At 38.7% G+C, this 1,153,433-nt stretch overlaps 7 protein-coding genes, 1 non-coding gene and 1 pseudogene across 26 annotated transcripts; 4 read left to right on the top strand and 5 right to left on the bottom strand.

Annotated features, from left to right (window-relative positions):
• Positions 1 to 160,362: 160,362 nt before the first annotated feature.
• FASLG (Fas ligand) lies at positions 160,363 to 214,734 on the bottom strand. 3 transcript variants are annotated; one of them, XM_065936780.1, is made up of 5 exons: positions 214,685 to 214,734; positions 169,692 to 170,411; positions 169,040 to 169,085; positions 164,914 to 164,970; positions 160,363 to 163,691 (listed from the first exon to the last, which is right to left on the bottom strand). In XM_065936780.1, the coding sequence occupies exons 2-5, from the start codon at positions 170,007 to 170,009 to the stop codon at positions 163,297 to 163,299; spliced, it is 816 nt and encodes a 271-aa protein (XP_065792852.1). In that variant the 5' UTR covers positions 170,010 to 170,411; positions 214,685 to 214,734; the 3' UTR covers positions 160,363 to 163,296. The 3 variants fall into 3 exon arrangements, with proteins under 3 accessions (XP_065792852.1, XP_065792853.1, XP_065792854.1); XM_065936781.1 differs by lacking the exon at positions 214,685 to 214,734 and adding an exon at positions 188,527 to 188,647; XM_065936782.1 differs by lacking the exon at positions 214,685 to 214,734 and having other exon boundaries at positions 169,692 to 170,458.
• An 11,527-nt stretch (positions 214,735 to 226,261) lies between these two features.
• Positions 226,262 to 313,814, bottom strand: SUCO (SUN domain containing ossification factor). 8 transcript variants are annotated; one of them, XM_065935714.1, is made up of 24 exons: positions 313,614 to 313,814; positions 291,847 to 291,955; positions 290,036 to 290,146; positions 287,470 to 287,630; positions 282,159 to 282,296; positions 281,775 to 281,928; positions 277,737 to 277,860; positions 276,958 to 277,094; positions 275,839 to 275,906; positions 270,050 to 270,157; positions 268,000 to 268,105; positions 264,545 to 264,565; positions 264,286 to 264,341; positions 263,467 to 263,558; positions 262,625 to 262,690; positions 257,027 to 257,095; positions 255,995 to 256,085; positions 251,444 to 252,607; positions 245,043 to 245,130; positions 241,116 to 241,220; positions 239,071 to 239,225; positions 238,531 to 238,622; positions 229,499 to 229,554; positions 226,262 to 228,294 (listed from the first exon to the last, which is right to left on the bottom strand). In XM_065935714.1, the coding sequence occupies exons 1-24, from the start codon at positions 313,673 to 313,675 to the stop codon at positions 227,851 to 227,853; spliced, it is 3,777 nt and encodes a 1,258-aa protein (XP_065791786.1). In that variant the 5' UTR covers positions 313,676 to 313,814; the 3' UTR covers positions 226,262 to 227,850. The 8 variants fall into 8 exon arrangements, with proteins under 8 accessions (XP_065791786.1, XP_065791787.1, XP_065791788.1 ...); XM_065935715.1 differs by having other exon boundaries at positions 226,262 to 228,291; XM_065935716.1 differs by having other exon boundaries at positions 229,499 to 229,551.
• Positions 313,815 to 388,861: 75,047 nt separating this feature from the next.
• Positions 388,862 to 410,738, bottom strand: C5H1orf105 (chromosome 5 C1orf105 homolog). Its single transcript, XM_065937132.1, has 7 exons — positions 410,586 to 410,738; positions 409,823 to 409,908; positions 404,906 to 404,996; positions 396,847 to 396,927; positions 394,686 to 394,753; positions 392,103 to 392,170; positions 388,862 to 389,201 (listed from the first exon to the last, which is right to left on the bottom strand). The coding sequence occupies exons 1-7, from the start codon at positions 410,736 to 410,738 to the stop codon at positions 389,056 to 389,058; spliced, it is 693 nt and encodes a 230-aa protein (XP_065793204.1). The 3' UTR covers positions 388,862 to 389,055.
• A 129-nt stretch (positions 410,739 to 410,867) lies between these two features.
• Positions 410,868 to 413,459, top strand: PIGC (phosphatidylinositol glycan anchor biosynthesis class C). 3 transcript variants are annotated; one of them, XM_065935710.1, is made up of 2 exons: positions 410,868 to 411,004; positions 412,064 to 413,459. In XM_065935710.1, exon 2 carries the CDS (start codon positions 412,282 to 412,284, stop codon positions 413,173 to 413,175), a length of 894 nt encoding a protein of 297 aa, XP_065791782.1. In that variant the 5' UTR covers positions 410,868 to 411,004; positions 412,064 to 412,281; the 3' UTR covers positions 413,176 to 413,459. The 3 variants fall into 3 exon arrangements, with proteins under 3 accessions (XP_065791782.1, XP_065791783.1, XP_065791784.1); XM_065935711.1 differs by lacking the exon at positions 410,868 to 411,004 and adding an exon at positions 411,113 to 411,245; XM_065935712.1 differs by lacking the exon at positions 410,868 to 411,004 and adding an exon at positions 411,138 to 411,290.
• Positions 413,460 to 424,407: 10,948 nt separating this feature from the next.
• On the bottom strand, positions 424,408 to 1,039,046 carry DNM3 (dynamin 3). 5 transcript variants are annotated; one of them, XM_065935708.1, is made up of 22 exons: positions 1,038,749 to 1,039,046; positions 936,855 to 936,928; positions 865,352 to 865,501; positions 863,707 to 863,910; positions 809,324 to 809,422; positions 808,378 to 808,538; positions 802,853 to 802,995; positions 799,428 to 799,563; positions 797,075 to 797,142; positions 793,492 to 793,630; positions 775,295 to 775,381; positions 771,077 to 771,147; positions 759,306 to 759,357; positions 758,445 to 758,474; positions 710,372 to 710,485; positions 590,063 to 590,172; positions 536,517 to 536,628; positions 464,931 to 465,095; positions 455,833 to 456,059; positions 454,073 to 454,309; positions 425,674 to 425,718; positions 424,443 to 424,571 (listed from the first exon to the last, which is right to left on the bottom strand). In XM_065935708.1, exons 1-21 carry the CDS (start codon positions 1,038,907 to 1,038,909, stop codon positions 425,697 to 425,699), a joined length of 2,562 nt encoding a protein of 853 aa, XP_065791780.1. In that variant the 5' UTR covers positions 1,038,910 to 1,039,046; the 3' UTR covers positions 424,443 to 424,571; positions 425,674 to 425,696. The 5 variants fall into 5 exon arrangements, with proteins under 5 accessions (XP_065791779.1, XP_065791780.1, XP_065791777.1 ...); XM_065935707.1 differs by lacking the exon at positions 425,674 to 425,718 and having other exon boundaries at positions 424,408 to 424,571; XM_065935705.1 differs by lacking the exons at positions 424,443 to 424,571; positions 425,674 to 425,718 and adding an exon at positions 429,108 to 434,682.
• On the top strand, positions 709,126 to 709,197 carry TRNAC-ACA (transfer RNA cysteine (anticodon ACA)). The gene has a single exon. It is a non-coding gene; the product is annotated as a tRNA-Cys (tRNA).
• Positions 822,863 to 824,256, top strand: LOC136169028 (eukaryotic translation initiation factor 2 subunit 2 pseudogene; annotated as a pseudogene).
• Positions 1,039,047 to 1,093,684: 54,638 nt separating the features above from the next.
• METTL13 (methyltransferase 13, eEF1A N-terminus and K55) lies at positions 1,093,685 to 1,110,794 on the bottom strand. 2 transcript variants are annotated; one of them, XM_065936778.1, is made up of 8 exons: positions 1,110,362 to 1,110,794; positions 1,105,979 to 1,106,738; positions 1,104,487 to 1,104,686; positions 1,102,982 to 1,103,177; positions 1,100,639 to 1,100,806; positions 1,099,132 to 1,099,347; positions 1,096,774 to 1,096,905; positions 1,093,685 to 1,094,990 (listed from the first exon to the last, which is right to left on the bottom strand). In XM_065936778.1, the coding sequence occupies exons 1-8, from the start codon at positions 1,110,512 to 1,110,514 to the stop codon at positions 1,094,716 to 1,094,718; spliced, it is 2,100 nt and encodes a 699-aa protein (XP_065792850.1). In that variant the 5' UTR covers positions 1,110,515 to 1,110,794; the 3' UTR covers positions 1,093,685 to 1,094,715. The 2 variants fall into 2 exon arrangements, with proteins under 2 accessions (XP_065792850.1, XP_065792851.1); XM_065936779.1 differs by lacking the exon at positions 1,110,362 to 1,110,794 and adding an exon at positions 1,110,219 to 1,110,346.
• A 14,650-nt stretch (positions 1,110,795 to 1,125,444) lies between these two features.
• On the top strand, positions 1,125,445 to 1,153,176 carry VAMP4 (vesicle associated membrane protein 4). 3 transcript variants are annotated; one of them, XR_010663303.1, is made up of 9 exons: positions 1,125,445 to 1,125,629; positions 1,128,387 to 1,128,503; positions 1,134,346 to 1,134,392; positions 1,137,698 to 1,137,748; positions 1,142,474 to 1,142,574; positions 1,143,935 to 1,144,014; positions 1,146,993 to 1,147,044; positions 1,149,118 to 1,149,264; positions 1,151,386 to 1,153,176. XR_010663303.1 is itself a non-coding variant. In XM_065935703.1 (8 exons), exons 2-8 carry the CDS (start codon positions 1,128,438 to 1,128,440, stop codon positions 1,149,144 to 1,149,146), a joined length of 426 nt encoding a protein of 141 aa, XP_065791775.1. In that variant the 5' UTR covers positions 1,125,445 to 1,125,629; positions 1,128,387 to 1,128,437; the 3' UTR covers positions 1,149,147 to 1,153,176. The 3 variants fall into 3 exon arrangements, 2 of the variants coding, with proteins under 2 accessions (XP_065791775.1, XP_065791776.1); XM_065935703.1 differs by having other exon boundaries at positions 1,149,118 to 1,153,176; XM_065935704.1 differs by lacking the exon at positions 1,125,445 to 1,125,629 and adding an exon at positions 1,125,820 to 1,125,933 and having other exon boundaries at positions 1,149,118 to 1,153,176.
• The last annotated feature ends 257 nt before the right edge of the window (positions 1,153,177 to 1,153,433 follow it).

Genomic DNA, 1,153,433 nt, shown 5'->3' with positions numbered 1-1,153,433 from the left:
AGCATCTGCTATAAGAAAATATCATAGGCTGGGAGGTTTATAGTGCAGACATTTATTTCTCACAGTTTCAGAGGTTGAAAAGTCCAAGGTCAAGGTAACAGTGGTGAAAGCCCTTGGTTCTTGGTGAAGGCCCTCTTCCTGGCTTGCAGACAGCCTCCTTCTCACTCTGTGCTCACATAGCCTGTCCTGGATACACAGGGAGAGTGCTCTCTTCCTCTTCTTATAAAGATAGCAATCTTACAATGAGGATCCCACCCTCACAACTTCATCTAAACCTTTTCTGTTCCAAAGGCCCACCTCCTAATAGCATCACATCAGGGCTTGGAGCTTCAAAATATGAATTTTGGAGGGACATGAACATTTAACCCGTAGTAGTATTTTTGTTCAATGACACCAAATGTCAAAACATTCACAAGAGCTATGGAATCCCCATTATTCCAGGAAATGTGTACTACACCAAATTCTGTTTCCAGCTTTTCCTCCTCTCTCAGGAGTATAACATTGGAAGATCAAAATAATTATCACAGAAAAACAACATCAAACTTTCATTTTCCAAGCTAGTCACCACAACAAACACACGTTCTTGCCTTGGGCTTTGAAGAGTTCCCTTCATTTCCTCTGTTACTGGCTATCAGTGGGTTTGGGGATGACACACCTTCTTTCTCACTCACAGCCATAAAGGTAAAGGGTACAGAGAGAGAGTAAGACTCACGAAGCCATGACTCATTTTTGCATCTTTTGGTTTTTGATCAAATGCCAACAGATGGCAAGAGATAAATAAATGAGTCTTCAATAATGGGCTATATGGAAACCAGTAACATTATGGGTGATTGTTCAAGTTTCATTATTAATTTTCTTCCTCCTAAAATTGTAAATAAATGGCATACAATAGACAAAGGATACATGCCTAACACTTTCTGGGAGGAGAGAGAAGTTGCACTTTTCAGCTATATGTGTGACTTAACTCACAGACATGCAAGTAAGAGATGAGGTAATAACTTCTTACCATAAACCTGTGGTGTTTCAGATCACCATGGAAAATGTACGTTATTTATGCAACAAACTATAAAATATATTTTTACTTCAAAACACATTCATTTTCTTGCCTTAATAGCAGTGCAAGGGGGGAAATGCTTTCTAAGATGACCCAGATAAATATCCTACACAATGTAACTAGGATACAGAGGTGGAAGGAACCTAAGAAAATCAGCCTCCTCATAATTATAAAAGAAGAAAACTATAGCTCCCAAATAAATGACTTGCCCAGGACAACAGAGCCAATGAATGCTGTTTCGTCGCTCAGTCATGTCTGACTCTTTGCAACTCCATGGATTGTAGCCCCCCCACCAGGCTCCTCTGTCTACGGGATTTCCCAGGCAAGAATACTGGAGTAGGTTACCATTTCCTTCTCCAGCCAATGAATAGTTATGCCCAATTAGTAAAGGTCTCCAGAGTCCCATTACAAAGCCCTTTTCAGCATCCCTGATGCCTCTGGAAATGATGGTCTCAGCACTGTAAACTTTATACCCCTGGATCATGACATTTTGAAAAAAGATGAAACAGCAGTCCTCTTTTATAAGTATAGCATCTAGAATGTAGCAGGCATATGTGTGTGTGTGTGTGTGTGTGTGTGTGTGTGTGTGTGTGTGTGAAGTATATTAAAAAACTACATCACATTGGACAAAAAAATTCTGACCTACCAACAGGGCCAAAAAAAAATTGAGTTAGTTGATATTTAGTACTTAATCAGTAGGACAACCTTCACTCTCCCAATGTGTAACATTATTTGGCAAAATAAGATCCAGTTTATATGCTTTATGACATAATTTCCAGGAACTCATTGTGGTGAAAACTGGGGACTTTCTGCACCAGTGTGTTGGACAGTACCCTCCTTGACCTCATCAGCAGCAATGTTGAAGATGACTCTCCCCAGCAGTGTTATCAAGGTACCACTGACAAGAATGTGGTATGGTGACCCCAAGAATGGTGGCCAGACTCTCAGCAATCTACTTCACCAAAAAGTACCTGCTACTGATAAGACTGAGCTCTTCATCTCTCTCTCTCTTCAGAGAAAAATTGAAGATCTTTAACTGTTATTTACCAGGTTCATTTAAGCCTCCAACTATTGACCTTCCAAATTTGATAAAGCAACTGAAAAATTAGACAATTTTCTTTGTATTTAATGATCTGAATGGGAAGAAGACCCAGGTGGTTTCTAAACTCTTCATTCAATTATTTTATGAATTTTACACTAATTATAACCCCAGTACCTAGATAAGCAACAAGGACTTACTATGTAGCACAGGGAACTATATTCAATATCTTGTAATAACCTATAATGGAAAAGAATCTGAAAAAAGATAGAAATACACATATATATGTATAACTGAATCACACTGCTATACACCTGAAACTAACACAACATTGTAAATTAACTATGTGTGTGTGTGTGTGTGTTAATTGCTCAGTTGTGTCCAGCTCTTTGCAATCGCATGGACTGGGGCCCACCAGGCAAGGATACTGGAGTGGGTCGCCATTCCCTTCTTCTAGGGATCTTCCAATCCAGGGATTGAATCTTGGTCTCCTGCATTGCAAATGGATTCTTTACCATCTGAGGCACCAGGGAAGTTGTAAATTAACTATTTCAATTCTAAAAATGGTTAAAAAATTAAAATAAACTCCCCCCAAGTGCCTTCTCAATTATACATTTGTGAAATATGATCAGTCAGCCCATTTTATCTATCATGCTCAGGATTATTATATTCAGTTCAGAGGTCATGTAATACAGGGAAAGGTGAGGACTTTGGAATGTTTAGACTCAATCCCTGGCTTTTCTATTTGCAAGATGAGTAGTTTTAATAAACCACAATCTACCAGAATTTTAGTTTGCTCTTTTATAAAATGGAGATAATTGTAGTATGGCAGAGTCAACACTTGTGTTCACCAAATTCTTGTTTTTCTTTTTCTAATAAATGAAAAGATTGCATTTCTCAGGTTTCTAAGGAGTAAGCTAAGGTCATCAAAAATAGGTTATGGAAAGGGAAATTTGATCTTTAAAAATATCCCATGGAGACATTCAGGTCTCTCTTCTCATGCTATGGTAAACTCAGAGGCCATGCGTCAAGATGTGCTCTATGCTTTCTTAGATACTGTGTTTGTCTACATGAAGTGAAAGTGAAAGTTGCTCACTCATTTCCAACTCTTTGTTACCCCGTGGCCTATGCAGTCCATGGAATTCTCCAGGCCAGAATACTGGAGTGGGTATCCTTTCCCTTCTCCAGGGGACCTTCCCAACCCAGGGATCAAACCCAGGTCTCCCAGATTGCAGGCAGATTCTTTACCAGCTGAGTCACAAGGGAAGCCTATTAATCAGAACCAAATGGCCAAAGTTCTTTACATCTCCCCTGTGACCCAGTTTTCTTGAGTGCACAAAAATTATATCACAAACTCTCCAACCAATACCAAGTCCTTATATTCAGCTGCCTTCTTTATCTAACTCTCATATACCAAGCCAGTATTTCTCCTGCCCTAAATCACTCAGGGCTAGGTACCAGAGAACTAGAGACTAACCCTATTGCCCAGAGCCTACCAACATAATTCAAACCAGTCCTCAGCAGTTTCCCTGCCCTGCTTTGCCTTTCCCACAGAAAACACAATCAAGATTCTGGACCTATGTGTTTTCCCTTATTCCTGCTTCTGCCTCTTAACTAACTCTGGTGCTTCCCCACGTGTCCCTGCATGGTAAGTCAAGGTGCTATTTCTAGGGGAACTGGGAATGATGACAAACTTTTCTTTCAATGGCATTGATCTCCTATGTTGTCACTCAGTTATCTTTATAAATTAAGAGCCAGGCAGAAATCAATATGATGGTCTCATAAGATGAAGAATCCTTCCTGAACAGCATTGGACTTTACATGACTGGATGATAAATGTTTGTTTTGCTAGAGCACTGAAATTTTAGGGGCAATTTGTTACTACGGCTTAGTTGAACCTGTCCTGACCAATACAAAATCCTCACATTCCAAGTGTGTTTCAATGACTAGGAAAAAATAAATGTATGTACACTATATACAGTTAATGGTATAAAGTAGGAACTCCAAAAAACGGTAGTTGTTATGATGATAATTCAACAATGTCTAAAAATATCTAAAATGTATCAACAATATCTAAATATATCTACATGTATCAATAATGCCTAAAAGTATCAACAATGTCTAAAAGTGTCTAAAAGCAAATATGATGTTTATTACTCCATCAAGTGAAAATAGCAAAACAAATTTTCATCAAATATGAAGCATATGTTTGAAATATTGACTTAGAACAGAGATTGTGGTGTACCAAAAAGTAAACTTTGGCAATTTGTTCTCAGAGATGTTCACAAAAAGTATAAACAAAAGACTCATTCCTTGGAAGGGGCACTCCCTGTGCTAGACCACACAAAACCCATGTCAGAATGCAAGGACAGATGCTATGAATAATAGGTATTGCTTTGCTGTTTCTTGTTACATGGCCAGGATGATTTATTTATTATGAGATGGTTAATGATGCAAGCAGGCCGCTTAGTTTGTATAACTCTTCACGGTTTATAAAACACTCTTACAAACATTCTAATAAAAGCCATATGAAATGATCAGAGAAGTGATATGCTGTCAGAAACTAAAGAGAATTCTCCTGTGTACAACTACCCACTTCATATGCTATTTCCAGAACTTAAAAATTGTATTTTTTTCTAAAAGGAAAAAGTTAGAGGCAATGGGGGACATTAGGATCCATACAAGTAACCTGCAAACTTGCTACTTACAGTATATCTTTGGATCAATATCATTGATAGCACCTGGGGCGAAACTCAGAAACCCAGGTCCCATTCCAGACCTGTTGAGTCACTTTCTGCTTTTCAATGAGATGTCCAGGTACTTCCTATGCTCATTAACATTTGACAAGCGATACTCTAAAATGGTATCTCTAAAATTGTGTGCCTGAGATTTGCAAACCTCTCAATTGAATCAGGGAAAATAGCATGTAACCTCAAAAATATAAGATTACAATATGACTGCAATTAATGAATCTGAAAATTCAACCATGATAGTGTTTTCCATCTGAAATTGAAAGCTATTAATGGCACTGGAGACAGATTACTTGGAGTCTAGAAATAAGAAGCCTAAAAAGCACAGTTTTGCCTAATGTTTTCTATGACATTTGATAAAGATAGTTCTATCCTACCAACCTACATGTTTGTTCTAAGAGATGATAAGTGCATTTGATCAAAGTTGAACACCTTACATAATATCTTCATAATCTAAGTTTGTCTTTCTTTCAACTTTCTGATTATAATTTTACAACCCAATTTATACATAATTTTTAATATTTACATATAATACTACCTAATTTTTTATAATTTTACTCTCCCCAATTTTTTTTCACATAAAGAGAACTGACCAATCCGACCAAAACATTTTATGTTACCAACAACTATACTTTCCATTACAATTTAGTACATTGTCTGCCTATTTTTAAAATCAGTCAGTTTGACTAGTTAGGGCAAACAAGTGTACCTGTATCCACTATAAAGTCAATATTAAAATTTTCTGGACATTGATGACCACTTCCTAGAAACATGACTGTGGTTATGGCAGAATGATATACCTGAATAATGATAAACACATTAAGCACTTAGAGCATATAAATGTTTGCCTCTTTAATTCTTACAATTATTATTATCTTCATTTCACAAATGTGAAAATAGGAAAACAAAATCATTAAGTATTTGACTAAATTATGAGGTGACAGAAATAGTGTTTTAATCCAGGCAATCTAGCAACAAAGCCACCACTCTACCACTTTGATACATTTCTTCCATCCTGTCTCTCTATAATTATTACTTATTGGTCTCTTCCTCTTTACTTCCCCTAACCATCATTTTTGGATTAAATTCAAAAACATTAACAGAACTAAAGAACCAGGAAATAGAACACTTGACAAAACAAAGAAATTAAAACTCCAAGCCTCAGTAACTCTTTCACCTATGTGACTGAATATGATCCCCTGAGGCATATAGGTTAAACCACAGATATGCTAGATGCTAAAAAAGATACTATTTTGCACCTCCTTGGGTTTGCTTCCCCTGGTATTGAGAACTGAATGGTACAGAAGCCAAGACTGGACAGGGCCAGGGAAAGGCAAGGAGACAGAATTACTTCAGTAGGGGCCTAGGCAAAGAGGAGTCTCTAACTCCATAACAAGTAACCATATTGGTCTTTGAATAAAGGATTCCACAGAAATACTAAGTGTGCTTTGCCTAATTTGAACCTCATTGAATATATTTCTCTTGGAAGGAATGTTTGGGTCAGGGGATTCAGCCACAAAGAACTCTAGGATTTGCAACCCTAAATCTCTGGCCAAATACCAGTACTATCCACATGACAAACACAACAGAAATAGTAAATCATTTACAGATTTTTTAAAAACACTGGTAAACTGAAGCATAAAGATCTTCACCTCCATTCCTGTGAGATGGGCAGCATGAACCTGAACAAGTTTCCTAAGGTGTTTCCTAGAATGTTTATAGCCCTCCACTACAGATGACTAGAATTGTCCAGTGTCTTGTCCTTGGGACATCAGATCTTTTTCGATCTGATCAATATTTGTGATCCTTTCTCTGCCCAGCACACCTATGAGAAACAATACATTTCCATAGTTACAGTAACACTTCAAATGAGATTTGTATAAAACTATACATCTTCCTCAACTTCAATGGGGTAACATGCCCATAAACCCATCGTTAAGTTGAAAATATCCTGGGTCAAAAATGTATTTAATACCCCTAACCTCCCAAACATCATAGTTTAGTCAAGCCTGTCTTAAATGTCCTCAGAATGCTTTCATTAGCATTGGCAAAATCATCTAACGCAAACCTATTTTTTAAGTGCTGGATATCTCATGTTATTGGATACTGTACTGAAAATGAAAAACAGAATGGTTGGCTGAGGGCAGATGGTTGTTAAGTTTATCAGCTGTTTACTCTAGTGGTAGTGTAGCTGACAGGAGCTGTGGCTCATTCCCACTGGCCAACATCATGAGAGTGTATCGTACTGCATATCGCTAGCTAAAGAAAAAATCAAAATTCAAAGTAAAGTTTCCACTGAATTTGAACTGCTTTTGCACCATTGTAAAGTCAAAAAATTCTAAATCAAACCATCATAAATTAAAAACCACCTATGCATGTTTCAACTCCCTTCAGTACAAAATAATGGAATCATGCTGCTCAGCAATTTGTAAATATGTCAAATATATGTCATTGCCTCGGGGAGGGAAAAAAAACAGTTCAGTAAAAATGAGCAGCAGTGTAAGACTTCAGTATAAACTTAAACTGAACTTGAACATGTAACCCGTTCTGACATGCCTAATGACTAATAACTGGGCTTCTTTTCCCCTCCTGGTTCTTGGCAATGCCAAAGAAACAAAGACCGATTGAACAAACAGTAACGAATAACTGCAGCCACTTACCTCCTTCTGTGTTTGTTAGAAAAGTGAAATAGTTTAGGTTGTTATGTATTTATAATTTTTTAACCAATTTCCCAATGTTTCCAAATATTTGTCATCTATCTATCTATCATTATCTGGAAAGCATTAGGATAACTTCCCAAGAGTCAGGAGGAAGTTGTTTGCACGTGATCCCCCTGGCAAGTAAAAATAGTAACAATTAGGGGTAACTAAATTCTTTATAAGTATTGATCATGGCAACTGATGGGTTCATTCACTTTAATGGCAACCCGCTCCAGTATTTTTGCCTGGAAAATCCCAGGGACAGAGGAGCCTGGTGGGCTGCCGTCTATGGGGTCGCAGAAAGTCAGACACTACTGAAGCGACTTAGCAGCAGCAGTAATACTGAGAACTATATTTGATATCTTGTAGTAACCTGTAATGGAAACAAATCTGAAATAGATAACTGAATCATTTTGCTGTATATCTGAAACTAACACAAAATCATAAATAGACTGTATTTCAATTAAGAAGAGAAAAGAGGAGACTAGATAGTTCACCACATCAAAATGAGATTCAACAGGAATGAAGCTGATAGAGAATTTTGAAGGAGAGGAAGTGCCATTGTAAATGAGAAAAGCTAGATGTCATAAATAAATCAAATTAAATACCAGATGAAAATAATCAACTTGTCTGAGCATAAGAAGTAGTTACAATTATGAGAGTTGCAATGCCAGATATTCAGAATAATAGTTAAAAACAATTCAATGTACAGGTTAACTTTAATAACTGCTAAGATCAGTGAGAAGGAGTTTATATTATACCTTGCATAACTGTAAGCAAAGTTGAAATAAACACATACATTTATATCAGTGCGAAGCAATTATTATTTCAAATTTCAAGAACTCACGGAACTAAATCATTGCATTAAATATAATCATTATCACCAGACTGGCATCCAGAAGGTTTTCATTAGTTTACTTTTCCACAAAGTGTCTGATTCCCATACCATTGCTACCTCTGGGTGCATGTGTATGTGCCAAGTCTCTTCAGTCATGTTCAACTCTTTGCAACACTATGGACTGTAGCCCACCAGACTCCTCTGTCCGTGGAATTCTCTAGGCAAGAATACTAGAGTGGGTTTCCATGCTGTCATCTAGAGGATCTTCCTGACCCAGGTATCGAACTCACATCTCTTACATCTCCTGCCTTGGCAGGCATGTTCTTTACTACTAGAGCCACCTGTGAAGCGCTATGGGTATTGCTTTTCAACTAAAAATTTTTCTACTTGCTAAGAGCAAAATCATATTATTTTTATTTCAAGTGCACTTGAATACACTTTTGCATATTTCTTGTACTTTTATATTTGTCTTTGAAATTTCCTGCTTATGCCTCCTGCCCATTTTTCTGTTGGACTATTCATTTATCTTTTATTAATCTACAAAAACTTTCATATATTCTGACTACTTATATGCCATATATGTTGAAAAATAGCTTTCATGACTGCAGATTTGTTTTCTGATAGGTTCCAACAACTCTGTTCTATTTGAGAGCTGTGTAACTGTGTTATAGACTATTCAGGCTCAGAGCAACAGATCTGTATCTATCTAACCTAACACACTCATTGGCTTTCAATGGATCTTCTGTTTACTTCAAAGAAAGAAAGCACCCCAGGCTCATACCTGAGTCCTCTGCCTTTCTCTCCCCCGCTAAATCTCCCTTCAGAAGTTCACGTACTCAAGTAGTTCTCACAACTCTAAATTGATAATTTATAAATCTAAGTCACAGTTCCAGACATGGTCTACCCAACAAGAGAGTAGTATGAGATTTCAGAGTCAGAGATTTCATCTGCCTGATGAAACCTTTCATTAAGATTCCATTCATTCATTCAACCACTCAAATGCATTCAGCATCTCTTAAGCATACCTAGGACCTATGAAGTATTGCAATGTTTCATCATCTCAAATTCCAAGATTTGAAACTAAAGTCACCTGCTGCCCCATAAACCATCCTTCCTCTCCAAATTCCTTTTTTGATTCATTGTATCCCCAACTTTATGCTGCTGTATCTGAAAATGTCATGACTCTTTGCTCTCTGTTTTTATGACATGCAATCAGTCTTTGTTCATTTTTCCTCTAATGGCTCAAACTCTTTTTTTTTTTTCCTTCACACAACTGCTACTCTGGTCCACGCCCTCAGCATCTGGCACCTGTTGAACAGCCTTGATTTCCCCTTGGCCTCATTGATTCCCACCTGTTTCCCACTTAGCTGGTTTTGCAACTTGTGCTGGATTGTTCTACCTGCAAGATGGCTCTGAAAATATCACTCCCCTGCTCAAGAATCTCAAGTGCTTCCTCTGCCTGTGTAGAAAAGCCCAAATCTACCTGCCCCTCATTAGAAGTTTCTAATAAGCCAATTCTACCAACTCAAATTCACCTCCCCCTACTCTGTGTCAGAAACATAATGTTAGTGTTCTGTCTGATTATCGTTCAAACACCATCCACCCAATTCTTCACAGCACAGCTCAAGTCTTCTCTTTTCCAGGAAGTTGGCCCCAACTAAAACCATATTTAATTTTCTTAGAACTAGAGCAGACTTCAGAGAGCACCCTCAAGGACTCTGAGGCTCAAGAAATCTTAAATCTTGTTCAATAAAAAATTATCAAACACTCAATGTATACAAAACCCTGTGCTAGGAACTTGTGGTGAGAAAAATAAGTAGATGTGACCCCTCCTCTCAAGCAGCTCGTGCCCATTGAAGTGGACAAGTACATATCAAAATATACCATTTTATTAAAACTTGGGAAGTTCTAGGTTGGAGCTAAACACAGTGCTTTGAGAGTGAGAAAGGGGGGCATTTAGTCCAACTGGGTTTCCAGGAAAACATCCCAGAGAGATATCATGTGACAAGAACATTAAAAGATGAGTAAGAGCTATTAAGACAAAGTAAAATAGGAGGAGAGTTTGAGACAAAGGGAACAAAATAAATAAATCCAGAGACACAGACAATGGGGAAGGAGTGAGGAACTAGAGGCAGTATTATTAGGCGGTAATGTTGAGAACAAGAACTGGTGAGAGATAATTCAGGAATCAACCAGAGGGGATAAGCCAGGCATGTAGGGCTATGTAAACTATAGTAAGAGCTCTGTACTCTGATCTGTAAATGATGAGGAGCCACTAAAATTGTTTAAAGAAGGAGGTTAAATGATGTGGTTTTGTAGAGTATTCTCTCTACATTGTAGAGGCTAAATTGAAGGGAAGCAAGACAGAAGAGAGGAGATTGACTACATATTACATTGCACCAAGAAAGAGAGGCTAAAGGCCTGCACGACATCACTGATACAAGGGAAAGGGCTACAAAGACAGATTTGAAAAAATATTTAAGAGCTAAAGTTGCTGATTGTCTAGACATAGAAGATTTAGGGAAATGAGAAACCTCACATGACTCCTTAAGTCTCTGGTTTGGGCAACTAGATGGTGGTGCCAGTAAACTAGCGATAAAGAAGCCACGCAGCATTGTAAAGGATGGGGGTGGGGGCTGATGGTGAGGACGGAAGGTGGTGAGTAGAGAACAATAGTTAAAGCTAAAGATAAAAATTTGGCATTGATCATTATTCCACTGATGGATAAAATAATGACAGTGATGAGATTGCCCAAGCAAAGTGTGCACAGAAATACATTTAAAAATTTTTTTTAATTTGTTTTAATTGGAGGATAATTACTTTACAATATTGTGATGGTTTTTGCCATCCATCAACATGAATCAGCCACAGGTTTACATGTGTCCCCCCACATCCTGAACCGCCCTCCCAACTCCCTCCCCCCATCCCTGTGGGTTGTCCCAGAACACTGGCTTTGAGTGTCCTGCTCCAGGCATTGAACTTGCACTGGTCATCTATTTAACAAATGGCAATGTATATGTTTCAATGCTATTCTCTAACATTGTCCCACCCTCGCCTTCTCTCCCTGCCTGAGCCCAAAATTCTGTTCTCTACATTTGCGTCTCCCTTGCTGCCCTGCATGGAGGATCACTGTTACTATCTTTCTGAATTCCATATATATGCACTAATATACAGCATTTTTTTTTTCTGACTTACTTCACTCTGTATAATAGCCTCCAGCTTTGTAACCCTGGGATACACTAATGGTCAATGGATATGCACAAAAGGAAGAGTTCAAGAAGACCAGAAAGGACTCACCAAGGAATTAGGAGGACCACCAGGACAAATTAGAGTCAAGGAAGTAAAGGCCAGAGCTTTAGGATGCGGTGTATAGATAAGGACTGCAGAAGCATCCTCTGGCATGGCAACGTAAAGTTCACTGATGACCTGCAAAAGTGAGTGTGGAGTGTAAACTGAGGTGAGTGGGAGAGTAGATGAAGCACAGACACGGCAGTGTTAACTCAGCTGAGAAGGAAAGGAGAAGGAGGAGAACACAAATAGTGGGGAGGCAGGGCCGAGAGACGGCTGACTCAGGCTAAAGGAAAAATTATTATAGAGGCAGGTAGTAAACTAGTCATTATTTAATTCATTGCATTAAGGAGAGCAAGAGAAAGCAGTCTTTAGACAATTCAATACCCAAATATCTTTTTCAGTCACAAGACCAGAAGAGAATAAAGTCACATGCATTGGCACTGACTTTGGCAGAATTCTAGCCACATCTTTGTGTACAGGAAGATGATGAAGTTTCTGCTCCTGCCAGGAACCTGATGCTTGTCCAACTGGTCAGGCATCTCCTGGAATAACTCAACTTTGGGGTGTAATGATTTGCTTTCTGGAAGCTGGCACCACTATTTCTGTGAGGAGTCACTGCACCACCATGTGGCCAGTCGTGAGTTTTTCTCAACTTTCTCCCACAGGTAGTTCTGGTTTGAATCACAGAAAAAGAGAATTCTGCAGCTGGCAGAGACCTTCAGTTCAGTCGCTCAGTTGTGTCTGACTCTTTGCGACCTCATGAACTGCTGCATGCCAGGCTTCCCTGTCCGTCACCAACTCCCGGAGCTTGCTCAAACTCATGTCCATCAAGTTGGTGATGCCATCCTCTGTCATCTCCTTCTCCTCCTGTCTTCAATTTTTCTCAACATCAGGGTCTTTTCTAATGAGTCAGCTCTTCCCATTAGGTAGCCAAAGTATTAGAGCTTCAGCATTAGTCCTTCCAATGAATACCGATGCTATATAGTTCTGGTCTGAATCACAGAAAAAGAGAATTCTGTAGCTGGTGGAGACCTTAGAGGCACTCTTCTTCTTATACAGAGAAAGACTTGCTTCATTACTCAAAATCTCTTTTTATTTTGACTTGCATATTATATCTTGTGCATATGTGAGTGATTGCATGCATACACACATGTATACACAAATATATGTTTTATATACATATACACAATCTTCAAGTATTCCTTTAAACCCAAGAATAACATTCTTATCAGATTCCCTTGTTTTAAGTTTAACACATTGATGAAATGCAGCAACTTCCACTGATCTCTGTTTCTAAACTAATCTTTAGCAACAATCATATTGCTAGGAGGTTAGTGTGATATTTTGTGTAAACTGAGCTATTCCAAATTATAATTTTAAAATGTATGTGTGCTCACATGGAATGGTGAAATAGGAAATGAGCTTTAGGATCAATTATCTTAAGATATAAAACTCAGGGACTTCCCTGGTGGACCAGTTTTAAGACTGCTCATGGTGCAGGGAGCCTGGATTTGATCTCTGGTCAGGGAGCTAGATCTCACACACCGCAACTAAGAATTTGCCTGCCCCAACTAGAAGATTCTGTGTGCAGCAATGAAGATCCTCTATTCCATAACTAAGACCTGGCACAGCCAAATAAATAAATAAAAATATTTTTTTAAAAAAGATACAAAATTCAGTTCTATGTTATCATTTTGCTTTTCCATTTCTCATTTTCTCTGATGATCTGAGTAACAGGTGTCATAAAGAAAGCTTGGAGAGTTCATGGGGGAAAGAAAAGTATTAAAAATCACTCAAAATTCCATAGCCTAATAATAATCTTTAAGATTTTGGCACACTCAGTGTTTTCTAAATGTTTTAAGCTAAACATATCAAACTAGTCATTTTAACATAGCACAGGGGAAAATAGTCAATATTTTATAATAACCTATAAGGGAAAACCATCTGAAAAAGTAAATATATACACACATGCATGCACACACACACATATATATGTGAATCACTGTGTTGCACACTTGAAACTAACATAACACTGTAATCGATAATACTTCAAATTAATATATGTGTATGTATACATACACATACAAAAATCTAGTCATTCTATTTACTCCATGGAATTAGCTAAGAGTTAAAAATTTTTTTTTCATATTTATAGAAGTTCTTTCACCCTGTAAGTCCACCTGAACAAAATATTCACCAACTTGGAAACTTTAAACAAATGTCAAAGAACGAAAGTAGACCACAGTTGACAATGTTTGGGCAAGTTTTGTCCAAGGTGACATCTCCAGCCAAACCACTCATTTGTTCATCAGTGTGTTACCATTAATTATTTCTGAAATTCCTTACTGTGTTGGCTTCTCTCTGCAACTTTTTATCTCCCAGTTCAAAGATGTTTCCACTGTTTCTAGATCATTTGGAAAGGGAGCACCCTAAATTAGCAAGACTACAACATTTGAAATGTTTCAAATCAAAGCAATAGGCTTCTGCTGAATGCAGCATTAATAGAGGTGGTGCTAATAATGACTTCCAAGGTGGCTCAGTGGGTAAAGAATTTGCACGCAGTGCAGGAGATACAAGAGATGTAGGTTTGATTCATGGGTCAGGAAGATCCCCTGGAGGAGGCCAGGGCAACCCACTCCAGTGTTCTTGCCTAGAGAATCCCATGGACAGAGGAGCCTGGTGGGCTACAGTCCATACGGTTGCAAAGAGTCGGAGATGACTAAAGTTAACTAAGCATGCATGCATGTATCAGTAATGGTGAGAACGATCGATGAAGCTCTTATAAGTGCTTTGCAAAGTTCTCATTTTATCACTCCGATTTTACAATGAAAGATGTTTAGAAATGGTCTAACCTCATAAGCTAATATTCGTGTGGTCAGCCTCTGCCCCAAACTCTGTTCCAGGAACCAGAATCCCACAGCTCAAGACCTTCTCAGGAACTCAATGCTTAACCAGTCCCAGGTTTTCTGATTCTTTTCAACCTACAGTAATGTAATTATATCACAAGTGCAGTGTGTAATATTTTGAAAAAATACCTGCTTCTCTCTTTTCCCTTTTTTGACTAGGTCAGTCCAAGGAGTTCATTTCTCTGGGAAGATACTGGAATACTTTACAAAAAGAATGCAAAGGGGGGAAATGAGCAAATATTCATTTTCTGATATACAAAATAGATTTATTCAAAAGACAATTTTTATTTTCCTGAGGAGGGCATGGCAACCCAATCCAGTATTCTTGCCTAGAGAATCCCATGGACAGAGGAAACTGGTGGGCTACAGAGTCCATACGGAGGAAATAAAGCCCCTTAACCCAACATTTATATAGATCACCTGTGGTGTGGGAATGATAGAACCCTGGACCAATGATGGGCAAGTCCCTGGGGAGGCTTGATGCGCAAAGATAAAAGGAATAAATGACTCAGGAGGTAAAAGAAAAAGTCATCCTCACTTCATTTTTAAATAAAAGAAATTTAGAGGAGGCAGAAGAGGAAGACTGTTAACCACATGTGTCCCAACTGCCCCCTTCCAGGCTTTGGCCCCTAGAGGGGGAGGTACAGTCAGGTAGCATTGTGGTCAGGAGGAGTTTCTGCGCCCCACTTGACTTGAAAAATAATTACCTCCTGCACCAACCTGGCACATGACCACATCAATTAGGAGGCCCAGGGAGGAGGAGATCTCAAAAATTTAGCTTTCCAAAGTTTTGGTTCTCATGGCCTGTGGGGGGTGAGGCAAAATCCACAGATCAACCACTGATTCCCCAGTGACAGTGGCCTTATTACTGATTCTGAGGAGGACCTGTGGGCCAGTGGACCAGCAGTAGCACATGGCGGAGACTCAGGCCTGCAGAACCAGGTATAAGCCATCCCAATCCAAGGGGCACAGCCAGGTTCTGAGAAGCCAGAAGAGAAATGGGGCAGCAAGATGAGAGTCACCAACTGCACAAGAAAATGAGAGCAGAGCAAAGAGCAGCCAGGTAAACAGGAACCTCACTTGGATTCCAGAGATCATGGGACCCAAAGACGCAAAGTCCTCTTCTCAGACCTCCTTCCCCACATGTGTAGATACATGGGAGAAATACAGGAGGAAAAGGGAGCAACCAGAGAGAGAATGCATTTTTCCCATAGGGAGACTGAGTATTATCTAAAGGAACTAATTAAGTTATCAAATTATTTTTTTTTACCTTGATAGCCAGCAGATGAGTCCCCCTGATGATCAAATGAGTTCCCAGCAAAAGAAAGAAGTTGTATTTGGGGAGGGTCTAGGTTAAGGGCTAAGGTGGATGGCTTAACACACCTATCTACTTTCAACCCTTCCTAAAACCAGAACTGCAGTAAAGGGAGCTTTAACAAGACCCAAATCCATAACAACGGGAGAACCAAAGAGACTCCAACTCCACAGTCTGGAAGCTAGCAAGAGATGGGCAAGTGATAACTAACTCAACAGGTCCCATCCTGACAGTAGATAAAGATGGGGAAAATCAACCCAGTTAACATCACAGAACCTGCAAAGTTCTCAGGAACCAGAAGCCCCAAGGTCTCTGGAACTTGGAGCCAAAGGGATGTCTGAAATAAGGAAGCCTGAGTGGAATACTATCTTAAAGGCTGTTAAGAGTCCCTAGGTTTCCTCATCTTCTCTGTTTCATTTTTCCTAATTTTTCAGAAATCTGAAGATTTGTTCTCTGAAAAGAGAACAGAGAGACTCTGGATGACACAGGTACAGTTGGGGGTGTCGGCGCCTATTCCGAAATACTGAGTAATTGTCCATCCCAAACTCCCTAACTATCTCTTTCCCCACTCTTCCCCCCAGCAACTGTAAGTTACACACTGCTATATTTAAAATGAATAACCAACAAGGACCTACTGTATAACACAGGGAACTCTGCTCAAAGTTACGCGGCAGCCTGGATGGGAGGGAAGTTTGGGGGAGAATGGATATTTATATGTATGGCTGAGTCCCTTCAGTTCACCTGAAACCATCACAACATTGTTGATCAGCTATACCCCAATAAAAAATAAACATTTTAACCAAGAAGAACACTGAGTGAGGGGCGGTCCATAGTGGATGTTGAATGTAACAAACTCTTGCCATCTTACCCCACTTAAAGAACTCAAGCAAAAAGACCCTTACACTCCTGGTAGGAATCCAGCCAACTGGTCTACCTTAAGCAATGTGATACAAGACACAGATATGATGAGGACTATCTTCACTGTGTCTCTCACCTCAATCAGACCATCTTTTTTAACTTTAATACAGAATATGTTACGAAGCCAGGTCCACATTCCTATCTGTTTTGGCTTGTCATGACCTTGTGCTGATTGAAGCTCCTATGAACTCCTCTATCCCTTCAACTTCAGCCAGCTGAGGATGCTCTTTTCATATCAGAGAATGCCCCTGCTTTGCCCTGCTCCTGAGGGCTGCATGTAGGTGGTGAGATGACAAGCAGAAAATGCAGCGCCCACTCCATTTGACGATATTTCTATCAGATGCCCAAAGCATGGTCCCATACAACAGCCCTGCAAGATGAGGATGACTATGGGGTCGCCTATGTGGTGACTACTGTTTCTCAGTCACCATCTTGTCCACTGACTTTCCCAAGGGGATCTTATAAACTCTCAGAAAAACTAAAGCCAAACCACGTTTCAGAAACTCTATTCAGCATTTCATCTCCTGGGAACAGCCACAACACTGCTAATATAGCTCTTTCTGTATACAAATAGATCTATGCTTATTGCTCAGATTTTTAAAAAATTTATCTATTTTTTAATTGAAGGATAATTGCTTTACAGAATTTTGTTGCTTTCTGTCAAACAGCAACAAGCATCAGCCATAGGTACACCCATGTCCCCTCTCTCCCATCTACCTCCCTATCCCACCCCTCTAGGTTGTTACAGAGCCCCCTTTTGAGTTCCCTGAGACATACAGCAAATTCCCATTGGCTGTCTATTTTACATTTGGTAATGTAAGTTTCCATGTTATTCTCTCCATACATCTCACCCTCTCCTTCCTCCCCTCTCCCCATGTCCACAGGTCTGTACTCTTATGTTTGTTTCTCCATTGCTGCCCTGCAAATAAATTCACCAGTACCATCTTTCTAGATTCCATATATATGCATCAGTATACAATATTTATATTTCTCTTTCTTACTTACTTCACTCTGTGTAATAGATTTTAGGTTCATCCACCTCATCAGAACGGACACAAATGCATTCCTTTTTGTGGCTTAGTATTATTCAGTTGTATACATGAACCACAACTTCTTTATCCATTCATCTATCAATGGTCAATGGACATCTATGTTGTTTCCATGTTTTGGCTACTGTAAATAGTGCTGCAATGAACACTGGGACATGAGTCTTTTTCAATTACGGCTTCTTCAGGGTATATGCCAGTCGTGGGATTGCTGGGTCATATGGTAGTTTTATTCCTAGTTTTTAAGGAATCTCCATCCTGTCTTCCATAGTGGCTGTATCAATTTACACTCCCACCAGCAATGGAAAAGGATTCCCTTTTATCCACACCTGTTCCAGCATTTATTGCTTGTAGACATTTTGATGATGGCCATTGTGACTGGTATGAGTTGGTATCTCATTGTGGTTTTGATTTGCATTTCTCTAATGATGAGCAATGTTGAGCATCTTTTCAGGTGTTTATTGCTCAGATTTTTCAAAAATCACATGACACTGTTTATGGATTCACACCCCAGCATGAACTACAAACATCAGTTGCCAGAGGAAAGTGACACTATGAACGAGTGCAGCATGGCAGCTGTTACTTCAATCACACCTAGTCCAGCCCATGTACTCACAGCTAGAAGTCACACTGAAGACTTAGCCAACCCTCTGGGAAGTATGAGTCTACAGGAGACACTTCTCTGGGGGTGCTTCCAAAAGGGAGGAACACAAAGGAAACAGAGATCTTCTCCTCCCCATTGACACAGACCACCTAGCTCTGCCATCTAAGGGCTTCAAGCCCCTAGCTGTGCTACTACCTGGCAAGAATGGGATTTCTCTGTGTGTGAGCACATAGGAAACATTCCTTAACAATTCCCAAGTGTACTTTAAGTGACAAGAGTGGTAGAGAAAAATGACCAAGAGATTGGGCTTTCAGAGTCTGGGTCTAGCTCAAACCCAGACTCCAAAACCTACTAGCTCTCACCTTAGTTAATTTACATAACATCAGAATTCATTCTCTTTATCTGTAAGATAAGGATTGCTATGGTCACACTTTTTTTTTGCTCAGTCAATACCATTCACACATTAGATGAGGAAATACCTGTGCATTTATTATGTGCCAGGCATTCTATTGGTAATTAAGATGCATGTTAAAGACAGAGAGTGAGATTTCTTTAAAAAAAAAAAAATTCCCTGTCCTTACAGTAACTCACATTTTTAAAAAATTATTATTTATTTTGGCTGTGCTTGGTCTTTATTGTGGTGTGCAGGCTTTCTCTAGTTCTTGTGCACCTGTTCTTGACACTTATGGGCTTAGTTGCTCAGCAGCATGTGGGATTTTAGTTCCCTGACTAGAGGTGGAACAGGCATTCCATGCATTGGAAGGCAGATTTTGAACCACTGGGGCACCAGGGAAGTCCTCTGTACTTACATTCTAAAAGAGGATATAAACAAAAACTAAACACTAAGGCAATGTAGCAAACAGGCATATATTAGAAGGTAAGTCCAAGAGGGAGAAACAGCAGGAAACTGAAGTGTGGGGGTCAGGTTTGCAATCTTAAATAAAAGAGTGAAACTCAGCTTCAATGAGAAGAAAAAAATTGAGCCAAGACTGAAAGGAGTGATGTGGGGATTACAGGCACAGTGCAATTAAATGTTATTATTGCCCACCTCACCTGGCATAGCCAGTGCGTGGCAAATTATGATGGTGATGCTGGGGAGGAGGAAGGAGAGGAGAAAGATGAATGACAAGAGATCAAGGTTCCAAGTGGGCAGATGAGTGGGATGGGCTGTAACATTCTTGTGATGGTGACACTCTAACAATAGTTAAGGTGACACTCCTTAATAAAAGTAACTGTCATTTAGCAAATTTTCACTATGTGCTAAGCACAGTGCTAAATTTTTAAATATTTTATCTCATCTAATATTTGTCAATAGCCCTGTGAAGCCAAACTGAGGCTGAGAGAAGATAAGGCACTGACTCAAGGTCACACAGTCAGCTGGCAATAAATTAGAGATCACCAGAACCTTGGCCAGAGGCTTTAGCCATTGTCACTCTTGGTTCTCTCAATGCTCTGCCTCTCAGGTTTGTTCTCGGACACCAGTGATACTAGTGGAAGCCTGAATCACCAGGAGGAAACGGAGGCACGTACACAGTGGCTGGGTCAGGGTGATGTTGCTCTCTTCCCCGGCACTGGATGAACTGCCTGGCTGAGCATCAACACCATATAACTTGGACAGAAAGTCTACCAGACAACAATCCGCCCCGCACATAACAGGGAAAGTCACTGTGGAATCATCTTTTGGGGGGATTTTAAAATAATAGATGAGAGCTTCGTCAAGCTGGAAGTGTGCTTTTTAGCAGCCCAGGCCCCAAAGATGGTACACAATAAAAGAAGAATGAATGTTTCAGGAGGCATGAGGCCCCTTGTCTGTAGCGTCCACTCAGGGTCTGGTCACGGGAAGACTCAGTGACACATAACGTGTTGACTGACTCCAGAGGGCCCTGCAGCCTGGATTGATCCAGTGCTCCTCAGACTGATTACAGCAGCTACCTGACCTGTGGGAACACGGGTCTGGGGCTCTGAGGCATGCCCTGCACACAGAGGAAACCCAGGGTGTTCTTAAGATTCCTCTCAAGCTAAGGGGAAAATAAAGTTTAAACATAAATTCAAATCTATGCTCAGAAAGTGAGCCCTCTCGTGCATTAAAATGTTGGAGGGAAGAGAGAAAGACCTCGGAACACGAGAAAACAAAACTGAGAAATTTTACCCCGTGCCTTGGTTTCACAGAGTCAAGAGCAGAAACTGAAACCAACAGACATTTCTGTTAAAGAGTTCACCTTCTGGAGCCCAGCAACCCATCAACGCTCTCAGACTAGCTAAAATAAGTCAGAGGCTTCCCACCACAAAGCCCCGAAGGGCAAACCAAGCCTGCTAAAGGGGCAGCAGACTCGGCAGCCGAAGGGGCTCTCATCAACACAGAAACATTTGAACAGAGAAGGGGAGACCAGGCGAGCCACCTCCTCCCCCACTTTCTCCGAGGCTGTGAAGTCTGCCACTTGCCGCCTGAGTGACAACACGAACTTGGGCAGCTCCAATACACCCAAAAAAAAAAAAAAAAAAAATGGGGGAAGTGACACTGGTGACATTCTCCATGAAAGAAATGAGTAATAGTGTCAAAAAGTGCATGGTCTACTGCCCCTAGAAACTTTAGCATGACACCTCCCCCACCGAAACAGTGAGCCAGCAACAAATAGCAAATGTCACAGAAAACAAATCTCTTGCTGTTGGGTGACCCCCTCTGCTGAGGCTTGGAAGGGAGGAGGCCAGTAAGAACAGAGAGGTGGTGAAAAGTCACACAGTGAGGCCCCCATAGGGCTTTTATTCGCAGGCTACATAACTGAGCATCCCTAGGTGCCAAGGTCATGCTAAGTTTTCTTTTTTTAATATTTTATTGCATTTAAATGAACATCCAGGGCAGCCACAATCCACTTTGTTAATAATGTAAGCATCAGAAACCACACACTCGCATATACCTCCCTTCCCAATTGACTGTATCATAAAATAAAGAAGAAATTTAGAATGGGGAGTCAGTTCAAGCCAGCCTGTCGTGCCTGAATATCACTAGAAGCAGAAGGATGTGCTAAAAATAGATAAGCAAGTTAAGTCTCTTCTAACGTTCGCCCCATCCCCTCATGAATGGTACCACGTTCTCATTTCCCCTTCTGCTCCTGCTCCGAGTCACTGCACAGCTCTGATATCATGCACCCTGAATGTGGCAACACCAAACATGGGGCCCTACGGACAGCAAAGTTGTACCTGCCGCTGAGAAGTTTTTTAAAGTCAGGGCTTCATTACAAGATGGGATTAATAAGGCTATCCCTGTAATCATCCTTCCATCTTTACCACTAACCACATTGCCAGAATTCCCGCCTTGTCCCCAAACTGAGTGCACAAAGAAACACAAGTTAGAGGAAAAAGAGAAACTCTGTCCTCCCATTGTTGGCTGACTAGATCCCCATTGCCTAGAGGACATATCTGACATATAGCAAATTATTGATGAAGATCTGTTAAATGAATTTTCTACTGAATGAAAACAGTTATATTTCTCTAGTAGGTAAATAATTAACAAACCACTTGAAAACCTGGTCAACTTTTTTACATTTATGTAAATAGATGAGATGAAGAGATGGGTCCTATGAATGTGCTTCAGGATGGGTCTGAAGTTTCCGTGTTTTGTTACTTTTTGGTGTGTTTTTAACTAACCCTTACGTGCTATGAACTAGGAATCTATACGTTGTATATGTCATTCTTACCAGGTATTCATTTCCCCAAACACCTAGCTACACACATGTGTTAGAAGACTGCTATGTTATAGGACAAGATGGGAAGGGGGTAAGGTTCTCGGAGAGAACAGGATTCTTGGAAGAGCTGTAATAGGAACGGATACTAGGTGCCCTTAGTCTCTCTCCCTTGATAACCCTTTATGTCACTTCATAAGCCAACAAGTCTGTGCTTTTGGCTTTACCTCACACAGAAGAGGATCCAAAGGCATAGCCTCATTTTCACTTTCATGTCACCATAATCCGAAGACCATTTTCCTTCCAGTCTTCACCCTTGTCCATCACTGACTTTTGACCATTTCCTCCACCATTACTGAATGAATCTTATGACATTATTCTCTTTGCATTTTTTCCAAGGTCCCCACTTTTTGCTCCCACCCTGTGACTCCCCAGTCCCCTGTTTGTTCATCCCATCTTTATTTCACACACTCATTCTTACTCACTCAGTTTGACCTCTGTGTTTGTTTTCCTTGTGGGATTACTTGTATTTTTTTCTTCTTCTTACTTTCTTTTTTGCATCCTCTTGCAACCTACCTCCCTTTTTATAAAATTCTCTTTTTCTCCTAAAGTTCCATTTCCTTGCTCTTCTGTCTACATTACTTTTACCCTTCTGCCTCTCTCAGATCATATAAAGTTTGGCTTCTGCATTCTTATTTAGAAGAAAAACTTTATAATTCTTAAATGTCAGTTACTCGTATCCTCATATTTTATCTCAGACCCTTTTGGTTTCTTTTAGAGTTATACAAACCAGCACTGATGTATAGCAAAATGTCCTTGTTTCAAGCTTCTTCCCTTCACCTGTACCCTTTATTCACTCACTATAATAAAGGAAGACACATAAGCCTTAAAAGCCTTAACAGGTTAGAAGGGATAAGGTTGAAAAATTATAAAGAATCATCCTTTTATTCCTCTTCTATTTCTCCCTTCTTTACAGTTTCCTTCTGGCAAATTGTGCCCATGTTTTATCTACTTAAATTCTGATAACTGGTGAGGAAGCTAAAGAATAAAACAGCAAAAATTTTCTTGGGAATCCAGAGAAGACATGCAGCAAACTGACCAAGTTTCCAGAACAAGATAATTTCCATTTTTTTATTCCATTTTTGGGGAACCCAATATTTGTCTCTTAAATTGACCAAAGCTGAACAACTCACCTAATTTGTAAAATTTTATCTAGTCTCATAGATCTTGATACCTATGGTTAATTAGGTTTAGTATATTGTGTAGGCTGGCACATGAAAAACATTTTAATCAAAAGAAAGGGAAGTACAGCAAATGAAAGATCACTTATGTTTTCCTTCTCTATATCATTCTATCTCTTATTATCTGACCACATCACTTCATACTTTAGTACATGTGGTCTCCAATTATTGAATTCCCTCTCCTCTTGCCTTGATATTAACTATAAATTCATTGAGAAAAGAGTCTGTAGCATGTGAAAGGGAAAAAGGAATAATATTTGCTTATTAAGTGTTCACCGTATTTCAGGCACTATGCTACATGCTCTAAATTTGAGTTGGCTCATTTTACACTGACAGTCATCCTATGAAGTACATATTTCTATTCTTGCTTTACAAAAGAGGAACTTGTGTTACAGAAAATTTGAGTATCTTGTCCCAGATCACCTGGATAGAAAGTAGAGACACTGAAAATCAACCCCAGATTAATCTCTCTACCATCCTAGTCTTCCCATCTGCATAGGGCCTATCTCAGTTCTAGGAGCAAAGTAGGCATTCAGAGAGTGATCCTCAACTTTTAAGGTAAGAGAAGCAAAGTCATGCCAAAAGTGTCTCTCGTCATCTCACACTATGGGACTGCCCCAAAGCTCACTTGTTATTACCACACTACTGTCCCCTCTCACAACACATCTGTCTTGGTACACCCTTGCTTCGCTGTGTAACACTCCTCACTTGAAAATTCTCTCCCCAGCATCCCTTGACCTTAGGATATCTGGACCTCTTTAAGGAACATACAACTAATAATATACACATGTGCATATAAAAGGACAGTCTCTTCTGTGTCCCTTGTTTCTCCCACTATATCTAGCATAGTACTGTACTGCATTCTCATCATTATTGTTGTCATCACTATTGTCACCTTGATATGGATGATGGGTACACTGGTGTGTTCACTTTGGTCTGTGTACTTTTCTGTACCTTTCTATTTCTGAAAATTACATAAGATAGTAGGAATAGAAGAAGTCTTTGGACACCCCTGTTCAACCCAGCATTCACCCTTGTGTAAAACTGAAAACATGTACTATAGGTTTTAATAATAAAAATTATAAAAGGACACTTTTAGGAATTTATCTTAATGAACTAATCAGAAATGCAGGTTAGGAGTACACAAGGAAAATTGAGGTAATATTTTTAAAATACTGCAAAACTGGAAATTGTGCAGCTGTCCAATATGATAGAACTGTGTCTTACTAAAATATATCTACTTAATGGAAAAATGGGCTTCCAAATTAACTTAAAGACTTTCAGAAAATGTTGATTATATAAAGGAAAAGCATAAATCCACCATATGATTGCAATTTGTTTAAAATTACACTCAAACACAGAAACATATATGTTTGTGTGTGTCCATATAAGTATATATGTGAATATGTAGCTATAAAGTGTATATTTTATAGATGTACTCATAGACATAAGAAAAAATTAAACACCCCAATATACCACCAGTATTTATTGCAGGAATGTGGAATTATATTTTTTTCCCTTACATTATTCTGCATTTTTCAACTTGAACTTAATTCTTCCTCAACTCTACCTTCTTCTTCAGGCCCCAGGTACAATATCCTCCTCTCCTCAAATCTCTTTTCTACTCCTCACCTTCATGACTACTTCAGTCAGGGAAAATAATTAATTTATTTAATTAATTAATAAAATTACAGAAATATATAAAACAAAATCCAGAAGGAAAGATACTTAAAGTGATGATTAACTTAAATTCACAGGTGACTTTTTAAAATTTCTGCATCCTTTTATGCACTTTCTAAATTTTATTCTATAATCAGGAGAAAAAGAGTTTGAAATATTAGGAAAAGGGAATATTTCCAGGATGGCACTGTAAGGGCACCCAAAAATCTGCTCCTCCATAAAAGTATGAGAATTTGGGCGGGCAGGGGGGGGGGAATGTCAAAATCAACTGTTTTTGAACTTTGGAAATTAACCAAGGTCATATAAAAATCAGAGGGTTATTTATTAAAGAAAAACAGCTCAATCTCAGTAAGAACAGTAAGCTCTGTGACATTTTAACGTACTCTATTCCCATGGGCCTCTCCTTAGCTCCAAGTTATCCTTGAAATCCAACACCACTAGAAGAATGGTAGCTGTGAGAACCAGCAGCCCAGCAATGAATGGAGGGAACAGAATGGATTTGAAGTTCCCCAGAAAGCCCCAAACCCAGAGAATCATCATTATTTAACCTGTATGGCAATTCCTTGGAAAAGCCCTATCCACAAGGTTTCTTATTTTTTTGACCTAACTCAGAGCTCACTCCCTAAAAATTCCTATCCTCAGGTCATCTGCTAAAAACAATCTGGTAACTGTTTAACATTAAAGTGGCCTGTGGCAGTGGTACCAGCTGGGATAAACAACATACTGGTCAGGAAATCTGGGGAATAAAATCCCTATAGCAGACTCTGAAAAGCTCCAGTATGTTCCTAGGGATCTAGAAGGATGCTCACATTTAAGGGCTATGTGCCTATCTAAGAAAGACGTGACAAAGATTCTAGTACCTCAGCTGTCCAAACTAGAAGCTCTGCACAAGCAGGAAGCTAAAGATAAGGCAGAATCACAAACTTTCAGAATGCTGAAGGCCTGTCCCAACACACACACACAGAGAACCTTACAGTAAAGAGTAGGAGACTTACTGATTCAAAGAAGTTACTAAAATTTTCACCAAAACCTTAGTTGATCATAAAGCTAAACAGACAGACATGTGTCAATGACTTCACACAACAAAAGATATAGACATTACAGAATTCATCCAGGAAAGTTAATAAGCAACAAACAGGGGAGGAAAAAATGACCCAGAAACAACAAGAATAACAACAAAAAAAAGCTAGAGGAGAGGGGAGTCTGATTTTCAGAATGCCACATTATATTATTCTTAATGTCCAATATTCACCAAAACACACACACATACAATACATGCAAAGAAAGTATGGCCTGAACACCCCAAAACAGCAAACAACAGAAGCATTCTAAAAAAGCCCAGAGAGTTCTATGGCAGTTCAGTGGTTAGGAATCGATGCTTTCACTGCTGTGGGCCCAAGTTCAATTCCTGTTCAGGGAACTAAGATCCTGCAAGCTGTGTGGTACAGCAAAGAACAAAACAAATAAACTAAACAAACAAACAACCCCCACCAAAAAACAGATACTAGATTTAGTATCAAAAACTTTAACAAACTATTATAAATATGTTCAAAATTTAATGGGAACCATATCTGAAAAACTAAAGGAGAATACAAATGATTGCTAATGAGATAGGAAATATGAATAAAGATATAAATATTATGGGGGAGTCAAATAGAAATTCAAGAATTAAAAGTACAGTAATGAGAGACTTAAAAGAAGATCTGAACTGGAAACAGAAACAATCTACAAATTGAAGACAGATTGATTGAGATTGATATCAGGTATTCTGTTTGAAAACCAGAAAGAAAAAACATTAGGACCCAATCAAAGAGTTCTGTGGGATACCATAAATCATCCCAACATACATACATGTATCAACATATGTATATCAACATACATATATGGGTGCCCCAGAAGGAGAGACATAAAGAATATTTGAGAAATAATGACTGAAAATTTCTTGAATTTGATGAAAAACATTCATTAACACACCAAAATTGTCCAACAAATTCCTACTAGGATAAACTCAAAGAAATACACACCTATCCATATCATAGACATACTATAAATAGAGGAAAAGAAAGGGAGAAAATAAGATATTTTCAGAAAAGCAAAACTTGAGATAACTGCTATTAGATCTACACTATTAGAAATAGGCAGCCTTAAAAGACAATAGACAAGAGGCCATTCTCTAAGTTTATCTCTCCATTGCTGCCCTGCAAATAGATTCATCAGTACCATCTTTTTAGATTCCCTATATGGGCATTAATATATGATATCTGTTTTTCTCTTTCTGACTTACTTCACTCTGTATAATAGACTCTAGGTCCATCCACTTCAGGTGGGAGGTGGGCCGAAGCTCACAAAGGAGGGGACATATGTACACCTGTGGCTAATTCACATTGATGTATGAAAGAAATCAAACCAATATTGTAAGGCAATCACCCTTCAATTAAAAATAATTTTTTAAAAAGACATTAGACAGTAATTTGGATTCATACAAAGAATTAAAGAGCATAAGGGTCTAACTGTTTGCAACCTTATAAACTGCAACCCATCAGTTTCCTCTGTCAATGGAATTTTCCAGGCAAGAATACTGGAGTGGGTTGCCATTTCCTCCTCCAGAGGATCTTCCCAACCCAGGGATAGAACCTATGTCTCCCACATTTCCTGCATTACAGGTGGATTCTTTACCACTGAGCCACCAGGGAAGCAAGTAAAGTACATAGGTAAATATAAATAGCAATATAAATGTTTGCTTGTAATTTTTGCTTTTTCCTATCTGCTTCAAAAGACAATTGCATAAAGCAATAATTATAAAAGTGTGCTGATGGGCTGCTGCTGCTGCTGCTAATTCACTTCAGTCGTGTCTGACTCTGTGCGACCCCATAGACAGCAGCCCACCAGGCTGCCCCGTCCCTGGGATTCTCCAGGCAAGAACACTAGAGTGGGTTGCCATTGCCTTCTCCAATGCATAAAAGTGAAAAGTGAAAGTGAAGTTGCTGATGGACTAATGGTATATAAAGATGTAATTTATACAGCAATAACAGTACAAAGGAGAGAGAAGGGAATGAAACCATGTTGGAGCAAGTTTGAGAAAGAATGTTTTAAGATATTAATTGTAAGCTTTAGGGAAATGTCTATAAAAATATGAAAATCAATAAAAGAAACAAGGAAATTGAAATAGTACACTAAAAAATTGTATATAGCAAAAGGGCAGATGTAAATCTTAAAGTAGTTAGAGTGAATGTAAATGGATTAAATGTTCCAATTGAAAGGTGAATATTGGAAAAACTATTTAAAATACAAAAACATGATCCAGCTATATGTACTAGACAAGAGCACATTTTAGGTCAAAATACACATACAGGTTGAAAGTAAAGGAATGGGAAAAGATATATCAAAAGAAAGCTGGAGTGCTATAGTAATGTCAGAAAAAATACACTCCGTTTTTTAAAATGTTACTAGTGGAAAAAAAGACTTTTTATAATAATAAATTTCAATCCAACAGAAAGGTATAACAATTATAAACATGAATGCATCTAATAACAGAATACAATGTGCAAAATATAGCACATAAAAACTGAGAACTGAAGGAAGAAATAGAAAATTCAACAACAGTAGTTGAAGACTTCAATAACACATTTTCAGTAATGGATATGGCTAAGACAGAACAACAATAAATGAGAAGACTTGGGTAAAACTATAAGCCAAGTAGACCAATCAGCCATCTACAGGATACTCCTTCCTCCACACTACCATCAATAGCAGAATAATATTTTTTTCAAATGCACATGCAAAAGTCCACAAGGTAGAACATAAGTCAAAAAACAAATATCAATAAACTCAATAGCTGAAATTATACAAAGTATGTTTTCATACCATAATGAAGTAAAAAGCAAAAACAGAGATTTGAGGAAATGACAATATGTAGGAATTAAACAATGATTTTCTAGATAATAGGCAAAAAAAGAAATCACAAAGTTAAATTGGAGTGACAGCGAACGGAATGACGGTGAAACACAACATACCAACATTTATGGGATGGAGCTGAAGCAGTGCCTGCAGGAAATTTATAACTCTAAATCTCTATTATTAAAAAAGAAATCCATCCCTAATCTAATCTTTAACCTTAAGAAATTAGGATAAAAGACCAAATTAAAGGCAAAGCATACAAAGGCAAGAAAATAATAAGGATTAGAATGAAAATAAGTGAAAGACAGGATGGAAAAACAATGAGAAAATTCAATGAAACACAAAACTGGTTCTTCAAGAAGACCCAAAAAATTGACAAACATTTAGATAGACTAATGAAGAAGAAAAAAAAAATGATGAAGAAAAAGAAAAAGACAAGATTCAAATTACTAAAATCAGGCATTAAAGAGAAAGCATCACTACCATCATTAAAGAAATAAAAGAATTATAAGGAATTACTGGGAACAACTGCACACCCACACACAGATAAATGAAATTAAATGAAATGAACAAACTGTTAGAAAGATACAAACTATAGAAACTGAAAGAGAAACTGAAAATCTGAATGCACTATATTAAGTAAAGGTATTAAATTAGTAATTTTCAAACATCTCTCCAAAAAAGCTCAACTTCAAATGGCTTCACTGGTGAAATCTATAAAATGTTTAAGGAATATACAAATACTTCCAAAAGATAGAAAAGGGTGCACTTTCCAAATCTCGTATGATGATCATGTGTTACCACAAAACCAAAACTAGACAAATATCACTAGAAAAGAAGATCAATATCCCTCAGAAATACAGGATCAAAAATGCTCAGCATGTTACTAGCAAACCAAATTCAGCAACAAATAAAAAAGAATTGCACGCCACAGCAATGTTGGATCTATCCTAGGAATTCAAGGTTGGTTTAGCATAGAAAAAATCAATAAATATATCATATTAATGAATATAAGATGAAAACCAGATGATCATCTCAACTGCAAAAATAAAAAGCATTTGAAAAATCCAACATCCGTTCATTTTCAAAACATCCAGCACACTATGCCTAGAAGAGACATCTCTAGATCTGATAAAAGTCATGAAAAACCCACAGGAAACATCATACTAAATGGTAAAATGCTGAATGCTTTACCCCTATAATCTAGAACAAAAATGTCCTCTCTCACCACTTCAATCCTGTAGTATACTAGAGATTCTATCAAGGCAATTGATAGAAAAATAAATAACAGAAATCCAGATTAGAAATGAAGAAGTATATCTACTTTGATTTGCAGATGATATAATCTTATATATAGATAATGCTAAGGAATCTGTGAGAAAGCTATTAAACTACATAAGCATATTCATAAAACTTGTAAGAGACAAGATAAATATACAAAAATCACTTGCATTCTATACACTAACAGTAAACAATCTGAATAAGAAATAAAGAAATAATTCCATTTACAATATCATAAGAAACAAAATATTAGTCAATTCAATTTAGTTGTTCAGTCATGTCCGACTCTTTGCAACCACATGGACAACAGTACACCAGGCTTTCCTGTCCATCACCAACTCCCAGAGCTTGCCCAAACTCATGTCCATCAAGTCGGTGATGCCATCCAACCACATCATCCTCTGTCATCCCCTTCTCCTCCTGCCTTCAGTTTTTCCCAGCATCAGGGACTTTTCCAATGAGTCAGTTCTTTGCATCAGGTGGCCAAAGTATTGGAGCTTCAGCTTCAGCATCAGTCCTTCCAATGAATTTTCAGGACTGATTTCCTTTAGGATTGACTGGTTGGATCTCCTTGCTCTCAGCTCTCTTTATGGTCCAACTCTCACATCCATACATGACTACTGGGAAAACCATAGCTTTGACTAGACAGAACTTTGTTGGCAAAGTAATGTCTCTGCTTTTTAATATGCTGTCTAGGTTGGTCATAACTTCTCATCCAAGGAGTAAGTATCTTTAAATTTCATGTCTGTAGTCACCATCTGCAGTGATTTCAGAGCCCAAAAAAATAAAGTTTGTCACTGTTCTCCCATCTATTTGCCATGAAGTGATGAGACCAGGTTCCATGACCTTAGTTTTATAAATGTTGAGCTTTAAGCCAACTTTTTGACTCTCCTCTTTCACTTCCATCAAGAGGCTCTTTAGTTCTTCTTCACTTTCTGCCATAAGGGTGGTGTCTTCTGCATATCTGAGATTATTGATATTTCTTCTGGCAATCTTGATTCCAGCTTATGCTTCATCCAGCCCAGCATTTCTCATGATGTACTCTGCATAGAAGTTAAATAAGCAGGGTGACAATATACAGCCTTGCTGCTGCTAAGTCACATCAGTCGTGTCTAACTCTGTGACCCCACAGACGGCAGCCTACCTTGACATATTCCTTATATGATATTAGAGAATATTCTAATTTCATTGTTCTACATGTGGCTGTCCTGTTCTCCCAGCACCACTTATTGAAGAAGCTGCCTTTTCTCCATTGTGTATTTTTGCCTCCTCCGTTGTAGATTAGTTGACCATAAGTGCATGGGTTTATTTTTGAGCTGTGTATTCTGTTCCATTGATCTAAGTGTCTGTTTTTGTGCCAGTACCACACTCTTGATTACTGCAACTTTGAAGTATAGCCTGAAGTCAGGGAGTGTGTTCCCTAGTTGTTTTTTTCAATATTGTTTTGGCTATTCAGGCTTTTTTCTTTATACAAATTCAAAAAATATTCTAATTCTGTGAAAAATGCCCTTGCTATTTTGGTAGGGATTGCATTGAATCTGAAGATTGCCTTGGGGAGTTAGTCTTGGTTGGTATAGTCATTTTAACAATATTAATTCTCCTGATCCAAGAACATTGTAGAGCTATTTGTTTATATCATCTTCAATTTCTTTCATCATTACATTATAGTTTTCTGAGTACAGGTCTTTTGCTCCCTTGTTGTTCAATTATCCAGTTGTGTCTGGCTTTTTGTGACCCCATGGACTGCAGCACGCCAGGCCTACCTGCCCCTCACCATCTCCCAAAATTTGCCCAAGTTCATGCCCATTGCATCGGTAATGCCATTTAACCATCTCATTCTCTGAGGCCCTCTTCTCCTGCCCTCAATCTTTTCCAGCATCAGGGACTTTTCTGTTGAGTCAGCTGCTTGCATCAGATGACCAAAATACTGGAGTTTTAGCTTCAGCATCAGTCCTTTCAATGAGTATTCAGGGTTAATTTCCCTTAAGACTGAGTGGCTTGATCTCCTTGCTGTCCAAGGGACTCTCAGGAGTCTTCTCCAGCACCATCGTTCAAAGGCATCAGTTCTTCAGTGCTCCACCTTCTTTACGGTCCAGCTCTCAAGACCTTACATGACCACTGGGAAGACCATAGCCTTGACTATATGGACCTATGTCAGCAGAGTAATGTCTCTGCCTCTCTGCACTAAGTTTATCATAGCTTTCCTGCCAAGAAGCAAAGTCTTCTGATTTCATGGCTACAGTCACCATCCACAGTGACTTTAGAGCCCAAGAAGAGGAAATCTGTCCCTACTACTTCCACATTTCCCCCCTCTATTTGCATGAAGTAATGGAGCTGGATGCCACAATCTTAGTTTTTTTAATATGTAGTTTAAGCTGGCTCTTTCACTGTCTTCCTTCGCCCTCATCAAGAGGCTCTTTAGTGTACCTGCTTTAGGTAAGTTTATTCCTAGGTATTATTCTTTTTAATGTAATGATATGTAAGATTGTTTCTTTTTCTGACAGTTTGTTGCTAGTGTGTAGAAGTACAACAGATTTCTGTACATTAATTTTTCATCCTGCAACCATACCAAGCTCACTGATAAACTCTAGCAGTTTTCTGTGGGTTTTCCAGATGATGCCGGTGATATCCCTTTTGATATCCCTCTAGATTGTTACAGAGTCCCTGTTAGAGTTCCCTGAGACAAACAGCACCCCTCTAGATTGTCACAGAGTCCCTGTTTGAGTTCCCTGAGACATACAACAAATTCCCATATCCTATTTTACATTTAGTATTGTAAGTTTCCATGTAACTCTCTCTCTCTCTCTCCCTCCTCCCCTCTACCCCCTCCATGTCCATAAGTCTGTTCTCTATGTCTGTTTCTCCATTGCTGCCCTGCAAATAAATTCATTAATGCTAACTTTCTAGATTCTACATATATGCATTAGTATATATTTATTTTTCTCTTTCTTTCTTCACTCTGTATAATAGGCTCTAGGTTTGTCCACCTCATTAGAACACATTTAGTGTGTTCCTTTTAATGACTGAGTAATACCCCATTGTGTATATGTACCACAGCTTCTCTATCCATTCATCTGTCAATGGACATCTAGGTTGCGTCCAAGTTCTAGCTATTATAAATAGTGCTGCAGTGAATAGTTGGGTACATGTGTCTTTCTCAATTTTGGTTTCCTCAGGGTATAGGTCTAGTAATGGGATTCCTGGGTCATATAGTGGTTTTATTCCTAGATTTTAGGGAGAGAGTTTTCTTGTTTCTTGGGTTATGCCTCTATTGCTATGAACTTCCTTCTTAGAACCACATTTGCTGCATCCTATAGATTTTATAAAGTTATATTTTCATTTATTTATCTCTAGGTATTTTCTGATTTATTCTTTGATTTCATTATTGACTCCTTTGTTGTTTTGTTTTTAGTATGTTCTTTGTTCTTTTTGTGTTTGTTATTCCCTCGTTTTCTCTCTGTGGTTTATTTTTACTTTCATACCATTGTGGTCAGAAAAGATGCTTGAAACAATGTCTATCCCCTTAAATTTGCTGAGACTTATTTTGTGACATAATATATGGTCTATCTTAGACAATATTCCACGAGGGCTTGAAAAGAATGTATGGTCTGTTTTGTTGGATATAGTTGACTCTAGATATCAATGAAGTCCAACTGGTATATCGTGTTATTTAGGACTTCTGCATTACTGATTTTCTGTCTGAATGAGCTGTCCATTGATGTCAGTAGAGTGTCAGTCCTCTACTACTATTGTATTCCTGTCAATTTCTCCCTTTATGTCTATTAGTATTTTTTATATATATTTAGGTGTCCTGTATTGGGTGTATGTATGCTAATGAGTATTATATCATCTTTTTGTATTGATACCTTTACTGTTATATAATATCTTTGCTTTTATGGCCTTTGTTTTAAAGTCTATTTTGTCTGATATGAATATGGCTAACCCTGCTCTCTTGCTATTTGTTTACATAAACTCTATTTTTCCATCCCCTTACTTTCAGTCTGCATGTCTTTCACCCTAAAGTGAGTCTCTTGTAGGCAGCATACTGTAGGTCCTCTTTTTTTAATTTTTTTTAATGCAGCCTGCCACTTTATGTCTTTTGATTAGAGCATTTGGTTCATTGCCATTTAGAGTAATTATTGATAGGGATCACAAAGAGTCAGACACAACTGAGCAACTAACACAAATACTTACTGTCATTTTAAACTTTGTTTTCCAGTTGTTTTTGTAGTTCTTTATTTCTTTTTGTTTTTCCTTTTGTGGTTTGATGATTTTATTTTGTAGTGTGCTTGAGTTACTTTCTCTTTTTCTGTGAATCTATTTTATATTTTTGATTGTGGCTACCCTGGAGTTCAAGTATGGTTGACCCATCACTATAGCTTCTTGTTTTAAACTGATAGTTGTACAAGCTCAAACACAAAACAAATTTATATTTTTCTACTCCTCTCCCTCACATTTTGTGATTTTGATGCCCTATTTTACATTTTCATGCTTATCTTTTTGCTATTAATTTTAGTTCTAATCACTCTTACAAAATGTTTTTATTGTTTTTAAATCTACATACTGGCTTATTTAAGCTATCTTCAATCCTTTTGTATGTTTGCCATTCCTATTATGATTTAGAGAAGAGCTTTCAATATTTCTTTTAGAATAGATTTAGTATCACCAAATTCTTTTATAGTTTTGGTGGTGGTGGTGGTGATGGTGAGTTTTTATTTTTGCTTAAGAAATTCTTTATCTCTCCTGTTCTAAATGATAACCTGACTAGGTAGAGAATCCTAGGTTGCAGGTTTTTCACTTTTAGGACTTTGTAATCCTTTTCAGACCTTCATCTATTCAAAGTTTCTGAAGAGAAATCAGCTAATAGCCTTATGGGGTTTCACATGTAACTGACTTTTTGTTTCTCTCTTGCTGCTTTTAGAATTCTATCTTTAACATTTGCCATTTTAATTGTATGTCTTATTGTGGGTCTGTTTGGATTCATCTTGTGTGGGACCCTCTGTGCTTCCTGTACCTGGATATCTGTTTCCTTCATTAGATTTGAGAAATTTTGAGTCATAATTTTTTCAAATACATGTTTGATATTTTTCCTTCTCTCTTCTCTTCCGGGAACCCCTGTTATCCTAATGCCAGTACACTGTTTTTGTTACTGTAGCATTATAGTAAGCTTTGAAATTATGAAACATGAGTCCTCAAACTTTGTTCTTCTTTTTGTCTTTTTTTGATAATTTTTTATATTTGGTTATTCCTATTTATTTTTATTTCTACATTAATTTCTTAAATCAATTTGCTAGTTTATACCCTCAAAAGCTGTCCATAGGCATTATGTTGAATCTGTTAATTAATGTGGGGACTATTGTCATCTCAAAAATGCTGTCTTTCAATTCGTTAACATTGGTTGTTTTACCATTTATTTATGTCTTTTAAAAATATTTTTCAACAATGTTTTGTAGTGTCAATGAAAAAGTCTTTCATTTCTTTTGTTAAACATCAGAGGATCTTCGCAACCCAGGGATTGAATCCAGATCTCCTGAATTGCAGGCAAATTCTTTACTATTTGAGATGCCAGGGGAGCTCCTTTTTAAATATATTCCTAATATTTTAGATTTAGAAAAGGCAGAGGAACCAGAGCTCAAACTGTCAACATCCATTAGATCACAGAAATAGCAAGAGAGTTTCAGAAAAATATCTACTTCTGCTTTATTGACCACATCAAAGCCTTTGACTGTGTGGATCACAACAAACTGTGGAAAATTCTTAAAGAGATGGGAATACTAGACCACCTTAACTGCCTCCTAAGAAATCTGTATGCAGGTCAAGAAAGAACAATTAGAACTGGACATGGAGCAGCAGACTAGTTCCAAATTGGGAAAGGAATACGTCAAAGCTGTACATTGTCAACCCACTGATTTAACTTATAAGCAGAATACATCATGTGAAATGCTGGGCTGGATGAAGCACAAGGTGGAATTAGGATTGCTGGGAGAAATATCAATAATCTCAGATATGCAGATGACACCACCTTTATGGCATAAAGCAAAGAGGAACTAAAGGGCTTCTTGATGAAAATGAAAGAGGAGAGTGAAAAAGCTGACTTAATGATCAGCATTCAGAAAACTAAGATCTTGGCATCTGGTTCTATCACTTCATGGCAAATAGACAGGGAAACAAGAGAAACAGTGACAGACTTTATTTGGGGGGGCTCCAAAATCACTGTAGATTGTGACTGCAGCCATGAAATTAAAAGACGCTTTTTCCTTGGAATAAAAGCTATGACAAAACTAGGTAGCATATTAAAAAGCAAAGACATTACTTTGCCAACAAAGTTCTGTCTAGTCAAAGCTACGGTTTTTAAACTATATAGTCCCAGTCATCTTTTCTGACCACAATTCAGTAAGATTAGATCTCAATTGCAGGGAAAAACTATTAAAAATTCAAACATATGGAAGCTAAATAACACGCTGCTGAATAACCAACAAATCATAGAAAAAGTAAAAAAAGAAATCAAAATATGCATAGAAACAAATGAAAATGAAAACACAACAACCCAAAACCTATGGGACACTGTAAAAGCAGTGCTAAGGGGAAGGTGGACAGAGAAGCCTGGCATGCTACACTCCATGGGGTCACAAAAGAATAGTACTCAGTCATAAAATAGAATGAAATATTGCCATGTGCATCAACACAGATGAACCCAGAGAGTATTATATTTAGTCAAGTCAGATAAAGATAAAAGTCACTGATAAATGGAATCAAAAAAATATATAAATTAATCTATGTACAAAACAGAAACAGACTCACAGACATAGCAAAAAAAAACCTATGGTTACAAAAAGGGAAAGGGGGAATAAATTAGGTGTATGGGATTAACAAATGCAAACTACTATATATAAAATAGATAAGCAGCAAGCATTTACTGTATAGCACAGGGAACTATATTCAATATCTTATAATAATCTATAATGAAAAATAGTCTGTATATTTGTGTGTATATATATTTGAATGACTTTTCTGTATACCTATAACTAACATAATATTGTTAATCAACTATACTTTAATTAATAAAAATGAGATAACATTTCATTCCCACTAGGATGACTAAACACAGAAAGACAAAATAACAAGTGCTGGCAAGGATGTGGAAATGGCTGGTGATGTCTAAAACGGCTCAGTCATTTTGGAGAAGGAAAATGCAACCCACTCCAGTATCCGTGCCTGGAAAATCCCACGGACAGAGGAACCTGGTGGGCTATAGACCATGGGGTAGACTGGAAAAACTTAGCATAGCATTTTGGAAAACTGTTCAACAGTTCTTCAAAGTATTAAACACAGAATGACACATGGCCCAACAATTCTACTTCTGGTTACATACTCGAGATGCAAACATATGTTCACACAAAAACCGGTGTATATAAAACAGATAGATGGGGGAATCTACCATATGGCACAGAGAGCTCAGCTTGGTGCTCTGTGGTGAACCAGAGGGGTGGATAGGGCAGGGTGCAAGGTCCAAGAGAAACAAAAATATGCATGTATGTATGTATATGTATGAGTGTGTGTATACATCGCTGATTCATGCTGTGGTACAGCAGAAATTAACACAACATTGTAAAGAAACTATACCCCAATTTTTAAAAAAAAAATTGTTCTTAGCACCATTATTTACTATAGCCAAATAGTGAAAACAAAACTGATATATGCTATAACATGGATGAACCTAAAGAACTTAATGATAAGTGAAAGGAACCAGTTCCAAAAGACTGCATATTGTATGATTCCACTTACATGAACTGTCTAGAACAGGCTAATTTACAGGAACTGAAAACAGATGTGTAGTTTCCAGAGACTAGGGGCAAGGGGAGAATGCAGAGTGACTACAGGGGGTGATAAAAAGTTCTTGAATTCTAGTTGTGATTGTTGTACAACCTTATAATGTTACTAAAAAAAAACACTGAAGTATATACTTTTAAAAGGTGAGATATATGGTGTGCAATATCACTTTAAAATTGTTATTAAAAAAATTAGGAAAGAAATAACAGACAAAAGTGCCCATGCTTCACCCTACCCCACCCAGCCCCTGCATTCTCCCTCCTTTTTTACCCATCATTGATCTCCATGTGTGCTTTCCTTCTCTCTCTCTGACCTAGTCCCTCCATCTCAGTCACTCGCTCCCCTGAAATCTGTGGTCTGGCTCAGACTGGGATTAGAAATCCCATGTTGCCTACCCTGGCTTTGCATTTAAAGGACTCTCTCTCTCTCTCTGAATTGCTGGGGTGGGGGAGGGTGGGTCTTAGTCACTCTTTCTGACCCCATGGACTATAGCCCACTAGGCACCTCTATCCTGGAATTCTCCAGGTAAGAACTCTGAATTGCTGGAAGGAGTAGTGAACAACCCGAAGAGTTAAGGACTGGTAATGCAGTGATTTTGGAGCCCCCCCAAATAAAATCTGACACTGTTTCCCCATCTGTTTCCCATGAGGTGATGGGACCAGATGCCATGATCTTAGTTTTCTGAATGTTAAGCTTTAAGCCAACTTTTTCACTCTCCTCTTTCACTTTCATCAAGAGGCTTTTTAGTCCCTCTTCACTTTCTGCCATAAGGGTTGGTGTCATCTGCATATCTGAAGTTATTGATATTTCTCCCGGCAATCTTGATTCCAGCTTGTGCTTCATCCAGCCCAGCCTTTCTCATGATGTACTCTACATATAAGTTAAATAGGTAGGGTGACAATATACAGCCTTAACGTACTCCTTTTCCTATTTGGAACCAGTCTGTTGTTGCATGGTTCTAACTGTTGCTTCCTGACCTGCATACTGGTTTAGATCAGTCCTGGATGTTCATTGGAAGGACTGATGCTGAAGCTGAAACTCTAGTACTTTGGCCACCTGATGCGAGGAGCTGATTCATTGGAAAAGATCCTGATGCTGGGAGGGGTTGGGGGCAGGAGAAGAAGGGTACAACAGAGGATGAGATGGCTGGATGGCATCACCAACTAGATGGACTTGGGTTTTTTGTTTGTTTGTTTGTTTTTTAGATTTTAGGAATTTTTTATTATTATTATTAATTTTTTTTATTAGTTGGAGGCTAATTACTTTACAACATTTCAGTGGGTTTTGTCATACAATTGATATGAATCAGCCATAGAGTTACACGTATTCCCCATCCCAATCCCCCCTCCCACCTCCCTCTCCACCCGATTCCTCTGGTTCTTCCTAGTGCACCAGGCCCGATCACTTGTCTCATGCATCCCACCTGGGCTGGTGATCTGTTTCACCATAGATAATATACATGCTGTTCTTTCGAAACATCCCACCGTCACCTTCTCCCACAGAGTTCAAAAGTCTGTTCTGTACTTCTGTGTCTCTTTTTCTGTTTTGCATATAGGGTTATCGTTACCATCTTTCTAAATTCCATATATATGTGTTAGTATGCTGTAATGTTCTTTATCTTTCTGGCTTACTTCACTCTGTATAATGGGCTCCAGTTTCATCCTAGATGGACATGGGTTTGAGTAGACTCCAGGAGTTGGTGATGGACAGGGAGGCCTGGCGTGCTGCAATTCATGGGGTCGCAAAGAGTTGGACACAACTGAACGACTGAACTGAACTGAAGTGCCAGTGGATCTACAATGAATAGAGTTCTCTCCGTGGCCCCTCAGGGTTTTCTATTTGTCTAGGAAAGGAAAGGGCCTGCTATTCCCCTCCTCCTGGGACTTCCTAACCTACAAGTTAACTTCAGAACCTTTCAACCTAGACTTCCTTATTCCAGGGCTCTCTCTTCCTCTCTCCAGCCCCCCACTGCAGTACCTCCTCCTCCCCCAAACTCTCTCCTCCTCACCACTTTTCTCTTTCCTCTAACTCTAGCAGCTTTCCTTGAAACCCCCTTCTCTACCCTATTTATCCCCACAGCCATTCCCAGAGTCTCTGCTGCAGTGTCTCCAGGGCCCACCCCCCCAAATCTGGTCACAGAACAAGAACATATAGGCTTTTTGAGCCACATGGTAGTCTCTCAAAGAATTAAAGAGCCTAAGCGTCTGAATCTTTGCAACCTTCTGGACTGCAGCCCGCCAGACTTCTCTGTCCTATATGTTCTTGTTAGTCTCTCAAAGAATTAAAGTTCATCACCAAATTTCCCTGCAAGGTACAAAATAGATAAAAGGATATGGATAATATAGCTATAAAGGATGATATGCATTGCTAGCTCCTGAAAACTGAAATGGGCTTCCAGATGACGCTAGTGGTAAAGAAACCTCCCGTCAATGCAAGAGACATAAGAGACTCGGGTTCCATCCCTGGTTCAGGAAGATACTGTAGAGGAGGAAATGGCAAACCACTCCAGTATTGTCGCCTGGAGAATCCCCATGGACAGAAGAGCCTGGTGGGCTATAGTCCATAGTGTTGCATAGAGTTGGACATGACCGAAGCGACTTAGCATGCATGCAGGCATGAAGACTGAAACGTGTTTACTGCCTACATCCTTCTCATCTTCCTCCTAATGCCCTCAAGCTAATACGAGTAATATCTAACAAGGTTAGAAGGAAGGTCAAGCTTTCACTTCCCTAATAAGTGAATAAAAGAGGTAGATAAATCCTCTTAAGAGCTTCAAATTTTGTTAAGCAGAAGAAATTAACTGAACTGATTCTAAGACCATGAAAGTGACCATTTTACATCATTATAGACCACAGCCACACCCACAAATATTCTCTAATGACTGGTATTACTATACTTTTCACCCCTGTGTATGACAATCCCTCCTACAATTGTGAGGATTTCCTATGAACTGATCAAATCGATTGACTGATTGGGTTAGACTGTTCTAACCCAATTTCTCTTCACCTCCCCTCAGAGGTGGGGGTGTCTGATACTTCATATTCCCAGTCTCCAGGCTCCCAGACCCCTGGGAAGTAAGCCCACATGGCTCATTTAGACTCAGATGGAAAGAACAGAGAAATTAGCTTCAAACCAACAACAAAAGGGGCTTCGGTGCCTCCCCTCTCCAGCTGCCCTAGGACTGAGAGCAGGGCCAGCATTACAGGTCCGTGGCTATGAAGTTGTAGAGCGCCATGTGCTCGGTTTAATGCCCTGATGTCACTGTCCTGAAATTCTTAATGCTTTTGAACATGGGGCCATGAATTTTCATTTCACTCTTAGCCCTGCAAATTATGTAGCCAGTCCTGGCAAGCAGTTACTCATGAGAAAAACAGATACATGTTAAGTCAGCTTTGGTCCTCTTCTCTTTCCCCTCCTATTTTGTCATCAATTTCCCTGGTCTTCTGCTCCTGACATAGTGGATAGAAAGGGAAAATGTAAGGGAGAATTGAAAAGGATATATTTTTCCCAGTGCATGGGTGCTAAGTCACTTCAGTCATGTCTGACTCTGTGCAACACTATGTACTGGAGCCCATCAGTCTCCTCTCTCCATGGGATTCTCCAGGCAAGAATACTGGAGTGGGTTGCCATCCCCACCTCCAGGGGATCTTCCTGACCCAGGGATGGAACCCATGTCTCTTACATCTCGTGCACTGGCAGGCTGGTTCTTTACCTCTAGTGCCACCTAGGCATAAGTAATCAGTTCAGGGTCATTATCCTGCACTGCCTTAGGAAAGATGACGTTTCTTCAGGTTTTCTTTTTAAGGAAGGAAGAGACAATCTTGTAAGATGCAAAACCATTTTGTGTGTGCAAATGTGGTCCGTGTGTGTGATAGGTATGCATGTATTAGAGAAGTGGCATCTACTGTGTGCCAGATCTTGCAAGAGGAACTTGGTGTAAATCATCTCATTCATTCCTCAGAACAAACTACGAGGTAAATATCACTATTATCTCAACTTACAGATGGAGTAAACAATGCTTAGAAAGATTAAATAACCTGTCCCATATCCCACTGCAGGCCAGGGGCACAACTGAGCTGACTCCAGATCCAATCTAACTATAAATCTCATGCATTCCACCACTAGGCTGTGTGCAGCCTGGGCTTGGCGGGGATGGGGCAGGGGATGGTTAGCAGGTGATTTCCATGGGAAATAACTACTAAGTGCTGATGATGTGCCAAGCATTTTATGTCTACGTACTCACTTAACCCTTGTAATTCTCTGTGAGATGACGCTTTTTAATCTCCATTATACAAGTGAGAGGAAACTGAGGCATAGAGAGGTTACATAAATTGTCAAAGATCACACTGTTAGTGAGTGCTGGAAATTGATTTTTAAATCACACTTTCTTGCTCTAGATTCTGAACTTTTAACCAATACCTTATTCTGCCCCAAGGGAGGAGAAATTACCTAACAGACTATAACCCAAGATCTCTTCTGATGATAAAGAAGCATGGAAAAATTTACCCTGTTCTTGACTTAAAATCAGCCCTTTTCCTGCATTGACTTGAGAATGCCCTGATGTATTTCCCATGACCCACCACTCAGACACTGACAAGCAGAATACCTTCCCGCTGCCCCCTACCCCCACCCCGAATAAGCAGTCACCATGTCTTTATCTCCCCCTGTCTCCTCCAGGATTCCTCTACTATTTCATGAAGTATTCCTCTACTATTTTTCCCTTCTCCCTCAGTCTTCAAGGGTCTCTTAGCAGCAATACTTGACTGTTGATGTAAGAGACACAAGCAAGTGGGTATCCAGCCCACATATGTTGATGGCCATCTCCTCACTTTCCCCCACCAAGCAACACCACCCTTCCTCAGCATGGGACCTGCTCAACTACAGCAGAACCAGTTTACTCAAAACAAGAGCAATGGCCTGAGTGGAACAGTGGCCGGTGGGAGAATTTCCAGATGAATAAGATGACCTTCAGGTCCTCCTGTGTTTTTTTCAGCCCATGATCCCCCCCTTAGTCCCCCCCTTAGTCTTTGCTACATTGAGCACCTTTTTTAAATAAGAAAACTGTTGCTTTCTCTTCCCAGAGTAGCCACAGCGGAGGAAACCACACACTGACCTATATGTAGAGAAGACCTTGACATATGTGGTTTTGAAATGTGCTAGTTAAGCAGGGGTTGGGTCACTAATCTTAGTATTGCCGGATTATTTCGCTGGTTTTTCGTGCAAGTTCTAGAGATAGGAGGGGTTTTTCCCTGATAGGGTGTGGAGGAAAAAGAAGAATGAAGAAGGGGAATTACTTGTGACATTCACCTTCCCACTCTATCAGGTGGTTTGGTAAAATAATTTCAAAGGACAATGCTCAATAATAATAAGAGTTCTGACCTCCATAATGGACTGAACTGCTATAATGTAGTATTCAGAAACAAGGTTGAATTACTTTCCCTGCAAAACACCTAGTGTGAGCCTAAAGAAGCTTTTCAGTAAGTATCTGAATTAGTAGTAACTTGTATTTGTTTCTATTAATTTCATGGATGGACTTTTTCTTCCTACTTCCTCAGTCACACTATAAGCTACGTAAGGGAAGGAACACTTTCATAATTCTGTTGCACAATTAGTTACACATTTCACAATTCTGAGCATATTATAGAAATCTACAATCAAAGATATCCAAGAAAAATCTGGGAGAAATAGATTTCACCAAGAGATTGTGGCACAGTCTTCCTTGAAGCACCTGGGACCCCAGAACTTTTCCAGGTTTCCAGGGGTACAAACTATTAGTTTGCTTAGCCATCTTGAGATGGAACAATGCTGTGTTTGGGGGTTATGATAAGAAAAGGAAATCACACATGGGGTTCTTCAAATCAGACATTTAACTGCATAAGGATTATAAGTGAACAAAGAAACTAGGTATGAGGGAATATTTAAAAGGGAAATATCAACCAGAGAACTTTAGATTGGACAAAATTCTACTCTCTTGAGGTGTGCTCTTCATCTTTGGGGCCCAAATGAATTTAAGAGAAGTAAATGTTAACTCTCACATCCTACTTTTTAAAATAGTAAGTTTTCACATTTGCATGCAATTTTATATTTTTCAAAGTATTTTCATATCCATTATAAAATTAGAGTTCATGGGGACTTCCCTAATTTTATGATGGATTTGAAAAAACTTTGAAAAAGAAAGAACTGAATTCATTGTGAGTTCCCCTGGTGGGTCCAACAGTTAGGACTCCACCCTTATACTGAAGAGGGTACAGGTTCAACCCCTGTTGGGGAACTAAGGTCCTACATACCTCATGGTATGGCTAAATAAATACAATTAAAATTGAATAAAAATTTTTAGTAAAACTTGAGTTCATGTTGATCTAATGGTCTTGCTGTTCGGTTTTTCAGTAGTGTCAGACTCTTTGTGATCCCATGGGCTGAGAATGAAAACAGACTTTCCTGTCCTTTTTCATCTCCCAGAGTTTGCTCAAACTTATGTCCATTAGGTCAGTGATGTCATCCAACCATCTCATCCTCTGTTGTCCCCTTTGCCTCCTGCCTTTAATCTTTCCCAGCTTCAGGGTCTTTTCCAGTGAGTCGGCTCTTTGCATCAAGTGGCCAAATTATTGGAGCTTCAGCATCAGTCCTTCCAATGAATATACAGGGTTGATTTCCTTTTGGATTACCTGGCTTGATCCACTTACTGTCCAAGAGACTCTCAAGAGTCTTCTCCAGCACCACAGTTCAAAGGCATCAATTCTTTGGTGCTCAGTCTCTTTTATTGTCCAGATCTCACATCCATACATGACTACTGGAAAAACCATAGCTTTGACTAGACAGAACTTTGTATGCAAATTATTGTCTCTGCTTTTTAATATGCTGTCTAGATTTGTCATTGCATTTCTTCCAAGGGCAAGAAACATACATCCAGAGAAACTAACTTGCCAAATGTCAGAAAATTTAGGTAAACTAGGATAAAAAAAACCCAGAGGGCTTCTAGTGCAGTATTATTCCTCCAGGGTCATCTACTTCATTGACAACCATTCTTCTATGCATCCTGTTGATAATAATGCTTTGAGTATGAATTTCAGTATTTAACAGTTTACAAAGTATATACATCATGTCATTACACATTGCAAAGTATAATTATGTTATATATAAGTATATAAAATTGTGTTCATTCTCATTGTATCAATCTCCCCAGATCCTAATGCATCTTCTTTTCTTCAGTTCTATTCTTGACTGAAGAATTCACCAACTCAGTGGACAAGAGTTTGAGTAAGCTCTGGGAGTTGGTAATGGACAGAGAAGGCTGGCGTGCTGCAGTCCATGGGGTTGCAAAGAGTCGGACAAGACTGAGCAGCTGAACTGAACTGATTCTTGACTGTTTTCACAATAATTTCTTCCCAGGTGGCACTAATGGTAAAAAGCCTGCCTGCCAATGCAGGAAATGTAAACAAGGCAGGTTCTATCCCTACGTCAGGAGATTTCTCTGAAGAAGGGAATGGTTACCCACTCCAGTATTCTTGCCTGAAGAACCCCATGGAGAGGAGCCTGGTGAGCTACAGTCCATAGGGTCACAAAGAGTTGGGCACAACTGAAGTGACTTAGCCTACATGCGAGCACAATAATTTCTAATTTACCATCTCCCATCTTACTTTTTCTATTTTCTAGCTTTTTATTTTTGTATGTCCCTTTTTTTTTTAAACTCAAGTTGTTTTCCACTTTTTAGATCAATCTGAGTGTGGGATGTGTGTGTCTGTATGTGTGTAGATGTGGTGTGTGTGTGTATGTGATTTGACAACTACCTAGTTTTTTTTTTTAATTTGGGTTTAGGTTATTTACGGTTTCTCCTCTTACAAAGATATGGATTTTCTTTGTTTTCAAATAGTATGAACACATTTTTGCATTAGATTTTCATGTCAAAAGGAGCTTTTTTTTTTTTTTAATGGTTCTATCTTAGTTTGGGTTACTCAAAAGCAGAAGCACTTGGGTACAAGTGGTTTATTTGATAAATGATCTCAGAGAAACTGAGGAAAGTAAACACAAGAAAAGGAGAAAAGTCAATTTTAAAAGGTGCTAACAAATGGGTTATCACTGTGAGCAAAGGGGCTGATCTTCCCTGAGGACTTTCTTAGAATACATGGAATGCAACTCAGGATCATACCTCTTTCCCTCAACCCCCCTACCCTCCTACCCCCCACCCCACACACACCTCTAGGTAGCACTTGTTTGCTCTAAAAAATTAGCTCAGGGATAAGGGACAAGGGCAAAGTCAAGAATCCAGATGGTGTCCATATTTGTCAAAGAAGTCCTAGCATGAGTGAAAGGTTATCAAGAAAACTTGACTAGAATTGAAACAAGTCTTCTCTCAAAGCCAAAATGTCTTCAGTGGTGATAGAAATACTCAACACTGTTTTATGACTCATGAACAGAAATCTGCCCATTCTCAGACTCAGTTTTTTAATGGTAAGAAAAGCCAAAATCAAGACCAAAGAATTATTTTTTGTTGTTGTTGATTCACTAAGTCGGGTCCAACTCTTTGTGATCCCATGGACCACAGCACGCCAGGCTCCTGTGTCCTCCACTATCTCCCAGAGTTGACTCACAGTCATGGCCACTGAATTAGTGATACTATCTAACCATCTCATCCTCTGTTGCCCCCTTTGACTCCCACTCTCAATTTTCCCCAGCATCAGGATCTTTTCCAATGAGTTGGCTCTTCACATCAGGTGGCCCAAGTATTGGAGCTTCAGCTTCAGCATTAGTCCTTCCAATGAATATTCAGGATTGATTTCCTTTAGGGTTGACTGGTTTGATCTCCTTGCTGTCCAAGGGACTCTCAAGAGTCTTCTCCAACACCACAGTTGGAAACGTATCAAGTCTTCAGCGCTCAGCCTTCTTTGTGGTCCAATTCTCATACCCATGCAAACTGTTGGCAAATCCATGGCTTTGACTAGATGAAGCATTGTCAGCAAAGTAATGTCTCTGCTTTTTAATACACTGTCTAGGTTTGTCATAGCTTTTCTTCCAAGGAGTTAAGTATCTTTTAATTTCATGGCTACAGTCATTACAATCACTACAGTCACTACAATCTGCAGTGATTTTGGAGCTCAGGAAAATAAAATCAGGCAGTGCTTCCACTTTTTCCCCTTCTGTTTCCTAGGAAATGATGGAACTGGGTGCCATGATCTTAGTTTTTTGAATGTTGAGTTTTAAGCCAGCTTTTTCACTCTGCTCTTTCACCCTCATTAAGAAGCTCTTTAGTTCCTCTTTGGTTTCTGCCATTAGAGTGGCATCGTTTGCATATCTGAGGTTGTTGTTATTTCTCTCAGGAATCTTGATTCCAGCATGTGATTCATCCAGCCCAGCATATTAGGAGCTACTTAAAGCCAACTCAAGGGTATTACCATTTAAAAATAAACTTACAGTGAAAGCAACCTAATAATGAACTTATTAGCAAATCCATCTTTAAGATGTTTGACTTTAAGGAAAATAGCTTGACTCATCCCAACTTGGGCAAAGTTTCTTTGGTAACAATTAGCTGGTCCTAGAGCTCACACGTGACTAATAGAAGGACCATCTGAGTTAATGACCTTGATCTTTTTCCTGACATCTGAGGTCCTGAGGAATGAAATGGAGTGATAAATTTAGTTGTTTCTATTATCTTCTGCAGATAGTGTATAATCTTGGGAAATATTGCTTTGTTAGATTTTTCAGCAGTTTAAGTTTTATTCTGCATCACCTATAGATCCTTATGTGAAGCCTCTTCTATTAGAAAGCCTACTGTTTCTAAGACAGGGCCAGCTAAAAATCTCGGTTTTCTTTTCTAGCACATATGCTGGTTTCTATTTGAAAAGTGACATTTATTTACACCCTGTGGAGCTCTTATCTTGCTGTAATATCTCATCCCACATTAACATAAAGGTCAGCACTTAGGGGGAAAAGCATCTCACAGGTATCTGACAAAAAGCACCAAAATAAAAGAAAAATGCTGCCAGGACAGAAACTATTTCCCTCTCAGAATTAACCAGAAAATAGTAACAAAGTAACCAGATGCTAACAAGTGATTACACCCACAGGTAGCATTTACACAAAAAGGAACTTTGCAACGTGATGTAATCCAAGGCCTTTCAGGAAAATATGTGAGTTCTGCATTAGAAGACCCTCAGATGAATTACCACATGTCTGTTTCAGTTTCTAAATCTGATTAATTCCTTAATTACAAACTGAGTAGCAATCTACTGGGTAAAGTATTATTCATAAATATCTTACATAATCCTCATAAGAACTTCATAGAATAAGTTTTATTGCCTTGATTTTTCAAATGATAAAATGAAGTTCAAAAAGTTAGATGATTCACCTAAAGTCACACAACTTGTAAAAGGAAAATCCAGAACTTCCTCTGGGGTCTTGAGATCCAAACTGAATTCCCTTCCCGCTGAACTGGGACTGGTTTTCACACATGAGAATGCAATTCCTTTGTGTCCAGACAAATGTAAGCAGACTACTGGTCAAGTTGTGACTGAATAATTTCATGTACAGGCACAAGAAAAGGAAGAGAAAGAATAGAAGAAGGAGTGATGTAGCAGAAGGAATTTTTCAAACTTTAAAAACAGCAATGGTTTCTAAAAAGTTGAATTAAAGCAGTTATCTGCAAAACTTTCTTTTAATAGTTCTTCATACTTCATTGTCTTTATCTGTCTTATTTATTCAAATTTCAGATCTTTTAATTTCTAACCCAGAGTACCAATCAGGAAGTAACTGGTATCAATTCTTAAGTGAAAAAAGTGTTTATACAGCGTGAAATTTAGATCATATACGTCTAGAATTGCACTAAATTTGTCTGGAATTAAATAATTTTCCTGCTCTCAGGTGGGTCATGTGCAAGTTAAATTAAGCTCTCTGAAGGCTTTTTTTATAATGTCAAACTTGGCTGAGAATCATTTCTTGTCTAATTGTCCCTAATTTCTCCCATGTTTAATGATATCCAGATGAAAAAAAAAATTCTTCTGGTTGTTTTAATGAAGGAAAGCATCACTGAATATTAAATTTAGTAAATTTACTAAATGTGGTGCTGATTAGAGGGAAAATAGGAAAAATTATACAGAAGATAGCCAGATTATGAAAGATTCAACTCAAACTACACCCTAAAAAATGTTCTCTTAAAGATATATCAATGCATTTTTCAAGGCTGTTATGCCCACATCACATCTTTTTTCTAATTTCTTTACCTCTGTAGATTATAGTCACCCATCAGTATTTCACCCCCATTTCCAATTAAAATCACAAAAGAATCACAGAATCTAATAATTTGGAGTCAAAAGGAACTGCTCAGATGTTACTTGCTTCCAGGATGCATTTAAAGGTAGCACTGATAGCTATTTGTTGCAACGCTTATGAAGTTGGGGATCGAATTTTTTTAAAAATAAGTTATGATTTGGAGATGGCAAATTAAGGTGAACCAAGAATCCCTCTGATAACCTTCACATACAATTCAGCTTGTTAGAAGGAAGGGGATGAGAAGGGAGCAAATCCTTAATCTCCTTATAAGCAGTGAGTTACTATCAAGTACTGAAGTGGGGAAGGGATGTGTATGTCATATAGAGAAAAATCTATTGTGAAATCGGCATTAAGAGACGACATGGCCATAAGTAAAATTTCAAGTTTGCCTATGACTCTGCTCCCCTTCCTGTAGGATATTGTTCCTGTAATAAGTCAGTCAGAGAAAAACAGCAGCTTGTTGACACTTTTTAAATGTGTGGTAATATAGGAATGAGAAGAAAAGAGTTTGTGTAGTCCAAGCCAACTCTCATATTTCAAAAGAAAAAGAAAAAATATATGTAACACCTGATCCAAATCCTCTCAGCTCAGTTTCTCAAATAAAGGTACATGGTCCTTTCAAAGACTATTTTGGAATACTTCACTTTGATTGGCTTGTTTCCATCAAGAAATGTTCACAGAATACATCTTCTGACTATGCAATGTCCACATCAGATAAATTAGAATGCTTATGAAACTCACCACTTTGAAGGAGCTGAACACCATATGGTTTGTTATTCCTGGATCCAGATGCCCCTGTGTAGTGATCAGCTGAATTCTTCCCCTCTGCCACCGTTAATATGAAGAAAAGTCAATTCCTTCTCAGCTCTATGACCTTCTCTCTTCCCTGGATCTCATTTCATCCCACTGTCATCTTGTGTCTTCACTCTACCTTCTCCCCGGCTTCCTCCATTCTCCAAAGCAGCAACTACACTCTTTTCTCTGCCAGTGTGATTAAGGCATGAAATATAATTGTCACACGATATTTCAGTGAAGTCCATACTGATTGCCTGGTAACAAACAACAAAATATAAACAATGCAGTCATCTTACCCTCTAGAGAAGTTAGGTCATTCATTAAATTTCAGTAGGATATGAGCTATGCCTCTCCAGATGTCTGCAGTTACTTCAATTCTAAATGTTAGAAAGAAAACAAATCTTTAAGGCTGACCTTGCATGAAAGCCACTGACCCCTTCAGTGTGATATGGGACCCTAGAGGGTGTTGGGGGAAGATGGCAGGGGTCTGAAAGATGAAAGAATAAATGCTGTAGAATCACAGAGCTACTAGAAACTTCAAGAGATCACTTGACCCAATTGCTTAATTTTTACAGATGAAAACATACAGTACCATAGACTTTAAGTGGTTGTTCAAGATCACCATGCTAGCTAGAAGTTGCCAAGAGTTAATTCTCTGATGCAACAATATTTTGGCTTATTTTTTATTTATACTACTCCTATTTTTAAAAGGGGAGTCATACTATTAATACCACACCAATCATATGCTATATGGCACATAACCAAATTCCTTTTTCTTTTACCCTAATATTGATAACTAGACCTCATTTTCTACCCACTTCATATCTTACCATTCTCTCTTTTTTCTGGAATACATGTGACTTACTGATCTCATTTCATCTCCTTGGTTTGGCAAATTTGGAAGTGACTTCTGGCCCCATATTGGGCTCTGACCTTGTACCTGATATTCATTCAGTCTCTTTAAACTTTTACCTCAACATACAATGCTCCAAAAAGCTTCCATTCTCTATCTTCAACTTTGTTCCTCCATTTACTTCCTAGTTCAGTTCAGTTCAGTCTCTCAGTCGTGTCTGACTCTTTGTGACCCCATGAACCACAGCACGCTAGGCCTCCCTGTCCATCACCACTCCCGGAGTCCACCCAAACCCATGTCCATTGTGTCAGTGATGTCATCCAACCATCTCATCCTCTGTCGTCCCCTTCTCCTCCCGCCCTCAATCTTTCCCAGCATCAGGGTCTTTTCAAACGAGTCAGCTCTCCACATCAGGTGGTCAAAGTATTGGAGTTTCAGCTTCAACATCAGTTCCTCCAATGAACACCCAGGACTAATCTCCTTTAGGATATACTGTTGGATCTCCTTGCAGTCCAAGGGACTCTCAAGAGTCTTCTCCAACACCACAGTTCAAAAGCATCAATTCTTCAGCACTCAGCTTTCTTTATAGTCCCACTCTCACATCCATACATGACTACTGGAAAAATCATAGCCTTGACTAGATGGACCTTTGTTGGCAAAGTATTGTCTCTGCTTTTTAATATGCTGTCTAGGTTGGTCATAACTTTCCTTCCAAGGAGCAAGCATCTTTTAATTTCATGGCTGCAGTCACCATCCACAGTGATTTTAGAGTACTCAGAAATAAGTTAGATAGAGCCCTGCTTCTCTCCCAGTCCCTGTCTGAGCTTGCAGAAATCCCATAGGATGGATGCTACATTTGAAGGGATTCAGGCAAAAAATGATCAGCATGGATTCCTTGCACTGGGAACAACTCCTGGATTACAGATCCCTCATAACAAGGACCTCTATCTGGAAGCCCTAGTGTAAGTCATCAACAACTCTGACCCCAGAACCAATGCAATGGAGACTCACAAAAATCTGAGTTGCCACACCCTGAACAACCAATATTCCCTCAAAAATGTAACCTGGATTTTCCTGGTGGTACAGAGGATAAGAATTTGCCTGCCAATGCAGAGGACACAGGTTCGATGCCTGGTCCAGGAAGATTCCACATGCCTCTGAGCGACTAAATCTTGTGTGCTACAGCTACTGAAACCTGTGTGCCTACAGCCTATGCTCTGCAACAAGAGAAGCCACCACCACGCGTAGCCTGCACACTGCAGCTAGAGAGTAGCCCTCACTTGCCACAACTAGAGAAAGCCCAGGTGCAGCAACAAAGACCCAGCACAACCAAAAGTAAATATAGAAATAATCTTTTATATATATATATATATATATATATATATAATATATATATATCTCCATAAGCTATCTCAAGCTGTGACTGACTCTAAAAGAACTGAAGTGAGTTTACCTACAGGGGTCTCTCCTAAAGGCATCTGGGACCAGTTGTCTCCGCCATACTGGAGTCCACTATCCTTCACCTTTCTAGTGTCCTCCCTTTCATGTCTGAAGCCCCTTTGTGGTTTAACCTCTCCTCTACTTCCATCATTAGAGCTACTCTGTGCCGCCCCTCCCTCTTCCCTAACAATCCTTTTCTACAGGACCTCTCCTCGTTGCCAATCACTCCTCAGACACATCTATAATTGTGTCCATCAGAATTTCTCTAGATTCAAAAGATTAAAGTCAGTCACCCCAGTCTCTTTTACTCTTCCATTTCTCTCACTCAGGTACACTCCCTGTATCTGCTTTTCATCTTAACCAGATCCACCAATCTAATAACCCTATCAAGTTTCTCCCAGTTAGCCCTTTCAGACTCACTTCCTTCCCTATCTGGCATATTGCTCTAAATAATAAAAAGCACAGTACACCATTCCTGGCTGATCCTGTCCATTCCTATTGGAGAAGACAATACCAGATATTTTGTCTCCAACCCAGATCTCCTTCTTAAACTCTAGGGTGAGGCATTAAACTAACTGGCCTTTTCATAGACACCAAAAACTCAACATCTCCATAACTGACACAAGACTATTTTCCCAATAGTCTTGTTTTCCTGAAATAGAGCTTTTTGCATCCAGTAGGGAGAGAACTATTTCCATCAATACAATGACAACTGCCTTACTGTTGAATAACCTAAACAGAAAATCCAAATCATAAAGTATGCTTTATGACTGGTTTCCACTGCTACTGATAACTTAAGAATGCATAGACTCAGACCTTTAGGTTGTTATTTAACAAAAACTCTTAAGTAGGGCTGCTTTCAGACAACAGTGATAAAATTAACCCAAAAGATTGCAACTCTAAAACCTACCCACTGTCTTGAACATGTTGTCTGGTTAGCCGCATGTTGGGTCTTTCCACTGTGAATCCTGAAAGATTTGCTCTCTCATATGAGCTGATAAACTTCTTTTAACTCTTTAGTCTGGTTATTTCAGATACAACTTGCCTATCATCTTTGCTCTTTGAATAATTTTTGTTCAATTATCCAGTCCAAGCCACACCTTCCTTCTAAGTAATTTTCCTCTTGTCATGTGACCAACCTAAGAAACCAGTTTGTTGTTATTCAGTTGGTCAGTCATTTCTGACTCTTTGCGACCCCATGGACTGCAGCACACCAGGCATGCCTGTCTATCACCATCTCCCAGAGCTTGCTCAAACTCATGTCCATCAAGTCGGTGATGCCATCCAACCATCTCATCCTCTGTCATCCCCTTCTCCTCCTGCCCTCAATCTTTTCCAGCATCAGGGTCTTTTCTAATGAGTTAGCTCTTTGCATCATATGGCCAAAGTATTGGAGCTTCAGCTTCAGCATCAATCCTTCCAATGAATATTCAGGGTTCATTTCCTTAGGATTGACTGGTTTGATCTCCCTCCAGTCCAAGAGACTCTCAAGAGTCTTCAAAAGCCTTAATTCTTTGGTGCTAAGCCTTCCTTATGGTTCAACTCTCACATCCATACATGACTACTGGAAGGACCATAGCTTTAACTATATGGGCCTTTGTCAGCAAGGTAATGGTTGCAAGTTTGTAACTAATCTTTACTTCTTCTTTGCCTGAGTCCTTCACTAGAATGGAAGTTCTGTAAAATCAATAATATTTTTATTTACCATGTTTTTATCTTCAGTGCTTGTAACAGTAGTTGGTGCATAGTATGTGGCCAAAATAAATATTTGTTGAGTACATGGAAAGAAGTGAGATGGCTTTTAGGCTTGTAGATGGTGACTGATAGTTGGAGAAGAATAAAAGGATGGGATTTAAGGCCTTTAGCAGCTTAAAACTAAGAAAACTTAAAATTAAAAATGCTGGGAAGGAAAAAGTCAAAGTATAGATATCTATGGGGTTGCAAAGAGTTGGACATGACTGAAAGGCATAGGACAAGTTTCTGTCCAGAGGCAGAGACCTAAAGGAAACTAGATGATTAAAAGGCTCAGGAAAACCATGCCTACCTAGGACTTCAAAGTAGAAGTAACTCTCTGACCATAGTGATAATAAGATTTAGAAAGGACTTTCACATGAACAAGATTAGACATGAGCTTTTTCGAGAAGGGGGATTTGGAGGAGAGCACCTTTTGTTTCAGCACCAAAGATAAACTCTGAGACGTGTTCTTGCCTGAGGAACTGAGGCTATCATGGACTTTTTCAACCTCTTATCCTGCATGGACAATTGCATCTCCTTTTCTTTCCTCCAGTGTTTAGGACATGGGAGAACTTTTTTCTGATATCAGTTTCCCCCTATATCCTTATAGATCTGGTTCTGCTGATGATTCAGTTTCTCTTGCTACCCTTTCTCAATGTCTCTATTATCTATAAACTTGGCCATTTCCTTCTCTCCTAAACGTATTTACCTAACATTACACAGCATCCACAGTCCGTGGGGTCACAAAGAGTCGGCCACGACTGAGTGACTTCACTCACTCACACAGCAGCCACACAGGAGAAGGAAATGGCAACCCACTCCAGTATTTTTGCCTGGAGAATTCCATGGACAGATGGGCCTGGCAGGTTACAGTCCACAGGGTCACAAGAGTTGGATATGACTTAGCAACTTCACCACCACCACCACCACACAGCATCCACACAAGACACTGCCCTAATTCTTATCCTCCTCTTTGAGGTCAAGCTTATAGAAGGAGCAGATTATGCCTCCTGTATAATTTTTTCCTTCAGGTTCCATCACTCAATAGAAACCCACCTAGCAATACCAACAAAACCCCTTAATTGTCAAATGCAAAGGGCTATTTTCAATGCTTATCTAATTGATTATGCTATCATATTGTTTCCCAAAGAGAATTCCTTGGGTTCTAGTCCTTGTGCTATTATTCAGACTAGTTATGTAAGAAAAACAGGGAGATATTTAAGGTCAAATAAACATTGGAAACATTACATTAGAAATTAAAATGTATAGGTTTCTTAACATCAAAACTTCTTGAAGACATTAATATGCTAAATTGTTGTGTGATTCTGCAAGAGAAGTAAGTAGACTTCAGCATTTCTCTCACTTACTTGACCACAGAATCTTTTTCCAAATAGTATTTCATGGGAGGATTATTCTTTGGAATAGCCTTTGAGAAACACTTCTTATCCTTTGACACAGGTGACCATGACTTTCAACATTTTTTCCTCCTTGGATTCTATGATATGCTGTTTCTGATCTCTTCTTTCTGTTCTCAAACTTTGCTTCCTCTACTCAACCCTTAAACCTTAGTTTTTTCCTTGCTTTTTTCCTAGGTCTCTTTCTACCTATGTTCTTTTTGAAAGTGAAAGTGTTAGTCACTCAGTTGTGTTCAATTCTTTTCAACTCCATGGACTGTAGCCAGGCTTCTCTGGCTACAGGCTTCTCTGTCTGTGGGATTTTATAAGCAAGAATACTGGGGTGGATAGCCATTCCCTTTTTCAGGGGATCTTCACAATGAACCTGGGTCTCATGCATTGCAGGCAGCTTCTTTACCATGGATGATCTCATTTGCCATCTTGATTTTAGTCCTTAATATGAACCGATGATCCTCACATCTATATTTTTGACCAAGATCTCTCCACTGCATTCTCCACATGCCATACATCTAAAGGTCTCCTTAACATTTCCACTTGAATGTATTCCAAATTATCTCTAACTCAGCATGTGCAAGGTTTTTCCCCAAACCTCAGTCCTTTTCTTGTGCTTCTTATTGCATTGAGAAGCACCACTAGGCATTCAATCATCTAAGTTAGAAATCATCTAAGATTTTCCTGCCTTGCTCTTCACATATTATCAACCATTAAATCCTATAGATACCCAAGCTGTCTTGATTCTACAGGTATCTAACCTATTCAAATTTCTCCATTTATTGAGCAAATATTTACACACTGAGAACTAACTATATGGGCTTCCCAGGTGGTGAAATGGTAAAGAATCTACCTGCCAAGGCAGAAGACATGGGTCGGGAAGATTCCCTGGGGAAGGCAACCCATTTCAGCATTCTTTCCTGGGAAAATCCCGTGGGCAGAGGAGCTGATGGGCTACAGTCCATGGGATCTCAAGAGTTGGACATGACTAAGCAACTGAGTATGCATGCACCAACTACACACCAGTCACAAGTCTAAGTGTTTTGGACACAGCATCTAACAAAAGAGATACCTTGTACCAAAGGACCTATATTTTGGTAGTGAGAACATAAACCATATATAGGTGTTAAAGGCTGAATGTGACTCTCCCAAATTCACATATTGAAGGCTTAACCTCCCAGCATCTCAGAATGTGACTCCATTTGGAGACAGGATCTTAATAGAGGTAATTTAGTTAAAATAAAGTCATTGATGTGGGTCCTAATTGACTGGTGTCCTTATAAGAGGAGTAGTTGAGGGCACAGACATATACAGAGGGAAGACCATGTGAAGAAACATGGAAAAGATGGCCATCAACAAGTCAAGGAGAGAAATAGAAGAATTCAACCATACTGACACCTTGATCTTGGACTTCTAGTCTACAGAATTGTAAGAAAATAACTTTGTTGTTTAAGCTGCCAATCTCTACTACTTTGTTTTGGTAGCCCTGGCAAATTAACCCATCATGTAAACAAATTTTTAAAAAGAAAAATATCAATGATTAAAATTGCTATGAAGGAAATAAAACAGAGATTTGATAGCAAGGTCAGATGCTCAGAGACAGGGACCAACGAGACTAGCACATTCTGGGGTGGGCGGGATGAAGGACAAAAACCTAAGCTAGAAGGTCAAGGTGACAAGAGATGAGGCAGAGAGAGGCAGGACCAGATCCCAAAATGGATCTTTTACCTATTTTTCTACTTAAGGGTTTCATCTTTTTTGCATTGTTTTTAAGCTAATTTGAATATTAATTGTACTCATTGTCTAACTATAACAATAGCAGTCAACCCAGCCATTTAAGAAGTCCTCTTTGTTACCTTAAGATTGTAGAAATATCTATAATGCTGGAGACCAGGATGGACTAATCCTGGCCTCCAACTCTTCTCTGCGTTGTCATCATTGAGTAAATTCAGGGTGTGCCAAATCGGAACTAAATATTTATTCATGAAGCCCAATAACTCCCATAGTAATGAACTCCCTTCTAAAACACTCACCATGGACCTGAGGTCAAAATGGGACTTTCTTAAGTTGCAAGCTTGGGAGAGTCGATCAAGTCTGTTAAAAAGATGACATATATTGTTACCCAGCTAATGCACAGTCACATCAACAGTAGGACAGAGAAACCAAGAAAGCCCAGGAGAGTCAAGTTATGTCTGGGCCTGCTTCCAGAGGGCACACTCCAGCACTGACCCTGGTACAGCTCTCACAAAGAGGAAGAGGAGGGGGCACAGTGCTCTTACCTACCCATGTTGTAGTCAGTGGGGGAGAAGGAAGAAAGTCCGTTCCTCTACTCTCTAAGACACTCAGAGGACATCAGACTCTTCCCCATAAGACTAGCTATTCCTTCTCTCCTGGAGACAAGCATGCAAGAGGTGGAAACACAGAAACCCCCCCTTGCAGGTACTTCCCAGAAAGGATGGAAGGGTCCATTCCAGAAAGGATGAAAGGAACTTCCTTTCCATGGACGACACAGAAGAATATGAAGTAGGGAGTAAAAGAGTCTTCCACTAGAATCCACCTAAGTTTTCTGTTAATAATTTCAGAAAGCATCACACTTTCAGGTTTCGTATTAATAAATAAACATGCACGCACATTCACCCCACTCCTCCGCAAACTGAGGTTACATGGTAGGCTGAGGCTGATGGGTAGGAAAAGTTTGAGAGCCATCCTGAAGGACCATTTTCTGAGCTAGAAATTTAGCTATTTTAAAGGACTGTGTTTCACATAATACATCACAGGCCCTCTGAATTTATTTGAAACTTATGTAGATGTGGGTCTTATTTCATTGTTCAGCAGCCAAGGCAAGAATGGCAACAGCAGCAGAAACAGCAAATTTCTATAGACCCTTTACTGGGCACAAGTTGTAGGGTGCTGAGTAGAAAAGAGTGTCAAGTCCTGTTCCTAACTTCAAGGTCTAGTCAGGGAAGTCACTGTGCTTAGGACTTGCCTAGTTTATAGAGTTTTCTCTCCTAGATTTTTATACCAGCAAACCTACTGGACTTGAGGACAAGAAGAAAGGATGAAAGGGAAATTTTCCAATTCCCTGGTGCCCAGATAGAACTAAAACTCACCTGGTAGGCACAGCTCTAAGGAAGTGCCCCACCCTTCTCTGAGATTCACCTCCTGGCTATTAAGCTCTAATCTAGGTACTGCTATGAAGAGAGTTTGTAGATGGAATTAAGTTCACTCATCATCTGAGCTTCCCCTAGAGGAGGAAACGGCCACCCACTCCAGTATTCTTGCCTGGAGAATCCCATGGACAGAGGAGCCTGGAGGGCTTCAGTCCACAGGGTCACAAAGAGTTGGACGTGACTGAAGCAGCTTAGCATAGCACATCAGCTAAGCTTAAAATAGCAAGATGACCCTGGCTTATCTGGGTAGGCCCAACATAATCACATGAGTCCTTAAAAGCAGAAGTGGAGGCAGAGGATTCAGAGAGGTGTGGCTGAAGAGGTGAGCGGAGGCCAGATGAGGGAGAAGGGGAAGGTCAGAGGGGTTAGAAGCATGAGGATTCAACCCACACGGTTACTGGCTTTGAAGATGGAGGAAGGGGACCATGAGTCAGGGAATATTGGTGGCTTCTAGAAACTAGTAACATACTCTGACCAATTGCAAACAAAGAAACAGATCCCTCAGGCCAACATGCAACTGGACCTGGCCAAATCCTGAATGAGCCTGCAAGCAAGCTCCAGACCCTAATTGATGCCTCATCTCGGTCCTATGAGACTCAAAGTTTTGGATGCTGTGACTGGATCTCTGTGCTTCAGAACTACAAGATAATAAATGGGTGCTAAACTGCTAAATTTGTGATAACTTGTAACAGAAACAATAAAAAACTGATACAGCCCAAGAAAGTTATTCTGTTATGAGGCTAACAAAAAGAGAAGCTGACCAGAAAAGGGAGCAAAGGAGACTGTGTATCCCTTTGTAAAATGTTGCTTAAATAGCACTGAGTAATGCTGGGAAAGACTGAAGGCAGGAGGAGAAAGGGACAACAAAGAATAAGATGTTTGGATGGCGTCACCGATTCGATGGACATGAGTTTGAGCAAGTACTGGGATTTGGTGATGGACAGGAAAGCCTGGTGTGCTGCAGTCCATGGGGTCACAAAGAGTCGGACACGACTGAGTGACTGAACTGAACTTAACTGAATTAATTACGATTTCTCTTCGCATTCTAAAGAAATGCTCACTTTTGTACCTAATTGTATTTTCCATACTACTTTATATAAGTTTCTTGTTGCCCACACTTGGAATCTTCTCCACCAAGGATGAATGTTCATGTAACAGACTCCTTTTCTCCCATATTCTTGGATCCAAGAACAATTTTGGTAGAGGGGTTGGATGTGAAGGAGGTGGGAGGGAGGTCCAAGAGGGAGGAGATACATGTATACATACAGCTGATACACTTTGTTGTGCAGCAGAAACACAACACTGCAAAGCAATTATACTCCAATAAAAATAAAGAGCACTGAGTTTCTTAGTTGATACTCTTGTCTTTAAGAAGTAAGCCTCTTTCTGGACTCAACACTAGGGAAGAATGTATTTTCAAAAAATTTAAGTTAAGCAACTTCCCACTAGCATCTATCTACACCTTTCAAAAAATAACAGGATGCCTATCAAGACCAAAAACAAGAAGGGTGTACCTTGAGGATTTTGATAGATGACGTTATTATTCTTTCAAACATTCCAGTTCCCCTTTCTGTGGTATTATTCCCTGCAGGATTATATGTCATCCTCCATGACATCAAGCTTAACCGTATAAGCTTTGGTCCATCAACTGCAAGCGGAAGTTATGCTTGTCACTTACAAGCAGAAGTTTAACAGCCAACATGAAGTTCACTGGGTACCACTTCCCTCTTCCATGAGCCTGGCCATGCCCCAAATAGAGACTGCATCATCATTCTGGGTCTCGCAATGAAGATATGGAGCAAGAACCTCAACTGACCAGGGATGGAAATGTAAATTGAACAAGAAATAAACCTTTATTGATAGAAGCCACTTGGATTTGGAGGTCATTTTTTTTATCATGGTATAATTGAGCCAACCTGACTGATGTAGGTATAGTCCTAGAAATGTCAACCCCTTTAAAGTCTAGGAGTCAGTAAGCAAGTCCGTCTGAAGCAAACCTTTCTGTTCAGGGTGGGTAAATATAAAAGATTCCTCTTGCTTATGCAAAAATAAGCTGGATGACATTGTCTGGGTTAGGGGTGTGGCAAATTGCCTTGAGTAATAAGTGTACTGGTTAAAGAAAGATAGACTCTTCTATGATAACCATTAGACCCCCAAATCTCAAAACTTCACAAAATAAAGACATATTTCTCATGCTCCCAAGAGACCGTGCAGACTGGCTACTTTCCTAATAACAGCTGACGTTCCTCTAAGCAGTGACTCAGGGCTCAGGCTATTCCCTACTCATGGCTTTACCTTCTTGGAATCCTTTACTTTCAGCCATGCAGATAAAGGAAAGGGCACGTGGAAAGGTTTTATGCAAAACCTGGGGACAATAGGGCATGTGGGCCCACATTCTGTGTGTTTCCCATCACAGTTTCCACCTTGAAGCAAGGAAGGCTGGAAAATGAAGTTTTCCTATGTGAACGGGAGGAAAATGGTCTTACGAATGATTATATTTTGTCCACTGCAATGAAGCACTATTTTCATAGGAGAAAAGTATTAAAGAGAGGTTGAATTTTCTGTGGCTTTAAAAAAGTGCTACCATTTGGGTGATAATGGTCACCAGAAAGGGTGGAGAAAGTTGACTCTCTTTTCACTGTAGCTATTAGAACCCAACTAAACCTCTCAGTGTTGGTCAGTTTCTGCCCCTGGTTGTCTATGTGAACCAAAAGAGCTTTCTGCTAGAGCCATATCCAACAGAGGCCAAGTGCAGATGAAGAACCACTGCATAAAATGGAGGTGTCAGGGCCACCAAGGGTACCACTGCAGCTGGGGACAAGCCCTGCTGGAGAGCGGTGCAGGACTGGTCTTCCACAGTCCCCAGTGGTGGTAAGGAAGGAACTGACCAGACCCCAGTTCTCTCTATTTTCACATGGCGTTAACCCTGAAGTTACTAGGCAATTTAAGTAGGAGAACCTCAAGAGAAATTTTGGCTTCCTTGCTGAGAAAATGTGTAGCAGTTCAAACAAATAGTTAAAGAGCAAAAAGATGTCTCATGTTTGAATAACAAGTTTGTTGAGCAATTCATTCCCATTAACTGAAGAGAAAAATAATAGGAAAATACTAAAGAGAGAAAGGAGAGCTTCAGAATGGAAGAAAGTGAACATGAAAAAGTGATTCATTTATATTAATTTTGGTTTTTCTGGGTGTTCCCTGGAGGTCCAGTGGTTAAGACTTCACCTTTCAATGAAGGGGGTGCGAGTTCAATTCCTGGTCACAGAGCTAAGATCCCACATGCCCGGCAGCCAAAAAAAAAAAAAAAAAAAAAAAAAATCAGAACATAAACAACAGAAACAGTATTGTAACTAATTAAATAAAGATTTTAAAAATAGTCCATAAAAAAAAATCTTAAAAAAAATTTTTTTTTTCTTTAATCAATAACCCCCAGCCCTGCAGCAAGGCAAGTCAGGTAGGTTAGCTGGCCAGGACAGCAATTACTGAGACAGGGATGGTTTTCTGTGATTGTCAAGTGATTCCACTTTAGAAGTTCAGAGTCTAGAGAACAGAGCAGCGTTTCTGCTCTGTGTATTGAGTCACGGCAGGAGTAAGAGGATACCCTTCCAATGTGTACTTAAAGCACTGTGGGGGTGTTTGATCTAACTTCTTACATAAACAGGATCTACATGTGAGAACACTTTCAAAGTGCGCACGTGGAGCTGCACTAGAGACCCAGCAGCAGATGGGCAGCCAGCCAACCACTCACATGGGACTGGAGCTGACAACGTTCTGAAGCCTGTGGGGCTCTTCACAACCTCCCCCACTTGCTCAGCCCACTCAGACACACACTTAATAAGGTGCTTCTCACCTGTGGGCTGCCCCTACGCAAACCCCAACTGCACATCTGATCTAATCTGCAGAGGCCTTTCATATAGAGAACACACTTGCTCAAACACCCCTCCCTCATGGGAAAATGGCATCTCTGCTCAAAGCACAATTTTCTCTTGGGAACTCACAAATCATCTGCTCTCACTAAAACGATGGAATCATGGACTTGTTAAGAAAGTCAACTGACATCTCTGTCTGTTCATCAAATCAACTGTTTGACTCAATGGATCTATGAGTATTGTGACCACCCTGTTCTACCCCAGGCCCTGATCTGCCCATGATGGACAGCAATTTGAGTGTCTTTGACCTCCTTAATCCCTGAACTTTGTTGACATGGGCTCCAAACTCCCAACACTTACCTTTCCCTGGTATCCCAGGGTTTCCTGTTCCGCTGAATAGATGCCAACCTCTCTCACTGCAGCCTCTATCCTTATGATCGTTACTCTGCTCTTCACACATTGACCACTTGGCAGTGGGTCCTTGCTCCCACCTGAGCTAAGAGACCAGCCATTCGCAGCTTCAAATCTCGCCACTGTGACTTCTACTTTCAAACTCCTGTCATTAACAATTTACTATCCCAGCAGCTCAGAGTCAATCCCCAAAGAAGGCCTGGTATTTTAATCCACAGAGTTCTTTACCAAAGAACCAGGAACATGTTTCCCAACATGCGGCCAGGATGCAGAGTAGCACCATTTTGAGGTCAATCCCAAAGTGATCTTCCTTGACACCCTTGGTAAATAGTGTCCCTTTGGGCTTCCCTGTTGGCTCAATGGTAAAGAATCTGCCTGCAATGCAGGAGACCCAGGTTCAATCCCTGGATCGAGAAGATGCCCTAAAGAAGGGGATGGCTATCCACTTCTGTATGTTTGCCTAGAGAATTCAATGGATAGGGGAGCCTGGGGGGCTTTAGTCTATGAGGTCGCAGAGTTGGACATGACTGAGTGATTAACATTTAACACTTTACATTGTCCCAGGCATTGTTCTAAGCCCTAGGGATGAATAGATGAATAAGACACTATCCTTATCCTAAAAGAGTTCTCTGCTTCTGTGTTGCTCTTGCCTAAACATGGTAGGCATTCATGCCAAAAAGCAGGCAACTTCTTGAGCAAGCATGGTGTTATAGATGCCGTAGATCACAGCACAAAGTAAGGACAGTTCTTGGTAAACCATAATTGTTGGAAAGAACCAAGGAATTCCCCAGCTGGGATTAGGGGTAGCACCTTCTGAAGCCTTACTGTGGATTCTTTTGATTGAGTCTAAAGGAAAGGGAAAAACAGACTGTTCATTTGGTTATTTGGTTTTCCCTTCTAACGAGCTGTCAATCATTACTTTCATGAAGATTTGCTGTCCCAAGGCAACTATGCTTTCTGTGGAACACCCTAGAAAGTGATAAATCTAACTGCAAACAAAATAAGAATCTCATGAAAAAAAAAAGCAAAAAAAGCTGATATAATCACATTGTATTAGAAGCAAGTATATAACCTAGAACAACAAAGGTTGAAAGCAAAATCATTTCTTAAGTTAATAACATGCAAAAGATTTAAAGTAGTTTAGTCCTGACAATGCCCTGGGGTTCTTTGTTACAAAAAACACCTAGGTTCTTTAGAAATTTCCCAAGATCAACAACAGAACCAAGAAGAAAACCTTGCTTTTATCATTTATGTATATTATATATCTGGGAAATACTAAAGGGTGAACTGGATCTAAAACCTTTTACATCTCTTCCTTCCTCCCATCTTCTAAAGATAAAGGTCTTATGGAAATAAGCATGCTTGGAAGGATGTGGCTGTGGGTGGATTTGAGTAACCCTGAAGGTTTTGTTTGTTCTTCTGAAAGCATCTGAATATGCCAGTGTTTTCCTAAACTGAACGAGAATCAAGAAGATCTGATTCATGTGAATGCATGGCAAAAACCACCACAATATTGTAAAGTAATTAGCCTCCAATTAAAATAAACTAATTAAAAAAATAAAAATTAAAAAAAATGAGAGCTCTGAATATAGCTAGCAGGAAAGAGGGTGGTATTGATCAATACTGGAAAGACAGATTTCTCAAGCCTATGAAATGTCCTTGGACTACTGAATTCAGCTACAGGTCACTCTATTGTCCTACTTAGAACTTATCTACTGCTACTAAATGATTCTCCTCAGACAATATGGGCTCTCTGTTAGGTCATATCTAAGCTTCCCCTATTACGGTTTCTCTGCTCCCTCACCACAGGTTTCTTCCATTTAATACAGAACACCCTACCTTCTATTATAACATAAAGGTCAGAGTCAACCAAAAAGTTTCACAAAAACAATAATCGCCTTGTTCCCCACAACCTCTATCTACCCCATAACCTCCCCAAAGGGAAAAAATGCAAGAAGGGAGCTTGGTTTGAATGGAAATTGATTAAACTGTTTTTTTTCCAGTTTCAACACTATTTAAAAAAAAAAACTCTTGGTTTCTAGTGACCTTTCAAATACAGAATAATTAATGCTGAAGTTGAAAAACTTCAACTTATAGTTGAAAAACCCAAATTTAAAAGTCACCTAACAATGCTGCCAACTCTTACTTATGGGGCCATCCAAGACCCTGAAAATGCAAAGATTTCTTGCCTGTTACTGGTTTTGTCATACCTTGCCAGGGATGCTGATGCATTTTAAATAATGAAAGAACTATAGCCAGATACCTGGATCTATGCTGAACACAGTTCATATGTTACACACACACACACACACACACACACACACACAATATCAGATTCTGCTGCCCACTCTTACGGATAAAATATTTTTTAACTACTCAAATAAAATGGCACAAGTACCTAAGTTTCAAACTGAGGGAATTTTTCATCCATAGAACAGAGATAAATAATATCTATTTCCTGTCTGCTCTGCAGCCTGACTCTCCTTACTCTCAACTACCTGACTCTCACTACCTGTGGCAATCAGTCACAAGACTGCCAAGACTGCCTTGCTGATGCTAAGTACCAACTTCCTATTAAGCTAAATTCTTAAAGAGAGGGGAATACCAGACCATCTGACCTGCCTCTTGAGAAACCTGTATGCAGGTCAGGAAGCAACAGTTAGAACTGGACATGGAACAACAGACTGGTTCCAAATAGGAAAAGGAGTACATCAAGGCTGTATATTGTCACCCTGCTTATTTAATTTATATGCAGAGTACATCATGAGAAATGCTGGGCTGGAAGAAGCACAAGCTGGAATCAACATTGCCAGGAGAAATATCAATAACCTCAGATATGCAGATGACACCACCCTTATGGCAGAAAGTGAAGAGGACTAAAAAGCCTCTTGATGAAAGTGAAGGAGGAAAGTGAGAAAATGTTGTCTTAAAGCTCAACATTCAAAAAACTAAGATCATGGCATCTGGTCCCATCACTTCATGCCAAATAGATGGGGAAACAGTGGAAACAGTGGCAGACTTTATTTTTTTGGCTCCAAAATCACTGCAGATGATGATTGTAGCCGTGAAATTAAAAGATGCTTACTCCTTGGAAGGAAAGTTATGACCAACCTAGATAGCATATTAAAAAGCAGAGACATTACTTTGCCAACAAAGTTCCATCCAGTCAAGGCTATGGTTCTTCCAGTGGTCAGGTATGGTTGTGAGAGTTGGACGGTGAAGAAAGCCGAGTGCCGAAGAATTGATGCTTTTGAACTGTGGTGTTGGAGAAGACTACTGAGAGTCCCTTGGACTGCAAGGAGATCCAACCAGTCCATCCTAAAGGAGATCAGTCCTGGGTGTTCATTGGAAGGACTGATGTTGAAGCTGAAACTTCAATACTTTGGCCACCTGATGTGAAGAGTTGACTCATTGGAAAAGACACTGATGCTGGGAAGGATTGGGGGCAGGAGGAGAAGGGGACAGCAGAGGATGAGATGGCTGGATGGCATCACCAGCTCGATGGACATGGGTTTGGGTAGACTCCGGGAGTTGGTGATGGACAGGGAGGCCTGGTGTGCTGTGATTCATAGGGTCTCAAAGAGCCAGACACGACTGAACAACTGAACTTAAGCTAAATCACTACTAGAAACTGTCATATGTAACAGAAGTTTAATGAAAATTTAGGAGGGAGTCCAGCAAAGCTGGGAACCACGTAGAAATAAGAGAGTCACTCCTGTTCTAAAGTTCCTTGATCACATCCACCACATACCAAGGATTTCCTCAGCCCCCTACTGGATAGCCCCTCTATCTGTGTCCCCCCTCCCTCCATCTTTCACTTTCAGAACCTCTCTCCCAGGCCGCCCACAGATCAGGCTATCCCCTCACTTGGTTTTTCAGAGTAATTCACCTTTCCCTTTGTTTTCCCCTCTCTCCCCAGGACACTCACCAAAAAGGCCTCCAAGTTAATTTTTCTAAGTAAGATACTGTTTACCTAAGATAGACTTCTGCTATGCTAGGGAGTTTAGAGGTGGCTGTAGCTGGTTTTTGCTTTGAATGACATTCTTTTCCTTTTATACTACACACATATACCCACAAGCATTAAAAATATGTGTGTCTGTGTATATATATGTATGTTAAACATATATGCAACTATTAAAGATATTGTCCTTGACAAGTAGAATTTAACAAGTGAAAGTCGCTCAGTTGTGTCTGAGTCTTTGCAACTCCATGGATAGTCCATGAAATTCTCCAGGCTAGATGACTGGACTGGGTAGCCTTTCTCTTCTCCAAGCGATTTTCCCAAACCAGGGATTGAACCCAGGCCTCCCGCATTGTAGGCAGATTCTTTAGCAGCTGAGACACAAGTGAAGCCCAAGAATACTGGAGTAGATAGCCTATGCCTTCTCCACTGAATCTTCCCGACCCAGGAATCAAACCAGGGTCTCCTACATTGCAGGCGGATTCTTTACCAACTGAGCTATTTGGGAAGCAGAATTTAACAAAGTTGGGAGGTTTTATTTTCCTATAGTGTGTGTATGTGTATATTGTGTAAGACTATTTTTAATGATTAGGTCCTATTTTACAATTAAATAAGGAAAAACATTGTTAATAGAAACCGAAATCTTGGAGTAATCCTCCTTCTTCGGTTTCCCCACATCCTATCCATCTGTAAGGCCACCTCCAAAATGTTAACACCTCATCCACTTCTTTCTCCACTGCCACCCTCGTTTGCAACCCACCACTTCTAACCTGGATACCACAATAGTCTCCTAATATGTCTCCACATTTTCATTCTTACAATTCATTCTCTGCATAGCAGAGAGATTTTTAAAGCATGCCATGACACCTCCCTGCTTAAAATTCTTTGAAGGCTTCCTAAGAAAACCCAAAGCCCATTCCCAAGGCTTCAGGACCTAGTGGTCTCATCCTCTCCCCCCTCACCTCCAGCCATGCTCCCTCTTGTTCACTGTGCTCAAAGCATGTTAGTTGGAGCACAAATTCATTCCTTGCTTAACCTGCTTCTTGGGGCTGGTTTATTCTCTACATGTCTTAGCTTCAATGGCATCTCCTTAGCAGGCCATCCCAAAGCACACTATCTGAAATAAGTCATGACATTACTCTCTATCGAGATACTAATAGCAGCATCTAACCTACTCGATCACTCATTTATCTGTACCTCCAATGGGACACAAGTCCCCTGGGGCAAAGACCACATTTGTTTTGTTCTGTTGTATCCTCTACAGACAAATATAACACGTGGCTAATGTATGGGTATATGGATGGATAATATATGGATAATGTACATTCATCCAATGTATGGATGAATAAATGAATGAATCACCTTCTCTTTGAAAGTTGTTTTGCTAGGAACTTTACATATAAGCATAAAAATGTGACTTACACTTTTCAGGATCTTACCCTCAAACAGGAGGAATAAGACTTGTGAATAAATAATGACAAAATGTAAGAACTCAGAAGAGGAAAAAATGCTTTTAATAGTTAAGATAATCGAAGGCTTTGTAGGTGAGTGGGAAGTTGAGATAATGGCTACTGAGGGACGGGTAAGATCTCAAAGGATGGAAATTTCAATATTCCACATAGAATGAGGAAAGATACAAATGCATAAAATACAAAACACACATGGGAGATGGTATGGAACTGTTTTACTAGAGGAGGTTTGTGTAGTGTGGATTAAGTGGGGAAAGGCAGATTGGGGTCAGATTTTTGAAAATCATGAATATGAGAATAGGAAGTTTAAACTTTCAGTTTTTCAAAAGAATATTGACATGATCAAAGTAAATTTAAGCCAAGGGAATCTTGCAGTGGTAAATAAGACCAATTAGAAGGTATGGCATTTATTAGGGCTTCCCAGGTGGCGCTAGTGGTAAAGAACCTGCCTGCCAATGCAGGAGACACTAGAGAAACTGGTTTGATCCCTGGGCCAGAAAGATCCTCTGGAGAAGGGAAAGGCTACCCACCCCAGTATTCTAGCTTGGAGAATTCTATGGACAGAGGAGCCTGATGGGTTATGTTTCATGGAACTGCAAAAAGTCGGACACGACTGGCGTGACTACACATGCATGCCATAAAAGGGTATCACATACTGGATGGATTTCACAACAGAAATTTGTTTCTTCAGAGTTGTAGAGGCTCAGAGTCCAAGGTCAAGGTTTTGGCAGGTTTGGCTGCCTTCCTGCTGTGTCCTCACATAGTTGCCTCTCTGTGCATACCAGGGATGGGCCGCTCTCTGTGTGTGTTCTAATCTCCTCTTATTAGGACATCAGTCCCACTAGATTGGGGCCCACCCCAATGAAATCATTTTAACTTAGTCACTTCCTTAAAGGCCTTGTTTCCAAATGCAGTCACATTCTTAGGTGCTGGGTATTAGGACCTCAACATACAAATTTTAAGGGGAAAATAATTATCCATGAAGTTAAGTGAAAGTCACTCAATTGTGTCCCACTGTTTGTGACCCCATGGCCAGAAGACTGGAGTGGGCAGCGTTCCCTCCTCCAGGGGATCTTCCCAACCCAGGGATTGAATCCAGCTCTCCCACATTGCAGGCGGATTCCTTACTAGCTGAGCCACAAGGAATTGTCCATAGCAGAAGGTAAGGGAGAGGGGATAATACGGGGGATTGAATGTCAAGATGTTTCATCTTTCCTTTCTTAATATCATGAGGACCCTCCCTATTCCCTTGTTGATCATGAGGAAATTTTGGAGAGGTCTTGGGTATAGTCAAGTAGAAAAGAAACCCTATAAATTTTTTTGTCTAAAAGCAAAGTCTTTTTTTTTTAACTTACCCTTTAATTTTTTTTAATTGGAAGATAGTTGCTTTATAATGTTGTGTTGATTTCTGCCATACAACAATGTTAATCAGCCTTAAGTATGGTTGTCACAGAGCACCAAAAACCCTATAACTGTGATGTAAAGAAATCAAAGATGATGGTTTCTGATTAGTAAACATTTTCCTCCTTCCCTCATACAATGAAATTCTTACAAAAGTTGAAGTCAAATTTTTAAATTCTAAATCTGTATATGAAGACCCTGAGGGAAAAAACTTTCCATGGCCTAGTATCAGGAATGGTTACTTTCCTCTTACTTTCCTACCACTGACTGACTGTTACCTAGGGAATCCTAAAAATTTTGTAAATAATCATGTTCACTTTTCTGGTTTCCTCCTAGACAGGCCCAACTCCAACAAACACAGTGAACTTTATAGCATAAATGTTACATTCTAAGTTCACTCCTGGATTCATCTAGTATCCCCCACAATTTTTCCCCCCAATGTCTCATTTGTCTTAGGCATTTACTTTTTTTTCTTTCTGTAAGATTTCTAAAGTAGTCTTTGCACCCAGGTTGGGTATTTTTTAAAAAAAAATAAGCCTTGAATTTTTTTTTAAAGGCAAAATCTGACATTAAATTTAGTAATTTTATTTCATAATGGAAGTCTTCCAAATTTTGGTTCTCACTAAATCATTTGTCCATAGCCATAAAACTAACAGTAAATTGGTAGGAACAAAGTGGGAGAAAGGAAAAAGTGAAGATTCTCCTATTCTAGGAACCTACATCTAATAGATTCTTCCCACTCCTCAGAGCAGCTGGTTTCTATAGTCTCCAATGATCCCCAGCTACTGACTCCAATCACGCTGTAAATCTCCTCTCTTCATTGTCCCTCACTATCAAGCCTGTGTTCATTTCTCTGGATTCCTTTAGCCAACAGGTATCTCTCTTGGTCGAGTCTGGGGCCCAAACCTGGGTAGTCATCACTTGGGTGACATACCAGTGAATACTACAAAAGCACCTGCTCACATGTGACTGTACCTAACCTTTAGACGCAACCTGTCTAATACTGGGGTCTGTTTTACCATTATATCTTGTCTCTCCAAGTAGATCTTCAATCGGAATGGCAGACATTATCTTCCTTTTTGTGAGCCCCTCAACTACATCACAATGCTAAGTACATAGTAGTTCATCACTAAACACTTGTTAGTATAAATGAATTCAGTGCCTCTAAAAAGGGTAGAAATAGCAAAAGCTAAAGAAGAAAGGGAAGCTGCAGGTCCAAGACTCAGTTAGCTGAGTCTGTTTGGGGCCTTTACCAAGAGACCAGAGCAGACCACATGGGGCTGACCACAGGACACTTAAAAGAGAGGAATTGCTTGGGAGGAAGGACGGGAGTTATCACTTTCAATGTTATTTGGAGAAATATTCAGCCTCAAACAAGGAAAACTGGAAGTCAGAGTTATAGGCTATAATGGTAGGGAGAACATACAGCAAAAGTAAAAAGGATGGGGGGGAAGACACACATTAATGAGCACCAGAGCCAGGCACAATGCTAAATGTTTTACACATAGTTGTTAATCTTCTCAACTAACTGTGTGGCAGGCACATAAGGAAACAGACTATAAGAAGATAACAACTTCCCTAAAGTCACATAGCTTGTGACTTACAGAGCAGAGAGCTGAGTTCAACCTATCTGATAAGAAAGCCCAAGCTCTTGATTCAATACCACGCACTGGACAATAAACATGAGGGGTTCAGACTGAGATATAAATGGTGGGTGATCAATGAGTCAAGAGAGAAGGAAATTAAAAGAATAGAGTGAGTGCAAGGCAGAAGTTTCAGGATAAAAAGTCATGAGCACTAGGCTTGTGCAAGAACATACATGTCCCACTAGCATGGGTTTACTTCTTAAAGGACACCAATTACCCCTACAATGTCCGCAGTATTCTATGAAATTTGGCATTTACATGTTCCTCTGAGTCCCTGTGATAATTCATTTTAAGATATCATAGTTAAGAGAACTTTTCTTACTAAAATAAAATCTCCCTGTCTTCCTCTTTCATAACATTTTAACTGGACACTCCCAGAAAACCAAGAAAACTGCTTATTTGTATAACACACCTAGTTTTAAAAAGACAATCCCTTAAGAAATTGCATAGACAAGCCACAGATGGGAAGAAAATGTTTTCAAAACAAGTATCTGGCAAAGGAATTATATCCATAATTTATAAAGAACTCTTAAAACTCAACAATAAGAAAATAAACTTTTTGATTAATTAATTAATAAACACTTTGGGATTCCATTTAAAGATGGGCAGAAGCTCTGAACTAACATTTTTACTAAAGGAGATATATGGATGGCAAATAAGTATACGGAAATATGTTCAGCATCACATGTCATTAGAAAATTGCAATTCAAAGCAACAGTGAGGTACCACTACACAATAATTAGAATGGTGAAAATCCAAATCCAACATCAAATGTTAATTAGGATGTGGAGCAACACGAACTCTCATTCATTGCTGAAGGGAATATAGCTTGGCAATTTCCTACAAAACTAAACAGTCTTACCATACAATCCAGAAATTGTGCCCCTTGATATTTATTCAAATGAGTTGAAAACTTATGTCCACCCAAAAACCCGTACATGAATATTTATAGCAGTTTTACTTATAAGTGCCACATATTAGAAACAGCCAAGATGTTCATCAATAAGTGAATACATTAAAGTATGGTACATTCATAAAATAAACAGAAACGAACTACCAAGTCATGGAAAGATCTTAAGTGCATACTGCTAAGTGAAAGAAGCCAGTCTGAAAAGACTACATACTATATCACTCCAACTACATGACATTTGAGAAAAATGCAAATTTATAGAGACAGTAAAAGCAGTCTCTACTGTGTTGTCCGTTTTCCCTAAATTCCAAACTGCTAGAATTCAGGGAGAAGGAAGGAGGGATGACTAGGCAGAACACAGGGAAATTTTAAGATGATAGAACTATTCAATACAATATCATTAGGTGGATATAGGATATTATGCATTTGTCAAAAGCCATAGAACTGGACAATACAAATAGGGAAACCTAATGTGAACTATTGACTTTAATTAATAGTGATTTATCAATATGGGTTTACAAGTTGCAGTAAATCCACCACAGCAATGCAAGATGTGAAGAACAAGGGAAATTCTGCATGTGAGAGCATGTGAGAAAGAGCAGTATGGCAACTCTCCATTTTTTCTGTAAACCTCTTTAATTATACTAAAAAATAAAGTCTATTAACTTAAAAAGAAAAAGAAAAATGATACCTAAATATGTTTGTCTACAGGGCTCAAGAGCTAACGGCATGAAAATTGAACCTGTAAATTTGTATATATGGACATTCTGGTAAACTTTGGCAAATTTCTATTTTCCTTTGTCCTTTGAGGTTGTGTTTTACATTTGAAACAACCCTTAATGTTATTTGTTGCTTTAAAATGCAGCTTATGATGAAGGCATGCTTTTTTATACACAGTGAATCTACCAAAATTAACTCTTGTCTTATTCCAGATTAGTAGAAATTTTAGTGCTTCAGGTAGTTTTATGGGTCCTTTGGTAGCTCAGGTGGTAAAGAATCTGCCTGCAATGCAGGAAACCCAGGTTTGATCCCTGGGTCAGGAAGTTCCCCTGCAGAAGGTAAATAGCAACCCAACTCCAGTATTTTTGCCTGAAGAATTCCATGGACAAAGGAATCTGGCAGGGTACAGTCTGTGGGGTCATAAAGAGTCAGACACAACTGAGCAACTGTCACTTCACTTCAATTCACTTCAAGTAGTTTTAAGACAGAAATCACATTCTGTTTCACAATCATGTGAATTGTTCTTCTCTGAAGAGAATTCATTTTGTTCTTAAGAGAGAAATACCATTTCTGAAAATCATTTCATTTCATCCTCATCCATCAAACGTGTCATTAAGGTTCAGGAACTAATTACCTTTGTAGTATCAAGACAAAAAATGAAAAAAATGAACAGTGATCACATATCTCCATTGCAAATAAAGCATATTTGAGACAAATTCCATACACCCTTTCCCAAGACACATAGAAAGAGTAAAAGTCTAATATAGCTGCTGGAGAATTATCATTGGCTTGTTATGACTTTATGTGGTTTCATAAAAGGCAAGGAAGAGTCCTTGTGCTGCAGTGTTTGCAAAAATGGGGAAGAAAGAAGAGGAAGCAACAGAACTCCTGGAAAGCTACGACTCAAGTGGGGAGTGAAACTAAAGGGGTGCTGGGACGCTGGGGAAATTCCTCCAAGGTTGGAAAGCAAAAAACTGAGAGGACATCAAATTTCAAATCCATGGGTGACAGCACACTCAAGTCAGAAGCTTAAGTTAGAAGTAGAAAAGAGTGCTGGTATAGGACCAAAATATTTGTGTTCAAGAGTCCTGTCCTTCACAATTCACTTCTTTGGGCAGTTTTCCACTAATGGTGGATGCTTACTTCCTGGTTCACAGTGATGTTCTCAGCTATATGTAGTTACACGATAAAAATAGAGAGATTGCAATTCAACATTCCATTGAGAGTTAAAGATCTGTGGAACCATTTGAATGGAGATTGTCAATCCCTTTTCTAGTTTGAATCCATTCTAGCAGGTTCAAGTGAGATGATCAACTCCTCTCTGAAGCCAAGGATTCAACTAAGCAAAATATCAAGAGCTCCACCCTAAGAATCATAATCCATTGTATCATTCCTGTGAACAGAAAGAGCTAGATAACAACTGGCTCTCCGCAGCCTTCCAGCAGTGCCCTTGACTCAGCTCCCGGGCTTCCCAGGTGGCACAGTGGTAAAGAACCCACCTGCCAATGCCGGAGATGAATGAGACTCAGGTTCAATCTCTGGGTCAGGAAGATCCCCTGGAGGAGGAAATGGCAACCCACTCCAGTAATTTTGCCTGGAAAAATTCCACGGACAGAGGAGCCTAAGAAGCTACAGTCAATGGGGTCGCAAAGAGTTGGACACAACTGAGCAGGCACACACATGCTGACTCCACTCCTACATCCCCATCAGGTAGCTAGTCTATCCACCTCCCACTTTGATCTCTGGATACTCAAATTTCTCCACTTTCTCCTCCTTGGACCTCTCTCCTCTACAGGACTTTATTCTATAGTCTAACCAACTGACTAGGATCTACTGGATGTCTAGGTACTGTCAGGCATCGTCTCCAAATTCTTTGTGTTCATTTTGAAATAAGGAGATGTGAAATAATCAAGGGCAAAGAAAAGCTACTCAATACATACATATATTTTAAAGATATTTATTTACTCATTTATTTGGCTGTGCCAGGTCCCAGTTGTAGCACGTGGGGTTTTTTAGATGCAGCATGTGAACTCCTAGCTCGCAGAATCCAGTTCCCTGGCCAGGAATCAAAACCTGGCCCCAAGCACTGGGAGTGCAGAGTCTTAGCCACTGGATCACCAAGGAAGTCCCCTCAATAAATATTAAGCAGTAAACTGGGAAGAGGTAAAATGGGGAATGCAAGGGCTAAAAATTAATCTAAACTGGTAGTTCTCAAAATGGAAAAGTATCAGAATCACTTTGAAAACATCTTTCAATCTTTTCAGACATCATCCCAGACTCGGTGAATAAAAATTGCAGATAGTGGAGAGAGAAGTGTAACTTTTAAAAATTTCCACAACAGAAAGAGAGACACAGATGTACAGAACAGACTTTCAGACTCTGGGGGAGAAGGCAAGGGTGGGATGTTTTGAGAGAACAGCATCGAAACATGCATATTATCTAGGGTGAAACAGATCACCAGCCCAGGTTGGATACATGAGACAAGTGCTCGGGCCTGGTGCACTGGGAAGACCCAGAGGAATCGGGTAGAGAGGGAGGTGGGAGGGGGGATTGGGATGGGGAATACATGTAAATCCATGGCTGATTCATGTCAATGTATGACAAAAACCACTACAATATTGTAAAGTAATTAGCCTCCAACTAATAAAAAATAAATGGAAAAAAAAAAGGTCCACAAGTGATTGATTTGCAACTGTGTTTAAATGCAGGTAGAATTTGTAGCTGAGCCAAAGCATTTATTTTTGCACCTATTTTCTTTATGTTCATTTGGAAATAAGATGTGAAACAATCAGGAACAAAGAAATAAGAGCTATTAAATGTATATGATGTAATGAAGTATCATTTCTGTTCATTTTTTAATTGAACACGTTTTCTTTTTGTCTCAGAAAAACAGTGCTTCTAAAACTTGCTTTTTTAAAAAAATATATGCGAATACATACATTAAGAAATCAATTCACCCAAGCACACAGAGAACTTCCAAGTTAATTCTATAGTTGATCTACCATTAACTCTTTGCTTAAAATTTTATTGCTCTAATATTTCTGGCATTCAGAAGTACAAAACAGCCAGCAATCGATTTTTTTCAGGGTATTAGTCTGAGTATTAATAGTCTCATACAATGAACACACATGTTGGAATAGAAGGTTTGGAAATTGAACTGGTTTGGAAATTGATCGCCCGGAAGTTTAGTCAGTAGGCTTTTTCCACCTAAAAGTGAAACGTCTCCAGAAATGAGTTAATTGATCATTCTTTTAAGTTGCATACTTATTCATAAGAATTTACTGCCAATGAACTTCAGAAAAAAGCTGCCATATATATGTGATGCATGAGGGTGGGTAGAAGTCAGTTGGCACAGGGTCTCTAGGGGCCGTCCCCCATAGATGTTTTGACACCCTATTAAACATTCTGAAAATCCCATAGGGCTTTAAGCCTCCTATATGGTCTGATCCTAGTCAGAGATGGGTTTACTGGCATGACCCCGACAAAAACGGCAGGTTCTGTGTGGGCGTAGGGGTAATTGACAAGTATGACTGAAGACTTGGGGGGCTGAGTAGTTAAAGCTGTGGTTTAACTAACAATTTCAGTTTTGAGTTGTTGGGGGCCCCATAAGAGCTTTTCTAAGACTATATTTGGGGGAGAGAATCTGCCAGGCATTAGTTCTAAAGACCTCCCACCAGAACCCTCAGATCATCTACAAGCAGGAAATGCTCTAGTAGAAATGGGTAGTGCCTCAGAGTCACTGGCCAATTTCTTAAAGGCCAAATTTTAAGAGTTGGAGTCAGGCTTCTCGAACATTTTCTAATTCTCAATCTAAGTTTTATTTTCCCTCACGACTAACAAAGGTAACCAGAAAAATAGTCTGTGCAACTTCTAACACTTACTTCTTGGAGCACATTGAGTTTTTAATTTATAAGCACAAATAATCTGTCAAACTTTTATTCAATTGTCTAAGACTCTACTTAGGTTTCACCCACAGTCTAAAGCTTCCTCAGGCTAAACCCAGTAGCTAGGTGGTTCAATTATTTATGTATAGCTTCATTACTGAAAAACACACTGTGTTACATTGGAACGTATATCTATCTCCTTGAGGCAAAAGTCATGTTTTATTCATACAATATCTCTCTTCCTTTGTTGGTTCTAAACTCAGTATTTCTTGGGAAAAATGAGATAGAAAAAGGGAACAAAGAGGGAAGGAAGAAAAATAAGCAACAAGAAATTATTTCTTTATCTTATATTCAAATAATTATTTCTACATAACAAAAGTTCAGTTTATTTTGTGCTCACACAAATAGTTACTGAAATGGTCAAAATACAGTTTCACACAGAATAGGAGAAAGAGTAGATCAACTTTTCTTCCCTTGAGGCCATACCTCAGTAGTAGTTTATGTCTTAAAAACACCTCAGATCACCATATCTGATAACTCTGTAATTCTCTCCTTAGGTCTTTCCAGCTTAAAAGCCCCAAGGAATGGGCATCTGAGTGAATAGGAGTACAAAACTCTACACATAGCACCTGCTCAATGAATACTTACTAAAGTCACATAGGAATGCCTTGAAGAAAGAGACAGTTATGCTGAAAGGAATTCTATTTTATTCTGAGTTTAAAAAAAAAAAAAAAAAGTATAGTCAACTGGTCTAGAATGACTGAAGGTAAGCCTGGACTCAAGCTCCTCAAATCAGAGATTTTGGCTGGTGCTCTTCTAAGGAGAAATGAACTCAGTGAATAAACAGCTGGTTTTAGCAGAACTGAATAAAAATAGTTTGGGAAGAGAGTGATCTTCAAAAGTTACTTTACTTTATGGACTTGTGTCTGTGCTTCTGAAGGACAACTAGATACAAATTCAAAATCTCAGAACTCTAGCTCTGTTGTTGACAGAAAATAGGTGGCCAACTTTAATCAAGTCATTTCCATTTTCTGTGCTTCCGTTTCCTCATCTCTTAAAGAAGGATAATAATCTCTGCAGTATCCCAGCGTTGTTGTGATTCCAAACCAGTATATGATCTAATTCACAACAGTCTCTTCTAAAAGTTCTCTAACCACAGTTCTTGCTACACAGACAATCCCCCCAAAAGTGTTTATGGAATAAATGGAGTGGAGTGGGTCAGAATGAATTTTCTGCATTCATATTCTGAGTTCAAAGCAACTTTGTCATTCTTGGAAGTAAATGCTTTGATCAATGAGATGAAAAATATTCAGCAATACCTATTAGCTTTTCAAAGTTCAGGTCACAGGAATCCCACTACTGGGCATACACACTGAGGAAACCAGATCTGAAAGAGACACGTGCACCCCAATGTTCATTGCAGCACTGTTTATAATTGCCAGGACATGGGAGCAACCTAGATGCCCATCAGCAGACGAATGGATAAGGAAGCTGTGGTACATATACACCATGGAATATTACTCAGCCATTAAAAAGAATTCATTTGAATCTGTTCTAATGAGATGGATGAAACTGGAGCCCATTATACAGAGTGAGGTAAGCCAGAAAGATAAAGACCAATACAGTATACTAATACATATATATGGAATTTAGAAAGATGGTAACGATAACCCTATATGCAAAACAGAAAAAGAGACACAGATGTACAGAACAGAATTTTGGACTCTGTGGGAGAAGGTGAGGGTGGGATGTTTCGAGAGAGCAGCATCAAAACATGTATATTATCTAGAGTGAAACAGATCACCAGCCCAGGTTGGATGCATGAGACAAGTGCTCAGGGCTGGTGCACTGGGAAGACCCAGAGGAATCGGGTAGAGAGGGAGGTGGGAGGCGGGGATCAGGATGGGGAATATATGTAAATCCATGGCTGATTCATGTCAATGTATGACAAAAACCACTACAATATTGTAAAGTAGTTAGCCTCCAACTAATAAAAATAAATGGAAAAAAAAAAAGCTTGGGTCATTAGGAAAACTTATTATTGTTGTTATTACTATTTTTACCCACCAGATAAATCAAAGAGTTTTTCCCTATGCCATGATTTCACATTTGACATTGTTTTTATTTCCATATTTCATGATGAAATAAAGACAGCAGAAAGGAGACAAACATAACAGTGTCCAATCTGTAAGTCATTTTCAGTTCTATTTTTTTCCTTTCAGAGGGTCATTGAACTGTAGCATGGGGCATTGTAGCAAAATCACCACAGATGCAAATATAAAGATCCATGTAAGTAATAGATATTTGGGTTACTAACAGGACAAGCAACACAATTAATATTGTCATAATAGACTCGTACTGGACACATACAAAGTACAAGTTCATTTAACACAATTGTAAAACAAGAAATAATGGGCAACTGGAAGGCAGAGAAGCTGAAGATAGGCCAATGGGAGATAGAAAGAAATCCTCTGATAAATCAAAGGCAATGATAGTAGTATAATGATGACAGAAAATCATTGTGACTGTCAAGAAAGAAGTTAATTTCCTTTCCTCAGAAAGGGTTAGGTGGACAACCACTACTGTAAAACCCATGTCCTCTCAGAGGGCAATATTAAGGCATCACTACCCATTTAACCCAGAATAGCATCCAGCTCCCATAGTGGAACCACAGGAGACTGCACCATAGCATTCGGCTGATGTGACTGGGAAAACAAGTAGAATACAATGAGCAGAGGAGCTGAGTAGGAGTTCTTCCAGACATAAGTTAAGCCAAGAATCACCAGTATTGAATGATGATCTGTACTATGGTTGGGATCTGTTGCTTCATTTTTCAGTTATTTCCATGAGTGCTTGGGGGGAAAAATAATGTTCCACTCATCACAGACGAAAAAGCTACCCACCTAGAGGAATACACACAGATGTTTCATAAAAGTGAATCACATACACACAAAGTTGAATTAGGTACAAATCAAGGAGCTCACAGTCTAAAATAGGAATTCTTAACCTGGAATCTATAAACAGAATAAAGGGAAATCCATGAAATTGAATTGAAAATATATACACTATTTTTCCTCTAATTTCTAACTAAAATTTTTCATTTCTTTCAATTAAGAATGTAGGCACTAAACTAACCCCAGTAGTATTAGCAGTAATTGTGACCTTGTCTCCTACTGAAATTAAGTATTTTCATCTTCTTTATAATCCTTACAGATATTGTAAGCCACTAGCAGATACCTAAGATACACTTGTGCTCATCATTGCTGAAGCTACAATATTAATTAGAGTCACCAGTTAAGTTTATCTAATGCATTAATAAAGAAGCATATATGTTGCTATATATCCCACACACAGGATTTTTTAACATTTTGATAACTGTATTTCAGTATAATTGGTTTCCTTTGAAAGCCTGCATACTTTATTTTACAGATTTTAAAATATTCTGAGGAGCAGTTCATAGACTTCATTTGATGGCCAAATGGGTTCACGCTACCGAAGATTAAGGACTCCTGGTCTGAAGAGAAGTCAGACAAGCACAGAGCTCCTATGTCATAAGCACAGAAGCTCCTGCTACATAAGTGTAGCAACTGTCTTTTGATGGAAGTCTGTTTTCTAACCTTCTTGCTGCCTCTCTGAAGCAATTGCCTTCCAATAAGTCCCTTTCCTGCTTATGTAATCTGGAGCTTATATCTATTAAGTGCGACCAAGACTCAGGTGGTACTGTATTTAATATTTATATATTACGATTTTAAAAGTACATTTTATGGCAAATGCATAAATAGCTATCACATGCTAAATCTTCTAAAATGTTAACAGTTTAGTAAGTCTCCTTATTGAATCTAATCTGCCCTCATAGATTCTACCCTCTGCCTCATAGCAACTACCAAATGACAGGCCTAATACCTAAAAAGAATTGAATGTCATATTGCCTTGAAAATTCAACCCCATGAAGTAGCCACCGTATTTGTATACTTATAGATACAAACTCTTTAGAATGTCTCATCTTTCTCCCCTATTGGCCTTTTCCCATAACTATCACCCAAATAACTTAACAAGGCAATAGGTAACAGTTGATGGATCTGTGATGCAGAACAGAATTCAAGAATAATTCAATTTGCTCTTTTCTTCAACTAAAAAGGATTTACTTCTTGAGGAAAGAAATGCAAAATAATTCAATTTGCTCTTTTCTTCAACTAAAAAGGATTTACTTCTTGAGGAAAGAAATGCAGCCTCCTCGATGTGGCACTCCCATAACCTGGATACTCAAGAGCAAAGTTAAACTGAGAATCTAGAACAGACATTGGGGTGTTCTAGATGCCCACTGGGATCTGGTGGTAGTGGCTATCTGGAGCACAGTGATAAGAAGTGTCTTGAGGCTACATTCTGGTTCAGTGTGAAAGAACGCTACAACTAAAGAAAAATGTTTATCAAGGGCCCAGAAGCAGTGACACGACTGCTTCATATCTTCCTCCTGGCTTTACATACTTTCTTGAAAGTTTAACCAAATGGAACCACAAAGAAGAAAGTCCTTCTTTTGTCTGTTGCTCTTTATAAGTTCAACTTTGATTCTCAACAGATACGCCACGATTTCTCAGGACCTTTATGAGTGGTCCAGTATCATGGACTTGTTAGTAGACCCAAGAATTAAAGAGGTAATAGTAAATGTAATAGTAAATAACCCTCTTGGAAACCCTCCCCATCATATACCAGCTGATCAAATATAAATTTATTTGAGTCCATCTATAGATCCTGAGTTCTTTAGCCATTGGCATCATTCCAGTGGATGAGTGAGAATAAAGAAAGACTTCAAACATTGGCAAATACTTGAAGATTCAAAACCAAATTCCTCTTCCTAGTTCACCTTGCTTACAGAGATGACACATACCACTCCCAGAAACTAGTGACTACCTATAGTGGTAAACTCTCTGGCACTGGTTGCCTCTGGTGTTTCTTCTTTCTAGTCATATAGTCCTTCTCAGCAAGGGTCACTCTTACTCCCAAGAGGAAAGTCAACGTGACTCACTTTCAGAAACTGAAAGTACAGCATGTCCACATGAGCAGGGCTGCTTACTGTATAACCACAAAACCACATCAGTAGTAGTAGTCAGCTGCTTAGGAAGGAGAAGAGGCAGTGGGCTGAACCAACTCATTCCCCATTCCAGACAGCCAGGCTTCTGGAGGACCACAGGTTCCTCTGCTAAGATATGGAACAGAGGACAAATGTCAACAACAAATGCAGCCAGGGTCCTTGGCTTCTGGTCACTGAATGCAGAGAAATGAGGGCCTTCCTAAGGCCCCATTGTGAAGCAGAGAGCTTTAGGCCTCATCTTCTTTCCATTTCCTGGGGCATGTTCTTCTCCGACTCTATCTTCTTCCCAAACATCCAGCACTCTCTTACCGAACCTTGTGTTAGGGGATTTGGAGGGAGGATTTAAAGAAAGAAGGCCTTGGTCTGGGTGGGCTACTGTCAGGATTCTATGACTGCGTATCCTGATAATTCTTACCTAGAAGGTATGAGGAATGTGTGCTGTGTGTCAGTCGCTCAGGCATGTCTGACACTTTGCGACCCCATGGGTGTAGCCCGCCAAGTTCTTCCGTCCATGCAATTTTTTCCAGTAACAATACTGGAGTGGGTTGCCATTTCCTTCTCCAGGGGATCTTCCTGATCCAGGGATCAAACAGAGGTATCCTGCATTGCAGGCAGACTTTTACTGTCTGAGCCACCAGAGAAGAATGTTTGAGGAATGAAACATGGCCAAATTTTAATCAACAAAGAAACATGACTCACCCACTCATATTCATCAGATTACTGGCATGTTTGGTCATTTTTGTGCTCACTTTTGACCGTGCTCTCATTTGTATATGTATTCAGACCTGATTAATGAGTAAATTTTTTTTTTTTTTTTTGCCTTGCCCACTGTGGTTGCAGACTGGCTTTGTCAGATATTGGGATTGTATGAAATTGTTTCTGTTCAACCAGAGACACCACAGCCTAGTCAAGAGTACAGGGCCAGCTCCAGCAAAACCAAGGACTACCTGAGAGAACCAGGCCACCTCAATGTAAGAAGAGGATTTTATACTCATCAACATATAGGCACCCCAATACATAAATAGACATAAAGGGAGAAACTGACAGGAATACAATAATAGCAGGAAACTTAAACACCCCATCAACATCAATGGACAGATCTTCAAGCCACCACCACTTGCTTTTCTCTACTCTGTGGTCTGAGTAGGACACTGAATTCTGTGACTTCTCATGATGCTCTGATGCCACCTAGTGAAAATTCATAACCAAATAGGACACAAGTCACCACTGACTTTCAACCTCTATACATGCTCACATGGACACACAAAGGAAGTATTTACTCCCGCAGGAGAAGTGAACCTGGAATTCCTAAGGGCATCTTGTTGGTTCTTCAATTTTGTCTGTAATCGGTCTTTAAAAGTAAATGCTACAGCAACACTCATATTAAAAAACACACACAAATACCTATCTGCTTACCTTCTGCATGTACATTGGGCCATTTTAATCTTCAAGATAGTTCTATGAGATAATTTATTAATATGACCACTTCACAGGTAAGAAAACTAAGGCACAGAGAAGCTAAGTGATGTCCCCAAAGACAACTTGCTTATCAGGGGAAGAACTGAAATAGAACCTCAGAGAGAGTATGACTTCAGAATCTATTCTTTTCTGCTGTGACTTTCTGACTCTTACTATTCTACCTGGAGCTCTGATCACTGGAAAAGAAAAAAGAGGTAAAGAAGCTTCCTGTCTGCTTTCTGAACCTGCATCGTTTGCCTCTCCATCCTCCATTTCTCAGTCACCCTAGAGTCCTTGAACCAGATTCCCAGCTTCTATGGACTCAGGGAACAAAGAATATTGATCACCCTTTGGGATTCACAGAACTATAAGGCATCAGCAAGAGAAACACAAACCCCCAATTCTCCCCCAGTTCTAATTAATAAGAAATAGTAAGTGATTAAAATCTATGTATAGATATCTAAGTAGACTATCCTATTTTAAATGCAACCTAGAAGCTTAAAGAACCAATAAATTTAAAAAGAAAATTTTGAAGACCACGGTAACTTCTGAATGAGCACCAAAGAACCATCAGGGTCACTGTGAAAACCTGCACTGATGCGCCTGAAGACATAAGGAGAACCCAGGAATACAGAGCTTTGCATGCCAGCCACCGCCCCAAGTGGCCAGCCTGGGGGCTTTTACATAGAGGGGGAGGCAGAGGGCTGGGAGTAGGGGCTAGCTCATAGGAAGGGCTGGGGGGAGTCGCTCTGAGACATGCCATTAGGAAACCTTTCCACACACAGACAGGAAAATCAGCAAAGAGGAACTCCCTCTGTGGACACTCAGGTCTGGACCTCAGCCATGACAGAGGTCAGGAAAGGAACCTACAGATGATTCTCAGGAAGAAGTGGCTGCCCAGGGGCCCACTCCAGCCCACAGATATTTTGATTGGCTCACTCTGTGCTTCCTAAACTATGAATCAAAATCAGGAAATTTCATATGAATTTGGATTTCTGAAGTCTCTTGAAAAATTGGAAGATTTAGTAATACCAGGTCCGGGTCACCATGTGATAAAAAGCTTTCATCCAGGCCCTTCAGACTGACCGCATCTGGCAGGGTGCCCACCCAACCAAGGCACTCATGTACCTTCCCTCCCGGCCCCTAGAGGATGTGAGTCTTGAGCTTCTGATCCAGCAGGAGCTGTCCAAGGCTCTGGGACAGGCTGCTCCACCACAGAGGACTGGTGCTAAGCACCGTGAGCCCACCCAGCACCCAGGCCAGAGACGGGAGCATGTACACAGGAGGCAGAGACAACACCCTTCCCCCAAGTAAGAACTCCCCAAACGTGAAGCCTCCTCAGCTTCCCAACATCAATTCCCATGATTTCCTTCACATATGCTATGCTGCAGCCACACTTCAGTACTTAATGTTCTCTATTCTTCCCAGATCTGTACCCTCTGTTTGTAATACCTCCTCCTCTCTGCCACCTCCCTCTTTCCACCTGGTATATTCAACCTTTACCCAACTGTCAAAGCCAACCACAAAAGTTGTTCAGTGAAGACTTCTTCAGTTTTTGTAAATCAGAATTAATTACCCTTCTGGTCTTACTTTAATATTAGTTTACACTTCTACTGTAGGATTACCATAGTCTGATTTACATTATGGTTAGTCTGTCTTTCTGTTAACTTGTGAAATCCTGAAAGCCAGAAATTGCCTCTTATTAATTTTCATGCCCACCCCCTCTCCACAACCACTCTTCTCATTTCCTAATCTGTAAGTATAGTTAATATAATCATTGTTGAGTATGTTTTTAAATGACTGCGAAGTAGACCTTGGTTTCTACTGCCATCTAGTGACCATAATGTAGAATTATGCCTGAAACCACTGCAATCTTAGGAACCATTCTAAATTCATCCCTCTGTTTCTCTTTCCAATATTTCCTATTTCTTCCCTTTTCCTCCTTTCCTTCTTTTCTCCGTCACTTTTTAGTCATTTATCCTTTCAATCAAAACATACTCATTGATCATCTTCTAGGTATCAGACACTGTGAGCAATTAATAATCATCACAAATATGAATAAATATGAAGGACCCCTATTGCCAGCCAAGGTGGAGCAAGCCCACTACAGCCTGCATCTTGTATCGATTACAGAAAAACTGTGGGCAAACACATGAAAGCAACTACCTGGAAGAAGATTAGGGAGGAGAACCTAAACTTGAAAAATTCATATAGAGATGAATTTCTTTGGTATTTTTTCCTCTTTTGCCTTCCCACCTTGACCCAAGTGATTTCCACTGTTTGTTCTTATTTTCTCCTATTTCTTCCAGTCATGCACCAAGGGCAACCCAAATCATGAATCTGCAATATAATCACCATTACTCCAGCACCAAAATCCCTGGGAGAAAAATCCATGTTTCTGGCCAAAGTAACTCAAATAAAGGGAACCTTGTGATACAAAAAGAGTGGAAAAATGATTTTTATGTTTTTCCCCCTCTCTCCCACTTTATTCTCCCCACTTGGTACTGAGGGTTGCCCCAGTCATACGTAATTATGGGTAATAAGGTCACTAGAACTTCAAATAAATCTTTTCTAGTCAGATGACCAGGAAAAGGAGCTCCTGGAGAGAAAGAGTCAGAGAGGGAGATCTCTAAATTTTGTGGATAAAGCCACGTGTCCTGAAATCATCTCTGAGTGCCCATGCAGAGGACAGAGTGAGAGCAGAAGGGCAAAGACCTTGAAAGGCCATGCAGAGAAAATGAAAGAAAACTTGCAATCTAAATTTAAAGATTAACTACCAAAAAAAAAAGAAAAACCTTATCCAAAGAAGTTTAATAGGACTTACTCTCAATATAAAATCCAAAATGTCTGGATACAATTGAAAAAAAAAATCTACTGACAAGCAAAGAACCAGGGAAATGTGACAAGTTACAGGAAAATAAGAATCAATGAAAGTCAATTGTGGGATGACACAGATATTGGAATCAGACAAAATTTAGACCAGCTATAGTAACAAGACTCCAAGAAGCAAACACTCCTGAAATAAATGTAGATATCGAAGCTCTCAGTAAAGAAACAGAAACTGGAAAGAAAAAAAAAAAAAAAGAGGAAATTTTAGAACCGAAAAATATCTGAAATACAAAATTCACTAGGTGGTCTCAAGGGAGATTTAAAAAAAGGAAAGAGTCAGAAAATTAGTACAGATCAACAGAAACTATTCAAACCTGAAGAACAGAAAGGGAAAATACTGGTGGGGGGTGGGGGAGAACAAGCCTAAAGGAAAATATCCAGATGTATAGAACAGACTTTTGGACTCTGTGGGAGAAGGCAAGGGTGGGATGATCTGAGAGAATAGCATTGAAACACGTATATTATCAAGTGTGAAACAGATCACCGGTCCTGGTTTGATGCATGAGACAAGTGCTCAGGGTTGGTGCACTAGGATGACCCAGAGGGATGGGAGGGGGAGGGAGGTGGGAGGGGGGTTCAGGATGGGGAACACATGTAAATCCACGGCTGATTCATATCAATGTATGGCAAAAACCACTACAATATTGTAAAGTAATTAGCCTCTAACTAATAAAAATAAATGAAAGAAAAAAATTTTTCAAGAAAATATCGAAAGGTTTACATTTATGTCATTGGAATCACAGAAAAATGTGAAAAGGGGAAAAAGGTTTGGCACAGAAAAACTGTTTGAAGAAATGATGACCGAAAACTTTCCAGGATTTGTGAAAAAAATAAATTTATAAATTCAAAAGGCTCAGAAAATCCCAGATAGGTTAAAGTCAAAGAAAATCATACCTCCATACATTATAATAAAAAAAATTCTTGATTTGCTGCAAATTTAAGTTTTGAAAATAACCAGAGGAAAATGACACATTACAAAAAGAGGCAAAATTATTCAAATTACTGTGGATTTCTTATCAGAAAACATGGAGACCAGAAGATAGTGACACAGTTTTCTTTTAAAGTAACTATAATGTAATAACTAGTAAACCAGAATTCTGTGTTTAGCTAATGAAATGCCTAGCAGGAAAATGAAATTGAGACATTTTAAGATGAAGGAAAACTAGGACAATTCATATTCAGCAAAACTGCTCTAAGAAAAACACTAAAGGAATTTCTTCAGGCTAACTGAAAGTGATACAACATGGAGATTAAGAAAGAGCAATAATACAGTAGACAACAATGATAGATATCTAGATAAATAGCTTATTTCTTCCTCTTAGATTCATTAAAGTAGATGTGACTAATAAAAGCAAAAATTATAATATTGTCTGATGGGATTTTCGATGTAATACATTGGTGTGTATGCTCAGGTGCTCGGTTGTATCCGACTCTTTGCGACCCCACAGACTATAACCCACCAGGTTCCTCTGTCCATGAGAGTCTCTAGGCAAGAATACTGGAGTGGTTTGCCATTTCCTTCTCCAGGGGATCTTCCCAACCCATGTTTCAAATCTGCATCTCTTATGTCTCCTGCATTGACAGTTGGGTTTTTTACCACTAGCGCCACCTGGGAGCCCAAATGTAATACACATGAAAACTAATATAAAGGGAGATATAATAAAGAAATAAAGAAAACTACATGATTAAAACTTCAACCCTTACTTGAAATGGTAAAATACTAAGTAGACTGTGAAAGATTAGATATGTATATTATAAAGACGAAAAAGAGCAACTAAAAAAAAATACAAAGACATAAAGCCAAGAGATAAAATATAATAAAAAAAAAAAAACTGAAATAATCTAAAACATGGCAGAAAATGGTGAATAGAGAAAAACCAGAGAAATGGTGAATAGGTAAAAAAACAGAGAAAAGGAAAATCTAAAATAAATAGAGAGTACACCTAAATCCAACCGTATCAATAATTCCATTCAAAGTAAGTGGCCTCAACATGCCAATTAAAAGACAAAGATTGTCAGACAGAAAAAACAAAAAAGGCTCAGTTACATGTTGTCTACAAGAAACTCTATAAATGTGATATACAGGTTAGAGTAGAAGGATAGAGAATGATAAAACATGACATCACACAACTAAAGTGAGTGAGAATGACTATATTAGTATCGAGGTAGAGGTCAAAACAAGGACTATTACTGGGGAGAAAGAGGGGTCAATATACCTAGAACACAAAACAATCCAGACATGTATACTGCAAACAACAGAACTTCAAAATACATGAATCAAAAATGGAGAACTAAAAGGAAAAATACACAAATCCACAATTATTCTTGGGGACATCAAAATACCTCCATAATCAGCAGAACAGTAGAAAATCAAGAATTAAGAAGACCTGAATATTATTGCTCAGTTTTACCTAATTAATATTCATAAAGTATTCCATCCAAAAGAATATACATTTTTAAGTGTACATGGAACGTCCACCAAGGTTGATCAGGGGTCAGCAATTATGACCTGCAGGCCAAATTCAACCTACCATCTGATTTTATAAATAAAGTCTAGTTGGAACACAGCTATGCCTATTTGTTTGCATTTCTTCTGTGGCTGTCTTTGTGCCACAAAAGCAGAAATCAGTAGTTGAGGGATAAAATATATGGTCTTAAAAGTCAAAAATATTTGCTATCTGACAGTTTACCAAAAAAATTACTTACCTCTGTTCTGGATGATGCACAAATAATAGTCAACTGAGAAGACTACTAGAGAGCACACAGAGTGTGCTCTGATCATAACGGAATTAAATCTAAAAATAATAAAGATATTTGAAAATTTCCCAATTTTTGGAAGTTAAACCACATCCTTACAACTCACTCATTGGTCAAAGTGGAAGTCTCAAGAGAATGTATAAAGTATTTTAAACTATACAAATATGAAAATATCACATATCAAATATTTCTGGACAGGGAGATGCAACTAAAGAATGTTCACAGGAAAAGTTATAAGTGGTATAAGTGTTTATATTGAAAAATAAGAAAGGCCTCTAATTCTAAGCTTCCATCTTAAGAAACTAGAAAAATAAGAGCAAATTAAATACAAATTGAACAGAAAGGAATACAATTAAGAGCATAAAAAATACTGAAAATACAGAATAAAGAACATTTATAAAAACCAATTTTATCTAAAGATAAAAATAATTCATAAACCTCTAGCCAGACTGACTGAGCTAGAAACAAAGAGAAAACACAAATTATCGATATCAAGAATGAAAGAGTAGGCATCGCAATAGATACTATCAACACTAAAAGGTGATTCAGGAAACACTCCAGACAACTTTAAGTGTTTCCATTCAACAAGTTAAATGAAATGGAATGAATTCTTGAAAGGCAAACTACCAAAAATCACTCAGGAGGAGATAAGTAAACTGAATATTCTACTAAAGAAATGGAATACAAAGTTTAAAAAGTTTCAACAAAGAATAATACAGGCCAGGAGGAACACACTATTAAACTCAACCAAGCGTATGAGGGAGAAGTACCAAATCTATATCATTTCTTTCCAAAAACAGAATAAGAAGGAACAACTTTTCAAATTCATTTTATGAGCCCAGTGTTAGCCTGATACCAAAACTAGACAAAGATATTACAAGAGAGTAAAATTACAAAACAATATCCTTCCTGAATATGGACACAAAAGTTCAACAGATTTTATCAATTCCAGGAGCATAGAAGAAGAATTATATACTATGAGCAAGAGAGGTTTATCACTGGAATGCAAAGATGTTTCAACTTTTGAAAATCACTCCAGCAAGATGGCGGAGGAGTAGGACGGAGAAACCACTTTCTCTCCTAGAAATTCATCAAAAGAATAACTGAACGCAGAGCAAACTTCACAAAACAACTTCTGATCGCTAGCTGAGGTCACCAGGCGCCCAGAAAAGCAGCCCATTGTCTTTTAAAGGAGGTAGGACAAAATATAAAAGATAAAAAGTGAGACAAAAGAGCTAAGGACAGAGATCCGTCCAAGGAAGGGTCTTAATAGAGGGCGTTCCCAGACACCGGGAAACCCTCGCACTGGCGGGCCTGGGGGAAGTGTTGGAATCTCAGAGTTTGAATCTGACTGGGAGGGATACAATAAATAAAACCCACAGATTACGAGCCTAAAAGCAACTCCCAGCAGAAAAGTACCCCAGACGCCCGCATCCGCCACCAGCAAGTGGCGGTGGAACGGAGAGGAGCGGGCGGCATTGCTTGGTGCAGGGTCTGGGCCTGAGTGCCCTGAGGACAATCGGAGGGAGCTTTTGTGAGTTCCCAGCTTGAACTGTGGGTCAGCAAAAGAGAGAGAAAATTAACCGGCCCAAACACACTGCCGGCCGTTCGCAGAACAAAGGGACCGAGAAAAGTCCTGAGAAGAGCTCGCAGGCTGCGGACCGGCCCAGCCCCGCCGGAGGCAGGAGGCAGGGGGGAGGGGAAGGGGGCAGGCTCGGCCCCAAGGACCGCATCCCCTACCACACTGCAAACGGGCCTTCACCTTCTAATAAAAGACCTCCCGAGACTCTGGATGGTCGACATCCACCGGGAGGGTCTCGGCTAGACACGGTACACGCGCCCAGCCACGCGCCCGGCCAGTGCGGGCGGGGATTGGGGCTGGGGACGCGGAGGGCAGAAGGTGCACGCACCCGACTGGCGCGGGCAGAAACTGAGGCTGGGATCGCGCAGGACAGAAGACGCGCCACACCCGGGGAGAGAGCGCCCGACAAGCGCCTGGCTGCCTGGGCCACTCGGGCGGCTTAGGGACAAAACGCAGGCGCAGCTTTGTGTACCACGCTTTTGTGAATCACCCGAGGGCTGGAACCGCGCACAGCGTGGGGCGCACTCCATGCAGAGCAGCCAGGAGCCAGAGCAGCCCCGAAGGAGAAAATAGCGCCAGCCCCTCCCCGGAGCGCCAGCCCCTCCCTGCAATGCAACAGAACTAGCTACCTGAATAAGAATCCACCTCCGCCCGCCTGTGTCAGGGCGGAAATTAGGCGCGGAAGAGACCGGCAACAGAAGCCAAATAAACAAAGGGAACCGCTTCAGAAGGGACCGGTGCAACAGATTAAAATCCCTGAAGAAAACACCGACTTCACCGGAAGGGCCTGTAGATATCGAGAAGTGTAAGCTGGAACGAGGAGATATCTGAAACTGAGCCGAACCCACACTGAACGCAACAGCTCCAGAGAAATTCCTAGATATAATTTTTTTTTTTTTAAGTAAGAAAAAAATTTTTTTTTCTTTTTTCTCTTTTATTTTCCTTTAAAATTCCCTATTACTCCCCCATTACTCCTTAACTTTCATTTTCATAGATTTTTACGATTTTTTTAATTAGGTAAAACAATTTTTTCTCTCTTTTTTTCATTTTCTTCTTTTTCTTTTTTTTTTCTCTTCTTCTCTTCTATTTTCTATTTTTCTTTTTCTCTTATTTCTTTTAAAGTCCTCTAGTACTCCTCTTACTACTCCTTAATTTTCATTTTCAATACACTATAACCTTACAGGAAAAAAAAAAAAGAAGAGAAGCCCTATTTTTAAACCAAACTTCATATATATTTCTAAAAATTTTTTTGTATGTTTTGGTTTTTGTTTTTAATATAGTATTTTTAAGAGTCTAACCTCTACTCTAGATTTTTAATTTTTGTTTTTCAGTATATGATATTAATTGTGAACATTTAAGAATCCAATATTCAGCTCCCATTTTTATTCAGGAGTGTGTTGATTATTCTCTCCCAATCTTGACTCTGTTTTCTACCTCAGAACACCTCTATTTCCTCCTTTCCCCTTCTCTTCCCAATCCAATTCTGTGAGTCTTTGTGGGTGTCTGGGCTACGGAGAACACTCTGGGATCAGACAACTTTGTAGATCTGTCTCTCTCGAGTCCCCCTTTTTCTCCTCCTGCTCATCTCTATCTCCCTCCTCCCTCTCCTCTTCCTCATGTAACTCTGTGAACCTCTCTGGGTGTCCCTAACGGGGGAGAAACTTTTCACCATTAACCTAGAAGTTATATTATCAGTGCTGTATGGTTGGAGAAGTCCGGAGACTACAGGAAGAATAAAACTGAAATCCAGAGGCAGGAGACTTAAGCCCATAACCTGAGAACACCAGAAAACTCCTGACTACATGGATCTTTAAGTAATAAGTGACCGTCCAACAGCCTCCATACCTACACTGAAACCAACCACCACCCAAGAGCCAATAAGTTTTAGACCAAGACATACCACGCAAATTCTCCAGCAACGCAGGAACATAGCCCTGAACGTCAACATACAGACTGCCCAAGGTCACACCTAACACATAGACCCATCTCAAAACTCATTACTGGGCACTCCATTGCTCTCCTAAGAGAAGAAATCAAGATTCACGCACCAGAACACTGACGCAAGCTTCACTAATCAGGAAACCTTGACAAGCCAATTGTCTAACCCCACCCACTGGGTAAAACCTCCACAATAAAAAGGAACCACAGACCTCCAGAATACAGAAAGCCCACTCCAGACACAGCAATCTAAACAAGATGAAAAGGCAAAGAAATACCTAACAGGTAAAGGAACATGAAAAAAGTCCACCAAGTCAAACAAAAGAGGAGGAGATAGGGAATTTACCTGAAAAAGAATTTAGAATAATGATAATAAAAATGATCCAAAATCTTGAAAGCAAAATGGAGTTACAGATAAATAGCCTGGAGACAAAGATTGAAAAGATGCAAGAAATGTTTAATAAAGACCTAGAAGAAATAAAAAAGAGTCAATTAAAAATGAATAATGCAATGAATGAGATCAAAAACACTCTGGAGGGAACCAAGAGTAGAATAACAGAGACAGAAGGTAGGATAAGTGAGGGAGAAGATAGAATGGTGGAAATAAATGAAGCAGAGAGGAAAAAAGAAAGAAGGATCAAAAGAAATGAGGACAACCTCAGGGACCTCTGGGACAATGTGAAACGCCCCAACATTCGAATCATAGGAGTCCCAGAAGAAGAAGACAAGAAGAAAGGCCATGAGAAAATACTAGAGGAGATAATAGCTGAAAACTTCCCTAAAATGGGGAAGGAAATAGCCACCCAAGTCCAAGAAACCCAGAGAGTCCCAAACAGGATAAACCCAAGGCAAAACACACCAAGACACATATTAATCAAATTAATAAAGATCAAACACAAAGAACAAATACTAAAAGCAGCAAGGGAGAAACAACAAATAACACACAAAGGGATTCCTATAAGGATAACAGCTGATCTATCAATAGAAACCCTCCAGGCCAGAAGGGAATGGCAGGACATACTGAAAGTAATGAAAGAGAATAACCTACAACCTACATTACTGTACCCAGCAAGGATCTCATTCAGATATGAAGGAGAATTCAAAAGTTTTACAGACAAGCAAAAGCTGAGAGAATTCAGCACCACCAAACCAGCTCTTCAACAAATGCTAAAGGATCTTCTCTAGACAGGAAATGCAGAAAGGTTGTATAAACGTGAACCCAAAACAACAAAGTAAATGGCAACGGGTCCACACCTATCAATAATTACCTTAAATGTAAATGGGTTGAATGCCCCAACCAAAAGACAAAGATTGGCTGAATGGATACAAAAACAAGACCCCTATATATGCTGTCTACAAGAGACCCACCTCAAAACCAGAGACACATACAGACTAAAAGTGAAGGGCTGGAAAAAAATATTTCACGCAAACGGAGACCAAAAGAAAGCAGGAGTCGCAATACTCATATCAGATAAAATAGACTTTCAAATAAAGGATGTGAAAAGAGACAAAGAAGGACACTACATAATGATCAAAGGATCAATCCAAGAAGAAGATATAACAATTATAAATATATATGCAGTCAACATAGGAGCACCACAATATGTACGGCAAACGCTAACGAGTATGAAAGAGGAAATTAATAGTAACACAATAGTAGTGGGAGACTTTAATACCCCACTCACAACTATGGATAGATTAACTAAACAGAAAATCAATAAGGAAACACAAACCTTAAATGATACAATGGACCAGCTAGACCTAATTGATATCTATAGGACATTTCACCCCAAAACAATCAACTTCACCTTTTTCTCAAGTGCACACGGAACCTTCTCCAGAATAGATCACATCCTGGGCCATAAATCTGGTCTTGAAAACTTCAAAAAAATTGAAATCATTCCAGTCATCTTTTCTGACCACAGTGCTGTAGGATTAGATCTCAATTACAGGAAAAAAAATTGTTAAAAATTCCAACATATGGAGGCTAAATAACACGCTTCTGAATAACCAACAAATCATAGAAGAAATCAAAAAAGAAATCAAAATATATAGAAACGAATGAAAATGAAAACACAACAACCCAAAGCCTATGGGACACTGTAAAAGCAGTGCTAAGGGGAAGGTTCATAGCATTAAAGGCTTACATCAAGAAACAAGAAAAAAGCCAAATAAATAACCTAACTCTACACCTAAAGCAATTAGAGAAGGAAGAAATGAAGAACCCCAGGGTTAGCAGAAGGAAAGAAATCTTAAACATTAGGGCAGAAATAAATGCAAAAGAAACTAAAGAGACCATAGCAAAAATCAACAAAGCTAAAAGCTGGTTTTTTGAAAAAATAAACAAAATTGACAAACCATTAGCAAGACTCATTAAGAAACAAAGAGAGAAGAACCAAATTAACAAAATAAGAAATGAAAAGGGTGAGATCACAACAGACAACACTGAAATCCAAAGGATCATAAGAGACTACTACCAGTAGCTCTATGCCAATAAAATGGACAACTTGGATGAAATGGACAAATTCTTAGAAAAGTATAACTTTCCAAAACTGAACCAGGAAGAAATAGAAGATCTTAACAGAACCATCACAAGCAAGGAAATCGAAACTGTAAACAAAAATCTTCCAGCAAACAAAAGCCCAGGACCAGATGGCTTCACAGCTAAATTCTACCAAAAATTTAGAGAAGAGCTAACACTTATCTTACTCAAACTCTTCCAGAAAATTGCAGAATAAGGCAAACTTCCAAACTCATTCTATGAGGCCACCATCACCCTAATTCCAAAACCAGACAAAGATGCCACAAAAAAAGAAAACTACAGGCCAATATCACTGATGAACATAGATGCAAAAATCCTTAACAAAATTCTAGCAAACAGAATCCAACAACATATTTTAAAAATCATACACCATGACCAAGTGGGCTTTATCCCAGGAATGCAAGGATTCTTTAATATCCGCAAATCAATCAATGTAAAACACCACATTAACAAATTGGAAGATAAAAACCATATGATTATCTCAATAGATGCAGAGAAAGCCTTTGACAAAATGCAACACTCATTTATGATTAAAACTCTCCAGAAAGCAGGAATAGAGGGAACATACCTCAAGATAATAAAAGCTATATATGACAAACCCACAGCAAGCCTCACCCTCAATGGTGAAAAATTGAAAGCATTTCCTCTGAAATCAGGAACAAGACAAGGATGCCCATTCTCACCACTACTCTTCAACATAGTGTTGGAAGTTTTGGCCACAGCAATCAGAGCAGAAAAAGAAATAAAAGGAATCCAGATAGGAAAAGAAGAAGTGAAACTCTCGCTGTTTGCAGATGACATGATCCTCTACTTAGAAAACCCTAAAGACTCTACCAGAAAATTACTACAGCTTATCAATGAATATAGTAAATTTGCAGGATATAAAATTAACACAGAGAAATCCCTTGCATTCCTATATATTAACAATGAAAAAACAGAAAGAGAAATTAAGGAAACAATACCATTCACCATTGCAACAAAAAGAATAAAATACTTAGGAGTATATCTACCTAAAGAAACAAAAGACCTATACACAGAAAACTATAAAACATTGATGAAAGAAATCAAAGACGACACAAACAGATGGAGAAACATACCGTGTTCATGGATTGGAAGAATCAATATTGTCAAAATGGCTATTCTACCCAAAGCAATCTATAGATTCAATGCAATCCCTATCAAGTTACCAACGGTATTTTTCACAGAACTAGAACAAATAATTTCACAATTTGTATGGAAATACAAAAAACCTTGAATAGCCAAAGTAATCTTGAGAAAGAAGAATGGAACTGGAGGAATCAACCTGCCTGACTTCAGACCCTACTACAAAGCCACGGTCATCAAGACAGTATGGTACTGGCACAAAGACAGAAATATAGATCAATGGAACAGAATAGAAAGCCCAGAGATAAATCCACGAACCTATGGACACCTTATCTTTGACAAAGGAGGCAAGGATATACAATGGAAAAAGACAATCTCTTTAACAAGTGGTGCTGGGAAAATTGGTCAACCGCTTGTAAAAGAATGAAACTAGAACACTTTCTAACACCATACACAAAAATATACTCAAAATGGATTAAAGATCTAAATGTAAGACCAGAAACTATAAAACTCCTAGAAGAGAACATAGGCAAAACACTCTCCGACATAAATCACAGCAAGATCTTATATGACCCACCTCCCAGAATATTGGAAATAAAAGCAAAAATAAACAAATGGGACCTAATGAAAATTAAAAGCTTTTGCACAACAAAGGAAACTATAAGCAAGGTGAAAAGACAGCCCTCAGATTGGGAGAAAATAATAGCAAATGAGGAAACAGACAAAGGATTAATCTCAAAAATATACAAGCAACTCCTGAAGCTCAATTCCAGAAAAATAAATGACCCAATCAAAAAATGGGCCAAAGAACTAAACAGACATTTCTCCAAAGAAGACATACAGATGGCTAACAAACACATGAAAAGATGCTCAACATCACTCATTATCAGAGAAATGCAAATCAAAACCACAATGAGGTACCATTACACGCCAGCCAGGATGGCTGCTATCCAAAAGTCTACAAGCAATAAATGCTGGAGAGGGTGTGGAGAAAGGGGAACCCTCTTACACTGTTGGTGGGAATGCAAACTAGTACAGCCACTATGGAAAACAGTGTGGAGATTTCTTTAAAAACTGGAAATAGAACTACCATATGACCCAGCAGTACCACTTCTGGGCATACATACTGAGGAATCCAGATCTGAAAGAGACACGTGCACCCCAATGTTCATCGCAGCACTGTTTATAATAGCCAGGACATGGAAGCAACCTAGATGCCCATCAGCAGATGAATGGATAAGGAAGCTGTGGTACATATACACCATGGAATATTACTCAGCCGTTAAAAAGAATTCATTTGAATCAGTTCTAATGAGATGGATGAAACTGGAGCCCATTATACAGAGTGAAGTAAGCCAGAAAGATAAAAAACATTACAGTATACTAACACATATATATGGAATTTAGAAAGATGGTAACGATGGCCCTATATGCAGGGCAGAAGAAGAGACGCAGAAGTACAGAACAGACTTTTGAACTCTGTGGGAGAAGGTGAGGGTGGGATGTTTTGAAAGAACAGCATGTATATTATCTGTGGTGAAACAGACCACCAGCCCAGGTGGGATGCATGAGTCAAGTGCTCGGGCCTGGTGGGCTGGGAAGACCCAGAGGAATCGGGTGGAGAGGGAGGTGGGATGGGGGACCAGGATGGGGAATACGTGTAACTCTATGGCTGATTCATATCAATGTATGACAAAACCCACTGAAAAATAAAAATAAAAAATTTTTTTAAAAAAGGAGAAAATCACTCAAGTATAATTCATCATAACAGACTTAAAAGAAAAACTGTACAATCATCTCAATAGAGGCAGGAAAATATCTGACCGAACTCAACATCCAGCATGTTAAAAACTCTCAGCATCACTATCAAAAGAAAAAGAAAGCTTTGCTAATCTGAAAAAGGCAGTTACAAAAAAATATACCACTAATGTTACTTTCTGGAGAAATAATGACTGTTTCCCTAGTATTGACACCAAGACAACAATAACAGCTGTCGCCATACCTAAGTAGCACAATAAAGCAAGAGAAGGAATTGAAAATACACAGAGATTGGAAAGGAGGAAATAAAATTATTTGTCTATGGAGAAAATCCCAATGAACCTATGAGAAAAACTCTTAGAACTAACAAGTTTAGCAAGGTTACAGAATATAAGATTAATATATAAAGTCAACTGTATTTCTTAATAGTAGCAAAGAGTAACTAGAATTTTTAAAAAGTGCTATTTATAATAGCATAAAAATGAAATACTTAGGAAATGTATATTTGATACAAACACACATATCTACATACACCAATATACTCTGTGCTGAAAACAACTCAGCATTAATGAAAACAAGATCAAAGGAGACCTAAATAAATGTGGAGATATACTGTGTTTATGGATTGGAAGACTCAATATTGTTATGATGTCCCGTCTTCCTGGACTGATGCACAGATTCAATATAATCCCAATCAGAATTCTAGCAGGATTTCCTGTGGAAATCAACAAACTAACCCCAAAATTTATGTGAGAAAGCAAAGGAACTAGAATGGCCAACATAGTTTAGAAAAAAGAAGCAAACCGTATGATTTTCAAGATTTACCATATAAATCAGTGGTTCTCAACCAGAGATGATACTTTCCTTTAGTTCATTTCAGCCATGTCTGGGGATTTTTTTTATTGTCATGATTCAGGGGATGTCTGGAAAGTAGAGGTCAACCATACTGCTAAATAGCCTATGATAACCTCTACAACAAAATTACCCGGACCAAAATATCAATAGCAATGAGACTGAGAAATCCTGCTACAAAACTACAATAAGAAAGATAATGTGTTACTGACAAAAGAGCAGACACTTGGATGAATGGAAGAGAAGGAAAGGTTCAGATATAGAACCACACATATAAAGTCAATTGACTTTGACAAAGGTAAAAGTCAATTCACTGAAGAAACAATAGTCTTTTAATCAAATAGTGCTAGGAAAATTATACATTCATATCCAGAAAAATAAAACATCATAACCATATATAAAAAATTTAACTCAAGAAAGATCAAAGACTTAAATGCATAACATAAAACCATAAAGTTCCTGAAACGGAAAGTGTTAGTCACCCAGTCATGCCTGACTTTGTGATCCCATGGACTGTAGCCCACTAGGCTCCTCTGTCCATAGAATTCTCCAGGCAAGAATACTGGAGTGGGTTGCTATTTCCTTCTCTAGGGGATCTTCCTGAGCCAGGGATTGAATTCAGGTCTCCCACATTGAAGGCAGACTCTTTACTGACTGAACCACCAGGGAAGATCATAAATGAAAGTGAAAGTCACTGAGTTGTGTCTAACTCTTTGCGACCCTATGGACAATATAGTCCATGGAATTCTCTAGGCCAGGATACTAGGCTGGGTAGTCTTTCCCTTCTCCAGGGGATCTTCCCAACCCAGGGATCAAACCCAGGTCTCCTGGTTTACAAGCAGATTCTTTACCCCCTGAGCCACCAGGGAAGCCCCAAAAAGCTCCTAGAAGAAAATTAAGGAGAAAATCTTTGGGACATTAGGTTCGGTAAGGACTTCCTAGATATGGCCACAAAAGCATGATCAAAAAAGAAGAAAATTGGCAAATTGAATTTCATCAAAATTAAAATCTTGAGCTCTGCAAAAGACCCTTAAGCAAAGACAATCTTATTAAATCATTGTGATGCACCACATAACAAAGAATATAAACCATATGACCATCTCGATAGACACAGAAAAAGCTGAATTCAAATTCAATACCCATTTATGATTTAAAAAAAGAAGAGACAAACCCTCCAGAAAGTGGGCATAGAGGAACCTGTGCTGTGCTGCGCTGAGTCGCTCAGTCATGTCCGACTCTTTGCTACCTCACGGACTGTAGCCCTCTAGGCTCTTCTGTCCATGGGATTCTTCAGGCAAGAATACTGGAGTGGGTTGCCATGCCCTCGTCCAGGGGATCTCCCCAACCCAGGCCTCCCGCATTGCAGGTGGATTCTTTACTATCTGAGTCACCAGGGAAGCCCAAAGATGGAATCTACTTCAACATAACAAAGGTCATATATGACAAACCCACAGCTAACATCATACTCAACCATCAAAAGCTTATTCCTCTAAGATCAGAAATAAGACAGGATGTCCACTCTTAGCACTTTTATTCAACATAGTTTTAGAATTCTATGGCAAGACAGAGAAGAAAAGGAATACGAACGGGAAAAGGAGTTAAACTGTCACTGTTTGCAGATGTGGTTTAGTCACTAAGTCTTGTCCAACACTTGCAACCCCATGGATTGTAGCCCGCCAGGCTCCTCTGTCCATAGATTCTCCAAGCAAGAATAACTGGAGTGGGTTGCCATTTCCTTCTCCAGGACGTCTTCCCAACCCAGAAATAGAACTTGGGTCTCCTGCATTGCAGACAGATTCTTTACCAACTGAGCTACAAGGGAAGATTATTTGCAGATGACATCATACTATACATAGAAAATCCTAAAGATGCTACCAGTTAAGAGTTCATCAATGAATTTGGTAAAGTTGCAGGATATGAAATTAATACACAGAAATCTCTTGCCTTTCTCTATACTAGCAATGAAATACAAGAATGAGAAATTAAACAATCCCATTTTCCATCACATGAAAAATAAAATACCTAGGAATAAATCTACCTAAGGAGGCAAAGCACACCAAAACCTATGAGGCTGATGAAAGAAACTGAAGATGACACAAACAATTGAAAAGATATGTCATGTTCTAGGATTGGAAGAATCAGTATTGTCAGAATCACTGTACTACCCAACAATCTACAGATTCAGTGCAACCCTTATCAAATTGCCAGTGGCATTTTTCACGAATCTAGAAACAAATCTTAAAATTTGTGTGGAAACACGAAAGACCATGAGTAGCCAATGCAATCTTGAGAAAGAAAAATGGAGCTAGAGGAAATCAGACTCCCTAACTTCAGTCTGTACTACAGTCATCCAGACAGTATGTTACTGACACAAAAGCAGAAATATAGATCAATGAAATAGGATTGAAATTCCAGAAACAAACTCACTCACCTACGATCACCTAATCTATGACAAAGGAGAATACACAATGGAGAAAAGACAGTCTCTTCAATAAGTGGGAAAAACTAGATAGTTACATGTGAAAGAATGAAATTAGAACACTTCCTAACACCATACACAAAAATAAACCCAAAAATTGATTAAAGGCCTAAACGTAACACTTGATACTATAAACTCTTAGAGGAAAACATAGGCAGAATCCTGACATAAATTGCAGCAAGATTTTTTGAACCACCATAGAGTAATGAAAATTAAAACAAAAATAAACAACTGGGACCAATCTAAACTTAAAGGTTTTGTACAGCAAATAAAACCATAATCAAAAATAGTAACACCCAGAATGGGAGAAAATATTTGCAAAGTGACCAACAAGGAATTAACCTCCAAAATATACAAACAGCTCATTCAGCTCAATTAAAAAAGCAATTCAAAAATAGGCAGATCTAAATAGACATTTCTCCAAAGAAGCCATACCATTCAGATGGCCAAGAAGCACATGAAAAGATGCTCAACATCACTGATTATTAGAGAAATACAAATCAAAACTACAATGAGGTATCACCTCACATCAGTTAAAATGGCCATTATCACAAAATCTGCGAACAATGACTGCTGGAGAGGATGTGGGAAAAAAAGAATCCTCCTACACTGTTAGTGGGAATGTAAATTGGTACAGCCTCTATGGAGAACAGTATGGAGGTTCCTTAAAAAACTAAAAATAGAGCTATTATGTGACCTAGCAATCCCATCCCTGGGCTAATACCCAGAGAAAACCATAATTTGAGAAGATACATACACCTCAATGTTCATTGCAGTGCTATTTAGAATAGTCAGGACATGGAAGTAACTTAAATGCCCATCGACAGCAGAATGGATAAAGAATATGTAGTCCATATATACAATGGAATATTATTCAGCCATAAAAAAGAATGAAATGTCATTTGCAGCATCGAAGATGGACCTAGAGATTGGTGTACAGAGTGAAGTAAGTCAGACAGATAAATACAAATATCAAGATATCATTTTTATGTGAAATATTAAAAAAAAATGATACAAATGAACCTAATTCACAAAACAGAAATAGAGTCACAGATGTAGAAAACAAACATGGTTACCAGGAGGAAAGGGGGAGGATAAATAGGGAGATTGGGATTGACATCAACACAGCACTAAATATAAAATAGATAATAAGGACCTACCGCATAGCACAGGGAACTCTATTGAGTACTCTCTAATGACCTAAATGGGAAAAGAATCTAAAAAGAGTGGATATATGTATAACTGATTCACTTTGCTATGCACCTGAAACACAATATTATAAAACAACTATACTCCAATAAAATTTTTTTAAATAACCTACTGACTTTACTTGCTCACTGACTTTACCTGTCCCTCCCAAAATAAAAACATGTTCACACTAAAACCTATTTGCAAATGTTTATAGCAGCTTTGTTAACAATCACTAAAAACTAGGAAAAAGCAAATGTCTTTCAACAGGTGACTAGATAAACAGATCATGATACATCAATAAAATAGAATACCATTCTGCAACAAAAAGTGTATATTTTACTGATACACACAACAACATAAATAAATCTCCAAAAAATGATTGATGCTAAGTGGGGGGCCAGGGGTGGGGAGCTAGACTGAAAAGGCTACATATTGTCTGATTCCATTTCTTTGATTTTCTGGAAAAGTTGAAACTATAGTAATAGAGAGCACAGTGGTTGCTAGGGGTTGAAGATGGGAGGAAGAATTGATACATGAGCTATATAAGGAATTGGTGGGTGATGAAACCATTCTGTATCTTGGTTGTATTGGTAATGATATGACTGCATGCATTTGTGAAAACTCAGAAATATATACTAAATAGAATATTAATACATGTACATATAAATAAAATAGGAGAAAAGTAAGTGGATACAACTATCTTTGAGTGTCTTCAATATTAGAAAGAAACTTATCACTGAGATTTGAATGATCTTTGAAATAAAATGAGCTGGTTTGAATACATTGTCTTTAAAGTCCATTTTAGTTCTGAAATTCAATTATTCTATAATTTGATATTGTATAGATACCGCCTCACCACATAGGAGGACAAATAAAGGAGATCAATTTTATTTTTACTGATAATGATAATGAAGATGACATATTCTTTGGATAAAATAAGTATAGCAACTCTTCTTAGATCCAAATCGTTATTATTCAGAGCAGCATAGAACCTGCACAATCACATGCTGAATATGGGAAAGAGCAAGATACTCCTCCACAGTTTTAGGTCTTTCTGTAGAGTTTTTCCAATAGTTTTTATTTAAGAATTTGATTCTTTTATCTAAATAAATATAATTTTTAAAAGTCATCTTTTTTCTGGGTAAGCATTATGTTAGCCTTAGATTGCTATATTTTTGAAATACTTGTGTAGAGATAAATTAGACCAAACATAGCTTTAACTAATTCTTGACAAGTTAACTTCAATAAGAACTCTGTAATAAAGTACAGGAAAGCATTTAATCTACTTATAAGCCACTTTATTATTTTATTTAAGATATTTATGCAATTTTGACATTAATATTCAGAGGATATGCTGAAGAGTTCTCAGACGTAAATTTATCTAACTGTGTAAGTAAGCTGTGAACCAAAGAGAACTTTCAGAGAATCAGAATAACGCCAATCTTGATGATTATCTAGTTCAAACACTTCAATTTACAGACCAGAAAACTGGATACCAGGGAAGTAAAATGACTGGTTTGTCAGGCTTATATGCCTTACACACTGATGGAGCCAGAACTTTTAGAAATCAAATCAGGCAGATCAGCACTTGCAAATTTTAGCATCTCAACATAGAAATCTCAGGATAGTTTCAATTAAATTGACCAAGGCACTTTGGAATTATTAGTCTTAATTTTTGGTTTTAGAGTCAAATCACCAACAGTATTTAATAACTGCCCTTTTTCATAGTCATAAAAATAAATCAGACAAAAATCACTCAGAACTTTAATGATCACATTAAAACGATCAAAAATAAGATTTTGTGTGAACTTATTTCACTTTAACTCTTGTTTCATCCATTTACCACATATTTTCATCTGGCAATCTAGCACATAATTAAAGTCATATATGCAATTTTGTATTCTTTAATTTCAGTGCCCTCTTCAACTTCTCTGAACTGCCTCAGTCATATGATGGAGATAATAATTCCTACATACCAAGGTCAGAGATAATAGCCTCAGTTGTATTCATGCTGAAGGTCAGTTCTTGTCTGAATACATCTGTAGAATCTACCAAATAACCTCAAATACAAGGGAAGGAAGTTATTCAAACACAGAATGACTCCTTGTGCCTGAGTCTGGTCCAAGGGCAGGGTTGAAGAGACAGTACCGTACGTCTGCTAGTAGGCTGACAGGTCACGCCAGCGTCTGAGGGAGGGCTCTATTAAAAGAAGGTTAAAAAGTGAATCATTTCCCCCAAATCTCTGCTGTTACAATGAGAGTATAGATGATTCCAATTTGAAACCCAAGAGAACAAAACAAGGATAAAAGGGACTTTCATAATCCTTTTAAAAGCTGCTTATAATTTCATCATTTGAAAATTATACAATATAAATAAAAGATGTGTTGGAGTTCCTCTCATTTCCAACACCCTTTTAGCCTGCCTCTATCCCTACTTGTTCCAAGTTCATTCCTTGAGGAAACCATGATTAACAGTTTGTTGTATAACTTTAGACACATACACACAGTTTTGTATTAAGGTCATGCTATGCTATTGACCTGAAATTGCTAAAAATATATCATAGTCATGTTTTCAGGTCAGTATTTGTTCTTAATAGTTCCTAGTATTTCATAATTTTTTCAGCCATTTTGGGTCATTTCCAATTTCTTAATGAAAGGTTCTGGCTAAGGAGGAGGTTCCTAAAGGCTCCTAACAAGGTTCTAGCTCAGGAAGAAGAATTAGAGAAGCCCCTTCCTGAAAGAGGGTTTTTGAAATCACACACAAAATACTCATGAAATGAGCAAATGGTAAGGAGGGATTCAAGGAAGGCTGAAATTATAGTCAAACCAAGTCTAACTCTCTATCTCAAGCTTTGTTGTGAGTAATAAGATTACACATATAAAGCATCTAGTGCTACGTTTGGCCACATTAGAAGTTCAATAAGCATCAGTTTCCTTCCTACAATTCTTTAAGTGCCTGTGTATGACAGCCCACTGTGTGGATAAATCCCTGAGTTTGAGGCTGGAGGGGATTGAAATATCCTGGTACCATCCTGGAAACCAGTGATCACCAACAGGTAACAAGTGTCCCAAGATAAAACAAGTGCCTTCTTTCCACACAACCTCAGGGTGATGATCTTGCCATCCTGGGGAGTTCTCCAACATGTCCAACAGAGATGGACAAAGGTAGCCTTTGTCTCAAGTCTGTTTCTCAAGATTTCCATCTTTTTTAAAAGGATATTTCAAAAACAGTTTTTGTTTGTTTATACTTTAATCAGAGTATAGCTGATTCACGATGTTGTGTTGTTTTCAGGTGTACACAAAGGCAATCAGTTACATATATATATGTACATATGTCCACCCTTTGAAAAGAGTCTTTTCTCCTATAGGCCATTGTTGATCAGTCACTAAGTCATTTCCAACTTTTGCAACTCCATGGACGATATAGCCTGCCAGGCTCCTCTGCCCTGGGATTTCCCAGGCAAGAATACTGGAGTGGGTTTCTATTTCTCTCTCCAGGGGATCTTCCCAGCCCAGGGATTGAACCCATGTCTCCTGCATTGGCAGGGGGAATCTTTACCCCTGAGGCACCAGAAAAGCCCTATCTGCTGTTACAGAGTATTGAGTAGAGTTCTTTATGCTATACAGTGGATTCTTCTAGTTATCTACTTTAAATGTAGTATTAATAGTGTGTGTATGTCAAGGATTTCCATTTTGATTCCACAAGCACCACAGCCTCTTTATATTTGTTACCCAAGGGGCCTTGGGCCACCATGCCAAGAGGATTCCTAGGAACTTTGCCTGTTATTTTAAGTACTGAAAATGATCATTTGTTGTATATATACATATGAGAAGTTTTTCTATAGAGGATAAATTGTCTCTAAATGTTTCCCCAAAAATGTATTGATATATTGCTTATATGTTTATGATATTTCTCATCTCATTTAGTATAATTGGTTTCTTTCCTGTTTCCTGCATTAAGCTATAAAATCCTTACTGTCAGAGACCTTCTCTACTCTTCATGCATGAACTGCAAGGGACTTTAATTGAACCTACCGAACCGTGTATCTGAAAGAACACGGGATGGAGAATCACATCTGAGTGTTGCTCCTAACTCTGTTAATAACTTGCCTCTGATCTCAGAAAAGTCTCACTCCTTGTCTGGATCTCAGTTTTCCTCATCTTTAAAACATCTTTACAGTAAAGGGATGGAATGGATCAAATGTCCTTTACAGTCCCTTCAAGCTCTAACATTTGATACTCACAACTGATATCTCTCACCAGGAATCATGATAGCAAAACAGAAAAAATGCTTGCTACCTTAATATAGATTGTCACCACAATGTACATTTTAATTAGTAAAAATGAGTTTCATTTAACTTTTCTTATTTGCACTTGTATAGTTCCTGAATTCACATCAGCTACACAGAAATTATTCCTCAGACCGGGCTTTTACAAATGGCTTTGCAAAGGGTATCACTTATCAGTTGATTTTCATTATTTTCTTTTTCAAATGGTGCCTTTTCTTGACCTTCCCCTTAATTCCAGCTGTTTCTATACTCTTACCTTGGCTAGTTATTCTACAATCACTTCAGAGTATTACAACTATCACTAAGATTAAGTACACGAAGTACTACTAGCAGTACTTTTTAACAACAATTGAGATAATAAGTATTTATATAATGCTTTAAACTTCATCACAGTCTTTCACACATATCTCATTTGAATCTTAGAAGAAGTATGTTAGAGGGATATAGTAGATAATACTACTTTCTTGATTTTACTGCCTAAAACCCTCAGCTAGAGAGATTGGATAGATCACCCAAGTTGCAAAGTTAATAACAAGCGTCACTGCAGCAAGCAGTAGTAGTGTTAGTCGCTCAGTCACGTCTGACTCTCCGCGACCCCAGCCCACCAGGCTCCTCCATCCATGGGGTTTTCCAGGCAAGAATACTGGAGTGGGTTGCCATTTTCTTCTCCAGGGGATCTTCCCGACCCAGGGATTGAAGCTGGGTCTCCCTCATTGCAGGCATACTCTTTACTTTCTAAGCCACCAGGGAAGCCTAGGAGTTACTCCTTCCCTATCAGTGGCAGTTAAACAGAGCTGGATCGTTAAAGAAAATTCACGGGACCCAAATGACAAAGCTTAAGCGGACAAAAGACACAGTGCTAGTACAAGATCAACAGTACAACCTCAGGATCTCACAGAAGGGGGCCTGGGGAGGCCAGGTGCAGGCTCTCACTGTCCTCACTCTCTCAGGGCTGTGGCTGGATGAACTTTCTCTCTCTAATGATAAATGCACACAACAACTTTGAAAAACCTCAGTTGAGACTATTTTTCATTTTGCTAATCACTTGGACCTAATCCTGCTATGTACTAGCTCAACACCAGAGCCAGAATTCTGAGGAGCTCAGTAAAACTAGGTGCAAATACACACACACACACACACTTTTCTCCACATTCAGATTACATACATTAAATGTGTATAGTTTTTAATGTCAATCATACCTCAATAAAATGGTTTAAAAAAAATTTTTTTAAAGACTAATGCCATTATTAAGCATTATTAAGCAGTACCTACAGCTGCCACTAGGCAGTACCAGCAAGCCAAACATGTATGCAGGGGCAGAAACAAAATGAAAAGAAACAAGAAAAGGATGAATGGATACAAACAAAATTAGTTAAATATTTCCTAATTATTTATATGAGCCATATATGAGAGAATCAGTCTGGTAGGGGAGGAGGAAATATGTGTCCTCTGATTTCACATTATGATATATCCCCACAAATCCTCCTAATTTAAACTTTTAAAGCTCTCAATTCAATGTCTCAATATCCCTGAAGGAGAAATATCACATATGCAGTCATCAGGCAAAAGACAGACATTAAAAATGAGAGCAGATGAAATCACCAGTATACATTTCTAACTACAAGTCACTGTTCTATTGATTCTACTACTGTACAAACTTTAACTTGGGCCTCACTCCAACTCTATCACATTTATGTAAGTCAAGCTTAAAAAGCAGATATTATTTACCACTCCTTCCCTTGTTTAGTGAAGGAGGTTGAGACTCAAAGAATGAAATTGCCCACAATCATAGCACTAGCAGAGCTGGAATTCAAATCCCGATCTAACTTCAAAGCCTTTTCTCTTTAAACCATAAAACCGAGAGACAGGGTTCCTGAATCATTACTAAATTTATGTAAGATTTCCTTGGAGAAGGAGGAAAAGAAAATTATAAACAGTGATTATTATGTTTATCTATTCCTTTGATCGGTCAGGAACCCTGCTAACACATTTACAACCACCATCTAGGGAACTGTTGTTGGTTGCCTCCTGGCATCATTTTTCTCCCCCTTTTCCTGGAACAAGATTCATATTTTTCTTTGAGGAACTGTCTCTCCTAGAGTCTTCACATGGTGGTTAATGTGGGTTTGACACCACCCTCAGCTTTGGATGTGACCCTTATGTCTGTCATCCCACCCCTTTTGCCCAGGGATTGTTCAGAGTGTACTCATGAGCTAATTCTGGCCTTTGAGATATAGGAGACATTGGAGACATTTGCTGAGGGCTTCTTGGAAAGAAGGTTCTTCCTCCTTCCATGGGAATTACCAGAAGAGAACTCTCTTCTTTTAGATAGTGGGATATGAGGGTGTAAGGTCTAGAACTGCCATGACCATTGTTGCTTCCCTGAAGTAAGACAGTCTGAGGGCATAACTGATGCAAGAAGGAAGACACGGCAAGAGATGTGCAAAGAAATGCAGCTAGAGGCCCAATGAAATTGTGAGTAGCTGGATCAAACCACACCTGAAGCTAGGCCTACTTCAAAACTTTATTTCCCTTAAACTATCTTGAGTTTTCTATTATTCACAATCAAAGGCATCTTAACTGATTCATATAAGCACTAGCATTTATCCCTGTTTTAAGAAAAAGAAAATGAGGACTTTAAAAAATTGCCCAATATTATACCATTTGTAAGAAAATTTGAGCTTTCTGGCCCCCAAACCTCGGGGCAGTGGGGGCATGCAGAGAGTTCCCCAATGGCTCAGCAGGTAAAGAATCCTCCTGCAACACAAGAGACATGGATTCAATCCCTGGCCCAGGAAGATCCCCTGGAGAAGGAAAGAGCAACCCACTCCAGGATTCTTGCCTGGAAAACCCCATGGACAGAGGAGTTTGGCGGGCTACAGTCCAAAGGGTCAAACATGACTAAGCATGCAGGCATGGCCCCCAAGCCTTAGCTATTGATTACAAACTACAACTTTCACATGTCAACATCCCAAAGAAGGGAAATGCCTCTTTCCCTTTGGCTTTAGCTAGGATCTGCTGTTTAGTCCTTCTCTTTTATATTCACATTTTCTATGGAACTCTTTAAAGAGCCTCTTCTGATCACATATTCATTGGACTAAGATGTTACTAGATTGATGATGTGAACTCCCAGTGCAAATAAGATTTTTCTATTTGGTTTCAAAAGTGAACCATTAGAATGACTTCGAGCCCAGGAATCAATTATGTGTCTTTACTATGGATTTCTGATTATTTCCTATGTTTAGACACAGTCATTTCTGGATCTCTGGTGATATCACAGAGTATTTGTCTAGTCATTGACATTGCCAAGCAGAGTCAAAGGAAACATTGTGACAGTGGCTGTGAAAATATATGGCTGATAGCAAACTTCCCAAGAGGGTAAGAGGGTGATCACAAACAAACCCACAGCATTATTGAAACACAAGAGGGTAAGAGGGTGATCACAAACAAACCTACAGCATTATTGAAACACCTGCATGATACCAGTTTGGAACTCCTGTCTCCACTCACATTCTACTTAGAAAAGATTCCCAAATGTCCCTACCCCCAACTATGCTCAAATTGCTTTCTGTCCACTTAACCAAACCTATAAAATTACCCTTTGTGACAGTACAAAACAAGAAAAGCCTGTGGAAGGGAAGTTCATCAAAACACTTTCCAGTGGGATCCACCATAAAGACTTTTTGGAAGTATCTTCTCGCAAAGTAAAATAACAATAAGAGGTCACATACACCTCTTGGAAGCTAAACTCTTTATTCTCGGTGGTGGAAATATTCTGTCGCACTTTTTCAAACTTGTTATTCAAGTTTTTTTTTTCACTATCAATCTGACATTTTCTTTCTTTAAACATCTCCACCTCTATAGCTCCCTCCCTGTACATGGCCTCCGCAGTTAATAGAATTTGAAAGGTATACCCCAATGACTGGGCTTTTGATGTGGGTTTTGCTGCATGGTTTTCTTATTGACTGTTCAAAATAATTTCAGCAATTTTTTTCGATCATGATATTTGGTTTTCTGTTTGTACTTTAGAATCGGTCTCCCCAAGAGGGGCAAAACAAGATGAGTCTCTGCACTTTTCCACCCACATGACAGTCAGTCACAGGGAGAGAGAAGAGGGGGCGAGGATAGGAAACCCTGCAGAGGCAAGAGTGGAGGAAGATGCAAGATAAGGCTCTAAATGACACCAACACAGATTCTCCAGGAGGGATAGAAATAATACCTCTTAGGGGTTTTCATATGTCTCTACAGAGCAAATCCAAAAGTCTACAGATTAGTAACTGAACCCTCACTTGTCATTCAATCACTAACTGGTGTCTGACTTTGCAACCCCATGGACTGCAGCATGCCAGGCTTCCTTGTCCTTCAGTATCTCCCAGAGCTTGCTCAAACTCATGTCCTCCAAGTCAATGATGCTATTCCACCATCTCATCCTCTGTTTCCCCCCTTCTCCTCCTGCCCTCAATCTTTCCCATCACCAGGGTCTTTCCCAGTGAGTCGACTCTTCGCATCAGGTGTCCAAAGTATTGGAGCTTCAGCTTAAGCATCAGTCCTTCCAATGAATATTCAGAGTTGATTTCCTTTAGGATTGATTGGTTTGATCTCCTTACTGTCCAATGGACTCTCAAATCTTCTCTAGCACCACAGTTTAAAAGCATCAACTTTCACATCCATACATGACTAATGGAAAAACCATAGCTTTACTACTGAGTGATATAAGAACAGTTATTACAGTCTACTAAGCTTAACTGTTGAATGATAGACAAGTCAGTTGACTTTGTTACTTTCATGACAAACACTGAATTGAGAATATGTCTGCCACATGACCATCAGGACTGCTCTGATTCCACCTCTTTCCAGAGCCCTACTCTGCTGAAGGAGCAACTGGATTACATTTTAGACCCACTGGCCAGGTATCTCACTGGAGGCACATAGAAGAGTCCATCAGGAAAGGTCACTGCTGAGCCCCTAAGCCCCTAGATGAGCTATGAAGAGGTGGTTCATGGACACAGACCTCAAGTAGAATAGCAAGATAATTATAGACTCCGTCTTAGAATCAGTGTCAATGCTATGAGCAGCTTTGGAAGTCACTTAGTACAAAACCCCTATTTTCAAGTTAAAGAAATGAAGACCCAGAGGTTAAAGTAACACGCCTAAGGTCACAAATCTAACGTGTTCAAGAGCCAGACTAGAACCTAAATCCACCTTTTCCCCCCACCATGCCTTGCTTCTTTTTATCCATTTTGGCGAATATAAATTCAGATTATAAGACTGAATTTCCTAAAATATAATCTGGTTTGGAAGAGAACTTAAGGTCAATTGACCAAACCTTCCTTGCTGAAGTCTTTTCTATAATATAATTCTTAATTGCTGTCCTGTTTGTGCTTGTATACCCTCAGTGTTAGAGAACTTACTACATCTCAAAGCAAAATGTTCTGTATACTGAGAATTGGTTTAAAAAAAATTCTCCCTTGGACTTTCCTGGTGGTACAGTGGATAAGAATCTGCCTGCCAATGCAGGGGACACAGATTTGGTCCCTGATCTGGAAAGATTCCACATGCTGTGGGGCAACTAAGCCCATGTGCTACAGCTACTGAGCCTGTGCTCTTAGAGCCTGTGAACCACAGCTATTGAGCCTGTGTGCTGCAACTACTGAAGCTTGCATGCCCGAGAGCCTGTGCTCAGCGACAAAAGATGCCGCCACAATGAGAAACCCTCATACCTCAATGAAGAGTAGCCCCCTGGTCGCAATTAGAGAAAGCACATGCAAAGCAATGAAGACCCAGCACTGCCAAAAATGAATAAATTTTTTAAAAAATTTCTTCCTTACACTGAAGAGAAATCTGACTCCTTGCAACTCCTCCCCACCTCCCCAACCATAGCAAGGCCCCATGGGCCTTAGTTTTTTTGTCTGGAGTCACATAAGGAGCAAAATTAAAACTTCTTACATCACAGTCCTTTAGTTACTTGAAGATGCCTATAATGTCTATTACTCTTCTCCAGGATATACACCCTAGTTCTTCTAAACTCTTCTACTTAAGGGTTCCAAATCTCTTCATGTGTCCTGATCATTTTACACTGGACATGCCAGTTTGTCCAGGACACTCCCACAGAGGACTTACTGAAATAAACGTGAGCTCCAAGTACAACCTAGTACAGAGAGGAGAAGATCACTTCCCTTGTTCTGGTCAACAGAGCAGTCCCTGGGACCACATTTAGGTCAGCAATATACAAATGCTCTTTCTAACTTCCCTCTACAGCCTTCTCCCTAAAAAGGGCAAAATATCTAAATGTTATCATCCACCGAACTAAAATCCAGCTGTCCTTAGTAAGCTTTCAATTCTAGACCAACCAAATCCAGATCAGCAGAGCAGAAATGGCAGTCTAGAATTATAAGAAAAAAGGGGTAGCCAGTCAACAGCCAATTAAGACAGACTCCTGTCAGTTTTGCATGGTTAAAAGTTGCTCCTAAAAAAAAAAAAAAAAAAAAAAAAAAAGTTGCTCCTATTAGGCAATTGATAAATGAAGGAATTTATCAAAGAAACCTTGGGCATCATGAAATAAAAGCAGCAACTAGGAGTGATATTAGCAACTTCTAGGATTTATATATATTTATATACATATATATATATATATATATACCCATACCCATCTATGCTGCATTATTGAGGTAGAGGTCAGTTTAAGAGGATGGGTGTTGGTAGGCTTCTCAAAGTCTCTTTTAGCCAGTTTACAAATGTTAAATCACTAAGTCACACTTCAAGACACTAGATTTTGAAGTGACCCTGTAGCATTAAGTTCCCCCAAATGACAAAAATTTACAGGATAATGTGAAATTGACTAACCTAGAGTCTAACCTGTAAAAACATGAAAGCAGACCATTCAGATGATTGATAGAAAGACGGTATCATTCTGAAAGAGATGATTTCTCCAGTACTAAGGCTATTTAGGCCTCATCCCCTTAAATCCCAGTGGTCCCAAGAAAACAATCAGTGTCTGAGTTAAATACTCTATTGGGAGTTTTTCAATTGTTGAAGTGTCAAATGAAATGATCTTCATGTGACAAATTCATACCAAATGTCTAAAAGATAACCTGAATGGTGGTGAAAAAATTCAGCCCTGTGTATTTTTAAATGCTCACTTTGTAGGTAAAAGAAGACCAAAGAGGAACTCTAAAGTCATCATTATTTTCACTTCAAAAATAAAAGTTTCAAAGTCTACTGTTGTGTTTTTAAATTTTTTATTTCATTTATTTCTAGGGGGAGGTTTGTAGTTTACTTCTAGCCCATTAATTTCACTGTATGTTCAAATAGAGTCATATCTATCTATTACGTTTTACTTTCATATTTATATTTAAGGAAGTTTCATTTCTGATCATGGTGTGTAGAATACGACTAGCTGCTGCTAAGTCGCTTCAGTCGTGTCCGACTCTGCGGGACACCATAGACGGCAGCCCACCAGGCTCCGCTGTCCCTGGGATTATCCAGGCAAAAACACTGGAGTGGGTTGCCATTTCCTTCTCCAATGAATCAAAGTGAAGTCGCTCAGTCGTGACTGACTCTTCGCGACCCCATGAACTGCAGCCCCACCAGGCTCCTCCGTCCATGGGATTTTCCAGGCAAGAGTACTGGAGTAGGGTGCCATTGCCTTCTCTGAATATCACTAGAGAGACGACTGAATAGGGAAGGATCTTCATGTGTACTTTGGTGTGACCTAGGAATTAATGGAAGTATCATGAACTAAAAAATAGCATGGAAAAGTGCACTAGAATATATCTAGGTAAGTGAGATAGGTTTGGACTGCCTAACCCCAGCTTTACAGAATGTCCTCATAAGATGGAAAAATGGATTTTTACAATGGCCAAAGTAATTTTTGCTGACAAAAAAAAGGTAATATCTTAGAGAACTTGCTTTTGAAAGTCAATATAACTTATTTGGAAATTGCTTTTATAGTTCTTTTTCTCTGGATAATATAAATGTATTTGAATATATAGATTCTGGCTCTACTTCCTGTCATCTAAGAATGATCAGCATATACTTATGGGTAAAAATCGCCCCCCCCCCCACACACACACAATACACTTCCATACTTAGGACCAGCAGGAGAGCTTACTTCTACCCCTTCTCTATTTTATGTACTAAAGAGAAGGGCATGAGGTTCCTGCAAATTAACTTAAGAGTGTTGCCTATCATACTTCCTTGCTAATAATTGCCCGGAAGGAAGAAAACAGCTGTTGCTTGGCCAAATGTCAAAATTTCTGAATTCCAGAGCAGTAAGTATACCTGTGAGTGAAAGAGCATATTTTCTTTCCTGCCTAACAAGTCGGGGAGGGGGCCGAGGGGGGTAGAATTAGATTTACTTTGCCTTCGCAAGAGTCCAGCATATTTTGCTCTCTCATCATAATCGGTAGTCCTCCAACTTTAAGGGCTCTGGAACCACTCGGAAAGCTAGTGAAAACACACAGGGATATTTGACTGAGAAGACTGTGAGAGAGGCCTAGAAGACTGTACTTGAAACAAAATACTACAGGTGGTCCTTGGTCCACACTTTAAGATAACCATTCTAGAAACCCCACCACTCAATAGGTATACACCAAAGAGCTCCAACCGGTCCATGAATGATGGCTTGTTAGTGAAATGTGTGACACAAATAGAGATTACTTTCCTTTGTCTCCTCCCACTCCTCCTTCTCACCACCCTTCCTGCTTTCCCCTTCGTTTCCTTCTGCTCTGTCTTTGCATTCTCAGCTGTGAATCATGGAAAAGCAGAAGAAAAGTGAAGAAGAAGAAAGGGTAAGCAGAAGGGAAGGCCTCACTCCTCTTGACTTTCTGAGTACCAGACTGTCATTTGTTGGTGTCCTCCTTAAACAAGAATTTTGCTTAAGTCTGGTACTGCTACAATTTTCTTATCTTTCACTTCCATGATTTCTCCTTTCTTTCTCTTTGGCTAAAAGCTTTGGAATATTCATAAGCCAATAAATTGAGAGGTGAAAGGAAATTCCATCTAATACATTTATTACTTGTTAGCAGCTTGGAGAAAGATTTACTTAAAGAACTGAAGCTAGAAAACAAAAATATCAAGAAAAAAATTTATTCACTCATTCTTTTATTCTTAACATCCATATTTTTTTTTTTTGCTAGGGCATAAGAAAATTAAATAGTTTTCATTATTGTTAAAGGATTGTTCAAGAAATAATTTAAAATAAAGAAATCAAGTCAAGTAGAAGACTAAGAAATATTTTCATAGCATCAACTTTGTTTCTCATAATCTAAAACTGATGGATCTCCCTTCATTTATAAAGAACATCTTTACTTAATTCACTCAAGGAATCTTGGATCAACTCATTAAGCTCCTGACCAAAACAAATGAAGATGAGTTACTTAACCTATCTTCAGTTCCTCTAAAGCAGCAATTCCCAACCTTGCTTGACACCAGGCACGGGTTTTACGGATGATCATTTTTCCACGGATAGAGGGGGATGGTTTCAGGATGATTTGAGTGCATTACATTTATCATGCACTTTATTCCTAACCTAATGCCACTGCTGATTTGACAGGAAGTACCTGTCCCCAGCATGAAGGTTAGGGACCCCAGCTCTAAATCACTGTCATTAACACGGTATTCATAGATCCCAAGAAGCCCATTGATAGAATAGAGAGGATTCCTGAACCAGAATGGGGAAAACAAAAACGCATCTTGATTTTTCATTAACTTTGAACTGGTATTTAACACATCTTCTTTTATGATTATAGGAAATAAATCACAGTAATATCAGCCATAACTGTAGCTATCAGAGATCACTGATATCTTCCTTAACACATTAACAGTTGTACAAACATTGAAACAGTGTTTACATTTATCCCTATGTTAACCTACAATACTTTGCAGACATGCTGATATCTTATTTAATATGCTAACAATTAATATATCACAAATTTTCAAATATATCAATATCCATACTTCAATACAACTGATTTCATTGTAATTCTATGTTCTTTTTTTCATATCTATAAAATGGTGTTTTAAAAAGAGGTCCATAGCATAAGAAAGTTAAAGAACTCCAGCAATAAATTCTCACGATTCTGTGTCCAATAATGTTTAAACAAGACATATTAGCTTAGGACTCCATACAAACTCCTTAAGTGAGCACAATATTATGCCTTTGAATTTTGAAGGATCATGAATGTGAGCGAAAATTACTCATGGGATATTTCTGCAGACATGTCCATTTCTTTATTAGCCTTTATAAGACTAAGTTAATTTCTCTTGGGAATTCAATACCCCCCCCCCAAAAAAAAACAACCTCCAAATGGATTTTTATGATTCTCTTTATCAAATAACAAGGACTAAGTCTGTTTTTTTAGTTGTTTTCCTAAGGCTACTAAGATCAGAGCTAAGTCTAGTACCTGATTTTCCGACAATATGATATCGGTTTTGATGTAAAACTGTCCGTCTTCCCTTAAAATAGTTTGCTAACCATTTTAGCTGGCCTATGCTATAATTTGGAAAAGACCCTGATGCTGGGAAGACTGAAGGCAGGAGGAGAAGGGGACAACAGAGGATGAGATGATTTGATGTCATCACCGACTCATTGGACATGAGTTTGAGCATGCTCCAGGAGTTGGTGATGGACAGGGAAGCCTGGCATGCTGCAGTCCATGGGGTGGCAGAGAGTAGGACACGACTTGGCGACTGAACAACAACAAATGCTGTAACTTTTAACAACTTAGAGTTGTTAAAACTTTAATTATAAGTTGACATAAAACATTTTTTGAAGTAGGAAAGGTGAGAAAGATGAACAAGTTTTTGTTAATGGTTTTTTTTTTTTTTACCTTTTTTATTTTTATTTTTTTTCAGTGGGTTGTTAATGGTTTTGAAGAAATATTTTAAGTCCTTCCATCTAGATATTTTCCGAGAGCTTTCCTATCCTGGGGAAAAGAAAGATTTTTTTTTTTTAAATATGGTCTTTACTTCCCCCATTTACTTTCTAGACACTTTGAGTCAGTGCTCATGGGCTCTGCAACCCCTAATCATCTGCCAGAAACAGAGGAGCTTCTGCATGGGATGATATAAGTTATTATGTTACAGGGCCTTAATAGGCCATGCCCACCACAGAAAAATTCCACCAGTCTTGATAGAAATAAACTGCCCTCAAGACATTCCAGTGATTCAGTTCTCCCACTTTAATGAGCTGTTATGCAAATATTCATGAACTGCAGAAGGACTTTACCTTACAGAGTTACACAGGAAACCAGCATCATGATTTTTTAAATCAATGTAATTGCCACCCACCCACTACACTATTTCTCCTTCTCCCAGCCTCACTCCCATCCTCCCCACAGCCCAGGTTCACTCACCTATTCATAGAACACCCCCAGGACTTTGCAAGCTTCCAGAAAAAAAAAAAAAAAAAAATATATATATATATATATATACACACATACATACATATCAAAGGAATAAAGGTTCTGAGACAGAAGTGTAAACCCATGTGGGTCATTTCAAATCAGGAATGAGACTCCTTGAGACTTCACTCTAAATGAGGCACCCATTGTCTCCACCCACTAAATGTCGACTTTGGCCTGACTCACTGAATTGAGAGGAAATAGTGAGTTTTCTTAGGGAGTTCCTGGTAAAGAATAAAGACAGCTCCAGATGGGAGGTAGATGGGTCCCCCCAGGGAAAGCACTCCCTGTGGACAGAAACTCCAAAACATACACAGCAAGAAAGGAAATTGGGCCCTGCCCAGATAAAAGATAAGAGACTATATAATTCTCAGTCAAGGAAACCTTCTAGGTTAGAAAACTCTTTGGAGGTCAGAGAGGAAGTGATGTTTAATCTACCCAGAGGCCTCTTTGCCAGAATCCATCTTGGCTGAGAGTTGTGCACACATGCATACTCATGGGAGGACCCTGAGATAAACCACACACGGACTCAGAGCCAAGCAAAGCAAGATGACTGGCCAAAGAAAATCTGGAACAAATACCCCATAAAAGTGATTTAAACTGCCATGAGGCCATGACCCCAAGTTTGCTCGTGTATCTAGCCACACATACTGTACTATTTTTCCTCCTAATAAACAGCTTACTTATTTCATTACTTTCTGTCTTGTAGGAATTCTTTTCTGCAAAGCTGAAAGGCCAGGGTCTTGCCCCTGACCACTGGCCTAGTGGTCACGACTAGATGCTCTCACTGCCATGACCTGACCTTGAACCCTGGCCAGGAACCAAATCCCTGCTTCAAGCCACTGCAAGCCGAGGCCACCAAGACCAAGCTGACCACTGTAACCTCAGTTCTGCCCTGGACCCTCTGAAGACTCTAGACATTAACTTTAGCCATCAGTTTCCCCACATAACTGAGCTCTCCTTAGAGAGTACTCTTGACCTCTTCAGATTAAAACCCATAACCATAACCCACAGTAGAGCTTGACATATGGAAGCAAAGGGCAGGAATGGTTTTCTGTTTATGGAGTAGTGGTCAATTGAAAAAAAAAAAAAAAAGAGAGAGAGAGAGAGAGAGAGAAAGGCAAAACAAATCAAAATACTAAGGCTGAAGCTTAATTTCAGAATTGTCCTTGCATAGTATCCTTAAAGTCTATCATAATGATTTGAGTTGTACCTTAAGAGTTATAATTTTCTATAAAAATGCCATCTTTAAATGACTGACATGCCTCTCAGGCATTCAGAAAACTGAGAAGAACATTAAATCCTTCAACAAAGAGAGTAAATAGCTACTGGGTTGTCAGGCCCTGAAATAGAAATCAGGTATGTTTTAGTTCAATAAAACAAACATGGACAGCATATTGGTCATTTTTTAGAAGTTTAAATATACATCTACCCTATGATTCAGTAATTCCACTTCTAGGTGCTTGTCCAAGAGAAACAAATACACATGAGCATAAAAATACTTGGACAAGAATGTTCATAACAGCCTTATTCCAAAATCTGGGAACCACCCAAGTGCCATCAACAAGACAATGGACAATCAACTTTTAGGGTATTCATACAATGGAATATTAGTCAGCAGTAAAAGGAGTTAACTGATATCTACAGCAACTTGAATGAATCTCTTAGAGATTGTGTTGAAAGAAAGCCAAAAATGGGCAAAAGTAAAGTAATGTAAATCAGTAAACGGTGACCTTTGGTGAAGGTGAGGAAAACTTTCATGGATAATGAAAAAATACTATATCACTATGAGTGGTGGTTACATGGGTGTACATAATTGTCAAAATCATACTGAACATTTAAAATCTTTCCTCCTTGTTTTATGTAAATAAATCTATAAAGAATTATTTCTTCTAGATCATCTGCCTATCTCAACATAAAAGGAAATGAAAAAGAACGGGCATAGTCTTTGTGGTACAACAAGGAAAGACTGATAATACACAAGAAAATAAGCAAATCGATAATTACATGAACAGAATGCAGTAATAGAAAATAATAGAGGAACCTCATTAGTGTGGTTATGGAAGGCTTTTCTGAGAAGATAGCCTAAAGAGCCAAAAGATGAAAAGAAATAGCCTTGTAAAGAGCCACAGAGCAACATTTCAAGTGGAAGAAATGGTGTGTGCAAAGGCCCTGAGGTAAGAGAGGGTGGTGGTTGCAGCAACTGAAGGGGCCAGTGTGGCTGGCCCTTAGTGGACATCAGGGAAGCTAGCATGAGATGAGGCTGGGGAGTAGGCAGGCACCAGAAAACATTGATTAGAAAGGCCATGAACAAGAGTTTGAACTTTAAATTTCAGAGTTCTGGGAAGTTATTGAAGGATTTAATACAGGTGAACATTGCTGAGTCATGTCCGATTCTTGCTACCCAATGGACTGTAGCCTGCCAGTCTCCTCTTGAAAAGGAAAAGTTAAAATTTTACATAACCTCCTGCTCATTCTGCCTCTGTAAATCAGCTTGCTTCTTACAAAGTCTGGGTCATGTATGCCATGCAGTCTCAGAAAGTGGGGACTCACAATACTAGGAACTATAGCTTATCTCACTCACCCTTGTCCTGCTCTTTGCAATCACCCAACTCCTGCAAACCCGCTTAATCATGCCTGTCCATGTATAAAAACTCTATAACCCCTTTGTTCAGGGCTCAGAGACTGGAGTGTTAACTCCTCTGGGCCCGCCAGCGTAATAAACCTGAGTTCTCCAACTCTCCAAGTGTGGTGCTTGGTTTCTGGAGTACTGGTTTCTGCAACACTCTCTCCAAGGGATTTCCTAGGCAAGAGTACTGGAGTGGGTTGTCATTTAATTCTTCAGGGGATCGTCCCAACTCAGGGATCGAACCCGCGTCTCCTGCATTACCAGGTGAATTCTTTATCACTGGATCATCAGGGAAGCCCAATACAGGTGAAAAGTTTTTTTTAATATCACTCTGGTTGCTGGACTGAAAATGGAGGAACACATGAACTATGTAAACTAATTTCTCTCTTAAAAGCTATTAAGCTTTTTCAGAATGAATTTAGTTTTTCAATTACATAAAGCTATTTTACTCTATCATATTAGTCTTCAGGGCTTGGGTGTCAAGTGTAAAAGAGGCACAGTTCTCTACTCCATGAAACCGATTTGTCTTTTTCTCATTATTCCATTTTATCCTTCAGCCGGAAGAGAAAAGTATTCCAATGTTCTTGACTACAGAATGAAGCTTGTCTGTTAGGAAAATGCAGCCTCAACTGTTGCTAGACCAACTTTAAAAGAAGAAGTTATCCCAATCAGCCAGTCCCAGCTGCTGAATCAATGAGTGTGCATGTGGGGAGAGGCATGGACTTCAAAGCCAGATTACACTCTCAAGTATTCTGCAGCTATCTTTTTTTTTAAGCCTAGGTTAGCAGAAAAGAAAAAAACAATGCTCTCATCTCTTCTCCCCCGCACCTCATCCTCCAACCTCATCAAGAGGACACAGCCCAATCTACAAAACTAACATGGAAAACAGCCATCAGACCTGCAGCTAAGAAGCCCCAGAGACAGTTATTTTATTCACCAAAGACTCTGCAAACAAGCTCAGGTTTTCTGACGATGCACTACTTGGAACAATGAATAAGATTCCACCCCTGTGGGGTTGCCTGACTAAACAAAAAGTAAAAGTTGACAAATAGAGGGAAAGAGTGACGCGCTCAGGTAGCTTCTATCTGCAGTGGAAATCAATGCTCAGCAAACCGTGAGATGGGAAAATACTACCTAATGGGAGCGATCAAAAGAAAAAGCTTCAGCTGTTCAGCTTGTTTTCAGCCTGCCAGCTGAAGCAGGTGTCTTCTTTCAAAAATCCGCAGAGCAGGGAATACCCATGGTGACCCCCGCCTCTTCCTCCCACTCGGAGAGAGAATTCTGACTTGAGAAGAAACAGATTTCTCCAGTATCTTTAAAGCACCGAAATTTTAAAAAAAATGAAACACAGGTGAAAAGAACAATGAGGCAGTCTAATCGAGTTACAAGCAGAAAAACAAAAACAAAAACAGGCAAGTCAGGGAAAATGAGCTCTAATTATAAGCACATTTGGAACCTGATGCCAGAACCTGATTCTGGCCAGGAATAAATTTTTTTCAGTAAGCCACCAACCAAGGATCTTCATTTTCTCAATTATGATATTGTCCGAGCGTAAGTTATTCAATGTGAATTAAGTCCTAGACACAGTATATGCCAGTAGTTTTACCCCTAAAACCAACTGCTGAATTATTTACTATTGAGATCTGTGGTCTCCCCTCCCTGCTTTCTTGCTTCATATACAATTCTTTTTAAATTTAAGTATTGTATCTCTGTTAACTCTTGGTTCCAACAGACTCTTGGAAAAGCCTTAAGGCTCTTCTAACTTAAAATATGAAGTTTAAAGTCAGTATGTTGCTGTTGGGATGGCTCAGTGGTAGAGAATCTTGCTTGCCGATGCAGGATACTCGGGTTCAATCCCTGAGTCAAGAAGCTCCCTGGAGATGGAAATGGCAACTCACTCCAGGATTTTTGCCTGGAGAATCCCATGGACAGAGGAGCCTGGCACACTACAGTCCATAGCTTGCAAAGAGTGAGACATGGCTTAGCAACTAAACAACAATAAACAAAACATAATGTTTAAACTCAGTATACTTAAATTCAAAGTATTTTGAATTTACCTAAGGGAAAAACATGTTAAGTACTGCTTGTTTTGATTTAGAACACAAGCACCTCCATAAGATTCTAAAATGAACATGAGATAATATTTTAAAAGTTACTAGAGCAGCCAAGCATTCAGGAAGCCTCCATACCTCTTTCAGGAAAGGTGAAGCCAGCGGTGTTGGAGGAGGTCATGGAGAGGACAGGGCCATTAGCTGATCCAGGAGCTAGATCCGGACACTCTGATCCTTGGAGCTTATATCGGCCCACCATTCCCACAGCTGAAACTGTTTTCAAGGATGCAGCCTTGGGAGGGTTAGGTGTTATTGAGACCATCTGGATTAAATATGTGACTGAACGTCATTGAGGCCTCAAAAACTTTTTAAAAAATATATTCTTAAATATATATATTCTTGTATTTGTGATAGTTTTGTTAATTTGCTTTGTTCTTTTTTAATTGGAGGATAATTGCTTTACAATGTTGTGTTGGTTTCTGCCATACAACAACACAAATCAACCATAAAATATATATGGGGTTTCCTGAGTGGCCCAGTGGTAAACAATCCGCCTGCCAATGCAGGAGATGCAGGTTTGATCCCTGAGTCAGCCAGATTCCCTGGAGGAGGAAATGGCAACCCACTCCAGGATTCTATCCTGAAGAGTCCCATGAACAGAGGAATCTGGCGATGTCAGTGATACTCTCTCAATTCGTCCCACCCTCTCCTTCCCCCACTGTGTCCACAAGTCCGTTCTCTAAATCTGTGTCTTATAAACTTTTATAGCACATGGCAGGCAGGTACAGAGAGCTAATCAAATTGTAGCATCCAAGACAAGCCTTGCAATTTCCCTTGTTTGTTAAACCTACTACCTACTAGGCTGGAATGGCCTGCTGGGTTCCTCAGCCTCTCCTTTTCCAACATATAGGTGGCCTGTTCAAGAACTAACAGTTAATTTCTAGCTCTCCATGTAAAGAGGAGTTACTCAAAAGTGCTTGAATTTGAATCCTTGGGAAGTAAGAACTGGAACAGCCTGAATGGCGATTTTACTGTCATACTCATTTTCCTTCACTTTTCAAAATTTAGTTTTTTTTATTGAGGTATAACTAGCATAATATTATATTAGTTTTAGGTAGCCAACAAAATGATTTGATGTATATATTATGAAATGATCTCCATGAATTATTTTATAACTGGAAATTTGGACCTTTTGACCCCTGTCACCCATTTCATCCATTCCCCACCCCCTCACCACCCCCTCAAAACCATCAATCTGTTCCCTGTATCTATAAGCTTGGGTCTTTGGGGGAGGGTTGTGGTTCTCAGTGGGGGGAGGTGTTTTAAAGGAGGCCAGAGAAGTCCTCACTAAACTGAGAAGGTGGTGGAACAATTTTATTTAAAAGATAAAAAATAAGGACCACCACTGAGTGCTAGTTTTTGTGGAACCGTGCTGAGGGGTCTTTGAAATCATTGCTGAACTATCAGTACAGGAGGTGGGGAGCACCATGAACAATATTTGGGCTACTTCTGCACTGAAGTCCTAAGCCTGGGTTCCTTGTGAAGTGTGCCTGACTCTGGTCATTTCCTTCTCAGCATGGCTGAGCAGGAAGACAGGCTCTGGGAAGTAACTGACAACCACACAGGAAAAACAACCCAAGCAGAAGCCAGCATGGCAGGAAGCAGAAGGGAAAGGTCCCCTAGGACCCATCTAGGCTGTAAAATCATGAGGCAGGGTACTCAGGGCTGGTGCACTGGGATGACCCTGAGGGATGGGATGGGATGGGGAGGGAGGTGGGAGGGAGGGTCAGGATGGGGAACACATGTACACCCATGGCTGATTCATGTGAATGTATGGCATAAACCTCCACAATATTGTAAAGCAAATAGCCTTCAATTAAAAAAAAATCAATACAAAGCCTGAAGTCTACCCTCACTGTGAACTTTCCAATATGTGAAAGAATCACACTATTTTCTAAGGACATCTCAGTCTGGGAATGCTGCAAACTTGCTGACACACCATCCTGATACAGTCAGCATTAAGCAGAGGATTTTGGGGGGTTCCTCCTATGTGCAGACACTACCCCAGGCCCTGGGTCCACAGGGGTGAAAAGAAGAGGAACTCCCCCTTATGGAGTATATAGTCCAGTGCAGAAGACACTCTCTAGCTACACAAATACTGTTCAGAATACTCTAGTGTGCAAATACTGGGGATCAGAGAGTCGCTGATAACTAGGGGGTCTAACAGAGTCTGAGAAATCAGAGAAGGTTTTCCTGAAGAAAGTGATGTTTAAGCTGAGACCTGAAGAGCAAATGGAAGTTGTTCCAAGTCAAGACTGTATGTGTGGGAAGCTGACGGGCAGGGAGTAATGGTTGGTAATTTCCAGGTAAAGGGATGGCCTGGAGGCAGCAAGAAACTGCCATCTGTCATATTTAAGGAACTGATAACCACCAGGTACTGCTTGCAGTGGGCTTTCCTGGTGGCTCAGTAATAGAGGATCCACCTGCCAAAGCAAGAGATGCAAGTTCCATCTCTGGGTCAGGAAGATCCCCTGTGGAAAGAAATGGCAACCCACTCCAATATTCTTACCTGGGAAGTCCCATTGACAGAGGAGCCTGGTAGGCTACACTCCATGAGGTTGCAAAACAGTCAGTAGGAACTTAGCAACTAAACAACAACAATTGCTTGGAGCAGAGAGCCCGGGAGATTCACTTGGGGCTGGAGGATGATAGTTAGTGTAGTTACAAGGGTAGCTTGAGGCCAGAACAGTAGGTAAGCCGTGTTACAAATCTGAAGCTAGGGCTTCTGTGGTGACTCAGTGGTAAGGAGTCTGCCTGCCTATGCAGGAGACAGGGTTCTATCCCTGGTCCGGGAGGATCCCACATGTCGTGGAGCAATTAGGCCCATGTACCACAACTACTGAGCCTGCACTCCAGACCCAGGGAGGTGAAACTACCGAGCCTGTACGCCCTAGAACCTATGGTCTGCAATAAGAGAAGCCACTGTAATGAGAAGCTCGTGTACCACAACTAGAAAGTAGCCCCCACTTGCTGCAATTAGAGAAAAATCCATGTAGCAACAAAGACCCAGCACAGTCAAAAATAAAAAGTAAATAAAATTAAATATATTAAAAAAAATTGAAGCTAAATTCTTAGGTCAGTAAAAAAAAAAAAAAAAAAACCATGGTAAAGGAGTGAGGGGCACAGTCACGTATATGCTTTTAAAAGAATATTTTAATAAGAGGGTGATGAATGGATGGATGGAGTTCAAGAGTGCAGCAGAAAGCCAGGCCAAAAAGGACCAGGAGGGGAAAGTGTCTAAAGGGCTGGAAAGCAGATAAATGGTGGACTTGATAATGGGTGGGATGTAGGGGTGAAGAACTAGTCATCAGCAATGATCCCAACATCTCTGGCCTGGGCAAGAAGGGAGAAGGCAAGGCTATTTACTGAAATTCAGGACAGGGAAAGTGGAGGCGGTGACAAGCAGGGGGAGGAGGTACACGAGAGACCAAAAAATTGACTCTCTTTGTAGAAGACTATGCTGGTCAATGATTCAAGTGGGCTCTGGGGACCTAATTTACAGTGGTGAATCCAGGTAGTTAGAAGAGTCAGACACAGAACTGAGCCCCCAAGATCAACACACACACCCGACCCTTGTGGTTTTCCAGCTGACTCAGTGACTCAGCTGCATGTGGGGGTCCACTGGGTGCTGCACGTCCTCTTTCCTGAAGATCATCGAGATGACCACAGCACAGGGACTCTGCCCTGCTGAGATGACTGGAAGTGATCTCCAGTGAGGTCAAAAACTAACACTGAACCTAAAGAAGGCTTCTGTCCCGCTGCCTGGGTTTCTCACGCTCAGTACAGGTTATGTCTCTCCGATAAAAGTCATATCATCTGGACAATCATAGTTCATTCTGTTCCAAAGGGCATCACTGGCCTTTTCAGCACGTGATTGTTCATTGGCCCTGCTGTTCAGGTCCACACAGGAAAACAGAGCAGCCCTAGAAAATGCCTTGGGTGTGTCCACTGGCAATGATTAAATAACATGTGTATACTGTCAACTGGGAAAAATCTGTGTCACTTATATTTGCTGTTGTATATAGTTAATAATTACTGATTACTATATAGAAGATACAGGGACATGCAAGTGACCTGAATTATATTTTACTTGAGAAACTCAAGGAAACTCAGTATCAACTAAACTCAATATCTTGTAAAAACCTATAATGGAAAAGAATCTGAGAAAGAATACATATGTATATACACATATGTGTATATACATACATGCATATATGTATATATAACCAACTCACTTTGCCTCACACCTGAAACTAATACAATATTGTAAATCAATTATTCTTCAATTTAAAAAAAAAGATTCATTTAAAAAAATCTTTTATTGTCCAATAGCTATAACCAAAGCATTATGAGACAGAGAAGGATGTCTGACTGATTGATTTCTCAAACACTACTCACTATTTTCTTCTTTCTGCATAATCTGTATTATCTCTGGCAATTATGGTAAAAAACAGCACCAGAGCTGTCAAGATGAATCATCCATCCCAATTGTCTAGCAGTTGAGAGAAGTCACAAAAATCAACTCTGATCTAAGCCAGTCTACTTAGAGCCCTTGTTCGTTATAAGGGTTTTTGAAATCTCAATCAAAACCTATCTTCAGACAAGACCACAGTACAACGCCAGGAAATGAATTTTCACTAGGGGTGGGGGGAAGGTGGAAGGGTTCACACAGAAGAACTTTCCTTTGTTCTGGAAGGAAAGGATCATTTGTTCACTCAGAATGAGAACTCAGACAGGTAGGCCAGCCGAAGGAGCAGTTAGAAACAGGAAGTTTGGTTTTGACAACTGGCTCATCAGTTGAGAAGCAGAGGTTAGTTTCCTGAAGTGAAGTCCTGGAGGGTCACTGAAAGTGCACTTGGAAGGGGCCGGAAGAAATCATGAAGAGTGCCATCCAGGCAGGGAAAGTGGCGGTGGAAGGGGGCAGAGCCAAGGTCCTCTCTTTGCATGTTTTACTTTGGACAGTGTGCCCATGTTCCCTTCCTTCAATACCCACACACACTCATCCTTGTTCCTCAGACCCTCCCAGGGCACAAGCACTTTGCCTGTGAATTCCCTGCATGGCTCTGAGCTGGGTGAGCCAGCAAGCTCCTCCTATGTCCTTTCTCCTAACACAAGGGATCAAAGTTACAGAAGTGTAGAGAAGGTACAGATATATTGCTTATGCCATGGCTACCTTAATTAATAGGGGCATTTATACATTGGATTGACCTACAAAAACCCTTTCTCTCCGCACACAAGGAAGGCTGCAAGAAACAGCCCAGGTTCAAGGAGTGTTCTCTTAGAAGTCCAGACAGGCTCTGACCCTGACTACCAGCCCAGGGCACCACCCTCTCTTTCTCTCTGCCCATCTTGGCTCTGTTCTCTCTACAAGTTCTGCTTACAGCAAGGAGGGGGTGGAGGATGGTTGGCTTTGACAGGATGAATAATTTCTTTATGTTTCTTCTTAGTGACGCCATTTAAGTTTCATTAAGGGGAAATATCACAACTACTGACTAAGAGGCGATCTTAAAAGGATTTGTTGGCCCCATCTGTTAATTTGTGCCCTAACCTCCCCCTAACCATGAAGCATCTGCTCAGCCTTAGCCAGAGAGGGGTCAATTTATCACTTCTTGAACACCAAGAATGTTACTGCCCCTTGCCTTTGGCCATGTCTTTCCACCAGGTCCACTCCTGTCCATCCTTCAAGGAATGTGAGTCCAACTCTCGACTCATACCTTCTTTGGAAATGGCTGTTAACTTTTCATCCCATAATGATGTTCCCTTTCTGTAATTCAGAGTAAGGGTGATCTAAAACTTTTACTTTTCTTGGCCTTTAGCAAGCCTGGGACTGCCTTGGTTCCAATCCTTTTGTGGTCATCTAACCTTTTATATGTAAATTCTGTCTCACCAACTTGGCTGTAAGCTAAAGACTTAAAGTGAGGATCTAGCACAGCGCTGACTGTTTAAGGGCACTTAGTAATATTTAAAAGTAAATGTTACTATGAGGAGATGATCAAATCCAGTCATTTCATTTTGCAAAGAAAATATGAAATGAGGTAATTTTCCCAAAGTCACTGTGACAACCAGAAATCAATCTGAAGCCTACCCCTGCTTTCCCACTCCATGTCTCAAAATTGCTGATTTCTACCCATGTACTCCATTACAAAGAATAAAGAATCGAGAATGCAGATAATAAAGAACGCTGTCATTCAATCCAGTTAGAATCCTGTATCTATAAATGGTTACTAGTTGAACATCATTTCCAAATGAATGGGGAGAAGAACAAGAAGCCATCATCCTGAATAACCAAGACAGTTTAAGGAAAAGGGCTGAGGAGCTGACCTCTGCCAGTCAGAATCAACTCTCTTGGGTTGGCTGTGTCCTCTCATATAGTTACTCCATTTACAAGACTAAGGAATGACTTTCCTCCAATACCATTTCTGTCATTTTTTATCAAATGTAAAAATTTACAAGTGCTTTAACACTCCTTAGAGAAATGCAGAGGTGTGGGTAGGAAATTTTATTTTTGGTGTTTGTAATGACATACTGAAAGCTCAGGAGAATGATGTGAACATCATCTTGACTACCTATTATTTTTATGCCAATAAAAAACTTTCAGTTTCCGTACAACTCTTCATCTTGCCTTATGGCATTGATTTCCACTCCTTTCTCAAATTTTCTCACATGATTGTGTCTTTTGATAATATGATATACTTTATTACCAACGTCCTCAAGTGAGTCCCTGTATAAAGTCTCTAGTTGTTCTTCTCTTATTCTTTTCTTAAACTCATTCCAACCAGACATTAGTCCTCATAACCCCACCACACCTGTTCTCATCAAAGTCCTCAGTGACCCCCACTTTGCTGGCTCCCTTGACCAGTTCTCAGCAATTTACATCTCTCACCATGACATAGTAGGTCATTCCTACTCCTTGATATATTTTTTTGTCACCTGCTTTCTAGGACTCCAAACTCTGGTTTCCTCCTACATCATGGGTCATCCCTTCTCCATCTCCTTTACTGGTTCCTTCTCTTCTTCCCAACCTCTTAATGCTGGAGTATCCATCCCAAGATTGACCCCTTTGGTCCTCTGTTCTTCTCTGTCAACAATCACTTATCCAATGTCATAATTTTAAAGAGCTCCTAAATGCCAGGCCTCCCAGATTTCTACACCCAGTGCAAACCTCTCTCCTGAACTCTAGAATCACACTTCCACAACTGCCTACTTCATATTTACACTTGGAATTCAACAGAAACAGAGTCCTTCATTACCTCTCAAACCTGACCCCTTAATCTTTCCCCTGAGATGTCTCCACCTTAGTTCATTGTTACTCCATCCCTCCAGTTGTTCAGATCAAAAATTCTGAGGCCCTGTACTCCCAATGCCCTGATCCCTGGTCACGGGGATTATTGCCTTACCTCTTTTTAAAAATATTTATTTATTTTAATTGGAGGCTAATTACTTTACAATATTGTAGTTGATTTTGCCGTACATTAACATGAATCAGCCATGGGTGTACATGTGTCCCCCATCCCGAACCCCCCTCCCATCTCCCTTCACACCCCATCCCTCAGGGTTGTCCCAGTGCACTGGCTTTGTGTGCCCTGTCTCATGCATCGAACTTGAACTGGTGATCTATTTTACATATGGTAATATACATGTTTCAATGCTATTCTCGCATAGCATCCCACCCTCACCTTCTCCAACACAGTCCAAAAATCTGTTCTTTATATCTGTGTCTCTTTTGCCATCTCACATATAGGATCATTGTTACCATCTTTCTAAATTCCATATATAGGTGTTAAAATATTATATTGGTGTTTTTCTTTCTGACTTACTTCACTCTGTGTAATAGGCTCCAGTTTCATTCACCTCATTAAAACTGATTCAAATTTGCTCTTTTTAATAGCTGAGTAATATTCCACTGTGTATATGTCCCACAGCTTTCTCATCCATTCGTCTGCTGATGGGCATCTAGGTTGTTTCCATGTCCCAGCTATCGTAAACAGTGCTGCAATGAACATTGGGGTACACGTGTCTCTTTCAATTCTGGTTTCCTCAGTGTGTATGCCCAGCAGTGGGATTGCTAGATTGTATGGCAGTTCTATTTCCAGTTTTTTGAGGAATATCTACACTGTTCTCTATAGTGGTTGTACAAATTTGCATTCCCACCAACAGTGTAAGAGGGTTCCCTTTTCTCTACATCCTCTCCAGCATTTATTGTTTGTAGACTTTTTGATAGCAGCCATTCTGACCAGTAGGAGATAGTTCCTCACTGTGGTTTTGATTTGCATTTCTCTGATAATGAGTGATGTTGAGCATCTTTTCACATGTTTGTTAGCCATCTGTATGTCTTCTTGGAGAAATGTCTGTTTAGTTCTTTGGCCCAATTTTTGATTGGGTTGTTTATTTTTCTGGTATGAAACTGCATGAGCTGCTTGTATATTTTTGAGATTAATTTTTTATCAGTTGCTTCGCTTGCTATTATTTTTTCCCATTCTGAAGGCTGTCTTTTCACCTTTCTTATAATTTCCTTCATTGTGGATTATTGCCATACCTCTTTACAGGTCTCTCTGGTTTTGCCCTTGCCCACCCATAGACTTTTTTGAACTGTGGTGTTGGAGAAGACTCTTGAGAGTTGCTTGGGCTGCAAGGAGATCCAACCATTCCATCCTAAAGGAAATCAGTCCTGAATATTCATTGGAAGAACTGATGCTGAAGCTGAAACTCCAATAATTGGCCACCTAATGCGAAGAACTGACTCATTTGAAAAGACCCTGATGCTGGGAAAGATTGAGGGCGGGAGGAGAAAGGGACGACAGAGGATGAGATGGTTGGATGGCATCACTGACTCAATGGATATGAGTTTGAGCAAGCACTGGGAGATAGTAAAGGACAGGGAGGCCTGGCATGCTGCAGTCCATGGGGTCACAAAGAGTCGGACACAACTGAGCAACTGAACTGAACCCATAGCCTATTCATGAGACTGAAGCCATAGTGATACTTTCAAAATGTTAATCAGATCATATCACCCTAAGATGAACAGTCTCTAACACTCCCTATTTCACTCAGAATAAAAAACAAAGTGTTATGGAGTCCCACAAGGACCTACCTGAATAATTCTTCATCTACTCTCTTACCTGTCTGACCTCACTTCTTACAACTTTCCTCAATCCTTTACTTCACTCAGCACACAAAACAAGACTGGAGACTGACTGTGACTCAGATCATGAACTCCTTCTTGCAAAATTCAGACTTAAATTGAAGAAAGTAGGGAAAACCATTAGACGATTCAAGAATGACCTAAATCAAATCCGTTATGATTATACAGTGGGAGTGACAAATAGATTCAAGGGATTACATCTTATAGACAGAGTACCTGAAGAACTATGGATGGAGGTTCATGACATTGTACAGGAGGCAGTGATCAAGATCATCCCCAAGAAAAAGAAATGCAAAATAGCAAAATCGTTGTCTGAGGAGGCCTTACAAATAGCAGAGAAAAAAAGGGAAGCAAAAGGCAAAGGAGAAAATGAAAGATATACCCATTTGAATGTAGAGTTCCAAAGAACAGCAAGGAGAAATAAGAAAGCCTTCCTCAGTGATCAATGCAAAGAAATAGAGGAAAACAATAGAATGGGAAAGACTAGAGATCTTGTCAAGAAAATTAGAGATACCAAGAGAACATTTCATGCAAAGATGAGCACAATAAAGGACAGAAATGGTATGGACCTAACAGAAGCAGAAGATATTAAGAAGAGGTGGCAACAATACACAGAAGAGCTATACAAAAATGATCTTCATGACCCAGATAACCATGATGTGTGATCACTCACCTAGAGCCAGACATCCTGGAATGCAAAGTCAAGTGGGCCTTAGGAAGCATCACTACAAACAAAGCTAGTGGAGGTGATGGAATTCCAGCTGAGTTATTTCAAATCCTAAAAGATGATGTTGTGAAAATGCTACACTAAATATGCCAGCAAATTTGGAAAACCCAGCATGGCCACAGGACTAGAAAAGATCAGGTTTCACTGCAATCCAAAAGAAAGACAATGCCAAAGAATGTTCAAACTACTGCACAGTAGCACTCATCTCACACGCTAGCAAAGTAATGCTCAATATTCTCCACACCAGGCTTCAACAGTACGTGAACCATGAGCTTCCAGATGTTCAAGCTGGATTTAGGAAAGGAAGAGGAACCAGAGATCAAATGACTAACATTCGTTGGATCATAGAAAAAGCAAGAGAAGTCCAGAAAAACATCTACTTTTGCTTTATTGACTATGTCATAGCCTTTGACTGTGTGGATCACAACAAACCGTGGAAAATTCTTAAAGAGATGGGAATAACAGACCACCTGACCAGTCTCCTGAGAAATCTGTATGCAGGTCAAGAAACGGCAGTTAGAACTAGACATGGAACAACACACTGATTCTAAATAGGAAAAGGAGTACAACAAGGCTGTATATTGTCACCCTGCTTATTTAGCTTATAGGCAGAGTGCATCATGCAAAATGCCAGCCTGGATGAAGCAGAAGCTGGAATCAAGATTGCAGGGAGGAATAGCAATAACCTCAGATATGCAGATGATACAACCCTTATGGCAGAAAGCAAAGAAGAACTAAAGAGCTTCCTGACGAAAGTAAAAGAGGAGAGTGAAAAAGTTGACTTAAAACTCAACATTCAGAAAATTAAGATCATGGCATCCTGTCCCATCACTTCATGGCAAATAGATGGGAAAACAGAGGAACTAGTGACAGACTTTATTTTGGGAGGGCTCCAAAATCACTGCAAATGGTGACTGCAGTCACGAAATTAAAAGGTACTTGCTCCTTAGAAGAATAACTATGACCAACCTAGACAATGTATTAAAAAGCAGAGACATTACTTTACCAACAAATGTCCATCTAGTGAAAGTTATGGTTTTTTCAGTAGTTGTGTATGGATGTGAGAGCTGGACTATAAAGAAAGCTGAGCGCTGAAGAATTGATGCTTTTGAACTGTAGTGTGGGGGAAGACTCTCGAGAGTCCTTTGGACTGCAAGGAGATCCAACCAGTCCATCCTAAAGGAGATCAGTTCTAAATATTCATTGGAAGGACTGATGCTAAGTTGAAACGCCAATACTTTGGCCCCGTGATGCGAAGAACTGACTCACTGGAAAAGACCCTGATGCTGGGAAAGATTGAAGGTGGGAGAAGAAGGGGATGACAGGGGATGAGATGTTTGGATGGCATCACTGACACGATGGATATGAGTTTGAGTGAGTAGGCTCCAGGAGTTGGTGATAGACAGAGAAGCCTGGTGTGCTGCAGTGCATGGAGTCACCAAGAGTTGGATATGACTGAGCGACTGGACTGAACTGAACTGAGACCCCCTGACCGCATTGCTCTCCCTGGAATATTCCAGCCACTCTACTGCCCCGGGTCCTTTACACTAGCTGTCACCTCTGCCTGGCAACATGCTTGCCCAGGAAATCTGCCTGGTTTCCTCCCTTACTCCTGTCAAGTCTCTCCCCAAATATCACTTTTCCGATGAGATTTACTGTGACCATGTTATTTAATATTATAGCATGCTTCCACTCATACTCCATAGCTCCCCTACCTCACTATACATCTAATTTTTCCTGAGCCATTATAACCTTATAGCAGATGATATTTATTTAATTTACTATTTGTCTCCACCAACTGCAGTAAAAGCTCTGTGAAGATACAGGTTTTCTTTGTTCACCAATATATCTCAAGTCCCTGGAATGATGCTTCCACATATATGCTGAATGAGTGGATGAATGTGTTCAGCAGCCCCCTCCACTGCAGAGCAACAGGGAACTGTCTACTGCATACCGCCTCAAATGAGGCAAGTCAAACCCAAAAAGGTCCTGACTGTTAATCAAAGTAGAAGTTCAAGTCTTAGGATTTCATTTTCTTTTTCCTTCTCTCACATAGGTCACCTGTCACTTTTTATGTGGATAACCGTATAGGAAAGAACTTTCAATTTCCTGCAATATGGGTTCTACTCACTTGCCTCAGAACTGGAAAGAAATGGAAGACTGAGATGATGAATTCTTATCGATGCCCAAGCATGGACAAATTCTCTACCTTCAGTAATCATCAAGCTCTAATTCTGTGTCAGGAATGGGAAACATGCTAAAGAAGGAAGGAAAGGATGCTGATCTCCTGGAGATTAAATTCCAGTGTAATTACCTATCCCACCAAGGTCTGTGTCTGGGTGCCAGTTACTAGAACTCACTTGCCTTGTTGGCGACAGAAGAAAAGCCCAGGTATTCTATGTTACATTCACCCTTAGAACATGCGGCTCACGGTGTGATCCCCAGCTAGTGGCATGGGCTCACCTGGGAGCCTGTTAGAAATGCAGACTCACAGGCCCTACCTCAGGCCTATGAATCAGAGACTGTATTTGAATAAGATTCCCAGGCAATTCTTACGCACATAAATGTTCCTATACACTGCCTTGGAGCCCTCCACTCACCTAAACCCATTGGTATCACGTGACTTGTAGCCAACAGAAATTTGAGGAAGAGAAAGGAGAGAATCCAGCTCATATTCCCTTTTGCTAATAAACAACGACTATCATTTGATGCCATAGATGATAATAGGAATTGCAGTAGAAGGCTCTAGATTAATGTCCTTGATCATTTAAAAATTCATAGAACACAAAACTGATCTGAAATAGATACACGATAATCATTTGCTAAACACTTTGAGCTTTCAAACACATTCAAGAGGCAGTATTTAAAGGCCTTAATACATTTGAGTCTAGGTTCTGAAGTCAAACATCCTGATTTCTAAGCTGTCACTCTATCATTAGCTGTGGTTCCTGGGTCAATTTGTTCGACCTCTCTAAGTTTCCGTTTCCTCTTTTATAAATTAGAAATACTAACAGTACTTACCTTAATATGATTTTTATGAGGACTAGATAAGGTAATTGTGTATAAAGAAGTAAGCATCCAACAAACACACAAACCTTCTGTTAGAAAATAAATAATTTCTAGAGATCTAATTTGAAGCATGGTAACTGTACTTAATAATGTGTCTACCTCTGGAATGAGTAGATTTAGTGTTCTCAGCACAAAAAAAGGTAAAGAAAGGAAAAAAGAAAGAAGCATAATGTTAAACATATAATAAGAATTCAATAAATTTTAGCTTATATTATTATTGCTATTTTGTTTCAATCAACATTTCATTTATTTGAAAAATATTTTAAGAATGTAATGTAATGTGTCAGTCATGTCTGACTCTTGTGATCCCATGGACTATAGCCTGCCAGGCTCCTCTGTCAAGAATACTAGAGTGGGTTGCCACTTCCTTCTCCAGGGGATCTTCCCAACCCAGGGGCTGAACCCGTGTCTCTTGCATTGACAAGTGGATTCTTTACCACTGAGCCACCTGGGAAGCCCTATTTTATGAATAAGGTACAAAAATGGAGACCATCAGGATAAAGTATGAGGAATCTACTTAGATTAGCTGATAAATCAAGACCTCTCTGGGGAAAGAAGGTTGACATGGAAACCTGGAGGATAAGAAATAGCCAGTCATGATGAGTCATGGAGTCAGGCTGGGGAAGGGAAGAGCAGTTCAAGATAGATACAGATCAGAGTCTAGAAGAGGGGAATGGAATTTATCCATCATCATGGAAAGCTACTGAATCCTTTCAGACAAAGGAGTGAATTGGACAAACATGAATGTATATTGGGGTGCCCTGGGGACAAAGGTCTGGGAAAAGTCCCTGGGGCATATGAAGATGAATCAAACCTGGGGTCAGCTTCTAAGGAACTGTCATTCTAATAGTCTGGCTTGAGACTTAATGCCAAAGTGGCACAGTTCTCGTCCCATGTCCTCCCACCCTTCCTCTGCACCTCATCGCTGAACATGTCCAGGAACCAGCTCACCCATCAGCTCCTTTCTGGAACTGGTACTGACCTCTGTGCCCTGAATCCCTGGCTCCTTCATCTGATCTCTCAGAGAAGCTGGCACACACCTGTGGAATAGAGCCTCGATCTCCTGTGGCTGTAGTTAGCTGCATCCGTTCTATACCTGTTTATGGCTAAATCTATGTTTTCCATTTTTGTAGTCTCACTACCGATTACAAGGCTGGCAGATGGCACATGGTCAGTTCTCAATAGATATTATTGTGAATAAAAGAACTAACATGTGTTTGTCATTTCTTTATGGCCAAATTCAGTTTCTGTGTTTCAGTGACAAACCAGAGACCCCCTGACTAGGGGTTTTCTTGAAGAGAATTGTCTCTTTTAGTGACAGCCCCCCTGAAAGAGGAAAATCAATTTAAACGCATTTTACTAATAAGTGGATGTGTATTTTACACACCTTGTGGTTTCTTTTTTTAAAATTCAGCCCAGAATTATTACCATAGAAACCATAGAAGAACATATCCACCACCAGCGTCTTGGTCTATTTTTTTAGTTTTTCCTCCCCATGGCCCTTTGTTGTGCTTCTCATCTCACAGAAGGGGAAACAGCAGCACAGGAAGGGCAGGCCACACAATGAGTCAGTGATCAAACCAGCTCTTCCTGTGAGCAGAGTGCTCTGGAGGTGTCTCCGAGGTGGCCACACTCATCTCTGACCTAGCCTTCCCCTCTCCGCGCCGCTTTCTCTCCTGTCTCTCCAGGCATAACTTCCACTCTTCCCTCATCCTATTAGTCCAGCCCTGTATCCCCGGTCAGCCCCGGAAAACCCAGCCACGCCACCCCAGAATCCTCACCTGGACAATCCCTGCTATGCTGGCCCCCTACCCTGCTTCAGAGTGGCTCACATCCTCCCTCATGCCATGCCCTCTCTGCCATCCCTTCTCCTACCTGGTCACAAATGCTAGTTGAATCTTCAAGCTGTGCCCCTCTTTCCCTTGAAGTCCTGCTATTTGAAACAAATATAGAACCTCAAGTTGACAAAGAACTCAAAGAGTCATCCAATCCCACCTAATATGGTAGCTTACAAAGTAATAGCAGCTAATCTGGACTTCCCTTGTGATACAGTGGATGGGGGCCCACCTGCCAACGCAGGAGACAAGGGTTTGATCTGTGGTCTGGGATGATTCCACATGCCACCAAGCCTGAGAACCCCAACTACTGAAGCCCACGTGCCCTAGAGCCCGCACACCACAACTACTGAGGCCACATGCTGCAACTACTGAAGACTGTGCCTAGAGCCTGTGCTCCACAAAAGTCACCACAATGAGAAGCCCTTAATGAAGAGTAGCCCCTACTCACTGCAACTACAGAAAGACTGTCCAGAGCAATGAAGACCCAGTGCCGCCAAAAATAAATAAATAATATTTTAAAAAATAGCAGCTAATCTGAAAAGCAGTTTGTCTTCCTGGGTAGTTAATGGAAAAGGAAAAAAGGTCAGCACTGAGAGGAGCCAAAATTAAGTACCCTTTCAAGAATCAGAGTAAGCTGATTGCCACATCTGCTTAGTCATTCACTGGGAGAGTTAGGACTCATGTCTACCAAAACTGTTCTTGGATCCAAGAAGATGGGAGAAAAGTCTGTTACATGAATATTTATCCTTGCTTTAGAAGGTCCAAGTGTGGACAAAAAGAAACTTATATAAAGTAGTATACAAAGTGAGGAAAACACAATTAGTTATCAAAGTGAGCATTTCTTTAGAATGTGGAGAGAAATTGTAATAAATTCAGTTAAGTTCAGTTCAGTCACTCAGTCATGTCCAACTCTTTGCAACTCCATGGACTGTAGCACACCAGAATTCCCCATCCATCACCAACTCCCGAAGCATGCACAAACTCATGTCCATCGAGTCAGTGATGCCATCCAACCATGTCATCTGTTGTCCTCTTCTGCTCCTGCCTTCAATCTTTCCCAGCATCAGGGTCTTTTCAAATGAGTCAGTTCTTCACATCAGGTGGCCAAAGTATTGGAACTTCAAGTTCAGCATCAGTCCTTCCAATGAATCAGGACTGATTTCCTTTAGGATTGACTGGTTGGATCTCCTTGCAGTCCAAGAGACTCTCAAGACTCTTCTCCAACACCACAGTTTAAAGGCATCAATTCTTTGGTGCTCAGATTTCTTTATAGTCCAACTCTCACATCCATACATGACCACTGGAAAAACCATAGCTTTGACTAGATGGAACTTTGTTGGTAAAATGATGTTTCTGTTTTTTAATATGCTGTCTAGGTTGGTCATAGCTTTTCTTCCAAGGAGCAAGGATCTTTTAATTTCATGGCTGCAGTCACCATCTGCAATGATGTTGGAGCCCAAGAAAATAAAGCCTGTCACTGTTTCCATTGTTACCCCATCTATTTGCCATGAAGTGACGGGACTGGATGCCATGATTTTCATTTTTTGAATGTTGAGTTTTAAGCTAGCTTTTTCACTCTCCTCTTTCACCTTCATCAAAAGGGTCTTAAGTTTTTCTTCACTTTCTGCCATAAGGGTGGGTCATCAGCATATCTGAGGTTATTGCTATTTCTCCCTGCAATCTTGATTCCAGTTTCTGCTTCATCCAGCCCAGTGTTTCTCATGATGTACTATGCATATAAGTTAAACAAGCAAGATGACAATACACAGTCTTGATGTATTCCTTCCTTTCCCAGTATGGAACCAGTCCATTGTTTCATGTCCAATTCTAATTGTTGCTTCTTGACCTGCATGCAGATTTCTCAGGAGGCAGGTAAGATGGTCTGGTATTTCCATCTCTTTAAGAATTTTCCACAGTTTGTTGTGATCCACACAGTCAAACATTTTAACATAGTCAATGAAGCAGAAGTAGGTGTTCTGGAATTTTCTTGCCTTTTCGATGACCCAATGGGTGTTGGCAATTTGATCTCTGGTTCCTCTGCCTTTTCTAAATCCAACTTGAACATCTGGAAGTTCTTGGTTCATGTACTGTTGAAGCCTGACTTGGAGAATATTGAGCATTACTTTGCTAGCATGTGAGATGACTGCAATTGTGCAGTAGTTTGAATATTCTTTGGCATTGCCTTTCTTTGAGATTGGGATGAAAACTGATCTTTTCCAGTCCTGTGGCCACTGCTGAGTTTTCCAGATTTGCTGGCATACTGAGTGTAGCACTTTCACAGCATCATTTTTTAGGATTTGAAATAACTCAGCTGGAATTCCAACACCTCCGCTAGCTTTGTTCATAGTGATGGCCCACTTGACTTTGCACTCCAGGATGTCTGGCTGTAGGTGAGTGAACATACCATTGTGGTTATCTGGGTTATTAAGATCTTTTTTGTATCGTTCTTCTGTGTATTGTTGCCACCTCTTCTTGATATCTTCTGCTTCTGTTAAGTCCATACTATTTCTATCCTTTATTGTGCTCATCTTTGCATGAAATGTTCCCTTGGTATCTCTAATTTTCTTGAAGAGATCTCTAGTCTTTCCCATTCTATTGTTTCCATCCATTTCTTTGCATTGATCACTGAGGAAAACTTTCTCATCTCTCCTTGCTGTTCTTTGGAACTCTGCATTCAAATGGGTTTATCTTTCCTTTTTTCCTTTCCCTTTTGCTTCTCTTCTTTTCTCAGCTATTTGTTAGGCCTCCTCAGACCATCATTTTGCCTTTTGGCATTTCTTTTTCTTCGGAATGGTTTTGATCCCCACCTCCTGTACAATGTTATGAATGACCATCCATAGTTCTTCAGGCACTCTGTCTATCAGATCTAATCCCTTGAATCTATTTTCACTTCCACTGTATAATCATAAGGATTTGATTTAGGTCACACCTGAACGGTCTAGTGGCTTTCCCTACTTTCTTCAATTTGAGCCTGAATTTTGCAATAAGGAGTTCATGATCTGAGTCACAGTCAGCTCCTGGTCTTGTTTTTGCTGACTGTATAGAGCTTCTTCATCTTCGGCTGCAAAGAATATAATCAATCTGATTTTGATATTGACCATCTGGTGATGTCCATGTGTAGAGTCTTCTCTTATGTTGTTGGAAGAGGGTGTTTTCTGTGACCAGTGCGTTCTCTTGGCAAAACTTGATTAGCCTTCGCCTTACTTCATTTTGTACTCCAAGGCCAAATTTGCCTGTTACTCCGGGTATCTCTTGACTTCCTACTTTTGCATTCCAGTACCCTATTATGAAAAGGGCATCTTTTTTGGTGTTCTAGAAGTTCTTGTAGGTTTTCATAAAATAAATTACACATTTTTTAAAAGATGATAAATGTCACAAAATCCTAATTATTCCAATGTCGGAGCAGTGAGGATCCCTGGAGTTTTTTTCTACCAGGGCAGATAAATCTGACTTTAATCCTGGAGTTCTTTTTCTTCTTTATTTCCTGCCTATATTTTTTTGAAAAGTTGTCTGTCTTCCTCTCGCCCATTTCCTCATCAATGAATCTCCCCCTAATTGCTGACACTGTTTTTTAGTCTACACAACTCCACTGAAATCATCTCTCCAAGGTTTCCAGTGCCTCCTCATCACCTAATCAGATGGCTTTTACCCAGCCTTTGTGCTACTGGTCTCTTTTTCATGGCAGACACTCATAACTGAAACCAATCCTCCTAAAAACAAGTTATCTTACTGAGTTTGTGATTCATCTTTCTATCCAGTATTTTTTTCCCTTTCTTATCCCCTGACGTCAATTCTGTGCTGAGCACTAATCAACCAGAATTGGATGATGAAGATTGCAGTTGTCCCTAAATATTGTTAATGGACTAAAGTTGCTATTGTTATATTTCAATATTAATGTACAAACTAAAGTTGCTTCTCCAGGACAAGATAGGCTCACAAACCCCTAAGCCATGGACCATCTGGCTAGAGAATCATAAACTGGACACATCTTGACTCCTAAAACCATGATTAAGAAATGTCACAGGATGATGATTTATCCCAGTTTTTTGTTCTTCCCCTTAATAATATCCCCTACTCAAGGACCAAGGTGGAATGGATCTGAGTCCTCTCTCCCACTCCTTTGCTTAACTCCCTGCAAATAAATCCTTACTTTGCTGCAAACACTTGCTACCAGAGTTTGGCTTTCTGCCTTGTGGGCACACAAGCCCTTGCTCAGTTACATAACCATACCTGCCTTCTCAGAAGTCTATCGGTCTTGGCATGCACAAGGCTATATTGTCACAAACTCCCTACCATATCTGTTCATCTTTTTTTTTTTCTTGGTTTCACTTTCTCCTTCCATGCACCAAATTGGGTATAACCCAAGGCTCAATCTTCAATCCTCAATCCCTGCTTTTGGCAACCCATGAGTTTCCCCATCACCTCACAAAGCTTCAACCATACGAGTAATGACCAAATCTGTAACTCTGGCCCTGCCACCTCTTCTATATGTCAGCCCTGCCAGTTGGACATCTCCATAGGAAAATCTTGCTGAACCTCAAACTCCATGTGTTCAAAGTCTAATGATATGCACTTCAAAACTGGATTCTGTGTTCCAAAAACTCACTAGATTCTGAAATTCAATGTTTCTAAAATTAAATGCATCATCTTCCCTCATAACTAGCTATTTATCAGAACTTTCCCTTTCTGTTAAAGATCTGAACTAAGTAGATGAGTGTCGAGTCATAATCTCAGATGAGAAAATGACAGTATCTTTCTCCTATCCTGTCTACATAAAGCAATTTGTTCTGGTTTGTTCCTCATGAGAACAGGAAGTTGCTCTGAAGAGTTGGTTGGGAGAAAGCATTTGCAACCCACTTCATGAACTTTTGTTTACATGCAATTCTGTGGCTGTCTCCACCTAGATTTAGAGCAGAGGCTCCAGGCCCCATTAGAATGAAAGCATGTTTTGTGGTCAATGATGCTATTGTGATTCTAGTAGCTAACAGGAACATTTAACAGCATTTAAAAGATTAAAATTGTGTTATCGATACTATTTTTAAAAACAAACAAAACTAAGATGCAAAAAAGTTTCCTTTATACTTGTAGAATTGGGGTGTAAGAGCAAAAACAGCTCTTAACCCTCTTCTTAGTACCTCAAGGAACTAGAAAATGTCCTTACGAAAAGGAGCAGAATGGTAGTTCAGGGTGGGAGCATTCAATGAGAAGAGAGAGGAAGAAGAAAAGGAGAGGAGAGGGAGTGAGGAAGAGAAAGAATAGAAAAAGAGAGAGCACTAAAGTAAAATAGGAGCCCCCAACCTTTGCAGAATAAAATTGATTCTTCAGTGCCCTAAAACAAAAAACAAAATTTTCTCAACTGAATATTGAGGAAAGAGAAATTGACTAATGAATTTCAAAGACTGACATACTGAGTGACTTCTAATGGAAACTGACCTAGAAGTCTGGAGAGATGTCTTGTTAAGGAGGCAAAATTCAGTCAAGCAAAGAAGCTGGGATATAAAATGAAGAGAAGTAATAGCAATTTCCCTTTTAACATCATAGTATTATGACCAACCCTGGGACTTCCCTGATGGTACAGTGGTTAAGAATCTGCCTACCAATGCAGAAGACATAGGTTTGTTTCCTGGTTCAGGAAGATCCCACATGCTGTGTCACAAGTACTGAGCCCACGCTCTACAGCCTGTGCTCTGCAACAAGAAAAGCCACCGCACTAAGAAGCCCACACACCACAGCTAGAGAGTAGCCCCCGCTCACTGCAACCAGAGAAAAGGCTGTGCACAGCAACAAAGATGCCATGCAGCCAAAAATACAGATTGGTATTTTATCTTATCTGGGTAATCCAGAGTCCATGTATATATCACAGCTGTAAGTGACTGGGTAGAATACACAGGTAATTCTTATAGTAATACATACATATATATACATACACACACACACACACACACACACACACATTTATACCTAAAGTAGATAATACAATCACAGAGGAAAATACCTTCAGCATTCAGAACTGAGCATGTCCAAATGACAAATGGCCACTTTATCAATGTTCCCCAGGTTCTAACTTTGGTTCTTCTCTAACATTATTCTTTTTCCCTTTGTGATCCTCTCTTAATTTTGAGACCTGCATATCCAGATCCATATTGTGCATTTTCACATGTGTCCTTCGGGGTTTTTGTTTCCGTCTTATTGCCACATAATAAACTACCACACATTCAATGGTAAAGAAACATTGATTCTCACGCTCATGAATCTGCAGATTGATTGCAGTTCAGCTCATCTAGAATGAGCTTGGCTAGGCAGTTCTGCTCCAAAGTGTGGGTTAAGCTCAGATCTGCTCTGTATGTGTTCTGTTCTGGGACCCAGAATGAAAGAGCTTTTTATTTTCATGGTAGGTGGTAAAAGTTCCTTCCCTGAGCACAAATAAACAATGCCTCTATGGTTTAGGTTTTGAAAGGGCAGCTATCATTTTCATCCACATTCTATCAGTTAAAGCAAGCCATGCACCCAAGAACACCATCAAAGGCTCAAAGAAGAGCAGTTTTCTCATAGAGGCTGAGAAAAGGAAGTGAATGATATTTAATCTGCTAAACTTCTCAAACTCAATAACTCCAAATATTTCATCCTTTTTGTTCTCTTTTATTTAATGTCTGGCACCATTATATACCCAGTTAGAAAACCAATAGTCATTATAACTTCTGCCTACCTTCAGCAACTGTTTATCAAATCTTATTGATTCTCACTTTTACATTTTTAATTTATCTGTACTTAATTTAGGCCTGCAGTGAAAACTATAATGATTTTCTGACTATACCAACTGTATCATTCCAGAGTTGGTTGTTTTATTATCCTAAAATTAGAGAAAGCAAGAAACCTAGGTGATCATTAAAAGCTCTTTTTTACAGTACTCCATCTAATAAATGTGGAAGAAATTGTTGAATTTATAAACCCTAATCAATGATCGACTCAAGGAAAAATCATCTGCAGTTGAAACCATTAGATCAGGCATTCTCGACCTCAGCACTACTAACTTTTCTCATCATCAGAATTCTTACTGTCTTTTTCTAATTTCACATCCCTTGGACTGCAAGGAGATTCAACCAGTCCATCCTAAAGGAAATCAGTCCTGAATATTCATTGGAAGGACTGATTTTGAAGCTGAAACTCCAATACTTTGGCCACCTGATGCAGAGCTGACTCATTTGCAAAGACCCTGATGCTGGGAAAGACTGAAGGCGGGAGGAGAAGGGGACGACAGAGGATGAGATGGTTGGATGGCATCACCAACTCAAGCAACATAACTCCGGGAGTTGGTGATGGACAGGGAGGCCTGGCGAGCTGCAGTTCATGGAGTTGCAAAGAGTCAGACACGACTGAGCGACTGAACTGAACTGAACTTCTCAAATGCTTTCGATACTGCACCTGCCAGTATGTTCTCTTCACTTGTATCCCATTTCAGTTCCCAACAAAAGTTGTTTTTGTTTTTGGTTTTTTTTTATACTGGAGAAGGCAATGGCAACCCACTCCAGTATTCTTGCCTGGAAAATCCCATGGACGGAGGAGCCTGGTAGGCTGTAGTCCACAGGGTCGCTAAGAGTTGGACACGATCGAGCGACTTCACTTTCACTTTTTACTTCCATGCATTGGAGAAGGAAATGGCAACCCACTCTAGTGCTCTTGCCTGGAGAACCCCAGCGACGGGGGAGCCTGGCGGGCTGTCGTCTGTGGGATTGCACAGAGTCGGACGCGACGGAAGCAACTTAGCAGCCACAGCAGCAGCAGAGTTGCTTTATAACGTTGTGCTAGTTTCCGCTGTACAATGAAGTGAATCAGCTCTATGTGTGTGTGTGTGTGTGTGTGTGTGTATATATATCCTTCCTTTTGGACCTCCCTCCCAACCCACCCCATCCCACTCCTTTAGGTCACCACAGAGCACTGAGCTGAGCTCCCTGTACTGTATGGTAGGTTCCCACTAACTTTCTGTTTTACATATGGCAGTGCACATACATCAGTCCCACTCCCGATTCATCCCACCTGTCCCCGTGTTCACACGTCCACTCCCTACAACTGCATCTCTATTTCTGCCCTGCAAATAGTTTCATCTGTACCGTTTTTCCCTAGATTCCAAATACATGTGTTAATATGCAATATTTGCTTTTCTCTTACTTCACTCTGTATGAAAAGTTTAAGCAATGTTGTACTACTCACCACCTGTCTCATCACTTCCCTGGTGGCTCAGAGAGTAAAGAATCTGCCTGTGATGAGGGAGACCCAGGTTCGATCCCTCAGTCAGGAAAATCTCCTGGAGAAGGGAGTGGCAACCCATTCCATTATTCTTGCCTGGAGAATCCTATGGACAGAGGAACCTGGTGGGCTACAGTTCACGGGGTCATGAAGAGTCGGACATGACTGATCAGCTTTCACTTTCACCACATGCCAGCATCTATCAGAACAGTAGTGATGGGATTCTTATAGCCAGCTAGCTGATGGGCTACACAACTCTAAAATCCTACTTTGTCTGCCTTCTCAGATGGACTTTCTTAGGTTGGGTTCTCTGGGAATAGACACAAAGAGAGAGATTTGTGGAAGATCTCTTTATTTGTGTTTGTTCTCAGGAACACCGCATTTCTGGGAGAGAAATAAGCAGGACTAGACAAAGGGAGAAAGTGAACTGCAAAGAAGTTGTGACAAAGACCACAACCTATTCCATGCAGAGCGCTGGGAGTAGAATGGCCCTTCAAATTGTTGGTTTTTATTTTTTTAATACTTTTTCCAAGTTAAGTTTATCAAGGTAAATTTACATTCAGTTAAATTCTTTTTTTGTATACAGTTCTATGAATTTTCACACACACACACACACACACACACTCGTGTAACTGCCTCCACAGTAAAGATATAAAATGCTTCTATCATCCCTAAAAGTTTTCTCACATGGCTTTGTGATCAGTCCCCACTCCCTCTTCGCCATGACGACCACTGATTTGATTTTTGCCATTGTGGTTTTAGTCTCTTCTGAAATACTGTATGAATGGAATCATGCAGAATGTCGCCTTTCGAATCTGGTTGTTTTAAACTGTGGCGGTGGCGTTGTGCCATCATGTCGGCCCATCCCTGATGCAGACACCTACAGGGAGGGTGTGAAACCTTGCAGAAGGCAGCTGCCTTCAGCTGAGGGCAATTTCCATCAGCTGTGAACCCTCCGTGGCCAACATTCTCCTTGTTTGAAAATGTGTGCCTAGGTCTTGAAGCAACATGGGCAGTGCACCACACTACCCACTACAGATATAAGTGTGCTCTAAGGTTTGGACAGAGCCAGGTTCAACATGATTCGGGGGTGTGGGTGAAGGGCATATTACATCAGAATAGTTGAGGCACATAATATCCGCTTGCCCCACCCTAACGTCCTTTTATCTCAGGCAGTGGTTCCCTACACAGTCAGTTTTGCCCCAACTGGGGAACATTTGACGCTGTCTGAAGATGTGTTTGGTTGATCTGAAGATGTGGCCACAGCTGGGAGGGTGGGGGGTGGAGGTTGCTACTGGCCTCTGGTACGACGCTCCTAACCACCCAACAGCGCACAATACATTATCATCCCCAACGAAGATTTATTCTAATGCTCAAAATGTCGACAGCGCTAAGGAATGAGAAAGTCAAAGGGCCTCCCGGGCAACATCAAAGACTAACCCTTGAAGCTGGAGGTTAGAACTCTAAAAAAAATCTGAGAATTGAGTCCCAGTCTTAACCTTAGTGTGCTGCAGACAAGTTTAAAATCTCAACTCTGACAAGTCCAGTATGCCAGAAGAAGGACCGTGCTTCAAAAAGCATGGTACCTATAGACTGGAAAACAGGACATTTAGGTCAATGCTCTGAAAATCCTTGAAACATCAGATTCCTTTGACCTTTCTGGGCCTGCAAAAGAGGCCCACTCCTCCATATTAAAAATTAACATTCCCCCTTACTTGAAGATGACACAGAGGCCTCTGCCTTACAAGAAAAAAAAAAAAACTTTCAAAGATTAAAATTTGCTTCCACCTCCTCCCCTCACCCATTAGAGCAAACTAGAGTCTTCCACAACATGGCATATTATGGTGGGAAGACCAAACTCTACCACCATTACCTTTCAGCTGAGATAGTAAATCAAAACAATCTTGCACGCTAGGCAGGGGATGACAGGAGTGGTAGTCCTCACCATATTTCCATTTAGTTCATGTCTGATTCATAAGGAAACCATGTGGATCCTAGAGGATGACAATGGGCTGCAACAAACTCCATCCACACTACCTCAGCGTGCAGCTGTGGGGACAGACATGCTATTTTTAGTTAGAGCGCATTGGCACTGTCTCAGCAACAAAGTGTTTATCATTGATCTGGTCAAAGAATTCTTTTCCATATTATTGAGACAACAGAGCAGAAACAGTTCATGTTCCATGGAAGGGACAATACTTTGCAGTTATGATTTTGCTCTAAGGTGATATCTCTCCCTCTGTCATAATATAATCTAAAGGGACTTGGACCATCTGAACATATATTAGTATACTCTGCATATGGCACCATGTTAATCAGTTGCGATAAGCAAGAAATGGCAGGTATTTTGAAGGCCTTGATAAGACACAAACACTCCAGAGGATGGAAGATGCATCCCATGAAGATTCAGAGGCCTGTCTCACGAGTGAAGAACTGTAGGGGTCTAGTGGCCTGGGGATTATTTAAACTCCTTTACTAGGATCTTCATCTCTCCTTGCCCATATCCTTCCACTACCATTCATGCAGACCTCCAATCACCTCTGAATGACACCAAAAGCTAGATATCCAAAATGAAATTCACAACCTTCCCCAGAGACCCTGCTCCTCTCCCATGTTGTATCTCTTGGTGAATGTCTCTACCACCCAACCCATTAATCCTATGTGCCCCAGCTTTATCTCTCTCTTTACCCCAAATCCAATAAATCACTGAATCCTAAGCATCTCTCAAATCAGGCTTATTTTCTCCACTGCTATTACTCTAATTCAAGCCTTCCCCATCTCTTTCCTCATCTGACACTGGAAACAAATACATGAGTGGAAGGAAAATCAGTCTTGGAAACTTGCTGGTCTGCTGACCTGGGTTTTAATTTTCATTTTACCCACTCTCTGCCTACATGAACTTGAACAATTAAACTAACCTAAGACTTAGTTTCTTCATCTGTAAAAAGAGATAATAAATACCCAAATAATAATGTTAGTATGAGGATACAATGAAACTTATGTGTAAATTGCCTGACATAGAGGTCAGCATATTTTCCTAGAAGGGTAGATTTCATAGTGTAAAGCAGTCAAATTCCCTCCAAATTAAATATAACAAATTTTATATAATTCCCATCAAAAGTTCAACAGGATTTGGCAGGTAAGTGAATGGGCGGGAGGGATGTACTGGAGGAGTTGATTATAAATTCCACACAAAGAGTAAGTATATAAAAGTTGCCAACAAAAAAAAGTCATAAAGATGCAGTTATCAAAATAGAATGACTAGTCCAATAACAGACAAAAAGACCAAAGGAACAGAAGAGAGAGTTTGGAACAGTTAAAATATAAAATTCAACTGAACAATTTTGCTTTCTAATTAGCTTTATCCAACAACTCATGAATTGAGTTGCACACCATCTATTAAACAGGAGAGTCCTCCAAGGAGCTGTATAAAATGGATGGCTTTTACAGAAATGGAGCAGGACAAGGAGGTTATTAGCAAAAGAAAAGAAAGTTTCAGGCAAAGCTACCTCATCAGTGCTGACCAGAAATTTCCAGAAATTCCATTCCTGAGAGAAGTAGAAGCTGCAATTAAGTCTAGGTTTGCTGTTCTGGGGAGAAGTGGTTCCACCTTAGGCCTGTTGACTTTTTTTCTTTTTTTTAAAACAGAAACAAACCCAAGCATAAGGGGAGCTTAGTCTAAGATTGTGTTGTCCTTTCAAATGAATGGGAAATTAGAGCGTGGTGTGACTTATGTTATCCATTATCTGATTTGAGAAATCTGTGTACTGCTTCTCTCACACTATATAAAAGTAGATTTTTAAATATATTATGGAACTAAAGCACAATGAAAGCTTTCTATTAGAAGAAAATAGAGAAATATGTATCTGTAAGTATAACGTGAGGGAAGTCTAAGTGTGACAAGAAGCCATAAAGAAAACAGTAGATTTGCTTTTAAAAATTAAACATTTCTACATGGAAAAAGTTACCAGACAAATGACACAATGGGAAGACACCTTTGTAATACATGTAACTGACAAAGAAAGAGCTACATTCGTAACACACAAAGAGCTGCTGTAAACTACTAATAAAAATACAACAGCTTAATTTTAAAGAGTAAATTACATTAGGTAATTCACTGAAGAAGAACTACAAATGGCAAAAAAAGCCAAAAATTAAAGAGTTTCAACTTCAAAAATATTTTAAAGCAAATTATGGAGAGCATTTTTTTTGCCTGCTAGTGTAAAAAGTTTTAGAAATGATAATATAAATAAAGCTTACACTATAGAGAAAAGGCATTCTCACCTGGTGTGGGTAGGAGTGAAAATTAGTACAACTTTTCACAGAGCAATTTGATAATACCCATTGAAAGCCATAACTATATAGCTTATACCTTCCAGTTCAATTTTTCTATCCTAAAGAAATACTAGCAGAAATACACAAACACATATATAAACATAGTCATTATAGCATTTTTTTTCCTTTTTTTTTTTATTAGTTGGAGGCTAATTACTTCACAACATTTCAGTGGGTTTTGTCATACATTGATATGAATCAGCCATAGTGTTACACGTATTCCCCATCCCGATCCCCCCTCCCACCTCCCTCTCCACCCAGTTCCTCTGGGTCTTCCTAGTGCACCAGGCCCGAGCACTTGTCTCATACTATAGCATTTTTTTTTTTTTTGAAACAGCTAAACTTTGGGAACAAATTAAATGTCGCTTCATAGAGAAATGACTCAAGATGTGCTGATGGTCTATGCACACAACCATTAAGAAGAAGGAGGTAGATGTGGAAAATAAATAGCTAGTGGGAAGTTTCTGTATAACACAGGGAGCCCAGCCTGGTGTTCTGTGATGACCTGGAGGGATGGGATGGGGGAGAGATGAGAAGGAGGCACAGGGGTACGGACATATGTATACTTATGACTGACTCACTTGTTGTGTGGCAGAAACCAACCAAACATTGTAAAGCAATTATTCTCCAATTTAAAAAAAAATAAAAAAAACCTTCATAGATGAGGGACTTCCCTGGCCATTCAGTGGTTAAGACTTTGCCTTCTAATGCAGTAGGGCGCAGGTTCACTCCATCTTCAGAGAGATAAGATCCCATATGTCTCAGGTCAAAAAACCAGAATATAAAACAGAAGTAATATTATAACAAATAAAAGAAATGAAAACAGAAAAAGAAAAGAAAGAGGTAGATCTATATGCTTGGAGAAAGAGATGTCCGTATTGTTCTGTTCAATCATTTTTTCAACATAATATTATTGAGCACCAGAACAAAAGTAGACCTGGATCTAATTGGAAAAATACACAAAGGAAAAAAAAAAAAAAGTCTAGGAAATCATTACAATAGGTGCTGTAAAGGAAACAGAGTAGAAAATAGTAGGCGTAATCCTTGATTCATCTCTTTTCCATGCACCCAGCACCCAATCAACAGACCTGAAAATTTTACTACTAAAACTAACAGATCAAAACTTTCCACTTCTCTCCAGTTCTCCTTTTATTATGCTTTTCAGGGGCTTCCACTAGAACCTAAACCCCTCACCCCAGTTTAGAAAGCCCTGCATCATCTGGGCTCCTGTCTACTTCTTCAGCATCGTCTCTTGCCATCCCCAGACTCAGCCCTATGATCTTTCATGCTGTTCCTGCTATTAATACGTACTGAGCCCACTCCTGTTTTGCAGCCATCACTTTTGACGATGGTTTTCAACAAGGAGGAAGTTAGGAGCCATGTCAAGGAGAAGTTTGGAAATATTTGGGGGATATGTTCAGCTGTGTGAAAGGATTTCAATCTAAAATGGAACTGGAGGATATGCAGCGGTGGACCTCACACATGTGCTCTCAGAGGAATGGAATTTAAGAACCAAGAGACTTATTTCCTAGAAATGTCTGGTTTATGAAAGATTGAGACTTATTACCTGACCAGTGAACATCTGCCAAGAATCTCTCTCCATCCTCAAGCCAAAAAACATGTTTCTTGGACTCTCCCTGAACTTCCCCTTCTTCACACTCCTTGCTTATAAATATAGCTCACCCTAAATCCTCAACAGACTTGCCTATAACAGCACATGTGTAATTGCTAACTCCCAAATAGCAATTCCTCTACTGTTCTCAAATAAACCTAATTTCTAGTAACTTGAGCTTGCGTCAGTTTACCTCTTTGTTTAGGCTGACAGTTGTCAAGTAACTAGTGGACCTATTTGCATTTAAGCTCTTAAAAAATCTCAGCATATTCCTAGATGCATTGTGTTCTCAAAAATACCAAGAGTAAGCCCAGAAAAAGTTGTTGCCTCTGCTTGCAATGCACTTTAACTTCATCTTTGCATTCCTGGCCCTCGTTATTTTAAATGGTACCTTCTCAGAAAGGCCTTCCCACTAACGTAGTTTTCTAGTCTCTGTTTACCTTATCACCCTATGGTAATTCTCTGTATAGTGTTTATGGTATTTTATTTACTTGTCTGTTTATTTTCTCCACCACTCATGCTCCCAACTAGGATGTAAGTTTAAAAGAAGTGAGGAACTTACCTGGCTTGTTTGCTATTCTATCCTCTGAACAATGCTTGGCACCTAGTAGTTGCTTAATGAATGTTTGTTGAATGAATGAATGAAGAACATTGGTAATATAATGGGGCAATATGATCTTGCTTTGATTAAGATTTTTTATGGATAATAAAAGTCTGGTCTTGAACCCTAGTTCTCTAACCATGTGACCTTGGAAAAGTTACTTAACCTCTCTGAAACTAAATCTGTTTTTGGTCATTTGCAAAATGGATTTGTAGAGCTACAGTGGGGATTAGTAAACATAAATGTTGGGTGCTTTGCATAATCCTCACAAAAAGGAGTCAATAAGTTACAACTGATTACATACTTCATGGCTTACATACTTACATGCTTCATACTTCATGGCTTAGCTTAGGGCAAGAATTAAGATGTGTGATAAGTGCCCCACTATTTTTAAGTAAAGGGCTTGCCTGGTAGCTCAACTGGTAAAGAATCCACTTACAATGCAGGAGACCCTGGTTTGAGTCCTGGTTGGGAAGATCCCCTGGAGAAAGGATAGGCCACCCACTCCAGTATTCTTGAGCTTTCCTGGTGGCTCAGATGGTAAAGAATCTGCCTGCCATGTGTGAGACCTAGGTTTGATTTCTAGGTGGTGGAGAAGGGCATGGCAACCCACTCCAATATTCTTACCTGGAGAATCCCCATAGATGGAGGAGCCTGGTGCGCAATAGTCCACAGGGTTGGAAAGAGTCAGCCATGACTGAGTGGCTAAGCACAGGGACACATTTTTTAGTAAAAGTTGGTTATTCTTACCCATCTTGTGAGCCATAAGATATGACAACGTGGGCTTAGAAGTAGGGCAGAAAAAATGTATTCATCTTCCTCTCAAATGTACTTTCAGCTACCTGAACACTGATTATACTCCTGCTCCCACTCTCAGAACAGAACAATCTTTTCATGTTCTTCTGGAAAGTTAGAAAAGTCACTTTGCCACCCAAAAGACATATGAACCATCTTAGCCCTTTGCATGGTGTTCTTCTCTTTGCCACCCTCCAGATCCCTGCAGAAGCCTTCAGAATTTCTTAGAAGCCAGAACACAACCCAGCAAATGATGCAAAGAGGATGCTGAGGTTTAAACTATCTTCCCTTGTAGTTCACACTTTAAGAGTTCTGTTTGACACCTTTGGGTCTCTTTCTCATCATCTGAGTCAAAGCTGTTTTCTTTTCTCAATGAAGACACGGGTGAGAATAAGACACATTTCATGTTATTGGAATCCCCAGTTTCTTTAATCTACAGTCTTCAATCTGTTACAAAGATCTAGATTCTTAGTTCATTTACTTAAGACCAGAGAACTTTGTAGCTTCCTGAATCTTGCACCTGCCTTCTCTTTCAATCAGGAGCGACTTATAGAATCTTCCTTTCCAGAAAATGTGTACCAAGTTCCATTCCAGAGACTGGAAGTGATGCAGGGGTGGTGGTCTTATGGTTAGGTGTACAAAAAGACTGAGACATAAACCAAGTGAAACTAAAAGATCCTTGCCCAGAGAAACATTTGAGATATCAACAGATGCCTCTACAACTCTCTAGTCTCCTTTGCAAAGGTTCTTGTCTTGCATATGGTGTCTTACATGAGTGGACACTTTCAGAGTTCAATAACATCAAGAGTGCCTCTTGGTAACTCACTTTGTTGCTTTGTTCACTCACAGAAAGCCAAGGCTAGGACAAAAGCAGTAAGAAGTTCTATCCCTTCCATAATGAGTGACTGAAGAAGGTAGATTCCTTAGCAGTTCATGTCTCCTAAGACAGCCCTGAGTTAAGCAGAGGGTTTTAGCTACAGATAAGATAGCAAAGAACTTAAAGTGTTATATATCACCAGTCAAAAGTGAGTTAAATAGAATTAAATCACTCTATTTAATTATACGTCAGGCTTAAAAAATAGGCATCAAAATGGATCACTCTAGGCTGTGAATATAATGCACACAGGAAACATTCAATATATTCAACTAACTTTGTAGAGAATCTGATACATGCCAACTGCTTTTATGTGTATTACCTCATATATTTTTTAAAACAATAAAAGCGAGAGGCATGTGAGAAAATGTTTTTAAGCCATAAAGACATAAAATATTATTGCTTTAGCTCAGAATGAGATTTACCCAGATGTTGTTCCTAAATAGTGTTTTTATGTTTGATGGATTCATACATGATAGGATCATGGATAATTGATTTTATAAGCAAGTAAGAAAGTTTTAAAGTGACTTTATCAAGAAAGTTGGGGCTTCCCTGGTGGCTCAGATGGTAAAGAATCTGCCTACAATACTGGAGACCTGGGTTCGATCTCTCAGTTGGGAGGACCCCCTGGAGGAGAGCATGGGTAACCCACTCCAGTGTTCTTGCCTGGAGAATCCCCCTGGACAAAGGAGCCTGGCAGGCTATACTCCATAGGGTCGCAAAGAGTTGGACATGACTGAGCAACTAAGCATACATATACATCAAGAAAGTTGCTGAGGAATATAGCAGTTCCAATGACTTACCTCAGGAGTGATTTTCCAAGTCACAATGTAGCCTTGTTCCATTTGGCATTAACACTATTCCTATAAGGTCATAAGAATAGAAATTGGCATTCTTATTTAAGGTCCCACATATAGAAGAGGCTGATCCCAAACCCAGGCCTTCTGACCCCAAGCTCAATCTCTTTCCCTGTCACCTTATTAAAACCAGGATGCTATGTGCTAGCAGAGGGGCCGTAGGGGCAAATCATATAGAACACAGTAGAGATAAGAAAGAAAAGAAGAATCAAAGAGCAAGTCTCAGCACTGAAACTCTGTGAACCATATCAACAGTTACATCAGAATTATATCAAAATCAACAGGATTACATCAATATAATGTATGTCATATATAACAATATGACATAATGAAGAATATTGGTACTAGGCAAAGTGAGACTCATATTGAAATGCAAGGAGATAAAGAATCACTGAAAATTAATGAGATGAGGCTCATGTTGAGTGTCATTTTATGATACAGTTTTAAGAAATCTCTTTGCATGTGGAAAGAACTTAAGACATAGGGCTAGACAATTACAGTTAAGTCCCACCTCCACCATTTCGTAGCCACGTCACCTTTAGCAAGACTCACAACTTTCCAGGATTTCAGTTGTTGTTGTGTATAAAATGAGGATAAGTCTACCTTACAGGATTTAGTGAAAAATAAATAAGATAAGGTACATGAGAGAGCTTGACAAGCCATAAAATTCTACAGCAGTATTAAGCAGCAAAGACCTATGACCAGTGTATAGAGGACTTCAATCTAAGAAATAACTTTATAAAATGTAATGTAGTCCAGTACAGAAATGGGTTCCCTCACAGTTCAGTGAGTCCTCTCTTCTGAAATTTTTCAAATAGAGGATATGTTTGGAAACAGGTTCCACTTGTTGGAAATACGGCAAAAGGGACTTCTACATTAAAAGAAAGTTTGCCTTATTTCTAAGATTACTTATTAACCTAAGATCTGCAATGAGTAATTTTTGGCAACTGGGGCAATTTCAGGTTTATACATGGCAATCTTAATATACACTGTCTTTCTTCCTTCTTAAGGCCATTATAAAGAACTTATATTTATGAGAACTCAAGCAGAACCTAAAGGCTGGTTGTTCTTTATGCCTTCGGCTATCAGTGAAGAGCTAGTCCTTGTTGGTACAAACCCAAGGATGTGTAACAGGAAACAAGAGTTTTCTTTTTTAAAAAATTTGTCTATTTTTATTTTTGGCTGTGCTGGGTCTTCATTGCCACAAGGGCGTTTCTCTGGTTGCAGTATGTGGGCTTCTCATTACAGTGGCTTCTCTTGTTGCAGAGTACAGGTTCTAGGGTGTATGGGCCTCAGTAGTTGTGGCATGTGGGCTCAGTAGTGGCAGCTCCCAAGCTCTGGAGCACAGGTTCAGTAGTTGTGGCACATGACCTTATTTGCTCCACAGCCTGTGGGATCTTCCCAGACTAGGGATCAAACCCATGTCTCCTGCAATGGCAAGTGGATTCTTTATCATTGAGCCATGAGAGAATCCCCAAACAAGAGTTTCTTGCCTCCATCACAGACTGTACCTTCTACTCGAGAGTAGCAAAACCACACTACATAAACAGCACCGCCATCCACCCAATTGCTCAGACAAAAAATAAAAGAACTGTCATTTCCCTCATGTCCCACATCCAATCCGTTAGCAAATTTGTTTAACACTAACATCAAATTGACTCTAAATACTCTGGTTCAAGCCACAGCCCTCTCCAATCTGGAGTGCTAAAACATTCTACAACTCAGAGGTTGTTCTCCGGAAAAAACTAGAAGTCACATCACTTTGTTTCTAGCCCTTTGAAGACTTTCTATGACCCTTGGAATAAAATCCACACTCCTTTACAAATTTTCCAAGGCCCTACCTCATCTGGCCCCTGGTAACCTTTCCAATCAGTTTTCTTCAACTCACTCCACTCCAACCATATACCAAACTCACCAAACAACACCTTTTGGTCTTATGCCTTTGCATTTTAATTTCTCTGCTTGATGTGTTCTAAGTGGTATCCCCTCAGCACTTATCAAAGAATCCCCTCCTTCTTCGCCACTCTCCACCATCTTATCTCACTTAAAATTTCTTCATTAGCACTTACTGTGTGTGCTCAGTCACTCAGTCATGTCTGACTCTTTGTGACCCCATGGATTGTGGCCCATCAGGCTCCTCTGAGAGGAGGAGATTCGTGAGATTCTCCAGGCAGGAATCCTAGAGTGGGTAGCCATTTCTTTCTCCATGGGAATCTTCCTGACCCAGGAATTGAACCTACTTCTCTTGCCTCTCCTGCATTGGCAGGCAAATTCTTTACCACTGCGCCACCTGGGAAGCCCATGACTAACCAGATATTTGCTTCTTTTTTGTTGTCTATCTACCATCTCTCCATTAGAACATAACTCCATAAGAGTTGTGGGTTTTTTTGCTTTTTTTTTTTTTTTTTTTGTCGTACTCATGGTATCTTGGATAGTTTCTGGTAGATGGAAGACAATAAACAGTTGCTTTTTTTTAATAAAGTTTTTGAATGAATGAACTTATGCTTCCTTTCAAGTACTAGGATTTGGGGTGACACATTAAAGGAAATAACTGCAGCAAATTTGCAGGATGCTGGTGATGTCTAACACTCAGTTTTAGGTGTAGCTTACACTGTGTGTGTAATGTAATCTCTATCCATTAGCCCCAAACTGTCAATAAAATTTGTGTACACCCAGCAACTTGTGGTAGGAGCACTTTGAGGGCAACGCAGATGGTCCACAATAGGAGTACCTCAGAGAACATGCACTGCCAGAACCCAGGTGAGAGCCGGGAAACCTGCTGTTAATATCATGTGGACTGCTCAAAGAAGGGAGGTCTTTCCTGAAATTTTCAGAAAACTTAAGACAACTTTTAGAACAGAAGACAACTTTCGACAGAATGTGATTGAGGTTCATGTCCTTCTACTGAGAAAGAGAAGAAAGGAGAACCGCGTAGAGTTGAAGGGATCTCCGAGAGAGAGAAGAAACCTGCCCAGTGCACTTTTCTCTAAAGATGTACCAGGTAGAACAGTGAAGAAATGTCTCCCAGCAAAGGGAAAACTAGCAACAGCAAGAAAGTTGTCATTGAGGTGATGCTTTTCTACCCTCTGGGTGAACTGTAAGGAGCAAAATACCCACTTAGTGGTCTATATTTCCAAGGCTGGTGGTTTCTAGATGAATCCCAAAGATTCCTGGCTACTATCAGTAGTTATATTATTTCTGAATAAGGTCCATTTTTGAGTCTGAAGGCCCTAAGGAGTGGGCTTTAATTCAGCTTTCCTAGGATTACCTCATTCTGCCTCTGAGTGATTCAAAACCCTGGAAAAGAAACACACAAATACATACAGACAGACAGAAAGTAAAAAAATTGTCTTTACTAACATCAGAACTTAACCAAACACCTTTGAAAAAATGTAATTTAACATATAATTTAACAGCACTCTTTCTTAGATAAGAACCAGGAAATGTCTACAGTTTAACCTCCTTAAGGAAATCTTACAGTCTGGCTTTGAGGAAGCAGCTTCTCTAACCAATTCAACATCTTCCAATGATTTGTTGTTTCAAGTTAGTCATTCTCATAGTGATGGTCCCAGTAAAGCTTTTTTTTTTTTTCTGAAAAGCTGTGGTAAGTCAAAACCTACTTCAGAGAATACAAAGTCACCACTCTGGGGGGCTAAGTAAAAAAAATATGGTTTTCTATGTTTTTAGTTCTTTGAAAAGAAAGAAAACCTCAAACTACTGAACCAGAGGTGACCTTTTTTTTTTTTTAAATAAGTGTTCTAGTTTGGGTTTAGCATTTCATAAGGGAACAATGGCTGACTCTATTTTTGTTGAGCACATTCAAAAAGTTTTAGGGTTTTGACATCCCTTATATTCCTGCTTATAGAAAAATAGCTAAAGAAACTGTTAGTACCTCTTCCCTGAAATGAGTATTTAAAGCATTAGTGTTAGTGTTGTCGCTCAGTAGTGTCCGACTCTTTGTGACCCCATGGACTGTAGCCCACCAGGCTCCTCTGTCCATGGGATTCTCCAGGAAGAATACTGGAGTGGGTTGCCATTTCCTTCTCCATTTAAAGCATAGTAAGTTACAAACCTGTCTTCAGAAAATCCCAAAGGCGTCCTAGCAGAGCAGACTCAGATGCATAAAAGGACCAGTATACCACAACTAGCTAATGGCATCAGGTCCCCTCTGGATGCCCAGCACCATTCCTATTTCCTCTTTGCTCTAATATCATTATCTAGAGGTGCCCGTTGACCCCCAAAAATGGTCCAGCAAACTTCCCGTGACCATTAGAACCAGTTTACTTCAATGGATGGAGCCATATGAAGAAGAAACTGATGACGAAAATTTCACTGTGAGGGTTGGGAGTACAGACAATCAGTCAAAAGGAGGGTGAATACCTCTCTTTCTCCACGAGGTACCTGATCAGAAACCTTACCATATAAAGCAGATTAATCAACAGAAGAGTTTTAAGGAGATCAGGCGACATACTCCAATCTGGACCTTTGGTTTTGTTCATTAATTTATTCAACAAATATGTATTGAAAAAGTGAAAGTGTTAATTGCTCAGTCATGTCCGACTGTTTGCGACCCTATGGTCTATAGCCTGGCAGGCTCCCCTGTCCATGAAATTTCCTAGGTGAGAATACTAGAGTGGGTTGCCATTCCCTTTTCCAGGGGATCTTCCAGACCCAGGGATCAAACCCAGATCTGCTGCACTTCAGGCAGATTCCTTACTGTCTGAGCTACCAGGGAAGACAAATATTTATTGAGTATCTTCTAAATGACAGTTTCAGCTCTAATTACCTAGAATTTTTCCTCAACATTCTCCCAAAAGCTCCTGGTAATTCCAAGGACCAATTAGATCTTTCTTGTTTTCTAATTCCATGAATTAGGATGCACAATTTTTTTTCATCTGTAGCCTCAAACTCCCATTGGATAATCTAGTCAAAGATGGATAAACATGCACACACATCCATGAGGCAACACAGCTATAGGTTCACTACTCTGAAAAACATATCCACTGAAAGGCTTTTGCCTTATGATTAAAGTTATTTAGTCAACAAATATTTATTGAGCACCTAATATGTGCTGCCACTGAGTTAGGTAATCTGGAATACAAAGGCAAATACAACAGAAAAGCTCTTGCTTTTGGAACTTTTATTCTAATAGGGAAAAAAAAACAGATTTTTTTTTTAACAGATTTTTTTAAAGTGGTCAAATAAATAACCTAACCAGATTCCTGGCTTAAAAAAAAAAAATGGAGCTCATGTGTATGGAGAAAACCTTCTCAGATGTTTGTCTCTACCAGGAAAATGAGAAACGAAGCCATTACTGATGGAAGAGGAAATTTAAAGAAAGGATTGGGTTGTTTTGTGGTTTGATTTGTCTTTTAGTGAAAAGAAATACTTGAGTATATATGTATTACATGCTAGTGGGCATTATTTCATAGACAGCTAGTTTGAAGATCCAGAAGAAAGAAGAAAATTTTTAAACAGGTAAAGCAGGGAAGAGGAAATGAGTCTACTGCACAAATAGATGGTCCTCTTCCTCCTCTGTATCGGATGGAAGAAAGAGATCATTCAGATGGTGGTGGGTTTGTGTTTCAGTGGTAGAAGTGAGATTCCATGGTGGGAGGAGGGGATGTGGTTGATTTACAAGAGGAAAAGACATGATGTAATTGTCTCAAACAGCGAAAAAAAAAAAAATGCTCGTGAAGAAAATGAAGAAAAAGTGGTGGGCCTTTGAATGCTGATTTGAAATCTCTGATCACTAATAAAAAGCAGTGGTTCTCAACCAGGAGGGATTTGTCTCCCCACTCCCAGCCTGGGGACATTTGGCCTCATTTGGTGATATTTTTGGTTATGACACATGGTGGGGAGGGGAATGCTACTAGTATCTAGTGGGTGGAAGGCAGGGATACTGCTAAACATACTACAATGCACAGGCAGGACAACCCTCACAATAAAGAATTACCCAGCTCAGAATGTCAATAGAACCGAGGTTGGGAAACCCTGACAAAAAGTGATGTCGTATTTATGTATAGACCATCTCGTAAAAGCTACAGAAGGAGACAGTGATCTTCCTTGTGGGCAGAGGTGGAGCCACAGGACAGGATGAGAAGAGGACTTACTTTCAGCCTCTATCTTCGTATACCTTTTACAATTTGTACTATGTGCATGTATTATCTATTCAAATCAATCAAAAGACAGAAATAATTCACTGATAGATAAATAATTGATTGGCTGATTTAAGTAGATGATAGATAAAAATAAAATGAAACTAGTCAATCAGTTTGAGTCATTTTTCTCCAGCAACATCCAGCTGATAGGATGCCAGAATAAAGAAAATGAGATTTTTACAAGAAGAAAATAGTGACTGTAACAGAGTATTTTGGAGTCCAAGGTCTTTCCAAGGTACCAATTGTAATGACAGATCATGCAATCTAAGCTGAATAGAGAAAAGAGTGAAGATTAAGAAGAAGATGATAGATAAGCAAGAAAATGATACTATTTATTAATTGAATGCCAAATATGGAAAAATATATATTTTAGGAGAGAAAATGTTGAATCAGTTGAGTTGGAATTATAAGAGATTGTGTTGTGAAAATAAGGTGCTGAAATCAAATTCTAACATAAGTGTTATTTTTAACAGTGACAAAGTATAAGGAGAAGTCATGGTAATGAGCATTTGGACAAAATAAGAAAAGGTCATTGTGACTGAACAAGGTGAGAAGGCAAGAAACAGGTGTTTGGATGGATCTCTCAGATTTGTAGCTTCTTCTGCAGAATGAAGTACCTCCCCTTATTAACAATGGAAGATACTATTTTTGACATTACACTATGTATCAGATACTTTATGTATGTATCACCCCCGCCTTTTGTCTGAAAAAGGTCAAGTGACCTGCATAGTTATTAAGTAGAGAAACAAAGATTCAAATTCAGGTTTTTAGGCCCAAAGTCTATGCCCTTTGCATTGTTCCATGTCTCTGCCCCCAGGAAAAGACAAACTGTCATCAAATTTATGGGAAATGGGTGAGCTTAACACTGGCAATAATACTAGTAATGGAAACTCTGGGTAGTAGGAGAAAGAAAGGAAAGAGAATATAGTGAGGAGAGGAGAACCTGGCAAAGATACAAAGGTTTGCCTCATAACTCTTCTCACACTAGTAAATTCTTCTTTAAGTGGGCTTAAGTCATAATGAATGAGGAAGCCATGGAGAAAAGAAATAATAAAGAAAATACACAAACTTTAGTGATTTCCAAATAGAACACTCATAATATCTACCTATATTATAAAATATAGTTTTTGTTATGGGTATTCTTTCATTAAAAATGTACAAAATACATATAAATATGGTTATATTATGGGAAAACAACATTAATAACCGACAAAGAGCTTTGAAGACTATTAGAGTTAGTTACCAAAAAGCATTCAAAATCTACCACCAAATGCAGCCCATACTCTAACATGCCCTTCCCAATTTCCACATTCTTTCTACTTATGTTACCCTCTCGTCACATACTCACACTCACACTCACACACACACACACCTACAATTGCACTGGAAATATACATGGTGTATAGGGAGTGTACTGAGTTCCCAAAAGATTTCTTTTGCTTCTCTGTTAACATCACCTGATGGCTCGGATTGTACATCTAGAAATAAAGATGCTGCCAGTGGGCCACTGGCCTTTCAGTCTCTTTAGCTTATCATGCAAGCCTGGTCCTCCTTTCCCATCCCTTATACATTCACGTCACATCCATATACATGAAAGACAGCCTCCCCTGAGGTAGACAGTAGACCCACCCCAAGAGGTGAGTTAAAAGGTGCCATTTTCAATGTGTCCAAATGCACTAGGCCACTTAAGATGAGTGTAGTTGCTGGCACAAGCAACTGGTAGTCACTTTTTCCTGCCTTTGCATCTCCACATGGCAGCCCAGAGTTTCATGTTCATTACTCATAGTCCTCCTGTCTGGTTTGTGGACATTAGGTGAGATAAGGAACTGTAGACCTGCTGGACTCTGTAGTCTCAAGATCCTCTTGGTTCATGTCTTCTCTCATGACCTCAAGTGGACTTAAGAAAACATTCAGGACAATATTCTCAGGGCCTGTAACAAGGAATCATAAGGGAGAGAATCCCAGAGTGCTTTTCTTAGAGTTTATATAAGCCAAAAAATGTCTTAGATTCCTCAAAGCTGACCAGAGAGAGTTCAGATACATTGACATATAAATGGTCAGCACTGGTGAGATTGAATACAGCCCCCAGGTAGCTGCTGCGGGCCCACATCTTGTCAGTAGTGCAGTAGTTCATCATCTTCCCCTCCATCAGCACCATGTCCTGGGGGTACCTAAAGTTCCTGGAGTAGACCTTGTGGCTCAGGGGCTGGTTGGTGCAGGACTGACCCCGGAAGTACACTTTGGAATACACAAAATACAGCCCAGTTTCATTGATCACGAGGCTGCCTTTCTTGTACTTCACCCCAGAGACCAGGGCAATCCCATAGGTGTCTTCCCATTCCAAAGGGATGGATCTTGAGTTGGACTTGCCTGAAATCAAATCAGAGAGGCGCTTTCAGCCAGGAATGCTCATGTATCCCACAGACCAAGCTTTCAAGGCAAAACTGTGGACCATTCCTTGAGCAAGTGTTTTTTCCCTAAATGACATAGAACTGGGTGATGGGTCAGACCTGACCTGTTACTGAACTTCTTCAGCACGTTTATCAAACTGGCTCCCTCAATTTTATCATCCACACAACTGGGTCAATAACATATGTCTCTAACCAACTACAGTGAGAAAAGACTTGGATGATTTTAGCTCTCTGAAACAGAGATTCTATGAACAGAGGTTCAGAACTAGCATCCAAACTGCCAGAGTTTGAGTCTCTTCATGAGAGGAGAAGTCAAATCCAAGGAACTCTGAAGTTCTAAAGGTGAAAAGGACCTTAGGAATCATCTAGTCCAACTCTTTACCTACATGAAAGATTCTTCAGTGTGGGCAAAAATACACTTTCCTGTGTATCCACACAGCATGGTATACATACCTACTTCAAGCAGAGAATGCTGGAAATACTGCTTTCATACCTGTCTTTCCCTATTAGATTGTAAGCTTCTTGAAGGCAGGAGCCGTGTGTGATCCACCTCCATGTGCCCCAGGTTTGGCACACAGCACGTGCTCAAGAAATATCTGTTGATCTAAACTGGATCATTTTATAGCCTCTGCTGACATAGTTTCAGGGACAGCAGCATGCCCGTTTCTGTGATACTCATCCACCTTGCAGATACTGGTGGACTTCACTTACTATCTTGCTATCCAGTCATGTCACTCCATTGCACAATCATGTGTGCCAGGACCCGGCCTCCCTTCTCCTATTTCAGCTCATGGACAAAGCAGAGTAAAACTCTTCCAGAAAACCAGGGCAACACATATTGAAATAATTCACTGCTCACCATCTCCCCAGCTCTCACCTCTTGGACCTGTGTCCCAAATTCCCTAACGGTCCTTGGAGTGAGTGAAGAGAGTGAGCTCCTTATGAGCAGGGATCATGTCATAAGCAGCTCCATTTCTCCAGTTTCGAGCAGGGCCTTGCCTAGAGCAGAACCACCCTGTGTGTGTGTGTGGTGTTGACGTAACTAGAAAGATGTGACTACTTTTGGGTTTCAAATACTGTCACTGGAAAGTATCAGCTCCCTCAGAGCACAGTCATGGAAAGCAACCAGCTACTCTGCTTTCTGCCAAAGACTTTCCCAGGACGGCCCTCCAGATACAGACCTGTTAAATGAGCCGCTTTTTTCAGTTCCTTTTTCTCAGAGGGTGGACTGGGATGACCTGTATTATAGAGAGATGAAAAATACATGTAAAAGTGACATAATTACTATTCTTTTTTGTGGGACTCTAAACAGGGCATTTAAATAAAAGATATTTTTTATAATCATAAATGGCAACAGTCTAACATACACTAATCATTCAAGTCCAAACTGTAGGACTTACAGCAGCCTTTATTTCAGAAACAGAGAGGTAAAAAGGAGTCAAATTAAGATAGACATGCATAAATTATAATATACTACAAAACAATATAAAGATTGGTTTATAAAGACCTGCCATATAAGTTATTGCATGTATAACTCCCAACAATCCTTTGAGGTAGAGATTACTGTCCCATCTTACAGATGGCAAAATGAGTTTGAAAGTTGGGTGACTTGTCCAAGAAGACCCGCTAACTCAGTGTCAGAGTGGGACCAACACTCAGGTCTCCTGAGTCCAAATCCAGGGCTCTTTCATCCCTGGCTCTGCTGCCCTCAGGACTACAAGGACAAAGGTTGAAGAAGACTGCTAACGTACAGGCCACCTCGTCTTCCCCAGTGGCATTCTACAGTTGGCCCCCGATTACTCTAAGGTCTCAAACACCTCAAATGACTCCTCATTAAACATGTAATTGCATACAGGTGTTCCCCACCACATGCTCTCTGCCCATCTGTCCAGCCTTCTCTGGCTTACTCACCCACACTGAACATTGCCAAACAACAGTTCTGAGCACACCCAGCCTCCCTGCCTCTGTGCTTTTGTCCACGCTGTTCTTCCTGCCTGGAATGCCCTCCCAAACAACTCTGTGTCAAATTCCTATGGACACTACAAACACCATCTAAAATATCTCTTTTCCTGGAAAACCTTCCCAAGCCTTTCTAATCAAATATGACTTTTCCTTCCTTTGAAACCTTGAAGCACTCTGTCTTCACCCTCATGTCAGTTCTGACTTGCCTTTTTTTTTTTATGGCAACTATATGACTCGTCTTATTCCTCTAAATAAATGACAAATTCCTTACTATATGTTTAATCTACCAGAGTAATTAGCTCCGTTTCTAACCCAGGGCATGTGATCAGTACATGTTTGCTAAATTAAACTGAAAGATTTAAAATAGACAACAGTTCTCAATATAAATACTATTTCTCCGACTTGAGATATTTCAGTGGAACAGCACTACCATTTGGCTAATGAATTCAGCTAACTTGGCCTTTGAAGAAAGTTGCATAGACGAGTGCTCATCCCTAGCAAGCTCCTCATGGTTAGTCTGTAAAACTCCATATGGTGTGCGGATGCTCCAATCAACTGAGACTATGATGTGAGCAGTCATTCCCTCTGTAGCTGCCCAGACCACACACCATGAATGAGGTGTTAGTGAACAGGAAAGGCAAAACTGAGTCTCTTCTACATTCCTATACCACAAACCATCTGTGCAGCTATCTGGCATTCAGCCACGAACTGACAGGAAATGGAACAGAGAACCACATGTTGTCTATCTTTATATCCCTCACAGTGTTGGTCTCATGGAAGGTACTCAATAAAAATACCTGCTGGATAAATGCTGGAATAAATAAGTAGAAATATACCCTACACTTTTGGTGATGACTGTTTCCTGCCCCAGGGTCTTTGCACATGCCATTCTCAGTGCTGGACTGCTTATCCCAGCCTCCCACCCCACCTACACACATACACACACCCACGTTAACAACACCTCCTTAGAGGGGACTTTCCAGACCACTCTGTCTTAGGTTGCATTTAGCACAGCTTGAAAGTATGTTGTCTGTTTGCTTACTTTTGTTTATCTTCTCTAGCCTGCTAAGAGCTCCATGAGAGCAGACCCCTTGTCTCTCTTGTTCTATCATCACCCACTAACCCACACCCAGCCTGGCATCCAGGAAGCACTCCAAGAACATTTGTGAATGAATAAAAGAGTCAATGAGTTAACTGTAGAAAAATGACAGAGAACCAAATAAGAAAGTTTAAATAATCTACAGTAGTAAGTACCTCCCAGTTAACCTGTTGGAGTATAAGTCCTTCTAGATGCTTACTAAGAAGATGAAAATATGTATATGTATTTAAAGAGTGAATATTAAACTAAACACAATGTTTTACAACTTGTCTTTTTATCTCACAATATGGACTACACAATCTCTATGACATTCAATGTCCTTCTAGTATACAGTTTTAGTTGCTGCATATTATGCTCTTGTGTGAATACACTGTAATGTGTTTAACTAATTTCCTATTGAGTGGCATTTAACTTTCTCCTAAATGGTTTATTAGAAATAGTCTTACAAGCAAGTGGTGAACATCCTTATTATAAATTTTCAGGCACATTTTATTTTCTTTAGATAGCTTTAGTGATGAGATTACAAGGTAAATTAACATTATTAATCCTTTGATATATTTTTCCCAACTGCTCTTTAGAGAAGGTATAGCAATTGACATGCCCACTGACTGTCACTAAGCAGACCCTTTTCACTCACATTTTTTGCCAACTGGGCTTTATTTTTTTAAACTTCACTAATTAAATGGGTCAACCTAGGTATCCCCCTTTTTAAAACTTGCATCTCTTATCTCATTAGTACAGTTGCTAATTTGATTTCTGTGTGATAACACACCAATTTCTGGCCCATGTGGTTTGGTCTAAAGAAGACACTTAATACTTTTAGTGGGAAAGGTTGACCTGACTCATCTGTTAACTTGATTTTTAATCACTAAAAGGACTCTAGAGAGTGTTGAAAGATGAGTAATTTGGTGCCCATTTTACCGGCCACATTCCACTGATCTTCAAAGCTATTTCATTTTAGAAATCCTCCAGAAGCTTTATTCTTCTAACAAACATTTGTACTCTGCTTGGGTACACCTGGAATTTCTCTTTACAGGTTCATACCCAGAACTAGAAACCAGAGGACCCTACCAATAGCTCCTACAAGAGCCTACCTTCCAGGGAAATAGGGTGACTTGGGTTTCTCAGGCACAGCCTGAGAATTTGGAGCAGGCTTCCCTGACTAGATGACCAGTGCTGTCTTCTCTCTTCTTCCCAATTTCTAAGGATGAGATTTACTTATTGTCTTTGCAGAGGCATCCTGTCTGTCGTCTTTATTTCTCATTCCATGGCCATCAGAGACAGATAGGAGTAGGAGTTTCCCTGTGTCACAGGGCCAGAGCACCTACTGGTTAGAGCTGGAGGTGACAAGGCATCAGGAGCCTGAGTTCCTTCTCAGCCCCATTCCATAGCAGAGGTCTTGGGCACATTACTAACCCATCTGGTGTTTTGTTTCTCTTCTGAAAGATGAGATGACCGGACCGGATGTTCTCTAAGCTCCTTTCCATCTTAGTTTAATGAGTATTCTAAATCCACAGTTTCCGGAACTATGTCCTGAAACTTTAGGAGGCCGATGTTCAACATTGTCATCTTCCTGTCCTGGATCTCACACAGAGGATTTCCCTTTATTATCAAAAGTAGTACATGATTGTCTCTGAGTGAAGTGGGACCACCCTCTGAAAAATGCTTAACATTTTCCTCCAAGCTTTCCAGCGGCTGCAAAAGAATCACCCTAATCTGGATGACTGGTTGCCCACTCTTTAAAAGCTGAAATATAACCTATTAAAATTTTAAATCAGGTCTGACTCTTAAGTAATCTCTTATAGAGTTTAAATAGGAGAGCAAGGCTCTTTCCCAGCAACAGCTGTGTCTGCCTGCACCTCCCCTTCTCTCCTGAGGAGCTATAGCCATCGTCCTGTGCATGGGAATCAGGAGGCCTGAGGAAGGGGGCAGGCCTAGAGCCAGCTGCTTGGGGGGCAAAGGTCCAGGGTTGTATACGTGTGTTTCTCTTTCCAAATTCAAGTAGAAATTAGTTTTGAATTTTTTTGTGATACTTAACTAAACTAATTTTGAACAGTTAAACTCACTTCATATTTTAGGGCAGCTTCAAGAACCAAAATGACGAGAGATTTCAGAAATGGTTAGGATTTCTCTTCCATAGTCTATATATGCCCAAGAATAAGATGGAATTCAAGGTACTCCTTCACCATGGTTTGGGGCTGAGGACTGTTTTTAGAAACTCAATGTGCAGGCATAAAAAAACTCACCTATTTGCTTCTCCAAAGATGATGCTGTATGCCTTTGGCTGGTGGACTGGCAAAAGAGAAAAGATATATAATAATTATGAAGTTCTTTAAGCAAAGGAAGAAGAATTGTCAAATAAACTAAGCACTGGAAAGGGGATCTAAGCACCCAGAACCTCTCCTAACTCAGACTCTAGCTAAGCAGTTGCACCTATCCATGCCTCAGTTTTGTGATTTGAAATAGTTCTAATACTTTTAAGCACTTTCAAGGAAATTTAGTTTGTGCATTTGAACAAATTCACTTCTCAGATGCCAAGTTCCTTTTCTTTCTTGAATCAAGTATGAGGTAGGTAGTAGAGTTCTTCCTTTCTCAGATGATCAGCCAACTGAGAAAGAAGAACTCTTAACTGCCAGGCCTAATTTGATCATGATCCCTCCCAAGACAGAAAATATTCCTTCCACCCATTTGAGCCCCCATTTCTCTGGAGGTGGAATAGGATGGCTAGCGTGATTCACTTCTAAGACAGGAAGCAAGGATTGAGAAGTAAGTAGGCTGCAAGCCAAGTGTGGTCCATGTGGATTCCTGCCGCCCTCCTCCGGCACTGCAGCAGGGCAGTTTCACCCCATCCCCCACTCCCGCACCTTCAGGGCACTGGCAACCCCCCAGGCAGCTTACCTCTCTGAGTTCGGCCAACTCCTTCTGTAGATGGAAGAGCTGAAATATCCCCAGCCCCAATCCAACCAGGGCCACCAGAACCATGAAAAACATCACAAGGAGACACAGGCCTGTGTTGTGGTCCCTCCTCTTCTTCAGAGGTGGCGGCGGTAGCGGAGGCAGGGGTGGCGGTGGCGGTGGGGGTGGCCTCCGTTGCCCCGGCCTTCCTGGCGCTGAGGACGGACAGGGGAAGACAGACCCTGGAGAGGCCCAAGGGGAGCTGGCACTGCTGTCCACCCAGAAGATTGGGGGGTATGGATAATTCAAGGGCTGCTGCATGGCATCCAATGCCTCAGGCCAGCCTCCAGCCAAGCGTTTTCCTCTTCCTCAGTCGTGCAGAGGCCCAATTTCTGACTGCTCAAGAGAAGGAAGCCGGTTCTCTCTTTATAGAGTTTCCAGAACCAAGGGAAACACCTCTCTTTCGTTCTCTCTTTCGGCTTCTCAAAGAGACACCCACTCACTCTGCATCTAAACCTGAGAAGCCTCAAGAAGCTCAGAGCAAACCCCCGGGAAGTTTCCGCCCACAACTTTCTGATGAAAGCTTTCAAAACCCCAATCGCTGCTGCCCTGCTCCCCGAAAGGTTGGTAGGGTGGGCTCCTTGTCCTCAGGCCCTGAGAGAGCGTGTAATGTCAGCGCAGCGCTGTGGGCTCCGGCCATTGTTCAGCTACAAGGAGAGTGACCTGTGGGGCAAAAGCACCAAGTCATGGCCAGAGAAGTCACTTCTGTGTCTTACCTTTGGCAGGAGGGAATCACCCCCCACACCCAAGTACTATTTACCCTGACACAGCAAAGCACCATAGTTTACAGGTTACAAACCTGCCTGCCTACTCTATACTCTCTAATAGATCAGATTGCAAACCAGTGGCCCATATGCCTCACAGAGCCCTCAGACTTGCTTTCCTTGTGCCTTACAATGTTGTTTATTTCTATTTATTGTCCTCCTCAAAAAAAAAAGAGATGGTCCATAATGCAGGCACTCATCAGGTGTTTTGCTGCACCTAGAACTCAGGCCAGAAAAGCAGTGGGCATTATGATACTTTCAGTAACACAAGATAAACCAACCACTGAAGCCTGAGGTAAAAGATTACTGTTGAGACTCACAGTGGACTGCTGTTATGGACTGAATAGTGTTCTTCCAAAGTGTAAGCACCGAACCCCAACCCCCAATGTAATTGTATTTGGAGATAATGCCTTTAAAGTGTAATTAAGGTTAAATGAGGTCATCTGAGTGGGACCCTAATCCAACATGATGAATGTCCTTATAAGAAGAAGTAGAGGGTTGCCCTGGTGGTCCAGTGGTTGAGAATCTGCCTTGCAATGCAGGGGACACATATTCCATTCTTGCTCTAGGAAGATCCCACATGCCATGGGGCAACTAAGCCCGAGAGCTGCAACTACTGAAGCCACATGCCATAGAGCCCATGCTCTACAGTGAGAGAAGCCACTGCAATGAGAAGCCCGTGCTGTCTACAACTAGAGAAAGCCCATGCACTGACGAGGACCCAGCATAGCCAAAAATAAATAAACAAATATTTTTTGAAAAAGAAAGAAGAAGAAGTGGTAGAGACAGAAGGGATGCATGTGTATAGAGAAAAGGCCAAGTGAGTATGCAACAAGAAGGTGGTTATCTGTAAAATCAAGAAAAGAGGACTCAGGAGAAACCAGCCCTACCAACACTTTGATCATGGACTTCTATCATCTAGAACTGAGAAAATAAATTTTTGTTGTGTAGGCCATTCAGAAACATTGGGATAGTCCATATATGTTATAGTCATATTAGGTTTTGAAACACTAGAATATTGGACAGTCTGGAGGCCCTGTCTGCAAATCCAATCAGCTGGAGTAGGGCCACTGCTGCAGCTCTCAGGGACAGGACATGGGTATGCCAGGCTGCCTGGCTTGCAACAACCCTCCACTGTGTTTCCCAAGAACTTCAATGTGAGAAATGGCCTTCCTGGGCCCTTTAGGCATATCTGCTGCAGCTCTCAGGGACAGGACATGGGTATGCCAGGCTGCCTGGCTTGCAACAACCCTCCACTGTGTTTCCCATGAATCTCACTGTGAGAAATGGCCTTCCTGGGCCCTTTAGGCATATCTGCTGCAGCTCTCAGGGACAGGACATGGGTATGCCAGGCTGCCTGGCTTGCAACAAGCCTCCACTGTGTTTCCCATGAACCTCACTGTGAGAAATGGCCTTCCTGGGCCCCTTAGGCATATCTGTTTGCTACCTCTGTTATGGTTGTCAACATTTGTTGGATCATGGAAAAAGCAAGGGAGTTTCAGAAAAACATCTATTTCTGCTTCATTGACTACCCTAAAGCTTTTGACTGTGTGAATTACAACCAATTGGAAAATCCTTAAAGAGATTGGAATACCAGACCACTTTATCTGCTTCCTGAGAAACCTGCATACAGGTCAAGAAGTAATAGTTAAAACCAGACATGGAACAACTGACTCAAAATTGGGAAAGGAGTATGACAAGCCTGTATATTGTCACCTTATATGCAGAATACATCATGCAAAATCCCGGGCTGGATGAATCATAAGGTGGAATCAAGATTTCCAGGAGAAATATCAATAACCTCAGATATGCAAATGATACCATTCTAATGACAGAAAGTGAAAAGGAACTAAAGAGCCTCTTGGTGAGGGTGAAAGAGGAGAGTGAAAGAGCTGGCTTAGAACTCAACATTCAAAAACTAAGACCATGGCATCCAGTCCCATCACTTTGTGGCAAATAGAAAGGGAAAAAGTGGAAACAGTGACAGATTTTATTTTCTTGAGCTCCAAAATCACTGCAGACAGTGATTGCAGCCATGAAATTTAAAAAAACAAACAAACAAACAACAACAACAAAAAAACCCTTGCTCCTTTGAAGGAAATCGATCACAAACCTAGCAGCATATTAAAAAGCAGAGACATTACTTTGCCAACAAAGGTCCATATAGTCAAAGATATGGTTTTTCTAGCAGTCATGTACAGATGTGAGAATTGGGTCATAAAGAAGGCTGAGTTGAAGAATTAATACTTTCAAATTGTGATGCTGGAGAAGACTCTTGAGAGTCCCTGCAAGGAGATCAACCAATCAATCCTAAAGGAATCAATGCTGAATATTCATTGGAAGGAATGATGCTGAAGCGCCAATACTTCGACCACCTCATGTGAAGAGTTGGTTCATTGGAAAAGACCCGGATGCTGGGAAAGATGGAAGGCAAAAGGAGAAGAGGATGGTAGAGGATGAGATGGTTAGACAGCATCACTGACTCAATGGACATGAATCTGAGCAAACTCCAGGAGAGAGTGGAGGACAGAGGAGTCTGGTGTGTTGCAGTCCATGGGGTCGCAAAAAGGAAGACACGACTGAACAACAACAACAAAACCGAAGATGGCGGAGGAATAGGACAGGGAGACCACTTTCTCCCCAACAAATTCATCGAAAGATCATTTAAATGCTGAGCAAACTCCACAAAACAAGTTCTGATCACTAGCAGAGGACATCAGGCACCCAGAAAAGCAGCCCATCATCTTTGAAAGTAGGTAGGACAAAATATAAAAGATAAAAAGAGAGACAAAAGAGCTAGGGATGGAGATCTGTCCCGGGAAGGGAGTCCTAATAGAGGAAGTTTCCAAACACCAGGAAACCCTCTCACAGGCAAGTCTGGGGAATGTTTTCAAATCTCAGAGGGCAAACTAACCGGGAGGAAAAATAAACAAAACCCACAGATTACATGCCTAAAAGCAACTCCCAGTGGAAAAGTACCTGAGACACCTGCATCCACCACCAGCAAGTGGGGGCGGAAAGGAGAGGAGCGGGCGACATTGCTTAGGGCAAGGACCCGGGCCTGAATGCCCTGAGGGCAATTGGAGGGAGCTAATGTGAGATAGCAACTTAAACTGTGGGATAGCAAGAGAAAGAGAGAATTAACCTGCAAAAAGCCCTAACCGAAGGCACTGCCAGCCATTTGCAGAACAAAGGAGACTGCGGACTGGCCCATCCCCCACAGAAGGCAGGCGGCAGGGGGGAGGGGAAATGGGAAAACTCGGCCCCAGAGACGGCATCCCCTACCAAACTGCAAACAGGATTCCAGTTTCTAACCAAAGACTTCCTGAGATTCCGGATGGTTGACATCTGCCGGGAGGGTCACAGTCAGAGATCAGCTCCCCAGAAGAGACACAAGGCACACCCGACTGGCATACCCGACCGGCGCGCCTGGAAACTGAGGCAGGGACTGGGAGGGGAGAAGTCGCTGCACCTGAGGAGAGTGTGCTCATCAAGCTCGTGGCTGCCTGAGCTGCTTGGATGGGAAGGCACAAAATGCAGCCCCAACCGAGTCTGCGCCTTTGTGGAGTACCTGAGAACCTGAACCTGAGCAGCTTAGGCCTGGGAAGTGCACGCAACTCAGGGCCTGCTCCCTGTAGAGCAGCCTGGAGCCTGAGCAGTGTAGATGGGGGAAAGCACACACGCCATGAGTGGGGGCAAACCCAGAGTGGCCGGAACACTGCGAGTGCTCCCCACACAGGCCAGTGACATTTGTCTGCAGTTCCCCTCCCTCCCCACAGCATGACTGTACAAGCGAACCTAAACAAGAGACCACTTCCACCCACTTGTGTCAGGGCTGAAATTAGACACTGTAGAGACCTGCAAGCAGAAGCCAAATAAATGAAGGGAACTGCTTTAGAAGTGATAGGTGCAACAGATTAAAATCCCTGTCGTTAACACTGACTACACTGGAAGGGGCCTATAGATATCGAGAAGTGTAAACTGGAACAAGGAGCTCTCTGAAACTGAACTGAACACACACTGCCCACAACAGCTCCAGAGAAATTCCTATATATATTTTTACTATTAATTTTTTTATTAAAAAAGCTTTTTTCTTTTTTTTTAAAGTCCTCTATTACTCCTCTATTACTCCTTAATTTTCATTTTTATAACCCACTATAACCTTGCAAAAAAATAGGGGGGGACCCTATTTTTAAAGCATACTTCATATATATTTCTTAAATTTTTTGTGTTTTTGTTTTTTTTAATATTGTATTTTTAAGAGTCTAACCTCTAGATTTGTAATCTTCGTTTCTCAGTATTTGATATAAGTTTTGGACATTTAAGAATCCAACCTTCAGTACCCATTTTTACTCAGGAATGTGATTACTGGTTTGATTACTCTCTCCCCCTTTTGACTCTCCTTTTCTCCCCCAGATCACCTCTATTTCCTCCCTACCCCTTCTCTTCTCAATCCAATTCTGTGAATCTATGTGGGTGTTCTGGACTGCAGAGAACAATTAGGGAACAGAGTACTGCCTAGATCTGTCTCTCTTCTCTTGAATCCCCCCTTTTCTCCTCCTTCTCACCTCTATCTCCTTCCTCCCTCTCCTCTTCTTCATGTAACTCTGTGAACCTCTCTGGGTGTCCCTCACTGTGGAGAATCTTTTCACCATTAAGCTAGAAGTTTTATTATCAGTGCTGTATGGATGGAGAAGTCTTGAGGCTACTGGAAGAATAAGACTGAAATCCAGAGGCAAGAGGCTTAAGCCCAAAACCTGAGAACACCAGAGAATTCCCGACTACAGGGCACATTAAGTAATAAGAGATTATCCAAAAGCCTCCATACCTACACTGAAACCAACCACCACCCAAAAGCCAATAAGTTCCAGAGCAAGACATACCACACAAATTCTCCAGCAAAGCAGGAATATAGCCCTGAGTGTCAATATACAGGCCCAAAGTCACACCAAACCCATAGACACATCTCAAAACTCACTACTGGACACTCCATTACACTCCAGAGAGAAGAAATCCAGCTCCACCCACCAGAACACCAACACAAGCTTCCCTAACCAGGAAACCTTGACAAGCCAATCGTCCAACCCCACCCACTGGGAGAAACCTCCATAATAAAAAGGAACCACAGACTACCAAATACAGAAAGGCCACCCAAAACACAGCACTCTAAATAAGATGAAAAGGCAGAGAAACACCCAGCAGGTAAAGGAACATGAAAAAGGCCCACCAAGCCAAACAAAAGAGGAGGAGAAAGGGAATCTACCTGAAAAAGAATTTAGAATAATGATAACAAAAATGATCCAAAATCTTGAAAACAAAATGGAGTTACAGATAAATAGCCTGGAGACAAGAATTGAGAAGATGCAAGAAATGTTTAACAAGGACCTAGAAGAAATAAGAGAGAGTTAATTAAAAATAAATAATGCAATTAAATGAGATCAAAAAACTCTGGAGGGAACCAATAGTAGAATAACAGAGGCAGAAGATAGGGTAGGTGAGGTAGAAGATAGAATGGTGGAAATAAATGAAGCAGAGAGGAAAAAGGAAAAAGAATTAAAAGAAATGAGGACAACCTCAGGGACCTCTGGGACAATGTGAAATGCCCCAACATTCGAATCATAGGAGTCCTAGAAGAAGAAGACAAAAAGAAAGGCCATGAGAAAATATTTGAAGAGATAGTAGCTGAAAACTTCCCTAAAATGGGGGAGGAAATAGTCACACAAGTCCAAGAAACCCAGAGAGTCCCAAACAGGATAAACCCAAGATGAAACACCTCAAGACACATATTAATCAAATTAACAAAGATCAAACACAAAGAACAAATATTAAAAGCAGCAAGGGAGAAACAACATATAACACACAAGGGGATTCCCATAAGGATAACAGCTGATCTTTCAATAGAAACTCTTCAGGCCAGAAGGGAATGGCAGGACATACTTAAAGTAATGAAAGAGAATAACCTACAACCCAGATTACTGTACCCAGCAAGGATCTCATTCAGATATGAAGGATAATTAAAAAACTTTACAGACAAGCAAAAGCTGAGAGAATTCAGCACCACCAAACCAGCTCTTCAACTAATGCTAAAGGACAGCTAATGCTCTAGACAGGAAACACAGAAAGGTTGTATGAATGCAAACCCAAAACAACAAAGCAAATGGCAATGGGACCATACTTATCAATAACTACTTTAAATGTAAATGGGTTGAATGCCCCAATCAAAAGACAAAGACTGGCTGAATGGATACGAAAGCAAGACCCCTATATATGCTGTCTACAAGAGACCCACCTCAAAGCAAGGGACATATACAGACTGAAAATGAAGGGCTGGAAAAAAATATTTCATGCAAATGGAGACCAAAAGAAAGCAGGAGTTGCAATACTCATATCAGATAAAACAGACTTTAAAATAAAGGCTGTGAAAAGAGACAAAAAAGGACACTACATAATGATCAAAGGTTCAATCCAAGAAGAAGATATAACAATTATAAATATATATGCACCCAACATAGGAGCATTGCAATATATAAGGCAATTGCTAACAAGTATGAAAGGGGAAATTAACAATAACACAATAATAGTGGGTGACTTTAATACCCCACTCACACCAATGGACAGATCAACTAAACAGTAAATTAACAAGGAAACACAAACTTTAAATGACACAATGGACCAGCTAGACCTAATTGATATCTATCTATAGGACATTTCACCCCAAAACAATCAATTTCACCTTTTTCTCAAGTGCACACGGAACCTTCTCCAGAGTAGATCACATCCTGGGCCATAAATCTAGCCTTGGGAAGTTCAAAAAAATTGAAATCATTTCAGTCATCTTCTCTGACCACAATGCAGTAAGATTAGATGTCAATTACAGGGAAAAAAACTATTAAAATTCAAACATATGGAGGCTAAATAACACGCTTCTGAATAACCAACAAATCATAGAAGAAATCAAAAAAGAAATAAAAACATGCATAGAAATGAATGAAAATGAAAACACAACAACCCAAAACCTATGGGACACTGTAAAAGCAGTGCTAAGGGGAAGGTTCATAGCATTACAGGTTTACCTCAAGAAACAGGAAAAAAAGTCGAATAAGTAACTTAACTCTATACCTAAAGCAACTAGAGAAGGAAGAAATGAAGAACCCCAGGGTTAGTAGAAGGAAAGAAATCTTAAAAATTAGGGCAGAAATAAATGCAAAAATAAAAGAGAGAGAGAGAGACCATAGCAAAAATCAACAAAGCTAAAAGCTGTTTTTTTGGGAAGATAAATAAAATCAACAAACCATTAGCCAGACTCATCAAGAAACAAAGGGAGAAGAACCAAATCAACAAAATTAGAAATGAAAATGGAGAGATCACAACAGACAACACTGAAATACAAAAGATCATAAGAGACTACTACCAGTAGCTATATGCCAATAAAATGGACAACCTGGAAGAAATGGAAAAATTCTTAGAAAAGTATAACTTTCCAAAACTGAACCAGTAAGAAACAGAAGGCCTTAACAGACCCATCACAACCACGGAAATCGAAACTGTAATCAGAAACCTTCTAGCAAACAAAAGCCCAGGACCAGATAGCTTCACAGCTGAATTCTACTAAATATTTATAGAAGAGCTAACACCTATCTTACTCAAACTCTTCCAGAAAATTGCAGAGGAAGGAAAACTTCCAAACTCATATTATGAGGCCACCATCACCCTAATACCAAAACCAGACAAAAATGCCACACATAAAAAAGAAAACTACAGGCCAATATCACTGATGAAAATAGACGCAAAAATCCTTAACAAAATTCTAGCAAACAGAATCCAACAACATATTAAAAAGATCATACATCATGACCAAGTGGGTTTTATTCCAGGAATGCAAGGATTCTTTAATATCCACAAATTAATCAATGTAATACATCACATTAACAAATTGAAAGATAGAAACAATATGATTATCTCAATAGATGCAGAAAAAAGCCTTTGACAAAATTCAACATCCATTTATAATAAAAACTCTCCAGAAAGCAGCAATAGAAGGAACATACCTCAACATAATAAAAGCTACATATGACAAACCCACAGCAAACATTATTCTCAATGGTGAAAAATTGAAAGCATTTCCCCTAAAGGCAGGAACAACACAAGGATGCCCACTCTCACCACTACTATTCAACATACTTTTGGAAGTGCTGGCCACAGCAATCAGAGCAGAAAAAGAAATAAAAGGAATCTAGATAGGAAAAGAAGAAGTGAAACTCTCACTGTTTGCAGACGACATGATCCTCTACATAGAAAACCCTAAAGACTCTACCAGAAAATTACTACAGCTAATCAATGAATATAGTAAAGTTGCAGGATTTAAAATTAACACACATAAATCCCTTGCATTCCTATACACTAACAATGAGAAAACAGAAAGAGAAATTAAGGAAACAATACCACTCACCATTGCAACAAAAAGAATAAAATACTTAGAAATATATCTACCTAGAGAAACAAAGGACCTATATATAGAAAACTATAAAACACTGATGAAAAAAATCAAAGAGGACACAAATAGATGGAGAAATATACCGTGTTCATGGATTGGAAAAATCAATATTGTGAAAATGAGTATACTACCCAAAGCCATCTATAGATTCAATGCAATCCCTATCAAGCTACCAACGGTATTTTTCACAGAACTAGAACAAATAATTTCACAATTTGTATGAAAATATAAAAAACCTCGAATAACCAAAGCAATGTTGAGAAAGAAGAATGGAACTGGAGGAATCAACCTGCCTGACTTCAGGCTCTACTACAAAGCCACAGTCATCAAGACAGTATGGTACTGGCACAAAGACAGAAATATAGATCAATGGAACAGAATAGAAAGCCCAGAGATAAATCCACGAACCTATGGACACCTTATCTTCGACAAAGGAGGCAAGGATATACAATGGAAAAAAGACAACCTCTTTAACAAGTGGTGCTGGGAAAACTGATCAACCACTTGTAAAAGAATGAAACTAGAACACTTTCCAACACCATACACAAAAATAAACTCAAAATGGATTAAAGATCTAAATGTAAGACCAGAAACTATAAAACTCCTAGAGGAGAAAATAGGCAAAACACTCTCCGACATGAATCACAGCAAGATCCTCATGACTCACCTACCAGAATATTGGAAATAAAAGCAAAAATAAATACGCAAAAACAAACAAAAGGGACCTAACTAAACTTAAAAGCTTTTGCACAACAAAGGAAACTATAAGCAAAGTGAAAAGACAGCCTTCAGAATGTGAGAAAATAAGAGCAAATGAAGCAACAGACAAAGGATTAATCTCAAAAATATACAAGCAACTCCTGAAGCTCAATTCCAGAAAAATAAATGACACAATCAAAAAATGGGCCAAAGAACTAAACAAACATTTCTCCAAAGAAGAAATACAGATGGCTAACAAACACATGAAAAGATGCTCAACATTATTCATTATCAGAGAAATGCAAATCAAAACCACAATGAGGTACCATTACATGCCAGTCAGGATGGCTGCTATCCAAAAGCTACAAGCAATAAATGATGGAGAGGGTGTGGAGAAAAGGGAACCCTCTTACACTGTTGGTGGGAATGCAAACTAATACAGCCACTATGGAGATCAGTGTGGAGATTTCTTAAAAAACTGAAAATAGAACTGCCATGTGACCCAGCAATCCCACTTCTGGGCATACACACTGAGGAAACCAGATCTGAAAGAGACACATGTACCCCAATGTTCATCACAGCACTGTTTATAATAGCCAGGACATGGAAGCAACCTAGATGCCCATCAGCAGATGAATGGAAATGAAAGCTATGGTATATATACACAATGGAATATTACTCAGCCATTAAAAAGAATACATTTGAATCAGTTCTAATGAGATGGATGAAACTGGAGCCCATTATATAGAGTAAAGTAAGCCAGAAAGATAAAGACCAATACAGTATACTGACACATATATATGGAATTTTAAAAGATGGTAACGATAACCCTATATGCAGGACAGAAAAAGAGACACAGATGTATAGAATAGACTTTTGGACTCTGTGGGAGAAGGTAAGGGTGGGATGATCGGAGAGAATAGCATTGAAACATGTATATTATCAAGTGTGAAACAGATTGCCAGCACAGGTTGGATGCATGAGACAAGTGCTCAGGGCTGGTGCACTGGGAAGACTCAGAGGGATGGGATGGGGAGAGAGGTGGGAGGGGGGTCAGGATGGGAGACACATGTAAATCCATGGCTGATTCATGTCAATGTAGGGCAAAAACCACTATAATATTGTAAAGTAATTAGCCTCCAACTAATAAAAATAAGTGGAAAAAAAAGCAAAAGAAATCATTTGACTTAATTTCAATATATAATAGTTAAAAGAAGAGAGATAGAAACAATACAGAAAAACAACAGCATATACATCACCAAACTGGGCTGACCTATATCCAAACTTGAACAGTGCTGGGAAGTCCGTCATTAACAGCAATCTGGAGTCCCAATAGGGAAAGGGTCCTGGGCAGTGTGTCTACCCCATGGGTGAGACTCCAAATTGCAGTTTCAAGGGCTCCCACTTATAACCCCAGGTTGCAAACTGATACCATCATCAATTTGCACCTTCAAATGTAGCTATGGTTTTTGTAACATTTGAACTGTGGTATTGGAGAAGACTCCTGAGAGTCCTTTGGACACCAAGGAGATCAAACCAGTCCATCCTAAAGAAAATCAGTCCTACATATTCATTGGAAGGACTGATGCTGAAGCTGAAACTCCAATACTTTGGCCACCTGATGCAAAGAACTGACTCATTTGAAAAGACCTTGATGCTGGGAAAGATTGAAGGCAGGAGGAGAAGGGGACGACAGAGGATGAGACAGTTGGATGGCATCACTGATTCAATGAATATGAGTTTGAGTAAACTCTGAGAGTTGGTGCTGGGCAGGGAGGCCTGGTATGCTGCAGTCCATGGGGTCGCAGAGTCAGACACGACTGAGTAACTGAACTGAAGTGAACTTTTAAATGCTCGTTTTACCTTGTGCATTTTAGGATTGTTGGGCCCCGGGGTGGGTTTTGTTGACCCTCAGGGGCTCAAGAATTCCATGACCTGCTCCCTTTCTTATCTAAAGTGCTGCCTTACTTGCTGTGCATGCAGACAGGCATGGAATCTGGGCAGGCAGGTGATGAGCTGGTCAGAAACCTGTTCTCCTGTTTCTGAAGCCTGAACAAGACTTCCTCCATTTTAATTTCCCTAACACGGCACAATGTTCTCACTCTTACAGGTGGGCAGATTTAACATGATTTTAAATTCACATATGGATTTCTTCATAGCCAAAAAAAATAGTACGTTTATAATTAATAATCAGAAAACATAATTTTAAGAATTCCACCTTATGTACAACCAAAACACAACCCTTAAAGTATTCTGAAGTAATTCTTAGTAGCAGTTGTATAGAATCATATTTTTAAACTATAAAAGTTTTCCTGAGAATGGCAAAGATTCAAATAAATGGAAAAAATCCCCCATATCCTGGATGGGGAGGTTAGTAACATGGTTAAGATTGTGTGCTTCTGTTGTGAGACTTCCTGGGTTCAAATTGCAGATTTTCCACTTATTAGTTATGTGATTTGGACAGGTCACTTTCCCTCCTCTATGCCACAGTTTTCTTATGTATAAGAATGAGCAATATGAGAATTAAATGAGCCACAGCATTTGATACACTTAAAATAGTCCTCAACATAAAAGTAAACACTCAACAAATGTTACTGTTCTTGTTGTGTTTGTGGGAAAATAAAGTGTATCTTCCCACAAACAATTTGGCTGTAGACTTAATGTAATTTACCCTCTTTCACTAAGAATAAAAGACAGGAAGGAGAGGAGAGATTGCAGCAAAAAGTACAAGTCAATGTCTGACATCCAGTATCCTGAGAGATGCTACCAGTGAACAGGTGCACCGATGGATTCCTCTGTTTCAGGCTATGACCACGGTGCTTTTCTATCTCAAACTCCCACAGAAAATTCTAGACTTATTCAATAAGAATTATGCTTATTTTTCTGTCCTGCTTCTTTTCTTGATTCATTCTGTGCTAGCCACAGTCAGAATCCTAATATCTGCCCTCAACATGCTCAATGCCCTCCAACCCTAGAGAGAACTCTGAACTGAAATAGACAAAGGGAGCAGTCTTAAACCTGGGTGTCGCTCTTTGATAGTGCTACTCGAAGCATCACAGGTTGGTAAAGTTCCTAGCAAAATAAACACCCTGATAAACAATGACAGGGGCCCATTATAGTTTGGGGTTCTACCAGAACGTTATGAATTAGCAAAAATAATCTTTTACAAATAGATGTTACCTCTGTGATCACTAAAGGGAAAAAAATGTGTATTTGCTCTTGGGAGAGGCACTGAATAAATAAATCAAAAAGTCAGCAAGCTGGCAGCTCATCCAAATTGAAGAGTTTCTTTCCTTCTCACCTTTCCCCTCCTACCTGCATCTCTGATTCTGGAACCAGGGTTCCTTGAGGATGGATGGGGCAGAAAAATTCAGAGTTGGTGATTTCTCTCAGCAGGTAGGACTGCTAGTCACAGAGATTTAAAGAGATGTGCATGAGTTCATCTTTGTTTTTCTCTACATGTGAATTGGTTTTCTTAACATAATCTATCTTTTCTCCAAGTGAATTACAGTGGCATATTTATCATATATGAAGTTTGTACATATAGTTGGGTCTTTTTCTGGACTCTTATCTTTGTTTCATTTATTTATTTCTCTATTCCAGTATGAGAGTCATACAGTTTTCACAATTATAGCTTTATAAAACGTCTTGAGGCTAGTATGGCAAGATTTTCTCTTTTTCAAAATTAACTTGAGTATATTTATTCTCTCCCATATCTATTAGGAAAAGAAAAACTACCATGGTCTTAAAATGTTCTACTGGACTCTTTATTGTAATTGTACTAATTTAGGTGAAGTATTTTCTTTAAAATGTTTTTGCCCTATCAACAGCTTTTCATCTGTCCTTTATGACTTTTAAAATTTTTCTCCAGGATGGTCTTATCGTTCTTTCTTAGATTAATTGCTAGGTATTTTATAATTTTGTTGTGATAATAAACATTGTCATTTTCTGGGGTATTTTTAGATTCTGTGGTAAGCAACCTCTACATAACCCCAATGATCCTCCACCTCCTGGTATTCACACTTTTTCATAATTCCTTCCCCTTAAGTGCAGACTGGACTTCTTGACCCACTTGTAATAGAATAAAGCAGACATGTTGGGATAGCACTTCCAAGATTAAGTCATTAAAAGACTGGCTTCTGCACTACAGATGGCTGACTTCTCATTGTATCCTCATAGGGTGGAAAGAGAGAGGAAGCAAGATTTCCTCTTCCTCTCATTAGGGCACTAGTCTCCTTCAGGGGCTTCCCTGGTGGCTCAGACAATAAAGAATCTGTCTACAATGCGGGAGACCTGGGTTTGATCCCTGGGTTGGGAAGATCCCCTCAAGGAGGACATGGCAACCCACCCCATTATTCTTGCCTGGAGAATCCCCAAGGACAAACGAGCCTGATGGGCTACAATCCAGTCAGTCAGTCAGTTCAGTTGCTCAGTTGTGTCCAACTCTTTGTGACCCCATGGATTGTAGCACGCCAGAATTCCCTGTCCATAACCAACTCCTGGAGCTTACTCAAACTCATGTCCATTGAGTCGGTGATGCCATCCAATCATCTCATCCTCTGTCACCCCCTTCTCCTCCTGCCTTCAGTCTTTCCCAGCTTCAGGGTCTTTTCCAGTGAGTCAGCTCTTCACATCAGGTAGCCGAAGTATTGGAATTTCATCTTTAGCATCAGTCTTTCCAATGAATATCCAGAACTCATTTCCTTTAGGATGGACTGGTTGGATCTCCTTGCAGTCCAAGGGACTCTGAAGAATCTTCTCCAACACCACAGTTCAAAAGCATCAGTTCTTCAGTGCTCAGCTTTCTTTATAGTCCAACTCTCACATCCATACATGACTACTGAAAAAACCATAGCTTTGACTAGATGGACCATTGTTGGCAAAGTAATGTCTCTGCTTTTTAATATGCTGTCTAGTTTGGACATAGTTTTTCTTCCAAGGAACAAGCATCTTTTAATTTCATGGCTGTAGTCACCATCTGGAGTGATTTTGGAGTCCAAGAAAACGAAGTCAGCCACTGTTCCCATTGTTTCCCCATCTATTTGCCATGAAGTGATGGGACCAGATGCCATGATCTTTGTTTTCTGAATGCTGAGTTTTAAGTCAACTTTTCCCCTCTACTCTTTCACTTTCATCAGAGGCTCTTTAGTTCTTCTTTGCTTTCTGCCATAAGGATCATGTCATCTGTGTATCTGAGGTTATTGATATTTCTTCCGGCAATCTTGATTCCAGCTTGTGCTTCATCCAGCCCAGCATTTTGTTTGATGTACTCTGCATATAAGTTAAATAAGCAGGGTGACAATATACAGCCTTGATGTACTCTTTTCCCAACTTGGAACCAATCTATTGTTCCATGTTCAGTTCTAACTGTTGCTTCTTGACCTGCATACAGATTTCTCAGGAGGCAGGTCTGGTCATCTGGTATTCCCACATCTTTAAGAATTTTCCACAGTTTGTTATAATCCACACAGTTAAAGGCTTTGGCATAATCAATAAAGCAGAAGTAGATGTTTTCTGGAACTCTCTTGCTTTTTTGATGATCCCACGGATATTGGCAATTTGATCTCTGGTTCCTCTGCCTTTTCTAAATCCAACTTGAACAACTGGAAGTTCACAGTTCATGAACTGTTGAAGCCTGGCTTGGAGAATTTTGAGCATTACTTTGCTAGTGTGTGAGATGAATGCAATTGTGTGGTAGTTTGAACATTCTTTGGCATTGCCTTTCTTTGGGATTGGAATGAAAACTGAACTTTTCCAGTCCTGTTGCCACTGCTGAGTTTTCCAAATTTGCTGGCATATTGAGTGCAGCACTTTCACAGCATCATCTTTTAGGATTTGAAATAACTCAGCTGGAATTCCATCACTTCCACTAGCTTTGTTCGTAATCATTTGTAGTCATAAATGACTCTGATTTAAATAAATGCTCTTCATTCTGTAATAATTTAGACTCTTGTAAACTTAGGGACTCTCTTTATTTATGGTAGTGTGCCTATTGACTCCTGGGGTTTTCTTTCCTATATACATAACATTATTAGTGGATAAAATGAGAAATTCTAATCTCCCTTTCTAATCCTATGCCTCATTCTTTTACTTTTCTTTTTGAACTGTCCCAAACCTCAAGAACTATATAAAACAATAACTGTGATTATGGGTATCTATATCTTGTCCCTAATCACAGACAGAGAGACTGTTCTAAAGTTTCTCACAATAAGTATGATATTTTTCAAAGGTTTTTGCTTTTAATATATAACTCTATCAATAAAGTTTCCCATTATATCATCAGAATCTCATCAGTAAACAGATGGAACAGAAATTAGGATAGCTTGAGAAGGGCTTAGCAAAAGGGACAACCATATAAGTAAGGTGTAGGAACATGATAAACAAAATGGAATAGCTCTAGCACTAGAAGGAACAGGGTTGTTACGAAGAAAGATAAGTTATTGGTACCTAAGAAGGACAGATGTGTACAAAGACGACAGCCTAAACAGGAATTGTGACTTTGAGTCAAGAATTGCAGCCAGTCCAAGGTGGACCTAGACAATAAATATCCTATTCTACTACAGGATAGGTCCTTCTCTTCTGCTGGGGCTTCCCATTAGGCAAATTCAATCAGAAGCTAGAGGGCAAGTAAGTCCATTGAAGTAGTCCATATAAGGTAAATTCACAGGAGAGAGAGCAAACTATAGTCCCATTCCCTACCATCACCTTCATCATGTTCGTACTACCTAGAATTTTAATTCTGGGTTGTGATGGATCCTTACAGTTCCTTTGTACTAGTATTTAAATGGTAGTTTAGCTGGATATACATTTCAAAATCTGACATTTTTTCCCCAAAAAATTTGCAACTAAGATTTCTTTCAAAATTTTTATCTACTTTCTTGATGCTTTGAAGTTTTCAGATATCTTCCAGCTCAGTAATACATCCAATACATTCTTCAGCTATATCTTTTCTAAAATTTAACAAATTCATTAAGATTTTTATTACAACTATTGCATTTTTTCAAATCCAATATTTTCCACCAGTTCTTTGTTTTCCTTGATTAATGTTGTATTTTACCTTCATATTTTTGGAAGGTATTTCTCATGCTTATTTTCAACTTATTTTCTATGGTCTGTTAATTTTCTTTGCCTGGTATAACTTGTTTGGTGTTGTCTTTCTTTTAGAGCACTGTGTTCCTCATATGTCTGATCACTTTTTCTTGCGAGCTTACCCTTTCCTGCAAGTTTCAGTTCTCATAGAGCATAATGTGAAGCATGTGGGGGGGGGGGGGCTAGAGGGAGGGAGAGGTGAAGGTGGCTAAAGCCCAGGAATCCAGGAGAAATTCATGCCCCTCCTAGTGAGCTTAGGGAGTTGGCAGTGGGTCCCTCCTTAGGAGGAAGCACCTCTGGCATTATAATCTGAGGTAAGTCATCCCCTGTTTGTCACCTACCTTGCCAAGGAAAATCTACTGAGGGTCTGCCTGACATTGCTCTTTTTTTTTCAGAGATTTTCTTCCTCAGCTGGAGTCATTTATCTATACCTGCTGTAGACTCCTCCTCCCCATCTCAGCCAGATTCCATCACTATATTGGTATTTCCCCCAGTGCTTTTGGACATCCACTGCTGTTTATCTGCCTCAAAATGATGGTTGGTTAAGCAAGATAGTAAAGAAAACACACAGAATCATAAAGCTCTGGCCTGGCCCATCTCCGTGTGGCATCTGACCCTCTTCTCCCCTGAGCTGCTGCAAATGCACACACACATGTACACTGAGATCCAGCCACCCCTTCTTCTCCCCTCAAGAGCTTCTCAGGTTGATGTCAATTACTCAGGCCAATCAAGACACTGCCTGTTTCTTGGAGTGTTTCAAGGGTCAGAGCCAGAAACCCATGCTCATAAGTCATCTTGTCAGCCCTGCTATATTCTTTACATCCATTGCCTCTAGTGTTATTGTGAGGATTAATTAAATGAGTTGATTCACATGAGGCACTTAGGAGAGTGTCTGGAATTTAGTACATGTTTTACAACTGTTATCAGTAATTATTATTTATCATCACCATCATTAATATGCAGAATAAGTCTATGAAAATGAGTATATTATCTTTATAAATGAATAATTAGATTCAGAGAAGAAAAGGAAACCCTGACAAGAGGTTGAGCCAGGCTTCAGTCACATTTAAGTCTATTTGATCTGCAAATAGTGTGCTCTTTCTATTCTTTTTATAGGTGGCCCTTTTCTACTCCCACTTCACAATCTGATCGGCTCAGGAAAATCTGTAAAATATTGAAGGCTTTTTAACTCACTTCAGGAGATGGATGACCACAACTTTCTTTGTGCTTCAATTTGATCTCTTGTCTCTAAGATAAAGGTAACTTTGATGTTCTTTTCTAGTATAAAAGACTGAACTGGAGGATAAGCTATCAAGCTTGTTTCTCCAGGTCACAGCAACTTGAATGGCGAAAATCTGGAGACTGTGGATGACAGCAGCAATGGGGCCAAAATTATCCTTCATCCCTGCCACTCCATGCAACAGTATTATTGGATGTCAAGACTATTCTCATTTTTTCCCTGTCTTTTGTGTATCAACTGGAGTCTGGACAGAAAAACAGAAGCCACTCCAAGTATCCAAAGTGGGGAAAGGATTAATACAGGAATTAAAGATTGGGCAAGCCAAGGTCCATAAGGACAACTTCAGGAAACTTTGAAGTTCAAACTTATGCTACAACCAGTAGTTTCAGCTTCCAACAACATTGATATTGGTGATTCTTAGGAGAATAGCATAAATCTGTAGGAAAACCCCAAACCACTTCTGCTGTCCCACACACACTCCTCAGTAACTACCGTGACAACCAGTGGCTTCTCCTCCATTACTTTCCAAATCTCATGCAATTTCTTCTCATTGATGGAATCCAGTTGGAATCTCACTTGCAATGGAGTGGAGGAATTTTCATTTATCAGCTTTATGCTCCTGGGAACAGGGAAGAGGATAAAGAGGCAGGGGTAGTACTGAGTATTAACAAATTATACGTGGTACACTGCGTCTGTTTTGTTCAACATCACTGGGTAAAAACTCAACATATGTTGGCTGAATTAATAATTCCAAGAGGGTCCCAGGTCATGAACAGGACTATTTAGTGGGAATTAAGATTCTATTGCAGCCTCATTCAGTGATGTTATGTGCTCCACAGGCTGACAACACCCTACACATGCTATCAGCCTCTCATTGACTTAGAATCATGACAACATTGTATTTCTTCACCTTCCACTGAGGTGGGTCATGTCACTTCTTCAGTTGTCACTGATGCAAGTGTAAATCTGATCATGTAAATCTGCTTCTTAAAAGTAACACTTCAGTGGCTGCCCATTGCCTTTAGAGTAAAATCTGAACACTTTATCATGACTTCCAAGACCCTGCATTATCTGGGCTCTTCCCAGCTCTCCAGCTTAACCCTTTCTACTCCCTTCCTCTCTCACCACACACAGGCCACACTGGCCTTTCAGTTCATCAAATGGGGCAAATTCTTCATTACCTCAGGATCTATGCCTAAGAAGCTGCCTGGAAAGCTCTTTGCCCCACCTCTGCCCCACTTTTATTTGACCAGGTGCTAGAACCCTTCGATCCTAAACTACATATCACTTTCTCAAAGAAGTCTTCACTTGTCACTTCATCTAAAGGAGATAATTCCAGTTAGTAATCTCTCTCTGGGATTTTTTTCCCCCTCTTCTGGTACTTATCACTATTTGATAGGTATAGATATAAAATCACATCAACTGTATACCCAGTCCAGCACAGTGTCTGGCAACTAATATGCACTCAAAATAAATGTTGAAATTCTTTACAGGCTCCTCACAAAGTGATTTTATAGAATACTCAAATTATGTTTCACTTTCTAAATTTCCCATCAGCTTTTGGCTTTTAAACCTGAGACAAGCCAAAAGACATTTGAAATAAAACAGACTTACTACCAAAGGCACCTGTTACCATTAATAATCCAACTGGATCCCAAGCACTCATTGGTCTTTCCTGCCTCCAGATGGCCTCCTTTCTACCCAAAGTATGTCCCAAGAAGCCAGGGAGAGGCTCCATCATCTCTCTTGCTCAAAGGTTTTAATACCATTTCATTGTATTATTATCTCTCTCAGGAGGTTCATCATGTTCTCCTGCAGTTAGAACCCTGGTGGCTGACCTTGACATGGTAGGTGAGGTATGGCTCGGCTTACTGACAATATTTTCCTCTCAGTCTCTGCATGTCAACACAGCAATACATAGTGCACAACTGGGAACAGTGTGGGAGGTCATACACTGGTTCCCTAAATCTTATCAGTGACCAATTGCTTTAATTTTTCAAAGACAAATGAAAAAACATTCCAAGCCAAGAATAGTGCCTGGTATTAGAGGCACTCAATAAACGTATGCTGATTATATGAATATAGATGAAGAAATTGACACTTAAATAGATTAAGGGACTTGCCTGAAGTCACACAGCCTGTTGGCATTGAGTCAAAATTCTAATCCAAAAAGGACACAATGTAAGAGGGATTACGAAACAAGGCTGCTTTGTGAGGAGTGCTCCCAAGTACATAGGGCTGAGGACCCACTGCCTACAGGCCAGTAAGAGACAGGATAGGACAATATCTATTAAGACTGAAAATGTCTGAAAAAATAATAAAGATCAGAGCAGAAATAAATGAAATAGACACTGAAAAAACAATAGAAAAACTAATTAAACTAAGAGTTGGTTCTTTGAAAAGGTAAACAAAATTTACAAACCTTTATCCAGACATCCAGAAGAGGACCCAAATCAATAAAACCAGGGGGGCAGGGAGGAGAAGTTACAGGCAATACCACAGAAATGCAAAGGATCATAAGAGGTTACCAGAAACAATTGAACACCAAAAAAATGGACAATCTCCCAAGATAGAACCGGAAGAAATAGAAAATATGAGCAGATCAACTACCAGTAATAAAACTGAATTAGGAATTAAAAAAAAAGAAAACTGGATGAGATGGCTTCACAGGTTAAATTTACCAAATATTTAGAGAAGAGTTAATGCCTATTCTTCTCAAACTATTCCAAGAACTTGGAGAGGAAGGAATGCTTCTTAACTCATTCTGAGGGGCCAGAATCATCCTAATACCAAAACTAGCCAATGTACCACACATAAAAGAAAATTACAGGCCAGTATCACTGATGAACATGATTGCAAAATCCTCAACAAAATACTAACAAACCAAATTCAACAATACATTAAAAGGATCTTATACCATGATCAAGTGGGATTAATATCAGGGATGCAAGGATGGTTCAGTATCCACAAACCAATCAATGTGATATACCACATTAACATATTAAAGAATAAAAATCATATGATAACCTCAATAAATGCAGAAAAAGTTTTTGATGAGATTTAACATCTATTTATGATTAAAAAAAAAAAAACTCTCACAAAGTAGCTATAGAGAGAATATATCTAAACATAATAAAGGCCATATATGACCAGCCCACAGCCAAAATTATACTCAATAGTGAAAAACTGAGAACATTTCATTTAAGATCAGGAACAAGACAAGGATGCCCACTCTCACCACTTGTATTCAACATATTATTGTAAGTCCTAGCCACAGCACTCAGACAATAAAAAGAAAGGAATGGAATCCAAAAGGGAGAGGAAGAAGTAAAACTGTTTGCAGATGACATGATACTATACATAGAAAATCCTAAAGACACCACACAAAAAAATACTAGAACTCATCAATGAATTCAGTAAAGTTGCAGAGTATAAAATTAACATACAGATGTCTATCGTATTTCTATTTCCTAACAAGAAACTATCAAAAAGAAAAATTAAGAAAACAATCCCATTTACAACCACTGCAAAAGAATAAAAATAAGTCTAACTAAGGAGGCAAAAGAATGGTACTCAGAAAACTGTAAGACACTGTTGAAAGAGATTGAAGTCAACACAAACAGATGAAAAGATAGCTCATGTTCATAAACTGAAAGAATTAATATGGTTAAAAAGAGCAAACTACCCAATGTAATCTACAGACTCAATGCAATCCCCAGAAAAATATCAATGGCATTTTTCACAGAACTGGAACAAATAATTCTAAAATTTTTATGGAAACACAAAAGATCCCAAATAGTCAAAACAATCTTAAGAAAAAAAGGAGAACTAGAAGTATTATGCTCCCTGATTTCAAACTACACTCAAAGTTAGAGTAATCAAAATGGTATGGTCCTGGCACAAAAACAGACACATAATTCAGTGGGAGAAAAGAGATCTTAGAAATGAACCCACATTTTTATGGGTAATTAATCTATGAAAAAAGGAGGCAAGAATATATGATGGAGAAAAGACAGTTTCTTCAATAAATGGTGTTGGGAAACTATACAGTTACATGCAAAAGAATCAAACTGGTTTACTCTCTTAAAGTAAAAATCTCAAACTAGATTCCTCTCTCAGAGCACAAAAATAAATTTGAAATGAATTAAAGACTTAAGACCTGAAATCACAAAACTTCTAGAAAAAACCATAAGCTCTTTGGCATCAGTCATGGTAGAATTCTTTTTCTTTGTGTATGTCCCCTCAGACAATGGAAACAAAAACAAAAATAAACAAATGGGGCTATATCAAACTAAAAAGCTTTTGCATAATGGAGAAAACTATCAACAAAATGAAAAGTCAACCTACTAAATGGGAGTGCGTGAAAAGACATATTTGCAAAAAATATATCCAATAAGGGGTTAATATCATATATATATATATATATACACATATAACTTACACAATTCAACATCAAAAATACAAACAATCCAACAATTGAAAATGGGCAGAGGATCTGAACAGACATTTTTCCAAACAGGCACATGAAAAGATGCTTAATATCACTAATCATCAGGGAAATGCAAGTCAAAACCTCAATGAGAAATTATCTCATACTTGTCAGAAAGGCTATTATCAAAAAGACAAACAACAAGTGCTTGGAAGGATGTGAAGAAAAGAGAACTCCCACCCATGCACTGTGGAAAGAATTGTAAACTGGTGCAGCTCCTATGAAAATCAATATGGAGATTCCTTTAAAAATTAAAAATAACTACCATATGATCCAGCAACTCCACTCCTGGGTATTTATTTGAAGAAAAGGAAACAACTAATTCAAAAGACATAAGAACCTCTATGTTCACTGCAGCCTTTTTTACAACTGCCAGGATATAGAAGTAACTTAAGTGCCCAGAAACAGATGAGTGGATAAAGAAGATATATATAAGGGAAAATTACTCAGCCATAAAAAAGAATGAAAGCTTTCCATCTGTGACATGGATGAACCTAGAGGGTATTAAGTAAAATAAGACACACAGAGATAGAAAAATGCTATCTGATTTCACCTATTATGTGGAATCTAAAAAACAAAGCAGGAGACACAGACATAAAGAATAGATTTTTGGACATAGTTGGGGAAGGAGAAGGTGAGATAATTTGAGAGAATAGCATTGAAACATATTGCCTGGAAAATCCCATGGACAGAGGAGACTAGGGGGCTACAGTCTACAGGCTCACAAGAGTCGGACATGACTTAGTGACTACACCACCACCACCATATATATTATGATATGTAAAACAGATAGCCAGTGGGAGTTTCATGTATGATGAAGGGAACCCAAAGCTGGTGCTCTGTGACAAACTGGAGGGATGGGGTGGGGAGGGAGGCGGAAGAGGGGATCGAGAAGGAGGGGACACATATATCTATGGTCGATTCATGTTGATGTATGGCAAAAACCATCACAATATTGTAAATATCCCCCAGTTAAATAAATTTTTTTAAAAAGCAAATGAACAAACAGAAACAGAGTCATATATACAGAGCAAAAACAGGTGGTTGCCAGAGAAGAACAGGGTTGGGGCAGGTGAGGAGGAATTGGTAAGGGAGATTAAGTACAAAATTCTAGCTGCAAAATAAATGAGTCACACGTATGAAGTGTACAGTGAGGAGACTATAGTCAAGAATCATGCAGTATCATTGTATGCTGACATATTGTACCTAGACTTATCATGGTGACCATTTTAGTATATATAGACATATCGAATAATAGAAATTAACATAGTATTGTAGCTCAATTATACTTTAAAAGCAAACAAACTCACAGAAAAAGAGATGAGATTTGTGTTACCAGAGGCAGGGTTTTGGGGGGAGGAGAAACTGGATGAAGGCAGTCAGAAGGGACAAACTTCCAGTTGTAAGATAAATATAAGTATAAAGGATATAATATACAACATAATAAATATAATTACTGCTGTATGTTACATGTTGATTCCTGGGTCAGGAAGATCCCCTGGAGAAGAGAACAGCTTCCCACTTTATTATTCTTGCCTGGAGAATTCCATGGACAGAGAAGCCTGGCAGGCTGTAGTCCATGGGGTGGCAAAGAGTCAGACACAACTGAGCAGCTTTCACCTTCACTGTGTTATATATGAAAGTTGTTAAGAGAGTAAATCCCAAGAGTTCTCAACATAAGGAAACATTTTTTTTCTATTTCTTAAATTTTGCATCTATAAAAGATGATGGATGTTCATTAAACTTGTGATAATTATTTCATGATGTATACATAATGTATATAATTATTTCAAGATGTATTCATAATGATGTCAAATCATTATGTTGTACACCATAAACATATACAATGCTATATGCCAGTTATAGCTCAATAATTAACTGGAAGTGAAAAAAGACTGGAAAGACCTAGGACTTGTGGGCTCTTTTAAGAACCCTTATTGATGTTTGAAATGCTTCTTCACATTTGTCATGGTGTCTTGGTGGGTTTGTGGGAAGGTCACATGCACTAAGGACTGACTTAAATGTCAAAGTCGTTGTTTTTGTCACCCACTGTTTCCTTTGAGCGTCTAGCAGATGTTAGTCAGGGCTATGCAGCTGGAAGAGCCTTCTAACCTCAGGGTCTCATGAGAAGAAAATTTGAGCATACTGCCTCTGAGTCTGGATATGTTTCGCTATCTATTACCGATGGTGGAACAGCCACAGCCCAGTAAGTGAAGACCCTTAGGCTTTGTACCAGTTTGCAATTTGATAAATGAGGTGCTCTCCACTGAGCTTTCTTTGCAAACTAGTGATGTCTGACCAATCTGAAACCTTACAGTAAAGTCCTAGAATCTCAATGCTGGAATAGGGGAGAGCTGGCTGACTCAAGTCCTTAACTTCACATATCTGGACCTGAGCTCAAGAGAGGTAAGAGGATTCTCCCCAAACCACAACCAGTATGGAGGAAGAACTGGGAAGAAATCCCACCCTATCTCCTGGTGCTTCCCCACCACACCTTCTACATCTGGAAATGAAACACAGGAAGCATTTGTTTCTGTTCAGTTCCATCCATACATGTCTTGAGCACCTAACAGGAGGCAAGCTGCACGGAAGGGTGCAAAGACAAAGCCATGGTCATACACAACTCCTTCAGGAGCTCCTAATTTGGTAAGTCCTGTCCCTGTGGTCATTTTCAAGCTAAGTTGCTTCAGTTATGTCTGACTCCATGGGCTGTAGTCCACCATGTTCCTTTGTGCATGGAATTCTCCAGCCAAAAATACTGAAGTGGGTTGCCATTTCCTCCTCCAGGGGATCTTCCCAACCCGAGGATCAACCCACATGTCTTATGTCTCCTGCACTAGCAGTCAGCTCTTTACCACTGAAAAGAAAAAAGAAAGAAAGTGAAGTCGCTCAGTCGTGTCCAACTCTGCAACCCCATGGACTGTAGCCTACCGGGCTCCTCCCTCCACAGGAATCTCCAGGCAAGAGTTCTGGAGTGGGTTGCCATTTCCTTCTCCATGGGATCTTCCCAACTCAGGGACTGAACCGGGGTCTCCCACATTCCAGGCAGACGCTTTAACCTCTGAGCCACCTGGGAAGCCCAACCTCAAATCCATCCAGTTTTTCCTGTTCCTCCTGGTCAACCACTTACTCTATGTTCAGTTGGGATGGGTGGGGAGGAAAAGGGGAAGGAAAGAAACAAGGTACTTATCATGTACTACATGCTAGGCGCTGAGCTAGGAACTCTATGCTGTGCTCTGCTTAGTCGCTCAGTGTCCAACTCTGCGACACCCTGCACAGGCTCCTCCGTCCATGGGGGTTCTTCAGGCAAGAATACTGGAGTGGGCTGCCATTTCCTCCTCCAGGGGATCTTCCTGACCCAGGGATTGAACCCAGCTCTCCCTCATTGCAGGCAGATTCTTTACCGTCTGAGCGACCATGGAAGCAGGCACTCTATACATTACCTTATTTTTCCCTCAAGCAGCCCTCCATGATAAAAGTTACCTTATCTCCATTTTACAAGTGATTTGAGAGGCTAAAGAACCTATGAAGAGGCTGAGCTTAGACATGAATTCAGGTCTTCCACTGTGACTCTAGGTTTTTCCTCTCAATGCTGTCCCTGCACCCCTGCAAATTCTCACATGCCTTTAGAATGCCTTTGACAAATAAGTCCCCCTCCCCAAACACATACCATGAAAATCCCTATTTATCATTCTAGGGAACTTGAATTCCATGTGGAAGTTTCTTGTTCTCACTTTTAAACGCCTAGTACCCACTCCATGCCTCCTGTTTTACAAGGTCTACCTGTCTCTGAAGCCACACTCGCAACCGCTTAGCTCTCCTTACCTCCCTAAAGGCACTGTACTCCACGTCTGAGACCTGGACTGAATACTCAGACTCCACCCCCTACTCTCCCCACCACGAGACAGACAGCCCGGTACTGCAGTCGCCTCTATCAACGGAAGAGGCAACCGGAACCCAGCAAGGCTGTCCTCTCACAACAGGAAGTGCTGGACCCCCACACCTCTACTCAGGGTTCCTGCTCCCAGAACTCTTTGCACCACCTGTGTGTGGTTCCTACATCATGTCACACGTGATTTTTTTTTCATCTCCTAGTGAATCTATCAGTCCAGCCCATTTCTTCACTCCTTCCAGTTAAATACCTCACTCCGTTTTATCTTAATCAAGCTGCCTGATGGAGCCCCATGTCCCCAAGTCCTGCCTGGTAAACTCTTCTTCCCTACGTCAGCTCAGACATCAGCTCCTCTGTGAGGCCTTCCCAGGCACAGTGAATCCCTCCTCCTTCATGGTTCCTGCAGCTTGTTTATTATAGCACTTAACACACCATGTCATTGGAAATCTAGCCTATTTCCTAAACACAAGCATTTTAACTTTTGGGATACTTTCAAGTCAACTTTGCAATCTGTAGTCTCTAGCCCAGAGGCTGGCACACAGGAAATGTTCAATAAATATCCCCTGAGCATTGCTTGTATAGATAGACCTGTGGAGGAGAAGTAGAACCAAAGAGTAGAAGGTTCCACTTCCTCAGAGGCAGAGGGAACAACTTCTTTTCTCAGTGGAGCCCCGCTGTATTTACAGTCACAGCACTGCAAACACAGCATAAGTCACCCTGGGCTGGGGTCAGTTCCCAGTTCTGGGAGATTCCTAAGCTTGGGATAATGATGTGCTAGCAGAGAGTTGGGGCTCAGGCTGCACTAGATGTTCTGAGGTCCCCTCTACTCCAAAGACCATTGTTCTGTGATGAGGGAGAAGTTGGTTAGAAGATCAAAAGATAGGAAAAGATGTGGACAGAGGAAGGTGGAGGTGAAAGAGCCACGAGCCAGAAGATAAAGATTTAGTGAGGAAAGGGAGGCTGAAAACTGGGGAAAGAGAGGAGACTGGAGGGACTGGCAAGAAGGACAAAGAGAGTCAGAGAAGTGCGTGGACACTGGGCATGATCAGATTCCCAATATCCCGTGCCCATAAGCACAAAGTCATCCAGAAAACTAAAACTGAAATGCTGAGAGCTGCTGCTCTTGAAAATCAGTCCAAAATGGATTTAATGCCTCTACCACCCAAACAGGAAACTAAATCCTCAGAAAATCAACTGCAGCTGACAAAAACCAAGACCCAGAAGAATACAGTTACAGCACTTACTGCCTGGCGCCATCTGGTCCTTTCCATGTGCCATGGACTGAGTCAGCCCTGAGTCAGCACGCCGGAGCATCAGTCCTTAAGCAGCAAGGAGCCAGGGAGAGCAGCCCACTTCCCAGCTCTGGTGACCTAATGGCTCCATAATCCGTCTACCCACTTCACCCAAAACTTACTGCATGTTACAGGTGGTGACACTGCAGGCTGAGCTCTGGGACCAGACCGATTTCTGAACAGGAAATCACAGGAGACCTGCACTCCTGTCACCTTGGGGCTACAGGTTGTGCTGTAACTTCATACCCTTATTCTTATCAACCAGCAACCATCTGGTGCCCCCAGCAATGCTTACCGAGTGTCACACCAGGGCTTAAAACTGTACCTATAACTAAACTACATTATGATGAATAAGTTACTTAATGTTTGTACCTTAGTTGTCTAATCTGTGAAATGGGGTTAATGATGATAATAAACTTCATATGGTGATTTGATGACTAAATGAGAAAATACACAGTGAGCATCCAATAAAACATCTGTTCTCTTAACCTTTCCTAAAAATCAAATGGAATATGTCTGTAACTTTTTTAGAAAAGAGTATATCTGGTATGCCACTATAAAAATATTTAGCTCTTGTGTCTTTTGTGAGGCAATGGGTAACTAAGAAAGTCTTTTTCAAAAAAATAAAATAAATTGTAGCCAAAAGAATAGGATCCTGAGTGTCACAGAGTACCCAGATACTGAATCAGATCCTTCATGTGGATTATCATATCAGTTCCTCAAAATAACCCAGTTAGGTTAAATAGCCCCATTGGCAATAAGGAGACCAAAGCTCAGAAAGATTAAATCATTTTTCAAAAGAGTGGCAGGGCCTGGGTTCAAACCGAGGCTGTCCATCTCCAGTGTCCATAACACACTGCATCCAGGAATGGGGTTCTCTTCCCCCATCCCTTGTGCCCCTTCCTCTCACACTCGGGCCTGCTTTGCCCGCCATTGTCTTCCCTAGGTCTGTTGCCCTGCCAGATTCTCTTTCCAGGGCCATGCCCTGGCACCCTGCCCCAGTCCCCTGGTAAATGCCCCATCAGTCTATCAAGGCACCTGCCTGGCATCTCCTGTTCCATGCTTCACCACTGCAGAAGCCAGCCTGCCTGTCTTTTTAAAGCCAGCTCCAGAAGCCCGCCCCCATCACCACTACAGAGGTTAACCTCTGCATCTTGCTATCCACAGCAGGTCTGTCCTGCCCCTGACAGAACTGGTTTTCATGTACACTGAGATACCTAAATGCATCCCCAGGAGTGTGACTGACCCACTGACTGAATCAGCTTCCTCTCTGCAGATACCTAACTTGTGAGAACCCCCATCCTACAATGCACTTCATCTTCACATATCACATCACTCACATATCAAGGTGATTTGACTGTACAGAAAGGGAGACCTCAGCCCTGGGTCTGGCACTCCTCGGGCTCCAGCCCTCTGAAGGTAGGGATTCCAACTGGGAGAGCAAAGGTGCTGGGGTTTCCTTTATCTCGCAGCTCTGCACCATCCTTGTTCCCGCACGGCAAGGCCTGCTTTCACATCTGCACCCTAAGCAGCATGTGAACCTACATTCTGACAGCTGACACAGAATGCAGGTTCACACACAGGTCAGGATGTGTGTGTGTGTGCACATGTGAGTGTGTTTAACAGCCTGCAATGGCCCTGCTCACTCTCCCTGGGCTCAGGTTAACCCATATAACCACACAGGACAGAGGGAGGGCCTGGAGAGGGCTGGGCAGAGAATAAAGACACAGACAAGGACCCAGTGACGGTGGCCACTGAAGCAGTTCCATTTCCACAACACTCCTTCAGTCAATTGTTTCAACTCCAACTCCGCAGAGTTGAAGAGGGGGGACTGTGGTGGGAGGGACACTGAGGAAGTGGTCAGAGGGCGGCAGGAAGCGCTTCCTTTCATGGGTCTCAGGGGCAGAAGCTAAGCATTATGACCTCTCGGTTCAAACATCTCTTCTCCTGTCCCACAGCCCCTTTCTCCAGTTTATAGACACGTATTTTCTGTGTTCTCCATTTTTTTTCACATCTTCCTGGACTTATGTGCTGTCTTCCCTCCTGAAGAGAGATCCCCGTGCTCAAGGTCACGGAGCTGGAACTGAAATTCATCTTAGCATCCAGCCATCCGTTCATTCTTTCTTTCTTTCACTCTGTATCTACAATGTGTCTGTACCAGGCATGGACATGCCTTGGGTTTCAACACAGTGTGATCATCCAGTATAACTTCTTAGTTGTCCAGTTGGAAATCTGAGATAAAAGACCTTTCCAAACTGAAATGAGCATCATGGCTGGCAGTATTTCATTTCCATTAATGAAATATCTTGGAATGATTAAACATGAGATAGACACAATTTCCTGTTTCCTGTGCACAAATGTCTCTCTCCCTCCCTGTCTCATATCCTCCATGTTTAGGCACGCAGGGGGCATCTGCTCATTCTTGTGTGTAGTTTCACGTCACAAGGTCAGTGGACAATTGATAGTTGGTTGACTATGTCCCAGAAACTAAGTCTAGCCCACATTGGATCTGAAGATGCCCATGACTTAGTGACATCTCTTGTCCTGAAAGACGTGTTGAGCATTATTGTCACTAACACTCCTCTTCTTGAATCAAGCAGGAAGATGTTTTTAAAATTTAATCCTGCAGTGCCTAAGTTGTGCCATATACAAATATGGAGGAGGTTTAACCCAGAGTCTAATAGATTTGAATGTCAGCCCAAAATCAAATACTTTAGAAAGTGCAGTACACTATAGAGATAAAACATCCAAAACCTAACATTAGAGATAAGAGAACTGAAACCCAGAAAAGAAGTGAATTACTCCATAATTAAGAGCATTATGGATTTTGAGTGTCTACCAAAAATCAAATACTTCAGAAATAAAGTGGAGTACCCTAGAGAGAAAATGTCCAAAACTTAACATTTATAGATGAGAAAACTGAAGCCCAGGAAAAAAGCGAATTACTCAGTCTCACACAGGTTGTGAATGGCAGAGTCAGGGCCAAAACCTCCAGTCTCCCAGCATTCATCAAGGCCAGGTACATCTGACTACAGGCTCCAAACACCTTGGTCACCCTGGAGATGGGGCTCAAACCACATGACATATTGGTTCCATTCAGATAAATCTATGATGATCTTTTGTTCCCAGATGGTTTTAGAAACTTTGTTTGTCCTCACTGAGGAGCAGAGATTGTGCTTCTTGATTATTTCACTGGATTGGAAAAAAAAAAAAAAATGAAATGGTATTTTCCCTCTTGATGAACACTCTCTACAAGAAAATATCCAACTTTCTTTAAAAAAAAAAAAAATACCAGCTCTTAAATGGAACCAGGAGGGTATTGAGGAATGGGAGATGCAATTTTAGGAGCCCAGCCCTTAAAGCTTAGATGGAAAGACATGTTTCTATAGGAACACTCTTGCATGTAGGAAGGATGCAGAAATCATTACAGGGTGTCTGTGCTTGTTCACTGTAATGTAATTTACCCTGTAATCATCACCCCATTTTTGGTAACAACAATCCAATTTTCTTTGAGAAATTTTCCACCCTCTCTGTCTCTGTTGTTCAGTTGTAGCTGCTTCCACCCAGATGCCATTCTGCTCCAGGGGTGGACCCAGGACTCAGACTTGGTCAGTAAACCATGAGTTTTAGTGGCCTTAGTGACTGGGTCAGAGCTGGCCAAGTGCCCCAAGCTAGGCCATTACTAAGCAGCTCTGGAACCTTACTGGAGCTATTAGGAAAGAAGTACTCTTGCTCTTCAGGGGTTATTCGTAACACAGAGAGGAGGCCTAGACCTGCTTGTGTAGCCATCTATGTGGTAGTGTCTAAGAGAGCAAAGCTGAAAGAGGGGCAAAGGTAAGTACCTGAGGATATTACCAGAGTATCTGAATCTAGGGGGCCTTACTCTTGGAGATCTATCCCTAAATTTTATAAACTGCAAGGGCCATAAAATTTTCTTTGTTTCTAAGTCTAAGCCTATTTGAGTTGGGTTTCTGTCACTTAAAACCAAAAGAGACCTAATAAACCCGTAACAATGAGGGTGGAGGAATGGACAGGGTTTGGAGCAGAGGAAATATTTCCTTGAGGAGGTTAACTCTGGGATGGGACTTGAAGAATTATCTCCACTGATTTAATTTGATGTCTTAAAAAAAATTTGGGTCCATTCAACTGAATGTTCATATGAAGCAAGTAAACAATTCAAGAGAAAGTGCAAATCTCTGTGACTGCTTAGAGAGAGTAAGAGCTTTAATGAAAGGGCAGTGACAATGTTTGGGGCAACTGGCCTAAGTCTTGCCAGTCCATGAGAAGAAGAAAGGCCAACACTACCCAGAAAATTAGGGCTGCCGGGTGGCAGAGCAGAGCTCACCAGGAGACCAGGGCTCATCCTGAGCTGACAGAGAGACCTCCACCCACCTAACCTTCCAGTGAAATTCAGTGTGAGAACATGAAACTGCTTTTGATGAGGTTTCACCTCCTCTAACTCCCACAATGCTTTCCAGGTCCCCAGAACATAATTTGTATTTTAGAGGCACCTAAAGACGTCTGAATCAGGGTTCATCATCAGCCACATTTTCTCTACTGCTCAAACCTCAAGGTTTTTTTGTTTGTTTTTTTATAAAAGCTGTCCCCGATCTCAAGGTCCTTCCTTTTCCATGACTTCTGTCCCTCCCTGTGTTTATCCAGAACAAACAGGGTGGACATTAGTCCTTTGACAAAAGCACAACATTAGACCTTCAGGACTGATTGCAATCCTACTTTCTGGGCAGATGGCTTGAATTCTCATTGCCCCTCCTGACTGATTTCCTGATGATCATCAGCCCCACCCCACCCCACCTCACCACCCCCCATCTGAATGAAAGAAAAAACAAATTAAACTGAGGTGCCACCATAAAGCCCGAAGCCCATCAGTCATTCCATCAATACCTCTGAGCACCTGGCACCACAAACCACTGTGGGCATAAAGTGGAACACAAGCTACACCCTGTCCTCAGGGAATTTACACAGTAAATCACCAGTGAGGATCTTGTTTGTAGCTCTCAGATTATAAAATGGCTATAAAAGTTGGGGGCAGTCAAAAGACTTCACAGAGTATAAAACAGTATTTTACACTCATTAAGAAGCTGCCCCTAAACCAAAGGACACAATGTGTGTCATTTAACTCGGTTTTCTAGGTAACCACATGCACCATTCTGTTTTGACAGCAGAAAAAAATGTTTTTCTTACTGGGAAATGGCATGAAGAAAAGAGAGCAGGAGGATTCTGCTCCCACCCAGCAACTCCCTCCCTTACTAAAGACCTTCACAAAGATGTTCCTTTGATTGTCAAATAGATGATAGTTATCATCTATCACAGTAGATGTTAACTACTGTGTCATCTATTAGTAGTTATGATTTCATAAAATACTAATTTAAAAAAAATATATATATATATATAATGTGGATGTATGTACAAATGTGTTTGTATATACTTATATATCACATAGAGCATTCGTTCTATTGAATATTCCTAATAACTAAACAATGTTAAATTGTAAAAAAAAAAAAAGATACATTTCTGAAGCCATGTCATGACATGTGTTCTACCAACCTCATTTATTTGAAACATATTTAAAAGATCTCCTGGCCATCTTCTTCCCTGAATGTGGCTAGTGCTGGTGGTCGGTTGCCAACCGTGGGCCAGGGAAAGGAGCACGTCTCGGAGCCCCTTGGTTCCTCTCTTCATCACTGAGCTCCTATGTGTGGCACCCTCACCACCCACCTCAGGGAGGCAGATAGAGCAAGCCAGTCCTCCAGCTCAGGTTCCCCATGGTCAGAAAAGCTGCGTTGAAGCAGAGAAGTCCTCATGTAACAATAACTGTATTACAAGTGTGATAAACCTTCTAGACACCTTCAAATTAGTGTTGTATTAAAAAGGAGGTTAAATCCTACTCGGACTGAGGGTGGAGGAATAGACAGAGCTGGGAGCAGAGGAAATACTTCATTGAGGAGGTTTACTCTGACATGGGACTTGAAGAATTATCTTCACTCATTTACCTTGATTTTTTATTTTTTTTTTAAAGTTTGGGTGCATTCAACTTAAAGCTCATAGGAAGCAAATAAACAATTGAAGAGAAGAGAAACTGCAGATTTGATCTGTGACCTGAATCTCCCTTGCTAAGTGTGATCAGAACCCCTGGGCAGTCCTGCCAGCCTGGCTCTGCCTGTTCCCCAAGCAGTGAGGTCAGTGGCAGCTGCAACTCCGACTGTCCCATCCACGACCAGCCCTCCTCTTCCAAGGTAAGGCACACACAAGTAATGCCCATCGGTGAGACTTTCCCCGATACCACCCTTTCAGGGCACAAGCTTCCCAGCCAGCTGCCCAGTTGCCTAAGACTACTCCTTCCTCCTCCCATCACCTGGGGTTCAAGCCTGGTCACTTTCTTCTGGGGTGGCTCTGACACAGCTTGAAAGTCAGGGTTTCCAGAGATGAGACACATCAGAGGCTGCCCTGCCCACAGCCCTCTGTGGTCTGGCTCCAGATCTCAGGTGTTCCAGAGTGCAGTGGAACAAGTGTGTGCTCCGCTCAAGAAACAGAAAATCAACCCTCATCTTGTTCCAAGAGTGGCAGCACACGGGCAGAGGGAGCCCCAACCCTGGGTCTTCTAGAAAACCGAGCTAGCCTCTAGGCACCGGCACTGGGGTTCTCAGAATTTTAGACAAAGGAGGCTTTAACCACGGAAACTCAGGCGGCAGCAGCCAGATGCAACCACAAGCGCAGAGCAAATCAGACACGCTGGTCAGAGGTGGAGCTGTGCCAGGAGCCGCCTCAGTGTTTGAGGCTTGTCAGTCACAAATACACATCCTGTTTACCTAAGTCATACAGTGTAAGTACACATGGTGAAGTCCCAGCCTGTTGGCACAGGACATACATTCTTCATCTTATGTGTGTGGATAGGTGTATGAATATGCAAATATGAATGTACAAATATGATATGTGAATGTGCAAACATGATGGGTATACTAGTATCTGTTTCACAACCAGGTAAAGTCAGCTTTGCTGCCTTTGACTCACTGATAATAAAAACAGTATTTTACACTCATTAAGAAGCTGCCCCTAAACCAAAGGACACAAACAATGTGTGTCGTTTAACTTGGTTTTCTAGGTAACCACATGCACCATTCTGTTTTGACAGCAGAAAAAAATGTTTTTCTTACTGGGAAATGGCATGAAGAAAAGAGAGCAGGAGGATTCTCCTCCCACCCAGCAACTCCCTTACTAAAGAACTTCACAAAGATGTTCCTTTGATTGTCAAATATTTATAAAATTCTCAGGAAATACAGAAGCCCTCGAACGATTACACACCATCTGGCGAGAGATACTGAAAAGTAATTATATACTTAAACTTTGTGGTGAGAGCAGGGACCGGTGCCACAGAAACCAGGATGAGGGTCACCAATGTTCCATGGACAGGGTGGGGGTCAGAGAAAATATTTCAGAGGTTGTGATGCTCGTTAGGTCTCGAGCAGCTAAGCCCCAAGGAAGGGAGAGTCATTCCCAGCAGACACAGAGCAGAAGAGGAAAGCAAGGCGCGTTCTGCAAGCTGCCAGGCAGGAGCTCACCCTGCTGTGATTTCCCCTATGGTACTTGGCACCATCTGCCATATTTTACCTTCACTTGTGTATTGTCTGTCTCCCTCAACTAGAACATAAGCCCACCGATGGCAGGGACTTTGTTCTCTGCTATACACTCAGCATCTAGAACATGCTTAGAATGTAGTAGGAACCATAAATACTTGCTGAATATATGAATGCTGGCAGGAGTGTGAAATGAAACTAGACAGTCAGGCAGAGTAGCCCACGCCTCCGTGAGGGTCTTGTGTGTTCCGCTAGTGAGTGTGGACATGAACTTTGAGACCTAGCGCAGCATTTACAAACTGGCAGCCCATAGTTTACAGACTGCTCATACAGCTGAATATCAAAAACACAAACAACTCAATCAAAAAATTGGCAGAAGACCTAAATGGACATTTCTCCAAAGAAGACATACAGATGGACAAGAGGTACATGAAAAGACATTCAACATCTCTAATTATCAGAGATGCAAGTCAAATATACAATGAGGTATCACCTCACATCAGTCAGAATGGCAATCATCAAAGTCTACAAACAATAAATGCTGGAGAGGGTATGGAGAAAAGGGAACCCTTTTACACCATTAATGAGAGTGTAAATCCGTGCAGTCACTATGAAGAACAGTATGGAGGTAAAAATAGGGCTACCATGCATGTTTGCAATGCTAAGTCACTACAGTCACGTCCGACTCTTTGTGACCCTATGGACTATGTAGTCCGCCAGGTTCCTTTGTCCGTGAGATTCTCCAGGCAAGAGTACTAGAGTGGGCTACCATGCCCTCCTCTGTTGGAGTCGCACTGAAATAATTCTCACAAACACAGAGGATTATGAGAGACAGTGCAGGAAAAGCTCATGAAAGAGTAATTCCCTGAGGAAACTGTGAGAGTATATTTATTAGAAGCTGATCTGACAGCTCAGTGGAGTATCACCAAGACCAGAAATCAGGAACAAAGGCAAACATCTGAGGGAAATGAAATGCACGTGTACACTACTTCCTTGAGCTAGCAAAGGATTATGTGGGAATCATAAGGAGTTGTTCTGTGTGCAGACCAACATCTGAGGTGGGCTGATATGTCGGCCAAAATATTTGTCTTAGGGGCATGAGAATGGTTATACAAGAAAGAGCAGAGCTACAAGATAGCAGTATCGGGAAGTGTCCATAAGCCTCTTATCAGAGGGCAGAGAGAATGAAAGCTACAATCACAGAAAACCAACCAAACTGATCACATGGATCACAGCCTTGTCCAACTCAATGAAACTGAGCCATGTTGTATAGGGCCACCCAAGATAGATGGGTCACAGTGGAGAGTTCTGACAAAACATGATCCACTGGAGAGGGGAAGGGCAAACCACTTTAGTATTCTTGCTTTGAGAAATCCATGAACAGAATGAAAAGGCAAAAATATATGACATTGAAAGATGAACTCCCCAAGACGGTAGGTGCCCAATATGCTACTGGAGAAAAGTGGAGAAATAACTCCAGAAAGAATGAAGAGATCGGAGCTGAAGCGAAAACAGCACCCAGTTGTAGATGTGACTGGTGATGGAAGCAAAATCCAGTGCTGTAAAGAACAATACTGCATAGGAACCTGGAATGCTAGGTCCATGAATCAAGGTAATTGGAAGCGGTCAAACAGGAGATGGCAAGAGTGAACATCGACATTCTAGGAATCAGTGAATTAAAATGGACTGGAATGGGCAAATTTAATTCAGATGACTATTATATCTACTACTGTGGGCAAGAATCACTTAGAATAAATGGAACAGCCCTCATAGTCAACAAAAGAGTCCGAAAAGGAGTACATGAGTGCAATCTCAAAAATGACAGAATGATCTCAGTTTGTTTCTAAGGCAAACCATTCAATATCACAGTAATCCAAATCTATGCCCCAACCAGTAATGCTAAAGAAGCTGAAGTTGAATGATTCTATGAAGACCTACAAGACCTTCTAGAACTAACACCCAAACAGATGTCCTTTTCATTATAGGGGACTGGAATGCAAAAGTAGGAAGTGAAGAAACACCTGAAGTAACAGGCAAATTTGACCTTGGAGTACAGAATGAAGCAGGGCAAAGGCTAATAGAATTTTGCCAAGAGAACATACTGGTCATAGCAAACACCCTCGTCTAACAACATAAGAGAAGACCCTACACATGGACATCACCAGATGCTCAATACAGAAATCAGCTTGATTACATTCTTTGCAGCAAAAGATGGAGATGCTCTATACAGTCAGCAAAAGCAAGACCAGGAGCTGACTGTGGCTCAGATCATGATCCCCATATTGCAAAATTCAGACATAAATTGAGGAAAGTACGGAAAACCACTAGACCAATCAGGTATGACCTAAATCAAACCCCTTATAATTATATGGTGGAAGTGACAAATAGATTCAAGGGATTAGATTTGATAGACACAGTACCTGAAAAACTATGGACAAACATTCATGACATTGTGCAGGAGGCAGTGATCAAGACAATCTCCAAGAAGAATAAATGCAAAAAGGCAAATGGTTACCTAAGGAGGCCTCACAAATAGCTGAGAAAAGAAGAGAAGCAAAAGGCGAAGGAGAAAAGGAAAGATACACGCATCTAAATGCACAGTTCCAAAGAATAGCAAGGAGAGATAAGAAAGCCTTCCTCAGTGATCAATGCAACGAAATAGAGGAAAACAACAGAATGGGAAAGACTAGAGATCCCTTCAAAAAAATTAGAGATACCAAGGGAACATTTCATGCAAAGATGGGCACAATAAAGGACAGAAACAGTACGGACTTAACTGAAGTAGAAGATATTAAGAAGAGGTGACAAGACTACACAGAAGAACTGTACAAAAAAGATCATCATGACCCAGATAACCACAATGGTATGATCACTCACCTAGAGTCAGACATCCTGGAGTGCAGAGTCAAGTAGGCCTTAGGAGGCATCACTACAAACAAACCTGGTGGAGGTGATGGGATTCCAGCTGAGCTATTTCAAATCCTAAATTATGATGTTGTGAAAGTGCTGCACTCAATATGCCAGCAAATTTAGAAAACTCAGCAGTGGTCACAGGACTGGAAAAAGTCCGTTTTCATTCCCATTCCAAAGAAAGGTAATGCCAAAGAATGTTCAAACTACCGCACAATTACACTCATCTCACATGCTTGCAAAGTAATGCTCAAAATTCTCTAAGCAAGATTGCAACAGTACATGAACTGAGAATTTCCAGATGTTCAAGCTGGATTTAGAAAAGGTAGAGGAACCAGAGATCAAATTGCCAACATCTGCTGGATCATAGGAAAGCAAGACAATTCCAGAAAAACATCTACTTCTGCTTTATTGACTATGCCAAAGCCTTTACCTGTGTGGATCACAACAATCTGAGGAAAATTCTTCATGAGATGGGTATATCAGACCACCTTACCTGCCTACTGAGAAATCTGTATGCAGGTCAAGAAGCAATCGTTAGAACAGGACATGGAACAATGGGCTGGTTCAAAATTGGGAAAGGAGTACTACAAGGATGTATATTGTCACCCTGCTTATTTATATGCAGAGTACATCAAGGAAAATGCACGGCTGGATGAAGCACAAGCTGGAATCAAGATTGCCGGGAGAAATATCAATAACCTCAGATGTGAAGATGACACCATCCTTATGACAGAAAGTGAAGAGGAACTAAAGAGCCTCCAGATGAAGGTGAAAGAGGAGAGGGAAAAAGTTGACTTAAAACTCAACATTCAAAAAACAAAGATCATGGCATCTGGTTCCATCACTTTATGGCAAATAGATGGGGAAACAATGGAAATAGTGACAGACTTTATTTTCTTGGGCTCCAAAATCACTCTAGATGGTGACTGCAGCCATGAAATTAAAAGATCCTTGCTCCTTGGAAGAAAAGCTATGTCCAAACTAGACAGCATATTAAAAAGCAGAGACATGACTTTGTCAGCAAAGGTCCATCTAGTCAAAGCTATGGTTTTTTCAGTAGTCATGTATGGATGTAAGAGTTGGACCATAAAGCTGAGCACTGAAGAATTGATGCTTTTGAACTGTGGTGTTGGAGAAGACTCTTGAGAGTCCCTTGGACTGCAAGGAGATCTAACCTGTCAATCCTAAAGGAAATCAGTTCTGAATATTCATTGGAAGGGCTGATGCTGAAGCTCAAGCTCCAATGCTTTGGCCATCTGATGCAAAGAACAGATTCACTGGAAAAGACCCTGATGCTGGGAAAGATTGAAAGCAGGAGAAGAAGGGGATGATGGAGGATGAGATGATTGGATGGCATCACTGACTCAATGGACATTGAGTTTGAGCAAGTTCCTGGAGTTGGCGATGGACAAGGAAGCCTGGTGTGCTGCAGTCCATGGGGTCACAAAGAGTTGGACAGGACTGAGTGTCTGAACTGAACTGAACAAGATAACAGAGCTAATATGAAGACTAAAAAGTATATTCTCCCACACTCCTCCAGGGGATCTTCCAGTCCCAGGGATAGAACCCGCATCTCTTATGTCTCCTACATTGGCAGGTGTCTTCTTTACCACTAGTGCCATCTGGGAAGCTCACCAAAGCTACCATATGATTCAACAATCCCATCCTTGAGCACATATCCACAGAAAACCACAATTTAAAAGGATACATGCACCCCAATGTTCACTGAAGTGCTGTTTACAGTAACCAAGACATGGCAGCAACATAAATGCCCATTGGCAGATTAATGAATAAAGAAGATGTGGTGTACACACACACACAAATGAAATACTACTCAGCCATTAAATATAATGAAATAAAGTCATTTGCAGCAACATGGATGGACCTTGAGATTATCAAGTGAATTTCTTATTTCACTAAGTGAAATAAGATAAAGAAAGACAAATTCATATGATACCACTCATTTGCAGAATCTAAAAAACTGATACAAATGAACGTCTTAAGAAACAAACTTATGGTCATCAAAGGGGAAAGGTGGGGGAGATATAAATGCGGAGTTTGGGATTGTCACATACACACTACTGCTGCTGCTGCTGCTAAGTCATGTCAGTCATGTCTGACTCCTCTGTGCAACCCCATAGATGGCAGCCCACCAGGATCCCATCCCCGGGATTCTCCAGGCAAGAATACTGGAGTGGGTTGCCATTTCCTTCTCCACATGTACACACTACTCTTTTCCAGTGGTCATGTATGGATGTGAGAGTTGGACTGTGAAGAAAGCTGAACACCAAAAAATTGATGCTTTTGAACTATGGTGTTGGAGAAGACTCTTGAGAGTCCCTTGGACTGCAAGGAGATCCAACCAGTCCATCCTAAAGGAGATCAGTCCTGGGTGTTCGTTGGAAGGACTGATGCTGAAGCTGAAACTCCAGTACTTTGGCCACCTCATTCGAAGAGTTGACTCATTGGAAAAGACCCTGATGCTAGGAGGGATTGGGGGCAGGAGGAGAAGGGGACGACAGAGGATGAGATGGCTGGATGGCATCACCGACTCGATGGACATGGGTTTGAGTAAACCCCAGGAGTTGGTGATGGATAGGGAGGCCTGGCGTGCTGCGATTCATGGGGTCGCAAATAGTCAGACACGACTGAGCAACTGAACTGAACTGAATATTTAAAATAAATAGTAAGGACCTACTGCATAGCATAGGGAACCCTGTTCAACATTCTGTAACAACATAAATGGGAAAAGAATTTGAAAAAGAATAGATATGTGCATAACTGAATCATTTTGCTGTACATCTGAAGCTAACACATATTGTTAGTCAACTATACTCCAATATAAAATAAAAACTTTTTAAAAACTGGCAGCCCATGGGCCATACATGAGAGGGCTTTGCTTGACCTATGCTATGCTTTTTAAATTAGGGTATTTTTAAATTTTTTATTCGAGTGTAGTTGATTTACAATGTTGTCTTCGTTTCAGGTGTATAGCAAACTAACTCAATTATACATAAACATATACCCACTCTTGGACATATTTACACTACTATATATAAAATAGATAACTAATAAGGACCTACTGTATAGCACAAGGACCTACTCAATACTCTGTAATAGCCTAGGTGGGAAAAAAAATCTAAATTAGGGTATTTTATAAAAGCAAACAAACTAGGTTTCAAGATTCCCTTTAATAATCAGAGGATGCGTTAATACGGATCCTGTAGTCCTGCCAGGCAATTCAGCTGATGGTAACCATAAAGATAGCTAGTGGTTTTTAATAAGACTGCCCCTTGAGTTCACCAGGATCTTTTCCAATCTCAATTGTCCTAGCAAGACAAGCAAGAAGGCTTCCTTCTTCACATGTCAACTGCTATTCCATCTTGATAAATGGGTTTGCAACCTCTTAACCTGAGTTCAGAATGTCTGGTTTAAAGATCCCAACGTGACAGCAAGTCTCCAACATAATCTCCCAATGACCCATATCTCCCAGTATTTATGACCTCCCACAGTGAAACTGAGCTGTTACGATGCAACAAATAGAATGAGACAGAAGTGATACTGTGTGACTCCTAAGGACAATTCATAAGAAGCTAATCATCACACAAGAAGTTGGACTACCATGAGGTCTCCATGCTGGGAGGAAGCCCAAGCTAACAATGGGGAGACGCCATGTAGACAGAGTCCCCAAGTGTCCCAACTGAGATGCCAGACATAAGCCATCTTGATGCTCAGAACCCATCTAACTACATACAAAGAGGTCCATCATATGAGAGACTCCAAGCGAGGACCAGCCAGTCAAACCCTTTCAACTCACAGAACCATGATAAATATTAATAAATTGTTTTAAGCCACTGTGTTTTGGTGACTTGTTACAGAGCAAAGGTAACTGAAACACACACATCACCACTTATTGAGAAGGTGGCCTTAAGGATATTATTTGTCATCTTTAAGACTCAATTTCTTCACCCTTAAAATAAGGAAAATATCAATAATAGTACTAACTTTAGAGTGTTTGAAATTCAAATTAAACTATGAATGGGATTACTTAGCCTTGAAGCAAGCACATCATAAGTGCTCAATAAATGTTAACCATTATTTAATTTTACTTTTCATTATTATTGTTGTTAAAGTCTGTCTAGCAGGTAGCATCTTTCACAACCAGAACACAGGAAAGGGAGGAGACAGGGAAGGTATGGATCAACAGATCAAGGTCAAGGAGGGTCTACATGAAGAAGACATTTCTGTGTGGTGTGTATGTCTTGGTCACACAAACTCTAGAGTGCCAGGCAATTGGCTATTTTATTCATTCTGGTGTCTGCACTAAGGATTCTGGAAACTCCTATCAAGTCAATAACTTAATCAAAAAACTTTATTGAGCACTGACACAAATGTCAGGCACTGTTATAGGTGCTGGGGATACAGCAGCAAACAAAAATAGATAAAGGCCTCTGTCCTCATGGAGCTTCCATTCCAGTGTTGGAGAAGATATCAAATACATTTTAAAAAGATGTAATATGGCAGATATTGATAAGTACAATGGAAAAAACAAGTAAGCTAGGGTGATAATGTGGGTGGGGTGGAAGAAATTGGGTTGTAACTGTAAGAAAGTGGGTACCTGAGGACGGGAAGGGCTTTCTTCCAAGGAAGGGCTCCCTGAGCATAGCAGAAAGTGAAGAGGTCTCTGGGATGGGGAGGGACCATCATATAGAAGGACCCACTTTGTCCTGTGAATGTAACCTGTAAGTTCTAACATTCTCCATTTCTGACTGATTCATTTCATAATTCATTGTCCTTGTAATAATATTTGAATTGCTATCTGTTTTCTGAAAAGTATAATACTTGGGAAGTTCTTTTTAAAGTAAGAATAAGAGCTTTGGAATTTCCCTTTTCTTTCATCATTAAAGACTGTTGTAAATCTTGAAAAAAAAGAAAGATCCAAACATAAAAATGAAATGAAGTCTCATATTTTACATCTACTGTCAGTCACAACTGATAAATATTTATGTCTCCTCCCAATAATTCTGTGAGGTAAATGCTATTATATATTATCCTTAATTTACTCAGTTACTTTTTTATCCTATTGCGCTCTATTTCTCTTTTAAGCTACTTTAACTTCTTTTTGGAACAAGGCAAGATAATGCCTTGGTCATGTGAAGGTGGGTTAAGCAACAAATAACTCCCAAGTCTCACTGGACTAACACAACAGCATATTTCTCATGCACAGAAAGTCCACAATGGCTGGGCTCCACTATGTTTTCAATCAGGGACCCTAGTCAGCTGAGGCATCACATTTACACTGTCAGTAGGGAGAAGGAAAGATGGAACACTGCCACCAGCTCTTCAGTGTTGTGCTGAAAAGAACACAAATCATCACTTCTCAGTGAGGGAGGGAAGGAGGGGGAGAGGGAGGGAGGGTGTGTGTGTATATGTTCTAAATGCCTAGAAGTAAAAGAAAATAGGTACTGATGAGTGGTTTGTCTACCATAGATGGATAGATGGAAATGATAGATGATAGTAGGTAATAATTGATGGAAGGGAGGGAGGGACAGGGGGAAAGAAAGAAAAAGGAAAGGAGGAAAGAAGAGAGAAAGAAAGAAAAGAAAAACTAGGTAAAAGAAAGGAAAACTGAGGCTTAGAAATGGTAAAACATTTGCACATGGTGAAAATGTTTATAAATAGCTAAATCAAAATCAGAACCAAATTCTACTTGCTTTTTCATACTAGTCTTAGAGACAGAATACCTGGACTCCCTGCTGCTGAACAAAGTTCTCTGATACCAAGTCAGATGTTATTTCACATCAGGTCAGGCACTGAATGTGCCTCTCTGGGTGTTAAGTGGATCTCTGAATTTTGTTTTCATGAAGCACAATTTGAGAACCTCTACACTTTTTTTTCCAGCAAATTTTAAAAACTATCATTATTCAAGTATCAATCACCACAGGAAACCTCAGTCAGCTCCACAAACACCACTGTCCCATGGGAATGTGCTTTGAGAATCACTATGATGAAAGTCTCACTCAGGAGTATTATCCACCACCAACAACCAGTTCTCTGATTCTCCAGACACCAACTGTGTATTCAACAACTCAATGCAGTTCTGACACTAACTTCCCAGAGTGCCCCAGCATTTAAGGGCTCAGTCTCACAGACTGTGTCCCACTTCAGGTGCCAGTCGAAAGTTCTGGGCCTCCCATACTTCTGACTGGCTATAAAACAGGGTTCGAGCTTCCATGCTGTTTCAGGTCACACCACCCTCCTAGCACACCTGTGCTTATCAACCTCAGACTCTCCAAACGCCATTGATTAGGGGTTTTTAATGGAGGTTTCATTATGTAGGTGTGATCGGGTAAAGCATTAACCCCTGTGACTAATTCAATCTCCAGCCCCTCTACCCTCCCCAGAAATTGGGGGTTGTCTTTCTGGCAACCAGCCCCCATCCCCTACTTTGTGTAAGAATGTCTTTTCTTACCTCTCCAGGCTGAGACAAGATGCAGTTTTTCTGCCGGCTCTGTCGTCATATCCTGAAATGAAGATCCTGTGTGCCGCAACAAAGACCTGGCACAGCCAAATAAATTTTTAAAAATATGTTTTTTTAAAAAAGGAAATCACTTTCTTAATAAAAAAAAAAAAAGAAAGAAACTTCACCAGATTTGTTCCCACCACTGACCCTGACCCTAAAAGGGGGGAGGGGGAGGGGAGGAAGGACTTAAAATACATTTTATCAAACTTGGAATTTTAAACCTATTTGAGAGTGAAAGAGTCCTTTGAGAAACTGATAAAAGCAAAAGACAAATAAGAATTAACTTGAAATTCTGCAGGGACTTTCAGGTTCCTCAGACACCTTCTCCAAGCTCAGATGAACTTCCATCCCAGACCCTTGCTTCTCAAAGTTTGGGTGTCCAGGGAAACCCAATGGATCCCTATGCAGAGAGATGAACACTCTACACCACACTTCCCCCTACTGTAAGGCACACACCTGGAACCACCATCTAAGAAACATTTTGAATAATTAGAAGTGCATCCCACATGTGTTCTCAGTCTTTGAGTTACTCAAGGAAAATCCTTCCTCCAGGTGGGTCACCTCTTTGATGTGAAGTTAATTCTTCCATAAAGGAGAGTTAATATGGAAAAGGGAAATTTTCCTGGAATAAAATACGTGTCAAAATTTATCTTGGTTTTGATCCAGACTTCTGAACTCAATCTTCCTGGTCATTTGTGTCTTTAGTTTTTCCCAGGCCAATTACTGAGGCTTCCCTGGTAGCTCAGTGGTAAAGAATCTGCCTGCAACGCAGGAGAGGCAAGAGACACGAGTTCCATCCCTGGGTCGGAAAGATCCCCTGGAGAAGGAAATAGCAACCCATTCCAGTATTCTTGCCTGAGAAATCCCACGGACAGCAGAGCCTGGAGGGCTACAGTCCACAGATTGCAGAGTCGGACACAACTGAGCACAGCACATGCCAATTTAAAAATTTAGATTTTTCTCTCGTCTTTTTTTTTTTTTTTTTTTAGTTGGAGGCTAATTACTTTACAATATTGTAGTGGTTTTTGTCATACATTGACATGAATCAGCCATGGATTTACATGTGTTCCCCATCCTGAACCCCCCCTCCCACCTCCCTCCCCATCCCATCCCTCTGGGTCATCCCAGTGACCAGCCCCAAGCTTGTGTGTCTTTGGAATTTTTTTCTATGTCCTTCATGGAAAAAGGCAATGAAGAAAATGAGGAAGTGGCACTTTTCCCCACCCCTTGCCTGAAAGGGATTAAAAATTCCTAAAGTGTCACAGATTATAGATATATAAATTAATTCAACTGGTTAACCCATCATAGAAAGGACCTGTAAGGATCCATATTCACGGCAAAATCTACTTTCTTAATCCCAGTTGGCCATTATCTCAAACATAAGCCTCCAGTCTCAATGTAACTGAGCTGGACCCTATGGGGGATCCCATGTCCTCTGCTTTAGCTCCTCTCAGAAGTACCTAGATAACAGTATCTGATGCAAATTTTCGGAGTTGTTTTACAGATGCTAAAGTGAAAGTGAAAGTGTTAGCTGCTCAGTTGTGTCTGACTCTTTGTGACCCCACAGACCGTAGCCCATTGGGCTCCTCTGTCATGGAATTCTTCTGGCAAGAATATTGGGAGTGGGTTGCATTCCCTTCTTCAGGGGATTCTTCCAACCCAAGGAAAATCTACCACCAAATGGAAGAAATTACTTAATACAAGCACAGAGGCTCCAACCTACTGGAGCCTGAGGATTAACAATGTTAACCCTATGACTCCACCCTATTACCTCACCATCAACCAATCAGAGAATTGTCCATGAGCTGATCCCATGCGCTGAGATGCAAAATGTCTTGCTGAAATCCACTGGGGAGTTCAAGCTTTTTGAGCACTGAAGTGAAATGAAAGTTGCTCAGCTGTGTCTGACTCTTACTACCCCATGGACTGCACCCTGCCAGGCTCCTTGGCCCATGGGATTCTCCAGGCAAGAATACTGGAGTGGGTTGCCATTCTCGTCTCCAGGGGATCTTCCCAAACCAGGGATCAAACCCAGGTCTAATGCATTGCAGGCAGATTCTTTACTGTCTGAGCCACCAAAGAGGTTTTGAGCACTAGCTGTCCCGAACTCCCTACTTGGCACCCTGCAACCAATGCTGCCCTTTCTTTGACCACAACCTGGTGTCTGGAGACTGGCTTTACTCTCACGGGCAAGCGGACCCAAGTTTGGTTTGGTAACAAGAGAAGAGATAATATTTGGAGGCCCCACACCTACTAATTAATCTCCATAAGCAGAAAAACTCACGTGGTGTTTCAATAATGGCATCTTTATATAATAAGAAAGCCAAGAGGAGAGGTAAGATCTGATGATCTTTGCCCTGGGAGAGAAACTGAAGTCCATCTGGTTAGTGACCAGCTATGGTCATGAAGCTCATTGTGCTTTATGCCTCTGAGCTTTCTGGGCCTTTTTGTAGGTAAAATGCCCTCCTGATTGCCATTCAGCGTAGTCCCAATTCCAACCCTTGCCCAACAATGTCCACCACCACTGCTTCCATTGCCTGGGAAACTCCTATTCATTCAATTTCTCTCTGAAATCTGCTCTGCCCAGGCAGGGGTACACCCTCTGTGTTCCTATAATTTTTCATCATATCGCTACTAGAGCACTTAAACATGATATTCTATTAATGGCTGTTTCTTTGCATTTCTCTTGTCAATCCCTGCTCACTAGACTGAGGTTCCTAAGTTTAGAGACTGTCTTAAAACAGCCCTGCCTGAGGCCTCTGCAATTTTTCTTGGGGAAGCATCATAATGGCAAAGTAACCCAAATGATGTTTTAGGCAGAATTTAACTGGAGAAATATCAATAACCTCAGATATGCAGATGACACCACCCTTATGGCAGAAAGTGAAGAAGAACTAAAGAGCCTCTTGATGAAAGTAAAGAGGAGTGTGAAAAAGTTGGCTTAAAGCTCAACATTCAGAAAACTAAGATCATGGCATCCGGTCCCATCACTTCATGGGAAATAGATGGGGAAACAATGGAAACAGTGGCTGACTTAATTTTTCTGGGATCCAAAATCACTGCAGATGGTGATTGCAGCCATGACATTAAAAGATGCTTGCTCCTTGGAAGGAAAGTTATGACCAACCTAGACAGCATATTAAAAAGCAGAGACATTATTTTGCCAACAAAGGTCCGTCTAGTCAAGGCTATGGTTTTTCCAGTGGTCATATATGGATGTGAGAATTGGACTACAAAGAAAGCTGAGCACCGAAGAATTGATACTTTTGAACTGTGATATTGGAGAAGACTCTTGAGAGTCCCTTGGGAGGGAGATCCAACCAGTTCATCCTAAAGGAGATCAGTCCTGGGTGTTCATTGGACGAACTGATGTTGAAGCTGAAACTCCAATACTTTGGCCACCTGAAGCGGAGAGCTGACTCATTTGAAAAGACCCTGATCCTGGGAAAGATTGAGGGCAGGAGGAGAAGGGGACGACAGAGGATGAGATGGTTGGATGGCATCACCGACACAATGGACATGGGTTTGGGTGGACTCCGGGAGTTGGTGATGGACAGGGAGGCCTGGCGTGCTGCGGTTCATGGGGTCGCAAAGAGTCGGACACGACTGAGCGACTGAAATGAACTGAACATGAGTTAAGACATAACTGAACAAGGCATATCCTTTTAAGTATTTAATCTCAGAAACCTTACAGTTCTAGAGAGGGAGAGGAGACAGATACTAAGAAAATTTTTATTATTATACTATAATGATAAAATAGTACAGTGATATGTGAAAGGATGAACGTTGTTAGAATCTTTTTCCAAATGAGTATGTACACAGTCTTCATCTGAAAGTTATGAGGTGTGTTTCATGGAAGTCACATGTATGTGCACAGGCAAGTATGTGAATGTCCACATGGACTTGTCCAAGCTGTGCTCATGAGAGACAGGAGCAGGCCCAGACTAAGGCAGGAGACCAGGTAGACCTGACTTTCTCTTCTTCTGAGGCTATGCCATGAAAGAAAATGAGACAAGACTTGACATAGCCCAGCAGCACCTGGACTGGGTCTGCTTGGCCCTTCTAAAGGGCTCCTTACATTAGGAGAATGTATTCTTGGTCTATGAGGGTTTTCAAGTACTGGGTGGCATGCTGAAATGTTAATATTTTGGATATATATTTGATTAAAAGTTTATTCAAATTTTAAAAATAAAAACAAAGTACTGGGTGCTGTTACTCAGGAAAAGTTTTGAATAGGGAAAAGCTTTGAAATGGGTCAGGCAACAAAGGGTCATCTGTTGGATCCTTTTTGAACCAAGGGTAATAAATCAGTTAAGTTACTTGATTCCACAGAAAGAGTCCTACCCTATAAAACTTGTGAGGAGGGGGAAGTAAGTTCATCTAACTACCAGTGGAAGTTTGCATCTGTAATTCTTCTTACAGGAAGTTGAAATTTATTAGTAATTAATGTCCCCAGTGACAATCTTGAGGGCAAATCATTTCCTTAAATTTCATTTAATTGTCTTTCAGTTATGCGACTCCTCTTTCATGAATATTACAGAATAGAAATACAGATCCACAGCCACTTTTCAAAAATAGATGAATTGATCATTTCTCTATTGTAAACAATAGTCTGAATCAGTTTACAGTTCAGACTCTCACTCCTGATAACATGCAAAGAAGATTACTTCTTTTTACAATCAAACAGCTGTCAGTGTGTATGTGTGTGTGTGTAGCAGAGTCTGACTCTTTTGCAATCCCATGGACTGTAGTCTGCCAGGCTCCTCTGTCCATAGGATTTCCAGGCAAGAATACTGGAGTGGTTTGCCATTTCCTCCTTCATGGAATCTTCCTGACCCAGGGACCAAACCCACGTCTCCTGCATTGCAAAGTGTTCTTTATCACTGAGTCATGGGAGAAGCTGTCAGAGATATAGCTCTAAACTGATCCATACTATAGTTAAAAAAAAAAAAACAAAAAAAACTCTAAAATGCCTACGGTTCTTTATTTGCTCTAACTATAATTAGGCAAACAATGGTCAGGGATTTCCAGATGGCACTAGTGGTAAAGAACCCGCCTGTCAATGCAGGAGACGCAAGAGATGCTAGTTCAAACCCTGGGTCCCCTGGAGGAGGAAATGGCAACCCACTCCAGTATTCTTGCCTGTAAATTCCATGGACAGAACAGCGTGGTGGGCTACAGTCCATGGGGTCGCAAAGAGTCGGACATGACTCAGCAATGGCGCACAGTCTATAATTAGGCAAACTATAATTAGGCAAACAATGGCCAGAGTTAGCCTGGGATAGGCAATATGGCCCTGTGATAAATATTTAAGGTATTTCTGAGTGATTGGATAAACTTGGGTCACTCTGGAATTCATAGAAACATGCAGCTCAAAACCCTAGTAGGGCTTGTGCAATTCATGTGAAGGGTGCTCTGGGGCTGTAGGGGGAGATCAGAGACTCTTGGGGGAGAAAAGAAGAGCCACAATTTCCGTTCTCTGCTGTGTTATTAGTTGTTATATTTAAGCTGAGCCTCTTTGATGTGAGACACATTAACATTTCACACTCCCTCAAATCAATATTCTTTTTCATGTGGGGATTTTGAGTCATTTTTATACTTACTCTTTAAAGTTCCATAAACCATAATAGATAAGAATTCTGATTGCTTGCTCCTGGGGAGAGCAGAACTTTCGTGACCAGTGATAAAATACTGTTCATTTCTACTGAGTGTTGCCTGGTTCTTAGAATTGGATTGTGCAAACTTCCTTACCCCTTAAGGTTAAGGATTGTGGTGGTCCATCCCGAATACATAATGATCACAAAATATCTTACTTCATTGAATAAAATATCTCTTGAAAGAAAGACTCATCCTTTTTCTTTTTACTGAAGTATAGTTTGTTTGCCGTGTTGTATTAGTTTCAGGTGTATAGTCCAGTTATACATATATTTCTTTTTCATACTCCTCTCTTATCATGAAATAGTGAATATAACTCCCTGTGCTATACAGTAGGTCCTTGTTTATCTATTTTAGGTATAGTAGTGTGCATTTCTTAATCCCAGATTCATGGTTTATCCCTCTCTACTTCCCCTTTGGAAACCATAAGCTGGTTTTCTATGTCATGATTCTACTTATGTTTTCTATGGTTTACTTGTATAATTTTTCACATTTCACATGTAAGTGGTATCACACAGTTTGTCTTTCTTTCTTTGACCTTCTTCACTTAGTCAGATAATCTCCAGGTCCATCCATGTTGCTGCAAAAGGCATTACTTCATTCTCTTTTAAGGCTAAATAGTATTTCATTATATATATATGTATGTATATACACATATACATACATATATAGTTGTTCAGTCACTCAAGTCATGTCTGATTCTTTGCGACCTCATGGACTACAGCACTCCAGGCTTTCCTGTCCTGCACTATCTCTTGGAGTTTGCTCAAACTCGTCCATTGAGTCGGTGATGCTATCCAATCATCTCATCCTCTATTGTCCCCTTCTCCTACTGCCCTCCTGCCCTATCTTTTCCAACATCAGGATCTTTTCTAATAAGCTGGCTCTTCACATCAGGTGGTCAAAGTATCAGAGCTTCAACTTCAGCATCAGTCCTTCCAATGAATTTTCAGGGTTGATTTCCTTTAGGATTGACTGGTTTGATCTTCTTGCAGTCCAAGTGACTCTTAAGAGTCTTCCCCCACATCACAATTTGAAAGCATCATCTCTTTGGTGCTCAGCCTTCTTTTTGGTTCAATTCTCACATCCATACATAACTACTGGAAAAATCATAGCTTTGACTAGACAGGACTTTGTTGAGCAAAGTGATGTCTCAGCTTTTTTATATGCCGTCTAAGTTGGTCATAGCTTTCCTTCCAAAAGCAAGTGTCTTTTAACTTCATGGCTGCAGTCACCATCCACAGTAATTCTATCCACAGGATAGAAAATAATATATGTCACTATTTCCACTTTCCCCTCTTCTATTTGCCATGAAGAGATGGGACCAGATGCCATTATCTTAGTTTTCAGAATGTTGAGTTTTAAGTCAACTTTTTCACTCTCCTCTCTCATCCTCATCACAGTACTCTTTAGTTTCTCTTTGATTTCTGTCATAAGGGTGGTGTTATCTGCATATCTGAGGTTGTTGATATTTCTCCTGGCAATCCTGATTCCAACTTGGATTCCTCCAGCCCAGCATTTCACATGACGTACTCTGCATTTAAGTTAAATAAACAGGGTGAGAATACACAGCCTTTATGTACTCTTTTCCCAATTTTGAACTAGTCTGTTGTTCCATGTCTGATTCTAACTGTTGCTTCTTGATCTGCATACAGGTTTCTCAGTAGACAGGTAAGGTGGTCTGGTATTCCCATCTCTTGAAGAGTTTCCCACAGTTTGTTGTGATCCACACAGTCAAAGGCTTTAGAGTAGTCAATGAAGCAATATATGTTTTTCTGAAATTCCTTTGCTTTCTCTATGATCCAACAAATGTTGACACTTTGATCTCTGGTTCTTCTGCATTTTCTAAACCCAGTTTGTACATCTATCTGGAAGTTATTAGTTCATGTACTTTTGAAGCCTAGCTTGAAGGATTTAGAGCATTACTGTGCTAGTATGGGAAATGAGAGTAATTTTATGGTAGTTTGAACATTCTTTGGCATTGCCCTTCTTTGGGATTGGAATGAAAACTGACCTTTTTCAGTCCTGTGGTCACTGCTGTTTTCCAAATTTGCTGACAGATAAGAGTGCAGCACTTTACCAGCATCATCCTTTAGGATTTTAAATAACTCAGACGGAAATGAATCACCTCCATTAGCTTTGTTCATAGTAATGCTTCCTAAGGCCCACTTGACTTCACACTCCAGGAGGTCTGACTCTAGGTGAGTGACCAGACCATCATGGTTATCTGGGTCATTGTTTTTTTGTAGCTGTGTATTCTTGCTGCTGCTACTTAATCTCTTCTGCTTCTGTGAGACCTTTACTGTTTCTGTCCTTTATTGCATACATCCTTGCATGAAATGTTCCTTTGATATCTCCAATTTTCTTGAAGAGATCTCTGGTCTTTCCTGTTCTATTGTTTTCCTCTATTTCTTTACATTGTTCACTTAGAAAGGCTTTCTTATCTCTCCTTGCTATTCCCTGGGTCTTTGCATTCAAGTGGGTATATCTTTCCCCTTCACCCTTGCCTTTCACTTCTTTTCTCAGCTATTTGTAAAGCCTCCTCAGACAAACACTTTGCCTTCTTGCATTTCTTTTTCTTTGGGATGGTTTTGGTCACCACCTCCTATAAGTTACAAACCTCCATTCATAGTTCTTTAGGCACTCTATTCACCACCCCCACTGTATAATAAGGGATTTGATTTAGGTCATCCTTGGAAGGGTCCAGTGGTATCCCCTACTTTCTTCAGTTTAAGCCTGAATTTTCCAATAAGAAGTTCATGATCTGAGCCACAGTCTGCTCCACAGGTCTTGTTTTTGCTTTTTTGCTAAGTGTATGGAGCTTCTCCATATTCTGTTGTAAAATATATAATCAATCTGGTGTTGACCATATGTTGTTATCCATGTGTAAAGTGGTCTCTTGTGTTGTTGGAAGAGGGTGTTTGCTATGACCAGCGTGTTCTCCTGGCAAAACTGTTAGCCTTTGCTCTGCTTCATTTTGTACCAAGGCCAAACTTGTTCGTGTCCAACTCTCTGTGGCCCACCAAGCTTATCTGTCCATGGGAATTCCCAGGGAAGAATACTGAGGTGGATTTCCATTTCTTCCTCCAGGGGATCTTTCTGACCCAGTGATCAAATCCACATGTCCAGCACTGGTGGGCAGATTTTGTACCACTATGCTACCAGGAAAGCCCCTATATATATAGTTCTGGCTCCAATGGAGTCACTGCTTTGCCCTGGGTCCTAGTGCATGTGAAATCTTGTGTGTACCCTCCAGGAGTGGAGCTCCTGCACTCAAGCCCCACTGGCCTGCAAAGCCGATGCTCTGGGGGCTCCTCATCCTGATGCCAGGCCCTCAGGTTCGGGATGCTGATATGGGGCTCAGATCTCACTCCTGGAGAGAACCTCTGTGATAAAATTACACATTGAAAGGGCCCCTCCTACCATCATATTGAGACCTCGTCTTTGGATGTAAAGTATCTTTTTTGGTAGGTTCCAGTCTTTTTTGTCAACGGTCTTTAAGCAGTTATTTGCGATTTTGGTGTTTTTCTGAGAGGAGGTAAGTTCAAGTCCTTCTACTCCTGCCACCTTGGTTGGAATTGAAAGGCTGCTTTTAGTTTGGATGCTTGCTGCCTTTTTTGGCAGTGTGTGCTTGCTGTTATCGCCTTGGTATTTGGTGTGCAAGCACAATGCACAAAGGCCCTTGCACACTCCCAGTCAGCAGGAACCGTGATCAGGACCCCCTCCCAGGCTTCCTAGGGGCAGCAGTGTGCATGAGGTCCCGGGACAGCAGGGCGAGCAGCTGGCACTTGCTCCTGTCTCTCTCAGTAGCAGTGACAGCCTGCCTACTCCCAAGGAGAGCAACTGGTGCCTGCTCATGGGTCCCTAGTTATGGGAGTGGCCTGTGCTCATCTCTGGAGCCCGTAACGGTGACAGCAGCTTGCACCTACCCCCAGAGCTCATGTTAGGTGGTGTCTTGTTGCCTGAGAGCCCAGGTACAGGAAACAAAGCTCCTATGGTGGTCCTGCCCTTCTTCTAATGTGCCCTCCCACCAAACAATGGTGTCTTACCTCTCTGGCAGGCCCCCGCCTCTTCTGAGTGCACGCTTAGTTGCCACTCTCCAGCCTCTTCAGGCTGTCTCTACACTGCCAATCCCTCTCTCCCTGGGTCTGACTCTGAAGCCTGAGCTTTGGCACCTAGCCTCACCACACAAATAGATAAGGCATGTCAGCCAGGGTACACGGGGCAGAGGTATGAACCATCTGTGCAGGTCCTTCCACTATAACCAGTTGTTGCACTCTTCCTCCAAGGCTCTGAAGCTCCCCCTCCATCTAGGTTGATCTCCGTGCAGGTGACGGAACTTCCGAGGGCTGGGGAACCTTTCTTCTTTCACATCTCCCTCCCTGGGGTGCAGGTCCTGTCCCGATTCCTTTCTCCCTCTTTTTTCTTTTGTCCTACCTTGTTACATGAAAGTTTTTTTGCCTTTTGGAAGTCTGAGGTCTTCTATCAGCATTCAGTAGATGTTCAGTGTGAATCATGCCACTCATAGATGTGCTTTTGCTGTATTTGTGGGAGGAGGTAAAAGGTCCACGTTCTATTCCTCCGCCATCATGATTCCTCTCCTGTAGCTATTGACTTCTAAGGGTGTTGAATTGAAATGGTAAAAGGGAAGTCCATCTTTCGGCCACTCCTGGAAGTCAAGGACAAAGAAAGGAAGCATTGTCTTTGCCCTAGCAAAAAATAAGGTTTATTTGAAAATGTTATTTGGAGACTGTCAGTTTTTCCCCTCCCCTACAGCAAAGAGAACTTTCCTTTTAGTGAAAGAAAAGTGATTTGGGAATGGGATAAGAAAAATCAGGGTGTAAAGGGAGCTTAAGAAAGCCATCATTGTTGTATTGTTTGGAGGCATGTCTCATGCTTCTGTTGTATGATTTTGTTCTATAAAATGGAAAATTAAAACAATTCCAAATGGACATGTTTCTTATTATACTGTGATTTTAAATTTGTTTGACCAGGGTAACAAATATACATTTATATCTACTTTATATTCATGCTCACAAGTTTACATATTCAAATTAGGGGCACATCAAAAACTGGCAAGTAAGTAAGTGGCAAAATAAGCACAGTGACTGGCAATGCAGTGCTGAAAACAGTTGCTGCTAGGGAGAAAGAAATCCTTGATTGGCAAAGGTCAGGGTGCAACACGGGAGTCGGGGGGGGGGGGGAGGTGGCGTGGCAGAGAAGAGAGAATTGCTACCTCTCTGTGGAAGGCTTACCTAATAAAATGATTTCATTCCTCAAATTTTATAACTCTATCTGAAAAAAAAATCCACTTAAAAGGACTTCTTTACTTTGTATTCTTGCTGTTACAGATCCCTTGGTTTCTTCTTACTGTTTTAAAGCTTTTTTAATATCAGAAAAAAAAAAATGAAGCTGATTACCAAGGAACATTGAAAGCCTATTTTACACACACACACACATATAATTTGCTTCTCACCAGGCACAAATCTATTATTGGCAAGACTTTATGCTTTTATTCCTCATGTAAGTATAATCTCAGAGAGGAAAAACCCCAAATTATAAAATGTGCTATATTTATATATATATAAAATTTAAAAATTATTAGTCTTAGAGATGGCACCTAGTAAGAGAAAGGCATATATGTGTAGTCCACTGAATATTTAAAACTCTTTCAGTGTTTGAAATGGTGAAATTCTGACTGTATAGGGAACAAAATATTTATGTGAAAGTTCAATCAGTTTGTAGCTGGCTGAATGTAATCAAGTATTTAACAAGATGCTGCTATATTTAATTTTAAAAGTGACAAAAACGAATCTATGTTCAGAGTATTAAGTCTGTAAGTTCTCCTTCAAAGAACAGAAGAGCCAGTAGTTAATAAAGACAAGTGTTCAGATTTATTTGGAAATTCACAGTTTCTAATGGCACTACAGCTCCGTAGTTACATCATTGGAAGTCATCTTTCCACAACCCTGGGCACTGCACACAGGTGATGTAACTCCCCGCCCTATCTCTGCTCTCTCTGGACCGCTTTTCAGTGGGTTTCTATACAATCAGGCCCTCTTGCTCTGAATGGCTAATTGTACAGATTGGAAAAAAATGTAAATCGTCTAAAACATACTGTTAACCTAAAGCAGCAACTTAAACACACAAAAGAGGCTTTAAATAAGTCACATTACGAACAATACCCCCATAAGGTATTAGACAAGTTTAAAACAGTTATTACTAAAAGTGCTCAATAACTTATAACTTAAATCTTACAACACAAAACAGTGAATTCTCTCCCTTTCAAAAAGAAACTTTCCACTTTTACTCCATTACTGTATAAACACATACTTAGAAATCATTTGATTCAAAGTCACTGCCAATTATTTTTAAAGAAAAGAGACAAAATGAATACAAACACATTGACAACACACATGTATATCTGCACATTTGTAGCCAATACAAAGCAAACACCAAGGAGTAATAATCCCTTTAGACTTGACCAATTAGACAAGGCTTGACAAACTCACTAGCTGGTTCTGTGCATATGTACATAGGCAGTGATTATGAGGCCTGGACTCACTGGACAAACTTCCAAATTTTCCATTTGTGAGAGAAAACAATGACCTCAAAGTCAAGAGGATTAGTGCTTATTGTGAATGTTTAAAATGTAACACAGCTAAAGGAAACCCTTAAAGTGGCTAAATGTGTTTAACACGTGAATTTATTAAAAAAAAATTATTTGCAAATTACCAATCATTTGAAGAAACAAATCATGTAGTTTTTTTTCCTCTCACTGAATTAGTAACCAAAGAAAATTAGTGTGAATAAGTTAACTGAAAATAACATTAAAAGTATCACCACTTACCTAAAAAAATAGACCGAAAAATTCCATCAAGTGTCTGTTTTCAGGTGAGTTTGCTAAACAAAAGTCTACCTGGCCAAGTCTTTAGGATTTTTACACTGTCTTTACTGAACGCCAGGCGCAGATCACTTTAAAGCCTTGTAGTGTTTGCAGCTTCAAAAAACTAACAAAGTTATAAAAGAAATCAAATGACAGAAAAAGTTCTCCCTCCTCTTCCAGTGGCATTATAAATAGACAAAAGGCACATAAATATGGGAAGGTGCAAGAAATAGGAACAAAGCTAAAGGAAGAGGTTTAGGCTTTCATTCCTATCCCACCCAAGGAACTGGGCTTCCAAATTACTTTTGTCCCAGTAATTAATTAATTAATCTGTGAAAAAACATCTTTATAAAACGTCTACCATTGTCCTTGTAGGAAGTGATCAGTCTTGTAAAACTGCAGCTCATTAACCAAGATTGACATAATCCCACCTACTTTTTAAAAAGGCAGAAACCATAATTTCTGAATACTTTTCCCATTAATATTTTCTCCCTCCCCATACCCTTCAAATACCACAGACTGTTCTTCAAAGAACAACAAAGAAAAGTCTCCAATATGAAAAGTTCGATTAATTTTAGATATGTCCCGAGACTGCTGTAACACCAAATGTTCCCACGGTGATCTCTTTGTTTCCTTTGATTATGTCATGCAGGCTCGGCAGTGATCCTGACTTAGTCTGTATCAAAGTTTTTATCAATTTTCCTTGGTCTTGGACTTTAGATCGCCTTCGTTTCAAAGCCCTCTTCTCAGTTTTTGTCTTTTGGGACTGTCCATTGCACAGACTTGTGCAAGCTGAAATGCCACAAAAATAAGACTCTTCTGACTGTGATGAAGTTTCTGAGCTTCCTTCAGATGGAGGACCCTTATAAGAAGAGTGATAAACTTCTCCCATATTAGAAAAATCTCTCTGGTTTGTAAAAGGCTTTCTTCCTTTTATGTCTCCATTGGCTACAGGGTGCAATGGATCAGCTGGCTTTATGGTCTCAATTTTTTCAGTTTTGTACTTGCAGCGTTTCTTCTTTAACACAAGTAAAAGAAAGGGTAGGAATTAGACCTCTGATAGTTACCTAATCAAACATTCAGAGAGCTGAGCTACTGGAGTAAAGTGCCACCTCCTGGTGGAAAGTGAAAGTATTATAAAGAGCAAAACACAGTTATGTTCTCTACAGGTACTACCATGATTACCTTTCCACTCTGTAATACTACTCAACCAAATTCTTCATTTCTCTGTCACCTCTGAATATAGATTAGGTATCTGAATGCTTATTATGTGCCATATATTCTTCCAGTTGCTTTCATCTGTATCTTACTAACCCTGAAAGGTGAGCATTTTGTCCTTGGCTACCAAATGAGAAAACCAAAGTTCATAAGTTTGATTCCCTGTCCAAGTTACACGGTAGTAAGTGGCCAGGTTAGGATTGAATCCCAGGCTATTTGGTTTTAATGGTCAAGTTCTTTAGCCTAGAGACAAATGTTGTTCGCTTAGTCGTTAAGTCGTGTCCGACTCTTTTGTGACCTCATGGACTCCTCGCTCCATGAGAATTTCCAGGCAAGAACACTATAGTGGGTGGCCATTTCCTTCTCTGGGGGATCTTCCAGACCCAGGGATAGAAACTGTATCTCCTGCATTGGCAGGCAGATTCTTTACCACTGAGCTACCTGGACCTCTAATGAGTACAACTTACTTTCAGAGACAAAATGGGAAAAGCCCACACTTGGTAACCAAATAGCCTAAGTATATTTTGATTTTTGCCACCTCTTTAATGGGTCATTTAAAGAAGATACAAATACTGAGTTTCAGTTTTCTCACTTAAAAAATGGGGAAAGTATCTTTTTCAGGTTGATATAAGGATTACAGGAATAGGTACACACAGTGCCTGACATGCACTGATAATAAAGAATGACTATCAACAAGGGGTCAGCAAGTTTTTTCTGTAAAAGCCAGACAGTAAGTATTTTAGGCTTTTCAAGTCACATACTCTCTCTCCTGCATATTCACTTTTATTTTATAACCCTTTAAACATGGTTCCAGGATCATAATAAATAACAGGCCATATATGGCCTATGGGCCACAGTTTGCAACCCTGTAAACAAATAATTATCATAACTGAAAATAAACAGTAAGTTTAAGGGCCAGTAAAGGTTATAGTAAAACTTTCACCTATTTCTTCATCTACATCCACATAACACACCAATACACTTGAAAGGAAACAAAGCATTACCTTTTTTTCTGGAGAGAACTTGAGGGGTTCTACAATGTACAAATCACTTGGATCTACTGTAAGAAAAAACAAAAAGGCAGATATAAAATGTAAAGTAGATTATGCTATGATTAAATACTATAACTATTATCCATTTATGATTATTTTTATAACAGAACCAGTGAATTTATATTTGTAACAGGTTAAACAAGTATTTATGCATTTGAAATTAATAAGCCTAAAGCAACAAGGTAGAAGAGGGCACCATTCTTATCCTGGGCTTGACTGGTCATCATTGAATAACTTAAGTTTTTAACTAACAGCTGGCTATCAGCCAACACAGTAAGGATCCTTCTTTGGACCAGCTCTACCCTCTTCTTTAGTCACTAAATCGTGTTTAAATCTTTTGCAACCCTATGGACTATAGGTCACTAGGTTTCTCTGTCCATGGGATTTCCCAGGCAAGAATACTAGAGTGGATCTTCTATCTTGGGGATAGAACCAGTTTTTGCTGCATTTGTGGGTGGATTCTTTACCACTGAGCCACCTGGGAGGCCTCTACCCTCTGAACTTGATAACAAAAACAACATTACCAGGTAAGCTAATACCAAACTTACAGATCATATGAATATTTTTCTAAAAGACTATAAAGTCCACACTGTATTGCAATTATGGGTTAACTGTGTGCAATAAGCACACAGTATGAAAGTCACTTCAAGGAACATACACACAAAAGGAAGTTTAAGAAGTTTTTTCTAATTGTTTATTACTATCATTTACTGTGATCAAAACTATGATTTATTGTGACCAATACCAGAACACTCTGGTATGATAAGGAAATCAGAAATACTAGATTTCTAAGGTTTCATTACTTTAAGCACATTCAAGACAGCTTTACTGACAAGATAAATGTACATATAAAAGAGGGGCTATGAGATTTTAGTCCTATTCAACCCACTAAAAGTAAACGATTTATTGTCTGATGTAGGCGTAAGTCTGTAAGTAACAAATTCATAATAAACTTCATGTGCCAGAAATTTACTAATAACATGATTCAGTGAATTATAATTTTTCACATTATGTCTTAGAAACTTGTTGAGAAAGTCATCAAATATATAAAAATATCCAATGATTCCTTTAAACAGTCATTTCTACTAGATTACTAATCTCATTCAAATTGCTTTTTAAAAAAAACATGATGTCTACTTCTAGGAATGACTGCTAATGGTTTTCAGATTGAATTTTCCACTAAAAGCAATTAAATACAAATGTTTTCTGTATTTTTTGTTTTTTGTAAGACACTAACAGCACTTCCCACTCCAGTACTCTTGCCTGGAAAATCCCATGGACAGAGGAGCCTGGTAGGCTGCAGTTGCTAAGAGTCAGACAGAACTGAACAACTTCACTTTCACTTTTCACTTTCATGCACTGGAGAAGGAAACGGCAACCCACTCCAGTGTTCTTGCCTGGAGAATCCCAGGGACAGGGAAGCCTGGTGAGCAGCCATCTATGGGGTCGCACAGAGTCGGACACGATTGAAGCAACTTAGCAGCAGCAGCCAACAGCACTTACTCAGGCTGTCAAGACTAAGTAAATAAGTGATCCCAGGCCACAACTGAAGGAAAAGCAGGAATCTAGACCCGTCAAGTGAAACACAAGTCATTTTTGCCCAGAGACTTTGCCACCACTGTCTAGCAACATGGAATCATACTGCATATTACTAGCCAAGGACACATCAACAACCGAAGTACAGTTTCTACTGAATGCATGTTGTTTTCATGCCATCTTAAGTTGAAAAATTAAGTCAAATCATCATAAATTAGAGACGACCTGTACATTATACTCCTCTTTCAACAGAAAATTACAAGGCGTTTTAAAAAGGGTAAACACAGTTTGAAAAGACTAAACAAGCATCAGAACCAGAGTTAGATTTGACAGAAATGTTGACATTTAGATCAGGAATTTTTTAAAAAAATACATTAAGGACGTAAATTGAAAAAAAGCAGACAACATGCAAAAACAGATGGATAATATAAGCAGAAAAATTCTTAAAAGGAGTTTAAAAAATGCTAGATAGAGATCAAACACAGGAACAAAAAGGAAGAATGCCTGTGGGTTCATTAATAGACTGAGTAAAGAATCACTAAACTTGAAAATGTGACGATAGAAATTTCCAAATCTAAAATACAAAAAGAAAAATGATTTTAAAAAAAAATGAACAGACTATCCAAAAACCATGAGATGACTACAAAAGGTGTAAAAGTAATGAGAATACAGGAGGATAAGGACGGGAGAAAGGAATAGATGCAATATTTTAAGAAATAATGACAGAATCTCCTCAAATTGACATCAGACAGTAACCACAGCTCCAGGAAACTTAGAACAACAAGCAGGATAAATGCCCAAAATACTACAACCAGGCATATCATATACAAATTTCAAAAAATCAAAGATATAAGCTAAAATTGGGGACCTAACACTGCCAACAGACCTGCTTTAGAAGTAATGTTAAAAAGCAGTTCTTTAGAAAGGAGGAAAATAAGATAGGTCAGAAACCCAGCTCCACACAAAGAAAGGAAGAGCATCAGAGAAGGAATAAAGGAAGGAAAGATAAAAACTTTCACTTTTCTTATTCTTAATCCATAACAATTTGTTCAAAACAATAATAGCAACAAAGTACTTGAGTATGCTTATGTAAATAGACAAGATTAGGTAAAAGTAAAAAGAATGACAACACTGATAGAAGGGATAGAAGGGAGGAATTAGAAATATTTTGTTATTATAAAATATCTGTACTACCTCTAGAGTTAATACAGTGTTATTTGAAAATGGACTTGTATTAGCTGTAAATGTATACTGTAAACTCTGGGACCCTAAAAAAAAAGTCATAAAATTTTTTAACCTATGCTATGAAAGGAAAAAAATGAAACCATATAATATGCTCAGTTAAAACCACAAAAGGCAGAAAAAATGTGGAAGATAGTAACAGGAATAAAGAATGAGAGCAACAAATAGAAAATAGTAACAAATATAGTCGGATAAATATCAAATCACTTTAAACTGGTGTATTTAGATACACCAATTTATAAGGCTGTAAAAGTGGATCAAACAACAAGATTGAACCATATGTTGCTCATAAGAAGTCCACTTTAAATATAAAGACAGATATAGATTAAAGGAACAGGGATGAAAAAAGATATACCATGCTAACACAAATCAAAAGAAAGCAGGAATGGCATATTAATTTCAGAGAGAGTAACCTTCAGAGAGCAAGGAAATTTATTCAGGATAAAGAGGGACATTTCATGATGATAAAGGGGTCCATTATCCAAAAAGCATAACAATCTTTAATGTGTATGCATCTCACAGAATGACAAATACGTGAGGCAAAAACTGGTAGAACTACAAGAAACAGATGAAAACCTACTATTATAGCTGGAGACTTTAACACTCCTCTATCCGAAGATCCAGCAAGAAGAGAATCAAAGAATATGGCAAATGTCAATAGCACCAAAATCCACTGTGTTTCTACATACCAGCAATACACACACACACACACACACACACACACACACACACACACACACAAAATGCCATTTTCTACAGCATCAAAAATATTCTAGAAACAAAGCTTTCAAAAGTTTGACTTTTTGGAGTACAAAGAGATGCTATGTTTTTCCCAAATTGATATGTAGAATCAATGTAATCAACCAAAAGCCTAATAGTTTTTCAATGAAACACTTAATAAATGATTCTAAATTTACATGGAAACAAAGACCCAATAATGGCTGAGCAACAACTGAATTTCATACAAATTTTACAATGGATTCCCTACCTAAAACCACATACAAAAAATCAATTCCAGGTATCTTAGAAATCTAAAAATAAAAACCAATACTAGAACTATAAGAGACTATCATCCATAAACAGTAAAAAAAAGAAAAAAAAATTGTTTAAACAAGACAGAAAAAGCACTAACTACACCAGGAAAAAAAATTTCATAAGTTTGATTACATTAAAATTAAGAGCTTCTTTTTCTTATTTAAAAAGACTCCATGTAAAAGAAAATAAATAGCCTCAAGAGTGAAATAAGATTACCTGCAACATTACCGAACTAACAATTAGTATATAAATTTTAAAACTAACTATAAGCCAACAGGAAAGATATAAAAAAACAAAAGAATAGGCAAAAATTTCAATGTCTAAAAAAGTCAAATGATTAAAAGGCCTAAGTAAGCATGCTCAACTTCACTAGTAATCAGGTAAATGCAAATTACAACTGAAATGAGGTTAACAAACACTTTAAAACTTGACAATTCTGACTGTGCACTGGCAAAAGTGTAGAAAATGGAAATTCTCAAGGTACTGGTGGAAGGATAAACTGATATGACCACTTTGGAAAACTATGCTATTACCTTATAACTTATAGATAAGCATATTCTACAACCCAGCAATTTTACATCTAGGTAATATTCCTAGAGGGGGCTTCCCAGGTGGGTCAGCTACAAAGAATACACCTGCCAAGCAGGCAGCTTCAACTCCTGGAGCAGAAAGATTCCATCCCCTACTCCCTCCACCCCAGATGGAAATGGTAACCCACTCCAGTATTCTTGTCTGGGAAGTCCCATGGACAGAGGAGACTGGTAGGCTTGCAAAAATCCATGGGCTTCACAACATTTCAGTGGGTTTTGTCATACATTGACACGAATCAGCCATAGAGTTACACGTGTTGTGAAGTAATTGGCCTCCAACTAATAAAATAAAATTAAAAAAAAAAAAAATCCATGGGCTTGCAAAAGTGTAGGAAACGACTTAGCAACACAACAACAAAAACATTCCTAGAGAAACTTATGCAACTCTGCGCCTATATACAAACAAAGGGAATGTTTACACCAGCATTATCTGTAATAGCCCCAAACTGTAAATAACACAGAACAGATAACTACATTGTAATTTAGTCAGTTACTGAAATACTATACAATATTGAAAATGAAGTACAATTATGTATATGAACCTTACAAATAGAATGCTGACGGAAAGGAGGCAAAAAGAGTATATATAGTATAATTTCATTTATCAAAAGCTCAAAACCAGGCAAAAATCCAATTATATTGCTGAAAAACACAAACACTGATGGTAAAACTTATGAAAATGAAGATGACAACTAATTCAAAAGTCAAGATAGCTACCTCTACAAAAAGCAATATCAAAAGTGCTGGTCTTGCTCTATTTCTTGATCTGGGTGTTAGTTACACAGGTGTTCACGTTATAATTACTCTGCATGTTATACATTTCAGTTTTATGCACTTTTTGGTATTTCACATATTTCACAACAAAAATGTATTACAAAAATCAAAATAGTTTAGGTCTACTTGGATGCTCAACAAAAGTCAGAGATGCAAATCTAAGTATATCTATAAAATACTGATGAAAGAAATTAAAGAAGGTACGAACAAACTGAACACTATCTCATGTTCATGACTGGAAGACTTCATATTGTCCAAGATGTCCATATACTACCAAAAAGATCTATAAATTAAGCCACATTCTTTTTTTTTAATGAAATGCATCTTAAAATTCATATCAAATCCCAAATACCTTAAATAGGCAAAGCAATTGTGAAAAAGAAAAATAGTTATAGGACTCACATTGCCTGATTTCAAACGCAATAATCAAAACCGTACTGGTATAAAGACAGATAAATAGAACAACAGGGGGAAAAAAAACAGTCCAGAAATAAACCCTCACGCAAATGGTCAAATAACCTTCAACAAGGGTGCCAAGACCATTCAATGGGGAATGAACAGTCTCTTCAATGAACAGTGCTGGAAAGCTGGATATCCCCATGCAAAGAATGAAGCTGAACCCTTATCCTACATCATATACAAGAAATAACTCAAAATAGATGTGGTCCTCTTTGTTTTTGCTTTTGTTGCTTGTACTTTAACTGTCACATCCAAGGCCAGTGTTACAAAGTTTCTTTATCCAAAAAGTTATAAAAACTTTATAACACTGGCTTGGATGTGACAGTTAAAGTAGAAGCAACAAAAGCAAAAACAGACAAAGAGAACTACATCAAACTTAAAAAGTTTTTGTCCATCACAGGACAAAATCATCAGAGTGAAAATGCAACCTACAAAATGGGAGAATGTATCTATGAATCATATACTTGATGCAGGATTAATATCCAGAATATACAGAACTTCTATAATTAAGCAAAAAATAACTTGGTTTAAAAATGAGCAAAGGACTTGAATAGACATTTCTTCAAAGATGATTTACAAATGGCCAACAAGCATATGAAAAGATGATCAACATCACTAATCATCAGAGAAACACAAATCAAAAGGAAAATGAGGTATCACCACACATCCATCAGGATGGCTACTATCAAAACAGAAAACAAGTATTGGTGAGGATGTGGAGAAATCTGGAACCACTATGCACTGTCGGTGGAACTGTAAAATGGTGCAAGCACTATGGAAAACACTGTGAAGGTTCTTCAAACAATAGAACTACCATGATTCAGCAATCACGCTTGAGGACACAGTTGACCCTCTAACAACATGGGTTTGAAGTCTACTTATACATGGATATGCGAGTCTATTTATATGTGGATTTTTTTTCAACAGGAAATACTACAGTGCTACATAATATGTGGTTGGCTGACTCCATGGATGCAAAACCTCAAATATGAAGGAACCACGGATATGGAGGGCTAACTATAAATTATACATGTATTTTCAACTGTTCAGATTTGGTGGCCCTAACTCCAGCACTGTTCAAGGGTCAACTACATATCCAGAACTGAAAGCAAGGACTTAAAAACATATTTGCACACTCATGTTCAGAGCAGCGTTATTTCACAATAGCCAAGAGGCAGAAGCAACCCAAGTGCCCATCAACAGATGAATAAACAAAGTATAGTATCTATCTGTACAACATAATATTATTCAGTCTTTAAACACAAATCCTGTCACATGTTAGAACATGGATGAAACTTGAGGACATTATGCTAAGTGAAATAAGCCAGTCAGAGAAAGATGAATAGTATATGATTTCACTTATATAAGGTATCTGAAGTATTCAAATTCACAAGAACAGAAAACACATTGACGGTGACCAGGGGCTGGGAGGAAGGGGAAAAAAGGTAGTTGTTTAATAAATACAGTGTTCTAGATTTACAAAATGAAAAACTTCTGGAGACCTGTTTTATATCATTGTGAACATACTAAACATTACTAAAGTATATACATAATAATTACATTTCTAAGAGAAACTTAAATTTCAAGATGGTAAATTTTATGTTGTATGTCTTTTTACTACAATAAGAAAACAAAATAAGAAATGGACCCTTCTCATAGAGCTTGGAATTAAAAATAAGGCAAGTACAAGATGGCTAAAATCAAAGTAGACAATAGTAAATGTCATAAGAAGAGATTTAATTCAAATTAGGAGAAGAAATAAATTAATTAATAAATAGCAGAATCAGAATTAGTTTCTATTGTACTCAACTTCTTAAATTATAAAGATGAACCAAGATGATACAATTGTTAAAAATACAAGTAATACTACTATCAGGTACAAAAGACTATACTACCTGGCCTTGAAGAGTTACATGAAGAGAAGTCAGGCTTTCAACTAATTTAGAATGGGACGAGAAATGCTGAGGAGGAAAAACACTTCAAAATATTGACATTTCATAATCACCCGAATACAGCTAAAAGATCAACAATACTAAATGTTAAATCTTAATATGGATGTGGAACAAATGGAACTCTAAAAAACAGCTGAATGTTCACACAACATTCTTGGCAAACTGTGTGGTAGTTATTTACTAAAGTGAAGTACACACAATCTTACGATCCAGCAATTCCATTTCTGCTATATACCCAACAGATGTGTGTATGCAAGAAAATAATCCAATGGAAACGAATAATGTGTAGTATGTTTGCATAAGGCACACTAACTACAACTATACTCAATGACATGGTGGATCTCACACTATCAAAATATGCGGTGACTCTACTGAGAGGAAATGGGTAGTGACCAAGGAGCACAAGGAAGTTTCTGGGGTGCTGATAATGCTGGACTTCTTAATCTGGGTGTTGGTCACATAGTTAAGCGTGGTTTGTGAAAATCCACCAAATTTTATAAATGGTTAAGTATAAAATCCTGTACAAATTACACTTCATTAAAAAAATTCAGTTATAAGAAGATATATCAGCCAAAAGAAAAAAAAAAAAAGAGCAGGAAGTAGGAAGAAATTTATTAGTTTTAAGGAAACACACATGTAATGGATTAAGTCCGTAAAGTTTCGTGGTAACAGTAAACCAGAGCAGCACAGGAAAGATTGCCTTAATATTTAACCAATTGAAACACACTGCTCAGTTACTAAATCCTAAAGATAAACATCCAATGATTATTAAGAAAGCATTAGCTGAAATATACAATTAATTTGGTTATTTTAATATTGCTATGAAGATATGTCTCAGTAAGCACAAATTGCAGTACTAATTATTAAAAAGTATTGATACATGAAAGTCACTCAGTACACATTCATTCATTTATTAAGTATTCATCAGGTGTTAGACTATGGAATACTATTATAGACCTTGGACTGTAAAAGAGAAAAATATTTACTTTTCATAAAGTGCCCCACAGTCCTAGAGACGAAAGGGGTCCTACCTGTATAGGAAGAGGAGGCAGATAAAACAGGATACTATGGGAGCACACTCAGGTTTTCCATATCTGCTGAACTTTCTCAAACACCCCTTTCTAAAAAGAAATACTTCTAAACAGGAGCATGTGCAAACAGGCTACCAATGGCTAATTAATGGCTAATAAACTAAGACCCCCCGCCCCACCCTCTGGGCTTTTAGGAACAAAGATAAGAGTGTGGAAACGATAGTGGCTTTGACACAGCACAAAGGCCACTTCCACCCACTGTTAGGTTGCAGACGGTCTCCAACACAACATTGACATTATGCTTGTTCTAGAAGGAAGCTAGATTCACTTTTCTATATATATGTTACATATGCACAAAAATCTACCTTCTTTCCCAGTTAACTGTAGAGACTTGGATCTGATGAGTGGAAATGAAGTTCTCCTTTTCAAACTCATATCATCATAGGAAGAGAAACACCTAACATTAAGAAAAATCAACATTAGGAACAATGAGTAAAATACATATAATTTACTCTGTATTTGGGGTTAGGTGAATGCTAGAAAACTACATGCCATATAGGACTTATCTCTAAGGTAACACTCCAGTTATAGATAACACATGTAAAAAAAAATTCAACAATTATTCTCTAAAAGGCACTGTATTAAAATACCTATTCTCCTCCTTCCCCTTTGAATTCCACGTTGAAGTATCTTTCATAACCATTACATGGGTTTTTTATGTACTTAGTGTTTTCTCTATCAGAGTCTATAGAACCTTCCAGGCACAGGACCCTCTCACTTGTTCCAATGATATTTTCAACATTTTGGTTTCAAGATAATCACATGGCGAAAGAAATTATCTCAGTATCTTTTACTTGCTCAAGTTTCTCAAATAAGAGGAAAATTGTTAAATAATGCTGACTTACCTTTTAGGGCTTGGATACTGATTACTTTTAGGAAGTTTTGAAATATAATCTCCATCAAATTGAGAAGTGTTTCGACAACGCTGCATACAAAGCATCAGTCCCAAGACAACACAGAGAACCAAAGATATGACAAGATAGCTTTGTCGATCTGAAACCTGAGATGAGAAGAGAGCTTAATAACAATTTGAAAATCATATTAGGAAAAAACACTGAAATCTAAAGTTCAAAGGACAAACCATTTTAAACTTTTTTTTCAAAGTTCTTCAAAACCATAAATGCAGGGCAAGTCCTTTGAAAATATACTACAAAGGCAACGTTTTCCTTTTTCTTCTTTCCCCCTCTAATTCTTTAAAAATTTTCAAACCCATGGAAAAGTTTTAAAAATAGTACAATGAACATATGTATGCCTTTCACCTATATTCTCCAATCTTATATTCTGTCACATACATTTCATTTTTTATCATTTGTACTATCCTTTTGAGTGAGAAAAAAAAATGCTCCTACCTGTCTTTCTCATACAAAACTAAACCACCCATTACCTAGTGATTTAAGCCTAAAGATCACCCTTAATTCCTTATGACCTACATCCAAATTCCCAACAAGCTTGTCCTTCTACCTCTTAAATATATCCTCAATTTAGCAACTCCACACTATTCCCCACTTCTAAAATCCTAAACAAAGCCAGCATCACCTCATTCAGGCTATTTCAATCGCTTCCTCAATTGGTCTCCTCCCCAGTTGCTGTCTAGATGGTCTCTAAGAAGCAATTTTCCACAGAGCAGCATGTAGGGAGCTCTCAAAGTGTTGTCGATGAAATGATCCATGTTATTTCTTTACTTGATACATTTTTTTGCAATGATGAGAATAAAATTCAAACCCTAAACTGCCTACAAAGGGCTACATGACCAGGTCTCTGCCGATTTCCTGAACTCATTTCTTACCCTCACCTCTCACATTCACTCTGCTCCAGCTACACCAGTTTTCTTCTTCCTCTTTTTTTTGTGTGTGAATTAAGACCTTTGTTGCAAAATTAATTATCAAGCAAAACATTAGAAACTATGCACTTGGCTTCAGGGGCTAAGTGCATAAACCCACAGGAATGCCAGGCCACACTGCAAACTACAGAATCCGGGGATGAGGTAGCTCTCCATGAACGAACGTGGAATGATGTTTGTTATGTATTGCACACCAGCCTTCTTTCCCAAACATATTACACTGTTTTTAATCACAGGTCCTTTGTCCTACTTGTGCTAACAGGCTTGTTCTGACCCCAAGCTCTGTCTGCCTGCTAACTTCTCTTGAGCACTCAGTTCTAATGCCACTTCCTCAGGTAAGCCTTCCAACATCACCTGAGCTAAGGCAGCAACACTTAAAGCACCACCAGTTCACACATATACGTTTCATTCTCTGATAGGTGCTACTGACTGCTGTATGCCTAAACCAAGGATTGGACAGTTCATGCCTGACACACACTTGTGCTGCAATAAATGCTTCTTAAATCAATGAAAAGTTTGTTTCATTAAGCAGCTTAATGGGGCTTCCCAGGCGGCTCAGTGGTAAATAAAAGAATCCACCTGCCGATGCAGGAAATGCAAGAGACACGGGTTTGATCCCTGGGTTGGGAAGATCCCCTGGAGAAGGATATGGCAACTCACTCCAGTATTCTAGTCTAGAAAATCCCATGACAGAGGAGCCTGGTGGGCTCCAGTCCATGGGGTCGCAGAGTTGGACACAACTGAGCAGCAGCAAGCAACTTAATAATAAGCCTTTCTGAATTGGAAATGAAGTATACACTGCACCTACCAATGGTTTTCAAAAGACCTAATAGAATTGCTTTATAACTGTATTGTAGGTAAGATCTAAGCTATGAAAGCCATGTTTTCCAAAGCATTATGATAATTAATGTATTTCCATAACTTTAAACTACCACATTCTGGTGTTCTGAAAAAGTTCTCTATAAATGACAATCTTCTTGGATTAAAGTTCTTAGATATGAAGCCAACCTTTATGACACTGTTTCCTACAGTACCATCAATAACAATTACCTCATGTTTTAATTCTGCTACTGTTGTTGATAAATTTGAAACAAGCTGTGTCATATTGGTCAGCTGTGCTTGCAGCAATTGGATGGCTTCAGTTTGCCGCTGATCCTATAATAAAGGAAGAAATAAATATTTTCCTTTGTGTTTCATGTACACATTAGCTACATTATAAATTCAAATAAAATAATCTAGAAAAACTGTTAAATTCCTCAAGGTAGAGTGACATATTAATAGGTAGCTCTTAATGAATGAATATTATAAATCTGGACCAGAAATTTTTTAAAAAATCTAAAACCCTTAAGAATCTAATTAAGACTATTCAACCTTCCTCCCCTATCTGAGCAAACAAAAACACCTTTTGCCATTCACTGCTACCATGTAGAATATTGCCTAGCAAATTCTCATAAACTACTTCTCAAGTTAATGTGGACTCCGTATGTGTAAGCCAGTATATAACCAGCTACCTGCAAAATCGTCATTTTGTCAAGTGTGATTTTTCTAAACCAAAGCAGTCAATACAAAGACATATTGAAAAATTTTTGAAGAATGTTTCTGGATACAAAGCAGGCTCATACCAAGAAGGTTTTAAAAGTTCTATTTCACAGCATGATAGGGTGAAACTTAGGAAGTCACAGTCAAAAAACGACAATGGATCATCTAATCAAAGCTAGGTTATCACCAGTGAAAAGAAATTCATCAAGAACACCCATCTATCAGAATTTTAGAAACTTATAATCAACAAACATGTCTTTATTTAAAATATTACTTACATGCATATTTTAGAAGCTTATGCAATATGCTCATGGTCATGAACCTACATTAAGCAGACTGTACTGAAAATCTGTACTTACTAGTAAATTTTGGAAGAAGGAAAAGGCAACAGGAAGTCAAGGAAACCTAACACATTAATTTAGGATCTTTTATGAAATATCTACATAGCCATTTATGATTCTAAAGTTAAATGTTTCAACTTTACATTTAAATAAGTTCTAAGTCTCCACTATGTATGGGGGGGGGGGGTGGAGAGTAGGTGGATGTATAAAACTGTAACAAAAAGTTTCACTTACTTTCCTCACTGTGATCCACTGTAGTACTTTCTATCCTATTTCATTTTTTTAAAATGCTGAATGTGAGTCATTAAACTGTTTCTTTTGACTCACATCTGACAAACACTGATAAACTGTACACAGTTTTAAAGGACAAATTATTAAATTTATGATATTGGTTAACATTTCTAATCAAGATTTACTTCCAATAGTGCTAATGGTACACAAGATTATTTAAAAAGTACTTAAATAATCTTTCATAAAACACAGACTTACATATAAAGCAAACAGAAAATATTAAAATTAATAAAGAACTAAATAAATACTGCGTTCATGGGACAGAGGACTTAACAAGACTATTAAAATGCCAACTCTCCAAATTGATCCATAAATTCAACATAATCCCAATCAATATCCAAACAGGTTTTTGTTTGTTTCTGGTAGCAACTGACAAATTGATTTTAAAATCTGTGTTAGTCAAATCCAGATTAGCCAAAACAATTTTGGAAAGGAAGTGCAAAGTTGGAGGATTCACGCTATCTGGTTTCAAGAGTTCCTATATAGTTAGCCATCACAACAGTGTAGTATAAACAAATAGATAGACAAGTAAGATGAACAAAACAGAAGAGAAACCCAGAAACACAGCCACATGTATATGGCGAATGGACTTAAAATAAGTGCAAAGAAAATTCAGTGGAGAAAAGATAGTGTTTCCAACAAATGATGCTGGAAGAAAGGAATATTCATGTTTCTCAATCCCCTAGCCCTCACAAAAAAGCACTTTGATCCATACTTTATAACACTGTAACACATAGAATTTAAAACAGATCATAAACCAAATGTAAAATCAAAACTATAGGAATTTTAAAAGAAAACAAAGGCAAACAATCTTTGTGACTTTGGGTTAGGCAAAGTTTCTGTAGAGCAAAGAGAAAACAGGTAAACAGGGCTTTAACAAATTCTGCTCTTTAAAAGCTATCTTTTTTAAGAGAATAAGAAAAAAAGTAATGGATTGGGAGAAAATATTTGCAAAGCCTGTGTCTGATAAAGAACTTATACTTAGAATATGCAAATAACTTTCAAACTTCAACTGAAAAAAAAAAAAAGGCAGGTTGGAAGAACTTTACTTGGAACCACAATTATGTGTCACAAATTCAGAGTAAGATATAACTCTGCAACTTGAGACTTTTTTACCTCATGTCATCATCCTTTAGTCCCAAATAGCCTTTAGAAAAGTATAAAATTTCTTCATCATGGTAACAAACCATAAAAAAAAATTATTCCACCTCCCAGAATATTGGAAATAAAAGCAAAACTAAACAAATGGGACCTAATGAAACTTAAAAGCTTCTGCACTACAAAGGAAACTATAAGTAAGGTGAAAAGACAGCCCTCAGATTGGGAGAAAATAATAGCAAATGAAGAAACAGACAAAGGATTAATCTCAAAAATATACAAGCAACTCCTGAAGCTCAATTCCAGAAAAATAAATGACCCAATCAAAAAATGGGGCAAAGAACTAAACAGACATTTCTCCAAAGAAGACATACAGATGGCTAACAGACACATGAAAAGATGCTCAACATCACTCATTATTAGAGAAATGCAAATCAAAACCACAATGAGGTACCATTACACGCCAGTCAGGATGGCTGCTATCCAAAAGTCTACAAGCAATAAATGCTGGACAGCCACTATGGAAAACAGTGTGGAGATTTCTTAAAAAACTGGAAATAGAACTGCCATATGACCCAGCAATACCACTTCTGGGCATACACACTGAGGAAACCAGATCTGAAAGAGACACGTGCACCCCAATGTTCATCGCAGCACTGTTTATAATAGCCAGGACATGGAAGCAGCCTAGATGCCCATCAGCAGATGAATGGATAAGGAAGCTGTGGTACATATACACCATGGAATATTACTCAGCCGTTAAAAAGAATGCATTTGAATCAGTTCTAATGAGATGGACGAAACTGGAGCCCATTATACAGAGTGAAGTAAGCCAGAAAGACAAAGAACATTACAGCATACTAACACATATATATGGAATTTAGAAAGATGGTAATGATAACCCTATATGCAAAACAGAAAAAGAGACACAGAAGTACAGAACAGACTTTTGAACTCTGTGGGAGAAGGTGAGCGTGGGATGTTTCAAAAGAACAGCATGTATATTATCTATGGTGAAACAGATCACTAGCCCAGGTGAGATGCATGAGACGAGTGCTTAGGCCTGGTGCACTGGGAGGACCCAGAGGAGTCAGGTGGAGAGGGAGGTGGGAGGGGGAATCGGGATGGGGAATACGTGTAACTCTATGGCTGATTCGTGTCAATGTATGACAAAACCCATTGAAATGTTGTGAAGTAAATGGCCTCCAACTAATAAAATAAAATAAAATAAAAAAAATTATTCATGAACATCACATTTAATGGTGAAATACAAAAATCAATCCCTTGAAATCAATCCCTTAAATCAATAAGACAGGGAAATGGCTACTATCACCAGTCCTACTGCATCACTGTATAGCTCTAAGTAATAGGTAAGATTAAACAAGAAGAAAAAAGTACAAGGATTAAAAAGAAATAGAGCTATTCTTACTTACAAACAAAAAATTGTCTATTTAACAAAATTTCAAAAAAGTCCCCTACACTTCTACCCACATATATATACATACAAATCTAGAAATGTAACATGAATAATGCTCAAGAAAATTTTCTCTTGGGTATATACTGATTCTAAGAGCTAGAAATTGGTATTACAGAGTAATCATCAACTATCAGGGAAAAAGTGAACAACATTACTGATCCTTCTTACCAGAGAAAGCCTATAAAATTCAATGGAACTTTATGTAAAAAGTAAGACATAAAGATGACCAACCTGCTCCTCTGCTATTCTTGAAGTATTCTGAAGTTTCACTATTGTTTTATTGAAAGCCTTTTGCATTTCTTCCATTTGTTTTCGGTACCTGTGGAGTAAGAATTGATTTAATTTGGTTTTAATTTCTTATTTACTAATTTATTATTGGAAATACACTTCTGATTTCAATATATGAGATAAAGCCATATTTCTGAAAATGACTCTTATTGAGGTCTGTGCAATAAAGGAAAACTTATAAAGGTAAAATAAAGAGGTCCCTTGAGGTACTTGCTACCTCAACAGCACTTCTAAGCTCCTTGTTGCTACAGAAGATTTACTAGTCAAATACATAGTCAATTTATAACAAAAGATCTATGAATATACAATAGGGAAAGGACAGTCACTTCAATAAATGGTGCTAGGAAAACCAAACACCCACAAGCAACAGAAACTGGACCCCTATCTTACACCATACACAAAAAACCCAAAATGTATAAAAGACTTAATGTAAAAACTGAAACAACAGAACTCCTAGAAGAAAACATAGGCAGTTAAAGTACCTTCAATTCAGTCATGGAAATTTTTTTTTTATTAACACCAAAAACAAAGGCAATAAAAGCAAAAACAGGTTGAACTATATCAAACTGAAAAGCTACACAGAAAAAGAAACCATCAACAAAATGAAAAGGCTACCTACCAAACAGGAGAAAATATATGCAAGTCATTAATTAATCTTATAAGGGGTTAATATCCAATATATTGAGTACATACAGAATTCATACAACTCAACAGCAAAAAACAAACCATTTAAAAATTGCCAGAGAATCTGAATATTTTCCCAAAGAAAACAAATAGATGGAAGAAGATGAAAAGATACTCAACATCATAAGGGACATGCAAATCAAAATCACAATGAGTTATCACCCCCTCCCCATCTATTAAAATAGTTATTATCAAAAAGACAAAAAAAAATAACATGTTGGAGAGAATGTAGAGAAACAGGATACCTTGTACAGTCAGCAGGAATGTAAATTGGTGTAGCCACTATAGGAAACAGTATGATGGTATCTCAAAAAATTAAAAACAGAACTACCACATGACTTAGCCATTCCACTTTTGAGCATTTATCTGAAGGAAACAAAAAACACTATCTTGCAAAGATATCTGCATTCCCAAATTCACTGCAGCATTATGTACAATAGCCATGATGTGGAAGTTAACTAATCAACAAAAGAATGGATAAAGAAATGTGGTATGTGTATACCATGGACTATTATGCAACCATAAAAAAGAAGGAAGTTTTGCCATTTCTGACAACATGGGTGGACCTTGAGGGCATTATGCTACGTGAAACAAGTCAGAGAAGGACAAATATCATATGATCTCACTTACATGTGGAATTAAAAACAAAATCTTAAACTCATAGATATAGAGAACAGACTGGTGATTGTCAATTGCAGGGGGTAGAGGTTGGCAAAAGGTAAAACTTAAAATGATGAAGTAATAAGAATATATGAAAAGGCAAAAAGATAGGACAATGAAAGATGAACTCCCAAGACGACAGGTGCCCGATATGCTATTGGAGATTAATGGAGAAATAACTCCAGAAAGAATGAAGGGACGGAGCCAAAGCAAAACAACACCCAGTGGATGGGACTGGTGACAGAAGCAAGGTCCAATGCTGTAAAGAGCAATATTGCATAGCAACCTGGAATGTTAGGTCCATGAATCAAGGTAAATTGGAAATGGTCAAACAGGAGATGGCAAGTGTGAAGGTCGACATTCTAGGAATCAGCGAACTAAAATGGACTGGAATGGGTGAATTTAACTCAGATGACCATTATATCTACTACTGTGGGCAGGAATTCCTTAGAAGAAATGAAGTAGCCATCATAGTCAACAAAAGAGTCCAAAATGCAGTACTGAATGCAATCTCAAAAATGACAGAATGATCTCTGTTCATTTCCAAGCAAAGCATTCAATATCACAGTAACCCTCCAAGACTGTGCCCCAACCAGTAACGCTGAAGAAGCTGAAGTTGAATGGTTCTATGAAGACCTACAAGACCTTCTAGAACTAACATCTAAAAAAGATGTCCTTTTTATTACAGGGGACTGGAATACAACAGTAGAAAGTCAAGAAACACCTGGAGTGACAGGCAAATTTGGCCTTGGAGTACAGAATGAAGCAGGGCAAAGGCTAATAGAGTTTTGCAAGAGACCGCACTGGTCATAGCAAACACCCTCTTCCACAACACAAGAGAAGACTCTACACATGGACATCACCAGATGGTCAATACTGAAATCAGCTCGATTACATTCTTTGCAGCCAAAGATGGAGAAACTCTATACAGTCAGCAAAAACAAGACCAGGAGCTGACTATGGCTCAGATCATGAACTCCTTATTGCCAAATTCAGACTTAAGTTGAAGAAAGTGGGGAAAACCACTAAACCATTAAGGTATGACCTAAATCAAATCCCTTACGATTATACAGTGGAAGTCAGAAATAGATTTAAGGGACTAGATCTGACAGAGTGCCTGATGAACTATGGACGGAAGTTCGTGACACTGTACAAGAGACAGGGAACAAGACTACCCCCAAGAAAAAGAAATGCAAAAAAGCAAAATGGCTGTCTGAGGAGTCCTTACAAATAGCTGTGAAAAGAAGAGAAGTGGAAAGCAAAGGAGAAAAGGAAAGATATACCCATTTGAATGCAGAGTTCCAAAGAATAGCAAGGACAGACAAGAAAGCCTTCCTCAGTGATCAGTGCAAGAAATAGAGGAAAATAATAGAATGCGAAAGACTAGAGATCTCTTCAAGAAAATTAGAGATACCAAGGGAACATTTCATGCAAAGATGGGCTCAATAAAGTAAAGAAATGGTATGGACCTAGTAGAAGCCGAAGATATGAAGAAGAGGTGGCAATACACAGAAGAACTGTACAAAAAAGATCTTCATTACCCAGATAACCACGATGGTGTGATCACTCACCTAGAGCCAGACATCCTGGAATGTGAAGTCAAGTGGGCCTTAGGAAGCATCACTACAAACAAAGCTAGTGGAGGTGATGAATTCCAGTTGAGCTATTTCAAATCCTAAATGATGATGCTGTGAAAGTGCTATACTCAATATGTCAGCAAATTTGGAAAACTCAGCAGTGGCCACAGGACTAGAAAAGGGTCAGTTTTCATTCCAATACCAAAGAAATGCAATGCCAAAGAATGCTCAAACTACCACACAATTGCACTCATATCACATGCTAGCAAAGTAATGATCAAAATTCTCCAAGCCAGGCTTCAGCAATACATGAACCATGAACTTCCAGATGTTCAAGCTGGTTTTAGAAAAGGCAGAGGAACCAGAGATCAAATTGCCAACATTGGCTGGATCATCAAAAAAGCAAGAGAGTTCCAGAAGAACATCTATTTCTGCTTTACTGACTATGCCAAAGTCTTTGACTATGTGGATCACAACAAACTGGAAAATTCTTCAAGAGATGGGCATACCAGACCACCTGACATGCCTCTTGAGAAATATGTATGCAGGTCAGGAAGCAACAGTTAGAACTGGACATGGAACAACAGACTGGTTCCAAATAGGAAAAGGAGTACGTCAAGGCTGTACATTGTCACCCTGCTTATTTAACTTATATGCAGAATACATCATGAGAAAGGCTGGGGTGGATGAAGCACAAGCTGGAATCAAGATTGCTGGGAGAAATATCAGTAACCTCAGATATGCAGATGACACCACCCTTATGGTAGAAAGTGAAGAAGAACTAGAGAGCCTCTTGATGAAAGTGAAAGAGGAGAGTGAAAAAGTTGGCTTAAAGCTCAACATTCAGAAAACTAAGATCATGGCATCCGGTTCCATCAGTTCAGTCATGTCTGCTCAGTCGTGTCCGACTCTTTGCTACCCCATGAACCACAGCACGCCAGGCCTTCCTGTCCATCACCAAGTCCCGGAGTCCACCCAAACCCATGTCCATTGTGTCAGTGATGCCATCCAACCACCTCATCCTCTGTCGTCCCCTTCTCCTCCTGCCCTCAATCTTTCCCAGCATCAGGGTCTTTTCAAATGAGTCAGCTCTCCTCTCCAGGTGGCCAAAGTATTGGAGTTTCAGCTTCAACATCAGTCCTTCCAATGAACGTCTAGGACTGATCTCCTTTAGGATATACTGGTTGGATCTCCTTGCAAACCAAGGGACTCTCAAGAGTCTTCTCCAACACCACAGTTCAAAAGCATCAGTTCTTCGGCACTCAACCTTCTTTATAGTCCAACTCTCACATCCATACATGACCACTGGAAAAACCATAGCCTTGACTAGATGGACCTTTTTTGACAAAGTAATGTCTTTGCTTTTTAATATGCTGTCTAGGTTGGTCATAACTTTCCTTCCAAGGAGTAAGCGTCTTTTAATTTCATGACTGCCAGTACCATCACTTCGTGGCAAACAGATGGGGAAACAGTGGAAATGGTGGCTGACTTTATTTTTTTGGGCTCCAAAATCACTGCAGATGGTGACTGCAGCCATGAAATTAAAAGACACTTACTCCTTGGAAGGAAAGTTATGACCAACCTAGACAGCATATTAAAAAGCAAAGACATTACTTTGTCAAAAAAGGTCCATCTAGTCAAGGCTATGGTTTTTCCAGTGGTCATGTATGGATGTGAGAGTTGGACTATAAAGGTTGAGCGCCGAAGAACTGATGCTTTTGAACTGTTGTGTTGGAGGAGACTCTTGAGAGTCCCCTGGACTGCAAGGAGATCCAACCAGTTCATCCTAAAGGAGATCGGTCCTGGGCGTTCATTCAAAGGACTGACATTGAAGCTAAAACTCCAATACTTTGGCCACCTGATGCGAAGAGCTGACTCATTTGAAAAGACCCTGATGTTGGGAAAGATTGAGGGCAGGAGAAGGGGACGACAGAGGATGAGGTGGTTGGATGGCCTCACTGACTCAATGGACATGAGTTTGGGTAAGCTCCAGGAGTTGGTGATAGGCAGGGAGGCTTGGCATGCTGCAGCCCACAGGGTCACAAAGAGTCAGACACGACTGAGCGACTGAACTTAACTGAGTAAGAATATAATGTATATAGCATGTTGACTACAGTTGATAATACTGGATTGTATATTTGAAAGTTGCTAACAGAGTAGACCTTAAAACTTATCACAAGGAAAAAAACCTGTAACTACATGGTGATCATATTAACAGATTTAGTTTGGTAATCATTTAGTATATATACAAATATCAAATCATTGTTATACCTAAAATAATATAATGTTCCACATCAATTACATTTCAAAAAAAAGAAGATTTATCATTCATGATTTCAGTGGTTCCTTTAGTGGGCGTAAAAAGGGTGGGAGTGGGGAGAGGCTTGAACAAGTATGATGCAAGCATATACACACACCCACATAAAATTTGCCAATAAATTATATGCACGGATTAAGAAGTAATATCTTTTAGCAAATAATAATGACTTTAGGGACATTTCATTAGTAGCATTTTAATTTAAGAGGACTAGGAAAAGGTAGTATTTCAGAAATTCTGGGCACTGAGTGCCTTGTGGTTATAAAATGTTGGGAAAGTCCTAAGGCACAATGACACTTAAGAAACAATGACAATAAAAAAAAGTCCTAAGGCACAATGACACTTAAGAAACAATGACAATAAAAAAATTGGCTTAAGTGGGGAAATGTGCCGGGGGGTCTTCATCACTGCATAAGCAAACTGCCATTGCCTCTGGCATTTTATAAGCACAAGAAGGTATATTATTACAACTAGGACTAGGATTCTGGATACTTGCTGAAAGAGTTCAAATGTTGCCTAATCATCTAGTTTAGTCTATTCCAGTCTTATTTAAATTCTTAAATAATACCTAGTCAAGTTCTACAAAGAGCTTTAAGGTCTATAAAAATTCTACCATGAGTGCTGTGGGAATCAAACAGCAAAAGTAGCTAAAGTTAAGCAAGAGGAGATAGGAGAAACTGATACAGATAATTCAAATTTGTTATGTCACTTAGTATTTCTAAAAATGGAAATCACTTCTTAAAATTACTGACCAACATCCAAATAACTTTCTCTCTCCAGCTAAAATGTTGCTTATTACTACTACAGTCATTGTTTAGCCGCTAAGCTGTGTCTGATCTCTTGCGACCCCATGGACTATAGCCTGCCCAGCTCCTGTCCATGGGATTTCCCAGGCAAGAATACTGGAGTGGGTTGCCATTTCCTTCTCCAGGGGATCTTCCTGACCCAGGGATTAAAGGTATGTCTCCTGCATTGGCAGGCAAGTTCTTAACCATTAAGCCACCAAGGAATCATGAGATAATTAAATCCTCTCCTTTAGTCAGATTATACTCTGCTACTTAACTCACCTTGCAAAGTGGATTGTGCTAATTCATAAGAAAGCTTACCTTTGACTAAGTTCCTCCAGGTAGCGACCACTGAGAGACATGTTAACTTCTAAGGCTTTAATACGGTTATTAAGTCTCATAAATACTGATTCCTTTTGGTTTGATCCATGTACAAGATTTCCATTAGCATATCCTAGATCTGAGGAGTTTTGCAATTCAGCATAAAAATCTGTAGCTGTCCTCTGTAACCCTCTTAAAAGGACATCTTCTGGAGACTGTTCATCTTCTTTTACTTCAGGTAATGAAGAAGAATCCACAACAGGAGTTGAAATTTGCTTTGGTGTGTCAGCTATGTTCATTGTGGCTTCCCCATCTTCAATGTCTGGCACAGTAGCTGTGTTTACAGGTGGCACTATTGTTTCAGATAGCTTTGTGGTGATTTGCATGGAGTTTATGTCTTCTTTTACAACATTATCCATTACTTCATCAAGTATTTTTGTTTCGTAGATCACAGCTGGTTTCTCTATAGAACTAAAACTCTCAGACCTTTTTTCTGTTTTATCATCAACCTCAACAGAACTGTCTTGGGGAATCACTTGTGATGGTGAATGCCCTGCCTCATATTTAATAGGCTCAGATACTTCTATTTTAGATAATGAGTTGATTTCTGGAGTAACATCTAAGAGAACAGACTGAGAAAGAGTTTGAGGATGGCTTGGTTCAAGTTCAATTGCATCTAAAGTGTGATTAATTAAATCTTCCTGGAGCACACCACTTAAATCATCTAGAACAATGGTTTCAGCTTCCTTTTCCTTATTCTTACTGTCTGGTTCTCCAACTGGAGGCTGCAATAATGAAACATCTACTGGTTCTTCAGGAAGTACTAGTGGTGGTTCAGCTGATGTAAGATACTCTTTTTCTTTACTCAGAGCAGTTCTGCTGCGTTGCCGATAACGAGCAACTCTAACTGAACACCATTTATATATATATTCCGAAAAACTAGAAATACAACAAATTGTGGTGAGTTCACTGCAAAATATTTGTGTCTCTGACTCAAACCAAGGTGATGTTTCATCCTCTTGTTCGCCACTGCCCAGAAGGGTCACTGTAGAAGGACTTGCCTCCTCTTCTTCTTCTTGAACTAGCTGTACAATGGGACTTTCTTTTGTAGGATCTGGTGACAGTGACTCGGTGTCAGGTACATGTCCTCCAGTGGTTTCAAACCTAGAAATACATATTCATAATTATGTTTAAGGAAAATAAATGCACCACACATAAGATAAAAAGAAGGGAAAGGACAGAAAACACTCAAATTCACTTTGAATGAATTACTATCCTTCAAATCACTTTCATTATAAAAACAGCATTATTCAGGAATGGTAACAGAAAGATAATCTATCAAGTGACAAGCCAGATGATTCAAATCACCATATTTACCAAATCAAGTTTTTCTTTAATCTCTAAGAATAGTTATGTGAATATTTCCATTTACTGAACATAGTACCTTTACTGAATATTTCCATTTAGTGAATATAGTACCCTTCCTCCCATATTCACCAATATCACAAGCTTTATCACCCCTTATATCAGAAACTGAGCTACCCAAGGGCTATGGAAGTCCCAGTTAGAACAAGAAGCCAGGACCTTACTACGAATGCACTTTGTGCCTGAGTAGCCTACTTTCAAGAGTCATCCTACAGTTGACCCTTGAACCGTATGCAGCAAGTCAGAGTTGCTGGCCTTACACACTGTGTAACTCACAGCCTGTCCTCCATGTCCACAGTTCCTCTATACTTCAGCTCTGCATCCATAGATTCAACTAACTGAGATCATCTGTACTGCAGTATTTACTAACAAAATAAATCCACGTGTAAGTAGATCTGTACAGTTCAAACCCGTAATTCAAGAGTCAACTGCAGATTTCTCAAAGATCATTTCTCTATGGAGATTTGAGGAATTTCAATGTGGCATTACACACACACACACAGGATTATCTGCTCTAGAAAGCAGAAAATATCCCTACTCCCCCCAAATAATCTCAGTATTATCTAGGTTAATTTTCAATTACTGAAAGCTAAATACTTAACCATTGTAATGAAAATCCTGGCTAATAATAAACTACTAGTGTCACTAACTTAGTCCTATCTTTGGGCTCTGGAGTATGCGTGTCCAGTAGGGAAGAGTGGGGAATTCAAGCTGGTGGGAACAGTGTTGTAAATTATAATATCTGTGGTCCCTTCCAAGATAAAGGTAATGAATTTCCAGGTGCAGCCTTTGTAGCAACAAAGGTATAATTTGAAAAAACAAAGTAATTTGAATACCAAAAAGAAATCTTCATATGCAAATTTTCCTACTGTGAAACACTACTAAAATTGTCAGGAAATGTCTTTAAATGAAGTCTAATATCACAACAGCAAAGTAGGAATAAAAAAAAAAAAAAACCCAGTATCTAGGGACTTCCTTTGCAGTCCAGTGACTGGAACTTTGCCTTACAAGGCAGGGGTATGGGTTTGATCTCTGGTCAGGAGGCTAAGATCACAGATGCTCAGAGTCAAAAAACCAAAACATAAAACATAAGTAATATCATAACAAATTCAATAAAGGTTTTAAAAATGGTCCACATTTAAAAAAAAAAAAAGTTTTTCTACAGAAATTTTTTTTAAAAGACAATATCTAAAAGCTGGACTTTCATTTTGTTGACAATAAAATAGTAAACAGACTAAATTAAAACATAATTACATAATTAGGCTAAGCTTCCCTTAACAGATGATATAGATACAGACAGCAGTATGTAATCTCTACACAATATTTCTTACAACGAAACTGAATTAATTTGGTAAAAATTAAGTTATACTCTCTTGTGCTGTGCTGTGCTGGGTTGCTCAGTCATGTTCTTCTCTTTGCGACCCCATGGACTGCAGCCCGCAGGCTCCTCTGTCCATGGGGATTCTCCAGGCAAGAATACTGGAATGGGTTGCCATACCCTTCTCCAGGGAATCTTCCCAACCAGGGAAGATCAGGGATCGAATTCAATCTCCCACATTGCAGGCAGATTCTTTTATCACCTGAGTCACCAGGGAAGCGCTATCATCTGTGTATACACTCTAATCAGAGTTACACTTTAAAAAATTCAAACCTGGGAAAAGAAAGTGAGTCGTTTCATAAAAACTTTGAGTGATACCGTATCATGAATTCTTTTTTTTCAGAACTGCCATATAATCATCAAAAAGAATTTAAAACAAACATACATGAAGAAACATTAAGTAAAAACAAACATACATGAAGAAACATTAAGTAAAGAAAGTTATGCAAGAGTATCTACTAAAAACAAAACACTAAAGCAGAAGAATAAAAACTGTTACATTAGCTTGATGTGGTATCTTTCAATAAATATTTACACACACACACACACACACACACACACACACGAGGGAGTAAATGTAAATATATACGTGTGTGTGTGTGTGTGCATCTATGTGTAAAATAAAATTAATCTAGTTTTGAAAAATAAAGACATACTATTATGTGTTAGTCACTGAAGAACCTAGTTACAAAACTGAGACAGATCCACATAATTAGAAACGTCAAGAATTTCTATACCAAAGAGATTTCTTAGGACCATCTAGGAATCAGTAACACATAATGTTACATTTCAGGAAAACACAAATTTGACACTGTGCCATTCAAAGCACAAAAATCTCATTTTTAAATTAACACAGTACCTTGGAATTACAGCTCAAAAGCACACTCATTCATCACTTATTACCTTGAACTGTCTCATGTAAATATCTTATCTCATTATGTATAGTTCCTCTGAGAGAATGTCTGTCAAAGTTTACAGGGAGTATATCTAATGAAATATACATAGCTAAATTTATAATAACTATAACCAGACTATCCCAATAACCCAAATCATCAGTGAGCCTACCCATTTCAGATCAGAGGCTGAGGCACAAACAGACCCTAATCACCTCTACCTCTGGTCTAGGAAAACCAGAGTCTGAGCAGCTCCGGGAGCTGGTGAGGGACAGGGAAGCCTGGGGTGCTACAGTCCATGGAGTCACAAAGAGTCAGACATGCCTGAGCGACTGAACTGACTGACTGACTGACGCATATATATCCCTGCCCAAAGTAACCACTGCAACCTCGGGAAAGACCTATATCATTCAATTTCAGAAACTGAACACTCTAAGAGTAAGCTGTGTAACCAACATATCATTTAAAAATCACTGCTCTAAGTATTTCAGGTACCCTTTATTGCTTTCTAGGCATAGCACAGATATATAAATAATCAAGGCTTTTAAATCTGAACTTAATAAAAACAGGCCTTTAAAATTTGTCCTCAAACTTATACCTGAGAGTTAATTATTTGCAATAAGGAAAAGATTAAGTATTGTAAATAATAAAAGTAACACCACAGCAAAATAACACACATTTGGTCTATCTACGGTGAACTGCCAGTATACAAAAAGCAACTTGAAGATGTTATAAGTGGCTGTGGAATGTCTGTCCCATGATTTCAGTTTTTCATTTCCCACAAATCACAAGTACCTTTTTACATACAAGTATATCTCCCTTTTACTAGAACTCTAATATCCCAATATAACTTACTCATGTGATGGAACAGGAGCTGAAACAGGAGCTGATTCAGGCATTTTGGGTGCAGCTGTGGCAGAAGCATTCTCAGATATAGTTTTATTTCCTATTTTAAGAAAGATGTCCATATTGAGTTTAATTTTAAAAAGCTATACCATGAAAATATTTCACTATAACAAATAAGGAACTTAGATTCTCAAGGGAGAAGAAAAAAAGTCAAACAGGTTTATTACTGCAGACTCTGCTTTTTTTTTCCCATCAAGTTCTTTTAAAAAGAAATAATCATCAAAAGTCACAACTATAAGTAGTGCATATTCTTTCTCAACTTCTCAGAAAATTAAAGCAAGTAAGATAACTATGAGTTTTGTGTGATCTTACATGATTAATAAGATACTGCAGTTACTAAAGAGAATAAGAAGAAATAAATGGGACATTTTAAGTTTGCACTTAGTACTAAATTTTATTGAAGTATATTTGACATACAACATTATATTCATTTTCATGTGTATAACATAGTGATTTGACATTTGTATACACTGCAAAATGATCACCACAATAAGTCTAACTGCCATCTGCACCACATTGCATTCCCCATGTTATATATTACAACCCCATGACTTATTTTATAACTGGAATGAAGCATTTTTGAAAACAAAAAAAGGGCAAGATTGTTTCCCCTTGTTCATAATATTCATATTTCTATTACTTTCTAAATTGAATTGCTATTTGATAAATAAAAGCATACTTCAAGTAACCATTAGAGTATCAAAACCTCAGGAAAGAACTAGGGATAAAATCATTACTTTTACAGCAGGTTAAGAGTTAAAAATCAAATTAATGATTTTTATATAGACAAGATACTATTTATTAAAGAGAACTTGTGAAATTCAAATAAACAATGAATAATAGAAGATTGGCAAGTTCCTTTGAATGGTTTCTATATTTCTAAATAAAAAATCAAACTGCTTGGCTTATTAATTAATTTTACTAACTAGGAAGACCCCTGGAGTATCATATATTTAAAAGACCCATGAAATGATTAGGTACCTTCTGTCAGGTCTTCAGTTTTTGCTCCCAGAATATTAGCGGCAATATTCACCATATTTAGAATGGCATCTAAAACAAAATTCAATCAGAAAAAAATACTAATACACCTAAGTATTTTCATATAACTTGATATCATATAGTAAAAAACCATTTGTAATGGTCTTTTTGCATTTTTTGGACTAATTATCTTTTTGCTAACCTTACTATTTTATTTTAGTCCAATAAAAGATACAAATTTCAGGCAAAAAGTATTATATATAAATCTGAACTTTTATGTTCAGAAGGATTTTTAAATCTAATTATACTTGTTTTTTACAAAACTTCCCCAAACCTTTCAGCAAATCATAAGATTCAAATATAATTCAGCATATAGCCTGCACTGAGACAGGAATGAAATGTGACAACCAAAACCCATAATTTACAGCAAAGCCTTTTTTTTTTTTAAAGAAAAGTTTCTACAGTTTAAACCAAAAACAAACAAAAAATCCTTTTCCTAAACATGTGACTTTCATAGGTAAAAATAAATAAAATGGGAAGACTATTCTTCAAAGGACAGCAGAAAGACTGTTTTCAACTATGAATGTAAAATATCTAAGTAATATGGTTAAATCCCAAATTGACACTGCATAGAATCATGCCTTTGATGATGTGTAACAATGTTTTATGGACAATAAATGACAAATTCTTTTCTGAACTGGGTGAATATGGGCATGAGAAGATGAATTAAAAGTCCAAGTCATAAAACTTAAGTGCTGTAGTTAAAGCAATCTGCATACTTTCTAATTCTTCCTCTCTTTCCAAAGAGGTTATCTCAATGATGAGTAAAGTGCTACAAACCTTAGTATCTACATAAATGGCTGAAGATACATGAGGACCACGAAATATCATAACTCCATAAAAAGCTGGCTTGGAATAGAACACTTCCTTCTAGTAATTTAATGTAATTTCACAGGAAATTCAATTCCAACTCCAATCTAATCTCTGAAATTCTACTAGAAGGTAATTCACAAGGTTTTTCTATCATTAAAATACTAACATCTGGCAGGGGCTACATTTAAACCTCATCACTGTTTTCCAATTTGGTTTCCTTTCCTAAAAGAGATCGGAGTTTTCATCACACTTTCATGAAAACCAGAGATGTGAGAAGTAGGAAAGGATCTAAAGAAGGAAAAGCTAGCATATCCAGAAGATTGGAAACAAGCCAAGCACTGTCATCTGGTGCTGATACTGTAAACATATGCTTTATGACAGGTAGAAACAGTAGGAGATTTTAGACTTTTAAATGTGATAACTAGTACATAATTATTAACTTTAAACTTTACATAACTATGATTCTATAATCTGAAAGACAAGCAGCAGTGGTACTTTGTTTCTAATCATTAACACACAAAAGCTTTATATTTGCTTTTGAAATATCTAGGATTATAGGTCAACCTTGTCCTTTCACCTGGGAAATTGTTAAAACAGAGAAGCAGTCTTAGATCTTAAGCTGAAGAGATACCTCAGCATAAAAACAGGAAATGGAAACTCCATTCCCTTACAAACAAAAATTAAGTAGCAATGGAAACTCTATTTCCTCATAAATCAAATTTTAATGTCAACCAATACTGCAAGGAGATCAAACCAGTCAATCCTAAAGGAAATCAGTCCTGAAGATTCATTGGAAGCACTGATGCTGAAGCTCCAATACTTTGGCCACTTGCTGTGAAGAGCCAACTGATTAGAAAAGACCCTGATGCTGGGAAAGACTGAAGGCAGGAGAAGGGGACGACAGAGAATGAGATGGTTGGATGACCCCATGGACATGAGTCTGAGCAAGCTCCGGGAGTTGGTAATGGACAGGGAAGCCTGGCATGCTGCAGTCCATGGGGTCGCAAAGGGTCAGGACAAGACTGAGCTACTGAGCTGCACTGAATATTGCAACAGTAGTATCTGATCCTCTACTTAGCCTGACAGTTGAAGTTCAATCACAACTGACTGCTCACAGAACCAAAATTCTGAAATTAAGTCTATATTCTAAGTCCCTTGTGCTTGCTTCAAAGGGCAATCTTACCTCAGATTTCAAATTTTTGCATTTAAATTTTTTGGTATTATTATTAAAAGCTTTAAAAGTGTGTATCTGTTAATCTGTGTAAAGAAAGTTTTAGAGTATTATTTTTTAATGTAAATTTTTATACTAGTACCTAAAATAAGGAAGATTTATACATACTACTCATTATTTAAAAATATTAACAAAATATAACAAAAATATAACAAAAGTAAAATCTGGCAGATTCTTCTTTCTCAGCCCATCTAACCTATAAGAAATAATCTTGCTATGTTCACAGGATGCTGTCAAATACAGTTTTTTTCTTTTGAGAGAAAGTAGCTTTGTGAATTTTCTTACCAGTCTCACTTTGCATCCAAACACATGACTACTTGTCACGATCATAATCTAATCACTGAAAAGCCTTCAGAAAGGCTAAAGGGTAAAAGTGACAATTTGGAATATAGCGCCATGCTAGACACCTGCTCTCAACTTCTCATGGATTTGCTAATTCCTTTCTCTTGAATTGGGTAACTTTTCAACCCATCCCAGTACTTTAGGAATGAAACTCTCTCCTAGGGACCAAATATCAATATGTTATATACACTAAGTCCCCAACACACCAATGGCTCTTTTTGATATAGAAAACCAAATGCCTCTGCTACAACACAAGAAGACAAACCGGTGAAAAAACTACTTCCTCCTATGTGTACTGAGCTACTAACTGCAACACGCCTACCTTCCTTCTCTGTTCCTTCTAGGATCTTAAAATAAATACATTCATTAAAAAGTATTCTGACTTAAAAGAAAAACTACACTTTGTCTTAAACTTATACAGAAAGAGAAGCAGAAATCTGGCCCTGAGCAAATCTGATGACTCTAATAAAATATAGATCATATTTAGGAGTAAAGGCAGACTTGCAAGAATATCAAAGTAGAGAGTGGCCTGGAAGACCCACATGACCAAGCACAAGTAGAATAGATTGATACGAAGAATTTCGGTTGATGTAAAATATTTAAATGTTCTGGATCAAGAATGTAAACAAAAGATTCAGGCAGAAGAGTCCCAGAACTGGCATACATACAAAGCCAAGAATGCTGCTCAAAGATAGTAGTCTCTCCCTTTCTGGAAGTTCAGTAAATTATATAATATCAAAAATGTCTAAATAAGCAGCATGCATACTCTTTGACAACCAAGTCCCATTAGAAGCAACATATTCTGGTGATGTATATTTCCTGTGACTACCAACTACTCAATAGCAAAAGAAAAAAAGAGTTTCTCTTTTAAAGGCACAGAATCCTCTTTTGGAGACATTATGTAAATATTAAAAATAAATTAGGTGCAAAATTGGCCAATTTCAAGCTAATTTAGAAAGTGGTGATGATTATAGTCAAATTCAGACATTCCACTGCCAGAGACAGCTCTTTGGCCTGATTCCACCTTGTTATTTTTTCCTAACATTATATTACATTGAAGGAAGTTCCTAGCTCAAGCTCAAAACCAGTCTAGACTATTCAGAGAAAACCAGAAGGATATAGGTATCGAAGGGAGCAGTATTAGGTCATGCTTATTAACTTAATGACAGCAAAGTCTTATCACTCAGCTACTACTGCCTCTCTTGTTCTGAAATGCCAAGAAATGGATATCTTTTTAAACCTCTCATGCTTGGGCTCAGCTGATATCCTCCCATCCATCTTGTCTCACTATACAAAATTTTTCAATACCTAGGAACACTGGAAGGTAAATGGACTGCTCTTCCAGAAAGCCATGGAAACAAAAATGAGATGTGTTACCAAGAACATATCTTCAAGGAAAAAGATCCAGAAAATAGGCTCTATGTCTCATTCTATGTCTCATTAATTAATTAAAATTCTATGTCTCACTAATTAAAATAATACATCAGACAGAGAAGTGATTACAAATAGGGAAATGTCCTCTACTGAAAACATTTTAATGCTGTCTTGGGAGTTAATCCCATAGGAAGATAGAGAAAGAAAGCAAAATATCAACAAAAATTTCCTTTATCTAAAACTATAGTAAATCATTACTTCTGGAAGGTGCCCCTTTGTTCCCAGTAACCACCAAAAACTAGAGAACTTTTAGTCTGGGGCTATTTTCTGACCCCTTAAAATAACAATGCCGCCTCACAGCTAAATCAGCATTACTGAATTATTATATGATGACTATTACATAACATAGTTTTTAAACTACAAATTTAAGGACACGAACAAACATATTAACATCCAATTAAATAAAACAGCATCATTGTCTCACTCCTAAAAAACTACCCCATAGCAAATGAGGCACCTGTTTTTATTTTTTATTTTTATTTATTTATTTTTTGAGGCACCTGTTTTTAATGCTATCATCAGCAGATATTTATGCTAAGGATACACTTAAAAGCAGTCAATAATATCTAAAAAGTCAGGTGACTAGGAACAGAGTAAAAATATATTAAGCTAATCTACCACAAAGTTAAATATTACATAAAAACATTCCCTTTATGCAGTTATTTTTTAACATTCTTTTTCCTATTCCCTAAAAAAGTCTACTGAAATCTATAGTCTTCTATAGAGAGGGAGAGGACAAGAAGGGAAGAAAGGAAAAAAGATAAAAGATGAAAAGAAAGACAAGTGACTCTTAATTCCATATAGTGTAGCCACCCAAATAGCTACCTAGGTATAGATACTACTGGTTGAGTACCTTAAAAAGCTATGAGGACAACATACACAGTGAGACTGGGATTCAAACAACTCAAGAGTAAAAGAAAAATGCACAAATCATCTTCTATGTTATACTAAGATTTACTTTCATTAAATTCAATTATTAACCTCCAAATAAAAAGGCCTTATTTTGGAGGACTAACCAAAAATAACAAATGTAAAGTATACCTACCTGCATTCTAACAGCAAAAATAAACTGTCAGTAGGTAAAGGTCTTTCCAGGAGTCTACTTGGCTAGCCTAACTATAAGTTCAGATAAGAGGTTGGCAAGACAAGAAGCTAAACAACTAATATCTTAGTCGCTTCTTCTTTTTTCAGTTTACAAAGAGTGTATTATTATTGCTATTATTGTTACTGTTTGGGAATCATCATTATCATGAATAAGAACAGCCTTTATGCTTTATAATTAATCAGGAAACTAACCATACCCATACATTAACAAATCCTCATTTGGTAGGATTTCACTGATAAGTACCACTTCTAAAATAAACTCCTTTCCTACCAAGTATGATTACCTAGATGCTCTTATTTATACGGTCTAGGACCTCTTTAATAATTCTTTCCCCAAGTAAATTCATATCCCATTCTTCACTCTAAGGAACTTGCCTAAAAATATAACTACTTCATTTTTGTAAAAGAACTGACCTATGCTTGCATTTTGCATCTCTTCTTTCTATTTTACTCCTATGAAAATACTTCTGAAAAGTATTCTTTGATTTCAACTCAAAAGTTCAACACTAGGACAGAAGGAGTCCCCTAAACTTCAAAACAAAATGTTCACATATGCCAGGAAATAGAAGTTGAAATATACTTTAATAATAGTGACTAAAAAACCCCCAAATACTCACTCGTAGCAGAACCAAGAAGGTTTTTTGAGGACTTATCCTCCCCAGTATTATAATCCAGTGGGTAATCTGCTCAAAGAGAAAATAGAAGGTTAATTATGCTGACAACTATCTCAGATGATATGTTTAAAAGCACAAATTAAGTCTTGTCAAGTCAGTTGACAAAACAATTTTACAGTTTTCATTAGTTTCAAGCACATTCACAAAAAAAGGAAATTCAAAAGCCATTTATCAAACAGATAAAAACCAAAGAATATATTTCTACTGCTTACAAAAATTTTAATCACATTTATAAGACTTTTATTCAAGCTTTCAGTGTAGTTTACCAACCCCTAGTAAATGACTTCACTTCACTTATGGGAAAACTAGGAAATGCAAAAATTAGATTTTTCAGACTACAGTTTAAGACATCTTAAAACAAGAACTTAATAAAATAGAAATGAAAGGTGTCATAAAACATTCTCTGACCTCTACAGGCTCATGGGAATTGCTCAAAAACTCATGCCTCAATATGCTTGCTCTTAGGCTAAAGGCAAATCAAAGAAATTCATGCTCAATTCTACTATGTCAGTTGCCTTTGAGTAATAGGCTTTTGGGCCTGGCATAGCGATATAACCATAATTTATTAACACTGGGTTAATGGAAGGGAGTTTCAAGTCACAAATAACTGACTGACAACAGAAAATTATTTTAGAAAATAGGTTTAAGAGAAAATTAGTTACTAGGGTTAAAAACAAGGAAAAAACTAAAGACTAATATCATGTGATCTTTTTAAGTGACCTACATTTATCCATTTAAAAAACAAAAAAATATACATAATTAGTTACTGTTTTAAAATCACTCACCATAGTCCTCATCAAATAATTCTTGACGTTCTGACTGGTACTGGGAATCAGCAATCTCTTCATATTCTTCCACCATGCTAGTGCCAAATACCCTGTTAACAACAATTTCATTGAAGTTTTTCATTAAAGTCTTGTTAAGACTCATCTCTTCATAATAAATGACAAACTATAATAATTTTGGTTATGTTTTAAGGGTCACTAACTTCTGGACTCAAAAATAATGACTTTCTCAATCCACTGTTTTCATTAGAATGTTAATCTATTTAAGGCATTTAAAAATATAATGACTAGTAAGCCAATGACTTATTGGCCTAAAACTTTCCCATTTATTTATCATCATATCAAGCAAGCTAAATCGAACACATAAAATGAAGGTTCTTTTTTCCTAACAAAGGAAAATTTTTTTTTTTTAGGAGGATTCACAAGTTGCAGTTTATTCAGATTGTGAAACTTACATAGCAGTTTAAAGAAATCAGAAATATACTATTACAAGCATTATCAAATCATATTGATAGATATAAAATGAAACTGCAAGATATATATAGTTTAGTATAAAAATTTTAAATACTTTTCTCAAGGATATAATTATGAACATAAATTATCAAAAAAAGTTAGAAATGATACATGCCAGATTCCTATCTAAATTTTTACACTTTTCTAAAAAGTGTATGCAAAAGGAAGAAAGGTTTAGCAGTATATTTTTTATGGTGTTATCTGCACGTAATAACAAATTATTTCTTCACTTTAAATATACTGGAATTTTTATGTCGCCTTTTTTTCTTTTTAAACCACTTGGTAAATTTTTTTGCTCTGTATTACCTTATAAGGCTTAATGGACAAAAGTGCTCTGATCCAAAATGTGATACCAACTCCACCTAAAGAATAAAAGCACACAAAATGGGAAGCCAGCACAGTGTATGTGAGATTATCTAACAAAATATCCAGTTTTTTCATTATAACATTTCTAAAAATAAAGTCCTAATTTTCCCCAAAATTAGTATTTGTAAAGCTTTTTCTTTGTCATGCAATAATATGCAATGCCCTATTATTCAATATTGCAAAAGAGAAGGTTGCTAACCTTTATGTACTTGATGAACATCTGAAGCAAGAGAAAGGAAAAGAAAAAGAAATCAGTTCCAAAGTCTGAATAACATGCCATAAGCAACATTCAATATTTGTAAATTATATTGTATAATTATAGGAAGCAATATACTGTGATGGATAACATTGTAGTACTCATTTCTTTGCAGAAACCAAAGCAATGATTTGCATTTATTTTTACCATCACAACTAGAAAATATAGTGCAACTGTAATGAAATAAATTAACTTTAACCTAAAATCTACTGCTGCTGTTTTATTTATCCATTAGATATGAAAACATTCTAAAAGTATTAAAGCATATCTAGAAATAACCTGCCTTATATTACACTAAATATTATAAATGTTATCATGTATATACCTACATATTAATACATTGATACATGTATGTGGCTATACATATATATGAACATACATATTGATAAAAAGATTAACATAAAAATAATATTTATTCTTGCACAATACTGTACACAAACTATTTTGGGGAAACTTGGATTTCTGATATGCTGCTATTTTAAGTATAACTTATAGAACTAGAGGATATTTATCAATTCATTTTTAAAATATAAGCTATTAAAAAGCATTTTTTAAATATGGGTTTTAATTCTTTTGGGATGAGCAAAACTCAGGTAAACTTATATAACATTTATCAGTATAAAATAAGAATCAGAAGTAAATGTTTTCTGCTTTTAGGTTTAAATCTACCAAAAAGGGCTTTTAAGAAAACCAGTCATCAAAATGCTCTATAGTCTCCCATTATAAAGAGGACAAAGTAGGGAGCTTTATACAGGATTTTTTTGTATCACCAATAAAATGTTCTGTTATTAACAAAGTAAACACTATAAAGAATGATTCTTGGAACTATTTCATAACATGGGAGTTGTTTTAATTGCAAAATCAGGTACAACTGTATCATCTGCCAAAGTATTTTATATATTTTTTTCGGCATCACAGTGTAGAAACGGCTACATAAAAAGGTCATTAAACTGGTCCAGAATTCACTTTAAAAAGAAACTGAAAATGTATCATCATTTTTCTGAACACTGTTGAATCATTAACTGAAAATATCAACTGAACTTTAAAAACAGCATTTTTATAAAAGTATTTTTATATTGAGAGTAGGAATACTACAAGTTTACCCATTTACAGAAGTCAATTTAATACATGCTTACAAAAGAGACAGACAGTAAAATCCCAAGAGAGGAGTAGGCAGGTATAAGTTTTCACATTTAAAGAAGAAATAATTAAGAAGAAAATTAGAGCTGCTGTCATTCCAAAAGGTCTTACTAACAACACAGTTGTACTTTAAGGTATGACTATAGTATTATAAAGAAAAAAAAAGGAGGAAATAAAGAGGAGTAAGAAATTCCCATATTTTGTCTAAATTCAATTCAAGAGTGATAATAATTCTATTTAGGTAGATAATTCCACCTCAACACTGGTGAGGGAAGAAGTAGAAATGTATTTATGGCTTTTATTAGAGTACAGTTGATTTACAATGTTGTATTAGTTTCCACTGTACAACAAGGTCTATCAGGTACACACACACACACACACTCTTCGCTTCCTCACCCACACAGGTCACTGCAGAGCACTGAGCAGACATACACACACACACACTCTTCGCTTCCACACACACACACACACACACACACTCCTCGCTTCCTCACCGACACAGGTCACTGCAGAGCACTAAGCGGACACACACACACACACTCACACACACACACACACACTCTTCGCTTCCTCACCCACACAGGTCACTGCAGAGCACTGAGCAGACACACACACACACACACACACTCCTCGCTTCCTCACCGACACAGGTCACTGCAGAGCACTAAGCGGACACACACACACACACTGACACACACACACACACACTCTTCGCTTCCTCACCCACACAGGTCACTGCAGAGCACTGAGCAGACACACACACACACACACACACACACACACACACACACACACACACACACACACACACACACTCCTCGCTTCCTCACCGACACAGGTCACTGCAAAGCACTAAGCGGACACACACACACACACTGACACACACACACACACACACTCTTCGCTTCCTCACCCACACAGGTCACTGCAGAGCACTGAGCAGACATACACACACACACACACACACACACACTCCTCGCTTCCTCACCCACACAGGTCACTGCAGAGCACTAAGCGGACACACACACACACACTGACACACACACACACACACTCTTCGCTTCCTCACCCACACAGGTCACTGCAGAGCACTGAGCAGACATACACACACACACACACACACTCTTAGCTTCCTCACCCACACAGGTCACTGCAGCACTGAACGGACACACACACACACAAACACTCTTCGCTTCCTCACCCACACAGGTCACTGCCGCACTGAACGCGCGCGCACACACACACGCACACACACACACACACTCTTAGCTTCCTCACCCACACAGGTCACTGCAGAGCACTGAGCGGACACACACACACACACTCTTCGCTTCCTCACCCACACAGGTCACTGCAGAGCACTGAGCGGAGTCTCCCGCGCTGCGCTGCATGCAGGTCCTGACCGGTGACCGACGTTATGACACAGTGTGCATATGTCAGTCCCAGTCTGCCGGTTTCCCTCTCCTCCTACCCTCCACCTTACACCCTGCTAACCATGAGTTTGTTTTCTACATCTGTAGCTCTATTCCTGTTTGTAAGCAGTTCATTTGTACCATTTTTTAGATTCTACATATAAGCAATATCGCATTTTATTTAACTTTCGCTGTCTTATTTCACTCAGTACGACAATTTCTAGGTCTATCCGTGTTGCTGCAAATGGCGTTATTTTGTTCTCTTTTATGACTGAATAATATTCCATTGTATATATGTACCACAGCTTTTTTATCCATTCTTCTGTCAATGGACATTTAGGTTGCAGCAGGAATTTAAACAGTTAAAACTTTATTTGAAATTGTTACTTAGACATATAATGTTTCACCTGAATATACAAAAGACAAAAAGCTATAATGATAGATAACTGGGCATTAAAATAGAAATCTCAGAATCAGATTCTAATAAGAAACCAGACCTGCTTTAAAAAAAGCAGTGAGTAACTGATTCAGGTTTTAAAATATAAAGAAATATAATACTATAAAGGTGACATGTCATATCAAGACTTCAAAAATATTAAGAGTTATAATTTGGAATTTCATCAAAGCCACAGATATCAAAAAACTAGCCTAGGTTTCCAGTTACATAAAAGGGAATGTATTAGTATGTCCCATAAAATAATATATTCAAGAAAGAATTATTTTATTAAAAGGAATACAGCAGTACATTTCCTCTTAATTTTTCTTATTTCTAAACAGGTGAGATACCAAGTTTAAGTAACAGGTATGTTTCATTATAGAACATAGTTCTGTACAGATAAACATTACCTTCACATATTTTGCATACATCTGTTCATCTAAAGGGAAACTCTGGACATTCCTCTCATCTCTACCATGGAAAGTACCCAGCTTAATCCATTTGTTTGTGGGGTATCTAGAAAATAAAAAAAAAAAAAATTAACATTCCTTTTTAGAAAATCATAAATCACACATTGAGAGGTCTTATCATTTTCAAATCAGATCTTGTACTTTTTTTTTTCCCCTCTCCAGGTAACACATTCACTTAACATAGTTTAAATATGAGTTAAGCATCAAGTTGAATAAATACATCTTCTTTTCCAACTAAACTCTGACAGGTCTCTCCTTATGAAGAAAGACTATCTTGAAAAATTACACTATCAGAAGACAAGAGGAAGACACAAAGGACCAGGATTGCCTCTTGGAGTTTTAGAGGGCTTCCAAGTAAACTGGAGGCTCTAAAACAGAAAGGAGCCAAGAGAGTGTTTTGGAAGGATGAGGTACTACTCTTTATGTACCAGTAAGAGTGTGATCAGATTGGTGCTTTTGAACTGTGGTGCTGAAGAAGACTCTTGAGAGTCCCTTGGATTGCAAAGAGATCCAACCAGTCCATCCTAAAGGAGATCAGTCCTGGGTGTTCATTTGAAGGACTGATGTTGAAGCTGAAACTACAATACTCTGGCCACCTGATGCGAAGAGCTGACTCATTTGAAAAGACCCTGATGCTGGGAAAGATTGAGGGCAGGAAGAGAAGGGGACAACAGAGGATGAGATGGTTGGATGGCAATGGACATGAGTTTGGGTAGACTCCAGGAGTTGGTGATGGACAGGAAGGCCTGGCGTGCTGCGGTTCATGGGGTCGCGAAGAGTTGGACACGACTGAGCGACTGAACTGAGCTGAAGTGTGCGATGATATAAAGCATAAGTACTGGTTGAAAGGAAAACAGAAAATATCCTTTACTATCATATTTGAATTTCACAGCACTTACACAGCTTTTCTCATTTTAAAGGAAATCTAATGTAAAATCCCAAACTACTATTTTTCTTTACTACAGCATTTATAGAATCCCTCAAAGTCATGAGTATTCTCTTATCACATTAAAAAAAATACACTTTACTTGTCACAGTTGAACACATTCATTTGACAGGTAAGAAAATTGCAGCTTGGGGAAAAAGGAAATGATCTGAGCAAAGTTAGTTAAAGAAAAATAAGTAAGAGATCTTGAGAAATCATTTTGAAAACTGTATATAGGCAATATTACATGTAGAGTAGGGGAAGAAACACCACAGAAAACTCTTAATGGTCAGTAATAAAAGGATCAAGTAAATAACACCATCCTACATGGTACATTGTGGGCACTCAAAAAGCATTTATGGAATGAACAAATACCTCCATCTGGAGGAAAATATCAAGTATTTATTAAAAATGATGTGTTCAAAATTAAAAAAAGGATATTCTCAAGATGTAAGCATCGAAACTGATTTTTGATAGAACTATAAATATATAAATGTATATAAAAGACTGGAAGGGATGTATTAAAATGTTAATACAGGTATCTTTGGTTTTTAGAACTGGGATTCTCTACCAAATTCCTTGGAATGTATGTTTCTCTTATAATCACACATATATATCAAAGTTTTTAAAATATACTTTAACAAAAACATATGCTATAAAATGAGGTAAAATGAAATACTCATATGTTTCTAATGACTTTTTAAAGAAATGTTTGGAAGCAATACAGCATAATAATTAAAAGTAAGGACTTCAAAGTCATAGAGATCTATGTTTGAATCTTGGTTGTCAACTCACAAATCACATGACCTACATAGGCTATTTAATCTCTCTCTGTTTCCTCATCTCATAAGGGAATAACATCAGAGGGTTGATATAAGCACTATATAAGTTAATGAAAGTAAACTAACAAATGACTACCCTACAAACAATATTATTACTGTTCTTACAAATGGATACAAGTTGATTAACACAAAAAATAATTAAAGTTTTAAAACAAGACCCATTTTAAAATTTTTATTCTGAAAATCCAATATTAATTCCATAGAAACCAGCTTTAGAATTTACCTGTCACTGATAGAAACCAGAAAGTCTTTAGGAGTAGAAGAAAATAATTCATAATTTGCAATATCAAACTGTTTTACTTGAATGGGTTCACAGAGTTCAATAACAAACCTTTAAAAAGAGCACAAGACAATTATTTAGATAAACCAACTAGAATAACAATCCATATTAAACATGACATTCACAGCTTACATAAACTAGAACTCCATTAAGTTAGTCATTAAAAAATGTAAGGAAGGAAGAGGATTTGAGAAAGAACATCCCTAAGTATTTCCCAAGCATAGCATTAGTGGGAAAAAAATACTGATTCTGTCCTACAGTATTTTTTTTAATAAAGATTCTTTTCTAATGACAAAGCTCATTCTTGGAGAAGGAATGACTTGATGAAGAACAACTAGAAAGAGTGTAACATGACTAGTCTAGAGGGCAGTTTGGCCATATTATCTCAAAATGTACCACAGCTATTGATTCAGCAATATACTCTTAGAAATTTAATTATGGACACACAGTTCCAAATGATCACCCTGTATACGCATCTTAATAAATATATCGAAGCACAGTTTATAAAAGTGAGAGCTAGGCGGGAGGGAAGTCAACCTAAATGTTTAGGATAGAGGATTGGTTGACAAATTATGGCCCCATTCAGACAATGAAATACCAAACAGCTATTAAAAATGGTACTAGAAACTATATATTGCATTTATATAAAAATATAGAAAATACAGACCAATGTATTGTGACAGAAAACAGATCTGTAATTGCTATGGGGGTAAGGGCTGGAAGTTATAAAGGAGCATGAAGAAAATATTGGGGGAGACATATGTTTATTATCTTCACCGTGGTGATGGCTTCATAGATGAATAAATATCAAAACGTATCAAATTGTACACTTTAACATTTTACAATTTATTTTATGTATAGTTTTTTATATGTCAATTACACTTCAATAAAACTGTTTTTAAAAATAACAACACACTAGTGAATAAAACAAAAAAGAAGCAGATTCACAGGTATAGAGAACAAACTAGAGGTTACCGGCGGGAAGATGTAACAGGGGATGGCAAATAGTGGTAGGGAAAGAAAAATAAGGGTTATTATAGAACTATATGAAATCACGTGTGTGAAATTTTTGAAAAAAAGAAATGATATTTGAGATACGTTATCATGGACCTGGAAAAGATGCCATGAAATATTGCTATTTAGGAAAACATTAACAGTATGGTTCTACATGTGTAAAATAAAACTATACCTAAAAAAAAAAAAAAACAACATTTAGCATGGCATTTGGGAAAAGAAATACTCATGACATCTAGGACTCTAATCAATACTTTAATAAACTAATTATTATATCAAAGGAGATTATATATACACTGACAAGTAAATGTTAAATTAAAAAGCATTACAATTAACATATTGTGTTAATCTTGGGGAGCAACAGAACTGAATCCAGAAGATGGTAAGAACAGCCATGATCGGGGAACAGCTCCTGATGAAAAGTATACTAACAGTTGCTGAATGCTCAGTCTGTGTCAGATATCATTTTAAATGATTTATGTCCATGCTCTGATTTAATTCTTACAACCAAAATGCATAGGAGATTATCTCTATTTTACAGAATTATTCAATTGGTTACTTCACGTTTTTCCTTTCTGCCTTTTTAAAACAGAACTTGTTCCCCTCTCCAAAGATGTAGCCAAGCATACAGTCACTAATCAAAGACTGTTTTTCCCAGTCTTGGCAATGTTACTTAATTATGTGATGGGATGTGGGCAGAAGCGTCCAGTGCAACGTTCAGGTCCAGCCTTCAAAAGGAAGCTGCCACCTCTATTTCTGCTTTCTCCCACCTTACAGGTCAGACTGAGGATGTGATAGGAAGAAATCATCACAGCAGTGCAGTCAGGGACAATATCTTGGGGGTGGTAGAAAGCCATGACAGAAGGTATATGTGTCCTTTAATTGTTTTCTATTATACCCCTGCCCCACATACCAACTTGAGGTTTTTTGGTCAGAGAAAATTAACTACCTTTTTCAAACCACAGTTCATTAGTCTCTGTTAAAAAGGCAGAATCAAGAGCCCTAACTAAGAGTCATTTGTTTTAAGTAACAAAGTTAAAAGTTAAAAGACACATCTATCTGGCTCCAAAGCCTAAACACTGTCTGTTCTACACCCAAGAGAGAGGAAACTAAAGAAAATCAGACTCAGATTTTGCTTTTTATTTAAGAGCACTAAGAAGAAAATGCAAATTCTCCTCTACTTCTTTTGCATACAATGTTCTCAATTTCTAAGAAGATATAACCTATATTACTAATACTATTAAAATAAATTTCTGGACAAATGTATTACCAGGTGTACAGTCAATTCACCAAGAAGATTTAACATTTCTAAAACTTATATTAAAGTAGTAAACACTCATAATATATATATAAGTAGTAGTACATATGTAATTGTTCCTCATAAAGGTTGATTTTAAAATGCTTTTTTATCTAAGCCTCATCTTTTATATTTTCTTAGAGGTAGATAACACCGCATGTAAATTAGTAAAACTACATACAAAAGCTGACACATATAATTTCAACATGCTTTTCTTAATTAATAGTAGGTCAGAAATTTTAAAAGATCAGTAAAGTAGCAGACCTAAACTTTAGAGTACTTTGATAAAATACCACGTGTCAAAATTTAGATGATATGAACATATTACACAAGGCAAACTACAAATGCAATGCAATCCCTATCAAAATACCAATGACATTTTTATAAAACTAGAATGCATAACTCTAAAATTTATGTGGAAACACAAAATACCCCGTTATAGCCAAAATAATCTTGAGAAAGAACAGAGCTGACCTTAGACTAATCTGCAAAGGTATAAAGAAAAGATTTTTAAACTGTAAGAAAATACTATAAACAACTTCATTACAAAAACCTTCAAAATGGACAAAGACAAATTTCTAGAAAAACGTAATTAACCAAACTAATTTACCAAAACTAAGTTGAGAAGAAATAGAAAACCTACACAGTCTCATGTATGGGCTTCCCAGGTAGCGCTAGTGGTAAAGAACCCACCTACCAATGAAGGAGACTTAAGAGACAAGGGTTTGCTCCCTGGGTCAGGAAGATCCCCTGGAGGAGGGCATGACAACCCACTCCAGTATTCTCCCCTGGAGAATCCCATGGACAGAGGAGCCTGGTGGGCTATACAGTCCATGGGGTTGCAAAGAGTTGGAGACAACTAAAGCAACTTAGCAGGCATACAAGCCTCATAATTACTTCTTTTAAATATGGTTTTTAAACTTTCATCTACTCACACAAGTATAAACAACGCATGCACAAGCTTACTTATAATAACTGTCTGTTCTGGCAAAAGATTACTATAAACAACCCAAATACTATCAACGTAAGACTAAATTGGTACAATCATATAATGGAATTTCATGAAGTTATCAAAAAAAAAAGAAAAAGTTTTATGTATGAATGAAATAGAAACATGACCAGAAAATTTTAAGTTAAAACTTAATTCAAAGTGATAAATATTATGTATAATATGCTGCTGTGAAAACTGAGAGATAAATAAAATCTTTATGTTTTTGCGTAAAGAAAATAAAAAGGTACCTAAAAATTTAACACTGAATAGGAAGATAGATGACAGATTGGAAGTGTATTGTAGCTCGTCTACCTCTTTTGAACACCTTTTTGAGTTTAAGTCACATGAATGCCGTATTTTTGAAATCACATATTTAACTTAAAATTAACATCTTCCCTGAGGCATGGAAGGCTTTACAGTTGAGATTCAAATTTAGAATATCCTGAGAAAAAAGAAGCTTGAGATATCATGCTCCCTAACTGCAGATTATACAACAAACACAACAGCACGGTAGATACAGAAACAGACACACAGATCAGCGGCTCAGGACAGAGAGCCCAGAAAGGACCCCACGAACTCAGGGCCGAGCCATCCACGACGAAGACGACAAGAAGAAAAGAAAACAAAGTCACGGCTAACAGGAGGGAGAGGGAAGGGGAGGGACAACATAGGGGTAAAAAATTAAGAGACAGAAAATACTACACACAGACTAAATAAGCAACAAAGATACATTGCACAGCATGGGAAAATATACTCATTATTTTGTAATAACTTTAAATGGAATATAATCAAGAAAAATACTGAAGCACTATTTTGTACACCTGAAACTAATACAATTTTGTAAATCAACTACGTACTTTAAGTCACTTCTGCAGCGGCAGAACAGCCAAGTCAGTCCTGAAGAATATGGTACAAGAACTTGCCCTTCCAGGTATTAAGATTTATAAAGCTAAAGAGTGTGATGTTTCTGCAGGTAATGATAAACTGATCAAAGGAACAGGACAAAGAGTACAGAAACAAATTCCCATATATAAGAGAACTTTATGATAAATGTATTATTGTAAATCAGAGGGAAAAGTGTGAATAAACAATTATCTAAAGAGGAAAACAGGTTTCCCAGGAGGCTGTGGTAAAGAATCCACCAGCCAAGCAGGAGATGCAGGTTCAATCTCTGGGTTGGGAAGATCCCCTGGAGAAGGAACTGGCAACCCACTTCAGTATTCTTGCCTGGGAAATCCCACGGACAGAGGAGCCTGGCAGGCTACAGTCCAAGGGGTCGCAAAGAGTCAGACACAACTTAATGACTACACCACATCATTAATCAATCAGTAAAATGGTGGTGATTTACCTCAATTCTTTTTTAAAATAGCTGCTTTTGATCAACGAAATCAAGTAATCTAATAAAACTGTTGGCATATTAAACATTATTTCCCCCATATATCCCTCATAAGTTTCTTTGTCTATATTCTTAGTTAATGCAAGAATTAGATTGAAGCAATGAAGCCAAAATCCAGGGAGATTTATCAGATGCCTCTGTCTTCTTCACATCCAACTTCTAAGCAAAAGCTGTCAATTTTAGCTGCTATAAACATTTCTCAGATTTTCTCTTCTTTATCGAAATTGCCATGCCTTAATTAAAGCCCTTATTTTCCACGTGAGCTATGACAGCACGTTCCTAACTGGTTTCACTGCTTCCAACTGCACTATGCTGTAGGCCGTCTTTTGAGGATAAGCCTTCCCAAAATGCCAGTGAGGTCATGTCATTTCCTTACTTAAAACAAACACTACCCTCCATGGTCTTTAAGATAAACCTCAGAAACTTTTAAGCTGTGTATACATAGCATGAATGGCCTAATTACTGCTCAACTGAGTCTCTTGGCTCATCTTTCATGATTACTCTAGTTGTACCTCTATTCTTGTAATCACTAAAACAGCTTCTTTAGTTTGCTCCTACTTACAGCTGCCCAGAAGACATTCGCTCCTATTAGTGCTGGTCCCTTCTTGTAATTCCTGAATACCTCTGTTTCCCTTATCTGTGACTTACTTATGAATTCAAGGAATTAATTCTTCAAGATTCAGCTCATAAATCACCTCTTCTAGCCAGCTCATTCTCTTCTGCAGTTATATATCATCTGTTTCTATAGTACCTTTTCAGTCATACTTTTCATACTATTTGATAATTGTTGAGCTAGATCTGTCAATTTTGTGTGACATCCCTAAAGAGAAAGACATTTTGTCCTCAGTTTTATACCCCGGGACCTAAGGAAAGTATAGTACCAGCACCAATCATAAACGCTTATTAAGTGACATATGAACAAATCATAAGTGCTTATTAAGTGACTATATGAACAAATCAATCTAACCCTAACATAAAAGGTTAATATTATATATATATATAAAGTATACTTTATTAAATTTTATATTACTTACCAAATTTTAGTGCTGCAAGGATTCAACATATAAAGATCCATATTTTCTATAAGAATAGCAGATGTGCTCTATTTTTAAAAAGGGGGAAGGGAATAAATTACTTAAAGAAAAATTATTTATTTCAACTCTCAAGTTTTCTAGGTTTTCTATATTTTTACATCTTAAAATATACCTAAGAAACTGAAACACCTGGGAAGAAAGCATAAAAGCGGCTAAAATTTACAAGTTTTGTTTATACTGTGCTAAGTAAGGCTTGTAATAAAACACCTAAAATTAAATGTCTGTTGCTATAGAAGAAAAATGATTTTTTCTATTAGCTATTTCCTTTTAAAACAGGTTTTAAAAGTTTAAAAACCAAGTGTATGCCCTTCAGTAGGTGAATGGATAAACTATGGCACATCCAGACAACAGAGTATTATTCAATACTATAAAGAAAGGAGCTATCAAGTCATGGAAAGACACGGATGAAACTTAAATACATATTACTAAGTGAAAGAAGTCAGTCTGAAAAAGCTACATATGGTATTTCAACTATATGATTTTCTGGAAAAGATAAAACTAGGGAGATAGTGAAAAGATCAGTGGCTGCCAAAAGTTGGGGGAAGGAATAAGTGAATAAGTAGAGCACAGAGGATTTTTAGGACAGTAAAAATACTCTATATGATACTATAATGACAAATATATGTCATTATACATTTACCCAAACCCACAGAATGTATAAAAGTGAACTCTAATGTAAACTATGGATTTCAGGGGATAACAATCTGCCAATATAAATTCATCAACTATAAAAAATGTACCACTCTGGTGGGAGATGTTGGTAATGGAAGAGACCAACACATGTGGGGACAGCGGGTATATGGCAGATCTCTAGACCTTCCTCTCAATATTGCTGGGAACCTATAACTACTCTTAAAAAAAAAAAAAATATGGTGCAATGCATCAACCAATACACTAAGAATTCATGCAAGAAATTATGTCTTTAAAAGCATAATCTTGCACTTATTAGTGGATTAGGAAAATAGCTCATGTCAAAATATAGTTTCCAGGAAACCACTGCTTATATTTAATAAAATCTCTAGCTTCCTATATATATAGAAGAATTTTACACTTAAGTACCTTGGCTTCTGGGTTAGCTGCCAAAATTTTGGCACCACATTCTACTGAAGCATAATTATTTCGATTTTTCTGGACCTTTTTTGTGGCATGTAGACCTCCATTAGAAGATGGATGCATTGACTGACCTGCAGACAAACCTTATTATGAACATATATATATGATGATTATGATTGAAAATACCCACAGCAAACAATCTGAAGAACAACAGGCTACCATCTAGAGTCCAGGTTTTAATACTAAAGAGAATATTTTTAAAACCCATAAGAAATAGCTTTTATCCTTAGTATATTAACTACGAAAATTCACATTACTTGACTTATGCTTAGTATAATTCACAAAATGGAAGTTTACTATGAGAATCGAAACGTTTGCATATACATTTTATTGTATTAAGGATAGAAGTTTATCCATCACTAACCCCAACAGTAATTTTTAACTCTGATTTTTAACGACAAAGAGAAAGTGTAATATTTTAGTCCAATTCTGGTTACAGTTTAAAGCTTTATGACTGAGAACTTTCCAGGCTTCAACTTTCCTCTTACAAACTGAGAATGACTTTATCTTATTTTAGCCTTGTTTAATAATTTACAATAGTAGATTTTAATCAAGATTAGTAAGACACAGACACAGATAAATTCCATGTGGGTAGCCAAAAGCATATTGGTAAGTTTTACCTTTAAAAAGTTTTCAGAAGTTTTAATTTTACCAATTAAAAAGAGAAACTGCATATTTAAACCAATCCCTTAAAAAAAAAAAATTACATTATAGTACTTTCTTACTTTTTTCTTTTTCTACTTCCATAACTTTCTTCTTCCATTCATCAAATGTTGGTATATCTTCTGGATCTTTGGAATTTGTAACAGTTGTAGGGTCAATTTCTCCTGGCTTTGTATAATCAGAACTCTGAAAGAAATGTCAAAAATAAATAAGATTTCAGATTTCAAAGAATACAGAGAAAATAGAATAAATTATACTAGTAAATAGAAATGCTTCTGTCAAATTAAACTAGAAGCCCAATTTTATAATGAATGATGGTATTTTGGAAAAAACAAAAACATACAAAGGAAAGTTTTGGTTTAACTTAAAAGCTGAGTTTCTCTTTGAAGAATTAAAACCTTCTACCTAAAAAAAAAAAAAAATACAAACAAAAAAAAAACCTTCTACCTGAGTACCATAGGATGAATCCCTCCATATGTTAGCAATATTAGCATGGGTTGTAAAAAACTCTATATAATTTCATAAGCCAACAATTACCCATACAAAAACTGTACAGATACTATAATTGCCATGCATCCATCTTAAAATCTACATTAAAATAATATATATATTAAAGCAAGCTAATTTTAGATATAGTACTGAGCAACTAAGCATGCATGTATGCATGCATACTGTTTCTACTAAACTCTTAATAAAGACCTACAGTATAGCACATAGAACACTGTAATAACCTATATGAGGAAAAAATATAAAGAAAAAGTTGATATACGTATATATACAACTGATTCACTTTTCTATACAAAAGAAAGTAACACAACGTGCTCAGTCACTTCAGTAGTGTCTGACTCTCATACAACACTATCAATCAGCTATTGTTGCTGTTGTTATTTAGTCACTAAATGGTATCCAACTCTTTGCAACCCCATGGACTGTATCTGCCAGGCTCCTCTGTCTATGGGATTTCCCAGGCAAGAATACTGGAATGGGTTGCCAGTTCCTTCTCCAAGGTATCTTCCAGACCTAGGGATTGAACACGCAGCTCCTGCTTAGGCAGGTGGGTTCTTTACCGCTGAGCCACCAGAGAAGATTTCAATAAAAAAATTAAAAATAAAAGTATCATTTATATAAAATTTTAAGGTGGCTGTAAAAACTTAGATGTGAAAAGCAAAGCTTTAAAGAAAGTATAGAAAAGATACCTTCAAGATTCAGGCTATACCAGGATTCAGCAAGATGAAGGAAATCATTTTTTAAAAGGCTGATACATCTGGCTAGCTTAAAATTTGAAAATTAAATATATCAAAAGACCATAAACCACACAGTTCAATAAGCCACAGATAGAAATATATGAAACACATTCAGACAACAACGGATTATTACTAACCATAAATAATGCCTACAAATCAATAATAGGGAAAAGTGGAAGAGGAACAGCAAATTGAGTAAACAGAAAATACAAAATGCTCACTCTCAGTAAAATTAAGGAATACAAATGAAAACTAAAGATAATAAATTATGCCAATCTGATGGAGGTTAAATGTGATAGCCTGTTGAGCCATGGGACATCTATGAGACTGCTAAAGTGAGTATGACATTTAGCAATATTAAAGATACGCATACTCTATGACCCAATAATTTAATTCCTACATATAAATATCAATGAAAACATACATATGTGCCTAAGAAAATATGCATAAGGACACTTAATATAGCACTATTCATAATGTCAAAAAATTAGAAATAACCTAAATATCTATGAATTGAAGAACAGGTAAATTGTGGTAGAATCAAATGTAACAGTGAAAACAAAGAATAAACAAAACTCAAAAATAATGTTGAGTAAAATGATATTTAAGAATGATATCAAAAAAAAAAAAAGATACCATTTTATGTTTCAAAATATGCCAAGTAATAGTATGTATTGTCTATAGCAATGAATATTTGAAAAAAAGTTTAAAAACATGTTCTAAAATGTAAAAAAAAACAAAAGCAAATTCAAGATAGTGGTTACATTTGAAGCAGAGAGAAAAAATGTAACTGGAGAGGGCATACATTCAATCTGTCATTTTAACCTTAATTGGAAGAATGTATGCAAGGATATTGATTCCATTTTAACATTATTTCTGTCTTCCTAATACAATACATAATGCATTTATTAATAATGCCTTGAGAAGTATACAAAATCTATTTAGACTGTAAATCTTGGAGATGGAAATGGCAACCCACTCCAGTTTTCTTGCCTGGAGAATTCCATGGACAGGAGAGCTCTGTCCTGGTGGGCTCCAGTCCATGGGGTCGCAAAGAGTCAGACACAAATGAGAGATTAACACTCACTCACTCACTTCAGTTAATGGCACAAATCTCATATTAGGGTGCATTTTTGAGTACTAATGCTAATTTGTATATTAGTAGACTACATCAACACAAATTTCTATAAACTCTCTTTAGGAAGACAAGCTAGCAAATTGGTCCCTCTACAACCTCCATGTGGGGAGTGTTTTGCAGAACACATAAACTTATAAAAGTATGTAGCTATTTAATAAATAATACACAGAAAATAAAACTAAAAAACCAGCATTATACTAATTTAAAAATTAAATAGTAAAAATTTAGTTTAAGTGAGAAAATAAACAAATATTTATAAAAATTAATCTAGCTGAGATGCTTGAAAGTAAAGCCCAAATACTAAAAGAAATACAATAAAAAGTAAGAATACACACACACTCTTTGAGGGCCAGACAGAGCAATCACTCTCACCTCTTAGCAACAAATAAAAAAACTAAACAACACAATAAAATTACTTTGCAAAGCATTATAACAAGCAAAGGAATGGAATTCTTTTACTTAATTATCTCCTAAAGTATTTAATACTTCAGAAAAACTGTCAGAGAATAAACATATCATAAAGTGTCCAATACTTCTATACACTATCCAGTTCAGAATAGTTCTGCCCAGTTAAGTCTGTGTGAGTGGGAGAGCTTATCCCTATTATCTCAAGGATCTGCAAGACACTGCTGTGAATGGTCAAGGCAAACAAGCAAACCTTGGACAAAACTAGCTGCCATGCTTGAATTCTACATTTGGTACTTAAATAGCTTAAAGAAGACATTTTTATAATGTTTGTCTAAATATTATTTATGCCTGCTGTATTTAACAACTGAACTGTAACACACACTTGACTTTGTTTCACTGGGAAACTGTTCCTACAAGATCTCGGACTATGAAATGTTGACCTCCTACATTTATAAGAAGCATTATAGACAGCTAGCCCAATGATGGTCAGGTCTCCAGAATGAAGTTTAGTTAGTGATGAATGCAGAATCACATAAAATATGTAAAAGAAAAGGTAGAGAACAGAAAAGTTAAATGAGAAACAAACAAATACGTGGCACTCAGTACTTTGAACTCCAATTCCATGTTTTGTTTTTGTTAAGTTCATAGAGTGGCCTTTCTCTCTTTTATTTAGTTATTTCTTAGATGAAGGGAATACACTTCTCTGCCAACATTCTTTCAGGAAATTCTGTACTGGCCTGTGTACTGGCCTCTACATGAAGTCAAAGTAAAAGTCAAAAGGAGAAAAGAAAATAAAACTATTATACAGGGATGAGCCTTGCCTTTAAGGATCATATTCATTAAAATAAGCTGGTCTAGGTGTATTTTGCACACAAATAACACAGGCTAAAATGTCCCTTTAAAATAATTCTAGTTGGAGAACCTAAATTTAACCCTGTATTACTGAGTTATAATCTGAAGATAACTTAAAACAATCATAACTTCTACAAAGTTCTCTTTAAAAATTGCTTTAAAAAGGGCTTTATGCTTCTGGTACCAAACAGTCTATGGTGGCAGAAAACCATTTATAATTAAATATAACCAAAGAGAGTTCATATTTGGGACAACTTTATGTACGAACATTACACTGGCAATAGTTTCATGAAGTAACCACTTGCTCTCTGGGAGCACACTTCACCTCAGTTCCACATTCATCACTAACTATTGATCCCCTAACTTTATGGCAAATATGATTAACAAATTACAAGAATAGTTAAAAACGAAAATGCACTGTGTAACAAAGTAGGAGATAGTGCATGTTATTTACCTACCTCATTTTTTAAATTATCTGAAGAAGCATTCAATGCAGATTTTGGATCACTATCACCCTGATCACTTGATGAAACTTTTGATTCAAATTCTGATTTTGTTATCTTTCCTTTGCCATGCGAAGATGACACATTTTCTATATGTTGGCCGACGAGGCTATTTGAAATCAAAAGGCATATTAAATCAATAAATTTCAGCTGAATAACAAGTATACACAAATCCGACTATAAAAAGTATACATGAATACAAAGTAAACCAAGAAAGGAGCACAAAGAAGTTTTCTCTCAATCATAAAGCTGAATTAAGTATGCACCAAAGTCTACTCAAATGTGACACTGCCATTTATTATAGAATCATATAAAGCGCAAACAACAGCTCACACTCACCTTTCAGGTGGACTGACAAAGGAAGGCTGGTCAACTGGAGCATTTGCATCAAGGGCCTCACCAACATCACAATCTGTTTCAGACTGCTCAGTTTCCCCTGGCTTGGCTATAGGGATAGTACCAGAGTCTTCTATTTTACTAAAATAGAAACAAAAAAGACAATCTGACAATTTAATGAACATAATGCAGTGTAAGTTAAAAGTGATATTAATGATTTCCAAAACAAATCCAAACCAGGAAAAAATGCTTTATAGTTCTACAGAGGGTTTTCAAGAACTCACATATTGTAAGTTGTATAAAGATTTAAAACATGTGAACTGTGGACCATTGATCTGCTGGTGCCCTTGCCTGGCCTCTGAATAGTTAATTACCAAAATTTAAAACAAAATATTATAGGTTAATATTTGATTTTGTCACTTTGCTTCACTAAAGTTCTTGAAGTAATTTTATAATTTCATTTAAAATATATATACCTTAGTATTTTTCCCTACCTTTCTTTTCACTAGATAATCATGTTCAATATAATGAGAAAATAAGATGTACTGTTCAGATATACAGTATCTAGGCTTAAATACTAAGTGTTTAAATGCTAAGTTTTAAATACTAGGTATTTAAAAATTTTTTAAACTATCATTATTTCTAAGCATGTCTTCTGTTCCCTCATCCCTTACTAGGGCAAACTCCTAAATGATAACTGTACCATCTTTGTGTACAACTCTTTCAACCCAGTCCTTCATATTCTAGAAAAGAATGTGTATCTAAAAAGTGCCTGTGGCAGAAAAATAGCAGTGATGATAAAAATTATATTCACTCATGCATATATTCTTACTCTATGCCAGATACTGTCCTGTACGTTTTATATAAGCTAACTCATTTGACAAAGGATATGTTTAACATACTATTTTAAAAAGGGGGTTTTGTTTTTTGTAATGCTGCTGAAGCTAGAAGTACAAGAGACTTTCTAAATTAAGGAAACTTTCAACATCACTAATCATTAGGGAAAAGGAAAATCAAGACCACAAAGAAATATCTATCAGATGGCTATTATAAAAAAGTTTACAGGCTGAGTAATATTCCATAGTGTATATGTACCACAGCTTCCTTATCCATTCATCTGCTGATGGGCATCTAGGTTGCTTCCATGTCCTGGCTATTATAAACAGTCCTGCGATGAACACTGGGGTGCACGTGTCTCTTTCAGATCTGGTTTCCTCATTGTGTATGCCCAGGAGTGGGACTGCTGGGTCATACGGCAGTTCTATTTCCAGTTTTTTAAGGAATCTCCACACTGTTCTCCATAGTGGCTGTACTAGTTTGCATTCCCACCAACTGTGTAAGAGGGTTCCCTTTTCTCCACACCCTCTCCAGCATTTATTGCTTGTAGACTTTTGGATAGCAGTCATCCTGACTGGCGTGTAATGGTACCTCATTGAGGTTTTGATTTGCATTTCTCTGATAATGAGTAATGTTGAGCATATTTTCATGTGTTTGTTAGCTATCTGTATGTCTTCTTTGGAGAAATGTCTGTTTAGTCCTTTGGCCCATTTTTTGATTGGGTCATTTATTTTTCTGGAATTGAGCTGCAGGAGTTGCTTGTGTATTTTTGAGATTAATCCTCAGTCATTAAAAAGAATTCATTTGAATCAATTCTAATGAGATGAATGAAACTGGAGCCCATCATACAGAGTTAAGTAAGCCAGAAAGATAAAGACCAATACAGTATACTAACACATATATATGGAATTTAAAAAGATGGTAACGATAACCCTATGTGCAAAACAGAAAAAGAGACACAGATGTACACAACAGACTTTTGAACTCTGTGGGAGAAGGCGAGGGTGGAATGATCTGAGAGAATAGCATTGAAACAAGTATACTATCAAGGGTGAAACAGATCACCAGCCCAGGTTGCATGCATGAGACAAGTGCTCAGGGCTGGTGCACTGGGAAGACCCAGAGGGATGGGGTGGGGAGGGAAGTGGGAGGGGATCACCGACCCAGGGGATCGGGATGGGGAACACATGTAAATCCATGGCTGATTCATGTCAATGTATGGCAAAAATCACTACAATACTGTAAAGTAATTAGCCTCCAACTAATAAATATAAATGGAAAAAAAAAAAGTTTACAGGGGTTTCCCTGGTGGTACAGTGGTTAAGGTACACCTCCTAATGGAGGGACCTGGGTTCAATCCCTGACCCGGGAACTAATATTCCCTATGCTGTGGGGCACCTAAGCCTGTGCACTGCAGCTAGAGAATAATCCCCACTCATCCCAACTGAGAGAAAGCCCATGCACAGAAATGAAGATCCAGCACAGCCAAAACTAAATAAACTAAAAAAAAAAAAGTAGTAAGTAACAAATGTCAGCAAGGATGTGGAGAAAAGAGAACCCAAGCACACTACTGGAGAGAATGTAAGTAGGTGCATCCACTGTGGAAAACAGTATGGAGGTTTCTCAAAAAACTAAAACTATGACCCAGCAATTTCACTTGGAGTATGTACTCGAAAAAAAAAAGAACACTAATTTGAAAAGATACATGTACTCAATGTTCACAGAAGCATTATTTACAATTCCCAAATCACAGAAACAATCTAAGTGTTCACCAACAGATGAAAGGATAAAGAAGCTGTCATATACATATCCACACAGGCAATGGAATACTACCTAGCAAAAAGAAAAAAGAATGAAATCTTGCCATTTGCAGCAACATGGATGAACTTGGAGGGCATTATGCTAAAAGTGAAATAAGTCAGAGAAAGATACATACTGTATGAGATAGCTTATATGTGGAATTAAAAAATTCAACAAATTAGTGAATGTTAACCAAAAAAAGCAGACGCACAGATACAGAGACCAAACTAGTGGCTACCAATGGGGAGGGTTCAGTTCAGTTCAATCGTGTCCAACTCTTTGCAACCTCACATACTGCAGCACTCCAGGCTTCCCTATCCCTCATCAGTAACTCCCAGAGGCTACTCAAACTGATGTCCATGCCATCCAACCATCTCATCCTCTGTCATCCCTTGCTCCTCCTGCCTTCAATCTTTCCCAGCATAGGGGTCTTTCCAAGAGTTGGTTCTTTGCATCAGGTGGCCAAAGAATTGGAGTTGCAGCTTTAGCATCAGTCCTTCCAATGAATATTCAGGACTGATCTCCTTTAGGATAGACTGGTTGGATCTCCTTGCAGTTCAAGAGACTCTCAAGAGTCTTCTCCAACACCACAGTTCAAAAGCATCAATTCTTCAATGCTCAGTTTTCTTTATAGTCCAACTCTCACATCCATACATGACTACTGGAAAAACCATAGCTTTGACTAGACAGGCCTTTGTTGACAAAGCAATGTCTCTGCTTTTTAATATGCTGTCTAGATTTGTCATAGTTTTTCTCCCAAGGAGCAAGCATCTTTTAATTTCATGGCTGTAGTCACCGTCTGCACTGATTTTGGAGCCCAAAAAAATAAAGTCAGCCACTGTTTCCCCATCTATTTGCCATGAAGTGATGTGACCAGATGCCATGATCTTAGTTTTCTGAATGTTGAGCTTTAAGCCAACTTTTTCACTCTCCTCATTCACTTTCATTAAGAGGCTCTTTAGTTCTTCTTCACTTTCTGCCATAGGGTGGTGTCATCTGCATATCTGAGGTTATTGATATTTCTCCCTGCAATCTTGATTCCAGCTTGTGCTTCATCCAGTCCAGCATTTTGCATGATGCACTCTGCATATAAGTTAAATAAGCAGGGTGACAATATACAGCCTTGACATACTTCTTTCCCAATTTGGAACCAGTCTGTTATTCCTTGTCCAGTTCTAACTGTTGCTTCTTGACTTGCATACAGATTTCTCAGGAGGCAGGTCAGGTGTTCCCTGACCTGGTATTCCAGGTCTGGTATTCCCATCTCTTTCAGAACTTTCCACAGTTTGTTGTGATCCACACAGTCAAAGGCTTTGGCATAGTCAATAAAGCAGAAATAGATGTTTTTCTGGAACTCTCTTTTTTCGATGATCCAGCAGATGTTGGCAATTTTGATCTCTGGCTCCTCTGCCTTTTTTAAATCCAGCTTGAACATCTGGAAGTTCATGGTTCACATACTGTTGAAGTCTGGCTTGGAGAATTTTGAGCATTACTTTGCTAGCATGTGAGATGAGTGCAATTGTGCAGCAGTTTGTACATTCTTTGGCATTGCCTTTCTTTGGGATTGGAATGAAAACTGACCTTTTCCAGTCCTGTGGCCACTGCTGAGTTTTCCAGATTTGCTGGCATATTAAGTGCAGCACTTACACAGCATCATCTTTTAGGATTTGAAATAGCTCAACTGGAATTCATCACCTCCACTAGCTTTGTTTGTAGTGATGCTTCCTAAGGCCCACTTGACTTCACATTCCAGGACGTCTAGTTCTAGGTGAGTGATCACACCATTGTGATCATTTGGGTCATGAAGATCTTTTTTTGTATAGTTCTTCTGTGTATTCTTGCCACCTCTTCTTAATATCTTCTGCTTCTGTTAGGTCCATACCATTTCTGCCCTTTAATTGTGCTCATCTTTGCATGAAAAGTTCCCTTGGTATCTCTAATTTTCTTGAAGAGATGTCCAGTTTTTCCCATTGTATTGCCTTCCTCTAATTCTTGCATTGATCGCTAAGGAAGGCTTTCTTATCTCTCCTTGCTTTTCTTTGGAACTCTGCATTCAAATGGGTAGGTCTTTCCTTTTCTGCAGGAAGGAGCAATGCAGGGGTGGGGAGTGGGAGGCACGAGTACTGGCTATAAGACAGGTTCCAGTGCATAGTATAAACACTGCAAATATAGCCAATACTCTGTAATAACTGAAAATGGAAAGTAGCCTTTAAAAATGGTATAAAACATTTTTAAAAAGAGAGAAAAAGAAACCAAAATATTACAAATATATCTAAATATTCCAAATATTTATTATCAAGCTTGAAAAAGTTAGCTATGATACAAAGACATACAATGAATGGAATGACACAGTAATACTTAATGGAAATGAATACTCTGACATTGGAATTTTTGATAATTATAGGAAAGATTAGTCAGTTAAGTACCATGTTTCTTAAACAAGAATCTCACTTTACCTATATTATGCAGATAATTCATGCTGGGATATAATCAATTTCCCTGAGTTAGAAGAATAAATACTCATTATGCTATAAGATCATTACATTAAAAAATAAAAACACAAAACACATGCATTATTATATAGGTCTGCTATACAGCATAAAGGTCAAATTTAAGTATCAAAGAAATTTTTCTGTCATTATCTAATGATATTCTTTTTTTCTTTGTAATGACTTACTCAAGCTTTGAGACTGGAGTGATCTCTGAGGTAGATGAACTGGAAATATTTTCAGTATTTTCACTGTCCACAAGTATACTGGAAGAATCTTCATGAAGATCAACTGTAGGGAGTGTCTCAGTCACAGATGGACTTAACTTTTTTGACTCTGTATCCTGTTTCTAAAAAAGTCAGTTATATTTAATGTTGGGATTAACAAATTCTCTCTTTATTTGAAGTAGGATATTATAAAAAGTATGTCTCAAAAGTAACCATATAATGTTCACTAAAAAAGTACTTTTGTAAAAATCTCTTCTTCTAACATGACCACCCTAAGGAATATATTTCATATTACAATACAGGCTCTACAGATTTGTCATGGCATTTCATAAACCAGGACAAAACAGCTTGTCTTTCTTCTTTCCTATTTTGTATCAGGACCTACAAAATTTCTCTCTTACTATAATTACCTTAATGTATCCTACAGCAACACAGAAATCCTATGTAAATATATAAAACAGTATATATTAAATAGTATTACTATTTACTAGTATAAAATACTATATACTAGTATTTAATATATAATAGTATATATTAAAATAGTATAAAATAGTGTACCACATAGTTTTTTGTCCCTGAGCAGTTTAGAAGATAACGTATATCAACAAATAACAGTACAAGGCATCTGTAAGTAACATTACAAAGCAATACATGATTCTGGCTGCTCTTTTAAGGCCTGTATGCTCTGTTTCACTCTTCCAAAACATAATCTGAAACATACTTAATACCTACTTATGTTTGAAAACCTCTTATAAGTACTTCCCCACACCAACCAACTCCATATAGAATTAGCCATTCCCCTTCTTCTATGCCTCCACTGTTATCTGTATAGACTTTAATCACAGCATCTATAACACCTTAATTGCCCTTATTTATTTCTCTTCTTCAATTCCATTATAAATGTCTTGAGTAAGGACTATGTTTTCTTGATTTTCATGTTCTTAGAGCCTAGCACGTACTAGCACCTAGCACACAGTAGACAATACTTACTGAGTATCAAATGAGAGGTACACATGCTCAGTTCAACGAAAAGAGAATCTAAGGACTACTATGAACTAGAAAAACTAGGACTCTGAAGAAAAGCAGAAGCCAGTACAGCAGCAGAAAGAAAAGAGGCAGAGTCAGAAGAATATAAAATAAAGGTGATATAAAATAAAAATATAGAAGAATATAAATACAAAAGAATATAAAAAATATAAATATAAAAGAATAAAAATGTAAAAGAATATAAATATAAAAGAATATAAAATAAACAATGTGATATAAAATAAAAATTCTTATAAAATAAGAATATCAAATAAAATGTGATCATTTGAAGAATTTACACTGGAATGAAAAACTAGCAAAGGAATACAAATAGTTTTCATTTTATGATGGAGGTTTTAAGAAAAGAACCATTATCATCAAATATTGCATTATCAGTCAACATAAAAAATTAGTAAGATATTTTACACTCTCTTTTCTCTTTTATTAATACTAAGTCTCCAAAATCGATGTGAATCTTATACTTACAGCAAATCTCAACCAGGACTATCCACATTTCCAATGTACAAGAGCCACAGGGAGCTCTGTACAGTGGCTACTGTACTGAACAGCATAGGTCTCTAGAGATGCAGTAAACACTTCAATGTATTTGAACAAGAGGATACCATGATAAAAATTCAGGAAAATGAACAATGGCAAGACTGTTTTGGATACTCATAAAACTGAAGGGCTACAGAGATCACTTTTCCCTTACTCTTATGCACAAATTTTTTCCAAACATCCTCCAAAATTCATTAAAATGAAATGTGCTATATCTCCTTAGATAACGCAATTAAATCACAAAATAACTCTGGCTGTGTTTTATTTAAGAGCATTCCCCCTCCTTTTAAGCTGAAATTTATTTTTGTTAATATTTAAGATATTTAGTTTTTCCTTAGTCCTTCTTCCTTCCAGACCAAATATCCCCAGTTTCTTCAGTTATTCCTGATATTAAATGGTTTCCAGATGCAGCAGCATTTTGATTAAGTTACACTCTGGTCTAGTTTTAAATATTTCATAAAATCTGGTATATAGAATGAAAAATAATATTTAGGATACAATATGAGAGAAAATGGGAAAAAACATACTCAATCTATTAGTTAATGATTATTTATTAATATTCCACACTAAGTGATAAAATTTTGCTATCAAAATAATCTGTATTCTACATACAAATGCTTTAAGTCAGAAAAAATGTCCCCTGACATCTGAAAACCTGAGAGAAGATAAATTATACTGAGTCAAAATGGAACCTAAAAAGAAAGATTTACAACCAAACCTATACTACAAGGAAAACGGTCCCATTCACTATTATTACATCAGTAATTTTGAATTTTCTCAAAAACAGTACCTACCAGGTGACTAGTATTAAAGCTAGTTGCATGAGATCACAAAAAGAAAGGGAAAAAAAAATATACAATATGTTGACCAAATAAAGGTATTCTATGTTGTGAAGTGGTTTGAAAGGCCATATCATTAAAAAAAGCAAAGCAATAAACCTTACCTGTACATTCACAATGTAGTCATCTTTTAATTTGTTTTCTTCTGGAGGAACAGGTAAGCTTGAACCTACTTTTCCCGATAATTCAGCATTGACAGGTCCCCCTCTTTCATCCTGTGTTGCAACAAAGAAAAGGCCAACTGACAAAACTGTTTCACAAAATAGTCCTGAAGCAATATTAAGACTGTTTTTCTATACAACCAAAACACTTTATTGTGATTTTAATAATTTTGTTTCCATGCTTATTGTCTGCCTTCATGCATTACTCTCCTTACTGCTTCACTTCAAATGTATACTACATGTATACACTAGCGGTATAGTAATGAGCATAGCTGCCTTCCAAATATACACTACATTTGATTTCTTAATAAGCACTTTGGTCCTACCACCCAGCACTGTATGTTAGACACACAGTTAAGATCAGTACAAAAAAAAAAATCAGTACATATCTGGTAAACATATATGCTTACAGCTTTTTGTGTCATCTCTTTTGATACTGTTAAGTTAGAATTTCAGATATATTGTCTTTAAATGTATATTCTAGCATATAAGTTTCATAAAAGCAAAGTTCATATCCATCATATTCTAAGCCTGTAAAGAACATAATAGGTAACCAAATGTTTACTGAAAAAACGTCTATTTCCCCTTCCTTAACGCTTTGCTTAAATTCATTCTTAACAACATTTAAGTCTTATTTCTCATCAAAGAAGAGATTAGCTTTAAGTCTTACAGATTGTGCACTGAAGCATACAATTATACTTTTTTTGGAGAGGTATCCAGCAAGACTCTTCAAAATTTTAACTGCTCCATCCTTGAAACAGATCCTGTATAACTCAGATATTTAAATCCATTCTAAACATCATGCCAAAAAAAAGAAAACACCCAAGCATGTAATTAAAGTTTATGCATCCACACACACAAATGCAGACACAAACATACACGTATAAACACAGCTGAGAGCCTGTCAGTTAAAAAAATGCTTAAATAAATTTAACATACCCATATAATGAAATAAAAATGTAGCTATTCAGAATAATACAGTAACATACAAAGGTATCCACGAGATATTGCTGGGGAAGAGGGGAAGTTACCTGTGCAAAATTTATGGCATTTTACTAAAAATTAAAACATTACTTTGTGAGCTATGATGTATCTACACACAAAGAAAATGGTCTGAGTGTTTTAATAAGAAACAGCAAATTTTGGTTCCTTTAGGGATGGGAAGGGGATACAAAGATGAATATCTTACAGTATATATAAATTATTCCTCTAATTTAAAATAAGTACATTGATTTTCGGGAGGGATGAGGGGGAGCCAAATCTAGTTGAAGTCAATAATCACCTTTTACCATTTAAAATGATAAAATAATAAACTATTTAGAGACCATCAGATTTTCTGGACTCTGTCTATTCACTCTACCCAATTATATGAAACAAAGTACATAGCCATTAATTTCAGATTCTCCCTATAGTTCTCATTTCTAATAGTTTTTAATTTATAAGACTCAGGTTTCTTTAGAAACACTGTAAGTAGTTAAAGTATTAAAAAGAGAGTCCTAGTTTTCAGTTCTCTGAACAGGCACTATTTTTCTCCTTACTGTAGGACTACAATATTCCAAATACAAGCAATAAGAATAAATAAATATTTAGGTTAATTTCAGAATTACCTAAGTAACTCCTCAAAGTATAGCAAAGAAAGTTACAAATTTCCATCAATAATAATGTCATAGTATTTTGAAATATCTTTATTCCAAATGTTTTGAGAAGACAGAAAGCTAATACACAAACTACAACTTCATCTTTATTTAAGGTACCTTTTTCTGGGATTGTACATCTTCATTTTCTAGTGCACAACTGTCATCTTGAGAGTAATAAGATGAAGCTGAAGAACTCTCTTTACAACACACATGCCAACTGGGAAGCCTGTAAAACATCCACCGTCACGATGAAAAAAAACAATAATAATAAGGTTGTTAAATCAACATATTCCATACCGTGAACTAGAATTTGAGGCAATAGACAAACAGATGGTTCTTATCCTAATGCTCTTAACAATTTGACAATTTAATGATGAAGACAAATGCACATAAGACAAAGGTTTTTTGTTTAATACCCTAAGAAAAATATAAACAGTGTTACCAGCACTCCAAGTAAGGCATCATTAATCTCACAAAGGTAAAACAGGAAATACTTCACAATAATAAGAGTATCTGACAATTATCACAGAAGGAACAGAGAAAGTTGACAAACAGCTAACCTCCTCAAAAGCACCAGATGCCACTGATATTCTAAATTCTACCAAATATTTAAGAACAGATAATGCTAAAGCTACCTAAACCATTTCAAAGTACAGAAGTAAAGCTTCCAAATTATTTTATAGGGAACATAACAATGATATCAAAAATCAACAGAAACAGTACATATATATAAATACTATAGGTTAATAATATGTATGAAATCAGACACGAAATTTCTAAAGAAAATAAAAAAGAAAAACTCTCCATTAACATACCAAAGATTTAACACACCACTGTTATGGTCAAGTAGAGTTTAGCTCTGATATTCCAAAATGGTTTAAAATATATTTTATTTTACTATGCAAAAATATCAAGGAACAAAAACTCAAGACTATCATCACCAAAAAACATTTGATAAATTTATACAGCCATCAAGATTTTGAAAGTCACTAAAATAGTAATAAGTAGATATTTAACATAGGGAATACATAATACATGCATAACACATAAGCCTAAGAGTCACTATCATAATCAGTGAAGAAACCGAAATACCCCTATTTAGATCTGAAATAAGACAAGAATGTCCATTATCACTAGTATTACATAATACGAGGACAAAGGCAGTATAAAAACAGGAAAGGATACAGTAAAATTATCATTAATTGCAGATGAGTTTATATGGTTGGAAAACTAAAAAGTAACTGTTAAAAGAAGGCTTGGGTATAAAATAATATTCCTAGGTATAAAATTAAGAAAGAAATCAACAGATACTCTACTCAAATCATCACCACCAGTTTTAAGAGTTAACAGAAGAAAAGTCCCCATTTATAATAGAAACAATAAAATACCAAATATAAACTTAATGAGAAATGTTCTACACAAATACACATACGTGTTCTATGTTCTTAATAGTAAAAATATTTGAAATTGATATTAAGTTGAAAAAAAATCAATTTTACACAATTCAAGGTTATATGGAAGACTTGAAAACCACACACTGAAGTTGCAAAAAAGAAAGCTTTAAAAAAATTAGACAAACTGACTCTAAAGTTTATATAAACAGAATAGTCAAGAAGATTTTAATGTGGGGAAATTAGACATCTAAGAAACCACAATAATTACAATATAGTACTGAGATGAAAGAGCAAAAGGGAATTCCCAGGGTGACTGCAAAGAGAATTCCGTGGATGACAGCTGAACGTACACAGAGGGCAACCGAAACTAAACTGGAGGTCATCAGAAGCTCTGGAAGAGTCTTCTTTTGGAGGATGGAATTAACAGCACAACTTAGAGGAGTCTCTGAAAATCTCAAGAACAAATCTACATAACTAGCAGACAATTTGTAATTAAGGAGAAAAATAAGAAAACACAAATCAGGGGTCGGGGGGAGGGGAAGGGGTGAAAAAAAAAAAAGAAAACACAAATCAAATATTAGACCCATGAAAATGGAAAAGTAGAACAGAAAAAGGAAAAGTAACATGTTTTACTACATGGCTCAGCTGTATCATTTATAGTCATGAATACTGATCTAATCCAAATTATGACTGAACTACATTACCAAGAGAATCTGATCATTTGCAGTAACATACCTAAAACTGACTTAAAACAATTATTTTAGAGACAAAGAAGTAAACAAAATTCATCAGCTAAAACATCAAAGTGGTTTCCTTGAAAAGGAAAAATGAGGAAAGAGGGATGAAGGACTGACTTCTTTGCAAAAGCAATTGAACAAAAATCCTTGTAGAGCTGACTTTTTGTTATGAAAACATCATTTTGATAAAAATTAAAATCCAATAAAAGAGCAAAGTACATAATAACATATGCATATAGTATGTTACTATGTATGCACCTGTGTACTAAAGGCACCTGTACATGCATAAATTTCTCTGAAAGAATTAAAAACGAAAGGGAAAAAAAGCACCACCTTGGTTGCCTCCAGGGTGGAAAACTGAGTGACTGGATAGATGGGTATTTTTCACTTTTTAATACCCTAAGTCTTTTGAATTTTGAGCCATAAGAATATATTACTTATTCAAATTTTCATACAGATATATCATTATTTATTAAAATTTCCTATTGACAGACTTTTGCATTGATTCTCACATGGGTGTTTGTAGTTGTATTTGTCAGTGTATATATACACATATTTGGGACAGCAAAAAGTTTCAGATATCCAAAACTATGGGTGTTAGAATTTTGGTGATTATGCCCCTTTATTTTTTTTATTCTTTTCTATACTTTCTAAATTTCTACTACGAGCATATACTAGTTTTATCATCAGTAATTCTGCATGTGTGTGTGTGTATGTATATATATATATATATATATATAAATCCCAATATTCACAGTTAGTGTGAAGACAGCCAAAAGACATTAAATCTCATGAGACTTATTTTTACTATCACATAATTAAATTCCATTATCCAAAGTTAGGAGCTTTCTGGGTGAGATTAGCATTGAAATCTGCAGTTCATGAGGTCACAAAGAGTCAGACACAACTTGGCAACTGAACAACAACAACAAACATATCAATCAGTGGACTCAGTAGACTGTCCTCCCCAATACGAGTGGGCATCACCTAATCCTTTAAGGGACTGATCAGAAGAATTTGCCCTTTATCCCCTGCCTCACTATCTGAGTTGGGGCGTCTCATGTTCTCTAGCCCTTTTACTGGGATTATATCTTCTGCTTCAATGGTTAATAGGCGTTCAGACTTATCTGAATTATACCACTGGGTTTCCTCAGTCTCCAGCTTTAAGACAGTAGAACTTCTCAGATTCCATAATCGTGTGACCCAACATCTCACTTTACATATCAAGTGGGTTCTGTTTCTTTGAAGAACCCTAGTACACCTGACATCAGTGTGTAATACATTGTTAGCTTATCTACCTTATTGATAAAGCTACCCTATAGCTTTATCAATAGCATCACTGTTTACCTCTAATATATCAGTCCCTATATAAAGACAGATGCTAATTAAAGACAGGCCTGCAAAGATATCCTTAATTTTGTGTATAAGAAAAAAGACTAAAATAGATAAAAATGATCACCAACTAAGAACTGTCAAGAAATTTTAAATCACCAAAGTAAAATAACACAAACCTACACCAACTACACTGAAGAAGAATGAATCTCTATAATGCAGTCTTTACTGTCAACAAGTTCTCCCAGGTGAATTAGACATGCATGCCCCATCATTAAGAATCAGTGGGTCACATTAAAATAGCTGAGGGCATTTTACTGCATGACTAAATGGATCTGATTCCATACTACTGAAGCAACTTTCAAAAACTGTACTGTGAAAACCCCAAGCCTGATGAAATTACTTTCAAAACTTTTAAGACATTCAGCACCAGAAATCACATCAAGCAAAATAAATGGCAGTCTGTGAGCCCCTGACTCTCCCCTCAGACTCTATTACTATTGATTAAATTGACTGTGAGCCAAGTATATCCTCTTACACTTAAACTCTTTGAGAATCAATTTCATATTCCTAACTACTTTAGCCCCTCCCTACATAGCCAAAACCTGCAAACATTAGGTGTTTAATAAATACTTACTAATGAGGGTTCTTAGGGGAACTGTTTTGTAGCACACAGCAGGAACAAAATTCAATCACTTTTCATTCCTCTTCCCATCAGCCCCATTTCCTTCCTCGACCACTACCACTACCTCCCCAACTCAACCACCCATCCACCACACCCTCACACAAACACACAAACTCAAAAAATATAATCTGGAAAATAAGAGGACATTTGTCTCTTGTTGTCACCCCCCCCCCCCGCCCGCTAATGTGGCATGGATTCACCATTCATATGGAAAAGTATTAAGTTTTAGAGTAGATGTAATTAAAAGTCTTGTAAAATTTGCATTTGAGTGTCATTTAGGCTACAAACAGCTAACCACCTTCTAAAGTCTGTAAACTAAATTATAAAGCAGAATAATTTTTTTGTTAAAGAGGAAAATATAGGGCACATTACAAAATACTAGAGCAGACGACTACAGTCAAAACTGGTAGGATGCAGGTAAAACAGCAGCAGGAAAACTATCCTGAGCGTATCTGGAGACAAACTGAATACAAAAGATTTACTCTTTCAACTCAAGAAGATAAAGGACAGTTTAAATCGAAGGAAAAAAGGAATACCCTTAAGGACAGAAATCACTGAAATAAAAACCAAACCATAAGATTAAAACCAAAAGTTGGTTCTCCAAGGAAAATATTAAAAAGGCAAACCTCTGGAAAAACTGGTAAAGGAAAATTGGTGATGTGAATTAACAAAATATGTTCTAAAAGCATGAAATAACCACAAGCAAAACATATTTTTAAAAATTATAAAATATTAACAGCTATATATACTAATATGTTTGAAAACTCAAAAGACAAGGATGTTTCTAGAAAAATAAAATTGGGACAAAGTATACAAAAATTGGAATTCACTGACAATAATTTAAAATTTTTGAGTGGATTAATCAACACCTTATCTAAAGAAAAGGAAATCCCAATCTTTTTTCCCCCTACTTTTTATTTGGAAATAATTTCAAGCTTTCAGAAGAAATGCCAACATAGTACAAAGAACAACTGCAAACCCTCTCTACCTATTGTGACCCATTTGTCCCATCATTTGCCATTCTCACAGCAAGTTCATGGCCCTCTCTTTCCCCACTCCATGTAATGTATCTCGAAGTATCTCTGTACATGTTTCCTCAGAATAAGGATATTTTCTTACATAACCACACTACAATTAACAATCTGAGTGTTACATTGACACAATAATGTGTCCCCAGTAGTGTCCTTTCAGCATTCCACCTCCCCCTCCCAACCTCGAGCACAGAATCAAGTCTAAGACCATGTCCTGTGTCTTCAGCCTCCTTTGACCTGGAACACTTCTTGGCCTTTATCTTGTGTGGTACTGACACTTTTTTTTTCTCATTTATTTTTATTAGTTGGAGGCTAGTTACTTTACAATATTGTAGTGGTTTCTGCCATACATTGACATGAATCAGCCATGGATTTACATGTGTTCCCATCCTGATCTCCCCTCCCGTCTCCCTCCCCAGCCCATCCCTCTGGGTCTTCCAAGTGCACCAGCCCTGAGCACTTGTCTCATGCATCCAACCTGTGCTGGTGATCTGTTTCACACTTGATAATATACGTTTTAATGCTATTCTCTCAGGTCGTCCCACTCTTGCCTTCTCCCAGAGTCCAAAAGCCTGTTCTGTACATCTGTGTCTCTTTTTCTGTCTTGCATATAGGGTTATCCTTACCATCTTTCTAAATTCCATATACATGCATTAGTATACTGTATTGGTGTTTATCTTTCTGGCTTACGTCACTCTGTATAATGGGCTCCAGTTTCATTGATCTCATTAAAACTGATTCAAATGTATTCTTTTTAATGACTGAGTAATATTCCATTGTGTATATGTACCATAGCTTTCTTAACCATTCATCTGCTGATGGGCATTCTAGGTTGCTTCCATGTCCTGGCTATTATAAACAGTGCTGTGATGAACATTGTTCATCAATACTGTTCATCAATATTGTGAAAATGACTATACTACCCAAAGCAATCTATAGATTCAATGCAATCCCTATCAAGCTACCAACGGTATTTTTCACAGATCTAGAACAAATAATTTCACAATTTGTATGGAAATACAAAAAACCTCGAATAGCCAAAGCAATCTTGAGAAAGAAGAATGGAACTGGAGGAACCAACCTGCCTGACTTCAGGCTCTACTACAAAGTCAGTCATCAAGACAGTATGGAACTGGCACAAAGACAGAAATATAGATCAATGGAACAAAACAGAAAGCCCAGCGATAAATCCATGTACCTATGGACACCTTATCTTCGACAAAGGAGGCAAGAATATACAATGGAAAAAAGACAACCTCTTTAACAAGTGGTGCTGGGAAAACTGGTCAGCCACTTGTAAAAGAATGAAACTGGTACTGACACTTTTGAAGGACAAAATCCTTTTATTTTTAAAATGGTATTTAAAAGGACCATGGTAGGTCCTTTTCTGAGGTTTGTCTTATGTTTCATCATGACCAGATTCAGGTTATATATTCCTGGCAGGAATCCTTCATAAGCAATGTGTCTTTCTCAGGGTACTATCTCCAGAAGCATAAAATATCCATCTGTTTCAGTACTTGCAATTCCACTTTTATGTACTTCTTAAGAGAAATGAAAACTATGTGTACAAAAATGTCCACAGTAGCTTTTACTCCTAATAGCCAAAACCTGGAAGCTATCCAGATGCTCAACAACAGAGAATATAAATAAACTGTAGTACATTCATACAATTTATTATACTAGTTCTCACAATAAAAAAGTGTGAATTACTAATGAATGAAATAAGATGGATAAATCTTGGAAACATTACACTAAGTGAAAGAATTCAGACACAAGAATAAATACTATATTAATTCTATTTAAATAGGTTTCCAGAAGTAGCAAAACTAATCCATGGTGATAGAAATCATATTGCTAGTTGCTTCAGGGAATTCTATAGAACTCGACATAAGAAAACATTCTGGAGTGATAGAAACGCTCTGCATCTTGATGGGTGTGAGTTACATAGATGTATGCATTTGTCAAAACTGATCTAACTGTACAGCTGACAACATGTGCACTTAACTGTATATAAATTATTTCAATTTTAAAAATAAGCAAAAAAGCCAATATTTTCCTCCCCAGAAATAAGAAGATAGAAAATAAGCCATTATCAATAGCAATTTTTTTAAATAATTTAGAAATTAACCTTAAAAACTACACAACCACTTATAGAGGAAACAATGTTAACTCTAATAATAACCATAAAATGAAGAGACAACTGAAGATCTAGTATGTTCATGGATGGAGTGCTGTTGACAGCAAAGTAAAGACAGCAATTCTCCCCAAACTAATTCAGCACTCCAATATAATTCTTATCAAAACACCTGAAGGATTCTTACCATATAGCACAGGGAACTCTACTCAATACTCTGCAATAATCTATGTGGGAAAAGAAAATGAGAAAGGATATATGCATATGCATAACTAAATCACTCTGCTGCACGCCTGCAACTGACACAACACTATAAATTTACTATAAACTAAAAAAAATTTTTTAAAGAAAATCCTAGAGAAAAAAACCTGAAGGATGTTCTAAATATGGAAAAACTGATCTGAGAATAGCTATATTAACAAAAAAAGCAAAGGCAAGTGGTTCACCTTGCCAGATAATTAAGATTTAATCACAAAACCACTCTAATTAGTCTATAGTATTAGGACAGCAAAAGATAAGCAAATGGAACAGAATACTCTCAAATGCATTTGCTGGTATAAAGTCTCTCTTTAGAAGCAGCATACATGCAAAGGGCTCAATAAATACTCAGTGAATAAATGACATCAGTCCTTCCTGAGGCAGCTGCCACACTACTCAGAATTCACATAATGGTGATTCCAGTAACTAAAACAAGTTAGGGTTTTTTTTTTTTTAAAAAGTGTTAGGCAGAAGGAAACAGGAAAAAGAATGAGATTAATAGCATTATACCATTTATGCAAATTTTAATACATATAAACAAAACATCATTTTTTGGAAGAAATCAGAAACCTAAGTAAATACATGAAGATTAACTGGAGAAACACATCAAATATACTCCAGGGTAAATGCCCAACATGGGGGGGATAGAAGCAAAAATGAAGATAGAATATAAAAGAGTAATGATATAAAGTGGAGGGGAAAAGGGGGACCTATAAAGAATGTAGCATAAACTGAGTATGACCAATCCGATCCTAAGTATCTGATGTCTCTAGAAGAGAACACAGTCTTCTTTAATGTGTCAAGCTGTTAACATTAAAATATTAATTTAACTTTTACAAATAAACAAACTTAACCTCAGAACTTAATTGGTCCAAAGTCACTCAACCAATTAGATCTATCTCTCCAAAGCCTATCATCTTTCTGTACTGCTACATTTCCCATGCCATATTCTCCAGTCAACAGACAAATGAAAAGAAAGGTGAGAAAATAACATTAATCCATTATCTTAAGAACTGATCATGTTATTAAGGCTAGTTACTGCAGATACAAATATAAGAACTATCACAAAGGAGGGGCAATGTTTACCCCCTGATTTAGATAACAGCCCCAAGAGACAAAGTTTTGTAGTTTAGTGGCTAGGGCATGGACTTCAGAGTCAAAACTTGTTTGTGGTTCGGTCACTTAGGTCTGTCCAACTCTTTGTGACCCCACGGAATGCAGCACTCCAGGCTTCCTTGTTCTTTACTATTTCCCAGAGTTTGTTCAAATTCATGTCCATTGAAATGGTGATGCTTTCTAACCATCTCATCCTCTGCCACCCCCTTCTTTTCCTTCAGTCTTTCCCAGCATCATGGTCTTTTCCGAAGAGTCAGTTCTTCGCATCCAGTAGCCAAAGTATTGGAGTTTTAGCAATAGTCCTTCCTCAGGACTGAATGCATATTCAGGGTTGACTTCCTTTAGGATTTACTAACTTGATCTCCTTGCAGTCCTGGGGACTCAAGAGTCTTCTCTAGCACCACAATTCAAAAGCACCGATTCTTTGGTGCTCAGCCTTCTTTATAAACCAACTCTTACATCCTGGGTTCCCCCTTTTATTATGCACATTTTCTTGGGCAAACTAATTACAAAAGCCATAAGTCTCAATATAAACACTGTAAAACAGGAAAATGAAATAATGCATGTGCAATGCTTCAGTTCAGTTGCTCAGTTGTGTCCGACTCTTTGCAACCTCATGGACTGTAGCACACCAGGCTTCCCAGTCCATCACCAACTCCCGGAGCTTGCTCAAACTCAAATCCACCAAATCAGTCACGCCATTCAACCATCTCATCCTCTGTCGTGCCCTTCTCCTCCTCCCTTCAATCTTTTCCAGCATCAGGGTCTTTTTTAATGAGTCAGTTCTTCACATCAGGAGGCCAAAGTCAGAATGGAGCTTCAGCATCAGTCCTTCCAATGAATATTCTTTAGGATTGACTGGTTTGATCTTGCAGTCCAAGGGACTCTCAAGAGTCTTCTCCAACACCATAATTCAAAAGCATCAATTCTTCAGGGCTCAGCTTTCTTTGTAGTCCAACTCTCACATGTATACATGACTAATGGAAAATCCACAGCCTTGACTAGATGGACTTTTGCCGACAAAGTAATGCCTCTGCTTTTTAATATGCTGTCTGGGTTGGTTATAGCTTTTCTTCCAAGAGGCAAGCGTCTTTTAATTTCATGGCTACAGTCATCATTTGCAGTGATTTTTGGAGCCTGAGAAAATAAAGTCTGTCACTGTTTCCATTGTTTCCCCATCTCTTTGCCATGAAGTGATGGGACCGGATGCCATGATCTTCATTTTTTGGATGTTGAGGTATGCCAGCTTTTTCACTTTCCTCTTTGATATTCATCAAGAGATGAATATCATCTCTTTGCTTTCTGCCATTAAGTGGTGTCATCTGCATATCTGAGGTTATTGATATTTCTCCCGGCAATCTTGATTCCAGCTTGCGCTTCATTCAGCCCAGAATTTCACATGATGTATTCTATGTATGAGTTAAATAAGCAGAGTGACAATATACAGCCTTGATGTATACTCCTTTCCCAATTTGGAACCAGTCCATTGTTCCATGTTCGGTTTTAACTGTTGCTTCTTGACCTCCATACAGATTTCTCAGGAGACAGTTAAGTTGGTCTGGTATTTCCACCTCTTGAAGAATTTTCCACAGTTTCTCGTGATCCACAGTAAAAGGCTTTAGCGTAGTCAAAGCAGAAGTAGATGTTTTTCTGGAATTCTCTTGCTTTGTCTATGATCCAGTGGATGTTGACAATTTGATCTCTGGTTCCTCTACCTTTTCTAAATCCAGCTTGAATATCTGAAAGTTCTCAGTTCACGTACTGTTGAAGTCTGGCTTTGAGAATTTTGAGCATTACTTTGCTAGCATGAGATGAGTGCAACTGTGTAGTAGTTTGAACATTCTTTGTCTTTCTTTGTGATTGGAATGAAAACTGACCTTTTCCAATCCTATGGCCACTTCTGAGTTTTCCAGATTTGCTGGCATATTGAGTGCAGCTCTTTCACAACATCATCTTTTAGGATTTGAAACAGCTCAGCTGGAATTCCATCACCTCCACCAGGTTTGTTCGTAGTGATGCTTCCCAAGGCTCACTTGACTTCACACTCCAGGATGTCTGCCTCTAGGTGAGTGATCACACCATCGTGGTTATCTGGGTCATGAAGATCTTTCTTGTACAGTTCTTCTGTGCATTCTTGCCACCTCCTCTTAATATCTTCTGCTTCTGTTAGGTCCATACCGTTTCTGTCCTTATTTGAGCCCATCTTTGCATGAAATATTCCCTTGGTATCTCTAATTTTCTTGAAGAGATCTCTAGTCTTTCCCATTCTATTGTTTTTCTCTATTTCTTTGTATTGATCGCTGAGGAAGGCTTTCTTATCTATCCTTGCTATTCTTTGGAACTCTGCATTCAGATGGGTATATCTTTCCTTTTCTCCTTTGTCTTTCACTTCTCTTTTCTCAACTATTTGTAAGACCTCCTCAGACAACCATTTTGCCTTTCTGGGTTTCTTTTTCTTAAGGATGGTTTTGATCACCGCCTCTTGTACAAGGTCACGAACCTCCGTCCATAGTTCTTCAGACACTCTATCAAACCTTATCCCTTGAATCTATTTGTTCAATGCTTAGTCTGGCATAGAATATGCATTCAAATGGCAGCAGTTGCTATCAGCTGCTGTCCTGTCATCGTCTTTCATTTATCAAATTCCAAAGTAGTGAAAACAGTTGTTCCTAGGTATCCTGGTTCTAGGACCCTCTTTAGATGCCAAAATCCATGGATGCTCAAGTCCCTTGCAGGAGGCCCTCAGCATCTTAGAATTCAATCAACCTCAGATGGAAATGGGCTGGATAATTTGAAGCAAATCAACCTCAGATGGAAATGGGTTGGATAATTTGAAGCATACAGGAGGCTACTCCAACGTCTTGCATTCCTTCTGGCTGCCAAACAAATGTATATGAACTCACACCTACCACTCTCCAAATACTTTCTATTTCCGCTCACCAAAGTTAATCAATCACCTCTCTCTTTTGAAAACAAGGTCCTTTTCTCAATTTTCAAGCTTCTCAGGGTATCTGAGACTTTTATATTTCTGACCTCATTAAACTTCTTTCCCTAGTTTCTTCCTTCTCTTCAGAGCCTTAGTTTGCTTATCACCCTTCTTTGTTTCTAAGTATCTGCAGCAACTCCATGTTCATTCAAAAAGGTTCTGTTTCCTAAGCGATCCCCTCTAGGAGAGCAGCTCCAGCCAAAGTGTCATCTTTACTGAAGTCTGCATTTAAGTGCCTATATATATCGTCTCCCTTGTAGCTTCCTTTGTGGCTCAACTGGTAAAGAATCTGCCTGCACTGCAGGAGACCTGAGTTTGATCCCTGGGTTGGGAAGATCCCCTGGAGAAGGTAAAGGCTACCCACTCTAGTATTCTGGCCTAGAGAATTCCATGGACTGTATTGTCCATGGGCCCACAAAGAGTCAGACACAACTGAGCAACTTTCACTCATACGTCGTCTCCACTAGGATATTCTACTCATCTCAACTAAAAGCTCCTTCTCTTTCAAAACTCTTTGCAAATCTTCGAATTCTTTTTTAACACCTCCAATTCCTCTAGTTGCCCAAGTTAAAAGAAAAAAGTTCACTCCTCTCTTTGAACTTTCAGATTCATAATTTTAGACCCTACAATTTATTTTCTCAACCACAGTCAGCTCCAAGAAAGCAGCTACTCTGTTTTGTCCACCAGAACCCTGCATAGAACACAGCAAACAGAAGCCTCTGTAAACATCTTTTGACACTGAGACAGATGACCGAAAGGCAGTGTTGAAGACCAAGAGCTGGTCAGAGGCAAACCAAAACCCAGTTCCTTTGAATCATAGCCCAATGCTGTTTCTACTGCATTGCCAACCTGCCAACCTATCATCAAACCTGATCACTGACTTGCTCAAAACCTCTGTTCAACACACCCTCTTCATTTCTACTGCCAAGTTAAGTCCTTGTTATGACAAACTTCAACTATTCCAATTGCTTTTCATTTAGTGATCATCTCTCCAGCCGTTCTTCTCTGAGAAATATCTAATACAATGATGTCAAAATAATAGTCTCCAAACACCACTTCTCTTGCTGGATCTTCGCTGCCTAACTCCTTGGTTTAACTTACACAACCCATCACAATCTCCAGAAAACATTTGGCCCTCCGCATCCACAGGTTCCAAATCCGTTTATACAGAGGGCAAAGTGACCATGCCATTTTATAAAGCAGACTTAAACATCGAGGTGGAGTCCTGGAAGAAATCCCCCCCAAATACCAAGGAATGACTTTATTTCCTACTCAGGTTTGTCTGCTTACTATCATTTCCACTCATATTAAGTACACTGTCTCCTTTACCCATAACTCTTTCTCATTTCTCCTGACAATTAAGTACTATCTGCCCACTGCAGGCAGGCAGGCAAGCAGCACATACACACGCAAACTAGGGAAACGCCACTGTTCATATTAGTAGCACCAGTATATCTTCTTTCAGTTTGTGAAGCGCCTGCACTCCACTGAAGCAAAGTTTTATGAACCACAGACGTCATTTCTCTTAAAACCAAGTCTTACCTGACAACTCCTATCCAGTTTTTCTCTTCAAGCTCCTACTAACCAACTCAACTTTTTGTACTGTTCACTAATGCTCAAATCAGGTATCTTAGAATGTTAAAAGTGCAAAAGAAAAGTCTCAGAATTCATTTAATTTAGTAGTAACTATTGGAACACACAAAAGAATATTCCAAACTTATCAAACTTCCAAGGTAAGTGGCTTAGGCATTTTTTTTTAAAGCTTCATGAATGAATAATTCCAATATTCCTTCCTCATTGAGTCAATCCAGTCAACCTCATTTTTTAGATAAGAAAACTGACAAAGAAAAGGTAGAGAAACTTGCCTAAGGCCACCTATCAGCCTACAGGTAGCACAGGGTAGTGGTTAAGAGCACAGGCTCAGATTCAAAGGCTACTTAAATTCCAGCTCATTGCTTACTGATAATTTTGGCAAGTTAGTTAATTTTTCTGTGCCTTTCTTAGTCTCTTTAAAATGTGGTGACTATCTCAAAAAGAGTTTAATAAAGTCACATGAGTTAAGTGTATATAAAGCACTTAGAAAAAAAATAAGTACCCAAAAAGGTTCACTGTTAACACAGGAAAGGAAGGATTACCGTCAAGCTCTAACTTGGTTTCATGCCATTTTCACACCAATATCTTTGTATATTCTGATATCAACTTGTATACTCCTCAGGGCAGAGCTCACGTCTCCTGCTTCTTTAGCAACCCCCACCACACCCAATATATTGTTGGCAACCAAATAATATTTTGAACAAACATATGGATTCCTATACCTGAACTCTGATACCTCAGCCTAGGATTCAACTTCTGCCAAAGTATCCAGACTGAGTGAATAATAAGACCTTACTAAGAGCAAAGCACTGTTTTAAGCACTTTACACATTTTCTCCTGTTACTGATTTCAAATACTCCGTAATAAGAATTACAAAATAAACTTAGTACTTATAAGCTATGTCAATGCTACAAAACATTTTCTAACAAACTGTTACTTTTACGAAAAATATAAAATAATTTTTAACTGAGTCATTACAAAAACGAAGCCCTAAAAATAAAATCAAATTTTTTCAAAAAACTCAGCATTTATGAAACAAATGTATACCAAAGGACTGACATACTGCAAATACACAAAAGCAATTTTCATTCCCTTGAGACATGTACAATTTTATTTTCTGAAACTACTTAAAATACAGCCTTGAAACACAACAGGTGAACATACACTTGGCACTGAAGTATAATCTGCAACATGTACATGTTTCCAACAAAGAGTATTTAGTTTCTCACTAACATATTTCAAATATACAAATGTTTCCACATAAAGATGATTTGAGAGAATAATAAAGCACTTACATTTTTGGTAAACTTATCTCTTCCCTTTGATTAAAAAGCACTAGACTATTAGGTATACATATAGATTCATTTCTCTATTCAGATTGTTGAGAAAAGTGAAAGAAAACTTGAAAGAGTTCATGAATAGCTGAGAAATGAAATAACCAACATCCAAAGGTAAGTTTGGTGCTGACATCTTTTGTTTTTTTTTTTTCAATGTCTGCCAAGACGTTTTTTACTGTCTACTACTTGCATCTATTCCAATACATCTTTAAATGTTTAATAATCTAAAGAGGCTATTATGAAATACATCTAGTTCTTTAAAAAATAATTCCAAAGGATATTATAAGTAAATTATTTACTTTTTTTTTTTTTTTTTTACCATTTTTTACTGAGACAAGTGTTCAGCTTTTACACAAAGACATCAAACACCTTCTTTCACAGACTTTTTCCTATTTAGGCAATCTGGTTTCATCTCATCTGTCTGAAGGGAGCTGACACTGTTTTTAACAACCCAAGACCTCTTTTAAATACCAGACATTTTCTATGGAATGTATATCCCAGACTAAAAATAAACTTTCTTCCCAAGCTTTTTCACATAAAGTTCCAGAAGAAAGTATTTAATTTTTTCTACTGAGATATAATTGACATGTAACATTATATTATATTGGTTTCAGGTGTACAATATGATTCAATATTATTATTTATTGCCATATGATCACCACAAAAGTTTAGCTGACATCCACCATTACTAGTACAAAAGCTTTTTCTTGTGATGAGAATTCTTAAGATCTACTCTCTTATTAGCAACTTTCAAACATACAATACACTATCATTACGTACACTTGCCATGCTGAACATTACATTCCCAGAACAAGACAGACTTTTTTTTAAAGTCATCAAATAATTTGGAGAAGGGTTATTTTATTATTTTACTTATTTTTAATATTATTTGATTCAGAAAAGAAGCAGATTTAGAGTCTTTAAAAAGTTATAGGAACAAAACATAGGGAAAAAAATCTCCAGATCAAAGACAGAGTTGGAAATTTTCAAGGAAAAATTTTTCCCCCAAGGAAATTTCTAATCATTATCTTTAAAAGGAAAAAAAAAAAAATACTGCTTATAAAAATATAAACAAAATAAAATCAAGATTCTTACTTTTCTGCTCACTTAAAGCTTCCCAAGTGGCTCAGATGGTAAAGCGTCTGCCTGCAATGTGGGAGACCTGGGTTCGATCCCTGGGTTGGGAAGAAGGAAATGATTCTGGAGAAGGAAATGGCAACCCACTCCAGTACTCTTGCTTGGAAAATTCCTCGGATGGAGGAGCCTGGTAGGCTACAGTCCAGGAGTCGCAAAGAGTCGGACACGACTGAGCGACTTCACTTTCCTTTCACTTTATGCATATTAACAAATGAGCAAGAAACCAGCAAAACTGTCAGAGAAAAAGCAAAATAAAGGGTATGGAGACAAAATTACAAACCAAGAAATAAACCTCTTAAATCAATGAAAACTAGGTGGCATACCCTCAGAAAAATTACTATTAATACTAAGGCCAAAAACACCAACAAAACAGACTACCCTGAATTAGGTTATATATCAACTCTCCCCTAGTGTCTGCCACTTCACCATTCTCAAACTATTTTATGGATGAGAACTGAAGCTCACAGAGGTAACTTGTCCAAGGACACACAGCTAGAGATAGATCATATCTATTATAGAATACAAAGTCTTCCCTTTGAGTTCCTAAAGACATTTTACACTATTTTTGGTAACTATTTGTCAAATGTATGAGAATCGTTTAAACGTCAGGCTCTTCTTTCATTAGCTCTAAATATGAGCTCCTCCAAGATGATCCTTTTCGGTGCAAAAAAGAAAAAAAGAGATTTTTTTCAGTCTTAAATAAATTAAACCACTCTGGTGGGAGATGCTGATAAAGCAAGAAGTTAAGGATGTGGTGGGGGCAGCGATCAAGTATTAAAGGTAATCTCTGTACTTTCTGCTCAATCTTGCTATGAACCTAAAAATGCTCTAAAAAAAAAAGTTAACTTTTATTTAGCTTTACCAAGATTAATATAAGGATTCACACTCCGTCTAAAGGTCAGCCAGTCCTAACGGCAGACTATACAGCCTGAAAGTCAAGGAAAGAACGGAAGTTCCACAAACAGTAAACCATAAAATATATTTTACTTCCAGCATCTTGTGATGCAATATCATCTACGTGTCTCCAATGAAGCAGATTTAGGGATTAACTTATTTAGTTTTAACTAAACTGACTCTCACAACATGGAGAAGTGGCTCTGAAAAAAATTCCCACAAAGATAATAATAAGGCAAGCATAAGCCAACAACAAAATCGCAGGGCTAAGTACAAGCTATTATTCATCTCCATTATGATGTAAAATAATCTAGTCAGTCAATTACACATCTCTCACCAAATTATTACTTTTTAAATAAGGACAAAAAGGTCTGTTAACAAAGTATTAGATTATTTTCTTTCTCACCTTTCTTAATCACCTAATTTGTGTCACTTATTACGTACACTGTTATTAGTATATAAATATACTAATACCATATTTGCACATGTATAAATCTTATAAACAATTAAGAACATAATAAAGCTACATACACAATGTTTTTCTGATGAGTTCAGTTCAGTGGCTCAGTCGTGTCGGACTCTTTGTGACCCCATGAACCGCAGCACACCAGGCCTCCCTGTTCATCACCAACTCCCGGAGTCCACCCAAACCCAAGTCCATTGAGTCAGTGATGCCATCCAACCATCTCATCCTCTGTCGTCCCCTTCTCCTCTTGCCCTCAATCTTTCCCAGCATCAGGGTCTTTTCCAATGACTCGGTTCTCTACAGCAGGTGGCCAAAGTACTGGAGTTTCAGCTTCAACATCAGTCCTTCCAATGAACACCCAGGACTGATCTCCTTGTAGTCCAAGGGACTCTCAAGAGTCTTCTCCAACACCACAGTTCAAAAGCGTCAATTCTTCGGTGCTCAGCTTGCTTTATAGTTCAACTCTCACATCCATACATGACCACTGGTCAAACCATAGCCTTGATTAGACGGACCTTTGTTAACAAAGTAATGTCTCTGCTTTTTAATATGCTGTCTAGGTTGGTCATCACTTTCCTTCCAAGGAATAAGCGTCTTTTAATTTCTGATGAGGGGAGGACACAAAAAAATCTGAATATCTACCACTTAAGGTGAGTGTTTTTTTTCCTTTTTAGAATGGTGATCAACAGAATACAAGCAGCCCCAAGAAGCTGAAAAAGTCAAGAAGTAGATTCTTCCCCTTAGAGTCTCAAGGAACCAGGCCTGCTGACACCTTGACTTTAGCCCAGTTAAGACTTATTTTGGACTTTTGACCCCCAAAACTGATAATAAATGTATGTTGTTTTAAGTCACTAAATTTTTGGTAACATGTTACAGCAGCAATAGGAAACTAACAGAGAGGATTCCTGGTACTTGGGGCTTTTACTGCTAAAACCAGGATAAGTTGGTCACCCTATTTTCAGGTTTTCAATGCCAGTAACAACATCTGTTACATAATGAGCATGCAAAAAACCTTTGCTGAATGGGTTTATGGTGAAATATATAGATAATGTACCCTTATTATGTTACAAAGATCTACCATATATATTCTCTCTCGTATTATCATCCTAACAACCCTATGGGCTGTGAATGAATTAGTTTTCCCACTTTTAGGATATAAGAAATAAGATTCGAAGTCACCACAAAACACGTCCAAGGATGCAGATCTACTAAGTGATGGAGCCATAACTACAATATAGGCTTTCTGGCCCATAGTCAAAGGATTACAGCAGTCAGGATCCTATGAATCAGGCAGCCTAGGTTCAAATCCAAGCTCCAGAACTTAATAGCTGCTTTGCCTTAGCCAAGTTACTTCTCTACTTCCTCAACTATAAAATGTAAAATTAATTTATCAATAATACACATAGGTTGTTGTGAAGATTAAACGTGCTGAAGATTAGGGTGCTAAAATGTGCAAAGTACACACCAAAGGCTTGACAAAGAGGTATCTGACAATAAATAATAGCTATCATAATTATTCTTGCTGTTAGCTATAATACATATATGCCTAAAATACTCTGTGCTACTTGATAATCACATAGAAGTATGAAAAAAGGAAAAAAATAGCAACCAGAATGAATAATAAAGATTGGATGGGTCTTCTGTGAAAGTAATCTAAGGTTAGGACTCCAGGCTGGAAAGACAAAAGGAGAAGGGAGACATAATCAAGATCTGTAAATATGTGACAATATAAATAAGGTGGTTACAAAATGCAGTAATACTGGTAGGATGAGGTGGCTGGAAATTCAGAAACTAGAGTGTTATAGCATAAACATATAGCACTCAAAAATCTACAAAATGATACAACTTAAAAAAGAAATGAATCACAAAATCTTGGAACACTTTATGAATGACAAAGACAAAAATAACTCTTTTGCGAAACCTGCTGAACCCTACAATGGCATTAGGCTAAGGGAGAATGGAGATATTGAGAAATGACCTAACAGACCAGATTTCAGCAACGACCAGATCGCCAGGTGAGTCAGGGACTTAATTTCATTATTCCAATTTCCCCAAGGAAGAAAAGTCTCTGCCAATCACACCATACACCACTCCTCTTCCTGATCTCATCATGACACTTCCAAAAAATTCTCAAGCCTTAATATTCTACTTTAATGCCTTCCCACCACTTCAGTAAAGAGCAATTAAAATCTCTCTGAATTTGGCAGTGCAAACAAATCTCAAAATAGACTAACCCAATTTCTTCTTAAACAAAAGTTTCTTAAATTTTGCATTATGTAAACCATCAACATCCATTTTTATTGTGAAAATCAACAAACTTTACAGAACTTTATGACTATTATTTTCAATAGGCCAACTGGTTTTTTCCCCCTAACAGGTCATGGCATCATCAACTCAATAGACATGAGTCTGAGCAAATTCCAGGAGACAGTGAAGGACAGAAACCTAATGTGTTGGCAGTCCATGGGGTCGCAAAGAATCGAACACGACTGAGCAACTGAACAAGTCGTGAGCTCATCACTATTTCTCATGAATCAAGTTGAGAAACCGTATTGAGATTAGCTTAAGCAAAAGGCAGACAGAAATTAAAGTAATAGAAGCACAGTTAATTTAATTCCACAAATGATTTTTAAAACTACACTGAAATGTTTGATTTCACTGCCACCAACCAATTAATTTTTTTTCAATTCCATTTAAGGGTAGAAACTTGCAACTGGCAGATTAGTTAGTCCTGAAGACCACTGTACAGTTAGTATAAACAATACTATTGTGTGATAATTATCAGCTTGCTGAGACACAGTTCAATTCAGTCGCTCAGTTGTGTCTGACTCTTTGTAACCCCATGAATCGCAGCACTCCAGGCCTCCCTGTCCATTACCAACTCCCGGAGTTTACTCAAACTCATGCCCATCGAGTCGGTGATGCCATCCAGCCATCTCATCCTCTGTCGTCCCCTTCTCCTCCTGCCCCCAATCCCTCCCAGCATCAGGGTCTTTTCCAATGAGTCAACTCTTCGCACGAGGTGGCCAAAGTATTGGAGTTTCAGCTTCAGCATCAATCCTTCCAATGAACACCCAAGACTGATCTCCTTTAGGATGGACTGGTTGGATCTCCTTGCAGTCCAAGGGAATCTCAAGAGTCTTCTCCAACACCACAGTTCAAAAGCATCAATTCTTCGGCGCTCAGCTTTCTTCACAGTCCAACTCTCACAGACTAGATCTTAATTATTCCCACAAGAAGGAATGGCTATGTAATACAATAGAGGTGCTTAACTACTGCTACAATGGTAATCATATTACAATATGTAAATATTTCAAATCAATATGTTCTACAACTGAAATATAACACAATGTTATATTTCAACTTAGAAAAAAAAATCAGAGATCCTGGTGTGTTTTAAATGTGAATGAAAAGTATAACCTCTTTGCCCTAAGCCATTTCAGAAAGTAATGAAGAATAACAACATGATCTAAAGATGGGCAAGATCAGGAAGAAAGAGAAAAGATGCATAACCTACAACTAAACAGCCAATAGAAAGAAGTGGTTATGAATACAGGTTTCCCTCTCTCATGTACAAACTTAAATTTAAAATGAGGTAAGTGTACTCACTTCCTACAACCACTTTTTGTACCCAACGTGATGCTGCTAAGTATTAAGGTGAGGTAACACTGGTCTTAACTAAAGGGTTGAGAGTAAATGTCAGAAAGGTCAAATTTCTTGTTCTCTAAAATGTCTATCAACCTACCACTCAAAATTCTTCAGCCAGGCAAGTGTTTTCTTCTTATTTATCTATTATTTTCTGGTACAACTTCAGTGTCTTTGGAATCCGTTAGACACCCCACACTAATGAAAAAAACTGTCGGTGTTTTGTAGAAATAAGCTAAACAAGAAACTTAGTTTACCTAGATTTTAATGTAACAGTAAATCACTTTGACAGAAGCATCTGTTCAATCAGCAAACATCACACAACTCTGAAGAAATCCCCTCGGAGTACAGAAGGGATTTTTCAAGGGCAATGGTAACGATCCTTTGGTAAACTTTCTCTGCTCCTCCCCAAAAACCCAAATGTGCCAGGGATTAACAGAAACTCCATATATAAACTTATAGACAAAGCCTCTTCTCGCCTTCAAAATGCAGGGCTTATCCTTCCATTACTAAGGGACATTATCCAAGGCACACTATCAGAAACACCCGTGCACACTACGCCTAAGACATACTCTACTTAACAGCTTATCATCTACCCCTGGAAAAAGTGCTTCATAACGCCCCCCAAAGTTTCCAAGAACAGCAACCCCAAGAGTATCCGAGGCAAAGACCAGGAGAGAGAAGGGCCAGGAGAACTACTGTTTGTACATTACTCACCTTCACAAGTCACGTTTTTAAAATCGCCTGTGGGGAACACGCCACATCCGACACGCTTTCTGCCCTTCGCACACCATGAAAACAAGTGGCTGGTACTAAGCCCGAACAACTTAGCCAGTCTCTATTTGAACACTACCCAAACACCTCTCCATCGCCAAGGGCCAGGGTAACTGGGTACAAAGGCACCCGGACGCTTCCTCTGCCACTTAAGACTCTGTAAATTCCAAAATGCACCATGAAAACCTCCATACAGAGTGCTGCCAGGCCAGTCCGCCGGGAAGTCACGGAATAATGTGTTTGTTGCTTCATGGGCGCCTCGGAGACCCGCAACCCAAAAGCCAGGATGATTTGGGGGTGTGACCTGGGCCGCTCCCTGCCCCGTCTCCCCTCACGGGAAACTCCCTGTGGTCGCGGCTACTCACCAGACTAGGGAACACAGAGAGAGGCAGGAGACCAGGGCCAAGGCCCGCCGGTACTTCTTCATCTTCTCCTCCTTCCTCCCCCTGCCAGAAGGCGGCACATCCTCCCCGCAGCTGCCACTGCCGAGGCCAAGATGGAGGAGCCGGAGCAGGAGAGTAAGGATGGGACCGAGAGTCCGAAGGGCTGCGGCGCTGGAGGACCGGTTCCTGAGCGCTGGCTGCCCTCTCCCAGGGGCCCACGGCGGCGCCGACAGGGGCGCTTCACAGGACGACTCCGGGGACCGCCGCTGCTGCCGCGGCCGCCGGCTCGTCCGCGCCCGCCTTCTCCAGCCGCCACCGCCGCTGCCCCCCCATATCCCCCCCGCCCGCCCCGGCTCTCGCTCCGTGCTGCCGGCGACCAACGGCCGCTGCGCACTCGCCTCTCAACAGCCAATCGCCAGCGGAGCCGCGACACCTCACACACCGCTGAGCTGGAAGGAGACGCGTCATCCACGTCCCGCGGCGCTCGCTCCCCCACCAGCCTCCGCGCGGGCCACGCCCCCTCCGACGTCTCTGGCGGCTGAGGCCGAGGGAGGAGGACACAAAGCGGGAGAGCCGAGGTGGTCACTGCCCCGCCCACCTCATGTCCCGCCCACTTCAGGAAGTCCTAGAGCAGCCTCGTGACCCTCAGTCTCCTTCCTACGCTGGTCCGGCCTCTTGCTCGGGGCGCGCGTAATCCGCGCAAAGGCCCTTGGGAGTTGTAGTTTTCTCTCCAGAACCCTCGTTTCCATGTCCCTGACACTCTTAGTATCACTGTTTTAAGAGGTCTGTGATTTCGCTTCTCACCGCAAGACTGACCAGCTTTGGAATTGTTACATGCAGTTTTTCTTTTTTGACCGCAGTTTGTGGAAAGGCCTAGAATGACGGTGGCGGGGGAAAGCTATACTAATAAAATTTAAAAGGCTTTTTCCCTGTGTCAGTGGGCCGGGCCCATCGAACTATATGTTGATTGGCTGGCGGGAAGGGGGGGGGGGGGTGTGTGCCAAGATTTCTTTTAATCTGACTGGTTGGAGTGGGGACGATTTTCTCTTCTTTTCCGCCTCAGGGCGAATTTCGCACCCGGCCGGATTCCTCTGTTGGAATCGGCTCGATTCATCTGTTTTTTTTTTGGATTCGTGCTTTGGGTTCGCTGTGGTGGGGCCAGAAAGGAAAACTGCGGCTCCTGCTGGGGGAGTTTCAAGTTCTGGGGTTCACCGAAAGCGGGGGAAGTGGTCGCCTTCACACTTCTTTCGCTACCGTCTGAGACCAAAAAGTGACCGCTTCTCAATCTGTAAAACGAGCAATGTACCCACCCGAGATTTTTATGCCCCTGAGGCTTCTAAAGATCTCTCAGAAGCTAGTTTAGGGACCCTCTGCCTGAAAGTCCGCAATTCTTAATCATTCTTCTTCCCAAGCGCCCCTTAACGTAGCATCGTATAGGGAAAGAGGCATTAGCGTCTCATCTGGGAAGAAGACATCTGGCCTCTGGCCTAACGTGTTCCTTCTATCTCTGGCGATACATCTGTTTCAGACTCTTGACACTACCAGGGAAGTTAGTCGCTACCGTGTCGCTTATTTTCTTTTATAAAATAAGAAATATAACTCAGTGATGTTTCCCTTTTTGTCTTGGCTATCAGAAACTCGGAACTACCTTCTCCAGAAAGCATCCAGACAAATGGGAGAATGGAGACTCCAACTGTCCGACTGTCCAATGGTCAAAGCAAGTGTTATTAAAAAGTATGAGTCACTTATTGCTTATGTGATTGAAGGAAAAAAGACTCTGTAAAATGTCCATCTAATTTTGAGCCATGTAATTTCTTTGTAAACCCTCTAGGTTGAATTGTTTGTTAATTGTATTCCCAGGAAACTGAATGTTTTGACTCATTCTAAAATTCTTGCTATAAGTCAACTGGATATTTTTAAAAAATTCTACAAAGCATGATTTGGTTTTAGAGGAATTTATCCTAAACTAATTTTTCTTGCAAACACTAGAATGATCTGTTCATGGCCCTTTGGCATATGACAATAAAGGCTCTTTATCTCTCTCACTGCAGTAGGCAAGCAGTTAACTAGCCCAAGAGCAGTATCAAATGATTAATATGTAAATTTAAAGGAAGGTAGGGACAAAAGAAGTATGGGGATTATTTTACGTTCTTTACCGTGTTGGGCACCCTTTTCCTTTCACTCCAGGAACTAGGTTATTCAGGACAAAGAGCAGGTGCTCCTGAGCTGATTCTCCATAGATCACAGCCAACAAAGTTCTGTTAGAATACAAACTCATCTCAAGCCTGACAAGTTATCAAGTGCCTCTCTTGTATCCTGTCCTTCTCACTCCAAACCCACAAGTCCACATACAACTAGTAGAATTTTTCTTCCTTCTTTTCTCCCTCCCTTCTTTCCCTTCTTTCTTCGTTTTTCCTACAGTTGAGGCTTTAGAGTGACCGCTGTGGTAGGGTTGTCATTCCCTTATTATTAATGAATCATTGACTACTGTTGTTTCAAGCAATAAATATCCTTTTCTCTTTTTGCTAGTTTCATGTCCATAGCTTCATGTTAAGGTTTAATCTTCAGTCCCTTTAGCTTTTCACTTTTCTCTAGGATTTTTCATAATTTCAGTTCTCAGCTATACGGTTGACTCCCAGGTCTAGATCCCAGCCTCTCTTCAAGTAGTGGCTGGACATAACACTTATTCTACCATCACTACATAAAATAGAACTTGCTTCTGCATAAATTTAATTTCCCCATAAATTAAGTTCTTCATTTGAGTTTCTATTTGCATTAATTCTTCTTTGTTTTAAGGCCTCAGATAGTGAGGATAAGAGGAGTTCCGTGGAGCTGACCTTTGAAAAACCAGTAGATGTTTTTCTGCATGGTTGTTGAATATAATGAGAAAAAATAATGGAAGAAATTTTATTATAACACAATAAATGTGATAAAATAAGTAAGTATCATATAAATTGAGTATAGATAACTGCCCTCATACTCAAATATATACTATATGCCAGAAAATGGCAAGAAAAATGTGTATTTAATCTTAGTGCAAGCTAACTAACCACCATCTACCACCTCTTAACTGTATTACAGTGATTGTCAACCAGCAGTAATTGTTTCCCTTGAGGGTAAATTGACAATGTCTAAAAATGTTTTTGGTTATCACAGCTGAGGAAGTGCTACTTCTAATGAGTAGAAACCAGGGATGCTACATCCTACAATGCAGAAGACAGCCTTACACAACAAAAAATGATTTGCCCTGAAAAGTCAAAAGTGCCCAGCTTGGGAAACCCGCCTATAACAGAACCACCCAATTCTATAAAATCTATAAAGCACTGACTACACACATATAACTTATGTGCCTTGCAGATCCTTGGATTATTTAGGAAGTCACCAAGGAAAAGACACATGGTGAACAGGAGCTCTCCTGTTCTTAAAAGGTTAAAAACATAGGAACTCTGGACAGGTTGAGTCCCTGCCAAGATAAAAATCAGATACTCTGTTTGCTCATGGTGAAAAAGAACAAGCAGATCTCAGATAAGAAGTCAACCCCTCTGGCCAGCTCCTTTGTACTTTGTCTCATATATAAATCACAATTAAAAGCCCCAGAGAAGACATATTTGTTCAAGTTGGTGGTATTTGGTGAGCAAGCTTTGACATATTTTGAATTTGTTGAAAACTTATTTGCCCTTTTCAATATTATAAAATACTGAGACACTGTGTATTACAGAGGAACAGCTGAGGCTCAATGAAATTAGATGCTTCCAGAGTAAAACTAGTTAGGCCAAAAGTTCCCTGGAAATCAGTAAAAGCCCAGAGAACTGAGAAAAGACAAATATAGAGACAAAGAAAGGGACTAAACCAGATGGGAAGAAGGGTGAATGTGGTGATCAGCACTTAAAAATATTATCTACATATAAATACAGTAGAGATGGAGATTTATTACTATTTGTCTTCACTCCATTTGCTGCTGTTTCTTTGAGTGTGTATGGATATGTGCATAGAATAGCACATGCCTGTTTTATGTAGCCACTGCTTGTTTGAGGAGAGCTTCCCTAATGGTTCAGCAAATAAAGGATATGCCTGCAATACAGGAAACATAGGGGGCACGGGTTTGATCCCTGGATTTGGAAGATTCCCCTGGAGAAGGAAATGGCAACCCATTCCAGTATTCTTGCCTGGAGAATCCCATGGACAGAAGAGCCTAAGGGGCTACATTCCAAAGGATCACAAAGATTCAGATATGACTGACCAACTAAACTTGCTTGCTTGCCTGAGGAGAGCCTAAACTACTTTACCAAATCTATGTTAGAGCGCTGATGATGTAGCTACTTGAGGAACTACAGGTAGAATTCAGAGGGAGATAAGAAAAACTTGTTTCTCTAGGACAGCCTGAGAAGTCAATTTCTTAACAGAAGAATCACAAACTGCAATGTCAGTCTGTTTAGTTCTGTTTATATTGCAAATAACAAAAGATTTCCCTTTAAAATCTTTGCACTTTATGACCACCAGTTTAGTCTTCTATCACTGGTTAACCATGCTATAACATGGTTTCTCAACTGGGTACATTGGCTTTTCAATGTCTACTTTGAAAATACATGAGTTTAGCAGTAATGAAATCAGCCAGAGAAAGGATTACTCAGGAAGTGGGTGATGGAGAGGGAGAAATCTAAGAGGATTTCTGAGAAGGCATGTGGTCGTGACATGAATAGAAAAGTCTGGAGTTGCAGGTTTGTAGGGACGATTAGGGAGAAGACAGTGGCAACCCACTCCAGTACTCTTGCCTGAAGAATCCCATGGACGGAGGAGCCTGGTAGGCTACAGTTTATGGGGTCACTAAGAGTTGGACATGACTGACCGACTTCACTTTCACTTTTCACTTTCATGCATTGGAGAAGGAAATGGCAACCCACTCCAGTATTCTTGCGTGGAGAATCCCAGGGACAGAGGAGCCTGTTGGGATGCCGTCTATGGGGTCTCACAGAGTCAGACATGACTGACTGACGTGACTTAGCAGCAGCAGCAACAGCAGCAGCAGGGAAGATTAGTTTGAGTTTAGAAGTATAGTATTGAGCTTTAGGTTCTGGTGGAAGCATCTGGCAAGCATTTACAAATATATATTTCCCAAAAGGGAGAGAAACAAAGCAACTGGTGATGACACGTTAAGAGTTCTAACTGCTATGTCCTTCAGGGGTGCTAGTAGTTTAGTTGTGTCCTTTGCACAAGACTCTTTGCAACCCCATGAACTGTATGTAGCCCACCAGTCTCCTCAGTCCATGGGATTCTCCAGGCAAGAATACTGGAGTGGGTTACCATTCTCTTCACGAGGAGATCTTCCCCACACAGGGATTGAGCCCAGGTCTCCTGAATTGCAGGCCGATTCTTAACTGTCTGAGCCACCAGGTAAGCCCATGTCCTCCAGTACCTCCTGTATAATGCTCTCAGGTGAAGCTTCCTAAAACATTACCTGCTTCACATCCTTTTTTTTGGATGAAATAGAAAAGGATAGTTTTATTGCTTTACCAGGCAAAGGGGGCCACAACGGGCTCATGTCCTCAAAATCGTGGGTCCTAACTTATGGAAAAGAGTGAAAAGTTTTATATCAATTGTCCAAAGAGGGCAGGATCAGCTCATGACATTCTTATGATGTGTTAGTGGTGAGCTAAGTAGGAGTCAGCATCATCCACCTTCAGGTCCAACTGGTCTGGGGTCTACATGCTTGTGGGCAGCCTACCATCATTAGTTGTTAACTTCTCCCACCTAGAAGGGGTTTCAGTATCTACAAAATAACTCAAAGATAATGTTGTGTGTATCCTTTTATGGGGAAATAGGACCTTGCCCAACACTGCTCTTAACAGTTTGTTCCACCTGGTCTCCCTTCCGTAATTAACAACTACTTGTTTGACTCTGCCCATTGGAATTCTGGGACGTTCATGGAGGTTGAATGAAGGCTATTTCCTATAATCAAAGAAATGGGGGACACAGAAAGGCCTTGTGCCCAGGAGCCCCACAGGGCCCTGCATGGTATCATTACCACGTGCTGGGGCTGAGCTAAGTGTTTTCACATATTAATTAATTTAATCCTTGTGACACTATGTGATAGGCACCAGCCTTGTCCCCATTTTACAGATAAAGAAACTGAGATATGAGCACACTAAGTAACTTCCTCAAAGACGCCCAAGCATCAGAGTTCGGATGTGAACCTAGGATGTAATGGGTCCTAACGGTGCCCACGTCCTATGGGAGGAACACAGCACCTGCTTTCTCAAGACCTGTGGGTGGCAGTGCTGGCAGCCATGTGGGGGATGGTACTGTCCATGTGGCCACCTGCCACTGGCCAGGCACCATCTGAGACCTGGAGCGCCAGCCCTCGGGACAGCGAGGAACCTCACGTAGAGGACAAGATGTCGGGAAGAAGATGAATAGACTGAGGGGTGTGGAGGGTGCTGATGGGTGGATGTCTTGGGTGGGCAAGGGTCAGGTTTCCCCAGGAGGAAACATCTGGATGGAGATCTGAAGCTACCCAGGGATTCAGGGAAGGAGCATTCCAGGCCAAGAAAAGAGCTCATGCAAACATCTTTGCCCATCACATCCTTTCTTTGATGCCAAAACAAAAGAAAGAAAATCTCCAATAGCACTTAAATATTTGTTGAATAAAGTCCTGCTTTTAAAGCTTCCCAGGATCCAACTCAGCTGACACTATAAGACATATCCTCCACTGTTTCCTTTCAGGACTCAACCTTCTCACAGACCATGCTGCTTGCCAAGTTCTGAAACCCCTGTGTTCTCAGTTCTTGTAATGTCTATCTCCCCAAGCAGTGTATCAATTCCTTATGCAAAGAGGTCATGTGTTATATATGCGAAACACAATGTTTTTTTTTTATTACAGGAGCCCAAAAAATGATTTTTTACTTAGTTACTATTTCATTTGTCTAATCATACCAAATTACAATCTGCCGAATATTTTCAATTCCTAGGAATAGCAAACCCCTAAGTTTTAGCAACTGACTAGAGATACTAGCCAACTATCTCTTCCACTGCTGCTGCTGCTGCTAAGTCGCTTCAGTCGTGTCCAACTCTGTGCAACCCCATAGACAGCAGCCCACCAGGCTCCCCCGTCTCTGGGATTCTCCAGGCAGGAACACTGGAGTGGGTTGCCATCTCTTTCTCCAAAGCATGAAAGTGAAAAGTGAAAGGGAAGTCGCTCAGTCATGTCCAACTCTTAGCGACCCCATGGACTGCAGCCTACCAGGCTCCTCCGTCCATGGGATTTTCCGGCAAGAGTACTGGAGTGGGGTGCCAGTGCTTTCTCCCTCTCTTCCACTATAAGTAGCCAAATTAGCTTTTTAGCATAACACTGTTTGACATGTATGTGACTAAACTTTTCTGGGTTTCTAAATTATCCTTGAATAATCTGGAGAAATAACATGTTCAACAAATATTTATTGAGCTTTTTTTATATGAAAGGTGCTGCAGTAGATTATCTGTCTCCAGGAAATTCAGTGTTCTTGTAGTTTCTTAATCTTCCAGACTGCATCCTTTTGGCAGGCTCATGATACACATGAGTCCCTTCTCAGAGTATTTTCAGGCAGATTCTTCACCGTCTGAATCACCAGGGAAGCCCTCAGAGTATTTGTAAGGGAATAAAATAAAATAATAGATTACAAAGGAAACCAATTAAACTGAAATACAATTGTGAAACTATTTCAAAGCAAATTTGTGATTAGTAATTGAATCTACTTGCCAAGAAGGAGGCGCAGGAGGTATGGGTTCTACCCTTGGATTAGGAAGATCCCTTGGAAGAGTAAATGGCAACCCATTCCAGTATTCTTGCCTGAAAACTCCCATGGTCAGAGGAACCTGGCTGGCTACCTACCGTCCATGGAGTTGCAAGAGTTGGACACAACTTAGCAACTAAACCACCATTGCTAGTGGCAATTTTCAATCATCAAAAGAGTGATGAGTTTAAAATGTATTTTAAGATGCCTACAATATGCATCATGTGACATGGAGACTTCTATTAGTGACAAATCTCTGAGATTAGTTACCTACATTTGTAATAAGAGAGAATTCTAAATTTCAGTAAAAGGTGAGTGAAAGTAAAGACATAATTATTTTTTGTCCAAGTTCATGGGCCAGTGAATTTATATTTGGATTCTAAGTCAAGAATCCCTGCAGTAGGGCATTATTTTTTAAATTGTGAGTCACAACTCATTAGAGAGTCAAGTAATCAATCAGTAGAACTTTTTAAAAAGCAAAAAATAATTTATAAAATATCAGTGTCTCAGTAAGGGGTAATATTATCTCAGCTACTCCTGTTTCAGTGATATAAATGTCCTATATATATGCACATGTATGCATGGGTGTTATTTGTGTGTGTTCTGTTATATGTGTATATGCATATTGAGTTGCAATGTAAAACATATGTCTTAATGTGGGCTGCAGTAAAAATCAAGTGAAAGCTATTGCACTAGGGTAAATAAGATATATAAGACATGAAATAAATGCAACAAATAATACAAATCATGTGTGTCACAAGATTTTAGAGGAAAAAGAAATTTTTTTCTTTCAAGGAAGTTATCAGAGAAGACCTGAAAATGTAGTAGATTTAAGGTGAGCTTTGAAAGATGAGTAGTATTTGAATAGCTAGAGATGTGAGGAGAACCTATTTTAGGTATACAGAACAGTAAACTCTATAATTTAATTAAAAACTACCTCAACAATTTTTACCTTGTACCTTATAATTTTGGTTTGCCTGATGTTTATTTGGTACTCTGTGTTTGACATAATCAGTGATGGTTAGTTCTAAACAAAAAATAAAGAAACAGGTATTTGTTGAATATCTACATAAAATAATTCATGTTAGAGCATATGATAACTTTAAAGACTAAGCATAAGAGATGCTATCCCCTTTGATAGCTTTCAAGAACAAGAAACAAGACATTCAAGAACATTAAAATACCAAAAAGTGATGCCAAGTACAAAGTGATCACAGTGAGTTCAAGAACATTAAATTGAGTCAAAATAATACAGTTGAACACACACAATTACCTTTACTCACAAAACTCCATAAAACAACAGGAAAGTTTTATTTGTACTTTGTACATAAAGTCACAAGGATGGAGAAGTCAGGTGAGAGAATCAAAAAAGCAAAACTTTGAAGCTGAAAATTACATTGGTAAGGAAACAACTTCCTAATGTGACCTTCCAAGGACAATTCTGCTATACCCTTATTGATGATCCTGGCATAATTAATAATAGTGGGAACTTTTACTTTCAAATATGTTCTGGTTTGAACAATAAATAATAATCTTCAACATAGCAGACATGAAAAAACTGAACCCTAATTTAGCAACAGGAAATGGCAAAAACTGGCTCGATTTGTGACACAGAATCCTCAGAAAGTCCATTCAAGAAACAATACACAAAGTACCATGGGAAGTAAGGTTAATGGTATGTGTGTTTGGTAGTATGGTAGTAGAAAGGGGTTACAAATTGAAAAATAGAGACACTCCACTGCTCTACATGGCTAGCTGAGTGTCCTTCCCCTACCACCAGCAAAAAAAAGAAAAAAACTATAGATTTATTATCAGGGGAAGATAAAGGTAAAGCTTGGATTTGGGAACATCTAGCATAGTTTAAGCAAGCTGCAGGAGTTGGTGATGGACAGGGAAGCCTGGCATGCTGCAGTACAAGGGGTCACAGAGTCAGACACAACTGAGCAACTGAACTGAACTGAGCATAGTTTAAAGCAAAAGTATCATGCAAAAAAAAAAAGAAGAAGAAGAGAATTTTTTGTGACAATCAGGAAAACTTGAATAAGGACCAGCCATTAATTAATAAATTATTTTTTCTTAGATATGATAATGCCATTATGTAGGAAATGTCCTCACATTAAGGAGACATATGCTGAAATATTGAAGAGTGAAATGTCATAGTGGCGGCACCTTAGTTTCAAAGATTCAAAGAGAGAGAACAAATAGGAGCAGCTGTTAACTTGAAGTGAGAAGAAATGAGACTATGAAGTGAGAAGAAATCTCAAACAAAAGAAAGAAATTCTAACATTCTAACAGTGCTAGATATTGCCACCGTAAAATAGGAGCAGGATACTAAAAAGAACAACAACAAGAACAACAACATCTTCCAAGAACTCTTAGGAAGTAAAGCTATGAAATAAAAAAACTCGACAGAGAAAAATTGGAAGATAAAGTTGTGGAAATCATCTAGAAAGTAGACAAAAAGATAAAGGACTCATCCAGGAAGTCAGACATATATCTGTAGTAGAGGAAAAGAGAAGACATAGATGAGGAGACATAAACAATTTTCAAGACATTTTCCTAGAGTTCAGAGTTTCTGTATTGAAAGTTCCCTAGTCAAAGTGACCGACATACTGGATAAAAATAGCCAACATTAAGGTGCCCCACTGTGAAATTTGAGAACAATGGAGGCGAAGAGAAGATCACAGACATCTTAGAGACAGGAGAGAAAAATAGACCATGCACAAAGAGTCAGGAACTAATACTAGTGTCAGACTTGTCTACCTGTACATGGAGGGTGTAAAGGCGGTGGAGCAGCATGTTCAAAATACTGAAGGAAGGTTCTTTCCAACCAAGGGCTCTCTGCTCATTCAAGCCATCAATCAATCCCCAAGTGCCAGGGAGGATAAAGACATTTTTGAGACAGGCAAGATCTCAATAAACTTACCTGTTGGGAATCTCTCATGAAAAGAGATTTTGTTCTACCAAAACAAGGGAGGAAACCAAAAAAAGAAGAAGACATTTGATACAGGAAACAGGAAATCCAGCACAGAGGAAAGAGGTGAAAGGGATCCCCAGGGTGATAGTGAAGAAAGAACGTAGCAGGACAGCTGAGAACCAGACATAGGAAGGAGGCAGCCATGCAGACTGGCGCAGGTCAGTGGCCCTGAGAGAGACCTCGTCAGGAAGATGACATCTGTAGAACATCTACTGGATCTGAGTGATTTGGTGGGAACTTAGATGTTTATGAAATAAAAAGTTGAATTAGTGAGAAGCACTTAGAAAACTAAAACATAACAATTTAGAAAACAGCCATGCAGGAAAGTTTCATCTGTGATTAACATTTATATTATCTTAATAACAAACAGTAAAATTAAATGAAAAAAAAATCATAACTGCATGAGAAGGATGGGAGGATTGGAAAAATTATAGGTTTCTGGTAGAAGTTCTTGGTCAGGAAAAAGAAAAAAGAGCAAAATCCTCAGCGTCCATAACTGAAAGTCAATCAATAATACCTAAAACTTGGAAAAACAGAAACAAAAAATAGCAACATGTTTTTCAGGATATGGAGGTAAATATGAAAATAGCTGACAATAAGTAGTAGAAGCAGGAAGAAACAGAAGGTGGGCAGTAGGGGATTGCTTTTTTCATAACTTTGTTACAAATATTTGGTTCTTATGTGCATGTATAACTTTGGATTTTTAAAAATTTAATATTTCTTTTCTTTTTTTTTGGCCGTTGCATGGTTTGTGGGATCTCAGTTCCCTGACCAGGGATTGAACCTGGGCCACAGCAACGAGAGCCTGGAATGCTGACCACTAGGATCCATCCTAGTTCCCATGAGGGTTCTCCCCTAAATTAAGATATTTTATTATAGTGTTTGTGATTTGTGGCAAAATAAGCTCATATTTTTCATGTATTCACATTTTTCTCCTTTTCTATTTGTCTGCACTGGATCTGTGGAACAAAGTAAACTATCTGCTATGATGTGTGGATTTCACAATTGTTCATTCAGCGCCTAGACTTGAAAATCTGATTCAAATATAAGAAGATAAGAAAAAGTGGAAGGGAACTTCCCTAGTGGTCCAGTGGCTAAGACCTGGCACTTCCATTGCACAGGACCTGAGTTTAATCCCTGACAGGGAACTGGATCCCATATGCTGCAACTAAGATCAAGCACAGCCAAATAAATAAACAAATATTTAAAAAAAAAAGAAAAGAAAAAGTGGAGATGTGGAGCAAATGAACACTTTCCTATTGATTATTTTTCTCTTTTAGAATAGGAAAGCCAGTTATTAAAACTGTTCCGGCTACCCCTGCTTTCAGAACCACCTATTTAGTGTTTAAAATGTAACTTTTTCCAGGCCTAAAAATTTCTGCTTCCCTCTGTTATCTGTATCTATTTTTAAACCATCTTTCTACTGTTCCATGAAGTGAAGCAACTACTTGGATAATTGAGGCATACTTACTTTGCCTCCTTGTTCAGTCATTGTCCTGTTTTGAGGCCTAAACTGTGAAGATTGTCATATAGATCAAGTAATTTCACCTCTTCATTTTGCACAGGGAGATAATGGGATACTAAGGCATGTCAGTCAGTAAATCTTTAAAAGATCTGCATGGAACAATATTCAAGGTATCCCAGCACTGAAGAGCCTTTGCAGTTTCCTTCCACAAAACAACTTTTAATACGTGACCCTGAAATGACTCAGACCATTTAACTGAACTCATTGGGAAAGTCTGTTCCATAGGAAAGCATAAAACATTCATCATTCCACATCGCCAAATAATTAATGAAGAGTAACAAGGAAGCTTCTAGGGAAAGTTGTTGAGATTATTGCATTTATACAGAAACTTTTTGTAGGCCAGCTGATAAGCCACTTTATAAAGTGTGGCAGAATCCTGCTGTGCAATCCCTCACTTTGTAGTTGTAGTGTGGACTATTACATTCTGACATACACTACAGTTACTGTGTCCTTCACTGGAGGGATGGGAAGTATCTTATTTCACCTTTGTCACCCCCGCAGCACCTAGCATGATTCTTGGTACAAAGGAGTCATTGAATCGAGTCAAACTATGAGGAAGATACTGGTGATACTGACAATGACTCATAAAGTGGGACACTTAAATTTATTGGGCTTCTTTTATATTCAGAGGTAGAGCTTTTGTGTGCATTCTTTCATTTAAAATTACAACCACATTAAAAAAAAAAACCTCACTCAAAGCTACAGTGAAGCAATATGATCCTCATTTTACTTATATAAGATAGAAAATTAGTCTAACGTTTTTAGAATGTTTAGAAACATTCAGTCTTTATAGGACTTTATTAGGACTGTCAGTAGTTAAAGTCCCATCTTCCAAGATATGATTGAAAACAAAAACATACTCTAAGAAGTTTGGAAAGAGAAAAAAAAAGAAAGGTTATTCCTGAAGAATAAGGATGAAGATGAAAGGGATTTTTGATCATTATGAGGAGAATTTAAATTTTGAATCATTTAAAATGACTTTGATTTATTTTAAACATTGTATGTTTTTTATTTTACCTTTTTTCAGAAATTACTTATAGGCTAAAAAAATTAACGTGGTGCATTTATTTGCACAGTTGTGAGTAACTTTCTACTTTTTAGTCAGAGACTCACATTTGTTGGAAATATCCTGACAGATGTATTTTGATTTAATTTATTTTTACTGTATTTATCTGTAATCCTGCTGATGTAGATTCAGTCAACTTGTGAAAGGTGCACAAAGCATATAGCGAGCTGTGCTTCTGATTTTTTATTTGCACAAGCAGTTCTTTGGGTTTTCACTCCTCTTTGGTCAACTGCAATTTCTCCTAGATCTCAATTTTCTAAATTTTCCTTGTAATGGAATCCTCTATAAAAAGTATAGTTTCTTAAGCCCATCCTACAAATACAAAATCAGAATCTCCAGAAGACAGTCCCTAAAATCCATACATAAGAGGTGGTTTTTGCTGTCAAATAAGTTTGGAAACATCTATTCTAAGACATTCGTCCCTCGTCTCCTTGAGCCATTATCTGTACAGGAGTATATAAAGCATCTCCATTGTTTAGGACTAAAAGTGTGGCTGTGAGGAAATTTGATAAACTTAATTCTAATTTAGTCAGTTTTTAAGTTGTACCACCACTCTGACAAATGAACAACTCCCATTCTCATTGGAGAGTGAACGTGAAGTATATATGTATGAGATTTTCCTATGCCCTCCTCTTCCCCATGCTCACTGAGACAGGTAAACATCCTAAGGCTGGAGTCTCATTTTTTTATTTTACCTCTGCATCTCACAGACCTAAGCAGAATGGTTTGGAGTTCATTCTGCTAGTCTTCTGCTGACCAGGAGCCATCTGCTATCAACCTAGATCTCCCTCTTGGCAACGACGAGTGGAAGATATTTTTTAAAAAAAGCTCCTTCCACTCATCCTCTCTCCCATGTACTCACTTTCCTTCTTTCCCTGCTCCCTCTGTTGGGTCTGTTTACTCAAACCATTACTTGAGTAAAGCCACACTCAAGTAATGGCTTTATATGTGTATTTAAAAATATAACATAAGGGACTTCCCGTGGTCCCTCAGTGGTTAAGACTCCAAGCTTCCAATGAAGAGGGCACGGGGTTTGATCCCAGATTGGGGAATGAAGATCCTATGTATCATGCAGCATAGCCAAAAGAAAACAAAAAAATCTAACATAGATAAAACACAGAACATAACTTTCAATAAGACAGGGTATCTCTCAACAGAACTTTCTGGTCTTGGTCAACATATTAATAAGCAGTAGTTCCCAGACTATAAACCAAACCATTTCAGTGATGAAAGTGAGGCCTTTCTTTAGAGGGAAAGCAAATTGCAGCAGATACTTGATACCACTGCACTAAGAGATCTCTCAGCTATCAAAAAAAAGATCTGGGCCTGAAAATCTGGCTCATCTGGCTTTTTCAGCAGCAATTGGGTACAACTGACTTAACTGCAAGAAAAAACATGACAACAGCTATGGTAGATTGTATCTTCCCAAATTTGCCCTTGTCAGGAGAAGGACAAGAGGAAAAGGGGATGACAGAGGATGAGATGGTTGGATGGTGTCACCGACTCGATGGACATGAGTTTGTGCAAGCTCTGGGAGTTGGTGATGGACAGGAAAGCCTGGCGTGCTGCAGTCCGTAGGGTCACAAAGAGTCGGACACGACTGAGCGATTGAACTGAACTGAACTGAACTGAAAATTGTCACATAAACTTGTCTAGTTCCCCATGTTTTTCTGGAACCTTGTCACTCCCCCATGAAGAGGCAGAGACTATCTCTCCTCCCCTTGAAACTAGATGGGGAGGTAGGCTTTGTGACTGCCTGGACCAACACACTGTGGCGAAAGTGAGGCTGTGTGATTTCCAAGGTTGTGTCATCGAAGATCTGAAAAGTAGACAGAGGGACTTCCCTGGTGATCCAGTTTTAAGATTCCGTGCTTCCTATGTAGGGGGGCCTGGGTTTGATCCCCGGTCAAGGAACTAGATCCTACATGCCACAGCTAATACCTCTTACAAATAGATAAATAAATAAGGAGCTATGGATTCTGCCTGGTTCTCTTACTTGGAAACACCCTCAGAAAACGACTTCCTAAGGAAGCCCAGGAGACCCAGAGAGGTCACATGAAGATGTTCTGGCCGATAGCTTCAGCTTACATTCCAGTCAACAGTCAGCATCCCCTGCCAGATGTCTGAGTGAAGGAGCCTTCGGATAATCCCAGACTTTAGCTGTTGTCACCCCAAACCTTTCATCTTCCAGCAGAGGGCCCAGACATCATGGCGCAAAGATGAATCCTCCCTGCATACCCTTATGTCCGATCCATGGAAACCATGAGCACAGTAAAGCCTTGTTTACTCCTCTAGGTATGGAGATAATTTTATTACTCAGAAGATAACTGGAACAATGGCTAATATGCTGAAAGGAAGAGAACACAAAAGCTACCTAACATATCAAACAAAACATTAATCATGGAAATCCCCCCACACACACATTTCTGTGAGAAAAATAATTGAGTGGCCTGTTGTAAACATGAGCTAGGAGAAATAATCCTGTATTGTCACTAGAAGATTTGTGAGCAAAAAGTCAACAGAGGTTGATGCATGATTTTTCAACATTTCATCACATCTTATTTTTTTCAGGTTCATGATAGTTACTTTGGAAAATACAGATACTACCAAGAAAACAATTGTTCCACTGCTCAAAGACAACCAGCTAGTATTTTTCTGTATTCCTTGTCCTTCCTTTCTCTAAGCATCTGTTTTTAAAATCTCATTGAGACCACATTATCAATACAATATTTTAATCCCACATACAGTCTTTTAATCCACTACTTAGTTTACTTCCCACCATCAGAATGGTCCTGCACTTCTCTTTTCTGCCCAGCTAAAACTCTTCCTTGTCTAGGAAGCCTGCTGGGACCACCTAACCCACAAAGATGTCTACCTCAAAATCATAGCACTAACCCCCCATGCCACTTATTTGTTACACAATCACATATCACTTCATGACATTTTATGTATTAATCTTTTAATATCTGTATCATATAATCTTTTCCATCATTCCTTATCTTCCTAATAAGACTGAAAGTGACTTTAGGACAGAGATGGGTATTTTAATCTTTCTATTCCCTACAGTACTGAATACATATATAGCAGGTTCTTATCTGAAAATAGCACACACAGAGGAGCCTGAGGGGCTATAGTCCAAAGGGAAGCAAAGAGTTGAGCACAACTGAGCATCTGACAGTGAGCATGAGCATTCCCTACAGCAGCGAATACGTGTGTGTACGTACTGCTGTGTTCAGTCCTGCCCGACTCTGCAGCCCCATGGCCTGTAGCCCCCCAGGCTCCTCTGTCCATGGGTTTCCCAGGCAAGAATACTGGAGCGCATTGCCGTTTCCTTCTCCAGGGGATCTTCCTGACCCAGGGATCAAGCCCACACACCTTGCATCTCCTGTATTAGTAGGTGAATTCTTTACCACAGTACCACCTGGAAAGCTTAAATATTATACATAGTAGGTATTAAATATTTGTTGAAAGAAAGGGAAAGTGGGAAGGAAGGAAGTAAAGATTTATTCCTAATATTTTACATATTTATTTCATTCTTTCATCACAAAACTACACGAATAACAAACGTTTGGACTTAGTGGGAGAAGGCAAAGGCGGGATGATTTTAGAGGATAGCATTGAAACATACATATTACCATATGTAAAATAGATAACCAGTGTGAGTTTGATGTGTGACACAGGGTACTCAGAACTGGTGCTCTGGGACAACCTGGAGGGCTAGGGTGGGGAGGCAGGTGGGAGGGCAGGTCAGGATGGAGGGGACACATGTATACCTATGAAGTGTGCTAGTCACTCAGTCATGTCCGATTCTTTGCGACCCCATGGTCTGTCCATGGAATTCTCCAGGCAAAAATACTGGAGTGGGTTGCCATTCCCTTCTCCAGAGGATCTTCCCAACCCAGGGATCAAAACCAAGTCCCCTGCACTGCAGGCAGATTTGTAACCATCTGAGCTACCAGAGAAGCCCCTATAGATATATAGCAAAATCATAATGATATTATAAAATAATTATCCTCCAATTAAAATAAATAAATAAATAAACCACATGAGTTATTAATTATCACGTTTGACATGTATATGGCTATGAATATATATATGTGTGTATATATATATATATAAATGCTTTTTAGGATTTTATCTGAAGGTCTATTAGGTTTCCATTATCTTTCACAAATATGTCTTTACTCTAGAAGCAAAATAGGGTATTCAAAAATGCTTTTTGACAATTTATCTTTCACAACTTATTAAGAGTATGTTATCCCAAAACTGTAAGGATTGAGTACAAACACACTAGCGAACAAAAGGCCAGGTGGTTTTGTCTGATGTGTCAAAGCCTTCAGTGTGTGTGCAGACTAGACTGCAGGACAAGACGGACACTGCCTGAAGCTGTTATAATACCAAGTTAAAACTTTCAGGAAAAGACTAGAGAAGGGAAGGGAGAAGAATATAAACTATTCAGGTTTTAGTTTTGGCCAAGAGGATGCAGAAGGAGCCAAAAGCAACATCAGCAGCAGCATTTAGGAAGTTAAGCACAATTCAGTGGACATTTGGCCATCTGGGATATAGAGTGTGTGAGTGTGTGTGTGTGTGTGTGTGTGTGTGTGTGTGTGTGTGTGTGTGTGTGTTTATGGTATGTATAGTGGTCTCTCCAAATGGAAAAGATGTTTCTAAAATGTTGACCTGGAGTTTGAGAAGCCTTGTTGAGTTTCTACCATCAGTAAGACTGACAGTTGCAGGATGAAGGCCAAAGTGAAGAAAGAGAGAGACAATTAGCACATTTATACAAGAGGACTAGTGAAAAAGGGTTCTGTAAGGTACACAGTCAGGACCAGAAGGTGATATTTTACTTTCATCACTTCTCTCTAGTTAGTCTCTCTGTTTTCATCATCTACTTTCCTCACCCTCTCCTCACTAAGACATACACACATACCACTTTTTTAAAGCATACTAAATTTTATCAACAGCATCATCTTCAGGTTCACTGTCAGTATGCTTTCATCATGGAGATGAACTTTTGCCTGACACAAGTAAGTGCCATAGCTGTTCAGAGAAGAAAAGAAGAGATGGAGCGAGGTGAGATACTCCAGGAAGGCAGAGGAAGAGATGGACCTAGGATGGGGCCTTCATGGATAGATGCACTTTCCTCCAGTAGAAGGAGCACGTGAGGTCCCATGTGTGCGCCTGTCGTGTTTTAGGAATAGGATGGTGTTTTCCAGGCAGTGGGAAGAGCACATAAGCTAAGGTCTTGGGCCTACCTCATAGACTAAGGGAAGAGAAAGAAGTTCAGTCTACCTTGAGAGAAGGCTACAGGCATGTCAGGGGACTACAGGAGATAAGGCTGTAAAGGTAGTTTGGGGCATATAATAGAAGGCCTTGAATGCCTCTTCAGTCTTTCAATAGCCCTGTTCTCCTCTTTACCCATGGACAGCAGCCCTGGGTGGAACTGTTTCCATTTCTTTCCAGTGAGGAGCCAATACAGATCCCTAGCCTTAATCTTGAAAAAAAAAAAAATCACCTAATGAATCTCTTACTTCTCAAAGACCAGCAGATGGCTATCTGGCTGGAGAAGAGCTAATATGCTTGATGGATGAACAGTTCACTCCCAGAGAAGACATTAGTTAAAAGAGAACAAGGAAATCCAAAGAACCTTCCCCTAAGGTCATCAGAGCACTCAAATATTATTTCATTAATCTTAGTATTCTTACAGTATTAAAAAACTGTTCAGATAGAAACATACAGGGGAAAGAGGGGAAGGGAGAATACGGTCAAGGACAGGGAGAAAGAAAAACAAGAGAAGAGGGGGAAGCTGGGGGAGAGGAGAAAGGAGTGACTAAGGAGGCAAGAGCCTTCCCTGGAGATGCAGGGATTAAGACTCTGTGTGCCCAATGAGGGGGCTCAGGTCTGATCCCTGGTCAGGGAACTAGATCCCACATGCTGCAACTAGAGATCTTGCATGCTACAATGAAGATCGAAGATTCTGCATACTGCCCTAAGACCTGGTGCAGCCAAATGAATAGATAAATATTAAAAAATATAAGGGGGTGAGTCCTGCAACTTTGTGCGCATTAAGATCCCCCTTGAGAAACGTTCTCTGTCCTCCTGTGTGATGGTAGAGACACAAGCTTAGAAGTGTTGACCTACGGTCAAAGGAAACCTATTGAATAGTGGAAGAGCTCGTAAACCTTTTTCCTTTTTCATTTCTTTTACTGGCAGCAATGAGTGTGCAGTTTAGAGTATGACTTTTCTATTTTAAGAAAAAATAAGGGATTTATTTAAAAATGTAAAAATTAAGAGCTGAATACTGATAGGAGCAATGGGCTGACAAAAATAATGCCTCTTAGGAAATAAGGCCTTGTCTCACACCTTCCTGTTGCAGTTGCTTAAGAAACTAAAAATGCAAAAAAAAAAAAGAAAGAAAGAAAGAAACTAAAAATGCTTGATCAGGAAGCAGTCCGAGGGGGTCTGCCTTTTGTACCAGAAATAACTGGGCAGAGCTGGGCTACAGAGAAATGGTTGTTACTTAGCATACTCACTTTGTTCTTAGGATATGGGTTTGAACTTCTAGATACCACCAGGGAATTAAAAAAAAAAAAAAAAAAAAAAACATGCAATCATGCTGCTGAGGGCCACAGGCTTGCAAAATAAACCACAAGGTCAGGCATTCCAACTCTTGCAAACTGTCATTTATCAAAAGAGATCACGGGAGCCAAAGTGATGCATCCTAAAGACAGTGATGTCCCTAGGAAGGGAATATACAAAAGTGAAATTAGCTATAGTATTAGGGTGATGTGTTTAGGAATAACTGACCTTTGTTCCTTAATAGTCTACTTGATAACTCTATTTTAATTGGAGGTAAAAACCAGCATGTATCCATCCCATATTTCCCTAAGAGAACCTTTTTATTTGCCAAAGGACATTTCATGTGAAGTTGGCACATTGTGTATTCATTGGGACAGGCTGTGCAGGAGTGTTTTTATCTTAAGGTCCCACATGGCTCTGTGACCCTCTGATATCACCAGTGTGATATCGCTTCGTTCAAGAACCAGCTGTCTTTGAACACATGTTGCACAAGGGTTTCAAAGAGTAAATAAAATTCCTTGAGTGGGGGGATAAGCCAGAACCACACAACTCTGTAATTCAAACCTGCTGTTTCGTCTTTCATGACATTCTGCCACACACAGAACTTGTTGACACTACAAAAAGCAAACACATACACACAAAGACATGGGAAAGAACAGATGGTTTCAGATCATGCCTCATGACTGCTCAAATTATACTTGCTCTAGTCTTTGCTATTTCTCTGCAAATGACTAAATTTTTGTTCATAAAATTAAAATTAGCAAAGAAAGAATACTTCTCTGTTCACTCCTACTCCTATTCCTATTTGATATCTACATGTTGATACACCTCACAGACTCCGATAAAATGAAGACAAGGGTCAGAGCTGTAGTATCAGGAAACACCAGATTCTGATGCTAGAACCCCAACTCCTCACTCTACACTGAGGAGGCCTTAGGATCTGAATTTCCCTAAGTCTCTGTACAATGAGAATGCTTAGACTCCTCTGAAGTTGAAGCAAGAATCAAATGAGGTAACACAGGCAAACAGCAAAGTGCCAGAGCAGAGCAGTCAGTCACAAGCATCAGCTGAGTCTGAATCAGTGGTGGCAGAGAATACCAAATACTTGAAAAATGCCCTTGCGACTATTTTCAGTCTTAAAAGCTGTTCTCCTAGTCAAGGACCATATTTTCTGTGTTGTATTTACTAATCGCTCAGGAGTGTCCCTGTGGACTGTAACCTGCCAGGCTCCTCTGTCCATGGAATTCTCCAGGCAAGAATACTGGAGTGGGTTGCCCTTTCCTCCTCTTCCAGGGGATGTTCCTGACCCAGGGATCAAACTCAGGTCTCTTGCATCTCCTGCATTGGCAGATAGATTCTTTACCACTGTGCCACCCGGAAGCCTGTACTTACTAATTTGGAGGTTAATAGAAAAGTTCCTTCTATTTTCTCAACAATGAAGCAATGAATTGGGTTCTTCTCAATGAATCTTTTCAGCATTCCAGTCCAAGGTCTGCACACTATAAATGAAACATAAGCATTATTCAAGCCCACGTTGCCTTCTTTTCATGTATGTATATTTCCAAGAGCTCTGCCTATAATGATAATCCTTGTGTTCTGCTTTACTTCTGAGTATCCAATAATTACTTTTGCAAATTCCTTTCATTAATGAGGAGAAAAAATATCCTAAAGCTTTGCAAAATATGCCAATTCCTTAAGAATATTTAAAGTTAAGAGACACAAATTGGACATATGACGACCATGCTCTAGAGAGCCTAAATGTCTATATTCTCAGGACAGGGAAGGGAACATCCTCACTCTAGATGAACTGTGAAAGATGAAACGGGAGTTCAAAGGCTTGTGTCAGCAGACAGGGTGGAGCTGAAGTTGCCTATTTCTTAGCTCACTCATTATGACTCTGCAGGTGGGGCTCTCTCTGAGATCACTGTGAATAAGCCAGGTGAAGACAGGCCTGAAGCAAACAGAGTCTTGCTGACCCAGGAGAAATTTGTTATGAATCTTTTCCTACTATTTTCTATGGAGAAGAAGGAAGCTGACTCTTGAGGATATATCCAGAAATATGTACTCCTAGCCACATGTTTCTATTTGCTCACAAAGAATACAACTGGAGGGCAAAATAATTATGACCAAAACCAAACCCAACATGTAGCACAATAGCCAGAATAGTTTAGCAGGAAGATGAGTAGATCAACCTAGAGGGGTGGGACTGGGGAGGGAGATGGGAGGAAGGTTCAAAAGGGAGGGGATGTATGTTTACCTATGGCTGATTCATGTTGAGATTTGACAGAAAACAACAAAATTCTGTAAAGCAATTATCCTTAAATAAAAAATTAATTAAAAAAAGAACCAACATCTATTGTCAGTTCTGACTCAAGAGGACTCTTGAGTTGATTTTCTGATGCCTCTGTGCTTCCCTTTCCCCATCAGTAAAAGAGCTGACCACACTCAGGCAGTGGATTTGTTTTATTTGTTTCCGACCATCACCCATTCTTTCTTTTGGGAACAGCACCTCCTTATTTTATTTTATTTTTCTTCCTTATTCCCCTACTTTATTTTTTTCATTTATTTTTAGTTGGAGGCTAATTACTTCATAACACTGAAGTGGATTTTGTCATACATTGATATGAATCAGCCATGGAGTTACATGTATTCCCCATCCCGATCCTTATTTTAGAAGAAGTGAACTTCCTCACCTTGCACCTGGCCCCACGTGGTTTGGATGAGAGGTGACGTCTCTCTCCTGGTCAGTCACTGGCCCATCATTGGGCATGTGACCTGGGTTAGTGCACTCTGAGGCTTCCCCTGAGATTTTCATACTGGAGTTTGGGAGAAATGCCTTTCTTTCTAGCAGGGAAGGAATGGCAACTGCAGCCTGGAGTAGGAACACATGAAGTCAGCAGCACAGAGAAACAGAGAGAAGAGAGACTCCTACTGATACCCAAGTCCCAGTTCCAGTTCTCCCAAGGCTGGCTGCAACCCTGGCCTTCCTGGGTCTGGCTGTGTCAGACATGGCAATCCTCTTACCTACGCTAGTTCCAGCTGTGTTCCTGATCCTTAAAATCAAAAGAATTCTAATTGACATGCCCTATCTATCCAGAGATTACCTGAAGAATACAATTTCTCAGATGAATAGAGCAACATAATTATTTTAAGTGGCAGGGTAATGATAAACTGTTTTTCATCATTATAATCAGGGTCTAGAAGATAATTAGAAATGACAAGCAGTGCTGTTGTTGACTCTACTTGACAGGGTGTATAACTCATCTGAGAAATAACTGAATATTTCTTAACAACTGACTTCCTTTGTGAAATCTGAGTTTTAAAGCTATTTCAAACAAAATTATTTCCTAATCATCAAACCCAGTAAGCATTTTCTTCCTTGTCTTATGTCTTAATTCATCTAGCAGTTTGTAATCAGAACCCTTTCTACCCTTGGAAAATTTTATCCCATCAATTGCAAGTTTCCATCTCATAGACTCATCTCTCTGTATCTTTGACCTCCATCTCCACTGCTCCTTTCCTGTCTGCTCACATAGATCCTCGTATCCTCATTATCTTAAAAGTTCCCCCAAACCACATTCTCCTCATGAGATACAGATAAAATGACTTCTTTCCTCTGAATCAAGCAAACCTAGAGTGAGAGGCACAACAGCCTGGCAGTCAAGAGTTGAACAGTTCTGAGTTTGAATCGGAGCTTCATCAGCTCCAGATTATCAGTAGCACCATGTAGTAAATTCATGTGTGCTAAGTCCCTCAGTTGTATCTGACTCTTTGGACTGTAGCCCATCAGGCTCCTCTGTCCATGGGATTTTTCAGGCAAGAATACTGGAGTGGGTTGCCATTTCCTTCTCCAGAGGTTTTTACCAACCCAGGGATCAAACCTGCGTCTCCTATGTCTCCTGCACTGCAGGCAGATATTCTACCCACTGAGGCATCAAGGAAGCCCACTTTCATAAATTACTGTTTGCTCTGTATTGCAATATTCAACTAAAACAAGGATAATGATAGTACCTATTTAATAGGGTCTCTGTAAGCAGATAAAATGTGCCAAGTGTTTAGTGGAATACTAGACACACAGCTAAGCTCCCCAATAAACACTGGTTATCGCCGTTATTATAACCTTGTCTCCACTTCTTCATGGGCTGATTTCTTTCCTTATCAGGTTGCATTATCTCTTTTCTCCTCTCATTCTACTCAGTTCAGCAATTCTAACCATTAAATCATTAAATCCAGTTCTTCTCAGGTGTCCAAGATCACTCTTCACCATCTCCTTTTTTAACCTCATTTCTCCTCTGACTTCTCTGCTTCTCTTCCTAGCTCCCTAAATCATCTCTCTTAAGCAGTTCTATTTTCTCCTTTAATGGAGGCTCTACTGCTGTTGATTCACTGGTTCTGTTTCTCAGTAGAGAGCAGGGTCATGTTGAAATTAGCTTCAGAACCCAAATGCTGATGGAGTATACAGGTCAGGGAAAGGTGTGGACCACAGGATTCTCATCAACATAGGCAGGTTTTGTTTGGTGCCCAAAGTAAATGATTAAAAGAAGATCAAGGACAAACCTTCATCCATTCAATATTGAATGTTACCAGACTTAAGTCTTGGCCCACGTTTCAGTTAGACACTATAAAAGAAGATTTAAGCAAACTAAATAGCACATTAATAAAAAACTTGAATTTAGACGTTAACTTTTTAAAATCTTTCATTTAGGTTACCTTCACGCTAATTAGTAAGGTAACTGCTGCAAAGTGAATACATAGTTTATGTACTGATTTAATGCCATGGTCTGCCATCTCTCTTCCATTACAATTCCCCTGAAGTTGCCTACCCATTTCTGTTATTTTCCAGTGTTCTATCATTTTGTCACTTTTGTATGTCTTACTGGGGCTTCCCACATGACACCGTGTTAAAGAATCTGCCTGCCAATGAAGGAGACGTAGGAGACTCGGTTTCGATGCCTGGGTTGGGAGGGTCCCCTGGAGTAGGACCCATTCCAGTCCAACCCATTCCAGTATTCTGGCCTAGAAAATTCCAAGGACAGAGGAGCCTGACGAGCTACAGTCCACGGCACAAAGAGCTGGACCCGACTAAGCATGAGCACCGTGTCTTACTGCAATCTTTATTATTGAAACCCCACATCTGAGAAAGCTTGGGAATGAAATCCAGGTTATCTCCAAAGCAAGCAAGATACTCCATCATTCCGCAGGATCTGTTGTTTTACTTCATAAAAAATGAGATCTGATGCATCTTGTCCAGTGATGACAGCAATCATTCAACTTTAGTTTAAACGTATCTTCTAAAGTTTCTGCATTAATCTTTACCCTGATACAATTAGCTTGGAAAGATCTTCCTTCCCATTGCCTGTCTTGTGAACTATTCTTGTCTGAAACTTCTCGGGGTCACTTCCCAGTGCAATTTTACTCCTGGGCAGGGACTATGATTTTCACCTTTAAAGCCCATTGTCTTTCACGAGGTAGATACAATAAATGTTTGATGTTCTAGGCAGAACAGAGAAGGAAATGACAACCCACTCCAGTATTCTTGCCTGGAGAACCCCAAGGACAGAGGAGCCTGGTGGGCTGCTGTCCATAGGGTCACATAGAGTCGGACACAATTGAAGCAACTTAGTATGCATGCATGCATTGGAGAAGGAAATGGCAACCCACTCCATATTCTTGCCTGGGGAATCCCAGGGACGGAGGAGCCTGGTGTGGGCTGCCATCTATGGGGTTGCACAGAGTTGTACACGACTGAAGCGACTTAGCATTGGCAGCAGCAGCAGGCAGAAACAGGGAAATATGCTATAAAGTTTCTGAAAAACCTGCTTCTATTGTATCAAAGGCTAGTGATTCACTGAGACTCATCCTGGGGGCGGGGTGGGGGCATTTGGGGTGATAGTGAGCCAAGACACCACATTATCTACTTTTCTCTCTTCACAGGGATTCACAGGAAGATTAGCAGTACCCTTTACTTTACTTTCCTACCTTGGAAGTGGACTTGAGATGTTGATTGCTGGTTAAGGGGGAAAGATGGCATCTACATTTTCAATCCTCATGATCTCATTTGATCATACATTCCACCCAGTGAGGTAGGTGGATTGGACATAACTACATTTCATAAGCAAAGAAGTCTAAAACTTAAAAAGATATTTTTAAAAAATCCTATAATACTATTCGTAGTGGCTGATTGGTCAGGTTTCCAGACTCACATCCAATTACATGAAATTCCATTGTCGTGGATTTTTAGAGTACTGTGTAACTACTTCAGCTATGTTTTCCCTTTACAAATGTGAAAGTGCTTTCATATATATTATCAACTGTCAAAACTGGAATAAATTATCATGATTCCTTGCCATCAGCTCTATAGCTCAGGAATTGATTTTCTTAGTGAGTAGACATGCTTACCTGATGTACTCATTCTGTATCTCAGTAACTGTTTTATAATTTCCTAACGTCTTAGGAGATTTTAAAAATTAGAATAAATATATTCAAATCTAAACTCCATAGCAGCAATTTGATCCTCTAAGTAGGCAACCTCAGTGGTGGAATGTAGTCTAATTTGAAATGAAACCAAAGCACTTTTTTAAAAGTTGAAATATGATTGACATATTGACATTGTAAGAATTTAAAAGTGTGCAATGTGTTGATTTGATACAGCTATATATTACAGTGTGATCACCACCTTAGCAGCAGTTATCATCTCTATTGTGTCACATAATTATCACTTCTTTTGAGACGGGAACAAGTGGGATCTAGTCTTTTAGCAACTTTGAAGTTTAAAATACAGTATTGTCTATAATGACTGTGCATTAGATCCCCAGGAATTACCTACTGGTTACAAGTCTGGGAGAACTTGTTTAAGGACAAAGCCTTTCTAAGTCTCTTCTCTTCAGGTTGATTATTTCCACCAAAAATGATCTGTTCTTTCATTCTCCAACAGAGAAAACTGCTTCAGGCTTGTTCTAAGCCCAGATCTTCTTTTCAAGCAGCCTTCCTGGCTGAGAAATTTAGCTCATACTGGGGACCACTTGTTCATTGTGCAAATAAAGCCTAGCTATTTGCCCAAGGCCCTGCCTCAGCAGAATGTTAGACTCCCTTACACCCTTTGTAGTAGTTCCTGGGAGTAGACACAATTTATCTATATCCATTTCCTCATTGGATACTTAACCTATTTTATTTATTTCTTTTTAGTTACACTGGGTCGTCTTTGCTGTGAGTAGGCTTTCTCTAGTTGCAGTGAATGGGGGCTACTCTTTGTTGCAGAGCACAGAGTCTAGGCATGTGGGCCTCAGTAGTTGCAGCACGCAGGCTCAGTAGTTGCAGATCCTGGCCTCCAGAGTACTGGTTCAGTAGTTGTGGTGCACAGGCCTAGTTGCTCCTAGGCATGTGGAAGCTTCCGGGACCAGGAATCAAACATATGTCCCCTGCTTTGGCAGGTAGATTCCTATTCCCGAAGTCCCTTGACTTGTTTTGTATAGCAATCTATCCCAGTTAACTCAGTCCAGTTCAATCATGTCTAACGTACTCAAAGTCAAGTTACAAAATACTCTCTTGCTGCTGTCCTTGAAGTATCTTTTTATTTTAGACGTAACTGTTCCTCTAAAATGGTTATCCAGGACCAGGAAATATATATTGAGATTATCAAGGCTGACTGTGACAGCAATTCATCACCATTCATTTACTGATTTATCAGATAACGTTATTGAGCACATTTGCTCTTCATTCCAGGCACTGTGCTAGACGCTGAGGCTACAGACATGAAAGATGTATCTCTACCTTGAGGCTGTGCACAGCCCAATGGGTGAAAACTAGACCTCTGTTCTCATCCTGACCCTGCTTCTTATTAACTGTGTAAGTGCAGATAAAGCCTTTCTAGGTTTCATTTTCCCCATCTCTAATGTGGGAATAGGGCTTCCCTGGTGGCTTGGTTGTAAAGAATCCACCTGCCAATGCAGGAGACTAGGGTTGGATCCCTGAGTCGGGAAGATGCCCTGGAGAAGGAAATGGTAACCCACTCCAGTATTTTTGCCTGGAAAATCCCTTGGACAGAGGAGTCTGGTGGGTTATAGCCCATAGCATCGTGAAAGAGTTGGACTCAGCTTAGCAACTAAACAACAACAACAACAACAAAGTGGGAATAACAGTCCTACACATGAGGTTGATATGAGAATTAATGGCATAAAATATAGTACTCGGAACATAGGCAGTGCTCAACACGTAGCATCTACGATTTCATTGCCGTCATCATTCTGGAAACGGTGAATGGTGATTATAAATCAACAATTACAATATCACTTGTGATGTATGGAGACAGGGAGAAAGTCTTCTAAGAGTATAGTCTGGGATGGTGATGAGGCAGAAGGTGAACAAGAGGAGGGAAACTGATACCTAGTCACACCCAGAAGGATAAGCAGGAGGAAGTCCTACTTATGGGAAGGACTGGGAGGAGCAGCTAGGAAGACAGAATAATAACATTAAAAAAAGCCTAGAGGCCAAAAAAAAAAAAAAGCAGGCACTTTCAGGAAGTTGCAAGTAGTCCAGTATGTCTGGATCTTGGCACATATGTGGGGAAGTTGTGGGAGAATTAGTGAGGTCGGGGTGGTGGCGAGTGGGGCATGTCATCATCCTTACAGCATTCTTGCTGCTCTTCCATCCTTGCTCCCATATAAGTACCTGATGGTACCATGTCCCTTAGGGGCATTCTCACTTGGTCTTAGCTTTAGAGATCATAGTACTTCTTTCCGTTTTCCATTTCTTCCTACTCCAGTTGCTGTTGAGGTCATGGGAAGGAGTCGGCCTCTGGTATAAACTTTAGGAGTTTCCCTGAGAGTGTGACCCACCCTCCAATACCAGACCAGAGAGTGCTCCAACAGGTAGGAAGAAGTCCTGGGAGAAGGAAGAGGAAAGAAAGTATCAACTAGTGTTCAGCTGCTGCAGAAACCATTCCTATGCCCAGTCTCTTTCGCTCCTTGATGACTTTGACTGAGCTACAGCTTGGGAGAAGGAGAAGCTTTAAGCTTACTACAATGTCATATAGGCAGGTCAGTTACATCAAGTGGACCAGAACTCACTGTGGATGTACTTTGAGTCTAGGTCTCTGCTAGGCACTGAAGGGAAAGACTAAAGCAGTGTACTAAGATTCAAAGAGGGTCATCTAAAGGCCAAGTCCATGGTGAGAAGCCAGTAGATGCCGCAAAACCAGAAACCAAGCAGGACTCCAGAGTTCACATTATTCCTGATACATTGTGCTTCCCTTTTGGCATTAGGCATGGCCAATTTTGCTTGGGGGCAGCTAGGAAATAAAGTACAAGCCATGGCTGATCTTATCATTGCACATTTCGTTGATTTAACCTGAATGAACCTGACATAAGAGCGGTCTACATTTAAACCATGGGAGGAATATTGATTGGTTTAGTAAAGCAAAAGAGGTAAAATACTTCTAGAAAACTCTTGGCAAGTTCAGATGACCTTTAAGAGGTCAAGTAGGCTGCTATTCAACTGAGCTCTGGGAAAACTAGGAGAAGCCATTACTGACTCTGCACCTGCACTGAGGTAAGTATAAAGGTCTTTAAGGAACTTTTGGGTTGGAGATCCAATCTGTACAGTGGGCCATGAAGAATAAAAGGTCACAAGTGGAGGCTGAGGAGGTTTGTGAACCATTCAATTTTTTCACTAGATTTGGTAACCAGTATCTGGAGTTATGTATCATGTCTTATTGATGGTGAAAGAGGGAAGAAGGGCAAAGGAACAGTCTAAAGAGAGAGAAAGTGATGGATTTCAAAGGCAGAAGACTCCAGTAGGCTAACAGAATGAACTCTTAATAGACTGGAAATGCACTTAAAAACCCATGTGTCATTTGACTCTTTTACTTTTAGACACACAGATTTCATTTCAGGTGTCAATGAGAAATATCTGTATATCACTAAAAGAGAAGATGTAACCCTTCTTCCTTCCCAAGGCTTTAAGTCCAGTTAGTTGCCTGAACAAGATACACATCTATAGACTTACAAGGGATCTATATCTACAAGGGATCCTATCTACAAGGGGTCTGGGACATACCTTAACAATGAAGACTGGCTCTAGAAGACGTAGCTGAAATGGAGAGACAAAGAACTCCAGCCAGCTCACGATAGGGATGTGGAATTAAGACATTCTCACTGCCTCTATTCAGGTTTCCCTCCCTGAATAACAGAGATGATTGAAAACTTCCCAAACCTGTCTCACAGAATCCTCAAGAGGATGAGTCATGCAGCATGGTAATATGCTCAGAGACTTCTGAAAAATGCTTTGTGTAAGTTCTGGGTATGATTTTGCCATTATCATTATTACCTTATCACCTTATCATTGCAAAAGCACATGCTGGGAGAACTGTGTTGGCCATTTTGACATAAGTATCTGGCCAACGTCTTCTTCCTCTCTACTCTCTTTCCACACTGATAGTCATTAAACCAAAAAAAAAAACAAAAACAAAAACAAAAAAAACAAACAGGTCTACTCAATCTCCCTAATATATCAGGAGCATCTTGACCTTTAGTTCTCACCTCAGATCATGCCCCCTGCATCTTCATCCTTTTTCTCTCCATTTTTCTAAATCCAGTCCTTTTTTCAAGTTCTAACTAAGGTCTTCTCTCCTCTGTAAACTGACTCTTTTTTTCTTATTCACTACCATATTAGGCAGGCTTCTTCAGAGAAATGGAACCAATAGGAGATATACAGATAATTTCAAAGAGATTTAGTACAAGTGATTGGCTCATGTGATTATAGATGCTGAGAAGTCCCACAATCTATCACCTACCAACTGGAGGCCCAGAAAAGCCAATAATGGAGTCACAGCCAAGGGGAGCTAGTGGTGTAATTCCAAGTCCAAAGGCCCACAAACCAGCAGTGCTGAAGTCTGAAGTCGGGAGAAAATGGATATGCTCACTCAAGGAGAAATAATATTCACCCTTCCTCTACCTTTTTGTTCTATTCAGACTCTCAAAGAATGGGATGATGCCCACTTGCATTGGTGAGGGTGATCTCCTTTACACAGCCTTACCAAGTCAAACACTAATCTCTTCCAGAAACACCCTCACAGACCTATCCAGAGAGATAATGATCTTCTAGCTATCTGGGCATCACTAAGCCCAGTCAAGTGGCCTTCTACAGTTAACCATCAAAAGCACACATGGTCAACAAACATTTATGGAGTGCCTGCATGTAATTAGGCACTACTCTAGATCCTGGAACTATAGCCCTGAATAAGGACACTGTTCTTGTCCTCAGGAAGTTTATGGTTGAGTTTACTCACTTTCAGAATTTCTTAATGGTGTTCCAGTAAGGAATATCATATTTTATTTTACTTTAAAGTCCATTGTACACATATATTTCTGTGTACACATGTATATATACATGCAAGAGTTTCACATATAATATTTATAATGTATGCTACCTTCTGCTTTCTTCTATTTTGTTTTAAATTATGCTGGTTGTGACCCACTGTTAGGATTTTACAGCTCCCTAATGAGTCTTGATTTACAGTTTAAAAGACACTGGTCCCATTGAGATAGAGAAAGGAAAACCATCGTGTAACTAGATGACAACAATATTATATTAAAAGCATATACTTCTTTTTATTGTTCACCATTGTATCTGTAAATCAAATCCCTTACAATTATAGAGTGGAAGTGAAAAATAGATTCAAGGGATTAAATCTAATAGACAGAGCGCCTGAATAACTATGGATGGAGGTTCATGATATTGTACAGAAGGCAGGGATCAAGACCATCCCCAAGAAAAAAAAATGCAAAAAGGCAAAATGGTTGTCTGAGGAGGCCTTACAAACAGCTGAGAAAGGAAGAGAAGTGAAAGTCAACGGAGAAAGGAAAGATATACCCATTTGAATGCAGAGTTCCAAAGAATAGCAAGGAGAGATAAGAAAGCCCTCCTCAGTGATCGATGCAAAGAAATAGAGGAAAACAATATAATGGAAAAGTCTAGAGATCTCTTCAAGAAAATTAAAGATACCAAGGGAACATTTCTGCAAAGATGAGCACAATAAAGGACAGAAATGGTATGGACTTAATAGAAACAGAAGATATTAAGAAGAGGTGGCAAGAATACACAGAAGAACTGTACAGAAAAGATCTTCATGACCCAGATAATCACGATGGTGTGATCACTCACCCTAGAGCCAGACATCCTGGAATGTGAAGTCAAGAGGGCCCTAGGAAGCATCACTACGAACAAAGCTAGTGGAGGTGATGGAATTCCACTTGAGCTATTTCAAATCCTAAAAGATGATTCTGTAAAAGTGCTGCATTCTTTCATTCTTTGTGCTTTCATTCTTTGTGAAAGGCCAGCAAATTTGGGAAACTCAGCAGTGGCCACAGGACTGGAAAATGTCAGTTTTCATTCCAATCCCTAAGAAAGGCAATGACAGAGAATGTGCAAACTACTGCACAACTGTACACATCTCAGACACTAGCAAAGTCATGCTCAAAATTCTCCAAGCCAGGCTTCAACAGTACATGAACCATGAATTTCCAGATGTTCAAGGATTTAGAAAAGGCAGAGGAGCCAGAGATCAAATATCCAACATCCGCTGGATCATCGAAAAAGCAAGAGAGTTCCAGAAAAACATCTACTTTTGCTTTATTGACTACGCCAAAGCCTTTAACTGTTGGATCACAACAAACTGGAAAATTCTGAAAAAGATAGAAATGCCAGACCACCTGACCTACCTCCTGAGAAATCTGTTTGCAGGTCAAGAAGCAACAGTTAGAACTGGGAGTGGAACAATGGACTGATTCCAAATTGGGAGAGGAGTACATCAAGGCTGTATATTGTCACCCTGCTTATTTAACTTATATGCAGAGTATATCATGTGAAATGACAGGCTGGATGAAGCACAAGTTGGAATCAAGATTGCCAGGAGAAATATCAACCTCAGATATGCAGATGACACCATCCTTGTGGCAGAAAGTGAAGAAGAACTAAAGAGTCTCTTGATGAAAGTGAAAAAGGAGAGTGAAAAAGTTGACTTAAAGCTCAACATTCAGAAAACTAAGATCATGGCATCTGGTCCCATCACTTCACGGCAAATAGATGGGGAAACAATGAAAACAGTGACAGACTTTATTTTTTGGGCTCCAAAATCACTGCAGATGGTTACTGCAGTCATGAAATTAAAAGATGCTTGCTCCTTGGAAGAAAAGCTATAGAAAACCTAGATGGCCATATTAAGAAGCAGAGACATTACTTTACCAACAAAGGTCTGTGTAGTCAAAGCCATGGATTTTCCAGTAGTCATGTATGGATGTGAGAATTGGACTATAAAGAAAGCTGAGCACTGAAGAATTGATGTTTTTGAACTGTGGTGTTGGAGAAGACTCTTGAGAGTCCCTTGGACTGCAAGGAGATCCAACCAGTCAATCTTAAAGGAAATCAGTCCTGAATATTCATTGGAAGGACTGATGCTGAAGCTGAAACTCTAATATTTTGGCCATCTGATGCGAAGAACCGAGTCATTGGAAAAGACCCTGATGCTGGGAAAGATTGAAGGCGGGAGGAGAAGTGGATGACAGAGGATGAGATGGTTAGATGGCATCACTGATGCGATGGAGATGAGTTTGAGTAGGCTCCAGGAGTTGGTGATGGACAGGGAAGCCCGGTGTGCTGCCGTTCATGGGGTCACAGAGTGGGACATGACTGAGTGACTGAACTGAACTGAACTGAACTGATTGTATCTGTGGGAATCATTTTAGCTATTCAATGAAAGGCTTCCAAAGAGCAAGGGACTGTGCCCTGTATCTCTGTATGCTCCCACCATCCCTCAGTCTTGGTATAGCACCTTCCCCAGAGAATGCAATAGATATATTATTGTTAATGATTGTGTGAGTTCAGGTCCTCTTAGCAAATCCAAGAGAGGATTAGATGTGATAGAGATGCACAGGGTTGGTGCCTGTGAAGGATAAAGGAGGAAGGAACAGACCCTGGGGAGACCATCATGCAGGTCTGACAACAGTGAAGGGAAGGAAGAAGGAAGGAGAAATGGGTAGGAAGAGTCATGGACTCCAGCCGAGTTCCGAGAAAGGCTTGGCCAAGTTGACAGTATGTCCTTGAGCCAAAGTCACCTATTGGAAGAGTCCCAAGTCTTGTAGGAACAGGCCTTCCTCACGGTGTTCTGTGTGCTGTGTCAGCGGCTGGGAGCAGCTTGTAGGCAGTGCGGCCTCGGCAGGACCGTGGCGGAGGATCCACAGGAGCACCTGCCTTTGTCAGTGACAGTGGTTTTGATATCATAAGCTAGGTTTTCCTTTCCAACTGGAAGCAAGTGGTAAAGAATTCTAGGTAAGCATGTCACTTTTCAGCTGCACCTTATTGTAGGTTATTTCCCCACAGCCCCTTTGATGTTAGAGATGAGACCCTCTCTCCAGCTGGCCCTCCCACCATCTAGCTGTCCTGCTCTGGACTAAACTTTAGGGATTTCTTTTGATCCTGTTGTTCCAGGTTAGTGTTCCTAACCTAACACTGGGGTGGGGTGCTCAAGGAAACAGGTAACAGAAGACACTTGAGAAAAGCTGCTGGCCCCAGAGAGTCCTACACAAAGAGGCTGGATCCCCAAACCCAGAGACTTAAATGAATTCTTCCCTGCTTAGTGGCTCAGTTCTATTCCTCCACCTCTCTGACCTTTACATCCACTGCAACCCACAGGGCAGATTTGGGGGACCTGGAAGAGGTTTCTCCTTACTTTTAAACTCAGATAAAGTGATTTGTGAAATGAAGCTTTCTTACATCATCAACAGATCGTGAATTTGTTGGGAAGCTGAGACCAGCTCTATTCTTTCTAGTTTTTTGTCCCCTTTCTCGGGACAAAGTGGCCCAGGCTGGAGCACTCCCTGGACATCATCTGATGACCACTCAGGCAGAGAAGGTGGCATCTCCCCAGACCACCAGCAACAGGACCGCTTAGAGATCTGAACATAAATGTGACATAACTTATTTTCAGCTTTCAGAGCAAACTGACTGTATCTCCTTCTGTGACTCCATTCCTAGGTAAATGTGTACCCACTGACTTTTGTGACTGGACAGCTCATAGTTGTTCCAGTTTTAGGCCTAGTTCTCAAGATATCACTATTCATGAGTAACTATTAAAATAAATGGCAATTGGATTAAATAATGACTATGCTCTTCCCCTGGAGGAGGGCATGGCAACCCACTCCAGTATTCTTGCCTGAAGAATCTCATGGACAGAGGAGCCTGGTGGGCTACAGTCCATGGGGTTGCACAGAGTTGGACACGACTGAGGCAACAGAATACATGCACACATGCTCAATATTTGTTCAGCATTCTTCTTAGTAGGAATTCAAGCCCTGTACAAGCATAATCTCAGTAATCCTCACAACAGTCCTTTAAAAGCATTGGCAATATGTTCATTTTTCCAGTCTGGGGAAAGGAGCATTACAAATATATAATCAACATGGACCTACTTCAGCAAGAGTGGTATACTAAACACTCTGTAATATCTTACGTGTGAAAAAAAAGCACAGCTGAATAGCTATAATATGGGTATAAGTGGACAAGAGTCTTTACACCACCAAAAAACACAATGTTGTAAGTCAACCTATTCCAATAAAAATAAACAAGATTAATTTTTCTTAAATAACTTAAAAAAACACAAGAAGTAATGAGACAAGATTTTGGTGGCTTCCTCTGGTACATTCCAGAGGACTGTGTCTCAGTCACTTAGTCAAATAATGGTGGGACATCCTTAGTGACAGTGTAGCACCTGGAATATTGGGGAGGTGAGGATAAGGTCTCTGAATGCATCATCCAGGCCCAGCTAAGTTGGCAACTGCTATACTTTGCCTCTGGTCATTTAGAAGGTCATCAAACTGAAATCTTTCTCTCCCCTCTGTGTTTTATGCACCTAGTAATTCTCAACAGTATTCTTGCCTGGGAAATCCCATAACAGAGGAGCCTCATAAGCTACAGTCCATGGGGTTGCAAAGAATCAGATATGACTGAATGAGGATACACACACAGTACTTCTCTTATGACATTTACCAAATGTGTTGTTTCAGCAATAATTTAATATTTTATTAGTAATTATTAAAACGTTTATTTTCATCATGTTTTATGGTCCATGAAGCTTCCATTACACTTACTATTGTACTTGACCCTTCCAACACCTTGACAAGCTACCTAACTTTCATGAGCCTTGTTTTCTTTCTTTGTAAGCAGTTATACCAGCCTTTCTTAAAAGAATTGGCAAATATACTCATTTTGTCAGTCTGGGGAAAGAAGACTCATCTAAATTGAGACTTGCTAAATCACTCATCAATTAATGCTCTTAAGGTCGTCGTGAGGAACAACTGCACTAAGGGAGGTGAAAACTTACTTGTAAAATGCAAAGGCATGTACAGGTATAGAACAACAAAGACTAAGATTTCAAACTTTGGAGGCTAAATGCCAGAAACAGAGAGTTGTAGCAACACATGAGAGGGAGAAGATTTACATGTTGTAATTGAATATTTGGCAGGATATCTTATCTGTCTGGACAGTCAGGCTTTTGGGCTAGTGCTCCGGGGGAAAATGTCAGGCCTCGTAGGTGTGAGAGTCAATGGCATCTGGGCAATAACTGAAGACAGGAGCATGGATGGCATCACCAGGGAGAGGGAGGAGCTTAAGAAGGCAAGGAGAACCTTTGGGAAGGCTGTGTTAAGGGATGGCATACGTGGGGAGGTGATGGCTGACAAGGCACTGGATTGGATTCTCCAACGGGAGGAAGAGGTTCTAAGTCAGATACTAGAAGGCAAATGAAAGGAAAAGAGACTTTGTGGTGTCACAGGTCAAGAAGGCCATTGGCACCTTTGAAGAGGGTGGTTTCAGTATTATAGTGGCTTGAGGAATGAAATACATGAGGAACTGGAGGCAATTAGTGGAGAATCTGCAAGGTAAGCCATCCTTTTGAGAAATTTAGTGATGAAAGGCAATAGAGGGATTGGATGGTAGCTTTAAGAAGAAATAAGACCAAAGAAATGAAAGAAGCAATAATAGTTAATGCTTAGCCATTATTTATTTTAATTAACAAACACTTACATGGCATTTATAAGGTGTCACTGTTTCTAAGTAGTTTACAATTAATTTGCTTCATTCTCACCTCCACATGATGGTATAGTTGTTATTATGATTATCCCCATTCTTACAGATGAAGAGACTGAAGAATCAAGTGCTTAAGTAAACTGTCCAAACCCACAGTTAGCAACAGTAGAAGTGGTATTTAAATTATGGGCAATTTGATTCAAGAGTCCATGTTCTAACTCACTTTTCCCCCTGAAATGATTTGGTAGTAATTTGAGGAAGAAATATGAGGGTTTTTTTCTTATTTTTAATTGGGAAGACTTCAACTTGCTGGGATGCTTAGAAGAAGGAGTCAGTACTTTAAGAGAATGAACAAGAATTTTTGGATAATGAAAAGAACAAGACTGCCAGAGTCATGAGCAGCCATGGTGGGAAAGTGTAGATGAAGCAGTTAGTCTTGGCCACAATCAGCCCTAATTCTCCTTAGATAAGAAGGAGATGATAAAGGTACAGGTTACGTCTTGAGGAGAGATGAGGATGAAGTGGCCGAGTGGTTAAGGCAATGGACTGCTGATCCATTGTTCTCTGAATGCATGGTTCAAATCCTGCCCTTGCCCAGTGTGTGCTTCGGGCTTCCCTAGTGGCTTGGATGGTAAAGAATCTGCCTGCAATGCGGGAGACCTGTGTTCAATCCCTGGGTCAGGAAGAATCTCTGGAGAAGGGAATGGCTGCCCACTCCAGTATTCTTGCCTGGAGAATTCCATGGACAGAAGAGCCTGGCGGGCTACAGTTCATGACACTGCAAAGAGGTGGACATGACTGAGGAACTAACACTTTCGCTTTGAGGAAAAGCTGAGCAAATTCTCGTCAAATGGAGATTCAACTGAGAGAGCTTGAGGGGGCGGTTAGTGATTGAGTAGAAAAAGCTGCAGCTTCCCGGCAGTGAGGAGTCCTCTCCAAGCAAAGTGCCCTGGAGCCACTCAGTATGCTGACTAAAGGCTCTTCTACTCAAGGCCACACGCTGAGAGCTCAGCAGTCTTCTTTAACAGCTTAGCGCAAGTTGAGAATGCACTGACAAGACGCTGATCGGACAACAGGAGACAAGATAAGAGCAGGAGCACTTGCTTGGCTTAATGTTTTTACAGAACTCAGAGACAGGACACATCCATACACTTCTGAGGAGCTGCGCTAAGGCTGGACTTGAGCTGGACCTTGAAAATAAGGAGGATTAGTAACAGAGAGGAAGAGGCCCAGTGTTTGGTGGTGGAGGAAGGGATAGTACCAAAAGCTCAAAAGAAGAGAGGCGGGCGTTAGAAAGAGCTCTTGGTAAAAGTGAAGGTCCTGGGGTAAGGGGAGCAGTGACATTCAAGCCAAAAGACATCCCCATCCAATGACTTACTCCTGATTTGGGTCCCCTTGGATCCTCAGGTTTCTATCAGTTCCCACTCCTGTTACCCTTTTTTTCCCATAGCAATCACCACCTCCTAATATACCATGTTAAGAGAGCAATATTATTGAGAGTCCCTTGGACAGCAAGGAGACCCAACCAGTACATCCTGAAAGAAATCAACCCTGAATATTCACTGGAAGGACTGATGCTGAAACTGAAGCTCCAATACTTTGGCCACCTGATGTGAAGAGCTGACTCATTGGGAAAGACCCTGATGCTGAGAAAAACTGAGGGCAGGAGGAGAAGGGGGTGACAGAGGATGAGATGGTTGGATGGCATCACTGACTCAATGGACAAGAATTTGAGCAAACTCAGGGAGATAGTGATGGATAGAGAAGCCTGGCATGCTGCAGTCTGTGGGGTCACAAAGAGTCGAACATGAATTAACGACTGAAAAAACAAGTATTTACTAGAATGTAGGCTCTGTGAGGAGGCTTTCCTGGTAGCTCAGCTGGTAAAGAATCCGCCGGCAATGCAGGAGACCCCAGTTTGCTTCCTGGGTCAGGAAGATCCCCTGGCAAAGGGATAGGCTACACATTCCAGTATTCTTGGGCTTCCCTGGCAGCTCAGACAATAAGGAATTCTCCTGCAATGCGGGAGACCTAGGTTTGATCACTGGGTTGGGAAGATCCCCTGGAGGAGGGCATGGCAACCCATTCCAGTATTCTTGCCTAGAGAATTCCGTGGACAGAGGAGCCTGGCGGACTACAGTCCATGGGGTTGCAAAGAGTTGGATGCAACTGAATGACTAAGCCCAGCACAGCACAGGCTCTGTGAGAGCAGATCTGGTTCATGTGTCTGTCTCCAGGGCTTTGGTCAAGCCTGGCATGTAGACGGTGCCCCCTAAAGATTTGCTCCATGAATGAGTCCACCAGCAGTTCCAGGGCTAACCTGGGATGCTTCCCATGGAGGCTCAGGAATCCCTGGGCTCACAGGAGATTCCTGGACTGGACTGGAGGAGATTCCTGGACTGGACTGGACTGGACTGGAGATTCGCTGGCCTGTGGGGGAGAGCCTGCCCAGCCTGCTTCTCAAATGGATGATCTTTAACCCCAGGCAAAAAGCAAACTCTTAAAAATGAAAGGCAGAAACTTCCAGAAACTGGGCACCAAGGATGACATCTTCCCTGAGCAGGTGGGAGAAGGTGTTTAAGGACTGATGGGTCTTAAGCTAAGTGATCCAGAGTGGTTTAGGGAGGAGGATGGGGACCTGTTGAGACTTGCAGGTTTTGGGAGGCTCCAGTGGCTCTCCCAGCCCTCAGGCTTTATTCATCTGTTCCTTCAGCGATCACTGGGGCCTGAGCCAGGCTGGTGAAAGGAACAGTTTATTCCAGAGTCCTCTTCTGGGTAAGTAGCATTTCCTCAGATCCTGGTCCAGGTAACAAGGGCTCCTTGTGCCTTTGCCAGTTGCTTTAGACTGTCTAATAGAAAAACACATTCCCCCCGCCCCCATATACATTTAAGCTTAAAAGTGCCTTCAAACAAGGAAGCAAAACACACACTGTGCAGAGGCCAGGAGTTACCAGCCTGAGCCCTCATTGCCGAGCGGTGGAGTGGACCCATGGCAGGCACTCCTGTGCCCAGAAAGCGTCCCCAGTATGACGGGTCCTGCACTGCCTCCAGCTACCAATTCCCTCGAGCGTAAGCAGAGCATACACATGCATCAGCCCCTCTGGGAAGGGGTGACCCAGATATCCGGTTCTGTGGAATGAGTATGAGTGTCCCCCATATTCCTGCATCTGAAGAATGGAACTCTGATCCACCTGTGAGCCACCCCGTGTTCCTTAAGGAGAGGCAGTTTTGGCCTTCCCTGGGAGCTCAGCGGTGAAAAGTCTGCCTGCCAATGCAGGAGACATGGGTTTGACCTCTGACACCGAAGACTCCACATGCCCCAGAGCAACTAACTCCACAAACTCCTACACCACAACTATTAAGTCTGGGCTCTAAAGCCCGGGAAAGGCAACTACTGAGCCCACAGGCTGCAAATACTGAAGCCCCCATGCCCTAGAGCCCATGCGCCACAAGAGAAGCCGCTGCCATGAGAAGCCTGCGTATGACAGTTAAAGAGTAGCCCTCACTTGTAACAACTAGAGAAAAGCCTGGACAGCAATGAAGACCCAGCACAGCCAAAAATAAATAAATACAATTTTTTTTTTTTAAGAGGCAATTTTCTTTTATTCAGTGGCACTGTTGTTTTGAAACTCAACTGGCCACTTGTCAGGAGAGGTCACTTGTCAGACAGGGTGAGCTGGCCATTTCCTGGGAACCTTGGCCTGGGTCTGCAGCCTTCCGGGGAGAGGCCTGTTGACTTTGAATTCTCATTTGCAGGAGAAAACCCGAAGGCAGTCCTCCTTCCCAATCCACCCAGGAAGAAAGACTCACAGTGAGAAACCTCTGATTGTCTGCTAGGAAGGGTGGGCAGGTGGGAGCACACGTGCTTACACTCGTCAACCTGGCCTCCTCACCTGACATAGCTGCCCTGGAGTGACAGGCGCCCCACCTCGGGCCAGGACGTCCTGCATGGAGCCCGATCCCCTCCTATCGGGCAGAGAGGCAGGCAGGGCCTGGGCACAACTCCCTGAAGCCAGGGAAGCTCTGTCACATGCCCTCCTGAGCTCTGATCTCATTCTGGGGAGGTGCAGCACAGTGCTGGCAGCTGGACTTTGTTAACTATCTCAGGATGCTGGCTGGCCAAGGCCCGCATGTGTCATTGTCACCTGACTCTAATGAATGGCTGTGGGTGTCAAACTCCAGGCCAGAGGACTGATGTGGCAGAGTTTGGCTGAGGCACCACTGGGGAGGGAGTCTGGCTCCAGAATCAGCTGAGAGCCTTGTGTTTCTGTTCTGTTCTCCCCCCCACCCTCCCCTGGTATGGGCACTAACTTGCCTGGAGAAGAGCAATCACACCTTGGGACCTGCTACATTCCTGCTATAATACCTGGGTTCTAACCCGAGATCCACCACTGGGGAGCTGTTTGTCCCTAGGTAAATTGCTTAACTTCTCTGTGCTTCACTATTTTAAATCTATCTGTAAGAAGAGGATGAAGAAATGATCCCTACTTCCACACTTAGGAGAATTAAAAGACTTAACAGATGCAAAATGAATATTGCCTGCAACAGGGTATGTGCTCAAAAAGGACAAACCTGTGGCAAACTGAGCCAGGTCGAAGGTACTCAAGAATATTAAGTTGTTAAAGAACGTGATTTCGCCCATTCACTATGCCTACCCCCATGGGCCAGCCCTTCTCCTGCCCTGATCCTTGGGGGAAATTGTGCTACTTCTGTAACCACCTATATGAAATCCTACCCAAATTTCAAAGCTGCAGTAGCCTTGGTTATACCTCTGCCCACCTCCACACCTGATAGATATACTTCCCAAGGGGCAGAATTCATTTGGTCACTTTTTAGTTTCTCTGGCCCTTAAACTCTTTCAGTCAGTTTTGGGGGGGAAATCAATAACCACCACCAAAAGCTGGGGATCAAGTCTGTTTTCTCCAGTGTGACCTAGTGTTCCTGAAAACTGAAGTCTCTATGTGTTGTGACCATGAGGCCAACTTAATGCATGTTTTTAGAGGCCTGTTTCTTCAGAGGATTGTTTAACTACTGGAGGGAGTATCAGGGGAGGTGAGAAAGTGCCACTGCCATCTGCTCTCTGACAAAATGCCAAGGGCAGTGGAGGCTTCCATGAGCCCTGGGTGGCCAGCCCGCAGCTAAGCCTTTTCTAGACCTCCTCCTGGAAAAGGATGGTTCATCACAGCGTGGTTGAGAACCGAGTCCATCTGAGGAGCCTAGGCACATGGGAGGTATGAGATAACTAAGAGCTGGAGTCCCCACCAGGAGGGCTCCTGAAAGCAGAGCATGCTGTGGTCCCCCCAGAGCGTCGGATTTAGTAGCTGGGATGGGGCCTGAGAATGGGCAGCTCCAACAAGTCCCTAGGAAATTCTGAGGATGCTGTCTGGGGAGCAGTCTGAGAGCCACTGATCCACCCAACCAAAGGGGTCTTCCAGCTTCTCTCTAGCAACCTAAAGTCACCGGTCCCTCGTCATCCTTCATTCTGCTTTGGAGCCGAACCGCTGGGGGCATAGTGCTGCCACTAGGAGGTCGGCTCAGGGGTCAGACAGCCTGGGTTTCAATCTTGGCCTCATTTAATCAGTTGTGGCCAAATTACTTAGCCTCTGTGCCCTAGATTCCTCACAACAGTAAATACTCACATTTTCTTTTTTTCATATTTTCATATTTAATGTTCTTTATTATTTATTTTACTTGCCTGCACTGAGGCTTAGTTGCAGCATGCAGGATCATTAGTTGTGGCATATGGGATCTAGTTCTCTGACCAGGGATTGAACCCGGGCCCCTTGCATTGGGAGCGCAGAGTCTCAGCCACTAGACCACCAAAGAATTCCCAGTCCTCACATTTTCTGAGAGCTTACTATGCCAGGTGTAGTTCCAATGTATTTATTATTATCTGTGTTCAATCCTTTGAAGACTATGAGGTGGATGCCATTATATCCCTAAAGAGGACAGTGAGGCACAGAGAGAGATGATAATCGCAAACACCTTGTAAGAGTATCATTTGAATTGAGTAAGATAATCCATGTTAAAGTTGCATCTGAATATCTAAGAATGTTAACTTCTTTTACTGTGGACACAAAGACCTGAAGGTCCTTTCCCTTCTCTTGAGATTTTTAAGGCTCTTCCTTAGGGGATGAACCATCTTGCTTCCTTCTGGGTTCTGGGTTCCAAGGAAAATACCGACAAATCATATCCCACATCTTCTCCTGAGCTTCTGTCCTCCCACAGATATGTGACTCCCCTCTTGCAGACCTGCTGTCTCCAGAGAGCTGTCATAGTTCTCAGGGCCCGGGGCATGCGGGGTGGGGAGGCAGGCCTGGGGTGGTGGTGGGGGTTCCGGAGGATGTCTGCAGAAAGCTGTGTGGTGTGCATGCCTGGTTAAGCAGGGAGTCCTGTATGCGACCGGACAGGGGAAGCTCTGAGAATGCAGACAGTCTGCAAGCTCACCAGACCAAAAGAGGAGAGAAAGAGGGACGAGAAAGAGCGCCCCAAGCCCCTGAGCTGCGCCAGCACATTCCAGCGCCATAGACACTTGCTAGTGGGCCTTTGTTTTTCTACCAGAGCTGGAGGAGGGGGCACAGAAACTGGACCTTCCCTTTTCCTGACCTCCACACATTTTAAGCCATCTTTTCACAGATCAGGACAGAGAGCTTTCGCTCAATCTAGGGTGAGTATAAATATAAATTGGTATCAATAAACATCATAACCTGAGTGAAAAGCTGATGAGAAGAGCCAAATCGCTGGAAAAGAGCCTGATGCTGGGAAAGATTGAGGGCAGAAGGAGAAGGGGGCAACACATGATGACATGGCTGGATGGCAACACCAACTCAGTGGTCACGAGTTTGAGCAAACTCCGGGAGAGAGTGAAGGACAGTGATAATGACAGTGAAGCCTGGCACACTGCAGTCTTTGGGGATCACGGAGAGTCAGACATGACTTAGGGACTAAACAACAAACTCTGAGATACAAAGACTCATCACTTGATTCTAACCCAGTTACTTCTCACCTCCCAGTGGCTCCCCTGGCCACTGATTCTCCTCTGTCCTGACGCCTGGCCCTGTCTTTGGATCAGCAAATTCCTATTCAGCCAGTGGGATGTCACCTCCCCTCGACGGCTCCTTGACTCCCTTTCCCAGCCTCAGCCCTCACCGAGGCTGGGTTAGGTGCCCACCATCAGTGCCTTCGCAGCTCCAGTTCTTAGCTTGATTTTGCACCATGGCTCGCTGACTTTTCTGCCTTCCCCCTCAACGTGAAGGTGCAAGCATCTCATTCATCCTTGGTCTCCCAGAGCCAAGCAGATCACCAGGCTGGTGGGAGGTAATCACTGAATAGTTAGAGCGTGTTTCATGCATGCCCACCCTCTCCTCACCAGGTACAGCGTCCTGGGTCTTCCACCAGTGGAAGGGCTGTTTCCTAAACTCAAAAAGAACATAAAGGCAGGAAACACAAACTGAGTCATTTGGCTTGGTTAGTAGTAAACACTGGCATGAAAACATGTTTGACATGCTCCAGCTTAAATCGGGGCAAATTGACTGAGTTGGACAAATAAGAGGTGCCTGCCAGTGTGTGAACTGGTCCAGAGTAGACATATGAATGGGAGGTGTGCCTGAGCTGAGACAAAACAACACAGGCTTAAACAGAAGACTCGTGGTCCACTTGACAACTTTCTAGATATCTTGTTCCTCCTGTGGTTACAACTCTGATAAGGTAAGCAGGGGCCTAGAAGACCAGCTCTCGGGAGAGACTTTACCACGCTGGGGACCAAGAGTGCCACAGATGGGCTGAACAGGAATTGTCAACTTGCCATCTTGTACGGTGGCATGCTATTCTGGCCTGAATCTGAACCTTAAAGATATCCCTCCGGCAGACAAATCTCTCTGTGACTGCTTCTCAAACCTCATAAGTACAGTCTTTCTCTTCTCCTAAAGTCAGTTAGTCCCCAATACATACCTGTGGCCATAAGGGAAATCAAATTGGAAAGGTATTTGGATAGGTTGTGTGGGGGGTTACCTCTTTGGCAACTGGACAGACACCTCTAAGGATATTTCCTAATAGGTCAGTAGGGTTGTTTTTCTGTAGGAAAGGGGAAATGAGGACACTATTCAGTTCTGGGAAGGCACATGGTCTGTGTGTGTGGCATGGGGGCACCTGCTATAGAGGGGCACCACGGACTGAGCGCTGCCCCTGGTGACTGTTCCCTGGTCAGGTCTAATTGGTCTTCTGTTCTTACTTCACTGCATACAGCCTTCTTGGATGAATATATGCTCTTCAGGTCAGGGTACGTATCCTGGTGCTTCTTTCATATTTTAGCACAGATCTAGGGACTCAGGGTCGGAGAAGGCAATGGCAACCCACTCCAGTACTCTTGCCTGGAAAATCCCATGAATGGAGGAGCCTGGTAGGCTACAGTCCATGGGGTTGCTAGGAGTCAGACATGACTGAGCGACTTCACTTTCACTTTTCACTTTCAAGCATTGGAGAAGGAAATGGCAACCCACTCCAGTGTTCTTGCCTGGAGAATCCCAGGGACAGGGGAGCCTGGTGGGCTGCCATCTATGGGGTTGCACAGAGTCGGACACAACTGAAGCAACTCAGCAGCAGCAGCAGCAGCAGCAGGGACTCAGGGTGGAGAAGGATAAGAGGCAAAAGTTGTTGACATGATAATAAAAATTAAGAAAGGCATTGGGTACAAAGCTCTAAGCCTATCCACTGTCTTTCCAGTCCAAGAACATGTCCTTAAAATCAGCCCCCTGATTTTATTAACTTTATAAACTTCTGGATGAAAGTCTGTGCAAGTCTCCTGTGATAGCGAACAGCGTGTTCTCCTGCCTCTAAATGCTTTACAATCTATTACGGAAGCTCATGAAACTCCTCTGAGGCTGCTAGGAAGTGTCCATTGTCACGGGGAGCCTCTCCTTCCGTCCCCACAGGCTGTAAGATCAAGGCCAGAGCTGACTCTCTATTTTGGAGGAAAATGTGGCTCTACCCATCCTCACCCTTCAGTGAGCAGTGGAGGCCAGATTCAACAAGACGGCACAGGGGTAACATCCCTGGACCAGCTTCTTTTTAATTTTTTTCCCCCATAAATACTAAAATTAGCTTTTCTTTTCCTCCAGTCTTCCTAGATGAGAGACCTGATGTAGCAAGGCGGGTGACCTTTCTGTCCTTCAGGAAGGAATGACTAAAACAAGGTAGAATGATGGTTTTTTGTTTTTGATTTTGTTTTTGTTTGATGCTAAAGAGGTGTGGGCTGGTTCTCTACCACTTACTATGAGGGATGGGAAGACAAGTAGAAGCCACGCAAAAACTGATTTCAACTCGGCAAGAGAAACAGCTGTCCACCCATTCCAGCCACCTGACATGGAAGGATCCGCTTTGTGTTTGCTCATGCTGAAGGCATTTTCAAAATATCTAGTTAACTTTTTTTGAATAGGCAATCGATGCAACAGGATGAAATTTAAAAGGAACAAAAATATGAGATGTTTTTCCCCTCCCCACTCCTGTTTCTCAGATATTCCTTTTTGTTCTGAAGAGGCAAACTCCATCGTCTGGGGTTTAATCAAAGGCCAACCCTCTCGGTGAGGAGAGGTGAGGAACGCTGTATAAATGCGCTGTGGTTCCCGGCACTGGGCGAGATGACCTCCGATGACCTTCCATCTCTTGGATTTTGCAGCTCATAATTCTTAAGGTTCTGCAGAAAATTGAATTGGATTTTGTAAAATACAAATTCACTGCTCAAGGACAGTGCTGAGGACTTGTGACTTGACAGTGGGAGTACTGGATGGGCTCTGAGCAGCTCTACAGCCACAACATGTGACAAAAAACTATCTGAGGGAAATGGAACATAGTGCATGCTCAGTTGCTCGGTTGTGTCTGAATTTTGGCAGCTCTATGGCCTGTAGCCCGTAGAGACTGTAGCCCATGTACAGGCTCTTCTGTACACAGTACTCTCCAGGCAAGAATACTGGAGTGGGATGCTACTCCAACCTCCAGGGGATCTTCCTGACCCAGGGATCGAACCCAAGTCTCTTATGATTCCTGCATTAGCAGGTGGTTTCTTTACCACTAGCACCACCTGGGAAGTCCCAGTAGAATATAGTTCAGTACAATTGCTCAGTCATGTCCGACTCTGTGATCCCATGGACTGCAGCACGCCAGGCTTCCCTGTCCATCACCAAATCCTAGAGCCTACTCAAACTCATCTGCATCAAGTTGGTGATACCATCCAACTATCTCACCCTCTGTCGTCACCTTCTCCTCCCACCTTCAATCTTTCCCAGCATAAGGGTTTTTCCAAAGAGTCAGTTCTTTGCATTAAGTGGCCAAAGTATTGGAGTTTCAGCTTCAGCATCAGTCCTTGCAATGAATATTCAGGACTGACTTCCTTTAGGATACCGGTTTGATCTCCTTGCAATCCAAGGGACTCTCAAAAGTCTTCTCCAACACCACAGTTCAAAAGCATCAATTCTTCAGTGCTCAGCTTTCTTTATAGTCCAACTCTCACATCCATACATGACTACTGGAAAAACCATAGCTTTGACTAGACGGACCTTTGTTGGAAAAGTAATGCCTCTGCTTTTTAATATGCTGTCTAGGTTGGTCATAACTTTTCTTCCAAGGAGCAAGTGTCTTTTAATTTCAAGGCTGCAGTAACCATCTGCAGTGATTTTGGAGCTCAAGAAAATAAAGTCTCTCACTGTCTCCATTGTTTCCCCACCTATTTGCCATGAAGTGATGGGACCAGATGCCATGATCTTTGATTTCTGAATGTTGAGTTTTAAGCCAACTTTTTCACTCTCCTCTTTCTTCCTCTTCACTTTCTGCCATAAGGGTAGAATCATCTGCATATCTGATGTTATTGGTATTTCTGCCAGAAATCTCGATTACAGTTTGTGCTTCATCAGGCCTGGCATTGCACATGATGTACTCTGCATATAAGTTAAATAAGCAGGGTGACAATATACAGCCTTGATGTACTCCTCTCCCAATTTGGAATCAGTCCATTGTTCCACTCCCAGTTCTAACTGTTGCTTCTTGACCTGCAAACAGATTTCTCAGGAGTAGGTCAGGTGGTCTGGTAGTCCCATCTCTTGAAGAATTTTCCACAGTTTGTTGTGATTGAACCATCAAAGGCTTTGGTATAGGCCATAAAGCAAAAGTAGATGTTTTTCTGGAACTCTCTTGCTTTTTTGATCATCCAACAGATGTTGGAATTTGATCTCTGGTTCCTCTACCTTTTCTAAATCCAGCTTGAACATCTGAAAGTTCACAGTTCATGTACTGTTGAAGCCTGGCTTTGAAAATTTTGAGCATGACTTTGCTAGCATGTGAGATAAGTGCAATTGTGTGGTAGTTTGAACATTCTTTGGCATTGCCTTTCTTTGGGATTGGAATGAAAACTGATCTTTTCTAGTCCTGTGGCCACTGCTGAGTTTTCCAGAGTTGCTGGCATATTGAGTGCAGCATTTTTACAGCATCATTTTTAGGATCTGAAATAATTCAATTGGAATTCCATCACCTCCATTAGCTTTGTTCATAGTGATGCTTCCTAAGGCCCACTTGACTTCACCTTCCAGGAAGTCTGACTCTAGGTCAGTGATCACACCATTGTGGTTATCCGGGTCATGATGATCTTTTTTGTACAGTTCTTCTGTGTATTCTTGCCCCCTTTTCTTAATATCTTCTGCTTCTGTTAGGTACATACCATTTCTGTCCTTTATTGAGCCCATCTTTGCACGAAATGTTCCCTTGGTATCTTTAACTTTCTTGAAGAGATCTCTAGTCTTTCCCATTATATTGTTTTCCTCTGTTTCTTTGCATTGATCAGTGAGGAAGGTTTTCTTATCTCTCCTTGCTATTCTTTGGGACTCTGCATTCAAACGGGTATATCTTTCCTTTTATCCTTTGCCTTTCACTTCTCTTCTTTTCTCAGCTATTTGTAATGCCTCCTCAGACAACCATTTTGCCTTTTTGCATTTCTTTTTCTTGGGGATGGTCTTGATCCTGCCTCCTGTACAATGTCACAAACCTCCAACCATAGTTCTTCAGGCACTCTGTCCACGAGATCTAATCCCTTGAATCTATTTCTCACTTCCACTGTATAATTGTAAAGGATCTGATTTAGGTCATACCTGAATGGTCTAGTGGTTTTCCCTACTTTCTATAATTTAAGCCTGAATTTTGCAATTAGGAGCTCATGATCTGAGCTGCAGTTGGCTCCTGGTCTTGTTTTTGCTGACTGTATACAGCTTCTCCATCTTTGGCTACAAAGAATATAATCAAGCTGATTTTGGTATTGACCATCTAGTGATGTCCATGTGTAGAGTCTTCTCTTGTGTTGTTGGAAAAGGGTGTTTGCTATGACAAGTGCATTCTCTTAAAAACTCTCTTAGCCTTGCCCTGCTTCTTTTCATACTCCAAGGCCAAATTTGCCTGTTACTCCAGGTATCTCTTGATTTCCTACTTTTGCATTCCAGTGCCCTATAATGAAAAGGACATCTTTTTTGGGTGTTAGTTTTAGCAGGTCTTGTATGTCTTCATAAAACCATTCAACTTCAGCTTCTTCAGCAATACTGTCATAGACTTGGGGCATAGACTTGGATTACTGTGATGCTGAATGGTGTGCTTGGAAATAAACAGAGATCATTCTGTCGTTTTTGAGATTGCATCCAAGTACTGCATTTTGGACTCTTTTATTGACTATGATGGCTACTCCATTTCTTCTAAGGGATTCTTGCCCACAGTAGTAGATACAATGGTCATCTTAGTTAAATTCACCCATTCCAGTCCATTTTAGTTCACTGATTCCTAAACTGTTGATGCTCACTCTTGCCATCTCCTGTTTGACCACTTTCAATTTACCTCGATTCATGGACCTAACATTCCAGGTTCCTATTCAATATTTTTCTTTATAGCATTGGACTTTACTTCCACCCCCAGTCATATCCACAACTGGGTGTTGTTTTTGCTTTGGCTCCACCTCGTCTGGAGTTATTTCTCCACTGTTCTCCAGTAACATATTGGGCACCTACTGACCTGGGGAGTTCATCTTTCAGTGTCCTATCTTTTTACTTTTTCATACTGTTCATGGGGTTCTCAAGGCAAGAATACTGAAGTGGTTTGCTAATCCCTTCTCCAGTGGACCACGTTTTGTGGGATGCAGATTACTTTGCAAAACTCACAGGAACCTTTTTGTCAAATGTAGGCCCCCTCTGCCCACCATTTTGAAACTGAAGATTTGAACAGGACTGCAGGGTGGTGGAGAGGAGGCCAAGAGTTAAAGGAAGAGGTTTGGGGAGGAAGGCAGAGATTGGCTTCAGATAGAGTAGAATGCAATGGTCACGGTGCCATCAGGAAATGCTGGGAGCCCTAACACTGCCGACCCTGCAGTGACCTTTCCTGCCCATTGGAAAACCCCAAGTGGTCCTCTTGGTATTTATTCCTGGCCATCTCCTGTCTTCTCCAGATATCTCAGATGCCTGTAAAGTCTGCTGTCAGGGTGTCTAGAAAGCATGGTTTCAATGCTATAGAGGGTAGCACATGACTAAATACATGGAATCTCTTTTTATGCATCTTGAAAAATTCAGAGACACTTTGGACCTGGAAGGTAAGCTCCAAACCCTGATCCTGACAGATGAGTCCACCCACAGTTTCAAGGGCATCCAGACCTGTCAAGTCCAGGCAGCATCTGCCCTATTTCAGGAGCTTGGCTGTTTCCCCAGAATAAATGGAGGGAAGTGAAAAAAGGTAGGGCTTTCCAGCAGAACTCCAGACTGATCGTTAATTACAAGAGGTACAAGAGGCCCTCTGGAGCATCCCTGGTCCAGCTTCTTAGAGGGGAAACAAACAATAAAACCATTTCATTCCCAATATTGCTACAGTAGTCATTTGTCATTTTTAAATGCCAAGAAATCAGTATTTATCAAATGTAAACTTTTAAAAAGACGTATGTTTTCCAGACCTCTTTTTGCATCAGCAGTAACAAAGCATGTGGCAAACAAAATCAAAAAGTCATTAAGGATTTTCCTATCCAAGACAAATTTGCAGGACATGTCAAGGGACAGATTATTACAGGGTTCTATGCTTGGAGGTAGGTTTGGAATTGGTGTCACAAGCACCTCTTTACATTAATCATTTATCAAGACTTCACTCGGGGACCTTGGCCATGGAACCCTCTGGAGATAAGGGTGAGTGGGGGCTGGAGTGTGGGCCTTTTCCAAGGCACTTGGGTCAGTGCTGTGCCGTGGAAACCACTTCTACTGATGACAGCGACCACAACAAGGACAAAAGTAATGCTAACAAGAGCTAACATATTCAAGTACCTACGACTGAGACATCTGCTGGGAACTTGGCACGCATGTCCTGATTTTTGCCTCACAACACTCATAAAATAGGGATGTGTAGTGACCTGGTTTTGCAGAGGAGGAAGCTGAAGCTTAAAGAGGTCAAGCTACTTTCTCAAGGTCATACTGCCAGCAAGCGAAGGGGCCAAGGCACAAACCCAGACCACCTGACCTCAGATTCTGTGTTATCCCTTCCACCAAACTGAGTGGAACCAACCCAAACATGCAGGGTAATTTCAAAGAATGATCTTGGGGAAGTAAAAAGAAAGCAATAGCGCAGGGAATGCGAGGAAGACCAGGCATAGGACCAAGGGACTGGTAAAAAGTATTGGATTCACCAAAAAGTTCATTCAACTTTTTCCATAACGTCTCAGTAAAACCCAAACAAAAATTTTGGCCTATACAATAGACTGCAGTGAGTGATGTCGAACTAACTCTGTGAACAGAGGAACAGGCTAAAGCCAGTCTTTTACATGATGTCTATTTGTGTGGTAGTGTTGGTGTGTGCAATGAAAGAGCCCTGCTGACCTAGCTCTCACCTTCCCCCCTCCACTCAAGGCCCCCACCTCCCTGACAGGGCAGGACTTGGGGAGGGGGGACGTGTGTTTCAGGTGGGACCTGGTCCTAGGTACATTCCTATAACCATAACCAGAGCCTCTCCTGATCTGTCCAGAGCATCCAGTGGACAGGATGAACTGGCTGAAAGAAGTCATGCTGGCTACATACACATGTCCCTAAGAAACACCTGTCACCAAACACGGCCCCTAAGCACTCAGGAGCGAGAAACCCTATTAACACAGCAGCGTGACAAATGCAGACACTCTGAACAAAAACCCTGTGAATGATGGAAATGGTGGGAGAATGAAAATAATGGTCTATTTATCTTGATGAAGAATGCTTACTGCCAATCACACACAAAAAGTATTCTTGGTTTTGATAAAAGTATTCAGGTAATTAGAAACAGCCCTCTTTGGGAACTTCCCTGGTGTTCCAGTGACTAAGACTCTGTGTCCCAATGCGGGGGGTCCAGGTCTGATCCCTGGTTGGGGAACTAGATCCCACATGTTGCAACTAAGAACTCATGCAGCCAAATAAATATATACATATACATGCATGGGTACATGCATGGTAAGTTGTTTCAGTTGTGTCTCTCTGCGACCCCATGGACTGAAGCCCACCAGGCTCCTCAATTAACAGAATTCTCCAGGCAAAAATACGGGAGAGAGTTGCCACGTTCACCTGCAGGGGATCTTCCTGACCCAGGGATCGAATTCACGTCTCTTACATCTCCTGCATTGGCAGGTGGGTTCTCTACCAATTGTGCCACATGGGAAGCACCCCCTCCCCCCACCACCTCCACACACACACACACATATAAAGAAATAACCCTCTTTGGTTTAATCTCTACATTACAAAGACAGCTTACATTGGTAACTGTGATTGAACACACTTAGACATGGATTACTGTTTTTTAATTGTTCACATAAACTTCAGCCCTATTAAAGAGGGTTGTGAATTCTGAGTGACTTTTTCTTTTTTGTTTAGAGAAACAGGCATGCAGAATGTAGAGGAGAGTTTAACATGCACTTCTTCAATTTTGCATAGTAAGCTAGAGACGGAGAAGTATTCTGGTCCTTGGCTGTTCCCCCAGGATACTACTGAGGTGCTTTTCTATGTGGGAGACCTCAGCATACTGCAGAATTTCTGTTACCAAGTCACCTCCAGCTTTATCTAGAATCCTCTTTCCCTCGAGGGCTAAATGTATTGAAAACACTCGGTCTCACTCTGCTTCATGTACACAGAGATCCAAGAATGTACTGCTACAAGCACAGGTCTGCCGGACTTGACTCCTGCCAGTCACAAGAGCCAGCTGATAAATTTCTGGAAACTTTGTGAGCTGGTTGGGAGGAGAAGGGGACAACAGAGGATGAGATGGTTGGATGGCATCACTGACTCAATGGACATGAGATTGAGTAAACTCCAGGAGTTGGTGATGGACAGGGGGGCCTGGCATGCTGCAGTCCATAGGGTCACAAAGAGTCAGACACAACTGAGCGACTGAACTGATTGACTGACTGTTACACCACTGGCAACTTGCCAGTGGCCTGACTGCGAGTATTTACACCACAGAAAGTGGCAAATGCTACAAATCAGGGTTTTTTTCCATTGAGAACTAAAAATAAGAGACCACAATTCCTTAACCAAACATGTTATGCATTCACAACTTTGTTTTTTTTCTAGCAAGATTTGCTGAGCATCAGCTAATTGGTCTTCCCTGGTGGCTCAGATGGTAAAGAATCTGCCTACAACGTGGGAGACCTGGATTTGATCCCTGGATTGGGAAGATCCCCAGGAGAAGGGAATGGCTACCCACTCCAGTAATCTGGCCTGGAGAATTCCATGAACAGAGGAACCTGGCAGGCTACAGTCCATGGGGTTGCAAAGAGTTGGACATGACTTAGCGACTTCCACTTTCACTTTTCATAGTAGAATAAGAGTTATGATGATAGGTAATATACAATCTCTGGACAAGAAGAGACTTCATTAATTTTGACAAGCTCCCTGATCATTTGTCTGTCTATTGTAGAGACAGGTGTAAAGCTTTGGGTCTATTCACACTTGAGACTGAAATATTCTGAAGTCTATTCTACTTTCCAGGATCAAACATCCTAAGAAAGAGATTTCAGAAGCTTGTAACCAATTCATCTAAAAATCAAATGTCTACTAAATGGCAGAAAAGTCAAGCCCTTGATTCTTTAGAAACCTTTTTCTTCCTCTTTCTCTTCTCCTAATGTTTACTCTGGATCCTTGGGGCTTTTTTCATGCCAAAACCCCCAAAGATAGTAGGGTAATTCCCTTGGATAACTTGGGTATTTGGTTTTGCTAATGCTTTCCAGATTGCTGGGTATAGGTTCATAGGATTCCATAAATTCTATTTACCATTTATTTTTAAATCTTGTTCAAACATATACTTTTTTCATTAGCTTGCCCCTCTGCTCTGGTTTTTATCCCATAGCTCTGTGTACAGAATTTAAAATGCCAAAGGGAAAAGGAGACTGACTTGCATTATATGACCCTTTGTTGTGGTCCAGTCGCTAAGTCATGTTTGACTCTTCACGACCCCATGAACTGCAGCACACCAGGCTTCCCTGTCCTTCACTATTTCCCTGATAGCTCAGCTGGTAAAGAATCTGCCTGCAGTGCAGAAGACCCTGGTTCGATTCCTGGGTTGGGAAGATCCCCTAGAGAAGGTGTAGGCTACGCACACTAGTATTACTGCCTGGAGAATCCCCATGGGCAGAGGAGCCTGGTGGGCTACAGCCCATGGGGTCGCAAAGAATTGGACACGACTGACAGAGTTTGCTCAAACTCATGACCTCAAACTTCCTAGTACTTCCTAGTTCTGCCACTTATCTGCTGAATGACCTTGAGCTATCACATTTCTAATCAATACACAACAGAATGTGTTTCCACCCACAGGAATATTTAAAGGATTAACTGTGGCCCTCTAGGATTCTTAGAAAAGGGACAAGCAATCGTTTACTATTTATCCAGTGCTGGCTAGTCTACAAGACAGGCTCTGCATTGTCTAGATGATGGAAAGCCTGGATTCCTTACCTCTAAGAACTATAATCAGCTTAGAAGGATTTGACACGCTAACTGCTTGGATTTTCCATTGAGGATCAAGACTTGGTGTTGTGGTTGCTCACAGGAAATAAAGCAGGAGCAGGTAACCCTCAAAGACCTGAGTTTTCAGAGAATGTCACTCCTGGTATTCTCTTCAGAGGAACTTGAGAACAGAAGTTAATAAAGGAGCAAATCCCAGGCCTGCACAGATGAGGGTGTACAAGTGAGCTGAGAGGTGAAGGAATTACAGATTTTCACTAATTATTTCTCTTTTTTGAGGGCTTCTGTTCTTTACCTTTGCTGGTTTTTCTAGAATATTTCATTTGTAACCCTCCTCAGTTCTTAAGATAGTAAGCATTTTTTGGAACACCTGTTCTGTGATACATGCTGAGAATACACTGGAGAACAAGATGCCACTTCTTTTCACAAAGGAGCATGTGAGAGAGAAAGAGAAGATGTGAGCAGAGTATGTTAGGGGATGCGATCGGTAGAACAAAGGACTAAAAAGCTTGTGTATGAGGGGGGCGGTCCCCAAATCAAGCTAATTGTGTTAGGGGGAGCTTCCTGGATGAGGAGACATCTAGGCTAGTTTAAGGACACATAGATATTAGCCAGGAAAGTGGTAGGGAAGGGATGTTTCAAGCAGAAGAAAATGAATATGTATAAAGAACACAAGGCACTGCAAGGGTTTGAAGTAAAGCTGGAGCTTAGGATTTGATCAGTGAAGAGAGGCTGGGAATGAGTAAGTGGGGGCAGCCCTGGAATAAACCCCAGGCCATGCTAAAGAACCTTCAGTTTATCCAGGGGGAAAAGAACAAACTACCGGAATATTATTTTAAGTAGTATTTTAAGCAGGAAAATAGCCTTATTAAAATTGTGGCTTAGAAAGCAATTTTTTCTTTTTGGCTATGTCATGCAGCACTTTGGATCTTACTTCCCTGACCAGGGATGGAACCTATGCCCCCTGTATTGGAAAGAAGCACAGAGTCTTAACCATTAGACTGCCAGGGAAGTCCCAGAAAACTTTTAAAAACATTCTAATAGTAAGATTTACTGATATTTATTGAGCACTTGTTATGTGCCAGGCATATTTTGAGCACCTTTCTTGACACAATGCATTTCAGTCTCACAACACTCTTGCCCAAAGTCATATGGCAGCAGGAAGGTGCAGTGTCAGGACACAAACCCTAGACAGGCTGCCAGCCGCACCCTTGCTCTTGGCCACTAAGATATAAACATGTCTGAAGTTGTCCTTCATTTACAAATGTCAATTCTCATTGCTTATCTTTTCCCCGTTGTTCTTCAGTTTTAAGCTAATTTACTTCAGTAATTCTCATGTACAAATAAGAGATGGAAACTCCAGATGTCAATTATGTAAGGTCTAAGGGGTTTACAAATTGAAAGCAAAGAGAATTCCCCGCTGACTGGACTCTGTTTCTCCCTTTCTGTGGTGGTTTCGTGGTCCCTCCGTGAAGATAACTCTGCAAGTCCTGTCACTGTAATTTCGATCCTGAGTTTTGCTGGGAATCCACAGGAATTCCCATCCTCAGCTCCATTTCTGTGTATCAGAATGAGTTGCTCCTCCTTTCGAGGGCTATGAGAGACAAAACTAATTTCCTCTATTTCATTGGGAACCAGTTTCGGGGAATCAAATTCCTAGTTAACGTGGAGCATAATTAAGAAAAATCAATCAGAGTTAAATGAAGGATAATTTAAAATTTTTAAAAGGATGTTTTTCATTTGTAGAGAGCAAGTTTGGTGCTCTCAGAAAGCCACAGACTGTGCATAGCTCCTGAGATATGCTTGCAAACATCAAACATTACTTTTAAGTAGTCAATCAATCAAAACTTACTGAGCACCTGCTCTGTGCCAGGCACCATGCTGCCGAGATATCCGGAAATGTTTAAGTCTCGGTTTCTTGCTTCAAGCCGAAAGGAAGAACTCAGAGTCGGTCACTGAAATTCTTACAGTACGGATGTTTATCATCCTAATCTGCCTGAACACTTCCGTCTCCTTCATTACTATTTTTTTTAAACTTTTTATTTAGTATTGGGGCGTAGCCAATTAACAATGTTGTGATAGTTTCAGGTTCCCTGGGACTCTTGCCACATGCATCTCTTCACTTGCAGGAAATCTTAAGACACTTCTTCCCCTGAAAGGATCCAGTTCTGGACGGTCACTCTAGTTCAGAGAAAGGAGAGATGGTTTCTGACAGGGCTGACTGGCTGAACTAGCTGCCACTAGTGCATTACTTCCTCCTACTTTCCCATTTGACTAACAAATGACTGGGGTTCTCTACCCTGTGCTCTTCTTTTTTTTTTAATTGAAGGATAATTGTTTTACAATGTTGTGTTGGTTTCTGGCATACATCAAAACATGAATCAGTCATAGATATACATATGTCCCCTTGCTTTTGAACCTTCCTCCCAACCCCCACCCCATCCCACCCTTCTGGGTTCTTACCAGCCTATTTGGGAATTACTGGACTGCAGACATTGTCTAAAGGGAAAAGTGAAGAATTTTTATTTCAAGTCACTTGGGAAAGAATATTATTACTCTAAGCATTGAAGTTCCCTGGTGGCTTAGACAGTAAAGAATCTGCCTGCAACGTGGGAGACACAGGTTTGATCCCTGGGTAGGGAAGATCTCCTGGAGAAGGAAATGGCAACACACTCCAGTATGCTTGCCTGGAGAATCTCATGGACAGAGGAGCCTGGTGGGCTACAGTCTGTGGGGTTGCAGAGTTGGACACAACTGAGAGACTTACACATAAACACACAAGCTTTGAAAGCAAAAATATCTCTAAAAGAAAGTCAGCTCTTTGGAGAATCTCTGAAAAGCCCAACTATGTAACCAGAAGCCAACTCCATCCCTTCCCCAAACGTACAGAGTCCTCCTCAGAAAGGTGTGACTTCTAAGGGCCTAAATGCAATGCTTGAAGCTCAGTTGTCATGGAAACAAAACTAGGACATAAATAGCTCATTCAGTCTCATACCCTCTTTCTTACCAGACCTGCTGGGAGTGGGGGCGGGGCAGTGCGGAGCAGACACAACCAGAGAGTAGAAAGGACAGCAGTCTGTGATCAGAGAGTCACATATCAGAAGGCTTTGCCCTCTCAGTATTTTCCAGGAAACCCTAGCTTTCTCCTTCCTCAACGGAAGAAGACATGGAGAGCTACGAGGAAGTGAGGTTTGGAGTTAATTTTATATTAACTCCATTAACAACATTCTTCTTTTCCTGTTTCCTCCCTTTCTCTACATCTACTGTACTTGATCAGGCTCATCCCCAAGAGGGTCATAGTGACCTCTCTTCTCAGATTCTGAAGAGTTGACAAACCAGTTCCTTAACAATCACCTCTGCCTCCACAGTCATCACTAGCTCCAAGGGACAGTCAACCTTCTGAACTGGGGAAACGACTTATGAAAAAAAGTGGAGGCATTCTTCTCACAGATGCCAAACTCAGCTGCTCCCATACACAGCACCTCATTCAGACTTCCCAGGGATATTACTGCCAGCATTTTTGTGTAGTTCAGTAGCTGATGACACATTGGTTTTACAAATATAAGGGGTTAATCATCTTTGACCCGTTTCCAACACAGTGCCAGACCATAATGAGTGTATATAGTATTGCCTGCTCAGCCCCACCCCCTTCCTTTGAAAACTGTCTCTCCCCACCACTTCATCTTTTTGAACTTATTTCATCCCATTGCAATGGTCATAATTGATTGCTTGATTTGATAGGGTGCCTTTCCAGGTTGGGCTAGGTGCCTTCTTTTCAGTTTTTTAGCTTGGAACTACAGTGGCCAAAGGCTATACAGCATAAATCTTAGAAGATACTTCTTATCAGTCTCCAGGCTTTCCACCGTGTGGAAACAGGCAGTCTGCAGCAGGGGAAGGGAAAAGGTAGAGAGAGAATCCCCACCATGTGAGGTCCCTGGCTCCAGCAATTCCTGGGGTCTGCTCTGTCCCTGCCTTTTTTGTGGCTTAGTTGCTCTGGAAGAAAAGCCAGGATCCTTCAAGCACATTTTCATTCTTTTTTTTAATTGTATGAACTGAGTTTCTGTCACTTGCAGCCAAAGGATTCTGGCTCTTCTCTGGCACATAGAAAGTACTTTGTAAATGTCAGCTGAACGACAAATGAGTAGTTTCTCAGTGTCCAAATTAAGAATTATCATGAAGATGGAAGATGTTTGGAAAGGCCACTTGGTTTTCCCTCATTCTGGGGGCAAATTCACAGGCATCCAGTCAAGGATAAAGTGCTCTTTTTTTAAAGTCCTCCTGGAAGAAGATTTTATAACTTCCCTAGATTACTTAACAAAGGAGCTGAGAGGAACATGGACAACCATGACAACTTGAATTTCTCCTTCTTAAAAGTCTCCTGCCTTCATGATTTTCCACTTTTTATTCTAAAAATGTTATTTTAAAACTTCAAATCTTTCATCTTTTTCAATTTTCATATCATATAAAATCTATTTGCATTTTCCAATATTTTTTTGATTATTAAGATTGTATGTTGCTCCCTGATTACTTTTCTTGACAATTACAGCTGCTCATCATTAAGGAGTATATGATATATGTTCTTTTATCCAGCAAAGATTTACTGAGAGCCTTGTACATGGCAGGCACTAAGTTAAGATCAGTGATACAGAAACATTACAGCTAGTTCCTGAGAGAAAATGAACCACTTAAAACCTGCTCTAAACCTGACATGGAATTTGATCTGTCTGAAATGGAAATAATTACAGCTCCTGTCATTTTCTTCATTGATTGATTCACTGTTCAGTCATTCAACAAATATTTTTAAGTTTCTATTTTAGAGGTATTGTTCTGGCTCTGGGTTTATGGAGTTGGTTGAACCAGGTCTCTGCTTTCTGGTGGGAGAAGATATAAAAAGAGCAAGTTTTATCAAGTAATCATTTTAGACAGTATTGGATAGTGATAATTGCCATGATTTTAAAAACCAGAATAAAGGATTCAATGTCCTGGATTGTAGGCAGGCATTAAGAGATGAGATAATCAAGAGGCTTTTCTCTGTAAAGGTGACATTTAAATAGAGTTTATGCAAAAGGTTGAGCCATGAAAAATCTGATCTGTTAGCAGCCCTGCCAGATGGCCTGAGGAAACAGATAGTCTCTGGAATTCCTTCTGGTAAAAAAAAAAAAAAAAAAAAAAAATTTAAAAAGTCCAGAATTTTACCCTTCTGACCTAGTTCCTGTTTCACAATAGTTTTTATGGTTCCTTTCCTGATAGCTCAGTCAGTAAAGAATCCACCTGCAATGCAGGAGACCTGGATTCGATCCCTGGGTTGGGCAGATCCCCTGGAGAAGGGAATGGCTACCCACTCCAGTATTCTTGCCTGGAGAATTCCATGGACTCCATGGGGTCACAAAGAGTTGGACACAACTAAGCAACTTTTACTTTCACTTTCAAAACCTTTACCAGCATCTGTAATTTCCAGACAAGAAGCCCAGAATTAGTCTCTAGTGAGGGTCTGTCAACATTACATCTCATGGCTTCAGCAGCTTATATTAGTACCTTTAGATGCCAGCATGATAATAAAACTTAACGTGTAGCTTTCCCTCATTTCAGGAAGAGCTTAAGTTGCCAGACACAGACAAGTTCTGATCTTCCAGAGAAAAAGAAGTGGCTTTGGGGAGCACTAAATGAGCACCCAGTGCCATGGTTAAGAAACCTTGGTTTCTCCATCTATAATTCTGGAGTGGTTGCATTAGATAAAATATTACCTTCATAATTTCAACTCATAGGAAAGTAACTATAGTCCAAATCCTCACACAAAGAAGTCTCCCAGGTGTTCAGTGTTCTTTGGTTATATTAGAATGTACTGATTTTATTACTAGAGTTGGTGGGGCTATCACATGAGCATTGAGAACCTTGATTATGAGGATTTACTTTTGCTTCTGAAGTCATATAATTCACACACCTGATCTCAGGACTTAATGAAGCTCAGGTCTTGATGTCTCATTGCAGAAAGAATTCAGTGAGAGACAAAGAAAGAGGTAAGAAGTGGATTTATTTAGAGAGAAACACACTCCACAGACAGAATGTGGGCCAGTTCAAAAGGCAAGAGCAGCACCAGGGTAAGGGATTGTCAGTTTTTATTAGGGTGGGTAATTTCATAGGCTAGTGAATGGGAGGAGTATTCCAGCTACGGGCTTCATAAACATACATGCAATGAATGAATAGGTGATGGGTCACTCTTGGCACTGCCAGGGGTATTCTCAGGGCTCAGGCCTGAGTTTGCAGCACTGAGGAGGACCAGTTACCAGACCCAAGGCAGACAGTCTAAGGTTCAGAGGCACTAGAGGTGGGAGCCAAACTGTGAAGCCAAGTGGGTTAGGGAGGAAGGGAGCTGATGTGTGAGGGGGGTCTGAAGGCAGGCAGAGAGCAGCATGCTGGAGGAGGGCCCTGGTTGGGGGAGCAGGCTCCATTCATTTCTCTTTGTAGTCCTGGCCTTCTGGTGTGGGCATGCTGAGGACAGGGAGCAGAGTCCACCTGGACTGCGCGCAGAGGGTTCAGGTAACACTAGGAGAAACGTTTTAAAAAATGCTAGAACAACAAAGGAAACTATAAGCAAGGTTAAAAAGACAGCCTTCAGAATGGGAGAAAATAATAGCAAATGAAGAAACAGACAAAGGATTAATCTCAAAAATATACAAGCAACTCCTGCAGCTCAATTCCAGAAGAATAAATGACCCAATCAAAAAATGGGACAAAGATCTAAACGGACATTTCTCCAAAGAAGACATACAGATGGCTAACAAACACATGAAAAGATGCTCAACATCACTCATTATCAGAGAAACGCAAATCAAAACCTCAATGAGGTACCATTACACGCCAGTCAGGATGGCTGCTATCCAAAAGTCTGTTATGCCCGATGTCCGAATCCCCGAGCAGGAAGAGAGAAGGCTTCCAAGACAATGCAACTCACAAAAAAGGGAAGTTTATTACTGACTCGAGCCAGGGCCTTCTGCCCCACCCATCACAGTGGTGCAGGGTCAGAAAAAGCCCTGAGCCCAAGCTGTTAGCAAATTTATAAGATATGCATAAGCAATTAGTAGCTGGCTTAAGCGGATTGGTTACATGTTTGCAAAGCAATTCTATTGGTACAGACTTTCGCGGGCTTTTTCAAACCTGGGCGTTCGCGGGCTTTTCAGCTCTCCCTTTGTTTCTTACTGGGCGCATATTGATTGGCTGGCTCCAGGTTACCTGATGGGGGTAGGGAATCTTACCATTTTGGGGGAAGCTAAAACTTAGGCCCAGGCTGCCTGTCATGGTATTAACCCTGGCAGCCTCACAAAGTCTACAAGCAATAAATGCTGGAGAGGGTGTGGAGAAAAGGGAACCCTCCTACACTGTTGGTGGGAATGCAAACTAGTACAGCCACTATGGAGAACAGCGTGGAGATTCCTTAAAAAACTGGAAATAGAACTGCCATATGACCCAGCAATCCCACTCCTGGGCAAACACACTGAGGAAACCAGATCTGAAAGAGACACGTGCACCCCAATGTTCATCGCAGCACTGTTTATAATAGCCAGGACATGGAAGCAACCTAGATGCCCATCAGCAGATGAATGGATAAGGAAGCTATGCTATGGTACATATACACCATGGAATATTACTCAGCCATTAAAAAGAAATCATTTGAATCAGTTCTAATGAGATGGATGAAACTGGAGCCCATTATACAGAGTGAAGTAAGCCAGAAAGATAAACACTAATACAGTATACTAATGCATATATATGGAATTTAAAAAGATGGTACTGATAACCCTATACGCAAAACAGAAAAAGAGACACAGATGTACATAACAGACTTTTGGATTCCGTGGGAGAAAGAGAGGGTGGGATGTTCTGAGAGAATAGCATTGCAACAAGTATACTATCAAGGGTGAAACAGATCACCAGCCCAGGTTGGATGCATGAGACAAGTGCTCAGGGCTGGTGCACTGGGAAGACCCAGAGGGATGGGATGGAGAGGGAGGCGGGAGGGGGGATCAGGATGGGGAACACATGTAAATCCATGGCTGATTCATGTCAATGTATGGCAAAAACCACTATAATATTGTAAAGTAATTAGCCTCCAACTAATAAAAATAAATGGAAAAAAATTTAAAAATAAAAATAAATAAATAAATAAAATAAAATAAAATAAAAATGCTAGCAATGAGATTCTAACCATAACAATATTTTAAGACAAAATTTTTTGTCTTAAAAGCAAATCACTAGAGAGGGCTTCCCTAGTATCTCAGTGGCAAAGAATCTGCCTGCCTATGCAGGAGACATAGGTTTGATCCCTGATCCAGGAAGATCCCACCTGCTGTGGAGCGACTGAGACCATGCACCAGAACTACTGATCCTGTGCCTGAGAGCCCGTGAGCCACAACTACTGATCCTGTGAGCTGCGACTCCTGACGCCCGTGTGCCCTAGAGCCAGTGCTCCACAAAAGAGAAACCACTGCAGTGAGAAGCCTGTACACCACAACTAGAATAGCCTCCTCCTGCCACTAGAGAAAAAGCCCTCGCAGCAATGAAAATCCAGCACAGCCAAAAATAAATAATGTTTTTCTTTTTTTAAAAAAGCAACTCGCAGAAACAAAGCAGTGGAATATTTAGGTGCTCATGGACTTGGCTCCAAATATGCTTCAGACTCTCCCATGTTAACGAGACCTCTTCACACTCTCCTCTCATCCTCATCACCAAAATCCTTTCTTTAACTCACTGCAATGTAGTTTAACAACTAATACATGAACTAAAGTTATCCCCAACATCTTAATTATGGACTCTGGTGACTTCTTTTCATTTCTTTCCTGCTTGACTTCCCTATGACATTCAGAACTACCAATAATCTTCTATTCCCTAAAACTAGGAAACTCCCTCTGCCCTCCCCCTCCCTTCCTAGTACCCTGTGCAGACTTTTATCAAAGCACTCCTAACATTTCATTGTGATTATCTGTCAGCCTACCTCTATTGCCCAATTAGATCACAAACTTCTCAGGAGCAGCAAACAATGGTATTCACTCTTGGATCTATAGCACCCAACACAATACCTGTTGCTTAGTAAGTTTTCACAGAATGTTCATTGAATTAAAGTAAAGCAAATGACACAGGTCAATGGAACAGAGAGCCTAGGAAAAAAGGCCACGCATGCGCAGTCAACTGATTTACAACAAAGAATATACAATGGCAACGGGACAGTCTCTTTGAGAAATGGTATTGAGAAAACAGGTAGCCACATGCAAAAAGAATGAAACTGGACCACAATCTTACACCATAACAAACATTAACTCAACACGGACTAAAGACTTGAATGTAAGGCCTTTAGGCCTTTATGGTTTTAACCACAAAATTCCCAGAAGAAAACACAGGCAATAAGTTCCTTGACACCAGTCTTGGTGATTACTTTTTGAATCTGACATCCACCAAAAGCAAAGGCAACAAAAGTAAAAATAACCAAGTGGGACTAAATCAAACTAAAAAGTTTCTGCACACCAAAGAAAATCATCAACAAAATGAAAAGGCAACCTACTGAATGGAAGGAAATAATTGCAAATAATATATTAGGTAAAGATCTAATATCCAAAATGCTTTTTAAAAAACTCATACAACTCAATAGAAAAAAAATTGCAAACAATCCAATTAAAAATTTTTAAATTAAATTAAAAAATCTTCACCTGAAAAGACAGGTTTACATATAGATGGCTAACAGGTATATCAAACGATGCTCGACATCATTAATCATCAGGGAAATGCAAATTGAAACCACAATAAGATATCACCTGACACCTGTCAGAATGGCTATTGTCAGAAAAACAAGAGGGCTTCCCTGGTGGCTAAGTGGTAAAGAATCCACCTTCCAATAAAGGGAGATACGGGTTCAATCCCTTGTCTGGGAGGATCCCACATGCCGCAAAGTAACTACGCCCATGCACCACAACTACTGACCTGGGAGTCACAACTATTGAGCCCGGGAGTCACAACTACTGAGCCCGGGAGTCACTACTACTGAGCCCGGGAGTCACAACTGCTGAGTCCGGGAGTCACAACTGCTGAGCCCGGGAGTCACAAATGCTGAGTCCGGGAGTCACAACTGCTGAGCCCGGGAGTCACAACTGCTGAGCCCGGGAGTCACAACTACTGAACCCACACGCCCTAGAGCCTGTGCTCCAAAACAAGAGAAGCTGCTGCAATGAGCAGCCTGAGTATTGCAACTAGAGAGTAGTCCCCACTTGTTGCGACTAGAGAAAAGACTGCACAGCAGTGAAGATCCAGCACAATAAATAAACAAAAATTTAAAAATAAACAAGAAGTAACAAATGCCTGCAAAGATGTGGACAAAAGGGTACTCCTGTACACTGTTAGTAGAAATGGAGTTTCCTTAAAAAACTGAAAATAGACCTACTCTATGATCCAGCAATTTCACTTCTGGGTATTTATCTGAAGAAAATAAAAACACTAACTTGAAAAGATATCTGCACAGCCAAGTTCATTGCAGCATTATTTACAATAGCCAAGATACGGAAACAACCTAAATGTCCACCAATAGATGAATGGATAAAGAAATCACACACAAACACACACAATGGAACATTATTCAGCCATAAAAAGAACAAAACCTTGCCATTTGCAACAACATAAATGGACCACAAAGGAATGATGCTAAGTGTAATAAATCAGAAACACAAACACTATATGATTTCTTTCCTTTTAAATGTGAAATCTGAAAAAAAAATCCAAAACAAAACTGAAGTTCATAGATACAGAGAACAGATTGATGGTTACAAGAGACAAGAGGTGATGGGGAGTAGAAGAAATGGATGATTACTTTTTTAACTTAAATAAATTAGATTCAAAGACTTTTAAATAACCATATCTATGAACTGGTTACAAACTCATTCACTTGTGTTATCTTCATAAACAGTAACAGTTGCTAGAACCAACAAGATCAGTGAAATGTTTTAAATCAATGGAAAAATTTCTCCTGTCCTTTGTGCATCTCTATAAGCCCAGAACCCCTCACTTCTTTTCTTCTTCCATTTCCTCATCCCTTTCTCTCTTTTTCCTTTTTATTTAAATCTAAGGGAAAAAATTCCCACTTTATCTTATGTAAAATTCTTTAAGCAGTAAAGTCTTAGTAATATAAAATGCTGAAAATGGTACTCATTTACTTTTATGAGTTTTATTTCTATTTTATGATAATTTACATATTTTCTTTTTATTTTGTATTGGAGTATAGCTGATTAGCAATGCGGTGATAGTTCCAGGTTCAACCATACAAACACATGTATTCACTCTCCTCCAAACTCCTCTTCCCTCCAGCCTGCCGCATTGTACTGAGCAGAGTTCCCTGAGCTCTACAGTAGGTCCTTGTTGGTTATCCATTTTAAATACAGCAGTGTGTACATCTCAAACTCCCTAACTACCATTACCCTGCAACTGGTAACGGTGAGTGAGTTTGTTCTCTAGGTCTGTGAGTCTCTTTCTGCTTTATAAGTAAGTTCATTTGTATCATTTCTTTTTAGATTCTGCATATAAGGAATGTCATATGATACTTCTGCTCTGACTTACTTCACTCAGCATGACAATCTCTAGGTTCATCCCCATTGCTGTAAATGACATTTAATTTACATACTATTACATTTAAATAATCTAGGAATAGTTCAGGTGAATCTTCATTTCAGAATGGAACCCAAAGACTGAAGAGTGACCCCAGCTCTTCTCTGTCACCAAAGATCATCTGGCCCCCCCTAAGCTCATGGGACAGCCCATATCTAGCTACTAGATTCTCAAACCTCAGGAATAAGATTTAAAAACCCAGTATTCCACAGAGTGAAGAAAATTATCTTTCTTTCCTGAGTAAGAAAAAATATTTTTACATTTCTTATAACTGAAAGGTCCCTGCTGAAATAGAAGTTTATTTTCTTTTGTTTGGTTCTCAGCCAAGCCAGAGAATACAAGGTAGAACTTCACAAAGGGCTTCAAAAAACAACACTGTCGATTCCCACTGGATCCTAGAACTAAAGGTTTAATTATAATAACAAGACTTTAAAGATCAGGCTTGCCAGAGATAAATCCACGTACCTACAGACACCTTATCTTTGACAAAGGAGGCAAGAATATACAATGGAAAAAAAGACAACCTCTTTCACAAGTGGTGCTGGGAAAACTGGACAACCACTTGTAAAAGAATGAAACTAGAACACTTTCTAACATCATACACAAAAATAAACTCAAAATGGATTAAAGATCTAAATGTAAGACCAGAAACTATAAAACTCCTAGAGGAGAACATAGGCAAAACACTCTCTGACATAAATCACAGCAAGATCCTCTATGACCCACCTCCCAGATTATTGGAAATAAAAGCAAAAATAAATAAATGGGACCTAATGAAACTTAAAAGATTCTGCACAACAAAGGAAACTACAAGCAAGGTGAAAAGACAGCCTTCAGAATGGGAGAAAATAATAGCAAATGAAGAAACAGACATAGGATTCATCTTAAAAATATACAAGCTACTCCTGCAGCTCAATTCCAGAAGAATAAATGACCCAATCAAAAAATGGGCCAAAGATCTAAACAGACATTCCTCCAAAGAAGACACACAGATGGCTAACAAACACATGAAAAGATGCTCAACATCACTCATTATCAGAGAAATGCAAATCAAAACCTCAATGAGGTACCATTACACGCCAGTCAGGATGGCTGCTATCCAAAAGTCTACAAGCAATAAATGCTGGAGAGGGTGTGGAGAAAAGGGAACCCTCTTACACTGTTGGTGGGAACACAAACTAGTACAGCCACTATGAAGAACAGCGTGGAGATTCCTTAAAAAACTGGAAATAGAACTGCCATATGACCCAGCAATCCTACTCCTGGGCATACATACCGAGGATACCAGATTTGAAAGAGACACGTGCACCCCAATGTTCATCACAGTACTGTTTATAATAGCCAGGACATGGAAGCAACCTAGATGCCCATCAGCAGACGAATGGATAAGGAAGCTATGATACATATACACCATGGAATATTACTCAGCCATTAAAAAGAAATCATTTGAATCAGTTCTAATGAGATGGATGAAACTGGAGCTCATTATATAGAGTGAAGTAAGCCAGAAAGATAAACACCAATACAGTATACTAACACATATATATGGAATTTAAAAAGATGGTAACAATAACCCTATATGCAAAACAGAAAAAGAGACACAGATGTACACAACAGACTTCTGGACTCTGTGGGAGAAAGAGAGGGTGGGATGTTCTGAGAGAATAGCATTGAAACAAGTATACTATCAAGAGTGAAACAGATCACCAGCCCAGGTTGGATGCATGAGACAAGTGCTCAGGGCTGGTGCACTGGGAAGACCCAGAGGAATGGGATGGAGAGGGAGGCGGGAGGGGGGATCAGGATGGGGAACACATGTAAATCCATGGCTGATTCATGTCAATGTATGGCAAAAACCACTACAATATTGTAAAGTAATTAGCCTCCAACTAATAAAAATAAATGGAAAAAATAAATAAATAAAATAAGTTACAAAAAATGCAAAAAAAAAGATAAATAAAGATCAGGCTTGAATATTAATAAGATTATTTTGTCACACATATTTCTTTAGTTCTACCTTGTAATGGATATGAGAAGAAATTACTGCTACACCAAAAAGTAGATAAAATAAAAAATAATAATAAATAAATAATTAAAGCAAAGCAAAGAAATGGAAGAAAGTCCTGGGCTGACTTACTGTCCATGGGGGCAACAAGGCCCTCCCCAGAACTGGACTCTATGTTTCTCTTCTACATTCCAACAGTTTCTCAATATGAAACTGATGCCCTCTTTCTTATTTAACATAAAAACTTCACAACTCTCTTGAAAGTCACTAATATGCAAAAGAGAATAGTTTTGAGCTAGAGTCTAGTTTCTGTACATCCTCACCAGCTAAAATGACTTTGTTCAGATTGGCTTTCATTATATCTATTTTAACACAACAAGAATATTTTAAATATGTATGTATGCAAAATATTAAAATATTGCATGCACTTTCTTACTCCTCCCCCATAGATCATGATATGCTCTTATGGGAATCCTTTGGGATTCCTCTAGTTTTGCTCTGGCCAGACTCCTTTCCACAGGCAGCCCTTTGAACCTGGTTCTGTGACGGGGCTTTCCCACAGATAACCAGACTTCCAAGATGATGAACTCCTGCCCTTGATATTTACAAGTGAGCCCTTCCTCCTTCATACATCCTCCTCCACTTCCCTGGTCGCAGCTGCTCTCCTCCACTTTGGGCTCTGACTGCAGACCAGAACACCCAGGCTGACTGCTGTAAGATTGTCCACTGACCTTGCCACACTCTTGGGTCTAGTCTGCCTTCCTACCTTCTACCATTCCCCATCCAAGCCTTGTCTATCCTGGTAGGCAAGTTTCACGCCAGAGCTCGGCTCCTTATGGCCCCACCCTGGATTCCCATTCCAAAGACATGACCCATGCTAATAACCCTGAACATCTAGCAGGTTGAGAGAACATAGGCCTGTGTCTGGAGCAAGCATGTGGCATTCCTCAGCCAGAAAAACCCAAGATGAGGCTTGGCATGGCTTGGTTTGCAGCCAGTTTCATTCCTCAGAAGGCAGAGGATTCCACAGAGGAATTGCTACTTGGGACTTAACTCAAACAAGGCTGAGGTGATTGACTGCTAGAAAATCTTAGGTATATTGTGTTAAACGAGAAGAGGGCACCATATCCAGCAACATGGATGGATGATGAAGTAAGTCAGGCAAAGCCAAATATATCACTCATATGTGGAATCTAAAACAATGGTAGAAATTAACTTATTTTCAAAACAGAAACAGATTCATAGACATAGAAAACAAGCCTATGGTTACCAGAGGGAAGGTAAGGGAGGGGATAAATTAGGAATATGGGATTAAGATACACATTACTATGCACAAAAATAGGTGAACAACAAGGTCCTACGATAAAAGCATAGTAATAACCTATAATGGAAAATAATTGGAAAAGTGTATATATAACTGAATCACTTTGCTGGACACCTGAAACTAACCAAATAGTATAAATCAACTATACAGCAATATAAATAAACAAGTAAATAATAAGACTAAGGAGAACATGGTCATTTCATCAAATATTTCAAGGTTTTATGCAAGAGACTAGTCCCATGCAGGCAGTGCCATAAAAAAAAGCAGCGGATGCACTTGTTACGACAGAATGAGCAGTTTTGCAGAGGTGGCCAGGCAAGGACTGTGTTTCTTAAGCGGACAGCACTGTGTGGAACATTACCACTCCTGTTTAATGGAAGGAGAACACTGGTGAACTTGAACGCAAAATAAGGGACAAGCGCTTTGAAAACCTTAAAATGCTCCATGAGACTTTGGTTACTATTTGCCAGAACTAGCATTTCAGTAGCAAAACTTGCAAAGGTCAGAGATAAAATTTATCTTTGACCTGGATGCTTGCCTGAACTTTGTGGTATTCAAGGACTCTACTGTCTTGTTTGTCAGGAAGACAATTAATCATGTTGATAGGTTTATTAGGTTTCCGTTCTAAAGCTAGAAAGCCCCCTGGCAACTCTTGCAGAGTTTTTTGCTGTTGTTGTTCATTTCCTCTTATTTTGTTTTTGAGCAATGAAACCATTCCTGTGGTTTAAAATTCAAAGAGTAAAGAAAAATGAAAACTCTCCTTTTGCTAATGTCTTTTCTCTACCCATTCAGTTCCACTCCTGAGAGACAACTCATGGGAACCAGTATCTCTCTTGCTGCTTAGACACATCTTGTTCTTCACATAATTTTCTCTATGTGAGAATCTGGGTTGTAAGGGTTTCCTGACTCTAGCCATGTGACATCCCATAGGATGGTCACTGAGGACTGAGCAGAGGCAAATTCCAAGAAGTTTAGGAACAAGTCTTCCTCAAAACTGCAAACATTTGTCAATGCCTAATTTTACTATTCTGCACTCCACTGGCCAGGCAGTTAAATGCCTTGCCAAAGACTCGGCAAAGAATGAGAGATAACATCCTGTGTGGGTGGATATGGCTATCTCTCCTCTGACCAACTTTCCTGACACAGTCACACAATTGCATCTTTGTTCCTACCCAGAGAACTGGACCGTTGGTGCTAGGAGAACATTATTGCTGCAATCACCAGGGTTCAGTTAGAGTAGAGAGTAACTCACACTTGTTTCCATATTGGCCTGTACACATGCTTTTCGTTTGTGTATGCATTTGTTATTTATCCAATTGAAATGATAAGTTACTCAAAGGCAGGGTCTTAGTACTCAAACCTTTCGTATCCCCAGAGCCCCAAATACTAGAATCTCAACTCCTATTTTTTTTCATTTTGCTTAGCAATTGAGAAACGAACTTTTCTTCCTTCTTAGTATCTCTAAAATGTGAGTAGTTCCCATGGGGATATGGTGGGAACATGAGATATTGTTCTCATTCTCATGAAGTGACACATTTTCTAGAGAGACAAGAATTATACTTATGAAACAGGGGCAGTGCTTACTAAGGTGCTAAACTGAGGTGGGTTTGAGGGGGACATGGCTGAAACAGGATTGACCATCTTAGTTTTCTCTAGAGATTAAGTTTATCTATTTCTAGACATTCTAGTTTAACCTTGATTCTTAAGACTGTAGTTCATAGACTGACTAACAGAAACAAGCCTGTGCTTCCTCCTCTTCTGGGAAATTTTCTGTATTCTATTGGGTATGGTCATCCTCATCCTCAGACTTCCCCAACCTAGGAACTATACCCACGCAGGATACTCCAACAGGGCTTCCTTAGAGGAGACAAAGCCATTCTGACAAACCCTGTTTCATATCTAATCTTTGGAGTTACATGATTCTTGGACATTTTTAGGAAGATGGGCAGCTTCACTGTTAATACTGCAGGGTCCAGGAGCCAACAGGCCCCTGACTGGCCTCACATTAACGTTGACAGTCAGGGGCCAGGGAAAAGACGAGTGACCCTGAGGAGGGTAGAAGACAGTAAAGGCCTGTGGGATTTCCCAAGGTTAAACTAGGGACTGGAGACGACAATGGCTTTGGGTTACATACTTGATTTTTTTTCACAGATTCTCCTAAATATAGCATTTCTCTCCAATCCTGGCAGTAAGGCAACAACTATGATGATTGATTGGTTTTTAAGTTCCCTGTTGGAGTGAAAGAAGATAAAAGAGTAGGAGTAAGTCTGACTCATGTTTGTGGATTTTTATTATAACAAGAGTCATTTTTTTTTTCATTTATTTTTATTAGTTGGAGGCTAATTACTTCACAACATTGCAGTGGGTTTTGTCATACATTGACATGAATCAGCCATGGAGTTACATGTATTCCCCATCCCGATCCCCCCTCCCACCTCCCTGTCCACTCGATTCCTCTGGGTCTTCCCAGTGCACCAGGCCTGAGCACTTAACAAGAGTCATTTAGTTTTAAAACGGAAAAATCAGGCTTTAGCCTTAAAACAAACAAATCTAGCCAAGATTATCCACGTTAAAAAATTAATCCGAACAGTACATGACTTTGAATCAGGAATAACATTATGACCAGATTTTTACTGTGAAGAAATTATCCTGGTCGATTTATGAGAGGTTTGTGGATGAAGCTTAGGAACATGCAGGAGATAAAACAATAACTGACAAGTCCAAATTATTACCTCCAAGGATTCAATTAGGTAAGGAAGAGATTGCACCAAGGAAGATGGTAGACTCAACCATTTAACCCCCATGGTACAAAGAGAAGCATGTTTAAGATAATTTCTTATAAACATTATCACCAGTAGAAAAAACCAGGCAATACCCATACAGATCTATTTGTGAGTTTAAATTGAAATCACTGCATTGGGTAGGTTGTGTGGAGAAGTGGTCAAGGGTTAGACTTCCCGATCTAGGACAGCCTGTCCTCAGGGCCGTTACAGGATAGAGCTGCGGGAGTAAAGTGTGAGGGAAGCTCACCAGCTGGCTAATTGTTCAGCAAAGCTGCTGATGGGACACCACAAGTGGGCTCAGGCCACCTTGGGTCAAGGCTTGGACCTCAGATTCTGGGAAATGATTTCATAGTAACCAAAACAAATAAGCTAACAAGCATTCATATAGAAAAATGAGAGTTCAAAGGGAACTTGAGTTCTTGTGCCAACTGGTCAACCCATCCTCTTCTTACCAGGACACTATTTGAGAAACCAAGTTAAGGTTGTTAAACAGATGATGTGAGGAAAGAGCAGTCAAAGATGTTCAAATAGAGGTAAAAGATGTTCAAAAAGTTAATATCTCCAAACTTTGCAAACCTGCTGTTGCCGTCTCTCTAATCTCTCCCAAGGGACCAGATTTCTCAGGTAGATGAGTGAAAGCGTCTTAGCATTCCTTTTCCTGGAAGACTGAAGATGCAAGGGTACATACACCCTGCACCTTACTAGTTCTCAAAGCATGGTTTAGGGACCCTTGGAGTCTCTGAAATCCTTTTTTGGGATTTCTGTGAGGTCAAAATTATTTTCATAATGACACTGAGATGTTATTTGCCTTTCTTTTCTTGTCTCTCAGTGGTACAGTGGAGTTTTCCAGGGGCTGCATGACATGTGACAATATTATTACTCTGACAGAAACTGGAAGGTGTACTTGTGTGCTGTTGTGTTTTAAAATTTCTCCATCTTAACTTATAACACAATAACTGTCAATGAATATAACCCACCCAACATTTAGGAGTGCAAAATGTTCCTAAGATCAAGAATTTTAAGAACCACAATATAGACCATCATTGTCAGTCACCATGCTAGAATGCTAACAAATACCATCATGTTATTCTTTTCAATGAGATTTGGGGAACACCCAAGTATTATAGGTGAAGATTTCTTAAGACTTCTTAAGGAGATTTAGAAAGTATTCTATCTGTCTAAGTAGATAATATTCAGATTACCTCAAAAGCTCTAAATAACTGTGCTGTGGACATGCACCCTCCTCTAACATATGGGTATGTGTGCCCCAGATCCTTTTACTGGATATGTTAATTTGCAAAGAAAAAAGATAAGGAAACATTTTCATCTGTCCTTTGATAACTATCTGAAATGGGATCATAATTCATGTATACAGCCTTCATTTGAAAGGAAGTACATTCTATTTTTGGAATTCTTGAACTCTAAATGAACTGAAACCAAGAATCCATAGCCTACCAGGAATATAGGGTAATCAAGCAAGCTTTTCCAGCTTGGGGGTTTGTGTGAATGTCTCTGTGCATGCATGCATATGCAAGAAATGAGGTCAGTTTGATCACCAGGCCATCTGTTAAGAGACTTCTGAATTACATTCTTCAAACACAGCACAGAGGTTCATTCCCACAGGTTGGCCCAGTGCCCATTTAGACAGGATCTTGGGATTCCATAAGGCCACTGCCTCCTAAGCAATAGAAGGGATCATTTTTAACATGAGCCTTCCTGAAGCTGGGCATGGAGAATATGAGCCCACAAATATAATATTACAAGCCTAGAATTTTCCTTTGTCTCACACACAGGGACTGTGACAGAGCTGGATATACATCCTCAAGTCAAAGTAACCAAACTACAGAATAGAAGCATTTGATTTGAATTTGACTGAACACAGATGAGATGAACATCCGTTACATTCCAGACACTAATGGAGGTTACCTGATGAAGGCAAGACAAATACTTTTTCTGTCCTCAAGAGTAAAAGTGAAAAAAGTGAAAGTGTTAGTCGTTCACCTATGTCCAACTCTTTGTGAGCCCATGGACTGAGCCTACGAGGCTCCTCTGTCCATGGAATTTCTCCAGGCAAGAATACTGGAGTGGGTAGCCATTCCTTTCTCCAGGGGATCTTCCTGACCCAGGGATCGAACACTGGTGTCCCACATTGCAGGCACATTCTTTACCACCTGAGCCACCAGGGAAGCCCTGGGTAGCCATGAGCCTAATGTGACATGAACACACAACCTTCACCTACCATTTACCAGTTACTGCAATCCAGTAACCTCGGTCATCTATCAGAGTTAACTGACTGAGATAAGGACAGAAGGGTGACCACCATTTCTCTCTTTTATTCTTATCATGCTGACCTCCTGAAACCATCTCTGGCCCTCTGTCCTGAAAGAAGAAATGATTTTCACAGAAAATTCATGTCTTAGACATAGAAAACTGTTGTCTATTATAGAGACTCTTTAGCAAAATAAAATGAATGACACTCAAAATGTTCCATTTTAATCATCACAGGTTTATAATCATGTCTATTAAACAATTTTCTCTTTAGGAGAAATGAGAAGATAATGGTAAGAACTAGAATTTTAACAATGGTTAGGAAGGCAAAATTGAGTCACCTTTTTCATACTAAGAGGAAGTGACGTGAAGGCACTAGTGTCAGAAACTCACTTGGTGAGGTGGCTTTCTCTCTCAGCATCTGGAAGGTGATGAGTTCCCACCACTCACTGACTCACTGCTTTGCCCACTGGTTCTTTTCTGGGCAAGGAAGAGAGTTGTGTCTCTTTCAGGGTTTCGTAGGCATCTGACAGCAGTCCGTGGAAGACAGCTGTCCTGGGGCCCAGAATGGGCAGTCTGTAGTGAACGTTCTCTGGAGAACAGAGCAAGAAGGAAGGAGAAGGGCTCCTTAGATTCTATTTTTAAAATACACTCAAAATAACCAGTGTCACCAAGGAGTTCTCAACCTTATAAAATAGATTCAAGATTCACATGAAAATCCTAACAGAACCATCTTACCCCACCACACTTAAGCTTTTACATATCTTGGTGAAAGAGGTCAGAAAAGAGTGTTTAGAAATGAAACTCAAATATTCAGAGAGACTGCCAATTAAATTATAAATGAAGAGAAAGTGCAACTGGAGTTGTAACATGAGTTAAAGGGAAAAGAGGATACAATCCTCAGAAGACTTTTCAGGGACACATGTGTGGTTCTGCTCTTCAAATAAACAAACGTGATCTTACGAAAGCCTACAGTAGGGGAAATGCACTTGTATTTCAAAAGGAACCTTCATTTTATGAAATAATTTATTTTAGGGCTCCTTAAAATGCTTACCATCCTGACCTCTTCTTTGGTTATCAGTTTATTTACAGATAGTTAGTTTCTTCAAAATTTTTGTGAACGCTCATTGTGAAGGAGAGTACATCAGTGCCTAAAATAGCATATTCTCACCGGAAGTCACTGAATGACTAAGGGAACTGGTGTCCTGCATTCCCTGGAAAATCTCCTTGGTCGAGGTGAATGACAGCTAAGAGATGTCAGAAGATCACAAAACAGTTCAGTGTCATGACTGTAATGAAGAGGAAGCCGAGGTATAGGGTCATGATAAACTAAGAATCAGAAGCCAGATCTCTTTAATCCTAACTCTTCGTGTCACATCTTAGCCCTGGTGGAGTCGTAGACCAGCCCAGGTTGTAGACTTAAGTCAGGTGGTTAGCAGCTGTACCAGTGTTTATGGACAAGAGCTTGTGAGTCTTATGGAACTCTGGACTCAAGGCCAAAGTCAAGATGAAGAAATCCCATCACTTAATAGAGATAGGCTCTTTCCATTTACTTAGTTCTCACTAGTAATTATTGAGGACCTATGAAATTTAGCTGAATCCAGAAAAATACTAGGGATTACTGTCATGATTAACAAAATGAGTTGGGCAGTCACTGGCAGTGATGTTTTCTGGGATGACTCAGCCATTTGGTATTTGTAGCATGTCCACAGGCTATGCAACACTAAGCTGTATAAACCAGTGGGACTGGGGCAGTGTCAGCAGCTTTTCTGGGCCGATCAAAAGTGAAGCCTGCTGGTACTGAGTGTCTGGCTCTCAGGGGTGGGAGTGGGCAAAATGCTTCTTTGGTTTTAAAGGTAGAAACATAGAGACCCAGAGAGTTTCAACAAGATAGCTAAACCTGTCTAGCAAGCAGGATCTAAACCCAGGTCTCTCTGCTCCTAGGCACCTTTTTTTTTAACCTCAGAAAGCATACACAAGAGCAAAGCTAAGCTCAGAAGGGTTGCAACTGGAATCAACTATCAATCTACCAAGTCTCAGCTCTAAAAGCACTCTCTGAAGTCCTACCTCCAAGACTGAGGTTCTTGGATGAATACAATGGGCAAGAACCATGTCTATTGAGAACTTAATGTGATCTACATTCATCAAGTCTAGCTCTTATATTGGTAGTTGAAAATATATCCCCAGGGTTAATAAATTCATGAGAAGTATCTTATCACATTGTGCTGTAAAATCAGAAAATAAACATTTTTGCTTAGGGAAGGCCAAGTAAGTATACGTGAGTGTGTGCGCACATGTAGGTTTCATCCTTTGTGAGGCAGACCTGAAAAAAATCCAGGCTTAAGGGAAACTCAAAATGAAAGTGCGGCTGGTAAGACAGAACCCTGAAACCAGCCTCACATGCATTCATTCGCCCAGCACTCACGAGGTTTCAAGAGAATGAGGTGGCTGCAGGCAGATGGGGGAACTTTCATGAAGGATGCGCTTAACTCTTGGCTCTTCAGTCCACTTTGGCTAAATGACAGGCAGGAGAGAGGCCAATATTTCTGTATACATAAGAAGGGATTGGAGACCCACTAGAGTGGAAATCTCCTAACCTCAGCTGTCCCCTTAGTGTCCGGTCCTCCCTTTTGACACTCCTTCAAGATACCCTTTCTGTCCTCAAATTTCCTTTCTGATGTCTTCTCAGTTCAATTCTGGCTCTAACTCCCCTGCAACCTTCCAGGAGAGAGCTTAGACTTTCCCGTCAGTATGAAGTAAAGAAAGTGATCTTGATTTTCCCTACTGTGTGTATCAAAAGAAAAACTGAAAGTGGCTTCAGGTAATCTGGAGCAGATGAAAATACGGACATAAAGTGACAGCCTCTGCTGCATCAAACCCGTAAATTACATCACTCCAAAGAATGACCCACCCCTCCTTCACCAGCCCTGTATTGGTTTCTCTGAAAGATAAGACTTATGTCAATGCTGAAGCCAGAGATAGAGTTGCTATCCTTTTATTCTATTACCAGTGAGTGAATGTAAGAATAGCCCTGGGCAGCTGCCAGGAGAAGACAGGTGTTCCAAGGAGCCTGTGGGAGGGAGGGCTCGGGGCTTGGTATGGCCATCCCAGCGGTGTGGGGACATACAGCCTTTCTCCCCTTAATTGGGGCTGTTAGGACTGCTGAGAAGGGAACTATCTATAGATATTCTTCAGCAAGTGGATTAGGGGGCTCTTTAAATGGGGCAGAGCCACGTGGCATGGAGACAGGACCCAGGAAGGAACACACCAGGGACAAGGCCAAGTGAGGGTTGAAGAGGGGACGGGGAGGGCTGGAGGGAAGGGGGGGCTGTGACCCACCGAAGCAGGTCAACAAGCAGCACGTGAAAGAGAAGGGATGGAGAATGGGAATTTGTTCAAAAAATTCAGAAATTATCTTAGGCAGTAAACTTTTCATTCTGTTACCATGAGGGTGGTAGGTTTCCCCCTGCAAGTACCCCAAAAGAAGGCAAACCTGTTAGGATGTCACCACGAGAACGTTTGGGTACAGTCTGGGCTTTTGGCAGATGGAGGCTCATCATTCTGATAGGAAGAAGCAAGAATACACATTAGTGATTTGGCTAGGGCTTGGCAGAAAGGAATGTGTCTTTATAAATTTTAAAATACAGATGGGCTCTCGAACCCAGCGCCTGCTAACTTGCTGTTCAGACCACCGGGCTACAGTGTGAGACGACTGGTCAAAGACCACTACTTCAGAAGCTCTTTTTACTTAAGTGCTATTTTCATGGATTTTGATAAAAGCTGCATTTAAAAAAGTATTTTATTTCACTGTCAGAACATGTACAGTCTGAAAACAGAAGGAATTAAGGAAAGAATCCTCCAGTTCTTAAGAATAAACATAACAACACTTCCAATCTACCTTTCAAGCGCAAAATTGAGCATATTTTTATTACAATCTTCTAATTTTGGAGAAAATGTCTTGACCACTGCCTATTTTTTTCATGGAAGCTAAGATTGGAAATGACTTTCAACCAAAGGTGCTCAATTGCTCAGTCATGTCCAACTCTTTGCAACCCCATGGACGGTAGACACCAGGCTCCTCTGTCCATGGAATTTTCCAGGCAGAATACTGGAGTGGGTTCCCATTTCCTTCTGCAGGGGATCTTCCTGACCCGGGAATCGAACCCACGTCTCTGGCATCTCCTGCACTGGCAGGCAGATTCTTGACCCACTGACCCATCGGGGAAGCCCCAAACCGTTTCTACATTATTTTAAGTTGTTTTACTTCTAAAGATTGACCAATCTGTAAACTTGGATGGGCAAGCTACACCTCTACATTCATTTCTTGGTATCTATTTCAACAAAGATTTTCCAAGATTATTTTAACTTTGCTACCAAAAATACGGCCAATCCAGCTAGTTAATTTTATTAAATCTCCATTGGAGGATTCACTGGGACTAAGAAAAAGAAAAATACCTTTACTTGTCCATTTTTGGCAAACAAGAAGGTGGTGTTTGTAAGACAATAGTTTAAGAACTGTCTATACTATAATACAACAAATATATATCTATCTGCTTATACTTATTTCCCTGTCTTTTCCTTTCTCCCTTCTTTCTTTCCTTCATTCCTTCCAATCAACAAACATCATTTAATTCCCACAATGACTATAATTGAAGTCTCTTAAAAGTATTTCAATGAAGACAATTCCATCAGCCTATATGCATAGTGATACTTAGAGACTGTGAGGAGAGAAATTATAAGCTACAAACAGAACCAGGATCTTACTTTATAGTCACACAAGCTCAGTCTCAAACAGAGTAGGGTGCTTTCCTTCATTTTATTAAAAACTAAAAATGGCCAATCTAATACTACTGGGATTGACATGATTTTAGAATTGGTTTAGCCTTCACTCTAAGCTTTAAAGGAAGAAGACCTTGTTTTTTTAAAAAAAATATAATGTCTCAGGATTTGAGACTTTCTTTAAAGTACCAAATATACACGATAAATAAATTGAGTCAAAACTTTTCAAAAATCTCTTTCATAGAAGAATGAACTTTAGCTAAGAAATTCCTATGTTTAAATAGTTCAATTTTCCATTTAAAATCTGTAAAGAATATTTATGAGAGTTACATTTATTGTGATCTAAGAGCACTTATTAAGTATAGAGTTGATGCAGGGAATGTCAGTGCTGGAGCCTGTCACATTTAAATGTCCATTTCCACCATCACCATGTCTACTTGGGCCAGGACATGGTTTTGATGCATCTGAGTCCACGTCTTAGTTTGTATAAATGGCCCTGAACTCATACAGAGAAATATAACATCTACTACTATCCATCCTAGGTTACAAAAGGGCCTATTTATTTTCCCACACCATTGCTCTCTGTAAAGGAAACAAGTTAATGATTGTCATTAGATCACATATAACTTCTTGGATATGTAAGGGTCACTGCAGGCTTACATTTCAACCATCTACTGCAAGGCAAGTTCACTTATCTTGGTGCCTTATCCAGGGTGACTCCGTGTTTTGAGTTTTTTTTTAAAAAAATGAAAACTGAATTCTTCTTCCCTGTCTGGTAGTAACATGCAGGAAAAAATCCCAAAATCCAACCAATCAAACTTTGACTGTACATTACTTCTGATCTTGGTAAGAAAGCAGCAAATGACAACAAAAGGAACGGATAACAGTAATTTTAGTCACTGGAACGTATTAGAGGCTGTCCCAGTCCCAAGAGAAATGATGTATGATCTTTCATATCTTATGAATTAGATATGTCATCTACATGGAAAATTTGTGTTTAGTTCTAAGTTATTAAACAAATCTATTCTATGCCTTGTACAGGTCCTATGAAGGTAGAAAGGAAGATTACAGTTGGTACAGTAGTTTTAATAGTTGTTTAGGGAATAAGGTAAAAACAACTATTTTTTGGTCTAACTGTGTATTAATAGTTTAACCAGAAAATGAAACCACTCAAGAAACTCATTGCTTAAGCATTCCTAAACATTTTACTTATTATATTTCTCAACCCACTATCCTATGTCCCCAAATGAATATAATTAGACATAAATCTGTGTCCTGATTTAAATCTTTAACTTACCTATGATTCATAATATTTGCAAAGGATAGTTTCAGATCATCTGGGATTATCAGAGTTTTTGGTTGCACCTATGGAAGAAAGTCTCATGTAGAACAATGCCCCAAACTGCACTCTAAGTTATAGAAATAACATACCATCTTAGCAAACTCAAGTTGCATTTAATGAGTCATTCATATATAATTTTCTCCTTTCTCTTAATTTACTCCTATTTTCATTTTTTGCTGCTATTATAAGTGGAATAGTTCTCTTTATTTCATTTTTGGATTGTTCATTGTTCACCTAGAAATAAAATTAGTTTTTGTACACAGATCTTGTGTCCTATAACTTTGCTGTACTCATTTATTAGCTTTACTAAATGTTTTGTGGATCCCTTAGGGTTTTCTATATATAAAATCACATCATTTGAAATATGGTTTTATGTTTCATAATTTTAATTTCTTTTATTCTAATTTCAGTTTCTTTTCCTTGCCTTAATTTTCCTGACTAGAATGAACACTCAGTGGTGAACAGAAGAGGCAAGGGTACATATCCAGGTCTGTCCCTGATCTCAGGGGAAAATACCCAGTCTTTCCTCACTAAGTCTGATGTTAGTCGTGGGTTTTGGTAGACACCCCATATCAAGTTGAGGAAGTGCCTTCTATTTTTATGAGTTGCCTTTTTTGGCCCTTCCCCATGGCATGCAGGATCTCAGTTCCTGACCAGGGATTGGACCCACGTCTCCTACGAGTCTTTTTATACCTTTCCAGCATCTCCGCTCTACCCCATGAGTGGAGGGGTCTCAGTGACAAAGCAGTCCCTGCCCCAGTCCCCGCCGAGAAGGAAGTGGAGCTGCTACTGTACACAGTGAGCCAAGAGCATTTTGCACTTATTTTCTAACCTCTTTTCATTTCCCCTAGGCTCTGAGAACCCCAGTTCTGACAGCAATAGGTAAGGGCCCTTGGGCACTTTTGCATCTGAGGCCCTTCCTTTGCGCATTCCGATAAAACTATGCTGTGTGCTTCTACTCAGGGCTGGTCTGGGCAAAAGTGAAGGTCAGAAAAGAGGTCTTGTGAGAGAGAACAGCTGCTGAGGTCCCCAGGGAGCCAACTGGCCAGGGCCCGCTTAGGTCTGGGGTCAGGGCCTTCTAAACGTAGACACAAGTGATTCCAGAAATAAGACCAGGAGAAATTCTAATCCCAATTTCCCAGCCCCCAGCCAATGCTGATATTGAATACTGTGATCCTAATTATGCAGAATGTGAATGGAGGTCGTAACATCCAGGTACACCTTTGTTGGTAGCTTCAGTGACACTTCCAAATCATACATGACAAACTCACAAACCCAGAGAAACACTTGCTTGGTGGAAGCATTTTCACTGTGAACTCATCAAAGGAGCCTCTCTCATGCCTCCTGTTTCTCTTTACTCCTTGCCCCTTTCCTGTTTCTGCACAACTAGCCTCACCATCCTCCCTGAGTCAAAGGAGGATCAGAATTGAAGAGATGCTTCCCAAACCTAACCATTCAACGGAATTAACCTTCAATCCAAGCCTGATGCTTTCTCTGAAGGCCCCTAACCCTGCTTCCTACACTGACCCAAGTCTTAATTCCAACACGTACAGCCTCCCTCCTGAAACACACCTCTTTCTTTAGCAACTCAGATGTCAGAGCTTTGTTCTTGAGATGCCCACATCCCCCTGATAGCCTTTCCTTTCCTAAAACTCCCCCCACCCACCATTCCCCACCACCAGTAACAAACAATCACCTGTAGCCAGGAAGTACCAGAGATTCTCTCCCCAGCTCCACCACCACTGAGGCCATGACTGAATGTATGACAAAGCCCAGGATGAAGCTGCTTGTTTCATGGCTGTGATGCTGCAGTGTTGTGTTGGAGACATGTTAAGGCAGAAGAGAGGCTATATAACCTCTGGCACCTCTATAGGGTAGTCACCTGAGTCCAAGCAAAGCAGCTCAACTCCTCTCTTCCCCTCTGGTTCAAGCCTGTGGTCTGTTGTAAATGGGGAGGTTTACCATGTAAGGTGATGCTGCTCCCAGGATAGCAGCTGCCCATCTGTGGCCCTTCCTGCCAGGCTCCGTCCTGGTCTCTCTGCTGGGCTTTGGTGCGGAAGGCGTAGTGCTGTGCCCTGGGGACACCCATGCCCACACCTGCCATCCCCTCACCTACCATCTTCACATCTCGACACGTGGAGCACAGCTGCTTGTTTCTGATCAGTGTGGGGTCGTTCTGGTTCTGGTTCCACCCGGCCTGCAGGGAGAGACAGAGACAGACAGAGGTGAGGAACCTGGGTAGCAAAGAAGTGGGGAAGGGGTGGAGGGGTGGGAGGAGTAACAGTTACTTCTGCCACAAAAGAGAGATGAACACTCTGGTCCCAGCTGTGCCCAGGATGGATGTTAGGCTCGGACAGGGTTCAGACTGGAGAGTGAACCACAGACTAAACAGTGGCCTCGGGCGCAGGCATACAGTGGCACAGGCGTAAGACAGCTGGCAGGGGTTGGGGTGGGGCAGGGTGGGCCTGGGGGCTGAAATCCAGTGAGGTCCCTCTTTTCAGTGTGAGGGGCCTTCCTCTCTTATAGGTGACACTTTCTATATTTCATACACAAGTCCCACCATCTTGACTAGTTGAGGACCTCCAATGGCCTGAGAAAAACAAATAGAAGACTTCTCTGCTGCAAATCTGCTTTCTCTAGTCCCTCTGAAATCCTATCCTCTCGGGTCAGGCCTTCACTCTGGGGCGATGTCAGCTTTCAAGCGTACACTGCCTGCTACCACGTGGCCCTTCTGCACCACCCGAGAGCCGTGATCAAGACCTGGGCAGAACCGGAGCCGGTGTGTGGGTCCTGAGCCCCATCCCTCCCCAGAGGAGAGAGGCAAAGAAACCACCAGCAGAGGGAGAGTGGGGCCGCCCGTCTGCTCACTGTAAACACTGCTTTCTTTTGGACCCCACTTCTGCTGAAAGGGGAAAGGGTGGGCTTCGGCGCATTTCCACCCGAAACGCAGGCTTCTCATTTGCATAGCCGGTGAAAGCTTGGTTAGGGAACAGATGGCAACTTGAGGTAGCATCCCGTGTGGGGATTCTCTCTTACTCTTTCCTGTTCACACTGTCACCAGAGTCCTGAGATAAAGTCTTAGGAAGCATAGATACAGGGGAGAGGAGGGGCACAGAGACAAGCAGACAGTTACTGCCAACTGAAGGCTTTTCTTTCATTTGATTGACCTGGTGATCTGTCACCACAGGTGACACGTTCCTGCTGTCCAGACAGGTGTGCAGAACAGGAAGATGGGGATATACCTGTGTGGCAGGGGTGTGCCTGCGGCGTGCCCCTAAGGTGACCTTTACCGGACTGTTCCATGAGATACGCTTGGGTGAGGCATTACGAGGGGTCTGAGGACTATAAAGTATGCACCATGTTGGATTCTTCTGACAAATATTTAAAATACATTTCATGTTTATAGTCCATTTTCAAAGAGTCAGTATTCCCACACTGTGGGTTGGCATGTGAAAGCATGACTGGAAATGACTTAATCCATTCATTCAGCCACAAATCTTCATTGTGATGCCACCGCGTGGAGGGCGCTGAGATGGGGTCACAAAGATGAATAAGAGGTTTCTGGCCTAAAGGAAGACCAGGGAAGAATACAGACTCATGTATTTGTCCATTCATTAATGCTGGAGTGGGTTGCCATTCCCTCCTCCAGGGGATCTTCCCGATCCAGGGATCGAACCCGGGTCTTCTGTATTACAGGCAGATTCTTTACCACCTGAGCCACCAGGGAACCCCAGGTACTGAGGATGTGGAGGTAAAGAAGAAACCATTTCTGACCACTACCTGCTCAGCACCCAGTGTTTGGGTACCAAGACGTGTGCCAGTGTTGAAGGCAGAAAGACGCTGAGGCCACGGGAGCGAAAAGGAGGCCTGAGCTCCCCTGGTGGGGGTGGGGCGTCACAAGAAAGCTCTGAGGCGGGTTGAAAGAACAGGCAGTGCTTGGGTAGGTGCTGGAGGTGGTGAGCAAGGAGAGCGGGCGGTGCTCCAACCTAGGAACACTGCGCAGTGACTTGGAAGAAAGACCTGGCAAATCCACTTCAGGTAAGTGAGGACAGCCTGGAATGGCCAGTTGTGTGTGGGAGGAGGGAGGGGTGAGAAGAGGCTGGAGAGGACCCCCTGCAAACCTCACCCCGACCCTGGGCTGACTCCTCTGCTCTTCTGTGCCCATTCAAGCTTCTACCTTCTCTTCCCAGATATCCTGGGCATGGGACCTCCCGGGGCCCAGGCTTCTCCCCCTGTCCGTCATGTCTTTTGAGTTCTGAGACTAAGACACCTCTCTGAAACTGCGATTCAAGGCTGGATGTGCTAGGCATCACTGAAGAAGCAAGGGTACTTCTGGGCCTTCAGCAAAGAGAGGGACTGTGTCCCCTTGGAGGACTCAGCAGGGGCTTCTGAAAGTGGCATCTGTGCTTGGTCTGAAAGGACGAGGAAGACGTGGATGGGCGGAGGTGGGGTGGGAGGGTCCTCAGCAGGTTTGTTTTCAGTAGAGTTAGAAGCAGGTGCTTGTGTTTCCTGCAGTTGATTCTGCCCCTCTTGCAGACTTCCGGTGTCTGCAGAAGAAAACACTAGAGCCCTCAGGGATTGGAGTCACAGGACTCATCTGAATCAAGCGACAAGCATACCAGGTGCCCGGCAGGAGCTTGCTAATTTAACATCTGGACTTGTGACCCGAGTCCCACACTGTGAGGACTGTCATCCTTGGGAATTTGAGGGAAAAACATGTCATATATATTGTTTGATCTGGCTTTGGCAACTCCTTATCCTGTACAATCTAGCTTAGACGTTTCTTTCTCAGAAAGTCTTTCTCCTGACTCCCTTACCTGGGTGCCTGCCTCTCAGATTGCATCAGGGATTTAGTATAACTCTTGTTGCAATTTGTGCTGTTATTCTGTTTTCTTTTTAGCATGTTTGTTTCCTCCTAAGAGCAAGAATGTATCTCACACATCTTTGGATATATAAGAGGCTGATTTCCAATCTTCTCACCACAGAGAACTCTTTTTATTATTTCCTTCTCATTGCCTCCCAAGTTTTGACAGCCTGTGATCACTAGAGCAACTATCCTGCATCTCCTAAGTCCTTCTCCTGTTTCATGTTGATCAAACACATACGGTGACAAATACAAGTTTCAAAGGGAAGTACTGATAATCACCACTGACCCAAAGTAGTACCGGAATCTAGAACCTACTGTGTCGCACAGTGGGCATTCAACACATGTTGGTTGAACGAATGAGTCAGTGTAAGCATTTTAAACTATCAGGTATATAGACATGACTAGCATACAAGTATGTCCATAAATCTCTAGAACACAAGACAGATGTGTGCAAAGATCATTATTGTAATAGCACTTTCTTCAGGGGAACATTACAGGACGTTTGTGTGCAACCAATTCATGGACACAAGGTTCTTAGAAAAGCCAAGGCTAGCAGGCAAATTGCTCGGTTCCAGACCTGGCGCTGTGCTTGACTGGGCAATCCCTGAAACGCTCTGGGCCTCCCAGTCCCCTGCTGCGGCTGCTGCTGCCGGTCTCTATGGCCAAAAGGCCAGAGGCCAACTCTCATCCTGCCCACGCTTTCTAGGGACAGAAAGAACCAGTTTCTGATGTGTGGCTTCAGGCACTCTGCCAGAAAAGTGGCGGTATTACCACCTGAGACTCACTGTCAGCCAATCCTTGCCCCCAGAAGAGCCACTGCATCCCTCCTCACCTGGAGAGGCAGGCAAGGGCCTGGAGGTGGGGGGCTGGGGGGTAGAGGGGTGTCTGTGCAGTGTGGGAGGTGGCCGTGATGAGCAATCCTGCCTGGCCGGTCTATAAAGACACCAACGCAGACTCTTTGGGATTCTGTGTTCTTTTGTGCAAAGTCACAGCCATCAGGGAAAGAGGCTCTGAAACGTCCATGGGGCTCTCATTTCCTGAGCAGCTGTTCTCAGGACAGCACCGGCAGGGTGACAGGAGAGCCCGGCCAAGGTTATGCAGAGCTCAGCTGACCCCCAGGGCCAAAGCCTGCGCCCCACACCTCACACCTGGGAACAGCCTCTTATCTGAGCTTACTGTCTGCTGAGGCCCCTGGACTCTGGCTTGTGGCCAAAGTGCTGGGCCTCCTTGAATCTTAGAGGGGGAAAAAAAAAGAGAATTTTTTTTCTCCCTCTCCTTCCCTCTTCCTCTCTTGGTCTCTCGCTCTCTTTCAGACACACACCTGTCCACCTAACAAAAACTGAAAAATGTAAGCACCAGATGGCGATTTTAAAAATATCCATCACAAACATGATTCGAGGGGCACTGACAGGCCTGACTCCTATCTTCTCGCCCCACACCTGTCTTCCTTTCCTCCTGCTCACTCCTGCCTTAACTGAGACACCTCATCAACCATCACCTACTTCCACCCTTTCAGTGGACACAGTGAGGAAACTGTGGCTCAGAGAGGTTAAGAGATTTGTCCAGCAGTCCATACATGTAGTTTCTGTCATCCAGAAAGTTCTTTGAGTAAAGAGTCAAAGAAAGACTACCTTTCCCAGGGGCAGAGAGCACTCTTAGTGTCCATATCAGGACATGATGAGTCCTGCAGCCCTTAGAAGCCAAAAAGTAACAGTAGGAGAACTACGTTCAATATTCAAACAAAAAGCCCCCATCATAATTATACATTTCCCTGCTCTCGGACAATACCAACCATCTCAAAGAACAAAAGTGAGCATAGTTTAAGAGGTACTCTTACTGCTCACTAGGAAAAATTTCAAACATACACGAAATGATCAACAGTCATGTAACTATCTTCCGGACTTATTAAACGTGGTTTTCATTTCATTATTTAGATCATTATTTAGATCTAGATCATTATTTCAGGTTAGTTCTTTAAAGCTTGGATTTGTGGTTATACGTGTTTGATCAACACAAACAGGAGAAGGAATGAGGTGTATGTGAAGGGTCATGAATTTGCAAAAACTGAGAGTCGATGACAGAGAAATAAGAGTTCTCAGAAAATGGGAATTGCCTCCTATAGTGTTCCCAGCCACATCTCTGCTGCTGGACAGTGTTTGTTAATGAGGGCTTTTTGTCACAAGTCTGCCAAAAGCAACATGAATAATGTTCTCCCCTTCCCTCTGACTTGTTAGACTGGAACAACAAAGCCAGTCAAGGAGAGCAGACGGGGATGGGGCAGGAATGGAGGGAGTGGGTGGTACTTCACACTCCATGGTGCAGCGCTGGGGGGAGACTGGGTCACAGCCCACCCAGTAAGCAGGCAAAAGGGCTCCTGCCATGGTTCCCTGATCGCCTCCATGTTCGCTCTGCTGGGCTGTGAGCTCTGAGTAAGTCACCTCCTGGCCTCAATTATCCAATTACCGTGGTCACGTTCTTCTCTCACGGAATCCGGAGGAGTCGAGTGCATGCCTGGCACAGGCAGGTGAAAGCCCAGCCTGGTGAAGAGCTGCCCCACAGGTGTTTAAACGGGCACACGGTCAGGCCTCATCTCTCGGTCTTCATTTTCTGTTTTTCTTCTCTGTGAGCTCCATCTCTCCTCCCTTGATTCCTTTTTGGCGTCTGTTGCCCCGGACCCTTCTGTGTGTCTGGCTTCTGCTCTCTTGCTCTTTGTCTCCCTCTCCCTATCTTTCTGTCCGTGAGCCTCTGCTTCTTTGTCTCTCTGGTGATGCACTCAGGCGTCCTGCTCCAGACATACACACACTTGCCCCTGGCCCGGGACTGCTCCTGGGCAGCAAAGGCCACTTGGAATGTGGATGTTCAAAGCGATGCCTTCTGACCCGTGATGATGAGGATGAAGGGAGCCAGGTGGCAGGACCTTTGCACCTGTGCCCTGGGGACAGGATCTCAGGGCTACCACAGCCTCCTGACAGGTCCCTGGTGTGGGGGAAGGAAGGAAGAGAGAGACAGCACATTCCACTCCCATGAGATAGAACACAGCTTCTCTCTAGAAAGGAGCAGCACACACACATGCAGGCCTCAGGCTCGCCATTGACTCTGGGCGCTGAATTCAGATCTGATATGAGGTACCCACCGGCTGCCCTAAGAGAACAGGGATCCCAGGGCCCTAAGAAGGGTGGCAGACTATGCCTCCCCCAAACCTGCCACGTTGGCCTAAGCCTTGTTTTGAGCTAAGATGCTCTGTAAAAACAGCACATGCAAGAAAAGAGGTCTAACCGCTTCCTTTTCTTCCTAAAAGGAGATAAAACTGCATATACAAGATGACCTAATATCAGAAGAAAAGTAACGTTCTTATCTTCAAGGACAAGAAGTGAAGCCAAGAGAATTCTGTACCGACCTTTTCAAAATAATTGTTCTCCTTCAGCCTCCTCACAGTTTACTCTTGCACAACTGTCTATTTTGACACCTACTATAAAAACATTCAGGTTTTGCTACTTTGGGCCTTCATTTTCTCATGAAGGCTCCTGTTTCACATAAAACTTATAGTAAATAATTTTTTCTCCCATAAGTCTGTCCCTTTAAATCTCTAGTTCAGCCCCAAACCCTAAGACGGCAAAGGTAAAATTTTGCCTCCCCTACACCTGTTTGGCCTACACAGCCGCGCACGCACGTGCACACGCTCGCTGGTGGAGGGTCAGTCTCTGACAAGGTGGAGGTGAGGGTGTGGGTGAGGTAACTGAGTCTCCTGTCGCAGCAGGAGCGATGGACTTGTGACCTTCCGGGTCTGCTCAGAAACCAGCCTCCCGGCTCAGCCTGCAAGGCAGGCCGCGGGAGCTGTTGCTCTTGGCTTCCATCTAGTGGTCATATCGGAGTATTGCAGTCGTGAAATCCTAAACCTGGCCTCTCCCTCATGATGCTTTCCTCCCCCTCCTTAGAGCCTTAGCGCCTAGGATGGCACGGTGCGCGGAGACCCAGGGCAAACCCGCGAAGAGCAGGCGCTCGGTGGCAGTGGAGAGCCTGTCTCAGGAAGAACTGCAGAGACTGAGTGACTGGAAGACTTCTTGCTGGCACTGCAGCAACCAAGGGGTCAACGCTCCGCTCAGGCCCCTCCGTGCCTTTCTTACCTATTTACCCGTCCAGCCTAAGGTGTTCGGGGGATTCGTGCTTGACTCTCAAGCACAGCCCTGACCCCGCCACTCCCGCGCTTGTAGACCTGGAACGTCCCCTTCGTGCCTGGGCGGGGTCCACCCGCCTCCTTGAGTCCCTCCCACTCGGGCCCGCGCTCTCGCCGGCCGGATTCCTGGATGCTCTGGCGGCAAGCCCAGGCTCCAAGTCTTGGCCACCCCGCACCCCGGCCCCAACCCCGGCCCTTCCTCCTCAGGTGGAAATAATATCTTCCAGATCCAGTGCAGGTGCCACTGCTTCTCGCATCCTTCCCTCGCCCCTCCCCTAGGCCGCAGGTGACCTTTTCCGCCACCTCCTCTCCAGGACTTTGCTCTTTGAGTCCGCGGTTGGGTACCTGGCCTGTGCGCCCACTCATTTGTGTGGGTGGCGTCTGACTCACTCATCTCTTTCAACCACATAACGCGAGGGCCCTGGGAGCGTTCATCCCCTGACCGGAGGTCACCGTGCTAAGCGCTTCACATGCCGCCTTTAGCAGCCCTGGGAGTGTGACTTGGGACTTTTCAGGTGGAGACGCGGCTCACATCCCCCGGAGTGCTCTGTGTTTCTCCACCTGGGGCGGGTGCTCGTTGCACCAGCACCCCTCATATGGGAACCGCCCCCCCAAGCACAGTGTCCCGGAGTGTCCCCCAGCAGCCAGTCGTGGCAGGTTTCCGCGAGGTGAAGGAGAGGTGTGGAGCTCTTAATGTGAAATTCCCTGGGTTTAGGGGGTCTTAGGTGGGAGACAGAGGCCTTCATGGCGGTCGGGGGAAAGGGTTAGAGACTCCAGAAAGGCGGACTGGTTCTGGGCACAGGCTGAGAAGCAGTCCCTTGAAGGTCTCAGGGAAGACCCTTCAATATGAAATTTTTGTGGGGGGGGGGGGGGAGGGATTCCCTTTTTGATGATTGTAACCTGATGCCTTTATTCTTGGTTCTAGTGCCTGGGAGCCTTAAGATACTCAGGACAGGATGGGGCAGGGGTGGGCAGTGTTCACTCACTTCATTTAAGGAAACTCTGCTGAACCCTGAGGATGATCCAGACTCAGGGCTGTGTTAGGGAGATAAGATACACTTTGTATTCATACTCTGTCATCCTGGAACTATTTATAGCCTCGGGTTTCTTTTTGATTAAAAAATAATTGAGTACCTTAGATAAGACATCTGGAACTTGGAACAAAATTGGCAAATTCATACCCTTCTTGGATGCAACCAGAAAAGTGGCAGAGGAATGAGGATATCTGAGAAGACAAAACAAGAGCAAGTTAGAACCGAGATGCCTGTGTGAAGTGTCAGGCCCTTGGGCACTTCAGAGAGAACTGGGGGACACCCAAGCTGTTGCTCCTCACTCTGAACCTGGAGGGCCCCAGCCATTTTGGGGCTGCCATACAATTTCTCCTCTTTAGTCACTCTGGCTTCTCTGGCCCTTTTTCTTTTTTTTAACCTTAAAATTTTTTAATTTATTTTTGGCTGCACTGGATCTTCATTGCTTTTGTGTCAGCCTTCTCTAGTTGTGGTGAGTGGGGGCTACTCCTTGTGGTGCGCCGGCTTCTCATTGCGGTGGTTTCTCTTGTTTTGGAGCACAGGCTCTAGGCATATGCGTTTCAGTAGCTGCAGCACGTGAGCTCAGTAGCTGTGACACATAGACTTTAGGTGACCCTGTGGCATGTGGAATCTTCCCAGACCAGGGATGGAATACCTGCATTGGCAGGCAGATTCTTACCACTGCACCACCAGAGAAGTTCACCACTTTCTTTGAACTAACCAATGCCAGTTGTAGGTTGTCAGAGACAGTGAAGGGTGTGAAAACAAAGCAAGAAAAAAAATTGCTCAGAAAAGCAGAAAGATAATGGGTGAAATGTACCCCAGAGCTCCTTCTTGGCAAGGCCTGCACACAAGCCACTGATACTTAACAAGAGCAGTCCTTTCCTGCCTGGCCTGCGTTCTTGGAGCTTCTGTCCCTGTATTCTAAAACGATCAGACAAAGGATTAATCTCAAAAATATACAAGCAACTCCTGAAGCTCAATTCCAGAAAAATAAATGACCCAATCGAAAAATGGGCCAAAGAACTAAACAGACATTTCTCCAAGGAAGACATACAGATGGCTAACAAACACATGAAAAGATGCTCCACATCACTCATCATCAGACAAATGCAAATCAAAACCACAATGAGGTACCATTACACGCCAGTCAGGATGGCTGCTATCCAAAAGTCTACAAGCAATAAATGCTGGAGAGGGTGTGGAGAAAAGGGAACCCTCTTACACTGTTGGTGGGAATGCAAACTAGTACAGCCACTATGGAAAACAGTGTGGAGATTTCTTAAAAAACTGGAAATAGAACTGCCATATGACCCAGCAATACCACTTCTGGGCATACACACTGAGGAATCTAGATCTGAAAGAGACACGTGCACCCCAATGTTCATCGCAGCACTGTTTATAATAGCCAGGACATGGAAACAACCTAGATGCCCATCAGCAGATGAATGGATAAGGAAGCTATGGTACATATACACCATGGAATATTACTCAGCCGTTAAAAAGAATTCATTTGAATCAGTTCTAATGAGATGGATGAAACTGGAGCCCATTATACAGAGTGAGGTGAGCCAGAAAGATAAAGAACATTACAGTATACTAACACATATATACGGAATTTAGAAAGATGGTAACAATGGCCCTATATGCAGGGCAGAAGAAGAGACGCAGAAGTACAGAACAGACTTTTGAACTCTGTGGGAGAAGGGGAGGGTGGGAAGTTTCGAAAGAACAGCATGTATCAAGTGCTCGGGCCTGTTGGGCTGGGAAGATCCAGAGGAATCGGGTGGAGAGGGAGGTGGGATGGGAGACCGGGATGGGGAATTCGTGTAACTCTATGGCTGATTCACATCAATGTATAACAAAACCCACTGAAAAATAAAAAAATTTAAAAAAAATAAAAAATAAAAATAAAACGATCCACCCATTTCTTGTCATGGTAAATCTCCCTCCAACTATACTCTTCTCTGGAACATTCCTTCGTTCCAGGCAGAAGGTGAGGCAGAGATGCTATAGCAATAGCAAGAGTTCTCTTCCTAGGGTGACCCACCCTGCTGGCCCCTGTGGGTTGTTTAATTACACTGTAAGGAGCCAAGGTGTGTAGGGGGCCTGGGCCTCGTAAGCAGCCTGTGTGTGCAGCCCTGGGCCTTCCCTGGCCTCCGAGAAATGGAAACTCGTGTGGAATGCTGGTAGTTCTGCCAAGAACACCTCTCCTCTTTTATAAGGAAAGATTTCATTGTCCATTGTTCATTTATAACAAAGTCATGCACATGGTGTTCATGAGGCATATATTGTTTTATTTCTCCCACCATTTCTCTGGGAGAGTGGGGAAGTGGGTCTGATCCAGCTCCTTTACCACCTCTGTGTTTGCCGTGTGAACAGCTGGCCTTGAACTTGATACCCAAATGCTGACCAGGAGAGATCAGAGGCCCATTTAGAACTGCTTTGGCTCTCCAGAATGTTAAACAAACAGGACCACAGTGTGATGTGAGGGCTTTTGAGACGAATGATGGATGTGGCTTCAGCACAGTCAGGCCGACCTGAGAGAGACCCCTCCTGGAAGGAAGGGGTCTGTGGGCAGTGACCCTCAGAACTGGGTCTCACCTCCTCCAAGCCTGCAGGTGTGTGTCCAGAACTCGCAGTTAGGGGTGCTCTGAGTACATTTCACTGAAGTTTCCTTTCTCTTTTTCAGACTGTTCTGTGTTGGAACTGCTTGTCCAAAGCTCAGTAATACCTAAAGCACATTTAGAACTTCCCAACCAAGTTCCTAGAAAAGGGTTTTTTCAGAAATAAACAGCTTGGAACGCCGAGCTATGGCCAGAGAAGGGGTTTCCAATCCTTAGGAACTGTTGAGACTTGGAGAATCCTTTCAAAAGACTTTCCATTCCTTCCTTGTCCTTCTGAAAGTCAGGGCACCTCACAGGTGCTGCCCAGTCATCTTAGAGCTCTTGTGAAGTAGGTAAGCACCATTTCTCTTCAGAGGTGTTGAGAAGTCCTCCCAGAACAGACATGGGCAGAGCTCCATACCATGTCAAATGATTTCTCTTTGCAACTGGCTCAAGCATGCTGGCTGCATGGAAAAACTACTCTTTCTCTCCCCAGATGGCTGGCCCCTGGGACACTCCCAGGACCCGTCTGTGAAACTGAACAGCATGTGAGAGTGCCCAGTTGCGTTCTTGGTCTGCCTTTTTCACACCCCCGTTCCCTGCGGGTGTGCTCGGTCGCTCAGTCATGTCCAGCTCTTTGCGAGCTCGCGGACTGTAGCCCACCAGGCTCCTCTGTCCAAGGGATCTTCCAGGCAAGAACATTGGAGCGGGTTGCCACTGCCTTCTCCAGTGCTCCCTCCCGACCTCCCACCAAAGGCTTGTACAATCAAGGCAAAAGGGAGCTGGGGGTGAGAGAGCCGTGCACAGGGATGCTTTGCTCACGGGTGCAGGGGTAGGTCTAAGAGGTATGGGTGGGATGGGATAGCGGGATGTCACCCTAGTCAGATGTCAGACACTACCCATTTCACATGGAAATCCACATTTCTGCTACTGTTGGAAATACAGACGGGGTCACATACCCGCAGGCAGCATTGACCAGGGTAGAGGCTGACTGTTCCTCTCCTGAAGGGAGGTGATCTCCCCTTCATTATAGTTCCCTTCAGCCAGCTCCACTCATGTACACTGACCACCTGACTACCACTGTCACATGAGTTTGTACCCTGCCCCCAATTAAAAGATGCTAAATTGTCATTACTCATGCTGATCCTTGAACTGCTAACAGCTCTTAATAAGAACTAAGTCATTGGTGTTTTTATTTAGTCAACAAGCCTTTGGGTCTATTCAATCTCAGATTGCCTGCTTTATATTAGGACATTAGCTAGAGTTTAGATATATTCCAAGTTATGAGGAAAAAAAAACCCATACAACAAGCACTTTACAGGTGCTTCTGAGAATATACAAAACTGTCTAGCTGCTGACTGAGAATGTGGTTTCTAAGAAGGGCAGCAGATGAAGCAAAGGTGTATGTTATTGAAACGGGGATGTGGAGGGAATATTTCTCATGCAGACTCATTTATCCATGGGCAGGAGGGTACATGAAAGTTACCAAAAGGAGGAAAGGCTCTTTTCAGAGAGTATTATCTTTCCAGCAAATGACCTTACATTCCAGGGAGCCAATTTCTCACCTATGATGTACCTATAAACTTAGCTCCTGGCCTGTCCTCTCCCAGTCTTCCCTGGTTTTTCCCATTCACCCTGACATTAACCTCACACTTACCCTTCCTTTTATTTCCCCTTTCAGAGGAGAGTGTAACACCTGGGGATCACACCAGGGGATCAGAAATGGGAGAGGAATGAGTAAACTCAGTTATTTCAAGTGGCAACTCCCTACACATGAAATCCCCCAATTTTAAAAGATAGACACATGTTCCACATGCATTTGTTTGAAAGGAGATGAGAGGAGAGAGGTTTGGTGAGATTGGAGGAGATTGTCTCAAAGCTAAAATATAGGAAGTTGCTACTCTATGAAGATAAGAATTTATGATTCTAGACTTTTGATGGTTAAAATTTAAAAAGTTCAAATGAAAGCAGGGAGACAAGGTAAGATGATGAGGAGGATAGAAGTGTTTTGAAAGGCAGTGTCCATGGGCAAAATTTTCTTGTATTGCTAAGTGGTAGTGGAGCAGAAGGAAGTTAATTGAGGTCTTATCTCCTCCAGCCAGGCCAATTCTCAGGGCTCACTTTTGTGTTAGAAACCATGACCCTTTCCGTTTTATTGTTGTTAATTAAAAAAAAAAAAATTTGGTGGCACCCCGGGGCATGTGAGATCTCAGGTTCCTAACCAGGGATCCAACATGCACCCCCTTCATTGGAAGGCACTGGATTGCTGGGTAAGTTCTCCTTTCTGGTTTTTAAGCACTTGACTTAGCCTCTTAACTGACCAGCTATGTCCCTCAGATGATTGTCCCTAATCCTTAAGAAATCATCTTCCATGAGACCTTGCTTGAAATCTTTGCTCTCAGTGGTTGGGCTGTTACCTTTTGGGGAGACTGAGCACTAATGGCTTATTCATGAAGCTGGCCTCACTAAACCAGGGAATCTTGTCAAACCTTGGAACAGAAACCTAGAGGGAAAAATGGAAAGAGATCATTTTGCAGAATATATTTCACTTGGCCATTTCCATCATTAGGATGATGAAAGTAAGCTAATAGCAGCTATACATCAGTCAGCACTTCACATTTTTTATGTTTCATATTTGACCCCATTGACCCTCCCATTAAGTAGCCAAGAGGAAATAATGTTATTTCCATTTACAGATGAAGAAATCAAAGTTTAGTCAGCGTGATTTGCTGAGTCACACAGCTAATAAGTGGATTTAGGTTTTCTGACTTTTGTATCGACTACATTTGTGTCCTACTATCTCCCTTTGCTTTTTCATTACTCCCATCTGTTTATGCATCCTCCCACAACCTCAGCTGAATGTTAGCAGCCTCCCATTCAAAGTGTCTGGCTGTTTTCAGTCACAGGGCCCTCCACCCTCTCCCTTTCCAGGCGGCAGAGGAAAGAACAGCACTTCTAAGCAATAGACAATTGGATGTTAATCTAGGTTAATCCACTTCCCAAGTGTGTGGCCTTGGACAAATCACAACCTCTCTGAGCCTCAGTTTTGTCTTCCACGAAAGGAGAAGGACATCGTCACTTTACCCCTCAATGCACAAGACAGAAATCTCCGTGAGGGGAGGAATTCTTGTCTCTTCTGTTCACTGCTGTATCACTAGCACCTGAAACAGTGCATGATACCTGTAGATGTTTGTTGAATATGTGTCCAGTGGATACACGGATACATGGGACGTCCCTAGCTGAGGGCTTGACTTCACAATAGGAGCTCAGTGAAGTCGCCCTTATAACCTTCTTCCAGCCTGGCTTCTTTCCCTTGCCCTTACGATGCCACATCCCGGGTCTCGCTGTTGAAGATGAGCTTTCCTAGCTCAGGGCATTCCTCCCGGGAGAGGAACTGGAACTGGAAGTTCCTCGTAAGTGGCCAGGAGGAGGCAGCAGCTACATCGCGACCTCACCGGCTGAGGAAGGGCGCTCTAGCCGCGGAGGTTGTGGCGGCCCCGGAAGTGCTCAGCCACCGACGCGACCCCGGCGCCCCGGATGGGAAAGGAGGCGGGCGGCCGCCCTTCCCCGGCCGCGCACCCCTAGGAACTCGCGGGCAGGTGGGTTCCGATTGGGAGTCAGTGTTTCCGGGCATCCTCCGCCGTCTCCCGCAGGCCCGATGCGGGTGAAGGGCGGCGGCGGCGGCGGCGGCGGCGGCGGCGGGGGGGGGGCGGGGGAGGCCCAGGAGGGGGAGTGGGGCGCCCCCGGGGACACCCTACCCGGCCCTGTCCCCCACCCTTTGGGTGGGCGTTGCCCTTTTCGGAGCCTCGGACCCTCCGTGGTCTCCTTGGAAGAAATAAGGTCGGGCAATAAGAATTTTCTTCTCAGACTTGCTGGATGACCTTGGTATTTCTGACTCTTAGTTTTCTCTTTGTGGAAAGGGGATCATTATCTTCGATCCTCCCGAGTTTCGCAGTTAATGAGTAGGATGATAGCTCTTTAAAGGATGTTAAGCTCAGTTAAGGGATTAAGAATCTTCAGTCTTTGCTTTTGGTTAAACAAACCATAGAGCTCGTGTCTTTCTGTATTGTGAGGTTTACCTTTCTCTTTAGACCGGTAACTTTGTTCTTTTGTACTTTTTTAAAGTAACAGATGCCTTTGAGAACCCAATAAAAACTTGGATTCTAGTCCTAGAAATTTGCATAAATCACAGCAACAAATATGCATTAACAGGGAGGGTTTTTGAACGGTGTTGAAGACTGTCGATAGATCTCAGGGGTGTGTGAACCCCTGAGTTAAGAACTGGTTTAGAGGTACAGGCTTTGGGGCAGAACTTTGGTTTGAATCTGGCTCCAGTATGTACCACAGTTAGCTTGAACTGAAGTAAACTAAGCACTTTGAATCTCAGCTTTTTTACTAGATACAGTGGGGCTGATACTAACTCGCAAGGTGGTGGAGATTAAATGGAAGAAGCGTCAAAGGTCGGCACATAATAGGCACTGGATAAGTTACAGCTGAAAAGGAATTACAATGTAAAATCTGAAATGAAGTTTAAATATCTATAGTATAAGATGGCCACCATGTATATTTTGTTCAGGCTTCTAACAAACCAAGTTGATTTGATTTTAGCTCAGTCCTGCCCTTGACCTTTCATAGATTCATAGTCTCTCTTTTTGTAGGAACTTGGCTGCCTTGTCCTGCCTCAGAGAACAAACTCATCTACTGTAGGCCTAGCCTGGGTTGCTGCCTTTGAAAGCAAGGGAAGGTCAGTACAATATCAACCACAACTCAGCATGGAATTTCCAGAGAAGTCTTACGTCAAAACTTTATAAAGAACAAGAACCACATGGACTTCTGCAAGGGAGATTGAAGTCGCCTGAGTTTGAGCGAAAGGATAATGTGTGCCCAGCCTGTAGCTAACACCAAAGAGGTCAGGTGGCAGAAGGTTTTGTATGAGCGACAGCCCTTTCCTGATAACTACGTGGATCGGAGGTTCCTCGAAGAGCTCCGGAAAAACATCTATGCCCGGAAATACCAATATTGGGCTGTGGTGTTTGAGTCCAGTGTGGTGATACAGCAGCTGTGCAGTGTCTGTGTTTTTGTGGTTATCTGGTGGTATATGGATGAGGGTCTTCTGGCCCCTCAGTGGCTTTTTGGGACTGGCCTGGCTTCTTCACTGATTGGCTATGTTTTGTTTGATCTCATTGACGGAGGTGAAGGACGGAAGAAGAGTGGGCGGACCCGGTGGGCTGACTTGAAGAGTGCCCTAGTCTTCATTACTTTCACATATGGCTTTTCGCCGGTGCTGAAGACCCTGACAGAGTCTGTCAGCACTGACACCATCTATGCCATGTCAGTCTTCATGCTGTTAGGTCACCTCATCTTCTTTGACTATGGTGCCAATGCCGCCATTGTATCCAGCACACTGTCCTTGAACATGGCCATCTTTGCTTCTGTCTGCCTTGCCTCCCGCCTGCCCCGATCCCTCCATGCCTTCATCATGGTGACATTTGCCATCCAGATTTTTGCCCTGTGGCCCATGTTACAGAAGAAACTGAAGGCATGTACGCCCCGCAGCTATGTGGGGGTCACACTGCTCTTTGCATTCTCAGCCTTAGGAGGTCTGCTGTCCATCAGTGCTGTGGGAGCCATACTCTTTGCCCTTCTGCTGGTTTCCATCTCATGTCTCTGCCCTTTCTACCTCATTCGCCTGCAGCTTTTTAAAGAAAACATTCATGGGCCTTGGGATGAGGCTGAAATCAAAGAAGATTTGTCCAGGTTCCTCAGCTGAGTTGGGGACCTCCATTCCGTTGCTAAGACAAACTGACAGACCAGCCTTCCAACTAGTAGAAGATTTGAAGGCAGAGTTCCATTCTGGAAGTGGCACGCTGATGTGAGTGGGAGATTAGAGATCAAACGAAAATGTTAACAAAAGGCTTGGGCGGTGAAGGTGATTATCCTTTCTGTTATCTTATGGATGAAAAAGCTTCCTGGACCCTCGAATTATTGCCTCTCATTCTTCTCTGTAACAAATGAAGTGGTGTGGTTTCTATTTATTAAAAAAATAACAACACATCCAGCTGTCTCATGATTTTTCTGTAAGCAGAAGGCAGACAGTAAGGACATGGAGAGTAAGAATTTGTGTGTGTGTGTGCATGTAAAGTCACTTCTCTCTTCCTTTCTCAGTATACCAAATGTAGGCTCTGTTATTTATCTACAGCTCAAATGCTAGAACCCTGGATAATGTGTCCAGTTTTGTTGCCAAAGATCACAGAATTGGTCACGTAACCTTGAATAAGTATTTCCACTTAGTTCTTAATGAAGCCTGTATGCCACTAACTACAAGGGGAGTATGATGTATCATATACACAAGCAAAATGTTGGGGGAATTCAAAGAGAGCTGGAGTAATGAAATATTTTTTAGAGGAGACAGCACTTGAGCTTTAGTCTTGGAGGGTAGGTTGGGATTTCAGCAAGCAAAAGATGGGTTTGGGAGACAAAGTGGCAAAGGCCTTTAGCCCAGATGAGCAATACCTGGGCTGAGCAAGTGGAGCTGGCATGCTTTGTGTGACTAATGGCAGCTGGAAAACAGGAGAGCATGTCCTGTCCAAACAAGGTAACCACTACACTACTCTGCATAAGGCATGCATAAGGCATGACTGACCAGAATTGGCTCATGATTGTTATGTAGTCCACATCAGAAACAAGATAGGGGTTAGTGGTGGAATGTAATAAGATTTGTATAAATTGTTTTAAAATTTACTTTTGATAATTGCTTTACAATATTGTATTGGTTTCTGTCAAACATCTAGTAAAATTGTTTTTGTTTTTTGATGTCTTATTTTGCTTATCTGAATGGGTTTCTGATGATCAACTTTAGGGAATTCACATAGCAACTGCATCCGTGTTGGGGAGCAGAAAGTTCCACAGATTTGAACCACTCTGAAGAGCACTTCTCAGTGGGATGAATTAACGTGCCTGTGTCATCATGTTCAGCTCTGTCATACTATCTGATATTTGGAATTAGCCAAGGCCTGATCCTATTCAGTCTCATGGTTGTAGTTCAGAGGGGAGGTAGCAGGGGATGGGGTGTCATGGGTTGGCTATTAGGGTGCAGGGTGGGGCAGCAGAATCAATTCAGATAGAAAAGAGGTATCTGTGGGTAGAAGGATGGATGTATGTCCAGGCGCACAGGGCCTGATACTTCTTGGCAGTGGACGGGAGCGCAGAATGGATGGGCTGCAGCTGGAGAGGCTGAGGTCTGAGAGTGGTGAGTATGTTGAATTATTGGATCCTGGAGTCAATGGCAAGTGAAGGAGCTTTTGGAAAGGAATGTAGGATTCCCACCTGAAGTGAGAGGGAGTCTCAAAAGGGAGGGGACATGTGTATATCTATGGCTGATTAACGCCGATGTATGGTAGAAACCAACACAATATTGTAAAGCAGTTCTCCAATGAAAATAAGTTTTTGTTTAAAAAAAAAGGGGGATCTATGATTCACACCTAACACTTCCGTGGTGTGTGAAATTCTAATAGCAGTGTTCATGCTGAACTACAGAGGCTGAGCATGGGGAGCTTTTGTGGCAATAGTGAAAAATGTGAGTCTGGACTGCCCTTATTCCAGTGGCAAAGGAAGTGAGGGTTCTGATTGAAGAGATTTTTAGACCTTGGTATATTCATGTTGGAAAGTAGAAGGGGAAGAGGATGACTGGGAGGGCTTCTGCCTTGAGCGGATTTTTGTGTTTTTAATAAACTATACCATGAGAAAACAGAAGTGAGAACAGGTTTGGAAATAGATAAGAAAAGAACGGGGCATTTTAAGTTCGAGGTGCCTGAGGTGGTACACCCGAGCAAACTCCTTGTTACATATCTGGAGGACACTGGCTCAGAATTCTGGGCATTATCGAGGTTATTGAGACATAAACAGAATCCAGCACTTCTGTGTTTGGAATTCTTTGTACAGAATTGGTTGCCTCCCAACCAGTCTATAGTTGAATTAGAGAAGGATCACAGAAGGATAACTGGTATAACCAAGATGGTAGGAATCTGAGGGAAAGGAGGCTGGCCTATGAAACCACATTAGAGAATAGAACCACCACAGTGCCTGCAAGGAAGGCTCAAAAGAGATCCAGTCATTGCCTATAGAACTTTTAGTGACGAAAGTGAATGTTATTTGCTCACCAAATCATGCCCCTTATATAGGAGGGTTTTAGTTGTTGTTTAGTCTCTTAAGTCGTGTCCAACTCTGTGACCCTATGGACTGTAGCCCACCAGGCTCCTCTCTGTCCGTGGGATTTTCCAGGTGAGAATACTGGAGTGGGTTGCCACTTTCTTCTCCAGGGGATCTTCCTGACCCTGCGTCCCCTGCCATATGTCCTGTATTGTTAGGTGGCCACTGGGGGAGCCCTTATAGGAGAGACACCTTTGAACTTTGAACAGAAAACTTAAGACAAAAAGTTTTATAAACGTTCTACATGTAAGTCCAAAAAAGTTTCACACGTCAGGGATATAGACGGGATCCAAAATTTGGGGGTGGGGGTGGGGGATGCAAATAAAAAAGTCATAAATGTCTTGCAAGGACATGTTCAGAAATCCCAAGCCCTTCGGCACTGCCACCTGAAAGGTGATGAGCTCACACGTGGCAGCTTCTTCGGGCTGCTGCTGGCACAAGGGTGCAGGCCTGCTTAATGACAGATAGGCCCTAATGTGACAATTCCTGAGAAAGTTACTCATCACTTAAGTATGTAGTCTAATCAGCCTTCTAAATTTATACCACACTGAAAGGGCCCAAGTAGGATATTAATGATCTAAATTTCCAGGGAATATTAATTATCGTGTGTGTATGTGGGTGGGTGGTGGGGGGAGAAAGGGAAGAGTAACTTTGGAATAAAAATCCTTGTAATTATCCTCCAATTAAAAAAATCCCAACCTGTCAAATACTTATTTATATAAGAAGCTGTACTTTCTCTCAGCTCTGTTTCCTGTTACCCTAAGTTATAAGTAAGGTGGGAGGGTGGCAAGCTAGCGCAAGGGTAGAGGGATGGAAAGGCAGTTTTGCCCATCCTTCCAAAATGGTACCAGGGATTATAGTCGAGATGGAAGGACCAAGGAGAGGTAGAGCCACAGAGGGCAGCAGGTATGCTGGATTTTTTGGTGTGATGCTAGAATGCCGTGCATGGATCTGAGTGTCCCTACACCACAGTGGTTCTATGTGGCAATCAAACTGGTACCAGTTATGCCTGTATGCTGTGCCAGTACTATAAACTTTTGAGTATGCTTTTGGGCAGCTGGCTTAAATTATGGATTTAAGAATTTACACAGCATGTTCAAGGAAGTATATGGAGCCCATCACTTACATCTTTAAACCAAAGGCTCAAGGTCAAAAAACAAAAACAAAACAAAAACAAAAGCAAGCCAGCAGAGGGCACCAGTCACACAATTTTACAATATTTCACTCTGAATGCAGGAAAACAGGCCTGGGACATGGTGCCATCTTGTGGAAGTTATTGATACTCCTTTTTATAATGAAATTCAATGTAAGTCTTGAAATGCATCCAGGGCTAACTGGTAGGCTGTTGCTTTTAATGCTTTATCAAGTCCCTCTTAATCCCTTATTCTTTCCCCCCAATATCTATTTATTAAAACATTTATTGTCCACCTAGGCCCACCTCTACTCATTTTCTACCATTCACATTTTATGATGTTTAACCCTAGAAATGTATTCATTCAACAAATACTGAACACTAACTATATGACAGATACCGCTTGTTCTGTCTGCTTGAGATACACCTACAAAAGAGTAAAACAGACAAAGTTCCTTGAACTAATGAAGCATACATTCTAGCAAGAGGAGACATAAATGTTATTGAACAAAAAAGGAAAAAGCAGCAATGGAATTCAATAAGGGGGTCAGGGTAGGTCTCACAGAAAAGGTAACATTTAGCCAAAAGTTTGGAAGGAAGTGAGGGAACTATCCAGGATCTCAGGGGAAGAGCATTCCAGACAGAGGCAGGAGCCGCTGCAGAGGCAGAAGAAGGCATGACATGTTTGGGGAATAGCCGGAGTGGCTGAAATGAAGTGAACAAGGAGAGCAGAAGAGGAGGCCAGAAAGGGAATGTGGGAGGCTAGGCTCATTCTGGATGCTGTGGGACAAGAGTAGAAGCAGAAAGCATTAGAGAAGGCTCTGATATTAATCCAAACAGGGGATATGATGGTGCCGCAGACCACAGTGATAGCAGAGAAAGTGGTGGAAAAGTCACCTTCTGGATATAGTTTGCAAGTAGAGTCAAGAGCTTCCTAATATACTAGATGGAGGGCATGAACACAAGAGAAGAATCATAAATGACTCGAGGTTTTTGGCCTGAGCAAATTGAAAGATGGAGATGGCATCCATTGAGATGGGGACCCAGGAGATCTGGGTAAAGATTCTGTGGAAGAGCATCATGAGTTCAGTTTGGGGCATGTAGACATGTATGAAAAGTAGACATCCAAGATGAAATGCTGAGTAAGGAGCTGGGGATATGGGTTTGAATTTCAGGAGCAATGTATGGGATGGAGATATAAATTTAAGATTTGCTGGTATATACACGGCATTTAATGCTATGTGACTGGATGACATCACTAGGAAGGAATTTCATATAGAAGAGGACTAAGAAATCCAAAGTAAAATGTTGGAGAGAAGAATAAACAAAAAGATCTGGAAAGCACAACCACTGAGGCAGGAGGAAGATCAAGAGTTTAGAATCCTAGAAACCAACTGCAAATGATTCAGGAAGAGGATATGGCCAACTGTGATTAGATCAAAATCTGAAAAATCAAGAAAGCAAAGACTGATCATGATTTAGCAAGGAAGAGGTGATTGGTGTCCCTTAAAATAATATATATATATATATATATTTGTGGAGTGGTGAGAATAGAAACCTATTTGAAGTGAGTTTAAGAGAACAAGAGAAGAGAAATTGGATCAACAAGTACAGGCAACTCTGGAAGTTTTACATCAAAAGGGAACCAGGAAATAGGACAGAAACTGAAAGGGGAGGTGAGGGCAAGGAAATTTTTTTTTTAAGATGAGAGAATGTTTGAATATTGATGGAAATAAAACAGTAGAAAGTAATATTTGATGTGAGAAAGGGGAGAATTAACTGTTGAGGTCATGTTCTTGAGCAAGTGAGAGGTGATGCGATCTACTGCACAGGGGAGGGACCGGCTTTAGGAAGCAAAGAGTTGGTCTCTGGGAACAAGTGGGAAGGCACAATGTGTAGATACAGATGCAGGTAAGCGGGTAGATGGCTAGTGGATAGATGAGGTGATGGGAATCTGTGGACGTTCTTTTCTGATTGCTTCAATTGTCTCAGGGAAGTAGGAGGCAAAGAATCAGCTGAGATGTGAGAGTGAGGGGAACTGATGGAATGAGGGGATATGAAACAGTTTGGGACACTGGGGGAGTGGATGAACTAGGGATGCTTAGTATAAATGCCCAGCAGTAGTAAGGAAGGGCTCACTTGAGACTGGTAGTCATGAATTTAAAGTGAAGTTGCTTGTGTGTGTGTGTGTCTTTGTGTTTTGCTGACCTTGTACAGCTACATGAGTGCAAACTAGAGCAGATGGGGAGTTGAATTTACCCAGGATGGTGATTAATCAGATTGAGAGAAGGGCAAGCAAGAACAGTAATTATACATGGGCATGATTATAATGATTGGCCATGGAATTTAAATTGAGTAAGAAGGAGAATGAACCTCAAGAAGGGTGAAAAACAGAGAGATGGAGGACAGGGCAAAGTTCAAGGGGTTTGAAAGCCAGGAAGTAATGGCCAGAGAAAAGATAAAGACAAGGTTGTGACTTTGGAAGTGAATAGCTGAGGTGGGGGGAGGGCAACGACATTGCAGGAGTGAAGTCCAAGGAAATGAGGAGTGAGATGGGAGTAGGGTGTTGGAAGGAGTACCTACAGGTAGGTGGAAATCCCCAAGAACTGAGACAGGAGAATGACAGTGAAACGGGAGCTAAAATCATCAGGAGATAAGGGAGAAAGAACTGAAGGTCGGTAAATAAATGAACATATGGACAAGAGTCTTGTGGGGCGCTAATGACTAATTTCCTGAGAACCATGCAAACTTCCAATAGGCGGGCCATGCCATTTCTAGAGAAAATTTGATTTTGGGGAAAGTGATCAGGGCTGAAGTGAGAGCCAGGGTTTGACCGAGGTCCTGGGAACCATCAGGATTGAGGAGGGCGGCTCCTCGTGCCACTGACAGGGCTCTGGCCAGCTTAGCTGCAGCCAGAGGCGGAGGAGGAATGCCTGAGGTTCTGTAGCAATGAGCTAGTTTACCAGCCCACTGCTTTTGGCTTAGGCTTTTACAGCTCACAGGTGCAATTAACTTTGACTCATTTACTTGGGGAACAACAGCAATCACCAGTCAAATCAAAAAGCCCTTTTCTTCCCAGTTCTGTTACTGTGATTAACAGGAAGACTCCCCAGAGGTAAGGGAGGCTCTGCTTCCCCACAGGCCAACAATCTGCTGGGCACCAGGGGCCCAGCAACACCATGGTACAGGTGCCATCTCGCTGTAGTAGGACATAGGGGAGAGAGTGTCTGAGGAAGAGCCTAGAAAGGCATGAAGAGGCTAGAAAGCCTTTTCTGTCATCATCCAGCAGCGGTTGGCACCTGGCTTTCAGGATCAGCCTGAGCGAGGTCTTGTGCCCTAACAGACTAGCTCTCCAGTCCCTTGACTGTACTTTTGCAGGGGTGGTGGAGCACATTTACCAGAGCTGAGGTCGAGGGGTACTGTCCCCTCAGGCCCCTGAAAAGCTAGCTTTCCCCAGCTAAGGGAGCTGCTTCTGCTTTTCCCCAGCTCACTTACAGGACAGCCCCAGGGTCTTTTGCAGAACCCAAGAACACTTGGACTCTGGTCAGGGAGAACACTGCGGGTCTCCTGCTCTTTCTAAATTGCAAAATAAACAGATCTTTAGGCCCCAGGCAGCTTTTGTGTTTGAGGCTGAATGTGTTTCTGTCTTTACAAGAGAAAAAAGCAGCAGGAGGAAGGAACAGTCTCCTTGGCGCTAACTTCTCTTTGCTGCCTCTAAAATACAGTCACAGAAAGGAGGATGAAAAGTAAGCCCTTAAGAATCTGAAAGACTTGTTTTTCCATTGTGTTATATGGAGCTTCAAAAATATCCTTTGTTAGCAGCTGTTTTGAGAGGGAGGACCCACTTCAGTGTTACTATCTTGAGGATCCATAAGTCTCTTTGGACTCTGGGGCTTGTTAAGACTGTCTTTACTCAGTGCCCGCTCAAGAAGATCACTGAAGATGTGAATTGCAGTGAGAGTCAAGACCCGATAAGAAGTACTGTAAAATGTGATTTGATTAAAAACACCATGAGAGTAGCAGTTTATAGCCTTGACTCATCCAACAACCTACCACCTAATCTGATCTTAAATGTTGACAGTACTGCAATCTGATAGCAATTCATAGTAATTAAAAAACCAAAAAACAAAATACAGATATATATTCAAATGAACTCACTCACAAAACAGAAAAGAGGCTCAAAGACTTAGAGAATGAACTTACTGGGGGGAAGGATGGGAGGAAGGGATAATTAAGGCGTTTGGGTTGGGCATGTACACACTGCTATATTCAAGATGGAGAACCAACAAGGATCCACCATATAGCAGTTATGCGGTAGCCTGGATGGGACGGAAGTTTGGGGGAGAATGGATACATGTATATATATGACTGGGTGCCTGTGCTGGTCACCTGAAATTATCACAACATTGTTGATTGGTTTTACCCCAATACAAAATAAAAAGTTTTTTTTTTTTTTTTTTTAACAGGTGTATATTATGGTACTGAAGGCAGCTAGTGTGTCCATTTAAATGAGGAATATACAGGGGTGTGGTGGCATTTGAGCTCCATCTGATTTATTCAGATGTAGATTCTGTAGGATTATAAAGGGCTATAGAGGTTTTCTTCTTTTTTAGCAATCTTTTCGCTCTGTGGATGAGGTTCATGTCTTTGAAATGGATTCACAGTTGCAAAGATTTATTTCAGAATCTTATGGAACTGGACTAAAGATTCTAATATCAATTTTCTGAGTTTAAAAAAAAAATCATACTTAGTGCTGAGTTATAAAACAGATGTTGACAAGTACAGTATTTTTCAAACTCAGGGATGAAGGGGACTGAAGGGTCCAAGCTCCAAACCCACTGAAAGTGTCCATGTTTGTATGTGAACAGCTGAGGTTATCGCCTTATCTCCTCTTGGCTCTCAGCTTTGAGGACGTTTGCTGAAAAATGCTTCATTGTACATGTGGCTGCCAAGGCTTACAGACATATATTTACCAGTGGAAATCTCTAAGGAGAATATGGCAAGTTTTGTGTTTTTTTTTTTTTTTTTTTTTAACTTTTTCCTACCTTTAGTTCTCTTTTCTCCATCTCTTGCGTGGTCTGGGAGTTTCTAGCTAGAGGCTGGAGGACTCTCACTCCTCTCACTGCATCCAGTGGAAGACCAATGCAGGACACCTTCTGAATCTAAAGCCTTCTTGTTAGAAGCCAAAGCAAGGTTAACAACAGACTGCTTCACTTTCAATCCCGCTATGTCTTTCTCAACCCACATTTATGTGATTTAGAGTCTTCTATTATACTATTCCATGAGAAATGAAAAGTTTGGTTTCTGATTGGCTGAAATGAGTTCTGTTATTTCTTTGTCAGAGGTCAAAATCACCACATTCTAGAATGCTAGCAGGCTTTGGGTCAAGTGGATAATCTGGTTCTAGGATTCAAATAGTTGCTTTAGCATGGAAGTCAGTAACAGTTCTCCCTGGAAAAAGGTCCAAAAATTTCTCCTGTCATAGTTTATATTGGAATTTCTTATTTACCTATTTTGTCAGCTACTTTTATCCTATTAACTTCTCTGGTATTCCCAGTAACTAGAACATTCTTATGAATTCAAGAAATGTTTGATACATAAATAAAAGGATGGGAATACTTAGGAATATTTATTAAAGATATAATAGTATATTTCTCCCAAAGATCCTGAATCAACTCTGAAGAACTGTACTTCTTCAGGTCTCTATCCAATATTGAGGAGTGAGGAGGGTGGGAGAGCTGAGCAAGGGTATACTATAAAACACAGAAACAGTATGAACAATAAAGAAATATGAACAAACCTCTAAATAGTTTAATTTTACTCCAGGCTGCTTCCCACCCCCACTGCCCTATCCCGTCAGTCCCCTTTCTTCTCACCAGTCTAATGTGAGGATGGGGCCATACCTGTTGGTTGAAGAGATGGATTAGGATTGCCAGGGAATCATTTCATTCAACTATGACTTAAGTTTTACGTTCTCATGGTCATCAGGTCAATCTAAGTTTTTAAACATCTAACTGGTGTACCATCATACATAGAAACAAGTTCAAATTTAAGACAGTAGAAAAGTACCAAACACTGAAAAAAAGAAATGAATGGATGAAAACCTTCCTGTTGACAACCTCTGTTTGTTTGGGGAGATGGTGTGATATAACCCAGGAACTCTAGGTCTGTTGGGATGAGAATGCTATCAAATGAGAATGTTACACGATAAGAATACTGATTTAAAAAGTTAAATATCTGGATGGAAGGTGAAAGGAAGGGCAACAGACTGCAAGCTGTGTGGTAGTCTGCATCAATTCAGTCACTCTGAGGTAAAGCTAAGCTTTGGTTGACCCTCTGCTTTGGTGTCTTTGAATTTCCTTAGTCACCAGTGCTTCTAACTCTCAGTCACTGGACCTGTGATGCAAATACACACTGATGTGTTAATATGCAAGATGAAAATTTTCACCTGAGAGATAAGCTGGTTTCTTTCTTTATGTGCTAAAGCAAGGCACATGGAGAAGTGATTCAAGAGGAGATACTTTAAAATTCTAATGTAGACCAAATAAATATTAAAAAAGAAAACTCTGACTTAAATCTTAAGCCTGTAGTGGAAGGCTTCAGATCACATATTTGGCAGGATAAACTATATTACCTTAACAACTTATTGACCACAGATGTATTAATTCATCTTTTGTTATGCAAGCATTATTGTCCTGAGTGTTTCAACAGTCATTTATATAACAAATCACCAGTCATAGATATTTGTTTCTACAAAAATCTCCCAGTCAATAGTGTGTTAATAATAATCATTTTATTTGGATAAGTCTTTGGGATTTGTTTTTAAAGATAGTTTAAAATTTCAGTGTTGAAATTATCATTCGAGGATTAAGGTATAAAAAATGTTCTCTTCCTGAAAACTCATAAAGATTTTGTTCTTCTAGCACTTTACTGACATCATGAGGAATCTTCTCAGTGTGGCAACATTTCTTTGCCTTGTACTTTTACTCAAATGATGTTTTTTCCCCTGAACTTGCCAAATAGAATATACGAGGTTTACATGTTTCAGACCAAAAATTTCCCCCATAATCTGACATATTTTATCTGCATAATCTTATGTACTTTATCGCCTAAAAAACAATGAAAATATGAAAAAATGTCTTCAGTTCAGTTTAGTCGCTTAGTCATGTCTAACTCTTTGCGACCCCGTGGGCTGCAGCACACCAAGCTTCCTTGTCCATCACCAACTCCCGGAGATGCTCAAACTCACATTCATCGAGTCGATGATGCCATCCAACCATCTCATTCTCTGTCATCCCCTTTTCCTCCTCCAAAATGTCTTGGTGCAATAATAATAATTAATGAGATTCCTGGGAGCAGACTGAATTTATTCGGTTCTCTGTGTCTTTTCTAGACACCCAAGATTTTTGCTTCATCTTTCACTCTTCTATTGGACAGCCAATTCAACTGAAGATCGATTATTATCCTCCACCAAATATCATCCTAAATCTCAATGCTTTAAGAACTTAAAATCAGTCATTTCCAATTGAAGCTCCTTTACATGTCAGATTATGTATTTTTCACCTTACCTGGTTTTAGTTGAAACAAACTCCTATTTTAACTTGGATCTTCTTTAGAAAAAGAAACGGAACACACTTCATTTTTTATATAGAATAAACTTTGTTTTTATTATAGACATGGGTCAAAAATAAAAGTTTTTATGTACATATGACATACAGTGCAAATGAAAGGCTTTTAAATACCACAGATAGACATGTTGTCAGACACAAAACGAGATGAATGATGGGGATTAGGATGGTCGTCCAGGAACTGCAGGAGGGGGTCGCCTAGTGAAAACAAAACAAAATAATAAAAAGAAAAACACAGATGCGGAGGAAGAAAACAATGTTTAAACCAGAAAACAAATCCAAATAAGAGCATGCAAAAATAATCCCACAAAAATCAAATTTAAATCAGACAAAAAACATGCAGACATGCAAGGGAAATGAGAGATCACGTGGCATAGTAAGCAGCTCCTGTGATATTTCCTGGCTACCAGTCATGTGCTAGGTATGAGCCATTTGAGCCTACTCCAAACTCGTATTATTTTGTACCATGGAATGATATTCATGCAATCATATTCAGGAGAACTGGGAATAGTACCAGAGCCACATATCTTTATAATTTGAGTATTTGTTTCCCAACCCTGATTTTGTGACATTCAGTTATTTTCAAAGATTCCAATAAATGTGAAATCTCCATAGGGGGAGAGGGAGTTGATATAGCAATATGACAGGGGAAATTTTTTTTTAAGATGAGGGTCAGTAGAAGGCAGCAAGAGATCAGATAAGCAGTGTAATCACAAGATGGAAAATATCAGGGGTCAATCTTGGAGAAAAGGATTGGCAAATGAGAATTTCCTCCAGGTGAAAATCCTGATGTGATAGCCTTTCTAGGCCCATGTTAACTAGGAGGCTATATCTGGTTCAAGTGACGTGAGGATTTTGTAAAATTTCTCTTTGACTCCAAGTTAGGTGCAACTCAAACTCTGATTTATTCTGAACTGGGTCCAGGGTAAGTGAAATTTGGTTTGCTGGCTCTTTCTCTGTATCCCTAGCCTGGCTTGCATCTTGTCAGGCCCTTCTTCAGAAAGAAGGGTCCAGAGATGTGGTTAGTTTTGACATCAGCCTGTCTGGATGATGGGCTGGTAGAGAAGATACAGTAAAGGCTACACAGCAATGCACAGCTCTGTAAGTAGGAAAACAGCAGGCCAATGAAGCTTTCCCATGGGTTTCCTGCAAAAGTCTACATTTAATTTCCTCTTTCTAACCCAACTGGTAATGAGCTCAACATTACAGCAAGCCATAGAACTGCGAGGTTAGTTCAGTACCCCGCTCCCTGTGGGACTTCTTTTTGGCTACTCCTCCAGGTATTCAACAACATACTCACTTCCATCTTACTTCTGTAACACTTCAGTGAGTGGAGCAAGGAGGTCTACAAAAAAAAAACAAAAACAAAAACAAACTTCTTTTTCATCTTCTATAAGATGTTAATGGAGCCAAGCTGACCGGGGTATTTCTTAGCAGCAGTGAAAAATGATCTTACCTTTCCTAAAGTCCAAGACCAATTTTTCCTTGGTCCAATTTAAGCTGGCTGCACTTAAGAGAGGCCTCCCATCCATTTATATGATGAAGAACTTATTATGGGTCCCTAACCTTTCAACTGTGGGGGGTCTGCAAGCCTTTAGCTTTAGAGATTCAGGTAATGGGTATCCCTAGTGTTTTTGTGAAGAAAGTGTAATTAAATTCCTGTCAGACTTGGTGAGATTTATCACCTGTCCAGCAAACAGAAACTATTTTTGAGTTCTGAGGGGGCTTTAGAACACTTTAATGACCTCAGCAGGGTGGGGAGGTGAGCCATTAAACTGAACAGCAAGTCCACAGTGCTGAAGGGACATTTTGTCAGCATATGCCAAAACACTTTCCCGTTTGAGTTTGGTGTTCTAGTCCAGAAAGTGTCAGAAGCTTTATGTCTTGGAATATATTTCATGAACAGCTAGAATGTTTGCTTCAATCATCAGAGAAATGTGTATATGTTTATCCCCTTAGCTCTTTTCTTTCCTCTTCACTCATCCTGTATCTAACTTTCCACTCATTGCCAAAAAGGCATCCTTGGTGATGACACCATACATTGACTCAGAGCTATTTCTACTAAAGATCTTGGCAATTTTTTTTTTTTTTTTTTTTTACTATCTCTTTTCCAGAATCTTCTATATCAGGGATCCCCAACCTCTGGGGATATAATGACTGATGATCTGAGATTGAGCTGATGTAATAATTAGAAATAAAGTACACAATAAATGTAATGCATTTGAATCACCCTGAAATCATCCCCACGCCCTGAACCTCTGCCTTGGTCGGTGGAAAAATTGTCTTCCATGAAATCGATACCTGGAGCCAAAAATGCTGGGGACTGCTGCTCTATGTTACTTAACACAATGCTGAAATGCTTGAAGGCATTTTCTGAAAATATTGGGGCTTTTAATATGAAAGGCAACAAAGGAACTTTCTATTGTTGCCACTTCTAACAGTTGAAACTTGAAGTGTTGAGTTTGGACTACTGAATGGGGATACGGAGTTGCTAACACTTTTGAAAGCTCATCATGCCAGCATTCACTGTACAAGCAAATTCTCCTTAGTCAAGATGATCATTTCAGGTTATAACTCCTTAAGTTTTCTGAAAATAACTTCAGAGAATTGTTTGGCCAAAACAGGAAGTAAAGGGGCAGGAAAAACTGTGTGTGGAACAGGGGCATAATTCATATATACATGAAGACCCCATTATTCATAAGAATGATGAATTAACCACATTCTCTTAGATCCACCTCAATGCTGCAATCTGTTCTTATGGTGACATTCCTCGGGCAAGAGCCCTGGGAAGGCCTTCCTTATAACTTTATTCTCTTCTGTTACAATCTCATAAAACATATTCTGTTTGTTTCCTTTGCCCATCACTTAGATAACTTCACATCCCAGAGAAATGGGTGAGCCTGAAGGCTTGGGAAAGTGAGACAAGAAAGGTAGTAAGAATAGGTGTTCTTCTCAATGTTTCTCTGATGATCTCCACTTCTAAGTCAATTTAGATCTCTCCCTTCACAAGAATACATTAGGGGTAATATAATTAATTCAAAAGAGTGGAAAAATTGTCTTCCACAAAACCAATCCCTGGAACCAAAAAGGCAGTGGACTGCTGCTCTATGTTACTTAACCCAATGCTGAAGTGCTTGAAGGCATTTGCTGAAAATACTGGGACTCGCTCAGTATCCCTCTCTCAGGTAATTACGTGACCCCCAATGTATTTTTGTGAAGGGAGAGATCTAAGTTGACTTAAAAAGTGGAGATCACCAGAGAAACACTGAGAAGAACGCCTATTCTTATTGCCTTTCTTGTCTCACTTTCCCAAGCCTTCAGTATTTTCTCTCACTTTGGAGTGAGAGAGTCAAAGTCATAATGAAAATGATCTGAGTTCTCCACAAGGCTCCCTAGGACTCATGGCATGTCTGTCGCTATCTGCTTTCAGGCCTCCTGTTCCTATGTGACCTACCTGGTTGGTCAGACCCCACTGTGACAAAGCACCAGAATACCGGGAGGATGGTCCTAAATTGGGATCTCTGGTTACGATGACATTTTATTGTATCACCCAACTTTGTGTTAGTGATGGTCTGTACTGGGAAAATCTCACTCAATGCATTTGCCTGATGCAAAGAGCTGACTCATTTGAGAAGACCCTGATGCTGGGAAAGATTGAGGGCAGGAGGAGAAGGGGACGACAGAGGATGAGATGGTTGGATGGCATCACTGACTCAATGGACATGGGTTTGGGTAGACTCCAGCAGTTGGTGATGGACAGGGAGGCCTGGTGTGCTGCGGTTCATGGGGTTGCAAAGAGTCAGACATGACTGAGCGACTGAACTGAATTGAACTTGGCCTAAAGCCACTAAAGCAGTGTTTCCTAAGGCGTGTACCTCAGAACACTAGTCTGTAGTATAGTTCATAGATGCTCTATGAACAAAGCATTGACGTGGAGAAACATGGAGACACTAGCCCTGTAATCTGATATGAAAGATTCTGTAGAGTCTTCTAGTAAAGAAACCTTTAATTTTTAGTCATCTTTTCCCAAGTATATTTAATTGAGAGGCCCTTGGTATATGAATGTGTAAAACATTAAAATCCCATGGAGTGGACTTTGGGAAACTCCAAATTAAAGTTGTAGTTTTAGCCAACATCTCGTGCATGCACTCTCTAAGTATCAGGCTGCCTCAGTGTGAAAGAACTCCAAGAAATGGTCTTAAAAGGGGCAATGTCAGGTGTGTGATGAAATGAGTACTTCCCATATGAGATTTAAAGAGCCCAGCAGAAAAACAAGAATCTTGAAAACTAATTTGGCAGATATTTATATTGATGTCAGAACTATTTTAAAAATACAAATGGAAATCTGCCAAACAGTTACAATAAGGTCCTTTGGTTTTGGTATTTCTATCAGGAACAATTCTGAATAAAGAATCATGCAGTAAGACACATACAACACAAGGGCATATCAGGATTCGCATCCTGACACTTTCTTCCATTAAGAGGCTTCCTCTGAAGACACTGAAGGATCCTCTCACAGAACATGTATAGACTTGAGAAAGAAATTACAACAGGAAAGTGTGAATTAACTCAACAGTCTTTCCAATTCATCTTTCCACAAGGAGTCTATCCAGAACACAAAGGGAAAGTAAATCAAAATTTCTCCCCTCCCATTCCCTTCTTACAAAGAGTCTTTCTCTATTCTCTGGAAATTCAGCTAGGATAAGGACATGTGTAACTACTGAGCACTCTTCCATTCTCAATACTGGGAAAACAAAAAGGTTTAACTTCTCCCATCAACACACCATGAGTAAACAATGGAGGTCAACTGTTGAGTCAGAAGCTCAATTACTTTCTGTAAGAAATGCCTTCTGTAGACCTAGATTTTCAGAATCACTTCCTTTTCAATAGCTAAGTGTCGCAGTGTTTCTTGGCAAGTGTCACTCTGCACAGTCCAGCAGCCTAAGGTTTCTGTCCTTTAAGTTAGTAAAACAATAACTTCAAGTCAATAGTAAAATGTTTCCCACTCTCCTGCCTTTGATTTGTTCAACTTGCTCCCTTTAAAAATCTCATTCTTCCCCAAATTAATGACAGTAATGCCAAATGCTATCATTCTTCATACTGGTATGGATTAAAAAGAGTTCTAGGTATTTACAAGTCAGATCTTCCTGATAAGCATAGACATGACTCAAATATATACAAGAATGAAGAAGGGGGAGTCCTTCAAATGTTATCATTTATTTCAGGTTCAGAGGTACAGCTTCACATTTTCACAATAGGTACACATGACCTTCTAGAATGATACAGGACTTAAAGGAAGTTGCTTCAAAATGTCCATTCGCAGAGTCCATCCATATATATCAGCATTAAGAAATCCTGAAAGTGTCAAGAAGACAGTGGAAAGTATTCTGGCTCAAATTAATTAAAGAACTGACACAAAAGACAAGATTTTGCTTCTGTACACTCCTTCTTAATATAAAAAAGCAATAAAACGAGTTTGATTTTGAAAAGGGAGAGAAAAGAAACATAGGCAAGCAAAACAAAGGCTATACATATGAAATTAAACAGAAATCAAGTAATGGTGGAATTTCTTGATCATTTTTATCAAATTGACAACAGACAATGCAAGAGATTAGACAGAATAATTCTACAGTTAATTTAAAAAACATTACATTAAGAAATCAGAGGGTAAAAATAAAAAAGAAATGAAGCCTTGAGCTGAGCCATGTGTAAAACGTCAGACCAGAGAGGTGAGTGTGTGTGTGTGTGTGTGTGAAAGTCGCTCAGTCGTGTCTGACTCTTTGCGACCCCATGGACTGAAGCCTGCCAGATTTCTCTGTCCATGGAATTCTCCAGGCAAGGATACTGGAGTGGGTTGCCATTCCCTTCTCCAGGGGATCTTCCCAACCCAGGTCTCCCATATTGCTGTCGGGTTCTTTACCATCTGAGCCACTAAGGAAGCCCAGACAGGTGAGAAGTCTCACCAATATACCAGTATGAACAGGTCTTAAGACAAACAGGAGATTCTTCCTTGAGTTCCCTCTCTTTTGTTCTCATATATACTGACATTCTTACACATATATACAGATAGCAATGCATATACAACATATGCTTCAAAATCTTAAAATTTGACAATATAGAACACCACATAATGTTAAACATACCAACTAGACAGGATGACTGAAGATTATCTAAAAGACACACTTGAGCTTTTGAGAAAGGAATGAGCGATCTAGTGAACCAATAACTGTTTCTTGGAAACTATCAACAGCCTCATTCACATTAAACTCTGAGTTCATAGCTTTCAGTCCTCTTGGTGAAATAATATAAAACTCATGGCTTGAGTCTCAAATATTATCTTCTTTCATCGAGTTTCATAGTTCAAAGACCTACAATTTAAGCTTTATTTTCAACGTTAAGGAGATTCCTGTCAATTTCAAATAATTATACTGTCTGACAAATGAAAAATGTCTACCTGAAAAAGTGAATAGATGACTTGCCTTTGAGGTATTACATAACTTCTTCCCTGCATTTTAAGCAATTATTCAGAAAAATCCACTATTTGTATTCTGCTAGATCCCTCTAAAATTTTGACATTTACCATAGAGAAAAAGATGACTATATAGACCAACTTAGCTGTAAAAGATTTAGCTCAGCAATCTAAGAATAATTTTTATAATTCTATCAGCGATCTTAAAGGTAGGTTTACAGATCTTACACTTACTATGAACTAGCTATATTGGCAAAGATAATTTCTTCTTTAAGAGCAATATTGTGAATTTAGATGTAAATGTCTGTAGATTATTATTTTTTTTGCCTGCAGATGTTATTCTACCATGTTGTCATGGAAATTCTGAGCCTTGTGCCTCTCAGAATGAATAAAATACAAAAAAATTTTGTACACCTCATGTATGTTTGGGAAATGAACCACTGTTATCACGTATTATGGCAGATACTCTAAGGCTAACTCTTGTATTAGCATAGTTTAAAAAATAATTCATACTCACACATACAAAGCACATGTATACATATTTACACCCATACATATACATATATACACGATACACATACAATCACATTCATGCTCGTGGCATTTTAACAAGTAATTTTAAACCTACTTGCCCAAAAGGGCACAAAATACACGTACTTACACAAATTTACTATGTATATACTATACACGTAGTCTGTATAGAGACACATGCATAGAAAGTATGTGTGTACACAGAAAACATCAACATTTGTCACATACTGGTATTAGGTCCCATTTCATACTTGAGAATTATGGCTACAGTCTATACTAAAAAGTCATAAAATGAATATATATGACTACTCTTTAATTCTAAGGTCAGAAGGCTTATAGTTATATCACAGGAACTTGGTTTTATTATCATGTTTTGGAATAGTGTTCGTATCTGAACAAGTAGGCAATTTGCTAATTAAACAGACCCTACTGCTCTTCTATGTTACAGACTACAGCTAGAAGCAATATTCAGAGGAGTCATTTTAGTAGATGACATCTGAAAATGTAATGTATCTGTTCTAAATCAATACTATTTCAATCATCTGTCCACAACTGAGTTGATGGCAGGTCCAATTAGTCAATAAGCATGCAAGATTTAGCATGTGACAATAAAATAGATTTACCCATCAAATAAACACAGTTTATTTTTCAAAATCCTAAAATCACTGTATGTTTTATTATACTAGACATGATGCAACATTGGAGGAATCAGGGGGAAGTTACACAAAAGACCTGAAGTGTATAGGGAACACTTAGAAAGCTCAGTAAGTGACATTCCCATCTAAAGGCCTGATATGAACGCTGTCCTCCAAACTCTGCACATTTTACAGCTTGTGACTTCACTTACATTGACATCTCCTTTTAAAGGATGCAAACCCTTTGGGAAACGGGATTAATACTGATCACATGACACAGTACTGCAGTAAAGTGAAAATATTTTCCAATATGATGTTGAAATTCCAGGAGAGAGGCTGGGTTCTATTAGAAATAGCTTAGAAGTAAAATAAAACAAAAATGTACACACAAGATGAGACAGCTGAGACAGGGAAACTGTGGGGTTATAAACCTAGAGCAAAAGCCAAAGGTGACAAATGCCATTGTTTATGACTGCATAAAACCAGTGCAAAGAAACTTGGAAAACAAATCTCCAATTTTCTTTGACATGGTTTGTGCTGATCTAAGAACACGCCAGTGGTTATCCACAATATTTTCCTTTAACCAAAGGAAATTTTTGAAATATAGAAAAATGCAAAACCACATATAGCACAAAGCCAAACCCTGAAGTATACAATCCATTAGATGCCTATTTTAGAGAATTCAAAGGAAGAAGCAAAGGGAATCCTAAAAAGAGGAAATTTTCTGAAAAGATCTCACTGTAGACTATTCCTTTTACTTAACATATTTCCACTCAGCTGCAATGCTGTTTTATAAACATGGTATGTATTTTGCACCTCTGTTCCATTCACAAAGAGTTAACTTTTTTCCAGGAGAAAACATAAGATATGAGAAGATTTAAGGTGGCGATTTAGGGTGGAGTTCTTTATACAATCACTTGTAATTTAAAAGTTGAAGGGCTCTTTTCGTAAATCTTGTATTCTCTGGTTTCTGCCTGAGTGGCATAGTTTAACCCTTTAGAATAAGTTCAAAACAACACCATTCACCTTGGCAAGTTCTCTTTTTAATAACGGTTAAAAGTTTTTACTTCATACTTTACGGGTGTCTGCTTTGGGTATAAACTACACAGGAAATTAAAGTTAAGGTAATGTACAAATCATGTTTGCTGCTTTCAAAGGGAGACATTTCAGTTGGTTAACCTGATTTACTTCTGCAGAACATGAAATGGTGTCATGGGACACAAATAGGCAGTGAATATTTGGTCTGCTGTCTGGGGACAGTTAGCAGACAAAATTCCAGTTGCCTTCTGGCCGTTTCCTACATGCTAATCATCTACTCCTAGGTAGTCCAAAAGTCAGCCTCGAGACTGAACTATTAACCCCCAGGCTAAGCTGCACTTGTAAATTTTAGAAAAGTTAGAGTTTGCCAATTTGCTTTAAATCTTGATGTCTTAACTATTTTTTGGAAGGACCTGGAAAGAGACCCTGAAGTTGTTTGACTGCAGGAGCATGAGCTCTACTCTTAAACCGGGGCATCTTTTTTTCCATGCCAGGTCCCATTTTTAAAATATGGCTATCCTATAATAAGGCTCAGGATTTACTAAGGAAACCTAGAATGGATAAAAAGTTAAACTGTTTCAAAGGTAGGCTAAATTTTTGCATTAGGGAATTACATATTAGCATGGAAAGAGAGGCATATTTTTGCTCTAACTCAATAAATCGAATGGAATTAGTGTCAAAGTGTAGTAGTCAGTCATGCCTAAAACCAGATCAATATAAAAAATTAAATATTTTCTATGCTAACCTATACTGTAATCTGTGAGGAGGTAAGTACATAGGTGAATAGAGAAATTACATTTGTCCAGATACTTCTTGAGATGTGATATTTTGCTTCTTCCTTAAATTCTGAAACTAACTAGCCAAATTTGCTGAGTGACTACCAAAAGGCAAGCTTTGATTCACTGTTGAATATGCTTCTAGCACAAAGCAAAAACACGTTAGCATGAGAAGCCTTCTAGAGCAAGCAATGCATTAACTTTTCCCTTGCAAACAACTTTGTGCTTCAGGAAAAATTGTATTTTTAAGGAATCTTAATTTTAAAAATTACTTCCTAGCAGTTTTATGAAATAATGAGGAAGGAGAGAGGCTCTAAACAGGTAATCCTGGAGTAGGCAGACACACTTAGAATAGACAAAATAATTTGCATCAGTCAAAACAGAATGCAGGAAAATAAGTATATATCATTTAGGTCTAAGCCCACCATCTCTTATCTCTTAAGAATTATACTGAATGGGCTCTCTGGTAGGTAATGTGGGAAACCTGTCAAAGCAATTTCAAATGTATGCCAGGGTAGGCGAATGGTCCACAAAGCAGAGGGCTGCTATACAACCTACTTTGGTCGATACAACATACAAAACCATAGAGAGTCAGCAGTTTTCAACAGTCAAACCCCAAAAGTTTGACATACCATGAGCAATGAAGGTGAGTGATGAATGCATTAGTCAAACTGGTTACTTGCCTACTGATGTCCATACATGCGACTACTCATGATTTACTGCAACAGTTATCAAATATTTTGCTTTCGTAAAATTCATTAGTAATTAACTGCCATGCCAGACACTTCGTTTAGTCTAACAGGGAGGATTCTAGTGGACGGATTATAGTGGGACGAGTTGGTGATGGGGGTGGTCTCCGGCTAGAAAGAGAGAAAGAGAAAGGTAAAGAAACAAGTAGGGTAACGACTAGAAGGTTATCCCAAAGATACTGAGAAAGAGCCTTCAGGCACATGCTCATGCACAAACAGGCTAGCAGGAATGGCTGCCATCTGTAATAACTTAATACTGTCACTTCTCATTCACCCAGCATTTTTTAATGACAATGAGATATTTTTCATATGCAAATCTTTCTGAAAACTGAAGTCCTCCCTCCCAATACTAATAAAAATAAATTTAAAAGCCATTTAAAAAAAAAAAAATAAAAACCATCAGAAATACACTGCATTTTCTCAGCCAGTAGAGTATGCCCACTCCAGGAACTAGTAAGGTATTTAGGCCCCAGAGACTAAAGGGGGTTTGAATTTTTTTTTCCCTTTATGTAATATTCTTCCTTTTTTTTTTTTCCCCTGTCAGGATGTTAATTATCACTTCTCATTGACCTCAGCATTAGCTTTTTCCAATATATTCTATATTTTACTTCTAATTTACTGGGTACTAGAAAATCAGAAAATCAAGGTTTCTAGACTTCTCTATAATAAGCATAAACAGGCTCAGGGTGAGTGCTTGAGTAAATTGCATGAGCTCTGGCTCCTATTTTGGGTCCTATATGTTTTATTTTTAGTAACAATATTGCTCACTTTCTGATTGGTAATGGTGTTTCTAATAACTGAGGTTTCTAAATAAATAAACTTCATATAATGATATATTACTGTATCTGAGAATCTTCAGCTTTATACCAACTAATACTCTTTATTCCTTGAACCCATACATTTATTTCCAAAATGCATTAATAAGCTTTTTATGTGTGTACTTGACTTTACACATTATATCTCAGAGGGTAATGTTTATAGCCAATGAGATTCAATAAGTTCTGCAAATTGAAACTTTTCTTCTTGATAAGACTCTCCTGTTGATATTTTTCAGAAAGAGCCCTCCCGCCCCCTTTATGGAATTACTGTCATGTCATGAAATTTTCTTCTTTATTGGACACACAAAATTGATCCAATCAAATAATCTTCCTCAGGATGAAGGAGTGAAGTTAGAAAAGCTAAAGAAAATGGTTATGCAATGTTAAAAATTACAGAGCTATACGATAAAATTAGATGGTCAAGGAAAAATCAAAACTAAAGAGGTATCATTGGTTAATGGTAAAAGTACCGACTGCTTAAGCACAAACTCATAGATCTTAGTGGAGTTTCTTTTGCCTCCGGTGCCTGAAAAATATCAGAACTGTGGAGGAAAGGTTTTTTCTTGGGAAGGTGCATGCCAGTTAACCTCTTACACTAAGTCTTATCACTTAAGCAGCACTCAGTTTCTCAAAGTGTAACTACAGATACTTTATATGCACAGTATGGAACTAAACCAATTCCTACTAGCTGTTTAATTTGCATAAACAAGTAAGTCCTTTTCCCGCAGAAAGGCTACCAGCTACTGTGACCACCAGAAATGTTCTGGCAATTTCCTGCTGGGAAAAATCCTCCTGTTATTTCCTTTTTGCTTATGACAATGCAAAAACACCTGCCTTTTCACTAGCATACTACTCATTTTCACTTGAAATGGTTACATGTTTAACTTTCATCCTGGCTTTGAACCCAGCCATTTTCTCCTTTGATGTGGACTTTCCAGAGGCCAGAGGTCATGTGCACTTAGTTGTTTCATAGAGTGTTTAGCATGGTGCTGCAGTCAATGATGTCCTCAGTCAGAGTTCTCTTCTGATTCTTTTGTTTATCTGCTGCAACTGTATTCCTCCCTCAACACCCACCTTGGTGAAGTCTTCTCTGACCTACCTTTTCCTATCTTTATGCTTCTCTAGCATCCCAAGGTATTTCTAGAATTAGGTTTATATGTTTATTGCCACTGACCAGAAAAGGACTGTGTCTTAGTCATTTTCAGTTTCTTGTGGTGTCTAGCTCAGAGATTGTCATTCAGTCATTGAACGTTTGACAAATGAATAAATGAAAGTTACTCCTAGAAGTAAGAAGCAATTTATGAAAACTTATGATAGCCACTGATCTTTACATCATACTATGGTATTTTTAAAAAATAAATCACTGTTCTAGCAAAAAAAAGAAAAAAGAAAAACAACTATAATGGCATGTAGGATTTAGACTCTTAGAAACTCTACCTACAGGATATTTGGCTGCTTAATTGTTTAGTGGATATTTGGAATAAATACTAAATCATAGGCCCTTCCTCAGGGAGTTTGATAGTTAGTCACATAACCTATAGAAACATATTCTTAGCATTTTAGCAGTTACAGGAGGAGCGAGAGAGTTGGCCAGAGTTTGAACTTGAAAAAGCAAAACTCTACCAGAAGCCTCAATAATGGGATGGACTTAATTAGTGGATTTTATTTGAAAAAAAGTAGACTTGACAAATGCAGTGAGGGGCAGAATACAGTGTAGCATGGTGGGCTAGAAACTGTTCCAAGCATATATGATAGTTTTAACTAAGTGTTGTAGCCAAGAGAGAAAGGAATGCAACTGAGTTCTCTTCTGATTCTTTGGTTCTTGGCTTAAACGTCATACCCAGCACTTCCTGATGATCCGATAATTTCCAACCACCACTCCTCACCACTTCATGGTTTTATGCATTTCATAGCACTTAACTGTTTAACATTATGTATTTACTAGCTTATGGCCTGTGTCCTCCAATAGACTGCAAATTTCTTGAGTGCAGAGACCACATATTCTGTATTTATTACATATATTCAGTATTTAGTATAATGCAATTAGAAGACAGTGAATAAATATTTATTTAATAGCAGACAAATAAGTGAACGACTGAAAAGTACCTACACAAAGATGTTCAGACAGGCTATAGAGTAGCTCAAGGAGAGCAGGTCCAACAAGGCCAGAAATGCAACTTTTTTTTAAGCATTTGTCAGAAGTTTATATTTGAGACAGCAAGTTTACACAGAAATTGAAAGACGTGGATTTTAGCTCCAACTGCCAATTTGTATAATCATTAGTCACTAAACTTCTCTAAGTCTCAGTGTTCTCATCTATGACACAGGAGACTCAGACTAGATGGTCTGTAACATGCTTTCCAGTTATGCATTGCATGTATAATTTATTGAGCATGTACTATGTGGTCTGTATTATGCTCCATAATTTTTAAAAACTCAAATCTATTCATAGTGGAATACAAATGGGCTAAGACAAGTATAGAAGTGGTTTTACTATAGCACCCCATTTTAAGCAGAAAAAATGAAGCAAAATTTTGTAATTCAGGCTCAGAGCTTGAAAATACAATAATGTGGTTAAAGCAGGGGCAAATATGATTTTAATTGTGGCATATAAAATTTGAAAGTCACAGCAGAATATAGGTCTATAATGGGGTTAAAGAAACTAGAAATTAAGTGGGGAGGTAGAAGGGATGGACTCAATGATAGGGACAGAGAATAGAAAGATCGAAAATACTCTGATGGCAGAGCAACTTCTCCTTAACCTCCTCTCCTATCTTTGGACCATGTTGATGCAATGAGACAAAGTCAACAATAATACGCAACTGCAGAAAGAAAGCAAGGCAGGGAACCAAAAAAATACAACTTTCTGTAATGTGCCAGGTCTTTTGTTTGTCTTGTTCACCACTATATCCCAGAACTCAGCTTTGTCTTTGGCTCAAGCTATTTTTTTTTTCAAATAAATAAATCAGGAGAACCTATCCATTATCAGCACTTTAAGGGAGTCCCTAGGGGACTAAATAGGCACTGCACCCTGTGTGGTGAATTAATGATTGAAAAGGAAGAAAAATCAAATTTCCATCATGGTCTCTTAAAATAATTATGACATCTTTAAAATATGCCTAGTTTCAAGTTAAAGTAACTCATACACGTACTTAGAAATTAAAAATCCTAAAGAGCTGGTCAACCCTTCTGGAAGAAAAAAGCATCATTTTATTTCTAAACAATAACCCCTTGGTAATCTGTAAAGGAAACAATCCAAGAGGCGCATCAAGTTGTTCAGTGTGAATTTTCTTAATAAGTAATGCTAAGATGTTTGCCAACTTCAACACCAGAAAAACATTTAAGGTTTACTGTTAAGGTTCATTTCATTGGTCCAGTTCCTAACCATTCAAAGAGTTTCCAAAGACATTCACCTCATAAGACAGTTTACTTTGGGCCAAGCATAGTTATTTGTTTTATACCAGATTTTCCTCCATTACTTTGCAGAGAGATGGGCTTCATTAAATTACCCATTATATTGAAATGGAGCATCTTGCATCACTTAGTGTTTATTGAAACACTATGTGGTGTGTGGGCGGTTTATGGTTAGGATAGAAGAGCCATGTTTCTGCTTCCAAATCAAAGGGAAAGATGTAATACTTAAAGTTTCATTTGTAGCTGCAGGGATGGGCTGGGTGCAGTATTTTGGACAATGACACATTTTCTAAGAAAGTCTAATGTTCATATGGGGTGGGTGGCATGGTGGGGGAGAAACTGGCTACACTGATAAGAGAGAAGAGTGAATCAATTCTCTTATTGTCTCATTTGATTCTCTTCTAAGAATGGGAGAACTTAATCTTCATTTGCTCTTCTCTGGGTTAGCTGGTTCTGAGTATTCATAATGGGTGACCGATCTTAAAAGGGGTGCATCGTAACACCAATTACTGACATGGCTTGGTGTTTCTGCCCCTGCCTGTCTTTCTCTTCAGGATGGAAAGAGAGATTTATCTATCTGATAAGTTTGTGAGCCAGACTAGACCTATGTAACTCAGGCTCCATCCTTTCCTTACTTACAAAATATCAGGACTCTCAGGCCAGGATTCTTTCTATAGGGCAGTCACAGGGGCATGTTCTAAGGGCGTGTCTCTGAAACTAGACTGTACATCAGAACTCCCTGGAGGATTTGCTAAAACAGAGGTTTCTAGGTCCCACACAGACTTCCTATAGGGGTGAGACATTTCTAGTAACTTCCCAGATTATGCTAATGCTGCTAGTCCTGTGCTTTGAAAACTGTCTGAAGACATAATAAATGATTTTGTCCTTGCTTTCTTAGCAATTCATTTCACTTGCCAGATAAAGTCAGAGCGAAAAAAAGAAAGTGCTGGGAAAAAATATCTTAAGAAAGATGAACAAATGGTTGTAGAAATTCTTTGATACCTTTGGAAATCAGATTCAAGCATGGGTCAGATTGGTTTTAGGTTTATTTTGTAAAGACTGAGATGTTATACTACAGTCGTTTTTTTTGTTAGTCATCACCAGAAGAATAACTACTTGTTTAGAGAAGCTTGCTCATGAGCGTGGCAGTGGGTGCAGACACTGAGCACATCTAACCATGCATTCCAAATTGTCATCTTTGAAAAAGGTACGACTGAAGCCCAGCCTATTTAGTTAGGTGGACCCAAGTTTAAAAAAATAAAAAAACCCTCAAAAAATCAAAGACTGATACTTTAAGGGGAATTATATTTGCCTATGGGGACAATTATTTGCATAAATAGGATATGCAATTTATACCATAAATTCTACTTATTAGATATAGGTAAAGCTTTAAAATATAACTGTTTCAAAATTTAATTTACACATAATTGCATTTAGGGTCATTTGACCTTATTGATGAAAAGATTAAAAAGAAGGGTTTTGTCTACCTAAGCACAAGAAGTAAAGTATCTCTGCTTTTTGAGGGCTGCTACTGCTTCTGCTAAGTCGCTTCAGTTGTGTCCGACCCTGTGCAACCCCATAGACGGCAGCCCACCAGGCTCCGCAGTCCCTGGGATTCTCCAGGCAAGAACATTGGAGTGGGTTGCCATTTCCTTCTCCAATGCATTAAAGTGAAAAGTGAAAGTGAAGTCGCTCAGTCGTGTCCGACTCTTCGCGATCCCAAGGACTGCAGCCCACCAGGCTCCTCCGTCCACGGGATTTTCCAGGGAAGAGTACTGGAGTGGGGTGCCATTGCCTTCTCCGTTTTTGAGGGCTACACAGGATGAATTTCTTAGAGAACAAAAGCAAAAACTGCTTCTGAATTTTCTAAAATCGTGACGCGTGCCTCGCACAGCGGACTCTGCCGCGCTCGGTTCCCAAGCGACTTCAGGCAAAAATGGCTCTGGTGGCTCCGAGTCAGCTAAATAGGGGGTGCCCATAGTAGCTCCTTCCCAGGAACTGAAATGCCTTACTTCTCCATGACCCTCTTGAATAACTTAATCCTTGCATCATTTTTCAAAGTTTAAGGCACAGTTTATCATCTGAACAACATTATAAACTTCCCATGACCTGAGATTACGCCTTATCCTGCTTGCAGCCTTTCACAGCACCTGTAGGGGGCAGTGTCTCAAGCAGGAATTCAAGGACATAAGTGAACATGCCCAGGAATAAATCAGACAGGAGCACATCTCCAGGTGAAATGGAAAGGCAGCTAACTACATAACCCAGGACTTCCTCTTGCTAATGTCTGCTCTAAGAGAACAGACTGTGGACACAGTATTTTTAAATTTCAGCACAGCATTGTGCTTTACTTCTTAATTTGAACATTTATTAAGGTTTTGCATATCTAAAAAGTCCAAGGCAAAATTCAGAAAAATGCTATGAACAGTCATGATTTTGTCCACATGGAAGATAATATTTTGCAATTGTCAAAAACACTATAGGATGCTATCCAGCATATTTTGGCCCTTTTAGCTTTGGTACAGAATGAGCCAGTACTGTCCAAGAATAGTTTACAGTAGATGTTGGAAACAACAGAGAAGTTGGAGTACATTTAAAGGATTCAAGAGAAATTCTCTAATATGACTCTTGCCACATTTTGGAGCCAGCATTTCTTCCCCTTGTGAAAATGAACCCATGATTTTTAAATGTATGTCATTGGGAAAGTATGAATCAACTGATGAACTTTGAAAGAAGAACATAAGGGGAAAAACAGTCTGTAATTTTTATTTGAAGATGCAAACATATAATATACTGTATAAACTAGTCTCTGAGATAACTGGTCATATAATCCACCTTGCCACACTTCTTTCACTGTATTTTAAACGTCTGACTCGGGTTCTACCCATAAGGATGGTACAGATAAACCCACTTCTGTGGTTGCAGCAAAAAGGCAGCTTAAGGGATGATATGCCTACACGAACTCTGCTCAGTTTATGACTTGTAAAAAGAATTAGCCAGGCAAAGTTTTAGCACAGAAGGAATAGCACAAGAACAAGAGAGAAAGTGTGCGTTTAAATCATTTCTTAAAATACACTAAATATTGGGCTAATTCTAAAAATAAACTTTGATTAAACATTGTATATCAACTCATTTTGTTTTCTTTCATTCACTCAATAAGCCCTGTTTATGAGCTAGGTACTGTATAAAGTGTTAGGGGTACAGAAATAAAGACAGTCACTGCCCAGGAATTTCCAGTTGAGCTGGGAAGAGAGACAAGTAAACAGTGTCCACAGTTGGGTAAGTGCAACGACAGGATTATGACTCAAGCGTTGCAGGGACACCTGGAGTCTTAGACTGGTGATGGAAAGAGGCTGGGGCGTTAAAAGGGCTTGAAGAAAACAGAAAAAGTTGAGGGTATCAGCATTCCAGGGATAGGAGATAGTATGTATGAAGGGGGTAAAAAAGCTAGAAAAAGTACTGTCAGCTTGAGAAATCAAATGTCTCATTTTTTATCACAAGTGGCAAAACTACTTGTTTTAATCCAAGTCCTAATTCACAAAACAAAGTTTCTGAGGGTTTTTTGTTTTAAAATATGATTCCTAAAAAGCATTACTTCTGGAATTTTTATATTTTAGTTTCTGCACTATATCACTGACAACAGAGAAGCTGGGTAGAGAAAAAGACTAAAAGGTATGCAAAGAAACAGAAGGTCAGAGGAATATAGCGATGAGAAAACTATAGAGAGAAAGGAGGTGGTTTTTAAAGAGATTCACACGCACATGGTTATTGAATGAAGTTAGGCAGTGTCCCCTCTGAGGACTTTTTTCTCTCTTTGTCTCTTTCTCCTCTTCTTTCCCTTCCTTCTGTCTCCCTTGCTACCTCTCTCTCTCTTTCAAGAAATCCCCAAAGAGATCTAAGAACTTACATGCATGTATGGGGAAAGCTAGTCCCACTGATGGCAGCTGGGGCAAAGCTATTCCCAACCCTCCTCACCGCCTTCTGTCCTCTTCTCCCTGCCCTTCCCCTCACTCCCACACCAGGCACCCGGGGAGGGGGTTGGCCAATTCAGACATCTGGGGGAAGGAGGAGAGGTTGGGAAGGAGGTGCTAAGGACCAGCTTCTGGGAGAGGCGAACTTTCACTTCTGAGATGCACACTGCTTTGTCATCTCAAGTCAGGGAGAAGAAATGCAAAGATACAAGGATGGGGAGGAAAAGGGCAACACTGGATCTCTCTATGAAACTGTAAAATTCACTTCTGCATTGGAAAGGTGGGGAAGACCTTTTCTCCTTTCTGACAGACAGCAAGAACCTTCTGGGCATGAGTATCTGACTTGGGGCCTGACCTCAAAGCGGGTAAATGTGTACGTAGAAATACAGATGCAAAAGTTTAACTTTCCAGTTCCTCTTATTTTTGTAACAACAATAGAAACGGAGCATGAGGAATCTGAAGATTTAAAGAAGATTTATGTTATACCAAGGTTTCATTTCTGCCTGACTTGTGACATCTAGTGAATTAAAAAGCCAGTTTTAACATGGTATTTTTCTGGTCATGTATCAGTCCAAGAGGAAAAAATGGAGATGAGGTATCGTTTACTAATTAGAATCCCAGTGATTAAAAAAAATTCCAGCAGGAGGAGCTCTAACATGCCTTAGAGTTCAAGCTTGAAAAACAAAAATACTGAAAGCAAACATAAAAACAGAGAGGTGGTGTGCTTTGCAAGCTGCCATGTCAGTGAACAAATATGTGACCGAGTCCAATTAAATGCTCAGTGCGTAGACAGAATGGCCCACATTTTCTCCCTTCCACAATTCTCCGTGTTCTGATGCAGTTAAACTGGGCACGGATCTGTGGTGTCAGGGTGCAAAAAGTTGATTTCTGGGCAAGTGTAGAAATTATTCTTTTCTTCTTGAAGTGTCATATTGTTTCTAAATGAGTCTTCTGACGCTGGCTCAAAAACTGCCATTTTAAAATGAAATCTTCATAGGTGTTTGAAGGCACTACAAAAACTCCTGAATGTTCTCCTTTACTTTGCGGCTTGTTGGACGCTTTTTTTTAAAATGAGAGAAATGCTGTGTTTGTAAAAACTGGTGCTAAAAGGGCAAGGAATCATAGGTCCCCTGGGCCATGTAAAGAGTCTGCAGAAAGAATTACAGCTTTCTAACACACTCACACACATCAACTGGAATACAAAGAATTTACTCAGGAAAACAGTGAGAAGTATATGAATTTAACAGTTACCGGATTTTGGGGGTAAGCCTTTCCATTCTGGACAGTGTTGTGGGAGAGGGATGGACGAGTGGGTGCACAGTATGATCACAATTACTTAACCTGAAGGAAATTTTCAACCAATCCCTTCTAATCGTTTGCCAATAAGAAGTCAAACTTTTTGTTTTACACCTTAATGGTATGCCCACATTTAAAAATTTTATACAAGCTCCTACAGAAACTTTAACTAGACCAATTCAGGCCAAAAGTCACTAAATAAAGTTAGTCTAGACGGAAAAATCTATGAAAACCATATGTCTTTTAGGCATCTGTCTTACAAAAAACTGCCATCATCTTGGAGAAATAGTTCACAAAATATGCTTTTAGGAAAACACTGCTGTAATGACCATGGGAGCTGGGCTCAAGAAGACGGCTGGAGAGATAAAGTAGAATGTTTACAAATGAGAGGCTCTCATCTCTACATGTATCTGTCTGTAACCATCACTGAGAGGATGGGCAAAGGCAGATGTAATTTATATTTCCACTCTTCTAGAAGGGATCAAAAAAATTTACAGTTTTGTTCCTCCACACTCCCACGGAATGTTAGACTAAAGGATCTCAAAGCATCTCTGTTCTCACTCACAGAAAACTGTTTTGAATAATCTTGTACGTGGATGGGGCCAAAAAACCAGAACATTTTCTTCTGATTATTACCTCATCCGGCGGGCCTGCCAAACACAGTTAGAAGGCAGGTGTCTGACAGAAGTAACCAACGGAAGACTGTCCTATATAACTGGGTGTAGGGCCTAACTTAGAGACAAAGGGGATGAGAAGGATGGGGGTACAAAGCAGGAATGCAATGAGAATGCAGTAAAGACAAAAAAAAAAAAAGTCCTAAAACCTCGCCTTTTTGCTTTAACTTTGCTTTCTGGACTGGAGACAGTGATCAGCACTACCTTCGTTATTCTAGCTCCATATTTTTGTATCTCAAAATGCACTTTAATAAGGGGTATGAAATCCACAGACAAAAATGTAAAAGTTAACTTTAATGATAAAAATAACAACATATTGACAGAAACCTGAACAGTCTACAGAGACTGGGAAAGTATTTGTAAGTTGCAAAGATTCCCTGTGACCCTCAAGAATATTTTGCTGAGACTTCTTGCTCTACACGGAAGGGAACAAGCACAGTAACAATGGTTATTGGTATGAATGCCCCATGTGCTGTTCATTCACAGACTGAATAAACACTATATATCAAATGGAAAGGGTCCTGGGTTGAAGGAGGCGAGTATAGTAAAAAAAGAGGGAAATCTACAAGATGTCATCAATCACACACTGAAGTTTTAAGCAAAAGCGAGAAACGTGATTTCAACATGTTTATTCAAAGATACGGTGCTTCAAAATGAATTTCCAAATTCTTATTAGTTTTAGAGTATTAAGATGGTAATGGGGTAGTTTAGAGTGTTTGAAATATTAAAACAAATCAAGCAATCATATCAACAACCCTCATTATAGATCCCTAAACTGAACTGGAGAGCATTTAAGTAGGTTAATCAAAGTCCACTGATGAATTGCAGGGATTTTTATGGTCCATTAATTTCAGTCCTGAGAGTTCTGATACTACTCCTATTACAGCTGAAACTGTAACTTTTCTTTCTTTCAAAGGATATGTACAGCATGGATTTATTGTGACTTTAGACCCAGTTACGTGGAGGGAAATTACTGCAGTGGTTTCTCTAGTTAACACATTTACTAATGTTTCCTTAATTTTCCACCCCAAGAGGCAATAATTAAGGTAGCATTGGCCTCACATGAAGTTTTATTATTTTAGTTATCAAAATACTTTCCAATACTGTTAAGAAGTAAAAAGAAATTCTAGTTCTTTTAGAAATAAGTAGACGTTTTCCTCATTTTTATAGCTTCACTCCATGAATGGTGGTCTAAAAGGCAAAGCAGAGTGCAGACTTTCTGGCGAAAACACTTGAGCACGAGACTAGGAGGAGATTTATTTGAGGGAAAAACTGCATTCACTCTTAAAATTGGCTTCAAAAGCAATCCTAATATAAAGTTTAAAAATGCACATGGTACAGAATATACCTTCCATAATCATCCATTTCCAAGTGGAATAATTCCATTTTAGATTCTCTGGGCTGCAAAATATCTTTAAAACAGGCTTTCCCATCTCCTTTTATCATAAAAAGTCTCATGCTAGACGAATGTAAAATATACTGAAATGTAGATAAAGCTGCTCATGAAAATCTGAAACCTAATACAGGTATCTGTTTACATGATGGAGGCAACTGGCATATTTGATTGTAAAATAAGATTATTTTCCAAATCATATTCAGAGCCACCTGAGGTCTCCTTTCTCTTGGGTTTCAAAATTGCCATTGACACTTGGGGATTCACTTGTGGTGATATATCTAGCTGGTGGTTATCTAGTCTTTCCCTTATTCTTTTCTAAAAAACAAAACAAAAACAGAAAAAGGATAAAGTTTACTTCTAAATTTTATATTAACTTACACATTTACTGGGTTGGGTTCTCATAACAGCATCAAGAATAGTATTATCCCGTTTTTCAGTGTTTAATCCCAACGGGGGAAAATGCTGACTTTATGAAGTCTTCATGTGTCTGAGCAATTAAAATCAAGAAGGCCTGGCCTTGTCATTGACCTTGAGCAACTGAGAATTTTGCCATTTACCATTTTGATTAAGCATCTTTCCCTCTGGTCCTTGGATGGAATGAGTTCTTGCTACAATTCATGTGAGCTGATAATTTTGGCTGGAAAACAGGAGTGGACAGTTCCTGGTGTTTATGGGAATGGTTAAAAAATAATTTCAGAAATTAGAGCACTCGTTGTTTGTGGATTTGCCTACCGTGTGGCTCTGATGCCTGAAAAATAGCCAGAAAGAAAAGAAAGTATTATGCCATGATGAGCCTGCCTGTGGCTTTCGACACTGCCCTCTGTAGGAATTCTATTTCTGGTCAAAGTTGCCACATGAGCTTAAACTTCATCTAAATACTGGTAATGTGGCATCAGTAGACAGGCAGATTCTTAACAAACCCAGGGCCTTTCCAACACGCCCCCCACCCCCCACCTCCTCTCCTACATTTAAAAATACTAGCCAGACTAAAAGTGTAATATTCTTTTGGCAATAGCATTAAGTAAGCCAGATGGATTTCATTTGGCAACTAAAGGGTGTAAATATGTGTTTAGATTCAGAGGTTCCCCTAGACAATGGTTACAAGATGTTGGCTACAGTAAGCTCAGGGTTTCAACGTCCGGCATTTAAAAATTCTATTTAAGCAGTAATAAAAAATTATGACAAGTAGACAACAGACATCAAACCCTCAGTTAAATTTTCAGTTCCTCTCTCATACAACTGGAGGTAGGCATATAATGCATATTCTGAGTGAAAAATGCAGCATTTACATTTTCATGTTTAAATTCCTGGCTATTTATTGGCTGAAGGGGCTCTAGTAAGTTAAATTTCACTTCTGATTTTTTCCTTGTAACTGATAAATCAGAGGGAGGAAGAAGCGTCCAGCAGCTCATTCTTGGAGCTGGCTGCTTACAGAAAATTTAGAGGTGAAAGAGCCATGGATCATCTCTGAAGTCATTGAAAAACATGCCATCTGATCGTAACTGCCTGAAAATGAAAAATCATTCCCCGTAAAACCGTTCTTTTCTTACAGTGATGGAGACAAAAGAGGGCAGTGATGAAACAGAAGTACTAGCTTGCGTGAGTCTACAAGACTGTGGGTCTGCTTACACTGGGTAGAATTGTTTTCTTTTCTTTCAGCTGACATCAACTTGCATGTAGGAACATTCAGCAGATTCCAGCTGGTGACAGTTGGCTGCTGACTGGCTACAGGACGAATGATAACTATTGACTGTGCGGTTTTCACTGGACAGGGTCTCTTGTGCCAGACTCTGGTCCTGGCTGTTTTCCTCGATCAGGTGAAACTAGGGGCGGATGGGCTGCCCTGAAACTCAGAAAGGCTTTCCCTTTATTGTTGAAGCTTAGCAATGTAGAGCCCCAAACAAGAACAATAACAGAGCTATTTGCTATTATTTGTTGAGGGACCTAGAAGAAGTTGTTTGGTTAACTCAGTGCCAGTTACCATGGGGCTGAGATTGTTATATTTATTGCCCTGCTTTTTTGTACTGTCTCATGTAGATCCTTTCTTATTTTCCTTTTTCTTGTACCCTCCTGCAATATCAGTTGTTTGAAAAAGTAAGGTAAGGAGCACATTTAAAACTTAAAGCAAACTGAAATCTACCTTGACACAGCTGTAAAGCTCCCACATTCCTGAGCCTGGCCTAAACAGACCGCCAGTCAGTCTGGACTGTGATGCGATGGAGATGTTTGTGTAAAGTAACTCAAGTTTGCTAGACCCAAGAAGGAAACCACCAGACTAATTTACTTCCACTCGAACTAGAATGAAACCAAGACCCTGAAGAAAGAAAACCTTTGACATTAACCATTGATCCACTTTAGTGAATTATTATGTTACAACCAGAATCACTGTGGTATTTGAATGATTTTGATGAAATATTTAATAGAGAGGCTCAAATAAAATTAAAGACATTTTCCTTAGTGAACATTTTGTGGCCAAATTCCTATGTTCATGAAAATATATTAAGCGTCATGACAACTCATGGTAAACCTACAACAAGTTATTAATTACATTTGGGGTTTCAGTAACAAATTCTGTGACATAGTAGCCTCATGATATGCCTCAAATATTAAGAATCAGAAAGAACACCTTGAAGTTGTTTCTAGTCTCAGCAATTATACTTTGTAAAAATCCTTGCTTGACTTTTAAATCCAGTTGCTAAATATAAAAACTGTTCCTGAAAAATCAGAACACCTAATCATAAATTTATCTGTTTTGTTCTTTAAAGGAGAAAGATGGTGAGGAAAATAAAAAGTTCATGGCTGAAATCAGAAATCACAAGATGAATTCATCATTCGTCCAAAGACACTCAGCTGCTAAAAGAGCTCATGCTTTATAGAGGGCTGTTGAGGAGGGAGTAAGTCAGGATGTTTCCAGAACATGATTGCTGAGGAGTCAGACACAGGCTAGTCCCACAAGTTGCTTAACTGTCCGTGAACCCTGAGCCCACGACTTCAAGGCTCGGCAGCTTCATCCTTCATGGCACCAAACCTTGATATTAGGGATGCAAAGACACACTCATAAGAATCACAGGCTTTCTCTTATTCAAAATTTGGGGGATTGGCTAAAAACAAAATAAAACAGGGGAGCCTTATCCCTAGGCAAAAAGGATTCTGTGTTACCTGTCAGCTAAATCAATGCATAAAATATGTATGCATAAAAGAGATACGGTACAGAAGACATCAAGGTCAACCATTTAAAACAAGATTAAAGGGAATAAAGGGCTTTTACCTCTGTAAAGAAAAGAACAGGCATGCATGGACTGTCTCTTCACATAAAGAACTGATGTATCTTTTGCTATGGTTAGTTGAACTGTGAAGTGCTGAGAATGTGGGGCTGTGAGAAGACTCTCAAGGTGCTCCATATAAAGTCAGGGAAACTAAGTCATGGAAGGAGTGCAAGTAGGAAGCCCTGGGGTAAGCTTAATGCTATTCCAGGGCTGTCCCCGCAAGGCAGGGACCCCAATATCACCATGGACCTCCCCAGAGACTCATTCCGTGCAGCACTCTTGATATCCATGCTGTGTTTCTGTCATGTGAATGAACTGGAGTAAAAGCTAACCCTTTCCTCTGATTCACTTGTGTCATTTTTAAAAGACACCATCAGACTCGGAGACAGAGGGTGGTTAAAAGAAAGGACTTCTATTTTTAAAAAAAGTTTTTTGGCTTTTTTTTTTAAATAGAAGACTGGGTGATGATGTAAGTGAAGTCTGCTTGTCCTTGGATAGAGACCCTTCCTCCCACCCTTATCCCCTTTTGACCGTTGCAAAATAGCTTAGTCCAAGGAAAGGGGAGAAGACAAATGAATAAAATAATGCCAGAGTCACCGTTGCCAGGAAAAACACACTCTGATTCAGCTAATTTGTTCTGTTAATGTCAAAGGCTGTGATTCCCAATTAGCTAATTTTAAGAAGCTCTAACTGAAAATAGCTATATCAGCCCTAAAGTTAGTGTTTGGTCAAACATTAGGATCTTCAAGTAAGAGAATAGGGCCCCTAAAGAGGTACTGAAGTCTGTTTAAGAATATCTTGCTAAACAAGGACATGACTAAATGGAGTTTCCCAACTGGGTTTCGGCCCCTGCAGAGAAGCTGATGGAGGTGACAGAGGAGGGGGACACACCAAACCTTCTGGCAATAGAAAATGTTCCCCAAGTCAGATTTGTGTAGAGTCAACTTTCTAATGGCAGAATCATCCCTGTTGGTGAGCCTCTTTGGGACAGAAATGCTTCCCTAGTTCAGAAGGAATTAATTAAAGCAGGCATGTAGTTTGCAATATTTCTAGCTCCCTCAGTGAAAGGCTCCATGCACATAAACCAGAACAGCTTGAGCAGCTGAGAAAACCTGGGTCAAAAATGACTCCACCAGCCTCTCTCCTTCCTCATCCTTTACATTGGAATGGAAAGATACAATAATAATCACTTTAAAAAAACACACACACCCAGAACACTCATGGTTTCTGTACAACTGTAAGCACTTTCATTATGTCTGAACAGGGTCATAACAAATATATGCTCTTAAAAGTGAAGATCACAATCTGCTAATGAAATTGTGAATTATCTAGAAGAAAACTATGCACGGGCACACAATGAATAGCAGAATCTTTTGCTGCTAAAAGTTCAGTTTTTGCCTTTGTAATATTAAAGCCCAACAGGGAGCTGGTGAGATACCCCTTGTACTGTCTTGTCATATTATGAGTTTCTGGTTTCAGATAAAAGGGGAGAAAGGGCCCTTAAGAAAGCAAAGGACTGGGGAAAAAAATTAAATTTCCTTCTCGGAAAGCTAAGGGTTGGTTTTCTGAAGGTGATGGATAATGGCATTTCAAGTTTTTTTAGATTTTAATAGAGAAAATGGAGGCAAGTCATGGAGGGAAAAGAGAATACATAAATAAATAGAACAAGGTGAAGTTTCCACAAGAATTCCCTCAACTTTTTCTTTCTTTCTTTCTATCTCTGTCTCTCTTTCCTCTCCTCTCTCTTTTTTTGAAATCTTAAACCTCATTTCTGGCTTGCATTTGGTAGGATTCCTGCTCTGGCTTTTATTAAAAACAGACTTTATGTGGTCAGAACTCTCCATCTAAAGCTAAACTTTAATAGGCATAAGGATCCTGACAGAGTCTTTCTTGCTTTCTCTCAGGTGACCACCCCCCTGCCCCTCCAGGGATTTCCCTCCCAAAGCGCAGAACTGGCGCTGAAACTCGAAGGCTCAGCAGAAAACAACCAACTTTCCTCTTTTACTCAGAACTCTCATTTCTGTTTTACATTTGAGACTCTTTGCAAGGCCAGATCAAATTAAGTCTGGCTCTAACTTGAGAATACTCTAAAAATTTTGAGTAACACAACTGTTGTCCTATAAATTCCCGAGTGCAGACGACTGAAACTTGGAGGCTTCCCTCTCCAGCTCAGGCTCCGGAGGCTGATTCCTGCCGGCTACCCTCTGTGAGCAAGCTCAGAAATACCAAGGGCAACTCCACCTGGCTTCACAAATCAATTTAGCATTCAGCAGTATCTCTGAAGGGTATTGGCAAGCCAGCTTATCTGAAACCAAGAGGTGAAGCAGCCAAGCGAGCAGGCAAAGACATGCACTTTCATTCCTGAAAACAGGCATCCCCAAGTTACTCTGGTTCCTTCTTATAGCTAAACAGACAAAATAGCCGTCTTCAAGGCTCCTGTGTGGGACTCTAACAGCCCTCCCCCAATGGCTTCCATACGTTCTTGGCACAATGGCAGACCTTTTCCCAGTCAATTTTAAGTTTCCTAAAACAATAATTTAATTTTGCTTATAAGTGAGGCTCAGTGCTGACCTTTATACTTGATTACATGGAAGGGACAGTCTTTTGAATGCTGCAGTACAGAAGTTCTCAAGGGGCGGGAGATTAACTCCCCCAAACTAGTGACAATGTCTGGAAACATTTTCAGCGGTCACAACTTGGTGAGTGCAACTGACATCCAGTGGGTAGAGGCCAGGATGCTGTTAAATGTCCTAAAATGCACAGCACGGCCCGCACAATAAACGCGTCAGTAGCGCTGAGGTGGAGAAACCCTGACATTGTGGTTAGGAGACTCGGCTCTGGAGTCAGACTGCTCAGTGTTGAAGCCCAGCTCTGTTAGGGCCAGGTTGAGTGCCTTGGGCAAACAGCTTAACCTCTTCATCTAGTTTGTACAATGGACAATCACCTAACTCGTGGGGTTATTGTGAGCATTAAACAAACATGTACGTGCAGAGCTCTCAGGACAGCGCCTAGCACACGTTGTGGGGGTGGTGGTTTAGTCACTAGGTCGTGTCTGACTCTTTTGTGACCCTATGGACTGTAACTCACTGGGCCCCTCCATCCATGGGATTTCCCAGGCAAGAATACTTGAGTGGGTTGCCATTTCCTTCTCCAGTGGGTCTTCTCAACCCAGGGATCAAACCGGGGTCTCCTGCATTGTAGGCATATTCTTTACTGACTGAACCATCAAAGTCAGATATGACTAGAGTGAGCATACACGCACGCAAAGCAAACATTGAGAGCTCAATAAACATTATCACTTTTATTATTATTACTAGAATTTAGCTCAGTTCCAAGTAAATTATAAATCAAATCTACTGAGGTTAGAGGGAAAAAAAACTGACTTAAGAGTACATATATCCTCTCTGATGGGGACCACAATGGTGATGGCAATTACAATTACCGGAATTTACAGTCTCTTTCAAATACCCCATCTCATATGATTTGGGCAACAACCTTACTGGGTCTTTATTTCACAGACGAGGAACTCGTGGCTCAGTCTGAGCTGCCCAAGACCTGTGGCAAATCAAATCTGATTTCACATTCCCTTCTATTCCTCTACACCTCCCTTTGTTTAGTGGTTTAAGACGCCCCTTCTCCTCTGCATTACGCCCAACAGCCCTGAAGATTGAAATAAATGTAAGCACTGTAATCAGAGGGTGAAGTGACTCAGACTTCATGGGTGGGCAGAAATCACTTCTCTTTTGACAGTACATGCACAGTAAGGTTTTCCTTCATGGAATATACAAATATTTTAATCCTCTGACTTGAACTTCTAAAAAATTAGCTTTCTCTATAGGCTATTTTCTTTCCTTTTTAAATTTCTGATGTTGGAAAAAAACCCTAATTCCCTCTATTTTCAAAATCTCTAATTAATATATTGACTGTAAATGTATGAAGGTGAGACTATAGTTTCAAATATATGTGGTATACATGTTTCAAGTTTCACTTATTTATTAGCTATTTTGTTTCACAATTAAGCCTGAAAATCTGCTTATAAATGCCAAAATGTATTATTCAAATATACAATGTTCTGTCTTATTTATTGTCAGTGACTGTACACAGTAGTCATATGTCTGTGTTAAAATAAAAAACAATTGCAGATGGGTCAGCCAGATCTTTGCTCAGCCTACATTAAATTTAGTAACATTGGGTTTAAGGGTCAAAGTTTGGAGGGCAGATGGATAATATTCCTTGAAGTCAGTGGTTTTATAGAATTCCTCTGGTAATAGAAGAGGCTAGGCTTTAGCTTGTGATGCTCTGGTGACCTAGGGAGCACACAGCTTGCAGCAAACCAGCCACTGGCTCTTTCACTTCAAAGCTCTCTGTCAAATTCTACAAACAGCCGTCAAAATGTCATTCATCTGGACCTAAGTTTCTGGGGTTCATTTAGTTTGTGCCAGTAGAGAAAGGAGAGTGTAGTCCATATATTGGTTTCTAAATGGAGTCATGGGCTCAGCAATCTTCCTATGATTCCCCTCAGGGGGGAGGGGGTACCACAAACGTGTATGACAGTATCTTTGCCATTTTCTTTTCCAAATCAATTTTGTCTGTCATGCTATGAGAAGAGAACCCATGAGCATCCCGCTCCCGAACCCCCTACTTCAGCTGCGTGCAGAACACTCACCTCGGGACGCTGGGAGGGGCCCTGGTGGGCCGAGATGGAACCTGCGGAGGCGCCCCGAACGAGTCACTGCTGTTGGGGAAAGGAGGTAATGGGCCGGGCCGGAATGGTACTGGCGGCGCCCCTGAGTGGGGTCCCGGGGAGGGGATGGCGGGTGCGGGTCCCCGGCCGGACGTGGGTCGCGGGAGGGGTGCACTCAGCGTCGGCCTCCTCTGGGTGGTGGGGCTTGGAGGGGGGGACCTGGGGACAGAGAGAGACAGCAGTTTGCCCATCCTCCTTTCCATCAGAAAGTGAAGTGAAGTCACTCAGTTGTGTCTGACTCTTTGCGACCCCGTGGACTGTATGTAGCCCACCAGGCTCCTCCGTCCATGGGATTCTCCAGGCAAGAATACTGGAGTGGGTTGCCATTTCCTTCTCCATCAGAAGTCATCCTTAAAAAATGTTATAATTGACTACGTTTAAAAAAGTATTGTCTGATTAACTCAGATACACATTAGGGATATTATAAAAGGGTAAAAGGTGAAAGGAAGTTTCCTTCCCCACCCCTTCCTCTGTGGAGACAACCAGTATCTTTCCCTGGGTATCCTTTTTATCTATAGTCTATAATATCTTCTCTCTCTCATATATATATATATGTGTGTGCATAAATTGCTTTTTTGTACACAACGTTCTACAACTTAAATTTTTTTTAAGTTTCACATTAACTGGACTGTCTTTTCACTTCAGTACTTATTCTTTTTAATGGCTATATAACATGTCATTGTCCAGGTATTTTGTGCTTGTTTTTTTTTTTTTTTTTTTTAAATATTATTTTATTAGTTGGAGGCCAATCACTTTACAACATTTCAGTGGGTTTTGTCATACATTGACATGAATCAGCCATATAGTTACACGTATTCCCCATCCCGATCCCCCCTCCCACCTCCCTCCCCACCCTACTCCTCAGGGTCCTCCCAGTGCACCAGGCCCGAGCACCTGACTCATGTATCCCACCTGGGCTGGTGGTCCGTTTCACCATAGATAATATACATGCTGTTCTTTCAAAACATCCCACCCTCACGTTCTCCCCCAGAGTTCGAAAGTCTGTTCTGTACTTCTGTGTCTCTTTTTCTGTTTTGCATATAGGGTTATCACCACCATCTATCTAAATTCCGTATATATGTGTTAGTATACTGTAATGTTCTTTATCTTTCTGGCTTACTTCACTCTGTATAATGGGCTCCAGTTTCATCCATCTCATTAGAACTGATTCAAATGAATTCTTTTTAACGGCTGAGTAATATTCCATGGTGTATATGTACCACAGCTTCCTTATCCATTCATCTGCTGATGGGCATCTGGGTTGCTTCCATGTCCTGGCTATCATAAACAGTGCTGCAATGAACATTGGGGTGCACGTGTCTCTTTCAGATCTGGATTCCTCAGTGTGTATGCCTAGAAGTGGTATTGCTGGGTCATATGGCAGTTCTATTTCCAGTTTTTTAAGAAATCTCCACACAGTTTTCCATAGTGGCTGTACTAGTTTGCATTCCCACCAACAGTGTAAGAGGGTTCCCTTTTCTCCACACCCTCTCCAGCATTTATTGCTTGTGTGCTTGTTTTTGAAAGGAGCTGAGACTATCTGACTCTCTCTCTCCCTCCTGAACTTAAATATTCCTTTTCCTCTTTTTGCTTTAGGTACATATTGGTTTAGGGAACCACATTCGGAAAACAACTCTGGACCAGCTGGGAGGCCTCTGGCACTGGGGGCACTATCTTCCTACCTGCGGGAATGCTGGATCCAGGAGTCGTCCACGGGTGGTGGCGCGGGTGTGAATGTCGTGGCTGTGTTGATATCACCGATGACCACGAGGGCTTCTTTAAGGGCCTGGTACATTCGAAGCATCTCGTCCCGGCGCTGAGCCTGCTCCGCAGATTCCTCCATCAGGGTATTTTGGTCCTCTGAAGAATATAACTGTGCTAGGAGCTCGGAATTTATGAAATCTTTAACCTGTCGAGTCATCGCAGAAAAGTGAAAAATGGAAATGAATGAGTGACTGAATGATAAACTGGTTCAGAGCCTGTGGACAAAGTCCACAAAAGTACACTCTGGGAAAGGGGACATATCATGCATGTTTACTTTTCTTTCTTCATTAGTCTCCCAATGCCAGTAACAGTTTTCCCTCTCTGACTTATGGCTGTTGATACTAAAGAAAAACAGGTAGTTGAAAAGAGGGCCAAACCTCGCCATCGTCAGAACAAGGCCTATTGGTTGTACAAGCATTTCTGCAATGTTGTCTGTGGCTGCTTGGTTTATAGACAAGGGAAAGTACCAGGAGGTAAGTGGTGGTATTTTCAGTAGGAAACAATGATGTAGGGAAACTTAGGTAATAACACAAGCTATGTATTCCTTGGTATTTCAGCCCTTTACCGATCTTTTACCAAAAATCACTGGAATACTATTAAGACCCCAGGTTTCCATGTTGTCTCAAAAGTGGAATTAGTACTAGTAAGTGAATATTTATTAAATATAGAATCATATATAATTATTCAAGTTCCTTTACAAAATAATGATACATTCTCTGGTTTCCAGAGCTTAACAGTGATGAAGACTGACATAAGGTTCCATAGTTACGCTTATATGACATAAAGTTCCATATAAGAAAACAAATTAAAATATGAACAATTCATGTGAGTCTTTGGGGAGGGGCATTTTGTGTCAGGATGAGAATGGAAAGGATGCATTGTCACACAGCCTTGAGGGAGAGAGAATCAATAACTGCATTTCATCAAGTCTAAGACACCCCTGATTTTGAGACACACCACTCTTTTACGTGTCACTAAGAAAGGAAAACCACCATCAGCTAAACTACAACAGAATGCCAAGGTATCACTGAGTGTCACATGCATCTTCGTGTCAGAAATGTTAAATGTGGAAAAAAGTGAATGTGAGAATCAATGAAATCCAGTGTGTCTTCACAAGTTATCTGATTTAATTCTCACTGCATATGTATGAAGCAAGTATTATCCCAATTTTACAGATGCAGGAACTGAATGAAGCTCAGAAAGGTTAAGTAACTTGCCCAAAGTCACACAACATTAAATTGAACCCCACATCTTCGGACTTGTCTAGTGCTCTTTCCATGACCCCCTTGCCTCACTTTGAGTGACTAGAAAAGATAAGTTACATTTAAGCATCATGATTATAGTGTGGTACACAAGTATGCCACTCAAGCCTAGAAAAATAAACCAACTTGGATTTTTCAGTGCCTCTGTTAAGAGAAAGTTAACACTAATCTAGAGTCACTGGATCTAAGAAAGGCCAAAAGCAAGTATATTTAATTGTTATAAATTCAAGCAGACAACAGAACACCTGTTGGATGCTCAAGATTCCTCGATTGTAGTTAAATTTGTTACTCAGAAATGACAAGTTTCTAACGTAACTTCACTATATAACTTTCACTATTTTTTAAAGGTATCAAACCATGTAAATAATTCTACTAATCAGAGAATTCAGCTAAATCACAGCTCTGTTGTGAAATAAATAAAAATTGTTCTCTGTACATATTCTGTAAACCAGGAGTGATTTAAAGGTAGAAGCAATCTAATACATAAGATGTATCCAGGCAACTGTCTGGTGGAAGGGGAAGTTTATGTGTGATAGCTATAGAAGGTAAATTTGGCCAGGTAACCCTGGGGCCAGATGTGAAGGTCTTGAAAGCCAAGGAAAAGTATTTGAACTTTATCCACTTGGCAATGGGGAGCCATGGAAGGCTTTTAAAGCAAGTAAGTGAAATAATAAAAGAGAGTTTTAGGAAAGTCAGTCTGGCTGTGATTGGAAAAGAATTTGCAAGAGTGGTAGTAGAGATAAAGAATTCTGTCAGAAGACCACTGCAGATTTATGGAATGATAAGGGTTTAATTTAGCAAGGTTGCTGTGGAAAAGAAAATATGGGCACAGATAAATGATATTATAAAGGAAAACTCAGCTGGATCTGGTGCTGTTTGGATATGAGGGGCAAGGAAGAAAGGAACAAAGACCCTTCAAGCATTGAAGTTTGGGTGACTGGAAGTCAAGGAAAGTCAGGTTTAGAGAAAAGACAGTAAATTGGGCTTAAGAACTGTTCTCCTCCTTGAAGATTTATTTACTGCTAAACACACTTGTAGGTACCCAAGGAGTCATGCACATTTGCACAAATCTTCCACTGTGAGGTGTGTAAGTACTTGGAGAGATGGTGCGACTCCAAACTCAAAACCAGACAAGTTTCCTGGCATTGACCATCAGTTGGGTTAAGCTCTTTTGAAGCTTTACATCTTCCTGGAGTATCACTTAGAATCTATTAAACACAATTTAAAAGAAGGCCCTTCCAAGAATAGATTTAAAGCAGATCTGAATTAAGAAGCAACTGTCAAACAAACCACGAAATAAAATAATAAGAGCCTGCTCCGGCATTTTGATCAAAGATCTGCCTTGAATCAACTCTTCCATGTCAAAATGTTACACGTTAAAACCTGCCTACTATCCAATAGATTTGGCAATGTCCTGAAATAATATGAATGATTTTAGCATAAGAGAAAGTGGCAATATAGCACAGTGGTTAAGGGCATACTCTTTGGAATGAGACAGCTCAAAATTTGAGTCCTACAGGACTTCCCTGCTGGTCCAGTGGTTAAGACTCCATGTTTCCAGTATAGGGGTACAGGTTCAATCACTGGTTGGGGAACTAAAATCCCACAAGCCACGTGTCACAGTCCAAAAATGAATTTGAGTCCTAGCTCTAACATTTATAGTCCTTGGACAAAAAACTTAACCTTTTTGAGTTTCAGATTCCTGATCTGCAAAATGAGGTTAAGGGTAGGAGCTGCCTCAAGAGTTGGTATAAGAAAAAAAACAGTTGGTGCAAGGATTCAGTGAAACAGTGAATATATATTGCCTAGCATGATGCCAGAGCTTCCCTGGTGACCCAGATGGTAAAGAATCTGCTTGCAATGAGGGAAACCTGGGTTCGATCCCTTGGTCGGGAAGATCCCCTGGAGAAGGGAATGGCTACCCACTCAAGTATTCTTGCCTGGAGAATTCCATGGACAGAGGAGCCTGGTAGGCTTGATGCCTAGCACTTAGGCAGTGCTCCATCAACAAAAGCTATTCTTTTTATAGTATAAAGTCTAAATTGAGATTCGGTATGTAAAGGTAGGCAGCTAGGGCAATAGTGCCAGCATCAAGTGACATAGTTCATGTAGAGCAAAGTTAACATTTATTTTGCATGTAAGAAAATTTGAAACTCTTCTCCTCCTGCTAGCCTCACTTTGTAATGCTACAACTGGAACAAAGGTAGGGGGGACTTTGGGGAGTTTCCAGATACTTCAGGGACTTTCTGAGCAGTTTGCATGTCAATGGTACAAATATTTAAATCAAGGATTCTGCACAATTGGAGGCCAAGTGGATCCCTTTTAGATAATAGCATTGAGAAAATACCTCACAGAACATGACCTAAACTAATTATACTTGGATGTGAGATTTCAAAGAATCTTTATGCCTTTAATTATAACACCTTATAACCTATACATCTTTGTGAGGTTCACCAAAAAATTCTCACGCACAAAGCCTCATTCCAGTTCAAACTCCACAGGCTAGATAAACAGGCATTACTGCACCATGTCGTTCTGCTCAGTGTAAAGGAATGTGAGGTCATTAAAAATGTTCCACATGTTTTCCTCTCTTTCTGACTTTAACCCTTCTCTAGCAACCTGCAGTATTTCTGAATCTTTAACTTTCTTCTTTGTCTTTATTACTAAAACCATTTAAAGCCTTCACAAACAGAAGAGATACTTATAGAGTTTTCATACAGTTCAGTTACTAAGAAGACCATTTCCTTAAAACCTTTTTGTTTTGAGACAGGAGGGGCCACAGAATGGCGCAGTGATAAGTTTCATTCACATGAATACACCTATAAAAACTTAATTAAGAAGTTTAATTGTGTTAAGTTTTAGAGAGGGGCTTGGTTAGAATTTATAGATTCTCTGGGATCTCACAATTTTCTCATTTCTACTTGAGACTGCTTTCTGTTTCCCAGGGATTTCATTTTGGTAAAGACCAACCAAGTTTTCCTTCTTTGAAAAGGAATATCCTTTGACTCACAAAGGTTGAGCAAAGAAGATGGGCAGAAAAAAGTACATACTGTACAGTTCCAAAGTTCAAGTATAGGCAGAATTAATCTATGATGTAAGAAAGCAGGAGAGTTACCCTTGGTGGTGAGTGATGGTGGGGGGTGGAGGGGAGCAAAAGTGGGGCTTGTGAGGCTTCTGGGTCTTAGTTGGGATCTGTTTCTTGAGCAGGATACAGAATTCTTGACTGGTGGAAACAAATCAGTGCTCTGGTATTTAAGATGTTCTTTCCCTTCAAATAATGAATGTTTAAAATAACACTCTACTTTATACACATTAAAGTTACAGTAAGTTGTGAAACTAGGGCACGTGTTACTAATTTTCCACCAAAGGACCAATGGCCAAGGAGAGTGAATGTGGACCTCCAGGGGTCCAGGAGCACAGGCTCCAAGTGTGAAATGCCTCTAGGTTTCATATTTGGTTCTTAAAATGTTTCATAAAACTTTACATTCTATTTCGTATTAGCTGGGTTTGTTTGAAAATGAGGAACAATGTTTTAAATTACTTACTAGTTAAGATTCAAAACACTGTTTCTCATATTCAAACAAATCCTAATCAAATTTTCAAGTAAAATGAACCCTCTGGGAAGACAGCCTATGTATATGCTATGGGGATCAGAGCCCACCCCCCTAGTTTGAGAAGACTGACTTAGAATGTTCTGAACCTTGCCATATGCACTCTCTGGTGGTGGACTGGAGAGAATATCAGACCATGAATGAGAAGACGTGAAGGTAGATTTTAGTCATGATCCTGCCACCGCCAGCTGTGTGATCTTGGGCAAGTCACTCAGCCTCTTGGGGCCTCAACTTCTTCATTTGAAACTGGACAAAATCATGAGTACCCAAAAGGTGGCTGTTCTGTTGGTTCAAACACAGACTTAAGTGCCGCTTTGCCACTAACACTTTTCAAATAAAGCTGGATTCACTTTCTTGGTTCTCTGATCGAGAACTGCTGGTAGTGTGAGCTAGAAGAAGAGGCCATCAAGATGTGCTTGCTATGTGGTGTTATATGTGTGTTTTCTTTAAAGTCTCAAACAAAACTCTGTCGCTTTGCCTGTAGCCTATCCGGAAAAACCGCCTGTCATAAACTTGCTATTTCTTTGTGCCGCTGTTACCTGGTATGTTTAAGCAATGAAACAGCTGCTGCATTTCAATAGACAAAGGCTTACAGTATGTCTGAGGCGAGGCATTTATTGCTGGCTTTAAACTTCTTAAACAATTCCATATGGAGACTTGAGTGGCAGAACACTTAATGTAAACTTTCAAAGGAAACTGCCCACCAAATTCTGAACTTTATGAAACTTGGCTGAAACATATTCGTTTTCAGAAGGCAGAGTAGCCATTCCCATTTCATAGAGGAAAGGCCACAGCCTGGCTTTCAATAGTGATAGTCAACAAATAGAGGACCCGGTTTTAGGCATTTATGGGTTTTGCAGGAACAACTAGCTTTTTCACCCACAACCATTTATAGAAACAGCAGGGCTAAGTAGATGGAATCCAGAATGAGGAGTCAAAGTATTTGTTTTTCTTGTTATGATTCTATGATTAATTCTCTCACTTGAAGATCTCTTCACTTTAAGTTAAAAAAAAAAATCAACACATATGTATGACACACTGCTGGGTATTCAGTGTGTTTCTGTTCCTTGTACTCAAAGGGGTGCTTTTGGAATGAACAAAAAGGGATCAGACGTTCTGCACCATAAGATGTCACGAGAATGTATTTTTTAAAAAAGGGATTTGTATTTTACATATATATAATTATACATATAAATTTATATTATTCACACACATATATAAAACTATATACTTTCATTTTTGTTCAGTCGCTAAGTTATGTCCAACTCTTTGCGACCCCATGGACTGTAGCACACCAGACTCCATTGGGCTCTCCAGGCAAGAATATTGGAGTGGGTTGCCATTTCCTTCTCCAGGGGATCTTCCCAGACCAGGGATTGAACCTGCATTTCCTGCATTGGCATGTGGATTCTTTACCACTGAGCCACCAGGGAAGCTCTATATACTTTTACATATACAGTAAAAATGTGGATAAAATAATATCCAAAGAAAAGTAATCATCCTAGATGTGTAAAACTTTTTTCTGGTAGATACGAAAAATTATATTCAAACAAAGATAGCCATAATGTCATAAGAATCCAGCATTACATAATGTTTTTACTTTCTCCACACTCCTATCAGTCTCTACTTCAAGGTTTGACCTTGGAGATCAAGTCTTAATTGAAGTCTTCTTTCTCATGACTCTTATGTGAGGTCTCCCTGAGGACAATTAGCAGAACTTCACTTCCATGGATAATACCCTTAGGTAGGGGTTTTGCCATCTCAGAAAGCAAGTGAGTGGTGAGGGGTGAGGGCAATTATCCTCATGTTTCTTTGTGTGTGTGTGTTTCTTGAGAAGGTGAAAGTAGGATAGATCTGCAATCAGTTTTTTTTTTTCCCCTTTTGACTAATTTATGTCAAACCACTCCTCACAGCTATAGACAGGAAGTGCTATTTCCTGTGCTGATGATTTAATATAGTGCAGAGCAGAGCAGCGTTTGAACTGATGGCAGCACTAATGACTCTCGGTAAAACAGTGAAAAGATAAATGATTCTTAATCAGGAAAATGTTTAAATAAGCAAGTGCCTGGATTCCACAGCAAAACAACCTGAACTCATTTAAGTGAAGTTAAGAGGGTAATTTGAAAAATACACAGACTATTTGTTTAGTACTTTATATTTTTCAAAATGGCATAGAGTCACATTTATTATGTTCTCTGACAATTCTGGGGGGCAGCTCAGGGTTCCTAGTATAGTTTTAGAAGTGACTGACTTCAGCCTAGAGGGGCCAAATGATTTGCTTCAGGTCACATAGCAGGCCATTGACTAAGCTTAAGTATATAATTTATAGTTTCCAATATATTTCCAATACATTGCTTACCTGCTGCTGATACTTCAAAGCATTCTACTCACCTTGTTTGAATAAATGAAATGTGTATGAAAATAAAGTGAGTTAAAAACAAGACTGTTCATGTGACTGGGGTCTTCAAGTCAAGGAGCTCATTCATCATGAACAACAAACTGTCAAACTTAGAATTTTGAAAGAAATCTTAATATATGGATAATGATTATTTCAATTCTTTAGTAGGCAGCTATATTAGTTTCTTACAACTATACTTTTAATTGTATTGACACTTCCATATATACTATCTTGGGGAATAAATACCTAAGCCAGATACCTTTTTATGATTCATATTTTATATATGGAGGAAATAGATAGAAAGACACAAAGGACTGTCTTAAGTTAAACCTAGACAGTATATTAAAAAGCAGAGATATCACTTTCTGACAAAGGTCAAAGCTACAGTTTTTCCAGTAGTCATGGACTAATGTAAGAGATGGACCATAAAGAAGGGTGAGTGCCGAAGAATTGATGCTTTCGAACTGTGGTGCTGGAGAAGACTCTTGAGAGTTCCTTGGAATAGCAAGGAGATCAAACCAGTCAATCCTAAAGGATATCAACACTTAATATTCATTAGAAGGACTCATGCTGAAGCTGAAGCTCCAATACTTTGGCCACATGATACGAACAGCTGAGTCATTGAAAAAGACTCTGATGATGGGGAAGATTGAGGGCAGAAAGAGAAGGGGGCTACAGAGGTCAAGACAGTTGGATGGTATCATTGATTCAATAGACATGAGTAAGCAAACTGAGGGAGACAGTGAAGGACAGGGAAGCCTGGTGTGCTGTAATCTACGGGGTCACAAAGAGTCGAACATGACTGAGCAACTGGACAACAACAACACAGTTTGTAGCAGAACCAAGTATAGAATCCAGGTTCCTCCTGAATTCCAGGGTGGGGCTCTTTTCTACTTTACCATCTAGTTTTTGTTACAAGCAAATGCTAATAATATATTATTGATTTAAATAAAAATGTGTCCTTAGAAGGTAACAAGGAATAAATTGGTGTTTCACTTTTCAAGAGTCAGAAAAGCCTGCTATAAAACACCCCATTATAGCCTATCTTATCTAAAAGATAAGTTCTCAAATAAATTGTGGTATTATTTATAGTTTAGCAAAGTAGCTACCAAAAGAACCAAACCAGACCATGTAATTTAAGTATCATTTCCTGACTGCTGTAAAAATAACCATGAAAAGGGAAAGATTCTATGAAATATAGATCAATTACTTTGAGATCCTTGGTTCTATCATCTTACCTTAGAAAAGAAGAAGAAACTGATTTTGTATCCATGGGGATAGGGCAAAAAGCCCTTTGCTAGGTTAAAATAGTATTCTATAATTTTTAGAAGGTGAGAAGAACTGTATTACCATATTCTGTATGAATATGTAGAAAAGAATAGATATCTTTTGCCTTTAATTTCAAAGCCTAGGAGCCAGGGTATTTGGTTTTATTCCTGGCTTTGCAACTAATTTATTCCTTGACTATAGTATTTTTGCTCTGTTTTATCATGAGCAAATTCACACCCTTCTAGAGGAGACAGCCAATAGGAAATACCACTTTACTGTAGCTAGAAGTTTTATGTTTTCTTTCCTAAGTTCCCTTCCACTCAGTCAATTACCACTTGTAATGGAAAATGATAAGCCTGGGTAATAGGTGTTTTGACCATCCGAAAAATATCACAATGAAGCTGAAGAGAGTATGAGCAATTTCCACACTAGTATGGGATTAGAAGTTAAAAATGAGACAGCTGATAAACACTTACATTATTGATCATAAGGTGCATTATTGTTTTGGGGATTAGGTCTCGGATACATTTGTTGATAATAGACATATAGGAGTCTACAAGGTTGCGAATAGTCTCCACTTGTCTCTCCAACTGTGGGTCCATAGAAAAGTTTTCTGCTTGGCCATTCTCATCATTTTCAGTCTAACAGAAAGGAAAGAAAAACAAGGATTATTTCACATTGATTCAGAAGAAAAAAAATACCAGACATTATCATATGATTGACTTCTGTTTACTGAATTTGAAGTTGTACTACCAGATGGTAACATCTTTATCTTATCAAACAGCCATTTATTCTGAAAAGAGATCAGAACCATGCAGTTATTATTCTACCTTTAGCCTGCCACAATCAAGGAAAAGCAAAATACTGGGATTCTGAATGAATGTTTAGACAGACAATCAGATAAACAGTGCACCTAACAACATACCTCTAGAGAACAATGTAATCTTAAGTCATTTGCAAGTTGGCCAAAGAACTGAATCCAAACATCTGATGCAGATGTAAACCTCTGGGAGGGGTCTCCAGGGATTCTATAGATTAGAAATAACCTTGGTGTTGTTCTGGAACTCCTAGGTCTGCTCTGGAATGGATCAGCACTTGGATCAGTCCAGATTTAAAACTAAATCTCCTAGGCCTGGCCTGGAGCCAAAATAAGAGATAGAGGGGATAATGCATTTTTCCATGCACTTGCTGGAATTTGTTCTATAAATTCATGCTTCTGTCATCACTACTAAAGGCTGGCTCCACTGTGAAAAACTTACAGTTTTAACTTCCAACTTGTTATTCTTTGAATAAAACAGAATACATCCAAACACAAAGCATTTATTTGTGCAACATGAGAGAAGCATCTGTTTTCTATACTCTGCAACTTGAGTTAATTAATTTTGGCTTATCCACCAGAGGCTGGGCTGGGCATCTTCATCATTAAGGGCTGACCTGTTGGCTTGGCATTGAAATCAATTTAGAATAAATGATCTCCATTTCAAGTCAGGTTGAACCATCTAAGCCCCAGAACATGATACAACTATTGTTAGTGGTCTGGCTGCTTTCTAGCATTTGGAAAGATTTAATTACTAATGCAAAAAAAGAGGGGGATATAATTTATTGCTTCCAATGTGGACATGAAGTAATTTTCTTTGGAAATGTACCTACTTTGATCTGCCAGGTTTTTAATCATCCAATCAGTTCTCGGCAAAGCACTGTGCTGAATTGCTTAAATGGATCTATAAATAAGTGTTAACTTTGGATCAATATGTATGTGTGAAAGGCATATTTGTAGGCCACAAGATCAACAATAACAAAGATAGAAATTAGTTCTAAACATTTATATAGGCTTCTGTTGCTTTTCTAACACCTTAAAAATATTAAAATAATATGTGCTCACTCTAAAACACAACAGTTACTTTCCAAACCTAAGAGTCGAATCGCATACTTCATGATGACAACTGGAGGACATTTCTGAGGCATCTTACGGCTACTGCAGCAAGAGAGGGGATTAGAAGTCTCAATAATGACAGTTGTTTCCCTATCCCTATCCCATTTCTTTTTAAATGGTCTTTGGTCACTGAAAGAAGTAAATCAGGGAGTTCCTTACTTTTATTATTAATTTGTAATATAAGCTCAATAGGGTTTGGGATAAATAGGTAAAAAGCTAGGGTGATAAAGTGGTAAAGTGATAGAGGGAAGGTCAGCAAAGGCAGTGAAAAAAACTTCTTTCCAGGGCATTAAAAACTACTGCAGATTGTGTGCCACACTAAGCCTAAATTCCAAGAATCAGTGGTAACTGCAATGTTGTCTTAAGGGTATCATATTTGAAAGTAAAAATTTAGGTTTAAACTCAGGCTTTATCAGGTACCGGTTGTATGGCCATACCTCATTTATTTAATGTAACTGAGACTCAGCTTCCCCATCTTTAAAATGGGGATACACAAGTTTTCTCTGAAAAACTTGTGTAAGTTAAATGAGATAATGCATATGAAGTAATCTAGCCAAGGGCCTTGTGGGTTCTCAATAATGTTAGTTTATTTCTTTTCTTTCTGAATATTCATGGAATGAGTTAGAGAGCCGCTTGGTTCTCAACACACATTATAAAATTGGAGCACAAGACATTTTCAATTCAAATAATATAAAAATAGCAAACTACTATTTTTAAATTGCCGTGTTTTCTACAAGCTAGTCTCTTTCCCTGGAATCCCCTCCTCCCATCTGTGAAGACCTTTTATCTTTCAAAAGTCAGCTTCACCATCACCTCTTCTAGACAAACTCCCAATGGCCCCCAGACCGACCATCACTTCCTGCACAGTACTTCATCTGTGTCTTGTACTACCACCTACGATTTATATCCAGCCTCGTTATGCTGCTCCCACTATTAGACTCCAGGGTCTTGTTTATTTCGCCCTTCTCAGCAGCTAGCACAAAGCTTGATGCACCAGAGAAAGAGAAGAAGGAGGAGGAGTTGACACTAAAAAGGCTTTGCCTAAATCAAGGAAGCTGCCTCAGTACATTTCAAGATCTCTGAGTGCCTATTTGTTACAAAATTGGAGATGAGAGAAATCCCAAGTTGATGAATTAGGATCCACTACTACTTAATCATAGTGAAAGTGAAAGTATTAGTCGCTGAGTCGCCTCGGACTCTTTGCGACCCCATGGACTGTAGCCCCACCAGGCTCCTCCGCCCGTGGGATTCTCTAGGCAAGAATACTGGATCAGGTTGTCTTTCCGATCTCCAGGGGATCTTCCTGACCCAGGGATCAAACCCAGGTCTCCGGCATTGCAGGCAGATTCTTTACCATCTGAGTCACCAGGGAAATCCTGATTATAGTGAGGATGATAAAACGACGATGAAATCATGTATATATCAAATGAAAATACATGACCTACAGCTTTGTGAGGAAAACATCTTTTACATAAAGCAATATATATCTCCATAATAGATAAAATGCATTTTAGTTCGTCTCTCTGACCTGAAACATACTGGGATTTTGCTGTCATATTTAACAAAAGGGGATGATGGCATTTTAGCATCAACATACTTTCTCTGCCAGGAACATTTTTGAGCACTTACTGTGTTCTAGGTACTGTGCTAAACACTTTACAAAGAAGATCCACACCACAATCTTAGGAGGTGGGTACCACTGTTATCGTCAACCTAAGAGCATGCTGAGGCTCTGAGAGCTGAAACGTTCAATAAATATAAGGTGAATATAATATGAGGGCCTACGATGGTAGCTCAGCTGATAAAGAATCTGCTTGCAGTGCAGGAGACCCCGGTTCAATTCCTGGGTCAGGAAGACCCCCTGGAGAAGGGACAGACTATCCACTCCAGAATTCTTGGGCTTTCCTGGTGGCTCAGTCGATAAAGAATCCGCCTGCAATGTGGGAGACCTGGGTTTGATACCTGGATACAATGTGAAGCCAATTTTTATTTTTTGTTAGATATAAAAAAAACAGGAACTATTATGAAAAGGGGAAAAACCCATAATTTGTCAAATCAGTTTCATAGATAAAATAATAAATGCAAAAAGAGTTTCTAGGAAAAGATGATATTTAAATACTTATATTTGTAAAAATAAAAAATATGATTGAGCCAAAAGAGAAAACTGGAATAAACAGTATTTATTAAAAGAACCTCTAGGAAAATGAAACACCAGGAAAATTATACCACCATTTCTATTTTCATATATAAAAACACTAAATTTTGCCACTTAATCCTATACTTAAATTTTAGCTTTGCTTTAATTTTTGCATATCAAAATATGCAAAAGACATTGACTTTCACTTTTTGAAACCAGATGCAAGTAATAAGCAAAAAATTGGAGTGAATAGAGAACACTGAACAGTTCAAATCTCAACAGTAAAAAAAAGAACATTTCAGAAATCAGTAAAATAATTAGAAAATCTCTTTAGGTTTTGGAAATTCTAGTAGATGTGTAGTTACATGCAAATCTTAATGACTCTGATAAGACCATGGGCATGATGGGGAGTCACAGAATTCAAGTTATGATTTTAGAAAGAAAGGAGTAATTGTCCCTTCTAATATGTCTAAGATGAATGGGGGAAATGTACATATGTAGAATTTTTTCCTTTAACCGAGTAACTGCAGACAGCAAATGCTCCCTTAAGCAAATTCTCGATCATTCTCTTTTCTGTATGAATACTGTGTATGACGGTGTATTTTTTCTTTGTTTAAATTATAGGACTGTGATAGGATTCTTTGCAGTCGAAGCACTGAAGTGACAGCTGTTTATCATTATCCTCATCAAGGGAATGTAAAATAAAAATAGTAATTTGTCTCTGATCTTTGAGGCAAAAAAAGAATGGTCTGCAAACATTTAACCTTTTATGTGCAGGTTCATTGATGCTGTTTACAAAATGTGAATAATATTGTGAAAACCAGCTTTCCTTTGAAAAATAACAATGGACAGGCCTTCCTATTGTAATTTTTTAAAAATAGCTTTTGAGAAATCTAATGCAATGTAAATAATCAAAAATAACAACTTAGAATTGCTTGTAAAAATTAATATTATTTACACAGTATTCAAGAAACAGCGCTTTATACAATTTTAATTTAAAAGCTTTCTCCTAAAGACTTGAATGGAGACGGGAATGGCAATCCACTCCAGTATTTTTGCCTGGAGAATTCCATAGACAGAGAAACCTGGCGGGCTACAGTTCATGGGGTCGCAAGGAGTCGGATACAACTGAGCTACTAACACACAAAGACCTGAAACTTCAACAGGTCAAAGAATGAAGGAGCCAGATCAGAAATAATTCCTGCCATACCTCAAAGCATCCACTACAGAAAAACTCTGGGCTTGACCAGGATGTCTATTTTTCATGTTTTGTCTTTGTCTCCTTCCTTTCCTTAAAGCTCTTACTTATGTCACAGACTTCTTTGAGGATCTTGAAACCATCTAAATAAGGCTGGTAACTGCACTCTTTGGGGGCTTCCCAGGTGACACTAGTGGTAAAGAACTCACCTGCCAGTGCAGGAGACATAAGAGACGTGGGTTCAATCCCTGGGTTGGAAAGATCCCCTGGAGGAGGGCATAGCAACCTACTCCAGTATTCTTGCCTGGAGAATCTCCATGACAGAGGAGCCTGATGGGCCACAATCCATAGAGGCTCAAAGAGTCGGACATGAGTGAAGCAGCTTAGCACACAGGCACAGGACTGCACTCTTTAAAAGTGAAATAAGAGAAATACAAAGTGTCCTGGCAGCAATATGCACACAAACATACTACAGAGCTCAAGGGGGCTCTGCTGTGTCTAGTCTCACCAGTGAAGAACTTGGGGAGATAACCTCCAGATTTACACAACTGATTTTTTTCACATAACCAGCATCTTATTTTTATATAGTTCTCCACTACTGTAAACAAAGGGTGTGTGTGTTAGTTGCTCAGTTGTGTCTGATCCTTTGTGACACTATGGACTGTAGCCCACCAGGCTCCTCTGTCCATGGGATTCTCCAGGCAAGAACACTGGAATGGGTTGCTATTTCCTTCTGAAACAAAGGGTAAAAAATATCATTTAACTTTTCTTAGTGAAGCAGGTCATCATTATGAAAATATGTTGCCATGGTAATGCTGCTTTGAATTTTCCAGCTCCACATTATGAGACTCTTTCAGTAAAAACCTTTCCCCACTCCCATTCACTTCTAATTTGAAGAGGCCAGAAAGGAAGGCAACCAAACTTATAAAAAAAGACTGCGGGAGAAACATGCTCCAGGAAGCCTTTGAGGATAGTTGAGGCTGTGGTCTGCTATTTTGGGACAGGTATTTCACTATAAAGTCAATACAAATGTTTACGTAGTGTCTAATGTGGACTGTGAGAGACATAAATGAAGCCTAAAACCACAAACCTTGCTTGTAGCAGGGCAACACAGTGTCAGATGAATTAGTGAGTCAAAGGTAAGCTCAAGCATTGTGGGCTTCTGGGGAGTCTTCACTGATGGCAACATTCAAGATGGACCTTCCGAGTTGGGTGAGATTTCAAAGGCAGGCTGAGAGAACATGCTCATTACTTTTCTCTAGTACTTAGCACAGAGCCCTACATATAACAGGAGCTTCGTATATATTGTGGAATAAATGATGGAAAAACCTAACCAATACAGGCCATTTCCTGAGGGATTGGATTTCTGTTTCTGAAGGAACCTGAGCGACTGAGCTCCAGATAACTGGGGTATTCGTATACAGCGTGATCTCTTAGATTCCTACAAATGAGTTCAGCCTCTTCTTTACCCAGAAAGGGCAAACAGCTATCTGCATTGAGAATTGTATTTCAATTGATATAAAGATTTTAACAGTCTGAAGATGTCTACAGTTGTGAGCGGTATTTGTAGTCAGAACACTGGGAAGCAAAGCGGCATATGTTTGCACCTCCAATCTGTAAGAAATAGCCCTAAAACAGGAGAAAACACTGAGAAAACACTGTACATATCCAGGGTATACAGGGGGTAACCACTATGTTGGCAGGCAGGACCCAACTTTTTCTGATTCTGTTATTTTTCTCCCTTGACTCTTCTTCTTTACCTACTGTTACTTTTTTATTCTCTCTATAGCTTTGTATCTCTTCATCTTACATAACATCATGATAGACATTATAAAACTATGTAAGAGTAATGTGAAATTAAACAGACATTGAAAAAACCTTTAGGATTTTAAAGATAATTATTTGATCATCAACAACAACAAACCTATCTTAATTCTGATGTAGCTATATATCTTTTTTTTTTTTTTTTTTTTAACTCTCATTTAGCCAAACAGCTGCCTAACAGTATATTTCTGTCTGGTGCCCCACACGTCTCAAAGTGAAAGTCGCTCAGTCCTGTCCAACTCATGGGGTCACTCTTCTGACCCCATGGACTGTATAATCTATGGAGTTCTCTAAGCCAGAATACTGGAGTGGGTAGCCTTTTGCTTCTCCAGGGGATCTTCCCAACCCAGGGGTCGAACCCAGGTCTCCTGCATTGCAGGTGGATTCTTTACCAGCTGAGCCACCAGGGAAGCCCCCATATGTCTGAGTCTCTAATGAATAACTTGGACGGTGACAGCGAGGAATAGGGGCTTTGGAAGAAAAAGGGGTCAGAGGACTTGACTTATGTAACTGGAAGTCATTGCATTTGCATTTAAGAGGCACTGAAACAACTGCTTTCATCTGGAACTGAGAAAATATGGATGCAAGGATGCCTGTGCTGTGCTGTGCTTGGCCGCTCAGTTCTGTCTGACTCTTTGTGACCCCATGGACTGTAGCCTGCCTGGCTTCTCTGTCCATGGCGATTCTCCAGGCCAGAATAGTGGCATGGGTAGCCATTCCCTTCTCCAGGGGATCTGCCCAACCCCAGGATCAAACCCAGGTCCCCCACATTGCAGGCACCAGGATTCTTTACCAGGGGAGCCACCAGGGAAGCCCCAAAATACTGAAGTGGGTGCAAGTGAAAGTCGCTCAGTCCTGTCTGACTCTTTGCGACCCCATGGACTATACAGTCTATGGAACTCTTCAGGCCAGAGCGTCAGAGTGGGTAGCCATTACCTTGTCCACGGGATCTTCCCAACCCAGGGATCAAACCTAGGTCTCCCTCATTGCAGGCAGATTCTTTACCAGCTGAGTCACAGGGAAGCCCAAGAATATTGGGATGGGCAGTCTCTCCCTTTTCCAGTGGATCTTCCCGACCCAGGAATCTAACCTGGGTCTCCTGCATTGCAGGCAGATTCTTTACTAGCTGGGCTACCAGGGAAGCCCGTGAGGATTCTTAAAGAAATCTAAAAATGTACAAGCTCTGTGTTGAGGTCCTCCTAAAAGTTATAATAATTCCAATCTAGGTTTTAATCTAAAGGCCTATGTTACTTTATATAACAGAGAAGTTTATAAATATGGAAAATACAGATATATAAAATAAATTACATATATAAATACATCAAATATTTTAAATACATCAAATATTATTAAACAGTATTACTAAGAATTCTTTCTACAATTGGTAATATTTAGTTTTGGAAAATTCCAATCTTTATATACCGAGTGTGCTTGCCATGAATAGTAACCTTTCATCTAGACAATAAACAGTCTAAACAGAATAATTTAAAAGGTTTCTTCAAAAATAACCACTCCCCTCACCATCATTTTTGGTTTTAGATAATATTAGTAATTTCAAAAGGGACAAAGTTATTTTTCAACATTAACTATTAGGATTAACGAACTAACAATATTAACTGTTTAAAATTTAACTTTGTCATAAATAAAACCCTTTTACTAAAAGAACTGAAATTACAATCAACTGATACAAATTTCCTTTTTGATTAAAAAGTAATTACATCTCTTTGGAATAGCAGAACAAGAACTAGAATATTTCCTAAGAGAAAAACCACCAGAACACAGGAACAGATAAAATAAAGGTAAACATAAAAACAATCTGTGATGATTGATTTTGTTTGACAACTTGGCTGGACCATGGACTAGAATACCCAGATATTTGATACAAACATCTGGATATTTATGTGAGAGTGTATTTGGATGAGATTAACATCTAAATTGGTGGACTTTGAGTAAAGCAGATTGTCCTCTGTGATATGGGTGGGCCTTATCTAATCAGTTGAAGGCTTGAATAAGACAAAAAGACTGGCCTCCCTCAGCAGAGAATTCTCCAGCAGACTCCCTTTAGACTTTATCTGCAACACTGGCTCTTGCTGCTTCTATAAAAGACTGCCTTCAGACTCGAATTGGATCACTGACTCTTTTGGGTCTCCAGCCTGCCAATCCACCCTGTAGATTTTAGACTTGCCAGCCTTGTTAATCATGTGAGCCAATTCTTTATTAAAAATATCAGAGATAAACAGATACAGATATATAGAGAGAGACATATAGATATGTGTAAAACATGCACATCCTATTGGTTCTGTTTTTCTGGAGAATGCTAACACACAGTCTCACTATAGATTGTAAAACAGTATGTGATTCAGTGTTACATTGCTTAGTGGAGTTTATAGGTGCTATAGGAATTCAGAGAAGCAGAAGATCAAGAAGGCTCTAATGGGAAATTACAATGGTCCCACTCTAATGATTTAACTGTACTTCACAGCATTCTCTAAGTGAGAGGGAGATGAGTCAAAAAATAATCCATCTTCATCCTCTCTATTCTATCACAAGGGCATGCCATCCCTCCTCTGTTGATAGACCAAATATAAATATGGGAAGTCTCCTCTCTCCACTCAGTTCTAGTGGTTATATGGGACTGCATGGATCAGGCCAACCAAGTACCCCCTCACCAATCTACCTATCTGGCCTGGCCTCTATGATGACAGACGGCAATGTGACCAAGCAAAGCCAATCACTGTACATCTGTCAGAACTGTTAGAAGGAGAAGCTTCCTCTCAGTTAGGATGAGAGCTTCTTAAGATGTAAGCCTGAGGGCTAGCCTGCGTCAGAGTGAATAGGGCTCAAACTTGTCAGCAAATGAAGTCAACACAGAGAACGGTATAGCTGAAACATGGAGAGAGGCAGATATTTAAAGACATTATTGGAATGTCTGGATCTGGCTCTGACAGCTCTATCTACCTCTGGACTGTGCAGTTACACCAGTCAGTAAAGGATTTTGTTATTTTTAAAAAGTTAAGTACACTTGAATTTAATTTCTGTTACCTATGTCCTAAAGATTCCAAGTGAAGAAAACATCGAGAGATAGTCATGATGTCCTCTCAGCCTAAAACCTTTTTCTTCCATCTCCACATGCTCATCCTTCAAGGTTTAGTGCAAATGCAACCCATCTTTGAATGCTGCCTCTAAAACACAACACCCTCTGAACATTCAGTTTAGACATCTGATCCTTTGTCTTGTATCTTAGTTAGGTATGTAAATGTTGACTTCCCTAACCAAAATGAAAGTTTCTTGAAGGTAAGGATCATAATAATTGATGGCAAATATGCAGTTAATCTCAACAACAAGGTAAATGTTATAGGGCTAAAACAATGCTCAGATAATTCTTAGAGGACACCATTACTACACTGATGCATCCTTATTACATTAGTATACATACTAGTTAGTGGGCTATATTTTTTCTTTTTTTCTTCAACCAAATTGGTAGACCAACATCTACCATATGAAAACATTTCCACATTGAAAGTTATGATGAGAAAAAATATCTCACTAAAAGACAATAAAATGTCAGGGAATATTCAAACTGCTTTACATATACTAACCCATTTAATCCTACAGCAACCTTATGAAGTAGATATCATTATTTATTACTGCTACTATTTGAATTTTACAGTTGAAGAGTCTGAAAAGCAAACTCGTTTAAAGTCACTTAGTTAATAAGTGGTAGGGTGGGAATGTGATACAGGTATTCCGATTACAGGATGTACCCTCTTAACTGTTACATACTATTAGCTCTTCTCCATTCTTGACTAGGGTGGGGTTGATGCTCACCACACCAGCAAAAGTGATCTGAAAACACCTTGAAATGAAACATATGCTTCCAAATGCTGCTAGGATAGTCTGGTGAGAAATGCCTTGTAGATATAAAACAATTTATCATGATGTTGATCATGATGAAGGCTCTTTGATTCAGAGTGATGCTTTTGCTGCTGCTAATTCTCTAAGATCACTATCATCACAAATGTTTCATACTCAAGTAACCAAATGTTATGATCACAAGAAAAATCCTAGTGGTGTTGGTGGGAATGCAAACTAGTACAGCCGCTATGGAAAACAGTGTGGAGATTTCTTTAAAAACTGGAAATAGAACTATCATATGACCCAGCAATCCCACTTCTGGGCATACACACCTAGCAAACCTGATCTGAAAGAGACACGTGCACCCCAATGTTCATCGTAGCACTGTTTGTAATAGCCAGGGCATGGAAGCAACCTAGATGCCCATCAGCAGACGAATGGATAAGGAAGCTGTGGTACATATACACCATGGAATATTACTCAGCCATTAAAAAGAATTCATTTGAATCAGTTCTAATGAGATGGATGAAACTGGAGCCCATTATACAGAGTGAAGTAAGCCAGAAAGATAAAGACCATTACAGTATACTAACACATATATATGGAATTTAGAAAGATAGTAACGATAACCCTATGTGCAAAACAGAAAAAGAGACACAGATGTACAGAACAGACTTTTGGACTCTGTGGGAGAAGGCGAGGGTGGGATGTTTCAAGAGAACAGCATCGAAACATGTATATTATCTAGGGTGAAACAGATCACCAGCCCAGGTTGGATGCATGAGACAAGTGCTCGGGCCTGGTGCACTGGGAAGACCCAGAGGGAGCAGGTAGAGAGGGAGGTGGGAGGGGGGATGGGGATGGGGAATACATGTAAATCCATGGCTAATTCAAGTCAATGTATGACAAAAACCACTACAATATTGTAAAGTAATTAGCCTCCAACTAATAAAAATAAATGAAAAAAAAAGAAAGAAAAATCCTAGTGGTATCATTTATAAGAAAATAATACCTGAAGACTAGGAACAAAAATGACCATCTCATAAGAGTAATCTATGCTTTTGGAATTCTGTTATTCTCATCTAAAAATGCATAACTGCAGGGAATTTCAAATTATTACTTCTATCATACAATTTGTTTAACAGATATTCTCATTAGAATCAGGGTATTAAGGGATTATAAGGTCTATGCAATGAAACACTGGGTCTCATACAGATTAGATGATGGACAAAAATACGAAAGAAAAATCATAACTGTTATAAAACAGAATTTGTTTGTTGTTCAGTCCTTCAAAAATGTTTACATGAATGACTGCTATGCATTATAGTAAAGTTAATTAAGTCCTAGGGAGAGCAGGGTTGATAAAATTCAAGTATTATGAAAACAGCATGGGAGGTCATAAGAGAGAAAATACATAGTAAGATAACAGCATGGTACACAGTGGCTTTAATTTAGTTCTTTCTTGTCTTAAAAGTTCAGTGTAAATAGAGTACTTGCTTTACATGCAAAACTATGTAAAAATAAACAAAAGAAGGCAATGGGTTAGAAACACACAATGGTAAAATTCTTTGGGTAGAATCATTATGTCTTTCAAGAGTGTTGGGGAAAAAAAATGAAGCCTTTAAAAAGCAGCTATAGTCAAGAGTTTTACATTTCTTCAAGGTCCACTGAACACTGTAGCTGATAAAGTTGTCAACGGGATTCTACTGCAGAATTCTCAAAGGTCTCAAGATAACTTTTTCAGCCATCCCTACAGATGGTTTAGTGAATACACCTTGCCAACATTCTAGGGTCCTCAAATGCCTTACCAGATGATCCAGATAAAATATCTAAAAGATGTTTTAGGAAATTTAATTCTTTTCTGTTAATATGATTACCCACGCCAATATTCTGACCTGGAGAATTCCATGGACTATATAGTCCATGGGGTTGCAAAGAGCTGGACACGACTGAGTGACTTTCACTTTCATTTTTCATGTACCATCTCACTGCTTTTGCTCATTAACAATACCTCAGTTAAACTAAGTACTAAAAGTGAGATTAAATTGAAACTGAGAAATTTATTCAGAATTAAGACTTATTCTTACTCCTCCAACTGGTGATGGAGGCAGTGTCTTAACAGTCCAAAGAAATAAAATTTGTCATCCTATAGAGATAAAATGCAAGCCACATTTCTGTAGCCACATTAAAAAACACTAAAGCAAAACAAGGGACGTGCATTTGAATAATGCTTTAATGAAATATATCCAAAATATTATCATTTTGACATATGTTTATGGGCTAAGTTGTATCTGCCCCCAAATTCCTTTGTTGAAGTCCTAACTCTCAGTACTGTATCTCAGGATGCGACTGCATTTGAAGATAGCATCTTTAAAAAGGCACTTCCGTTAAAATGAGACTTTTTAGGGCATGCCTTAAACTGATGTGACTGGTGTTCCTCTAAGGAGGGAAAATGAGGACACAGGCATACACAGAAGGAAGACTAGGTGAAAACAGAGAGAAGATGGCTATCTATCTACAAGCCAGCACGAAAGGCCTCAGATGGAACCAATCCTGCCGACACACCGAACTCAGATTTCTATCTTTCAGAATCGTGAGAAAATAGATGTTTGTTGTTTAAGTCACCTGGTATGTGGCACTTTGCTATGGCAGCTCCAGCAAACTAACACAGCATAAAAACATCATTAGATAGTTTACTTTCTTTCCTTTTTTTTTGGTATGAAGTCTTCAACATCCAGTGTGTATTTTACTCTTAAAGCATATTGCAATTTGAACTAGACGCAGTTCAAGTGCTCAGTAACAATGGTGGTTACCTCACTGGACAGTGTAGACACTGTGTTGTTATTGCTGTTAGTTGCTAAGTCGTATCCGACTTTTAATTTCTAAAAGACTAGGACTCCTTTTCAAAAACCATAACCATAGTACCATTGTCACCCCAAAATATTTAATAAGAATTGCTTAACTTCAGTGACTACTTAAAAATATTTTTACTGGGGAAATTTTAAAAACATATAAAAGTAGAGAGAATAGAGAGAATAATATAAATTAACCTGGGGGTACTCATTATTCAGCTTCAATAATTTACCACATGGGTATCCTTGTTCTGTCTCTCTTCCTCAACTATTTTGAGGCAAACTCCAACATCATATAATTTTATCTGTATATATTTCAGTATGTATTCCAAAAAGAAAAGGACCCTTAACCAACATAACCAGTACTATTATCACTTCTAAAAATATTAATAATTTCTCAACATTATAAATATTCAGCATTCATATTACATTTCCCCAACCATCTTTGAAAAAATCTTTTTTCACTTTATGTGCTTGAATTGGAATCCTATAAGTCTGCACATTGTGACTGGTGGATATGTCTCTTCAGTTCAGTTCAGTTCAGCTGCTCAGTCGTGTTCGATTCTTTGCGACCCCATGAATCGCAGCACGCCAGGCCTCCCTGTCCATCACCAACTCCCAGACTTCACTCAAACTCATGCCCATCGATTCGGTGATGCCATCCAGCCATCTCATCCTCTGTCGTCCCCTTCTCCTCCTGCTCCCAATCCCTCCCAGCATCAGGGTCTTTTCCAATGAGTCAACTCTTTGCATGAGGTGGCCAAAGTATTGGGTATGTCTCTTAGGTTCATCTCAATCTATAGACTTCTCCTCTCTCTCTTGCTCTGGTTCTTTTGTTATCTGTTGTTGTTTTTTATTTTTAAAAATATAATTGGGACATCTGTCCTGTGACTTCCATCCCACTCCCCAATCTGAATTTGGTAGACTGAATTCACCTGGACGTCATTTTTTGGGGATATGGACCATTTTAAAAGTATTCATTGAATCTAGTACAATATTGCTTCTGTTTTATGTTTTGGTTTTTTGACCATAAGGCATGTGGGATCTTAGCTCCCCAACCAGGGATTGAACCCACATCCCCTGTGTTGGAAGGCAAAGTCTTATCCACTGGATCACCAGGGAAGTCCCACCTTGATATCATTTAATGAGTTATTACAACCCCTGTATTTCATATAATTTAATATTTAGATTTAGAAGCTCTATGACTACCTTTTAACTGACTCTTATTGAGTCGGAAAGAGACATCTACATCAAAACTGATATGCAGATTAGATACTAATGTTGTAGAGTGGAAAATGATCCCTTTTATATACAGTGTAAATACTGTTTCCTATTGTCCTTTTAGAGTCTTTCTTTGGTTTAAACCAGTTTATTGAAGGATAGATAATTATAACAATTAATTCATACTACATATTAAGCACAGAACATAGGATAAGAAATCTGCTAGGTGCCCTGGCAAGTTGAAGGGAATAACACAAGTTTTGCTCCTGAGAAGTCTACCATCTATTTGGGAAGGAGCTGATTAAAAGGCAGGAAACAATGTGTCATACTAATAGCATGTAAAAAGAGCTAAGCTGTAGGGTAAAAAGCCTCTAAGGATAACTGGCTTTTGAAGAGAAGAGAGATTCCTGGAGTTTTCAGGAGCCAGATAAAGCTCTAGAAAGAAAGTATGTGAGACTTCACCTGGTTGTACTAGGGTGTGCAGACATCAAGAAGGAAGGCAGGTAAGAGGAACAAAGGAAAGAGGTGGAAATTAGCTTGATATGTTTGGGGAAATATTGGAGAGGTCATAGGGACAAACACATTGAGTGGAAGGAGAGTGGCTGAACTGTGAAATGAGTGGTCTGACTGTGGAGAACTAGAGTTAGACTAAAGAGATGAGATGTGATGTGGTGGGCATGCAATGTCACCAGAAAGAATGTGACCAAATGGTGTTTTAGGAAGATTATTATGGCAGCTGTTCATAAGATGAATGTATTTAAGGAGGGTGAGACTGGAAATAAAGAGACCAATTATTGTCTATGGTAGTAGTATATATGAGGTGATGAAAGCCTGGATCAAGTGGGTGGCTATAAAATAGAGTAAGAGTGGCTCTTAAAGACATCCTTAAGAAAGAACAATAAGAATATAGTGACAGATTGGATACAAAACTGACTGAGAGATAAGTGTAAAATATCATAGTCAAACTTCCAGCATAGAAGACTAGAATGATGACTTCATTGACTGAGGTAAGTAATCTGAGGCAGGAAAACTGATTTTCATTGAGGAAATGAATTTATTTTTGAGCAAATTATGTTTGAATAGATGCAAAAGATATATATAACTTGAATCAGAGAATGAGTGTCCAGGTGAGAAGCAGAAAATGTAGATTTAGAAACTTCTCATCCAGAGGTAGAAACTGGAACCATAAGAATTAACCATAAGAATGTTAAAATCCGTGTGTGCACAGAGAAATCCAGATTTACCTTTGTGTTTAGCAACGTGCCTGGCCTCATGCACGTGCTCAATAAATGATCTTAGAGTAAAAGAATGAATAAAGGAATGAAACAAGTAAGGGACAGAGAAAAGTATTTTAGGATATCCACAGTTAAGAAGGGGAAGAAGTACTAGCAAAGACCACCAAAGTGTGGAAGAGGGGGTAGGAGTTCAAAGAACAAGCACCCTCCCAGCTACTTTAGATAAGAATACTTCAAGATGCTATTACCAATAATGCCAACTATTGCTAAGAGGCTAAAGAGAATGAAGACTGACCAATGATCTTTTGTCTGAATAATCTGAGAATCCATAACTGAGCCTTTCTGCAGGGGTGAGGAGGGAGGCAGGGGATGAGGAAAGTGAGAGGAGTCTGGAAGCTAGAATAGGAGGGTAAGGTGAGGACCATGCAAAGGGGAGTAAAATAAAGTATAAGTCATTCTCTGAGAGCTTGGCAGAGGAATAAAGGAAATGGTATGGTATATATCAAGGCAATCAGGGTCAAAATGATTTCTTGTAGGAAAGGGAAGACAAATGTATATATAAAGTTTAAAAAAGGAGCCAGCAGACAAAAGGCCAAAAATACCTGTGAAGGTAGTTGTGCATATTAAATTTTAGATGATGTTAAAATGAACAAGATTCAGGATATTGGTAAAGGTGAAATATTTAGAAAGATTAAATATTTTGAAAGAAATACTTAGAATATGGCACCTTCTGTGCCATATTCCAGCTATATCCAGTTGTTCACTATTTCCAGATCAAATCATACACATCACAACCTGGTGAGTCTGGCCACCCTGTCCTCTTGAATTTGAAGTGCTTTCTGCCTAATACTTGACTGCTAAAATCCTTGCACTATTTGAAACCTGGCCCAAATGTCACCATCTATGTGATAACTTTCTATGTGATAACTTTCCCTCGGTCATCAGAATTGATCTCTCTGTCCTAAGTATTTATCACCTATTTAAATTTCTTCATGTTAAGAATTTACATCTCTCCTATGAATTCTTGTTAATTGTTTTCTAGTAGATCTTTTAAACTGTAGCATAATTTATTGCATGGTTGGTACTCCACAGTGTTTAATAAATGCCAAGTGGAATTTTTCTTCCTGAAGATGGAAGGAAAGGGTAAGAAGACAACAGAGGAAGGATGAAATAATGGCATTGGGCAGCTTCCTCTGGTTGGCCTCAATGTTCTCCAAAAGAAAAAGGACACATGCCTGCCTAGAGGGAAAGTGAGCGACTGATGTGAAGAAAGATCATATTTGGAGCAGGTACCACGTCAGTCAACAAAAAGATGAGACAAAGGAGATGAAGGCCCTTCAAGTGTTGGGTACCATAAAGTTGTAAGGGACCACTTATATATATATATATTCCATATATATATATATTCCATATATATATATATATGATACAACCATATTTAAAGTCTTTCTTGAATTTACAATATTGTTTCTGTTGTATATTTTGGGTTTTTGGCCATGGGGCCTGTGGAATCTTAGCTCCCCAACCAGGGATCGAACCCATATCCCCTGATTGGAAGGTGAAGTCTTAACTACTAGACCACCAAGGAAGTCCTCAGCAAGGGACCATATTTTTGCAGCAAGTTCTCTTTTCCTGGGAGTTAGGTCAAAAACAGACAGGATAAAGATCCAGCATTGTTGACTGGTGCAGTGAGCTCTGTCAAAATCATTAATGACTATCTAACATGGGAGGGCAGCAGGGGAGTTGAGGGGGTGGAAAGGTGGGGGTAAGGCAGATTGATGCCTCAGGTGGTGCTGATAAGCAGGGTGTTCAGGGGGAGGAGAAATCCTATAGCAACCTGCCAGTCCAGGCTCTCAATCTGGCTGCTGAGAACAGCCTGGGATGATTTTGAAGAATATCCATGACTGGGCCCCACCCACCGAGACTGACTTACTTGGTCTGGGATGAGGCCTGGAGCATTTGTGATTTTTTTCAAGTGTCCTTGGTCGAGAATCCCTGCAGATACAGATCTGGGAAGAGTCAAAGGGGTGAGGAGATCAAAGATTCTACCAAGGATAGAGTACAGGATGAAGTAAGAAAGCTATTTATGGTCTGAGACCTGAAAAGTCCCAGGAAAAAGAAAGGTCTAACTTTACATAAAAGAAAGTATCAATGTTTTAAGATCCAAATGTGATCTCAGCTAGTTTCCACTGGACAGACGTCACCATTCCCTAACTGACAGTCATAATTGGCACTGTGGTAGGCAGATGGTTGAACGGTAAAGGAACGTTACCAAAAAAAAAAGTTATTTCAAAAAGAAAGTTGCCTATTCCAGAATCGGCCTGCAGGGTCTTTCTGAACCTCCGTGAGACACGTGCTGAGAGGACCCCCATCAGGGGCCAGACCCAAGGTCAGTTGACTCGACAGATCTCAAGAGACCTGCGGGAGGGCTTGGAGCAACTCTCTGTCTTCAGTTGTAAAAATCAGGCAGAGTTCTGGTTTTCTTAGTAGCCATTTGTGGCTCTCATTCATAAATTTGGCTAAGAGGTTTTTTAATTCATTTACATTTCCTGCCGGCACCACCTTTGGGAACTAATGAGTTCCATAAGTTTCTAACTCACGATGTGAAATAGATTTCCTTTCATTTATCCTAAACTTCACTCTGTTTTAAAGAGTGCCCTCCTTGTTCTCAAAAGAAAAAGTAAAGATTATAAGATGAGGACAGATTGGCTGAAGTAAGCAGGATAGAAAAAGAGCTAGGTGTTACAAGGAACCGCAGACTATCTTAAATCCGTAGTATAGTTTTAAAAGGCAAACATGGCTGGAATGCCTGACCGAGAGGGGAGCTGACTGTGACAAACAACAATGTCTCCATTGTTCCCAGGATGGTTAGACCCTGCCAGGGGTTCTGCAGCCTGCTCAAATGAAAGGGAGAACTTGAATGTCTAGCAGACCTCAATAAAACTGATTTAAATGCTGAACGTGAACTTGGAAGAAAAATTAAACAAATTTGGATGGTTTTAGGTTAGAGGAAAAAAAGTCATTCTATACAAAAACATCTGGGATACTATGTATAGAATAGAAAATAGTTATTTTAATGTCCAATTATAAGACAAAGAGAAGGAGTCAAGGTGCATTGAATGGTTATCTAACTTTGTCAAAAGCAGGAACTTTCAGGCCCTAGCATTTGTGTACATATAAGATGAAAAAAAAACTATGTGATTTGCTTTTTTTACAAGTTCCTATTTCGAAAATGGTTTGGGCTTCATACTGCCTTTGTCCCTGCCTCAGTGGATGATAAACACAGAGGTATTCACTCAGAGGGAGGTGGTGATATTGGATTGGGTAAAGGTATGAAATCCATGAGGATGTAAGTATCTTAGAAAAGAAAGGAATTTATGATTAAAATATTCATATATATAATTTTTAAAACAACAAGGAAACAAATAGTTTGAAAACATATTGAGTGGCTTGAATAGTAGACCAAAGTATCTATTGCATTCTTTCCTTTAAGATCTTACTTAGTACAGAGTTGATTATAGGAAAGTCTTGTGTTTTAATGGAAAATAGGGCAAAGGTTATATGTAACAGGAATCCAGTCATGTGGAGCTTGCAGAACGCAGGTTAAGCTCATAAAACTGCTCATTAAAATGCTCTGTTCTAAAGCAAAGCAAATAAATGAGCTCAAGGAAAAGAGCCACAGAGATCGTCTAGAAATATTTCCATGAAAGACTGTGAAAATAGTCCTCCCTGGTCATAAGAAATGTTCGGTTATTGCTTATACAAATAGCCACACTTAAAAGACTTTTAAATACCTTCCCTGCAATGCTGGTTTTGACCTTTTGCCAAGAGCCACTTAATTTTTAAAAAAATTTTTCTGAATAGACTGTATGATGAGCAAAAAATCAAAAGGCACATACACCAGAAGTTTCTAAAACAGCATGAACAGAATAGTTTAGTATTAACTACCATCCCCTCCCCAATTGTGATTAAACTTAGCAAATTTACAAGTTCTACACTGGTTTAAAACCCCTACCCCAAATTACAGAAATTGAAGACCTCTCAAAATCTTGAGGGTTTAAAGGACTACTAAACTTTACCATCTTATAGCACAGAAAAGGCAGAGTGAGGAATTTTAAATTAACAATAGTAATGGCTTGCTGGCAAAATCATGAACAGCAAGAGGACTTCTAAGAAGGCAGTTAGTCCCGAAGCAACTCAGACAAACTATGCTTACACAACGGCTGGCTGGTCTGTAAGACCTCAAAGCCAAAAACAACAAAAACAGCCAGCAGCGCCATCACTATAGAGGGAAGTGCACAACTTTATGCTTATTAAGTGTGTGTGTGTGGGAGGGCAGGGGGTTGTCCAGATGCCCCATAGGATTTTTAATGTAAATTCAGTGATGCCCCAGCCCTTGTCTGAGTCACCAGAGAGGCAACCTGGTGGAATCTCACCTGGCCAAGTGAGGGAGGCCCGCTCACTGAAGACAGATTACTCTAGAAAGAAGCACAAGTAACGAGGCATGTGGTCTGTATTCACACCGGACTATTCTCTCCATGGCTTTGTCTTGCACCATTTCCACATTCATGAGAGAGTCAGCCCACGAGAGAGTCAACGAGAGCATGGAAATTTTGCCTGCTTTTTTTTAAGTAGAAGGAATGACCAACAGCAAGATTCTATTTTCACTTCAATTTATTTTATCTTAAGTCAAGCTCTCCGGAGTTCACTTGGGAGAAGCCATGCATCAAACTGAGAGATTCCTCCTACAAAACAAGGCTGGATCACAGCAGGCTTCCTGCCAACATTTACTCTGCTGTTTCAGCGTGTTTGCTTGTTGTCCTTGTTGCTGTTTTACTCTACTGGGGAGGGAACTGACTATGAGTCTTGCCGAGTTTTGGCTAAAATAAAAATACAGAGCTATTTTACATAGCTAAACCAGATTTCGCATCCTGTGAGATGGCCTAGACTTTTGATAAACACATCTTGGCAACAACAGCTCATCTATTTAGAGTTAACTATGAAAAGGGTATTTCCTAATTCGCCCAGCTCTAAACACAATCATCTGCTGTTCTTTTTTCCCACTGGCCTCTAACATACCTTATTCTGGAAAAATGCTTCCTTTCGCTTTAGCAGACTTTAAAAAATCAGCATTATTCTTACCACAGTGGTAGTTTACATTTTTATCTACACACACACACACATTTGCACAAGTTTGCAAGATTAAAAGCCTCTCATTTTTTATTCTTGAAGCCCCAAAAGGGAAACTGTTATTCATGTGCCAAGGAATACAGCCATTCATTATTTTTTCTTTCTTTCTTGCTGCATATCCTCCCAATAGGATTAAAAGCAGTCTGGGACGTGGAATATGGAGCTAGAGGAAAAGAGAGAGGAGTGGGAGGGTGAAAAAGATGGCATTTTAATAACCTCTGCCATGCTGATTCAACACAGTAGGGACCTTGTGTTTCAGACCCAAACTGTTTCCTTCCAGCCTTACACTTGGCCCCCTTCTACTGAAGCCCTGCATTGATGTCTCTAGATAGAGCTGGGAGGGGAGGGCTCTAATAAATGGCCTTTCTGAGAATAAGGGAGGTTGGAAAGGTTTGGGGAAACTATCATAACCCTATCTCTGATTTTTAAATACATTTTCATCTTGAAATAATTAGGTATTATAAAAAGCTTGCAAAATTAATAGAATTCCTGTATACTCTTCACTTAGATTCCTCAAATGTTAACATCTTATGAAACCACACAACCATTGTCTATCAGGAAATTTTGAAGAGTATTGACCAGTTATTTGGTCTCTAAGTTTGAGTTTATTTGATGTTGCTTCATTATTAATCCAGGTTGTATGTTTTTGTCAAGAAAACCACATGAATGAGATGTCCTCCACAGTGCATTCTATCAGGAGACATGTGCCCTTGATTTATCCCATTAACTAGTGAAGTTCAACTTTGAGCACTTGGTTAAGATGATGTCTGCCAGGTTCCTCTGCTATAAAGTTTCTAACAGTTTTGCCGTTTTGGAATTAGTAAGCATCTCATGGGTGATATGTTGAGGGCATGTAAATATCCTGCTTCTCATCATATTTTTGCCTACTAACTTTAGCATCCATTAATGATTCCTGAGAGAAACAACTATTACTGTGGTGTTTTGTAAATGGTGATTTTCTCTTTCTTCTTTTGAAAATATATTTATTTATTTATTTTGGCTGTGCTGGGTCTTCTTTGTGGCACTCGGGATCTTCAGTCTTTGTTGCAGTGGAATCTATAGTTGAGCCATGTAGGATCTTTAGTTGTGGCATGATTGATCTAGTTCCCTGACCAGGGACTGAATCTGGCTCCCCTGCATTGCGGGGTGCAGTCTTAGCCACTGGACTACCAGGGAAGTCCCTATTTTCTCTTCTAAATGTACTAATTGGAATTATATTGTAAGGAAGAGCTTTCCATTCCCCTTCCTTTAATTATTTAGTCAATTATTTAAGTATGATTTCTACAGGATATAGTCCATTCTATCATTATTCTTTTGCTGAAATTGTCCAAATTTAGTAATTGGAAGCCTCCTTTAAGTTGCCTCCTATATCCATAAGCTGTTCCCTGTCATTTTTGGAGTACTTACTTTCTGGCACCATACATTTTCCAGGCTCATTTTGTACTTTCTCTACTCTAATCCTAGAATCTCTGCAAGAAGTCCTGGTTCTTTTATTGGAGACTAGACAAAATAACTTTTTTTTTTTTTTTTTGGTGAGTCAGAGTGAGTACATAACTCTCCTAGTGGTAAAAAGTCACCAGCATGTGGGCAAGAAGAAACAAATGCTCTGAACTCTCAGTGTTTGGGAGATAAACTTTTTTACAACCATAAACTTCAATAAAATATAATGTTTTTCCCAGTTCACCTTAAGTTGGAAATCTTTGCTAGATAATGACATAAGTCTCACAAAATTAGCTGGGCTTTACTGATAGCTCAGTTAGGAATCTGCCTGCAATGCAGGAGACCCTGGTTTGATTCTTGGGTCAGGAAGATCCCCTGGAGAAGGGATAGGCTTACCCACTCCAGTATTCTTGGGTTTCCCTTGTGGCTCAGCTGGTAAAGAATCTGCCTGCAATATGGGAGACCTGGGTTTGATACCTGGGTTGGGAAGATCCCCTGGAGAAGGGAATGGCTACCCACCCACTCCAGTATTCTGGCCTGGCGAATCCCATGGACTATTACAGTCCATGGGGTCGCAAAGAGTCAGACATGACTGAGTGAGTTTCACTTTCAAAGATCAGCAATGTATAAATAAATATATTTTAATCTGAGGTATTGCGATACTAGGATTTATAATAAGAAATACTCATTTGATCTTGGTCCTGTTTTTGGCACAGAGCTCCTAAAACCCCTGGAATTTCCTATGTGATAAGAGTCATACAGATCCCTTTTGTTATTCATAACAGAACCCTCTCAACCACACCTGAATTTATACTAATGAGGGGACTTTTGAAAAGCTCCTAAAGTTGAGGCTAGTTGCCAGTGGCGACAACAGTGTAGCTCACCTAGGAAGCTCTGGATCCTTTCCCCCAAACCTTGCCCTATGCATCTCTTCCATCTGATGGTTCCTGTTGTATCCTTTTATAATAAACCAGTAATCTAGTAAGTAAGATTTTCCTGAGTTCTGGAACTGCTCTAGCAAATTATCTAATTGGAGTATGGGTTTGTGGGAACATCTAATTTACACAGCAAGTGACTTTTGATTGGCATCTGAAGGTGGGAGGAGGAGGAAGGGTCTTGTGGAACTCAGCCCTTAACATGTATGATCTGATGCCATTTCCAGATAATGTCAGAATTGAGTTAAATTGTAGGATACCCAGCTGGGGTCACAGAATTGCTTAATGTGTGGAAAACACACACATCTGGTGTCAGAAGTAAAGTACAGATCTTCCTAGACTTACAGTGGGGTTACTTCCCCCAAACCCATTGTAAGTTGAAAATATCCTAAGTTAAAAATGCACTTAATACATCTAACTTACCAAACATCACAAATTAGCCTAGCCTACCTTAAGTGTGCTCAGAACACTTACATTAGCCTGCAGTTGGGCAAAACCACCTAACACAAAACTTATTTTATGCAATAAAGTGTTGAATATCTCATGGAATTTATTGACTACCATACTGAAAGTGAAAAGCAGAATAGCTGTGTGGGTGCAGTATGGCTGCAAGGGTGTTGGTAGTTTACCTGCATGATACTGCTGCTGCCCTGGCATCCTGAGAGAGGATCATAAAGCATACTGCTAGCCAAGGAAAAGATCAAGATTCATAGTATGGTTTCTACTGAATATGAAACTTTTCCCCACCATCCTGAAGTAGAGAAATCATATATGAACCATGGTAAGCTGAGGACCATCTACAGAGTAGTGTGAGAGTAGTTCAAGAAACACAAGAGAGTGTTTTCTTCCTACCAATATATATGGATCTTTCATTACAAATTAAAAACCTACCGAGCACTTCCTTGGTGGCCTAGTGGTTAAGAATCCACCTGCCAATGCAGAGGACACAGGTTCAATCTCTGGTCCGGGAAGATCCCACATGCCATGCAGCAACTAAGCCTGACCACCACAACTATGGAGCCAATGCATCTAGAGCCTGGGAACTGCAACTACCAAAGACACCTCAATGAGAAGCCTGCAAGCCGCAACTAGACAGTAAGTAGCTCCTGCTCCCTGCAACTAAAGAAAACCTATGTGCAGCAACAAAGACTCAGCACAGCCAAAAATAAAATAAATAAATCTTTTAAAAATGAACTAAAAAAACCTACCTAAATAGTATAGTCAGCAAAATGTAACTTGGACCAAAACTAGTAAATCTTTTACCACAATGTTTAACATTTTCTTCCTGATTTTTTCTTAATAAGTCAAAGTGAACAAAAGATGATTAAAACTTCTAAGTGGTAATATAATAAGTTAAGTGCATAAAAAGCTGTTTATTATTTGTGGGAAAATAAAACTGTTCATATAGCCTTTAATTATTACTGTTATTTTTATGTCAGCTTCAGTTCAGTTCAGTTCAGTTGCTTAGTCGTGTCTGACTCTGTGATCCCATAGACTGCAGCACTCCAGGCTTCCCTGTCCACCACCAACTCCCAGAGCCTACTCAAACTCATGTCCATCGAGTCGGTGATGCCATCCAACCATCTCATCCTCTGTCGTCTCCTCCCCCCCATCTTCAATGTACCTAAATGTTTACTTCTTCGTCCTTATTCCTTTCCAATATTCCCAAAGCACTTTTCCAAAAAGTTCCTTCTGGAAAAAAAAAAAGTTCCTTTTGTGTCATCCATTGATGATAAACTCTCTGCTTTTTGTTAATATGCAAAAGCATATTCGGTTCAGTTCAGTTCAGTCGCTCAGTCGTGTCTGACTCTTTGCGACCCCATGAATCGCAGCACGCCAGGCCTCCCTGTCCATAACAAACTCCCGGAGTTTACTCAAACTCATGCCCATCGAGTCGGTGATGCCATCCGGCCATCTCATCCTCTGTTGTCCCCTTCTCCTCCTGCTTCCAGCATATTAAAAGTATATTAAAGCATATTAAAAGCATATTAAGGTAATGCCTTTAATATACCTTCACTTTAATAATAATAATAATATTTAACATAATTAGGTTAACTATTTCTAGTTTAACAATGTTTCTGTCTGTACTTTGAAAATTATTCCATTACTTCTTATTTCTACTGTTGTTCTCAAAGAAGTATTAATTCTTGCTCCTTGGAAGTTGATCTCTTCTTGTTTTTTTCTGAATACTTTTGAGATTGCCTTTGGTGTTCTGCAATTTCATTACCACATGTTTCTGCATGTTACCTGTGGTGCTCCTAGATCTTAGAATTCATGACTGACATTAATGATTAAACTTACATCAGACTTTCTCATGCTATCCTTTATGTCTCATGCACATTTCCTATCACTATGCCTTTCTGTGTTGTATTCTGGGTAACTTGGTTATACATCCAGTTGTGTGTAGGAACCGGCTTGTATCAGCTTATAATAGCCAATTGGGCATATCCCCTCCCTAGTCCACATTCACTATCATCACACTGGTAGCTTAAAATGGGCTATGGTGGGGGTAGGTACACTATGGAAACTGGCAAATACTACATGAAAGGGTTTTCTCCCCAAACTCTAGAGAGGCACTTTTAAAACATTTATCAGTGCACCAAGGCATACAATCTGTTTTACTGTCTTTCTTCAGCTTACTTAGTCTTTAAGGTTTTAATTTCAAAACTGCACTTTTTATTCTAAAAGTTTTATTTGATTCTTTTTAAAAATATGCATCGTCTTTAAAGAAAAGGTACTCCTTTCTCAAGTTTGTGGTTTACTTTTTTATTTCTTCAAACATTTTAAACATAGTCCAACATTTTTTCTACTGTTTCCTGTTCTCTTTACTCAGTCATGATGGCTTCCTTTTCAGTGTTGGATTGTGTATTTGTATACTTTTATTTGTGTGAATCCTATTAGGTCTGATATGAGGGTGCATTCCTCCAGAGAATATTTATTTTTCTATAAGCTCCCAGAACTGTTTCCAACCAGGCACCATTTTTAATTTCTCAGCTTTCGATCTGCTTGACCATGCAAGTGGTACAAATCTGAACCCCAAATCACATGACAGTGATAACATGGATTCTCAAGGAAGATTTTCTTCTACCCAGAACCCAGGTTGAGACAAATAATTTTCCTTGTTTTCTCCCATTATTGGCCGGTAGATTTTTCTTGATCTATCATTTCATTGAAGGTGTATCTCTTTGAGGACCCTGCTTCCTGCCAGGGTCTTTGTTTCAATTTTCCAATTTGTTCTCGCTGAAGTTTTTTCTCCTATCCTCAAATGACTACGTAAACTCAAAGCTCTTGGGTATAGTGAAGGCAAATGCCCTATGAACAGCTGTAACTTCACCACAGGCTTAACCCTCTGCTCTCCAGCCTCCTTCGTATTTCTGTACCCCAAGGATTTCTCATTTTTCTTGAGAGCTCAGTCAGGGATAAAAAGAGCATTTCTCACACGGTCCTCAATATCTCTGGATGTTTTGAAGTCAAGATACCTAGTCTAAAAATCTGTGGAAAGTCCACATGTCTTTCAAAAAGATCCTTTAAAAGATATTTTAAAGTATAGTTTAAAATAATAACCATTTGAGAGCTCTGACTGGTTCCCAAATAACCAATTGAGAACTCTGAAAAAGTTTTCTCTTTTTCTTCAGAATATTCTATAGCAAAAAATGTTTTATATACTACAGACACACAGATGCATCCATCAACACATTTAAGTGCTACTACTTATGTGTTGACTATTATTAGCTATTTCAGAATCGCTATTAGTTCTTACAAAGCATTTTGTAAACCATGAATAAGTGAATCAAAGATTGATACTAAAATTGATACTAAATTTACATCCTAATCACCATTTGTTTGTCAAATTTTATTTGGGATTCATGTAGTTTAAACTTCTCTTTTCCTTTGATGTTAGTAAGAATTCTATGGACTACTTGAAGAAATATGAATATGTACTTTGTATAAATGTGAGGTATACAATTTTGAAATTGTTTTGTTCACATAATTTGTTTAGAGATTTTGATCAAAGTTGTAACATAGGTAGATTTACCTCCTTTTTCAAAAACTACAAGTTATGAGATGCATAATTTTTCCAAGGCTATACAATATAAGCTGAAGAGCTAGACTTGAAATTCAGCTTTAGAAGCTCTAAGTTCAGTGTTCAATAAGCACAAATTCATCAGAAAAACTGGGACATTTTCCCATTGCCATGGGGAAGAAACTCCGCTTGGAATAGAAGACTCTGTGATCAGGGCAGAAGGATTTATGTATATAAAACAGTGGCTCAATTTTAGTGTGCTTTTTAATTGTTTATGTTTTGAGTTTTTGTATTTTTTTTTTCCCTGAGGGTGATGCTGTAGTGATTTAAGGACGTTTCAGTTCAAAAAAGTTCCACAACATAGAACCTGGCACAGAGGACTGTTATGTTAAAGACCTACTCATTTCTTACCTTTCTATTTTCAATTAACATTTATATATAAAGGGGAAAAAATGTTCACATTACAAATAGTTAACTTAAAAAAATCAATATCCGGAGCTCATTCACTGAAATGGCTTTTCCATCTTGTATGCGATAACAATTTTAAGACATGATCTCTTTAACTTCATAAGCAAATCCTTGCGAACCAATAAACTGGAACTCTTCATGAATTCTTGTACTCTCGGTGAGATTTGTAGTGACAGTTTTTGGTTCAAAAGTGCATTCCTGTTGTAAGTGGACTGCATGGGATCATTCAGTGGAATGAAGGCCAGTATCACATGCACAGCTGTACTCTGAGAAGTAATTTTAGATGTCAAGATAATGTATGTCGAAGCTGTGCAAAACCACAATCCACCAGTGGATCACGATCCCTTTTGGCAAACTGCTGTGTATTGTATTAGTCTCTGGCCGTACAATGATCTGGGAAGCTGAAGAAATGGAATTTGTCACTTAGGCCATTCATCCTCAGCTGCCAAGAGGTGGGCACATTCTGACCTCCAGATTAATGCTGGGCAGGGTTCCATATACCATCCTACTAAGAATGTGGTCACCCAGCTCCAATGAAGACATCCTGTTTCAGCAAGACAGTGTGAAGAAAAAGTCACAACTATCAAATCGTTTAGATATTTCCCATTCATTTTAGTTGGGTAGAAGTCTGTTTTCCTTTTACCTATGTATAAGCTACAAGTATATCTTGAAATGGTATATTAGATTTTTTTTTCTATAGCTCTAACTTAAAAACAGCTGAACTTATTTTCCTGAATACACATAAAAACTCCTGAGCTGGGATCTGATATATCCAGTTTCAGACTGAAGAATTTCTTTTGAGCTGATGGTTTATGCTGAAAATCCTGACAGATGTCGAACAGCCTCAGCAAAGCAATCTTTAAGGGAGTCCTGGGGAACAGACCATGTGGCTGCTTTGAAAGTGCTAAATTCTTGTTGCCAAACAAACAATTTTACTTAAAAAATCCTAGAATTTCTTATAGTAAGATTTTAACAGATATTTGGAGAAAGTCATCCATTTTTCTGTAGCTGAATTTTTGGACTCTGCTAGTTCCCATTTTGCATTTTCTCTGGGCATAAGAAATTCTATTAGATTTATCATTCTCAAGGGTCAGATAAAAGCCAGACTTCTGGAATTATGACCTTTAAAGCATTAAGTAGATATCTCAAATTTTAAAATTGTTGCAGGAAGTCCCTAAAACCCAGAGAATCTAGATGGTCAACATTTGTTATTTTTCTGGCAGTGATTTTTCTTTCCTGGGATACTAAAATAAGAGTCAGGGAAACTACAAACAAAATAGGTCTGATCAGAAACAACTGAATGTTTATAAGGGTTCTACAGGGGGTTCAGACTTTCCCAGGAGGGTAATAATTTAAAGGATGTCAGTGGATGCAAATGAATTTCAGCCGTAGGAAGGAAGAAGAGGTGAATAGCACTTTTGTCTCCAAGAGACTTGGGATTTCAGACAGGCTCCATTTTGGATAATTCTATTTCGCCTGCGTACATTTTCTGATGTTGTTTCAGTTGGGAATGATAGAATGATACTCCTTATCCCTGTATCCTGAGCTGTTCAGCAGTGTTTTGTCATGCTGTTAACAGCCACCAGGTTCCATCTATGCAGACAGATGAGTTTCCTGCTGATATAAAAGGGTCTCATGAATTGCATCTTGTGTAAAAGAGAACGGACTTCTTTTTACAAAGTAAGTATAACATGAGCGAGAACCGAAGCTTTCTTCTTCTCCTATTTGTCCTCTAGCACATCCCGGTCTCTGAGAGTCTAACAGATAATCTAGGCTTCACTGTATTGCTGTGCTCCTTGGAGAACTGCTTTTACCTTAATTTTTATCCAAGCAAAGTACTTCCTCTCTAGTTATACCATGATAGCTAAGCAATCTTCTAAAAGTCTGAACACTACATAAAGTGGCACAGAATGTTTTTTTGCAAAGGAAAATGAAATCCATTTCTCGGGATTCATGAGCACATTAAGTCATTAGCAAGAGGAAGAGTACACCTACTGAAAGTGAAAGTGAAAGTGAAGTCACTCAGTCCTGTTCGACTCTTTGCGACCCCATGGATGGTAACCTATCAGGCTCCTCTGTCCATGGGATTTTCCAGGCAAGAATACTGGATTGGGTTGCCATTTCCTCCTCCAGGAGATCTTCCCGACCCAGGGATCGAACCCGGGTCTCCCTGCATTATAGGCGGACGCTTTACTGTGTGAGCCACCAGGGGAGTAAACCTACTAAAAATCTACTAATGAGATAAAACGGAAGGGTATGAAAAAGGTAAGCAACTTTATGATGTTATTACTCTATCAGGCAAAATATAAAACTCTCTGCCTTTTAGTTGTATCAAATTTGCACAATTTGAAAATACAATAAGCAGTTTTATTTCCAGAAACCAACACCAGTTTGTATGTGCATGAACACAAATCACACAATGTACATGTTTAATGATTCAGTCTGATGTTTTTTCCCGCCTCTTCTCCCTCTTCTGGCTTCAGAATGAGTTGTTTATATACATGGGGATTTGGTGTTTTTCTGTTTCTAACTCCCAACAGTATAGCAATCCCCTTCTTAAATCACTGCATCATTAACATGATTCTGCATAACCACTTAATTCAGAAAAATAAATCCTGGAGGCAAAAGTACTCTTTGGCCAGACTAACTGTATGCCTACAGTTTATCACAGTCAATAGTTATTTCACTTTCTGTAATGTATGATAGTGGCCCAGCTGGTAAAGAATCCGCCTGCGATGCGGAAGACCTGGGTTTGATCCTTGGGTTGGGAAGATCCCCTGGAGAAGGGAAAGGCTGCCCACTCCAGTATTCTGGCCTAGAGAATTCCATGGACTATGAGTCAGACACAACTGAGCAACTTTCACATACATTCTTTAGAAACTTAGTGAAAAGTGTCTTCATTTATTCCATTCTAGTGTATTCAACTCAGGGGATGAACCTTTGGGAATTTTTAAAAATCTTAACTTAGAAAATGGATATTTATAATATATCACTGTATCTATATTACCTCAATGTGAAATTCAGAACAGAATATTTCATATCTATTTTCTTATTAAAATAATCTATAATTAATGACAACTAAGATGATATCAGACCACAACCAGTAGGCTAAAGATGGATCACTTAATCTGAGGTAAACCAGGAAAGGAAAATGAGTACCACTGACTATGAAAGCCCTTTCTGTACCTGTATAGGACATAATAATAGCATAGCAATCACTTACTGAGAAATTCTTAGTGCTAGGACGTGGATTAAGGACTGTATTTAATCTCATTTAATCATTACAATATCCTTGGGGAGCATGTGTTATTTCCCAATTTGCATATGAGGAAATTGAGACTCACAATGATTCAATGATTTGTTTATGTATAAGAATCAGGATTCAAAACCTTTGCACCATTAGAAAATAGTGACTGTACTTTTAAACGGATGATCAAGCAGGTGGTGGAGGAATTGGCAGAGTATCCAAGTGGGAAAAAAGTCTAGAGAAGTGAGAAGGGAGAACTGAGCCTCCCAGTCAGAAACCCTTGATATTGGAAATGGTGGTATTGGAAGTTTACCCAGAAAGTGTTCTGTTTGGTGACATCTTGGCTAATACATATTATATTATTCATTTATTGAAAATGCTACTGGGAAGATGGGGAGGTTGGACAGGGCTGTTTGGCACCTCTCTAGAATTTGAATTTACCATTTGTCAGCTCTGTGAAATTGGGTAAGTTATTTAATCTCTCCAAGCTGTGGTCCCTTCTACCACAAAATGAAAATAAGAACTGCAACTCAATAAATATTTGTTGTGAGAACTGAATGAGATTTTCAAAACACCAGCACAATGCCTGATATATATATCTAAGGCGTTATTCAAATGTTACTTCCCTCTTCTTTCTTGTATTTATATAAATTTTACAGATATGTTCATACATTAAACTTTATTATTAAGTTTTTTCCAGCTTTTCAAATTTGGGGGTTTCTATATTCTGTTATTTTTCTGGTCTGAATTCATTATGGCGAACAAAATACTCTCTATATTATGTGTGATAAATTTTGGTAGAGTGTGGACTTGAGTCTTCAGTTCAGTTCAGTCGCTCAGTCATGTCCGACTCTTTGCAACCCCATGGACTGCAGCACGCCAGGCATCCCTGTCCATCACCAACTCCTGGAGTTTACCCAAACTCATGTCCATTGAGTTGGTGATACCAATCAACCATCTCACCCTCTTTCATTCCCTTCTCCTCCCACCCTCAATCTTTCCCAGCATCAGGGTCTTTTCCAATGAGTTAGCTCTTCGCATCAGGTGGCGAAAGTATTGGAGTTTCAGTTTCAACATCAGTTCCAGTGAACACCCAGGACTGATCTCCTTTAGGATGGACTGGTTGGATCTCCTTGCAGTCCAAGGGGCTCTCAAGAGTCTTCTCCAACACCACAGTTCAAAAGCATCAATTCTTCTGCACTCAGCTTTCTTTATAGTCCAACTCTCACATCCATACATGAACACTGGAAAAACCATAGCCTTGACTAGACGGACCTTTGTTGGCAAAGTAATATCACTGCTTAATATGCTGTCTAGGTTGGACATAACTTTCCTTCCAAGGAGTAAGCGTCTTTTAATTTCATGGCTGCAATCACCATCTGCAGTGATTTTGGAGCCCAGAAAAATAAAGCCTGACACTGTTTCCACTGGTTCCCCCATCTATTTGCCATGAAGTGATGGGACCGGATGCCATGATCTTAGTTTTCTGAATGTTGAGCTTTAAGCCAACTTTTTCACTCTCCTCTTTCACTTTCATCAAGAGGCTCTTTAGTTCTTCTTCACTTTTTGCCATAAGGGTGGTGTCATCTGCATATCTGAGGTTATTGATATTTCTCCCGGCTATCTTGATTCCAGCTTGTGCTTCATCTAGCCCAGTGTTTCTCATGATGTACTCTGCATATAAGTTAAATAAGCAGGGTGACAATATACAGCCTTGACATACTCCTTTTCCTATGTGGAACCAGTCTGTTGTTCCACGTCCAGTTCTGACTGTTGCTTTCTGACCTGCATACAGGTTTCCCAAGAGGCAGGTCAGGTGGTCTGGTATTCCCATCTCTTTCAGAATTTTCCACAGTTTATTGTGATCCACACAGTCAAAGGCTTTGGCATAGTCAATAAAGCAGAAATAGATGTTTTTCTGGAACTCTGTTGCTTTTCAATGATCCAGCAGATGCTGGCAATTTGATCTCTGGCTCCTGTGCCTTTTCCAAAACCAGCTTGAACATCTGGAAGTTCACAGTTCACATATTGCAGAAGCCTGGCTTGGAGAATTTTGAGCATTTTGTGCTAGTGTATGAGATGAGTGCAATTGTGCAGTAGTTTGAGCATTCTTTGGCATTGCCTTTCTTTGGTATTGGAATGAAAACTGATCTTTTCCAGCCCTGTGGCCACTGCTGAGTTTTCCAAATTTGCTGGCATATTGAGTGCAGTATGTTCACAGCATCATCTTTCAGGATTTGAAATAGCTTAACTGGAATTTCATCACCTCCACTAGCTTTGTTCATAGTGATGCTTTTTAAGGCTCTCTTGACTTTACATTCCAGGATGTCTGGCTCTAGGTGAGTGATCACACCATCGTGATTATCTGGGTTGTGAGAATCTTTTTTGTATAGTTCTTCTGTGTATTCTTGCCACCTTTTCTTAATATCTTCTGCTTCTGTTAGGTCCCTACCATTTCTGTCCTTTATTGAGCCCATCTTTGCATGAACTGTTCCCTTGGTATCTCTAATTTTCTGGAAGAGATCTCTAGCCTTTCCCACTCTATTGTTTTCCTTTATTTCTTTGCATTGATTGCTGAGGAAGGCTTTCTTATCCCTCCTTGTTATTCTTTTGAACTCTGCATTCAAATGGGTATATGTTTCCTTTTCTCCTTTGCTTTTTGCTTTTCTTCTTTTCACAGCTTTTTGTGTAAGGCCCCCTCAGATAGCTTTTTTGCATTTCTTTTTCCTGGGGGTGGTTTGATCCCTGTCTCCTATACAGTGTCAGGAACCTCTGTCCATAGTTCATCAGGCACTCTATCAGATCTATTCTCTTAAATCTATTTCTCACTTCCATGGTATAATTATAAGGGACTTGATTTAGGTCATACCTGAATGGTCTAGTGGTTTTCCCCACTTTCTTTTGTCTTATAATTTCATTATCATTTACCTAGGTGTGTATTTATTATCATTTAATTCTATTAGGACTTATGAGCTTTCTGAGAATTGGCAGACTTCAACAATTTTAGGAGGACTTCTCTGGTGGTCCAGTGGCTAAGACTCCAAGCTCCCAATGCAGGGGACCTGGGTTCAATCCCTGGTGAGGGAACTAGATCCTACATGCCATAACTAAGTGTTGGCATGCCACAACAAAGAGTTGGTATACTGCAACTAAGAGTTCACTTGCCACAATTAAAGATACTGTGTGCCACAAGGAAGATCCCAAGTACCACAGCTAACACCTGCACAATCAAATAAAAGTAAATATTAAAAAAACAATTCTATGAAATTCTGTCTTCCCTTTTCTTTTTTTCTCTCTCTCCTCCCATCTTCCTCAATATACTTCTAGTACATAAAGTTGAATTATTCATAATTCTTGGTTCATGGCACGTTTTCATCATTGGTCAATGTATGAATCAATTTTATTTACTTAGATTTTAAATGACTTATTTTTATAATGTAATAAGCCCCTGTAAATTTATTATCCAAAACAAAGGCTAGTACTTTAAATAATTGCACCTACTCAGAGGGTGCTTTCTACCAACTCATCTCTGTTTCTGTCACCTGAGTTAACCATCTGTGAAAACCACCATCATTCCCTTACTTTCCTTTCTTATTGTTCCATTGCATCTATATGTACCCTTAAAGAGTTTTTTTTATTAGTTATTTTAATTTCATAAAAATTATGTAGTATAATCTTTTTAATTTATATTGCTAATTCATGCATACTGTTAAATGTACTATAGTCCACTTGTTTGGGATACTGTACAATAACTCCACTGTGAAATTATACTACAATATTTATTTCCTCTTCTACTGATGGCCACTTAGATTGTTTCCAGATTTTCATTTTTATAAACAATGTTACTTTGAACATTGTGCTAGTCCTTGTTTGACTACTGCCTTTCTCCATTCTCTGCTTCCTTCGAGAACTCTGATTAGGCATATGTCAGATAGACCTGCTCAGTCTATGATCTCAGTTTTTTTCTTTGCAGGCTTTATTCTGGCCTGAACTTTATTTTGGTCAGTGTATTCATATCACTACAGATTTTCCAGTTCACTAATTCTTTATTCAGTTAAGTCTAATTTGTTTCTTGGAATCTTTTGATTGAATTTTTCATTTCAATGACGGAATTTCATTTCTAGAAGTTATTCTTTTCACCACACAAATCTCCTTGATCTTTCTTACTCACAGTTACAAGTTTCTCTTTTACTTCTTAAACATGTAAAACATTTAAATTTATTTCTGTGCCTAATAACTCCAATGTCTTTCCTTAGTGGTCTGATTTCCCTGTCTGTTGTTCCTCTTAGTTCTTAGTTATAGCTTATTTCCTTATGTCATTCCTTTCTTTGTTCCTTGTGAATTGTTCATTTTCCTTAGAACTTTATCTGAGGGAGTTAAGACCTGGGTTAAACTTGTGTTTTTTCAGAAATGATTTATATTTACTTATGCTAGTTTCCCAGGAAAATTAAATTCTGTACTTGAAGCTTTTCACAACGCATATCACATCAATTCAGACTTTATATTCAAATGAGGGGATCTGGGGTGAGATCATCAGCACCATTGTCCTTCCATTTAATGCCAAGGTCAATAAAGGATCATTCCTTTGCTTCATCCTTCTGAACACTGGGTCTATTTCTAATTATGCCTTTATATTAAGGTTGCTGTTTTTCTGTAATGCCAGCCTGTATGCCAGTCTCCTTGTTAGACTCCTTAGAAACAGTAATGTCCTAAGCTTTACTCCTATTCCCCGAGCCTTCTTTGGCCACCGTGATGAAGGTTCAAGATCTCTAGAGTCTGGGTGAAACCCTGAGAATGAAAATCAGTTCTAGCATTTGCTCACCTGCCAGGTTTTTTGCTTTCATTTTGTTTTATGGCCTCTGTGAATTCTTTCCTTCAATCCATTTGGCAATCCATTAAAAACAAACATTATGTATCACATGCAGCATTTTAACTATAATTGTGTTGTGGGTATCCATCAGGGTATCTGGTCTATTTGCCATTACGATTATTTTTTAAGATTTATTTATCCATTTGGCTGTGGTGGATCTTTGTTGCCGCACATAGGCTTTCTGTCGTTGTGGTGAGTGGGGGTTACTCTTTGTTGCAGCATGCGGGCTTCTTATTGTGTGGCTTCTCTTGTGGCGCACAGGCTCTAGGCACACAGGCTTCAGTAGTTGCAGGGCTCAGGCTTAGTTGCTTCAGGGTATGTGGGATCTTCACGGCAGAACAGGGGTCAAATCCATGTCCTCGGTGTTGCAAGGCAGAATCTTAACCACCAGATGACCAGAGAAGTCCCTATTGGTGATTTCTTTTAAAATAGAAATCTGGATTCTTAACCACTAGATGACCAGAGAAGTCCCAATTGTTTATTCCTTTTAAAATAGAAGTCTATCTGTTCCCATTTCAACATTCATTTTCTATTGCAACAGTTTTTTAGTCTCCAGTCCTATATCTTAGTAGATTAGATACACTAATACTCACTTAGCTTAGTATAACACTCTTATTAAATTTAAAGATTGTCACATGTTTACATTTCTTTAATGACTCCATAGTGCTCTTAGGATAAAGTCTAAACTCCTGCCCATGCATACAGAGCCCAGTGAGGTCTGTCTTCTCTCTACTTCCCCTGCCTCTCAGCTTCCTCTGCATATCATCATTCAAACCTCAAGCACTCATAGCCATCTACCTCTAGTTCTCCCACTACACTCTCATTTCTCTGAATTTTTAATTACACTGCTCCTCTGTCCAGGATCTATCCCCCTTTCCCCAGCCTTCTCCCAGATTCTTACTTGTGCCCTTCAAAATTTATCTCGAAAATCATTTTCTTTTCAAAGTATTTTCTGATCCACACCCTTGTTTGTCAGAAAAACATAATCAGGTACCTCACATCTATGCTCTCTAACAGAAATATTACAGCAATGATCATAAAAGGTGATAATAAATGATTTTATCAGCCTCCCCTACTATGAGGCAGGGAGTTCTTTGAGAACAGGAATTCCTTCATGTTTTATACCCAGCACCAAACATAGCTGGACATATGGAAGGTGCTCATTAAATGTCTGTGGGACGAATCAGTGAATCAAGTGGGCACAGCTACACTTAAAAATTTGGAAAATGAGATGAGGAAGATTTATTCTAATGGATAACAATCTGTGTGCGTGTGTGTGTATGTGTGAGAGAGAGAGAGACAGAGAGACCGAGAGAGACAGCGCGCATGTGCTTATTGTATGGTTTAGATTATTGGCTCTTTAAAATTATGCATAATTTCCCAACTTCTCATCAATAAAGAAAATTGAGACCTAACTTTCTGTTCACTCTATTTTCCCTATAGAGTTTGAAATACTTACTGCCATTGTGCTCCAAATGTGTTTGGAGTCAAATTAATAGGGAGAAAAGCCATCCATTTCATTTACAAAACCTTTAACTTGCAAGTGTCTGAGAACTGTTTTGCTTTCTAACATTATTTTCTTTAGAATAATCAATTTCTCTTTCCAAAGAAACCTCAAATAAGAAAGCAATATACAGCTGAAAAAGTACTTTTGGAGACACAAGCATTTTTAAGGTCATGAAACTAAAGCTTTTGTGTTTAATTTTTTCTATGAAACAGAGAGACAATTGTTATTGTCTCAGGCTCTCAGGTTAACTCCTCTGAAACTCCTGGAAAGGGAGTTCTTATTCTCTCAATGCATGTGTGTGTGTGTGTGATCAGTCACTCAGTCTTGTCTGACTCTTTGGGACCCCATGGACTGCAGCCTGGCATGTTCATGGGATTCTCCAGGCAAGAATATTGGAGTTGGTTGTTATTTCCTCCTTCAGGTGATCTTCTTGATCAAGGATCGAACCCAGGTTTCCTGCATTACAGGCAGATTCTTTATCATTGAGCCACCTGGGAAGACCCCTCTATGCATACAATAATATTTTCTTTTCTAAGGTATATTTTAAAAGAATGTCAGTTTAGCAAGAATTCTAGGCACGTCTGATTTGGACATGAATCCTTACACATTAGTCATCAAAAGAGAATGGATTAAAAACTTTATTGTACTATAAAATGTGAAGTCTCCTGAAAAGCCCTTGGTATTCCTGTAGTTAGTGGAAAATAATTAAAAGAATGTCTAATAAATTTTATCATATGTTTATATGTGTCCTTTTGTGGACACACATACAAACATAGTTTCTCAAAATTTAAACCATCATCCATTAATATTTTGAAATAATTCCTAGTCTATTTCTAGTTTGAGCTGAGTCCATCGTAAAAACACTGTGAGAAAGGAAACAAACTGCATGGATTCCATTTGGCAAACCAGGGGCCTGTAGATGTGACTGTGGTTCAGCCTCTGGCGCCATCAGTTGGGCTCCAAATCAAAAGCTGTGGAAGGAGGTAATTAGCCGGCTCTCTAGACCACTCAGCTGGCATCAGCAGACTTACAGCCACTGGGAAAGTGGCTGGGGAGGGGTTCAGAAATATCCTCTAAAATAACATTGTTCCCGTACAATAGATGACTGCAATTATAGAGCTATTTTTATGGAGAAAAAGTTAACTTTGATTAATGTCCATATTGACACATTTGTTAAGGTGTCAAAATTTAATTAGAAAGTTCAGCTACTACCAAAGACAATCATTACAGTGTCTTGCTCAATAAGTGGAGGAGAGCAGAAGGCAACATCATCTCACCCACTCACAAAGGTAAAAAGGGAATGGGATCTGAGCCGAGCAACCACCACCAATTCACAGTGAAAAAGGGTGAACATCCCCATCTCATTAATTCCAGCAGAAATTAAATCAAGGAGAGGCCTTTGGCCAAAGCAATGAAAATATAATTATACCGGTCACATTCAGAGGATGGAGTCCTCTGAATCTTGCCTGACCAGGCTGCTGATTTCTTAGACCTGAGTATTAAAACAGAAAGAAATTGGCTACATTCAAGCTGCTCGATTTGGCTATAGACGTGATTATTTACAGATGAAGGCGAAGCAGCCCCGAAGTGAACAGAAGATGAGAAGACTGTGTTCCAAATTGACCAGCTGAAGGAGAGTTTATATTTTAAAAAAACAATCACTTGGTCAGTGACTCATGGGGAAAGAATTCTTGAGCTTTCTTCAGGGAAACCCCAGTAAATAACATGTATAATAAAATGGAGATGGTGTAGTCTGTCTTGTTGGGCCTTTCAGTCCACATAATAAACCTTTTGGCAAAAAAAGGAACATTCTGAACACGATTCTCTCCAGGAAACCCCCAAACAGCAAGAACTACTGTGGCTTCCTTACAGTTTTACCAAGTATTTTCTATCTCAGACTCACATGTGAAATAAAAACTTGGAAGAAATGTGGAAAAAAATCTGCTTTTTGTTAGAGGGTTGAGGATTTTTCAGTTGGTTGCTTCCATGATTCACACTGCACTCCGCTGCTCCGAAACTCAAAACCACATATCATAAAAAGCAACACTGGCTCCAGTTAATTCTTCCTGCTTTGTCCCTGGGAGAACCAACAGCTCGAAGTGTGGCCCACATGACACACAAGAGAAGTGAATGAAAAATTCTCGGCCTGCTTCAATTTACTGGAATAGGGTGTAAATCATATGCTTTAAAAGAGATCTGGAGTTCTACTTTTTTTTTTCCCCTAATGTGAGGTTTAACTGACATAATCTGTAACAGTTTCAGTTCCTCTCTTCCTAATTAGCAAAAGCTTTTGGAATTTTGTTGTTTTTGGTCTCTAAGAACATCATGCAAGAAAAAAAAAAGGTTGAAAAAAATAAAATGTGCTTCTAAATGATTAAAGAAAACCCTGTCTGTAGGGGATAGGAATGGTCAAAGTTCTCTATTTCCCAACCCCCTGCCCAGAATGCTTTGTTCAAGCCACACGGTGTCTAATCAGCCTGTCTTTAGATTATTTTATGTTAATTAAAATTATGGTTAGTTTCGGAGGTTAATATATACATGTGCATGTGGCTTCAAAGGCTTCCCAAATTACTGGCTGAGCTCCCTTGCCTTGGGCAGGCCTGATCTGTGATAAAACTGACCACATTAAACCAAGTTTATTGCTATGGAGCTTTTTTTTAACTCAATTGAGAAAATACATTTTGCAGGTCTCTTAAAGAATTTCCCTTGAAACCACTCTCTCAGGATCCCAAAAGAGGTAAGGGGGCAGAAAAGAAGAAACGTAAAAGGAAAAGAACAAAGAAATTGGTTCATATCAGGAAAAAAACACACACACACAATAAACAGCTCTACAGATTACTGAAAGGCAACAAATAAAGCACAGAACAAGACTGTAATAGATCACAACTTTCACAACATGCTTGCTTTTTTTAACCAGAGAAATGTTGCAATGCATTGACTGAATGAGAGGAAACCCTACACTCCCAAAATCATTGAGAAGAGCTTAATACTATTTATTCTAATTTACTTTTCACTTTGTGCCATACAGATGGTAAAATTCATGCTGAGTGTTCAGTGTTTGTCGGACACTGTGGTTAGGAAAAGCTCATCTACAGTCCTACTGCCCTGAAAGTGCCCAATCTTGTCTGATCTTGGAAGCTAAGCAAGGTCGGGCCTGGTGAGTACTTGGAAGGGAGGACAAGCTCGTAAGAGGGGTCAGCATGAACCTAAATGATCACAGCTGCAGAGCAGCCCAGTGGGAGCTGGGCAGGGGACCTGTCTGGGAGATGGCAACAAACAAACAGAAGTTGGGACCAGTAATGGGGACACAGTGATTCTTCCCCTAAGAAGAGGAGGCTGTCCACCCACAACTTATAAGGAAATGTGTCAACCTACAACTGATTCTGACGACATACTAAATTCCCAGAATAAATCTAAGCCGAAAGATTGGGAAGGGGCATACTTTTTATTTACATCATCATCTATTCTTTAAAACTCTTTTTGGTTCAGGCCCTTACAACCTCTCTCCTTGGCTACTTGAGAATCTCCTGACAAGTCTCCTGGGCTCCCATCAAATTTATCTTTCACACTGCAGCTAGACTAAACAGTCTAAACCCCTACTCTGACCTTTCATAGCTTCTCGGTGGGACAGGATGAAGTACCCCATCCTTGGTGCCTTGATGCCCTACCCGCTGTGCAGGCATCAGTCCCACCACGCCTGACCTCAAGAGTTAGGTGTCACCCATTAGGTTGCCTTTCCCACCCATCCATGCTGGGTGCTCCTTAGGAACCAAACCCTGAATATGCCTTTTCTCACACTGTAAGTTTCTGTCAGGTAGTGAGCTCCTTAAGGACAGAAGTCATGGACCTAGAAATTTTTGTACACTTGGCACCTGGCAAATGCTCCATAAAGGTTCATTGAACCTTTATGTGAAATGAGAGAAACAATAAATGACATCAAACTCCAACAGACTGGACAAGCAGGAATGATGTATAAAGGAAGGCTGGCTCTCAGGCTGCCCTCACCTCTTGGAGATGAGGAAGTTACCTGAGGAAATTGAGACAAGTACCCTGGCTCCCTAAAGTTGGGAGGAAGATGCAGAAAGCTGCTACCCTGAAATATGACTGAACACTAAGTGTTTGCTGCACATCTGGGTGCTCTGACCCATAGGCATAGCACGCAAAAACTATTTAAAACTGCAGTATTTTGATGGAGCAGATAACCTACCAGGCCAGGGCCCCATTGATTTCTCAGTAGATGACTAAGCCTAATAATAGGGCATGGGCAAGAGTGACAGAGGTGGGATTTCTAAGGTAATGTAAGCCAGTGCAAATATGTAGAAACAGACTGGCAGAAACATAGATGGAAATATTAATAGACAATACAGTTTGAGTTAGTATCTTAAAGGAACAGCATCACCTTGTCCTTGTCTTTCAAGGGCAGCAAGTGCAAACTTACAATACTGTCAGAGGTCAGGAAGGAAATTTAGGTTAAAGGTAGACTTCAAAGTGATCCCAAGAATGGAATAGTCTTTCACACATTAAAGGAGCTACTTAACATACCAAAACATTTCATAGCCAGAGGTTACCCTCAACTTTCCTTTGAAATCAATCAAATTGTATTTTCTATTTAGAAAAACAAGTGTCAATGAACATCATGGGCAAATTTGGCAGAGTACGAAGTATGGAAATCACAAAAGAAGGAAAATGTGAACATACTTTTTAATGAGTTAATATCATTTAGCAGAAAAGTTCTAAAAAGCAAAAGGTAAAAGAAAGAAAAACTAAAATTATAAAGCTATACAAACAAATTTTCTACTACTTAGGTGTGTCAAGTCCAGATTCATTTTCACTCTGGATTTAAAATAAAAATGAAGTACTAGTTATATACTTTGGCTCATCTGGAAAACTCCCTGGAAATTTTCAGAGCTTCTCAGCACAAAAGTACAAAGAGATATGGTAATGACCTCCCTGAACAAGCAAATATACAGAAAAGAGTGAGCTGGTTTGAGCTTGCAGGGCATACCCGGTGGCTGTTCTGATCGTGTGCCATGGAGAAATGTACTGGGGCTTCTCAAGATCTCCGTTCCAGCCTGGGAACCGCCAACACTCATTTTCAATGAGGAAAAATAATGATTCCTCACCATCAGTGTCAGAGCTGGGAACAGAATGCATTCACAGCCTCCATTGCTACTGGCAAAATGATTTGCTATTGCTCACAGCTGACAGGGAATTGGGATGGGGTGTGACGAGAAAGTTGAATTTCTGGTAAAATTGAGTTTAGGGGATACTTCTTAATGTTTTGTCAATGTATCTCACAATAAAATCAAAGGCTATGGGTGAAAAATCTTCCTCGATATGATAGAAGGGAAATATTAATAGTGTTTGCATCTTACACTGTGGCTGCTCTGAGTACCTACAGCTGTGAGGTATGTACTAAAATTATTCTGGTAGCTTTATTTAAAATGTGTATTCCCAGGTGCCATCTTCAAATATTAAAATTGAGAAGACCTCAGAGTGACTCAGGAGTTTGCATTTTTAATAAGAAACTTGAGTATGTCTGAAAAGAAAATAAAGATGGCAGAATAGAAGGACGTGCACTTACCTTCCCCTGCGAGAACTCCAAAATTGCAACTAGTTGCTGAACAACCATCGACAGGAGAATGTTGGATCCCACCAAAAAAATATAGCCCATGTCCAAGGGCAAAGGAGAAGCCCCAACAAGATGGTAGCAGGAGCAGAGTTGCATTTAGAATCAAACCCCATACCTGCCAGAGATGCTTGAAGGCTCAAATAAAACCTTGTGTGCACCAGGACCAGAGACCCCACAGAGACTGAGTCAGAGCTGCCTTTGTGGGTTTGACTGTCTCCTGCGGAGGCACGTCTCAGCAGTGTCCTGCCATGGGGACAGGGGATCTGGGTGCAACAGACCTGGGTGGTGCAGCACGTGGCATAAGTCCTCTTAGAGGAGGTCGCCATGAGCACCACCATAGAGCCACCAAGCAGACTACTCACAAATTGGAGAACAATTATACCAAAGAAGTTCTTGCACTGTTATGAAAGTTCTAGGACCCATAACAGACTTCACAACCTGGGGTATGGCAAAGGGACTTTATTTTCTTGGGCTCCAAAATCACTACAGATGGTGACTGCAGCTATGAAATTAAAAGATACTTGCTCCTTGGAAGAAAAGCTATGACCAACCTAGACAGCATATTAAAAAGCAGAGACATTACTTTGCTGACAAAGGTCCACCTAGTCCAAGCTATGGTTTTTCCAGTAGAAATATATGGATGTGAGAGCTGGACCATAAAGAAAGCTAAGCGCTGAAGAATTGATGCTTTTGAACAATGGTCTTGGAGAAGATTCTTGAGTGTCCCTTGAACTGCAAGGAGATCAAACCAGTCAATCCTAAAGGAAATCAGTCCTGAATATTCATTAGAAGGACTGATGCTGAAGCTGAAACTCCAATACTTTGGCCACCTGATGCAAAGAACTGACTCATTAGAAAAGACCCTGATGCTGGGAAAGATTGAGGGCAGGAGGAGAAGGATGACCGAGGATGAGCAGTTGGATGGCATCACTGACTCAATGGATGAGTTTGAGCAAGCTCTGGGAGTTGATGATGGACAGGGAGGCCTGGTGTGCTGCAGTCCATAGGGTTGCAAAGAGTTGGACATGACTGAGAGACTGAACTGAACTGATTATGTCTGATGGACCAGCAGGTCAGATGGACCATGCTGAGAAACCCTAAGTTAGAGGCTGCTCCTAGTTCTGCTGCCTGTTTGGCAAGTGGGTTTCCCATTAAACACTGATGTTACAAGATGATGACAAGTGTTTTTAAAAATGGGTGGGGAGTATTTGATAAAAGTAAATTCAGAAATTACAGTCAAAGATATTTACATGTTTCTTTATTCCAAGACTCAACTTTTTTTTTTTTTTAAAAAAGCTATTATACTTTGTTTTTCATGAGAGAGATAAAGAATGTAAAGTAATCCAAACATTTTTTGATCATCAAAACACTTTCTTTTCCTTTAAATAGGCTGAACATACTTTGGGAAATACTGCTACATAGAAACCAGAATTGAAAGAGACACGTGTACCCCAATGTTCATTGCAGCACTGTTTACAGTAGCCAGGACATGGAAACAACCTAGATGTCCATCAGCAAACGAATGGATAAGAAAGATGTGGTACATATACACAATGGAATATTACTCAGCCATTAAAAAGAATGTATTTGAATCAGTTGTAATGAGGTGGATGAAACTGGAGCTTATTATACAGAGTGAAGTAAGTCAGAAAGAAAAACACCAATACAGTATACTAACACATATATATGAAATTTAGAAAGATGGTAACGATAACCCTGTATGCGAGACAGCAAGAGAGACACAGATGTATTGAACAGTCTTTTGGATTCTGTGGGAGAGGGCAAGGGTGGGATGATATGGGAGAATGGCATTGAAACATGTCAATTATCATATGTGAAATGAATCACCAGTCCAGGTTTGATGAATGACACAGGATGCTCAGGGCTGGTGCACTGGGATGACCCAGAGGGATGGGACGGGGAGGGAGTTGGGAGGGGGGTTCAGGATGGGGAACACATGCACACCCATGGCAGATTCAAGTCAATGTATGGCAAAACCAATAGAATGCTGTAAAGTAAAATAAATTAATTAAATAAATTTAATTTAAAAATTAAATAAATTTAATTTTAAAATAGATAAATAAATAAATAAATAAAAATTACCAAAATGAAAGAACTTTCATGTAAGAAAATATAAAAGGAGAGAACTACTGAAGGATAATCTATAATACCTAGATGGAGATGGTTTATAGTTCAACATATAAGAATATCTGGAGCAAAGATGTGGCTATGAACAAATTCTGAAGGTATTTCTTCAAGCACTAGCTCAGCAACAGGTAGCTCAATTGATGCTTTTCAGGGAGTTAGCAAACAGTAAGCCTTCGGTGAATAGTAATATCAGAAAATCAATACTGCAGGGAGAAATATCAATAATCTCAGATATGCAGATGACAACACCCTCAGCATAGAAAATGAAGAGGAACTAAAGAGCCTCTTGATGAAGGTGAAAGAGGAGAGTGAAAAAGCTGGCTTAGAATGGAACATTCAAAAAACTAAGATCATGGCATCCAGCCCCATCACTTCATGGCAAACATATAGGGGAAGAAAATGGAAACAGTGACAGAGTTTATTTTCTTGGGCTCCAAGATCACTGTGGATGGTGACTTCAGTCATTAAATGAAAAGATGCCTGCTCCTCGGAAGAAAAGCTATGACAAACCTAACAGCTTATTAAAAACCAGAGACATCCCTTTGCCGACAAAGATCGGTATAATGGAAGCTATGGTTTTTCCAGCAGTCAGGTATGGATGTGAGAGTTGGACCAAAAAGAAGGCTGAGCGCCGAAGAATTGATGCTTTCAACCTGTGGTGCTGAAGACACTTGAGAGTCCTTTGTACTATAAGGAGATCAAAACAGACAATTCTAAAGGAAATCAATGAATACTCATTGGGAGGACTGATGTTGAAGTCGAAGCTTCAGTTCTTTGGCCACCTGCCTTAAAGAGCAGAGTTATTAGAAAAGACTCTGATGCTGGAAAAGACTGAAGGCAAGAGCAGAAGGGAGCACCAGAGGACGAGATGGTTAGATGGCATCCCTGATTCAATGGACATGAGTTTGAGCAAGCTCCAGGAGATGGTGAAAGACAGGGAAACCTGGTGTGCTGCAGTCCATGGGGTCATAAAGAGTGGGACACAACTGAGTGACTGAACAACAGCAATCTCAGAAAAGGGGTAATATTTGGAGAAAGAGGATGATATTGAGAGTCAGTGCAACCACTGGGTTCAGGGTCACAGCACCTTAACAAAGCTGAAAAGACCATGTGAGCACAAAAATCAATACTGAAGACAGCCAAGACCTTTTGAGAACTGACTTTGTTCCTGGTACTGTTCTACATATATCACAAATATTATTATCTCATTTGGTCATTGTGAGGTAGAGAATGTCATTGAGCTCCATTTAACAAATGAGAGAGGCTCTGAGTAAACTTACACAAAGTCACCCTGCTATTAAGTAGCAGAGCTGGATTTCAGCTCACACTGGAGCTTAAAACTCTGCATGTCTTTGTTCTTCTAATCAGGAGGGTCAATAAGTTTGCAGTTAAAGGAAATTATTTGAGCAGATGGGATTTTTTTTTTAAGGAAAAGAAGGATGATCAAACTGGCATGGATTAAATATGAAAGTAAAAGAAAATGATAATATTCATTGCAGGTTAGTCAGGTGAGTTGTTAGGAATGTTAATTACTCTAGCTTTGAGGAAGTAATAAAAAATAACTATTCATTCTCTTCGACACCAATTCTATATCCACAAATCTACCCTAAGGAAATAATCAGATATGAATATGAGGAATCATGCATTAAGATGTTTACTCTAAATTTACATACAATAATTAAAATTACACTGAAATTGAGTATATGCATTAGAAAGTTTATGAACATTAAATTCAAAACTGAGTTTGAGTTAAATCCTGACTCTTTCACTTATTTGACATGTGATCTTTGGCTAGTTAGCAAACTTGACTAAGCCTCAGGATCTTCATCTCGAGAATGAAGAAGACAGTGTTTTCTTTACAGCAAGGATTCTCAGCAGCAGTACTACTGACATCAGTGCTGTCCTGTGCCTTACAGGATGGTTAGCAGAAACCCTGGCTCTACCCACCATATGCCAGTAGCGCCCCTCAGCCCTGCTGTGATGGTCACAACTGTCTCCAGACATCGCCAAAGGCCCCCAGCCTAGAGTCACTGTGCTACAGAATTGTGAGGACGAAATGAGCTAACTTAAAGATACGCATGGGTGCCACCTCATGCGAAGCACTGACTCACTGGAAAAGACCCTGATGCTGGGAGGAATCGGGGGCAGGAGGAGAAGGGTACGACAGAGGATGAGATGGCTGGATGGCATCACCGACTCGATGGGCATGAGTTTGAGTCAACCCTGGGAGTTGGTGATGGACAGGGAGGCCTGGCGTGCTGCTATTCATGGGGTGGCAAAGAGTTGGACACAACTGAGCGACTGAACTGAACTGAACTGATGGGTGAAGGGAAAGAGGGAAATAAACAGTTTTGAAATGGGAAACCAAGTAGAAGAAAGAAAAGTCTATACATCTGTAGACAAAGACATAGATATCTCTATCTATTAATATCCATACACCTATCTATGAAAAAGCCAGTAGGATAGAGAATCAAAATCCAAGATATGGAAATAACTGATAAAGCAAGGCCCTAAATATAAATAGGAGAGATGATCTTGTCAAAAAGGAGGACCATGCTCTGACCTGGGAGTGCAGAAAGAATGGATGAAAAAATGAAATGATTCTGAGGGTTTTTCTTTTTATAGTAATGCTATGATTCCTATTTTGAGAAAAATTAAGATATAAAAAGTTCTTTTTCCCAGGGAACAAAATATGTTAATAGAACTAGGAATAAAGCACAATCAGATTTAACTGATACATACTGGAAAAAAAACCTAAAATTTATTTCATTAGCATTTTATTATGCCTAGCCCTGAAGAATGAGGTGTGTAAATATCCTGGCAATGTAAAAATTTTAATGTACAAGGGAGAATTGGTTACAGTAATTTTAGGTGAATGAATCATGGTGATCAAGCTAATGGCTAGAAGTTTTGTAAGCTACTATGTCTCAGTGTCAATACCTTTCCTATCTAGTCTTACTTTCTCCTTCCACTGCATTTTCACCTACTTTTTAAAAAAATTCTTTTAATTGGCATATAACTGCTTTACAGTGTTGAACTAGTTTCTGCTATAAAACAAAGTGAATAAGCTATAGGTATAAATATGTCCCCTCCCACTTGAATCTCCCCCCCATCCCACCCATCTCGGTCTTCACAGTTCATCCACTTCTTCCCTCAAACCTGTGTCTAAGGTCACAGTTTTATCACTTGTTTCTTCCATCATTTACATTCATTCATTGAATCATTACACAAATATTTACTCACTACCTATTATGTCCCAAGTTCTAGGGGTATAGTAAGTTAACCAAACCTGAGAGAGGATCGTGTCTCCACAGAGTCTGAAGGACAGTTAAGAAGACAGATAATAAACAAATAATAAACCAATAACACATAACAGAATATCACACAAATTAACCAATGTACAAAATGCTATTCTGCTAAATTTGTGCCTAATGTTCTCTGTCTGATACTTTAAAATTTAAATATTGCTTTTTCACTATTTGGGAGGCCTTTCTATTTGTTAAGCAGTTGTAATAATACACTGTCATTGTTAAAGACCTATTCCTGGGCCACAACCACCATGCCATTTTATAGAATCCAAGTTGAAATTTAGATGTTTGCCACTTTCTGATGTGATATTTGCATTCTACAAATCCACAATTCCATAAATCTTATACTTCTATAATTCCTCATAACTATAACCCTTCTCCACACTTCACATGAATTGGAAATGTAAAATTGCTAATAGCCTTCATAAAACTTGGCTTCTATAACTGATTTCAGTAATTTTGTCACATTTTAAGAAAATCAAACCATCAAAGTTATGCTTCAATGCTCGACAAACTCAGCCTTTATATGGGCTGAGCAAACTGATGTGGGTGGCTATATCTTTGGGTCTTGAAGTCTTGGCCATCTTACAATGACTTAAAAATAACTTTATTGGCAGACAATACATTCCATACCTTACTCAAAAAAAATTTCTGCTTTGACAATCCATGAGTTGAATTGTTGGACCACATGGAAAGGAAAGAATAAGCTTAAGTTGGAACATTAGAAAAGTTTTTCTTGATAAAGGCTCAGGTTTTAACTGCATTTTACTGAGTCTCTTTTTAATGTCTCGTTCTAATGCTCAAATATAGAAAGATTTTAACTTTTTTTCTGTTTTCATGGAATTCCAGTTTTGAAATAGGCTTTTAGTGGAAGCACATAAAAGCTTCCCAAATTTATAAAAATTGGGCTTTTCTTGTTTAATGAAAGACATATGTTCACAAAAAAGTGTTGGTGAAGGCAATTCTTTGTAACACTCACAGTTCTTGACCTTGAACCACTTGTCCAAGTATACAAGCCCAAATTGGAAAATCTTTACAGTATTGTCATACTTTTAAAGGCAATTCATCAATTCAAAGGGCAGGGATTTTTTTCAAATTAAGCAGATACTGCTGAAGCTTGTGAACTGCTTGTATACCAGAGTTTGTAGTTAAACAGACTCCAATTCTTTAACCAATTTTAGGTGAATTTGGCTTGATTAATGAAGGTCATAGGTACAAATCTTCATAGGCTAAATTGGGTATGAGAGGATCTTACATACTTATTTCAAGCCAGGTCAGAGTTTATCAACTTCAATACTATCAACACATGTGACTAACTCTTTATTGTGGAGTTGTTGTTTAGTCACTAAGTCATGTCTGACTCTTTGAGACCCCATGGACTGCAGCTGGCTATGGGATTTTCCAGACAAGAATACTAGAGAGGGTTGCCATTTCCTTCTCCAGGGGATCTACCCAACCCAGGGACCAAACCTGTGTCTCCTTCACTGGCAGACAGATTCTTTACCACTGAACCACCAAAGAAGTCCTCATTGTAGAGACTACCTTGTAAATAATAGGATATTGGCTTCCACACACTAAATTTAAGTAGTATCTCACCAGTCCAAATGTCTCCAGACATTGTTAAATGTCCCTAGGGCGCAAAATCACCCCTAGTTGAGAATGATTGATCTAAGTGGAAACAATACTTATTTCCAATTTCTAACTTGAGGTAAAAATTACATTGATATAAAGATTTTGACAAGCTGATCCTTTTTTTAAAGTTCTATTTTATTCTTTGTACCAAATTGTTTTTTCCCCAATTCCTTGAAGTGTCACTAATTCTTCTTTTTGAAGCCATGACATAAAATGAGAAAATTTATGGAACTAATGGTGAATTATTTCAAAGAGGAAAATGAAAATGTCCAAATTAGATTCTTTCTTCAATTAAAAAGTGGTCAATACAACTTGGATGAAATGAACAAATTCTTAGAAAAGTATAACTTTCCAAAACTGAACCAGCAAGAAATAGAAGATCTTAACAGAACCATCACAAGCAAGGAAATTGAAAGTGTAATGAAAAATCTTCCAACAAACAAAAGCCCAGGACCAGATGGCTTCGCAGCTGAATTCTACCAAAAATTTAGAGAAGAGCTAACACCTATCTTATTCAAACTCTTCCAGAAAATTGCAGATGAAGGTAAACTTCCAAACTCATTCTATGAAGCCACCATCACCCTAATTCCAAAACCAGACAAAGATGCCACAAAAAAAGAAAACTACAGGCCAATATCACTGATGAACATAGACGCAAAAATCCTTAACAAAATTCTAGCAAACAGAATCCAACAACATATTAAAAAAATCATACACCATGACCAAGTGGGCTTTATCCCAGGAATGCAAGGATTCTTTAATATCCGCAAATCAATCAACGTAATACACCACATTAATAAATTGGAAGATAAAAACCATATGATTATCTCAATAGATGCAGAGAAAGCCTTTGACAAAATTCAACACTCATTTATGATAAAAACTCTCCAGAAAGCAGGAATAGAAGGAACATACCTCAACATAATAAAAGCTATATATGACAAATCCACAGCAAGCATCACCCTCAATGGTGAAAAATTGAAAGCATTTCCTCTGAAATCAGGAACAAGACAAGGATGCCCACTCTCACCACTACTATTCAACATAGTGTTGGAAGTTTTGGCCACAGCAATCAGAGCAGAAAAAGACGTAAAAGGAATCCAGATAGGAAAAGAAGAAGTGAAACTCTCGCTGTTTGCAGATGACATGATCCTCTACATAGAAAACCCTAAAGACTCTTCCAGAAAATTACTAGAGCTAATCAATGAATACAGTAAAGTTGCAGGATATAAAATTAACACACAGAAATCCCTTGCATTCCTATATACTAACAATGAAAAAACAGAAAGAGAAATTAAGGAAACAATACCATTCACCATTGCAACAAAAAGAATAAAATACTTAGGAGTATATCTACCTAAAGAAACAAAAGACCTATACATAGAAAACTATAAAACATTGATGAAAGAAATCAAAGAGGACACAAACAGATGGAGAAACATACCATGAATCCATGTTCATGGATTGGAAGAATCAATATTGTCAAAATGGCTATTCTACCCAAAGCAATCTATAGATTCAATGCAACCCCTATCAAGTTACCAACGGTATTTTTCACAGAACTAGAACAAATAATTTCACAATTTGTATGGAAATACAAAAAACCTCGAATAGCCAAAGTAATCCTGAGAAAGAAGAAAGGAACTGGTGGAATCAACCTGCCTGACTTCAGACTCTACTACAAAGCCACAGTCATCAAGACAGTATGGTACTGGCACAAAGACAGAAATATAGATCAATGGAACAGAATAGAAAGCCCAGAGATAAATCCACGAACCTATGGACACCTTATCTTTGACAAAGGAGGCAAGGATATACAATGAAAAAGAGACAATCTCTTTAACAAGTGGTGCTGGGAAAACTGGTCAACCACTTGTAAAAGAATGAAACTAGAACACTTTCTAACACCATACACAAAAATAAACTCAAAATGGATTAAAGATCTAAATGTAAGGCCAGAAACTATAAAACTCCTAGAGGAGAACATAGGCAAAACACTCTCCGACATAAATCACAGCAAGATCTTCTATGACCCACCTCCCAGAATATTGGAAATAAAAGCAAAAATAAACAAATGGGACCTAATGAAAATTAAAAGCTTTTGCACAACAAAGGAAACTATAAGTAAGGTGAAAAGACAGCCCTCAGATTGGGAGAAAATAACAGCAAATGAGGAAACAGACAAAGGATTAATCTCAAAAATATACAAGCAACTCCTGAAGCTCAATTCCAGAAAAATAAATGACCCAATCAAAAAATGGGCCAAAGAACTAAACAGACATTTCTCCAAAGAAGACATACAGATGGCTAACAAACACATGAAAAGATGCTCTACATCACTCATTATCAGAGAAATGCAAATCAAAACCACAATGAGGTACCATTACACGCCAGTCAGGATGGCTGCTATCCAAAAGTCTACAAGCAATAAATGCTGGAGAGGGTGTGGAGAAAGGGGAACACTGTTGGTGGGAATGCAAACTAGTACAGCCACTATGGAGAACAGTGTGGAGATTCATTAAAAAACTGGAAATAGAACTACCATATGAACCAGCAATACCACTTCTGGGCATACACACTGAGGAATCCATATCTGAAAGAGACATGTGCACCCCAATGTTCATCGCAGCACTGTTTATAATAGCTAGGACATGGAAGCAACCTAGATGCCCATCAGCAGATGAATGGAGAAGGAAGCTGTGGTACATATACACCATGGAATATTACTCAGCCGTTAAAAAGAATTCATTTGAATCAGTTCTAATGAGATGGATGAAACTGGAGCCCATTATACAGAGTGAAGTAAGCCAGAAAGATAAAGAACATTACAGTATACTAACACATATATACAGAATTTAGAAAGATGGTAACGATGGCCCTATATGCAGGGCAGAAGAAGAGACACAGAAGTACAGAACAGACTTTTGAACTCTGTGGGAGAAGGTGAGGGTGGGATGTTTCGAAAGAACAGCATGTATATTATCTGTGGTGAAACAGACCACCAGCCCAGGTGGGATGCATGAGTGAAGTGCTCGGGCCTGGAGGGCTGGGAAGACCCAGAGGAATCGGGTGGAGAGGGAGGTGGGATGGGGGACCGGGATGGGGCATACGTGTAACTCTATGGCTGATTCATATCAATGTATGACAAAACCCACTGGGAAAAAGAAAAAAAAGTGTTCAATAGTAATAATTTTTGCTGAAGAATGTGTGTTGTCATTTTGTCAAGTTGGTCTTTAGTGTTTCATTTTGTGCTATATCCCCAAATAACACTAGCCTTTTCTATTTTAGGATTGATTCTATTTGTTGGCATATAATGGAATATATCTTCTAAATTCTTATTTAAAAATATTCTTTTCATTTTAGAACTTTTACTTGATTCTGCATATCCCAATAACTAAGGGAAGTGCATTCCTAATTCGGGACAAAGTAACATGTATCAAGTAAGGCAAACAAAATGCAAATACTTAAGAAAAAGAACACAATTTTAAGTTAAAATATGATAGTCCTTTTTATCATTTCTTTAAAAAATCAAGAGTCCTGAGTGACTTATTTTAGGTTTCGTTCTGAGATACTTGCCAAACTGCTCCGTCCACTCAGAACACTTATATTTTTAATGTGCAAGCGTATGGCTTCAACGTAGTAATTATTACCAACTGGGTTCACACATATGCTCACTTGGCCTTCATCTAGCTTCCTACCAACTGCCTCATACTCATCTGCTCAGTCTTCTTAAAAGTTAATGCTCACTCCCTGACTTCCCCCCATACATTTTCTGTATAAAATTTTTTCTTAGTATATTTCTAAGTTTATAAAGGTAATAATGAGTGCAATAGCAAACTAACACATAGCTAAAGAAGTTAAAAATAATCTTTTCTTCAAACTCATTTCCTGCACCTTTCTCTATGCTCTAATAAACATATATAAAAACGTGTGTGTGTACATACACATACACATATACATACACATACACAAATGTTCTTTCTCAGTCACTTTTATTGGTTTCTTCTAATTGTATTTCTAAGGAACACATAATTCTGTCCTCAGTTCTCTTCCTTTCATTTCTATACTTACTCCTTAGGTGCCAAGATTTTAAATACAATATCTAACAATTTCCAAATTTCTGTCTAAAGGCCTCTCCTCTGAACTTAGATTTACATACTTAACTGCCTAAAAGACATCTTCCTTTGGATGTTTAAACAGACATTCAAATATTTGGTTCTCCCCTCCAAGGTACCCAGTAAGACGGTACTTCCTATCCATTTGCATTTAGGTGTAGCCACGTGGCTTGCTTTGGACATTGAAAATGGAAATTACATGTCACATTCAGATAGAAACATTAACAGTCCTTGTGTGACTCTTCACTCACTTCCTCTGCCATTGGTGATCAGCAACAATCCTATCAGCTTGAGTCTTGAAGTGGGAATAGCAAGGAGCAAAGTCCCAGACAGTTGAGATGTATACACAACATGAGCAAGAAATACATTTTGTAGTTTGAAGCCACCAGATTTTGGGGAGTATTTGTTGCAGCAGTAATAACTTAACCTATCCTGATAAACAGTGATATGTACTAGGATCCCAAATTTAACATGGTCAAAACAAAATGTCCCACTCCATTTTCTCTTTTCTTTATCTTACTCATCTTATTAAATGGCACTAACCCATACCCATCATCCAAGATCCAATAATCTTTTTAATTTTACTCTTTCTCTCACTTTTCAGATCCAATGCATAGTAAATCTTAAATGTATGGCTCTCCCACTAAAATATATCCTGAAACTAACTGCTTCTCACTATCACACTACTGTCCCTAGCCCAAGCTATCACCATCTCTCCTTTGCACTGCCTCAGCAGGCTCTACACTTCCCCTCTAAACACCACTTCTCTCTTTCATCTTTATTACTGTCTTATTGATTTCTAAGAAACTCTTTAATTTGGGTAAAAATAAGATATTAATTCTTTGCTTGCCATATGTGTTGCAAATGTCTTCTCAAATTTTAACTTTTTTTAAAACTCTGTTTACTCTTTAGAGTCAGATTAAGTCACTGGCTTTCATTGTCATCAGCTTTAATCTCTTTGTGCTTAAATATGGTACAGAGAAATTAGATACTTTATACTTCTAAGCCTTTCAGTTCTTTTTCAAACTGGAGGTGTCTGGTAGGGAGCCAAGCAAACACAGAGTAAGCATTCAAAGGCCAACGTGACTCTCTGAAAACTAAAGGATGATTTCCACCCCTCTTCAAGGGGAGATTTCTTAGTAGGGACTCTAATTCTGATCCTAGTTCTTCAATTGTTGTCTGCCTTTTGATTTTCAGAATATACATTTTGTTACATAAATGAATGGATTCAAGGCAAATGAATCAACTTTTAAATTTAAATCTGGCAGAATTCTTTTCATTAGCCCAATATTTTATGTTTTCATCTTTAAGCCTCAATTAGATTTTTTAAATAGCAGAAGATCAAAGATCAGAAATTAGGCCATGGAACAGTTCTCTGACAACCCTTAGACAATATACATTATTTGTACATTATGCACAACATAGTCATAGAGGGTGATAGTGCTGACAGGTACAAAACTGGAACTTAAGGAAGAATGATTGGTCTAGGAAGATAGGGAGGCTAGATATCTGGGAATCTGAGCATTTGAAACAAAGACATTATTGAGACTCAGGCAACAAGGTAAGGTTGCATTCAGAGCATTCAGAGACTCATAATATGGTTCTTCGACAATATGTAATTTGGGAGGAAAATAGCATATTTGCACAGGCAGGATAGAGGGAAAGGTGTTAACAAAAATCTGTGTATTCATTAAAAAAATTAGAAAGAAGATTATATTATTATGCTGTTTGTAGTCTCAGATGATTAATTTCCACTATTTATTTAATATTTCCTTTTATTTTTCTTTGAAGTTTAATCCATTTATGTATGATAATATATCTCTCTTTCTAAATATTATTTTCATCATTTTGTATTTTATTTTTTTCTCACCATCCTCCACTTAAGTATCTTCCTCTTTCATTTTACTATGTATTTTAAAATCTTTTTTTGAAAATCACACAAAAGACAGTTATCAAGATAATGAGAAAATGACACTGGAACAAAATTTAAAATTGCGCATACAAGTAACATTTTGGTGTATGTCTTCTCAAAATTTCTATGTACAAATATTTACATATAAACACCATCCCCTACAAAATTTTAAAGCAAAAATGGCATTACACTATCCATGGTGGTTTTTTTTCCAGTTAATTTATCATGAAAATTTCCATTGCAATTGATGTACTTATATCTTTATATATGTACATATACATATACATTTTTATATATGTATATATAAATATATCTTTATTTTAAAGCATCTCATTGATGTACCATATTCTATTTAATCAATTATCTATGATGGATACTGATGCATTTTTTAAACATTAGTAATTATAAAAAATGTTTCCAAATAATTTTTGAACAAATATCTTTGTACAACTATCAAATTATTTGATAAAAATAAATTTTTAGAAGTGGAATGGTTTGGCCAAAATATTGGCACATAACCAAGGCATCTGATGCATGCCAAACTGGCCACACTGCAGCAAGGCTATGTGAATACTCAGCCACCTGTAACATATAAGAAGGACAGCTTCCTCATTACCACCTATCATGACCATCCTTTCTCATTTCTTGCAATCTGAAAGCTCAAAAATGATGTAGGGACAGTTATTTTAATTTACAATTCCTGTTGTGAGTTGCTAGTGAATTGAATCCTTTTTTTCCATCTGGTTGTCAGTCTTTTTACTTTTTATTTTTTGGTTTTAAATGATTGATTGGCTGGGTTTTGTTACGTCTTAAATGAATTGAATAGAAACAATTCTATCCTGAGGACATTTAATACTTTGTATGTCATATATGCTTCAAATATTTTATGAATTTGTCATTTGCTTTTAACTGTTTACTGTCTTTTAGACCATACAAAAGTATTAAATTTGCACGTAGTTTAAGGTCACATTTTTTTCTCTATTTTCTAATTCATTAATTTTTACTTTAATCATTAATTTCTTTCCTTAGATTTTTTTGTTGCTATCATCCAACCTCTTAAATTCATTTACTTCTATTTAAATAATAATTCTTTTAAAAGTTATTAATTTTTCTCTATGTGTAACACTAGGTATATTTTATAGTATTTCCTGTATAGTATTTTTATTATTATATTTCAAATAGTCTGTAAATTAAGCATTGATTTTCATTTGGATCGATTTCTAGAGTGTATTTTTTGATTCTAAGTAAACAGGTTTTCAAATTTAAAGTTTGCTCTATATCTCTAGCTTTCTAAACTTTATTAGATATCTAATATTTATATATCTTTTAAATATTAGTATACACATATGTATCTTCTGAATTACTCTTATTTATAATACAGATCATTTCCTTTTTCATTTCTGTTTTTGTCCAGGTGATCTGCTTAAAATAGGGAGAAGGATTTTAAATTCTCATAACTACAAATCTGTATGATTTCACTGTATGGTATGATAACCACATTAAGTTAAACTACCAAAAGAAATAAATTTCTACTTTTTAATTTAAAATGCTTCTGTAAGGGGTTAAGTTTCAAAATAAAACTTATCACAATGAAACTTCTAAAATCATACTCGATGACAATGTGTTTTCAAAGCAAAAACATAAAGAATCCCTTTAATTTTGGAGCAATGTTAAACCAATTCCTTTGAAAAATATCATAGGGCATACTAAAAGAAGACGTCTAAAATACTATGAGAAAAATATATTAAAAAACTATGATGTAAAACATCATTATTCTCTTATTTCCCATTAATTAGAGATGAGTCATGTTTTATAAAAGAAAGAGAAAATAAAAATATAAAATTAGCACAAAAAAATCTTTCAGAGTTCCCTGTCTTATCACTCATTATGAGTTTTCTCAACAGCAGATTAATTCTTGCTCCCTTATAGTGTCTATGTGGCAAGGTTAATAAATTTGGGAATACAATATAGATTCCACCTCCCTTATCAAAGTTTTTTGCCTTCACATGAACTGTCCTTTTTTCCCAACTGTTTAAGATTAAAGTTGGGGGTTCAAAAAGTAGACATTTTTTGCAATGCTCTTTTAAGACCGATTTGCCAAAAAAGAACCAAAGGTTTATTGGTGCTGCAGTGATTGAGATAGACAATTTTTACCTGTACATAGTGCTAAAATAACACTTTGAGGTCAGTGAATTTTCCTCCGTTCTCTTAACTTTAATGATATTCTCATTGGGTTATGAATAAATTAAGTGAACCAGGGGGGCTCTTCATAAATCCCAGGGAAATATATTTGCTAAACTTCTTCAAGAAAATCAAGGAAAGAATATACATTATTCAAAGAAAATAAACAACCCAATAAAGCTGACTATACTACCTAAACTACTTAGGATGTTCTTTCAGGGGCTTCCCTGGTGGTCCCGTGATTAAGAATCTACCTGCCGATGAAGGGGACACAGGTTTGATTCCTGTCCTGGAATATCCCACATCTGTGAGGCAACTAAGCCCACGCACCACAACTCCTGAGCCCCCTCTCAAGAGCCCATGAGCCACAACGACACCCGGCACAACCAAAAGTAAGTAAATAGTATAAAAAGACTGTTCTTTCAGTCATTTTAAATATTAGAGAGGAAATATATCTTCTGACAATGTACTGTCTGCTACTTCATCTACCAAGATTATAACACACATCATTAATAAGACATTTCCAGGTTTCATGATGGATTTTCAGTTCCTACCTATACTCTCCCACACATGACCAAGAACCGGAATTTAGGAATTGAAGATTTGCACAAGAGGCAAAACAAATTAACATGGATTTACTATCTGTGTTTTTCAGTGTAATATATTTTGATGACATTTGACCTGGCACACTCTGTTTTTGCAAATGATGACTAGAATCCAATGGCTGACCAAAATCAGTATGCTAGGTGATAACTACTTTTCCCACTAATGAGACTGCCAATGTCCACTTGTCTAGCTAAATGTGTTGGAAAATTACTAGACAAAGTATTTTTAAAATGTTAAAACAGGTGTTCAAATGGGATTTTCTTTCCTTTTTTTCTTAAATATCAAAGCCCTCTAGATGATAAAATTATCGCATTTAATGTAACTGTGCTGTGTTGTGCTAAGTTGCTTCAGTCGTGTCCGACTATTTGTGACCCCATGGACTGCAGCCCGCCAGCCCCCCATCCATGGGATTCTCCAGGCAAGAATACTGGAGTGAGCTGCCATTTCCTCTAGAACTTAGTAAAAACTTATTTTTAACATGACATGTTTTTAACATGTTTTTGCATGTTTCAGTTCTATTTCTCTATTTCAAATCCTCCTTCTCTTCAATCAAGGCAGTCCATTTCATATTTCCACATGGAGGACATAAAAGAATCCTTTAGTTTAAGAAGACTGATGTTAACTAAGGTGCTAGTTAATTTCTCTTTTAAATATAATAAATGATTCATAAGAGGAGAGTAGCTGTAGTGTTTCTCTATAAGTTAAAATTTTTTGAAGTATTCATTTCTGAACGTAGGATTCCTTTTAGTTTTCATTTATATTTATGTATCAACATAATTAAGAAATTTTGAGAGTTTTTATTTCAGTATTTTATTCTTTATATTTTAAGGGCTTTTTCTACCTTAAATTTGCCTAATTTAATATCAAAGATACTTAATCAAAATTCAAAGTAACAAAAAAAGAAAATTAAATGCTCATTAAATTCCTAGAAATGTCCACCAAGCAAGGGTATCAAGTTAATGAAAGAAATTAAACCTCTTCTATTTAGGACAAAACACGGAGATTACTGTTTACCTGAAGACTCAGTTCTGAAAAGGATATTCTGATTTACATTTGTACTCAACAAACAAATGAACCAAACAAACAAAGAAAAAAATAGTCCAAACCTCCCTGTTACTATATTATATTTGTTCACATTCCCCAAATTGATTCAGAGTCCTAGATTATGGTCTTACTTTGGAAGACACTGACTTGGAATTCATGGTCTAGGGACACCCCTCGAAGGAGGAGACAGACTCTACTTGAAGAAATAAGAACATAACCATCGGTGTTTTGCCCCATAATGCACTTATAATATAAATCTCTGTGTCTCTTGTAGATGTTTTTTTCTGAGAGTTTAGAGAAGCAGCTTCCAAACTCTAAGTAAAGGAAATCAACCCTGAATGTTCATTGGAAGGGCTAATGCTGAAGCTCCAATACTTTGACCACCTGATGCAGAAAGTCAACTCATTGAAAAAGACCCTGATGTTGTGAAAGACTAAGGGCAAGAGAAGAAGGGCATGTCAGAGGATGAGATGGTTGGATGGCATCACCAACTTTATGGACATGAGTTTGAGCAAACTCCAGGAGATAGTGAAGGACAGGGAAGCCTGGCGTGTTACAGTCCATGGGGTTGCAAAGAGTCAGACACAACTGAGTGACTGAACGACAACAACAAAGGTGGATGAAGCAGATCATTTTAGCTGGCATTGAGAAAATGAATAGTAGAATTGCTCCATAGACCTTATAACATACGTGTATGTATGTATATGTGTGCATGTATGAAGGAAGATGAATCCATGCATCCTGCTCATCTAAAGAAACATTAACTGAGCAAGCTTCATTCTCTCTAGTATCTGGTTAGTATCATAAATAATGAAATGCTATTCACAAAATAAACAATTAGCCTTTGTGAGTCTGAAATCAGTCACCATTTACAGCTGGCTCACGTATATGGCAGGCAACAAACAGGTGTGTTGCCTTTGGGACAATGCAGAACAAGCATTCTAGCATGAGAGGGAAAAAAGAATCTCATATTCTCCTTTGGAAGATTCCAGATCTATACTCTGGAGACAGCACAGTTGTATTCCAGTGTTGTCCATTTATACTGAAATTCTAAGCAAAAGGAAAATAGCATGCAGATGTGCCGTCTATGATTTGAGAAGCCTCTTTTGTGCCAGAGTCCATGGTCAGTACAATGATCATATTTTAAAAGTATTAGCCTTATATTTTTTTCACAAACTATTACTTATTCATAACATAAGCAACCAAGAATTAAAGCATAAGGGCAATACACATCAGTCCCTCCGAAGTAGGTCATCAGTTAAAAATCAAAACGGTAAGTGTTTGCATCGTTGGCACGCTTCAGCCGACACTCTAACTGGCACCCAAAGATCCCCCACAGCACTGTACCAAATGTCCACAGTGCAGATGGGGGCTCCAGGCACTGGGAGACTCTGGAGGGCCTTCTGCATCATCCAAGAGGTAGCCTTAAGGAGCAGCAGCTTAGAACATCTGAGTTTCATCACTCATTGTATAATTATTTGAAAGAATCAGTAAATTCTGTTAAACTGAGCATTTCATTACTTAGAAGAACAAATGAATGACTCCTGCTATGGAAAAGTGTTTTCTTTGGGGAATTTTAAAAATGCCTTTAAGTCATCAGTGAATCACTCATGACAGACGCAAATCATAAATGCTTCTTGATTGCTATATAACACAGGAAGTCCAGCCCAACACTCTGGGATGACCTAGAGGAGGGTATGGGGCTGGGTGAGAGGGAGGTTCAAGAGGGAGGGGATCTATCTATCTATCTATCTATCCATCTATCTACATCTATCTATCTATCTATCTATCTATCTATCTATCTATCTATCTATCGGCTTCCCTGGTGGCTCAGATGGTTAAGAATCTGCCTGCAGAGTTGGAGACCTGGATTCAATCCCCTGGGTTGGGAAGATCCCCTGGAGGAGGGTGTGGCAACCCACTCCAGTATTCTTGCCTGGACAGAATCCTCATGGACAGAGGAGCCTGGCAGGCTACAGTCCATGGGGTTGCAAAGAGTCAGATACGACTGAGCGACTAAGGACACAACGTGTGTGTGTATATGTATATACACATACACACATATGTATGTATGTATATATACACATATACTTATGGCTGATTCATATTATTGTGTGGCTGAAATCAACACAACTTTGTAAGGCAATTATCCTCCAATTAAAAAAAAAAAGCTTCTTGAATGATCTAAGGGTTAGCACCTCCCTAAAATATCAGCAGCTGATTGCCTGATCCTCAGCATGCATAGGCTTGTTATTAGTGCACTCACATAGCTCAGGCAATTTAAACAATTAAGAGATGCAGCACATGAAATTCTAGACAGCAAGTTAGTATAATGTGTGACTAGGACCAAAGAGAAACAAAATACAGCATATGGTGGTAGAACTAAAATTTTGTCCAAATGGTTTTTTCCCCAATAGTGACAATATTAGTTAGAAATATTATCCTTTACTTGTAGAAGAAATCTTTAATCAATTTAATAAGATACCTTCTGTATTAAAAAGTAAACTTTTAGTGGGCTAAGTTCACCCCCTGGGTCCTTCACAAATGCCTATCTTGTGATTTTATAATATTATTTTTAACTTCATTAAATATTATTACTTGGGTCATAAGCAATTATAGCAAGATATAAATTTATAAAGTGACACATTTTCAATACCAACTCTATCAACTTATTCCATAATAGCACATTCCATCAAATTAAACTGCAAGATTTCCCACATTTGTTTTAAATTCTATATGTATGGCTTATGAATAGCAATTTTGATGAATTCCAGCTGGCTTAAATATGCAGGCAGACCCTTATAAAACAGATTCTTTTCAATTCTGATTGTATTCAATGAGGCCTATTTTAAGTGGGCCACCTGGTAGGATAAAGCGCTAATAATTCTCCATCGGAAAAAAAATATGAAAAACAAATCGCCCTGCTAAACTTAAGACCATCTTCACTAACTACATTACTCTTACATACCTAATATAAGTGAGAAATAGTTCTAATCTTCTGGAAAAGTTAAATTAAAATTTTAACAAGCAAGTCACCCTATGAACTACTAAATTACTCATTTATCTATTACAACAACAACATTAAAATAGTTTCCACCATGTGTGTATGTTGCCTGGTTTCACAAATCATACACATTTCAGTCTCCCCCTCCACTCCCCACACCCTCCGGTCTCCATCCAGCTGGAATACATCAAGCGCGCAGAAGCCAAGGCAAATGTTGACCCCACCCTCCTCCATCCATTTTAAGGCACCTTCAAAGCCAGAGCACTGATCTAGTTCAGTTTCACCAACAAAGCCAGCCATCCTGCTATTTAAGACTTCAGTTTGGGGTTTTTATAACTGCACATTAACATGAGAGCTTTGATTTTTGGTCAAAAACGTCAGCTGCACTGAGTTTCATCAGACGGTCGTACCCTTTCTGCAGAAGAGTCCTCATTATTAAACCATCATCTTTGCTCTCAGTGTTGCTCTCTTTTCTTATAAAAACAACCTCTCTGAACTGTTCAATAACCAGCCCTGAGGAACGTAATATTTCCTTTCCAAAAGGTCAAAAATGAACCATCACGATGGTAGTCCAAGCTCTGTTCTCTCTGACATTTGCACACCCTCTATCATTTGTGTACTGTCACAGACAGTCATTTCAAAGCACAGAAACACTCTCACCAAGGGCACATGCAGGAGGGGAGTGGGGACTGAAGAGACAGAGGAGCTGCAGGAGGACAAAGAACTTACTTTGTTGTTCCCCTGTGCATGTAGCCGCAAGGAAAAAAAAAAGAAAGAAATATGTTAAACAAATTTATTTTAGAATCATGAGGTTTTTCATGCTAGATCAAAATCAAAATAAGTAACTCTTCACTGACATCCCATTCATACATACAGCACCCAAAACTCACGGATGAGTCAAAGATTCTACTTACATTAAGGGAAGTCATACATTTATAACACTAGAAAATTATGACAGAGATTTCCCCCTTTCTTTCTACTTGAAATACTTGAAGTACCGGGAACCTGGCCAAAAAGCATTGGTTTGAATTGGTAATAAGTGAACTGTTAGCATGAAAGGCAAAGTATTTAGTATGTCGGCTTGCCCTTTCCTGACAGCCCCTCCTCCAACATGCCAAGCAGTGGAAAATTTCATCAGCCAATGCATTTTTAAACAAACACTGCATCCTTGGTTTCAAAGAAGGTGGGGGGAAAAAAAAAAAGAAAAAGAGCAGAGGAAAGGAGTGAGTGATTCTGGGGAGACAGGGCAAGCAGACCACGTTACAACCTCCATCTGTACCATTCCTTTATTTCATAAATTACAAGTTTGGTCTTGGGTTGGCATGGGAAGTGAAAACTGTATAGTGGGGAGGAAGCCAAAATAAACACTGGTCCACATTCAAGAAAATGGGTCTGGAAAGGTTAGTCACAAAAATGTAGTCGTTTCTAAAAGGGACGTTCTGGATAGAGACACAGAGAGCAGCCAGCAACAGGCAGCAGGCAAATGGCTGTCTTGTTTCAAACTGGAGCGGCGGGAGTATGATTTATATCAAACAATTTAACCCACATATGGCTTAAAAAAATAAAACGGTTATTCATTACTCCCAGGGCAGCCTGAGTCCTCGCAAGGTCAGATCCTGTGGGGGAGACGTGATGCGATATGGGCAGGGAACAGATCTGAGCTCTCCTCACAAGGGGCCCAGGAAGAATGTCTCTCTCCACTGAGATGCAGAGTGGAAGAGAGCTGTGAGTGGAGTGTGTGCCTGTGTGGAGAAGCCTGAGCACAGGGTGTGGAGTAACAGGCTGGGTTGGAGATCTGGCATTTAGTTTTAAGAGAGGATGTGTGGGGGGAAGTAATACATACAAAAGTTTTCTAGAGAGCAGTAAGGGAATGATTGCAGGAGAGTGTATTTTCTGGAAAACAATGCCAGCTGGTGACTCTGGGTCGGGGTTGGGGGGGGGTAGGATGTCTAATTCAAGGACCATCAGGGCCATCAAATTGAATAAAAACATAATTTAAAGACACTGATAAAACAGCATAGAGAAGGTTCCTGACATTGTGAGTGGCCGTGATATAACCATTAACATCCCTGGCTTATATGAGACATAAAAAATGATACCAGAATGAATGAAATCAGGGGAAAAGGAGTCTTTTGTAAAGACTATGCCAATGGTTCAATAAGACAATAAAGATTCCCAGAGAGAACTTTATCAGGAATAGAATACTATTTTAGAGAATAATGGGACTTTGGTTCTCCAAAGAAGTGCAATAGTGCTGAAAATACCTCAAACAGATGGGGTTTATTGCATTCCACAGCAGTGCAGCTTTTGATCTACCAAATAAGTTTCAGGAGTTCAACCAAGTATTTTTGCACATTAGGGAATGGCTGGCTTCCCTGCTCGGTGGCAGATGGTTCTGTTTGTAGTGGCAACAGTGATGTCACCGAGTAGGGGGCCTTAATCCTTAAATACGAGAAACATACAAGTGAAAGACGTGGTGTGGCTTTGCCATTTCTTATTTCCTTCAATCATTTCCCCAGTTGTCTATTCTGAGAGAGGCATAGCAGTCATGACTGGTGAACTGTAAATTCTCTATAATTCCTCCACTACTCTGTATGGCAGCATTTATATTTAGAAAGTCCCTTCATTGAAAAAAAAACTAAACTATTGGTCATGGAGCTGCTCTAATTTCTGTGGGAAGCACTGTTGAATAAGCTAAGAATAAAGTTATGTGGAGTGGGATGAATATGGGTGTTTTCTATCTTGTACACAAGACTGCTGAGTAAATACATGGGAGTGGTCATCACCATATTAATAATACTTACAGGGCTCTGTGTCCATTCCTCTCCTCCCCCTAGAGTGAAACAGACACCTTCTCCCTGATTTGTTATTTGACACAGAGAAAGATTCGGTTGTAAAGTCTATATGAGAAAGTCAAACGGACTTTCTCATATCCCTAAGAGACTGCATTATGGGATGGTTTCAACCTCCAAGGCAGTCCTTAAAAGCATGAATTATGACTGGGAGAGTCCTGACTTCAGAGGTATAGTGAAGTTCCAGGGTGCTTCCGTTTCTACTGTCTAGATGGTATATGATTTCTTAAGAGATGAAAAATGACAGTTGCTCTGTAACAACCTAGGAGGGTGGGATGGGGTGAGAGGTGGGAGGAAGGTTCAAGAGGGAGGGTCATATACCTCTGGCTGATTCATGCTTATGTATGGCAGAAACCAACACAATATTGTAAAACAATTGGCCTCCAATTAAAAATTAACAAGTTAAAAAAGAAATCATCTACTAGACAGGAGGACCATCTATTTATATAGCTAAAAAAAATAACTCTTGTAAAAACTTCTGAGGTGTATGTCTTAACAGAGACACAAAACTGAATTTGCACCACATCTGTTTCTAGGCTTCGCAGAGATTTGCAGCTGCACCTTTCAGACGGCCAGAATCTGAGGGGAGGAGGTTCGTGGACTCTCATTTCCCTGACAGCTTCTATGGCTCACTACTGACTAAATGACAGAGACTTTGAAACCAGTCTGTCCACAGGGCAGCATAATCTCAAGGCTCTCCTAAACAGTTTGGTATCCTCAGCCAACAATTGGGGAGATTCTCCCCAAATCGCACTGATAGTTTGCAAAGAAAAGGGAACTACTAATCTGAGAAGTACAGCTTCATGGACACATTAATGATAGTCAACATCAATATTAACGTCTACATGGCACCGAGTACTTTCTTCCAGGTGAAGGCACCAAGCTAGATGTGGTGTGCAATAGTATTCATTTAATCCTACAAAATCATTCAGAGGAAGAAATTGTTATTTTGAGTTTAAAAAGAAATAAAAACTAGAGAGTGAAATAAGTTGCCTAAGCCACATGGCACATAAATGGAAGGGTAGGGATTCCAACACAAGTAGATTTGACTTCAAGTCTACCTAACTTCAATGCACAGAAGAATCTGGAATTTCTTCATGTTTATATATAAAGTCATATTGTGAGCTGACAAAACTGTGCCAGGAAAATCAGTCATTTGTTATATGACATTTTTTAGGTATTTAATTAAATTCACACTTATTTCTATTTACACTTAGAGGAAAAATTTATGTACATGGATCATAATATTGTTAAAGTTTTAAAATTATGAAATTGTGACCTGTAGCTATTGATACACACACACACACACACACACATACACACACACACACACACACACACTTTCTGATGCGGCTTAATCTTGATGGGGAAATGGTGCAGAATAAGAAAGGGAATAAAGTTTTGGATAGAGAGGTTAGTCATAATCTTAGCAGAGGAACTCATTTTCAGGGGGACTCATTTTCAGTCCCTACTCCTGTTTTAACTTTCCCCAAATCTTTGAGGGAATATCTCATCAGTAAAAAGCAAAAACAAAAAGCTATTAATCCTTTTAGAAACAACTTCACTTTGAAACTATGTAAATTCCTATGTATTTATTTCATTTCATACTTATATATTTCATACTGAGTATAATTTCAATTTAGTGGCCAAAGGAAATATAGATAAAAAATAAAATTCTGTTAAATTCAAATTCAGGTTTAAATATATTTTAAAAATATTCTTGCTGCTCAGAAAGCTCAGGTGATGGTAGAATGCCAGAGTTCTGGGTCAGAGATATTATGTCTACATTCACAGAGTAAGTCAGTGGCATAGTGGGAAAGTAAACTCAGGACTCATTTCCATTTTAGGGTCACATACCACGATGCTCAGATAAGAAGTCTACATTTAGCTTTAGGTCCAGAAAGTTTAAGAGACTGGAAAGTAATTAGAAAATGAACATGGTAAAATAGAATATATCAATGATTAGAAAACAGAAGGCAATTAGAAAACGTACATGGGAATATAGTTGGGCTGTTGTGCTTTATATACATAACCACCCATTTTTTATTCACATTGTACAGTAGCTATTTATTTGCATCTCTCTCTTCCACTAGACTTGGAACTCCTATAAAGTAAGAACTGCCTCATTTTTTTTAATCCTTGAATCTTCAGAGTCCACATAACAGTGATGGATGAAGGGAAGGAAGGAAGTGGGAGAAGATGGAAGGAAAGGAAAGAAAGAAGAAAAATTTTAGAAAACCCCAAGAGAAATGACCTAAGAGCCAGAAAGAATAGAGTAGCAGAACATTATGAGTGACATAAAAAACATTTCACCATGTGGACATGATGGAAAAAGATATGATGAGGAAACGCTTGCTATAAAAAAGTATTCAACCTTAGTTTGGACAAAAGAAATTATTCAAAACATCAGTTCATCCAGATTTGGGTGATGGATATTTATCTAAATGAATCCAAACTTATACAATTTAGAAAAATGACCTATGTAGAATTTTTTCCAGTTAGAATAGAGATGTCTCATATAAAAAGCAGAATTTTTTTGATCTTGACTCATATGCATGTATGACACATGAACGTTTCATAATTAGGGTAGGGGTTGACTGGTTTGCTGTTGACTTAATGGTTTAGTGATACAAAAACAGAAACATCAGAAATTCTAAAAATTTACTTAGAAAGAGCCATGTGTTATTAGGTTACTCTAACTTGTCAGATTTTTCTAAATTAAGAATAACTGTACCTAGAAGTCTCACTTCCCCCAAACCTAAGACTGTTCTAAAAGGCAATGTTTAGATAAGCACCCTACTTAGATTGCTTTCAGTGGTTAGCTGCTACTGAAACATCTGAAAGTCAAGCAATTGTGTAGTATAACCTACAGAACTACATGGTGCGGAAGAAATGCAAATATTGTTTGTGATGAAAGCTGAGAAAAGCAATGTTCATGGCATACTGCCAAGTTTAATTTCCTGTCATGTCTTTGGCATGTGGTAAAAAGCCCCTTTGTCTCGATTTTCCAAGCAATAGTACCAAATGTATGTTAATCAGCAAATAAAAATGATGTAAAAGAATCAAAACAGTTTGTGTAGGACAATTCTAGATTTGCTTAAAATTTAGCATTCTCAGAAAAAATAGAAAATATTTTATTGAGTATCCCCTTTTGTGTAGAGCTATGAATACATGAAATTTCAGGTTTGTAAAAACAGTTCATAGAGGGAAGGGTAATTTTGCTTTCCCAAGACAGTATTTCCCTCACGAGAGAGGCATTGCATAATTGTTTTTAATAGCAAACTTGTCAAGTACATTTAAAATAAATTTAGTTGACAAAATCATGACCTAAGAAAACATTTTCACAAACATTACAGTTTCTTGGAAGGAAGACACAAACACACACATATACACATTCAGACATTTTAAATAACCAAGCACATTTAGAAGACAGAAAATATCATAAAGTCTTCACAATCACACTGGGACTGTATTATAAATATCCACAATATTTTAACTCTCTTGTACTTACTTACATAAGTAATCTACAATGAAAATAATAATCATCATCATAAATAAAAATGGAGTACTAACTTATGTTTACCCTGTCTGGTGCTTTCCCTACATTATCTCACTTAACCCTGTCAACGATGCCGCAGATGATTCTTGTTACCCCATTTTAGATACTGGAATCTTGAAAGATAAAAGGGCTATACAAGTTTGTAGGTGAGCATCAGAAATTTCAGTTTACACAGTTTGATGATAAAGCCTGTGCTTTATTCCCACAAGCTGTGCTGCTTCTCATAACACTCAGCCATAGCAACCTTATAAAAATATAAATCTTGTCATGTCACTAACTGGCTTGAAACCCTCCAATGGCTTCCCATCTCACCTAGAATAAAGCACAAATGCTTGCCACTTCCTTCAAGGCCTATGTAATCTTGCCACTGACCACTTCTGGAAATTATCAAGTGCCTTCACTTGTCCAGACACACTGTAACTCTTTGGTGTTCTAAGACATTGAGCTGGCTTTGTACTTGCTAGCCCTCTGCCCTGAGCACTCCCCATCAGACACTCACATCATTTACTTTCCCACTTCTTTCAGGAGCCTACTCCAATCAAGGGGGCTTTCCCTAATTACCTTTACTAAAATAAAACTCACTTGACCTTCATTCTCACAGTCTGTCCCTTTAACTTTTTAAAGAACTTATCATTCTAACAAATAACAGTTTACAGTTACACAGTTATTCATCCACTCTAATGTCTGTTCCTTGAGGGGCAGGACCTCACTGTTCACTTCAGCATCACTCATGTCCAGAAAGATAGTTGGCGAAAAGCACAGGCTCAGCAGGCTTTTGCAGAATGAATGAATAAAACATTAAGTATATGTGCATTTTTTAATACAGAACATTTGTAACATTAAACACACAGCCATCAATGAATAGGACAGAGTAATAAGTAACTATTAGAACTAACAACAAAAATCAAAGATACAGAAGATACTGCTGTACCTACATATCACCTGGAAAGAGTCTGGTTTCACCCCATTTGGAGGGCACAGGGTGTGTCATGGGGATTCAGTGTTTTAGGTACTAACCAGACAAGTGGAGGTAGAGATGGGGTTAAGAGGTCTACATGAAAACTAAAATAACAGCGAAGAAGAGAATGTTTTGGCACAAATCCTCTATCCTTTACCTCTGGAACTTTGTTAAATTCCATTATAACCTCAGGGATATGGTCAAGTCTGAAATCCCCTCCAGATGCTTCAGTTGTCGCACAATGTGCTCACATCTCAGACTCTCCCTTGAGAAGACTTTATACCTATTTGGGGCCGAGAAATAACCCAGCTTGTGCATGGGCAGTTGTATAAACTAATCTACGGCTAATCTAAGGACCACAAAGGTCAAGATGAAGTAAATCCCCCCAAGCTCAGTCTCGGTGCTTAGCTTCTAGGGGAAACCTGGCTAGTACAATATCTCAGGGGTAGCAAGGAAGCAGTGAGAACCACACAACTGCAGAGTCTGTTTAATGCTGAGTGTACATATGGTGGGTGGGAATTCTGAAGTTTAAATCCAGACTAGTCTGTGTAATATTACATTTTCCAAAGAACACAAATAGAGGATCCGTTTATTAACTTGAATGAGAGAAGTGTCTCCAAGACACTTGAAGTATATTAATAAAGATAAGTGGGACTAGCAATATAGTATTTTTTGTTCTTTTTTTACTTACAGTGACATTAACCAGAGTGTGATTTTGGATACCAGTACTATAGACATAATGAAAGGAGGTAGCTTTTCCTAAAAAATTATATTTTAAAGAATGTGAAAAAGTGTTATGACTAATAATATATATACTAGGACTACATAAAGAATGTTATAAACTGCTTAAATGAATACTATAGAATAGTATACTGTAGAATAAATAAAAAGGAAAATAAAATTTTAAATTAAAACAGAAACTCTCTCATGCTTTGAGATTACATACATACATTAGGTTTTATGGCAAAGTTGGGCATTTTCTTTAACAAATATACTGGTAAACTTCTTAAAATAGAGGTCTAATGGATAAAAAGAAATATAAGCAAAGTAAAAAGTTAAAACTATGCCAAATTAATTAAGTCAACTGAGAACTAGTTCCTTTAGCATAAAGTATGTTGAATTATGCTTTCTCAAACATGGTTACTAATTTAAAAATAAGAGATCAATCCACTTACTAAAGATTTATCAGGATAAACTCCAGCTCTCAGTAGAGATGCCTTCCAGCTGTCTACATCCTCCTGCGAATCACATGCCAGCTCAAGGAAGCGGTAGTCTTTGTATACATTCCTGGAGTTAAAAAAAAAAAAGAAAAAAATCAAGCTTTTTAGTTTTGGCTCACCAAAATCAATATGATTTCATATCCCTACAGACAATGATGATACAAATGACAGTCCAAATGGAGGGCTATCTAACAGTCATTAATGAAAAACAACAATCTATTGCATTTAAAGTAATTAACAAGCTCCTATATGTATGTATTATACAATTAAAACACCTCATGAAAAGAACTGAGAGTCATCTGTACTGCTAAGCAGTAGAAAGAGAAGGAACTAGAAATGCTCTCAGTATGACTCACTGAATGCCAGCTGATGGGGACTGTTATGAGGGGAACCGACTTGCCATAGCCTAGTAATTATGTAAGTTTGCAAAGTTAATTTAAAAGTCTAAATGGCTCATAAAATTTTTGAATTATGGCAATAATCTCAAAAGCTAAAAATTCTATGCTGTATTCAAATCAGAAATGCTCATCAATATTGTGAAAAGGAAAGAACATTAACCAGTATTTAACAGAGTAAATTGCCTATGAAGTTCATATTTATAACTGGGTCAATATTATAAGTTTATATGTCCTTTCCTAATAATAAAATAATACACAAGATGTAATACTTGAATAATTTGGAAACTAGATAAAAGTATAAAACTGGATACAATCATCCATTTTCTACTATTGGCAGATAAACTTATTTCTTTATATTCTTTTGTTCTATACATTTTTCATCCAGTTGATGTTCTCTCAATTTTGTGTCCTTTTCACTTATTAGCATATCATGGTCATATACTTATGCTATTACATCTTCATAAATATCAAATTATAATGGTATAATATTCATTAACATAAATGTATGATAATTTTCTTGACTTTCTAATGATAAGTAATTTCCTTTATTTGCAATCATAAATAATACTTAACTACATATTTTTATCCATAAGCCTTTGTCTTTCTACCTTACTATCATTATTTTCTGAGGATAGATTCCTATAAATGGAGTTACAGAATCATTTTTCAAGACAATGATACATAAAGATAATTCTAGCCATTTTTCCAGAGAATATAATTCAATTTAGACAGATACTAGCAAGGTACAAGATTAACAATCCTTTTCTCTTCTCTCTCCCAAGGTGTTCTCATTCATGCCCAAGAGTCTCAGTTTACAGCTAATCCAGATGACTTACATATTTACATCCCCTGTCTAGAGCTGCCCCAGACTCATACTGCTCATTGACTTCACTTTAATATCAAAGGCACCTTGACGTGAACGACTGAACTGGTGGTTTCCAACTTTATGCTCCCATTTCCTGCAACATCAGCATAATGCCTATAATTTGGAGGCACCGTGGACATCTTCCACACTCTCATTTACCTCCTTAGATTTTATTACCTAAAAGTGTACAACCTGTAGAGTGATTATCATCTTATTACTCTCTCTCTTTGGGGCTATTTCAATAGCCTCCTCACTGGTCTCTGAGCATCACTTGGACACTTTAAATTTGTTCTCTCCTGAGAACTTTTATTATCTTCTGAAAATGTGAATCAGATATTTTTACCCCAGTTATAAAACACCCCAATACTACTTGCTTTTAGGAAAAGACCACTTGCTATCATAGCCTACAAAGTCCTTCACAGTCCGGCCCACCATGGCCTTCCTCTCTAGCTTCTTTTCATGCTCTGTTCTTTGCTTCTTCTGCCATGCTTACCATTTACGTCCTCAAATATGGCATGCTTACCCCTAAAGTCGTTGAATAAACTGCTATCTCTGCAGCTCTCTGTCCTTCCCTCACTACACAGTTAACTCCTACTCTTTCTTGGTATCTCAGCTTAACCATGGCTTCTTTGGACATTACTTCCCTGAACGACAGGAGTCATTCCTCTTTCATACATTTTTCATATTTTTATTTACCTTTCCTTGATAGTACTAATCATAGCTGTGATTTCAGTATTACATGTGGGTTTCTTTTTCTCTCTCTTTTCTATTTAATTTTGATAACACCTATCTTCCCAACCAGCCTATAAGCAGTATTAAGTAGTGTATCGAATGTATCAATTTATGCTCATCATTATATTTGCAAAGGATTCAGAAAGATGGTGGCTTCAGTGTCCTTTGTTTCCTCTCTACTTCCAACTCAGGTCAAATACATCCTCTTAAGTCAAGAAGACATTAGGACTGGTAGCCTGGTAGAGGGTGTGAGCTAGATAATTGCTGTGGTACTTTCTTGCTCTGGGATGAAAAAAAACTTTGGGACCATAGCAGGAGAACTTTAAGACAAAGACTAGCATGTAGAAGCCCCTTAGTAGAGCAAACCATCAATAATCATAGGACTGATGAGTGTTCTCAATCCTCTGGCTGTAAGGAAGTATGGAAGGACTGAGTTTTTTCTGTAAGGAAGTATGGAAGGACTGAGTTTTTTCTAATCTAGTGAGGAAGAAAAGCTCTCTCCAGGTGTTTCAAAAGGAAACTGATAAATTGCCCACTTCTGGCCATGAAGACTTCGATGTTTGTTCCTCCCCACACTCACGGGACCAGTTCACTTAAAGTATCCACCAGTTGGATCTGTGCCACCATGAGCAAAGGAAAATAAAAGGACATGCACTGAGGTCTAACAGCCAGAGGAAACAAAGAATAAATAAGGCAATCAGAGCAGTCTATCAACAATGGAGAATGGTTGGGGGTTATAAACTAATAATAAGTATTTGAAGAGGTACAAGAGAGCATTAAAAAAGACTTATAGGACTAAGAAAGAAAGACTTTTAAGTTAAGATGTTGAGTAGGTAAGTTGAAGGAAAGGATGATGGATCTTGAGAATAGAATTAGTAGATTTTAAGATTCAGTAGGAGAGTTAAAAATATATAAAGAAAGAGAAGTGTGGAGGAAAGAACCAGAACGACTAACCTGTAAATAATAGGAGGTCCAGAAAAAGAAAAGGACAATAGGAGGAGAAAAATAATTATAAAACATAAACTATTTTTTAAAAAGAAAATTTAGCCTGATTTTTAGAAAGACTGAAATCTGTACATTGAAAACACTGTTTCAGGTAGAATTGGTGAGAAAAGATATGACACAGGCATGTGCTAAAGTAAATCTTGGGTTTTGAGATAAAGAAAAGTCTTCTATAAAGAAACAGCAAGTTGCTTAAAAAGGAAAAAGAATTAGACTGGCACTGGACTGAGCATTCAAAAGGTAGAAAGCAATGAAATAATATTCAAGGATTCTTAACAGGACTGCAAACTCAGAGTCCCACATCCAGCCAGGTTAGAACCACATACCCAAACTTGAGGGTGATCCTAAAGCAATATTAGGATTACAACAACACTCAATGAACCTGTAGAGAATGTTCAAGGTGAAGAAAAACTAAGAGAAGAGAAAACACTGGTGAGCAACAAAACTTGTCATATTCAGAGTCAAATCAAAATAAATAATGATAGATCATCTAAGACCTGCAATATAAGGACTCAATACAAACTCCTAAAGTAGAAAAGTTCTGCAACAGAAATTCAAATAGTCTAAAACTTGAGGGAGAGTAAAAGGAGATAAAGATATGCCCAAGTTCTCCTCTGATGGATGCAAGGGTGAATAGTGGAGAAGTAAAAGATCCCAGAGTTCTCATATTGTTGGAAGAAGTGGCTAAGAAGAGAAGTAGGTGAAGAAAGTGTCTTGAGAGAGAAATACTTCATAATTTGCCTCATGGAATAACAGGGCTATGTACTGATGAATTTAAATATTAATAAAATAAAAACTATAGTAGAACTCCCCAATTAAAAAAAATACAAGGAAAATTAATAGCCTCTTGATAAAATCAATAGAAAATTAAGAAAAGATACAGCAGAATAAGAAAATTTAATGACAGCAATAAAATCAAGTATATTGATTACCAAATTAATAAAAGTAAACTGAATTCTGTCAGCTAAACAGTTACTGTAGGTTAAAAAAATAAAGCCCAATTTTACGTTACTTGCAAAAATAAAGGAACAAGTAAAGAGATATCAGGCAAACAGAAAACAAAGAAAAAAATCTGCATTGAGCAGCAATATTAATATAGGCAAGATAGAATTTTAAAAGTACTGAACAGGATAAATAGAAATATTATATAATGATATAAAGGAAAATTTACGAAGACTGGAAAATACTCTTAAACCTGTTTGCACCAAGTAACATAGTAGACAACTAAATGAAGCAAATGTTACTTAAAAATGTAAGATAAACTTGATATACCTATTGCATATAATTAATTAAAGTATAAATATGGAAAGCTTTTAATACGGTTTTTTCAAATTAAACATAGTGGACAAAAGATAAGTAAATGCACAAAAGAAATAAATAATACAACTGATGAAGAAAATTTAATAGATTCCTTTATCATTTAAGAAGATAAAGACTGTTTCATCATCAACAAATCATTTACAAAAGTCTGTCATATACTTGGATTTGTACATATATGCAATAACAGCTTTAAGAAATTTAAAAAAATAGAAATTTTATGAATCACATTTTTTGGTCATAAAGCAAAAAAAAAAACAGAAAAAATGAATTTCTAAAAAGAAGACTCAAGAAAAAAAAGCACATTCTTAGATAATCTTTGTATTACAGAAGAAACAAAAACAAAATTATAAATTATTTAGAAAGCAATTAAAAAATATAGATACATTATACCCAACCAATGAAGTACAACAAAGGCTATGCTTTGGAAAATTTATGGCTTTAAATATGCTCATCATTTAGAGAAAAAAGATTAAAATGTTAATATTCATCTATAGAAAGAAAGGAAATTAACAGATTAAAGCCAAAACTAATAAAATAGGAAATATTAACATAATATAAAGGATAAAAACATCCATGAGTATTTTCCTTTTAGTAATAGATAATGAATTTATAGTCTTAACTAGGGGAGAAGACAAAAGTAATACAGGATCAAAAATGAGAAAGGATAGAATACATACCCACAAATATATGAGATTGAGAAAATTAGAATCAAATACTTTATGCGATCCTATGTCAAAACTAAGAACCTAGAGATAATTAATAATATACTAAAAAATATAAATCAACAAAATTAACTTAAGAAGAGTTGGAAAATTCAAGTGGTTTTTACAAAACACCACAAGAATTAATAAGATTTTTACTTAAAAGACTTAATATTGACTACAGGACAAATTACAAAAATCAATGACTTTTCTCAATACTCCCAATAACTTTGAAATGGAAAAAATACTCCATTCATATTAGGAGAAAGCCTATAAAACACACAAAAATAAATTTTCTTAAATTAAAACAAATATAGTGAGTGAAGTCACTCAGTCATGTCCGACTCTGCGACCCCATGGACTGTAGCTCACCAGGCTCCTCCATCCGTGGAATTTTCTAGGCAAGAGTACTGGAGTGGGTGGAAAGGCATTTTGGATGGGGTGATTTGATTACACTATCATCCTAGTTCTTACTAAGTGACTATTGCTCGTGAGTATTCAATAAATACTTATTGAATAATGACTACCCTCACACCCTTAAAAATATTGGCTATCATCTTCAGAATACCTCAGTAAATAATTTTATAATTGAAAAGTTATTCTCCATCAAAGTTCTAATACTTTTGCTAATGGCTCAGATGGTAGTCTGCCTGCAATGCAGGAGACCCAGGTTCAGTCCCTGGGTAGGGAAGATCCCCTGGAGATGGGAATAGCTACCCACTCCAGTATTCTTGCCAGTGGGAGAATTCCACTGACAGAGGAACCTGGCAGGCTACAGTTCATGGGGTCACAAAGAGCCAGACAAGATTGAGAGATGAAGCATGTCAAGGAGGTTGAGCATTTTTATATATTTATGGAAATGGTGGTTCTTTGTTCTGATTTCATTATATGCTTCTTGTACATTACTATAATAATTTCTCTTTTTTTAAAATTGCATTTGCCTGATATATCTTTGTCTCTTTTACATTTTTGCTTTTATCTATTTGTTTTAGTTTTTAAAAGAAATATCTGTTATAAATGCTAACCTTAGAGTAGGCTTTTATTTTTCATCCCAGTTTGAAAATCAGCTTCTACAATCAGGAAAATTTTAATCATGTTTGTTTCTCGCCTTTGTTATTTCCCTTTTTTTTTTTTTTTTTTTTTTTTAGTGGTTTTCAGTTCTACAGGTATATGACTATATTAAAAAGTTTTTCAAATCATTCTTGAATTCATTTTTATATATAACATTTAGGAATAAAATCATAATTCTTGGTTTCTTAAGGGATTTAGAAGCTTTTACTTTCCATAATACCTCATGACATTTGCAAATCTGTCTAGAAATACAAACCTAGAAATTATTCCTGAATTATTGTTTCCATATCTTTGAGGCTCCTTTTCTCTTTCTTTCCTTTTGTATTCAATTTTGTTACACTAAGCAATTATTTAGATGGAACTCTACACATTCAACTTTAATAAATATATCATCAGGCATTTTCCACCTGGACTTCTCTATTTGTAAATTCTCACTTGAGTTCATTTTATGAGTTGGCTCAAAGTAGAGTTGGACATCTGAATTTTTGGTTGGGGCAGTCTCCACATTTCTCACATTGATTCAGTGAGTAAGTGAAGAAATTTCTGGGTTTTTTTGTTTATTTTTTTACTATGTAGTTCAATTTTCCTTAATCAGGGTAAAGCATGCACTAGTCACTCAAAGGATTTCAATCTAGTTCACTCCATGAGTCTTGCAAATAGTTGACTGACATTTGCACTCGAGTGCTTTTGAGACTTGCCAACTCTGGTATGTATGACTTTTTTTGGATAGAGTGATGGATGGAGAAACTTCTAAGTTTTTACCATCTTATAAGGGAAACCATCTCCTTTAATATCCATAGCAACTCTGTAAAATTGATCATAAAGCTGTTTTACAGTTAAGCAAAATGAGACTGAGAGAGATTAGGTGACTTTCCCCAAATCACATAGCTAAGAGATGGCACCACCTGGGCCTACCACATTCCTTGGCATACAGCCTTTGTGAAACAAATAGCAGTCCAATTAATGAACAAATGTATCAATGAATAAATGAACTATGGAATGAATTGGACTGGGCATATTTTTAAGACCACTTTTTTCATTTTTGACTGGATTCTTAACTTTCTACAGAAAACCTAAAATTTAAAAAGTTTGAAAAGGCAAACTACAATAAGTAGAATGAAAAACTTAATTAAGTTGGGGTATATTTAAAGTAAATATATCTTCCAAGTATGACAGTTTATTGTTGGGAAATCTGAAAGGTCATATCTTTGCTACAGAGCAGAAAGGGTAATGGATTATCTTGGTGGAATCAAAATTCATCAGCTTTTAATTTTCTAATTATTTCTATAAAATAGCTTTTAGTTACTACTTAGGTTTATATCTGAGGCATTTCCACTGCACAGTATGAGTTACTTTAAGATGTAAAGGTGTGGGGAAGGCAAAGTTGGACAAATGCCATAGGAGTGCTTGGCCAGCTGAAGAGCAGTAGAGACTTTCCACACTCTCTAAGCAGATCTGAAGAATTCAGCTTTGGCCCATTCTTACTGACCTTTCTCCGGAGTATTTTCTTTCAGGGGCTCTTCACATGGAAAATTTTGATTTTTTTTTTTTTTTTCCTTCTAAGGATAGCCAAATTCTTGAGAGGGAAAATAATTATCTGGTTGAAACATTAGAAGAGGGTCAAAGGCTTCTGGTGGCTTTGGCTGCCTCATTTTTACCCGTTTTTGAAGCCTCATCTTAGGCTGTGTCTAGACATCCAAAGAGAGTTGGATACAGGTCTAAAACACTGAGTTGAGCTGATTTACTGGAAGTCTTATAAATTTTGTGGATGCAGCTTCCAGGGTCTTACCACATGCTGTAGCTATATAGATAACCCACAGCAATTTGTACTGACTGCATTTTTTTGTTTTGTTTTGTTTAGTCTATTTCAGCTGCAATCACACAGATATGAGCTTCTGAATGATTTCACCATGAAATCAACCTAACTATGTGTTTTGCAGTTTGAAAAAACAAAATTCATCTCAATGTTAAAAATGATCATAAGAAAATATATCACATAGGTAAAAGGCTTTTAAGTGTTACACTGTTGAGAACATGACCACAAGAGCTTATATTTGATATTTCATGAACCCACTTTCATTCACATCATAAGAATGTCTTTGAGTTTTAAAAATGTGAAGTTTAACCTCCTTGCTGATGACAGCTCTTCAAACGTCTGAGACCAGATATAATGTGTCCCACAAGTCTTCTAGTCCCTAAGCCAACCCTTTTACACTTTTCCAAGCATTTCTCATATGAACAGGATTCTAGATAACACTGCATCCTTCTTGTATTCTTGTGAATTTGCTCTATTTTAAATAGATTTTCTGAAAATGAGATGCCAGCAACTGATCACAAATCTCCAGATGTAATATTATTCAGACATAAGGAAGAAATCTGGCAGAATCTTTACCTGCATTATGGACAGTAAACTTTTATTAATGTAAGTTTAACTAAAGCGTAGTAGGATAAAGACCATAAACACCTATTAAAATCCAGGCTGTGCCATTTATTATCTTATAAGACATTGGGTTCCAAAATCACTGCTGATGGTGACTGCAGTCATGAAGCTAAAAGACGCTTGCTCCTTGGAAGGAAAGTTATGACAAACCTAGGCAGCCTATTAAAAAGCAAAGACATCACTTTGCTGACAAAGGTCCATATAATCAAAGTTATGGTTTTAAAAAAGAAGCAAAAATACATTGTCAGCATTTAACAAGTTGGGAAATAATAAAACTAGACAGAGCAAAATGCAGGATATAATAGAGTTAGGAACTAATTATGGAAAACTGAACTATCATTGGTAAAATTTAACAGTTTGCTTTTTGATGAATCAAATAAAGAAACAGCTCTGTAATATCTAGTAAATAAAAGATGAGAAAAACAATCAAAATCAGGAATGAGACTTAACACTTTAACAGGGAGCAGACTGAATTATTTTAAGGCATTTTAAGTATACTTTTGGTGTCCCAGGTAGCACCAGTGGTAAAGAAACCACCTGCCAATGCAAGAGATGCAAGAGACATGGGTTCAATCCCTGGATTGGGAAGATGCCCTGGAGGAGGGCATGGCAACCTACTTTACTATTCTTGCCTGGAGAATCCCAAGGACAAAGGAGCCTGGTGGACTACGGTCCATAGGGTCTCAAAAAGTGGACACTACTGAAGTGAGTTAGCATGCACACACTTGCATGTTGACTTTTATGATAGTAGATTTATAAGTATCAATGTTGGAGACAAACTCCTAAGCTATTAAATAAGAATCATAAAATTTCAACTGACCAATATCCACAGGATAAACTAGAAAACAAGTACAAATTTTTTTTTTCAAAATAGTTCTGATCTCAGAGAGTTTATAGGTCTTTCCAAAATTTAAGGGAAAGATTCTTCTACGCAGGACATCTCAGAAACATTAATAGGCCAATATACATTGGGAATCAGGAAAAGAACATGCTAAGTAGAATCCTCCAAGTTTATTTGACCTTATAAACTTTTCTCCTTGAATTTCTCACAAACCTAGTGTGTATTTTAAGGACCAAACTTTGGGCTATGTCTCTATAAACCAATGCCACCTATGAATAAAAATGTAATACTGCTAAAAAGTAAGTTAAAAAATTGAGTGCAATAAAATGTTTAAAAGTATGACCCTGAATAGTCAAAGGAATCTTGAGGAAGAAGAATAAAGGTAAAGGCATCATATTCCCTGATTTCAGACTATAGCATAAACCTAGAGTAATCAAAATAGTATAGTAATGACATAAAAAAGACACATAGATCAATATAACAGAATAGAAAGCCCAGAAATAAACCTGTACATGCATGGTCAATTAATTTCCAACAGAGGAACCAAGAATATACATTGGGGAAAGGACAGACCCTTCAATAAATTCTGATGAGGAAACTAGGCAGTCACATGTAAAAGAATAAAACCAGACCACTATCCTACACCATACACACAAATAAATACACAATGAATTAGCAATTTGAATTAAATACCTGAAACCATAAAACTCCTAGAAGAAAACATAAGCATTGAGCTCCTTAACACAGGTCTTGGTGATGATTTTTTAGAACTGATACCAAATGCAAAGGCAACAAAATTACATTAAAGTAAAAATTTGCTAGGCAACATATATAATGGGAGAAAATATTTGAAAATTATATGTATGGTAAAGGGGTTAATATCCAAATTAAAAAGAACAAATGTAACTCAAAACCAACAACAAAACAAGCTGATTTTTAAAACGGCCAGAGGAACTGAATAGACGTTTTCCATAAAGGAGATACAGATGACCAACAGGTACAGGAAAAGATGCTCAACATCACTAATCATCAGGGAAATGCAAGCCAAAATCATGATGAGGTATCATCATCGCACACTTGTGAGAATGGCGGTTATCAAAAACACAAGAAGTAGGCACACACACACACAAACATACACATATACTCACACTAACACATGCATACACACTTGCCCAGAGACAAACTTAAGGTAAGGGAAAAGAGTGCTGACTTCACTTGATCTTCAGGCTCCAATTTCAGCAGGACTTGAGAGCATCTGAACTTCTGGATTTTAGGACAAGAGATCGAGCCCTGAGCCTTTGGAGTGGGAACACTGACTCCAAGACCATACCCTAGGGAGTATCAAATAGTGAGAACTCACACAAAGGAAACCACTTGAATATAAGACACAGGATCACCCAACCACCAGTAGCAGCCTGTGTAGGATGCCTCGTCTAAACAACAAACAGAACAAAAATACTAACCCAATCATCAGCAGACAGGGTTACCACCTCACTCAGCCTTGCCCATCAGAGGAAAAACAAACAACAACAAAAAAACTCAGCACAAATCTCACCCTATACGAAGTTTACGCAAATCACTGGACCAATCTTTGGAGGGCAGAAGCCAAAAGAAAAAGAATTCAACCTTGAAGCCTGGGAAAAGGAGACCTCAAAGACAATAATTAAAAAAAAAAATAATGAAAAGGGAGAGAAATACTACACAAATGGAGGAACAAACTAGAAACACAGAAGTCCAAATAAATGAAGAGGAGATAGGCAAACTACCAAAAAAAGAATTCAGAATAATGATAGTAAAACTGATCAAAAATCTCAAAAACAGAATGTAGAAAATGCAAGAATCAATTAATAAAGACCTAGAAGAATTAAAGAATAAATATACAGAGACAAACAACACAATTAATGAAATTAAAAATACTTTAGAAGGAATCAATAGCAGAATATCTGAAGCAGAAGAACGAAACAGTGAACTGGAAAATAAAATGGTGAAAATAACTTCTGAAGAGCAGAATAAAGCAAAAAGAATGAAAGAACTGAGGATAATCTCAGTGAATTCTGGGACAATATCAAACACACCAACATTTGAATTATAGGGGTCCCAGAAGAAGAAGAGAAAAAAGAAAGGGTATGAGAAAATTTTTGAAGAGATTACAGTTGAAAATCTCCCCAACATGAAAAAGTCAATAAGTGTAATAGGCGCAAAGAGTCCCATAGAGGATAAACCCAAGGAGAAACATGCCAAGACACATACTAACCAAACTGCTGCTGCTGCTGCTGCTAAGTCACTTCAGTCGTGCCCGACTCTGTGTGTCCCCATAGACGGCAGCCTACCAGGCTCTTCTGTCTCTGGGATTCTCCAGGCAAGAATACTGGAGTGGGTTGCCATTGCCTTCTCCAATGCATGCACGCCTGCTAAGTTGCTTCAGTCATGTTCGACTCTGTGTGACCCCCGTGGACAGCAGCCCACCAGGCCCCTCTGTCCATAGGATTCTCCAGGCAAGAATACTGGAGTGGGTTGCCATTTCCCTCTCCTACTAACCAAACTAACAAAAACTAAACACAAAGAAACAATATTAAAAGCAGCAAGGGCAAAGCAACAAGTAACATACAAGGGAAACCCCATATGTTTAAGCAGATCCTCTGCAGGCCAGAATGGAATGGCAGGATAGGTTTAAAGTACTGAAAGTGAAAAGAGAAAAACCTACAATCAAGAATTATTATACCTGGCAAGGACCTCATTCAAAATTCATGGAGAAATCAAAAGCTATTCAGACAAGCAAAAGTTAAGAGAATTCAGTACCACCAAACCAGCTTTACAACAAATGTTAAAGGGATTATATAGTCAAGAAATTCAAGACAAGAAAAAGATCTACAAAATCAAACCCCAAACAATTAAGAAAATGGCATTAGGAACATATATATCAATAATTACTTTAAATGTAAATGGATTCAATGCTTAACCAAAAGACACAGACTGGCTGAATGGATACAAAAACAAGACCCATAAATATACTGTCTACAAGAAACCCACTTCAGACCTAAAGACACATATAGACTGAAAGTTAGAGGATAGAAGAATATATTCCATTCAAATGGGAAGCAAAAGAAAGTTGAAGTAGCAATTCTCATATCAGACAAAATAGACCTTAAAATAAAGAAAATTACAAGAGATAAGGAAGGACACTACATAATGATCAAGGATCAATCCAAGAGGAAGATATAACAATTGTAAATACCTATGCACACAACACAGGAGCACCTCAATACATAAGACAAACATTAACAGACATAAAAGGAGAAATTGACAGTAACACACTAATAGTAGGAGACTTTAACACCCCACTCATACTAATGGGCAGATCATCAAAACAGAAAATTAATAAGGAAACACAAGTCTTATATGATATATTAGATGAGATGGATCTCATTAATATTTCCAGGACATTCCATCCAAATGCAGAAGAATATACCTTCTTCTCAAGTGCACATGGAACATTCTCCAGGATAGACCACATCTTGGGTTACAAATCAAACCTCAGTAAATTTAAGAAAATTTAAATTGTATCGAGCATCTTTTCCAATCACAAACCTATGAGACTAGATACCAATTACAAGAAAGAACTGTAAAAAACACAAACACATGAAGATTAAACAATATGTTTCTAAATAGCCAACAGGCTACTGAAGAAATCAAAAGGGAAATAAAAAACTTTTAGAAACAAATAACAATGAAAACACAACAACTAAAAACATAGGATGCAGCAGCAGTTCTAAGAGGGAAGATGCAACCAAAGTAGTTCTAAGAGGGAATTTTATAGCAATACAATCCTAACTCAAGAAATGGAAAAACATTGAATAGACAACCTAACTTTACACCTAAAACAACTGGAAAAAGAAAAACAAAAACCCCCCAAAATTAGCTGAAGGAAATAAATCATAAAGATCAGAGCAGAAATAAATGAAAAAGAAAGGAAAGAAACAACAGTAAAGACTAATAAAACTAAAAGCTGGTTCTTTGAGAAGATAAACAATATTGAAAAATCTTTAGCCAGATTCATCAAGAAAAAGAGAGAGAATAATCAAATCAACAGAATTAGAAATGAAAAAGGAGAGGTTACAACAGAAAATGCAGAAATACAAAGGATTATAAGAGACTATTATGAACAACTATATGGCAAGAAAATGGATAACCTGGAAGAAACGGACAGATTCTTAGAAAAGTTCAATTCTTATAAAAGTTCAGACAGAACCAGGAAGAAATAGAAATTATGAACAACCCAATTACAAGCACTAAAATTGAAGCTGTGATCAAAAATCTCCCCCAAAACCAAAAGCCCAGGACTAGATGGCTTCACAGGAGAAGTTCTATCAAAAATTTAGAGAAGATCTAATACCTATCCCTCTAAAACTCTTTCAAAAAATTGCAGAGGAAGGAACACTTCCAAACTCATTCTATGAGGCCACATTCACCCTGATACCAAAACCAGACAAAGACAATACAAAAAAAGAAAACTACAGGCCAATATCACTGATGAATATAGATGCAAAGATCCTCAACAAAACTTTAGCAAACAGAATTCAGCAACACATCAAAAAGCTCATACACCATGATCAAGTTGGGTTTATTTCAGGGATGCAAGGATTCTTCAATATATGCAAATCAATCAATGTGATACACCATATTAACAAATTGAAACAGAAAAATCATATGATCATTTCAATAGATGCAGGGAAAGCCTTTGACAAAATTCAGCACCCATTTATGATTAAAATTCTTCAAAAAACAGGCATAGAAGGCACCTACCTCAACACAGTAAAGGCCATATATGATAAGCCTACAGCAAACATTATTCTCAATGGTGAAAAAGAGAAAGCATTCCCCCTAAGATCAAGAACAAGACAAGGGTGTCCACTTTCACCACTATTATTCAACATAGTTCTGGAAGTCCTAGCCACAGCAATCAGAGAAGAAAAAGAAATAAAAGGAATCCAGGTTGGAAAAGAAGAAGTAAAGCTCTCACTGTTTGCAGATGACATGACACTGTACATAGAAAACCCTAAAGATAGTATGAGAAAACTACTAGAGCTAATCAGTGAATTTAGCAAAGTTGCAGGATACAAAATCAATACACAGAAATCACTTTCATTTCTATATACTAACAATAAAAAATCCAAAGAAGAAATTAAAGAATCAATCCCATTCTCCATTGCAACAAAAAGAATTAAATATCTAGGAATAAACTTACCTAAGGAGACAAAAGAATTGTACACAGAAAAATATAAGACACTGATGAAAGAAATCAAAGATGACATAAACAGATGGAGAGATATTCCATGTTCCAGGGTAGGAAGAATCAATATTGTGAAAATGGCTATACTACCAAATGCAATCTACAGATTGAATGTGATCCCTATCAAATTATCAATGGAATTTTTTACAGAACTAGAACAAAAGATTTCACAATTCATATGGAAACACAAAAGACTCTGAATAGCCAAAGCAGTCTTGAGAAAGAAGAATGGAGCTAGAGGAATCAATCTTCCTGACTTCAGATTATACTACAAAGCTACAGTCATCAAGACAGCTTGGTACTGGCACAAAAACAGAAATATAGACCAATGGAACAAGATAGAAAGCCCAGAAACAAAGTCATGCACCTACGGGTAACTTATTTTTGACAAAGGAGGCAAGAATATACAATGGGGCAAAGACAGCCTCTTCAATAAATGGTGCTGGGAAAACAGGACAGATTCATGTAAAAGGATGAAATTAGAACACTTCCTAACACGTTACACAAAGATAAACTCAAAATGGATTAAAGATATAAATGTAAGACCAGAAACTATAAAACTCTTAGAGGAAAACATAGGCAGAACACTCCATGACATAAATCAAAGCAAGATCCTCTATGACCTACCTCCTAGAGTAATGGAAATAAAAGTAAAAGTAAACAAGTGGGACCTGATTAAACCTAAAAGCTTTTGCACAGCAAAGGAAATTATAAGCAAGGTGAAAAGGCAACCCTCAGAATGGGAGAAAATAATAGCAAATGAAACAACTGACAAAGGATTAATTCCCAAAATATACAAGCAGCTCATAAAACTCAATACTAGGAAAACAAACAACCCAATCAAAAAGTGGGAAAAAGACCTAAACAGACATTTCTCCAAAGAAGACATACAGATGGCTAACAAACACATGAAAAGATGCTCAACATTGCTCATTGTTAGAGAAATGCAAATCAAAAACTGCAATGAGATATCACCTCAAACCTGTCAGAATGGCCACCATCAAAAAGTCTACAAACAATAAGTGCTGGAGAGGGTGTGGAGAAAAGGGAATGCTCTTGCACTGTTGGTGGGAATGTAAATTGATACAGCCACTATGGAAGACGGTATGGAGATTCCTTAAAAAACTAGGAACAAAACTACCGTATGACCCAGCAATCCCACTCCTAGATATATACCCTGAGGAAACCAAAACTGAAAAAGACACATGTATCCCATTGTTCACTGCAGCACGATTTACAATAGCTAGAACATGGAAGCAACCTAGATGTCCATTGACAGATGAATGGATAAAGAAGTTGTGGTACATACACACAATGGAATATTACTCAGCCATAAAAACGAACACATTTGAGTCAGTTCCAAAGAGGTGGATGAACCTAGAGCCTATTATATAGAGTGAAGTAAGCCAGAAAGAGAAAGATAAATATCGTATACTAACACATATATATGGAATCTAGAAAAATGATACTGAAGAATTTCTTTGCAGGGCAGCAACAGAGAAACAGACATAGAGAACAGACTTATGGACATGGGGAGAAGGGAGGAGAGGGTGAGATGTATGGAGAGAGTAACGTGGAAACTTACATTACCATATGTAAAATAGATAGCCAATGGGAATTTGCTGTATGGCTCAGGAAACTCAAACAGGGGTTCTGTATCAACTTAGGGGGTGGGATGAGGAGGGAGATGTGAGGGAGGTTCAAAAGAGAGGAGATATATGTATACCTATGGCCGATTCATGTTGAGGTTTGACAGAAAACAACAAAATTCTGTAAAGCAATTATCCTTCAATTAAAAAATAAATAAAAATTTTTTTATAAAAGCAAACAACAAAAAAGAAAGATAAGAAGTAATTTTTGGTGAGGATATGGAGAAAAGGGAACTCATACACAGTTGGTGGGAAGGTATACTGGAACACCAACTGCAGAAAAGTATATGGAGGTTCCACAAAAAATTTAAAATATAACTATAATAAGATCCAGCAATTCACTCCTGGGTTTATTCAAAGTAAATTAAGACATTAACTCCAAAGACATGGAAAAAACCTAAGTGTCCATCAAAGGATGAATGAATAAAGAAAATGTTATTTTTGTTTATATATACGTATTATATAAGTAAAATATTATTTTTACTTTATTATATAAGTAATATTATTATATATACTTATATATATAATATATACTTATATATTATATTATATAAATATATATACTTATATTATATATTATATTTTTATATATTATTTTTATATATATATATATTTATATTATATATTATATTATATTTTTATAATATATTAATTATACATTATATATAATATACTTATATATTAATATTATATATATACTTATATATATAATATATACTTATATAAGTAATATTATTATATAAGTAAAATAATTCTCACAAAGAAAATATCATATGATCTGTCTTTTATGTTGAATCCTATAAAACACAAAACAAAAAACCAACCTCATAGATATAGAGAAAAGACTGCTGCTGGTGCTGCTAAGTCGCTTTAGTCGTGTCCGACTCTGTGCGACCCCATAGACAGCAGCCCACCAGGCTCCTCTGTCTCTGGGATTCTCCAGGCAAGACCCTGGAGTGGGTTGCCATTTCCTTCTCCAATGCGACTGTTGGTTGTCAACAGCAGTGGGTGGGGTGGTGGGCAAGAGATACAAACTTCCATTAGAAAAGAAATAAATCATGGACAAGTACAGCCTGGTGATCACAGTTAATAATATACTGTACTGCTTATGTGAAAATTAATTAAAGAGCAAGTCTTATGTGTTCTCACTACAAGAAAAACAATTTGTAACCATGTATGCTGACGGATCTTAACTACATTTGCAGAGATTATTTCATAATATATATAGATATTGAATCATTATCTCGTACACTTGAAACTAATATAAATGTTATATGTCAATTATACCTCAATAATGGAAGAAATATCCAGCCACCATTACCAAGCAGGGTTTTTCCTGAGAATTTTCTATGAGGAGTGCTGGAAAGAAACCATTTGCACTCAGTACCATGTATAAGCTGACCACTCATAAGTCCCAGACTTCTTCTTCAAGCTACCATTAAATTCTGGATGTTTCCACTTTAAAAATCTTCATTTACTCTCAAAATCTCTTCCTCCAAAGTTTCCTCATATTAGTAAATGGTGCTGCCTTCCACCTAGTTGCTTGTGGTAGATGTCACTCTAGATGTCTCTTTTCTCACACTTCAATCAGTCCTTTCGGCCAATACAGCCCTCTAGGCAATCTCCCATTTTTTCATCTCCACTGCCTCCATTTCAGTCCAGGCCACTGCTGTCTTTCACCTGAACTACTACATAAAACTAACTCCTCTACTTGCTCTACTCCTCTAGTCTCCATTCTGCAGCCAAACCCAACCCCATCAAGAGTTCCCCACTGCTTTAGGGTAAAGATCACTGATCTTTGATATTAGGCTTTGATATTTCCTTTTTCTGGACACAGTGAAGAAACAAAAATTTTAAACGAAAAAAGTCTTAATTTTTAGAAAAAATATTTTAAAATATAAGAGCATTGCAAAACACATTTACTGTAAGTGCAGCTGCAGAATCAGCTGAGTCACCACCACTCCTGACTTTCTCTGGCTGCCAATGGCCACGGTGCCAGGTTCATGTCAGCATTAATCACAATCACGATAAAAGAGCTGAAAGCATGAGTTTGGGTTATAATTGTGGGGTCTTATTTTTGATGAAAAAGATCATTAAGAAGGCAGATGATAATTTAAGAGGTAAAAATTCTTGCAATATAACACATTTAATATCTAAATATTCTTCTTCATACCCAAATGCTAAAATAATCTTATGTCACACAATTCAAGAAGGTAATCTAAATAAAAATAGAAAGTCTGGATTCCTTAATAGGAACTTGATCTGGCTTCCTGAAGGACTTTCTGCTCCCGGCTCCTTTTCTCCAGACTTCATTGTTTTTCCTCCAAAAGAGGAGACAGACTGACTGATGTGATTGGTGGATTATAAAAGCGAAATTGAGCAAGCCTGTGTCTGTAGGATACATGCATTTCTCTCCCATTCCAAGATGCTCTGGTGAGTTCTGCCCTGTGGGAGAGGCCTGTGGCTGCTCAGCTTTGTCTATGATTACTGAGGGCTGAAGTATTAACAAGGCACTTGGCCACAGATCTAGATCCGTCTGTTTCAAGCCTTATCTGTTTGTTTACTGTGCTTTTAAAACAAATCTGAACTGGACAAGAGGAGAAATGGGTGTGATTTATTGGCCCCCAAAAACTCCAAAAGTGAGGGGCAGCTTTGAAGAGAGGATAATGGTTTTGGTTCCAGGTGGGTTAAACAGGAAACGACATTTTCTAAGTGAAAATGCCCAGAAGGCAGCTGAAGATGTGGGACTGGCGTCTCAGGATAATTAATAATAACCATGCCACATGTGGCTGTGATGTGAGGTGCCATGTGAATTTGTTTATTTTATTTTAATACAGCTTATTAGCCTCGTTAAGCATTTTCCCATAGGAGGACAAGCCAAACAGCCACAGGTCATGTGTCTACTCGGGCATAACCAAGAGCAAATTAGCCAATATTACAATATTGTTTAAAAAAATGTTGTTGCAATCCAAACTTTATTTAGCCCAAAGCAATGAAAGACTTCAGAAGGGAATAAAAGGTAACTGGTGAAGAAAGCAGAGAGGGAACCACAATTATTCTCAGTCAGTCTCATTTATTAGGTCAGAAGAGGCTGGGATAATAATCTGCTTAAGCTCAAGCTCAGCATTTCTAAAATCTGAGGGATAAATATAGAGCAGTCACTGATCCTGCAGTGTGATGCCTCGTTATGAACTGCTGCCCAGTTTGCACTAGCCTGGCATGTATTGTTTGAGAATCACCATATGTGGGATCTCTTATTTTAGTTAATGACTAGCTAATAATAATTATTATATAAAATGTAAAAGACATTTAAAAAGTTATAAAAATAAGATTTATGAGTAACTATCAACACAGGAGAAGCAATGTCTATTCCTAGAAGGCACAGTACTGATTAAGAAGCCAAAAAACCATGTGATATAATAGTGGAGTTACAGATTCATAGCCCCCCAAACTCCTAGAGAGAGTTTGCTGAGAATTCTCAGAGCCTGGGATTGGGGTGAGGATATTTACAAGTTTATCACTAATGAGCTACTGTTAAAGAGAATAGGGTAGATGAAAATTTTAGAAGAATTGAGAGACTGGCACAGATATGGTATCAATGGTTTTACACAATGGCTCCCCACAAAATATGTCTTTCAAGTTATTTAAAATTATTATCTGTTGGTATTATCATGTCAAATTATATCAAAGTCAGTTCCTTGAATTCAGTTTTGAACATTTCGTATGTGTCTTTACCCCTGGAAAGATAGGTTTTCATGCCACTCTTCTGTCTGTAGCTGCAAAAAGATGTCCTGAGTGCACCTGGGGAGCCTGGGATGCTTTGTGACTAGGAACTCCATTCAGGTAACCAGCACCGCTCCCATCCTGGCTCTGTAGCACCTCACTGGTTCCCTTAAGAGATACCAGGATTGGGGTGAGCAGCATACAACCAGATTCACAAAATTGCCTAAGGCACAAAATCTGTATATACACACATTAATTCCCTTGCTGCAAAAAGTTTGTCAAAACCTCATCTGCAGGAAGCCTGGCTATTTAGTAACTTGTGTAGGGAAGCCACTATAGGTGCACTTACAGTTTCTAGCATAATGGATGTAAATGACTCTTCAAAGAAAATAAATCAGGCTGAAAAAAAAAATCAAGAACTCCATTAAAAAAAGAAAAAGAAAAAAAAATCAAGCAATTCAATGGCAACCTATGTCTTGTGTGAAGAAGTAATATTTATGTAGAAGGTGATAATGATAATAATGGTGGTTCTATGATCAGGGTCTCATGGTATGCCCTTTCAACCTTCAGGCCTTTCCATCCATTGTTGCTTATGTCCTTCTGCATTCTTAACCACCTGGCAAACTTCTAGTCAGTCTTAGAGCCTCAACCCAAATAATCCCTCTCCTGAATCTTCCCTAGGTAGCATTAATTACATAAATTTTCCTCTTCTTTGTGTTCCCCTAAAGCCTTACTTATGCCTTATTTGAACTGAACTATACCTTCTGTTTAAGGAGTTTATTACTTCTAGAGGTGGTAGAAATATAAATAATGTCAGAGCTGATTTACATAAAATCCCAGTTAAAAGATCCATAATGGACTAATTTAAAAAGAGTAGACTGTGAGATCTTCAACCTCCAAGTTTCTATCAAGGAAGATGTTCATGCCAGGTATCTCCATAAAATATAACAGAAAGATGGATACATTATGTATCTGGTTATATGACACATCATTCCATATAATGGTTCCTGTGGCATTCATTTACTGATTTGTTTAATAAACAATGGTTGAGAAAATATGTGTCAGGTACTATGCCAGGCCCCGAGGGACACATGGTGATTAAGACAGACAAGGTCCCTATTCTCATGAAGCTTAAGTACGTACAAAAATTGATAGTAAATGGAATTCTAAGACACTAAAAACCATTTATTTAGATTTCACTGTCAAGGTACCAAGTAAGTCCCAATATCCCAATGACATTTCCTTCTTCCTCCTAAACAACAAAAGAAAAAATAGACATCTGTTTTATTCCAGTAAGTTTCATCATTTTAACAATTACTCAAAAGACTGAAAATAATTCATAACCCAGATAAAGGAAATCTTTACAAAGCGCCTAGTGGTTTTTAAAAATTGCTGTTTAAAAATGTACACTACAAAAGAGTTTTGACCAGACAGCTGTTTGAAAGAACAATGATTTCATGTTTTAAGACCAACTTTAAAATTGAGATGTCTTTGCCTTCCAGGAAAACTCAGCAGCTGTGGAGATTATTTCACTTCTCTTTCTTTCATATTTTACTGGATTTAATTTTAAGGGGAAAAAAGATATAAAAGAAAATTGCATACAACACAGAACAAAACCTATTGCAAAACAAGCAATTGCACATTTTTAACCACAAGGAAAACACAAAGGCAACCCCAAATCTCTTTTTAGATGAGGAATAAGAAAACGTAGCTCTTTCCTGGTGAAATTCACCTCTTTCCTTCCTAAACTTAGAAAATGACCCCTCTACGTCTCAATAAAATAAAGGTTAAGTTGGTTTTCTATAAGAATAGAAAGGAATAATTAAAACAACTTCAGGAAGTAGCAAAGGAGAATCAGTCACAAAGAATATAAATAATTGCTGCTTTATACTTCATTGGTCAAGTCCTGCCAACCACAGTGCCCAGTTTTGGAATCCAAGTAAAGCAATGGAGTCCACCCATGGGGGAACTAAGAGAGCCTGCAAGGTGACTAAAAAGAAGACGGAGGAGGTTAAAAGGCCAGGGGAAGATGTTTTCAAGAAGAAACCAGTAGGAAAAGTGCTGTTTGCAGCACTTTGAAGCCCCTTGCATTAACTAGCCATTGCCACTCATAGAAAACCTAAGAGAAAAAGTGGCACAGAGATATGAAGAAGAATTTTCCAGTAATTCAAGTGAACCTCTGATAATGTCTCCCTCAGTAGCTAGTAAGGATATTAGGTACCTCGGAAGGAAGGAGATCTGGAGTAAACAGGTGCAAGTTGATGCCATTGGCTGCAGCTGTGTGGGTATAAAAACAGGTCTGACCCAACTTCAACCACCTGAGACACCCCATAAGTTGTCTAGGTACCTGGGCTGAAGGACTGTCCTTTCCTTCTCCCTCTGTATGAAGAGCACATGTGGGTTCCTACAGGCTGCAACAGTTGCCAGACAAGACTGCTGAACTGTATCTGCAAATAAGGAATCAGAGCCTACTTCCAAGTAGACTTAAGTCTAACATTCCAGTGGTTGAACAAAAGATGCTTCCTAACAGAAGCAAATAAAGTGAATGTTCACTATGTGGGATAGTTAAACAGTTTTATCCTACCTAGAATATCCCTATCCCATATCAAAACTTTCACCAGCCAGTTATGGTTCTGACAGTTGCCTTCTTTTGGGTCTTGAGAGCTTTAGGTTTCTGTAAGAATCAATGTATGATGTGGAGAGCCTGGTGTTCGGAGGCGAGGCTGAGCTGATGTGGGGCTTCAATGCAGGCCAGGAGCACAGCTACTCACATAGCGGCGGTGCCTGGTTATGACCCTCACCGCCCAGAGCGGCCTCTGCCCTCAGCCCACTCTGTGCCGTCAGGCCAGAGCCCTCACCGAGCCTCCAGGGCTGCTTGGAGTCACAGTTGGAATGGACTAAAAGGACCCTGTGTGGGAACAGAAAGAGCACAGACTTTGGAATTAGAGAAATTCGAACCCCGGAACTTGTTAACTGTTTGTTGGTTTTGTAACTTTGGGCAAATTATTCAAGTTCTCAAAGTCTTGATTTCCTTGTTGATAACAGAGGATAGTACTGTCTAAGAGGGTTTTTTAAGGATTTGAAATAATGTATGCAAGTATTTAGTATGGTACCTGGTTATCATTAAAATGCAAATGTTCCTGGAGAAAGCTATTAGCTCACAAGGCAATGTCCAAATGATGTAACGAACTCAGAAAGGAGGAGTGAAGAAGAAGGTAGACAGAATGATCAGTGAGGATGAGCAATGGACAAGATAAATCACAAACTCGTGTTCCTCCATAGTGCTCTGTCCTGAGCTTGGTAAAAACACTGGGCTAAACAGTCACGGAAGCAAGTATAATAGATTTTCATCTGGCTAATATATTTTAGACATGATCTTGACTGAGATGAAATATGACATCTCTTGGTCCCCTTCAATCTCAACGTTTTATAATTCTAAAAATTCAGAGTAAAGAAGTGAGATGAACAAAAGTATATTATATTTTTCAAAATATCACTGAGGAAGAAACCAGTACAATACTGTCAAACAAAGAAGCTAACATTCAGGAACAGAACCAGAGTAAATTACAGAATTAGGTCCACAAATCAGCTTGACTCACAAAGAAAATATTAAGACCAAGTTTGTTAATATTCTTTAAAAATTACCAATAATTACTTAGGGTTTCCCAGGTAGCACTAGTGGTAAAGAACCCACCTGTCAATGTAGAAGATGTAAGAGATACAGGTTCAATCCCTGGTTGGGAAGCGCTCCTGGAGGAGGGCATGGCAACCCACTCCAGTATTCCTGCCTGGAAAATCCATGGACAGAGGAGAAATCCATGACAGAAAATCTGCCATGGACAGAGGAGCCTGGTAGGCTACAGTCCATAGGGTTGCAAAGAGTCGAACATGACTGAGGCAACTTAGCACAATAATTATTTACATGGATTGTAATAGTTATTTACAAAATAATTTACAGTGCTAAACAACAGGCATCAACACTTTGGACTCAAAAACACTTTGTGAAAGCAAAGAGCTGGCCCAGGGAATGTACTGTCTTCTAAGTCAGCTTGTTTTAAGCATACCTACATTGAGGAAAATGGGGGTGTTGGCCTACATATTACCTAGTCTGTGTTTGTGGTACCATTTTCCTGGTAACTCTTCCCTTGAGAAATTGCCATTGTGATGATTAACTTATGGACCTTAGAGAAAAGAAACCAATTCCAAGGGGACAGTTCTTCTGGAACTCTGTCAATTCAACAGTCCAACAACATCCCAGGCTCCTTTCTATGCAATTCAACTCACCTCTTTCAGACTGCACTGTATATAGTTCATTAGAAGGTTATTCCTCTCCACACTGTCAACTCCCTTCTAAAAATCTGGAGGAATTCCTTGTTCACTAGCTTCAAAACTTTTTCAGACCAGCTTTAAAATTTCCTATAATTTAATTCTGCTAACACATATTTCCTCCCCATCAGCGCACACACATAGAAATTCTTATCATACTCAGTTTCACAACAGCCAGTTATACATAGTCTCTTCCTATCAAAGCAATACTTGCTGTTCCTTGAACACAATCTTCTATCTTTGATCAAGACTTCCCATATTCCAGTCTTGGTATATGGAATTCTATTTCCAACTAGTCCTTTTACCTCATTCACAACAGTATTTCATGAAAATTAATAATGCTTGGCTTGAACTATTCCTTTCACATCTCACTGTGTATTTGTGTGTGTAAAACTTGGATACTATTAATTTCAATAATTTTGTGTTTTGTTGCCTCTCCTTACAAACTTTTCATGAATGTTTTATTTCCTCTATGAGTCTGGAATCTCTTTTGGATGACAACAAAGGAGCATATGCTAAAATGAATTATAAAGTTCTATATAGTTACTCAGTACCATTTTTTAATATCCTCATAGAACATGTGGTTACTATTAAATAAATACTGACTAAAGTTTAAGACTGAGGAAAAAAATCCAGCAACCAGCAAGCTCAAGGATAATAACAAGCAATACCAAAGTCCATTCAGTCACTTATCCACTTGCTCAGTCATTCACTACAGAATAAATACTCTATGTCAGGCACTGCATTGGGCACTGAGGATATAGGAATGAACTGTGTTAATGGCTCAGTCATGTCTGACTCTTTGCGACCCCATGGACTGTGGCCCACCAGGCTCCTCTGTCCATGGAATTCTCCAGGCAAGAATACTGGAGTGGGTAGCCATTCCCTTCTCCAGGGGATCTTCCTGACCCAGGGATCAAACCTGGGTCTCCCACATAGCAGGCAGATTCCTTACTGTCTGAGCCACCAGGGAAGCCCTACCAATGAACAAATGAGATTAAATTCTTGCTTTCACAGAACTTACACCCAAATGGGAAAGACAGAAAACAAAAAAAGTGAGTAAAAATATTTTAAAATGTTAAAAAGTAAAAAAAAAATAGGGCAGGAGAAGGAGACAGAATGATAAAAGTGCCTTTTTAGAGCAGGTAGTCAGAAAATGAGATGATAACATTTGAAAAGAATCAAGAATTAAAGAGGGAGCATGACTCATGAGAATTTCTGGGGGAAGAACATTCCAGACAAATGCAAAAGCCCTCAGATAGGATCAAGCTCAACAAACTCAAGAAACAGGAAGGATGCCAATATCATGGAGCATGATGAACAACGGAGGGTACTCAGAAACGAGTTCAGAGAAGTAGACAGAAACCAGATCAGGGAGGTCCTTGTAGGCCCATGATAACAAGTTTAGTTTTTTTTCCAAAGCCTAAGAGAAAGGTGCTGAAGGAATTTAGGCAGAGGTGTGTAGTAGGATCTGATTTACTCCTGAAATCTCTCTCTGGTTGCTGTGCAATGAGCATACTAACTGTGGTATAGCAAGAACAGAAAGAGACCAAGGAGGAGGCTTCTTCAAAAGTCTAGAACACCAATGACTATGATGGGGAGGTGAAGGCACTAAGAAGTGGTCCAGTTATCTATATGGGTGACACTGATGACTGAAGCATTCAGGATCTCGCTGAAGATCAAGACTGATTTGTGAGCAGCCAAGCAAACAGACCAAGGTCATAAGTTTGGTAGTAGTTTTGCATTGATTTAGAAATTATTCAAGTGTAAATTTCTGTTGTTCAGTCACTAAGTCATGTCTGACCTCATGAAGTGTACAACACCAGGCTTCCTTGTCCTTCACTGTCTCCTGGAGTTTTCTCAAGCTCATGTCCATTGAGTCGGTGATGCCATCCAACCATCTCAGCCTCTGATGCCATCTTCTCCTGCCCTCAATCTTTCCCAGCATCAGGGTCTTTCCCAATGAGAAAATTTCAAGTGCAAATACTCACATGCTATCCTGTGCCTAGGCAGAGGTATAAAAAAGTTCCTGTACTGAGTATTATACTAGTCTACTGCTCACAGTTAATCCATTAAACATTTTTTAAAACTTGTGTATTTCAAAATAAGCTTTGACTATCAAAATCAGTGTATTAAAAGGAATTTAAAATGCCCCATGCTAGTTTTCAATCCAGTGGAAAATTATAATTCACAAGATTTCTCATATATGAATTGCACCCTCCAAAGGTGATGAAGCATCAATCCTTTTCTCAACATGTATGCTCATTCATTTCCTACACTGAAAGGAGAAAAATGATCCACAGTCTGGCAGGATTGTGTTTATAAAACCAGATTGCGAGTTAAAATAAGCAAAGCAAATTTCAGCAATGAGAAAATTGGCCTACCTCCCCAGGTGAAACCAGGGGAGACTGACCTCATAGCCCAGGAAAAGTCACAGTGATAATACAAACTACCAGAGAAAGAACATTTTAACCTCCAAAGGAGACCACGCACTCCAAGCTGCTGGGGTTCTTCTCTAGTCAGCATGTGCTAGGGTTCACTATGGAAACAGCAGAGTGAGAAAGGCAGAGAAGCCAACGATGCAATGTGACACAGGCGAGGTTTGTAAACTTACACAATATCTCACATGCTGATGCTCCTGATTTTGTAACTGAAGACAGAATAAAGTAGGGTGTTTATAAAGAAAAGTCCTAATGAATCACAGAAACTTGCCTTCTCCTTCACAGCATGTCAAAGAATGAGTAGTGAATGTTTCCCTGAAGTCAAATTGTATGTGTTACTTATTATGAAACAGTAATTGTAACATGTACTCTTGCAAAGTGGTCATAAATTATAAATTGTGATAAAAAAATTAGGAAATAGTGACCCTGGGCAAGGAAAAGAGCCATTTATGCATCTAAGGAAAATAGATCACAGAGTACTTTTTTATAAGCACTCGTCATTTTAAGTCTACTGTACTTGAACAGACTATAAGAAAAGCATAACTGGGTCAAACCTAGGATTCACTAAAAGAATATTCCATATGTGAGAGAGAAAATAGGACACGTATCAGAAGAGGCAAGGGGGTCTCCCTTGCAATCAGTCTCTGAGCTTAGAGATGCTTTCCCTTAGGAACCAGCTGATTTTTGATGGAGCCATAATTGTATATAAATTGTTTGAGATGTACCCGCACTACCTTTTGGGGCTAACATAATCTATTAAGATCTATAATTGACAGGACTGTAGTGCAGGCCATATTTTAATCTAAAGATCGCTCTTAATTCTAATAGTTTAAAAATTTCATGGGGGGAAATCATAGTAACATAATCTAATGACTTCAGCACTTTAAAAACATCTCTTGTTTTTACAGAATTAAAGAATCCTAATCCTTTTGCTATGATATGCAAAATAATTCTACCAATCTCAGATCAGTCATTTAAATTTTGACCCACAGGATATAATTTTTTATATGCCACCTTTTCTTGCAATTGACTGAGAAATTTTTAAAGTAATGTTATAAAAGCAGGACATTTTCCATTCTTGATGATGTCCACCTGACCACATCAACATGTTGCTAGGTACTTTCAGTTTAAGTCTACAGACACTCCTAGGTTCTTTCCACTCACTGCACTTAACCAAATTCTAAGAGTCTTAAACAGAATTTGGATCATTTTCCTCTAACACACGACACCTCATGTTTTCCCATACTGCAATTAGTTGCCATTTTCCTACTCACTACTAAAAGCCTCTGAGTCTCCTAAAGATTGTTAGTTCACTGGCCAAGGGAGATGGATCTACAGAATTTAAGCTTTTTGTAATGTTTTTCAGATTATTTACACAGATGTGAAGACTAGTTTGTGCATCAGAAATGTAGGAAATTAGGATGATGAGAAATCTCATTTACTATACTATTCAATTGACAGAAATACCCATCTCGTCCCAATACACTATGAAACTCACGAATGCAAAGGACAAGGACCATTTTTTGTTTCTTCCAGCCCCTATCACAGACCAATCATGTTATAAGTGTTCAATAAAGTGCTTATAACTTGGTTAACTTCCCCCCTCAACTGACATTCTTGAGAGTTTCCTAGCCACATTAAAAAAAAAACACCTCAATTTCATAAACGGTATAGCAAAACTTTGCTAATGGCTATTTGAAACCTTAAATGTATAGTTATTTACTGATTATTCTTTTTAAGTTTTTTTATTCTTTTATTTTTTATACAATTTTAAAGGTTACACTTCAATCAGTTATTATAAAATATTGGCTATACTCCCTATGTTGTACAGCTATTGTTTATTCTTTATTGTCATATATTTAACCTCCTAAAGAGCACATAAAATAGTTAGCTATGCTTTCCTCTCAAAGTATCTTGCCTTTTGTCTAGCTTTGAGTTCTCACACTGTTTATTATAATTTACTGCAGTTTACCTAATATAAAAGTGAGAATCTACATTTCTGATTCTGGAAATACTCTGATCTTCTAATTTATAAGAAGAATCCCAGTTGAAAGCATCAATAATAAATATCACTTTTGAGACTGGAAAAATACAACAAACACAAACTATCACTCATACTGTGAATTGTGGTGCTGGAGAAGACTCTTGAGAGTCTCTTGGACTGCAAGGAGATCAAACCAGTCATCCTAACGGAAATCAGTCCTGAATATTCATTGGAAGGACTGATGCTGAAGCTGAAACTCCCATACTTTGGCCACCTGATGTGAAGAACTGACTCACTGAAAAAGACCCTAGCACTGGGAAAGATTGAAGGCAGGAGGAGAAGGGGACAACGGCGGATGAGATGATTGGATGACATCACTGACTCAACGGACATGAATCTGAGCAAGCTCTAGGAGCTGGTGATGGACAGGGAAGCCTGGTGTGCTGCAGTCCATGGGGTTGCAAAGAGTTGGACATGACTGAACAACTGAACTGAACTGACTGATGATTTTCAAGGAACTACACTACACGTGTTCCCATGGAGCCAGGAGCTCTAGAGGACTAACAGCAGCAGATAGTTTTTCCTCTCAGGTCTCTGACTCAAATACACTATCTGGATTTCCAAAGCTGGAAACCAGCATTTATTCCCAAATTGAGTTTGATTGAGTTTTACACCACTCAAGTTATCTGGAAGGAAAAAAAAAACTGTTCCATAGAGAGAGACAAAAGAAGTCAGCAAGCAAAGTAGTTTAGAAAAGAACAGGAAAGCCGAAGTATCAATAAATACATTTTTCTCAGATGGTTTTCTCCTCATTAACAATTTAGGTATAAGAAGGAGCCATGTGAGAACAAAATAGTGGTTACCAGCAGGGAGAAGAGAGGAGAAAGGGGCAATGTAGAGGTAGAGAATTAAGAGGTATAAACTATTATGTATAAAATAAGCTACAACTATATATTGTACAACACAGGGGATATAACCAATATTCTAGAATAATTATAAGTGGAGCATATGCTTTAAAAATTGTGGATCACTATATTGCAACTTATATAACATTGTACATCAACTATACTTCATTAAAATATATTTAAAAACAATCCCACTCCTAGGCATACACCCTGAGGAAACCAAAATAGAAAAAGACACATATATCCCATTGTTCATTGCAGCACTATATACAATAGCTAGAACATGAAAGCAACCTCGATGTCCATTGACTGATGAATGGATAAAGAAGTTGTGGTACATATACACAATGGAATATTACTCAAACATAAAAAGGAACACATTTGAGTCAGTTCCAATGAGGTGAGTGAACCTAGAACCTATTATACAGAGTGAAGTCAGAAAGAGAAAGATAAATATTGCATTCTAACACATATATACGGAATCTAGAAAAATGGTGCTGAAGAATTTATTAACAGAACAGCAGTGGAGAAACAGGCATAGAGAATAGACTATGGACATGGAGAGGAGGGAGGAGAGGGTGAGATGTATGGAGAGAGTAACATGGAAACTTTCATCACCATATATAAAATAGATAGCCAACGGGAATTTGCTGTATGGCTCAGGAAACTCAAACAGGGGCTCTGTATCAACCTAGAGTGGTGGGATGGGGAGGGAGATGGGAGGGAGGTTCAAAAGGGAGAGGATATTCCTGTCCATCACCAACTCCAACTATGGCTGATTCATGTTGCAGTTTGACAGAAAACAGCAAAATTCTGTAAAGCAATTATCCTTCAATTAAAAAATAAATAAATTAAAAAAAAATATTTAAAAACAGAGATGAGTTTGTCGTCATGCCTTTCATCTATCCAGTACTTTAACATCATTTTGTGTTTTATAGGAAAAGCCAAAATCAGTATTTGGACCATGGGAGCTAATCTAAGATGTAAATAACATGTCCTTTGAATGATTCTTCCTGTTGAGCCCACATTACTGTAACTGGCTTCACTGTGCATCTAACAACAGCTACACAAATGACAGGCCATAACTGTCTAGAAATAATTAACCTCTGTGAGGGAGTGTGTTTGGCAAATTCAACCCTGTATTTGTGATGGCCAACAGCAGAGCAGTACTTGAGGTTTGAGAACTACTTGTTACTGGTCTATGATACATTTAAAGTATGGAACCCGAGAAGAAGCAGCTGGGAGCTTTTGCAGTCATCTGACACTGCATGGAATCCAAGCCATTATCAGTGGATGAGCCTTACTAAACAGGGTTTAGGCCAGTTTAGGTGTTGTTAGACTCAAGAGATAAGTCACATGCAGCTTAAGCTGAATATTCATTGTACAGTGGGACTATGTATTGGTCTGAAGATATTTAAAAACAATTTTTTTTAAAGGTTCTGTATCATAGAAAGGTTGAAAAGCTGTGCTTTAGAAGAAAATTTTCTCCTTTAAATTTCTGACTGTTTTGATTCCAGGTGAATCCAGGTTGAATTTGATTCAAGGTGAATCTGGGTTCCCCCTTGTATGTACTTCTCTGATAGCTCAGTTTGTAAAGAGTTCACCTGCAATGCAGGAGACCCCAGTTCGATTCCTGGGTCGGGAAGATCCACTGGAGGAGGGATAGGCTACCCACTCCAGTATTCTTGGGCTTCCCTTGCGGCTCAGTTGGTAAAGAATCTGCCTGCAATGAGGGAGACTTGGGTTCGATCCCTGGGTTGGGAAGATCCCCTGGAGAAGGGAAAGGCTACCCACTCCCATATTCTGGCCTGGAGAATTCCATGGACTGTATAGTCCATGGGGTCACAGAATCAGACACAACTGAATGACTTCCCCTTTTTAAAATTTCTGTTTTCAGTCAAGGTAAAGGATATTGACCAGATAACCCTTTACATATACAGCATTTAGTAAAAAAAGAAAAGAAAAAATAGTTGCTCAATATTTCCTGTCTTTTATCACTTCTCAGACCTAACATAGTGGAAGGGAAGGAAAAAGGGTATATTTTATATCTTTCCCCAGATTATCAGAGAAGTCCTCTCATTTGAGACTGAGGCCCTGGACACTTTCGCTTTTGGACAGAATTAGAGAGCAGGGGAAATGTCTATGTACTTGGCGATATGGCTACTCTCTTTAGTCACATCTGCATTTTCACACATGCTTCTTGAAGATCATCACATTTCCAACATCTTTACCTCCTTGTTAACCCAAAGCTATGTGATGATTTCTCTCACTGGCATCCACCTTCCTCAGCATCATTACTGGTAAAAGAGCAATGATAGATAAGGGGAGTAAACAAATGTTCTGGAAATCCCGTAACTGTTTTGAATTTTATTTCAGGGGGTGAGTGGGAGGAGACTGAATGGCATGATTTTAATTGCTAATATAAACCTCTTTATCCACTTGACCTGAAATCAGCTTGACTTTCCATACATGCTATGTTTCATCCTGATGGGGAATACGTGTAACTCAATGGCTGATTCGTGTCAATGTATGACAAAACCCACTGAAATGTTGTGAAGTAATTGGCCTCCAACTAATAAAAGAAAATTAAAAAAAAAAAAAAAAAAGACAATGTAGAGCGGACATGTAAAACCCCATGCTTCCACTGCAGGAGGATGGATTTGATCCCTCATCAGGGAACTAAGATCTCACAGGCTATATGACATGGTCAAAAAAAAATTAATTTAGTCTGGTAGTCAGTGGATTCTTGGTTCTTCAAAACTCTTAGTTTCGAAGCAACTAACACACATACTTATGCAGTAAGTGCCGCCATCATAACATGAAAATAAATCTTAAACTGATGTCATAGCACAAAATCATTATATCATGTATTGCCTAACTGTCATGGCTCCCAAATTATTGCCTGGGACTTTTGGGGTTCCCAAGACTCTTCCAGTGGGTTCTTAAGGTAAAAACAATTTTTATAATAATATTAGTTAATTTTTTCATTTTCACTTCTTGAATGAACAGAGGAGTTTGCCTGAAGCTGTGAGGACACATGATGATGTTATACTTGAGCAGTTAATGGAAGATGAGCTTGTGCACTCATGTTATATAGAACTTTCAAAGGAAGTATGTGCTTTTCCAGATATTAACACATTTGTTCTCAATATTTCTACTCTCTTAACAGCTATTCTCATTTATACCTGTTATCTTTGTGATCTCATTGAAAGTGAAAGTATTAGTCACTCAGTCGTGTCTGACTATTTGTGACTGCATGGACTGTAGCCTGCCAGGCTCCTCTGTCCATGGGATTCCCAGGCAAGAATACTGGAGTGGGTTGCCTTGCCCTTCTCCAGAGGATCTTCCCAACCCAGGGATCAAACCTGGGCTTCCCGCATTAGGGACAGAAAATCATCTGAGCCACCAGGGAAGCCCCATGACCTCATTATGATTCAGTACATTCTTATTTTGAAATTCTAAAGTTTCTCTCATGCCTATGTGGAGACATACAAACATATATGTATACATTTTTTGTCTTGTATAAATATGAAATAAAAATTGAATGAAAGCCATTTCTTTCCTGTGGCTTTATAAATGTTTATAATTTACCTTACTCTTTTACACAATTGAACACTTTTAAATAGCATTATAATGCCACTTAAGTTATAGCATCATTTTGAGACCAATCATTGGACATTAAAAAATAGAAACCACATATTTTAAACAGAGATATGACATGTGCTTTGAAATCCAAATAGTATTTGCTAGAGCTTTTCAAAGTAGAAATGATAAAGCCCTTGAAGTGTCTTAAGAGATAAGTCACTGTACTGCAACAGGTAGAGAAGTACACACTGTAGCTGAGAGGCTAATAATTAAAAATTTTGTACTTGATATTGGTGAATACCTCCTGGGTTAAAAGTCAGTAAAAAGAAATTACTGCCATCTTCCAGTGATCAAGTAACTTGTCCAATTGAAGATTTGCTTGCTAACATGCAGCATGAATTAAAAAATCTCACCTGCAGAATTATACTTTTGTCTTAAAATGGACAAATCTCAAGAATGACTACAATTGTTTTCATTACATTTGTCCAATATCTGTACCAACAAATCCTCAAAGACCTTCATTTTTATACAAATAATTAATAAATGTGGTTGAAATAGTTAAAGTACAGACTAATTTTTTTGAATGTCATTATTTATCTCACAACAAGATAAGTTTTCACTGATGGTACAAGAGCAAGGATGGATGACTTAGCACCAATCGAGACAATGTCATGAAGCTGCACTGACAGTCATTGTAGTCTTCATTGCCAAGATGTTACAGCTTTAGAAAAAGTCCATTTCATCTAAGGATAATCTGATGAAGTAGTAAAACTATTAATTAAAAAAAAATCTAGACCCAAAATATGTATGTGTACTCAGTCACTCAGTTGTGGCCGACTCTGCAACCCCATGGACTGTAGCCCACCAGGCTCCTCTGTCCGTGGGGTTTTCCAGGAAAGAGCACAGGAATGAATTGCCATTTCCTCCTCCAGGGGATCTTCCCAACCCAGGGATCTAACCCACGTCTCCTATGTCTCCTGCAATGGAAGGTGAATTCTTCACCACTGAGCTTTACAGCTTTTACATCTTTCCAATATTCTATGTCAAAAACAGAAAGTCTGCACAACACTTCTGCTGCATACTGAGGTGGTTTTCTCAAGCAAAGGCACTTCTGCAATTAAACTGTAAGTTGAAGTACCTACTTCTTTCATGGGATGTTGTTTTTACTTTGTAGTCCAGTAATTAATCTATGTTTAAGAAAACCTGAGTTTTAAGTAGAAATTTTCTTAAAAATGAACAAAATGAGCCTGACACTTAGAGGAAGACAACTGACAGTATTTGTAATCAATAATAAAATTGAGCCTTAGAATTTTTGAAATTTGTACCTTCTACCATGGGTTTGACAGCTCCTCCATCTCTGATGAGATTAGTAGTGATATTAATGAATATAATGAAAACACTGTATAATGATTTATGAAACACTGAGAAGATCTGTATAAATCAATGAGCCAATATTTTTCAAATGACAAAAATGTATTATGTTACAAAATCACTCGTTAGTAAAGGATCCATTTAAAGTGCATGATAAACCAATGGATTAATGTAACAGGATATGAAAAGCTCATTGACATGATTTTAGAATTCACACTGCAACTAACTTTTTAAAAATTATCACCTGTGTTTTGATAAGATATAAAAGAAAATACACAAGAATGTGAAAAGTTATTAAAATACTCCTCTCTTTGTAACTACAGATCTGTGTGAGGCCAGATTTTCTTCATATACTTCAACCAAAACAACATATTGCAACAGACTGAAAGCAGAATTAGATAGGAGAGTCCAGTTGTCTTCCATTAAGCTATACTATACGTTAAAGAAGTTTGCAAAACTGTAAAAAAAAAAAAGCAACTCTTCCCACTGCTTTTAAAAAAATATTTTCCATAAAAACTTATGATTAATGTCATGAAGTTGATTCATTACTATTATTTTTAATCGATTTAATCTTTTCTGATGTTTCATTTTTAATTTCTAACAATGGGTATAATTGGCAGTGTGTTAATAAATGTTTAACAACTAGCTTTCCAGAAAATGGTGGTTTGTAGCACTTGCCAATTTCTGTGGTATAAATACTATCTTAAAAATACCAAATTTAAGTGATAATGTGAAGTCAACTTGCTCCCAGGATTCCCAATATAGTAATCCACAAAATCCATCTAAATAAAAGCTCTTTGAAGTCTCTGATAATTCTTAGAGTGGAAAGGGGTCAATCGACCAAAAATTTTGAAAGCCATTGGTATAGATCTTATATGGCCAATTTATTTTAAAAACCACGATGTAGTCATCAAGATACAGAAATGTTTTAACTACCTTAGTGCACTGACAGAGTAACCAAGTTTCAAGCATTTATCTGTTTTCTAAAGCAAAACTCATTCTATAATAAAACAAATTTGGACTGATATCTAGTAGTAGTATCTCATGCTTTGGCCTGCTAGAATTTAAAAGTATGGAATGAGGTATGGATTTAACAAACACACTGATAGAAAAAGCAGATTCTGTGTTTGAACAGTCAAAACTACTTTCTGCATTTGTATTTTTTGAGACAGTTCCTTTAAGTGAGCAGTATTTTCCTCAGGTTCTAAGAAATAAACATAGGCAGTTTCAAATTAGAAAAAGAAAAGAAAAGGAAAAAACTCACTCCAGTTAGGCTTTGCAAATATTTTCTTTATGAAACCATGCATCTGCTCAGAGTTAGTTGCAGAGTGTGACTAACATTTTCTACCAAGGCTTGTGCCATGTCAGTTTCCTTTACTAAGGCTATGTGTGTTAATTAAAATTAATTACACATGCCAGTAAATAGTTTCCTTCTGAATGCAGCAAACTGAAGCAGAATAATATAATTTATATGCAAGGTATGTAATTAAAACCTTCACAGTATTTTCTCTCAGCAGGTATAGTCACTGAGGACATTTTTATGGGTACATTCTTTATGGGTAAGTCGGTTTCATAGTAAATCAACCGAGGAAAAATAAAAATATATTACACATGCAGTAGGTCACAAAAAGATTTCTGATTTATAAGTTGATATTATAAAAACAGGCTTATAATGAATATTCTTAAGTGCATGATTTGAGGGTGCTCAGTGATCTTTATAGAGCTTTATATATGTGTATGTGTGTTACTTTTATTTAAAGCCCCCCCACCCCCCGCCTTTAAACAAAATAACTTCTAGGCCTGGTGTTACAGCTTCAGTAATTGCTTTAATAATCAGGACAGTATACAGTAACACTGGTAATAACGGAAAACACTGTATCCTCCGGAGCACCGTGGATACATTGTTCAGTGTAACTGGATTTCAACAGCAGCAAATTTGAATAATAGCCCTTCTCTGGACTTTTTCTATTTATTCTTCTATTTGACGTAAGTTTCTTTTTCAACATGTAGGTTGTTACATAATATTCTTCAGGTCATCGCTAAAAACCTGACCATTCCAATAGTAAAACAAGCCATAGTTTTCTTTATTTTTGCTCTTGGGAGGCCTCTAAGACTGCCAAAGAAATATAAGTGTTTAGAAATTTCCTTCAGGGTAGACTCTGTTAGGGAAATTTTCACACCCTTGCTTATTCATTTCTTAAGAGCTCTCCCCACAGGCTGCTGACTGAAATACCTGCACGCTTGGCTAACCCCCTGCTGGCTTCAGCTTGGGGAGGGGGGAGCTGCTGCCACAAAGTCACAGCCACACTGTATGAGCTTTGGCACCCAACTCACTCTATTTCTATCCTTATCAGAAATAACCAGAAGGCAAACTCATTCCTTGGAGTAAAAGCCCGAGATAAGTCAGTTAATATCCTGAATCCAGTTCCTTAGCATGACCAGCTTTCAAATGGGAAAATTGGTTTTGTAAGGAAAACTAGCAATACAATCTTATTTATAAACAATCACATATTTAAAGATATTGGTCATTGGTACCCGTCTCATGTAATCGTGATCTGTCACTTTCACTTGCAACTTAACCATTATAGTTTCCCTTTTAGAGGCTGTATCTTAAATTCAAGCATATATTTTTCTATAGTATGTCTGCAACTAGCAGTTGCTCCCCTATCATTAATGAGCACAGTTGGGGCCATTTTATGGTCCCCAAATGGAGGCACACGTTCGTCCCAAGCCACAGAGTTTGTCTCAAGGGGGTGGTAGGGGGAGGGGACTGCCCATCAGCAAATAGTTGTTCCGGGAAGTAGGTGGGGAGCAGGCAATGTGTTTGCTCTGAAATCCTAGAAGAAAAGTAAACTTGCTGTGAAAGACATAATTTCTTTTTGTTCTTGAACTTTACACAGCCGTGCTGGGCTCATTCATCAAGACAGCCCTTGGACGGAAACCTCCTGAATATGAATGCCTCAGAAACTGACCAAAATCTCTGCTGGCACTACCAATGGCTTAAGATAAACTCCAGTTGAAATTCTAGTGAAAGGAACTGAATCTAAGTTGCTGAGTCTATCCTATCAATCCCTTTGTTTAAAATCAGTGAGGGCTCCCAGGGAGCACAATACCTAATTCCCCTAGAAAAATGGATACGGACTACACACAGGAGTTTTAAGCATGAAGAATTTCTCCAAAGCCTGTTAATGACATTTGAAAGAGCTGAAAAGCACTAACTTGCTATTTTTCTCCCTCAGTAAAGGCAGAAACAGTCATCCAAGTAGGGCATCAGACTCCTATTTCATTTCAGAGTTTAAGTTGAAAACCAGTAAGAGAAGAATTTAAATTGATTGCTTCAAGCCACAGACATTTCATACCCAAGCAATTATGTTGGCTTTCATGAGAATTTATCTTAGCTGTGAAATCAATTGTCACAGACTTAGTTCATAGAAATATTACCAAATCATATTTGATTTCTGTCCTGGTGTGGTTAGTGAACCAAATAAATCAAATGGGAAGACAATTCTGGTTCTCCAATCTGTCTCTCTCCAGGCTCCCCTTTGAAAATATTTTTGCCCCTCCTCTTTGATGTACCTAGGATTTCCTAACAATGCTATTTCACAACTAGAGAGACACCCTTAAAGGGAAAAGATGCAGTAGTAAGAACTGAGAAACCACTGAAAATATGCAAGATCAGAACCATATGACAACAAATATCTTTGCAGTGAGAGACTTGAAACAAAGGAAGAGAGTGGACACACAAAAAAGAGTTCTCTGATTCAAAGATCTGGCTTTAACAGCTTTCAAGATATAAAGTGCCCTTTTATTGACTTAATAAGCATGTACTCCTATCCATCTCCTCGACAAGGAAAGCACGGGGTTTATCTTTTCAGATTTATAGAGGGAAATAAACATTACTGTCATATTGTGAATTCACAATCAATAATTCTGCAAAAGTCCTCAAATCTGTCTGACCCACTTGATCTTAATAGTTCTAGCAGAAACAAGAAGGACCAAAAACTTATGAAAAGAAAACTAAAATCCTGCCTTCTGGTTCTCCACCTCCCTAACTTTCAAAAGTTCAGCATATAACAGAAAAACTGAAATGTGTTAATACTTTGCTAGAGTTAAAGAAATAAAGATTTAGAAAGCTGAGTATAGATATCTACAAAACATTTTTGAATAATATTATTAACATTATGGAACAAAGTTGAAACAATTTACAAGAAAACATCTATATTTTCCCCTTAAACTGTCATGAATTCTGTTACATTAAATTCAAACAAAGCCTGTTTATACAGTTTGTATATAACTTAAAATTCTCAGGTTCTTACTTTTAAATAGGAGATTTCTTTTGTTGTACTAAAACTATTTCCTCTAAGAGTTTTCATCTTTATCTCCATTTTCATCCCCCTCGGATCTGAGGCTGTAGGCTTCTCTAGAGCTTACCTACAGAATGCTTTTTATTGACAATTAGCATTATTTATATTTTCTCTGCATAACAGAGGGGGAAAGTTTAGGATCCATCCATCTTTTCATTTACTCATGTTCTTAACTCTCACAATCACCAGATGCTGTGTTAGGCCCTGGGGATAAAAGCAATGAGCCAGACAAACACAGCCTAACTTATGGTTACCAGGAAACAGTCATGGGGAGAGATAAATTGGGAGACTGAGGTTGACATGTACACACTACTATATATAAAACGGATAACTAATAAGGACCTGCTGTATAGCACAGGGAGCTCTATGCAATACTCAGTAATGACCTATCTGGGAAAAGAATCTTAAAAAAAAGTAGATATACATATATGTATAACTGATCCACTTTGCTGTACATCTGAAACTAACATAACATTGTAAACCAGATATATTTCAATTAAAAAAAACCTCTGCCTTAAGGAATGTAATCTAGCAGTGGAGATAAATACTCATGATAGGATTATATTTTTCATTAATTAATTTACCATTGTATTAAAACTAGAAAGAAGTACAAGGTGTTACAATGTTGACTTAACACATTCTGTTACTTAATCGTGTTGTTTAAGTGTTTCTCATAGCAATATCACTGACATCTGATTAATACCAGTTTACTCATGCGTTCCTCAGGACAATGCATCGGACTCCAATTGATCTCATATCTAGCAGAATATTTTTCATACTAAGAAAGAAAAGTGAAAGTTGCTCAGTTCTGTCCAACTCTTTGCCACTCCATGGACTGTATAGTCCACGGAATTCTCCAGACCAGAATACTGGAGTGGGTAGCCTTTCCCTTCTCCAGGGGATCCTCCCAACCTAGGGATCAAACCCAGGTTTCCTGCAATGAGGGTGGATTCTTTACCAGCTGAGCCACAAGGGAAGCCCAGGAGTACTGGAGTGGGTACTATCCCGTCTCCAATGGATCTTCCTGACCCAGGAATTGAACCGGGATCTCCTGCATTGCGCTTCCCTTGTGGCTCAACTGGTAAAGAATCTGCCTGCAATGTGGGAGACCTGAATTCGATCCCTGGGTTGGGAAGATCCCCTGGAGAAGAGAAAGGTTACCCACTCCCATATTCTGGCCTGCAGAATTCCATGGACTGTATAGTTCATGGGGTCACAAAGAGTTGGACACGACTGACTTTCAATCAATCAATCAATCTCCCGCATTGCAGGTGGATTCTTTACCAACTGAGCTATCAGGGAAGTGGGGAAAACCACACTTTGTTTTCATGCTTTACAGAAGTTGCAGAAAGGGTACAATGAACTGGATATGTTAATTGAGACAGATAAAGAGTTTTTACTTTCAAACTGCTTTCCTCCACCAGGTGCTCAGAGGGTGTTATAAACACCCATGGCACGGAAAGACAACCCACCTATACTCATGTTAGAAAGTGAAGGATGACACACACTTTGTTACTCAGCTTGGACTGAAAGACTGGTTACTAGCTGAGTCTTCATCTGATGAAGAAAAAGCTTGAACCAGAATATTCAGAGGATAATATGTATTATTAGTATTTTATGAAGCAAGAAGAAACATCTTAAACATTCTTTTGACAACAGCAGACAGTGAAATGAAATAAAACAACTTTTCCAGCTGTCACATTTACGTTCCAAACACAAGCTTAATTGCATTGCATCCTATACACAATATTTCATTTCCTAGTAACATGCACTATATGTTTTTACTCTATTGAATTTCCAATAAATAAGAGCCTCTACCATCCCTATGTATGGAAGAGTAATTAATTCCCTTTTAATACAGTTTTGACATTCCACCATATCCAAGTGAGACATAAGCTTTCAGACAAGGCACTGCATACCGCCTCTTGCCCAGCATATTTGTTTAATTAAGCACTTTTCCAAACAACTTAAACTCAAAGCACGTTTGAATATAGAAACAGCCATAACGGTATATAAATGGAAAACCTGACTCCAATTCCTTTCCAGCTAACAATTGGAAAAATATACCACTCAACAATGAGAAGAAAGAGCCATTCTTTTCTGAATGCCTAAAAAGCCCACACTTGCTATAGTGCAGCATTATTTGACATTTATTGAGTGTCGGCAATGTGCTAGGGACTGAGTGGAGTAGTGAAACATCCTAAAATCACTCTCTGTAGGAAAAAGCGGGGAGGGGTGAATTGGAACACTTGGTAACGTTGGTAAACCATATCCTGAATTGAAGCTACAAAACAGTATCAAAGAAAGAATGTCTTAATTTAAAAGAAAACAGAGCTGGACACTCCCAAGGGGTGCTCTGAAAATACCACGTGGCTGCTCGATGAACCCCCTGGACAGACACAGATCTCTGCTGGCTACCAGAGCTGACATACCTGGGACCAAATGGGCCTTAACATGACCTTAAAAACCAGTGCCTGCCTGGGAGTGTAAAGACCAGCACAGTGAAACCATTATCCAGACGTGCTTCTACCAAAGAAAATGGGGCATTTCTTAAAAAATTACATGAAACAAAAATCTGGGGGCACATTCCAATCTTAAGTTTCGATCTTGCCACAAAGAAGTTCAGAAATCTTCTAACTTAGATTTTGTAAATGATATGGTGACACAATGAATGTGAGATCTAAATATTTTTAACTTATCAGTCTCTCCAGGTATCTGAGATGCCCTCTTTGAAAGGTTCAGAGGATGGCTAGGGGTGCATATTCTTACCTGGAGTTTTTGTAGGCTAAATCAGTCCAGGTGTGAAACTCACTCTCTTCCACCACAGAAGTTACTGCAACCAGTAACAATTCCTTCCATTTACAAAAATATTAGCACTAAAACAATATTTAGAATGGCTCAAAAATCTGGTCACCAGAGTCATAAAGATCATGCTAATTCACCAGGACATTGAAGACTTTTAAAATAAGGATGTTAAATGTATCAATTCCGACACACCTGATGATTGGGAACTATAGAGTGAATGTTTTAAATTTTATGGTGGAAAGTTGAAATAGCAACTTAATGAGCTCTTAGGAATAATGCTGTGATACAAGTAGTAATGGCTAATATAGTTTTTCAGGAACTGTAGCAAGGGTACTGGTCAGTTCACGTAAGGCTTTGCAAATAAGACTCAAAAGTGATCCATGGAAATTTGTAAGACCTAACAGCAAACTGAAATACCTGCACAAGAAGGTAAAAATCTTTTCACTGTTGCTCTTTTAGGAACAATTCCAATTAAAATATCAGGTGGAATTTCTGGTGCATAGTTAATATTAAAACTACAGATCAGAAAGAGCCACGGATCAAGGAAACGTTAGACCTGGGTTCCAGTTCTGGCCCTATCATTAACTGCTTTTTTTGACATGAGAAAAGTGTTAAACAGTTAGAGGTGTCAACTCCTTAACCTGTAAAGTGAAAAGGGAAGACAAGATTATCTTTAAGGTCTCAGAGAACCCTAAAAAGCCATATTTTATACCCACGTTAGCACCAATCCTAATGTTCACACAGAAAGTTAAGTCCTAGGTCAATGTGTCTTACATGGGTCAGCTGAATGGGTAAATGAATTGAGCTAAAACACTGCAGCAGAAAACAGTAATGGGGAACACAAAATAACAGAAGCGCTTATAAAATCTCTTCTAAATTAATCAAGGATAAATTCATCTAAAGGCAAAGAAACAACACATCTTTTAATATCTTGTCTCAGAGGAAAGAAAAGAAAACAGGAACATAATCTTGAAATCAATGAAAAGAATATCATTCACGTACTGTTAAAAAAATAAAGCTAAGTATATGAGCTCTTGATAGATGCATGATTTTCCCTTTACATGATATAGTAAATAGATAAACTTAGATGGGAAAGTACAGTTCATTAAACCCTATGGAAGACAATGGAATGCTTTTACTTTTTTTTTTTTTTTAAACTAGGGCCATCTTGCCTTTGAAACTAAATTTTCATCTAGAAAAGGCTGGCAACAGATTAAGGAACATTTTCCACCCATTTGTTTTGACTAATACTATTCCCTTTTTGGGATATTCTTTTCTATTTCCTCTCCAACAATTTGTGCCAAAACTAATGAGAGACATCTTCTATGATGTTAACTATTGCTTCTGGCTAAATCCTATGCTCCCCCAGCACTTAAGTATTGGAATTAAATACACTATCATACAGTCTGTTTAAATGTTAGCTTATACACTATAACCCTTTTTTTTCAGGTATAATATTCCCTCTACTAGATTACCTTTTCTTCCTTTTTAATACCTTCATTGATTAATTAAATTTTATACCTTAAAATCAAGGAAAACAAATATTGTACACAGTCACTGATTACAAATATCATGCAAAAGGAGATCACATATTTCATCTCAGTTCAGTTCAGTCACTCAGTCATGTCCAACTCTTTGCGACCCCATGGATGGCAGCATGCCAGGAATCCTTGTCCATCACATACTCCCGGAACTTGCTCAATTCATGTCCATTGAGTTGGTGATGCCATTCAACCATCTCATCCTCTGTTGTCCCCTTCTCTTCCTGCCTTAAATCTTTCCTAGCAACAGGGTCTTTTCCAATGAGTCAGTTCTTTGCATCAGGTGGCCAAAGTATGCTGAAAGTATAATGAAACTTCAGCATCAGTCTTTCCAATGAATATTCACGGCTGATTTCCTTTACGATTGACTGGTTGGATCTCCTTGCACTCCAAGGGACTCTTAAGAGTCTTCTCCAACACCGCAGTTCAAAAGCATCAATTCTTTGGTGCTCAGCTTTCTTTATGGTTTAACTCTCACATTCATACATGACTACTGGAAAAACCGTAGCTTTGACTAGATGGACCTTTGTTGGCAAAGTAATGTCTCTGCTTTTTAGTATGCTGTCTAGGTTGGTCATAGCTTTTCTTCCAAGGAGCAAGCATCTTTTAATTTCATGGTTGCAGTCACCATTTGCAGTGATTTTGGAGCCCAAGAAAATAAAGTCTGACACTACTTCCATTGTTTCCCCATCTATTTGCCATGAAGTGATGGGACTGGATGCTATGATATCAGTTTTCTGAATGTTGAGTTTTAAGCCAACTGTTTCACTTTCCTCTTTCACTTTCATCAAGAGGCTCTTCAGTTCCTCTTCATTTTCTGCCATAAGGGTGGTATCATCTGTATATCTGAGGTTATTGACATTTCTCCCAGCAATCTTGATTCAAGCTTGTGCTTTATCAAGCCCGGCATTTCACATGATGTACTCTGCTTATAAGATAAACAAGCAGGGTGACAATATTCAGCCTTGATGTACTCCTTTCCCAGTTTGGAACCAGTCTGCTATTCCATGTCTGGTTCTAACTGTTGCTTATTGACCTGTATACAGATTTCTCAGGAGGCAAGTAAGATGATCTGGTACTCCCATCTCTTAAACAATTTTCCACATTTTGTTGTGATCCACACAGTCAAAGGCTTTGGCGTAGTCAATGAAGCAGATGTTTTCCTGGAACTCTCTTGCTTTTTCAATGATCTAACAGATGTTGGCAATTAGATCTCTGGTTCCTCTGGCTTTTCTAAATCCAGCTTAAAAATCTGGAAGTTCTTGGTTCATGTACTGTTGAAGCTTGGCTTGGAGAATTTTGAGCATTATTTTGCTAGCATGTGAGAGAAGTGAAATTATGCAGTAGTTTGAACATTCTTTGGCATTGCCTTTCTTTGGGATTGGAATGATTTTGGGACTGGATTTTCCAGTCCTGTGGCCACTGCTGAGTTTTCCAAATTTGCTGGCATATTGAATGCAGCACTTTAACAGCATTATCTTTCAGGATTTGAAATAGCTCAGCTGGAATTCTATCACTTCCACTAGCTTTGTTCATAGGGATGCTTCATAAGACCCATTTGACTTCACACTCCAAGATGTCTGGTTTAAGGTGCGTGATCACACTATCGTGGTTATCTGGGTCATTAAGATCTTTTTTGTTTACTCAGGGTCACTCCTACATAAAGAGAGCCCTTCAAGACCACAGTAGATAACTTAAATTCATAGGGTCATAGAAATATAAGTAAAATGGAGAAGCAGATGAGCTGCTCCCAAGTAAGAGAAATCACCTGAAATAACAAACAAGGAAACAGACCTCTCTGTCCTATCAGACCCTGAGTTCAAAAAGAAGGTAATAAGACTGCTGAAGGAATTAAGAAACAAGGCCAAAAGAAATGCAGATCACTGTAACAAGGAACCAGAAACTATAAAGAAGTGCCAATCAAGATTAGACAACTAAACTGCAGAGATGAAAACCAAGCTAAAGGTAACAAATAACAAAGTAAATAATGAAGAAAAACAAATACATGAACTGGAAGGCAAATTAATGGAAATTAGAACAGCAGACAGAAAGATAAATGAGAAGGGAAAGCAACACACAAGATCTATGGTATAATACAGAGCATGCCAATCTATGCATAGCAGGAATCCCAGAAAGGAAAGAAAGAAAAGAGAATAAAAATGTATTTGAATAAATTATGGCTATAAACTTCCCAAACTTAAAGAAGGAAACAGATGTCCAAGTACAGAAAGCACAGAGGGTCCCAAAGAGGATGAACCCAAACAAACCTACACCAACACATATTACAATAAAAATGACAAAAATTAAAGATAAAGAGATGATTCTTAAGGCAACAAAAGAAAAACAAAGGATTAATTACAAGGGAATGCCATAGGTCTATTAGTTTATTTCTCTATACAAATGCTGCAAGCAAGACAGGAATGGCAAACCATATTCAAAGTCTTGAAAAAGAAGAAAAATTTGCAACATAGGATACTCTGTCCAGCAAGGGTATCATTCAGAATGGAAGGAGAGATAATGAATTTCTCAGACAAGCAGAAACTAAAAGAATACCGAGATATTAAATCTATCCAAAAAAGAAATACTGAAAGTTCTTCTCTAAATAAAAAAAAAGCAAGAATTTATAGGAAAGAGAAACTTAAAACAGGAAAGTAAATAACTTTAATAAACCCATACATAAATTTTTAAAAATTTGTGAAAGCAATGGTAACTATAATGAACAGCAAAAGAATAAAGATATAAAAGAGAACATCAAAATCATAAGATGTGGGGGAATAGAGTTAGAAAATATAGGTTTTTTGGAGAATGTCTTTGAACTCAATATGACTACTAGTATGAAGCAAGTAGATCTAGTAATGGGTTAACATACTTGAAACCTAAGATAACCACAAATCAAAAACGTACAATAGAGTCACAAAAACTAAAAAGAAGAGAACTCAAACTTAATACAAAAGAAAATCATCAAATGGTAAACGGAAAAACAAAAAAAAAAAAAAAAAGAAAGGAACAAAGATGAAATACAAAATGAACTGAAAGCAAGGCATAAAACTGCAATAAACACATATCTATCAATAATAAACAAATGCCAGTGGAATGAATAAATGGATCAGCAGATCAAAAGATGTAAAGTAACAGATTGGACAATAAAAAAAGAGCCTACGATATGCTGAACCCAATTTAGGGTGAAGGATACACATAGATTGAAAGTGAGAGGTTATGGAAAAAGATATTTCATGCAAATGGAAATGACAAGAAAGCAGGGGTAACAATACTCACATCAGACAAAATTGACTTTGAAACAAAGTTCATAAAGAAAGATAAACAAGGCACTATATAGTGATAAAAGGATCAATACAAGAAAAGGCTTTACACTCCTTAACATATATGCATCCAATATAGGCACACCTAAATACAAAACACAAATACCATCAGAAATAAAGGGAGAAATTGATGGGAATACAATAATAGTAGGAAACTTAAACCCCACTGATATCAATGGGCAGATCTTCCATACATAAAATCAATAAGGCAACAGAGATCCTAAATAATACAAGGGTTAGAAATAATTGATATCCACAAGACATTATATCCAAAAAGCACCAAAATATACATTGTTTTCAAGTGCTCAGGGAATAGTCTCTAGAACAGACCACATTTTAGGACACAAAACAAGCCTAAATTAATTTAAGAGGATAGAAATTATTTCAAGCATTTTTTCTGACCTCAATGGCATAAAAACAGAAATCAGAAAGAGATGACTACATGGAGACAAATGACAATGAAAACACAACTTTAAAAAATCTAAAGGATGCAGCAAAAGCAGTAATAAGAGGAAACTTTAGATAGTGATACATGCCTTCCTCAAAAAGCAAGAAAATGTCAGATAAACAATCTAAGAGATTAACCTATCATCTAAGATAATGAGCAAAAGAACAAACAAAACATAAAGTCATCAGAAGGAAAAAAACAATAAAGATCAGAGAGGAAATAATGAAAAGAGATTAAAAATAGAAAAAAAAACACAATAAAACCAAGAGATGGTTTTTTGAAAGAATAAACAAAATGAACAAATCACTGGTCAGGCTCACCAAGAAGAAAAGAGAAAGAATCCAAATAAACAAAATAAGAAAGTAAAGAGAAAGAAAATGAAACCACTCCTCCAGACAAACAAAAATCACAGAAAACTATAAACAGTTACATGGAAACAAATTGGACAACCTAGAAGAAATGGAAAAGTTTCTAGAAACATAATGTCCACCAAAACAGAATCAAGAAGAAATAGATAATTTGAACAGACAAAACACTAGAAGGAAATAGTGAAAGGCACTCAGTCATGTCTGACTCTTTGTGACCCCACAGGCTGTAGCCAGCCAGGCTCCTCTGTCCATGGAATTCTCCAGGGAAGAATACTGGAGAGGGTAGCTGTTCCTTTCTCCAGGGGATCTTCCCAACCCAGGGATGGAACCCAGATCTCCCATATTACAAGCACATTCTTTCCTGTCTGAGCCACCAGGGAAGCCCAAGAATACTGGAGTGGGTAGCCTATCCCTTCTCCAGGGGATCTTCCTGACCCAGGGATTGAACTGGGATCTCCTGCATTGCGGGTGGATTCTTTACCATCTGAGCTACCAGGGAAGCCCAGAAGGAAACAGAATTTGTAATAATAATAATTTTAAAAAAATCCAAAACTGAAAACAATAGTCCAGAAAGGCTTCACTGGGGAATTCAACCAAACATAACAAGAAGAACTTATATCAATCCTTCTCAAACTCTTCCAAAAGATTGAAGAGGAGGAAACACTCCAAAAGTCCTTCTATGAAGCCACCACCACTCTGATACCAGAAGCAGACAAAGACACTACCAAAAAAGAAAATTATAGGTCAATATCTTTAATGAATATAGATGTAAAAATCCTCAACAAAATCTTAGCAAACCAAATCCAGTAACACATAAAAAGTATCATACATCATAATCAAAGTGGATTCATCCCAGTGTCACAAGGATAGGTCACCATATCCAAATCAATCAATACAATACACAACATCAAGAAAAGACAAACACCATACCATCATCTCAAGGATGAAGAAAAAGGATTTGATGAAATTCAACATCCATTCATGATAAAACTCCAGCAAAAGTTGGTACAGAAGGAACATACCTCAACATAACAAAAGCCATTTATGACAAACCCACAGCCAGCATAATGAAAATCTTCCCTTTCAACTAAAATTTGCAATAAGACAAGAATTTTCACTCTTATCACTTCTATTAAACATAGTACTTGCTAGCCATAGCAATTAAACAAGGAAAGAAATAGGAGGTATCCAAATCAGAAGGGAAAGCATAAAATTGTCACTATATGCAGATGATATGATACTATATACAGAAAACCCTAAGGACTCCACACAAAACTATTAGAACTGATAAATAAACTCAGCAAAGTATCAGAATACAAGATTAATATACAAAAATCTGTTGCATTTCTGTACACTAACAAATATCAGAAAGTCGAAGTTAAAAAAAACCTTGTTTAAAAATCACATCAAAAAAACCTACGAATAAATCTAAGCAACGAGGTGAGAGTTATATGCTAAGACTACAAAACAATGATAAAGGAAATCAAATATGATTCGAGAAAATGGAAAGATATCCTATACTCTTGGATTAGAAAACTAATATTGTTTAAATGGTCATACTACAAAAAGCAAGCTACAGATTTAATGCAATGCCTATCAACTTCCCCGTGATATTTTTCGTAGAACTAAAACAAACAATCTTAAAATTTATATGGAACTACAAAAGATCCAGAAGTGCCAAAGCAATCCTGAGGAAAATGAACAATGCTCGAGGAATAACTCTTCTAGGCTGCAGACAATACACAAAGCTATAGTAATCAAAAGTGTGACATCAGCACAGGACGAGACATACAGATCAATGGAAAAAAACAGAAAGCCCAGAAATAAACCTACATACATATGGTCAATTAATCCTTGGCAAAGGAGGCAAGAATATACAGAATGAGAATGGAGAAAAGAACGGAGAAAAGACATTCCCTTTAACAGGTGGTGTGGGAAAGAGGGACAGTGACTTGTGCATCATTGAAGTTACAATGGTCCTTTACCCTGTGCACAAAAATTAAGCTTAAAACAGCTTAAGGACTTAAATATCCATTAGGACACCATAAAATTCCTAGAAGACAATATAGGCAAAACATTCTCTTACACAAATTATAATGACAGCTTCCTAGTATATATTTGTGGAGTTTTTTAATCAGTCAAGATTTTAAAATATAGTAACTATATTTTTACAATTACTATAGACTGGATAGTATTATTAACAAACATGATTCATAGAACTCTCATGCAACCCTGTACTCCTAAATCAATACATTCTTCTGAAGCATACATGAAATATTTATGAAAATTTACCATGTGTGCTAGATCATATGCTCTGACCACAATGCAATTAAATTAGAAATCAACAACAACAAAACAATAAAATTCCATGCACTATAAAATATGAAACACAGTTGTAAACAACTCAAAGAAAAAATGATAGTAAAGATTATGGAAACAAAAGATCAGAGGAAACAGAACTTAATGGTAACCAAGGTATTATGTTGCAAAGTCTGTGGTGAGCAGCTAAAAATACATAGAAGGAAATCTATTCAATTATATGTATACATAAGAAAAAATAAGATAAAAATTAATGAGCTACACATCTAAAAAAGAAGTTAGAAAAAATGGGCTAAAAAGAAAACACAGTAAATACAAGTTAGGAAATGAAGAAGAGAGCAGAAATTCCTGAAATAGATAAAACATATACAACTGAGGATCAAAAGTTGGTTCTCTGGAAAAAGATACAACTCTGGAAAGAGTGAACAAGTGAAAAAAGGTAAGGGTTTAATATGAGAAATTAAAAAAGGATCAAATTTCAGACACAGCAGAGATTTGTAAAAATAGAACACTAAGAAATCATTGATGCTAATATCAAAATATGTTAAAAAAAAAACAGAATGGGTAATTTCCTGGAAAAAAATATATAATTTGTTTAAACTCATAGAAAAAATAGAAAACCTGAATAAATCTATACTTATTAAATATGTGAAATCACTAGCCAAAAGTCTACTTATCAAAACTGTCCATAAGTTCTAGATGATTTTACAGGTGAGTTCTACCAGTTAACAGTCAATCCCCACCTTATACAAAGTGTTCCAAAGAACAATAAGAACTTATTTCCACTTCAGTTATGAAGCTAACAGAACCTTGATATGAAAACTAGGCAGGGACAATACAAAAAAGAACATTTGAGTCAATGTTACTTATGAACATAGATGCAAAAAGCTAAATAAAATGATGGCAAACTTAAGTCAGGGACACATAATAGACAATAATACATCACAATTTAATTAGGTTTAATCCTGGGAGATCAAGGATGGTTTACAACAAGAAGGTCTATTAATATATTTCACCACATGAATAGATTAAAGAAGAAAGTCATAGAGAAAAAAAAAAAAAAACACACTCATCCATGACAAAGTTAAACACCCAATCATGATTAAAACAGAAACTTCAGCAACTAGGAACTCAGGGAATCTTCTTTACTTGACAATGGGTACGTATCAGAAAGCACTTAACCATAAAAGTGTGAAATAATTTTCCTTTAAATCAGGAAAAAAACAAAGACTCCCAATTGTACTTAATATTGTACTACTAGAGGGCCTAACCAGTACCAAAATAATTGAAAATAATCAAGATTTCAGAGGAAAAGATAAATGGCAAAAATGCCTATATGTTCTTGCACACATAGAGGTCAAGCGAAGCAGTTGAAGAGTTCAATACTTTCTGACAAGTCTAAAATTCCAGGATACCTAGATTTTTAGAAGCCCAGAGATTTCTTACATTCATGTCTTTTGCTCTCTTTGCTGGAGAGGATGTGGAGAAAAGGGAATCCTCTTGCACTGTTGGTGGGAATGTAAATTGATATAGCCACTGTGGCGAACAGTATGGATGTTCCTTAAACAACTAAATACATAACTACCATATGACCCAGCAATTCCACTCCTGGGTATATACCCTGAGAAACCTATAATTCAAAAGGTCACATGTACTGTGATGTTCCCTGTAGCACTATTTACAATAGCCAGGACATAGAAACAAGTTAAATGTCCAATGACAGATGAGTGGATAAAGAAGATGTGGAGTATTTCTCAGCCACTAAAAGAAACAAAAAAGGGTCATTTGTAGAGATATGGATGAACCTAGAGTCTGTCATACTAAGTGAAATAAGTCAGAAAAACAAATAGCATATTTTCATGAATGCATGTGGAATCTAGAAAAACGGAACAGATAAACTTTATTACCAAGGCAGGGATAGAGACGTGGATGTAGAGAATGGACATGTGGACACGGGGTGGGGGGTGGGGGAGGGGAGAGTGGGACAAATTGTGAGATTAGGATTGAGGTATATACACTACCACGTGTAATTAGATAGCTAGGGGGAAGCTGCTTTCATAAAGCACAGGGAGCTCAGCTTTGTGCTCTGTGGTGGGTGGGACTGGGGTGAGGGTGGGAGTGGAGAGAGTTCTAAGAGGGAGGGGATATACGTATACACATAGCTGATTCTCCTCACCGTACAGCAAAAACTAACATAACACTGTAAAGCAATTATATTCCAATAAAGTAGAAGAAAATAAATCCATAATTGTATTGTGTCTAAAAAGATGCTCTATCATTATCTGATCTTTTTATTTTGTACTCAGTCGTTTTATAACCTTAACTTTCTAGGTTGATCAAAGATTCAAATTTAGTTTGACCTCATGTGTGGCAATTATACTTCCCACTCTGCATCCAAGCAGGAAGGCTGAGCACACCCCTGAAGACTGCTTTAGGACTTTCTGACTCCCCACTGCTCTGAGGAAGGTATGTAAACAGTACTGAACTTTTTGCCCCTGTGGAGGACACACTACTTCTCTCCCCAGGAAACCTTTTTATCCTTTATCATTTTCAGTGTCTTTTCACCAGCTGCTCTCAAATAATACTAATAACAAATTAATATTTAAATTAAAATAGTTTAATAAAATTTCATTCTCAGTATTTGGTAGGGGAGTTATATTTAATTTTCTTTTCCCTTGATTCTTTAAACATTCTGCTCTTGTGGTTTTTCTAAGTATTTTTTTGTACAATGAGTCACTCTGAGCAACTGACTGGGAATGTACAAAAAAGGCTTCTCCCCTCCCCCCATTTTGATTTACTGTGTGATTGACCCTGGGCCAGTCACTGAACCTAATCAAGGAACTTCATTCATTGCTAAATAAAGATAAAAAGCCTGGAGAGATGGATTAAAATTAGATCCTGCCACCTAATGATTCAGTTTCTTAATAACTGACTCACAGAAATTAATTAGCTTTTTCCTGTAACAATTTCATTTGGAAAAGGTCTTTATTATTTTTGCCTAGTCGTAGTCTTTTTATGTTTCTCTATCCAATTCTCTGTTACTTCTTCATTTGTTTACTTAGTTTCAGTGAATAATCATGGCACTCCACAATAATTAGCCCCAAATTCAGGGATAATTTTGTCATCTTAAGAAAGTCTCTGAGATACATTTCTAATTTATGAAGTGGTAATCACAGTACTCTATTGTTTCCCTCACAATTGCTACAACAGACAATGAATGTGGACTGTTTTGAAAAACTATAAAGAACAATATATTTGTATTCATCTTAAATGAATAATTCTATTCACTGATGCAAGAATTTAGTCATAATACCTGATTGGGTCTTAAGTGATACTAATCCATTAGATACTACTAAAAATTATAACTGAGTAATTTATTTATAAGTGCAGAACAGTAAATGTGAAATAAGGAAGACTTTAAAGTAACAAAACGTAGTTTAAGAATGATATGGGTGCCTGCTTAAAAACAGTTAATTAATACTTGAAGATCTTCCTTTTTCTAAGTTTAAATCTTTTGAATCCACAACCTATGGTAAAAGCTGAAAATACAAAACAAATGAAAGGAAAACTCAAGAGTTAACAAATTTTAAGGTAGGACCAAAAGAAATCTTGCAAATATGGTCCCTGGATCACATAGAAATTCAAAGCAAAAAAACAAAAATGTGAAGACATAAGCTGCTTCATTTTCTTACCTTTGTTCTGTATTAAAGAGTGCAAAGATGTGCTTGCTAGACATAAAGCTTTTTTCCACATCGCGAACTTTCAGGTTGTCCAAGGGAAGCATATACTTCTTTTCTTTTTCCTATTGAGAGAGAGAGAGAGAGAACTGGCTTTAATAAAAGATCTTGAAGCATGCCCACAGCCACATATCACCTGAGCCGGTCAGCATTTGATTACAATATTTTGATACCATCATACACTACTTTGACACCAGCTACCAAGGAACAAGGGTTTCCCAGGGGGCTAAGTGGTAAAGAAACCTCCTGCCCAGCAAGAGATGCGGGTTCGATCCCTAGGTCAGGAAGATCCCCTGGAGGAGGACATGGTAGCTCACTCCAGTTTTCTTCCCTGGGAAATCCCATGGACAGAGGAGCCTGGTGGGCTACAGTCCACGGGGTTGCAAAGAGTTGGACACGACTTTGCAACTAAGCTATCAAACCATCACCAAACCACACCAAGGAAGAAAAATCATTGGAGACAGGAGACACCAATGGTTCTCAATACATGGGTCAGAAGAATGAGGCAAGGGAAAGTGCAGAGGAAGAAAGGGCTCAGGGATGGAGAAAACATATGGTCTTCTATTCTTTCTTCCTCATGTGGGTCCCCTTAGATGTTTTAAAATGTTAGTTTGATATTAAAAATTTAGCCATCTGTTAATATTTAACAAAAATGTTCTGGTCCTAATTCAATGAGAAATGCCAGATGGATTTCATTTCATATTTTATTTGCAGCCTAAGCAGTTTTGATAGCCAGAACTGGCAGGAGACTGGAAGCACAAGGACCCTAGTATGAAATATTCCCTATAAACTATGATAAAGCACAGAAAATACTTCTTTCATTCAAGTCTAGAATAAAATGTGGGTCCAGGAAAAAAAAATTATTCCATTAAATTGTCAAACTCTTTGGGGAGGAAAAACACCCTTTAGAAGTGAATTGATATTAACTAGAACAAATTCTCTTCTAAAATTAACAACTCTTTAGGAAGAAAATGGACATTTGAGAGGGGAGGTCTGCAAATGGAACCAAACCAATCTTGGTTAAATATATTGGATGCCAAAGAATTATTAGAACATTTACCTTTATGGACTGGCCCAGGGACAATATTATCACATGCATAAATATCTAACAATCAGTATAATAGGAGACAGCCAAATATTCAAGTTTAGGAAACCTGGTCAATATTTGGGGCATTTTAACACACCCTTGTTAAACAGTAGCCCTTTGTATATCTCAGGTGACAGTCCTGAGAAATACCAGGCCTAGATTTCAGAGGAGAAGAGCATAGAGATTTAGCCATGACTTAGTAAACAAGTATCAATGCTTATGAGAAATACATGCACCATACAGATATGTTTGACATAAACTTTATTGTTCTTTCAGCTCCTACAGTTCTTCCTTGAGAATTTGTCTATGCTCAGTAGTGTGGGGCAGAATTCTTCTATGCTCCCTAGCCAGCTTGCGGGGGCCATTCTGTCTGCAGACATCAGAAAATGTTATTGCAAGAACTATCACTGCCTTTGTCTCTTCTTACTCCTAAATTAGTCAGGGGAAAGTTGGGTAGAGCACATTAGAATAGTGAGGCAGAGAAGAACAGGTGACACGGGAAGCTAATGGAAGCTGGTTGGAGGACAAAATGGCTGTCCTAGAAGGCAAGCTCTTCAAAGAAGATAACAAAATAGACCAAAAACATAAATTGAATGGCAGTGAGAGAAGCCCAAGAATAAATATAAAAAATCAAAGCACTGTAAGAAGATTCCAATATTTCTTTTACAGATATTAACAATAGCAAATACAAGGATATTCTAAATAACAAAATACATAATTTATGCAAATTAAGCTCAGAGTTGGGCCTAATTTGCTTGAAAGACTTGTAGACTATTTTAGGACACAATTCTAAGAGGCAAGATTGTAGACTGAATGAAAAGCTACCCAAAACATAATCAAATGAAAATGCTTGAGACCCAGGGAACATTTTTGTATTGGATGCTTTTCAATGCCCTAAATTTAAGCAGCTGGATTTTTTTAATGCACATCCTATTCAACCTTTTGAAATGATGGATTTGCCTTCTAATGGGAAATCTGCATTTCATTGTAAAGATGGAACACAATGTCCTTGGCATGTTTTCCATAGAAGTAGGCTCTCTTATGTACTACATTCTTTAGCGTATAGTGGAGACCAAAACTCCAGCAAGTTTACGTCAGATATTAAACAATGGAGAAAAACACACATGTGCAGACAGAGAAATATAAAAAAATGTAGTTTCATTTCCAAAGAACTAAATGTCATTTATCCAAGATTTTTGAGGACATATTGCTAAATTATTTCCTAATCAAGAGCTTTAAGACTGACAAAAAAAGAAGAAAAAGAAGATTCAGACTAATTTGTTTAAAGTTGTTAGTCAGATGGAGAGTTAAATGAGAGAACCACGAAGCTATATATCATGGATATCTCTAAAATTTTTGGTGCTTCTGGGAAAGTATGATGTTGTACTAAAATAACATCTTGAATATGAAATAGTTGAAATAAAAGAAACAGAGGAGAAAGGGTAAACAATTATAATTTCTAAAATATAGTGAATCTTACCACCTTAATTAAGACCTTTGTTACATATTCTTTGTTAACTCTATAAACTTTCTAATAATTCACTGTTCAATATGGTAGCCTCCAGCTAAGGTGACTACCAGATTCTTGAAATGTAGCTAGTCAAATTGGGATGTGCTTTAAGTGTTAAATACATACCAGATTTCAAAGATTTATTATGAGAAAAAGAATGAAAACTATATCATTAATACTTCTATATCAATTATATGTTGAAATGACAATATTTTGAATATATTGAGGTAAAGTATTATTAAACATAATTTCATCTGTACTGTTTTGAATGCAGCCGTTAGACAATTTTAAATGACATATGTGGCTCACATTAACTTTCTATTGACAGTGATGAATGTACCTATGTACATGTACCTATCATGTAGGTGTAGGTACCATGTACCTATCACCACATTTCTTCCCCTCAGCCATCCAGTCTTCCTCTTCCGACCTCCCCATTTCTGCCATCAGGTATATTTATCCTTCTGCCAGTCACCCAGCCTGAAACCTCACTATCATTTTTGACGTATTGTCTTCCATCGCCTCCTTTATTACATCAAGACTATGCTGCACTGTGTTTGAAGCATTTGTCATAGCTCCCATTGTTTGACATTCCCACTACATTAATTCAGGTCCCTGGCATCTCACAAGCCTGAAGCTATAAATGGGCTCCTATCTAGTCTTTTAGTCTTGTACTTCCTCTAACATCACCAGAGAGAGCAATTTTCTTAAACTACTCTGTCAAATTCATTATAGACCTTCAAAACATTCATAGCTCTCCATTATTTATGGAAGAAGTTCCATGAAACTTAAATGTGAAATTGAAAAACACCTACAAATTGGTCTGACTCTGACTTGTCAATGTCTCCTTTACTCTTTAGTAGGAAGTCTCCATTTCAACCAAATACACATTTGCCAACAGTCCTTTCCCAGCCTGATATACTCTTTCAACCTCTCCCTATATCCTAGTGTACTATTTAGAGTCCAGTTCAAGGTCTATCTTCTGTGCAAAGAGTTTTCCCAGAGTTTTAATTCTATGTCTGTCTGTATTAGTACCCCCTCTCTCCTTTCAATTCATACAACAGGTGTGGTTTATTCTATTCACTTTAAATTATAGGTATACGTTGGAGATATTACAGGTTTAGTTCCAGACCTCCACAATAGAGTCAATATCATAATAAAGCAAGTCAAATGATATTTTTTTGGTTTCTCAGTACATACAAAAGTTATGTTTATACTAAACGGTAGTCTATTAAGTGTAGCATAGCATTGTGTTTTAAAAAAAACAATCTACTAACCTCAATTTAAAAGTACTTCATTGCTTAAAAATGCTAATCATTATCTGACAATGCAAGGTTATTACGAACCTTCAATTAAAAAAAAACACATTATCTGGGAAGTGCAATAAAGTGAAGAACAATAAAATGAGGTATGTGTATATACCTTATATGAGACATCTTCATCTTGCAAATGCATTAATTTAAAATTTTTTGTCAAGGTTTTTCATTTGGAACTCAGAATGTTCAGTTAATTTTATTGTTCAAGTAGGTTACACTTGCAAAGAAAAGCAAAAAAGTAGAGAATGTTTCTTCTTTTGGTAAGTAAACAAGGAATAGAATTTGATATTTTAAAGATTTTATCTTTAATAGACATGTTGGAGGAAGCATTTGCAAAATTCTAGAGGAAGAGTTTTTAAAAGGGGATCAAGAAAAAATTTTTCTGTGTAAGTTTCAAAAGCTTCAAAAGCTGATGTCACTCATTCAGCACCATTCTTTTTTTCACTTTAAAACATGATACCTTTCCTTTTCTCAATATAAGATGGTTATCAGTACTACTGGTTCAAGATTAAGAAAGGAGTAAGACAGGGCTGTCTCCTGTCACCCTGTTTGTTTAGCCTATATGCTGAGCACATCATGAGAAATGCCAGACTAGATGAGTCACAAGCTGGAATCAAGACAGGCAGGGAAACATCAACAACCTCAGATGTGCAGATGATACCACTCTAATGGCAGAAAGCAAAGACAAATTAAAGAGCCTCTTATAAGAGTGAAGGAAGAGAGTGGAAGAGCCGGCTTAGAACTAAATATTAAAAAAACTAAGAGCTGGCATCCAGGCCCATCATTTCATGGCAAATAGAAGGGGAAAAGGTGGAAGAAGTGACAGATTTCTTCTTCTTGGGCTCGAAGATCACTGCAGATGGTGACTACAGCCATGAAATCAGCAGATGATCACTTCTTGGTGGGAAAGCTATGACAAACCTAGATAGTGTGTTGAAAAACAGAGACATTACTCTGCTGACAAAGGTCCACATAGTCAAGGCTATGGTCTTCCCAGTGGTCACGTATGGCTGTGAGAGCTGGACTGTAAAGAAGGCAGAAGGCCGAAGAATTGATGCCTTCGAACTGTGGTGCTGGAGAAGACTCCTGAAAGCCCTTAAACAACCAGGAGATCAAATGAGTCAATCTTAAGGGAAATCAACCCTGAATACTCATTGAAAGGACATATGCTGAAGCTGAAGCTCCAGTATTTTGGTCATTGCATGTGAACAGTCAACTCTTTGGAAAAGTCCCTGATGTTGGGAAAGATTGAGGGCAGGAGAAGTGGGCATCAGAGAATGAGATGGTTGGATGGCATCACCAATGCAATGGACATGAATTTGGGCAAACTTTGGGAGATGGACAGAGACCGGGAGGTCTGGCACACTGCAGTTCATGGGACTGCAAAGAGTCAGACATGACTGGGCAACTGAACAACAACAGCCAGTATTATTTGTATGGAAGGCATCAAAGATGACAGATTCTTTCTTCAAAGAGACAGGGAAAATGAGAGAGAGAGTGTGTGTGTGTTTTCCTTGCAATAACTTGCCAAATGTTAGAAGAAAGAGGAGAAATATTGACAGAATAGGCCAAAGAAAGGAGGCTTTAATGTGTGAAAGAGTGCGGTCTGAGGTGGAAGTAATTAAACTATGAGTGACATAAGCAGAGGCTCAATATTGAGGGAGATGGGAATTAAGATATAGCCTCACAGTATAAGTTCACTGACCTTGAAAGCAAACAAAAGGATCAATACGGGACAGATGTGGGGCCAGAGAGTGTCTACTGATAACCTCTAGCTTGCAGAGCACCATCAACATAACTTGGTAGCTGGAAGAAGCTATAGTGAGTATGAGGAAAGTGTTCAGTGTGTCGAGGAATAGCTCCTGAACATGCAAAGGATTGGAATGTCTTTATATACTTGGTGACCCATATGTACAGAATTTTAAACTTGGGGAATATTCAAGTGGCCTTGGTTTGATAACTACATTGAATCATTTTACTTGTGCATCTTTCTCACTAATGGTGGTTTAGTTGCTAAGTCGTGTCCAACACTTGCGACCCCATGGACCGTAGCCCACCAGACCCCTCTGTCCATGCGATTCTCCAGGCAAGAATACTGGAATGGGTTGTCATTTCCTTCTCCAGGGGATCTTTCTGACCCAGGAATCTAACCCAGGTCTCTTGTATGATAAGGCACCAAATCTTCAAGGATAAGATTGCGAATCCTTCCTCCCTTTCTATATATTATAATGCCTAGCATAGTGATCACTGAAATTTATGCAGCGTAAATTATAAACACTTGCTGAATTAATTTGAGAATGTTTAATAATTAAAGTCAAATGTTGAGTAAAATATTTGATAGTTATATATACTTTGAGAATCAAATTAAAATTCTATGGGAAAAAAATCTGTATAAGATGCTTAACTGCCATTGCTTTTGATCATTAAAACTTTATAAAGTTTAGACTGACTGACATGTTTATTTTTACCTCTGTCTTTGATTGTATTGCTTTTACTTGCTAGGAATGTCTCTTTTCTACAAGAAGGCAAATACTAGTGACCTTGAAATTTATGTGAAGTGCTACCCCCTCCATGAAGCCTACTCTGATTATAGCAAGTCACAGACTTCTATATAGTTCTCAAATTTTCCATAATTGTTGTCATAGGCTATATAGAATAACCTTGGAGAAGGGAATGGCAACCCACCCTAGTATTCTTGCCTGGAGAATCCCATGGACAGAGGAGACTGGTGAGCTACAGTCCATGGTCGCAAAGAGTCAAACACAACTGAATGACTGAGCACACACACACATATAGAATACAACTGCCCATTTATGTTCAGCTTGCCTCTTCAAGTAGATCGGAAGCTTCTTGAGGGTAAGGACTGTGTTATAACTCATTTACATTTAACAGCTATTATAGTGTTGCCTATATGGATATTGGTTAGCAAAACTTTGATTGTTGATGATACATTACAAACAAAACACCAACATGATGGAATTTCACTATTATGTTGTACCCATGCTATTTTTACCATTATGTCTACCTGTGTGTGTGTGTGTGTGTGTGTGTGTGTGTGTGTGTGTGTGCGCGCGCGCACGCTCAGTCATGTCCAGCTCTTCGCAACCCCATAGACTAGAGCCCACCAAGCTCCTCTCACCAAGGAATTTTCTAGGCAAGAATAGTGGAGCAGGTTGCCATATCCTTCCCCAGGGGATCATCCCAACCCAGGGATCAAACCTGTGTCTTCTGTGTCTCCTGCATGGGCAGGCAGATTCTTTACCACTGAGCCACCTGGGAAGCCCCATGTCTACCTATACTCTTATGTTAAAAATGATCCAAAAAGATGTGATATGAAAACTTATTTTTAACTTCTCAAAAATTGAATTTGAATTAATTTAGAGCATTTTGCTTAATATCATACAGTTTATTAGGTAAAGTTTTACTAACCTAGAACAATACACTTGATTTGATTAATAAAAAATCTTGTGGCCTAAACACATAAATACACCGTGACAATCCAATACACTTCGAAACAATACAAAAACAAAATGCAGCAGCTATGCTACTCTTAGACGTACACACTGATACAAAGTTTTAAAAAAAGACAGAACATAAAAGAGACTAGACTATAAAAGACTAGAGGAAAATACATTTAAAACACAGTAATGGCATCAAGTATATCTTTGACATAGGTAATAATGGTTCTAAGTCTATTTTTTAAATATGTGAATTTTGTTATAATTCTTCACTGGATCACTCTAACATTTTAAGCATCATGGCAATTTCTCAGGCTAATAAATAATCTGATTAGAAAAAGATTCCACAATAGACTAGCAGAATATTTCATGCTGCGGAGGATAGCTGTGTCTCACTAGAGGAAATATTCTCAGTTCTGACCATTCCTCTTCTAATACTTAATAATATATCATGTGCATTCTCTATAACACATTTGTCACATTGTATACTCCTAATTTATTAAATGCCTCTTGTCCTACTTGAAAATTGACATTTATTTGTCCTTTCTCAGTGTTGTACCATTCTGCTAGAAACAAATGGAACATTCCTGTGACACAACTACACGGACAATGTGTGAAGGCCACAGAGGGGGCACTGTGGTGTCAGCTAAAGGAGGAGACAGAATGACGGGGCAACCAAGAACTTTGTCCGAAAGCAGGGTGGTAGCCCACAGATCAGTTCAAGTTGAAAAGATCCTTCATCCAGAGGTTCTAAATGTTTTTTCAGAATCCTGAAAACTCATGAGATACTGTGGAACATTCAATTATTATAATTTGCTTGCTGCTCAAGAGATAATAATGTTGATCAATATTCTTTCCCTGACAATGTTTTCTTTTTTCCCTGGTGCACTGTGGCCAGAATGTTTGCAAACAAGGAAACTGGAGACATTATCCTGGGTTTCTGGGTGGGGATCAGGGCCAAGAAAAATGTGATGCCCCCATAAATTAATGCAAGCCTTTAATGCTCTGAGTAACTGACACAAGAGTTATGAAAGCATACATATTCATCATACTTCCTTCTCTCACCTCATCTCATTTTCCAAGATGACACTACATTGCCCTTCAGAGTAAATTCAAATTCTCAACACACCCACTGCACTGACCACGGTACTCCTGCTTTTCAGGAAAGTCAATGCATTTTCACTTTCCACATGGAACACATCCAGTCATATCCTCTTGTCTTCATCTAAACTCTTTCCTGCACTAGACATACTGCTGCCTATTTGCCACTCTTGCTTCTCTTCCATCAAAATTCCTACAAAAGATTATCTAGTTCAATGTACATTTTTTCTTCAAGTATTATAGGTCTCATTTTTCTATCTTCTTTTCCATTCCCATCTTATTTGTAGACTTATTTTCAAGTCAGTGGTATTCTTTAAAAAACATTCTGACACCAAAGGCCACTATATTAAGTAGATTTAAAAGTGTAGCTCTTTTCTCATAGGAGTGGGACTATGAGAAAACCTGCCCATTAAGAATCATTGTCTCACCCTGACATTGCTGCTAAGAAATGTAGTTGGAGTGACCAAGGACAAAGGTCCGTATAGTCAAAGCTATGGTCTTTGCAGTAGTCCTGTACAGATGTGAGAGTTGGACCATAAAGAAGGCTGAGCGCTGAAGGATTGATGCTTTCAAATTGTGGAGAAGATACTTGAAAGTTCCTTGGACAGCAAGGAGATCAAACCAGTCACTCCTAAGGGAAATCAACCCTGAATACTCTTTGGAAGGACTGATGCTAAAGCCCCAATACTCTGCCCACCTGATGTGAACAGCCTACTCACTGGAAAAGACCCTGATGCTGGGAAAGATTGAAAGCAGAAGGAAAAGAGGGCAACAGAGGATGAGATGGTTGGGTAGCATCACCAATTCAATAGACATGAACTTGGGAAAACTCTGGGAGATGATGAGGGACAAGGAGGCCTCGTGTGCTGCAGTCCCTGGGGGTCACAATGAGTCAAAAATGACTTAGCAACTGAACAACAACAACAACACAGGCCTGGATCTTCAGATCCTACTTTCAGAATCTGGTCCACCTGCCAGCCTTATTCTCCAGATGTTCCCACAGTGCCAGGGCTCTGCTCTCACTTCCAGCCTAGAGTTTGAGTCGCCTCACTCTTAAGTCCCCTATACCAAGTAGCTCCATCCAGATCCCCATGACTTTTAACTGGGCATACTTATCTTTCAGAATCATGGATACAATCTAGCAAGTCCTTCCAGTTCAAACCACTCATGCCATGCCTGGCTTGCCTGATTGGGCACTTTGATGTGTCCACCAGAAACTCACGCAAGTATGCAGTGCTCCTGAAAGAGCCAAAGCCCCTGCTATAGCCAGCCACAGCACTCAGGCCTCCTCTACCATCGCTGGGATTTGTGACACCAAGTCTGATCCCTCAATAGAACTCCTGTGCTTGGTTTGTACAACATGACTTTGTACCTTTGTCTCATTGTCTAAGTGTCCAAATGTTTCACCTAAGTGTGTGCATGCTCTGCCTTTCCAATTGCAAGGTAAACTCCTAAGGGAAAGAGCAAATCCATTACTATTATTACCTTTATTAATACTTTTGTTAACCATTTTATGCAGCTTGCCCCTGTGCTACTCTGCAACTATGTCCTGACTTCCTATCAAAGCATCAAGCCCTTGAAGGAAGCAACTGTTTCCTTCTTATTTTTGGTTGCATGATTGACAGTCTACAAAGTGCTGAATGCACATATGCCTGAGTCCCCTCATAGGCTGGCGTGGTGTTCTGCTTAGATTAAAGACTCAAGAGACGATGACTGACTTATAAAATAATCAACATATCAAAGAAAAAGGCTATAAAATATTGAGAATACCATAATACTAGTTCCACATGCTGTTGAAAACTAAAATCTGGTGTTTATTGCTATTAAAAAGTTATAACTACTGAGATGTACAAAGTATGAAACTCATAAACTACCCATATTTTTAGTTGGGCTTTAATATCCTTCTTTAATCTAAATTAAATTTTGAGTAGTAAACAGCATTTGTGAGCCAGCATGCTGCTAGTAAATAGTACTTCTTTAGATTTGTCTCTTGGGCACTGAAAAAACTGTCCATGTATGCTTTTGATGGGCTTGCTTGGAGGCCCCCAACACTCCACAGTTTATATGTATCAGCTTCATGGCTGCCTCTCTGCATGCACTCAGATCCTTAAATGGGACTACACACTGGAATATCTCTATTGGGTAAGGGAAATAAAGTATACTCGCTATTACCCAACTGGACTCTCTGCTCTTTTCTTAGTTCCTTCTCTTTCTTTAGAGTCCAATTAAGTCTTCACCTCCTCCAGGAAGCCTGTCTGGCCATAAAAGCCCACTGGAGGGCTCCCTCCTCCATTCTCATGGCATTCTTGGGCAATACCACTTTTTTATTTGTTTTTTGCACTTGGTATATATACATTGCCCTATAATTTCAAGCACATCTAGTACCCTTAAAATGTGGACTACCTTTACCCCTGACTAAAAAAGTACTTTCACAATTTGAAAGTGAGAACATTAATGATTTTATTATTAAATGTTTATATTTAATTTCTATAGTAATCCTTATATTTAAAGCAATATTCATGAGTATTTGTACATACCAGATTGACAGTGTAAAAGACAGATTATAATAAGTGCACTAAAGAATAAATTTCATGGACTTATGGTTAAGCATAGCAGATTGATTGCATGCATACACAGCCTCTCCCTTCTCTGAACCTTCTATGATACCAGTAAAAGAATAAAAATATAATGATCCACAAGGACAAAAAAAACCAAAGGGGAAAAAACAGTGGACAAGAGATTTCCCAAAGACTTTGGAAGAGAGAAAGCAGACAGAGGAGTATTCATTAACTTTCAGGCTTCCCTGGTGGCTCAGTTAATGAAGAATCCGCCTGCAGAGCGGGAAACCCGGGTTTGATCCCTGGTTTGGGAAGATCCCCTGGAGAAGGAACCGGCTACCCACTCCAGTATTCTGGCCTGGAGAATTTCATGGACTGTATAGTCCATGGGGTCATAAAGAGCTGGACAGGAAGACTGAGCAACTTTCACTTTCACAGAAAGGAGTTATCTCGTCTTAACACCTAGACAGGGAGAGAATGGAGAAGCCAACCCACTTGGGTCCTGTCTTGCCCTTGGAGGCACTGGTACCCACATGAGGGATACAGTTACAGGGCTGACAGGATCGGATCAGATAGAGCCCTATCCAGAACAACTGATGACATGCCCCCCCGCCACCCCCCCAGTATGGCAGCCCATTCCTAAACCCCAGTAGTAGACCAGAGGCTTTTCCCTAGAGAAAAAAATAATACAAATGAAGTTCTGAACCCAGGGGCAGCAAATATGGAATAAAAACAAGAGAATTTAGTGAAAGTCTTTATACTGAAATATTATCCCTCAGTCCCCTTTCCTGCCCTCTCCCAGAATGCCAGCAACCAGATGGATGTCTATGCCTCCGTCAGGCAGGATATTGACTGTTCTTCTCTGGGAAGCCAAATAAGATTCAGAGGCTTGTATTCAGAGATTTGTATTCTAAAATTTTAAGGAAATAGCCAGCTTGCTACTTGATCACCTTATAGGGAGATCCTATATTCCGCAAGCCTCACTCACACAAAGAATTTCCAAGCAACTGGATTGTACAAAAGCATCAGAGATTATATATATCACAGCTATTAACTGAAGTGGATTCTGAGAATGGATTGTCTCAATACCCACTCCAATTCCCTTGTAACATTTGAGTTCAATTCAAAACTCTCCTTCCCTTCCCAACCTTGCTATTACAGCGGGGGCTCCAGATAAGACAGTGTCAACCCATCTGATGTGCTCATGCCAGACTTTGATTCAGAAGTGAGTCACACAGGAGAGAGGCAGAGTCTGTGGCACGGGTTTTGTTGGCCTGGATCATGGCAGAAGTGGCATGGCTCTGGATCCAGAGGCTGTATAATACAGGGTAGCTTCCTGACTGTGAGACCTCCACACTGGTGGGGGCAACAGCGCCCTGGCAACCTCAGCTCTGAAATTTAATTTGGAGAACCATTCCTGGAAACTCAGACTATTTCTGGAATTTTTCCCCTCCAAAGGTTCTTTGAGCAGTATATCCCATTTAATTAATGTTTTTCTGCTTAAAGTAGCTAGAGTAGATTCTGTTGTTGATAATTAAGAACTCTGAAAATACAGTAGCAATATCTAGTCATCATGTCTTACTATGTTTTAGCAAAAATGAATACCCAGTAAAACAGAACAATAGCATTTCTCATTTTAATAGTCATTAAAAAAAAGAAAAACTACACGAACTGATTATTAGCATGTGTATGAGTGTGAGTGTATGTGTGTGTGAGAAAGGGGAGGGCTATGAAGTTATGAACTTTTAGGACTTTTCACTCAAGAAAAGAGTCTTTAACCATATATATATATGTATATATATATAACATATATATTTCTTATATATATAAGAAATAACATGTATAAATTCAAAGGGTAGGTGAGAGCATTTGACCACCTCCATAAGAAATAAAATAAGGCAACCAATGTGAGTAAAACAGAAAGAAAATTCCTGGCAGTGTGAATGCTCATAAACTATTACAACTACCTCTAAAACTAACTGCAGTGAACTACTTTCTCTACTAGTAAGCTAAGTACAGGGACTTTGTATTTTATATCTTTTCAGTTACTAGGAAGGAAAAAATGTACTAGCAAGGCAAAACATATTGCAATCTCTTTAAAATTAGCATATTTCAAATGCTTAATAGTCTCATTTCCTCACTTCTTTCTCTGTGCCAAGGTAACACAATTTATTATTTTTTTAAAAGAGAAAGTTGCAAGTTTGGAGTAGTGACTAGCTTACATGAAAAGGTACGTGATATGATATGAATTCCTGGTAGTAATATCCCTCAATTTTTACTTCCGTGGCTGCACATTAAATTACAAAGTGAATTTAAGAAACCCCACAAACTATGAAATTATGCTTACTTTGTAATGCTTTCAAGTGCATATTAATCACATAGAACTCTACATGCATAACCCTTGGAGTATAATTGCATTAAATAAAAGTGTTGTTTTGGCTAAGTATACCACACATGTGTAAAAGTTCAACTCAATAAAAGTACCTTGTTTACAAATGCTGCATAATTTTTACTTATCTGAGAAAAATGGAGGTCAAGAAGGCATGTACAAATAAAATCCTCTGACAATTCCCAGAACTCAATGGTTTAAATTTTACTCCCAACATTTGTCACTAAGTAACAAACAAAAATCAAAGCTCAATTTTGCCCTCTCTCCCCTATCATCTAAGCAAAGAAACATTCAAATACAGGCAACACTAAGAAAAAAGCAAGAAGACTGAGCAGTCAACCGAATTAGTGAGCTTTCCTGAAGTTCTTTGCACTAAGTCCCCCCACTGCTTTCCACTGATATTAACATGATTCAGTGAGGTTCCTTCTGAGGGAAATGAAGGAGAGCAGACTGGAGTACCATGTCCTCTGTACGTTAGAGAGAGTCCTTCTCCCTGTGTCCTAGGGAGTGTGGATTCAAGACAGGAACAGGGAAAGAGGGGCCCCTTCCACACGTCTTCTGAGATGCAGCCTTGGACCTAAGATGACATTTGGCTGCATTGCTCTGAGCACAGCTGGTGGTCTGTGTACTGCTATTAGCTCAAATGCATGTCCATCCAGAAACAGGCTTTTGACAAGGGAAAGAGAACTGGAATAGTTCTTATCCATTAATCCTAATCATGACTCCTAGTCTGGTCTCTGGGGGAAGGGTGATGAAGAAAAAAGTAGTTAGCATGTAGGAGAAAGGAGCAGGAGGAGGAAAGACAGAGAGAGTGAAGTGACTTTTAGAAGAAATCAAAAGAGTACTCTCTGCTTTTGCTGCATGCACAGAAGGCTCTACCCCCAGATTCTGAGAAACAATGACCAATGTGTCAAGGGAAAAGACACACAGGAATTAAGACACAGGGGTTTACATCTGAGCTCTAGCACTACCCATGTGAACCTAGGCAAATAACCAGATTTCTCCAGGTTTATTTTATCTCTGTATGTTGGTGATAATTCATACTTCACAGTGGGTGTGATGATTAAATGAGATCTTATAGAAGTCTGTGCATTCAGAGATTCCTAATATTTGTTTACCTTTCCTTGGGGATCATCTTATTAGCCATCATCTTCCCACCAATAAACATAGTAAGGTGGGTATCAACATATTTACAACAGTAAGCATTGACACTTGTAAACTATAGAACTGTGAGGGAAATGAGTTAATTACAGGCTCAGGAGCTAAACACACATTGAACAATGTGTTTATCACGTGAATAATATTGAGCCAGGAGAATGTCAAACAGTGAAACAATATCAACAACTTTAAACTCTGCTTTCTTACTCAATGAAGGCTTGTAAGCAATCCAGAACTATCCAACTATGTTCATATCCCGAGAGAGGAAATGTGACTACAGACTAAGGATGACGCTAATTCATCTCCCTCACTCCCACAATGGATTACACCAAATAGATCAAGGAAATGACTTGGAGGGAGTACAAGTTCTGAAAGAAATACCAAAATGAAATGCCATAATTAAAGAATCATCTATTTGTAATACAGATAAACTCTCATACTTTAAAAAATATAAGCAAGAGTAGCAAAACAAGCTAGGAAACTAAAAAGTAGGAAAGGTTTGTTTGCTTTCCCCAAACATCTTCTATTTAGGTAGTTTCTCTATGGGTTCCACACCAAGATGGCCTGGGTTGACTGCTTTATTGCTGCCTAGTTTGTAAATTTCCCCCTCTGCTACATTCCAAGAAAACTCTCCCTCTCACTCCATTTGTCCTATATATTACCAACTAGATTTTAAAAATCAAGAGTGGGAACTCTGTTTACCACTGTAGATTGCTGATACAAGTAGATGTTAATACCTAACACATGCTGATTTATGATGATATCAAACTCACCTCTACTATGTCTTGTTATGCTAGACTTTGTTTCATGCAAGCTAATATTCATAATAAATTAATGCCTGATAGAAAATCAATTGTTATTAATTCTTCCCAGATAATATATTTGTATTCATTTATTTATTTTAACTACTTATTTATTTGGCCGTGTGGGGTCTTAGTTGTGGCATTTGGGGCATTAACTCTCTAGTTGTGGCATGGGGCGTAGTTGCTCCAAAGGATCAAACCCATGTTCCCTGCATTGCAAAGCAAATTCTTAAGCACCGGACCATCAGGGAAGTTCCATTTGCATTTTTTAAATAGAAAACATAAAGGAACTTTAATATCCAAACAGTCAGCGTGAAGAATACTAGATTAAACTGGGTATTTCAATTCTTCTACCTGAAAGGACTGAGTCATTCAAGTGCTTTAGTTACTTGGTAGGCCTGAGGTCCTTGAGCTGCCCTTAAATCATCCTAGTAGGGAGCTGCCTAGTCCAGGGCTGGACCAGAAAATTCTGGCTGCTTCTCCATAATTTAAAGCAGTATATTTAGGGTAATTTTCTCCAATTAGTCTCCTGACCCCCAGAGTCTATGGGGTCTTGTGAGAATTAAAAATAACATGTGGTGCTGGTATTTAATAAAAAATGAAGATCATGGCATCCAGTCCCATCACATCATGGCAAATTGATGGGAAACAATGGAAAGAGTGACAGACTTTATTTTCTTGGGCTCCAAAATTACTGTGGACGGTGACTACAGCCATGAAATTAAAAGACACTTGCTCCTTGGAAGAAAAACTATGACAAACCTAGACACTGTATTAAAAAGCAGACATTACTTTGCCTACAAAGGTATGTATAGTCAAGCTATGGTTTTTCTAGTAGTCATGTATGGATGTGAGAACCGGACAATAAGAAAGGCTGAGCACTGAAGAATTAATGCCTTCGAACTGTTGCATTGGAGAAGACTCTTGAGAGTCCTTTGGACTGCAAGGAGATCAAACCAGTCAATCCTAAAGGAAATCAACCCTGAATATTCATTGGAAGAACTGATGGTGAAGCTGAAGCTTCAGTACTTTGGCCACCTGATGGGAAGAGCTGACTCACTGGAAAAGACCCTGATGCTGGGGACGATCTAAGGCAGGAGGAGAAGGGGATGACAGAGGATGAGATGGTTGGATGGCATCACTGGCTCAACGTATCTGAGTTTGAGCAAATTCTGGGAGATGGTGAAAGACAGGGAAGTCTGGTGTGCTGAGGTCCATGGGGTTACAAAGACTTGGGCATGCCTAAGCTACTGAACAACAGCAACAAATTTAATAAAATTAGCAAAAATTTTCTGAATTGTCACTTTATAAGTGAACACTGGCACTCAATTTTAGTGCCTGTGTTTGCATATGTGCTGATAGTATTTTATGGAATACTAATAAAAAAAGAACAGAGACACATGTTAACATATCAATTACATACATTCCTTCAGTTGCATCACAGTGCCTTGGGTGGATGGAGCTTCATTTCAGTAGGATAAAACTTGCAGGAGGATGGTGGGATCATATAGCACAGGGTATACTAATCTCAAAATACCCTATGCCTGGCAGTCAGAGCACATTCCTATTGACTAGCTAATGAGGTTTCCCAAAAGGTCATCATATCTCATGTAAATGTTGTTTATCAATCAGAATTTCTTGGTAATAGAGTTCTGTTTGAATTTTATGGACTTTGCTTTTTTAAACTAGAATGATAAGCATAAGGTATTTATATATTTGTAGATATTTAAAATAAAACAATTTTGTACTCATACATAAGCAATATTATGAATAAAAAGTCTGTCTATGTTCATAACTGATGAAGTTTTTTTTCTTTAAAGGGTGTTTGCATGTTACCCATGTTTGAGACTGGTTTAGGGAAAGCATATTTGTAATTCTCTTAAAAGGGGTAACATGGTCAAAATAGGTACAAATGAATGACCTTGACTTATAAATATCTTGGAACATAGCTTAGGGATTGCTTTAATTTCTACTTGCCCTCAGCAGGACTGGGAGAAAAAACACAATTCTGGCCCTCAGAACCTGGGAGGCCCAGCCTTGGCTGGAACATATATTGAGGGTCCTTGTGGGGACTGTTTTTCTGCTCTGTGTTTCAGTTTCACTATAAGTAAAGCAGGAATAATAATACACAAACTCAATCCTTAAATTGAAAAATGAAAATAAATAAACTTAACTTTATGGGAACAAAGGGGCAATAGATGAAAAAAGCATTTTCATTTTTTTGAGAAAAAGAAGGTACTATTTAAAAGAGTAACTCTTGAAAATATCTTAACAATATGTGTCTAATTCATGCTGACATGTGTAATTGAACCTTTGTTTAATATTTGCTGCAAATTATCTGCTTCCTTTAAGAAGCTGGGTTGGTAAAATGCTGAGCTATATGGTTCAAAAATAGAGCAGTGGAAGAATTAGGGCTACCTGGGAAAAGACACAATAAGGTTGGGCCTTTAACAAAAGAAGAATGGGTGAATCAAAGAAAGAGGAAGGGAAAACACAGCAGAAAAAAGTGCTGCTAAGGATAAGAAAAGACCTCATCAAGAAGCTGGTAGAAAGTAATAGAAGGAACTGGAGTTTATAGAAATTTCCACATCTAGAACTCATTAATCACACAGAAAAAGGTTAACACAGACAGGACCAGACCAATAAAGACCCAAAGCAACCCAAAGAGAGATAAACAACATAAATACAATATTGAGTTTTATCCTGCTTTAGATGACAGAGTGTATACTCTCCTTTTCGCCGCCCCATCTCCCCTCTCACCCCCACCTCCTTTTCTTACTCATGCTAAACTTAAACACTGAATTATTTCTAATTAGATTTAATGGTTACTCACAATTAAATTTAATTACTCTTTCATTATTCAGAATAATTAAATTTCAATATATAAAAAGATAGATCTCAGATCCCTACTTATTTTAACTATTAACAAATAGTATCACACACTTAAAATAAGAGTGGTGAGAACTATACTGCTTTCCTATAATAGAAACAGCAAGATCCACCCTCCTCAAGAAAACAAACAAACAAACAAAAACACCTCAGTTTTTAAGTATAACAAAAACTCTGGATTTCCCTAGTGGCTCAGTGTAAAGAATCTGCCCACAGTGCAGGAGATATGGGTTTAATCCCTGGGTCAGGAAGATCCCCTGGAGGAGGGCATGGCAGCCCACTCCAGTATTCTTGCCTGGAGAATCCCATGGACAGAGGAGCCTGGTGGGCTGCAGTCCATGGGGTCACAGAGTTGGACACTATTGAAGAAACTGAGCATGCACAGCACACACAGCAGAGATGGTGCAAGTTACTAATAACTCTAATTTTTATAGGTTCATCAGGGAAGCCTTCCTTGACATGGGAAGTGACACACACAATTTAAAAGATCATTTGACCACTTTTTGTGGAGTGTGAATCAGGGAGGGCCAAGAGTAGGAACTGGAAACCAAACAGGAGATGGAATGCAGTAGTGCAGGAAAGAAGCGGGGGTCTTTCCAACTAGGATAGCAATTGAAAAGGAAGTGACTGGGTTTGGGGAAAGGTTTTGGAGGAGAGCAGTTGTTGGCAAACCACAGCCCAGGGGGCTAAATCTTGTCTTCGCTTATTTTCATATGGCCCTAATAGTTCAGAATGACTTTTACCATGTTGGATGGTTATGAAAAAAAAGAGAAAACCATTTTCATAAATGGTTATAAAAAGAAATGTGACAGAAACCACATGTGGCCTACAAAGCCTACAGTATTTACTATCTGTCTCTTACAGAAAAGGTCTGACAAACCTTGGAATACAGTCAGCAAATCATGAACTCAAATCAGGTGGAGGGAGGACTGAAGGATAGAGGGGAATGAAGGAAAGGGCCCCTGCTTTTACATTGAGCAGGTGGGTGATGAACACACCCTCCACTGCATCCAATCAGTCCTCTTGCTGCCTCCATTTTATCGTTTACATGTCTTTGTTGTTGGACTTCTTTCACTGTCATATTTAATTACTTATATGTCTGCCTCCCCTCCTTGACAGTGACTTATTTAAGTAACTCTATTTTTTCTCAATATTTATAGCACCCAGCTTTGTATAAGACCCATGCACCATAACTATAGAATATAATTGAACTGATACATTAAATTCATCTTCAGTAGTGCTAGTAATAACATCAATGTCTAAATGAATGAAAAGAACCTCAATTGACTTTCTTAGTGTATAAGAGTTTATATAGCATTTTTGCAACCTCTCTGTTCCTTATTACAACTTTATACATTGATATTACAATAGGCCTCAATGAAGACTTCTCCCTACTCCATAAAACATTATATATTATGTTTATTTACTTATATTTAAAATTCTAGGAAGTATAAGCATCCTTTAATGTGAATTAAAAGCTATCACTTTGAAAGGAATGACTAGAAAAAGAAAAACAGGATGAAAAAAATTTCATGATGGAATAGTATGAAAAATAAAAAGCAAGAAAGAAAATCCAGGTATTAGAATGACAATCAGGGCATCTGGATTAGGTGTAAGGAGAGTGGTGAGAAAAATAAAGTAATCAAAGGTGGACTTGTATGTTTGCCTGTTACTAAAACAAAGAAGACTATGAGACATGTAGGTTGAATTCTGTCTTGGAAAGTTAAATTTTAAATGCTGATTAGGCATCCAAATATATATATATATATATATTTTTTTTTTCAAAAGGTGGGTAGATATTTTAATCTGGAGTTCTTACATGTGTGAAGATAATAGGAAATTGACAACCATGAGAAGAGCTGTTTTGGGGGAGGATGGGAACAGAACCTGCCTAAACTGTGTTGAAGCGAGTTAAAGAGAGAATGAAGAAATAGAGGAAATATTACAGGCATTTTATAGAAATATTACAGACATTACAGTCTAGGAGAGATATTCCCATGGACATTTAACCTTCAAGTTGTTATAAAAACTAAGAAATGGCGCATAAGAAAATACCATTCACTTGAAGGAGCATTCTAACTTTATTAAAGGATTCTATTAGTACATATATTTTTTTCTACTTTTCAAATATCATGTGTCCTACATGATAGTGGATGCGAAGTCATTAAACAAAGTGTCCTTTCTTGGAAACAAGAGAGCACTAGAGTGCTGGAGATTCTCTACAAGGTGATCAATTCCCTGAAATACTATGCAAACTTTTGTAAATGCACATATATTATGGGGAGGAAGTGGGAGGAACATAGCTTTAGTCAAATTCTCAAAAATCAACTGGGATAGACAGTAATACCATGAATTCCTGCTGTGGTGAGGAAAAGAGGTCTATAATTCAATGGAATTCCATAGGTGTGTTATCACATGCACAATCCTGTCCAATGGATAAAAGGCAATTTTTTAGCTTGGATGCAAAGCAAGAGCATCCAAGCTAAAAGCAAAAACTCCAGCTCATTTTCATAGTGGGCAGAGCTTAGCAGACATGCTGTTCTCAGAATGGAGGCCAAGCATGAAACATCACAACATGGCAGAGCCATCACCAGGGTGACCGGTTAAACAGGCTGATAGTTTTGACTACACCAGAGAAGGAAGTAAAGAATGAAACAAAATTCTAGAAATACTTGAGATGGAGCTTTAAACATGTACAAAAGCAAAAGATGAGCATTTTCTGTACATAGGTAGTGAACTTATACAAGTATGTGATGCCCTAGCACAGATCAGCACAGGATGAGAACGCTGGCACATGATGGGAAGAATTGACACAACTTGGACAATGAAAGCGGCATTCTCCTAGCCAGTTTCTTAGTGAGGAGATGCTGGAAGCTTACATAAGAACTCAAGTCTGTGTGTGTGAGTGTGTTTATTTTATTATCCTCTACTTCATGGTAACACACACATATATATAGATATCTATCTATATGTATGTAATATAAAGAATATAGTTCTTATTTTGTACCATGAACTCAATCATTCTCCACATATTTTTAAATTAAACATCTGAGTTTTAAAATTCTAGAAGTATTGCTAGAATTAGATCTTAAAAATAGGGTGGACCTAATCTGATTGTTATTGACAACATTTTGTATGTAGAGTGAGAGAAAGACTTAATAGTTGCACCTTCCAGAAACCTGCCTTAGTCAGGCATATTTCAGCCTAGGTGTGCTATTCATTACAAATAAGAGCTATTAATGCACGCATGCATGTACACACACATATACAGTATTCATTGGCTTTTTAATTGTCATTTGATCTTACTGATTTTATCAGGTTTAATTGTTCAGAACATGTATTTCAATTACTTGTTTCATCTCTGTCATTCTTACTAGATAATGAGTCTTTGTGGAGTAGAGAACTGTTTCTACTTCTAACTTTGTCCATAATAGGTCTCAATAATTGTTAGTTAGATGAATGGGAATTAAGCATAATGATTGTTTGGCTGAATTTAGAGTATTTATTTTTTAACCCTAGTGAGTCTGCATATTCAAGGACTTGAGTTATGTTTCTTCATTAGTTAAGACTAGGAAAATAATGAAAACCTAACTCTTCAAATAATTTATAGTGAAATCTTGGCCAAACAAGTTTTATTGTTGTTTGTTTGTTTTTTAAATCGAAACTGTATGTAGGTGAGAGATGTTTGAGCTGCTTGGAAAAATTGTCCTCTGTAATGGAAATGGCAAAAGGAGTGGTCCTTGATGACAACTGTCAACAGAAATTTTTATGTTTATATTTTTATTCACAAAATAATATTGTTTCTACTAGCATTAACAAACTTCTTTATCCTATAACACAGGATTTTCAAACATAAAAGTTTGATGAAAATTTTTTAAAAATTTATATTCACAGTGCAGGCTCAATGTGTCAGATGGTACTACAAATCAATAATTAAATGAATTATACCTACCTAGGGTATCCACTAGGAAAATCTGAGAATAAACCTAACAGCTAATGTGCAGTGCATAAAATGAGAAACAGATCTTGAATAGAAAACTCTAATATTTAAAGTTGTAAATTCTCCTAAAATTAAATACCTATAATGTAATCTTAAGAGAAAATTTTCAACATAATTTTGTGAGAGTTAACTCGACAAAATGATTCTAAATTTCATTTGGCAGAATAAACAGTTGACTGTAGCCAGGAAATTTCTAAAACATAACAAATGTAACAGAAGTAACCACCCTTCAAACATTAAAATTTAATATAAAAATTAGAGATAAACATCCTATGACCATTATAAAAGTCTACCAGCAGATTAGCTGAATAGAAAAGAACATGGAAGGGTGAAATATATCTGAGAATTTACTTTGTGATAAAGGTGACATTACAAATCAGGCTTTCGAATAAACAACTTTAGAAGAATTGACTTCCACCCTCCCTCCCACAACTTAAAGTTCAAGAGTACAGATAATTCTGGTAAGATTGGAGTGAAAAACAAAAACACCCAACTTTTGATATGTGACATAAAACTTGAAACTATAAAATGTCTCATGGATATGAAATATTTCTTCATGACAAAATAATGGACAAAACTGAAAAACAGGTGACAATTTGAGAAAAGGTATTGGGAATATATATGACTAAAAATTAATATTCAGAGAGCTTCAAAAAACTGTTTAAAAGAACAAATCAACACTAACAGAAAAGTGGTCAAGGATAGCTTTAGCACTTCTCAGATGACAAAAGACAAGTGGTCAATAAAATATAAGACACCAAGCTTCACTATTGGTCAAAGAAATGCACATTAAAACTACATGTGTGTAAATATTTACATATCAGACTGATAATATCCCTTTCTGAAACAGATATTTTAAACACCCTTGGTTGGAATGATTAATGAAATGTGAAAATGCCAAAGTTTTAAATGTATCTCTGCTTTGACCCAGTAACTCTATTTTTGGAATCAAGCCAAAAAAGTACTTGCACAGTGTACATATATGAAATGATATTTGCTTTGTTATTGTTGAAAAACTGAAGTGTCCATTAACTGGGGACTAACTAAAAAATCATGGTACATACTAATAACAGCTACCAGTTATTGTGTGCTTATTGTTCTAAGCATTTTATCATATATTTAGTAATTTAATCCATCCAACAAGATCATAAAGTAGGTACTATTATCATTACAGTTTAAAAGTGAGCAGAGTATGGTTGATAAACCCACACAAAAGAACACTGCATGACCATGAAATAAATTGACATATCTGTATTCAGTAGAAAGAGCACCAAGATTTTTCTTGACTGAGAGAACTAAGCTATAGAGCAGCGTGTATAGTTTATTTATACAAAATTCTATAAATTCTTGCATTTACATTCAAAAGAGAGGTATCAAAAAGAAGGATTAATAGCAGTTATTTTCCCTAGAAGGTGGGATCATGAATTTTTAAAACTCTCTATTCTTAAATTTTATCAATGCAAAGTTCTTAAAGTACTTTGACCATCTAAGTGGACTCGTACCACACCTGTCCTTCTGCATCTGGCTTATTTCAATTAGCATAATGTCTTCAGGGTTCATCCATGTTGTTGCACATTGCAACATTTCCTTCTTTTTAAGGCTGAACAATATTCTATTGTATGCATATACCCCATTTTTTATCCATTCATCTATTGATGGATACTTAGGTTGTTTCCACAACTTGGCTATTGTGAATAGTGCTGCAATGATCTCTTTGAAATCTTGACTTCAGTTCTTTTGGATAATATCCACAATTGGGATTGCTGGATCCACTTCTATGAAGTATGGAAAACAGTCAAACTCAAAAAATGGGAGAATAGAATGGTAGCTACCAGGGGCTAGCGGGTGGGAGAAAAGGGAAATTGCTAATGAACAGGCACGAAGTTCTAATTATGCAAGATAATTTCTAGAGATCTGCTGTACAACACTGTATGTTTACAATACTGGTATACACTTAAAACTTATTAAAAGGGTAGATTTCATGTTAGATGTTCTTACTACAATAAAACCAAATTTTTTAATGAAGTATTTTTCATTTTGGGAAATGTGGAGTTAATAAAGCCTTTTCCAAGTTCCCTTTGTTATTTTAAAAGCCCTATATATTCCCCTCTTTTTAATCCTTCTATTCTGGCCTCAAAATTGAATTATTAGTTCTTTACCCTATTTACCTTTCTTATCCGAAGTTCCCCTGAAGGCTGGGATGTGACAGAATACTTAGGATTGCCTGTCAACATGCTACCAACTTATTAAATGCATTTTTATAGGAAAATATGGTAACATCGTCATTTGATAATAGTTGCTAGTTAACGTGTTGAGTAGAAGTTATCAAAACACTCAAAGCAAAACTTCAGAACTTTTTGTTCAAATATGCTGCCACTGGGAAAAATAAAGACTAAATTGAGAAGACTCAATGGAGGTATGTGCTACTAAAGAAAATAGCATGGTGAAATAGGAGAAAAACACTGGATTGGGTGGCAAGAAACCAAGTTCTAGTCCTGGTTCCACCACAGTCCAATACTGTAATTCTGGTCATGTCATATAATCTCTCAGAACCTGTTTCCTCTAGTAAGGAATGAAAGGTGAGACCTGTTCCTTCGTTTTTAAATTTAGATCACCAGAATTCCTGAACTTCTTTGGATGTGCTTTGGAAGCCACCATGGAAATTGGAGAGGCCGGAGGCAAGAGGGCTGGATCCTGGTCTTCAACCCTGATTTAACCAAAACAACTCTATTTTTATTTATTTCATATAATGGGATTTCACAGAAGATTTTGATTGAATAAAGGGTTCCAATGCTTGAAAACAAGAAAGGAGAGAGAAAAGTTTGAAAACCACAAACTAAGCTGATGTCTGAGGTTCCTCATAGCTTTAAGTTCTTGTTTTGAAATTAATCTATGCCTCAGAATGTATGTGAGTAAGCAATGAAAATGCATTTTGCCCTGAAGAGAATTTCCAAGTCACTGAACATCAATCATGAAGAGTTTCTGTTGCTAACATGTGGCAAGTTGATTTTTATTTTTGCTTCCCTCAGGTCAATTTACCATCTGCCTCATCTTCATCAAAACATTAATTTCAGCCTAATCCCCTTTTTTTCCTCTCTGGTGGTAAAAGACCCTGGTTCACTTTGAAATGAAACAAACAGAGTGAAGCCATGCTTTCATATGCAAGAAGGCTTCCATTTGATTACTGTGGAACTCCAGAATACTAAAATGAATAAAGTAATTTAGCTATTTTCTCAGATTCAAAGTCTAAAATCTACTCAAAATGTGCTAAAATTAACTAAATGTATTTAGTATTTACCATATGTAAGAGACAGTACAAGATTAGGGCTATAAATGTAGAACTCTGCTCTCAGGAAAGTCTATGGTCTATGGTAAGAGGGAATATCATGTCTATGAGAGTTCAAAGGACAGATCTGCCTCATCAGGCTAAAGGGAGGTGAGAAAAAGCTTCAAGAGTCTTGAGTGGGGACAGGATTTTGACAGACATCTGGAGAAGAGAATGCTAAAGTAATAGGGTTGGAAGATTCCCTGGAGGAGGGAATGGCAACCCATTCCAGTATTCTTGCCTGGAGAACGCCATAGACAGAAGAGCCTGGCGGGCTACACTCCATAAGGTTGCAAAGAGTTGGCCACGATGGAAGTGACTTAGCACTCACATACACTAATTCAACAAGCAATAGGGTAGTTGGGAAACGTGCATGCTCTATGAAGATTGCACTGGTTTTAGAATATAGTGTAAACAGAAGAAGACAGACACTAAAAGTTGAGACAGCAACTGGGAGGCTAGATGCTCCAATGGCGCAGATAAAAAGGTGATGGAATGATATAATGGCAGTGAAAACAGCAAAGAGGTGATTGATGAAGCGACACCTAGAGCAGACTTCCAAGAATTTAGAGAATGTCTACAAGAAATAGACCATAGAACAGGTTAGAAGCTATTACAAGAGTCAAGGAAGAAGACAACATTAGCTTGGACTAAAGCTGGAGAGTAGAAGGAAGTATATGTATATTTGAAAAACTATTTAGAAGATTAAGAGGGATTGAGCAAAAGATTGAACATGGAAGTGATGTCACTAGATAGGGAATAATAAATGGAGGTAAGTTACGGGTTCAGTGGGGTCATGAGTTTCTTTTTGGATATTTTGATGCTGAGGAGTCTGAGACATGCAAGAAGAGCTAGAACAACGGGAAAAAGGGAATTCTCTATTTGATACAGTTTTGAGGATGTGGTGTTCTCAGCAGAAATTTAGATTTTAATGAATGCAAAGAACTGTAAGGATTAATGGATAAAAAGTTAAAGGATATACAGGAATTTAGAATTTCTATTTATTTTTAATTGGAGAATAATTGCTTTACAATATTGTGTTGGTTTCTGTCATATGCCAACATAAATCAGTCATCAAGTCAAAGTCAAAGTGTTAGTCACTCAGTCCTGTGCAACTCTTTGCGACCCCATGGACTGTAGCTGCCAGGCTTCTCTGTCCATAGAATTTTCCAGGCAAGAATACTGGAGTGGGTTGCCATTCCCTTCTCCTGGAGTTCTTCCTGACCCAGGGATTGAACCTAGGTCTCTCATATTGCAGGTGGATTCTTTACCGCCTGAGCTACCAGGGAAGCCACAAATCAGCCATAGGTATACATATGTCCCCTGCCTCCCACCTCCCACCCCATCCCGCCCTTCTAGGTTAACACGGAGCACTGAAATTGAGTTCCCTGTGTCATATGGCAAATTTCCACTGCTTATCTAATTTTACATATGGCAATGTATATATTTAGATATTTACTCTCTCAATTCATCTCCTTCTCCCCATGTGTCCACAAGTCTTTTTCCTTCACAAAAGAATGAGTATACAGTGAAACTTGCAGGTGAGTCTGGAGAGGTTGCACAACTTAGATAATTTGATTATGATCTACTGATAGAAAAGGAAATTTATACTTCACATGAAAAAACAAGGAATATGAATACCTCTTTTTCTAGATTTTGTTTGTTTACTGGTTAATGAATGAGTGAATTATGTCTCTTCTGAGATTTTTGACCAATGGAATTTTTTTTTTCCATTACATGTTTGAACGTTTAGAACTCTCTGTTAGTATTCTATTTAGTTCAAGTGGTTGTATGTTGGTTCTTTGGCGTCATTGTCAGTAATAAAATTCAACAAAACAAACCCCTAAATATGGCTTTGTTTTTCTCTTTTTAAACATATCTGATTCTCAACCCAAACCAAGAGTCAATTTTTCTTTCTCATGTGGGAGACAAGTACAAGTGACTGACCGCCATTAAAACTACTTCACTCACTAGACCCCGCTGACCTTTTGCTAACCTATCTCTGCTCAGCCTCTTAAATCCTTGCACTTCTCTGTTACCAATTGTCACTTCCTTGATATAAACCTCTTCCCCTTTATCGACTTCCTGCTATACTCTCATTCCTTCCTATTCTAAAAAAGTAACCCAGTGATTTTTGAAATTAGGTAAATTTGAGAAAATCTGTGCAGAGACTCTTCAGGGACCACCTTGAGATTGCAGGAGAAAAGCAGGCTAAGCCATATTCCTTTCACCTGCTTCACTCAGACTGGGTCTGTGTTTACTTTTTAACTTTTTTTAAATAAGAGCCCTTACATAACTTTTCATCTGAAGCAAAGATCCTATTGCTCAAAACACATTAAAAATTACAGTCATGGATCCATTATCACTCTTGACTTTCCTAGTCTCCCTATCCATTCCTATTTCAACAATATACTCACAACCATTCTAGAATCCCTCAGCCACTTTGATAATCAAGAGTTTAATATCAGTGAGGGTCTGAAGTGAAAAGCTCTGTTTTACATGTTAAATACACAGCATTGAACAAAACAGATTCCTTGTCTTTCTCTTACTTTCCAGTGGGTATACAAATAAAATTAACAAGAGCATTTTTAGAATATTAGAAAATGAACAGTGTTAGGAAGAAAAACAAAGCATAAAATGGAAAATAGGGAATTCCAAAGAAAGTGTGTGTGTGTGTGTGTGTGGTGTATGCATGTTTGTGTATAGATGCACAATTTTAAATAGGGAAGAAGGAAAGCTTCATGAGATGACAAACTCCATTAAGTGAAGACCTAAAGGAGGTAAGGGAATGAGGAATGTGGATATCGTGAAGAAAATATATCCAGGCATAGAAAAACCACAGTAATGTTTAATTAGAAATAGTAGAATGAATGGATAAAAAAGGTAGGAACTCCTTCATCAAGGTAATTTTCTGTTTCTTGCAGCCACCCTTTCCCTTGCTGTTATTACAGTGAATGCCATTTGCTTTAACTAGAATCACCACTTAGACTCTGGTACTCAATCAAGAACATTCATTACTGACATTATCTCAGGTTTTTCTCTACAGATGAAGAAACTAACAGCCAAAGAGGTCATGTGACTTGCCTTAAGTCACAGTGCCAAATAGGAATAAGCTAGAACTAGAGGTCAGTATTTTAAATTCCAGTCTCAAGTTCCTTTAGTTGAAAAGCTCTTCAATATATGCGCCAGAAATCTAATTATGTCTTCTTAGTGAAAATATACTCATATAATAACAATGTAGGCAATTTCCTTAATAATAAATTTTCTCTCTCTGAATACTGATTGTGACTTCCCATATGGAAGTTCTCATTTCCACATGTCCCAGTAGGAGAAAGAGGAAGAAATAAAGGGAGAGAAAGGAAGTGCATTGAGAAGGGGGAAAAATGACTGAAAAGTAACATGTTGTGATCCAATCCACTCTCAACCCCAAATCTTCCTAAATTCTAGTTCTTTCCGACACATTGCAACAATACTTTCAATTTCCCACCAATTCTGAAATGGAGATATATCTCCATTTTGAAATTTTAATATATATATAAATTAAAAATTTCCTTAATGCCATTTGCAGCAACATGGATGGATCTAGAGATTACCATACTAAGCGAAGTAAGTCCAAAAGAGAAAGAAAAATATATGATGTCACTTATACGTGGAATTTAAAATAAGTATGATAGAAATGACCTTATTTACAAAATAGAAACAGACTTACAGACACAGAAAACAAACTTTTCTATGGTATGGGGGGTTACTAAAGGGAAAAGGGGGATGGGAAAGGATAAATTAGGAGTTTGAGATTAGCAGATATAAACTACTATATATGAAATAAATAAACAACAAAGTCCTACTGTATAGCATAGGAAACTATAATCAATATCCTATAATAAATCATAATGGAAGAGAATATGAGAAAAAATAAATATATCACTGAATTACTTTGCTATAAACCAAAACCTAACACACATTATAAATCAATTATATTTCAATGAAAAGAAATCATTTAGTTTTCTTATCCCCTATGGCTCTATTTTATTAACAAATGAAGGAACCACCCATAACCATCATTATTTAATGGAATGCCAACCTTGTGATTGTGGTATACCCTGTGATAGCCTGACGCTTACTATGATAGTAAGATATCTCCTTAAACTTCAGATTCACGTTCCACCTGGTCATTCTATCCAGTGCCCTTTAGAGACACTGCTTTCCCTTCTCGTCTTATTTGGCAATGTGATTTCCATTTCCTCTACCATTTAATCTTCCCTGAGAAGCACTGCTGTTTCTGACATCTGTTCCCTTCCCATCCGCTTCTGTGAATGCTGATAAAGACAAAGTTTTCAAGAAATGTAAAGCTCATCTGTCAACTTACATCCTCGGCCACCTGTCAGAGGCCCCACTGCCATTCCCATGTGCACTCTTAACTCTATATGGACTTAAAGCATTTTTTGTTGAGCTCTCTTTGGAGGGTTGTCCTCATTCTCCATTTTTTAAATTAAGTCTTTGTGTCTTGTATTTACTGACAAGGTATCCGATCACTCCCCATTGTAATCATTTTGCATACAACTCCTTTGCCATCCTTTCTGCTGTATCAAAAGCCTGATATTTCAAAAATTTTCTATTTAGTTCTAAAACTCAAAGGCTCAACTTGAGGATTTAACCTATAATCTGGGTGTTTGAGGAGATATCACAGTTGCTACAGCTACCAATATGGGTAGGGAAGCAACTCTTTCTCATCAGTGACCTCATCTTATTGTTCACACCCTTAAAATATTTAAGCTGGATTAGTGCAATGAATTCTGGGTTTAGGGCTGCCCTTAAAGACCACCTGTGAGATTTAGTTAGCTTGCCTACTTTAGGATCCTGGTCAGATGAGCCATGTTTCACTTACATCATCCATTTAATTTGCAATCTAGAAAAAGTTGACTTTATGTTGAGTTTCTTGAAAATTTTCCTTGCTTATATCTTAGGGTTTTTCTATTTTGAGAGTAAAATTAGGACATAGATTTCCTACATAAAATACACCTTTCTCTCCTCGACTTTCACCCCCCAACCCTGCCCAGGAAAACAAAAACAACAACAAACTATCTGAACCAGTTTCCTCTTTGCTAGGGAAGAGAGATCTAAACTAAGGGCAGGTTGGTCTATCCTGGCTACAGGGAAGCATGGAAAAATGCTCTCCATTGTAAACTTTTCCACATCTTCTCCCCCATCTCCATCTCCCTCTTACCTCTCTTTGATTGAGAACTTTGGGTTCTAACAAGTCTTCACTGTGATAACTCTGTTTGATTTCCCTCTTCCCTTACCCACAGTTCACCAGGCCCATCACCTGCATATACACATAGACGCACACAGTCGTTTATGTCTATTTACAATCGCTCATATTTCTAGAAACTGTAGTCACTCTATTCTCTGTATAGCTACATTATCATTTCCTTTTCTTTGTATTATGTTTCATTGTTTATATTCTAGTTTGAATATTAGAATTCTTGAAGGATTTAACTTTTACATTTTGAGATACAGTGTCTAACAAGTTGTACAAACTCAGAGCAAGCTTGTTGAAATGTATGCATGTGCTAACAGTTCAAAGAATACTAAAGAGCACGTGATGAGAGGCAAGTATCTCATTCCAACCCCCTCCACTTCAAAGGGAAATTTATTTGAATTTCCATCTAAATCATCTGGTTCATAACCCTACATAATATGCATGTTTTTTACCTGTTGACTTAACCATTTTACACATGAGCTACTGACTCCGCTTGTTAGAGAGGAGCTTCTAGCTCAGGCACATTTCTCCTTTCAGTTGATAATTCCCTGATGGTTGATAATTATACAAAAGTTTCTAATTCCTTACCTGAAGTTCTTGGAACCACATGTTTCAGAATTCTGATTTTTTTCAAAACTTACAAAGGTGATATTTTGTATATATCATATGTTTCAAAACCCACACTTAAGTGTTTCCACAGTAAAATATATGAACAGTCATAAGAAGTGGGATATATAAAGATTATAAATAACTTCACGTTAGGTGCAAATCAGGTTTTCTCAACAAAAATATACCAAAATTTATCTTCTTTAGCTTGTTACAATGAACCCACATGTTACATCAATTGCTCAGTTCTTACATTTACTCAGATTAATTTTAGTCTTCCTAGAGTAACAAGATGCATAGTTCTCTAACATTAAAAATAACTCATCATATACTTAATACAAACCCAAACCATCCAATTAACTAGTTTTGATCAGTCTCTCCATTTATCTGATTGAGCTACACAGCTATTTTCTTATTAATTGCTTTTCTTAAGAGTCTGATTTAATATGTTACTATCCTCCTTTTACTCTCCTACTTGATTGCTCACTAAAGTATCTCTCTGTAATGGTATGCCACGGTGACTATGTCTCTAGAAAAGAAAAAAATTTTACAAGTTAAATGATACCTCTGATGTCTCAAACATACAGGAATCATTTCAGATGGTCAGATGTTATCATTATAGTCCACAATCTGTCCATAATAAAAATACTCTAGAAATTTTCCCTACTTGATTATCAAAAATATTCTGAAATGAAATATTATCACTATTAGACTAGCTTATAATAATTCAGGAAATACACAGTTGTTGACCATTCTAGTTTAAAACATGATAAAAAAAAACATGAAGACATAAAGTCTGTGTATGTTTCCAAATGTGATTCCCCCACGACCACCTCATATATTTCTTCGAAAAGTTTCTCTTTCAGTCTTTTTCCCAAGGAGAAGTCAAGTACAGAATAAAGTTTGGTTGATAGGTTGTAGGGAAAAAACCATGGGGGAAATAGAACACTGCCTGGTATATAGTGTTTTCTAAAATAAGAGTTGAATTTTCAGAAACAAAGTTAGTCAGGAGGAGACGAATAATGAATGAATGTAAACAAAAGAAACAAGTGGTATAAAAAGAGGCAGTGAGAAGGAGGAAAGTGTGAAGCCAAAATTCAACCAGGCAACACACCTCTAATGGAAAAGAGGCCTCTAGCACATTTAAAGCTTTGTCCTGTTGAATCTTCACTCACTTCTACACCAAACAAAGCATAGTTGGTTGACAGGTCCTAACTACACCTAACACATGGCTTACTAACCACCATATTGACTTTGGACTTCTGAAAATAGCCCCCTAGCACTGCAGTTCCTATAAGAAAGGGTGGCAGCAGCCAACTAGACGTTACAAGGATAGATGCAAGAAGACAAAGTTAGAACGTCTATAAGCATCAAGGCATGGGTGACACTGCTTGTAGGCTGTAATTCTAAACAGAACTTTTTTTTCTAGGAAAGACTATTTCCATTGGAACAAATAATCATAACTGTGTCACTTAAATTAATAAAGTGATATTCTTGTGAAGCTTGGAAAGGATTTAGTGAAAAAATTAAATTATGAATTTCTAATAGTGAAATGAAATTTTAATGTTAAGAATCCATTTTTAGGGTGATATCTTGGAACATATCTAACTGCAGAGGGAAATATTTAAGTGAAAAACTTAGCTTATGCTGGACTTGAAATCTGAGCATAAACCAAGTTCACAGGAATATCCAACAATTGTTTTGTATGGTTGGCGCATGAAATTAAAAAAAGAAAAATACACACACACACAAATATGTGTTGTGTACATATATATATATAGTTTCCTGTATTTCTTCTCTAAAGAAACTGGTGATTGCAGAGGTGAAAAGTATGTTACATTTGCCCAAAGAGTTAAATCACATTTACAAGAAACATTTGAAAGGAATTAATAATTTTTCTCTAATTTGGCTTAGAGTATCTATGAATCATTTTAACCTTTCGAACTTGGAGACAAACAAGATAAATTTGTGGCTCCAGATGTATTCTGATGAGTTGATGTCTTTTGTCTGATCCTTACTCAAGCATCCATTACCAATGAGGAAGCCAGATTTTTGCCTTGCTTTTTAAAACTGGGGTGGGAAGAAGATTGAGATTTTTCAGGAATAAGCAGATCAATGCCTCAGATAAATACTGCTACATAATCACTGCTACAACAGAACATATCTGAGATAAATACTGATAAGGGCATCAACGTACATCAAATTCTATCATGTAGTTGACACTAAAAGCTCTAGAAAAACATTTTTAGGGCCAAATCACATAAAATACACATGAATCTTCCCAGGGAATTATGTCTTTGAATGAAGAAGCCATTCTGGAATATGATTTCCCAACATGTTGATACTCAAGAGATTATATTTGGATGAGGTCTAGAATTCTGAATCTTATTTTACAACTAAATGGCTAAATTTCTTAATTTCTCTTAGGGCCTCCTATGATTCTTTGACTTCTTTAACACAGAGTTGCAAAGTATATTTATGCTTGCAATTTTATGTGCTGATCTTGTTTCTTCTTTTTTTTTCTCTATAGTATTAAGTGTAAATTACCAATTGAATTATCAGGTATTTTAGGGGAAAAAAGGCTCAAGGTTTTATAATTCTTTGTGATTTATAACAGTCAGTGCTTTTCAAAACTAGAATTAAGTCATAGGCGTTCTCACAGTGGTTCTATGGCTAGGTTTCTGATGAGACAGTCACCCAGGCCCTGTGTCACAAAATGTCATAAGGATTAAGCTCTAGCTTCCATTAAGAAAACATGACCAACTATCAAGTCCCACTGGTGGATATATACAATTTGAAGGGGGAAATGTTCAATTTTATCCTTCTTAAAGCATTCTATTATTTTAGCAATTATTCTATCCCATTTGGTTTTATTTAGTTCATTTGTTGGTGGTGGTTTAGTTGCTAGTCATGTACGACTCTTGCAACCCCATGGACTGTAGCCCACCAGGCGGTCAGTTAATGGGATTCTCCAGGCAAGAATTCCCCATTGCACTGGCAGGTGGGTTCTTTACCACTAGCACCACCTGGGAAGCCCAGTTCATTTGTCAATCTTCCAAATTTTGCTCACTGCCTCATTTTAATATCCTTTGCTAAGTAGAGTGAATATTTCCCCCCCAGATATATTTATATATGAAACTCTTACAATCCTCACTAAATGAGCAAACCAATACAGTCATCTGTGCTTGTATTACATATTATATACTCTATGTACTTCTGTGGCAGACAGTATAAGGACTACCTCTGTAAATAAATACTTTGGCAGAACTCTAGAATCCAATATATATATATATATAGGCCATGCTGTGCAACATGAGGGAATTTAATTCCCGACTAAGGATTGAACCTGCGCCCTTGGCAGTAAGAAGTGCAAAGTCCTAACCAGTGGACCACCAGGGAATTCCTTGCTCTGGTAAACTTAAATGCTCCAGATTTTTAACTTTTGGGTTGCTTCTTAATCTAAAATATACACACTTAATAAAGAATGGAGCTCAGAAAATTCTCTATGTCTTCCCCTTTGGTTTCATGTACATTCAGAAATCATTCTACTTTCCAGTAAGTATGATTTATCTGATGCATGTAGAGATCTGTGCATATAGACACGGAGGCAAATGAACGAACCACTGTAACCAAGAATTTAAGTTTGCACTTAAAAGAAAAGTTACCAGATGCCAGCATTTCCAGACGGCATTGTTATTGTTATTTAACATGTTCTAAAAGCCAGAAGGAAATGGAACCCCACTCCAGTATTCTTGCCTGGAGGATTCCATGGACAGGGGAGCCTAGCGCACTGCAGTCCATGGGGTCGGGGTCAGGGAGAGTCGGACATGACTTAGTGGCTGAGCACAAAAGCCAACAGGATACAAGCTGTCACTCAAAACTGGGGTAGAAATGTCCCTGCCTAATCAGCTTGAAAAGAATTACAACTAAAAGAGCCTACTCATATCACCAGAACATAGGATCAATTTAAATGTACTAATTACTTGATATCTGCAAAGTAGCTACATTTGAAACATAAAAAAATTTGCATATTGTTTATGAAATTGGTATCGATTTCTTAATAGCATTTCATTCCTTTCAACATAGGTGAATCTTTATTAGGTAGGAACTGATTACTCTAGTACTTTATGCCATAGGTCTCCTTTGTGCATTTTTATATATTTGGTCCTTTTTCTGATTAATATGCCCTCCACTGGAAGCTGGAAACAGAAAAGAAGACTAAATATACTGATTTCAGGTATTCTTTCATTTTCTCTTTTATATTGATGAATTTCAATAATTAATAAGTTCTAATTTACTCAGCAATTTCTCTACATCTACACTGTCATGCATTCACTTTAAAATTCACCTTCCTGCATGTCCTTGGCCATTTTTCATATCTATAGGATATTAACTATAGTATACAGTAATTAAAATGCTATAAGATTCAATTATGTCCAGTGCAGCTTCAGTGGTATATTTACTACATTTCAATTATTTGTGTTGTGTGTGTGTGTGTACACATATACATCTGTATATCTATAGAAACATTTCTTTGTTAATGACAGTAGTAAAATTACTAGAATAATTTTAGCTATAACTTAGAATAATTCTCATAGTGAGAAGATATGGTAAGCATCGAATAGATTTTTATTTTTAAATGACTTTTTTAAAGCACTTACACATTATGAAGGAAAGATCCAGCATCCAAAGAAAGTTTGTACCTGAAAAAATAAATTTGCTTTACAATAAAAACACTGGCCATTCCAAAAAATGATGACTATATTTGTCGAAATTTTTATTTAAAATTTTTAAAATATGTATACAATTTATTGTATTTAATGATACTTTAATGATTAATGATTAATAATATTTAATTTCTTTGATGCTAACATGCTTTCCTTAACAATGAATTTTAGTTGTCCCACAAAATTTTTAAACTTTTAGTTGAAGTATCCAGAAATGCATAACTCGCAGAATTTTCACAAATTTAATGTTCCCATACAACCAGCACCAGATCAGGAAACCTTATCGGCACCTCAAAGGCCACTGTTCTTGTAACCTCCTCTAGTAATGAATGCTTTTGAATTCACCATGTCAAAGTGTTGTCTCCAAAAGTAATTTCTGAGGCAGATAAAGAGTGAAGCAAGGCTAGCCTGTCATTTCTAGCTCTGTTGGCCTGAAATATAGTCAGTTCATGTGCAAGGGGCTTCCTCTAAAAGTTGACACTGCCCTGCCTGGATGACGATGATGATGGGGATACTGCTGCTGCTCTCTTCTCATTTAGGGGGAAAAATTGGGTGCAGGGGACAGTGTGTGGGAAGAGAAGAATGAATCCTGGACTTGTCAGGCTGCAAACACATTTCTTGAAATTCAGATTTTCTTTCTTCAAGTGGGTATTTGACCTGAGGCAGCTAAGCTAATTAACCTTTCCAGGCCTTAATTTCCTTGATCTATCAAAAAAAATGCTTGACTATATGATCTTCAAGGTTTGTTTCAAGGATGAAAGATTATGATTTCATATGGAAGGATACAGGTAAGATGTAAAGAAGTAAATTCTTTCCTCTTCAGTACTGATCTAAAGGCCTTCTACTTGTTTTTCTCCTATTTCTGGAATTGTGTATTCAGCCCAGATTAGAATTATTTGCCCTTCTTATGTACTAAAATCAGTCTGTGATGTTAATAAATAAATTCTAAGACAACAAGTAAAATGTGTAATTTTTTGCTGCCTTTTCAGTCTCTTCTGACAATATAAAATAAAATTTGGGCTTCTTAAATAGCATCTCACACGTCCTCCTATGGTAAACTGTGTCCATAAGTATAAGAATTTCATCACACATACACATGAAACACTCAGAAAACGTGATGTCCATGAATGACCAGATGAATTCTGAGTAAAGCCTTGTTCACAGATAGGGAGTAGATTAATCTTTCTGCAAAGCTATTTTGTATCATACGAAATATCTTCAGTGACTGCATGACAGTAAAAGACATAAATCAACTTCTATTTAAGAACTTCAAAACTTCTGACAACTGGGTCACATGAATCATTGTCAAGAGGAAATCTTCCAGCAGTAGTAACTAGCCCTAGTTTGCTGTCTGGCTAAGCTATGACTGATACCAGAGAAAGAGCAACCTCACAGTTTCTCACAAGCATATGGAAACTGCCATGAAAACAAGAATTAGAAATCTCATAACTGATGTGCCTTTTGTCCATTCTTTATTATGATTCCAGTATCTTCCCTGCACTTTCCCTTCTCTTGATTCATCAGACATTGTCTACATGACTATAGAAGAAGTCTTACAACAGTTCTGCTGCCATTATTTGCATTAGGCGAAGAAAACCCAAATTACTGCTTGTCAACTACAGATTCATGCTTTTGCTTCACTGCATTGAATAGACAGCATTAAAGAACTTGAACCATTCAATCCTGATTACGTAAAAGACATTACAATAAGCCTTCCCACTCCCTCCTCCATCCTCATAAATACTATCCTTACAAGACAGACTCACAAAACTCCAGGTTCCATTTTCTTTTCAATTTCCACCTGTTCCTTGAAAAGCCATTTCTTCACATTTATTCTTTGACCTTATTTCTGTATCTGCAGCAGGAGAGCTGGACAGAAACTCAAGTTTTAGCAATCAATATACAACTTGGGTTGTGTAGTCTTCACAAATCCTAGAGTTTTTTTCTTTTTCCATTCACCTAAACTTATCAATTAAAAAAAAAAAGCATTTACACTGGATAGTGTATATTAAACTCAGAGCAGCAGCTTTCTCCAGTCATTTTCAGTCCACATGAGATACTTAAGGATGTAATAAAATATTAAAAGGCATACTCTCACTGCTTGCTATTTTAAAAAAGGAAAAAAAATCCTTTCAGACAGTAATCAATTTCATCGTGGCGGAGATTTCTGCAAAACGCATTAAGAAGTTCACGCCTGTGGCAATGGTCACTGTGCATATTTTGGAATGTCTCCCGGACTCTTAAGATTTTTTCCAGACATCCAGGAGGGACTTGAGTATGACAGAGATCCTGCTCTGGGTCTTAAAAAATGTAGAAGGAAAACTTTTGAAAGTTCAGTTTCAGCTGGATTTTGTTTCTTAGACAGCCGAGTTGCTTAGATTATGGAAAATACTAGTAATTATCAAGTGACGATAATCAGAAAAGTTTCTCCCTGTCTTTGTTGTTGTTTTTTTTTTTTTCTGTCTCAAGACTTAATTACTTAATCAAGTAGCAGTAAAGCTACTTTGCTTCCTAAGTATCTTTACGGGAAGGGTAGAGTCTATCCTACCCCAGATACTGAAATCATCAAAAGGTGTTATGATAATATTTTTTAATTTTTGAAAACAGTAAGATGTAGCTCTGATTACTCAACTGCCCTTTGACTGCAACAGCAATCTTGAATTTGCTCAGGAGTTATGACTTAAGGGAGGGCAGATGAAGTCAATTGGATTTAACGAGTGTTCTTTAACCATTTCGTGCTCTGTCTAGTCTAGCTTTAAACTCTTCCCTCACGAAGCTCTTTTGCTATAGCTATGAATGAAACTTGAGTATAGAAACTGACATACTTAATACTGTTAAGAACATACTGATGTATGTTAGAGACTCAGATTTTGCACAGACATATGTTATCCTCTTTCTTCTCTCTCTTAAAGGCATAACTTTTGAAGGGATGAATTTTGCCTCCTGTAAATCAAATTCTCCTTACCAATGAAACAAATAAGTGAAATAAAGTTTTTCAAGTCTTTTTATTTCATGTTAAATTGGTTCCCTTTATAATTTTTCTTATTTGTTCAGAAGTAACTTTATAATTTATTGTTCTTGTACTGGTTTACTATTCCCTTTTGCATTAGTTTCAGCTCAGTTTCATTCTTTTCTCCTATCCCTACAGCTTCTGGTGTGCAAGGCAGTGTGCTTCTTGGACTCTGTTCTTGACTTCCAATTCTTCCTACAAGGCCTCAAAGTTAGTAGTCCTTTGGGGATGCAAATGTCATTTTCCCTATCCTACTGATTCTCATATTTCTCTGTTCAGGACCTAAGAAGGCAAAGAAAGGCATGCTTGCAAGCTCTTGATTATGTTTATGAAATATTTGAGACTATTTACAGAGAAGTGGTTTAGAAAAAGCACTAATTTAGCAATCTGAAGAACTGCATTATGCTTCAAGTTTTGCCATTTACAAGCCGGGTGACCTTGAGGAAATCACTGAACTTCTCTGAGTCTCAATTCTCTCATCTACAAAATGGGAATAATAAACACCTTGTCTAATTTACAGCTTTATTACAAGGATCAAATGAGAGAGTATATATCAAAACACTGTTAAATTAACATCTGTAAGGAGCTCAGACTGGTCCTTGGCACATGGTAAACATATTGTAAGTGTTAGCTATGATAATAACAGTATTATATAATTATTATTAAAACTGCAAAGCATCAAATAAGTAATCACTGACTAGTGCATTTTTGATGATTATCTGATACCATATCATACTTAGTAATGCTTTTAAAAATGATTTTAGGATTTCCCTGGTGGGAATACCAGTACCCTGGTGGGTATAATAGATAAGAATCCACCTGGCGGGTAGATTCCACACGCTGGCGAGGAACTAAACCATGTGCTGTAACTACTGAGCACACGACCTACAACCACTGAAGCCCATGTGCCTAGAGCCTCTGCTCCACAGCAAGAGAAGTCGCCACTATGAGAAGCCTGCCCGTTGCAACAAGGAGGAGCCCCCACTCACTGCAACTAGAGACAACCCGTGTGCCGGAACAAAGCTCTAGCATAATCAGAAACAAGTAAAAATTTAAAAATAATAATTTTATAAATCTACCTCTTTAAACCCAGACTTCAGTAAATACATGTTCTGTTTGAGGTGATAAAAAACGACTTCAGAAATATTAAGCTGAAAAACTCCCTGGACTGTTGGAGATGCCTGTGGCCTGAACTGGCAAGAGTTTTCTGGAGCTCCAGTTACAGATGGACAAAGACCCAGGCCGGAGCACTGCAGACTCAGGACTGTTGCTGTAAGGCTTCTAGGAGCGGTGTTGGAGTGCCCGCCCTGTGCTGTGCTTAGTCACTCAGTGGTGTCCAACTCTGTGACCCCGTGGACTGTAGCCCACCAGGCTCCTCTGTCCATGGGGATTCTCCAGGCAAGAATACTGGAGTGGGTTGCCATGCCCTCTTCCAGGGGATCTACCCAACTCAGGGATTGAGCCCAGGTCTCCTACAGTGCAGGTAGATTCTCTATAGCTTTATAGTGTCTTCCCTGCTTCAATGCAAACAGCAACAATCAGCCCGACCCTCTTAACCAGTCAGAAACCAGCAAGTTCAGCCCAGCCAAGGCAGTTCTTGAGATCCACTGACTTGGCCTGTGCATGAACAGAAATGTCTAATACACCAGAATCATGCCCCATTCTAGGCAAAGTTGAAAGGCCTCTGGGGCCTGAATTCCTATGCTGGGGCTACAATAACAAAATACCACAAACTGAGTGGCTTAAACAACAGAAATTTATTTTCTCATGGTTCTGAAAGCTGTAAGGACAAGACCAAGGTGTTAGCAGGGCTGATTTCGTCTAGGCTCTCCTCGAACTGTACATCACAGCCTTCTTGCTATATCCTCTTACGGTCTTTCCTCTGAGTGCACCCCTGGTGTATATTTCTGTCCAAATTTCTTCTTCTTATAAGCACACCAATCATATTGGATTAGAGTCCACCCTAATGACCTCATTTTAACTTAATCATATCTTTAAAGGCCCTATCTCCAAATATAGTCATATTCTGAGGTACTGAGGGTTAGAGTTTCAACATGAGTTTAGGGGGAGGGGACACAATCCATCTTATAATAAGGCCTTCCCTCCTATTACTTTTCCCACCAGTCCATCCTTTCTACCATGGTCCATGTAGTTCGATACATTTTCTTTTTCCCACAGATCGCTAGCGCTCATCACTTCTGAATACTTCTATGCGTGTGTGTGTGTGTGTGTGTGTGTGTGTGTGTGTGTGTGAATCTCTCAGTTGTATCCAACTCTTTGCAATCCCATGGACTGTAGCCTGCCAGGCTCCTCTGTCCATGGAATTCTCCAGGCCAGAATACTGGAGTGGGTTGACAATCCCTTCTACAGAGGATCTTCCCAACCCAGGCAAGGAACCCAGGTCTCCCACACTGCAGGAAGATTCTTTACCATCTGAGCCACCAGGAAAGGCTGAAATCTTCTATAGAAATAGTTTATTACACACAAACATTCAAGTTCTTTGAAATCGATACCGTGATCTGAAATGTTACATTAAGATTTCTAAGCTTTGGCTTTGCAGCGTCAGACTTCTGTGGACTAACGTAAGACCAAAAATGTGGACAAGTCATCTGCTTTGGTTAGGGTTCTCTAGACAGACAGAACGAATAGACTCTGAGTATGTGTGTGTGCGCATGCGCGTGTGGACAGAGGGAGATGGAGACAGACAGAAACACAGAAAGAGAGACTTATTTTAAGGAACTGGTCCACACTGTTGTGGAGGCTGGCAAGTCCAAAACCTGCAGAGGAGGGTATTGGGCTGGAGGCCCACAGAAAGGTTTATATTGCAACTCAAGTCCAAAGGTAGTTTGGAGGCAGAATTCCCTCCTCCTCAGGGAAAGTCAGTCTTTTTTTTTTAAGTACTTCAACTATTCAGGTGGGGCCTACCCACTTTTTGGTAGATTATCTGCTTTTTTGACCTACTGATTTAATGGTTAACCTCTAAAAAATACGTTCAATACCACATTATACTGGTGTTTAAGCAAATATCTGAGTACTGTGGCCCAGCCAAGTGAATACAGCCAAGTAAAGTGAGGCATCACATCAGCAGAACATGATCTAGATAAAACATAGGGACTAACTTTGGAATCCTGTCCTTAAACTCAAAGAGGAAAGCCAGAAACTATGCTATCTACTTTGTAGCCTCTACTACTTTTGGTTTCCTCTCTTCCCAAACTTGAGGAAGAACTGCAGTTTGTAGTTGAACTACTCTCAATCCTAATTCTTACTTGATCTTGTACAAACTTTTTTTTTGGGGGGGGGGGCGGTCTATTCCCTCATAAAGCTCAACATTCAGAAAACTAAGATGGGAGCATCTGCTCCCATCACTTCATGGCAAATAGATGGGAACATTGGAAACAGGGTCAGATTTTATTTGGGGGGGCTCCAAAATCACTGCAGATGGTGATTGCAGTCATGAAATTAAAAGACGCTTACTCCTTGGAAGGAAAGTTATGACCAACCTAGACAGCATATTAAAAAGCAGAGACATTACTTTGCCAACAAAGGTCCATCTAGTCAAGGCTATGGTTTTTCCAGTGTTCATGTATGGATGTGGGAGTTGGACTGTGAAGAAAGCTGAGCGCCAAAGAATTGATGCTTTTGAACTGTGGTGTTGGAGAAGACTCTTTAGAGTCCCTTGGACTGCAAGGAGATCCAACTAGTCCATCCTAAAGGAGATCAGCCCTGGGTGTTCATTAGAAGGACTGATGCTTAAGCTGAAACTCCAATACTTTGGCCACCTGATGCAAAGAGCTGACTCATTGGAAAAGACCCTGATGCTGGGAGGGATTGGGGACAGGAGGAGAAGGGAACGACAGAGGATGAGATGGCTGGATGGCATCACCGACTTGATGGACATGAGTTTGAATAAACTCTGGGAGTTGGTGATGGACAGGGAGGCCTGGCATGCTGTGATTCATGGGGTCGCAAAAAGTTGGACATGACCGCGTGACTAAACTGAACTGACTGATTCCCTCATTAAATAAATAGTAAGCTCTTTGGACAAACTAGGATTGTTTTTTTCTACTTTTTGCACAAAGCTGTATTGGGCTCCAAATCACTGCATATGGTGACTGTAGCCATGAAATTAAAAGATGCTTGTTCCTTGGCAGAAAAGCTATGATAACCCTGGATGGCGTATTAAAAAGCAGAGTCTACTTTGCTGACAAAGATCCATATAATCAAAGCTATGGTTTTTCTAGTAGTCATATACGGATGTGAGAGTTGGATCATAAAGAAGGGTGAACGTTGAAGAACTGATGCTTTTGAACTGTGGTGCTGGAGAAGACTCTTGAAAAGTCCCTTGGACGGCAAGGAGATCCAACCAGTCAATCCTGAAGGAAATTAATCCTGTATATTCATTGGAAGGACTGATGCTGAAGCTGAAATTTCAATACTTTGGCCACCTGCTGTGAAGATCTGACTCATTGGAAAAGACCCCAGTGCTGGGAAAGATTGAAGGCACACGGAGAAGGGGATGACAGAGGATGAGATGGTTCAATGGCATCTCTGACTCAATGGACATGAGTTCGTACAAACTCTGGGAGATGGTGAAGGACAGGGAAGCCAGGTGTGCTACAATCCATGGGATCGCAAAGAGTCAGACACAAGTGAGTGACTGAACAATAACTGAGCAGTATGACTATATAATTCTTTTTAACTTTATTTATTTATTATTTCTGGCTGTGCTGGGTCTTCATTGCTGCATGGGCCTTTCTCTAGTTGTGGAGAGCAGGGGGTACACTGGGTTCTGGTGCACAGGCTGCTCATTGTGCTAACTCGTTGCGGAGCACAGGCTCTCGGGCATGAGGGCTTTAGTTGTGTGGCGCGTGGGCTCAGTAGTTGCACCTCCCAGGCGCTAGAGCACAGGCTCAACAGTTGTGGCATATGGCTTAAGTGCTCTGTGGCAGGTCAGTCTTCCTGCATCAGGGATCAAACCCATGTCTCCTGCATTGGCAGGCAGATTCTTTACCACTGAGCCACCAGGGAAGCTCCTTCTATATAATTCTTAATGAAAATAAATGTGGGGTTTTATTAAAGGGATATTACAGATAAAGAAGAATATACTGGGTCATATGGCAGTTCTATTTCCAGTTTTTTAAGAAATCTCCACACTGTTTTCCATAGCCATATGACCCAGCAATACCACTTCTGGGCATACACACTGAGGAATCCAGATCTGAAAGAGACACGTGCACCCCAATGTTCATCGCAGCACTGTTTATAATAGCCAGGACATGGAAGCAACCTAGATGCCCATCAGCAGATGAATGGATAAGGAAGCTGTGGTACATATACACCATGGAATATTACTCAGCCGTTAAAAAGAATTCATTTGAATCAGTTCTAATGAGATGGATGAAACTGGAGCCCATTATACAGAGTGAAGTAAGCCAGAAAGATAAAGAACACTACAGTATACTAACACATATATACGGAATTTAGATAGATGGTGGCGATAACCCTATATGCAAAACAGAAAAAGAGACACAGAAGTACAGAACAGACTTTTGAACTCTGGGGGAGAACGTGAGGGTGGGATGTTTTGAAAGAGCAGCATGTATATTATCTATGGTGAAACGGACCAACAGCCCAGGTGGGATGCATGAGTCAGGTGCTCGGGCCTGGTGCACTGGGAGGACCCTGAGGAGTCGGGTGGGGAGGGAGGTGGGAGGGGGGATCGGGATGGGGAATACGTGTAACTATATGGCTGATTCATGTCAATGTATGACAAAACCCACTGAAATGTTGTAAAGTGATTGGCCTCCAACTAATAAAATAATATTTAAAAAAATAAAAAAAATAAAAAATAAAAATAAAAAAAGAAGAATATACTTTCTCTGTGTTGCTAAAAAGCCTGAATCCAATACAAGATTTATATTTAATGCTGAGATACTGTGATACATCTTTGTAAGCGATATGTTAAAGAATGTGATTTTCTTTATTCTAGAAGCCTGACCTTGAACCTCAAATTTCTGAATAACAGATTAAAACTATTTTAAATACAAGGAGAAGGCTGAAACATCTAAGACAATTTTTACAATTTAGCTTTTATTCACAAAACATACTTTAAAAAATCCTTTAATGCTCAGATTTTAAATTATAAAAAATAAAAGCACTATAATCTGAGAACCAAATCCAGATGCATTTCTCTCATTCCCCTACTATATCACTTGAGGGCAAGGTCATGTTCTCCTCATCTTTATATCCTGAGCACTCAGCACAGTGCCTGGTACATAGTAGATGCTGAATAAATGTTTCCTGAATAAATGCAAGCAACAAAAGTTTAAGAAAATATTCAAATAAAGACCCATCAAAATGATCTAATAGGGGACTAATAGATTCAAAGATAGCTTAAGTTAGGGTTGAGTTACTCAAAATTACCCCTTGACCTGTATCAAGGTTTGGACCAAAGGATACAAGGAACTCATTCACACAGTTATTCAACAGAACTGATTTTGGTGTTAGTTAACTACATCAGTGCCACGATATCAATACTATAACATGGCCTTGGAACCCTAAGCATTTCATCAATATTTCCTAATGCCTATGGGAGTGGCACTAAGGGTATGTTGGCAAAATGTTCCTGCTTGCCTCAGAAAATGGAAGGCAGGTAATTATTCCCCTTCTGACTTGATGCCAGGCTTGAGGAAGAATAACAAAAACCAGTCTGTGTAACAGGGTGAGCAGACTTACCACTCATTAATAAATCCTGAGCATATACCAGTCATTGTGGAGTGGTAAAGGAATAAGACTCAGCCCCTACCAGAAGTACTTCATGGACAAAGGGAAATGGAGTAAGGGCTACCATAGGAACTCAGAAGAAGTGGCAGATTAGCCTGGGGTGTTTCAGGAGGCTTCACCAATGACATGACTTTTGAACCTTAAGATTTTAAGACCAATCTTGCAAACAAATAATGAACTTAGGGAAAATTTTGAGTCAACAGCTCTCAAAGTGTGGACCAGAGTTCCCTGGGAGAACAAATCAAGGCTGGGACACCAAACTTCACTAGTTTGGTGAAGTCATATTCTTCAATTCCAGGCACTTGCAGTTAAAATAAGAGCCAGATTTACTTAGGAATATCCTTGGTAAAGCAATACAAATTATTTCTAAAATTGTGACCGTTCAGTATGTGACTTTTTAATGTTCTATGTGATGAAATGGGGGAGGATACATAAAACACTTCTTCATTCTGCAGTTCAATGGGTGTTTCAAGGAAAAGCACATGTGTGATGCTGGAGTCATGCTCTTTTCATGGAACACCATTTTTACTTGAAAGAATCACTGATAGACAAACTACAGTAATTCAAGTGAATCACAGGGTCTAAGGTTACTGTTCTGTGAAACTTTGATTCAACTGTATGACATTTCAAGAAAAACAAGTAATAATATTAGTTGCCAATCATAAAATTAGTGCTTTTATGTGAAAATTAAAACTTTAGAAAATTTGTATCTGCCACTGTGAGTTTGCTAGCTCCCCAATACTTAAAGACTTATTTGATGCACTCCATGGTGATATTAACCACTGTGATTTTTTGACATTGTATAACAAAGTAGATGAACATTTGGGAGATGTGCACATCATTCAAGAACCAATATTTCCCAAATGGCCAGTGTATAATATTGCAAAATCATGCATGAGTAAAAGATTTATTCAAAGTGAAAATTAGACAGAGCAGCACATTTTAATGTCATAGATGATGAAAAGTTAATTGGTATGATTTCAAATCTACATTGCAACCAACCTTAAGAAATTACCACTAACTGAGTTTGAGTGTAGTATTAAAGAAGAGTATCTACACAATTATGTGAAAAGATTATTAAAATACTCAAAACTTTTCCAACTACTTATCTGTTAGAGTCTGAATTTTCTTCATATCCTCAAACTAAATAACACAGAGCAACACAGATTGAATGCAGAAGCAGATATGAGAATCCATCTGTTTTCTCTCAAGCCAAACATTAAAGAGATTTTCAATATTGCAAAACAATGTCATTCTTCTAATTGTATCTATTTTGGAAAATAAAGCTTTTTTTTTCCACAAAAATATATTACTTAGGACAACACATAATGGGCTTAGAGTATTTTAAAGAAATTAATTTTTTTTCATTCTCCATTTTAATTTCTAGTGTTACATATCAATAGACATAGTCTATAATCCACATAAACAAAGGTTCTTTGGGAATACTTCAGAATTTAAAAAGATGCTGAGACAGAAACCTTTTAGAACTGCTACTTAATTTAAAGAAACGAGTTTGTATATAAGTTAATGCAAAGAAAATATGGTGAGTTCCTAAGTAGAAACAGGCTTCTCTGAAGAGTTGGATGAAGTTGATAGGAGGAAGGTAAACTGCGCAGATTATAAAAGTAATTATAAACCTTGAAAAAAAGGTTTGAACTTTATTCTCTATACTGATGGCTTTCAAACTTTCAAGACTGTAACCAACAATCAGATGTACATTTTACATCTTAAGACAGTACCCAAACACATGGATGTTTATATAGATAAGTACAACTAGAGCAGAGTTTCAAAGAAGAGTATCATTACAAAATATGATGCACTCTGCTATTTTCTTTATGACATTTTAAAAAGTTCAATATAAGTCACTAACATTAATTCATTAGTCATTAATATCTTGCCACCTCTAATTTGTAAACCACTATTCTTTTTGATGGAGAACCAAGGGGCAACGGAGGTTTTACCCAGAGAAGTAACATGATCACATTTGTGTTTTAAGAATCACAATGTGGTGTGGAAGATGGAACATTCAGGAGGCTGTTCTGTTTGTCCAGCAGAGTTATGGCAAGAATATGACCTGAGTCACAGGACTAGAAGGAGGGGCAGTATTTGAGATAGAAAGGACTGTCAGGATTTGAAGACAAGTTAGTATAGATTCTATAGAAGAGAGATAGCTGTGATGATCCTGAGAAAGTTTGTAATTTCAGAGAACTGTGCTGCTGCTGAGGCTATTAAATAAGACAGAACATGCAGGAGAGTGACAGGTTCACAGGGCATGGAAGTAAAGGTGGAAATAAACAAATTGAGTTTTGGATGAACTGGATTTCAGATGTCTGCAAGTCATTCAAGTAACAATGCCCAAGAAGGGAATAGAAATTTGATTATATTGAAGTGGAAAGAATTCAAGTCTGAAATAATTGGACTTGGGTCTCCATACTGCCATTTTAGGAACACTATATAAGTCCCCTTGGTCTTGTATAAACACTATTAGGTATATTCTTTTTGAGCATAATTAACACACTGTTTGTACAGTTTATACAAAGTAACTATGGTCCTAGAAGACCCAGTGTCATTAAAAACAATAAAACAAAAAACATATACCAGTTTCAAGTTTCAAAATAAATCTGCAAAGGCCATTATATTGTGAAGTTTCCTCAACATGGCTCATTTATATAAAAGGCAGCACATATGGTCCTTGTCAAAATGTACCATAACACTGAGAGATACTACATACTGCTAAGAAAGTCTTTTTCATGACAATAAAACCTCAGTATGCAGAAAGATATAAACACTTTATGGGCCAACTGTAAGACAGGGCTACAACTCATTTTTTTTTTTTTTTTTTAGAGATCCAAAGAGGAAGGACACAAATATCATAAGAGTGAGAAATGTTAAATTCACAAGCATTTAAAATGTAGGGCATAAACCCTAATTCAATTAGTTTCTTTTTAAATGCCTCATGTCAAGCTTACTTACTATTGCTAAATATGTATTTAATGGCAACAAAACCCTTGGTACAAGGCACTTGACTTGAAAAGTATCCAAGATTTTTATGATCATTAAAAATGTGGCACACAGTTTGATCCACTTTATAATTATGGAAATTAAGGGTCAAAATGGTTAAGCAGCCTTGCAAACATCATACACTATATCAACAGGCAATTCAGCAATCAAATATATCAAAAATTATCCACTATATCACAAAGTTTTGCAACTAAGGGACTGTATATATTATATTCTGGCATCAAAATTATTATTTAATAAAATGCTGGAACTAAACATTTTTTAGCACACATGGATTATTTTTTTAAAAACCCGTTATACAGAAGCAAACTTTTGCTATACAAAAGCAAAAACCTGATATACAAAAGGCTATAAAGAACTACATATAAATAGTAGGATAAATTCTCCGAGAAATAACACAAGAGTCAACTTCACCAGGAAATCTGGTTGTTGTCTCAAAAATAGTCATATAGTGTTAAATAGATGCAAAATGTCTGGGATCAGATATCATACAAACAGCTTGCTGCTACTGCTAAAATGTTGTTCCCTAATAACCTGCTTGGGCAGTTTAGTGACCAAAAACCACTCCATGACCTGGACTTCTCAGCACTATGTTTATGCTTTGGTTTCTCTGACCAAAAGAGCCTGAACACATGAATGAAATGCAACACTGAGTCTCTGCAGATGTAGCACTTGAGGGTTTGCAACCAATCTAAACATGGGGTCCTGGAGAAAGCAGCCTGTGGCTCACCCTTTGGGGAACACAAGGTACCTAAGTTACACAATAGCAGTTAGCAGATCACAGCAGAGATTAAAGTGACTCTCCAGCTCATTTTTTGTCCCAAACATAATATTTAATCATAGCCAAAGACTAAGCAGAAGTTTAAATTATAAGTCTAACTTCCTGTTTTGTAATTTTTAATCATCAGTTCTCCTCAGTGGGGCTCAGGTTATATGGTTATTGTGTCTATTCAGATGTGTTGTGTTTTATGCAACAGATAATTTCTAGAACTAGGGAAAGGGGTGAATCACATTGTTATAATTCTATTAATACTTCCTCCAAAGACAAATGTCATCATTTTAGATTAAACTCCTTTAACTTTAGATTTCTCTGACTCACTATTAGTCAGCCTTTTCTCAAACAGTAAATTGGCTATAGTTTAACATTAAAATTTACCACAGAACTAAATCAGTAAAAAGGACCTGATAGTCTTTTGTAAAGTGAAAATGTTTACAACATTTCTATAACAGTCTCCTGTTCTTCTTCTTATTAGGTGTTCTTGCATATATTTCTTATATCCATTTAATATCTTGGAGAATTTCAGGTAATCTCATTCAACCATTAGTGAAATGGTCCAGTCACTGTACCAAGTTTTAGAGATGCAAAATTCAAAAACATGGTCTGTATTCTCAAGAAACTCGCGCTTTAGCAGAAGAAAACACATATAAAAACTAATATAGTATAAAATATACCATATTTAAAAATAGATACATGGTTTATAAATAGAATATTTGAATGATTAGCAAATTCCTTGAAAGATAAAGCCTACCAAAACTCACACAAAGAGAATTAGACAATCTATATAGTCTGTATCTGTGAAATACATTCAATCAATAATTAATATCTTCCTCCAAAAATTAAGGCATTAGGCAAGGATGGTTTTTCTGGTGAATTCTACCAAACATTTAAGGAAGAAATGATATCTGTTCCCTATAATCTTTTGCTAAACATATAGAGAGGGAACACTTCCTAACTTATTCTATGAGGACAGCATTACTCTGAAATCAAAACCAAATAAAGTCACTATAAGAAAGCTCGGGCCTGTTGGGCTGGGGGGATCCAGAGGAATCGGGTGGAGAGGGAGGTGGGATGGGAGACCGGGATGGGGAATTCGTGTAGCTCTATGGCTGATTCATATCAATGTATGACAAAACCCACTGAAAAATAAAAAAATAAATTAAAAAAAAAAAAAAGAAAGGAAAACTAAAGCCTAATATCACTCACTAACATGGATACAAATACCCTCAACATAATATTAGCAAATCAAATCCAAACATGTTTAAAAAGAATTATGCACCATGACAAACTGGGATTTATTCCAGGTAAGCAAGTTCGGTTCAACATTCAAAAATCAACTAATATAATCCCTTGCATCAATAGGTTAAAGGAAAAAATTATCCTATTATCATATCAATAAATGCAGGGGAAAGTATTTGACAAAATCTAATACTCATTCATGATCAAAACTCTCACAAATTAGGAATGGGGGGACATCTTCAACTTTACAAGAAATATCTACAAAATCACAGAGCTACCATCATACTTAAGTGATGAGAAACTAGGTGCCTCCTTCTAAGATCTGGACCAGACAAAAATATTCCCTTCCTATTCTATATCATGTTGAAATTCTTAGGTAATGCAATAAGACAAGAAAAGGAAATCAAAAAGTATATTTATTGTAAAGAAAGAAATAAAACTATCTTTGTTTGCAGGTAACATTGTCTATGTAGAAAATCCCAACGAACTGACGAAAAAAACTCCTGGAACTGATGAGTGATAAGAGCAAGATTGCAAGATATAAGATTAATATGCAAAAGTCAATTGCCTTCCCACACACCAGGAATGAATAACTGGAGTTTGAAATTAAAATCACATTATTTACATTAACACCAGGAAAGCCTGGTATGCTGCAGTCCATGGGGTCACAAAGAATCAGACAAGATTTAGCAACTGAACTATGACAACATTAATACCAAGAAAATAAAGAAATACTTAGGCATAAGTTTAACAAAATATATACAAGATCTATAAGAAGAAAACTATGGAGAACGAAATGGCAACCCACTCCAGTATTCTTGCCTGGAGAATTCCATGGACATAGGAGTCAGGTGGGCTACAGTCCATGGGGTTGCAAGAGTCAGGCATGACTAAGCAACTGAACACACACAGAGATGAAACTATGATGGAATAAATTTAATAACATATAAATAAAGGGAAAGATGTTCCATGTTCATAGACAGGAAAACAAAATTATTGAAGTATCAGTTCCTCCCAGTTTGATCTATATACTTAATGCAATTCCAGTAAAAATCTCACCAAGTTATTATGTGGATATTGACTAACTAATTCTAAAATCTGTGTAGAAAAGCAAAAAACCCAGAATAGCCAACATGATACTGAAGAACAAAGTCAGAGAGCTAACACTACTTGACTTTAAGACTTACCATAATGCTATGGTAATCAAGAGAGTGCAGTATTAGTGAAAGAATAGAAAAACAGATCAGTGGAACAGATAGAAAGCCCAGAAAAGAACTCACACAAATACATTTAACTGACCTTTGACAAAAGAGCAAAGGCAATTCAATGGGGGATGGATGATCTTTTTAACAAATGATGCTGAAATGATTAAACATACACATGAAAAAAAAAAAAACTACATCTATACACTAATCTTACATTTTTCACAAAAATTAACTCAAAATAGATCACAGAATTAAATGAAAGACACAAAAGTATAAAACTTTCAGAAAATAACTTAGGAAAAAATCTAGGTGACTTTGGATTGAGTTATAAATTTTTGGATACTATACCCAGAGACAATCTATGACAGAAAAAGATGCTAAATTGGACTTCATAAAATTAAAAAATTGTTTTTTATGTGAAAGATACTGTTAAGGGAAGGTCACAGCACAGACTGGGAGAAAATATTTGCAAAACAACAAATGATAAAGGACTGGTATCCAAAACATATAAATAATTCTTAAAACTTAATAAGAAAACAAATAGCTCAATTTAAAAATAGGTGAAACATTTTGAGAACAGGCTTCAAAAGCTAATTTTCCATATCAACAGATATGGAGGTAGAAACCAAAATATAATTATTGGCAACGATAGTTTTGGGAGAATTTGGGGTTGACCTGGCCTAATTAGCAATAATTAAGAAAATAAAATGAGTGTAATCAAGAAAATAAAATGATTCAGGCACAGCAATTGCAGAAGTTAAATAAATACATATAAATAAAAATAGGTGAAAGATCTAAACAGTCTCACCAAAGAAGATAATACAGATGGCAAATAGGCATATGAAAAGAGTTCAACATCATATGTGATTAGGAAACTGCGTGTTAAGACAATGAGATACTACAGCACAACTTTTAGAATGGTTAAAATCCATCCCCCTATCAAAAATAAAAAAAACCAACAACTGACCACATCAGACAGTGGTGAGGATGTGAAGCAACAGGAACTCACACTCATTGATGGTGAGAATGCAAAATGGTACAGACACTTTGGAGGACAGTTTGGCAATTTCTTATAAAAGTAAACACACTCCTACCACATGATCTAGCAATCTTGCTCTTTGACATGTACTCAAATGAGCTGACTTCCTGGGTGGCCCAGAAGTCAGGACTTCCCTGGTGGCTCAGATGGTAACTGCCTACAATGTGGGAGACCTGGGTTCAATCCCTGGGTTGGAAAGATTTCCTGGAGAGAGAAATGGCAAGCCACTCCAGTATTCTTGCCTGGAAAATCCCATGGACGGAGGAGACTGGTAGGCTACAGTCCAAAGAGTCAGACGTGACTGAGCAATTTCACTTTCATTTTCAAATGAGCTGAAAACTTACATTCACATTAAAACCTGCATATAAATGTTTATAGAAACTTTTTTCAAAATTGAAAAAATTAGGAAACATCCAAGATGTTCCTTTATAGGTGAATATGTAAACAAAATGTGTTGTCTCCACACTATGGAATGTTATTCAGAGATAAAAAGATATAAGGTATTAATGAAGCCACAGAGAAGGCTGGGGTGCTGCAGTCCATGGGGTCGCAAAGAGTCGGACACAAATGAGCAAGTGAACAACAACAAGCCACACAAAGACACGGTGGAAACTTAACTGCATATTGTTAAGTGAAAGAAGCGTGTCTTAAAAGGCTACAGACCATATGATTTACCTATATGAAATTCTGAAAAGGAAAACTATAAAGACAGAAGAAGGATCAGCAGTTGCCAGGGGCTTGGAGGAGGGAAGTGGAGGAAAGATAAATTGGTGAAACAAAGGGAATTTTTACAACACTGGAACTGTAAGGGTGGATACATGAGGTTATCCATTTGTCAAAACCCATAGAATGTACAACACAGGAGTGAACCATAATGTAAACTATAAGCTTTAGTTAATAATAATAGTTAACAATAAAGCTGATAATTAATCAATATTAGTTCACCAATTGTAACAAATGTTCCGCACTAATGAAAGATGTTAAAAATATGGAAAACTGTGAGTGAGGAAAGTGGATATATGGGAACACTGTGCTCTCTGCTCAGTTTTTCTGTAGGCTTCAAACTATTCTAAAAAGTCCATTAATTTTTTAATGTAATTTTATGGTTCAAAAGTAGAATATTTAATTTTAGGAAGAGGAAGGAAAGAACTTCAGAACACAGGGACAGTAACAGAGATTGTGAATAGGATCTTGATGGGTTAATCAGAATTTGCTGTTCATTTGGTAAAGGATGTTCCAGGCCAAAAGAATGAGAACTAGAACAAAACGCTAGAGATGTGTAAATATTTATATATTTACAACAAATTAGGAAAAGAATTATACTGCAGAAGTATCTGGAGGCATAATGACAAGCACACTCACTTTTGAGATTAGAATTCTGTTTCTGCTAGTAGGAGGTAACACAAGGCTTCTGGTACCAGGCTACTGGGATCTTAAGTTCCACCCAGCATTTACCAGTTGAATGATTGCAGGCAAGTCACTTAGCCTCTTTGTCTCATTTTCCTCATCTATGAAGTGAAGATACTAGTTTGTGCCTCAAAATGTGGTCGTTAATTTACATTAAGCCCATAGAACAGAGCTTGGCATGTGGTAAGTGCTATAAAGGTATGAGCTGTTAGCATTCAATATTACTAGTACTAATTACTAGCTATGTCCTTAAGCAATTCCTTTCACCTTTTTGAGCCTCAATTTACATAACTGTAACCTAGGATGATAAACCATCTTGCTTGAGGTATAAGTTGCCCCAAATAATATCAACTCATTCAATAAGCTAATACTCTACTAAGAGGGACAAACTGATGTATTTTAGAAGTGTATAAACACAGAAGGTAAAGCAAAAATATTTGGAGGAAAAAAATGAATTTGTATACCTAATCATATATATATTTTATGATATCTGAATAAAGTTCAAGGTAATTTAAAGCAAGAGTACTTCACCCACAACTACAAAGAAACAAACTGAGACACAAGGATATGAATCATACCTGTTACAAGGAAATGGGAAAAGTGAAGAGCAACAGAATACCAAAAGAAATATAAAATTTAGTATAAGTTTTCTTCTCTGGAAAGAAGAGAAAAAAATAGGAAAAAAAAAGAAAGTAGTCTTCTGAAATTTCTGATAAAAAGATGCAAACTATCTTCGAGGGCCAAGAATATGGAAGAGAACCTTAAAGTTAAGCCAAGTAATCTGACATGCATGCATTTATAGTCATTTATTAAGGACTGTAAATACTGAGCCAAACACTGTGGGACAAACCAAAATAAGAATAAGGCTATTATCTGTTCTCAGGAATTATAGTCTCACTGGAGAGATCAGATATATACTCAGGAAAAAAAATTTTGGAAGAGTAAAGGATGAACCATGCCTGGAAATGACAGTGGTTACTGCAGGGGAGGAGAAAGAAGGATTTCCAAGGGTGATGTAGGAGATTTTCATAACTGTAATTATCACTTGTAAGGATCTGACGCAATATGTCATAATGCTAAGATTTTATTAAAACAGGTAGCATTTCTACTCTCCATTCTAAATATATGTATGAGTGAGTTAGTGAAAGTCACTCATTCATGTTTGACTCTTTGCAACCCCATGGACTATACAGTCCATGAGATTCTCCAAGTCAGAATACTGGAGTGGGGAGCAGTTCCATACTCTAGGGGATCTTCCCAACCCAGGGATCTAACCTAGGTCTCCCAGCATGGCAGGCAGATTCTTTATAATCTGAGCCACCAGGGAAGTAATATGTGTGTGGGTATGTATGTGTGTGTGTGTGTGTGTGTGTGTGTTTAGTAAAATTATATGCAGTAAAATTACTTCAAAAATAAGTAAAGAGAGAATAAAGATTATATGGCTGGTACTGAATGAATGGTATTAGAAATTACTGGGAGAGTCGTCATTCTGGGCTCCTAATGAGGGAAAGCAAGTGGGACAAGAGAATAGAGCAGGTCAGAAGAAGGGTAGGGTTCTGATGCAAAGAAAGGAGGAAGAAAAGAAGACCTGCTCAAAACTAAGACTAGACCTCAGAATATATAATGACATAAAACTGCTAGGTCCCTCTGGGGAGGTCTTCTGATACTTCAGTGGAGAGGCAGAAATGGAAAGAATATGAGGAGAATAGATTACAATGCACAGATGTTTGCTCTCTCCATGAAGGTAACTTTAAAAAAAAAATCACTATCTATTTATTTACTTTTCGCTGCAGTGTGTCTTCATTGCTGAGCCAGCTTTTTCTAATTGTGGTGAGCGGGGGCTACTCTCTTAGTTGCAGATGGCTTCTCGTTGTGAAGCATGGGCTCTAGAGAACGGGCTCAGTAGTTGTGGTACATGGCTTAATTAATTCCCCCCAGCGTGTGGGATCTTCCTAGAGCAGGGATCAAACCTGTGTTCCCTGCACTGCCACGTAGATACTCTACCACTGGACCACCAGGGACGTCCTAGTACACAGACTTCATTGCTGTTGTTCAGTCCCTAAATTGTGACTGACTTTGCAATTCCATGATGCAGCATGCCAGGCTCTTCTGTCCTTCACTGTTTCCCAGAGATTGGTCAAATTCATGTCCACTGAGTCGGTGCTGCTATTTAACCATCTCATCCTCTGCCACCCCCTTCTCCATTTGCCCCCAATCTTTCCCAACATCAGGGTCTTTTCCAATGAGTCAGCTCTTTGTATCAGGTAGCCAAAGTATTGGGGCTTCCGCTTCAACAACAGTCCTTCCAATGAATATTCAGGGTATCATCTTGAAAAAAAAAAAAAAAAGGAGGTACTGCCCCTCCACATTATTCCCCAGAAAAACAGAAATAAGCATGCTCCATTTTATCGGCATTTGGTACTACATTAAGGGGGTCAAAAGAAAAGAAGCTATATTTCAACACTTCACAGTTTAAAAAAAAGAAAGAAAAAAAAAAAAAAACAGACACAACGGCAGCATCAGAGTCCACATTCCCAAACCCCTGTTCAGCTCTCTAGGTCATGCTGTCTTTCTGGTTTATATCTCCATATTTCTTGGAATTTGTAACCGACATTTAAATTAATTCTTATGGACTCTGCACTTTGAGGTAAATTCGGTTGTAAGCAAAAACAACTTCAAAAGTCCTTACTCCCTTTTGGACCCTGAGCACCCAAAAGATGTTCTGTCATCCCCCAAACTCTGGAACATCTTCCCAGAAACTTAGTTCAAGTGACATTTTTGTTTATTCCCATTTTCACTGTAGTTTCTGCTGCTGCTGCTAAGTCGCTTCAATCACTGTAGTTACTGATTAACAAATCTGGTTTCCTTGCTTCTCACATCTTTGTTCTTTTACCTTGCAAATGAGTTTATTAAGCACAGCCAACTATAAAACAATGTAAAATTCAATAACTGTTCATAATAAGACCACTTGGAATTAAAGCACAGTTTTTATTTGAGGATGGGCCAAATTCCTCAGACCAAAAAAAAAAAGTGACTTCTAAGATATTTCTACAAGTTTATTATGACAGTGGAACTAATCAATCAATGCTTCCACATTATCTTATTTTTAGTTTCAAAATCAGTTATAAAATAGACTGAGTTAAACTTGATTAAATTATTTAGTAGTCTTTTTTTAATCTACTCTGAAGCAGTGTTTGCAATATGAGAGAACTTCATAAAATGGCTAAACAATTACAATATTCCAGAAGAATGATTCCTAAGAGCACAAACACATTAAAAATCCTCTGTTCAGGCCAGATTGCTATATTCTGAATTCTGAATACAGTGTGACCTTGCTTCCCTTAGAGACCCTTTGGAATTTGGCTCTTATTTCTGCTTTTCTTCTGCCAAGCATATAGAATGAATTAGGTGAAGGTTTGTTACAAATGTGCTCCACCCACAATGGTTTCCAATAGAGAGCTGCATGTTTTAAATCCACAGTTTAACTTGAATGTAAAAATGGTTCTGCTTTCAAACTGGAGTTTGCCTTCCCTTTTGAGTCAACCTGCCTTTTCTCTCTTCAGTCCAATTTTACTTCCCAGAGAGGGAATAAAGTTGGAACAAATGTAAACAGGAAACCTAAAGTAAACAGCCTAAATGCCTTTCTGCAGTCTTTTAACTCCAGGTATTCATATACCAAGGGGGCCTTTCAATCTCATTGCTGATGCAAGTAAAGAAGGCACATCAGGAGCCTCCTTTAATATCATTTTAGCTTTGGTTTCCAGAGTCTGTCTGAGTCCTCTGAGGCACATAACAGGACCCATTGATAAACAGGGCCCAGAGGAGCTGCTCCTTATGGACTGGGTAACAAGACTCTCCAGCCTCCTCTTTCCGCTCTCTTCTTCCCTCTTTTACCACAACTGCTTCTATTCCAGATGTTTAGCGTGATCTTGCTGTTGTAATTTTCATTTGTTGAGAAAAGCATCTCATGAATTAATTTGCTAGGAGATGTGGAGCATCCAAAGGAGAGAACACAGGTTTATAGTTAGACCAACTAAGGGGTCAGCTCTCAGTTCTACAGTTCATTCAAGGAAAGTAGTACTCAGGAGGGTAACTCAATCTCCCTGAAACTTGGATTCTACCTTTGTAAAATGGGGGAAACACAAGATGGCAAGCAAAATGCACTTACCAAGAATATGGCCCAGATTCAGGACTCAATAAATTCTATGATGTTCTCCTCCTTTCCCACATCCAGACTTACTCCTCCCAGAAGCATGTGACATATAAAGTAGACAATGTGAAGAGAGCAAGGTTTAACTGGAAACAAAGAATTTCCAAATGAGGGGTTTGGTCCTCAGCAACTAGCCTGGGGAGATGTTCTGGAGTATAGCCATGCTCTCCCCATCATGTACTCGATACTGTGCTGAGGGCGATGTTCACAAGGAAGAAGCAACAATTCCCAAAGTTTTCAATTACTAAACAAATTAATTTTAAATTTCTATTTTTCAATGACCAGCTTCCCAATCATGAAAAAAAAAAACAGCTATACCTCTACAGATGGGTTTTATTTTATGCAGTAAGTAGGTTTTAGAAAAACTGTACAAACTGTTATAAATATAATAACTTTCATATTTATTTTGTGACCACTTTCTTCATTTAATAATTCAAGTTATTGATGCTAAATTTGGACTGCACATCTAAATCCTGCTCCAGTGTGCTTAGGATCATCTCAGGCATTTAAAGAATTTTTAATTTTATTTACTTTTGGCTGTGCTGGGTCTTTATTGCTGTGCAGACTTTTTCTCGAGTTGCAGCCAGTGGGGGCTACTCTCCAGTCGCAGTGCACGGGCTTCTCACTGCAGTGACTTCTCTTGTTGCAGAGCATAGACTATAGGGCGCTCAGGCTTCAGTAACTATGGCATGTGAGCTGAGCAGTTGTGACTCACAGGCTCTAGAATATAGGCTAAGCAGTTGTGGCACATGGGCTTTGTTGTCCCACGGCATCTTTCCAGACCAGGGATCAAACCTGTGTCTCCAACATTAGCAGGCAGAGTCTCTACCACTGAGCCACCAAGAAAGCCCATCTTAAGCATTTTTAACATCTTTTAGTAATGGAAGGATTTTAAATGATTTCACAGAATTTGTATATGTTCACCCAGCTCACTTTATACATAATCTATACTGGAAGACAATGATTCTTTCAACATATTCTTTATACCTATTTCTATATCCATATTAGATTACAACATCTCCCCCTGCATTCTCCTTTTTTCCTTTACAGGCATTCTGAAAGCCAGAGCAACAGTCACCAAGAAGTATGTTTTCCTTCTCATAGAACAGAACCTTATGGATAAAAAGTTCATACACATATGGATACACATACACATTCACACACAGTTGCACACAGAAAAGAATAAATAGCAAGAAATACTTAACACAAGGGAGCAAATTTTCTGGTTTGGTGGTAGATTCCACTCTAAATATATAATGACACCCCTGTCTAAGTCAGCAGTAACCGATTAATGGCCTGAACTGTTAACACCCCTTTCAGCTGAGAAGTTGTTTTCATTTAGTTGCTCAGTAGTGTCTGACCCTTTGTGACCCCTGCAGCCCACCAGGTTCCTCTGTCCATGGGATTTCCCAGGCAAGAATCCTGGAGTGGGTTGCCATTTCATTCTCCAGGGGATCTTTCTGACACAGGGATCGAACCTGTGTCTCCTGCATTGGCAGTCGGACGCTTTACCACTGAGTCACCAGGGAAGCCCCATATGAGAACAGACTTCTCTTAAGTCATGAGAATGTTTCTATATGAGTGCTTGAAATAAACATTTCTCTGACCTCAAAAGTCATTTTTAAAAATCTCTCTGAGCTACAAAAGGATTACAATAATTCATGCTCATCTTTCTTTCTCATGAAGTGATGGCGAGTTTCCTGATGCCAGGGACTGTGGCAGAATTAACTCTGCATTCCTAGCACATGGCAAAATGCCATTCAAGAGCCTTCAGCACACAGACAGTATGTCTGCCTTCCAGATTCAGCAGTGAACAATAAAGATAAGGCTCCTGATGCCCTGGGTTTAGCACCAGAGAATAAATACACAAATAAATATGTAATTCTATATTGGAATAGTGCTCCAAGGGGGAAAAAAGGTGCCATGAGAGAGTGTGACAAGGGAAATCTAATTTAGACTGGAAGGAGAAGTCAGAGAAAGCTTCTCTGAGAAAGGCCACACTTATGTGGAACCTTAAAGCTTGAAAGGATATAGGCCTGAGAATGAGAAAGAGCGCTATTCAAAGAAAAGATGGAAAGTGGGCAGGTGTAGCAAAAGTGCAGTCCCTTAATGTGGGGAGAGAGAGAGAGAGGTGAGGAAGTGCTTATGAAAGCAAAGAGGTAGGAAGGGACCAGGGTGTGAGGCTCAAACTAAAAATTTTCTATGGTCCTAAGGACGACTGGGGCCACTGGAATGTTTCAAGCCAAAAAGTGAAAAGATCTGGTTTTTGCTTTTAAAAGATTACTCTGGGGTGTGATGAGGTGCAGAGGAAAGAGTACAGGGAGACACTGCCAGTGCACTGTGGCCATCTGGATGAGCAACGACCATGGCCTGAGCCAGGCTAGCGGCAATACAGCTAAAAAGAAGGAAGTGGAATTGTGACGTATTTTGAGATAAAATCAGGACTTACGGATTAATTACAAAGGATGGAATGAGGGGGAGGATAGATGATTACTCCTAACTTTTTGGTTTAAACAAAAAACAGATACAGATGGTATTTTCCAGATGAAAACTAGAGCGGGAGCTAATTTAGGTGAAGGAGGCAGGGAAGGGTAGGGAATTTTGCAAGGATGTCACAATAAAAGTAATGACCTTCACAACCTGTGCAGTGAACAGGACAGAGATCCTAATCTCACTATACAGAGAAAATATAGGTGCATAGAAGTCAAGCAACTAATTCAAGGTTAAACCATTACTATACTAAGTGGTACCACTGAGTCAAGAACCCAGATTTCACTCTTTTTGTGGTTGTTCTTGTTTTGAGCACTAATCTCATCATTCCTACAACACTGCTCTTGGCTTCTCTAACAAGAAAAATGTTTGAATGCACTACCAAATAATTGTCAATGATTTTAAGCAGCTGATGTGTTTCACCATTTTAGTAATTGAAGATTTTACCATCTGCTGGACCAAGCACAACTCTTACTAAATAAATTCATAATGTTTACTATATATGAAACCCAGAATCATTGTTTTTTCCTTAAACTGCCACAGAAATAGTTCTAGAGTATTTATTCACCAAAACTCCTAGAGGAGAACATAGGCAAAACACTCTCCGACATAAATCACGGCAAGATCCTCTATGACCCACCTCCCAGAATACTGGAAATAAAAGCAAGAATAAACAAATGGGACCTAATGAAACTTAAAAGCTTTTGCACAACAAAGGAAACTATAAGCAAGGTGAATAGACAGCCTTCAGAATGGGAGAAAATAATAGCAAATGAAGAAACAGACAAAGGATTAATCTCAAAAATATACAAGCTACTCCTGCAGCTCAATTCCAGAAAAATAAATGACACAATCAAAAAATGGGCCAAAGATCTAAACAGAAATTTCTCCAAAGAAGACATACAGATGGCTAACAAACACATGAAAAGATGTTCAACGTCACTCATTATCAGAGAAATGAAAATCAAAACCTCAATGAGGTACCATTACACGACAGTCAGAATGACTGCTATCCTAAAGTCTACAAGCAATAAATGCTGGAGAGGGTGTGGAGAAAAGGGAACCCTCTTACACTGTTGGTGGGAATGCAAACTAGTACAGCCACTATGGAGAACAGTGTGGAGATTCCTTAAAAAACTGGAAATAGAACTGCCATATGACCTAGCAATACCACTCCTGGGCATACACACCAAGGAAACCAGATCTGAAAGAGACACATGTTTCCCAATGTTCATCGCAGCACTGTTTATAATAGCCAGGACATGTAAGGAACCTAGATGCCCATCAGCAGACAAATGGATAAGGAAGCTGTGGTACATATACACCATGGAATATTACTCAGCCAAAAAAGAATTCATTTTAATCAGTTCTAATGAGATGGATGAAACTGGAGCCCATTACATAGAGTGAAGTAAGCCAGAAAGAAAAACACCAATACAGTATACTAATGCATATATATGGAATTTAAAAAGATGGTAATGATAACCCTATATGCAAAACAGAAAAAGAGACACAGATGTACAGAACAGACTTTGGGACTCTGTGGGAGAAGGCGAGGGTGGAATGTTCAGAGAGAACAGAATTGAAACAGTATACTATCAAGAGTGAAACAGATCACCAGCCCAGGTTGGATGCATGAGACAAGTGCTCAGGGCTGGTGCACTGGGAAGACCCAGAGGGATGGGTTGGAGAGGGAGGCGGGAGGGGGGATTGGGATGGGGAACACATGTAAATCCATGGCTGATTCATGTCAATGTATGGCAAAAATCACTACAATACTGTAATTAGCCTCCAACTAATAAAAATAAATGGAAAAAAAAATTCATCAACCCCCCCCCAAACAAAAGTTCTCACTTAAGACATCAAACTTTATGATAATTTAACTGTTTTGAAAAACCTTTGGATAATATTGTATATTTTCAGCATCATGAAATTATATATTGATAAGCCATATATAAAACCAATATATCTAACTTTCCCAGAAATTATTTGCTTTTGAAATCCAAACTGGCTAACTGAAATATATCACTATCAAGTAGTATGTGGAAATGATCTGGAGGGGAATAATAGGCATGGTATAGACACAGTACTATATGTATATATATAATTACTAAACAAGTGATCTTCTCCTCCACTTTCCCTCTCTGGGTCCATTACTTCCCACTAAAATCCTGGCATCTGGCACAAGGCAATGCCTTTGCCATCCAGTTCTTCTGGTAAAACAGCTAGGAAGATGGACTAATGCCTTTTTATGGAAACTATACCTAGTAATGATGATATTAAAATTAGGCTTCAAATTGGATAATTGCACAATTGGAAGGATATTAATCAATGCTTATCCTCAAAATGAGGCTTCCCTGGTGGCCCAGAGGGTAAAGCGTCTGCCTGCAATGTGGGAGACCTGAGTTTAATTCCTGGGTCAGGAAGATCCCCTGGAGAAGGAAATGGGAATCCAGTCCAGTACCCTTGCCTGGAAAATCCCATGGACAGAGAAGTTGGTAGGCTACAGTCCATGGGGTCGCAAAGAGTCGGACATGACTGAGTGACTTCACTTTCTTTCTTTTCTTTTCTATCTTCAAAATGAAGTGTTGATACTATTCTAATATTGAAGCTTTAGGATAGAAATCTGCCACCCACAGCAGAAACACTGAGAATTTAATCCTTTCTAAAATAGGGTCAAAGATTGGGTATTTAAAATTTCTCTACTTTGTTTCTGCTTTCTGAATAAAACAGAAATCCCATCTCAAGATTCTGCCTCATGAGGCTGGGAATTCTAATCCCCAGGGATAGTCTCTGGGAAGGCAGAGAGAGGGACATACAACAGGAGGTCTTTATACGCTCTACCTTAATGAGTACTAAACAAGTTCATGACAATTTAATTTCATTTTCATTTTTGTTCTGATGCAGAACAAGAGAAAATCAAGTCTCTGGAGAAAACTCCTTTATTGAAGTTAGTTGGATTTATTGGTGGATTTGGTTATACTTTCAAGGAACTATTTCTTGACATTTAAGTTAAAAGTATATCTTACTGCTTCACCTCTGGTACATTTAAGATACATAGGATGGTCAGATACCAACATGTGAAGGTTCTTACTCAGAGCACCCCTGTTCTTTAGTTTCTCATATCCCAGCAATGCGAGGCCTAAATTAATTCCATGTCTGCTAGGTCACTATTACCTCCATTTTTGTGTTTTATCTAGTGACCAAAGCATCTTAGACATAAATTCTTTTATTTATTTATTTTTGCTTTGTAGCTTCTCTGGTTGGTTTTAGACTAATATAACAAACAAATGAAAACTACATATATGTTCTCACACTTCTTTTCCCTTGTAATCAGACTTCATGGCCCATCCTTGAAAACTCTTACATTTACCCTTAGATGGACTGCATGAAACTGTGGCCACAATCAGCCATAAGGCAAATTGATTCATCAGCATTCAATGAGTTAATTATAAAAAACAAAGACACTAAGGACATACATGATTATGTTCAGCCTAACTTTGTCTACTTATATTTGGTCAGAGATCACAACTTCTTTCAAATAATCTCAGTTTATTTTTGAAAAAAAAAAAAAAAATCCTATCTTCAGACAGGATATGGGGGAGGAGTTAAGGGGTGATGTTTTACACATGCACATCTGGATATAGTCCAATTATTTCCCTTAAACATTCCCCCAGTTGTTTTCATTTTGCTTCATGCTTTGGCATTCATAAATTTGCGAGATTAATTGTGTGTCAGCAGTCTGCAGGCCTGGAGTTGGGCATTACTTTAAGAGCAAGACAGCTACAAAACAACTCTATAGAGAAATACATTCACATTTTTAAGAAGGAAAGCACAGACACATATTTCATTTCTGTTTAATATCGTGGCACTGACATTGTACATAAAGAAAGTAGTGTAATCTTTCAGAGAACTGCCCTACTAGCAAGATGTATGTATAAACTCAACTGTTTTAAAGCATAAGAAAGGATTCCTCAAGAGTACAAAGGAGAGTTTGCGGCTTGGCATTGTGTCCCTTGTTTTCATCTGATCATTTTGAAAGGAGTATCAACAGAGTGTGTTCCTTATCTTGGGAATGTGCCAACAATTAAAATCACCTTTGTGAAAAAAGAAATTTATCTTAGAATGGTGGAATGGCATCTTTTCTACAAAATATATTTTGAGAAATTTCATGTTTTCAAAACTGTTTTTAGAGACTAAAATATTTATGTCCACCAGAATTCATATAATTGAAATTTAATCCCCAATGTGATGATACCAGGAGGTGGGGCTCTTGCAAGGTGATTAGGTCATGAGGGTAGAACCTGACTCATTTAGATTAGTGCCCTTATAAAAGAGATCCCAGAGAATTCCTTCACCACTTCTACCACATAAGGACATAGAGGGAAGACAGCTGTCTTTGAATCAGGAAATAGGCCTTACCAGACACTAAATTTTCTGTCTCTTGATCTTGGACTTCTAGCCTGAAGAACTTGAGAAATAAATTTCTGTTATTTACAAGCCACCAAGGCTTTAGTTTTGTTATAGCAGACCAAACACACTAAAACAACTACTGTACATAAAATGAAACATGAAACCACTTGCATGATGCTTGGACTTCACAGTCTAGATAATGAGTCAAAGGAAGGTCTGTGTTCCTCAGAGCCTGGCACTACATCTGTACTTGGTAAGTACTCAGTAAATGCTGCTTGACAATGAAAAAGTGTGATTTTTAAATGTTGGTAACTAGACAATGTATCCCTGTTTGTAATCTTACATTACGTACATGACGAAGGAAACAAACCTATCAGACATAGTGACCTTCTCACAAGTAAACAACACATGCCACAGGTAGACAAATTTCTATGCATGTGCATCACTCAGCAGAGTATTCTGGGTCACAGTTCTAGGATTGGTGACATCACTATGGGAAACATATGGGCAGCTTCTCTTTCAGTGCTCCACAAAAACATACAACCACTAGAGAAATATGCAGCCTTCCTCTGGATAATATCTAGGGCTCAAATAAGTGGTATGATTTCCCTGCAGGAAAAGGAAGGAAACTTTTTATACTCTCCTGTTTTCCTCAGTTATACTATATGAAGAGAAGTCTTGCCTAAACCAAACTATATCCATAATAAATTCAGATATATAAGCAACAAAATGTATTGCAATTACATTGGATCCAGTTGTCCTTAGACTATTTATCTAACAAAATTCTTTTTATGTAGATGTATTTGAAGTTCCTGAGAAAATCACACGCCTTCTTTACCCTCCATTTCTTCTATAGTAAAATGAGGTGAAAAAATCAGGCCTATCTTCTTCACATGGTGATGGTGAGGATCAAATGAATGAGATAAAGCAAAGGTCCCCAAACTTTTTGCCACTAGAGACCAGTTTCATGAAAGATACCTTTCCCATGGATTGGGAGGGGGGATGGTTTCAGGATAACTCAATCACATTATATTTATTCTGCACTTTATTTCTATAACTATTACATAAACTCCACCTCAGATCATTAGGCATTAGATCCCAGAGGTTTGGAAGCCCAAGATAAAGCATGGTAAGAAAATCAGTAAACCATGAAGTATAAACAGACGTTGGATTCCACAAAACATCACTATCTATCTTATCCTCTACTCACGGCTCTGTATTTAAAATCCCCAAATATATAATACCTTATCCTTTATGTATATTAGGTTACTAATCTCCAGACTAACTGGGATTAGTTCACACAGATTAATCAGTAACAAGTTTACATATATAAAATTCCTACATGGCAAACTGTCAAGTGTTATGCTGAATGTGAGAGAGAGCTGGTAAAAGAGACAATGCTGCTTCAAAAACAATACAAATTTGACTCAGAGACATGATATGATATTGATGCAATATTTGCAGATATGATTATGTGTTAACTAAGCAAAATGATCTTCACTGCCTAAGTTTATATCTAACTAACTGTAGTGCTCCAGTTGTAGATTCACATCTCTTCTCCGTATACATGGGTGAAAAGCTAATTAATCTCTCAGAGTCTTAGTTTCCTTACATAGAAAAAGATAATAAGTCTTCCTGAAAAGATCACTGTGAAGATTTAGAGATGAGATATGAAGAAGTATTTCTCACATAGTAACCCAGTATTTACCAGTTATTTCTAGAAAATGATCAAATCCCTTTTCCCAAAACTATGTTGGGAAAATAAGTCCAGAATTAAACAAGGCCACAAACAAATTAATTGCAAATGATTAAATATAGCATCATTAAAATATATATATAAATATCACCCATACACATATTTTTCTTAGAAAGTTCATATATGTTAGACAGAAGATGAAATAAACCACAGCAAAAAAACTTATTCTCCTTTCAATGACATTTTAACTTTAGCAATTGTAATATTATTTTAATAGAATACTACATCTGATCATTTTAATAATGATGGTAAACATATTTAATACTTGCATCTTTTAACTTTTCAAAGCATGGTCATAGCTACAGTTTTATTTTGGTTTCCTGAATGGCACTGTGTGAATACTAACATCACACTGAATTCTCCATCTGATTAAAACCTAATGGGAGTAGCAACCTGTCAAAACTGAGACCCAGCAGGACTAGTCAGAAAAGCTTTGCAAGACTACCGATTACCAAATTCCACCTCATAACACAAGAACCAAAGGTCACAGATGATAATCAGGCACCACTAGTAATAGACAAAAATTCCAAATTCTAGTCCAGATGGAGGATGCTTTATATTAATGCAAAATTAGAGGTGACAATCTGAAAATAGACATCACAAACCAACTATTTCAGCAATCAATCCTCAAACCTAGTTCTACTCAAAGTACACACTGATTACTCCGGTATTTACCGTATATCACCCCACAGCTCGAAGTACTCCTTATATCTTGGGCTAGAAGGAGATTCCTATTTTTGCTCTGTTTTATGGACTATGACGTAAAATGATGTAGCCATGCCTCGGTAGTTGGAAGAATGACAGAGTCCGCTGGCTCCATTTCATCTCCAGAAGGTAACCCCTTAACCCCCAGCAAACTGGTTTCTATCCCTATCATCATACTGACAATGAAATCCAAACTTCACCAATGAGCAATTATGCCCAAACCCAGTAACTTATTCTTATTTCTTATTTTTACATCCTTAACACTGATTTGGTGCTATAGTAAACCAGGATGTGCTTCTCTCTCTCTCTCTCCCTCTCTCTCTCTCTCTCTCTCCCTCTCTCTGTCTTTCTCTCTTGCCACCATCATGACTGGCACTATTCACTGTCTTACTTCTCCAACTGCTTCCCCTCTGTTCATCTTTTTCATGCCCAATCCTTGTGAATTCTCCACAACTTAGTGATTAACCTCTTGCTCTTCTCTCTCCTGCCAGCTTCACTTGTAGTATGTTTATATGTATATAAAGGTACTGTTGTATTCTCAGAATTTCACACAGATGCTAACACACATTATGTACTGAATAAAATGAGTTGGCAGGACTGTATTTCTTTTGAAGGCACTAGAGGAGAGCCCATTTTTTTTTCAAGCTTCTAGAGGCCACCCACATTCCTTGACTTGTGGTCTTTTTATCTTCCTCCCAAGCCAGTAAGTAAGGTAGCATCCTCTCTCCTCTCTGACCTCTGTTTCCATCTGTGTATCATCTTTGAAACACTGAGTCTGCTGCCTCACTCTTACAGGGTCCCGTGATTAAGCTGGGTCCACCAAGATATTCCACATTTCAAAATCCTTAACTCATTCACAAATCACATACACAAAGTCCCTTCTGTCATATAAGATAACATATATGCAGGTTCTGGAGATTAGGATATGCACATCTTTGGGCTGTGCTGGTAGAGGAGGGGGCTTATTGGACCTACCATAGTCCATACAGATCAAGCCTGTTACTATATGGGAGGGGATTATACAAGGGTGTGTAGGGAGATCACAGGAGATTGTACCACAAAACCTATCTTCTAACCTACTTTTTCTCAACCTTAAACATACTTTGATCTTTTCAGCTAGATCTAAGCTTTACCTAGCATTAAAATATATCATACATATGATAAAGCAGACATTAAGAAAAATCAGTGGGAGTAGTAAAGGGCATGCTGGTACTCACTGTAACATTCTTTTACCTTTTGAATGTTTAAAACTTTTCATAATAATAAAAACTTTCCAGAAAACAGGAATAGAAGGAACATACCTCAACATAATAAAAGCTATATATGACAAACCCACAGCAAGCATCACCCTCAATGGTGAAAAATTGAAAGCATTTCCCCTGAAATCAGAAACAAGACAAGGGTGCCCACTCTCACCACTACTATTCAACACACTTTTGGAAGTTTTGGCCACACCAATCAGAGCAGAAAAAGAAGTAAAAGGAATCCAGATAGGAAAAGAAGAAGTGAAACTCTCACTGTTTGCAGATGACATGATCTTCTACATAGAAAAGCCTAAAGACTCTACCAGAAAATTACTACAGCTAATCAATGAATATAGTAAAGTTGCAGGATATAAAATTAACACACAGAAATCCCTTGCATTCCTATACACTAACAATGAGAAAACAGAAAGAGAAATTAAGGAAACAATACCATTCACCACTGCAACAAAAAGAATAAAATACTTAGGAGTATATCTACCTAAAGAAACAAAAGACTTATATATAGAAAACTATAAAACACTGATGAAAGAAATCAAAGAGGACACAAACAGATGGAGAAATATACCGTGTTCATGGATTGGAAGATCAATATTGTGAAAATGAGTCTACTACCCCAAAGCAATCTATAGATTCAATGCAATCCCTATCAAGCTACCAATGGTATTCTTCATAGAACTAGAACAAATAATTTCACAATTTGTATGGAAATACAAAAAACCTAGAATAGCCAAAGCAATATTGAGAAAGAAGAATGGAACTGGAGGAATGAACCTGCCTGACTTCAGGCTCTACTACTAAGCCACAGTCATCAAGACAGTATGGTACAGGCACAAAGACAGAAATATAGATCAATGGAACAAAATAGAAACCCCAGAGGTAAATTCATGTACCTACGGACTCCTTATCTTCAACAAAGGAGGCAAGAAAATACAATGGAAAAAAGACAACCTCTTTAACAAGCGGTACTGGGAAAACTGGTCAACCACTTGTAAAAGACTGAAACTAGAACACTTTCTAACACCATACACAAAAATAAACTCAAAATGGATTAAAGATCTAAATGTAAGAGCAGAAACTATAAAACTCCTAGAGGAGAACATAGGCAAAACACTCTCCGACATAAATCACGGCAAGATCCTCTATGACCCACCTCCCAGAATATTGGAAATAAAAGCAAGAATAAACAAATGGGACCTAATGAAACTTAAAAGCTTTTGTACAACAAAGGAAACTATAAGCAAGGTGAATAGACAGCCTTCAGAATGGGAGAAAATAATAGCAAATGAAGAAACAGACAAAGGATTAATCTCAAAAATATACAAGCAACACTTGAAGCTCAATTCCAGAAAAATAAATGACACAATCAAAAAATGGGCCAAAGATCTAAACAGAAATTTCTCCAAAGAAGACATACAGATGGCTAACAAACACATGAAAAGATGTTCAACGTCACTCATTATCAGAGAAATGAAAATCAAAACCTCAATGAGGTACCATTACACGACAGTCAGAATGACTGCTATCCTAAAGTCTACAAGCAATAAATGCTGGAGAGGGTGTGGAGAAAAGGGAACCCTCTTACACTGTTGGTGGGAATGCAAACTAGTACAGCCACTATGGAGAACAGTGTGGAGATTCCTTAAAAAACTGGAAATAGAACTGCCATATGACCTAGCAATACCACTCCTGGGCATACACACCAAGGAAACCAGATCTGAAAGAAACACGTGTTCCCCAATGTTCATCGCAGCACTGTTTATAATAGCCAGGACATGGAAGCAACCTAGATGGCCATCAGCAGACAAATGGATAAGGAAGCTGTGGTACATATACACCATGGAATATTACTCAGCCAAAAAAGAATTCATTTGAATCAATTCTAATGAGATGGATGAAACTGGAGCCCATTATATAGAGTGAAGTAAGCCAGAAAGAAAAACACCAATACAGTATACTAACGCATATATATGGAATTTAAAAAGATGGTAATGATAACCCTATATGCAAAACAGAAAAAGAGACACAGATGTACAGAACAGACTTTGGGACTCTGTGGGAGAAGGTGAGGGTGGGATGTTCTGAGAGAACAGAATTGAAACAATATACTATCAAGGGTGAAACAGATCACCAGCCCAGGTTGGATACATGAGACAAGTGCTCAGGGCTGGTGCACTGGGAAGACCCAGAGGGATGGGTTGGAGAGGGAGGCGGGAGGGGGGATTGGGATGGGGAACACATGTAAATCCATGGCTGATTCATGTCAATGTATGGCAAAAACCACTACAATACTGTAAAATAATTAACCTCCAACTAATTAAAATAAATGAAAAAAAAATTTTTTTTCATAATAAAATAGGAGAAAAGTATACCTCAGTTCCCATCTCATTCATGCAGCCTTCTTTCTTACTATTAGTCCTCAGAGGATTTTCTTTTCTCCAGTCTCTTATTTGTACTTATTATATATACTACTCACTTGGTTTCAAATAACATGCCTTTTCTAACATCACTGATATTAAATGTATGAACAGATACTTCCATATGATACTGCTAGTTCTTTAGGAGATAAGGACAGATTCACAGTCAAAATACTGTTACTTTTCCAAAAGAGGGAATACATATGTACTGATTCAGTCATACTCTTTACTGTATCTCCTGTGTGAGAAATGACAGCAACTTATAAGATGTCTGAGCAGTCAGTAGAGTGTATGGTATTGGAACAGAGAGATTGTTATTATGAACATAATTCCCTGGCAGTAGTCTTATTAGAATGCAGCATGCTTTATGAATTGCATTTACCCCATATGGAAAAATATAATAATTTTTTTGCTTGATAGGACTATGTTCTAGTTCTATAGCTCTTTACATATTTATTTGTTTGAATGTATATTATATAGTATATTATTTATATGGGCTATAAATAATACATGAATATACTGAACTAAGTTTTAACTTATTTATAGAAAAGATAATAATTTTTTAAAAAGGCATACTTCTAACAAATTGATGATGATCTCACTATATTCAAGTATCTCTTCCTGAAAGAATGCAACTTAGATAAATAGCACCTTTTTGAGCCTTGCAGGGATATCTCAATGAGAAAATGCTTGTTAATATCCATAATGAATACTTATCATAAGTACCTTTAGCATTAGAGAATAAAACTGGAACACAGCAATAGCTTTCACCCATTTATGAAAACACAAAACAAAATAAAAACAAAATTATCTATTTGTAGTCTATGTGCCATCCATAGGAGAGTCTACCAACCCTTCAGCATTAGACTGCTTTTTCTGGATACTTTATCATTCTTTCTCTGATACAAGGTAAATTAACAAGTAATATTAAACAGTAACAAAAGAAAACATTAAGCACAACACCAACTCTAAGCATAACACACTAAGAAGTTTGTTCAAAAATGTCAGCCAAGGAAGATAAATCACCAAGGTGTAATCTGTCAGTCCCTTCTAATGCAAACAGTGAAAATCAAGAGTTGGTATCCAAATCTCAAATGCTGCCAAGGGAAAAAAAAAAGTGTTTTCAGTCTCAAATCTTCTCCACTCACTTATGGACACATTTATTTCAAAATAGAGCATATTTATTTAACTATGGACCTACAGTTAAGCAGGAAAGGTCTCAAAACCTTGTATTTAAAACTTAAATGTATGCTCCATTAATTTATATTTCCTTCCTGAGTTAATGGACTCAAGCCAAGGAAAAAAGAAAAAAAAAAAAAACACATTCTATACTCAATCATCAAATTCATTTAAGGTTCAACTATAGTATTTGTAAGAAAATATTCTCTAACATTTGAAAGCATAATAGTTTCCTTTCATTCTCCATAGAAAATAAGTTATAAAGAATTGCATCATTTAAAATATTTCTAGTCAGTAAAATCAACAGATCTAGTTCTTCTTAGAACGTAAGGTTATAGCACCATTGTTGCCTCAGCATGATTTCAAGTTCAGCATTTAAGACGCTGATTTCCCTGAGGTATGTGGACTCCAAATACTGCCATGCTAGCTTGGTCCTGGCCCTATGATCCAGAATACTTAACCTGCAGCTGTCTCCATTGAAGGATGAGTGGTGGTGGTGGTGGTTTAGTCACTAAGTCGTGTCCAACTCTTGCAATCCCATGAACTGTAGCCTGCCAGACTCCTCTGTCCACAGGATTTTCCAGGTAAGAATACTGGAGTGGGTTGCCACTTTCTTCTCCATAAAGATGAGTATATTTTCCATATTCATTTTGTAAATATAAAAGTGAAGGCCTAGCAAATGTAATCAATATTAAACCTTTGAATGACAAACGAATGCTATTAACTATAAACTCTCAACTTTAATACTTTTAATCACAAGTAAATCTAACCATAGTTTTATTCCTTTTTAATTTACCCTGAAATCATTCCTTGGTATAAAACTCTCTCTGGTTATCTTCAGGATTAAAAGCCCTCTTTTGAGACGAAATTCTGCATTTGGAATTGGCCATCTTTCCCTGGATGATTCACACACTTGTGAATAATCTCAACTTATCCTAAACTAATTATTACCCCTCACATTCCTACCATTTCCTGGATTTTCTGGTTGGTCACTGATACTGCCATTCTGCCCATCTGCTGAAGCAATAACCTTGGAATCAGCCCTGAGGCTTCTCTCTCTCAGCTCCTTCATCCAATGGCAACAAAAGTTTGTCATTTCTACAACTTTAATACCTCTCTTCCTTCCCTTTCTGTTGTCACTGTCAGTGCCAGAGTTCAGGCATCCATCATCATTCACACAAATAACATTCACTTCTTAAACATTATCCTTATGTTCAGTTTTCCCCTCACTGTAATCCATCTCCCACACATCTACTAGAAGAATGTCTCTGACACACAAGCCTGATCACTTTGTTTCCTTGCTCAACCCCTTCAAGAGTTCTCCTCCACCTATAACCATGGCTTATCATCATTTTACATGCAACACTGTATCCTTCTCTATATCGCATCACACAATCCACAATTCAGCTTAAAGCAGACAGAAGTCAGCAGAATAGCATGTATTCACAGATGTAGCAAAAAGGAAAAAGTGAGGTCTTAGAAGCCCACCTCTGAAGGTGGTCTTCCTCACTGAGCAGCAGGCGCACACAAGCTATGAACCACTTACCAGCAGGAATAAGTTTCAGCTCTTTAGCAGGCTCCCTACCCTGCTTCCCTTTACATTCCACACAAGTTTCCCATCATTCTTCTCAAGGCACCCTGTTTATTTCTTCAACAAATATTTATTCATTCATAAATAGCAGGCATCTCTTATTTGCCAGGCTCCAGGTGCTGTTCTCTAGTCATGTGTGAAGTTCCCTGAACACACTCTTTCATGCTCCCAAGCATCTACACTTGAGAGTATTTCTTGTGTCTGGCATATAATTCCCTATCTCGGCCACTCTCTACAACAGAGAGAAAAATGCCTTTTTACAGGATTATTTTTTGGCAATACTCTATTTATTTATATCAGTCATCTGGATACAGAAATCAGCACAACTCAAGATGACTACAATAAATATTGGTTAAGTCAGTTTAACAAACACTGTTCAATATTGTCATCATCCTAACTCTTCTGTGTAGAGTTGAAATGAGCACATCTTCTAAAGTATGCTTGCATCTCCTCACTCACCACCAAGGAAAAGCTGAGGTTTGGCAGGGCACTGGTACTACAGTTCACAGCTCCTCCAACACTCAACAATTTTAAATGGATCAGTTCAGTTCAGCCGCTCAGTCGTGTCCGACTCTTTGCGACCCCATGAATCGCAGCACGCCAGGCCTCCCTGTCCATCACAAACTCCCGGAGTCTACTCAAACTCATGCCCATCGAGTCGGTGATGCTGTCCAGCCATAATGGATAATGGCATATAAAAAAGAATTGCAGATGAACCTATGTGTAGGGCAGGAACAGAGACGCAGCTGTGGAGAACAGACTTGTGGACACAGCAGGGGAAGAAGGTGGGACGAACTGAGAGACTACCACTGAAATACATACACTACCATGTGTGAAATAGACAGCTAGTGGGAGGTTGCTATATGACACAAAGAGACCAGCCTCATGCTCTGTGATGACCTAGAGGGGTGGGGCCTGAGGCAGGAGGGAAGTTCAAGAAGGAGGGGATATATGTATGTTACGGCTAATTCACATTGCTGAATGGCAGAAACCAACACAACACTGTAAAGCAATTATTCTCCAAATAAAAATAAATTGAAAAAAATCTAAAAGAAAAAGAACTGCAGAAAAAATACATATCCAATTTATTTCTCTTCTTCCTACACAGTCACCCCCTGACCATAAGTGGTAAATTTTGACTCAGGTAACCTCATTCTTATATTCTACTCATATACTTTTACAACATTAAATTCTACGTTTAAATAAAAAATAAGAAATTATTCACTAACATGATCATAAAATGAAAGTGAAATCTCTCAGTCATGTCCGACTCTTTGTGACCCCATGGACTGTAGCCTACGAGGCTTCTCCGTCCATGGGATTTTCCAGGCAAGGATATTGGAGTGGGTTGCCATTTCCTTCTCCAGGGGATCTTCCCGACACAGGAATCGAACCTGGGTCTCCCACATTGCAGGCAGACATTTTACCCTCTGAACCACCAGGGAAGTCAACATGATCATACTGAATAGAGAAAAAATTTTTTTCTATTGTTTATCTATTTACAGAAAGTCAAAACAGCCTAACTTGAATAAAGATGATAATACAAAATAAGGACGAGAGAAAGAAGCAATATCACTAGTTAATTATTACCAGTCATAAACTCTCTTCTCTTTGAAATTCTGTGCTATTCCTCACAACTTCCTCTGGACTCATTAGAGCAATTGGAGACATGTTCTTTGAGGCACAAAACTATCAACTTCTATTCTCAGAAGATATGTTGACCAGGACATAGAATATAGAAAGGATATAGAAAGAGATATAGGATATAGAATGATAGATATATATATATATCCTATATAGATATAGGATATAGAAAGAGATTATGAATTCAAGGATGGGTAGAAGTTAAGATTCCAGATGCAAAATAACATGACTATACTCCCAACAGTGTAGAAATATCACCTGTTACAACTTTTTCTAATTTTAGTTTGGCATAAAATGAAGACAGAGCTGACATGATCCCTAGTAAGTCAAAAATTCAATTTTCCTTCTTTATGATTTGTTATGAAAAGGTACAATGCACCAGCTTTCTTCAAATGTGGACTCTCAGAATTCATTCACGTGAGGGTAGGTGGCCAGATTCAAATGTCCCCTAGCTCTTTCTGCAAGAAAACCAAGGCAAACAAGAACATTATGATGTTTTATTAATGAATTCTAAATAAATCACCCCAATGTGGTCATCTTTAGAAAATAGTTACAACACTGCTGGGCTTTCTGGTGTCTCAGAGAGACAGGTTCAATCCTTGGGTCGGGAAGATCCCCTGGAAAAGGAAATGGCAACCCACTCCAGTATTCTTGCCTGGAAAATCCCATGGACAGAGAAGCCTGGCGGGCTACAGTTCATGGGGTTGCAAAAACAGTCAGACAAGACTTAGCAACTAAACAATAACAATAACATAACAACAATGACACCATCAATTAACAATGAAGTCCTTATATTCCAGGTGCTGTGTTATGAGTTTACATATATTAACTCATTCACATTATAGAGATGAAACTGAGGACCTGCAGAGAGATTAAGGCCCCAGGTCTCATAGTTAGTAAGCGTCAGTCTAGCTCCACAGTCAGCCCCACTCACCTCTACCCTCCCCATTAGCTGTTAAAAGCTCAAGTCCAACACACCTGTGTTCAAACAGCAGCTTTGCTGTTTTATTAGCTGTGAGACATGAAGCAAGATACCTGACCTCCCAAGTCTGTTTCCTCATCTATCAAGTGAGAATATTAATGGTATCTCCTCTTGAGACAGTTATTGGGAAGACATAAAAAATAATGCATTTAACATATATCAAATGCTTAATTTACATGAACTTAAACATAAATAAAACAAAACCAAAAAGCTCTTTAGTTTCTCTTCACGAGATATTCTTCTACTGCCTAATTCTTCCCCTCTGAAAACATTTGTGTAGAAGCTAATTTGCTTTGTAGTACATGGACTTCTAGCTCCTTCCAAACCTGCTTCCTAAACATACTTAGAAAAAAATGCAACTAAGTTTATAAACAGAGTTGCAAGAGATTTTTCTTCTCATACCACAAAACAACATATTACTGGGTTTTGCTCTCAGTTCTTTGATGCTATAAAAGCTTTCAGTCAAATTTATTTAAAAGGAGAAAAAAAAAAAAAAGGGGAAAAAAAATTAAAGGTATTTTATTTAAATATCACAGCAAGTAATTTCACAGTTACGGAAATTGATGTTCATATTAAATAACAACTAGCCCAATGGCACCCAGTTAGCAAATGGAATAATGTTGATAGCTACAAACACACTTTTTCTACAAAGTCAGACTTATTTGTGAAGTTTTCTCTCAAGTCACGTCAGACCTTTCTAAAGTTTCTTCTTAACCTCAATTTTCTATCTTCAAGACTCAAGTTAACTAGACTATTTTAAAGGACAGCTTGGACAAGGCTTATTGGCATTAGTAGTCATTTAGAGAGTTTACAAGCCAAAAAAGTCACTATAGTGACAATAATTAAACCACTTGAAAACTAAATAGCCTTAGGCAAAAAGTTGTTTTCCCTGAGATTTAAACTCAGATGAGAGAATGAAAAGATTATATGATTCTCCATGATTTCCTGAAAATTACATAGGGAGTATTTTTCTCCTGAGAAACAGCAGTCACGGAAATGTAGCTAGGAAGACAGGATTTGAGTAACCAAGGGCCCAACGGCCAAATAAAGGGGTGTTTGACCCATTCAATGCTGGGAGTGCCTAACCTCAGTCCACTCAGGTTGATGGAGAAATAAAAGAGACTCTTTTTCTTAAAAGTATTTGGAGTGAGGGAAATCCCACTTGATACAGAATTTCACCCCAGATAAAGTGCAGAAACAGGGAACTTCTATCTTACAACAGAAACAGGGAACTTCTATCTTACAACTTCTATCTTAAACAGAACTTCTATCTTACTTCTCGGTTATCTGACGATAACCGAGTAAGATATATTATGGTAAAACTTTGCCAGTTAGGTGAAACCTGAACTATAAGAATAATCATTTAAAAGAAAAAGAGGCAAAGACCACTTCTAGTTTCACCATCCCTAACTTTTTATTAGTCTCTTATAAACATCTGAGCCACTAGACTTGAAATTCAAATGTAAATGAACCATATTCATCCAAAAATGTATGCCAAACTGTATCTCTTGGAGCAGTAGCATAAACCCCTACCTGTGGATTCATCCACCTGCATTTATTGCATTTTGGCTTGTAGAACTTGATAAACGAACCTGATTTTTAAATGTCTATAAGTGGTCATCAATGCAGGTCTCTACAAGCAGTAAGACTTGCAGGAGTGGCCCATCCAATACGAAGTTGGTTGGGGACATCTTACAAATGTAAGGTCTGCATTAGGGCTTCCTGTGCAGAGATCTGCTATGCATTTAATACTTCTAATGAAGCAAAGAAGGTTAGAACAGGAAGAGAACACTTTCAATCAAGTCATGTCTCTCAGGGATCCCACATACTTCAATTGCTTTGTGAAAACCAGCCAGGACACTGGTTGTTCATGAGCAATTCTAATCACTCCAGCACCCTGTGGTAATCCAGACACATACTTGGAGTTCTTCCAGAGAGCTCTTCTCAATCAGGCAGTTGTCTTGATAACAGAACAATTGTATACTCAGCCCTGTTTAGAGCATCCATCCTGCCATGATCACTGAACCTTTTGTTAAAAATCTGCAAGGTTCCTTCTATCCTCTGTGTTAACACATACAGGAAGCTGCGATGGACCATCATGAGGAAACAGAAAGAGTGCTTCCTTCTTTTTTCCTTCGCAGTATAGTTAACCTTCAGAGAAAAGACTGGGGAAAAATGATACGGAGACCAATGTGAACAACTAACAATCAGAAAAGACATTCATGTATTTAATAAGTACTCACTGAGCACTCACTGCCAGATACTGCAAAGTGAATTATAACATATAGGAGGTTAAAACCATAAGGAAATGTTTGTTTTATACCGAAATAGAGCAAAGCTGTGCTTATGTTCAGGAGAAGAGTATAACATCCATGAAATCTAACGACTATAATTATTCCTGGAGATGGTATGTTCCTACTTTCCTTTGTAGTCTTTTATCTAGAGAACTCAAAGCATCAGGAATTAATCTCCACTTTGTAGGAAATGGCACTTAAAAAAATCTTACTGTGGTAATATGAGTTATTGAGACAAGTTTTAAAACTTAGAGTCTCTCAACTCTAGGTTCTTTTGAGATCTTTTAGAGCAATGTAAGCTAAATTACAAGCTGGATTTAAATTTTCAGTACATCGATTTTGATAAATTTTTCTAAACTGCATGTCTATTTATTCCTAGAAATAAGAGAGGGCCTCAACTATGTAAAAGAATCACAAGGTTTTCTTTGTTAATAAGTAATGAGAAATTTTCAATTTAAAATGCAACTAAAAACTCAAGACTGACAATTCATACAGATTTGAAAATGAATTTCTGGATGAAAAGTCTTTTTCACCCTTTTAATTCTCAGAGCCCCCACTTCTAGTCACTTCAGGATTTTAGAGGACAAAGTAGGGAGAGTAGAAGGAGATTCAAGTCAGTAAGTTCCATTTTCAGCAGCTCTGTTAAAACCATAAGAAATTAAAATGGCTTGTGAAAAAATAATGTGGGTAGAGAGAAGAACTGTAATCATTCAAATTATTAATTCTGCAAATATTTAGTAAGCACACATTCTGTTCTAGGCACATAGACTGTGCTAGATATTTGGGATACAAAGATGGATTAAAACCCAAATTGGATTCCTGGCCTTCAAGGAATTCAGGTCTAATACTGACTTGATGCCTGTTACTAGAGATTGTTATAGAGTTGGTAGGGCACATTCTCGGAATTAAAAAAGTCTATATATCTGTAGATTTGTAAAATGACCTTTATGCTGGTTGATGTATCCATATCACTACATATGAAAATTCCAGGTCATAGGGCAGGCTAATAATGATACATATATGATATATATATATGTATATATATCATGACTAAAATTATACACTGATTGAAAAAAGGATAAAAAAAATTATAAGAATGTGATTCTCAGAGGCTTGCTTAAAAGCTAAAGGCCTATTGAAGTGAGGGCCTTGGTCATAATTACCCCAATGATTAACCACAAACCTTCAGGCTTGTAATTTCTTTCCAGCTGCCTCACTCAGTGCACACACACTGAGCACTGCTACAGGCTCTATTCTGAGTGTGACAGATACACTGAAAGAAGGCTGGATGCCTGTCCCTGAAGTACTTGCAGTCTAGAGAAGCAGACAGACACCTCATCTCACAAATAATATTGCATGGTACCTCTAAGTAAGATAGTAGTAAAGGCAAGAGGCAGTGCAGTCCAAAAGAGAAACCCCTGTGATTAAGCTGCCCATGGGGAAATAAGAAAGGCGTCCTTAAAAAATATTTTAATTTTGCTTCATATTCCCAGCATTCAACACAGTGTGTGGCACATAAAAGGTCACTGATACAAGTTCAAGAGGGAGGGGATACATGTATTTTTATGGCTGATTCACAATGTTGTATGGCAGAAACCAACACACTTTAAAGCAATTATCCTCCAATGAACAATAAAATAAGGAGTTTTAAATAATAGAAACACTAAAGGCATAAAAGCACTGTTCACTTTAAAAGTATAGAAGAACGAATTATTATATTGGGGCTGAGGAGGTTTAGGGAAGCTTTCCTGGAAGAAATGAGAATTTAGATGTCTTTCAGGGTTGCTGTAGATTTCATGAGATAGAAGGATAGAGGGCATCCTACAGGGAAATCCCCATGGTCAGTGAGAAGAGCAGTTTGGCTAGAAATTTAGAGCAGGGTAGGTGATGGCAACTTATTTTACGGTAAGTTTACTTCACCAGGGAAGGTAGATTGGGGCATAAGTTGAGAGATTTGAATTCCAAGCCTGAAGTATTTGAATTGCATTCTACAAACTGTAGGAAGTCACTAAAAGTTTCTGAGCAGTGTGGCAACATAAAAGCTTTTTCTTTTTTTTTTTTTTTTTTGGTATATTAAACATGTAGGATTATCTTTATTCCCTTAAGGACATATATTTTCACCTTTTTTTCCCTCTGAAGCCTTTCGTTTTCTACTTTTTAAGAACTTTTTTTTATTTTGAGATAATTTTAAGACTTACCTAAGAGCTGGAAAAACAGTACAGAAAGTTCCTGTCCACCCTTCACCCAATAAAGCTGTATTTTTGAAAGATTAATCTGGTTAAAGACCAGTTGGGTCTTTAACACATACCTACATGTAACCAGACTTACTAAGATTGCTTCTTTGGACAGACTGAAAACAGCCAATCGCTGAAACAGGATCATGAGCCTAGTTGTAAACTTGATTGAAATGACAAGGTTGCATTTGCACCCAGTCTTCAGCCTCAGGACAAAGAGTTACATGTGCATACAAGGGGGATGTGTGCCTCGGACTTTGAAACAAAAGCAGCAGTGTGGCTCATTTACGTTTCACCACCATCAGTGTCCCCAAGCCTGTTGCCCTTTGGAGAACATGCACTTTAAGACCACCCTCCCCACCACCTTCCACACACACCACTTGCCCCTCAACCACCCCAGGAGGAGGAGTTGCTGTAGTTAGATAGACTGAGCTACCTTTGCTGAAGGGCAAACAGAGATCTCAGCAGCACACAGGTTCCTGGCTCTCCCTCTAGGTTAAATCCTCCCGGGTAGCTGGGATCTTTAGGGCCAAGGTTTACTTCCCCCAGGCACAAACACATCACTCTCCCTTGATTCTTTCTTACATGGGATTGGAGTGTGATAAGAGGCAAAAATGCAGTATGGACTTTAGGAAGAAGAGGCTTCCTTTGGTTTGAAGGCTTTGGTTTGAAGCTACTAGACTTCACCACATCAGAAGTGGCTGCTCCAGATAGGTGGTCTGGCCCATCTGGCCAGAGTTCTTTGTGCTGGGGTTTGGGGCCAAATCCCCAGAAATAATGAGGTGCTATGTTGCTTTTCTCACCATTCTTGCCGTAGAAACCACGAGGAGAGTGGTTGCTGCGGCCTCCAGAGGATCTGGGTATTTCTGGTCCTCTAGTCATAATGCCAAGTGATAGCACCCTAAGCTGAACACAGCCTTGAACGCTGCCTGTTGCTTTAGCTTGTATTTTATTATCTCAGGTCTCAAAAGAAAAAGAAAGAAAGAAAGAAAAGAATAAAGAACGCTAGTTCTCTTCCTTGTCCCTTTATCATAAGAGAAAGTAGAACTTCTATTCAATTGTTTCTAACTATATTTTCTTTTCATATTTGAAAAAAATGGTTAATTCAATATAAAGTCTAAAGGACATCTGTTTACATGAAGAAGCAGAATCATGCCAGATGCTTGCTTATGTTAAGTGCCTTGAAAAAGATACATGCTTCTCTATCAAAGTAATACTTAAAAGATTTGACAGGTATTCATTCTCAAAATGTCCTCTGCATCTATTATTCAGGCCACCTTACTTGAAGCCCTGAAAACAATGAAAAGAGTAATACTCCAGTGCAAAGATTTATAGGTTAAAATAAAGTAAATTATATGGGAGAACCAGTATTTTTTTTAAATACTGAAGTATTTTTAAATTTTTTTAATATTATAAGGTAACATTTTAAATGAGCAAGATATTCATATAGTTCAAAATTCAAAAAATATACAAAAGTATTTTTTTATAAAAGGGATTCCTCAGTGGCTCAGCAGTAAAGAATCTGCCTGCAAATCAGGAAATGCAGGAGACGCGGGTTCAAAACTGGATCAGGAAGATCCCCTGGAGGAGGGCATGGCAACCCACTCCAGTGTTCTTGCCTGGAGAATCCCATGGACAGAGGAGCCTGCCGGACTACAGTCCATAAGGTTGCAAAGAGTCAGACACAACTGAAGCAACTAAGCAGGAGCACATTTTTTAAAAAGTATCTTTCTCACTCCTGACTGGAGTATTTTTAAACAAAAGAAATATATTAGAAAGCCATCTTTTTTATGTTTGGCACCTTTGCTTGTGTTTCTGAGTAATTGTTAGTATAACATCTTACATTAAGCTACCTAACAGTAATCAGAAGGTGAGAATTTATTGCCAAATAAATTGGAAAGCAGCCCTTATGTCTATTATGTGACCCCAAGTCATATTTTTTGAATTTACAAATCATGGATTCTCTTAGGGAAATCTGAAAGCTGACAATCAAGCAACAATAGATAGGTCATTATATTATACTAGGTTTGAAGTGTTTTCTTTACATAAAATTCCATATAAATAATTAGAAGCAGAGTTTAGGCAAGCTATTATGTACTGTTTTTCAGTGACAATAATTGTATATATTGCTGTTTCCTACCACTATAAAAATATTTACAAATGTAAGTCCATGCCTACATGAACAACTTAGCCGTAAAGAATCTGCCTGCAATGCAGGAGACCTGGGTTTGATCCCTGGGTTGGGAAGATCCACGGAGGATCCATGGGGCAACCTGCCCCAGTCCTCTTGCCTAGAGGATCCCAAGGACAGAGGAGCCTGGCAGGCTGTAGCCCACAGGGTTGCATAGAATTGACAGGACTGAAGTGACTAAGCAGCAGCACATGAACAGCAAGAAATTTAACAAAAACAATGGAGACAGAAACAATTTTTCAATTCCTTTGCTAATACACTTCAGCTAAAACACTGCCTTAGAGAATCATGTTTTCAGGAAATAGTGTTTGCAATCAGCAAAGCAAGATGGATAAATTTCATTGTAAAAGATAATCACAGAGAGAAAATCCATAACTTATCATGGTAGTACCTCCTAGAATTTAACAGCAGTCAATTCCATGGAGTTCTTTCTTTTGTTCAATCTAAGTCTCTGGTAGCAATTTACACTAATTTATTTTGTTTACTTTCCCTTGGAAGATGAAATGTGGGTGAACATCCTTCTTACACTGAAATCTAATTTATTAAAGGCAGTTAAGTCAATTTTAAGCTGCTTAAGTCAATTTTCAGCTTCTTCCCCAGTCAAAACAACACCTTCTTTCTTAAACTTACATCCCTGGACCCCCCTCCTCCATCTTGCCAGATTCCAACCCTGAATCACTTTAGTTGCTCATCTATGGTACTCTGCTTAAATTTTTCATATCTCTCGTAGAATATGGGCATTAAATGGGATGTATCACATAAATATGACCAATGCCAAGCAGCAGAGAAATATCATTCTTGATATATTTCATTCTAACAAATACTCTTATTGATTCAGTTCAAATCCCTATTATTGGGTTAGCCAAAAAGTTTGTTTGGATTTTCTCCCTTAAAATGTAATAGAAAAACCCAAACGAACTTTTTTGGCCAACTCAATTATTTCATTTAACGTTGCGGTAAACTTCTTAAAAATTCTTAACAAGAGTCTTGTAATGCTGAAGTTAAGCTAAGAAATGGGCCATGGCAACAAAGAGGTCTTGGTTTTTCTCTTTAGCCCTGTGTCATTGTTTTTCCTCATCTGCATCCCACCTTTTATTCATTGTTTGAATAGCAAGTGCCACTCTGTGTTTAGATCATACCGGAGGTTAACATCACTGCCTGAGTAAGTGTCATCCAAAGACTAATGAACTTATTCTGAGCTCTGTCATCAAAATCACTGATGAAAAGAGCAAATAATTCAGTCCCCCAACCAAAGTTAATGGATCCTGTTGACCTACTAATAGAGTGATTGTTAGGATTTTTTAAAACAATTCACATTTTACAGTGAGTACCAGATTGATACATGTGTAGAGTCCCTCAGTGAAAATCTATTAAGGGTATTAGCTGATATTCTGCATCTATTTCTCAGACAGGCAGGACACTCATTAACCCATTAATGAGCACATACACTGCCAAATTCCTTGCCAGAGGATCACAGTGAATTCAGGAACAGAATCAAAAGTCTCAATATTCTATGCTGTATCACACAACTGGTGAGCACATCATCTATTTTTTAAAATACATTTCAGAAAAATCAGCTTAGAACTGAATCTAATTCACTTTTGGAAGATCAAGTACCATGTTTATACACAATGCTAAGTTTGTAAGGAAGACCAGTGTATGTGAAATACAAGTTTAGTTCTATGTGAGTCAGGAAGTATTAACCATGGTGGTCTTGGACTGTAATTCATTCTGTAAGATGAACTTATTGTAGCTGAAATACAATAGCAGAGGTTATTTGATGATGGAATCTTATTCACAAGTAAAAACTGTTTTTCTAAAGAGATTACGTGGAAAAATACATGAGTACATGAGCCAATGAGGACATCTGAAAGTCTGATGAACTTAAGATGGTGTTTGTTCTTTCCCATCTAGAAATGCCCCTTTTATTTATCTTACCACTTTTTAGCATAACTTGGCACTGAATAGGAAGCTAAGAGATAGAAATTAATTAATAGTGCCAATGAGTCTCAAATTGCAAGTTACTTCTCCAAAGGAAGCATGTGACCATTTTAATGACTTTACTCATGTGCTTCTCTCATTTGTACCATTATTCACAAGTATGAAATCAGGTAGACACATTAGCCAGCAAAACAACACTCTTGTTTAAAGCTTGATCACGGGCATAAAGAAGATAACCAGTAGAACACCAAGATACACACATACAAAGGATTATGACTTTCAGATCTAAAGCAATATCCAGTTTATCAAGCCATGATGTTTTCAACTGTCATTGACATTGAAGAGTATTTGGGAACCTTTTATTTAATAGAGTAAATGTATTTTTAAAAAATAACAATTTTTTTATATTATATGTCGAAACTATTATTTTAATTGTATATTTTTTGTCTCTGAAAACAAAGTTCACCAAACTTTATGAGTGTAGTGTATACATGGATTTTAAATTTGGGCTTTAAGATTTTATCAGTGATTTGCTTCTCTGACTAGAAATTCTTTTTTTAATCATCAGAAACTAAAAGTCCTCTGTTTAGCTTTCAGGGTGCTCCATCATGCTCCATCATCCAATACCATTCTATTTATTCAATCCTGAGTCCCTCCTTACCCCAAGGCATACCTTCTATTCACAAGGGCTATCTTGGATACAACCCAAGTCTACCTCCTCCACTGTCTGCACTCTAGTTTATGTTCTTGTTCCTTTCTTAACAGGAATGTTCCCCTTTTTCCATGCACTTCCTTATAGTTTATTCATTGTCAAGGCCTACCTTCCCCTCTAAGATTCCTCTGGTATGTTCCTGATTCCTCTTCTTTATGCCAGTCATCATATCACTCAGATCTTAAACAGGTCTCTAGGATCAACTTCACCTCCTTCTACTCTTTCTCTCATTCTCTTCCAGGCTCACTAACCTCCAGACATGTTCTTCCCTCCACTTTAAAGGCTCTTTCCCCAACGGTCTGTGTGTTCATACCCTCACCACTTGCACATAGTTACTCCAATGTTGTGTTTCCTAACCACTCTATTTTATACTGCAATGTGTTTCCTAGATTTTCTGCTCCCTGTTTCTCCTTTAATTTTTTTTTTTCCCATTGCTCTGGATAATCAGGAGGGCAGGGATTTTTGTCTGTTGTATCTCCAGTGCCTAGAAAAGTATCTGGCACATAGAAGTACTCTAAACAGCTGCTGAATAAATTAAGCAAAATTATTGAATGCTAGCTCTATCCTAAATGCTTGATAAGCATAATAAATTAAATGACTATATTGAAATTTATGTTCTAAATGCCTGACAAATATTGCCTTCTTTAATCCTCACATCATCCAGTGAAAAAGGTTCTATTATCATCATCTCAATTTAATAGATGGAAAAAATGAAACAGAGAGAGCAAGTGAATTAGCTACAGTTAAGCAATGGTGGTGCTAGTGGCAAAGAACTCACCGACCAGCACAGGAGACATGAGAGACACAGCTACAATCCCTGAGTCTGGATGATCCCCTGGAGGAGGGCATGGCAACCTGCTCCGGTATTCTTGCCTGGAAAATCGTCATGGACAGAGGAGCCTGGTGGGCTACAGTCCATGGGGTAAAAAAAAGTTGGACACAACTGAAGCAACTTACCATACAAGCAACTAATAGTGCTTCCTAGTGGCTTAGTGGTAAAGAATCTGCTTGCCAATGCAGGAGTTCCAGGTTTGACCCCTGGGTTGGGAAGATGCCCTGGAGGAGGAAATGGCAACCCACTCCAGTATTCTTGCCTGGAGAATCCCATGGACAGAGAAGCCTAGAAGGCTTCATTCAACACGACTTAGTGACTAAATAACAACAACAACAACAAAGCAACTAGTAAGCCTCAGTTGAAACTACAAGTACAGTTTTTCCAACAGGTGCTATATAAATTGTTGAAGAATATCTTCAAACACATCCCAATTTATTTTGTCATTATCATCTAAGTGAGGCCTTCTCCCAACCACCTCTCCTTTGACAAATGAGAAAATGACAGATCTGAATTAGACTACAAAACAACAAAGTCATTTGCACCTCATGTGTCTTTTAATTTTCCCCAAATGCTTCTATACCATTCTACCCTTACCACAAACTATTGACCAATTACTGCAAAGAGTAGACTTACTTATGGTATACATCTCTTTCTAAAACAGAATGCAAGGCAACTAGCTTTAGACATTATTTTCTAATTATAATAAGAAGGAGGGGGAGGAGAGGAAGGACGCGAGGAAGAGGAAAGGAGGAATGGAAAGAAGTGGGAAAAGAAGAGAAAAACACCCAAAAGAATAAAACCTACTACAATTACCAGTCAACATTATGGGAAAGAAATAGAGACTTCAAGGCTTGGCTCTGGTGTCTTTCTAGAAATTATTAGCTAAGAAAAGCATCCTGAATATTCTGGAATACAAAAATAAGTGTATACTAAGTCTAGTTACTTAAAAAGATTTTAAAAATATGACTTGCAGGCACCTAGAAACTCCAGGACTGTGAGCTCCACAGAGCCTGGTCCCAGGTCATGATCCATAGAATGAGATAAGAGTGAGGCATCAAGCCTGGTTCAGAAGTAAGTAGAAACAATAATAACAATAGAGGCTAACTGGGCTGATCTGGACCATATACACTGGTCTGGTCATACCAGGTTTTACAGCTAAGAGCAGTTCTAAGTGTTTGGTGCCCCTACTATACTGCTAGTTAAATACTTTGAGAATCACCCCTGAAGCTAACATTTATTAAAGTGTTTAATAAACACCAGGCAATACGCAGAAAGTTTTTATCCCCAAATCACAAGTTGTTGTTCAGTAACTCAGCAGTGTCAAACTCTTTGTGCCCCCATGGACTGCAACACACCTGATTTCCCTGTCTTTCACTATCTTCTGGAGTTTGCTAAAATTCATGTCCATTGAGTCAGTGATACCATCCAACCATATGATCCTCTGGTTGTTCCCTTCTTCTCCTGCATTCATTCTTTCCAAGCATCAGCATCTTTTCTAATGAATCGGTTTATCCCCTCAGGTGGCCAAAGCATTGGAGCTTCAGCTTCAGCATCAGTCCTTCCAACGAATATTCAGGGCTGATTTCCTTTAGAATTACTGGTTTCATCTCCTTGCAGTCCAAGGCACTCTCAAGAGTCTTCTCCAATATCACAGTTTAAAAGCATCAATTCTTCGGTGCTCAGTCTTTTTTATTGTCCAGCTCTCACATCCGTACATGACTACTACAAAAAAAATACCTTTGACTATATATACCTTTGCTGGCAACATAATGACTTTGCTTTTTTATATGCTGTCCAGGTTTGTCATAGCTTTTCTTCCAAGGAGCAAGCGTCTTTTAATTTCATGGCTGCAGTCATTGTCCGGGGTGATTTTGGAGCCCAAGAAGATAAAGTTTGTCATTGTTTCCATTGATTCCCCATCTGTTTTCCATGAAGTGATGGAACCAGATGCCATGATCTTAGTTTTCTGAATGTTGAGTTTTAAGCCAGCTTTTCCACTTTCCTCTTTCACCTTCATCAAGAGGCTCTTTAATCTTTGCTTCTGCCATTAAGGTGGTGTCCTCTGCATATCTGAATTTATTGATATTTCTCCCAGCCATCTTGATTCCAGCTTCTGCTTCATCCAGCTTGGCATTTTGCATGATGTTCTCTGCATATAAGTTAAATAAGCAGAGTGACAATATACAGCCTTGACATACTCCTTTCCCAATTTGAAACCAGTCCTTTGTTCCATGTTTGGTTCTAATTGTTGTTTCTTGACCTGCATACAGGTTTCTCAGGAGGCAGGTGAGGAGACAGGAATGCAAAAGTAGAAAATCAAGAGATACCTGGTGTAATAGGCAAGTTTAGCCTTGGAGAACAAAACAAAACAGAGCAAAGGCTAACAGAGTTTTGCCAAGAGAATGCACTGGTCATAGCAAACACCCTCTTCCAACAGCACAATAGATGATTCTATGCATGGACATCACCAGAAGGTCAATACCAAAATCAGACTGATATTCTTTGTAGCCAAAGATGGAGAAGCTCTATATAGTCTGCAAAAACAAGACCAGGAGCTGACTGTGGCTCAGATCATGAACTCCTTATTGCAAAATTCAGACTTAAAATGAAGAAAGTAGGGAAAACCACTAGGCTATTCAGGTATGACCTAAATCAAATCCCTTACAATTATACAGTGGAAGTGACAAATAGATTCAAGGGATTAGATCTGATAGAGTACCTGAAGAACTATGGATGAAGGTTGGTAACAAAGTACAGGAGACAGTGATCAAAACTATCCCCAAGGGGAAAAAAATGCAAAATGGCCAAATGGTTGTCTGAGGAGGCTTTACAAATAGCTGACAAAAGAAGAGAAGTGAAAGACAAAAGAAAAAAGGAAAGATATACCCATCTGAATGCAGAGTTCCAAAGAATATCAAGAAGAGATAAGAAAGCCTTCCTTAGTGAACAATGGGAAAAAAAAAAAAAAAAAAGAGGAAAACAATAGAATGGGAAAGACTAGAGCTCTCTTAAAAAAAAAAAATCAGAGATACCAAGGGAACATTTCATGCAAAGACAGAAACCATATGGATCTAACAGAAGCAGAAGACATTAAGAAGTGGCAAGAATACACAGAAGAACTATACAAAAAAAATATCTTCATGACCTGTATAACCATGATGGTGTGATCATTCACTTACAGCCAGACATACTGGAGTGTGAAGTCAAGTGGGCCTTATGAATCATCACTTATGAACAAAGCTAGTGGAATTGATGAAATTCCAGCTGAGCTATTTCAAATCCTAAAAGATGGTGCTGTGAAAGTGCTGCACACTATATCCCAATAAATTTGGAAAACTCAGCAGTGGCCACAGGACTGGAAAAGTTCAGTTTTCACTCCAATCCCAAAGACGGGCAATGTCAAAGAATGTTCAAACTACTGCACAATTGCACTCATTTCACATGCTATCAAGGTAAAAGCTCAGTGCTCACTTCGGCAGCACATATACTAAAATTGGAAAGGTAATGCTCAAAATCCTTCAAGCTAGGCTTAAACAGTATGTGAACTGAGAACTTAAAGATGTACAAGCTGAATTTAGAAACGGCAGAGAAATCAGAGATCAAATTGTGAACATCTGTTAGATCATAGAAAAAGCAAGAGAATTCTAGAAAAGCATCTACTTCTGCTTCATTGACTATGCTAAAGCCTTTGACTGTGTGGATCACAACAAATAACAAGAATGACAAGTAAATATTCCCAACAACACATAGCGAAGTAAGTGGTTGAGCTGGATACACAACCAGCTCCAGAGTATGGCTGTCTAGCTCCATATTCTGTACACTCAGCCACTATTCTATTGTTTGCTCCAGAACAACAACAACAACAAAAAACAACCCTCATCCTGCAGTGTTTAAACAGATAACAGCATGTTATTAGATAAACCTGAACATTTTTGTAAATACATATTTAGCCAAAAGATTGAAATCATTCTTTCTTCTTAACAACTGTTTTTGCCCTTTAAGTCATCTCAAACTCCTGGAAGGCATGAGTTTTTTACCATTTATCTTTTCACCTCCAGCACAGTGTCTGTAATATGGTAGGAGTCTGATAAATGTTTATGGAATAAATGAATGAATGAGAAAATAAATGAACTGAGTGACTGTTTGTTTATTTTTACATCTTATCTAAAAAATGGCACTTTCAAAGGACTCAAGACACCTTGGCTATAAATGTAGGCTAAGACAAATTATGTATTAGATATTAAGTATAGCCAGCTAAAAGTTTTCAGATTGCAAATTAAAATAGTAAAAAGCAAAATGAAATAAAATGCAAAAAACACCATGTTAAATAACAGTATATAAAATCAACCTCAAACAACTGAGCCTCCCTTTCCAACATAACATGGGAAATTAAGTTGTGAAAGCAAAAGTTTTAATCTACTTAAGTATACAATAACTTAATTTTGTAATCTTGATCTGGTGTTTTATTTCAAGGCCCACTGAATTCAGAAATGTAGGTATGTTACTCCTAAACATAGATGTGTACAATCTGGTCATATTTATTAAACAGAAATAACAACTTGAATGATTGGTCTTTATATTTTAATTATTCACAGTCTACTTTATCTTAATCATGTTTATTATTCCTTAAATGCTAACTTTATAATACATTTAAATTGTATAACGGCTACTAAATAGAAAACTAAAAAAAAAAAAAAAACCTCCAGAATATTTTTTTTGAACATTGAAACAGTTCAACCCTTTTATTCCCATCTAGTCCAGCCAAACACCTACTCATATCGAGTTTTACATAGCTAAAGTAAAACACTACAGTAAAATTCTCCCATCCCTAAAAGGGGTGATCTAAAACTAAGTAAAAAAGAGGGTTTTTCTGTTTTCTTTCCTTTTGCACTCTCAAAAGCATGTTTGCTTACCAAAAACCAGAAAGAGGCTTTTGTTTTAATTTCAACTAGACAAATGTTAGAGTATTACTACTCATCAACAGGAAGCAAAATTACTCATCCATTCCACTGAGCTATCTAAGACTAGAGGACTCAACATATTTTCTCCTTTCTTAAAGGATTCTATGTGATGGGATTAAATTTCACAAATTCCAGAATACATTTACATATGGGATTTTAAAATTTAATCCCTTTGCCATTCACTTTAGTTTTAAACAACTTGCTTATCTTCTTCCTGCTAGTACAAAATTCAGTGCAGAAATGGAAACCAGATTTCTTTACGTAGTGAAGTTCATGTGGTTTCCACATTTCTCCAGGCAGTCGTTTCCCAGCAAACATTCATCTAAAATATTCTTGCATGAGTGATTTTTAAGTAAGATGGCATCTGTAGCATTTGTGGCACGATTTTAAGCACAGTCTCAAGTGCATTACAAATGGTCTGTGCATTACAGCATTCTACATTGCAGCTAACATTGAAAGTCTTTGTAAAGGTAAATAAAGACCGTTAAAAATGTAATCTAGTAAGGTGATTTGGCATGGCCTTGATTTCTACTTAAGAAGGAATCTCCTTTCTTTGACTCTTTACATTCAGGAAAATCTCAGACTGATCAATATGTCTTTGTTAACCTGATAACATTTGGAAAGCCATTGTGCAGCATACATAGTAACTATAGGTGTGGCGCCCTGCCTTCAAGAAGTTTATAATCAAGTGAAAAAGATGAGACATAAACACCAGAACAAGTCAAGCAACAGTTTGAGAAGTAACAGCAGAGCACAAACAACAATGGATGAGTGAATGAAATGGTCTATAAAGTTATCAGGAAATATCTGATGTGCAATAGTCTCTGGAACTGAGAAAGCCAATTTAAAGCAAAATGGTAAGGGGAATTCCCTGGTAGTCTAATGATTAGGACTCAGTACTTTCACTGCCATGTTACAGGTTCAATCCCTGGTCAGGGAACTGAGACCCCATAAGCCGTGCGGTGCTGTCACAAAATTAAAAAAAAAAAAAAAAAAGTAAAACAGTGTGATCAATCTAAAACTTCACTGTTGTCTCTTCTTATTTCTAAAGATATCTAATATTAAAAAAAGATTCCAAAGTCACTGCTTCTGTGGAGGACTATTTTAAAAGGCACAGGAGGTATAAAAAGAATTTAATTTAGATTTGGAGACTTTTTTTTAAAAGCAATGCATACACAGGATAAATTAAAATGATTGAAAATTCAAGGAGAAAAAACAAAATCTCATTAAACCATCTAATACATATTTTCACTGGTAGCTCAATTCCAACTTTGTTTCCTAAAGAAATAAACAGGAAGAATTGGGGCTGGAGAGAAGAGGAGAGAGCTAAAAGTCTCAGAAGAGAGGCAGAGTGGGAAGACAGTACAGTAGGAAAAAGGAGAAGAAAGGAATAAAAGTTAATAATAAGCCTATTCTCCTGAATGCCTTTTGATCGCTTTGGTGGAGATATAATATAGTACAATAGTACATTCCACTGCCTTTTGACATAGTAGACTAGTTTAACTAATATTTTCAGATCTTCCTCTCTTTAAATATTCAGCAGCACCACAAAAGTTACCAAGGGTGGAAATGGTACTTGCTACAGCGCCATAACCCCTGGCCCCAAGGCAATGCTGTCACAATTCTCCAAATCACTGCTGTATGAATTGTTGAAGAATGTCTTCAAAAACATCCCAGTTTAGTTTAACATTATCATCTAAATCAGACCTTCTCCCAACCACCTCCTCCCAACCATCTCTCATTTCACAAATGAGAAAATGGCAGAGCTGAACTAGAACCAATCAATTCTGATGCTCCTCTCTTATACTTCAGGTGTATCCAAGAAAGCAAAGGTTTCATTTAACTTCAAAGTGGAATCTGTACAGGAAAGATGAAAATTTGAAATCAAATACAATTAATTTTTTTACTCTGTACAAATACTAAATCACCAAACATCTTCTGCTGTAGGCATGGAGCAAATTGGCTTTAGTGGTTTCACTACAAAGGTTAATTTGAAACTTCTACTGATGTAGGTAAGCAAAGGGAATTTGGAATATTAGGTATTATGGAAATAATCTTAAAAAGAAAAGTCTTTAACAGGGTCTTACCAAAGAGTTTCCACCAGCATATACAAAAACTCACTAAAACTCTCCTATACTGAATATGAAGGAAATATACACTGTGGAAATTTTTAATTAAATTCATTTTTTATTTTTAATTCCCCACAGGTATAAGTGGGGAATTCTCTGGCAGTCCGGTGGTTAGGACTCCTTCCTTCTACTGTAGGGGACATGGATTTGATTCCTGGTCTTGAACTAAGATTCCACAAGCCGAGCTGAGTGACCCAAAAAAAAAAAAAAAAAAAGAAAGAAAGAAAAAAAAAAAGCCAAAAACTGGGGCAGTTGATACATTCAGGAAACCCTACATATACATACAACAGACAAATGCACTGAAAGTGATACAGTATAGGAATGCAACAGAAGTGGCAAGCCACTAAACAAGTCTGAATATACAAAGTATTGTCAAAGCAAAATAAAATTAAAACATAATAAAATGAAGTAAGAATGGACATTAACAAATTGGATTCAACCTAACCAGTATAAGCCTTAATGGGAGACTAACAGCAGAGGTATAACTGAAACTGACTTAGAAAATAGGCTGGACAAAATTTGCTAGAAAATAAACTCCCATTGACTTTCTTGTTCTTTTTAAGGTTTTTTTTTTTTAAAAAAAATGAGGGGCTCAACTTTACAAAAACTAATCACTTGAAATGTAGTACTGAAAATTTCAGGGACTGAAATCATTAAAAAAAGGGAAGTAAGTAAGTTATCTTTACACTGGTTTCACTACTGGCAGAAGGCAGTTATTTTCAGAAAAAATCAAAAGATTCCTCTTATACAGCTTATTCTGGTTCTTGTTTCCTCTGTTATAAAACTTGGGGGAAAAGAACTTTAAGTTCTTTTAGTTCTTTGATAAGCTTCTCAGTAATACTTTCATGAGGCCCTGAAAATGCAAAGTGAACTCTAAGCCTGGGTTCCAGAGAGCTGATGCACACGCTGGGCCAGACAGTATCCCAGGCCACGCCCAAACATTTTTAGTGGGACCTAGATCCCTTAAAGAAAACAAACTAGTTCCCCAACAAAGCAAGCCAATATTTCAAAAGGAATCATAATCCATCCTGGCCAATAAAATTCAAGACTAGTTCTTCCTTGAAAAGACTAAGGTGAAACAGGAACAACGTTCCACTGCACTAGAGGAAAACATTTTGCTACAAGGCAGAAGGTTGGGAGCAAACTTCCCAAACCAAACCAATCATACACAAAGTGTGTATGCAGCTTTAAATGTAATCAGCTATAGCTCCACCTGCAGAGACATCAATCCCCTTAAAACAGTATATTTGCAAAATGACAAAGACATTTCCTACCTGATTTTCACTTATTAACCTTCAACCGGTGCTATAAAGCTCTGGTAGGCAGAGCTTTCAAAAAAAAATAATGAAATGTGCACGCACTAAAACGAACGTCTAAGATTACACAAAACATTCACATGCTTTAGCTTTTAAAATGGGAAAAGAATTGATTTTGAAGTTGGTAATTCTCATACAGAAATCTGGTTTAGTTTAAAAGTATATAGAGACATAGATATACAAAAATATTTATAAATTACATAAATATTTACAAAGTATATAAATATATACACACACATACACTTACACATGCTTGCACATTCATACACATGTGTTTTAATATATACATGCAAAACTATAATAAAAGCAGATAAAAGAGAGGAAGGTCATTACTGACTTTTCAAAGAGATTCTCCAAAAAGTTATCTTAAGGACCCCCTCCCACTACAGTGTTTTTTTAAAATCCTGTTGTCTTCCTTTCAGAATCAACTATTTTCTTTTATTTTTACCTATTTTACACACAGATGATTTATTTACTCAATGAGATTATAAATATCTTGAGGAAAAGAACACTTTCTTCCTGAACAGTACTTGGTGTTGCTTGCATTTTGGAGTCACAGGACCAGGTTTTGAATAGAGGGTCAGTAACTGAATCAAAGGGCTTCCCTGGTGGCTGAGTGGTGAAGAATCCACCTGCCAATGCAGGAGACGCAGGTTCAATCCCTGGATCAGAAAGATCCCCTGCAGAAGGAAATGGCAACCCTCTCCAGGCTTCCTGCCTGGGAAATCCCATAGTCAGAGGAACCCAGCGGGCTACAGTCCATGGGGTCACAGAGTCGGACACGACTGAGAGACTAAACAGCAGCTGGATTCAAGATGGAGGCCTGGTTGTGTCCTCACAGCAGCATCTGATCTTCACGAGGCCTTTGTCTGGGCCAAGCCCTGATCCAAGTTTTTCTCACACATTACCCCTTTTAGTCCTCAGAGAAACCCTATTTTACAAATGAGGAAATGAGAGCTCATAATACTACAGTTAAACAATTGCCAAGGTCTCCAGATAGTAAACTGTGAAGTCAGGATTCAAGCCCACACCCTCCAGTTCCAAAACTCTTATTCTCCACTGTCTCTTGGGGCTTCCACTTCAACTGCAACCTTGGAGAAATCCTACCTTTGAGGGTTGTTGGGTTAAATTATATCACATGTAAAAAACTAGTATGGAGGGCCTGGTCTAAAATCAGTCTCAAAAAAAAGTATTAAAAAGAAACAAAACAAACCTTTAAAAATGGAAAACTTCCCTTTTTATACAACATTTACATTGTAGTTCTGAGTGTCAATGAAGTTACATAATCTGATTCTGCATGACAAATTGAAGCAATTTTTCCTCAATATGCAAATAAGTGATTTTATAAAGATATATGATTCATATTCATTTACAACATGGAAATAACCTTTCAACATGAACTAATTCATACACCAAGTGCTTTCATGTATCTATAAAAGTAAATTCTCTTCTCTTCTCATGAAAAGAAGTATTTTAATATGGTCTCACATATCCCTTAAATAAATTCTCTGGAGAATGAACAGGATTGGGAAGCCAGTTAAGGTAACCTTAATATTTTTAACTAAACAGATTTATGTTGGATTTAACCCTTTTAGCAATTCATATAATTTGTATTTCCCTTCTGAATATACCAAAAGATTATACATCCTATAATAAAGATACTGTGCCATGTATTATGCAGGTATGCCTATCATCACAAAGACTTGGAGCTTCTATAATGATATACTGCATCATTACAGGTATTCTGGAATAAGCAGAAAGCTCTCTTCACACACATATTTCCTTGGAGCCAGTATGCTTCACTTGCACTTCCAACCACAAAAAGGATACTTTTTCTACCCCTGAAAAATGTGCTTTCTGAGCCTCTATGTGATGCACACACAGATTTATTTTCCCCTTTTTGATACCATGCATGCTTGTTTCTGAGTCGTACTAAGGAAATAAACTATTGGTGATGTCAAAAGACATCAGGAGTCAATATTCTAAAATTATCAGTGACCTGAGGACACCATATTTCTCTTGTCCAAGTGAGCCAATACTCATTTTAAAGTCTGACTGTAACGTGGAATTCAATGAGAGTTCATAGTACATAGCATTCAGATGATGCTCATCAGCTTTCGAGGCTTGAAGCAGCAGCAGACTGCATTCCTAGTACGCTCTCACTTAAAATCTGCCTCAAAAGGCCAGCACTAATTTTCCAATCCTTTTTTTTTAACCTCCCCCTAAAGATTTCAAGACACTGCTTCAAATTTTACTGGAGTCATAAATCATATATTTACCTTCATACGACTTGTTTTCAAGGAGCCAGAGTTAGGAAGGTTGGTCTGCCGGATGTATTATGTTTCTTAAATACAGAAATGGCTGCCGTGCACGCCAGTGGTTAGTAAAACTCAAAGACGTAACTTTATCTTTCTCAATTGATTTGAGGAAAGAATGCTCATAAAATATTTACTGATTTTGGTTAGGGGCTGATTTCTAAATAAACAGACTCGGCAATGGAAATTCTAGAGACGGGCGAAACAAAACATGCATTAGTAAATGTACGTTTTAAAATCAACTCTCTCACAATCTTTGCCTTTTGCAAGCTTTGTGAAGATTGTAAAATCAGTTGCACTAAGCTTATGATTTACAGGTGTTCTAATTTAACTTCTTTTTCAGTTGTTGAAAGAAAATCTGTTCACTCTTCTGGGCTATTTCTCCTCTTTTTATAGCCTCTGATGTTACATCTCTGGCTAAGAAGGCACTTCACTGCAGTGACCTGAAGGCAGCCATTTGTTTGATAGTCAGAGAAGGAGAGAAAAAGGGAAAGCTTTGCTACAACAAATCTCCCAGGCCTTTTGGGCCCTGATAAAAATAGGAAATGCTGGTGACCAGAAGACAGCATTGCCTCCAATAAAAAAAGGAAAAAAAGTGCTAATCCATACAACATAAAGCCAAACTAAGTGGGGTTATCTTCCCTAATTTGCAATGAACTGGGGTCAACTAGATTTTTATCTCAAATACAAACTGGGAAGGAGACAACAACAAGAGAGGAAACGCCACATCTTGGTTAGGTCCTGCTTTTCACACAAGATTGTATGACTGATAGCTACACAGGATGCTTCCAGAAGATTAGAAGGCCAAAAATAAATAAGGAAATATGACTGGTCCAAGGTTCACAATTCTTTCTAAAAGAACAGTGCAACCTGATACATAACTGTAATACACATACATTTAAAAATTATACCATATTTTCCATTTAAGATTAAAAAATAGTATACCTTTAATTCTTGAATTATTGGCATGATAAAAGTTTGATTGGAAATCACGTACATACTATGTAACTTTTACTCATTTTTGATAATTTACTGACTGGCCTACTTTAGGCCAGTTAAAGAGAGTACAGACACCATTTCTACCTTCAATTAATATATTCTACTTGGGGGAAAAATCCAAACATGTGAAATAATAATATTTTAGTACAAAGTTAAAAGAAGACAGCAGATAACTGATAAATTATTAACAAGATGTTAAGTGCTATTCAAATTCAATAAGGGAAAAATTTATCTATGTGGGCTAACAATATGCTTCTCAGCACAGCCTCCGAGTCAGAAAAAAGTTGAGTTCTGCCACTTACTGTAATTATATGAGGTAATATGCTTAATCTCTCTGAGCCTCAATTTCACCACCAATAAAATGGGAATCATAATATTTACCCCTGTTTTATAAAGTTATTATAAGAAATGGATAGACTGTATATGAAAGAATTTTGTCATCTATAAGGAGGCTATAAAATGACCATTCAGAAGGTGGTAAAAGGGTTCACATTAAACTGTTACCATTAATTTGAAAAAGCAGACAGGGTAGAGGTTGGAGGGAAAGATTATTAACTTTTTCCTTACATACTTTCTATTATTTGAACTTTTATAATGCCCATGTACTAATCTTGTAACCAAATAAATTAAAGCTATATAAATGCTATCTGAAGTGTGCATACCTAGATGTCGCAGACTATTCTAACTGTAAATACTAATAACACTGTTCCTTTATAAATACATAGAAACAAGACTCAGTCCTGGTTTTAGTTTGAGAATTTCTAAAAATTATAAAAATTTGCTAGGCTTGGGAATGATAACCAATTGAAATAGTGCTTCCTTTCCATGACATTTTCAAAAAGAGCAAATTCTGTAGTCACCCAAAACCATCCATTGATTCAAACTATCACTTTGGTCAATACCTTTAAAAATAACCGAGTTAAGTAACAATAGTTCTCAAAGGCAAGCTTTTATCATGTTTAACTTTGGTTTTTAGAGCCCATCACATTTTAGATATTTAACTTATAACTTTAAGAAAAGTCCTCAGGTCATTTCTAAGTGAATGCCAACAGCTTTCCATAAAGACATGGCAGACTTTTTCCAACTGAACTTGGTCACAGATTAGCATTCCTAATGTTAGAAGTAAGTGTGAGCTCTTTGAGGGCAGGAATCATATCTTTTTCATCTTAATTCCAGTCCCTGGCATTCTGACTAGCACATGAGTAGGCAAGAATAAATATTTGTTGAACTATTTGGAAGAAAGTTTTCCTCACTCGGAGGCCCAATGAGATGGGCATATATGCTAAGTGGAACATAACCTTTCTGGTTGTTTTTGTAGAAAATCACTTAAAATGCTTCAAAAGCAGGAAAAATAAGTATAAAAGTGAGTTCCTTAAATAAAATGTCATTAAAAAAAAAACCCTATTTGAGAAACAGATATCTCTTATATTTGAAAAAGCATAGATGTGTGAACTAAGATGAAATCATGGAGCAGACTAATTGGAATCACCCTTCATCAGCCTTACAAAAATTCCCAAGGCATGTTTCATCAATAAAAGTGTTCAATAGAGGGCAGAGGAAAGGCTTTCACTGTTTGTGACAGCAATAAGCCCATACCTGTAGTGTTAGATTCCTGGCTGACTATTATCTCTCTGGCTCATGGCTCCTCTATGATGATTTGTGAGTAAACATATACATACTCAAAAAAGACAGAATTGGTATCCACATGTAATGAGACTATTACTTTGGGCTTCCATGGTGGCTCAGACCGTTAAGAATCCGCCTGCAATGTGGGAGACTTGGGTTCAATCCCTGGGTTGGGAAGATCCCCTGGAGGAGGGCATGGCAACCCACTCCAGTATTCTTGCCAGGAAAATCCCATAGACAGAGAAAATCCCATCCCTGGCGGGCTACAGTCCATGGGGTTGCAAAGAGTTGGACACAAACTAAGCAACTAAGCATAGCACAGTCACACTTGCATATTTCTAGTATTATGTAATACTGTGAAGTAATGACAGGGGAAAAAGAAGTTGAGGCACACTGGGCTTGCTCAATCACTATGGAATAAGCCCTGAAAACATAAGCGTGGAAGCATAAGTACAATGATAGGAAGTAATCCCTCCAAATTTCCACTGATGATTTAATCTCTCTATGAATGATGTACCTAATGCTAATATCTTAGCTCCATCCTAAACTGCTGGATAATTCTATTTTAATCTTATTTAATCTCCCTCCCAAGGTGAGCAGGGCTTGTAATAACTTTTGAACCCTTTAACGGTATGTTAATTCAAGAGAAGACATTTAACAACAAGAAAATGCTTTGAGAGAATTCTCACTTGAAGCTTTCTGAAATATTCAATCCAACATATTTTAAAGAGAGAGATTTTTCTGCTTCTAAAAAGTTGCGGACAGTCAGTAGAAATGAATTCCGTTGGCTGTACTTCTTGAAAGAAATCTAAGTTTCTTAGTTTGGCCACTCAAATTTGGAAGCTATCTAGAAATTTTCTCACATTTTGATCCCTGTAAGGGCTATTAATCAAGCTCTTGTTTGAGGCAACTCAAACTTCAATCAGAATACTATGGACGGGAAGTCAGAGAACTGGACAATCAGAATATTCAACAGAATATATAATTGAAAACATCACCAAGAGAAGAAAAGTAGATGCCAGCGGGCTGATACGTTATAACCTTTGGTCAAGCGGTACTTGGCAAATTTCAACAGATTTAATTAACCAGTGATAAAACTAAGCAGTAGAATACCATTAAAACAAAACAAAAATATTAACACAGACCCAGGAATTACCAGTGAAAAAAACAGTGCTGTACCTAATAGCATGGATCTACCAGAGGTAATTTGTTAGGAGATCGGAGTCTATTTCATAGTGGAGGCTTGAAATGAAAACTTTTAAGTTTCTTTAGGTCAAGCTATAGCACAGCGTTCGGAGAGCCAGCCAAAATCGCTGAGGAAGGCCACATGTGGAACTAATTACTCATGGAGAGGCCATGACAAAGAACATTTCTCCAGACTTTTCATGGGGGCTTCACTTTCAGGAAGTTGCTATAATTACTGTTCAAGTCTAGATCAGCCTGCAAGCTGCTGACAGATCCAACAGACAGGAGGAGGAGGAGGGAAAGAGAGAGAGAGAGGGGGAAAAAAAAATGAACTTATCTGCCCTTTCTGACGAGTGAAATACCAGAAAATAAAGTACCACAGGAAAGCTCAAAAAGGTTTCCAAATGAGCCCTGGCTTCCAGTGTTCTACTTACTGTTTACTTTTTTATCTACCCTCTATCTTCAAATTACTTTTCGAGCCTGGATCGGACAGCAAATTTGTACTTCTACACTAACTCACTTTCAGTTGGCCACAGCAGAACTGTACATCTCGACTTTTTTTTTTTTTTTTTTTACAGCTTTTCCATACTGGGGCCCACTTCCTGCCCAGTTGAGGAAAAAAATCTGGCCTGAAGATGAAATGACTGCTTAACATTACACTAAAACATCTGGTACCATTTTATGCACAGACCCATGTCTGAGAGCAGGCGATTCCAGCGGTCTCTCCAGCGGCACAGCGCATACCCAAACCTCCCCAGGGTGACATCATCCCATATATGGACTCTCCAGCCCAGCCCTCCCCCTTTTCCTGGTCCTAAATTCATTGCCAGTTCCCCAGTCTGCAGCAAATGTGCCACGTCAAGACTGGAAATCACAGCCCTTGAGTCTCAGTCGGGGCAGCAGAATTCGGGGGGGAAGCCGAAGGCAACCCCTGGTGCAGGAAGGGAGGCTTTTCCCCAACACCGGGAGAGGATTTTTAAGTGCATAGTTGGAAGCTTCTGGAGATCCTGCTCCGTCGCCCCAGTGTTCAGACTACCTGTTCAGGACAATGCCGTTGTACAGTAGTCTGCACATTGGTTAGACTGGGCAAGGGAGAGCAACGCCATGGACAGCTGGGGACAAAAGTGGCTGTTTCCAAGGAGGAAGACATTTGTTTGCTCCTTTTTCGAATCTCATATCCAGTGTTTTTCTTCACAGGTTTTGCACAGTAGGGGCCAGGAAGCCCTCGGGGACACTGCCGAGAAAGGACTGCTCGAGGGAAGACCTGTGGGTAAGGCCTTCTTGACTGCTCACCTGGGCTGTGACCAGCGGAGCCCAGGTGGGGAGCCAACGATTTGCTTTCACATGGGAAACCGAGGCGGGATTGTGACAGACAGGTCTGCGTTTAGTTTTAAAAGAGCAACGATGCGATTTTCTAGCTGTTGTTCAATTTCTGGAGTTTAAGTATTTCTTAAATTTAAAGGTTTTCCCACTTCAAAATGAAATATGAAAAGACGCCAAACACTTAAGAATAATTTAATGAGGCTGGTTTTGAATTGTTGAAATTGATAATCCAGAGACTTAAAAACATATTTGAATGAGAGCTGAAGTATAACATTTAGCATCCCAGGGTTGAATCCATTTTGCCCCAAAGTAAACAATACTTGCTATTTTTAAAATGCTATCTGAATAGTGCTTTTCTTAAATTTTATATAATATAAATATCAGGAATAATATTATCTAACAATAAAAGGAGAGGCTGCCAAGAATTTTTGCCTACCAGACAATGCAGATAGGACTGGTCCAGAAGAGCACCAACCCAGAACTTATTGAGTCAGCAACCAAATAAATTGGAGAATAAAAACCTCTATATTCAGATATTCCAATATGTATCTCTGTATTACATTTTTTAAAAATCTAAGAATGGTTGATAACTGCTGGTCAGCTGAGCCTTCCTGGTTATATTTTACAATGCTTCTATTTCTCTGAGCACTTAAAATGATAAGGTACTTTGTCTAGAAACCCACTGATAAAAAAGGAATTTGTAAACGAAAGCAAAGTTTTCTTTGGTCAGTTTCCAGCTGTCCTGGGGGTGAAGGAGGGTGGGAGAGGGGGAGGAAGGTGGGAGGGAGGAAAACCCTCAAGCTGAATGAAATCCCAATAGAGAGAATAATGGAGAAAGTCTGGATTGCAATACATGCAATACGATCCATGTTGAACTTTAGAGATGGGTCCCTTAAAGAACATTCTGGAAAAAAATGTTACTGCTTTAACCCCCATTTATATCTATCCCCAAACAATTTCATATAATGAAAACATCTGTTCTTTAGGCTTTTGTGTGAATGTACCCTCTTTTGTCCTCCTTTAAATTCTGTCATGTTATAGTGATTCCTTAACAAATCCTTTTCCAAATCATACATTTTGCAACAATTCAAACATTGTCACAAGTTCTCTGGCAAAACATTTGATTACCAAAGTTTCCCCCTAGTTATATTTTGTTGAAAGAACTTATTTTAAAAGTTACCACTTGATCATTCCAAAGCTGGTAGAAAAGTTTTTTCTTTTATTCATGATTTTTAGCTAAAATACAAAAAGCAAGGATTTATTACAGCGATTTCTTCCATTTAAATGATTCAGTAATGTCATTCTTTTTTTTTTGTTTGTTTTCTATTGTATCTTGGAGGCTTCCATTATTAATTATTTCTAACAGAACAAGTAAGATTTTTTAAATCTGCTTTTTTTTTTTAACATAGGAAAACAACAACAAAAAAATCTATTAGGTAGCTTTACAGGAGTTTATTTTGTCAAGAAACACATTTTTACTGTTCGATATAGTTACCAAAGAAGATAAAGTACTTTGGCAATATTTAAGAATTTTCAAATATGAGGGTTTTTTGTCTTGTGTTTTTACTCCATAGAATAACTGAATTTCCTAACTTGCTTTCATTTCACGTATGTTTAATTTAAATGTCTTTTTTCATATTAAGTGACCTTTTTGCTTTAAAGAAACAAATCACCACTGGTTCCTCACCTATTTTTTCCCTCAGGGTGACTTTTAGTCTGGAGACAGAGGGGACCCGGTGGTGTCTTTGGCCTAAGCAGAGAAGCAGAAACGTTATTAATTTGAAAAAAGCATAGCCGAGGAACCCCTGTATGTGCTCGGTGGAGTTCGGGTAACCTATTCTTGATGCAAACTTTTAACAAACGGGAAGGAATAGTATGTATTTTTAAATTGTATGGACTAAATTAAAAATCAAAAGTAAAAGCTCACTGTATAAACCACTGCCAACTAAAGGAAGGATGGTAGTTTATGCGCTGGTGTATATACCAACATGTATAAACATACGTATGATAAAATAACCCTATCTATTTCCAGGGCAATTAGGATAATGTTTAGCTTTATTTTGATATTACTTTGTAAGGAAATATACAAATATTTTAGGAATCAAGGGATCTATTCCAGAGGAAACTAACCAACAATGAACATCCTCTACTAAAACTACCCCTGGAAATAATGGTAAGTGTTAAGTATTAAAATTAAATATTGTACATCTTCAGAAAGACAAAATTGTTTGCAAGGCCCATCCAAAGTGTACTTCTTAGGAACCTAGTAGTTACTTTGCATTTTAGCACATGGTGATTGATAAGTTAGACTACTTACTGAGTTAAAAGGAGAACTTTTTCCGCTATCTAAGAAAAGAAAATTCAGAGCCTTAGCTTCAACACCATCATTTCTTAATTGGAAAGAATCAATATGAAACAGTTTATTTACATTTTCAACTCCCACTGTCTGTTTTTTTTTTTTTTTTTTAGCCATAGATCTTAAAACCAAAGAAAATTTATTTACAATGGGACAAAATTTCACACTGATTACTTTCTTGCAGTTGTCAATAGGTTTAATGTCCTTCCTGCTTGGCATTTGAGCTTTCTGCCAAGATACTGTGTTTATATTTTTTAAAAACCAAAATATACTATCTACCCCCACCTCTCACCCTACAGACCACCCAAGTTTTTCACTTTGTGGGAAAGAGTTCTGACACAAAACTCCTAATGAAGGAAACTTCTTCCCCAACCCCCCTTTTTTCTGGTTGAAGTCTTAAAACTGTTACAGGACATAAAAAGAAAATACAATTTGGTAATGTAAAAATGTTCACTTACCCACCCAGCATCCATCCTTACTAAAGAGAAGTCAAAGCTTTTGATTACTCTACAAAAGATTTGTTTTTTAAAAACAACCCACTTTCCTCTCTCTACGGAGACTATCCCACCCATCTCAATGTCTAAATAATAACTAAGAGACCATCACTCATAAATACCAGCTTAAAATAACTAGAAGTCAGGCTTTAACCTAAGAAAAGACAGGAAATTCCTGCATAAAGATTGAAACTTTCTTATTTGCTTTCTTCTACTTTTTTAACCTTGGTGTGCTACAAATTATGTAGATAGAAATATCTGTCAATTGTTTGAAGCGCTCTCATTAAGGATTTTTATCAGTTTTAATAAATAGAGGTAATAAAGTAAATTAAGGAAAATAATTAAATCTTAGTTTTGAATTTCCTGACTTTTTGTGACAACCAGTTTCCTGGAGTTGCTTTGGTTTAATTTTGCTGTAAAAGACTTAGAATAGGATTCATTTTTTGCATTTCTTTCTTAAGGTCATAAATAAAAGACCAAAAAACGGCATATGACCATATATAAAATAGAAGGTATAAAATATAAACAGTTCTTTTATATTTTACCTACTATTTTGAGTGATAATGAATTAATATTCACTGAACAGTTTAGAAGACAGAAAAAAGTCTGCAATATGTTTTTAGCCTTCCATCTTTTAAAAAAGCTTAGAGGCAGGTTCACTATAACCAAAAAGTGTGCGTATGCCACATACTTACTAAAATTGTGCTTTTAAAATTTTTTAGAAATATAAATTGTCCAAAAGTCTTATAAGTAGAATAAAATCATTTTTTAGCAAGATTTTTTGCCCCTGAAAAACAGTTATGGTTTTTCAGACACAAAGATATTGGGATATCTTGTTTTAATAGAATTGCTTCATATTAAAGGATAATATAAACTCACAAATATTTCTTTCTATTTTTTCAGGTTGCATGCATCATTCCTTTAATTGAGCAGAGTTAACTGGATCAAATTATTTATGGGAGAGAGAGGGAAAGCTATACAGAATTACAATAATTTTAAAATTCTACCAATATGCTCTTTGTTAGTGAATCACTCCATAAATATTTTCTGTTGCACTGAAGGCAGCAACAGTAACAAAATAGTTCCTTAAGGTATTTGTTTTTGCATACTCTGGCTTTGTAATTATCTAAGTAGCAGCCAAGTTTAGTGATGGTTTTGATTCTGTCAAGAAAAATAATAAGTCTTCCACTCAGAAGTGATGACCAGAAACAATCTGATATTTATTTTTTGAAATTAAATAAATAGAAACTTGCACTTACCAACTTTTTGTTAAAATTGTACCATATCTAATCACTGCATAAAAATTCAGATGTATAGAATACTGTCATTTTTTCAGTCTCTAAAACCTAATTTGTTCTCCATAAACTTTCTCTTCTCTATTTTCACAGAATTTTACAATTAAAGGGAAATAACAAACTATTTGCTTCCTTAAAATTCTTTGGAAAAAATTTCCTAAGTACACACTCCTTGGACAATAAGGTTTTGTTTTATTCTTTAAGAAATTCTGTTTATTGGAATTTTGACTATCTATATATTTTTTTTAAAGGGCAAAGGAAATTGTTAATTATCTCTAAGGATGTGAATTGATTATTTATATTAAAATAACCAGTAGAGTTATTCTCAAGTCACCAGAATTAAATTTCCTAACTGTATGTTTACCACTATTAACTCTTTCTTATATGAATTTTAAGGAGATTTTTAAAGGGTCTGATTTTTATTTTTGGATATGAAATCGAGTTTCCTTTTCTATGCTTAAGGTACTATTTTGTAACTGCACTGCACTAACATGTCCAAAACACACTGTGAGCATCGCTATGAGCAACAACCTTTTAGATTATACCCTCTTGATTCATGGCACAGCCCTGTAGTTAATTAAGAGGAGGAGAACTTAAGCTTACAATTGCTTTTTATTTGGTTTTCACATCCATACTCTAAAACTTTGCATTAAAAAGAATATGAGAAATTTAAATAGATTTCTGTTGCTTAATAAAATATTGATGAAACTACATTTCCTTGTGAAAATCCCACTGTCAAAGCATCAGATACCAAAGTCCGCTGGTTGAACTGTCAAATACATTAGGCTCATTAATTATTATGAATATGGCTTCCATTTCCATGTAAATGACAAGCTTCTTTTTCATGCGCAAGGTTATGGTACTTATCCATTACAAGAAACATGTATAAACACAGTCTTTATCTTTAACCTCAGTTTTAAAATATGCAGAGTTTTCGTGAAGAAGAAAAACATCTGGTTCAATTACTCTGAACTCTGACTGCATGTGGGCCAGTAGTAATATGAATTGGATTTAAGAATAAACCGTGTGTTTAGTCTTTTTTGTTGTTGTTTTTTCCTGAAAATGTCTGTGTGAGTTTTCTGTTATGTCAATTATCCATGTTAGCACATTTGGAACAAATGTATCAGTGTAACTTTCTGAATAAAGTCAAAAGTCTAACTTGTTTTTAGCTCCATAATGTTTTAATGTTTAATTCTATTGTGTGTTTTTCTCCCTTTCCCCTGACCTTCCAAAATCACCAAATCTGGAAAACAGGCTGATTGTATCTGCCCATGAGCAGAGGAAACCCGAAGGAACCAAGGGCCTGGCTGGACGGAGTTGTCATGTGTCTGCCTGTCTACACTTGCTGTGCAGAACATCCGCTCACCTGTACAGCAGGCACAGACAGGCAGTCACATGACAACCCAGCCTGAGTGACAACCAGCCATTGAGAGAGAGCAGCCCTCACTCCGTAGCACCTACACCAAGAGCTACAGCCAAAATGAGGGGACGCGGGGGCCTGGAGTCTTAATCTGTTGGTTTCTTAACTCGTATGTATTCTTCTTCTTCAAATATTGAAACCCACCAAAAGTAAAGTGAGTGGTGCTTATGAAATATAATAAAACCCATTTCTGAAAATATCACTGTGCTTTCTATAGTTCTCTTTTCCTAATTGTTGTCAGTAAATTACTACCCTTGACATTGATTGTACACAGCTTTGCAGCACCCCCCAAATGAATATAACTTCAGCCTGATGCTTGACAAAGAATAAGCAATTCTAATAATTCTACTCCCAAAACTAAGTTTAGTTTTGGAACTAAACCATACATCATGACTTTTCAAGAGAAAGAGGAAGGAAAGAAAAAGAGTGACGAGATAATACTTCAGGGATCATGTATTTTGAGTTAACAAACTCTGCCAGCTTGGGTCTGGGTAAAACACAATGAAAAGAGTATTTACTTCCAACATAATTTTCAAATGTACTAGAGCAATTGCTTCTTCTGATATATAGAAAGGCGAAATTGAAGCTCTGATATTTCCAAGTGTCACGATGTATGTAAGTTTATTATTGCCATTGTTTAATTAAGAAGGAACTATATTTCTTAAGGTGGTATTTAAGGGGTCAAAGCACATGTATTCACTTGGAATACACGCTCCCATTCACTGTAAACTTTCAAACCCTTGAAATGTTCAGGCAATTCAATTATTTTCAAAAAGAACAAAGAAAGGCATTAAAGGATATGCAGCGTATATTCTGCCATATCTTTTGAGGAAATGTCAAAACTTCAGTTTACACCCTGTGAACTGGATTGAAATGATCACGGTTAGCCTATTTATATGAATATTTCAAACATTCAAGGGTAAGAAGCAGGGAGATGGGTAAACTTAGAAATTTTGTCAACTTTGATTGGATTCACTAAAATGTTTTAACGTCAGTATTTAGAACTAATTTTCCTTTCTTAGAAAGATACTGGTCAAGCTTTAAAAAATGTTGCACAAGATTACCAAATTTTGGGAGTTTTCTTAAATCTAAACATTTCAAATGTATATTTTGGAGTACATCAAACTATTTTTATTCAGATATTTCATTTTTAAAATGAAAGATTTAATCATAAGGCTAAAAACCACCAGGTTCAAAACTTCTATTATTATGTGATATTTTACCAACCTGACACCATTGTTTCTTAAAAAACAACAATAAAAACAGTGACTGGGTAAAACTAATAGGTAAAAATATGATTAAAACTAAATTCTTGCATTTACAATCTGGCCTAAGGAAATATGTAATCTGCTAAAATGTGCAACTGCTAAACACATCGTGCAATTGAAGGTTTTTACCTTAAAGAAGAGTTCCCTGATCAGCAAATAAAGTCCTAAACAATAGTTCACAAAATGTAAAATATAAACAAATGTAAAATATAAACAAAATATAAAATGTAAAAATACAGAATCACCCAGCTATAAATGCTTTATATAATCTGTAGCAAACATATCTGACAGAAGTCCGCATGTGGACACTGCAAGGCAGTGGCAGTGCAGTGCTTGAAAGCTCTCTGACTGACACAATAGCTCGGTCAGAACATAAAGGAGATCTTTCCATTCCACCAAACTCCCAAGGGAAAGCTAAGGGGGCCAGGCCAGCACATTCATCCGGTAGTAAGCCACTCCAGGATGATGTTTCAAATAATTTTCCCTTAAAACAGGAGGTTAATGTATTGGTATTATATATATTTTTTTATCTTAGCGTGAAAGAATGTCATACATATACATATACATTCATATATATGTATATATTTATAGATATGTAAATCTGTTAAATGAGTTACATTTAAAATTTTTACTCTTCCAGGAAAGAGTAATAGAAAGGGTAATATTTTTCTTCTAATATAAACTTCTGAGTACAACGAATAATACATATGAGGGAATGGGTTTAAGTCTATAAGTATTTTTAATAAATTTGAGATAGCATTTACTATTATGGTTTGTTGAATATAACACCATCTATTTTTCAAAATTATAAAGCTTTGGATAATGCAAGAACTTGGAAATGTTTATATGAAATAATCCTGCATTAAAAAAGCATAACATAAGATAGCTTATGTATATGAAAAAGCACACACATAACTGTGATCATGAAGAATTTAAAGTAACATAAATGTTTTAAATCTTAATATTTATTGAGAAATTTTTAAAGTAAAAATACCTAAGCTTTGGCTAACTAAAACAACTGAGCAAGGAGTGTGACTAGCGTTCACAGGGTCAATCCTGACCTCATCAGAGGGAACATACAGATCTAGCAGGAAACAGCCAGAAACTTGAAAGTGTAAGTGCAAATGGAAAGAGCCGAAGATTTCTGTAACTTCTCTGTCTCACAACTTTTGCCATCCAGGGATATAATAGCTGTCATTTTGTTTCCTATTACCAAAGTTACATGTGTCAACTGTTACAGCTACATAATAAAACAATACTAAGTAAATATCCCTACAAGGGAATTATATAATCTCCTTATCACGCTATCCAAACACATCAACCCACAAAAATGAGGCCTGTAATTTTTGAAGAGTCCAAAGAATGTCCTTATTTCAATGCAAATTTTGGATTATCTTTAATACTGTAAGGTTGGTACATTTCCACTGGAAATACTTCTGCTGAATTACCCTACTTCCCTAGGAGTATTCCCATTATGATTTTAATCTTCATGTTGGCCTACTTAAATGGAAAAAAATATTGACTATGTCCTATTATTATTCATAAATTGGATTTTAATTACCATTTACACTTTTCTTATTGATATCAAGAAAAATAAGACTCTTTTTCCTTGAATCAGAATATTCTATTCTAATGTGGGTTTTTTTTGGAATATTTTAAATGAAAGCCATCACATTTTTTTTCCAAAACTGATTTTAAGTATTAATGTAAAACTATCTGAATCCAAAATCCTTTTGAAATTATAGTTTCTATTTTACTCCAATGCCTTGACCTTTTTAAAGGCAATCCCTCCAAAGAACCATGCAAAATATATTTATAATATATGAAAATGACATTGGGAAATTTATTTTCTGCATAAATTATCTTGAGTCCAGGAAGTTATATGATCAGAAGAAAAAAAAAGCCCATTAACCTTCAATGATGAAAATTAACAAAAATTTAAGACAGTCTGTCTCTAGTGGTAATTTTACCCTGTAATTCAGTAATTTGGTTTAGGCACTTGAGATACTAAGATATGATGAATAACTATACTGTGCTTTATTTATTTGCTCAACCACATCTTCACTCAACCAATAGTCACTTAGCATCACCTATCAGTACTGTCTACTGGTGGTAGAACATGGTACTAGATAGTGGCTCCTTGTGTCAGGAGGCTTACAGTTTAGCAGGAACTTAAGCAATCAACCAATACTTAGCACACGTAATTAGTTTTTGTCATTTTACCATCTGAAAAAAAAAATCCCTCAAATTCATCCATTTCTATCAGTTTCTCTCAAACTACCTAGCCCATGCTGCCATTACCTCTTACTATATCACAGCAATAGCTTTGTAACAACTCCCCAATCTAGCTTTGTCCCCCTCCAATCCACTCTCTACAAACAATCAAAAAGATCTATAAAAAGTTCAAATCCTATTATGTGACTCTCCAGCTTAAAAACTTCAAAGATGTCTCATCATTCTTAGGATCAAAATTTATATAATCCTTTTCTCTGTTCCAGTCACGGTGGCCTAAATTCAATTTCTTATACTCATCAGGCTCAATCTTGCCTTAGGCATTAATACAAACTTTCTCTGACCACTCAGGTTAATGTCACCCCCCTCCAAGCTGTGAGTCCCATCCCAGATACTTCTTAAGTCAAACACATCATTGTATTTATTTTATTCATAGTTTGTAATCTGAATCTCATAGGTGTTCTTGATTATGTTTTCTTTATCAAGAAGTATCCTTCATAAGGGGCTTCCCAGGTGGTGCTAGTGGTAAAGACCCTGTCTGCCAATGCAAGAGTCACAAGAGATGCAGGTTTGATCTCTGGGTTGGGAAGATTCCCTGGAGAAGGGTATGGCAATCCACTACAGTATTCTTGCCTGGCGAATCCCATGGACAGAGGACCTGGCAGGCCACGGTCCATAGGGTCGCAAAGAGTCAGAAACAGTTTAAGCGATTTAGTACATGCACACATATCCTTTAAAAGAGTGGGAAACTTGTTAACTACTTTATCCTTAGTGACCAGGATAGTGTCTGGTACACAACTGGTGCTCAGAATATATTTGTTGGGAAATAGGTGATTAGGAACATAGCACTGACACTTAGTAGCTGGCTAAATTACTCATTCTCTTTGAGTCTCAATCTTCATTTTTAAAATGGAGAATGTACATGAAATATTAACTAGGCTCAGTGCCTGGTAAACTACAAATGATAAATGTTAACCATTATCATGATGATCACCATCCAGACCACCATTCAGATAGAAACCTGGGCTTCATGAGTTTAAGCAAGTAGAATGAATAGCAGAGATGTTTTTTACAACTACAATTACTTTAGAACTAAGGAGCAACTTGTTAACTGGAAGTCCATTTGGCTTGGTTGAGTATTTTGACTCATCTGGATATACAAAACTGAGACTGAAGCAAGGGCTGGACTACATGCTAAGGAGAGCTGAATGGATGCACATAAAAGAATGAGGAAACACGGAAACACCTTGAGTTTGGGGCAATCTGAACTGACAGCATTGAGTAGAGTGATGGGAAGGGGAAGAGAAAGAGGCCAGTGTACCCTCCTTGGGCTGGGCCAGCACAAGGCTGGAGTTGCTAAGTAGGGTGTCGTCAACTGGTTAAAAACTGCTGCACAGAGGGTTGTCTAATGTTATACTTAAGGTTGTTTGAATTTCTGTATTGCTTCTTCTAACCCTTAGTAAATATAAGTACTACAAATATCTTTATGTTACTATTTTGATAGAAATCAAAAGAACTGAGTAGGATTCATCCAAGACCCCAAGGGATGTATGAGACATGCAAGCCCACAAATCCAAGCTCTGTCCTCACCCCCATGTACAACTCCTCCTTGACTTGGGGTATACCCAATGACAGAATACCCCGGAAAGAATGAACCCAAGAAGAGGCCTACATAGCCCCTCGAAATGTGTGCAGGGCCACTTTTCTAATAATGCTAAAGGATAATATGGGCTTCCCTGGTAGCTCAGTTGGTAAAGAATCCGCCTGCAATGCAAGAGATCCCAGCTTGATTTCTAGGGTGGGAAGACCCAATGGAGAAGGGATAGGCTACCCACTCCAGTAGTCTTGGGCTTCTCTGGTGGCTCAGACAGTAAAGAATCCACCTGCAATGCAAGAGACCTGGGTTCGATCCCTGGGTTGGGACGATTTCCTAGAAGAGGGCATGACAACCCACTCCAGTATTCTCGCTTACAGAATCCCCATGGACAGAGGAGCCTGAAGGGCTATAGTCCATAGGGTCACAAAGAGTCAGACGTGACTGAGCACCTAAGCACAGCACAGCACAAAAAATATATAGTCAAGCATCCAATAGGTAGATTAATTATGTTTTCCATAAGCACACTGTATTATATAGATTCTCTGAAGATTACAAGTGGAAATAACAATAGCCTGGGACACAGGTTGGAAACCTTTCTATCAAGATCATCTGTCAGTAACATTACAAATATCATTACTATAACACAGAATAATGGTTCAAAACATGTGGTCCACAGATGTTTGAAGGTGTTCATGAATCCATCTAAAATTTAAGAATAGGGTAGATAGTTACTTTAAGGATAGGGAGAAAGCAGGGAAAATGTTGGGGACCTACTATTACCATCATACAAACTCAAGCTTAAAATTATTATGTGGGGTTATCACGCTATTGCCTCTGCCATCTTGGATAGGAAATCACATAGTTTGATATCACCATCTCTAACTCACAGGCTGAAGGAGAGGCAGCATGGAAAAGTCCCACTGAAGAGATAGAATCTGAATTTCCTCTTACTCTCTGAACCATACCATTCTCTGCTGAAAAATTCCAGATCCCATACATCTTATCTCACAATAGGAAATGACAACAAATTGGAAATTAGAAGGCATGTGAGTCAAAGAATGACATTATTGTTCAGTTTAGTCACTCAGTCATGTCTGACTCTTTGTGACCCCATGAACCACAGCACACCAGGCCTCCCTGTCCATCACCAACTCCCAGAGTCTACCCAAACTCATGTCCATTGAGTCGGTGATGCCATTCAACCATCTCTTCCTCTGTCGTCCCTTTCTCCTCCTGTGCTCAATCTTTCCCAGGATCAGGATCTTTTCAAATGAGTCAGCTCTTCGCATCTACATTATTGTAGGAGGGTGTAATATTACTTGCAATGATAAGAATAAATATATAAATGTGATATCTAAAAGTTTATAAAGGCACTTGTTAACATATGATTTCTTAGAGCTGTACAAATTCCTTTTTAGGTGATTTGGTCAATAATAGTCCCCATTTGATAAGCTAAAACAGAGGCTCAGAGAAGTTTGACTTGTTCCAACACTGGCAGTTAATCATAGAAAATTCACATTCTCTAGCATCTTACCCTTTTCACTGCACCATTTTCTATAGGGTCTTTCGTTCAATTAATGTCACCCTGTAAAGAGTCTGAACCACCATTCTTTAATCACAAGTACACTTCATAAGCCATTTAGATTTACTACAAACCTGTCATAAGTTAAATAAAACCATATCCATTTATATGACATAATATGCTATTTATTCCACAGCCAACTATATCATAATGAAAACATTATCAGTCTAATTACATAAGAAAGCAGAAATAAGAAAGAACATAGAAACAAACCATAATTCTCTATGCTAATTTGAATATAAGTTATTAAATAAATGACAAACATGTAACTTAATAATATTTACAGGGTCACATTTGCTTTACTGAGACAGAAAAACTTCTATGGAATAGGATTTCCAAAATGTGTAGGTACTGATGTGAGAGATATCAGAGGAACAAAATACAAACATTCAACTTACCAACAAACTGACTCCAAAAGTTGAGTAAGAACTCGTGCTTATTATCACAAAGGAAAATTTTAAATTTGGGGTTTTCAAAGTTGCCCGCAGAAACATGTTTAATCCATATCCAGAAGCATAGTTAAGCTATGACAGCAAGGCTGGTATGAAATCTAAGCATGATTTAAAACTGCTACTAAAGGATGGGTGTTGAGGGAACAAATTCAAGAGGCCAGAGACTGATCACTACCTCAAGGCCCCACCCTCCTCACATTTCTCCTGACCTCCTTTCCCCATACCCTCTCTTCCATCCTCATCTCCCAGCAGATGCTAATAACTATTAACTGAATAATGCTGAAGAGCAAGGAACAATGCTGATGCCTCCCTTCTGTTCCACCAGCAGGCTCAAAGGTGGCCTGTGGTGGTCGGAAGTCCTGGTAAGAGAAACTGAGCAGAATAGAGAACCAGGGTGGTGGTAGCCAAGAGGCAGTAAGATGGGAATGAATGAGAATGGCTCCAGGGGAATAAGGCTCTGTCCCACTGACACAAAAACATTGAAGATAGGGGTCACGAGTCAGGCATTAATATCTGGAAATTTTCCTACCTCTTTTTTTGAGCAGTTTTTTAAATGAGGAACAGTATCTAATGACTATAGTGTAGCTGTATGTGGCCCATCAGGTTGCGACCCTGAACTTGGGTTCTCCCCTCCATCCAGCACAAGCCACCATCTTCTCTTGCTTCAACCACTGATACAGTCTTCTAGCTAGTCTCCCTTCTTTTCTTCTTGCCGACCCCACTCCATCCACATACACATTACATCCCACACATCATGCTAAACCCAGCAGCCACAGTGATCTTTCTAAAACAGAAATCCAATCAGGCCACATCCTGTTGACACAGGCAGTTGGTTTTCAATTATCCTCGGGATAAAATCCAAATCACTGGTGGGGCCTGATGAGATACCTCTGATTTTATTTCCTATTTCTCTGTCTTACCCCTCCTCCATTTTGCCCACTCCCACCCTGGAGGATTCTTCAATACAATCTTCGACACAGTTCATCATTCCAGTCTTTGCTGCAGTGTTTCTTCTTTCCAAACACTCAATCTAAAGGTTCCTCCTCCTATCAGTTTCTAGCTCATTGACCTGTTTTCTTCAGAGCACTTAATATTTGATTTTGTATTATTAGTCTAGTAGTTAGCTCCATAGGGCACCAAACTTGCCTGTCGTTTTCTCTTTTATCAATTACTCTAAACTAGGAAAACAACCCTTTTCTTAACTTTCTTCACCTCAATCAACTCAATTTGTTTCAAGGATCATTGTTACCCATCCCTGCCTCTCAAGACACACACACACAACCACTTTTCACATATATACCTTTAATAAAAATGTTCTCTGGCACCCAGTTACTATTATAACTGCACACGTGTATTTTCTGTTTATTGTAATCAAGTGCTCATGACAGAACTTCAGCAGCAGAGATTTTGTAAAAAGCTTTTCTCAGTTTATAGAAGAGAGGAGGGGCTGACGGGTGACCATGAGCTCACCAAGCCCTCAAATCCTCCTCCTTCCCTGCAAAGAGCATCATGTGCCTTTCAACTGGCTTCTTTCAGTACCCACACAGCCAAACAACGAAAACAACAAAACCCCTAAAGCCATACTCCAACGGTAGTAGCAAATCTGAGTCTTCAGAGCCCCTGACACTAGCACTCAGGGAAAGGTCAATGCCAGGATGTCTGGAACGCATCTTAATAAATCCTCAGTGGAACGAGGTTGACTAGGAAAACTCCAACACCTTGGAGGTTCTTGCCTCCATTTGTGGTTGAAGGCATAAACTCTGGAGCCAGATAGCTTACATTCAAATTTCTGCTTTGTCATCAAGCAGTTGTGAGACCTTGGCAAGTGAGTTATTCTCACCACCACCAAGTGTTTTCATAAGAAGAACTGAACCCAAAGAAATGACTTTTTCAAAAGGTTATGCTTTTTCCTTCATTTACTTACCTGAAAAATGAAGATAATTATAGTACTTATCCTTAGGATTATAATGTGGATTAAATGAATCATTAGTGAAAGTTGCTCAGTCATGTCCGACTCTTTGAGACCCCATAGACTATACAGTCTATGGAATTCTCCAGGTCAGAATATGGGAGTGGGTAGCCTTTCCCTTCTTCAGGGGATCTTCCCAATCCAGGGATAGAACCCAGGTCTCCTGCATTGCAGGCAGATTCTTTACCAGCTAAGCCACAAGGGAAGTCCAAGAATACTGGAGTGGGTAGCCTATCCCTTCTCCAGTGGATCTTCCTGACCCAGGAATTGGACTGGGGTCTTCTGCATTGCAGGCAGATTCTTTATCAACTGAGCTATGAGGAAAGCAAATGAGTCATTAATCAGTATAAAACTAGGAATTTCCTGGTGGTCCAGTGGTTAAGAATTCACTTTCCAATGTAGGGAATGTGGGTTTGATCCCTAGTTGGGGAATTAAGATTCCACATACTGTGGGCCAACTAAGCCCAATAAGCTGCAACTAAGACCCGACACAGCCAAAAGTAAATAAGTATATAAAGAAAAAAATAAAAATAAAACTAGATAATTATTATGCTTCTTCAGCAAGGTCTTTTGCTTTCCCTGGAATAACTGAGAGAGACTCAGAGGCCAATCTGTATTTAAATGTACATAAATAATCACCTAAATCCTTGTAAGCAAAATGTGTCTAAGAGAAGATTTAGTAGGGCAACTGAACACAAAAGAAGATTTTCTATTTCCTGATGTTTATATCTAGGAAGGCATCTCAGAGCTCTGGGAAGCTATAGTCTTTAAACATTGGAGCTTCCACAGAATTAAGAGGGTTATCTAAGCAGCCAGCCCAGGAAAGAAACCGGTGCTAATCCTCAGACTCGTGACCAATGTCACATTTGACTGAAGTTAGTAAAATATATGACATAAACATTTGAAACAAAGCTTTTGAGTAGAAATTTCCTTTGGATCTTTCTATAGGATTTGGTTTCCTTTTAATTTGGACTTCCCTGGTGGCTCAGACGGTAAAGCGTCTGCCTACAATGCAGGAGACCCAGGTTCAATCCCTGGGTTGGAAAGATCTCCTGGAGAGGGAGATGGCAACCCACTCCAGTATTCTTGCCTGGAAAATCCCATGGACAGAGAAGCCTGGTAGGCTACAGTCCATGGGGTTGCAAAGAGTCAGACACGACTGAGCGACTTCACTTTCACTGCAGAAAATGTAGTGGCCCTCAGTGAGTCATCTGATACTTATTCCACACACTACTGTACACAAAGCACTTGAACTAGGCAGGACACAAAGCTTTCCCCCAACAATTTGAGAAAGTACCTTGTAGTGCTTTCAAAAGCTATCAAGCCAAGAATGGAAGGACTTTTAACTCTGAAATGCTTGCCATTTACAGTCAAACACAACTGATGCAATCTCACCTGTTAAATAGTTTTGCCATAACAGAGTATTCTTAACCAATGTTTGGATGCTGCGTTATAAGCACCAAAAACTTCTCACCTCAGACCAGAGCTATTCAAATTTCCAAAACACTATGAATTTCCATCCATGCCCTCCCAAGTTTACCAGTATCATTTTATAGCACTTTAATGGCTCTGTAAGACTGATTTTTGCCTGTGTGTGCTTTTCTAACTATCAGATTTAAACAAGTAATAAGTCACAGGACCAAAATTATTAACATTTAACATGAACCAGAACACCATAATTATCATAATCCATGCTTTTACATAGATATCAAATTCTCAAAGAAAAAATTTGTATAAATAATTATCTGGGACTCACTTGAAGACTAGTGATTTGGACATTTTCAAAAGCCTGTCATTTGAGACAGATGTCACAGCAACAATTCCAAAATGCTTTATTAACTCTGCATCACTGCTATTAACTTTGTTTCTATGATGATCTATTACCTTGAGTATTTTCAAAACATTATTTAATGAAAATAGCTTTCACTATATCAGTAACTTGGCCATTCTTACAAAAAAGGAAGTTTTCAACTACAGGTCCCTAACTCCATTCCTTTAGGTAAACAAACATGTGAGTACATCAAAGAAATAAAAGATATTTGAGGGAACTACTGTAAAATTTAAAATCTATGAGGAAAAAACAGTGTTTCTTCAAACAAACATCCCAAGTCAACTACTAAATGAAAACCACCAGTCTCAATACTGTATACGACAATAAAATCAATTCACCTGAAACAGAAGCATTTTAATTTAAAAACTTCTGTCACTTTTGTGACTTACCTCATCATCTTTGTACCAGGACAAACTCTCAGCAGTAAGGACAAACCAGTATCCCTTAGAGCCTCCTTTCATGATGCCAATGTTGCTGATGGTTAGCCATCCCTTGCGAATCACCTTCAAAAGAGCACAGATCAGCAGAGATGTTTAGTTTAATATGAGCCTATGGGGAACACAAGTCTTGTCCTAAGTTAAAAATAAGATACAAGTTACAGTAAGAACAGCACTATTTCCTCAAAGCTCAACTTCTCTTAAACTATTCAAAATAATATATCTTCCAAAAGCCCAGATAACTAGAGGGAAGTCTCTCCCATCAAATGAACAAAATCAAATCAAAACTGTGGATTCATAGGGATGGTGGAAGCACAGAGACTGAAACAGGAATAAAACATAGCAAATTAAATGCTTGTGCCTGGCCTGTTTATGGCACTGCTGCTACAATTAAAATATGTTTAGTTGATTGGATGAACAACAATAGATTCTCCATGACCACTGTCTCTTATCCCCGTCCAGCCCACTGGCCCACTTGTTTGCCTGGTTTGCATCTCAGAATTTCCACCAGAGACTGGCCACCAAACGGTGAAAAGAAAACACTCAAGCCAACCAGTTAGTTCCTTGTTAACAGCTCTGAATAGGCTGAATGGGAGACAAAGCTGAAACAATATGTCAAAATTAAAAGTTTGAAGTTTTTAATGGTGCAGATTTATCCATCTACTTCTGGTTGTTTTTGCTAAGCTAAATACCCAGAATCATCATAAAAACCTTTAAACAGTGTTTAACTTTTCAAACATTAGCAACTTGGATAGAAATTATCTACAAATGGCATTTAACTGAAGATCTATTTTTTCCTCATGGTTGTTGCAAAGTTAAATTCTGTTTTCCACATGGCATAGTTTACCATTTCCTCTATGCTAGATAATTTTTGTTGTCACAGAAAGGAAATACCACATGGAACTGTAATATCATTCTAAATATAAAAAATCACCCTATACCGTGTTCATTATGCTAGACATCCTGAAATATTTTTTAAAATTACTTACTGAATGACTAATGAGTGTCATTACCTTCCTAAAGGTAAATGGAAATACCCTAATAATCAGATTTTATTTTTATATTTACATGTTATTTTTAAGTTTTCTAGTTGGAGAAGGAAAGCCAATTCTAGGGAAAATGGTGAAATAAGTCAAGGTCATTACTGGTCTTCCAAGACTCATTCCACACCCCAGTCTCAGTTTCCCTTGGTTCCCTGTTTCAATACCTACCAGCATCAGCTATTTTTCCCTTTTTGAACTCTACAGATCCCCAGACAGAACCTCACTCAGGCCCACACTGAGGCAGTGTGACTGTTTAAAATTACTCCTTCTTACCCTTTGCTTCAGGAAGAAGGAAACAATACTTCTCAAAGTATGGTTTATACCATACTTAATAAAATTAAATGGTTACAGTAAATAACCAGTGGGATACTTTCTAAAAACACAGATTCTTGGGACAACTAGAAATCCACATGAATCAGAATAGATACATATGAAATCCAGGAAGCTACAGATTAATACTTTGCAAAGTGAGTCTTTTTCATACTAAAGTTTGAAAATCACTGCCTGTATACATACAATCTAAATTTCATTTTCCTTACAGCAAATAATCTCATTTAATTTTTAGTAAGAAGGAACTGGTTATTTCCCAGTAAGACTGTTACCCACACCACCACAGCTTACAAACAGCATACTCAACATAGCCCACTCAATGAAAGTATATTCACTATTTCATCAGGCATATTGGATAAAGAAGTCTTCCAGATACTCTACGAACTGCAATAAGAAAATCACCATTTCACCTGTTGATAAAACAGGCTGGCTTCATTAAGAAGAACCATGAATTCAGTTCAGCAAACATTTGCTAAGAACCTATCATACGTCAATATGAGAAAGGTGATGATGCTACACCCTGCCCTCAAGAATTTTATAGTTTTATAGGGAATGAAGATCCATAAAGAGATAATTTCAACATAATAGTGTAATAAGAGATGTATGCTAAGTAAGAGAAGGAGTACTGGATACAACTTAAAAAATGTTAATAGTTTATAGGCTTTCCTTGGAAACATGGTAGCTCAAAAGAGTCTAACAGAATTCAAATTAGACCAGGAAGTAGTCCTGTCTGTTTATGTGTTCTCCATAAAGAAGGACAAAAAAAGAACACAATAGGAAAGAGACACTTAATGCCAAAAATATGAGTTGGGATGAAGAAATTGAGGCTGGAGAGGTAAAGTGGGGTAAAATCAGAGTCAAATTCAGTTCAACAGACCCCAAATTCTAGATAAAATTGGCAAAATAAAAATAAATTTCAAGTATACATGTAAATTTATTAAGTATATATGACCATTGTACTAGTAAACTGTGTACATCCACAGAAACATACAAAGAAATTTGAAAGTATGATATGAAGATGAAATCAATATTTTATTTTTTTATTTTGTGGGAGAAACCTATTTGTTATGTTTATAACTTTGTTACTGACTTCTCTGTGTCACAGAGTGACAGTACTGGCATCAACATATTATATATACACACACACACACATTTTAAATACTAATAAATCTTAACTGTATTTTGTTTTCTAGATAAAAATATGTATTTAGATGTTCTATTATATCCTCCTGCATTCCAGCGAATTTTCCATGCTCCCTGAGACAAACTAGGTTACGTAAGCTGCTGAAATAACCCAGGTGAGAAATGACCAAGGTGTGAAGTAACGTCATGATGAAGAAAGCATAAAAATAAATAAACCTACTGGACAAACACCTAGGAGACAAAATCAGTAGGACTTTTGGCTGGATGAAAGGGGGATTAGTGAAAGGAAAGACTCTAGAACTGCATTGTACAGTAGCCACTAACCACATATGGTTACTGAGCCATAATGACTAGTTTAATCTCAGATGTGTGATAAGTGTAAAATGCACAGTGGGTTTTGAAGACTTAATACAAAAGATATGTAAAACATTTCATTAAATGTTTTAAAATGTATCACATATGAAAATGATAATATTTAAGATATACTGTGTTAAATAAAATGAGGCAGGTAAAATGAATATTAAGAATAGATTTTATTTAACACAGTATATCTTAAATATCTCTTATTAATGTGGCTTCTATTATATTTTCACTGGACACTGTGCTATTCTAGAATGATTCTGAAATTCATGGGCCTACCAAATCAGAAGGAGTAGAGGAAGAGAACCAAGTTTTAGAAGTGAGGGAGTTGATAGTGAATTCAGTCAAGGCCATGCTGAATATGAGGTACCTGTAGGAGACACATGGGCTTCCTAGGTGGTGCTAGTGATAAAGAACCTGCCTGCCAATGCAGGAGACAAGGGTTTGATTCCTGGGCCGGGAAGATTCCCTGGAGGAAAGCATGGCAACCTACTCCAGTATTCTTGCCTGGAAGAGCCCATGGAAACCTGGCAGGCTACAGTACTTGAGAGTCACAAAGAGTTTGACAAGACTGAAGCAACTTAGCATGCATGCATATGGGAAATACAAATAGATGTGACCTGACCTCTGATGCAAAATGGAAATGTTAGGACTGGACATTTAGACTTGTGAGTCATCAGTATATATACATAAGTGACAAGCATTGATAAAACTGAGTGAAATAGTAGTGGCTCACAGTGGAATCCTGGGGAAAATATAAGGTTGGTGCAAAAGTAATTTCAATTTTGCATTGTTGAACTTTGCCATTTGATATTGGAATATATTCTTGAATAAATGTGGTTAAGTTATACATCATTTTAATGAATATTTATTGCTTTATGTTTTTTGCTAATGAATTACTACTTGCTGTTTATTTTATATGTATTTTACACCTAAGAAATGATGTTAGACAAAAAAAAATTCAAACGATTTTTTTATTCAAGTTCAAAATGGGTCTTAAAGCAGTGGAGACAACTCGCAATGTCAACAATGCATTTGATCCAGGAACTGCTAATGGAATATAGAGTGCAGTAATGGTTCAAGAAGTTTTGCACAAGAGATCAGAGTCTTGAAGATGAGGAACATAGTGGCTAGCCATCGGAAGTTGACAAAGGCCAGCCGAGAGGGTCATTGAAGCTGATCCTCTCACAACTACAGGAGAAGTTGCCCAAGAACTCAACGTTGACCTTTCTATGGTAATTTTGCATTTAAAGCAAATTGAAAAGGTGAAAAAAGACTGACTGCCTCATGAGCTGACTGCAAATCAAAAAAATCGATGTTTTGAAATGTTGTCTTTTCTTATTCTATGCAACAACAATAAACCACATCTTGATCAGATTGGGATATGTGATGCAAAATGGATTTCATATGACAACCAGTGATGACCAGCTCAGTGAATGGACCAAGAAGAAGCTCCAAAGCTCTTTCCAAAACCAAACTTGCACCAAAAAATGGTCATGGTCACTCTTTGGTGGTTTCCTGCCTGTCTGATCCTCTACAGCTTTCTGAATCCCTGCAAAATCAGTCCATCTGAGAAATATACTCAGCAAATTGATGAGATGCACCAAAAATTGCCATGTCCCCAGCCAGTATTGGTCCACAGAAAGGGCCCAATTCTCCACAGCAATGCCCAATAACATGTTGCACAACCAATGCTTCAAAAGTTGAACAAACTGGGCTACAAAGTTTTGCTTCATCCATCATATTCACCTGAATTGTCTCCAACTGACCACTACTTCTTCAAGCATCTCAACAACTTTTTCCAGGCAAAATGTTTTTACAACCAGGAGGACATGGAAAATGCTTTCCAAGAGTTCATCAAATCCCAAAGCATGGATTTTTATGCTACAGGAATAAACAAACTTATTTCTTATGGGCAAAAATGTGTTCATTGTAACGGTTACTATTTTGATTAATAAAGACGTGTGTGAGCCTAGTTATAAAGATCTAGAATTCAGAGTTCAAAACCACTAACGAAGCCATAGGCAAGGTGAATTTCAAGGAATTTGTGGCTAGGAGTGTCAGATTCAGCACAGAAAGGGACATGTAAAGTGCAATGCAGACATCATAGTGTCTTAGTTATGCCAGTTGCAGTGAGGTGGTGGGATGAGTCAGAGTTCACTGGGTTGAAAAGTGAGTGGGACAGACTTTTGAACTCTGTGGGAGAAGGTGAGGGTGGGATGTTTCGAAAGAACAGCATGTATATTATCTGTGGTGAAACAGATCACCAGCCCAGGTGGGATGCATGAGTCAAGTGCTTGGGCCTGGTGCACTGGGAAGACCCAGAGGAATCGGGAGGAGAGGGAGGTGGGAGGGGGGATCGGGATGGGGAATACGTGTAACTCTATGGCTGATTCATATCAATGTATGACAAAACCCATTGAAAAAATATATATATAAATCTAAAATAGAAAAAAAAAATAATAAAGATAATGAAAAAAAAAAGAAAAGTGAGTGGGAAGTGAAAAATGGAGACAATGGCTACAGAGAGCTCTTTCTAGAGAAGGAGGAAAGCAAGTTAAAACCAGAATAGACATAGGATCAAAGAAGGTGCTTTTGTTGTTTTTGTGGTTGCTACTGTTTTTTGATTTGCAGATGTTTTTTTCTTTTTTGATATGAGCAAAAATTGAATACATTTATTGCTTGAGGAGAAATAATAGGACAGGGTAAGAGATAAAGAAAAAATGATGTAATGACAAAGAAGATGGGAGCGGATGAGATGAAGAGCACAGGGAGAGGGCTGTCTTTGAACAGGAATGAAGCTGCCTGATCTTGAGAGCCTGGGAGGCTGAAAGATTTCATGAGGGTAGATGTAGGTTCTCTGAGTGGAAAAGCATAGAAGGTTGAGAAAGGTTATAGTTGAGCTTTCCATTTCTCTTGATAAGAGAACAGACTGAATTATCTGCAGGAAAGTAAGGATGAGAAGTTGGAAAGAAGGCTTGAGCATAGTGTTAAGCATTGGGACAATTAGTAATTGAATGAGAGATAGCATAATTGGAATCAGTTTAAAAAAAGAAAAGAAAAGAAAAAAGGTTGACAAAACACAACACTGAAAACCCCTAGAAGATAACATAGGAGAAAATCTAGATGACCCTGGATAAGATGATGCCTTTTAAGACACAACACCAAAAAACACAATCTGTGAAAGAAATAAGTTGGTAATCTGAACTTCATTAAAGTTAAAAATGTCTACTCTGTAAAAGACATCATCAAGAGCATTAGAAGACAAGCCACAAATGGGGGAAATGCTTGCAAAAAACATATCTGATAAAGGACTGTTATCCAAAATATACAAACAAATCTTAAAACTTGATAATAAGAGAACAAAAGACCCAATAAAAAATAGGCCAAAGACATTAACGTACCTCAACAAAGATATGCAGATTGCAAATAGGCATATGAAAACATGCTATCACATATCATTATTTCTGTCCTTTATTGTGCCCATCTTTGCATGTTATGTACCCTGGTAGTTCTAATTTTCTGGAAGAGATCTCTAGTCTTTTCCATTCTGTTGTTTTCCTCTACTTCTTTGCATTGTTTACTTAAGAAGCCTTTCTTATCTCTCCTTGCTATTCTTTGGAACTCTACTCAGACAGATATATCTTTCCTTTTCTCCTTTGACTTTAGTTTCTCTTTTTCCAGCTATTTGTAAGGCTTCCTCACACAACCATTTTGCCTTCTTGCATTTCTTTTTCTTGGAGATAGTTCTGATTACTACCTCTTGTACAATGTCATGACCCTCCATCCATAGTTCTTCAGGCACTATGTCTATCAGATCTAATCCTTTGAATCTATTATCACTTCCACCGTAAAATCAAAGGGATTTGATTTAGGTCATATCTAAATGGCTAAGTAGTTTTCTCTACTTTCTTCAAGTCTGAATTTTGCAATAAGAAGTTCATGATTTGAGCCACAGTCAGCTCAGATCAATAAAGGACAGAAATGGTATGGACCTCACAGAAGTAGATGCTAAGAGAGGTGGTAAGAATGTAGAGAAGAATTGTACAAAAAAGATTTTAATGACCCAGAAAACCACAATGGTGTGATCACTCACCCAGAACCAGACATTTTGGAGGCCAAGTGGGCCTTAGAAAGCATCACGAAGAACAAAGCAAGTGGAGGTGAAGAAATTCCATCTGAGCTATTTCATATCATAAAAGATGATGCTGTGAAAGTGCCACACTCAATATGCCAGCAAACTGGGAAAACTCAGTAGTGGCCACAGGACTGGAAAAGGTCAGTTTTCTTTCCAATCCCAAAGAAGAACAATGCCAAAGAATGTTCAAAATATGGCACAATTGCACTCATTTCACATGCTAGCAAAGTAATACTCAAAATGCTTCAAGCTAGCCTTCAATAGTATGTCAACCAAGAACACCCAGATGTTCAAGCTGGATTTAGAAAAGGCACAGGAACCAGAGATCAAATTGTCAACCGCTGGATCATAGAAAAAGCAAAAGAATTCCAGAAAAACATCTACTTCTGCTTCATTGACTATGCTAAAACATTTCACAGTGTCAGTTCAATTCAGTTCAGTCACTCAGTCATATCATACTCTTTGAGACCCACGGACTGCAGAATGCCAGGCTTCCCTATCTTTCACCAGAGCTCCCAGAGCTTGCTCAAACTCATGTCCATTGAGTCAGTGATGCCATCCAACCATCTCATCCTCTGTCGTCCCCTTCTCCTCCTACCTTCAATCTTTCCCAGCATCAAGGTATTTTCTAATGAATCAGCTCTTAGCATCAGATGGCCAAAGTATTGGAGCTTCAGCTTCAACATCAGTCCTTCCAATGATTATTCAAAACTGATTTCCTTTAGGATGGACTGGTTTGATCTTTCAGTTCAAGGGACTCTCAAGAGTCTTCTCCCACACCACAGTTCAAAAGCATCAGTCCTTTGGCCCTCAGTTTTCTTTATGATCCAACTCTCACATCCATACATGACTACTGGAAAAATCATAGCTTTGGCTAGACAGATCTTTGTCGGCAAAGTAATGTCTCTGCTTTTCAATATGCTGTCTAGGTTGGTCATAGCTTTTCTTCCAGGGAGCAAGCATCTTTTAATTTCATGGCTCCAGTCACCATCTGTAATGATTTTGGAGCCCAAGGAAGTAAAGTCTGTCACTGTTTCCCCATCTATTTCCCATGAAGTGATGGAACCAGATGCCATGATCTTTGTTTTCTCAATGTTGAATTTTAAGCCAGCTTTTTCACTTTCATCAAGAAGCTCTTTAGTTCTTCTTCCCTTTCTGCCATATGGGTGGTATCAACTGCATATCTGAGGTTATTGATATTTCTCCTGACAATCTTGATTCCAGCTTGTGTTTCATCCAGCCCTGCATTTCAAATGATGTACTCTATATGTAAGCTAAATAAGCAGGGTGACGATATACAGCCTTGATATACTCCTTATCCAATTTGGAACCAGTTCATTGTTCTATGCCCAGTACTAACTGTTGCTTCTTGGCCTGCATACAGATTTCTCAGGAGGAAGGTAAGGTAGTCTGATATTCTCATCTCTTGAAGAATTTTCCATAGTTTGTTGTGATCCACCCAGTCAAAGGCTTTGGCGTAGTCAATAAAGCAGAAATAGATGTTTTTTCCTGAAATTCTCTTGCTCTTTCTATAATCCATAGATGTTGGCAATTTGATCTCTGGTTCCTCTTTTAAATCCAGCTTAAACATCTGGAAGTTCTCGGTTCACATGCTGTTGAAGCTTGCCTTGGAGAATTTTGAGCTTTACATTGCTAGTGTGTTGGACAACTGCCAATTATGAGGTAGTTTCAACATTCTTTGGCACTACGTTTCTTTGGGATTGGAATGAAAACTGATCTTTTCCAGTCCTGTGCTCACTGCTGAGTTTTCCAAATTTGCTTGCATATTGAATGCAGCACTTTAACAGCATCATCTTTTAGGATTTGAAATAGTTCAACTGGAATTCCATCACCTCCACTAGCTTTGACTGTGTAGATCACAACAAACTGTGGAAGGTTCTTAAAGAGATGGGAATACCAGACAACGTAACCTGCCTCCTGCTATATGCGGGTCAAGAAGCAACAGTTAGAACTGGACTTGGAACAACAGACTGGTTTCAAACTGGGAAAGGAGAACATCAAGGCTATATATTGTCACCCTGATTCTTTAATGTATATGCTGAGTACATCATGCAAAATGCCAGGCTGGATGAAGCACAAGCTGGAATCTAGATTGCCCAGAGAAATATCAATAACCTCAGATATGCAGGTGACACCATCCTCATGACAGAAAGCAAAGAGAAACTAAAGAGCCTCTTGATGAAAGTGAAAGAGAGTGAAAAAGCTGGCTTAAAACTCAACTTTCAAAAAGCAAAGACTATGGCATCTGGTTCCATCATTTCATGGCAAATAGATGTGGAAGCAATGGAAACAGTGACAGACTATTTTCTTTGGCTCCAAAATCACTGCAGATGATGACTGCAGCAATGAAATTAAAAGATGCTTGCTCCTTGGAAGAAAAACTATGACAAATCTAGATAGTGTATTAAAAAGAAGAGACATCAATTGCCAAAAAAGGTCCATATAATCAAAGCTATGGTTTTTCCTGTAGTCATGTGTGGATGTGAGTGTTGGATCATAAAGAAGGCTGAGCACCAAAGAGTTGATGTTTTTGAACTGTGGTGTTGGAGAAGACTCCTGAGAGTCCCTTGGACTGCAAGGAGATCAAACCAGGAAATCCTAAAGGAAATCAACCCTGAGTATTCATTGGAAGGACAGATGCTGAAGCTGAAATGTGATGCAAAGAACTGACTCATTTGAAAAGACCCTGATACTGGGAAAGATTGAGGGCAGGAAGAGAAGGGGATGGCAGAGCATGAGATGGTTGGATGGCATCACCGACTCAATGGACATGAGTTTGAACAAGCTTTGGGAGATGGTGAAGGACAGGGAAGCCTGGCGTGATGCAATCCATGGGGTCGCAAAGAGTTGAACAAGACTGAGCGACTAAACAACAAAATAGCACCTTTATTCATAATTGCCAAAACTCGGAAATAACTGAAATGTCCTTCAGTAGATGAATGGGTAAATAAACCATGGCACATCCAGATATTGGAATATTATTCAACACTAAAAAGAAATTAGCTATCAAGTCATAAAAAGACATGGAGAAACCTTAAATGCATATTCCCAAGTGAAAGAAGTCAATTTGAAAAGTCTAAATTCTGTACAATTCCAACTATATGACATTCTGGTAAAGGGAAAACCATGGAGACAATGGGCTTTCCAGATGGCACTAGTGGTAAAGGACCAGCCTGCAAATGCAGGATACATAAGACACGGGTTCAACCCCTGGATAGGGCAGACCCCCTGGAGAAGGGCATAGCAACCCACTCCAGTATTCTTGCCTGGAGAATCCCACGGACAGAGGAGACTGACAGTCTACAGTCCATGAGATCAGTAGCTGTCAAGGGTCGGGTGGGAACAGGGAGAGACACATAGGCAGAGTATATAGGGTTTTTAGGACTTCTCTGGTGGCTTGGAGGTAAAGAATCTGCCTGCAATGTGGGAGACATAGGAGGATCCCCTGGAGAAAGAAATGGCAACCCACTCCAGTGTTCTTGCCTGGGAAATCCCACAGACAGAGGAGCCTGGCAGGCTACAGTCCATGGGGTCACTAAGATCAAACACGACTGGGCGACTAACACACAGACATAGAATTTTTAGGGTATTGAATATACTCTGATACTATATGGATATATATCATTATATGTTTCTCCAAACTCAAAGAATGTATAACACCAACAGTGAACCCAAAGTTAAACTATGGACTTCGGGTGATTATGATGTGTTCATGTAGGTTCATCTTTGGTTTAACAAAAAAAAGTACCACTCTGGTGAGTGATGTTGATAATGAGGGAGGTTATGTATGTGCAAGCACAAAGGAAATATGAAAAAAATCTCTGTTCCTGCTTCTCAATTTTGTTGTAAACCTAAAACTTCTCTAAAAACATAAGGTCTTAAAAATACTGGCTGAAAGCTGAGAATAAAGACCATAAACTGCAGGGCCACAATCAGCAATTACATTATCATCTCTAAAAGCACTCTGCACACTTGATGTAGAAAAAGTGAATGTAAGTGGGAACTGATCCAGTGTTCTAGACCCAAGTGACTAAAGTTCATGGATGTAAAGATGTTGAAGGTTTTTAGCAAGAGAGCAATTTAGGTGATCATCCATTTAATCTAAGCTAGGCAGAGAAATGAGGCCAGGAGGGAGCTAATAGGCAGAAAATAAACAACAACAAAAAAGGCAGGTACTACATTGATCAGGTGTCCCCAACCCTGAGGTCATGAGCCAATAATGGTTTATTGCACAGCAGGAAGTGAATGGTGAGTGAGCAAACGCAGCTTCATCTGCAAGTCCCCAGTACTCCCATTATCACTGGAACCATCCACTCCCTTCCCACATCCATGGAAAAAGTGTCTTCCATGAAACCGGTACCTCGTGCCAAAAAAGTTGGAGACTGCTGATGTAGGTAAAGGCAAAAATAGAGTTTGGAGAATTTAAGATGATGTGAAGCAATGAACTGCCTCATCTTATTGGCATCACTGGATTCACCTGTCAAAGATGCACTATTTCTAGAAGTATTGACTGTTATAAGCAAAATGGATATTTTATTAAAAATCATTTAGTCCAGTGGATATAGTCAATTGAGCCTTATGGAAATTATGTGGTACTGCTGCTGCTAAGTCACTTCAGCCGTGTCCGACTCTATGTGACTCCATAGATGGCAGCCCACCAGACTCCTCCATCACTGGGATTCTCTAGGCAAGAACACTGGAGTGGGTTGCCATTTCCTTCTCCAATGCATGAAAGTAAAAAGTGAAAGTGAAGTTGCTCAGTCGTGTCTGACTCTTAGCGACCCCATGGACTGCAGTCTACCAGGCTCCTTCGTCCATGGGATTTTCCAGACAAGAGTACTGGAGTGGGGTTCCATTGCCTTCTCCAATGAGGTACTAGTAACAGCTAAAATTAAATTTGCAAAGGCTCCATGGGATTTTCAGGCAAGAATACTGCAGTGGGTTGCCATTTCCTCCTCCAAGGGATCTTGCTGATCCAGTGATCATACACACATCTCTATGTGTGATATTATGTGTGTCTCTTACTTTCTATGACATTAGTCATTTTAATTACAGTAGGCTTTCTCACTTGGAAAGAAAAGAAAAGGAGGATTATAATTACAGTTGCCATGCTGTGAGTACACGTGGCCCACATCCCTTCACAAGGAGCCCCATGGAAGCGTGTTCAGTGCTGAATGCTGTCAGCAAGCAGTTGTCATAAAAATGTTTAAGAAGCTCTGGTCCAATCCCAACCCCTCCTAGGGTAGGGGGTGGGGGGAAGCATATTGGTCACAAAAGAATTTTCCCCCGCAATGACAAACAGCTCAAAGAAAGAATTAAGAAACAGCAATTCCTAATGTACTTTTCTACAGAAGAACTGAGGGGGAGAAAAATCACAAAATCAAGGAGAAACATTGGAACAAAACAAGAAAAGACAAGTATTAAGGAAAACTGATCAAAACACAAGAGATACGAATACTAAAGGGAAATTAATAGAACAAAAAAAGTGAAGGAGCAGGAAAAGGCAAAGACTAATAAAATTTTAGAAGAACGTTAAGACAAATGGGATTGACTGTGATCTCTTCATAGAGAAAGATATAATACATTAATTTGGTATTCAAATTTAAGATTAGCAAAATAAATCCATCAACATTTGGTACAATAACCATTTACAGCCTCTTTTCTTTGAATATCAAATTCTGTCTTGAGTGTCCAAGTAAACAAGAGCATAAATATATGACTGGAAGGGACCTTGAAAGTTGAAAGGGCATGTCCTATTTGTAAGGCTTGAGGCAAACCATCTTTAAATATTTATGACTATAAACATGACCCAAGCTTCTTTTGCCAAACACAGATACTTAAAAAGTGGAAGAGGGAGAGTGGAGTGGCCCACCCCATCCTTAGCGGTGAGTCTGTATGTTCTAGTTAATTCCTCCATGCCATGAAGTCAGGCCCTGTCAGGGTTGGCAAAATCTGTATGTTAGGGACAACTTCAGACTTCAACATCTGGCTGGCACACTGGATCATAAAATTAAAACACAAGACAATGAATAAAATTACGGGAAGAAAACAGTCCATGTGGAAAAGCTTTAGGCCTTGAATGTGAGCAGGGCATTCTGACCTTGGCTTAAGTTATGGTAGACCATACAAGTTTTTCTCAGCTTGGCAGCTGGTTTTTAACTGTTGCAGCCTGTATGTGGAGGTTGTAACCACAGACTTTCATATTTCGATCTTGGGAGATTACAAAAGGCTTTAACCATAGGTGAGTAGCTGCTTCTATAAAGGTAGTCACATACCACAGGGCTGACATTGGGGGATGTACAAAACTGCAGAGGCCCAGCAAGGGCACAGGCCAGGCAGATCACCTGGCTAGTTAGGAGGGACCTACCTTTGAGAGCACAGGCCTCCTCAGGACAAAGGCTGCTTGTCCTTGAATTTGGCCAACAGAGATTTTCCTAAACAGGTGTGCCTGGGGCAATAATTCAACTCTAAGGAGAAAAATCTTTCTAAATAAAGCCCTGATAGACTTCAGGAGGGAGAATTAGACTTGCTATGTTTAAACTGTACTGCAGTTGAGGTTCATCTATATTAACATATCACAGAGAACTCGAGGTTCTAGCTTTAGTTTATTGGGTTGGCCAAAAAGTTCAGCTAGTGAATGTGTTGTTCAATTAAGTTCTTGGTGAAAAAGCAAAATGCCTTTATTTTTTACATAAAATGGAATGAACTTTTGGCCAGTCCAATATTCGGGGGGCAGGGAGGGAGGTAGGAAGGGTTAGGGGCTTCCCACATGGTGCTAGGGTAAAGAACCAGCCTGCCAGTACAAGAGATATGAGTCATGGGTTTGATCCCTGGAGGAGGAAGATCCCCTGGAGGAGGACAAGGAAACCCACTCCAGTATTCAGGCCTGGAGAATCCCATTGACAGAGGAGCCTGGCAGCCTGCAGTCCATAGGGTTGCACAGAGTCAGACACGACTGATGCAACTTAGTACATATGCATGCAGGAAGGGTTAGGTTAGCTGCCCTCAGTGCCACCCTTTACCCCAGGCCAGGGAAAGAAGGGAACTGTGGACAGTTGCTGCTTATTTAGACTCAAGAGTCAATTCCACACTCCCACCCCAGCACAAGTTCTCAAACTTCTCTGGGTTCATTATCTAAGCAGAAGAACGTCTCTTTAAGGCTTCTAGATAAAATTGTATAACAACAGACAGAGAAACAAAACCCAAAGGGAAGTAAAAATTACATTTTAAATACGCTTCACAGGAGAGAAAGGTAACTCAAATGTGACCCGGTGACTAGGTCTGCCATGGCTGCAAAGCCCTAAACTTTGAAATAGCAATGTTTCAAGCTTTCTTCTCCAAGACTAAATATGTGGATGGCTTTCCCTCTTTATGCACAGGGCAGCAATATTTAACTTACAGAGAGATTTCCCCAATACATTTATAGGTTCACAAACTAGAAGAAAAACTGATTGACAGCAGGGTGGGGCTAAAACCAGCAAGATTTTCTCTGTCTACCCTCTTAATTCATACCTCTGAAAGTCTGCTATCATCAGTGCCTGTATCTAGGGGAAAGGTCTAGAAATATAACGTAACCTGAGATAATTTTAAAGGCTAAAGAATCTATTTGTCTTATTAAATCTGGTTGTGGCAGAGTTGGTACTGGGATTATCTTTTCTGTGCCCTCTTTGCTTTATTTATGAAGTAAGGAACACAAGAGACTAATTCAATTTCAAAAGCCCAGAAGGAACAACCCATTTTATGGAGGCCAGATCAGGGTACAGCTGCTGAAAGAACGCCAACTCCACCTGGGCAACAGAGACCCAGAAAGGAAGAATTGCAGGATGACTTTAATATGATGTTCCACAGCTATTTCAGACTCCGCAAATTCCTTCGGAAATGTAATCTTTGGACTTTAATTTCTGAGAATTTCATAGTACAAGGGGGCTCATAGTCACAAGGAGGACCCATCTATTTTGTTGAGATTTTATTACTGGGTGTAATGCTTTATATTATCAATATCATGTGATCACTGCAGAATCTTTGATAGGCTAGGGGAAAAATATGGCTGCACATAATTTTAAATAGGGAATAAAATAGGGAGGAAACATGTGACCTGGAGCACAAACCATGCCTTGGACTGAACTTTATTCATGTGCCATCTAGACCCATTTCAGTACCCTCTATCCACTAATGGTCCGAGGAAGATATCCAAACAAGCCATGATTGGAGGAGATGCTTCTAAAAAGTAGTAGCAGGGCTCATAGACTGTTGATCTCTTCCCCCAAAGGAAGCTAGCAACACCCTTAGTTAACCGCTAACTTAATGATTAAACTCAATGGAATAAAAGGTGGAGGAAGGCTGAGGAATCCCTCAAGGGGTGGGGGGATAAAGACAGCACACCTGTTGTTTCCTCACTCTTTCCAGCCATGGAGGAGGAAGGTGACATCTCAGACTGCAAAATCTAGACAAATAAATAGAGAAGTGTAGTTCCAGGACCATTCCCTCCCCCACTCTCCCACTTATTCAACTTCAGAGCTAGCTTGCCCACAGAAAGCACACCCTGAGGAAGAAAGGGGTTCATGAGTGCAATTTTTTTTTAAACTACATTGTTCAAAGTGTACAGATTAAGTTTTGACATAATGTTTATATTTTTTAAACCATCTCTAGAAATCAAGATGGTAACATTTTTATCATTCCCAATAGTCTGTTCATAACCCTTTGGCATTGCCACCTCCCGGCCCTCTCTCGTTTTTGTTTTTTTTTTAGACTGTTATTTTGTTTTTGTTTTTTTTTTAATTAATTTATTTATTTTAATTAGAGGCTATTAAATACTTTACAATATTGTGTTTTTTGCTGGTTTTATTGTGGTTTTACAATATAAGTAGTTTTTGCCATATATTGACATGAATCAGCCACAGGTGTACATGTGTTCCCCAACCTGATCCCCCCTCCCACCTCTCTCCCCATCCCATCCCTCAGGGTCATCCCAATGCACCACCTCGAGCACCCTGTCTCTGCATCGAACCTGGACTGGCGATCTGATTCACATATGATAATATACATGTTTCAATGCTATTCTCTCAAACCATCCCACCATCACCTCCTCCCACAGAATCCAAAAGACTGTTCTTTACATCTGTGTCTCTTTTGCTGTCTCGCATATAGGGTCATCATTACCATCTTTCTAAATTTCATATACATGCATTAATTAATATATGGTATTGGTGTTTTTCTTTCTGACTTACTTCACTCTGTATAAGAGGCTCCAGTTTCATCCACCTCATTAGAACTGATTCAAATGCATTATTTTTAATGGCTGAATAATATTCCATCATGTCTATGTACCACAGCTTTCTTATCCATTCATCTGCCAATGGATATCTAGGTTGCTTCCATGTCCTGGCTACTATAAACAGTGCTGCAATGAACACTGGGGTACATATTTTCTTTCAATTCTGGTTCCTCGGTGTGTATGCCCAGCAGTGGGATTGCTGGGTTGTATGGCAGTTCTATTTCCAGTTTTATAAGAAATCTCCACCATGTTCTCCATAGTGGTTGTACTAGTTTGCATTGCACCAACAGTGTAAGAGGGTTCCCTTCTCTCCACACCCTCTCCAGCACTTATTGTTTGTAGACTTCTTGATAGCAGCCATTCTGACTGGTCACGCGTGCAATTTTAAGAGATAAGTTTAATTCAGGGAAGTGTTCAAAGGTTTTTCTCACCTAAGACACTTGACAAGTCAGTCAACCAACAAGTATGGAATGCCTATGACGGACCAAGAACTGGGCGAGGAGCTCTGCCCCTGTGTCCACAGATGAAAGCAAATGTGACAATGCTCAGGTAAGTCTCACCAGTGGGCTGACATAACGTGAAAAATACAAACTTATGACTGGGACAAAGAAGCTGTGAAAACAAGTAAAGCAAAGCATATATAAAGGGGTTTAAAGAATAATCAAATTAAAATACAAAGTAATCAAATATTTGTTGAAATATTGTTTTTTTCTCAAGACTCTATAAAGTACTACTATGAATGAATTGACTAACTGACATTTTTATGTTTGGATGTTACTTCCATGAATTTAAATTTCTAGGAAATCAGAGCATGGAGTTTTGTAAGGGTCTGAAATAAGTAAAGCATACAGTTTGACACCATCTAGGAATTCAAAAAATAATATCTAACATTTAATAAACACTACTCTGTGCCAGGAATTGTGCTAAGAGCTCCATGTGTATTATTTCTTTTAATCCACATAGTAATCCTTTGAGGGAGGTATAATTTTCCCGGGAAAGAATGAAGGCAGGAGGAGAAGTGGACAAAGAGGATGAGATGGTTGGATGGCATCACTGACTTAATGGACTTGAGTTTGAGCAAGCTCTGGGAGATGATGAAGGACCAGGAAGCCTGGTGTACTGCAGACTGTGGGGTCACTAAAAGTCAGACATGACTAAGAAACTGAACTGAACTGATTATTTTCCTTATGTGACAAATAAGAAAACTACAGTCAGGCTCCTATCACACTGCCAACAGGCTTTCTTCCATTTTGCTCCACTTTGCAGAGCACACTCTGAGAATTCAGAACCTTAGTATGCGAATAAAATAGTCTCCAGGGTAGTCTGATTCCAGAGATATAGTCCTTATATAGTCCACATACAAAGATGTTGGCAACAGTACAGTGTCTAAGAGCAAGCAATGGGAAACAACCTATTTGCCTAACTGGAAACTGGTTATTGATTATGATATAATCATCTGATATTAAGCTGAGAAAAAACACCTACTCTATAATGTGAGAGCTGTGCAGCGCTGGAGTGACAGTGACGTGGAGTGACCATGTCCAAGGGCAGAGAAGCCCCAGCAAGATGGTAGGTGCTGGAGCAGTGGCAATGTGGCACTGAAGCAACTTTGAGGAGATAACCCACGTCCAAGGGCAAAGGAGAAGCCCCAGCAAGACGGTAGGAGGGGCAAAGTTACATATAGAAATCAAACCCCAAACCTGCCAGAGATGCTCAGAGTGCTCAAACAAACCTTGTACATACCAGGACCCAGTAACCCCACAGAGAATGAGACAGAACTGCATTTGAGTGTCTCCTATGAAGGTGTGGGTCAGCAGTGGACTGCCACAGGGGTGGGGGCTCTGGGTGCAACAGACTTGGGTATGGCATAAGCCCTCTTGGAGGAGGTCACCATTAGCCCCACCACAGAGCTGTCAGAACTTACACAGGACTGGGAAACAGACTCTTGGAGGGCACAAACAGAACCTTGTGCAAACCAGGACCCAGGAGAAAGGAGCAGTGACCCCACGAGAGATTGACCCAGACTTGCCTGTGAGTGTCTAGGAGTCTCCGGCAGAGGCCTGGGTCAGCAGTGGCCCGCTGCAGGGTTGGGGCCACTGAGTGTAGCAGTGCGTGCAGGGGACCTTTTGAAGGAGGTCACCATTATCTTCATTATCTTCACCATAGCTTGGCCCCAGATAAATAACAGGGAGGGAACACAGCTCCACCCATCAACAGAAAATTGAATTAAAGATTTACTGAGCATGGCCCTGCTCATCAGAACAAGACCCAGTTTCCCCCCTCAGTCAGTCTCTCCCATCAGGAAGTTTCCATGAGCCTCTTACCCTTCTCCATCAGGGCAGAGAGAATGAAAACCACAATCACAGAAAACTAACCAATCTGATCACATGGACCACAGCCTTGTCTAACTCAATGAAACTATGAGCCATGCCATGTAGGGCCACCCAAGACGGATGAGTCATGGTGGAGAGTTCTGACAAAATGTGGTCTACTGGAGAAGGGAATGGCAAACCACTTCAGTATTTTTGCCTTAAGAACCCCATGAACAGTATGAAAAAGCAAAAAGATAGGACACTGAAAGATTAACTCCCCAGGTCAGTAGGTGCCTAATATACTACTGGAGATCAGTGGAGAAATAACTCCAGAAAGAATGAAGAGATGGAGCTAAAGCAAAAACAACACCCAGTTGTAGATGTGACTGGTGATGGAAGTAAGTCCGATGCTGTAAAGAGCAATATTGCATAGGAACTCTGGAATGTTAGGCCCATGAATCAAGGCAAATTGGAAGTGGTCAAACAGGAGATGGCAAGAGCAAATGTTGACATTTTAGGAATCAGTGAACTAAAATGGACTGGAATGAGTGAATTTAACTCAGATGACCATTATACCTACTACTGTGGGCAAGAATCCCTTAGAAGAAATGGAGTCCCCATCATAATCAACTAAAGAATCTGAAATGCAGTACTTGGACGCAATCTCAAAAACGACAGAATGATCTCTGTTCATTTCCAAGGCAAAGCATTCAATATCACAGTAATCTAAGTCTATGCCCCAACTAGTAATGCTGAAGAAGCTAAAGTTGAATGGTTCTATGAATACCTACAAGACTTCTAGAACTAACACCCAAAAAACATGTCCTTTTCATTATAGGGGACTGGAATGCAAAAGTAGGAAGTCAAGAAATACCTGGAGTAACAGGCAATTTTGGCCTTGGAGTAAAGAATGGAGCAGGGCAAAGGTTAATCAAGTTTTGCCAAAAGAATGCACTGGTCGTAACAAACACCCTCTTCCAACAACACAAGAGAAGACTCTACACATGGACATCACCAAATGGTCAATACCGAAATCAGACTGATTATGTTCTTTGCAGCAAAGGAGAAGTTCTATACAGTCAGCAAAAATAAGACCTGGAGCTGACTGTGGCTCAGATCATGAACTCCTTATTGCCAAATTCAGACTTAAGATGAAGAAAGTAGGGAAAACCACTAGACCATTCACGTATGACCTAAATCAAATTCCTTACGATTATCCAGTAGAAGTGACAAATAGATTCAAGGATTAGATCTGATAGACAGAGTGCCTGAAGAACTATGGACAGAGGTTCATGACATTGTACAGGAGGTGGTAATCAAAACTCTCCCCAAGAAAAAGAAATGCAAAAGGCAAAATGGTTGTCTGAGGAGGCCTTACAAATAGCTGAGCAAAGAAGAGAAGTGAAAGGCAAAGGAGAAAAGGAAAGATATATCCATCTGATTGCAGAGTACCAAAGAATAGCAAGGAGAGATAAGAAGGTCTCCCTCAATGATCAATGCAAAGAAATAGAGGAAAACAATAGAATGGGAAAGACTAGAAATCTCTTCAAGAAAATTAGAGATACCAAGGGAATATTTCATGCAAAGATGGGCACAATAAAGGACAGAAAATGTATGGACCTAACAGAAGAAGAAGATATTAAGAAGAGGTGGCAAGAATACACAGAAGAACTATACAAAAAGATCTTCATGACCCAGATAATCCTGATGGTATGATCACTCACCTAGAGACAGACATCCTGGAATGAGAAGTCAAGTAGGCCTTAGGAAGCATCACTATGAACAAAGCTAGTGGAGGTGATGGAATTCCAGTTGAGCTATTTCAAATCCTAAAAGATGATGCTGTGAAAGCGTTGCACTCGATATATCATCAAATTTGGAAAACTTAGCAGTGGCCACAGGACTGGAAAAGGTCAGTTTTCATTCCAATCTCAAAGAAGAGCAATGCCAAAGAATGTTCAAACTACCGCACATTTGCACTCATCTCACACGCTAGTAAAGTAATGCTGAAAATTCTCCAAGCCAGGCTTCAACAGTACATGAACCATGAATTTCCAGATGTTCAAGCTGGATTTAGAAAAGGCAGAGGAACCAGAGGATCATATTGCCAACATCCATTGGATCATCAAAAAGCAAGAGAGTTCCAGAAAACCACCTACTTTGCTTTATTGACTATACCAAAGCCTTTGACTGTGTGGATCACAACAAACTGTGGAAATTTCTTAAAGAGATGGGACTGCCAGACCACCTGACCTGCCTCTTGAGAAATCTGTATGCAGATCAGGAAGCAACAGTTAGAACTGGACATGGAACAACAGACTGGTTCCAAATGAGAAAAGGAGTACATCAATGCTGTATATTGTCACCCTGCTTATTTAACTTATATGCAGAGTACATCATGGGAAACCCTAGGCTGGATGAAGCACAAGCTGGAATCAAGATTGTCAGGAGAAATATCAATAACCTCAGATATGCAGATGACATCACCCTCATGGCAGAAAGTGAAGAAGAATTAAAGAGCCTCTCAATGAAAGTGAAAGAGGAGGTGAAAAAGTTGGCTTAAAGCTCAACATTCAGAAAACTAAGCTCATGGCATCCGGTCCCATCACTTCATGGCAAGTAGATGGGGAAATAGTGAGAGACTTTATTTTTCTGGGCTCCAAAATCACTGTAGATGGTGACTGGAGCCATGAAATTAAAAGGTGCTCACTCCTTGGAAGAAAAGTTATGACCAACCTAGACAGCATATAAAAAGCAGAGACATTATTTCCTTTAGTCATGTATGGATGTGAGAGTTGGACTATAAAGAAAGCTGAATGCCGAAGAATTGATGCTTTTGAACTGTGGTGTTGGAGAAGACTCTTGAGAGTCCCTTGGACTTCAAGGAGATCCAATCAGTCCATTCTAAAGGAAATCAGTCCTGAATATTCATTAGAAAGACGAATGGTGAAGCTGGAACTCCAATACTTTCACCACCTAATTCGAAGAACCGGCTCATTTGAAAAGACCCTGATCCTGGGAAAGATTGAAGGCAGGAGGAGAAGGGGATGACAGAGGATGAGATAGCTGGATGGCATCACTGACTCAAAGGACATGAGTTTGAGCATACTCCCGGAGTTGGTGATGGACAAAGGATGAGATAGCTGGATGGCAGCACTGACTCAAAGGACATCAGTTTGAGCATACTCCCAGAGTTGGTGATGGTCAGGGAGGTACTGCAGTCCATGGGGCCACAATTGTTGGACACGACTGAGTGACTGAATTAAACTGATTAATATAAGGATAAATACTAACATACACCAAAATGTCAACTCTGGTTGAAAATTAGTGGCAAGATAGAAAGCTATATTTCCTCCTTCAATTTTTCTATAAATACACACTTTCCTACAATATTCATGTTATTCAAAATGTAAATTGCCATCACATTATTGCTTGCTTTAAAGAAGCAATTTATTACAATTCCCTTTAATGTTTAATGAACACAGCATGTTGGAAAACTGAGGCAGACTACAAATAACCAGGTAGTGAAATAACTCCACAGCACAACAGAAAAAGAAATAGTTCTGGAATGTAACAAGGGAACTGATCATGATGAAAGAAGCTTGACTATTTTAAATAAGGAGCTGATGTGATTGACTGAAAACATATTAATAGTATGCAATAAAAACTGACTGAAAATAAGAAACTGACATTTATATTTATATCAAATTATCTTTTTATTTGAAGACACAGCTGCCAAAAAGATAATAACTTTCTGGTTTGTCTGTAAAAATCAACCTTTACCTTAAAAACATTAGTATAAATTTAAACCATAACCACTTAAATAAAATTTTGTAGGTGAAGCAGAACTCCAAGTTATTGTTTCATAAAATAACCTCACCAGGTAGCTTAAGGACTTTCCCATGGCTTTTTTTTTTGGGGGGGGGGACTACCCAAATCTACAAGGACTACCTCTATGGCTCCTCCATCAGCCTAAGAAAGCACCTGAAACCCTTTCCATTGAGTCTCCCTTCCAAAGCATTAGCTCATGCTCGCATAATGAGTGCATTTTGCATGCCTCTGTGGCTCACCAGGCTGTTAAATTATCTTGATTCTCGAAAATTACTCCTGAAGAATTTCTTCCCTCCTTATTGTTTCCCAGAATTTTCCCAACTGTCTGTTTATGTGTTATTTCTGCCACATGCCCAGCTATTTCTGAAGAATTCACTAAGAGTGAGCTGTTTATTCTCAGAATTTACTCACCTAAACCTCTATAAGATCTAGGCCATTAACCATGATGAAAATCAGGGCTCTACTTTTTTCACTTTTTCCCCTGTGTATCTTTTCCATGTGTAGAGTGCCCTTTGAAGTTAATGGTAACCCTTCATGTGGAAGAGATTCCAAATGATACAAAACAGAATGAGAACTAAGCCTGTCATTTATTTCTCACATTCAAGGACAAAAATACACACACACGCGCACACACACAAAGGAAAAGACATCACATAATTAGCAAGGTCTCAATAGAATAATAATATTTTACTAAAAATAATCCAAACAGCTTCTTTAAGAGAGAAAGAAAAAGCACCTTAGTCAATATTTATTAGAAAATTAGTGAGTACCTAATTATATATGTCGGTCAGCACAGTAAAAATACAAGGATCAACAACAACAAAAGGCACAGTCCCTGAACTTCATGGAGCTTACAAACAAATGAAGGAGTAGATACTAAGCAAAGACGCAGATAAACGTAAAATTACAGCAGTGGCTGGTGATGCCACCAAAAAGTGGTTCAGTACGTTCACAGAACTCTGACCTGCATAGGATACATGAAGAGGCCTCCCTGAAGATTTCAGCACTTGCACTAACATGAAGGGTGTGGGCCTGGAGTGGGGGATGGGATGGTCATAGCACAGAGCACAAGAGTAGGCCTTATGCAAGACAGACTGGAAATGAGGCGAATCATGCTTGGCCACATAATTTACAAGAAGAAATTTGGTCTTTATCCTGAGAGGAATGGGAAGCCTTTGAAGTGTTTAAAGCAGGGCAGCAACATAAGATTTGCACTGTGAAACATTCCCTTTTTGAGCTCTGGTCTGATAAGGAGGTTAGAGAGAGAGAGAAGGAGAGTGAATGTAGGGAGATCAGACAGACTTCTAAGGATGGAAATCTATCATAAGTCTGACAAGTGAGATAGAAATGGATAGAGCAGTGGACAGATTTGACGATTGTTTACAAAGAAAAATTAAGAGGACAATGATAAATTGAAGATGAAAAGTGACAGAGAATGAGGTCTCAAGGATAGCTCCCATGATTTACGTTCTGAAAATGAACAAACTGTGGATGTAAATTCTCTAAGAGAGAGTAGGAAGAATATGTTTAGTTAAGGGATAAGTCATGAGTGTAGTCTGAACATGTAAAGATGTGAACATGTGAAATAAACCACTGGCTATAGAGAAGCTCTTCTCAAATACACAGATTTGTGAATTGTTGAGTATCAGTGTGATTAAAACCATAGGTATGAAAAAATTAGATGAAGTGAGAGTCCAAGTGAGAAGAAAAGAGGACCAAAGTCTGAAACTTGAGGAAAGCCAATATATAATGGCTGGGAGGAAAGAATGAACCTACAAAGGAGAAAGAGGGGTGGCTGGAAGGATGGGAGAAAAAACAGGTCAGTAGAAGAGAATGCTTTAACAAAGCAAAAGGATTGAAAAGGTCATGTGATACTATGAGGGAAAGTAAGATTCAATGTAAAAAATTATTCCCTGGTTTGGGTAACAGGGAGGTTACTGAAGAGAAAATATTAAAAATAATTAGCAACTAGGAAGATCCCCTGGAGAAGGAAATGACTACCCACTTCAGTATTCTTGCCTGGAGAATTCATGGACAGAGGAGCCTGGTGGGCTAAGTCCATGGGGTCACAAAGAGTCAGACATGACTTAACAACTAACACTTTCCAAGAAAAAAATGACATCATACAAGTATGACCAATCTGAAGGAGGGTAGGGGTCAAAGTACTAGAGTAAGGTACTGGAGGTTCCATTCTGTACCAGAACTTTGCCTTTAATTTCTGGATAAGGGGGAAGATGTAGGGATTCTGAGAAAGGAACTTTGGCATCTCTAATGAAAGGCAGGCACTTAGGGGAGCAGTCAGTTAGAACCAGTGTGAAAGCAATCAATATTTAAATAACCACTGTGGCTCCACTGATGCAAGCTGGCTGTACAACCTTATCAAGCATTGTTTCTGAGGCTTAATGGAGAATGGAAGCAGCCACATTAGAATGGATGGGTAACAGAGCTGAAAGTATCCCAAGCAACTCTGACTCCATATAATGAGTCAGTACCTTCAAAACATCTTCTAGATGTAGAAGAAATTTCTTCCAAAAAAATTTTAAGTTAATAATTGGCTAGAGACTTCCTTGGTGATCAGTGGTCAGACTTCATATTTCCACTGCAGGGCACACAGGCTTAGGGAACTAAGCCCTTGTTGGGGAATTAAGATCTGAAAAATTGCAAGGTATGGCCAAAAATTTTTTTTAATTTAAAAAGTGTCTTAAAAGTTAATAATTGGCCAATGATGAAAATATATATCAAATAGAGACCCTGTTTTTAAAAAGTTCCTGGATGTTTTGGCCCATAGTAAGAAGCAAGATGATGTGTTGTCCTTTAATTTCAGTTAAAGTGTTTGGAGAAGAAAGCATTTAATACACTGCCTTATACAAAACAGTCATTAAAAAGTGGTAGCTAATTTTATGATATGATTATTTAAAAATGAAATATACCAAAGAGTAAAAGACAGAAGTATAATGGCTCAGACAGTAAAGAATCTACCTGCAATGCAGGAGACCTGGGTTTGATCCCTGGGTTGGGAAGATACCCTGGAGAAGGGAATGGCTATCCATTCCAGTATTCCTGCCTGGAAAATTCCATGGACAGAGGAGCCTGGAGGGCTACAGTCGAAGGGTTGCAAAGAGTCAAACACAACTGAGCAACTAACACACACACACATACACACACACACACATGTAGTCATTTCTGGATAACAAAACACTAAAAAAAAAAAAAGAATTAATCCACGACACTATTATAAGAAATAATTTAAAAAGCTCCAGTAGCCCATATGGACCTCTTTCTTCTTAGAACATTTACTTTGTTCATTATCTGAATTTAGCACTTACCTCATCTTGTTTTGAATTACTAGCAATTGTGTTAGCTTTGCTCCCATTATCCCAGTAAGATTATAGCTTAGTTGACTTCTGGGGTTTGTTTGTCAGTTCTGCCATTTAATAGATGTATGAACTTGGACAAGTTACTTAATCTAACCAAGGCTCAATTTTGATCCGGGAATTGGTGCTAATAGCCCCAATTTCAAATAGACACTGTGAGTATTAAGTGAGGTGAATGTACATAAAGTGCTCAGTAGAATGTCTGGCATCTGGTAAATGTTCAATAAACGATAGATTTTATCAAAGTAGAAACCATACTTTATTCTCCTTTGAAGTACTTATACTTTCCCTACATCACAGGTTAGTTATAAATCATTGGTATAATGGTTCTAAACCAGAGGGAACACCAACGGGCGCTTTTTGTCAATGTGTAGCAGGCTGTACTGTACTGTCACAGTGTCTAGGAGACATCTACTAGTTAAAGACCAATAATGATAAATGAAGAACTCTCCCATGTAAAATGACAACAGCATCTGCTGGAGTCCAAATACAATGCCTAATTTTGTGGTTAGCTCTGTTACTCAAGTTGAAATCAGTTTCTTTATAAGACTGGAATTTATTACAATCAGAATCACATTTTAGAGCTATATGTAATCATTTTTTGAGTGGTGTACTTAGATGGGAAGCTTAAATAGTCACCAGAAGCAAGCCTGAAATGGCAACTCTGAGTAACAATCATAAATTAAGACCCACTTATTTTCCTCTGGATGATAAAAAGTAAAGTTCAAAGTTAATAAGCTGCTATAATATATTCTAATTTTCCCTTCTGAACATTAACCTCACAATATTTTTAGAGATCATTTACATACTTGGTCATTTACCTTCAGATTTTAAAATATGCAATTCTTTCTTTCATTCAGCAGTTCTGACACCTATCATGAAGTAGATTGTATGTTACAGACTAAAGTACTGAACATGACAATTAGAGACAATTGTCTCTCTAATCTCACAGAGTTTACAGGCAAACACGAGAATAACATTGAACAAGAAAATACACAAACCTTCAGTGAGAAAAGGACAGGCTCATTGGGAACATAACAGAAGAGGACTGAAAATACTGGAGAAGATAGAAGTGCTAGACTAAGGAAAATGAGAAGCTGTTACTCAGGCAAAAAAATGGAAAAGAAGCTGTTCTAAAGCACAGGAAAGAGTGAGTCAAAAGCTCCAGCAGAGAAAGAGTTCAGATCACTGAGGACACACTGTCTGAAGGTCATTAATGTCCGAGCACAGAATTCACCAGTGCCAGTGTCAAAAGAAGGAACTAGAAGCAGGCAGAGAATGGATAACGGATGTTAAAGTTTAGACTTGATCCTAATTGGAAAGAAGTACTTTCCAGTGGTTGTAAGCAAGGGAGTGGCGTGTTCAGACTTTTTGTTTGCACCAAAGCAAAACAAAAGAAAATCTCATCGGATGTTTTACTAGCTTGTCATTTCAGCAAAAAAAGTTTAGGAGAGAGTGTTGAATTCTGGTTAAAGTAAGTCTTATAATTATTTGTGGATTTTAATTACTCATATTCTTCCTGACTTCCTTAATCACGGCTAATTGAAAATTGGCTGTAACTTAAGATACTCGGTAAGGAAACTTAATAAAATGAGGTATATAACAGATGAAATCCTGATTTCTGTTGCAAACCTAAGAACATATAAGTAACAGGCATTCTAATTTCTGATGGGAAATAGAGAGGCCCTGGTAAATATCAGCCATCCAGAGCAGCTATTTTGCTTAATCCTGTAAACTAGTTGCAGATGTTGGCTCAAACACTAGGCTTTGCATCTGTAATTTTAAAATTGTCTCATATTTCTAAAACCTGACTCCGTATGCACCGGAAATCAGTGACATGAATTATGAACTTCAGGAAGAGGAGAAGCACAAAAAATGCCAGAAGTGATAGGAGATAATATTGGTAGCAGTGGTCAAGCCACGTGCACAGGATGGGTGAAGGATGACACGGTTCCTTCCTCCAGGACATGGATCCTGCAACCAGGCATTTGAAAATGAAACCCTGCAAATGGATGTACCAAACAAGAGGAAGTCATTTATAGATAGTTGAGTTCTCGAAAACAAAACCTCCTTTTCCTTTCCCCCTCCCCCACTTTACAGCAGGTCAATGAGAAGACACAGGGTTGCTAGAGAAGGAAAAGATTTTTGAAGAGAAAACACACACACACAAATGTGCACTAAAGATTTCTTATCTTAATTAAGAAGATTATATTTAGCAACTGGGGCAGGAAACAAATGACTTGCTCTTAAACTCATGTTTTAGTTACGACAGTGCCTTCTCATAAAATATATTTATAAAAAGTCAATCGAGACTTGAATTAAAACTCAGAAAAGGAGCTGGGGGATGGTAGAACGCCATAGATAAAGAATTCATATTATACTGCAAACAAAGAACAATTACAGGCATTAGAAACAAATGATGATGAGGACTGAATTTCCTATTCCTATTTGTATTTCTAAAGCTCATTTTTATTTATGTACGCTATTCCCAAGTAGTGCTCCAACAAATGGCAGCCCATAGTACAATTAACCCACAGGGACCATCCATCACAGGCTGAGAGTGAAAATAACCTTAACAAGAATCAGGGCAAAAACTTCAGCCAATCATTTAGTGAGGTAAGAGTATAGTACAAAGCTTCAAGGAACTTAGGCTCAATTATGAAACCAAGACACTCATTTCCTGGATTGGGAACATTCATCCCATTGAATTCAGCCTAACGGAATCCCCTGAGGTGGGAATAGATTGGTTACTGAGTCAAAGAGATCTCATAGTTCCTTCGCGGGCAAGACATTTTATTCCCTAATTTAGCTAAAACTCTACAAAGCTCTCTTTACATTTTGTTCAAGAGGTCATCTCTGATAAGTTTTATTTTCTGCACGTATATAATTAGGAAATATAGGCTAGGAAAATAAACCACATTTGTCTTTCCAGGACTTTTCAAATAAGTCTGAGACCAGCATTAACTCTTTTAATCTACTGGGACTACTCTGATTAAATCACAGTCTTCTCACATCATGCTAACTACTTCTGAGGAAAAGTTAATGATTTCATGAAGCTATTACAGACCTGCCCATTGAAATGCTTGGAAAGAGAAGAAAAGGAGGTACTTCACAAAGGATTGGAGGACTTAGGACAAATAAAATTGTGAACTGACATACAGAGCTACTGTCTGGGAAATATGAGATCCTAAGATTGAAAACCTGGAGGAAGAAATGGCAAACCACTCCAGTATTCTTGCCTGGAAAATCCTTTGGACAGAAGAGCCTGGTAGGCTACAGCCCATGGGGTTGCAAAGAGTCAAAACTGACTGAGTGACCAATCACAAGATCAGAAAACATAATTTTTTGAGGGGAAAAAATTATTCTTAAATGGAATTATCCCATTACAAAACTTCTTTTAAATTACGATAAAATGTCCCAGTAATTTACACTAATGCCTGGATAAATGCTATATGACATTTAGGTCCCTGACAATGAAACTCAAAATAAAGCAGTGAATTGGGAGTGATGCTGAGAATGGAGCCCACAAGGCTGATGAGCAGGTCCTTCTCTGTCTAAGGGATATGGTCAGCATGAGCATTCTTTTCTATGAACATACATCTCAGGACTCTCAATGAAATATCTTAAGAATGTAAAGATGTCTCTGCATTTTTGAGGATCCTGGGCTAAACACTGTGGCTCAGGAAAAGTTCTGTAATGTTACTGTGCTGAATGTGAAATGATTCATGCTCAAGAGGCAGAAACTGAAATTTGTCTTGGTCATGGTGAATTGGAGACATACTTAGGTTGGGTGGCCTTGATTTCAATATGGGAAGCAACAAACAAACAAAAGCAAAAGAGCTCTATTGGAAAGGCGTACAAGAATTTCTCAGCTTTGGTTTATTTCTGTTTTCACTGTGACAGTGCATCAGTGGCAACCTTCTGAAAAGACCTGAGTAGGACATGGACATCATCACTGACAAAAGATCCCAGGGCCCTTTTTTGACAATGAGGTTTTATGATTTACTCATTGCTAATCTCTTAATTTGCTAAATTGAAAGGACTAGGATGTTCTCAGTATAACAAAGAAATCAGCATCTATACACTAGAGTTCCAGCATGTGAATTGGTGGTGAGACCCCAGCATGGTCAACAGCTGAAAGCCTTTTTGCTCCTCTTTACATTCCACTTGGTACCTACACTGAGTTTTACCATCTGCTTAAAACTCCCATGTAACAGGTAACTGCCACTTCCCTAGCTCCCAGCAAACAGCCCAGTTTCCTATTTATCAAACAGTTGAGATAATCAGGAATAAGGCATGAAATATTCTTCTTTTCTCCTCACTGTGACATTTCTCTTTCACTAGGAATTTTAATAGTATTTCATAGTCATTCTTTTTTCATTTATTTATAATGAAAAATATTTACTATAAAATTTTTTATATTTTCATTTATTTCACTTATTTTTCATTTATTCATTCATTTATAAAAAATAACTATTTCTGAGGCAAAATATATCAATCTTAAAATAAATATAGGGAAAACTAATTCAATGGCAAAAGAATCACCCCCTAATGACCAAATAGGGCTTATACTAGGAAAGCAAAGATGGTTAATAAATCTATCAATATAACAAATAATATAATTTGTTCAGTATGTAAGACCATGATCATCTCAATGAAATTCAAGGCTCTTTTCTGAAATATCAACTGCAGAAAAATAAATAAATTTCATTATCACAGTATATTTTAAAACAAAAGCCATCACCATCGTTTTTTTAAAAAGTAATGAAAGAAAATGACCTAGAAAATATTAAAATGTATTAGACATATGCCATAATTTAAAAACGTATCATTGTACAAAAATCAACAGAGAGAGATAAATAATCCAGATCCTGGTTCTAGGATAAGAGCTCATCCACGGTCTGGACTGAATTGTGCCACCCATCCAGTCTATGACCTATGGTGAACTATTTAATTTTCCTAAGCTTCAGTTATATCATTTACAAAATAGGAAAAATAATGGAACTTACTTCATAGAGTTGTAGAACTGCATACATTGATGTAAGGAACACACTTAGCAAATTACCTAGCCATAGACTAAGCTTTCAAGAAATGTGAGCTGCAACAATTACTACTATTGTTGCTATTATTATATAATCACAGAAGTATTGCAAACCAATTATGATGGCATGGATCATTCAAAAATTGTAATTAGACATCCACCACTGTGAAATAAAATTTTAATAATAATTATTATTGTCATTATCAATAATCATTGAGTTCTTTCAATGTACAAAGCACTGCTCTCAGTGCTTCATATGAATCCATGTGTTTACTGCATTAACCCTACCAGGTAGATACAATAGTTACATCCCTTTTGCAAAGGAAGAAACATAGATGTTAAGTAATTTGCCCACAGCTGGTGAGTTACAGAACCAGATGCTGAAGCCTGGCAGTCAGGCTTCAGAATCCATGTTCTTAATACCTTCACTCTGCTCCCCAAGCGAGTACCTTGACTTCTACCACACGCGATGATAAATCCCAAATGGACTACAGAGACAAATGTCAGTAATAGCCTCATAAAAATGCTATAAATACATGGGTAAATATTTAATTGCTTTTGAGGTGAACACTACCTTTCTAAACATAAAAGCGGTGAAAAAAATGACAGGAAAAAGAGTAACAGATATTACTACAAAAACTTTTAGTCAAATACCTGGTCAGTAAAATTAAAACATACACAAGAAAATGAGAAAAATCCTTCTTAATAAATATGGTACAAGAGCAATATCATTATTACATAAAAATTCTGTTATAAGTCAAAAAAGTAAAAGAAAAATTTCAAAGAGGATATAAGCAAAGGAGTGAAGAGCTCATTCAGAAAAGAACTCTAGTGGTCAATAAGCATGAAAAAAAATCACTAGTAAATATAGACATAAGTGGCTTAGGTTTAAAGATGTATGTGATCAACAAGAAAATAATTTTCTTTCTCATAAGGCTGCATATAAAAATTTGTAAAACTATGAGAAGAAAATAAAAGATAAAATATAAATGTCACAAAATTTTAAAATTTGTCTAAATCAAAATTATAAATTTTATTTTATATTACACAGTAGAGTCAAGTGATAGATAAGCAGAAAACATTTGTACTATATATAATACACATAAAATATACAGACTATAAAAAAAATCAGTGAGAAAAATAATATGACAGTCACTCCAAAATGGTCAAAGGACATAATCAGACATTTCATAGGAAAAAGAATACAAATGTCTACTAAATATTTGAAAGGCTGCCCCATAACTTGCAATAAGTGAAGTGCAAATCAAAATAGTGTATTATTCTTCCCATCAGGACATTCAAAATTATATAAAACATAATTATCCAGTACTGAGGATTCAGGTACATACAAAAATAGCTGCTGGGTCTATAAACTGGTTCCACTGTTTTAGAAAAACTAGAAAAGCACAAATACCTGTCCTTAGGGGAATGGTTAAATTTACTCTGGCACATCTACACTATGGAATATATTATAAAACTATGTGCCAGCAAAAGAAGTTTTGTTGTCTTCTGTCTTGTGTACATACATGAAAAGATCTCCAAGATATTGTTAAGAGGATAAAGTAAGTTCATCTTCAAATATATTTAATGAGCACCTACTTGAAGCATCAGGTTCAAGGTATTACAGATATACCAATGAACAAGAGATAGAAGTCATTGCCTTTTTGGAGCAAACAAGTATAGTATAAAATACGTACAATGTGTGACCATTTGTATTTTTTAAAACCACAATCCATGTGTCTTTATGTGTGTGTGTGTGTGTGTGTGTGTACATGTGTTTGGATATGCACGTATATGTATATATATGCTCCAAAATGATAACAGTAGTTATAACTATGGAGGTGAGTGAGACTGGGTAAGAGTCAAGGGTATATTTACTTAATCTGCATAACTTATTTCACAGTGAAAATGTGTTCATGTATTTCTTCTATAACAAACAAAAATTAAGCTTCAAAATCATATATTACACTGAAACTCTGAGCTAAATAAGCTATACAGTCCACATAAGGAAAGGACTGAGGCAAGAGCTATAAAATTTTGAACAGTGATTTCTGCTCTTTTGGAGTAACAACTCTATCCTTAACTAACTACTTAAAGTGATTATGGCTGAGTGGTTAGATGACAAGCTAGCTGGTAAGGGAAGGGAATGGGGCCAATTCTACTACAATGAAGTCACAGAAGACTTGAGTGAGACATCCAGGAGCTAACCACTGGCATTCCCCAGGCCAGCAATCAGGAGCAGGAAAGAAGGAATGGGAAGTGTTGGGGAAGGGAGGGACTGGATGGGACTATCCTGGGTTTAGCCTGGGCTTCCCTGGTGGCTCAGATGGTAAAGAATCTGCCCGCAATGAATGTGGGAGATCCAGGTTCAATCCCTGGGTGGGGAAGATCCCCCGGAGAAGGGAATAACTACCCACTCCAGTATTCTTGGGGTTTCCCTGGTGGCTCAGGTAGTGAAGAATCTCCTCGAAATGCAGGAGACCCAGGTTCTATCCCTGGGTAGGAAGATGCCCTAGAGAAGAGAATGGCTACCCACTCCTGTATTCTTGCCTGAATAATTCCATGGACAGAGAAGTCTGCCAGGAGTCTGTGGGGTCACAAAGAATTGGACACGACTGAATAACTAACACTTTCACTTTTTTTTTTTTTCAGACCTGCCTGAGGGAGAAAACTAGCAATTTTTGGTATTGGGCCAAATAGTATTAATAGCAACCCATATGGAGGTCATCTACCACCTAGGTGGCTATGTAGGAATAAAGTGGAAACCTCTTCTCTGAGAAGTGAAATGGAGACTGGAAAAGAGGGAATTAAAAGGGTGAGAGTCGCCTATCCAGGACCAAGAAAATGATACAATCCCAATGCCCATAAACATTGAAAACAGTCATAAACAGGAAGACACTAAGATGCCATTTATCTGATAATTCAGGGGAACATTCAGGTCTGAAATTAAAGTGGTTAGTAAAGTAATAGTTGGAGACAATAAAATTTTACATGTTACAAAAAATCCAGGGAATTCAAATCACACAGGCATTTAATTTACTTGGAATGAAATACATCATGTTAAAAGAGACAGAGAGGCAAAGAGGACAAAACTAGAGGGAAGAAAAGAGGGAAGCGGAGAGAAAGGAAGGGTAGCTATGAGATATCAAGAGGCAGGAAGGGAAACCCTTAGTTTGCCCAAGTGCCCAATTCCCTGGTGAAACAAAACCAGGCCTCAACTGCCCAAAGGAAAGACTACACTGAAATGGAAGGCTAGATTCTGCCTACTGAAGGGATTTTTCAAGGTAGTTTTGAACAGATAGGATTTTTCTCCTCACTGATTTTCAGCCTGAACTCTCAACTGAGAGGTAACTTTGCTGTAAAAATACAGTAAGTACAGCTGTGTATTTTCTGGGAAAAAAAAAAAAAATCATGAGACCAACATTAAGAGCTATTTCAAGTAGAAGTCTAGATTTAAAAGATACAGAACAATAAATGCGGCTTTCATGGACTCCAACTTCTGTCAATTTTATTAAGTTAAAGATTGCTGCATTTTATAAGCTATTGATTGACCCCTTTAGAAAGATTTTACAGAATTAAGGGATGAAAAGGAAACACACTGTAATAGCTATTACAGTTTTCCATTGTTTATCACTCAGTGGAGTAAATGTTTTGTGAGTCCCAAAAATGTATATGTTGAAGCCCTGACCCTCAATGGGATGGTATTAAGAGGAAGTGCCTTTGAGAGGTAATGAGGGTTAGGTGAGATCATAAGGACAGAGACCCCACTATGGAATTAAGACCCTTATAAAAAGAGGAAACATGGAATCTCTTTCTCTCTTCACACACCATGCAAGGCAATATGAGGACATAAACAAGAACAGGCCCCTCACTAAGAACTCAACCATGCTGGCACCCTGATCTTGGATGTCCAACCTCCAGAACCACAAGAAATAAATGTCTCTTGCTTATGTCATCAGATACATGTTACTCTATTATAGCAGCCTGCAATGACTAAATAAGATTAATTCATACAAACCCAAGTTCATTCTATTCAGGATCAATTTATTTTAGAAGAAGAAAAATGTAAGTGAAAAACAAAAATAATAGTGAATGACTGAAATGATGTAACACTGTAATTGAGACTATTAAATAAGATTGTTGATGCAATTTATGCAATGTTACAAAAGGTAGTTAATACTTCTCATTGCTTTCTGAATAACAGAAACTCTGTGAAGAAGGAAAGCAGAAACATATACACAGGAGATGAGGAAATCTCAGTTCCATCAAAGAGTAAGTCATTCATCTATATAAATAACTTACTATTACAAGTGAAAAAGTAAACTCCTGCTGAGATCGCTTTCATTCCTAAGACTCCTTTTAAAAGTGGAAAACCAAGGGAGAAAGCAAAAAGAAAACCCTCCTATTTTGATGAGATATAGCAGAAGCAAAAACTGTAGTGATGAAAAGTTCTTTTCCTATGCATTTATCTTGTAAATGAAAGAACTCCTCAAATGTGGGCAACACATTTTATGAGTGGGTTGATAAATTAAAAATTTTTAAATGCAAAAAAAAAAAGAAGAAAAGGTAGTTAAACACTGTAATTAAGAGGACAAGATCTAGTATAAAACTGCCTGAATTTTAATCTTGGTGCTTCAGGTATAACTTGTATGACTGGACACATGACTTGGCCTCTTCATGCCTCAGTTTCCTCATCTGTAAAACTGAAATAATTATGATACCTACCTCTTAGGGCTGCTGGGAGGGATTACTGAATTAAGGTGTGTAAAGTACCTATAACCATACCAGAAACACTCGGATGTAATCAACATTAACTGCTGTGATTTTTACAGAATTGGTGGGAGTAGACAGTCATTCACTCTGTTACATCTTTTTTAGTAAGTAAAACTTTCCTACTTGGTACATTTTGAAAATGTAGATTCCCAGATCTTAATATGGATTTATAGTTCCACATGATGCTTGTGGAACTTCATGGGTCCATCTTTATGTCAGTCCTTTCTCTTTGCTGTCCTCTTCCACTCCACTCCTGCTCTCACTTGAGGGTGGGGTGAAATTGGAGAGAAGACTAGATGACATAGAAAATGACTAAGGAAAAAGACAGTTTGGGCATTACCATTAAAAAATGATAACTGTTTCATTTTTTCCTCATGATAAATTACCTGTAAGCAATAAAATTTTAAAGAAAATAGAGAAATTCTCAGGAAGCACCCCTTAAAAACACTAATAAAAATAATATTTTAATAATGGCACCTTGAAGAAGGAGAGAACAGTGCTGGTTTATCCCAGTAGCAGAAGGTATTAGTATTCCCTCAAGTGAAAATAATAAAGAAAAAGAAAATACCTTTTAAAGTTTCAATGATCCAAATTATAAATTTAGTTTAATAAATAATTCAAGTTCAGCAGTATATCATAAAGCTAAATCTTAGGTAATGTTTTATTATAACGAGCCATTTTAAAAAGAAGAATAAAGAAAATCTGCAATTAGCCAAAGGGTAGGGGGTTGAATGTAGGGAGTGTCTTCCAAAATGTTCATGGAAACTCACAATGTGACTTTACTTAGAAATAGGGTCTTTGTAGATGTCATCAGTTAAGACAAGGTTATACTGGATTAGAGTGAGCTCCAAAGCCAACGACTGGTGTTCTTAAAGAAGAGAAGAGGACACAGGGGCAGACACGCATTGGAAGAAAGCCATGTGATGATGGAAGCAGAGATAATAGTCAAGTGGCCATAAGTCAAGGAATGCCAGGAGCTATCAGAAGCCAGAAGAGGCAAGGGAAGCTTCTTCCCTAGAGATTTCATAAGGAATATAACCCCAAATACACCTTAATTTCAGACTTCTCGCCTCCAGAACTCTGAGAGAATAATCTTCTGATGTGTTAAGCCACCCCAGTTTGTGTTACTTTGTTAAAGCAGCCCTAGGACACTAATACACCAAGGAAAATGGCAGTAGCAGAATTAGGTCATAAACTTAAAGATTCAACTGCCAGACCATGTAGCAACAAACAACTCTATATTATCCTAATAGGAACAGCTAAGAACAATAGATCTCATTTTAGAAACATAGTGCATGCTAGAACAGCTGTGATATGTGCATGTATTATCATGACAAATTATATTCCCATGAACTTGAAATGCATAATTTTAGAAATGTTTTCCTTAAAATGCATTCCAACACATCTAATAAAAATTATATTTATATTTCTTTGCTGATAAGGGACATCTATTTAGTGTATAATGAATACAGATAATCATTCTATGTTCCTAAAAGTATATATAATACCTTGCCACAAATCTTCAAGAATTTAAAAATATTGTTATGTCTTTTGAAAAAAGCACAAACACCTGTTACAGCATTCAAAGAGTTTTCATTAAAATTGGCTGCCTTGAAGCAAGAGAGCTGGAGCAAAAATTTATTCAATTTTTCCTACCAAAAAAAAAATGGTTTTAAAGTATTTTTAATGAAAAGAACTTGATAAAGAACTGCTGATTGGTTCTAAAAATTTATAACATCTATTTTAAAATACATGTTATAAACTGCTTACAAGAATATTGGAGTGAAGGCATTTTTATTGTTCTGTACTCAGAAAGCTACACTCAAAAATCAATCCATGATGCAGAGGAAGGAACATTTTCAAACTCATTCTATGAGGCCAGCATCACTCTGTTAGCAAAACAAAGATATCATTAGACAAAGATACCACCAAGAAAAAAAAAGAAAGAAAATGAAAATCACAAGCCAGTATCACTGGTGAACATAGATGCAAAAATTCTCAACAAAGTATTAGCAAGCAAAATCTAACACTAAACTAAGAGGATCACACACCATGATCAAGTGGGATTTATCCCAAAGTTGCAAGCATTCAAATATCTGCAATCAATCAATGTGATAAACCATATTAACCGGACTGAAGAATAAAAAAATGCATTAATCATCTCAGTAGATGCAGGAAGAACTTTTGAAAAACTCTCCAGAAAGTGGACACAGAGGGAACATACTTCAATATAATAAATGCCATATATGACAAACCCACTGTTAACATCGTACTCAGTGGTGAAAAGCTGAAAGCATTTTCTCTAAGATCAAGAATAAGGCAAGAATGCCCATGCTTAGCACTTTAATTCAACATAGTATTGAAAGTCTTAGCCACAGAAATCAGAGAAGAAATAAGAGGAATCCAAATTGGAAGAAAGAAATAAAACTCACTATTTGTAGATGACATGATACTATATATAGAAAATCCTAAAGATACTATCAGAAAAATATTAGAGTTCATCAGTGAATTAAGTACAGTCAAAGGATACAAGATTAATATACAAAAATCCGTTACATTTATTTATACTAAATGATGGGCTTCCCAGGCTAGTGGTAAAGAACCTGTCTGCCAATTCAGGAGACATAAGAGATGCAGGTTTGATCCCTGGGTTAAGAAGATCCCCTGGAGGAGGGCATGGCAACCCACTCCAGTATTTTTGTCCAGAGAATCCCATGGACAGAGGATCCTGGTGGACTCCAGTCCATAGATTCTCAAAGAGTCAAATATGACTGAGGCAACTTAGCACACACAACACATGAACAACACATGAATAACGTTCACAGAATGACAATGAACTAGCAAAAAGAGAAATTAAGGAAATAATCCCACTTACCATCATATCAAAAAAGAATAGAATACCTAGGAATAAACCTAACTAAGGAAGTAAAAGACCTGTTCTTGGAAAATTATAAGACACTGAAGAAAGAAACTGAAGACAGCACAAATAGATATACCCTGTTCTTTGATTAGAAGAGTAATATTGTTAAAATGGCCATGCTAGTCAAGGAAATCTACAGGTTCAATGCAATCCCTCTCAAAATACCAATGGCATTTTTCACAGAACGAGTATAATTCTAAAATTTTTATGGAAAGACAAAAGACCTCAAATAGCCAAAGCAATCTTGAGAAGAACAGAGCTGGAAGAATCCTGCTCCTGGATTTCAGACTATACTACAAAGCTACAGTATTCAAAACAGTATGGTACTGGCACAAAAACAGATATACAGTTCAATAGAACAGAATAGGGAGCCCAGAAATAAACATACACTCACAGTCAATTAATCTACAACAAAGAAGGCAAGAACATACAATGGAGAAAAGACAGTCTCTTCAATAAGTGGTGTTAGGAAAATTTGACGTTAATGCTTAGTTGCTCAGTCACGTCTGACTCTTTGTGAACCTGAGGACTGCAGCCCACCAGGCTCCTCTATCCATGCGATTTCCCAGGCAAGAATACTGGAGTGGGTTGCCATTTCCTACTCCAGGGAAAATCGGACACTTGCACATAAAAGAATGAAATTGGAACATTCTCTAACACCATATACAAAAATAAACTCAAAATGACTTAAAGACCTAAATTTAAGACCAGAAATCATAAAATTCCTGGGAGAAAATATAGGTAGAAGACTCTTTGATATAAATCATAGAAATGTTTTTTGGATCTGTCTTCTAAAGCAAATGAAATAAAAGGAAAACTAAACACATGGGACCTAAATAAACTTAAAAACTTTGGTTCAGCAAAAGAGATCATTGACAAAATGAAAAGACAACCTACTGAATGGGAGAAAATATTTACAAATGATAATATCAATAAGGGGTTAATATCCGAACTATATAGACAGAACCTCAACATTAAAAAAACAAAAATCTGATTAAGAAATGGACAGAAGACCTGAAAAGACACTTCTCCAAAGAGGAAATACAGATGGCCACAGGCACATGAAAAGATGCTCAACATGGCTGATCATAACAGAAATTCAAAGGGAACACTAGTACATTATTGTGGCTGTAATATGGTGCAGCCACCAACACTGGAAATCAGTATGGAGATTTCTCAAAAACTAGAACTACTGAACGATCCAGCAATTCCACTCTTGGGCATATATCTGACAAAAACAAAAGCACTAATAGGAAAAGATACATGTACCCCAATGTCATACCAGCATTGTTAACAATCTTCAAGATCTGTAAGTCACCTGAATGCCCATCAATAGATGAATGAATAAAGGAGATGTAGTATATATACAAAATGGAATACTACTCAGCCATTAAAAGGAATTTTGCCATTTGCAACAACATGAATTGACTTCGAGGGTATTTTCATAATACCCTCAGACAAAGAAAAATAACTACTGTATGATATTACTTATATGCAGAATATGAAAAATACAACAAACCAGTGAATATAACAAAAAAGAAACAGACTTACAGATATGGAGAACACAATAGTGGATACCATGGGGGAAATAGGCAGTCTAGGGGTAGAGAACTACCATGTATAAAATAACCTACAAGGATATATTGTTCAATACACAGACTATAGCCAATACTTTATAACTATAAATGGACTACAACCTTTAAAAATTGTGAATTACCATGTGCACACTTTAACTTCTATTGCATATCAACTGTATGTGTACTCATTCGCTTCAGTCACGTCCAACTCTTTGCTACCCTGTGGACTGTAGCCTACCAGGCTCCTCTGTCCGTGGGATTTTCCAGGCAAGGATACTGGAGTGGGTTGCCATTCCCTCCTCCAGGCATATTAACTGTACTTCAATTAAAAAATTAATCCATGAACCATTACTGGATATGCACACTACAATAAACTGTGTAAAACTCTTCTGAAAGAGATGGGAATACCAGACCACCTGACCTGCCTCTTGAGAAACCTGTATGCAGGTCAGGAAGCAACAGCTAGAACTAGACATGGAACAACAGACTGGTTCCAAATAGAAAAAGGAGTATGTCAAGGCTGTATATGGTCACTCTGCTTATTTAACTTATATGCAGAGTACATTATGAGAAACGCTGGGCTGGAGGAAGCACAAGCTGGAATCAAGATTGCTGGGAGAAATATCAATAACCTCAGATATGCAGATGACACCACCCTTATGGTAGAAAGTGAAGAAGAACTAAAGAGCCTCTTGATGAAAGTGAAAGAGGAGAGTGAAAAAGTTGGCTTAAAGCTCAACATTCAGAAAACTAAGATCATGGCATCCGGTCCCATCACTTCATGGCAAATAGATGGGGAAACAGTGGAAACAGTGGCTGACTTTATTTTTCTGGGCTCCCAAATCACTGCAGATGGTAACTGCAGCCATGAAATTAAGACACTTACTCCTTGGAAGGAGAGTTATGATCAACCTAGACAGCATATTAAAAAGCAGAGACATTAGCTTGCCAACAAAGGTTCGTCTAGTCAAGGCTATGGTTTTTCCAGTGGTCTTGTATGGATGTGAGAGTTGGACTATAAAGAAAGCTGAGCCCCAAAGAATTGATACTTTTGAACTGTGGTGTTGGAGAAGACTCTTGAGAGTCCGTTGGACTGCAAGGAGATCCAACCAGTCCATCCTAAAGGAGATCAGTCCTGGGTGTTCATTGGAAGGACTGATGTTGAAGCTGAAACTCCAGTACTTTGGTCACCTGATGGAAAGAGCTGATTTATTGGAAAAGACCCTGATGTTGAGAAAGATTGAGGGCAGGAGGAGACGAGGACGACAGAGGATGAGATGTTAGATGGCACGACCAACTCGATGGACGTGGGTTTGGGTGGACTCCGGGAATTGGTGATGTACACAAGCAATTATTTTACTACTTGCTTTGATGATTAACAGAATAATACAAATATAGAACAACAGCAGCAAAAATAATAGGAAGTACTGTGCATAGCACATACTATCAGCCAGGCTCTGTTCTAGGCACCTAACTTGTATTATCTCATTTAATACTTACAAAAACTTTCTGAGGCAATTAAAACCCTTATCAATGTACTATAAACTATAAATCTGAGGAATAGGGACGTTAAATAATTTGCTTATGGTCACAGAGTGGCTTCACAATTCCAGCTCTAAATAATCAATGCACCATATTACTTCTCAACTTTGTACAGTCAGTAGAATTATTTTGGAAAAAGAGAGGGGGGAAGGAGATAGAAAGTCAGAGGATGAGTTGGAAAAATTATTAAATTTAATCAATCAATAAAAATAAGGTTATAATAATGTGGTATTAAAAATCTTATGGTCTTCCCTGGTGGCTCAGATGGCTTATATTCCATTAAGAAGACAAAATACACAAGAATCCCATTATCCAAATTAAATTGTTCTAAAGACAGACAATGTTTAACAAGTACCTGCAGCCATCATCTCTGAGGCACCTCCTCCAGGATATATTCTCTATTCTTCTCACAATAATTCTGACTTCAAGTGGAGAGGAAATCACTTCCACTTTCAGTTCATGTGATCTGCTCTAAGCTAATCAGTGCATCTCTTTCTCTGGGGCATGATTGGTTTAGGAATGAGCACATGATCCAAGCCTGTTCAATCAGAGTGAGCCTCAAGGAGTTTTTCTGAGAATTCTGGAAGACTCGTCTATTTCTGTGGAATTCAGACTAGGAAGGAAACATCCTGGCTGCCATACTGTAATCTTTGGGGGTGGAAGAATGGAGCCAACAGCAAAGAAGCAGAATCAAAAGCCAGAGTTTGTCTAGTTCTTCATGGTGTATCAAATCAGTTCATCTTGATTACTGTTTGCATCATGGATTAAATAGTACTTAACTCTATCTATGAACTATTCATAATCATGTAAACTAATTAATTCACCTTTGTTTCCAAGATCATTTAAATTGAGTTCTTCTGAAATTTGTATCTGAAAGAATCCTGATATAGATGTTGATAACAAGAAGTCACATGAGTATGAGAATTAAAAGTGACAGGCCCTGAAAGGTAGAATTGAGAAGACAAAGGAAGGAAGGCTTGAGGAGCTCTCTACTGTAGCCTAGGAAGTTGGCAATCTTTGTTACCCACCTGTAAAATAGCTGACTAAACTCTCTTTTAACAGTGACCTCAAACTATTACTTACAGAGACTGAAGAACTAGGGATGTTAATAGAAAATTTTTAGAATGTTAGAGTGTGTTGAGGTTTTTTAAACTTAGAGGGCTCCTAAGGAAAAGATAACTACTGTCTACTAAAACTAGCTTTCCGAAAGGAGTGAGGGAAGAGACCCAGTGTTAATAAAAAGTTCTTTTTAACTCCACCTACAATTCAAGAAGGTTGAGAATCCAGTTATTAGCAGACTTGTAAGTTTGGGAAAACCAAATTTCATACTTGATCCTAAAGTTACAGTAACAGAAGGCACATTGGTGGGAAACAAAATGGATAACAAGGCATTAGGAAGTGCCCTGTAAGAACCTGCTCTGCTCCCTGCCAAAGGAGAAGGTCTTCCTAGTTATACAGCTGCAAGTGGATGCAGTTTGGGCCAAGGAGCATGTCAGCTGTGCCTTCCTGCTCATGTAAAAGCCACATCAATCCTCCTAGCCTATATCCCAACCCTTAACACATTCAATTTCGGAAAATTTCATCGTTCTTTCTCTTTACTATGCAGACCTTCTGAAGACAGAAGATATTTCACAAATATCTGTAGCTATCATTTGCCATTCCTCTCCTCCAATGTCTGTTCCTTCTTATTCCAATAACATCTATGACTTTAAGGTGGCATTCTCTTCCCTCGTAAACCTTGAGATACGACATCCCGTTCACTGACTTCAACCTCCAACCCTACCATCTCCCCCCTTAATTCTGGTACATATTTTCTCTAATTTAAAAAAAAAAACCCACAAAAAACAGTGCCCTGATTTGCCTGTTGTCTTTCAATCTTCAATAAATATCATCTTTTGTCTTTCCTTTTTTCTGGGCCCAATCTCAGATTATATTTTCCTGTTTCCTTTGCAGTGAGGTGAGGCCATGACTGAGTTCTGGTCAATGGAATGGAAATGGAAAAGATGTATGCCGCTTCCAGCCTGGTCCTTATAAACCTCTCTCACTCAGGCTTCTCTCTTTCCTATCTATTAGAAGAATGAAAAGAAATTGAAAGTCCATGACTGATCACATGAAGCAAGGATGCTTCAATCCAGCCCCACCTAGAGGAGTTTTATTGACTTGTTATAGCAAGGTGAATTAAATTGTTATTAAGCTACTGAAATTCTGGTGTTGTTTGTTAGTTAACTTCTCCTAATGTCCTGACTAGTACATTAATCAAAACCATTCATATTATATAATCCTTTATTTCAGTCTGTCTTTCTTCAAAACTTTAACTGATTTACTCTCTTGACCTTATAAGCTGCCTACCTGGAAAAACTTCAGTTCAGGGTATTAATTCCATTGTCTGCTTTCTCAGCTTTGTTCTACCTCCCAGCTGTGGAGTAGAAAAGTAAATTCACAAGGCCAAGAGGACTGGTACTACCATGGGTTATCCGTACGATGCACGGGATCTTCTACCAGTCCATTCATTGGACAACTTCCCCGGTGTTTCCTGAGTCCTTAGAAATATCTAATACTACTTGACCATTCCCTTTTTGAAACTTTCTCTTCCTTGAACTTTCCTTCTACTATTCTCCAAGTTTTCCTATCTCTTTAATCACTTCTGAGACTCCTTTTCAGTTCCTCGATCTGTCCCAACTCTTCTTTCTCCATTCTGCTTTAAATCCCACATTTCCTTCTGTTCTTATTCTCTGAGGTGATCTCATCTACTTCTATGGCTTCACCTATGATGTACACATTGACAACTGTAAAACATATCTCCAGCCTAGATAAGTCGTGAACCTCAAACTCTAGCAACATCCCCAACAGGCACAAAAAATGTATCTGAAAATGAAAACCACCACTTCTCTCACCTCCACTGAAATCTGCTCCTCCCTCATCTGTACTCCTTGTCACCAGACCTCCTTAGCCATAGCCTGGGAGAATGACTTCACACCGTCCCCCACTCCACAGCTATTTATAACTCTCTTCATCCTCTAAATATATTTTGAATCTACCCTTCTCCTAGGTACCTCCTGCCGCTGACATTTGTATTTTCTTACCTGAATTATTTCAAAAATGTCTTCATCAATTTCCATATATTTAGTTTTATTCCTCCAAATCACTTCATATGGCTAACACACAGATCTTTCCAACATATAAATCAGATGATATCTGTTCTCTACTGGAAATCTTTAGTGGTCTCCTATTTGGGGAATAAACAGTTCTCTGTCCCTTCTGAAGTCTAGACACTTTAATCCAATTTCCCACGGGATATTTTCAGTCCAGTCTCCCACAGTGACTCATACTCAATGTAACTATCCTTCCTCAATATGTTTCTTTCTCCATGAAGAGCACCACCACCTTATCTGTACCTGTATCACATGTCTGGACAGCACCGTTGACAATTTCCAGACTTCTCTTCAACATCTGATTCATCACAAATCCTTTTGCTTTCTACCTAATATCTACCTCATATCCTAAATTCCTGCCTAATATCTCCTGAATTCATCAGTTTCTTCTCAAACCTAGTACAGAAAGCTTAGCTAGCCCAGATCATCATAATCTTTCATCTGCAACAGCCTCCTTCCACACTATAAGCAGAATGATCTTTCCAAAGTATCCTTATGATTGCACTTAAAACCTTACAATAATACTCCACTGCTTTCATGGTCACATACACACAGAAACAGCTTTAATGGAGCTTACTGTCCTAGTGAAAGAAAATAAAAAATAATAAACAAGATAATAATGGCAAGATTTGGGGGAGGGAAGGTGACATTAGATTTAGTCTTCAGGACCAGCCTCTTACTGATGTTTCCATAAAGTATCAGACGGAGCTAACCTTGAAAAGGGGGACAGACTTCAATTACTTACAATCATCCCCACTGGGATGTGAGCTCGCTGATAGTAGGGCCCATGATTTAGTCATCATTCTAATGTCCACCATAGTTTTTGACACTCATAGGTTTCAAATACACATGTGATGAGGCAAGAGGTGAATGAAGTTTACACTGAAATTTCTGGGCAGTGCAACTTTAGGCTAATTGCATGTTCACATTTTTTTTTTCATACATTTGCTGATACCATCTTGTACGCAAATTTCTAAGCAAGCAAATTTCTAGGCAGACAGAAACAAAAAGTCTAAACTTTAAGGAGGAACTTTTCTTTATATCCTTCTAAAATATTTCAGAACAGATTCTGCATAGCCATCTCTTACAATCAGGAGCCCAAAGTGGATATCAGAATGGATGAAACATTTGCTAGGATAGTACAGTGTATTTTAGTCCCACCAACCATAAAAGCTGACATCAATTAGCAGGCTGGACTCCAAGGCTCCATGGTTTTGGCCTTCTTGATAAGCAAAAAAAAAAAAAAAATTTTTTTTTTAACAGAGCTTCTGGAAGGAGGTTGGAAGTGCGGAAATGTAATTCCAATTTCAAATTTGACAAAAATTATTTTTATATAAATCCAAATCAACTTCAGTTACTCAGATTCATAAAGAAAAGGGTTTCAAATTATGATGGTTCATTTCCACGAACCAGAAAAAAATTAAGGATTCTTTAAAATATATTGTATTGTATTTAACTATTGGATTTGATTCTGAAAAGAAAGATATTCAGGTTTATAACCTCTTACTAGCAAAATGAAATGTTAAAACAACAATAGCAGGAAGAAATTTGGCAGCAAAACCTTGAATCGATGTAAAAATTTCTATGTCTTTCATTTAATCTGCTTAGTGTGATTATCATTTGTTTCACTGCAGAAATACAATGTGTTTAAAGTACAGAGTACTGCCTCTGACCCCACAGCAATATTGAATATTATATGATATATACAATATTTTTCTAAAATCCAGAAAGATCTGACCTTCAAGGCACATCTGGCCCCAGAGGTTTTGGATATGCTATCTGTATTCTATTATAACACTCACCCCAATTCTATTATCTTGAGTTATAAAACTTTCATAATGCATGGGCTTTGAAGTACTCAGTGAAAGTAAAGGCACAGAAACACAATTAGCATGATTTTAGCATTTGGAAGCAATATGTTCAGAGTTTTCTTTCAGATCTGATTCAGAATGTGCATTTATGCCACTATACTAATGCTTTTCCAATGAGCATAAACTTCTATGAGATACAGCTTCTGACCATGAACAAAATTTTATAGATAAAACCATTATATCACACCTAGACTTAATCTGGGCACTGTAATCTACAAAATAGATGCTATAGCTTCTAATTTTCCAAATATTTCATTCTTCTCATTTTATAAGTCATAATTTTCTTATACTTCATATTCTTTTTCTCCCCAAAGTTTCAAGAAACAACACCTACTTGCTTGGAGCAAAGTTTCTACTCTTTATAGGGCATATATCTAGTAAGCTGCAAACCTCATTATGGAGGTTGTTTTTGGTTCTCACAATTACCTGGCAGAGAAATTTTCTATTCTTCCCATCACACAATTGAGCAAACTCAGGTTCAATTTGTCCAAGGCCACAGGTCTACCAAGTGACAGAGGAGAATTTGAACCAAGGAATACCTAGCTACAAAGTTTGTTTCTTCCAAAACATCATGAAAAAAATAATTCACCCATCCTCCAATCTCATTTTCAAGTTATGCACAGCTCCTGGAAGAAAGACTTCAGGGCTGCTTCACCCATGCTATAAATGAGTATAATTGCTTCTTTCTTCTAATGCCTATGCTAGTAATTTGACAGTATTTTATAATTCCATTAAGTGAAGATATAGCATCTGGTTTTAAAACTTTAAGCCATATAAAATGTCAATCAATGTAATTTTGCTTTTTGTTTTACTATTTTTAAAAGAATAAATATAAATATAAGTAATTGATACTGGGTAGGGTTATCAACAGGTATATCAAAATCAAATGTTTAATATTCACCCACCTTTTAGAAGTGTCATCTACATTTATTGGAAATATCATACAAGGGGAAGAGAAAGGCTTACATCTCATAACAACATAGCATAAAAGGACAGAGATGAAGGTCATTAATGATTTTAATTATTTTAAGACCCATTAAAATTAGAGAAATATCAAAGCACCCACAGTGTTAAATGTTTATTATTATAGCATTTTAGAATTCACTAGTTCATACCTTTCAATCACAGCAAGTTATTAGCAGTGAAGGGATGAACCCTCTTAAGAGGATTTTTATTTCAATGATAGGGTGTTATGGACAAGACAATCTAAGTTTTAAAAAATTAGTAGCAAGCGCTAGTTGAGTTAATCAGTTAAAGACAAACTGTGCCCTTGGGAAGCTAAATGAAAAAGCAACAGTAAAGCTTACAGAACTTAGCTCGTACAATTTGCCTTGAAGGCGGAAGATTGGTTCCCTGAAATAGCAAAGAATTATATGCTTTAGTTCAGAAAAAAAAGTTTTTAAAATAAAGTCTATTATTACCTCTTCTCCTTTCAAAACAATGGAAAAAATTCTAGAGCAGAGGTTTCAATTTGTTCAATAATTGTACCTCTGAATTAAAAAAAAAGAAAACTATAAAATCATCATTGTTTTGACTTGAAAAGAAATAACAATGCAAATATTCATTATCACATAAAACATAAAAGAAACAAACTGTCAGAGTTAATGCAGTCTCTGCAGAGCGCTATTAGTTGGAGACAGCTGGTCAGCCCAAAACAGGAAAACTCAAAAGATCAGAACTTCTTAGGAATTAACATCTTCATTAACCAACATGATTTGGCGTGGCAGAGATTAAATCTTATATCCAACAGCTGCCTTCTTTATGAGCTGTCCCTTCACTGTTACCAAGCTGTGCAAATGTGTGAACTAGTCAGCAGCACCAGAAAGCTCATGCAACTACTCACCATATTTTAACCTTGAACTGACTCACAAGTTTGATGTTAAATCAAATTTAGGGGTAATATAAGCAAGCAAAGTAGGACACAAGGAGTCAAATTTGAAAAGCAGAGCAAATAGCAGAAAAGTTATTTAAAATAAATCAATACGGTTAACTGCATAAAATAGCCAAAACAAGCAAATAAACAAAAATGCAATTAACTCCAAAAACTTTAAAAGCAAAACAAAGAAAAGGCTGCATTTCCAGCAAAATTTGCACATGATTAATTTGCGTTAAAAAAGTCAATCAAGCAATTTAGTTCAAATTCTTCAGAGCATGCATGCACTGATTCTTTTAAACAATTCCTACCTGATTTCCAATTGTGTTTTTCTTGTGAACCTGACTGCTTCTCTGCTGAGCACTGAGAAAAGCAAAGGAGAGTAGCACTGAAGAAACTCATAAGATTTTTTTTCTGAGCAAGTAACAGATACTAAAATAAATACAGGCATTAAATATATATCAACTGAGGCAGAGCTAATATAAAAAATCCAGGTCAGTTTAATTCTGGAAGCAAAACCAACTCAGTGGAACTTCTAGAACCAACCAGAATCACAAATCAAACCAATCACAAATCAAAAATATAAAAAAATAATACACCACAGGAAGAAAAGTTGTATTGCTATGTTAATAATGGTATTTGTGATGTCCCACAGGTATACAAGATTGTAGCACTAAAAATTGATAGCACTTTTTGAGTGTATGTCATGTTCTAAGCACTTACAGGTATTGGTGATTTTATTTAAATTTTAACCCTGTGAGGTATTTACCAATAGTAACAGATGGAGAGACTGAGTCACAGGGACGCTCACTGTCTTTCCCAAAGTTACTCAGCTAACAAGTGCTGGTACAGCTTGGACCCATCTTGCCAATACTAGACTCATATGTTTCCAACAACTCAACATTTCCAACTGGATGTCTAATGGGCATCTCAAACTTAATCTACCAAAACTGAACTCGTGATATCCTCCCTAAATTCCTTTCTATCTACATTCTTCCCCTTCTTAATTAGTGGCAATTCCTCATTTCCAAGTGCTTAAGCCAAATCCTTGGTTCCTCTTTCTATTACTTCCACATTAAATCATCAAAAAATGTTATTGAATCTACTTCTCAAAATGTATTTAAAACAGCATCTTTTTACCACTTCCATTGCTACCACCTTGGTTTAAGCCACCATTATCTCTTACTTGCACCATTACAATCACTTACTCTTTGGTCTCTGCTTACACATGTGTCCCCATAATGTCTAGTCTCAACACAGAAGCCAGAGTGATACTTTTAAAAGGGGGTTCATGTCATTCTTCTCCTCAAAACCCTCTACTGTTGTGTAACACAACTATACTCAGGGTAAAAGTCAAAACTCTTACAATGGTCTGCAAAGTCCCTGAACCCCACTCTCACCTCTTTGACTCATCTCCCCCTGTTTTCTACTTTTTTCATTAAAGAGGTTCAGCCATACTGATCTTTTTTTTTTTTTAACCTCACCAGGCACACTCCCACCTCAAAGACTTTACACTAGCTCCTCCACCAGCCTTAAAGATACACTCCCACCATATACCTGCATGGCTCCCAACACCATCTCCTTCAAGTCTTCATTCAAATTTATCTTTTCTGTGAGACCTATCACAACCACCCTGTTTAAGATTGAATGCTTCCCTTCCTCTAGGAGTCTCATTCTCATTATGCTATTTTATTTTTCTCTATGGCATTTTTCACCTTAAAACACACTATAGTTTCCACTGATTTTTTTGTGTATGTTTATTATCTGCCTCCCTCCGTTAGAATGAAAGCTCCTTGTGAGCAGGGGGTTTTGCCTGTTTCATTCACTGCTATAACCCCAGTGCATAGAAACTACCTGGTGCATAGCTGGCTTCAACAAATATCTGTTGAATGAGAAATCCAATGAGGCTGGTATTATGACATAAGCACAGAGGAGATGAGATTCCAGATATGGCCCCAACATTTAACTCCAGAGTTCTCATGATTAGGCACTATGTTACTCTGTCTCTCAAAAGAATAAAGGCTTTCTTTCAATGAGTCCATGAGTAAACACATATCAATATAAGACAATACAACTCATTTTGGTTATTTTGAGAAGATTAGCAATACTGAGCCCTCTGACTAGTTGTTTAGCTGTTTATAAAAGCTGTTTCAGAGGTCAATGAAATAGTCGAAAACAGAGAAAAGGTAGGTTTAGGTCATCAGTCAACTGTTTAAAGTAGTGGGATATTATAGTTCAGTAATACATCAGAAATCAACACCACACTTAGAGCAGTTGTTCAAAATGGCAATCTTTTATAATCTCCCATGATGTATTTAAGCTGTTTCCCCTTACACTCATAAAAAACTATATACTACATATACCTGAGGGAGGGGAAGAGGTAGGAGCTGAAAGGCCACACTGTATTTGATTACTTAAGATATTTTGTGTGCAGCTTTCTTTTTCACTTTGCTAATTTCAGAGTTTAGCTTTGCTCCTTCAGTTCTTATTTTTCTAGTTTTTAGTTAAATGTGTAATTTCCTTAATCACTATGAGATTCACCTCTCTCTAACCTTCTCTTCATAATCCACATCTATATTACTCAGGTATTTGTGGTGAGGTTGTGAACGAGGTGAAGGTTGGGTCTGTGGCCCACACTGACTTCTGACTGTCCACCGTTCCCTGAGGCACAGAGTGTATCTAAACTACTACTCCTCCTGGGGCTTCAGACCCCATGCTTTCTTTCTCCAGGATCCTCCAAGCTTTCCTCTCTCTTCTGGAAAGAAATGGGAAAACTACTACTACAATGTGACCATGCCTTCTTCATGGATATGGCCATCTCTCCCAAGCATCTACTTGTGTTTTGGAGTTCTTTTAAGGGGAACTGTTTTAAAATAAACCACGGACTAGTAGTGGTAACTTCAAACTATGGCAGGCTTACAGGTGTTTACTTTGGAGTAGGTGAACTATTGGTGACCCTCAAATTATCTATGGGTCTCCTTAAAATCATATAAAAGAAGCTGAATATAAAGCAAAAAATAGATTGTGGATAACTCCTTATACTAACTTCGGCAAACACTATGACCTAAATGGACCTTAGTTTCTTGGCTTTCTTGGCTATAAAGTGTGTGTGTGTGTGTTAAGAGACAGACAGACAGAGACAAGGAGTGAGGGATTGTACTAGGCACTTCTTAAGTGCCTTTTAGATCCAAGATTCCTTGAGATGCAAAGTCACACTCAGATGCTTATGAAATCTATCAGAAAAGACGTTCCGCTGAGAAAGAATATTCAGCTACTAAATAATGCATGTATAGGATCTATCACTTGTAACAATATTCAGGGGGAAAAGATATTTATTTTATAAGCTAATCTCAGATATTAGGGTTAGAACAAATACTAAATCACCTTATTTTTCACCTAAAAACAATAATCTTTTTTGCAGGAACTGGTCCCCTGAATCCAACGATACTGCCATTGATGATGTATTTAGGTACTTAAGGTTACTCCATTAAATGACATAATAAAAAATAATAATAAGCTGCCTAGTTAGAAAATATCCTTTATCATAATCCTTAGGAATGTAATGATAACTGAACTGAAAGTATCTCAAAATACTTATTTTAAAATGTGTTCACAGAAAACCACGTAAGGACGTGGAAGTTCATTTAAGTCTTTGGATATATCCTTGGTGATAGGTCTTTAACTGGTTATCTCTGCAATACTGTACAACACAGCTACATATAATGTTTTAATTTGACACAAGTGAAAAACTTTAGGGTATCAATTATCCGAAAGGCACTCTGTGGAACATATAAACATAAATAAGGTATGGTCCTTGTAATGAGAGCCTACAGTTTATCTGGTGTGGGTAGTGATACACATACACAAAACACAAATAACAAAGGGATAAGCTCTGAAAGAATAAATATGTGAAGCTGCAATAGAAAGCCAATAAAAGTGCCTCTGTTTCAAACATGGGATATAATTACCACCATATCTTATTATCTGTGTGTATATTTGTTATTAAACATATAAATTCCTACTACACACAAGTCACTGTGGAAGCCTTCACAAGAACATTAAAACACATGAGAACAAACTAGGTTAATTAGTTTAATGTTGAGACATAATGATTTTCAAAGTATACAACAAGATGTTTAAATTGTATAAAAATAAGAGCACACTGAAAGGCATGCAAAGAAAAGTAATCCACTTTTACCTCAGCTCAAAAAGATTTTTTTGCATTATTTGTTTCTATCCATGTCCATGTGCATATGCAATAAAAGACTATAATAATAGAAGAATGTGCCAAGGGGTATGTTTGACCATTTATCAAATAAATCACACACGGTAATTTCTCTGAATGCTCAGAAACAAAAAAGATCATTTTGGTCTGATCTGATTTGAGATTTTCATAGAAAACTTGAAGTAAAGTTTTAATAGAGGAGGAAAATCAACTGCATTCTAAGAGAATGCAGTAGCATATGCAAAGCTAGTAGGTAGAAAGATGGGGCATGTAGGGAAGCTGTACAAAGAAAAATTATTATAGCAAAAATTATAGGACCAGAGAAGGGTTTGTAAATGACCTTAAAAGCCACCTAGTACAATAACTCTATGTTAGGGCCAATTATTGAGAATTTGGTCATTACACTGAAGGCAGCAGAAAATATTTAAAATTTCTGAGCCAGAAAGTCGCATGATCAAAGAAGTGTTTTATTAAATAATACCTCCCTGAAATAGGCAGTATCGACTCTGAACCAGGGAAGACAGGAAGCAGTCAGCCTTAACCCCTCCCTATGACCGTTGGAATCCTGCCCAGCCTTCCCATGAACTCCACAAGCTCTGGGTCTGTGCCTGTATTCTATAAACAGGACTATGTTATAGGCAGGTCTCTAACTCCCCTCCAACAAGGTCTGCTCCCTGATGGCCAATGATGTATTGCATTAATTAGTATCTCACCTCTCTCACCACTTGCATGGTTTATAGTAATTTCTTAAGAAATTTTTGTGGAAAATATTTTGATACCAAGGTTATTGGACAGCAAGGAGGTCAAACAAGTAAATCCTAAAGGAAATCAACTCTAAATATTCATTGGAAGGACTGATGTTGAAGCTGAAGCTCCAATACTTTGACCACCTGATGCAAAGAGCTGACTTACTGGAAAAGACCCTGATGCTGGGAAGACTGAAGGCAGGAGGAGAAGGAGATGGCAGAGGATGAGATGATTGGATGGCATCACCAACTCAATGGACTCAATGAGTTTAAGCAAACTCCAGGAGATTGTGAAGGACAGGGAAGCTTGGCATGCTGCAGTCCACAGAGTCGCAGAGTCGGACATGACTGAGTGACTGAACAACAACTGGAGTTATTTACAACCAGATTCTTAATGTTTCTCTGCAATAGGAAATTTAGACAATTTGAAGATGTGTGCCATAGACATATGCTGCAGCAAGAGTATAGTGCATTTAGGAATCCAAAAGCAGTCAGTCTGGCTACAGCACAGAGTTAGGGGGTGGAATAGAGAGGAATAGTAACAATAGAATAGGCTGACGAGATAAGCAAAAGACATATTCTGTAGGGCCTTGGAAACCACACTAACAAGTTTAGACTTTATTCTGAAAGTAACAGGAATCCCAGAAGGAATAAGAAAGAACATGACAAGGGGCAAAAAGACTGTTGAAATAATCCAATCAAAAGAAGACTAACTTTATTATTATTTTTTTTTAAGAAGACTAACTTTAGTAGTAGCAATAGTGATGGGAAGAAATGGACAAATTCAAAAAATATTATAGGGTAGAATCATATGGACCTGGTTAAGACGGAAGGAAATAAGGATGAGGGGAACAAAGAGTAAAGAAAGGCACTCAGGTTTCTGATTGAGCAACTGGGAGTTACCACCCACAGAGAGTGGGAACAATGGAGGAAGAGTAAATTATATCAAATGATGAGTTTAATTTAGGAATACTGAGTTGAGGCTTCCATTGGATATACAAGTAGAGATGTCCAGGATATAGTGAAATATGGTAACAGTCCAAGAAAAAGTTCTGGAATGGAGATCTAGATTTAGAGGAATCAGATAAAGCTGGTAACTGAAACCACTGCAGGGGGTAACACAGACAGGGACAGGGCAATGAGTGAGAAAGGGGTCTACAGGAGAATACTGATAAAAGTAGTTCTTAAGCCATGATCAGAGGATAAAGAGTTCCAAAACAAAAATGAGAAGGAATGGCTAGAGCATAAAGAGAAAAGTCAATGGAGAAGGAAATGGCAATCCACTCCAGTATTCTTGCCTGGAAAATCCCATGGCCAGAGGAGCCTGGCGGGCTACAGTCCAAAAGTCTGAGATGACTTAGCAACTAAACCACCACCACTGCATAGTTCAGGTACATTTTCCCTCAGAGAAGGTTAAGAATCAATAAAGTATCAATTTTTCTCTAATTAAGGTGGATCAGTGATTGAGAAGCAGTGCTTTGATCCCAGCTGTACACACATTATTGTGGGACATCCACTTCGCAGCGAGAAGTATTTAGCCTCAGTGGCTGCGGGAAAGTGGGTACTCCATCACTCCTACCTTGAAGCTTGTAGGACTGCTGGGTGCTTCATGTCGGAAGAAGACTACGAGTGGGGAAGTAGTTCCATACTGATGTTTCGACTGGAATCAATGTACAGCAACGAAAACTAGCCCTTGCAGCAATGAGATGGAGGAAAAAAATCCAGCAAAGACAAGAATCAGGCATTATGGAGGGGGCATTTAGCGGGTGGAAAGTTATTTTACATGTTGATCAGTCCCGAGAATCAGGATTCAAACGCCTACTTCAGTCAGGAGGAGCAAAGGTGCTGCCTGGTTATTCTGTATCTTTATTTAAAGAAGCTACACATCTCTTTTATGACTTTAATAAACAGAAACCAGATGACTCAGGAGTTAATATAGCAGAAGCTGCTGCCCAGAATGTATACTGCTTGAAAACAGAATACATTGCTGATTTTCTTATGCAGGAATTCCCTCCTCAAGTAGAAAATTACTGTCTACCAGAAGCTGCTTTATTTCTTCAGAATAAAAAGGAACCTGGGCCTGGATTCTCACAAAAGAGGAAAGCCCCTACAGAAAAAAATAAAATCAAACGACCCAGAGTACAGTAATTATATTTACTCAGTTACCAAACATTAAATGTTTTTTAAATTAAAAAAAAAGAGAGAGAAAAGTCAGGAGACAATGGAGGGCTATTGAAGCAAGAAGATTATAAACAGTTGCTGAGGGTCCCAGGAATGCAACCTATCACAAGTAGGCTTGGCTCCATCCAATTAGATGGAAGCCAAAGGAAGAAGAAAACCACATGATATTGATGTCCTTGAGGGATCTTTAGTGAAGTTTCAGGCTAATTATTATGCAAGAAAACCCTACAGAAATTGGGGACCTATAAAAGAAAGATAACTTACCTCCTAAGACTCATTTTAAAGATGAAAAAGTTTAAAATAACAGATTTGAAAATGAAATCTTCATTTCATTTTCAAGTCCACTTATTTTTAAATAGTGCTTGTCCACTTATTTTTAAATAGTGCTTGTCCACTTATTTTTAAATAGTGCAAGTCCAATTATTTTTAAATAGTGCTTGAAACACTGGAATTTGTATCTTTTTTAAATAGGTAATGATATTAATAACATCCTTGAAGTTACTCAGGCCTATATTTCTACCTGATAACAGTCCTAGTAAGCGACCAAGCATTAAATTCCTAAATTAGCAAAGGAATCAAAAGAAGGATCTTGCTATAATCTAATACCTAAATTTTAATTCCGTAAGAGAAAGAACACTCTCTTATAAGAATAGGAACTAGAGACATCATAATAATGGAGCAAGATTATCTATTAGGGACACAGAAAAAAATATAAAGGGAAATATCACAATTGTTCCGGAATTTGGTACCAAGGTTCACATATACTTTCTTTTGTAAAATGGTAACAGAGGCATTCCAGGGGATCAGGAAAGAGATATAATGATTGTTACCACCCATAGAATTTTCATGGTGCTCACATAACAAGAACTGAAATCTGCACACCATCATTTCAACTGTGAGAAAACAGGTGGAGAGACCTACTCAGCAGATTGAAAAACAGACCTCAGTCTGCTGCTTGTGGCATACAGATATTATTCTAACGGTCTGTATCTGGAGCCCATTTTTCTTAAACCACTGGACTGCATAAATCTTAGTAACTCTGAAGGCAAACTGTGCCCATGAAAATGGAGAAGAGCAGAAGAATTTGAAAGTTCACTCCCCAAGGCATTCAGCTATCAAGTTTGCTTTCTATTCAGACAACAGGATTACTGAGAAAGAGAGGAAGTGAATAAAGGAATAATTAGAATAGCTCATTCTCTTAAATAACAAAAACTAATTATGTTGTATTAGGAAAAATAGAATGTAGGGGTTTTTTTTTTCCCAACCGGGAAGAATGACAGATTAAAATCCTAAAGTCATGAGGAAAATTAACATTTCCTTCTGGAATACTAAACTTTTAGGTTCAGAAACTATATTACAACTGAAAAATCAAGCCTTCAGAAATCAGGAAATTCCAAAGTATGTCTACAGCAGTGCTTACTTGGACGCGTTACACATGGTACATATTTTACGGTCCATGTTTAACAAATAGCTGGGAGATGGAAAAAAAAAAAAGTTCCATATATTCAACATGGCAGAATAAACTCTATAGCAGAAAGAAGAAGTGAGATGTCCTGAACACTACTCTGTGACTTAATTTTCCGTTAATCTAATTTTAGCAATTTGTTTTCCTTTTTTTGGTAATTTTTAGAACAAAAAGTCATCCCAGTTAGAAAAAAAAAAACTGCATGTGTAAAATACTCTGGACATCACCATCCTATAAATCTTGAGGGGTGGTCCTCCTCTTTTGGCAAATCTCTAAAAATCTTATGAAATTAATCTTTATTTTCCTCAACTCCAGACCTTAATTTTCTATCTTCAGAACTTAAAAATACTTACATAATTGTCTTCAAATATGGCTGGACTTTTCTTCCTTGATGGAAACAGCATTCCTGCCAACTTTAAAATTTATAGCTACAACCATATTTTTTTAATTTTTAAAAGCACACACACAAAAAATACCACAACCCCTCAAAGTGATTTTGAAATGAACATTTCTTCATCATCATAATTATCCCATGTCACACTGAAATATACTCCAACTTGGCATCCAAAAGGAAAGAACATTTACCTCTGAGTCCCAGTGCAAAATATTACATTTGGAGATAACATCTGCAACTAAAAAATCTTTTAGTGGCAATCATAATCCAGTCATTAAAATGTCATAATGAAGTGAAACTGTGCATCTTGTAGAACAAAATTCCCCCGTGTGCATATATATGTGTATAAATGTGTATGTATGGCACTTTCCCAGTTTTACAGACTACACCACAGTTTTCAAAAGTACTTTCACATAATTTCTGACAATCCTGAAAGGTATATAGCACAGGGATTTTTTTTTTATTATTATTCCATTTGATAGAGCAATAAACTGAGATACAGAGAGGCTAAGTGACTTGCCAAAACCCAAACCTCATTAGCGCCAAATCCTGGAAAAAGAATTCAGACCACTGACTCCCAGACCAGCCCTTCAAATGGAAGTTTAGGTGTTCAGTTTAAATTAGATGAGAAATGTGCAAAGTTGCTGGGTTTCTAAAGCAGTTTGAACAATGCTTCATTTTAGTCCCCCAATATCATAAAAGTTCATAATCTATCTCATCGCTGGAAAAATGGGGCTGTTAACTGGATTAGAGAGAGACTGCACCAAAAGGCTGCACTGAAAGTATTTTCATTTGCAAAACTACATACCTTTGAAAGCCTAACCAACATAATAATTTAGTTCAACAGCTTCTGCGGTAGAAAATATTAAAATTTACTGGAGAATATAAACTCTGAACATTTATCTTTAAAAATAAGTACTAGAAGGGAAAACATTTCAAGGAGAACATAGGGGTGAAATTTAAATTGTTGTGCTGGTTACAAAAATGTGTTCAAAATTTGAATCTTTCCAAACTGGTTATCATTTTTTTCTATCTTTCATCCTTGAGTTGAGATAATCACAACAGAACAGCACTGTAATATCCTTTTCACTTTTAAGTTATGGTGTCGAGTTTATATCTACATCTGCTACATTTTTATAAGAATCCAACAGGCATTTGTAACCAATAAGAAATCAACATGAAAGGCAGCATTCCTGTTATTTCGAATGACTCAAGGATTTCTTTTTCTTTGAAATTCCTCAAAGAAGCAAGTGAGAATGTGTCAGTTTAAATTTTTACATGTGTTTCTCTGTATTTTTCAATTATTAAGCAACCTCTAAAAGATAATTTTTTTTCTTTTGTTCTTATTCCCCACCACCACTGAAGCAATTAGAGTAGAGCCCGGGCACAGGCCACAGGGTATTCACTGACTATGCAGAAAATCATGTAGAAATTCTTGGGTCCCTTTTCCAGGCCTAGGGACAAGAAGGCACATCAGAGTCTAGGTTTCTTCCCACTGGTCATCTTGCAGAAGGAAATGAGCAATTCAGATGGTGAGAGTTAGGAGGGCTAGAATACAGGGAAGCAGGTCTGTGTGATATGTCTGTAGAATAAATACCTATTTTGAAGCTGGAGTGGGCAGTGTGGCTAAAAAGATAGTTTTCCAAAGGAACACATTAATCACTGTGTTCTAACAACTTTATACTAAGTCACAGACAGAAAACAGTTTCAAAAAACTAATGTACCAAAAACAAAAATTAGTATACCACTACTGGTTAGGCCAAGTCTAGAATGAGACAATTTTCTGTTGAATAACTATGTTCTTCCTTTCCAAAACATGTCTATAAATTCCTTAGGCCACTGTTTAGTTTAGATCACATGACCTAAATATCTGTTTCCTCAAAGTCAAAATGCAAAACTAGGTCAGTCTAGCTTTACATTTTCTTGTGTCTTATTTTTTTCATTTGTCCCTGTTCTTGAATACACAGTACAAGTAACAGTATATAGGCCTCTTTGTTTTTTATATAAATTATATTTTATATACTTAAAGTTGGAATCACTCACATGCCATTAGCATATTTTAGAGTTGGAATCAAAATTCTTTGAAAGCAATTAGAAAACTGATTCCACTGAAGTGCAGAAAAAAATGGTAAATTTAGGGTCTTGAAAATGTCACACAATAAGTAACCAACCTTGAATAATTAATAAAAATGTTTCCCTGACAATATCTGTGAATACAGCAATAAAATATTGGCATATAATGGAGTACGTGTATAATAGAATGGCAATAAATAGACAAGCTTATATAAAGTATATACACTTCATAGACAAGAGAACGTTCATCTAAAACTACTACATCTAAGTTCACAAAAGACAGTTTTAAAAATAAGCCTCCATGTTCTGATTTGTGTGTGTGTGTGTGTGTGTGTGTGTGTGTGTGTGTGTGTGTGTGTGTGTGTGTGTGTGTGTGTGCGCACGCGCTCTGTTGCTCAGTCATGTCCAACTCTTTGCGACCCCATGGACTGTAGCCTGCCAGGCTCCTCTGTCCACAGGATTTTCCTGGCAAGAATACTGGAGTAGGTTGCCATTTCCTCCTCCAGGGGATCTTCCCAACCCAGGAATCAAACCTGTATCTCCTGAGTCTCCTGCATTGGCAGGCAGAGCCTGCCACTGAGCCACCTTGGAAGTCCCATATTCTGACTTAGGGATGTCCAAATAGCATGTATACTGTGAACCATGCTTGATATTTCAAATTTATGTGAGAAATTACTCCCAAACTGATTTTAAATGTGCATCTGTTACTGCTTATCTATGGGGGCTCAAGTACAAACTGCAGATCATCATCCAAAAACAAGGAGTATCTGAGCTACATATGATTTCACATGCTGCACAATAAGGAAGTCAGCTCCCTTAGCCAGAGAACATGACCCCGAGGCCTTGAGGCTCAAATCTCCTCAGTAGGTTGACTCAGAGTTAATCCTGACACAGAATGTACTCTCGAAAGATGATGAGGTTGTAGGAGAAATTCATAATGTATATTTGAGACAAACCAGCAGGAGAAACACATAAGACAGTCAAGGATTTTCACGTACTTTGCAAAGCCAATGAAATCTTCATGGTTGGTGTTGATGTAGGAGACTTGGATGTCGATCAACAGCAGCACCTATAAGTCAAAGAAAATCACTTCAGTAAAAACCCATCTTAAATATTCTCAAACACTAAATTCACTAATTGTCTACAAATTATTTATCTTTATTCAATTTTAAAAGGATGTTTCAGTTAGAATGAAAAGTTGCACTAATTTTTTTCATTACACTCTCATAATTTTTACTCTAAATTCAAAAACAAAAAAATCTATGTGAAACATCTGAGTCACACTTGAAGACAACAGCATTATAGTTTACAAGCATGTACTCTTTGCCAGCTTAACACAGAACCTAGAATTATTCTATGCCTCTAAAATGTAGGTGTAACATTCAAAAGGACATGTGTATAAAAAGACACATGGCAAAAAGGCCACAGGGAGCTGCTCAGAGCACTCTGTTCCTGCAGACACTATACATTAGCCACAAAATAGCAACATCATCTCTTGTTTCTCCTCTGTTCTCCTAACTCCTTAAGCTCCCTCTAGGCAAGAAGGAGAAGTATCCCATCAACCAACTCAAAAAGGCAATATCCAAATAAATAGAAAGCCTCCTTGAGATCAATAGGCTTCATTGAAGGTGACTTCTGAGTGCATCAAAGCCCCACGATAACAGGTCACTGGCAAAGTCTATGTAATGCTCCCCAGTAGGTGCTTCATCAAGATAGCCTTCTCTGATCCTTGCCCAAGACCTGCTTGGATCACGCTACTTACTCTCATATAATCTATATATCATGGCTATATTTTTATTTATTAAACCCTATACTTTTCCTTGAGGTGTTTACCACAAATGTGATTAATTATTTATACTATATTTTGTTTGATGTTTTGCTTCCCTACAAGACAGTCAGCTCCATGGAGGCAGAGATTATACTTATCTTGTTCATCACTTTATTCACAGAATCTAGCATGATACACAAAACACATGCCTGATAAATAGTTTTGGCTGTAAATTCCATAACTATCTAGCAGCCTTGAAGAACAGTTTACTTTAAAAGGAGCAATTTATTCCCATATAGTTAATACATGGCCAAGTATTTTTGTTTCTCACTCATTACCCAATGCTCTGGTCTCTGCTTTTATGGCTAATCTCAGTTGGTCATCTGACCAAATATTATGGTGAACCCCAAGGGGCCTACCAAAAAAGAGTAAATGAATCACCCCAAACCATCCCCACTACCAACATAAAGTTAATACCCAGGCACTATTGGGTCAACGATATCATACTTGTAAGAAAATTTTCATAGCATCATATAGTTTTGTTTCTTCACTTAATTAAGAAAGCTAAAGAGTTAGGAGAAGTGATAGTTATGAGATTATCTGTGACACTGCCACTATTCTCCCTACAATAAGGCCAGATTCTATTAAATTTTATACCCCCAAATCCATTTGGCCAGGAGTCTGGATCAATAAACCATAATGTTTAAGCACAAACAAATAGCTGTCACCATAAAGAGAAAAATATCTACATAATTCTCAGCATCGCCAAAGGCTGTCATGAGTATCTTGGCTGTTCACGCACATTCACTTGGATTGCAGCACAGGGGAAAAGTGAAAGAAAAATTGCAACTATGGCTGTTCTCATTCATATTCCTGGAAACTGGGAGTCTGTGTTCATCCTAGGAAAAGAGCCAGGTCGCATGTGGGGGATGGAAAGGAAAATAGGACATTTTTTCCTCCTTCTTTTCACTCTCTGAGTTTCTCACTACCTTTCCCACCCACAGCTATTGAATATTTAGTTGAAGAAAAGTAAAGCTACTCCTGGTAGCAGTAATCACCCACAAAGTCAATCATTTCAACATGCATTTAGATGTATGGGAGCACCTGGAATAACAGCAGGCACACATCGAAGTTCCAAAATACCCTCTGTTTCAGAAAAAAGTTCACAGATAGATTTATGGTTTTTCATAATTTTAATTCTCAAGAATTTTTCCCCCAAGAAGTTTCCAGAGCAGAAGCTTGTAATAATTCCATTTTTTGAGAAAACTGCAAGAATACCTCAGAGCAGTTCTCATACAGAGGCCTAAGGAAATGGGTCACTCTCTGACCAATTACTTCAGAAGTAACATATGCCCTCAAGCAGCATAAAGTTCAGAACTCAAATGTGAAATCTATGCAAACTGACATGTTCACATTACCAAAAACATGCACGTTTTTTCTACACCACAGATGTCTGTATTACTGGTAGCAAACACCAGTTTCTTCAGGTGGTTAACTGTCAGACCAGGCCACCTGAGACAGTCACTTAGAAGGGAGATGCTTGTTCCCTCTCTTAACTCCCTTTGGGGAATGAATTAATCACTTCAAAATTAGAAAGAAAAAAAGAGTTCTCATATCCACTGTGTGTCATAGACCTTTAGGAATAACAACAAGGATGACTTAATGAAGAATTAAGGACGTTATTTGGATTACTTTATTTCATGTTCACAAAATGCCTATGAGTTAACTACCATTATTATTCACTTCCAGATGAGGAGACTCAAGTGTAAATAACTTGTTCATTTACACAGAAAGTAAAATGATAGAGCTTGGATTTGAACTCAGGCAGTCTGAACCCAGAGCCCACAGTCTTCATGACAATAAGTTTGTCATTTAAGTAAAACAAATCTCTGAAACATGAAACATCAAGAAGTTAACAACTGATTTAGACATAAACACGAAAGATAATTAAGATAATAATTGTACTATTTTTTTCCTTGGTATTTTTTTTTACATAGGATCCCTAAGAGTTAAGTAGAATGTATTATCATTTGAATTGCATTGAATAAATACAAATTAAAATGTTTATCTTATTTACTTAAGGTCAGGAGTACAGCTGATACCAGAATTTGTTTCTTGGTCCAGCAGCAGGCATGACATCAGGTATGCAGGGGAATTCCTGGTCTTGAGTCGTATATCCTGAGGACCCAGGTTAGTTTTTACTGACTCATAAGTAAATATTAATTTGTTTATCTCCACTAATTCACAAAGCCTATTTTCTTCCACTTGTGATCTACGCATGTTGCACATGTCTCTCTCCCCACGGTTTGTGTCTACCTCTCTCTTCTATTCTGCCTTCCTCCTTTTACCCAGTTCTTTCTCTCCTCCTTTGCAACTCACTCAAGAACCACAAAATCCCAGAATTCTAACTTACAGAGGACTTCAGAGATCATATAGACCAACATTTCAACACTGTACATGAGAAAACAACAGTCCCGAGAAGTGATTTGCTCAAGAACACATTATTCTCTGATGAACATGTGGCTGGAGGCCAGTGTCCTCTCCACACGGTCACACTTGCAGCTGCGTCCTGGAATTGAAGAGCATCTGAAAACCTTTTTGCTTCCCTTTATAAAATGCTATAAGTAACTAAGAAAACATCTACCTAAATTTAAGAAGCTTCTATTATTTTCATGTAGTCCTTTTTTAACGAATTATCCTCACCTGAAAATAATCTTTCATTCGTAGAGTTAGCCAAGATTCAAAGACAATTTAAAGGTCACTGTTTATCAACCATATGTATAAATAGTTACAAAATAGAAATGCTTAAAACATTATATCCTTAATGTTTTAAATTATTTAAATATTTAAATAATTATTTAAAATTTTTATATATAATTTAAATATCCTTAAACATTTTTATTTTTTTAGTCATAGGTTCCATGGATAAGTTGATGAATAGCTTTATCCAGTCTCTTCAAGCAAAAAAATAAAATAAAAGCACTAAATATTCTACAAAACATTTTAGGAATTTATGAATATTTTGGTGCCCATCTGTGCCCATTAAAAGTTAAGACATCCTATCTCAAAGAAAAAATGTGGTATGTTTCTGGATTAGTGGTTTTCAAAATGGAGTGTGCATTAATACATGCCCAGGGTATGTATTCATAGAGCATGATGATTCATAGAGCATTGAGGAAAAAATAGTGGAAGTCCTATTACTGTCTTTTAAATGTTATCTTTCTAAAGCCTTTATATATGTTTATATTTTTAACATACATAAGATGTTAGTATAGCAAAACATGTATAATATTCATAAATAAATAAAAATAAACATATGTGGTAGTGTTCTCAGTTCTTTTTTTTTTCCATTCAGGGATACTCCAACTCTTGGAGACCACCAAGCAACCTTGGAGAGACCTTCCACTTCCCACAACGACCCTGCCCACCAGGGAAGGTCTCTCCTTACCTGGTCCTTTGTCTTCCCTTCTCGCTCACGAATATGGTTAGCAACAATCCTTTCTGTTTCCTCACAGAGTCTGGGGAAGTTTGCCAGCTATCAAGAGAAACAGATCTCAGTGTTAATACTCAAATATTTATACTGCCAAAAAAGAAAGAGATAAGTTATGTTATATTCCAGAAGACATGCATTACCGTTCTGTAAGCAGAAGGGAAATATCCGAAAGAAGAATGGCAGAGTGACAGAAGAGATTTCACAAACTACAAACAGAAGTAACTATATTATCTGAGATAAAACACTTCAAAACCAGCAGAGCAATTCCCTACAAAGAAAACAGAAACCCGGATACCATCCAGCACTCTGCTGTACAGAGCTAGCACTTAATAAAGTTCAAAGATGAAGAAGACAGAAATGAGGATGAAAAGGACGATAATGACTAACATTTATAGAGCGCTTACCACGTTCCAGCACTGCTTGAATTACCTCATTCAAAAATGTACAATAGTCATAAAAGATAGATCTGATTATTAACCTCATTTTATAGAGGAGGAAAGCAAGGCCCAGAGAGGTTAAATAACTTGCCCAAGACTATACAGTTCAAAATCAGAGGAGGTCCTGAATTCCAACCCAAGGACTTTAGAGTTCATGGTCATGTCTATAACTCTTTGAGGATGATTCATTCCATGAACCACAGAGATCATTTTTAAAAAATTCTCCCCTAACATATGGGCTTTTATGTACATATTTTTGGCAAAACTGTAGAAATAATACATGTCAACCACTTATCCCATATAAATTATTCAGGTAATTGTCCAAAATTTAGTTTGCAAAAGTGAATGAATGAATTATAGTTGTTTTCAGTGTAAAGAGGAAGAAGAAAAGGATAATACAAGGATGTTCAAGGAAGTCTAATCTAAAAAGAGGATGTAGTCAGGTAAAGTTGTGCAGGTATGGTTGTGGGAAAAATGGAGCTTGCCAAGCACAGGAACATGTATGAAGGTGCTGAAAAACAGGGACAATAAGTTGTCAAAGAAGTAAAGGAAATTCAGTGCAGAGAGCAAGCAAGTGTGTGGTCTTCAGGCAAAGCTAGAAAGGTAAACAGGGGCCAGATCAGGCAGATCCTTGCAGATCTGTTAGGAATTTTGGGTTCAGGTGGGAAATCATGGGACTTGGACCAGGACAGCAGCAATAGAAATGGAGAAAAGTGGGCAAGTTCATGGCTTATGACAAGCAAACTTTAATTCCATTTATATTAAAAAGCACTTGCAAATTAGTAAGATAACATTAATACCTTACATAAAAACACGCAAAAAAATGACTTAATTGAAAAAGAAATTTAATGGCCAATAAGCAGGGAGAAATATCACACTGTACAAAGAGAGTAATGCAAAGAAAGATAATAACCATTATGTTGTCAAACTGCTATTAATTATTTTTATAAGACAATGCATGTGAAGGTATATTAAAACTAGAACAGTTTAAACTTACTGAAGGGATGTCAATGAGAATAATATTTCTGTTAAGCAATTTGACAATATGTATCAACAATCTTAAAGACACATACAGGCATCAGCCTAATTATTTCATGGGATTCTAAAATAATAAGGAAATTCATCATAGCATTACTTGAAACAGCAACAATAAGACAAATAAACACAATTTTATAAACCACCTAGGTATCCAATGATGTTAAATAAATTAAGGTCTACTAATGGGACATAATAAGTCATTCCAAATAATATCTAATATTTGATTTTTAATACTAATTTATAATATCTAATAACATGATAAAGTGTCTAAAATAGATACTGGGTGAAGAGAAAAATCAGGCTACTAAATACATAATCTGATTACACACAAGTATACACACACACCCACATACACAAACACACAGTCAAAGGCCATCATATATCCTTCAAGGATATAGCCCAAGACCTTAAAAATTCCTAAATTCTTGGGTAATATTATAGCACATAATATTTCCCCTAACTTGTAAGCTTGGTCTCCCTGAAATGTGACTGCTCCATGGTTACTGGTGTCACTGAACACAAGGATTTTTCAGCATGCATGATGTACACCAGTGCCTTGGCAAGATAGCAAACTGCACTACTTCGTGGAACCATTGTAATCACTAATCACATATAAATGGTAAATCATCTTATCCTGTAAGTCTGTGCACAGAAAAGAATCTACACAAATATCAATATCACAAAATGTTAATAGGAACAACCTCTTTGAATGATGGGTTTAGGCATAATTTTAATTTTTTTAACATACATCTCTGCATTTTCCAATTTCTTCTACAATTACAAAAGGTACTTTTATAAAAACATCATTAGAGCATAGAAACCTGGCTACCTGTTCAACTCAAAATTCACAGCCCAGTGTCTTTTTATGAGATCACCAGAAACCACTACCCCTTACTGAGACTCCTAGCTGAATCCTGAGATATGTGTTCCTTTAAGGGCTTATTTCATGAATAACTTCAAGATACAAATGCAGCTTCCATTCTGAGTTCTGGAAACATTCTTTGAGGAAAGTTCTATGATCTCATAGCATCATCCTTTATACTATGAGAACATTGGAAGTTATTTTTTATGTGACCTATAAAAAGTTTCTAAGTATGGAAGAGATAGCTGATGAATGTTTGTCCTTTTCCTTGACTAATGAGAACCTAGGTGGTACATGCAGCACTAACCACTAGCATGCACTAGACCATCAGAGCAATTGCTCCTCCTCTTCACTCAGACATCTTCCCAAGCTATCAGTGCACACTTGCTTTTGATGATAGCCACACTAACAGAGAACCACACTCCTGCAGATAAATGACTGCAAAAGCAATAGTGGCCTGCTGAGTAGGGCTGGAATGCCTATAACAACATTTAGAAAAATGGATTACAGCAGATTATTTCTAAAACACCAAAGAGTGGCAATATAAATATTTATTCAGAAAATAAATACTTGATAGACAAAGGACCCCAGGCTCATATGCAGACATCAATATGTCAAGGAAAGGCCAAAATGACAAGAGTATCTCATGAAGTAGAAACAACTAAGAATCCTCCAACCTACTGCCCTTGGCAGGGGGCTGATTTTTTTGTGTGTCTCCTGATCTTTCCAAGTTCAATTTCACCAAGAAAGGAACCTGCCAGAGTCATATTTTTATATCTATAATTGAGATGTGTTTGGTGTGTTAGTCGCTTAGTTGTGTCCGACTCTTTGTGACCCCATGGACTGTAGCCCACCAGGCTTCTCTGTCCAGGCAAGAATACTGGAGTGGATTGCTATTCCCTTCACCAGAGGAACTTCCCAACTCAGGGATCGAACTCTGGTCTCCTGCATTGCAGGCAGAATCTTTACCGTTTGAGCTACAGGGAAGTCTAAATTGAGTAATTGAGATAACTGAAAGTAAATGGGCCTAAATTCTAGGTGGAACAAAAAGGAAAGAGAACACAGTAGAAGAACTGCCCTCATGGAGGCAAAGGAGGAGAAATATTGAGGAAGACAGTAATCAGTGAAAGATCTAGACATTACTGAAAGGCAGTAATGAAGTTAGTATGGTTTCTCACTGCTTGATCTTAAAAGGTTTGTAGGAGTGTAAAAAGGTTGTGGGAGCACAAAAATCAAAATGATGATTTTAATTCCTGTCCCTCAAATGTAATAGTCCAGTTCCGATTCTTCATGATACATATAGAAAGAAGGCAAAAAAAAAAAAAACACGTCCTACTGACCTTCGAAATGACTTCTGAGTGGGCTTTCTGCAACCCATTTCATTAGCTCATTTAACAGGGTCCCTTTCACTGCTGTTTGCCTGACTCTCTACCTAGCTTCAACAGATACTCAACTGATCACTCACTTCAATCCCTCACTGCTCTTCGATATCTCTTACTGAAGATGCAATCAGTTTTCTCAAATGTTTGTCATTATAATTTTCGATCTCTTTTGCTCTGGATGTTGAATTAAAAGTTTACCACTGTAAGAACACATTTATTTTGTCAGTCATCAAAATTTTAATCACATATGCCAAAATAATATTAACCTAGAAATCACCAACATTAGATTTTTATTCTTGTATTAATTACTTAAATATTCTGCAAATTGACTTATAAAGGATCAAGGAATTAAGGCTTTGCTATTGGATATAGTGATTTTATATTCTTAAATTTATTTCACAATAATTCACTTAAACATTCACTGGGCACATGCAAAAGGTAGCTTTATGTCAAAGCACCTGATCCTAAAAACCACACAGTTTTGAGTGGCAGATTGATTATACAGATAATTGTGATACAAAAGAAAGATCTCACAAAAAGCAAGGAGAAACACAAAGTAGTAAGTTGTTAAATCTGCTCTGAGAAGGCCTCAGAAGACTTGATGCTTAAACAATGATAATAAAGCTTCAGACAAAGCTGAACAACTGTTAAGTGATAAATTACTTCTAAATAGCTTATGTTGAAATTATGCTGCATATTCTTAAATAACGAAGAGTCAATGGAGCAATAATACAACATATATGTATTTAGGAATCAAAAATTTAAATATATAATTTGAAGAGAAAATTTTAATTGTTTTCATTTTAATTTTAATTATGTGCAGAACTGCACATGTTCTGAGACAAAGTATTATAGTACCATCATTTTTTATATACAAAAACATATTTTAATAAAATCCAATGTTTTAAGTATTATTTAGGATAGTGTTTAATTATTTTGATGACACATCAATATAAAAATTTAATTTTAAGCATGGACCACATTTTTCCCTAGAAGAAAAAACATCACTTGAAAGACATTCCTATACAATAAAAATAAATCATAAGCTTATAAAGTGTATTAACCATTGATTAATCAGATCATGAGAGCCATGCTATTAGGTTTCTCTTGGAACAGATACAAGGTCAGGCAAGATTTCTATACCTTCAAGAGGAACTAGTTCAGTGCCTTAAGCAAAGACTCAGGTGATTAGGTAACCATGTGTTCACAGTTGCATACCAAACATAAATGAGAAAATAAACTAAAAATAGAATAAAATTTCTTTTATGTGCATGACCTGAGTTGACTGATTTGGCTGACCTAAAGTTATAGGCTCTGTTTTGATCAAAATGCTATAAACCATTCAGTGTTGGCCATGTACTACAAACTGAGTAGCAATAATGATTTTACTGCTTATGAAAAGTGAAAGAGAAAAAGTGTTAGTCACTCAATTGTGTCCAGCTCTTTTCAACCCCGTGGACTGTAGCCTGCCAGGCTCATAAAAGCATACAATAGTTTCATTCTATTTATGTGAATTAAAGTCTGCCCCCAAAACCCTTAGTGATTTTTAACTCATATGTAGCATAATATTGGCTTTATTCAGGAGATGAGAGAATACTTATTTGGGCACAACATATTTGTTATGAAAAGAGGAAAAACAGAAGTATTCACATTTACAAAAGTGATCACAGATGAGGAGAAACTGTAGTACAAACAGGTCAAGAAACTGCACAAGGGTAAATTTATTGATGATTTTATATTTTAAGGGTGGACATATGAGAAGTCTAGGAAGATCTAAGTAAAGCTGGTAAAAAGGGAAAGGGCCAGAGTTCATCCAGGTGGCCTTGGGTAAAGCAGTCAGAAAGAAATGCTGTTAGCCCTCCTTCTCTCTCCAGGTGGGCTTGCTCTCCAATCTCAAACCTCAAGTATTTCTACAAATAATGTAAGAAATGGTGGGGTCTGTGAAAGAAGAACATATGTAGTAATTTGGTATGATCTCCTTCATGTTTCTGACCTTATCATTTCTTCTAAGCAAAGAAATGAAGAGAATGCTAGTGTTATTTAACAGATGCTAAGGAGTTAAAAGAGCGTCCCTTGTGACTCAATGGTAAAGAATTCACTGGCCAATGCAGGAGACAAGGGTTCGATCCCTGGATCAGAAAGATGCCCTGGAGAAGACACTGGCAACCCACTCCAGTATTCTTGCCTGGAAAATCCCATGGACAGAGGAGCCTGGTGGACTATAGTCCATGGGGTCACAAAAGAGTCAGGCACAACTTAGCAACTAAACAACAAAGGAACTGAAACAAATGTCCAGCCTTGAGTGAAACAAAGCTGAAAGACAGTCAGAAGAGTCATTGTCTCATTAAGTTATTCAGAAAACATCTGAACAGAACTTCAGAATGGGGTTGGTGCTGGGTCAAAAAAAAATCTGAAGACAATAATCAGGTTTTCATCATCACTTCACATTGAGTTCTGATAGACATTATTGAGTGGTTAAAATGGAACAAGAAAATCATACTGAAGGCAAGAGGAAAAGCAGGGGCCAGGGTCAATTATAAATTAAGAATTAATTGCAAAGATCACAAATCTTTTAATGAATTGTGAAATTAAAAGGTGAGATTCCTATCTCTCGACTTTTAGCCAAGTCCCAGGACTGAATTTCATATGTGCATGCATGCTCAGTCACTAGGTTGTGTCCAACTCTATGGACTATAGCCCGCCACGCTCCTCTGTCCATGGGGTTTTCCAGGCAAGAATATGGAGTGGGTTGCTATTTCCTCCTCCAGGGAATGTTCCTGACCCAAGGATCCAATCCATATCTCCTGCATTGGCAGATGGATTCTTTACCACTGATCCACTGAATTTTGAATAAAACTCAATAAATGACTCAAACTTTAATGCACAGCCTGATTTGAAATCTCAGTACCATGGTCCATTAAATGGGGCATCTGGCTGTACGCAAAGCAAGTGTTTGACTGGACAGCCAACCATTAGAAGAGCTGAAATGTAAGTCTTTATGTACAGATTGAAAACCAGAGCAGATCCATCCAGAGACCTAAAAAAAAAAATCCTACTTAAGCATGATGTTTTGCAGTTCTTCTCCTTCCTCCTATAAGCTTTCATGGAAGGTACTCAAGTGACTACTTTAGCCAACATGATAATTGCCTACCAAGTCAATGAGACATGATTCTGTATTCAATTATCGATTTCATAATTATTATTGAAAACCTGGTGTTTAGGGGTTATGACTAGAGTGATGAGTTTAATAAACCAAGTCCCTACTTTCAGGGAGCTTACACTCTACTTTCTAAGGCCCAAGTCCCTTTACTGTCCAACAACAAAAAAAAGACATATATAGTATAATTCATGTGATCATATGTGCTGCAAAGAAAAAGTTTGCCAAGTAGACGAGTGTGTGTGTTTGTGTGTGTGTGTGTGTGTGTGTGTGTGTGTGTGTGTTCAAAGAGAGGCATGTGCAGTTGTAGGTAGAAAAGTCAGAGAAAGACTCTGATCACATGGCATTTGAGCAGAGACCTGAAAGAAGTGAGGATGTGACCCATGCAGGAATCGTGAGGTAGAGTATTTCCCACACTGGGAATGAGAAATGCAAAGGCCCTGCCACCACATCTCCTTGATCTGTTGAAGAAACAAGGAAACCAGTGTAGCTGGAGTGGACTGTGGGGAGGGAGATGGGGAGGAGTTTAGAAATGAAAAGGAGCAAGATCATGCAGGTTCTTGAAAGCCATGATTAGGTCTTCAGATTCACTTGCTTAGTTATGTGTATTCAGAGTCAGATATTTACTTACCTAACATTCCACAAAACTCAGCATTTCTTCTCACAGAACTTCATAATGAAAAATCTTTCCCAGTATTTCTAATAACCAGCTAGCATATCTTTTTTATTTCTTTGAAAAGCTTTTTTCTAAGCAGAGGAAAAAAATCAATTAATCGGTATGATGGTGATCCAAGAATGTGGCTTCCCACGAGGCCAATAAATGGCACAGTTGCTAAACTGTGGTTAAAAAAAACAAGCTGTTCCTCTCAGTGCTTCTTGCAAAGAAGCTCAAGACCCTGCGACAATATACTGGAGAAGAGGAGGTAGAGAAAAGCAGTTGAAAGATGATGCCCACCAGAGAAATTCCAAAGTTGAGATGTCCCTGGAGTGAAGCCAAAGAGCTCATAAAACTCAAAGGTCCCTGTCTTGTCCTCCAGTGTCCCAGAGACAACACTGAGAACATATCCAAGAAATAGTTGCACTCCCCCAGTTTAGCTTTGTGCTTTATTATGTGAACATGCATAAATTCCATGTTTTTCAATTATGTTTATTTATGTGGCTTAAGAAAAATAAAGTTAAATATTTTACACATAAGAAATTCAACATGAGGAATTTTAAATGAAAATACTGTTTTAAGATTATAAATATATATGTATCTATGTGCATAAAAGTTTGGGTTTTTCCATACCATCTTACAGAATATATATATATTCACAATACAGTGAGAGTAACTATACATTTCAGATTGCCTGAAGCAGTCTTGGTTTACTCATATTATTCAAGTGAAAGTACTGACAGTTCCCCATTTCATCTCAAAAATGTCCTATGTTGGCCAATAAATTATATGGTCATCTTATTTATGAGTTGTGCTAAAAAAGAGTCAAGTAAATTAAGGTGTGGCATTCTCAACTTTAATTAGGATTATTATGCTTTACAAACGACTTTAATTAGACCAATTTCAAAGTAAAAAAAGTTTAAGGTAGACATAATAAGGCCAAAAATCAAGAATATTAAATCAAGGAGTAAGGAAAAGAATAGATACTTGAAAGAAAAAACTTGTCTAGATTTTTATCATTTTAAAAGGATTGGCTAGAGGAACTTGCAAGATGGCGAAGTAGAAGGACATGCACTTACTCCTTATTACAAAAATGCCAAAATCACAACTAATTGCTGAACAACCATTCACACACAAAGAAGAAAGAATTCTGGAACCTATCAAAAAGATACCCTACATCCAAAGACAAAGAAGAAGCCACAGGAGATGGTAGAAGGGCACAATCATGATAAAATCAAATCCCAGACACACCAGGTAGGCGACCCACAAACTGGAAAATAATTACGCTACAAAAGTTCTCCCACAGGAGTGAAAGTCCTAAGCCCCACAGCAGGATTCCCAGGCTGGAGATCTGGCAACAGGAGGAGGCCCCAGAGAATGTGGCTTTGAAGGCCAGCAGGGTTGGATCACAGGAATTCCATAGGACTGCTGCTGCTGCTACTGCTAAATCACTTTAGTCGTGTCCGACTCTGTGTGACCCCATCCCTGCGATTCTCCAGGCAAGAACACCGGAGTGGGTTGCCATTTCCTCTCCAGTGCATAAAAGTGAAAAGTGAAAGTGAAGTCGCTCAGTCATGTCCAACTCTTCGCGACCCCATGGACTGCAGCCTACCAGGCTCCTCCGTCCATGGGATTTTCCAGGCAAGAGTACTGGAGTGGGGTGCCATTGCCTTCTCCATCCATAGGACTGGGGGAAACATAAACTTTACCCTTAGAGGGTACACACAGGTGTGCACCAGGACCCAGAGAAAAAGCTGTGACCTTTTAAGAGAGTGGGCCAGACCTACCTGCTAGTACTGGAGGTGAGGGGGTTTGGCTCACTGGAGGGATAAAGACACTGGCAAAAGCAGTTCTGGTGAGTACTCACTGATGTGAGCCCTCCAGGAGGCCACCATTTCCTCCCTAAGACCTGGCCCTGCTCAATAGCCTGTAGTCTCCAGTGGTGGGATGCCTCAGGTCAAACAATCAACCAGGCAGGAACACAGACCCACTCATCTGCAGATAGGCTACTTAAAGTCTTCCTGAGCACAGCCCTGCCCATCAGAGGGAAAAGACACAGTTCCACCCACCAGTGGGCAGAAACCAGTCACAACTGGCAGGAAGCCTACACAAACCTCTTAGATAGCCTCATCCACCAGAGAGCAGATAGGAGAAGCAAGAACTACAAACTTGCAGCCTGTGGAACAGAAACCACAATCACAGAAAGTTATACAAAATGAGACAACAGAGGAATATGTCCCAGATGAAGGAATAAGATAAAACCCCAGAAGAACAACTAAGTGAAGTGGAGATAGCAAAAAGGATTCAGAATAATGATAGTGAAGATGATCCAAGATCTGGGAAAAAGAATGGGGGAGGGATAGATTGGGAGTTTAGGATCAACATTTACACACTGCTAAATTTAAAATAACCAACAAGGATCTATTGTATACCACAGGGAACTCTGCTCAAAGTTCTGTAATAACCGAAATGGGATAATAATTTGAAAACGAATAGATACATGTATATGTATAACTCAATCACTTTGCTGTACACCTGAAACTAACATATTTTTAATCAAATATACTCCATATAAAATAAAAAAATTTTTTAAAGGAGTGACTTTAAAAAAAATTTTTTAAGAATATTTTAGCTAACACAGAATAAAATATTCCTTTAAAACCAACTACAGATTTCTTTAGCATCAGGATAACTTTAGAATATCTAAATTATTAATAAGAATTTATAGAATATCTCTTATGTATGGTTAATCATTGTATTAGGTAGCAAGGATAAGAAGACAAAAAAACAGCCCTTTTTAAAAGGAGCTTATCAGGCTGATTCATGTCAATGTATGACAAAAACCACTATAATATTGTAAAGTAATTAGCCTCCAACTAATAAAAATAAATGAAAAAAAAAAAGAAGCTTATCATCAGCAACAGGAGGCATTCACCTAAACAAATAAATTCCAAATTGCAATGCAGTATCATAATTGCTATGACAGAAGTAAACACAGGGTGACAATTAGAGCACTAAGGGAGTGAAGACGGAGACCAAGACAGGGTTCACAGAAGCTTTTCAGGAAAAATGATGATTGAGCTGTATCTTAAGGAGACTTTCTAAACAAACAAAATCACATGTGCAAATATTAAAGGCAGGAAAAATTTTTGTGAATAAAAAAAATCACTTAGAATGGCTGAAGCAAGCAAAAAGTGACAGCAGATGTAGCTGGAGAAGTATTCAAGGATCAAATGGTGAAACTAAAAACAGCCATAAATGATTTGAACTTTCTTAAGAAATAAGGAGTCATTAAATAATTTTGAAGGAAGAGGCAAAAACTATGTGCACATATATTTTTTTAGCTGTTTTGAGATCTTTTTAGTTCTTTTGCTTGTGCACATTTTTTTTTTATTTAAATTATTTCTTTATTTTACTTTACAACATTGTATTGGTTTTGCCATACATTGACATGAATCCGTCATGGGTGTACATGTGTTCCCCATCCTGAACACCCCCCCAACCTCCCTCCCCGTCCCATCCCTCTGGGTCATCCCAGTGCACCAGCCCCGAGCATCCTGTATCATGCATCGAACCTGGACTGGCGATTTGTTTCACATATGATAATGTACACGTTTCAATGCCATTCTCCCATATCATCCCGCCCTCGCTCTCTCCCACAGAGTCCAAAAGACTTCAATATATCTGTGTTTCTCTTGCTGTCTCGCATACAGGGTTATCGTTACCATCTTTCTAAATTCCATATATATGCGTTAGTATACTGTATTGGTGTTTTTCTTTCTGGCTTACTTCACTCTGTATAATGGGCTCCAGTTTCATCCACCTCATTAGAACTGATTCAAATGTATTCTTTTTAATGGCTGAGTAACATTCCACTGTGTATATGTACCATAGCTTCCTTATCCATTCATCTGCTGATGGACATCTAGGTGGCTTCCATGTCCTGGCTATTATAAACAGTGCTGCGATGAACACTGGGGTACACGTATCTCTTTCAATTCTGGTTTCCTCAGTGTGTATGCCCAGCAGCGGGATTGCTGGGTCATGTGACAGTTCTATTTCCTATTTTTTAAGGAATCTTCACACTGTTCTCCATAGTGGCGGTACTAGTTTGCATTCTCACCAACAGTGTAAGAAAGTTCCCTTTTCTCCACACCCTCTCCAGCATTTATTGCTTGTAGACTTTTGGATAGCAGCCATTCTGACTGGCGTGTAATGGTACCTCATTGTGGTTTTGATTTGTGCACATATTTTAAAAAGGCCATTTTGATAACAGTGAGGAGGATAAATTTGAAGATGACCAGACTAGAAGTAGTAAGATCAGTTAGGAGGTCACTGGAGTAATTTAGTTTTTGGTTTTTTTTTTTTGGGGGGGGGAACCTGTTTAGGACCTTAAATAAGAAGAGGAGGCAGTTGCAGTAAACTGTAGAGTAGACCATTTTGGTTAAGAAGTTTGAACCAGCAGTATAACTTTGGGAATCAACAATGTTTTAAGTGGTAGCTGAACTATGGGAGATACCATCTGGAGAAAGGAAAAGAGAAGAAAACCATAAGCAAATTCTTGGGACTCTAGTGGTTAGAGGCAGGCAAAAGTGGATAAACTCTTGAAGGAGATGGAGGAAGAACTATGAGAAACATGAAAGAGAATCTAAGAGCGGTGTCATCTTCAAAAAAAGAGTAGAATACAACTGGGAATAAGACTGCCCATTCAATTTGGCAGTCAAGTCTCTGGTTAACTTCTGTCATAACTATTCCAATAGAATGGTGGGTTGAAGACAAACTTAGAGGGTTAAGGAGTTAAATGGAGATGAGAAAGATATAGAAGCATAAACTACTTTTTTTTTTTTAGCAAGAATGTTGGCCATGAAAAAAGGACAGTAATAGAGCAGAAGACAGGTTTTTGTTACTTATAAGTCAGAAGAGGCATAAATATATTTATACATTGACTTATTATTATTATTTTTTTTTGGCGCCATTAAGCCATGTTTAATCTACCATGGTTAGGTCTTATTGCAGTGAAACTCGGGTGCACCAAAGTTGTACCAGAGACAGTTTGGCTAGAATGAGAGTAAATGCACCACAAAATCTTCTTAGAAAGTTCTGGCTCATATTGTCCATGATTAACATCTCTTCCTAACTCTGATTTCAGTGATATCACCTTGGTAACTTGAAATTACAACACAGAAATGGGCAAACACTTCAAATAACCACTTCTTTTTTCAGGAACCAATTGTTACACATTTGTCACACACCATGTTTAAAACCCAAACAATATTACAACCTCACAGCCCCCACCTCCCACACTCCCACCTCCACACACACATAGATACAACCTGACTCTGTACCTCCAAGTTCCCAAGGATATGTGTCAGGTCTTAAATCTATAGGATCCTTTCCCCAATTTGGGATAGTGTACCATGGTAATAAGGAATTCAGCCCCAAGATTCTCCAGTGAGGAGGCAAGGACCCTCCATGGCATAAGATGTGAGCCACAGCCTAAAACACGGTACCTCTTCCTTAAATATTGATTCCACTCAGAGATTTAGAGGGAACTAATATATCTATATACTTAAACTAATGTGGATATATTATATAATAGAATACAAAATTTGCATTCTGTAGGAACCCACTGAAGTGTTTTTAGTTTCTTATAAAGTACATTGACTTATTTTAAAATGTGATGAAGAGGGTGATGATTCAGGAAACCGAGAAATCCAAAGAGTAAGCTCCTTAAGGAGGTGAGAGTACAAGTAGAAACCCAGCCTTGGTCAGGATTAACACCATGACAGAGAAAAGGAGAGGAAGAAGAGGCATGACGGGGAATACACATAGGTTTGGAGGCTAGAAATTAATATTCCCATGTATAGCCTCTATTTTCTCTGTGAAATCATTATTGAAAGTGGTGAGCAAAGCATCTTAAAAAGAGTCCTAAAAGTTTAACATCACTATTGTGGCAAACACGGCAAGTCACTAACAAATGAAATGCTGAAGACGATGGCTATATTATGTGGCACTAATCCACACAGATAGACAACTATCTTCAAGCTCATCACCAATCTAGGGAAAGGGGAAATAAAAGACAAACAGTAAATCTGCCCACCCTTAGTGTTTCAACAGATGGCAAAGTTAATGCAAAAGGAATTAAAGTAATGTGTGCTTAGTCACTCAGTCGTGTCCGAATCTTTACGATCCCATGGACTGTAGCCCACCAGGCTCCTCTGTCCATGGGAATTCTCCAGGCAAGAATACTGGAGTGGGTTGCCAGGACCTCCTCCAGGGGATCTTCCCAACCCAGGGATCAAACCTAGGTCTCCCATATGGCAGGTGGATTCTTTACCGTCTGAACCACCAAGGAAGCCCAAAAGGTAAATGTACTGCTTCTTAATGTATTGCTTCCCAGCTCCAAATTCAAGCTTCTTGCCCTCTCTGTGAAAATAATCCTGGGCCCGTAAAGTAGTTTTTCATTGCTCGCTGGCACCATGAGAGGTTTTATCAGGAGAGCCTGGAGAGACACTGTTGGAGGAAAAGACAGGCTATAGAAGCCTACTTCAATGCAAGGTAGTCACAGACCCCTGGTAGAGCTGCCCTCACCTTGAACAATTTGCATAAGAGTGTCTCCAGGGAGAATCCTCCCCATGGTTACCTTTTCCCTCCCAACATGTTCCAGAGGGCAGATTTCCAGCAAATTCTGCAGCATAAGAGTTTTCTGCCATCCAATGAGCCACATCTAGGTCTTCTTCAAGAGGTCCCAGTCTTAGCTCGGCAGGGTCCCTCTTTCCTGGGCGTTCCCCTAAAGGTAGCACCTTAGTAACTGCTCCTTATAGCTTCTACTCCTATCTTCAGCCATTCTCTTCTTTTTTGAAAATTAATTACCTAATTTATTTTTGGTTGTTGCACTAGGTCTTCCTTGCTGTGTGCAGGCTTTCTCTAGTGGCAGTGAGTGGGGACTATTCTTTGTTACGGCGCACAGGCTTCTCATTTCGGTAGGCTCTAGGCACATCGGCTTCAGTAGCTGTGGGCTTAGTTGCCCCACAGCACATGGAATCTTCCCAGACCAGGGATCGAACCCATGTCCCCTGCATTGTCAGGCAGATTCTTAACCACTGGACCACCAGGGAAGTCCTCTCTTACCTTCTTACTAGCCAATCCCTCACTACTTAAGCCCCTGTTACAGTTCATACTATTTTTCTAGTAACTGTTTCCTGTTCAAATTCCTGTGTGGTTTCTCTCTCCTGATTGAACGTAGACTGATACAGTGGTCAGGAAATATAATAAAATCAGGAGAAGACAGGTAGCTTAAACAAAAAAAGCAAAAAAAAACACCAAAAAACCAGAAGTCAGAGGTCTGAAGTCTCTTTGAACTTTGAACTTAAACTCCTTTACTCTTCTAGGGAGAGTAAAGGAGTGAGAAAACTGAAAGGGTGGGAGCCTGCAGCATAATTTTAGGTGTAGAAAAGAATCCCTCTTCCTACTCCTCAGCACCCTTCACACCTCACTCATAAAGTAGTAACCCACCAACATTTCATCCCTCTTGAGAAAATATTATGGGAGATGCCCTTGTCATTTTCTCCACCTGTGAGCACCTGAGTTATGTCAGCCCACAGCTCTCTGCAGCATGGGGCAGGCACAGTATGTCACTACTCAAACATGGCCTTCTCTGGAGAGGCCCATAGGTGTGAGGTTAGCTGAAACATGCTGTGCTGTCTCTGGGAGCACATCTCTCTCCACCGCTGTGGGCTCTGATGTTTACCGCCAGAAGAGAAGGCTCCCACTGCAGCAGCAAATCCCAGCCACGGTTTCCAAGCTAGATTTATCAGCAGCAAAGCAGATTCTAAACTTCAATTCTCCTTTAAGGTTTTCTACTAATTTTCCAACTAATTGAAAACCAAAAAGAAAGTAACGAGTGTTCTGAAAATCCTAGATTTAGAATTTGAGATTTCTGAAGAATCTCTTGGTAAAACATTTGTCCACCATGACAAGGACAGAAAGAGGTCATGGGAGTGGGATGCTAGGGTGGAATGAATGGAGGATCACTGGGATCATAGGTCTCTTAAGAATAGCAGCTACTGGGTGTTGGACATGATCTCTACTGAAGTCACCTGAGCCGAAAGTGAGTTTAGGATGGAGAGGAAAAAATGTAAGCCAAGTTCTAAATATTTTGATGAATGCAAAGGAGCGACCAGGACTTGATGGTGACAATGAAGAGAAGGGAAAAGGTTGTCAGAGCTGGTAACACCTTGGCCTTGAAGGAAGACTTGTTATAGGAAGGTGAAAGAATAATGCTTGCAAGCCACAAATGGAGAAGTCATACCTGATCCTGGCCTTTAGATTCTTTGAGTTTGGGCCAATAAATATCTTTCAATGAAGGGAGCTGAAGGGTAAATAAGAATCTCAGGAAGAAAGCTAGGTTTTATTTAAGGCAACATATAAAATGTTTTGAGAAGACAGTATAAATATACAACCACGCCTGATCTAGAGAGCTTAATGAAAAGGGAGGTTCAAAGAGTTGAAAGCAAAGAATAAAAGTCAAAAAGTGTCCAGAAACAAGCCGTCTCATCCTGTGCCATCGGGACTGTTGGTTTTCCAGTAAGTTGGATACAATGGGAAATGATAAAAAAAAAAAAAAGATTCATACATACCATAAACACTTTATATAACTTAAAACATAAATGTACACACATGTGCCAATCTTTTGATGTAAGGCCAAGGCCTGTTCTCTGCATATGGATCTGCTGATTGGAGTTATGTGTCTTCTGTCTTACATAAACCACATCCTCCGTCTATGATTTCCAGTTTTGCTTTCTTCAAAGTGGACAGGAAACCTAAAGACACTTGGGAAATAATCTGAATGCAGAGCCCATCTAGGTTTTTATAAGTCTCTCCACATCCTTTTAACCTTTTTCTACCCATACCTAGTCCAAAGCAGAGCTTTCGTAGCTAACCTTTAAGTCATTCCAAAGCTGAGTTTTTATAGAAACAAAATTAAAAGTCTTTCTTGCATTTGATCAATTTATTTACTCAATTTATTTAAATGAGAAGGACAGCTGGCTAAACAAGACAAACAGCACAATTGGCCGTGAGAAAGAAGGCAGTCTTACTGGTGGGAGCAGGAAAGCATGGGCAACCTAAAGAGAAACTCTTGAAGAAGATACCTGTATTCAGTAACCCATGGGGTTAAATAGAGAACATGGTATCAGTTACTTCAATAAGCCAGTTAAGAGGAGACCAATACTGCACAAGTGACAAGACTGACCACATTTTGGGGTAAAGGCAAGGATATCAGGGATATGAAGTATTATTAAATGGCTTCAAGCTTCCAAACGAACAGCTGGCGTGAAGATCTGACTTTTAAAGACTGTTTTGTTGTTCACCATTTACTTTTTCCTTGGTCCCTTAATGCCTATGGCTTTTCCCATTTTAAAGAAGAGAAAAGAACACTAAGGAACCAGGTAGAAAAATAGTAAGAAAACTAGGGAAGAGCTCTGAAGCTCCAGAGCCACTTCTAGGCCCCATGCTGGTTTCACTGAACTCCTGTTCTTTTAGCACTGACAACTGTAAATTCCTAAGTTTAGCCTTTTTTCCTCTTTCACTACTTACATCTTTTCTACTGAGTTTTCCACCAGTTAACTAGGAACCAATACTCATACTCATTCTCTCGTTCTTCCCACTGGTTTTTTAGGAACATTACTCATAGTAACCATACAGAAAGGGAAGGGTAACAAAACCAATGAAATCAGAAGTAAATATACTTTCAAAAAATGAAGTAACAATATTAACTGTCATAGGGCTAGGCTTACCCTATCCTAACATGATCAATGATTTCTTTCTTACATTTTTCAATTTGGGGTGTCCCTTTTATGTCCCGCACAATTCCTCCATGTTCCTCAGCGAAGAGGCCCCAGATTGGGAAGTCTCTTACCTACTATTCTCCATCAATAAATATTACAAGGAGAACATTGGGTGCTAAGAAAAATGGCCATTTATAGATCAGCCACCATTTACTGATAACTTACTATGTTTAATCAATGTGTTAAGTGCGCCTTGGGTTTCTGACATCATCTTGTTTAATCTTCTCTGAGGTGATATTATAACTATCATCATCATCATCCCGTTTCACAGAGGAATTGACAAAAATATAAGGATTAAGTATGATGCTGAAGGTCACACAGCAAGTAAACAGCAGAGCCAGGATTTGAATCTAGATAAGGGCCCAGGCCCGAAGGTCCAGTTAAACCACTACACCACAATGCCCCCTTTCCAGACATCCAGGTTCAAGTGGGATTCATTTAAAACTTAGAAAAATTATCTTTCTATATATACAATTTCATTGATTCCCTTGCCCTAACAATGAGTCCCAACCATGCACCACAGGAAAAATTGGTTTAGGGCATTCACTTGATTATTCTAAAGTGATGTTTACCTGATTAAGACAACAACCCTATTTGAAATGGGGTGAGACCCAACTACCATGAAAGCGACTCCCACTCAATACTTTTTACAATCCTTCCCCTTGAGCAAACACAAAACCTTCATAACAAAGTGGAGGATCAGTGAAAGAGAGACATGTAGCAGGGTAGGAAAGTGGGTAAACTGGTTGGAAAGTTACATAATCCAAACTTACCTTTTTGGTACACTTCTTGACAGTGTTGATTAATTCTTGTATTACCAGATCTACACTCTTCAAGGAAGGCCCCTTCAGCTTTACAATTTGTTTTTTGACAATTGCTTCAAATGCCATGTCTGGAGTAAACAACCCTGTCCTGGATGTAAGAAAGAAAATAGCATGTTAGATATTTTAAATTGAATGATAATCAGTACTCTTTTAACAATGTTTTAATTGGCATGCTACTTAAATTAAGCATGTAAAATCCTCATTAAAAAGGTACATAGTACAAAAAAAAGGTACATAGTGATTAATTCTATTCACAGCATCATTTGTAATATCTTTAATACATTCTATAGATGATTAACACTACCTAAAAACAGTTTCCCAAATGTTTTCAAGGCCCATAATGCGACCTTCAATAGTTAACTGTCATTTGTCTCATCTCATTCTTTCATAGCAGGACAAAGGAATGCTACAATAGAAGTGGTGTCCTAAATGTACATTTCTGTTTCTAAAGTATTCCAAAAACAATCCCTTTTTGTCCTTCATGGAGTAGGAAATGATCTTCATATTTTGAACACTGAAACAGTAACATTCCTGAACTATATAACATATTCTTTCCAGGAGAGCTGTATTATACTAAGTTCAGAGGTTCCCAGTTTGAGATCCTGGGGTACTGGAGAAAAAAAAAGCAGTTAAGTGGAACTAGCTTGGGACTCTGAATGCCTAAATTGTGAATTTACAAAAATAACAAATGATAACCAAAGTAACAAGGATCTTTTTCATCTGGCTGGAATCAATTCAAACTGGTGTCACAACAGGGCTTTTCTAACTCTGTGCAGAAGCTCAGGGAAGCAGGTATATGCATGTGTGTGTGTGTTTCACAAAAAATGAAAAATGATTACTCACATCTAAACAAAAGGACAATGGGAAAAATCTACTGTAAAAGGGATCTTGAGCCCTGACAAACACTATGCCCACAGATAATGCAGGCTCCAGACACTGGTGGCTGATATCCCCATCCTAGACTCTCCTCCCTTCCCCTTATTTGATTACCCTCTCTTCCTTCAACATTCAATTTTATGGTATCTCTTTGGAGAGTTTCCTCTACACTTTCCTTTTAGCAGCCTTATTCTATGTCTCTTATTTACTTAGCACTTTGTGCCCTCCTCCATTTCTAATTGCACTGTAGTAGTCATATTATACTGTCAATTGTAACTTCTCCACTTTGGATACAAAATAAAATACATGTTGTTTAGTCTGACATTAAAACTGTTCCCCTTTCTGTCGCTAATCTTCCTTGTGGTTATTTTCCTGCTTCCTCTCATGCACACGAGGTTTCAGCCAAACCAGACCATTTGCCTTTCCACAAAAATATTCATGCTAATATTTTATGCCTTTTCCTTCATCTAAGATGTTCATTTCACTTTTCCCACAATTTCAGCCTGTCCAAATCCCACCTGTGCTTCAAAGGCCAGATCAAAAGCAACCACTTCCTACAGCTCGTCTTCTATAGTCCTGCCACTGACTGGGTCTTCCTTCTCTGAACCCCAGCATCTTATTTTGCACTACAGTGATATGAGCACATATTTTGGTCCTATGACTATCCTAGCAGGAAGAGTCATTAGAGCATTTATCTTTGTTTTCCCCACAAGGAGGGATCCCCTGCTCATCACTGGCACTCAGTGTTAGCGGAACAAAAGACCATCAAATCCTCACTGAGAAAAGGTGGTTTCTATTATTCAAATATCTAATAGAATCAATTGATAACAAAACATTTTAAATTAAGTGTATTTAAAAGCCTAAATAATTGCACTATTAGCATGTGTTATACTCAGGACATTGTGCACTTCTTATCATTTTGTGTGTGAGTGCATGCGTTTTAGTCACTAAGTTGTGTCCAACTCTTTCGCAACCCCATGGACTGTAGCCTGCCAGGCTCCTCTGTCCATGTGAATCTCCAGGCAAGAATACTGGAATGGGTTACCATTTCATTTTCCAGGGGATCTTCCCCACCCAGGGATCAAACCCGTAGCTCCTGCATTGCAGGTGGATTCTTTACCACTGAGTCACCAACCAGCTTATAGGCAAGTTAATTCCGGAATAATAGTAACAGTCAATCTCTTCTGTTGGTGGACATGTAAATCAGAAATCTATAATCCTGACTTACTGCATTTTTGCAGTTACATTCAATAAAAATATAATCAGTAAGAACTTTTAAAAGTCAAATAAAAAACACTGTATTTAGTTAAGCAAAAAGACTTTTTTGAGCCCTCTCCCAAAACACAATTTGGTTCTATTGCATTTATCAGACTAATACCTGTGAATACTAACTCTGTCCAGCTAAAGAAAAAGACAGTTTCTATACCAAATGTCTTCTGGAGTTGAGAGAGAGGGAAGAGAATTAATAGGGAACTTAGAAATCCTGTTGATGGTTAGAGATGTTTTCTCTTTTTCACTTTATGAATGCATATTTACATATTTACCCATACTATTTGAGACTTGTAGAGTAGACTTTCCAAATTCCATAAGGATAGATTCAAATGTCACAACTCCTTTGGAAAATCACCCATCACGGGCACACTCAGTGTGAAGTTTTGCTCTCTCAGCTTCTGTTCCCCAAATAGTCTCAAGCTGGCCCTGAGGCAGAAGCTGAGACAAAACCAACCAATAGACTGGGGACCCCCTCCTTCATGTAAGATCATCAGGAAGTAGGCAACCTAAGTCTTCTAACCTTGAATCAATTTAGCATATGTTTCATTACATTGTATTTAGCCCTCTAAACATGAACTCACAAAATGTGCTTTAAATTCATTTATTTTCCTATCCCTGTTCTTTAACAAAAGTAAATGAGGATAATCCTACTTTGTATGAGGGGGAATTCAGGCGCAAGTTCTCTTCCCAACTTCCTTTTCACTCTCCTTCTATATTTCTAACTCCAGTAAAAATGCAGGGCTCCCTGCTCCATGAACACATGCTGCTTTTTGCCACCTCCTTGTCTTTGCTCACACTACTCCCTCCACTCTAAGCCCCTTCTCATCTCCTCCAGCCTCAACAATCTCTCGCCTCTCACATCTTTTGGCATCGCCATCTACCCCATACACACACACACTCACATTTATACACACAGATACCTTTCCTTGTTGAAATCATTCTTGTTCTCAAAACAGGCAAGGTTTAACTCTAAAATAACCACCTTCATTAATCTTCCCCAATCTTGCTCCATAAATACAGTCAAAATTAATCCATCTAGTCTTGGTGTAAGTGATGATCACTTATGAGCAAGTCTGGCCTTTGCCTCTGAAATATATATACAGCCCCGAAGAACAAGGTCTTGTTCATCATTAAATCCCCAACTGTCGAGAGCATGGTGCTGTGAGTGCAGACAGGGTTTTTGATTTTTCAGTGGAAAAAGACAATATGACAATACTAGAAATTATCACTGAACTCAAGCAAGAATTTCCTATTTCTTATTTCTCACTCCCACCTCTACATTCTACTCTGCTCAGATGATGAAAAGGCTACTTCACTAGCCATTTATAAACACTAATTTTTTTAGTAGCTTGAACTGAAGACAAGGAAAACGTGAAGCACTTGCCTGATACCATGTATGTTTTTGATTGCATAGCTTATTTCTCTTCGCAATTCTTTCTCATTGAACTCCATCTGCGGAAGCAAAATGAGCCACAGTTATGACACTCAATTCCTCTGAATAATAATATTGTTGAATATTTAAAAATGAGAATAACTTGACTCCGTTATTAATAAATGGATACTCATGTCTTTCCTAACCTAAATCCAGATGGTCAAGACATCTGTTTATATAAGTTCAAGGCAACACAGAATGTTAGGGATTTCTGGGAGTTTTAGTGCAGCAGATTTTAACTCTTTTATAGATAAGGAGTGCTACACATAAAGGATGTCTTCTGTACATAAATTTGGCCATTCATTTGAAATATATAATTCTTCATTCTTTGCTGAATGTAGTAGATGGATTCACAGACAAATGCATACATAAGTGTCACCTGATGTACAACAGTAGTCCAGCTGTGTTGAGAATTAACAATGGCTGTCTCTTCTCCCTGGCCATGTTAAGCACCTGAGTTCAAAATTTATTTAAAACAGGAAATTAATAATATTTTGCCAATCCTACACAAGATAGATTACCGTATTAAAATTTTCCCAGAAGTTCTAGGTACCTTAAATTTATTGGAAGTAGGATCAAAGTGTCATAGAGCTTAGACCTGAAAGGGATATCAAGAGAACATTTGGGTCAGCCCCTAACTTTTGAGATTTGACCTCTCCAACCTCATTGCCTGTGCATTTCCTGCCTCCCTCACACTTTATGTCATAGAACAACGAACTGCTTTAGTTCCACACCACAGCCTTTACCACTCCTCCCTTTCTGTCTGGAAAAATCTCCTCCTCAGCCACACCTCACCTATTCCTGCTTAACTAGCTGCTCAACCTTCTGGGCTCAGAAGCCAAGCTCCCTTACACAGTCAGGCCGGGATTCATTTCCGTGGCTTGTATTTCCACAGCACCCTGTGCTGAAGTTTGTCACTTTTTTTTAACACATATTAGTGAAACTTTCTATTTACCCATCTGCCTCCCACACCAAGACAAAAGTATATGCCTCTGTATGTGAGACAAATAACATAGTCCCTAAAACTACCTTGCTGCCTATGGGGCATTTTAAACTTAACACCTCTGAAACAAAACTCTTGGTTCATACCTCCACACTGAACTTTTTATCAGTTTCCTCATCTGATGGACACTAACATTTGCTCAGTTGTGCAAGTCAAAATCTTGGGATTCATCGTGAATCTTCTCTTTTTTGCATTTCCCATAACAATCCAAGCCCCATTGACCCTTCCTTCAAAATCATGAATCCATCCACTTCTCTCAAACCTCTCTGTTGAGGCATTTCTACTATAAAGCTAAAGAAGTTTAAGTTTCAGAACTTCTCTCCTGCATAAATTCCTTACAAGACCCTGTGCCTGTGTATTTATAATTTTGCATTCTTCAAGGGGGGTCCCCAAATTGTATAGACTTCAGGTCCCCTACAAAGTGGATTCACCCCTGCTTCGGTCCTACTGTTTAACCCATCTTGTCTCCTTCAATTAACTTTTGCCCCTTTACAATCCAACCCAGACAGTGGTCTTTTAAAATCACCTACCAAATCAGGTCACACTTTTTCTTAAAACTCTCCCCGGACTTCCCATTGTTAAATGTAAGCACTTTATCACAACCTAGAAAGCTCTGCATAAACTGGGCACTTCCTTCCTCTGAATTCATTTTCTCCCCCCTCCCCTTCATCAGCTCTGCACCAGCCTCAGTTGTTCCTCACCTGCTACACAGGTGCTTGCTTTAGGGCCTTGTCCTTGGCATCTTGCCTTAAACAACCTTCTTCCTTCAGATCCTTATAGCTGACCTCTTCATGCCATTCTGGTCATGCTTTAAGGGCTCCATAGTCAGAGAGACCTTGCCTGAACATTCCATCAAAAGTGGCTAATCTAATTCCATTCTCTCTCATATTTCATTATGTAATATTACTTGATTTTTTTTTTTTTCTTACTTTGTCTATTTGTCAATTTTCTGTCTTTTGCCCCCAGATAGTATCTCTATCTTGAACCCTGGCACCTAAGGTCACTGGTGCACAGTAGATACTCAAGAAACATTTGTAAATAAATTGTACAACAAACAAGCATCATAGGAACCTGTTAGTAGTTGTTGAATTATTGAAATACCATTAGATTCCATTAAATAAAATCAGAACCATCAGTAAGAAAATAACTTCCCTCCTGAATTTCACCACCTAAGTATGGAGGTTTTTGTTTAAAGAATTATCTTAGTCCCATACCATTCATATAACATTTTACGAACAGTTATGTAGAACAGAAAATAGAAATGAAATGAAACAAAAGGGAAGAATAACATTTGGTACAAACCTTTACTATCTCAAAAGGAAAGCGTTCATGGAATATACGATTGATTTTAGCACCCCCTGAGAGCTCCAGGGTGTCTACTTGATCCCCTGACCCTTCAATTCTCTTCTCAAAATCCACAGCAAATTGTTGAACCATCCTGCAATTGCAAAAGAGAAATAAATTCAAGTCAAAGTTACAAGGCTTCACATTTTTCACCTGAATTTGCTATGGTTATCCCTCAGAACTCTTTTCCTGGTGTTCGTAGTGGCACCTACTGGCAGAATCAACAATGCACCCTAGTCAGTACTCAAAATGTAACTATATGAAATACATATGATCAAGATTTATTTCAGACATCCCATTTAAAATATATACTTTAAGTATCTGCATCATTAAATAAACATTCTGCCATTTAGCTGCAACTATAAAATGGTATTTTAAAATACTTAAACTAGAAATACACTCCCATGTGTAAAATTGATAGCTAGCAGGAAGCTGCTGTAAACACAAGGAACCCAGCCCAGCACTCTGTGAGAACCTAGAGGGGTGGATAGAGGGTGGGGTGGAAGGAGGTTCAAGAGAGAGAGACAGGACATGTATACACTTAGGGCTATTTCATGTTGTTGTACAGCAGAAACCAGCATAACATAGTAAAGCAATTATCCTCCAATTAAATTTAAAAAAAATCATCTAAGCAATAAAACTTCATATAAAACAGTGAAATGAGCCAGGACTCCCGTGACATCACCATCACCTAGTGTTCCAACTGCTCCAGTAGAGTGCTCTCATACTTTATGAGCTACTCTCTCCCCTGACCTCAGCATTGCAGACCTCATTCTGCCAGAACAATGCAAATTTCTGGCCCTCCACCCTTGCCCCTTTGCAACTAGCTCTAGCCTTGTTTTTCAATGACTCCCTAGAATTTAACAAAATTAAAACTCCTGATTCCATCACCTAAGATTCTCCAGGGTCTGTCCCTGGATGCCCCATCTCTTACTACTCATCCCCACTCACCTTCCAAACCAACTAAAAAGAAGCTATTTGGAGGTCCCCACGAGTACCATGTCTCTGCACTTTTACACTCGTTTTCCTTTCTGCTCTGCTTATGCTTTTTTGTCTGGCTAATTATTATCTATCCTTCAAGACTCAGTTTAAGCATTAGTTTTTTCAGGAAGCTTTCCATGATCCACAACTCTATCCACCACCACCACTCACTGCCACCCAGATGAAGGACTCCTTCTCAGCTTCCTCAGCATATTTTCAGCAGAGCACATAGCAGAGGGCATCACCATCACTCATCTATCAGTCTCTCTCCTAAGGGCATGGACCATGCATATGATTTATTATCCCCTGCTTGGCATATGAGAGGTACTCAGCAAGTTCAATGAAGGAATGAATTACCTCAAGGCAGTTGGTAAAAAAGAAACCAAAAAAGAAATGTTATGAAGAAAAAATGACTAGCTGTATTTCTGACTAGTAGGTTTAGAAAGTCTCAATTTTGACACACTGAAGCTATTTTTAAATTCAAAATCTACTAGATTGAGAAAAAATTCAAGCCACCTAAAATCAGAATCTTATTCTCTTTCATTAAAATTATGGATGAAGTAAAAGGAACTTCAAATATTTAGGCCTAAAACTCTAGAATATAATTGGATATAGCTATGTTCATGCACATGCTAATATTAATCTAATTTTAAACACCTGGAAAGGTATGAAACATTGGGAAACCCCTGAAAATTCACCTCCAGCTACTCCATTCCCGTACCCTATACCCCAGCCACATGGCCCACTAGAACAAGTTGTACCGAAGTTCACACTATTCTCTTGACTTTCTTCTTCCACCTGACAAACTCCTCCCATAATTCAAGGTCTCATTCAGGTGAGTTCACACCCTTCCTAGCATGTGTCTGCTCTTTATCTGGGCTCCCTTAACATTTAATACTTACCAGAAATGTAGCATTTATCAGATTTGAACAGTTAGTTGTTTATATATCTGTTTCTGCTGCTCTACTGTGGTTTCTTCTTGAGGGTTAAAAATCTTATTCATTTTTGAATCCTCAGTAGATAGCACAGAGCCAGACATCAAATAGAATACAGAGATGTGAGCAAGGCAAGGGAAAGTAATGAAGAAAGGAAGGGAGGGAGAGAGGCAGGAAGGAAAGAAGGAGCTGAATCAGCTCCCTACAAGAGAGGAATCTAATTGTGGAAAATTGTAATGAGTCCAATAGAATCACAGAGGCAAGACCTAGTCTTTACAAAGACAACAGTTTCAGTTGAACATTAAGATGATGACCTAGGGCCTAAACAGAAATAGCTTTCCTTTCTCTGTAACTTGAAGACTTTTAATAGGAGTTTAACCAAAGCCAAGAAGAAAAAGAAAAGATAAACTATGAGAGAGTTGAATCTAGGAGAAAAAATTTTACCTCTGTATGATCTTACTATTTTTTACATGGAGGAATATAAGATAATGCACTGAATATGTTACATAAATAATTTGAACATTTAGAAATCCTCCTACAAATAAAAGGAATTATGTTGTGCATTTTAAAAGCCAGATTCGGTTATTTGATTACAAGACTGCAGAGAGAGAAAGGGGCCTTAAAGAAGTGGCAAGCATCATCTTTAGAGATGGACTTCAGATATCCAGGAATGTAAGCTAGTCAGTGGGGGTCTTCTGGTGGAGAGAGACCTGGGGCAGTTTGAAGCACAGGGATAAAAGGATAGATGAGGCTGAAAGGAGCTGAAATAAGGAATGAGGGTAAAAGACATCAGGGGATGGCAATTCTCCAACAACTCTGCTATCCTAACCCAAGAACCCTCAGGGATAAATCTAATAACCCAAGGATAAGAAGAAAAGATCATGAAGGAGTAAAAAGACATTTGGCAGTTTCCATATTTGTGTATTTAAAGGTCTACATTAAAATCATTATCAAATAGGAAAAAGAAACTTAAATGTGCCCTACTGTCTGTACTTTTTTTTTTTTATTAAATCCTTGATTCTCATTGCACTGAAAAATACACAGAGAGATGATATGAAATGACTGAAATAAAAAAGATAATAAGTACAAGTGACACCAAGAGAAACAGTTGCACAACCCAGATGACATTTTCAACAAGAACCTAGCCTACTTTTAAAGACTAAGGGCAAATAATCCTACTGAGTTATCACTGTTGGTTTTGCTCATTTACTGAACCAATTAGAAAAACACAATAAAACTGGACAGAGGATTGGGAATTGGTTAAATTTATAGTGACAGAATTAAGATCGACAACTATTCTTTAAGAAAACAAAGACTCAAGGCTTATTTTACGACATATACAAAGCCTCATATACTTTACTTCTATGGAAAAAAACCTAGAAATTAGCATGACAAATAGACTAAGGAAAAAGCAAACTGAAGAAGTGAGTTTCAAGTGCTGAACAAGGGAAGGGCAAGGTGACTCACTGCAGCAATGCTTTGGTCTTCCGGGTGGGGTCCTCTGGCTTGAAGTTTTTGTAGGCTTCTACTTCATGTTCTATGGACAGCAACTGGCCCTGCAGTTTGTTCCTGAAGTTGGGCAGGGTGTCTCGAATGTGGTTGGTAAGTTGCTAAATAAAACAAAACAAATTCACGCACACATATAAGAGACGGAAGTTCAACTCAGAAGATAAAAATTGGCCTTTACTGTTTTCCAGATCAGTCAAAACCTTAGAAAGTCATACACACATGTGAGTCTGGCTGTGTAGACAGATAGTAAGAAGTTCCAGCTCTCTCCTACACCCAAGGTCAAAATTCCCTCAGCTAAAGTCACTCACTGAGACTATCTCTTTACATTTGGGATACCCTGTTAAAAGGCAGCTAAGGTTACTAATGAAGCTGCCTAATGACACCTTAGTATGGACTAATCTGTTGGATCAGCTACTCTGTCAAAAGGAACCTTAAGTTAGAATGTGACAGGTGCTGCCTGAATTCTCAGAACCAAAAGTCTCACCACCAGTGGAGCTCATACCCATGTACCTGTCAGCTGTTAACTTCCTTTTCATTCTTATAGCTCAGGCAGGTGTTTCTTCTTTCCTGCATCTTTAGGCCCCAGTCCAACTGTGGTTAGTCCCTAGCTTACACCCTCAATAGGTGAATATAAAAAGCCCTGGTATTGATACCTCTACCTAACCACTTGTTTTGGCATTTCCACTGAAGTCATCTGCTGACACTTCAAGCTTAGAATGAATAAAATTCTCTAAGAGATTTTCTAAGAGGGACAAAATTAATTGAGAACAAAGGTGGGATATAAACCCAGATTGATTAGCCCTCTACCTAATGCTCTTTCTGTTATAATATAATTAAGTCTGAATTAACAGGAAAAAAGATCACCTTTTTGCACGGCTTAAGAAATAAACTCAGAATCAAGAGAAGAGAAATGTAAAAGTTATAGAAATCTAGGGAAAAGAATAATAAATATAAAGTGAGTCAGTCAATTCAGTTGCTCAGTCATGTCCAATTCTGTGTGACCCCATGGACCGCAGCACGCCAGGCCTCCCGGTCCATCACCAACTCCCAGAGTTTACCCAAATTCATGTCCATTGAGTTGGTGATGCCATCCAACCACCTCATCCTCTATCGTTGATTGACTGGTTTCATCTCCTTACAGTCCAAGGGACTCTCAAGAGTCTTCTCCAACACCACAATTCAAAAGCATCAATTCTTCGGCACTCAGCTTTCTTTATAGTCCAACTCTCACATCCATACATGACTACTAGAAAAACCATAGCCTTGACTAGACGGACCTTTGTTGGCAAGCTAATGTCTCTGCTTTTTAATATGCTGTCTAGGTTGGTCATAACTTTCCTTCCAAGGAGTAAGTGTCTTTTAATTTCATGGCTGCAACCACCATCTGCAGTGATTTTGGAGCCCAAAAACATAAAGTCAGCCACTGTTTCCACTGTTTCCCCATCGATTTGCCATGAAGTGATGGGACCGAATGCCATGGTCTTAGTTTTCTGAATATTGAGCTTTAAGGCAACTTTTTCACTCTCCTCTTTCACTTTCATCAAGAGGCTCTTTAGTTCTTCTTCACTTTCTGCCCTAAGGGAGGTGTCACCTGCATATCTGACGTTATTGATATTACTCCTGGCAATCTTGATTCCAGCCTGTGCTTCATTCAGCTCAGCGTTTCTCATGATGTACTGTGCATATAAGTTAAAAAAGCAGGGTGACAATATACAGCCTTGATGTACTCCTTTCCCGAACTGGAACCAGTCTGTTGTTCCACGTCCAGTTCTAGCTGTTGCTTCCTGATCTACATACAGATTTCTCAGGAGGCAAGTCAGGTGGTCTGGTATTCCTTTCTCTTGAAGAATTTTCCATAGTTTGTCGTGATCCACACAGTCAAAGGTTTTGGCATAGTCAATAAAGCAGATGTTTTTCTGGAACTCTTGCTTTTTTGATGACCCAATGGATGTTGGCAATTTGATCTCTGATTCCTCTGCCTTTTCTAAATCCAGCTTGAACATCTGGAAATTCATGGTTCACATACTGTTGAAGCCTGACTTGGATAATTTTGAGCATTACTTTACTAGTGTGTGAGATGAGTGCAATTGTGTGGTAGTTTGAGCATTCTTTGGCATTACCTTTCTTTGGGATTGGAATGAAAACGGACCTTTTCCAGTCCTGTGGCCACTGTTGAGGTTTCCAAATTTGCTGGCATATTGAGTGCAGCACTTTCACAGCATCATCTTTTAGGATCTGAAACAGCTCAACTGGAATTCTACCACCTCCACTAGCTTTGTTCGTAGTGATGCTTGCTAAGGCCCACTTGACTTCATATTCCAGGATGTCTGACTCTAGGTGAGGGATCACACCCATCGTGATTATCTGGGTCCTGATAATCTTTTTTGTATAGTTCTTCTGTGTGTTTTAAATTTAAAGTAAGGGGACTAAGTAGACTCAAACTAACAGAAGAACCATTTTAAATCATTTATGTTTATCTGAGCTTACCCGTCTGTGTGCTTAATCACTCAGTCCTTTCCAACTCTTTGAAACCCCATGAACTATAGCTCTGTCCATGGGGATTCTCCAGGGAAGAATACTGGAGTGGGTTGCCATGCCCTTCTCCAGGGGATCTTCCCAACCCAGGGATCAAACCCAGGTCTTCCATATTGCAGGCAGATTCAAGGTTATCTGGATATACCTATGCAATAAATCAAGTTATTTAATTGTCAGTAGTTCATACTTATCCTATAACCTTGTCCATAGTTATGACTTGTTAGGTAGTTAGAATAGGAAAAAGGAGTCCAGAATGGTGGTGGCTAAAAGACAAGGAAGGGAAAAGCCTGCAAAAATAGAACAAAGGTAGGTCTGAGGACCAGAGTGAGGACCTCAGGTAGAACAAACAGCACTCCTGGCTAGCCCAATTTACATAGGGCAAGCACAGGGGGAGGAGAAAAAAAACATGTAAAAAAAGGAGCCAAAGGGTCGGGAGTCCCTCCCCTCTTCTCTTCACGTCTTTAGGGTCAGTATGCCCTCACACCTCAAGGATGTATTTCCTGTATTTTCTAAATAAAACTGAGATGTAACATGGAGCTGTAACACCAATCTGTCTGAGAGCTGTGACACAGTCTGTCTGAGAGCTGTGACACAGTTTGTCCGAGGGCTGTAATGCTGGACTGTCACTTCAAATTTTTGATGGGACGAGACAGAACCAAGGAAATTCCACACTCCTCCAACAGACTTATCGTGCTATTCTCCTGGCATGTGTTGCCATTATGGTTTTGAAGCAGAAAATAAAAGTATGGAGAAGACTGCATTCCCAGTAGCAATGCCCAAGAACAAACTCCAAATCTAAGAGTAATAGTAACCACTTGACTGACTTCCCTAACTTCTCTTCTTGGAAGTGTCAACCTCAACATGACTGAAATCAAGTACCTAATATTCCCTTCAGAAGTTTCTCCATTTTGGTGATTTCATAATAACCTGGAACTTGGGTGGTATACTTGACTTTTCCTTTCCATCACCCACCAGAGCTCATCCACTGCCAAGTTCTCAATTTTCCCAAATCTGCTTTCTTTTCCATCTTCACTGGCCCTAACCAAGACCAGGCTACCATCATTTCTCACTTTGACTCATAAGTGAGAGGTCTTCTCATTTGTCTTTTTTTCCCCCATTTCTACTCTTGATCTTCCTATCTGCAACCACCATAATCATTTTAACCCACAGATGTGACTGTTATTCCCCTTCTCAGATTCCTTAAACAATTGACTCCCCAGGGCTCCTAGGATAACAGCCAAAATCTTTAACTTTGCCTACAAACACAATGGGATTCAGCCGCTGCCTTCATCTCCACATTCATCTCTTACAACCCATTCTCTGACCTCCAGCCATAATGATATTCTTTTCAATTCCTCAAAAATTTCCTGTCCTCTTTCAGTTTTTGCTACAGTAAGAGTCCTTTGGGGTCAGACATGTTGGTACACATAAGATCAGTGATAAAATTATCCTAATTTCAGGAGATTTCCCTGGCAGTCCAGTGGTTAAAACTGTGTGCTTCCAATACAAGGGTTCAATCCCTTGCTGGGGAACTAAGATCCCACATGCCATATGGCATGGCAAAAAAAAAAAAAAAATTATCCTAATTTCAAACACAGTGTGAAGATTCTTGAAGCAATAGAGAAACTGATTATACAGGACATGAAAGATCTTTAGTATAATATTTATTCAATTTTCAGTCAACCAGAATCAGTTATGCCATAATTTATGAGTCACCTATAATAACCAAATGGTCAATCATACCTGTTCTACTTTTCCAGTATTCATATTTCTAACTTTATTATTTCTAATTATTTTAGTGACTTTTCTTATTTTTTCAGTTTATTTGTATTTTTCTTAGCCCAATACAGCTATGAAAGCAGAAATCAAAAAATAGTTTTATCAGAGCTAAATATATTGATAGAATATCATGATTCTTGCATGATAAACCAAAGTTCCTTCTCTAAAACAAGTTCATAATTTTTAAATGACAACTATATTATTGCTTTATGGCTTCCAAATATTCATCTACTCTTAATTTAAAAATACAAATTTCATATTAGTCTGTGTTACATCACTTAAAATAGAAGTATACTACTGTTTCTTATTTTCTAAAACTGCTTCAATTGCTGCCTAAATGGTTAAGATATAATGTTACTAGTAGCCTACTGCTGTGTTAGCCTCTACTGACAACTTCTAGGAGGGAACAATCAGAACAATTGTTAACTACTTGACTTATTTAAGTTCATAAATAAAAGTTAAAGCATACTTTTTGTAAGAAAAGTTGCTCACCACCTGAGTCAATATAATCAAAACTTGGGGTGGAGGCTCTAAACTCAACGACAATGACTCAATTCTACTAGGGACTGGAAAATATGTGAAAAAAAAAAAAGTACACTAAATTTTTATGGAAGAAATGTATACATACATGAAGTGAGGGGAGGCAAAGTGCCTAATTCTATCTGTTATGGGGAAAGGGGTTATCTGGAAAAGTTTCTTAGATGAATGATGATCAGTGATTGCTTTTGCGTTTTTAAGATTGGAAATTAAGGATCAAACCAAATCTAAACAAAATCATAAAGAAATTTTAACTTAACCATCACAGATTGACATTTCAAAAAAAAACAGATGCCAAGAGACCAACTTTTCAGAGAGATACAAGTTTAACTCCTTAAGACAATTATATATTATGAATAAACATGTGCTAAAATGTGTTCCCCTGTTCACTGTTTCTAAATAAATACATATTTCTGATTAGTACACTGTTCTTTCAACAATATTAAGGTGAATTTTGGTCATTTAGAATTACTAATTGCATGGGTCTAAGTATTCATATTCATCTTTGAACATTTCTATTAATACTGTTATGCTAAATAGTTCGGAAAAAAGTATAAAAATAAGAAATATGGATTCAAATAGGCATTCACATATTTTATAATTGTTCTTGTTGCTTGAAAAACAATTTTTACCTGATTAAGGACCTTCTGAAGGTGTGGGGTCCCCATCCGATCAGCAATATGTCTGTAAGCCGGGTGTGAGAGAAAAAATTTCCTTTCTGCCAACATGGCAGCCTTTATGTCCTTCTTCCCATCTATGTCCTTCTGGCTCCTGTTTACCACCCCCACGTAACCTAAAACAAAACACACACCTATGGAGTTGGGGGCACTTTTGGTTTCTTTTTCTGGGGAAATTTTAAAGCTCTCGAAGAGGCCAAATAAGAACTGGGAGGACCCTGAGGAGTCGGGTGGGGAGGGAGGTGGGAGAGGGGATCGGGATGGGGAATACATGTAACTATATGGCTGATTCATGTCAATGTATGACAAAACCCACTGAAATGTTGTAAAGTGATTGGCCTCCAACTAATAAAATAATATTAAAAAAATAAAAAAAAAATAAATAAATAAAAAAAAAAAAAAAAAGAAAAGCAAAATTATTTTAAGACTCTGAAGAATAGATCCCCTTACAAAACTCAATTTGAGATATCAGTATTTAATGAAGGCTGGACGATTTGGCTAATGTTGATTTTTTAGCATTAACAAAATAATGTTCTTTTGTCCTTAAAAGATCTATGCATTTAAATAGAGTAAATCTCTATGCAGCTTTGTCAGACAGTAGCAAGTAAATAATTCAGACTTAAACAGAAAACATTTATGCAGACTGTGATGAATAATTACACCCTTCCTTCAAACCCCTTCCTTTTCCTGTTTTATTCCTATTGTTTGAAGGAATAGTTCTTTCTTTGGATCAATTATACTACATCATTTGGGAATACCATGTCATTCCATGAAATGTTTAACTAAGCTTAAATCCATTCTTCGCAATGTGGAGGCATAAAAATTCGGCCTCCCATTGGTTTCCCAGTTGTTTCTCTGCCACACCATCAAAGAAAGTCCTGTATAGGACACAGTACATTACCCCTGCGAAGTGGCAGCAGCTTATTCTCTAGAACATCCCTGGCATCCGTTCCTTCATCCATGAGATCCAGTTTGGTGATGACTCCAATGGTTCTCAGACCTGCACCACAAACAAACCACACATTACACAATTTGCAGAGACCAACAAGTTTCAGAGACATATATGTCTCAATGTTAATTGCAAAGCACTCATATTTCTGGTTCTTTCCCTGTTCCTCCCCATCTTATTTTGTTTTCTAATCCACAACTATCCCATCTGGTAAATGTCAACAGGATGAGGCAGAGAGCTGCCAAACCACCCATCCATAAGATAATTCTTGATCCAGGAGAGCAAAAAACAAATAGCTGTTTCACCAAAATACTTCTAAACGTATGAGTTTATTTTTGTACTACATGTACATGGAAATTATATATTTAAATTATCCCCTCAGGGATTCCACACAGTATGGATGCTTTCATTTTATGCTTTACATTATTAAGACCAAAAAATAGGTTACACATGGACCAGTGATGTGGGTATGTCAGAAACCAAAGCTTATTATTGATCCAGGTCTGAGCACTTGAGATCAAAATATAAAGAGAAGAAAATTAGGTACAGGATACCATCATTACCAAAATTAAACTCACGAGTCTCACATATTCATTGTTGCTTAGAAAAGGAAATATAACTTAATGGAAAAAAGACTGAAATAGGAATTTTGAGCCATGGATAAGTCACTTAACTCTCTGAGTCTCAGTTTTCCTCTTCTACAAAAGAAACAGTTGGAAATCATGAATCAAAGGTTCCTTTCAGTAATAAAATAATGCAAAAACCTAAACATTTTTTGTAGCATATCAGATATACTGTATTTGTTCTTTGCTCCCATCATTAGATAAAATGAACAATATTTGCCTACTGATTCATCTTTTTCAGTGTATTTATTTGGCTTTCCAATTAAACATGGTTAACTGAATACAAGTTTTTATTTTTTATCTGAAACCACTCTCAATGGCTTCCTTGATGGCTCAGTTGGTAAAGAATTTGATTGTAATGCAGGAGACCCCAGTTCAATTCCTGGGTTGGGAAGTTCCCCTGGAGAAGGGATAGGCTACCCACTCCAGTATTCTTGAGCTTCCCCTGTGGTTCAGCTGGTAAGAATCTGCCTGCAATGTGGGAGACCTGGGTTCGATCCCTGGTTTGAGAAGATCTCCTAGAGAAGGGAAAGGCTACCAACTTCAGTATTCTGGCCTAGAGAATTCCACAGGCTGTATAGTCCATGGGGTCACAAAGAGTCAGACACGACTGAGTGACTTACAGGTTCACTCTCAAATAATGCTTAATACTTTCTAAAACAGATATGGTTTTAAATGCTTTAGACTAGTGACTACTGAAGTCTGAAAAGTTGAAAAGTCTGAAAATAAAACACTGGACTATTGTTGTGAAGTCTATCATTCCACAATTCAAATAAACACACACGGAATACCAACTGATAATATTTCACATTTAAATATAAACAGACAGCCAAGGAGATGCTCTAATATGAATCTAAAACAAGTAAACACTATACAACTGAACTTGAGGGACTTCCCTGGAGGTCTAGTAGTTAAGATTCTGCTCTTCCACAATTCATATGGAAACACAAAAGACCCTGAATAGCCAAAGCAGTCTTGAGAAAGAAGAATGGAGCTGGAGAAATCAAGCTTCCTGACTTCAGGTTATACTACAAAACTATACTCATCAAGACAGTATGGTACTGGTACAAAAACAGAAATATAGACCAATGGAACAAGATAGAAATCCCAGAAATAAACCCATGCACCTGTGGGTACCTTATTTTTGACAAAGGAGGCAAGAATATAAAAATGGGGCAAAGACACCCTCTTCAATAAATGGTGTGGGAAAACTGGACAGATACATGTAAAAGAATGAAATTAGAACACTTCCTAACACCATACACAAAGATAAACTCAAAATGGATTAAAGACCTAAATGTAAGACCAGTAACTATAAAACTCTTAAAGGAAAACATAGGCAGAACACTCCATGACATAAATAAAAGCAAGATCCTCATGACCTACTTCCTAGAGAAATGGAAATAAAAACAAAAGTAAACAAGTGGCACCTGATTAAACTTAAAAGCTGTTGCACAGAAAAGGAAACTATAAGCAAAGTGAAAAGACAACCCTCAGAATGGGAGAAAATAATAACAAATGAAACAGTTGACAAAGGATTAATTTCCAAAATATACAAGCAGCTCATATAGCTCAATACCAGAAAACCAAACAACCCAATCAAAAAGTGGGAAAAAGACCAAAATAGACATTTCTTCAAAGAAGACATACAGATGACTAACAAACATCACTCACTGTTAGAGAAATGCAAATCAAAACTGCAATGAGGTATCACCTCACACCAGTCAGAATGGCCTTCATCCAAAAGTCTACAAACAATAAATGCTGAAGAGGGTGTAGAGAAAAGGGAACAATTTTCTCTTGCACTGTTGGTGGGAATGTATTGATACAGCCACTATGGAAGATGGTATGGAGATTCCTTAAAAAAAAAAAGGAATAGAACTACCACATGACCCAGCAATCCCACTCCTAGGCATATACCCTGAGGAAACCAAAATGGAAAGAGACACATGTATCCCATTGTTCATTGCAGTACTATTTACAATAGCTAGAACATGGATGCAACCTAGATGTTCATCGACAGATGAATGGATGAAGAAGTTGTGGTATATATACACAATGGAATATTACTCAGCCATAAAAAGGAACGCATTTGAGTCAGTTCTAATGAGATGAATGAACCTAGAACCTATTATACAGAGTGAAGTGAGTCAGAAAGAGAAAGATAAATACCATATTCTAACACATATATATGGAACCTAGAAAAATGGTACTGAAGAATTTACTTACAGGGCAACAGTGGAGAAACAGACATAGAGAATAGACTTGTGGACATGGGGAGAGGGGAGTAGAGGGTGAGATGTATGGAAAGAGTAACATGAAAACTTACATTACCATATGTAAAACACATAGCCAATAAGAGTTTGCTGTATGGCTGAGGAAACTCAAACAGGGGCCTGTATCAACCTAGAGGGGTGGGATGGGCAGGATGATGGGATGGAGCTTCAAGAGGGAGGGGACTTATGTATACCACCATTATATCTACTACTGTGGGCAGGAATCCCTTAGAAGAAATGGCGTAGCCATCATGGTCAACAAAAGAGTCCGAACTGCAGTACTTGGATGCAATCTCAAAAACGACAGAATGATCTCTGTTCGTTTCCAAGGCAAACCATTCAATATCACGGTAATCCAAGCCTATGCCCCGACCAGTAATGCTGAAGAAGCTGAAGTTGAAAGGTTCTATGAAGACCTACAAGACCCTCTAGAACTAACACCCAAAAAAGACGTCCTTTTCATTATAGGGGACTGGAATGCAAAAGTAGGAAATCAAGAAACACCTGGAGTAACAGGCAAACTTGGCCTTGGAGTACAGAATGAAGCAGGGCAAAGGCTAATAGAATTTTGCCAAGAGAACACACTGGTCATAGCAAACACCTGCTTCTGGCAACACAAGAGAAGACTCTACACATGGACATCACCAGATGGTCAACACCAAAATAAGGTTGATTATATTCTTTGCAGCCAAAGATGGAGAAGCTGTATACAGTCAGCAAAAACAAGACTGGGAGCTGACTGTGGCTCAGATCATGAACTCCTTTTTGCCAAATTCAGACTTAAATTGAAGAAAGCAGGGAAAACCACTAGACCATTCAGGTATGACCTAAATCAAATTCCTTATGACTATACAGTGGAGTGAGAAATAGATTTAAGGGACTAGATCTGATAGACAGAGTGCCTGATGAACTATGGATGGAGGTTCGTGACATTGTACAGGAGACAGGGATCAAGACCATCCCCATGGAAAAGAAATGCAAAAAGGCAAAATGGTTGTCTGAGGAGGCCTTACAAATAGCTGTGAAACGAAGAGAAGTGAAAAGCAAAGGAGAAAAGGAAAGATGTTCCCATTTGAATGCAGAGTTCCAAAGAATAGCAAGGAGAGATAAGAAAGCCTTCCTCAGCGATCAATGCAAAGAAATAGAGGAAAACAACAGAATGGGAAAGACTAGAAATCTCTTCAAGAAAATTAGAGATACCAAGGGAACATTTCATTCAAAGATGGGCTCAATAAAGGACAGAAATGGTATGGACCTAACAGAAGCAGAAGATATTAAGAAGAGGTGGCAAGAACACACAGAAGAACTGTACGAAAAAGATCTTCATGACCCAGATAATCACAATGGTGTGATCACTCACCTAGAGCCAGACATCCTGGAATGTGAAGTCAGGTGGGCCTTAGAAAGCATCACTACGAACAAAGCTAGTGGAGGTGATGAAATTCCAGTTGAGCTATTTCAAATCCTGAAAGATGATGCTGTGAAAGTGCTGCACTCAATATGCCAGCAAATTTGGAAACCTCAACAGTGGCCACAGGACTGGAAAAGGTCCGTTTTCATTCCAATCTCAAAGAAAGGCAATCCCAAAGGATGCTCAAACTACCGCACAATTGCACTCATCTCACACGCTAGTAAAGTAATGCTCAAAATTCTCCAAGCCAGGCTTCAGCAATATGTGAACCGTGAACTTCCAGATGTTCAAGCTGGATTTAGAAAAGGCAGAGGAAGCAGAGATCAAACTGCCAACATCTGCTGGATCATCGAAAAAGCAAGAGAGTTCCAGAAAAACATCTATTTCTGCTTTATTGACTATGCCAAAGCCTTTGACTGTGTGGATCACAATAAACTGTGGAAAATTCTGAAAGAGATGGGAATACCAGACCGCTTAATCCACCCCTTGAGAAACCTATATGCAGGTCAGGAAGCAACAGTTAGAACTGGACATGGACCAACAGGCTGGTTCCAATTAGGAAAAGGAGTACGTCAAGGCTGTATATTGTCACCCTGCTTATTTAACTCTCATGCAGAGTACAATCATGAGAAAAGCTGGGCTGGATGAAGCACAAGCTGGAATCAAGATTGCAGAGAGAAATATCAATAACCTCAGACATGCAGATGACACCACCCTTATGGCAGAAAGTGAAGAGGAACTAAAAAGCCTCTTGATAAAAGTGAAAGAGGAGAGTGAAAAAGTTGTCTTAAAGCTCAACATTCAGAAAACTAAGATCATGGCATTTGGTCCCATCACTTCATGGGAAATAGATGGGGAGACAATTGAAGCAGTGTCAGACTTTATTTTGGGGGGGGGGGCTCCAAAATCACTGCAGATGGTGATTGCAGCCATGAAATTAAAAGACACTTGCTCCTTGGAAGGAAAGTTATGACCAACCTAGACAGCAGATTAAAAAGCAGAGACTTTACTTTGCCAACAAAGGTCTGTCTAGTCAAGGCTATGGTTTTTCCAGTAGTCATGTATGGATGTGAGAATTGGACTGTGAAGAAAGCTGAGTGCCGAAAAATTGATGCTTTTGAACTGTGGTGTTGGAGAAGACTCTTGAGAGTCTCTTGGACTGGCAAGGAGATCCAACCAGTCCATCCTAAAGGAAATCAGTCCTGAAAATTCACTGGGAAGACTGATGCTGAAGCTGAAACTCTAATATTTTGGCCACCTCATGCGAACAGTTGACTCATTGGAAAGACCCTGATGCTGGGAGGGATTAGGGGCAGGAGGAGAAGGGGACGACAGAGGATGAGATCGCTGGATAACATCACCAGCTCGATGGACATGAATTTGACTACACTCCGGGAGGTTGTGATGGACAGGGAGGCCTGGCGTGCTGTGATCCATGGCGTCGCAAAGAGTCGGACACAACTGAGTGACAGAACTGAACTGAACTGAACTGATGGCTGATTCATGTTGAGGTTTGACAGAAAACAGCAAAATTCTGTAAAGCAATTATCTTTCAATAGAAATAATTAAAAAAAAAAAAAAAAAGATTTTGCACTTCCAATACCAGGGGTATGGGTTCAGCTCCTGGTTGGGGAAATAAGATCCCACATGCCACACTGATCAAAAAAAAAAGCTGAACTTGAAGAAAGCAAAGATAATTCAAAATACAGAAGAAAACTATTATTTATATTAACATCCTCAGAGAGAAAGGAGAAGTCATTGCATTCATGGAATAAAAATAGAATGTCGTAAAAGGAAATTTTCAAGCAAACAAAAAGAAATTTCAAAAATTAAAAGTATGAGAGCATAAATAATAATGCTGGAGTACAAAATTAGGAACTCCTCCAGAAAACAAAAAGAAGTTGATAACAGGAAAGGAAAAACTTGTTTTAAACTAGAGAAATGAACCAAAAGATCCAATATCTGAATAACTGGCATTCCAATAAGAGAGAGAATATCAAACAGAAAGAGTTGGGGATGTAGAGACATACTATTCAAAAAATGTCCTATAAGTGAAAGATGAATTTAGGGATTGAATGAACTCATCAAGTGCCCAACAAAATATGAAAAACATACACAAACACACATACACACAATGTGGAATATCAGTAAAAGATTTAATAATAGAGAAAGTAAATAAAATATCCTAAAAATCTCCCACAGAAGTTAAAAAGAAAGCTATAAAAAGAGTTTTGAGAATTACCACAGCATCAGTCTTCCCAGCAGGAAACTGGAAAATAAAAACCACCAGAGCAATGTTTCCAACATTCTAAGAGAAGGATTAATTTCTAGCTTAGAATTCTAAACTATCAGTAAATGTGACAGGAGAAAAGGTTATTTTCAGACACACAAAATCTCAAAATATTTTACCTCATTTTCTCCTTTTTTTGGAGGGGGTTGGGTAGACTACTAAAAAGATGTGTTCCACCAAACATGGAAACAAACTAGCAAGGAAGTAGAAATCCAGAAGGAAATCCAGAAGCAGGGAATCCAATCTAACCAGAAAAAGAAGGAAATTTTCAGGACGGCATAAATTTTAGGATGGTTTAAGCCCAGGAGAGCAGTCAATATTGATTAGAGTAAGAAAACTGTGGTGACCCAAGGACAATAGAGCAGATAAAACCAAGGAGGGTCTTGGAATGCAGGAATGAAAAACCAGACCCTTATCATCCTTCCCTCCCCCATGTTGTAACTACTAATGGAACAGTATAACCTGTCTCTCCTCCTACCCCATAGGGAGAAGGTATTTGCCCTACTCTTCCCCCACCCAGTATACACGCCTCATCCAATCAGCAAATGACCCACAAGACCCCCATCCCACTCCTTGTACCCTGGGTATAAAAGTGGACTAAGGACCCCTGTTAAACGTTGGTTCTCCCTTGAGTTGGCCCACTGTTCTAACAGCGTCTCCCATTCTAATAAACCGTATTTCTCTCTCATTCTTTCTCATGTCTGGAAATTCTTTTCCAACCCACACCTAGACCACGACAAAAACAAAGATATGAAGATAACTTTCCCAACCAATTAAAACAAAAATGAAAGTGATAGAATGCTTAAAGCTTAATGCTTTTGAAGGTATTAGAGATTTAGACTTCTGTGGGGAAAGCTGGGAATACACTGGTGATAGACCGTTCAAACAAACAAAAGAAGAAACAACTATCCACCTCAAAGACAGCAGTATCACCCAAGAAAGGAAATTTAATCATAATTCCACACATGGTTCAGCTGTGGATACTATTTCCAGAATCATAAATATTCATTTAGCAAAATATGATATAGCTATATCAGTAGAATTGGGGAGGTAAGTGGTATATATGTGTATGTAAATATATGTGCATATGAGCAAGACACATAAGACATGAGGCTGTCTTATGCCTTACCTCCTTAAATATGGAGGTAAATATAAAAGAAAGTTAAAAGGGTTGAAAGTGGTAACCTCTGGAAATCAGTAATCCAGAGTTAGGATAAGAGACTGATTTTTCTAAAGTGATGTACATTTATAGCATTAACGAAAAATAAGGGTTAAAATTTTTTTTAAGTATTTTCCTCACTATTCTCTAATTCCAAAAAGGCAGAAAAGTCTATGCTTAGTGATGTCCCAGAAATGGCTGATGAAATTATTTCCTTTTTCACATTTACTTATACAAGTAGGCAATTTACGTAATCAACAAACTCCTGCTGGCAGACTCAAGACCTATACTGATCTCAAAAAGATATTACCAGAAGAGACTCAAAGGCAACATTTAAATTGTTTTAAAAATACTTCACTGGGAATATAAAGATGTAGGTAAAAGTAATAACAAAGTCACTTGCTGAGTTCTGATTGTGCGGCAGACATAGACTTGAAACAACTCTATGAAATAGATATTATTATTTCTCAATTACACAGATGAGGAAAGTGAGACTTAGAAAAGAAAAATACATTTGCTCAAAGGCTTGCGGGCTGTCGGGTGTGGAAGATGGACAACCTTATTCCATTTTTAATCACTATATTTTCAGCTTCTCAATTCTTAGCTAGATTTTACAAGTGATTAGCTGTGGCATCTGGCAAGTTGTTTACATCATCTGAGCCTATTTTTCTACAGAATCAAAGATTTATCTAGCTGTCTCTTTCAAGTACAGAATTCTGGGAAGGAGAACAACTTCCAGATTCAAAAGAGATTACATAGAGTAACACATAAGGTGAAAAGTAATTTAATAAAATTCTTGCCCTTCAACTAAAATAAAAATAATAAATTAAGACCTAATAAATAATGTATGATACTGTATTTCAATTCTATTTCTCGTCAGTAAAGAATAGCCACAATGATGGGTACTTATGAGCCCCGACAAAAGATAGAGAAAAGACATAAAAGGCACTTCAATACTCTGATTCTTATGTATTACAGATTTAAAGTCAAGTATTGGATTGTTAAAATCCAAGTCCCACTGCTGTCCCTTATCAGTTCTGAGACATTAGTTTCCTCATCAGGTATAAACACATCAAAAGGATAATCACATATCACAGTTTATATTTGATGTCTGGGATAATTATTAATATTATCTCCTTTAACTCTCAAAGGACTTCATAGAGGAGAATACATTGCATGTTCACTCTAAATCATCAATAAAATGAGGAAATAACAAAGCTATGATTTTAAAATTACTTAATAGGACTTCTGATTTCTGGTCCACCACATAAGGAGCTTGGAAGTTTCCACTGTGTCCCAGCAAGTGAAAAGTCAACAACCCTGCTTAGATTCATCAGAGTAGTGAGGCCACAGAGCAAACCATTGCCCACCCCCCAAATCTGGAGACGGATAGGTGAATACAGAGAATCACAGCTTACTGCAGCAGAAAGTCATAAGCAGATAACTCCGCAGGAACCAAGGACCCAGGCAGTAAAACCTAAACTGTAATTGATAAATTTCTGGAAGTTCAGTGTGGGCAGTCTTAACAGTTAAAAACTCCAGGGGAACCCAGTCATAGAGGGTACCCATACTTTTTTGTTTTGCCTCCAGGAGCTCAACCAGGTTCTCACAGTGAATGTCTGAGAAAAGAAACGTCCTTGTGCTTTAGGCAGGGGAAGAAAGAAACAACCTTATTTAAAAATGGGTGAAAGACCTAAACAGAAACCTCATCAAAGATATATAGCTGGCAAGTAATTCTTGCCTCTTCCCCTTCACAGTGCTATCCCTCTCAGCAACAAGTATCCTTCCCTTTTCTTCTTTTTTGGTTATTTCCTATTCATCCTTCAAAATACTACACAGGCCTCTCCTGCAGGTTCTAAATCAGGCTCCTATAAATGTAAGTTTGGAACTTTTTCTCTGTGCCTTCAAAACTCTCTGTGTACACTGAAATCATAGTTCTTATATGACACTAGGAATCTGCTTATTTGCCTGTCTCACCCTCTAAGTCATGATCTCTTCAAGAATAAGGACAATGTCTAATCTACATATTTCATACATATCCATAAGCAATTCTTATAGGTGCCAAACAGAGTGGGAAGTCAATAAATGTTTTTCTACCAAATGAACAAATGAGTAAAAAGCATATTTATTTTTCTTAGGTTTAGACAAGGATTGGAATACTAATTCCAAAAAACAAACAGAGTACCATTCTACTATGTTACCTAGGTTTGCTGTCAACACAATGATTTTCCTATAACAACATTACCATTTCTTCCGTTTATATATGCAACTAAATTATAAGTAGTGTGTTGTTTCATCTAATTAAGAAATGGGACAAAACCAAGCCATGAACCACATTAGCAGTTGCCAGAAAAGTAATCTGGGACACTATGTACACTGAAACAACAGCAATGAAAAGCAAAATCAATGAAGAGTTAGTGTAAACATGTATACAGCTAAATTAAAAACAGACTTAGAAAACTAGATGTCCTTCAGTTAATGCATTTTTTTTGTTTGTTTTGGGCTTTGGTGGTATTCAGGGTGGGAGTGGAAGTAAATGCTCTTCTTTCTGTTTGGCAAGGGACTATGGAATATTTTACTCCTGAAAGCAATCAGTGATGAATAGGAACAGTTTCATCTTTTTTTCCTATAAGTTTTCCATTACCATTATTTTCTTGTTACTTCCAACAATTCTAAATAGCACAGTCTTCATTTTCAAAGTCATCTGGTAATATTACTGCATGTGATACTAGGTAAAATACTAACTAAATACAGAAAACATAAAAATTACTGCTGTTATGGTAGTAGACACTCTATTTGCTCACCAGTTTATCCTCAGAATCTAGCAAAGTACTTGAAAGATTTAATATTCATGAAAGAAAGGGAGAGAAGAGAGAGATAGCAAAGGGAGAAAGAAGAGAAAGGAGAATTATTCCAAAGAATAATTTGGAATACTTAGATAACAGTGGTTCCTACACTGAGAATCTGTATTCCAAAACATACTAAGGCAAGAAGAAACAAAAGAAAATGAATCCACATACTGTAGTCTCCCTCTTATTTGCAGTTTCACTTTCTATGATTTCAGTTATCTGCAGTCAACTATGGTCCAAAAATAATAAATGAAAAGTAGTGACTTCCCTGGTGGTCCCATGGTTAGGCATCTGCCTGCCAGTGCAAGGGACTTGGGTTTAATCCTTTATCTGAGAGGATCCCACTTGCCACAAGGCTACTAAGCCCATGTACCCACGGCCACCAAAGTCCACACATTCTAAAGCCCATGTTCCACAAAAGGAGGGGCCAATGCAATAAGAAATTCGTGCACCATAACTGGAGAAAGCCTATGCACAGTAACAAAGACCCAGCACAGCCAAAATTGATTAATTAATAATTTTTAAATTAAATTTAAAAGTAATACAACAAAAAATAAAACTCAAAACTCAACAAAGTTCAAAACATCCAGGATTCAAACAAAAATCACCAGATACACAAAGAAGGAAAAATGTGACCACAATGTGGGGGCTGGGAAAGGTAGGAATCAGTCAGCAGTGTCTCACTTAGAGACTTGGGATTCACAGATAACGTTAAAATAACTATTAAAAACATGCATAAAATGTTTAAGGATAGAAAAGAAAACATGGAAATACAGGCACACTTCATTTTACTGTGCTTTGCTTTATTGCACTGTGCAGATGCTGCACCTTTTTACAAATTGAAGATATGTGGCAACCCTACATGATCAGATGATGGTTGGCATTCTTAGCAATGAAGCATTTTTAAATTTAGTTTTTATCTTATAGCTGATTTACAATGTTGTGTGATTTTCAGGTATACAGCAAAGTGAATCAGTTATGATACATATATCTATTCTTCTTCAGATTCTTTTCCCATATAGGTTATTATGGAATATTGAGTAGAGTTCCTTGTGCTATACTGTAGGTTCTTATTAGTGATCTATTTTTATATAGTGGTGTATATATGAGAAATGAAGTATATTTTCCTGCCATATGAATAAACAAGGATGTCACAGTTGCCTGTGATTCCAGCCCTCCAAATGTGAATTCCTGAGCCCTAAGGGTACTCAGGGAGAATATCTGCATGACCTGACAGCCATCAGGCTGCAGTCACTCCCTCTAGTGAGCTCAGGATGTGAAAAACACAGGATCCTGGCCCTAGGATAGCCGAGGTGCACATGAAAGGAATGATTTCAGTGAGCCCAGACTCTTGCAACTTCCCCTACAAAAAGTGAAAGTCATTCAGTTGTGTCCGACTCTTTGTGACACCATGGACTATACACTCCAGGGAATTCTCCAGGCCAGAAAACGAGTGGGTAGCTTTTCCCTTCTCTGGGGTATCTTCCCAAACCTGGGATCAAACCCAGGTCTCCCGTATTGCAGGCAGTTTATTCACCAGCTGAGCCACAAGGGAAACCCAACACACATAAAGGAAAAAATACATAGAAAACACCCCCACAGAGAAAACTGCTAAATTCTTTAACTTGGGCTATCTGGTTTTCTTTAATTAGCAATAATTAAACTACCTGCCCTTTGTTGCTAAACTTCTATCTAACCTGGCTCCTCCCCTGGCCAACCTGGAGCAGTTCTCTTAGGGTCACTTGAGATGCTGTCTCCTGGGCTTGAAGTCCTAAAAATTTCCATTGAATAAAACATAACTCTCAAAGAGGTTGTGACTATTTTTTAGCAGACAAGATGTTACTCCCAAACTCCTAATTTATCCTCCCCAACTTTTCCCCTTTGAAAGCAAACTTATGAAAACGAAGTCTGTGAGTCTGTTTGTTTTGTAAATGAGATCATTTGCATACTTTTTTTAGATTCTGCTTATAAGCAATATCATGTGGTATTTGTCTTTGTCTAACTTACCTCATTTAGTATGATAAATCAATAAAGAATTTTTAAATTAAGGTATACATGTTTTTTGCACATGCTGCTGCACATTTAATAGACTGTAGTATACTGTAAACATAACTTTTATTTGGAAACCAAAAAAAAAGTGTGACTTGCTTTATTGCAATATTCGTTTTTATGCAGTGATCTGGAACAGTATCTGCAATATCTCAAGGTATGCCCATAATAGGTCTTCCCTGATGGCTCAGATGGTAAAGAATCCACCTGCAATGCAGGAGACATGGGTTCAATACCTGGGTTGGGAAGATCCCCTGGAGAAGGGAATAGCAGACAATCCAGTATTTTTTCCTGGAGAATTCCATGGACAAAGGAGCCTGGTGGGCTACAGTCCATGAGGCCACAAAGAGTCAGACACAACTGAGCCACACACACACACACACACACACACACACACACACACACCTGTAATAAACAATAAGAATATATGAAGATATCTATATGCCAGCCATAGAATAAGACATTCAATAACTTTAGAATATCATCTTCCCAAATGCACAATGGTCATATATCAAAACGGACCACATGTGGTAAAAACAAACAAATCTCAATTCTTACAAGGAATAAAATCACACCAAAATTAGTATCAGTTAACTGGAAAATGCCAAAATATTAGGAAATTGAGACATATTTTTAAAGTATCATAGGTCAAAAATGAAGTCACAGGAAAGTTTTAAAATATTTTAAACTGAATAAAAACACAACTTATCAAGATTTATAGTATACAGCCAATTCAACACTCATAAGAAAACTTACAGCTTTAATATATTACTATTACCAAATAAGGAAGCTTTAAAATCAATGATCTAGCTGATGCAAGAGCCTAGTGCGGTGGTGGGAGAAGTGTCGGCAGGAGCAGTGCTGAAGCCGGGGCCTGGGGCTGACCCATCAGACTTTCCATCCGTGCCGAGCCCACTCGAGCCGCAGCCATGTCCAGGGACGAGATGATTTTTGATCCTACTATGAGGAAGAAGAAAAAGAAGAAGAAGCCTTTTATGTTAGATGAGAAAGGGGATGCCCAGACAGAAGAAACCCAGCCCTCAGAAACAAAAGAAGTGGAGTCAGAGCCAACTGAGGAAAAAAGATGTAGAAGCTGATGAAGAAGACAGTAGGAAAAAAGATGCTTCTGATGATCTAGATGATTTGAATTTCTTTAATCAGAAGAAAAAGAAGAAAAAATCAAAAAAGATATTTGATATTGAAGCTGAAGAAGGTATAAAGGACCTTAAGATTGAAAGTGATGTTCAGGAAGCAGCTGAACCAGAGGAAGATCTTGACATTATGCTTGGCAATAAAAAGAAGAAAAAGAAGGTTGTCAAGTTCCCTGATGAGGATGAAATACTAGAGAAAGATGAAGCTTTAGAAGATGAAGACAGCAAAAAAGATGATGGTATCTCATTCAGTAACCAGACAGGCCCTGCTTGGGCAGGCTCAGAAAGAGACTACACATATGAAGAGCTACTGAATCGAGTGTTCAACATCATGAGGGAAAAGAATCCAGATATGGTAGCTGGAGAGAAAAGGAAATTTGTCATGAAACCACCACAGGTCGTCTGAGTAGGAACCAAGAAAACTTCTTTTGTCAACTTTACAGATATCTGTAAACTATTACATCGTCAGCCTAAACATCTCCTTGCATTTTTATTGGCTGAATTGGGTACAAGTGGTTCTATAGATGGTAATAATCAACTTGTAATTAAAGGAAGATTCCAACAGAAACAGATAGAAAATGTTTTGAGAAGATATATCAAGGAATACGTCACCTGTCACATGTGCCAATCACCAGACACAATCCTGCAAAAGGACACCCGACTCTATTTCTTACAGTGCGAAACTTGTCATTCTCGATGCTCTGTTGCCAGCATCAAAACTGGCTTCCAGGCTGTCACGGGCAAGCGAGCACAGCTCCGTGCCAAAGCTAACTAAATTGCTAATCACCACTGATTTTGCAAAGTGTGCTTTGGAGATTTGGCTGGACAGGTTTACCATCAGAGTGGATATACCACTGTATTAAAAACAAGATAGAAAAGCTGCCAGGTTCTTTGGCGTGTGGCTGGTTGGTCTGAAATTTTTGCAAGATGCCGTTGCTGAAGTTGTTGACATACTCATTGCCTACTTTAACAACTGTCAGAGAAACATGATGGGGTAAGGTGGTGCTTTTTTAAAATCGTTCATAGACGTCTGTAAAATGCAAGATAAATTAAAGTTATTATAACAGTGAAAAAAAATCAATGATCTAAGCTAAAACCTTAAGAAACTACAGAGAGAATATTATATTAAATCCAAAGCAAGTAGAAGTAAGAAAATAATAGAGTACAAATAAATGAAATTGAACATAGACACAAAATAGATATAATCAATTAAACCAAATGTTGATTCTTTGAAAAGGTCAATACAATTATCTATTCCCACTCTTTAATGCAACAGTATACTAGAGGTCTTAGCCAGTGAAACCAAGCAAGAATAGTAATAAAAAATGGATAAGATTACAAAGAAAAGAATAAAACTGTCCTTATTCACAGAGAACAAGATTATATATGTAAAATATTTTAAAGAATTCACAAGTCTATCAAAACTAATAAGTAGATTAATTGATATCACAGAACATAAGGTCAAAATACAAAAATAAATTGTATACATCTATATACTGGCAATAAAAAATTGGAAAACAAAAAATTTTAATATAATTTATGATAGTATCCCAAATCATAAAATGCATAAGTTTGATAAAATATATGCAAGACATACCTGCTGAAAACTAAAATATACTGCAGAGCAGACATAAAAAAATGAAAAAAAGCCATATTCATTGACTGAAGCATTAGATACCATTAAGTCAATTTTTGAAAACTGGTCTAAAGCAACACTGTTCAATTACCTACTGCAATAATGGAAATGTCCTATATGTGAACTTTTCAATATAGAAGCCACTAGCAACTTGTGGTTATTGTGCACTGGACATAAAGTGTGACTGAGAAATTTATATTGTTTTAATTAATTTTAACTTTAATTTTAATAATCACATGTGGCTAATGGCTAGCATTTTAGACAGGACAAGCTACTAAATTTAATGTTACTCCAAACAAAATTCCAATAAGCTTTTTGGAGAAACTGGTAAGCAGATTAAAAAATTCAGATGAAAAGATGAAGTACCACTTATGAGCAAAGCAATAATGAATAAAACTTGCGTTATCTGATCTCAAGGCTTATTATAAAGTTACAGTAATTAAGACAGTATGGCACTGGCATGGGGATAGACACAATAGATCCATGGGACAGAATAGACTCCATTGTTATAGATTACACACAACATGCAATTGATTTTAGACAAAGATCCTAATGTAAATCAATGGAAAAAAGGAAAGCCTGTTCAAAGTAAATGGTGCAGAAATAACTGCATATCCACATGGAAAAGAATGAATTCTGACCCTCCTTTAGTTTACTTTATACAATACACACACAAAAAGAATCACAGATCTAAACTTAATTTAAATCTAAAATTTCTAGAAGAAAGCATAGGACAAAAATCTTTGCAAACTTGGATTAGGCAAAGATTTCTTAGAGAGGAACAAAAAAGGTGGATTTTTAAAAATTGATAAATTATTATATTATCAATACATCATCAAAATTAAAACTTGTTCTTTAAAAGATATGGAAAGGATATTTTCAAAGTAAGCTATAGACTGAGAGAAAATATTTGCATTAAATGATAACATATTTGCATCAGCATTTTTTTAAACTTCACAACTTAATACTAAGAAGACAGTTTAAAATAGGCAGACAGGCAGGAAGCCCTAAGATGGCGAAGGAATAGGATGGGAAGACCACCTTCTCCCCTACAAATTCATCAAAAGATCATTTGAACACTGAGCAAATTCCACAAAACAACTTATGAACACTGGCAGAGGACACCAGGCACCCAGAAAGGCAGCCCATTGTCTTCGAAAGGAGGTAGGACAAAATATAAAAGATAAAAAGAGAGAAAAAAGAGTTAGCGATGGAGACCTGTCCCGGGGAGGGGGGTGTGAAGGAGGAGAAGTTTTCAAACACCAGGAAACCCTCTCATCAGTGGATCTGTCGGGAGTTTTGGAATCTCAGAGGGCAACATAACTGGGAGGGGGAAAAAACCCCACAGATTACACACCTAACCTCAACTCCCAGCAGAGAAGTAGCCTAAACGCTCGCGTCTGCCACCAGCAAGCAGGGGCTAAACAGGGAGGTGTGGGCTGCATTGCTTAGGGTAAGGGCTGGGCCTGAATGCCCTGAGGACAATCTGAGGGAACTAACGTGAGATAGCAACCCAAACTGTGGGATAGCCAGACAGAGAGAAAAAAAAGAGAGAGAGAGAACTTTCCCACAAAACGCTCTAACCTAAGACACTGTTGGGTCTGCTCACAGAACAGAGGACTGAGCGAATACCAGAGGAGAGCTAGCCGTCTGTGAATCGGCCCATCTCCTGCCAGAGGCGGACAGGCAGGTGGGCGATAGCCAGAGCCGGAATGCAGGGGCAATCTTGGCGCCAGAGATGGCATCCTCTACCAAACTGCGAGTGGGCTCCCAGTTGCTAACCAAGTCTTCCTGGGATCCTGGACAGTTGACATCCACCAGGAGGGTCGCAGCCAGAGATCAGAACCCCAGAGGAGACACACAGCACACCTGAGATGGCACTCCTGCTGCACACCCAGGAAACGGAGTGGCTGGGACCAGGGAGGTGATAAGACACACTGCCCACCTGGGGAGAGTGCGCTCACCCAGCACCTGGTTGCCTGAGCTGCTCGGACCTGGGAAGGGCACAAAACTCAGGCCCAACTGAGTCTGTACCATTGTGGAGAACCCGAGAACCTGAATCTGAGCAGCTTAGACCTGGGACGTGCACGCAACCCAAGGCCCGCTTTAGACAATTCCCCTGCAGAGCAAGCTGGAGCCTAGGCAGTGTGGACAGGGAAAGCACAGACAACACGGCGAGGACAAACCCAGTGTGGCCCAGACACTGCGAGCACTCCCCACACACCCCAATGAGATTTGTTTGCAGCGTTCCTCCCTCCCCACAGCACCACTGAACAAGTGAGCCTAAATGAGTGACCACCTTTGCCCCCTTGTGTCAAGGGTGGAAATTAGACACTGAAGAGACTTGCAAACGGAGAAAGCCAAAATAAACAAAGAAGAGGGAACTGCTTTGGCAATTACAGGTGTAACAGATTAAAACCCTGTCAATTAGCACTGACTACACTGGAAGGGGTCTATAGACCTTGAGAAGTATAAGCTGAACAAGGAACTACCTGAAACTGAATTGATCCCACACTGCCCTCAACAGCTCAGAGAAATTCCCAGATACATTCTACTACTATCATTTTTTAAATATTTTTATCTTTAAGTTCTTTATTACTCCTTTAATTTTCATTTTTATAACCTACTGTTACCTTGCCAAAAAAACCCCTATTTTTAAAGCAAATTTCATATATATTTTTAAATAATTTTTGTGATTTTTTTTTTTAATATTGTATTTTTGAGAGTCTAACCTCTACTCTAGATTTTTAATCTTTGGTTTTTGGTATTTGTTATCAATTTTGTAGCTAAGGTACAAAGAATTCTTAAAAGAATCCAATCTTCTATAGCCATTTTTACTTAGGAGTGTGATTACTGGCTAGATTGCCGTCTCCCCTTTTTGACTCTCCTTTTTCTCCCCCAGGTCACCTATATCTCCTCCCTCCCCCTTCGCTTTTCTAGCCAACTCTGTGAATCTCTTTGGGTATTCTGGGCTGTGGAGAACATTTAGGGAACTGATTACTGGCTAGATCTGTCTCTATGCTTTCGATTCCCCCTCTTCTCTTCCTGGTCACCTCTATCTCCCACCTCCCTCCTCACTTCTCCATGTAACTCTGCGAACCTCTCTGGGTGTCCCTCACTGTGGAGAATCTTTTCTTCATTAACCTAGATGTTTTATCATCAGTGATGTATGGATGGAGAAGTCTTGAGGCTACTATAAGAATAAGATTGCAAATCAGAGGCATGACGATTAAATCCAAAACTTGAGAACACCAGAGAACTCCTGACTCCAGGGAACATTAATCAAGAGATCATCAAAAAGCCTCCATACCTACACTAAAACCAAGCTCCACCCAAAAGCCAACAAGTTCCATAGCAAGACATACCAAGCTAATTCTCCAACAATGCAGGAACATAACCCTAAGCATTAAAATTCAGGTGGCCAAAAGTCACACCAAACCCATAGACACCTCAAAACTCACTACTGGACACTTGATTGCACTCGAGAGAGAAGAGATTCAGCTCCACCCACCAGAACACCAACGCAAGCTTCCCTAAACAGGAAACTCTGACAAGTCACTCATCCAACCCCACCCAAAGGGAGGAACCCCCACAATAAAGAGGAACCACAAACTTCCAGCATACATAAAGGCCACCTCAAACACAGCAATCTAAACAAGATGAAAAGGCAGAGAAATATTCAGCAGGTAAAGGAACATGATAAATGCCCCCCTGAACCAATCAAAAGAGGAGGAGATACAGAGTCTACCTGAAAAACAATTCAGAATAATGATAGTAAAAATGACCCAAAATCTTGAAAATAAAATGGAGTTACAGATAAATAGTATGAAGACAAAGATTGAGAAGATGCAAGAAATGTTTAACAAGGACCTAGAAGAAATTAAAAAAAAATTAATCAATAATGAATAATGCAATAACTCTAATAATAAATAGAGACTAAAAACACTCTAGAGGGAACCAACAGTAGAATAATTGAGGCAGAAGATAGGATAAGTGAGGTGGAAGATAGAATGGTGGAAATAAATGAAGCAGAGAGGAAAAAAGAATTAAAATAAATTAGGACAACCTCAGAGACCTCTGGGATAATGTCAAATGCCCCAACATTCATATCATAGGAGTCCCAGAAGAAGAAGACAAAAAGACAGGCCATGAGAAAATACTTGAGGAGATAATAGTTGAAAACTTTCCAAAAATGGGGAAAGAAATAGCCACCAAAGTCCAAGAAACCAAGAGAGTCCCAAACAGGATAAACCCAAGGTGAAACACCCCAAGACACATATTAATCAAATTAACAAAGATCAAACACAAAGAACAAATATTAAAAGCAGCAAGGGAAAAACAACAAATAATACACAAGGGAATTCCCATAAGGATAACAGCTGATCTTTCAACAGAAACTCTCCAAGCCAGAAGGGAATGGCAGGACATACTTAAAGTGATGGAAGAGAAAAACCTACAACCCAGATTACTGTACCCAGCAAGGATGTCATTCAAATATGAAGGAGAAATCAAAAGCTTTACAGACAAGCAAAAGCTGAGAGAATTCAGCACCACCAAACCAGCTCTTCAACAAATGCTAAAGGATCTTCTCTAGACAGGAAACACAGAAAAGGTGTATAAACTCGAACCCAAAACAACAAAGTAAATGGCAACAGGATCATACTTATCGATAATTACCTTAAATGTAAATGGGTTGAATGCCCCAACCAAAATACAAAGACTGGCTGAATGGATACAAAAACAAGACCCCTGTATATGCTGTCTACAAGAAACCCACCTCAAAACAAGGGACACATACAGACTGAAAGTTAAGGGCTGGGAAAAGATATTTCACGCAGATGGAGACCAAAAGAAAGCAGGAGTAGCAATACTCATAACAGATAAAATAGACTTTGAAATAAAGGCCATTAGGAGACAAAGAAAAACACTACATAATGATCAAAGGATCAATCCAAGAAGAAGATATAACAATTATAACTATATATGCACCCAACATAGGAGCAACGCAATATGTAAGGCAAATGCTAACAAGTATGAAAGGGGAAATTAACAGTAACACAATAATAGTGGGAGACTTTAATACCCCACGCACACCTATGGATAGATCAACTAAACAGAAAATTAAGAAGGAAACACAAACTTTAAATGATACAATGGACCAATTAGGCCTAATTGATATCTATAGGACATTTCATTCCAAAACAATGAATTTCACCTTTTTCTCAAGTGCACACAGAACCTTCTCTGGGATAGATCACATCCTGGGCCATAAATCTAGCTTTGGTAAATTAAAAAAAAAAAAAATTGAAATCATTCCAAACATCTTTTCTGATCACAATGCAGTAAAATTAGATGTCAACTACAGGAAAAAAAACTATTAAAAATACAAACATATGGAGGCTAAACAACACACTTCTGAATAACCAAAAAATCACAGAAGAATTCAAAATATGCATAGAAACAAATGAAAATGAACACACAACAATCCCAAGCCTATGGGATTCAGTAAAAGCAGTGCTAAGGGGAAGGTTCAGAGCAATACAAGCTTATCTCAAGAAACAAGAGAAAAATAAAATAAATAACTTAATTCTACACCTAAAGCAACTAGAAAAAGAAGAAATGAAGAACCCCAGGGTTAGTAGAGAGAAAGAAATTGCAAAAATTAGAGCAGAAATAAATGAAAAAGAAACAAAGGAGACCATAGCAAAAACCAACAAAGCTAAAAGCTGGTTTTTTGAGAAGATAAATAAAATAGACAAACCATTAGCCAGACTCATCAAGGAAAAAAGGGAGAAGAATCAAATCAACAAAATTAGAAATGCAAATGGAGAAATCACAACAGACAACACAGAAATACAAAGGATCATAAGAGACTACTATCAGCATCTATATGCCAATAAAATGAACAACTTGGAAGAAATGGACAAATTCTTAGAAAAGTATAACTTTCCAAAACTGAACCAGGAATAAATAGAAAATCTTAACAGACCCATCACAAGCATCGAAATCAAAACTGTAATCAGAAATCTTCCAGCAAACAAAAGCCCAGGACCAGACAGCTTCACAGTTGGATTCTACCAAAAATTTAGAGAAGAGCTAACACTTATCCTACTCAAACTCTTCCAGAAAATTGCAGAGGAAGGTAAACTTCCAAACCCATTCTAGGAGGCCACCATCACCCTAATACCAAAACCAGACAAAGGTGCCACAAAAAAGAAAACTACAGGCCAATATCACTGATGAACATAGATTTAAAAATCCTTAACAAAATTATAGCAAACAGAATCCAACAATATATTAAAAAGATCATACACCATGACCAAGTGGGCTTTATCCCAGGGATGCAAGGATTCTTCAATATTTGCAAATCAAGCAATGTGATACACCACATTAACAAATTGAAAGATAAAAACCATATGATTATCACAATAGATGCAGAAAAAGCCTTTGACAAAACTCAACATCTATTTATGATAAAAACCCTCCAGAATGCAGAAATAGAAGGACTATCCCTCAGCATAATAAAAGCCATACATGATAAACCCACAGCAAACATTATCCTCCATGGTGAAAAATTGAAAGCATTTCCCCTAAAATCAGGAACAAGACAAGGCTGCCCACTCTCACCACAGCTATTCAACATAGTTTTGGAAGTTTTGGCCACAGCAATCAGAAAAGAAAAAGAAATAAAAGGAATCCAGATTGGAAAAGAAGAAGTAAAACTCTCATTGTTTGCAGATGACATGATCCTCTACATAGAAAACCTTAAAGACTCCACCAGAAAATTACTAGAGCTAATTAATGAATATAGTAAAGTTGCAGGATATAAAATTAACACACGGAAATCCCTTGCATTCCTATATACTAACAATGAGAAAACAGAGAGAAATTAAGGAAACAATTCTATTCACCATTGCAATGAAAAGAATAAAATACTTGGGAATAAATCTACCTAAAGAAACAAATGACCTATACATAGAAAACTATAAAACACTGATGAAAGAAATCAAAGAGGACACAAATAGATGGAGAAATATACCATGTTCATGGATTGGAAGAATCAATATAGTGAAAATGAGTATACTACCCAAAGCAATCTATAGATTCAATGCAATCCCTATCAACCTACCAACGTATTTTTCATAGAACTAGAACAAATAATTTCACAATTTGTATGGAAATACAAAAAACTTCAAATAGCCAAAGCAATCTTGAGAAAGAAGAATGGAACTGGAGGAATCAACCTGCCTGACTTCAGACTATACTAAAAAGCTACAGTCATCAATAAAGTGTGGTACTGGCACAAAGACAGAAATATAGATCAATGGAACAAAATAGAAAGCCCAGAGTAAAATCCACGAACCTATGAACACTTCACCTTTGACAAAGGAGGCAAGAATATACAATGGAGAAAAGACATTCTGTTTAACAAGTGGTGCTGAGAAAGCTGGTCAACCACTTGTAAAAGAACGAAACTAGAAAACTTTCTAACACCATACACAAAAATAAACTCAAAATGGATTAAAGATCTAAACGTAAGACCAGAAACTATAAAACTCCTAGAGGAAAATATAGACAAAACACTCTCTGACATAAATCACAGCATGATCCTCTATGACCCACCTCCCATAGTAATGGAAACAAAAGCAAAAATAAGCAAATGGGACCTAATTAAACTTAAAAGCTTCTGCACAGCAAAGGAAACTATAAGTAAGGTGAAAAGATAGCCTTCAGAATGAGAGAAAATAATAGCAAATGAAGCAATGGACAAAGAAATAATCTCAAAAGTATACAAGCAGCTCCTGCAGCTCAATTCCAGAAAAATAAACGACCCAATCAAAAAATGGGCCAAAGAACTAAACAGACATTTCTCCAAAGAAGACATACAGATGGCTAACAAACACATGAAAAGATGCTCAACGTCACTCATTACCAGAGAAATGCAAATCAAAACCACAATAAGGTACCATCTCATGCCAGTCAGAATGGCTGCTATCAAAAAGTCTACAAACAATAAATGCTGGAGAGGGTGCAGAGAAAAGGGAACCCTCTTACACTGTTGGTGGGAATGCAAACTAGTACAACCACTATGGAGAACAGTGTGGAGATTCCTTAAAAAACTGGAAATAGAACTGCCATACAACCCAGCAATCCCACTGCTGGGCATACATACTGAGGAAACCAGAACTGAAGGAGACAACATGTACCCCAATGTTCACCTCAACACTGTTTACATTAGCCAGGACATGGAAGCAACCTAGATGTCCATCAGCAGACGAATGGATAAGAAAGCTGTGGTACATATACACAATGGAATATTACTCAGCCATTAAAAAAATGCATTTGAATCAGTTCTAATGAGGTAGATGAAACTGGAGCCTATTATACAGAGTGAAGTAACTCAGAAAGAAAAACACCAATACAGTATACTAATGCATGTATATGGAATTTGGAAAGATGGTAACGATGACCCTGTATGCGAGATAGCAAAAGAGACACAGATGTAAAAAATAGTCTTTTGGACTCTGCATAGCAAAGTGATTCTGTGGGAGAGGGTGAGGGCAGGATGATATGGGAGAATGGCACTGAAATATGTATACTATCATATGTGAAACACATCGCCAGCCCAGGTTTGATGCATGAGACAGGCTGCTCAGGGGTGGTGCATTGGGATGACCCTGAGGGACGGGATGGGGAGGGAAGTAGGGGGGGTTCCAGATGGGGAACACATGTACACCCATAGCTGATTCATGTCAATGTTTGGCAAAAACCACTACAATATTGTAAAGTAATTAGTCTCCAATTAAAATAAATAAATTAATTTAAAAGAATAAAATAAAATAGGCAAACACTTCACAAAAGAAAATTTACAAGTAGCCTATCAGGACATGAAATGATGCTCAGCAAAAAGGCAAATCAATACCACTGCATACACATTACAATGACTACAATTAAAATAAAACTAACAATACTAAGTGTTGGTGAATATGTGGAGCAACTAAAGTACTCACATTGCTGCTGGGAATAAAATTTGTACAACTTTGTAGAACAGCTTAGTGGTTTCTTAAAAATATTAAACATACACTTACCCAGTAATTCCACTCTTTTTAAGTAGAACTATAATTGATTTACAATGCTGTGTTAATTTCTGCTACATAGCAAAGTGATTCTGTGATAACACAAAAATGTTTTTCTTTAATATTCTTTTCCATTATGGTTTATCATAGGATACTGAATATAGCTTTCTGTGTTGTACAGTATGACCTTGTTGCTAATCCATCCTGTACATAATAGCTTATATCCATTAACCCCAACCTCCCACTCCACCCATCCCACAACTCCTCCCCCTTGGCAACCACAAGTCTGTTCTCTATACTTGTTAAGTGTATTTCTGTTTCGTAGATAGGTTCATTTGTGTCATATTTAGATTCCACATATAAGTGATATATGGTATTTGTCTTTCTATTTTTGACTTACTTCAATTAGTATGATACTCTCTAGGTCCATCCATGTTGCTAAAAATGTCGTTATTTCATTCTTTTTTATGGCTGGGTGGTATTCCATAATATGTATGTCCCACATCTTAATGCATTCAGCTGTTGATGGACATTTAGATTGCTTGCATGTCTCAGCTATTATGAGTAGTCCAGCAATTCCACTCATACATATTTTTCCAGGTGAAATGAAAACATACGAACATAGAAAACTCATGCATAAATATTTATGCCAGCTTTATCTGTTATCACCCCAAATTGGAGAAAACTAAAGTTCCATCAACAGGTAACTGAATCAACAAAATATGGCAGAACCACACAATGAAATACTATTCACCAATCTAAAAGAATGACCTAAAACATAAAGCAGCAGGGAGGAATCTCAAAAATATCATGCTGAGCAGAAGCCAGACACCAGGAGTACTTACTGTATGATTCCATTTCAAATAAAACTCAAAAGACAAATCTAACATATAGCAAAAAGCAGATCAGTGCTTCCCTAGAGCCAGGAGGAGGAAAACAGGGTGGAACTGACTAGAAAGGAACACAAGGGAACCTTTACAGGTGATAGAAATGTTCTTTATCTGGGTTGTGGTGGTAGTTGCATGAGTGTACATGTTTATCAAACTGATCAAACTGTACACTTAAAACACATATCGCCCTACTCAAGCCTATAGTCTCAGATAGCTTCAAGTTGAAAGGTAAGTTGAAAGAGAGGAAAGAAGGGTAGGGAAAGAGTATTAATTGTAAAGAAACAACAACAACAAAAAAAAGATTTAAGATCTATGTCTAGGAAAAAGCTTTGACTGTAGTTATTTGTACATGGAATTAACTAGAAGCAGATAGTTAAGCCTTAATGAGTTTAAGAAACTGTATTCCCAAAGATACAAAAAGCCTGGCCTGAAAAAGCCTTTGTTACAGTCTTAACACGTCCACAACCCCAAGTTTTTATAAGTAGACCACAAGCTATGAAAACTGTACCTCTTCAGAGAAGGTTATAATCCCTCATTTCCACTTCAGATATGACTTAGGGGAAATGGACAAGGAAGAAACACCAAGAAGGTACTCCCAGAAGAAGAAATTCCCTGGGAGAACAATGGATAGCAGACAAGGGAGTTCCTCCTAGAAGGATTTAATCAACAAACTTTTTTCTTTGCCATGCTAAGAAGTCTTCACAATGCCTGCCCAGTAGGATTCCATCATTGTTGTGGACCTGAGACTATTACATATTTTCTCACTTTTACTTTTCTCATTCAGGGGTTTTTACTGCAGACAATAACTAATAATGCTGCACATAGCACTCAGGAAACTATTTGAAATCCTGAATAGATAGCTCAGACTGCTGACTACAAAATACTCTGGTTCAGAACACCATGCAGGGACTTTGTTGCCAACTGTATGGAAATTCTTTTAACTAAAGTTTCAGCTGGATAACTTGAAACTAGTTGATAGCACCAGATCTATTTTAATGTCACCCTTAACTCCAAAACCAGATCCAAGCTCCTCAGGTCTTCTGTCCTTCATCTGAACAGGAATTTCTTCAACAGCAAAAGTTTCTATTAAGTCCATCAGCTCCATTGGGATCTACTAAATAGGGAATATGATTTGCATTATATAGTTCACTACAGGCACCATTACCAGAAACTGTTTCACATAAACACACACACACACATCCCATGCACACCACTGTACAGGTAATCCAATTGGCTCTGGCTTTGTACATCATTATGGGTGTACATCATGAATGTGTAAGGAGGCTTAGACAAGTGATAATGTTGGTAACCCTAAGAAGAAACTAGCAAGAAGGAAGCAGAAAGCAATGGTTAACTTCGCTGAGTGAGACTTCAGTTTTATAGCTATAAACTTTCTGAAAATCCAACAACTATTGACTTTTATCACAGAAATTTCTGAAGGAAAAATAACTGCTAGTCTGAAACTCAACAGCCACAAACCTACTTTTTAACCAATGAAGCATATTAATTTTATGTCATAGTTTATATGGAGAAGGCAATGGCAACCCAGTCCAGTACTCTTGCCTGGAAAATCCCATGGATGGAGGAGCCTGGTAGGCTGCAGTCCATGGGATCGTGAAGAGTCAGACACGACTGAGTGACTTCACTTTCATTTTTCACTTTCATGCATTGGAGAAGGAAACGGCAACCCACTCCAGTGTTCTTGCCCGGAGAATCCCAGGGACAGGGGAGCCTGGTGGGCTGCCATCTATGGCGCTGCACAGAGTCAGACACAACTGAAGTGACTTAGCAGCAGCAGCAGTACTTTTATAGGGCTTATTAAGTGCCAAACACTTTCTTCAATATTATATAGATATTAACTCATTTAATTTCATAACAATCTAATAAAGAAGGTAAATTATCCCCATTTTACAGATGAGGAAACTGAAGTATGTAAGGATTAAAAAATTTGCCCAAGATCACTGCTATTAAGTGGTGGAGCCAGTATTCAAGCCCAGGCAGTATGGCTCCAGAGTTTGTGCTATTAACCATTAGGCTGTACTGCTTTAAAATGTAATTTTTATATCTCTTATGCCTTTGTTAATGTAATTTATTAAGGCAATGTTTCTCAAGAATGCTTCTTAGTTATTTCAGAAGAACAGCTGCACTTTCAGCATGCTGCCTACTTCCTCCCCTTGCTGCCTTTCTGCCAATCCTTTTCACTGTGCCATCTGGAACTGTCTTTATTGTTACCATATTACTCCAATACACTCACGCTCTGGTCTAAACAATAGCTCTCACCTCTGTGCCTTCATTTAAATCTAGTTCTTTCCTTCATGTCCCTCAAGTGGAAGAAAAGAGAATGAAAGTTAATGAAGTTTCCTTATTCCTCAATTCTGTTTCAAACCAAAATCTATGTTCAACTTCTACCTTCACATAAAACACTGCTTTGAAGCCTTTCGTCATCTGGTTATAGCACCTTCCTTTCTTCCTTGTTGCTGTCATTTACCAAATGCCCAGACACCCATCTCCAATACTCAGACACACACACTTTACTGTAGGTTTTAGCATCATGGTCTTCACCACCCTTAGATTCCATCATTATCCAGGCAATACCAATGTATGTGAAGATGATGTACCCATTTCTCTTCATGTATTTAGTTTCCTCAGCTCTTATATTCAATGATTTTCACCTATGTCATTTGACCAATTTCTTTCTATGACAACATCCTAGACATATCTAGACTTGCTCCAACTGTAAATTACAAACTCTAATATTCCCGTTTATAACCACAAACTCTTATTCTTCCAATTCCTTTATTCACCTACTATGAATAATGTATTAAGATTCTTCAGTCTTACCCAGGACCTCATCCTTGAACCATTTCATTCTCAAAATTTACAGGTCCTTTTGGCTTCACTTTCTTCCCTTCTTCCAAAGATTTTACAGGTCATCTTTCCAACTATTATTTTTCCAATATCCTCAACTCTTGTCTTCCACGCAATAGATTCTGCATAATTCTGACTCAAAAACAATCCAACTATTTACCTCTCAAAATCCCTAACTGCTGACTGTTTCTGGGAGTCATGCTATCCTGAAGCTTGGTGCAGATGGGATCTGTCCTCAATGGAGTCCTTCAATGTTGTCCACTTTCTCCTTTTCTCTTTCCCCACATCAGTTGTCCAAAATATCCTTCTCCTCAAACATCTTACACAACTTCCTTCTCTCCTATCCTCCTTACCATCCCTCTACCCTCATCCTGACTCCCAGTTCCTTCTCAGCCTACAGTTATGTTTCTTACTTAAGAAAATAAAAAACTATGCCCATAGGCAATAAAATCTTCAAATACACCTCTCCAGATACATACAAATGAAGCTCTATCTGCATATTTGCTTAACTCTTGTCTCAGTGGAAGAAATAATTCTCCTTCTACTCAAGGATTACAACAATCACTCAAGAAATGTTGGAGAGGAAGAACAAAGAAAAAGGAGAGAAAGACAGAACTGGAGGAAGGAGGGAGAAACAGATTCTGAAAGCCAGGAAGAATGAGAGTCTTAGAGAAATAAAGAGTTTTGGTTTGTTTTAATGGTCATATTTTTATTTATACTGTCAACAAGATAAATATATAGGTCTGGTTTGGACAGATACTCTGGAGATGGCTTATAGGATATGCTTCCATAGCAACTTTTAAAAGAACACCTATGTTAATAAGAATGTTAGAAGTTTATGGTCATATCACAGTTCAGGAATAAAACTGCATAGGAAACTATTGTGTTTTAATTTTCTTTGAATTTTAAAACTAGGACCACACGAGAATACAATATTTCTATAATGTTAAAGTCACTTTAATTAAATAGTTCCACTTTGAATAACAAATCAACACATCCATATATCAATATAAAGAAAATTCCTAAGATTCATATCTGTAATATGCAATTAAATGAAGAGAACAATATTTCCTTTCTTATATAATTTTTAGTCTTTTTAATAAACAGTACTTCTTTTCCACATTAAAATTTCTACATTCAAATGCCACAAAGGGAAGTTTTAGTCTTGTTCAAGCAACGTCTTTACAGTGACCCCCAGTGGCAAAGAAATGAATCTGCCAGTTTTAGTAATACACGTCTAGGGAACTTTCACATTGATAAAATTTGGATGACAAAAACAAGTTCCATTTTAATAGAACATTCATTGTTGCCAGTGCCTTCACATTTTTCTCCTTTATTCAAGTTTTTTAAAAGAATTAAAATTCTATTTATCTATCTATATATTTATATCCATATTCAAGTTCTCAATCTATTCTTCCTATTTTTCATGATGAATTTCATAATCAAGCCAATTTTTCAGAATCAAGTCAATTTCATGGTTGATTTCACAATCAAAATAATAACATGCTTTTGTTGCATGTTATTTTTCCCAACAAAAATAGAATACCAAGAAGTACATTTTTTGTAAAAAAAAAAAAAAAGAAGAAAAAAAAACTTTTCAAAGCCTATAAGATGAATTTTTATTTTTAATTAGAGGATAATTGTTTCACAACATTGTGTTGGTAACTGATGTACAACAACATGAATCAGCCATAAGTATACAAATATCCCCTCCATCTTGAGCCTCCCTCACCCACCATCCTACACCTCTAGGTTATCACAGAGCATCAGGCTGGATCCCCTGTGTTATTCAGCAACTTCCCACTAGTTATCTATTTACTCATGGTAGTGTTACATTTCAATGCTATTTTCTCAAATCGCTCTACCCTCTCCTCCCCCTGCTGTGTCCACAAGTCCATTTAGTATGTATGTATCTCTATTCCTGCCATGCACATAGACTCATCAGTACCATTTTCCTAGATTGCATATATATGTGCTAATATACAATATTTTTCTCTGACTTACTTCATTTGTATAACAGGCTGTAGGTTCATCCACATCAGTTCAACTGACTCAAATTCATTCATTTCTATGGCTGAGTAATATTCCATTGTATATACGTACCACAACTCTTTATCCAATCATTTGTCAATTGACATTTAGGTTGCTTCCATGTCCTGATTATTGTAAAGAGTGCTACAATAAACATTGAGGTATGTGTCTCTTTGAATTATGGTTTTCTTAGGGTATATGCCCAGTAGTGGGATAGCTAGGTCATATGGTAGCTTTATTGCTAGATTTTAAAGCAATCTCCATACTGGTTCCACACTGGCTGCATCAATTTACGTTCCTATCAACAATGCAAGAAGGTTCCCTTTCCTCCAGATGCTCTTGAGCACTTATTGTTTGTAGTTTTTTTATCATGGCCATTCTGATCAGTGTGAATTGATACCTCATTGTAGTTTTGATTTGCATTTCTCTAATAATGAGCAATGTTGAGCATCTTCCATGTGTTTGTTGATCATTTGTATGTCTTTGAAGAAATAGCTGTTTAGGTCTTCCAAGCATTTTTTGATTTGTTGGTCAGTTCTTTGATACTGAGTTTCATGAGCTGCTTGTATATTTTGGAGATTAATCCTTTGTCAGTTGCTTCATTTACAATTATTTTCTCCCATTCTGAGGGTTTGCATCTGGTTTATAGTTTCCGTTGTTGTACAAATCTTTTGTTTAATTAGGCCTCATTTGTTTATTTTTTTTTATTTCCATTACTCTAGGAAGTCGGACAAAGAAGATCTTGCTGTGATTTATGTCAGAGTGCACTGCCTATGTTTTTCTCTAAAGGTTTTATAGTTTCTAGCCTTACATTTAAGTCTTTAATCTATTTTGAGTTTATTTTTGTGTATGGTGTTAGGAAGTGCTTTAATTTCATTCTTTTACACATAGCTGTCCAGTTTTCCCAGCACTACTTACTGAAAAGGTTGTCTTTTCTTCATCGTATATTCTTGCCTCCTTTGTCAAAGATAAGGTGCCCATAGATTCATGGGTTTATCTATGGGCTTTCTGTCTTGTTGCATTGATTTATATTTCTGTTTTTGTGCCACTGCTATACTGTCTTGATTACCATAGCCTTGTAGTACAGTGTGAAGTCAGGAAGATTGTTTTCTCCAGCTTCATTTTTCTTTCTCAAGATTGCTTTGGCTATTCAGGATCTTTTGCGTTTCTACACAAATTAAAATTTTTTGTTCCAGTTATGTGAAAAAATGCCATTGGTAATTTGCTAGGGATTTCATTGAATCTGTAGATTGCATTGGGTGTTATAGTCATTCTCATAATATTCATTCCTCCAATCCAAGTACATGATATATCTTTCCATCAGGGTCTTATAGTTTTCTGCATACAGAATTTTGTCTCCTTCAGTTCAGTTCAGTTCAGTTCAGTTCAATTCAGTCGCTCAGTTGTGTCCGATTCTTTGCAACCCCATGAATCGCAGCACGCCAGGCCTCCCTGTCCATCACCACCAACTCCCGAAGCTTACTCAAACTCATGCCCATCGAGTCGGTGATGCCATCCAGCCATCTCACCCTCTGTCATTCCCTTCTCCTACTGCCCCCAACCCCTCCCAGCATCAGGGTCTTTTCCAATGAGTCAACTCTTCGCATGAGGTGGCCAAAGTAATGGAATTTCAGCTTCAGCATCATTCCTTCCAATGAACACCCAGGACTGATCTCCTTTAGGATGGACTGGTTGGATCTCCTTGCAGTCCAAGGGACTCTCAAGAGTCTTCTCCAACACCATAGTTCAAAAGCATCAATAGACCAACTCTTACATCCATACATGACCACTGGAAAAACCATAAGCTTGACCAGACATACCTTTGTTGGCAAACTAATGTCTCTGCTTTTTAATATGCTATCTAGGTTTGTCTCCTTAGGGAGGTTTATTCCTGGGTATTTTATTCTTTTTGTTGTAACGGTGAATGAAATTGCTTCCTTAATTTCTGATTTTTCGTTGTGAGTGGTGTTAATGAAGAGGAATGCAAGGGATTTCTGCGTAATAATTTTGTATCCTGCAACATTACTAAATTCATTGATTAGCTCTAGTAATTTTCTGGTGGCATCTTTAGGGCTTTCTATCATGTCGTCTGCAAACAGAGTTTTGCTTCTTCTTATCCAATCTGGATTCCTTTTCTTTTTCTTCTCTGACTGCTGTGGCTAGGTCTTCCAAAGCAATGCTGAATAATAGTGGCAAAGAGTAGGCATCCTTGTCTTATTCCTGATCCTAGTGGAAATGCTTTCAGTTTTTCACCACTGAATAATGTTTGTGACGAGTTTGTCATATATGGCCTTTATTATGTTGAGGTAGCTTCCTTTTATGCCCATTTTCTGGAGAGTTTTTATCATAAATGGATGCTGAATTTTGTTGAAAGCTTTCTCTGCATCTATTGAGATGATCATATGTTTTTTAGCTTTCATTGTGTTATTATGGAGTATCATATTGATTGATTTGCATAAATTAAAGAATCCTTGCATCCTTGAGATAAACCCCATTTTATTATGGTGTATGATCCCTTTTACTGTGTTGTTGGATTCTGGCTGCAAGTATTTTGTTAAGGATTTCTGCTTCTATGTTCATCAGGATACTGACCTGTAGTTTTCTTTTTTTATATATATCTTTGTCTGGTTTTGGTATCAGGGTGATGGTGGCCTCATAGAATGAGTATGGGAGTGTTTCCACTGCAGTTTTTTGAAAGTTTGAGAATAGGTGTTAGTTCTTCTCTAAATGTTTGATAGAATTTGCCTACAAAGCCATCTGGCCCTGGGCTTTTGGTTGTTGAAAGATGTTTGCTCACAGTTTTTATTTCAGTACTTATAACTGTTCTGTTCATATATTTTATTTCTTCCTGGTTCAGTCTTGGAAGGCTGTACTATTTCTTAGAATTCATCCATTTCTTCCAGGTTTTCCATGTTATTGGCATATAGTTGCTCACAGTAGTCTCTTATGATCCCTTGTATTTCTGCACTGTCTGTTGTAACTTCTTTTTCATTTTTAATTTTATTGACTTAAGTCTTCTCTCTTTTTTCTCAATGAGTCTGGCTAATGGTTTGTCAATTTTGTTTATCTTCTTAAAGAACCACTTTTCAGTTTTATTGATCTTTGCTATTGTTGTCTTCATTTCTTTTTCATTTATTTCTGCTCTGATCTTTATGATTTCCCTCCTTTACTAACTTTGAGACTTTTTGTTCTTTTTCTAGTTGCTTTCGGTGTAAGCTTAGGTTGTTTGTTTGATGTTTTTCTCATTTCTGGCGGTACAGTTGTATTGGTATAAATTTCCCTCTCAGAATTGCTTTTGCTGCATCCCATAGACTTTGGGTCATTGTGTTTTCATTGTCATTTGTTTCTAGGTAAATTATTTTATTTCCTCTTTGATTTCTTCAGTGGAAAAGGGATGGCAATCCACTCCAGTATTCTTGTCTGGAGAATCCCATGGACAGGGGAGGCTGGCGGGCTACAGTTCATGAGGTCACAAAGAGTCAGACATGACTGAAGTGACTAAGCACAGCACAGCACATTTTTTAATATCCTCTTTGATTTCTTCAGTGGCTATTTAGAAGCATACTGTTTAGTCTCTGTGTTTGAGTTAAGTTTTTTTTCCTGTTATTGATATCTAATTTCATAGCATTGTAGTGAGAAAAGGAACTTGATATGATTTCAACTTATTTAAATTTACTGAGACTTGATTTGTGACCCAAGATGTGATTTGTCTTGGAGAATTCTCCATATGCACTTAGGAGAAAAAAGTCTATTGTGCTGCTTTTGGATGGAATGTTCTATAGATATCAAGACTTTTGTTTCTTAATTAATTTTCTGTCTGGATGATGTGTCCATTGGTGTAGGTGGGGTGTTAAAGTCCCTTACTACAGTCCATGGGGTCACAAAGAGTTGGACATGACTGAAGCAACTGAGTTTGCATTATTGAGTTACTGTCAATTTCCCTTTTTATAGTTGTTAGAATTTGCCTTATGTATTGATGTGCTCCTATGTTGGATACATAAATACTTACAATTGTTATACCTTCTTGAATTGATCCCTTACTCCTTATCTTTTGTAACAGTTCTTATTTTAAAATCTGTTTGTCTGATATGAGTATTGGTACTCCTAGTTTCTTCTGATTTCCTTTTGCATGGGATATCTTTTTCCATCCTCTCACTTTCAGTATATATGTGTCCTTAGGTCTGAAGTGGGTATCTTGTAGGCAGCATGTACTCAGGTCTTGTTTCTGTATCCATTCAGCCAGTCTGTGTCTTTTGGTTAGGGTACTTAATCCATTTACATTTAATGTAGTTATCAATATGTATGTTCCTATTGCCATTTTCTTAACTGTTTTGAGTTTGTTTTGTGGGTCTTTTTCTTCTTTTACATTTCCTGCCTAGAGAAGTTCCTTTAGTACTTGTTGTAAGGCCATCTCTTAGACCTTGCTTGTCTATAAAACTTTTAAAATCTCCAGCAAACTGAATGAGATCCTTGGTGAGTACAGTAATCTTGGTTGTAGGTTTTTCCCTTTCATCACTTTAAATGTATATCCTCCAACCTGCAGAATTTCTGCTGAAAATTTAGATGATAGCCTTACGGGGATTACTTTGTATGTTATTTTTTGCTTTTCCCTTGCTGCTTTTAGTATTTTTGTATTTAGTATTTATTAGTTTGTTTAATATGTATCTTGGGTGTTTCTCCTAGGGTTTATCTTGTATAGAACTCTCTGCACCTCCTGTACTTGGCTGGCTAGTTCCTTTCCCATGTTAGGGAAGTTTTTGAATATATCTCTTCAAATATTTCTTAGATCCTTTCTCTTTCTCTTCTGGGCACCTCTATACCTCAAATGTTGGTGCATCTAATATTGCCCCAGAGATGTCTGAGACTGTTCTCAATTCTTCTCACTGTTTATTTCACTGATAGGCAGTTATTTCCACCAGTCTATCTTCCAGCTCACTGATCCATTCTTCTGCCTCAGTTATTCTGCTACTGATTCTTTCTAGAGTATATTTAATTTCAGTAATTATGTTTTTCATTGCTGTTTATTTATCCTTTATTTCTTCTAGGTCTGTGTGTTAAAAGTACTAAACGTTTCTTGCATTTTGTCCATTTTAAAGATTTTAGAACTTCTTTACTATCATTATTCTAAATTATTTTTCAGATAGGTTACCTATTTCCTTTTCATTTATTTGCTCCTTCATCTGTAACAGTTTTCTGTCTTTTTTTTTTTTTTTTTTGATGGGTGGGACTGTGTTCTTGTCTTACTAGATGTTTAGCCTGAGGTTTCCAGCAGTGGTGTTTGCAGGCAGTTGGATGGAGGCAGGTCTTGGTGTTGAGATGTGGACCTCTGGGATACTTCACTCTAATTAATATTCCCTGGTGCCTGACATTGTTTGTTAGTCCAGGAGTTCAGACTAAGCACTCCTGCCACAGGACCCCAGGCTTGACCCCTGGTCCACTGCTGTCATGTTTCCAACTCTGAGATTCAACATACTTTTCTATGATATACATAGATCTAGACATGTTTTATATGTGACATATAAATCTAGATAAAATCTTAGATATAACTCTTAAGATTCAACACACATTTTTAAAGCTCAAGTGGAAGTTTTTTCTACACCTGGGCAAGCCTATTTATAAATTGCAGATGAACTACTCTCTTTGCAAAGAGGCTAATTTCTAACATAAGATTTAACAAACTTATTTGAATTGTATACGCATCAAAATCTTAAAATTCAAGTAAAAATGCAGAATAGCAACATGAATTTGAAATATGTATCTGTAATTTTCAGACTTCAGACTATAATATTATGATGGTATATTTCATACATCTCCTATCAAAGTTCTGACACACAGGACTGTAATATCATGTGTATTAGTGATCCCTGCTTTCTTTACAGCAGACATCTAATGTATTCCTTATTTAAGCTTAGTAATAGTAGATGTTTAAGAATAAACAGAAATGACGTAAAACAACTTTGTCAAAGACCATAAACATTTTAGTCTCTGTTCCTAGCATTTTCTCCATTTGGGGGAGGGGGAAAACTAACCTAATTGATTTTAAGAATCTTACTTATGCTAAAAAAAATAAGCTCAAAATCATATTTCTTAAGAATTCAAAACATGTCTTCTATGAGATAACTCATAGAAACCCACCAGGCTCCATGGGCAGTGGAGCCTGGCAGGCTACAGTTAACACTGATATAAGTGTTATGAGTCCATGTACAGTTAACACTCAAAGAAGCCCTCCAGGTTGTACGGACCGAGGAGCCTAGCAGGCTCCAATGCATGGAGTAACAAAGAGTTGTACATGACTGAGAAACTAACTCAACATGAGTTAACACACTCAGTTATTTCTTCTTAAAAAATAAGACAGCTGACTTCCTGGGTGGCACAGTGGTAAAGAATCCACCTGCCAATGCAGGAGATGCAAGAGACTAGGGTTTGATCCCTGGAGTAGGAAATGGTAACACACTCCAGTGTCTTTGCCTGGAAAATTCCACAGACAGAGGAGCCTGGTGGCCTACAGTCCATGGGATCCCCAACAGTCAGACACAACTGAGGATGCACACGCATAAATATTAATTGATTTGATCAATACCAGGTAGGATTTGTACTCTTGATTTAATTATTTAATGTCTACAATTGACTCTCAGTGTCTGTGGATGCAAAATCTGCAGGTGAGGAGGGCAAACTGTATTCATTGCATTATGTCATTTTACATCAAGGACTTGAACGTCTGTGGATTGTGGTATCTGTATAGCCTCTGGCAATAAATCCACCAAGAGCACTAAGGGACAACTGTATTAGCTTAAATATCTGACCATTTTCAGAAGAGTTAAAAATTTCAAGGTAAAACAGGAATCCAATGGGGCAAAAAGAATAGACTCAGGGAAAGAGACACTGCCTGGAAAATAGGTTTCTTCTATGAATTGCTCTTACATGTGCATTTTATAACCATATTCATCATATTCTGAATGTTGACTTAATTCCTGGATGCTTGAATCTTCTGTTTGACTTAGCAGCACCTCCATAACCAGATAGAAAAGTAAACTGTGTCAGCAATTGCTAAGTGTTGCCCAAGGTTAATGAGCATCAGTTTACATCACCTATTAACTAACTTTTTCCAGACTGATTATGAAGACTTTTGGAAAGGCAAAACCTTGAGGAAGTAGGCTGGACAAATAAAGAAGTCTGCCTCCAGCTTCCTGGTAAATGCTGACCAATTCACAAATTTCATCTCAAGAGAAAATGGTGCCCTCTTTCCCATCCAGAAATCTAACACTCCTCTTAGAAGTGTTTTGCATTCTCCAGGAAGACTTCTGGTCATGCTAGAAATGAAATTTGTTTGCTGTGAAATAAATCACCATAAAAAAATTTCCAGACACATTTGTCTCCCTCATAAGGCCTCTGAACAGCCCTTTATTGCAGATGACAAGCTTGAAGGGTAATGCTTAAATACTGCTGTGCCCAGAAAATAAAAGCCACAATGACAGTCTTCATGGGTAATGATCTCATGTTCAAGTAATAAATCAGTATCATTGTTGGCACTGACTCTTCTGCTTTTTATACAGAAAATATTGAGTGCCTCTTTATGATGAACTGCTTAATGAGGGTATAGCAGTATCTATAAAACACACAGATGTTAGTGTTACCTCAGGTCATGTTGAACAGTGGCATAAACATAGTGTCTTCATTTTGTGACCCTTAGAACCTATCAGGAGAGGTGCGTATTACATTACCATAAATAAACTCAATATGTTGAAAGCTATCTCTCCACCAATCAATCTAACCAGCTATTGTCATCTGTATCCATATCATCTGCCTTTCCGATTCTTAAAATTGGGAACAATTTAATTCTCTTCTACCTTGGCAAGAACTCCCACGGGTGCCCATAAAACATTTCCACTCCCCTGGCATTTTTCTCATACATTTACACTGTCTTTATCCTGTTTCTCCTACATTTATTCTATTTCTATTCTTATTTACCAATTTTATCTCTCTTCTGGTCAGTTCTCATCAACACACAAACATGTTATTAATACATGTTTGCTCATCTTTCAAAAACATTCTCTGATTTTAAACGACTAATGCCCCATTTTTCTCTTTCTCTCTACAATGAACCTTGGAAAAGCTGTCTGTATTCTGTCTCCACATTCAAGTTGCTTTGGAGCCTTCTACACTTTCTATTTTTGCTTTATTGACTATGCCAAAGCCTTTGACTGTGTGGATCACAACAAACTGTGGAAAATTGTTCAAGAGATGGGAGTACCAGAACACCTGACCTGCCTCCTGAGAAATCCGTATGCAGGTCAGGAAGCAACAGTTAGAACTGGACATGGAACAACAGACTGGTTCCAAATAGGAAAAGGAGTATGTCAAGGCTATATGTTGTCACCCTGCTTATTTAACTTATATGCAGAGTACATCACGAGAAATGCTGGGCTGGATGAAGCACAAGCTGGAATCAAGATTGCAGGGAAAAATATCAATAACCTCAGATATGTAGATGACATCACCCTTATGGCAGAAAGTGAAGAACTAAAGAGCCTCTTGATGAAAGTGAAAGAGGAGAGTGAAAAAGCTGGCTAAAAGCCCCACATTCAGAAAACTAAGATCATGGCATTCAGTCCCATCACTTCATGGCAAATAAATGGGAAAACAGTGACTGACTTTAATTTTGGGGGCTCCAAAATCACTGCAGATTATAACTGCAGCCATGAAATTAAAAGAAGCTTACTACTTGGAAGGAAAGTTATGACCAACCTAGATAGCATATTAAAAAGCATAGACATTACTTTGTCAACAAAGGTCCATCTAGTAAGGCTATGGTTTTTCCAGTAGTCATGTATGGATGTAAGTGTTGGACTATAAAGAAAGCTAAGCGCCAAAGAATTGATGCTTTTGAACTGTGGTGTTGAAGACTCTTGAGAGTCCCTTGAACTACAAGGAGATCCAACCAGTCCATCCAAAAGGAGATCAGTGCTATTCTCTCAGATCATTCCATATTATCAAGTGTGAAACAGATCACCAGTCCAGGTTGGATGCATGAGACAAGTGCTCAGGGCTGGTGCACTGGGATGATCCAGAGGGATGGGATGGGGAGGGAGGTGGGAGGGGGGTACGGATGGGGAACACAAGTAAATCCATGGCTGATTCATGCCAATGTATGGCAAAAACCACTAGAGTATTGTAAAGTAATTAGCCTCCAAATAATAAAAATAAATGAAAAAAAAAATAAAAGAGATCAGTCCTGAGTGTTCATTGGAAGGACTGATGTTGAAGCTGAAACTCCAACACTTTGGCCACCTGATGAGAAGAACTGACTCATTTGAAAAGACCCTGATGCTGGGAAAGATTGAAGGCAGGAGGAGAAGGGGACGACAGAGGATGAGATGGTTGAATGGTATCACCGACTCAATGGAGATGAGTTTGAGTAAACTCGGGGTTGGTGATGGACAGGGAGGCTTGGCATGCTGTGCTCCATGGGGTCGCAAAGAGTCGGACACAACTGAGCAACTGAACTAAACTGAACACTTTCCTACCAAAGCTTTCTTACCAAGTTCTGCAATGGCTTTCATGTGCCAAATCCAGTAGTCAATTCTCTACCCTCATCACCATTAGATGAGAACATAAAAGTCTGGTTTAGATATAAAAATTGAAAGTAATGATGACTTAAAGACAGTTCAGGACTATTTTCTGTCTACTACTGAATCTTCCTCCCCTGGTTCCTCACATAGGAGTACTGTAAGTTTGAAGCTGGACACAAGCTGTGAGGACTGGGGAAACTGCCAAGTAAGAGGGGCAAAGAAATATGAATTCACTGCCTTTTATGCCATTAGGTTGAGTGCACCACTTCACTACAATGTAAGGGAAATCCTAATACCCCATAGTTACCAAATCCTGTGTTTCATTTCTTATGGTGTTACTGGGCTTCCTTACAATGAGCAGTAGAATTGGCCTTAATGTACCAAATCACCCTCTTGATCTCTCAGTAGCATTTGACACAGCCAATCGCTGTATCTTTCCTGAAACCCTCTTTACCCATGGCTTCCAAAATACAATACTCACTTGGGTTTCCACCCAAGATTCTTCTCAGTCACCTTTGCTTTTTCTCTTCCCCTTCACCACTACTAAAATACCAGGAAGCCCCAGTGTAACTTCCTTGGCCTTGTTTCCTTCTTTATCAACATTCATGTATGTGATCTCAACTCAGTTAATCTCAAGAAATTAGACACTATCTGAATTGGTTCCTAGGGATGTAACAAATTACCACAAACTGGTGGCTTAAAACAATAGGAATTTATTTTCTCATAATCCTGGAGCCCAGAAGTCTGAAATTAAGGTGTCAGTACATTCCCTCAAATCATTCCCTCAAAGGCTCTAGAAGAGGACCCTTCCTTGCCTTTCCAAACTCTATAGGCTCCTGGCATTCCTTGGCTATGGCTGTATAGCTCCAATCTCTATCTCCATCTTTACATGGCCTTCTTTGTGTCTCTCTCAAATCTCCCTTTGTGTTCCCCTACAAAGACACTAGTCATTGGATTTTGGAAGCATTGTAAATCCAGGAATATATATCTCAAGATTCTTAATTACATCAAGACTCTATTTCCAAATAAGGACACATTCACAGGCATCAGGGGTTAGATCTTAGACATATCTTTAGGGGGGATATAATTTGACTCACTACACTGCCTTGAGGCTAATATCTCCCAGATTCGCAACTTTAGCTTGAAACTCTCCGTTGAATTTTAGTCTCTAACATCACTACTTAGGCAACTAATAAACATCTCAAATTTTATATGTCCAAAAGGGAACACTTGATTCCCCAAAACATGGTTCTCTCCTAATATTCCCAATCTTAGTAAATGGCATCACCATTGAAACCCTTGGAGTCAACTTGGACTCCTTTCTTTTACTCACAGCAAGTCATCAGTAAACCATCAGCTCTACTTTCAAAATATATCTTGAATCTGACAGCTTCTTCCCTCTGTACCATTATTCTCTTATTCTAAGCCACAGCATCCCTCTCTCCACTGGATCTCTTTGCAAGAGTAATGCAACTGATACCTTTGATCATACTTGTGCCTCTCTTCTAGTCACTTCTTCTCACAGCAGCCAGACTGACTTATGAAAGCATAAATCAGATATTGTCTCTACACTCAAAACCCTCCAGCAGCTGCTCATCACACTTTGAACAAAATACAAAGTGTCTGCCATGGCCTAGAACACCCTATATGATCTGGGCCCACCTACCTCTCTGACTGCAGAGAGTACTTTTCTTCCTCTGAGCTCCATCCTTGATGGCCTTCTTGCTGTTCCTTAACATGTCAAGCCAGTTGTATTGCAGTCCTTTGTGCCTGCAGTCCCCTCTACCTGGAATGCAACACCTACAGATATTCACAGGGCTTGTTCCCTCATTGAGCAGTCCTCTGCTTATGTGCTGCTTCCATGGACCATCTACTAAAATAGCATCCCCAGTATCTCTCTTTTCCTTTCTCCTATTTTATTTTTCTCCATATCACTTATGACAAGTGAATAGTTGGTCTGTTTCCCCCGTTTGGATGTGAATTTCACAAGGGCAACACTGGTTTGTTACACTGTATTCATGATGTCCAAATTGATGTATGGCATATAGGAGTCACTCATTAACTACTTGTTAAAAAACTAAGCAACTACAACAATATTTTAAAATTAGTTAAGGCAAAGTAGCCATATTGAAAACTGTTATGAAAAGTAAAAATCACAGTAAACCAATTGAAGATAATATTCACCAAGTGCTTTGGGGAAATAATGAAGCATTCAGATGCAAATATTAACATGGATGCTTCCAAACCAATTTTTTCTCCAGTATTTATATTTGCTCTAGAAGTTCAGTCTTAAGATTGTCAAGAAGTCTGTTTCTTACACAGACTGACACAGATATTCTAGTAATCCTTTCCTTATAAAGAATTATGAAGCAAAACTTAATCCAACATAACTTTAACAATGCTTTACCACACTTAGTACCAAAAAACTTTGTCAAGTAGCTATTACTCCAATTTTTAAAAATCTAACATGTGTTTATGATTATCACTGAACAAAGTGTTTAAAACACAGTTGGTGTGAGAGAGATAAATGACACAATGGCAAATTACACCTTCTGGTATCAAAGATAGGTAGGCTCACATCATGTTTTGCTACTCACCAGCTATCATAACCATGAGCAAGTTCCATAGCTTCTCGAAGCTTCATCTTTCAGTCACTCAGTCAGGTCCAACTCATTGCGATCCCAGGGACTGCAGCACGCCAGGCTTTCCTGTCCTTCATTATCACCCGGAGCTTGGTCAAACTCATGTTCATCCAGTCAGTGATGACATCCAACCATCTGACCCTCTGTCATCCCCTTCTCCTTCTGCTTTCAATCTTTCCCAGCATCAGGATCTTTTCTGATGCTCTTCACATCAGTGACCAAAGTACTGGAGTTTCACCATCAGTCCTTCCAATAAATATTCAGGGTTGATTTACTTTACAATTGACTAGTTTGATCTCCTTGTAGCCCAGGGGATTCTCAATAGTCTTCTCCAACACCACAGTTCAAAAACATCAATTCTACAGCATTCAGCATTCTTTATGGTCCAACTCTCACATTCATACATGACTACTGGAAAAAACATAGCTTAGACTAGATGGACCTTTGTTACCAAAGTAATGTCTCTGCTTTTTAATATGCTGTCTAAGTTAGTCATAGCTTTACTTCCAAAGAAAAGCATCTTTTAATTCTGTGGCTACAGTCACCATCCACAGTGATTTTGCAGCCCAAGGAAATAAAGTCTGTCACTGTTTCCATTGTTCCCCATCTATTTGCCATGAAGTGATGGGACCAGATGCCATGTCTTCGTTTTTTGAATTTTGAGGTTTAAGTCAGCTTTTTCACTCTCCTCTTTCACCTTCATCAAGAGGCTCTTTAATTCCTTTTCACTTTCTGCCAAAAGGTGGTTTCATCTGCATATCTGAGGTTATTGATATTTCTCCTGGCAATCTTAATTCCAGCTTGTGATTCATCCAGCCCAGCAATTCTCATGATGTACTCTGCATAAAAGTTAAATAAGCTGGGTGACAATATACAGCCTTGACTTACTCCTTTCCCAGTTTTGAACCAGTTGTTGTTCCATGTCTGCTTCTGACTGTTACTTCTAGACCCACATACAGATTTCTCAGGAGGCAGGTAAGATGGTCTGGCATTTCCATCTCTTTAAGAATTTTCATAGTTTGTTGTGATTCACACAGTCAAAGGCTTTACCATAGTCAATGAAGCAGAAGTAGATATTTTTCTGGAATTCTCATGCTTTTTCTGATTCAACGGATATTGGCAATTTGATCTCTGGTTCCTCTGCCTTTTCTAAATCCAACTTGTACATCTGGAAGTTCTTGGTTCACATACTTTTAAGTCTAGCTTGGAGAATTTTGAGCATTACTGAAAGGTTGTTGCTACCATCCGTGAATGACGCCAGGATTTGTGGCCTCTGGAGGAGAGGAATTTGTTCCAGGGCCAGTGACAAGGCTTAATCTCTCAGAGCTTTTTGTGAAATAAAGTTTTATTAAAGTATAAAAGAGATAGAGAAAGCTTCTGACATAGACATCAGAAGGGGACAGAAAGAATGCCTCCTTGTTAGTTTTTAGCAAGGAGTTATATACCTATTAGCAAACTGCTAATTAAGAGAAAGGAAATGCCTCAAAACTGAGAGATTTGCACCAGGCCCCTCACCCACGACATGCATTTTAAGATAACATTGGCACAAGGTAAGTCATCACAGGCCATAAAAAAATTGACATGAATCTTGAAGAAAAGCAGATTTCCAAACAAATACATAGTTCAACATAGCTTTAAAAAGACATTTCCATGAGAAAAATGCACTGGTTAGCACAAGGTTTGAGATAAAGTTCAGGTGGAACCAGGTGTCACCATGCGACACAGGATAAGAAGAGAAAATAATAAAAACATCAGCCACTTGTAGTTTTATTTCCTTCTGCAGTTTGGGGGCCTCTGACCTCCCTACCAAGGCTATTAACACTCTCATTACCTTGCTAGGATGTGAAATGAGTGCAACTGTGTAGTAGTTTGAACATTCTTTGGCATTACCTTTCTTTGGGATTCCAGTGAAAACTGACTTTTTCCAGTCCTGTGACCACTGGTGAGTTTTCCAAATTTGCTGGCATTGAGTGCAGCACTTTCACAGCATCATCTTTTAGGATCTGAAATAGCTCAGCTGGAATCCATCGCCTCCACTAGCTTTGTTCATAGTGATGCTTCCTAAGGCCCACTTGACTTTGCACTCCAGCATGTCTGGCTCTAGGTGAGTGATCACACCATCGTAGTTATCTGGGTCATGAAGATTTTTTTTGTATAGTTCTTCTGTGTATTCCTGCCACCTTTTCTTAATATCTTCTGTTTCTGTTAGGTCCATACCATTTCTGTCCTTACTGCGCCATCTTTGCATGATATGTTCCCTTGGTATCTCTAATTTTCTTGAAGAGACTATTGTCTTTTTCATCTATTGTTTTCTTCTACTTCTCTGCATTGTTCATGTAGGAAGGCTTTCTTATCTCTCCTTGCTAATCTTTGGAGTCTGAATTCAGATGGATATGTCTTTCCTCTTCTCCTTTGCCTTTTGCTTCTCTTCTTTTCTCAGCTATTTGTAAGGCCTCCTCAGTTAATCATTTTGCCTTTTTGTATTTCTATTTCTTGGGGATCATTCTGATCACTGCCTCCTGTACAATATTACAAACCTCCATCCATAGTTCTTCAGGCACTATGTCTATCAGATCTAATCCCTTGAATCTATGTGTCACCTCTAAACCGTATAATCATAAAGGATTTGACTTAGGTCATACCTGAATGGTCTAGTGGTTTTCCCTACTTCATTCAATTTAAGCCTGAATTATGCAATAAGGAGTTCATGATCTGAGCCACAATTAGCTCCCAATCTTGTTTTTGCTAGCCATATAGAGCTTCTCCATCTTCAGCTGCAAAGAATATAATCAATCTGATTTTGGTACTGACCATCTGGTGATGTCCATGTATAGAGTTGTCTCTTGTGTTGTTGGAAGGTGTTTGCTATGACCGGTGTGTTTTCTGGGCAAAACTCTGTTAGCCTTTGCCCTGCTTCATTCTGTACTCCAAGGCCAAATTTGCCCGTTACTCCAGGTATCTCTTGACTTCTTACTTTTTCATTCCAATCCCTATGATGAAAAGGATATCATTTTTGCTGTTAGTTCTAGAAGGTCTTGTAGGTCTTCACAGAATCATTCAACTTCAGTTCTTTGGCATAAGTGGTTTATGCATAGACTTGGATTACTGTGATACTGAATGATTTGCCTTGGAGACAAACTGAGATAATTCTGTCATTTTTGAGACTGCATTTTGGAGTCTTTCGTTGACTGTGAGGGCTACTCCATTTCTTCTAAGGGATTCTTTCCCACAGTAGTAGAATATAATGGTCTCCTGAATTAAATTCACCCATTCCTGTCAATTTTATTAGTTCACTGATTCCTAAAATGTCAATGTTCACTCTTGCCATCTCGTTCCTGTTTGACCACTTTCAATTTGCCTTGATTCATGAACCTAACATTCCAGGTTCCTATGCAATATTGTTCTTTACTGCATCAGACTTTACTTTCGCCACCAGACACATCCACAACTGGGCTTTGTTTCTGCTTTGGCTCAGCTTCTTCATTTCTTCTGGAGCTATTTCTCCACTCTTCTCTAGTGCATATTGGACAACTACCAACCTGGGGTGTTCATCTTTCAGTGTCATTTCTCTTTGCCTTTTCATATTGTTCATGGGGTTCTCGAGGCAAGAATACTGAAGTGGATTGACATTCCCTTCTCCAGTGGACCACATTTTGTCAGAACTCTTCACCATGAACCATTCGTCTTGGGTGGCCCTACACACCATGGCTCGTAGTTTCACTAAGTTAGACAAGGCTGTGATCCATGTGATCAGTTTGGTTAGTTTTCTGTGACTGTGGTATTTACTTTGACTCTCTATGATGGATGAGGATAAGCGGCTTGTACAAGCTTCCTGATTGGACGGGCTGGCTGTGGGTAATCCTGGGCCTTGTTCTGGTGAGCAAGGCCATTAAAGTAAATCTTTAATCCAATTTTATGCTAATAGGTGGGGCTGTGTTCCCTCCCTGTAGTTTGGCCTGAGGCCAATCTATGGTAGGGGTAATGGCGACCTCCTTCAAAAGGCCTTGTGCCAGCATGCCACGGCTCCCAGGACTGTTGTAGTTGGTGCCCCTGACCCCTCAGCAGGCCACTGTCAATCCACGTCTCTGCTGAAGACTCTAGGACACTCACAGGCAAGTTTGGCTCTCTCTCTTGTGGTGTCACTGCTCCTTTCTCCTAGGTCCTGGTGCTCACAAGGTTTTATCTGTGTCCTCCAAGAGTTTCTGTTTCCCCAGTTCTGTGGAAGTTCTGTAATCAAATCCCACTGGCCTTCAAAGTCAAATTCCCTGGGGGTTCTCAGTTACTTTGCTGGATACCCAGGTTGGGAAATCTGTTGTGGGCCTAGAACTTTCACAACAATGCGAGAACTCCTTTGGTATAATTGCTCTTTGGTATAATTGCCACATTGTGGCATAAGTCTTTAAGCTTAGTTTCTCTTACATAAAACTGGGCAATGCTACCTACCTGACAGGTACTTGTGGTTATAACATATGACACATAGTGTTATTACACTACCATTTCACTTGAATTAATAATATATGTTGACGGCCAAATCACATCCCCTAAAATGTAAAAGTATTCATTTCATAAAGCAGGTCCTCTATAAACTTTTTTTTTTGGTGGGGGGCGGGGGGACCTTTTATGATCCCACAATAAGAGAAGATGCCATGGAAACAGCTTATTTTTTAAGTAATGAAGAGTCACAAAAATAATCAGAAATATGTACTGTACATCTACCCAGTCTAGCATCCAGTAGGATGGTCAAGCATATAGAATTAACACTACTGAACACAAGCACTTTGCTGGGCTCAACAGATGCCTGATGAATGTCTGTTGAAAAACAAATTAATGAATTAGCTAACAAAGGCGGTGACTGAATTTTTAAGACACCTGAGTAAAACTTCTAAATAGCTGGAGGAAGTATTTCTTAGAGAAATCAATGCAAGGTAGTCACCAAGGTGAGAATCATAGCAACCCATGTTAAGAATCCTAGTCTGCCCCTTTTACTCTGTATCTGTGAGGAGAAGTTGGCACAATGCCTTAAACACATTAAGCCAGGTTAAGGATAATCCTCCCTCTACCCAACCCCAGACTCAACCTAGCTAAGGTCTTCTTTCACCTAAAGTCAATCTAGTAATTCGCTGGTGAATCTGAAATTATTTTAACTTTTATGATGCATTACTAAAATACTCAAAATAATTTTCACAATTCTGTTATCAAGCCTCATTAATTCACATTCCTGTAGGCAACAGTTGGGATTACAGAATACTACTGATTGTTTTATACATTTATTATTACTATAACTGATATACACTAAACAAAAGAACAGGGACATCCCTGGTGATCCAGAAGTTAATACTCCACGCTTTCATTGAAGGGGTACAGGTTCCATCCCTGGTCAGGGAACTAAGATACCACATGCTGTTCAGTGCAAACAAAAAGTGCAAACAAACAAACAAAAAAATTTATTAACAAAGTAGTGTCCCATGAATATTTTAAAAAGGAAAATAATTGCTAGCATCTAACTAGCCATTTAGACTAAGAGCTATCTTTACAGACATATTTACCTTATTTATCACAGCAACATTTTGAAGTAAGGTTTATTAATGTTACTTTAGAGTTGAAGTAATAAAGCTCAAAAAAGTTAAACAGCTTGCCCAAGAATATATAACCAGGAAGTCACAGATTAGTTTCAAAACCCTGTGTTCTTTCACTCTACCATTTAATAAAGCAATTAATTGAAGAGTGATTTGATGAAGTGCAAAGAGTACTAGACGAGGAGGAAGGGGATATCACAAACGTACTGTGTGGTTGCAAGTATGTTATTCAACACTGTGTACATCTGACAGGCCACAGGGTCACAGAGTCAGACACAACTGAAGCAACTTAGCCAGCATGCACACACATCACCTGAACAAATGTCCTCACCCCAAAATAGGACCTCACCATAACCAACTTCAAAGTATTCTGGTGAAACTAAAACCAAAGTATATAAAAGTACTTTGAAATTTTAAGACCACTATACTGGGAAAAATATATTAAAACATGATATCATTCTGATGATTAGGAATTTGACCTTTTAAACAGCATAGTCATTCCTCTTGAAGTTTTACTAAAAATCCTCATTTAGTTAGTAAAAACATTTTTCACAAATTACTCAAAAGATAAGTTCAACCTTTGTCTAGCTACAAATCTGTGACATTACATGTACACTGGGAGAATGTTATCTGAAGCTTATTTTAATATAAAACATGTATAACTCTATCTCAGCATTTTAGTAACACTTATTTTGAAAAAAGATTTTACTTTTAAGATCATTATGCAAATAATTTATAATTAACTTATCAACAGAAACTTCCTTCTCACGTATATATTCAAATATATCCAAATCCTGCTTAGGTGAAAATAGCCTATGTCAAATAGACTTAATTCAGTGCAAACTAGCTATTGTCTAAAATAGACCATATCTCAGAAAACTATATAATTATGTACCCTGGTGGATAAGATTATAATTCAGATATAGTTCAGATATCTTGAACAAAGAATGATCCTCTATTATCTAAATAGGTCATCCTCTTTAGCTAAGGGCAAAACTTCAAGAAAGGTGTACATGAAGTGATGAGAACAGACTTTTAAGCTAACCAAATCAATCCTGAAAACTAACAGTGTGACAGATGTCACAATCAGATTACCCTCATCATCTCAACTCAAATGTCTTTTATATGGAAATGTCCTGATTTCCGTATAATGTCCTATAAAGTTACATATGATTAGGATAAAGAATATTGGACTAGAATAAGGAATGGTAGTATAGAACCTCTGAAAAGACCATTTCTTCATAAAAGCAACAATAATACAGGCAATAGTTGTCAAAGTCAACTTTTTTAGAAGTCTCAAAATTAATCAAAGGCTTACAACGAAGTGAGAGGCATTTATTCAACAAAATCTCTGGATCTCAGGAAAACCAGAAAGATTTGTGATGTTTTACCTTTCCCTATTCCCATTCCCCTCTCCTTAGCTCTGCAGTAAGCTTAAAAGACCAAAATCCCACAATTATAGTGAAAAAACTAGCATTCCGAAGCTACTGGAAGGACTAGAATGGGGTTGGAATACATCAGAAGTACCACTTTCAGAAAACTATAATCATTTACCTTGTCTAGTAATTAAAATACTCATTTATAGGGCTTTTCTTTATTTTACCTGGCTCAGAGTTTCCTCAGTACAAATAACCTTTTCCCCCAGGAAGCATGTGGAAAACAATAAGTGGCAATTGTTTAACATAACAGCTGCCTCAGGCAGCAGTAACAGTTGGGGCAAAATAAAAAAAGATGATGACCAAAAAACTTTAAAGGAAAATTTGGGGAACCAGATGGCCATAAAGGCCTTTGAATTTTATATAATCTAGAATCTAGCAGGCCATGCCTGGGGTTATATACATTCTCAGGAAAGATTTCAGAAAGCCCTAAACTCTCATCTCTAGCTAACCTTAAGGGTCTATACAAGCAGAAAGTGAAAACTAAGGCACAGCTGTAAACTGCCTGCACACTGAAGGCATATTCCAAAATGCACATCAAATTCTTCAGCAAATGCTGGGAGACTTCCTGGTTCTGAGCATTTAAAAAAATTTCTGTCCAATAATTAGTTGACCAATGAGAAAACTGAGTAAAGACTTCAATGACCACAAACAACAAAAAATAGACTTTACGGAATTAGCTCAGGAAAATTACTAAGCAAATAGCAACAACAACCAACAACAAAAACAAACATTGGAGGAGGAAAGGAATCTGATTTTGAGTGGTGCCACATTATACTGCTTAAAATGTTCCATTTTCAACAAAACATTATAAAATGTATGAAGTAAGTATGCCTCATACACAGGAAAATATTCAATAGAAACTGTTTCTGAGGAAGTCCAGACATCAACCTTACTAGACAAAGACTTTAAAACAGGTATTTAAAATATTTTTGAAGAACTAAAGGAAGTCATATATAAATAACTAAAAAAGTAAGAGAATGATATTTCACCAAATATCAATGTAGATATACAGATTAGTTTTAAAAAATAAAGTCTGGAGGTTTAAATTAAAATAGCAGGAATAAAAACATTTCGTAGAAATATTCAACAGAAGATCTGAGAAAGCAGAAAAAAGAAACTTCAGACCACTCAGCTGACACTGTTCCTCTCATCCAAGGATTAGAAAAAAGAAGAAAATAAAGGAGTAAGTCAAGTGTGTGAACATACATTTAATGGAAATTTCAGAAAGAAAAAAAATGGGAAGAAAGAATAATTAAAGAAATAATGGCTGAAAATGTCCAAAATTTGATGAAAACTAAACTACACATTCAAATAGCTCAACAAACTCCCAGAAAGATAAAAAAAGCAAAGAGACTCATACATATAAACATCATAATAAAACATTCAAAAGACAAAAAGAAAATCTTTAAAGCAACAAGAGAAGAAATTCAAAGGATCTTCGATGAGATGAACAGCTGATGTCTCATCAGAAAACTACAGAGGTCAGAAGGCAGTAAGATGGCATGCTCAAAGTGGTAAAGACCATGAACTAAGAATTTTCCTTCAAAAATTAAGGAGAAATTAAGAGATTCCAAGACAAATAAAAACCAAAAGAACCCCTCACTAGCAATTTACCCTACAAGAAATACTAACTCTAGTCTTTCAGGCTGAAATGAAAAGACACTAGACAGCAATACAAATCCACACAAAGGAGGAATACTGGTAGCCAGTAAAGAGTCTGCGTTTTTACTGCAGAGGGCACAGGTTAGATCCCTGGTCAGGGAACTAAGATCCCACAAGCCAGACAGTGTAGCCTAAAGAAATACACAAATAAAAAGTCAATCAATTAAAAAAAATCCACACAAAGAAATAAAGAACACTGGTAAAGGTAACTACAGTTGACCCTCCATATTCACTGTTTCTATACCCATGGATTCAACAAATCATGGATCAAAAATATTCAAAGAAAATTCCATAAAGCTGGCAAAAGCAAAACTTGAATCTGTCACATACCGTTAACTATTTACATAGCAATCACATTGTATTAGGTATTATAAGTAATCAAGACTCCCCCATGGATATCGAGGGACAAATGTACATAAATAAATGTAAAAGAAAATATAATGTATTTGTGTTTGCCTTAACTTTTATCCCCCTAACTGATTTAAAAGAAAACTACAAAAGCAATAATTCTATCTTGTTGATAGGCACATGATGTATAAAGATAATTTGCATAATAATAATAACACAAAGGAGAGGGATGGACTGGAGCTCTATGGAAGCAAAAATTTTGTATACTATTGAAACTAAGCTGGTGTTGATCTAAACCAGATTGTTCTAAACTGAGAGGTCAATTGTAACCCCATAGCAATCACTAAGACAATAACTTTAAAATACTCAAATGACACAGAAATTAAAATGGTACTTTAGAAAACACATTTTTAACAAAAAAAAGGCAATAATAAAGAAATATAAAAACAAAAAATATATAATACATGCATAAGACAGTAAAACAACAGCAATAAATTCTATCAGTAATTACATGGAAATGGACTAACACTCCAATCAAAAGGAAGATATGGTTGAATAGGCTTTTTAAAAATTGATCCAACTATATGCTATTTAAAAAACATACATTTTATATTAAAAGACACAAATAGGTTGAAACTGAAGGATGGAAATAGTTATACAAGGCTAACAGGTACCAAAGGAGTTGAAGTGGCTACACTAAAATCAAATAAAATAGAATTTAAGACAAAATTGTTACTAGAGGAAAAAGAGAACATTATATAATGATCAAAAGGTCAATCCATCACAAAGATATAATAAGTACAAATACACCTAACAACAGAGTCTTAAAATATATAAAGCAAATTCAACGCACTTGAAGGGAGAAACAGACAATTTATCAATAATAATGAGACACTTCAAAATCTCATTTTCAATAATAGAAGAACAAGACAGAGGAACAAGAAGGAAACAATATTTGAATGGCATTATAAACCAATAGACCTAGAAAACATCAAGAGAACACTCAACAGCAGGAAAAAAAATACATTCTTCTCAAATGCACGTGGAACTTTCTTCAGAGTAGACCATATAGGTCATAAAATAAGTCTGAATAAATTTAAAGGGATAAAAATATGACACAAAGTATGTTCTCTAATCACAGTGGGATGAAATTGGGAAGACAGAGAGGGTAAATAAATATATTTGTCAACCCCAATATACTATGTCTCTATATCTCATATTCTAAACTCAAGTTGCATTGAGTCCTACAGCATCTTCTTTTCTCTTTTGATTATTTTACTACAAATATGAAAATTACCTCAGATATGCAGATGACACCACCCTTATGGCAGAAAGTGAAGAACTAAACAGCCTCTTCATGAAAGTGAAAGAGGAGAGTCAAAAAGTTGGCTTAAAGGTCAACATTCAGAAAACTAAGATCATGGCATCTGGTCCCATCACTTCATGGCAAATAGATGGGGAAACAGTGGAAACAGTGGCTGACTTTATTTTCCTGGGCTCCAAAATCACTGCAGATGGTGACTGCAGACATGAAATTAAAAGACGCTTGCTCCTTGGAAGGAAAGTTATGACCAACCTAGACAGCACATTAAAAAGCAGAGACATTACTTTGCCAACAAAGGTCTGTCTAGTCAAGGCTATGGTTTGTCCAGTGGTCACGTATGGATGTGAGAGTTGGAATATAAAGAAAGCTGAGCACAGAAGAATTGATGCTTTTGAAGTGTGGTGTTAGAGAAGACTCTTCAGAGTCTCTTGGACTGCAAGGAGATCCAACCAGTCCATCCTAAAGGAGATCAGTCCTGGGTGTTCATTGGACGGACTGATGTTGAAGCTGAAACTCCAATACTTTGGCCACCTGATGCGAAGAGCTGACTCATTTGAAAAGACCCTAATGCTGGAAAGACTGAGGGCAGGAGGAGAAGGGGATGACAGAGGATGAGACGGTTGGATGGCATCACCGACTCAATGGACATGGGTTTGGATGGATTCCTGGCGTTGGTGATGGACAGGGAGGCCTGGTGTGCTGCAGTTCATGGGGTTGCAAAGAGTCAGACAGGACTGAGCGACTGAACTGAACGGAACTGATGAAGGTTCAGCTGAAGTAAGTGTGGACTTCTCAAGAATATAACTGTGCTGCACTCTCTAGACTCCACTGATGGAAGTGCTATCTCTGTTCCAATCAGATAACCTGATCTTGTCTCTTCAGGACAAGAAGGCTTATGAGACAGGGGTTTTAGTATCACTTTTATAACTAGATTCCAGCCCCAATCCATATTCTGGCTCTCCCAAGCCACTAATGCTGAAGAAGGAGTCCCAGTCATGTTCCCTATCTAGCCACCTGGAACTTCCACCTGCTTTGTTTCAAGCTCCAGTCTCAGGTGAATAGGTTTAGACTGTATTCCCCAGTTATTTTTCTTTCAGTATCTTAAATACAAAAGAGCTAACAACATTAATAATGGCTAATGTAAAGGTCTTCCTAAGGTGATCAATGGTAAAGAATTCTCCTGCAAAGTAGGAGATTTGAATTCAATCCCGGGGTCACGAAGATCCTAAGAGAAGGAAATTGCAGCCCACTCCAGTATTCCTGCCTGGAGAATCCCATGGACAGATGAGCCTGGCAGGCTACAGTACATGGGGTTGCAAAAGAGTCTGACACAACTTAGCAACGAAATAACAACAACTTAACTGATAATGAAATCAAGTCATGAGATTTTGTATTATCTTGAAATATACCCAAACTCTTGACATTTGAAACTAATTCCCTCTCATCTAATGGGCCACATACTCACCTTGAGGATCAACTTCTTTCGCTAGCTTCAACGCATCTGAGTTTGCAAGATCAGTGTTGGCTGGGGTAACAGCCAGAATCAGACAGTTCTCCCGTGTGATGAACTGCATAATCATCTCTCTGATCTGGTACTCAATATCTGGAGGCTGATCTCCCACGGGCACTTTAGTAATTCCGGGTAGGTCGATCAGGGTTAGGTTTAACACTGTGGAAAGGGAAAAAAAAAAAAGTCTTACATGTACCATCAATGCTGAAAGATATCAACAAGGCAGAATGGTGTGTTATTTTCATAGAAATGAAACAAGCTGAGCTTTATATAATGTATATCTGAAGAGTTCCAACACATGTGCATAGAATAAAACAGGATAGAATTCAAACTGGCTTTGCAAATTTTCTCTATTTTTATGATATGATTGTGCTAGGCCAAATGATCATTTTAACATAATTTAAGAAGCACTGATTTGCATACCTAATAGCTTTCTCAGAGAGTTGCCATGTTTGTAACTCGGGGCCTATAATTCAAACACGGAACAATAAGTGAGCATGCTGTCTGTCGTGTACTTCCCTTCAAATGGTGTAAAATTTCTGAGTAAGGTTTGTCCTTCCTTTTAAAAGCATTATGCACTATTTACAAAGTGTTAGCCACTTAGCCTGGGTTTCCCAGGTGGCTAAGTTGTAAGGAACATGCCTGCCAATGCAGGAAACACAGGTTCGACCCCTGGGTGGGGAAGATTCCCTGAAGAAGGAAATGGCAACTCACTCCAGTATTCTTGTCTAAAAAATCCCATGGACAGAGGAGTCTGGTGGGCTACAGTCTATGGGGTCATAAAGGGTCAGACTCGACTTAGCGACTAAACAACAGCAGCAAGTCGCTTAGCTTATTGGAAAGCAGTTAGTCATGAAGCTAGTGTGAAGCCTCCACAGCCAGACCCATTGTGGAAACCCAGGAAGCTACTATGTCAGTGACTCCAGCCCTGACCTGGCTATCATTCTCTCTATACACAAAAGCTCCAAGTCTCTCTATACACTTGGCTCCAAGGCCTCTTGGGAAGTCATAATTGAGCATTTCATGGTCCAATTTAAAAGCAACAGAGCTGGGGAGAAGATTAGAGATGAAAATCTGTCCCACCAAAATCTTAGTCATTCTGGAGGCTATTCTGTATTACCCACCAAGAATTGGTTATCTAATTTATAAGATTTTACTGACAGTCTGGGGAGAAAAAAATCACAGTTGATTCCTCAGGCAGGGAATAAATAAGAATATATAGGACTGAAAGAAAATTCATTAAAGAAAACTCAACCATAGTACCATGCACCTCTAAGATTTTTGCAAAAGCTGAAGATACTAAAAATGGAAGTTTTCATGCATTCCTCTTTGGAATTCTAAAAGCTTAAAATATACATAAAGAAAACTTTGTAAAATAATGTACTCAATTCTCTTTTACAAATTATCTCCTCCTGACTCCCATAAATAATTCTATGAGCTGTATGGATTGTATCATTTACTGAAGTACCTAAGCACAATCTTAGACACCAAGATTTTTTGAGAGAAAACAAAGCCATTTAACATAAATAATGTATATTAATTAACATACATAGCAAAAATTTTTGAGGACAAGAATTTGGAATTTTGTTATTTTACTTACCATGTGGGGAATAGACTCGTAAATTAATGGGTATGGATGAAATGCCTTTATTCATTCCAGTTACTCGATCTGTTTCAGCTTCAATCTCATGGCGAACTTCATCAAAATCTGTAAATTTTTTTCCTTTGCAGTGTAGAAACTCAGCATATTCTATAAAAGACAAATTAATGCAACCTAAAATTCAGGTACTCTGGCAGTAATTATAAGCAAACAACGCTTCTTTAACTACAAGTCAAAGTATTCAATATTGCCTCTTCAGTCATCATAATGAGAGAACATGGTAGTAACTAAAAAGCACAGTTAACACTTGAGAAATGTTAAACATAGTACAAATTCTAATGGTGCAAAATTGCTAATTTTCAGATGAGCAATTAAGTATTATAAGCAGTCTTTAAACTGCAAAGCCTATTAAATAAAGAGAATTTTGGCCCTCCAAATGATAGAACAAATAACAGCAACCAACTGTCAAAGAAATTAGAGCTGGGATACACAAAAGCCTGCTTACTGATCCTATGAGCATGTCCTTTCTGGACATCACCACTTTATCCTGATGGATGCTAAACCTGGAACGTTAGGTCCACAAATCAACGTAAAGTGGACATGGTAAAGAGGAGGTGGCATGAGTGAACACTGACATGTTAGGAATCAGTGAACTAAAATGGACGGTAATGGGCGAATTTAATTCAGATTACCATTATATCTACTGCTGTGGGAAAGAATCCCTTAGGAGAAATGGAGCAGCCCTTATAGTCAACAAAAGAGTCCGAAATGCAGTACTTGGGTGCCGTCTCAAAAGCAACAGAATGATCTTGGTTTGTTTCCAAGGCAAACCATTCAACATCACAGTAATCCAAGTCTATGCCCCAACCACTAATGCCAAAGAAGCTGAAGTCAATTTTATGAAGATCTTCTACAAGAACTTCTAGAACTAGCATCAGGAAAAAAAAAGATGTCCTTTTCATCACAGGGGACTGGAATGCAAAAGTAGGAAGTCAAGAGATACCTGGAGTAAAGGGCAAGATTGGACTTGGAGTATAAGATGCAGCAGAGCAAAGGCTAATAGAATTTTGCCAAGAAAACACACTGGTCCTAGCAAACATCCTCTCCAACAACACAGGAGACAACTCTTCACATGGACATCACCAGATGGTCAATACTGAAATCAGATTGATTATATTCTTTGCAGCCAAAAACGGAGAAGCTCTATACAGTCAGCAAAAACAAGACCTGGACCTGACTGTGGCTCCAGTCATGCACTCCTTATTACAAAGTTCAGGCTTAATTTGAAGAAAATAGTGAAAACTACTAGGTCATTCAGGTATGACCTAAATCAAATCCCTTATGATTATACAGTGGAGGTGACAAATAGATTCAAGGGATTAGATCTGGTAGACAGAGTGCCTGAAGAACTATGGACAAAGAGTCATAACTATACAGGAGGAGGTGGCCAAAACCATCCCCAAGAAAAAGAAATGCAAGGAGGCAAAGTGATTGTCTGAGGAGGCCTTAGAAATGGCTGAGAGGAGAAGAGAAGTAAAAGACAAGGGAGAAAGGGAAAGATAAACCCAAATGAATGCTGAGTTCCCAAGAATAACAAGGAGAGATAAGGAAGCCTTCCTAAGTGAACAATATAAAAAAAAAGAAAAAGAAAACAATAGAATGGGAAAGACTAGAGATCTCTTCAAGAAAGTTGGGAGCTATCAAGGGAATATCTCATGCAAGGATAGGGACAATAAAGGACAGAAACAGTATGGACCTAACAGAAGCAGAAGAGACTAAGAAGAGGTGGCAAGAAGTTCTTCTACATAGAACTATACAGAAGACTATACAAGAAGGGTCTTAATTACCTGGAAAACCATGATGGTGTGGTCACTCACCTAGAGCCAGACTTCTTGGAGTATGAAGTCAAGTGGACCTTAAGAAACATTACTACAAACAAAGCTAGTAGAGGTGACAGAATTCCAGTTGAGCTACTTCAAATCCTAAAAGATGATGCTGTGAAGGTGCTGCACTCAATATGTTAGCAAATGTGGAAAACTCAGCAGTGGCCACAGGATCGAAAAAGGTCAGTTTTCACTCCAATCCCAAAGAAGGGCAATGCCAAAGAAGGTTCAAACTACTGTACAATTGCACTCATTTCACATGCTAGCAAAGTAATGCTCAAAATCCTTCAACCTAGGCTTCAGCAGCATGTGAAGCGAAAACTTTCATATGTACAAGCTGGATTTAGAAAAGGCAGAGGAACCAGAGATCAAATTGGTAACATTTGCTGGATCACAGAGAAAGGAAGGAGACTCCAGAAAAACATATACTTCTGCTTCATTGACTATGCCAAAACCTTTGTGTAAATCACAACTGGAGAATTCTTAAAGACATGGGAATACCAGACCACCTTACCTGTCTCCTGAGAAATCTGTATGGAGGTCAAGAAGCAATGGAAATGGTTAGAACTTCACATGAAACAACTGACTGGTTCAAAATTGGGTAAGGATTACATCAAGGCTGTGTATTGTCACCCTGATTATTTAACTTCTATGCAGAGTACATCATGCGAAATGCCGGCTGGATGACTCACAAGCTGGAATCAAGATTGCTGGAAGAAATATCAACAACCTAAGACATGCAGACGATACCACTCCAATGACAGAAAGCAAAAAGAAACTAAAGAGCCTCTTGGTAAGGGTGAAAGAGGAGAGTGAAAAAGCTGGATTAAAACTCAACAATCAAAAAATGAATGTCATGGTATCCAGTCTCAATACGTCATGGTGAATAGATGGGGAAAAAGTGGAAACAGTGACATATTTTATATTCTTGGACTCCAAAATCACTGCAGATGGTGACTGCAGGCATGAAATTAAAAGATGCCTGCTCTCTGGAAGAAAAGCTATGACAAACCTAGAGATTAGGATATTAAAACACAGAGACATCACTTTTCCAACAAAGATTTTTATAGTCCAAGCTATGCTTTTTCCAGAAGTCATGTACAGATGTGAGATTTGAACCACAAAGAAGGCTGAGCGCCAACAAATTGATCCTTTTGAATTGTGGTGCTGGAGAAGACTCTTGAGAGTCCTTGGGACTGCAAGCAGATCAAACCAGTCAATCCTAAAGGAAATCAACCCTGAATATTCACTGGAAGGACAGATGCTTAGGCTGAAACTCCAATACTCTGGCCACCTGAGGCAAAGAACTGACTCACTGGAAAAGACTGAGGACAGAACAAAAAGGCAGTGACCAAGGATGAGATGGTTGGATGGCATCACCAACTCAATGGATGTTTGAGCAAACTCAAGGAGATAGTGAAGGACAGGGAACCCTGGAGTGCTACAGTCCATGGGGTCACAAAGAGTCGGACGTGACTTAGTGACCAAGCAACAACCACATGTGCTAAATTATGTAAATACAGCTTCGGAAAGCAAGAAGATTTAGAAACAACATTTGTTTTACCCTTTAAAAGGAAATAATATATGGAATATTTCAGCTTTAAAATATACTATTCAAAATACCACATCCATTTCTGCAATTAAAAGATATTTTCTCAAGAAAAAAGACTGAATATTACAAAGAAACTATTTATCTGCAATCTAAGGGAAAAAAAATCAGTATCTGTAGGCAGAAGGAAAAACTCTAAAATAACTATATAACAGAAAATTAGTTATTTTTTTAAATTTTAGTAGCATCTTAAAACTATTGTACTATCCCTTTCTATATCTGCTTCCAAAGATATGCAGTAAATGATAAGCAACACAACTCAAAAAAAAAAGGGAACTGATACTAGTAGACTTAAAAATGTTATAAATTTACAAGGGAACAAGTCTTAACAAATAGTTTAATTTCTCTAACAGCCAGCTGAAAAAATGCTCCCCCAAATGTAGACTAAGGCTAAGTATCTTGGGCCCAGATACCTTGGGCTCAGGTGAGACAATTATTGGTAGTCTTTCTACCATTACCACCATAAATATTTAACCTTCACCCACTACATGACAAGGCCAATAGGGAGACAACTATAAGATGTGGTTTATGCCTCAACAGTGAAAGTATACACAACAATTAAGCTTCAGCAGGCTTCAGAAGTCTGGCCTGAAGAGATTACTGCATCATTTGGCATCTTCTTTTACATGTTTACCCTCATAAGTGCTGTTTTTATAAGATTATAAATTCTTAGAAGTAGAGACTTTATTTACTCATTCAGCAGCTAGGCCAGTACCAGTGTAAGATTTAAGGATAAGTAGAGGATAAAACAATAAAAAAAAGTAAAGAGGAATAATGAATGCCAGATTCTGAAAAACAAAACTTAAAAAGATAAAGCAAACGTGAGTCAAAAAATTACTTAGAAGAAACAGAATGGTACTTTCTCATAGCAAGGAGACAGAAGAACTATTCAGTTCAACATAGCCTGTGGAAAGTTCAAATCTGAGAACTTCCAGCTATCATAATTATTATGTTCATATATATATATATATTTTTAAAAAGCTTCTGGATCAAGGGCTACATTTTCAATGTCATTGCTAGTCAATAATTCAAGTAACAGAAATGTGTTCCCAGCTGAGCCACGAGGGAAGCCCAACACACTTGTTGCCACTAGATGGCGCTTACTTGCTTTCTCTTTAAGAAACTAAGACACTTCCAGAAAGCTGTAAAATCAATGTAATTTTCAAATTAGATTTAAATTTACTCCTGGACTTCTGAAAATGTTTATATCTTGGAATTCAGAGACTGTAGTTTTGCAATACCGTCTCCAACCTCTGTATCTTGTTAGATATAGGGTCCCACAAAGAGATTTAGGGATTTCAGTATTTATTTATTTAAGAAATATTTATTGAGCTCCTACAACTTCTCAGGCACTATTTTAGAAATCTGGCATATAGTAAAGTGAAGAAAAAAAAGTCTCTAGCCTCATGAAGCTTAAGTTCTAGTGAAGGAAAACAGTAAACAATGTGTGTGTGCCAGATAAGTGCTATGGAGAAAATTGAATAAGGGGGATGTTAAACACTGGAGAAGGGAGGTTGCTTTGGTATGTGCAATCAAACACTACTTCTCTGATATGATAAAGTGACATTTGAGCAAAGACTCAAGAAGCCATGCTTTACATAAGAGGATCCCGGTAGACTGACTGATGCAGACTACACTTGGCATATTGGAGGAAAAGCAAGGAGGCCAGCGTGCCTGGAGCACAGAACAGGGGGGAGAGGCAGCAGATGAGGTCAGAGCTGTGGTACAGACCCAGACAATGTAGGACCTGTGGGCCATTTTAAGGACTTTCATTTTACCCTAAATGAATGTGAAAGCACTTGAAGCGTTTTGGATAGAAGGGAAACATGATGCGATCTAGGTTTTAAATAAAGAACTGTACTGCTGTGTTGAGAACAGACAATGAGGCATAAGAGAAGTAGCTGGCTATTAGAATAATAAAGGTGGGATTATTATCTCACCTGGAGGTGAGACCTGGGTGGGAGCAGTGGGAGTGCTGAGAAGTGGTTATATTCTTTTTTTTTTCTGAGTAGCTATTTTATTTATTTTTTTTTAACATTGTATTGGTTTTGCCATACATTGACATGAATTCGCCATGGGTGTACATGTGTCCCCCATCCTGAACACCCCTCCCAACTCCCTCCCCGTCCCATCCCTCTGGGTCATCCGGGTGCACCAGCCCCGAGCATCCTGCATCCTGCATCAAACCTGGACTGGTGCTTCGTTTCACATATGATAATTTACATGTTTCAATGCCATTCTTCCCTATCATCCCACCCTCACCTTCTCCCACAGAGTCCCAAAGACTGTTCAATACATCTGTGTCTCTCTTGCTGTCTTGCATACAGGGTTATCGTTACCATCTTTCTAAATTCCATACATATGCGTTAGTATACTGTATTGGTGTTTTTCTTTCTAGCTTACTTCACTCTGTATAATGGGCTCCAGTTTCATCCACCTCATTAGAACTGATTCAAGTGTATTCTTTTTAATGACTGAGTAATACTCTATTGTGTATATGTATCACAGCTTTCTTATCCATTCATCTGCTGATGGGCATCTAGGTTGCTTCCATGCCTTGGCTATTATAAACAGTGCTGAGAAGTGGTTATATTCTAATGAATTTTGAAGGAAAACTCAAAAGTATTTGCTGATGGATTAAAGGAGGGGTATGAGAGAAAGAAAGAAGTTAAGAATAACTTTAAGGAGGTTGACTTCAGCAATTGGAAGAATTTTGAAATAGAAAGACTGAAAGAAAGGAAGATGTATGGAAGATGAGGTTGGGAATCAAGAATTCAGTTTGGCAACTCAATCAAAAAATGGGAAGATTTTCACAGACATTTCTCCAAAGAAGATATTCAGATGGTCAAAAAGCACATGAAAACATGCTCAACATCACTAATTATCAGAGAAATGCAAATCAAAACTACAATAAGGTGTCTCCACACACCAGTCAGAATCAGTCAGTTCAGTCACTCAGTCATGTCCAACTCTTTGCGACCCCATGGACTACAGCACGCCACTTTCATGTCCATCACCAGTCAGAATGGTCATCATCAAAAAATCTACAAACAATAAAAAGATGGACAGGGTGTGGAGAAAAAGAACCCTCCTACACTGTTGGTGGAATTGTAAATTGGTATAACCACTGTGGAGAACAGTATGGAGATGCCTTAAGAAATCTAAAAATAGTTGCCATATGATCCAGAAATCCTACTCCTGGGGTATATATATCCAGGAAAAAAAAAACACAATTTGAAAAGATATATGCCCCCAATGTTCGTAGCAGTACTGTTTACAATAGCTGAGCCATGGAAGTAATGTAAAGGTCCATCAACAGAGGAATGGATAAAAAAAGATGTGGTGCATATATACAATGGAATATAACTCAGCCATAAAAAAGAAAGAAATAATGCCATTTGCAGCAACATAGATAGACCTAGAGATTATTATACTAAGTGAAGTAAGTCAGAGAAAAACAAATAACATATATCGCTCATATGTGGAATCTAAGTTTTAAAAAGATACAAATGAACTTATCTATGAAACAAAAACAGACCCACAGATATTGAAAACATATGTATGGTTACCAAAGGGGAAATATGGGAATTGGGGGGAGGCGGTGAGGAACAAGTCAGAAACTTGGGATGAACATACACACAACACTATATATTACTATATACAAGATATATAATCAAGAAAAATCTACTATATAGCACAGGGAACTCAGCATTCCGTGATAACCTATATCAGAAAAGAATCTTTAAAAAGAATGAATATATGTATATGTCTAACCAGATCACTTTGCTGAACACCTGAAATGAACACAACATTGTTAATGAACTATAATAAAATAAAATGTAAAACTTCAGTTGGGGACCTATTAAGCTTGTGATGTTTACTACACATACCCATGTGGACAAACAGAACCACCACCAATGGTTGAGAACCATGCAGCTGAAAGACATACAATTCTCATTGTCTCATCTGATAAGTGTGGCTCTATCCTGAAATTTTTCCAGAAGATGGCAGTCAAGGGCTTGAGGAAATGGTGGCTTCTTTTATTTAGCACAAAAATGCCTTGGGACTGGATATGTGAATCTTCCATCTAAGGAGAAGTCTAAGCTAACTAAGTCCAAGATAGATATAGATAAATGTATTTGGAATTAAAGTTAGGCAAGTGCATAAGATCACTAGGTCAGTAAATGAGAGACAGACAAGGAACAGGTCAGAGCAGTGGGTCCTGTATGTTGCAATATTTAGAGGTCAGCAAATGGAGAATAAGCACGAGTGGTGAACATGATGGGGGATTAAAAAAAAAAAAAAGGAAAATCCTGAGAGAGAGGTGACCCAAAGCCATAAAAAAAATTATTTCATGAAAGGAGACCTTTCACTCCATCAAATACTGTCAACATGTCATAAGATGAGAACTAAGAACAAATCATAAAATCAGGCAATTTGAGGGTCCTTCAGGATGTTGAAAATGACTGTTGGAGTGGAGTGGGTTGAGTGCAAATCTGATGGGAATAGATTTTAGAATGACTAGGAGGAGAGGAAGTGGAGATTGGTTGTGAACGAATCGTTTAAGTTGTGTTGTAAAGGAGAAGACAGAGTAAAAGGGCATCTGGAAAGGGTTATGAGGGGAAGTTTTATGAAAGTGTGTAAACTAACAGCATGTTCCCAGGCTATTAATCCATCCTTGAGGGAAAGCTGATGATGCAGAAGCAAGAAGGGACAAGTGCTGAGGCTATGTCTTAAGGAAGAGGGGATAGGAAGCACTAGAAAGGATCATGCTAGTTCATCCCATAGGAATCAAAAGGAAACAGAATAATGAGTATTGATGGAGGACACAAACGGGTAGAACTGATGGTGGTGGGAGTATATGAAATTCAACAGGTAAGAGTGGGGATTTATCATTTTGTTGAGTCATTTTACACTTTTAAAAACCATTTCTGTATGTATTCTCACTAGTTAAACCCTACAAATACTATTATTTTTACCACAATATACCACACACACACACACACACACACACACACACACAGAGTGATCCTAAATGACCTAATAGTAACCATAGCAGGAATGTCAAGTTGGGTCTCAACTATGTCCATCACTGGGATTCAGGTATGTCCAGCGTATCAGAAAGACAAAAGGGGCAGAAACCACAAAATTCCCATTTCTATAGGTCTCAAAGAGCTTCCTGGGAAATAATTCATCCAATAGGATGGAAAACTCAGGAAAAACCTAACCTAAATTGTCAGATGGGAGCTACTGGTAGTCCATCCTCTACCCAGGTCCAGAGACGCATAGGTCTATGTCCCCCTCATCTCCAATAGTACAGTGATAATTGTCAGACTACATATCCTACTTTCTTATTAGTAAGACACAGCAACCATAACCACAATTCACAATTCACAGCTACAGGATTACACTGTCATAAGCTGAGTCTTAATAGCAACAAAGTAAGCCAGTCCTGTAATGGAATCCCAGCCCTCTAGCAAGCAGACTATAAATAGGTGGACAGCAGAAGTGGCTTGTATGTTTTTTTGAACAATTGCCCATAATTGCTATTGAAGAGGATCATCAATCAGCTTATCAACATACAAATCCTAAATAAATCTTGATGAGCAATGCAGAATTCAAAGGTCACAGTTTTACTTCCCTGCTTTCTAAAGCACAATTTATAAATGAAAACCTTAGAAAGGATTTTCACAAGAGCAATGAATCATTTACTATACTCACCTCTAAAGAAGAATGTTCACATGAGATGAAGGAAATTCTAACACCCAAGCCAAACTCTATAGAACAGTCTACACGAGCCAATCAACAGCTAGGCTTTTAAAGAACTGGCAAATATGTATCTTCTGAGCCTTTCATAATATCAAAAATTAATATGTCTAAAGTTCTAACAAATCTCATCTTATGGTCCTGAGATAAATTCTGTCTCATAGAAAGGTAATTTCCAATGGCACAAGCTCTCTTGGCATGTTCTCAGTGTTCCTTTCATTCTAAATGCTTAGTAATCGGGCACATGGAATGATCTCTTTCTCAAACAATTCCAGGCTTCAGCCCAAATTCAGCCTGAATGGACAGTGATTAAATTTCTTAGCCACAAGCTCCTATAAAGAATGATGGTTATGTGCATATAGCCTATGTCCTAATAATGAATCCATGAAATTCTACAGCATGTCAGTATAGCCTATCTTCCTGAAATTCACAGTATGTTTTCAGTTTCAAAAAACAAGATTCTAGTTTTAAAAATCTTTCCTGTTTTCCCAGTGTTAAAAATAGCCTACATTTGAAGCAAAGGGTAAGATACCGTTTATATCAAAGAGTGATCTGGGAGGAAAAAGAGGATATTTTTTAAAAAATCAGAGCTATCACTCTATTTTTATTTCCCTATAAAACATTTTAGTACTGTCATTTCTGCTGACCATGAAAAACAAATTATGCTAGGATAAACAGCTGACAAATTGTTTGGGGGAAGGATGACATGGTTTGTGCCTGGGCAGCATTCCAATCATCTGTGAAAAGCACAGCATGACCATACGAATTTAAATATTTCCAATATGCCCCTTCCATGGGGAAAAACATGCATATGTTTCAATTAATCAAGGTTAAGTAAAAAGGAATAATTATGGAAAACAGGCATATAACCTCTCACCAATCTTTATTCTAAGAACTAGGGTTGTCCATACTTTAGCTGGAGTTCTGTTTCTAAAATGCTTTAATAGCAGTGTTTTTAAGCATGGGGTTCCCATGAAAATGGAGCATATGGGACACAGAAACTCAAAATGGTTTTCACTGCAACTAGCTGAATCCACTGGCTATAAATACCACCTGGTACGACTATACTTAAAAACATAGTTCCTTAAAGGCAGAGGCTACATTTGAGTCATCTTTGTTTCCCTGATGCCTATCATATGTAAAAAACACTTGTAGATTTCGTCCTTCTTCTGTAAAGAACTTCTCTTTGCATACCATTAAGCAATTTGGAAAAATGCTTCCAGCAAGCCTTCAAGTCATTCCAAATTGAGGCCAGGGGCCTAGAACTGTGGTTAAGTAAGAAACGAAACAAGTTACATATGAATTATGCAGACCCAGATATAAAGCAGAAGTCAGTTGTGTCCTTCTTTTAATAACCAAAAAAAAAAAAAGGAAATCTAAAGAAGTAAACATTTAACCTGAGGAAGTCCAATAGTGGGTGAAAGGTAGAGGTCTCAGTTAGAGGGTGAAGAATAAAGGGGTGGAAACAAAAAGGGCCAAGATTTCATAGCAGACTAAAGGTAGGTGCTAGGCAGGTCTCAGAGGCCAGCTGCAGAGACTAGGGTTTAGGATCAGGGCTCTGGTACTCCTGAGGCAGAGAAAATCTAAACAGAAGTCCAGATCCAAGTGATCTAGATAGTCCAATCAAAAAACTAAGGTGAGAATTCAACCATGAAATAAGAGGTAATCTTTTTCATAGCACACAAAGCCAAAGTCACTTACATTGACCTCAGGGCCAAGAGAGACTAATAAGTATTGTGTATGTTTTAGTCTCTCAGTCATGTCCAAGTCTTTGTGATCCCATGGCTGTAGCCCACCAGGCTCCTCTGGCCACGAAATTCTCCAGGCAAGAATACTGGCATGGGTAGCCTTTTCTTTCTCCCAGGGGATCTTCTCAACCCAGGGATCAAACCCGGGTCTCTTGCAATGCAAGCAGATTCCTTTCCATCTTACCCACCAGCGAAGCCCAAAAAATGAAAAACATGAAACCAACAAAAAGCATGTCAAGTACTTGGCCAAAAACTGCAAAAACCTCAGCAGCATCTGACATGATTTTCCTCCTGTTCCTTGAAACATTGCCTTCCCCCTTTAACACCCACATCCCCTCCATCTCCTCCTGTCTTCCACATCTCAATTATTGACACTACCATTGAATCAGGTCACCAAATCAAAAAATAGAGGTACTTTTTTTTTTTTTACCCTTGCTCACCTTTCTCCCAAACATCTTCTCACTGCCTCCACCGTGGCCATCCTCCTCCTAAGCTGACGCCAACTCTTACCTGGACTACCATAAAAGCCTCCAACTGGTCTTTCTGATTCCACTCTGGCTCCACTGAATCCATTCTCTACATGGCAGCTAGGGAGATTTTTCTAAAACATGTCAGATCATGTCTCTTCCCTTTTTAAAACTTTTTATAGGTTTTCCAGAGAAGTCAGAAATATCCAAACTCCTCTCCCCAGTCTACAAAGTCCTAGACAGTCTGATCCCTGTCTACCTCTATTGATAACACTATTTCTACCCTCTCTACTCCAAACACTTGAGCTGCTAGGACTTCCCTGGTGATCCAGTGGTTAAGAATCTGCCTGCCAATGGAGGGGACATGCATTCAATCCCTGGTCCAGGAAGATCCCACAAGATGCAGAGTAACTAAGCTGGAGTGCTACAACTACTGAGCCCATGCTCTAGAGCACATGAACTGCAACTATTGAGTCTACAAGCTGCAATGACTGAAGCTCTCACACACTAGAGCCTGTGCTTCAAGAGAGAAGCCCGCACACTGCAACTAGAGAGTAGCCCCCACCTGCTGCAACTAGAGAAAGCCTGCATGCACAAACAAAGACTCAGCACAACCAAAACCAAAAATAAACAAACAGTTGAGCTTCAGTAGCCTTCTTCTGCTCTGCAAGCCCACCAGGTCTGTTTCCACCCCAGGCCTCTCTACAAGCTGCTCCTCTTCTGGTATGCCCTTCACCCACATCGTGGCATGCGTAGCTCTATCCCACCTAAAATATTACCTCTAATTTAGACAGCCTTCCTTGATCAGACAAAGAAAAGTAGCAGCTCAGTCACACTCCATCATATCATCTAATTTATGTTCTTCAGTGCACATAATCATTACCTGAAGATTTTGTTTTTTACTACCTGCCTTTACCCACTGGAATATAAGTTCTATGAAAACAGAAACACTATCTGCTGTACTCTTAGTACCTAAAACAGTGAATTGCATCTATTGGGCATTCAATATATATATATATATATATATATATTTTTTTTTTAAACTAAAGAACAAATGAGTAAATGAGTGAATGAACCAAAAAATAAACACTGGTGGACACTTGAGGTTTGTGGGTATTGAGAAGAAAATTATATTAAATATGGCTTTGACATACTAAGTTTTATACCTTTGAAATATCCACGTAGAGTTTCAAGCGGTCAGCTAGAAATATGTGTCTGGAGTTTAGCCCAGGAGCTATAAATATGAGAGTCCTAGGTGCATGAGTTGTAAATGAAGACAGGGCATAGAAGAGATTGCCCAAGGGAGAATACAAAATGACAGAGAAAGGAGCATTGGGTAGATGCAAACTTTAAAGACCAAGTAAAAGATAATGCATCAGCAAAAGAGAGAGAGAGAGTAGCCAAAGAGAGAACAAAAACCAGGAGTATTTGGCATCATGAAAACCAAAAGGACAGTGTATGTTTTAAGGAAAGAATAAGCAATAGTGTTATAAAGCTGTTGAAAGGGCAAGGTATTAATAAATGCTAGCAAGTGATTAATGGCATTTATAGAAACTGAGTATGCATCCTATAGTTTCTTGTATCCTTAAACAATGTTCTATACACAATTGAAATATTTCTTGTTATTTCAAAGGGTTTTGCTATAGGTTATTTTGTTAAAAACAATTTTTCCTTTATATTTTTTTTTATTGTCTCTTCCTTTACATCAGGTTTATATCTGTCACTTCTTACTGTTGGCATCTGTTTTCAAGCCATATTCCCATTCTAACTTGCAACTTTATATTTTATTCTAAACTGAGAAGTCCAATAACCTAGTGTGTATGGTCTGAGTCTACACTGAGGTGGGAAATGCCCAGAGTAAGGCCACATTGTAAAAATGAGCTTTAGATCATAGATTTTGTAATATTATTTTTGACTGCGCAAGACTCTTCTTGCTTCCTCCTGATAATCAGCTAAGTTAAGAAACTGAGACGAGGTTTCCATATAAAGGAGTTATTACAGTATTATTAAAGGGTAATTAAATGTACAATTTAACAAACAGCAAATGTTGCAACATTATTTCTTGTTTTAAGAAGAAAAAAAGCAAGGTGATTTGCCAAGTAAAAATCTATAATTAAAAGTGAAATCACTAGACTTTGTCATGAAAGTTCAAGTAATCGGATTGCTATAAAAAAAAAATACAAAAATACAACAGAAAGTCTAGTATTTGAAAAATGAAAAATTTCCCCATAGAATCTTAAACACAGAAATGAAGTTTATAAATAAAATTTAAGTAGTAATTATATAAGAACAAGTGTATAAATGTGTGTGTACATATGTAAATATGCAACTAAAACATTCTAAAAACATTGAATTAAATGTTGCTGGAAATATTTGAAGTTTGACAAAAATTTATTTTCTCTAAGTGTGAGCTTCTACATGCAATTTGCCAGCAATATCATTCCATCTAAATATTTTAACAATATCTTAGTGTATTTGGTAAGCTTCTCAAATGTCTTCATGACAAATTCCTGAAGTTCATTGTTAGAAACAAAGCCAACTTAACTTTTATATACAGTGAAAGGTATAAATAGAAGTTCAGTTTTTGCATATGAATATGCCACTTTTCCAAAACTGTTGAAAATACTACCTTTTCTCTATTGAATTGCCTTACTGCTTTTATTAAAAATCAATTATTTATAGATCTGTAGGTCTATTTTTTACCTCTCTTCTGTTCCACTGGTCTATTTGTCCATATTTATATCAAGGCCAAACTATTTTTTTTCCTATGACAAGTCTGTTATTTACTTTTTCCATTCATAAAGTGGTTAAATAGAAATTGTCCCTTTACTGTAACATACTAACCATAGAAAGTTGAAACACACACAACACATGTACCCTTCACATTCTGTATTCACTGTCTGAAAATGCCATGGAGATAGTTCCACAGTGGATAATATAGACATATGGAACATTTCCTTCCTGGGTTTATTTTGTTTTTTTTTTACTTATTTATTTTAATTGGAGGCTAATTACTTTCCAATATTATAGTGGTTTTTGCCATACAATGAAATGAATCAGCCATGGGTGTACATATGTTCCCCATCTTGAGCCCCCCTCCCACCTCCCTCCCCATCCCATCCCTCAGGGTTATCCCAGTGCACCAGCCCTAAGCACCCTGTCTCATGCATCAAACCTAGACTGGTGATCTATTTCACATATGGTAATAAACATGTTTCAATGCTATTCTCTCAAATCATCCCACCCTTGCCTTCTCCCACAGAGTCCAAAAGACTTGTTCTTTACATCTGTGTCTCTTTCACTGTCTCGCGTATAGGGTCATTGTTACCATCTTTCTAAATTCCATATATATGCGTTGATGTATTGGTATTTTTCTTTCTGACTTACTTCACTCTGTATAATAGGTTCCAGTTTCACCCACCTCATTAGAACTGATTCAAATGCATTCTTTTTAATGGCTGAGTAATATTCCATGGTGTATATGTACCACTGCTTTCTTATCCATTCGTCTGCTGATGGACATCTAGGTTGCTTCCATGTCCTGGCTATTGTAAACAGTGCTGCGATGAACATTAGCGTGCACGTGCCTCTTTCAGTTCTGGTTTCCTCGGTGTGTATGCCCAGCAGTGGGATTGCTGCAATCCCCACTTTGAAGCAGTGGGATTGTGGCTTTGCAACAAGTCTTAAAATCAGGTAGTGTTCATTCTCCAAACTTGTTGTTTTATTTTAAAGTTATTTTAGCTATTCTGGATCCTGTGCATTTCCTAGGAATTTTAGAATCAGTTTGTCAATCTCTATAAAACAATTTAATTGTTTAATCTTTATCTACTGCATTTTTTGCAATATTATTAACAAAAAAAAAATTTCTCCTCTAGCCCAAACTTGCATATATACACACACAAACACACACAGCATGTTTAGCTAAAAGCATAAGCATTTTTCCATGAATGCCTGTTCTGCCAGATATATTAAATTTTAATAAAAGTATATAATCTTATAAATGAGAGGTACATCACCTCTAAACTCTGTCTCACTAGAACAAATCACTTCAGTGCTGTAGAGAGTCATACAAAAATATTTATTGTCAACTATGGCCCAAGTACTCAGCAGTCAGAGTCAGTATGGGATAGCTTGGTAATGAGAGCACATATTTTTGCAACAAAAGTCAGAACAAAAGAAAAATTATGAATACATGAAAGTTCTTGGGCATAATATTCAAAATTCACTGCATAAAACTAAAATGCAAAGTAACCCTTTTGATAAGATGCCTTTGCTTCATAAATTGCAAAAATTATTCTATGACTCAAACAATAGAGCCAATCCAATCATTTTGAAAACTTAAAAAGAGGAGGAAGGAGGGAGGGAGAGAACTATAAATTGCCCCTAGTATGAAGAAAACTCAATTAATAGAACTGGTCAATTAGTGTTTGAATTATCTAAATGGAGATAAATGTTTAAAATATTTTAAAGGTCCCCTTAAATAATTTTTTAGTTTAATCCCAAAGGATTCCCATAAGACCACCCAGCACTTAGCAAAAGTCAATACATTATGTGGTCAGTTTAAACAATGCTAAAAGAAAGGTACCTATAAAGAAAAACAAAGTTTTCATCTGAAATTCAGTAGCTATGGCTTTTCCAACTCAATTTGCCTAAGAATTAATGTTCAGCTCCAACAGTCACCAATTATCTCAACACATGGAAGTAATTAATTACTTTTGCAAAATAGATGAAATTATAAGATTGAAAAAAACATACTCAGTAAAAAAAAAGAGAGAGAGAGAAAAATCACCTTGCTTGAAAAGCATGTGCACTTATTTAGAGGGTCCTCACATATGACTGTATCACATGGATCACAATGAAGAGCACAATCTCAATAACAATGTATTAATTACTTGGTCATCCAAATGTGCCATTATACTAAAACCTGATTTGAAAATATGCTCTATTACTTGATAACTCTTCTCAGTAATTTCTTAACATTATAAGAGTCCACACAAAGTATCTGTATCCTTTCTCTTTCAACAACCAAATCTGCATGTAAATCATCGCTAAAGTAGGTTTCCCCTTGTTAATGTTCTTGCAGAGTCAGTCATGCTGTACAATATTCTGTAGCCAAGAACATGAGTGTTTAAGACTCTGGAATCAGATCTGAGTTTAAAGCTTCTCCATTTCTTTATCTCATGCCTTGGAAAGTCATTCACCTTGCCTGATTCCCAGTTCCCTCCTCTCTAAATGGTACCTCAGTTGTTAGCTATGAGGTCAAGGGCATGGCCATGTCTGCTTCTTTCATAAAAGTTCTCCCAGTGACTAGTTATATAGTCTCAACAAATTTATATTACATAAAAAATACATCATATACATTTACACATACATATAAAAAACAAATGAATGAAAGCATTTAACATACACAGTATCCACTTTTTTTAAAACTATAGAGAACAGTATGGAAGTTCCTTAAAAAACTAAAAATAGAGCTAGCACATGATCTTACAATCCCACTTCAGGGTATGTACCTGGGGGGTGGGGGGGGTGTATGTGTTAGTCACTCAGTTGTGTCCAGCTCTTTGCAACCCCATGGACTGTAGCCCACCAAGCTTCTCTGTCCATGGAATTCTCCAGGCAAGAATACTAGAGTGGGTAGTCATTCCCTTCTCCGGGGGGTTTTCCCCACCCAGGAATTGAACCCGGGTCTCTTGCATTGCAGGCAGATTCTTTATCATTTGAGCCACCAGGGAAACCCAGGGAAAACCATAATTCTAAAAGATACATGCACCCAATGTTCACTGTGGCACTATTTACAATAGCCAGAAGATGGTAGCAACCTAAATGTCCATCAACAGAGGTATGAATAAAGAAGATGTGATACATTTATAGAATGAAATATCACTCAGTCGTAAAAAAAGAATATAGTAATGTCATTTGCAGCAACATGGATGAATCTAGAGATTGTCATAATGAATGAAGTAAGTCAGAGAAGGACAAATATATGTGATATCGCTTATATGCGGAATCTTTAAAAATGGTACAAATGAACTTATTTACAAAGCAGAAGAATCGTTACAGATGAAGAAAATAATCTTATGGTTACTGGGGGAAAGGGAGGCAGGGATAAATGGGGAGATTGGGATTGACATATACCCACTACTATATATAAAAATAGATAAGGACCAACTTGATAGCACAAGTAATTCTCCTCAATACCCTGTGATGAACTATATGGGAAAAAAGTTTTTAAAAGAGTGGATATATTTATGGGTATAACTGATTCACTTTGTTTACAGCAAAAAGTAACACAACATTGTAAATTTTAAAAAATCAAATAACCAAAGAAACTTTAGGCAAATATGTAATAGCTAATTTAGACAGCAACGTTTTAGTTTCAGAGAGGATAAATAGGTTGCCTGAGGTCGCACAGCTACGAGGCAGCAGTCCAGAATCTAAATTCAGACATTCTGACCCCGGAGGACAATCTGTTAACCAAATCCTACACTGACTGCTTCTCACTACTTCAAGCTCTCCCCACTTAAGAGCGTCTAATACTCAGCCTTTCACAGCTTCTTTGTTCTCAACAGTTCCTTCTTTCCACCTGCCACCCACCTATGTGTACATTTCTCAAAGTCCAGGAATCAAACGTGCTACTCTGTCTATTATGGTTCATGTTTCTGGAAGCTCAGGAACTTTTCCCCACTAAAAAGTACACACATATATACACAAAATTTTCAGTATAAACTCAGCAGTACACTCTTCCTCACAGAAATATGTGTTTAAAGCATCTAGTATACTGACTCTGGCATAGCAAACACTCAACAGTGTGGACCATGACTATAATAGGTGTCTATCAAAACACTACCTAACAAGGTCCTACTCAAAGCTCATTTCCATCAAAAACTTCCTTTGGTCACTCCACTAACTGTGAGGAATGTTTTTCTCCTCTGTGAGGAATGTTTTTCTCCTCTGTGAATGTACAACTCATGCAATTTTACCAGTAGAAAGAAACTTAAAGATTTTCAATTCAAAGTAACATGTTTTAAAATATTCATATAATATGTATGACACATTCTACAGCATAGAACTATTTGTTTATACATTTCATTTCTAATGCTATAACGAAAGTGCTAAGAAAGTGCTAAAGAAAGTGCTTTAACATTCCTTAAAGATACAGGAATGATTAAAAAACAAATGAGTGAATGAATGAATAATTGCAAGTTAAAACTGAATTACTATTCGGTATTTTTCAAAAACACATGAGGCCTAGAATGTCTCTTTCAGCATTGAAAATCACCAGTATTTTTTTCTCATTCACTATGAATCAACAATATGGAGCAAAATCTTTTTCTCAGCAGATCTCTTTAGGATCAATTTATGAGTCATCTCCTCCCGCTTCTGGTCTAATCAGTTATAGAGACAAGCTCTGGATAAGATGCTTGAGAGTATGTTATTACTCTCTGGAATTCATTTTAGTGAGAAATTTAATATCACAAAAATACTTTATTTTCAGTCTTCCAAAAACCTGTGCTTTTGTGATGAGGTCTTTTATTTCCTTAGGCTTCAATTACACATTATGCTTCTGGGTGACAGAACTGAGACTGTTTTCCGTTCTGTAATATAATATATCCTTTCAACTGGCAGTTGAGTTTCTGGCAAAAAATACATTTATTAAGCAACTTCTACTATAGACAACAAAAAGTGATAAGCCATAATTCACAATCTTGAAGAACTTACCCAAGTTGGAGAAAGAAGACAAATTTGTGAAAATTAAGCACAAGATTTAAATAAGATTCCAGGATAGAAAACACTATCATGAGTAATTGACAAATAAATGGTGCACCTTAGTGCCATGTGGATTTAGAAAGGGTGGGGGTCTTTTTAGGCTGTGGTAGATTTATGGAAAGAGTTGGGTGCAAATATAGAAGAATAAGTAGAATTGAGGGAAAGCCAAGAAGAGGAAAGAGAACATTTAAAACTACAAATGATAACAAAAGCATCAAAGTGAAACAGAAAAATGAAGTTGAGGATAAAACAGCTGGGAAAAGAATAACAAATACCCAATTTAAAAAAATATATTTGAGCGTCTTCCCTGGTGGCCCAGTAGTTAAGACTCTGAGCTTCCACTGAAGAGGGCATAGGTTCAAACCAATATAAAAATATATTTGGGGATGAATGAATGAAAGCATAAAGCATTTATGAAGGAGTGTAGAAGACAGAAAGCACCCCTTTCTGTGGGAAAATGTGAAATGAGGTGATGCACATAAAGCATATGATACAGTGTCCATTCCATACTACGAATGTAAAAACTGTCAGCTATTACTATGATTATTGTTTATTTATGATCAACATAAAGTCATAAAATGACTGAAATTTTATAAACTCTTCATTTGATTTTTATGCCCTGTTGAGGAAAGAATTTTCCACAGAAAACAAACTGAATTCTGGTAAAAGCTACTGGGTTCTTTGTTTACATCCTCAAAGAAGATATTAAAGAACAATTGAGAGCCACTGATAAGCACTAAGCAGTGAAAATTTAGAGAATATAGTTGTGGACATGACACTATACACACACACACCCATATATATATTGCTCTCTGTAGTCCTAATAGTGATTTTTTACTATAACCCATCATTAGCCTTAAAAGCTGATTTAGAATGCTGTACCTGTGTGAGACAGAAATGCACTGCCTACTTACCCCCAAAGAGAATTTGGAGGGTAATTAAACATCTTACCCCAAATCTTTTCACTTATCACATTTAAAATAGAATTTGAATTCAAAAACTTACACCTATATTTTTATGACATATCTGTTGCGTAAGTCCGGACATAAATTAACACACATTCACTCCTGTTAATACCTACAATGATCCTGGGAAACAGGTATTATTATCCCAGTTAAACTGTAACTTTTGACCCTTGGAATAAATTAAATGGCTGAGAATCATACATTAAGCTTTTATTCACAGACAGACATATTATCTCATGTTAATGCCCACAACAACCCTGAAAGTAGGTAGTATTACCCTGAGTGAACTGTAACTTCTTTGTACTTTGATTTCTACTATATAAAATGGGATTAATAATAGCACCAGCTACCCCATAATTGTTGTACAGATAAGTCAATATATGTAAAGCACTTAGACAAGTACCTGTTAACCATGTACATGCTAAGTGCCATATAAATGTAGCCAGTAAAATCATGATTATAATAATAATTGTCTTGATTATTTCTGTGTAACTAGAAATACCACTTTTCTCCATCAAAGCTGTATAATTCAAGATGCAAACAAAATCTGAGACAAGTCCCTAATAGCACCAGCTACAACCACCAAAGTTCATACTTGGACAATATAACATAATCTTGCATTTGGTACTTCAAATTTACCTTGATACAGTAATCATTTATGTGTTCCAATAGAAAAATTAAACCATTCAGAGTTTCATGATCACAGAATCATGTTCATTAGAAGCCTCCACAGCAAAGAGAGAAAGTCTTTTAAATTAACAATAGAATATTTTGCACATGTTTAGCACATGGACAAAGAAGCCTGGTGTGCTATAGGCCATGGGGTTGCAAAGAGTCAGACACGACTTAATGACTGAAGAACAACAAGCATATGTATAATGTTCAAAGCACCTTCAAGTGCATTGTCATTCAATCTTCAAAACGATTTTATGGAAACTGATTATCAGAAAGCTTAAATGATTTCCTTACAAAGTCACAAAACCAAAAAAATGGTGTAATTACAAGACCTGAGGTTATTTCACTCTGGCTTCTAAGTTCATTCCACCCTACCAAGTTGTTGTAAGCTCAAGGAAGAGTACTGTAATTACAGTGGAAACCTTCAGGTATGAGAGCAATACCATAGGAAGAAATGATATGATATGCTCCAGATATGACTTTTGATAGCTCGTGGGCTCCTCCAAAACTCCCCTAAATATAATAATAAAATGATGAGACTAACTGAGCATTTGCAAAGAGATTTCTTTAAAGAAATTAGTGACCAAACCCTCAGGTCCCAGCTCCCTGCCATGAAGGGCAGGGTGGGGAGATGCCCTCTTCCATATCTCACACTTAGTGAAGGACCTTCGCAAAACCTAGCACCTGGCCAGGCTTGGGAGAGCTCAAGCCTGTGCTCAGTAGAACACCCAGGTTATACAGCCTCACCAACAGGGCAAAGGACAAGATGCCTGAACATCTCCCATGGACCAGTTGTGGCCACATGGGGAAAGCAACAGACCTAGGGACATTTTATTGTTGTTCAGGAGAGCCACTTGGGAGGGCAAGGACTCCAACAGGGAGTGTCTGGGTGGACCAGATGGTCAGAAAAACAAGCAACTTCTTTCTCCAAAGGGCACCATGATGGAGGTTTTCAAGGAAGAGAAATCATTGAGGGGACTAAATGAGAGGAGGCCTTTCTGTCCCTCTTTTGTCCACTTATTCAAGTCTCACTGGTTACAAAATAAAATAGCACATACCCCAAAATACAAAGTATACTTTTAAACTATGTGATACAATACCATGAATCAAAGGATCCTTAATAAAAGAAACAGCTTTGAAAAAAATCTCTTTTATGCATTAGAGGTTTGGTTTGTGTGATAAGATGTATGCAATATAAAATTTATCATTTTAATCACTTTTTAAAAATAAACTATTTTTTAGAGCAGTTTCTGGTTCACAGAAAATTAACTAGAAAATACAAGATGTTTCCCTATATTTCATATCCTCACAAACACACAACTTCCTTCAATATCAACACCTCCCCCTGACCAGAGTGGTACATTTGTTACAATCAATGAATCTGCACTGGCTCATCACAATCACACAGAGTCCATAGTTTACATTAGGATCACTCTTGATTGTGTTCATCTTATGGATCTGGACAAATGTATGGGGACATGTATCCATCATGACAGTATTACACAGAATAGTTTCACTACTCAAAAAATCCTGTGTTCTGCCTGTATTCATCCCTCCCTCCCCACAACCCTTGGCAATCACTGATCTTTTTACTCTCTACATAGTTTTGCCTTTTCCAGAAGTTATAGTTAAATATAGCATGTTTATAGTAAATATAGTATATTTATAGTTAAATATAGTCAAATATAGTTTCATATAGCATGAAACCTTTTCAGATTGGCTTTATTCATTTATTAATATGCATTTAAGCTTCCTCCATGTCTTTTCATGGTTTTATAGCTCATTTCCTTCTAGCACTGAATAATCCATCATCTGGATGTGCTTTGGTTTATTCATGCATTCACCTATCTTGGTTGCTTTCAAGTTTTGGCAATTAAACTTGTTGTAATATCATGCGCGGGGTTTTGTGTGAAAATAAGTTTTCTCCTCCTTTGAGTAAATACCAAGGATTGCAATTGCTAGATCATATAGTAACAGTATGTTTAATTATGTAAGAAACTGCTAAACCATCTTCAAAAGTGTCTGCACTATTTTGTATTCCCACCAGCAATGCATGAGAGTTCTTGTTGTCCCACATCCTCTCCAGCATTTGGTAATGTCAGTGTAGTTTTGCCACTCTAACTGGTGCAGTTTTAACTATTTTTACAATTCAGTGACATTAAGTACATTCACAAAATTGTGCAACAATCACCACTATTTCCAAAATTTTTTCACCATTCTAAACAGAAACTGTACCCATTAAATAATTTCCCATTTCCCTCTCCCCCCAGGCCCTGCTAACCTCTATTCTATATTCTGTGTCTATGAATTTGCCTGTTCTAAGTACCTCATACAAGTGGAATTATACAATATTTGTCCCTTTGTGTCTTACTGAACTGAGCATAATATTTTAAAGGTTCATCCATATTGTGACATGTATCAGATTACATTCCTCTTATGACTGAATAATATTCATATGTATCTATATACAATATTTTGTTTCTCCATTAATCTGTTGACATATACTTGAGTTGTCTCAACTTTTTGGCAACTACAATGAATAACGGTGTACAAATATCTCTTTGAGTCCATCCTTTCAAGCCTTTTCAATACATAACCCAGAACTGGAATTGCTGTATCCAATGCTTTTTGAGGTACTAAACTGTTTTCCAGTGGCTGCATCATTTTACATTCTTACCAGTAATGCATAAGAGTTCCAGTTTCTCCACACCCTTGTCAATACTATTTTCCATTTTACTATAGTTTTGAGTATGGTATGAAGTGAAGTGAAGTGAAGGAGCTCAGTCGTGTCCGACTCTTTTGCAACCCCGTGGACTGTAGCTTACCAGGCTACTCCCTCCATGGGATTCTCCAGGCAAGAATACTGGAGTGGGTTGCCATTTCCTTCTCCAAGGGATCTTCCTGACCCAGGGATCAAACCCGGGTCTCCCGCATTGCAGGCAGACGCTTTAACCTCTGAGCCACCAGGGAAGCCCTGAGTATGGTATAAGAGATGTTAAACATTCCCAGATGACAAAAGCCATACATTGTCAAAAATGCAGGGATCAAAAGCAGGTATTTTTAGCTAATATCATGACAGCTCTTGATAATATATTCTTTAAAGCCTCTTCACTCCCTTCTATTCTCTAGCTCTTCCTTTCTAGTCACTCTGGGAGTCCACTGCTGGTCATGTGACCATTCCTTTCACCAACATTCTCTTCTCTACTCCCTTGCAACTCTATCCCTCCAGGGCACTCATCTTACAAAACTCCGACTCAAGGAGTTTTCTCTCTGTGACACCATGAGTCTGAGCATAATCTGAAGCTATTTCACAATAGTACAGTTCATCTCTGATACAAATTAATGGTCTCTGACCTAGGCATTGTCAGTCAAAGTTTGTTCTGATCATCTCCCTCATCCGTAAAAACAACTACAAACCTCCACTACTTCTTTTAACTTAACCTTCCCCTACATTCCTATGTCCAGCAGAATTAGGTAGTTAGTTCAATTGCTGAGTCGTGTCCAACTCTTTGCGACCCCATGGACTGCAGCACACCAGGCCTCCCGGTCCATCACCAACTCCCGGAGCTTACTCAAACTCATGTCCCTCAAGTCAGTGATGCCATCCAACTATCTCATCCTCTGTCATCCCCTTCACCTCCCACCTTCAATCTTTCCCAACAACAGGGTCTTTTCAAATGAGTCAGCTTTTTTCATCAGGTAGCCAAAGTTTTGGAGTTTCAGCTTCAGCACCAGTCTTTCCAATGAATATTCAGGACTGATTTCCTTTAGGATGGAATGGTTGGATTTCCTTGCAGTCCAAGGGACTCCCAAGAGGCTTCTCCAACACCACAGCTGAAAACCATCAATTCTTTGGTGCTTAGCTTTCTTTATAGTCCAACTCTCACATCCATACATGACTATAGGAAAAATCACAGCTTTAACTAGACGGACTGTTGTTGGTAAAGTAATGTCTCTGCTTTTTAATATGCTGTCTAGGTTGGTCACAGCTTTTCTTCCAAGGAGTAAGCATCTTTTAATTTCATGGCTGCAGTCACCATCTGCAGTGATTTTGGAGCCCAAAAAAATAATGTCTGTCACTGTTTCCATTGTTTCCTCATCTATTTGCCATGAAATGATGGGACTGGATTTCATGATCTTAGTTTTCTAAATGTTGAGCTAAGCCAACATTTTCACTTTCTTCTTTCACTTTCATCAAGAGGCTCTTTTGTTCTTCATATTCTGCCATAAGGGTCATGTCTTCTGTGTATTTGAGGTTATTGATATTTCTCCCAGCAGTCTTGATTCCAGCTTGTGCTTCATCCAGCCTGGCATTTCGCATGATGTACTCTGTATATAAGTTAAATAAGCAGGTTGACAATATACAGTGATGTACTCCTTTCCCTATTCACAACCAGTCTGTTATTCCATGTGCAGTTCTTTTTTTCTTTTTTCTTTTTTGTATCCTTTTTTGTTGTTGTTGTTGGCAAAGTGATGTCTCTGCTTTTTATTTTTTTTATTTTTTTAATTTTATTTTATTAGTTGGAGGCCAATTACTTCACAACATTTCAGTGGGTTTTGTCATACATTGACACTAATCAGCCATAGAGTTACATGTATTCCCCATCCCGATCCCCCCTCCTACCTCCCTCTCCACCCGACTCCTCTGGGTCCTCCCAGTGCACCAGGCCTGAGCACTCGTCTCATGCATCTCACCTGGGCTGGTGATCTGTTTCACTATAGATAATATACATGCTGTTCTTTTGAAACATCCCACCCTCACCTTCTCCCACAGAGTTCAAAAGTCTGTTCTGTACTTCTGTGTCTCTTTTTCTGTTTTGCATATAGGGTTATCATTACCATCTTTCTAAATTCCATATATATGTGTTAGTATGCTGTAATGTTCTTTATCTTTTTGGCTTACTTCACTCTGTATAATGGGCTCCAGTTTCGTCCATCTCATTAGAACTGATTCAAATGCATTCTTTTTAAAGGCTGAGTAATATTCCATGGTGTATATGTACCACAGCTTCCTTATCCATTCATCTGCTGATGGGCATCTAGGTTGCTTCCATGTCCTGGCTATTATAAACAGTGCTGCGATGAACATTGGGGTACATGTGTCTCTTTCAGATCTGGTTTCCTCGGTGTGCATGCCCAGAAGTGGTATTGCTGGGTCATATGGCAGTTCTATTTCCAGTTTTTTAAGAAATCTCCACACTGTTTTCCATAGTGGCTGTACTAGTTTGCATTCCCACCAACAGTGTAAGAGGGTTCCCTTTCTCCACACTCTCTCCAACATTTATTGCTTGTAGACTTTTGGATAGCAGCCATCCTGACTGGCGTGTAATGGTACCTCATTGTGGTTTTGATTTGCATTTCTCTGATAATGAGTGATGTTGAGCATCTTTTCATGTGTTTGTTAGCCATCTGTATGTCTTCTTTGGAGAAATGTCTGTTTAGTTCTTTGGCCCATTTTTTGATTGGGTCATTTATTTTTCTGGAATTGAGCTTCAGGAGTTGCTTGTATATTTTTGAGATTAATCCTTTGTCTGTTTCTTCATTTGCTATTATTTTCTCCCAATCTGAGGGCTGTCTTTTCACCTTACTTATAGTTTCCTTTGTTGTGCAGAAGCTTTTAAGTTTCATTAGGTCCCATTTGTTTAGTTTTGCTTTTATTTCCAATATTCTGGGAGGTGGGTCATAGAGGACCCTGCTGAGATTTATGTCGGAGAGTGTTTTGCCTATGTTCTCCTCTAGGAGTTTTATAGTTTCTGGTCTTACATTTAGATCTTTAATCCATTTTGAGTTTATTTTTGTGTATGGTGTTAGAAAGTGATCTAGTTTCATTCTTTTACAAGTGGTTGACCAGTTTTCCCAGCACCACTTGTTAAAGAGGTTGTCTTTTTTCCATTGTATATCCTTGCCTCCTTTGTCAAAGATATTTTTGTATCCTTTTATCTATTTTTTCATTTATTTTTCTTAGTTGGAGGCTAATTACTTTACAATATTGTAGTGGTTTTTGCCATACATTGACATGAATCAGCCATGGATTTACATGTGTTCCCCATCCCGATCCCCCCTCCCACCTCCGTCCCCATCCCATCCCTCTGGGTCTTCCAAGTGCACCAGTCCTGAGCACTTGCCGCATGCATCCAACCTGGGCTGGTGATCTGTTTCACCCTTGATAGTATACTTGTTTCAATGTTATTCTCTCAGAACATCCATGTGCAGTTCTAAGTGTTGCTTCTTGACCTGCATGCAGATTTCTCAGGAGGCAGGTGAGGTGGTCTGGTATTCCCATCTCTTGAATTTTCCACAGTTTGTTGTGATCCAGACAGTCAAAGGCTTTGGTGTAGTCAATAAAGCAACAGTAGATGTTTTTCTGGAACTCTATTGCTTTTTCAATGATCCAAAAGATGTTGGCAATTTGATCTCTGGTTCCTCTGCCTTTTCTAAATCCAGCTTGAACATCTGGAAGTTCATGGTTCACATACTGCTGAAGCCTGCCTTGAAGAATTTTGAGCATTAATTTGCTAGTGTGTGAGATGAGTGCAATTGTGAGGTAGTTTGAGCATTCTTTGGCATTGCCTTTCTTTGGGATTGGAAAGAAAACTGACCTTTTCCAATCCTGTGGCCACTGCTGAGTTTTCCAAATTTGCTGGCATATTGAGTGCAGCACTTTCACAGCATCATCTTTTAGGAACTGAAATAGCTCAACTGGAATTTCATCACCTCCACTAGTTTTGTTTGTAGTGATGCTTCCTAAGGCCCACTTGACTTCACATTCCAGGATGTCTGGTTCTAAGTGAGTGCTCACACCATCATGGTTATCTGGGTCATGAAGATCTTTTTTTGTATAGTTCTTCTGTGTATTCTTGCCATCTCTTCTTAATATCTTCTGCTTCTGTTAGCTGAGGTCATCAAAAATACTCTGTCTTATCTTCCTGTTCCTTTACTTACAAACTTAACTACTGCCTCACTCAACCCTGCCTTCAATCTTTTGGTCACACAGTATAGTTTACACTGCAGAGTCAATTCTTTGCCTGGATCCTTGACCCCTTGTCCTCCTGAGTTCTCCATCAAGCATTTCCCACCCCTTCTTTATCGTCATCCTTTTCTATTCTCCTGACTCCTTTTGTTCTGAAAATATGCAAATCTCATCCATTCTATGAAAAGCAGAACTCCCTTAGCTAGATCACACTCTAGCTATCGCTTACTGTATTCGTTTCCAAAGGTTGCAGTAACAAAGTATCTCAAACTGGGTGGCTTAAAACAAGAGAAATTTTATTGTTTCAGTTCTGCAGTATAGAAGTCCAAAAGTCAGCACAACCATGCTCTCTCGAAAAGCTGGAGAGAAGAATCTGTTCCATAACATTCTCTTAGTTTCTGGTGGCTGCCAGCAATCCTTGGCATTCTTTTTTTTGTTAAAAGCTAAAAATATATTTTTCTGGGTTCTTACAGGTACATATGGCTCATTAACAGTGTTATACAAAAACACACTACAAGACATAGTATATTTCTTAAATATTGTGATATATGAGGTCCCAACAACAACATTTGAAAATAGACATATAAACTGGTGAAAAAACACATTTACTATCTAAATCAGGCATACGATCTCTTGCCTAATCCTTGGCATTCTGAGCTTGTGGGTGCATCATCCCAATCTCTGCTATCACTGTCACATGACATTCTTCCTGTGTGTCTGTACCCAAATTTCTCTTCTCATGTGAGGACACAAGTAATTGGATAACGACCCATTATAAGTCTTTACTTGATCCCCCACCTTAACTTGCTTACATCTGCACATACATATTTTGAAATATGGTCACAATCTGAGGTTGACATGAACTGGTGGAGGTGGAGGCAAAATTCAACTCAGGACACTCATTTTTGCAAACATTTCTCTACACCCTCTGTAACTAGTGTCCCCCAACTGCTCTGAGACAGAACTCACTGAGGTCAGCAGAGCCTCTCAACTCCAGGCTTTACTTAAGTAAATAGCCCAGGTGCACCTGACACTGATAATCACTCCTCCTTCATGGAACTCTACCCACTGGCTTCCTCCATAATGCCCTCTCTAGGTTTTCCTCCTATCTTTCAATCCATTCCTTCTTTCCATGGGTTTCTTTTTCTCCTGACACTTAAATTCTGGTGGTCCCCAGTACGCCCCTTTTACTAATTTTTGCATTTCTCCCTGGGTAACTGTATTTACCTTTTGGTTTGAAACACAACTGTATGACTTCCAAATCTACATTTCCAGCCTAGATTTCTCCCCCAAACTGCAGACTTGAATATCCATCTGCTTGAGTGTGCTTCAAGCACCTCAAGTTATCATTTTTCCTGAAAAAACCTTCAGTTTTCTCAGTTTACTTGACATCACCACCATTGATTCAGTAATCCAAGCTAAAAGTCTAGATATCTTGCTCTTATTTCTAACTGTTTATATATTTTTTCCTATATCTTTTTTTTAAGTTTTATCTCTTTTTTAAGTATACTTTTTTATTGGAGGATAACTACTTTACAATACTGTGTTGGTTTCTGCCATACATCAACATGAGTCAGTCACAGGTATATATATGTCCCCTCCCTCTTGAAAACCTCTCCCATCTCCCACTCCATCCCATTCCTCTAATACAATGTTTCATAATACACAAGAACACATAGGTATTTAATGGACATACACATAATGACTAATAGTAATAAAACCAGCATCCTTAAACCCATCTCCAATACAACAGCCAAAACTGTCCAATACCATTCCATTCACCTATGTACTTCCTCATCCCATGTCCTTCCCCCTTCCAAGCTCTTGTTTTGTCACCTAACAGCTCACTCCAGAGTCATGCTCTGAGTCGTGTTCTGTACAATTCACCCTCTTCCTCCTCTTCACAGCAACCGATTTAGTATGTAAAGCTGACTACACTATCCCCTTACTCTGACACATCTGAGGTTCTCCATTGTCCACAGGTTCTTCATGTATGGTATCCCAATCTCACACACACACAAACACTATATAGTTGAGCAACCTCACTATATGCCTCAACTCCAAGCTTTTCTTCCAACTCACTTTCAGGAATGCTGCTGCTGCTGCTAAGTTGCTTCAGTTGTGTCCAACTCTGTGTGACGCCACAGATGGCAGCCCACCAGGCTCCTCTGTCCCTGGGATTCTCCAGGCAAGAATACTGGAGTGGGTTGCCATTTCCTTCTCCAATCCATGTATGCATGCATGCTAAGTCGCTTCAGTCGTGTCTAACTCTGTGCAACCCCATGGACAGCAGCCCACTAGACTCCTCTGTCCATGGAATTCTCTAGGCAAGAATACTGGCATGGGTTGCACTTTCAGGAATATTCCATCCCTTTTCTGTGTTATTCTAAACACATACACACAATATTCACCTGGCGAGCTTCTACTCATTAAGTCAGCCTACACCTCTCTTCACTAAGAGTCAGCCTACGCTTCTCTTCAACAGAAAGTTTTCCTTTGATGCTACCCATGCTCCTTAGTTGTTAGGTCAGGTATCTCTCCTCTATAGGAATACATCAGAAATACTGTAGGTTTGGTTCCAGACCACTGCAGTAAAACCAATACTGCAATAGAGTAAGCCACATGAATTTTTTGGCTTCTCAAGGCATATGAAAGTTATGTTTACACTTTATAATAGTGAATTAAGTGTGTACTAGCATCATGAATAAAAAAAAAAGACAATGTAAAAAACTTAATTTAAAATGCTTTATTTTTAAAAAATACTTTATTGCTAAAGAAATACACTAACCATCATCTGAGACTTCAGAGAGTCCTAATCTTTTTGCTGGTGGAGGGTCTTGCCTCAATGTTGATGGCTGCCAATTGATCAAGGTAGTTGCTGAAGTTGTGGTGGGTTTGGCAATTTTTTGAAAGCAAGATAACAATTAAGTTTGCTGCATTAATTGACTCTTCCTTTCACAAACCACTTCTCTGTATCAACAACGGTGTTTGACAGCACTTTACCCACAGTCAGTCCTCTTAAACCTTGCCACTGCCAAATAAGTTTATGTAATATTCTAAATGCTTTGTTGTCATTTCAACAATCTTCACAGCATCTTTACCATGCAAAAATTCCATCTCAAGAAATCATTTTCTTTGCCCATCTGTAAGAAGCAACTCCTCACCCATTCAAGCTTTATCATGACATTGAAGCCATTCAATTACATATTCAGGCTCCACATTCTAGTTTTCTTGCTATTTCTACCACCTCTGCAGTTACTTGTTTCACTGAAGTCTTGAGCGATTCAAAGTCATCCATGAGGGCTGGAATCAGCTTCTTCCAAATTCCTATTAATGTTGGTATTTTGACCTCTTCCCATGAATCACAAATGCTCTTAATGGCATCTAGAATGCCGAATACTTTCCAGAAGGTTTTCAATTGACTTTGCTCAGATCTATCAAAGGAATCACTATATAGGGTAGCTATAGCCTTTAAAAATATTTTTCTATAATAAGACTGGAAAGTTGAAATTATTCCTTGATCCATGGACTGCAGAAAAAAAATGCTATGTTAGCAGGCATGAGAACAACATGTATCTCACTGTACATCTCTTCATCAGAGTTCCTGGGTGATCAAGTGTATTGTCAATGAACAGTAATATTTTGAAAGAAATCTTTCTTTCTGAGCAGTAGATCTCAACAGTAGGCTTAAAATATTCAGTAAACTGTGTCGTAAATAGATGAGCTGTCATACAGGTTTTGCTGTCCTGTTATTAGAGCACAGGCAGAGTACATTTAGCACAACTCTTAACGGCTGTAGAATTTTCAGAATGGTAAATGAGTATTGGCTTCCATTTAAAGTTACCAGATGCATTAGCCCCCAACAACAGTCAGTCTGCCCTTTGAAGCTTTGAAGGCAGGCACTGAGTTCTCTCTAGCTCTGAAATTCCTAGAGGGCATCTCCTTCTAATAGAAGTCTATTTTATCTACATTAAAATCTGTTTAGTGCAGTCACCTTAATTGATTATATTCAACAGATCTGAATAACTTGCTGCAGCTTCTACATTAGCACTTACTGCTTCACCTTCCATTTTCATGGAGATGTCTTCTTTCCTTAACACTCATGAACCAACCTCTGCAGCCTCAAACTTTTCTTCTACAGCTTCCTTACCTTTCTCAGTCTTCAGAGAATCAAAGAGAGCTACTGTTAGTCTTTCTCTGAATTAGGATTTGGCTTAAGGGAATGCTGTAGCTGATTTGATATTCTATCCAGACCACTTATCAGCAATAAGGCTGTTTCACTTTTTCATTCCTGCATTCAGTGGAGTAACACTTTTTATCTCCTTTCAGAACTTTCCCTTTGCATTTACAACTTTGCTGCTTGGCACAAGAGGCCTAGTTTTTAGCTTATCTTGGCTTTTAATATACATTCCTCACTAAATTTAATCATCTCTGACCCTTTGCGACCCCCTGGACCATACAGTCCATGGAATTCTCCAGGCCAGAATACTGGAGAGGGTAGCCGTTCCCTTCTCCAGAGGATCTTCCCAACCCAGCGACTGAAGCCAGGATCTCCCACATTGCAGGCAGACTCTTTACTAGCTGAGCCACAAAGGAAACCCAAGAATAATAGAGTGGGTAGTCTTCTCCACCAGATCTTCCCAACCCAGGAATCGAACGGGGGTCTCCTGCATTGCAGGCGGATTCTTTACCAACTGAGCTATGAGGGAAGCCTGTAATCATCTCTAGCTTTTGATTTAAAATGAAAGACATGTAATTGTTCCTTTACTTGACCATTGAGAGGCCACTGTAGGGCTATTAACTGGTCTAACTTCAATACTTTTATGTCTCAGGGAATACAAAGGTCTAAGAAACAGATGGGGTGACTGCCAATCAGCAGAGCAGTCAGAACACACACAACTTTAATCTATTAAGTTTGCCATCTCTGGGCACTGTTTCTGGTGCCTCAAAACAATTATAATAATAACATCAAAGATTACTGATCACAGATCACCATAACAAATACAATAATAATTTAAAAGTTTGAAATATTGTGAGAATTACAAAATGTGACACAGAGACACAAAGTGAGCAAATGCTGTTAGAAAAACGGTGCTGATAGACTTACTTGACACCCACATTTGCCACAAACCTTCAGTTTGAAAAAACACAACATCTCTGAAGTGCAATAAAATGGGATTCATCTTTGTGGTCACATGAAATATAGTTATTGTTATGGTTATGATAGTAGCTTTGTCATTTTATTGGCCATTTTGTGCCATCTAAGTCTCTGAGCTCCTATAAGGTCCAAGACTATCTCATATTTATCTCTGCATCCTCTGTATTTGCCATAGAGCCTGAAATATACAATACACTCAGTATTATTGAAAAAATGATTTGTAATTGTTCGGTATGAAAGTTAAGATCTTATTTTAGAAAATTATATTAGTTTTGAAATGATCAGACTTATAATGCTTTATATCTAAATGGATATTTGTCAAATTTTCTAAAATTTCAGCTATGTGTAACTTTCATGGCATTAAGTCATTCATTCATGCAGACAATACATTTATGGTAACTTCTCCCTGGCTGAGATAACACTTATTCACAAGTCATTTACTCATAAGAGAGTAAGAACTAAGAGTCCATTCAGCTGCAACTATTTGATATTACATAGTACTACTAGAACAGGGAAGCTTGCTTCAAATTTTTATCGTAACATGTTGAGCCAACGTTTTAAAAAAGAATATCAATTTAAGCTGTCCTAACAGACCTTCTCTACCTTCAGATTGTGGTAACATTTATTAGTAAGCTAAATACTCCTAATTAAAAAAGAATTGCTTGACATCTAATCACTACAGTTCATTAATTCTCTACTGAGAACATATTTTTAGCTATCTCAGGAAAAATTGCATAACAAAGTGTTGCCCCAGTTTCCTCAATTCTGGTTGTCCTACTTGAAATGTCACAGTACGAAAAGACATTTTCTTTAAAACTTATCCTTCTACTGTTGGTGTTTTCCACTGGCATGATTTAGAATCTTCTGGACTCATCACTAAGGACTAAACTGCTTCTTGAGGGAATGAGTAAGCATGCTAATTGAAATGAGAGGTGATCAGATATAAAATGTCAGTGCCCCCAAGGGAAATTGCATTTCAAGTGTGAGAATACTAAGCAGTGAAGTGATTTAAGAGCATTAGGCTTGACAGTCCAGTTTGCTATTCAAAAAGGACTTTATTTTCCATTTTGTCATAAAGGAATATCAGTAGGTATCCAGAAGTCAAGGATGGTGAAGAAATGTGTAAGGCGGAACAAGGTCTTTGAATACTTCATAAGGTCCTACAGCCTGTTCTGACAATCATGATTCCCCCCCCGCCCCCCCCCCGCCCCATAATGATTTGAAAAATGGTTAGATGGTAAGCTTATTACAACCACAAAGTAAAAACTGTAACCAAACTGGAAAAGATAATCAGGACCCAAAATTATCTCAGTAGGCTGGAATCACCACTGAAATTTAACAAAAGAAATTTATTATCATAATAAATGTAAAGTTTCTGCTCTTAAATCAATAACACAGGAAGAGGAGCCAAGCAAAGTACAAAGAAAAGGAAAGATTTGGCAGTTACAGTGGCCCACAAGTTCCATATAAATCAGTAATAAAATATCCCTACCCCAAAACTAATGTGATCTAAAAGTACATCAATTGCAGGTTAATGTCCAGAACATGGAGGGTAATTGTTCCTCTGAGTTATGTGCTGGGTAAAGCCCACATGTACTGCATGCATGTCATACTTCATCAGCTTTTCTGAAAAACTTGAATATATTAAAAAGGATGTTGCGCAGACAAAGGATTAATCTCAAAAATATACAAGCAACTCCTGAAGCTCAATTCCAGAAAAATAAATGACCCAATCAAAAAATGGGACAAAGAACTAAACAGACATTTCTCCAAAGAAGACATACAGATGGCTAACAAACACATGAAAAGATGCTCAACATCACTCATTATCAGAGAAATGCAAATCAAAACCACAATGAGGTACCATTACACGCCAGTCAGGATGGCTGCTATCCAAAAGTCTACAAGCAATAAATGTTGGAGAGAGTGTGGAGAAAAGGGAACCCTCTTACACTGTTGGTGGGAATGCAAACTAGTACAGCCACTATGGAAAACAGTGTGGAGATTTCTTAAAAAACTGGAAATAGAACTGCCATATGACCCAGCAATCCCACTTTTGGGCATACACACTGAGGAAACCAGATCTGAAAGAGACACGTGTACCCCAATATTCATCGCAGCACTCTTTATAATAGCCAGGACATGGAAGCAACCTAGATGCCCATCAGCAGATGAATGGATAAGGAAGCTGTGGTACATATACACCAGGGAATATTACTCAGCCTTTAAAAAGAATTCATTTGAATCAGTTCTAATGAGATGGATGAAACTGGAGCCCATTATACAGAGTGAAGTAAGCCAAAAAGATAAAGAACATTACAGCATACTAACACATATATGGAATTTAGAAAGATGGTAATGATAACCCTATATGCAAAACAGAAAAAGAGACACAGAAGTACAGAACAGACTTTTGAACTCTGTGAGAGAAGGCGAGGGTGGGATGTTTCGAGAGAACAGCATGTATATTATCTATAGTGAAACAGATCACCAGCCCAGGTGGGATGTATGAGACAAGTGCTCAGGCCTGGTGCACTGGGAAGACCCAGAGGAATCGGGTGGAGAGGGAGGTGGGAGGGGGGATCGGGATGGGGAATACATGTAACTCCATGGCTGATCCATGTCAATGTATGACAAAACCCACTGCAATGTTGTGAAATAATTAGCCTCCAACTAATAAAAATAAATGAAAAAAAAAAGAAGCAAATGTAAAAAAAATAAATAAATATAAAGGATGTTGCCGACAATAATAAGGAAATCCAACCCCACATCCCATACTTTCCTAAAGAAGATTAAAACAAAACTTCAAGGGGATTCAATGCTTTTTATCCTGAAGATGTTTCTTTCCAAGCTACATCTTCTTGGCATCCTTCCTGGCTACTAGCATTCCTCTAGTTAAAATTTAGAAAAAATAAGGAAGTAGAAAGGTACTGTACATAGAAATAAAGAGTTGAGCATAGGATATACTGAATGCTTCTCTAAGTTTTCATCTATTTAAATCTCAGATAACCAGTATCACTGAAAGTGCAAGATAATCCACCTAAACTTATAAAATCATAAGTGATTATTATAACTAAAGGTATAAATATGACATTAATTACAAAGGAAAAAATAACATCCAAGCTTGTGATCTGTAGATAACAGTCAGCTTGGATATGATATATGAAAGAAATACATCTTCAGGAACTGGATATGAGTGTAAAGGAACAAATATGTTAGTCCTCCATATAGCCACATATAACACAAATTAAATAAACAGACCATTTCTTATTTTATATGGCAATTTTTACTTAATTGGAACTTGACTCTTTTAAAGCTCTGAACATCTTCTCTCAAAAAAAAAGGACCATTATGTAAATGGCTAAAATCATCAGCCATGTCTTGCCAAAAGCCATAATAACTACCTCTCTGAATGAGAGAATAAAAGAGTAAAAAGAAGAGTGTTTTTATTCATACACTGGCAGTTAAATCAGTGCTATTAACATTGAGAAACAGAAAGAATAATTTCCTAAGAGTTACAGAAGATACAGAAATGTATTACAGTCCAGTCATAGAAAGTCCTTTTGCTTTCTACAGCAGCAAAGTAGTAACTGAATAAGTTATTTGATGATTCACATTGTAATATAACTCTGTTCAAAATAACCAATAAAATTACTAATCAACCTATTTAAATTTCATGTCCTAAACTTCATGTCATTAAATTTTCATGGAACATGAACTTCTACTACATTTTCACCCACTAAAGTTTACACTGGGTGTAATCTCACAAGACCTCAAATTCAACATTCAGTGAAGATAGACAGAGAACCCTTCATTCATTCAAGAAGCACTTTCAAAAATGCCTACCATTTTACTACACTTAGGTGCTTGGTATACAAGTACAATGGCCTTTGCCCTCAAGAAGGTCACTGACTACTAGATATTATAAGAGAGTCAAATAAACACTAAGTCACAGAATGACCTGATCAGTATTATTAGAGTAGCCTTTGTAAGTTATGGAATATAAGGAAAAGTAAAAATCACTAAAGGAAAAATGATGTTGGAGAAGGTGATAGAAGAGGTGGCATCAGAGCTGAGACTTAGAAAACAAAAGCGCATCACAAAGAGGATGACAGAAGGAATTCTAGTCAGAAAGAACAGCTTGAGAAATGCTGTGCTGCCCACTGTTGCTAAAATAGAGGACTGATTGAACAACACAAAGAAAATGAGACTGGAAAGATAGAAGAAAACCTTGCAGGCTTTGGGGAGAAATATCAATATCCAGGAAACTAAGCAAGCCAAAATAATCTATTTATATTTTAGGGAAAACAACAGTCCACTGCCTTGTCAACACCTCTATCTCTTGAACTTGTACGCTGCAGTCTTCAAGATGAGATTCTTAAATTTTTCACACATTGTATTTCACTGCTCAGAAATCTTCAATGGCTTTCTGTCTTTAATCACAAAACTCCAAACTTCTCTATTAAGTTTTCCATGTTCTCCCTAACCTGGCCTCACTAGGCCAAGTCAGGCTCATCACCAACATGGAAGGAGAGGTCTTCTCACTCACTTCTATGTATCCTACCTTCAAGATCTAATTTTAATTCTGCCTCTCCCCAGCTTCTCTCCATTTGTCTGAAGTATGCACCAGATCAGATCACAACACCTTCTCTAATGACCCAAACCAAGTTGAACTCCTTTTGTGTTGAGAGTCATGACAGCATAGCTTATCAATAAATTGCTAATCCTGCCCTGTGTCTCCCCAGTACAGAAGCTAAGCCTTTACTTGAACCATATGCCTACAAGGCCTTGCAAATACTGGGAAAACTGTATAAGAAGTATCTGGTGATATTTCAAACAAATAGTTCTAGTTGACATGGGAAGCAGAAAACATTTTTTAATCTTTTAAATTAGTATGGAAATCTTGATTTTTGTATACTAACTTCCAGAGGACATCAAAATTTTAATTATTTTAATGTCCTCTTTCCAGTTAGGCACCACTGTTATTACCATCCAAGCCATCTCAATACAGTAAAATACAATATATGAGAAACAAAAGACCTTATCTGAGGAAGAATGTGCAACCAAGTAATGAAAGAGAAAATACCTTGGCACACTACTGCTTAAAAATTCACAATGTCAGCTTACAGTATCATGCTTTGGAAACCACATATATTTCAAAGAACAGAAAACTAAGACAAAGTGCTAAGCATTGACCAAGGTCACACAACAAATCAGCAATACCATTTTCTTACACCAAGTTTTGCTGCCTCGGCAGAAAATCTGCCTCTTCAAAAATTTGATTATTCAGAAACATTTCTTTACAAATAAAAATTCAGCGAATCAGAATGCTTTTACCAAATATAAGCATACTTCAGGAAGAGAAAGGCAAATAGATGACAAATAAGGCTTTTATAATACAAAGCATTGCATGTCAAATATTTTCAAGTTTGGTTTCTATTTTAATACTGTACCATTTATAACCAAGCAGTCTCCAAGTCTGACATCCATCAAAATAGGTAGAGGTACAAGATGTTCAAGCCTTGAGATCAAAATGTGAGATCTATCAAAATAGCCTTCATGTTTCAAGTGAAAAAAAAAAAAAGAAAGAGGAATCATCAGGATCATTTACAACCAATAAAGCAACCACCAAGTCTCACTGTTTGAACTAAGGACTCAGCAAACATGGGAGTAGTACAGTTTACAATATCTGAAAGAGAATTTAACTTTAGGAAAGTACATATGTGATTAGTCACATTGGGTTTATCACCTAACATTTTGGGGAAACAGAACACAGAAACCAAAGCATTAGCAGGATCGTCTGGCATACCCTCCGTCCCCCACCCACAAAATAAGCAGCAGTTACTGTATACAATTAAGCTGAAAATTGAGAGCAACTGGGTAGACAGACATATAATATTTTTAACAGCTTTACTGAGGTATAATTGATACACAACTGTATTAGTCAACATTCTCCAGAGAAACAGAACCAGTAGGATACATAGAAAAAGATTTATTATGAGGGGATTGGTTCACACAGTTATTTAGAGTCAAAAGACCTGTCCACAAGCTGGAGGCCAGGAAAGCTGGCAGTTTAGTAGCTGAGTTGCAGTGCAAGCCCAAAATTCTGAGAAATACGGGAGAAGGGGGAATTCCATCCACATTGGTGAGGGCGATTTTCTTTATTCAGTCTATCAGTTCAAAACTACTCTTCTCTCTTTGGGAGACACTCTCAAAGACACACTCAGAAACAATGCTTTACTGGCTATCTAGGCATCCCTTAGCCTAGGAAGGATGACATAAAATTAACCACCACAAAAATAAATAGCATATATTTATGGTATACAATTTGATGTTTTGACACCTGTATATACCTATGAAACCATCACTGTAATCAAGATAAAGAACATATCTATCTCCACCGAGATTTCCCCATTGTAATCCCATCCTCTACACGCTTTCTCCCCCAAAACCTCTGCTGCTTTCTGTCACTATAGATTAAGATTAATCTCTATTTTCTAGAATTTTAGAATTACAAAATATGTACTCGTCTGATATGGCTTCCCCCCCCCCAACCCCGGCTCTGTATAATTATTTTGAGGTCACCCATGTTGCTGAGTGTATCCATTGTTTATTCTCTTTTATTGCTGAGTTGTATCACACTGTATGGACATTCCACAATTTGTTTATCCATTCACCTACTGATGAAGTCAACTTGGGTCTTTTCCATTTTTTGGCTATTTGTGTAGAAGTCTTTGTAAAGGTAAAAGGATCTGTTTCTCTTGAGTAAATACCTAAGAGTGAACTGGCTGGTCATATAGGCAGGTATATGTTTAACTTTTAAAGAAAGTGCCAATTGTCTTCCGAAGTGGTTGTACCATTTTACATTAGATACCAATGGAGCATGAAAGCTCTAATTCCTATACATGCTAGTCAACATTTTGTATGACCAGTCTTTTTAATTTTAGACATTCTAATAGGTATATAGTGATACTTCCATCTGGCTTTAATTTCCCTTTCCCTAGTGGGACTAATGATGTTGAGCATCTTTTCATTTGCTTATTTGCCATACTTCCTTATGCCTTAACCCACAGTTCTACACTCACCACCACCCCCTTCATAAATTACTAGTCTTTTTCCCTGCATGGAGACTCACAAACAACATTTCCATTCACACATTTAGCTAAAATTAGGAGCAAATATTGGTAGGATAATGTGCTTCCATTACTGGTGCAATTAGTAATATCTTAAAATATTTAAAAATACATTCTATAATTTCCATATTAATAGCAATTTATAAATGCAGCAGCCATTTATTTCACGAAATAGTAAATTCGTGACATTTCCCTTTAATTACAACAATAACATGACTTGAGTTTTTAGTAACTTTGATGCTTTTCTCTTTTGAAAATTTCATAATAAACAAGAATATCCTCTTTAATACAAAAAACAGATAAAATCTAAGTGAGGTGGCTATATTTTCACTTCCTACTCAATATGCTTAAACAAATTACATAATTGAGGAAGTCACATAATGCTGCATTTTTCAGAGCTCTTGAATGCATGAATACTAGGAAATAGAATAATTTTCATAATTTAGTTGTAGTTTACAAAACTTGACCTTAGTACTTCCTCTATCTGGATTCTGTTTTAAACACAAGGGTGACTTACAGTGTTTTGGTCATATTACCACTTAAGAGTTTGGCTCCTTCAGGAAACGCATCTTTTTAAGGAAGTATGTTAACAGGAGTTCTAGCAGAACCAGTAACATGTAGTAGCTGTTTTCCTTGGCAGCACTTCTTTCAGTTCCCCATGTTATCAGAGAAGAGCTGCTTTCCTTTTTCTAAAAGTGACCAGATCAATGAGTAGCTCATTCAGATGTGAGTTTATATATATATGGCAGACATTTTCACCTTGGCATTGGCCACTTGACAGTCTATCACGTTACCCTTCCCTGTTCAAACACCCAGAATCCTAAAAAATAAAATGATGGTTTATGATTCAATTTAGGCACTCAAAGAAATAAGAGTTCTTAACACAGCTCATTCTTAAAACATCTCAGTGTTTACTTCTACTTTCCTTATCCATTATAAATTAGTACTTTGATTAAAAATTTAGTGAGACTGCTTAAATTGTCAGGGCTGAAACAATTTACCAACAAAAAATATATGTCTGTAAAATGTGTTAACCCTTTTCTAAGTATTTTCAAATATGCTATTCTACTTCTCTATAATGTTGTATTTGTTTCATCCCCTGCCAAACATATTAAAATATTGTCTGTTCACTACAAGTGGAATGTTTTAAAGATTAGAAATAATTTAAAAGCACTCTGAACTAACTGAAGATGGAATTACCTTAAGGTGCTAACCTTGGGCAGAAGCACAGCTGTAGTTACCTGGCTGGTGCAGTTTTAAGAGCTTGAAAAAGCCCCTATAGATTAAAAACAAACAGAAAGTCTTCCCCTCTTCCCAATAGAAAATGTCACTAGTAGAGATTAATTTTTATAATGTAAGGATTCTCACTTTTTTCTATTAAAATGCACAGACCTTTGGGATATCAATATTTTAAACTGTATCTGTTACTTGCATCTGAGTGTAAATGAACTTATCAGATGCTCTTGGAAAGGCTTTCCAGGTGCTAAACAGATATGAAAACTCAGGGGCCTGGGAGACATAACATAAGGAGTAAAAACGAACGTAGATATGGCAGACTGGAGCCAAAGGAAATAAATTTAATTTGCTTAACTACTTTATTACTTTGTCTTAGATAAATTTTGAAATTCTCCATAAACACTAAGGAAAGTTATTATCATTAATACACCTAAATTATTACTGCTAAACCTCTTAAAGTCAAATAAAGACTCCAGTATTTGCTAAGAAAACTGATTTTTTTCTCAGTCTGTTATAATGAAATTAAAAACACTTAAACTATGGGTACTTTTTAAAAATACCTGGACCTAGTCAAATTAGAAGCCTTGAGAGATAATGCACACCTCTTTCCCCAATATACATACACACAAAACTTGCCGTAAGATATTAACCTAAGTCCTATCAAACACACAAAAATCCTATTAAGTACAATTCTTGTGCTGAGGATAAGGTTGGAGGTATAAAGAGAAGAAATGAAGCCTCAGTGCAAATGCAGGCTCCTGATCCACAAACCCTAAGAACTGCTAACCCACCATGCTGTCTACCACCATGCTGCCATTAGAGTAACAGGAATCTGCTCTCTGTTCTCTTGTCTCACATCTAATAGATGTCATTGCATAATAATCACACTACTGCCACCAAGTGAAATGGACAGGTAAGAGACAGTTCACTGAACTGCACAGTATTGAGTATATTCACGGACATACTTATCACAAGTTCACAATTACCCTATTATCTAGCCAAGTCAGCAGGGAAAGAATGCTTATCAATCAGCATTAGTTTAGCACTCAGTTCAGTTCAGTTCAGTCGCTCAGTTGTGTCCGACTCTTTGCGACCCCATGAATCTCAGCACGCCAGGCCTCCCTGTCCATCACCAACTCCCAGAGTCTACCCAAACCCATGCCCATTGAGTCGGTGATGCCATCCAACCGTCTCATCCTCTGTCGTCCCCTTCTCCTCCTGCCCTCAATCTTTCCCAGCATCTGGGTCTTTTCCAATGAGTCAGCTCTTCGCATCAGGTGGCCAATGTATTGGAGTTTCAGCTTCAATATCAGTCCTTCCAATGAACATCCAGGACTGATCACCTTTAGGATGGACTGGTTGGATCTCCTTACAGTCCAAGGGACTCTCAAGAGTCTTCTCCAACACCACAGTTCAAAAGCGTCAGTTCATCGGCACTCAGCTTTCTTTATAGTCCAACTCTCACATCCATACATGACCACTGGAAAAACCATAGCCTTGACTAGATGAACCTTTGTCGGCAAAGTAATGTCTCTGCTTTTAATATGCTGTCTAGGTTGCTCATAACTTTCCTTCCGGGAGTAAGTGTCTTTTAATTTCATGGTTGCAATCACCATCTGCAGATTTTGAAGCCCAAAAAATTAAAGTCAGCCACTGTTTCCCCATCTATTTGCCATGAAGTGATGGAACCGGATGCCATGATCTCAGTTTTCTGAATGTTGAGCTTTAAGACAACTTTTTCATTCTCCTCTTTCACTTTCATCAAGAGGCTCTTTAGTTCTTCTTCACTTTCTGCCATAAGGGTGATATCATCTGCATATCTGAGGTTATTGATATTTCTCCCAGCAATCTTGATTCCAGCTTGTTGCTTCCTCCAGTCCAGCGTTTCTCAGCCTTGACTACTCCTTTTCCTATTTAGAACCAGTCTGTTGTTCCATGTCCTGTTCTAACTGGTGCTTCCTGACCTGCATATAGGTTTCTCAAGAGGCAGGTCAGATGGTCTGGTATTCCCATCTCTTTCAGAATTTTCCACAGTTTATTGTGATCCACACAGTCAAAGGCGGCGGCTATGACAGCCGTGAAGGCACACAACTGCGGCGGCCGAGAGGAGCTACCCCACATCCGAAGTAACGAGCCGCGGCTGTGCTTTGCTGGAGCAGCCGTGAAGAGATATCCCACGTCCAAGGTAAGAGAAACCCAAGTAAGAAGGTAGGCACTGAGAGAGGGCACATCAGAGGGCAGATAGACTGAAACCACAATTACAGACAACTAGCCAATCTGATCACACGGACCACAGCCTTGTCTAACTCAAGTTTAGCATAGGCCCTCTAATATCCCTAGGTCTGTGGAAATACACAAGTGAGGACCGCAGGTATCAGTGGCCTATATAAGATGACACTTAAGTTTGAGGGCTATTCGCTTCCTTTCTTATCTAATAATCCCTTTCTTGTTTAATTAGCTAAAGGCATTTAGTCAAAATAATTTATAACAAAATTACAGATGTGATCTACACATTTATGTAATGTGTTTACACCTTTAAACAACAACCCTCGTGAGGTTCTCAGTCTTGGTATCATCTAACTTTTAACAGCAACGCTAGTTAGAAGAATTGAAGCAAGGCCACCTATTTCAGGTCGATGTACAATCCCTAGAGGAGAGGTCTCATGACGTAATTTAGCTTTCCCTACTAGACATGCCATTATTCCTTAGAAGACCAACTTGAGAACAGTCTTTTCAGCAGCCAAGAGCTGATAAGCAAGTACCAATAAATAGTCCTGATAATATTTTTCTAAGATTGACCTCTCCCCTGAAAAACATGGCCATATCAGTGGTAACCATCTGCAGAGTCTAATGGAGGAAAATTTTAAGGTGGGGTTCTAAACATGACAACCATAAATCCAAGTCTTCTCAATTCAAAGCCCCTGCTAACACATCTACCCTGTACCCTGGTAAAAATTCCCTCTGTTACATACAGATATCTGGACTTCACATCCTTATAGTAGCTCAGGAGGCATCATCAAGATTATAGCAAAATTAGTGTTTTTAACTTGGGAGAAAATGCCTTTTGCCATTTGATATTCTATACTTCTTTGGTAGTTTCCATATTACCAAAAAACAAGAGAAGAGGTAAAAGAAATAGTTTGAGGTAAACTTTTTACCTGGAGGTATAATTGTAAGGTTTTTTCATCATATGCGAGCCATAAACCAATGCCTAAAAATAACCCTGGCAATGTTTTCATAATCAGTGCAAACCAATGTGATTTCAGTGTTGATCATTAACAAGCAGATTTAATGGTTAACTGAGTCTCACATCCACTTCCCTCCATCAGTAATCAGATTTACTCTCCACCTTAAACAATTAGAAAATGTGATCAAATACAGGAAAGGACAATGTTCAGACCCTGGACAAGAGCCAATCAAGACAGTAATTTCTCAAAAGAAATCAACAGGGTGAATGCTTCAACTGCTCCAGCACATTGCCTGGAGAGAATGTCAATGCAACAGCACAGAGAGGAGAACCAAGTAGACCTCAATGTTCTCATTGAGATCAAAAGACAGAACTCAAGAGTTCAGGAAGCAAATGCAGCTAGAATTTTGTGGTGTGAAACACTGATGAGAACAGGGCTACACAGAGAGAGTGTTCCCAAGACCCTGAGAGAAGTCCCCCGAGTACCGATCAGTGAACACATGTAAGGACAGCTTTAAGGCTGGAGGAAAGAACCACCAGACAGAGTAGGGAAAATGATACCCAGAGCTCACAAAAAGCATAGAGTAGTTCGTGCTCCAATGTGCAAGAGTGGAAATGCTTACTAATATCTTCAAATAAACTCAATAATGAGGTCAAGTTTTCCTTTGACTAAAGGCTTCTCTGAACCCATACTAACAAATTTTAAAAGAAAGCCTCAAGAAGATCAAATGGACGCCTGTTAACTGCACATTAGAATAAAGCTCAAAATTACTAAAACAATATCCAATACAACATGAAATTCACCATGTCCAATATCTAGTCAAGATTACCAAGCATGAACAAAGCAGGAAAATATGACCCATAACCAGGTTAAAATTCATTCAAGAGGAACAGAAACAGAAATTACAAAGCAATATTCCATATACTTTCTTCAAGAAGACTGAAGAAACCATGAAGTTGATGATAGAGAAACGGAAAATATTTTTAATAAATGCAAATTGAACTTCTAAAGATGAAAAACATGGTATCTCAAAAGGAAACTACACTGGAAAAGTTTAACAGCAGACTATTCCATCAGGCTTCCCAGGTGGCTCAGTGGTAAAGAATCTACCTGCAGGAGACACAGGAGACTCAGGTTAGATCCCTGGATCAGGAAGGTTCCCCGGAGGAAGAACCTGGTATTCTTGCCTGAAAAAAATCCCATGGACAGAGGAGCCTGCTGGGTTACAGTCCATGGGGACACAGAGTCAGACTCCACCAAGCACACACGCACCATACCATACCATTGCACTGCCAACTCCCATTGTTCCCAATCTTATCCCCTTGTTTCAGAGCGAAAACTAAATAAAAAATATTTAGAAATGTACTTTTTAGTAGTTTTCAAACCATTAAAAAAAAGAAAACTCTTAGACCACCAAAAAATCTAACATCTACCAGTTCATTCTCTTTGCTTCTACTGTCAACTTCCTGTACTACTCCATTGTTAAATAAAGATACATCACAAACTTTAAATCTTGAAATAGCCTCTCATAATTACTAAGATCTTTAAGAAATTGACATTAACAATAAAGTATGGGTTGAAAAAACTCATTTTCTGAAATCCCCCTTTAAGAAACATTTTGTCATCTTACCAAAATTTTCTAATGATTAATTCTATTTCTGAACTGTTTACCTATCTCTGCTGTATATTGTCTAATAAATTCTTACCTAAATAAAACCTTATGAACCAAAAATGCAAATAATTTGATGTTTTTCCCAATCGTGCATCATCCTTTTTGAAAAAACAGACAATGATGCAGCATACTTTTAAAGGAAATTAGAACTTTAAACCCATACCAAAACAATCTATTTCAAATATTGTACAATAATAAATGATGCTCACAGTAACAGCCCTTGAACACTATAAAACCATATACTAGTTTGAATCAACAAAATCATAATTATGCTTAAATCAGGGGTTGGCAAACTATTTGGTCTTAGAATCTAATTCAATCCACCAACAGTTTTTATATAGCCCATAAATTAAGAATGGTTTTCATTTTTTAAATGGCTGAAAAAAATCAATAGAGAACTAATTCATGGTATGTGAAGATTCTATGAAATTCAAATATCAGAGATCATAAATCAAGCTCATTGGAACACAGCCATACCATTTACACACTTTCTATAGCTGTTTTCATGACACAATAGAAGAGTCGAGTAGTTGTTGAGACAGAAACCATATGTCCTACAAAGCCTAAAATACCTGAGTCTTTACAGAAAAAACTTGCCAACCCTTGTTTTTTATTTATTTTAATTGGAGGCTAAATACTTTACAATATTGTAGTGGTTTTTGCCATACACTGACATGAATCAGCCATGGGTTTACATGTGTTCCCCATCTTGAACTCCCCTCCCACCTCCCTCCTCATCCCAACCCTCAGGATCATCCCAGTGCACCAGCCCTGAGCACCCTGTTCATGCATCGAGCCTGGACTGGCGATCTGTTTCACATATGATAATGTACATGTTTCAATGCTATTCTCCCAGATCATCCCACCCTCACCTTCTCCCTCAGAGTCCAAAAGGTTGTTCTATACATCCGTGTCTCTTTTGCTGTCTCGCATATAGGATTATCATTATCATCTTTCTAAATTCCATATATATGCATTAGTATACTGTATTGGTGTTTTTCTTTCTGGCTTACTTCACTCTGTATAATAGGCTCCAGTTTCATCCACCTCATTAGAACTGATTCAGATTTTTTAATGGCTGAGTAATATTCCATTGTGTATATGTATTGCTGCTGCTGCTGCTAACTCACTTCAGTCATGCCCAACTCTGTGCGACCCCATAGACAGCAGCCCACCAGGCTCCCCTGTGCCTGGGATTCTCCAGGCAAGAACATTGGAGTGGGTTGCCACTTCCTTCTCCAATGCATGAAAGTGAAAAGTGAAAGTGAAGTTGCTCAGTCGTGTCCGACTCTTCATGATCCCATGGACTGCAACCTACCAGGCTCCTCTGTCCATGGGAGTTTTCCAGTCAAGAGTACTGGATTGGGGTGCCATTGCCTTCTCCAGTATGTATACTACAGCCTTCTTATCCATTCGTCTGCTGATGGACATCTTGGTTGCTTCCATATCCTGGCTATTATAAACAGTGCTGTGATGAACATTGAGGTGCACGTGTCTCTTTCAATTCTGGTTTCCTCAGTGTGTATGCCCAGCAGGGGGATTGCTAGGTCATATGACAGTTCTATTTCCAGTTTTTTAAGGAATCTCCACACTGTTCTCCATAGTGGCTGTACTAGTTTGCATTCCCACCTCAGCCCTTGTTTTAAGCAATTTCTTCTTAAAATATACGTCACTGAATTTTTACTTGTTGAAAAATCAGTAATATACTTATGGAACAAATGATTACTCCCTATTAATAAAATCAGGAAATCAACCAATCAACCTCGAACCCTCAACCATAATGTATAGAAATAAGAATCTCCTCTGATACACGCCACACTGGTTTCCCTACTTTTCCTCAGTAAAGTGAGGCATATGCCCACCTCAGGGCTTTGCACTGTCTCTGGCTTCTGCCTGGAATGCTCTTCCTCAAAACAGCCACATGGTTCACCCGTCAGCTCCTCATAGACTTTGTTACACTCAGAACCTACATGACATTGCAACTCAGTGATCCCAATCCCCTTACCATGAGCATTTTTATTCCATAGCACTTTACATTATCTAACATACTAAGTAATTTATATTGCTTTGTTTATTGTGTGTCTTGCCCCATAAGATCAGGGTGACCCACTTTATCATTACATGTCTAGTACAGAGAAGCTCTCAATAAATATTTGTAGAATGAATGAATGACATTTTAATTAATCTAATATTTACCCAATATTTCTCCTTGCACTGGTACAATTTATGTCATTTTACTTCTTTAAGGTTGTATTATGTAAATGTTTTAGTTTCACATTTCACTTATTTCTTTACATAAAAGTTTGGTATATATCTTTACTACTTTTACTTTAACAACTAGAACTTATGGTTCCTTAAAAAGAGGTTAAACTCAATGCCAGTAATTCAGGGGACAGTAAAGTAGATCACACATCTAAGGTCTAGACTTCAAGCAGAAAAATACTGTCAGGTATGTTATGTCATTTAAAACAAAATCAAGCAAGCAACATTTGAAAACATTCTGGACTAAGACATCAAATCTCTTTCCCCAAGAGCTTACTCAGTAAATACTAAAGCCACCTGTGCAAAATCTACTCTGCATTTCTATTGTAAGTCCTTAACCTATGTATCCTCAACTCGAGTAAGTTAGCAAAAAATCCAAATACTGTATAACAAAAATACAAACAGATCAGCCCCAATAAAAAGAGAAACAAAAATGCAAAATACAAATTGTAGTAATCATTCCTTATCATAAATTCTTCTTATGCAAAAATGTAGATGATTATAAATGCATTCACTTCTGCCCATAAGACCACAAGAAACTCAGTTTTATTACACAAATATTAAAAGTCACTACTGTTGGGGATAACTAGAAAAAGAACAGCACTGACATAGAAATAAGAAATGTGTGCAAGTTGATGAAGGATAATATATTAACATCAGTAAATGTCCTTTCTAATTAGTATGCGAATAAAACAAAGTGTGGACTTCCCTGGTGGCTCAGACGGTAAGGAATCCACCTGCAATGTGGGAGATCTGAGTTCGATCCCTGAACTGGGAAGATCCCCTGGAGGAGGGCATGGCAACCCACTCCAGTATTCTTGCCTGCAAGAGTCCCTATGGATAGAGGAGCCCGGTGGGCCAAAGTCCACGACTTTGGCGACTTTGGACATGACTAGGCGACTAAGCACAGCACAAAAAATGAAGTGTGGTTACTATAAATGAGAATGACGTGCTTCGTGCACTGGTCTCTACCTTTGAGGAGCAAACATTACAGAAGGATGGACACAGTTATATCAGTTAGTAATACACCAAGATGAATTCCATGACAGAAATCTAAGTGTGAAGATGGGCCAACCCAAGGAAAGGACTGGCCAACTTTTCCAATGAAGAATGTTCCCCAAGTCCAGCCTCTAAACATTCATTTCCACTATTCTGTCTCACTTGGTAATTGCAATATGTAGACCTTCTTCAGTCAGATAACTTCTTAGCCCATAGTTTTTCCTCTGCTATTACACTATCCATCAAGTATTTAACAGGGTGATTATTCTCATCACACTATTCTTTTAGTGTAGGGACTGGGTTATATATATATATATATATATATATATATATATATATACACACACACACACACATACATATGGAGAAGGAAATGGCAACCCACTCCGATATTCTTCAGTATTCTTGCCTGGAGAATCCCATGGACAGGGGTGCCTGGCGGGCTACAGTCCATCTTTGGGATTGCAAAGAGTCAGATATGACTGAAGTGACTTAGAGCACGCGCGCGCGCGCACACACACACACACACACACACACACACATAAAGAAAATGTGTGCAAGTTGATGAAGGATGATATATTAATATCAATAAATGTCCTTTTTAATTAGTAAGTAAGTAAAACAAAGTGTGGGCTTCCCTGGTAGCTCAGACCTGGTGGTTATATTCATATAACCCAGTCCCTACATTAAAAGAATTGTGTGATAGGTGAGAATAATCACACTGTTAATATCTCTTGTACACCTCTCAGTAACCTTAAGAAATCAAACCAGGGTCTTCTGCATTGCAGACAGATTCTTTACCAACTGAGCTATCAAGGAAGCCCAATAGCTTACACATGAACAGAGAAAAGGTGCTCACTAAACACTTGTATAATAGGTGTTCTTTACACATTTACTTTTACTATGAATACACCAACTTAAACAATTTAGCAAGGATACAATATAATGAAAAGATAAAAAAGGCCAGGAACAATTTACACAACTTCTCAAGATTATACCTACCTTGTGAGTCAAAATAAACAAAATATATGTATTATATTATATCTGCATTTATTCTGAATCGTGCACTAATACCTGGTCAATAAAAAGACTACACAGAGTCTAACACAGACTTTAGTAGATATGTGTACAGCAGAACAATGTTAAAATAATATTAAAATAGTAAATGATGAAGCATTAGATATATCATATACATGTCAAGAAAGAGATTTAATGAGAAATGAGAGTAACAAGTGCACATGGATATTTAAAACAGAAAATCATTTGGCCATGACTTAATGACTCTCCAAAGGACAGAGACTCAAAATGCTTTCAACACACCTTACATAGATATGTGCTTCAGTCTTACTTTTCGTTTTCATAACATCTGTAATATATTGCCTAACTCCAAATCCCTACATAATGGAACAATAAAAACTAAAATAAAAGAGACAATCCTATCCACTGTGTTACTTATGCAGAGGTTAAAAAATCAGTTTCTTTAAATATGTCAAGATGAAAATAATAGGAAAACTGAAGAACCATGGTATGAAGAACACAAACTGGCAACTTCTCAGTGTGGCACACTGTGGACATTAAAATCTGTTTAACAAACAGATGAATGAATGAATGAATGACTGCTAAAACATGAAGATAAAAATTTACAAAACAAATACGCTTTGGAGAAAACAATGAGAAGAAACTCCACCAGATTTTCAGGAGATTGTTAAAATTAAACTAACACCATCAAGTAAAAAGTATTTAATGTGAATTTCATTCATGTGCAAAGGAAACACCTTCATTTAGTACAAAAGCATCTTATAAGACAGCAGAGACGCTCAACTATGACCCTCCCTATGCTGTTCAGACAGCAAACAGTTTCTTCAAGTTAGAGACCATACCATTCATCAGTAGCAGGGTCAAGTAGCTACTGAAGTCAGTGTTACACAGAGTGGAGGCTGCAGGCTGTGGCAGTAGGAAGGGCAAAACAAGAACCACGGAGAAGGAGTAGGCAGAAAAGCTGCATTCTAAACTACTTGATTCATCTAACAAATGCAAATACATATGACATGCTTGATTTAGATTTCTTTTTGTTAGAAGCCCAAGGTGGGGGGGGGGGTGTGGAAATGAGAGCGGGAAAGGGCAGTTAAGTAATAACCATTTGTTGGCTATATCCATGAGCATGATGTAAAGCAAGTCTATTCATTTTCTTTCTATTAAAAAAATCATACCTCCTCCTCTCAGATTTGAACAGGTATTCACAACTTCACAGCTTATCTTTTGGTCTTCAATATCAATTATTCAACAAAGCTCGCTTTTTAAAAATGGGAGCAAGGAAAGTAATAAAGAGAAAGAAAAGTCCCCAAATTATGGAACTTGATGTCTCTCTACTGTCTAACTACTTTAAGCAGACATAAGCCTAAAGTAAATATTAGATAAACCAAAAGGGTCTAAAGTTAGAGGACTAATTTTTGCTTTGAAAACTCAAGGCAGATAGAAGCCTCAATAGAGTCTCCCTGACATTACAATAGAGACCTGAAAAAACAACCAATTATTGCCAACTCAAAAGTCATCTTAACCTCACAACTAGGAGTGGTAATATGTGTAACTCTATAGCTGATTCATGTCAATGTATGACAAAACCCACTGAAAAGTTGTGAAGTAATTAGCCTCCAACTAATAAAAAAATAAAAAGAAATGTATTATTTCTTCATTTCTGTTAAAAACAAATATATTTTTCTTTATTTTTATAAACAATATACTTTTATTTACTTTTCTTCCTAAATGGAAATATATGTGTTGTTAAAGGTTTAGATGGTGATTGCAGCAATGAAATTAAAAGACCCTTATTCTTTGATATATTTTTTTAATTAGTTGGAGGCTAATTACTTCACAACATTTCAGTGGGTTTTGTCATACATTGACATGAATCAGCCATGGAGTTACATGTATTCCCCATTCCACTCCCCTCTCCCACCTCCCTCTCCACCCGATTCCTCTGGGTCTTCCCGGTGCACCAGGCCCGAGCACTTGTCTCATGCATCCCACCTGGGCTGGTGATCTGTTTCACTATAGATAATATACATGCTGTTCTTTCGAAACATCCCACCCTCACCTTCACCCATAGAGTCCAAAAGTCTGTTCTGTACATTTGTGTCTCTTTTTTTGTCTTGCATATAGGGTTATCATTACCATCTTTCTAAATTCCATATATATATGTTAGTATGCTGTAATGTTCTTTATCTTTCTGGCTTACTTCACTCTGTACAGTGGGCTCCAGTTTCATCCATCTCATTAGAACTGATTCAAATGAATTCTTTTTAACGGCTGAATAATATTCCATGGGGTATATGTACCACAGCTTCCTTATCCATTCGTCTGCTGATGGGCATCTAGGTTGCTTCCATGTCCTGGCTATTATAAACAGTGCTGTGATGAACACTGGGGTACACGTGTCTCTTTCAGATCTGGTTTCCTCAGTGTGTATGTCCAGAAGTGGTATTGCGGGGTCATAAGGCAGTTCTATTTCCAGTTTTTTAAGAAATCTCCACACTGTTCTCCATAGTGGCTGTACTAGTTTGCATTCCCACCAACAGTGTAAGAGGGTTCCCTTTTCTCCACACTCTCTCCAGCATTTATCGCTTGTAGACTTTTGGATAGCAGCCATCCTGACTGGCGTGCAATGGTACCTCATTGTGGTTTTGTTTTTCTTTTTTTACTAGTTTATTTTTTATTTTTCAGTGGGTTTTGTCATTGCATTTCTCTGATAGTGAGTGATGTTGAGCATCTTTTCATGTGTTTGTTAGCCATCTGTGTCTTCTTTGGAGAAATGTCAGTTTAATTCTTTGGCCCATTTTTTGATTGGGTCATTTATTTTTCTGGAATTGAGCTTCAGGAGTTGCTTGTATATTTTTGAGATTAATCCTTTGTCTGTTTCTTCATTTGCTATTATTTTCTCCCAATCTGAGGGCTGTCTTTTCACCTTACTTATAGTTGTGCAAAAGCTTTTAAGTTTCATTAGATCCCATTTGTTTATTTTTGCTTTTATTTCCAATATTCTGGGAGGTGGGCCATAGAGGATCTTGCTGTGATTTATGTCGGAGAGTGTTTTGCCTATGTTCTCCTCTAGGAGTTTTATAGTTTCTGGTCTTACATTTAGATCTTTAATCCATTTTGAGTTTATTTTTGTGTATGGTGTTAGAAAGTGATCTAGTTTCATTCTTTTACAAGTGGTTGACCAGTTTTCCCAGCACCACTTGCTAAAGAGGTTGTCTTTTTTCCATTGTATATCCTTGCCTCCTTTGTCAAAGATAAGGTGTCCATAGGTTCGTGGATTTATCTCTCGGCTTTCTATTCTGTTCCATTGATCTATATTTCTGTCTTTGTGCCAGTACCATACTGTCTTGATGACTGTGGCTTTGTAGTAGAGTCTGAAGTCAGGCAGGTTGATTCCTCCAGTTCCATTCTTCTTTCTCAAGATTACTTTGGCTATTCGAGGTTTTTTGTATTTCCATACAAATTGTGAAATTATTTGTTCTAGTTCTGTGAAAAATACCGTTGGTAGCTTGATAGGAATTGCATTGAATCTATAGATTGCTTTGGGTAGAATAGCCATTTTGACAATATTGATTCTTCCAATCCATGAACACGGTATGTTTCTCCATCTGTTTGTGTCCTCTTTGATTTCTTTCATCAGTGTTTTATAGTTTTCTGTCTATAGGTCTTTTGTTTCTTTAGGTAGATATACTCCTAAGTATTTTATTCTTTTTGTTGCAATGGTGAATGGTATTGTTTCCTTAATTTCTCTTTCTGTTTTTTCATTGTTAGTATATAGGAATGCAAGGGATTTCTGTGTGTTAATTTTATATCCTGCAACTTTACTATATTCATTGATTAGCTCTAGTAATTTTCTGGAAGAGTCGTTAGGGTCTTCTATGTAGAGGATCATGTCAATTGCAAACAGCGAGAGTTTCACTTCTTCTTTTCCTATCTGGATTCCTTTTACTTCTTTTTCTGCTCTGATTGCTGTGGCCAAAACTTCCAACACTATGTTGAATAGTAGTGGTGAGATTGGGCACCCTTGTCTTGTTCCTGATTTCAGGGGAAATGCTTTCAATTTTTCACCATTGAGGGTGATGCTTGCTGTGGGTTTGTCATATATAGCTTTTATTATGTTGAGGTATGTTCCTTCTATTCCTGCTTTCTGGAGAGTTTTAATCATAAATGAGTATTGAATTTTGTCAAAGGCTTTCTCTGCATCTATTGAGATAATCATATGGTTTTTATCTTTCAATTTGTTAATGTAGTGTATTACATTGATTGATTTGCAGATATTAAAGAATCCTTGCATTCCTGGGATAAAGCCCACTTGGTCATGGTGTATGATTTTTTTAATATGTTGTTGGATTCTGTTTGCTAGAATTTTGTTAAGGATTTTTGCATCTTTGTTCATCAGTGTTATTGGCCTGTAGTTTTCTTTTTTTGTGGCATCTTTGTCTGGTTTTGGAATTAGGGTGATGGTGGCCTCATAGAATGAGTTTGGAAGTTTACCTTCTTCTGGAATTTTCTGGAAGAGTTTGAGTAAGATAGGTGTTAGCTCTTCTCTAAATTTTTGGTAGAATTCAGCTGTGAAGCCATCTGGTCCTGGGCTTTTGTTTGCTGGAAGATTTTTGATTACACTTTCAATTTCCTTGCTTGTGATGGGTCTGTTAAAATCTTCTGTTTCTTCCTGGTTCAGTTTTGGAAAGTTATACTTTTCTAAGAATTTGTCCATTTCTTCCAAGTTGTCCATTTTATTGGCGTAGAGCTGCTGGTAGTAGTCTCTTATGATCCTTTGTATTTCAGTGTTGTCTGTTGTGATCTCTCCATTTTCATTTCTAATTTTGTTAATTTGGTTTTTCTCTCTTTGTTTCTTAATAAGTCTTGCTAATGGTTTGTCGATTTTGTTTATTTTTTCAAAAAACCAGCTTTTAGCTTTGTTGATTTTTGCTATGGTAAAAGACGCTTATTCTTTGGAAGGAAAGTTATGACCAACCTAGACAGCATATTAAAAAGCAGAGACATTACTTTGCCAGCAAAGTCTGTCTAGTCAGGTTACGGTTTTTCCAGTAGTCATGTATGGATGTGAGAGCTGGACTATAAAGAAAGCTGAGTGCCAAAGAATTGATGCTTTTGAACTGTGGTGTTGGAGAAGACTCTTGAGAGTCCCTTGGACTGCAAGGAGATCCAACCAGTCCATTCTAAAGGAGATCAGTCCTGGGTGTTCATTGGAAGGACTGATGTTGAAGCTGAAACTCCAATACTTTGGCCACTTGATGTGAAGAGCTGACTCATTTGAAAAGACCCTGATGCTAGGAAACATTGAGGGCAGGAGGAGAGGGGGACGACAGAGGGTGAGATGGTTGGATAGCATCACCGACTCAATGAACGTGGGTTTGGGTAGACTCCAGGAGTTGGTGATGGACATGGAGGCCTGGTGTGCTGCGGTTCATGGGGTCGCAAAGAGTCAGACATAACCGAGCAACTGAACTGGAAATATTGAAAGAACAACCAAACCAGATTTAAAGGAAGCTTGGCTGAAAGTCCTAAACAGTACTACCTACCTTATTTCCCCCTCAAAAAGTGTATAAGAACACTGAAAGAGAACCATTTGGCCTCAATATGAAATAGTTTATAAATCTGGAGGTATTTCAATACAACCCTACCATACACATGTTTACAGTCTGTACATCTCTATCCATTTAACAAGAATGTTCTTCCACCAAGGACTTTTGGAAGTTCATTTATTATAATCCATCCAATATTCATGGAATACTAACCCAGTGCATCCTCCAGAAAAGTAAAACCCTTTGATCCCTTCTATACCAGTGATCAAACTTCTTGGAAAACCTAAGATCCCCTCTTGTCCAACTCCCCCACTAAATATTTTTAATTTATTTTTGATAGTTACATTTTCCAGAATTAAGATTATGTGCTTGATAACTATGTGACATTTCATGGGTTTCATGGGAATTCCTGGGCTCATCAGAAATCAAGGAGGAGGACCCCAGCTCCAAGGGAGGAGTGGAGATTTCACCTGGATGGTTTTTATATTTCTACATTTACACCTGGAAGGAAACTCAATTATATTAACAACAAAACTTGGAGATCTTAGAACCTTAACCTCTGTTGGTCTTTGAAGATCCTGAAGTTCTTAAAACACCAGGGCCAGGTGTGCTGGTGTCTGAGCTAGATGTCCAGGCAACAGGAGGAGGCTACAGTTCAGCACGGAATGAATGCCTATTACATTCAAAGCATGGTGCTTATTCCTATAGAAAGACTCCATGACCAAAAATTTGAACAACTTTTTAAAGAACAATAGGCAATTCCTCAACAAAAAGATACTGCTATATGGATGAAGGAAAGGTATCTAGAAAAAGAAATGATAACAACTGTTAAAATAATTAGATGAAACTGTTTTAAGTGTTCCTCAAAGTGTGACTCAAAAACCAACAGCTTTAGAAGAACTCTAGTAGTTCTTTAAAATGCAGAACACTGAGCCCTACCCCAGACCTACTGAATCAAAACCTCTGAGAGTGATGCTCAGGAATCTACATGCTATTTTATGCACATTAAAATTTAAGAGTAACTATATTCAAGGGATGTTAACTATGACTCTGCACTATATGTGGTAACCTGTACATTATATAGAAAGCAACAGGGTAGAACAAATAGTAGAACAAGGTCAAAACTATAGTTAAGAAAGAATGTTTTCCATATGATTAACCTGATATGAAGGAAAACAATAAACATTTCATCCTCTGCAAAAACAGACTCTCTTATTCTACAGTATCAAGTTTAATTAAACTCAAATATTCAAATAAAAAAATGAGAGATAGTTTTACGATATTTTCAAACAACCATTTGTTATTCAAAATGGTACTTGAATGTTTCCATTAAGTATGTGTCAGTCTAATTTAAGAAACTATAAGACAAGTCCTGGCCACTGTATATAAGTCAGGATTTAAAGTCTACCTAATGTACAAACGTCTTTAAAACATCTCAGCTGTGTAAAGTTGACATTTTTCTCTAAAATTAATGATTCCCTGGCTATTGACATAGGAAGCAATCTCCTCAAACGCCCTTTGGCTCAGTTCCACCAGGACTCATAATGCTCTCCATGCTGACCCAAAGATGGACCCCAGTGTGCAGTCCATCACTCAGAACACAGTGATGCTCCACCTTCACAAGCCTTCCTGCTGCTTCTCAGACCTGCTGCCTGAACTAAGTGTCTCCACCTCACCCTGTTATTTATATGGTGCCTTGAAAACAAATTACTTGATTTCTGTCACTGAGCATCTTTATTAAAACAATTGTTTATAGCAACTCTAATCAAGGACCCAAAATACTGAACAATAATAATTCTCTGATAAATTGTAAGTAGTCTTAGGCAGTTTTAAAACATAGGCACGTTATAAGGTGTTAAATCAAATTTTGATTAACTGTTATATTTGACACACGGAAGCAGCAAGGAAATCTTCCACAAAAGAAAGAATGCTTCAGTAATTTGAACAATTACCTTTAATGAATCCAGTTTGAAAATTTCTGATTTTTAATACCTTTCTTTCTCACATTTATGTTATTGAAACAAAGGAGAGTGAGGGATTGTAACATTTAGCGAATAAGGACTATAATAACATTTAAAGAAATATTTTAACAGAAAAGTTTCCCAGGAGAAAAAAATCACTTGTCCTTAACCATAACCTACAGGCTTTATTTATATGCATCCTTAAAAATAACTTTTAATGCAGAGAATGATCTGAAGTCTGATGTCTTAAAAAAAAAAAAAAACTCTCCTTCAGGGGTAATATTAAACTCCAAACAGATCACTTCTTAGAGTAGTGACACTTTCAGTATACTCAGTAGTTCATCAAAATATTACACTCAGTCATAAATGACAGTCTGACATGCTATTTAACCAATAAACAGTAAGATCAGGTGTTGAAAAGAAGGAAACCGGTGGTATGATGGTAAATATTTAACAGTTGGCTTGCTGGTGCTGGAAGTTCTGCTTTGTAGAATTTGCTCATTTCTTGGTTCAGACGCTAAAGAATCCACACGCAATGCAGGAAACCTGGGTTTGATCCCTGGGTTGGAAAGATCCCCTCAAGGATGGCATGGCAACCCATTCCAGTATTCTTGCCTGGAGAATCCCCATGGACAGAGGGGCCTGGCGGGCTACAGTCCACTGGGTCGCAAAGAGTCGGACACAAATGAGCAGCTAAGCACAGCACAGCACCGTAAATCTTCCCACCATGGCCAAATTCAGGTTACCACCATGACATCCCCGATGACAGAGGTGGGAAGACAGGTACGCAGCCTGATCTAGGGAGCTGGCATAACCCAGATCCAGCTTGGCACTGGAGGAAGGCCCCAGGCACTGAAAACAGAGTTGTCTTATGAAGATCTGCTCCCTACTGCCTTGCTCTTGACACTGCAGACCTCACCTGACACCTTACTGATGCTTTGTCCAGCTCTTGTCCTCCAAAGCCACGCCTTCAGATATACTTTTCTCTGAAACCCAAACTACCATAACTTTATCACTTAAAAATGTTTACAGAGATGGTGGTTTTCCTCCCCTTTTTCAAAACACTTAGTAATTTCTTGGAATGTCCTTTGTGCTAAATACTAATTGTCCTAAAACAAATCACAAAGAATAAGGCATAATGCCTTTAACTAATTTTTGGCCTGGTTTAGCAACTAACAAAACAGCAGGTGGAGACAAACAGTTAAATATTCCTATGTGGGCATTATGTTGGAAATTAGACAATAATTATGAATTAGCCAAACAATTTCTATACTTATTATTCACATATTTATATTTCTTAACATTAAAAATGCCTGATAAAAATCTAAAGTGTGTCCTGAAAATATAATTCAAGCATGTCAAGTTTCTTATCTTAAAACTGCAATATTAACTGTGTCAGCAAGATATTATACTAATAGCAATCCCCACTCCTACCAACAGTGTGTAGCTTTGGACAAATAGCTTAACCTTGCTGGGACTCTTTTTCTAAAATAGGAATCATGATATCAATCTCAGAATATTCTTGTAAAAATTAAGTAAAGAATTAAGTAAAGCATCTTCAAAGTGTATAGTGCTGGTACATAATTAACGCTCAAAAATGGAAGCAAATTGTTAGCTTTCTCCACAGTCACTGTCCTGGACTATCAGTCCTTTTATAAAAGTTATGGTAGGATATCCTAGTTATGGTAGGAAAACCTCTGCACCAGAACACTAAGTATCCTCATGGTTTTTAATATTTCCCATGTACATGACACCCAGGTCTCAGTACCCACCACAACCACAGTCTCAAGTCTAACCTTCCCCAGGTTTTAACTGCCCATGGCTGCTGTCTCTAAACCCCTGAGGTGAAGACATAATCCTTTGTAATAAACAACATTAGCAGCCCTTCTGGTTTTTGGAAACAGAAAACAAAATGCATCACTAGTGGTAGTTTTTTTTAATTTATTTTTAATTGGAGGATAATTGCTTTATAATGTTGTATTGGTTTCTGCCATACAAGAATCAGCCAAAACAAAACAAAAAATAATCAGCCATAAGTACACATACACCCTCTACCTCTTGAAACTCCCTCCCACCCTCCAATCCATCCTATCCTTCTAGGTCATCACCAAGTACCTGGTTGAGTTCCCTGTGTTATATAGCAACTTCCTATTAGCTATCCATTTTACATATGGTAATTTATACGTTTCAGTGTTACTCTTTCAATTTGTCCTACCCTCTCCTTCCCCCACTAGCTAATAGAAGTCAAAAGATAGAGAATGTTACTCAAGTTTTTATTCCGACTAGCATAGCTTTCACTTGATAACACACTATAACATCTACAAGATAGATGTGTATAGAGACAAATGTAGATAACCTAAGTAAATTAGTGAAACTATTTCAACAGTACAGTAAAGGAATTCAGTTACTATAATCAAATAAATGTAGAAATCTATAAAAGTAAGACTCCTTGAAGTAGGAAATGGCAACCCGCTCCAGGATTCTGGCCTGGAAAATTCCATGGACAGAGGAATCTGGCAGGGTATAGCACATGGGGCCACAAAAAGTCAGACACGACTGAGCAACTGTGCACACACAGCATACACAAGGGTGAACATATCTGAGTATTTTAAAAGATCATCTCAATAAATGCCAAAATGAACTTAATAAAATTATATATCTATTTGTTATTTTTTTTAATCTTTTAAAATTTAGGAATAAAATAGTTCATTACCAGGAACCATTAAATAGTATTTGATAGTTTAATAGGAACTATTAAATAGTATTAAAAGGCAAAACAAATAGCAAACATCATATGCACAATTTAACACAAGAGGCATTTTCATCAAATTAGGAGCACAACCTGGTTCTTTAATAGGGCATTAAAGAGAAATTAAAGATATACTGGTGGAAATAAAAAGATAAGCTAGTCATTATCAGCAAATACTTTGTCTCCCACTTCTAGAGAAAATGAAGTCATCAAAGGAGGACTCTGCAGTAAGTACAGACTTACCGGCAGTTTCCCCCACATTTTCCTCTTTCCATTTGGGAGGAATAGAAGAGGTATCCCTTCATGCTTGTCAAGAGTACAGGAATTATCCTTGCCTAGTTTTCAGTCCTAGAATCACTCTATCATTTCTCTCTGTTACTTTCAATGGCACCTACTTTAAGGCTCTAATCTTCCTATCATGTTCCCTTTCAAGGTCCCAGCCCACAGGACACTACCCAACCAGCTTTCTTCCTGTTTCAGCAACACTGTCTCCTTAACCCACTTCCTACTACCCTTCTTCATTCATTCCACCTTCATTCCTACTGGCCTCTGTTAAACTTCAAACAAATAAACAGCTCCCACCTTAGAATTACCTAACTTCCCTATGCCTACACAAATACCATCATGGCTTGAATGCTCACTTTTTTCATCGCCTAACCTTCTGTTTGTTTGGCCTTTTTTGGCACTTGCTGCTGGTTTCTCTCTAAGAAAACAAACTCCATGATGACGAGGGTATCTGTCTGATATACAGGAATCACTCAATAAACACTGGTTGAACGAATGTATCTAACAGGACAAAGTAGTATTTATGGAATTTATCCCAGTTAGGATCTGAAGGCACAAGCAAATTCCATGAACAGTGACATATATACTCCCTTCTTTCCTTTTGTCATTTCGTTAGACTTCAGTCAAGCCAAGCCTATAGTCATAACAGACTTCCCTATGAACACTGTGCGTTTAGGGTGAAAAAAAAAAAGAGGTGGCAGTTCTCAGCTGGCATCAGCTAGAGTACTGCAATGAAAAAGTCTCATTTTGAGGTTCCTGAAGGATTGTGGGGACAATAAGTTTTCCATGAAGGGTGAATTTCTAGTCTACTTCACAAGAAGAGAGAGGAGGGGAATGAGGTATGATCTTCACTGATTAACAGGAAGTAGTAAAAGAACGATCAGGGGCTTAGAAGGGACAAGATTGAGAGACTGTTGACAAAAGGCTATAAGGAACAAGCACATGATGTCCCTCCTGAAAAGAGTCCAAGGTGTAAGAACATCTTTCCCTGTCAATACTCAACAAAAAGCCCCCACTGCAACTAAGCTTATTAACATTCTGGTCAATAAGTCTCTTTTCTCAGCCATTCCAGTATTTGCATGATAAGTACTTGCTGAATAAATTAAGAAATGCAAATGAAATTATTATCTAACTAACATACCTAAGAGAATCAATTAAAAATATTTTAATCTGTCAAATGTAGAGTAAGATGCTTAATTTAAAAATTAAAATTGAAAATAGCAGCTTTTACTCAGATCAGCAAAGAAGAGTTAGAAAATATAATGGAATACAATCATATTCAAACTACAAGAACAACAAAATAAATATGAACATCCTAACTAGAAAAGGATGGATGCTATATTTTTAGAATTTTACTAGAATAAAATTTGAGCAAATGAAAGGATATAGCATGATCCCTGTATTGGAAAAAATAGTGAATATTTTAAAGATATTGATTATTCTCATGGTGGGTGGGAGGGAGGCTCAAGAGGAAGGAGATATATGTGTATTTATAGCTGGTTCACATTGTTGTACAGTAGAAATTAACAGAACATTGCAATGCAATTATACTCCAATTTAAAAAATTAATTATTCTCTAAATGAATCTATTGAAGCTAAAATAATTCTAGTGGCAATAATTTTGTCTTTATAAAATTATTCTAAACTTTGACACAACAGAAAAGAACCCATAAATAATGGGGGGGAGGACTGTATTCCTAATAGACATTAAAACAAACTATAAACCTGCTAAACACTATAGGGACTTCCCTGGCAGGCATTTCCACTATAGGGGACCTAGGCCAGGGAACAAAGAGTTCACATGCTGTGTGGTGCAACACTGTAGTGTTGGCACAATGAAACTAATAAGACAGTCAGAAATAGACTGCAATAAGAATAGAATATAAGATAAAGGAGACTGGGACATGTATGAAAAACATGTTTCTTCATACATGAAAATAAATTTCAGAACTAAATGTTAAAAAAAAAATGTATGGAAAGGAAAAAAATTATGCTAACTATTCACTTTTTGTTAAACATAAATGTTTCCATTTATAACGAAAAAGAGTAAACCTTCTATACATTTTAAATGATATAACCAGACTATAAATCACCAGAGGGGCAGAGACTTTGGTTAGACATTGCTAAATTTCCAGAACTTCAAATAATACCTGGTACATTGTAGATTTATAAGCAATTTACTTTTTCCAATGACATCATTTGAGTTCATTCCTTTGGATTAAACTTGGACTTTTTTTATGTTAAAAAATGGGTTACACCTCCCAGAATATTGGAAATAAAAGCAAAACTAAACAAATGAGACCTAATGAAACTTAAAAGCTTTTGCACAACAAAGGAAACTATAAGTAAGGTGAAAAGACAGCCCTCAGATTGGGAGAAAATAATAGCAAATGAAGAAACAGACAAAGGATTAATCTCAAAAATATACAAGCAACTCCTGAAGCTCAATTCCAGAAAATTAAATGACCCAATCAAAAAATGGGTCAAAGAACTAAACAGACATTTCTCCAAAGAAGACATACAGATGGCTAACAAACACATGAAAAGATGCTCAACATCACTCATTATCAGAGAAATGCAAATCAAAACCACAATGAGGTACCATTACACGCCAGTCAGGATGGCTGCTATCCAAAAGTCTACAAGCGATAAATGCTGGAGAGAGTGTGGAGAAAAGGGAACCCTCTTACACTGTTGGTGGGAATGCAAACTAGTACAGCCACTATGGAGAACAGTGTGGAGATTTCTTAAAAAACTGGAAATAGAACTGCCTTATGACCCCGCAATACCACTTCTGGACATACACACTGAGGAAACCAGATCTGAAAGAGACACGTGCACCCCAATGTTCATTGCAGCACTGTTTATAATAGCTAGGACATGGAAGCAACCTAGATGCCCATCAGCAGATGAGTGGATAAGGAAGCTGTGGTACATATACACCATGGAATATTACTCAGCCATTAAAAAGAATTCATTTGAATCAGTTCTAATGAGATGGATGAAACTGGAGCCCATTGTACAGAGTGAAGTAAGCCAGAAAGATAAAGAACATTACAGCATACTAACACATATATATGGAATTTAGAAAGATGGTAATGATAACCCTATATGCAAAATAGAAAAAGAGACACAGAAGTACAGAACAGACTTTTGATCTCTGTGGGAGAAGGTGAGGGTGGAATGTTTCAAAAGAACAGCATGTATATTATCTATGATGAAACAGATCACCAGCCCAGGTGGGATGCATGAGACAAGTGCTCGGGCCTGGTGCACTGGGAGGACCCAGAGGAATCGGGTGGAGAGGGAGGGGGGAAGGGGGATTGGGATGGGGAATACGTGTAACTCTATGGCTGATTCATGTCAATGTATGACAAAACCCACTGAAATATTGTGAAGTAACTAGCCTCCCACTAATAAAAAAAAAATTTTTTTTAATGGGTTAAAATATTTACAATTTCTACCAAAAAGTCAGCTGAATTGTGATTTACCTGCTCAAAGAGTCATGTACAACTGTTTGAGACCCCATGGACTGTAGCCTGCCAGGCTCCTCTGTTCATGGGATTTTCCAGGCAAGAATACCGGATTGGGTTGTTATTTCCTACTCCAGGGTCTTCCCGACCCAAGGATCAAACCTGCATCTCTGGAGTCTTCTGCATTGGCAGGCAAATTCTTTACCACTGCACCACCTGGGAAACCCTGAATTGATATAGGGATTGCATTCAATCTACTGATCAAATTGTAAAGTATTGCCATCTTATCATTAAGGCTTTCAATCAGTGAACATAGGATTTTTTCAAATTATCTAAATAATAGTTTGTAGTTTTCAGAGTATAAATTTTGCCCTTCTTTTGTTAAATACATTCCTAAGTAGTGTTTCTTTTTTGATACTATTGTATATAGAATTATTTTCTTACTTTAATTTTTTGATTGTGCATTGCAAGTATCTAAAAATACAGTTAATTATTGTATCTTTATCTTGTGTCCTCTAAACTTGCAGAGCTAATTTATTAGTTCTAATAGTTTTTTAATTATTTCCTTAAGAATTTCTATGTACTTGATTATATCATCTGCAAATAGAGATAATTTTACTCTATCCTTTCCAATATGAATGTTTTTTATTTTTTCTCTTGCCCAACTGCCCTAGCTAGAACTTCCGGTACAACACTAAACAGAAGTGACAATAGTGGATATCCTTGTCTTGTTCCCAGTCTTAGAGGAAAAGCATTCAATCTTTCACAATTAAGCACAATGTTAGCTGTAAGTTTTTCATACATGTCCTTGAGGAAGTTTCTTTGTATTCCTAATTTGACAAGTATTTCATGACAGGGTATAGATCTCCTTTAATGCTTTTTTCTAAGCTTATTGAGATGATCCTCTAACTTCTGTGTTCATTCTATTGATGTGATACATTACTTGATTTTCAGATATTAAATCAATCTTGCATTGCTGGGATAAAACAAACCAATTCTTACATTCACATAGAATTTTAAAAGACTCAGGATAGCCAAAACAATCTTGAAAAGGAAGAACAAAGTAGAAAAACTTATTCTCAGTTTGAAAACTTAATACAAAGTAAAGGTTATTAAGAAAGAATGAGGACTTTCCTGGTGGTCCAGGGGTTAAGAATTCACCTGCCAAAGTAGGGGACATGGTTCAATCTCTGCTAAGAATCCATCTACAGAGGGGAAACTAAGCCCGTGTGCCACAACTACTGAAGCCTGCACACTCTAGAGCCCATGCTCTGCAACAAGAGAAGCCACCACAATGAGATGCCCATGCACTGCAACTAGAGAGTAGCCCACACTTGCTATAACTAGAGATAGCTTGCATGCAGCAACAAAGACCCAGGGCATCCAAAAATAAATAAATAAATTTTTTGAAAAAGGAGAGAGTATGGTACAGGCACAAATAGAGAGATATACATCAACTGAATAGACTTGAAAGCCCAGAAATAAACCCATATATCTATGGCAAATTGATTTTCAACAAAGGTGCCAAAAAACATACAATGGAGAAAGAATAGTCTTTTCAACAAATGGTCCTGAGACAATATACCTGCAGAAAATGAAGTTGAGTTCTTACTTTGTACAATATATAAAAATTAACTCAAAATGGATCAAAGGCCTAAGTGTATGAACAAAACTATAAAATTATTAGAAGAAAACATAAGGGTAAATCTCCACAACCTTGGTTTTTTACTAATTATGAGACATGAACACTACAAGTGCTTCAATCTCAAACATTCAAAGAAATTGCTAGGAAAAGTAACAAAATCCTCAAAAAGAAATGGGGAAAGATAAAAATAGTCAATTCACAAAAGAAATACAAATACCAAATAAATACAAACACAAAAAAATTCCACATCACTGGTTACAGAGAAACAAAAAATAAAAACAAAGCTCATTTGCCTATCAAATTATTGTGGTGTTGAGAGGAGCAAAATAGTACATTAGATACAAATTCATATATAGATATAAATATAGATACAAATACACCTGTATTGTGTGTGTATACTTAGTCACTCAGTCATGTCCAACTCTGTGACCCACTAGACTGCAGCCCCCTGGCTCCTCTGTCCATGGGCATTCTCCAGGCAAGAATACTGGAGTGAGTTGCCATGCCCTCCTCCAGGGGATCTTCCCAACCCAGGGATCGAATAACACACACACTGTATATGTTGATAAATAGAATATTGTGTGCTATTCAGTAAACAAAGGATGTCACAGTCATCAGCGATTACAGCCACCACCAGAGGGTGAACAGATAAGCCCTGAGGAAACTCAGGATGTGAAAACACAGGATACTGGCCCCAGATAGCTATGGTGCATGTCAAAGAAATTATTTCACTGAGCCCAGATCTTGTCATACATAGAAAAGCGCTAAATTCCTTAAACTTGAGATATCCAGTTTCCTTTTATTAACAGTAGTCTTTGTTCCTTCTACCTCCACTTTGTTGCAAAATTCCTATGTATCATAGCTTCCCCCTTGCCTCGTTGGAGTAGTTATCTCAGGGATACTTGAAATGCTGTCTCTTGAGCTTGAAATCGCAAAAATTCCCACCAAAAAAAACAACAACAACAACAAAAAAAAAACATAACTCTTGTGGAGCTCGGTGCACACCAAGGTCATATGTGTGGTGCCTTGTACCAAGGTCACAGAACAAAAATCTCTGGAGCTGCCAGCCCCATAGCAACTGTCGCCATGAGCCTCGGAATCTAAACCAGCAGTTACCTGATCCTATATATTAGGTAAAATACTCAAGCTATTACCCATCTTATAGCAACTTAACCAATCACCAAATGCCACCCTTCCAGTAGGAATTTTCTTCTGTCCTGGGGCTATAAAAACTGGCTAATACCCCATGAAAGGGGTCGACACTCCCTTGAGCTGGCCTACTGTTCTAACAGTGTCTCCAACTCTAATAAACTTTATTCTCTCCTCATTCTGCCTCAAGTTTGGAAATTCTTTTTCATCCCACTCACACACAAAGACAGTGTTCAACTGTTAGGTTGCATGTGCATGTTTTTTTCTTCAGTCAACGACATGCACACAGATATTCAATGTGATCTTGGCAAGGCAACAGAGACAGTGGCATAAATAAGTTCAGTTCAGTCGCTCAGTGGTGTCCAACTCTCTGTGACCCCATGGACTGCAGCACACAAGGCTACCTGTCCATCACTAACACCTGGAGCTTACTCAAACTCATGTGTATCAACAAGAATCAGCAATGCCATCCAACCATCTCATGCTCTGGCATTCCCTTCTACTCACAGCTTCAACTTTTCTCAGCATCAGGGTATTTTTCAATGAGTCAGTTCTTTGCATCAGGTAGCCAAAGTATTGAAGTTTCAGCTTCAGTGTCATCTTTCCAATGAATAATCAGGACTGATTTCCTTTAGGATAGATTGGTTGGCTCTCCTTGCAGTCCAAGGGACTCTCAAGAGTCTTCTTCAATGCCACAGTTCAAAACCATCAATTCTTCTGCACTCAGCTTTCTTTATAGTTCAATTCTTACATCCATACATGACTACTGGAAAAACCACAGCTTTGACTAGATGGACTTTTGTTGGCAAAGTAATGTCTCTGCTTTTTAATATGCTGTCTAGGTTGGTCATAGTTTCTCTTCTAAGGAGCAAACGTCTTTTAATTTCAAGGCTGCAGTCACCATCTGCAGTGATTTTGGAACCCAAAGAAATAAAGTCTGTCACTGTTTCCACTGTTTCCCCAACTATTTGCCATGAAGTGATGGGACTGGATACCAGGATCTTAGTTTTCTGAATGTTGAGCTTTAAGCCAACTTTTGCACTATCCTCTTTAACTTTCACCAAGAGGCTCTTCAGTTCTTCTTCACTTTCTGCCATAAGAGTGGTATCACCTGAATATCTGAGATTATTGATATTTCTCCCGGCAATCTTGATTCCAGCTTGTGCTTCATTCAGTCTGGCATTTCACAAGATGTACTCTGCCTATAAGTTAAATAAACAGGGTGACAATATACAGCATTGATGTACTCCTTTCCCTATATGGAACCAGTCTTTTTTTCCATGTCCAGTTCTAACTGTTGCCTCCTAACCTGCATACAGATCTCTCAGGAGGCAGGTCAGGTGGTCTGGTATTCCCATCTCTTTCAGAATTTTCTACAGTTTATTGTGATCCACAGAAAGGCTTTGGCATAGTCAATAAAGCAAATGTAGATGTTTTTCTGGAACTCTGTTGCTTTTTTGATGATCCAATAGATGTTGGCAATTTGATCTCTGGTTCCTCTGCCTTTTCTAAATCCAGCTTGAACATCTGGAAGTTCACGGTTCATGTACTATTGAAGCCTGCCTTGGAGAATTTTGAGCATTAATTTACTAGCATGTGAGATGAGTGCAATTGTGTGGTAGTTTGAGCATTCTTTGGGATTGCCCTTCTTTGGGACTGGAATGAAGACTGACCTCTTCCAGTCCTGTGGCCACTGCTGAGTTTTCCAAATTTGCTGGCATATTGAGTATAGCACGTTCACAGCATCATCTTTTAGGAACTGAAATAGCTCAACTGGAATTCCTTCACCTCCACTAGCTTTATTTATAGTGATGCTTCCTAAGGCCCACTTGACTTCCCATTCCAGGATGTTTGGCTTTAGGTAAGTGATCACACCATCGTGGTTATCTGGGTCGTGAAGATCTTTTTTGTATAGACCTTCTGTGTATTCTTGCCACCTCTTCTTAATATCTTCTGCTTCTCTTAAGTCCTTACCATTTCTGTTCTTTATTGTGCTCATCTTTGCATGAAATGTTCCTTTGGTATCTCTAATTTTCTTGATGAGATCTCTAGTCTTTCCCATTCTATTGCTTTCCTCTATTTCTTTGCCTTGATCACTGAGGAAGGCTTTCTTATCTCTCCTTGCTATTCTTTGGAACAGTGGCATGATGAGAGATCTTAGTTCCCTGCCCAGGAATTAAATCTGGGTAGCCTGGATGAAAACCAGGAATCCTAGCCACCAAACCAGCAAGGGCTAGTGGCTACAAGCTATTTTTCCCTATATCTTTTCCCCCTGTGAAAAATGCATTTATCACAGAGGCAGAAACTGAAAATGCAGTTGAAACGTTTACTTTTAGAGACACAGCACAACAAGTGGGAGAGCACATGGAAAAACAGCTTGTTTGGTTGAGACAGAAGCAAGGCAGAGATGCACACCTAAAGGGTGTGGGCGTCCCCCCTGGTGAGGAGGAGCACAGTAAAGAGGCTGTTAGTCATTTCTATAAGGCAGTTTTTCCAGGACTTTGTCTTCATTCAGGCCAGTTATCTGGTTTCTTTTATCACACCTGACCTACCCTGGGACCCTCCCATGGGATGTTCATGCACCCCTCAGTCAAGATGAATCTTGAAGTGAAGGCTTCTGAGAGAAGCAAGACTCATTACACCCTGGAATTAACCTCTGGCTTTTTGTTTCAAGGACACTTTGTGCAAATGTGTAATGTCTCCCTTATCTTTTCACCCTGATTATTTAACGTATATGCAGAGCACATCATGTGAAATGTCGGGCTGGATGAGGCACAAGCTGGTATCAAGATTGCCGAGAGAAATATCAATAATCTCAGATATGCAGATGACACCACCCTTACGGCAAAAAGAAAAAGGAACTGGAGAGCCTCTTGATGAAAGTGAAAGAGGAGAGTGAAAAAGCTGGCTTAAAATTCAACATTTGGAAAACTAAGATCATGGCATCCAGCCCCATCACTTCATGGAAAATAGATGGGAAAACAATGGAAACAGTGACAGACTTTATTTCTTGGGATTCTAAAATCACTGCAGATGGTGGCTGCAGCCATGAATTAAGACACTTGATCCTTGGAAGAAAAGCTATGACCATCCTAGAAAGCATATTAAAAAGCAGAGACATTACTTTGCTGACAAAGGTCCATCTAGTCAAAGCTATGATTTTTCCTGTAGTCATGTATGGATGTGAGAGTTGAACTATAAAGAAAGCTGAGTGCTGAAGAATTGATGCTTTTGAACATGGTGTTGGAGAAGACTCTTGAGAGTCCCTATGACTGCAAGGAAATCCAACCATTCAATCCTAAAGGAAATCAGTCCTGAATATTCATTGGAAGGACTGACGCTGAAGCTGAAGCTCCAATACTTTGGTCACCTGATTCGAAGAACTGACTCATTGGAAAGGATGCTGATGCTGGAAAATTGAAGACGTGAGGAGAAGGGGACAACAGAGGATCAGATGGTTGGATGGCATTGCCGACTCGATATTTGGTGACAGACAGGGAAACCTGGCATGCTGCAATCCATGGGGTTGCGAAGGGTCAGATTCGGCTGGGCAGCTAAGGGACTGAACTGAACTGAACTCCCTTATCTTTTTTCTCAGAAAGGTCTTTGCCTCTCTTTGTCCTTGCCATGATTATTCCCTTGAGGTGTTAACAAGAGACAAAGACTGGCTATTTACCTTGTTTCTGATGTTATAACCATTTTCGAGAGCAAATGGGAGGCTGGTGTAAATTCCTCAACTGGAGTCTACCTATCTCTTGACTCAGAAAATGCAAAGAGGCCACTGGCTGACTGTCAATGTCCAACCTGGATCCTGTCTATCTCTTAACCTCAGGTGGATGTTAAATTACTTAAAAAAAATTCCCAGACACGCACACACACATAGGGGCAGGAAGGAAGCATACCAAAGGAGTACTAGAAGTTATGTCACACCGTAAAATTACAGATATATTACAATGAGAATAAATGAAATAAAAGGAATTGAAATGTAATAAATGTAATAAAAGGAATTTAAAAAGCAATGAAAAAGGGAGTGTTTTAGAGAAACATATAGGCAGCTAATGATCACCAAAACATTTTTGCTGCTATGACCCAAAATCCTGCAATGACAGGTATCACAGATACAGTCATCCAAGTAGCAAACACCCTTTTCCGTTACCTGCTTTGGAAGTAATCAGCTGCAGCACTAGCGGCCTTCTAGTTACAATGCCTGACCCTCGAGGGAGAAAGTCCCTAAGAAAAGAAGAAAAAGAAAGAATAGATTAAGGCATTTAAAGGAATTCTTATCACTGATCAATTTACAAATCAATATCCATAATTTTCAACCTTTCAATGCAAGACCCATCTTATAAAAGAGGTATTTGCAAAAAAAAAAGGAGGAGTGAGTAAGGGTCCTTATACTGAATATTAACACACATACATTATTATAATGACCTCACTGGAATATGTAATTCTCTCATTTAGTTGGAATTAATGAACATTTGCCTTAGACTACTGTGTATTGTCAACTATTTTTTATTTTCAGAGAACATACATTTAGAAAAACATCTGATGTGGAAGTTAATCCTTAAACTCTTTGGTAATTAAAAAATTCATTGCTTCATCCACCTTCAAGACTAATATTAACACCATCAAATACTGTCCATTTTAAGAGGTAATAAAGACACATTAAACTGTATCTTCTAAATACCTAACGTTTCTCTCCAATACGGTCACACACAAAACATAGGGTTCAGTTCAGTTCAGTCGCTCAGTCGTGTCTGACTCTTTGTGACCCCATGAACCGAAGCACGCCAGGCCTCCCTGTCCATCACCAACTGCCGGAGTCTACCCAAACCCATGTCCATTGAGTAGGTGACGCCATCCAACCATCTCATTCTCTGTCATCCCCTTCTCCTCCTGTCTTCAATCTTTCCCAGCATCAGGGTCTTCTCAAATGAGTCAGCTCTTCACATCAGGTGGCCAAAGTATTGGAGTTTCAGCTTCAACATCAGTCCTTCCAATGAACACCCAGGACTGATCTCCTTTAGGATGGACTAAGTGGAGATAAATGTTGGGTATGTAGGAAGTAACAGCAGAAAAAATATTGCAATTTGATATTTTTTTTATTTGTTTTCTTTCCTGATAGGAGCTTATTAAAAAGGAGATTTTTTTCAAATAAACATTTTCTTTAAAATGGCATGCTAATATGCACTAGATAAATAAATCTACAGGAAAGAGAGTATTTTATAATTACATCTACAATGTCACATAACTCAGTACAGATTCTGCAATGTTAAAGAGAATTCATAAACATATCTATAACACTGCTTTTAAACACACTTAGAATGCTTCACAACTTTTAGAAGAGTCATAATTTTAAAAATCACAAAATTCCATTCAAACTAAATTTCAGAACCAATGGCAATGTTTCCCAAAAAGTATCTCCAGGACCACCAGAAAGTATTTTGACCACAGACACTGAGGATCTATTCGGGAAAGATGCAGCATCTAGACTCTTTAACAAGCACCAGGGGACTGATGTTCACCATGGTTGGAGAACCACTGGCCTCACCACAGGAAATGTTCCTTAATGATTCAGTGGGTAATAACAGTGTGGGATCTCTTCAAGAAAATTAGACATACCAAGGGAACATTTCATGCAAAGATGGGCACAATAAAGGACAGAAATGGTATGGACCTAACAGAAGCAGATGTTAAGAAGAGGTGGCAAGAATACACAGAAGGTCTATACAAAAAAGATCTTCATGACCCAGATAATAACAATTGTGTGATCACTCACCTAGAGCCAAACATCCTGGAATATGAAGTCAAGTGGGCCTTAGGAAGCATCACTATGAACAAAACTAGTGGAGGTGATGGAATTCCAGTTGAGCTATTTCAATTCCTAAAAGATGATGCTGTGGAAGTGCTACACTCAATATACCAGCAAATTTGGAAAACTCAGCAGTAGCCACAGGACTAGAAAAGGTCAGTCTTCATTCCAATCCCTAAGAAAGGCAATGCCAAAAATGCACAAAGTACCACACAATTACATTCATCTCACACACTAGCAAAGTAATGTTCAAAATTATCCAGCCAGGCTTCAACAGTACATGAACCGTGAACTTCCAGATGTTCAAATTGAATTTAGAAAAGGCAGAGGAACCAGAGATCAAATTGCCAACATCTACTGGATCTTCAAAAAAGCAAGAGAGTTCCAGAAAAACATCTACTTTTGCTTTATTAACTATGCCAAAGCCTTTGACTGTGTGGATCACAATAAACTAGAAAATTCTGAAAGAGATGGGAATACCAGACCACCTGACCTGCCTCCTGAGAGATCTGTATGCAGGTCAGGAAGCAACAGTTAGAACAGGACATGGAACAACAGACTGGTTCCAAATAGGGAAAGGAGTACATCAAGGCTGTACATTGTCACCCTGTTTATTTAATTTATATGCACAGTACATCATGAGAAACGCTGGGCTGGATGAAGTACAAACTGGAATCAAGATTCCCCGGGTGAAATATCAATAACCTCAGATATGCAGGTGACACCAACCTTATGACAGAAAGCAAAGAACTAAAGAGCCACTTGATGAAAGTGAAAGAGGAGACTGAAAAAGTTGGCTGAAAACTCAACATTCAGCAAACTAAGATCATGACATCCGGTCCCATCACTTCATGGCAAATAGATGCGCAAAGAGTGGAAACAGTGACAGACTTTATTTTCTTGGGCTCCAAAATCATTGCAAATGATGACTGCAGCCATGAAACTGAACGACACTTGCTCCTTGGAAGAAAAGCTATGGCCAACGTAGACAGCATATTAAAAAGCAGAGACATTACTTTGCCAACAAAGGTCCATCTAGTCAAAGCTGTGGTTTTTCCAATAGTCATGTATGGATATGAGAGTTGAACTATAAAGAAATCTGAGTGCTGAAGAACTGATGCTTTTGAACTGCGCTGTTAGAGAAGACTCTTGAGAGTGTATTAGACTGCAAGGAGATCCAACCAGTCCATCCTAAAGGAAATCAGTCCTCAATGGTCATTGGAAGGACTGATGCTGAAGCTCCAATACTTCGGCCACCTGACTCGAAGAACTGACTGATTTGAAAAGACCCTGATGCTGGGAAAGATTGAAGGCGGGAGGAGAAGGGGACAACAGAGGATGAGATGGTTGGATGGCATCACCAACTTGACGGACATGAGCATGAGTAAACTCCGGAAACTGGTGATGGACAGGGAGGCCTGGCGTGCTGTAGTCGATGGGGTCTCAAAGAGTCGGACACAACTGAGAGACTGAACTGAACTGAATGACATGGAACTACTATCAGTTTTGTAGGAAATTTGGCAGAACACAGCTTCAACACAGATGGGATTTCAGTAAACAACAGCTTATACAACCAGTAAAGGTCAGTGAGAAGGCTGCAAACCCAAGGCTTTAGCTTCACTGATACTTTAAAAAAGGGCATTACAGGGGTAAAATTGAGCAAAATTTCCTCCACTTACAGCAAATTTATTTTGCAAGCACTAGTGTAAATTCTAATAGCCTCTTAGGCAGGTTAATAAATTTACTCCTTGACTCCAAAGGCTAAGTTTCATTCGGAATGTCATTGATGCAACTAAAATAAAGGATAGTGAAATTACAGATTTGTTTCACTCTTAAAAAAAATTCTACCAGAATAAATAATATTATTTACTTATCAAAAAATTCACTGAAAAACTAAGAAATCCTAGAGAGATGCTGTGTCCATGGGTCTGTACTTAGGTGTATGAAATCTAATAGGAAGAGACACACATGCACATAGAAAACCATTTAGAAGGGACCAGATAATATAAGAAAGAATAACACTCTTTTAAAAACATCTCAGTCAGCTCAGTTCAGTCACTCAGTCGGGCCCGCCTCTCTGCGACCCCACATACTGCAGCACACCAGGCTTCCCTGTCCATCACCTGGCAATCTTGAATCCAGCTTGTGCTTCATCCAGCCCAGCGTTTCTCACAATGTACTCTGCATATAAATTAAATAAGAAAGGTGACAGTATACAGCCTTGACATGCTCCTTTTCCTATTTGGAACCAGTCTGTTGTTCCATGTCCTGTTCTAACTGTTGCTTCTTGAGCTGTATACAGATTTCTCAGGAGGCAGGTCAGGTGGTCTGGTATTCCCATCTCTTTAAGAATACAGTTTGTGGTGATCCACACAGTCAAAGGCTTTGGTATAGTCAACAAAGCAAAAGTAGATGTTTTTCTGGAACTCTGTTGGTTTTCTGATGATCCAGCAGGTGTTGGCAATTTGATCTCTGGTTCCTCTGCCCTTTCTAAATCCAGCTTGAACTCTGCAAGCTCACAGTTCACCAACTGCAGAAGCCTGCCTTGGAGAATTTTGAGCATTATTTTACTAGCATGTAAGATGAATGCAGTTGTGCAGTAGTTTGTACATTCTTTGGCATTGCCCTTCTTCGGGATTGGAATGAAGACTGCCCTTCTCCAGTTCTGTGGCCACTGCTGAGTTTTCCAAATTTGCTGGCATATTGACTGCAGCACTTCCACAGCATCATCTTTTAGGATTTGAAACAGTTCAACTGGAATTCCATCACCTCCACTAGCTTTGTTCATAGTGATCCTTCCTAAGTGATGCCCACTTGACTTTGCATTCCAGGATGTCTGGCTCTAGGTAAGTGAGCACACCATTGTGGTTATTTGGGTCATGAAGATCTTTTTTGTATAGTTCTTCTGTGTATTCTTGCCACCTCTTCTTATTATCTTCTGCTTCTGATAGATCCATAACATTTCTGTTCTCTATTGTGCCCATCTTTGCATGTAATGTTCCCTTTGTTTTCTGTAATTTTCTTGAAGAGATCTCTAGTATTTCCCATTCTATTGTCTTCCTCTATTTCTTTGCACTGATCACTGAGGAAGGCTTCCTTATCTCTCCTTGCTATTCTTTGGAACTCTGCATTCACATGGGTGTATGTTTCCTTTTCTCCTTTGCCTTTAGCTTCTCTTATTTTCTCAGCTATTTGTTAGGCCTCCTCAGACAACCATTGTGCCTTTTTAAAAACATCTAAGCACATATAATTAGAAACTCTTTTAATAATCTCCAGGATCTATATTATTAATAGAATATTTGCTATTTGGGATGTTTTCAGTGATCACTTTAAGAAAATCAGACCTACTCTGTGCCAAGGCCTAAAAAGAGAAAGTTAATTTGAGAATCAAAATGGATAAAGGGAAAACAGAACAAAACTCCAGAGCAAAGAGTAGAGGCCCCTGTGTGAGTTATCAGGACCATGAATGAGGTTTCAGTTATACAGATGCCAAGAATAAAATACACAGGTCTGAATGATGGTATTTAACAAGTCAGTGAAGTATTTTCTTAAAGAGAAAGAGGTAGGAAGAAAGACAGAAAGAAGAAGGAAAATAGGAAGGAAAAAACGAGGTTTTAGTTACTTAAATCCTTTGTGCTGCGATCTGTTTCAACTTATACTTATGACCATATGTTTATAATGTAGATGTAGTAACAATCCTTTGAACATCATTAAAGCAAAAGAGAAGGTATCATACGTTTTAAATAGCAAATAATTATCATATGTTTGGCTAAAAAGTAAGCCAACAGATATAGCTTACACTTATCTCTACTTTTGTATTAAGTAAACAGAACTTTTCATTAAGAGTAATAGTGGTTTCAAGTACCCACTTCGTGGCTCTAACCAGTTCTACCTGCAACACACACATTCCCACCAAAAGTCAAAAGATTTGGTAACCAAATCCTGCCATTTCAAAGTCTTTTCTGACTTCACAGCAGGATTTGAGTGCAACAAAGCACCAGAGAGAAATTTCTTCTGAAGAGTGATTAATCTGGCTCTCTGAAGAGTCACGTCATTCTGGTGATACAGCAGCATGAAAACCATATGCCCAGCACACTCCTGCTGTGAGAGCTGAACCCTCAAATGAAACACAGAGAACCTCGCATAGAGTCCCAATTCTACCATGGAATGGGCAAAATTCTCTAAACATGTTTCCTTTTCTACTAATTTGAAATAATTCTATGAAATCAAATGAAATGCAACACATGGCAAATTTTTAAAAACCAAAGCACCACAGAAAAAAGTAGTACTATTATTATTGCTACAATACAGCTATGGGGTGTTTTCCCTTATATTTTAGCATTCTCTCATCTACAAAAAACAGCTTTGATAATTTTTAACATTTCATGAATGAAATGTGGATCTGAAGTGCCTGAGACCCCACCCGATTGGTCCCCTTGAAGTTGACCAGTTGCACTGGTTTGGAAATCTCAGTTCCTTATTCCAGCCTCAATCGACAGGGAGCCAGGGCACTGATATAAGAATCATGAATAATTCATTAATCACTAAGTACAACCATCCATTTGAATTTCAGGTGGTTGGTTCTCCTGAAAGCAGATCTAATGAAAAAATTACTTCACTGAATTAATGCAGGAAAAAGTGACGGTGCCTTTGCTATTACTGTGAATATAAATTATGCACCAGTTTCCTCAAAAATGGACCTTCAAGCTAAAGTGAGAAGAGTAATCTGGAGAGATGTAGTATTAAACTGACTCCCTTCTTTAGCCTGAATGCCTCACCTTTGATTGCACTGTACAGATTTTAAGGCAGGAGTAGTGCCTCCCTCTCTATGCCACATAGCAGCCACAATCCAAATGCCTTACTTCTCTCTCAGCTCATTTCAACAAAGCACTAATCTACACAGTCTTAACAGCTGGTCTTGAGGCAATAAGTCAATTCTCTTTCATGGTTTCCTGATTCCTGAACAAAAAGTAGAGAACAGTTTCCATACTATGGTCTAAGAACCACTTTGATAACATTTCTTATTGGCTCTTCCAGAAACTTAGTTACTAAGAAATATGATCATTGTTCAATTACGAAATGAGTGACCCTCAGAAACCTAAAAGCAAGCAATGACTGTATCCGAAAAGCTAAAAGAATTCTCGCCCTTAGCAAATAAATTATGAACATGCTTTTGTTCAATATAGACATTAATGATGACTAGCTAGATGGTCTGTTCAATGAATAAATGTTTAACATCTGCCCTTGACTAAAGCCAAGAGGTATAACTCTTAAGTTCCAATAAGTTAATTCAAATAACTGATCCATTCAAACAACCTTAGTCTTAGAGGGAGGCTGTTGATGTTCAGTTGTTCGATCATGTCTGACTCTTTGTTACCCCATGGACTGCAGCATGCCACACTTCCTTGTCCTTCACCATCTCCTGGAGCTTGCTCAAACTCACATCTATTGAGTTGGTGATGCCATCCAACCATCTCATCCTCCATCATCCCCTTCTCCCCCTGCTTTCAAGCTTTCCCAGCATCAGGCTCTTCTCTAATGAGTCGGCTCTTCCCATCACGTAGTCAAAGTATTGGAGCTTCAGCTTCAGCATTGTCCTTCCAATGAATATTCAGGACTGATTTCCTTTAGTATGGACTGTTTTGATCTCCTTGTAATCCAAGGGACTGCCAAGAATCTTCTCCAACACCACAGTTCAAAAGCATCAATTCTTTGGTGCTCAACTTTCTTTACGATCCAACTCTCACATCCATATATGACTACTGAAAAAACTATAGCTTTGATTATATGAACCTTTGTTGGCAAAGTAAGCTCTCTGCTTTTTAATATGCTGTCTAAGTTGGTCATAGCTTTTCTTCCAAGGAGCAAGTGTCTTTTAATTTCATGGCAGCAGTCACCATCTGCAGTGATTTTGGAGTTCAAGAAAATAAAGTCTGTCACTTTTTCCCCATCTATTTGCCATGAAGTGATGGGACCAGATGCCAGATGCCAACATTTTTGAATGTTGAGTTTTAAACCAACTTTCACTCTCCTCCTATACCTTCATCAAGAGACTCTTTAGTTCCTCTTTGCATTCTGCCATTAGGGTGGTGACATCTGCACATCTGAGGTTATTGATATTTCTCTCAGCAATCTTGATTCCAGTCTGTACTTCATCCAGCTCAGCATTTCTCATGGTGTACTCTGCATATAAGTTTAATAAGCAGGGTGACAATATACAGCCTTGATGCACTCCTTTCCCAATTTGGAACCAGTCCATTGTTCCATGTATGGTTCTACATGTTGCTTCTTGACCTGCATACAGGTTTCTCAGGAGGCAGGTAAGGTGGTATGGTATTCCCATCTCTTTAAGAATTTTCCACAGTTTGCTGTGATCCACACAGTCAAAGGCTTTGGCATACTAAATGAAGCAGAAGTAGATGTTGAGGTGGCAGGTGGGAAATAACATGCAAATAACTACAATAAGCATAACAAGCTCTACAGTTAAGTTCTATGATTGATAAGGTGAAGGACCAACACACCATAGGGAATAATCTATTCTTCTTGGGGTACTAGTCAGAAAAAACTATTTCAGAAACACATGAAGTAGGAAGGACATCACAGGAGATCAGGAGGTATAAAGACATGGGAGAGAGGTCTACACAACACAGAACATCATGGAACTGTAAGTATTAAAGAAAGGTCAGGATGAGGTGAGAAGTGTCTGGAGAAGACTTTAGAAGATTCAGGGGGTTTTTTTTTGTTTGTTTTTATTCCTATGAAAACAAGAGGGAACGGAAGAGTTTTAATTGATCAAATTACAGATCAATTTCAATTTCAAGACTGAAAAATGAACTGTAAATGCCACTAAAGATTACAGTCTTCTGCTGAACAAAATTATGCTAAAAAATAACCTAACAGTGGTACACACTTCCTTAGGGTCTATTATAATACATTTTATTTATTTGACTTGCCATGCTTTGATCAATGTGCCAATCCTATGTCTAGAGCAGTGTGCTGATTTTGTATGCATGTTTAACTCATAAAATACTACATATTGTATCAAAGGGGAAAAAAAAGTCACGGGCTTCCCGGGTGGCACAGTGGTAAAGAATCCACCTACAGTGCAGGAGGCTCAGGTTCAAGTCCTGTATCAGGAAGATCCCCTGGAGTAGGAAATGGCAACCCCCTCTAGTATGCTTGCCTGGAGAATTCCATGGACAGATGAGCCAGGCGGGCTACAGTCCATGGGGTCGCAAAGAGTCGGAAAGGGGGACTCTACAGAGAATGACAAAAAATAGGGAGACTAGTCATTAACCAGTCTAGGTCACTGGGGAAGAAGATGATAAAGGTCAACCCCAAGGCAGTGATAGTCAAGGTAGTGAAGAAAGAGAGAAGACAATAAAGAGAACAGACACTTGACAGGACTTAATGATCGCTTTCATATGGAATGAATTGATACGAAGGAGTTAAGATAAATTTCACATTTCTGGTTTGGGGAACTGACTGAAGAGTGGTGCCATTAACCAGAAGAGGACATACAGAAAGATCTAGTTAGAGCTGATGATATGTTTACCGTGTACCAGGCATCATTCTCATTTGATCTTCATAACAATCCTGTGAGGTATATATTGTTATTTTCACTTCACCAGTGAGGACCCAGAAAACCTGAGGCACAGAAAAGCTACATTATCTTCTCAAACTCACAAAGCTAGTAAGGGACAGATCTAAGACTCAAACCTAGAAAGTCTAACTCTAGCAACTGTGCTCTTGAGCATTAGACTGTGCTACACTATAAAAGTAATGAGAGAAAATGAGGACATGCTGATCTTTAGATACCTAAAGAGTATCTAGATTAAGACAACAAGTACAGTTAGACTGAGCAACTAGAACTCAGGATAAATGTCTAGAGATAAAAATCTGTGAGTCTTCAATGGAGCAGGCTGTTGAAGCCAAGAGAACAGATGAGTAGGAATGGTGTGGAGAAGAGTGATTAATATGGACTCTGGAAAATACCAACACTTAATGAGCACATGAAAGAAGCAAGCTAAGAGATTGAGAAGGAGTGCACAGAGCAATAAGCTCAATATCAGAAGTCAAAGGTATCCCCAAAGTCATACTAGCCTTTTAAGACACCTCCACTTAGATGTCTCAAAATCAGTCTCTATAATTCAACTCATTATCATCCATCCAACATGTCTCTCCTCCTTTATTCTCAATCACAACCCACATCATGTTGATGATGTGTCAGCCAAACATCCATGTGACATGCGATACATGTATGTGACATCTATACATGTCAGCCAAACCAAGTATCTGGAAATCATCCACCCACCATCTTCCTCTATCTTCATGCTCCAAATTGGTCACCACATCCTGCTAGTTCTTCCCTAATATGGCTTAAAAGCATCCTTTCTACTCTATTTCAACCATGATTTCAGGTGCCTCCAAGTCTCAAACAGACAACCACAATAATCTCCCAATTAATTTCCCTGCATCCAATTTGAGCACCCTCCAATCCAACCTCAACAGGAACATAAATCCCATTACATCATTCCCAGACTCTAAACCATTAAATGTTTCCCCATTGTATTTAGCATGAAATGCAAACTATAAACAGAGCAGAAAAAAAGTCCTGACTCCTAGTGGAAGTTTCTGTATTCACTTGAGCTCGCAGGCACCTTCCTTGGCACATTTCATGCTCCCTCATGGGTGCTCTCTCCTCACTTCTTCATCTAGCCAACTCCTATTTAATCCTCAATACTCAGCTCCACGTCACCTTCTCTGAGAAGCTGTCTTTGAAATCCCTCGGTACATGACCTCTACTTAAGCTCTCAATACACACTTGTCATACTGGTCTATTTACATTTGTGCTCCTTCATCCCTATGTTCCTCCCAATGCCTCCTTCAGTGCCCAAGTATTATTTTTTAACACTTTCTAACATCTTGCTTTCAATGAGGATGTTTTCTCATTGCCCACATATTCAAAACATGAAAGGAAAACTGTCCCATATCTAATCCCCAAACAGGCAGACAGTAGGCATTTTACATGGACAGAAAGAACAGGCAAGATAGCTTTCAATTTACCAGTAACTTCCTAAGACCATTTAAACTAATATCTTTATTATGAATGTTTAAGATCTGACAGTACTCACCAAAGTACAAAATACACATCATAGAGGTCAATAATACTGAGTAACTAAAGACACAGAATAGAATTTGAAGGAAAAAATATTTTTAAAAATCCAAGAACCAATATACTTTTTAAAATCATTCGTTAAAAACAGAGAAGTCTCTTCCAAAAAATTATACTCAAAATATAATTTTATGTGCTCCAAAATACTCCCTGTCAGATTATCTCATGGTCCTTCAAAATGATAACCCAATTTTAGAAAAAAGGAAGGAAAAGAGAAAAGAGGGATAGAGAAAAACAGAGAGAAAAAGAGATAGGTCACTGCCAAATACTGCCTACCCCCTACCCCAAGAAGCACTGAGGTCATGTATTCCACACACTGAACACAATGGCACTGTTAAAACAGCTTTGTGTTTGCGTGCCCTAATCTCGGAGCTTTGCCAGCCATTACAATGCCACTTTAATTGCTGAAGGAAGTAATTATGCCAAAATCCACACATTTAATTGGAAATTTTCCACTGCAGTTTCCTTTTTCCCTAAATTCTTGGCACACAGTAAGAATATTTGCACTTACAGATTTATAAAAGATCACATTTTGCTGCTATCATTTACTCTATAATTTGTAGTATTCAATAAACATCACCAGCATTTTGTTCGAAAAACAGTTGCAAATCCAAACGCAAGAAACACAATGCTTTTTTTTTTAAACTAACATCTAAGAAATTTCAAAACTTACCTTTTTTCCACAAAACTCAAAATTTCTAAGTAATAGTGTTAGTCTCTCAGTCATGTCCGACTCTGCAATCCCACAGACTGTAGCCCACCAGACTCTACTGTCCATGGAGTTCTCTTGCCTCCATGGAGGCAAGAATACTGGAGTAGGCTGCCAAGCCCTCTGCCAGGGGAAGCAATATGTTTTCATTAAATATGGTTAACCAATAATTAATGGTTCCCATTGCAATATTCAAAATGCAAACATTTCTGAGTCAGAGATCTGTAAAGCCAGTTCTCAGTTCAAAATACTATGTGTTCTCCCCACTAGGAAATGCTCTCAAGAACTTAACACCTTCATATTTAATCCATTTTATTTGCTTATTCAGAAAGTCAGTTTGTTCAAGAATTTAAAGCACCAGATTAATAAGTCTTAGCATCAAGCAGAGGCACTTAGCTGTCACTCTATTTTAAATCACAGATTATACCTTACCCCTCGTAGCTGCCGTGCAAGTGGATGACAAAGGAACAACTAAACAGACTATTAGTTGCCTGCCCAATATCCATTTGCCCATTATTTCTTATTAACAGAATCCCAATTTTGTTGCAAATGGCAATGTGTCCAACTTAAATAGGTAAATAAATAAGCCTACACTTCCCAGCCTCCCTGACAAATGAGGTGTCAACACAATTAAATTTTAGTCAGATGTAATTAGAGGCTGTTGAGAGACATCATAGACAGTTCCTTTAAAGGATCTAATTCAGCAGTTGTGTAGCTTTTGCTCTTCCCTCTTCCTTCTTCTCCCTGTCAGTTATACATGATAGCAAAGCTCCTGCAACCATCTCACAGCACAAGGCAACCTTGAAGATGAAAGCTATGCTCTAAGAATGGCAGAGCAAAAAAAGACAAAGGTTCAAGAAGAGTGGTGTTATTATGAGTCACTGAACCAGCCCTGTACTGCCTAACAAAGAGAATGACAAACAAAAAGAAAGACACCAAACCTAGAGCCTATTATACAGAGTAAAGTAAGTCAGATAGAGAAAGATAAATATCACATACTAACATATATATATATATGGAATCTAGGAAGATGGTACCGAAGAATTTATTTGCAGGGCAGCATTGGAGACCCAGACATAGAGAACAGACTTACAGACACAGGGGGAGGGGAGGAGAGGGTGAGACATATGGAGAAAGTAACAAGGAAACTTACATTACCACATGTAAAACAGATAGCCAATAGGAATTGGCTGTTTGTTTCAGGGAACTCAGACAGAGGCTCTGTATCTACCTAGAGGTCTGGGATGGGGAGGCAGATGGGAGTTAGGTTCAAGAAGGAGGGGATATATGTATACCTATGACTGATTCATATTGAGGTTTGTTTGACAGAAAGCAACAAAATTCTGTAAAGCAATTATCTCTCAATTAAAAAATAAATAAAATTTTTAAAAAGAGAGTGAGTACACTTTAGAAGTGTTTCTCAACCTTTTTTTTTTTTTTTTTACTATTGTGTACCTAATAAGGCCTAATAATGGTCTTATTGGCCATTTTCCCCATTAATTTTCCCTTCATTAGATTTAATACCACAGATGTACTATAGTATATTACTGAGTGTACTTTATACATAACAGAAGACTTTTTTGACCTCTGAGAATCAATTTTTGACCCATAAGGGGCAGTCTTACCCACATTGAGAACATGTAGGAAATGGCAACCCACTTTAGTAGTACTCTTACCCAGAAAATTCCATGGAGGAACCTTGTAGACTACAGTCCATGGGGTCGCAAAGAGTAGGACATGACTGAGCGATTTCACTTTCACTTTTCACTACAGATCAAAGAACAATAAGAGAACCCAGGGAACTAAACACTCAGTTTTGTTGGTCATCTTTTCCTGCTGTTTTTGTTCAGACGCTATGTCTGACTCTTTGCAACCCCATGGACTGTAGCCAGGCTTCTCTGTCCTCCACTGTGGAAATAACAAGGTCAGACAGCCTTTGCCTCAAACCCCAGTACATTCCCTTCACAACCCTGGAGACATGGGCTGGATCATATGTAACCTTCATTTGGCTAAGTTAAGAGGCATGCCTAAAGCCTGGCTATCAAAGAAACCAAAAGGCATCCTGTTCCCCTTCTCCATGAAGCCCATTTATGAATCTTAGACCTCTTAACTTTAACACCAGGATGACTGGGAAAGGACCGTGTGGAAGACCACATCTAGTGAGAAACAAGGATGAGAGAACACTTCCCCAATGACTAGGGCAAGGCTGGTCTAGGCAGCTCACTTCAACACCTCCTCTGCTAATAACTTGGAGAAATGTGGCCCAATTACTGTCCTTGGTCCTGAATGTGTATCATATTACCAGTTCCTTGGCAGGGAGACCGAAGGAAAGAGTATGAGTAAGAGTAGAAGCTTCTCTAGCCAATACTGTACTCTTCTGTGTTCACTTTTTCTGAGATATTGGAAGAAAAAAATAGCCAAAAAGTATAGGTCATTTTCTCCCACAGAACAAAACAGAGAGCCACAGCCACACCATGTTTTTTTTCTTTTTTTTGTCAATAGGAACCAGATTTTCAATCATTAAGGACAGCTTTAAGTGAGTCCTTGAATCCAGTTCTCCTAACACTCTAGAAGCCTCATCCACTACTCCCCCTAATAAACATTTTATTTCCAGAACACATGGTTCCCAAGTGACTTCACCCTAAATTCAGACCCCTGTGTTGACTTCCTTACCAGAGAAGCCCTTATCCAATGCACCTTTCTGCACTCATCTCACCTTTAAGGATACAGTGTTGGCACAGCTTCCTATGTACAGGAACCATTTCCTCATATAACTGAATCTTGAGATGCTCTTCCTCTGTATCCCAAAGTACCATGAACCCCAGTCACATCTCCTCTCCTAGACAAGTTCCCTAGGATAGGAACCTCATTTCTGTAAGGCCAGTGTTTAGCATAGCACCTGGCACAAAGAAAGTGCTCAATGGTGACTTCATAAACACATTAAGTCAGCTATTCTAGGAATTAAAACTGAATTTATTGGGAAGATCAATTTTAATGGGTGATTTTTTTTAAAATACACATTCATAATTAAAGATATAGCCATGGCTATATCTTTTTTTGGCTACAAAGATATAGCCAAAGATATACCCATATTGAGGATATAGCCATAAAGGTACCATGTATGTGATCTATCACTTTATATTCTTACCTGAAATGTGTTTTTTCTTATCTATTTAATTGACTTTTTTTCTGTGATCCTATAACATTGACTATGAAAATTTTAAAAATCAAAGAACTAAGGAATAAGAAAAAGCATTCAACCTTGAAGAGATGATTTTATATATATAAACATGCATATATATTTTAAATATACATGTAATAAATATTTAGCTATTTATTACCTTAAAAGTTACCTTTGAAACTATATTCCCAGTGAAAGTTTAGGAGAAATACTTTTAATAGCTCCAAGTCCTGAGATGTACTAGAAATAGCCATTCGAAGCACATAGCAGAATTCAATAAACTTCTGCTTACTACTCAATAAACTCTGCTGACTAAAGAAGGCATATTAATGGGTAAATTTAAGAATTATATTCTCTGTCTACAATTCTCTGGGTATACCCATTAGATAATATTGCTTATTTGTGTTATGTCAAGAGTAATATGTAACCAACATATCCACCAACAATCAGTAAATTGAGTGTGTGACTGAGGTGACTTTTTTTTTTTTTTTACTGTCCAAATTATTTGCTATACTAAACTGCTTGGTAGTTTCCTTGGTTATTTAGAGCAGGAGTCCTCAACTCCAGGATCTAATGCCTAATGAACTGAGGTGAACTTGATAAAATAATAATAGAAATAAAGTGTTCAATAAATGTAATGTGCTTGAAACACCCCAAAACCATCCCCCTTCCCCCAGTCAGTGGAAAAACTGTTTCCATGAAACTGGTCCCTGGTGCCAAAAAGGTTGAGGACCCTGGTTTAGAGTATATAGTATCTCAAAGTATCATTTGTCTCAGCAACAGTGTTTACTTTCTTGTAAGACCCAGCCACTTTTAAAAACAAGCACACAAGCTTTTGAAAATTTAAGCAGTCCAAAGGAGAACATCATTAGGTTCAAGATAAAACAATCAAAGCTGACAGAATCTACTAAAAAATCAATGGCCATTAGTGCTTAAGATAGCATTTAACATAGGAAATGGAACAGAGATATTAATGGAGTAATTCTTTTCAAATCTGAATATAAGAAACATTAATGTTTAACGGTCCATTTTCAAGAATAAATGCTAACTTAAGAATGAGGAACTACCTACCAAGAGCTAGCTTGAATAATGACTTGTTGCTAATGTAGCAACTTTAAGGGTTACAAAACTGCAAAGTTCAGACAAACAAGGGAGAGAGGGATGCCTAGAGTTTCACACAGGCTCATTCCATTGGTGAATTCAAAACATAACAACGGGGAATAAGTGCCCAGGAAAGGAGGAGACAAGAGGTCAGGAAGGGGCCTCTGCATAAACAGGAAGGGCATAAACTAAGGCGAAGGCCCAGAAGATGGTTCGCCCCACAGTAGTCAGCCAATGAGGATCTCCGGGAGGGATTTGCATGCTAGGGAATAAACTGCTTGCTCTAAAGACACTGGGTGTGCCTGCTCACCGGACACTCGATCTTGCAAGACCTTCACTAAACTGCGCTTCTCTCTGCATCTCGGTTCTCCCAAGTCCATTCTTTGGGTTTGGGTCAGTGGGTTTTATTTCCTACATGAATTTATCTTTATTAGAGTTTTATTAGATAAATAATATAATAATTATTCCTGTAAAATGTCTTTAAATACTTATTTTTAAGGCAGTATAGCACAGTGGTTAAGAGCACACATTCTAGCACTAAAAAAATGCCTGGGTCTGAATTCAGAATCCACTGCTAACAGGCTCAGTTTCCTCATCTGTAAGTTGGGGTGGGGTCAATCATTCATCTGCGGTGGCCATATGTGATACATAACTCAAATTTTTTTTCTAATTTGAGAAACAGACTCACAGACACAGAAAACAAATTTATAGTTACCAAAGGGGGGAAGGGGTGGGAGAGGAATTATTATATACAAAATAGGTAAACATCAAGGTCCTACTGTATAGCACAGGGAACTATATTCAATATCCTGTAATAAACCATAGTGGGAAATATGAAATATATTTGTATTTATACTATACACCAGAAAGTAAGTAAATCTATACTTAACTTTAAATTTTTTTAATTTTTTCTGATGTGAGAACAGTAAAATGATGTATGAAACTTATATTGTATCATGAAATCTGAAACAGCACCCTGAAATTAAACAGACTAATATATCAAATACATATTTTCTACTAATAAATCTGTTGCAAAACAAATTAATATTTGCACTAACAGAGATAAAGACAAACTATGAATAACCTCACATCACTCAGGTAAAGTTCGCCAGTAAATGAGTTTAGGTCAATATAAGTTTTGTGAAATGAATTACAAAAATACTTCCTTTTCAGAGGATTCTGCATTTGGAAATTGTACACAGAAGACTGCAGTACTTATAGTAACATTCCCCGACAGCTCAGCAGGTAGAGTCTGCCTGCAATGTAGGCTAAGTGGGAGACTTGGGTTTGATCCCTGGGTTGGGATGATCCTCTGGGGAAGGAAATGGCAAACCACTCCAGTATTCTTGCCTGGAGAATCCCACGGACAGAGGAGCCTTGTGGGCTACAGTCCTGTTGGCTGCTATCATTAACACCACCATTGTCTTTATCATTATTTTAGGCAAAAACAGTAGTTATTCTGAAATCTATGTAGTAATTAATTACCCAAATTTGTTTCAGAATATGTATCTCCATAGCAACAAGTATCTTTGATGATCTTTTGCTAGCCATAGGCATGTGACTTTAGGGTAAACTAGATTCAGTTTGCCACACTATATGGAAAGTTCTGGGTGATATGAAAAGGAAATATATCAAAATAAACACCTATAACTTTAACCTTTTCATCTGCTTCCTGAAAAATCATTAGCTATCTAAGGACTTCATTCTGTAAGAGCTCTCAGTATTGTTCAACTGCTTTCCATGAGAAAGGTTAATGTAAAACATGGAATGAAAGCTTAAACCAACAAACATTCTCCAACTACAGTGTGTTCAATTCAAATACAGAATGAAATGAATCCCCTGGCATCTAGAGTATTCCACAAGCGTGTGGCAAGTGTTATTTCTAGCCACTTAAAAGCACCAGTGAAAAGAGCTCAAATACTTAGAAAAGAAAAGACCTCCATTCCCATGAGGAGAGGCATTTATTAGCACTTAATGGCCCTCTTTCATTGCCTTTCCACTGACACATCTCTAATTGTTCCAATTATAATTTCAAGTAACAAAACCAATAATGGTAAAAGCCTATAGTTCAATGTGTGCATTGTGAAAAGTGGTCTTTAACAGCACAAACCACATATAAAAATATATGACAACATAGGATCTGGACAGGCAATAATATCACAAAAAAAAGAGAGAGGAGGTGGTATAAAACAGCACTGGTCAAAAAAACAGCTTAGGTTCCAGCTGTGAATTCAACACATCATTTAATCTATAAGAGACTTCGTTTTCTACATTTTTAAAATGTGAGGACTGAACTAATGTCTTCGGATGCCTCTGCAACTTCCAATGTTCTAGCAGTCTCTGATGTTAGAAGTAAAGAAAGATTGTAATAGGAAGTTTTAAATTTAGAGAATATACTATATCAGAAAATATTACAGAAATAATAAGTATTAAATATTTTCTGTCCTCAGAAATAAGATACATGTGATAGGCTAGATAGGGTTATGTATTATGTATTATTTATGTATTATGTATTTATGAATTATTATTGTGATACTTTAATGAAGCATAAATTATTATGTATTATGTATTATTAAGCATAAATTATTATGTATTATGTACTATTTATGTATTATGTATTTATGAATTATTATTGTGATACTTTAATGAAGCATAAATTATTTTTTCATTATTAAATATTTTTCCTCATTGTTAGTATTTAATAGGTGGCTCAGAGGTAAAGAACCTGCCTGCAATAAAGGAGATGCAGGTTTGATTCCCTAGTTTGGGAAGATCCCCTGGAAAAAGAAACGGCAACCCACTCCAGTATCCTTGCCAGGAAAATCCCATGGACAGAGGAGCCTAGCGGGCTACAGTCCATGGGGTCACAAAGAGTTAGACGCAACTGAGCACACACGCACTGCAATATCAATATAAGTAGAAAAGTAAATGTCAATCAATTGAAAATGGAAGTGAGGGAAGAAAAGACAGACAGAATTAAATCTCTTGACTGATTGAATAAAAGTAGCATCTAACACAAGAGTTTTAACATTAGAACAATATTAACATTAACACAATATTAACAAAACAGAAGTACTTTAATTACATATTTATGCTACTAAATATTTTGTTAACATGAATGTGAATATCATATATGTTCACTATTAGTCACACGCCAATAACTCAAAAGTAAAGTGAAGTTTCACTTGTCACTCTCAGTCCATGCTCAAGAGTCACATCTTTTCTCCTGAGTCAATGAGATTTGAGATGCAATAAGTCAATATGTTTTAAACTATTGGATGTGACCAGTAAGTAGGTGATGAAATCAATTTTATAGATTATGACATATTTTTTTATAATGGAAAGGAATAGAAATCAATGTTAAGCATTTCATAAAACTTCAGTTCCAGTTTTATAAATATCCACTGGGTCACAATGTAAAATGTATCTCTAACAAAGAGATACAGTCAATGTTTGAAAAACACTTCATCTTCACTCTTCCACTTAAGACTATGTATGTTTGTGATACTTTACATATATTCCAATTCCAGATTTCAACATTAAAAGGTTACTGTTTAATACTAAAGAATTTCAGAGTTTTAAAGAATGTCATCAAGAGCTTGAAAACCCTAGATTTTTATATATTAAGTCCCATTGGGGTTCCAGTTTTAAATAGTCCGTCAGGGTAGTCCATCTGCAATGAGAAAAAGACCTGAAGGGATGGAGTGAATTAGCTGTGCAGATCCTGGGGAGATATGTAACTGGCCTGCTAGAAAGGAAGAAGCAAAGGAAAGAAATCAGAGATTAGGTCAGAGGGAGAAAGAGGGTCCTTTCTCTATATGAAATCAGGAACTACCGATCTGACTAATATTTTAAAGGATCACTTCAGCTATTAAGAATAAACTAGGGTTCAGAGAGAAGTATGGAAAGCAGTAGATGTTAAAGTAAGAGAGGCAAAACATGACAGAGTTGAAGCATGGTGCTAGCAGTGAAGGCGGTGAGAGGTGGTCAGGCTCTGGGCATGTTTTAAAACAAGGCCTGCCTGGAGTTATTTCTGCCTTGCAGCACAATGTAGTGGAACAGGGACAGACTTTGTTTCCAAGAAGACCTGCGTTCAAATATCAGCTCATTACCCTGGCCAACAGCTCGCTAAGTCTCAGGGTGGAGGTCTATATAAGAAAAATAGCATCACATACTCTAGAGGGTTGTTGAAAGGATTAAATAATATGCACAGAGTACATAAGAAGCTTCCATAAATGTGAGCTCCTTTTCTTCCTATTATTATTACTTATTAGAGACATATTTAAAATACAGAAGGTGCAGGAAGTCACATCTGGTGAACATTTCCTAAAAGAATTTTTGACCAAAAATAAGTTTAAAAAAAAAAGATATCCATAAAATATAAAAGATTAGTACATCTTTTGGTGTTCTGAAAGTCAATTTCCTATGTGTACAGGGTAGGTAAGGGGGTCCACACACTAAAAACAATTCTGGCGTGAGCAGAGTTCCCAAGAATTCAACAGAATTCTGACACTATCTACCCTGAGATCATATAAGATTCCACAAGTTAAGGGTTCAGTGCTACAAGACTCCCACCCTCTCCCTACCACTTTATATGTCAATTGCAAGCCCAAGTTATTATCAGTGCTTCTGACCTACAGGACTAGAAACTAGAGGTTCTAGCAACCTCTCCCTTGGTTTCAGATGCCAGTCACAAGTCCAGGTTGTTACCAGTTCTTCTGACCAACTTGCTATAAAACTGAGGTTCCCGAAAACTTCTCCTTGTACTTTGCTGTGCTTAGTCACTCAGTCATGTCCAGCTCTTTGCAACCCCATGGACTATACCCCAACAGGCTCCTCTGTCCATGGGGATTCTCCAGGTAAGAATACTGGAGTGGGTTGCCATGCCTCGCTCCAGGGGATCTTCCCAACCCAGGGATTGAACCCAGGTCTCCCACATTGCAGGCGGATTCTTTACCATCTGAGCCCAGAGAAGTCCAACCTTCTCCATGGGGTCAGTTAATTTTCTATATGGGGCTCAGAGACCTCAGAGAAACATTTTACTTGCTAGATTGCTCAGTTGCTTCAGTTGTGTCTGATTCTTTGCAACCCCATGGACTATAGCCCGCCAGGCTCTTCTGTCCATGGAATTTCCCAAGCAAGAATACTGGAGTAGGTTGCCATTTCCTACTCCAGGGGATCTTCCAGACCCAGCAACAGAACCCATGTCTTCTGCATTGCAGTTGGATTCTTTACCACTGAGCAGCCAGGGAAGACTTACTAGATTGCTAGGTCATAAAAAGATATACCTCAGGAACAGCCAAATGGAAGAGCTGCATAGGGCAAGGTGTGGAGAAAGGGCACAGAGCTTCCATGCCCACACCAGGTGCACTACCCTCCCCAAGTCTCCAGGTGTTCACCAACCTTAAAGCTCTCTGAACCCTGTCCTTTTGGGTTTCTGTGGAGGCTTCCTGGTGTAGTCATGATCAATTTAATCCTTGACCATTGGTGACTGCTCCAATCTCCAACCCCCTCTCATCCCCCGAGGTTGGGGAGAGGGGGAGACTAAAGGTTCCAATCCAGGATGACTTGGTTGGTTTCTCTAGCAATCAGTCCCCATCCTTAGGTGAAGTCCAAATGTTGCTTTATTAACCTAACAAAAGGTATCTTCAAGGCTCTCATCACTGAGGAAATTTCTAGGGTTTTGGAAGCTGTGAACCAGAAAATGTGGATGTAGACCACACATGTGCGACGAGTATATTTTGCTTATCTGAATGACCAAATGTATACTTCTTATAAATCATAATATCACAGTGCATTTTATTAAAGAACAAAAATAGTAGATTCAGAATTATGTCAGACCCTGGATTTTGTACAAAAGTTTCTTGACAGTCTGGTTCATCATTTCATTAAGACTGAGTTAATGGTGGAACATGAAAAGGAGCTTCTTGATCTTTGAAATGGGAGAAAGCTATTTAAAAAGAAACTCTTATGTATACATATAGCCTAGTCACTTAGCTGTACAGGAGAAACTAACTCAATATTGTAAAGCAACTGTATTCCAATAAAAAATTTTAAATAAATTAGAAGGAATTAAAAGTACTTTTTTATAAAGTACAACTGAACTGCACCTAAAAATATCTTACTAATGTTTGACAAGTTACTTCATTCATTTCTTTGGCTAATCTTTGAAAGTTGTGTTGTTGCCAGGACTGTGAAAAGATTAAACAATCCAGTAATAGTCCCTTCGCCAGGAAATTCAATCTAGTACATCCATCCTTCATCAACCTCATATCCTGAAATAATATACTACCTATAAACTTAGAAGGTGACTCATCTCCTAGAATCTAAAAATCTTTACTTCAAAAGCAGCCCATTATATTGTCAGTATTGAGATTGTGCTTTTAAACTTACTCATGATTTTTACCCTAACAATCTACTTGTATCCACATTGATTTTCCTATCTCTTCGGCCTCTTCACTCTTCAATAAACTTAATTTTGTGTTAAACTAAATTGACTTGAAATGCTCCTTCATCTATTAAGAAAATGTTTCCTGATAACTGCTTCATTTTATTAAAAGTCCTCTTCCTGATTTTCAAGATACTCCCCTAAATCCAGTTTCACACTAAGTATTTTTTTCATTCTTCTCCCAACCGCATAGACTCAGAAATTTTTTTAAAAAAATTAAAAATAAATCTTCAGCTCTATTAAGACAGGTCTCCCTAGAGCCCTTCCTCTCTGCACACCAAATTCCTCATGCTTTTGTATGGTTCCCTCAATCTTTAATACCTTCTGTCTCTGTAAGTCATTTTATAAAACTCTCACAACCAGTCTGTGATTTAAATCAAGACAGGCATTATCTCTATATTGCAAATTAGGAAGCCAAGAATTATTTTAGACTCCCTACTCTCTGCTTATTCAAAGAGAAGTGATATTTGACATGAATTTTGAATGATGAAGAAGCATTTTCCAGGTAGTCGAACAAGGGATGAAGACATGTCACGATAGATGTATAAGTGCTAAGGAGGTATGAAAAAGATGCATATATACATTCACATGCATATAAAGCTATGAACTGCTTTACTACATAAGAGATGCAAGAAAAATTACTTCATTTTGGTTTTTTCAAACTCAAGTCAGTTCAGATTTCAAGCCCATGATTCAGCTGTGTTAATGAGAGATCTAAAACATGGCACATGTTTTCCTTCACCTCTTAAGTTGTAGCAGACCCTAAAGGTGATGCTGGGAATTCCCTGGTGGTCCAGTGGTTAGGACTGGGCGCTTTTACTGCCAGGGTTCAGGGTTCGATCCCTGGTAAGGGAACTAATGTCCCACAAGCGAAGGAATGAAGCCAAAAGACAGTAAAGGTGATGCAATGAAGACAAATGAAGGCAAGGCCTGTAGTCAGTGATCCATGATGACTCACCCACCCTACCCCCTCCCTGCCCCAGAGATGCTCTTTGTCTAAACCCTCACAGCCTTGTGGAAGGTGACTTTAGCACCATTTGTAGCATCCATTGCTTATTCTGTACCAAGTTAGGCATGAGGACCTTCACTGTAGATGTCAAAGTCGTCTCAGTGCTCAATCCTCCCTAGTACCTGCATAACCATACCACTTTGAAACCTCCAAGGAACTGCTTCAACTAGGGTACCTGCTTCAACTTCTCCCAAAATGGACTATCTCTGATTTCCACTCAATATCTTTCTTCCCTGGAAGAGTATCAGCCCATCTTCTAAAGACAACTGGCATTTCTTTCCCAATCTCTTTCAACAACAATGGGATTTAGTTATTCTTTCAAAGACTTTAGACCTAAGATGGTTCTAAAAGCCTATACCATGAATTCTAGGACCATCCAAGAGCACGGATACCTTCCTTGGGAATAAGAATTCCATCTTTAATAAAACATGAAAAAATGCTCAACACTGCTTATTATTTGTTGTTCAGTGGCTCAGGTGTGTCTGACTCTTTGCAGCCCCATGGACTACAGCACACCAGGCTTTCCTGTCCAAACTATATTGTGGAGTTTGCTCAAACTCATGTCCATTAAGTAGATGATACAATCCAACCATCTCATCCTCTGTCGTCCTGTTCTTCTGCTGCCTTTAATCTTTCCCAGCATCAGGGTCTTTTCCAAAGAGTCGGCTCTTCTCATCAGGGGGCCAAAATATTGGAGCTTCAGCTTCAGCATTAGTCCTTCCAATGAATATTCAGGACTGATTTCCTTTAGGATGGACTGGTTGGATCTCCTTGTTGTCCAAGGAACTCTCAAGAGTCTTCCCCAGCACCACAATTCAAAAGCATCAATTCTTTGGTGCTCAGTTTTCTTTACGATCCAACTCTCACATCCATATATGACTACTGAAAAAACTATAGCTTTGACTATATGAACCTTTGTTGGCAAAGTAAGGTCTCTGCTTTTTAATATGCTAAGTTGGCCATAGTCTTTCTTTCAAGGAGCAAGTGTCTTTTAATTTCATGGCAGCAGTCACCATCTGCAGTGATTTTGGAGCCCAAGAAAATAAAGTCTGTCACTGTTTCCATTGTCTCCCCATCTATTTGCCATGAAGTGATGGGACTGGATGCCACAATCTTTGTTTTCTGAATGTTAAGTTTTAAGTCAATTTTTTCATTCTTCTCTTTCACCTTCATCAAAAGGTTCTTTAATTCTTCTTCACTTTCTGCCATTCGGTTGGTATCATCTGCATATCTTAGGTTATTATTAGAGAAATGCAAATCAAAACTACAATGAGGTATCCATCACCTCACACTGACCATAATGGCCATGGTCAAAAAATCTACAAACAATAAATGCTGGAGAGGATGTAAAGAAAAGGAAACCCTCTTGCACTATTGGTGGGAATGTTAATTGATATAGCCACTAGGGAGAATAGTACAAAGCTTTCTTTTAAAACTAAGAATACACCCACTATACACATGCATGCATGCTCAATTGTGTCTGACTCTTCCCAACCCCAGGGACTTCAGCCCGCCAGGATCCTCTGTCCACAGAATTTTCCAGGAAAGAATGCTAGAATGGGTTGCCATTTCCTTCTCCAGGGGATTCTCCTGACTCAGAGATCAAACCTTCATATTGTGCACCTCCTGCATTGGCAGGCTGATTCTTTACCACTGTGCCACCTGGGAAGCCCTGTATGAAACAACAATTTCACTACCGAGTATATACCCTAAGAAAACCACAATTCTAAAAGACACATGTAACCCAGTGTTCACTGCAGCACTATTTACAATAACCAGGACATGGGAACAACCTAGATATCCATCAACAGATGAATGGATAAAGAAGTTGTGGTACATATATACAATGGAGTATTACTGCTATTGTTGCTCAGTCACTAAGTCATGTACGTTTCTTTGTGACCCCATAGACTGCAGCATGCCAGGCTTCCCTGAGCCTCACTATTCTTCCAGAGTTTGCCCAAGTTCATGTCCATTGAGTAGATGATGCTATCCAATCATTTCATCCTGCCATTACTGACCCATAAGAAGGAACTAATTTGAGTCAGTTCTAGTGAGGTGGATGAACCAAGAGTCTGTTATACAGAGAGAAGTCAGAAAGAGAAAAACAAATATCATATATTAATACATATATATGAAATCTAAAAAATAGTACTGATGAACCTATATGTATGGCAGACATACAGAACAGATTTGTGGACTCAGCAGGCAAAGGGGAGGGTGGAATTGAAACATAGACATTACCATATGTAAAACAGATAGCCAGTGGAAATTTGCTGCATGACACAGAAAGTTCAACCTGGTGCTCTGTGACAACGTAAAGGGGTGTAATGGGGTGGGAGGTAGGAGAGAGGTTCGAGAGAGAGGGCACATATGTATACCTATCGCTGATTAATGAATGTTATTCTATGGCAGAAACCAACAGAACACTGTAAAGCAATTATCCTCCAATTAAAAACAAATAATTTTTTTAAAAAACTGAATTCTATCTTTAGGAATGGAGTATCGTTCCCATTCCTAAGGACAGACTGCATTTGTCTCTTAACACTGCAGAACAAACAACAAAGTTGTGTTTTTCTACCATGCCTTAGAGAATTCTTGATAAGTTGCCCTATTACATATATATAAGTAACTAAGTCTTTTTTCCTCCAAGTAGATTATAGGCACCTAGTATAATTGCCTGGTTGGCACTCATATATATTCTAGATATATTTTAGCTGACCATTACATAATCCCCTATTTTTGACATATCAGAAGCCAATCTGTCTCTTAAAGTATAGCTAGATACAATATATGTTACAAAGCTTATAGAATAGATATAAGGATTATCCTTTAACTCCAGCATTAAAATGGAGTCACATTATCTACAAGCGTAAATCAAACCTGTTTCTCTGAAAGACTCTCAACTTGGTCAATAAAATATTCTCCACAATTATCCCTCTACTAAGCACCAGTTAGTTACAATAAACACAGGGCATATGAACCCATATCTAATGGATAATGCATTCTAGCTCTATGATGATTTTGCCTTTAATAGACCATTTTAAACTTTTTTATTGGAGAATAGTTGATATACAATATTATATAAGCTACAGGTGTAGGATACAGTAATTCACAATTTTTAAAAGTTATACTCCATTTATGGTTATTATAAAATATTGGCTATAATTCCCATGTTGTACAATATGCCCTTGCAACTTATTATTTTTTTCCTTGCAACTTATTTTATACATACTACTTTGTACCTCTTAATCCTCCCTCTTCCCTCTCTCCACTGGCAACCACTAGTCCCCCATATCTGTGAGTCTGCTTCTTTTTTATTATATCCACTAGTTGTTTTTTTTTTTAGATTTAACATATAAGTGATATCATATAGTACTTGTCTTTCTCTGACTTTTTTTTTTTTTTCTCTGACTTTTTTTACTGAGCATAACACCCTCCAAGTCCATCCATGTTGCTGCAAATAGCATTATTTCATTTTTTATGGCCGAGCAGTACTCCACTGTATATATACATACCACATCTTCTTTATCCTTTCATTTATTGATGGACACTTAAGGTTGCCTCCATATCTTGGCAATTGTAAATAATGCTGCTATGTACATTTGAGTGCATGTATCTTTTGAACTAGTGGGGGTTTGGGGTTTTTTTGACTATATACCCAGAAGTGGAACTGCCAGGTCACGTGGTAGTTTTATTTTTAGGTTCATTTTAAATAGATTTTAAGCAAAATTTTATAGTGTTTAAAGACCTATGTGAAATATCAGCTATTATCTTCTTTTAATTTAAGGTTACTTAAGGTCCTCTTTCCAAAATTGACAAGTCTATGAGATAAATAATCAAATTCCAAGCTCAGTTAAGATCTCCAACCTTGAAAATCGGAGAACAAGATGGTGAAGGAGTAGGTAGATGTGGAGTACATCTCTCACCATGGATACATCAGCAATACACCTTCAGACACAGAAGTGCATGCAGAACACCAGCTGAGAATGAACAGGAATACATGACCAGCAGAAAAGAATATATAGAATCACGCAAAACTCAGTAGGACAAAGGAACTAGGGGGAAGAACAAGAGTGTTAGTAGGACTGGACCTGCCCTCAGCAGGTGGGGGAACTGAAGTAGGGGTCCAATCCCCACATGGGGGCAACTGTCTGAGTCAGAGGAGAAACATTTAAGGCTGAGAATGAAACAGCTGATCTGTGGCAGCCTAAATGGAATGAGAATCAGACAGGCCTTGGGGCAGCCATACATACCCCAGACAGGTTTGCAGATTCCCTGGAAGGCACAGCAGCTGGGAGCTGGAGTTTAGGGATTGTGGGGCAATTGCTGGGCAAGGGCTACTGTTGACTGCAGAGAAACAGATTGAGGGGATATGAGGAAGGATACTGTGGTGGGAAATGTCTGTGAAGGAAAGCCAGGCAGCCATGGAAGCAAGGCGATACGGCTGAGTCACACATAGAGGGTGGAGCCATCACCATAGCCTGTCTCTCCACACAAGCCAGAATCAGCAGCTGAACAATAGAGAGGCTGGCCCATCAAATGCCTGATGCACTGAACTACAGAGTAGGACCTCACCCAGGGTGCTCCTTTAAGTGCCTGACACATCAACCTACAGAGGAGGACCCCACCCAGGGGGGCCCCTCTATATATGATGAAGTGCCAAACAAAAGAAAAGGACCCCAGGCAAGGGAGTCCTCTCAGTGCCTGAACCAGGCAGAGCTACAGAAAGAGACTGAGCAAAGAGGCCTTCTGATCGCCAGCTACAAGAGGCTCGAAAAAAACTCTGAAACAGCCATAACTCCTGCAACAGAGGCCATGTCCCTGCATACTTGGCACTGCCAGGGTCCCCGCAAGCCAAGCAGCAGCACCACCTTCACGCTCAACCCTCACTGGAGCAAAGCTGCCACAGGCAAAAAAATGTCTTGCGTCTATGCACACAGGGTCACTTCAATTTTGTCCAACCCTTTGTGACCCTGTGGACTGTGGCCTGCCAGGCTTCTCTGTCAGGGGGTTTCTCCAGGCAAGAACAATGGAGTGTATTGGCCAATACTGGTTGCCATACCCTTCTAGAGCACTATATTTCCTGCTGCCCTAGCCACCAACTCCCCAGAGTACCTGGTGCTGCTAAAATCCCTGCAGCCTAAACAGCTGCACCAGCTCCACACTTGGCCCTCACTGGGGCAGACCGAAGTCCTCCAGGGCAGCCTCAGGAGTAAATCCCAGTGGATGACCCACATGCAGAGATGGAAATAAAACCACAATGAAACCCAGGGGCAGTATGGCTAAGGAAGAAGACCCAAAATCTTCCCACCAGCTGTACATGCTTCAGATTAAATCCACATGATCAACTAGGCAGACTCTGTGTCTATGGAAAATATAAAAGGACATTGAGAGTTCCCACAAAAGAAAATGCACTAGTTCTGATAGTTGCAGACATTGGAGGCAAGAACACACAGGAGTAGGACCAGATTAGAATCTGAGATGCCCCCACAGCAGGTCCAGAAACCAGCACAGGGTTGGAAGGCATCCTAGGGAGGTGAGGTGGACTGTGACTCCCAGCAAGGGAAAGGACTCTGACCCCAGTGACTCAAGAAAAACATTTATTATTCTTATGTTTTGACTTGTTTTATAAATTCTTTTGGGTTTTTTTTTACTTTTTTCTCTTTTCTTTTTTCCCCTCCTCTGTTGTAGTTGTCGATTTGATTGGTTCTATGAAATCTAATTAAGCTTTTGAGCTTTTTTTTTCTTTTTTTTTTTTTTTTGCCTTCTAATATTTTTAATTTTTTTTTCCAGTGGGTTTTGTCATACATTGATATGAATCAGTCATAGAGTTACATGAGCCTTTTTTTTCTCAGTCACATTTTTTATCATTATAAACCTCTACCTCTACCTGGGCTTTTGCAGTTCTATGGAGTTTTCCTTTTTTTTTCTTTTCTCTTTTTTTAATTTTAATTTTTTTAAACCTATTATTATTTTCTCTACATTTATTCCTTTGTTTGTTTTTCCTACTATTCTTTTTCCCTTTCAGTTAATCTTTAATGTATATAAATCTTCTTATCTAACTCTATTTAACTTTGCATATCTATTCTTTCTTTCCTTTCCACTCAACATATTTCTTAGTTTTGTTTTCATTGCTTTATTCCCCACTTGGCACCTTGCTTTAGTTTTGTTTTCCAGTTTGTGCTTTAGTTGGTTTTGTTCTTAACTGGCAGGTATAATTTTTTTATTTCCTCTGTTCACTGGGTCAATCTACTGTACTTTATTTTTGTTGGACTGTTTTGATTTTGCTTATGGGTATATATGTATATGGGTATATTCCATTATTTTAATTATTATTTGCCTGATTTTATAACTGCCATTTGTCTGGGGTTCATCTTTGGTTTCTCATTTTTGGGTATTTCTTTTAATCTCACTTAATGCCATAATAAACCATTTCTGGAATCTTTGTTCCTGACCAGAGATCAAGCCCTGACCCTTTGGAGTGGAACCTCCACTTCAAGTCAATGCTTCCACTGGAGTCAATCCTTCCAAGACCCCAGACTACCAGAGAACTAACTCTAGAGAGTATCACATAGTGAGAACTCACACAAAGGAAACCACTTGAATACAAGACCTGGTATCACCCAACCACCAGTAGCACCCTGTGCAGGAAGCCTCATCTAAACAACAAACAAAATAAAAATACAAATCAAATCATCAGCAGATAGGATTACCACCTTACTCAGCCTTGACCATCAGAGGAAAAACAACCAACCAAACAACAAAACTCAGCACAAATCTCACCCTATACAAAGCTTACACAAACCACTAGACCAACCTTAGGAGGGCAGAAACCAAAAGGAAGAAAGAATTCAACCTTGAAGGCTGGGAAAAGGAGACCTCAAACACAATAAGCAAGACAATAATAATAATGAAAAGGCAGAGAAATACTACACAAATGAAGGAACAAACTAGAAACATAGAAGTCCAAATAATGAAGAGGGAATAGGCAAGCTATCTGAAAAAGAATTCAAAATAATGATAGTAAAGACAATCAAAAACCTTGAAAACATAAAGGAAAAAAATGCAAGAATTAATTAACAAAGAACTAGAAGAATTAAAGAATACACATACAGAGACAAACAACACAATTACTGAATTAAAAATACTCTAGAAGGAATCAATAGCAGAATATCTGAAACAGAAGAATGAATCAGTGAGCTGGAAGATAAAATGGTGAAAATAACTTCTGAAGAGCAGAATAAAGTAAAAAGAATGAAAAGAACTGAGGACAGTCTCATAGAAATCTGGGACAATATCAAATGCACCAACATTCGAATTATAGGGGTCCTAGAAGAAGAAGAGAAAAAGAAAGGGTATGAGAAAATTTTTGAAGAGATTATAGTTGAAAATTTCCCCAACATGGAAAAGGAAATAGTCAATTAAGCCCAACAGGCACAAAGAGTTCCACACAGGATAAACCCAAGGAAAACATGCTAAGACACATACTAATCAAACTAACAAAGACTAAACACAAAGAAAGAATATTAAAAGCAGCAAGGGAAAAGCAACACATAACATACAAGGGTAATCCCATACATTTAACAACTGATCTTTCAGCAGAAATTCTGCAGGCTAGAAGGGAATGGCAGGATATATTTAAAGTATTGGAAGGGAAAAATCCACAGCCAAGAATATAGTACCCAGCAAGAATCTCATTCAAAATTGATACAGAAAGAAAAAACTTTTCAGACAAACAAAAATTAAGAGAATTCAGTATCACCAAACCAGCTTTACAACAAATGTTAAAAGGACTCATATAGTCAAGAAACACAAGAGAAGAAAAAGATCTACAAAACCAACCACAAACAATTAAGAAAATGGCAATAGGAACATATATATCAATAATTACTTTAAATGTAAACAGATTAGATACTCCAACCAAAAGACACAGACTGGCTGAATGGATACAAAAACAAGACCCATATATATGCCGTCTACAAGAAACCCACTTCAGATCTAAAGATCCATATAGACTGAGAGGATGGAAAAATATATTCCATGCAGATGGGAAGCAAAAGAAAGCTGGAGTAGCAATCCTCATATCAGAAAAAATAGACCTTAAAATAAAGAAGATCACAAGAGAGAAGGAAGGACACTACATAATGATCAAGGGATCAATCCAAGAGGAATACATTAACAATTGTAAATAAGACAAACACTAGCAAACATAAAAGAAGAAACTGACAGTAACACAATAATATTAGGTGACTTTAACACCTCACACACACCAATGGACAGATCATCAAAACAGAAAATTAATAAGGAAACACAACTCTTAAATGATACATTAGATGAGATGGATCTCATTGATAAATATCTTCAAGACATTCCATCCAAATGCAGAATACACCTTCTTCTCAAGTGCACATGGAACATTATCCAGAATAGACCAAATCCTGGGTCACAAATTAAACTTCAGTAAATTTAAGAAAATTGAAATCGTATCAAGCATCTTCTCCGACCACAACACTATGAGACTAGATATCAACTACAAGAAACAACTGTAAAAAACACAAACACATGGAGATTAAACAATACATTTCTAAATAACCAACAGGTCACTGCAGAAATTAAAAGGGAAATCAAAAAATTTCTAGAAACAAATGAAAATGAACACTTCTTAACACCATACACAAAGATAAACTCAAAATGGATTAAAGACCTAGATGGAAGACCAGAAACTATAAAACTTTTAGAGGAAAACATAGGCAGAACACTCGATGATATAAATCAGAGCAAGATCCTCTATGACCCACCTCCTAGAGTAACGGAAATGAAAACAAAAGTAAACAAGTGGGACCTGATTAAACTTAAAAGCTTTTGCACAGCAAAGGAAACTATAAGCAAGGTGAAAAGACAACCCTCAGAATGGAAGAAAATAATAGCAAATGAAATAACTGACAAAGGATTAATTTCCAAAATATACAAGCAGCTCATAAACTCAATACCAGAAAAACAAACAACCCAATGAAAAAGTGGGAAAAAGACCTAAACAGACATTTCTCCAAAGAAGACATATGGATGGCTAACAAACACATGAAAAGACTCTCAACATCGCTCATTATTAGAGAAATGCAAATCAAAACTACAATGAGATATCACCTCACACTAGTCAGAATGACCATCATAAAAAAGTCTACACACAATAAATGCTGGAGAGGGTGTGGAGACAAGGGAACACTCCTGCACTTTTGGTGGGAATGTAAATTGATACAGAAGATAGGAATCAAGACCATCCCCATGGAAAAGAAATGCAAAAAGGCAAAATGGTTGTCTGAGGAGGTCTTACAAATAGCTGTGAAATGAAGAGAAGCGAAAAGCAAAGGAGAAAAGAAAAGATATTCCCATTTGACTGGAGAGTTCCAAAGAATAGCCAGGAGAGATAAGAAAGCCTTCCTCAGCAATCAATGCAAAGAAATAGAGGAAAACAATAGGATGGGAAAGACTAGAGATCTCTTCAAGAAAATTAGAGATACCAAGGGAATATTTCACGCAAAGATGGGTTTGATAAAGGACAGAAATGGTATGGACCTAAGAGAAGCAGAAGATATTAAGAAGAGGTGGCAAGAATACACAGAAGAACTGTACAAAAAAGATCTTCACGACCCAGATAATCACAATGGCGTGATCATTCACCTAGAGCCAGACAAACTGGAATGTGAAGTCAAGTGGGCCTTAGAAAGCATCGCTACAAACAAAGCTAGTGGATGTGATGGAATTCCAGGTGAGCTATTTCAAATCCTGAAAGATGATGCTGTGAAAGTGCTGCACTCAATATGCCAGCAAATTTGGAAAATTGAGCAGTGGCCACAGGACTGGAAAAGGTTAGTTCTCATTCCAATCCCTACTGGAAAAGGTCAGTTTTCATTCCAATCCCTAAGAAAGGCAATCCCAAAGAATGTTCAAACTACCGCACAATTGCACTCATCTCACACGCTAGTAAAGTAATGCTCAAAATTCTCCAAGCCAGGCTTCAGCAATATGTGAACCGAGAACTTCCAGATGTTCAAGCTGGTTTTAGAAAAGGCAGAGGAACCAGAGATCAAATTGCCAACATCCGCTGGATCATCAAAAAAGCAAGAGAGTTCCAGAAAAACATCTCTTTCTGCTTTATTGACTATGCCAAAGCCTCTGATTGTGTCAATCACAAGAAACTGTGGGAAATTCTGAAAGAGACAGGCATACCAGACCACCTGACCTGCCTCTTGAGAAACCTGTATGTAGGTCAGAAAGTAACAGAACTGGACATGGAACAACAGACTGGTTCCAAATAGGAAAAGGAATATGTCAAGGCTATATATTGTCACCCTGCTTATTTAACTTATGTGCAGAGTACATCATGAGAAATGCTGGGCTGGAGGAAGCACAAACTGGAATCAAGATTGCCAGGAGAATTATCAATAACCTCAGATATGCAGATGAGACCACCCTTATGGCAGAAAGTGAAGAGGAACTAAAAAGTCTCTTGATACAAGTGAAAGTGGAGAGTGAAAAAGTTGGCTTAAAGCTTAACATTCAAAAAACTAAGATCACAGCATCCGGTCCCATCACCTCATGGGAAATAGATGGGGAGATAGTTGAAACAGTGTCAGACTTTATTTTTTTGGGCCCCAAAATCACTGCAGATGGTGATTGCAGCCATGAAATTAAAAGATGCTTACTCCTTGGAAGGAGTTATGACCAACCTAGATAGCATATTAAAAAGCAGAGACATTACTTTGCCAACAAAGGTCCGTCTGGTCAAGACTATGGTTTTCCCAGTGGTCATGTATGGATGTGAGAGTTGGACTGTGAAGAAAGCTGAGCACCAAATAATTGATGCTTTTGAACTATGGTGTTGGAGAAGACTCTTGAGAGTCCCTTGGACTGAAAGGAGATCCAACCAGTCTATCCTAGAGGAGATCAGTCCTGGGTGTTCATTGGAAGGACTGATACTGAAGCTGAAACTCCAGTAGTTTGGCCACCTCATGCGAAGAGTTGACTCATTGGAAAAGACCCTGATGCTGGGAGGGATTGGGGGCAGGAATAGAAGGGGCTGACAGAGGATGAGATGGCTGGATGGCATCACCAACTCGATGGACATGAGTTTGAGTAAACTCTGGGAGTTGGTGATGGACAGGGAGGCCTGGCGTGCTGCGATTCATGGGGTTGCAAAGAGTCAGACATGACTGAGCGACTGAACTGAACTGAAATTGATACAGCCATTATGGAAGACGGTATGGAGATTCTTTAAAAAACTAGTAATAAAACTACCATACGACCCAGGAATCCCACTCCTAGACATATACCCTGAGGAAACCAAAATTGAAAAAGACATATGTACCCCATTATTCACTGCAGCACTATTTACAATAGCTAAAACATGGAAGCAACCTAGATGTCCATCAACAGATGAATGGATAAAGAAGTTGTGGTACATACATACAATGGAATATTACTCAGCCATAAAAAGGAATGCATTTGAGTCAGTTCTAATGAAGTGGATGAACCCAGAGTCTATTATACAAAGTGAAGTGAATCAGAAAGAAAAAAATAAATATCATATTCTAACACATATATACAGAATCTAAAAAAATGGTACTGAAGAATGTCTTTGCAGGGCAGCAATGGAGAAACAGACATAGAGAACAGACTTATGGACATGGGGAGAGGGGAGGAGAGGGTGAGATGTATGGAAAGAGTAACATGAAAACTTATATTACCACATGTAAAATAGATAGCCAACAGGTATTGGCTGTATGGCTCAAGAAACTCAAACAGGGGCTCTGTATTAACCTCGAGTGTTGGGATGGAGAGGGAGATGGGAGGGAGGTTCAAAAGGGACAGGATATATCAACCTATGGCTGATTCATGTTGAGGTTTGACAGAAAACAACAAAATTCTCTAGAGCAATTATCCTTCAATAAATAAATAAATTTTTTAAAAAGAAACAGAAAAAACCTCCACCTCTCATCAATTCCCACATTAACAGTGTCCTACAAATAAAGGACAGTGGATTAATTACCAGGAGGAAAGGGCTTGGTTCTGACACTAGTTCCAGGGCCTTAAACAAGTTACTAAACCCCTTTGACCTGTTCTCTCATTTGTAAAATAGCAACAGTATACTTGCCTTTCATCAGTGTAGTACTCATGTATTAGCAAATAAGATAATGCTTGGGAAAGCTCTCTAAATATTGTAGCATGAAAAGAAAAAATATTAAGTCAGTATTATTGCCAACATCCACCTTGAAGCATAAATTTAAATGAAAAAATTACCTCCAGAAAAATAAAATTCAGAGAGAAAGCACCAAGGACAAAGGAGAAATCAATATCACAAAAATTTTATCTCTACTCTCTCAATTAGTACTTCTCCTATGATATCACCCCATTTTCACCCCAGTTCAACCTGATAAAAGGCTTTTCTTAGAGTAAGTCATGGTTCAGTCATACAGTGGGATACAATACACAGCAATTAAAATGAATAAACAAGAGTTGGAAGAATCAACAGGGATAACTTTCAACAAATGTTGAAATGTTCGGTAGAAAAAAGAAAAGTATAGACAGCTTTTATGCAGATTTTTTAAGCATACAAAACTATTCTGCATTTTGTTTATTAACATATATGAAGTAAAAGTATAAAAATAACCTGAAAGGACAAACACAAATTTGTTTAAGGTGGTGATTAGTTGTGGGCTAAGCGGCTGGAGAAAGAAACAAAGAAGACATCACCAAACATAATATTTGTTTCTATCATATTCGTAATGCCATTCACTTCTATAAAGCCAAAATATTAACAACTTACTAATTCCAGGTGATGTACATTCACATTTCTTGTAAAATTCTTTGTATTTACTGATTTTTTAATTTTTTCCAGTAAAATCAAAAGTATTAAGAAAAACACTTTTCTTAACATAACTGTTATATAATATTTCCACTCAGAGAACAGAAAAATACAAGCAATTATTAACCACTAAAAGTACTTTTATATGTCCAGCCCCTAACACCTGTCAACATGTCACCATCAGCAGATAAGTCAATCACCAAAATATGTTGCTTCTGACACAACAACTTTGTCACAAACTTATCTAATGCTCAGCAAGTCAACTTCTCGAACTTATCGAATGTTCAGCAAGTCAACACTAGCAAATGTTTCACTAAACCAACTGCTAGTTAAATAATGATAAATTTAAGTCTTTGATCAATTTAAAAAATAGTCTCTCCTTTTTAACAGATTATCACTCCTGAACACATTCCTTCTGAATCAACAACACTCAGGTCATTACTTTGATATTAAGCCATTGCCCAGATTTCAGACTTTTGCTTATGAAAGATAAAAACATCTCTCATGGCAGGAATTTGGGATCTTACAAGGTTTCAAGGCTTGTCCTTCCTGAATGTCAACAGGGCTACCACAATTCAATAATAAACATTTTTACTTTCATTTTACAGAAGACTGATTTTGATCACTGGCCATTCTCAAAGGATAATTAAAATACTCATTTAACAGGTAAAGTAAATCTAATGAAACTTTTCATATTTGATTTTAACAATTTCTAATATAGGTTACTATTTCAATTAAAGATATTAAGTGGAAAGAACACTGTATCTCAGATTTAGAGAGATGAATAATTGCTACTCCAATGCTGATAATATGTTCTCCAGGGTCAGAATACAGTCTGAGATATGGTTGTTTTATTCTTAAAAAATCCTGACTATTGACTAACATTTTTATGACCCTATAGGGCACTATAGACTTAAGATGCTTTTTTAAATGTGCTATGGAAATATAAACTTGAACTGACTATATGAAGCTTCCTTGATATTCCCTTTAAAAATCACCAGGTTTTTGTATACCATCTACCATATACATGACAGATAGAAACCAGCTCTGTCTCTCAGCAATTTATATAAGGAGCACTAACTCTTCGGCATCCTTCAAATAATAGTCGAGTAAGACCCTTTGAGAAAGGGCCCCGCTGGCACTTTAACTGTCAAAATTTTATTTTAATGAAAAACTATAAATAAAATTGATTTGATATTTTTTCTGGCATTCTTAACATACAGTATGTCAAGTATTTAAATATTTCTTTTATAAAGTCTTCACTTGAAACATCACCTATTATATTAAGCTAAAACACAGTTATGTCCACAGCAGATCTTTAAAAGGCCTGATAATCCTGCACAAATTGTGAGCTTTTATTATTATTATTGTCCCCTTAGGAGGCATTACACTTTGGATGTCACATCACCCTGCCAAAAGTGTGCCTGCTCTTAACCATTCCTTTCCTTTTAGTTCCTAGTCTGCAATTCCTACTCCATATTGGGTATAGATGGCAAAAAAACCAACCTATGAGAGTTGTGTGGAAGCAACTGGATTCTGGGCAACAGTCTGCATTGCTCACCTGAGGGGACTCTAGAAGAACTCTGCTACATCACCATGGCTACACAGAGCCTATTTAATCCACCTCTTGTTTCTTTACAGCTGTCTTCTTTCAGGGTTACATGGGAAACCAAGGATGTGAAAATGCCTTCTACCACATAATGCACAAGGTTGTTAAACTATCAATACTAGGGATCATTGAATTTTTAGACTTCTGAATGCTATCCAGGTAAGGAACAACTATGATAATATCATCTTTCATGTGTACTGCATTCTATACATTTCAAATCATTAATAATATACATATCTTATCCACTTCAGTTCTCTCAACAGCAAAGATGGTAAGTACAATGGCACTTACTACTCAACTGTTAAAAGTGAGGAAAGAGATAAAGAGGGGTTAAGGGACTTACCAATGTCACAGGAGTTGACCAGTGACAGAGCTGGGGCTGGAGCCTAATTTCCAGGCCTTTACTTTTTCAAAAAGTACTGCCTCCCAAAACCTTACCCATGAAGTTCTCTCACCAGGGATTCTCCACCACTTGAGAAAGCATGTCCCTAATAAGTCAAGAAGTACATGTCAAGAAATTTTATTCTTTACTTTTTACAAAGGTTATTCAGTAGATATTAGGGGGAAATTGTTTACATCACAGGTTAAACTAGAGAGAAGACAAATGTCTGGATAACAGGAAAAACTAAATGGGTCAGATCTCATACTCTTGGGGGTGTACAAAATAGTAAAGAAGTAGAAATAGGAAAACATAGAGAGTTAGATTCCACTTAGAATAAAGTCTGTGTACTGGTATGTGTATATTTAACATCACCTAAGACATTTTTGAAAGAAAGATCTCAGTACAATTATGCATCTGTGTTCATAATCCCCCTCCCTCCCTCTGAGACCTCTCTTCAGCAATTTCCATCCTCTCAGACTCTCTCCTACATTTTCAACCTCCCCTCTCAAATGGCGCTTAAAAAATAGTCCAGTTTGCCATCCTTTCAGGGAAAATACAAGCAAACTAGCACCATCATCTCTTTCAATCCTTATTTCACTCATCCCCTCCCACCTGCTCTATCCCTCACCACTCTCTCTACAGATGGGTTTGGCAAAAACCAACACAATACTGTAAAGTAACTAACCTCCAACTAAAATAAATTAATTGATTTTTTAAAAAAAACTGAAAAAGATTATTCTAAAATCATGCCTCATTGACTTCTAATGCATGCCTCAAACACTATAAATCAAGTCAATCTTCTACTTCACCCTGAAAACTGCCCTCACCAAGATCACCAGGACCATTTTTAAGAAAAACCTTTTATTTTGTATTGGAGCATATAGCTGATTAACAATAGTTTCAGGTAATAATTACAATAGTAATAGTTTCAGGTGAATAGCAAAGGGACTCATCCATACATATACATGTATCCATTCCCCTCAAACTCCCCTCCCCTCCCCTCCCCTCCCCTCCCCTCCCCTCCAGGTTGCCACATAACATTGAGCCAAGTTCCATGTACTATACAGTAGGTCCCTGTTGGTTATCCATTTTAAATATAGCAGTGTGTACCTGTCCATCCTTTACATGTGGAATCTAAAAAGAAATTATACCAATGAACCTACAAAAGAGAAAGAGACAGACTTAGAGAACAGACTCATGGTTGCTGGGGGTAGGGCTACTCAGGGAGTTGGGGATGGACATGACTTTCTTATGTCTAAGGATGATGGGACTCCCAGAATTTACCTTGCTTCTTCTTTCAGCAACACTTGATATTGCTGACTTTTCTCTCCTCTCCATTCTTCTCCTCTCATCCTCTCCTTGGTTTACCTCTCCTTTCCTGATGCTTTCTTAGCTAACTTCCCTTACTCTATTCCCTTCTGCTTTGCCTTCAATCTCTCTCCTCTTTCTCAGTGTCTCCCATTGTCTAGTCTTTCCTGGGTTTCTATCAGCCCTCCTCTCACTCCACACGTTCTCTTTCAATGGTTTTGTCCACTCCCTGCTAATGGTTCCCAATCAGATCTCTGCAATCTTGATCTATCTTCTGAGCTCCAGACTTCCACTTAAATCACAAGCACCCCAAACTCATCCTGTCCCAATCCAAACACAGTGATGTCCCAATCTAGTTCTCCTTTTTTATCTCCTATAATAGTGAATGGCACCACCAACCACTCAACCAAGTAAAAGACTGCGACATCATCCTTGATGTCTTAATTCATGTGTCTTAACTCAACCCCTCATAAATTACTTATTGCCAATTCTCCGCCACCTCACCGTATCCTTTTTTGCTATACACTGGGCTTTTTGTAGTGTTCTGAAGATTACATCTATCTCCTTGCATCCTTGCTTTTGCACATGCAGTTTTCTCTACCTGTAATATCCTCACTCCCTGCCCACGGGCCCTTCAAGACTCAGTTTGGGTATTAGCCCTCCAAGACTTTGTTACTTTGCCTAAGCTAGGCTATGATATCCCTATTCTGAACTCCATATTATTATATTTGTAGTGAACTACATTATAAAGCCACCTATATATGCTTATCTATTTTCTACCTTCCCAACCAACCATACTGTTAACTCCTAGAAAGTAGAAACCATATCTAATTAATCCTTGTATAATCAACATTTAGTATAATTCCTGGAACATCACAGACTCTCAAAATTTTATGAATTAAAAAAAAATTCTGAGTAACTTCCACTGTCCAAATTTCTGGGCTTGTCATCTGTTTCTGCTCTCAACAGTCCTACCCATTCTTTATCAGCCTATTCATATATCATTTCATTTATGAAACCTTCCCTAGTTCCTACCCCCACTCATGTTTCTCACCTCTTTCATAGTGATTAACTACAATGCAAAACAGAGAAAGAAATCTGAGTACTCACTTTTCTATTGAAGGACAGGATAATTTAATTCGTCTTTTAGCTGCTTTCCTTACTTAGGATTCTTTAGAGGAAGGCATATTCACATTTGAAAGAAATCAAAAGCAAAACGCTAGCAGAAACCTCCTCTGCATTAAAACTCAGCAGCACCTCACAATAGAGCTTTCAAAAGGAGTTACAGATCCTGTGCGTAGTGCTGCTTACAAGCCATCACATGGCAGCATCGGGGACAACACACCAGCACCAAACCCAAGACAAAGAGCAGAGATGAAGCTGGCTCTGTTCCTGCTGACGCGACTGAGGCCACTGCTCTCTCAGCTGGGCTAACAGCTAACAGGCCTCGGCCAGCCTGCAGCCCAACTAGGGAAGCAAGAAGACCGAACAAATCCCAGAGCAGTGATTTCAAGCACTTAATGGCACCGCTGCCCTACAACAACAACACAGTACAACTCATCTTCCCTTTCTCTTAAAAACTCAATAGCAAAATCTCCTGTCAAATTAACAAGAATTAAAGTGAAATTGTCATTGGAAATAATACAAACATGCAAAACGGGGACCTAGCACTCAATTGTTGTTGTTGTTTAGGCTCTCAATTGTATTCAACTCTTTTGCCACCCCATGGACTGTAGCCCACCAGGCTCCACTGTTTCAATGGAATTTCCCAGGCAAGAATACTGGAGTGAGTTACCATTTCCTTCTCCAGGGGATTTTCCTGACCCAGGGATTGAACCCATATCTCCCGCATTGCAGGTGGATTCTTTACCACTGAGGCAACAGGAAAGCCCCTTCATCACATAATGGAATGCTAGTAACTATTAAGGGGCTTCCTTGGTAGATCAGCTGGTAAAGAATCCACCTGCAGTGCAGGAGACCCTGGTTTGATTCCTGGGTTGGGAAGAGCCCCTGGAGAAGGGATAGGCTACCCACTCCAGTATTCTTGGGCTTCCCTGATGGCTCAGACAGTAAAGAATTCACCTGCAATGTGGGAGACCTGGGTTTGATCCCTGGATTGAGAAGATCCCCTGGAGGAGGGCATGGCAATGGACTCATTTCTTGTCTGGAGAATCCCATGGACAAAGGAGCCTGGCAGGCTACAGTCCATGGGGTTGCAAAGAGTCGACCACGACTGAGTGTCTTTCACTTTCACTTCTTATACTTCTCACTTTCATAGTATAACAAAACAGTTAATATGAAAAAATTCATTCTCTACATAGAATAAAAACATATAAATTACATTTTAAATCATATAGTGTAACAGTATACTATAAGCTAAATCTATGCCAAAATGTTAAAAATGGTTAACTTTCAGCTGACTATTGGTGATTTTTGTTTTCTTATCATTTAATCTGTGTTTTCTAAACATTCTTCAAAGACCATATTTAAGAGAAAAAAACTAGTTTCAAAGAATGAAATGCTCATCTCTTGATTAAATTCTATAAATCTCTATATATCTTCATAAATATATTTGATTTTTATTTATATCCTAAAGACTTAAAACAACTTGTTTCTTTAAGCTTTATTAGGTCTCAGAGGTGATGGCACAAGATTTGTAGGATCACTAGGTTCACAAAATGGTGCCTTCTCATGTCCAATAAAAAGTTTACTTGTGAAACTAGGTTCAAAATCAAAATGAGAATGAGAAATGTACTAACTTTAAAATAATGTCTTATTATAAAGAAATTAAGACAATGTCAGAAAATCAAGGTTAAATTCTACCACTCACCAATTAGAGCAAATATCTTGCTTTTATTATGTTCATCTATAAAATGTAGAAAATGCCAGATTGTTACATAAAAGAAGTTCTTGTCTGATGCTAGATTCTATACCTCCATATTAATGAATGAGATGATTTGAGAAGGTTCATTTATTCTTTCATACTAAGCTTTCACTACGGAATACCATGTGCTAACCTTGGTTTCCAAAGAAGTGATTCTCCAAAGCATTTCCCTTACTTAGAATCCAAAGATTGCCAAGAGATAGACATGATTATTCACAACTGTCAAATTTCTGACATCTGTTCTACTCATTAAAAGTCTCCCCTTGACATCTGTAGAGTAGGATAATAGCTGAAGTTGTTTTAGAAAACAACCTTCAAATAAAAATGGATTAGGTTGAAAAGTTTTTATTAATTAGAGAAAAGTACCTAAAAAGAAATCTAAATTTGACATTCAGAAGGGGCAAAACAAATCTTACCTGATAAAAGTCCTGCTTGTTTGGTTGTTCATGTTTAATGGTCAGATTTGACAAAATAAAAGGGTGGTTAAGTATATCCATGCCATTTTTCTTTAACTATCTCTTAAAATTTAGCAGTCTGGGAGCCACTGGTTCCAAGAGCATTTTAGCCACCCAGAAGCTGGCTGATCTACAGTTTGGAACCCTGCCCCTAACACAGTATCACACTTATAGAAGATGCTCAAAAACATATTTGTTGAATGAAGAAATGTAATCCTGTTACCTAAAGATGATGTGGCTTGAGGATAACTTTAAATTTAACTCTAAGAAGTTTCAAAACAAAGTAAGAAATAATACATTAAGGGAGGCTGGCCTTAGAGAGCAAGATTTCCCTACCCTGTCTACAAGTTCTTAAGTCATTGTTAACACTGCCTAAAAGCTTAACACTTGGTAGGATATATTTGGATTAGTATGTACTTTTCTTTGAAAATACAAATATTTGAAGAGGATTAATGAATGTAACCATTTAACATAACTGTTTTATTGCAAAAATTATAAGAGTTTTATCACCAAGGAGTTCACCAAGTATATAAAATATAACTATATATTTAAGATTATGGGATATATTTATAACTTAAAATAAGTAAATAAATGAAAGGGGAGACAAGGTTCTCATTGTTGGAATGGGGAAGCTACAAATAAGCAAGAGGAATAGGGTAAACTATTCATATAATAGTAGATTATAGCTGACATCAGTATGAACCCATGTTTAGTTTAACATAGATATAGATGGTCACACACTAAAATATCTATATTGGTATTCATGTGTGTATATATAGGTTCAGTTCAGTTACTCAGTCGTGTCCAACTCTTTGCGACCCCATGGACTGCAGCATATGTATATACTATACATAGGTTAGTATACACATATACATATATCCTTGTTCTGTCAGCTGGGAAGGCCAAGAGGCAGGTATATTCCAGTAGCAATGAGCACAGCTAACATCCATATCTTGGTTTCTAATACCATTCTCCAGGGTTCCTTGGAGAAATAGCTGACTTTGAGACTAGGGCAGAAAATATAAAAGATGATCCCGGAGCATTTTACACTGGCAGAAAGTAAGGGAATGCTCAGAACACACACACGCAAAGATGAAATAAGCAATGGGTCAAAGAGACACTGACACCAACTGAAAGAGCTCCCAAGGGAACAGACTGAACAACAAAATGGAGTATTGGTTTGTAATCCAAAGTATAAAATGAATATCCATGAGTCCATACTAATATAAGCAATTTAGTGATGAAATAAATGGAGAACAAGTCAATCTGCCATTCAGAAGAATTCCTAATAATTTATGTAAAGAATCCACCCTCAGGGAAGTGGAACAAAACTTATACTCCTTAAGTGTAGGTTGTACAAGGTGATGTCTTTCCTAAGAGGATAGTATGCAAAGGGAGAAACCTGGCAAATGGTGTTTCAGCCAGGTAATAATGGTCAACATAAATTGCAATAAGTCATTTTGATAGCTTGTGCCCTTGACATGATATGAAAATGGCAATTTCCCTCTGTGCTCTTTCCCCAAAAAACATATAACTCCATTATAAAAACATCAAACAAATCCCAATTAAAGGCCATTCTACCAAATACTTGACCAGTACTCCTCAAAATTGTCAATATGATGAAAGAAAAAAAAAGGAACAAGGAAAGTCTGATAAATTTTCAAAGTCAAGAATAGCCTAAACAGACACAATGACTAAATGCAGAATGCTATCCTGGATGGGATCCTGGAATAGAAGAGACCGCGAGATAAAAAACCAAGGAAATCTGAAAAAAATATAGACTTTAATAAAAATTATATCAATGCTAGTTTGGTATATCAATATACCATACTAATATAAAATTTCAGTAATAGCGGAAACTAAGTGTGGGGTGTATTAGAATTCTCTTTACTATATCTGCAGTATTTCTGTAAATCTAAAACCATTCTTTTTTTTTTCATTTATTAATATTAGTTGGAGGCTTATTACTTTACAATATTGTAGTGGTTTTTGCCATACATCGACATGAATCAGCCATGGATCTACATGTGTTCCCCATCCTGAACCCCCCTCCCACCTCCCTCCCCATCCCATCCCTCTGGGTCATCCCAGTGCACCAGCCCTGAGCACTTGTCTCATGCATCCAACCTGGACTGGTGATCTGTTTCACAATTGATAATATACATGTTTCAATGCTATTCTCACAGATCATCCCACCTTCGCCTTCTCCCACAGAGCCCAAAAGTCTGTTCTATACATCTCTGTCTCTTTCTGTCTTGCATTTAGGGTTATCGTTACCATCTTTCTAAATTCCATATATATGCGTTAATATACTGTACTGGTGTTTTTCTTTCTGGCTTACTTCACTCTGTACAAGGGGCTCCAATTTCATCTACCTCATTAGAACTGATTCAAATGTATTCTTTTTAATGGCTGAGTAATATTCCATTGTGTATATGTACCACAGCTTTCTTATCCATTCATCTGCTGATGGGCATCTAGGCTGCTTCCATGTCCTGGCTATTATAAACAGTGCTGCAATGAACATTGGGGTGCACATGTCTCAGGTCTGGTTTCCTCGGTGTGTATGCCCAGGAGTGGGATTGCTGGGTGATATGGTAGTTCTATTTCCAGTTTTTTAAGGAATCGCCACACTGTTCTCCATAGTGGCTATACTAGTTTGCATCCCCACCAACAGTGCAAGAGGGTTCCCTTTTCTCCATACCCTCTCCAGCATTTATTGCTTGTAGACTTTTGGATAGCAGCCATTCTGACTGAAATGATACCTCGTTGTGGTTTTGAATTGCATTTCTCTAATAATGAGTGATGTTGAGCATCTTTTCATGTGTTTGTTAGCCATCTGTATGTCTTCTTTGGAGAAATGTCTGTTTAGTTCTTTGGCCCATTTTTTGATTGGGTCGTTTATTTTTCTGGAATTGAGCTGCAGGAGTTGCTTGTATATTTTTGAGATTAATTCTTTGTCTGTAGCTTCATTTGCTATTATTTTCTCCCATTCTGAAGGCTGTCTTTTCACCTTGCTTATAGTTTCCTTTGTTGTGCAAAAGCTTTTAAGTTTAATTAGGTCCCATTTGTTTATTTTTGCTTTTATTTCCAATATTCTGGGAGGTGGGTCATAGAGGATCTTGCTGTGATTTATGTCGGAGAGTGTTTTGCCTATGTTCTCCTCTAGGAGTTTTATAGTTTCTGCTCTTACAGTTAGATCTTTAATCCATTTTGAGCTTACCTTTGTGTATGGTGTTAGAAAGTGTTCTAGTTTCATTCTTTTACAAGTTAAAACCATTCTAAAATTAAAAGTTTATTTAAAAATAATTTGGGATGAGAGAAGATATTTTACTGCATATGATTACCAAATTCATGCATCTAGCCTCATCTTAAATACTGTCCATTGACATCAGCCACTTTCAGCTTTCTAAATGGGAAACTCTTAGATCTGATGTTTTACCCACTGTGGCCTTTTCACTTTGATGCTGTTCCTCTTGTGGGTGGGCTGTTGGTGAGCTCAGCATAATTTGGTTGCAAAACCATATAAAGTCAATTGTATGGGAAATTTTTCAGAAACCAATATATTTTTAAAATTAGATTTCTCAATAACCACATGGAATGACTCTTAAAAACTATATCCTTTGTTATTTTACCTTCAGAAATCATGACAATTTTTTGCTGATGTAATGGGTATCTAATAATCAAGACCAAAGAGATGTCCTAGATAGATTTATACTCGCCTATCCCCTCCACACACACACATACAGAACTGGAAGTTACAATCCTAGCATAAACTATGTCACCTTTATAATTCTGAAACTTATTTTGTAGGAGCAGCATCAAAAGAAAAAGGGTCAATTTAGCAATTTCTTTCCCCATTGCATGTTGCTTATAAATTAATTCAACTGACATCTAAAACTGCATATGAATTCTTATTAATACAAGAGGCTCAGGGAGTAGCTGGTAGTCATTGTTATGACTTTTAAATATGTTCTGTTAAATGCATATTTTAAAGCCAATTTTACTATAGGAAAGTCATCAACTCAATTTTAAATAAATTTCATTACATTTTATCTCTAGGAAAGCATCTGTTAGTTTTCTAGGAAAAGAAACAAACTAGTCTTTTTTTTTCTACTTGGCTAGAAATGCTATTTCTATACAAATTTACAGACTAAGTACTTCCATTTAAGACTGAAGATAGCTTTAAAAAGCCAAATCTTAAAACTGTACAACAGATTCACTATGATCATTATTTTAGCACCCTTCTTATAGTACAATATCAAACCAAGTTTTAAATATGTCCAAAAGGGGTTGCTACCCAGGCTCCATTCTTCTCTTCTGATGTGAACTATAGAGAATTTGAACTTAAAATGTAAATGAGAAAGCACAGTCAAGTAAACAGCTCATTTTAAGGCACTATATACCAGCTTTGGAAGAGAGGTCTGATTAAGGATCTCTAGGCAAGAGCTACAAGGTATCCTTAATGTTCAACTACCTCTCTCTTTCTCTGGCCCTCAACAGATCCCATACTGTTTTAAAATAGTTATTTGAAGACTTGTATATATGCAGAGTACATCATGCAAAATGCTGGGCTGGATGAAGCACAGGCTGGAATCGAGACTGCCAGGAGAAATATCAATAACCTCAGATAAGCAGAAGACACCACCCTTATGGCAGAAAGCAAAGAAGAACTAAAGAGCCTTTTGATGAAAGTGAAAGAGGAGAGTGAAAAAGTTGGCTTAAAAGTCAACATTCAAAAAAAAAAAAAAAAACTCAACATTCAGAAAACTAAGATCATGGCATCCAGTCCCATCACTTCATGGCAAATAGATGGGGAAACAATAGAAACAGTGACAGACTTTATTTTCTTGAACTCCAAAATCACTGCAGATGGTGACTGCAGCCATGAAATTAAAAGATGCTTGCTCCCTCAAAGAAAACCTATGACCAATCTAGACAGCATATTAAAAAGTAGAGATATTACTTTCCAACAAAGGTCCATCTAGTTAAGGCTATGACTTTTCCATATATGGATGTGAGAGCTGAACTATAAAGAAAGCTGAGCAACGAAGAATAGATGCTTTCGGACTGTGGTGTTGCAGAACACTCCTGAGAGTCCCTTGGACTGCAGGGAAATCATACCAGTCAGTCCTGAACGAAATCAGTCCTGAATATTCATTGGAAGGACTGATGCTGAAGCTGAAACTCCAATCCTTTGGGCCACCTGATGCAAAGTGCTGACTCACTGGAAAAGACCCTGATGCTCAGAGGGGTTGGGGGCAGGAGGAAAGGGGGACGACAGAGGATGAGATGGCTGGATGACATCACTGACCCGATGGACATGGGTTTCGGCAGGTTCCGGGAGCTGGTGATGGACAGGGAGGCCTGGCGTGCTACAGTCCATAGTGTTGTGGGGAATCAGACGCCAGTGAGCAACTGAACTGAACTGAACCCAAGAGTATTCTTTGATTCATTGAGCCTACTGCAAATAATCTGGGGTGGTTTGGAGAATAGCAATTGCTATACTTGTAGTTTTTCTCATTAATTTTTCCATACATCTTAGTTCCAAGTGTTCAATATCACTACAAATTGCTACAAATGACAGGTAAATTATAATTAGAAAAAGACAAATTGAGGCTTAAACTCAAACTATGATGTTTACAATACATCTAGACATCCATGCAAGCAAGGCAGCTACACTTAATACATTAAGTAGTAATCTTGCACCTTCTTCTACAACTATCCCTGGTAAATGCTCAGTTTCTGTTAATATATTTTCAGTAAAGAATAACTTTGAGGCTTTTCATCCTCCCTAGTAAGTGGCCATATCCCCTTCTCTAGCATCTAGAAAAAGCTTTAATTTAAAAAAACCAAAAGCCTTTTCCCCTATCTTTAGCCTATTTTCATTTGTTTTCTCTAATCTTTTCATAAACTTCAGCTAATTCTCAGTTTAAGCCAACCTGACACCATCCTGCCTAGACTGTCTTCTTATGAATTCTTTTCCAGAAAGTCAGAGTTAAGGAGTAGCCCATAGCCATTGTTTTAACTTTGAAATGTGTTCTGTAAATGTATATTTTAAAACTAATTCTACTACAGGAAAGTAACCAATTTCATTTTAAATAAACTCTATGCTTGTAATTTTCCTTAGTTACATGATCCTCCCTTTGGTATATTTTCTATACACTTTGTGCTCAGAGAATTGTCTCTATCACTGGCTTTGTTAAGATAAACCACCTTGCCCATACACCTTTCTCTCCTGTTTAGATAATTTACAAGTAATTCATCAGAATTTCGTTTTTTTACTATCAACCATCTTCATGAGCCACAGTCCCTTCCAAAATACTTACTTTTCCTCTGAACTTAAAATCTACTTTTAAAAAATGATATCCAGTAGTGTTGCCATCCAACAATAATACTGATGCAATGGACATGAATCTGAGTAGGCTCCGGGAGTTGGTGATGGACAGGGAAGCCTGGCGTGCTGCAGTCCATGGGGTCGCAAAGAGTTGGACATGACTGAGTGACTGAACTGAACTGATCCAGTAGTGTCTTGCCTTGACATTATAGTCTAAGGTCAGTCAGTTAGTCAGTCAGTTCAGTCGCAGTCGTATCCAACTCTTTGCGACCCCATGAATCGCAGCATGCTAGGCCTCCCTGTCCATCCCCAACTCCTGGAGTTTACTCAAAGGGCATCTTTCCCCAAATTCTTTTAAACCTATATCATCAATACATTCTTTGTTAGTCATTAAAAGATACAGGATAACAATTCCCTCCACTGCTTCTTCCACCTTCAAAGAGATGACACTGCTGGCAATATGAGAGAAGAATGCATCAGATGCTCTGTCTTTACACTAACTCACATCTGTACTGTACTGTTTTCAATACTTTCACATGTCTTACCACATTTGATCTTCACAATAATCTTAGAAGTTTGGGAGAAAGGTGTTTACACCGCATGGATGGAAACAGTTAATGATTACAGATATTGGAACCTATTTCAGGATTCTTTCCATTATGCTGCCTTCCTCTTCTTTTAGCAGAATTAGACTTTCAGCCAACATCAGGAATGCTAGAAGTTTCCCATCACTATTATTTCTTGCATCTATGCCAGTTTCATAATCTATATTAAGAACTCTTAATTGTTTCTAATAGCTAGAGAATTCATTCTCTGGGAAAATGATATTTCCTCTTCTCTAAAAAAAAAAAATGAATTTCATATAACCTTGGTTTTATTCCCAGCTCCACTATCTTTTCACTATAGAGCCCTGGAAACTGGCTTCAGGACTACTGCAAAAAAGAAAAATTACTATTTCTTCACACTTAACCAAAAAATGATATTTCTAATCATAAAGAGAACCAAAAATTCCTCTAAATTCTTAGCAAATAATGATACTAAGTAGCTGACTTCTAACTACAGAAATAGAATAAGAAAAAAAATGAAAACTAAGAAATAAAGAAAAAACTTTAAGTGGCAGATAACCAAGAACTTCTTGGCCATATGGATATTAAAATATAAGACAGGTTACAGACAGCATAATGGGATCACAATCCTTTTTTACTTCTAAAAATCAGATTATAAATATTGTTTTACATAAATCCTGAAGGTTCCATGTGTTCCTATTGAGAAATAAAAGACAATGCAAAAAAAAAACCACACAAAACTATGTATCAGATGATGCTTTAAAATAAGTTAACAATCTAGCTATAATAAATTAACAATGAATGAAATAAACTCCAATTTTTTTCTGATATTAACAGGTTGCATACATATATGTAGGTTGCATAAATATGTCTACAATCAAAGAAATGTTTCAACAGCAGAGATTTTGTGAAAGAATTGTCTATTTAGTAAAGTAAATAAAACATAATAAAAATAAAGTTTACCTTTTTTTAACAGGTACCACAAATCACTGGGAAAGGATCCATAAGAATGGGATGCTTTTGCAATAACCCTAGCAATAATAAAGGCAAACCAAAGAACTTGTAAAAACAAGCTAACAACTGACTTTACTGATCATGCATCTGTGAAAATTATAAAAAAACCTTTTGAATAATAAACATTTGAAAAAGACATTGCCTCCAGAATGTATATCTAATATTAAAAAAGAGCAAACACTCTCTGTATTTAGAAGTAAAGGTCATTAGCTCGGGACTATGGTCCTTGGGTTCTGACTACAGTGTAACTTAGAACAAGAGAAGTTTCACCTCAGTATCTTTACTTTTTAAATGAGGATGTTGGATTAGATGATTTCTAAAATCTTTCTATCTCTATAATTCTTTGATTCCTTAAGTAACAGCAGAAGTCTACTGACCGGGGAATCTAATCAATTTTAGATCTCCAGTAGAAAATAGGAAGCACTTTGTCTATAACCCACAGCCAATTAGGATTTCCCTCACAGCAATTACATCTCCAGTAATTCAATTGCCTGATAAATCTACCTTCTCTTGCCCTTGTATATGATGATAATACGTTATTCAACCACAACACATTAAAATATAATTCTACTATAACCAAGAGGAAATAACTTTCTAGTAAGGTGTGTAATGACTCTTTCAAACATTAAACCAGAAAAGATGATAACTGTGATAACTTCCAAAAATTTTTTTAACTTTAAGAGAGCTATGTAAATCTGAAGAAATGCTTATAGTCATTAATCAAATGCCTTGTAAATGAAATTACTTGACATATGTTCACCACTAATGACTTAATCTAATACTCATGTTATAAAGACTAAGACTTCTATGTTTGCCCTTTCTTATTTCAAATTCAAGCCACAGTCAGAAACAATGAGCTTTGATTCCAGCTCTTTTGTTAAGAACTCCTACACTATTCTAAATTCCTAAAATCCTAAGGTAAATAGCAAAGGCAAAGTGACTGACCATGGGGATTTTGGAGGGGGGGGGGGGAAGCAGAAGAGAGGGGCAGACACATAAAAGCCATCACTAAAATTCATTTTAGTCACCCAAGTCCCCTAAATTGTTTCTTATATCTGCTTTGCCTTTAAAATGCTTTCTATTTCTTAAAACTATTTTAAGTGCCTCATTATAATGAATCTCTAGTATTCCCCTCCATTATGTACCCATTAAATTACTATCTGACTGATAAACACTAAAGCCTCAGGTACTTGGTACTTACTGCATTATTATCTGTCACTCTTCATACACTAAATACTTGGACTGCAAATAAAAGATTTTACCATTGATTGAGGAAAAGTAGCTTAACAACTTGACAGTTTTCCTAACAGAGAATACAAACTCATAATTTTGACACATATTAAGAGGAACCAAACTTTCAGTTCATTATCTCACAAAAGAAAAAACAAATTTACTTACTGCCCTAAAGTGTTGTAAGTTAAGCATCTATTAGCAGTGTTTAGGTCATAACATCTCAGAAGTCTTTTGATTTCTAGCAAAACTCCTAGAATTCAAAACAGACCAGTCTATGCAGCTACTTGGAAAATCATATGGAAGTTTCTCTTTCTTTTTAGATATTTTTCTTTCTTTCTTTCTTTCTTTCTTTCTTTTTAATGTGGACCATTGTCATTTAAAGTCTATTAAATTTTGTTACAATACTGCTTCTCTTTTATGTTTTGATTTTTTTGGCTGCAAATCATGTGAGACCCTAGCTTCCCAACCAGGGATCGAACCAGCAACCCCTACATTGGAAGGCAAAGTCTTAACCACAGGGCCAACAGAGTGATCCCTGGAGGTTTCTTAATAAACTCAGTCATGTCCAACTCTTTGCAGTCCATGGAATTCTCCAGGCCAGACTAGAGTGGGTAGCTTTTCCCTTCTCCAGAGGATCTTTCTAACTCAGGGATCGAACCCAAGTCTCCCTCATTGCAGGCAGATTCTTTACCAGCTAAGCCACAAGGGAAGCCATATTCATTATATATATACACATACACACACAATGAAATATTTTTTGTTGTTGTTCAGTTGCTAAGTTGTGGCCAACTCTTTGCAACCCTATGGACTGTAGCCTGGCAGTCTCCTCTGTCCTTCACTCTTTCCCAGAGTTTGCTCAAGTTCATGTCCATTGAGTCAGTGATGACATCCCACCATCTTACCCTCTGTCATGCCCTTCTTCTCCTGCCTTCAGTCTTTCCCAGCATCAGGATCTTTTCCCATGAGTTGTCTTTTCACATCAAGTAGTCAAAGTATTGGAGCTTCAGCTTCACCATCAGTCCTTTTAATGAATATTCATGGTTGATTTCCTTTAGGATTGACTGGTTTGGTCTCCTTGCAGTCCAAGGGACTCTCAAGAGTCTTCTCTAACACCACAGTTCAAAAGCATCAATTCTTTAACACTCAAACTGCTTTATGGTCCAACTCTCACATCCGTAGATGACTACTGGAAAAACCATAGCTTTGACTTTATGAATCTTTGTCAGCAAAGTGATGTCTTTGCTTTTTAATAAGCTGTATAGCTTTGTCATAGCTTTTCTTCCAAGGAGCAAGAGTCTTTTAATTTCATGGCTGTAGTCACCATCTGCAGTGATTTTGGAATCCAAGAAAATTAAGTCTGTCACTGTTTCCATTCTTTCCCCATCTATTTGCCATGAAGTGATGGGACCAGATGCCATGATCTTTATTTTTTGAATGTTGAATTTTAAGCTAGCTTTTTCACTCTCCTCTTTCACTCTCATCAAGAGGCTCTTAGTTCTTCTTCACTTTCTGCCATTAGAGTGGTATCATCTGCAGATTTGACACTGTTGATATTTCTCCCAGCAATCTTGATTCCAGCTTGTGATTCCTCCAGATCAGCATTTCCCATGATGTACTCTGCATATAAGTCAAATAAGTAGGGTGACAATATATGACCTTGTTGTCCTCCTTTCCCAATTTTGAATCAGTTAGTTGTTTTATGTCTGGTTTTAACTGTTGCTTCTTGACCTGTGAACAGGTTTCTCAGTAGACGGTAAGGTGGTCTGATACTCTCATCTTTAATGAAATACTACTCACCCATAAAAACACAATGAAATTTTGCCATTTATAAAACATGGATGGACTTGGAGGGCCTTATGCTAAATGAAATCAGTCACAGAGAGATTGTATGATATCACTTGTATGTGGAATCTAAAAATTACAACAAACTAATAAATAAAAGACAAACCAAATAACAGATAGAGAAGAGAAACTAGTGGTTACCAGAGTAGAGAGGGAAGGGGGGTGCAGGGCTAACAGATTAAGAGGTACAAACTACTGTGTATAAGCTGCAAGGATATTATTGTACAACACAGGGAATATAACTAATATTTTATAATAACTATAAGTAGAATATAATCTTTAAAAACTATGAGTCACTATATTGTATACTAGTAATATATAAAAACATTTAAGGCAGGAGGGGAAGGAGGTAACAGAGGATGAGATGGTTGGATTGCATCATTGACTCAATAGACATGAGGGAGAGTGGACACTCAATGGTCACTATCTCCCAGATGTCAATGGACATGTCAATGGATGGACAGAGAAGCCTGGGGTGATACAATCCAAGGGGTCACAAAGAGTCAGATGCAAATGAGCAACCGAACAATAACAATATCAACTATACCTCAATTAAAACAAAACAAACAAAAACAAAGGACTACTCTTGCTACTCTAGAATACTCCACTACTGTCAACAGCCTTTCAAGATTCCTGATCAGATCATCCACAACCTTTGCAGTTCAAGGCAAAGTGCCCCTAGCCTAAGACCTGTCAACATCTCATCATATACCCAGTTCCAACCCACACCCTCAGGAGCCTCCAAAGCATGGTTATGGGCACCCCAACACAGAGTCCAGGATCCATACACTCCTTAACCCCTCACTGTGCAAATGCTATGCCTTGGCCATCTCTTGGGCCTCAGGAGTATACTTTGATGCTATCCACCTTTAGGAGAAAAGCAAAGAAGTCCACACCAGTCTTGAAAGCAACTGAAGGTCATTTAGACAGAAAACAGAAAATTTTGGAGTCTGAGTCACTGGAATATAATTTAGGAGGAGGAAGAATACAATCTCTAGGTGGCAAAGTGACCCCTGGCACATCCTTGACCCCTCCAACTCCTAGTCCCATGAAGCCAAAGCAAGTACAGAGTAAGACCTGCTAAAGTCTGAGGACTACAACAGAGGCCCCCAGTGCATAGATCTAAAGGAGGAACAATTTCTAGTTATTTGAAATTTCAAGACTTCTTCAGAGGCTTTGACTCTACAGGATATGGTCTAAACACAGCTGTATGCTCTCTAATACAGCTAATACAGCCTAATAGACTCTAATACAGCCTAATAGTTTCATAGAAGATAATCAGGTTAAAATAAACATCATAGACATCTTTTTAAGAAAATTAAGGGTACAATGTAACTATAAAAGTATGTATGCTTTACCTGGAAGATTAAGGATATTAGGATTCCATTAAAAATCTGACCTCACCAAGCTCGATGCATGAAACAGGACACTCAAAGTCAGTGCACTGGGACAACCCTGAGGGATGGGATGGGGAGAAAGATGGGAGGAGGGTTCAGGATGGGGCATACATGCACACCCATGGCTGATTCATGTCAACGTATGGCAAAAACCACTACAATATTATAAAGTAATTAGCCTCCAATTAAAATAAATTTTTTTAACCTGACTTAGGGAAAAAAAAAAGTGTATACCCCCACCTTCTCTCCTTAGAATGTGCCTTATCAACAAACCAGTCAATAGCCAGAAGCAGTCTCCTAATGTTTGGCACCCAAGAGTACTGCCTTAATGCTCTTGCTATGCTGTAGGGTCTGGGAAGATGCTAAAGGAGCCAGATAACTATATAGATAAGTTCAACTTTTCCCAAGGACCTAACTTGTGTCAAACACATGATACAAGCTAAGGGTAGAAAGATGGGTAAGTTCAACCCTGACATCAAGGACCTTACAGTGGATTGACTGAAGAAACGGCCTCATTCGTTCACGTATCTATACCCTTTGATAGTGCTCTCTGACACTGACCCTGGGGTCAGCCATATGACTTGCCTTGGACAATGGGACAGTAGCAAATGTATCAGAAGCAGAAATTCGAAAAGTCCGTGCACATGAGAGTTTGCCCTCTTAATGCTCTTGGGAACCACAAGGTGAGTCACAACCACGTATCAACAAGAAACCACAGCCATGAGTCAACAAACCCAAGTTGCTTAAGCATGAGAGACCCCAAGAGAATAACAGATAGTCATCAACCAGCCTGCCCCCAGCTAACCCAGTGGCCATCTGAAAGAGTCAATCCCAGCAAAAATCAACTAAGCCATGCTGAGCACAGTCCAAACTGCTGATTCCACAAAGTCATGAGCTACCTTAATGGCTACTGCTCTAAGTCACTAACTTTTAGGGTAGTTCATTACAGGGCAAAGTTTAACTGATAGAAAACTCAAAACTTTATGGGGGAGCCAGACTTGTACACAATACAGCATGAGGGCTTACAGTAACAGACCTAAGGATAGCAGTAACAGACCTAAGGACAGGATTCATGGATAACTCAGAAGTAAGGGTGATTAACCCTGCTGGGTCCAGCGTGGAGGGTTGGACAGGAGTGTCAAGAAGAGAATCACAGAGAACATGATGCATATTCTTTATTCTGAAGGAGGGGGAAAAAGCACTTCGGGAGGCAACAGACTCAGTCAACCTCTGCTTCTTTCATAATTGATACAAATCGTCAGATGGAACACCAGAACCAAACTGGAATCCATGGGCTGCTATTTCCACTGGAAAACTATGGGGTGTTCTTTCAACCAGAAGCTTTCTCTTTCTCTCAGAGTCCAGTAAGTTTTTACAGGACTGGAAGATGATAAGACTTTGAAGACGCATTCAAGTTGAGCATCTGTTTGACTCAGCTATATTCAACTCCCTGTGATCTCCCAGCAGGCAAACTGAGAAAATGATAATACACTGTCACTACAGATTGTGTGACAAGCACTCTGAACAGACAGGTACACTGGCATATTGGGAACAAGCAAATCTTACTCAAAAGTCAGACTGGGAATATCCTGAGCTTCTGAAGCAATTTAAATGTCCAACAATAAGAGAACATTTAAATATGTTACTATAATAATAAGTAATATAGTAATAAGGAATATGAGGGAGTTACTAAAATATGCTTTCAAAAAGCATTTAATAAGATGGGAAATTCTCATAAAACCAGATATAAAAAATTGCATATACAGAATGATCTCAATAATTTAGAAAATATATTCATAGGGAAAGAAAGGAAATACATCAATGTCAACTATATTCTTGGATTAGCAGGATTATAGGTGAATGTTTTCTTTCTAATATATTTCTGTTTTTCAAATAAAATATAAAGGCATTTATTTGTTAAAAATTCAATCACACAAGCCAAAATTAATGGTTAGTCTATAAGATAACTGGCTTATACTCCTCAGCAATATCAGTGTCATGAAAGAAAATGAAAAGGTGGGGAAATGTTCCAGATTAGACAGTTAGAAAGATACCAAAATTAAATGCAGTATGTGATCTTGACTTAGAACCTTGATTACAGGGAAATACGCTCTACAGAATATTATTGGGACAAATGGAAACTTTTGAATAGGGACTATATATCCATGTGGTTACATTAAGAGAATGTCCTTGTTCTTAGGAAACATACACAGAAGTGTTTTTGCACATATGTGTGCAAAACATTAAAAAATGGTTAATCTGGGTGAAGGGTATATAGAATATTTCTATACTATTCTTGCAATTTTTCTATTTTGAAATTATTTCAAAATAAAGTAAAAAAGGATAATGCTAGGTAAGCCAGAAAAAAATCTATTTAAAGGGAAAATAACACTTGATTGGTATTGCAAATTCATTATTTTTTAGGAAATTCTAAGATTTGGTTCCTAAAACATTATGTAACATTTTCAGGTCAAATAACAAACTGTCTCCTTGAAGAAACTGAGGTAGGAGATGGACAGATTCCTTCACTAACGGATGCTCTGACTGAGGCTGGAATTTCTCCCTGCTCAGTAAGCCACTAGAGGCCAAGGGTGCTTGGCAACAGATCAAAGTAGGGCTCTCTGGGTGCTGGTATTTACACATATATACTGTATGAAAAAGGCTGCCACTTCAGTGACATACACAGAACGATAGTTCCCCCATGGCCTTCATGCTGACTCCCCAGCTCTCTCAGGCCCAGCCTGGTTCTATGGTGCCACTTATGGCTCGGCCTGGCCTTCTGCCTGGAATCTCGTATTATCTCATCTGAAAATTTCCCAGTCACATAAGTATTCCCAAATACAGCTGAAAACCACACCCCTCAGCCTCTCTGCTCAGTTCTACATGAAAAGATAAAACTGGACAGAAGAATTTTCAGATCAAAAAGCATTATGTATTGTCCGTTTCCTTAAATGTTAAGTTCCTCTGGAAAGAAAGAGCTTTATCTTAAGCATATTCTACTTAAGAATACAGAGGCACCCCAGACTCTCCGCTACCATTGTTTGCCCTGGGGCTGAATATTCTACGCTACACTTAATGTGTATTCAATACCATGATCACAAAATTAAAGAGGTTAGTAAACTAGTACTGTTTATGCTGTATTTGCTCTATTTGATGCTCTCTATGGCAAAAAACAATAATAATTTTAATTAAATTCACTAGCATAAGTATCAGTGGGAAAAGTTCAATTTCAAAAGATAGCCAAGTTCTAACAAGAAGACAGTGAATACAAACTATAACCACACCTATAGATACTTCAACGATTCCAGCTGGCACATCTGACCATGTAACTGCTAATTACCAGATACTCTTCTGAAGACTTAGATTATTATTTTTTTAAATCTATTTTAAAAATCTGCATGGAGACATAAATACAAAATATAGACCTATATTTGAAAATCGTTTCCTTTAGTCAAATTCTAAATTTATTTCCTAGAAATCACAGGGAATAGTAAGAGCATTTGTGGTAGAGAAAGCAACCAGCTAATTCAACTTCTATTCCAATCTCCCTGTTTATCTTCCTATACTGCAGAGGCTAGAATGCCAAAGCCTTGTTTTCCAGACTCCTTTGTAACTAGCATTCTCAACACAGTTTAGGTTTCACCATTCTGTATTTCATCTGAATTCAGAATCAAGTTAAGTAGGAGAGAAGCAGCACTCAAGGTTGTGTTTGGTTTGGTTTTGTTTTTGCTGCTCTAGATCCACTGGATTGGCCAAAAAGTTCACTTGAGCTTTTCCATAAGATGTTACAGAAAAACCCAAACAAATTTTTTGGCCAAACCAACAGAGCAGAAGACAGCTTTGAAGTTAACATTGCAGGCAGCAGTGTGATTGAGAATCAACACCTAAAAGTAGAACATTCCAAAAGACAAAAGTTGTTACGTGACTACTGGTTGTAACTAAAGTGGTCAAACCAGAAGTTAGCAAAGAGACATCCTGAGCCCCAGCTTCTTAAACTTAATAAAGGTAGCAATTCAGCAGTTCCCTTAGCAGATCTTTTTTTTTTTTTTTTGCTTATATAGCTAGAGTGGTTTCCATTATCTGCAGCTCCAACACACACCTGTCTGAAAGCTTTCATGATTTCAAATATCCAAAGTAATCTAAAGTGGTATAGACTCTCAGTGGATAGCACTAATTGCACACATCATATAATTCTTTGTTCTCTTCTCTGATCTGTAACAATAAAAATAAAGCCTAGATTTTAAAAACACAGCTACTCAACAGAGTCCTTTTTTCCTTCAAATTCACTATGATTTGATGTTTGAAAATTGTAGTAAAGAAAGGACATCCTAACTACTTCCAACTCTTGCCTCCTTGAACAACTAGAACAATGCCTTTCATACATCAGACCCTAAATACATGTTAGCAACTGAGTATGGGAAGAATGATACAGGTGATTCAAAATAGTAGATAAGCCAAAAGTACATTAGTTTTGATCTGGGGACAGCATATTAAATTGTGGGAATATTGCAGATAAAATTATTAGCATGAAATCTATTTACTTTATTTTACATCTAAAAACACTGACAGAAAATATAGGGGGCTCCATGTTAAAATTTTAGGAAATTTTTACAGAAGTTGTTACAGCATAATTTCCCAGAATGACAAAGGATCTCATCAGATGGGTAATTTCCTCAGGATATTTCTGGTTTTTCAAAGATTTATGTTTTTTTCCATTAAAAAAAGAACTTGATCTTTAAGGTCAAAAATCCACTTACAGAGGTAGATAGAATCTGTTTGATGAAAGGTCCCAACAGTACCAAGTATCTTTAGCCTGTGTGTGTGCTAAATCACTTCAGTCATGTCTGATTCTTTGCAGCCCCATGGACTGTAGCCCACCAGGTTCCTCTGTCCGTGGGGATTCTCCAGACAAGAATACTGGAGTGGATTGCCATGCCCTCCTCCAAGGGATCTTCCCGACCCAGAGATCGAACCCGAGTCTCCTGCAGCTGCTGCACTGCAGGCAGATTCTTTACCAGTGAGCCATGGGGGAAGCCCCAAATGAAAGTGAATTCCTGAATATTCAATTTGTGCAAAGCACTTTATTAATTGCCAAGGAAGGACTCAGCGGAATAGGAAACAAGGTCTCTATCCCGAAGAAAGCATGAGAGAGAAAAGTTCTCACACCCTTTTGTTTCATCTATGTAAAAAGAAAAAAAAAAAAAAATCATTAACACTTTCGCAAACTGTTAGTAATCCTTATTTGGAGAAGTTGTTGGACATCTTATCTTCAATACTTACTCCTTCATTCTTCTTAATAATTTCATGTGACATATTTTTAAATGAAAACTCTTTTTTAAATTGTCTCAGAACCTCATTAGTCAGCCAAAAAATAGCATAATGTTTCAAAATGCCTACACTGAGAATCACTGTCCTTAGTGCTATGGAAAAGCTAAATGAGCAAAGGAGTGAATGGAAATGATACAGCTTAGCAAGCACAGATCCTCACTAAAGAACACCCACTCTCACTTGCAGCCTGTTCATAATCAGACACCCGCCTAAAACTTAACCATGATTCAAACCTTGCACATATGAATGAGGCAATTCAGTTCTTGTGAACTTGAATTCTTTAGTGCAGTAGCTAAAAGGTCAAGGAATTGGGTTAATGAGAACATGTCACTGGGGTGGCAAGGCAGCAGCGAGTGGAGAAAATCAAAGTCAGAGACTCTTTACTCTCCACTGCAAGTGAGAAAGTCAAGGGAGTAAAAATGCTGGCAATATGACCTCACTTTTAATTTTTTTTAGAAACATGATTATTTAGTTTATAGATTGCTGGTGCCCTTAGTGCTTCTTTTTGCTGTTAGCATCTTCTTTTAACCATTTCACTGGAGATTAGCACCTCTATAGAGGATGTATTAATATATGAAAAAGAAACTGAGGTGAAATTCAAGGTAGCCCAATTTCACTACTTGGCAATAAATTCAGCAAGAAAGATTTATTGTAAAGAGAAGACTAAGATGAATGGAATCGTCACCTTGAGTAAGTTCAACTTATAAACAAGCAAACTTAAAACACTTAAATGAGAAGTTAATTATAATTCTTTGCTTTAAAATAGTCTCTGCTTTATAAAAAAGATTTCAGTTACAACTGTTTAACAGACATAAAATCTTTGGGTTTAAAGCATACTTTAGGGAGTCCCCTGGTGGTACAGTGGCTAAGACTCCATGCTCCCAGTGCAGGCGGCCCAGGTTCAATTCCTGGTCAGGGAACTAGATCCCACATGCCGCAACTAAGTGTCTGCATGCCACAACTAAAGATCCTGCACACCACAATGAGATCAGAGATCGCATGTGCTGCAACTAATACCCAGCACAGCCAAATAAGTCAATAAATAATTTTTAAAATAATAAAATATACTTTAACTTAACAAAATGTATTTTATATGTTTTACATATTTCAAGAATACACCAAAAGAAAACCTTACCTGTGTCATGGGGGGAGCTAGATGACTAAAATTATGGTTATTTTATTTCTATGGTTGCAGGACCTATCCAGAAATAAAACAAAGTTTGATGATTTAGGTTTTCAACATTAACTTTATCTAATTTCATACCAAACTCTTGTTTGTATCATTCAAGTCTATAAGCAGAAAAAATAATGTGGGTCATGGATGAAAAGAAAATCTTATTTTCCATAACTACAAGACAGAAAACAAGAATCACACAGGTCAGAATCCCTATATTCCAGAATTAGATGGATATTTCTGTAAGCTAGCTAATAACCTTGGGCAACATTAACTTTCCAAATGAAATCCTTGAAATGATAAAAGGAAATACTTCAAAAGACAAAATACTTTAAAGTCACAAGTATCTCTATTTGGAACTACCATTATAAAATCTTAATAATCTTTCATCCAGAAACACAGTACTTAGTAAAAACTGTGGCACCAAGTTTTTACATTCCCTCTCAGTTATAGTCAACAAATGCCATTTGTTCTACAAAGATGTGATATGTGAGGTGTTTGCCATGGGAATTATATGATTATCCTAGCCCCCTTGGAGTTTAAGCCTAGAAGAAAAACATCCAGATGGGAATAATCCCAGAGCCACACAGCATGCCACAGGCGGGCCCAAGAGGGGTCTGGGGGTTACATTAATCAGAAGAGAAGAGGTGGGATGAGGCTGGGGTTACCAAGAAGGGCTTCACACTAGGTGGCATTTGAACTACACCAAAAAAGACAGAACTGGTATGCCAGATTTAGACAAGGAGTGATATGGAAGGAGGGAGGGAGGAAGGAACGAAAAAGAAAACGGGAAGGGGCAAAGTGCCCTTTTCTGTTGTTTTGACTTTTTATTGGAAAATTCCAAGCTTTTATAAGAAAGAATAGTATAATAAATCACATACCTACATTCCACTTCAGTTACCAACACATGAACAACCTTGTTTCATCCCTTTTCTCACTCACTCCCATGTTCCACTTTTCTATGAGATTATTTTGAGGCAAATCCCAGATACCACATCATTTTACCAGTAAGGATTCCAGTATATTTCTTTAAAAGATAAAGACTCATTTTTTTTTTTTACTTATTGTGATACCTGTTTTTATATTTGTTTAACAAGCTGTCTTAAGTGCTTTACAGATACCAATTCATTTCATTCTCAAAATGATCCTAAAGGTAGTTACTATTATTCCAATCATTTCACAGATGAGGACACTAAAGCCCAGAAGGCTAAGTAACTTGCCCAAGATTGGCCAGCTAGAAAGTAACAAGACAAAATTTTGAACCCAGTGTTCAAGCTCAGATCAATGCTCTTATACACTGCACAATTCTATATTGCCAGTAAATATTTGGTTTATTTCTTCAGAGTCCAGTTATAACTTATGCAAGGGTCATTTTTACATCCTATGTTCCAACCTGTCTTCAAAAAGAGACAGTCTTTCCACAAAGTAGGAAAAGATACAATTGCTTCCTTATTCCAAGGGAATAACACTGGCCTTTTTGGTAGCTTTTGTATGTATAATTCAAACAAAGCAATCATGAACTCTAGTAAATTGCAGAATAAATGCAAGAATAGCAAGTCATTCAGACTTACTAATTATATATATGCATTTGCCAAGTAATGAACTATTTGAATATCATATTTTGATGACAAAAGCATGGAATTTTCAAACTACCTTTGAAAATCCAGTGTTATTGATTATACCACTGTATACCTTCTCACTGCAACATAGAAACATAAGAACTCTCAGATACTACTGAAAGATTATTTTGACTTGAACAAATGCCACAATTAATTTACTTTTAAGGAATCTGATGATTTTCCCAATTCTTTCAAACAAGAGATTAACTGAATTAACTTAATTACTAAAATATGCTTACATATGTATACGTACATATCTATATACTACATATATATATAAATGGCAGCCAAGTTTATGCCTGAGCACCTACGTATCTGAAAAATACATAAGTGTTTGTATATTCTGTGTATGGATATGACATATGATTTTAAAATACAGAAAAACTAATATTTGATTAAGAATTTTAAAAATTGAGTTCACATTACATTAAGTTTTAAAGTGAGTTCCAGAAAAAGAACTGTACATAAAGTACTAAATAATGTACTTAAATAACTACTTTAACTGTGATAAGAGGCCTTCTCACATTCCTTTCCTGCAGTCAAGTGACACTCAGGAGAAAAACAGAAACATTCTTACTTTTGAAAACACAGTAATAATGTATTAGGGCAAATCCATTAGGAAGTAAAAGAAATAGCTCCTAAAGGAAAGATTTGATAATACTATGAGGAATGCTTATTTTACTGTCACTGAAAAGATAAAAAATACTATTTTTTCTTACTTTCTGGAGAAAGGAAAAGTGTATAACTTTTCACATGTTTTAAGCCTAATAGTTAACATCTGGCATTTTCACAGCTTCTAGAGCGTAAGGACTGTTCTTCAGATCAAAAGGATTGAATACTTCTTTAGGAGATGTAGGCTTCTCACTCCCAAAACTATCTGTTCTTTGCTTGGGATCAATTTCTCACAACTTAAGTAATTTATGTTACTATTTGCAGTGTCAATTCTCAACTCAAGAGACACAATTAACGCTGTCATCTCCAAGGCTTTCTCTTCCCCCTGAACAATACTGACGCCCCATGCCCTGTTTCACCTTTCCTTAGGTCCATAGACCTACCCATCCTGTAACCTATCATATAACTTACTTATTTATTACACCAATTGCTTACCCATCTCTGCAGTTAGAATGTGAGTTCCTAGAAAATAAGAATCTATGATTCCTTTATTGGCTTTGTTCTCTAGTTTTTAAAATAATGTCTGATTCATAGTAGGTGTTCAATAAATATCTGTTGAATTGGGGGTTTTAAATAACATTAATAGTAATGTTTTATGACAAGCATGTATGGACATGTGGAACAGGTCAGGCATCAAGCTGTGCGCCGTATATCCATTTAAAAAACTCTTAACAGACTGGGCAAATACATACAATTTTACTGATGAGAAACATGTCACCAACAGAGATCAAGTAACTTCACAGCAAGTAAAGCTCATTCAAGATATTTTCACCTTGAAAATTTTCAAGATATTTTCAACTTGATTTCTTAAAGGACTACCCCATTATATCTTTAAATATCCAAACACATCCAGTAAGTACAACATGTGAGTTATAAATAAATAAAATGAGTTATAAATAAAATGTGAGTTAAAGTTTGTCAAGTGTCTTCACAAATTATGGCAAACATGAGACTCAGACCCTAATAATAATTATAGAATTACTTTGCTCCTCTTTGCTATGATTATACTGCTCCCTCAGTCTTAACATCAGAAGAATAATTTCCGTAATCCTTTCCAATTTATAACATGCTTTAGAAATATTATCAAATTTATCTACCAATTACAAAATACATCTATAATTCTTACTCTTCAACTGATTCCAAAGAGAGAACATCTTGCCCAAATTGGACCTGAATGAGACACAGATATTGAGAAAGAGACTTCTTAAGTACCAATTTCTATAAATTTTCAGAACAGATAATAGTTTCCAAATTTTCTCTTTTCTAAAGAAAGAGACTAGGAGAAAAGCAACATAGTTCTACAAACTGAGTCTGAGTACAACTGGGGCCTGGTCAGCATGCCAAAATTGGTGGAAGCCATCCTCCTACTGTTCCAGTTACTAACATCTTGACTTCAGTTTTCCTAGGAAATTCTAATAGGAAAACAAACAGAAAAATTTTCCAACTAAGAATCATCTCTTCATTCCTCCATAAATTACTTATTTTGCTTTTTTAAAATATGTATTTTTTATTGAAGTTTAGTTTTTTAGTATATGTGCTGCCGAAGCGGGCACTTTATTGAAGTTCAGTTGACTTACAATGTTTCAGGTGCACAGCAAGGTGATTCAGTTATACAAACACATATAAATTATTTTTTAAATTATTCTCCATCATAGGTTATTACAAGATATTGACTATAGTTCCCTATGCTATACAGTAAACCTTTCTTGCTTGTTGCATATCTACTTTTTAATTAGAAATCTAGCATTTTATTCATACAAAGTCAAACAAGTGGAATCAAAATGTCATAATTTTTAGTTAGGCAAAAATTCATAAGTTTTCTAAGATATATATTATACAATTTAATATAAATGTATACAAAAGATTTTCTACAATAATTGATAAAGGCTTTAGGAAGAACATCCAAAAAAAAAGAGGTGGAGAAATTAGAGAACATAAACTACATGAAATGGGATCACTGAATACGAAATAGAAAAAGTGAAACAAACTAGATAAAAAAAGATCATCATATAGTCCAGATGTTTTTAAACATGACTGCTCATTAGAAACATATCTGGAGTTCTGGAGAAAAAAAGCAATACCTGAGCATTTGTATTTTTTAAAAAAGTTTCAAGATAATTCTGATATGCATCTGGATTTTAAAAACTGATTACAGGTTTTTCTATTAAATTGTAGCTTTGGTGATAGAGTTCTATTATTTTTCTGTTGATCAATATTGATATAGTGGTATTAAGTGAATAATAGTTACATAATCACAATAGTAAAAGATGTTTATCAGTTTTCACAATCAGTAGCCAGACAAAATAGAAAAGATAATTACAATTGCATGCCATAATGGGAACATGATTAACTTAACAATATAAAATAATTACATATAATTTGGTGGGGGGGGGTGGGCGTCGAGCAGAGTGATGTGGTAAGTGGAAGTGCACATGTTTTCACCCACCCAACCAGTCTATGTCTTTTGGTTGGTGCATATAATCCATTTACATTTAAGGTAGTTATCAATATGTATGATCCTATTACTGTTTCCTTAATTATTTGGGGTTTTATTTTCTGTAGATCTTCTCCTTCTCTTGTGTTTCCTGCCTAGAGAAGTTCCTTTAACATTTGTTGTAAAGCTGGTTTGGTGGTGCTGAATTCTCTTAACTTTTGCTTGTCTGGAAAGCTTTTGATTTCCCCATCAAATCTGAAGGAGAATCTTACTGGGTAAAGTATCCTTGGTTGTAGGTTCTTCCCTTTCATCACTTTAAATATATCATGCCATTCCCTTTTGGTTTGTAGAGTTTCTGTTGAGAAATCAGCTGACAGAATGATGGGAGTTCCCTTGTATGTTATTTGTCATTTTTCCCTTGTTGCTTTTAATATTTTATCTGCCTTTAATTTTTGCCAGTTTGATTACTGTGTCTCAGTGTGTTCCTCCTTGGGTTTATCCCGGTTGGGACTCTCTGTGCTTCCTGGACTTGGTTGACTATTTCCTTTCCTATGTTAGGGAAGTTTTCAGCTAATATGTCTTCAAATAACTTCTCGGGTCCTTTCTCTCTCTCTTCTCCTTCTGGGACCCCTATAATGTAAATGTTTGTGTGTATAATATTGTCCCAGAGGTCTCTCAGGCTGGCTTCATTTCTTTTCATTCTTTTTTCTATATTCTGTTCTATGGCAATGATGTCCAACATTCTGTCCTCTAGGTCATTTATCTGTTCTTCTTTCTTAGTTATTCTGCTATTGATTCCTTCTAGTGTATTCTTCATCTCTGTTTGTTTCTTCTTTAGTTTTTGTAGGTCTTTGGTAAACATTTATTTCATCTTCTCAATCTTTGCCTCCACTGTTTTCCCAAGATCCTGGTTCATCTTCACTATCGTTATTCTGAATTCTTTTTCTGGAAGGTTGCCTATCTTCATTTCATTTAGTTGCTTTTCTGGGGTTTTATCTTGTCCCTTCATCTGGAACATAGCTTTCTGCTTTTAATTGTGATTAACTTTCTGTACTATGGTTTTTGCTTTATCTGCTGTGAGACTGTGCTGCTTCTTGCTGCTTCTGTCTGCCCTCGGATGGATGAAGCTAATAGGCTTGTGTAAACTTCTTGATGGGAGGGACTGGTGATGGCAAAAACTGGGTCTTGCTCTGATGGGCAGGGTCTTGCTCAGTAAAGTTTTAATTGCACTTATCTGTTGATGGGTGGGGTGTCACTCCCTCCCTGGTAGTTGTTTGGCCTGAGGCAACCCAGCTGTAAGGTTAATGGCAAACTCCAAGAGGGTTTATGCCAAAGGGGAACCTTCCAGTGCCACTGTCCCTGTGGTGAGCCCCTGCCAACCCATGCCTCCACAATAGGCCCTCCAACACTAGAATATAGTGAAATTCAACTTTCTGTTACAAAACAGTAAGCTCTTCAATCTTGTTAAAATTATCCTCATTCCTTAAGACCTAACTCAAATGTAACAATCTTTGTCATTTCCCCTGACCTTCCCTCAACCCTCCACAAAGTTTTATCATCTGTCCAATTCTCCACACACTCATCACACAACTGATTTTCCTGCTGGGCTATTATTAGCCATCCACATAGGAGCAAAAGCCATAGCCCAGACCTACATGGTACCTGGCTTAGCAAATGTGGCTAAATTGAATAAAGAATATACTACTTATGAAATCCACAGAATTAATCTCCCTGGAGAAAATATTTAAATAACACATGACCTTTGACTTACTAGAGGATTACATTTTAAACATCCTCTTTGGCAGCTAAAAATCAAAACAGCAACAACCAAATGCTTAAACAAAATGGGAAAATTAGGATACAGAAGTTACATAGTGATTGATATTACACTAAGGCACTGGCTGTCAAGGGAGGGCAGTCTGGAAATTCAAGAAGATATTTCACAGTGACTGCAGAACAGGAATGTCAAACATCCTGAATTAGGGAGAGAGTCCTGTACACTGAACATCTACCCCACATCCTGTATAATTCTAATCAAATTTTCTACACCATCATATAGGTGAAGTTATCTGAGCTGGAGTCTAATTCTGCTTTATATACAAACAAGAATTTAAGCAACACATTGGATTTTCTCAGAATAAAACTACCATGTAAATTGAGAAAAGACTGTACTTTGTTTTTGGAATTTCATCAAGAATTGCTTAATATTTGGTAAAATCAGGTCCGTAACAGCAATATACCCATCTGTTCTTAGGGCTCGAGGAATTGAGAACAGAATACATATATGACTGTGTACTGTATCTACACAATATCTATAATTAAAAGACACTTACTCCTTGGAAGGAAAATTATGACCAACCTAGACAGCATATTAAAAAGCAAAGACATTACTTTATCAACAAAGGTCCATCTAGTCAAGGCTATGGTTTTTCCAGTGGTCATGTATGGATGTGAGAGTTGGACTATAAAGAAAGCTGAAGAATTGATGCTTTTGAACTGGGGTGTTGGAGAAGACTCTTGAGAGTCCCTTGGACTGCAAAGAGATCCAACCAGTCCATCCTAAAGGAGATCAATCCTGGATGTTCATTGGAAGGATTGATATTGAAGCTGAAACTCCAATACTTTGGCCACCTTTGCAAAGAGCTGACTCATTAGAAAAGACCCTGATGCTGGGAAAGATTGAGGGCAGGAGGAGAAGGGGACGACAGAGGATGAGATGGTTGGATGGCATCACCCACTCAATGGACATGAGTTTGGGTAAACTCTGGGAGTTGGTGATGGACAGGGAGGCCTGGCGTGCTGCGGTTCATGGGGTCACAAAGAGTCGGACACGACTGAGCGACTGAACAGAACTGAATACAATATACAACTGTGTATTGCCCGTTTCTAAACAATGGGCACCAGTTCCTCCCTGACCTCCACCCCAAACCTCCATCCCAAACAACCCTCTCTGCCCCACCATTTAGGACAATATCCATTGCAAACTGGATATTTTTTACTTTTATTAATAGCATATAATTTTGAGTGCAGAAATCATTCTATATCTCTTGATACATAATCTGTTTTGCGAAGTAATTGGTATATAATAAATGTTCAACAGAAACCATTTTACTGAAGCTCAACTCTTTACTTTCTATTTCAGGCATGAACCTTCTACAGAACAGTGAACAATGCACAAGAGACTTCAAAAGTATACAAGTTCCAAATGAGAAAAAGACTCCCAGATCATTAGCTAGTTCACAATTAAAATATAAACACATTAGCTTTCAACTAGTTCTGCCTAATATTTTCAGTCATGTTTTCTTAATGAGGATATAGTAAGAGTCCACAAAAATTATATATATGTCACCAATTTTACTTTAAACCAGTAAGGAATACAGAGGGAAATTTATGTCAAACAGATACTATTTAATATTTTCATAATAATGGAAAACATAGTGATAGCAAATATACAAGTATTTAAATAGGTTCTGAAGCAAGCCATCAGAACCGATAGCAAAAATAGTTCTTCAAAGCACATTTGTCTTCCTAGGTACTATTAATACATATTCACTTCTAGTAACTCCCACCAATGGTACCTAATTATGGCTTTATGATCAAAATGATTAGTGAAGAAGGCTGAATATCAGATATGAGCTGCTGTACCTAAAATTACAGGACATGTCAGGACTTTCCATATTAAAAAAAATTAACTTGAATTAGTAGACATAAACTACTATATGGGCTTCCCAGATGGAGACTGAGGTAAAGAATCCACCTGCCAATGCAGGAGATGCAAGAGATGCAGGTTCAATCCCTGGGTCAGGACGATTTCCTGAAGTAGGAAGTGGCAACACAGTCTGGTATTCGTGCCTGGAAAATTCCATGACAGAGGAGCCTGGCAGGCTACAGTCCATGGGACCACAAAGAGTTGGACATGACTGAGTGACTAAGCAGAGACACACACAAACTACTATATATAACATAGATAAACAACAAGGTCCTGCTGTATAGCACAGGGAACTATATTCAATATTCTGTTATAAACCCTCACGGGAAAAAAAGTATGAAAAAGAGTATATATATACACATATATAGCATTCACATTGCTGTACACCAGAAACTAACAGCATTGTAAATCAATGACAATTTTAAAAAAATTAACTTGAGCCTATGTAAAGTTATGTTTCCACCTTTAACTAGCTGAAAGTTAAATTAAACTGAAAGTAATTGTTAATAAGTTGATTTCTAGCCTGAGGTAGCACGAAACACTTATCACTTATAAGCATCAGTTTTAATTTCTCAAACAATAAAAATAAGGTATGACAGTAAAATATTTTAGTGATAATAACTCAGCATCATATCTCCATGAGAACTAATGACTATAATTCATGACGAATCAATTTATAATTAAGTAAATGGAAAAAGAGAAAATAAACAACCAGAAAATTTCAGGTCAAGAGCTTGTTTCTTGTAGATATGGGTGCAGGAAAAACGGCTAGAATAAACAAAAGAAAAGGGATTCTAGAATGAAGCAGCACAATTCAATAATTAACTACAAATGACATACACAACTATCTACTTCCCTTATGAGGAAATGCCTCTGAAGAGACAAACTCAAGTAAGAGTGAAATTCACACACTGGAGATCTTGGGAAACATAGGATCTTGACCAGATCCTATGCAGCCAAGCAGTGGGCAAGCAAATTACAGACCCTCAGGCATGTTCAGGGTAGCAACAGATAGGGGAGCACAAAGGAAACAGCACTTGGGCTATGTGCCAGTTGTTTTCACATACCCTAATTCAAAGGGGAAAGGGGTAGGTTGTAGTCAAAAGCATTCACAAATTTTTTTTTCCATAACACCAAACACATGATGTTCAAATACACAGCCTCAAAAAAAGCTCATGTAGTAACAATTAGCCCCTCCAACTGTAGTTTGAGAAATTATATAAAGGACACCAGGGAGTTTCTTTTGTCTTTTCTCATACTGCAACTGCTCTATCAATGAAAGACAAAATAAAAAATCACATTTTTCAAAAGATAGAGGCTACTCCTTGCTTAATAAAACAAGCCACAGTTGCCAATACATACTGATTTACAAGAGAGCTAATTCTTTTTTCATTTCTGGCAGAAAAAATTGCCTAGATTATGACATTTCTAATTCAATTACGCATGTCTACAAAGATGCCATTAAAGAGGTGGATTTGAGCATTCCAAATAGATCTGGCAAGAAGTTACTTCTTGCTCAAAATTTTCCACTCATTCACGCAATGCACAGACTACAGTGTCAAGGTTGAAAACAGGAAAAATCACTTGGCTTGGCACCAAGTACTTCAGGGTGTTTCGTTTTCTACCCCTTGGCCTGGGCAAGCCAGAGAGAAGATGGATGCCTGGCATGCCAAGAGCTGAGCTCAGGACACCACTCCACACTCTCACCATGGAGGGTGGGTCCCAGGGAGTGAACCAAAGAAATCTAAAACTCGTTATCTCTAAAAGTTTCTGCATCTTAGGAATCAACATTTGTTCAACCAAGAAGCACTTTTCTAAAATTTTTAATTGGATGATAATTGCTTTATAATGTTGTATTGGTTTCTGACATACAATGATGTGAATCAGCCAAAAGTATACACATGTCCCCCGCTTCTTGAACCTCCCGCCCACTGCCGCATGCCACCCTACCCCTCTAGGTTGTTATAGAGAACCGGGTTGAGTTCCCTACGTTATACAGCAACTTCCCCCAGCTATCTATTTTATACATGATAATGTACATGTTTCAGTGCTACTCTCTCAATTCATCCCACCCTCTCCTTCCCCCGCTATGTCCACAAGTCTGTTTTCTGTGTCTCTATTCCTGCCCTGCAAATATGTTCATCAGTACCATTGATTCCATATATATACAAATATCGTATAAGAAGCACTGTTTAAAGAAACGCTTCACCATCAACATTCTTAACAGTATGGGGGATGATACTGGGTAGAAAAACACAAACATCAGTCATGCACTGAAGAGTAATTCACGAGTTAGAGCCAATATGAAGAAGTTTGGGGAACAATTAACCAATTTATTTTATTAACTTCTTACAACTTACATATACATGAGTGACATGTGATAAAAAATATTTTTCTAAAGTCTGAGAGCTTTTCCAATAAGTATAAAACACAGGAAAGTATGTGTTTAAATAACAGTGGATTTTTTTTTTCTTAGCTGTATGTAAAATAATGGTGCATCTTAAAATTGTGGCATCTTCAACAGCACATAGCAACTATATAAACATGCCATATATGATCAAAGGTAATCACTGAAGTAAGAACCCAAAAATGCCCAACACTGGGACGGTAAGAATCCCTTCAACACTTAAGCATGTAAATTTGGGGCTTGTTAATAATTTCCAAAGTGGGACTTCCCTGGTGGCACAGTGGATAAGAATCCACCTGGCCAGACATGGGTCCCATCCCTGGTCCGGGAAGATTCCACATGCTTTGGGGCAACTAAGCCAGTGTGCCACAAGCACTGAACCCACCCTGTAGAGCCTGCGAGCCACAACTACTGAAGCTCACTCACCTAGAGCCTGAGTTCCACAACCAGAGAAGCCACCGTAGTGGGAAACCCGTGCACTGCAATAAAGAGCAGCCCCCACTCGCCGCAACTAGAGAAAGCTCTCTCAAAGCAACAAAGACCCAGTGCAGCCAAAAATAATCAATCATGTGTAAAACAGACAGCTAGTGGAAGCTGCTATATGACACAGCCTGGCACTCTGTGACAACCTGGAGGGGTGGGATGGGAGTGGGGAGAGAGGTTCAAGAAGGAAGGAATATATATATATATCTATATAATTATGGCTGATTTGCATTGTTTTATGGCAGAAACCAACACATAATAAACCAATTATCATCCAATTAAAAAATAATTTCCAAAGTGAATTATACATATGAAGCATACATTATTCCACAAAGAAGTCAGGTTTAAATAAAGCAAATTCAAAGAAAATGCAGAAAAAATACAATATGAAAAATACTTTAGGTACATCTAACCTTAGTTTAGGATTAACATATGAAAATGAGGCCATGCGCCCAGTCTCTCCCCACAGCACAATACTTCAGTATCTATTAGCAGAAGAATTCTGGTCTGGATGAATCACGGATACAACCAAGTAAAGCCTAACACAGATTTGACCTCTATATTTCCAATATTGGAGGCTCGAAACGTGAACAGCCATATTAAAATATTGAGTTTTTTTAGGGGAATTCCATGGCACTCCAGTGATTAGGACTGTGCACCTCCACTGCAGGGATCAAGCAACTAAGATCCCAAATGCCATGGAGCCCCAGCAAAAATAAAAAATGAAATAAAATAAATGACTTCAAAAAATAAAATACAGGGTTTTTTTTAATGAAATGAAGTAATCATAGTGGGGATAGGAAGACAGGGATTCTTCAGTCACTTAATCAGTAACCATTTCCACAACAAACTAGTCAGTTATTTCAAATTTGAAAAGCCATCATCTCTCATGTGAATACAAGTTTGGTTCAAATCCATTCCAAGCCTGATCTTCAGCTCACTTGTCCTTTTGGGAGGCCTTCCCTGAAAGTCTGACTCCTTTCCATGTCCAAATTATTTCAGGCTCTTCTCCACATGCTGTGTAGAGTTCCTGCTGACTTCAAAGTCTGCACTCCATGTGTGGTTACACACATGGTGAAAACTTTTTAAATGTTTGGCCTTTGTTGAAACTTACACTCACCTAAGCTTTTAAGATAACACCTAAAAGCAAGCTTTCAAACAGGACCCTAAGAATACCCTCTGTGGGTACTTTGACAGACAATGATACTTACTTTTCAGGACCTGTGCATCATCTCAGTCAACTGACCATGTATGCAACCCTGCAAAAAGTTACTGAACACCTACCATATGAAAGTTATAGCATGTCATGCATAGGAACCTAAGGATGCAGGTAATGTGATGCACAGAGCTTATAACATAATGAAGCATATAAAACAATAATATTTAAAATATTCATAAGATAAGGCCTATACAAAATTTATAAGTGAGAGATACAGAGTACAAGTTAGTGTTACCAGTGCAAAGCGGGGTGAGGAGCAGGCAACAGAGGTGGGGAAGTGAGAGGCACAAACTACTGGGTATAAGATAGGTATAGTTGGTATAAGATAGGTAGACTCAAGCATATATTGTACAACACAGAGAATATTGCCAATATTTTGTAGTAACTGTAAATGGAAAGTAACCCTTAAAGCTGTATAAAAAGTTTGAAAAATAAAAGAGAAGACTTTTAAAAACATGAAACAAAGTAAAGTTAATTTAAGCTAGGAAATTGGAAAGGCTTCATGGAGGAAGCAACATGTAAACGTCAACTTAATGATGCCTCTGAAAACAACTGTGACGTCTTCGAGGAAAAGAGTAATCATTCTTATCTCTGAATCCACAATAGCTAGCACAATCCATTGTTTATGACAAAGACTCAGGAAACTTTTCATGAGTTGAATTAAAATGGGAGGAACAGGACGAGCAAAAGCATTCTAGATGGAGGAAACAGTACGGGCAATGATGCAAGAGAATGAAACATGTAAAAGGAACATTCCGGAGAGTGGTACCTACAGTGTGTGATGAAAGGAACGGAAGACTCTGCTTGAAAGTAGTTGATGGCCAGATCATCAAAGCTTTAAATGTCATGCCAAGGAGTTAGGATATTATTATGTTGGGAAAAGGAGCTAATGACAACGAGAGTTCTGCTTTAAGATAACTCTGAAAAGAGGATTTAAGATGATTTAGACAGGGGTTCAGAGAAGGCAATGGCAACCCACTCCAGTACTCTTGCCTGGGAAATCCCATGGACGGAGGAGCTTGTGGCCTGCAGTCCATGGGGTCGCGAGGAGTCGGACACGAGTGAGCGACTTCACTTTCATTTTTCACTTTCATGCACTGGAGAAGGAAATGGCAACCCACTCCAGTGTTCTTGCCTGGAGAATCCCAGGGACGGAGGAGCCTGGTTGGCAGCTGTCTATGGTGTCGCGCAGAGTCGGACACGACTGACGCGACTTAGCAGCAGCAGCAGTAGACAGCGGTTCACACTGGAAGAACTGAGGCTATTAAACAAGCTATTGTAATGGAGCATGCAAGAGGAAAATAAGCTCTGAACTGAGCCACAAAAGTGGAAAAACACCAAGAAAATGCAAAGGCACCACTGAAATAGAAGCCCCACATTTAGTTGGTATGGGGAGTGGAGAGTTGAAAAAAATGTGGAAGTTTTAAGGTTTGTTGATTAAGAGAACAGAAACGCATTAACACACATAGGAAATGAGCCATCTGGGAAGGATGATGAATCTCTTACTGAAAGTATGAGCATTTAAGTGGAAATTTCAGCATGCATCTGCAATATGGAAATGAGATCCAGGCTCAAGATTCCAAAGTCACCTGCCAAGCTGAACTCTGATAATGGATGAGATCACAGAGAAAGGAAACTACTACTGGTTGCTATAAAATATGAGAAAATACTCTTGACTTAGCTCAAGAGGAAAGTGTATGGATAGGAATGTTTCTTCCTCCTTTATGATAATAAAACTAAATGATCATATTTTGCTTTTGCACTCATCTCCTCCTGCAAGAGTACCAAAATTGCAACTAGCTGTTGAACAATCCTTGACAGGAGGATGCTGGAATGCACCAAAAAAAGATACCCCATGTCCAAAGACAAAGAAGTAGCCACAGAAAAATGGTAGGAGGAGCAAGTTCATGACAAAATCAAATCCAATACCCACCGGTTGGGTGATCCACAACCTGAAAAACAATACCACCAAAGAAGTTTTCCCACTGTTGTGAAGGTTCTGAATCCCATGACAGGCTTCCCAGCCTGGGGATCTGACAAAGGGACTCGCAATCCCCAGGGAATCTGACGTAGAAGGCCAGTAAGATTTGATAGGACTGGGGGAAACAAAGAGACTCCAGTCTTAGAGAGCACAAACAAAATCTTATGCACACCAAGACCCAGAGCAAAGGAACAGTGACCCCATAGGAGACTGAACCAAAACTACCTGCTAGTGTTGGAGTGCCTCCTATGGAGGCATGGGTCAGGAAGAGCTCACCACAGGGATAGGGGCACTGGCAGCAGCAGGACAGAAAGGTCCCCCTTGGCATTAACTCTCTTGGAGTTCACCATTAACTCTATAAGAGACCCTGTAGAACTAAACCCAGTTTTTGCCATCACCAGTCCCTCCTATCAAGAAGCTTACACAAGCATCTTAGCCTCATCATAAGAGCAAAGACAGAAGAAGCAGGAAGAAGCACAGTCTCACAGTGGCTAAAATAAAAACCATATTACAGAAAGTTAACCATGATGAAAAAGGAGAAATTTATGTCCCAGATGAAAGGACAAGATAAAACCCCAGAAAAACAATGAAATGAAACTATGATAGGTGCAACCTTCCAGAAAAAGAATTCAGAATATTAATAGTGAAGATGATCCAGGATCTCAGGAAAAACTATGGAGCCAAATATTGAGAAGATACAAGAAATATTTACCAAAGACCTACAAAAACTAAAGAAGAAACAAACTGAGATGAAGAATACACTAGAAGGAATCAATAGCAGAATAACTAAGAAAGAAGAACAGATAAATGACCTAGAGGACAGAATGGTGGAAATCATTGCCATAGAACAGAATATAGAAAAAAGAATGAAAAGAAATGAAGCCAGCCTGAGAGACCTCTGGGACAGAATGAAATTCACCAACATTCACATTATAGGGGTCCCAGAAGAAGAGAGAAAGGATCTGAGAAATTATTTGAAGAGATATTAGCTGAAAACTTCCCTAACGTAAGAAAGGAAATAGTCAACCAAGTCCAGGAAGCACAGAGAGTCCCAACCGGGATAAACCCAAGGAGGAACACACTGAGACACAGTAATCAAACTGGCAAAAATTAAAGGCAGATAAAATATTAAAAGCAACAAGGGAAAAATGACAAATAACATACAAGGGAACTCCCATCATTCTGTCAGCTGATTTCTCAACAGAAACTCTACAAACCAAAAGGGAATGGCATGATATATTTAAAGTGATGAAAGGGAAGAACCTACAACCAAGGATACTTTACCCAGTAAGATTCTCCTTCAGATTTGATGGGGAAATCAAAAGCTTTCCAGACAAGCAAAAGTTAAGAGAATTCAGCACCACCAAACCAGCTTTACAACAAATGTTAAAGGAACTTCTCTAGGCAGGAAACACAAGAGAAGGAGAAGATCTACAGAAAATAAAACCCCAAATAATTAAGGAAACAGTAATAGGATCATACATATTGATAACTACCTTAAATGTAAATGGATTATATGCACCAACCAAAAGACATAGACTGGTTGGGTGGGTGAAAACATGTGCACTTCCACTTACCACATCACTCTGCTCGACGCCCACCCCACCCCCACCAAATTATATGTAATTATTTTATATTGTTAAGTTAATCATGTTCCCATTATGGCATGCAATTGTAATTATCTTTTCTATTTTGTCTGGCTACTGATTGTGAAAACTGATAAACATCTTTTACTATTGTGATTATGTAACTATTATTCACTTAATACCACTATATTGATCAACAGAAAAATAATAGAACTCTATCACCATCACCAAAGCTACAATTTAATAGAAAAACCTGTAATCAGTTTTTAAAATCCAGATGCATATCAGAATTGTCTTGAAATTTTTTGAGAAATCCAAATGCCCAGGTATTGTTTTTTTCTCCAGAGCTCCAGATATGTTTCTAATGAGCAGTCATCTTTAAAAACAACGGGACTATATGATAATCTTTTACTTTTATCTAGTTTGTTTCAATTTTTCTATTTCGTATTCAATGATCCCATTTAATTTAGTTTATTTTCCCAATTTATCCATTCCCTTTGTTATTTTTTGTTCTTTTTCAAGCCTTTATCAAGTCTAGTAGAAAAGTTTTTGCATATATATGTATACATAAATATTATGTATGTTTTAGTAAACATGAATTTTTGCCTAACTAAAAAATTTATGACATTTTGATTCCACTTGTTTGACTTATTATGAATAGAATGCTAGATTTCTAATTAAAAAATAGATATGCAACAAGCAACAAAGGTTTACTGAGTCGCACAGAGAACTATATCAATATCTTGTAATAACCTGTGATGGGAAAATAATTTCAAAAATAATACATTATATATGTATAACTGAATCACCTTCTGTGCACCTGAAACACTGTAAGTCAACTAAGCTTCAATAAAATATATATATTAAGGGGAAAAAAGCTTAATGATGGGACTTAATTGACAGGCAATAATTACATAGACGAAGTTCTACATGAGTGCATCTTAATGGTGCTGCTTCCTTGAACAATTAATGTTAAGCTTGATGGCATAAAATAGGTATGTTTTTCCTCTGAAGTGAGTTTGCTTGGTGAATGCTAACTTTTCTCTGATGATGCTCTAAAAGATTTGATACACTGTAAGAGGAACAGAAGTAAATTATATCATATTATGATGTGGTATAAAATGGTATAACCAGACAGCATATTAAAAAGAAGAGACATTACTTTGTCAACAAAGGTCTGTCTAGTCAAAGTTATGGCTTTTCCAGTAGTCATGTATGGATGTCAGAGCTGGACCATAAAGAAAGCTGAGTGCTGAAGAATTGATGCTTTTGAACTGTGGTACTGGAGAAGACTCTTGAGAGTCCCTTGGACTGCAAGGAGATCCAACCAGTCCATCCTAAAGGAAATCAGTCCTGAATATTCATTAGAAGAACTGAAGCTAAAGCTGAAACTCCAATACTTTGGCCACCTGATGCAAAGAACTGACTCATTTGAAAAGACCCTGATGCTGGGAAAGATTGAAGGCGGGAGGAAAAGGGGACGGCAGAGGATGAGATGGGTGGATGGCATCACCAACTCAACGGACATGAGTTTGAGTAAACTCAAGGAGTTGGTGATGGACAGGAAGGCCTGGTGTGCTGCAGTCCATGGTGTCGCAAAGAGTCAGACATGACTGAGCAACTGAACTGACTGACAAAATGGTATAATTCTAAAATCCACTTTTATCCACTTGTGCTAATTTTTAAAAACCTGGTATGAATATCAGACTGTTAAATTTCTCATGCTTAGATGAAATTCAGAAGATAGGGTTCTAATCTTAACACATGCCCTGAACAAATATTGTTATATTGTATTTTGTACTGCAAAAATGAGTTGCTTCTTTTAGAAAAATCAAAAGTTCTAAGTTCATATCTCAAAATGCTAATAAACAGTTATTTTCTTTTTTAAAAAAAGTATCTTCTATGATGACATGGGAAGTATACATCAAGCATTCCTGTTATATTCTAAAGTACTATGTCCCAAGGAAAAAAACTTGTATGAGCTGATCTACCCTCTTTTTCATGAATATAATTTTTACTTGAAAGAATAAATAACACTGGAAGATCTATAAAACCTAGTGGACTTCCCTGGTGATCCAGTGGTAAAGAATCTGCCTGCCAGTGCAGGGGGCATGTGTTCAACCCCTGGTTAGGGAAGATTCCACATGATGCAGAGCAACTAAGCCCATGCACCCAAACTACTGAATTCCATGGTGCATAAGGCCTGTGCTGCTGTTAAGGAAGTTAAAATTGAAGTCTTGTTCAGGCTACAGAGACCATAACAAACAGAACAGGCCTCTGACTTGTCACTGCCCTGACTACCAGCCTGCCGTGAGTGCAAGCTGTGTGGCACCACAGATAGTATAGGGGTGGATCTTGAGACTGTTGAATCCCTTGAGAGGGTCTGCCAACCAATCCCCAGGCCTAACAACATTCTAAGTTTTACAAGACAAAAAAACTACATTAATGTGAAGCCAGAGCTGCAATTAGCTCAAACATCAATGATGATACCGGTTTGTGGTCTGGGATTTTAAGCGGGAACCCCAAACTGCAAAGGCTGAAGTCTCACCCTTGGAGTAGACCCACTACCTGGGACCCTTTCCCAATTGGGACCCCAGATGTGCTGTGACACAGGACTTCCCAGCACTGTTTAAATCTGGATGTTTGTTAAAGCCCAATTTGGTGATGTATCCTCTGCTGTTTCTATTTCTCTTTTCTTTTCCGTTCAGTCACTCAGTCGGGTCCAACTCTTTGCAACCCCATGGACTGCAGCACGCCAGGCTTCCCTGTCCATCACCAACTCCCAGAGCTTGCCCAAACTCATATCCATCCAGTTGGTGATGCTATCCAACCATCTAATCCTCTGTTGTCCCCTTCTCCTGCCTTCAATCTTTCCCAGAATCAGGGTCTTTTCCAAAGAGTCAGTTCTTCATATCAGGTGGTCAAAGAACTGGAGTTTCAGCTTCAGCATCGGTCCTTCTTTTAATGATAGTATATTGAAAAATATATTGAAAAAGTATAATGATAGTCTTTTAATGATAGTATACTGAAAGTAAACTAGATAATTCTCCAATAAATATTGGCATTGCTTATTTGTTAAAAAAATGAATGAATATAGGAAGCTATTAATGCCTCAAATCGTCTGTGGAAAAACAGGATATAAATAAATCTAAATTTTAAATGGTTTTATTTGCAGTGATGATAGCTAAGTTCTTATAAGGAATGTTTCTCACCAATTAAGAAAAACTGCTAGATTTTAAACATCTGTTATAAAAGAGAAATTAAGGAATGATCAATTATAAAACAATTTAGCCTCACAAAGATTCTCACTCTAAAACTCCAAACTACATGCCAAGAAAAACTTTTCAAGCAAAAATTAGAAACCTTTGCAGAGCAAAATCTGAAAATTAAAGCATCTCTAATATGATAATACAAACTGATATGAAAACAATTTACAAATATTCAATTTATATACCATTTTTAAAGGGAAAAGATGCTGAATAAACAAGGCACACAATGACTCTCCAACAATAAATGTTGTACCCCATTCCAAATAAGAGTTTCTATGCATGTATCTTATGTATATAAACTATGACCTCTTTGTGCTTTTTTGGCTCTAGCCTAATAGAAAAGTTCCTTTTTCCAGGGGGCCTCCACTTAGTATTTTCCACAAGTCCTTTCTGTTCTATAGACAACTGAGAGTTTGTCCTCCTCCCAGTAAGCCTCAGCATAAGCTCCGTTAGCTTCTTTTAACCAGTTTCCAGGTCCTGTCCTCCTCACTAGCACAACTTGTTAATCCTCGAGCAACTGAAACCTTAATGGAAAATTTGCAGGGTAGGTCCAAATATACATATTTTTCTTCTGCACCAAATGTTTTCTTCCATTCACCCATCCACAGCTCCAAACCAGGAAATCTACAAGTCATTCTGAAGAAATATTACCTTTTGGAAAAACAGCTTTCAGTTACAGGTCTTTCAAAATCTGTCTTAAATGTCATGCCAAGAAAATGTGGCATTTTAAATAGGCAAGTATCCTTGTGATCATTGCATGGTGACACTCTCTTAGGCTACATGTAATTCTTTTCTTAAGCACTATTTTTAAAACTCTCATTTACTGAGGAGTCCATGTCCTACACATTTAGAACCCACTTCATAGACTTTGCAAATGAAGAAACAAACTTAGAAAGCCACAAAACCTCAAGAGCCCTTGGCTTTTGGTGCACACAACACTGACTTTCTGGATAATTCTTCTGTGTTCAAAGAGCTCATGATCAGTTCAACAGAGCTCTAAGCATCTCCAGTCTTTCAACATACAATTAGTGAATATCTTCTAGCTGTGAGCTTAGTAAAGGCTTCCTAGAAGAGATGAAAGCTCTCTCTTGAAAAGTAAGGCAGACAAAAGATAACCCAAAGAGCTTTTCAGGTAGATAGAAACATGTGTTAAGCCATGGAGACATGAAAGGGCTTGATGCATTCTAGGAACTCCAAGTAGTGCAGTAGGACTAAACACCATAGTGAATGAGAGGAGGAGCAAGAAAGGAGAATAGACAGAGGCAGATGGCTGATCATGAGGGGAACAGTATATCATGCCAAAAAGCTGAGTAACAGATTTTAACAGTAGAGTAACTTGATAAAACTTGCATTTTAGAGAATCCACTTAACTATTTTCGACTTATGAAAAGGCCAATTTCACATACATTTTGAATATATTTCTCTACTGAACTCACATTCACATTCCCTCAGATATTCTTTGCCTACATTTTCTTCTTTCTATTCCTCCCTCTCCTCCTCACTCTATCATGAGCTAATGCTGTCATCTTAACAAACTGGAACTTCCCTATCCTCCCCCTCTCAATTCTACGCACCTTTTATGCCTGCACCAGCTTCTTTATGCTTTAGTCCCAATGGATGAGGCGCCCCTCCTCCTCTTTAAGAGCCTTTCCACAACAGAACCTCTGGGCTCCATCCCACTGCATTTTCTCAACACTTTCCTGATCCTCTCTCCTGTCTTTCCTCCCTGTATCATCTATGTCTTTTCCTGGATCATTCCCACTAGCAAACAAAAATGCTCTCTGTTGTTGTTGGTTAGTCTCTAAGTTGTCTGATTCTTTGTGACCCAATGGACTGCAGCATGCCAGGCTCCTCTGTCCTCCACTATCTCCCAGAGTTTGCTCAAGTTCATGCCGATTGAGTCGGTGATGCTATCTAACCATCTCATTCTATGCCTCCCCCTTCTTCTTATGCCTTCAATCTTTCCCAACATCAGGATCTTTCTCAGTGAATTGGCTCTTCTCATCAGGTTCCTAAGTACTGGAGCTTCAGCTTCACCATCAGTCTTTCCAATGACTACTCAAGGTTGATTTCCTTTAGGACTGACTGGTTTGATCTCCTTGCAGTTCAAGGGACTCTCAAGAGTCTTTTCCAGCACCACAATTTGAAAGCATCAATTCTTCAGCGCTCAGCCTTCTTTACAGTCCTTCTCAGACCCTCTTGTAGCTTCTTCTCAGAAGAGCTATCTACACACATTATCCCCACTTACTTCCCATTCCCTTCTCAACTCACTCCAAGTAGGCTCCAAGTTGAGATTCCTACCACTCCAGTAAAACCACTCTCTACTCTCAGTTCTAAACAGCCTCTGATTTACCCCCTACCTCTTTGGTGTCTGCTTCTTGGCTCCCTTTGCAGAGTGTCTTTCTTCTGCTTTTCTTCTTTTCCCCTTCTTCCCCATAGTCTCTCCTGAACTGATTTAATCTAGTCCAGAAGGCTTTCTTTTACTTGAGATGCAATTTATAAACCATAAAATTCACCCTTTGGGAGTATACAATTCAATCACTTTTTAAAATGTGGATCTTTTTTTAAACATTTTATTGAAATTGTTATAATATTTCTTCTGCTTTATGTTTTGGGGTATTGGGGCGGGGGGCAGGAATGTGAGGCATCTTAGCTCCCTGACCAGGGATTGAACCCATATCCCTTGCATTGAAAGTCAAAGTCTTAAGCAATGGACTGCCACGGAAGTCCCAGTCATTTTCAATATCTTCACAATATTGTACCAACCACCAACATTATAATCCCAGAACATTTTCATCACCCCAAAAAGAAACCCATATCCATTGGCAGTCATTCTCCATTCCATACCCTGCCTTAGCTCCGGGCAATCACTAAACTGCTGTCCATATGGATTTGCCTATTCATTTCATATAAAGAGAATATGCTATGTGGTCTTCTGTGTTTGGCCTCTTTCACTTAGCATAATGGTCTCAAGGTTCATCCACATTGTAGAATGTATCAGTACTCTATTCCTTTCTATAGTTGAATAAAGATTCATTTATGAATATACTACATTTTGTTTATGGATATACCACATTTTGCTTATCTAACCATCAACTGATAAATACTGTGGGTATTTCTACCTTTTGGCTGTTACAAGTAATGCTACTATAAACATTCATTTACAGGTTATTGTGTATACTTAGGTTTTCATCCTTGTCAGTGAACGCATAGGACTGGAATTGCTAGATATTATGATAACTATGTTCAATTTTAAGAACCTGTCAAATTGTTATCCAAAGTGTCTTCACAATTTTACACTCTCACCAACAATGTATGAGGATTCCAGTTTCTCCATATCCTCACTGAAACTTGTTATTGCTCATCTTTTGTTTAATAATACCCATTCTAGTATACATGAAGTGACCTCTCATCATGGTTTTAATTTGTATCTCCCTAATAACTAGTGATATTGAGCATCTTTTCATGTGCTTATTGGTCATTTGTATATATTTATTAGAGAAATGTCTATTCAAATCCCTTGCCCATTTTTATTTTTTAAAAATTTTAATTGGAGGCTAATTACAATATTGTGGTGGTTTTGCCATACATTCACATGAATTAGCCATGGGTGTACAGGTGTTCCCCATCCTGACCCTCCCTCCCACCTCCCTCCTCATCCCAACCCTCAGGGTCATCCCAGTGCAGCAGCCCTGAGCACCCTGCCTCATGCATCAAACCTGAACTGGCGATCTATTTCACATATGATAATATACATGTTTCAATGCCATTCTCTCAAATCATCCCACCCTCGCCTTCTGCCACAGAATCCAACAGTCTGTTCTTTACAACTGTGTCTCTTTTGCTGTCTCGCATATAGGGTCATCATTACCATGTTTCTAAATTCCATAAATACACGTTAATATACTGTATTGGTGTTTTTCTTTCTGACTTACTTTGCTCTGTATGATAGGCTCCAGTTTCATCCACCTCACTAGAACTGACTCGAATGCATTCTTTTTAATAGCTGAGTAATATTCCACTGTGTATATGTACCACAACTTTCTTATCCATTCATCGGCCAATGGACATCTAGGTTGCTTCCTTGTCCTGGCTATTGTAAACAGTCTTTGTTCATTTTTAAATTGGATTATTTGTCTTACTGTTAGGTTACTAGTTCTTAATTAGATATATACTTCACAAAAAAAAAAAAGTTTCCCCTTCTCTGAGTTACCTTTTCATGCTCTTAATAGTGTCCTTCAAAGCACAAATTTTTTTAATTTTGATGAAGCACAAGTTATATTTTTTAATTTTTTTGTTCACTTATATTTTAATTGCCATAGCTAAAAACCACTGCCAAATCTAAAATTATTAAGATTTACACTTGTATTTGTAGGAGTCTTATAGTTTAAACTTTTACACTTAGGTCTTCTATACATTTTTAGTTTTTGTATATGATTTGAGGTAGGGGTCCAAATTATCCTCAGTTAAAAATAAATTGTAAAAGTTTTCACCCAGATAATGATACCATTTAATTTTAATTTTGTATCAATCACACCATGGCTATGTGGAAGTTAGATTGAAGGGTTATGGATGGGGAAAGCGTTAAGTAAACCCCTGTAGTCCAGAAGATAAAAGATGTTAACTTGAACTCAGTCAATGATTGTAGGAATTAAGCATCACTGGTTGTAAGAATGAAGAACAGGTGATGAATTTTAGAGAGACTTAAAAAGTAAAACTGTTTGGAGATCAGGGACCTTGGCAAGGGCAGTTTCAGTGTACTGATGGGAAATGAAGATACATTTCATTCCTTAACCACAGCTGCAGAAATAATAGAAATTGCAGAAGTGATAAGCAGCCAGACTTTGGGGCTACTAACAGGAGCACCAAAGGAGCTTTTGGAAAAACACAGATTACTCTGGCTTAACACCAGACCCAGTGAGTAGGTCTCCATGAATGGAACCCACAAACCCACATTTTGACAAATTCCTCAAGAAAATCATACACATATATTTACACATGTACTTGCTTTTGGAATGCTGAGATGGACCAGCCTTTCAAATATAATCATTCCTTGTAATTCAAATATATTTGTTCCTGGGCTCAGCAAGAGTTCAGATAGCAAGGGCTGGAAAGATAGGGAACTTCCCCGGGTGGTCCAGCAGTTAAGACTCCACACTTCTACTGCAGGGGGTGCTGGTTCAATACCTGGTTGCAGAACTAAGATCCCACATGCCAACAAGGCACTGTCAAAAAGTTTAAAAAAAGAAAAGATGGGGAAGGAAAGAGCTAAGCCAACATAGGTAAAGAGGGAGATGACAAAATAGGAGAATCATAAGTAGATTTCTATCATTAAGAAAGTGGAAGGGAATTACATCCAATATCATATAATAATTTAGAATATAATCTGAAAAAAATGAATCTATACTGTACCTTGTGGCTCAGCTGGTAAAGAATCTGCCTCCAATGCAATAGACCTGGGTTCAATCCCTGGGTTGGGAAGATCCCCTGGAAAAGGGAACAGCTACCCACTCCAGTATTCTGGCCTGGAGAATTCCACGGACTCTACACTCCATGGGGTCTCAAGAGTCGGACATGACTGAGCAAGTTTCACTTCACTTCACTATACTGGATACCAGAATCTAATGCAACACTGTAAATCAACTATACTTCAATTTTTCAAAAAAATTTTGAATAAGGAAAATGGTAAAGTTCAGGTGAGAGAAAGGACAACTCAAAAACTAAGGCACAAGGGCTATTTAACAGTTTTCCAGTTAAGAGCATTCGTTCATCAAACATAATGTTATCTCCTAAGTGTAAAATAGAAATATCTTTCTAGAAGCCATGATCTTTATGTCCAGTACCAACCCATCATAAGCTGGGCCAACAATTCAATTCATGAAAATTCGATAAAAATTAAGTATATAAAACAGAATTGCATAAGTAACTATGGGGAATACCAATAGAAGTTCGCAGTCTGCCTCAGGGACCAAAAACTACAGCTCAGTCATAAACCTTGAAGCGCTAAGCAGCATGGAACTAAACTTAAGAGAACCATCCAGAGGTCAGAGAAGGCTGCAGTCTGTGATTTCTGGCCCCATCTCAACTTATCAAAGTCTTATTCTCTCATGCTCATTTCAAACCCTGCTCATTCGCTCAGTCGTGTCTGGACTTTTTGTGACCCCATGGACTATAGCCCACCAGGTTCCACTGCCCATGGAATTTTTAAGGCAAGCATACTGAAGTGGGCTGCCATTTTCTTCTCCAGGGGCTCTTCCTGACCCAGGGATCGAACCCATATCTCCTGTATTGGCAGGTGGACTCTTAACCACTGTGCCACGTAACAAGACCCTTTTCAAACCCTACATCTCTTAAGAAATCTTTCCTGGACTCTCCAAAGACATGTGACATTTTCCTTTAAGCATTCAGACCACTCTGCACCTCTAAAGGTGTCCAAATTCTGTCTAAACTTCCACCCCAGTAATAATCATAAACACATAACTATGTGATAGCAAGAACCTTCAACATCAAGAACCTTCAAAGAGGCTCAACCTGCTTCCCAATTACACCATGCCAAGAAGCCAGTCAGTCTTTACCCCCAGCCTCTATCCTTCTGGGGATGGAATACTTACTGCTCCCCCAGTGACTCATTTGACTTCTTAGCTGTTCTGCTGAGCAGTCTCCCTTACATTAAGTTTAAATCTGTCTGCCTATAACTTTCAACCATTTATTCAAATTCTGTCTTCTGGGGACACAGAGTCAATTTAATCCCTCTCCAATTAATGGCTCCTCAAATATTTGAAGACATCATCTTGACCCAGCCAACAACTTTCTAATAAATGCCTTGCATAAAAATTCTTAGCCTCAGTTCAGTTCAGTCACTCAGTCCTTTCCAACTCCTCCCAACCCAAAGCACTGCAGCACGCCAGGCTCCCCTGTATATCAGCAACTCCCGGAGCTTGCTCAAACTCATGTCTGTCGAGTTGGTGAGGCCATCCAACCATCTCATCCTCTGTCATCCCCTTCTCCTCCAACCCTCAATCTTTCCCAGCATCAAGGTCTTTTCCAATGAGTCAGTTCATGACATCAGGTAGCCAAAGTACTGGAGTTTCAGCTTCAGCATCAGTCTTTCCAATGAATTTTCAGGACTGATTTCCTTTAGGATGGACTGGTTGGATCTCCTTGCGGTCCAAGGGACTCTCAAGAGCCTTCTCCAAAACCACAATTCAAAAGCATCAATTCTTGAGTGCTCAGATTTCTTTACAGTCCAACTCTCACATCCATACATGATTACTGGAAAAACCATAGCTTTGACTAGATGGACCTTTGTTGGTAAAGTAATGTCTCTGCTTTTTAATATGCTATATAGGTTGGTCATAGTTTTTCTTCCAAGGAGCAAGCATCTTTTAATTTCATGGCTGCAGTCACTATCTGCACTGATTCTGGAGCCCAAAAAATAAAGTCTGTCACTGTTTCCATTATTTCCCCATCTATTTGACATGAAGTGATGGGACCAGATGCCATGATCTTTGTTTTTTGAATGTTAACTTTTAAGCCAGCTTTTTCACTCTCCTCTTTTACTTTCATCAAGAGGCTCTTTAGTTCTTCTTTACTTTCTGCCATAAGGGTGGTGTCATCTGCATATCTGAGGTTATTGATATTTCTCCCAGCAATCTTGATTCCAGCTTGTCCTCCATACAGCCCAGAATTTCATGTGATGTACTCTGCATATAAGTTAAATAAGCATGGTAACAATATACAGCCTAGACACACTCCTTTCCCTATTTGGAACCAGTCTGTTGTTCCATGTCTGGTCCTAATTGTTGCTTCTTCACCTGCATACAGATTTCTCAGGAAGCAGGTAAGGTGGTCTGGCATTCCCAACTCTTTAAGAATTTTCCACAGTTTGTTGTGATCTGCACAGTCAAAGGCTTTGGCGTAATCAATAAAGCAGAAGTAAATATTTTTCTGGAACTCTCTTGCTTTTTCAATGATCCAGCGGATGTTGGCAATTTGATCTCTGGTTCCTCTGCCTTTTCTAAAACCTGCTTGAACATCTGGAAGTTCACGATTCATGTACTATTGAAGTCTGCCTTGGAGAATTTTGAGCATTACTTTGCTAGTTTGTGAGATAAGTGCAATTGTGAGGTAGTTTGATTTGGCATTGCCCTTCTTTGGGATTGGAATGAAAACTTTTTCCAGTCCTGTAGCCACTGCTGAGTTTTCCAAATTTGCTGGCATATTGAGTGCAGCACTTTCACAGCATCATCTTTTAAGAATTCAAATAGATCAACTGGAATTCCATCACCTCTTCTAGCTTTGTTCATAGTGATGCTTCATAAGGCCCACTTGACTTCACCTTCCACAATGTGTGGCTCTAGGTGAGTGAGACATTGTGATTATCTGGGTCATTGAGATCTTTTTTGTATAGTTCTGTGTATTATTGCCACCTCTTCTTAATATCTTCTGCTTCTGTGAGGTCCATATCATTTCTCTCCTTTATTGTGCTCATCTTTGCATGTAATGTTCCCTTGGTTATCTCTAATTTTATGGAAGAAATCTCTAGTCTCTCCCATTCTATTGTTTTCCTCTATTTCTTTGCATTGATCACTGAGGAAGGCTTTCTTATCTCTCCTTGCTATTCTTTGGAACACTGCATTCAAATGGGTATATCTTTCCTTTTCTCCTTCGCCTTTCACTTCTCTTCTTTTCTCAGCTATTTGTAAGGCCTCATCAGACAACCATTTGCCATTTTGCATTTCTTTTTCTCGGGGATGGTTTTGATCACTGCCTCCTGTACAATGTCACAAACCTCTGTCCATAGTTTTTCAGGCATTCTATCAGATCTAATATCTTGAATCTACTTGTTACTTCCACTGTATAATCATAAGGGATTTGATTTAGGTCATACCTGAATGGTCTAGTGGTTTTCCCTACATTCTTCAATATAAGTCTGAATTTGGCAATAAGGAGTTCATGATCTGAGCCACACTCAGTTCCCAGTCTTGTTTTTGCTGACTGTATAGGGCTTCTCCATCTTTGGCTGCAAGGAATATAATCAATCTGATTTCTGCATTGACCATCTGGTGATGTCCATGTGTACAGTATTCTCTTATATTGCTAGAAGAGACAAGTTTCTTAAACTCTCCCTGCCCTCAAAAATCAGATAGACATCATGTAAAGAAAATATAATCCAGAAATAATCTGTCAGATATGCAGATTAAATGAAACACCTTCATAAATAAGAAATCTTCATGAGAGACAATTTTTACTATATGCACTATTGGAATGTCAGAGGTGTAATCACATAGGCATATTCCTTTTTCAATTAATTAAAAAAATAAAAATAATAAAATTATCTTCATTTTAACTCACCCAGTAAAATAATATACTGTGAATTTTGCCTTCTGTTATACAAAGGTATGTCCTACCATGGAAATATAATTAAATAAATGACTAGAAGTAACATTAGATTTAATCTAGTTCAGAGGCATTCAATCCTTTTGAGAACAACCATAGTAAGAAATACATTTTATACTGCAGCATGGTACACATATACAAATAACACAAAAGTTTCACAATACAGTACTTATCATTACCTGGAAGGAACTCTGATACTCTTGTTTGAAAAAAATGCATCCAGTCCAACATCCACCCCATGCTCAACAAACATTGATGAAGAACACATGCTTCAGCTTGGATAAACATATACAGTCACATAGCTAAATCATTCATATAGCTCCTTCTACCTGCCAGCATTGTTTATGGAAGATGACAAATTAAGTGCAAGCACGCCTGACCTCACGGAAACTGCAAATGGCTGGACAGACAGACAAGGCAACCAACTGTACAGTAAGATCCCCATGCAGTGAAGTATGAACAAGGACCACTAAAAAGGAGCCTCTAAATCACATAGGGAGAGTGGAGGAAGACCAGTGGGATGACAGTAAAGACCAGACTAATCCTAGCTCTCCTTGATTTCCACCATGTTGTCTCAGCTCATCCAAGGTATTTCTTCTAACAAACATCCAGGGAACATCTACTGTGGGTATAAATTAAATCCACATCAAACTAAATAACTCACAAATACTCATAACTCCCTCCTTTTTAGATTCTATTTGTGTTTTTTCTTCAAATCTTTTCTCCTCCTTAAAATATATGAAAATAATGGGCTTTTGTTTTATTAACTAGAAAACAAAAACAGACACACATACACACAAAGATCTAAGCCTCCTCTGGATAACCCAAAGCTATTCTTACACAAAGCTTGAGGCATACCTAGAAACACAAAGAAAATGTAATTCCAAATGGAACCAGTTAACTAGCTCAGAGCTAAAACTGGAGGTTAACAAGTTGTGAAAATGTCAATCAACTCAAGATATGAATCTTTCCACTGAAAATAAAGTCATTGGGTATTACTTCGACACCTACTTCAAGAAGTTTGATACTTCTGTAAGGGCTAATAGCACCTGGCACTATTTTTCTATCTTACCTCCTGATTCCTTGGCTATAGGTCATTTCTCTTCCTTGACCTTCACTAATATTCTTGCTAAGTAGTCCTGCTTCACCAGTCAAACTCAGTTGTTTTTCCCACTTCTACCTCCACCTTTGCCTAAAACTTCATCTAACATTTCCAAAAGATAAAAATATGCTAAGAATGGTTTATCAATATCACAGAATTAAATACTTTGCTTAAAATTCATTCTCTAGGAGAGTATCTGAAAATAATTTCAGCAAAATTCCTTTTAATTGCATTATCTCTATGTGATTAATTCTACTATGTTCATTATCTCTGGTATTTGCCACTCAAATCCTAGCATGTTACTTAACTTCTTCCAGTTCAACCATCCATATTTCTAAATTGAAGTTAATAAAACATGCCTTTACTATACTCTCAGGGACACTGTTAAGGATTAATAAAAATAAATGAGAAGTACTTTGGAACTCTTGGGAGGGAAAAGTATACAAACTGGACTTGTGTGTATCTGTTTAAAATATACACTGGAGTGATGCTAAATGTGGGTAATGCTTTCTTTTAAAAAAAAATCCAAATATACTTTAAGATCTAAAACTAAACTTTAAATTTTTAAATCTTTAAGTTAGATCTAAAAGTTAGCATTTTGATGCAGCTGTGATCTTCCAACATGCACAAAAAATTTGTAAACAGACATTACTATCTATTGTCTTTCCTAAATTTGCTTTTGTTTCAGAAAATGCCCAGTCTAGATAAAAGACTTAAACTAATAGCAATCATTTATTGAATGCACTATTATAAGCCATGCACATTAAACACTACTATCTATCCTCTCTCCTAGGTGTACTTTTGTTTTAAAAAGTTAGAAATTGCCCATTTCTAGATAAAAGACTAAAACTAATAATCATTAAACAAATGGGTTCTAGTACCAATTCCAACATGGGAAGGTGGTTTCTCACACCAACAATAAGCAGTGCTCTGGACAACAGCTGGGTATCCTACAATTTAACTCAGTTCTGACCCGATCTACCTGGAGAAAGCCTCAGACTTCACAAGTTGACAGTTCAGTTCCACAAGACCGCCCTCTCCTGCAACTTCAGGCACCAAATCTAAAGCCCAGGTTGTTAGAAATGTTTCTAACCGACTAGCTACAGATTAGATGGTCCCAGGACCTCCTTCTTGGTCCAAACTACTTGTTAGAGCAGTTCAGAAAACTCAAGAGAAAAATAAATAAATAAAAAGAAAACTCAGAGAAGCATTTTATCTATTTTACTATTGTTTTATTATAAATATGTATATATCAGGAAGCCATATGGAAGAGACATATAGCACAAGGTATGTGGAAAGGGAGATGAACTTTCATGCCTTCTCCAGGTACACCACTCTCCCCCAATCGCCACGTATTTGCCAGCCCAAAAGCTCTCTGAATTTTGCCCTTTTTGGTTTTTTTATGGAAGCTTCATTACATAGTTGTGATAGATTAAGTCATTGGTCACTGGCAGACTTCCCTGGAGGTCCAGTGATTAAGAATCCACCTTGCAATGCAGGGGACTCAGGTTTGAACCCTGGTCCTGGAAGATACCACATGCCATGGCACAACTAAACCCAAAAGCAGCAACTATTGAAACCCATATGCCCTAGAGGGCATACTCCACAATAAAAAGCCCATGTACTGCAACTAGAGAGAAGTTGCCACTCGAAACTAGAGAGTAGTCTCCACTCAAAACAACTAGAGAAATTCAGCATGCAGCAATAAAGATCCAGCACAGCCATAAATAAATAATTTTTTTTAAAGTCACTAGCTATTGGTAACTGATTTGACTTCAAGCCCCTCTCCTCTCCCTAGAGATTGCAGGGGGTCTGGGGGAGGAGCAGGCACAGGGATGAGACTGAGAGGTTGGTTCCACTGGCAAAGGGCCCCCATGCTAGGGTGCTTTCCAAAAGTCACCTCATTAACCTAACAGAAGACACCCTTTTTCAAAACTTAGGAAATTCCAAGTGTTTAAGAAGCTATAAGCGAGAAACTATGAACAGAGACCAAATATATTTGAGAATTATATTTTGGTCATGTGAATGATGAAATATATGTTTTTCTGATAAATTACAATATCATAGAAATCACTTATTAAATGCTTATTATGGCTCACACATTTTACAGCATCTTACTTGGAACCCAAAAGCACATAAAACAATGAATACTGTCTCTATATTGCAAATGAGGAAATTAAATCTCAGTGAAGTTCAATGCCTTGCTGAGACGTCATGTTTGTATCCATTATAGAGTCAGAGGTGGGACTGATATGCCTAGCAGCAAAGCCTGCCCTCAATCACCAGAATATGATGACTTCTTTCCAAATTCTGGCTTTTTCAGGATCTAAGAAAACAAATATCTTAAGTAAGATAAAGCACCCATCAAATTATTTAAATGGATTAGTCTTCTCAATTTCAAGCCACAGAAACAACAGACAATAAAGTCCTGCAGAAGCCCTACTCACTTCTAATAGGTGTTATTAGACAATGTGTTATTCCCAAAGATAGCACGACCTTTAAGCTGTGGGAAATGAAAATAAGACACCATCACAAAGAAGCATTGAGACACACTTTAAATTCCTGGAAATAGAGAATCTTCAGGAGGGATGTTTACAGGAAAGACAAAATCTAAAGCAATACTGTATCATTCATATAATTCATGGATTAAATAAGTCATTCTTTCTCTCAAAAATCTCACCCACTTCTTAAATAGTAACCTTTCCATTATATTACTTAACTTACACACAATGTTTCAGAAGCTTTCCCCAGTTTAAGCAAGGCCAATCAGTGACCAACCCAGGCATGACTTAGACATGCACAGCTGGTAGGAAAATATTAATAAAGTGTGAAAATATCCACTATTTCATATAGTCTTTTCTGGGGCCCATCTGTTTCCCAAAAGTTACAATTTACTCTAGTATTATGTGTTGTGTTTAGTTGCTCAGTAGTGTCCAACTCTTCGACCCCATGGACTATAGCCCACCAGGCTCCTCTGTCCAGGAAATTGTCCAAGCAAGAATACTGGAATGAATTGCCATTTCCTCCTCCAGGGGATCTTCCTGACCCAGGGATTGAACTTGGGTCTCCAGCATCTCCTGCATGGGCAGGCAGGTTCTTTGCCACTAGGACCAGTGTAATAGCCTGAGAAACATCCTGTTCCCTGTCTCTTTACCCTATTATATATGGAGGGGAAAAAAATTCATTGCTGGCCTACCATCAAGAAAAGTAAAGGAGGCGAGTAACAAGGAGAAGGAAAGATTGGTCCAATGGAAAGGAATGGGAAAAGGAGGTAGTGAGGATGAGATGAGAGGGAGGTACTTTAAAGCGATAAGAGGAGAAAGAGAAGATGATGAACTGCCACAGGGCTCCCAGTTCTAAACACCAAGTTCCAAACTCAATTCTGATGCTACTTCTGACCTTGGGCAAATCTCTTGTTTCTCTGTATCCTAATGTAGCTCCAAGAAGTTAGCAAAAGTAAAGCCAGAAGAAAGTTTCTTATAGAACCTACTGAAATGCCTATCTTCACTACTCATTTTTAAAAAGCTAAGCCAGTTCTGACCAAAAAAAAAAAAACAAAAAACACCAATTTGGTATTAATAAACCTTCCAATTTTCTAAAATGGTGTTTAACTCAATAATGCAAATCACTTAGTATCAACCTTCCCTCTACCTGTACCTACCTTTGTAAATACATTCTATTCTCAAGTTTGCATCTAGAACATTTTCCCTAACATTTTGTCTTCCACTTACTCCACTCCTTTAAGTGCCTTATTCTTAAAAAATAGAATTCCGCCTCCCTTAAGTATTAAAGGTCCTTAGTTGATCTGATCCATCCCACCCTCAATGCATCCAGTTATACTTTTAATCTGCCCAACCTCTATTCTTTTTTGCTACTCTTCTCACAGGCCCTATGCAACATACAGTGTCTCTTTGTGATAAACTGACAATCTAAATTCAATGCCTTGTTGCCAAGTCAGACACTGAGACATAGATTACCACCTCCCTGCTTTGACATCGATACTTCAGTGCATGCAGCCCTGAGCTAAAATGATACTGGCTGCCAAATGGCACTGAAATCTCCAATACTGTCTATTTTCCACTATATCGCAACTCAATTTCAGAACTGTAGTTTTTCAGAGGTTTTTCTTTTTTGTAGGAATAAATTGACACAGTATAAATTATTTTGTCCCATTTAGTTTTCATTATACCCAACTGTCTTCATTTTGCAAAATCTTTGAAAGTTGTGGTCTCGTACCTTATGCTGTCAATTCTCTTTTTATATATACATCAGCTTCTGTACATTCATACTTCCTTCTACATTCTTACCCAGGATACCTAGAACTCAATAATACCCGCTCATTGACTTTATTTGCCCACATTTCTCAAGAGTATCAACAAGAATCACACAAGACTAAATCCCTGCTTGGCCACTTGCTAGTCCTGCGACCGTGCACAAATTACTTGTCTCTCTAACCCTGAATCTCCTCCCTTATTAACATGGGGATGGGAAAATAAGGTACAGAAGTCACGAAATGTGTCTAACAGCATCCATGCCTGCCAACAAGTAAGGTGAAACAAATGGCCTCCTCCTTCCTTCCACTTTATAATGCTCATTTTTACTATAACGTAACCCTTCAGAATTTTTAAATTAATGCTGAGCGTGAGAAAAAAGCAAAGCAGACGTAGACAAAACTTTGGACATCCAGAAAATAAATGGATTGTTCTACACAGTACACTAGCACAGAGTTCTCTTGATGTGGCTCTGGTGGAAGAGGAAAAGAAAAACTCTTCTATTTCTTTTAGCTGCTTGCAGTCCTTTCTTAAAATTAATCATAATTTAAGGAAAACATCATAATTTAACTCTACTTATTAGGCCCAACACAAAGTACTGACTGCCTAAGACAAACAATTTACTAAATGTATGTCCCATTGGTAAAGGACCCAAGAACCTACTCTCTAGAATAGCTAACTATTAAGTTCCCATTCCTTCAAAGTTTTGGGTGACAACATCTACCCAACTTCATTTTTAAAGAAGTTAATCCAGTGCATTTTTTTATATCTGTTAATCATAAGTAAATTTCAAAACAGAGATATCCTATCCAGTCCAGTTCACCTAGGTATATTGCTTCTCAGGCACTATTAGTAATTGATTGTTACAATTAAATCCTACCAACTGAATTTGTGATAACCTAAAAGTGTATTGCACAATGTGAATACTGTAAAAATATCTTTGTAATTTCAGGTTTTAGCAATTAACTGTTGGAAAAGCAGAGTTCATGTTTCTGACACTTTAAATAGGCTCTTGGGAACCATGAAGTGTGATTTTCAACAATTATCACATTGTAATTGTTAGCACTCATTTATCTAATAACTTTAATACTTGGAAGCCATTTGTTGAAAAATATTCACTAATTCAGATGCTTTGATATTTTTTTAAATAAAACTATTTCTGAATTAATAAGTTCACTAAAATGCAAGCTCTGTGCCTAATCTTATTTGCAATTAGAGAACTTCTACTGCTTCATATTTTTTAAAAATCTTGTGAAATCAGTCAAAGGATTTAAGAATAAATTAGTATCTAAGACATATAAGTGACTCTGAATTTTTAAAAAATCATCTGGTCATGTCTATTCAACAACATCAGCAAATGGCTCACTTTTAAGGTTCTCCAGCAAAACAACTCTAATTTGATAAATCAACATACCCATGTTTAGAAACTTTACAACTAATTAAATATACCTTATATGAGATTTGCATGTTGAAATAAATTCCCCTCAGTATACTCACTTTATCTTTTATTTGACCCCCCCACTCATCAAAAAACCTACTTGTGCACAACTGAAAGTCTCTTTTACCATTTAGGCTAGAATAAAATAATGTGAATCCTCTGCCTACATAATTAGCATTGAAGAACTAATGTTTCTAACAAGTATATCATTAAAAAGCATTTACACATTAGCAACTACTACAGTTTTCACTTAGCACCACTATAAATAAGTTATATTCCCTCTCAACATATACTTAAATAAATAATTCAGTTACATCTTAGAGCTCCCTTCAAGAATGTCTAATATAGTAAAGAAAAATATTTATCTCTTAACTCATGTTGATTCTACTTAAGGGGGTCACCTCAAACCCTCCGTGAAATGAGGCAAGACAGATTGATGTAAATAAATTATGAATGAAATTATTATTATAGCAGTTTCTTATTCTTTTAGGTGGTGATTTGAAGTGTGATCAAAGAAAGAAGTCAAAAGTATTTATCAGAGAAAATGGTAAACCTCAATATAGAGGAGTTCAATACAGCCCAGAGGTTTTAGAGCACAAGTATAAAGCCCAGATACCTCGAGCTGAATCCCAGCTCCATTGATTTTATGTTAAATTCAACTTCAGCAGCAACCTAAACGCTCACCCACAGATGAATGGATGTGCCCACCCATGGATGAAGAAGGTGTGGTACATATATACAATAGTATATTACTCAGCCTTAAAAAGGAATGACATTGGGTCATTCACAGTGATATGGATGAACCTTGTCTGTCATATGGAGTGAATAAGTCAGAATGAGAAAAATTATCATGTATTAACACACATATGTAGAATCTAGAAAAACTGTACTGATGAACCTATTTGCAGGGCAGGAATAGAGATTGCGGAGGTAAAAAACGGAGTTGTGGATACAGCAGGGGAAGGAGAGGGTGGGATGAATTGAGAGAGTAGCACTGACATATATACATATCATGTGTAAAATAGCTAGCATAGCACAGCGAGCTCAGCTCTGGTCTGTGATGACCTGCAGAGATAGGATGGGGCAGGGGGAGGCGGGAGGGAGGCAATATATGTATATAGATAGTTGATTCACATTGTTGTATAGCAAAAACCAACACAATATTGTAAAGCAATTATGTTGTTGTTATCCAACTCTTTGCAACCCCATTGACTGCAGACCACCAGGCTCCTCTGTCCTTGAAATTTTTGAAGCAAGAATGATGGAGTGAGTTGCCATTTCCTTCTCCAAAAGCGATCATACTCCAAATTAAAAAAAAAAAAAAAAAAAAATCACCTCCGCAAGTTACTCAAACTCTCTAAATCTCAATTTCCTCTTCTGTGAAATGGAACTCTTAAGAGTACCTTCCTCTTTGGGAGGTTAAGAGGATTCAATGAGATTATCTATGTAAGAGCACCTAAAATAGCACTTACAAGTACTCTATGCAACTCTATAAACACTGACCATTATCATCATCTCACTGCACTGTTAAAAAAAGGGGGAGGGTGTAAAGGTAGTTGAATAAATTCTTCTACACATAAACCAGACCAATGGACAGACCCCATACCATCTAGTGAACCCCTATATTCAGACCACTGAGTCTCAGCTTCTATTCATTAGAACTTAAGCTGCCTCTCACGGAGAGTGTATATCTCATCTGAACACCCAAAAGAACAATTTGGTTTCTCACACTATATTACATTATATTAATATGTAAATTCATCACTTTAACAAGAAAATCACAAACAAGTAGTTCATTCAAGACTCATTTTACTCATAACAGTCTCAAAACTTGTCAACCCAAAATTGGATTTTAGAGTTATAGTTAAATGAAGTAAACAAATTCACATCCAAATTCATTCAGTGGTGTCAAAAAAATCAATATAAACAAACAGAGAAAGAGACAGTCCACTAAACATGGATTGCTAAATGTTAAGAAGAAAATGCATCATTATTTAAGAGGACAAGCTTAAATGGTGAACAAATGCTACTAATTTACCCAAGTAATGAGCCCTTGTTTTATGACTGCATTCAATAACTGCATAGAGGTCAGAGCCTTAAAATGAAAACAGCTATATGTAAAAGAGGAAAGTTTCATTCTTAAAGGACGCTATCTTTATTGAAAATTTTCTGGATAATAAAAAGATAAAAGGTTACAGTGCAATATGAGCAGTTTTTTCCACCTAGAATGAATCTCCTAACAAAATACAGAACTCCTTTTCCCCTAAGGTTCATTTATAATTAGAAATTAGACTCCTCAATAATTCAATGACTGAAACCTTTACTAAAATCAAATGACTTTTTAAATTAAATTTTCACCTAATATATAAGTTCTCCTGGCAGGTGTCATTTCTACAGATAATAAAGCCTTGCTATATTTATTAAATCAGGTTTTCCTTTATGCCCATCCTTTCCTTTCACTTGACATTCTTATAGTATTTAATTATTGGTAAAGTTTTAAAGAGCATAATAAATTACTAACGTATTCTGATAAATATTCTGGTGTACATAATACTTACAATGTCCCTATTTTTCATTTTATCATAAAGAATGTTCAAGCTAAAATATTTTACTCTTTCAGATTTTTTACATTCTCATCTGGAAAGAGGATAGCTAGTGAGGAAAGATGTTTACAATTTTATCACAGCATCAGTGTTCAGGATTTGAAAATCTGAAGAACAGAATCAAGATAAGTGCATAAAATCGACATTAGGTTCAAAAGTTCTTGCCACAAAAAGTGCATTTATAAAGCAGATTCATCCAACTAAATATATGAAAGATGCAAAAATATGGTCATTGCACTTGAATTACTTACAATTTTAATCTTTAAGCATTTGTTTAAAAAACAAAAGTAGTTAAATGATTATTAAGGCTTCCTGTTAAATGCTCTGGAGCTTGTAAACCCCCCAAAATAACTCACCAAATCTCACTTCCACTATAGATACCACTTTAAATTTACTGAATTTCATTGACAATAAATCAAAGAAAGTAAAACCCTTACGTATGTGACTGTTTTGTGTACACGTTTGAAATCACAGATTCATCTGTCACTTGACCATAAGTCTATGATGACGTAGGCAAAATGCTTTACCATCACTTTTCTCACCACTAAAATTAAGGATAAAACCGAGAAAAGTGATTAAGCGACTTAGTCAAAGATAACAGCCAACTGTCAGCAATTTTACTTTTTTTTAAATTAGGTTTCTTAGCGTTCTAGTTCAAACAGAAAGGAAAAAAAATATCCTTAAGAGTATCATCTCGAGAGGCAGCATCATCTGAGAGAAAAGAATATACACTTTATGGATACTACCATTCCCAAAGATGTGGGAATATCTAAATTTTACACCAACACTAACAAAAAAGAAAAGAAAAGCCGAAAAACAAACCACAAACCTTCTGAATTCCAAATCACTAACCAGTCAAACAGAAAGAGTCAAGTACAGTCTCTGTATTGTAACGTCGCTGGCCCCCTCCCTCAGCTGTTGTACATTTCTACCTAGTTTATTACTAGGAAACAGATTTCAGCTTTCATAATGCTTTCCAATGGGCTTTTCTTAGCAAATGTCTGCACTCCTCAGGCAAAGCCGTTAAGGTAACTTAATCTCTCATGCATTGCTCAGTTGGGGGGGGGGGGGGGAGAAATGCTGATTCCCAATTAAAAAATGAATTCTTTGGGTTTTTCTGAATTAAGAGTAACTACGAAACCTGGAACCATAATTTCAATTCAGATGTTAACTTGAAGGTTCAGAGGACAAATAAAAGCTTAGGGAATCGAAGATGATGCTGGGGAAGGGGGCGCAGAGAGAGTGCGAGAAAGATGCTGGTCCATTCCGAGATGATGCAGGAATGACATGGCACCTGGACAACACAAGTCCCAGTGCACCCCCCTCTCAGAGTCTCTGCCTCGGTTTCTCTCACGTATGCCTGGAGCTGTAAGTAGGTGCACACGCAAACACAACCACCTTTTATTCTTGTACTCCTTAGCGAGAACAGTGGGGAAGCGTCGCGGGTTAAAGCCTCACCACAACAAACGATTTCTTTCTCCCCGAACCCCGCCTCCCCTGCTAGGGGCAGGCGACGACTGTCTCGAACAGTAGACAGCTGACAGGAGCCGAGAACCAGGGCGAGAAGGAAAGCATCTCCAAGGGGGGAGGGGCGGGGAAATGAACCCCACAGCCTCGCAGAGAGCCTGGGGAGGCTGACAGGAAAAGGAGGAGGATATTGAGCCGGGAAAACAGAAAGGGTACTGGGAAGCGCCTGGGAGCGCTACGCCTTCAGGCTGTCCCCGGGCTGGCGCGCACCGGGCGGGAGGGGGAAGTCATCCTGGGGCGGACCCCCTCCCTGACTCCCAGACCGGAGGACAGGGAGGAAATGGCTTTGTATCGCAGGATGAAAGGCAGACAGGAGGGCCACCAGGCGGGGAGGGACAGAGGATGCCCGGAGCGGGACGACCCCGCCCGCCCTCACGGACACTGCTGTTCTTCCCTCTGATCCGCTGCAGCCCCTGGTCCAGCCTCGGGCTCCTGCCGTCGACGCTCCAGCGGCCTGATGTGGGGTCGCCCCCGCCTCCCACCCTCCCCCTCGCGTGCTCACCTGCCCACGAAGTTCTCGAGCACCGAGCTCTTGCCGGCGCTCTGGCCGCCCACCACGGCGATCTGAGGCAGCTCCAGAAGGCAGCTCTGTCCCAGTGCGGAGAAGGCATCCTGCAGACGGTTCACCAGAGGGATGAGCTCCTCCATCTCCCGATTCCCCATTGTGCCAGCGCCGCCGGCTGCCCGCTAGTCCCTGCTAGTCTCTGCGACCTGGCAGGGAGCCGGGGCCGCGCCGCCCTCGCCGCCGCTGCCGCGCTGGGTTCAGTCAGCCGGGTACAGCCAGACGTCGGATCCCGCCACCGTCCGGCCTCTAGTGCGCTCCTGACAGCAACGGCCTCGAAGCGCGCCTGCGCAGGCGAGTGGGGGCGTGGCCTGATTCCAGGACCGCCCCGCCCTCGCCGCGATGGGCGGCTGCTGTGCGCTAGGCTTCGCAGCCAGACATCCCCGCCCGGCGCGCACGCACTGCCTCCCAGCTGCGGCCACATGCCACCGCCTCTGTCGTCTGGTGCCAAGGTTCAGAGATAGAGTTAACAGCACTTGGTCAGGGAACGGCATAAAATAACAGCACCAGCCGACGGCACTGTTCTCTTTCAGTAGCTACTGTAAGCCAAAGTCCAGTAGAAAGCACTCCACCGCTAACAGCTCAGCACTGTCGCCAGCAGCGGCAGCAGCAGCAGCTCAGCTGCCGCCACCAGTGCAAAGCCTCCAGAGTGCACCTCCCAAAAGGAAATCTCTTGTTCTCACGGCCCACTCCAGAACCCTGGCTTTTCTTGCGGTGGCCGGCCTTCTGGAGTCTAAATTCTTCAACCTGACATCCGTTTCAGGCCCTGTGTATTCTGACCCCACCTAATCATACAACTTGAACCGCTGGGTTCTTCTGCCCCTGCAGAAGCAAAGGTAAGTCCGTTGTGCTTACCCGGCACCACTCGCCCTCTTCAGCCTACCAAGTTCATTCTGTCCTTTGTGACTCTTCATTCCATTTCTCCTCCTAATCTACCGCCAATGGGCTCTATCAATAACCAGGTATTCTGCTCCCATTCTCTTAAATTTAGCGAACTAAGTGACTGCGTAGGATCTTGTGCTTTATGTTGGGGACACAGAAGGATAAATGGTCATGCTTCTCTCAGCCTCCTTGGCCAGATCCTCTTTGCAAATACTCATACTACTCAGGATTTAATTCATGAACGTTTTAGTCCACCTGAGGACTTCCCTATGGCATTAACTACAATAATGATTAGAGACTAGTTTAAATAACTCTTCTGAGCCTTAGATTGATTCCAAGTTGGTCCTAGACCTTACTGCCTGAGTGTCCCACAAGTACTTCTGCTTAATTTATTCATCAGTTCAGTCGCTCAGTCGTGTCTGACTCTTTATGACCCCACGAACCACAGCACACCAGGTCTTCCTGTCCATCACCAACTCCCAGAGTCCACCCAAACCCATGTCCATCAAGTCGATGATGCCACCCAACCATCTCATCCTCTGTTGTCCCCTTCTCCTCCCACCCTCAATCTTTCCCAGCATCAGGGTCTTTACAGATGAGTCAGTTCTTTGCATCAGGTGGCCAAAGTATTGGAGTTTCAGCTTCAACATCAGTCCTTCCAATGAACACCCAGGACTGATCTCCTTTACGATGGACTGGTTGGATCTCCTTGCAGGCCAAGGGACTCTCAAGAGTCTTCTCCAGCACCACAGTTCAAAAGCATCAATTCTTTGGCACTCGGCTTTCTTTATAGTCCAACTCTCACATCCATACATGACCACTGGGAAAACCATAGCCTTGACTAGATGGACCTTTGTTGGCAAAGTAATATCTCTGCTTTTTAATATGCTGTTTAGATTGGTCATAACTTTCCTTCCAATGAGTAAGCGTCTTTTAACTTCATTGCTGCAATCACCATCTGCAGTGATTTTGGAGCCCAAAAAATAAAGTCAGCCAATGTTTCCACTGTTTCCCCATCTATTTGCCATGAAGTGATGGGAACGGATGCCATGATCTTAGTTTACTGAATGTTGAGCTTTAAGCCAACTTTTTCACTCTCCTCTTTCACTTGCATCAAGAGGCTTTTTAGTTCCTCTTCACTTTCTGCCATAAGGGTGGTGTCATCTGCATATCTGAGGTTATTGATAATTCTCCTGGCAATCTTGATTCCAGCTTGTGCTTCACCCAGCCCAGTGTTTCTCATGATGTACTCTGCATATAAGTTAAATAAGCAGGGTGACAATATACAGCCTTGACGTACTCCTTTTCCTATTTGGAACCAGTCTGTTGTTTCATGTCCTGTTCTAACTGTTGTTTCCTGATCTGCATACAGGCTTCTCAACAGGCAGATCAGGTGGTCTGATATGCCCATCTCTTTCAGAATTTTCCACAGTTTATTGTGATCTACACAGTCAAAGGCTTTGGCATAGTCAATAAAGCAGAAATAGATGTTTTTCTGGAACTCTCTTGGTTTTTCGATGATCCAGCAGATGTTGGCAATTTGATCTCTGCTTCCTCTGCCTTTTCTAAATCCAGGTTGAACATCTGGAAGTTCACGGTTCACGTATTGTGGAAGCCTGGCTTGGAGAATTTTGAGCATTACTTTACTAGTGTGTGAGATGAGTGCAATTGTGTGGTAGTTTGAGCATTCTTTGGCATTGCCTTTCTTTGGAATTGGAATGAAAGTCGACCTTTTCCAGTCCTGTGGCCGCTGCTGAGTTTTCCAAATTTGCTAGCATATTGAGTGCAGGACTTTTAACGGCATTATCTTTCAGGATTTGAAATAGCTCAACTGGAATTCCATCACCTCCACTACCTTTGTTTGTAGTGATGCTTCCCAAGGCCCACTTGACTTCACATTCCAGGATGTCTGGTTCTAGGTGAGTGATCACACCATCGTGATTATCTGGGTCGTGAAGACCTTTTTTGTACAGTTCTTCTGTGTATTCTTGCCACCTCTTCTTAATATCTTCTGCTTCTATGAGGTCCATACCATTTCTGTCCTTTATTGAGCCCATCTTTGCATAAAATGTTCCCTTGGTATCTCTAATTTTCTGGAAGAGATCTCTAGTCTTTCCCATTCTATTGTTTTCCTCTATTTCTTTGCATTGATCACTGAGGAAGGCTTTCTTATCTCTCCTTGCTATTCTTTGGAACTCTGCATTCAAATGGGTTTATCTTTCCTTTTCACTTCCCTTCTTTTCACAGTTATTTGTAAGGCCTCCTCAGACAGCCATTTTGATTTTTTGCATTTCATTTTCTTGGGGATGGTCTTGATTCCTGTCTCCTGTACAATGTCATGAACCTCCATCCATAGTTCATCAGGCACTGTCTATCATATCTTGTCCCTTAAATCTATTTCTCACTTCCACTGTATAATTATAAGGGATTTAATTTAGGTCATATCTGAATGGTCTAATGGTTTTCTCCACTTTCTTCAATTTCAGTCTGAATTTGGCAATAAGGAGTTCCTGATCCAAGCCACAGTCAGCTCCCGGTCTTCTTTTTGCTTACTGTATAGAGCTTCTCCATCTTTGGCTGCAAGGAATATAATCAATCTGATTTCGGTGTCAACCATCTAGTGATGTCTGTGTGTAGAGTCTTCTCCTGTGTTGTTGGAAGAGGGTATTTGCTATGACCAGTGCATTCTCTTGGCAGAATTCTGTTAGCCTTTGCCCTGCTTCATTGTGTACTCTAAGGCCAAATTGGCCTGTTACTCCAGGTGTTTCTTGACTTCCTACTTGTGCATTCCAGTCCCTGATGATTAAAAGGACATCTTTTCAGGGTGTTAGTTCTAGAAGGTCTTGTAGGTCTTCATAGAACTGTTCAACTTCAGCTTCTTCAGTGTTACTGGTCAGGGCATAGACTTGGATTACCTTGATATTGAATGGTTTGCCTTGGAAACGAACAGAGATCATTCTGTCATTTTTGAGATTGATTGCATCCAAGTACTACTGAACTCATTTTTTCTAGTCTTAGCATTTAATGCTATAAATTTCCCTCTAACCATAAAAATACTTGTATAAAAATGCCCATTAAAATCAGAAGACTAAGAACCCAAATGTCCATCAAGAGGTGAATGAATAAACAAGTGTGATATATGCATACAGTGATAGATTTTATATGACAACCAGCATGACCAGCTCAGTGGTTGTACAGAGAAGAAGCTCCAAAGCACTTCCCCAAGCAAAACTTGTACCAATGAAAGGTCATGGTCACTGGTTGATGGTGTACTACCCATCTGATCCACTACAGTTTTCTGAATCCTGGTAAAACCATTACATCCGAGAAGTATGACCAGCAAATTGATGAGATGCACTGAAAACTGTAACACACAGCCAGCATTGGTCAATAGAAAGGGCCCAATTCTTCATGACAATGCTCAAGCACACATCGCACAACCAACCCTTCAAAAGTTGAACAAATTGGGCTACAAAGTTTTACCTCATCCACCATATTCCCCTGACCTCTCACCAACTGACTACCACTTCTTCAAGCATCTTGATAGCTTTTTGCAGGGATAACTTCCACAAGCAGCAGGAGGCAGAATATACTTTTAAAGGGTTCATCAAATCCCGAAACACAGATTTTTATGCTATAGGAATAAACAAACTTACTTCTTGTTGGCAAAAACGTGTTGATTGCAATGGTTCCTATTTTGATTAATAAAAATGTGTCTGAGCCTAGTTATAATGATTTAAAATTCATGATCCAAAAGCACAGTTACTTTGGTAACAACCTAATACGTCCCTGGAATCCATCTCCTCTCTCCTCTTCATTTCTGCTCTCAGTGCCTTATTTTTTATTGTCATTGGTTGAACAGCCACCTTCTTCTATGCTTCCCAAGTCTCTGTACCCTGAATAGATAGATCTTCACATGGCACTTGACACATTGCATTGAGTCTCTAATTTACATCTTTGTCTTCCACTAACCTGGTAGGCAGAATAATGGGCCCCAAAATATTCTAACCCCTGGAACATTCTAATCCTTACAACCTGTGAACATCTTATCTGCTGTGGCCAAGTGGGACTTTACAGATGTAATTAAATTAAATCGCTTTGGATGGGGTGATTATGCTGGATTATCTAGATGGGCCCAGTTTAAGACAAGAAAGCCTTTCCAGGCTATGTCTTCTATGACCACAGAAGAGTGGTGCAACTTTGCTGGCTTTGAAGATGGAGGAAGGGGGGATCACAAGCCAAGGAATGCAAGCAGCCTCAAGAAGTTAGAAAAGGTGAGTAAACAAATTATCTTTATCCTGCAGAGCCTCCTGAAGAACCACATCCCTGCCAATACCTTGGTTTTAGCCCAGAGAGACCAACGTTGGACTTTCAACCTACAAAACTGTAAGTTAATACATTTGTGTTGTTTTGAACCACTAAGTCTGTGGTAATTTGTTAGAGCAGTCATAGAAAGCTAATACAACTAATGACAAGCTCCTTGAGGGCAAGATTCACCTTTGTGATTCTCAAAGTCTAACACAGTGCTTCATACATAAAAAGATCACAGTCTGTTGGGGACATAAATTATTACAACACAATGTTATAAGTGTTCTAAGGGTGCAGTGGACTAAATTGTACACTCAAAATCCATAACTGAAGCCCTACTCCCACAGTGTAGCTGTATTTGGAGTAAAGAAGTAATCAGGATTAAGTAGGGTAATAAGAGGAGAGCCTTGATCCAACAGGATATGTGTCCCTAATCCTAGGAGACACTAGAGAGCTGGCTTGTGTTCTCTCTGTGCCATGTTAGGACACAGTGAGAAGACAGATATCTACAAGCCAGGAAGAGGATCCTTACCAGGAACTGAATTGGTCAGCACCTTAATCTTGGGCTTCCAAACTCCAGGATTTTGAGAAAATAAATTTCTGTCATTCAAGCTAGCAAGTCTATATTTGTTATGGCAGCCCAAGCTAAGACACAGGGTTTGGTTAAAGGAACATGAGATGAAAAGCAATAATTCTATCTAGAGAGCATCATGGAAGTTTCAGTGAAGAGGTGACTGTTGAGGTGAGCTTTAATGAGTCTATCCTGCACTCTATATGCTGTGAGGTATATAAAAGATTGCTTCATCTGTGCTTCAAGTATCTTGCATTTCACTATAGGAGACAATGTTACATGCACTAGAAAGAATATCTATCGTCCTCATATACATTTGAATTTCATGTATGGTGAAGCGATAGATGCCATCTCAATGCTCCAGAGCTTAGTAAAAGTCAGCCCCACCCAACTACTTCAAGAAACCAGCCTGAACTACTCTTGCTAATTGCTTTCCTTCTTTACTTCCTATTTCCAGAATCAATCCTACAATAACTTGCAACCAAGAGAAATTTAACACACACAGACACACTTGACACCGTTTTTGCATAAATTAATCTGGATGAAACAACTAGCACGGGAAAACTTGAAAAGCAGAGGGAAATTTTGACAGAAAGACTACTTACACCTTTGAGGGTGAGTGCAAAGCTGGAAAGGGGAGCCCTGTCAGGCACACCAGATTCCTGACTGTATCACAAGATATCTCAGCCCTGTTTCAGCAACAAGTAATTAATGCCAGCTCCTACTTTCTAACTCTGACACTTGCTTCCATGCCATCTTCTTGGCAAAGCAGAAGATTCCAAAAGTTGACAGCCTTCTTTAGGTGTGGTTCTCTAGCTAAAAAATTAGAATTATTTATAAACACTTCAGAACTCTTATATTTAAATGAATATTTTTCTTCAGGGTCATTTTGAGAAGCAACAAGCTTACTAAATAATACCACATTTCTCCTCTTTTGAAATTGACAGACCTTACCCCAAATATCAAACTCAGTTTTCCACAGTCACTCATCATTTTAGATGAACAGAATGTTAGTCACATTGATCTACTACCTCATTCATAGGACTTAGTACCAAATAACTTTTGGCTAATTTTAAGAATTAAATATATATCTATATTCATGTGCATACACATATTATATACATATTGTTTTAAATATGCTATAAGCTTGAAGGCAAGCTCTAAGAGAGGAGTTAGAAATTTTTGAAATGATAAAAACATCCCTAGAAAAATGTTTAACCTCTCAAAGAACATCACATACTTCAATATATGAATTCAGGAATTCATTTTTTTAAATCAGTCACATTTCTGCAAAATCATCTTCCATATATTTCCCACAGAGCCTAGCTTGGTGGCCAATAAATATTTATGAAGCATAACTAAATAAAAACTTAAGCATTTGTCATGTTGTCCATTTTGACCATCACTGCATAAATAATATTCTTAATCTGTGTACTATTTAAGACCTATTCTGGTCCTTCGAAAGATTCTCTCATAGATGGATTTTAGATCTTACTGCAATATCAGCCTGTCTGAGGGCATCTTTTGAGTTCTATTAAACCCAATGAACATCCAGTATAGGTATACAGACTTTTAATACTGTAGCCATGGTAGTTGACATTTATGCCTCTCGGGGTTTCTCTCCTCTAGCCTGGGGGGGTGATGAGAGGACAAAGACTCCCAGTTTCATTGTCCATATTTTTTATCAGCTGTCATCAAGAAACAAAATAACTCTGGAAGCACATTCCAATCTCCTACACCTATAACATCTGTCAGTTTGAGATCCGACAGATGGAAACTCACCAGTAGACTCATGGAAGCATGGCTAAATCTACACACATGCAGAGCAGAAATACCAATAGGCAAGTGTAAGAGAAGGGTTAAGGAGAACTCTCTATAGTAAGTCTGATTTAGTAGCCAGTTTGAGCATCCTTCTATCAAGTAGGTATAACTGTGTTCTCCTATAAATATAATCCCTATATACTAGAATAGGAATCACATAGGATTCCTTTTTTTTTGTTTTTAGGACATAGGATTCCTTTTAAAAGTGAAGGTCCCTCTAGTGCTTTTAAATTCTCATGTATTGAATTATAAATCTCTATCTCTCCCTACATACAAATGTGCATGTAATTATAATAAAATACATATTTCATAAGCTCAAAATGGCCATTTAAGGAGTTTGTGAAAACTTTTAATGACACAAAGAAATACTATGACTGAAATATTAAAGAGGAGGGTACAAAATGTTATATGATGTATTATCATATTACATAAAAGGCCATGTCTAGGAAAGAAAACTGGAAAGAAATGTGCCCAGAAATTTAATGTTATTCCATGTGAGAAAGTATGGGAAAAAATTATTGTCCTTTTCTATGTATTTCTCACACTCTCAATAATGAGCATATTCTTACAATTTAAAAAGTTGAATAAATGCCATTTGATGGAACCATAATGGTTTATATACATACTGCTGTATCCAAAACAGAAGTGGCATAATGGAAGGCTAAAGGACCTTTGCAAATAGAAGCAAGAGTCTGCAAGCTCCCCTAGTCCCAAAACTTTACCATTCACTGACAGCAGGTAACCAGTTAACTAAAATTTTTAAAGGGGAAATATTTCTCTCTGATTTAAAGAGAAAAAATGTCACAAGCCCAGGCCACCATGATCCCACAGACTACTACTAGCCAAGAGTTCATTCCATACACAAAAGTACAGACCTATTCTCAATTGTAGGAAAGTAATTACATGCACTGAATTTGGTTTGCTTAAAGCATAGGCCATAATCTTATGGCATCAGCAAGCTAGACATAAAATACTACACTTTATATAAATACATTTATATGACATTCTAGACAAAGCAGAACTAATCTACATTGACAGAAAGCAGTGTGAAGCTGAGGGTGGGCATGTGGAAACTATGTCTTGACTGTGATGGTGATCACCTGGTTGTATATTTGTTAATACTCATTGAACTGTATGCTTAAAATGGTGCATTTGGTTTTATATAAATTGTACTGCAACAAAAATAAATAACCCCTGCCATTTATGAAATAGTAATATAAAGCATGATAGTCTGGGGACAACCCAAATGATAGCCACAATCCAAAATAAAAGCATACCTACCCCTCCCAAAAACTTGTAATAACTCCAAAATTCTGCCAATGTAGAGGCATTCTTAAGAGATTTTGGAGTATCATGTTAATGGGAAAATATCACTTGTAAATGGGAAAAAAAATACCTTAGCCATTATTAGCTATCTGTTTCCCTGGTGACTCAGACAGGGAAGAATCTGCCTTAATGCAGGAGACCTGGGTTGGGAAGATCCCCTGGAGGAGGGCATGGCAACCCACTCCAGTATTCTTGCCTGGAGAATCCCCAGGAACCAAGGAGCCTAGCGGGCTACAGTCCATGGGGTCACAAAGAGTCAGACATGGCTGAGCACACACAGCACAGAAAATATTACAGTAGTGCCAGCGCAGAAGTGGGGGTCTGGAAGTGGGGCAGGGGGACAGGACTGGAGAGAGCCTCATAAACACCCCACAGTGAGAGTGCCCCAAGACCGCCTTGCCTGGTTTACCACATCTCCTCTCTCTTGTTGTACAGAACTGTAAACCTCAGGAAAGTTCATCCCTGACCATACACGTGACGCCCAACTGAACCCCAGTTCCCTCCCTCCTGGACCTTTTGCCAAAGACAGTGGTGATGAACAACACTGACAGCTCTTGTGTACTGCTTTATAGCCTCAAACCATTTTCATGTCAGTTATTATATTTCATTAGACCAACATAGCTGCCTTTGAAGTAATAACTAACAGTCAAATAGCACCACCACTCCCTCTTCTGTTAAGGAAACAGAGACCCTAGAGAGCTCAGGTGGTTTGGCCAGTGCCACAGAGCTGAGAATGACCAGAGATGCTTCCTGCATGTGCTTCCGGTGGGGGGCCATACATGGATCCCCATGTGAAAACCTTGACACAGGGAAAATTTAGTGCCTGAATTTGCCAACCTAATATTGATATTGAAAAATGCATGGTAAACTTATATGTAGAATCTAAAAATACAACAAACTAGTGAGCAAAAAGGAAGCAGACTCACAGACCTAGAGAACAAACTAGTGGTCACCAGTGGGGAGGGTGGCAGGGGCAGTAAGAGGGGGTAAGAGAGTGGGTGGCATAAGCTATCTGGTATAAGATAGGCTACAGGGATGTACAACACAGGGAATATAGCCAGTATTTTGCAATAACTGTAAACAGAGTGTACCCTTTAAAATTGCATAAAAAATTTGAAAAAATACGCAGCAAAGTACTATCTGTGAACAAGAACAGCTTTTATCTTTACATAAATTTCTTTTTTTTTTCATTTATTTTTATTAGTTGGAGGCTAATTACTTTACAATATTGTAGTGGTTTTTGTCATACATTGACATGAATCAGCCATGGATTTACATAAATTATTTCAATTGCCACAAACCTAAGTCAGCCAACTGGGGTTCAAGTTCCTACTAGCTGTGTTATCCACCCTCCTTGCCCTTAATTTCATGTGTAAAATTAGCATATTAATATACATTCCTTTTAATTCATAGAACAACTGCAAAATAAAATAAATTATGAACATTAAAATATTCTATAACTTGCATAGTACCAAATCACCATTAGATGTTTATAATTATCCAAACCTACACAGGGATTATACATGAAGAAGAAGTGAAGAAGTGAAGTCACTCAGTTGTGTCCGACTCTTTGCGACCCCGTGGATTGTAGCCTACCAGGCTCCTCCATCCATGGGATTGCCATTTCCTTCTCCAGGGATTATATATATGTTTTATTAATTACCAAAAGGTTTTTCATTAATTAATTTTTAAATGACTTTTGTAAAAAAAAAAAAAAGAAATCTATATGAGAAAATACCTTCAAGAATCTTACTATTCATGGCTCTCAATTTCAGAATTCTTTCATCTGGTAAAAAAGAATTGTAGAGGAGTTCACTCTTAGGAAGAGCCCAGAAATAACCAAATGGGAAGTGTAGGGGAAAGTAACAATTTACTAGGGATCAAGCATGACAAAGTAATGGAAACCAAGATGAGTTTTCACAGAAAAGAACATCCAGGAAGCAGTAAGTTAGACGGCAAAAATGGGCCAAGATTGACTTTGATGTAGAAATTACAACTAAGTTTAATTGCTTTACAGCTTTTGTTGTTCTCCATGTATAGCTGAAAAGGGCTTAAAGTAGAATCAAGATAGCCCATGACACAAGGATATTTTTGTGTAAGACTGAGAATTTTCAGATTCTCAGTCAAAAGTAGGCAAAGTAACACAGTATCTCTGAAACCAAAGATCTTCAGAAATGCCCACTCTCTGGAGGGTTCTTTTATAGTTTCTGTAATGACCATTCAAGAAGGAATTCCACTCAACCCTGTTACTCTCAGCCTGCAGACCCTCCTCCAGCTAGCGTCCTCACTTGTCTTCAAAAAATATTTGCAGATCTAAGAATTAGTCCTGTATCCACATTGCCAAAGAACAATTCATTGTGAGAAGTCAATACTTTGAGGTCTCAGAGCTGAACCTGGAAAAAACAAAATCAAAACAGTACACCCTTGATTTTACCACATCACTATTCCATGCACCAGTCATTCTGATAAAATCTTCTCTGTGCTTCCCAATATGACCTTCAAAATCTTCCTTTAGAGTAGCTAGAAGAAGAAAAATTTTTTTCTGTTTTCCTTTCATTCTCACATAAATTTTAGGGGTATAAATGCTGCCTACTATGTGCTAAGAGAATAGAAAGAAAAGAAATCAGATAAAAAGTAATAGGCAGCTTGAACCCCATCTGCATCTTATGTAATTTATTTATTTCTATTGGTAAAAATTTCAGAAAATACCTTATTGCTGAAGAAATATGTTCTGAAAAATAAAATTTCAACTGGGAAGACTGAATCCCAACCTCATGGTTGGGAAAAGTTGGCCATGGATGGGAAAAGTTTCCGATTGCCAAGTCTTTCATGCAACCTCAGTGTGCAATGCCTCTGATTCCATTAGGGCATGCTCTACTTATATTCTGCTGCGGGACAGGAATTTGTCACACATACACACACACACGGGGACCCTTCAGGCCATTGACATCTGCAAAATGACAGCGCTACCAAGGAGGCCATGGAAGCAGCAAGAAAACAATTACGTTTTCTGTGAATGAGCGTGCATATGTATCAGATGAAGCATTTATCATCTATCCTAATAAAATTTTTTCTTTTTTGCTTACTTTTCTTTTTAAAATCAGTCTTCAACAGTGGCTCACTGGAGACGGATCTGGCTGTAGTGTTGGTGGTGGCCCTCCATCCACTGACACCATTTCTCTCACAATCCAAAGGAGTTAAATATGGCCATGGATGGGAAAAGTTTCCCATTGCCAAGTCTTTCATGCGATTGAGATGGACTCTTCAAAGATTTTTCTGTCCTATCCAGACATCTTGATCCAAACAGAAGAAGAAAATCAGAGAAGTCCCTTTTAGGGCAATTGGTTAGAGAACTGATGGACAGTTAAGTCTAGTCTTGTTGGCTGAGGGCTCTTGTATTATCTGCTTCTTTTCCCTGTTCCAAAAATTAGATCCATTTTAGACAGGAGAGAACTAGGACATCTACTACCTGCTGCAGGCAGAGCCAGTTCATAGAAATAGTCAGTCAGAAGCAAATAAGGGAAAGAGCTTTATCATGCTATCATTGATAATCTTTATGTTAAATATGGAACCAACATTATTTTCATAAGCCTGCTCAGCTCTTCTACCTCCATCTCCTCCTGCTCCTGAAATCCCTCCACTGTGCCTTCTGCACCCTGCAGTCTATTAGCAGTAAGTTCTCTTTCACCTTCAACTTTTCTCCAAAGTTACTAACAGAAACCTTATTCTGCCCTGAGGACACTGTCTACAGATTACTGGAGTAGTCTCTAGTGGTAGTCTCCGTCAAGTGACCTAAATTGTTAAAACTAAAAGTAAAGTATGTATATTCCATGCTCCTCATGGCTATTTCTAAATCATTGCCTTTCCCTTTCCCTAAAATTTTCCAGCTTTGAATCCGTATCTTGGTCTATTATCACCTCCCCTCCCTTTTGTAGACATCTACCCACTTCTTGATCATTTTCTCTCATGTTTCAAGACCACTGCCACTCTAACAACATGCATGTCTTAATTCTTAGTGATTCCAATTCCATGCTGTTGATACTTTCAACGCTGTCCTCTTTACTCTTCCTCTCTCCTCCAATTATTTTGTCCTCTACCCTATCTCAGTCCATCTCCCCTTGTCATTACCATATCTACAATTACCATAATCTCAGATTCAAACATCCCACACTCAGACCTCCATCCACTTCTCTTTCCAGGTCACTCTCTATTCTATAGAATCTATAGCGCCCACCTGCAATAATCCATCAGCCCCACTAGGACCTACAGTCAATTAATTCTACCATCTGTGTTCACTGTTCCTCCCCCCATCATGTCTTTGCTTCCATTATCCTGTTTAAATGCCATGATTTGTCATTATAAACACTCTCTTACTTATACCCTCCACCCTTTGCTTCTCTCTCAATTTATCACACTTAACAAAACCCAGCCCTGGGAAAATCCAATCTCCTGCTACTCTGTGCCTGCACCCAAGAAGCTGAAAAATGGCTAGGAAAAACAAACAAACAAGCCGTCATGTTGATGAGGAACCGCGTTATGTTAACATTGCTGAACCTCAAATAGACCTGGCAATACTACAGCCTTTCAATAGCCAATTCACTCTCACGCATCTAGATGCCAATTGCGTATTTTCTCCTTTATCCTTGGTGGTGGTTTAGTCACTAAGTCATGTCCAACTCTTGCGATCCCATGGACTGTAGCCTGCCAGGCTCCTCTGACCTCCATCTCTTCCCCACCCTCATTCTCAAATGAGGAATTATATCCTATTTTTTGGCCATATATTCTGCCTTCCCTAGTTTTTTATAGATGGACTACTGAAAATCCCAAGACAGGATCTCCACATACACACTAGATTCTACTCTCTTCTTAATTCAGTCACAATGATTCTCTTTTCTTTACCGCATGATAAATTTCTCTATTGGATCACTCCCATCAGCATATAATCATTTTTTTCTTACCAATTTCATTTGGTGGAAACTCCCTCCCTTCCAGTTGAATAAGCGAAAAAAAAAAAAAATAATAAAGTCATTCTTGAATTCTGGCTTTCTCTCACACCACGTATTCAGTCCATCAAGACATCCTATTGGCTCTACCTTCAAAACAGATCTAGAACCTGACTACTTCTCACCATCTTTGCTATTACACCCTAATCTAAGCCACCACCGTCTAGCACCTAGATTATTATAACAGCTTCCTGTATGGCCTCCCTATTTCTATTCTAACCCTCCTACTAACCATTCCCAATGCAGCAGCCAAACTGATCCTTTTAAACAAAGACCCCATCATGCCCCACTTACTCAAAAAGCTCTCAACTGGTTTCCCATCTTACTCAGCCTGAAAGACCTACAAGGCCCTTCACTTCTGATCCCCCAGCTCATCCTGCTTCCCCTCTGCCTTTATTCCAACTCTCCCCTTTACTCACTTTGTTACTACAGTCACAGAGTTTTTTGATGCTCCTTTAAAACACCCAACGCATTCCTCCATGTGGACTTTTTCACTTGCTCTTCCCTCTGCTTGAAACATTCAATTCAAATGGTCACAGGCTCATCCACTCACTTCTACATCTGTGTTCAAATATTACTTTACCTGACCACTGCACTTAAAATTATACAGCCTCACACACAATTTCTACTTTCCTTTCCTCTTTCGTTTTTCTCCATCACATTTTTATCTTCTCATATCCTATACAATTAACTCTAAGTTCTTTGTTATCTGTTACACACAGGCACACACAGCTGAAAGTATGCTCCATGAAGAAAGGGATGTGTCTATCTTGTTCACAGTTATATATCCAGTTCTAGTAGAGTGCTTGGAGCATAGTAGATATTTAAGTATTTGTTGAATGGATGATTTTAATACCTTAACTAGGTGTTCTATATTATTTTATACCTATCTGTGTATGCAAGTCTGCCATCTCCACAGCACAAATCATGGCTTCCACAAGATGAGTTTCCACATTAAATACTAACTAAATAGAATTTCAGTATATATAACATCCTGATCAGCCAAGTCCTTTCCAAATTCCTCACCCACAGAACCTGAGAGAGACAATAAAATGATTGCTGTTGTCTCAAGCCCCTAAGTTTTGGAGTCAGTGATTACATAGCAAGAATCTATTGTCACACTTTTACAACATAACTTTTGGAAGACACAAATAATTCCCACCTTAAATTAGCTATTCCATACTAAGTTCTCTCTTTCTCTAGCAATAAAGTTACCAATAAAATTACTTAACCCCCTGCATATATTTATTGGTCAAGTAAACTATTTATGTGTCAAATGTCATAGATTCCCAAACTACATAATAATCCAATTACAATAAAAATGTATTTTTTGCTCACAAAGTATAGAAAAGTGAGTAAGTTATGGGGTGGTCTTCCTTTGAGCCGTCAGTCTAATAGTAGCCCCACTAAATTCAATATGTGGTCTCCAAAGTCACTCTAGAAGTTTTCCCCATTCTAGCCAATTACAAAAAGGAAAAAACATGCAGGACACAAGGGAGGTTTTTATGGACCAGTCCTAGAAACGGCACACCACTTTCTACAAACATTCCAGTGGTAGAATTCAGTACCCATGGCCAGCCCCAAGTGTAAGGAACAATGGGAAGTACAATCCAGCTAAGTGCCCAGTAAGTAGAGTTGCCGGTCTTAGGTAAACTATAAAACAGAACAGTGTATCCTGTATTTCTCTGCAATCCTACAAGGAGAAGACAACATTTCTGTTGAACAAATAATATCCAAATGAGAAGCAGGAATGATATCTCACTATATATTCTTAATATGTCACAGTCTCGATTGACGTCTACACACTACTATATTTAAAATATCAATAGATAACCAATGAGGACCTATTGCATATCACAGGGAACTCTGCTCAATATTCTATAATAATCTAAATGGGAAAAGAATTTGAAAAAGAATAATGTATAACTGAATTACTTCAGTGTACACCTCAAACTAACACAACACTGTTAATCAACTATGCTCCAATATAAAATTTAAAAGACATGTGCCAGTTTCAGAATACTTAAGGCCAGATACAACAACTCAAAATCAGTGCAATTGCAGATTGCACTTGAGGACTCAAAGGAATGGTAAGATTCACTTATAAAATCACAGAAGCAGGGAACTGCAAAGAAATGGAAATGAAGTCTCTAGTTCTGCTAAAGATAATGATCATATCTGGAAAGACCTTGTAACTTATCCACAGAAAGTCATCATCTAAGCATCTAACGCAGATTCATTCAATGGTTATTTATCGACCTGATTTTTCTGGAAAAATGACCTTATATGTTGCTAACAGGAGATAGAACATAGCAGAAAAATGACAACAGACTTTAGTAAACTTCTCATGACCTGGATACCATCAGTTCTCCTTATCTGATTTCCTCTCCTGACTAAAATAATCATTTTGGCATATCTGGCCTCCAGAAAAAAACAATAATTCTTACAATTTCCATTCAGGCAGGCATGTTCAGCCTACAAGATGCACCCAGCAAAGACCCTACCGATCAGGTGATTAATTTAGAGAAAGCTGAGTTTAGGTGACAAAATGAGAAGAATATCATTCTTCTTGAGAGTGAGACTGAAATGCTATTTGTATAAAGATCCAGTCTTGGACCTGGTGATACAGTGGTAAGAAGCCACCTGCCAATGCAGGGTTGATCCTGCATCAGTTAATCCCTGATCTGGGAAGATCCCACATGCCGTGGGGCAACTAAGCTACAACTACTGAAGCCTACGTGCTCTAGAACCTAAGAGCTGGAACTGCTGAATCCACATGCTCCAACTAATGAAGTCTGTGAGCCCTAAAACCTGTGCTCCACAACAAAAGAGGTCACCGCAATGAGAAGCCTGCACTCTGTAACTAGAGAGTAGCCCCTGCTTGCCAATAATTAGAAAAAGCCTGAAGGCAGCAACAAACACCCAGTGCAACCAAAAATTTTAAAAATAAATAATAATTCTTATAAAAATTCAGTCTTGGCTCTCAAAAACATTTCAGAATATTCCCATTTTTGGAGGAAATGATAAATGTTATGGATAAGAAGTTGAGCTCTAGCCATAAGAAAAAATTACAATCAAGATAAACCTAATCAGGGTCTGATTGGAGACTTGACCCTAATATTTGGTCCAATACCAAATCAAGTGAGGAACTTAGTGCTATATTATTTAGCTTTTTAAATCTCTTCTAAATCTAAGAATTTAAAGAGTTAACCTACTTATCGAAAAAACTAGCACACAATATGGTTTCTATTTTCATATCATTTTCGACATTGTTTTAATGTAGGTCTATTTTTGTAGCTAACAAACCTAGCTGTGAAACTATTCTGGGGATGATATGAAACTAGATATGAAACTATTCTAGGGATGCTAAATTTCCTTTTTCTCTAATTGGATACACATTACGCTATCAATTTGCCTCAAGAAGTTGGCATAAAAAGAAGGAATGGCCCTAAGGAAGGAGAAATCCAGTCCAAGTCAGATGTATGGAAATGGATGGCTTCCATGGGAAGATCCTTACAACTCACAATGAGTTCACTTGTGGGTTTCTTCTTGAAATTTCTCAAGGGACCTACCAATACTTATAGGAGCTCATCCTTATCCCCCACACTAAAGCCAATGGGAAATTCTATATTAAGCACAGAAGATTGTCTTAATATAGAATACAAGTCAGAAGTACTGTCAAATGTCAGAGGTCCCTCAGCAACAATGGCAAGTTTGAAACTCATGAGTTTCAATTGCCCCATTTTAAGAGACATTCAAGCCCATGAAGTGGGAAATTTGCAATCCATCTCATTTGTTTTCCTAGAGTAGACTTTAAACTTCAGAGCCAAAAAATTTAATGTTTTACTAATTGCATTTGTTGTTGTTTAGTCACCAAGTCCTGTTTGACTCTTTGTGACCACATGGATTGTAGACCACCAGGTTCCTCTGACCACGGGATTTCCCAGGCAAGAATACTGGAGTGGGTTACCATTTCCTTTTCCAGGGGATCTTCCCGACCCAGGGATGAATCACACGTCTTCTGCATTGGCAAGGGGATTCTTTACCACTGAACCACCAGGGAAACTCATACTAGCATAATTTTAATAAATATTGCTTCTGAAAAGGTTCTTCATCTATTTCCATATCCACACCACCATCCAGGACTTTTTATTAGGATCTATTTGCAAATAGTAGCATACTCCACATGATGTACAGAGAGCTAAAGAAATCTATATGAAAGAATTTACCATGTAAATTATAGTACAGATCCACCCAAGGGCAGAAATGTACAGCTCTAGAATATTTCTGTTGAGTTAAAATCTAACAGAGAATGAAAAGATGCTCAATATTATTAGTCACTACCGAAATGCAAATCAAAATAACACACTCAGTTCAGTTCAGTCGCACAGTCGTCTCCAACTCTTTTCAACCCCATGAATAGCAGCACACCAGGCCTCTCTGTCCATCACCAACTCCCGGAGTCCACCCAAACCCATGTCCATTGAGTCAGTGATGCCATCCAACCATCTCATCCTCTGTCGCGCCCTTCTCCTCCTGCCCTCAATCTTTCCTAACATCAGGGTCTTTACAGATGAGTCAGTTCTTTGCATCAGGTGGCCAAAGTATTGGAGTTTCAGCTTCAACATCAGTCCTTCCAATGAACACCCAGGACTGATCTCCTTTACGATGGACTGGTTGGATCTCCTTGCAGGCCAAGGGACTCTCAAGAGTCTTCTCCAGCACCACAGTTCACAAGCATCAATTCTTTGGTGCTCAGCTTTCTTTTTTTTTTTTTTCAGCTTTCTTTATAGTGCAACTCTCACATCCATACATGACCACTGGAAAAACCATAGCCTTGACTACACGGACCTTTGTTGGCAAAGTAAAGTCTCTGCTTCTTAATATGCTGTCTAGGCTGGTCATAACTTTCCTTCCAAGGAGTAAGCGTCTTTTAATTTCATGGGTGCAGTTACCATCTGCAGTGATTTTGGAGCCCAAAAAATAAAGTCAGCCAATGTTTCCACTGTTTCCCCATCTATTTGCCATGAAGTGATGGGACCAGATGCCATGATCTTAGTTTTCTGAATGTTGAGCTTTAAGCCAACTTTCGCACTCTCCTCTTTCACTTTCATCAAGAGGCTCTTTAGTTCTTCACTTTCTGCCATAAGGGTGGTGTCAACTGCATATCTGAGGTTATTGATAATTCTCCTGGCAATCTTAATTCCAGCTTGTGCTTCATCCAGCCCAGTGTTTCTCATGATGTACTCTGCATATAAGTTAAATAAGCAGGGTGACAATATACAGCCTTGACGTACTCCTTTTCCTATTTGGAACCAGTCTGTTGTTTCATGTCCTGTTCTAACTGTTGTTTCCTGATCTGCATACAGGCTTCTCAACAGGCAGATCAGGTGGTCTGATATGCCCATCTCTTTCAGAATTTTCCACAGTTTATTGTGATCTACACAGTCAAAGGCTTTGGCATAGTCAATAAAGCAGAAATAGATGTTTTTCTGGAACTCTCTTGCTTTTTCGATGATCCAGTGAATGTTGGCAATTTGATCTCTGCTTCCTCTGCCTTTTCTAAAACCAGTTTGAATATCTGGAAGTTCACAGTTCAAGCCTGGCTTGGAGAATTTTGAGCATTACTTTACTAGCATGTGAGATGAGCGCAATTGTGCGGTAGTTTGAGCATTCTTTGGCATTGCCTTTCTTTGGGATTGGAATGAAAATGGACCTTTTCCAGTCCTGTGGCCACTGCTGAGTTTTCCAAATTTGCTGGCATATTGAGTGCAGCACTTTCACAGCATCATCTTTCAGGATTTGAAATAGCTCAACTGGAATTCCATCATCTCCACTAACTTTGTTTGTAGTGATGCTACCTATGGCCACTTGACTTTACTTTCCAGGATGTCTGGCTCCAGGTGAATGATCACACCATCGTTTTTATCTGGGTTGTGAAGATCTTTTTTGTACAGTTCTTCTGTGTATTCTTGACACCTCTTCTTAATATCTTCTGCTTCTGTTAGGTTTCTACCATTTCTGTCCTTTATTGATCCCATCTTTGCATGAAATGTTCCCTTGGTATCTCTAATTTTCTTGAAGAGATCTCTAGTCTTTCCCATTCTGTTGTTTTCCTCTATTTCTTTGCATTGATCCCTGAAGAAGACTCTCTTATCTCTCCTTGCTATTCTTTGGAACTCTGCATTGTAATGGGTATATCGTTCATTTTCTCCTTTGCTTTTTGCTTCCCTTCTTTTCTCAGCTATTTGTAAGGCCTCCTCAGACAGCCATTTTGCTTTTTTGCATTTCATTTTCTTGGGGATGGTCTTGATTCCTGTCTCCTATACAATGTCATGAACCTCCATCCATAGTTCATCAGGTACTCTATCAGATCTAGTACCTTGAATCTATTTCTCACTTCCACTGTATAATTATAAGGGATTTGATTTAAGTCATACCTGAAATGGTCTAGTGGTTTTCTCCACTTTCTTCAATTTCAGTCTGAATTTGGCAATAAGGAGTTCCAGATCCAAGCCACAGTCAGCTCCCAGTCTTGTTTTTGCTGACTGTATAGAGCTTCTCCATCTTTGGCTGCAAAGAATACAATCCCTCAGATGGCCAGAATTTTTAATGGGAAATAAGTCTTGGTGAAGATACGGAGAAACCAGAATCTTCCTACATTGCTGATGAGAATATAAAATAGTGCTATTACTATGGAAAACAGTTTGCTATTTTCCTTAATAAGCTAAACACTGAATCATCATGTTACCCAGTAAGCAATTCCACTCCTTGGTATATAGTCCCCAAAACTGAAAATAGGTATTCAAAAATGCCTGGTATATGAATTCCATAGCAGCATTATTCACAACAGCCAAAGGTGGCAACAACCTAAATTTCCATCAACTGATGAATTGATAAACACATTATTTAGCCATAAAAATGAGTGAGGTACTGATATATGCCACACCAGGGATGACCCTTGAAAACTTTATGCTAAGTGAAAAAGAAGCCAGACATAAAATGCTATATATTATAGGTTCCATTTATTTAAAATATCAGGATTAGATAAATCCATAGAGACTAAACCCAGATTGGCAGTTACCAGGGACTGAGAAGAGCAGTAAATGGGGAGTGAAGGCTTAATGGGTGTGGAGTGTTTTTTAGGATGATGAAAATGTCTTGGAACTAGATTATGGTGATGGTTATACAACACTGTGAATGTACTAAATGCCACTGAACTAAATACCACCATGTGTACAATAGATAGCTAGTAGGAAGTTGATGTATAACACAGGGAGCCCAGCCCAGCACTCTGATGACCTAGAGGGGTGGGATGGGGAAGGGTGTGAGGGAGGGGATATATATATATATATATATATAATTATGGCTGATTTGCATTGTACAGCAGAAACCAATACAACATTGTAAAGCAATTATTCTCCAATTTAAAAAATAAATAAAATGGTTAATTTTCTTTTCTTTGTTAACAAAAATAAATGGAAAAAATTAAAGAGGCAGGGCCCACTTAGGGGCGCGTGCGCACACGTGCACACACACACACACACACACACACACCTGGTCACTTAGGGGCACACACACACACACACACACCCCTGGTCACTTAGGGGCACACACACACACACACACACCTGGTCACTTAGGGGCACACACACACACACACACACACCCCTGGTCACTTAGGGGCACACACACACACACACACACACACACACACCTGGTCACTTAGGGGCACACACACACACACACCTGGTCACTTAGGGACACACACACACACCTGGTCACTTAGGCACACACACACACACACACACACACACCTGGTCACTTAGGGGCGCACACACACACACACACACACCTGGTCACTTAGGGACACACACACACACCTGGTCACTTAGGCACGCACGCACACACACACACACACACACACACACCTGGTCACTTGTGGTCCTTTACCAGGGTTTGGCAGTCTCGTATGTTAGGTGGAGCTGTGGCACAAATCATTCTCTGGTCACCAGAGGCCTGATGTCAGCGCCCCCACACCCTCAGCCGTGAGCCTGGGGGAGAGCTGGAATTGAAACAGACATCCTCTATGACCCCCAGGCTTCTGAGTGGGTGGGTGATGTTCTCCTTTTTCTTCTTCAGGGAGATGACAGGAAGGGCAGGCTGTGCTTTTATTCCACAACCTTCAGCCTGTTTCAAGAGCTCCTACCAGCTACAGAGTCATCTCCAAGCCCAAGAAGCCTTGGCATGGCTCCAAGGTGTCCAGGTTGTGTCCCCAAAAGCTCAGTGCCAATGCTTTGTGCATTCATTGCAGTGTTTCTGAGCAGTTCCACATCAGTATCATTTCCACTGGTATTTGCACAAATGAGTTTGGACAATGTTATTTTAACATTCCTTCTTATTCCTACATCCTGAATTCTTGACTAGTAACATAAATGGGACAAGTGCTTGAGGGCTAAACACTGCTTTTAAGTTTTTCAAAAACATGACAATTATTTGAGAAGACTATCACTGCCCTTACTCATCTCTTTCTACTGAGTCCCAGAAATAAAGAATAGAGGAAACATGTCTGACATGTCATAAGGCTCTTAATAAACTAAACATCTTCCAGAGAGCAATCATTTTCTGCCTGGAAATTTTTTAAGATTGCAGTCTATGCACACACTAATCTTATGCAAATCACTTACCAAAAGCATATGCTAACTTCACTCACTGTGGCTCCTCTTTTGCATGCAGTGGTTTTTGAAACACCCTTGGAAGAACTCTCAGAACCCAGTGCTGAAGAGAGTGCTGTTATCATATGTATTCTCTTACTTAATAAAATAGCACAAATACCAGATATTTCTTTACTGATTCAATTAGTAAACATTTCTTGAGGGCCTTCAGAATACCATGCCTGGCACTGGACATAAAAGAAACAAAAAGAGACAAGTCAAAGAACCCAAATATTTCATTCTCTTTTTGAAAACATCTATTTCTAAACATGGAAGGAGAACAAGTCGACAACCTGGACAGGTCAAAGGTTGGCACGTCAGGATCCAGATTCCAACTCAAACTCCTTCCTTCTGGACCCTTTTTCTGACTGTCCCTAACCAGCTCTAGTCATCTCTAACTGTATTGCTTCATTTTGTACATGTGACTGCATTATTTTGTGTGTGTGTATGTATTCACATGATAGACATGGATATCATCATCTCTTTCTATGCACTCCATATATAGATAAAAGAGTACATACACAGGCACCTTCATATCTTTCTAACTATAGTACAGGCTTTTGAGGGATAAGTGGCTATGCCTTGTATCTGTCATCACCTTTTTTTTAATAGCCCACCCATCTTTGTTCCCATGTTCAGCATCAGGTGTGGGATATAAACTTAGTAGGGTCTCAAGAGGGGCTGGTGCCATTAAAAAGAATGAAACAATGCCATTTGCAGCAACACTGATGGTCCTAGAGATTATGCTGTGTTTGGCTGTGTTACTAGCTCAGTCATATTCAACTCTTTGTGACCTCACGGTCTGTAGCCCGCCAGGCTTCTCTGTCTATGGAATTCTCCAGGCAAGAATACTGAAGTGGGTTGCCTTCTCCAAGGGATCTTCCCAGGAATCAAACCTGGGTCTCCTGTATTGCAGGCAGATTCTTTACCATCTGAGCCACCAGGGAAGCCCTATGCTATCATACTAAGTGAAGAGGAAGACAATATCATATGGTATCACTTATATGCAGAATCAAAAAATATATATACAAATGAACTCATCTACAAAATGGACTCACAGACTTAGAGAACAAACTTATGGTTACCTGTGGGGAAGGATTTGGGGGACAGATGGAATAGATTGGGAGTTTAGGACTGACATGTACATACTGCTACATTTAAAACAGAAAACAAACAAGGACTTACTGTATGCCACAATGAACTCTGCTCAATATTCTGTAATAACCTAAATGGGAAAAGAATTTGAAAAAGAATAGATACATGTGTATGTATAACTGAATCACTTTCCTGTACACCAGAAACTAACACAACATTGTTAATTAACTATTCTCCCATATAAAATGAAAAAAAAAGTTAAGGACTGGTAAACCAACTTGGAAGTAAGGAAATTACTCTGGTCACTACGACATTTTCTTCCTTGAAACAAAACAGCTATTCAACAACTTCATAGTCAACCTTCACGAAACCATTTGACTTTTCAAAACTTTTTACCTACATTATCTCATTTCATTCTCATAACAAAGTAGATTGTGTGATTTCCCCATTTTACTAATGAGCAAAACCAAGAGCCAGAGAAGAAACTGGTATGTCTAGCTAGGAGGTTGTACTATTTTGTTTGCCCTTTCAGATCCTCTCTCCCCTTTCTCCACCTGCTCCCTTTCCCAGGACGCTGACCTACCTCAAATGCCCCCTTGCTCACTGGCTTCCGGTTAAAGTTGGCCAGTGGAAGGATCTAAGGAGAGAGAGCAGGAGGAGAGTAAGGTTGGGTATTTATTTCTCTTATTCCTTTCCTATTGGTTGACCAGAAGTCAACCGTGACCCTTAAATGATGACAACAGCTCCTCTCAGGTGGCCCTCTCCATTTTCCCCTCCCTCCCAACTCCAGTAACCACTCCCTCTCCTTGGTTCTTCAACCTGATAATGGCTCCCCACTTTTGCTTTCCAAGAGACCCCATATCATCCTTGCTGCTTCCCTCAACCCAGGCCATGCCTTGTAAATAATCTTTCTTTTAAGTGCTCCTCAACTGCCCAATGTGAATGTGCCATCTTCCTTGCTAGGATCCTGAGCAGTGTAATTAGTACCATTCACACCTTCTACCTCCTGCTCAATCCTTTGGGTTCCCAGTCTAAATGCTTGCTCATAGCAATATCAAATCAAAGCGAGGGGTGCTATCACATCACATAGGCCTCCTGTTCCACATCAGGACATTCCAGGAGTGCAAACCTTCCCCAGTGGAGCCTGCTGGTCCTGCTGGTGAGGTCTGGAGCATAGGAGCCTGTACCTGCAGACAGCTGTAGTTTGCTCTCAGTAAACAAGTCAGCCCTGGCCATCAACATTAGTGGAAGCAAGACAATGACTCATCAGAGAAGCTGCAGTCACTTGACCCCCCATGACTCAGACACATATTGTTAACAGTCCGCTGAGCTGCATAAAAGCTGAATAAACTAAGGCTCTGCCTCATCCACGTTCCTGGCAATTACTGAGGTAAAAAGCACTAGAAATCTGAGTCTATTTCGTTCTGTCCTCAAATATTCTCCCCCATCAGTCCTTCAGTGTCCTTCTATCATCCCTCCTCTTTCCACCCCACGCACACAAAAAAGCACATTGCTGAAAATGAATCAGATAGAGGTACACAAGGGCTGCACTTCTGAGATAACAAGCACAAGGCCACCAGCCAACACTGCATTTTGCTCTAATCATTTTGTGGCGCACAGAATCCACAGCTCCAAAGTCAGCTTTCTCTTGTCTTCCGGTTATAACTTCAGCAAGGAACTCGGTTTAAGAGCCAAGTATCCTCTGCTGACAAGTTTCTCATCCAATTTTTCCACCTCAATTCCTCTCTCAGTTGAGGCTTTCTCAGATTTCATGAGTTTGAGACCTATACCATTGATCCGACCTTGCAAAAGTTTTGTTATAGTAAGTAGATATCATAGTCAGAAATAACATGTTCAGTGAAACAACACTGAATAACTACTCAGTGCCAGGCATTGTGCTAAGGCCTTTACTTTGTTATCCCATTCAACTGTCTTACTAACCATCTGAAACTGGTGTGTGTGTATACATGTGTGCATGTTTTACAGGTTAAAAAACAGGCTCAGAGAAGTGATTTAGTGAAGGTCACACAGTTATTGGTTAAAAAAAAAAGGAATTTGAGCCCAGGCCTACCTGTCCTTCATTTCCTTACTCAACCATTTTTCGATTTCTGTGTATATGTCATCATTTAATTTTCAAAATTCAGAGTTCCTCTCCATACAAAAACTCTTAAAGAAGCACATGCCCTTTTAGATTTTTTTCAATTAAGTTTAATACTCATTTATTGGACACCTACTGTGTACCAGCCACTGTGCAGGGTACTAGGGCCACAAAGGAAGAAAAGACAGTTTCTGCTTCCCAAGAGCTCACAGTATGAGGATGAGCTTCTGAATTTCTTTTAAGGCTTCTGGTTTCCCTTTGACCCTGGTATTATGTAAGAGTGAGTTTTTGCCTTTTGTTTATGTCAGCCTCATAGCTGAGGGATTTTTGCTTCTTACTCTATGACGGAGATAACAGAATAGGTGATAACATGTGTGTATATTTTAGAAAGAAGAAACAAATAGATTCAAGGGATTAGATCTCATAGAGTGCCTGAAGAACTATGGACAGAGGTTCATGACATTGTACAGGAGGCTGTGATCAAAACCATCCCAAGAAAAAGAAACGCAAAATGGTTGTCTGAGGAGGCCTTACAAACAGCTGAGAAAAGAAGAGAAGTGAAAGGCAAAGGAGAAAAGGAAAGATATACCCATCTGAAAGCAGAATAGTAAGGAGAGATAAGAAAACCTTTCTCAGTGATCAGTGCAAAGAAATAGAGGTAAACAACAGAATGGGAAAGACTAGAGATCTCTCCAGAAAATTAGAGATACAAAGGGAACATTTCATGCAAAGATGGGTTCAATAAAGGACAGAAATGGTAGACCTAATAGAAGCAGAAGGTATTAAGAGGAGGAGGAAAGAATACACAGAAGAACTGTACAAAAAAAGATCTTCACAATCCAGATAATCACGATGACTTGATCACTCACCTAGAACCAGACATCCTGGAATGAGAAGTCAAGTGGGCCTTAAGCAGCATCACTATGAACACCAGTGGAGGTGATGGAATTCCAGTTGAGCTATTTCAAATCCTGAAAGATGATGCTGTTAAAAGTCCTGCACTCAATATGCTAGCAAATTTGGAAAACTCAGCAGCGGCCACAGGACTGGAAAAGGTCGACTTTCATTCCAATTCCAAAGAAAGGCAATGCCAAAGAATGCTCAAACTATTACACAATTGCACTCATCTCACACACTAGCAAAGTAATGCTCAAAATTCTCCAAGCCAGACTTCAGCAATACGTGAACCATGAACTCCCAGATGTTCAAGCTAGATTTAGAAAAGGCAGAGGAACCAGAGATCAAATTGCCAACATCCGCTGGATCATTGAAAAGGCAAGAGAGTTCCATAAAAACATCTATTTCTGCTTTATTGACTATGCCAAAGCCTTTGACTGTGTGGATCACAACAAACTGGAAAATTCTTAAAGAGATGGGAATACCAGACCATCTTACCTGCCTCCTGAGAAATCTGTGTGCAGGTCAAGAAGCAACAGTTAGAACTGGACATGGAACAGACTGGTTCCAAATCATGAAAGGAGTACATCAAGGCTGTATATTGTCACCCTGCTTATTCAACTTATATGCAGAGTACATCATGAGAAATGCTGGACTGGATGAAGCACAAGCTAGAATCCAGACTGCAGGGAGAAATATCAATAACCTCAGATATGCAGATGACACCACCCTTATGGCAGAAATTGAAGAAGAATTAAAGAGCCTCTCGATGAAAGTGAAAGAGGAGCGTGAAAAAGTTGGCTTAAAACTCAACATTCAGATAACTAAGATCATGGCATCTGGTCCCATCACTTCATGGCAAATAGATGGGAAAACAATGGAAACAGTGACAAACTTTATTTTTGGGGGCTCCAAAATCACTGCAGATGGTAACTGCACCCATGAAATTAAAAGACGCTTGCTCCTTGGAAGAAAACCTATAGCCAACCTAGACAGCATATTAAAAAGCAGAGACTTTATTTTACCAACAAAGGTCCATCTAGTCAAAACTATGATTTTTCCAGTGGTCATGTATGGATGTAAGAGTTAGACTATAAAAATTGCTGAGCGCCAAAGAATTGATGCTTTTGAACTGTGGTGTTGCAGAAGACTCATGAGAGTCCCTTGGACTGCAAGAAGATCCAATCAATCCATCCTAAAGATAATCAGTCCTGAATATTCACTGGGAGGACTGATGCTGAAGCTGAAACTCCAATACTTTGGCCACCTGATGTGAAGAACAGACTCATTGGAAAAGACCCTGATGCTGGGAAAGATTGAAGGCGGGAGGAGAAGGTGTCAACAGAGGATGAGATGGTTGGATGGCATCATTGACTCAATGGACATGAGGGCGAGCAAGCTCGGGGAGTTGGTGATGGACTGGGTAGCCTGGCGTGCTGCAGTCCTTGGGGTTGCTAAGAGTTGGACACAACTTAGCAACTGAATTGACTGAACTGAAAGTCACGCAGGATTTTTTAAATTGATGTGTAGTTTGTTTACAATACTTTGCCAACCTCTGTTGTACAAAGTGACTCAGTTTTACACATATATACACTATTTATTTTCTTTTCCATTATGGTTTATTAGAGGATAGTGAATATAGATGCCTGTGCTATACATTAGCAACATGTTGTTTATCCATTATAACTGTTTTACTTTAATGTTTTAAAATACAGTCAAGATTCAAAATTAGGACAATATAAAAGGGTATGCATTTTAAATCTTGTTCCCATGTCTCTGTTCATCGTCCCATCTACTCTTCCCACATCCTATACTCGCATCTCCATCCCTGAGGTAAGTATTTATAAGTCTACTTTATATACTTTCTCTGTTCCTTTATGCAAATAAGTGAATACAACTATAGAAACACACACATTTCAAGACTTCCTGAAGATGTATGCATGCATTTTTACTATGCTAAAGCATATGTATTAATTGGGAAAATAAAATATTATGCATTTTGACATCTGAAAGAATGATTTTCATGGGTTATTGTTAGCCTTCATTGATGGAGTACATCCTACATACCATTATATCGAATGCTGACAACAATTTCATTTTATAGATGAAGAGAAATAAGAGTTGAAAAGGTCAAGTAACTTGTCAACTTCAGACAGCTAGTGACAGAACCAGGAGAATGCCTCCTCCTTCAGCATCCTATTTTGGGGAAATGGCCCAAGCATTCACCTAATTACTTAAGCAAAAAAAAAAAAAAAAACCAAGTCCCATATCCAGTCAATCACAAAGCATATCAAGTCTTATTTGCATGAACCTCTTATTATATTTCAGATCTATCCTTTCCTCTCTATACTAGCTCCCTCAATAACCCTCATCATTTTCTGTTTGATACACCATGATACCTGGTCAAAAACACTGGTTTTCTCACAGGCCCTTTTCTCTCTAGGCTTATGTTTCCTGCAATTTATTCTCCCTTCTCCTAGAGTGAGCTAACACACAAATCCAACGGTGTCTATCTGCCTCAAATCCTTCCATCCTCCCAATTGCTAAGAACATGAAACCTAAACATTTGTGTGGCATGGTTGGATCCCAGACATGTTTCCTGATCATCCCACCATATACCTTATGATACAGAAAAAAAAACCAAAGTACTCCAAGTCTCTAGAGCCCTCCAGCTCTCCTGCTCTGGGGTTTTGCCCATCTGAATCCTCTGCCTAGAACACACTTCTTTTTCTTGGCAAATTCCTCAGCCTTCAGTTTAAGTGATGCCTTTTCTGGAAGCTGTCCTTGCCTCCCCCAAACAGACCTAGATACACTCTCCCTGTGCTCCCATTGCTTTTTGTTCATACCACATGAAAGCAGTGATCTCATCATAATGAATGGATCAGAAATTTCCTTTTCTAAACAAGCAACCCAAGTCATGGTTGAAGTAATCTCCAAACCTTTTTGTATTATGCACCACATGCATGCATGCTGTCACTTCAGTCGTGTCCAACTCTGCGACTCTGTGGACTGTACTCTACCAGGCTCCTCTGTCTATGGGATTTTCCAGGCAAGAATACTGGAGTGGGTTGCCATGCCCTCCTCCAGGAGATCTTCCCAACCTAGGGAATGAATTTTTGTCTCTTATGTCTCCTGCACTCGCAGGCAGGTTCTTTACCACTAGAGCCACCTGGGAAGCCCCTTTCATTATGCACTACAAGCATTTTATTTTCTTATTTTTAAATTATATATTTCTATACTTACAGATAAAATGCAAAGTAGAAATGTTTAAAAGATAAGATACAAACAAATCTAAATAGAATTTAGAATTTCTAATATTTTCTTTTCACAGTTAAGTGGACTGTCTTGTGCATCCTTACTATTGAACCTGCCTGTCAATAAACTGAGCATCTTTTCTAATGGTCTCAAGGGCCACATGTAAGATCTCCAACTAAAAAAAAAAAAAAAAAAAAAAATCAAAGCAACATCTACTGCGGTCTTTCTATGTACCAAGCAATGTGTTGGACAATTTCATTCATATTATCTCACTTAATCTTTTCAAAAGCCTTGTAAGATAAGTATTATTGATCTTTAAGATTGACATTTCATGAGATCCATGTAATTTTCCTAATATCTCACAAATAAATGATGAAAAGAGAATTTAAACTCAGGTAATGTTTTTTTTACTGTATTGTGTATATCAGTTAAGAGTGTATCTTGCTACAAATAACAGAAACTCAATTACAGTGATTTAACCAAATAGTGGTTTATTTTTTCCTATGACTAAAAGTTCCCATGTGTGGAATCAAGAGTGGTAGAGTATCTAGAATGGCATCAGATACAACAGGTTTTTCTTTTTTCTGTCTCACTATCTTTAGCAAAGTGGCTTTTGTCACAAAATGGCTATTCCACCTCTAGGCATCAAAGCCATGTTCTTAGCATAAAATAAAAGCTGGAGAAGGGACAAAAGATAAAATGTAAAAGCTGAAAAGGCACTTATCAGATTCCCCGGCCTCCTCTAAGAACTATGTAACAAAGTCACCCCTAGTAGCAAGCTGAGTAGCTTAAGCTGGGCATAACTGGGACAAACTTGGATTTCTCTTAGTTAGGAAAAGGAATAAACTGGGGGGAGGCAACCAGGAATATCTGCCAAGTCATTTCTGCCTTAATGCCAGAAATACCACTACATTGTAGTTGCTGCGTGAATAGTCCTTAGCATTCCAGCAAGAGACTATTTTCTGGTCATGTAGTCCCCACCTGATGCAAGAATCCAGTCATGACCAGATGGTTATTCAGCTTCTGCTTGAAACTTACAGAGACAGGAAAGTTCGTGACTTTACTTTGTAATCTATTCTAAATGAAGGAAGCTTTAATTGTTGAAACTTTTATTCTAGTAATAATCACAGTGTATCACATTTACAATTTTACATTAGACCTAGGGGCTGTTTCTTATTCATCTCTGTACCAGGTACATTTGATTGCCATAAAGAGGTGACTCAAGAAAAGATCTGAGGCATGAATTGAGCAATCTTTTTCATATTGAGATTAAATGATTCTTTAAGCCATTAAAAAAATCTTTTCTCTCCCAGGCCTATCCTACTCAACTAGGCTGTCATGTTCAGTTAATAAGCAGTACGAAGAGTGAAATATTAGGGTCACATCCCAGGAGATGGTCAGGATGTAAAAGAAGCCCTGCAGAGCTCTGGAAATAAGCACTGTTTCAGGAAGAGGTGAATGTGCTTTAGGGAACAGCTTGTGATCGTGACCCACACTGTTGAGAAGAAATGGGGCCCCTGCAGAGCAGTTCCCAGTCCACCCACCCTTCCTCTCTGCTCATCTGGGTTTCCAATATTGCCTTTGGAAAATTTTTTTTTTTTTTTTTCCTTTGGAAAATTTTTGCTGCCAAGGAATGACCAGGAAATCAGCCAACGCAAGGTGTATGTGTGTGTGTCCAGGATTGTGGTCTTTCTCCACTTCTTCTCCAGGGCAAGAAGCTCTCAACCCAGACCACAATACCACACACCTGGTGTGTTCACCTACAGAATGAGTTTGTATCCCCAAGTGAAATATTTGGAGGAAAACAAATTAAGTGGAGACATAAGCTCACAAATTTCTAAAGAGTAGGACATGATGCTTGTGAGTTAGGATCTGCAGTCAGGCCAGAACAAGATCTGAGGGCTTCCCTGGTGGCTCAGTGGTAATGAATCCACCTGCCAACATAGGAGATGCAGGTTAGATCCCTGGTCCGGGAAGATCCCACATGCTGTGGAGCAACTAAGCCCGTGGGCCCCAAATGCTAAGCCTGTGCTCTAGAGCCCGGAAGCCACGACTACAGAGCCCACGTGCTGCAGCTACTGAAGTCTGTGCTCCAGAGCCCATGCTCCACAAGAAGAGAGGCCACCGCAATGAGAGGCCTGTGCACAACTAGAGAGTGGCCCCCTGCTCGTTGCAACTAGAGAAAAGCCCACACAGCAATGAAGACACAGCACAGTCAAAAATAAATTAAAAACTAAAAACGAATAAGAGCTGATCGTGTGATGATTTAACTTCTCAATGCTTCTGTTTCTTCACCAGTAAAGCAAGAAGAGCAATATTGCCTACCTCAGAGGTTGTTGTGAAAATCAAATCATACAGACTAGAAAATACTTACCACAGTGCCTGGTGCATATATGCTTGGTAAATAGCTAATCATTGGCACATGGCCCCCTTGGATTAGCACAGGTTCTACTCCTGCTATGGGTGCTTTCTGTATCTCTGACCCCTCAAGATCATACCTGTTTCTTGCTCTTCCACCCAACATCCCAAACCATCTTAACTCTCTCAATATTCTAGTCCTCTGGAAAAGCAAGCCTTTTTATTTCTGATTATGATCCTTCTCTGCACTTGGCTCATAAACTTGCTAGTATCTTCAAGTGTCCTTCCCGATTGTCTGCTCATCTTTTTCCCCTGACTCTATATAAGCACAAATTAGGTACCTCCAAGTTAGCTCTCTTTTTATTTACTTCATTTTATCCTTCTATGTAAAACAGTAAAAACAAGGATCCAAATCCTTCTTACTAAAAATAATTTTTAAAAGATTTTATAGGACATTACCATTTACTCAACACTTGCACTTAATAAAGCTCATAGGAAAGGGCAAACCCGCTCCAGTATTCTTGCCTGGAGAATCCCATGGACAGAGGAGCCTGGCGGGCTACAGTCCATGAGTGTCTCAAAGAGCCAGACATGACTGAGCGACTTTCTCTTCACTTGTCTTTATAACAGCCTGGCAAAGAACCATTATCCCCATTTTTAAAATGAGCAAACAGATTCAGAGGGCTGACAAGACTTGCCCAAGAACCCAAGGATTGTCAGAATGGATGCAAGACTAAATGTCTGATGCTCTGAAACTCATGGTTTGGTCTCACAGCCAGTTTGAGACAGTGCAAAGGTCACTGTGGGCTGGGCAACCTGGACAGATGATACACAACCAAAATCACTTATCAGACAGGTGAACTGGCACCTATAAATGCTGCCTTTATCCTCTCAGTCTCTATGATATAAGCTGGACATATTAGCACAAGCCAGTGGCACTGGGATAAACTGCCTTCTTCCTTCTATTGTGACTATAAGATACACCACCCAAAGAATCTAAGCCATTGCACTCCATCAAGTATTTATTGCACACCTAGAATGTATTCAATACCATAAAACAAAGAGAGAGCTCAGACCTAGTCCAGTAACTCCCAGAGCTTCCACACTAGTCAGGGACAGAGACTAAGAATATAAAGTAGTAATTAATTATTAAATTGAACAGCAGGGGTTGTAAATGCTGAAATAACTCAGAAAAGACAGAGTCATGAGGTCGGAAATAATAAGGGATGGTTTGATGGAGTGAAGCTTCAAGTGGAATGAGAGGATACACTGTGAAAGAAATGGGAACTGTATGTTTAGTAATAGTTACTCCCAGTCCATTTCGTGTGCCAGGCATTTATATACATAATGTCTCAGAGTATTCAAAATAATCACCCTGGAAGGCAAGTGCTTTTATTCTAAAGAAACACAGTCAGAGAAGTTAAACAGTTTGCTCAAAGTCACAAAGCTTTTAAGTGATAGATCCAGGATTTAAAATAAGGTTTATCTAACACTAATGTTAGTGGGGTTTTTTCTACCTATGCTGCTCACTATTGACAGGTAAACCCAAGAACTAAAACAAATGTTACTGGCCCATCAAGAGGTCCCTCTGAGAGGAAAGGGGATAGTGAGAAGAACACTGGAGCTAGAATCAGCAGACCGATTTTAATACATTTCTGTTTCTAACCTATTTGGTAAATGCCTTAAACCTTTTCAGTTTTCTCATTTGAAGAAAATGGTGAAATTTCTGGCATCCATCTCAAATAACTACTGTAAGTATGAAATGAAAAACATGTAGATATGACTAACACATATAAAACATCCACTTTTAAGTGTGAATTTTAATAAGCAATTAAGATACAAATTGAAGCCCTTACAGTATGTGTTTCATTGGATTTACTTCAATGAATTTCCAAACACTGTAACATTTTCAGGCCTTTCAGGGGATGGGAGTAGGGAGCAGAGTGGGATCAGAAAAGGCAGAGAACCTTCTGGGCATTTTTCCAACTATCAGAGGCCCTTATGTTATTGGAGCTACCAGTCCCTTTGCACAACTGATCCTCCCAGGCCCCAGCGTGTTTCCTCTCAGTGTTCTCTCCTTGGAAAGAAGAATTAAGTGAGCCATCTACCAAACAGAAAGCCAAAGACCACCTCAAGAAGAGCACCCAGCTGAGCACACAGCATACGGTCCATAGACAGTGGTTAAACATAACTGGATTCTCAAGGATCCTAAAAGCCAGCCTCTAAGACTAACCGTTCTGTGGAATTCAGCAATAAATGGGGATGTCCCTTGCCTAAAGGACAGAGAGGTGTGCAGGGGGTGGAGCAGAACTTTCTGTTCTGGTCCCTCCTCTTCATCCGACAGCCCACTGGGCTGTCGCCAAGGAGGCGAGTGCTCCTGGTAATGACCAAGTGTGCCAGACAGGGGCCTCGACTCATCCCATTACCTGGTCAGCAGGAGCTATTTAAGCCAGAGGGATCTTAGGGAAAAAAAGTCCTTTTATGAATTTCATGACTTTCTTGCTGACAGGTGACATTTACAGTTCAAAACTAGTACAATCAGGATTTCAGGCCTTGGTTCATGAACTGATGAAACAAAAAAATGACCACCTTCTATTTATGTAACTATAATTAGTGCCTTTTTTCCCCAACAGTTCAAAATACTGGATAGTATTCCTTTCTGAACTCTTAAAAATTCAGAAATAATGTTACTGGATGGAGGGAGAGTTTCAAGAGAGCTAAAGGGCCTGCTTGACTGAGTGGAGCCAGACTCTGGAGGTCGCTGATATTAATGATTCCACTGGTGTCCAGGGACCCTCCTGCTGTGGTTGCTGGGAGAAGACAAGGAAGTGGACAGTACTCTTCTCTTCAGTCAATCATACATGCAGCTGATTATTTATTCACTCAATAAGCATGTATTGAGGACTTTGTGTGCCAGGCTCTGAGCTAAGCATTTGAGAGAGAAAGGAGTTTTAAAGGAAACTAACTTTACAGCTAGGGTTAAAGGGGACAGAAAATCAGGCTGAAAACTGTGGCCTATAGGAAGAGAAGCTAGTCATGGCCTAAAGCATAGCCTTGGAAGTTTCCCTTGGGTTCCCTGACACAGAAAATATTCATGACTTGACTAAGATCACAGGTATCACTGAAGTCAGAGTCTGACCTAAATCCAAGCCCTGAATGCCGTTCTGACAACACCATGAGCCTAACACAGTGAGAGGAATTCAGGCTTTGGAAAGAAACACCTGGATTTAAGCCCTGGGATTACCTTTAATTAGCTTAGCTAAACCTTTCTGAACCAAAATACTCCTGTGTGAAAATTGGGATAAAAAAATACTCATTGTAAAATGAGGTTGTTAGGATTAAGTGATATACTGTGATTTACATTTCCAATAAAATGGAGTAACAGGGACCAAATTTTCCCTCCCACTTGAAACAACTGAAATACAAGACAAAATATTAACATATAACGAAATGGTTTCTAAGACACTGGACATCAAGCAATTAAAGACAAAGGAATACTCCAGCTGCAGCCCGGGCCAGCCTGCCCAGTGATGCCCCTGATCAAGATGGATGGTAAATAAATAATGTGAGTCCCACAACCGAGCCAGCTTACTGTTTTCAGAGAGTTCCCAGGCCATGGAGTCAATGTGAAGCCTGCTCAACTCTGAAGACACAGAGATTAGATCCAGAGATCAATTGACTAGCATTTTCAAGGTTGGGTCACTTTAAGTATGTAGTAAAGGACTTGAAGATCAGGGAAAACAATACCCAGAGTTCACACAAAATCAGGAATAATTCTTTCATCCTGAGTAGCGAACTCCATAATTCATAGGGCATTAGAGTATTCAGAAGGACTTTGCCTCAATAGTAAGACAAAAATCTACCTTACACTAAACCACTTCTGTGTTTCTGTCTAACAAAGGTTAAAACATGACCAAAATATCAAATTGTTTCCAAGTAATTTAACTGTGTCCTGAAAAAAAAATCTCAAGAATATTTACAGGTATACATATATATCCAGCACTCAAAAACACAAAATTCACACCAGGAAGCATCCAATCAAATATCAACAAGCATTTAAAGAAGCAGAAAAATGCAACCCATAATGAGGAGGGGAAAAAATCAGCCACAAAATAGCACAACTGATAAAATTAGTGGACAAGGACATTAAAACAATTATTATAATTGTTTTTCACACAACTAAGAACTTACAGGAAGATTGAATATGTTTGAGACTTGTTGGATATATAAAAAGATCCAAACTTCTAGTGGTGAAAAACATAATATCTGGGATAAAAAATACAGTGGATGGGATCAATGGCAGATTGAAAATTACAGAAAACAATAAGTTAATTTGAAGACTGAAAAATAGAAATTATCAGAAGTAAAACAAAAAAATGAAAAAAACAAAGCATCATTGAGCTATAGAATAACCTCAAGAATCCTGACATATACATAATTGGAGACATCAAAACAGGGGACAGAAACTTTTTTAAAGACAGAAATTACCAAAGCTCACTCAAAAAATTTGTGAAGCCTGAATATCCCTATATCTACCAAAGAAATGGAATTAATGTATATTAAAACGGTTCCACAGAGGATATTCCAGACCCAGAAAATTCACCAATGAGTTACACTAAAGGAAGAAGGAATTCCAATTCTGCAGAAATGCTTCCACAGAGTTAGAAATAAGGGACAGTGAAAAAGTACAGTGTGAGTAGCTAAGTCATGTCTGACTCTGTGACCCCACAGACTGCAGCCTGCAAGGCTCCTCTGTCCATGGAATTTTCCAGGCAAGAATACTGAAGTGGGTAGCCATTCCCTTCTCCAGTGGATCTTCCTGATCCAGGGATCGAGCCCAGGTCTCCTGCATTGCAGGCAGATTCTTTACCATCTGAGTCACCAGGAAAGCCCAGAAATAAGGAAATATTTCCCAATTCATTCTATAAAGTGAGACTTACACTGATACCATTTCAAGAAAAGAAAATTATTGACTATTTTTCATGAACATTGATACAAAAATTAACTTTAGCAAGGAGCTTCCCTGGTGGCTCAGCTGGTAAAGGATTAGCCTGCAAAGCAGGAGATCCCGGTTCAATTCCTGGGTCGGGAAGATTCACTGGAGAAGGAATAGGATACCCACGCCAGTGTTCTTGGGCTTCCCTGGTTGCTCAGATGGTAAAGAATCCGCCTGCAATGCGGGAGATCCTGGCTTCAATCCCTGGGTTGGGAAGACCCCTTGGAGAAGGGAAAGGCTATCTACTTTAGTATTCTGGCCTGGAGAATTCCATGGGGTCACAAAGAGTCGGACACAAATGAATGATTTTCACTGACTAATCAAGCAATATTTTAAGAGGATAATGCATCAAAATCAAGTGGGCTTTAGCCCAGAAATGCAAGGCTGATATTTTTAATCAACTAGTATAATTTACCATCAGTTCAGTTCAGTCGCTCAGTCATGTCCAACTCTTTGCGACCCCATGAATCGCAGCACACCAGGCCTCCCTGTCCATTACCAACTCCCGGAGTCTACCCAAACCCATGTCCATCGAGTCAGTGATGCCATTCAGCCATCTAATCCTCTGTCGTCCCCTTCTCTTCCTGCCCTCAACCTTTCCCAGCATCAGGGTCTTTTCCAATGAGTCAACTCTTCTCATGAGGTGGCCAAAGTATTGAAGTTTCAGATTCAACATCAGTCCTTCCAATGAACACCCAGGACTGAGCTCCTTTAGGATGCACTTCCAACAACACAAGAGAAGACTCTACATATGGACATCACCAGATGGTCAACACCGAAATCAGATGGATTATATTCTTTGCAGCTAAAGATGGAGAAGCTCCATACAGTCAGCAAAAACAAGACTGGGAGCTGACTTTGGCTCAGATCATAAACTCCTTATTACCAAATTCAGAGTTAAATTGAAGAAAGTAGGGAAAACCACTAGACCATTCAAGTATGACCTAAATCAAATCCCTTATGATTATACAGTGGAAGTGAGAAATAGATTTAAGGGACTAGGTCTGATAATTTACCATGTTAACAGACAAAAAAATCTAAGGACAAGAAATCTAAAGAAGTATTTGACAAAATTCAACATCCATTTCTGATTTTTTAAAAATCTCAGTAAACTTGTATAGAAGAAAAAATCCTCAACCTGAAAATCTATGGAAAACGTACAGCCAATGCCATTTTTTGATGGAAGACTGAATGCTTTCCCTTCAGCAGAAACAAGGTAAGGATGTCTGCTCTCACCATTTCTGTTCAATATTGTACTGGAGGTTCTAGTCAGTCCGATAAGGCAATAAAAACACAAAAAGTTTAAAATTGGAAAGGAAGAAGTAAAGCTGTTTACTCACCAGTGACATGATTGTCTACGAAGAAAATCCTATGGAATTTTGGGGGGGGAGGGGGGAACCCACTAGAGTAAATGAGTTTAGCAAAGTTTTAGAATATAAGACCAATATACAAAAATCAATGTATTTCCTTATGCTGATGACAAATAATCAGAAATTGAAATTTTAAAATGCTATTTATAATAGCATGAAAATATAAAGTATTTAGAGAGAAATATGGCAAAGGTATATAATGCCTGTGCATTAAAATTTATAAAACATTGCTAAGAGGAATTTAAGCACACCTGAATAATGGAAAGATACATACCTGTGTTCATGGATTAGAAGATTCAATACTTTTAATTATATAAATTCTCCTCAGGTTGATCTATAGATTCAATGCAAACCCAATCACAATCCCAGCAGACTTTCCTGTGTGTGTGAACATTGACAATCTGATAACTAAAATTCATTTGGACATGCAAAAGGCCTACACAAGCCAAAGGTACTTCAAAAAAGAACAGCTTTGGAGATCTTATACTATTTGACTTCATGACTTAGTATAAAATTATATTCATCAAGACTGAGTGATATTGGCATAGAGACAGACAAATAGTTTGATGGAACAGAGTCCAGAAATAGACCCACACATATCTGAACAATTGATTTTGACAAAAGTGCAAAGGCAATTTAGGAAGAAAAAGACAGTCTTCAGCAAATGGTGCTGGAATAACAGGAGATATATATATATTTCAAATTGGATCTATACTTCATACCATACATCATATTTACTCAAATAAATCCTAGACCTATATATAAAACCTAAAACTATAGAACTTCAGGAAGAGAGAAGAGAAGATAATCCTTGTGACCTTGGGCTAACAGTCAAAGATTCTTTGTGTTGTGTGTGTGCTAATCACCCAGTCATGTCTGACTTGGGGACCCCAAGAACTGTAGCCCACCTGCTCTGTACATTGAATTCTTTAGTCAAGACTACTGGAGTGAGTTGCCGGCTCCTTCTCCAGGAGATCTTCCTGACCCAGGGATTGAATCTAGCTCTCCTGCATTGCAGGCAGATTCCTTACCTGCTGAGCCACCAGGGAAGCCCAAAGATTCCTTAGATATGGATCAAAAACACAATCCACAAAAGAGTAAATTGAACTTCATCAAAATAAAGAATCTCTGCTCTTTAAAAGATACTGTTAAGAAAATGAAAAGATAGGTACAGACAGAAAATTTGCAAATCTCTTATAAAAGACACAAGTATAGAATACCTAAAGAACTCTCAAATATGAATAAGAAAATAATTTAACTTTTTGAACAGGCAAAAGATTCAAAGAGATACGTCACCAAAGAAGATACACACATGGTAGATAAAAACATGAAAAGACACTCACCAACATTAGCTATTACCACTACATATCTATTAACAATGTCTGAAATTAAAAAGACTGACCAAACTTAAGTGTTGACAAAGACATAGAGCAATTAGAGCTCTCCTTATTGCTGGTAAAAACGTAAAATGATACAATCATTTTGGAAAACAGTTTAGTAGTTTCTTAAAAAGTGAAATATACACTGACACAGTGTATATATACATAGGACACAGTGAAATATACATAGGACACAGCCCATTCCACTCCTAGGTATTTATCCAAGAGAAATGACAGCATGTGTCCATTCACAAACATAGCAGCTTTATTTTTAACCATCAAAACTGTAAATGCCATAAACAATTGATAAAAGGATATAAACAACTTGTGGTGTATCCAAACAATGGAATACTCCTCAGCAATGAAAGTGAATTAACTATTGACACACACAATATGATGAATCTTGAATTATGTTGAGTGAAAGTCAAATAAAGAGCACATACTGTATGATTCTGTTAATATAAAATTCCAGAAAATGTAAATTAATCTATAGTGACAGAAAATAGATCTTTTGGTTGCTTGAAGGTAAGACTTAGGGTGGGAAGAAATAGAACCAAGGTATTACAAAGAGACAGAAGAATAATTTTGAGGGTGATGGCTATGGTCATTATCTTGATTGTGGTGATGGTTTCATGGGTATATACAAGTTATAAAAGATTAAATTGCATAATTTAAACATGTGCAGTTTGTGGCTTGTCAATTATACCTCCAAAAGGCTGCTTCTTAAAAATTACATATTTGTATGGAACCCCCCACATAGTGGGCCACACATAAATGTTAGCTTTCTTTAACAATTATGTTTTGCAACTATAGACAAATAAGATCTTAATTCCTGGCTAGGGGAGCTCTTTTTTCACCAGAAAAAGGGCAGAAACAGTTTCTGAAAAGCTAAACTGCTCAGTCATCTCTCCTTTCAATTTTCCTAAGCTGGCAGCTCTGTATCAGCAATGCCCTAGAGAGCCAGGCAAGGAGACAGGCCAGCCGAGCTTCACTTCTCACCACCCTCACCTCCCAAAGCCATGGTCTTTGACAACCTAACCCAATTTGATGGCACATCAAAATGCAAGGGCCTTGATTATATATCCTACTGCCCCAGAATGGTGTCTGGTATTTAGCTAGTACTTGATAAATGCTGAGAGAAGATATTAAAGATCAAAGTTTCTAACCCTGTTCTGTGTGCCTGCACAGTGACCTCTGGTCCTCCGTCTAATACAGGTCCCAGCAGAACCTCAGTAGAGAGGATACTGAGGAGCCCGAGTACATCTGATATGGGTGAGGAGCGCTCAAGGCTGCAGCCATGGCTTTGCTTGTGAGGGGAGAGGAGGTCTATGAGGGCAAAGTTGAAGCAGAGAAGTTGGTGCCACCTGAGGGCATTCCAGGCAGAAGCTGACGAGCTTCTGAAAGGCCTGACCTGGCGCCTGGCAGCACTATTTTAGAATATGAAGAAATACCGCTGAGTACAGGAGAGAGAATCATTCCCATTTCTACACAGGATCCATTTACAATGGCATTAAAAATATAAAGTCTTTAGAGAGAAATCTGTACAAATACTTGTGCATTCTAAGTTATAAAACAAAACAAAAAACAAACAAATAAACAGCTGAGAGAAATTAAACTTGAAAATCACACTTCATGGCTTTTGTGAACTAATTTTCAGTGAGAGGTCAAGTTGGGTTTTCTGCAGGACATGTTGACATAGGCGCCTTTAAAATTAAATTAATACATGGAGAAGGGTATGGCAACCCACTCCAGTATTCTTGCCTGAAGAATCCCATGGACCGAGGAGCCTGGTGGGCTATAGTGCATGGGGTCGCAGAGTCGGACACGACTGAGTGACTAATACTTTTCACTTTCGGATATAAGAAAAGGATTTAATAAAATTCAATATCTATTTATTATTTTTGAAATTATTTAGAAACTAGAAATAGTCTTTAACTTACTGAAAGGTATCTAAAAATAACCAATAGTCAACCATACTTAAAGCAGTGGTTTCAGGACAAATACTGGGACTTCCCTGGTGGTCGAGTGGTTTGGACAGCACACTTCCAGTGCAGGAGGCATGGGTTCAAAGAACCCATTCATGAGTACCAAAGAATTGATGCTTTTGAACTGTGGTGTTGGAGAAGACTCTTGAGAGTCCGTTGGACTGCAAGGAGATCCAATCAGTCCATCCTAAAGGAAATCAGTCCTGAATATTCATTGGAAGGACTGATGCTGAAACTGAAACTCCAATACCTTGGCCACCTGATGTGAAGAACCGACTCATTGGAAAAGACCCTGATGCTGGGAAGGACTGAAGGAGGTAGGAAAAGGGGACGACAGAGGATGAGATGGTTGGATGGCATCACCGAGGCGATGGACATGAGTTTGAGTAGGCTCCAGGGGTTGGTGATGGACAGGGAAGCCTGGCGTGCTGAAGTCCATGGGGTTGCAAAGTCAGACATGACTGAGCGACTGAACTGAAAGTAATAGATGGTAACTAAACTTATTATGGTGATCATTTTGTAATGTAAAAGGACATCAAATCACTATGCTGTACACCTGAAATTAATACAATATTGTAAGTCAATTATATGTTAATAAAAATATATAAAGATAAAACTTTTAAATGTAAAAAAAAAGTTAATATAATCCATATAATAAGCATGTTTCCTGTGAAAAGTACCTGCCACGTATTAATAGAGCTATGTTTGTTTTTCATCAGACATATAAGTTCATGAGAACAGAAATTAGAACAGTACCTGGCACATAGTAGACACTCAATAAATGTTTATTGAATGAAAGATTCATTTAACAAGGTATTTGTCAATTGAATTTGTATGCAATGCTTTGGAGAATTGCCAAAGTTATGTAAATTTCCTTGATCAAAATTGTGGTAACAACTTTATTTAAATACCCTCGTATTTCCTTATTCATTCCTTCAGGGGGTTCTACTAGCATCCTCAGGAGACTGGTAGAGATACAGGCTTTATTGTAAAGAAGAAAAGCTAGAAACAGTTGTTTCAGAACTGTAGACTACATCTCAACTTAACCAGTATTATCCCTGGAATATGGTATTCTGCAGGTCGCATCAGCAGTTTAGTATGGACCTCAACTTGTTCCCGCTCACCACCAAAACAGAGAAAAAAGGTTTTATGAATATACTGTCTAGATAAATAAAATATATCACTAATATTAATTAGCTGTTGTTTCTCTGCTCTTATTAAAAGGAATTACCTGTGCACCCCAATGTTCATCACAGCACTGTTTATAATAGCCAGGACATGGAAGCAACCTAGATGCCCATCAGCAGATGAATGGATAAGGAAGCTGTGGTACATATACACCATGGAATATTACTCAGCCATTAAAAAGAATTCATTTGAATCAGTTCTAATGAGATGGATGAAACTGGAGCCCATTATACAGAGTGAAGTAAGCCAGAAAGATAAAGAACATTACAGCATACTAACACATATATATGGAATTTAGAAAGATGGTAATGATAACCCTATATGCAAAACAGAAAAAGAGACACAGATGTACAGAACAGACTTTTGGACTCTGTGGGAGAAGGCAAGGGTGGGATGTTTCGAAAGAACAGCATTGAAACATGTATATTATCTATAGGGAAACAGATCACCAGCCCAGGTTGGATGCATGAGACAAGTGCTTGGGCCTGATGCACTGGGAGGACCCAGAGGAATCTGGTGGAGAAGGAGGTGGGAGGGAGGATCGGGATGGGGAACACATGTAACTCCATGGCTGATCCATGTCAATGTATGACAAAACCCACTACAATACTGTAAAGTAATTAGCCTCCAACTAATAAAAATAAATGAAAAAAAATAAAATAAATAAAAGGAACTACCTTGTTTGGCCACTCTTCACTTGTAGATACTTAAATACAAAGAATTTAACACATTTCAAACCCTTAGTTCTGCAAAATGTTGCAAATCATTCCAATTTTATTGAGAAAAGCCTTTTTAAAAAACAAGCTTCAAAGATCTCCAGTGGGATAGGAAATTCATACTTCAAGAATCACCTGAGAGCTTTGAAAAATGCAGAGTCCTTGTCTCTACCCCGGTCTTACTCTATCACCTTATACATAGCCAAGATTCTGATGTAGGTGGCCTGGGATTCAGTCCAGAATCTGCATATGGAAAATGGTCTCCAGGTAGTTTTATTGAGCAACCAGATTTCAGAACTGCCTTCTACATTGTGTTGCTTTATTAAAACCTTCCATAATCACTGACTGCAAAATCAGGGACTTCTTTCCTCTTATTCTAAAGGAAAGGACTGGATCTTTTAAACACACCAAGCCTGATGCATATATAGGAGCTACAATCTCACATCCCTGCAAGACCAGGGGTGTAGCATAGATACATGAAGAGGAGATAGAGCTCAGTGGGGATGGGAGCAAATATGACTGATCTAAAAGGGACAGATATTTACCAGTTCTAGCCAAAGGTCAATGTGAGCATAGCATTATCAGAGTTTCTACATTTTCCAAAGAAATCCATTTCACATAAAATGTCCTGTGAAGGCTAAACTAAACACATCTGTGGGTAACACAGAGACCAAACAATCTGGTTCTGTAGAGTGGCGGGGACAAAACCCTGTTAGACCATTGTATTCATTTACTGGTGGCTCAGCAGGAAAGAAGCACCCTGCCAATGTAGGAGACCCAGGTTTGACCCCTTGGTCAGGAAGATCCTCTGGAGAAGGAAATGGCTTCCCACTCCAGTACTTCTTGCACGGAAAATCCCATGGACAGAGGAGCCTGGCAGGCTACAGTTTATAGGGTCCAAAAGAGTCAGACACAACTTAGTGACTAAACAACAACAATGTTCATTTACTGAGGCTGCCAAAACAAATTATCACAACTAGGTGGCTTAAAACTACAGAAGTTCGTCCTCTGAAATTATGAACCAGACGTCCTCAGTCAAGATGTTGGCACAGTTGGTTCCTCCTGGAGGCTGAGGGAGAATGGCTTTATGCCTCTTTCCTCACTTTTGCTGGCTGTTTATAATCCTTGACAGCCCTTGGCTTGTAGATACATTTCTCCAAACTGCCTCTGTCCTCATATGGCCTTCAGTCCTGTGTGTCTCCCCTCTCCCATCTGTTTCCCCATCTATTCTAAGGCCTTGTCATACGATTTAGAATTGCCCTAATCCAGGATGATCTCATCTCCAGATTCTTAATTATATCTGCAAAGACCATTTTCTGAATAAAGTCAGGTGTGTAAGTTCCAGGGGTTAAGGCTTAGATGTTTCTTTTGGGGAGCCACTGTTCAACCCATATAGGCAGGTTTACATTTAAAAATATCCAAACCATTATTTCAATCAAATTTGATTTTTTTAAACCAATCTTTTTCTCATCTAGTAATTTACTACTATAATAGAAATGACATCTGGCAGAAAATTTGACATGCCCAGGTGAGTATTGTTAGTTTTATTTCTTATATGCTCCCTAGCTTTAAGCTGTTAGAATTATCCCATTGCTCCACTTTCAACCATTGTTTCCAAAATCAGGGATGCTGGGCAAAGGGGTTCCTCCCTCTATGCAATGCTCCACCATTGCAGACCTCCTTGCCTAGAGAAAAATCACTCTCTATATCCATGGGAAGGGGAAAAAAAAATGATGATAAAAGAACAGAGTGGGTAGGGTATTGGGGAGAGAGAGAAAAATAAGCAATGGAGGAGTCTGTCAGACACGAGAGAAAAAAAGCAGGAAATGTGGTTTGGGTAGAACAAGTTCTTGAAAGAGATCTGGCTCTCCCAAGGAAATTTTGTAGCCACCCCAGAACTTAAATGTGATTTCTAGTGCCATCTACTGGGAAGTATAGGAACCAGCTCAGACGGGAGCTAGGAAAAAACAAAACGAAACGAAACAGTTGGCCACACCTTCAGTCATTTTAAGGGGGGGCGCGTTTACGGAGACTTGACTCTTTCCTGTCGTCCTAATAAGGATCTAAGAAGACTTACCAAACACCTGGCCGTCTTCTGTACATTCCTCTCTCTTTAAGTACATGGGGGAGCGGGAGGCAGGGCGCGGGTTCCAGAATTCATCCAGGTGTTGCAATTTGTTAGTAAGGCTTGTAACAACAGGAGTTGTATCTCTTTCCTCCATGTATCCTTACCAAGAGCATGGTGTCTGGCACAGAGCAGCCTTTCAAAAAAAAAAAAAAAAAAGCCTATTGAGTATAAAAAAGAAAATCCCAACTTAAAATTTTCACTTCGTAGCAGGGTGGGATGGGGAGGGAAGGGGGAGGGAGAGTCAAGGACATATGTGTACCTATGACTGATTCATGTTGATGTTTGGCAGAAACTAACACAATACTGTAATGCAATTAGACTTCAATTAAAAATAAGTGTAACAAAAAGAATTCTACTTCTGGATTTCCCTGGTGGTCCAGTGGTTAAGAATCCTGCAAACGCAGGAGACATGGGGTGGATCCCCGGTCTGAAAAGGTTCCACATGCTGCACCGCAACTAAACCCATGCTCCACAAGCCAAGCCCCTGCAATGAGAGGCTCACACACCTGCCATTAGAGAGTAGTCCGAATGCACCAACAGAGATCCAGCACAGCCAAAAATAAATAAATAATATTTTTTAAAAAAGAATTCTACTTTTTGTTGACCATTACTGGTGGACAGATTTGTAAAAAAAGCAAATGGCAAGCCAAGCCACAAGAGAAAACTGGATTACCTATGACTTACTCTACTCAAGTCTTTGGATTTTATTAAGCAGTCCTTAGGATGCTCGCTGAGGACCAGTTACAGTGGAGAGAGTGGCCCCTGTGCTCCATGGAGGAAATCATCCCTTAGCACAGCCGACCTTCTCATCCTACTGTCCTCCACTCAAAGGGCAAAGAGCTAAGGTGTGCACCAGTGTACAGGTGTGTGAAATGGTAATATAAGTCTCTTTCCAGGTGGTGCCGTGGTAAAGAATTCACCTGCCAATGCAGGCCTGGGTTGGGGAGATTCCCTGGAGAAGAAAATAGCAACCCACTCCAGTATCCTTACTGGAAAATTCCAAGGACAGAGGAGCCTGGTGGGCTACAGTTCATGGGGCCTCAAAGGGTTAAGACAGGACTGAGCACACACAGACTCATATTGGTCTCTGACCTGCCATAGAGTTGCCATTGGTATTTGCCATAGAGTTCCTAAAACTGCTGCCATTTCCCGGGTGTTATAGGATAATTTTTCATTCTAAGGGGTGACTCTTGGTAGGCACCTGGATGAGAGCTAGACCTCGAAAAGACCAAGCTGAGGCAGGCTGGGACCCAGGATCCTTAACTGCAGTGCTTGCACCTGGACACACATCTCCTGGAGCAACAGAATACAAAGAAACTATAAGGAACTAAAAATAACTGCCTGCATGTGCAGTTGGGACAAGTTATTAACAAGATACAAAAAGACCAAAACCCAACTGCCACTTCTGATGAGCCAGGAGCAGAAGCAGGGGATTGTGCCTGATTCCTGCACACAGCCCTACTAAGGGGTGGGCAGACCACCTAAGCCACCCCTCCAGCCTGACCCGCAATCAGCCCCAACCCTCACCCTCTTCAAGAGACCAGCTTGCCCTGTTGGAGAGTGAGCCAGGCACCTGTTACTTGTCCTCACTCCCTCCTGCTGCAACACGAATTCCAGTAAAGACTTGCCTGCAATTTTTGTCAGGCCTCCTACTCATTTCTATTGATTAAAGACTCCAAGAACCTGGGTCTTGGAGTAATAAAGCCTTGATGTGATAGAAGCTAGGAACGTTCAGCCCCAGCCCCACCCCCACCCACTGGGGAATGGAGGGTTAGTAATCGCTGGTGCCGCCATGATGAGGGCTCCAAAAGCTCCCACGAGCACAGGGCTCTGAGCGCCTTTGGGTGGGTGAACACATGGAGATACAAGGAGGGGGGCTGCCCAGAGAGGGCGTGGAGCCCCACAGCCTTCCCACAAACCTTGCTCTGTGTGGTGTTTCTATCCGCTGTTCTGAGTGGTATTCTTTTGTAATAAACTGGCTGTCTAAGCAAACTGCTTTCCCGAGTTCTGAGAGGCTCTCTGACCAATGATCAAACCTGAGGAGAGGGTCATGAGAACCTCGGGGTACAGCCAGTGGATTAGACTGCCATGCCCGTGTGCTTATCGTGTCCGACTCTTTGCGACCCTTTGGGCTATAGCCTGCCAGGCTCCTTTGTCCTGGGGTTTTCCAGGCAAGAATACTGGAGTGGGTTGCCATTTCCTTCCCCAGGGGATCTTCCCAATCCAGGGACTGAAGCTGCGTCTCCTGTGTTTCCTGCTGAGCCATCGGGGAAGCTCATTAATTGATCAGAAGCACAGGTGACAACCTGGACTTGCAATGTGGAGATGGGATCTGAAGCGGGGTCAGGGGACAATCTTGTGTGGTGTGCACTAACCCCAGAAAGACGGTGTCAGATTTGAATTGAATTGTATGACAGAGTTGGTGTCAGAGTTGGAGCACTATTAAGTATGGTGGTTGTGGGGAAGGGGAGGGGACCCACACATGATATCAGAGTATTGTGAATGGGAATAAAGGCAAACCACAGGGTGTTTTTCCGAGACAAGGTGGGAGACCACAGTCCAGTTACCAAGGGACAGTTTCTACTTGCATCTCAGAGCTAAGCTATAGTCACTGATGAGAATAACATCCCATCAGTTAGGGCTTCCCTGGGGGCTCAGATGGTAAAGAATCCACCTGCAATACAGGAACCTGGGTTCAATCCTGGGTTGGGAAGATCTCCTGGAGAAGGGAATGGCAACCCACTCCAGTTTTCTTGCCTGGAGAATCCCCATGGACAGAGGAGCCTTGTGGGCTATAGTCCATGGGGTCGCAAAGAGTCGGACACGACTGGGCAACTAACACTCCCCCTGACCTCAGAACACAGCCACTCACAGAACCTACCCCTCAGTGGGCTTCAACTTTGGTTGCACGACATTATCACTGAGAAAGCTGTTTTAAAATTCTGATGCTGCACTGCCATGTCCACTGCAGCATTATTGAACAGTAACCAACACATGGAACAACCTGTGTCCACAGATGAATGAAAGGATAGAGATGCGACATACACACACACGTACGATGGAATATCAGTCATTAAAACAAAAGAATGAAGTAGTGCCATTTGCAACAAGGACGGAAATTGAGGGCATTATGCTCAGTGAAGTAAGTCAGGCAAAGAATGATAAATTATCATGTAGTCTTACCTAGAAGTGCAATCTAAAAACAGGAAAACAAGCTCGCAGATGCAGAGGACAGACTGATGGATGCCAGAGGCAGAGGGGAAGGGGAAAAGAGACTGCACTGGTGGCAAAATGGGGGTCAAAAGACATAAACTTTCAGTTAAAAAGTAAGCAAGTCAAAAAAAAAAAAAAGCAAGTCATGGGCATGTAATGGACAACATATTTAATAATACTCTATTAGTGTTAGTCGCTCAGGCGTGTCCAACTCTTTGTGACCCCATGGACTGTTGCCTGCCAGGCTCCTCTGTCCATGGAATTCTCCAGGCAAGAATACTGGAGTGGGTTGCCATTTCCTTCTCCAGGAATAATACTGTAGTGCATATTTGAAAGTGGCCAAATGAGTAGATTTTAAAAGCTTGTATCACACACATCTCTCTTAGTTTCCTATTATTGCTATAACAATCTACCACAAACTTAGTGGCTCAAACAACCCAAATTTATTACCTTATTGTAGGTCTACAGTGCAGAAGTCAGAAATTTCTCTGGACTGAATTATTGGCTGATTTGCATTCCTTACTGGAGTCTCTAGAGGAGAAATGGCTTTCTTACCTTTTCCAGCTTCTAGAGGCTTTCTGAGTTCCTTCCATCTTCAAAGACAGTCAAGCATTTCTCACATCACACTGATTTGGCTTTACTGCCTCGCTCACCCACATCTAAAGACTCTTGTGATTATGTTAGGCCCACCTGGATAATCTAGGATAATCTCCATATATTAGAGTCAGCCGGTTAGCAATGTCAAATCCTTCTGCTACCTAATTCCCCTAGCCAAGTAATGTAACATATTCCCAAATTGCTGGAATTAGGATGAGGATGTCTTTGGGGACCATTTTTCTGCCTATCTGGGCTTCCCTGATGGCTCAGCAGTAAAGAATCCACCTGCAATGCAGGAGACACAGGAAATGCAGGTTCTATCCCTGGGTCAGAAGATCTCTTGGAGAGAAAGGCAACCCACTCCAGTATTCTTGCCTGAAAAATCCCATGGACAGAGGAGCCTGACGGGATTCAGGTTATGAGGGTTGCAAAAAGCCAGACATGAACTTGCTACTGACCATGCATTCTGCTATCAACATAAAACTGAGAACTACTAGTTTATCTGTAAGAAGAGGGACTCAAGAAGTAGCTGTCACCAAGCTGAATCATGAAGGCATATTGAAGACACACACTGAAAACTTGTTGCTGGGGTGAGGGTGAGGGTAGCTAGAGCCAGCCTCAGCAACTTTACATTGTTGCAGAATGTGTCTTGGTCAGGGAGGTGGTGGTGTTGTCATGTGATATACTCACATTCACTTCTCTGATAGTCCTGGGAAGTTTCAATTCAGTTCAGTTGCTCAGTCATTTTGCGACCCAATGAACTGCACCACTCCCGGAACTTGCTCAAACTCACGTCCATCGAATCGGTGATACCATCCAACCATCTCATCCTCTGCCGTACCCTTCTCTTCCTGTCTTCCATCTTTCCCAGCATCAGGGTCTTTTCCAATGAGTCAGTTCTTCGCATCAGGTGGCCAAAGTATTGGAGCTTCAGCTTCAGCATCAGTCCTTCCAATGAATAGTCACGACTTATTTCCTTTAGGACTGACTGGTTTAAACTGGGAACTTTAATTGTACACTATCCCTGAGGTGATGGGGACCAGCCTTACTGAAGAAAATGTAGGTCATAACTCAGGATGCAACTTTTCCAGACTTCTGAGACTGGTAGCTATCAGCTTGTTCTTTGTTTTATGCTCACTGTATGTATACCAGATTCTCAAGTGCTCCGCAGGCCGTCCTGTGCAGTGGAAAGTGACCGGTCAACTGGATGAATATGGCTTGAAGACGGGCTCTGATTGGCCAACACTTTAATATTCACACACACATATCCACTCAGGATTTCTGAGGTCTCTTAAAAGATCTAACACTCCTGCAAGACAACGCTCAGCTGGAAGAACAGCTGCCGCCTTTCGATGGGGCATTTATTCTCTGGTTCACAGTAGGCCTTATCCAAGCCTTTCTGTTTTACACCTGGCTCACTTCACACACTTGTTACTTGCCTGATCTGGAAGGAATCTGACTTTACAAACTTCCCTATCTGCCAGAGTTCATATGCCTTTGTTGCTGTTTAGTCGCTCAGTCCCGTCCAGCTCTTTGTGACCCCATGGACTGTAGCCTTCCAGACTCCTCTGTCCATGGGATTGTCCAGGCAAGAACACTGGGATGAGTTGCCATTCCCTTCTCCAGGGGATCTTCCTCACCCAGGGATCAAACCTATCTCCTGTTTGGCAGATGGATTCTTTTTTTTTCCCCCCCATTTACTTTTATTAGTTGGAGGCTAATTACTTTACAATATTGTAGTGGTTTTTGCCATACATTGACATGAATCAGCCATGGATTTACATGTATTCCCCATTCCAATCCCCCTTCCCACCTCCCTCCCCATCTCATCCCTCTGGGTCTTCCCAGTGCACCAGCCCCGAGCACTTGTCTCATGCATCCAACCTGGGCTGGTGATCTGTTTCACCCTTGATAATATACGTTTCGATGCTGTTCTCTCGAAACATCCCACCCTCGCCTTCTCCCACAGAGCCCAAAAGTCTGTTCTGTACATCTGTGTCTCTTTTTCTGTTTTGCATATAGGGTTATTGTTACCATCTTTCTAAATTCCATATATATGCATTAGTATACTGTATTGGTCTTTATCTTCCTGGCTTACTTCACTCTGTATAATGGGCTCCAGTTTCTTCCATCTCATTAGAACTGATTCAAATGAATTCTTTTTAATGGCTGAGTAATATTCCATGGTGTATATGTACCACAGCTTCCTTATCCATTCATCTGCTGATGGGCATCTAGGTTACTTCCATGTCCTGGCTATTATAAACAGTGCTGCGATGAACACTGGGGTGCACATGTCTCTTTCAGATCTGGTTTCCTCAGTGTGTATGCCCAGGAGTGGGATTGCTGGGTCATATGGCAGTTCTATTTCCAGCTTTTTAAGAAATCTCCACACTGTTCTTCATAGTGGCTGTACTAGTTTGCATTCCTACCAACAGTGTTAAGAGGGTTCCCTTTTCTCCACACCCTCTCCAGCATTTATTGCTTGTAGACTTTTGGATAGCAGTCATCCTGACTGGCATATAATGGTACTTCATTGTGGTTTTGATTTGCATTTCTCTGATAATGAGTGATGTTGAGCATCTTTTCATGTGTTTGTTAGCCATCTGTATGTCTTCTTTGGAGAAATGTCTGTTTAGTTCTTTGGCCCATTTTTTGACTGGGTCATTTATTTTTCTGGAATTGAGCTGCAGGAGTTGCTTGTATATATTTGAGCTTAATCTTTTGTCTCTTGCTTCGTTTGCTATTATTTTCTCCCATTCTGAAGGCTGTCTTTTCACCTTGCTTATAGTTTCCTTTGTTGTGCAAAAGCTTTTAAGTTTAATTAGGTCTCATTTGTTTAGTTTTGCTTTTATTTCCAATATTCTGGGAGGTGGGTCATAGAGGATCCTGCTGTGATTTGTCGGAGAGTGTTTTGCCTATGTTCTCCTCTAGGAGTTTTATAGTAGATCTTTAATCCATTTTGAGTTTATTTTTGTGTATGGTGTTAGGAAGTGTTCTAGTTTCATTCTTTTACAAGTGGTTGACCAGATTTCCCAGCACCACTTGTTAAAGAGATTTTCATTTTTCCATTGTATATCCTTGCCTCCTTTGTCAAAGATAAGGTGTCCATAGGTTCATGGATTTATCTCTGGGCTTTCTATTCTGTTCCATTGATCTATATTTCTGTCTTTGTGCCAATACCATTCTGTCTTGATGACTGTGGCTTTGTAGTAGAGATTGAAGTCAGGCAGGTTGATTCCTCCAGTTCCATTCTTCTTTCCCAAGATTGCTTTGGCTATTCGAGGTTTTTTGTATTTCCATACAAACTGTGAAATTATTTGTTCTAGTTCTGTGAAGAATACCACTGGTAGCTTGATAGGGATTGCATTGAATCTATAGATTGCTTTGGGTAGTATAGTCATTTTGACAATATTGATTCTTCCAATCCATGAACAGGGTATATTTCTCCAGGCAGATGGATTCTTTACTACTGAGCCACCTGGAAAGCCCTTCATATGCCTAAGTTAGATAAAATTCTTATAAAGACCCATTTGCATCAATGCAAAAGTGAATAGCATACTGTGATCATTTCACAATATATACAAATATTGAATCATTGTGTTGTACACCTGAAAGTAGTATAATGTTGTGTCAGTTACACTTCAGTTTTTAAAATATGTAATAAAATGGAACACCATTCCCACAAACACATACACCCACACAAAAGTGAATAGCTCTCCAAAGAGAAAGATGGCATATAGCCAATGGCATTGCCTTGTACACACAAAACCCTTTCCTCACAACTTAGCAAGCCACACTGAGCAAAGTTAGTCTACAGTTTGAGAAAGGCCTGAATCACATGTCCTGGTGAACAGCGTGGTCTCTGTCAGCACAAATCTTCTAGGAAATTAAGCTGAAAGATGCCCAACTATAAATTCTGCCCATTGGTCTTTCTTCAGCCTTTAGTGTGTTGCTCAGTCGTGTCCAACTCTTTGCAACCCCGTGCACTGTAGCCTGCCAGGCTCCTCCATCCATGGGATTTTCCAGGCAAGAATACTGGAGTGGATTGCCATTTCCTTCTCCAGAGGAGCTTCCCAACCAGGGACTGAACCAAGGTCCCTTGCTTTGCAGGCATACTCTTTACCGTCTGAGCCACCAGGGAAGCCTTCAGCCTTGACAGACACATGTAACCAACCCTTACTCATCTTATATACCCAGTCTTTCAAAAATTTAAAACGATGATCATCACCCCTGAGTGCCTCTTCCCACCTCAAATGCTTCTCTCCAGTGAGCCCAATTCCTTGGACTACTCTTCCTAAGACATAGTTGAGACTTCGTCATCATTCTTGTAATTCTCTAGCTTGGCTATGCCACCAAGTGTGCTGTTGAAAGTCTACACAGCACTAGAGGGTGGTCTGACAGCAGGGCAGTCAGACAGGACCCTCCCACTCAGACCTCTATAACCTATCCTAATACCGGGTGAGTTTACAAACTAGAAAACGATGGAGGATGCCAAAGCTGAGTCCCTTGGGGTAGAAAGCAAGCCAAGAGATGACCTTCCCTTTACACGGTGCCAGGGAAGACCCTCTCCTGAAGACCTAGTATTTCTAATGGATGTGATCTAAAAACATTATTCTGCACATATGGACTTCTTCTCAACAGGGTGCAAACTGTGTAAGGATGACAACACAGTTTTGAAATATGCTTTGCCTCGAGAGGGTAGAGTCCATTTAAAGGGCCTGTGGGGAGAGAAACTGGGGTGGTGGATTTCCCATAGCACTGCTATTAAGTTAGTCTTGGCTTACTTACTATTAGAAGAGATGAACTGGCATAATAGTTTCAATTGGCTCAAGTGAGATTCGGGTTAGATGCAGTTTTGGTTTAACTATCCTTTATCTGAAATTACATGAGACAGTGTATTGAATCACTCACTTAGAAATGTTCCTGGAACATGTTCATTTTTATTACTAATTTGTGCTTTCTGGCCATTCTTAAACATCTTTACTTCCACTACAACTTTTTACAGTGAGTCTGGCACGTAGCTGCCACTCAGTAAATGTGACTAAACCAATACCAGAGACTTCAGACTGCTAAGACTCTGACACACGAGGTCATGAGGCCAGGTACATTCACTCCCTCTGGAGGAACAGAATAGATGGCTTGGGCTATGAGAAAAGTTGTTAGAGTGGGTTGAACTTAATGGTTGCAATGGGAAGGATGAGGGATGGGATAGTTAGGAAGTCTGGGATACACAGGTACCCATGCTATATTTAAAATGGATAACCAACAAGGACCTACTGTATGGCACAGGGAACTCTACTCCAGGTTATGTGGCAGCCTGGAGGGGAGGCGAGTTTAGGGGAGAATGGATACCTATATGTATATGGCTGAGTCCCTTTGCTGTCCACCTGAAACCATCACATTGCTAATTGGCTATGCTCCAATATAAAATTAAAAATTTAATTAAAAAATTGAAAAAAAGAGAGGAGTGCATTACCAGATTTTTAAAACGTAGGAACATGTCAGCAGCAGTTTCATCTCCAGGGAGACAAAGTAGATGCTCTCTTAAATCTGTCTCACATCTATAGGGAGGCTACCCTATTTATAGTCTTTTGGCACAAAATGCTTTACTGTCTATCTCACTTGAGATGGTTCCTATAGGACCAAGAGAGGGAAAAAGCAAAGCAAACCGGTAATCACGTGTGATGTCTCCAGTCCTAAGGAGCTTGGGACACACTTGTTAAGCATCCCGCCTGCTGGAGCTTCAGCAGGGAACCTACTCAAGGACGCGGCAAAGGAAGCCAAGGTGATCAGCCTCAGCAGTACTGAAGAGGACAGCAGAGCAAAGACTTTTTTATTCTCCCAGACCTTCAGGCCACCTCACAAGTAGGAGGACGCATGTAGACGAGTATGAAACTAAGAAAAATACGAGGCTTAATACACATTGTATTTCTTCAGTCTCTGGCAGGCCAGCAGCCTGAGGTCAGTCTGGCAGGAAGCTGAGAGGGCTGCCTGGTCCGGACACTCACACGATCTTCACAGTGTTGAGCATGTCTGACAGGACATACGTGTCATCCCAGCCCCTTCCGGGCTTCCTCAGGGTCTGCTCCAAGGCCCGGGCCATTTCCAGGAGCTCTGGTGTAGCGAGTTTGCGCTCAGAGTGCAGCTGACAGAATAAGATCTCGTTGACTTCACCCTCAATTCGCCGGACATACAGGAGGGGGAACACCGCCTTGAGCCCGGCCAGCACTGAGTCCTTTAGCCCCAGGTCTCGGCACACGAGGTTGAGGATAAAGACACCTGCAGGGTAAGAAAGGAAGAGAATGACCGTGGTTCAGGGAACACCGGAGACAAGGTTCTGCTCTGAGGAATACAGCCATTCCTGATCCAGGGAGGCAGGTGGAGCAAGGGACATATCCATGGCAGAAGTAACTGTGCCATGAACATGCAGCATATGAAGAAAGAGGAGTTAGGGAATGCATGAACCACAAGAAGGTTTCAAGCTCATTTCTTGCTCTCTTGTGCTGCTACCAGATATGACCATTCTCCATGCCTCTGTTTCACAAAGAACTGCTTTGAGAAAGAAGAAATTAATACCGCCAAGTAATTAGTATCAATTTCAGAGAGAAATTATATTCCTGACATATATAACACATACCTTTATTTGTGACAATAAAGGTTCTAAATCAACTGTTTGCAAACCAAATCAAAACACCTGGGAGGCTATGAACATACGGATTAACAGCGCCAGCTTTTAAGTCATAAAGAGCTGGGTTGGAGACCTAAGTGTAATCGTGTGTCACTCTGGCAAGTCCCTACCTCAGTTTCCTAATCTGAAAACAGGCGGCTCTGAAGATGAAAAAGCATACTGCCCAGTCCAGGACATGTGGGGTTGCTAGCATCACATGCTGGCAGGGATGTGAACTGCTATTAATACAACTGCTTTGTGACACTTTGTGTGATTGCATCTACAAACAGAATAAACGCATAATCTGTGATCCAACAATTACAACCCCACATCTATGCCCAATAGATCTGCACACACACTTCACCAAAAGGCATCTACCAGAATGTTAATGGCAGTTGCTGCTGCTAAGTCACTTCAGTCGTGTCCGACTCTGTGCGACCCCATAGACGGCAGCCCACCAGGCTCCCCCATCCCTGGGATTCTTCAGGCAAGAACACTGGAGTGGGTTGCCATTTCCTTCTCCAATGCATGAAAGTGAAAAGTGAAAGTGAAGTCGCTCAGTCGTGTCTGACTCTTCGAGACCCCATGGACTGCAGCCTACCAGGCTCCTCCATCCATGAGATTTTCCAGGCAAGAGTACTGGTTAATGGCAGTACCTCCTATTAAATCCTCGGAAAAGAAAAAACCCCAATGCCAACAGCGGAAGAGATAACCTAATCACGGTAGTCACCCAGTGACACACCAGAGCAATAAAAAGGAATGATGTCAATACAACACCGTGAGCGAACCTCACAAACATCATGTTGAGCGAAAGAAAAGAGAGAACATTCCATATGGATAAAACTAAGCTGTGCTGATAGAAGTGAGGATGGTGGGCTTCCCTGTGGTGGCTCAGTGGATTAAGAATCTGCCTGCCAAAAAAAAAAAAAACAAAGAATCTGCCTGCCAATGCAAGGGACATGGGTTTGATCTCTGGTCCGTGAGGATCCCACACGCTGTGGAGCAACTGAGCCCCTGCGCCACGACTATTGAGCCTGTGCTGTAGAGCCCGTGCTCTACAACACGAGAAGCCACCATAGTGAAAAGCCCACGCACCACAAAAAAGAGCAGCCCTCATTCTCTGCAACTAGAGAAAGCCCAAGCACAGCAACGAAGACCACAGCAGCCAAAAACAGATCAATAAAACTATTAAAAAAGAAGTGAGGCTGGTGATTATCCTTGAGAGGAGGACAAGTTATTGAAAGGAGGTAAGAGGTCTTGTTGGGGTGCTGGTAAACGGGTGTGTTCAATCTGGGGAAACCAATCAAGCTACACACTTACGTGCATTTTTCATTAGAAAGAAAATCTTTCAAAAGGGCCCATCCCTTCGCCCTTGCCACCTTCTGTTCTTCATACCTTCAGGAGTCAAGATGCTTTTGACCTTCTGCAAGAAAAGCTGGGCCACAAATGCTGGGGGTGGACAGCTCATTCCCAGAGTTGGGTCCTTACTGTCCACATCGAACATTATGACGTCGTAGTGAGGCTGTGCTGGGAAAGAGAAGCAGACAAGTCTCTGGTTTTTGCTGGATAAAATAACACCATTCACATTCCTCCACATTTCCTCTGCGACCTGTGGTAGGCACAGGTGGCTAAGTCAACAGGAATGACATGGAGGATGTGGTGCCTAAGGGCACCAAAGTCACAGTCCAGAGCAGTTACCTCATCAGGGCTCTGCTGGGAGTGCCCGTGTCTAAGACGGTGCCATCATCTCATCTTCCTCTACATTTTAAAGCCCTTTCCACAAACACACATTTCTGGGGTCCACTCCAGCAGGATCATTACTCAGAGTCCAGCTATACCAGTGATTTTCAACCCTGGCAAGACACTACAGTCAAATGGGAAAATTCTAAATACTCAGAGAACCTGGGCTCCACTCCTGAACAATGGAATTAAAAACGCCTGGGGTGAAGAAGAACAGATGGGACAGGAAGTGAGAAGCCTCTGGTACTTTTCTTAAGCTCCTCGGGTGATTTGAGAAAACAGTCAGAGATGAGAACCACTGATCTAGACAAAGCAGCTGCCTCTGCCTGTAAGGGCTGACCCAGCACGTGGTATCTTTAACTTAACTCTGGAAACAGCATATGTTGCCTCCTAGGAGAAAAATGTTCTCAAACTAAAGTCAGCAAATCTTTTCTAGTTACTTGAACAATTATTGGCTCAAGAAAGAAGGGATTTGTTCAATGGGTGAGAAAGAACTGATGATGAATCTGTTCCACTCCTTACTAGAATGTTAGGTTTTGTAAGGGGTAGGTCTACAATATGAACAACTGGTTTTTAGCAAACTGAGACAGTGCTAATGATTATTCAATAATCAATATATATTTACTTAGGACTACAGCATGCCCATCACTGTTCATAGCACAGATTTGATTTTGGTTTCTTCAAGAGCAGAACACGTTGGCTCATCAAAGTCCAAGGACAACCATGGCCCCCACGTGTGGCACTGAGTCCTCCAATAACCTGAAAGGTTGTTGTTAAGAGACAAAGGCCAGGGCTGTTCAGATATGGTTTACAGGTCCTAACCACAGCAGCACATCCTGAATTGAGTACCTACCACAAGCCTGGCACTGTGTTAAGTGCTTTCACATGTATTAGCTATCCTGGGTCTGGGCCCCTACACTGGCCGCAGCCTCAGAGAGCAAATCTGGGAAACTCTGACAGAGTTCAGCTCACTTTGCAATTAAGGCAGCATCTGTCTATCCCAGCACCAAAATACTCACCCAGGGCATCCCGTTTTGCCACACCCTTCCTAGAAAATGCTCTAACCCAGCAAGAACCAGAGCAACTATTACAGAATGAGCAGACTAGGAAGGGTGGGTGGCCTGACTCCCCAGGGTCATGCAGGACTGAACCAACTTAACTTCTCCATAAGGGGCTCACACTCTGCAAAACATCAGTCACCAGGAGCCTATACATTAAGTTGCAGAAGCATCAGCAGAGCTATTAGAACACATTAACATGCCTTTTGTCCAAGTCTGGGATACAAATTATTAGAGAAAAACAGAGCCTTAATCCCAGCAGCAGCAGGGCTACTGGAATTCCCACTAACACCTACATCAGGGTTTAAGCTCAGCACTACTGACATTTGGACCAGATCATTCTTTATCATCAGCAGCTATCCTGTGCATTGTAGGATGTTTAGCAGCATCCTTGGTCTCCACCCACTATTATGCCTGAAGCACCTCTACCTAATGGTAAAGGTGTGCTTTTATAACCAAAAAATGCCTGCTGACATTGCCAAACACCCCTGGGGCTTAGAACCACTCATCTACATGAACGATGTTTTACTCCATTTCTGGCTTCAACTCGAGCTGAAAGATTTACAGAACACATCTCCCAACACACCCCCAACACTTCTTCTCCTTTACCTCACTCAGCTCCAGACACTGACTTTCTTGGGATGAAGAAGTGGTGGCAAGGTCACAGGGTCAGAAGAGATTCAGAAGAGGAGCCCACTGATTTTTTAGCATGATGAGGGCAGGAAACAGTCTGTTTTACTTGTTGCCATAGCCTAACCCCTAACAGCGCTGAGCATATGATAGACACTCTATATTTACTGAATAAATATGTCAACAAATGAGGGAATAAATCAACAGGTGAAAGACTGGGATGATGCTCTTATCTCTTAAAGATGAATCCTATGGGCCCTTGCAGGCCTGACAACCTTGGATCAATCTTTCCTCAACAACCCTCCAAATTCTCCAACAGTAGTACCTTCTTCTTCTGCCAGGCTGGTTATAAAGTCCAGGCCATCTGCGATGTGGACCTTCATCCGGTCGCTCTGGCAAAAGCCGAACCACTGGGTGGCTACTTCCAACATAGAGGGGTCGATCTCCACAGCATGGATGCAAGACTTTGGGAAATGATCGTGGATAAAGAGAGGGAGGCTGCCCCCACCCAGGCCTACCACCAACAGTGCCAGTGGGGTCTCTGTAATAAAGAATAAAAGCATCATATTACCATCTGCTCACTGTAAAGTTCTGCACCAGCCTTAGGGAGGACAAAAGAGACAGTCAGATTGTTCGCTCTGGCCAGAAGATACAAGATTTAGAGGCTTGGCCTCCCTTGTCTCTTTCTAGAAATTCAGGAGTCAACTTAACATATGTAAACTCAACCCTGGCCTCATGATCCTTCCTTTACTAGTTCCAGAAGAGCAATCAGTATGTTATTATTATGGTTCCTCAAACAATCACAAAGCCCTCAGCTGACATTACAGCAATAATCCCCACCATCAGCATCATTAAACCCCTCTAGGAAATGGGAGGGACAATGGACAACATCTTGTCCGTGATTACAGGGCATGTAGATGTGATGCCCTCTGCCCAGCTTTCAACTCAAAGGCCACAGCTACCTTTAATAAGACACATCCACCAAGTGAAGGAAATCCATCCAAGTTCCAGAAGTCACAGGAAAACAAAGGCCCAAACCCTACACTCAAGTTCAGAGAAACGGGATGAAAGAAGATATGAAACAAGAAAGAATCACCAAAAAGAGAGAAACCCTGAGGATTAAATATAACAACTGAGAATCCAGGGACACACACAGCACCAAGACAGATCACGAGTATAGGGTATTTCAGCAGGACATACTCAGGGACTTTGGGGGAAGACAGGTACAGAGTGGACAGAAACAAATATTTTTGCTCCTGTGGTCACAGCCCAACCTATTACCAGTGTTAAGGCTATGATTGTATTACCTATATTATAGATTTTTTTAAGAGCAGAAATTCAAGAAAGAATTACATCTGGCACTCAAATAATGCATCACTGAAAAGTCAGAAATTTTCCTAAAGTACACAAGTATTTCTCTGGAAATGTGATTTTTAAATGTTTCATCTGGTTATAGGGGTATATGGATATGCAAAAATTCATCAAGCTGAACAACTTAAGATCCGTTTACTTTATAGATTTCACTGAAGATATTTTATACATTAATTTTTAAAACTGTAGTTAATTTTACACTAATTTTTAAATAAATGAATAGAAGAAAAAAATGTAGCTATCAGCACATATGTCTGTTTCAAGATTACAATTCGAGTTTGTGGGAAAAGTTACTTAGATGTTCATGAATGATGCAGAAGACAGTTGTGAATAAGAAAGACATGAATACATGTGAATCTGTTGATCTGTAATCATGGTTCTTAAGCTGCAAAGCAGCCAACCTGATGACATCTGTAATCTTATACACTTCCTACTGTGGAAGGCTGTGGCGATCTCCTCACCTAGAAGCAGCTCCGGGTTTTTCAGGAGTGCAAGGCCGGCAATCATGGCTTTGTGGTGTTCACAGCACAGGTAACCCTTATCAATAGACTGCCCCGGGGCTGCAGGGAGGTCCTCTGGGGTATCAGCAGGCCGATGCTTCTTCCTGTCCTTTTTCCGTTTCTTCTGGGCTAGATCAGAGACAGAGATGAATGAGGTTGTGTGTGAGGTATGTCACTCCTTGGAAAAGTAAGGCACACGAGCAGCAGTGTGCTGCAGCTGGCTGATTGGGACTCAGGAACCAACGGTGAGATATGCAGGCGTTCTGTGAACTGGGTGACGTGTTGGCAGCTTGAAATCTGGCCGTGGTGGCCATTTTCATGCACAGAAATTAGCAAACAGTACAATTTGTCGCTTTTCCCCCCAAAGAGTTGGTGGTCCAACATGTAACACGTGCCAGGGTGTCAGAAAACCAAAGTGGAAAAGAAAACACCCAAAGACTGAGAACACTGGGAAAACTTGAGTGAGGGGTGCTAGTACTTCTTTAGGAAACATAAAGCCACTCACAGGAGAGTTTATTCATGAGTTTTTTTAAGCGGAAAGGAACTTAAAGTTACCAATTACTGCCTCTGTGCCAGTTACCGTACCAGGACTCTTACTCCTGTAGCTTTTATAACAACCCTCTTATTCCAATTCTCGGCAGATAGAAAATCTGGCAGTGCAGCTAGGGTTTGAATGTGGGACTGCCTGTCTCCAACACCTACCATCTTATCTTTCAACTGTATCACACAGATGGTAATGCACACCACCCCAGTGGACAAGGATATCACAAATGTTCACAGAAGGGCAATCCTACAGAAAATCCTACAAAATGTCCCTTTACATTTCCTCTCCCTACTCTCTCAACTGCACCAGGACAGAGTGAGCTGCTGGTTTTGTCGTTTTCCTAGGGACCAGCTGCACTCCACAGCAGCATTGGGCAGCAATGTGTGAGGGGCAGCCTGATTTAACATAACAATCAGAAAGGTTAAATCACTTTTTAACACATTCTCCTTCTCCTCACCAATACTCCTGTAGGAAAATCATTCCCATGAGAATTAAGTGCTGGTAAGACTAGGATCTTGACAACAGTGGAGCGGGCGGGGGGGGAACACTTGAAACCCAAATTGGAGGGAAGTATCTTCTTAGAAGCAATTTTACTGATTTTTTTTTGTGTGAGACGAAGGTGAACCAACCTGCGCCTCAAGTGACCCAATGACAGCTCGGGAACCCAGCAAACACGGGTGCACTTGACCAGGGGACACCCCTCAAGAGAAAACTGTCCTGCAGAGAGTCACCTGACCCTGAGCTCTGGGCAAACCCAGGACCTCATGAGGTTCTGAACTCTCTCTTTTCACTCTCCTTCAAGATGGCCTTGCCAACAGGACAGCATGGTTGTCAGGCAAAGGAAACTTCCAAGAATCAGAAAAGCTAATTTCAGATTCCAAGCCTGAGTCTCTGGGCCTCAAAAGGGAAGTTATACTGGAGAGGTGGAGGGGAGGCGCATTCACTTCCACTCTATACATCTGATTTGTGAACTGATTACAATAAGCAAGTATTGCTTCTGAAGTACAAATATATACACTGGAGAAAATAGCAGGTGAAACAAATAACTGCTTTCCCCTTTAGGGGGTGTTTCTGAGCAGCAACCTGGGAGACCACTTAAAAGGGATCCTAGAGAACATGGTCTGGATCTATCCCACCCAAGCCTGTAACCCTGGCTACTTGTGTCTATTTACATTTAAATATAAGTTCATTGGAAAAAAATAAGATTAAAGGTGCAGCTCTTTAGTCATACCAGCCATGTTCCTAATGCTCAGCGTCCACACTGCACAGCTCACTGGGTATTAAATATTCCCTTCACTGCAGAAAGTTCTACTGGACAGCACTGGACTAGGTGACGTCTAGGGCACCCACCAACTCTACAATCCTCTAAACCAGGTGCTAGGAGGTGGCTGTAAGGAGGGGAGCAGGCCTACTGAATTAATATACAGACGCATATGGAGCAACTTATAAAATAGGTGGTCTCTGAACTCCAGGCATTAAGGCGATGATCACATTTATTTGGTAAACCACCACACCCCGCTCCTTATCATTTTAGAGCCAGGCTTTGCTCAAGAAGAGAAGATCGACCTCCCTTCTGTTCATCACCACTCACACCCTAAGAGCCCTGAAGATAGGAGGATGACCCACGGAGCCATGTGCCTCTGGTCACAGATATCCAAGTCTGTCCTACAACTCCGCCAAGCTCCCAAGTCTCTCTGGCCACCCCACGTTGTCCATATCACATCCACAGGGACACCGCCACCGCGTCCACGATGCCTCACCTCTGTGAGACACATCCTGCAGCAGCCTGGCTTCTGACTGCACCACGTTCCTGTTGCTGAGGAAGATGAGCCGCCGGAAGTAGCGCTTGTCATCTCCCTGCACGTCCTCGATGACGTAGTCGCCGCTCAAGGGGCTGCGGTCTTGATGCTGAACGATCCGGACCCCAATGTCCCCACCCACAGACAGGAAGGGCACCTGAAGGAACAGCAGAGCTGTGGTCGAAATGCCAGCTCCATTGGGAAAGATGAAAGTCTAATCCCTTGCCTTTGTGTCTCTGTGAGGAATCCCCACACCACGGTCCTGTGTAGCAACGACTCCAAAGATTCGCCACTCTGTCAAAGTACTTTTCTGGGGCATTTGACTAGATCTCAAAAAGCTTAATCCATCTTTTCAAAAACCAACTGAATAAAGATTCCCCAAACAATTAGTGAAATGCAGTTGGTTCTCCACAAGAAAAACAGGAGTTTCTCAAGAGTAATTCCTAAAAGGACTTTCAAGAGTCCAAGATAATGAAAGTGAGAAGCAATCCTGCAAAGGCGCCAGAACTGTGAGAGAAGGAATGTGAGCTGGGATAAAGGTACCAAAATCCCTGGGCAAAGCAACCTCTCCAAATTTGAAGAAAATTCTCCCTTCCCCCAGTGACTCTCATCTTTTTCCTGCATTTTACTAAACAGGAAAAAAACAAATGAGGAAAAAAAATACATTTCCCCCTAAACTTTTCCATTCCTTTCCCAATCTCCACACTTAATTTTTTTAAAGACTTACAAGAATATTTAATCATCATGAGGAACTCCAAACTTTGAGAGAAAACTCACAAAAGAACCTTCCCACAAGCTCTGGTTCTCTCTAATGACACTAACCCCAGTCTTCAGGAAGCATCTCAGACTCACTAATCTGTCAGAGCCACAGAGCACCGAGACTCTGGGTGGGTTGTCCTTCCCATCTACCAAGAGGGATAAATTTTTCTATAAAGTCCTTGCAGTAAAGTCAATCACACTGTCTTATGACCAGGATAGCACAAGACAGACAGTGTCAACTGATAATACCATATCACCATGTTGGCAAAAACCTTCAGTTTCCTTCCTAGTGAAACATCAGACCCACAGAGTTAATATTCTGAAAATGAAGGTGAGCTCTTTTGGCCCTTTCCCATTCTCCCTCACACAATGATGGTTCTAAGAAGCAAAATGGCCAAGGAAATCCTGTGCAAAGTGCATTAGGAGTAATCCACAGTGTGAGGAGCTGGAGGTGGAGACTTCCTTCATGCTGTCCAAGAGGCTCTGCAGACAAATACTACTATGGGTCTCAATAATGGCAATCACTCACCTTCCGCTCACTGCCTGGGACATAATTTCTACCCACTTAGCTCTCAACTGCTGATATGCCCTCCGGAAACAGTCTAAGGTCACAGACCCTAGTCCTAGCTTCTTCCAAGACAAGCTTTGCCTTCCTGTTAATATGACTTCTCCAGAGACCCTGAAAGCTGCTACCCAAGCCTTCTTACCTGCAGTTGGGCGGGCATCCCAGCCGGGGCCAGCTCCATGACTCTGGCCGACAGCTCGGCCTGGATGCTGTCCATGCCTTCATACTGCTGACCTCGGTGAAGGGCCACTGTGATCAGCCTCCTGAAGCCAGCACTGGCTGCCAGCTGCTTCCGGCCCTCCTCCATGCCAAATAGCCACTCGGTCTCCCGACCCTGGGGGACTGGAAAGAGGCATTTGTTGACAGGGAGTCCTAGGAAATGTTCAAGCCCACAAGCAACATGCCCCACGTGGCAGAGAGCCAGCCCCTGTCCAGGCCATCCCTTCCAACTGTGACCTACTGAGGGGCTATCAATTCCCTAGTACACAAGGCCCACTGCCAGCAGACCCATGGCAGGACCCAGTGTGGAAAAAATGTGTGGGTGTGTAAGGAGAGGGAGGCAAGTACCAAGTGTAAGAAAATAATATTATAGTAATAATGCTAACATTTCTTACATGCCAGGCATGATTCCAAACTGTTTACAAACAGAAACTAATCAAATCTTCACAACAGCCCAAGATGCAGGAAGCATTATTACTATTTCCATTTTATAAATGAGAAATTAAGACACAGAAGTTACTGTATTTGCCCAAGTTCACACTGCTAGTAACTGGCAAAGCTAAGACTCAAACCCAGGCAGTCCAGCCCCAGAATCCATGCTCACATCCACTGTGCTATTTGTGCTAGGTGGACAGTTAGGATAAGGGAATACTTGGAAAAATGGATTCCATGTTAGGAAACCAATTACCAGCGTGACATATCAATACTTCACATTTGTCTAGAATATTCTATCTGTGAAAGCAATTCCTCATACTATCTCTGTTGATCATTACTAAGGTGAACCTGGTATCATTTACCCCTTTCAATAACAACACTAATGTCTGTAAAATTTACCATGTGCCAGGCACTATTCTAAGAACGTTTACACTTCTCACAACTACAGAAAACAGTTACGACCTCACTTTATGGAGGAGAAAACTGAGGCACAGAAAGAACACTGACTTGTCCAGTAGCATCCCGAAGGGACTGAGCCATGAATGGAAACGAGCCTGGTCCCAGAGCTCCCTTTTTCAGCTGTTCCTCTGTCCTGTTTGCATAAACTCTGCAGAGAAGCAGAGACTTCCCCAGGTCACGGCTGCTCACAGGCTACAAGGCTTCTTGCTTCTACTACTGTTACAAAGTAACATCTCTACAACAGCTTGACCTGCCTAAATTTATCTGTATTACTTCTCCCTACTACAGACCAACCCCATTCTCACACTTGATCAGACCTTTGCCATGGAAGATGGGAAGATATAAACCTCAGAATCAAGCAGGCAGCTCCCCCTTCCTTATGCCGTGGCCAGTCTAACCTCTCAAAGTACCGCCCCCTTGCAAGATCAAGCCAGCCAAGGCATACCCATCCACCAAATCCCCAGATCCAGCCCCTGTAAGCCAGCCCCCTTCAGGAAAGAGAGGGAGCAATCCCAACTCACTGATGAAAATGGCAAAATGATTGTCCCGCGATGGTTTCACAGTGGGGCTGTCCACCACGTGGAGGGTGTAGCGTGGCTCCCCCGTGTCCCCATTGCACAAGTCCAGGGACACACTCCCCAGCCCGGCCTTGCGGTACAGCTGGCTGCACAGCCAGGCATATTGCTGCCGCTCCCGCACCGCCTCGGCCAGCCGCTCGGCACTCTCCAGCCGCATAGGCTTGCCCTGCTCCTGAGCACACAGCTCAAAGATCTGAAGGGCAGAGCCAGTGACCGGCCTGAACTTGGTCATGATGAAGGCAAAGACAGGCAGGGAGAACCGAGGCTCTGCTTCCAACAGCTGGTCCTGGCTGCTGGCCACCTGGTGCACCCTCACCATCCACCCCTCCCGAGAGAAGTGCCCCACTGCTTTCTTCAGGACGTGAGCCTGAGCCAAGGAGATGCAGAGGTAGCGACCGCCCACCTGCAGGACACGGCCAACCTCAGCCAGCATCCTGTCCACCTGCTGCAGGGTCTTCTCCTCCTCATCTGTCAGGACAGCATCCAGGGTGCCCTTGTCCAACACCACCTGGAACGAGGCGTCGGGGAACTCCATCTGTGTCATGTCCATCTTCAAGAAGCTCATCCTGGGCCGTCGGCTGGCATTGCGCTCCTTCATTTGCTTGATGACGACCTCGCTAATGTCAATATTCACTATATCCTGATAGCCCACATCATACAGCTGCTCGCTTAGCTCTGAGTTACCACACCCAACCACTAGCACCTAGGGAGAAAAAAAAACAAGATGGAGGTGATCAAGGCAAAGGAATGAGAATGCCATCACAGAGTTGATTCTAGGTTCTATCAGAACTCACTAGTAACAAATCACATTTAGCTATAACAATGCAAGTTACACAGAAGCTGACTAACCAGGCTTGTTCTTTTCTCTGAAACAAGCCTTTATTAATTAAGTGCAGGAACAAACTAATCATGGTTGTTCTTTTCTCTGAATCAAACATTTACTACTCAAGAATTGATAGAAAGTCACAGAATCCAAATACAGTTGTTATGACTGAAATCTCCTGTTTGTGTTACTGTTGAAAATGTAACTTACAAAACAGAAAGAGACTCACAGACTTAGAGAAGGTACTTATGGTTGCAAAGGGGAAGGATGGGGGCAAGGAATAATTTGAGAGTTTGCAATGAACATGTATACACTGCTATATTGAAAATGGATAACCCGGGATGGGGAATACGTGTAACTCCATGGCTGATTCATATCAATGTATGACAAAACCCACTGAAATGTTGTGAAGTAATTAGCCTCCAACTAATAAAAAAAAAAAAAGAAAGAAAATGGATAACCAACAAGAAACTACTATATGAAACTACATGAACTCTTCTCAATGCTGTGTGGCAGCCTGGATGACAGGGGAGTTTGGGGAATGTATGTATATTGTATATATGTATTGTATATCCCATATATGGGATAATGTATATGCATGGCTGAGTCCTCTTTGCTATTCACCTGAAACTACTGCAAAACTGTTAAATCGCCTAGGTGACAAGAATACACAGAAGAACTATACAAAAAAGATCCTCATGACCCAGATAACCACAATGGTGTGATCATTCACCTAGAGCCAGACATCCTGGAATGTGAAGTCAAGTGGGCCTTAGGAAGCATCTAAGTGATGAACCAACTCCACAAAGCTAGTGGAGGTGATGGAATTCAAGCTGAGCTATTTCAAATCCTAAAAGATGATCCTGTGAAAGTGCTGCACTCAATATGACAGCAAATTTGGAAAACTAAGTAGTGGCCACAGGATTGGAAAAAGTCAGTTTTCATTCCAATCCCAAAGAAGGGCAATGCCAAAGAATGTTCAGACCACCACACAATTGCACTCATCTCACACACTAGCAAAGTAATGCTCAAAATTATCCAAGCCAAGCTTCAACAGTACATGAACCATGAACTTCCAAATGATCAAGCTGGATTTAGAAAAAGCAGAGGAACCAGAGATCAAATTCCCAATATCTGTTGGACCATAGAAAAAAGCAAGAGCATTCCAGAAAATATCTACTCGGGTCTTATTGACTACACCAAAGCCTTTGACAGTGTGGTGGTGGTAGAGTTGCTCAGTCGTGTCCAACTCTTTGCAACCCCATGGACTGTAGCCCACCAGGCTCCTCTGTCCATGGGATTTTCCAGGCAAGAGTACTGGAGTGGGCTGCCATTTCCTTCTCCAGGGCATCTTCCCAACCCAGGGATTGAACCTGGGTCTCCCACATTGTAGACAGACGCTTTACCGTCTGAGCCACCAGGGAAGTCCTTTGACACTGTAGATCACAACAAACAATGGAAAACTCTTCAAGAGATGGGAATACTAGACCACCTTACCTACTTTGTGAGAAATCTGTATGCAGGTCAAGAAACAACGGTTAGAACCAGACATGGAACAACAGACTGGTTTCAAATTGGGAAAGGAGTAAGTCAAAGTTGTATATTGTCTCCCTGCTTATTTAACTTATATGCAGAGTACATCATGAGAAATGCCAGGCTGGATGAAGCACAAGCTGGAATCAAGATTGCCAGGAGAAATATCAATAACCTCAGATATGCAGATGACACCACCCTTATGACGGAAAGTGAAGAGGAACTGAAGAGCCTCTTGATGAAAGTGAAAGAGGAGAGTGAAAAAGTTGGCTTAAAGCTCAACATTCAGAAAACTAAGATCATGGCATCCAGTCCTATCACTTCATGGTAAATAATGGGGAAACAATGGAGACAGTGACAGACTTTATTTTGGGCTCTAAAATCACTGTAGATGATGACTGCAGCCATGAAATTAAAAGATGTTTGCTCCTTGGAAGAAAAGCTATAACCAACCTAGACAGCATATTAAAAGCAGAGACATTACTTTACCAACAAAGGTCCATCTGGTCAAAGCTATGGTTTTTCCAGTAGTCATGAATGGATGTGAGACTTGGACTACAAAGAAAGCTGAGCACTGAAGAATTGATGCTTTTGAACTGTGGTGTTAGAGAAGACTCTTGAGAGTCCTTGGACTCCAAGGAGATCAAACTAGTCAATCCTAAAGGAAATCAGTCCTGAATATTCATTGGAAGGACTGATGCTGAAGCTGAAACTCCAATACTTTGGACACCTGATGTGAAGAAATGACTCATTGGAAAGACCCTGATGCTGGGGAAGATTGAAGGCAGAAGGAGAAGGGGACAACAGAGGATGAGATGGTTGGATGGCATCACCGACTCAATGAACATGAATTTGTGCAAGCTCTGGGAGTTGGTGATGAACAGGGAAGTCTGGCATGCTGCAGTCCTAGGGGTTGCAAAAAGTTGGGTACAACTGAGCGACTGAACTGAATTGAATGAACTGAACCCCAACACAAAAAGTTAAAAAAAAAAAAAAAAATCTAGGTCTGGCATAATCCTATTCCACTCATGCCTTGGGTTCCAACTCATGATATTCTGCTATTTCCTGAAGCCAAACTTAAAACACAAATTGTTGCCTCCCTCTCTACAGAGCAATCTCCCAATTTTGATCCTTCAAAATTCTGCCCCATCTCTGGAAAAGCATGGTACTGTGACAATTGCATAAGCTTTTAAGCTAGGTAGGCCTAAATCTAAATCCCCACATGACCATTTGCTACATTTATGATCTTGGGCAAGAAACTGGCTCTCAGAGCCTCAGTTTCCACATCTGTAGAATTTGTGTATCACTCACCTTGAAATTTATTATGAGAACTCAGTGACTGAACACACACGCGCATGCACACACACATACACACACACACACACACACACACACACACACACGCAGCACTCAGCATAAAGTCTGGCTCTTAGAGTTTCTTCCTTGAATGTTCGTTTTCTACCCTCTTCCTTCCCTACTTCCAGTACAACCCCATCTCTGTCCAACCTATTATTGTACTTATCACTTCTAGAATGCGCCCAGGGTTTATATATCAACGCATTTGCTGCTAAAGGGATGAGCACAGCGCCTTAAAGTCTGAGCTCACAACAACTATTTGGTAACAGATTAATTTATCAGTAAAGCCACGGATTCTACCAGTTCCCAGGGCATTCACAGTGACAGAAAAGCACACTTTCTTCACTAGGAGGAGCTACCTAGGTTGCACTATTTAATAATTCATTCTTTCTGTGAGATTACTAATTCAAGAATGATCTGGGGGTGGAAGCTATTATCTGAAAAACCTGTAGAAGGATATTTTGTAATTACCTTTTAGCCGGAATGTTGCATGAAATCCTGAAAATACCGGCCCAGTTAGGGCCCCCACGCCTGTCACGGTCTACCAAATGCAGGATTTCTGTTTTCAGTTCCTACTTTCCAGAGCACACGCCGGGCTGCCAGGCCGCGCTTACCTTTTCCCTGGGTTTGATGTATTTGTGCAGCACCCCGCACAGTTCCAGGTAGGTTCCATACCACTCGAAAGCTTTCTTTCCTCGCTGCTGGAAGAACTTCTCCCAATAGTCAACGGAGCCAAACTCCTTAGAGCTTTTAGGTAAGAGATTCATATTCCCACTACCCGAGCTGCGTCTTCAAGATTCCTGCTCCCTGCGTGTTACCATCCGAGGGGCTTCCCCACACGTTGACTCTGGGACAGCGCTGCGAGAATTCTTTCCACGGACAAACAGCCTCATTTATTTGTTTCCAACTCAAAATCCAAAGGGATGATCCTTACACGCCCACCGCACCCGCGAGACACTGACCCTAATAAACGTTTGCCCCTTGATCCACGCCCAGTGCCCCGACCCACGTGGGGAGCCCCTCACACTTCTTCAGAGTTCGGTTTCAGAACCGGCTATCATATCCGGGTGCGAGGCTTCGCGATTGGTCGGTTGCCGAGACCATCCCAGCAGCTCATTGGTCAGTGATTTTCGTTCCTGACACCTAAGTGGCTGCAACGACCTCGCCTCACACCGGCGACTTCGTCGCTGGCTCCTCGCGTTTATTTACGTGAGCCGGAACGGGGCGGGGCCGCGGGCCGGAGGCGGGGCGGAAGCCGGGCTGTCCCAGTGAGCGCCGCCCGGGGGCGGCCTTCTCAGCTCTGGACGTTCCGGCCTTGGGAGAGAGCCCCGCCCGAGCTCGGAGCTCCTGACCTCGGTCGGTGTTGCGTCTCTGAACTCTCTAATCAAGAGCCATCCAAGGGCTGAGCGCCGCTGGCGGGGCACACCCTGGAGGAGGGGACCTCCGAAAGGAAAAACCTGTAGTTTAGAAGGAAGGGGCCTGTGCCGATTCACCAGGTCTATTTCCCAAGAATTTGCATTTCTAATCAGTTCCCTGGTGATACCAACGATACTATACCCAGGGACCACACTTTGAGAACTGCTGTTAAGAAATGAGGCAAAATGGATGTTTCCAACTCCACAATTTTAAGAAACTATCTAAAAGCCCTCTATGAGAACCTGAAAAAACATGTATTTTCATGTACCACTTGCTGAGTTCACATTATTTCTTCTCTACTTAAGGTGAACTGGAAGGAGGCTTGTCTTTGGTAAGCCTCAGAGGCTTCAGCTACGGCAGCATGCAGGGTTCCTAAGGGGTGTGACGTCCGTTCTTTCAAAGAGCACTTACTGAGAGCAGAGAACACTGTTCTTGAATTCTTCCCCAATACCAAAGTAACAAAACAACATAGCCTCTGCCTTCTCCCCTCAAGTATTTATTCAACATTTTAAGGGTGCAATATGAGCCCATCACTGTGGTGAAAGCTAAGGATGCAGTAGTAAGCAAGACAACGGTATGGAAGAATACATCAAACAGTTACAAAAAAAGAAAATGTAATGAGGATCTGAGGATAAGTGCTGTGAAGAAGTATAAGCGTCCACAAAAGTAGATCTCTTTTGAAATGTCATGATTTAGGGGGTGACTAGAGAAGGCTTTCCTAAGGAAGGGACAAAAAGATTTTAAAAGATTTTGTAATCTTACTGCTTCGGTAAATATTGCACACCTAAACTTGTTCCAGTAGTATCAGAATGACACAGGAAAGAACCAAGAAGTTCTTTTCCAGTTCCCAACCGCTGGAAGTCTCTTCAGGAACCTTTGGCTGCTTCTTTTCCCTCTGTCTCTATTGTCCTTTCATATAAGGAAATGATATTGGAAAAGGTCTTAAGAAGTGATTTCGATCCCAGCCCAAGCTCCAGCCCCTTATTTAATGCCCTAAAAATACAATTAATTTTTGCACTATGTCTAAGACCAAGAGGGGAAGTAACTCACCTATCTCCATTTGTGTGCCTGCTCCCTTCTTTAAGCTTAGGAAAGCAGTAACAACCAAAGCACTTTAAACTAAAACATGTAGGGAAGTTTCCTAAAAGTGTTTGGATGACTAATGCAGAAATACTTTAGATATAACACTAAACTCTGTCTTTTTAAATACCCATAAGTAAAACATTTCTTTCAAGTTTTGCCAATGAAATGTAATTAGTAGGTATGTTGTCATTAGTACCATTAATTAATTTAAGCCAATTAGATATTAAAATATTTTGTGTTTTATAAACCCATCCTATTTTCCTGGGACCCATAAATCAGCCCAGAGTATGTGGCATATCCTGCATTGTAGGCCAATCTTAAGTTTTAAAAACATCATTCTCTTGCTACTTGGAAGAAAATATATGGTTCCATCTAAAACACTTGATTCATAAATAAAAATGTATATCATAAAAAAAATAAAATATTTTGTGTTTTATTAGGATCCTCTGAGTGGTTACCAGTATGTATGATTTCTTTAAATTGAAGTATAGATGTACAACATTATATGTTACAGGTATAAAATACCATGATTCACAACTTTTTAAAGTTATATTCCATTCATGGTTAGTGTAAAATATTGGCTATATTGTACAATATATCTTTGTAGCTTATTTAGTTAGTTTTTAATTTGGGCTGCACTGAATCTTCATTGATGTGCACGGGTTTTCTCTAGTTGCAGTGAGTGGGGGCTACTCTCTAGTTGTGATGCACGAGTTTCTTTTTGTGGTGGCTTCTCTTGTTGCAGAGCGTGGGCTCTAAGGCCTGTGGGCCTTGGTAGTTGCAGCTTACAGGCTCTAGGGCACGGGCTCCATAGTCGTGGTACACGGACTTAGTTCTCCTTGGCATGTGGCATCATCCCAGAGCAGGAATTGAACCTGTGGCCCCTGCATTAGCAGACAGATTCTTAACCACTGGACTACCAGGCAAATCCATGGTACCTTACTTTATACATAGCATTTTGTACCTTTTAATCCTGTACTGCTCTTTTGTCCCTCTCTCCTCCCTCTCCCCATCCTCTCCCCACTGGTAACCACTAGTTCTCTACATCTCTGAATCTGTTTTTTTATTATAGTCTTTAGTTTGTTGTACCTTTTAGATTTCACATATAAGTTATAACATATACCGTTTGTCTTTCTCTGTGATTTATTTCAGTTAGCATAATGCCCTCCAAGTCCATCTATATTGCTTCAAATGACAATATTTCACTGCCCTTTTTATGACTGAGTAGTATTCCATTCAGTGTGTGTGTGTGTGTGTGTGTGTGTGTATACTACATCTTCTGTATGCATTCATCTGTTAATAGATACTTAGGTTGCTTCCATATCTTGGCAATTGTAAATAATGTTGCTATGAACATTGGGGTGCATATATCTTTTCAAACCAGTATGATTTAAAATGTAAACTGAGCTTAGATAGAGACATTCGATATTGTGAGTTTTTTCCCCTAAAAATATAAATCCAGACCTCTGAATGTGTAATTTGCAGTTAGTATTACTTAATTGAAACAGAAGGTTTTTGGTAATAACATTCAATTAATTGATTGTTGCAAAATGAGGAATAGATAATTAAAATCACTTCTGACAATTTAGGGGGCGGAGGATGGGAGAGAGCTTGTGGTAGGCAGAATAATGTCCCTCCAAAGATGTTCATGTTCTAATTCCCCAAATGTGAATATGGTAGGTTACATGGCAAAGGGTAAGCTAATCAGCTCACATTAAAATAGAGAGACTAGTTTATCCAGATGAGCCCAGTGTAATCACAAGAGTCTTTAAAGGTGGAAGAAGTGGAACAGGGAGGCAGAAACAGATAGGTGGTAGCAAGAGAAGGACTGGCTTAGTGTGGCTAGCTTTGATGATGGGGGAGGAGGACCATGAGTCAAAGTAAGTGCCTCTAGAAGCGGCAGAAGTCAAGGAAAAGGATTCTTTTCTAGAGTCTTTGAGGGAGCACAGCCCTGTGGACGCCTTGATTTTAGTTCATACTTTCAGGTTGCTGACCTCCAGAACTATACGGTAATACATTTGTATTGTTTAAGTTACCAAGTTTTTGGTAATTTGCTACAGTAGCAACAGGAAAGGAACAGAGCATAAACATGAGAGGAAGTGTGTGGTTGGGCAGGTTACAGTGGAAGGGGAGCAGCAGAAGATAAAGCTAGAAACTAAAGTGAAGGTCAGGTTTTGAGAAGAATAGAATTCTTCTGTTCCAAGCATTTAGACTGAACTTGTCCTGTGGCAAGAAGCCAATGGAGAACCAAGTTTGTTACAGTTGAAAAGAAGTGATAACATGAGAGATGTTCTTACGAAGAACGAAAGCATTTTGATGACTAATTATATATATAGGGTATAAAAGACTGTGGAAACAGTGGAAACAGTGACAGACCTTATTTTGGGGGGCTCCAGAATCACTGCAGGCGGTGACTGCAGCCATGAAATTAAAAGACGCTTACGCCTTGGAAGGAAAGTTATGACCAACCTAGACAGCGTATTAAAAAGTAGAGACATTACTTTGCCAACAAAAGTCTGTCTAATCAAGGCTATGATTTTTCCAGTAGTCATGTATGGATGTGAGAGTTGGTCTATAAAGAAAGCTAAGCACCAAAGAATTGAAGTAGTTTTGGAGAAGATTCTTGAGAGCCCCTTGGACAGAAAGAAGATCTAGCCAGTCCATCCTAAAGGAAATCAGTCCTGAATATTCTTTGGAAGGACTGATGTTGAAGCTGAAACTCCAATACTTTGACCACCTGATGCGAAGAGCTGACTCATTTGAAAACACCCTGATGCTGGGAAAGATTGAGGGCAGGAGGAGAAGGGGACAACAGAAGATGAGATGGTTGGATGGCATCACCAACTCAATGAACACGAGTTTGAGTAAACTCTGGGAGTTGGTGATGGATAGGAAGGTCTGGTGTGCTGCAGTACATGGGGTCGCAAAGAGTCGGATATGACTGAGTGACTGAACTGAACTGATAAAAAGACTGAGGGACTCAAAGTGGCTTCCACCTAGGCCTCTGGATGACTGGGGAAGTCATCTATAGAAACAGGGCATGTTTCTTTCTATGTGTAGAACTGTTGCTACAAGGAATTTAGAGGTCACTACACTCATGCATTGGAGAAGGAAATGGCAACCCACTCCAGTGTTCTTGCCTGGAGAATCCCAGGGACGGGGGAGCCTGGTGGGCTGCCGTCTATGGGGTCGCACAGAGTTGGACACGACTGAAGCGACTTAGCAGCAGCAGCAGCAGCAGCACACTAGTAAAACCCAGAGCCAGAGCTAAAGGCCAGTCTCCCCACCCTGCATGCCTATCCCAGGGCTCATACCCTTCTCAAATTCTGTCAGTGGTATCCAACTGGAGTTAGTGGTCCAAAACATGAAAAGGCTTCATGAGTGGGATATAAAGCTGTTTAAAAGGAATTTCTCCTCTGGGTACAATACTTGATTCCCAGGATTTTATTTGTTTGGCAGTTTCCTACTCTGTCACTGTAGCATCCACTGTGTTCTAATTTTCTGATATGCATGGACTACAAAGTATTTATGTCCACTTTTATGGGGAGAAAGCAAAGGGCATAGTGTACATGGCAAGTTGTTTACCTTCAGGGCCAGCAGGCTATAACATTTTGAAAACTAGAAAGCCAGGAAAGATGAGGGAATGATGCCAATGGCCTGTCTCTGTGCATTGGACCCCTACATGAGAAGGCTCATAAAGCCCTCCCTTTGGATCCTGCCTTTGTATTTTGCAATCTGGATACTGGGAAAGATTACAAGGTTAAACCATTAAAATGTTTTCTCCATACAGACTCACAGATTTCGAAAACAAATGTGGTAACCAAACAGAAAGTGTGTGTCTGAGTGGTGGGGAGGGGAGGGTGGATAAATTAAGAGTTTGGGGTTAACATACACACACTAATATTCATTGGAGAAGGCAGTGGCCACCCACTCCAGTGTTCTTGCCTGGAGAATTCCATGGACAGTGGAGCCTGGTGAGCTATGTGCAACAGGGTTGCACAGAGTCAAACATGTCTGAGTGACTAACAAGCAAGTACTAATGTATATAAAATAGGTAACCAACAAGGACTTACTATATTGTACAAGGAACTCGACTCACTATTCTGTAATAACCTACATGATAAAATAATGAATATATGTGTATGTATAGAGTCACTATGCTGCACACCTGAAGCTAACACAACATTGTAAATCAATGAAACTTTTTAATGTTTTCTCCATAATTTTATTCCTGAATTTCAGCTATCTTGCAGGAAAAGAAAAAAACCTTGGGAAATAAATTATTTTTGCATCAAACTAGCACTCAGCACACCTACCATGAGCAACTCATGTATCCCATTTTATTGGATGCGCTCTGTTCTCAGCCCATAACAAAATATTTTTCTACCACCAAAGAAAAGGATTTTAAAACAACACCTAATAAATAAAAGATTTCTTAAGTGCTCCACCTAAAGTCATTTTAAAAAACATTCAGATCCAGAGAACTTCCAGAAAATCAGGAGAACAAAATTCCCTCTAGGGCAACAAAGAAGTTATATGTAATCTTTCTAAAACTAAAATACTTTTCTTACCATGAGAATGCAAGGAAGGTCTGCCCCTAAAAATCATCTCAAACAACGGTGCCAAAATTTTTTACTGTCTTTAATCCATCTCATCTTTGAGCAGTATACCTTTATGCTCATTATTCTGATACTAAGAAGGGAAAAGTTTTCCCCAGTATGTGGGAATTTCATCCAAGCAGCTGTTCTAGTTTTGAAAACTCAACAGAGAAATGTTCTCAGGAAATATGGTGTGGGCATTTTTGGAGAGAGATGGCAGAAAGGGGACCCTTGGCTAAATTTAACCCCTCTCATGTTATAGGAAACTCCGTAGTACAGAGGTTAAGAACATTGGATCTAGAATCAGAAAGATCTAGCAGTCTCTCAGTATGTAAATTCAGTCAAACCTCAAGCCTTCTGATCCTTTGCCTAATGGCCCCCTCTGCCTCCTTTGCCCTTGTCTGACCTCAATCCATTTACCACACAGCAGCCACACTGATTTTTTAAAAATATGTAGCAATTTTCCCAGTGAGATATATTTCACATAATAAAATTCACACTTAAAAATGTATACTTTTGTTTTCGATACTCACAATGCTATGCAGCCATCACCATCTAATTCCAAAATATTTCTACTGTCTTACAATCATTAATCTAATCTTTCTACAGATTTCCTATTCTGGATATTTCATTAAAAAGAAATCATATAGTGTGTGGTCTTTTGTGACTGGTTTCTTTCACTTAATATAATGTTTTCAAGGTTCATCCATGTTGTAGCATGTAACAGTACTTCATTCTATTTATTGGTTGAGTGATATTTCATTGTATGGATAAACAAAATGTGGTATTTCTACTTATCCATAGATGAATATTTGGGTTGTTGACACATTTTGGCTATTATGAATAATGTTGTTATGAACATTCATGTACAAGTTTTTGTATGGATGTATGTTTTTTCTTGGATATATATCTAGGAGTAGAATTGCTGGGTCATATGATAACTCTATGTTTAACTTTTTGAAGAAAACAATGATCATTTAAAAGTATAAATTTGTTCATGTTACTCTCCAGTAGATTCACAATGCATTGAGAATGAAATCTAAACTCTTTGAATGTTCTATAAAGTTCTTTCATGGCCCAGACCCTGCCTACATCTCCAATCTCCCTTTCTACCACTCTCTCTGTTTACCAAGCTCTGAAGGGAACAGCAATCCACTCCATTGTTCTTGCCTGGAGAATTCCATGGAGAGAGGAGCCTGGCAGGCTACAGTTCATGGGGTCACAAAGTCAGACACAACTGAGTAACTTTCACTTACTCAGACACACTGGCCTGCTCCATCAGCCACAAAAATGCCAAACTCCTTGGTATTGGGAAAACTGGATATGCACATGCAAAAGAATGAAATCAGACCCTATTCTCACCATATACAAAAATAACATTTACATCTTTAATCCATTTTGAGTTAAGACCTAAAACTACAAAGCTCCTGGAGGAAGACATAGGAGGAAAATTTCATGACATTGGATGTGTCAATGACTTCTTGGATATGACACCAGAAACACAGGCAACGAAAGTAAATATATACAGAATGGACTACACCAGACTTCTGTGCATCAAAGGAAATAAGAGTGAAAAGGCAACCTTTTGGGGGGACGGGGGATTTGCAAGTCATATGTCTGATAAGAGGATTAATATCCTGGCCACGCCTAACACTTGCTCTGTTTCAGATTCCTGGCCAAGCTGATCTTGCTGAATGGTCATGCCCAGTACGTACCCTTTCACCTGGCCTCGGGCAGCCAGAGCCTTCCAGGCCCATAAAGCTCAGGCCAGTTCCCAACCACCTGCATAATCCCAAGGGTAAAGGCAGCCCACCACCTGAAAACCCTTCTGATGCGGCAGATTTAAACTGGTGACACTCAGTCCTCATGTGGACATGCTGCCTGATGGGGTCCTGGGCTTCTTCAGCAAACACAGTTCCCAGTGTGTCCTATTGGAGGATACTCTGGCTAGCCTGCCCAGCCACATCCTGCTAAAACCAGATTCCTCTAGATCTACCTTCAAGGGGAATATGCGTATTTGTGTAAGTTAGGGCTTGGAATTAGGCAGATGAGTTGTATCCTTAAGAGCCCACTCCATTGACCTGTGTCTCCTAACACCTGCCCTGTTCCAGATTCCTGGCTGTCACTGAGTTGGTTGTATGGAACTTCACCTGGCCCCTAGCTCAGTCAAAGCACCCTGCCTGAAAGGTTCTCTTTCCATTCAGATTTGAACAGCCAATAACAAAACCTATGGTGAGAGTGAAATAGCACAGCTTTATTCAGTGGCCAAAGAATGGAGAGGTGGGAAGCTAATACAGAAACCAACTTCTCAACTCAACTTGGGTTGAAACACCACATTTATGGTGGGTCAGGGTAAAAGAGAGGGAATTGAGTAAAGAGAGGGAGAAATATTCATGACTCATCTGAGAACAGGAGTGTGGTTTGCTCAGAATTGGAACAACATTCCTTTTTATTCCTTGTGTGGGTTCTTCCAGGGCTTTCAGGTCTGTGGTGTTCTATCTGGCCGGTCCCGGATGCTGAAAATTCAGCTTCTCTGATTGCCAGTGTCAAACTGAATCTCTGAGACAGGGTTTTGAGTGAAGTAGAAAAGGATTGCTTTATTACTTTGCCAGGCAAAGGGGGCCACAGCAGACTAACGCCGTCAAAACTCTGAGTCCCAACTTGGAGAAAACGGTGAGTTTTACAGTAATTGCTCAAAGAGGGCGTGGTCAGCTCACTGACATTCTTTTGATGGGTTGGTGATGAGTTAAGTAGGAGCATCATCAACCTTCAGGTCTAACTGGCCTGGGGTCTACATGCCTGTGGACAGCATGCCATCATTAATTGTTAACTTCTCCCACCTGGAGGGGTTTTCAGTATCTGCAATATAGCTCAAAGATATTGTGTATATCCCTTGAAGTGGAAAGAGGACCTTGCCCCAGGGATGTTCTTGACAGTTTGTCCATGGTCTCTCATCCCCTCCCTTCCCTAATTAACAACTGCTTGAATCTGCCCATTGGAACTCAGGGAAGGTCAGGGAGGCGAATGAAGGCTGTTTCCTGTAATCCAAAAAACAGGAGACACATAAAGGCCTTGTGCCCGGGAGCCCTACAGGGCCCTGCACAGTACCATCCCCACCACTCGTGTAGCCTCCATGGTGTAAGAAGTCCATGCCCTAAAGATCATTATGAGGTGGTGGTCTTAAACTGGTGAGAATCAGCCCATTTGGCTTTGGTGCCTGATGGGTTCCAGGCCTCTCTAGCAACCAGAGCTCCCAGGTGTCTCCTGATTGAATGATACTCTAGCCAGTCCACCCAGTCCTTCCCTCCCAAGGCAGTAGAGTCACCTGGAAATCTGTCTTCTGAGGGAATATCCCAATTGAGTAGATTAGGGCTTGGGATTAGGTATATACCTTTATCCCTAAGATTCTGCTCACATTGACCTCTCTCCAGACCCTCAGCCTCTTCTAGATCCCTGGCCACGTTGAGCTTCACCTCATGTACCTGTGCAATATGCACCTCTTCAGCAGGGCTTGGGCAGCCTGGGCCCTCACAAGTACTGCTGAGGAGGTAGAGAATTTGGATCCCTTGTGCACTGTTGGTGGGAATGTAAATTGGTGCAGCCACTATGGAAAATAGTATGGAGGTTCCTCAAAAAAAAAAAAAATTAAAGATAGAATTACCATATGATCCAGCTAGCCCACTTCTGGTTTTATATCTAAAATAACTGAGAGCAAGATCTCCAAATGATATTTGCACACTCATGTTCACAGCAGCATTATTCACAGTAACCAAGAGGTAGAGAAACCCAAACATCCACTGATGGATGAATGGAGAAATGAAGAAAATGTGGGATATTATATACACCTTTAAAAAAAAGTATTAGTGTTTTAAAAAAAAGAAACTCTAATATGTGCTGCAACATGGATGAACTTTCAGGATATTGTGTTAAGTGAAATAAGCCAGTCACAAAAAGACAAACATCGTTATTATTCCACTTATATGAGTTATCTAAAGTAGTCAAAATGCATAGAAACAAAGTTGAGTTTTCACTGCCAGGGGTTTGGGAGAGGGGAAACTGGGGAGTTGTTCAATGGGTGCAGAGTTTTGAGTTTTACATGAAAAATTTCTAGAGATCTGTTCCACAATAAAGTAAATATAGTTAACACTACAGAACTATACAGTATAAAATGGTTAAGATGATGAATTTTATATCATGCATTTTCTACCACAATTTAAAAATTGTTTTTTAAAAATGCCAAATTTTCCTGCCTAATAATCTTTGCTCCTGCTATTCTCTCAGCCTGGAATACTCTTCCTCTTGCTTTATGCATGACTGGTTTCTCTCATACTTCTGGTTTCAGTTTAAATGTTACCCACTCTCTTGACAACCCTAACTTTTAAAATAGGTCCCCTTCATTCTCAGCCACTTGTTTATTCTTTTCAAAACAAGTGTTCTTTTACATCACGTTATGTAATTATGTAATTTATTTCTGCCTGTCTTTCCTGCTATGTTATAAAGTCTGAAGACAGCAACTGTGTCTGTATTTAAACCATTGCACCTAGTTTAGCAACAGAGACAACAGATGTTCAATATACTTTTTCAGAATGAAAAATGAGTTACAAATGAGTCTATGTAAACTGGGAATAATAACATTTGCCTGCATGATAATTGGGTGAATAATGTATATGGCATAGGGCCTGATATTAATAAGAACCTGGCCTGTATTTTCAGGGCAGGATATTTTTTATTGTACTATAGACTCTAAGATTCTCAGGAATGGTGCAAAGACATTGGGCAAGGCAGAGCTATGAGCGTGTTAATAAGAAGTATTCTAATCAGGAGGGGGAACGTTCTGTGCCTGGGTGTATCAGAGCAGAAACAGCTGTTTATTCTTTGCTCAGAAACTTTACCCTCAGTACCATCCACTCTGCAAGGGAGGATGAAATACTTAAAGCATGAGTTCCAAACTGGGGGACCCTTGATGACCCATGGATAGAATTCAGGGGTCTGTGAATTTGGATGGGAAAGAAATTACATCTTTATTTTCAGTAATCTCTTAACAAATTGTTAATTCCTTCAACTATATAACTCAGTTGGTAAAGAATCCACCTGCAATGCAGGAGACCCCCATTCAATTCCTGGGTCGGGAAGATCTGCTGGAGAAGGGATAGGCTACCCACTCCAGTATTCTGGCCTAGAGAATTCCATGGACTGTGTAGTCCATGGGGTTGCAAAGAGTTGGACACGACTGAGTGACTTTCACTTTCACTTTCAACTATAAATGGAACCCCTTAAAACCACTCAGTAGTGCTAGTGACTGTGTCACCAATAGAAATCACTAAGATTTTCATATCACATTACAATCAGATATCCTGAAATACTGCTCATTACTAATTCAAAATAATGGTAGATGTTACTCCTGACACTAGATTTTTTAAATTTTGAGTTGATAAAGAAGTATGTATCTTTGCATATCACAAATTTTGCTTTTAAAATGTTTTGTAATATTATAAATTTCCTTTATAATTCTGCATATTTTATTCTGAGGCATTTAGAGATATGATTTTATTAATAATAAGGGGTCCCTATTCACAAGATTGCCAAGGTTTTTGGTATATGTGTATATACAGAGTCTTTCATTTAATAGGATGGCCTTGAATGATTCTTCATGGTCATGAGAATTTTTCCTTTTGGTACTGCCTTAAATCTCTAATTACGTAAAGAATAAACAAGAGAGACCAACTTGATCCATAGAGATAACTTGATTATATTTTTTAAAAACTTGGTACGGAAAGATTTCTTTCATTTTAACTTTTCATCCTGTGAAGAAATTTTGAAATGTATCTATTTGAGGTATTTTGATGGTATTTTGAGGTATTTTGATCCTTCTAAATAACTGCTCATATGCCATTTGTGACAATAGCACCTAAAGCAAGGAACTATGATAAAGGAACCCTTGTGATTTCTGATGTCAGTGAAGTGTGACTGTGACTCTGAGACCAACTTCACGGATTGTGTTACAGGCTTTGAAATGAGCGTGAGCAGAGTATGTGATATTTTCTTTGCTGAAAAAAAAAAAAAGATTAAAAATGAAAACCATAAAAACATTCATAAGTCTGATAAAGGAAAATAGTAAATGTGTACATATTATGCACAAAAAGGTTTAGCTACAGCCTATACATGTATATATAGGGAGAAAAATGTAAAAGGACACCCTACTTGTCTTTCTACCAACTCTGTAATATGTGGCAGAAGCAGAGCTGACGCAAGTATTTCTGGTTAAACAATGCTGACTGAATGTGCCTTCATTGCCTAAAGAAACCAGAATCTTCTCATTCTGGCTCACCCCCCTTCACCTCCCCTCCCCCCTTCCCGAGTCAGAGTCTATAATAAGTAATGAGTTCTAAGTACCCGCCTGTATGTGAGAGCATAAGAAATTCTTCCTTTTGGAAACCCCTCCTTCTCATTTTCTTGTGTAGTCATGGCAAGTAGCTTATCTCTTTATAGTAATGTAAGAGTGGCTTGGATATAATTCTACTTTCAGGTCTGATGGAGTAAACTGAGACACACCAATTCTCTAAGAATAAATGGGAAAGCCAGATAATACAAACAGCATCTCTATAAAGCAATCCAAGAGCTGCTAGAGCATCGAGGCTGGAGGGGCCAAGATTCCACAGGGGGAACTGCAAAATGGAGAGTTTTTTCCTTGGCCAGCTGGAGGTGCTTACTGACTCTCAGTAGAAGGCTGAGCACCTGGGCTTTGCCTGGATCAAGGGTCATCATTGGGAGAGGGGCAAAAGAAAAAAAAAACAGTTATATTTTGGATTCTCACAGGACTCAAGAGACAAAACTGAAATCTTGGAGAGCCAGGATTTCAGAAAGAAGAAAGGAAGGAAGAACTGAGGGACCCTGATGGTTTCCCCTCAAAATTTTGCTGAATTAGGAAGCTGTAATACTTGGTGTAGGAGGTTAGGATGAGAAAACCACTGTTTTTCAGAAGTTTTCTGCTTAGCAACTTTACCTACCCAGCAGAGATGAGAGTCAAAGCACCAAAATCCAAGAAAAAAATACACAACAGAAACCAGCCCACAGGTAATTCATGTATTAGATTAACAAGCAAGGTCTTCGATTCAAATATTCAAAAATGGGACTTCCCTGGTGGTCCAGGGGTTAAGACTCAATGGGCTCAATGGGTGGGTATGGGCTCAATCCATGGTCGGAGAACTAAGATCCCACATGCTGCACAGTACAGCCACCCCCCTAAAAATTTTCCCCCAAAATGACAAAAAGATAAAAGAATTTCTCCAGGGGATCAGAATCTGTTTTTAATGGAAATTCTGGAACCAAAAAATACAATCACTGAAATCAAGAGCAGTCTGGAAAATCACGAGCAGTCTGGAAAATCAAGAGCAGGTAGAACTACCTCTGTGCACATAGATACTGACGTTGGCTCAGGACGTGATTGAGGTGCATCTCTGGAGCCCCGGTCTCAGTGCTGGAATCCTAAGATCTAGTGCAGACTCAAAGGGTTTGTGCACACATGAAGGGGAAAAAAAAAAAAAGCTTTTCACGGAGCGGAAGGAGAGGGTGGGATGAACTGAGAGAGTAGCATTAACATATACATACTACCATGTGGTAAAAGAGACAGCTAGTGGGAAACTGCTATATATAACACAGGGAGCCCAGCCGGTGCTCAGTGACAACCAAGGTATCTTTCATCTAGTGTTTGTTTGGCTTGAATATGCACTAAATCAAAACACTATTCAACAAAGAACTTAAAAATATTTGGTAAAAATGACATGTAGGAAAAAAAAAGTTAGAAAAAAAAATTAAAATCCAGCTGGGGCCTATCTGGGAGGGATGCATAATACAAGACCAAACAAAAACAATACTGGAACCGTTTTGGATTATTATGCCAAGGCACTATCGACTTAAATAAACCACTAACTCGGGGGGATAGGAGGTGGACATTGTCAAGAGAACAGAAGAATGGACGTGCAAGGTTGATTTCCCACTATAAGGCTCCGGTGCCTGCGTGGTGTTTGGACCCAGGCATTTTAGGTTAGAACTCTACAGCATACTGGGCAGAGAACACGGAGTCCTACCTAGACGCAAAAATGTCCAACGAGCTGGGCAACCTCAAGGAAATCTCTTTGTACGAGAGATTCCTAAAGTCTAAAATAGGGAGACGGGTTTAGTAACCCTGGAGATCTACACGTCTAACTCTGATGCTATAAACAAGGGATCACACAGATCTCCTTCCTTCAGAAAAGGCCAGTCCTCAGGCTTCGAGCCGCCCGGGTTTTTGGCACATCTGCATTAGCTCGGCGGACGGACCCCGCACAAAGCACCGCCTTACTAACGCCTCATCAACCCGTCTCGAGCAGGCCTTCAGCGCCCCGCGCCAGGTGACTTCTCAGACCTTCCTCCACCTCCCCGGAACGCCCGATCTCGGCTGGGACCCGGGAACCCGCGACTGTGTTTCCTCCCTGAACAGATAAAATCACCTGGAGCATCTAGGCCTAAGCTTCGCGTCCGCCGCGGCCTCCAAGAGGAGAGCTGAAGGGGAAATCGACTCCCTCGACGATCTCCGCGGCCTGGACCCGCCCCCTCCGCCTGGCGCCAGGCTGGGGAGGGCCGATCGGCTCGATGAGCGGGGGCGCAGCTGCGGCTGAGCGGCCGACGCCGGGTCCGCGCCCACTGTCTCCCCCTCCCCGCTCTCTTCTTCCGATTCCCACTCCTTCCCCCGCCCGTCCAGCGCCGCCCGCCCGGAGAGCTGCCGGGAGCTCCCCGGGAGACTCAGGTACGCCCGTCCTCCTGGGCCCGACGGGAGGGGCGGATGTGCGAAGGAAACGGAGACGACGTCCGTGCCCCACCGCCCCCAACGTCCGCGTCGGGCTGAGGGGCCGGCCTCGGGGGTCGCAGAGTGGGAAAGGCTGGGGTCGGACGGGCGGGTTACCCCGAGGAAGAACGATCGGGACCTGGGTGTTCAATGAGGGGCGGTTAAGGGGGAGAAGAATAGGAATTGTAGGGTGCTCTGGGGAGATGGGAGGACAACAGCGGAGGGAATAGGGAAGACTGAAGAAGAGTGGGAGGCAGCCCGGAATGTGAGTGCGTATCTTGGGGTAGAAGGGACGAGAGTCAGGAGCAGATGGCAGGGGACGTGACCCGGTGCGACTGATGCGGGGGCGGGTGAACGGTGCTGCTTGCAGGAGGGATAGATTTGTTTCTTTATTCAAAGACTGGGGAGAGAGCGCGCCAATCGCGTTGCGTTTATAATGACCGGAAGGGTGAGGTGAATCGTTAACACTTTGACAGCTTTTGTGAAGAATGTCTCCAGGCTGTGTCCATCCAAGTCACTTATTTCCGTGAAACTGCACCAAGCAAGATTGCTGATGAGAGTTTAGGAAGAGGAATCAGAAAGGGAACGGAGGCTGGGGAAAAGGAGCCCTCTCTACAGATTTCAAGCTTTTTGTAAAATGAAATACTAGGGGTTTTGGTTTGCTTGTTGTTTGGGTAAAGCAAAAAAGAAGCCAACAATTACTAAACAACAGGTTAGAAGTATATTACGTACTGCCTCTTCAAAAAATACAGGAAATTGTGAACGTATGATGATGGCATAAGCTTATGGTGATGTGACATTAGAAAAATGTATTGGTGATGTTGAAATGCATCACTGAAGGTTCTGTTGTTTACATATATACCTAGACACAAACACCTGAATTTATATGTATTTTGGGCAGGGAGATCTATGGAGAATATGTGTAAGTCCAATTTCTGAGCATGGTTTATTTCTACTAGTTGTCTGGTGCAAATATCATCATTTGCCCTGATTATTAAGTGCAGTTAATAATCTGCCTGCTGCTTTGCTGATGGCTTTTATGTTTGTCAGTCGTTGATTTTGTGCCTTCACGAAGCTGATTCTTGGATTATGGGCCCTGAATTTGGGTTTGCTCATCGTTAAACTTGTAGTTTTACTGTACGTTTCACAAAGATGTTATGTAAGTCTGCCTGCTGTTTGCTTTTGGATGTTGAAGCAGCCCTTTTGTAGGGTTTAAAATATAAATAAAATACAGGTATAATTAAAAGCTCGAGTCCGTTGGTTGCTTCTTTTGTCATCTGTTTCTCCATACTTTCTGTAACATTTCTGCATGAATGAATTATTCAGAAATCGAAGTATGAGGAATAAAATGGGTCAGATGCCGGATGTGCGTGACAGAAATATTGTAGATTGAAGAGCTCTAGAGCTGTTGCTTAGGTAGCAAGTACTTGGTTTTTGTTAGAAGTGATTAAGTTTCTGGCTTGGAAAATTATTTCTTATCAAAGAAAAGTGTTTGTATCAATTTGTTTGGATGGGAAGTCAACTTAAAATTTTACTTTATCTGGTTTATGAAACTGGACTCTGGGCTTGTTTATTCTTTTTTAAATGAATGATATTAACCACCAAACTGATGTCTATGCTTAAAGATCTTAGAGGTTGTTCTGTGCAAAGGGAAAGAGGGCTGCTGGGTTGTTAGAGGGAAATGGTCTTTATAGAACAGAATTGTGTAACCTGATAGACAACTTATTGAGTAAATACTAAAATTGATCATGCACAGTCATTAATAATTTAGGCCTATTTTTCTGCTATTTCAATCAGTAGAGTGACTAACACTGTTACTTATCTTTTACCAAGCCTTAGTTTTCTCTTGGTTTCTTGGTGCTTACTTCAAAGAAGTGTTGTAAAGAATAAAAAATGTGTCTAAGTTACTGAGCACAGTGCCTAACACATAGTAAAATATTCAGTATACCTTAGCTATTCTCATTATTCATCCATCTTCTTGTCCAAGATACTGAAAACTTCTGTTTGCATATGTCAGCTTTTCCTCAAGAAAATTTTGAATATGTTGCATATTCAAGCATTTTCCTGGAAAAACTCAATGCAAATAAGCATTTTAAAAACAGACTTTCTGTAGCAAACTGAAAACCTGATTTTGTTTAACCCAGCACTTAGCAAGCATATCCCTTTCCTTGGAGCACCTGGTGGTGTGCATTGGAACAGGGCATTATAATTTACAGAATATTTTTTGCATGTATGTATTAATCTGATATGACCATCCCAACTCCAATCATAAGCCTAGAAATAACTGTTTTACAGATGGGGAAATGGAATCATTGTTGATGCAACTCACTAAAAGTGAGTGAGAGAATTTGCTATCTTCTGACTCCAAATTAAAATCTTTAAGCATCTGATGTCTCACTTGCAAGGGGACAATCTCCTGTTTTTCTCTCCTCTCCTGTGCAGTCTTCTGTTTCATTTGATAAAAATGTTGTCACTGATTTTCTCCACATGCTCTCTAAAAGTTACCTCCATTTTTCTCAGGGTTTTAACTATTTTTTGTGTACTGAGTCCTCGCATGGAGGGAGGCCAGGATCACTGGTATGGAGACCCTGTGAGCGAGAGCAGTTGAAGTCAGAGAAGTGGAGGGGGCCCCATCACATCGGGCCTTGTGTGCTGATTTTACTACTTTAGCTTGCACCCCAAAGTTTCAAATCTGATGGAATTTATTTTCTCTTTAAGGTGGTAAAGATTTATCCTGCGGGGAAGTAGAAGAGTACCTCATTAAAAAAGATGCCTCCCAAGTTCAAGCGCCACCTAAATGATGATGATGTCACAGGTTCTGTGAAAAGTGAGAGGGTAAGTTCAGGATCTTAATCTTTAAAAAGGAAAGATTCAAAATTTGTTTTTCTTTGTAAATAATTTTAGAAAAATCTAATGTTTATGGCTATATTTGAATCCTATATGTTTTCTTAATGCTGCTGCTAAGTCACGTCAGTTATGTGCGGCCCTGTGCGACCCCATAGACAGAAGCCCACCAGGCTCCCCTGTCCCTGGGATTCTCCAGGCAAGAACACTGGAGTGGGTTGCCATTTCCTTCTCCAGTGAATGAAAGTGAAGTGAAAGGGAAGTCACTCAGTTGTGTCTCTTAGCGACCCCATGGACTACAGCCCACCAGGCTCCTCCATCCATGGGATTTTCCAGGCAAGAGAACTGGAGTGGGGTGCCATCGCATGTCTATGTTACTTAGATTGGGACTCAGCCAAATTCTATTTCTATTAGTGACCATATTTTGTTCCCAGCTTCTTTCTAGTCTTTCAAAGGGAATTTCATATAAATACAGAATATCTTCTTTCAGATTCTGGAGCCAAATGTGGTTGGAGTTCCTCAGAATTTTTCAGATTTTACAAAGGTAGTTAGTGCACATTTTACAAGAGTCTTCTGGGGGAGTCTAGAGCAGCACCTCCAAACATACTAATGTTTCTCAGTGAAATGTCTGGTTATTCTAAGTATATAAATAAATTAGCTAATATCAATTCAGGTCAGCTTTTCCCCAAGTGAGTTTTGACTCCAAAACTTTAAAAATCTATTGGTTTTCAAAACTTTTTAGATTTTGGAATTGCAGATAAAGAATTCTAATCCTGCAGTTGCCTCAGAGCCAGAGTAGCTTTTATATAATGTTCAATTTCTTGTTTATTTTGGAATATTCTATGCAGAGTTGTATAAATCTAGAAATTATGCATTTCTAGACATTTTAAACATTTTGGAAGATAACATTGATACTAATAGTGTAGATAGCTTTCTTTTAGAATAAGTAATCAATAAGGGTTTATTGAAGGGAGGAATTAGAGCTGTTGTTTTTCATTCATCCACCTGAAGTCCTCCCTCGCTTCCTGTCTTCCTGCCATTCCTTTATTTGCTGATTCATGCAACAGATAAATATTGCTACCTATTATATGCTAGGCATTGTGCTAAAAACTGGAGGGCATGTCTCTTCTCTATACAGCCGATAGTCTTCTTGACTTCGTTTTACACACTCCTTTTTCGCACGAAGAGCTTCTGTCCCACATGTTATGATTTAGAGGTATCTTGAAGTATAGTACAGGAATCATTTGTGATCTTTTTATTCTCTTTCTGCAGTTTTTGTTTTGCTTGAAGGGGGATAGAATCCACCAATAGACAAATTGCTAGTAAACTTTTTAAAATAAACTTTGTGTGTATATACTCAACAATATAAGATACGCAGTTGGAATCAGTTCTACTGCAAAGAACGGCACTTCCTTTCTGCATTGTTGGTTGACTGCTACCACAATTTGCTGTAAAAATAGGATATTAGATACCAGAATTGAACAAAATTGGCTGTTTAGAGTCCTCCTTTTGAATGTTAATCAGACCATGACATTTGATAATTGGTTCTAAGAATTTATAAATCACTTTTATAAAACTTTTTAACTTTTGTTCCTCTTTTCTGTTACACTTTTTTGATAATAGCTTTATTGAGACATAATACACATGCCATACAATTCACTCATTAAAAGTATACAATTCAGTGAATTTTAGTAATTAATATTTAGTACAGAATTATATAATCATCACCACAGTCAATTTTAGGACTCTTTCATCTTTCCAAAAAGAAACTCTGTACTTTTTAGCAGTCAACCCCTGTTCTCATCCCTTCAACCCTAGGCAACCACAGATCTATAGCTTTGTCTATTCTGGATATTTTATATAGATGGGAGCATACACTATGTTGTCTTTTTTAAATGACTTCCTAGCATGATGTTTTCATCCATGTTGTAGTATATATTAGTACTTCATTCTTTTTTATTGCTGAATAATATTCCAATACATGAGTGTCTCACACTTCATTCAGTCATCGGTTAATGAACATTGGGACTTGTTTACATTTTTTTGGCCATTATGAAGAATACTACTGCTATGAACATTCACATACAAGTTTTGTTTTCATTTCATTACATATATTTTCATTTCTCTTGGGTAAGTATCTAGGAGTAGAAATATCTGGTACTATAGTAACTCTGTGTACAGCCTTTTGAAGAACTGCTGAACTGTTTTCCAGAATGGCTGCACAGTTTTTACATTCCCGCCCAGAAATGTGTAAGAGTTCCAATTTCTCCGAATTTCTCCTCACCACCAATCTCTGCTCACCAACACTTGTCACTATCTGCCTAGCAGGTGTGAAATGATATCTTATTGCATTACGTAACCCTTTTTGTAATAATGTATACTTAGCACTTGTGTTTGTTCAGTGGATAAGTGTAAAGACATTGGTTTTCTTTGTGTTTCTCATTGGGCAACTGTAATAAACACTGTATCTTTAGTATACAGGGCAAATAACCTGTTATGAATGTAATGATTGTTACTTATTAGCTACAATAGCATTCTAGAAATATTTGTTGAAAGAAGTCACTAATGTATCTTCCTATATATTATTAATTTTGAACATCTTTTCATGTGGTCATTGACCATTTCTTTTCTGTTAGGAATTGTCTATTTCTCTCCTTTGATGATTTTTCTGTCTTGTGTCTTTTTCTTACTGGTTTGTCAGAGATCTTTTATTTAAGAGATATCAGACCCTTTAGTCTGAAAGTATGTTGCAGATTTCTTTCCGGGTCATTTACTTTTTGTTAGAATTTGCTAGTATATCTCCTGCATCTCTCTCTTTTTTCCATTCTTTATTTGACATTTATTTTAGGTCAATTTCTTATAAACAGATACTAGCTGGAATTTTTTTGAACTTCACATACAGTTTTTCCTTTTAATAGGAGCATTCAGGCCATTCATATTTATTGTGAAAACTAATTTATTTGGACATTTTCTGCACTAGCTGGTCCCTCTGCTGGCAGTGAATGCTCTTCACCTTAATCTCTGGTTGGCTCTTTGATATTGTTTGGATCTCAGCCTAAATTTCACCTTTTGAGAATGATTTTCCTTGACAGCCTAATCTCATTTAGTCACCCTGTCACTTTTGATCCCATCACTGTTTTAATTCTCTGCATAACTTTTATCACTGTCAGATGTTTTTCTATAAGAGCTCAGACCTTGTCTGTCTTGTTCAAAGCTGGTGCTTGGTCCTTAGAACAGTGCCTGGTACACAGAAGGTGCTCAGACATATTTGTTAAATGAATATTGAGCAATCCTCTTTTCATTTTTCTTGCTCTTTGTGTATTATTTATAATAATATATAGAGATAATGATATTCATGATATTATTTTTATTCATTTATTTTTTGACTGTACTGGGTCTTTGTTGAAGTTCATGGTCTCTTTGTTGCAGCACGGGTTTTCTCTTCAAGAAGCAAGGGCTTCTCCTTGATTTTCGTGGACTTAGTTGCCCCACAGCGTGTGGGATCTAACTTAGACCAAAGATCGAACCTGCGTCCCCTGCATTGGCAGGCAGATTCTTAACCACTGCCTTTCATTATATTTCTTAGGTTTTCCCAAGTTTCCCTAACTTCTTTTGCTCAGTTGATTATTTTTCCTTCTTTTCCCCTACCTGCCCGACCACTAGACAGTTAAAAAATTTCTTCCCTTCCCCCCCTTTTCCTTCTCTTTTACTAACTTTACATGTTAACATGTGTGCATGCTAAGTTGCTTCAGTTGTATCCAACTCTTTGCAACCCCATGGATTGTAGCCCACCAGGCTTCTCTGTCCATGGAATTTTCCAGGCAAGAGTGGGTTGCCATTTCCTTCTCTAGGGGATCTTCCATCCCAGGGATCAAACCCATCTCTCCTGCATTGGCAGGCAGGCTCTTTACCAATAGCACCACATGGGAAACCCCTATGTGTTAGCAATAATGTTTAAATTTGTGTTTTCTGTCAACATGCTGACAACTGTGCCCCTCTGGACTACTTTTCATTCTAGGCCTCTTCCCCCTTCCTCCACTTCTCTCCCCACCAAGATGAGCATGTCACTTTGCTGTTACTTCCCCACTTTACTCTCCTCTTCCTGCTTTTGGGTTTTGTTAGAAAAGTTTGAGATTCTTTTAAAGTTTTTCTTTATATTACATGTTTTATTTTTCAATAGCTGTGCATTATAGTTCACAATCACATTATCTTCCCTTTAGATTTGACCACACATTTTATTAGACATACTGAGTATATCAATCTCCATCTTTGTTCTGATAGAATTTTCTTCTTAGCCAGTGTAATTCCTTGGGTAATTTTCTCAGAAAAGGTACATGGGTGGTGTATTTGCTTCCTATGGCTGCTGTAACAAATTGCCACAAATTTAAAACAACACAAAATTATCTTATAGTTCTAGTGACCAGAAGTCCAAAGTGGATCTCACTGGGCTACAATCAAGGCACTGACAGGACTGTGTTCCTTCAGGAGACTAGGAAAGAGGCTGTTTTCTTGCTTTTTCCCAGCTTTTAGAGGCTGCCTGCCCTGTGTGGCTCATGCCCCTTCTTATATCTTTAAATTCAGCTGTGTAATATCTTCCAGTGTCCCCTGCCTCTCTTTGACTTCTGCCTCCCTTTTTTTTTTTTTTTAAGTTTGTTTACTTTTATCTGTTTATTTGTTTTTAGCTGTGCTGAGTCTTTGTTGCTGCATGTGAGCTTTCTCTAGTTGCAGCAAGTGGGGACTTCTCTTTTTGAGGAGCACAGGCTCTAGAACGCATGGGCCTCAGTAGCTGCAACATGCGGGCTCAGTAGTTGGTGCTCCTGGGCTCTAGAGCATGGGTTCAGTAATTGTGACACACGGACTTAGTTGCTCAGGGTCGTGTGGAATCCTCCCAGACCAGGGATCGAATCCTTGTCTCCTGCATTGGCCAATGAATTCTTTACCACTGAGCCGCCAGGGAAGTCCCTGCTTCTCTCTTTTCTAAGAACTCTCTGATGACTGGGCTCACATGAGTAATCCATGTTGACCTTCCCACCTCAGGATCCTTGGTTTATCACTTCTGCAAAGTCCCTTGTACCATGCAAGGGAACATAGTCAAGGTTTCCTTGATTAGCACGTCGACATCTGTGGGGAGGCACTATTCTACCTACAAAGTATATACTGTTGGAGGTCTTGTATTCTGAAAAGGTTTTGTTTTTGCTCTTCTTTAGCCTCCTTTTGGAACTTTGTATCTTCGCTTTTGGGGGAGAAAGTGAGACATTCCTCATTTTAAGAAAAATAGTTGTATCTTATAAGGTAAAAGTATAAAGTCGTTTTTGTTTGGAAGTTCAAATATGTGTACAGGGCTGTTCATGGGCTGAGTCACTATTAGGTGCCAATTGTTATGCCTTGTCTCTGAGCTCCAAAACCTACCGTATATACTCCTCTCTCTGATGTTGGAGTTGGACTCTGCAACTGCAGTACATTTCTCCTTTGCCTCCTGACTCCTTCTTAGGTTCTGTAAATAAATAGAGACTGGAAGGCAGAGGGAGGAGAAAGGACTTGCTCCTTCCTGATTGCCTGCGTTCCTTACTCCCACACCAGCTTCAGTGACCTCTCTCTACCTTGGGGTCAGTCAGTCAGAGGATTCTGTGTTACAAGCATTTTCTTAGAAAGCCTGCACTGCAGTTTCCTATCTTTTAGCTTCTGGTGAAGCACATGTGATTACCTTTCCCTCTGTCTGGAAGCGTGGAGTTAAGAAATTTCACCAGGATAGAAATTGTTTCACTGCTCTGTCCCTGACAACTTGTAAGCCCCTGGGAATCTGAAAACTCAAGTCTTTTTCTTTTTTTGGCAGAGAAATCTATTAGAAGATGATTCAGATGAAGAAGAGGACTTTTTTCTGTAAGTTATTTTTGTTTGATTTACAGCTTTATTGAGGTGTAACTGACATACAGTAAAATACATATAAACAGTACAACATGCATTTTGACATATCCACTGTATGCCTGTGAAATCATCAGAAAAATCAAATAATGGACATTGCCATCACCTCAAAAGTTTCCTCAAACCTCTTGTTAATCTGTCACTTTTCCAGTCCACGGGCAGCCACTGATCTGCTTTCTATCACTGTAGTTTGTATTGTCTAGATTTTTTTGATAAGTGGAATCACACAGTATACCTTCTTTTTTTTTTTCTTAAACTGGCTTCATTCACTCTGTATAATTATTTTGAGATTCACCCTTGCGGTCACATGTATTAGTAGTTTCACCCATGCTGTCCCATGTATCAATAGTTTGTTTATTTTTGGGTTGTTGTCCATTATATGAACACTTACCCATTCACTTATTGATGGATATTTGGGGTGTTTCTAGTTTTTAGCTATTATAAATAAAACTGCTGTAAACATTTGTGTACAGGTTTTGTGTGGACTTATGCTTTCATTTCTCTTGGGTAAATACTTAGGATGGTAAGTATGTTTACTTAACATACATAACATAAAATTTATGTTTAAATGGCTGGTATATGTTTACAGCTGTTTCCCAAAATGATGTGTACCACTTTATGTTCCCACCAGCATTGTATGGGAGTTCTGGTTGTTCCAAATCCTCATCGCCACTGTGTATAGTCAGTCTTTTAATTTTAGCCACTCTTGTTGGTGTATAGTGGTATCCCATTATGGTTTTTATTTGCATTTTCCTAACTACAGATTATGCTAAACAACTTCTTTTGTGCATATTTACGGTTTTCATGTTTTGTTTCATGATGTATATGTTAAAATCCTTTGCCCAATTCTGAGTTTGTCTTATGAAGTTGTAGGAGTTTTTTTAATATGTTTTACAAGTTCTTTATCAGATAAATGTTTTTACAAACATTTACTCCTAGTCTGTAATTTAATCTTTTCATTTTCATAACTATCTTTTGAAGACCAGAGTTTTAATTTAATCAGTTTATTAAATTTTTTTTAAAATTGTTTTTGCTTATTTAAGAAATCTCTGCCAAACCCAAAGATTCTAAGATTTTCTTCTCTGATTTCTTCCAGAAGTTTTAACATGTTGGCTTTTACATTTAGGTCTATAATCTGTTGTACATTAATTTTTTATATATGGAATTGAGGTAAAAGTGAAGGATAATTTTAGGGGGGGCCAGGGGGCATAAGGCTATTTGTGCCACCACCATTTGATGAAAAGATTATCTTGTCCCCATTGAATTGCCTTGATGCTCTGTCAGAATTAATTAACTTGATCCATCCTTTGCAGTTACAATTAGAAAGGGCCTCAGTTTTAACTGCAAAGACAGGAAGGATGACATATTGTTGCAGGAGTTTTCTCTGAAGGTTGATGTAGCAGGGTAAGCCTGGGAGGAAGCATCTACCTTCCTCTGCTGCTATAATGTTGCTTTTGTAAAGACTTCCCCCCCCCCAAGAAAAAACACTTTATAAAAGTAGTTGTCAGCCATGAGGCAATCAACAAACAGAGCCTACAGGAGGGAAAGCAAGTCCATTAAGAGGAGATAGTATCATTTTTTGGCAGGAAGGTCAGATGAAGTGGGAAGAATATTTCCTGTAGGTAACAAAACTTCCAGAGTCACAAAGATAATTGCTAACAGTGCCAATTTCAGTGAGAATCCTTTAGGCCGCAGCAATAGCTACCTGTGAACAAAGGACTCATTATTGAAAGGTCAGATGCTTTGGCCAAATAAGTGGTTACCTGAATGTAAGCAAGAAACAAACTTTTCAGGCCAGCTCTGTACACTGGAGGTTTACTCCCAAATAATGCTGTACAACGTCCCAAAGGGCCTGATGACAAAACCGGCACACTTGTTCAAAATCAACTCCCATACACGGGTTCTATCTGTGCATTGAAAGGGAAACAAAGCAAGTAACATTCCGAAATAATTTTTAAAGATTATTCAACACTACTTTCATAGCAGGATTATTCATAATTGCGAAAAGGTATAAGTAACCCAAGTGTCTATCAATGGATAGATGGATAAAATATGGTATGCACATACAATGGAATAGCACTCAGTCTTAAAAAGGAAATTCTGAAACACACTGCAAATGAATGAACCTTGAAGACGTTATGCTAAGTGAAAGAAGCTGGTTATAAAGGATACGTCTCACATGATTCTTCTTATCTGAGACACCTACAGTAGTCAGATTCATAGAGATACAAAGTAGGATGGAGGTTGCCAAGGACTGGGAGTAGAAGAAAATGGTAAATTAAGGTTTAATTGGTCAGAACCTATTCTTTGAGTTTTGTGGTTTATACCTTATTTTCTATCATCGGAAGAAGGAAAAGTACTTAAAATATCCCCCAATTTTTATTTCCAGCATATTAAAATGGATTGGTTTAAATGATACAACACTTGACTATGGAGAGATAATTTGAGAAATGTTAATATTTTCATAGACTCCTACGTTTCCCTTAGTTATGTTGCTAAGTTTAAGATGAGTAATCAAAAAACATACTTTAAAAAACTTAAGTGTTTTGAATGGATTTTTCTGTATATTCATTCCCGAAAATTAGCATTTCATTAGAGCCTAAATTCAAGGTAACTGGACTTAGAGTGTTCTGTGTGCTTAGTCGCTCAGTCGTGTCCAACTCTGTGCAACCTTATGGACTGTAGCCCGCCAGGCTCCTGTCTATGGGGATTCTCCAGGCAAGAATACTGGAGTGGGTTGCCATGCCCTCCTCCAGGGGATCCTCCCCACCCAGGAATCAAACCCAAGTCTCCCGCATTCCAGGTGGATTCTTTACTGTCTGAGTCACCAGGGAAGCCCAGGAATACTGGAGTGGGTAGCCTGTCCCTTCTCCAGGGGCTCTTCCTGATCCAAGAATGGAACCGGGGTCTCCTGCATTGCAAGCAGATTTTATAATTGATCATAAAGTTATTCATAATCCCTAGCACTTTGGTTGTTGTGGTATTTCAAAGTTTAATGATTAGAATATCTGTGTGTAACTAAGAATTATATTGAAACTGATAACATTCAGAAGAATTCGGTTGTGACAGCCTGTACTAAGTACCAGTGAAGTATACAGACATGATTATATATCGTTAAGTTCTATCAATACTAGTAAAATCTGGTTCCCTATGATGAATGATCCATGTTTAGAATTCAACGTGTTTGTGTGTATTTTCTGCTTTGGTGTTTGTTTTAATGCTCTCCTTATTAATTGTATTTGGTGTTTTTTGGCTTTTTTCAGAAGAGGACCATCTGGACCAAGATTTGGACCCAGAAATGATAAAATTAAGCAGTAAGTTTGTGAGATACTTATTTAAAAGATTGTCATATTTGTACCTGGACCAGGGGTTGGCAGACTACAACCTATGGGACAAATCTAGTTTTTATAAAGTTTTATTGAAACAGCCGTTCCTGTTATCTTAGTTGCTTTCAGACTATAATGACAGATTTCAGTAGTAGTGACAAGAGACTTTATGATCCACAAAATCTAAAAACTCTATTCTATCTTATCTTTTACAGAAAAAATTTGCTGAGCCTTGATGTAAACTAATATTCTAGGTTGTAAAACAGTCATTCTTTTTATTTTCACAGAGCTACCTCTTAATTATAGCTAAGGAAATGCAGTTCCTGGTTGTTGATTTTGATTTATATATATATCAAATTCATTTATTTAGCATAATCTCAAGGTCTATTTTGGTTTTAAATCTATAACATGATTCCCATTTTCAGCATGATAATAAAAGCAACATAATAGATTTAGTTTTCTGAAGTATAGCATCTTTTTTATATACTTCAGAATTTATTCATTTCTATTACTTATCCTAACCCATTTATTGACCTAAGGGTTTTTTTTTTTAATTATTTTATTTTATTTTATTATATTCTGTGCTGTCTGTGGCCTTTTCTCTAGTTGTGGTGAGCAGGGGCCACTCTAGTTTGATGTGCAGGTTTCTCATCATGTGGCTTCTCTCGAGGTGCATGGGCTTAGTTGCTCCGAGGCATGTGGGATCGTCCCAGATCAGGGATAGAACCCATGTCTCCTGCATTGGCAGGTGAATTCTTTACCACTAAGACACCAGGGAAGCCCTGATCTAAGTTTTATGGCTCCTTAATTTTCAGTTTAAAGCTTTTCTGTATATATTATTGGTGGTAGATGGTGGGTAATACTATAGTGAATGTATTTAATGTAAGAAGTATATGAGTCCAGACAAGAAGGGAGCAGGAGCAACTGGAGAAGTGAAACAGCCCTGGAAAATTACCCACCTATAAAAGATAAACTGGAAGATAAACCGAATGGCCCAGGCTCAAGATCCGAGGAAGGGTAGTTGCTCCCCTAAGTCTGGATGTAGATGGCACATAGTGAGAAGGGTGCTATAATATGGTGTCAAGTTATTGATGAGATACTTGGGTTTTAGTCACAGAGCCGTTGGAATGAAGAAATGGGCCTACACTTAACCAAATCCTAGTTAATGGGTTCTGAAATACAGAATCACGGTAGCAACAAATTGGTATACTAAATGGGATGTTTTCATTTTTTCTTGCTGCATAACAAGTTACCCTGAACCTAGCAGCCTGAAACAACACACATTCATCAACCCACATTTTCCATGGGTCAGGGGTTCAGTCACTGCTTAGCTGGGACCTCTGTGCAGGGTCTCACAAGGCTGAAATCAGGGTGTCGCCCAGGCTTTGATCTCGTCTGAAGCTCCTGACCAAGTTCAAGTAGTTGCTGATAGGGTTCACTTCCTTGCAGCTGTAGAACCCACAATGCTCGCTTCTTTGAGGCCAGCAGAAGAGAGTCTCTGCTGCTTCAAGGGATGTTCGACAGTCAAGATACAGTGAGCCACTTAGATCCAGACAGTTTATTACTCACATAGGTTGTCGAAGAGAAGCCGAAGGTGTCAGTTCCCTGGGTTCTTGTCCTATACACCAAAAATGATTATAGGAGGGTGCAGTCTGAGTTGTGAGATACCCTGTTACAAAGGAGCCAGTTCTAACCCAGGTTTATAGGGGTTTATAGTCTGCAGATATATCCTGCAGAAAGCTTCATGTGTCATCAGACTGTCTCATGACAGTCTCCAGAGGGAGATGGAGAGGTGAGTAAGAGATGGCCTCACAAGTCACTCACCCTCTCATGTTTCGGAAGTACCACAACACATTCAAGGTTGTGAGGATGCCATGGCAGAGAGGCTTTCCGTCTTTGAGCCTGGGTGACTTCTCTGTGCACCCACATGTATACCTCACTCGCCCTTGGAGAAGAGGGCTCCACTGGTGACATCTGTTTTTCCTGCCAATATGCTTCATCTCCTGTCTGCCATCCTTCCCCAGACTGAGCCTGGTACTGAGCACGGCCCAGTGAGTCTTCTCAGTGTGACTTTCCGGCTGAGCTCCTAAACCAGGGTTGGTTGTACACAGTGGGCATTGCAGACTGTGTCTGTATTAGCAAGTGCCAAGCACACATACATGTGAATATGGATATGTGCATAGTAAATTATCACAATGACTTTGATCACAGAATTTTAGAACAGTAAGGGACGGTTGAGTTCTTTCTCTAGAGCTGAAGACTTATCAGATTTACTTAGAAGGTGATCAGTCATCAAAACACACAATTGAAACCTTATTGGCACAACCCCATGAGTACTTATCTAACCAGGGCATGACAAATGTGCGTCCAAAATGGCCCAAAATCATGGAGCATAACATGCCACATCACTTGCCCAAGGACAAGTACCTGGCATTTGTTTATGAATAGTAACTAAAATTGCTAGCACTGGTGAGTTTAAGGTTGTTATTACCACTTAATATGTAACATTTCCATACAAGGTGTGGATCAGCAGCATTGTTGCTTTGTTCAAATTTGACTGACATACTGATAACATTAATTCCACATAAAACGCCCAGTATCTCTTTTCTTCCTTTATTGAAGTATAGTTGTCTTACAGTGTACAGCAGAGTGATTCAGTTATATATATACGTAAATGATCTGAAAAAGTATATATATTCTTTATCATATTCTTTTCCACTATAAATTATTATAAGATATTGCATAGAGTTCTTTATGCTATAGAGTAGGTCCTTTTAATGGATTTGCTAGTATTCCAGTGTCACTTTTTAGGGAAGATTTTTGGAAAAGATCTTAAATATTCACATGCCTATATAAAAATTTATGATTCTCTTTAGAATGTTTCCTTTTTTTTAAAATTAAATAATAGCATTATAAATGTCACTCTAGTGAATTGTAGACATGCTCTTCCATGGGTAGGAAGTCTCCTAACTATATATAGCCTTGGTCTAAACAGTTTTAATTTTATAAGATCCCCAAGGAATGTTCCATGATGAACAGCAAAAGTATAAAACTGCAAAAATACAACATACCTTTTAAACTTCTTTTGTCAGCAGTACCTTAAGAGGCCACAAGATGGGGTGTTAACTATGCAAATAAATATTTGCTTTATAAAATAAGGGATGAGTGTGTGTAGCAGAGCATGAACTTTTTTGTTTTCTTAATGGAAGAACACTGACATTAAACACACACTAAACATTAGGAACCATGCTAAGTGTTTAAAAAACACTGTCACATATAATTCTCATAAGGGAAAGATTATCATCATTTATTTTTTTAAATTTTACTTTACAATATTGTATTGTATTTAAAGGTGAGAAAATATGAGGTTCAAAGAGACTTGCAAAATGACTTGCAAAGCCACATACATAGTAAGTGATGACACTGAATTGCAAACCCAGATCTGTCTGCATCCAGAGCCTGGGCTCTTTATACTACACCATGCAGCTTCCCTATAGTGGTGATAATTAGACATTTCAGGAGCTCAAGCGCTGTCAGATTCTTGAGTTTGACACGTTAAAATGTCTTCTCTCTGCATACGTTTATATTTTCAAGGGTAGGTTCTCTCTTGTGTCCTTTCTTCTACCGCATGACTCTTTAACTGGAAATAAGATAAATCTCCACCCCTTTCTTCAAAAACTTGCTTTTCCTTTGAGTCCTTAATTTTCTTTTCCAGTTAATGACCATCATCTATATTTACTCAGTTGCTCAGTTTATAAATCTAGAAGTTCTCTACCCTTTTCTTGCCCTAACTCCTTTACCCATATCCAGTTAATCATTGGTTCCTGAAACATCCCCTCCTCTTACTCCTTTAGCCTAAAAATTTCCCACCATTCATCACCTGGCCAATTCACTCTTAACCCCTTAAAACTTAGCACCAGGATGTTGATGGCATCTCTGGTCTAGGCTGGATTGATCTAGGCTGCATGACAGATACCAATTAATCTGTCTATATACATGGAGTCTTTTGCTTATAGGGATTCTGGGATCATAATGATTCCTTCAGTTACATTGGTTTTGTTTTAAAATCACATGTAGTGTATGTATATTGATATAAAGAATAGCTATAATCTCATCATGTGTAGGAGCTGCCATACATTTTGTCCATTTCCACCCTGCTGCACCTTATTTAGGCTATTGTCTCTTGCACCTAATGGAAGATAACTACCTAGAAATTTCAAGATTGGTCCTTGGTGAACAATAGCTCTGCTTCCATTATAGTTAAATGCAGATCTCTACATTCACTGCCTTATATCTCTTTCTCAAGTAGCTGGATGTGCTTGGCAGGACTTACACCCAAATTGTTCACTTATTGAACTGATAAGTCTTAAGTGCATACTCTGTCCCAAGCAGTGTAACAGGTACTGGGGCTACAAAAATGAACCAAATAGGCAGTTACTAAGCTTTCTGACAATGCATTTAGTTTGTAGAAACAGGACTAAGAATAAACTATCTTTAAGTTAAATATTACTTTTATTTATATTATGTTGTCTTTTAATTTCCTGAGTACTCAAGCCCACAAATGGAAGGAATGTTGCTATAAGCCTTAAACTTAAAAACTTTAGACTTGAATGATTCTGAGAACTTGTTATTTTCTATAGTGTCTAATGAAATTTTCAAAAATTGTAAAATTCTCAAGAATGCATTATTTTTTAATCTTTTTTCTAAAACTAGTGTTCAGAATCAGGTGGATGAAGTCATTGATGTCATGCAAGAAAATATTACAAAGGTAATAGAAAGAGGGGAGAGACTAGATGAACTACAGGACAAATCAGGTACAGATACCTCATATATTTCTTGAAATTCTTAATCTGTATTTTGATAGTGTACTTCTCCCATTTTTCTAGCCAAAGTTTAGAAATCTTGTCTTAGGAAAAATGGTATTTATGGTTTTAATGTTTTAACTTTAGCTTCCTTTACTTAAAAAAAAAATTATTTTATTCACGTATAGTTGATTTATGTGTTAATTTCTACTGTACAGCATTTATATATATACACATATATATACTTTTTCATATTCTTTTCCATTATGGTTTATTCCAGGATATTGATTATAGTTCCCTGTGCTACACACTAGGACCTTGTTGTTTATTCATCTTATATATAATGTTTTGCATCTGCTAATCCCAAACTCCCAATCCATCCTTTCCCACTGCCTCCCACCCACTGCCCACCCTAGGCAACCACAAGTCAGATTTCTACTTAGGTCTTCCTCCATTTTTCAATTGGGTTGTTTGAAACTTCATTGTTAAGTTGTATATATTAGCTCCCTTTACTTTGAAACATCTTATTGTCATATTATTGCTTTAATTGATGGTTGAGAATGAAAAAATTAAAAATTCATTATTGAAATGAATTAGAGTATTTTTTTTCTTTTGTCCTGTTATGTTGATGTACTTTGTATCTCTCCTGATCTCATGGAAAATAGGTCTAATCACTTCTATTCAAACTTATTTCAAACTTATCCAGTGTGGGTTTTTTTTTTCTTTTTCTTAGCTCCCACCCCCCTATCCAGTATTTTTTTTTTTTTTCTATTCAGTGTTTTTATCTTATGCTTTGTCTGGTGACTTAGTAACCTTTCTTTACTGACAGATGTTAGTCTCTGTTCTTATAACAGTTCCTGACACTTATTAGGTACTCACGTATTGTTTAAATGATGAATGGCTGAATGACTGATTAATCCTTGACAGACTTACTTAACAAAAAAAATTATTTAACCACTTTTAAAATTTGTACTATTTTGCTTCAGAATCACTTTTGATATAATCTTAAGAATTTAGCCTTCTCCACTTGTAGATTTTTTTCTATAGTTCTGCCAAGTATTTGAGTTTTTAAGGAGTATTTTCTAACAGAATTCATGTTTATTGAAAGCACTGAGGCCTTAGAAGTCTTATCTTACTCTTATCATAAAAGTGGATTGAGCAAACTGATGTGCAGCCACTTTTTCCTTTTTTTTTTTTTAAGAATACAGAATGCCAGAGTTTGTGGGTGGAGGAAAGAAAAGATGTTGTTTTCATGCTTAAAGGGGAATAAATTTGCAGAAGTAGAAATTAATATTTTCTTGTCTTTGTGTGACTAGATAAAAGAATCCTGTTATGTCGTTTAATCCTTCTCTCCATCCTCTATGTGATATAGAAAGCTTATCGGATAATGCAACTGCTTTTAGCAACAGATCCAAACAACTTCGAAGGCAAATGTGGTGGCGTGGATGCAAAGTAAGTAAATCAGAAGATGTTGGATAGGTTGATCAGCATATCCAGTGGTGGTCAAAGACATGAAGGAAAAAGGGCCTCTAGATTATAAGCTTTGTAAGGACAGGGGCTACAACTCTCTTGCTCATTATTATATATTCTGAGCCTGAGACACGGTGGAACTCTGAATATTTGTCAAATTAATATCTTTTGGGTTAGAAATAACTAAAGGAATCAAGCAGTGCCTGAAAGGTTGTTTTCGTGGGTTTCTTCGTAGAGAGTAACCCACATTTTATTAATAATTTAGCTTCCTCTAGACTTATAAGAAATATTAACTTATAATTTATTATTAGTACCTTTTTGGAGCAACCTATACCATTACATACAAATGTTTAAAAGATAGAATGCAAGCTAGAGAAAAATATAATTTTCTTTTTGAAAGGAGGAAAAAAATAAAAGCAGTTGAATGTGTCAGAATTTATATGGCAAATGGGGGGGGGGGGCTTAAAAAAGTCCCACTGTCCCTCATTATTCTAGAGAGTCTTCTGCCATACAACCCTGAACCAATCTGCCTGATCTCAGAAGCTTGGCACAGTCAGGCCTGGTTAGTACTTGGATAAGAGGAATAAGAAGTAAAACATTTTAACAAGAAAAAAATTAGGAATCATTATATGCTGATATATTCCTGCAAAACATTTTATGGAAATGAATTTACTTCTTAAATCAAGTATGGCTACTGCTTATCAAGCAGAAAAATGTTTCTTTTAAGATTTTTTTTTAGAAAATTTCATGTCATGAGCACATCTCATCTTTTTCCTCCTGATACTTTGTATCATTTTAAAGTCTCTCATTTTCCAGTTTAGGAATAACTTTCAAAACATCATGTTGACATATGCTAAGGATTTCTTCCAAGAGTTTCGGTAGATTTACTTCTTTTTGTCTGTGCACCTGTTGAATCCTCTTATTTTCAGAAATAGAACTTAGGGGAAGATACAAGTTTCATTGCTCCTCTTGTCCAGAATTTAAATTTTCTAGGTTTTTTAAAGAGTAAATTTTCTATTTCTATACAAATGTTCTGTTCTGGAAATTAGTTTGGTGGAACAAAAGGTCGACAAGCCATTAACCTCCTCTCCCCATACATACTCGTGACTCATTCACATGGCCATTAATAAAATGATAATGTACATTTTGTGTAGCTTTTTTTAACCATAGCTAAAGATTTTCATTTTGTACTTTATGGGGTCCAGATCAAATAAATAGCATGCTTTTAAGTGGAAAAATTAGAGTATATTTTTAATTTATATTTTTTAATAGTCTCTATATCACTGCCATTTTCTGGTTTAACTTCATAATTATTATTTAGGAAGGACTAAGTAAAGGGTTATAGAAATGGAAAAGAGATTAGAGGTTGCCACTGGCTATGGGTCGAGGAGTAGAGATTGACTACAGCAGGGTATGAGGGCACGTTCTGAGTGATGAAAGTGTCTTACGTTCAACTGCGATGGTGATGGTTGACAACTAGATGTCAAAATGCATCAAAATGAACTTTAAAAGGGTGAGTTTTATTGTATGTAAAGTATCTCTCAATAAACCTGACTTTTAACATAAATAAGTAAACATGTTTAATGAGAAACAGATTTTTGTCCATGTCGTTTGGAAGAAGTGCACTTTGGACATGTGTGAATACTGCCATTTTTGGTTGTAAACATTTCCTGGCCAATGTTAGAAACTGTTTCTTTAGGTGTTTTTAAATTGTTATTAATATTTCCATTTAAATCTTCTAAATGTTAAGCCTAGCACAAATTAATAGAGCAAATTAATATGTATTTTTAGTAAATTTGAAAAGCTACTGTAAAATTCGAAATTACTTTAGAAATATTTTCAGGTTTAAAAAAAATGCAAAGCTTCCATATATTCTCTGGATCACTTTTGTCACTAAAGTACTTTATAGTGTAATGTGGACCCAGACACCTATTGAAAATGTACCCGTATTCATTTGATCTGAGTCTGTGTCTACATTTTTTGGTTATCATGTGATAGGTCCCTGCTATTCAAGTTGCAAAGCTTCCGTGTATTGTCTTGGTCACTTTGTTCTTGTTATGAATATAATGCCACTAAAATGTCAGCAGTATTTTTATCTTAGAAACATTTCATTAGGTACTTCTAGTTGCTAGTTGTGATATCCACCGGAATGTTTCATGTGTTTATAACAACTGGGTACCTTTTTTCTGAATGAACCATCTTTAATCAATTATCTGTGAAAATTGTTGATGATAACAACACTTTTGTTTGAATTCAAATCTAGTCAATTTATAATTTATGCATTGTAGGATTAGATGAGAAATGTGACAATTTTATAGAGAGAGATAATGTGGACCTAAAATATTAAGTACCTAAGGACTAATCTTAAGATTTCTCCTATCTGTGAAACTGACGCACAGAATGCTCTCAGGCAAGTTATTTATTAAATGAGGTTTATTCATGAAAAGTTTAAATTATATTCCTCAAAATGGAGATAAAAATGCTAAGAAAATAAGGGGAGCACAAACTAACAGAATTCCAATATATTAATACTTTGAGAATAATTTCTATAAAAAATGCTTTATACTATGTATATTGAACCATCTGTATTGGATGCCAATGGTATTCATAATATCCTGACATTTTTGGACAGAGTTGCTAAAAGATTGTTCTTTTCCTAGCCTTACATTAGAGATACGTGTGAAATCAGAGACAAAAAGACCAGGCCCATGAAGGCTTTGATTATTACTGTTTACTCTGTAGCCTTGAACAGTAAAATCTACACAAGCATAACCCCTCAAATTTGGGGAACTCTGATTATTACAGAAAGATGCAAATAATCAAGTTTATATGAAAAAAAATTTGGAAACCTTTCTTAGAAGGAGATTGTGGACGAGTTAGTGTAATGTGGTAAATAGAATGTCAGATACTCTTTATTAAGAAGTGAAACATTAATCTTTTCTGTTTTTTGTGTGTTGTAGATAAAAGCTATCATGGCTTTGGTTGCTGTTATCCTTTTGTTAGTGATTATCAGTAAGTATTTACTGGATTATTAATTTGGAGTAGTATAATTTGATTTGAAGTTTTAAAAAATTTTCTTTTTAACTTATTTTCACTTGACCTAGTATTATTGATGTCAGGGTTGAGTAATAATTTATGGCCCCAGACAGGAGCTCTTAACCTAGAATCTGTAACTCTGAAAATGCATATAAATTGTATATAAAATTTTACATGAGTATGCACATGTACGTTTTTATAGTGAGAGTCTTTATCTTTCATCAGATTCTCAACAAAAATGACAGGGCTGCATGATTTCTTTGAGGCCATATATGGCTACTGTTACACTCAAGACCATAACACTCATTTTCTATTTATTATTAACTTTTAGGTATGGCAGCTTCATTTCATAATACTGTGTTTAAAGAAAATCCAGATAAATTCTCTAGATGATAATTTTTGTTTTGGATTTGAGCTTCATTTCCATCATTGAAGCATAACTCTTGCCCTTCCTTTATACCCCCTTAATATTCTTTTAAAAGTCAGATCATTAAAAAAATTTTTTTCCGTATAGTTGGTTTACATTGTTGTGTTAATTTCAGGTGTATGACAGTGATTCAGTTATATATTTTTTCATATTATTTTCCACTGTAGGTTATTAAAAGATATTAAACATAGTTCCCCATGCTGTATAGTAGGTCCATGCTGCTTATCTGTTTTTAGTAGTTTGTATCTGTTACTCTCACTTCCTAATCTGTCCTTTCCCCCTTTCTTCCCCCTCTGGTAACCAGAAGTTTGTTTTCTATGACTGTAAGTCTGGTTCTGTCTTGTATGTAGATTCATTTGTATTACTTTTTAGATTCCACATATAAGTTACATCATATATTTGTCCTTTTCTGGTCAGATCATTTTTAATATCTCCTTTTCCCCCAAGATTCTTGCTCTGTGTTTACAGGGATTTTATAAAGATCTGGAAAGTATCTCAGAATAACCATTTGAAAAATTCCATGGTGATACTACTTTTAAACAGAAAAAAAAAAAATTTTTGTTTCAAAGACAGTCAGTCCTCATAATTTGTGGATTCTGTGTTTGTGAATTCATCTACTAGTTAGCATTGATCATTTACCCCAGTGCTTTTGGAGTCATTGGCAGTTGCAGTCAGAAAGGTGAAAACTTTGGCTCTCTTGATATGCATATTCCCGGCTGATGTCTAATGTCATGCTCTGCCTCAGTCCCACCTCATGAAGTAAACAGGTGCCCTTCAGAGTCTGTTCAGTGCCACGCTGCTCACATTTCTGTCAACCTTGTTAATGGTTTTGCTGTTTCAAGTGGCCCCTAGGGGTACTGGTGCTCTGGTGCTGTCTAGTGTTGCTGAGTACAAGGCTATACTGTGCCTTGTGGAGGAAATATGTGTGTGAGATAAGCTTCGTTCAGGCATAAGTGACAGTCCTGCTGGCCATGAGTTCAGGGCTAATGAGTCAGCACTGTATAATAAATAAGGTATCTCTACCCAGAAACTTATAAAACAAGGTTATGTACTGACTGTTTGTCAGAAACATTGTAGACAGAGGCTGGCAGGAATTTAAGCCTCTATCTGCCGTCAGAACAGTGGTTCAGTATCCACTCTTGACTTTATAGAACATAACTACTGCCAGTACCAAGAATCAACCAGTGGTATGTTGAATGGCATAAAGAAGAAAATAAAACCCAGCCATTCTCTTAGCACACAGAGATAGCTACTATTAATATAACTATTGTATATACTTCAAGTCTTTTCCTATTAATAATATATAAACATGTTTTCAAAAACTAAAATCATATGTATACTTTCTAGTAAATACTTTCAAAATATTTTCCCATGTTATTAAATGTTTTAGCCTCTTTATACTATGATTTTGTATTAATCTATTTGATCAAAATGCTAATACTAGATATTTAGGTTGTCTCATTTTTGCTTCTCCATTCCCATGTGTTATCTATCATTTCAGATAAAAATTGTCCCTGTTACTTACTTCTTTTCACAATGGAAACTATGTTTAGGAATATTGTTTCTCACAGTAGCGTATGAATCTGATTTTGATGTTTCTTTTCCATTTTTTTCTCTTGCAGTTCTTATAGTTGTGAAATACCGTACTTGATTTGACGACAGATCTTCATTAAACAAAATCTGGGACAATAATAATAAAAGGTTGCTGCATAATTTAAATGAAACCCATGTATATAACTTTCAAAGCTTCTTTTTCAAGAAATTAAGAGGCAAGTATCACTTCAAATTGGAGCATTGAGAATGTCCAATTATCTCCCTCCCTTCCAACAAAATGTTGCTTTTAATAATTATGTTTGAGGCAAAGATAACCAGCCTTGATTTTGCCATATTCCAAGGGTCTAATTTGAAACTAGATACTTGCCAATTCACTACTGTATATATAGTTAAACACTGATAAGGATATTTCATACTGTTATTTTAATGGCATAAGGACTTGAATTTATTGCATTGAGGTAGGGATCAGGCTGGTGGTCAGGGAGCCTCTGCAGAGTACCAGATCATTATGCTGAAAGATGTGTATAACCATTCCATCGATATTTGCAAGATTCTTTTCATATTAATAATTGCTTTGCAAGCAGTGTTCACATGTTTATAGATGTAACAAAAGCTAAATGTTGCAAATGTTGCTGCCTTCAGCTATAACTGAAAACATTCCAGTAAACCTATTTTTGATTGTATAAGGGAATGTGTAGTAATTTTTTGACATTTGGATTATGGAAATGGGAAATTTAAAGTGTGAAAAGCGTAGTATGGTGTCATAAATTGGAGGTAATAAAATTATTGAAGAGCATCATTGGAGTATTTGAAAATACCAAACATACAGCTAAAAGTCATGGTCCAGTCTGTTTTCAGTTAGCCTTCAATAAGGAGGACTAGTCCTAATGTGAGTAATGAAATCCACAGGTAACTTGTCCCCCTAATTTTCTGTTTATTAGTAGCTTTCCTCTTTTAACTTCAACTAGCTATTTTACCAGAAATGCTTAAAGTAGCAAAATTACCTGCTTAGGATTTTTGATTTTTGCATTCCCTGATTATCTCCTGGGAAATGCAGGTTATACATAAAATCAAATGTGAAATTAGCCAGTAATAATAAGTCAGGAGCCTAGTTAATCAGTCAGTCAGTAACCAAATGCTAGGGTCACCATTAATCTCAGTCTGTTTTTATAATGATGATAAAAAGTGTTAACTTTAAAATGTGCCAACCTTCTTGGGTTGTTTAAACATGTAAAAGTGAAAATACAGTTCTCTAGTGTGTGTGTGAGGAAGTTTTATAATAAAATTGGAGGTTCTATAGAGACTTGTGTACATGGACGTCTTCACAATGTATATGTAACTCTAAATTTGAAATAGGGTTAATAGAAAGTAGCAGTATTTAAATAGGAAAAAAAAGTAGTCCATATAGGGTTTATTTCTTTGGTTGTTTTCATTCAAAATGTATGAAACATAGGATCTTTTTTTTTAATTCTACAGGATTAGTACTAAGATACAAAACATTTGAAGGGAGAAAGCAGATTAAGAGATATTCAATACACCTGCAAGTTAAGAGGGTCTAAATATATTTGCTTAGCATTATAGTCCACTAAGAACATTTAAAAAGAGGTAAAGGTCTTACATACTATGGAGTGTGTTCTCTGGTTTCTCCATCCTTTGTAAATGTCAGTTACTGTAAATAACATAGTAAATACTAAACCCTTTGACAAAAGAGGATACCCAGGAAAATGAGCATTTTTAGAATTTTAGTAGCTAATATAGTTCAGGAATGGAACTGTTTTAACTGAGTGTACAGAATCAGTCCCAACATGTTTATTTTGTGTGTCCTTCATTTGGGATTGGAACTAGACTCACCAGTGGTTAATTTTCTATTGGTTAGTATAGAAATTTGGTTTCTTCATAGATATCATCTATCAGTGAAGATGATTATTTCTCAAAAAGAATCCACATTTCCAGTGTTTCTTTAATAAAGTATGCTTTTAAAGAAATAAAAACAAAATTTTTAAAAATTTTAACAATGAAAAAATAAAAGGAAATATTTATATGATAATATATATGTAGTTCTCTTTGTATTTAAATATATTGCTGCTGAGAATACTGGTGGTGGATATGTTACTCTTAGGGATTTGTACTAGTGGTAGCCTGTTTAGTGGTAGCTCAGTTTATCATTTCATCCTTCTCAGTCTTCATTAGTACTAAGACCCTTAAAGTGACTGACATGTTTATGACTGTATTATCATAACCTTGGAGACACACACCTTAGGAAAAAGAAAAATGTGTTCAAATTGATGCCAGGCCTGCCTTCCTTCCCTCCCTTAATCATTCTTTTTCTCATTCAGCTCAGATCATCCTACACTTGAAAAATGAAGTTTCCCCATCATCAAAATTCTCATTACTTAACAACAATGAAGAGCAAGAGAAAAATTCCAAGTAGCTTTGTAAATACTAGTTGATACCCCAGTGAAATCAGGTCACCCCTTTTATAATGCTGGAAACAGACCCTTGTGATTTATGTTTAACTACTGAAACCTGTTGCCCTACAGTAGTTTTGTGATAATGCTAATTAATTAGTTTTTCCTACAGATATGATCCAGTAATACCTGTGGTCTTTTTGCTCCTCTATCCTGATAAATCTCACTGGAAATCACCCTCAGGTTTTTATAAACTTGGGGATTTCTTGACTAAAGAGAAGTTCAGTATTGAGAATGGAACATTATAAAATGGAGGATGGGTAATAGTACATGTCAAATTCAGAAATACCTTCTGTTAGCACTCCTGTGGGTGGCTTCTATATAGTCTTTATGTGCAGTCACTCTGCATTAAAAAATTATAACTTCAGCATTTTTTTATAGCAGAATTGGGCATCTTTCAATTTTGTATGACACGTGGGTATCCTGGAAATGATTATACATGTACAAACTGAGAAGGAAAAAAATTGAAATTTCTCATTATCAGTACACTCTTAAACATGCTAGATGGCCTGTCAGCCTTTTTATCCACACTCTCTACACTTACGTGTATGCATACTATAATTTAAAAATATGCTAGAAATTGTTTTCTCATGTTGAGAATGAGTGCCATTAGAAGCTAACTGTATTGAGTCAGTATTCCTAAGTCTAGGAAAACCAACTCTCCCCTTAGTCTGATTGTATGTTTTCATGTGGAAATGTGATTGGACTCACTGAAGTCAGTTTTATTTTTCTGTGAGTGAGGAGTTAGAACATAAATCAGTCCAAATGCATTTATACACTTTTGTTTTAGAATGCAGTAGAGTACTCATGTTTGTGTAGGAAGTTGCCACGAGGCTGTGTGAAGATACTGAGTCAGAAGGAGCTGGAAGGTGCCCTACTTCTCAATCCATCCACTGTTCTTCCCATACTGTAGACAAATGGAGCCATAGGGGACACAATCTTTTTATTCTGGCTCCTGTTTTAAGAAGCTGCTTGGAACAGGTCAGTAGGAATTGAAGGGAAAGCATGACCAACTCAACTGAGGGGGATAAACACAAGCTTTGGAAAACACAGATCACATCGTGCTTGTGTCCCCACAGCACCCAGCCCAGTGCCATGCACCTGGCTAGATGAGTGTGCCTAGGAAATCACAGACACACCAGTGTGCCCGTTCATAAAGCGTCAACGCCCATGGTCCTCCCTGCAGAGGTGACATGACTGCCATAACTGTGGGTCTTTTGCCTTTACCAGGAGATCGTAGTGCTCTTTTATAATGGGTAAAGAAAAATTTTGATTTTACATTATTTCATTAGGTTCTTTTCATTTGAAAAGGTCTTGAAATCAGACCGTCTATTAAATATTTTAGGGTTACAAAGTAAGTTGCATAAATCAGTCAAATGTCAGAACTCAGACTCTAAGAAAACTCAAGCACTTGATCTTATGCCTGGGGTATGTCATTGTTTTAAATTCCACACTCCTTTATTTAATCATTTTGATAAGTGCCTTTGATGTTTTCAGATGTATGGTGGGAGATGAGCAATGTAAATGGCATGCACCCTTTGCTGTAGACTCTCAAGTCTTCATATCCATTTTCACCAGTGTTGCAAATGTTAGTCCTCGGTGTTCCTGTCAGATACGTATTTGTAGCCCCTCCATAGTAAACAGTAAAATAAACTATTTCATAGAAAACAAAATTAAGCACTTTTTGGCTTATTCAGTATGTGTTACCTGTTGCCTTAACTTCATAGCGTAACTTACTTGAAATACCATCTGGCTAACCTGATTCGGGCTTCCCTGGTGGCTCAGCTGGTAAATAATCTACCTACAATGCAGGAGGCTTGGGTTCAACCCCTGGGTTGGGAATATCCCCTGGAGAAGGGAATGGCTACCCACCCCAGTATCCTGGTCTGGAGAACTCCATGGACTGTATAGTCCAT

The sequence above is a fragment of the Muntiacus reevesi genome, chromosome 5, assembly GCF_963930625.1.
Source record: "Muntiacus reevesi chromosome 5, mMunRee1.1, whole genome shotgun sequence".
NCBI lineage: Eukaryota > Metazoa > Chordata > Mammalia > Artiodactyla > Cervidae > Muntiacus > Muntiacus reevesi.
The sequence above is the reverse complement of the archived record's forward strand: the minus strand, read 5'-3'. Positions and strand labels throughout refer to the sequence as shown.

Excerpts from the sequence above, each read along its gene's own strand:
- FASLG (XM_065936780.1), bottom strand. The coding sequence starts at position 170,009 with ATGCAGCAGCCCTTGAATTATCCATACCCCCCAATCTTCTGGGTGGAC. Across the intron at positions 169,086-169,691 it reads AGTTGGCCGAACTCAGAGAG|TCCACCAGCCAAAGGCATAC; the intron begins GTAAGCTGCCTG and ends CTCTTTTGCCAG. Across the intron at positions 164,971-169,039 it reads ATCTTTGGAGAAGCAAATAG|GTCATCCCAGTCCACCCTCT; the intron begins GTGAGTTTTTTT and ends TCTATAATACAG.
- SUCO (XM_065935714.1), bottom strand. The coding sequence starts at position 313,675 with ATGAAGAAGTACCGGCGGGCCTTGGCCCTGGTCTCCTGCCTCTCTCTG. Across the intron at positions 290,147-291,846 it reads ATGTACAATCCCAGAAAAAG|GATGAAAGAGGGGGACCTGT; the intron begins GTACCTTAAATA and ends GTTGCAACACAG. Across the intron at positions 264,566-267,999 it reads TGTATGCAAAATATGTGAAG|ATGTTCATCAAGTACATAAA; the intron begins GTAATGTTTATC and ends CTCTTGCTTCAG.
- C5H1orf105 (XM_065937132.1), bottom strand. The coding sequence starts at position 410,738 with ATGTGGCATCGTAAGGGCAAGGGAAAGAAGCCAGGCTGGAAGAAGGTT. Across the intron at positions 392,171-394,685 it reads GCAAATATTATGAATCATAG|AATGATGAGCCTCCATCTGC; the intron begins GTAAGTTAAAGA and ends TCTTCCTATCAG. Across the intron at positions 389,202-392,102 it reads TCGTGGTGACATCCTAACAG|AGAACGTTCACTACAGACTG; the intron begins GTTTGCCTTCTT and ends TCTGTTCTCCAG.
- PIGC (XM_065935710.1), top strand. The coding sequence starts at position 412,282 with ATGTGTGCCCAGCCTGTAGCTAACACCAAAGAGGTCAGGTGGCAGAAG.
- DNM3 (XM_065935705.1), bottom strand. The coding sequence starts at position 1,038,909 with ATGGGGAATCGGGAGATGGAGGAGCTCATCCCTCTGGTGAACCGTCTG. Across the intron at positions 863,911-865,351 it reads ACGAGTCTATTCCCCACATG|TGTTAAACCTAACCCTGATC; the intron begins GTAAGTAAAATA and ends CCCTTTCCACAG. Across the intron at positions 802,996-808,377 it reads TTCAGAAGGTCCTTAATCAG|CAACTTACCAACCACATTCG; the intron begins GTAAAAATTGTT and ends TGTTTTATTTAG.
- METTL13 (XM_065936778.1), bottom strand. The coding sequence starts at position 1,110,514 with ATGAATCTCTTACCTAAAAGCTCTAAGGAGTTTGGCTCCGTTGACTAT. Across the intron at positions 1,099,348-1,100,638 it reads AAACCCGGAGCTGCTTCTAG|AGACCCCACTGGCACTGTTG; the intron begins GTGAGGAGATCG and ends TCTTTATTACAG. Across the intron at positions 1,096,906-1,099,131 it reads CAGCCTGGCAGAAGAAGAAG|CACAGCCTCACTACGACGTC; the intron begins GTACTACTGTTG and ends TCTCTTTCCCAG.
- VAMP4 (XM_065935703.1), top strand. The coding sequence starts at position 1,128,438 with ATGCCTCCCAAGTTCAAGCGCCACCTAAATGATGATGATGTCACAGGT. Across the intron at positions 1,128,504-1,134,345 it reads GTTCTGTGAAAAGTGAGAGG|AGAAATCTATTAGAAGATGA; the intron begins GTAAGTTCAGGA and ends TTTTTTTGGCAG. Across the intron at positions 1,144,015-1,146,992 it reads TGTGGTGGCGTGGATGCAAA|ATAAAAGCTATCATGGCTTT; the intron begins GTAAGTAAATCA and ends TGTGTGTTGTAG.